Raw genomic sequence first — 1030302 nt, forward strand, 5'->3', positions numbered from 1 at the left:
GTCGAACATACTTTATAAAACATTTACAATTCATTTACTTTAAGAAAATTGTATTCAGTTTACACTTTACATCAAATGTACAGAAGTTGCTTAATTATTCTACATTTACGCCAAATTTCCGCAAAACGGTCTCGGGAATCTTATACTAAATTTAAAATCTTTGTGATAAATGCATAATTAAAAATTTCTTGCTATAAACAAAACTGAAATGCCCTTGCTTGATGCTGTGCCGGAAGAATAAGAATACAGAAGCAAGTATATTTAACACTAAGTAAATAGCTAGCTTCCCAAGCTGGCAACGGTTATAGCTCCTAATATTTGTCGCCATACTTTGCGACATTTTGGTCCGGTCCCTGTATCACTGTAATAGGTATTGTAATTGATTTCAAATGTAGTGGTAACCGTATCTGGCTCTTATATGCCTTAGTAATTTCTTAGTAATGCTCTCCGTAATTTCGAGAATTACTAGAAATTTCTTGGTGTCCGGGAGAAAAATATATAAAACAGGAGAGAGCATCTGTTCTCAGTTGCTATCACCTGCTGCAAGCCAGTATACCGACAAAGTATCATTCTCTCATTTGTTGTTAGTTCAGCATGATTTCGGAGTACTGAGCTATTACGGGTTAGCTTCGCTCTTTAGATGTGCTTTGTATTGCGTTCTGTTTAACTTTCTCGGTAGTCTGAAGTGTAACTACTGATTGTACTCTGTGATATTGTGAAGAGTTGTACGACCGTTTTTGTCGAAAGTTCCAAAGTGGTCGAAAGACCTGAGTGCATTCAATTTATTACAAACTCGTACTCACGCAACAATGTACAGGGTTATCCAAATTAAACTTCCCCAACTCAGAGGCCTGTGCAGAGTGTTGTATGGGTCATAATGTGATGAATTTTTAAAAACAGACACTTCAGATCATGCGCTCGAAATTTATTAAACAAAAAAAAATTAATACAAGAATTTGTCGATAGGTGGCGCTGCAGATCAACAAGACATTCTACAAATGTTCTATATGTGTGCCATGGTTCTCCACAACTCTTTCCATTCGCAAAGCAGGGTGTTCCACAGCGTAACGCAGTAAGTCTACATGAATTCCACGAACATGTCGAATAATTGCGTCTTTCAGATGTGCCAAGGTCGCTGGGTGTTCTCGGTAGACCCGATCCTTTAAGAATCCCCATAACCAAAAGTCGCATGGCGTGAAATCAGGCGAGTAGGGAGGCCAAGCTGTAGGGAAACAGCGGCTGATCACACGTGCATCGGTAAAAGTTGCCCGTAACACCTGTTGAACGCCACGAAGAATATGGGGAGGTGCATGCACCATCCTGCATAAATATCGTGTCCTGGAGGCGGCCACTTGTTGCAGTTCAGGGATCACAAACGTTGTCAACATGTCCTGATACAGTTTTCCTGTGACAAAGCAGGTTTTGAACCCTGTTGGAGTCACCTCTTCAAGAAAATAAGGCCCAATGACGAATGTTGCAGTGAAACCGCACCATACAGTAACCTTTGGAGGGTTCAAGGGCACTTCATGGATTGCGCGCGGGTTTTCACTTGCCCAAATGCGGCAGTTGTGCGTATTCACTTGACCATTCAGGTGAAAATGGGCCTCATCCGTCCAAAGGATGTTCTACGGCCAAGCAGCATCGACTTCCAATCTGGCAATTAAGTGCAACGCAAATGTTTCCCGAACTACAGGATCCCCGTCGGACAGCTGATGATGACTATGGATTTTGTAAGGAAAATAACCGAGGATTCTACGCATCACACGCCAGACGGTCGTATAGGGCATATCAATAGCACGAGGAACAGTTGGCACACTGACAACATCATGTGGCGATTGGCTAGTGGGGTCCATGACCGCCAAAGCAACGTCTTCTACGCGTGCAGATTCCACAACCTGTCGTCCTCTACCTGGTAAAATTCCCAGCTGTCCCGTTCTTTCGAACTTCATCATGTCTCGTAGAGCGCGTGGTGTCATTGGTCCTCGGCGTAAGATCTTCAACCGACGGAATGCCCTTATCGCAGCACAGGAGTTCTCTTCATTCTAGTAGAAGTTTCACTAACAGAGCTTTGTGTTTCAAAGTCGCTATTGTGCATCAGCGAGCTGGAAACATCTGCCTGTGCAAGGCCTGTCTTCCACTTTTGTAGGGCTCGTCTTTTGGATACGTTGCACAGAAGCTTTATTTCTGGAAATCACGCTGCTGCAATAGGCACATTACTAGTGTTACAGCACCACCTATCGGCAACTTCTTGTACTATTTTTTTTGTGTAATAAATCTCGAGCGCATGATCTGAAGTGTCTGTTTTTAAAATTTCATCACATTATGACCCATACAACACTCTGCACAGGCCTCTGAGTTGGGGAAGTTTAATTTGGATAACCCTGTATAATAACCAAAAGAAACATGATAGACTGAAAACTGAAACCATAGTATTCCTTTCCATTGTTTAAACTTGGAATTACGACATCAATACATTTTACTTCACATTATTTCATATAACATAAGAAAGCTTTCATGAAGACGAATTAAAATATAGCACTAAAAGTTAAATTAATTTCGCTTATAAGAAGTACGAAAAAATTAAAATTTCCTAGGACTCAGCAGTAATATCATATCTAACTAGATAGTTCTTCACAAGACCGAAGCTTCTCCCAATGCGGCGAAAACCGAGCACACTGGAATGGCGAAGGGTTTCAAAAGAGGTAATATGACGTTCCGGTTTAATGTTTTTGAATGTTTGTAAAAACGTACTTGAAAGTGATACGTACCACATAAAATCTTAGGGGACTAGTCTAGTTCCTGCAGTCCAGTGTCGGCACGCCACTGTGTCGTGCACTGTCTTGTTGATAGCTAGCTCCAGGCAACCCCTGAAAATAAAAGCAATAATGAGTTTCAGTTATTGCTCTTATTTCAGGAGTTGCCTGGAGATGAAAAATTATATTCATTAGAGAAATAAATGATCGATGAAATTTTAAAAAAATCTACATTTTTAAAGTATTGTGCGTACAATAATAATTTATTTATGAACAAAACAAAAAAAAAACAAGAAAGAAAAAATTCTCCTTACACACTGCAAATGTTCAATGTATGTTTCATTTGTCACATGACACATATCCAAGTAGTTGTCTAGTTCATATACTTTTCATAGCATGATCTCCCAGAATGCATGATATAACACCATTTGACCTCTTCCACGTGTATTTACATGTCCGTACACAGACGTATGTTTTATTTACTGGGTGACATCACTGAGTTCATTGCTGAAGCATTGATGAGGTTTAGACAAGTCAAGACGTTGCCCCTTCTGTCAATCAAATTCATAGATTACCGAACCCACACTAGGTCGCCCATTCGACTAGTAGTTTGTAATGCCTTTAATATCTCAATAAAATCAGCGAATTTCAGCAATTTGTAGTTGTATATGAAGCAGACATCGCTCTATTTAATTAAAAGCATGTCACGCCAGGAAAGTATCATTAAAATCACCAATTACGGGTCGTATAGATGCAGCCATTGAGTCATAAATATGGAGATGTCGCAGTTTCCAATCGAAACTCCATGCAATATTGTTTAATAAATGAAGAGCTAAGTTGCAGTTATGAGATGGTCACTTTTCCAGATCTCTCACCATTTTACGGTATTATTTATTTAGCTAAATGATAGTACTATCTTGAAAATTCTCCCAGAAGACTAGCCAATTATTGTGGCAGATAAATTGAATGTTGTGAATTTTGAGTGGGATACCGGGCATACAAACAGAAAGGGTAATACTCTACATGTAACTGCTTCTGCGGCCATACTTGGCTACAAGAGCTTCGATGGTGTGTATGTGATTATGGTAAAGCCTCGAGGGTTATCTGCCTAAGGGGGAGGATGTCTTCGTGGACGACTTTCTAAGGGAAACTGGCTCGTATGCACGTTACACAAAGAGAAACCATAAAAACGCCCATGCAGCCAGCCCGTTCGAGGGATTTGAACTTCAGACCGAACTATCGGTGTTAGCGACTTTACCGCTTGGCCGCTGGTGGGCGACAAGAGCTTTGAAGTAACTGATGAAAATGAGAATTTCCCTAAAATCGCCAACGTAGTGCTGAGGGACTTTTATGAGTTGGCGGATGCTAATAACGTTCAAGAGGGTTCTGAGCTAGTAGTTAACATAAGCCAAATGCTTAGAAAAGGTGGGTTTCAACTCCACAAATGGTCTGCTAACGAAAGGTTAGTGCTAGATAACGCAAACATAGAGTCTAACTAAGGATAAAACTCATATGATGGTGGAAAATAAGGTTACGAAAGTTCTTTGCCTGGCAGTGAGATCCTAATAAAGACGAATTTTCCTGTAATTTTGCGATAATGTGTTCCGAGAAATTCAAACAAACGAACTATATTATCCTCAATAGCAAAATTGTTTGATCCTTTTGGGTTGGATTTCACCTTTTACCACATCAACGAAAATTCTTCTACAATAACTTTGGAAATTTAAACTTGCCTGGGGATGATCCCGTTTCGGAAGATATTGAGAGGAAATGCAGGACTATGTGTAAAGATATTCAACACTTAATTCAGTTGGCATTTCAAGAAATGTTCTACTCCCTGAGTCTTTAAAATTTTAACGCACTGTTTCTGTGATGCTTCGGAGAAAGGTTATGGTGCAGTTATTTATGTCAGGTCATCTAATCATTCAACTATTCGTGTAGTATCCATTTATACTAGATAAATTCCGACTAAAAAATCTCTTCTGAAATGTTAAAGAAGACGAAAATTTTGTCTGTGGGTGTAGGTGCAGTACGAATTTCATTCAATCGATTCGTGATTATTTTTATTGCATCACAAATAGAAAATTTACTAATTTTGTTTACTGCACTAATTTTACTTTCACTAAATTCACTAATTTTATTAACTTAAAATAACGAGTTAAAAATTTAAATGAAACTTACAACATTTCTGCTAATAATATGCTAGTGTAATTTGTATCACTAAGCATGTTGTACTCTGGTGCATTAGGAATTCCGTCCAACAGCGCCAAAATGGGGAAGTAATGAAAAACGATATCCAGTTGTTGAACCTTTTAGCACAGATTCGTGTACCTATTCGAAAGGCTTGTTTGTTTTATATTATGAAAATCTCTGTACCTTTAAATTTAACAACCAAATCATCAACAAAAATTGCCTGATCTGACGTAAAATATTACGAAAAATTTGAATCTGTGTATTCCAAATCATCACTCACCTTTTGAATACGAATTCTAATCGTTCTTCAACGAAAGTAGCTTCAAATACAACATCTAAAAGATTACTTTTCGTTACACAGAATGTTTGGGGGAAGAAAGATGTATTAATTTTGGAAGCATTTAATCAATATTCTTGTATATTTAGTACTGGAATTAAACCCATGTTTAGAATGACAAGTATAAAAGCTAGAAATTACTGTTTGTCAACGCCAAGCTACCCGCGCTAGATTTATGTGTGTGATAGCTGCCTCTTTCTTTCTTTTTTATGTAGTAGCTTAATAATGCGTCTGTTTTAGTAAATTATCCAGCAATTTATTTGTGTGGCAGTGAGTTTTGCAAATGTGCCTTAAGCACAGTGCAATGATCAATGCAATGCATATTAATGTGTGGGATGTAACCAGGAGCATGCTTATTCCGCATTCAGAAAAATCTGATACTTTGCCCTTGTATGGCCATGTACTGTCTTGATTTCGGAGTGTAGCTTTAGATCAGGGGTTCCCAACCCTATGCCCACGGGCATCATGGTGCCCGCAGATCGTTTAACATGTACCCGCCGCTGTGCGATCACAGTACAAATGTTTTAGTTTTGAATAAAATTCGATGTGAAAGTTTTCTCATTTTTAGTGAAATAGAAATTGCGTCCAACATAGATACCAGACCAAAGTGAAATGCGACCGATCTCTTTTTTTATGTGCATGTATTATTAACTCTATTCAACTATAAATTCACTTTGAAAAAGTAAATGGTGCCCACCGTTCACCAGATATTCAAGAATGTGCTCTTAGGAACAAAACGCTGGAGACTCCTGCTTAGGTGCAGGATCCGGACGATGCTCGATTAGTCTATGCAAGCCGCCCGGGTGTCCGGACCTGCTCTTACTTGTCACCTGTAATTTATTTGTAAAATATAAAATGAAATATTTAATCGGTTCTTTTACTTTTTTGGTAATAGCGATCCAATTGTTTGAAAGGATGTATTGTAGTCTCGTTGGTCATCTGTATCTGTACTATGTTTCAATTTTTCATTTGATGAAACGCTTACTTCTGCAGTTTCAAAACCACTAACAATTTCATTGCTCTCACATTATGTATCATTTGCGCGTTTTTTTCACAAAGCTTCAAATTTGAATCACACTGTTTATTCTCTTAGACAGAGATTCGAGTAATTATGGAATAAAAATTAAATACTTAACATGATTCTCTTGGAGAATTTGCAGCTTGTGTACAAAACCCCTCTAAATAAAGACCTAGCTCCGCCTCTGATCAGAGGAATAAAACTCTAAAGCTTTTTCTGATACTCTAATGCGTACTTTCTGAAGTATATTTGATGCAATTAAGACACAATAACACGCCGAATAAATACTAATTCAGAAGTCAAACAACAAAAATCAGCGTTATATTTACCAAATTTTCACAGGACTAGTTTCGATGGTTTTACCGAACCACCATCTTCAGCTGCAAAACCGCAAATGAACCAGATAGGAAATAATGATTAGATAAGATAAGAAAGCCTGGACAAGAATAAGCAAGTGGCGCCATCTGTTGGTGAAACCAGAACTAAAACATAATTTCTTTAAAGGCCGAAGGCAAATTTGGATTGGAATTAGGATCGTTAACTAGAACAGAAAGATTTTTATGAATGTGAAATGCCTCTAGAAAATCCAGTTCTCCAATGGAAGATGTTTTTTGAATAATTTTGGCAGCAGAAAAACTGAAAGTGTGGTTTTCGGACCAACAATGTTGAGCAACAGAAGACTTCTGTGTTTCCTTTTTTCTAACATATGCCTCATGTTCCTTGACGCGAAATTTTAAGGCTCTCTTAGTTTGGCCAATGTAAATTAAACCACACTGGCAAGGAATCCTATAAATACCCCAGGAATTCATATCCGGAATGGGGTCCTTGAGTATGGAACTCGGAATTTTATTGATGGGAGAATAAACAACCCGAAAGTTAAATTTCTGCAAAATATGTGCAACTTTATAGCTAATTGATGGAAAGAAGGGAATGACAACAGAATTTTTATAATCTCCTAAAACAAGAGTGTGCCTTTTAGTGTGTTGAGATGAGAATTTTTTAACTGATTGATTAATAATGTTGGGTGGAAAAAAGTTAGCTTCATTTTATTCCTATGTTTTCCGTGCTCTTCAAGTTTGCTCCTCCAAACTAGCCCTTGATGAAGAACTAAATTACTTAAAAGCAATAGCTATTGACAGGGGCTTTCCACCCAACATTATTAATCAAGCAGTTAAAAAATTCTCATCTCAACACACTAAAAGGCACACTCTTGTTTTAGGAGATTATAAAAATTCTGTTGTCATTCCCTTCTTTCCATCAATTAGCTATAAAGTTGCACATATTTTGCAGAAATTTAACTTTCGGTTTGTTTATTCTCCCATCAATAAAATTCCGAGTTCCATACTCAAGGACCCCATTCCGGATATGAATTCCTGGTGTATTTATAGGATTCCTTGCCAGTGTGGTTTAATTTACATTGGTCGAACTAAGAGAGCCTTAAAATTTCGCGTCAAGGAACATGAGGCATATGTTAGAAAAAAGGAAACACAGAAGTCTTCTGTTGCTCAACATTGTTGGTCCGAAAACCACACTTTCAGTTTTTCTGCTGCCAAAATTATTCAAAAAACATCTTCCATTGGAGAACTGGATTTTCTAGAGGCATTTCACATTCATAAAAATCTTTCTGTTCTAGTTAACGATCCTAATTCCAATCCAAATTTGCCTTCGGCCTTTAAAGAAATTATGTTTTAGTTCTGGTTTCACCAACAGATGGCGCCACTTGCTTGTTCTTGTCCAGGCTTTCTTATCTTATCTAATCATTATTTCCTATCTGGTTCATTTGCGGTTTTGCAGCTGAAGATGGTGGTTCGGTAAAACCATCGAAACTAGTCCTGTGAAAATTTGGTAAATACAACGCTGATTTTTGTTGTTTGACTTTTGAATTATATTTGATGCAGTTAAGAAGTAAAAGATAAACGACGAAATGACAGATCAGTTTTCTTTTTATTTACAAAAAAATTTTAATCTTCAATCAAAAATGAGTAAGTATGCTATTATTTAAATTTAAAATGTGACTGTATTCGGCACAAAACAAGAAAAGATGTATTATCTAGTCAATATCTCCACTAAAGACATTTACAACATTAAAGCTAAAACGCGCTGTACGTAATGAATTAAGCCTAAGTTACAACATTAAGCTAAACGTGCTGTATGTAAGATCATGGCAAATTCCTTTAAGTTTATCAGCCTGGTTTCTGGGTTGCATTCGAAGACAACTTTTTGAAGAAATCTAACTCATATTTATACTGCACATAAGGAATTCTGTAATACAGTCAGCTAGTTTAACCACTAGGAGTAGAACCCCGGACACACTACCGGTGCTCTTCTTTTTTTTTTTTTTTTTTTTTCGGGGGGGGGCTTAACTACATACGCCACTTCTGTTTGACTGCTTTCCATAAAATACTAACTTAAGACAATGGGAATCGGTAATAAGAGACAAATATTTTTTTGTTTAACACGGAATATTATACATTAATATGAACATGATATATAATAAAAACATTAATACTGCAAGGAATAAACTTGAATAAACATTAAATGCAGTTATTCATGTGGATACCTGGTGTGCTATGAAACCGAGATGTTAGTTTTAATTGGAAAGAAAATAATCCTTTCCGTACTTATTAAGAAATAACTGAAGCATTTTAGGACAGATATTTCATATTTCAATCAATGCAATATGCTTGATTCCAGTGTATGAATTTCTTGGTTATCATTATACATAAAAATTTATTCTAAACTTTGTTTATTTTTCCTTGATCCACACGCAAGAGAAATAGTCCAAATTATGAAACATTTTTTACACATTTAAAGAATTTAATATTTGAAACTTATTTTATTTGTTTCTAAAATTGTAAATTATAAGAGTAGGCTATCTAATATTTGTAAGATAATCTTTGAAACACTGTATTTGCGACAATCTTGCCTCAAATAATTCGTAAATCATATTCCGAAATATGTTTAAATATAACCCAACTATTAATACGATCTCAACTGCATGCAGCTGATTTGCGTTGCTAATAAAGGCATATTTAAGCATCATATATTGAGAATGCATCATCACTGCTAGTGGGAATAATTGAAAACTCTTTAGAACGAGGGTTTAAAATTCTGTGTAGTTCGCTGGCAGTGTATACTTGCAGATTCTAGCAGCCAACAACAGTACATGTAATTAATTTATTACGCAGTCCAATGGAATTTTCTGTACTTTTCCCATCGGATAAATTTTCCGAAGATATTAATCTTATCTTTTTCTGTTTTCTGAATAATGTAGTTAAACAATTAAGCATTATCATTTGTCCCCCCTGAACCAAGATTAGATAAAACAAAGGTGAAAAAGAGGAGAAATCAAACATTTTTAGGCAACATTATGGGTAAGTAATACACGTTTTTAAGAAATAATTATTTATTATGTTTCATGTATACCATATGTTTGATAATTAATAACTAAAATTCTCATTAAAAGTATCAAATATCGAGTTTTTTCATTTAATTTCCTAAACTGCAAACCTGAATAAGATCAATAACAATAAAAACGTTAGTTTGAAATATGAGTAGTTTTAGGTTTTATGATTAACTACATAGCTAAAGAATATTAATTTTCACCGAAGAATAAAGCAAATGCTTTCTTATAAGATTTCATCTGAAAATGGGGAAAAATAAAGTGAAAGCGAACGAATGATCAAGTTGATGAATTCTGTTATGAAGTTAATAAAATCAACTTTTTAATAGCCTCAAATTTTAGAAACTCAAATTCGGCTAATTTTGGAAAGTGTAAGTTAGTATCTTATTTTACTGCACTGCTATTCAAAATCTGTATATATTTTCAATTAATCGATTAATCGATTTTATTATAATCATATATTTTCAATTAATTAAAATCGTACTTTTTTCATTTCAATTTCATTGTATATATTAATTTATTTTCATTTTATATATTTTCATTTTTATATCGTATTTATTTAATCGTATATTTTAAATTAATCTATCTAGGCTCATTGAATTAAAGTATAATTAAATGTTAGTGTTTTTAATATATAAGTTTAATTTCTGAGACAACGAGGAAAGAAGCGTCGAGTAGACTACATGCATTTAGTTTGCCCTGAACCCTTCAGTGTAAGTGATAAAACGTCGATATCGTCATTTCGTAATTTTAGGGAAAATTTCCCAGAACGATAAGCGACTTTTAAGAATGGATATAAACTGTTCGGATGAAATATCTTCAAAATTAACCTGTAGATTGAATAAATCTCAAAAACGCACAAGCATTTAAATTCATCTGCAGACTGAGCAATTTTCAGTAACACTTATTTTTAAAATGCAAAGATAGATCAATTCTTTCTACCTGGAGTATATTTTTTTATTATTAAAATAATGTATAATATACAATTTCTTTTTCGCCTGTTACTTTAAAATGAAACCCGGATAATGCAATATAGTGTTGCTTATTTGAATAACTTGTGCTTAAGTAAACTTAACCTTTCAATGCATTCAAGAATTAACTCGGGTAAGCGGAATTAAATTATTTCCGCGCACCCGAGTAAATAAGTTCAAGAACTTTTATTTATTTATTTATTTATTTTGTCAGATGTGAATACAACAAAATACATCTGTTACAGTTTTGAGTTGAATTAAAGAAAGGGAGTAAAAGAGGTTGAGTCAAAATAAAGAATAAAAAATTGGCGGAAAAAAAGACTACTTTCGGAATTTTTATTGGCGCATTAAGGAGTTAATGTAAATCTGTGTAAGCATTGTTGGAAATACTATAGTAACAAGAATCAGCTTAGACTACAAACTTTACAGTACTAGTTGCGAAAGTTCGATATCTAGGATGCGTTAACTTACAAGAGACACATTGGAATTTGGAAAAAAAAAAAAAAAAAAAAATTGAGAAAGCATTTTAATTGTAATCAGGAGAAACCAAACTTTAACTTAAATGTACTCATCTGCATTTTAATATGGAGAGAGAATTTATATCACAATTAAGTGATGTTGATATTCATCTGTAAAATGAAATTACTAGCTCTGAAATCTAAAGTTTTGATTACTGAAACTTTTTAAACTTGGTTTGAAATCTTTTATCACCATTAGTAGTCATTTAGTCTGAGGTTAGATTTTAGGATGTTAAATATCGACCAAGATTGTCTTTTTCAGAGCTGTTATATGAGGACAGTAATGGTACCATAGGTGTCATGTTAAATGCCGTTTCATTAATTCTTTGAAAATGAGACAGTAGATTTTGGCAACTGAAAATAAAGCAATTAAAAACATAAATGTCTCACTGAATTAAAATATGATTAAATGTTAGCGTTTTTAATATACAAGTTTAATTTATGAGACAACGAGGTAAAGAAGCGTTAAGTAAACCACATGCATTTAGTTTGCACTATTTCTTTTAGTTATTATTTTTTCCACCTGTGGTGGAAATCGGTCGATTCTTTCTACGTTTTTTTAGGGACAGAAACAAACAATTGTACATTTTGACACTTTAGCCTGATTAAAGAATACAGTGAAAGATATCCAACGAAGAAGTACACGAGCTATGTTTCATCCAAAAATTTAAGGAAATTTTAAAACCCAGCTTCGGGAGGGAAAAATTAGTAGCAGTAGTTATAGAAGCAAAGGAACCTGGAAAACTAGCGAAGCTGCTAGGAAGCTAGGTTGCCTGAATAAAAGGTTTCTTTCGCATTAGGAACCTTACTTCAGCTCAACAAAGTGCTAATTTGTCATCAAATTGAACAGCATAACTAAATGGTGATGGATTTCTGTTATGAAAAAAAGGAATCTGCTGATTTTACAGCCAATTTATTCACAAGAATAACATATACGTTATTTAATATGTAGCAACATATATGCTCATTGATTCAAGAGCTGTTGAACGTGTTATCGAATTAGTTTGAAGATAATATAGCTTAACTTCTGAAGACAGAGCAGAGGTATTCAGCCAAAGACAACGTTCTTAATTTAAGACAAGAATAGAGCCGCCCAACAGGGAGGGATAGAGGTTAGCGACGCTGACTTGCCGTACCGAAGGATCCAGTTTAAAACCCCGAAGAAGGCATGGATGGTTATAAATGTACAGTGTTTGTGCGGCATGGTGGGCAATCTAAATATGCGACGAGCCAAAAGTTAAAAAAAAAAGAGGTTGATGGTAGAGGAAGTGGGGGGGGAGACCCTCGGACCCGTGCCCTTCCCCGGGATGCCCGTTATCAAAATTGAGGGCGGAATGCTAAACAAAGTCGTACTGTCATCTATATACTGCTCAAGGCTCTTGCCCACGACAGGCGTAATCTTGCACTGCTTGCCCAGTACCTCCTACATACAAAGCCAAGTAGTGCCAGTACCTCCTACATACAAAGCCAAGTAGTGCCAATACCTTCTACATACAAAGCCAAGCAGTGCCAGTACCTCCTACATACATACCCATGCTTGAACGCTCTGACGTCACGAAAGTCGTCTCTCCACTATCCTCATCCTGATATTTTACATGCTGTTATATATAATTTTATTGTTGTGAAGAAACTAATTTCAGACGAATGTGAGCAAAAATTTTTATTTTCGACTAATCCACGAGATACAGTGTGTAAAATTACTTTAAATTTACTTCATGAAAAATTTTTTTTGGAACTGAATGACTGTGCAAAACTTCATAACCCTCAGATTATTTTGAAAAATATCATACAATCATCAACAAATATTTTCTAAATAATTACTGCAAAAAGTTAATTTGTTAAGCAATAATTTAACTAAGCAACGGAAATTGAAAACATTAAAAAAATAGTTTATGTATGTAGCAGAAATGAAATATGTTATGTGTTTATGGTACAAAATAAGAGAGTGAAACTAACCTATTTTTTCTTAATATTTTCAGACTTGTAATTCATTTTTAAATGAATATTTTCTGCAGAATGTGTATAATATTTTGAATAAAAAAGTACTTTTTCTATTTGTGTTGTGAAATCTTTGCCACCTATTCCAAAATGATTGCACGCATACACACACAAAAAAAGGGAAATATTTGCAATTATCATAGAAAAGTGCTAAAGCTCTAAGGTCTGTTATATAATATACTAAGCTTTTTCATCATAAACTAAAGAATATTCATTTTTGAAGATAAAATACTTTGTCAATTAATATTACTTTCGTTTATATTTTGAAATCAATATCTTGAAATTTTCTAATCTTATTTTAATTGAAACAGACGTATTTGTTACATTAATTTTAAACTGTAAGAAGGAAGTACGTACAATTTGTAGTCAAATACAATTCCAGATGACTAATTTTTATAGATACTAGCGGGCTGAAACCCGCTTTTCATTGTTCAATGTTCATGAGTTTCCATTGTAATTTCGCCGTTATTCGAAAGTTGAACCGAACTACCAGTGTTCAGCAATTTTGAGCAGTCTGCGTCCGCTTTGTTCACCTATGTATGGAGAAGATACTGCATAAACGATACACATGCGTAAAAGCAAGAAAACACCCATGGAGCCAGCCCGTTCGCCGGGATCGAAAGTTGGACCGAACTACCAGTGTTCATTGGTTTTGTGCTGGCTGCGCCCGCTTTATTCACATATGCATCCAGAAGACACTGCATACACGATACACATGCGGAAAATCACGAAAACACCCATGCAGCCAGCCCGCTCTCTCGGATTCGAAACATGGACCGAACTACCAGTGTTCAGCGGATTTGAGCGGGCTGCGCCCGCTTTATTTACGTATCCGTCTATTAGATACTGCATACAAAATACACATGCCTAAAATCACAAAACACCCATGCAGCCAGCCCTTTCGCGGGTATTCGAAAGTTAGACCGAACTACCAGAGTTCAGCGCTTTTGCTCGGGCTGCGCCCGCTTTATTCACGTAGGCTTCCAGAAGATTCTGCATACAGGATACACATGTGTAAAATCACGAAAACACCCATTATTCGCGTATACGTCCAGAAAATACTGCATACATGATAAATCACAAAAACACCCATGCAGCCAGCCCGATCGCCTTTATTCGAAAGCTGGACCGAACTACCAGTGTTTAGCAGTTTGCGCGGGCTGCGCCCGCTTTATTTACGTATGCATCCACAATATACTGCATGCACGTTACACATACGGAAGATTACGAAAGCACCTATGGAGCCAGCCCGTTCGCCGAGATTCGAAAATTGGACTGAACTACCAGTGTTCAGCGATTTTACAGCTCAGGCTTTTTGCCAAGTGTAATCGCAAAAAATTTCGGGTATTATATTCAAACAGTAGATTCGTTATTAAAATTCCTTTTGATAAACTTTAACATAATCGCACACAAAGGTGCATCAATATATATATTAATGCAAGTAATCAATCATAATTATTTATAATAAGAAAACTTTCCATATACCATGTCCGAGCAACAGAAATTCAATTTAAAACCCTGAACGAAAAAAAATTTAATCAGAATTTAAATAAATAGTTTAATTATTATTTTTTTGCAATTAAAATTTAATATTAGCTTTATGCGAACGGAGACATTATATTAATGCATTTATATATAATAACAAAAGCAGTGAATGATTACGTAGCTCAGTAACACAAATGAGCACGCTGATTTAAGCTATTAGACATATTAATTTGTATTACTCAAAGTTGCTTTTCTTATTCAGATCCAAAAATCACGAATTATTCGAAAAATGCACAAAAAATACGTATCTCGGCAACCGACAGTCCGATCGGCTCGCAATTTACAATCTTATAATTGCCAAATTTTGAAAAGAGGTTTGGTCTTTGTTCCAGACAGATTGGCAAATTAGAAGATTAATTAGCCATAATGAATAAAAATCCTCCACTACTTTAATTTCATCCCAGGCGAATGGCCTTGACGATTCCAAAAGTCGTGCGGAAACCATCTCCCCCTCTCCGACACCCGTCGCTTTCGAATCGAAGGCCGTCAACCAAGAGTTAGGAAGGGGAGATAAGGTAGTAGCGCTTTTTTAATGAATCTTCTAATTAGGCTCCTAATTAGCAAAACAGTTTACAACGAACACTAACCTTTATCTGAGCATCCGGGAAGTGCAAAATTCAAAATTTGAACGAATTCGGTTAATTCTTTCAAGAGTTACATATTTTTGTGCATTTTTCCGGCTGAATTTCTCTAATTAAGAAAAATGCACAAAAAACACGTATCTCAGCAACCGAAAGTCCGATCGGCTCACAATTTACAATCTTATAATTGCCAAATTTTGAAAAGAGGTTTGGTCTTTATTCCAGAGAGATTGGCAAATTAGAAGATTAATTAGCATAATGAATAAAAATTCTCCACTACGTTAATTTCGTCCCCCGCTAATGGCCTTGACGATTTCAACTGGAAAACGGATACAGCTGCAAACCCTCAAAACCCGTCGCCTTCGAATCTCAGCCTGTCCACAAAGATATCGGAAGGAAAGAAAAAGGAGTATTAGGGCGTTTTTAATTACCCCGTGAATTAGGCTCCTAATTCGCAAATCAGTGCAGAATCAATTCCATCCGTCGTTTCATCATCTCGCGGGTTTAAAATTTAAAATTTCAAAGAAATCGGCCGGTAAGTTTCGGAGATACCGATTTTTTGTGCATTTTTCGGGCTAATTACCATCTTTGCTAATTAAAGTCGCACGAAGATGCGAATGGCCAAAATGGCGAGCCACGGACGTCCTGAATCCAACGGTATGCTCCGCTAAGCTCTACACCCAGCCGTTTCGGAGAAGATGAGGTTACAAACAAACAAACAGACGCGCACAGATTTTAATAGTGTAGAGATTTACTAATATATTAGTTTCATTTTATTCTATGTTTAATTCTGACAAAGAAATAAAATTTCTAGAAATATAGTTGTACGTATACAGAGGAAAATGCATCTGATAACTCTATAAAAAATAAACTAGACTAAAAAAGTACTTTCATTTCTTCCCAGCTGTAAGGCCTCATACATTTGTACTAAGTTATTTTTTCTCAAAGGGATTTACTGTAATAAAAAGTAAGTAGCCATGAAGTTGCCTAAATAAACATTTATTCCCCTTTTTCTCACTACAATGTATGGTGTCATTTCCTATTATTTCTAGTTATAACTGTACCGGTAGAAAAATTTCAGGTAAAAAGTAAGTATTTTTTTAATGCGTTTTACACCCTAGTTGTGCTACTTTCTTAATAAAGATCTGAAATTATTCTGAAAATTTTAAATCTTGCCTTAACACTAAACTCCTTATTCCTTACAATTCTAAAAATTCAAGGCATTTGATCTATTTAGATGTTTTAAAAGTTTCTGCTGATTATCCTGATAAAAAATTCCAGTAAGTGCATATCAATTATACAACTTCATATTTATCATTTGCTAAAAAATTCTTAGATAAGTTACAATTAAATCATTTTTAGGAACAAAAATTTACTAGTTACAAGAAAATTATATATGTACATATTAAACAAAAGGGATGTTACAGACAATAAATGATAAGAATGAAACTTGAGAATTTTGAATTCCAAACAAGTGTAAAGTTTGTTGAATTTTTGCAATTTTCCTTTTTTGTTATTGAGAAAGATGCAATTACATATTCTTCAAAAATAGGAATCTAATTGAAAAAGCTTAAATGTATGGAATTTTTTGCGCCTATATTGAAAATCAACACTGAATGAATACAAATATATGCTCAAAAATAGTATTTTTCATATTGCTCAAAAATAGTATTCAAATCATACTCCAGGTTTATTATATGTTACAAAATTCAATCCAACAGTGAAGTGAACAAGATCAAAACCGGAAAATTACTAAACAAATATGTGTAAATAGCAAATGTTGTTAAAAACTGATTCTGCAAAAATAAAACATGATTAATAAATTTATGATTAGGGATTTTTAGTTTTAATCAACTGTTAACTTGTCATTATGCATTATTGTTGCCTTTTTATTAAGGAAGAGGATATTTAGTAAAATATATATTCAAAAAACAAACCAGCAACAGCCAGATCTTAAACATGTATTTGATTACCACCATCTGAAGTATGTTAAATCAATTTCTGTTTTATTATTTTAAGTATAAAATTATTTAAGAAAAGTTAAGATACGTATTTGAAATTAGGAAATGCAGTCGATGAAGGGCAAATCGGATATACATATTTATTTATTTAAAACCAAATGATATAAGCCTTCTGCAAGGGGGCGGGACTACGTTTCATTTTCTCTCGCCTTAAGGGCATAACAGCGATAAGTGGCTTCATGTGGCAACCATTCTGTCTGTAGATAGACGTAGTGTCAGCCGTGCCGTGGCTTTGTATGTAGGAGGTACTGGCTTGCCACGATGAATTTCGTGGGCTTGTTGTGATGTTACTGTCATACAACTGAGATAAGTAACAACAATAACAGAATTGAATAGAATGAAGTCAAGCATATGAAGGGATCTTTGAATCTTTGTGTGAAAAAAAGCTGAATTAAGATGAGGAGGTATATTAAATTTCGATGAGTTCTTGAACCAGTGATAACCATACATATTATTCTTCTAGGTAATTTGGCCTGAAAATCCACAACTTTTAGAATTCAATTTTTTTCAATTAATCCATCTAGGCTAAAACTGCAGCAAATGGACAAAGCTATTATGTTCACAACATTTTTTGTGATACCCGGAAACTTGGAAATTTTTTTTTTATAGAAGTCAATATCCAATAGACAGATTTGATTTAGGTAATTAAGTAAAATCAAAAGAACAAACAATTCACAAATCAAACAGAAGAAGCTAGACTTAATACCAGGAAGAGAATTTCATCGAATGAATATAAGTAAGAGAAGACTGCAATAGGACTGAAGAGACATAAAGCGGAGTCTAGAAACAAAAAAAGTCATTTAAGGTTAAAGAAGCCGTCCAGACGGTATAGTGGTTCTGAAGCCCACTGCGGCAAAGAAAGGCCGGTTCGAATCCCGGAGAAGGCATGGATGTTTGTAAATGTATAGTGGCTTTGCGGCTTGAGGACACTCTAAATATATGGCTAGCCGAAAGTTCTCTCGTGTGGTGACGGAGAGTCATCATCCACCGTCTTTAGTTCGGCGCCACTGTAGAGTCATTAGAATTTTTGAAGCAGGAAACATGAAAAATGAGCAATGTTCTCACCGGGACTCGAATCTGGACCTCTCGAGTACGCGCCAAGTGCCTTTACACCGCGAAGGCTTGCAGAAAGGAGGGAGAAAATACCAGTAACGCAATAAAAGAACTGTAAATTTTCTCATTTTTAGTTTATGTGACTGGTTTTTACTTCTGCATTTTATATTGCCTTATGTTATGCATTTTCAGAAGTGAATGTTATCATCAGATATTAATTATTTTATGTAGTCATCATATATTTTAATCATTGTTTTACATTTTTACTTTCGTCACGCCTTTTTTATATATATAACCGGTTTTATTCTACTATTATCACATGCTTTTTAAGAGATTGTTGTACTATTTACTATTCAAATTCTATTTGAAAATGCTGTTTTATACTTTTAAGTTTTTCTGATCATTTTCTGTAATCTTTTATTTAATTCATTGCATAAAAAAAGGGCTTTGTCCTAAACTTATATATATAGGGCAATTAATTTAGCTAGATTATGTGGTAAAATTCCAACCAACTTATTAACTACTTCTTGCAGTGAATGTTAATGAAGCATAACCGGACATAATTAACTTTTTGTGTATGTACCTTCTGAAAGGTTTTAACAGCGTGCTGCTTTTAATTCATTGTTTGACACCATTATGTTCAAGATATTACATTTAAAATTATAACATTTTTTTTTACTTACTTACTATTTATGCACTTCCTTTCCATTTAGGGTACAGAAGTGGGCTGCTGATTTGTGTGATATTTGTTTTACCAGCAGTTATTGCTGGTGATTGCGGTGATTGCTTCACGGCAGCTGTATTTGAGCATCGCCCCAGAGCTCAAAGCAATAGTACACTATCACCCAGAGAAATAGTATCTTCAAACCTTCGCTTTTATGAGAAAGCAGCATCATTAGCGGCCAAGAATGTGAGTTACTTTGAAGATTTTAGTTCTTTTTTAAAAGGTCAAAACCTTTTCTCTCTGATTATGGTCATCGTTCCGACTGAAAAACGTGCCTTTACTATCACGTTAAAAATTGTTAAAAAATATTTACTTTTCATAAACTGCCATCATGATCATCTAATTAAAATTTTCGCTAACGCAGTTTTTATACTTGTGATAAATCTCGATCGTTCTCTAATGCAAGACCTAGTAATACTTTGTCATTTACTATTTTTTTCTTCTTGGTGTTTCACTCTTGTTGGGACTAATCTTCCCGATCTAAGCATAGTTCAGATCAGATCTATGAATTCATCGTGGCCAAGAAGGAAATCGGTCCGCTTGTCGTTAACCTAAGTCTTGGAAATGTATAAGTGACGGCACGATTTTGTCAAGTTCTGTCCTAATTTTTAAGGAGACAGATTTAGGGGTCTCCAACGCCTACTGTCTTACCACCAGCCTCTCGAGAGGACTTTCGGCTCTAGAGGACCAACCCTCCATGCGGAGCTTAATATCTAGTGTGGTAGGACTACACCAATGAGGAATTTCTGGTTCACTTTTATTTGTCCCTGGTATACGTACATAGATATATGAAATAAATCTACCACTAAAGTATCAACTGCTAATAAATATTAGACATTTAATGACACAAAATTGTCCGGAATAACTACTTATAACTGTATCATTTATTAAAACAAAATAAAAAATATAAAGGAAATTTACGTAAATATATTGCTTAAAATATAAAGCAAATTTACTTATCAAGGAAATAGATGTGCTTGTTTATTCTTGCATAAAAAGTTAAGTATTAATTGAATACTTGACGTACAAGATACAGAATATTTTAAGTTTTTTTCAAGTTGATTGATATTTTGATTTTGTATTCGTCAGTGATGAAGACGTCTCACACTGCGGCAGAGTACCGAAAATCTCAGTCATTAATCGAAGACTGAAATTTGATAAATGCATTTGATTCTATAGAACTTTCAGAGTTCCTACTTCGCAACATGAGAAAACGAATGTTCTAGATCCTATAACACGATTGCTTTTCCATGCTCTAAAGTGAATAAACCTTTCTTGAGACTGTTAAGAAGAAACATCTAACAGAAGCTTCTTTAGAGTGACTTCTGTATTCGCTTATAATCTCTCTCAACTCCCGATTAATTAGAGGTGGAATAACCGGTTTCGGATTCATCGATCCTGCCTAAAAAAAAAGTGGGTTTGTTTATTGTTGAACGATGGGAATATTATTGTCACAAACCATCAGAATGAAGCAAAATTTCTGCGAGAACTGCTAGAAGTAAATGCTGAGATAACAGGAGTAGTAGCAGAAAGTCAAACAGGATATGTCACAGGATTTAGAAACAGTTTGGACTGTTTTTATCCGCAACGATACATAATATGACTGTAGGCAGGGTGGTTCAAAATTCATGGTAAAAACTTGGGAGGTGCAGAACAAAGATATGAAGAATATTCACATAAGAAACCCAGGTCGCAATCCATTTATTTAGTCATAAATACAACTTAAAGTACATTTACAAAAAGAAAACTATGATGTTTTCGGATAGACGATTGTCTGATCACGGATTGTTTCAGCGGTTACATCGTCAACTTTGTGAAACAAATTCTTTCCACGTCAGCAGAAAGAATGCTAATCAACGACGAACTGTGCGCAGGCCAAGATTTGAAGAAAGCATCTTGACTTGAACATTGCGGCTGATAAACCACAGTCAAGTACAACATCTGTTGCACAAACCGTGTGCGTCAGCATACGATTTGAAGAGTGTTAAACAAAAATCATTTACACCTCTTCCATTTTCAGCAAGTACAAGCTTTGAATCCGCAAGGCTATCATCAGCGCCTGATATTCTGCCCGTAGCTTTTGCAGCAATCTGCATTGCAGCCGGAATTCACAGCTCACGTGCTGTTTACAGATGAGGCGACGATTATCCGCGAGGGTGTATTTAATGCTCACAGTTCTCATGTGTAAGCAACTGAGAATCCAAGTGCAACACAACCACATGCGTCTCAACAACGAATCAGTATAAATGCGTGGGTGGGTATCGTCTAGACGTTTTAATTAACCTATACCTTCTGCCCCAGCGACACAATGGCCAACGTTATCTTACGTTTCTAGAACAGGTGTTACCAGAACAACTGCAAGATGTTCCGATCTCAATTCGTAATAGAATGTGGTTCCATCCAACTTCAGCACTGATGTTCGCAATTACCTGAATGTTACTTTTAGGGCGCGATGGATTGGCCGTGGTTGACCAGTCCCTTGGTCACCCCAATCTCCCGATTTATGGAGCCTCAATTGCTTTTTCTGCGGACATCTGAAAAGTCTTGTTTATGTGACTCAATTGACTCAGCTGAGGATCTCGTTGCTCGAATATCAGTAGCTGATGCATGTGTGCGTGAAGTACCTGGCATCTTTGCCAGTATACGCCAGTCGCTTCATTGACGCTGTCATGCATGTATCGCTGTTGGTGGACAGAATTTTTAATAGTTTTTGTAAACATCTTTTTTCAGTTGAAGTGAGATACCCTGTATTTATGACTACATAAATAGATTGCGACCTAAGGTTCCTATGTGAATAATATTCGTATCTTTGTTCTGTACCATGAATTTGGAATCACATTATATAATCTAGAATACATAAATAATGTTAATCATTCATTAAAAATAATGGCTAAATCTCAATTAATTAAGTATATAGCTAACAATCTTCTGTTTCCCATTGACTCCTATCGCAATACACAAGTAATATTGTAACCTATTTTTCCTCTCCTTATGCAGTGCATAATCGGTGTAATTTGAAGATCCAGAAGTCGAGTCCTGGCGAGGGCATTGCTCATTTTTCCCGTTTTCTTCTCCAAATAAAATGCCTTGATGATTCACCACCAACATTTGGCAACTGGGGACTTTCCTTCCCAGTCGCCCTTTAAGTGGGGAAGAATGTAAGGTATTTTCTCTCTCCCTAGGACGTGGGCCGATTTACAAAATTCAAATTGCTTTTTTCATATCTCGAAAGCGCAACTTAGAATATATATTAGACTTATATATAGCATTGTTCTAACATAGGTATTTTGACACAAAATCGGACTTTTTCTGAAATAACATACCATTTTTTCCCATATTTCGATTCTACGACTCAAATTAAGCCTAGATATTAAATTTTGTAAAATTTGGTGCGAACTTTACGAAGAAATTCATTTTTTTAGTTTGCGTCAAGAATTTCCTTTTTTAGTTTGCCTGTTTTTAGTTTGCCACTTGGCGAACTTCTTAATATACGTCAACCAATTTTCCTTTCCCTTCCATTATGCCGGAGCGGAAAAAAAGGCACCTTGTTCCTACCTTTTTACATTGTGGATGAGCGGAAGAAAAGTCACATCATTCCTACTTTCAAATAACTTTAGCAAAGTGTCTAAACCACATTTGATGTTTTATCGCTTTCAACAAATATACCAAATTTGAAAACGCGCCAATATATAAATTCACGTATATCCTTGGAAATTTTGAATAAAAACTGTAATTTTTTGCAGATATGCTTAGAAATACGTCTACTTTAAGATGTTGGTAAAAATTTTATAGATTATAATGAAAAAAATTTTTTTAATTTATAAAAGTTATTTAAAAATACAAATTTTAAAAATAAATCATAAAGAATGAGTGAATTTTATTTGGAATGAACCTGATTTTCGAAATGCGAAAGGAAGAATCAAATAAATTGAATAAAAAAAAAGAGAGATTAATAAATTTATACCAAACTCAATTAACACTTAGGAGCTAAAATTTTGAGAGCTAATTGTTTAAAAACTACTCGTGTGATTTTTTACAAAACATGGTAGTTTGGCGTAGTTGGAGTCGTAGAATGCAAATATGGAAAATAATGTGTATGTTATTTCAAAAAAAGTCCGATTTTGTATCAAAATACCTATATTAGAATAATGCTATATCTAATACATGTCCTAAGTCGCGCTTTCGAGACGTGAAAAACGCAAACTGAATTTCGTCAATCGGCCTTGTAGAACGGGAGATATAGAACTGTCCTCCCCCCACCTTTTTTTTTTTAGTCCAAAGGAGCTTTGTCCCTGAAGGACAATTGTTTTCGTTTTGAGATTTTGCGTTGGTTCACTATAAATGTCCGTTTCACTTTTCAAACTGTTGCCACCAAATGTTATATGTTGTTTTATGGCAGTTTTTAAATAAGGTATGTTCATTTTTACTTATTTAACATTTTGTGCGATGCTATAAAGCTTTTGAATAATAGCTCTTAACACTGCGAACTGTATAAAGTTTTTCATAAATAGTAAGAACAAACAAATGGGAAACCTATAATATAATTCTCTGTGTGATCCGGCACTTTTGTTTGCGCAATGGTAATCTCTATTTACGTCAAATTACGTGAAAAATCTGAATTTTTTGCGACTTCAGCTAATATAAATTTTTTGTCAAAAACTTCCACATACTCATTCCACACACGCATAATATAAATTTTTGTCCAAAAATTCCACACACTCATGAAGCACATTTAGCAGTATGTTTATTTTAATGTTCTCAATTCTAACAATATATATTCTAATAAGGAAAGGTTATTCTGAAATTCTAAAAACGTTTGGTTAGAATAAACTTAACAAAACAAGTATTTTTAAGGAAATATATTGCGGAACTATGTAGTCTCTGATATGCATTTAAAAGACAAAATCGGCAAATTATCCGGTTTTTAATCTGAATTCGGGACTAGGTGGCTGAATTTAAGAATATCAGAATATAGGCTTAGGATGAAAGATCGCAAATGGGCGAAAGGCTTCATTGTCTTTAAGGGCTTTACATCTTTGAATGTGTTATATAGCTGGGCAGCACGAATGCAGCTTTTCAAGAAAGACGAAAGAACAAGAGGGGAAAACAGACAATATAAGGATCCGAAGAAATATATTCCTCTTGAAAAATTAAATTAAGCTATTGAAATGCTTCTAGAAACATCTGAAAACACTTAGGCTTCAAAATTATTTCCAGAAATATCTACAACTTCTTCAAAAGAAAAAAAAAAAAATCTGAAAGGTTTCAGATTTTAAATTACATTCAAAGGGCCGTTTTTTTAATGTTTTGTGTGTTACCTTTAGTGATTAAATATCATGTTCTTTGCACTTAAACCATAAAATTCAGTTCAACAGCAATGTCCCAAAATAATTTTTATGATGAGTATATCTTTAGGATTTCCAATACACAGGTCCAAACGCTGGAGATAAAATTTTTTTTTTTTTTTTTTTTTTTTTTTTTTTCCGTAGAGTGTTGCTATTGCTCGATTTTAAATCGTCGAGTTTGTTACTTAAAAATTCGTTAAAGTTTTACAAAATATGAAATCGATTATCAAACAAATTCCAAATTTCAAATTTGATCTTCCACATGCCCATATTCGTAGGAGGATTACGCCATTCAAAATTCGATGGCTCTATGTACCGTTGTTTTATCACAATGCGAGAAATATACATACATTCATGCAAATTTTTCATCATTTAAATTCTTCAAACATAATAGACTCTAACATTTGGTGGCAACAGTTTGAAAAGTGAAACGGACATTTATAATGATTCAACGCAAAATCTCAAAACGAAAACAATAGTCCTTCAGAGACAAAGCCCCTTTGGACTAAAAAAAAAAAAAACAGCCTTGAAAAGAAACTTGGCTAATCTTTGGAATATGGAAACAGGTTGTTTGGCGACATTTTGGTAAGGCGATAAAAGTTACTAGCTAGGACTTTAACAGTGTACATGGATAAAGTCAAGAGTGTGCGCAATGCCATTTTTGTGCAATTCTGGGATATTTTTTAAGTGAAAATAGGTCGACGTGTACATGGATACCATATATGTGCAATTCTTAAAAACGCGGCAAGCAGTGGGCGATTCTGCACTTTCTCCCAATTTCGCACCTAATCTTCGTCATGATTAAGCACTTTTGTTCCATAAAAGTTCTAGCATAAGCGTAATTCGGCTAGCAGATTGTTGGAAAAAAATTTTGAGTTAAAAAAAAAGCCTTTACTTCGTGAAAACAAAATGGCGTCAAAAAAAAAAAAAAAAAAAAAAAAAAACTAGCAGGTTGCTGTAGCAGGGTTGGTCACCAAAAAATCGCCAAGTTACCATAATCCGAAGATTAACCAAAAACTTATCAAGCTCAATCATACCTTCGGTGATAAATGTTATCTAAACAGTTTTTTGAAAATATCTTTTTTTCAACATTTAAAGAACTAGTAAGTGTTTTCGAAATGAAATGTTAGGAAATCTCTTAAACAGTATTTACCTTTGCGAAAAGAATTTTATCAATAATACAATTTTTTCTTTTTCCAGGGAGCCGACATAATTGTTTTCAATGAATTTGGTTTATTTCCTTATGAACCCAGCAGAGAATTTCTACGGAAATACATGGAACACGTTCTTGACCCGAAGAAAGTCGAGTTTAATCCATGTGTCGAAAACGATAAAAATCGTTACATACTTCACACACTCAGCTGCATGGCTCGGCGAAACAAAATCTTCGTCGTCGCCAATGCGGGCGACATTCATCCTTGCAACTCCGTATGTGACATAAGTGAAACTAAAAGCTGTGCCGATAAGTGCCCAGAGGATGGTGTCCTTATGTACAATACGGATGTTGTTTTTAATCCAGAGGGCAAACTTGTTGCTCGCTATCACAAAATGCATCCTTATTTTGAAGTTTTAAATGTACCGGATGAACCAGAATATATTACATTTGACACGAACTTCGGTAAATTTGGACTTATCGTTTGTTTTGATTCTGTTTTTGAAGAAGCTTTTATTTTAGCAAAAGAACACGGAATTGACACACTTTTATTCCCTACTTATTGGTTTGACGATATTTTGCCTCTCAATGCTATAGAGTTTCAACAGTCATGGGCTCTCGCTAATGGTGTCAACTTTATTGCAGCTAATGCTCAAACGCCAGGATTAGGAACATTAGGCAGCGGAATTTTCTCGAAGGAAACCGGCGCTGTAGTTTACACTTATGAACCGGATGGGGAATCTAAGTTACTCATAGGCAATATTAAAATAAAAAAATCTTCTAAAAAACCCGTAAAGAGCTCGATTACAGTCATAACAGAAGACGGCAGTTATTTAACAACAGAAACCGGAAAACATTTTCCAGAACATTGTTACGAAAGCAAAGTAGGTCCGGCAAAAGATCTTTATCGCGATTACAGGTGTTTCAAATCTCAAACAGAAAATTACACTCTCATCAAATTAGAAACCTCCGCTGGTAAAGTTGAAGCTTGTAACAATGAATTTTGTTGCTCCGTTAAATATTCCGCAAATGATATGCAGGAAGACTTTTATTTAGCCGTTTTCAATGGAACCAACAACGTTAAAAATTATTATCACTGGTGTGAAGAAACTTGTATGTTAATTAGATGCGATCCATTTGATGGCAAAGCATGCGCAATTCAACCTTCTGTTTCCAAAACCGTTTTTAAAAGTGTCAAAATGACGGCACGATTTACTTCACCTGCAGTTTACCCTACAGTGTCTAGAAATAAATTTAGGTTAGCATGTAAAAAGGAATGGGATTACTATACGGAAAAATCAGGAGTTACATTAAAATTCGAATCAAAATCTGATGAGCCTTTGCTAAAAGTAGGGTTAATGGGCAGATGTTATCAACGGGATCCTCCTTTCGTACCATTTTACAAGTACTGATAAGCTTGCCTCGGTTGAAGCTTTATTAAATTGTGAACAATGCTGAATTTCTGATTGAAATGTGATTTGTTGATAACTTGCTTATGATGAAGCAGTTACAAATGAAAATTTTCGGCAGTCATCATGCAGCTAACAGTTATTGCACAATACTTTTTTAAAATTGTATTACTTAGCGGAAACATGTATTTGTTACATATCTGAATATATTTTTCTAGGTAAGAGCGAAAGCAATTAAGTTGTAATTATTCGACAATTATTAAAATATTATTTAAAACCACATGTTGTCTTTCTTGCGTTGATTCCCTTAAATGTATTGTCTCACCTTTTATTTAAGTTTGTTACCATTTCGCAAAATGTAAGATATTTATCTTTAGATGCAGTTGTTAAAAATATTATTTCTTACTTTTTAATCTGATTGCTTTAAATAAACATGCATTTAATTCATGATATATCTAATAAAAACATTAAATATTTCTTCACTTTTCCAATAGACAGAAGATATATAACGTTCCCATGTTCAATTCTTCTAGTATCCTATAAAAATGTTTCGTTGTCCCATCTGGAAGATCTGTATGGATACTTTCTACCGATAAAACTTAAATGTGACTTTAAAATAACCCTTTTGGGCGACGTTGAAAACCTGAACACTTTCAGATTTTTTTTTAAATATTTCGGGGACCATACATTTACTTATTCAGTGTGTAGAAATAATATAATCACTATGTAATTCTTTTCCGTATGTTTTGTATAAAGAAAAGCTAAACAGTTTTATATTGAGATATATGATATGTTTTGTTTGTTTTTTAATTATGGCAAAGCACTGGAGGGCTATCTGCATAAGGGAAGAGATGCCTTCGTGGAAGACTTTCTAAGGGAACTAGCTCGTATACATGCTACATGTGAGGAAAACCACGAAAACGCGCATGCAGCCATCCCGTTCGCCGGTATTCAAAACCAGGACCGAACTACCAGTGTTCAGCGACTTTAGCGCTTGGCCGCTGGTTGGCCCGGGTTAAAACCGCTGTATTTCAATAAATATTATCCGTGAGGAATAAAACATGAAAATAAATGCTAAGCATCGAAGTTTCGTTTCATACCATTACAAATTTTCAGCGTGGCTTCTTGTGGTTACATAACACACGTTTATGCGGTATTCGAGTTCGATCCACATCTGCATTAGCACCTTCCTTCTAACGGCCATAAGCATTAGTAATGTTATTCTTGAGCTCAGCCAAAGTTCCTGGCAGCTGAAGTACGTAAACGAAGTCTTTAATACTCCTCCAAGGAAAGAAATCACAAGCTGTGAGGTCAGGAAATAGCGGAAGCCATGCAAACAGCGTTAAACTATAACAGCATTCGCTGAATGGTTTGTTGGCAGGGCGGATGTGTATCCATATTGTCTCTGGAATGAATGCTGTACTGTAACAACGAATAACCACCTCTCATATTATAAAACACAGAATGCTTTTAACTGTATAGACGAAGTTTGGGAAGAAGCTACCGCCTGTGCCGATATCTGGCGGCAAACTCGAATTTTATAACTGAGATGTAAACATGGATATTTAACACTTATTTTTTTGTACCATTCATTATTTGTGTAATAATTCTTAATACTTTTTTAAAACCCAATGATTCATTTATAATTATTACCCTGCATGTGACGTTAAAAATATCTTTCATAAATTACTGTAATGCAGTCAAATGTTCTTAAAAATTATCAGTTGATTATACTGTAAATTAATTTTATTTTAAATTGTATCAATTAAATGTATTATTAAGAAATCAAATAAAGATTTAAATTGTTAGGCAGTTCGTTTATTGAAAGATAAATTAAAGTTCTAAGCTATTGCGATTGGGAGTTCTCTGGAAACTCATTATTTTCCAGGTTGTTGTGAAGATAAATTAAAGATCTTATTGTTACGAATTTTGTATTTAGATAGATAATTTTAGTAGAATTATTATTAAAATTGTTGTATTTCCTCGTGCAATGCAGCGCGAGACAAATTTCAAGAGAAAGCTATGCCGGAAAATTAAAAATAGAGGGGTACATGCATTTAACATTGAGTAAATGGATATCTCGGTAATTTGTGTTGAAATTGAATAAATGAAATTGACTGCTACGTTAACTGTAACCGCAATTCCATCCTCTTATTGCTTTCCAGTAATTTCGAGAAGCAGAAATTGCTAGAAATATCTCGCGCGGCCTCTTGAAGACTATTTAACCCTTTGCGGCACCTAAAAATTTCCTTCTGTACGCACAGAAAAATTGAATGAAAAAGGATTTATAGGTTACTCTGAACCTTCTTTATTTATAGTAGATAGCAGCTCAACGCAAACCAGTCTATATATTTTAGCCATGTTTAGTTTTTTAAGGCCCTCATTTTTCAAAGAAATCTTCCAGATTTTTTTTAGGGTATAAAAGGAATTGTTTGAAAGGAAATTTCTATATTATTTTTTGGCTGTATGCTAATCTCCTAATTCTATATTAGTTTTAAATTTTTACCTTGAAATCTTGCCTAAAATCAAACGGCGAACCCTAGGTGGGCCCAGACCGGGCTCACCGATAATCTAGGACAACTGAGAGTCTGTATTCTTTGTTTCTCCGCATCTCATCAGTCAGTTCATTGACAAAAATGCTCGTTTCAGCACTCTTTTCGAAGCTCTATTCAATCAGTGTGCCCAAAATAGTAAGTGGTTAAACGATAAGTGCTATCTTCACAAAATTTTACTTGTGTACTCCTCTAGGCCTAATTAGACTGCCTACCTTTTTTTTTTTTTTTTTTTTTTTTTTTTTTTTTTTCATCAAAACTCCGACTTTAAAACTCCGACGTGCCGGAAAGGGTTAAGGCGAAGAGTCAGAGTCATCTGCCGTCAGTTGCTTAGTTACTGTTATCACGAGTTGTTTAGTTTCGCGTGAACTGCGATATCAGGTTTAGCTTTCTGTTCAGATATGCTAATAGATACGCTAACATAATAGTATAACTACTGATTATACTCTGTGATATTGTGAACACTTGTACGAATATCTCTGAGGAAAATTCCAGAGTTCTGATAAGAATAAATGTTATTAACCTATTCGGACTTGTGCATTCAATCAATTACGAACCCGTAGGCACGCAACATTATGCTTCGCGCCACGGCAACATTTCACTGATCGCGTGCATAATAAATACATGGTAACATTATCCAAGGTGAGGTTCCAGACATCCTGTAGAGACACGAGTAAAGACATTTCTAACGTCAAAACTATACAGTGTTCAGTGAATGCTAAAAATATGCAGCAGGTGTTATTTTAATTAAAAGTATGTGTCAGAGAGTTTAGAATCTCGGAGAAAAATTTACTGGTTATATTAATGTAGTCAAATGTTTTTACTGTATCCCATTTTACCTCTGATGAGCTTTAATTAGTTATGAATGTTTAATTACCCTTAATAAAGTACGCGTTAGTTATCCTAAATCAGATGTATGTATGGCATATGTGTGTTTAAAGGTCCTTTCGATTTACTCTGCATGCGTGCATATGCAGAATTCATGAAAATAATAAAGACTAATAAAAAGAGAATTAAAAGGTGCTTGCTCAAAAATCTGAAAAGACAAAAAAGGTCATTAAATTTGGGAGATCTCGAATGATGAAAGAAGTTTTAGATCTAGAACAGACGTTCCCAGTGGAACCCTTTGTAGCACTACTTGAGAGTCGATGGTATTTTAAAGGGGGTCGATGACCACGGGCTGATAATCGAATATACAACAGCAATTGATCGACATAATGAAGATGCTATTGATTACAAAAAATAATAATAATAAAATTGGTAATAAATTGTTTATTGCTATAAAACATCATGTAGTAAGGAAGTAATCATATACTATTATATAACGAAAAATGTACACTAAAATTATGTCATATGTATTTTAAAATCAAAAATACTTTTTTCAAATACTATATAAATTTTATACGCTATAAATGCAACATAAAAGAGTAAAATGCAAGAGCAGAAGAAAACACAGTAAAAAAATACGAAGAATGCAAACCTAGAATGGAAAACAAGAAACAGTTTGAATATTTTTGAACGAGGTAATTTTAAAAATTCAATACCAAACTTATACCAAATATGATAAAAATTGCATCAATACGTCAAGCGCAGACGTAATATTAATTAAAATCGAACTTTCGTGCAATTAAAATTTATGATTTTCCCCCTGAAAACTTGCTTATATTTCTAAAATTAAAAATAATAATAAAAACACTTAAAATAAATATAATAAACCAATTTTTCAAAACTTTTGTCCATATTCTTATTCAAAGTAGTAATTCTTATCTTCAAGTAAAGTACAATTAATTGCATTATGATCATGTTGTATACTGTATATTTTTGAGAAAAATGTAAAGGGGCCGATGAAGAAAATCATTCCTTTAAAAGGGGTTCATGCAAGAAAAAATTTTGGAATCCATGGTATAAATTTACATTTTAAACAGCTAGACGTACTATCTGCATACGAGCAGTTAGTCAGAATATTCTTAAAATGCAACAAGATCCCATTGTTATTCGATGTAAGGGCTACAGTAAAAGACAGTATTTCGCTTGTATTAGCGACGAAAAAATAAGAGCTAACAGAGAACTAATTTGGCGTAAATCATATTTCCCCCTAATCATGATAAACGCCTTTAAAAAAAATCTGGGTTAATCTTTGGATTATGGTAATTTCGCGATTTTTTGGCGAAAATTTGGCGACCAACCCTGCTACAGCTACCTGCTAGTTTTTTTTTTTTTTTTTTTTTTTTTTTTACTCAACTTTTTTTCCAACAATCTGCTAGCCGAATTACGCTTATGCTAGAACTTTTATGGAACAAATGTGCTTAATCATGACGAAGATTAGGTGCGAAATTGGGAGAAAGTGCAGAATCGCAAACTGCTTGCCGCGTTTTTAAGAATTGCATATACACGGTATCCATGTACACGTCGACCTATTTTCACTTAAAAAAAAATCCCAGAATTGCACAAAAATGGCATTGCGCACACTCTTGACTTTATCCATGTACACTGCTAAAGTCCTAGCTAGTAACCTTTATCGCCTTACCAAAATGTAGCCAAACTACCTGTTACCATATTCCAAAGATTAGCCAAAATCTGACTTCCTTGTGCGGAATATTAAATTATACGCATTTTTTTCGCCTTTCATTTAAACTTATTTCTTCGAATTTCATTAGAGATATATTTCTCATTCAATTAACTCAGTTCTCACTTCGCGACAAGGCAAAAATACATAAAAACTCAAAATATCTGTATTAAAAATTGAAAGATGTAGAAAAACATAAAACACCAAACACAGTTAAAACAATTTATTAATTTTTTTATTTTTTACAATTAAAATTAGTTTCTAAGCAAAAACAAGCAATTCGGCCAGCGGGCTAGAAAGCAGAATTTTCGGTGCAGAAAACTGGAAGTTTACTTTTGGTCTCACTCGGCAAGTCACTGAAGGCCTAGAAACTGAGTTTATTGTGGACGCTATGCTGAGTCAATACATGAGATAATTTAATAACTTAAATGATAATTCCAGAATGGATTAAGCATAATTTAATTCGCAATAATAAAAGAAGACGTTACTTTGTTGTTGCGAAACTTAGTTTCTCTAGATTAGCAACAAATCCACTATTCTGAGAAGTTTCAAATGTAAACAAATACGACTGCTATGGTAAAAGAAAATTAGGTTTAGCCTCACTTAAACAACTTTTAAATTGTTGATAATTCTACAAATATAATATGCAGGTTAACTAAAGGCATAAAAACCTAAACCGGAACATAAGAACCACATAATTCAATAATTGTTTTTAAAAAAATACACAATTTACAAACATATAAGAATAAAGAAACTGAGCTTACTGAGCCGAGTAACAGAGTGGATATATATGTACATATATTTATATACTTTTGGTGCGGCCGATTGCAACCGAAATGCGAGATGCTCATCTATAGCAGTCCTATATACAAAATTTCAACGTTCTGAGGGTACTCCTTTTTGAGTTATGCGAGATACATACCTACGTACATACGTACTTTCATACGCTACGAAAAAATCTCGTCTGAATCCCTTTAAAATCAGTTTTATATATCGTTTCGGGAAACAGAGTCTTTTATTCTGTCCTTACGTACAGATGTCACGCAAAAACATCGTTAAATTGCATTCAATAGCGGTCAAAATGGATATTTTCGTTGAAATATGATACCGGAAATTTTTTGCAATTACAATACTTCCTTTTTACTTCGTACAAGGAAGTAAAAATGAATGTGTTTCCTTGCCATATTACCAAAACACTAACATATTAACTTAACAAGAAAATTCCATACACAATATAGAGGAAACTACATGGCCACATTTATCAAAATTTCGAAATTGAATTGTCATAATTTTTTAAGCTTTTGTTTTAGTTCACTCATAGCGGTTTTCAAGTATTGCCAAAAGACATTGACATTGACATTTAACACTTACTTTTATTTACGTAATTTTAAATCGATTCCTGATAACCCATTAAGTTCATATTTTGTACACATATTTTTTTCTCATGACAATATAAGGTGGTAAAGCGGGTTTTCCCCTTTTTCTTTCTTTCCTTTCTTCTTTATTTAAAAATTCTTGGTTTTCCCATGTGTAACGTGTATACGAGCCAATTTCCCTTAGAAAGTCCTCCACGAAGGCATCCCTCCCCTTAGGCAGATAGCCCCCGAGGGTTTACCATAATCACACACACACACACTATTTCCAAATTCTATTGAGGGTTTTTTTTTTTTTTTTTTTTTTTTCAAATTAAATTTTGAAGCAATTTTTTACGAATATTTTCGGTTAATGAATAAACTAAAAATTTCAGAATTTTACTCTTCTGCAGCATTGGATAAAGCATAAAAAATCTTTTGAAAGAAATTCGTATGAAATTTTTAACGTATTTTCTGATTTTTTGCAAAATTGTTTGGATTTTTTTGGCCATTTGATGTAACAGAACTCTTGGAAGTAAAACATTAATTACTCGCTGTTGAAAAATTAATTCGCCATTGAATAATTTGATTGATAAGCTGTCATTGAGACTAAAAAGATGAAAAAGAATAATTTAAAAAAAAAAAAAGAAGAAAGCTTTCAGATTTTATATTACGCCCAAAAGGGAGTTTTGTTAACGTTTTGTGTTTTACCTTTGTTTATTAAATATAATGTTCTTCGCATTTAAACGATAAAATTCAATTCAACTGCAATATCACAAAATATTTAAAAAGAGCGTATCTTTAGAATTTCTGATACGCAGTTTCGTGTGCTAGAGATGATATTTTTCTCGTACAGTGTTGCCATTGCTCTCTTTGAAATCGTTGAGTGTCTTAATTATAAACTCATAAATGCTTTACAAAAAAGAAAAAAAAAAGAAATAGATAATAAAACAAATTCCAAATTTGGGCTTCCATATGCCCATATTTGGGCGGAGACGTACGTTATTCAGAATTTGATGGCTCTAGGTAGCGTTGTTTTATCACAATGCGAGAAACATGCATACATTTAAGCAGAGGCTTCATTATTTAATTTCTTTAAATATAATACAGGGCTTTAATATTTGGTGGCAACAATTTAGAAAGTGATTCGCCATCTACACTTTTAATCAGGAATACTAAAAGGTGAAGTACCTAACTAACGAAATCCATTAATCGAATTGCATTGTCGAAATTATAAGAACCTAAGCATTTTCTTTATATAAGGATGTATATCAAAAATAAAATAAATCTTTATAAAAGGATGTATATAAAAGGTGCCTCGTGTTTTTAGTAATCATGATATAAAAATTCAGATTAATTTCGTAAAGAGAATTAATTAATCTCATGGTCCCATTAAACTATGTAGCAAATTATTTTTCTTCTTTTCATTCATTAATAATTTTATGAGTTTTAAATAAAATCTTATGTTATAAAAATTTTGTTTTATTTATTTTTTTTATTTAATCCCATACATTATATATTCATTGCAGAAGTAATAGACATTTCCTTTAAAGATGTTGATGTTTCCTCTAAGAAAGCATATGATTCAGCCTCGGATCAGAAGTGAAAAATACTAAATGCATTCCAGACTGTCTGGATATTTGTTTAGACTCAGACCATTAAAAGTAGCATATACTTTACTCCATCATCAAAGAAAAAATTACCATGATAGTACAGACATAATGAAATGCAAATAGCTTGGTTCCTGAAACGCAGCCATAACGTACAAGTTATGCGCTAAAATTTGCGTGCCAGAGACTAGAGGTCGGTTATTCCCGTGTACATAAGAGAAATTTATTTACTTATACGTTATGATCTATAAAGCAATAAGTCTAAGTACAAAACATTTTATATTAAAATGAAACTAAATTGCAGATTTTATTGATAAACAATGGGGTATGAATATGCAAAATACGAGCAATGTCAAAAACCGAAAACTGTCGAAACGCAAAACTTGAAGCATTTATCCTCGAAAAATATCAATAAATTATTATATTATTTGCAAACAAGGCTCTCCAATGGCAAAATGAGTAAGACCGTTAAGCACTCGTAGTTCGAATCTCAACAAATTATCTGACCGGATAGGTATTTCCGTAGTTTTCTTCATGAATAATGTGAAGACGAGCTAATTTTCCTGAGAAATTTTCCCACAAAGGTGTCCTTCCTCTTGGCAGATAGTCCTCGTGTGCTTTGCATGATCAATTAAGCTAATCTAACCTACTTGTGAATCCAATGTGAAAACTTATAAGGTATTTCTCCCGCCTTCTTAGCATGCCTTCGTAGTGTATTGGTCTGCAAGATGGGCGCGTACTTCTCAGGTCCGTAGTTCGATTATCGGCGAGGGCGTTGCTCATTTTTCATCACTCCTGCTTTAAAAATAACTTAATGTCCTTACAATGGCGCCCGAACTAAAAGGGTGGTGGATGATGATTCTCCACACCCAGGATTTGGCGATTGGGTCCCCTAAAAACCGCAGTCACCATTTAAAAGGGGAAGTATATAAGGTATTCCTCCCACCTTCTTAGCATGCCTTCGTAGTGCAGTGGTCTGCACGCTGGGCGCGTATTTCAGAGGTCTGTGGCTCGATTCCCGTCGAGGGCGTTGCTAATTTTTCATCACTCCTGCTGAACGTCAAGTGACCTACAAAAGAGACGGCTTAAATATCACGATGAATTACCACAAAGGAGCCCCACAGGGGTCTAATATCGGACCCATCTTGTGGAACATAATTGCAGACTCAGCGCTGAACATCAACTTTGGAGACAATGCCAAGATACAAGCTTACGCCGACGATATTATACTCATAATAGACGGAGACAATAGGACAACAATAGAGCGTAAAGCAGACGCAGCACTCAAATTGCTTGCAAAATGGAGTCAAGACAACAAACTGTGTTTCAGTATTGAAAAGACACAGATGATAGTCTTTCCAAAAAGTTCAAAAATAGACGCGAATCCACCACGCATAAAGTGGGAAGGGCATCCATTGCGACGCCAGAATACCATTAAATACCTCGGATTCACGCTTGATAAGAAGCTCACATGGGTATCACATCTTACGGAAGTCCGAGATAAGACGCATCGAATCATCAATAAACTAAAGAGGATAATCACAGACAAGTGGAGCCAAAAGGGGCGCCTGTTAAAACATCTATACCTTAATGCAATTGAACGCATGATCCTCTACGGCTGCCCAGTCTGGATGAATGGCACAGCAAGAATATGTCAAAAACTACATCAAATACAGCGAGTAATCCTGTTAAAAATCACCAGTGCGTATAGCACCACATCAACCGCAGCACTTCAGGTCTTAGCTGGCACGCTCCCACTTGACCTAAAAGCAGAATTAGAAAGATCAATCTATCGACTTCTACATTACAAAGACGACCTTCACACTAAAAAAAATTTACATCTATCATATGCCAGCATAGAAAGCTTCCAAGATTCCCCTAACTTACACCCAGGAGATCTACCCATCCTTTCCTGGTGCAAATCGCCACCCTCAGGACAACAAAGAGAGATTTTTTCTGACGGTTCAAAAATTTCAGGACGAGTGGGGGCAGCGTTCACGGTCTTTTCGAACAATGAAGAAATTTATCAAGCACAATTCCGTCTAAGCGATCATGCTTCAGTCTTCCAAGCCGAGTCCCTAGCACTCAAAGAAGCAGCACTATGGTTAGGTACACAACCAGCAGCTCACACTTCTTTCTTCACAGATAGCATGAGCGTTCTGAATGCGCTGAATTCCTTTCCTCCAAAACATCCACACACGGCAGCACTTAGAGAGATCTTCTTGACGTTAGGCTCTTCCATACCTTTAAATATCAACTGGATAAAAGGACATACCGGGCAGAAAGGCAACGAACGAGCGGATGAACTAGCTAAGACTGCAGCTCTCAAACCAGAAATTGACAAGGAAGTTCCGCTTTCCGCAGAAGTTGCAAAAAGGCTCCTCAAGACAGCATTTCAAGAGACATGGGCATCACGATGGCAGGAAGAAGAGACAGGAAGATTTACTTACAACATCTTCCCAATACCTTCTCTCAGGAGGCTGAAATGCAACCGACTCTTCCTCCAAGCCTGTACCAACCACGGGAAATTCCCAGCGTATTACAGACGTTTCCTCAGACGGGACGTCAACTGTTCTTGCGGTTTTCGCGGGGAAGACGCGGACGCACTTCATTACCTGCTCTCCTGCCCTCTGACGGAGCACCTTCGACAGCAGTTCTTTCCTTCCGACTACATCACATATCCTGTGAATAGACTGTTCACGGACTATTACTGCAACAAGGGCATCTTAGAGATAATGAAGCAAGTGAATGAAAATAATTATATCCAAGAAACTACAGATTAAAGTAAAATGTAGAAAGGCGGCCTAACCGTCAGATTGCTAGCAATGAATAGGATAACTTCCTAACCCTGTAGTGCCATTAACTCAGTTTGGCGGAACAGGTTAAGTAAAGTGACCATATATCACTCCTGCTTTAAAAATAATCTAATGACTCCATAAGCTCAATAATATAGTTTGCATTTAATAGACAATAAAATAATAAATAACAAACAATAATAATAACACTTACTTTTAAATTTACAAAATACAAAGAAATAGCTGAAGCAGCTAAAGCTTCGAACATATGAGTTGTAACTATACACGACCAGGGGTTCAAAAAACAGAGCAGTTTTCGCCAGATAAATCCCATTAGACTAAATTAGGTATAAAGAACACGAGTGCTTTACGTCTGAAGGGAGGAATTCCTTCTTGGAGAACTTTTAAAGAGAAACTGGCTCGTATTCACGTTACATAAGGAAAAAACCATGCAACTAGCCTGTCGCCTGACACTGCATTCGCGTCGGACTCCCAGTATTCAGAGGTCTTAGCCATTCCGTCACTGGTAAGCTAATTTCCAACTAAAATAATAAGAAAATAATATATCAAAATTTATAAAGTGTTCAAATACTATTTTATCTCATAAAATTGCAAATAAGGATAATTTCATCCATAAGGAACTCCTGTATTATAAAACTTCGGCTATTTAAAAAAAAGGAAAATTTTACCTGAAGCAGTGTCAAAATACAAGGGCCACTTTACATTTTTAAGAAAGTAAAAAACGTCAATATTCAGGTATATCAAGAAATCAAAATTTGTCGATAGCGTTACATTTATACGCGTACTTTATGTTTCAACTTCTGATAAATTTAAGCATCTGTTTAAAAAAAGTGACGAATAAATTAGTTTTCCTTTCACATCCAAAAATTCAGGAGAAAAATGTGTTTCATCTTCTACTATTTTCCCTAGACAAAAACGAATTTCACCTGGTGTCTTCTAGCCAGTGAGACGCTATAGTTACAGGAAAACTAGTTTATGGTGATTTCGAAGTGAATGCGAAGGGTGAGCATATACGTATGCCATTCCTTGATCAGTTCATAGCATAAGAAACTCACTTTTCTGGATTTTTTTTATAACAGAAATATTCAAATTCAGGAATTTCGGTTCAAGTATATCCTTTTGAAAGTAGAGAATGCAGCAGGGAAGAAGAAGTTACTCTCCTCCCCCGCCTCAGTTATCGACAAGTCTCTGTAATCATCTTGAGAGGATCTATCTCCAGTTGAAGCGGAATGGAAATTTTAAAGATTATTCCAAAGATGAAGTGCTTCGCGCCAAGCGTTAGGAAGCAAGGGAAAAAAATTTTTGGTCTCCAGAAATGTGAAAAGCTCTTGATATCAAATTTTGAAAAAACAAACATAAAACCTCCAAAGCTTTGGAGCTTCCTCGGGAGAAAAAGGAACTTCACTACATGATTCCTTCGAAGCCGTTAGAGTTTTCTTCGAAAGCATGGCAAACTAAATTGAATTTCTGCTGAATTTTATTTTTAAAGTATGCAACATATATCCAAGAGTGAGCCAATTTCTCTTCTGACAAAAATATTTCGGTACTTTTCTGATTATTGTAATCAGTTTCTCTCGATGTCTGCTATACTTTAATAGAGTAAGGTTATAGAAATACAACCAAGCCCGCATCAGCAAACTGACCTCTTTAGAACTTAGTCAATTGACTTGTTTTCCTTCATCAAATCACAATTGAAATTTGCAATTTTATAGAACCTTGAGCATGTACGTTAAATAATTATAGAAAAGTGTAATGGCTATTTTTATGGGTTACTGTATAATCTAGTTACTTCATAAGAAACAAAATTAACTTTTCAAACATAGAAATTACATTAATGTAGATAACCCGTGCGCTTTCACTCAACAGTCATTGCATTATGGAATATGGAAAAAGTTGCTCTATTTCTCTTATCTTGTAGGTCTTTATGTCTAGAACAATATCATTCAAAAATATTTATCTGAATATTTAGGTAATAAAACCAACGAATTTTGATTAAGTTACTGAATACGATTTAAAAATTTTGGATTTTTAGTCCAAAAGGGCTTTGTCCCCGAAGGACCGTTGTTTTCGTTTTGCAATTTTGCGTTGAAAACTTTAAAAGGCTGTATCACTTTTCAAGTCATTGCCACCAAATACTATCGCCCTATATTATATTTGAAGAAATCGAATAATGAAGAATCTGCATAATTGTATGTATGCTTCTTGCACAGTGATAAAACAACGGTACCTGGAGCCATCCAGGTTTGAATGACGTAATCCTACTGCGAATATGGGCATCTGGAACCCCATATTTGAAATTTGGAATTTGTTTTATTATCGATTCATATTTTGTAAAACTTTAACGAATTTTTGATTAACAAACTCAACGATTTAAAACCGAGCAATAGCAACACTCTACGGGAGGAAAAAAACCTTTTTATCTCCAGCCCGCGGAAATGTGTATTGGAAATTCTATAGATATGCTCATTTTAAAGTTATTTTGCGACATTACTGTTGAACTGAATTTTATGGTTTAAGTGCAAAGAACATGATATTTAATCAATAAAGGTAACACACAAAACGTTAAAAAAACGCCCCTTTGGACGTAATTTAGAATCTGAAACCTTTCAGATTTTTATATTTTTTTTTCTTCAGAAAGTCATTAACACTCATTGAATAACATCGATTCATCTCGATTTCATCTGCCTCGAAACTTTAACAGGGGGCGTGGAAATGATCAAACATGTGAACAATGTAAACATGTTTGATCAATGTGAACATTGATCAAATATGTCTAATTCACTACAAACAATTTGTAGGTAATTAGACTTACAAACTAAACTCTGTTCCCATAGAGACTGTCAAGTAACGCCCTTTCTTAGAAAAGCAATAATACTCAGAAGGATGCTTAAACTAACTTTTTTCTTACAATTTAAACTTAGAAAATTCTTACAAAAACAATCTCCGTTGCTGTGGTATTTAAGCTAACATACAATGTAAAGTAAAATTGAAAGTGATCAACCCTTGAATTTACAAGGGCAAAGCCTACCAAGCTTTAGCTCAGGAATATTTAGCTAGTAGTGTTGCTCGCCCAAACACGAACTAGCAAAAAAGCTAAAGCCGATATAAGTAACTTTAATAGCTGAGACAAGTATTAAGAATATCATTGTCGTCGCCAAAAGCTTTATCTAACTTCAAGATATCGATTCTTAAATACACGTTAACTAATTTGCCTCCTGGTGGGAACCTACGAAAATAGAACAGACAGTACAGATAAAATAATAAGCAATGGGTTAATTAACATAATACCTTTGAAACCAGTAGGTGCAATGTGAGCATTTCGCAACTGTCCGCAACCTCAGAACAGCCCGTAAGGAACATGCATCCGCACTATTTGTGGCCATAGTTTAGCAAGTGTAATATATCTGTGAGATTTTGAGGCATTCTATCATCAGCGGGTCCCATGTTACACGCGTTTGGGAATTTGATTTACACTGAATGTCCAAAATATTAGAAAATAGCTTTATAATAATGCATTGGTCTGATTTTAGCTTTTATCGCTGCCGATATTCTTCTGGAATGAGCTCAGCAAGGTCTGATGCCGTTCCTGAGGAACATTAGCCCATACTGACATCATGGCAGTTCTAATTTTCTTCATATTTTTAATGACGATGTTTCGAAGCTTTGAAATGATATTAACATTTCGTCCCGCAAATGCTGAACAGGACTGAGTTCAGAGAACTGAGCTGACTGTGGAAGCAATATGAACTCTGAATCGTGCCGTTCAATCAGTCTGAGATTAATTGTGCTTAGTGGCAAAACGCATTTTCCTGCTGAAATCAGAGTACATCGCATAAGCCAGCATTTTTTGAGTTAAAGTAGCAAAAGTTTAATCGAAAAGTCGCACTTGATATCAAAGATCATGGGATTTTTGTGATGTTATTGTTCGTAAGCTTACATGACCTCTGACGTCATCACAAAGTCAGTTCTGCAAGGTTCTGTAGATTACGGAATGTAACTGCTTTCTTGGTCCTTATAGCACACAGTTTCGACGAAAATTTCAAAACCCGATTACTTATTTTTCTTTATTTAAATCTCTATTTATTCTTCTAATTAATTCTCAATTTGGGTTTTTATTTTCATTTAATATTCATATCCACTGGTAAATGCTTTCTCGCATTTTATTTTAAAGATTGTTGTACACATTTTTTTTTTTTTTTTTTAGGTGGCTGCTTATTTATGTATTCACTGGTGTTGCCAGAAAACTTAATTATTCACGCTTAATTGCTTTGCTTTAATTATTCTTGCCTTTCAGTTAATATTTCGTTGTGATTGTTGAATTTATTTCACTTTATAAGATTCTGTTTGCTTATAAAAATTATCTTTTTTCTAGTAAATTTGTTTCCGCTGTTATTTAGTAATCTAAAATTGCTTTGATTTTTAAGGCATTTCAATTTTTTAAGTCTTAGCAGTATTATAACCAGGAGAATGAATTTCAAATATAAGGCAACAAACCGACACGTGATCACTTTAGAAGTGTGGTTTGGTTTATTTGATTATAGCAAAGCATTCGAGGGCCATCTGTCTAAAGGAGAGGCTGACTCCATGGAGGGCTTCTAAGGGAAACTGACTCGTATACACGTTACACGTTGGAAAAACCACGAAAACGCCCACGAAATCAGCCTGTTCACCGGGATTTGAGCCCCGGACCGGACTACCAGTGTTCAGCGACTTTATCGCTCGGCCGCTGGTGGGCCCTTTAGAACTGCGGAGAAAACTGTTTAAAGCAAAACTTACAGAGGATTTAAATTACCAGTATTATTACTGACACGCGTAACTTTTGTTTTACGCTGGTTTTACAATATTTTTCCTTTTATTAGTATTATTTTTATGTAGTTGGTCCATCTGTCAATAAAACAATACGATCTATGGTCTCAAAGAAAAAATCTTTAAATTGCTATTTATACAAAGCAGAGTCAGCTTGAGTACAAATTTTTCAATCGTTTTGTGATTTATTTTTGAAATTACGCAAGTCATTGCTTTTTATTCTTAGTTGTGTATGTCCTTTCAGCTGAAATTATTAGCATGGAAAAGAGTAAAATTATTGACATATACACTGAATACATAGGCGAAAGTAATCCCTAGAATATTATGCTGTATTTTTGTACGGAAGTTTTACAAAATTTTTTAGATGCAATGAGATAGTAATTTCATTTATTAACAGACATTCACGTCTTACCTTTTAAAATGTTAGCTGCCTTTCATCAAGAGTGTGTATATAAGTTTTTCTAAATATTTTTCATTTTAGAATACATATTACAGAATAAATACAGTAAAAGCTCTCTAAAACAACTATCCGTTTCCAAACATAGAATTTTATGCTTTAAAGAAGTACTGTACTTCATTAAATTAATTTAATGTGCCTTCAGTTCCTATTTACATAATTTGCAACAAGCTTTTGTCTTGTCGGCTTCTATTTAGCACATTCTGAAACATGGGTATTTTAAACAAGCATTTTAAAAGGCGGCGCTTAATTTTTTTTCATGTCACTTATAATTCACATTTTAGTTAACACAGCACATAATCTGACTTCAACTTCTGAATTCCACTCATAGTTCACCAAAATGTTAAACAAAATAATCAATGAAACACATGAAAATACCAGTTACTAGTGTTGATATTGAGTGCACATGCATTCATGGGCTACGATAGCCAGACTACCAATAAGTAACTTTTTTTCTAGGCTAAAAAATTATTACTTTTAATTACAAATTTAATTTCTATAGATATATTAGCATATACGAATTTTATGATATATTAAAAGAGTTTTAAGCAGCAAAATCTAGCACGATGAAATGATGGAGTAGAAGAACATTCTCAAAATTGTATAGACGTAAAATTTAGTAGCTCAGTCAGATTTGTCAAAAGTAGTAAATTTAAGAAAACCGCACTATCTGGTTATACTGGTGCTGAGAGCTGATTACGAACGTAACAAGGATCCATTACCGTCCACTAAGATAATATGCCCCAGACCTTACTTCTACAGCAACCAACTTGAAGAATTGTTATTAGGCAAGATGGGGTACGAATTCTGGCTGTTTGCGCCATATTCTTAATCTTCCATTTGCATGATGGAGCAGGAAACGAGATCCATCTGCTAAAGCATCTTTCCCCTTCCCAATTGTCAGGAGCTTAGTTTTAGCATTCCTGGGCACATATCAACCCTTACTTCCTGGCCTATGCATCGCTGATAGCACACATCATTATTTCATCTTTGATAGTATTCATCATTATTGGGCTGCCACTATTATTTCAGGTTATGTGTAGTATTAGCATTTATGTCAAGTTCAACAAATGTTGTAATTGGCTTAAAACCAAAATATTCTACAATTTTAATATTAAATTTTGTTAGATTTTGTTTGTAAATAATTTCAAGGGACTAGCTAAAAATTTAGCAACTAATGCTACTTTACACAAAGTGGAATCATTAATCACCAAAACGAGAAATTTTTATTTCTAAAAATTGCCTCCTAAATATGTTTAAGTCTTGTTTTACTTTTTAAAGAGCTAAACAAAAATGAATTCATTCCTGAACCTTTCCCCCGAATTTTGTATGTAAAAGTGTGGCATCTGTTGGTATTCACTCATTAAAACATAATGAATATTTTTATTTAAGTAGCCCAGTGCTAGTTTGTTTCTCCTGCATACTTTTCAATTTGTTAAGCTATGACAGGGAAAAAAGAAAAAGAAAAGAAACTTTTTTTTTTTTCAAATTTAAGAATAAAACCTGTTTATGTGTTTTAATTTATTACTACTGTTTATTGTTGCGACCCTAGGGATATAATTTATTAATATCGCTTGCTTGTTGGATAGTTTTCATAACATAATGTTTTTCTCTGAAATACGCTGTTGTGTTTGACAAGCCTTCCTACGAAACAATTACAAAGCACAAAGTATAAAGAACTAATTACTTACAGAGGGTGTTTACACATTTTTAGAACGATTTCGACAAAGAATTTAAAAAGGTAAATGCTCTGGAATAAGGTTTTCTGGCAACAGCTTATTATTTAAAATCGGAAATATCATCTATTACTTTTAGATTTATTCTTCTTTCGAAATGCCTTATGTAAACAAGCTGTATATTGAATGATATGTTTTTGCACTTTGGGAAGAGAAATATTCCTATTCCGTGATTCAAAAACTTTGAGAAATACATGGTACTAAAATTTGTAAAATAAGCAAAATTTATTGATAAGGAAAGGAAAAACGCCCAATCATTACTTCTACACGGAAAGAAGACTCCATATGAATATCTAAAAAAGATACGCAATGCTTCTAAAGTCAAATCATTCGTAACAACAGAAAATCTGCCGACGCAAAAATCAATTGCAAAGTTTTTAAATACATCTGTAGCAGCAATAAATAAAATAATAAAGCAAGATGTGCAGCTTAGCTAAAAAACCACCAGGTTTTGCCGAGGCATGTGGCTCAACAAAGAAAGGTTCGCAGAAGCGTGTATGAAACTACTTAGCATGAGATACATGGAAATCCATCAAGACTCTTGATGAAGCATGCGTGTACATAAAAGACTGCAACGAAAAAGCATACGTTTACCTTTAGACTGCAACGAAAAAAAGATCTCTTTATTATGGAAAGTGAAGAGAAAAAATGCTCAAACTTGGTTTCATCAGTGCAAAGGAAATGTCCATTACTTTTTTCTAATTTATCTTACAATTGGAAATTAAAAATAAGAAAAGTGAAAAAAATGTTAAAATCAACTCAACGTACTATCAAGAGGAAGTTTTACGTCTGGTACCAATAAAAGAACTCCCATTTCTTCATCTCGATCACTCTCAAAGAGTGAAACTTCATGAAGACAAGGCAAGAAGTCATACTTCGAAAAGTACCACTGCATTCCTTGAAAAATGAAGACTGATACAAGTATTGCATAAATACGATTTCAAAGTATTTCTGCGAAGTCCGCTGACGTTTCCCTTATGGACTGCTGGGCCTCTGGTCTCTTGAAAAAGAGCTCTTCCTAAGAGCAAACTCACCATGATTGATGGACTGTGGAAAGCAGTGGAAGAGGAATGAATTCAATACACTTGGGATATTTAGGAAAAGCCTTTCTGTCAAAGTAAAAAAAATCTTTTTGAAATCGTTCTAAAAATGTGTAATCACTCTCTGCATTGCTGTACTTGATGCAAATGGTATCTATAATATAGCCATGTAAAAGAGCAGATATTTAATCGTTTGCGCCAGGTAATAAATATATAGTGAGGAATTGTTAAGCAGTTAAAAAACAGATGCCATTAGTTGTAATATGAATGATCTAAACCATGATTTTCCTCTATACTATAATGTAAAACTACAATGTATTTCATACATTTTAATAACAAAGTTTGTATTTCAAGTTATGTAATAATGATAATATGTTTCGAATTTGTAATGATCAAATGAAATTATCAAATAATGTAAAGATGAATACATATTTCGAATCTAATTCTAATAAAGTTGTAGAGTCGTTAAGTTTATCGAAGTAGGACGCATAAAAGATGGACTATGGCCTCGCCGGGGACTCGAACTCCGGACGTTTCGACTGCCGGCAGAACGTGCTTTCGAATTGTACTGCGAAGCCACGCTGTAAGGAGGGAGAATACTTAATAAAGTATGTAGTTCGAATAATGCAATCATGGTTGTATATTTCTTAAGATGTAATTAAAATGGGAAATAAATTGTGGGATACCTACATTTAGATTTCTAAGGAAATTTTCTGTCGAATAATAGTGTGAGGGCCCACATAAGTTTCGTATTTCAATATAAATGCTATGAAGGAATTATGCCATTTTACTTACAGTGTAGTTCGTATCATCTTCGTATTTCTTGTGTTTTCGTGCTATTATATTTTCTTGCGTGTGCGATTTTATTGAAAGCAACAGGGACATGAAGTTTTGCCTGGTTAAGAATGTCATTAATATCATAGCAGTTTTGACGGGTTTATTAGCTAAGTAACATCTTGAATTTATTGAAACGCATAAATCAGACAGTTTTAACGATGATTACTCATTCTCCGGTAATTAATATAACTATATGGGAACGACAAGTTTTCATCAGAACGTTAAAAGGAAAGCAACTGCAGGTGAGACGAATCGATAAGTCACGTGACTCATGGGTTGCAACTGTTCGTCGCCAAGCATTCTCATCCGAATTTCATGGGCTTCTCTTGCGTTTTGTATTATTGGAAAATGAACATAATCCGCCTGAGCGCTTGAATCATGCTGATAAAATGCTCGTGTAATCTACCGCTGATTTAACTCTTATTAACTTAATTCTCTACCCGTCTGACATATAAAAAAGATGTTATCTCTTGAAATTAACTGCAAGCTGTGGGCGTGAAAATATTTATATCTATTAATCTGTATCTTTATATTAAACAAATCCACTTTTTTGGCTCACTTTCTAATTACGAAAAGAAAACTCAATCATCTACGAAGTCTTTCTCTAAACTTATGCTTTAAAAAACAAAGTTTTTTAATAAAAACAGTTTATAAAGATCAGAACCAAGAAGCTTTATAAAACAATTTTTGATTTTTTTAGCTTGTTTTTTGGCTTTTCCTACTATGTTAATACTAAAATTATTAATGTCAATACTAAAAATGTTTATAAAGTTTATTGTGCATAATAAAATACTAATGTTTATAAAGTTGTTATAATGGCTGTATATCATATTTGACGGATCTGTAATATTTTTGCTGAAATCGTGAATTCTTATTCCTAAAACATACTTACAGCTATTTATATAAGAGACCTAACTACTTTTCTAACGTAACTGTCCTAAGACATAACAATGGTTCTGTTACAGGTACCCCCCCCCTTCCAGATTCATTACCAAGATATTTTTCACCCAACCAGTGTTGAAAGGTTAAAACCGCTGGAAACTGGTACTTCGATGTGGTTCGAATCGAGCCGAACGGCTTGGCTGTTGGTTTACGGAGTTTTCCCATGTATAACGTGGATACCACCTAGTTTCCTTTAGACAGTTCTCCCCGAAGGCATCCCTCCTCTTAGGCAAATAGCCCTCATGTGCGAATAACATAACCTAACCTATGGCTTTAATGGAAACACCATTAGGTGGCCACCGTTGCCTCCTATGAAGGGATAGACAGTTACAATCATGCCTTCTCCGGGATTCGAACCCGAGCCTATCTCTACGGCAGTCAGGATTGCTAACCACTATTCCGGCTGGGCGGCGATGTTAAGATAATACATATCGGGCTATGAGGACGTAGCTTTCTGACGTTAAGATTTAAGGCGAAAATTATTTTATAAACCAACTTGGATTTTCTGAAACTAAAAATATATCGGAATAATCAAGGGTCTTGGGAAAGCTTCCTTATTTCTGTTTGTAGATTGGTCACTATTTTTCAAAAAAATTATGTGCTACGAGTAAGAATATCTCTTCATTTGGAATAGGAATAGATTAGATAAAATAATAAAATTTCAATTTCCTTCATAATATCCCGATCAAGAACTGTTAATCGAAAGGTTTATTTTGTATATTTTGGAAATTTAAATTATAAAAGCAAAAAAATAAATTCTAATTTACTGTTGCTGTTTTTTTTTTTTTTTTTTTTTTTTTTTTTTAAATCATTGGATAAATTGCAAATAGTAGAAGAAGCATGAGTTTAATTTTGATACGCAATTCAAATTTACCAAATTTATTACTTTGCCTTATTTTCTCTTTTTCAGAAATTTCTCTTATCTCCTTATTTTCTCTTTTATTAATATTAAGTATTTTCTTTTTAATAGAACTGTGCAAATCAGTGATACGGTGTAATAAAACTACCTTATTGGCTGCTTGGATTTCCTTCCTTTTTCTAAGAATTCTTTCTTTATAATAATTATGTAACCAAATTAAATTTTAATTATTATAATATTTCTAAATATGAAAGAAATGACCAAAATTTTATCGCTGTACTATTACCATAAAAGTAAGGTATAGATTTTTCCTGGGTACGCAGGCTCAGGCGCGCGTGTGTGTATATGTCCTAAAATACCATGGAGGTAGGAAAGGGAGGAGGGGCCATTCCGCGCTAGAAGTGAAGCACTGCTTTGAAGCTTGGGTCACCAGACAGGGTGTTCTTTGTTTACATTCAGAAGCTCGCTTGACAAGATTCTGATAGTATTTCGACACACGACAGTTCCATAGAAATAGAAAAAGGGACACTCTCGCATGAAAGAAACATTCATAGTGTGATGGATAATAGCAATTTGTATAGTTTACTGACATTTACGCAAAAATCACATCTTGGTTATTTTTCGGTAACTAACAACAGCGATTTTGATTATGAATTTGTTTTATAAAATTCTAAGCTGTTGCACTACAAAAATATAGATTTTAAGAAAATTGCTAAAAGAGATCTGCCAAAATTTATTTTCTAGAAGATTTGAAAAGTTTGAAACTTGATGGCTAAATGTAAATATAAAATTATGTATGTTAAAATATTTGTAATTAGGCACATAGGTCAGATTAAGTTTTTATTAAATAGAGTAACGCATGCAAGGGCTATCTGCCTAAAGAGAGAGATGCCATCGTGGAGGAATTTTGAAGAAAAACTGACCTTTGAGTGGGTATTAAAAATAATACTTATAATTTTCATTCAAATTATATTCATATATATTTTTTATGTAAAACTTTCGGGTGTATGCTAAATTAGTGTAAATTACTTTACACGAAAAATATAGTGAATGCACAGAAATTAAAGATTTGCACATGCCGGAAATGATAAATAGGAAATATGTATGGGTATTTATGCATGTATCTACCTTTGACAAAATACTTAAATATTCATTAAATTATTTATAAATGTATTTGAAATGAAGAATTTATTCACTTATAAACAAATGTGAAAGTACTGTGAAGAAATCTAATGATTAAATTTATCTAATTTATAATAATTATAAATGTTATCTAAATATATAATAACCTTAATATTGAATTGTAAACATAAATTGAAATCCTGTTGACAAATACGTTATAAAACTATTTAAGCAAGAATTGTTCGTATTTTAAAGCAATCTGTTAAAAGGTATTGTATGGTGGTGTTTTATGGTGTATTTAATTATGGCAAAGCACACGAGGGCTATCTGCCTAAGGGGAGGGATGCCTTTCGTGGAGGACTTTCTAAGGGAAACTGGCTCCTATACACGTTACACACGGGGAAAACCACGAAAACGCCCATGCAGCCAGCTCGTTCGCGGGATTCGAACCTCGGACCGAACTACCAGTGTTCAGCGAATTTACCGCTCGGCCGCTGGTGGGCCCTAAAAGGTATTGTAAAGCAAATGCTATGAGATGCGCACTTAAGAACGTAATAAAGAGTTTTGGAATATGTATTGTTGAAATGAAGGGTAAAAAAAAAAATCTGATAAGTATAATTAAAAGAATTATTCCCTTTACATTTTATAATAACTCAGTTACAAGTTTTAAATAATACTTAAAAAAAAACTTATTTTATTCCCTTTCAGAAATGTTCAGAGAAAGTCAAATACTATTTAATACCTATTTAATTATTAGGAATTAGCGAAATACTTATTTAAAGTATTTCGCTAATTCCTAATAATTCTCTAATTTAAAATGAACCGAATAGAGCATTAATTATAAATTGACTTACATTTTTCGATTTAAAAGAAGCCAAAAAATCATGTCATATTTAAGAAAGTATTTTAAGAAGAAGTTCTATAAATAGAAAAGAAATAATGCATAATTTTAATATTAATAATACAATAAACTTTGATCTTAATTTTTGTACCTTAACCGAATAAAATCGAATTACCTTAATTTTTTTTAATGTAATTAACGAAAACTTGTGAAAATATTTCATTCAAATTAAACCATTCTGAGAAAACTGTCTTGGGAAAAGTATAGCATTTAATTCCGTTCAGAATGAAATGTTGTTTAAAAATATGTTGTTTTCACATACATAGGACTCTGAAGTGTTGTAGAAAAAGAAAATATATACATTTATATGTATATTTGCGACGTAATTACAAAATATTTACACCCGAACGCGTCAAATCTCATAGAACTCAATGGTAAATGACCCAATGTTTTGGTCACCACGTAGGGATCGCCGGTGCTTCAGAGCAGGGTACGGAGAAACTTGTTTAGGGCGACTCCATCTTAATTCCTACCTCCTTGTAAAATACCATTCTAATTGTAACTCTGATCAGCGCCTACAAGCTGGAAGATTATTTTAAAAAAAATAATAATTTGTAAATAGCACTGTGGATGAACTGAGAGTATGTTGTTTGGGAAATTCAATAGAAGGTGTCTAAATATTTCTAAATAAAATTTTAAGACTGTTAAACTGTTTAAAACATAAAATAATTTTTTTTTCAAATATGTATATAAAATATAAAAGGAAATGTACTATTATCCAAGTTTCAATACTTCTTGTAGTTATAGATCTGCTATTCATTTTCAATTGGTACAGAAGGAAAGAAAACATAGCAGTACTGACTGCAAGCACTGAATCCAAAAATAATGCCTCAAAATGTGTAACATTTGATACTAAATGATAATAACTAGCATCTAACCAGAACTAAAAAAAATAAGCATAAATCATAAATAAGAATAAAAAATTATTCATTCCCATAGAAAATTTACAGATAACTCTGTGAAGTTTAACATAACAGTTACAATTAAAGGCCATTTGCACTAAAGTAATAGTTGGATTAGATAAATGCTAAGAATAATGTACCAAGACCATAATTTCCCACTGAAATACTCGTATGTTCAGAACAATCCGTAGCTAGTTGCTTAGAATGACACTTTTCTAAAAATGTCAAACAAGAATATGTCAAATAATATTTATACTTAAGATCCAGTCAATCTTCGAAACTACAAACAAATTGGATAAAAAAATATATTGTAGAGTCATTAGGATTTGTTGAAGCAGGAGACGTGAAAAATGAGCAATACCTTTGCCGGGACTCGAACCACGGATCTCTCCAATAGGCGCAGAGTGTGCTAACTGCTACACCATGAAGACATGCTGGAAGGAGGGAGAAAATAACCTTCTTTACTCCTCCTTTTAAAGAGCGACTGGGAATTACGGGAATGAAGAATAATCATACACCACATTTTAGCTCGGGCGCCACTTTAGATTTTTTTTCGATGTCAAGAAACTGAAGAAATAACCAATGCCCTCACTGGGATTCGAACCTTGAACCTCTCGAATACGCGCCGAGTGTGCTAACCTTTACACCCAGAAGGCATGCTGGAAGGAGGGAGAAAATACCTTATATGCTCCACATTTTTAAAGGGCGACTGGGGATTAGGGGACCAAATTCTGGCGAAATTATTCTTCATCGCCAGGATTTGGCGATGAAGAATCATTATCGGCCAACTTTTTAGTTCGGCGCCACTGTAGAGTCACTAGGTTATTTCGAAACAGGAGACATGAAAAATGAGCATAGCCCTCTTCGGGACTCGAACCCTGGACCTCTCGACTGCGCGGCGAGAGTGCTAACCGTTATATCCCGAAGGCATGCTGAAAGGAGGGATATCCAATTTGCCTTTCATAAGGTAATTTCATGCTTACATTTGAGAAGATATCGGTTAAAAGACTGCTGAAATCCAAATGAAGCCGTTAAGTCCATTACAACTCCTTTATGCAAGTTGTAACAGACTTAGTTCTAATAAAAGCGTTCCTTTGCACTCGTGCCCACAAAGAACTCCAGTTCAAACATTCATATAACGGAACTCTACTCTTTTTTTTTTTTTTTCAAAATGTTAAATATGAATCAGTTTTGAAAACTTTGTCTGAAACTCAAGCATTTTTTAATCATTAAGCTATTGCCAAACTCGTCGACAAGCACTCATGCTGCCATTGTGCATTCTTTCTGTCTATTAATTCTTCAAATTAATACTCCAAATTTTAATTGCAAGCTGAAGCTTCTCTGCCTAGGCATATTAAAAAGCCTTTTCAAAGTTATGTACCAAAGTTCAATATAGAGTTAGTAAGATTTTTCACATTTGAGCAAGCTAAAGGTATTTTTTAGATCATCTGATATCAAATCCGGCTTTTATGTAGTATTTAAAAGCCATAGCGTCGAATTCTAGGAAATCGTTAGTAAGATTCATTCTTCGAGAGCGTTAACGACCCTCTATAGAACAGAGGGAAAAGGACGATATGTCAAATAAGCTTTATATGGGCTCTCTCTGGAAAAAAAATTATTTTTGAATATCTTAATCCATTAAAATTTAAATATCCTATGAATTAATTGTTTTTTTTTTTAATTTACATGTTAAAAGATAATAATTATCAATTAATTGAAATTTTATTACTTAATTTCATTCTAAAAATGTGTTCATAATTTCATTATAGCTAATATACATAAGATTAAATTAAGTGCTTTTATAACATACACAAGTATAAATAATTTTTTTCTTATAAAATTTGACGCTTCGCCTGTTAGAAAATCACTTTCTTTTATAAAAGTGTGTCTACTAAAAATGATAAAAGGTACTCATTATCACTGGTTTCCTCTTAACAATGCTTTGCACTTATGGTTAATCGGCTTGAAGGAGGCTGGGAGCAATTACACTCAAATCTGAGCTCATATTGCCTTTAGAGTGCAAGGAATGCTTAAACAAATTTTATATTATCTTATCCGAGAAGATCACTTAAACGCGATATTGACCCATCAGGATATGTCGTTATACTGAAGGGAATTACATTAAGCTAATGGAAGATCATTATATCGGAAGGGGTAGTAACGCACAGCGGCGTACTACCGAAAGTTGATTGCACAAAGTTATTTAAAATGATTGATCCGTTTAAAAACAACTCTTCTGTCAAAACTCACAAAGACAGATTAAAAAAGGCATTTTGAAAATTTACAAATAATTCGTGAATGGAAAGGAAAACTGACCACGTTTTGCATTAAAACTTTCTATGCGACTTCCTTTGCTTATATGAATAAAGTTAAAATCATAAAAATTTTCTGTTCATATTATTCCCAGTGCCTTTTTTAATTGTCTCCACAACAGTTACAAAGAATCTTTTAAGACTATGCAGATTCGAGCGCAAAAATGAGAGGAATACAATATTCACAGATACTTCCACACGAAAAAAAAAAAAAAAATCACAGGGTATAAAATGCGATTAAAACAGATATAACAGATATCCGTGGCAGTTCAGTAGTAACTGTCAGGTACCGTTGTATGCTGTTTGCGTCAAGCGGCAAAAATTCCAATGATCGGCTAAAACCAAATACTACCAAAAAAAAAAAAAAAAAAAAAAATCTTAAATGTTTCAAATTTTAAATTACGTAAGGGGCGTTTCTTTAACAAACGCCAAAGGGGCGTTTGTGTGTTATCTTTATTTATTAAATATCATGTTCTTTGCACTTAAACAATAAAATTTAGTTCAATAGCAATGTCCCAAAATAATTTTAAAATGAGCATATCTTTAGAATTTCCGATATACAGTTCGACGCGCTGGAGATTAAAAAGGTTGCGTAGAGTGTTGCAATTGCTCGCTTTTAAATCGTTGAGTTCGTTACTCAAAAATTCGTTAAAGTTTTACAAAATATGAAATTAATAATAAAACAAATTTCAAATTTCAAATTTAGGATTTCAGATGCCCATATTCACAGTAGGATTACGTCGTTCAAAGTTGGATGGCTTCAGATGTCGTTGTTTTATCACAATGTGAGAAATATACATACATTTATGCAGATTTTTCATTATTTAATTTCTTCAAATATAATGCGGGACTCTAACATTTTGTGGCAACAATTTGAAAAGTGAACCGACATTTATAAATGAAAGTAATAGTCCTTCGGGACTGAAATCCCTTTGGACTTAAAAAAAAAAAAAAAAAAAAAAAAAAAGAAAGAAAAGAAAAGAAAAGAAACCAGCTATCCGGTCTTTACAGCTAACATTATCGGTCATCTTTGCCTTTACTTAGGCCAACTGCCGATACTAATAATACCTATCAACATCCGTTATCCAAGGCTCCAACTAAAGGAAGCACTTAAGCAACTAATTTCAGAATCATTACAACAATTAATTCAAAATGTCTTATAATAACGAGCTAAATAAATTCAAAATCTGTATTATTGCTCAAAGTGCTTTTCTAGTAGGTGTAGTTAAATACTAAATTAAAAATACTTCAGAATTTTGATTTCTGGAAACTTAAAAATCCTCAAGGAAACTGAAACATTCCTAAAAAATTATTTTAAAAAATACATATTTATCCAAAACGTATAAAATATAGGTCAAAAGCTAAAGCATACAAATTTTAAGATAAAATGAGTGGGAAAATGATAAAAAAAAGATACGATAATTAAAGAATGATACTGGATTAAACTTTTGATAATTTAGGAATAGCATTTCGGTTCATTTAAGTAAACCCGGTACAAATTTTTATAACAGAATATATTTATTTATGTTATTTTAAATCTTCTTTAGGATATATACATTTTCTCATTCTTAAAAGATTAAATTTAGCACCACTTTTAGTACTATTAATGATTATGCAAAGTCTTTGATTTACTGTTAATTAACAGTAATAGTTAATTAACAGTAAGTCAAGCTATAACCTGCAGTGAAAATAGAGTACTTGTTCATTAGAAATCAAGCTAAATATTCTTTATGTTTTTAAAAGTACAGTTGATCCTTACATTACTATTACAAATCCAAACTATTGCAAATCCGTGCATAATTTTTAATTATGTAAAATATAATTCTGATAGCCTGAGGCTGATCATAAAGAGTTATATATTATTATGGCAAAGCAATATTATGGCTATATGTGTAAGGGGACGGACATCTTCGTGAAGGACTTTCTAATGGAAACTGGTTCGTATGCACGTTACACATGAGGAAAAACACAAAAATGCCCAAGCAGCCAGCCCGTTCGCCTAGAATTGAATCCAAAGTGAAACTACCAGAGCTTATCGATTTTACCGTTCGGCCTCTCGTGCTCCTGATCAGGAAGGAAACGAAAATTCATTTATTGGGGACGCATAACGTATGTTGTGAATTAGATAATGGATAGCACTTTAAAATTATTAATTTTTTTGCCGTTCTTAACAACAGATGCAATTTATGGAGGGGCGTTCACATTATGCTTTTAAAATAATGTCTGGCAAAGAGCGGCTATTGTTAGTCTCGACTTGAAGTGCTTTATCCGAGAAATGCTCCATACTCTTGTTGAAATTTCGGATCCTAATTCCTGAAATGTTCATCGAATATTGATTTTAAGCTTTTGTATTGTGCATGGCTTATTTGCATAAACCTTTCTTTTTAAGTAGCGTCAGAGAAAAAAAAAAAAAAGTCTGACGGCGTTAAATCTGGCTATCGAGATGTTAAAATTCAAAAGTTTGAAAATTATATGGCGCGATTACCAAATATTTCTCCTAAAACAGTCATTGTTTGTCTCAGAACTAACCGTAAGTAAATGTAAAATTAGAGGCATTCCGAACAACCAAGACGAGATATGCTCGCTGTGTCAAAATAATATGATGTTGATCTTCAAAGTAAAATTGAACAGTTTTTCGTCCGTTGTCTGGTTGTGAGTATTTACATTATAAAAATTTCTAAGTATTGGCTATGCAGTCCTAAAAATAAAAATACTACACAAACATCTACAGACTGTGTGAAGCCTATAAGCATTTGTGTGTTACAAATTTTAATATTTATAAAAGACATTCATATACTACATTACTTTGAATTTAAGCTGCAGTAAGATTTTAAAATTGAAAATTGTAAAAAATTACAGCTACATCGAATTAAGCCCAGTAGGATTTTAAAATCGATAAATTGGAAAAATTATAAAAAAAGTAAAAAAGGTTTTTATAATAGATATTAAAAAGTACCCGTTATAAAATCATTTTGATTTTCACGATCATAATTATTTAAGACAGATCGTTGGGAAATGGAAACTCGGCAATTCTTGAGAAAATAAATGTATTTTCGAGTTACAATGCAATTTCCTTGTAATTAGCTATATAAGAGTTACAATGCAATTTCCTTGTAATTAGCTATATAAGAGTTACAATGCAAGTATTTATATACTACGTGCACTATCGAGATGTTAATAGAAACCAAAAAAAAAAATTCTTTGTAGCAAAATTGTTAACGATATTATTTCTCCAAGACATTTACGCAGGTGTGTATTCTTTTCATGAATGATGAAAAGTAAGTTAACAGTTTTCCGAGCAGATGCTCCAAATTATACAGCTTTGAAGATTAAGTAATGAAAACACAAACTCTTATTACTCTTATTACTCTTTACGGCAGGAGCATGTTAAAATATTTGCTTTGGACTTAAGCCTCATTGTAATTTTATACTTTAAAAATATGAATAAAAAGTGCGGTTTCAATTCGAAGTTATATGTGCGAAATAATAATTTATGCGCAAAAAATAATAAAATAGACTAATATATATACACATTTTAGGCATTCATGATGTACCTAAGTTTTTAATCTTTTTTTTTTTACTTGTAGGCTATGGGATTTTTCAAAGTAAGGATCTGTAAAATATTTTGCATTAAACTATTTACTGGAAAGGAAGAAAAAAGGCATACGACAAGTTCTAGGTGTATACTTGAAGATTCAACTGTACATCTAGGAAGAAAATTAAGCGTCACATTTCTAAATGAGACTTTCTTGGCCTCCTCCCTCTCTTTAGCTTTTTTTTAATTTAGAAAGAGATTGCTCCCTTTATTGAAAAAATCGTCATTTCTGCATTTTAGCTCCCTGTGTTTTATATAGTATACATCTTCGTACGACATAAAGTATTCAGTTATGATTCGAAGTATTCAGTTATGATTGAAAGTATTCAGTTATGATTCAAAGATGTAATGGAGTATATCAGGTAAAAGCCTCTTGCGCTATGGCAGAAATTAGAATTTCTGGACGAAGCAACTGAGCCATGCTCCAGCTAGAATTAAGTATTGTTAATTACAATTGGTTTTAAGTTCTGCGATTCAAAGAAGCAAGCCAAATGTAAAACATTCTCATTTTCCTTCGCATCCGTTTCCTGTTCTGATTACGAAGAGTTCAGAAATTCCTTGTATTGTATTTTTGCTATTAGGAGAAAATGATTTTAGAAGACAGAACTGTTTCGTATATATCGCTTTTCATACATTTTATATTACATATCGGTTTTTTTAATATTTTTCCACTATATCGGTGATTAAAGGAAATAAAATACTCTAAATAATTCTTGCTTTTAAAATTATCTAGTGAAAGGCTTAAATTAAACTAAAATCTTCCAGATGAAAAAGAAGGTTAGACGAGAAGAAACTTACCATGTGAAAGTCCTATAAGCCTGTCTGCGTTAAGAAGAACGCCTTCGTGAAGGACTTACGCAAATGTATTATATTATTTTTATGTAAAGAAAAGAACAAGAAAAGTCTGTGCAGGCAGTCCATTCAGTCGCATTAGTTTGAATCCAGAAGCAGCATCCACAATTCGATGATGTCATCCAAAGTGCCTCTTAAAAAGAAAGAAAATTTAATGACTTTTAGAGAACTATTTATGTACATGAAAGAAACTGTGAAGTACTTTCAGTTCAGATAGCTTTGCTTTTACGGTACTTTCAAAAGTTTTAATGTGAATAAAACTTGAAGTGATATTTCAAAAATGGGTTAGTTCACCCTACAGTAAAAAAAAAAAAAAAAAAAAAAAAAAAAAAAAAAAAAATAGCAGTCAACATGCTTGCCTGAGCATATCTTTTCAGATTCTAGAATCTAAAATCAAAGGCAGTGATATAAATATCAATTTTAATATATTATCAATTTTAGCATAATTTAGATAACATCTGATCACTGTATATAAGTCATTTAAACTTCGCACAAATCTAAAGTTTATACAGATTTATTGCCCATTAAAATCAATAAAATTGGGTATGGAAGATTGATATTTTAAAACAATTTTTTCCTAAAAACGCAAATGTATTATATTAGTTTTATGTAAATAAATGCATTTTACGCAAATTTACTGCTTTTATGTTTGGTTTGTTTATAGTGCCATTCAATTTTAACATAATATTTAGAATTAAATCTGTTGAAAATGACAAGTAAGCTTAAAACGTTTGACAAAAACTGGTCATTCTCACTTTACAAAATAAAATAAACTATTTTCTACTTGAAATTATCATGATTAACGTCCTAAATTTTAACTGTCAAAATAAGCATGTTTATAAAACTTCCGATGTCGTACAAAAATTATTTTACATTAAGATTTGAAAGCACAGTCTATTTTATAATATGAACTTACTTAATAAAGGGCCATTTTCGGTAAAATTTCTTACACTGTCTTTTACAGCACAAGATTTTTTAATAAATAGACTTTATTTTAACTATAAATTTACTCCATAAAGTCATATTTTAGTAAAACACATCTTATACCTTGTCGATTTTAACTATAAAGTCGTATTTTAGTAGAAAACATCTTATACTTTGTTAATTTTAAGCATAAATTTAGTGCATAAAGTCATATTTTAGTAAAAAAATATCTTATATTGTTTTTTAATATTTTCCTTTTATACTGTAGGCCATTTCCTAATTGATATTAATTAATACAGCATTTTTCATTGAATGGCATATCATTTCATTTTACTTGATATCTTTGTTTTAGCAATAAAGATATTTCCATATTTCATATCAAAATGAGGAAAAGCCTGGTTTCATTTTACTTTTGATAATGAAAAATCTCATCAATGATGACCCTTTTCTTTCATTATTCAAGTCTTTTGGATCGACTAAATTACTATATAGGGGTGGGGGATGATAATCAAAATTCAAAGAACTTTACTCTCTTAGAGCATAAGAATCTCAATTCATTTGATTTGTAAAATGTTTCACTCTTGAAATGCTGCTGATTATAAAAAAAAAAAAAAAAAAAAAAAAAAAAAAAAAATCACATTTTCTGAAACACTTAGAAACTTAATTATATCTGCCCCTGCTCTCAAGCAATGGATTATTGTTTTATTCTCATCAGTTGTGTCTAAAACATTCAGAGACAATTTATTTTCATCATTTTTGTCTAAAACATTTACAGATTCCACACTTTGCTTTGCACATTTGTACTTATGACAGGATAATGAACATGGCAGACATTGCGAAGAGTCCATTAACAAGTGACGTTATAGTAATATACACTGCTCGACATTGAAAATGCAACACCAAGAAGGAGTGGTCAGAAATGTATGCAAATTTTAGAGTAGACGCACGTCACTGAGTTCTGCGAATGATGTGAAATGCGCAGCTCTCCGACGCACGTGAAGTAAGATATAACGGAAGGAACGTGCAGAATGGGCAATATTTGTGGCGTTATTTCTGCCAGACGAATTATCGAAGATAGAAAGTTGGTTTTTGTCCCGGAGGATACGTGTAATAAGAGAGAATGCCAGGTCGCCGTCAACGAAGGCACTTCCAGCAGATAAATCATTTTACGAGGGGTATGGTGATCGGACTGAGAAGGGCGGGTTGGTCCTTACGTCAAATCACAGCTGATACCCACATGGATGCGAGCAGGCTAAGGCGAACATGGTTGGAACAAGGAAATGTGGGAAGAAGGAGGGGTGCAGCTGCAGCCAAAATGACGTCAGCACGCGTGGATCGACGCATCCGCCCACAAGCTGTGGCGGTCCCGCAAGTCACTTGTACCGCGATTCTGCAGCATGTGCAAGATACTCTGGATGTTCCCGTGTCGACCAGAACCATTTCTCGTCGATTGGTTGAATGTGTCCGTTAAGAAGACTGCCATTGACCCCACAGCATAGACGCCAACGTTTAGAATGGTGCCGGACTGGAGCGATGTGGATGACAGAATGGCGAAACGTCGTGTTCTCAGATGAGTCACGCTTCTGTTTTTCCAGTGACAGTCGCCGCATACGTGTGTGGCGTCGACGTGGAGACAGATCTAATCCGGCAGTAACTGTGAAACGCCCCACCGCGCGACAACGTGGCATAATGGTTTGGGGCGATATTGTCTACGATTCCAGGTCACCTCTAGTTCGTATTCAGGGCACTATGACGGTCCAACGATACTTGGATAATGGACTGCGGTCGGTGGCAATCCCCTACCTTCAGGGGCTGCATAATGCAATTTTTCAGCAGAATAACGCCCGACCACACAATGCTCGCCATCTGCCAACATGCTTCGCATGGTATACAGATGCTTCCCTGGCCACTGTACTCTCCTGACCTGTCACCAATTGAGCCTGTGTGGGATGTGATTGGACGCCTTTTGAAGACTCTGTCCCTGCCTCGTTCAGAAGACGAACTGTGGCAAATGGTTGAAAGGCAATGGAGAGCCATCCCTCAGGACATCTTATTGACTCTATGCCTAGACGTCTTTCTTCGTGCATCGCTATCCGCGGTGGTCCTACTTCCTACTGAGCCGACGCCATTCTCGCTCTGTATTCTGATTATCATTTTGAAATAAAGATCACTTACTGCTGCTTGCTGTCTCTGTCTTTTCTCCAAATTTCATCACTTTCTGACCACTCCTTCTTGGTGTTGCATTTTCAATGTCGAGCAGTGTATATGCGCGGCTTCAGAATTCTTCCCTTGGATCACAGAATGAAATATCTGCGTTTTTTATAAGGAATTCCATTTGCCACCGAGTCCTGACAATACGAGTATGTACGTCAGAAAGGCTTGAAATATATGCAGATCTGTTGCGCATTTTGTGTAGTTACTTGGAAGGTTGTGAAGTCTCGCCTGTCCTGTTAACGTACATTAAGTCAAGACTATATGTAGATCTAAGCGACTTATCGTTATGTCTAGATAAACAAGCAGAAAATATGTTAATGGTGTAAATAATCTTTTTATTAAGAACTGAAATTAGTTGAACAGATAGCACTCCTGGTGCTTACAAACCAGTCGGCATTTATGGCGTTAACTCAAAAACAGAATTTTAAATTAAAACTAAATCCAAGTCTTATTTAGCAAAAGACTACACAGAGATATTTAAACGCGCAAGTTGGCTCTAACCTATACCGGGATGACAGCACAATCTACAAGAATAAAGCAACGCAGTAGACAGGAATGCTATCGTAGAATATCAACTAGTAACGTTGTCTTCAGCAAGGCGGAACACGCTCTGGCTAAAACAATCTCAAACCCTCACTTAAATAAACGCGAGCTATAATTTGCATCCTTGGAGGAAAATGGAAGGGGAGGAGTGACAGTAAAGAATCGTAACATAAAACAACTGGTTAGTTACCATTATCAGGGCTTGTGTTCCTCTTTACTTGCTTTGGAAACATTAACTGTCCTGACTCGGAACAGGGAGCTTACTCAAGTTATGTTCGATAAATTGTGAAGTAGACAATACACACAGGAAGGGTATACGAAACCCTTTATTTTTCTATCTTTACAGAGCTTTCCGGAAATTCGGAATACAGAGACCAACCACTTGTGGTCTGAACGTAAGAATATTAAAAATACTAACTAAATCTCTAATTAAACTAACTTTGGATTTATATACAAGTGCCTGCCTTAAGACTGGCCGTGAATTAACAAAAAGCCGTATCTAGTACAGAGAGCTGCTAAAACTACGATACGTTTAAAATTATCAAGAGGATTAAACCTCTGGCCTTGAAGGCAACCAGCAACCGAGTAAAACTACTATGGCAAGCGGCCTGCTTCTAATAACTCCTTCCTCTCTCTCACTTGGCAAAAAGCCACAACTTAAGTACTTGTCGTTAGCAAGACAATTTGCATAAATAAGTTAAAAGCTTTTAATTCTGGCCGGAAGTAGAAAATAAGAAGTGATAGTAAAGATTTAAAATAAAATAAACGTTAGTAAAACTTAGGATCCTTACAACATAAATACCTTACAAGGCATTTGTAGATGAAACGTTTAGGAAACCACAAACCTTCCACGGTAACTTCTCATTGATTCGGACTGGCGTACAAAGTGCTTGATAAAGGAGGCTGCAGGTCTTTATCTCCTTAAATATTGATCCTGGCATGAACTTCCATTACAATGCTTCTCAAAAGAAGACAGAAATTTTGTAAAATTACTTTCGTAAATTTTATAGGTACAGTTTAATCGTTTTAGTTAAAAGATTTCGAAAATATAAAATCCAGCATTTTATATAGTTCCCCTAAGCCAAAATATTCGATCAGTAATGTTCATTTTGCTTTTAAAAAGAGCCAAATAAAAAGTTTCACACCCTTAATTGCAAAACTTGAAGATCTATACATAATAAATATTTTCATGGTACAAATTCAATAACGAGTACTGTTTTATTAAATGGAGAACCACTTAAACAAAAGGCTTTTGTTTTAGAATTTATTTTCAAATCTTGCTGTAATCTGTTACAATTTTACTAATAACAAGCCCTACAAAATGACGTTCATCAGTACGTTCAATCTCGGATATCTCCCGTAATTGTAAATTTATGGAACCTTATATATTTTGAAGCAGTTTACGAAACTTTATTTTGAGAACTTTTGTAACTGGAAGTACAACATCTAGGAATCAATAGTTAAAGAAATAAAGCCTCTAATTACTTTGTTCTCGTACCCTGTGTTATTAATGTCATTAATGACTGTAAAATTTTACATGTCTGTTAACAGTATCATATACATTCTGAAATAATTATTGGGTCTGTACTTAAGTGTGTCTGTACTTACTTCTTATTGGGTATTGTAATTACCAGCGTTACATCAAAACAATCTTGAGGTGCCCGAAACCACCAAGGAGAACGTTCACAGTAGCGGATTTACGAAATGAGGAGGGGAGTCTATCTCACCTGATTTTTTGAAGGTCTCTTAACTTAAGACATGGGATATACTTGTTATTTTTTGAACTAATTAATGATTTGGAGGCCCTTTGGATTGCTGGTCTCTTGCGATTGTGACTGGTTCGACTCCATTAAATCCTCCTTTGACAAGGACTGGTATATGGTTTGTTTGTTTTCACTTAGCCTAACCTGAACCTTACCGTACTCCTTTATATTATTTATTTATGTATTTAATACTTTTAATTTAACTATTTTTGATTTTTGCCTGTTCTTTATATATTTGTAATGATGCCAAGCATAATAATTTTTGCTAAGCGTCTCTCTTAATTAAGTGATCAATTTTCATAAAATTGCTGAGTTGAATTTATTTAATTCACTACCAGATTTTCTTTGCTTTTTCCCTTAAAAAAAGAAAGAAAATTTGAATTAAATACTTTTTGTGAGTGTGTGTATGAAAAGCCGTGTTTATGAACGTAGAGAGAAAATGTTAGGGGAAAAGCGAAGGAGTCCAGTAACATACGCTATGTTTCCTTGGAAGATTTCGCTTAAACGTGATGCGGAGCAAATTTTTCTTTTAAAAAGGGGCGCTGACCCAGTCCTCGGGAAAGGCGCTATAGAAGTCATTTTCTGATATTTTGGTTACTGTGGTTCTTCTGTGGTTATACTGGACTTAAGCTACACATTGCAGTTGCTTTGAATAAATTCTTAATTAATTCTTTAAAGGGAATTTTGGAAAGAAATATTCGTAGATATAACCCTCAGACAGAGAACTAGAAATGATATTTATAAGACTTCTGACGCTTTTACGCGATTGGAGATTGCCGGACCCTAGCGGAGATTTTCATCGAGTTCCAGGCAGAACTGAAATATATATGTGTTGAAGATGCACTGCATTCTAGTACTTTATTAATTTTCAATTCAATTGTATCTTGTAATTTTCAACGCCACATCTGCTGTGTTCCCAAGGACTGTCTCCTCACTCGGAGACTACTGTCACTTATTGGTGCCACTTTATCCTATTTTCAGTTCTGCCTGCCGCTACTTTTACACCTCGAACAGATTTTCTCATTGTATAACGGTGACGCTCTGCGGAATTATTCTGTAAATATCTACCATTGCTTCGTGCCATCTAACAACAAGTTAAAACTATCATGATTGTATGCCTATCCTACCCCTCAAATAACGTTAACGGTCGATTTTTAATTTTCATTAATGTGTATAAGCATCTGTGCAGCTGAGGTTTGAAAACCAGCTGTATGTTTGGATTAGAAAATGTGAGACTGGACATGGTAGACATGTGAATGTTGGCTGCTTCGGACATCCGTAAAAGAGCAGCCTATATCTTTTGGTTTAGCCTTACCAGTGGCCGAATAGTTAAAACAGTTAACTACTAGGAGTTCGAACTGGGTTTGATCCCCCATGCGAACGGATTGGCTATATGTTCGGTTTTCGTGGTCTTTTCTATATGTAACGTGAATTCAGGCCGGTTTCCATTAGAAAGTGCTTCACAACGCATTCCTTCTCTTAAGCAGATGCTAGCTCTCGTATGCTTTGCAGTATTCAAATAACTTAGCCTTGTAAAGTTTTTTCCCACCTTACCGCGTCTTCGAGGTGTAATCGAAAAGCACGTGCGGTTAGTAATTGTAAGGCTCGGAGTTCGAGTCCCGGCGAAGGTATAGCGGATTATCTCACATTTCCTTGGTGGACAATAAGTCCTCATGACCAGAACTGGGTACCCTCCTTTGCAGCCGCCCTTTAAGTGAGGGAGAATGTAATGAATTTCTTTCTTCTTGTCGCTTGATTTCGTTGTGTAACTTGAAAGCACATCCAGTTAGCAATCGGAGGTTCCGGAGTTTCATTTCCTGGCGAGCGTACTGATCATTTCCCCCGTTTTGTGCTCCCATAAGAAACTTATTAGGTTCTACAACCTAACTTACCTAGTATTTTAATCGGACTGCTACTCTGTCTCCAGCAGTAGTTAACACCGAAATAATTCGCCCGTGACAGGACGGTTTACCAAATTTGATCTAAAACTCATACATATGTTTACATATAATCTATAAACTCTGTTCCGACAGAAGAAGTTTTTTCTGTTGCTTCTGCCTCCCATGTATTAGTAATATTTTCAGGAAAAAAAGTTAGTTTTTCATTTGCAATTTTTTTTTTTAAATCCAGAAGCTAATTTCAGATCTTAATTATTTAATCACTCTTTGTAAAACATTGCCTTAAATGAAATTCTTGAAACACGAAACTAAATGTCTCTAAGAAACTAAGTGCCACTGTTTTTGACAAAAAAAAAAAAAAAAAAAAAAAAAAAAAAAAACTCTCAATATCGCCAATCATTGTTCGTATAATGTACATTCAACGGGGATAGCTTGCACAATAAGAAGTTACTTCTGAAATTGTACCACCATGTGGAAGCCTTCTGAATCGAATAAGATTACTAATTAGAGATGAAACTAGACATGTCATTGGTGACATTTCAAAAAAGTGATGTTGGTGTGATACGTTCTTTTTTTTTTCTTTTTTTTTTCCTCTTCTTTGTTTTAGCTAGGCTACTGAATTTCGAGAGCTTGAACTTCGGAAACGTTTTACTAACCTAGTATAAACTAGATTAAAACTTAATCCTGCATGTTTACTGTTTAGAGGAGTAAACGTCGTAAAATTACGACGTTAATCATTTTTAGGTAAAATTTTAGTAATCAAAGTCATGTTAGTGCTAAATTAGGGATATAAGGTATTTCTCCCACTTTCCTAGCGTGCCTTCGTGGTGTAGTGATCAGCACACTGAGCCGGTATGTCAGAGGTCCGTGGTTCGATTCCCGGTGAAGGCGGTTGCTATTTTTCATCTTTCCTGCTTCCAAAAATATACCTAATGTCTCTACAGGGATAACTTTTTACATATTACGGAAAATGAAACATATGGTGATTTCAGTGCAGAAGTCCATGCATTGCTCATAACAGCTACTTGAACAAGCTCAGGAATTAATAAAAAATGCCCAAAAGTAAGAAAATGGAGAAAAAGGATTAATTATGCTTCAAAAGCTAAGCCTTTTTAATTTACTTGAAAATTTTCTATGCTCTGAAGGATTTCAACGTTTAAATTCTAACTAAAGCCTTTTTCAAATGATTTTACGTAATTTAATAGCATATTTTCTGACAGCTTTTAAAAAAATCTAGGAACATTTTAAGACGGTGTTATAAATTTTCATCTAATTTGTATGTCCAGTACCTGTTTCATACTAGAGAACTAACTGTCTAGCCAACCGGTGGTCAGTGAAAAAATTTTTATGGTGCATAAACATATGGGCATTATTTATATTTTTATAAAGACTCAGTTTCAAAATGGACGAATATCAAAACGTATTATGGAATTTGGATTTTTTTTTTAAATTTTAGCTACTACTTTTAGCGAAATTACTTCTGAGTTTAGCGAATTTTGCAGGTGTGTCTAGTGACATTTGAAAGTGAGAGTTGAAAACCATGGACATACTGCCGTTAAGAAGAATAGCGCGAGCTGGAATTCTTTTTTCCCTCTGAATTACAAACATATACTATTGCATTCGCTTATAGCACGTTTTTTTTCTCCGTGTCAAAAGAAAACTCGATTGATTTTTATGAGAACCATCTGCATTCTTGTTTAGTATAATCTTATCACCCGGTTTTCCGTTTCTGTACGGCATTCGGAACATCTGAAATTAAAATTACATTTTGCGATAAAATGTTGCTTACTAAGACAGTTTAGATACAGTTTATATCTTTTAACCATTTCATATCTTTGATTTGGATTTAATTTTAGAAATGAGTCACATTTATATAGCGGATAATTAATACGTTTGCAAAAATTTTAAATTGGCCGCATAACACTTCAGTTTGTTGATAGTGCTTTGCGTTGCCGTTTTCTTTCTTGCTTTTCGTGAAGTTCCTTTCCGGTAATATAGAAATATAAATAGAGACGTAAAGAAGTGACAATATAGTTATAGTGTACTTTACGAGGATTAAAAATAGCCCTCTTGACTATTAGGTAATAAAAGCATATACAAGGTTTCTGTTCAAGAAGGTAAGATTTTTGTACTATTCATATAATGTTTCAATGTTAACGAAATGTATATATCAGTTAGATGTTAATGGTGTTTTAGTTGTTACTCATAATATTTAAAACTGTGTAAAATCAGCGTTATTTAGTAGCCATATTAAGGGGACAATAGACCATTTTTTTGTTTTTCTTCACTTATTAATATGGAATAAATAAATTTTGCAAACATATAGTTAATAGCATAGCCATATTATATATCACAAAATAAAAGTTAAATTTTTTTAAGTTTAGTTTTTTTAATTAAATTTTTAATAGGAATTTTAAAATGCTCCCTGCGTTCCATTTTTTTTTTTCTTTTTTCAATTGGTTTAACCTAATAATCACATAAAAGTTAATTTAAAATAATTCTATTCATTCATTAATAATTTTGTTAATAATTTTTTTAGAAATATTTTCTGGCACTTTAACTTTTGTATACTTGCATTTTAAGTTTTGTTTCCCACTGACCTTTAATTAATATGTATTCTATTATCTGCTTGTCTGAAACCACTATTTACTAAATATTTCTGAGTTATTTTATCGTTATTAACTTACTTTGTATATAAAATGAATATTTTATTGAAATTATCGTAATGATTTTTATTATGTCATGCGTAATTTACGTCTTTTTGCAGTCTTTATGTATAGATTTATTATATGTATATATTTATCTAGCCAAAAGAGACATTAAGTACATGATTGTACTATATCTAATATTCTTTTTTTTATCCTAGATGCCGAAAAGAGTGAAAAACTGTGAATTTCAATTTTTGCTATTAATATGTTTCAATATATTCCCTGTAGTCTGTGGTGGCTTCTAATCAGACTTTATTTACCAATTATGCTCAAAATAGTTTTAAACATTTCACTGAACTAATATTAAAGTAAATTAAACTGTATTAAAAAATAAAATGGCTGCCGGCCCATTCATAGAAACTCCCCGGCCAATTGAAGGCGACCGGTTTCCTTCATTGGTCCCATAGCACTTATTTCTCTTCTTCTAAGATTTACTTCACACTTCATATTTGTAACGTCTATTTCAAGATATGTGAAGCACGAAAAGTAATATTTACATTTATATGTACAAAACAGTAAAGTTGTCAAATTTGACGATTTTTAGGAACGTTTTGTTTAAGCGGACCATCGATGGCAACCTTACCCTAAAGCTAGACTAAACTGAAATAGGCCCATAGGTAATTTTTACACCACCACATATCTATGTTTATGGTAGCCATACTGTAATTTTATTTTTTCTTACCATCAAACATGTATAAATTTATTGTTCCAAAACCTTCTTTGTATCTTTTGTATATTCATTATACATCGTTTATATATCAATGATCTGTCTTGCGACGACAGTATAAAAACTAATTTCCAGTCATTTTTATCAACCTCATTTTTGGTTCTCTATAAAAAATGAATACCCAAAACTGAGTGAAAAAGTACTGAAAATTTTAATTCAGTTTTTAAGAACATAAATGTGCATTTTCATCTGTAACAACAATTAAAACTCGGTACTGGTCTCGGCTTGGAATAAACGCGCCGTCGTACAGTGACGTCATTGAAACAAAAAATTCACAAACTGATTTCAAAAAAACATACTAAAAATGTGTAATACTTACATAAACTCGGTACTGGTCTCGGCTTGGAATAAACGCGCGGTCGTGCAGTGACGTCATTGAAACAAAAAATTCACAAACTGATTTCCAAAAAAACATACTAAAAATGTGTAATACTTAAATAAATTTAAATTTTTCATTTTTTTAAGTAATTACTCTATAACTTTGTTACCTTTAATCGGTGCATTTCACATTAATAAAATAAAAGTTTTCTGATTATTGTTATATAAATGTATTTGCCTTCTTTTGAAAAATTCGTATCAATGGTCCGCCAAATATAAAATTATACATTTAGTGGTACATGAGCTTCTAAAGATTGGCGACCGCTAGTCTAGACCGCTAGAGTTGTGGATAGTTGAAACGGCGGGACAGTGATAATTTCGCTTAGCAAGACCTTCTTAAAGGAATTCTCACATAGACACGACAAAATGCTGTACAATAATTTATTAACTAAGCTTTACAGTGTTAAAATTGAGAGCGGTTTTGATCGGCATAAAACTATTCGGAGAAACACGGAAACGCTGTAGATTTCTATGATTTGCTGTAACAGCAGCATCTATGTAATAACGTATGAGGCATCATCTACTAACACATAGAAATTTGATTTTCTTTATGGATAATAAATAGCAATAAAAAATGGGATAAGATAAAGAATATGTTAACTATTTATTTATTACTATTGCTTATTTTTTAAATAAATTGTTTAATCTTGCTGTTCTATATACTATACCTTTATTTATATCAGGGTAATGCATGTAAAAAAATAACATAGCGCTTCATGCTTCTCCGGTAGGAAATTGGAGCATATATTGAGAGGATATATTTTTCCAATATCGATAAAAATCCTCTGTACTGAATTACAAAGAAAGTTAAGGAATATGCAGATGAATATAATGTTAAGCTTAATAATAGATATTTCAAACGATAGGCAATAGAAAAAGTTTTTAATTGTCGAATCAACTTTCTTCATTTTTTTAACTTTTATAAAAGAAACACTCATTACAATAAACATATTTCAATATTCATAACTAACAGCGCATGTCCACAACACAGGTCTGCGTAACAGTGACCAAAAGAATCGCCAAAACAGCGATAAAACTATTCCTCCTACTGCCGCCCTTCGAGGGAAAACGCCCTCTTCCATGCTCCCGACCAAAACAAACGTTAGCCGCTAGCGATCTCGGCCATCATCTTGGTGAGTGTTGTTTATGTCTCATAGCTCAACTTGCTTGTATTTCACAAATCGCTAGTTAGCCTTATTCTTATACATATATGTCTATTAATTCAGAACAACGTATAAATGTTTTAAAAAATGAAGCAGCCTAAACCCTTTTGCTTTTTCCGTTAGAAATCATTTTGGTGAATATTATCAAATCAAGACAGTTGAATGCTGCGAATATGCTTGATTTCAATGATGCTATCCAAAGCTGATTCAGCAGAATGAAACTGAATATGCATTTTTCTTTCCGTTGAGGTATAAATTTACAGAAAGCATAGCCTTTTAATTGCCCCGAAATTTATACAATTAAAAAGTCAATTACTTGATTTGATAGAGAAGAAAAGGAGAGCAGAGATTTTTTCCCTTGCTCTCAAATGCATCTTTTTTTTTTTTTTCCTTTTTAATTTAATTTAAAAGAACCACCAGCAGTCATTTAAATCATAGATTACTTCAAAAATCGTCTAAAATGTGTCATGTCATAATTTTGATATGATTTTCAAAGCAAAATAGATCTGCTGTTAATGTGAAACATTAAGCACTGAAAAAGAATTGATTTTAATTAAATTTGAAGAAAGTAAAATAAAATAAATCAGTGTACATACTACAATGCAGATGTAATTTTTATTATTAACTTAAGTCATTTTTACTGGTATGCCTAAAAATGTAACACAAAAACTCGCGCTTTTGGGAAGCCAAATTAATTTTCATTTTAAATATTTCTATCATTGCCAGCATCTGTTGGAAACCCGTCTTAAAAGATTTCTGTGCTTATTGCCGTTTAAGCAGTATCAAACACGAAACTTTTATAGATTTTTTAAATTTTAATATCTGCTCCAGATATTAAAAAAAGGAATTAATCAGATATTAAAAATGGATCTCAGGAATTAGGATAAGAAGCTCGTCAAGAAACAGAAGTGCTGTCCTAATCCTTTGAAATACTGTAAAATGGCATATTAATGAAAACCACGTCAGCATCAGTGTGTGTTAAAGCATCTTATGATGTATGCATATTTTTAACGTAACAAAATAAAGTATCGCATGTTTATGACGTCACTGAATTTAATATACTCTATCAAAAGACTATTTTAAAAAATTCTGTTTATAATACCAAAAGAGGAAAATTATCCGAATATTTAGTGGCGATAGTTTAATTTTATATAGAATGAGTAAAGTAGTTATTAGTAATTCATATTCAACTGATATTAATTGAACCCATTCACTGAAACTACAAATATAAATCGAATCCCAAGAATACCAAGAATTTCATGAGCTACATGAAAACCCTTATTCCATATATATTACTTATTTCCATAAATATTGTAACGACAAAATGTTGATGGCTAATCATACAGGATCAGAACTGTTGATGGCTAATCATACAGGTTCAGAACTGTTGATAGCCATTATATAGTTGAAATGCTTCAAAAGATTCTCTCGCTGTCTCTTTATAAATATTAATTTTCATCTTAAATATTTCTAAATATCTTTCATCTTAAATATTCTTAAATATTTCTTAAATCTTTCATCTTAAAAATTTCGTGTGTGTGTACGTATGTAAGTATGTGTTATATAAAAATGACACAATGAATAAATTCACAATCAGTTTGGAACAACAAAGTTAAATACTGCAGAGTAAAAAGAAATTTTAAAAAATTTCAAATTCAAATAAATTTCACTGTAAAACGAAGTATTACACCTCTCATAGCATCTCGTTCTTAGACTTAACAAAATGATTTCTTTTAGAAAATTAATATAAAATTTTTCACTGTTATCAATTAGATGCTAATCAAATGGCAATATTTTTCTCTGAATTAATTTTCTATTGCTAAAATCTTTTTCTAATAAAACTTTTATGTTTATTTACCACTGATCTAATCTGTTATGTTTTTCAGGTTTTATTTAAAATGTGAGCATATTTATGTTGGAAAGCTAAATTAATCTTGCGGTTTTATAATTGTAGCCTATGCTTAATTTTGCTATCGCTTATGGTTAACTAAAAAAATTCACAAATATTTTATATAAATCTGGTGAGTAATTACAATTGGCTCATGGCTTCTGTCGTGATAATAAATATTTTTCATAAATATTGGGAAATGAATTCTATTTACGTTACGTGCTAGCTAAAAATAAATCACAAGTACCAGTCACTTGTGCAAGTCGGTGCCATCGGAGAAAGAATGTTTGGTGAAACCAAAGGCATCAGCGGTTTTATTTTCTCTCATTTACTGGCAATTGCGAAACACATAACGCACGGAGCTCAGCTCGAAAGGGGAAATCATTTTTTGAAAATGCTTCGTTTAGGGGCTGCAGGCGAATCACTTAAATATTAAATTGTTATTAAATTTCAATGAATATGTTAATTACAATTTTAAAATTCGGGAATTCAAGTGCAGCTATTTAATGACAATAAATGTAATTATTGAGAGAATGAATATTACCTGATATAAACATGAAATTAGTTGTGGTTTTTGTTTCTTAATGTCAAAGCATTCCTGCTGTATTTTAACATTTTTGTTCCTTTTCAGGAATTTAACCCAATTTTTAAAAATTATCCGGAAATAATTGTATTAAATTGATTTAATTTTTATTAATTTCTGTTTAGAAATTTAATTTGGGGCCCTACAACCATCAAAATGGATTTTTTATTTAGGGTACGGAGAATTGGTATCGTTTTTGGACTTCGTAGTGGTATAGGGTTGTTTGTTTTAAGCAGAATCTTAGCACATATTTTTAGCACTTTAGAGCATGTGCCACCATAAATCAATCGCTTCAGCAATATTTTATACAGTAGATTCTTGTTTTTTTGCCATGGAGAAGAAACTATCTACTAACAATACGAGACTTTTAAAAGTTTTTCTGTTATAATTAATTATGTTTCAGTTTTTGAAAAGGAAATGATAAAAACTTCTTTTACATACTGTTTTAGTATAACGATTAAAATGTACCGGTGCAACACACTTAAGATCCATTTTCGACTTCAGGGAAAGGACACAGTTTGTTTTCAAAATTTCCTAACGTTCTCAGGTTCTTTATGACTTCATCATAGCAATGCTATTGTTTCCTTTCTTCACTCCTTAGTGTTTTTAACAGATTATTACACGAAATATTTTTACAGAATTTTGTGGCATCAAAGGGGGCTTTAAATAGTGTCTCTATTCATTTTCGCATCAATTTCTTGCAATTATCCTCCCTTAAATACGAAAATATAGGACTCATCAGTGACCTCATGGATAAGACTTACAGTGCTCTGGCACTTCGCTCGAGATTTGGTTTCGTACAAAAACAAATGGAAAGTCAGGGGAGATATGTAATAAAACTCCTGCTTAACCGAAACCGTCTAGAATTTACGAGGGCTATCCAGAAAGTAGATTACGTTTTGGAATAAAAAAATAAACAAAGTATAGGAAACAAATTTTATTATATACAGATGAAAGCCACACTCAAATACTACTTTTCTACATAGTCACCATACAAATTAAGGCATTTATCGTAGCGATGTACGAGCTTGGAAATTCCTTCGTCGAAAAATTCGGCCGCCTGCGCCTTCAACCACTTCGTTACCTCTTCTTGCAGCTGTGCGTCGTCATCAAAACGCTGCATAGCCAGCCACTTCTTCATTGCTGGGAATAGGTGGAAGTCGCTCGGTGCCAGGTCGGGACTGTACGGCGGATGAGGAAACAACTCCCACTTAAAAGATTCAAGAACTTTACGAGTGACATTTGCCGTGTGGGGCCGGGCGTTGTCGTGAATCAACAAGATCTTAGAGCTCAACATTCCTCTGCGCTTGTTTTGAATTGCTCTTCTGAGTTTTTGGAGAGTTTGGCAATACCTTTGAGAGTTTATTGTAGTGCCTCTTTCCAGGAAGTCCACCAAAATTACACCTTTTCTGTCCCAAAAAACAGTCGCCATCATCTTCCTTGCCGACATTGTTTGCATGCATTTCTTGGGTTTTTGGGGAGAACTTGTGTGCCCCCACTGCATTGATTGCAATTTCGTTTCACGGTTCACATGTTTCACCCATGTTTCGTCACCAGTAACGATGCGATCGAGTAAAGAGTCACCATCCTTATGGTAAGCTTCCAAAAAGTTCAACGCTGCAGCCATTCGCTGATTTTTGTGGTCCTCTGTCAAGATTTTTGGAATCCATCTTGCACAAAACTTGTGGTAACCAAGCTTTTCGCTGATGATTTCGTGCAACAAACTTCGCGAAATTTGTGGAAAACTCAAAGAAAGTTCCGTTATTGTGAAATTTCGATTTTCACGGACTTTAGCATCGACTTTTTCGAGAAGTTCGGCGGTCACTATGCTGGGTCTCCCACTTCGATCTTCGTCGTGAACATTGGTTCGGCCATTTTGAAATCTTATGACCCACTGACGCACTCCACCTTCAGTGATAATGTTGTCCCCATACACTTCACGAAGCTGCCGATAGATTTCTATCGGTTTACAGTTTTTTGCAGTCAGAAACCTTATTACTGAGCGCACCTCGCAGCTCGCGGGATTTTCAATTAACGCAGACATTTCAAACCGTCACAGTATCTGAACGGAGCACAGCACGAACCTCTCACTAGCACGGCTAGATGCAGACTGAGCTGCGCAACGCTCTGACCCCAAGATGGCCGCGCTAGCCCCGCCCCTAGCGGACACAGACGGAAACGTAATCTACTTCCTGGATGGCCCTCGTAAAAAAAAATGTATTGGACCAATAAGTGAAATACCCATTCATCTGTAAGTTCCCCTATCCGAAACAGCTCTCTATAAAGTTTCATTCTTTAGTGTCAAATACGTATTTTATAACATTAACAAGCTACCTCAGTAATATTATTTTCGAAACCAAAAGCCTATGGAAACGAATATGACTTTAAAGAATACTTATTATTAAATGATATCAATTATAATTTGCTTTCTGCTAAATGATTTTCCAGAAAGTAAATAAACCTCTAAAAACATAATTATCAAAGATTTCATCAAATTACAAAAACAAATTCTGGTTTCAAAACAAATTCAAAAAAATATTTGTCATTCGATGATTCTGTGTTCTTAATGTACAAGAAAAGGGTTTCTGAAAGTGTAAACTTATATTTATGAGCAGAGTATTATAATTCAAATTTTTTGAATAACTGTAATTGATTAACTGTAATTGTTTTTGAATAACTGTAATTGTTTTTTGAATAACTGTAACTGCAGGTAAGTTACATTGCTATTAATTTTTATCATGCTTTTTTTCCGATTTCGAGTATGGAACAGTATATTAAATGTGCTGATTTCAATAAAAAGAATTCTGTGAAATATGTCATTTTAGTGTAAATGTTTGGGTAATTATATTTATATAAATGCTTATTATTTCCTTTATTTTAATTTATGGAAATTAAGAGTTTAAAACAAAGTGCTTAGTTTTATTGAATGGAAAATGATTTCATAAGCAGCATTATTTTAGAAAATAATATATAAGGAAAAAAGTCTCTTTCATTTTTTTTAATGAACCTGAATATATATTCCCTGAAAGGACTGTACACCCGTTAGTTGCCGTTAATATATTTTTAGCCAGTTAATTTCTTTGTCATGTCGTTAGATTAGAGTACCTTTATGAATATTCTAACATTTGTTCACAAGTGAATTCTAAAGTTCGGTTTTGAACTCTCTTCTTTTCAAATACTTTTTATACTAAAGTTTTATGTTAATTAACCAGTTATTCTAATTCGAATCTTTACTTTAGCTTTTTCCTTTCGTAGTCTTCACTAGATTAGTTACTGTGTTATTATTCAAATTAGTTATTGTATATTAAAGCCAAGGGTGTGAATGTTTGGAGTCAGAGGTTCTGGCAGATTCCTCTTACAGTCAGTTATTAATTCTCAGCTCTTTTATAATATTTATTTCCGGCTTTAGCATCGCGCCGCTAATTATCTTGAGTCAGCTTACGTAATCTGTAGGATGTGTAGTCTTAGAATATGTTAATTACATTTTGAATCTGATTTTATCTTATGTTAATTTAAATACCCGCAAGTAGAGGAGGTTCGTCTATCACACAAGCAGTGCCTTTCTGTTCATTTAAGAGTTAAAATATAAAAGATTATTTTAACCTTCTTAAGACTTATCATTGCTTCAAACTGCAGCGGTAAGTCGATTCCAGTCTAGTACCGTGTGCAGGACATTAACAAAAGATTATCCACAGCTAAACAGATTTTCGACTACTGTTATATGTGCGTACTTTTCGAGATATTACAAGAGTTTTAAATTTAATTTCACAACAGCAGTTTTAAATTATTTCGATGCCAAAAGCATTCTGTTTGCAATTTTATACTCATTAAGTAAAAAATATTAATTTAATAATGATAAATTTAATTTAATAATTAAATTAATAAATAATAAGAATCATATCTAGTGCTTATCTTTACCTTGCACATTATGTCTTGAAGCAATATTGGATTACAAATTATAGTAATTTTTACAATATTTCTTTCCTTCAATAATGATTAAAGTATTAGTGTTAAGAAAATTGTTCTTAAACCAATCTAACATTGAGATCCAATCCAAAAAGATGTTAATCCAAAGAGAAGTTAGATTATAATAAAACAGATAAAGCTATTATTCTAACAAGCTATGATATAAATATAATGTTCTTATTATTGGTGATATCGTATGAAACTTATGAAAAATTTTATGAATAATCATCAGTGAGCATATCGCTACTATTAAGACTTGGGCAGCACACGACAGTATCCAACTTTGTCCAGTTGAGATTCAGAAAAAACTGGGGATAAAATTCGAGGATTCTCTGTTTCCCTGCCATTGAGCTCACGACAGGGTCATCAGACTGACGGATTTAAGTGTTCTCCGTCCCGTCAGAGCATCACATTCGCAGGATTGTTTGCCTTATCCAGGATTTGAAGCCTTCTTTATCCGCGTAATAGTCATACTTCTCTATTTTCTTAATTTATTTTTCTAATGTCTTCACTCTCCCCAGTGATATGATATTATAATTTAAATAAAATGCATTAAATGTGCTCTTGCCTTATATCTAGATAGAAAGAGCCATGGCTAAAGTGTGCTTTAATATAATCCGTCTTGAAGAGACAGACAAAAGCAAATTGCAGGAAATCTAAAGCAAGCTTAAGGGTGAGGCAGAGCTTAACCAGAGGCACAATCTGTATGCATTTTTAGTGACCAGGAGCAAGATTTTTTACTTCTGATAGTAAACATGTTATTTATGTGCCGTTTTACACTCTTGTATCATTTTAATCTATCTATAATATTCATATACTCAAATGTAACTTTAGCATGCATTTAAAATGTTAGCAATGCGAATACTTTAAAAAGATATTTCTGTATTTGTATATTTTAGTTTTTTTAACACAGTTGGTATCAAACAAACACAGTTTAACACAGTTGGTATCAAACAAAACAACGTATTTCAATGAAGAAATTACAAAACTTAATCATATGAAATTTCTAAACTAAAATCGATGTATCTGATTTTTTTTAATCGGTTTGTTGAATTATGGAGCAGAAGAGAGACAGAACTGAAAATTTAATTAAGAAACACGAGAAATTTGTAGGAATAATTGAAAATTTGTTATGGCCCACTAGCGGCCGAGCGGGAAGATCGGTTAACACTAGAGTCTCGACCCGCACTCAAATCTCGCGGACGAGCCGGCTGCATGGGAGCATTCTTCATTTCCTCCATATGCAACATGAGTCAGTTTTTTTTTTTTTTTTTTTAAGATCATTCAAGGAAGTATCGCTCTCCATAGGCATTATCTGGATATCTAGTGTGGCTGGACAAGACCCACATTGCCAATGGTGTCCACCACACTTCTCCATATCCATATCCCCATAGGCACATAATCCCTCGAATTGTTTTACCTCAGTCAGTTACAGGCACAAACATCGCGGGCGAAAGTGTTGCGGAGAAAACATTGCGAAGGAAAAATATCGTTGCACAAAACATCATGAGAGAAAAAATATAAGGAAAAACATCACAGTTCTGAAACATCATAGTATAAGACATCTTTGTAGAAAATAAAGTGTTTCCAAATTCCAGTTTTAACCTTGCCGTAGAAGAACCTACAAATCATCGCAAGATAGTAACATCGCAAACATGTGTTTGCAGACTTTAAAAGATTTAAATGCATGTTCGAATAATGATTTGTGAATAAGAAAGAAGGAAGCATAGTTTGCCTCTATGTTTCATATATCTGAATTAACTAATAAATTTTTACTGGAAATACAGGAAGGAAACTTAAGCATTCAAAAACTGAAAATGAGTAGTTAAGTAATGCTACATATAACAGTTAACAGAATTTTAAACTATTAAAAACCGTTATTTAATTAAACTCTTTTATAAAGTTGGATTACTGATGCGAGCGTGCATTTAAAACTTCTTCTGAAAGCACATCTGTGGTGTTATCATCATGCGATGATTGATAGTTCGATTGTTTTTTACCATGATATTTTCTATGACGATGTTTTAAAAGTCTGAGGTTTTTGAACCACTTTATTTTCTATGGCGATATTTTATACCACGGATGTAACAGAACTGCGGGTTGTGTGCTCCTTTCTTTCTTCTCTTCTGCGATGTGCTATACGACGATATTTTCCCCTCGCTTTGTTTTGTCCCCGACGTTTTCGTCCGCGATGTTTCTGGCGAAGACATTTTCAATCAATCAATTGAAAATACTATTTTCTGCAACAAATTTGTATCAGCCAAGTTTATCAATGGTTTAATTCTTCGATAGGTAACTTATAAATTATCATGAAATTACGTTATACAGTCTCAACAGTGAAAAAAACTTCTTGAGTGCTATTTATTCTTGAGCTATATGTTTTTCCACTGCATTGAAATTTCTAAGCTGGCAGCCTAATTGTTTTGTCTTTCGCGTATAACGAATTTTGAGGTTTAAGAAAAATGTGATAGTTTAAGAAATGAAAGAACGGTAGCTAAAACCTTTTACATAGACTGCCTTTTTCTATTCATTTAATCACTCTCATATAAGTCATAGCTATTTCTGAAGCTACTACACTGCAGAAAATTTTAAAATAATCTACGTTAGACAATAGGTATAAAATAATTGTTTATAGCGAGGAGAAAAGAGAATTCATTGATAGATAGGAGAAATGTAAAACTTTTTTATGCAACTACCTAAATGAACATCTGCCACACGCTGAATTACTTATACTATTGTTAGTGCTTTGATATTTTGCAACTGGATATCAAGATCACCTGTCATCACACCCCATGATTATTTTCTACAGAGACTTGTCAAGGACACTTTTGTATGCGCCACTCTTACCTCATGATCTGCAAAAACAACCACAGCATATTCGGATAAGTCATCGAAAATCTCGACATAGAATTACTGCACTGTATATAGCAAGAACTCGAGTAGAATCTGAATGCCTACAATGAAAATTTGCAAATCTTTATAATGTAAGTGAACTTTTGATATTTCTCCTGTCCATAATTATCTTAGGCTTATTTGTAAGACGAAGTTATATATGAGTTTTGTTTTATTTAATCAAATATGAATTATTTCAGATACGATTTCGGTAAAATATGTAAATTATCATATTTTGTATCTTACCAATATGAGTCATGGTATATTATCACCCATTTTACATGTCTTGCCACATGTCTACATTCATGTCTTTTCTTGATATGTAACGGGAAGATCGGCCAATTTCTCTGTCGCAGTCCTCTACGAAGACATCCGTCCTACTAATTAAGGCAAACCTAAGCCGTCATCGAAAGGGAAAAAAACTTGTATTACCCGATTTATTTTTTCCATATATTTCAAATGTAATTTTTTATAATTAATACAAAATTTTTATTGAATATCACTTGATTTTAATAATCGTTTTATACACTATTTATTAAGCCGCCCAACCAGGATAGTGGTTAGTGACTCTGACTACCGTACCGAAGAGCCTGGGCTCGAATCCCCGAGAAGGCACGGATGTTTGTAAATGTATAGTGTCTGTGCAACATGAGGGCACTTAAAATATGGGACGAGCCGAAAGTCCTCTCGAGAAGTTGGTGGTAACGGAATAGGGGTGGGAGACCCTCGGATCCGTTCCCCCTGTATGCTCTCCTTCAAAACTGGGGACAGAACTGAAAGAAGTCGTACTGTTCCCTGTATGGTGACCAAGTCCCTTGCCAACGACAGGCGCAGTCTTGACTCCTTCCCACGATGGATTTCGTAGGCTTGCTGTGATTTCAGGGAAGCTAAATTAGACATAACAACTATTAATTGTTAACATTTATCTGTGTAATATATTAAGAAATGAATACGTTACAGGATCAGTAGGTTTTTTCGAAGTAGAAAAGGCCAAAAATGTGCAGTGCCTTAGGACTCCGGACCTTCCGACAGCCAGCCAAAAGTGCTTCCAGATGCAACACGAAGGCTCACAGTAAGAGGTGAAAAAATACTTTACATTCTCACCCACTTAAATGGCGACTGGGGAGTGGAGAACCAGTCGTAAATGCTGGTGGTAACGAATTATCGTCCATCACATTTTAATTCGCACGCCGCTTGTAGAGACATCTAAGAATTTTTGTAGCTGGAAACCTAATAAAGCTGTGATTCCCTAATCGGAATTCGAGCTCTGGACCTCCCGATTGCTAGTCCAACACGCTTTCAATTACACTGCGAAGGCACACGACAAGGAGATAGAAAATACCTTATAACTTATGAAAAAGTATTTTTGATAATTTTACTACTTAAACATCAAAGAAATAAAGGAATATTTTTATTCAATATTATAACTGAAAATTATTATCAAATTGTTACAGTTAAGAAATATATTATAAAATACTAAGCTGTTTCATTTACACAAAATTCATTGTTTTCATTGCATTCTCTACAATAATTACATAAATTTTAATTTCTATATATTATATTTATAGTATTAATTTAATTTTCTTCCCAAAACCTAAATATATTTATTTAAACTAAATTGCTGCCTATTTTTGAGCATATTGCCTATAATGATACTAAAATATTTTGATATTTTTCACAGTTTAATGATGGATGATTATACTGATACAATGAAAAAATATGAGTAGAAGAAAGTTTTAATCTAAGTAGTAAGGAAAGACATAAAATTACAATCTGGTGCAACTCTCGCTGCCTTTGCATATCTGCAACTTCTGCCACTAGTCGCTGATTTACCGATAAACATCACGGTTACTTTCTGCTTATTAAAGTCGGTACTTTTACAACTTTGCTCCATCGGAAGGTTTCGAGAAATATTGATTTTGGACGTCAGTTAGCACTTTGGTGTTGAGGAGCCGATATAACTGAAACAAGAAATTACGGAATGTTCAGCCGCCTGATTCACTTGGCCACTGATGGTCCAAAATTATCTATTTTTAAATCGTAGATATTACAATAAAGTGTACTTAGTATTCTTTCCAGCGCTCTGCTTAACGGCTTTATGTGGGGAGGGCATGTAATAGATAATTTATTTGTTAAATTTGCGCACAATTTATTTGGGTTATAATAATGTGCTAATATTCCCTTCACAAAATCAAGTAACAGCAAGTAGACCTGGAGTGCTTTGCTATGATAGGCAACCGAATTTAAAATGTAATAAATTAAAATTTCGTATAATTTGTTTAGTATCTCACTTTCAATAAATCAGTCTCTTAGAACTGTCAAAAAATTGTACGAAAACTTATCATTTCTTTCAAAAAGAAGTTACAAGGAGCTTTAGTAAGTTTACTCCATCACAGTGTTAAATTTACTGCCAGATTTGGCCTTCATATTCTTATTTTGTGGCAAAATTTTAGAGTCTTATTAACGATTTTATGCTGTAATTAATGTTGTCATTGCTATGTAGGGTTGCTATTGATCTTAAAGCTTAAATTAAATCCTGCTGACCCTACTGGACAAGTTAGCGAGTTATCGCTAGGTCCGAAATATGACAAAATCTTGAACTCAAAACATAAAATGCCCATCTTGTGTTAAAGACATAACACCACTAGTGGCAATGTAAATTAAGCAATAACAGTCAATTAAATTCAAACGCTGACAGTCTAAGACTATGCAATCAATGAAATAAGTCTTAAACTGGCTCAATTGTTTTACCGGCGCGTAAGCTTATTATCGGCTATCCAGAGAATGCAAAAGCCGGAATGATCACTTTAGCAGAGCTGGCGAAATTCTAACCTCTCTCTGTCTACGATTCAAAACCCTCAGCTTAAATACCCTAAAAGCTAATTTGCATTCTGGTGAGAAGTACGAAAAGAAGAAGTTATAGTGCAGATCAAAATCATAATAACTGCTTAATTAAAATAAGAACCTTACAGCCATTATTCTATAATTTTATTATGCCTAACCGACATCATGTTGCAACTGTGTTTTCCATGTTCGCTTTCATAGACTTGGTGTTGCTTACATCATATTAAAAATAGGATGAGTGTTTTATATTAGGACTTTATTTGACCACTCCTCTCTCCCTCAAAGGATTGCCTGCAAAGAAGGTTCATTTACTGGGCGGTAGGTTTTAGAAAATTAAACCAAATTTTAGGAAAGGAAGCAATGTCAATAATAAAATAACTATCAATAATGAAGCTTGCTTTGAATCTCCATAAGACAGCTTAATCATTAACGCTAGTTTCTTTTCTAAAACTTGAAGTTTTCTTTGGCTTTCGATAAAACATGCACTTCATTTCAACTTCAATTTAAAATCCATCTGTTTTCCATAAATTGATTCCTTGTTCTCTACATGTAGCATTCACTCAAATATTTGCTTAAGTTAATAATTTACTTCATATAACAAACAGGTTTTTCAGAAAATCATTATAATTTCACCTTGACAAATTAACGAACAATGGGGATATAAACTAATTAGTCGTGGAGAAGAATCATTCTACAATCCAATTATTCGCCACGGTAAATTAATCTGAATAAAATTACACGAACTTAATTCGTTGTCTGAATTTTGGGCAGACCTTAATTTCACCGAAACGTCAAGAAAATGTGTGGTAAGCCAGTTAAGTTGCTTAAATTTAATAATTTTTCTGAATGCGAAGAGTGAAATTCCTCGGTTTCATACAAAAAATTTAATAATTGTTCACATTTTATATACATATAAAATGCCTAATTCTTCTGTGAATACAGATATGTATATATATATATATATATATAAAGATATTTTTTTTACATTGACTGTAATTATTTCTTTTCAAATTATATTTCAGAGCATCAGAGATTTTGTAAAGGAAAATTCGGAGCAGCTTAGGCTACAATTCGTTTTCATTACAACTGAGATTAAATTACTTTTTATTAATTAACTTATTTCTTATGCTTATATTTTGTTTTTGGATAGTGCGTAGAAAATTAAATTTCTGCTTATCGCTCTTCCTCCAGTTACACTGTAGAGTCATTAGGTTATTTTTGAAGAGACATGAAAAAATGTGCAATGCCCTAGCCGGGACCTCTCGAATACGCGTGAAGTATGCTTCAATTACACCACAAAGACATGCCGAAAGGCAGGAGAAAATACTTTATATATCATTGAGACGTTGGACTGTAGCTTCGCTCCTTTGTGTCTCTCACCGTATTCTAACGTTGTTAGATTTAGGAGCTCAAAATAATCCTGCAGTTGGGGTATTAGTCGCGGAACTACTACTTGAATAATTTCTTCATCCGGCCTCTTGCCGTACAACAAAGTAAAAATTTGGACTTGCTTTAGAATGAAGGTCCGTCAAATCCTCGACTTTATACTGGAACTTACTGAATAGCTTCGACTGGAGCTTGGCAATATCTTTGACAATGGGGAATGCATTTTCAAGTTTTTGAAGTTGTAGCTCTCGCTGTCAGGCTCACCCAACAAGAATTTGGCAGTGCACTTATTACCACGTAGAAACTTGGCGTCTAAGAGCGGACGTGGCAATGATAAATTTTTGTGCCTCTGGCATTGGATGCAACAGAAAATGCGAATTCATCTGATCAATAAAATTCAAGACTAAGGTCTGGCCTCCAAAATTTGCTGCTGGCTTCATAGCAGCCTTTAGGGGGTCAAAACAAATTCAAATCCCTCCATGGGATTAACTGTGGTCGACGAGACTTGCGGCGTTGAGGTAATCACACTAAATTGGGAAGTTTCCTGCGACATAATTCTTATTGTTCGGGCGCAACTTATACAATCATTAGGTTTTTTTTTTCTGCTGGAGACTCGTGAATAGTGTACAGTGCCTTCGCCGGGACTCGAACCTTGGAGCTCTCGAATACGCGTCAAGTATGCTTCCAATTACAACATGAAGGCATGCAGAAAGGCTGGGAGAAAATAACTTATAATACATATTTAAGCCTTTAACTCTAGTGGGCAAGAATATGAAGAACAATAAGGATTAATTACCGATTTTTGTAAGATATCCTTAAAGAAAAGAATCTGACATCACAATTAGATACGCATGAAGATAAAAAAAAATTTGTAAACATAAGCAGTCCAGTCAAGGAAGGGTTAGCCAAAGAAAAAAGTATAGTTTTTCCATCATCGGTTCTACAGAGTGTACCGTAAATGTTGCGACAAACTTCTAGAGAAGGTAGGGCACATCATAAGGATTAAGAATTGCATAGGAATACTGGAAATATCAGTGGTATACCCGGAAATGTCAGTGGTAAGTGGTAGTAGAGGTAGAAGATGGGAAAGGAAACAAGAGAATGATTAATTTTAAACATTTATTGGACATAAATACAATGGTGTTTCAACAGCTTGAATGTTACAACCGGGTGCTCGAAGTTTGCACCATGACACGCCAAACATGCTTGACACCAACGGACGATTGATTGCCGAACATACCGGGAGTTTCTTTGATGGTAGCAGCTGTGCAGGCGAAGTTTGCCACGAGATCCATTTCAGACACAACAGGATCGTGATACACGACACTAATGGCTTCTCACAAACAGAAATCAAGGCTCGATAAATCCGATGAGTGTAGGGGTCATAGAACTAGTCCACCACGCCCAATCCATTGATGCGGGAATGAGCTGTTCAAATGGCTACGAACATCCAATCCAAAATGAGTCCACTTCTTTAATGACCCTTAGTTGCACAAATTTTGATGCAGACATGCAAAAAAACTGTGGTGTTTGATGTCTGTCGGGGAAGCGTTCTCAATAAATGCGTGCAGCGGCTCATCCATTACCTTCAACTATTCCATACAATAAATGCATGTCTACAAGCTCTCCGTTCGTATAGCGTTCCATGCTCTTCGTATGGTGGCTACCGCTCGAATGATGCAATCCTCATTTTCCACTAGCATTCTCCTGTAGAGCACCCCTTGGCGGCGTTCATTGACGTTTCTGGGCGTGGATTCCTATGCGATTCTAAATCCTTATGATGTGCCCTACTTCCCCTAGAAGTTTGTCGCAACGTTTAAGGTACACCTCGTATATATTTTGGGGGGCTCTGAATCCAAATTTTAGGTTTGCCACCTCGCCAGAAGCCGGCTTCACAACGAAAATGCTCTTTAAAGAAATATTTTGTCACTTTTTCAGTTTTTCACTTATAACTCGAAAACTAAATATTTTTCGAACGTGACTATTTAGTACAAAATTAAAGTTAATCAAATTTCCCATAAAATGCTTACATTAATGTTCGGACAATCTGCGACGCCGCTGGAGCACGCTGAACAAAATGCCACATTTTAGCTGTCCGTGAAAACTGCAAAAAGCGCCTTTCTAACTGTGCGGTTGTGGCCTAATATATGCCTGAAACTAATAATTTTAAGACTGTCTGGTATGCCTAGTCACATTAATGGAATTAACGAACGTTAGGGAGGTACGTGACCGGCAGACTCACTAGCTAGGAAAATCTCCTTACTACGCATGCAAGCATAATTGAAACGTGAATGTTTTGAGTCAAACGATAGTATAGTAGACTAATTTTGCACTCTAAAATTGTCGAACGTCAGTGAGTTAATATGTCAGTGGGCATGTGTTAGCTTGTATGTTTCTACCACGCTACAGGCTACAGTTTGTTATGTAGAGTAAATAGGGAAGTACTGATGAAAGGAAATATGTTTGAAACGAAATTTTATTTAAAAAAAAGTTCCTGGACCAAAGTAATTAAAAGTTCTCAGTCAATATAATATATTTTTTCATGCATGTTTTGGATGTTTCCGAGCATTATCTTCCTCTGAAAAAGAAAGAATGGAATTTCAGATGACTATTACTCGCAAGAAAAAGTCAATTTGAGCTGTGAAGAAATGACCTATGAAAAGGAGAGGTAACAGGTCAGAATGAATTTTAGTGTATGAAATTTATACTTGCATAAGACTTGGGCTTGCTTCCTCGTTTTTCCGTCGGATGGACCGGGCTGGTCATTCATGGTGTTGGTATATTCACCTTTTGGTTGCCCTGTCTTACGGGTCTTGTGTTGATGAAGTTGGGAGTTTTCAAGTTGAGCATCACTTTCAATCGAACAGTTCCAATACGCCTAATACTTCATACGGAAGGTATATCGTTCAACCGAGTTATGTGTTGAGCCGGGACAACAGACTTTGGAGTCACACAAAGTATACCACCCATCAAGTGATATGTCTTATACCCACCAATAGTTCACATCTTTAGTCTGCATCAATAGTCTGCTTTATCATACACTATTTGGGAAAGTGTTTGTTGATTAAGCGATTGGATAATGAGGGACATTTCAAAACATGTGGCTTCGGTGTATGATGAGCAAAATCCTAATGAGCTCAGTACATTAAGTAACCTGTATGATCTGTACCTCTTATATGAAAATGCTGCAACCTCCACTTGCATAGTAGATGTATATAGTTTTGTTTTCACGTTTCAACTAAGCAATCGTCTGTTGAAAGTGATTTCTTCCTCCATTTGTCAATATTTCCTTTCTTCTTGCTCATAACCATAGCATCTGTGAAACCTTGAAGAGATTGGGTAATGTGATCCTCAACGCTATCTAAAAATCTATGTGCTGGAGGGTACCATGTCAAGTCGTACACTTGAGATCGTACATCTCGACGATAATAGCAGCAGCTGTTTTAACAGTTCTTAGTCTTTTTCATCCTGACACAATAAATCAGTAATAAACTTGTGATTCATAGCCTTGTAACAAAAAATAAAGGCATATTAGCTGTTACCAGTACATCATCTTCGTACTCTTCAAGAAGGCGTGCGTTTACTGCTTTGGGGGAGAATGAAATTCGACTTGTAATGTGAATGTTGTAAATTCGGCTCAGTTCGGCTCGTTAATTGTAAATTGGCATTCCTCTATACTGTTTTCAAGAAACGGGAAAATTTATTGCGTTGCTGCTTGTATATCATCTCTAGTTCTGCCAGTACTTGATTAATACAAAATTTAGAACACAAAATTTGTCTACTGTACCATCATTTCACTCAAAACACTCAAGTTTCATTTACCATTTATGTGGGATGAGGTTAGGATTAAAATAGAGGAAGGCAGTGGTATTTTAAAGGTACTTAATGATGAAAGAATAAACATGATTATGGTATGTACAGAGTGAAAGGGAATAAGATAAAAAGTTCTATTCATCATGAAACGGAATTACATCATCAAGCAATACTGTCGAGCGGCATAGTTCAGTTACATCCATCGCCACGTCATAACCTCATCGGAATGGAATTCTGTCCATTTCCTCACGCAACTTGAAGTATCTCGCTGCTGTAGCTGTTGCTAGATTTAGGAAAAGGCGGATGAGTTGTAGGAGCGAATATCCACTCGGCCATTCTGCCTTGCCAGCCATCATCGCCTGGGGTGGATCTGAAAAGAAAGAAAAAGAAACCAAAAAGCAGAAAAAGTGAAAAGAAAAAAATCAATATCCAGGTGGCGAATGTTAAGTTTGTGCACCACCGTTTCATCTTATCAGCAGAGGGTGACAGGATAATGGTGCCTTCATGGCGTATCTTTCGTACTTCGTAAAAATCAGTTGGATGAACTTTCGTTGTCTCATAACAACCGAAGAATTTGGAATGAAGTTTAAGTCCAAGTTTCAGCTCAAGTCGAAGATTTAATCTAAGTCGAAATTTCAGTTCAGGTTGTATTGGCATTTTGTATTCATGTTTATATTGCAGACAGGTTTGCGACGTTTCCTATACTGTCGTATATGTGCGTCTTGTAAACGGAGGGAGTTCCGTTGAGCTTCAATAAATAAGGCATCTTGTTCATCATCTTGATGTGTCAGCAATTTCATTTTCTTTGAACTTGTTTTAAATTTTCTTCGTTCATACTTCCAGCTCTCTTCTTGCGTTTCGTTGGGCGTGAAGCAGCTAATGAATATGAAACAGTAATTTTGATTCATGCGGATTAATTCATACGGATAAGTATTTCATACGGATAAGTATTTCAGCATTCTTTGTTGCCTCAAAAGCTTCAACTGCATCTTTTTCCTGTATATAACTTACGGTAACATTTGGATGTACAGGTGATAAATTCAGAGTTATTTGAGATGCTTTTGGAAAAGGTTTACCAATTTGAGAAATTGTACTATCCGCTGGAATGTCACAGACAAGTAGTTTCTTTGGGAGTTTCCTGCACTTTTAGCAGGTGTTATCTCGTTTGCTTGATCAGCACATGCTTGTTTAAACTGATTCAGTTGTTTTTTTCACAGTTTCTTCATTATTCTGCACGTTTGGATCATAATCGACATCATCATCATCATCATCATTAGCTTCATGACTGTCATCATCATCATCTTCGTTGTCATCAACATCATCTTTACTGACATGATCCTCATCAACAACAGCAACGTCATTTTCCTTAACTTTTCTCTTCAACTGATTTTCATTTCCTTTTATTCCCTGAAAATCTTTCATAATAGTGTCAACTTTGTGTGGTTTGTGAGGAGTAATGATATGCTGAACTTCTTCGAGAATTTCCGATTTTGAGATGTGTGAAAGATCAGGTGGAAATGTGTGATCATCAGTAACATTAGCAACATTAACAAAAATTTTATCATTATTATTTTTGCATAAATGAATACCGTCTTTATCAAATGTAAATCGAGTTTGTCGCAAAAAGTCTATTCCGATAATCGCATCAAGAGGAATCATATAGTCTTTTACTACATGGATTTTAGCAGGTAAAGTAGTGTTTTGAATTTGAATGTAGTCCTGAAAGAATCTAATACTTTGACTGTGTCTCGGCCAAGTCCTGAGAATGTAATTCTGGAAGGATATAATGGTGGAGAACCAATTTTGCGGTATGCTTGCTCATTAATTAGCGTTGCTTGTGATTCAGTGTCATAGAGAGCAGTTAACTGGTTTCCTTTAAGTTGAATATCAACATGCATCGGATGTTTAGAACAATTTTGAGCAGAAAGTGCATTTACAGTTCTATCAGATGTAGAGCAATTAGCAGATTTCGTGGTAGAAGTACCAGAACGTTTGGGACAATTGGAATGAACGTGACCATAATTTTGGCAGGCCATTAGATTTATTTGGACAAGTATCGCTTTTATGTCCGTTTAGACCACAAGAATAACATACTGGTTGAGTGTCTGATGTACGTTTAGCATCAATTTTAACATTGGGAAAGGAATTTGTAAACTTCTTTGGAGTATTTTGCTTCAAATGTTTTGAATTGTTAAAGAGTTTTTCATAAATGTTCAGATTTTCTTTAAATTCAGGAATGGATTTACAACCGTACAAAATTATTTTATTGTTTGATGAATCCGGAATTCCATTTACAACATAATCAATCAAAGAAGAATCTCCATAGAACATTTGTGTGCGAGGTCTCTAGTAGCTAAAAAATATTCTTGTAAGGTTTCAAATTGTTTCATGCGACGTGATTCCATTATTTGATGTAATTGAAGGCTATTCATTTTATCCAAAAATTCATCTAATAAATGGTGTTTTAATTGTTCCCAATTAGTAATTCCATGAATTGATCTTATTAAAGTTAAAGCTGGACCTGTAAGACATTTTTTTAACAAAAATTACTTGGTGTACAGGATTCGTGATTTGATAGAGATTAAAAATGTCATCAATGTCTGAAATAAAAGTTTCAACGCAGTAATTATCCCGAGAGGAAAGGGGTTTGATCAAATCAACAATGTCTTTTAAGTCAAAACATTGAAACGGAACAGTCTGTGTTTGCGGGTTAGACGATAGCAATAAAATTGCAGGTGCGCTTTCAAGAGAGATTTTTGCCTCCATTTGTAAGACAGAAAATAGTAAAGATTCATCAAGAGTGGGATTAATGGTTGTTTGCGCTACGCTATGCGTCGAGGGTGAACTTTGCAGCAAAGCTTCTTCTTCAAGGTCGATGTGTTCAGCGGAATCTGATTTTAATAATGACACGTCAGCAAGATTTGTGAGAACGGTGTCAGCACACTTTTCAATATCGGTGTAAAATTCTAAATACAGTAAGTTACATATGGCAATTAATTCCGCGAAAGAAAATTCTTTTATAATTTTTTGTTTCATATCTTCAAAGTTAAATGGTTTGAGAAAAACCAGAAAAATTGCGTAACCTAGCACGATTCTGCCGATCACCATCTGAGCCAAAAACTAAACGATGTAGAAACTTGATATACTTGGTGCTGGCAGTTTTTAATGACTGTGCAATGTTGGGATAATCGTTAAGTGTAGCCATTATTTATCAGTTTCGTTTTTACCAAAGATGAAATTCACAAAATATTATATTCTCCAATGAATGTTTCGATTTTGTCAAATATTTATCTGGTTTCAAAAATTATCACACCAAAATATATTCTTAATTTTTCTTAATCTTCACAATAATATTAATTCTTCTTAGTATATTACACAATAACCATGATGTTAAAACACTCAAAAATCATAAATGAAATTGTGAACATATGATTCAAACAAATGGTAAAATATATCTTCAAACATATAAGAATATGTTAAGAATAGAAAATAGAATAGAAGATATGATATCAAAATTAATAACTTCAAATAATATTGTACAATCCTTGTAAAAGATAGGCATTATAAGAAATAAGAAATTTACGCATCAAATTCAAAAACGAAAGTATTAACTCTTCAGAGCGATTTTTTAATACATCACAATTCTTTAAATAGTCGGCAATGGATTTCCATCAAAATCAAATACCTTTAGTTTATTCAATTAAACTTCGTCAAAACTGTTTAATTAATTGTCATCAACATCAAATTCGAAAACGGAAGTGTTAATGATTCAAAGTAATAATCATTCAAAAATAAAATGAATTTTCATCAAAATCAAATGCCTTTCGCTCCTTCAAATAAACTTCATAAGAAGGCGTCATCAAATTTTCATAATAACATGAAAAAATATTACTTCCTGACTATTATTACTTCATCAAATAAAATTAGCTCTACTTACGTGCTGACGAATCACAACAACTGGGATCTTGCGATATTATTCCACAGGTTTCCACAGTAGTCCGTCATTTATAGTTATGCTCAGTATGTTATAGTAGATGGTAGTCTAGGGGGTTTAAAAAGTTGAAGGGAAGAATAGATTTTAGTTCAAGGGGTCGAAAGAGTTCGCGGGGCCGATCCCCCCATGTGGGATGAGGTTAGGATTAAAATAGAGGAAGGCAGTGGCATTTTAAAGGTATTTAATGATGAAACAATAAACATTATTATGGTATGCAGCGCCGGCGTAAGGCTACCGAGCGCCCGCCAGCAAAGTAGCTAAAGTCATCCCCCTTTTCTTAATTTTTATATAGGAGAAGGAAGTTTTGAAGAAGTCATTTGTTGAAATTTTTTGTAACAATTTCTCAAGAATAATTTATTTTTCTGTATTTCATATTTACAAATTTTTTTATAATTCCTTTTGCGTCTATTTCTTGACAGATTTCATTTTCAATGGCAATCAAAGCTAGATTTATGAGTCTTTCCTGCGATACACTTGACCGTATATGTCTTGATCAATTTTAATTTGGAGAATAATTTTTCGTTACTAGAAACGCTAACAGGAACGCTAAATGATATTCTCAATATGATCTTCAAGTTCAGGGAAGCACCAATTATTTGACACAGCTAAGTTCAGAATATTGAATGGGTCATTCATACCGGCTGTAAAATTGTCTTTCGAAGCTAGTGTTTCGTCATAAAGTTCTTCTGCATTAATATATTTATTGTCACCACACTGTAACAATTTTTCTAATTTACTGCATTTCATTTTCAAATTTGCATTATCGATTTCTGATAAATTACCCAGGAAACTAAAATTATCGCAGTGATTTTTCATTGCATCAAATTTTTCCTTTAATAATGCCCATGCAGTATCCATAATTCTAAAAAAGACATTTATCCTAAACTTCTCTTCTGGAGATTGAGGAGATTCGTCAGCATGTTCGTAGGACGAACGTTCGTAGCATGCGACAAAGGAAAACGAAATGTCACTTCGTAATCGAAGTGAGATTCCGTTTTCCTTTGTCGAACTTCTTCAACAGTTTAAACTGCGGCTCACCATCCAGTGCTTCATTAAGTTGTTGGGCTTTCTCAAGAATACTTTTGTAATTGATGTCACTTCTTATATTCTCCAATGAATGTTTTTAAGTTTGCAACTGTTTGCTGACAGGATTAATTCTGTTAAGCAAATCGTGTCAAAGTATCAAGGATAAATAAATAAAATTAATAATAAAATGGATTAAATGAGGATAAATAGAAAGTATACTAAGTAAAATAAAATAAGTACGTACTTCATCAAATGGATTTTTCTTTTCCTGTAGTAATAAGGTTATTGTGCATCGAAACTTTTCTTGGCCAAACGCTTAATAAATACGAAGAAAGAATGTGCAGATGATACATAACACGCGGCTTTCTAGACTCATGGAAAATGACCATTATATGGTGCTGGGTGCGCAGAAGAGTTATTTTGTAAGGATCTTAAGTTTTACTAACGTTTATTTTATTTTAAATCTTTACTATCACTTCTTATTTTCTACTTCCGGCCAGAATTATAAGCGTTAAGGTTTTTATGCAAAGTTTGTCTGGCGAACGCCGAGTATTTAAGTTGTGGCTTTTTGCCAAGCGAGAGAGAGGAAGTAGTGAGTCGAAGCAGGCCGCTTACCTTAGAAGTTACGCAGTTGCTTGTTGCCTTCCAGGCCAGAGGTTTTAATCCTCTTGATAAATTTTAAACGTGTTGTAGTGTTCACAGTTCTCTGTACTACATACGCTTCCTATTAATATAAGGCCAATCTTCCACGTTTATTATTCTAAAGTTAAAATAGAGTTTAGTTTTATTTTTATACTTTTACGTTTTGACCCCAAGTAGAGGGTCGGTGTATTCCGAAGTACGGAAGTCATTGTAAATAGAGAAAAATAAAGGGTTTTGTATACCCTTCTTGTGTTTCCTGTTTACTTCCCACAGTTTTGAACATAGCTTTAGTAAGCTCTCTGTTCCGAGTCAGGTCCTTGCATGTTCCCGAAGAAGGTTAGAAGGAACATTGATCCTGATAATTTTAAGTAGTGCACAACGTCTACGTGTGTAGTCGGTTAAGTACGGTATTACCGAGATTAAACTTGCTTCAGAGCGTGAATTCCCACGGCTTTTGGAACTCGAACTTCTTTGTGTGGCACTGTACCTAACGATTGATGGATGGGTGGCAAGGCGTTAATTGATGGTCTGGGGAGGCAAGGGGGTCGCAAACGCCCACGGTCCCTGTTCTGTGCAGCATTCAATGTAAATTCGTTTTTCTTCTCAGTAAGTGCACATTCTTTTGCATTAAAAAAATAACTCTGGGTCGTTGGTTGGTCAGCGCCCTCTCTTGGTCGGCGCCCACCTACAAAGAAGGCCTTGCAGGCCCGCTTCTGCCGGGCCTGATGGTATGTACAGAGTGAAAGGAAGTAAGATAAAAAGTTCTATTCATGAAACGGAATTACATCATCAAGCAATATTGTCGAGCGGCATAGTTCAGTTACATCCATCACCGCGTCATAACCTCATCGGAATGGAATTCTGTCCATTTTCTCACGCAGCTTGAAGTATCTCGCTGCTGTAGCTTTTTTTGAGCTCGTTATAAAGGCGTCGAAGATTTTCCAAGCGTTAATGTATGCATTGTGTAGTACTTTTGTCAACTTTGTACAGAGTGGTCATATTCGAAAAGTGCTTAGTTTTCGAGTTATAAGCAAAAAACTGAAAAAGATGCCAAAATTTTTTTTTATTATTATTATTTTGTGAAACCGGCCTGTGGTGAGATAACAAACCTAAAATTCGGATTCTGCATCCCAAAAAACACATATAACCGTTGGAAAAAAACTTTTTGTACCTTATATGACTGGAGTGACTTGTATTTCAATTAACGTGCAATGCTTCATTTAGCACAAAACTGCTTAAAATCAAAGGAGGATTAAATTTCTTAAAATTAATTTCTGAATTGTAACTGTATATTAGCCTATTTTTGTTTGCAAGAGACGTTAAAATAAACTTAAATGTTAACTGATATGGTCATCGCCTATTCAGCAATCACTGAACATAAGCTAAAACGTTATGAGAAGCATGCATTATCGTTTCTATAGCGATCAGCTTCTGTTTGCCTTCGTATGCTGTCTTTTAACATTACAAGTAACGCTGCACACTTTTAGCATTATAAGTCTTTTCACATAAAGAATTTCTTGAGTTGCTCAATTAGATACTTGTCAACTGGGACAGCAAACAGAAAATCAGAGATGTTTTCATTGGAGAGATACGGATGGCTTCAAAATAATCCAAAAATTATGCTCATTCCTTTGTTATGTTAACTGTATCAGGTTCAATGTTTCTTCTAACCTTCTTCGGAAACATACAATGACCTGACTAGGAACAGAGAGCTTACTAAAGCTATGTTCACTAATTGTAGTAAGTAGACAGGATACAGACGAAGGGTATACAAGACCCTTTATTTTTCTTTATATACAATGACTTCCGTACTTCGGAATACAATGACCCTCCACTCGGGGTCTAACGTAAAAGGTATAAAAATAAAACTAAACTCTAATTTAACTTTAGAATAAGATTGGCCTTATAATAACAGGAAGCGTATGTAGCACAGAGACTGTGAACACTACAATACGTTTAATTTATCAAGAGGATTAAAACCTCTGGCCTGGAAGGCAAATAGCAACTGCGTAACTTCTAAGGTAAGCGGCCTGCTTCGAACTCACTGCTTCCTCTCTCCTGCTTGGCAAAAAGGCCACACTTAAATACTTGGCGTTCGCCAGACAACTTTGCATAAAATCCTTCACGCTTATAATTCTGGCCGGAAGTAGAAAATAAGAAGTGATAGTAAAGATTTAAAATAAAATAAACGTTAGTAAAACTTAAGATCCTTACAACTGTTTCGAAATTTTGCTGTGTTAATTCCTTATAAATTTATTAGACTTGATTTACGAAATCTAATTCGATTATAGCGAGCACTTGTACTGTAAGATAAACGCAAAAGCCGTAAGCATTTTTATTTTCATTTAATAGGATGCAGTTTTAACTCGCTAAGTTTTTTTCGTTTAATGGCTACAAGCAGAAACTTTTAACGGACCCATGGCTTTTGTATTAACAGAGTTCAAATGCATTTTATTAAATTCATAGGGTGGGATTCTCACCTGGGGGGACCACCAGCGTCCGAGCGGTAAAGACGCTGAACACTGGTAGTTCGGTCGGAGGTTTGAATCCTGCGAACAGGCTGGCTGCATGGACGCTTTCGTGGTTTTCCCCATGTGTAACGTGTATACGAGCCAGTTTCCCTAAGTCCTCCACGAAGGCATCCCTCCCTTTATGCAGATAGCTCTCGTGTGCTTTGCCATAATTAAATAATCCAATCCAATCCAATCTCACCTAGGGGGACTTTCATAGTTTCGTGGGTGGAATGCGGTCATCCTTTTATTTATCTGTTAAGTATTTTAGTTTATCAATATAAAAAATGCTTTTATTTAAGGTTTGGTATTTATCAACATTTTCTGTGCTTTTTCTTGTTTAATTTATAAAGCACATTATATGACTTTAAATAAACATACATGTATATTTTCAGTTTTGGAAAGGAGGGGGATTTTCTAGCAATGGTGAAAAATGTCCATGAGACGATTTAAAAGTTGAGATCCTGTGCTCTATACCTTATCATCGGATAGTCCTGTAATGAAAATTCGTTCAATTTTCAGAGTTTTGAGGATCTGTATGACCATTCATATTTGAATCTAGTGGCTTATTACTCCATTCTGTCTTAAAATTTGTGAGCAAAAGTGGTTTACGTGAGATGTGGCAGAAATTAATGTTAAATGCTTTGCCTACACGCCACAAAATTCAATGCTTGTCATTATTTCAGGTTAACAGTAATGCTCCTAACTCCATTCTGTCTTGAAATGTGATATTAGGAGTAGAATTAAAGCGGTAAAAGGTATCATTCCTGTGATAAACGCAGCAAACTCAAGGCTTACATTTCTTCTAGCCTAGGAATAATGCTGTTTCGTAACCGAGTAGCGTAATCCCAGTTGTGATAATGATATTTTTAGAAGCAAAGCCATATATACAGACCCGAAGTATCTAGAATACACTTTATTTAATATGAAATTATAATTAAAAGTTAGAGAGTAAATTCTTTTAAAAAATCCATAATTTTGTACATTGTCGAGCTAACTGCATTGCCATAGGCTATAAATTCACTGAAGTTCAAAGCTTTGTATCCTTACTGACTTTTAAAATACCGTGTATTTTACATTTGAATTATTTACAATTACCGCAATTTTAAATCCTTTAATTATTCATTTTGACTTTGTGTATTTAATTGACAATAATGCAACAATAATTATTCTTTATTTCATATGTGGAAAATATTCGTACATTCAAGATATAAGCCAGTTATGCAAAAGATGCAGTCGTCGTTTTATCAAGACAACTAGAAATGAGGAATTGAAGTCGAAATTTAAAATATTACAACAAATTTTAACTTTATATTACTAACTTATTAAGGTGTTTCAGACGAATCTTTCCTGCTAGTATGGTTATCAGTGAAGCATGATTACCACCTTGTTCAAGTTTGCATTGACTGTATTGTCTTTGTGGAATGGAAATTCTTAAAATCTGGGGATTAAAAATCTTTCCTTCCAGTAGTTTGTGACTCAGAACTATCAGATTTCATCAGCGGGGTGTTCTAGATGAAACTTGGAATAGAGCTGGCTAAGCTTATAATGTCAAGGCCCATGGCCAACGAAAGATGGATTTCCTTGACTCCCCACAGCTATGAATGGTACCGTCTATAATATTCAGACATAAGATTAGCAACAACAACAACATGAAGGATTATGAAATTTAATTTGGAAACGACAAATCATTATAACAGTTTTGACTTTTTAATACCTCTTCAACTGTATAAAAGGAATGACTTCCTTTCTTTAATACCTCTAATTTACTGAAAGATAAGTTTTTATCCTACCAGAAATTTTATTTAAAGCATCTTAGCAGGATTATTTTGATAAAATACGCTAAGTAAAATTTAAAATAGTTAAGCGTACCTATACGCAAATGACTGCACTGAAGATGCGTTTCTTAAACACCATTCCAGAAGTGTTTCTATCATTTTGTTTATGGTTTCATGGAGGCTGAAGGTAATATCGAGAGTGTGTCAATTACGTTTAGTTACACCGCTGGAATGAACCACTTCTCCAGTAACTGCACGTCTCAGTTGATGGTACTCACAAATTCAGTGAAAGGATCGTTATCACAGCTATCATGTTCTCTATCGCATCACGTTTAACGACCGCAACGATTTCTCCTATCGCTAATGTTTGAAATACAGTTCCGTTACCATTCACCGAGCGAGGTTATTTCAAGCGTCTCATCGCACTTTTTTTATTATACTGCATTCAGTAATTTACAAAACATTTTATGCTTTTCACGTATAATTTTCAAAAAACTTCTGCTTCAGTTTCAGTCTGTTGCTGCGTAACCATAAACATTAATTTCTAGGTCTCGCTTTAGACGTTCGGGAGTTTTATGTCAGAGAACAGAATGATAAAAACGCGTTGCGTGTAGAATCGGAAATATATCTCTCTGCGTGCTTAAATAGTGATTTATCGAAGATTGTCGTGTTGTGCTCGTACACCAATGAAACGTCTCTATTTATTTAACTATATGCGGAACCTAATTTCCTTTATATATTTCTTTGTAGGTGTACCGAAATGTTTGAGTTGGAGAAAAAGAACTCCTCTTGTTGAACATTAAAGTAAAATGTTTTGCATGTTGAAATGTCGAAACTTTAAAGGTAGAAATCGCACTGTAACGTAAAATCAATAGGAAAAAAAAAGGACGCCCTGCCATCTTCTTCCTTTTTTTTTTTTTTTTTTTTTTCCTAAATAGTTTCCATGATTAAAAGATGTTATGCTTTTTATAAATTAAAAAGGAGCATACTTTCTTTTTTTTTAATCTCCCTAATTCTTTTAATATATGTATTAAAACAAATCATGAATACATATGTAAGATTTAGAAGTTTATATGTCTCTAAAATCTATATTGCAGATTACTAAGCTTGTAAAAGTATACTTTTTCAAACACTTGATTGCGTTTTTCAATATATGTAGGTGATTAAAAGCTGGAATAAGATCATTGTTGTCTTAAAATGCGAAAGACAGTATAAACCTGTCAGACAGTATTAAACTGATAAATTAATTTTATGATTGTATGAAACTTATAATGTTATTTGTATCAATTTCTGATGTTTTTAATCCTTGCTCTACCATCTACCAATGGATCATGTACTATCTTCTAGAAAATTTACAGTCCGCTGACTACACTGACAAAAAAAACCTACGCTTAAATAATAAAAAAATAGATTTCATGAAATTTGTACAACATAAAACTGGAACACATTGTGCAATACAAATAAACTTCATCCACATGTAAAAAATAATTTGGTAATGAAGGTGTTAATATCCATCGCTGATATTCGTAAATGCACAAAAAAACAACTCTTTCAGGTGGTGTATTTAATTATGGCAAAGCACACGAGGGCTATCTGCCTAAAGGGAGGGATGCCTTTCGTGGAGGACTTTCTAAGAGAAACTAGCTCGTATACACGTTACACATGGGGAAAACCACGAAAACGCCCATGCAGCCAGCCCGTTCGCGGGATTCGAACCTCAGACCGAACTGCCAGTGTTCAGCGTCTTTACCGCTCGGCCGCTGGTGGGCCAACTCTTTCAGACCTGAGTTTTTCCCAGATATAAAAAATATTATTGATACTCATTTAAAGAGATGAATCACACGCCTTTAATAAAATTGAAGCATATAGAATATCTGAAACTATGTAGTTAGTATCAGAAGCATAAAAGGTTCTTTGTAACGAAGTATTTTTTTAAAAGCTTGTCCATTCCAACGAACATGTGGTCTTAAAGTGTTCAACCTATTCGGGAAAAACTTCAGATTTCCACCTCCGTAATTTCTAGGGAAAACCAACCACAAAAAAGGACGACTGGGTATAAAAATTTCAAGCTGACTGGGTAACAGAATTTTTGGTTTGATAATAATATGTTTCGCAGTTTTAAATACCCAGAGCAGCGTTTTTGAGTATTATGGAACCCTTATGACAATATTTAAGTTCTAGGAAGATCCAGCGTCCACGCGATAATATTTTCTCATATTATCGCATTGTTATTAATAATTTTTAATGAAGACAAAAAAGAGCTATCATGTTAGCCATTTATTTCAAAACAAAAAATGCAATTGATATAATCCTAAATATAATTAGATATAGATAAATAATACATTTATTTAGTATAACAAATATTAATGGGAAATCTGTGCCTGTTTTATGGAACATAAATGTTGAATTCGGGGTCTGATTTTGATATACATAAACGGATCTCATCTTCCACAAAAAAAGAAACGATTTCTGTTCTTACATTCTGGATCATCAGTCCATGTAAAATCAATTGATAAATAACTTTCATTGCAATAGTGAACCTTTTTTGCACCTCATTCTTTATCAGCTTTTTGAAATTTTGTATGATATTCTGGATATTTATTATTAGTCTCTTCAGAATTATCTGGATTGTTTGTCTTCATGTATCGCCACATTTTAACCATTAAATCTATAGATGAATTAAAAACTGAGAACCAAAACGGAGTAAAATACAGATTAAATAGTAGTAAAAATAATAGTAAAATAAAATAAAATAAATAATAGTAAAATAAAATACAATAAATAATAGTAAAATAAAATAAAATAAATAATAGTAAAATAAAATAAAATAAATAATAGTAAAATAAAATAAAATAAATAATAGTAAAATAAAAAAGTACGCATTAGTACTCTGTTTAACCAACCACATAATCGTACACTTATTGCATCACTCATGCATCCACAGTCACAGTAGATTCTAGTCCGTGTCATTTCATATTAACATTAAAAAAGCTGCCTTTGGTTGTTCGGCTATGTTCGGTTAGACTCGTGTTGCATGCATAACCTTGCAATGCCAATGAACAGTTTAACGAAAGTTGCTAAAGAATAAGTTAATACCCTTCCAATTTTATTATTTAATCATTTTTTCTACAATTTAATTGGTTATACAAGTAATAAAGAAATTCGTATAACACTTGGCGACGTCTGACGTGTCTAGCTGAGCTTTTTGGCCGAATAGCCAAAGGCAGCTTTTCAATTATCATCGGCTAGACTTGTACTACAGTCAAACCGGCTGGCCCCACCGAAGTTACCCGAGTACAGTACCGAATCAGGTAAAAAAAAAAAAAAAAAAAAAAAAAAAAATTGTTTTCCCTTTCATGATGTACGTGTTCCTTATTTCTTGCGGAGCCCTTAACAATGTTTCCAGAAACCCTGTTTGGGAAACTGATCTAGCATATAAATTTATGATATGGTAATATAAAACATTTAATGTTCAAAGAAGTTGAATTAGTGGTAAGAATTTAAATGACTTAAAATTTGCATTGAAAAGTAAATATGATCACGAATATCAGTGATACAAAATTCCTCAATAAAAGATACATAAGAAACTGAAATTTATTCGTAAAATTATCAAAACTAAGAAATCCTAAGGCATTTGTACAGATGTTTAGTTGGATCTCATTCGAAATATCCTGAACAGTTTCAGAAACCATTTGAATCTATTTGAACAGGTGCATTTTTCAATTTATTTCAGCCTTTTCTGTGACTGAAATGCAGAGAATGATAATATCCTCGAAAGGATTATGCCTCTAAAGAATATTGTATTGCGAAAATACTATAACATATTTTGACGTAAATGATAGCATAGTAACTTGATTCTATTAATTGAAACATAATTTACAATGACAGAATTTCATCATCGTAAGAATTTTAATAAAAATTTCTGCATTCGTAAAGATTTTATTCGATTTATGAAAATTCAAGGAAATTTAAGCTTAGAATTATCAGATTTAAGCAAACATACTATTGGTATAATAATGTTTTATAGCAACTGCAAAGGATAAAATATATGATTTGGTTATACTTAATAATTTTAAAAATTGACCTGAATCTGATATCAAAAAATCTAAATCCAGAATTCATAATTTCAATTCTAACGCTGGATAACACAAGAGCTATCTTACCAAAGTGAAATACTAGTTTATATTTGCACTATACGTACAGGAAACCGTCTCATTCGCCGGGATTTGAACCAACTATCAGAGTTTAACGGTTTTACCACTTTGCCTCTAAAGTATACGCCGTTTACCTGTTTCATGTCTAAATTGCTGCATTGCCTCCGCATGAGGCATAAGTTTTAGGGTCTCCAGTCACCGCATGCTTTTACTTTCATGACCTTTATTTCAAGCAAGTTTGGAAAATAGCAGCTTATAACAATTCCTATAAATTCCTCTAATGATCTTATAAAATTATTACAGTTCTTTTGCGAAGTGATGTTTAAAAATCAGCCATTTAGCCGTAAATGTTCCTAAATAGGAAAATTTATTTAAAAAATTAATTTCTTTTAGATTTTTACGTAATAGCATTTATCTTAGTTCCTACTTATATGGAAATAATTTTTAGCCCAAAGGGCCGTTAATTTCGTTTTGGTATTTTGGGGAGTTTCACTTTCAGATTGTTGCCCCCAAATATTATAGCCTTGTATTATATTTAAAGAAATTAAATAATGAAGAATCTACATTGTTTTCGCATATGTTTCTAGACCGTGGGCCCAGGGGTGCTTATGCATATTGCCTGGACAAGTGGTCAGCTCGTTGCAGGACCCCCGCTGTTTAGTTCCCAAGCGAACTTAGTACTCATTTTATCGACCTCTCAAGCGATGAAATGCTGAGCCAGCCTTGCCCAGCCCGGGGATTGAACCCCGGACCTGTGGTGCTGCTGCGCAACGCGCTAGCCATTGCGCCTCTTTTCGCATATAATATGCATATGCTTCTCGCATTGTGATAAAACAACGGTACTTAGAGCCATCTAGTTTTGAATAACGTACATCTCCACCTGAATATGCGCATCTGGAAGCCTGAATTTGGAATTTGTTTTATTATCTATTTCATATTTTGTAAAGTATTTATGTGTTTTTTTTATTAAGAACTCAACGATTTCAAAGCGAGCAGTGGCAACACTGTACGGAGGAAAGAAAAAAAAAAGGTTTTAATCTCTAAACGTTTGAGACCGTGTATCGGAAATTCTAAAAATATGCTCTTTTTTAATTATTTTGTGATATTGCTGTTGAATTGAATTTTATAGTTTAAGTGCAAAGAACATGATATTTAATAAATAAAGGTAACACACAAAACGCTAAAAAAAAAAAAAAAAAAAAGGCCCATTTTTGGCGTAATATAAAATCTGAAAACTTCCAGATTTTTTTCTTTTTCTTATAATAATATCTAAAGTAAAAACAGTATACTTTTATACATAGTTTGTCGAAAACAAAAAATTTTAAATCACTTATGATTCCTTTTAATTTTCTTGATTTTGGAAGCAAAAATACATAAGGAAGTAAGAATGTAGGAAGTAAAAGTACAAAATAATTATTTACCAGTTACTTAGTGATATTTTATATTTTAGGAATTTATGAACATGCAGCATTACAAATGACCTCATTAATAAAAAAGTATATATGACTTCGTTAATAAAGAGAATGCTCATTATTTTCATTAATGAAATTATTATGAGTGCTCCCAAGTGTTAATACGGCAAAGAAAACTGTACAAAATTTTTTCTCTCATAATTGTTGCATTTTTCGCCTAACTAAATGGAAATAGAATAGAAAATATGAAAAAAACTTAACAATTTTTTAATTGTCACTGCTATAATAGGATAAACACTCAAAACTTTTTAAAACTTAATGATTTTTTTAAAAAGCACTTAAAACAGGTTACTCTGACATATAAAGCTTATTTTCCTTTTAATTCACAAGTCAAAGCATGTGGACGTAGGATGTTTGAGTTTTTTACGTGTGATCTAGATCTAAAACAATTCCGTTGGTGGAAGTCGAAAGTGGAATGAACAGCTGCGAGTATTCGACGTTTTTAAATACTCTGAATGTTATTCTTCTAGACTTGCAACGAATCAGTCTTATCATCAAAACTCTGGAAATTTATCTTTAATACATAATACGGAATAACTGGTAAGCATGTCTGTTCTTTAATATATTTATTCGATTTCTTCATTCCACCCACTAAAATTAATTCTGAATTTCGAACAGCATTAATAAACCAACTGCTTATTATAAAATGTTTGCATACAGAATGTAACCGAATTGACTTTAATATCTTAAGGTGTGACAGAACATGACAAATGTAACCATTTCCATGCGAAAATTTATTATATATTTAAATTTATTATATATTATACATGAATATTGATATACCCACTTCAGTGTGCTGGAATACAAAAATGAACGCGGAAGCACAGTCAATGCCAAGAACATGGGGAACGAAAAGTAGTTTTAATTTTGTATAGTTATAAGAAATAATGTCTGCTATTTTACAAGAACTGTTTAAGTAAACGTCCACCAACTGTAATACATGTATTACAACGACAACGCAGTGATTAGTCTACTCCTTAGAAGATAGACTTCAAGTCACGTACTTCTGCAATAGCAACTCTGATTCTGACAACAATGTCTTCAGAACAGTCAATCTGCATTTCGGTGACCGAGATTCATCGCTGTTGATTGACTAGTTAAATGAATGACTAGTAACTGCACATATTGCAGTTACTAGTTCATTCCTTTTAACAATTCTTATAAATATCAAACAATGTTTCTTTTTAATGAAAGTAATTCAGATGGCTTTTCGTTTTCCATTTTTTGTACTTACTGTGCTTTTGCGTTTATATTTTGTATTGCGAAAATTGTTACTTTTGCCATGTTCTGTAACCTCTTAAAATTGTTACCGTCAATTCTATAGCAACTCGTATATATAATCAATATTTTTTTTTAATTCTAGAATGGAGAATATTTATGAGAAATGTACAATGTTACCTTAATTGCTTGAAATGCATTACATTTAAATAGAAGTAATAAATATCAGCACTAGAGTAGTGATGGTATAATAGTATAAATTCATAAATATGTAAATAACTCTTTTTGTCATAATCATTTGTAAGACGATATTTGTTATGGCGAAATAGTAAGTTGAAATATTTTTTTAATTAGTTAGAGTTTTAGTTCCTAGTTCACATACAAAGTAACTTATATTATAATATCTGCCAGCCATTAACTTAGGCTCCTATAATTTTTACATGTAGAGTTCCAGCAATTGGTATAGTTCCAGTAATAGTTTAATGTTCCATTAATTTTTAATGCATATTGAAACTACTGTTGTTTTAAAGTATTAACTCAGTTAATTATGACGTTATACTCACTTAGGGATAAGGTTTGGCATAGTGACTGCAGAAGCAGCTAAAAAAATCCCCATCCCAAAGAAAAACTGGAAGTTTTTTTATCCATAAATTTGGGGTTTACTAACTTAACATATAAGTACAATCACAAACCTGAAAAGTGACGAGTAGCTGAAAATAAAAGCTGTGGACATTCAAAAACAACTTGAATCTAGAAACACCAGAATTCAATTTTTCCTGGCTAGTATTATTTCTCTCAATATGTTTAAAATTATACTTATCTTGAATCATTTAGCTCACCCTGGTCCACATAACAGTGCAGGTGGGGCAATTGTCAACCTTTACTTAAAGTGGGAGGAAAAGAAATTCAGTTTCAACAAGTATAAGGTACAATTAAAGGCCTTATGCATGTATTCCCATTCTTACGTCTGTTTCGCATCAATTAAATTATACAGCTCGTTTCTAAAGTGGAGTCTACTATTGACCAGATCGCTGAACACTGACAGACCGGTTCGAATCACGGCTAGTGGGCTGGCTGCATGGGTCTTTCCGTGATTTTCCCCATGTGTAACTTGAATACTAGACAGCGTCCTCTTGGTTCTCCATGAAGCAATCTCTTCCTGTAAGTAAATAAGGTATTTCTCTCCGCCTTCTTAGCATGCCTTCGTAGTGTAGTGGTCAGCACGCTAGGCGCGTATTCCAGATTTTCATGGTTCGATTCTCGACGATGGCGTTTTTCATTCCATCTCTCTTGCTTCCAAATAACATAATGTCTCTACAAGTAGATATCCTTCTTTGCTTTTCCTTAGCTGAAATCAACTAATCAACTAATTTCTGGAGAGATTTAAATCTTACATATGGAAACAGAGGATTATTGAACAAAGGGAAATTAAATGTTGATGCTTAAAATCTCATAATAAACGTCACACATTAAGGTAGGAAATTTCTTTGAAATAATACATGGTACGTTCTTGTAGCTCTTTGTTTCAGTCTGTGAATTTTAAAAGAAAAAGTGTTTTTTCCTAGCCGAAATGTTTCCTGAAATTTAAAATTTGTTAGCGAAATAGTCAAATGTCATGATATCATTTTTATTCAGCTGTCTGAGCATGATAGTCCAGGGTAGTTTTTAAACAATATCTATATGGTACAGTTTAAAGACTATAGAACGATTAGAATTATGGAGGATTAAATCCTTTAAAGTTTTTTTTAACATCTAGACTCCTTTGCTGATTATTCAACCTCTGTAATGACTACGTTTTTGAGCTGTTTTAAATCCTATATTTTTGTAATTTTTAACGAAATTTTAAAATATTTAAAGAAAACTAATTTAAAAATATAATTAACTTTCTAATTCTTCAACGGTGTTATTGGTGTCTGATAAGCTAGCTTACAATTTGTATTCATTCAGAAAATTAAGAATTCAATCTCTTAAAATATTAGTCTTATATATTTATACAGACTACTCTTCGTTGCTACGAAACATGTTTAATCATTTCTTCAAACAATAAATAAATTAAGTGTAAATGTTTGAAAGTTTTTCTAAAATTTGTTATTTTTTTGCTACAGGCGAGGTGTGAACCTTAACCTGCTCGAGACTTGACGTGCTTTGGGGCCCACCAGCGGCCGAGCGGTAAAGTCGCTGAACACTGGTAGTTCGGTCCGAGGTTCGAATCCCGCGAACGGGCTGCCTGCATGGGTGTTTTCGTGGTTTTCCCCATGTGTAACGTGTATACGAGCCAGTTTCCCTTAGAAAGTCCTCCACGAAGGCATCCCTCCCGTTAGGCAGATAGCCCTCGTGTGCTTTGCCGTAATTAAATACACACATACTTAACGTGCTTTATATGCCTTATTTGAGCTCCTGGTTAACTCCTGGCATTCTTTTGAAAGGAACTGTCGGATCCCAGAATACACTTTTATGGTACAAATAGTTAACACATCTAGTTGAATACTGGATGATCTTCCAGTTGAACACTGGATGATCTGTGACTCGTATCCCGTCGAAGGCACATGTGAATTTATATTTTTAGTTTCCTGCTTCGAAAACCTTAGCAGGTTCTACAGTGACGTCTAGACTAAAAGGCCGATTATTCGCCCTCCCCCTCCCCCAGATTTGATAGACTTGGTCTCTTGTCTCTCTCCACTCGCCTTTTGAGTGGAGAGAATGTAAAGAATTATCTCATAGCCTGTACGTGCTTTTGTGGTGTAAGTTGTTAGCCCATTCAACTGGTAAATAGAATATTTAAGATTTAGATCCCGGCTAAAGTGTGGTTGATATTTCATATTTTCTTCTCCACAAATTCACTCAAAATTTTTCTGCTTAAATGTGGGCCTAAACGTGACTTCTCATAATGTATCAAATTCACAAAAACCGATAGATTGCTTTTTTGAACTTATAATGTTAAGCGCATTTTTATGAGTAAATTTTAAACTTTACAAAACTGTGCGAAGTCCCGTATCAGTAACTCAAAAAATCAATAAAATATTCAAGCCACAGTATATCATTCTCCTCGGTACTTGCAAACATTCGTTAGGAAACAGAGGACTGCTGAAATTTTTCTAGGATCATTTACCGGTGGCTTGGCAAATGCGGTCAAGAGCGGGAGACTGACGTTAATTACGGAAGGGGAAAGTAAACGGCTGTGTCAGCGATCATAAGGGAATATATATATATATATATTTTTTTAAGTGTTTTTAGGTCTCATTCAGTATCAGTATATCAGAAATAAATGATGCACATGGTATCAGAATGGAGACAAATTACATAAGATACGAAAGCTATATTTATTTGTTTATTAACATTTCATTATTACATTATTTTCGTTCAGGAATTTCCTTCCACCCCCCTCTGAGCAATACATACAGGTACATGTAAGTCGGCTGAAAAGCACTGCTATAAACAAATAATCCAACCCAATTCCAGTTGAACAGCGCTTATTAATACTAATTGTTTACGGAAAGCATCCTAGTTTTTGAAAAGCTTCGTATCATCTAACATAAAATTAATTAATTAATCATCGTAAGAATGATTTTGTGTTGAATATGGCAAAACATATGAGGGTTGTCTAGGCATGATTTCATGGAGAATTTTCTAAGGAAAATGGGCTCATATTTACGTACCTTAAGGAAATCCACGAAAATGCTTGCACAAAGTGGTACGTTGCAGTAGGGTTCCTTCAATCCATCTGTTAAATTTGCATCTAATTGTCAAGTGCTTAATTTTTTTGGCTAGTTTATACATTCAAAGGAAAATACAAGTTACTCACTGAACTTCGCACGTTAGTCTGAATAACCTTTAAACCCGATGAACAGTACATTTGTGCGACAAGGCGAGCTTTCTGACTGTACAATCTGTTTTACATTTAGCGAGCTTGTGCCGAATAAGTTTATTCGCTATTTTATGTAATTTCTGAAATATTTTGTAATTCTTTTATTTTTTTCATTTAAATTTTATTTTTTTAAAGATAATTGCTTTTTATTCACAAATATTTATATATTTTCTATTTTTCTAATAAGTGAAACATTTAATTAGATTCTGATATTTTGTTTTCATAAGATAAAGTACGAAACCTTTGTTAAAATTTTCATAGCTCACTGTAGTTCAGTGACCGTATTTTAATGTGCCATTTTATTCGCGAGTCCATTCATCCGATTTGGAACTTGGAAATGAATTAACAAATCGATCTTTCCATTCAATTGGTCCTATCGACTTGAATACAGTGAGCCTGAGTAAACGGGAAGTATCTTTCGTAAATATAAAAACCATTATAAGCGCATTTCTAAATAATAATTTTAAAATATAATTTTGACAACTGTTTGACGCTGCTTTCAAAAGATTTCTTAATTATAAATATAAATATATGTACTGAAAATTACGAAGAGAATAACACATACGTATCTGCTATTACGAGAATAAGTATTGCTAATGTATGCAGTAGGGCTTGAAATTTCATTTTGATTCACCTTTCTTTTCTTTATGAATGACGAATATCTGTTTGCCATACACGTGATCAAATAGGGAATAAGTGTTTAATCCGTAAGATTATAAGTATTGATTAACATTTCCTATAACTACTTCTAATTGAGGCTTTCTAAGAGCAACCCCCTTAATTTTGACTCGCAGCTTTTAATTTTAGACTAGGATATGAGCATAGAATCTACCTTTAAACAATGGGATTTTTTTTAAACACTGTGGCATGACAGTGCCTAGTAATAATAGTTTTAGCGTCGCTAAGAATCATTTTCTGGATTCTCATATTGATTTTTTTCCAAAAGATATTAAAAGCTGCAATTGACGAGTATGAGCAATGCATAATACATACATATATAACGTAAGCATACCATAAAGAAAAATGAACCCCAACAAAAGCTGATCGACTGCTATTAAACTCTAAAGAGGGGTTTATCAGAGGGAAAATGGCAACTAAAATCAATTAAAATTCCATTTAATTGATTTTAATTATTTATTTACTGTATCGATTTATTACTAATTGTAATGGATTGGAATATTTGAATATGAATTAGCTGAATATTTAAGAAAAAATATTATGACTGCGAGAATAGGAAAAAAAATTTTTTTTGAATATTTACTTTCTTATAGAATGCAGATGAATTCATTTTTACTCAATGAAAATCAAAATTTAGTAGCTAATTAATCTGTCTTGTATCGAGCACTTTAGTTCAGTGATCCGTATTAATGTGCGTTTTTTTAAAAAAAATTTAAATGCTTCTAGAATAATTAGAAAAGGGCATAATTCTCTTCTTACCCTTAAATTCTTCAATAAAAAAACTGCATTTTCAGCTATAACCAAGTGGAATAATTTTCTAAATATAATTCAAAGCATGAAAAATAAGGTACATAAACAGCTTGGAAATAGAACTAGCATTGAGATTCTTTTTAAGAAATATGGTGAAGCTTAACAAAAAGTCTACGAAGTGAAGTAATTCCGTAGAATATTTTCTAACTCTTTGTGATTAAATTGCACTCAATTATACTTTATAAACGACATGTAAATACTATTTAATGTATATGTGTGGATGTGTGTGTGTGTGTGTGTGTGTGTGGCTCACTAGCGGCTGAGCTGTAAAGTCGTTGAACTCTGGCAGGTCGATCCGAGGTTCGAATCCGGATCGACGGGGATGGCTGTATTGGCGTTTTCGAGGTTTTCCCCACGTGTAACGTGCACAAGAGTCAGTTTTGCTTAGAAAGTTCTCTACGAGGCACCCTTACCCTTAGGCAAATAACCGTCGAATACTTTGCTATAATCAAACAAACCAGACCAAACAATAGATATATAAATAAGTAGCTTAAAAAAACTGCTGTATTTTATGTATAATTATCAAGTAGTATTTAAATATATATGATGATTAAAAAAAAGGAAAAGTCGGATAAAAATAAATTATATATGTACGAAACCTAACTAACTATTTATATTGATATTACGTAAATATACGTATGGTAATGAACCAAATATAGAAAAAGATATTTTATACCTTGTTCTATATTTGGTTCCATTTATATATACCTATACATAGATATATATAATTTAAGGATTCCATTTAAGGATTATAGTAGTAGTTAATACTACTACATATAAAACCCAAAAGTGCATCAATAATGTATTTTTCAGTATTATTTAACTTCATTCTTAAGAATTTTCTGCAGTCTAGTTTGCGTTATTTTATTCATAAGTCTCAAATAAAAACAATTATTGGTTATATGTCATTAGAAAATTAACCAAAAAGCAGCGACCACGATGTAATTGAGAAACAGTCCTTAGCCGTGAAAAGGTTGAAAGCCATTCGGTTATGACTATTATCTCCCATACTCAGCATGGAATACATGGAACTCCTACATGGAACATAGCATTCGAAATGAAAAACTCAATATTTACTACAAATTCATTCGTGTAACAAATATCTGTCTTTCTACACCTATGGCTTTAAAAAAAGATGTTATTTATCTTACAGTTTATCGTTAAGTAATACATTTTCATTGTACAAAATTGCATTCATTCGAAGAATTCAATTTGTATTTTCCTCTGTATAAACCTGAATGTAGAGAAGTTAGATGTTTAAACAACCCCCACATTTTCTGAAGATCCGGAGCAAAATTGTCCCCTCCTTGTCACCTCTCCCCCTGAAAAAAGGGATTGTAAATTTACGACCTGACCGCATATGGGGATATTTCCATTTACCAACCAAAGCAGCAAATTTGCACTAATGGCTATTAATTCATTTATAAGCATACATTCGTAATAAATATACCTCAATTTACTGCAATCTTGATGTGAAAGCTTTCGCCTATTGGGATAAAAAGTTCATTGTTAATAAAATAAGTTAAATAAATAGTTATTTACGTAATTGCCTTTACTTAATGGAAATTCAAGATTGTATTAAATTCACGAAATCTATAATTGCACTTTTTTCAACTAAACAAGTTGTAAAATGCTGTATCCTTTCATACGTTGATAATTTTATTTCGTGGCTTATCACAAATGTAGGTATTACAATCATCATTTATCTAAGGTTATTGACGCCTTTATTATTTATTATATTGAATTATTAAAACTTAAATTCAGTTTTTAAGGAAAAAATTAAAATGGTGATTTTAAAATATGCTATTATGAGCTTTGATCTTCGTTAACATAAACATGTCTTAATTCAATTAATTAAAAACTTTTGCTTTTTTGAATAAAATAAATAAATATTCAAGGCTTTCAAATTTCAAAAAATAATTGTGTTAACTTTGGAATTATTAAATGTACTAAAGCGAAATGAGCTGCAAAAATCGAGCATAACGAGACTGAGACCTGGAAAAATATGCCGGACTTTCGAATAAAACCTGAAATTACTCGACTATTATTCACTGTATTAATCTAACTTAAGCTATTAACAGCAATAACCAAGTATTTAAACTGTACGAAGAATAGTAACTGAGATAACTATTTTAGTTTTTACGCTAAGTAAGGATTATTTGAGATTTCCAGCTAATATTTGTCAGTTAGCAATATACCAAAGTTAATATATTTATTTAGATTTAGCTTCTAAATTTAGTTCACTTATTTACATCCAGCTTCGAAATTTAGTTCAATCCACTTTAGCCTTTGCTAACTGTATTTGCTCACATGAATTGAGGGCCTGAGCCAAGACTTACAGGAGGATTTTGCTTTGCGAATAGCATATTTTAAAATGCCATATTTCCCCATTTATTTTCCCCTAGTTTTCCAGCCACAGGTTCTGAATTTTTTTTTAATATTTGCGTAATTTTTCCCTTCCTCAGCGCTAAATTTTCCCCTTCCTTTAGACAAAGAGCTCCCCTAAATTTTCAAATTAGTTCGTCCACATAGTAATTGTTTCGTCTTACTAACAAAGATATACCCTTACAAACTATCTGCTAAGTTCACGCCGAAACTTTCCCTTCTAACTGCTGAACTTTATGCCAGCCTAATACAACAACCGAGCAATCACAGCAAAGCAAACACGAACTGACATTCAGTCAGTGATTTCGCTAAGTCAGCTGCACATTCACCTTCCCTAATTATTTATGGATGACTCGAAGCTTAAGGACTAGCACAGATAATAGTAAGAACGGGCGAGATTCGAGTTAAAGAGAAGTAGAAATGCACATATTTTATTAGGTTTGTAGTTTTAATACTACTATATGTTCTTATTGCAGTGTAGGTTTCTTTTAAAGAAGTAATGCTGCGATAGTTACCTTCGGTTTATCCGTGATTATTTTTCATTTATTATCCTTTTACCGCAAAAGCATCTTTCGGAAATTAAATTAGTCATAGAATTCCCCCCCCTCTCTCGATTTTCGGACTATAAAATTAGTGAAAAAGGGAGGGGGAATATTCGAGGAAATAAGCTACTTTAACTTTTTTTTTAGGTTGATTTGGTTTATTTGATTACGATAAAGCACACGAGGGCTATCTGCCTAAGGTGGCGGATGGTTTCGTGGGGGAATTTATAATGGAAACTGGTTTGTATACACATTTACACATGGGGAAAACCATGAAAATGCCAATACAGCCAGCCCATTTGCTGAAATTTGAACCCCGGACCGAACTACCAGTGTTCAGCGACTTATCCGCTCGCCCACCTGATGGGCCTTTTAATTTTTTTTTTTATTCTTGTAATCCTGCATCTTCTATTTGTACCCAAGCTGTGCAAATTTGCTAGACTGAAGAACGAATGGTTTGCTTTAAATGCTGTTCTCTGCTTGGTGTTATTTCACCGGAAGACTAAGGTCCGGTGTTGTTTCGCTGGAAGACAAAGACGAGGTGATAAGTCTACTGACTGTCTCAGTCTACTGACTGTCTACGTGGAGCCAAATATTATCATTTAAAATAGATATGTTCCGCAGAAGCTATGTAAAGATTTATGTATTTCCAAGAATGCAAATTTGAATAACTATTTCAATTTTTCAAATGTTTATATCCTATATGTATATGCACGTACCTTAAAAGTTATATATTTTTAGCAACGTACATTTTTAAAACACTCGAAAATTGATTTTTAATCTTTATTTGTGTTCCTCACATCTGAAAATGATGTTGTACTTTCTTAATATTAGATGTCATGCATTAGTTTATGTGCATTTTATTGAAAACTGACTTCTTATTGAAACGAATCATTTTAGGTTATTCCTTTTTTAAACTAATCATCCCTGTACTATTTATTACATCTATAGCTGCCTTAAATGAATCACTTCTTTGGTCTATGTAATGCGTAAAACTGATTTCTGATACTAAGTATATATAGACCATAGCTCTTTATGACCAGCAACTGCTGCTTGAGAGGGGTACTTAGTACAAACAATTTTAAATATATTATTTATTATTAAAATGCACAACTATTTCGTGTTAAATAAAAAACGTAGCAAATATGCAGTTCACCAGGCAAACGTTCATTATTGCGGCACCCAACAAATGAGTAATTTTTAATTCCACGATTTGAACAAAAGGTTTCCGTATATATTCTCTTATTACTGTGATATTCGTTTATCTAGGATAATTTCATAAAATTGTCGTCTAAAGAATTCAAATTTAGTAGACCTTTGTTTCTTTCTTTTTTTACAGCACTTCTACAATGTACTATTGTCACTGATGGGCGGAATCCATGGACACGCTTTTTGGATTTTAATCAGCTGATGGCAGAGGAAGGTCGAAAACGACGTCACTCGTAAAGATGACTCTCCTGGTTTATTAGGACATGGGACCATTATGGCATTTCGAGCGTGTGCTCGAAATATATTATATGTTTCCTACCGTGAGATGTGTAAGTTATACTGCTTTTTAAAATTAACTGAGAAACATATTTATAAAGTTTATACTAAACTATTTTTGCCATGCTGCTTTGCACATCAGTTTCCTGTGAAATTTTGCGCATATTGCTCTTTAAAATTAAATTAAAAGTTAGGTTAGGAGTTTGAATAATTCAAGTATTCCAGACTATTTACATAAACAACGTAATATCCAGCCTAAGAAAAAAAAGAGCATTTTTTTCGCCAGTACATGTTAGGCTTAACGTACTAATATTTATTACATTCTTGCATTCATTTTATTACATTCTCGCTTCAAGAAAACAAAAACAAAAAAAAAATGCATCCTCGTGTTAATTTTACATTAATCTAAATTTTAATTGCTGTTCATGTCTCATTAAAATCATAATAAATTGTTGGTTCTTGAAAAATATTAACTGTTAAAATTAAGCTAAATATGAGCAAATTTTTCACAGCATTAAAGTTTACGCCAAACAAATTGCCTGTTCAATGATTCTCTGACTTTTGCATTAAAACTTGAATTCTCTGACTTTTGCATTTTATTCGTGTGTACCCCAAATTAAAAAAAATGACATTACATGTAAAACTGCTTTCATACTTGCCCATTTTTTCCCTTCTTTCTCATTATTATACGTCTTTATTTTTTAGCATTCGTTCCTGTTTCAAATTATTTAAATTGAATTACATTTCATGAGATGTGTATGTCAAGCTATCACTGCCACTCAAATTTCATTTACTTCCTTTTCAGTAAAAATCAAGTGCTCTTCCTGACATGACCATACGGCGCGTTGCAACTTTAATCCTGTTGCTGTTCCTGAACTTGGTTCTCGGCTTCATTTATATTCAGCCTTCTAAGATTATGACTTTTATATCAAACCCTAATAACGAAACAGAAGACAACGGAATAATCACGTTAGAAGTTGACAAAAATGACACAAGCGAAAAATTTACAAGTATTCCTACGACTTTGCCAGAGTTTCAATCAGTTATTTCTTATAAATTTTCCTTGAATCCTCGAGATTTATGTTCCAGAGGGCCAACAATTAATAGCAAGTTATCTTTAATAATACTAGTATGCACAGCTGTGCCTAATGCAAAGGAAAGGCAAGCAATTCGTGAGACCTGGGGTTCTGTAGCTGCAGCGAATAACAATACAGGATTCGTCAGGTTAGCATTTCTGTTAGGTTCAACGAATAATACAACATTGCAGCAACAAGTAGAACAGGAATCTTCTAAATACGCAGATATTATTCAACAAGACTTTATTGATTCGTATCAAAATCTTACATTAAAATCAGTAATGCTTCTGAAGTGGGTTTCTGACTTTTGTCCGAACGTGCAGTATGTTCTAAAAACTGACGACGATATGTATGTTAATGTACCAAATTTAATTAAAACTCTTCTAAGGCTTCCGGTTAAGTCTAATGTTATGTATGGCGTTTTATTTCGAAAAGCTAAACCAAACAGAAATTCACTTGCTAAGTGGTTCGTGCCAAAGAGCCAGTTCGAAGCAGATATGTTTCCGGATTACTTATCAGGCACCGGTTATGTTATGACTCGAGATATCGTACCGAAACTTGTGGAAGCAAGTGCCACGGTTCCCTTTTTAGTGATGGAAGATGTGTTTATTACAGGATTATGTGCCAGCGAATGCAATGTGAAACGCTATAATGTGAGAGGATTTGCTTACTGGAAACGGCCTGCAACGGCATGTGCTTTCAAAGATGTTATCACCGGACATCACGTAACTGTGAGCGATATGATGAAAATCTGGAAAGAATTTCAGAAAAAGCCATTAGTTTGTCACTTAACTAAGAAAAAAGTATCAAAGCAATAATAAGAATTGACCTGATTTTATAAAAAAGTCACTTTCAGCATTTAAGAATTAAACGAAATCTCCATATGGAGAAATATGCTAGATGTTATACTTCTCCTAGTACCTGTAATTCTTACAGAAGTATACAATGTGTTTCTATCGCATGAGAAGTAAATCATATTTTTTTACCGAAAGTAATTGATTTCACATAAAAACAACCTTTAATTTGTATTATTCGTTTAGCAACAAATGGTATTTAATCTTATTACATTTTGCCAAACGTGTCTTTATAAATTTTCTTAAGAAACAAGCTATCAGCTGTAGGGGAATTCTAAAATATTTCTATAAATCGAAAGATGAAAGTTTAATACAATTCTGTTGAAAACTTAATTTCAGTCAGTTTCATTCCTTAAATTTTAATTTTTAATTCAGTGCATTTTCAATTTCTAATTTCCCAGTTTTAAATTGGCCTCAGCTGGTATATGGTATTTCATATGGTACACATATGGTATTTCATGAATTAAATATTTGAATGTTGTTAAATATTTATATAATTTTTATTGTGCTCTTTTCCCTTCTATCGTTAATTCGAATAATACATGCAATTTTTAAATTGTATGAGCTGATTAAAAAAATAATATTTTTGCACTTTGGTAATATTTTATGTTTATACTGAAAGCAGGAAAAATATTTATAAATAATTATTTCTCGTAATCTATTAAAAGTATTTATAAAAGTGAACTTCTACACGGGTATCTAGTTTTGAGAACAACTTTGTACTATATTATAATATGCTCCTCTCATAACCTTCGAATTTATTGTCTTCCTGTTACAATATATCATCGATGGCCATTTACTGATATTTAATTTTTGATTTTGTTATCCACGAAAATATCAGCCGATGAGTTATGTTTTCTAGATTCACTAAACACTGCATCAAAGCCTCATACTTATATCTAATATTATTTATATGTATTTAAAGGAATACGTTATTTAAAAGATAGAATATAATTTCAAATAACATATTTAAAGAAATATGTTATTTCAAAAGATAGAATTACATTATTTAAAGAAATACGTTATTTGAAAAGATATAATTATATTTTTTAAGGAAATATTTTATTTGAAAAGATACAATTACATTACTTAAGAGAATTCTTCAATTACAAGTTAGAAATATTTTTTTTTTATCTGTTAAATACACTGCTTGAAATATTTTTTCAAAGGAAATAAAATAGTCTACCTTGCTTTCATTACATATTTGTATGCTTTAAAAATCTGGAATTTGAGAATGAAGCAATGTGACGCTAAATTATAAAAATTTACAAATCAAATATTTTATATATTTCTAAAATTTTGATAATATGTTATTTTGTATACTTTGATAAATTTAGTGATCTAAGATCATATACCTGCTGTTATAAAATAAAGTTGTTGCACATTTCACTGAGTAATAAATTCATTCAAATTGCACTAAAAAGGTTTTTGTTATTTTAAATTACAAATATCTGTCTTAGTGCGTCTTTCCTATTAATAATTTCCTAATTAAACAATTTTAAAATAAATATTCCGAATTTTCATTAATGCTTTAACTCCAAAAGATTAAGATCTGGAGATAGTGGATATTCTAATTTCGTAAAGTCTTAAAAAATTTAATTTCCTTACTGAATGAAACTAAATTAACTTCTCCTGTATTATAACGGAACTTTTTCTTCCGATTTCTACAGCAATTAAAAACATTTCTATGGCTCCGCAACTTTAAAAATGACTGAGCAAAAAACCAATTTTTAAAGCAGTGTTTCTTAAACTTTTTTCTATTCACGATCCCTTTTTATCACAGAGACGTTTTCGTGACCCCAGCTATTAAATATGAAAATAAATATTTTCACATGAATATTGTTTAATAAATATTGTTTAATAATAATGCATATAAGTAATATGCATATGAAAAGAAGTAATTTTAATATTTGTTTCAAGTATACAAAAAAAAATTAATGGAGGGAAATCACGTTCTAATCAGATGGATGTGTTTGCTTTTCGGTGCATATCACGTTTCTTCAATATTTGACAGTGCTGGACGCAACCATCTTCGGCTTTTTTCAGTGTTAAATTATATTTGGATTTAATAAGCGTTGAAGCTGAAAAGGGTGTTTCACATAAGTAGGCTATGCTACACAGCAGAAGAACATTTAATGCCATTTCAATAATTGTGGGAAATTCATTTTTAGCTCTGACCCAAAAATTCAGCCAGGTAATTTTGTGGAAAATCAAGTTTTGAGTCACTCGATAGCACATAGCCGAACGCGTGGGTTATGTTATTAATACATTTCCCGTACGGCAAAATCACGTTCTATAAAGTTAACTTCTTACGGAGAAAGTGTGTTATGTATAACACACTTTAGTATATATAAGTTTGTATGCATAATTTAATCAACCTAAATAAGCCTAAAAATTTTTCAAATTACTGCTAATAAGTATGCGATACAATTATTATTTTTTTAAAGTTGGTGATTTTAGCTTGGGACAACGACTGACACACTCTTTAAAGGTTTTGTGTTTGGAATGCAGAATTTTACCAATGTCTCTCAGAAACTCTCATCTTTCTTCATTTGGGGCAATCTCTGTTGCAAAATCAGACAGTTTCTGTGGCCCCTTTTTAAAAATCATTTAACTTCTTGGAAGGTAAAGGCACTTTTATCTTCTTCATTATCATTGCTTTTACTGTAGACTGGTTTTATAAGATCATCCGAGTCTTCAATCGTCATTTCTGGATTATTTCGTTGAATTTTTCGTTTTCCTGTATCTGAAATTCTTTCGCCACAAATTGCTTTTGCATTTTATGCGGTTCTTTGGCTTCACGTTTAGTCGATGGAAATCCTTTAATATTGCTGATAACTTCTGGTGAGAGCTGATGTAAGCCAGCATTCAATGTTGATGAATGAACTTTGAAATGCTTATGAATGAGATACTACCTTTGGAAAAAGTTAATGAAAACAATAACATTTACATGCAAAATTACGTTCCGCAAATCCGGGCTCGCAAGGGTTTACTGTACATGGCAAGAGATTAATCTCAATAATGTCAATCAAAAAATGGTTTTTGAATCTAAAATAGCTTTTTGAAATCAAAATTCGATATGAAATATTTGCAAAACTGTGTTTCTATAGTTTTAAAGGGATCTACAATAAGTTTTGCTATTAAAATTTTACAGTATTTTTTGTTTTCAATTATAAAACTATCAATAGGTGAAAACGTTTAAAATGAATTATTTTCCCCCCTATTCTTTCAAACTTTTTTTTTTAATTTTTTTTTTTTATTATTTTTATTGAAGCCTTTAATTTTACCATTCGAAGTAAATATATTGCTATTTTTTCCCTTTAAGGGACAAATTAAGATCTCAAAAATATTAGTTTTAGTTTCTCAAAAATATTTGTTAAACAGCATAGCTTTAATAACAATAAGTCATTTTGAAAAAGAGCGTCAAGATCAGATTTCTGTTCGGTTGAAAATATAATAATTGCTCTCTTGACAGCCAGCTTACTTCTGTGTGTTAATAATGAAATTTTGTATTTTAAATCCATGTCTTTACACAGATTTGAAAATAAACGAATGTTAAGAGTACGGCGTTTAAGGAAAAATATCATTTTCACAGCATTCCTGAAGCATACAGTTCAATACCATTGTTAGGTTTTCTGTGCAAGGGCCTCTCAATGGATCACACACTGCGTAAAAATTACATGATAGTTACCAGCAGCATCATTTAATAAATGATTTAAAACCGACATTTCCGTTCATCTTCGCTTCAGCACCATCTGCGCATACTTCAATGTAATTTTTCCATCTAAACCTTCAGTTAAAAAAAAAAAAAAAAAATTCTTCAACTTCACTAAATACACACACACTTATATATATGCTTAAAATTTTTATCGCTGTTTTCTTTATAAATGTATCTGACATATACTAACAACTAAGCTGTTTTTGAATCATCAGTTCTTTTGTTAAACTGAACTGTAAATTTCTTTAAGCTTAGTAATAAATTGCTCGAGTTTGTCCGGAAATTCTGTTGGCGACCATGTCATTCGACAAACGAATTTTTTGAATTTTGTCACCATATTTGAATCTTGATGGCTTCATACATTCCATAGCCAAAATTTTATTTCAAATTAAACAAATAAGTTGTTCATTACCATCACAGTAAATGTCTTAGCATGCTTTCTTTTCGCATCTTTAGATGCTTCTTTCTGATTGCTTGATCCTGCTTGAAGAGACTGTGTAGCATTGCTATCTGCGTCATTACTTTTGTTATTAAAGTTCAACCATCTATCCATTGGTTAAAAAGTATTTTTATCCTAAAATATAAATACAATAAAAACTTATGTTAGTAATTATTCAAATAAATACCCACCTTAGTCGATTACAACAGTAAACATATTTTAGTATTTTTGTAATGTACACAATTGTTGCTATGAATCAGAAGCAATTGACTGTATTGGAAAAGCATTATCACTGCTCTGTAGTCTGTTATTTGAAATAGGAAATTCAAGGTTATTTTCCGATACCGCCTTGCCTCGTAACCAAGGGAATGGCAGCTGCACCAGATGGATCGAGTCGCCTTTTTTTTTTTTTTTTTTTTTTTTTTTTTCCCTCCACTCTATTTCCATTTAACATGTTTCGCTTCATGAAAAACAGGTAAGTGAAGTCTATATTGAACTGCAGTCTCAAATAAAGTGAAGGATATAAGTGATATGCGGTCATGAAGATATTCGTTGCGATCGCAAATGACACGCAACTATTTTGGAGTGTCTATTTTAAAGAAACAGTAGGTTGGTCTATAGCTTACATTCGGTCGGTCTGAAGACTATAGTCTAAAATCAACTATAGTCTATAGACCGGCAGATGGAATCTATAGACCAACCGACTATAGTCTATAGACCAAGAGTAAACAATAGTCGACTTAGCACCGACCTTATTCTCGGTATGCCTGTGTAACTCAGGATATTATGTGCTGTTCGTTTGTAACATATAATTGCAATGCAACACAGCTATTATGATTCGTTTAGTAATAATTTTTATAAGTAAATATAACTTACAACTCAACTTGGGCAGCATTACGATTTCATACTCGAGCTGCACAGAAAATGTACTGCATTAGATAAAAGATAATGAAGAAATTGCGACTGATGTTTCTTTAAACTAATATAGCTAAATTAAATTTTCGTGACCCTCAACATTTCATATTGCGAATTCATTAGGGATCGCGACCCCACACTTTAAGAACGCTGTTTTAGAGTATGAGTTCGTGTAGCATTTGGGATTTGTCAGAGAATTGCTCATTGCTGCGCATTTCATGGAAATGCATTCTGAAGGTAAGCTCATATGATGGTTGAAATATTTTGAAAAATGTAAATATGCATACAGAGTTTTTATTTTTGTAATCGGCGGCATTTAACTATAATTATGAACTATACATCTTTCTCCCTTAGGTGAACTTATTCTGAAGTTCGCGCAACCAAGTCTGTTTCAAAGTTGTCGGGCTTTAGTTTGTGTTTTATTATTATTGTTGGGGGTGCTTTTACCATTATTATTATTATTTTACTTTTATTTTTATTTTCAGTATCGTGATTTTGCGGTACGTTTCCTCTACAAAATATGTATCCAGACAAAATTTTTCATTTTCCAGAACTTATTTTTTACATTATTCCCTAAAGCTATCAGTTATTGATAATTCCTAACTAAGCTAGGTTCTCTATGTTTTCCTCCTTTTAATTGATTACTAAATAAACAATGAATGAAATATATTCAAGCAATGTAAACCCAAAATAATTTATTTAATTCGCATTAGATATTGAAAATTATTTTTCAATGGAACATTTTAAGAGTGTGTTTATGAAGTGCACAAAAAACAATTTAAAGAAAATGTTATTTGAATTATAAGTCTGATACCTAGAAAAGAAAAATTCTAAACATGCAGCAAAATATAAATTATTCGTTCAGATACGTTATAGAAAAATAAATAAGTAAAACTGAGTATTGGTAATTGAGCAAACAGTTAAAAGAAAAATAACAAATGATAAATCTCTGCATTACAAGACTGTTGAGTAGATTTTCACTAATTATTACGTAAAACTTTAATAAATTTTATAAATATTATTTTAGTACTATATTAAGTATATTTTTCTGATACTGTGATTTTATCAACATTAAAAAACATAAGATATTAAGTACTTGATCTTTATTATTCAATCTAAATGCCACATGTTGTGAATTGTGTATGGCTGAATGACATAATAAAGCTGCCTTCTTTCCCCAACTGTTGTTCTCTTCTTTACTTACGTTACTGAGTTTTGTTCAATTTTGTTTTCTTATGGTATTAAATTTTACTGCTCTATGAAAATAAACTTCAGAGATAGTAAAAAATCAGTTACCAGAATATGCCTTGTTAGAATATTAAAAATCAGGTAAGTTTAGTAAAAGATTTGATGATTCACTTTTCTCTACTACTGAAGAGAAAAGTAAGTCATTAAGTCTTTTACTAGACTTTCTCTATTTGGCTATGTCTGTTCCCTATTTGGCTAATGTCCCTATTTTGACTCACTTAGTAATAACGAGACTACAGTAGACACTGCTTAATGTGATCGTGGTTAATATTGTCATTGGGATATTGTTATCGAATTGCTGAAGCCCCGCCCATTTGTATACGAAAACATGGGGAATACATCGCTTATTGTCTTCAACAGCTCGGTTTATATGATCAAAGTATTATAAAATAATTTTTTTCACTGAACTAAAGTCGCCAAATAAGTTCAATATAGATTATAAAAACTGCAAGGTGACAAAGAAATTTCGCCAAGTAAAGGATTAGCTTATCAAACAGCTTGGTTTCGAATTTAATCAGACATTTAAAATTAAGCAAAAAATGCAACCTTAGTTTGGCATAGATTTTCAAAACCTCTATCGATTTTCATGGCAATCAGACACAGGTCCTTCTTCTTCAGAAGGAAAAAAAAAATCTGCAGAATTTTTATATTCTCCTTTTCCTTGCTCCTGGAAAATAACAAAAGTCTGCAAAAATTCCGTTGAATGTAAAATTTAGGCAAACAAAGTAACTAGGTAACTTAATATTTACTAAGGTTGCTTTTTTTTGGCCTAAATTTTACATTGGCATGTTCTCTATTAGCGTCGGAAAGTATAGGTACATAGCATCGATCAAATAACTTCCAGAAACTTTATGAACTGTTTATAAACAAATTTATGCATTAAAACAAATTTATGCATTAACAGTTTGTAAAGACATTAGGTATTTTATTAATCAGGAGAAATGAACAATGTGCAATGCCCTCGCCGGGACTCAAACCTCTCGAATACGCGCAGAGCGTGCTGACCATTACACCACGAAGGCATGCTAAGAAGGCGGGGAAAATATCTTATAAGTTCATAAACGAATTTTTGGCTTTTTCTAAATAAAATGCTGTGAAATTACCTATTTATATGTTTCTGATTATATTTATACTAAATTAGTTAAATTCCATTGCTATTTTGAACGGCATTTCTTTCTCTTTAATATTATCATTTGGTTAATGTTATCAAAATAAGCATGGACAAACGGAATCTCATTAACGTAGTCGCCTTTTGTATTATGATATAAAAATCAATCATGTGGTGTACTGGATCTCTGGAAATTCATAAAAGGCAAAATCATAAAAGTGACATGTAATTTACTGAGTTTCTTGTGAAAATGTTTTTCATCTTATTAATATGTCATTTCAACAGTAGTGGAAATTGTAATTAGGTGAAGGTTAGTCTACTTTCATGCATGCATTGTTTATTATTCTTGCCATCTTTTGTCTCTAAATAATAGCGTGTCTCCAAGGAAACCATTCACATACTTCTTAAATGGCACTGAAATGCAAAACAGACGCATGCGACGCAAACCAGATGCTGGTGAATTTTAAACTACAGTTATTTCTTTTGCCCTTGTTTATTTATCATTACTATTTTTACTGAATATTTATTATTTCGTAGTCGTACTTTGAAAAAATTCTTGCGCTTCCGAGTTCTTATTTGGTTGGCCGGCTTTCTAGTTCTGAATAGCTTTTTTTGGGGTTCTTTACAAAATAATTTCTTTCTTCTTTCTTATTTCTATGTATTACTCAATTTTTACAATCGATTTAATTGAATTGTTTATAGCTTTATGACTCAGTTTTCAGTAAAAGAAAGCTTGTGAAGAAAGCTTTACTTTAAGCTTGTGATATTATTAATGTGGTTAATTTTTTAAGGTATGATAATACTATTATTTTCTTTGCATAAAAAATACGCATGCGGATAACAGCAAATAGCTTACCAAAGTTAAGTGCTGCATTTTGTACTCTCGACTTTGCTGATGTAATTATAACAAACCAAGTGAAGAGTATTTCGTCTTCCATTTCCAATAAAATAATTCAAAGTTTTAATAAACTGCGTGCGATGGCATAGTTGCCATCACACAAGGAAGATCATTTTCGCATGTAAAATTTGCTAAAAATATAATTCTAGCGCTGTTTTGATGCATTTTGAATAATCTACAATATTTCATCGAATAACATACATTCAATCCATATTATAACGAAATGTGAACAGCCAAGAAAGTATATTTGTTAGCTATAAATGTTTAGTACTAATTTAAATTATGTTGTTTTAAAAGGCAAATTTAGCACATTCTCAAGTTTTGAGAATAAATTCAACAAATCAGTTTAAAATCATGCTCTCGAGAGTGTTCAATTTAAAAGTTTTTTTCACGAAATTTCCTTAACGTACCATTCACAAAAGAACAAAACCAAACTTGAAGCCAATTAAAAGTTAAATAAATAAGTAAAAGGTACACAGGACGTTTCATCACAGCGCTTAAACACTTTCAGAAGAGATAATAGTGCACCTAGGCGAAGGAAAAGCACATAGCAATTGTATGGTCGGAAACGTTTTCCTGGAGCTGTAGTGACAATACAAGACACAAGGAAGGAGAGACAGCAACAGGATGGGAAAACATGTTTATTGTGCTTAGTACAGCTAAAATGTTGGGATGGTTTTGGCTGATGTACGAGGTAAATGGCACTATGTACACTGAAATGTCAGATGATGTAGCATGTGCGCAGTAGTTGCTTCAGCAAGTATTAACGTAGATAATGGACGACGCGCACATACCCGCTTCTGCCATATGGCTTCAGCATCATGAAGACCCCTCACATTACAGACTTGATGTGCGCCTCCATTTGAATGCAACGTATCTTCAAAATTGGATCTACAGGGATGGTTCGGTGCATTGGCCAGCAAGATCGCCAGACCTCACTTGCATTGACTACTTCCCTCTTGGATGAACGAAACCCCGGTTAACAGTGTTGAGGAACTTGTTGCACACAACGTGACAGCTGCTGCGGAAGTACGGGGAAGCCCAGTATTTTCCAGAACATCAGATCTTCCGTGCCCAGGAGATGTGAAGCCTACATCATGATAAGAGGTCATAATTTAGGACTCCTTTGATGACGATCGGTTTCTGTTTTTGTTCTTAATTCTTGGTTGCTGTACTAAGCGTAATAAACATGTTTTCTCACCCTGTTCGTGTCCTCCTTTTCTTACGTTTTGTGTTGTCACCACAGCACTAGAAAAGCGTTTCCGACCATACGTTGCTGCATGATTTTCCATCGTCTAGGTGTACTCTATCTCTCCTGAAAGTTTTAACCGCTGTGCTGAAACACTCAATATATACCAATCTATGGCATAGGACTCCAACTAAAGAACACTTTAAATATAAATTATGTTAAAACGAGCAGGGCAGCCTAATTATATGGATGGCTAAATGGTTTTCTCCCATACAAAGCGTCAACACTATATTCACCAAAACGACATTCGCGAAATTTTCGTTTGTAGAAGTACTCTAATTTCAGTAAATGAAAAATTTCTTTAGAAACAAACAAATTTAAAAAAAAACTGAAAGTTTACTGATTTTATATTACGCCCAAAGAGGCGTTTTTTTAACGTTCTGTGTGTTAACCTTTATTTATTAAATATCATGTTCTTTACACTTAAACCACAGAATTCTGTTCAATAACAGCAATATCACAAAATATTTAACAGAGCATATCTTTAGAATTTACGATACACAGTCTCGGGTACTGGAGATAAAAATGTTTCTTTTTTTCGTACAGTGTTGCCATTGCTCGCTTTGAAATCGTTGATTTTGTTAATTAAAAACTTATAAATGCTTTACAAAATATGAAACGGATAATAAAACAAATTACAAATTGGACTTCTAGATGCCCATATTCGGGTGGAAACGTACATTATTCAGAATTTGATGGCTCTAGGTACCGTTGCTTTATCACAATGCGAGAAACATACATACATTTATACAGATTCTTCATTATTTAATTTCTTTAAATATAATACAGGGCTCTAATATTTGGTGGCAACAATTTAAAAAGTGATTATAGTGAATCAACGCAAAATGTCAAAACGAAATTAATAGCCCTTCTGGGCAAATTGCGCCCTTTGGGCTAAAAATCAGTTTAACAAAAATAATGGATAGTCGCTTTGTGCTTTGCCAAACGTGTTTATTACCAATCTAGCTTTAAAAATGCTAAAGCCAAAATATTTAAATTTTTCATTGATCGAAAAACTTTAAAATGTAAATTTAAATATTATGTTACAAGAACATGATGTTAGCATATGTTACTTGGGCTACTAAATTTAAATTTTCTAAAAATAAGAGACATGAAACTGTAAATGGAAATCTTTGATCTATCTAAACTAGTGTGGTTTATACGGGAAGACTGTTATCAGTTAAGCCCATGTTTCATATTCAGTAATTACTTAGATAATACTAGCTACTAGAAACCGTTCAGACAGAGGCGTGGCCTGAATTTTCATATAGGACATGCTGCTCAATAGCAAATTTAAAAAAAAAAAAAAAAAAAAAAAATTAAATGTAAGTTAGAATTACATGTATTCGAAAGTTCCTTGTAATATTTGCGTATTAATATATATTTAAATATTTCACAGCCTGTAAAATAAATAATGAAATACATCCAATAAAAATTAAGAATTCATCAGATTTAAGGTCTGAAATGGTGATATGGCTCTGCTTGACTGATACATATCGCATAATAATTTATTTCCAAGTATAATCAGTAAATAAATTGCGTCAATCAATTATTAATGCCTCTTAGCAGAAGCATTCAATTCAAATAATTCGTAAGACTAGTGCTAGATATATTCAGTAAAATTTCTTATAAATTGAAACGTATAATGTAGTCAAATTAATTATAATCGTTAAAATCATTAATTACTTTTCATAACCTACCTCTGTGTATATGGAGGGGGATAACTGTTGATCTTTAGAGTTTTATATTAATTAACACAGCTGTCTTATTATTTAGCCTTAATTATCGTTTCTACATTCGCCAATTCTGAGATTGCAAATTTATTATTGTATTTAAATGCAGTGTTCTTCAGTTTGAGAGGAAGCCTTTATCGGCTATCGTTCTCTGTTTACTCCGTTGTAGCTCCTTGTTATTGAATAGCTTCGCTAGCCAGAGTTGTGTCGTGAAGTAACTGAGATTTGAGCTAAATCTTGCTTAGGCGTGTATTTACTTTATATTTAATACTCTAAGTTTGATGGCAACCCTTTTAGCGGCTTTTATGTTATTGCCGTGAGGCCATATAACCGTGAGGCGGACAAGCAAATAAAAAGGTTTATTTTAAACCTTCGTTTTAGCTTATGCTTTCTGTTCGTTAGAAGTAAGACTGTATTTATGATGTTAGAAATTGGCAGTTAAAATAGTGTAGAAACGTATAAATCTGCAAGCAACTTTCTATAGATATATTAAAAACCCAAATTTTCTCGAATCCCAAGCCAGAAAGATCCTCAAATCCTTTGAATCTCGAATCTCTCAAATCCTTCATGTATAAGAAGAAGAAAAAAAGAGAATAATAATTTACTTTAATATTAAGTTTTTAAATTATAAAAAAATTGTTTTGTATGTTTAATAAAAAACAAATTTAAGAATTAAGTTTTTGAAAATACGCCTGTATTTGTTAAGAAGACGTAAATGAAACTTAGTAAATGAAATATATATTTAAATGACTCTTGAGTTTCCTTCTCCCAACGTAATTTGCCAAAAACATTTGAGCCCAAATTTTTCGTATTTTTCCAAAATTGTTACAAATGAAAGCAAGGAGAAATGGGAAAATGATTATTTCAGGAGTTATCACACATTAATATTTGTCGCAAAAAGTCGAAATTTAATATTTAATACTAAAATATTTAACGCAAAAGGTTTAAAATAGAAGATCTTTAATATTTACATTCATATACATTTGTGGTTCAGTTGAAATTTAATCAAACAAGAATCAAGATTTCAAAGAATCGCATCAAATTTAAGGGGAACGTAATTCCTCCTATCAAATTCGCATCTTAAATCAAATCAAGAAGAGAGGGAAGGGTAGTCTGCGAAGAGCGAAAAAGGGCACGTCACATTTTCGCTGGACGCTAGCGCCATCTATTTATAATAAAAATAATTTCTACCTAGCTGAACTATGTGAAGAGTTCACATCAATCTAACAGTTATTAAATTTATATCGAATACTAAACCATTAACATCAACAAATGATTTCATCGAAGTAAAAACAAATATATGTTCAAATTTTTCAATTAACAATTGCAACAATCAAAGAATAGTTCAACATATTATTACAAAATAAACAATAAGTAAATTCAAGTAAATAAAAAATGTACTCAAAATTATAACCATCAGTTGACCATATCAGCCATATTTATCAATTAATATCAATTGTATTTTCCAACACAATTCGGAAAATCTAAGCTATTCTCAATCACATGAAATAGAAATAGTAAATATAAACAATTGCATAAAACAAACGTCTTTGGAATCAACTATTACTAATGAATAATAAAAAATAATTTTAAAGTTGCAAAGGATATAATAATCGAGCTGATTTTACATATTGTGATATTTTATGAAATTACAGTTATACTAAACAATAATACATCAATAACTAATTAATTATAAATAAAATTGCCTGAATTAAATGATTTACGTAACAAAAGAATGCGACATTTTTTATTATTCCTTAGTGACTTCTAATGAGTATAAAACTTGAATGGGTTTTCTATACAACGCTTTGGACGTTTTGATAATATATGCAAATATATATCTTTCTCTTCCAGGTAACAGTTCTTTAATGATTTCTAAATCCCACAGAAATTTGGATTTTTATGACGCTTCAATCAGTACAACTTCTTCAATCTTTAAATCTTTGGAAACTCTAGAAGTCTTGAAATGATGGACGGTCTTTAGATCCAGCAAAAAGAACTGTGCTTTCCACTTCTTCCAAAGTCGTTTAAGTAGTTCAACCTGGTACATTTGAATAATGTTAGTGGTTCGGATTCAATTTACGTCATTGTTTACAAACGTCAAAGGTCTCATATTGAAAACCATTTCTATTTCTGCAAAATTGTTTTTAGTTCTTCAAATATGAGGAGCGCTCCTCCAAGTATTTTCCTCAGCGGAACTTTTATAGATTGAACGAGACACTCATAGAAACTTCCTCACCATGGGGCTCGTTCAACCGTGAATTTCCAAGTAATACATTGAGTGGCGATGAAATTTTGAAATTTAGAATTCTTTAAAATTTTCGAAAAATTGTATCGCTCTAAACTGCGTTTCTTAAATGTCTTAGCATTATCCGAATAAATTACAGTCATTTCCTCTTTTGGCAACAAATCTTCTAAAGCCCAATAAAAAAACATTTCGCCGAGAGTGATGTCACCCGCTCTAAGTGAAATGTCCTTGTTACTGCAATGTGAATATCGCGATGTAAGATTCCTCAGTTTCTTTATCACTCTTCATATAAATAGGGCCTGCGAAATAAACTCCGCAGATGTCAAATGGAGGCATAAATTCGATCTTTGGGTAGTGAAGCTGTTACATGCTCAGCGGGTCTTCACAGCGTACCTTTTACATATCAAACATTTTTCAATGATTCTCTTTAAGAGTTGTCGACCTTTAGGAATCCAATATTTGTCCTCCTTTTTAACTAAAGTCATGGTAACGCACCATGAATAACTTTCTCGTGTTCTTGCTTTACTAAAAGTTCTATAAATTTTGAGCTCTTTGGAAGTGGGATAGGATATTTTTTCGCTAAGGGAGAATTCGGATTCCTCGAATCTTCCTTTGACTCTTAAAATTTTTGATGAGTCCAAAAAGGGTGCTAAAGTATAAATACTGGAATCACATTTAATTTCAAGATTACTTGTCAAATTCAATATTTTAGAATCTTAAAATTGTGCTTGTGCATCCCGAACCCAAAATTCTTCTGCCCTTCTAATCTCCTCAGCAATAAGTGCTTTCTTTCGTTTAACAGAATTTCTAGCGTTTAATACAAATCTTTTTTTTTTTTTTTTTTTTTTTTTTTCAATGGCAGATTGTGAACAGTTACAATTTTGTAACAGAGTCCATTAATCTACAATAACAGAATAATAATAAATATTAATCTACAATAACATTAGTTTAATACAAATCTCAGTATGAAAAATTGACTATCAAAAATTTAGTTAAACTGCTAAATCCATTTATGTCCAATAACTTCACTTTAGATTCTAGGAGACAAAGGTTCTACGGTGCATTTACTTCTCATTTTTAAATCTTGGTCATTCAGACAGAATCTGTCAGCTTGAGGCTAATAATATATAATAATATTGTCGTAGCCAAAACTTGGCCTTGCCGCCAAGCTTCATTCCTTTTTAGTTTCTCAGCCGGTGTTCTTCTCGAGATAATGACAACTGGGTTTTCTTTCCCTGAGCAATGAGCCGAGTTAGAAGGTTCGGTAAATTTATGAATCTCTTCAATTTGGTTTCAAAAAAAGGGTTTCATTTTCAATGGGTCATTTTTAATCCAATACTAAATAATTGATGAATCGGTCCAAAAGTAAGATGCTAAATCATATATCAAAGTTTGTATTATTTTATGAGACAATCTCGCTGACAACAACGCTCCCATCAGTTCTAGTCTAGGAAAAGAAGGAACTTTAAATGAAGCAACACTGCTTTTCGAAGTGACGAAACCGAGTGTACCGAGAAAATAGGTCTGCAGTAATTAGAAGATTATTTTTTCCATATCTAGATCGCAAAAGTTGAAAGCTGCGTCATAATTTTCTTCTGTTAATGCTAAATCCGCTATAGTTTTGGCAGCGGGCACTCCAAAGAAATTTAGTAAATAAATTAATTTTTCAACTTTACTCAAATTAGAATTTCTATCAATAAAACTTTCAAGTAGCCCAATGAATTCTAAACACTGCAAAGAATCGTCAAAAAATTTATTTGCCGTTAATTTGGGCAATTTGATCGAATGCATTTCAGTATTTTGAGAAAGAGAATGGCTAGGGCTTAAGATAGTACTGTCTGTAGTCTGAGTCACACAAGAAACACTGTTAACTTGGAAATTTAATTCTTCTGTTTTTTTCATTCAGTTTATATTTGTATTCTTTTAAATTATCTAAGTATTCTTCATTATTAATTACTTCACTTTCAACATCCTTTTCATAAGCTCAACATTTCAGCATCGATCACCTTTATGTTATTAATTTTTTCAGTTTATTGTACAAAAGAATTTTCAAAACTTTCTAATCATTTTTATTGCTATTATCATCAATACTTTTAATTAGCTACTACGTCTTTTTGGGCAGATCTCTTCTTTTTTAACTTATCACTATTCATCTTGAAAAATAAAAACAAAACTTACTTCTTTTTTTCACTTATCCAAAGTAAAGAGGCTCCAAGCAATTTTAATTAATCCAATACGAAGAGACAATAGTACCGGTTCTAAACTCACTCACTAAGTTCCGTTTTTGAAAGTTATTAATAGTTCAAAATATGAATACATTAGATCTAAAATCGAAAATGCTTGGCCTTACCCGCCCGTTGTCTATCATTGTCGCAAAACATCAAAACTTCAAAAGGTTTAAAATAGATAGATATTTATAATCATATACATTTGTGGTTTAGATTAAATTTAATCAAACAGAATCAGGATTTCAAAGAATCGAATCAAGTTTAAGAGGAACTTAATTCTCCAATCAAACTCGCGTCTCAATCAAAAAGAGAAGGGGTTTGAGAGAACTTCAATTTGAGAATGAAATGGAACAATTAAATGTTACCGATCTTCGTTTAATGGAATAACTTTCTTGAACTACTTGAAGTTTTTTTCTTAATTTAAAGTGTACTCTCCTCTACCGTCTGCTAGTTCTTAATAGTTACGATGGAATTTTGTTTCACCAGGATTTGCAGGACGACCTCGTCGAGCTCTACAAATCGTCCAGGAAGAGGCTTGTCTTCTAGGCTGTAGCTTCCAGCTCGGAATTTCTGAAACTACCTTTGACACTAGCTTACGATTATTGTTCGATCCCTATACAGTACATGTATAGCTACAGGTATCTGTAAAAGTATGGGGGACACCAGCGATGTTGCTTGGGCCAACTGGTAATGCCTTCCCATACTAACTCATAAAAGAATTGCAAGTTTTATAAGAATTTGCAAAGAAAGATTGAGAAAATAGCAACTGAAGCTTTCCAAAGTATCTACAGTTTACCTATTATGGTACATCATGGCAATCCCACAGTACTTCACTCAGTATTTATAAAAAATAAAGATTTAGGACAAAGAAAGATTATAATATAGTTTCAATGCAATTTGAAATTCACAAACTAAATTGAACATCTGCTTTAGTGCACGAAAAATAACAGATAAACATAATAAGTAATAGTTAAAGTTAAATATAATAAATACTGGGAACGGAATGTTATAATGAACTGTAATAATAAAATAATTATTTAATTGATGTTGTTTGTTTTCTGGTGATGCTGAGAGTATTTGCTTAGTGTAAAACATGGTTACCCACCAAAGAGGCGTACTTGATGCAAGTAAAACATAAATTTTAATTAATACATTTGACCATTACAAAACTGATTAACAGGTAATGTCAGCCCATGAAATATGAGAAAAAACATAATATGAATAGTAGGTGATAAACTTGGCTGGTATAAACAGCTGAATTATGTCATTAGAGTCTCCTTGGCAGTTTATTTAAGTCGAAAGGTACTTGGCCTTCGTAGTAAATACTTTCCGGAATACTTTGCTAAATTCTTATTCCTATTCTAATCTTCAGAAACTATATTCTATGCCAGATTCCGTGCATCACATCGTTGCACCACGCTGGAGCGAATTACGGCTACTGGCCACGTCGGTAACCAGAACGACACATACACATCGGATAGGCACATGGGGAGGACATACAATATATACATAATTCTTGATTTCTACGGTGGGATTATATTGCTCAATCCTCTTCACTGCGCAATCGCAAGGAGGAATGAAAATTTCCCAATAACTGAACTCAGAAAACCGAATATGCTCATCTGTCACTTTCATTTAACTTTGGAAAAAACAACTTGGCACATTATTAACATAAACAATTAAAACGTATCGTAGACATTTTCTGTATATACCGTATACATTTGCTTCAAGCACAAAATAGACTTAACAGAAATTTACTTCCGCTGCTGACAGGGAAACAAACAATACATAGGTTCTAATTATATACAAATCACACGTTAAATACCATCCTAGAATCTGGGTTAGTTCCTAGTACTCTGTACAAGTATCTGTATGTTTGATAAAATAGACTTTAAAATTCATTGAAACAGCTTTTTCTCTTAAGCTTAGAACTTTTATTTTCAGAAAAAGAAATTACTTTTCCCAGCAAAGTGTGACTGAAGATAATGCAAAACAATTAAGTAGTATTTGCTTCGAATAAAACTTATAAAAAGTTACTGTTAGCTTTTACTAATCATTTAGCATTTTCAGTTTTAAAAAGTGAACCTATGTGAATATCATTTCAGAATACATGTAGTTGTAATAAAAGTAAATGCCATCCGATATGAGACACGAAAGATGTAATGTAATATCTATTCATTTTTCCCTAGAAAAAAAAATGTATCTGCATTCTTTATTTCATCATTAGGGATATCTTTCACAAAGTTATTAATGTGTGGAGTCTGTTTATTTTTCTTATTTGAATATGGCAAAGCTCATGAGGGCTATACTCCTAATTGAAGACATGCGTTCCTGGAGGATTTTCGAAAGGTAACTGACTCAAATTACACAGGTAATAGGCAGAAGTGTACAGAATACCAGAATTTCACCATTGGTGGTGGTCACCAGAATTTCACCATTGTATAGTCCAACAGCATTAATTGTGCAGTTCCGCACCAGTTTTGAGAGATAACATCCCGGAGGACGGTCCGAGGGTCTCCCACCCCTCTTCCTCAAACACCAGCCTTTCGAGATGATTTCGACTTGAATTGTATCTTGAGTGTTACTTTGCCACACAGACAGGGACAGGGAAAAAGTGGACGGAGCACCAGAACTTCGTCAATGACTTTACAGGTGTTGCTCCGCCGCACTACTGTACCCCGCTGGGCTTTTAGTTGGCCCGCATCGGATGCTAGCCTACCAAGACATTTACATAGTAATTTTACATTAATACTAGACTTACGTATTGAATATACAATTACAAAGACACAGTATACAATTATTACAAAGAAATTGACCTATTAACAAAAGTTGGATTATGGCAGATTAATATAACATAATTATTTCGAACATACATACAAACTTTCATTGTACATTATACTTCATACAAACAATATATTTACATTAGTATATCTAGTTACATCGAATTACAATAAACAGCTTTTTAAGGAATTAATTGGGCAAGAATTTTTATTTTTATTTTTATTTTTTTTTATTTTTTATTTATTTTTTTTTTTTTTTTGTGCATCTTATTATACTTAGTTGAATAACTAAGGCGAATTACCTTATTAATACATTTCCTTTCATTTTTTAACTTGTTACACACAACTGCATCAGCACTGAAGTCTTGCATTATTATTTTTGTAAATTAATGTATCATAAACACAGAAAATATACATTAGAAAATCACATAATACTTACATTTACACTAATATATCTAATAGAGTCGTATATTATTTTTTAATTAATGATTTAATTATTACAAGATTTTTCCCCCTCATCTCCTAATACAGTCCAAATTCTTAATGTAATTATTTTGTACAAACTATTCATACCATATTTAGCCTGTTTCAGACATTTGCAATATTTCTGAAATCTTACATTATTTTTGCAAGTTATGGAATAAGAGGTATTTATACAGATGTGATAACATCTTAACATATGTCTTCTCTTTTATATGCGAAAAGTTTCTTCATAATCAAGGAAACCTTTTGTTGTAATTGAGGGATCGTTAGCATGCATTTAACATACTCAGGCGTAATTTGTGACCTTCCTTTGCGGTGTAGTTCTTTTGTGAGCTGGCACTTTAAAATATAGTGCTCTGGGTCTCCCTTTTCCCCACATACGCACTTGTCTGAATCGCTCAAATTTCGTGCAAAGTAGTACGTGGGGAAAGGACCATGTCCAGATAAGAATATGTTGATGAAGAAGTTATAAGAGATTGAATCATATGTGGGTTTCTTGTAGAAGTTAAAAAGCCTTCTACCTACTTCTGCATTTTCCCATTCAGCTTGCCATTTCTTTAATGTAATTTTTTTCGACATATGTTTCGCATATGATTTAAGGAATGGGGCATTGATTGGAGGTAGAGATGGGTCTTGAGTTGCATTCTTAGCAAGCGCATCTGCCCTTTCATTTTGGGCTTGTCCAGCATGCGCTTTTACCCACTTAATTTTTATAGATGTTCTGTTGGGCTGTGATATTAAATCGTAGATAGCTTGTACTATTGATGATTTGTTTCTTGCATCATCGACAGCTTTAATTGCCGCTTGGCTATCACTGTATATGGTAACATATGTTAGATGCTTTTGATGAGACCATAGAATAGCGTGTTTTATGGCTGAAAGCTCAGCTTGGAAAACGCTGTTGTTGTTCCTTAGGTGTCCTTTCCATTCTGTTGTTTCTTGTTCCAAGAGGAGTGCAAAGAACTCGCATCCTACTTCTTCGTTTAACTTTGACTTGCCTGTGTACACGACTGGAAATGAAGGTACACTGAGGGTGTCTTCTTTTGTAGATATTCTGAGTTTTGCATGTACTGGAGGGTGTCTTAGGTAAGGATTTCGTGGCTGTTCAAAATCAAGGGGGCACAGGTTTTGATCTTCTACCTCTACATTTTTGAGGTGGAATAACGTGGCTAATTCTGCATCTTCTTTCGCTTTCAGATGGAGGGGTGGGATTCCTGTTAATACATAGAGAGCTGCCGTTGAGGTAGTTCTGTATGCTTTTGCTATTTGTAAGAGGAAGGGGCGTTTGGATCGAAGCTAAGAGTCTTTTCTTTTTCACTGTCATAGGGTGAGCCCATGCTGATGCCCTGTACAGGATTATTTTTTCGATCACGGTATTATAAAGAATGTTTTGCATTCTCGACTTGAGGCCCCACGTTGTGCCTTGCATCCTTGCGAGGGCTGTAGAAATAGTTCGGGTCTTCTTCCGAATTTCTATGAGGTGTGGGATCCAAGAAAACTTTTGGTCAATTTTCAATACAAGAAATTTGATTTCTTTTGAGATCTTGATTCTTCTATTATTGATTTTAATGCAAGGTAGTCTTTGTAGCGATTTGCCCGGTTTTGGAAAATAAAATAATATGTGATTTGGGCTCTGAAATTATTAGTTTTTGATTGACGCAGAGGGAATGGAATATGGAGAGGGTCTCGTTATCAGGTTCAATGTTCCGTCTTACTTTCTTTGGGAACATGCAGGGACCTGACTCGGAACAGGGAGCTTACTAAAGCTATGTTCAATAACTGTGGGAAGTAGACAAGATACACAAGAAGGGTATACAAAACCCTTTATTTTTCACTCTTTACAATAATTTCCGTACTTCGGAATACAGAGACCAACTACTTGTGGTCTGAACGTAAGAATATAAAACTATAACTAAACTCTAACTTAAATTTGGAATAATAAGCGTGGAAGATTGGCCTTACATTAACAGGAAGCCGGATGTAGTACAGAGAACTGTTAACACTACAATACGTGTAAAATTATCACGAGGATTAAACCTCTGGCCTGGAAAGCAAACAGCAACCGAGTAAAACTTCTGAGGCAAGCGGCCTGCTTCGACTAACTCCTTCCTCTCTCTCGCTTGGCAAAAAGCCACAACTTAAGTACTTGGCGTTCGCCAGACAAATTTTGCATAAATAAGTTAACGCTCTTAATTCTGGCCGGAAGTAGAAAATAAGAAGTGATAGTAAAGATTTAAAATAAAATAAACGTTAGTAAAACTTAAGATCCTTACATACTTCCCGCCAGAGTTAATTAGTTTGAAACTGAGGTCTAAAACGACCTTGTTGAAAACTTTTAGCTCTAGAATCTAACGCGAGACCAATCTTTTACAAACATTTCTTACTAGAAACTAGAAATTAAAAAAAAAAAAATTTGTTTTTACAATAGCAGCTCCACGGACACCCAATTTTTTCATCTGTACTGCATCTAAACAGGAGCTTTTATTCAAATCTGGTTCCTTCCAGAGATCTGGAAGGAAAACTGGTTTAATGAAATGTTACACAATGAAATGGCAAGTAACATGCATATTTATATTTCTCTTAACATTCTTATTTCATTCATGACTATTTTAATTATCTCTCCCCATGCTCTCTGACATGTGTTGTAAAAGAACACCAAACACGAATGTGTTTATGTATACGTGTTCAACACTGCCTCCTACAATCAAAACACTAACGTGTTAAAATTCAACATGACAAGACCTCTTAACACACCCTATCTTCAACTCTAAACCCTGAGGTACTATTTTGAAAGTGGCTAACTCTGAAGTGTAGCGTCAGAGAGCCTAACTACATTCATTCAACCTTTAACACATATTCACCATAATTTGGTCTTTTTACAGTCACACGAATAAAAAAAATTTTTTTTGGCATTACTTTCACTTTTACCATATCACAGTATTTCTTAACGTTTAAAATAACAGTTCACATTGTATATAAGAACATATTAACATGCCGTTAATTTTACGCATTTTAAAATATACATTAGTAGTACATTGTTAACTTCTATTCTTTTCAAAGCAAGGGCCAATTCTTCTACACTGAAATACTACATTTCAAAAAGTCTTTCAGACTAAAACTTCTTTCTTGCCAGAATGTTTTTAAATAAAATTTATACAATAACTTTTACAATATTTAAGTATTTACACATTCCTATTCTACATCAACTTTAGTTTTACGCGCGAGTAATTGAAAAACATAATACCAAAATCGGTAACAACTCATTTCTCGCCTTTTTGGCGATAAAGGTAGACCTCACATGAGGTAAAACTTCTTCAAATCTGCCACTTGCAGTAAGAATGAAAGATTAACTTAAGTTTGCAAAGTAACATAAAATTTTACTTATCTTTGTGATATTCGGACATTCTTTTCTGAGCCCAGTCCTGGAAGGTAGCACAGATTCTGGTTTGATTTATCCTCCTTCTTGTGCGGGCTCGCCCTTCAGTGCCTTCCTCTAGAAACTTTCTTTTCCTCCAGTTCGGTCACCCTTGAATACCTTCTTTTTCGCCTCTGCCTGTGGTCTTGGCCGTTTGATGGCAGCTGGTCTTGGCGGAACCGGGACACTTCTTTCGCGTTCCTGCTTGGACCTCGTTGCTGGCCGTTCAAATTTTCCTTGTAACTTTTCCTCCGCCGCTGGTGGCCCTTCCGCAGTTCGGCGACATTTGCTGCGGAGAGTCCTGTCCGATGCGTCGATCTTCCGTTTGGGAGCCAGGTTATAGTTCCCGTTATTTCTCCTGGCTTTCTTTGGATTCGTCGTACTTCTCCCTTCTTCATTCTGGGGGTGTTCGTGTGTTCTCTTTTCTGGACGGTGGAACGGCTTCTTTTTCTTGTTACCTTCAATTTTCCAGCGGGGAAACTTTCTTTTCAATTGCTCCTGGCTCCTAATGGTTTATACTTGTGCTTGACGTTGTTCCACCTCTGGAGCTTGTGCCTGCCGTGTCTGCCGTGCCGGATCCTGCAAAAGATCTTTGAAAATTTGCATTTTATTACGATCATAGTAGGGTTTTATTTGATCAATGTTTGCGGAGCACGTTTCAACATTTCTGGCTTTTAACACCACTACAGCGTGAGTTATTTTTTCTATGACATATGGTCCTTCAAATCGTGGAAAAAGTTTGGCAGTTTTATCTTCTGGTGCTGAAGAAAGTGAATGCTTAATTTTTAACACTTCATCCCCTACTTTATAAGTTACTCCCCGTCGTTTCATGTCATAATAAAGCTTCTGTTTTCTCTGTGCTACTTCAGTATTCTTTTTTGCTTTTTTAATTAATTTTTCTATATCACCCATTTTAAATTCTGGAGCTCTTTGTTGCACATAAAATAATTTATCTAACGGCGTTATAATCTTTCTGCCTAAAAATAACTCAGCAGGAGTTTTGCCCGTTGTATCATGTTTTGCGGTCCTAAGGGCGAAAGCAAATTCATTGACATAGTTATCCCAGCTTTTATGAAAATTTTTAACATAACTACAGATAATTTTCACTATATTTCTATTGACCCGTTCCGCTATATTTGATTGCGGCCGATACGGGACCATTTTTAAATGACGTATGCCCAGTTTTTGGCACATGTCTTCAAATACATTACTTACAAATTGAGGACTATTATCCGATATAACTTTTAGGGGCGCCCCGTATTTTAAAATATATATATTTAAAATAGAATCAGTAACTAATTTCGCGGAGGCTCGTTTTAAGGGAACAATTTCGGTCCACTTACTAAAATGATCAACCATAACAAGGAGATACCGACTTTTATTTAACTGACTTTTTGGGAAAGGGCCCAATAAATCGATGCCAATTATTTCGTTTGGAAATTCGGATTTAATACTATTTAGAAACCCGGCCGGGCGGAAATTAATATAATTAACTGCTTGACATGTTGGGCAGGACTGGACATACGCCCTTGTTAACTTTTGCAGTTCAGGAAAATAGACTGCCTCGCGTACAAGTTGTATAGTTTTTCGAATACCAGCATGAGAAGCTAAAGGGCTGTCATGCAACTCCTGCAGGATATTTAATCTAAGACTAGCTGGGATAACAGGTCGAAATTCGTTGTTGGAATTCGTAGTTTTTGTATAAAATAATAGACCATCTATTAGTTCGTAATGGGCCGCCCTATTTCTTATCGCCACAATATCTTGGTGGCTAAAATTTTCAGGATCCTTTAAATACTCATAAATGCTTCCAAACTCAGGATCCTTACCCAGTTCGGTTATTACAGTTTCTCGGGAATTTATTGTACATGCTGTGAGCATTGCCACCTTTACAGTATTACCTTCTTCATCTATTTTAATTCTGGATAGGGCATCTGCTACATATTTTCCTTTCCGGGGGTATGCTTGATTACCAGATTATATTCTTGTAGCTTGAGTGCCCATCTTATTAACCTTGGGGATAAGTTTTTCCCTGAATACAATCTAGTTACCGCCGCATGATCAGAATACACTGTTACTGGCGCCCTTCCAAAATAGACTCGGAACTTTTGCACTGCTAACAGAACTGCAAGTGCCTCTCTCTCGGTCGCGGAATAATTTCTTTGTGTTTGATTTAAAGTTCGGCTAAAAAATGCCACGGGCTGCTGATTTTGTGAAAGTACCGCTCCTACCGCATAATCCGAAGCATCCGCTGAAATTTCTAAATTCTCATCCTTTTCAGGAAATTTCAACACAGGGGCTTGCGTTAATGCTTGCTTTAATTTTTCGAACGCACTATTGGTTTCGGCCGTCCACGAGAATCTTGCCTTTTTCCTTTTTAATTTTAACAATGGTTCAGCAATAGCTGCAAAATCTTTTATAAAGGACCTATAATATGAACAAAGTCCTAAAAAAGAAGAGAGCTTCTTCGCCGTGTTTGGAGTCGGATACTTTTGTACAGCAATTATTTTTGATTCGTCAGTCTCGATTCCTTTCTGAGATATTTTGTAACCTAAATATTTTAATTCAGGGGCTGCAAATTTGCACTTTTCGACATTAACTTTTAGACCGGCCTCATTTAATAAAGAAAACACCTGTCTTAAATCCTGTACATGTTGGTCGAGATTATCACTAGTAATAATGATATCGTCTAAATAGATAAATGTGGACTTTCCAAGAACAGGCCTTAACACAATGTCCATACATCGCTGAAATGTTGCCGGTGCCCCTGAAAGGCCAAACGGCATACGCAGAAATGCATAAGTGCCAGACTTGGTTATAAAAGCAGTCTTAGGCACGTCCTCAGGCCTAACCCGTATTTGAAAATAACCACTCGTTAAGTCTAAAGTCGTCATATATTTGGTCGATGTTATGTTCCTTAGAATTTCTTCAATAATAGGTAACGGATATACCGGATATTTAGTTATGGAGTTTAATTTACGGTAGTCAATCGCGAATCTCCACCTTTTTGGATGTGTCAATGGATAGTCATTATTTTTCTTACATAAAACCACCGGGCTAGCATAACTACTTGAGATGGGCGTTATGATCGTTTTACGTAGCATATCGGTGATATGCCATTCTATAATTTTTTCCTTATTCTTATCATACCGGTATGCTTTGTGGCGAACTGGCATTGAATCTCATACTATGGTTAGTAACCTGAGTAAATCCTGGAATATCACTAAATAACGAAGCAAATTCACTTACCACTTGTCGAATTCTTCGTTGCTCTTCATTAGGCAGGTGGTCAAGGTTTAACATCGGCGGTTCAGCCTTTTCTTCTCGAACTGGTTTCATAGTCAGCTTAAGGGACGCTTCATTAAAATCCAGCGTTGCTTATGCCTCTGAAAGAAAATCTATTCCTAAGATAATATGTGCTTGCAGATTCTTTACTATGAAAAACATAACATTTACTTGTTCGTCCTTGATACGGATGTATAGTGGTAATTTACCTATGCACTTACATCTTTCTCCTTGCGCCGCTAACACTGTCGTATTATCCGAATTATATATGCGGTATTTCCGAAAATACTTCCTAAAAAAATCTTCTGCCACACAGGAGCACTGCGCGCCTGTATCCAGGAGTGCGGTGGCTGGGATATTATTCACCAACACTTCAATCTTCGGAAGAGTCAAATTTTTCACCATTACTGTGTTTAATTTGAAGGAAGAGGGGTTTTCTTGGCCTTCTGATTTCCGCACCCTCCCGTCAGCAGAAATCCGTTTTAGTTTAAATCCTTTTTTGTTTCCATGCTTTCCTTCTTTTTCCACTGGCCTTGAGACTTTTTTCCTGGGTTGCTATTGAACTGTCGACGTTCGTCGGCTGTTTTTGAATGCTCGGGTTTCCTTGCCCACTGATTTGCTTTGCTTCCGTAGCCGTGTGCTTGACTTTGCTGTGGTCTTGGCGCACCAAATTGGTTTCGTTGTTGATATTGGCGTCTTCTTTCAATGTCCGCCGTTCTTCTACTTTCAAACTGGATTGCTAGCTCAAATAACTTTTCCAGTGTAGTCGGATTTCCTAATTCAATAAAGTCTTGCACTTGGGGAAGTAACCTCGGCAAAATCACTTAAATTATCTCAAGATCCGGACGGTTTCCATACAAGAGTTACAAGACGTGAATTTTTCTTAAAATAAAGTTTGAGAGATTTTCGATTCTTTGCTGATATATGCTGAAAAGTTCCGTTTCTAATTTCGCACGATCCCTTACGACAGGGAAGGCTTTTACTAGGGCAGTCTTGAAATTTTCGTAAGTATAGGTGGGACTTCCTGCTTGACCCAAGAGACTTCTGCCTATACATTTGAACCAGTTAAGCGCTTGGCCCCTCAAAGCGCTGGTAGCTAAGGTAACTTTTTGAAACTCGTGCACGGGGTAGAGCATGAAGTGGTCATCCAATTTTACGATTTCAACGATGTAACCAAATCCTTCCAGGGCGGCAGCTGGCATTTCTGGATTCTGAGCCGCTTCTGCAGGCAGCACAAGTTCTTCTTGAAACTCGGCCATGGTTATTCTTCTTCGTTGGGCGCCACTATCAGGTTCAATGTTCCGTCTTACTTTCTTTGGGAACATGCAGGGACCTGACTCGGAACAGGGAGCTTACTAAAGCTATGTTCAATAACTGTGGGAAGTAGACAAGATACACAAGAAGGGTATACAAAACCCTTTATTTTTCACTCTTTACAATAATTTCCGTACTTCGGAATACAGAGACCAACTACTTGTGGTCTGAACGTAAGAATATAAAACTATAACTAAACTCTAACTTAAATTTGGAATAATAAACGTGGAAGATTGGCCTTACATTAACAGGAAGCCGGATGTAGTACAGAGAACTGTTAACACTACAATACGTGTAAAATTATCACGAGGATTAAACCTCTGGCCTGGAAGGCAAACAGCAACCGAGTAAAACTTCTGAGGCAAGCGGCCTGCTTCGACTAACTCCTTCCTCTCTCTCGCTTGGCAAAAAGCCACAACTTAAGTACTTGGCGTTCGCCAGACAAATTTTGCATAAATAAGTTAACGCTTTTAATTCTGGCCGGAAGTAGAAAATAAGAAGTGATAGTAAAGATTTAAAATAAAATAAACGTTAGTAAAACTTAAGATCCTTACATCGTTACTATTCTTTTCTAGTATGTCTCTTGAATGCCCATTTGTTACAAAGGCCACATCGTCGGCAAAGGCGATGAGCTTTGTATGGTCCGGCCACTTATTAGGAGGTGATATAATTGAAGGTGATGTTCCACAGGTCTGCACTTAGACAAGAGTCCTGTGGACAGCCCCTTGTTATTCTTCTTTCTACTATACAGTTGTTGCTGATGATTATCGTTGCTCTGTCTGTTAGGAAACTATTCATTAGCTTGAATATGTTCTGAGGGCATTTAATGTTGCGCAAGGCTTCAAGGATACCAGGCCACCACATGGAGTCAAACGCATGTTTGAGATCCATACAGAGTACTGCTGTATGGAGAGCTGAAGATTTATTCCTACGATCTGCTCTTGAAGTTCTGCTATCGCATGTGATGTAGATTTGAGAGGTCTGAAGCTGTATTGGTTGGGGCTTATGGTACCGTTTTTTTCTAAGTGGTGGCGTAATCTGCCCGCGATTGCACGTTCCAGAAGTTTACCTATTGCAGGTAAGAGGTTGATTGGTCTGAAGGCTTCCGGATCCGTAGGATCTTTATTATTTTTCTTGAATAGTATTGTTTGTCCCTGCTTGAGACAATTCGGTAAGTCATAAAATTTGAGGCAGAAGTTTAGTAGTTTGTGGAACAGAAAAGGCATTGTGTGGTGAATTATCTTAATAATCCTGTTGTCTAATCCGTCAGGTCCCAGAGCTTTATTAATCGGAAGATACTTAATAATTTTTGAAATTTCTTGTGAGTGGAATTCCACATCGTCTGGAGTATTTGGAGTGGTATTATTGTATCTAATATCGGAATGTGAGTGGCCATCGTCTTCTGCATTATCTTTTAGGAAGAAAGTATAAAATATTGTTGAGAATCTTTTCAGTGACATTACCAAGCTGGCTGTTACGTGAGAGTTGATCTTTCGGAAGACCGATATGTGCGGGACTGAAAACTTTACTTGTAGCCATTTTATACAGCTGGCCGTATGTATCTTTATTATTACAGCAGTAATTCTTCCAGCTGCGTAATTTTGCTTCAGTTATTTTCTTTTTGTAATTTGCTAATTGTTGCTTGTATTTTATCCATATTTCCATTTTCAACCCTTCCGGAGCACTTTTCATTTTTCTACGAAGGGCCTTTGTATGTTGCTTTTCACGTCTTAATTCCTTTGTCCACCAGTTAGTCTTCGTAATCTTGTTGTTGGTACGGAGTTTAAATGTGTTGGTCGCTGTCTCCTGTATTGTTTTGATAATTGTTTCCATTAAATCATGGACTGCATCGGGTGATGTGCATTTATCTATAAGTTTCTCCGCATACTGAAGACATGTGGATATTTTTCTTCCAAATTGCCTTGCTTTTTGCTTTGAGATTGAAAATCTTCTTAATTTAAGGTCGGGGATTTCTTCTGATAATTCAAATGAGATGTAGTTATGATCTGAGTGGCTTGGGTCATCAAGAACTTCTTGATCCATTCTTGTATTTTATTGGAGATACTCAATGTTGACAGTGTCAAGTCCGGCCATCTTTTACCGTTTGTTGTTTCAAATGTAGGAGTGTCTGAAGAGAGGTTATGTATATACAGATTGTGTGTAGCAATAAAGTCAGCTAGTGTATGTCCTCTATTATCTCTATTATTGTAATGCCACATTTGATGGTGAGCATTGAAGTCACCTGTAATCACGTGCTGTGATCTTCTGAGATTACTAAAGATATTTTCTAATGTGTGGAGATTCGGCTCCATATCCTCTCGTGGTGAGCAGTAAATGGAAGTAATTAATAGCTGTTCAGATTTACAGTTAATACTTATCGTCATCACATCTCTATGGCTTAATATAATTGTAGGGGACCATTTGGTATTGGTGGCTATAATACTGGCACGTGGGTTAACTAGAGGATCTTTTTCGGTAGATTGAAATATTTGCCAGTGAAGGGGAAGGCATCTAACTTCACCTTTTACGCAATACGGCTCAGTAATGCAAATTACATCATGATTGTTATTTTCAATTACTTCACTAAAGCCCCGTTCACATGCAACGCTCCTTCGCACAGCTGCCGTTAGCAAGGGGAGAAAAAGGAGACATGAAAGAGTTTCGTCTTTAGGACCCGTTCAGAAGACCACCGTCTTCCTTCCCCTTTACACCTAAGCCTCTGTGAACAATCACGTCTCCGAATTGGCAGATTTCTAGTACTATTTACACATTTTTAACGCTGTTTACTGTTGTTAATTTTGTAATCTGTACTTTCGCAACTGGTACCTGAAATTTCGTAATGGTTCCTGAAAAATAGATGCTTTTTAATTATTATTATTATTATTATTTTATAAGCTGTTATTTAGTTCACTCTTGGTGCTTGTCGCTATGGTTAAAAGACGGTCATGGATTTTTAAACTGCTCCCCGATAAGATATAGAACTCAAACTTTGTACATACACTGCTTGTGGATGTGGTGTCACGCATTTGATTTTTAGAGGATTAGATTTTTTTCAAATTTAAAGTTGAAACGACTTTAATTGTAAAATTCTGCAAATATTAATAAATAAACTGAGAATCTCAGAATATTACAGTTTGCATCATAACACACTGTAAAAAAAATTAAATGAAATTTTTAGCGTAATTTTTTTTAAAAATATTTTGGGAGAATTTTTGAAAATCGTTCATATTTTTAGACTTTTTGACGCCCATTAGTTTTAAAATTTCATATCTAAAAATATATCGGTTACAAACTTCCGTCATTTTCACAGCTTATAAAACAAACTTTTCGCATTTAAAAAAATGATAAAGGAAATTATTTGGATGATTTTTTTACTTTTTTGAAAGATATGCAATGAAGCAGAATGGGAAATATTGGTTCTTCTTGGGCATCAATTCGAAACATCGGTTTCAAAGTAATAATCTCATTATACCACACTATTTTTATGGCATTATTTATGCTCTATAAGTTGTTATTGTTGCCAGTTGTTAGATTGGAGATATTTCTGAGTTAACTTTCTCTTAAGATGCGTTTTGCATTCCGTTGTGTTTAACGTTCTTATTAGATTGAAGCACAACTACTGATTATCCTTAGTGATATTCTAAACACTTGTACGAGTATTTCTGTGGAAAATTCCAGAACTTTGGAGTGTTTATATTGATAAAATAAATTTAATTATGCTATCATCGGATTTGAGTGCAATGACAATCATTTACGAAGTATTATCAATCTATTACAAACCCGTAGGCACGCAACCATATTATAATTAATTAATGTATTAAAATTGTTTTGAACGTGTTTTACAAAACAAAAACAGGTAAAGAAAAATTCTGCCTGCGTTTTATGAGTTTTTGCAATTTTTCTGGCCACATAAGGTTTTAAAAAAAGCTTTGTAATTTATGTTTATATTTATCAATTGAATAAATAGCACTAGGTTTAATTTATATACATATGTTTGTATTTAAATTCAGTAATAAAATTTTAAATATTTGAAATGATTAAATGTCTATTTAGACAGTTTGTGTTCTTTAAACTGCAAATGCAAACTGAGAAACTTTTTGCATTTTTTTTCAATAAATCCTTTTACTTAAAGTCCTAAAACATATACAGGTATGGACTAAATTTTTTATTATTTTTACTGCTTACTTAAAATTATGTACTTTATAGAAACAAGGATGGGTTTTGCAAAATACTGAAAGGAAAAATTATTTGAAATGAAAATGTGACTGAGATCATATTTGTTTTAAAGATTTTAGATAAAAGTGTATTTTTTTCCCTCAGAAACTAATTCATTAATTGCAAATCATTCCTTGAAGTTATTAAGAAAAATTAAATACAATAAAAACTGGGGGGAACATTGAAAATTGTAGGAGAAGAAAGACATTTTAATTGTAAAAGTTTTCTTCAAAAATTTAAATTAAAAAAAAAATACTAGCAAAAACTTTTTTTCAGCTTAAAATTATTTTATCTCACAAACCCATTTAATAATATTCATAAAAAGTAGATGAAAATGCTTAAATTTAAAAAAAAATCGTTCAAAAGGTACCGAGTCCCTTGTTGCGTTGAAGCCGAAATGCACTTGTCTGAACTTTAGTTTTAATTTGAACGATATTTCTGGAATACCTAGCATCAGATAACCTTGTCTGTATTTGTCTATAATTTCCGTATCTTGTACAGTTCTATCTAATTTTTGAGGGCATACTATCACATCCCCAGACATCTATCAGCGCGATTGTTTCGCTCAGTCCAGCGAGCAGGAAAATCTCCCCATTTGCCCTGCTCCCGAGAGGTAAGGAACATTCAACCAAGTTCTACCTCCACTTCGGCGAGGCAGTTAATGCTTTTCCCATGTGAACGGGACACATTGGAAGAACTGGTTTTCGCTACTGGTCGAATCTGCTCATGTGAACGGGGCTTAAGTTGTTCTGAAGCCATTTTTCCTCTGCCTAAGTTTATTTGAAGGATTCTAAGCTTGTCCTGTGGAGGCGAATTATTGTGTAAAATTGTCGTCAACAGTTGAAATTGAGGAATTGAAGAGGCGGGGGTAGTACTTGATGGATCCATGTACAGAAAGGGAAGTTTAAATTAACTTAAAAGAAACTAGGTAGTAAGCTAACTATTCTTCTTGCTTTGATGTGTAAACTGCAGCAGTTTTAATTTTTGAGATTTCCCTCTGATATAATGGGCATTTGGGGGAGAATGCGGCATGTGAAGTATTGATGTAGGTTCCATATGTGCAGTTGAACAGTTTACAGTTGATACAATCTGGTACGTCTTCTTTGCAATTCCTTGTGGAGTGAGGTCTGCCACAGAAAGCGCAATAAGTCCTATATTTGCATGTACTACCAGAATGTGAGAAATCTTGGCATCTGTAGCATCTCCTCACTCCGTAGAATTCTGCGATTGGGAGAGTGCTCCAATTAATTATAATTTTCCTACGTTCAATACATTTTGATAGAGTACGAGGGGAGCATTCGAGAACCCACTTAATGGTGTTGGGGTTTTTGCCTTTTGTGTAAAAGAGAGGTGAAATCTCCTCTTTATCAATCCTTAGTTGGTCAACTAGTTCTTCGAGAACTAATTTTGGTGGTAATGTATTCGGAATATTATTGATTGAGATTTTCGCTTTTTTAACCTTTGGTGTTTTTATTTCTATTAAGTTATTTGCTTCTTCGGAAACGTTTATGGCGTTAGTAATCTTGTTGAGTTCTTCCTTTGAAGTGCTGCTGATCGCGATGCCTCCGTTCTTAATATTTGCTATATAATCAATATTGGCATTTATTTCTTTGAGGGGAAGGATCTGATTTAGTTTCTCTGTAATATGGCATTTTAGCTCTTACTTTGGGTATAGCAAAATAGTTGGGTTACTTTTCCTTGGTACCTTTGCTACAGCTTCAGCATATGAAATTTTAGGAACATTATTATCCTCTAATAAGGACGGCATTTTTTCTGTATTAATTAAGTTTGTGGAGTAATCATCGCACTGACATGCGACGGCGTGGGAGGGATGTGAAATACCTATCGGAAACGGTACGTCGCTTACGTTACTGATCCCATTACTTGTAGCAATATCTCTGAGCTCATCGAGCATCTCTTTAAGCTTTGTTAACATTCCTGGTGGGATGACGCGTTTCCCGCCTCGTCTAGTACTGGCTAGATCTAGACATGCATGATAAAGATTTACGGCTCTTATATGCGGTTCTTGGCATACTGTTTCTGTTTTTTTCCGGTGGTAAAAGCATACTTTCCGAGTTGACGGACACTGGGCTCGAAGGACGTGTAGTCTGAGCCATGCTGGAAGCTGACTATGAGGGAATTTCTATTATAAATTGTGAACAGTTATACTGTAATAAGTTGCACACACTCCTGGAAAATGTCGTAGTACCGAAATCCTTGAATGGAAATGCTTTCTATACGTAGAGAGCCAATTTTTTTTACGATGAATAATATCAGTATTAATCACTAATCAGATTAGTTGAGTTAAATATAAAATATATAACAAAAAGCAAGTACAAACATAATAATAGAATGTTAAGAACAAATGTAACTTATTATAAACATTGGTAAAATGAAATGAAAGATGTTAGGCCAAATATATATTAAGTCACCTGCGTTATTCAGCACTTAAGAAAATAAGGAATATTAGGCACCTTAATTCATCTCTTTAAACAGTAAGCAATTAACACTGTTTGTTATTAAACTATGCAATGCGTGTGGTATAATTAATCAATTACAGAAGCAAGGAGAATGAGATGCTGGGGACGAAAGAGTAAAAAGTCCTACCTTGGTAGCAGTACTTCTTCCGTAAGTTAGACAATCTCCAAGAGAGAAAATTCTCAATTCTTGTTAAGAAAAGAGTGCGAAAACAATGAAACACTAAACTTATCACACAAAATAGAATCTGTACAAGCTGTTACTAAAATCAAAATTTCACCAAAAGCACTAAAATTGAAGTGGATGACCGATAGAGATGCAAAGTTCACTTTTTATAGTTCTCTGAAAGACTTGAGGTGGAAATTCTCTGTCCTGTTTCCGTTTTCTAATTGAATAAAGAGTAACTGCACAATTGAGGAATATCCACTGTAGTAAAAACCGCAAACGTAGTGGGAGAGACTCTTTGTTCGAAGGGTCCTGGCGTCACCACCGGTTTTCCGGTGGTGACGGTCCTGGGGGCAAGGGGAACGTTGTAGATTCCTTCCTTGTGGGGATTGCTGAGGTGGGATTTTCTCCAGGGTAGAAGGGAGAAAATAGCCAAATTTTATATTTTCTGAGCTATTTGACGGAGAATCTTTTAATTTAGAAATCCTTAATCGTCCTTTTCCGCTGATTGTTGCCATCTTTTTTCGTGAAAAATGGGCTGTGAAAACTGGAGAAACTGCCTGATGAAGAAACCACTAGTACCTTTTGTTATCACCAGCTTTTCTTATCTCTTTGGAGCTCTTTGTCGTAGTTAGCAATACGTTCAGGGATGAAACAGTACTTTTTCCTGCAAATTCACATATGACTCATCACACCACGTGCTAGCTAAATAATCTTACGTAATTAACGTAATAATAATCTGATCACTACGAAAATAGTTCCAAGGAATACCTGACACAATTGCGCGTCCGGTGATATAAATCTTGAGAGTAAATGATGGACTAAAAAGCCATGTTGTTCTTCCCTCGCATGAACAATGGCGAACACAATGGGATCCCACGAGTAAACTAGAAATTAATTAATAACTTTTTACGTATGGAGGATACAGGCTTAATCCATATATCAAAACGCATGTCTTGGCTTCCTCAATAGGATGGTATGATTTACTCAACCTAATTATGAGGACTTACGCAAAAAATGGCGAATATTGAGGAGCGTGAAAACAGCGACGCACGACAGTGTACGTACCATGGACATTAGACTGATACGCAGTCGCATGGACGTCCGACCTAAGGTTCTACACCAATCAGAGTTATTTGTCCATGCGATGGAAAAGAATCTACAATCCACCGCCAGCGGCATTCACTGAATCAATGATAGTAATATTACAATGCTAAATTGACAGTGTCATCTATACAATAATTGTTACATAATAATCCGTATGAAAATACATATACGATCAATTAATAATTACATTGTCATGGATAGGATCTATGTTGTGGAGAGTGGAACTTATATATCAACCAGTTTTTAAACCTATGTCTTCTTCAATACATCATAACTTCATATTCTTATCAGTTACACACCTAATGATGTGTGTCCGTATTATGTTTGCAGTTATCCACAGAGTAAGCAAGTCACATCAGTTCAGGCAATTGATAGTTCCATAGCCCAAAGTATATGATGTTGTGTAGGCTATTCTATGTTCACTTTTGTTAAATTCATCGTTCAAGTAAATACTACTTGTCCACTTTGATACATCATAACTTCGTGTTCTTAACAGTTAGCACACCTCATTATGTGCGTCCATAGCAATTTGCACACTGTGTCGCAATTATCCACAAGACAAACATGAAATTGCAATTGGGAATTTCATTGTAATATGTACCCTATTTTACTATTATCCACAGAAACAAATGTTTTGTAAATAATGACTTGGCTCCCAGATGATAAAAAAAAGGAAACTAATTCTTAAATTTTTCAATACAATTCTAAATTGTGCAAAACTACAGATTTGTCAAACAGTTCCAGTCAATACAAATCGACCGGTATTCCAACAATATAAAGCACATATTCTAAAATAAAACGTCTAATGGAAAACAGGAACTAATTCCCAATTAAAATAGACATAAAATACATAATTATTCAGCACATATTATATACCAATCATCATACCATAAAAAAAACGACATTAGACTGCCACACAGACAATATACGCATACAAATATCCATGCCTTCTCCGGGATTTTAACTCCGGCCCCAGTACTGCAATCAGCGTCGTTGACCACTATACCGGCCGGGTGATTAATCAAATTACACCTGAGGGAAACCATGAAATCAAAGTCATTTAGACGGCCCGTTCGAACCTGAGTTAAACTACCGGTATTCAGCAGTCTCTACCACTCGCTCACTGGTGGGGCTAATGTGTAGAGTCATCAGTTTTCATCAGAGCGGGAACCACTCTAAGTAAATTTCTTCCCTTATTCTTAGTCACAGTAATTCGTCGCCCTTTAGTCAGCATAGTCAGCATAATTCCTAGTCATCGTTCAGTCCTCCTTCTAGTCACAATAATTCGTATAAATTATCGTTCCCGATATTTTTGTTTCCACGGCATTAGGCCTTACGACTGCCAGCCGGATGAACTTTCAATTGCACCCCCGAAGATACTCAATTTTCCTTCATTTTTCGCCAAACATAATTATTTCCATGTACATACGTAAGTATATTTTAAAATATTAAAATAGTTTTTTAGGAACAGGATCATTTCGAATATGAATTGTTATGCAACTAATTTTTTGTTTTAAATATAAATTTGTATAGCTAATAGGTTATTCGAAGTAGGCGATGTGAAAAATCAGCTAGTTTTTCGCCGGTACTCAAACCACGGACCTTCCGTCTGCTAGCCGCATACTCAACGAAAGCACGAAAGGAAGATGATAATTACCTAATAACTTAGTACTACTCTGCATTAAATATCTGATTTATTAGTATCGGAAAAAAAAAAAAAGAAACGACAGTTTTGTTTCCCTCAGTATGAAGGAAATAATACTGTCCATGACTGTAAGCAATATTACACACAGGAATCAATAAAATGCGCAAAAATACGTCTGATAGTATGCGGTTTAAATATTCTGATAGTCAGTACTAATAGGGTTTTAGATAGTAATAGGGTTAATAGGGCTTCTAATCTTATTAGTACTAATAGTACTAATAGTACTAATAGTACTAATAAGATTAGAAAGTTAATTTAAGCACTCAAATTCTGAACAGCTTCTGAACAGAATATTACAGTCACGCCAGAAAATGAATTACGCTAAAAAATGTATGTCTGTAGTCATTAAAAAATATACACAATTGAAAATAACAAATTGTTTAACAGCGATATATATTACTTTGCTGAGGCTTTATATAAAAAGAAGAAACTTTGCATTCCTTTAAACGTTTTCCTTTGAAAACTTCCCAGATGGTTATTAAAAGCTATCTTGCTTTAAAACTTCAAAACGTGTATATGGAAGATAGTAATAACAATGCAGCTAAATTTTATGAGCATTTTTCTAAATTATGAAAAATATTAATCCACTTGCAGATGGCCTAATACAAACTTTAAACAAAAATCCATAACTGATTTGCATAATTGATTTGCTTCCTTCAAGGGTCTTCAAGTCTACAAACTTAACAACCGAATAGTGTTTAACTCGTCTACAGATTCTCCGTCTTCTTCCTATAGCAGAACTTCCGCTTCTTAGAAGTAGCAGTACAGACAATCACTTTAAGATCATGTGTAAAACAGAAATTGTAAAACCAGTGATTTTCCTTAAAGAGCGCCTTCACCTAGTCTTCTTTTTATACAAAATATATTTTATCAAAATATAAGATACTAAGCATTGGAGGTGGAAAATAATATCACAGAGATCTTCGAATACTACTGACGCCGTTAAAAGTGTTATCTACTGCAAAAATAATGCGTATTTGTGAATAGATAATTCCTACATATTTTATGACTGATATCTACGTGCCTTTGCAAGTCTTGTGTATTATGTTATGAAGCACATCGTTTAAACTAATGTTCAAAATAATATATATTTATATATATAAGGTCATGGCATTATTTTGCATAGAAGCACAACTGATAACTTTGTAAAATCGTCTCCTTGATTTCGCCAATAAAGTTTTCTCCTGTTATTTAAAAGTTTTGTTACCATCGTTGTTTCAAAAAATACACTCTTTTGCAAAAAAACCGAAGCACCAAGAAGGACTTTTGCGATCGTGACGAAATTTTGTATGCAAAAATATTTTGATCGAACATGCAATTGATCAAAGTTTCCAGCCAAATGAACAGGAATTGCTATGATAGCGCGCATTTCTAGTGCGCAGTTCGCAAAATATAAAGCCAGTAACAGAGGCGGAAAATTTATCTTTTTTTGTTGCTGCCATTGTGATTCCGTAAAGAAGCAACTAAAAATGCCATTACGACGATGCTGAAGACCTTACAGACAACTAAACGATTTCGAACGTGATCGCGTTGTAGGGTTGCGTGAAGCTGGGGGGTCATACCGAGCAATAGAGGCCGCTACCTGCAGTATACAGACACTGCAGTGCAAAGATGTTGGCAGCAGTAGATACATGCTACTACTAAGCACGCCTTCAGTATTTTCAGAAGTAATGGCGGCTAGAGAATCTAAAGCTGATAAAGAAATTTAATAGCAAAAAGATGTAACATAGTAGCTTGTCAACGGTAACTGCCATAGGCTCTCTCCCAAACTCATAAACTCTACATTGAATACATTAACTAATTTGTTACCTTTTGAGAATGAACTAAAGCAAAAATGATTGTACGTGCAGAATAATAAGACAACTGTATCAATTAATATAAAAATCTTAAAATTATATGAAGAATTTGTTAATTTTGATAATGTTAAAATAATAATCCGATCTGCTAGATATACCTGGTTGAAAAATATTCTATACTAGTAACAGAACAGAAACCTGCACTTTCTTTCATAAAAATCTATGAGAAATTTGAGTTCTTAATATTGGACTAAGGTAGCTTTAACTTTTAAAATAACCAGTGCTAAAAATCATATGAAAGCTAATTTAACAACTTCGATTAGGATGGATGTTCAGTTTATCACAAAGTTTATAAACTCATATATCACAAAGGGAAAAAAAAAAAAAAAGGATTCTGAATAATACGAAAAATATTCTTCGAAAGAACGTAAACAAATTAGAAGTTCCTAACAATAGTTCAGTGAAAGATGCGAATCCAGAATCTCTAGATTCTGACAATATGGAAACGGAAGAGAAAAAAATTCTCAATTATCTCTTTCCACATAAAATTAAAAAGCAGCACTGAAAGAAAATTCATAAATTATAATAAACACCCTCGTCTCCTATTAATTTCACCAAAATTTCGTTAACGCGTTGATAGTTAGAGCTAAATTGGGTGAAATATTCTGTCGAGCCATTTTTTAATTATGGAGTTTACTTGTCCCATTTATCCTAAAAAATCAGTGCAATACCTAGTTTTAGTTTGAGCTCGTTATTATTTTGTGTATTTTCCCATTTCATTTTGAATTGCATGATTCTAAACTTTGTACAGATATTAGGTATTTTGGAAGCAAGAGAGATTGAAAAATATGCAACGCCTTCGCCGGGAATCGAACCGTGGACCTCTCAATTATGAGTTGAGCGTGCAGACCACTACACCACGAAGGCTCGCTAGAAAGTCGGGAGAAATACCTCATATACTACCCCTTTTAAAGGGCGACTGGGGATTTTAGAGGATCCAATCGCCAAAGTCTGGGTGAGGAGAATCATCATCCAACACTCTTTTAGTTCGAGCGCCACTGTAGAGCCATGAGAGATTGAAAAATATGCAACGCCTGCGCCGGAAATCGAACCGCGGACCTCTCAATTAGGCGCTGAGCGTGCAGACCACTACACCACGAAGGCTCGCTAAGAAGGTGGGAGAAATACCTCATAACTTTTATATTTTTTGTATTTATAAACTAATTACAATTCAACTTATCATAAGGTAACATTAGAGTTCATTGTCTTGATAGCAAAAATTTCTAAAGTTAGACAAATAATAAAACAGAATATACAATCGAAAATGAATAACTTAGTGAATATGTAAGCATCTTAAAATGTACCACTAGTCTTGTACTTTTTCAATAAACAAGTCAATCCTCTTCAATTACAGCTCTGTTGTCTTCCTTTCACATAGATAACAATTACTTAAAAGTTATTGTAGAAAAAAAATTATTAAAAATCATACAACAATTTATCGGCAAAAGCTTCCAGAAGCTGGAACCAAGAATACGTAGCAAATTTCTGAGGCCATAGGAATAATTTTAACTGTATAAATCTGTGTGTTTTTGAAGCACGGGTGACTCCCACAGCTTCAAACAATATAAAGCCTGTGAATCACATTTGATGTACACGGCTTTGAAAAGTAATAAAGCTGTGAATCATCGGTGATGACCATGGCATTCAAGGTGTTAATATCAAAGATATGCTCTATATTCATCAATTTGAGCGCTTGGCAGTATAGAAAACTATGTTGAAACCTGAGCAACACGCTAAGCATCTTTCACAAGCTTCTTTCACTAAGCTTCTTTGGCAAGGAAATATAATCTTGTAGGTAGAAGTTGTCTCCTTACCTCATTCGACTATCCTTGCATGTCAATTTCTTTAACAGAAATCCTTAAAGTTGTTGCCATTCAGATAAATATACGGATTTTGTTTCCAATTGTTTCCAAATCACCACACTGACCAACGAGATTTAGATGATCTTATGAAACAGCTGCATGAATAGGGAACTGTACCGGCTATAGTACGCCCTGAGAAAATAAAAATACAAATTCTCGAGGTAGACAAACTGAACAAATGAACGAAGATCATTGCCTCTTTCTTCTCGATAATGGACAGGATACCTACTTTCACTAGCTAACAAAAAGTTTTCATGTTATTGATTTTGCTAGTTGTTCGTCATCACTTTCCCATTTTTGCGCATTTAACATTGGAAATGACTCTTGCAGTGACCAATTTTTCATTTTTTGATTTCTCACAACAGAGTGTCTGAGACTCATGTCAACATCTCTTTGCTTTATACTTGATAGGGCAGAGTGGGAATTCTTATCATCTCTTGCAGACTTCACTGAAAAATAGTCAACGATATGCCTATCGACGATATACTGAAAGCCGTTTTTAATGTTATTGCTCAGGCATCTACAGCTTTGCACTGTGACATCAACAAAGCTACCACGATATTCAAAATCGCAGTGGAACCGTGAATGACAAAAAACTCTGAAACAACAGAGCTTGAGAAGCTTTTCGTAAGTATCCCATTTTGCCAAACACTATAGCTTTCAAAGCAATCCGTAGAAAGAGCAAGAACTGTAAGGCGGCGGGACTAAATGGATTCATGGATATCCTATGTATCAGCAATAATTTCTTCTGCCTCAAGTAAACAGGTACAAGAAAGGGAAAAACACGAAGAATTTATAAAATCCACCCAGTTTCGTTTCTGGAAAAAGCTGCCAAATTATTAGCGCCCCAGAAGAAATTGAAAATAGTATTGGTTAGATTATACTTTGTTACCAGTTCTAGTGGCAGCAACCCCACCCCAACATATATTTCTGTCAAGCTGTACTCTGAGAAAATTCCCATAACGTTCAACTTAACTCGACCAACTCGGAGACTTATAATAGTTGTTTTACTCTTTGTAAACTAAGAAGATCCTTATTACCGACAAATTAGTCGGGTTCATATGGCGTCAGTTATGAAATACTGAAGAAACTATCCTGTAAGTCATTGAATCATCGTGCGCCTTTCTCACTCTTTACAATCGAATGCGGAAGGAGTGGCATTCTTTAATCAAGCAACTAAAGCATTTCATACAATAGTTATATCTGTTTGTTCTCCATCAGTGCGACTTTATTAATCATTCTTCTTAGAAAATTATCTTTTCAGTAATGGCTTTCAGTTTTTTTCCCTACTTTGTCAGTAATGAAAGTTATTCTATGTCTTAGACACCTCGCTTTATGATGAAGCAGACTGATCGCTATTCTCATTCTCTCAGCTGTTGTTCAGAGGTTGCATCTCTGTTGCACTTAATCCAAACACTAGACTTCCAGAAAAATTTGCGTCGTGTCTTTAACTTAAATGCAATAGCACAAAGTGATAAAAGCAGTTATAAAATCAATCAAAATGCTTATTTGTACTTCGGTTTAATTAAAATGTTAACATAAACTTAACATTCACTTCTTGTAGGTTGATAATGCAACGGTATTTCAATTAATACAAAAAAAAAATTCTATATTAGTGCCTAGAAACCCAATTCATATGTTAACGCACCTTCTATGCTGTAACTAAAAGCAAAATCGAAATACCCATACTCACTAACAATCAGCATAGAGCTATGACACGTAGAATCATATAGTTATTAACCTTCTAGTTGAAATTATAAGGTATCTATCCCTCCTTCTTCTTAGCATGCTTTCATGGTGTAGTGGTCAGCACACTCGGCGCGTATTCGAGAGATCCGTGGTTCGAGTCCCGGTGAGGGCATTGCTCATCTTTCACCTCTCCTGCTTTCAAAAAATGTCTCTACAAAGTTACATTTAATCTCTTCCTTCTCAGATGCTCTCACGTTATTTTAATTTAATTTGAATTTCTGGTGTGGTTTATGAAGCTTAGAAATGCATGGAAGATTTAAAGTAAGAAATAACTTGTTAATTAAAATAAACTTTACAGCTGTCCTCACCAGAATTTAGCTAATTCGAAAACGAAGGTCTTTAACGGTTTTAATATAGACTAACATCTATTTATGAGACAGATTTTTAAAAAATAAAGGTTTTTTAAGATTACACTGTTCAGCTGAATTACCTCGGTCATTTCCAGAATTTTTGAAGGAAAAATCTTTTAGTAGAAATCCAAACTAGCCAACATTCCGTGCATTTCCATGATAAATATTCAGACATCGAAATTTGCATTTTACATAGCATATTTATTTTTTATGTTGCCCAGCTTTGTGGGCGTGGTTGAACATGTACGTTATTTCTTGATTGAATCAAAACCTCTCCTAACTTATTCTGTTAACAAGAATTAGTTTGGATACATTGTACTTCAATTGCAGTAAAGCTTTGCCGAACGCTGACTTTCAAAACGCGATTTTGCCTACATACTTTATCTTAATTCATGTGTTATGCCGTAGAGCGACAGCCGCGTTGCTATAGTCTTCTTTAATGACTAGTTTGAAAATTCATTCATTTAAGAAGTCTTACTTAGAAAAGCAAACCTGAGCTTTAAATTTCTCCCTTTTCTTCATAAGGCTGCATGACAGAATGCTGTTTCCCTCACAACCTCCAAACGTAGAGGTTTTATTCCTTCCACCGAGCACCATTTCTTTAATTCAGTCAACGGATCTGGAAATCATTAAACATTCAAATCCTATTATATCGGATATGGTTATATCTTTGTAAATAAAGCACTAGATGACCAAAAACAAGACACTTTAATAGCATTCTGGAAACAATTCAACGTAAGACACTGCATGGAATTGATTAAACTCACATGATAACAAGGGAATTCGTCAACAACGAATACTTGCTGACATCAACGCTATCAAAAGCTGTCAACAATTTTAAAGGATTTCCATCGACTGAAAATGAAACCAAGGAAAATTAAAAAAAAACTGCGAAAGCAGTAGGCGGCAAAGTATTTTCAGATGTGGAAGAAGGAGAAATTAAAAAATTAATTGAGAATGACAATCCTGAAAGGGCAAATGAAGAACTGGAAGATCTTATAACACTAACTGACGGTGAAAGCAGCGAAAATGAAAAAGACAGTATTTATTCTATGAAAGGTGTTGGAAAAACTTTGCGCTTCTTACCGTAAAACGTTTAATGAGTTGCGTCAGACAATTAGACGTTTTCTGTACAACCAAAGTCAATAGTAAATCCTAGTGTCTTTCAGCCTCAATAAATGAGAACTAGAGAGCACACAATAAAAATTCTTTAACCAATACTGAATTAAAGTTTTACACAGCATACATGCATTTTTCATAAGTATAGATTCATTTTGGTATTCAAAATTGCTAAGAATTAACTTTGTCTAAATTCCACAGTTATTAATCGACTGTTTTTGGTCTTAAAAAAATGCAAATATATTTGTGACCATGAACCTTGTTGTATCCCACAGTATAATAAATAAGATAACTATGTTGAGCTTACAATTATTCTTTAACAACAAAACCCATGTAAAAAATAGGCACATTTCTTATATGTGATTGTGCAATGAATATGTTATTAATGTATAAAACTACTCACCGTATCACAATTTTACAGAAATTTAGCTGTCATATGTTAACCTAGATTTCTCCTTTGCCCGCATGCTATTTCTAACAACAAATATGCTTTCAGCATAAATACTTTCGTATATTTCAGAAAATTGTACTTGTCTATAAGATATCGGAATATTCTCGTCATTTCCCGCTTTCAGCTGCCTTACTGTTTGTATAATTCTCTGAATTTTGCAGATATTCGTACTTATCAAAAAAGGTAAAAAATCAAACTTTATAGTTACATTTGCAGTCAGATGTCAGAGCTAAAGCTGGCATTCTGCTCCCAGTGCCTCCCTAAATTTAAAAAAAAATTGCGTCCCTAAATTCTGTTGCCCATTGTCTCTCCTAAATTCTAATAATTTTGCCAGCTCTAAATTTGATGCTTGGGACACTGTGTATTATACTGATACGCTTTTAAGTTTATGAACAGTTCTTTACGATTGCCTAGTAAATTAGTTTTCATTAATAAGAAGACAAAGTTATTGAAAGGATGAGACAGCCATGAAATGTCGAGAAAACGTATAGTCAAGCAGCAACAGCAACTGCCAGCACTGAAAGTGAAAATAAATTTCTGTTGCCAACGGAGGTATATTTCCTGCGTCCGATTTGCGATTCCTGTTATCGAGCGTACATCACGTGCGCACTCAGTGATATTTTCATGACATCATTTTGGCATCTAACGATTGGTTGAAAATGACGTCATTTTGCAGATTTTTCTCATATATGTATTAAACACCTGAATCGGCCATTTTTAAATACCAATTGTTCATCAGCTGATTGGGGTCCCGAGCTATTGAAATTTTATTGGTGCCTTCGTTTTTTCTCCCCTTAAATTTTAGCGAATTTGGCTGGTCCTTAAAAGGATTTAACATTCTTACTTTGGCGATCGGTAATTTATTTTTGTATGTTGTCATGAATTAGAAGCAGTGTTTTTAACACAATTTGTTAATTGAATGTAATATTGAAAATCGTATCTTAAATTACAATATATTCTACATTAGTAATTATGGTGTGTTTTACACTTAAAGCTTTCTAAAATTATATCATCTAGCATGTAAGGAGCATGAGATTGTAATTAATTTCAGTTTGTGTCTTCGTTAAAGCAGTTGAATATAAAAGTATTTTAATGTAGCATGAAATTATTATTTTTACGAAGTATGTTTACCCTTAAAAAAATAGGAGGGATTAAACGCTCCTAGTATTCGCATCTTGTGCTTTTTTTTTTTTTTTTTTTTTTTTTTTTGTGGGTAAGTTGATTTGCTGTTCTCTATTTCTAAGCTGAGCAATCTTTCTTAAGATTAATAAGAAAAGTAAAAAAATTAATATTGTATGAAATTACGTCGTAGGCTATGCATGTTTCAGTCGGAAATGATATAAATTTATTACCTCGTCAAAATCATGTGGACGATCGCTTCATGAAGGAAAGTGCGTGTATGTAGTATAATACATATAACTGTCATATATATATACGAGATGGATGAAATATCTACATACCTGTAGGATATTGATTTTGAGTTTCAGTTTACTTTGAAAAATAAGGATCTGAAGTAGAATGTCATCCGATATATTAGGTACTTTTAAAAGTTACCTTTTTATATTCTTTGCATTGATGTACTAGAACTTTAAATATGAGGCAGTGTTAGCCATCTGAAGTCGCAAGGCAAGACTTTTGGACCACTCTGTGTATATTGCGGTTCAGCAAGTTCATAGAAGAATCTCTCCTGCCAACAAGAGATGGTATCATTGAAATATAAAATATCTCCCACTGAATTTCAGTTTGAAGTAAACTAAGGTAGGTACTTTGAAATTACAGAAGTGAATTCAGGTATATAATGCTAGTCTGAGAGTTTATTTAAAATATGAATTAACTTAAAGGTATAATTTTTTAAAGGTAAGTTTCATTTAACTACAAACTGTCATAATCTTCAGTGTGTTAGATGCATTGAATATGTATTAATAGATGGAAAGAATCTCTTTTTGTTAGTTATGAAGTCATATTTCATATGTATAACATGTTGCATAATAACTCTATGGTATATAGTTATGTGCATTGTAATTAATATAACTAAACTGAATAGAAATTCAGTATAAGAGGGATTCAAATTCACTTGATCTATATAAAAGCAATTTGCTAAATTTTATGAAAATATAGATATCAGTTATGTTTTGTAGGTTAGCGATGTTGGTTCCAGAGGCTAGAGAAACATAATGCCATGAGTGATGTAAATCCTAAAATCCTGTGAATATACAGCAAGTCAGAAATTATACTGTCACACTGAACTCTTCATCAGATAGATACTGGGAAAGGAAAAAGTATAAACAAATATTTTTCATGGAAAGTAATACTGAATTATGAAAAAGGTCCAACTTCTTCTGAAAGCCCATGCAGTAACAAAGCTTATAATTCATTCCAGTTTTGCCATTGGGGTTTAAAAAAATTAAAAATATAAAGATTTAAAGAAAACCAATGAACCAGAGATCAGAATTTATCACATTTCATAAAATATTAAAGCAAGAGCAGATATTTAAAGGGTGATAAAATAAATCTAAACAAGCATTTTTTTTTTTTTTTATTTACATTGGCTATATTTGACATAGCCTAAATGGTGAAGTGGCAGAGTGCGCTTTCCAGTTGAGATGTGCGATGTATATATGAAAGATTAAAAAAAAAAAAATTAAAGCAAACTTTTAATTTTAGTTGGCAGTAGTACTTTAACATTTTAATTTAATTCGGATATTCAATCTTTCCTTCATTTCATCATTATATATGAAAGTCAACTAACCAATGTTGAAACTAGCAATAGTTTTGAGAATGTTGTAAACCAAATCCTTTTTCCCTTTCTAATAGGCCTCGATCTTGGATTGCATCGCATTTTGCTTTCTCTTTCTTGTTATCAACTTCCATCTACCGCTGCTCTCTTTAAAAGTATAATAAATTCTATAACAGGCACACTTATTGTGGCCTATTTTATTGGTTTATGCAAATATTTGGCCAACTAAAATAAAAAGAAAAATTTAAATCTCTTATGATTGCAAGTTTTTTCAAGCTATGCCATTTTTATATATTTTATCATGTATTAATTAAAAAAATGCTATAAATAATCCAAAATTAAATGCAGTATTCTTTCTCACTGGAATTATTTTACTATTCCTAGGTTTATATATCAAGTAAGTCCAGTTCTTCAGGAAAATTTCTTTAGGGGGAAATCACTTCACCCAAGAAGTAAGATTTATTTACTCTTATTTTGTGTGTATTAGTGTATGTAATTACAGTATATGTAATAATATTTTCAGATATTTATAAAAATTATAACAAAATTGAATATATCATTAAATATTGTGTTTATCAAGTACCTTTAAATTTTGAATGATCAACTCTTTACATTTGAAGATAACTGCAAATTTACTTTTCTGCAAGTCTAGGCTTCTCAACCAGGGGAGAATTTTGAAATTTCAGGGAAGGGGGGATGTGGACAGCCCCTTATTTACCTGTTAACTGTTTAGCTTTACCGTACTATTATTACCACTAACTGAACTACTTATATTCAAGTTTCGGTACTTAACCAACATTTTCTGTACTTTTTATTATTTAATTTACAAAGCACAATAAAAAATATTCCAAATTTAAATATGTATTTTTTTAGTTTTGGAAAAAGACCAGAATGATCACCTAGCTGTGCTGAAAGGGGAGCTTTGGGCATAAAGGATTAAGAACCATTACTCTAGTGTAATGCATTTTTATTTAGTGGCACAATTTCAGGAATCCTTTTAAATTAATATAATGATTTTTATGGATGTTCATAAAGTTCCTTTTTAGCTTCATTCATAGCTATCTACTAATCTTTATCTAGTAGCATATATTGGCTTTCCTTCTCTTTAATAACACGTTACTTGATCATTTTGTGGAGGAAAATCAATGTGATGTCTTTGATTAAGAATCAGCTGCCTCCTCCCTCCTAAAAAAAAAAAAAAAAAAAAAAAAAAAAAGTCATCTGTATTGATATGTAGCTGACCAAGTGGCTAAAACCATGAAACTTTGATCGTTTGCTTAATGTTATGTTTCTAATGGTTGAACCAACAGGCTGTGTAAAGATTGTCTGAAGTAAATACAGGCTAGTTTCCTGTGGACAGGATTTATTTTATGTAATGTGTCTTTTTACGTAGGTGGTTGTAATATACTTTGTTGTCATCAAAATAATCAAGACCTTTTGTTCAATTGGCAAACATTTCTTCAAGGTTATAAATTTGTAAGCTGTATGAATGAGCTCTTAAAAAGTGTTTGTTTTTATGTACTTTTTCAAATAGTGTGATGGTTGATAAAAGTTGCATGTGCTGTTTGGCTAGTATTCAAATCCAAAATTGCACATGGATTTTTATCATGAGAATACCTTTAGGAAATGACATTACTAAAGATTTATCAATATTAATGTTCCATTTATCTCATGTCTGGTAGAGAAAGATTGTTTACAAAATCTTAAGAGTTCCACATCCTGGTATGTTTTTTCAAAACTGGGATGGGGTCTAGACAAGAAAGTCTTAAATAATCTAATCCTCAGCTTGGGATTGGTTACATAAAAGGTACTTTTGTCACAGAATTGCTTGTCCCTCCTCAGTTTGTGATAAAGCAAGAAAATGATCTGCTTAATAATTTAATATTCAATTTTTAAAATATTTTTAGAAATTTCAGTTGGACTGTACATATTATAAAGCAGCTTAAATGTGATTTTTATTTTCTGATTTTGTTTTCTTGACAGCCTTACTGTATTGTCCTGGACATGAATTATGTAGAGCTTACATTAATGAAGAGTTAAAACAAGATGTCTTTCCATTTGTTAATAAAGATAATTTGTTTTTTAATCTGACTAGTATATTATCATGCTGCATCTTTACAAGGCATTAATTTGAAACCTTTTGATAATAAATTATACAACTTATAAAAGGTAATGAAATAGCAAAATTAAACTATAAAATAATTAAACACGACTATGAATTTCAGAGCTTAATGTCATTCATGAGTGATATTATGAAAGGTTAAGTAAATTAGAAAAGGTGATTTAGCAGGGAGGTCACATTATGCAAGTTCGAGGTGTAAGTCTAATCCTGTATGTATAAAAGCTTCTTAAACAGAACAGTAAGCATTTCTGTAACTAACATGGACGATAACTGTAGCAAGGGAATTATAAAATTTGCAGTATTGAAAAAATGCTTTTCTAAGTAAGAAAGCTAATGTCATGCAAGCTAAGGGTGTGTTGCAGTGTACATTCCAGATTGGGAGCTCTTATCTGTTGTTCGAATAGATGATCATTCTTCTGATACTCTTCTGTTGTTGGGACTAGATTCAGAAATGTACATATGTATGCATGTGTATATGCTTATGTGTATACATATGCATTTATGAATCCATACATGCATATATACATACATTTCTGAATCTGGTCCAGATAACAGAAGAGTACTATCCTTCTTTTCCCACAAAATGTATGAGAATTTCAGTTGCATATAAACTTGTATTTGGGTTTTTTTGATTGGTGGCTTTTTAAAGGAGGCTGTAACCATAAAGATTTCATGAATAAACTTTCTGATGATGCTGTTAATCCAACATGCTAGATTTCTTTGTAGTTTTTCACCATACGGGCATAAGCTAGATTTTTCTGCTGTTTTTTCTTCAATGGTCTTTTCAGCGATTGTGGGGAAATCTTCCTTCTAAGGATTAAAGGGTTTGTCTTTGGCTTCTGGTTTCTTATTCTGGAAGATTCTGTTGTAGGCTACACATCTATGGGTGGAGTTGACATGCTTGCCTTGACATAGATACAGCAGGACTTCTCAGTTCTTCTTTTCACAGAAGGAGCTTTTTTGTAGAAGTCTGTACTTCATGCCCCCTTTTTCTCGAAGCAAAAAAGCTATGCCCAAAACTTATAGCACTGGGTCAGGCATTTTCTGGATGAAAATTTCTTAATTCTAACATTAATAGCATGAATGTTATTGACTTGAAAGGTCATAGCTACTTCAGTGTTCTCACAGAGCTCTGTGAAGTAGTTTAGTAATGATTTCTTGGTTCCATTTCTTGAGCAGGTGAATTGTTTCACGTGCAAGAGGGGAAAGTTCCTTCTGAGGAAGTCTGTATTCATTTCCATTTTCAGGGATAGGTGGGGAAAGTCTGTTAATGATAGCCTCTGTCCTACTCCTGCCAGACTGATAGGTATGCAATAATATACTGCCTTCAAGGTATTTCATAATCTGCTGATAATAATCACTACTTTTCAGAAAACTTAAAACTTTTTTCCACTAACTGTGGAATTACCAAACGTCCAGAATTGACCCAGACAGTCTTAGTTTTCAATTATGTCTTGAGCTATGTGCTAAATTGAAAACAATTGGGAATTTTTAAATGAGTGGTTATAGAAGTTGGAAGAAATTATGGTGTTTTCCAATTATCCCCATCATCACTTTCAGTATTTGATAAAACTGCCACGTTTTGACCATACTTAACAAATTACATATAACAATAGCTCACTTTTGACATATTTTGACTCTCATATGTGACATATGGATTACTACTTTGCATTTAACCATCATTTTACCGCCATTTTTACAGTTTCACATCATCTGCATCTTCACTGTAAACCTTATGCAGAATATACTATATTTACTTTTCAGCATTTTGTTAATGGAGCTTTTTACATTATCATTTTATATCTTTATGCCAGTGTTTGTAATGCATGAATAAGGTTTGTAAAACTTGCAAGTTTCTAAGTGTTTAACACTGAAATTAAGTTTCATAAAAAGGAATTCTTTTCTAAAATATTTGTTGGCCAGCAGCTGAAAGGTAAAAACGCTAAATACTGGTAGTTGAGTTCATATTCCAGTGAATGGCTTGACTGTGTAAGAGTTTTTGTGGTTTTCTCTTTGTATAATGTGAATTAGTCAGTTTTTCTTTCAAATGTTTGTACGAAAGCATTCCTGCCCTTATGCAGATATATCCATGTGTGCTTTGACATATACTAATCAAGTAACGTTTCCTAAAATACGGTAATTAATAAATCTCTTTCAAATGGTATCAAACGCATACTTAATTCCATTCTGTCTTACTCCGTAACTATAATTGGCTTAAAACATTGATATAAGTTATTAGATTTTGTTGAATAATTAGATTAATAATAATTAGATGTTGAATAATTTAGTTACACGAAAGGTAAATCTAATTTTCTTTGAGATTCCTGTATTTTTTCTGTAAAATTAAAGTTTATGAGCAGTTTTCATTAATCTGATTTTAACTGCAGAATATTCAAATAAAATTGTTTCTCTTGCATAACTTAATTATGTGTTACATGGTATGTGTATTGTGATATATTATTTACTAATGTATTCTTTTTCGCTAAGCTAACTTTTATAACTTAATTTTTTGTGTCTGTTTTAATTTATGTAATTTTTGAAAAATATTTAGAAACTTTATCCTAATACTTAATGTTGGTTTTTATAATTTCACATTTTAATTTGAGAGCTTCTCTCTGTTTTGAATGAAAAAAACAAAATGTTTATTTTTGCTTGGCTAAGCTTGGAGAAATTAGAACATAAAAATAGACTATAATTCTTTTGATAATTTTATGAGCATCGAAGTGATGTTTAGTCTTCAAATTGCTGGCAATGTAAATTTTAATTGATATAAAAAGTATATAAGGAATAATATCAGGTTTGCTAAAGATTTAAAAAGTTACATGACTGTATTATTGTTTTTAGAATAAAATCTACCATCAAATTAAGTTATATTGCTTAGGGTATGTGATTGTACTTCAGAGATGGTTTGATAAAATAGGAAAATATATAGGATATAAGATACTTTTTGTGCCTGGATTTAAAGTATAATTCAGAACAAAACATTACCTCATTGTATCTGTTGTCAGATTTATATCTAACAATTTGTATTGTACATAGAGTAATGCATATATTTACTTCTTTCTAGCAAATATGTCTGAGTTTTGGAGCAACTTCGCTGAATCAGCTGAGCGAAAACAAAATAGTATCTGGCAGTGTGCTTCAGGACACCTGCCTTGCATCTACACTCGACGAAGAACTGGACTTGTGTGCACTTCTTTCACAGAGTTCAGAGAATGCTGTACAGAGCATGCTGCAAGTAGAAGTTACATACCAGGCAAATAAAGGTATAATAGTAATTTATTTTATTTCTTTCATTTTGCAAAAGATAAAAATCTGATATTCAGCCAGAATTTTTATCTTTGTATAAAGTTGTTCAGTTGCTATAGCACTGCTAATAATTATTAAGTACCATATCTTGTTATAGCATCATCAAGTGAAGCCTTAATTTTGAATGCCTATAAAAAATAGTTGCTTTTCTGTTATTCATTACTGAGTTTATCTTTAACCTTGTGCATGCAAGAAATAGAATTTTGGACAGTGTAGTGCTGTTCAAAACTAAATTTATTTCACATATTACACATAGTATCAGTGTTAATTGATATGAAGTATAGCCTCCGCTACTTGCAAATTAACACAACGACTTTGGAGTAATTTGGCAATTTTTGAAGGTACGTATAGGGTCCAAGTTGGTAGTTTTTGCATCTTTTTTCTTAGCAAGGTTTCTAAATTATTAATATTTATCATAAGTTGGTAAACATGTCAGCATATGTAAAGAAAACATACTTTCACAATTTAAAATACAAATTTAAATTATTAAATAAGGATTATAAGATAAATTTTTAAAAATAAAACATTTTCTTCAAAACTTTCTTTTTTGTGTATGTGTGTTATTCTTCTCCCATCTGTTTTCGCTTTAAAAAAATTGGAGCATAGCAGAAACTTGGCTTCGTGCAGTCATTCAGCCCATTGGTTTCCTTGAGAAAACTCATTTCCTTGTTCTGTTTAGAAAATGTTGAACAAAGTTCTGTATTCTTGTAAAAATTTTGCTGCAGTTTCTTCCATTGCTGGCAAATTCCACCAACTCATATTTCAAGTATCCAACTCCCCATTCCTCCATGAACATAATATTTAATCCTAAATGACTTTAATTATAATTATCATAATATTAACATAATATTTAATCCTAAATGACTTTAATTATAAATTAATCATGAAATATTATTACATCACAAACTGTTACAATAATAAAGAAATTCTGTTATGTCACAGAGTAGAAAAGGAGAAGACTGGTGCTGCCATCTGTTGGCATGGTACCCTCAGTGTGGGCGCCAGTATATATTATATACCGGTTTTAAAATCGTATAAATAATCGTCTGTTAATTATCACTTCTGACTGAAATGAAGTAAATATATAAGATTCAGCATGTGTATGTCATATATTTGCAGATTTTGAATTTTTTCTTTCCCTCCAACAGAATTTATCAATCTTCCAACATGATACCTTGGAACGAGGTATATTAATGTCATAACTGTAAAATATTGAGCATTCATAGGGTGATGTTGCCGTATAGAATTGAAAGAAAACACTAGACACTTACAATTATAGCTTTTGGTGTAGAAAAATTAGCATTTTTTCGGAGGTTAAAAAATTGGCAAACAACCGGTATATATTTGCCCTTCAAAGGGTTAAGGTGATTAACATGAGAAAATCAATGAATATTGCTTCCACATTTGCCAATAACCACTTCTATACACCATGGCATTGAGTGAAAGATACTTTGGATATGTTGATGGGGAATGGCAACCCATGCTGCCTCCAAATGTAGCCAAAATTCATCTGGTCGGTCTATCCATGGTTGCAGCATGCAGGCCTAGTCATTCACTCATTGAACAGAGGTGTTCAGTGGGAAGTATATCTGGAGAATGGGTAGGCAGTATAAAAATGCAGGCCAGGTGGGCGATGAAAGCTTGAACATTGCTTGCAATGTCTGGTCGTATATTGTTCTCTTGAAATGTGGCTGCAGGCAAGCCCTGAAGGTTAGCAAAGTGAATAGTCTGCAAAACCTCAGAGATATAACATTGTCTGGTAAGTGTGCCAATAATGTGTACTATGGGTTGCAAGAGTGGAATCCAATACTACCTCATATCATAACACGGTGCTGAACCAGTATAAAAGTGCTTAACACAACAGTCGAGTAGCCTCTCTGCACAGTGTCTCCAAACTCCAATCTGACCATCGGGGTACTGGAGGCAGAAGCGTGATTCATATGAAAACACTTTGCCATTTTTGGATATCCATCTCATTCATTCAGTGCACCATTGAAGATGTCTGTGGTTTAAAGGTAAGTGAAGTAATGGATGCCTAGCAGACAGTCCCTTGTACTATAAACAAAGTGATATAGTTCATGCTGACACAGATTGTTACAGAGTGCATTCATTGTGAATTTGGTTGTATCAGTTCATCTCATGAGAGAACAATTCATGTTATTCAATTATGTTTATATGTGAATTGTAAGGAGTGTTGCAGTAACCCATGATGTGTGCATGCACTGAAATCGTAATCATTTGCATATTCCGTTGCGGTGTACGCATCATGCAAGCTTCATTCTGTTTGGATGCTTCTTTCATGGTGATGCATTTTGGATGGCCAACAATGTACATAAATCTGTGTTAGCAGTTAAGTAATCATTACAGAAATTAAGCTAAACAGTTAACTTTAAAACTGTTGAAATAATAATGTTTTCAAAAGAATAATGAAGCCATTAGAAGTAGGGCAATATTCAAAGCTTTATGTTGGTACAAAGTTTTTTATGTGGTGTTCAAAACTTTTCAGGACTAACTGAGCAATTAACTTTGATTGATGTAAGGACATTTTTTTCAAGCCAGTTAATGGTACCATATCAAACATCTGTTCTATAAGTGCTATAAGATGGATGTTAGCATTCTAGCAAAGAATGAGCACAGTATTTGTTATTCTTATGGAAGCAGCATGTTCAGTGTAATTTTGAATTTACTTTTTTTTTTGTCTTACTTTCAAAATTCATTCCTAATATCTTCATAATCTATAGAACATTAAAGTAATTTTAATAATTAAAAAAGGAGAGAGAAAAATACTTAAAAGCATGAAGTTTTGAAAATAAACTATCATTGAGAATTAAATCTAATCTTAGAATATGATTTATGTACCACACTGGCACTGTTAGCGATCAGGAAATGCATATCTTTCTTTTTGTATCAATAATTCTTTTAATTTTTTTAGTCAAACTCTCATTTCAAGATACTTTTTCGAACTGCTTTTGTTGACACTTCAGCTTGATTGTCCACAAAGATGGGCTATATGTAGATTGGCCTGGTTTGCATTTCAGATAAACCATGAGCATTTTATAAAGCATTTCAGATAAAGCATGAATGTTGATGTCCATTCGGTAGTAGATCTGTTTAAAAATCTGTCATTCCCAAAAATCTTTTTAAAAGATTGTGGTAGAAAAAAGGGTCCATGAGAAACATGCTGTTTTGGATGCAGTACTCTCTGGGGGTTGTTTCAGACTTCAGTGATATAGGAGTATTACTGAAGCTTACATTTAGTGGCTAAATTATGTACCATGATAAGTAGTTTATGATGAAATTTTAATTTTGAAAGATATGTAGTGATAAATGTGTATAAGTTAAAATCTAAAAATAATATATACCATTTATTATTTTAGATATTTCCCTGGAAGCTGACTCTTCAGCAATTTTTGATTTTGATTGTATGTCAACAGACAAAGGGATTCAAGACTTCGGTTATGCTGAAGTATCTTGTAATAATCATTGTGGGGTTACAGCTGCACCAGATCTGTTTTCAAAATCTATGGAGTCTTCAACTGATTTTACTGATGCACTTCTAGATCTAGAACTGTCTGCGGATTTAAACTTCTTATCCAGTATGGATTTCTGTCTGGATGAACAAGTTTGTGTTCTTAGTGGCACCTCGGAATCTACAGTTGATACATGCATATCAACTGAGAATAATGTAAGTCCCATTATTTTTAACTTCATACCATATATAACAATTAAATGTTAATTTACAAATTTTTGCAGTTTCCAGTTTTTTTACTTATTTTAGCTAAATGCTTAATACACATTAGCCACTGAACTGGTATATTGGTTAGTGACTCTGACAGATGTAACAATAGTCCCGGATTTGAAGGTATGGTTGTAACTGTCCATCCCCTTTATAGGAGGCAATGGTGGCCATCTGTTAGGTGTTTCCTTAATGAAATGACCACCACTTCTGTCCCTTATAGTAGCATTAAGCTAATGGCTATTAAATAAAGTGCATGGCCATTAAAAAAATTTAATATACTCAAGATTTATCTTAGATGTGTAGAAAATTATATCAGAACTGATGTTTCTATGAAAGGGATGGATGTCCCATGTTGCCCTTTGTGCCCTACTGCTCGTCTGCAATGAAAGAAAGTGAAGGGGGAAAATCACGAAACGCCGATGCAGCCAGCCCACTTGTTGGTATTGTATAATTGCTTAAAGTGTTTTAATGTGTCATTTCTTTCTTGAAAATTTTAGTTTTTATTAAATTAAACTAAATAAGGAAATTTTTCTAATGCTAGTTTGTTTTTGTCATATATAGTTGATTATAATAATTATATATAGTTGATTATTTTATATATATATTTGATTTTTAATTGTCGTGTGCAACATTCTGTAGACAACGGATAGTATCAATTCTGTATACACTTCTTGGATAGTAAGAGAAAATTGGACATTTCTTGGATAGTAAGAGAAAATTGGACAGCTTATTCTTTGCCCTAGTAACTATATTTTTTATGGTTATAAGTGCTGACTTCTTATAAAGAGAAAAAAATATTTGGCTTATTAGAGCATTTCTAATATTCACATTTGAAAACTTATAATAGTTCAACAACTTGAATTTTACTTATTATCATGTGTCTGTGTACTTCATTTTCTCGTGTTCCTTATTAATAAAAATTCGATTTTCATCTTAGACTTGCAAATCTCTGCAAAATAATTATTCATACTAACAGAACATTCTAAATCTCCTTTCTTTTAACCATCCAGTATATTGTACTTACAGCTAAGTTAACCTCAGGACAGTAAAAATGCTTTATTGACAGATTTACTCTTCTAAGCATTGTTTTGCAGATTGATGTACCAGATATGGGTGTTTATTGCTGTGTTATTCACTTAGCACAAAACATCCAGCTTCACTCATTTATTGCTTTACAATCACTTTTTCAAGTATGTGTAGAACAGATGGGACATATCCAGTTTAAAATTCAATAGTAGTTTTAAATTTTACGGTAAGTTTGTCAGTGAAAATTTCCTGAAATAAGGATTTGAATTAGTACTGAAAAATTCTATGGCGGTTGCTGAAATAAAATAACTGCAGATGAGTTAGTAGATGACTTGATGGGATTCTGAAATTAAAAATGAAAGTTAAAAAGTTCCAATCTTATGATTGAACTAATGTGTAGTGATCTGATTATATTTTGCCTTCATCTGTTAATAGTTTCTTATTTCTGGTGAATTGAATGTATAGAGTATATTTCTTGAAAGATGTACATCATTTCTATATTTCTGTACTGTAAGGTAACTTTGTCATGAGTCTGTAGTAATGCCTAAATAAATTTGCATTTAAATTTTTTTTCAACTCGATTGCAGTCTTTGCAGACCTATGACTTCATGTAGTTATATTAACATTAGAATTCTGAATGCAATTAAATTGCTTTAAATTTTAAAATGAAATAAAAATATTCATATAAATGACATACTGAAAACTGGATAAAAAGAATTCATCATTAATAAGACATCCTTGATTATGTGTTTGCAGTAGTTTATAATGGAGAATTTGTTTCTAAAAACTTCACTATTAGGGGTGGGTGCTGTAAAGTCTTAAGATTGAGTGCTCCATGTGTAAAAGTGTTTTAATTATGTGTCCTCAATGAGAGCATTGCTTCAATTATACATGTTTATCATAAATATTACCTTCATTTAAATTTATATGGGAAGAAACTAAAATGAAAAGAGCATTACAAGTTTAGGAGGTCTTTGAGCAATTTTTTGCAGCTTTAGTTTTATGCTGGAAATGAAGATATTTAAGAAAAAATGGAGAAAAGTTGGTAATCATAGTGACCAAGATATACATTTTTAATTCAGAGATAGTGGCTTTCTATCTTGCTTCTGTATTCAGCCTGAAGCTTTTATTTAGAAAAAAGCTAGGATGAAATAAAAAAAATTGCTGAAAACAGAATGTGTTGTAATGCCTCAAGTTTTTTAAAGCCTTTTTATTATGTGATCTAAACACAAACGTCATTAGTCCTTATGTAATTTTAACTCTATAATTTTAAAACTTACTGTACCTTTATAAGTTCCCATCATTCAGCAGTGGTCAGTTGGATAAGACAGGTAAATGCTATTACTCAGATTAAAATACGGGCATATAGGCTGACTACATAGGTGTTTTGATAGTTTTCCTTGTGTTTAATTTAAATGCAAGCCAGTGTTTGTTATAAAGGTAGCTGCAAAGACATAGGCAGATTACCATTCTGTATTCTGCTATGGTCAAATTGATAATTTTATTATACTCTATAAGAGAAATTTAAATCCTTATCAATATTTAATTTCTGGTGCAATTGCATTACCACTTAATGAAACAAGGCAAATATTTCTAATGAGCTCAGCCAATCAGAGGGAGAACACTTGATGTGGAGTTGAAAGAGAACTGCAATTTATTATCTAGAACTTTTATAGAAAACAGCCTGTAAAATATGTGGATTGCATATGTAAAAGAAAAAGATGACTGTTACATTATTGGTTCTATAATAATACAGTATTTGCAGGACTTCTATAGCATTTAACCCATGAATGGTGTTGTGGGCTCTTTCCCAATTCTGTAAATTTGATCATCATTCATTGTTGATTTTACATCAAATGAATTTTATGCAGAGTAAGTGACTCTGTGTCAAGTGTCAATACATCTTCTGTAGGAATAAAGGTCTGTAAATGTGCAGTGCATTGTCTGGTGAAAGATGTAAAAATATTTTTAAAAAATAAAATTTAGCCCTTAGCTGACTATTATTAAGGAAAAGGGCTTGATTAGCCAAATGTAACCATGGACTTAAAATGGCACAGTGTTGCTTGGAATGGTGAGAAGTTAAATTAATATGCTTCTGATTTGGTTTAGCTATGAAAGATGTTTTTACTATTTGGTCATGCAGGGTTAGTATTTCTTTTCTGATAAGATATTTGTAGAGGCTTTTTGCATAATGTATGTAGCTGAGTTACTTACGGAGAGTAAAATGTGTTTTTTATGATAAATATTTAACATTGTATCTGTTAATCATGTGTTTTATTCAGTTTTAAATAATGGCATAACTTGAATAATTTATAAGGCTCAAAATGAATTGAATTAGCATTTTTCCCCTACATGATTATTTTATATATTTTTCTTCCATCATTAAAATAGAAAATTTTAGGGTCTCTTTTTCTCTCTTTTTGAAAATTTGTTTCACGAAAAAAGGTCTCTTTTCGTGAATAATATTCAAGTCTAATCATAGGAAGGGAAACTGCAAAATTAGATTTTAACAGAAGGTTCACATTTCATTCAGTTATCTCCCAGTCAGAATTGTTTGATGAAAGATAAAAAAATTGCACAATGTAGATATTTTGCTCAAGTAGTTTAAATTTAAGAACAATATTCTGGGAAAGGGGAACTAGAGTAAGTCAATAAATATTACCTAAATCTTTGTCGAGCATGTGAAACCTTCATAGAATTTATTTTGTAATTGTGTTTTTAAACTATTTGCTTTATTATTCAATCAATTTTTATTTGTTGTTAAGCTATTCACTTTCTTATTCATTCAGTGTAAATTCAAATTTAAAAAAAGCTTCATTGTTTAGGTACTGCATATTAATTTACAAATAGAGCGATGTATTTAGAATGTGGTTTCTTAAGCAGCTTTATATTGATGGTTAAATTTAAATTTTTTTTTATACTGAATGGATCTGTCTGTTGCTGCTTCTCCTCTTGCATTATTACTTTATCTACTGCAGTAAAGCACACCAAGGTCTGAGTGGATTGAGATTGCTAAATACTGGTAGTTTAACCCAAATTAAAATCTAGATGAACTAGCTGGCTGCATGGGACTTTCTGTAGTTTTTCCCTGTGTGTAATGTCAGTGTTAGCCAGTTTCCTTTAAAGAGTCCTCTACAAATGATTCTCACCCTAGGCAGATAGCCTGCATATCCCTTGCTTTAATCAGTTACCCTAATATAATCACTGTAGAGAATGTTCGTGGTGATAAAACATGGACTAAGTTTGGTCATCCCTGCCAAGTTCATAATCATCAAATGCTTATTTAATTAGGGAATGCAGTTTACATGCAGGGGAATGAATAAATTAAGGTATCAAAACTAACAAAATTTTTCAAGATTGCATTGTATTTTAATGTAATATTTGTTAAAATTGCATTAAATTAAAATGCAAAAATTGTACTTACTTGATGTGACAGTGACATACATACATCATCTGCAAGTTTTGTTCATTTTACATAATTCTAACTAGAAAATTCCTTCACAAGTGGCATCGAAAACGCATTATATATTGGAATGGTATTCAAAACAACCTGTGGTTAAATCAAACAGCATAAATACAGAGGTAGCATGAATCATACTAAATGATGTATGCCCTCTAATGCTGCCATTGTGGGGGGGGGGGGTTAGTTCCATGGACAGACATTATGATGCCTAACATATCAACTCTTATTGTCTCACATATTGTGTCAATCCAAAGTGATGAATCAATGATATAATTATGCAATCTCTTTTTTGTATTCATTTGTGTATATATTTTATATCATAATTCTTGAGCATTCAGTTGCAAAGTATTGTACATAATGCAAAAGTATGTGTTTTTCCATACATCACAAGTAAAGAACCTTTAATTTTGCACATTATTGTATTAAAGGCCCTTTAACACATCTCTAGAAGGTTACAATACAATAGCTCTTCTGTTAGGTCCTGAATGGTGAGTTATCAGAATTACTCGAATAAATGAACAGTTAAACAACTGTTATGTATTATTATCTGTACATATCAATGCAATAAATGAACAATTAATCAACTGGTGTGTATTATTTTTATTTGTACATATTTACATAATAAAACATTACAAATGTTAAATTTAAATGGAGGAAATTTTACCTTAGAAACATTTCTCTCTGCAGTAATATGCGAGGTGTGAAGTAGTACAAATGAGGGACATGAAAAGATCAAAATCAGTAACATAGGTTTACACTGTCTGAATTTATCAATACGGGTACTGGTTTGATAATTACAAATAACATCATTTCTTGTACCAGCACTTGGTATTCATTAATTCAGCAATAAAATCAATTTTCTTTTGCATAAACATACTTAAAGGACTAATAAGCAGTTTCTAACATAAGTAAAAAATTTGATTGTAATTTGAAAGATATCATTCATTATGTAGTTTTAATGAAGCATCAAAGCTGCTAGTATGAAAGCATAATCCCTGGAATAAACTAATGGAGTTCAACAACTAATTTTGGCAAACATAAATCGTTTTCTATAATGAACCATATTTTTCTGTCCAAAGTTAAAATTCCAGGTTAAGTCATGTGATCCCTTGTAGCATAAAATGTAAGCTAATCTTTATTTTATCAAAATAGTTAAAATTATTGGGCATTTTATCCTGTTTCTAGTGCGAATAAAATGTTAATTTACTGTTTGTTACTAATCACCATTAGATAAATATGAATAATTTTTAAATACATTATGAAGAAATTAATTGGGAAAACTGAAATTTCTTTTTTCCCTCTGATTAATTTTGTATATAGAGAGTCAAATGTTTAACAAATTCAATTAAGAGTTCAGTTTTCAGTGTATAAATTTTACCTGTTCTGTTTATCAAAAATTGCAGATTTAGGCTGTTTTGTAATTTATGCTTCATTATCTAGTGAGAACTTATTAACACTTACAGTCAACAAAATAATGTTAAACTTGTTTTTATCCTAGGAGAATTTTGAATGTGTGTGTACCATTCTGTGTCCAGAAGGTGTACACATCCAAATGTTCTGAAGCATAAAACACTTTTATAAAATTTATGTATCAAATTGCAAAGAAGCAAAATTGAGATAAAAAAATGAAAAGAATTAAAATTGCTTTCAGTTTTTTAATTTTTTAATTTTTCTAGATTTCAGATTTTCAAGTTGCATCTCCAAATTTGAAGTCTCCAGACCAGAATCATATACCTACATTAATGCCAGATTTTAATTCTGTATCATTAAATGTGTGTGAAGAAGAAACTGCTAGTAAGTCAGAAACCTCAGATTTTCAGTGTGTGGCAAGCAAAAAATACGTGGAAATGCGTCGAAAAAATAATATAGCATCCCAACGTTCCCGAAAATTACGCAAGCTTAAAAATTTGGAAATGACTGAAAAAGTGAAAAAACTAGAAGCAGAAAATAAGGAACTTTCAATACTTGCCCAGAAGCTTGAGAAACAAAGAGATGTTCTTCAGAAATTATTATTAGAAACAATTGCTAAGAGATAAAACCATAAATATCTAGTAAATTTTCTCCTGTTGTATTCTCATTTGATAAATAATCATTTATTGCATGTATAGAGTATAGGACTTAGTATGTTCATGAATGTTATCTCGTGTCCTTTTTCCCAGTAGGCAGACTGTTATGATTCAATCTTTGTTCTTTCCTTTCTTGATAAGATGTTGTTACATATATTTGTACTGTGTTCACATTTTCTACTATGTTCACATTTTTGTGTAATAAAGCTGTATTTGTTTATCATTTAAATAGGAAGTAATTTGTCATTTTTTTATGTTAAAGCAAAATTTTATTTTTATTATTAATGTTAGTGACCTGACTTATGAATATTTCATGTTAACTGATCTTGCAATTTTTTCAACATTCTTTACTACTTCACAACAATGAAGTTAATAAATAAAGGGATATTGTAAATGGTGCTTAATAAAACAGTATTATAATTCAAAGATAACTAACTCTACCCATGTTAGGTTATTTGATTAAGTCATATTAATTAAGTCAATGTACATAAAGTAGTCATATATATTGATTAAGTCAATGTACATAAAGTAGTCATATGTGCTTTGCCTTATTCAAGTAACATAACTGAACATGGATCAAACTGATAGGTATATTAGACACTGAATATTATTTTAGGTTATTAATCAACATATTAGGCACATGCTTAATAAAGGTAGTTATTTTCTCTGCAGAATAATGGAGGTAACCTATATCACCACATGAAATGCTCAGAAAAATCTTCATATCTGCATGCACATGATCAAAATTAACAATTTATACATGTATTTTCTTTTGAGTGCATCTTTTCCAGTTAATTTGCTACTCAGAAACTAGATTAATGATAAAAATAATTTGTCAAATCCTTTTTGACTCCAAAGACGACTTTTCAGTCGAACTCCAACTCGTATGAACTCTTTGCTGAAGATTGGGCTCCTACTTATCTGCAATGTTCTCACAGTAGCCAGTTTATCCCTTTGGTGTTGCTCCAAGCCCCTCCCACTTACTTAAACCAAGAAGTCAACTTAATGCTCTTCTCTCCGAGCCTCATGTGCTGTCCAGAGCACTTTTCTAAATCAATCTTCTCTGAACTACTGATGCAGAGAGTTCTGAATGGTTAAAATGCCCCCTCTTTTATATATATATATATATATAATGTATGATCTTAAATCCATATAGTGCGAAAACAAATTATTACTACTTGTGCAATTGCTGCAAAGTTAGTTAATAATAATTTATTTACTAAACAGTATTATTTACAACATGCATTTGCGGAGGTGAGGTATACAAATGATTAGAATTTCAGCGCAGACGCACATCACGCACACTTGTGGTGCCACTTCAAAGCACTATTTAAGGCTTGGAGTTTTCGATGATTTCAAGTTCAGCAATTGTTTTTCTTGTGGTTTTCTTTCAAAGAAACGATCAATTATGCCTCGTAGTAAACAGCGATCATCGTTTGATCAAGTATCCGAGTTCGACAGAGGAAGGATAGTGGCCTACCGAGAGTGTGGATTATCTTTCAGGGATTTCTGTAGTTGTGTTGGACGAAACCAAACAACTGTAATGCGGATATGTGACTGTTGGATGCAGGAGGGTACGATGACCGACGTGTTCGATCGCATCCACCTCAGTGCACCACTTCACATGATGACAGGAACGCTGTGCGCATGGCAGTGATGGATCGCAAACTGTAGCGCAGCACATTAAATCTGTAACACATTATCCAGTGTTTGCACTTACCATTCAATACCATTTACAGCAAAGTGGTTTGTCCGCAAGACGTCCATTGCTTCGTCTACCCTTGACGCAGAACCACAGGCGTCTCCGCCGCCTATGGTGTAATGAAAGAAGGATGTGGACGGCAGAATGGAATGAAATTGTCTTTACTGACGAGTCACGCTTCTGTCTACAACACCACAATGGTTGGATTTGAGTCTGGAGACACCGTGGAGAGAGGATGCTGAACAGCTGCATTATTCTCTGCCATACTGGTCCTGCACCGGGTATTATGGTATGGAGCGGTATTGGATATCACTCTCGCACTCCTCTAATACGCATTGCCGGTACTTTAAACAGCCAGTGCTACATCTCCGAGGTGTTGGAGCCAGTTGTCCTTTCCTTACCTTCAGGTCTTGCCCACAACCATATTTCAACAGGATATTGCACGACCACACATGGCACGCATTGTCCAAGGGTTCTTCATCAATCGCCAGATTGAATTGCTTCCCTAGCCGGCTCGCTCTCTGGATCTTTCACTGATAGAAAACATGTGGTCCATGGTTGCCGAACGATTGAGCCAGATTACATCCCAAGCTGCCACACCAGATCAACTTTGGCAACGTGTGGAAGCTGCTTAGTCTGCTGTACCCCAAGAACACATCCAAAGTCTCTTTGAAGCAATGCCGAGGCGTGTGGCAGTGGTGATCTCCAACGAATGTAGAAATGGTGGCTACTCTGGCTACTGATTCTGGAAGGAACCATACTTCACAGAAGTCTATAAATTTAATCATTTGATACTTGGTCAACATGTTATCTACTAAATAAATTTTGTTGTGATATCTCTTGTCTTTCTTGGTGTTGCAATTTGGGTGGCCAGCAGTGTATATATATATATTATATATATATATATTTCTAATTTTAGACTCTCTCATGAAGTCAACCTTAGGATCCTTCAGCTTGCCAGGTCCCTACATGGGATAAATTGCTAATTAGTGGATGTCAAATAACATAAATGTCTGATTATTTTCCATTTCCTCAAATGCTGTTATCCATTTCCTTTGATTTGCACAGTTTTTATTTCCTTTTCCCATGTTTTGGTCTATCTATTCACATACTTTTAATGATTTCTTTAATGATTAAATATTTTGACAGTTTATCTTATTACTAGTAACTTGTATTATTAATAAAAGTATTAATGTTTGTTATTCAGTTCCTTCTTAATTTCTTGTTTTTAATTACTATAATACTAATAGAAGTAATCGCATTGTTTGAAGTAAGCATTGTTTTGAAAATATTTTTCTGAATTGTCATTTTTTGTACTGCAGTTTAGGCACTATTTTTCGAAAAAGGTAAATGTCTTTAGAAGTTGAAATACAAATTTTAAATTATCTAATACTTTATTTAAAGTATCTCTTATTCGATTTATTTTCTTTGTCATGGGAAAATATTAGCTCTACTTATTTAATTCATATCTTAGTATTCTAATATTTATTTTTTATCGTAGTGCACACTTTGCTTTCTTTTCGGTTTCTGAACTATATTTTTGATTTTCTCTTTCATTTCATGTTACATCTCAGTAAAAAGGTCTGTTGCATACAAAACCTGAATGCACATTTATACATGATAATCGAACAAATTTTCATTTGATATTCATTCACTTACCTGAAAAATTTAATGTATAAATGGCTGAATGTCAGTTCACTCTGTGGATCTTAAATGCGTAATCCACCGATATGCTTATAATGTTTCTAACTGCTTTGTCTATGCTTAGTAAAAACCTAGTTGAACTATTTATTAGCTGAATCCAAATGTGTAAATGAAAATGCCAGAGAAGGGTTAAACTCGCCCTATATTATCTCAAACTAAGAACACAGATGGCCCTTTTCTCGGACTTGCTTGCCTCTACTTGGGCTTAAACTCAAGATGAAAAAATAAGAAGCTAATGTAATGCTAAACTAAACTGAAGCTGTACAAAATTACGTAATGTAGTTGGCCTGTAATTAAATTAACCGGTGAATATCTGCAGGCATGTGCAATACGGCCGAATGTAGTTAATGAAGTAGCCGAACAGCAAACATGTGCCACTGAGGACTCCTAAGCTGTTCTACTGAAGTAAGTGAAACCTTTCTTTAAATACTCTACCTCATTTACATGTAACTTGATACTAAAAACTTATTCTGATAAGGAATAGTAGGTGGGAAACCAGAATAGACAGTAAAGCATGTATAAAAATGAAAATAACTGTTAGAAACTTAATATATTGGCATATAAAGGTTATTTTATCTTGAACTAACATTCTTTCTACCCAAATTTCTTTGGAACAAAGAAAAAATATTGCATTTACATTTTTATACTACTAACTGAATGTATTCGAAAATCTTATACAGAGGAAGTTACTTGTATTAGTAGCAAGATTAAAAATGGATTTCTACAATATAAATCTTAAAAGTATATTTGCCATACCTTACGACCTGTTTTGTTACATGAAAATAATCCATTCAGAATTCAACGTATATGTCGTCCATCATAAAAAATGAATTGTATCTGAACTCCTACTTTTGAACAAGGTACAACAAATTCGTGGTACCATTAATTCGTAGAAAAAATTCCGCAAGAAATGTTTTATTTAAATTCACATAGACTCCTTCGCTGATGTGAACTTCAAAAACCCAAGGTATGCTTATTTGCCCAGGTAAGCGCCATCGAAGGACCCCGTGCATCAACCTTCATGGGAAAAATTATTAAAATAGTCAGAAACTTAAGATACCTTGGAGTTATAATTGATGACACATTGACTTGGATGCCACATTTAAAGGAGGTCAAGGCACGACTTTACAGGATATTTCATTCCATGCTCAGAACAGCAGCACCAACATGGGGAGTTTCTTCGAGGATGCTTAAGACGTGGTACTCTGTAGTTGCTGAACGTATTGCACTGTATGGGGCCTCCATGTGGGGCATAACGATCACTACTAAAATGGAGAATCTGCTACGCTCAGCACAAAGACCATTCCTCCTGAGCATTACCCGAGGATATAAAACTTCGCCCATTAATGCTCTAAACGTGATTTCAGGATTACCGCCTCTGCATTTCTTAGCTCAGCGCGAGAGTGCAATAATGCGAGTGCTCCGACTCAAAGAGACAATAAGTTTATGGGACAGGACTTATGTTTATACTGACTATGAGCATATGAGCAAAGCATTCCCGAGCCACCTTGCCACCCGGCCGATTTCAATATCTCGATTAACTGCAGGTCACCAACGTGGTTCAACGCCACTGCAGTCTACACCGATGGTTCCAAAGGAGAGTGTGGCACCGGTAGCGGATACTGTGTTCTACTTGGGAACCAGATCTTAAAGACCTGGGAAAGAAGGCTTAAGCACCACAACTAAGTTTTTCAGGCTGAACTGATTGCATTAAAAGCTGCACTTGTCTACGCACTGGAAAATAACTATTCCGGTATATATTCAGACTCAGCCTCTAGCCTCCAGGCAATCCAAAGCACATGTAGTAAAAATACACTCGTCAGGGCCATACAAAAACTCTTACTAAGAACACCTAAATACTATAAGCCTGAACTCCAGTGGGAACCTGCCCACACTAGAATACTGGGTAATGAAAATGCAGATGCAATAGCCAAAAGAGCAGCAACTGACCCCCACGTTCGCACACTTGACGTGCCTCTCCCGGGTTCGTTCTTAAAAGCTGAGCTCGAGAGAGAATTACTCAAACGTTAGCAACATCTGTGGGAGACAGAAATCACTGGCAGAAGAGTTTACAGATTTTTTCCAAAAGTCTGCCGGCTTCTAAAATCTGGCTCGTCTCACTTCACTCAGTATTTAACAGGACATGGTCCCTTCATGACTTGCCTGCATCGCTTCAGACGACGCGAAAACGAGCATTGCTCATGCGGGATGGTAGGAGATCCGGACCACTATCTGTTTGCTTGCAGAGAGACCGCCAAATATCATCTTAGGCAACCAGTAGCAAACCACATCCATGCATGGGCCGAAGCTACTTCAAAAAATCGCAATGCATTGAAACGCATATGCGATTGCATAAACATTGCACGCAAAATCTCAGACAGGCTGGAGTAATTCTCAGCCACCATCCTCGTCACCAGCACAGCCCCTGTATACTCTGTACCTGTAGTGAACTCATTTTATCTTAAGTTAGCTTATTCGACTTTTCTTATTCCCTGTATATATTTATCTCCTTGAACTGTAAACCTTGAATTATGAACCTTGAACTATGTATTTTGCCTTATTTTATGTATTGTTTCCACTGTTTTACCTTTTTTTTTTATTTTATGTATTGTTTTACTTTCTAGTATTTTACTTCTTATTACTTTTAGTATTTTTAACCACCTATCCATAACTCTGTAAATATGTAACTGAAATTGTTCTTCACACCCGCAATGCACCCTTCTTCCATCATGCACTATCGTCTTCGTCCAGCATTTGTTTGCACTGCCCCCAGCAGTCGTCTTGAGCAACAATATGTATTTAAAAGTGTGTTTTTTGTTCAAGTTATTTCCGTCAGCGGGGATACCTGGCCGATATGCTAACTATCCAGTGGACCGGCTGCCTCGCTGTCGGTGGAAAGAAAAGAAAGCCTATGCAACAACAAACGGCATGTGATTGTATGGTTATTTTTTCAATGAAATGCATTGAAAAGTGAATTTGAATTGCAATCTTCTGTTGTAAGAAAATGAACAACTTTTGTTGTGAAAATGGATAAATCCGTAGAATCTAACTAGTAATATAGAGCTGTTCATCATTATCAAATATTTGATTCACATGGGTAATTTTCAGGCAATTTCACTTTTAAATCACTCAACGGAAAAATATTACATTACGAAGTTCAATTTCTAAAATATGTGAAGCTTGGTGTATTTATTATTTATTTAAACACTGAAAGGGCAAACTGTGTGTGCTGTCATATATGTAAAATAGCTGTGCCATATCTGTTTTTAAAAGAGAACTTTAAAATGAGAAGCACAAAAAGAAATATTTGAAATGCACTTTTATAATGTATTTTTATGAAGCAAATTTTAAGAAAAATTTTAGTTTTATAAAAGTTAAAAGTTTAATATAAAACATACTGAAACGAGACGCTTTCATCTAAAAAAGGTATTAAACTTTTTCGACCGAAATAAACCTAAAAGAAATTTTTTGATTTTATGAAGTGTATGTTTTCTCTTATTTCAAAATTGACATGGTTTTTCATAAACCATGTCAATTAAGAGTAATAAAAGTGGGAAATAAGATTAATTATTTCCTCCAATTAAGACAAATTCCAATTAAGACAAAATAAAAGTGGGAAATTTTTTACTCTAAAGTATCAAAATTTATCTAATATCTTAAAGAAAGTTAAAATGTTCATCTTATAAAAAGTGTAAATGAAACTTTTCCTTAATAGGAAAAAATTAAGTGAAACTTGTTCCATAAAGTGAAATTTTTTCACTTTTCAATTTTGAAAATAGCACAAGGTTTTTCATACAGTAAATAGAAACGTTTCTGCTAAAAATTTTGAAACAAACTTTCTGCACCTAAATTATTGAAAATTAAACACATTTATTTATATTTTACTTCTTCAGTCTGTATATGTTTCTATGTATAAGAATAGAATACACTTTCCATAATATATATTTTAATCGTAAAAGATTTTATTGAATTTTATTAGAACGTTATCTAGAAAACACGTTTGATATTTTATTAATATTAAATGTGTTTATTATGTTTTATTGAATACTTAAGCCATATAGTTAATTGAACACACATATTTAATTTATGAAGACCGCCTTGTGTAGTAGGTAAAATTCTTTTAATCAACTTAAGATACACCGAATACAAATTTTATTAACAGTGTTTCATATTTCTTAAACAAGATGATTTAGAATGTGAAGCTTTGCAGCCATTCCCTTCAGATAACTAAGCCTGGACTTTCATGTAGATCGAAATTTTTAAAATTATATCAATGTGTGGAAGTTAGCATTACATGTAGTTTAAATTTGGCTGTATTATTTGCTTATTAACTTTGTGTATGTTGAAATGTACATAGTAAAAAATTATAATTCACCAGTTTGAGGACCAATGGGGAAATTTAATAATTTTAAAACTATTTAAGGTTGTGAAGTAGTTTATATTGTAATATATGTTTTGACGCTTGACGAGCGATGGAGCACTGAGAGGAAGCAGAAGCTCTAGAGAAGCATCATTACTGATGACAGGGATCAGAAGATTCGAAACTTCGAAGAATGCAGCCGATCGATTCCCGAAACGGTTTTCTTTTCACGCACGAAGAACGGTGAAATGTTTGTTGCTGCGTGCACAGACTTTAAAGGGATCGTCGTCATGGAGGTAGGAAATATAAGGCCTTCTCCTTTCTTACCTCCATGATCGTTCACCGCCACCAGATGGCGACACATGCTGAAATTCACATCGCTTTTTTCTCTCCCTAGCATCCTCTCAAGACTTCCTGCTTCAGGATGGATCTCTTTCATGCTACTGGGAAGTACTGCCCCTGTGCAGTAGAAGCCCAGTATCAAACAAATTAAGTATCTAAGTATCTCCATGATCGTCGTATGAGGGTGGAGTGAGCGAAGGTTTTACCCAACGACTTTATATAACTGTATATATCTCGTTGGTACGCAAAACATGGGTGCGCAAAACATGCAACCCGCATTACACACGCAAAACATGGGTGCAAGTGCTCAGTGCAGGATGCACGAACGAAGTTGATTGTGTTGTGACATGATGTAGGAGTTGGAGGAAACGTTTTCATCGCTCCTCGGAAAGTCTGCATGAAGGACGATGGTTCGATTGGGGCAGAGGTTAGTTGAAAGAACTCAGATGGTCGAAGCATAGTAGTTGAAGCATCATGCTATTAGTAAGTTCGACGAAATGTACCTTGGATGTCTTTCTTGAAGGATAAACGTTTCGAATGCCATAAGCAACATCATTCATTAATACATCGCCTACTCAGTAACGGCGCCATCAATTAACAGTTAGCCGAAACAAAATGGAAATAACTAGTGATGAGATTATAAACAAGAATGCAAGTGGTTCTCTCAGAAGGAAAACGAATTCCATTTCGCGCCATTTTCAACAATGGCAGTATATCCTGCTTTCTGACAGAAAGAGTTGCTAATTTGTTAAATGTATGGAAAGAAAGAATTTATTCATTCGTATCTGAAAAAAAATGAGAATGTTATAAATATTAATTATTAACTAGACGTATAGATTTCGAATAAGGATTTATAGCATATTTATCAATTAACTGTTTTATTTTTTAAATTAGGAATTTAACTCCATCAAGGAATTTAGACGCATACATTAAATATCCCCACTGAATTCAATTAGCTGATCCCCAGTTTGGAACTCGTAGCAAAGTACACATATTTCTAGGGGCTCAGTTTTTTTTTTTTTTTTTTTTTTTTTTTTTTTTTAAGATTTTAAAATTAGGAAAATTTTAATTAGAAAATTAACAGTTTATATTCAAGGAAACAGCTGTAAGGTTTATCTTAATTTATCTGACAGTTAATTTTTAGTTAAAAATTACTTTCCTGTCCTCTCTGAATTTCAGCTTACAAATTCCGGCCAGAACGTATTTTCAGAATCGCGGTCAAATGCAAATGAGGAGAAGAAGTATTTAACTGTGAAGTTCTACTGACTTCTTTAGAGAGCCGGAGGTTCTATGCAGCGCGCGTTAGTCTTTTGGCTATACTCTCTCTAAAGCTATTTTTACACTCGGCCGTACTTTAGGCTCTTGATAGCTTCGCCGTTAGTTCGCCAACTCTGTTAGAATCTTGATAGCTTCGGCTATATCTATTTAGTTAAATTTTATTTCTTAGTTTCCTGAGTTCAAGCCTGAGTGGAGGCTTTATTGTAAACTCCAAGAAGGAGTCTTCTGTGAACTTTATTTGGAAAAATAAAGGGTATTTAACCCTTCGTACGTTTACGTTTCTATCTCTCTGAACTAAGCAATTATTCGCTTATCAGTTCTTAAGGTTCCTCAACTTTAGCTGAAACTGTTTTTGGATATATTGTGTCTAGTTCATGCAAGAGTAACAAGGAAGTAATTAGGTGTTCATGAAACGTAACGAAGAGTACGTAATGGTACTTAATTAGTAATTACTGTTTACTAATTAGTTGTTTGTGTTCTTTTTTATACAGTCCACTCATTTGAGAATTATAGAAACATAGTACACCCATTATCTTTTTATTTGAACTATACTGTGGTTGCTATTTTTATTAGCTTTCAACAGGATGTAAATGAGATTCGAATATTTAAGAACGTACGTCTTGCAAGTTAGACAGTCATTCCTATACTTGCAGTGTCTTTCATCAAGTCAAGACAGACGGTATATAGCTTGCTAACTGCAAGCTAAACTCTGCAATAGCAGGAAGAGAAGGGAAAGGGAATTATCGATTCGTCATTTAGACGTGGAGCTTGAAGCCCCCTTGCTCTGCTTCTACCCCTTGCTCTTCTCTGTTATTCTGAGTTGCTTTTAGATTGATCCGTATTGCGCTTACAGTAGGTTAGTTCTCGTTGAGCGCTTAGTGTTCTGAGAGCTGTGAAACGGCCTTACATAATGGAACGACTACTGAATTTCCTCGGTGCGGAAATCACCAATCTGATTAATGAGAGGATTAATGAGGAGAGAGGTTTCCTTACGGAAATTGAAACACGGGATTTGAACTTCTTCAGGAGATTCCAAGCTTTCACGAAGCAGGAATTTCTTAAGTCGAAGAAAGAACATGTTAGCATTGTGCTGGATGTTACTCCCCCTCAGCTGGATGATCCTAAAGAATTCCCACCTCTCTCGAACATCAGTCTAAAAATAAGGCGTGCTGAAAGTGCAGCAAAATCTGAAGATGAAATATCAAAATACAAAGCTCTCGATGATAGTTCTGCTTCCGACGGAGCTCCTAAAGGTGATGTCACAAGACGCCCACGCAAACAACCACTCAGAAAGTCTGCTTCCCAAATAACAAAGGAGACTCTTGATTCGCGGAAGGCTAATCAGAAAACGTCAAAGAACGCTGAACCGGAATCTATGTTAGAAAATCTCTAAACAAAAGAAGACTGTTATTGGATAATTACATCTACACCAGTGTTCCTATCCGTTTAGCAGTTTGGAATGCAAATGGCATCAACAACAGTCTTCAGGAGTTGTAGCACTTTTTCAATGAAAATGATACAGACATTTCAATGAAAATGATACAGCATTTTAACAGAAACACATGCAAAAGCATACCAGCTATACAACTCGACTTGACTGATGTGGCGGCGAGTTTGGTAAACTCTTCTTTATTGATTGATATTCTAGTAAATATTGACTCTGTTGTGTTAAAACCTGCTTTATTCGAAAGATTATATGTTCCGGTTTCAGAAAATGTATTGCTCGTTTGATTATTTTAAATAGTTTTAAACTTATGAACTTTAAAATTGTCGAATACTGAGCTGACGTGGCGGCGAGCTTGGTAGGCTCTTCGTATTGATTGATATACTGGTAAATATTGACTTTTTTTGTGCTGAAACAAGTTTTATTTGAAAGATTTCATGTTGCGGTTTCAGAATATGTACTGTTTGCTTGAATACCTTAAATAGTTTTGAAATTATGAACTTCTAAAAATTTGAATACTGAGCCAGGCCTAATGGATGCTGCTTGTTGACATTTGAAGAGCTGGTGCATCAACTGTTTAAGTCTTTCTACCCGATGTGAGCAAAATGTAGTGATAAAAATGTGGTTTTTTATGGAAGAATTATTTTAATTGTTTTATATCATGATTTTGATATGAAAATGGATTTTTAGACATTTTTGAATTTTATAGAATATTTTATTTGTGAATATGTTCTAAACTCGCATCTTGTCCCAGTCTTGCGTGCTTACATTTAAATAAATGATAATACAAGAGAATCCATTCCTATGGATAATAAGATCCTGGAAGACGACGAAGATGTATTTTTAGTGATCAATAGATTAAATGAAGTTGTTGAGGATATGAGAGAGAAAAGAATTGCAAAGGCACTTATTGAAACACTTAATCAAGGATTAGTTTACATAGCTAACTGGGTGACTCGTCGTAATTTAATGGATGTTGAAATGGTAAAAATGAAGAATACAGAGGATAAATTGGAAAACTTAATACAAGACATCGCTGAAATAAAAGTATATATCAAAGGAGATGTGAAAGTTAGTGAAAACAAGAAGAATGAGGAGAAAGTGAGTGGAAATACTAGTATAATAGATACCAAGGTTGAGAAGGAAGATAAAGTAGTGAAACCTAAGGGATCTGAGTATAATGAAATTGTAATAAAAGCACTTAAGAATGATATAGATGTATTTACGGAAATAAAACGAAATATCAGTCCACCAAATTTAGGCATAAGAGTTATTGATTCTTATAGTAGAAAAAATGGAGATGTGGTTGTGCAGTTAGCCAATCGAGAAGATTGTAAAATACTTGAAAGAGCAATTGCTGAAAATGAGAAACTAGCGAATATTGTGAGACCTCGTAGGAAAAAATTTATTAATCCGAAGGTTATAATTTATAATATTTCAGATACTGTGGAGGATGATCAAATCATTGAAAAAATGAAAATGGAATGTGAATGTGGTGGAGACTGTACTAGGCCATTGTTTAGGATTCCGACAAGTGAAAGAGAGGTATCTCATCGTGTATTTCAAATCTCTGGTGTCTGTCAGGGTTTTCTTTTGGAGGAACAGCGATTGGTAATTGGATGGAAATCCTATGCGGTAAAATTGTATCTACGTCCAAAGCGATGCTCAAATTGCTATGGATATGGTCACCTGAAGAAATTTTGTAAGAGCGAATTAGCATGCAGTAATTGTTCTTTAAATCATTTAAGAATGGAATGTAAATCGATTGCCAAGTGTTGTATCAATTGTAAAGAAATTAATAAGAAGTATGGTACTAAACATGCAGAAGATCATGATGTTTTTTCAAAAGATTGTCCTGTGCTTTTGGAAGAAATACGTTTTATTAGAGATCACTTGGATATATAAAAATTATAAAATGGTGCTGGATTAGCACGTTGGCTGGGACTGACAAATTTCCTTGTTTTTACGTGTTTTTTGTTTTAGATATTCCATTTTGTATTTCACAAATTTTGCAAACTTCTATTCCTGATTTTTACAAGAAGATTTTTGTACTATATTGGATTTTTGGATTTTGATTGTCTCACCCACCTCTCGCGTCAGGTAAGAGACTTTTGATATTACATTGAGAAATTTTAAGTGATTTGATTTTACATTCTATAGCTTTTAACAGTGAAGAGAAGACTGAGTGGTTTTAAAATTTTATGAAATATGTTTTTATTGTTGAGATTTTAACTGATATTTTACTGCTTTGTTTGATTTTAAATATGAAGATTTTAAGCTTTAATTTAAATCATTGTGCAGCTGCAGCAGTCCAGCTCTCAGCTATAGATAAAATTTTGAGTGATACCCCAGATATTATTGCGCTGCAGGAACCGTATTATATAGAAGGCAAAATGGCACACGTTAAAAATACACGGAGGACTATTAACGCAGATAACGGAAGAGCGGCCATTATTATTGTAAATGAAAATTTGGAGTTTTCCGTAGGGGCGGCCTCCGATTGTATTGTGACAATGACTGTAGAAAGGGAAGGCTTCAAAATGAGTATCACCTCTGTTTATTTCTCAACGCCGGAAGACCGGAATGAACACCTTGGTGAACTGGAAGAAGGTTTTAACGTATATGCAGAAGATTTTATTATAATTGGTGATTTTAATGCTAAAAGTTTTAACTGGGGGGCTAAGATTTTGGATCAAAGGGGGATTTTAGTCAACGATTTTATTTTACAACATGATTTACAACTTTTTAACGATAGTGATTCTAGACCTACCTTTTCCTCGCCAGTGGGTGTTGGATGGACTGATCTCGCGCTTGGGTCGTCGACACTAAAAATGAGGAGCGCTGAAATGGAAATTCTAGATGCTGAATCACTGAGTGATCATAAATACATTTTTGTGAGACTGAAAGATTTTCAAATTGAAGAAGTTACTTCTTTGCTTACAGTAGAAATTTAAGAAAAGTCAAACATATGCTGCATAATATTGGTAAAAGCATTGAATACTATGAAGATAGAATAATTAAGTGCGAGACTTCAATGGAAAGGAATGAGTGCGTTTCTCGACTGGAAGAATTATTAATCGATAATATGGATAAGTACCTAAAAGTAAAATGTAAGAAAAAACAAAGACAAATTACTAGTTGGTGGACTCAAGATTTGGACAAGCAAAGAAGGATTATTCGTGCATTAAGGAAGAGTTCCCAGGTTAGCGAGATCGACGATAATGTTAGACTTGAGAGAAAAATTGAATACAAAAGAAATTTAGCTCTTTACAAAAAGAAAATTAAAAAAAACTAAAAGAAATTATATAAATAGGATCTTTCTACTAAATGAAGAATATTATGATAATTATTATCGGACTGCAAAAGGAAGATTAAGAAGTCAAATGATTTTGAAACAGTCACAGGAAGTGGGGGTCCCCTCAGTGGAGGAGATTTATAGGAAAATTGTGGAAGAAGTCATATATGGAAAGCAGGATAGTGATTTAAGTATCGCGGGGGAGGTCAATATGGAAGATGATTATAAAATTGAAGATGCTTTTACCTATGAAGAAATTTCTTATACGATTAAGTGTTTAAGAGTTCATTCTGCCCTCGGATTAGATAGGATCGGGGTTTGGCTTATTAAGAAATTATTTGAGGAGTTTCCTTCATTTCATTTGATTTTATATAATAGATGTCTTTATTTGAGTGTTTTTCCAGATGCTTGGAAAATTGGTCAAATGATACTCATTCCAAAAGGTAATGGAGGATATAGACCTATTTGCCTCTTAAAGACTTGTGCAAAAATTTATGACAAACTAATTACAAATAGAATTCAACACAAATTAAGAGAAATAAACTATATTAGTGACAGGCAATATGGCTTTCAACGAGGGAAGTCTACGTATTTGGCCTTATATAACGTTTTATTTCATTTGAAGGATAAGAAGCAAAGACATCATCTTGCCCTGATCTCTTTCGATATCCGTAGAGCGTTTGACTCAATTATTTGGCCGTCCCTGCTATCTGAACTGAAGAAAATAGGGATCACAAAACAACTATTTGAAATTATTAAAGATTATCTAAGAAATAGGAAGATTGTTTTCAAAAATAAAAATGATTCTGTCCATCTTGTTTACGATATTGAAAGAGGATATCCTCAAGACTCCTGCAGCGCACCCCTGTTCTGGAGCCTCATTGTCAATAAACTTTTTATTAACATGACTGGTGTTGAACTATTCTGCTTTGCAGATGATATTTTGGCTATTGTCTATGATGACTCTTTAGAGAAACTTGAAAAAACTTTTAAGAGTTTAGAGGAAAATTTTATGAACTGGAGTAGAGAAGAAAATATAGAGTTCAACAATGAAAAAATAAACGCCATTTTCTTTCCTAGGGGTGGTAAGGCTACTAGAAAACCAAAGTTGAAATTTAATGGTATAAAGATTAATTTTAAAAGTCACTTTAAATATCTTGGAGTGATTATTGATGAAAAGCTAACTTTTATTGAACATTTTAAGGCGATTCACAGAGATATAGAGAAAATTTTAAAATATTATAGAAATGCCTTTGATTCACAAACTTTAAAGTTAAAAAGCACTACCCTTAGAGATATTTATTTAAATGTTATTAGGCCAAAAATTTTATATGGTATTGGCATGTGGGGCTGCCGGGCAGGGGAATTGATTAGACTGAGAACTAAACTGGATTCATTGCAAAGGAGCTGGCTGCTTGCAATCACAAGGCCACATTGCCTGTCACTTTCCGTACTGTTTCTACAGAAGTTATTTGCTTACTTGCTGGCATTCCGCCACTCTCAAATTTTTATAAATTTTATTATGAAAAATTTTTACTCAGCTATGGTTTTAAAAAGATTTTAACATGTGAAAATGGTGATGTTTTGAATGGTAACGCCTTGACAAGAAAAGATTTTATGATTATACATCCAAAAGATTTCAAGGGCATACCGTACGATAAAGATTACATGAATACTGGCATGATTGATATATACACTGATGGCTCCGGATATGAAGGTGGAACTGGTTGCGCTTTTGTTATTTTTTATTACGGAGTCGAAATCTATACTAGAAAAATACGATTAGAAGGAAATAAATCAGTGTATCAAGCTGAAGCGGTTGCAATTAGAGAGGCACTGCGGTGGAGTTATAAAAACTTAAAACAGTACTTTACAATACATATTTATTCTGATGCTCTCTCGGCCCTACAAGGCTTGGCAAATCCGGAACCAAGCAATAGACTTCTTTTGGATATAAAAAACATTTATAACAAAATAAGGGAGAAAAATGCTATATATTTTCATTGGGTTAAGGCACATATTGGTGTTATCGGGAATGAAAGGGCGGATATGCTACCTAAAGAGGCTGCCCTGGGAGAGGGTGATATTTATGAGGCTATTAATGATTCCAGAAGAATTACCTTGAGAAAAATGAAAGCAAGTATAATTGAGAAATGGGCTCGGGAATGGAATGGTTCAAATAAAAATAAGGGTTACTTGAGGATTTTGACCATAAAACGAAAAATGGATCTATTTAATAATATAGATACTATTCAAGTTATCACGGATCATGGTAGATTCCCGGCCTATTTAAAACGATTTAATCTCCAGAGCAATGATCAATGCTTGGCTTGTGGGAAGTACGGAAATGCAGCTCATTTTATGGAAGAATGTAAACTGACCGAGAGTGTGAGGACGAGATTTGGAAAAATAAATGAACAAAATGTAATTGAAAAAAGAAAATTCTTGAATAGCTATGCAACAGAAATTATGAGGATTGTGAATGAAAATAAGACTATCATAGGAATAGGACTTTAAATATTTTAATCTTTTATTTATTTATTTATTTTATTATTATTATTATTTTGTTGTTGTTTTTCTGCGTCGGGTGTGCTGCGTTAACCATGAGGCCGATTACTGTCGGCCAGGAGAGTTGCAGCATACTCGTAAACTAAACTAAACTAAACCAGAGCCTTAGTATCTCCAACTACAGACAGTATCGATGCGATCGCATCAGCCACTACGGATGTTGAGTAATGATATGTATTAAACGATGTTTTAATGCATGCCTCGTTAAGAGAAACCCTGATCTGAATTGGGAACTAGTGACTATGTGTATCTTCTTTCCTACGTATAGAGAAATCCATTTTATGGCGATCTACTATCCTCCGCAAAATAGAATTACCGAAGAACTTTTAAACGCTATTCTGCCTCAGGATATTCCTACAATAGCTGCGGCAGACTTAAAATCTAAACATGTTGGTTGGAATTGTCGTAGAAGCAATGCCACCAGTAAAATTCATTACGATTATATACTATACAACACTGCTGTCATTCATGCTTCTGAAGAATACACATACAGGCCTGAAAGACTGGAATATTCGGCTATACTGGATTTAATTTTGTCCACCACAACTATTCCTATAGCTTGGGAAGTGAAACATGTTATGTAATCAGATCACCTTCCTATTATTGCAATTCTGGGTGTACCAAAGTCTAAGGAGAATTCTACTAGAAAAATTACTGACTGATTACTATTTGCTAATTTAATGAAAAATCGCACTCTGAATTTTCCTAAGCTCTACACAGAGTTTGGAATGATTCAGCAATAAATTTTCTCACCTACACTATTCAGAAGCCATCACTATTGCAAATGATATTATTGTCAGTAAAGAAAAAAATTATAGACAGCCAGGAAACATCCGAAACGCAGAAACCGGTTGCGGAAGACGTATCATATCACCTGGGGACTCTTGCTCAAACGAGAAATTAATAGACTCAATAAGGAAATCCAGAAACTCATCAAACATCACAAGAAAGAATTATGGCAAAGTAAAATATTAAATCTTAATTTATACGATGGAACCTTTTGGACGTTAATTAAAAATCTCAAGACAGTATATTCAAGTAACCGACCTCTCCATTTTAGGAATAAAATTGCAGTTTATAATCAGGATAAGGCGAAGTTTTTCGCTGCGTACCTAGAAACATAATTCACTCCAAATGACTGGTCGACCGACACTGACTTTGAACTCTAGCCAAAGTACGAGATTGGCTGAACTTTCCGCGTGCAAAAAATCTACCGAAACTTACCTCTCCATTTGAAGTCTGGGATCTTATTAAGAAATTGAAATCTAAAAAAGGCTCCAGGTATTGATGGAATCTCTAATCACGCTAAAGAATGTCTCCTAAACTCAAAAGTATGCAGACTCTTTAGCATCGTAAATGCTTGCCTAACGAATGCGTATTTCCCAAGTCAGTGGAAGGATGGAAAAGTTATTATGATTCCGAACTCAGGCAAAGACCACTCATAACCAGAAGGGTACAGACCTATCAGCCTCCTGCCTGGTTTTGAAAAGATATTTGAAAGAATTATACTTAGCAGAATGAGACCCTATCTATCCAAACTTCCACTGGAACAATTTGGGTTCAGAGAGAACCTTTCTACGACTAAATAGCTCACTCGAATTACGGAATTTGTAGGTTCTGCTCTTCACTTAAAATTGAATGTTGCCACCCTTATGCTAGATGTGGCGAAGACATTCGATCGTGTCTAGCATGAGGGATTAATATCTAAACTCATTGATATGGATTTCGAAAGAGAACTTATCTTGCTGATACACTCATTCATCAGAAACGGAACTTTTAAGGTATCAGTCGGTGATTCCCTTTCCACAACAAGACATATTCAAAGTTCTGTGCCTCAGGTGTCGGTCATTGGTCCCATTCTCTACTTGTATTAAGTTTCAGATTTTCCGAAAATTCACTTAAACAATAGCTCTATACTGGCCTGTTATGCGGATGACACTGCCTTAGCAGTAACCTCCGCAAACGCAAACCATGTAATCAAGGAGCTGCAAACCAACATCCCTTACATCGAATATGTTGCAAGATTTAGAAAATCCGCATTATTGTTCAGAAATCTAAACTTCTTAGCATCAGACGGAAGAAAGAAAATCTTACTTTTAAGAATAACTTATACTTATTTGAAGAACCCGTGCCGACAGTTCTGCGATAGTTCTAGGAGTCATTTTTAATGACCGACTCACCTGGACTACACATATTGAACATGTAAAAAGTAAAGCTATCAAGGTTATGATATATCCTCTTTCCATCATTGGAAAGTACTCTAAGTTGGACTTAGCTGAGAAGCGACTGATCTACCTTTCAACCATCAGGCCAATAATGGCCTATGCTTCACCAGCCTGTGCTATTGCGACAGTCAGACATACAAAACTTCCAAGTGATACAAAATGGATTCTTACGAATATGCACGAATGACCAACACTTCGTTAGAAATAAACTCCTTCATTAGTACTTAAAAATTGATCCACTAGGCTAGGAGAAATACCAAGGGGTAATAGTGTTGTTAGAAGTTTTAACAAATGCGATTATCTGTAGTTTGAAATTTTCTATAAAAGAATTTCTCCTCCCACTCATCTTACCCCCCCCCAGAAAGGCACAGAAAATATAATGTTTGGTTTTGATTTGCTTTATTTAATTATGGCAAAGCACTCGAGGTGTAGGGTGTCTTGGTGCAGAACATTTTAAGGGAACTGGCTTGTAACACGGTCCGAATTACCAGTGTTTAGCGACGTCACCGCTCAACCGCTGTGGGCCACAGGAAAATAAAATCAGCGTAGATACCACAGATCGTATACAAGACAACAAATGAATGAAAGAAAGGCTAGCTTCAGGCAGTGTTGTCAGAGTTAAAACTATCGTTCTTGGCGTCTGGCATTTTACTTTATAGTGACTTAATTGGAAAATATATTCCCCGTTTTACCTGCTTAACAATATTTTCGTTCTCATGGCGACGTGCTTGAACGTTACAAGAATATTTTTTCATTTCGGCTTATATACGAATTTTGAATATTGGATAAATTTTTGAAGAAAATACTCTCTCTCAGCTTATGCACGGATCGGCTTATATTCAGAATTATACGTTATATTTTACAATTTTTTCTCTCTATTTCAGGACGTCTTTGTCCTAGATCTCATATTTATACAGACACAGAACCCAGAACGAATCTTTTCTTTAGAAGTATTTTGGATGGCCTAAGTTGCCAATATGTAAGAGAGATTTAATATAAAATTTAACACAAATGTTTCAGACAGTTTAAAAATTTTCTCAACAAAAAATCAATCCGTCAGAGGCCGATTTGATAAGAAAGAGCTGATTGGAGAAGCTTTAAATGCTGGTGATTCGGCTGATAACTACACGAATCACCCTTTCATGTTTTATCCTGTAGTCTGCTGCTACCCTTATCAGGAGCCCCTGATAATGGAATCTTTTCTGTTTTAATATCTTCTTTTCAAACAATCATTGTCGAGACAGGAAATATTATATGATGAATGTCTATTTGCTTGCTCTACTTAACAGTCTGATAAGAAAACTGTGAAGTAATTTTAGAGCAATGTGCAAGGTATATTTCTATTTTCAATCATACGTCATTCTTGTAAATTTGGCTCCTTATATTTTTTTGCATGGCCATTTGAATGAGTTTATCATTCCTGAATATATTGAAATATACCTGATATTCAGGACGTCTTTCAGGCTTCAACTCAAACTCATGACGGCTCATAACAAAACCGTCATGAGTTTATCGAAGCTTGAGTAGATTGAAACTAATGCGCTAATATTCGAAAGTAAATCATATACATTAAAAGAAATTATAAAATAAATAACATATATGAAATAAATTTACAAAATAAATTGTCAAGAGAAAAACTTAATAAATACTAGAAATCGAAAGGTCAGTCAAGAGAAAGCAGTTAGGACCGTTAGTTAAAACCTTTCAATTGATGAAAACGGGTGCTCGTTGTCTTGGGAAATTATTTTTCGAAAGAGTCTGATTCCGGAAAGAAAGAATCCATGGCCGACGGCTGAGGATGAATAAGAAGGATTTTGAGCAAAGGATGAATTGGTACTAATCCCATTCGATTTTCATGTTTGAATCCCGACAATCCTACTTACGGTGCAACTGTAAAATTGCGGAATACTGAACTCCGATAATTCGACCAGATTTGGAATTCCGGCAAACGGGCTGGCTGCCTGGGAATGTTTTCTCGTGTGTAACCTGAAAAAGGACATATTTCGCCTTAAAAAGTTCCCCACTAAGAGTCATTTGCCTTCGTATGCTTTTCCATTATCTGAATAGTCCAATTTGAATCCCAACAAACAAATTGGCTGCTCATATATTTTCGTGATTTCTCCTTTATGTAACTGAAGGTCCATTTTTCCCTAGAACGTCTTCGACAAAGACATCCAGTCTAGTAGATCGCCCCCCCCCAATATGTCTTACCTTATTGAGTTAGATTAAATAAATAGACTTGGCATATAGCCGCCACGTAAATAATCTCTTTTTGCTAAGTGGGAGTGCTATGAAAAAGAATACTAAATTAACTTTTGAATACTGGTACCTATAACCGGTATTCAAACGGATTAACGCATGGGCCCGCTAGCACTTTTTGGTGTCCCCACGGGCGTAGGGACTCCATGTTACATTTCATTTCTGTGAGTGGTTGTTGTAGAAGCCCCAGGACACTGATTTGCCAAGGGGCCCATCAAGCTGTTACCGTGATGAATGGATAAGAAGTAACGACTCGTAATTCTTTTGTCATCTTTATAACTAGACCAAAGAAAATTGTAGTAGACATGTAGAACAATCATTAGGCCGCTAGCAGGTGCTCTCTTGTGGAGAACAAAAATATATTATTTTAAAATAAAGATCTCAACATGCCGCTCACCTTAAAATAATATTTCAACATGTACGACATGAATGAATAATGAATCTTTTGAATATTTAGTTGTTACAAATCATGATACAATGCTATACATATAAATTAAATTTGAAATTGGTAATAGACACAATTTTGTAATATTTCTTTCAAATATATCATCTGCAGATCTTAAATTGCACCGAAGCCCGGCTCCGGTACTTCTCAGTTTTTGGGATAAATCATAATTCTAGTCGGAGCTCACCGGAGCCCTAAATAAGAAGGCTCCAACGCTTCTTTTATGTAACTAAACAACAAGTTGAGTAGAAACTTGATTTCGAAAATTTTATTTTTTGCAATAAAATTGTATTGCAAATCGCTTATTAAATTTTAATTTATATCTTTACATTTGATTTAATTAATTTAATTTTTAACTATTTTAACAATAATTAATTAATTTGGTAATAATTAACTATTTAATTTTTAAAATTATTAATGATTTTAAAAGTCATATTAATTATTTATTTATTTATGTTCCTCTTTGCTGGTCTTCCATAGGGCTCCGGTACTTCTAATTTTATAAAATAAGCACTGACCATCTGATAGTTGATAGTTACAACCCTAACAATATCTTTAAGAATTGAATAATTCTACCTTTTTTTTTCCCATTTACTCGAGGGAAAATTGCCATCTCTTATGAGACACAGATCGTTAACTAGAATTTAGTTAGCAACATCCAATTGGCCTGTTGTGAGCACAAATTTTTTTGCCAGCGTTTCCAAAACTGTTGAACCATTTTTTGGATATGTTGGTATATAGTAAGGTTGGAAATATTAGAATCAAAGTAATTTGGCTTATGAATACTTGTCAGTGGTCTACCAATAACGAAATGACCAGACGTAATAACCAGAGGGGCGTCCAGTTAACCTTATGCGCATGCGCGAAATAGCTGTCGAGCAGGTGACGAAGATCGAAGGTAACGTTTATCGAGTTCAAACTTCTGACACCATTTTTTCCCACCCGATTGACACAAATTAAATCACTGATCAAACTGCGACATGGATCAATCATGAGTAAGTGAAAGTAAAACTTCATCGAAATGCTTCCAAGTAAGCTTCAATCCGAACTCAAATTATCGCGAAAGCTGTATCAAAGAACGAATCCTATTAGTTCTTTTGTTTCATATTATATTTTCGTCAACTCCCTATCCACTTGGCGGTCTGGTAACGAGAATTTGTCCCTCATCGGTATAGCGGAACAGTATGAAAAATTTTTTCAATCGAATGGCGGGCATTTGTCTTATCACCATTGGCCACTCCTACGGCCAGAAGTGGTGGCCATTTTATTGTGGAGGCACCTAATACGCGGCCACCATTACCTCCTATGTGGGGACAGACCATGCATGCCTTCTCCGGGATTCGAACCAGGGCCAGTCGGTAACGCATTCGGCTCCCTAACCATCCGTCTGTGGGGGACACCGTAGTGAAACTGGTTTACATTACATCAATGGAACCTTTCTTTGTTTACATAAAGGTTCTTTGCCTAAGGTAGCCAAACTGAAAACAGAGTAGACAGTGAATATAGCCAATGGCCATTTCCAACAGTAATCGCCCAGCACCCCTCCCTCAGATCTATTGAGATGTGTAGGTATTCAGGAAGAAGAGGAAATGTTTGCTAGGGTAGTTGAAACATACTTAGTGAAGAAAATATTTTTTTCCAATGCAGATGTTGTAGAGTGGGAACAATAAAACTGTTTTCACTTTATACAAAGCATCGTTACTTTAGCCACATAAATAAAGTTTGCTACAGCTAAAATAGCTGGAAAGCATTCTTACAGCATTTTGCAATTACTGTTAAATTTATAAAACTCTTAACACATTTCCCATTAGAAATTAAGGAAACACTATTAGGTAAGAGGAAAGCATAGAATAGTTTCTTTCTCTATCACTGCAACACTACTCTCGTTCATGGAGCTGCCTCTCTGGTGGCAAGGACTTTCTTGCTTTTCACGTCACGAATAGTGCAAGGTAAAAAACTATCAAATGCGGTTAGACTTGAGTATTACTAAGGTTTCAGATGCAAAATACAGTCTTTTTTTTTTTCAGTTTTTAAAAATTAAGAATTAAACTAATCCCAAATCAGTTCCAAGGGATTGAGCGTATTATAAATAATAATAAAATTATTTCACTGCATTTTATGCATAAATAGTTTCAGATACCAAGCGAAATTCCTTTTACTCATGCATGTAATTAGAAGTAAAAATACAAAAGAAAAAAAAAGAGGGGGTTCGTATAGAATGTCTAAATTCTACATTTTTAATTTGGGATTCGAAAGCAAAAATGTGCGTGTTTTGGGTAGGTTGTCATTGTACTCAAAACTGCGAATTAAACCATCAGCGTGCGTCAGTGATAGTGACTGGATAAATGGATTTGGATTATTTAATTATGGCAAAGCACACGAGGGCTATCTGCCTAAAGGGAGGGATGCCTTCGTGGAGGACTTTCTAAGGGAAGCTGGCTCGTATACACGTTACACATGGGGAAAACCACGAAAACGCCCATGCAGCCAGCCCGTTCGCGGGATCCGAACCTCGGACCGAACTACCAGTTTTCAGCGTCTTTACCGCTCGGCCGCTGGTGGGCCTGACTGGATAAATGAAATTGCAATTGTTTTTGTAGATGGTTAGTTAACTTTACAAAACAAAGCACGCGAGGGCTCTTTTCTTAATGGAAGAATGACTTTGATGAGGGTCTTTTAAGAGAAAAAGAATCGCATATACAAGGGGAAAAACACCATAACTCGAACAGTCATCATTTATTTCACTGAGATTTGAACCCAAGTTGAACTACTTGCATTCGGTGCTTTTATTCGCTCGGCCAATGGCGAGATATTTTCTAGGATTAGAAATGCATTGCACGTAGATTCATGATAATTAAGATATATATGGGGGGGGGACGGTTGACTTAAAATAAGTACAGAAAATGAAAAGATAGACTAATAATTTTCAAATCTCTTAATTATATAAAAAATATACAGGAAGAATACATGGAAATATTTTTTATGGAAGTTAGAAACTTTTAAATTTCAGCAGGGCAAATTTATAAGCACAAAAGTTTCTATTAAAGAAATTAATTTTAAATACACATATACGTATAACTTGTACTGCAGTTCTTCCTTATTTTTTACAAATAGCAAGGTGTTAGTCGAGATTTCTAATCCCCCTAATCAGAACCTAATTAAATCCGGAGAAGTGCTATGACATAATAGGATACCGGAAGTCCCTTTTATTAACACTCCATCCCTCCTCCTGTAATGAAATTCAAAATTTTTTAAACAAACTTTCCTTTGCTGTCATTTTGCCAAATTGTTTAATAACATTCTCAAAATATGTTTACATTCAAGTTCTAGCTTTTTCATATAAATTACCATTAAATAATAAATTTTCAATAAAGTTTTGTGCTATAACTGGCATCTGTATTTTATACTGTTTCAATTAAATTTTTACGCAATGAACAAGAAAAAAGATTTTTCAAAAGAAATTTTAATTAATCTTTTTTCATCAATAAAAGTTTGAAATTTTCTTTTCCTCCCACCCTGTTTGAGCAATGAGTCGGCCACATGCGCAAGCAGTTTAAGAAGTCTGGTGGACGAGTGTTAATTTTCACATGCCTGAAATGACAAATATTTTTCATCGCTACATAATAGTTCTAGAGTAAGCTGGGTTTCAATAGCTCTATGATTTTTACATTTCAAAAAAATAGATTTATTTTCAAAAGATATTAGCTTGCATATAAAAATGCAGTTATAAATAATAATAGTGATAGTGATACTAGAGAAGTTCTCCCTCATTCTATTCTATTTTCAGCAAATTTTCTTAAGGACGGAGGTGTTTTATATGTATATGCGTGTGTGTTTTAAGATAAAAAAATAAGTAAATCAAAATACTAACTTTAATTTGCAATATTCTCTTACCGCTTCATTTAAATTTGGCTATTTCCCTTATCCGCCATAAAAGTAGAAACTTATTTCTCTTTTTATCTTTCTAATTTATTTTATCTTTCTAAATTCCATCATTTCAAAATTAATCCATGTCATGGTTCTTAAACAATTACGCTAATGACATATTTCAGAAAGATTTATAGTAATAAAATTGCTATTTTTAGGGCAGAAAGGGGGCGGGCAGACAAATTAAAACGGAGAGTTGAGGGACTGTTACAAACTGAATTTAATATTTTGGTGTACATATTTTTATCTTCCACACAAGGGACGTCTTTCTGCACTATATACATTTTCTTTAGATTTTTGTTAACCATATTTTATTTGTTCACAAACGATGATACTGGATTACGGGATTTTTTTTTTGCGATATGGGGAAAGGGGTCTTAAAATGCTATCTAGTCGAAAGTCTTCTGGAGTCGATGGTGTGGTATCCGTCCGATCCGTCGGCCCAGAGATTTTCCTTCAAAACTGGGACGGAGCTGTGCATATTCTTACTACTACTTATAATTTGCTGAAAACCTATGACAACGACAGTCGCACGCTTGGCAGAGCAGTCGATAATAAATTCATGTACTTATCTGATGTTACTATCAGACGAGTAAGATAAGTAATCTGAGCAAAATATATACGTGCGATGTCAGTCAAATGATTTCGTACGATTTTCCGTACTAAATGCGCAACGACTGAACGGAAACATGTTAAAAAATACTTAAATTTACAATATAATGATGATGATAATCCAATGAATGCCAATCAAAGCTCATTAAGCGAAATAAGCACGTGTTTAGGGCATCGAGGAAAGAGGGCACTGCAAAAAGGTACTTAGGGTCTCAGGAAAGGAAGTGCCACAAAAATTTCTCATTGCCAGTTTTTATCATGGAATGTATGGTGCGGCTAACCGATAGAAAAGGAACGAGGAAAAAATTCTGGAGTAAATGTATGTGGAGGCACCAAAATCTCTTAAGTGTTTAGAGCCTATAAAAGTCTTAATCCGGCCCTGATGACGATGATGTGATAGTAATCGGTAAAACATACATGGGAAGACCAAATTTCAGATAAGTTACTGTATCATATAAAGCGTTCTTGCTGTAAAATGAAATGTAGCTTAATTTTTAATCAAAAAGCATGTTTAATAAATCCAGCCTTTATATATATATATGTATATATATATATATATATATGCATGCTTTAAAGTGAATAATATTAATTTGCTATTTTTTTCCTTCTTCTCTTTATATTTTATTTAAAAATTTTATTTTAAATTCCTGAATTAATTTTTCTTCATCAATATCATTTGAATTAGATTATTTCATTTTTTTATTATATTCAATTTCTAACTGTTAGTATAAGATCTTCGGAGCTTTTGATATGAATAATTAAGAACTGAGAGTATATACTAAATAAATTGCCCTTAATTCTAATAGTTCACAGCAAAATGGCAAAAAGGTTAAAAAAGAAAATTGTTGACTGAAACTTTTTTTACCCTGAATTACGAATCTAATTACTAGCATTCAGATGGTTGGAAGGAATGATCCTAGTCCATTCCTATATAATGCAAATAGTCATATAACGATAATAAATATATAAAATAATTATACAACAATATTACAAATTTGATATTCATTCACCGGTAGATGGCAGCGCATGAAATGGGCGGCTTCAGAAGCTGCGCGGTAAGTGGGGATGGGACGTGTTCACTCAATCTTTCAATAGATCTCAGTGAATGTCGGTGTTATTCGTTTTTAAGAATGTTTTCACGTGTTGGATTATTAGTTTATTAAATAGCTGTGTGTCCAACAAAAAGAACATCTTTGCTTAGCCGAATCAAGGATAGCTGTTATTGTCTCCAAGGGCAACAGAAATTTTCCTGGCCCGAGCTTTCCGCATTCGTCTAGTCTTCCGCCATGTTTTACCACTTGAAATATTACCAGTTGGCGTAAATTACAAAAAATAAATAAAATTTAAAAGGTGCCGAGCATCTGGATCTTGCGATCTATTGATAGCAGTTATATACAGATCGAAATAAGAAATAAAGTGTTTTTGTACTGCCATTGTACATCGGACATAACATCATACTGATGTTCTGAAAAGTTACTAAACTTGTACAAGCAAGCAAAACATGGCGATGATAACTATTTTGCATTTGATTCAGATGGTGACTATGCATTGGATCTTTGATTGCGGCTGCTTTAGTGCTATTACAAAGAAAATAGATTAGCATTATCAGGTAAGTGTTTTTATTAAATTTAATTAGTTTTACAATCCCGTCATCCATTGAATATATTATATTAAGTGACTGTTTGCATGTGTGTTAAAATCACGAAATATTTTATTTTAATTTTTCTAAAATTGGTTGAATATTTTAATTGTTTTGCCTGAGAAAAGTTCTTATCACCGAATGGATTGTGTACAGATGCAACCAGCTGAAAAAATAATTTTTAAATTTGTTCTAGTCTGATACGCCAAAATATTTTGGTTACGGCATATTTCTTTTCTTTATCAATAATACTTTCAATTTAAATAAGTTCTTTCTTCTTGTGGGAATGCATACTTTCTTTTTATCGCGTTCAGCCTTATTTTATTTACAAATTTAAATATAATTTAGCATTTTTCTTACTTTTGCTAATGTATCACCGAAAGAAAACTTGGTTAATCTGTTAAACTAGAATATTTTATACATATCTTATATAAAGTTGATGCTGGTTTTAACGTGAGGACACTTGGACCCGTGTCGTCTTAAGGAAAAAGGACGTTATAACGAGTAGTCGCTATAACGGAACAGACGCTATCATGAGGGTTCGTGACAACAAATTTTAACTTTATTTCCTAAATTATGACGTAATTTAATTGGGTCATTTATCTTAAGTTATTTAAGTTACATTAATTGTTAATTTAAAGTTTCTTTAGATTGCTTAATAAACAGCAAAAACACTACTATTTTATTTTTTGTATATTAAAGAAAAGCATCAAAAAGTGTCAGACATGTGTAAGTTCTTTTAAAATTCATTCAATAATTTTTAACATTAATTGAAATATCATTTTACTGTGTTTAACTACGTAAAACTATATTTCACAGATAAATTCCAGTACAATTGTTTGTAGGAAGACTAAATGTAGAAACTAAAATGATTAATCTATACAAAAGTTTAGAATTTCTATTTTAAACAAAATAATTCATGATGATGCATTTCATAAATTAAAACGGAAGAGTTTAAAGGTAAGTTTCTGGAAATTATTATCGCTGAAATAGATTCTACGCCTATCTGGCTTTATCATTTGCCTGCCAGTTGTCCAAGTTTGACACATTGGTAAAAAAGTGCGTGAGTTGGGTATTTTATAAAGTGATTCGGTATTTATCGCTTACCATCGGCCGAGCGGTAAAAGTCGCTGAACATTGGTAATTTGACTTGGGTTCGATTCCAAGCGAACGGACTAGAATATTCCTAACTAGAATTATTCCTAACTAGGACTAGAATAATTTCCATGCATAATGGGCCCACCAGCGGCCGAGCGGTAACGTCGCTGAACACTGGTAGTTCGGTCCGAGGTTCGAATCCCGCGAACGGGCTGGCTGCATGGGTGTTTTCGTGGTTTTCCCATGTGTATACGAGCCAGTTTCACTTAAAAAGTCCTCCACGAAGGCATCCCTCCCTTAAGGCAGATAGCCCTCGAGTGCTTTGCCGTAATCTAATAAACCAAACCAAACCATGCATAATGTGGATACGAGCCAGTTTCCCTTAGGAAGTCCTCCACGAAGGCATCTCTTCGCTTACGCATATAGCCCTTGCGTCCGTTGCTGTAATCAAGTAAGCCAAACCATTATCACCGTCGTTAAAATGACTGGACATTAATAGTTCGATCGGGGTTCAAACACCGGTGAACAAACTGGCTGAATGGGAATTTTGATGGTTTTCCCCGTGTATTACTTGAATATGTCACCCTAGAAAGCTCTCCACGAAGACAGGCATCCTTTTAGGCAGATTGCTGTCATTTGCTTTGCCATACTGAAATAACGTAACGCAGATGATTCAGTATTTATATAACAAGGAAGGTCTTCCAAACTTGAATTCTCAATTTTTTTTTTCCCTCAAATAAGTATTTTATATTAATCTGCTCACTTAGAAATATATAATAATTAAAAAAATTAGCTGCTAATTTTCTATAGCTACTTTCCCTCAAATGTTAAATATAGAATTTTTGGTCGGCAGCGACGAGCTTTCTGAAAAATTCAGTCGCCAATAGCGAACTTTCTGACGAAATAATATTAAAATTTCGTAAAATTCTCGAAATAACGCTGCATCGTCAAATATAGTTAAATTTGTATGTTTTCAATAACCTTTTCGCATAATTTAGAATTAAAAAAAAATCTTTTTATATTTCTAAATGAACTAATACACTTGCAGTTTTTTTGCGCGCCTCATTTTATCCGATAAATTAAATTTTACGGAAAACGCTGCCTTAGTTTTGCAAGGAAACTGCAATCGGCGCTTACTAGAACTTATTGTTCGGAGAGGATATAATTGATTCTAGAAACTCAGAAAGCTGTGAAGCTAAAATTAACTGCTAAATTCCTATAGATGAAACAAAAAAGAAATAAAGTTTTTAAACCTTAGGACAAGAAAATACACAAAGTTTGTTGCCTTGCAGAAAGTGGCAGTTACTTTGAAATAAATTATATTCAAAATATTTACGCTGGTGACAAATTTATAGCATTTTTATGTTAAATATAGAATAGGGTTTGGTTTATTTCATTGCGATAAAGCACTCGACTATCTGCCTAAGGGAAAGGAGGATTTTTCTAAGTGGAACTAGCTCGCATACACAAGAGGAAAAGCACGAAGGCGCCCATGCAGCCAGTCCGTTCACCGGGATTCGAACCCTGAATCTAACTACTGATGATCACGACTTTACCGCTCAGCCACTGGTACGCTTTTATTATTATAAGAAAAAGTGTCAAAAGCGAGGTGATGGCAGAAAATGTTTAAGAGAATACGGGGAATGAAAAAGTACCAAAATTCCGATGCAGCCGGTCCGTTCGCCGTGATTTAAATTCCCGGCGAACTGCTTGTGTTCAGCAGTTTTAGCTCTCGGTAGCTGGGGAGGAGTGCTTGCATTTCTGGAACTTGTAATCTGGTTCATCTCGCTAACTGCAGCGTGTACTGTTTGTAGTGTGTCAAAACGACTGTGACCCCCCTCCACACACACAGTAAAAGGATTTTTGCAATTTCTTTCTCTTTGACCTAATTTTTCAAAAATGAAATTTGCATCACCTCTGTTGAAGCTTGCATTTTAAGTATCACGTATTAAGAATAAAAAATGTGTATTTTACGATTTTTATCTTTCTATTTATTGTTTTAAACTTCCGTTGCGTGAATCGATTATCTTGGCAACCATCGAAATTTTTTTTAAAAATTAAGTTTTATACATTTTATAAGTTGCCAAATAACGCTGTATTGCCAATTCTGGTAAAATCCTAGTATACGGTGCAACCTTGGCGCGATTTTTAAAATTATCGCCAACACCAAAATGACCCGTTTACTACTCACCGTATATGTCGCGTTTACTGCTCATTATAAAGTAGCCAAATCCCGTGTGCACCGTAAACTAGGATTAAACCCCAATTCTCATTATTTTTTACGCGATCGCTTTATAAGGTGCCCGCACCGTTATGCAGAGGCAACTATTTTAAACGACAGAAACCCTTATAATGCTGCGCACTCTTATGAAGATCAGTTAACTCTTTTTAACTTGGAGGGAAAGGTTAGGTTAGGTTATTTAATTACGGCAAAGCCTCCAGTGTTATCTGGCTAAAGGCCCATTTACACTAGCGGAACTTTGAGCCTAAGAAACGCAGGCGAATTTGAAGACTCGTTTGAGAGCTTTTAAACAGCAATTTTTTCGTATTATGAGGGAATATTTAACTCTTAAACTCTCGAATAATGTTATAAGTTAGGCTGTTTATTTAAATGTGTACATATTCAGTTTCAGTTAAAAAAAAAAAAAAAAAAAATAACATTTTCGCCATTTAGTGAAGCTAGCAACTTCCGCGTGCATTTCTTAGGCTCAAAGTTCCGCTAGTGTAAATGGGCCTTAAGGGGAGGGATGCCTTCGTGGAGGACTTTCTAAGGGAAACTGGTTCGTATACACGTTACACATGGGGAAAACCACGAAAACACCTATGCAGCCAACCCGTTCGCGGGATTCGAACCTCGGACCGAACTACCAGTGTTCAGCGACTTTACCGCTCGGCCGCTTGAAGGGAGAGAAAAACTTTCATATGGCTGTGGGCAATTTTATGTTACAGCGACCTTATGAAGTTTTCTAAATTATTTAAACTATTACTACCGCTTGGTTTTGGTGTCTTTTTAGTTGGTGGAAGATCAGCCGAAAGAGAAAATAGTGGTACTTTGACCAGAAAATTCTTTACCCCATACAGATGGGTAAAAGAAGCAGGTTGCAGGTAAATAAAGGCTCCCTATTTAGGCAAGACCTCGCAAATTTGCCCGTCTATTCGGAAGTCAACTTTTTCTCAAGGCCGATGTCTTTAATTGGCGTATATTTGCCGAGAGTTTGCCAAATTTAGCATATTAACAGCACTAACTTCTATGCAGCAAACTATTTACTTTTTCTCCGTTTGATCATATTTTAAACGAAATTCTAATACCCATGGTACTTACGGAAAATCCCGTCGACCATTTTTGCCTATTAAAGAAAAGACGCCAAACTATGCGATTTTTCGCCAAAAGTGGAAAAGTCCTCTTCAAACACGGTAGGTTTGGTGTAACCTTGATTGCACGTGCTAGTTACTATTCTTAAGTAAAGACTCGTTTTTTTTTTTTTTTTCCTCTCTGTGTCACTCATTTTTGGAGGGGGGAAAATGATTAAAATTTGGGACCTGCCTACTACAGAAGGGCATGCTGTTGAATAGGTCCAAAGTTATAGATTCTTCCTGGCGATTAAATTAAAACCTAGCGAAAATAATTGCTTTTACAGTATATCTGCTTAATAAAAAATAATGGAAATTTTTAATCAAAAATTAAATATAAATAAATAATAATATAATAATGATAGGGTAATAAATTTGAAAGAAAAATAAGAATAGAACGTTTTTTTTCTTGTTATTTAGTAAGCGTTTTTTTTTTTTTTGTTTTGTTTTGTTTTGTTTTGTTTGGCGCGGTTTCTTGTGGTCAATGGGATTTTCCGTAAGTACCTACAAGTTATACACATATGGCCGTGCCTAAAAACTAAATACTGAATAAAGTTGAATTTGAAAGACTGCAAATGTTATTCTTTGTCATTTTGATTAAAAAAAAAAAAAGCAGGCAGTAACTCAAAGAAAATTTAAAAGGTGGATTCATAAATAACTTTCTTCCGTAATAAGTATTAAAAGTAATTAGTCTATTCAGCTGGTTTGATATTTCGGTACTGTTCTGTTGTCAGGGGGGGACCGGGTTCAGAAACCTATGCGGTACTTACGTATTAACGCAACCACCTTAGTAGAAGTCCCCGAATTTTCAAGTTGCGCCAAACTCTGGCACCCATAAGCATAGAAAATCTTCACTTTTAACAAGCAACATCACTAATTTCATAAGCGTTCTTTTTGTTTTATTCCAAACTGTAATCGTTTCTATAAACAAATTGTGATCCCCCCTTTTAACTCAATTTTAAAATATGTGCTTGTGGGATTTGCCTGGAAGGGAAGGAACAGCAGTAAAATTTCTACAGAAATGTAATATTTTGCCTTAAAATGGATAAAGGTTACAACTACTTTAAAGCTCTTAAAGCAATCGTCACGAAATTTCTGCCAGAACAAAAGTCCGCTCATAAGTAGGCTTATAATTAATACAAAAATGATTAAACTAATTAAAATGTGAAATGTATATGATGTAATAAGTCATTTTTTGCAATTAGCAATCATCTCCCTTATTCGTCTTTAAAAAATTGCCAAACCTCGCCAAGGTTTGGCGATTTTTAAAATAATACGTAAATTGCGCTAATACGTAAGTACCATGTATGCATGTATGTGTTCATGTATGCATATCTACATATATATATGTAAGTAGGAATGCATGTGTATACATATACACATATATGCACATACACACGTTCATTACATTTCTAAATCCGGTCCCGATAACAGGAACAGCACCGATATTTTTATCTTCAACATACTACTTAAGACAACGGTAAAGCTTTCAAGTTTTATTCTTAGAAGATGGTACTTTCATTTTAATTCACGGTTATTTAATTAAATTAAATTTCTTAGCAGAATTTATAAAAATCATTTCACTGATATATGTTTTAACTTCTAATTATTATTTAAAAAGGAAATAAGCAACAAGTGTAGAAAATGGCTGCATTCTGACCTTTTAGTTCATTCTCGTATCTGGTATATCAGCTTTCAATACAAAATTAGTAGTCAGCATTGATGGATAGTTAAAGCTTTAGACATTGAAAACAATTTTGAAAATGATTTCTCAAACTGAACTGTAGCAAGTGAAATAATTTGGAAGAAAGACTATATGAAATGTTAAAGTACCAAAAAAAAAAAAGAATATTTAATGAATTACCAATAAAATGAGAATGCCACTCAAAAGAGTGAGTAGTAAATTTATTTAATATATGTTTACTGACTTATCTTTCTGCACATTTTGAAAGAACAAAGTTTCAAAAATTGCATTTCAGTTTATTAAAATTTTCAACTTCTAATTTACAACTTTTCAGAAAACACGAGACTTTGAAATTAGCTGACTGCATAGGTGTTTTTTTTTTTTTACTTTTCTCCATGTGTAAACTGAATGGGAGGCAGTTACCCTTAAAAGGTCCTCTACTATGGCATCGTGCCTTTAAACAGGTAGTGCTATGCAATAAGCTATTAAACAAACGAACTAAAAAATGCGAGGTACTTTTGATCATAATTTTTGTTGCGGTATGGTGGAAAATTTTGTAATTCATCGAAATTTGCTCCAGCAAGAGAGCCTCATGCAGTTCTGTGCCTTCTTAAATGCCGTATAGCCCAACTGCACGAATGAAGTTTCCCCCTTTTCCTGCCCAGGGAATTTAACGATCCCGTAAAGCAAAAGATGTTTTCCTCTCCCCTTAAACACTAGTATGGGTTTCACACTTTGCGAAGAAGACCTCTCCTTTTCAGAAAGTTCAGCGTTACTATTTAGTTTTACTTTTAGAAGCCTATAGCAGTCAACAGGAAAAGAGAAATAGAATTACATATCACAAGAGCAACTAAAGAATATCTAATAAGCAGGCTAATTACTTGACTAACAGTAATAAATGCAAGAGTTAGCTCAGAAAATAAAAGGCATTAGTAAACACACACATTAGCATTAGAAACATCTTTCATTAATTACAATACTAGGTAAAATATTGTTATAATAGTATTCTAAATTAGGTAATTAAAAAGCATACGAATTATATTTCTTATAAATTATATTTGTTAATGTTATTATTGATTTAACATCTTTCTTTGATAATAATAGTCAGGGTTTCTGAACTAGAGTGGAAATTTTAATATAGTGCATGGACGTTCAAATGAATATTCGGTACTAAAGTATAGTTCAGGAATAAACATACTAAAGGATAGTACTTAGTACTTTCAGGAAAATTCCTGAAGAAGCATTTTAAGCAAATTAGATGGAGAAGTGTACCATAATTTATTGATATCCGCATAAAGTCTATGTTTTTGGAAAAAACTTACATTAATTTCCACAAACGTATCAATCATAGAAACAGAGTTAATTTCTTTGCTTATTATTTTCTTATTAATGGGATTTGCAAAGAGATACGGTAAGGTAAAGGTGAAAATTACCATTGAATACAACTTTGCAGTATTTTTAAAGAATAAATTTAAAAACTAATTTTACTTCATAAACTTAATTTGTTTTACAGTGCATTTCTCCATATTAAATATGTACAGAGACTGAAAGCTAGGGTACTGGGATTTGAAACTCGAGCCGAACTACCAGTGTTTAATGACTCTACCGCTTGGTCGTAAGACCTTGAAATTAGGCTGATGAGATGCTCTGTGTTGAAAAATATATTGGGTCATATAAAAAGTCTCCACGGTTTTTTGCCACTAGATGGTGTTGATTCCGATATATCTGGCAACACTCACCCGTTTATCTCAAACGAGCATGTGCTTAAAAAGTAACATTCAGCTTCCATTGTTTGTGAAGATACTTTTCTAATTCTTTGTTCTTGTAAAAAACGTTATAGTGATTGGAAAATGAGTGAAATATCTAAAAAAAAAAAAAAAAAAAAAAAAAAAAAAAAAAAAATACGCCATTGCGATTGTGAAGTGTACGGTTAGAATGCTGTGAGTGAAGGAAGGACCCAGGAGTGGTTTGTTTGAGTCCGTTCCGGAAATTTTGATGTTAAAGATGCACCTCGCTCTTGTCGGCCAGTTACTGAAAAAGTCGATGATATTTTGCAACTGGTGGAGCAAGACCGGCACGCAAGCTGTCAAGAAATAGCGAAGGCACTAACCACATGACAGTTTGGAATCATTTGAAAAGAGCAGGCTACAAAAAGAAGCTCGATGTTTGGGTGCCACATGAGGAGTTTGTCCATTATGAGGTGCTGCAACCTAGCGAAACCATCAATTCGGCCATTTACTGTGCACAACTCGACCGTCTGAACGGAGCAATCCAGAAAGAGCGACCAGAATTGGCTAACAGAAAAGGAGTTGTGTTCCATCATGACAATGCGCGACCACACACATCTTTGATGACTCGGAACAAATTGACGGAACTTGGATAGGAAGTTTTGATGCATCCCACCACCGTATAGCCCGGACCTTGCACCGTCTGACTACCATTTGTTTCGGTTTCAACAAAACTCTCTTGATGGTAAAAAATTGACCGACCGAAGCGCCGCTGAAAATAACTTGGCTAAATTTTTCGACGATAAACCACAGTTCTACACCGATGGAAATATGAAGCTACCCAAAAAATGGCAAAAGGTCATAAATAATATATATTTGATTAAAATTAATTTTCAATAAAGAAAATTGTTTAAAATTATACCAAAAAAACGTGGAGACATTGTATATGGTCCATATCTATATGCCATTATGAAATACTAGGAACACAACCTAAAAGCATGAGTTATGAAGGAAATAGCAATCTAAAGTATAATGGTAAAAACAACTGAATGTAAAAGCAACGGAAGTTGAACTACCAGAGTTTTCACGTTTTTAATTACTCAGCTTAGTACGTGGATCAAAAAAGTAATTTCATCAGGAGGGAAGGGGAGACATAGCCGTTATATGCCTCTCCACAAAAAATTATTTCCAAATATATCTCAGGATATTTGTTTTGAATAATTTTACCGTTTCAGCTGCATGTACAGTGGGTAAAAAAAGTATTTGCACACCTACATTTTTGTTTGCAATTCATAAAAAGAAGCATTAAGAAATAAAAAAATTGGTATTGCCAAATCAGAATAAGTTTAATAATCCAAAACAAACAGAAAAATTACAATAATATAAATAACAATGCTTTTTTGTAACAAAATTAAAATATCTCGTATCAAAAAAGTATTTGCACACCTGCATGAATACAAAAGAAATAAAATATATAAGCAAATTTCAAATAACTAATATTTAGTATTCATGCCTTTAGCATCTATTACTGCTTGTAATCTTGCTGGCATTGATTTAATTAAATTTTCTGTAACAGTAGGCTCAGTATTCGGTCACCCTTCAATAAGGGCTTGTTTAAGGGTAGATTTGCTTGAAATCTTCCTTTTTCTTATTTTTAAATCCAAAGAATTCCACAGATTTTCCAAAGGATTTAAGTCTGGTGGAGCGGCAAGTTTTCTGGGTACATTATAAAGCAACCACATACGAGTTATACCGGCAGTGTGCTTGGGATCATTGTCTTGCTGAAAATAGTACGAATTACTGATACCCAATTTTATTGCACTTTGTGGCAAGTTATCTCGCAACACATCAATATAGGTTCGAGCTGACATATTCCCATCAATGAAACACAAATTACCAATTCCTTTGCTAGCCATGCACCCCCAAATCACAACAGAACCTCCTCCATGTTTAACTGTAGGTAACACATTTTTGGTATGAAAAGCAGCACAAGGTTTTCTCCAAACTAATTTTCTGCCATCTGATTTAAAGATACTGAACTCACTCTCGTCGGAGAATATGACATTTTTCCAGAAATCGATTGGCTTATTGATATATTCCTTAGCGAATTCAAGTCTCTTCAGTCTGTTTCGTTCAGTTAGGAGATGTTTTTTCCTTGGTGATCTCCCATAAATGTGTGCATCGTGCAGGACATTTCAAACACTTTGGGCACAGATTCGAACTCCAGATGTTGAAGCGACATCATTGGCTAAAGTAATTGCACTAACAAATGGATTTTTTGATGCTTCTCTTATGATTTTTCGCTTCATTCGCAGTGAAAGTTTCTTTGGGCGTCCAGAACGCAAGTTATTTGATGTAGATCCTCTTTCTTTATAACATACCAAATAGTAGAGAAGCAAACATTTACTTTTTTACCTATTTCTTGATAACTTAGGCCATTTTCACGTAGAGAAAAAAAAAAATTTCTCGCAATGAAATCGACAATTCAGATTTCTTAGGTGCCATTACAATTTGAATCGGCAACAACTGATAACGTTTCGACAACACCTCCTTTTATAGTCGTCTTACATATATTATTTACTGCGGGATGACTGTCAAATAATAGCATAAAATGCAAATTTGCTAGAGTTGAGTTGAGTGTGCAAATACTTTTTTTGACATAAGCTATTTTAATATTGTTGCAAAAAATGTTTTTTATTAATATTATTGTATTTTTTGTAATTAATTTAAATGAATAGGCTTATTCTATTTTTTAAATGCCAATTTTTGTATTTATTAATGCATTTTCTTATAAATTGTGAACAAAAATGTATGTGTGCAAATACTTTTTGTACCCACTGTATGTTCCATGCATATTAGTGCCTCGCATTTTCTAAAATGATGAAAAACTTAGTAACTTGGTGCATTGAAAACGTTGTTCCTGCAGTAAGTAAACAAAGAAAAAATCAGTCCTATTCTGTCTGGAACTACACAATCTACATGCATTAGAACGTACTTTTAATAAGGTTAGAACTTTTAATATCCTTTCGAATGCCCTTTCTCACTGTATTCGAATGTTTTGCATAATTAATTAAGCGCGTTTTTTATTGTACATTATTTTTATATAGCAGATATATATTTTATATATACCCCGTGCAAAAAGAATTTGGAATATTCTTCTAAATTATATCACATGTCATAATTCAATTTGCATAATCATTCTTTTTTATTACTTTCAGTATCTTCGTCACTGTAACTACTTACAAATATTGAATGTAGTTTATGTGTTTTTCGATATCTTTATCACTGTAACTAACAAATACTGAATATAGTTTATGTGTTTAAAGTAGGAACAGCAATTATGAGGAGTGAATTAAATGGTCAAATATAGCTGTCGATTTGTCATGCATGTACGGCTGGATATTCCGTTTATTTTTAACCCTTTCCACTCATTATTATTATTTTTTTATTTTTATTTATTTATTTATTTTTTATTAACCAACAACTCTTTAATTCATTTACCAAATAGATAAAAAAAGAGGAACTCAATAAAAGGTTGTATTGCAACAGCGCAAAGTGTGTAACAAATATTTTTTCGATTATATTTAGTAGTAGGATAGTAAATAATTATAAATTTATACATTTAACCAATTTATTTACCTTAATTATTTATAATTTTTCAAAGTATGATATTTTTTAAAACATTCTTCTGGATAAAAACCGGGTTTCCAAGTATCACAATAGAATGTTGTTTCTTTTCTCCCTCCTTTAACTTTCCGATTGGAACATACCGTATAGTCTAGCGGTCGGGGAACTTTTTTAATCATTACCCAAAAATATTTTTGTGTAAGTTGATATTACCCCATGGCGAAGAGCAAAAAAAAAAAAAAAAAAAAATCGCCTCTTTTTAGCATCTTTCATATTAAAGCCCCCCATGATAATTTTGAAAAGAAAACAATAACTAAAAATTTAATTTAAACATCATTTATTCAATTTATCAATGTAATTACCTAGTAATACGTACAATTGAGGATTGACAATTTGGGGTACTGTAACAAATAATAATAATAATAATAATAATGGTGGTACAAACAAAAATTAGAATTGAAAAAATTAGAAAAAAAAGAATAATTGAAAACATTCTTCCTTCACGTTTTGGAGAAATGATGTTTCATGTTCGATACAATTGCTTCAAAATTGGGACTTTTTGATGTAAGAGCGATTTGAATACAGTCTTCGGCGTTTAATCGATTTCTGTTCTTCGTTTTTATGTTCGTTAGAGTGGAAAAGCCTTGTTCGCACAAATATGTTGTTCCAAACGGCAGCAATTTTTTAACCGCCTCTTCATGTGCAATTTTGAAAGCCTTTGCAGCTTTTGACATCCAAAAAGACGACAGATTTGGTTTACTCTAAAATTGAATACGTGCTTCAGTATTAGATCGAAGTTCAAGAATTGCTTCTGCCAAACCTGAAGGTTCTTCTGGTATCATAGCAATTTCACATTTAAAAGGATCTACAATCCAACTGACAGTACGTGTATCAAGATCTGGAAAGTAATCTGAAAACCGCTTTCTGAGTTTGATAAGATGTCTTACAATTGTATCCTTGATGTCAGCAAAAGTAATATTTTCGCAATCTTCCAAAAACAAAGCTAACCTTGAAAAAGAAGCTATCTTGTTCTGTTCTACTTTCTGTCTCCAATATTGCAGCTTTAATCCAAACGCTGACACGATTTCTCTCGCTGAAATGATATTAATATTCCTTGCAATTCTTTGTTTAATATATTTATACTCTCAAAAATGTCCGCTAAATATGCGAGATATGCAACCCAGGAAGAGTTTTTAAACTTATCTGCGAGAATTTTTTTTGATCAACCATAAAAATTTCGACTTTAGTTTTGAGAGTCTATACTCGATTTAGTACATTTCCGCGAGAGAGCCACCTTACTTCTGTATAATAAAGTAGGTCCGTATATTCAGCTTCTCCGTCCTGACATAATTCACGAAATAGCCTCGTGTTTAGTGCATATCCCTTGATAAAATTTACAATCTTGATGACATCATGCATGACGGCTTCCAGTGTAGGTTCTAAATATTTGATCATAAGGGCCTGGCGATGGATCATACAGTGAGTAACTTCAATATTTGGTTTTTTTTTTTTTTTTTTTTTTTTTTTTTTTTTACGAAAGGCGAAAAACCATTAATATGACCCAGCATAGCTGGAGCTCCATCCAAAGATACAGAAATACAGTTTTCCCATTTTAAACTTTGCGCATTGAAGTATTCATTTACTTTATTGTAGATATCAATTCCACGAGATCTCAACTCGAGAGGAGAACAAAACAGCAATTCCTCTTCAAAATTATCTGCACCTTTGTAGCGAACATATACCATTAGCTGTGAATTGCTACTAAAATCAGTTGTCTCATCAAGCTGAATAGCAAAATATTTAGCCTGTTTTAATGCGAAAATAACCTGTTCCTTCACATTTTCTGCTAATATAGAAATTCGTTCTTTCACAATTCTCGCAGACAAGGACACTGAATTCAGTTTCTTCGCTTCTTTTTGACCACACATAATCTCTACCATTTTTACAGCAGCTGGTTTAACCAAATCTTCACCAATAGTGTATGGTTTCTTATTTCGAGCAATCAACCAGGCTACTTCAAAGCTAGCCCTTGATGCTGAACGCTGATCAAATGTACCAAACAAGTTGCTATTCAATCTTTGTCTTTTAACAGATATTTCTAAATTTACAAAGTATTCTCGGGGTTTGGAAGACAGGTGTGAATGCAAATTATCTAAATGTTTCTTCAATTGACTTTTTTTGAACGATTCTGAAGTCAGTACCTTCATACATACAACACACTGTGGTTTCATTGTACCATTGTCTTCTATTTGTGTAAAACCGTAATTAAGGAATTCGTCTTGGTATGTTCTTTTTCTATTTGCTGCCATCTGAAGGGAGACAGAAAATAATAGTTGTAATATACTTGAATTAAATTTTCAAATTGTTTAAGTTGAAAAAAATACTAACAGGTTTATAAAATAGCAAATTAAAAATATATACTTTGTACTCACAAAAATTTCATTTTTACCCCATTTGGGGTAATTTACCCCGGTTCCCCGACCGCTGGTATAGTCCTTGTGTTTTTTATGAGAAAAAAAAGTCTTCTCATCTAAACATTGGATAGTATCATCTGTGGAGAATTGGCTGGGTTTTTTTGTGTAGGAGTATGAAAGTCTTTGATTATACTCATCAATAATTTTCTCTAAATTTTGTGTGACATCTTTTTGACATTTTACTTCGTAGCATATTCATTGAATAAAATGTATAAGTTCGCAATGGAAGTTTTCAATCCCCAGAAAAATAACTTTTGCCATAATTTCAAAGTCTTCCTCATAAAACAATAGTATGTAGCATACTAGTCGGTGAAGTCTACTGCACCCATATTTTTATTATAATCTAATATGATAGTCGGTTTGTTTATTATTATTATTATTTTTTTTTTTTTTTTCACTAGCATTTTCAATCGTCTTTGATCTTTTTTCTCGCAGGTTGTGAAATAGAAGATTGTTTTGTACTAAACATTGTGACTACGCTTTTGTCGCCCCATGTTACGAACGTTTTTTCTTTTCTATAAGCGATTTTATGTCCAACAGCTAATTTTTTTTTTTTTTTTTTTTTTTTTTTTTTTTTTTTTTGATTTGTTCTGGCAGTCCTTTTCGATTGGTCATGATTGTTCCAGTAAGAACGCAATTGGGTTTTAGAAGTTCTACTTCTAAAGCAGGGGTTCGTATAAAATCTGTCAGTAAAAATATGATACCCTTTACCTTCAGGAATCGAATTTCGTAAATTTCGAGAGAGTTGCATCACAATTCTGCTAGTGAAATTAAGATCTGGTCTAATTAAGCTGTCTGTTGTAATTTTACCATAATATGGAACAAATATGTATAAATAACTTGTCTTAGAATCTGCTAAAACATAAACTCGAAGTCCCCATTTTGTTGGTTTTTAGGGTTAGACATGGGAAGGTTTATTTTCCCTTTGAACGAGATTGTAGATTCGTCATATCCAAATTTTCACGATGTATATAATTTTCCATAAATTTTTGGTTTAGGTAACCTAGAAAGTTGCTCACTCTTTCTATCATTGTCCCCGTCTTTTGAGTGTTTGGTGAAATTATTTCCAAATGTAGTGACCAAAATATTTGGAAAAAACGTTTGTGTGAAAAAATGTTTCTAAAAAAATTACATCTTCAAGTGAAATGCTTGAGACAAGTATGATTCCAAAGTTGGTGAAACAACAAGGCCCATATTTATGATAACACTAATAAAGGCTGTCATTTCACTCTCAGTTACATCTTTCCAATTTTGCTAAATGGAATATTTGCTCAGTGTTTTCTATGATATTATTTTTGCTGCGTCTGCATTAGTTTCACTATTTTTTTAGTAGAGTAGGAGCCAAAAACAACTCAACAAATTCTAGAGCTGATGTGCAGCTGGATGGAACTTGTGGCCCAACAACATTTTCACCAACTGAGAGTTTTATGTTATGACGATAATTGTCTTCTTCAGTGACATTTGCCCATAATGTTTCATCATTTCCAACAAACTGCCTATTATATGTAGAAATAGATAGTTGCTCATTGCTATCGTCGTTAATCGGCCCACCAGCGGCCGAGCGGTAAAGTCGCTGAACACTGGTAGTTCGGTCCGAGGTTCGAATCCCGCGAACGGGCTAGCTGCATGGGTGTTTTCGTGGTTTTCCCCATGTGTAACGTGTATACGAGCCAGTTTCCCTTAGAAAGTCCTCCACGAAGGCATCCCTCCCGTTAGGCAGATAGCCCTAGTGTGCTTTGCCATAATTAAATAAACCAACCTATCCTCGTTAATCGCTTATAAGTCTTCTAAATTTCTTCGTCAGAATTGGTCTCGGTTTGAAAAGGAACCGAAAACAATAGCTCAGACGCTTTTGTAAAATTTATTTCATCTTCCGTTTCATCATTTCTTCAATCATAGTTCATTATCTATTGTGTCATACATTCGTCATCACTACTTTCATATTCATTGGTGAAGGATTGTTTTCTCTTTATTCGAGGCATCTATATTTTTATATTTTATTAGCACATAAAATAAATAAATATAACAATTCAATTATTATTATTTTAATTAAAACATATATTTTTATGTAAACAAAATATCAAAGACGATAAAAATACAATTTTTCTCTTAAGCGTAGGGAACTTGCTTTCCTGAAGACAGCACAACTGTGACAAGGTCACGCAGATGTTCCTTATCTCGCCGTCCAAGGAAATAGTTCTCAGGCAAAGGGACTCTTGCAGGGGGCTTGGAATGCGGTTTCGAGATTGCAACTGTGTTTCTTACCCGAAGGGATATTCTCACTATGATTCAGCGTATGACAAGCGACCGTAGAGTCGAGCTTTGGACATCGTGAGGCAAGGTTGTTTCAAAAGAGCGTAGACGAAGTGTGTACAAGAGGTATATTTTACAAGTGCACATCTGTGTAGCCACCGAGGGAGTGACTTCTAGGATGGACCAACGGCCTTCCAGTAATATTTCTATCATGTCAACCTTTGGTTTAAGCAAGATGGTTGAAAACAATTTGCCACGCAATTTCCTGTACAAAATAATTAAAGCTTCGTCGATTTCTTCGGAAAATTTTCATTGCGAACTTAGATCAAATATAAGCAGTTTGCGAAGATTTCACTACCTGGTTGAAAGAAATACAAACACGTGTTGGCTACTCCGCAAAACTTGGACGGATCAATCTCGGTTTCTGGTTTCAATGAACTACATTTGTCAGCATGCTTCATATCGTAAAGTTAAGGTATGTACTTAAATTTACAATTTCTATAACAGTTATGTTACATAACAATCGACAACCTTGTATTCGGCGTAGATTTTGTAAAATCCCAATCGATTTCGAGAGCAAAACGGGTCCTTCATCCAGATTTTACAAAATCTACGCCGAATACAAGGTTTGTCGATTTGCCTGTTTTATTTTCCACGTCGGCGTGTTTCTCCTGGTCTTCTAATTATTATTTAAAATTTGTTTCAGGTACTACATTCAGTTCACATCAAAAACATATATTTCTATACATTTAGAATAAAATTGTCTTACAATTTTTAAATACAGTTGCATAAATTTATGGAGCGTAATTTAAAAATTCTCAATAAAATTATGCAATTGTATATTATTATTATATCTATATTTTTACATCTGCGTGAATAAATAGCATCCAGATTCATTTACTTATTCAGGCTTAAATATACTACTTAAAATATTATGAATGCTGTTATTTTGCAGAGAGAAAAAACTATTAAAAGAAATAAAATGCAACAAATAAAAAAAATGAATGCAAATTAAAAATGTTATTAATATTTAAGCAAAGTTATAGCTGTACTAAAAAAATGAACATTTTGTAAATAGAATTTTATTTTAATTAGAATTACTCATGGCTTATCAGAATTAGTTTGATGTTGCGAATACTATGTCAGACTGAAAAGAACTTGAAATACATATCCACGGATCAAAATGTGGTTTCTCATTGCCATTTATGAATTTCATTTGTGGTGCTACAGTTGCATACTGTTATTTAAAACTTTACTTCTGTATGTAAAGTTCTTCGTATTAATTTCGATTAAACTATTTTAATTTAACATTTAAACTAGCTTTTAAAACGGTACACATTATATATATATATATTATACACATACACACACATACATTTTAAAAATTGCGCTGCATAGACTGAAAACTACAGTCTAACTAATTTTCAGATTACTAAGGTAAAAATTGCGATACTATTGTCATATTAAATGTGCCATGAATATTTATTTGCATTCTATACATTTAGTGTGTTAAATTTCACATTTAATAACTGTTTACTCTTAAATGCATTATCTGAACAAGAAAAACTCTTCAAGCAGAATGAATTTTTCCTTATTCACAAAGAATGTGTTTAGTTTATTTATATATAGCTTTTAATTTTACAATAGATATAATCAGAACATCCGCAATATATATTTTGAATCTTACACTTTCGAAATCAAAAGAATGCAAGCAATGAAATAAGAAATTACTAGATTCATTGTAACACATCCAGTCCTTCTCAGCTCAATTAAAAAAAAATATATGCACTTGAATTCTCTTAATCCACAGGTGTTATTAAATGCATAACATTCGAGGCTAATTGTAGCTTGAGTCATTTTCTCGATGTAAAGAGCGATAATATGCCGCAAACATCAATCCGAATATCAATGTGTGATAAAAATCTCGAAAGTGAAATACATAAACTCATAAAGCCAAAGCCCTAGAGAATTTCTACTAAGATAAGCCGAGCGAGATAAGTCTACTAATGTAAGTTCAAAAAGAGAAGTCAATCTTATCCCTTAGAAACATATTTTTATTAACTTTACCACTCAGTCTTTTGAGTTTCTTTCTCATTTTATTAAAATGCTTTGCATAATTAATTAAACGACATTTTTTTCCTGTGTGTGTACATATATATCTATATATATGCTTATATTTCATATATAATTTCCTATTCCACAGATAAATTACTTTGAATCAATCTTCCAAAGTTTAGTTTTAGAAGTCTTTTTTTTTTTTTAACTATTTTCAGTGTCAAAGCTTTAATTATTCATTAATGCTTATTGGTACCGCTGAAATATCAAATGAGATTAAGCTAAAAGGTCAGAATGCAGTTGTTTGCCATACATGTAAGTTCGTTGATTCATTTCCTTTTTAAATAACTATTAGAAGTCGTAACACATGTTAGTGAAACGATTTTCATATTTTCTGCTATGAAATTTAATTTAATTTAATAACCGTAAATTAAAAGGAAAGTGCTGTCTTCCAAGGATAAAATATGAAAGTTTACTGTTGACAAGAGTTATTTATAAACACTCGTATTTTAGTTTTCCTTAACTTAATTTGTCTGGATTTTTTTAAAAAATCAGAATTACAAAGAAAAACATTTTTAATCTTTCCAGTTCAAGTTTATTTCAGTACTTAGTTCCTAAACACGATCAAATAAAAAAAAAATGTATTGTGTGCTGAGTAATTTCGTTTAAAATATGATCGAACTGGAAAAAAAAAAAAAAAAAAAAAGTTAAGTAGTCTGCTCAGTGGAAGTTAGTGCTATTAATTAGTATGCTAATTTGGCAAACGGTCGCCAAATTTGAGCCAGTTTAAGACATCAGATTTAAGAAAAAGTTAAAGCCGGAATAACCCTTTGACGCGCGCGATATTATTTTTATAATTTTTTAACTAAAACCTCTAGAAATTGAATATTATGATCCTAGAGACAAATAATATATGAATTTAAAAAAATCTACTCTTGCCCATTGTTCTGTGGATGGTGGTCGCACTGTGAAACCACCGCGCGTCTAGGACTTTGAAACTATTGATGTAGTAGGAAAAAAAAACTTAACATTTTCCGCGCGCGTTTCCAATAAATGACGAAATTTACGGATTTAAAAAAATGTATGTAAGAATTGCATTATATATAATTTTTTTTTACATAATTTTAGAAAGTGAATCGTCAGACAAAATTAAAAAATAAACATTTATGTAATTTTTCTATAGCAGTCAAAATATAAGTACCTACATAATAAGGACATTTGGATAAATGGATTAAGAAACTCAATAAAATAAGGATAAAAAAGAACTCAGTGTTTTTTTTTAATTTCAAAGAACAATTTTTTTTTTTTTTTGTGACATTGTTCAAAGCATGTTTTGTCTCTTTGGTACATGCATAGACCCACATTGCACGTTTTCTTGTTCTACGAGGTTTCTTCCTTGTGCTACAAAATGTACACTGCCTGGATTTAAAATTCACTGGTATATGTCCAGCGTTATGTAGTTTCTTTTCATCTGGCACATGAAATTTGTGGTTTTTTATGTTAATTGGGGGGGGGGGTGCTTGGTCTTTTTGGCTTTGTACGGATCGTTCGTTTTCCATTCATACTTATTTTATTCGTATTTCGTCTCAAAATATTTTTAATTTAAATAAAACTTTTACGCAATTTCAATTTACTACATTACTTACATGAATTTAAACCATAGGATTCAATTACTTACATTAATTTAAACCATAGGAAATAATTTATAAAATCACAATACTAGCTTGGGAAGCAAGTGTGTTGATGTCAGAGAAAAGTATTTGGAAAAGAAAGACCTTTTTACTGGGCAGGTGCATGTATTCTTTAGTAATAAAATAACTCTGTGGTTTCAAAGCCCTTTATCTATATCCGGGTAAAAATAAACATTCCAATTTGAAAAGCAAGCGAACGCCATTGAGAAGCAAACGCCAGTGGTTTCAATGCGCGACCACCGAGCCTCTAGAGGGTTGTAAGCATTGTGACACAATGCTCTAGTGGCGCAATGGTCGCACCCTGAAACCACATAGCAAATGCCATACATATAGAGGGGTTTTTTTATATATGCAGTTTAATTACTGCATTTTTTTTTTTTTTTTTTTTTTTTTTTTTTTTTTTGTTTATGATAAAAATCATGATGTGCGATGACTAACTTTTGAAATTTAAAGTTGTTTATATTAATAAAAGGAAGTTATTTTGTCTCATCGAAAACGCATTGTAAAAGGCATCCGATCTGAAGTATTAATACCTAAAACATATATGATTCTACAGTTATTTTGTGTTATTTAGATGTAAAAGACCAGCAATCAATTCATTTTCACTCAAAAATTTCGGAAAAAGAGGAGAAAAAAAATTCGGAAAATGGTGGTTTCAAGGCGCGACCACCGCGCGTCAAAGGGATAAGAGGGGCAAAGTTGCGAGGTCTTGGCTAAATGGGGAGCGTTTATTGCAACCTGCTTCGTTTCAAAGTCCACTATTTTCTCAATTTTCCCTCTTGGCTAAAAGGACACCAAACCGAAAAAGGTTGGGTACCTAAGACCAGAGGTCTTAGAAGAGATGGGCTACAAAAAGAATTCATAGAGCTTTTCTTCTTGAAACAGGAAGTGAGGAGAGATGACGTAGTGATGTTGACACTGGCTACAACATCACTACGCCAGCGTTAATTCGCAGCAAAGAAAGTAAAGTTTTAAATTTGAAAAAACAGCCTTAAAAAAATCTGTGAATGAAAAAATAGCTATAATTTAAAAGAAATGCTGTTATTACTGTAAGCATTTATAACTTTTAAAAAGTTAATAATGCTTATTTATTAATTTAAAAATTAATAAATAAAATACTCGATATTTTAGTCTTTCTAAAAAGTTGCAGTTTTGTTTTCCACCTGTGCGACCCATTAGTGGCCGAGCGGTAAAGTCCCTGAACACTGGTAGTTCGGTCCGAGGTTTGAATCTCGCAAAAGGCTGTTTGCATAGGCGTTTTTGTGTTTTCCCCCATGTATAACGTGTTAATACGAGCCCCTTTCCCTTAGAAAGTCCTCCACGAAGGCTTCCCTGCCTGCCTTGTAGTGCCTTAGGACAGAATATGTAAATAATAATTTTTTCTCTGTGCGTTTTAAATCATGAAGGAAAAAACTAGGGCATTCATTATCTCTTTTTCATCTGCATACTAAGTGGGAAAATTCTATTATTCTAAGATAATTAGATAACTCTTTAACCTTGACCTAAAGCGAGAGAATAAAATCCCGGGGGGAGAGGGTGGCAAAATTCAGGACGGAACCGCAGATATTTAAATTCAAGCATGTACAGGTGCCGCCATCTATGTGCGAAAGAAAGAGTTGGAACTGCAGTCATAATTAAAAAGTAAATTGCTTAAGTAATATATGAAATCACGCTTATTCATGTCCCGTACCCTTAAAAATGTTTAATATGTTCTCGCACCCCCTAAAGCAGTTTCTAAAAAGGAAATGAAAAGAAAAAATTAAGTTCTATAATGAAATTTTAATAATAAGCGAAAATGAAAATATTACAAAAATTAACATTTGCATATACCTATAAAAAATTAATGCCTTTTTCGTTCCTGTTCTTCGGATAAGAGTTTTCAAATAGTGGCAATTTGTTGCTAATAACAATTCGTTTACCAGCTTGTGCGTGTTAGCGATTTCATTTTGTTTGACGATAGGGTACTAAATTCACTCTGGTAAGTATATCGTCACAAATGAGATAAGCGCAGTTGGTGCTTTTTCACTAAGATTTAGGAACATATTCATTGCCGAATACCAATATTCTTTCAAAGTTTGCTTTCAAACTGCATTTCAAAAACACAATTGTGCACAGTTCTAACAGATCTCCCTTCAGTTCTTGATCATCGGATATATTATCCGAATTAAAACAGTATGGGTTTAATCCATGTTTCTGAAGATTATTATTTACATATGTACAATTCACCACCATGAAGCATAGCTGTGAATAGATCGTGGGCTTTTCACGATACTGTCGATAGTTGGATAGTAGCTAAGTAACTGTTGTATAGCGCTGTATGGAGAATTTCTAACACTTTCAAAGAAGTTGTGTGTAGTGATAAGTATATGATTATGTACGGGCTTGATTTTGAAGATCTGCATGTATTTGTGAATTCCGTACGCACCACGGCGCATTTATAATGGATCGAAGTATTTTGTTTCGAAGCGCATTAATTATGTATGTCTCTGTTTTATTAAGAGGTTATCCCACATGGCTACAGTCCCTGCTAGACGGGACTTTTCTGAGAAACGAGATTCTGGTAGCACTGGTTTAAACGGGAAGATTCCTAGAAAAAACAGCCCTGTCTGAAACGAAGTCCCGCCTAGCTACGGAAACAATGTTGTAGCTACGCGGGATTTTTTTCAAACGTCACTGAAAATGTCGGCTGGACCTCAGAACCAATCAGACGAAAGTTCTGCTTCTGAAACCTCACGTGATCCCAATCTGAGCGATAATCGATTAGTGTTTGTCGTTCAAGTCTTTGTAGTAAGTGAAAATGGTAACCTAGCTTTGTGGGTTTCCTGGATTCTGAGAATTGTCCATTTCGACGTCAAGTCCCGCTTACCGAAACATAATGTGATTGGGACTTTAGCTGTAGCCCAGACCGGAATGGCATACAGTAAGATCAGACGTGTTAAAGTGATGTAGAGTTTTCTTGACTTTTTTTGCATTTTCTTCTAATTAGACTGTAGAGTGCCATATAGGCTGTGTTACTTTTATTAGTAATATTTGTGATGTGTTCTTTGAAGGATAAGGTTTTGTCTACAGTGACTCTTAGATATTTATAAGAATCTGCTGTCTGGATGGTAACATTTTCTATTTGCACGTTGGTGCATCTTTTTGAGCTACCGAACAGCACTACGCAGCATTTATTCTAGTTTAAATTAATTTTCCAGGTCTTGCACCACTTGGTAACAATGTTAACATGTAATTGTAAATTATCAGTTGCAATCTGTGGATTTCTTGAATTTGTTAATATGACTGTATCGTGTGCATATATAAATAAGCATTCTTGAATGAAGCAGATTTGGCAGATCATTAATATAAATTGTAAAACGTTTTGGGCCTAAAACCAAGCCTTGTTGGACGCCACTAAATATTGTTTTCTTAGCCAAGAGAGAAAAACCGCATCTTACTTGAAATGGTCTTCTTTTTAAATAGGAAACCAAAAGCTGTATAAAACTGGTAAGAAGTAGAAAATTGTTAAGCTTGGGTGTACGAGTCCCGCGTGCTACATTCCATCGAAAGCCGTTTCGAAATCAAGGACGTACGCAGCAATTCCATTCTTTTTGTGAAACTTTTCTGCTAAAGTCTTTTTTTTTTTGAAAATAAGCTCTATCGTGATTTTCGGAACTTTTTTGTAAAATAAGACATCCCCCGAAAATAAGCCTTAGTTAAAATAATGTGACAAAAACAATTCGTTAAAAAATGCTGTTGATTTATTAAGTATAAGTAATAATATGTTTAGCTTTCCTAATACTTGTATTTCAGAGAAATGTTTGAAACAAAATATTCCGAGAAATTAATTGTTTACCTCTACAGTTCATTTCAAATTTATTCTTGGAATTTATCTTAACCAGTTCACCGTTTGCCCCGAGAGAGATACGTTCACAGGAAAGGCATCGTCATCCGTTAGCGTCGGCAGACTCTCGTCGGGGTGAAATTTGGGCTGAACCGTAACCCCCGAGACACATACGACGCAGCGATATCGCAAGACATGAGAGATTCGGACCAATGATTCAACAGGAAATGGAAGAAAATCAGAATATACGAGTAATTCAGAATTTTATTTATGACTATATTCCAGAAGATGACATGACTTTAATTGAATAAATTTAAATTTCTGTATTCTGTGTAAAATAAATATAAAATAAAAATATATAAATATACTTTTATTTTTGCCCTCTCCCGAGAATAAGCCCTAGCGCGTATTTTGGACCAAAAAAGAAAGTAAGACAGTGTCTTATTTTCGGAAAAAGACGGTATATATTCGACGAAATTCAAAATGGATGTGTCGTGCTGTGTCCTCTTTGGAAACCAAATTGTGCTTTTTCGATTCAATCCAGACGTTCAAGGTGATCTGTAAGTCTTTTACTCAGTACTCTTTCAAAAACCTTGCCTATGGCTGGCTGGAGACTAGTTGGCTTGTAGCTGGTAATATCTTTAGGGTTCTTTCCTAGTTTTAAGATTGCGATAATTATTGAATGTTTCCATTGCTATGCGAAATATTTTGCTCAGTTAGCGAACATATTAAATGCCTGTAAGAGAGAGTACAGGCATTTAATATGTTCGCTAACTGAGCGATATATCTTCTAGGTAATGCTTTTAGCCCGTCATTATTAATATCGTCAAAACCTTTCTTGGTTTTAAATTTTTTATTATCAGTGTGATTTCCCTTGGTGATGCGGATGAGACGAAATCTCTACAAATTCTACTTTTAATATGTATAATTGTGTTTTGAATTTTTTCTTCGTGTTTATTATTTTCAAGAGGGTGTGGCTTAAATACTTCTGCGAGTTCCTCTGCCATAATATTCGCAATTTCTTTTTCTGATTCGTAGATTCTACCCATGTGACTGATAGGAGTTAGATGATTGGTGTTTCCTTTTCGGAGCGAATGTGTAATTCTCCAAACAGTATCAGGTTGAATATCTAAATTTTCGAGAAGGGAATCCTATTTATCTGAACGATATTGTTTAATTTCCCGTGCAATTTTTCTATTAACACATTGACGCCGACATGACCCACCGGTGGCCCATGCTAGGTTGTTCCGCGGGGCCACGTTTGTATATAAAATAATACGTAGTACAAAGTGTAATTTTGTTAATTTAACATTATACATTAACATTTCTACCTTATACTCAAACATTTAATACAAAATACATAACTTATAGTTTAATCAATTATAACAAAACATAACTACTTATGTTACCGATGCAATTTTTTAAAACATTTTAAACAAAGTGTCGGCTTATCCGGACAACTGCTACAAAAGGTCATTACTTTTTTTGTTTTGTTTCTGGCGTACTGTGTATCTTTTAAGTTGGTTAGGCGTTTGTAACACTCTTTACATCTTTTCCTCATCTTCCTCGCGGATCATTGGTGTGAACTTAAAAAATGTTTTTTCAGTCTACTTACTATTAATTCTTCACTAGGGTTATTATCAACACTCTTTAATAGATAATAAATAATTTTTTCTCTAAATTTTAAAATTTGGTAACGCTTGGTTCCCTACTTTTTGGGGATGTACCACGCATTTACTGAACAGGTCCCGCATATTAGCTCCACGACAACTTTTCGATACCATTTTACCGTTTTCCGTAAACATTTGTAATAGGAACACATTTTGGTCAGATATATCAACTCTCTTTTTCGCGCTATTGTAAGAAAAAACGGTATTTGGTTTTAATTTATCATCTTTTCCACGAATAATGGCGCAGTTGTGAGATCTCGAAGTGGTTAACATGCACAGGGGTCTTTTGTCGGTCCACTTTAAAAATTTCACGCCGCTCCGATTTTCAAGAGATATAATGTCGCCCGTTTCTGTTTTTGCTTTGACTGCGGCGGTAGAAATTTTCTATTCATTTTGACTGTACCGCAAATATATGTTCTTTTAGTGAAGATCTTCGGCTAAAGGAATACTTGTATAAAAACTGTCGGTAAATAAAATCCGGCCCTTGAATAATAGATCTCCTATCAGTTTAATGACTACATCATGAGAATGTGTTTTTACAATTCTCGATTCATTTTTTTCGTAATAAATATGGATATTGTATGTATATCCGCCCGGAAGGCAGAGTTTGTACAGTTTTATTCCGTACTTGTGCTGCTTACCTGGTATATATTGCCGAAAACAAAGGCGTCCTTTCCACGGAACCATGCTTTCGTCAATTACAATATTTTACCGGGTTTTACTGCATCTTTGCATGTACGAATAATTTTATCAACTGCATTTCGGTTCTAGCCTTTTCATTATCGGAAAAGTGCAAGTATTTCAATATTGCTAAGAATTTATCGCGTTTGATTGCTTTCTGTATACGCGCATTCGCATGGATCCTCTTTTTGGACCAATATAATCGAATTTCGGGTACCTGCACTACACCCATAAGCAAGATACCAATAAAGGTATTCAGTTCACTTTTTGTAACGGAGTTCCATGCTTCCATGTCTCCTGCCATATGCCGCATTCACTCTGCACTGTTCAGCGTACCTACTCGTCTCTTCAACGATGATCTCCAATATCTCGTCCGTGAAGAATAATTTATATAATGCAAATGGATCGTCGCAGTCCGTCTCTTCGATCAATAGCTCTTCTTCCGAATACTCTTCCTCTGATGCAGATTTTTCTGCTTTTTTCCGCCATTCCGCGTCATCATCTTGGTCAAATGCATCAGACTGTCTAACTTCTTGCTCCGTGGTATTTCTATCAGTTGCCGTGTCCGATTGATGATGAAAGTATTCTATTTCTTCGTTTCTTTCGCATAATTCCAGGTACGGATTCATCAGACGAATCACTGAATTCCATATCCATTGTATCTAATATTTATATGGGCAAAAATTAAAAATGCTAACCACCTTTTTAGAAGGAAAGAAACTTTTTACTACCGTTACACTTACCGGAAGAAATGTGTGCTCAGATAATTCGTTATGTCAGAACTCGACTGACCTCTCACAAGCACTTCACACAGAATACTTGCACACTAACAGTACTCTTTCTCTCTTGCCGTCAACTCTAAACTTGGTAAAACTCACGTCGTCGTCTAAATATTTAATAACGGTCCCTCATTACTAGGTCACGCATTATATATTCAAAAAGTGTCGACTGGGGCGTATTTTTTCCACTATGCGTGGGCGGTCCTGTACTTCTGGTCAATGTTCGCCCAACTAAAGCCCACTCCGAGGTCCGCAATTTTCCAAAGGAAAAACAAACCGATTTCTGGAAAACCACGCGACAGTCCTCGGCCACTTACCCCGACAATATATATCTTTTGTCAGCGGCCCAGAAAACCAAATACTATTGGGGCTTCGAGTGCCTGGCCGCCTGGAAACCATCAGTCATAGGTTCGACGAAATCGCCGCTTGCACACAACATAATTTACGACGAACGCACGACTATTTCTTTTTCCTAGTACGACATTGACCATATGCATCGTTTGCCCGTCGACCGGGTTTATGGCCATAAAAACCGAATTAGGGTTTTCTCCAATTCATGCGACTGGCCACCGTGGGTCCTATCGGCAGGCCAGACCACGCGCGGCCCACGTGAGAATTTTGGAACTTCGGTCTATTCGAATCAGCCAGTGGGTATTAGGGCGCAAGCATTTAACAGTATAATTTGGTGCCACCCCATGGGGCGGACCGCTAGTTGAAGCGCTGCCGCACGGCACGGACCGCGAATATCCGAGCCGGCGTCAACGTGTTAAGGTAATTAACATTTCTTTTGTCAGCCGGATATCTGGTATTTTACCAGTGTTTTATTCGTCTATTTCTTTCTTGAATGAGTTCTTTTATATGAGTGGGTAGAGTGAGATAGTTAAGAATTAATCTTAAATTCGCTAGATGGCGCTGGGAGTCCAGACTCCATTTGTAACATCGTGCGTGTAATTTTTAAACAATTATTTAATTTATTTTTAACAAAAAAATAAATTATTATCTCGCATACCCCTAGAATGTTGCCTCGCACTCCTGGTTGGGAACCTCTACATAAAATGCACTGAAAGCGTTTTGCGGTAGTAACCTACGGAATGCAGAAAGGATCGAAATTACAGTTCAAATTAAGGCATGGGCAGGTACCGCCATCTATGTGTGAGAGGAAGAGTTCAAACTCCGATCATAATTAAAAAGTAAGTTGCTTGAACATATAAATTGTATTGAAATACGTTTTGCAGTTATAACATACGAAAATCATAGTAGTAAAAAATAAAGATTAAAAATACAAATACATAGGAAGATGACGATACTTCAGTGTTTGGGGCTCGAACTCGCAATCACAGTGCTCAGCAGTGGGGCCAATTTATGTTCGTACTATAATGTACGAGATCCGGAATAGTCGGGACTTCGGGAGTTCCAGATTTTAGATCATCGATTGAAATCTAGTAAACTAACATATAGGCATAGCAACTTCGGAGCTTCTCTTATTGTTTCAGTCAAATAGACAAATACTACCACTCAAGCCGAATGTGTTTTTGCGGCCAGCATCAGTACAACGTCAATTAATTTATTGTCATTGGGCCATGGTGCGATTCTTTAGCCGGCGGGTATTTGAAAGAGTAGCGTCTCGCTTTAACGTAGCTTATGCACTTTGGGAGAAGAGAAAGAAAATTAATACACTACAGATTTTGCAAAATACATTTCTTCATCTTATAAACGGTGCCTTTTGGTTTCTTAGAAGCAGGAATCTGTATAAAGACTTAAAGATTGATTACGTTAAGGACTACCTCAGTAAGCTAAACGAAAATTTCTACTGTAATGGCCAAAACAAATCGTGCTCCAAATTTTGCTGGATTCTTAAACTATGAAATTGTTCGGAAGATTACTTTTTCAGACCGCACGCAACACATCTATTCAACATGTGAGATTTATATACGTTATTGTTTCTTTAAATCATCATTTCTTGTGCACAGTTTTTAAATATAGTAGCATTTTCATCTTCATTTTAGAATCTTCAATTTTATCTCGCTTCTTTCCATGTAAAGGGTAGTGCAGTGGATAGCGTTTGGTTTAGTCTCTACAATATCTCTGTTGGGATTTTGGTTAGGATCAACAGTTCGAACCCATATAAAGATGCTTCTATATTTTTCTTTTCCTGCTTATAAAAAGGGTCGTTTTCGCATTATCCAACCGTATTTCTGTTTTGCATCATTCATCAGTAATTATACTTTTTCTGCATTCTTGTTTCTACAATTAATTTTTAAAAATTCGAAATCTGTGAAGTTCTGACTGAAAACATCACTGAGGAAACTGATTCAGGTCTCTGAACTTTTATCTCACGTCCTATGGATCTGAGATTTATTCCTTACCATGTTACGCAATTGTATTTAGAAGTACCTAATTTTATTAACTATTTTGCAACAGCGTTTAATTTGTTCCGCACCATGACATTTTATTAATAAGAAATTTTTTAAATAAGAAATAATTTACTGGAAATTAGTCGCAGAAAAAGTACAGATTAAGTTTTATTTTATCGTCATTAGTTGAAAGTCTGCGTCTGTATGTTTCCAACAAAGGCTTCATAATTCAGTGTGTGTCCAACAAAGACAATGAATATTCAGTTTCTGAATGGAACTATGAACTTAAAATATGTGAAATATGCGAATTCGTGAACTTAAAATATGAAAAAGCCGAAAGTATCTAGATTTAAAACAAGAGTGGATATATTCGCTACATTTTGGGGATAATGGGATTTCTCGATTGACGTATTTCCAAAATTCCTCGAGTTTTTAGTTTGTAAGAGTAGATCTGTTTGTAGAGTTATAACTTCATTTTCCAACGCGTTTTTTTAAAAATATTAAATATGTCTGAAATTTTTTCGTCAATATGCTTTGTTTAAATCCTTTTTTAAAGGAAAAGACAGATACTTCGCAATAACTTTTAGTTTTATCAAAATTATGAAATCTGACCTCGGAATCTACGATTATCATTTTAATTTCAGCAACGTATTTTTTAGTGCTGTAAATTAAAATTTTGACGGTATTGAATTCTGAATTGGTATTGTAGGTGTTTGACGGTATCGGACATATCTGGATACTGATTTAAATTAATTTTGGTAATGATCTATTATTAGTATAATAAGTTTTGTTCTGTATATATATTAGTGCTTATGATCATTTCAATATACTTAATGCTGTTATTGACAGATTTGTATTTTAATAATGATTTATAAAAATAACCATAAAAAATGGTACTTACGTATTAACGGCCGGTAAGCGGCCGAGTGGTAAAGTTGCTAAACACTGGTAGCTCGGACCGACGTTCAAATCCAACGTACGGGCTGTCTGCGTGGGAGTTCTCGTAATTTTACCCATGTGCTGCCCAAACGGTATAGTGGTTAGGGGATCCTGACTACGATACCGAAGAGCCCGGGTTCAAATCCCGGAGAAGGCAATTGGATGTAAAATTGTCTTTCCCTTCATAGGAGGTAACGGTGGCCGCCTATTAGGTGCCTCCACAGTGAAATGGCCACCACTTCTGGCCTTAGAAGTGGCCAATGTCGTTATAGGCAAGTGCCCGCCATTGGAAAAAGAAATTTTCGCCATGTGTAACGAGTATACCAGCCAGTTTCGCTTAAAACGGCCTCCAGGAAGGTACCCATCCCCTTAGCCCTTGAGTGCTTTGCCATAATCAAATACACCAAACCAGACCAAACTTATGTATTAACGCAACCACCTTGACGCAGTTTGGTTTTTCTTTTACAGATGAAAAGGTAAAAATTACTTATCGGATGCAAGTTGTCGTACTTCGCAAATTTTTTTTTAACTATCCAAACTAAGTCTGCAAACATTATCAGCATATCAAAAGAAAAAGCACTTTAAAATTTTTGAAATACGAATTTTAATTATTAAATAAGGATTTTTATGATACATTAAAAAATATAACAGATTTTTTGCGAAATCGTTTTCTAATGTTTTAATGCCGTTGTCTGTATGCACACAGCATTTTATTTTGGCTTTAAAAACGTCAAAGAATTGCAGAAACTTAACATTGCCTACCGGCTATCTACCAAATGCATGTCATTATTGTTCACTTTAGGGATTTTGCGACAAAATATTGTATTCCGCAATTCATTCCATTGATGGCAAATTCGAAAAGAGAATTTTAAAATTGAGTTCAAGGCAAAAACTATCTCGATTTGTGTATAAAAACCTGTGTAAGTTGAAATACAACAAAAAGAATGCATACTAGCATACGAAAATGACGATGTTTACTTTAAGAGCATGGCTGCCTAATGAATGTTTATGCTCGTGATTGCCAGAGTTTTTCACATTCTGGAAAATCTGCCTAATTCTACTAAGGTGGTTGGCATAATATGTAATTACCCAAAAATTTATATAAATTTCAGGCATAAATATTTTTAGATTCCAATATTGAGCAATTTGCTTTCTTCAAAGCGTAGAATATTAAAGCATATTTATTAATAATACTGATAATTATTATTACTGTTGATATAAATGAAATATATTATAGGTAAGAAATTTTGCCACATCTTTCTTTCGATACAATGCTTCCAATGTTATGCTTGCAAAAATATGATTATTATGCTCTTCATTTGAATAAAAAATAAACCAGTAATTTGGAGGCAATGATTTTGTGGTATTATCATTTTGTACTGTACAGTTTCAGAATTACGCATATTAAATATTTTATAAATTAAAGTACATGATAACATATATCTGGTTTTCTCCTCCCTGTACCCAGCGATCTGGTTTCCTTTAAAAGAAAATCAGAGAATTATGCAGCAATACAATAAGTAAGGTTAGCTGATTCAAATCACGACCTAACAAAGAAATAGCCAAGGCCTTTAGCCCAAAGTATTTGTGAAAGTAACTGTGTTTTTTAAAAGGATTTTCTGGTATTTTTGCGAATATTAGATATTCAGTTTAAATCTAGTAAACTGACATCTAGTAAACTGACATGAAGATATTGTGAAATTAATAATATGAAATACTGATTTATGAAATCATGAACCATTTATGATCATTAAGTCAATCAAAATTTATATACTAAAATGCTCAGTATGTATTTGTTTGCTTTATTAAACATTTCTTTTAAATTCGTTCTTTGAGCTGCTTCGTTTTTTGTGCTAATACTTTCTCTAATTTTATAAATAGATATATGGTCATAATTTCTAGTTTAATTACTGTGTTCAAGTCCTGTAATTACTATGTCGAGAATTCCTACTAAATTGTCAATCGAAATTTTTTCGTTCTCAAGAACTTTTTTTCACTACTCATAACGATGTTTTCTGGATTTAGAACCATATTACAGATTTCGACGTTCCTTAGTTTATTGGTGACTGGGGCAATATCATCGCAATAAAAAATTTATGTTATATCATCTTCATTTATTATCGCTTCTCCACATTTTTTCACAAATTCCATTAACTGGAAAATTTCGTATTTTGTTTGCCATATCTTCAAATTCAAGGCTTTCATCATAACGCTCAGATACGAGTAATTGCATTTTTTCCTGCATATGTGGCCCTACGATTAATTTTTAAAGATTCGAAATGTGTAGCATTCTGACTCAAAACATGAGCTTCACTCAGCATAGTGATTCAAGTCTTTCAATTGCTTCCCCTATTTTTAATAAATCTCTAGATCCTATGGATCTAAGATTTATTCCTGATCATGTACGTATTTAGAAGTAACTTATTTTATTTTCTTAACGTTTTTACTATTCTGAAACTGTGTTCCGAATTTGTTCCAAATATATAATGTGTTCAGAATACCCCCCCCAAATGAAATAAATTTAAAAAGAGGAACTTCTGTGATAACATTAAATTTGGGATGAAATGTCAAAGAAAAATACATTAGGGAATAAATGTGAAATAAGATTAAGCTAATTGAGTATTGTACGCTGCAGAAACCTACAGCATTAATTTAAAACAATTCAAAAACATAAAGATGAGCGTAAAAAAATAACGTGTATTTCCGTTTAGCTTTTTAAGTCCCGAATAAGTAAATTCCCGAATATTTGGGCTTATCTGAAAAACGAATCAGTAATTCTTATTCCAAACAGTATTAAATATTTATCTTTTGGCCTATGAATATTATTTAAAAATTTATTTTTTGCATAACGCATGAAATTTTCGTTAAATTTCTTGTCGCCAACCCAACGCACGCATTCCTCGGCAGTTGATGTTCATATATATAATGTGTTCAGATGGCTGATGTCCATATAAAGAGGTTATCCCTGCTAGACGGGACCTTTCTAAGAAACGAGATTCTGGTAGTACTGGTTTTGAACGGGAGGATTCCTGAAAAAAAAGAGCCCCACCTGAAGCGAAGTCCCGCCTAGCTACGAAAACGATGTTGCGACTACGCGGGAGTTTTTCAAACCTCACTGAAAATGTCTCGGCTGGACCTCTTTCCAGGGTAGAGACAACCAATCAGAAGAAAGTTCTGCTTCTGAAGCATTACGTGATCCCAATCTGAGCGATAATCGATTAGTGTTTGGCATTCAAGTCTTTGTAGTACGTGAAAATGGTAACCTGGCTACGTGGGTTTCCTGGAATTCTGCGGGTTCTGAGAATTGTCCCTTTCAACGTCAAGTCCCGCGTAGCCGAAACATAATGCCTAATCTCTTGCCAAGCGACTAAGCTTAACCAAAGAACGTGTATGTAAAGAAGGAAAGGTTCCACAGACGTAATGTAAACTTGTTTGCTATTATGCCGCTGGAAAGAGGAGGGAAAATTCGCCAAGGGATTTGGCGACGGAACCTCGCGGCGAAAATTTCCCCTTCCGCGACGTGTACAGGAAATTGAGGAGCACGTGTTAAGAAGAAACAGTCTTTGACAAAACGTTTCTTCTTTGACTTTTCGCGATAATTTAAACTCGTATTTTCGCTTTTTTTGGGGGGGGGCTGAAAACAACCAATCCATTAATTAATTTACTTAAAATATTTTCTTTTCCTTTAAAGAAAGTTAAAACGATATTCGTTTTATGAACTCTTCATAAACGCGACATTCGAACTTCGACGCCGCCTTCGAGCTTTGGCGACAGATATTTCGCGCATGCGCAGCTGTTTCCCTCTACGTTGGGACGGAGCCACCTGTTGCGGAGAAGTTTTCCATCTTAACAATACATATTATTTGGCTTAACATGTTAAAAAAAAGTCCATTGCGCATGCGGGAAGCACAAGCCGTGCTAAGGCAGCACCCCCTGGAGTTCTAGGGGGTGTTGGCTAAGGTGAAAAGCTACTCTGAAGCGAGAAGTTCTCTAATGTAGTAGCGTCTAGCCCTAGCATGGTTTATGCTTCACGCATGCGCAATAGGCATATTTTCAACATGGTAACCTTCGTCGCTTGGGTAAAGAACATCTATGTATGTTTCTATGCTTGGCGATAAATTCATAACTCAGATTTCAGCGATGCGTAAGTGAAGTGCTGCCGAACGTGTGAAATTTGTTCACTTTGTGCCCAATTATGCGAGCAATTATTTACTGAGAACTTAAAAAAACGTATGGGGTGAGATTAGTGCCCAAATATGCGAGTATTTATTTACTGAGGACTTGAAAAAGCGTACGGAGATATAGACTTTATTCTTTTTTCATTCGTGTAGGTATTTATGAACTGCTTAAATTAAATGCTGTAGGTTTTTGTTACGTGCAATAATTAATTAACTTACCCGTATTTTACATTTATTTCCAAATGTATTTTTGTTTGATATTTCGTCTTATATTAACTGTTATCATAAAATTTCTTTTCAAATTCATGCTTTCCACAAAGGCATGTCTCATCAAATAAATCATTCTTGAGAGCTTTACATAATTAATTATTTTAACCTCATTTTACAGACTTGTTTTATATTTCATATTTACAGTTATCATAAAAGTTCATCATTTAACAGGCATTTAGCAAAACATCTTTTTTTTTTTTTTTTTTTTTTTTGTATCCTTTCTTTTCATATTCTTGATTCTTGATTACATTATCTTACCTTAGTGGTAATCTAAAATAGGTCTTCGACCATTCGAAACATACAAAATTACCTCTCGTACTAATCACGCTGAATATAAGAAAGCAGTAACAGCTTGATTCTTTAACGCTTCAAGCTTCTTATTCAGCCTTAACTTCTGCAACGTGATAAAATTTAGTGGAATAACAACATGTCTTTCGTTGCCAATCTCATGATACATCGGCCGATTCTGTATAACTGACGCCAGCGAAGCTTGTCATTGCACATGCGTGAAGCATAAACCATGCTAGGGCTAGACAGTACTCTCTAATGTTACTCCAGTGACTGGTTTAAGTGAAAAAGTCCATTTATTCGATCTCTTTTTACTTCAGTCGGGTGCATTAGCTTAGTCCTTATAAAAACTAACAGTATCCCTAAAACTATATGCACTATATTTACAACTAGGTCATAATGGAAATGTATTTGAGGGACGAGTAAAATTGCACCGAGGGCCGTATGCGGGCCCCTAGGGCAATACAAAATCCTGTACTTCAAAAATCAAAATACTATTCACAGTTATGTGAGTAATATGGTTGCGCCAAGCTTCACTTCCTGAGCTGAGACCGCACTCTTTGTATTCTAACCTTTTTTTCTCTAAACCGTGCTGGGCCAATAACTTCCGGTAAATGCGCCGGAATAAATAAAGTCTGTATAGAGTAAATAAACTCTGTATTCAGTTTAGTTGTGCCAATCAAAGTGCCAAGCTGTGCTTCTAAATCGGTGCTCTTTAGTTTATACTTGTTGCTCATCTTAACATAGTAAATCGTCATCAGTTCTAGAGTTCTTTAAAAATTTTTTTTATTAATTTCTGCTCTAATTTTATTTCAACCTGATAATCTTAATAAACATTTAATGACTAATTGAATAGTAATAAAATTCAATAGCTTTTGTTATTGTAGGAAAAAAAATTTAAATTTGTTTAATTTTGTTCATCTGTTCCTTAAAGCTGGTATAATGATCCATTTTATTTGATTTAAACAATATTTTGAAAACGTAGGTCTCATTGCAGATATGCAAACATCTGGTAGTGAAGAAAAGGTACCTAAGGATGCAATGGTCACTTTACAAGGTCCTTCTAGTTTAAGTATGTAGTAAAATAAGTATTACATTATTAAGTTATGTTAAGTATTTAATGTTTAATTGAGCGTAGCGCTAGCTCAACACCTTTGTTTCTCTTAGTTACAAAATGTGAAATAAAAACTAAGATCAAATAAGTATAAATCCTATGCAGGCAGAAAAATTTGATTTTGGTTCTTAGCGAGGAGAAAAAAGGACATTTTTTTTTTAGTCTATGACACTTAGGGTGTTATAGAAAATATGCTTTATGATTCGTAGGTGTCCTAGAACTGTTTTCCTCCTTATTATCTTGAAAATTCTGCATTTAGCATTAAGAAATTTAGTTTGAATTCTCGCCAGTTTAATGTCATTTTAAAGAAATTTTCTATGTGTTTCTAAAGAATCTCAAAAAGCTCTTTTTTTTTTTTTTTTTTTTTTTTTTTTTTGTCATGATAACTTAACCTTTTTTGTAACCTGCATATTAAGCCTAAGTTCATTCATAAAACTTAGTAAATCACTACCACGGGCATTGTCTTGAAGAAATGATGTATGTAGACAGGATTCATCTATCTTCTTTAAGCAGACTAGTAGTTGAACGGCTAAAGGTGCAAAACTGTGATAGTTCATCTCCAGTTCCATTTTAACAATAGAAATGTCTCGCTGCATGAGTTTTCCAGCACTTGCTCCTTGTGCAATGTGTGTGCGTATGTGGTTGCTGTTTTGCCTAGTTGTAAACGTATGCACTGCATTTGAGTTATGCGTCAAGTTACTTATTAATTTTCTGTTACTAATTAGAGATATTGTTATCAATAGTAGTAGTTCAGAATCCTCCTCCATTAATTTATTCCAATTTCTCTTACGAAGGACACAATTGTTTTTACTTAATGCTTCATTCCCTGAATGCTGTAAAATTTGGAGATCATTATTTACTAGTGTCTGAAAGAATCTGTAAGTGTAGAAAAAAATGCATAAGCTTCTGATGTTCTGGGTTTATTCTAAGTGTAAACGTGTAAAGTCTAAGCCTCATAGAAGGCGTCAACTTTCCCGTATAATTTTAGAAGTAATTAGTTTGATTGTTTATTTCACATAACGACAGTGATTGCATTATAATTGTTTATTTTATGGAGGACTTTTTTCAAATCAAAAGAAAGAAACTGCTAACAGAGAGATTACAGTTGTTTTTAGCATTATAAAAATATGAAATAGCAATAAAGTAATAACATAGCACTTATGAAACAATAAATCTAAAGTTATTGGTTTGTGACAGCTGAAAGCAGACTTATTCGTTTTGCTTCCTTACAGAATTATATACCTGTATGAATCACCTACGCCTCTTCTAACATATTGTTGCGAAAAGCCCAGCTGCGGTAAGATAGCTTCCCCGACAAGCGGAGTTAGGATTGCCAGAAAGAGATAGAGAACGGCAGAGTTGCCAGATTTGACGCGAATTCGCTCATTTGGCGACGTGCCATGGAAGGAGAGAGACCATTCCAGAACGCATTCTTAGAAGGTTTCTTTGGGAATGTTCTCGAAGGTAGGTTAAAGCTATATATACCCTGACTGTACGCGGAGTGTAGTGTAGTTAAGTTCAGTAGCAGTGACAGTTCAGAGATTAGCTTGAGAGCGATCGACCGAGTCGGGAGCTATACTTTAGTGCTTTGCCGTGAAGCTGTCTTTACCGTGATAGCCTGACAGCCTCAAGGCTGAGTTGCTGATATTTTTTCAGCATGTTTCTCCTAGTTTTTCGACGACTGTAACGTGTCATGCAACTGTCCTGTGTGATAGTGCTTATTGGTGAATAAATTGTGTTTTGATCCCTCATCAAGTGTTTGCCATTAATCATTCCAAATCTACAAACCCGTAGAACGCAACAATAGTTTTATTAATTCTTCTAATATTTTCTGTTCTAAGAAATTGATCTGATATAGCTCTAAAGCTTTCATGAATATATGAAATATTTCCACTATAAAGCATCAAATTTATATTCGGCTCAGCACCATTGCAGAAAACCATCATACTGGGCTGATCATTATCTAGTTTACTGATCTAGTGTTATCTAGTCCAGAAACCAAAATTTACTTGATAGCTGTCCTGTTAAGGAATTTGATTAATTGAAGTGTGATAATGACTATAATGCCAGTAGATATCATTTTTTTTAATATCATTGGCATTAATTGGAGTAATTAATATTTTTAAACCTTGCAAAAATAAAACATGGAATTACTTTAATTAATGTACTTGAAGTTTTACTCTTATTTTAATCCTTCCTAGTTTTATTTTAATGCTTAAATAATATGTAATAAATATTAATATGTATTTGCATAACTTCATATAAGAATTAAAAAAAAGAGTTTAATTACTTAAAGCACAGTAAAATCTAGTCACTACCAACTACTTTTTCTCATATTACCAATTCTATTTTTCACGTTTGTAAAATATTTCACACTTTATAAAATTATTTAAGAGGGTAAAAAATATTTGAAACGTTGAAACCTCAGAGAATATCTACTAATTTGCGTTTACACAAGCGGAAAGCTCTTAGCAAACCATTGTGGTAATAAAAATTCAGTTTAAATTAGTAAAAGTAAAAAATAGAGTTAAAGTAATGTATATTTAATAATATAATTTTAATTCATTATTCCTTCATTGGAAAAAACAATAATTAAAATTCCACTTTGTTGCCCACATTAGCAACTTTGTGAGAGCTTTCTAAAGAGAAACAGAAGGTTATCTATGTGTTTGTTGAAAGAGCAGAAATTAACATGTTGAAAGGTAACCTAATAATTTTTCAAATTTCTGAGAAAAATAAATTTTCAAATATACTTGGAATTACTTTCGATGTTTTTAATTTCTATCTATTCTTAAAGTTATACTTAGCGCAAATAAAATTTACATAGTAACAAAATCATAAAATGTGTTTACATGTGTAATCATAAAATGTATAATCTGCCTCCAAGAATATGAAAATCAGGCTATTAGCTTAAAGAACATATATATAATGGAAACACTTAAATAAAAAGAGGTTAATTCTATAAATTAACAGTGCAATAAAATATAAAATTGAAACAACTTATAGTAACTGGATAATTTCATTTTAGTTTAAAAATTAAAAAGAAGTATTGATTTTTTTTTTTTCATAGATTTGAATTGGCTATTCTATTACATAGTAAGTTAGTCAGGTAGAAGTATTCCATTTTTTACAAATGGACATCCCCCAAATTCAGGGCTGGCTATGTCCCTTCCTGCCTTTTTCTTTTAAGTTCCTTTTATATATTAGTATAGATAATGTTTAAACATAAAGCCATTAAAAATGCCTGTATGCTTATATAATTTCTTATGCTTGTTTATACAAGTAATGATTTTGGAGCTTTATGTATTAAAATTTATACTCCTTTGTTCTCATAGATGTAAAGATATCTGAAAGACGAATTCGCTCCAAGAAACTCAGGATGCGGATGTACGCTGATGAAGAAGAAAAAATTAGATCTATTCGGTATGATATGAGATAAACGATTTCAGTGTTTTGGAATTAGCAAAAATTTACCATACTTAGCAATTACATTTATTGAAATTAAGATTTACTACAAAACCTTTTGTATATTTATAATAAGATGCGTAGCTCTACCGTGACCTTCGAGAGGGAGAAGGCCATGACACTTTAAAATCATGGCGGAGCTTTCCGTCCGATGTTATCAATGGAAAGCCATCTGGATTTTTAAATTTTCGTCCGAAATTATAACTTTATCATGTTGCTTAGTTAATTAAAATAGCTGAAAGAAAAGAGGCTTTACTTTTCTTTAGCTTTTTTAGGCTTTTTACAGATATTTTAATTAACTTTGTGCATAAATATAATTGAGAGAATCGAAGAACAAACGAACATTTTACAAAAATTTAAACGCTGATTGAAAATTGCCACTGTCATGATAAATTGGGAAGGGGTTCTTAAGATAATAATTAATATTTTACCTAGGCTGAAGTATTAATTTATTTGCGTTTCAGAGCAAAATATCTAACCATCAACTTCTATATCTCCAACGTATGTAAATGAAATACTATATAAATTAGCTAATAAATGTGATAAAAAATATTTCGTACAAGAAACGTACCTAAATCTTATAACAAAAAAGCCTTCCAACATTCATATTTGAAATGAGATAACCTAACAAACAACATACACAACTGGCAATAAAAAAATAATTTTTCACAATGGCCTCTTTAATCACTGTCTGTTCCTGAGGTTATTGAACTATTTTTGGTATTTTAATTCTCTCTGTGCAGTTTTGCACTAAGTGACTTGAGTTCCCATAAATATAATACCCTTGTTTGATTGCCTCCAAGTTCGTCAGTGAAAAATTTCCCTTTTGGATATGGTTCAGGCTACTTTAACTATTAATCTAAAACTCGTGATCAGAAAATTTAGTTCTTCAGTTTTCTGAATATGAAATGGACTTTTCTTTCAAAGTAAAATAATGGTCACTTACATTAGCTAATTCTATTGGACTGAATCAACTTTCTCCCCGTCATGCTTTTACATAGGCTGATGTTTCTTTATCTAAATTTTCTATTGACTTGTCCACTATAATTAACTTTTCAAATTCTATAAGTTTCAAAATCCCCATTTTCCCTCAGTTTACAATAGTAATCCCATGCAGCTCTTAACTTTGAAGCAAGCTGAAAGAAAATGTGTTTCATTTCCGAATCCTTTAGCTTCCCTAAAATTTTGTAAGCATACATATGTCATTGGTTCAGATTCTTTCAGAATAATTATACTTTCTCATTTCTTTGTTCTTAACGTATGTCAATAAATTTTGTGTTCGTTTCTCCTAATATATTAATTAATCTTATGATTATTAACTAATTCCTCTGATCTAAATCAGATGAGATCCACAAGTTCATCTGCCTTCATAACTTCCAACATGAAATTAGGTCTCTTCAGCAGATCTTTACGCACCAAGGGAACACAATTAAGTAGATATTGCGCAGTATCTTCAAGGTTTTTAAATTTGGTGTAAGTGGAAAAAGTTTTAGTACTACAGGAATATCTGAGGGTCCTTAAATGTCCTATTGTCAACTGAGCCAGAGCTGTTTGTGTGAGTATATCGAGAACTTAATCATAATCCGACTTAAAGCTGGCGCAGCGCCAAGCATCGCAAGCGCCCGAAGTAGTTGTAAACGAGAACTAAGATTGGAATGCGAGTAGTTGTAGTGATACGTGTGTAAGCGAGGATGATAGCTTTTGTATATAATAAAGTAGCAAGTAGTTAAATAGAGTGTCTTGTGAAATAATTACCTACAAAGATATACATCTGGCAACGAGGATGGATTCGGACCATACATTAAACAGCCATCTTGGAGACTATGCTCCATCTCGTATCCTTTCAATTCACCACCGCTCTCCACCTGACAATCCTTCGTCCGAACCCATTTTCAGTTTTTCTTAGTTAATTAGTCTAAGGGATTTGTGTTTGTCGCTAATTTAGGGCAAAATTTTCCATAAAATTTAACCAATCCCAAAAAAACTTTGAATTTCCTGGACATTTCTGGGTTTCTTGAGGCCTTTACAATCGCTGATATTTTTTCATCTATCTTATGTAAATATCAATTTTATTACCTAAAACTTGTATCTCATCCTGAAAAAATGTACTTTTTCTAAATTTAATGTCAGTCCATGAGTTTTACATTTCTCGAAATTTTTTAAGGTATTTAAATGTGTCTCATCATCAGACCCTGTTATTCGCGCATCATCCATGAAGACTTTACACCCCTCCATTCCTTGGAATAATCCGTCTATGTAACGCTGCGAGATTGCCGGTGCTGCATTTAGCCAGAACATTAATCTCTGATACTTATATAATCAATCCTTTTTGTGTGTTTATTGTTAGCAATTTTTGAGGCTCAGGGTGTGCTTTCATTTGTAAATAAGCATGTTTAGAGAATGTTTTAAAAGACTTGCACCACGGACATTTAGGGACTGTAAAGATGAAAGCAATTGCTAGGTCTTACGTGTTTTGGCATGATACAGATATAGATATCGAAAATATTGCTAAAAATTGTTTTGAATGTGCAAAACATAAAATAGATCCTCCTGAGGTAAAAGTTCATCATTGGGAGTACCCGAACGCTCCAATGGAACGTATTCACATCGATTATTCAGAACCTGTTTTTGAGCATATGTTTTTGATAATCGTCGATGCTCACTCAGAATGGCTAGAAACCTATCCTATGAAATCAAGGTCGACTTTCAAAACAATAGAGTGTTTACGGGAACTTTTTTGCACGATTACCAAAATTGTTAGTGAGTGATAACGGGCCACAATTCACTTCACATGAGTTTAAGATATTTCTACAGGGTAACGGAATCAAACACAAAACAAAACTTCAGCACTATTTAAACCATCTAGTAATGGGCAGGCTGAACGGTATGTGTTTACAGTAACACAATATTTAAGAACAATGCAAAATTATCCGGCAACTTTGAGACAAAAACTCAGTTCATTTTTTCAATTCAATATAGGAAAATTCATATTCAATATAGTAAAGCTCCGAATTTAACTACTCTACAGAGCTCTGCAATGCTAATGCTGAAGAAGGAAATTTGAACAAGATTAGATTTATTAAGATCAGATCCCAAAAGGAGGGTGGAAGATAGAGTTCGAAAAAAACCTACGAGTTTTCAGACCCAGGATTTAAAGTTGGCAAAAGTGGCAGTAAGAAATTATCGCCAAGGTGCCAGACTATGGAGATTTGGAACCATCCAATCCAAGGATGAGTATCTTCATTACACTATAAATGTAGATGGTCAGCTATGGCGACGACATGTCGTTGATGTCGTGATGGAAGAACCATAACTGATGATGGCTGCATATGTCCACCTCCAGCTCTCGTGATTTCCAAAGAGCCTGATAAGAGTGGAGTTCTAGAACCATCCAATGATAATAGCCGCCAGGTAGATGAGTCTGTGTCATCTTCCAAGCCCAAGGTTTTATCGGATGTTCCATCCACCTGACCTGTTGCTGATACAACCAGGTTACCTAAAGGGCCGTTAGCACTGGGGTTTATCTGAGCTAACGGACACAGCTGGCGTAGCTGGCCCATCCCCAAAACCAGTTTTTTCCCATAGGGCAGCAAGTTGAAAAATCTGAACTGCAGGCATAGCGGAGCTAGTTGACACATGGAACTGACTCCTTTAGCTCAGATAAATCCGAGTCTGAATGGCCCTTTTAAAACCAGCTGTGCCATAACCTTTGTCCAGTAGAATTCGACGTCCCGCAGATAGACTGCACTTGTGATAAAGGTGGAGGGATGTGGCGTATTGAGAACGTAATCATAATCGGACTTAAAGCTGGCGCACCGCCAAGCATCGCAAGCACGCTAACTAGTTGTAAACGAGTTTTTATTCTCGTGATGTGGCGAGCACACATGCATATTGCTCAGTAAAGATGAATGCTGCCATTTACTGCAAGAAGGATTTCCGCCATAGTACTCCCCCTCCACATGCCGGAGGCACAAGGGGTCAGAGATACCGCTGATTGAATTTGAACTGCCAGAACGAGCAGTATACAGTGGTGGTTGGCCGGCACAGCTATTTCAACCGTGTTGCCCTATGGATTTACTGTAAGAGTTTGCTCAGGAACGGAAACTGATGGTGGAATGTCTGAAGCAAAGCATGCTGATTTCAGGCGATCTATGCGAATCACAGATTCCTTTCCCTTAATGAGAGGTGTAAAATTTTACTAAACCTTTATATTACTTGAAACGGGCCATCATACGGTAGAGTCATTGGTAGTTTCAGTGCATCGTGCCTCACAAGCACGTGAATGCATGACTGTAAAGCTGGGTGCATGAGATACTTTTGTTAACATGAGCTGATGTGGATACTAGAGATATCTCTGTCATTACCTCACACAACTTAATCTTCACATGAATGAAATCGGGTCAACAGAATTAGAAACTTGGGTGGGCTGCAAAAACTGCGAGAAGGCGAATAGTAGTTCCGTATACCATCTGTGAGCAGATTCCACTCAAATCTTCATTGTATGTTGATCGAAAACCGAGAAGTGCAACTGGAAGACTTAACGTCCACTGAATATTATTACGGTAAATCAGCGCCTATTTTAATGAGCGATGAAATCTCAAGTAATCCATTCCCTGCAAAGTGGTATGGGGTAGTCCGATTTCGGTGAACACCAAGAATCTTATTAAGAGTAGTGAACATGCACGACTCAAACTCTCGGCCCTTATCGGTACTTACGGTGATTGGAGCTCCAGACCTAGAAATCCAATGGGTTAAAAACGTTCGAGTGACAGATTTTGCCGAAATATCTTTCAATGGTATTGCTTCCGGCCATCGGGAGAATCGGTCGATGAGGTTTAAAAGGTAGGAGTATCCTTCCGAAGGTGGCAGGGACCCGATTATAACTAAATGCACATGATCAAAACGTTGACTGGGTACAGCGAAGGACTGCAATGGATTATGAGTATGACGTATAACTTTGGACTTCTGACATTCGATGCAACCACTGAAGAGTCACTAGGATTATTTTGAAGCAGGAGACTTGAAAAATGAGCAGTGCCGTCGCTGGGATTTGCACCACGGACCTCTCGAATACGCGCCGAGTGTGCTGACCATTACACCACGAAGGAATGCTAAGAAGGCAGAAGAAATACCTGGGCGACTGAGGATTAGGGAACCCAATCGCCAAATCCTGGAAGTGGAGAATTAACATCCACCACCTTTTTTAGTTCGGGTGCCATTGTAGAGTCACTAGGATTATTTTGAAGCAGGAGACTTGAAAAATGAGCAGTGCCCTCACCGGGACTCGAACCACAGACCTCACCGAGTGTGCTGACCATTACACCAGAAAGGCATGCTAAGAAGGCGGGAGAAATACCTTATAGCACAAGTCCAGTCAACGCAATCCTTTGATACAGTCTTTTGACAAATAAAACGAGAAAGAATGTCTTTTGAAGCCACAAAGCAAATAATCTAAGTAAGGACCACAAAAGTCATCGTATATCTGGATGAAAAAGGTCTTTGGAGAGAATCAAATGCTGCTCTGTAGAGTTGGCTGGGAACAAAAGGACGTATCTTGTCACCACTTACATCACAATATATATTTAGCCTAGGGGACAGTTCCATCCTTTGTAGATTTAATGAGCTACTTTCAGTTTACAACAGATGATTCAGTTTGGGATCATTATGTTAAAATTCAACAATCTGTGAAAAACTTGTTACCTAGGATTAGGTTAGGTTAGGTTATTTAATTACGGCAAAGCCTCGAGGGCTATCTGCCTAAAGGAATTCGAACCTCGGACCCAACCACCAGTGTTCAGCGATTTTAACGCTCGGCCGCTGGTGGGCCCCCACATACGCTTAAGGCTTATTGAGGGCCGACCCAATTTCTATGTGTCTTAAATTCTGCTGCCAAGCGCTTCCCTAAATTCTAAAAATTTTACCGCCCACAAATTTCGCCTCTCAGTGCCTTTCCTAAAGGTTTTGCCATCTCTTAATTTTGTTGCTCCGTGCTTCTCTAAATTATAACAATTTTATCGCCCAGTGCGACCTCACCAGCTCAAGAGTTGGTCCTTATGAACAAATTACTTATCCTCGATTTAAACACCACGAAATGTACTCTTTTGGCTTAAAAGTAGCATTACAAAAATTTATTTTTTGCATATGGAAAGAAATTTCTCTTAAATGTTTCCTCTTTAATGCACTTAACTGTTAGCTGAAGTTCGTAATCATCGCCAAGCGTAATGTCAACATGAAAGGATGCCATGCTCTTTGGTATTCAGTTAATACTGATTTTTTTAATTGTTCCGACGTCACTACATGGGTCATTTCTCTAGCTACCTTGTGTTGATATTCATGCGGTGATGAAAGCAAAAAATATTAACTAATGATTCGCTATGTTGAGGTCAGGGATATAAATTATTCAATAGCTGCAAAATAAGTAATGTTTCGATGTAGACTATTTCGGATTTGAGATGTATGTCAAGGAAAAAATGCGAGAGCCAAGTTATTGATCATGCGAATTTATGCTAATGAATAATTATTTCTTCCATGTCGAGGTATATTATTTAATGCCCAAGTCAAGTTAAGGATCGGGACTGCTCACATTTTTTATTATAAAAAAATATGAAATGCGTATGCTTAAAGGCATTTTTTTTTAAAAAAAAGGTTGGTGGTCCGGGTATTAGATCATTCCGGAATTGGACGACTGGATTACGGACTTCGTGGTATAATAAATCTGAGCTTGTATTAATTACCAAACAGTTGATAACATTATCTTAAGCACCCCACAAAAGCTGCATTATTGTTTTGGATGGGAAAAATTATTGAAAAATATTAAAAAGAAAGAAAGCCATGAATACTTAAAAGAATGAGTTGAAATTTTGAAACAGATGGAAGAAGTTAATTCAGGATTAAGAAAAGAATTGAAATAAAAAATAAATGGGAAAGAAGAAAAGGTATAAAATTACTTATAAAGTGTTTGAAGAAGTTAACATTACATTGCAGAAGGTTTTAGAAAAGGGGGGGGGCGCCGCTGCGCGCAATGAATTGGAAGTTGCTCTGTCAGCACTATCCTTATCTTCAGGGCAGATGTTTTTATTTTATTTGGCTTATAATTCCTTACTAATTGTAGTATTTCATCTCGATGTACTCCGTCTTTGATATGATTTAAGTCAAATTCCTCGTCATTATAATTCGCTTCCGATGGCGAAGAAAGTGACACAGAGGTTATTGAAAACGAAAAAATTTCGATTGATAAATTGGTCGGTATTTTCGACACAGCAATTATAGGACTTGAACAGCGGAACTTTGTAACTAAACAAGAAATTATGTCTGTTTCTAGAATTAAAGAGAATGTATTATCACATAAAAAACGAAGCAACTTAAACAACTTACTTTGAAAGAAATGTTTAATAAAGTAAACAAATTAATATTAAGTTTTTTTTTTTTTTTTTTTTTTTTTTTTTTTTTTTTTTTGTAAATTTTGATACCCTTTAGATCATAATTGTTCTTTATTTCATAAATTACGGTTTCATATTTTTAATTTTATAATTTCTGCATGCCATCTTACCAGATTTAAACTGATGATCTATAATCCGGAAAAATCGATAATCCGGAATCGCCGAAGTCCCGACGAGTCCGGATTAACGACATTTGACTGTATAAAATAGCGTCGTTTATTCATATATTTATTATCTTCATTATATTTTTTCATTACAACTTGAAGTCATTTGCATGTTTTAGACCTGAAAACACATGCATTAAATATAGTTTCTTTTATGCAGGGTGAAAATAGGAGAAAGTGCTGTTTTTAGAGCAAATACAAAGAAATATCCGTGATGATGATACAGCATAAATGGTAATTATGTGTTTTTTTAATCTAATAATATCATTTTCAGCTGTTCAAAATATCCTATCTATTTTTTATGTCTATATATTTTTCATTTCCTTGCACAGCTGAAAATGGAACACCCTGCTACTGTAATTGTTACAAAAATTATCTAACTAAGAGAACTGAAAGCATTCTGAAAAATGTTTTGGAAATGTTGTTATAAGATTATGTTATAAGATTATGTTTATAAGATAAAGTATATTACAGTCAAAAGTCGTTAATTCGGACACCCATAATCCGGAATGATCTATAATCCGGACCTCAAAGCTAAAAACTTTCTGCGCATACGCCGCGTTGGCACATGCGCACAGGCGTTTTACGTGTGCGCGTAAGACCTTGACTACTGCGCATATGCGTGTGCGCAACTGCAGAATACGTTTTCGCCTGCGCGTTTAATGTATAACGGACGGTGTAAGTTAAAATTATCTAATTATCTATTTCAGTTAATGTTAATGATTGCATTGTTCCTTAATCTTCGAATTGGATCCCGCTTATTATTTTTTGCAGACTGTAAGAGCAATTTTATAAAAGTAAACTTGAACTTTCGATTATGTCAAATAGAATTTCCGATGCTATAACTTCCAAAGGATCTACAAAACGAAAGTATGTTTCGATGTCCAACAAACAAAAAGTGGAATTGCTGCAAAAAATGGATAAAGACATGAAGAATGTGACAGAGAGGTTAGTGAAAATGAAAAAATTTCGATTGACAAGTTAGTCGGTATTCTCGGCACAGCAATTAATGGGACTTGAACAGCGGAACTTTGTAACTGAACAAGAAATTATGTCTTTTTATAGAATTAAAGAGAAAGTATTTTCACATAAAATGAAGCAACTTAAACAACTTACATTGAGAGAAATGTTTAATAAAGTAAACAAATAAATATTAAGATTTTTTTTTTGTAAATTTTGATACCCTTTAGATCATAATTGTTCTTTATTTCATAAATTACGGTTTCATATTTTTAATTTTAGAATTTCTGCATGCCATCTTACGAGATTTAAACTGATGATCGATAATCCGGAATCGTCGAAGTCCCGACGAGTCCGGATTAACGACTTTTGACTGTATAATCATTCAGTAATATTCACTCATTACATACTGAATGTAACAGTTTTGTTACTGTATTATTTATTTTAATTAAATTACTTAATTAGTACAATTAATTAAGCTAGGTATTTTTCATGCATTATTTCAGTGTCTAAAATTGTAGTTTAAAATATAATAGAATCTTATCCTAACTAAGAACATAATTAATTATAATGGATTAAGCAGTAATTATATTTGGAGAGAACAAAACTGACTTGCATAGGCAGGGTCTGGTGGTGTCAATGTTTGTTCTCAAAGTAAAGATAGCACCTGTGCGGGCTTAACTTTACTTATATGTCAAACTCACAGTTATTAATTTCATAAATCAGGGCTTTCAATAAGCCCGTTCACAGAATTTGTCTTTCATCTACAACAGCAACTCTCACAGAATTTGTCTTTCATCTACAACAGCAACTCTCACTTACGTCACCAGTCACATGGCTACACTGCAGCAGTGCAAGCCCGAACATGCTGCCCAGCATTTCAAATGTGTTAGCCTTCAAACTGTCATATAAACAAATTAATGTAAAATCATCAAACCATAATCTGACATTTATCATATAAACCAAAAATAATACCACAAGAAAATCAGTTAGATAACAGTACTTTGACAATGCTTATGTGTAGCATATTCAGTACTAAAATGCTGATAAAAGCAATAGTCTTTTTTTTTTTTTGTAGTGGTAACATACATAATTTTGTAATTGGTCCCTTGAATGTACCATACTGAGTTTTTACATTTTACACATGATCTTTTCCTTCTCTACCATAAAATACTTATATTAATCTACCAACTGACCATTTAAAAAGGGGCAGATTATCCTAATTAAGACCATGTCTCCAACATTTATATTGTTCTTAATTTACTTCTTTTAGCAACTTACCAAATATACTGCTTGCAAAGAGCAGTTTTATAAATACAAAAATTTTATAAATGCAATTTAGTGAATGCAAGTTAAATTTTATTTATACAAGTAGTAGAAGGTTTTACCCAAAAGTAAACGTCATTTTAAGGTAAAAATTTTCGTTTCTTTTTTTCTGGAGTGTTTAATCTGTGGACATTTTCGCTTGATGCTCCAACAATAGTCAGCCATCATACATACATCCCATCTTCATTAGTGCCATGTCTCCATGGATTTCAAATCTTGGTCGAATCACTCACCCTGCTTATCACTGTCTGCACCAAGATTTTTGAAGAAGTTACAGAGATCGCTATGGGAAATGCAATTTGAAGCTCATGTTGCAACCAAGCATTTTGAAGCTCACCAAAATTTGCTGGCCAGTTTCGTTGTAATTCTGTGCTTGTTACTTCCAAGAAAGTTTTCGACAATGCTTTTGAATGACGTTAACCGTTTGAGTCCGGCGAAGTGCTTTCGCGCTTCACTTGTCATATGCCAAAAATAGGGCGCAGCAAGATAGCGCTTCTCTTGTTTTGTATCGAGAATGCGAAGACGCTGCTGTTGGTTAGTATACTTTACGCAATTATTGAGAGCAGTTGTATCAGTAGCAGTTGTTTTATAGGAATTGGAAATTGTTTTCATTTTTTTACCAAGTGTTATACTGATAATTACAAAATAACCCATGTCAAGTTCTGATTCAGTTGAAAGTGACTATGTTATGAGAAGTGATAATGAAAAGTATAGTAATAACCTTGAAAGTGATAGTGGAAGTGACATCATCATTCTTTCTAAGAGATTACGAGTTATTAGTGATAGCAGTGATGATGATGAAGTAACTGCAAGTACACTGCTCAAAAAAAAAAAAAAAAAAAAAAAAAAAAAATGGGACAGTGCTATATTATGGTGATTTCCTGTTATGTTTTACCACCAATCCTCGAATTCCATATCACAGATTATGTTCTTACTGCATTAATATAATATTAACAAGACATAGTGCACAATAAAAATTAAGCTTTATTTAGGAACTTCGCGCACACTGCCCGACAGCCTGCCTGTTTCGCTCTGCTCGCTACTCGTAAGAAATTTCTCCTCTAGGGTTGCCACACTTATCGGAGGGCGCAAGGCGCGCTCCTTATCGCCATCACCACAGAGTTTCCCCCCAGTTCCTTTAATGGCTATTCAAAGGAACGACATAGGTTATGAAATTATCTCAGAGTATCCGTGCTGTCGGGTATTTTTTTTTATGATTACAAAATTAGAATATAAAATTAGAAAAGATCAAAATGCAATTCAATATATAACAAGGTATTGACACATATAATAAAAATGAAATAACAAAAAATATGTTAAGATATGAATTTAAAAAAAATGTTTTAAATTGTTATGTAAGAAGCAAGTTTCTTAGGGAAGTGAACATGTCTTCCCGATCTGGTGACAGTTTGTGTCTTAGAGAGTTCGTTTGCAGATTTATTCTGCTGAACTGTCTTTAAGTCTTTATTTGTTTTCAGTTCAGGCAAATTAGAGTCCGAAAGCAAATAGGCTGGTTTCACACGGTCTATAGACACAGTAGATTTCAGACCGTTAACATCAATTGTGAAAGTTTTGTCCGTTCTAGAAAGGACTTTATGCGGACCTGTATATGGTTGGCACAGAGGTGGCTTTACTCGATCGACACGTAAGTATACATGCGTACACGACTTAAAGGTAGCACTTACGTAACATTTTTCTTGGCAATGTGCAGATGTTGCTATTGGATTCAATTGTTGCATTCTATGCCTAAGATTCGTGATAAATTGTGTGTCATACGGAGATATCTTAGATGACGTTATCATATCACTAGGCAGCTTGAGAGTTGTGCCGTATACCAGTTCAGCACAAGATGACTGTAGATCTTCCTTTACGGCTGTCCGAATACCAAGCATAACAACTGGTAGTGTTTCAGTCCAGTTATTGGTCTCGTGAGCCTTGAGAGAAGATTTTAAATGTCGATGAAATCGTTCAACAATGCCGTTGGACATTGGATGATAGGCTGTTGTTGTGATTCTGTTCGTACCTAAAATGCGCGTAAATTCTGCAAAAAGTGCGGATCTCATTTGAGAACCTTGGTCTGTTGTTATGATCGATGGGCAGCCAAAACGAGATATCCAACAGTTGAAGATGGCTCTGCAAATGGTTTCCGTTTTCATATCCGGGATGGGAATGGCATCAGGCCATCTGGAGAATCTATCTATTAGAGTCAAAAGGTACACATTGCCTTCTGATGGAGGTAACGGTCCGACGATATCCATATGGATTTCTGAAAAACGTGCATCAGGAAGAGAGAATGTGCCCAGTGGTGCTTTAGTATGCCTAGTAATTTTCGATTTTTGGCAAGATTCACAGGATTTCACCCAATTTTTGATATGACGTTTCATATCGGGCCATACATAACGAGAACAAATAAGCTTCGTAGTAGCTGCATTTCCTGGATGTGACAGATTATGCAGATGATTAAAGATGAGTCTGCGAAAGGAATTCGGAACAAATGGACGAGGAATGTCTGTTGATATGTCACAAAGAATATTACCATCAGAATATTGGCACGGTTTAAATTCCAGTTTCAAAGATGATGTGTTGTTTTTGAGCAGGTCTTGTACCTCCGGATCATGCCGTTGAGCTTCCGAAAATTTTTTAAAATCCAAAAATGGAGATTTTGTTATGGAATCAATTTCGATTCTTGAAAGAGCGTCAGCAACGACGTTTTTTGAACCTTGCACATGCCTAATATCAGTAGAGTACTGAGAAATAAAATCTAAATGGCGCAATTGTCGAGGTGAACATTTATGAGGGTTCTGTTTAAAAGCGTATATTAACGGTTTTTGATTCGTATAAATTATAAAATTTCTGCCCTCTAACATGTGTCGGAATTTCTTAATTGCAGAATAAATAGAAAATAATTCCCTATCGTACGCGGACCATTTCTGTTGACTTTTACTGAGTTTCATAGAGAAAAATGCTATAGGTTCCCATGTTTGTTGAGACAACTGCATAAGTGTGCCGCCGATTGCGACGTCTGAGGCATCTACCCAGATGCTTAGCTGGGCTCCGGGAATAGGGTGTCTCAAAAGGGTAGCCTGAGCAATGGCATTTTTGGCAGCAATAAAGGCTTGTTCAGCATTCTCGTTCCAATTTAATTGTGGGGATGAATCCTGAACACGAGAACGAGATTTCTTTTTATTAATATAGCCTTCTAACAATTTTATTAAAGGAGAAAGAATATGTGCTGCTTTAGGTATGAAACATCTATAAAAGTTAAACATGCCTAAAAATCGGCGAAGCTGAGTGAGAGTGGTAGGTTGAGGAAAATCTAAAATACATTTGACTTTGTCAGGAAGAGGTTCAATTCCGTTTTCACTAAGGTGAAAACCTAAGAAATCAAAAGATGTTTGACCAAAGGTGCATTTTGAAACATTTATGCAAAGTCCATATTCCTGAAGTTTGGAAAATAAAGCTTTCAAATGCCTGCAATGTTCCTCAGAATCTTTAGAGGCTATGAGCAAGTCATCGACAAAAGCGTAAACGCCTTCTAAATCCCGCGTGACTTCATCTATAAAACGTTGAAAAGTCGCGGATGCATTGCATAAGCCGAATTGCATACGGATACTTTCGAATAAACCGAATGGTGTGCATATGGCGGTTTTGTGGATGTCGGCTGGGTTAATTGGTATTTGATGGTATGCCTTAATCAGGTCGACATGACTAAAAATTTTAGTACCGTGCAATGCAGCAGTAAAATCGGCTAAACATGGAATAGGGTATTTGTCTTTTATTGTTTGAGCGTTCAATGCTCGATAATCTCCTACAGGTCTCCATTCCAGACTTCCCTTTTTTGGAACCATGTGAAGTGGGGATGCATAATTGCTGCTCGAAGGTCTCAAATGCCCCAATTGCATCATAGTTTGAAATTCTTGTTTTGCTATTTTTAAGGGATCTGGAGCTAACCGACGAGGTTTTGCAACCACAGGTGGACCTTTAGTTATGATATAATGAACGGTGTTGTGTTTAACAGGTTGGTTAGGATCTGGTGATCTAGTAACTGAAGGAAATTCTTTTAAAATTTTGTGATATGGTGTATCACTAAATACAGTTTTTACTGAATAAATGCTTGCATTTTTCACGCAACCGACGGTTTTAAAATGCGTTTTTAAATCTTTGAGACATTTGTTTCTGAGATCAGGCACCAATTCAAAGAAATGGAGAAAATCTGCTCCAAGAATGGGTGTACTAACATTTGCTATAAGAAAAGTCCATGTAAACTGTCGTCTTAATTTGAAATCCAAAGAAAGTGTTTTTTGACCATAAACATGAATAGTAGAAGAATTAGCAGCGAAAAGTGTTTGTTGGGACGAATTCCGTTTTTGAGAATTATTTGCTGGAAGTAAGGACACGTCAGAGCCGGTATCGACCATGAATGAAAGGTTTGTTCTACGGTCACGAACGAACAGGCGACGCGAAACTTGAGGCAAAGAATAAGTCGCCTCTATTCTTTGCTGGTTTCGTTTCCCTGCCATGAACAAGGTTTTGTACATTTGTCATCTCTACACTTTTTCCCAAAACGTCTATGATACCAGCAAACAGAATAATCTCTCCTTTTGGAATTGCTTCTTTCCTTATTGCGATCTCCGCGATTTGGCGAGCGACCACGAGAAAGAGAAATGCGATCAATACGTTTGTTTAATTTTTCTATTTGTTTAAATAATTTATCCTCAAGAGACTGATCGACTGTGCGAGAAACGGCACAAGTCCCTGGGGTTGGATTTACTTCTAAAATTCTGTCGGCAATTTCTGCAGCTTTATCTACAGTTAAATTGGAAACCGCTGCCAAAATAGAGTGAACAGTCGAAGGCAAACGTTGAAGGAATAATTCTAACATTAAGTTATCAGGAACATTTAAAGATTCTGCTCGACGTTTCATATTTCTAACCAAATCGGAAGGTTTTCGAGAGCCTAATTCTTCTCCAGATAATAATTGGCGAATTTCTTGCTGAGAAGATTCTCCTGCACGATTTATTAACTCAGTTTTAAGCTTTGCATATGGATCAATAGGGTCTGGTTTCATAAGTAAATCCCGTACTATTGATGCAATATCTGGTGGAAGATGAGCAACTACATAATTATATTTAGTAATGGATTCTGTGATAGGTTTGGGGGTGGCAAGAGCAAAGGTACTTTCACACATAATAAACCATAAAGATGGGTCTGATCGGTTATAAACCGGAATTTGGACGGCATGAACATCAGACATTGTGCAAGGTTTTTAAGCCAAAATAAAAGCAAAAATTTAACTAAAGAAAATGAAATTAAATGATAAGTAGAAAACAGAATTATAAAATGATCTATAATTACTACTCATCTGTGATCCGGAGGACGAAAACCGATGTAATCCATTACTTCTGGTTTGGAGATCTTGAGTGATGGCTTGTAGTCAAAACCGAAAGTGCTTGAGAACTGTTCATACGATTTAACACAGTCCGGGTTACCATTATGGTGATTTCCTGTTATGTTTTACCACCAATCCTCGAATTCCATATCACAGATTATGTTCTTACTGCATTTATATAAATATTAACAAGACATAGTGCACAATAAAAATTAAACTTTATTTAGGAACTTCGCGCACACTGCCCGACAGCCTGCCTGTTTCGCTCTGCTCGCTACTCGTAAGAAACTTCTCCTCTAGGGTTGCCACACTTATCGGAGGGCGCAAGGCGCGCTCCTTATCGCCATCACCACAATATCTCCCGTTCTACTGGGCCGATTGACAAAATTCAAACTGCGTTTTTCATGTCTCGAAAGCGCGACTTAGGATATATATTAGATTTATATATAGCACTATTCTAACATAGGTATTTTGACACAAAATCGGACTTTTTCTGAAATAACATACCAATTTTTTTACATATTTCGATTCTACGACTCAAATTATGCCAGAATACCAAGTTTTGTAAAAATCGTACGAATAGTTTTTAAAATATTAGCTCTCAAAATTTTAGCTCCTCAATGTTAATTGAATTTGGCAAATATTTATTAATATCTCTTTTTTTATTAAACTTTTTTGATTTTTTCTCTCACATTTCGAAATTTTGGTTCATTCCAAATAAAATTTACCCATTTTTTGCGTTTTATTTTTTAAATTTCTATTTTTAAATAATTTCTATAGATTTTTCGAAAAAAATTTTGAATTATAATCTATAAAATTTTTACCATCATCTTAAAGTATGTGTATTTTTAAGCATATCTGCAAAAAATTAGACTTTTTTATTCAAAATTTTCTAAGATATACACGAATTTACATAATTTCGCGTTTTGAAATTTGGCACCTTTTTTTTGAGCGATAATAACGCCAAATGTGGTCTATGGATTTTTGTTACACTGAATTGCCACAGCTATTTTTAACCTTAAACTTCAAGTAAAATTTTACGGAGAATTAATTATATGACATTTTTCCCTCAATGATGCGTAATAAATATTTATTAATACTATATGAAAGGCTATTTTTTAAATTATAGATGATATTATTCAAATTTTTAACTATATTTTTTTAAAATTTCTCTCGTATCTTTTTTTTTTTTTTTTTTTTTTTTTTAAATTAAGAGTAAGTTTTTGTAAGACTAAATTTTTACCTTCGGCGTTTTATCGTCTGCTACTTTACTTCGTTTAAATCGAATTGTCTGAAACTGAGAATTTTCGTTTGATATTTATTTGAATTTTATAACATTAACTGCATAATTTATTTCTAAACAAACTGTTGCTTTTGAAGTGGCTGAAAGAGCGGCTGATACTATTATCCATATTTTTAAAGCACAATATATTTTTATAGAAACATTATATTTAGAATAATCATTTTTTATAAAAGTCAAATTATGATATAAACATACAACCCTCTAGAGACTGAATTAATGGAAGTTCAATGGTTATGTAGAAATGATCTGCAGCTACTTAATGGCTGGATAAGTCAGCAGATTCTATGGACAAGTAAGAATAATTATATAAACGACACCAACATTCTGGATTCAATAAACAACAAGGATACGATGTTTACTAAATGAATTTAAGAAGTTTTAAAACATAAAAAATCAACTCATTTTTTCCCTAAAATGTATTTTTGTGCGTAGCGTATTTTCATTATATCTTTAAAATTCTAATTTGGAATGTAATTGACAAGAACTAAATCCTAATCATCAGTAATATAATAAGTAATTATTACGGTTATTAATAAATCCTTCTTATAAAGTAATTGCAAATATTTCAAAAAACTTTCTGTCTGAATGCAAACATTTTTCTATGCAAATATTTTAAATTTTATATTAATCAAGATTGCACACCATATTACTTATTTCCATTTCAATTCTTACCGTCAGTTCTAGTAGAATTTACAAATCAATTATATTTAATTAAGGATTGGATTGGATTATTTAATTATGGCAAAGCACACGAGGGCTATCTGCCTAAAGGGAGGGATGCCTTCGTGGAAGACTTTCTAAGGGAAACTGGCTCGTATACACGTTACACATGGGGAAAACCACGAAACCGCCCATGCGGCCAGCCCGTTCGCGGGATTCGAACCTCGGACTGAACTACCAGTGTTCAGCGTCTTTACCGCTCGGCCGTTGGTGGGCTATTTAATTAAGGAATGACCATCTAAGTTAAGAAACAGCGTACCGGAACAACATTTCAATTATTGGCGCCGTATCTTTCATGTTACTCCCGATTGGTAGCTACATGATTTTTAATGAATATTCGGATTTTACTAGTAACTTCACTTGGAAATCGCGCTTAAACTAGGTTAGTTGGTTATTTGAACATAGAAAGAACATGGGAGCTATTTGATTAAGATGCTTTCATAGAGAATCTTTGTAAAAAGAACCTAAAAAACTACGAAAACCAACCATGCAGCCTGGGTTAGACTGAGCAGCAAACAATTAGTATTTAACAATCTTTTTTTTTTTTTTTCAAATGCTTGGCAACTGATGAGGCTCCAATTAAATCTCCAATTTAATATTTTATTTGTAAATATTTAAAATATTGTTGTATTCTTAGACACAAAAAGCAGAATTTAAGTTTTGTTAACTCGTTAGTAAACTACCAAGCCGTAGTGCAAATGAATATTCAATTTCTTTGGCAATAATTGTATTCACTTAATATTCTTGGAATGAGCTAAAGAAGGAACGTTCTCGGAAGATTAAAGAAGTGTTTAAATCCAGTGATATTAGGTTTGTCTTACAACCTCAGGATCAAAACGATTCTGCAATTGCCCGAGTAGTTGACTTGTAAATAGATGTGAATTGATGACTTTAAATCTTACATTATTCAGCCAGAAAACGTATTCCAAATGTTTTGTATTGCATGACAATGCATCTTTTCATTATTCAATAACCAGTCGGAGAACCGCTTGTGTTCCGAAAATAAGTATGTGTACTCAATCGTCCTGCATGTTTTTCAAATTTGTCTTCTTGTGATTTTTTTTCTTTCCCAGAAACTAAAGTTGCCTCTCAAAGGAAAGTTTTTTGACATTGAAGAGACAAAATTAATATGACATCTACTTTTAGAGGCATGTCAAAAACAGATCTCTACAAACCTTCTCTTCCATTACATGTTGTGCAGTCAGACAAAAAGTTACATCAGCGTAAATTCTATAATCTATTTTTATTACACTCTGATTACTTTATTAACATACAGTGAATATATACTAAATCTTTTACTTTAGCTTAAGTAATTCGGAATTTTTGACGGAATTGTTGTCGGAACTAGGACTTAGAAGATAAGTCAAATTAAATATTTCGATAACCCAATAAATTCAAGTTCGAAATTTCAATATTTTATTTTCGGAGGGAGGGGAAATGTTTTCAGGTTTGGTCCATTATACTAAGTATATTTGCTTCGATTTTTTATTTTTCCATAAAAGCGAAAATAATTTGAAGCTATGCATTATGTGGTATACATATAATGCATAGCTTCAAATTAAAATTTAATAATATACAGAGTGGTTATAATTAAAGTTCCACATTGAAACGGTCATAAAAAGAAAACTACTGGATTAAATGTTATCAAACTTGGAAATCGTGTAAAGGAGGTCATGGGAATTTATTTTCCGCGAAAAAAAGGAATTTGGAAACCTCACCACCAGGGAGGAAATGGCGCTGTATGCAATATTGTTAAACGAAATATGGGTCGGAATCTAACTTAACCTTTTGTTAAACAAGTTTAATATGTTGTATAGCCTTAAGAATCTTTGAAGTATGCAAATTACCATTTAAAGACGTTAAATTCGATAAATGTCGAGTGCGCCATCCCTGTAAGTGAGAATTTCGTCCGTGAAAACCACGAATTAGCGATTAGAAAATGTGAGATCGCAAATCACTCTCACAAGTGCGTACAATCTGGAAATCGTTTTCTTACAGATCGCTAATTTGTAATTTTTTAAGCCTGAATTCGGAACTAAAACATGAAGATACTGATTCAAAGCGCTTTTAATTGATTTGGACCAAAGAAATCTCTCATGTTATCTATCTACTTCCATTGCATTCTCCTACTGCATTCGATTGCATAACAGTCATTTCACACCGTTTACTGTTGAATGACAGCTAGTTTTATAACTGAACCATTTTTTTCTGAAGAGCAGTGGACAGCTGGACTACTGCGATTGCAGCTCACTTAGAGCCAATATTGAAATGTTTCGTGATACATGAACTGCAGTAACGTGGCATTTTAGATACTACGATTTTTATGCAGGGCTGGGCACCACCTCAAGAGTGTCGCATAGTTACTTAGGCAACATTTCACGAATGAACGTCTTATAGGCCAACACTTCCCCTCTTCCCACCAGACCTCAACCTCTGCGACTTTTGTCTATGAGGTTATCTCAAAAGCACTGTTTATGGTGATAATCTAAACAATTTGGCAGAAATGAAAAATGTGATACACTGATAACATTCCTCCTCATATGCTATGTGTAACATGTATACGAGCCAGTTTTCCTTAAAAAGTCCTCCACGAAGGCATCCCTCACTTAAGGCAGATAGCCCTCGAGTGCTTTGCCGTAATCTAATAAAGCAAACCAAAACCAAACCTGATATGCTAAGAGCTGCTGTTCAGAATGCAGTAACATGATTTAACTTGCTTTCGGAAAATGCTGGACGCTACATTGAACATGCTTTGTAACACGTTTCGGAAAATATTAAACGCATTTTAAACAGATGTTTTCGTGTCTTATTTCATTTAACAATATTGTATACAGTGCCATTTTCCCCCTGGTGGTGAGTTTTTGAACTCTTTTTTTTTCCGCGGAAAATAAATTCTCATAACCTCCTTTACACGATTCCCAAGTTTGATAACATTTGGTCCGGTAGTTTTCCTTTTATGACCATTTCAAATTGAAACTTTAATTATAACCACTATGTAAATTAAACTTTAAAAGTTTGACAGTTTGGTTCAAGTCCCAGCTTTAAAAATATATATATAAATATAATCTTTTATATTAATTCTCTTAGAAAGAATGTTTTAAGAAGCTAATTTTTCTCTCTCGTTCTAGACTGTATAAAAAAAACATGATCTTTAGTATGATTTAGATTGTTTCAGCCGATATAAGAATCGGGTTACTCTGTGGTGCAGAATAAACCCTGCTGGACTGTTTTATTTCTTTGTTATTTAGCAAAAATCTTTTAATTAAAATATTTATCCCTTGGACTTCGCTTTAAACTTTATTTATAGCTAAAATGACTAGAAAATGAAAAGCTGTCTTTAGCTGAAACGCAATTCATATAATTGATATATTAAAAAATTGACAAGAATGCAAAATGTATGGAAGTCTAGCAGTCGAAAAATCTTAATTTTCTTGTGTGAGCACTGAAAATAACTGTAGAAGGAAAGATGAAAATTAGGGAGAAAAGTAAGCAAAAATTTGCAGGGAAATTTGGCTGTCAGACATACCAAGATGTTCAAAAGTTGGACGCTTTCGAATATACTTTCAGGATACTTCAAAGAATTTAGGTGTTCAAAGAGAAAACACTTGGACGTGTACACCAGCAAATACCATCAACTGAGCTTGTGTTAACAGAAAAAACAAAACGATATCATTGCAGATTAAAGTGAAGAGCGACTGGTTTTAAACTATATGGTTGTGTAAATTACGTTATAGAACATCATATCGTATCATAAATGGTGAATCCCATGATTTTCTCAGTCGAATTATTTGAAGATTCAGGAGTTTATCCAGTGATGTATGTGGATGTCACCTAAAGATGTTTTTTTCCCTTTCCTGATGAAACAGCGGCCGAGCGGTAAAGTCGCCAAACATTGGTAGTTCGGTCCGAGGTTCGAATCCCGCGAACGGGCTGGCTGCATGGGCGTTTTCGTGGTTTCCCCATGTGTAACGTGTATGCGAGCCAGTTTCCTTTAGAAAGTCCTCCAGGAAGGCATCCCTCCCCTTAGGCAGATAGCCGTAGTGTGCTTTGTTATAATAAAATAAACCAAAACCTTTTGATGAAACCAGTCTTTCCTTTCATCTCATACCTTTAAAATGTTTAGCCTCTAAAGACTGATAAAGGCTCTGACGAAATACTTCGTGAAGAACTTTCTAAGAGAAACCAGCTGTCATACGCGGTACACATGAGAAAATCCACGAAAACGCCCATGCAACCAGCCCGTTTACCGGGGTTCGGACCCCGGAGTGAACTACCAGTGTTCAGCAACTTTACCGCTCGGCCGTTTGTGGGCCTTTATGAAATGGAAGGCGATAACTTTATTTAAAATAATTGTCAGAAATACCAAAATGTTTCGAAAAGTTGGATACTTTTCAATATACTTTCAGAATGCTTAAAGAAAAAGAGAAGAAAAATAAATTTTTTCGTAAAATTTAGCATTCGTATTTTTTTTAATTTAAAACTTTTCAATCTTATGGTATTTGATTCTTGCGATTTCAAAAAAAAAAAAAAAAAAAAAAAAAAATTGACTAAAATATGAATAACATTTTAAGAAACCAAATGTAGGATAAAATTGTGTAAAGCAATGGGCACAATGATAAAACTGTTTAAAGCAGTGTATGCAAGTCATCCTAAGTTAAAATATCAATTATACATCTCTCTTATTTATATATATTTTTTCTGAACGGAACATTGAAAGGCGTGTAAAACTGTACTTTACTATATTTTCTCTTTTAATATAGTATGCAGTTTTCAAACGCATCGTAGTCTGGGTTACAAAGAATTTTTCCGAAAGAAACGCAGTTCAAAGAAATAAAATCAAATTCTGGGAAATTGATATTAATAAATATATTTAAAATGCTCAGTTCGAAGGAATAAATAGAAAATTTTAAAACAATTATCTGAAGAGACAATGCAACACAAACAATTAAAATAAAAGTATAAAAATTTAAAAATGACCTAAAATAAAAACTATGACGAAAAATATATATAAAGAAAACTATTTGAAAAAAAAAATAAATAAACGCTGCACCTTTATTTTCGCAGTTCGAATAGGTAAATGGAAATTTTTAAAACAGTTATTCGGAGAAGAAAAAAAAAAAAAAAAAAAAGTGCAACTTAAACAATTAAAATGAAATTCGAAAAAGAAAAAATTACTTAAAATAATAAGTTATAATTAAAAATATAATATAAAGAATATTATTTGGAAAAAAGGAACGATGGTGACTTTTTTTCCTCTCACGGGAAAGGAAACTAGGTTGCCATATATTAAGAAGTTCGTCAAGTAAAGTATTCTTGGCGCAAACTGACAAAAAGTGCCAACATAAATTTGTGAATTTCTCCGTAAATTTCGCTCCAAATTTTACAAAATTTCATATTTAGGCCTAATTTGAGCCGTAGAATCGAAATATGTAAAAAAATTGGTATGTTATTTCAGAAAAAGTCCGATTTTGTGTCATAATACCTATGTTAGAATAGTGCTATATATAAATCTTAATATATATCCTAAGTCGCGCTTTCGAGACATGAAGAACGCAATTTGAATTTTGTCAATCGGCCCAGTAGATCGGGAGATATAGGACTGTCTTTTTTTTTTTTTTTTTTTTTTTTTTTTTTTTTTTTTTTTTTTTGAGCAGTGTACCTCCGATGACGATATTATTGATGAGTTTTTACCCGTGGATACAATTTTTTCGACCGAATCGAATACTTTTTCTGAAGTACCTGGACCAAAGCATGACCCTCCTCCTGATGCGAAACCAACTGAATATTTCAATAATTTTTTTTCAAGTATACTAACCAATAGCAGCGTTTTTGCATTCTCGATACAAAACAAGAGTAGCGCTTCGCCGGACTCAAACAGTTAAAAACCTTAAAATAAATAGAAACAGTCATTGAAATTGCAGTCGAACTGCATTAAAATAAAACTGTTGTTGGCAGTTGAAACAGTCGTTGAACTGTATTAAATGCACAAACGACAAAAGATTTATTCCTGACGATGTGCATATTTAGAAGTAATTTATTTTATTTTCTCAACTTGAATATTTTTTTTATATTATTATTTGCTTTTTACTATTCTGCAACAGTGTTTAGTTTGTTTCGAATATGTAATGTGTTCAGAATATTTAAAAAAAAAAAAATTTTTTTTTAAAAAAGAACTTTTATGTTAACAGTAAATGTATTTATTTTATACTATTCTTCAACAGTGTTTAATTTGTTCTGAATATATATATATATATAAAGAATATCCAAAAAATGAAATAAATTTAAAAAGAACTTTTATATTAACAGTAAATATGGGATGAAATATCAAACAAACATATATTAGAAAATAAATGTAAAATAAGAGTAAGGAAACTGATTACTACACGTTGCAGAAACCTACAGCAGTAATTTAATGCAGTTCAAAAGTATAAAGACGAGTGAAAGAACAATAATGTCTATTTCCGTTTATGCTTTTTAAGTCCCGAGTAAATAAATTCTGGCATATCTGGGCTTATCTGAAAAAGGACTCAGTAATTCTTAATCTAAGCAGTAATAAATATTTTTCTTGTGGTCTATGAATATTGTTTACAAATTTAATTTTTGCATAATAGTGGAATTTCTATTAAATGTCTCGTTCTTAGCCCGGCGCCTATGCGTGGCTGAAATCCGTACTCGTTGCCAGGCGATTGCGCATGTGTGAAGCAGAAGCTGTGCTAAGGCAAAGATTACGCGTTGTTAAGAAGAAAAACTTCTCCGCAACAGGAGTGGCTTCGTTCCAGCGTAAAGGGAAACACCTGCGCATGCGCGAAATATCTATCGCCAAAGCTCGAAGCTGGCGTCGACGTTCGAAGGTTACGTTTATCAAGAGTTCATAAAATGAATATCGTTTTAAATTTCGCTAAACGTTAAAGGAAAAGAAAATATTTTTTCGCGCATGTAAATTAATTAATGGATTAGTTACTTTGAGCAAAAAAAGTACGAAAATCCGAGTTTCAATTATCGCGAAAAGTTCGTCAATTTCCTGTACACATCGCGGAGAGGGAAAATCTCCCCGCGAGGTTCCGTCGCCAAATCCCTTGGCGAATTTTCCTTCCGCTTTCCAGCGGCGTAATAGCAAACTGGTTTACATTACGTCTATGGAACCTTTCCTTCTTTACATATACGTTCTTTGGCTAAGCAGAGAAGCAACTCCAACACGAGAAGTTCTCCAGCGTTACTCTAGTCACGGGTTTACGTATGCAAGAACACTGTGACTATTCGATTTCTTTTTACTTTTTTTCTTTTAATTTTTGCACTAGCGACCTGCATACGCCCCCCCCCCAGTGCAATTTTACTTGTTTACCCGAATATAAAACCGTGCGTATAGTTTTACAAATAATGGTAGTTTATATGGACTAAGCTTTTGCGAGGGACTGCTAATGAAGTGCAATACAAAATCCCGTACTTTAAAAATTAAATACAAAATGCTATTCACAGTGATGGGAGTAATATGGTTGCGCGAAGCTTCACTGATCTGAGCTCAGACCTCCTTCTTTGTATTCTAATCTTCTTTTTCAAAGCATGCTGGGCCAATAGCTTGTAGCAGATGCTTTCTTAGAGTAGGTAAACTTGGTGTTCATTTTAATTGTACCAATCGAAATATCTGGTCGTAACAAAAGGTTTCCACCAAAAAACGTTCTTAATTAAGTTATGAAAAAAAAAACATGTAGTGTGGGTAGTAATCACCACCCAAATCTATAATTTTCTGCCAACGTTCTGGAGTTTTTCAAAGTATTCGGCTGAAACACTTGGTGACCGCAAGTCCAAATGCAAATCAAACTCATTTCGGACGTTCTGTGCAGAGTGAAATATATCATCGTCAAGATGTAGCTGCAGGTATGAAAAAAAGGTAGAAGTACGAAGGAGCGATATTGGGGCTATATGGTGGGTTTCGCGAAAGATTCCATTCGAGTACATACAGTGTCCAGCCGGTGAATGCAGACACATGTGGTCTTGTATTATCTTGATGGAACATTACCTTTTTGTGCCGTAACTCAGTTCGACGTTTTTCCTTCATAGCAGCTTCAACATGGACTAGTATCTCGCTGTACACCTTACTGTCGAGGGTTTTTACCTTTTTCTAGATACTCTTTGTGGATAATGCCACGGCAATCCCACCAGATACAAAGTATAATCTTTCTGTTAGTTAAATTGTGATTTGCGACATTGCCGATGCGCTCACCGGGAGCAGAACAAACCCTGTTTCGTCGTATGTTGTTGAAGTAAATCCACTTTTCATCACAAGTAACGAGCCAGTCCAGAATTTTGTCCTTGAGTTGATATTCGAGTAGGTTAATGCTGGCCCGAACACGTCTATCCTTATCTGCTTGAGTCAGCTCATGTGGCACCCAGCGATTCAACTTTTACGTTAAGTTTATGCGATGCATAGCGCAATTAATGGGCATGGCACTAACATCTGATTCGGTAGCAAGCTATCGAGTGGTTGCATACTGAGCTTCTTCCACAAGTTCTGGCAGGTGGACCTCATCAACACCTGTAGGCCGGCCAGAGCGCTCTGCTTCTTGAATGTCATATTCCTTGTTTTTGAATTTTCGGTACCAAACCTTCACAGTGTCATATGATACAACATTAGTACCTAAAGCTATACTAATGATTTGGTGATATTCTGTAGTTGACCCCCTAAGTCCTGCTATGCTGCCTCAACGTGGGGGGGCGTGTCATTAGGCGAAACGGGCGAAGTACGTCGGGAGCATAGCTCCTGGTAGGGCCACCCTAGGCGTGAAGGCCGTTCCAACATGCCCAGATAAAGCATAGCAGATGAAGATCCTTCAGGGGATTACCGTCTTGGTGATCGGGTGTCACAATCCTGGAGCCCCAGTGATCTCTTCTCCTTTCTGCCTCCTCTCCTCTTAACTGCAACTTTTCTCGTTTTCCTTCTCCCTTGTGGTTTCCTCTTCTGAGGTTTGGGCTCGTCATAAAAAACTAGAACAGCTTTGTCCCTAGTTCTTCAAGTGGGGAGAAAACTGCCCACGTGTTTGCCGTTCGTGGAGAACCGTGTCACTGGAAGGGAGGGCTCTGGTAGTTGAGGGGCGAGGTACTGTCCCCCAACACACTGCTTTGGCCTCTGCTTCAGTTAAACGGGAGGCACCTTGTCATCCTCACAGGTGTCAACCGGCTGGTCACTAGTCCTTGTGTCAGGGGCTTGGGGCAAGCTCTCGGGAGTACCTGCTTTTGGGAACGCCGACTGTGGGACTTCAGTTTGCGTATAGGTTCGGCTAGCCTAGGCGTAGGAATCTGCGTCCCCTTGTTGGGCTCCATGGTGGGTAGGGCGGTCGGACCCGAATCGTTTTCCATTTAAATATGAATGCCAATACCTTCCTGCTCCAACAATGTACCGATTGTGACCAAAAGACTAAGAAGCGACGTAGAAAGCACTGTATCAGATGTATTTTGTCCACGTTTCTTAATTATAACCAGCTCTGAAGATTTGAAAAAAAAATGTCACCCCTTTCTAATAAACAAACATCTTTTGTCTTCTGTAGGAGAACTGAAAAATATTAAGAGACTTCGGTCTAGAGACCTTTTGATAGAAACTGTGTGCAGAAAGTAGTGTAATAGTCTTTTGAAACTAACTAAATTAGGACAAGTAAATGTTGAAGTTAAGCCACATAACACTCTGAATTCGTCCCGAGGAGTAATCCCTGAAATAGACTTACTATCAGTAACTGAAGAGGAATTCGTTAAAGAGTTGGCAGATTAAAACGTGTAGGATCAACTCATTTCCACTAAACATGTCATACTTACTTTCAAGTTTCCTAACCTGCCTAAAAACATCAAAGCTGGATACCTAAACTGTTCAGTCAGGCCGTGTATACCGAATCCAATGCGTTGCTTTCAATGTCAACGCTTTGGACATGGAAAGACTTCTTGTCGCGGTAGCCTCACGTGTGCTCGATGTTCCATCGTAGGCCATGCCAGTGAAGGCTGCTCTACTGCCTCGTATGTATAAATTGTAAAGGCGAGCACTCAGCTTCTCCAAGATCATGTCCGAAATGGCAGACAGAAAAACAAATTCAAAACATTAAAGTTACACAAAACATATCATTTGCAGAAGCCAAAAGACTTGTTCTCTCTAATCAGCCAAGACCTAATAAATCTTATGCATCCGCAACAAAGTCATTCAGGTCAACATCAACACAAACCACAATAACCGCACAGAAAAAAGAACTAGCAATGACAGAAGAGCCTAGAAAACAAAAATCAAGGGAGAAAAACTGATGTTGAAATTAGTACGCCGTGTTCAAAGGAAAACAGGATGTCCAACAGAACAAACATAGAGATGTTTTCAAGGAGAAAAAAATCCAGGACCCCCAGTCAAAGTTCTATTGCAAGCATGAGTTCAGGACGCTCAGACGAAGTGGACGTTGAACATGGGTTATCACTTCCGAAACACCTTTTGCCTCGAACGTCAAAAAAACAACACCGCCAAAACAAGCATTCATAATGGGTACATTTATTTCGTGGAATTGCCAGGGTTTCCTTCAAAACCTGTATAATATAAAGGATTTAATCAACATCTATCAACCTGCTTGCTTTGCACTTCAGGAGACCTTGTTAAAACCGAGCAGACAAGCTACGATACAGAGATACACCACAGTAAGAAGAGACAACCCATCTGGGGATCGTGCCTGTGGTGGTGTGGGCCTTATCGCCTCCCACAATCACCCATACACTGCTCTCCCTTTGACGACTTTCCTAGCTGTGGCAATTCAAATTAATTTACGTTTTTTAATTTCAGTATGCACTATTTATTTACCCCCACATGAGCATGTAGATCAGCGAGAGTTGGACAGAATATTAGAGCAGCTACCAGAACCTTTTCTGCTTTTAGGTGACTTCAATGCACATAGTACCTTATGGGGATGTAGGAGCACTAATTCAAGGGGCCGGCAGATCGAACAATTAATGGAAGATCGTTCTGTTTGTCTCCTTAATAATGAAGAATACCCCTACTTTCATCAGCCGACTAGAACATTTCATGCAATTGATCTGGTCCTTTGTTCTCCATCTCTACTACCTTTTTGCTCTTTTAGTGCAGGTGAAAATCTCTACGATAGTGACCATTTCCCAGTGATTGTAAATATTACAGGAAAGTCGGTGATCTTAAGGCAACCATTCTTACTTTACGATAAAGCCGATTGGGATCTTTTTGCATCTTGCGCTGTGTTGACTGATGAAATGGTTAATGATGTGGACATTAATGCAGCAGTAAAATTATCTCTGGTACTATTGTACCAGCAGCTGAACTCTGTATTCCGAAGTCTTCGACAAAGTTCCGTAAACCCTGGTGGAACAGTGATTGTCATGAAACTTCGAGACAGCAAAAGAAAGCTTGGCGTATTTTTCGCCGATATCCAACACTGACTTCTGGCCATTAAAAAAGCTAAGGCGAACGCAAGAAAAGTGAGGCGGCAAAGTCAGAGACAATCATAGGCAGCCTACGTGTCCACTATTACCTCCTCAATGTCTAGCAAACAGATTTGGGAAAGAGTCCGCAAAGCCTCTGGACTATGTAATGATTATTCCTTTTCTGTTCTAGAAAAAGATGGAAAGTTTATAAACACTAGAGAAGAAATAGCCGATGCTTTAGGTGATACATTTGCTGCTGTATCTGGCAGTAGCAATTACTCAAGTGTTTCTATCCACAAAGATGCCTTTGAAAAGGACTCAAATCGACTTTTCCCATCCTAATACAGAATCTTATAATAAAGATCTCACCATGTTTGAATTAAGAAGTGTAATATCTCGCACTAATAGGACCTGGCCTGGTCCTGATGGCATAAGTTAGTTGATGATAAAGCATCTGCCCTATGAATCTCTAGTGATCCTTCTCCCTCTTTATAATAAGATATGGAAGGAAAAAATTTTTCCAACTGCCTGGTGCCTTTTTAATCCCTATAGCAAAACCCGGCAAGGACCAGAAAAATCCTTTAAATTACCGCCCCATCGCGCTCACTAGCTGCCTTTGCAAGATCATGGAAAAAATGGTAAATCAGCGTCGCACCTAATATCTGGAGACTAATCATTGCCTATCGCCTTACCAAAGTGGTTTCCGTAAGGGAAGATCTTCACTTGACAATGCCCTGTTTTTAGAAACCGCAGTACGCAATGCATTTTTGAAAAGAAATCATGTGGTTTCAATCTTCTTTGACATGGAAAAGGCGTACGATAGAACTTGGTGGCAATGAACTCTTCATGACCTTTACAGCACTGGGTTGCGAGGTAATTTACCCATCTTCATTCAAAACTTTCTGAACGGCCGCACTTTTGAAGTTAAGATTGGCTCGTTGCTTTCTCAAGTATTTGTACAATAAGAAGGTATACCCCAAGATTTAGTGCTCAGTGTTACTCTTTTCAGCCTGAAAATTAATTCCATTTTAAAAGAACTTCCTCCTACAGTGCATGGTTCCCTGTATGTTGATGATATATTGTCAATGTCAAGATATGAGATACATTGAGAGACAACTACAAATTCCTCTAAACATAATCATAAAGTGGTCCAACAACAATGGTTTTAAATTTTCTAGCCAGAAGACCGTCTGCGTGCATTTCTATCGCAAAAGAAATCTACATCCTGATCCAGAGGTGCATCTTTACGGCTCTTTCATCCGCGTTGAGCCAGAAGAAAAATTCTTAGGAGTTATATTTGAAAGAAAGCTCACTCACTTTCCTCCCGCATATCTTCTTAAATCTAAAGAAAAAAATGTGCTAAAGCTCTCAACATACTGAAAGTCCTGGTTAATACTTCATGGGGAGCAGAACGTTGTTCTATGCTCCGCATTTATAGAGCTTTAATCCGTTCCAAATTTGACTATGGCTGTGTTATCTATGGATCAGCAAGACCTTCTGTGCTATTGAAATTAGATCCAGTCCACCACCAAGCGCTACGGATTTGCTGTGGAGCTTTCAGAACATCTCCAGTCCAAGTTTATATGTCATCTGTTTTGAACCATCTCTGGAATTCAGACGCAAGCAGTTGTCCATTGATCTTCATTATAAAGTAATGTCACAAGACGAACATCCTGTCCGACTCATGACATCTGATCAGTACTGGCGTATCTACCAAGCACGTCCTTCATGTATCCTACCTTTTGATCTTCGCATTCACTCTGGGATTGAAGAATTCAACCTAAAAGATCTGCATCCCAAAAATCCTTTAACTTTTTCGGTATTGCTCCATGGCAAGAAGTGAATATTCACCTACTTAACATTTTTTGAGAACCTAGGAAGAGCAATACCAATGATGTCCAATATCAACAAATTTTTCTAGAGCATAGAAGCAGTCATTCTAATTATAAAGCAATTTTTACTGATGGCTCAAAGAATCATGATCATGTCGGGGCAGCTTTTGTTTGTGATAAAGAAATCAAGAGTAGTAAACTTCATAAGGCTGCATCTGTCTTTACTGCAGAAACGTTTGCCATTTTGAATTCCTTAATCTTTATCTCTAAGCAGAAAGTTCATCATCTACTCTGACTCTCTAAGTGCTCTTGAATCAATAAATACAAATACTAGCCAACCTTTTGGTCATAGAAATTTTAAAGGCACACCTCCGTTTGAGAAAAGCAGGTTATTCTATTGCGTACTGCTGGGTGTCTGGACATGCTGGCATCAAAGGCAATGAACTCGCCGATGTCGCAGCAAAATCTGCTGATATTACCTCTCAAAATGATGTCCCTTTTACAGACATACAGAATTACATCATAACAAAGATCTTGTCCAGGTGGCAAGAACTCTGGGAATGCCAGACACTTAACAAATTACGGCAGGTAAAACCCAATTTGGAGTATTGGGAGTCGAAAGGAGGATGTACTGCTGACTCGCCTACGAATTGGTCACTGCAGACTGGTACGTCAGTATCTCTTGAAAGGAGATAATGAGCCTATTTGTGGCACTTGCAACGTTTCCGTTTCAGTCAATCACATTTTAACCTGCTGTCCTGCTTTTAGTCAGAAACGTGAATATCATTTTAACTCTACGAATGTTAACAGATCACATTGGAAGAAACCCTCACATCAACCTCATAAGATTTTTAAGACATCTCTTTTTACCATATGATTTGAAGTGGTTTCCTTGTATCCTGCTCTACCTGTTGCTAGAGCATTTCTCCATGCCTTCATCATCATTACAGGTTCATTTCAACAATTCATCTGATACAGTGTGTTTGTGCCTTTTGGATTTTATTCACCATTCGTCTGGCGCATAATAACCTACAAGGTTTCGTGCCGTTAAAAGTCAACCAACCAACCAACAATCTGTGGTTAACTTTTTGCAACAGAACTGGAAGTAAATGGCGGTTCTAATCTGGTAGCAAGATAGTTTTAGACGTGATATTGGTTGATCTGACTACTGCATCTGAATAAAGCAGCATGGAGCAGCATTTAATATAAAAATATATTTTATTTCACATACAGAAACGAAATTCATACCGGAAGCACTGTACAGCGATCTTTCTCGTTCTAGCGCGCCCGCGAAAAGAGTTTGAGGCGAGAGAGACGTTGTGACGTAAAATATAACACATCATGTGCGCCTCTTGCTGATTGGCTTATGCAGCACATTTCTCGCGGGCATGAATGAAGTGCTACAGAATATGCCCCCAGTGACGAAGCCACGATTACAAATAATAAATATTTACAATATATAAAATGATGATATAATGCTAAAGTAGTGAAATATAGAAAATGAAGTACGAAGTAATAAAAATATACTGTACATGGTTATGAATACAGTAGGAACATATGCGTAACACAAACATTAAATATAGTTTAAATTTTTGAAGCTGTAGGGGGGAGTACGTTTTACATTTACATCAATAATAAGTCTTATCATTTCTGTCACAGTATAAGGCGATGTCAATGGAGGATTAACTTTATCAGATCTTAAAAATATATGAGAACAAGTTTTTAATGAGGGGTTGATCAAAATGTTGGGACTACAGTGTACGTCAGTAGAAATAGGATTTAAGGATCTCATTGTCTGAAGTAAACTGTTTACGTATATGGAATTTAAGGTCTGGTTTATGGCATCACCGGTTACTAGATCGGAAGTTAATCTTAATGTTGTGCCATAAACAAGTTGAGCAGACGTTGCTTTGACATCTTCCTTAATGGCCTAAGAGGCAAGTGGAAGATTTCTGTCCATTGTGTTCTTATGTGCTTTAAAGGCTGTTTTAAGATGCCGATGAAAGCGTTCGATAATTTCATTTGACTGGAGGTGATATGCAGAAGTTCGAATCCTGTTGCACCTAAGCGCGCGAGTAAGTTCTCTAAAAGGATTATATTCAACATTTTTACCCTGCTCAGATGAAAGTGTAACTGGCCATCCAAATCTGGATATCCCGCCATGTACTAAGTGGCTGTTTCCGCAGTCATGTCGGTTGTTAGAATAACTTCCGGTCATCTTGTGAACCGGTCGATGATAGTTATGCGAAACCGTTTTCCGTCAGATGGAGTTGAGGGCCTGTAAAATCTATATGTATTTGTGGAAAACGAGCATCCGGTTCAGCAAATGTGTCATTAGGAGATTTGGTATGTTTAGCGATTTTAGCTCATTAACATTGATCACAGCTGCGCACAAGAGACTTTATTACCTCTGGTAGCCGCCAGGTGCCCCCGTTCTCAGTCACCTGTGTGACCATATGAAACGTTTAGCGATTAAGTCGATTGAGGCTGAGCTATCGAGATAAGAGAAAAATTAGGTTTTGAAAACTGCTAATCTCATACACTGAGGAACAAAAGGACGGGGATGTTTTTATGACATGTCATAATACAGATGAATATCCTCGACAGGAAAATAATGGTTCTCTAATTTTAAGGAGGAGCTATTGGATGCTAAAAGTTGTTAAATTTCTGCCAGCGAATTTTTGAAAATCGAGCACAGCGGATGAACTTTAATTCGGGATAGCGCATCGGCGACAATGTGTTATCAGAGCCTTTAGTATATTCAATATGAGTGGTAAACTGGGGGTTAAAATCCAAATGGCTTAATTGGCGAGGGCTGCATTTGTCAAGATGTTACATGAATGTAATTTTAAGGGGTTTCTGATCGGTATAGATGACAAAATTCCCCACTTCAAGCATATGCCCAAATTTTTTGACTAAAGAGTACACAGCATAGAGTTCACTGTCATAACTGGACCATTTCGTATGAGATTTACTTAGTTTAGCTGTATATAAGGATATAGGTTCCCACTGTTGTTTAACAAGTTGCATGAGCGAGCCGCCCATTGCTAAATCAGACGTATCGACCCATAGACTTAACTGTGCACCGGGCATGGGATGCCGTAACAAGCTTGCTTTAGCGATAGTTTCCTTAGACTCTTTGAAGGAAAGTGTGGCTTCATCGTCCCATTGTAATCGCTCGGTAGAAGCTTTGGAACGAGGATGTCTCTTTTTAATAGTATGGCCTTCAAGGAATTTGACTAAACGTGTTAAAATTAAATAAAACTAAGAATCGCGGTCATTCTAAGAGGGCCTGCAGCTGAGGAAAATCTAGGATGCATTTTACACGATTAGGGATGGGTTCAGTTCCTTCACCTGATAACTTAAATCCTAGGAAATCTATAGTAGATTGACCTAGTTTTGCATTTCTCGTTATTTACACACTAACCATGTTCCTGAAGTTTAGAAAGTAGGAGGTTTAACTACTGTAAGTGTTCTTATTCATTACTAGAAGCGACAAGTAAATCATCAATAAAAGCGTAAAAAAAAAAAAGCAGGTCTCTAGTGACCTCGTCGATAAACCATTGAAAGGTTGAGGAAACATTACAAAGACTAAACTGCATTCTCAAAGTTTCAATCAGACCAAAGGGAATATATATAACTGTTTTATGTACATATTTAGTCTGTAAGGGAATTTGGTGGTACGCTTTTACGAGATCAATATGACTAAACATTTGTTTACTATGCAGTTCTCAAGTAAAATCAGCTATGCGCGGAATAGGATACTTTTCTTTGACAGTCTGTTCATTAAGAGAGTCGCCAACAAGTCTTCATTCAACAGACCCTTTCTTGGGCACCATGTGCAAAGGCGAAGAATATGGTCTTTTTGAAGGTCTCGTATGACCCAGTTGAATCATGCGCTGAAATTCAGCTTTAGCAATTTTGAGGCAGTCAGGAGCTAACCGTCTAGGTCTAGCAACAACTGGAGGACCTTTAGTGCTTATAATAATGCACAGTATCGTGTTTTACAGGTTGATCGAAATCCGGTAATTTAGTAATATCAGGATATTGTAACAATAATTTGCCAAATACATTATCAACACAAGATTTTACAGAAAAAATATTACAAGTATTTAATTTGGAAGGTACTTTAAAATTTGTTGTTAAATCAATTAGACATTTGTTACGTAAATCAGGAGATAAATCGAAGAAATGTAAAAAAATCTGCACCTGCTGCATAATCGAGCATCCATCTACAAATATAAAAAGAGAAAGCAAAATTGCGTCTTAAGCTAAAATTAACAGTTATTATTTACGACTATAGACATCAATGAATGATAGATTTATTTGCAACAATTAAACCCGCATCACTTCCTAAATCTATTAGAAAACACCTTTGGATCGGTTTGTAATGAAAAGGCGACGTGATGTATGAGAGTGGAAAGAGTCGGTCACCTGACATCCTTCGTCAAGTTTTCCTTGTCGGAACACGGCGAAACGCTTTTTATTTATTATTATTATTATTATTATTTCATTGTTCTTGAATTTTCGATGATACCAGCATAACTTGTTGTCACGCAGTTTGGAACGTTTGCGGCCAGAAAAACTGGTACGAGATGAACTCTTGGAACGATGAAGTTCAGAAACTTCCTTCCGAAGAGCTTTGATATCTTTACGAAGCCTGAGAGACAGCTGGCATTTTCCGAAGAAGATTCGTTGTTAGGGATGATGGCGGAAATGTTGGCGTTGATTATAGCCAAAATTCGATCAGCTACTTCCGCTTTATTCGAAGTAATAGGAGAGATGGAAGCTAATGTAGTTGGACAGGAACAGCCATCCCTTGATTAAAGAGTTCAAATTAGAGTGAGTCGTCTATATTGTGATTCCCTGCTCGACGCTTCATAATGCGGAGGAGTTCGCTGGACTTCCGACCACCGAGGCTTTCTCCAGCTAGTAGCCGACGAATTTCTTGAGTCTTTGATTCGAAACATCTTGGGGTAGTTTTTGATTTCAGACATTGTAGGGTTGAATGATGACATCATGAACAACAGTGGCGATATTAGGTGATAAGTGAGCCACGACGTAGTTGAATTTTGTCTTTTGCTCCTATATCGGTTTAGCAGTTGCTAATTTGAACGTCGATTCCAACATGTGAAACCAAAGAGATGGATCAACTTAAAAAGGTGCAATCACCACAGTGGAAATTTCGAAATCAGCCATTGTTCAGGTGGAACACGCGCCAGTGGGAAGAATCAAAACTGAAAGTGTCCGTTAGTGTAAAACATTATCCTAAAGCCACCATTAAAGGTGGCATTGGTTGGTCAGACTCTTGTATTTGAATGAAGCAGCATGAAACAGCATTTAACAAAAAAATATATTTAATTTCGCACACAGAAACGGCTCCCAACGGAACCCGCCAAAAGAAAGTCTGAGGCGAGAGAGAAGTTGTGACATAACATAACGTTATCTGCACCTCTTGCTGATTGACTGATACGGCGCAACTCTGCCTCACTTGAATGAAATACTACAGTTCCATTTCAGACACCTTGTATTTAATGATAACGATACTTTTTTAGAAATTTCAACACGGTGTTCTAAAGCAAGGCTCTTTTTTTTTTTCCCCGAATACCAAAATTCATTTAACAAAATAGGTTAAACATGCCAACGCGAACTATTTGCGGTGGCGAGAAACTTTTGTCAAAATGAGATACAAGCTGTGGGAATAATTTTTAAAACGGTATTCTATATTGTTTAATAAAATATAGTAAAGTGCCATCAATTCAGTGAGTTCTATATTAATTTTTATTGTTTTATTTAATTCTGCTCTAATTTTATTTCAACTTTAGAAGTAACATTGATAACTTAAAAAAATATTTAATGAATAATTACATAGTAATAAAATTCAATAGCTTTTGTAAATGCATAAAGAAATTTAAATTTGTTTATCTATTTAATTTTGTTTATCCATTTCTTAAAAACGCTGTAATGAACTATTTTATTTGATTTAAGAAATATTTTTTAAAACGTAGGTTCTCATTACAGATATGCAGCAAACTAGCTGTGAAAAAAAAAGAAAATCCCATGCAGATAGAAAACGTGATCTTGGTTAGTAAAATAAGTATTACATTATTAAATATTGTTAAGTATTTAATGTTTTGTTTGAGTATAGCTTTAGCTTAACAGCTTTGTTGTTCTTAGTTACAAAATCTGAAATAAGAACTAAAAGCAAATAAGTATAAATCCTGTGCAGCAAATCATCTTTCGATTTCAGTTATACCAATCAGCTTGAAAAACATTATGTAAAAATTTGCTTTTCAATTAAACAAACAATGAAAGCTTCGATTATTTTTGCACCTTGCATTTATTTTGTAATAAAATTTTTAAAGTATTTCGCTTCTTCATTTATCTGGTCAAATTTTGTAGAGAGTGTAATTTTTTGAAACTCACTTAAGCATTTCTCTTCCCATTACAGATTTTTAAAATATCACTAATTTCACATTCCTGCTATGTTTACATTGTTCGAGATGTTACCAGGAAAGGGTTAAAGTTAAAACTTTACTTAGCTTAGTGTGTGCATCGTTATACTTTTATGCTGAACCTTATTTTGCAATAAAGCAAATTTTAATTCATATTTCTAATGTACTAAAAACAAGAAAATATTTGTTTGTATATTCTAATTCACATTTAAGTTATTTATTTAAGTGTATGGTAGTTAAGTAATGATTAAGTAATTCTATTGTGTGAGGTTCTGTTGTCTTAAAAAACAAAGATATGAATATTGTCAGAAAATGGGCTTTCAATCAAGGAGAGCTGTGACCACCTTAATTCTTGTAATGTCCTCATGGCTCTTGTGCATAAATTAAATTTCATAATGTTAAGTATTATTATAGAATTCATGCCCTTTTTAACATAATCAATAAAATCTTCATAATTTATAGAAAAGCTAAAATTTCGTCACGCTTTTCAGTATACGAATGAAATTTTTAATGTTACTGGAAAGACGAAATTTGGGCTGAATTTCAGCATTATAACCTGTCAAAGTAATCTTTTTCAAGTCGAGTAAATTCTAAGCTGCATGTAAGCAAATAACATATGTAGTGAAATACATCAGCTTTAAAATTATCCAAAATTCTAATTATATAAACTTCTGAAGTACTAGGGCTATTCTAAGTTTAAACTTCTAAGATTTAATCCTCATGTAAGGCATCAACTTCCCCTTATCATTTTGAAAGTAATTAGTTTAATTTTTTATTTCACATGACAATAATGATTCCATTATAATTATTTACTTTATGGCATTGAAGGACCTTTTTTCAAACCAAAAGAAAGAAAATGCTAACAAAGAGATTGCAGTTGTTTTTAGCAATATAAAAACATTATACAGAAATGAAGTAATAACATAGTACTTATGAAACAATAAATCTAAAGTTGTGCAATAGTGATAATTCAGATGGAGCATTGCTGGCCAGCATTAATGATGTACAAATTAAAGACTTCTTTGCATTCATTCTTTCAGTTTGAAATAAATCATATTAATACTTTTCTAAATTGTGTTTCTGTTGGCAATGTTTTGCCTTAAATTTTTAGGATCTTTAAAAGACAGCTGAAAAGAGACTCATTGGTTTTGTTCCCTTACAGGATCAAATATCCATATGAATGAATCACTCATGCTTCTTCTAACATATTTTCATTAATTCTTCTAGTATTTTCTGTACAGCGATATTGATCTGGTACAGCTCTAAAGTTTCATGAGTATATGAAATGTTTCCACTGTAAAGCATGAAATTTATATTCGGCTCAGCAACCTTTCAGAAAACCGTCATGTAAAATCCTAGTAACTGGTACGGCCTTGGCACGATTTTGAAAATTGCCGCCAACACCAAAATGGCTCGTTCACTGCTCATCATAAATACAGCGTTTACTGCTCATCATAATGTTGCCAAAAATCGCCAGATCTAGTGTGTACAATATATTAGGATTAAACCAACTATCAAACTGTACTGATCATTATCTAGTTTACTGATTATATCCAGGAACCAAATTTTCTTGACAACTGTCCTTTTAGGGAATCTGATTAATTCAAATATGATAATGACTAAAATGACAGTTAATAAGTCTCTAGTGTCATTAGCATTAATTGGAGTAATTCATATTTTTCAACCTTACAAAAATAAAACATGGAATTACCTTAATAACTATAGTAGTGTACTTCAAATTTTACTTTGATTTTAATGCTTCCTACTAGATAGTTAAAGTAATGCATAATTAATAATACAATTTTAATTAATTATTCTTTCATTTGAAAAAACAATAATTAAAATTCCACTTTGTTGCCCACATTAGCAACTTTGTGGGAGCTTTCTAAAGAGAAACATATGGTTGTGTATGTGTTTGTTGAAAGAGCAGAAATTATTAGCACGTCGAAAGGTAACCTAATAATTTTTCAAATTTCTGAGAATAAATTTTCAAATTTACTTGGATTTCCTTTCAATGTTTTTAATTCCTATCTATTTCTTAAAGTTATACTTAGTGCAAATAACATTTACATAGCAACAAAATCATAAAATGTGTTTACATGTGTAATCATAAAATGTATAATCTGCCTCCAAGAATATGAAAATCAGGCTACTAGTTTGAAGAATATATATGTAATGGAAACACCTAACTAAAAAGAGATTAATTCTATACATTAACAGTGTGATAAAATATATAATTGAAAAAAAAAACTTTTAGTTAATTAAATAATTCCATTTTAGTGTAAAAATTAAAAAGAAATTTTGATTTTCTCCATAGGTTTGAATATCAATTTGCTATTCTATTATGTAATAAGTTAGCCAGTTGGAGAAATTCCATTTGTACAAATGGGAATCCCCTGAATTCAGGCCTGGTTATGTCTCTTCTAGCCTTTTTTAATACCTTTTATATATTAATAAAGCCTAAACATAAAGCCATTTAAATTGTATGCATGTTTACATATTTTCTTATGCTTTTTTATACAAATAATGGTTTTGTAGCTTTATGTATTGAGAATTATATTCCTTTGTTCTCATAGATGTAGAGATCTCTGAATCTGAAAGACGAATTCGCTCCAACAAACTCACGATGACAATGTATGCTGATGATGAAGAAGAAAAAATTAGAGCTATTCGGTATGATATGAAATAAACACTTTCAGTATTTTGGAATTGGTAAAAATTTATCATAGTTAGTAAAGAAACCTTTTTTATATTTATGTGATTTCTGATAAGACACTCGGTCATTATGTGTTTTTTTAAATGATCTTTTTGCAGGAAAAATAAGAATATAAGATTACTAACAACATCAAATTATACTTTAAGGCATAGTACTCTTCTTTTGTGATTTGCTGGTTAATTAGCAGAGCAATTTGAGGGCTCTATACCTATGGTGAGGGATGCCACCATGGATAATTCTTTAAGGAAATCTGGTTCATATTCGTGTTACTCGTGATTGAAACCACGAAACTTCCATTTGGTATAATGACCTCTTTAATGCTTCTCTCTGTTCCTGAAGTTAATGAATTCTTTTTTGTACATTAATTCTCTCTCTGCAGTTTAGCACTAAATGACCGAGTTCCCACAAATGTAATACTCTTGTTTGCCTCCATACTTTTCAATGAAAGCTTCCCTTTTAGGTAGAGTTTGCGATGCTTTAACCATTAATCCAAAACTCTTGATTAGGAATCTTAATTGTTCTATTTTATGAATATGAAATGGGCTTTCCTTTCAAAGTAAAATAATGATCACTTACTTTAGCTAATTCTATTGGACTGAATCAACTTTCTCCCTCTCGTGTTTTTACATAGCTGATGCTTCTTTATCTAAATTTTCCATTGACTTATCCACTATAATTAACTTTCCAAGTTAAGTTCTATTAAGTTTCAAAATCCTTATCTTTCATTAGTTTACAATAATAAACCCATGTATCTCTTAACCTTGAAGCAAACTGAAAGTGTGTTTCATTTCCGAATCCTTTACCTTCCCTTTAATTTTGTATGCATACATATGTCATTGGTTCAGGTTCTTTCAGAATAATTATACTTTCTCATTTCTTTGTTCTTAACGTATGTCAATAAATTTTGTGTTTTTTTTCTCCTAATATATTAAATAACCTTATTGTTATGTAAGGTTTATCTTATTTTATCTAACAGTTAATTTTTAGTTAAAAGTTACTTTCCTGTCTTTCCTTAATTTCAGTTTACAACTTCCGGCCAGAATGCATTTTCAGAATCGTGGTTGAATGCAAATGAGGAGAAGAAGTATTTAACTGTGAAGTTTACTTCGTTAGAGAGCCAGAGATTTTGATCAGCGCGCGTTAGCCTTTTGGCGATACTCTCTAACAAGCTATTATTACGCTCGGCTGTGCGTTAGGCCCTTGACAGCTTCACCGATAGTTAGCATTAAGAGTCCAACTCTGATAGAATCTTGATAGCTTCAGCTATATATTTTTAGTTAAGATTAGTTAAGTTTTATTTCTTAGTTTCCTGAGTTCAAGCCCAAGTGGAGGCTTTATTGTAAAACTCCAAGAAGGAGTCTTCTGTGAACTTTATTTGGAATAATAAAGGGTATTTAACCCTTCTCGAATTCTGTTCTCTGTCTACTGAACTAAAGTAATTATTCGCTTACCTGTTCTTAAGGTTCCTCAACTTTAGCTGTAAATTAAAAGACAAGAATCTTACAATTAGTAATTCTTCTGGTCTAAATCAGATCAACTGTATATATTCATTTGCTTTCATAACTTCAAGCGTGAAATTAGGCAGACCAAGCCAACAGAACTAAGTAGATGTTGCACAGTATCTTCATGATTTTTACATTTGGCACATGTGAAGAAAGTTTTAGTACCACGGGAATATCTGAGGGTCCTTAAATGCCATGAAGTCAACCGAGCCAGAACTGTTTGGTTCTTCCTGTCACCTTTGAAACCAGCAGCAGTACCAGGACCTGTACCTGTACTAGGATACCAATGAGTGTTTTGGTAGTTGTCCCCAAGAATCATCAACTAACCTTTCTTTTCGAGTTTAATTCAAGGTAGATCAAAGGTTTAGCTTAAACCTGAGGCATGGAAGTACCCTCCTTTGCTAATCCGTATGCTATATAATTTTCTTTTAGATATACATGAGATGGTATCCATTGTAGATGGAGGAAAGAGGAATGGGACAAGGTCTTGAGGTTTTCGATAACTTTAATTCCTCTCAGGTCTCTAATGGCTCACCTATATTAAGTAATACTTCTACTTTCACTTTATTAGGGATGTTCATAGAAGCCCAGTGGCGCAGTGGCTAGCGCATAGTGCAGCAGCACCACAGGTCAAGGGTTCGATTCCTGGGCTGGGCAAGGTCGACTCAGCCTTTCATCCCTTGATTTCCATCACTTGGGTCTATAAAATAAGTATCAAGTTCGCTTGGGGACTAAACACTGGGGGTCCTGCTACAAGCTGACCACTTGATCAGGGCATATGCTTACACACCCCAGGGCCCACGGTCAAGAAAGCAGATTTCGGGCACTGCAGGCCTTGGCCCATTAGGCTGCGTTCAGACGGCGGCATAGAGGCATAGTCATAAGGGCATAAAATACGGGAATTCCATTCACACTTGCGAGACTGGGATATAAGCCGTGGCCAATGAGAGAAGCTAAATTTGCACATGCGTGGATGTGTCTACAACTTTCCCGCGCTGTTTTCCTGCTCGATTGATTTCTCGCGTTCACTCTGCTTGTTTTGTAACAGTGAAATCTTCTGTAGAACGCCGCTTCGTTTTAGCTTCGCTCTATTGGTCGATGCTTATCCCAAACTCGGCGTAAAGTTGAAAACTTTGAACCCTATGCCACGAGCCCTAAACCAGATTTTTTGACGTATCACAGACTGGTTGCCTTGGCAATGGAGCTCGGTTTTAACCAGTTATGCCCTTTACGCCCCCGTCTGAACGAAGCTTTAGGGCTGTTACGCCACTGACTTTAGTTTAGTTTAGTTTTAGGGATGTTCAGAACTTTAAAAGTTTTCCTTAGCAAAGTAAATTCCAGGCATCTGGTGTTATGGTACAGAAATCAGCAATGTGGGAGCATTTTTAAACATATGCTCCAGTGGATTTACAATTTCTGTATCAGAATTCCTATTCAAATTAACTCCACTTTATATGAGCTAGCTCTAGTTGATTTTCATGTTTTAATTCAAAAAGTCTATCTTCAGATTTAAACTTGTCTGAAACTGTGCTTCTCAAAATTTCTACCATGAAATCTGGGTTATTTTCACTCTCTGAACTTTGTAAAACACATTCTCTTAGATCCACTGCTGTCAAATTAAAGAACAATCTGCCCTAATTCTTTCACAATAAACATGAAATTTTCCTTTCTAATTTCTTTTATCGCAAACATTTTGTCTCTTTTTTTTAATGCAAAATCAGAAAAAAATAAAGCTTATGACAATAGGAATTGGCCTACCTCCTTTCCTTTTTAATGATTCTACTCCTGTCACCAGTTTTGTTGTTCATATCTTGATTTCTTGTAATTTGCAGAAGATGGAAGCACATTTTGATGCAAATGCTAAGTTTATATAGGCATTAGTAATATAAAAGTTTTATATACAAAATTTGCATATAATTAACTTGGAATGACTATCCAAGAGATCAAGGTGCACACCTATTTCATAGTGCAGCTTTTGCATATATTCAGTTATTGGTAAGTGTGTGCATGCATTTATCATGCAGTTACTCAGTTCTTATTGAAACCCTGACTTCTTGTGGGTTATAAATCTTTAGGGAAAGTTACATGCATTTCCCCTTTGAAATGTGAGACAGGAAGGGAATATCATACAATACAGTATCATTCTGTACACCTGACTGTTGTCTGGTGATGCATTATAATGCATTCATATATGTAGATGCATTATAATGCATTCATATGTGTAAATGAGTATAAAACTTATGTGTGCATTTTTTATCTTATGTGGGCAAGTCAAGATTTTTTTTATCAAATGTTTTGCTTAAGTTTGGGAGTTGACTTGTATACAAGCTCAAAATGATTTAAAAACAATTTGATCATGAAAAAATTACATATTTTTTATATTTTCAAATATTATTTTATTTATAATCCTAATATACATTAATCAAATTTCACAATACTGGCATCCAATTTGGTATATTCTGTTTAGCAGAGGCAAGTTTTTAATGAACGTCATCATCCTAGATTTCATCTATTATTATCAGCCTCATAGATAATACTGTCTTCAGTTCCATCGTATTGCTGATGCAACATTTTTATCAGACAATCTGGCAAAGAATGAGAACTTGCATTCTCTTTCATCTTCTAGATCTAATTAAATTAGATGACAAAATAATCACTTTTGAATTAATAGGATAATTTTAAATTTGGCTTATGCACAGATTTTCAATTTTGGCTGAATGTTTACAGCAAAGCCTTACCTCCTGGCTTCTATTTGGAAATATATGGTATATCTCTAAATTTATGTGATAAGTAAATTTATGATACAAATGCAGTACTCTTTGAATCTGTGTTTACATTTGTATTTTAAATTAATTTAAATTCTTATTCATAAATAAGTGCAATTTATTTTCATGCTGCTAATTCTTCTAGTTTTTGTCACATTTTCTGGTAAATTACTAAATCTTACTCTTAGTGTTTATTCTTATTCTTTTTTTATTAAAGAAAGTGTTCTTCAGCAATAAATTAATTTTTTTTTTTAATTTATGAAACTTGCATTTCCTTTATATTCCCAACCTCTAGTGATTTTAAGGATAATTCTGTTATTAAATTTTATTTGATCTGAATTGTTTTATCTACTGTAGAAAATTATCGAACTTTTTATGAAGATTTAACCTGTCTTTCATAAGTAAATATTTGCATAAAATTTTGTTTGACCAATATATGATACATTACTAAGTTCCAAGTTTCAAATAATATGTACATTTATTATTTAATTTATTTTCATGATAGAAAAAATAACAAAATGAAATTAGCCTAAGGGCATCAGATTTAAAATATCTAATTAAGTATTAATATATTTTATGGCAAAATCAAATATTGTTCATTCATGCATTTTAAAACAGATTTAAGTTGGTTTGGAATTTGTTGGAAATGGTGTTATTACACACCAGGAAAACCTCCTGGAAACTTCTAACTATAAACAAATCCTATACATTATAGAGCCACCGTATCCTATTTAATCATTTGAATATTGCTTTACGGATACTAATTATCATTTAAAAATATTCCAAATTCCTGAAATTAAAAATTACTTAATGTCATCATTCAAAAATTGTATGATATATGGAAATTTTTATTTTATATGTACATTTAGCATAAAAAGTTATATCAGAAACATAACACGTCAGGATTTGTTTCATATGCCAAAAACTTCTTCACAGTGTAATTATATTTGTCAGTGCTTTAAAAAGACCATTGCAGAATAGCCAACTCTCCTGATTAAGGCAGGAGACTCCCGATTTCTGACCATACTCACGCCAAACTTATTTTCAACATATTTCTCCTGACTTTCTCTTATTCTTAAAATTTCTCACGATTTTTATGTATCGTGGCTTAATAGCACCCCCAAAAGTGATTTTTTTTTTGGCATCTGAAAGCACTTCTTTTTCTCTAGATGCATATTAAAAAAACCAAAGTTGTTTCATCGCTGAGATATGGCGCATTTCTACTTTGTGTATGAGAGTCCGAAAACATCATGTTCTAGTTCTCCAATGAAAATCAAGCACCGCTGCAGGCCATTTTGCATATATTAGTCAATGATCACAAGCGCAAGATCAGAGTTGTTTATTTCGTCACTCTCGCCAGTGGGCAGCGCAAGTTTCACGTGCCACCCAGAAACCGTATAAGAAGCTGCGATCTTTTCTCATAGTTATGTCTAGGAAAAATGGAAAATACTAATGTACTTTTCAAAATTCGTACACAGATGACTTTCCTTCTATTATTCCGTCAAAGAAATATAATATTGAAATGCGTATCATTTGTCATAGCAATTTTTTCCATTTCGAATTGTTGAAGGGCTGATGTTCTTAAACATGTGCATACAGAAGGATAATGTGAGTTGTACTGAAAAAAAAAAAAAAAAATTAATTTTTTTTTGTGTAAACAAAGGACCAAAAGTTATTAATGCAGAATGCCTGTTATCTGCCTTTTTACTGAAGTACAACTTGCCATGTGATGCATCGCATCATGCTGCATCTTTTTTAGAAGATGTTTCCGACAGTAAAATCGCTAAGAAATACTCAAGTACAAGGACAAAAACAGCTGTATTTGTAGAAGAAATGGGTTCAAGAAATTGGTATGAAAAATAAATCGTCAGTTACTGACTGCATTACCGGAGTCTTTTGAAATTTAGTGTAGTTTTCTTCCCATTTTGAAAGGAGATTCAACAGGCTTCAATGTATAGCACAGGTAATTATTAAAACCTTAAAAGAAAGTGCTATTCTTCAGGAATATTGTTTAGCATGCAGTGCCGACAATGCACCAGGAATTATAGGCTTGAAGAATGATGTTGCAGGCATCTTAAAAAAGGAAAATTCAAATGTGCGGATTATGAAATGAACTTGCCACCTCTTAAATTTAGCAGTGAAAAAGAGTCAGCTTCTTTGCAAGTAAGCATGGCTAAACACATTGTTGATATTTATTATTATCCTGGAAAGATTGCTAAAAGGAAGGAAAATCTGAAGCGATTCGAACAGCTGGCATAATACTGAAATATGTATGTACATGCTAGTTATCATTCGAGAAATGTTTATCTGGAACCCTCAAACAGTGGAATTCCATTTTTTGATTTTTTAAGGAAGAAGTAAATGTTTTTAGAGTGAAGATAAAAGACTTTGTTGAAAGTTATAAAATACCTTAAGTGAATGGAGATGCAGTTATTACTTTCACTGTTAAAATTAGGTGTGAGAAAAATTAAGTAATGTCTGCACCTGCGAGCAATTTACTTGGCAGTTCTCAAAATAATACTTCAAAATATAAGCGTAAAGCTCTCCCAAAATAAAAAAAAAAAAATTTAAAAAATTTAAAAAAAAAATTTGCTTGACAAGAGAGCACATTTTCCGATTATTGTAAGTTTATCTTATGAAGAAATGAATATTTATGTTTTAGTCTTCGGACCTATAAATCTTTTTGCTTTTTTGTAGGCTCCATTTTGTTATCATTTGATGTTCTTAACATAATTCTAGAGTGCAGAATTACACTCATTCATCTTTTGAAATTAACGATAAGTGATCTGGTTAAAGTATAATTTAATGATTAGGGAACTGATTAGAATATTTGTCTGTTATTAGAAGGCATAAGTAATAAAACTTTCTTTCACATATAAGTATTTTTGCATTTAAGGAATAATAACTGAACTTTCAGATATTAATTAGTTACTATTTAAAGTTAATTCATTATTAAATAATATATTTTCTTTCTACATATTATTTAAAAAGCCTTTTTTGTCATTGAGAAAATTCTCCTAATTTCTTTAAAAAAAACACTCTTGATTTTTAAGTGTCATAGGTTTTCAAGTATATCTATTGCAACCAAATTACATTAATTCACCAAGCATTCCTTTTATTTTAAGCTAAACACAAATTTAGTATTTTGTCTGCTAACTGTTAGTGGTAGAATCATTGAATGCCATTAGTCCGACTAGGTTCTTTTCTTACTTGACTAGGTTTCCTGGCAAATGAGATGGCTATTTGAGAGCTTTTGTAGTTTTCCCCATATGAAGTGGATATACATCAGTTTACCTTAGAAAATTTTCCACAGAGACAGCTCTTCTCATAATAGATAACTCTGAATAAGTTGTTTTGCCGTACACAGTTAACTTAATCTAATAAACTTATTTTCAAGCATTAAACTTTTAAGACATTAAATTAGTTTTTCAGAAAAATCCAAACAAGGAGGAAAACCTTTTTTTTTAAAATTTTATGAAGTATTATTAAATTTTATTAAAGTTTTAATTGTCACTTGTTCAGATAATGAAAGCTGTGCTGTATATCTGAAAAACAAAAACATTCTTTTAATATGCTGTTAGCTATATGATTGTTGCTATTAAGAGTATTTTCAGATTCGCTTTTAATAACATTATAGCTGTTACAAATATAGATATCATGTCAGCAGTTTTAACTATTAACATTAAAGATTATCTTCGTTGATAGATTTATTTTGAGAACCCTAAACTCAGAATTTTTTTCTTTCCACAACTCCTGCAGCCTCATTAAATGTGTAGTTTGAGCACTCGAAACCAGTTTAAAACATAGCACCAATTCTAATCCTAATAAATTGTATGTTACTTTGATTTGTATTATTATTATCTTTTGTGCAAATAAATTAGTATATCAGTTCAAAAGTTATGGAAAAAAGGAATAATTCTTAAAGAAATGAAACATAATGAGATTTTTGCATTAAGTTTAATATGTACATACAAAACATGTTTACTTATTTTAACACCAAACTGAAGGGTTCTTCCAATAAGAATGACATTATTTTAAAATGAAATGTCAACCACGTTAGAAATGTTATTACTATAACTAACTTTTATTTGTGTTTAGTATGTTCGGACAATCAATCATGACTAAATACCTACTTAAGAATGTTTGGTTATGATCCAAAAATTTTATAAAAGTAAACACTCTTTTGCAAGTCCTCAACATGCATTTCACAAAAAGTATGGTCCACACCTTTCTGTGCTTGCTATTAGCTGAATCATTAAAAATTTTCAAAGAAATTTTATTTTTCATGCTTTTTTCAGAGGGCTTGATCAGAATGAGGAAGGATATGCCGTTATAGTGATTGGTGAGCAATACTTACTGATGATCACAATTTTTTTATGGCCAGATTTAGAGTATTATGTGGCTCCAACAAGATGATGCCACGTCATACTGCTAATGCCATTATTTATGCACTGCAAAAATGTGTTTGGTGAAAAGACAATTTTATGAAAAGCAACTGTTACTTGGCCTCCCAGAAGCTATGATTTAACTTCTTTGGATTATTTTTCATGAGATTATATGAAATGAATGGTCCACAAAGAAACTGCAAACTCCTCAAGTATTAAGAATAAACATCAAATTCTGCCATCATAAATAAGGCCTGATTTAATGCATACAGTCATCACAAATTTGGTTCATTAAAATCGCTTGTGTGCATTAACTTAAGGTGGATACTTAAATGACATTTTATTCAAAACAATGTCATCAATTTTACTTCCAAATAATATGTAAAGTTTGGTTGTATTTGAAATAGTTTTTAGTTTATTTCATTTTTAAATTTTATGATTCTTTTTGGGAGACATTTTATAAGTGGTGCTACGAGAAATAATTAAGAATTTTTAGTATTTCTTTTATTTATTTTATCAGAAAAGAATACTAATAACTAATATTAAATTATTTTAGTTCTGGTGCGTATAGATCATCATCTTGGAATGTTCAAAATAGATTAGGAACAAAATATAACAAAGATGGCTTGCGTCATCAAAATGGGAAGTTGGCCTGCAAAAATGCTGGAGGCTCAGCCTCTGATGAATATAAAGATCTGGAATCAAAAAACAAAAGACAAACTAAGAAGAATCACAACAACCAATCACCACTGCCTCGAGGTGATGATAAACCTGTAGGCAGGAAGAGATATTCCCGTTTTAGTAGGTGGGAAGACTTATGTGATACTGATGATTTTTCTGAGGATGATGAAGAACATTAAATGAAGATTAACATCAATTGTGGACTATGGCCATATAAATTAAAATCTCGCTATTTGTAATTTTTGCTATATTAAGCTATGCATGTGAATTTTATATTGTTAATGGTTTTATGTACCAGCTCTTAAATTTAATAAATGTAATTTGTACCTTTACTGTATAGTCTTGAAATAGGTTTGCTGATATTTATAGTTTTTAATGTGAAAATTTTTATACAAAAAATGCATATTATAACAGTACAAAATTTTTGTATCTCAATTGAATTTGCTTTTCCACAACTATTAGCTAGTTCTTGAAAGACAAATTTTCTTTTTGATTCCATTTTTCACTTCAGTTTTTTCTTTTACAATATTTAAAAATTGTTTTCAAATTTTTCTTTTTACCTTTTTAAAAAATTTTTTTTTTCTTTTTTTTTAAATTTCTTTATTTAAAATATATTAAAGTAGTGAAAGTGCTGCGAGATGTTCAGAAATTACGCTGAGAGATTTCACATATTTATAGAACTGTAACTGATAATACAAAAGAGGTAGGAGACAATGTATTAGCTGCACAGATGCAAAAAGAGTTAAGGTTATGCTATTTACATTATCTTAAGAATTAATTTGAATGAATTAATTTGAAGTTAGTTCATTTTTCAACAAAGGGGACATGGTATATCTATATTGCTGTTGGTGTAATTAGACATTAAATTTAATTGTAAATTGATAAATGATTTTACTTTTGCCATTAAGTGTATGCATCATTACCTTTGTATGAAAAGCTGTGCATCCTTCTTAAAGCAAGTATCACATAAATTTTTGTCATATTTGGAATTTATTCATTACAGATTAAATAAAGTTTGGCAATTTCGATAAATATGTGTAGTGCCAGGGCAATACTGAATCCTATAACCGGGATTGACTTTCAAATGACATACTTTAGAAAGAATTGTTATAAGTTGATTGGTATTTTTATGATAGAAAATAATAAAATTTAAAGACAAACAAACACAAAATTTTGTCTTACATTTTCCCTCTTCAAAAAAGGAAGAACTTGGTGATAAAGACTTTCTGAGAAAAAAGTATTAAAGAAAAGATGAGAAATATTATCATATAAAAATATAAACTATAAAAGTGCAACTGAAATAAATTCTAAAATTTCAATCATCAGTCCAATTAATTTGAAAAGTGCATGGTTTTGTAAAGTGTTCATCCTAACTTTGAAGATTCCTCATGGTTTTAGATTTTTTTTTTTTTTTCATTTTAATCTGAGAATAACATAAATATTGAAAACATTTATATGTACCCTAAACTTATCATACAGAGTTATACATCATAAAATTTATAACATTCTGATCTTCATATTTATAGCCTACCATGTAACATCATAAATGCCTAGTATCGTATTAAAATTATACTTTCATTCTTGTTTACAATTCACTTTTAATTCCTAATTATATACTAATGGAATGCTTCACAGTTCTCAGAGTACTAAGATTTCGATATAAAATTAGGTATTAGTGTATTAATTGGCTAGTGGCTGAAGTTCCTGTAGTACAGTTGCTTGTAAAAACTTCCATTCCTCATGTAAGATAACTGGCTCTTGAAGACTGAGTCATTCCACAATAAAACAAAAATATCACTTTTATAAAAAAATTATTGTAATATTCATTCAGACTAATATGTGCTCTTATTTTTTTTATGGGAGGGTAAGTGAAACAGTTAATTCAGAGGTTATAGTTGTCCTGTATAATATTAAACCATCACTGCTTGTATCATACACACTGAATAACCTACTACATAATTTATTTATACTAGTCATTCATGGTTTCAAATTATCACTAAATTTTCCTTTTTAATTATATTATCCACGTTGAGTATGATTCTACTTCAATAATTAGTGTAATCATTAAATTTTCGCATGCATGTGTTCAGAATTATATGTGTCTTTTACATGAGCATTTTTAATACTAAATCATTTCATGTATAATTGAACATTGTATTTCAAAATACCTGTTTCTTAAAATTAATATAAATTTTTCACAATGTTGCAAAATTACGCTAAATTTTTGAAACCTTCCCTAAGTGAAACATTTTAAATTCATTATTTAATTTATTCGATATGAGTACTAGAAATTAATTTTGATGGCATAAAATTTTAATTTGATAACATTTTCACTTAAAAAGCATTTTGTATTTAAAATTCAATATAACAATAATAATTAAATAGCAGTTTTCAATTCTGTGATAATAAAGAATGTTTTTAGGTGCACCAATTAATTAACTAATCATTCCATTCCTCTAAAAATCGGAGCAGCTGAAAAGAAAATATAACACTGTTATAAATCCAAAGTAATCAAAACGATATGAAGCAGGTATTTTTAATTTGTATAGTGTCTTTATTTAATACTTTATATGCTTTCCCAAAACAACAATCTGAATCTATAGAAATTTGAAAAGAATGAAAAGAAGCACTTCATGTAAACTTTTAATAAGTGTTACATCCATGACCAGTTTCTTTGCAGAGAAATGTAATTCACATTGACTGGAAAAAAATAATTATTGTGGCCTATTGTTTAATAAATGAACTTCTGTTAACACTAGAACTGTGGCAGTAAAAGGGGAAGTGGAGGAATACCATAACATTTCAGATTTCCATAAACATTTCAATACGGACTGACCTTTGAAGCACTAGGAAGTTGCATCTCTAAAGCACTTTTAATTTAATTAAATTTATCATTAATTTTTAAGTCATAAACCATAATATGGCATTCCCCCCTCCCCCCGCCCACCAGCGGCCGAGCGGTAAAGTCGCTGAACACTGGTGGTTCGGTCCGAGGTTCGAATCCCGCGAACGGGCTGGCTGCATGGGCGTTTTCGTGGTTTTCCCCATGTGTAACGTGTATACGAGCCAGTTTCCCTTAGAAAGTCCTCCACGAAGGCATTACTCCCCACAGGCAGATAGCCCTAGTGTGCTTTGCCATAATTAAATACACCAACACCAACCCACCTCCCCCCACACGTGGATGCTGGCACTGAACTTGTTCATTAAGTGAAGATTTGAAGAGAAGACTGTAAAGTAAATAAAATTTGCAAGCAGAGTAAAACACACTGCGTTAATGTACATATGTTCATACCTTATTGGATGAAAAGCAAAGCATAGTGTCTGTCCATGAACTTAAATTCCCTGTTCATGAGCTAAAGTTCCAGAAATTTCAAATTACGGATAGTTGAGTGTATAAAAAACGGAATTAACGTTAAAAAAGCGAAATCAAAGGGGAAAATTTTCCGCTCTTAATTTATAAAAACAATAACCTTATTTGTTGCCAACTTGAATATTAAAAGTCCTACATCTGAAATTGTGTATATTTCAGGGAGGGTGAATGTGTGTGTGCGCCTCAACTGCCATAAAAGGTAAAGAAAATTTAAGATTATTTAAAATAAGATAAGATAATTTCCTTAGCTGGATTTCATAGCACACATACACAGGCACACATGTTCGTCATAGTTGCCCACTCTCACAGTTTTCCAACACAGCTCCCAATAGATCACTGAATCTCCGAGCTTTTCATTTTAGCTTTTAATAATGAAAATGTTTTTCAGCCTTAAATTTAATTTGTGCAAATAAAATTTGAGCAGTTAAAAAACTTCCAGATTTGAAATAATGAAACTTAAATTGAGCAAATTTCATTCCCCTGCCCGTAGTGAAAAAAAATCTTCAGCATAATGTTTCTTATTTGATCTAAATGCATAGCTGCTTACTCTCTCTGCAAAGCCGGGAGTCTATTTTTCGTCACATCTGATTTCCCGGTTGATAGTCGAATCTCCAGATTTCTTTAGTTTTAGTCTTTACTACGAAAAACTCCTAAACGAAATGTTTCCCAGCAACAAATGAATTTTATTAAATTAATAAAACAAAAAATTGGGCAAATTCCATCCCCCTATCCCTAATGATTTTGAGCGTAATTTTTCTTATTAAATTTTATTTGACCTGAATTGTCATGTATGAAAATTAATCACTGTTTAATTAGGTAATGCTAGTATTTAATTTTTGTTTTATTACTAAGTTTACCCACACTGTTGCATACACATTAATTATTTAATTTTATTTTCGTCGTGTTTGAAAGTGCTTTGATAAATTAAAGCTTTCCTTCCTTATTTGAGATTTTCTCGGTAAAAAAGTGTAAGAAAATGACAAAACGAAATTAGCCAAGGGACATAAAAGTACATCAGAATAATATTATAAATAGTTCAAAAATCGTAATCATGCATTATAAAAGGAATTAGGGCTTCTTTTAAAATGGCAGCGGTGCCTCCTCAAAACTCTCTGTTTTTTCCTTCTGATTTTCCATATTTCAAGGCTAAATTATGACATTGCCATAATTTACTGCAGACATTTATAGGATTTTATATGAAGATTCAACCAAATGTTTAATTAGTAAATATTCGTATTTTATTTTATTTTAATCGGTAAGTAGTACTGCACATTAGTAATGTTATCGATACAATAGAAACATTAATAACTAATATTATTTTTACTGTGTTTAAAAGTACTTTCATGAATTAAAGTTTTCCTTCTCTGCTCAGAATTTTTGTAGCATAAAAATGTAAGAAATTGACATGAGAATAGTTGAATAAACTGAATCATGCGTCATAAAGAGAAAATCAGTTTTGAGTTTATTTAAAATGTTTCCGCCACTCAGCGCGAAAACCTGCCGGAAACTGACGGTTTGGTATCAAAAACCTCTCGGTTTTCCATATTTCAAAACTCGCAGCTATAATTTGTGTCTGTGCGTTAGATAAAATTTAATTTTAGTCAATTTTAAACAATTTTAATCTGAATTTAATCTTTTTGATTTGAATTTGGAATCTCTCCCTTTTCAAGTTGCATATATTTTTATTATATATCAATTTCAGTTTTATTTCCACTAAAATTTAACGCGTAAAAATTAGTAGGCAACCTCTTTGAGAAAACGCTTATAGTCACTTAAAATTTTCTAATTGCAGCATACCGGTCACTAATCCACTTGGACAAGAAACGTGTAAAAAAATTCTAAGTAATTTTTTTAAGACTTCGTACCTTTTCCAGTCTCATCTAAGGTAACGTAATTAATAACCAGTTTAAATCCTTGCTAAAATTTAAATTTTTGTGTGGTATAGATATCCATTAATTAAATGTATGGGGCTGCTAACAAGGAAGGCTTTTGCCTCAAAAATTCATCACTCTTAATAACGCGATAAATAAAAAAAGAAAGAAATCGAATGATTTTTGAGAAACTATCAAAGTTACGTAAATTATTTTAGAATTTCTAAAAAATTTTCATTTGAATTATTTTTTATTTTATTTAATAGTGCAGAGGTGATCATATCTACGATGATCAAGTTAACCGTTATATACTGTATGTGTCAGAAAATTTCAACATTAAAACATACTAAACTTCGAAAAATTTCTGTGAAATATTGTATTGTCATAGTAAGGTACCTATGGTTAAAATATTTCAAGAAGATTTGGTTTGGAAAAGTGGACTGAAACTTAGTTTCAAGATCTTGACAAAGTAAAATGAAACTGTGAAAAAAAAAAAAAAAAAAAAAAAAAAAAAAAAAGCTATTTAATTTTTTTTTACATTGAAATTTAACGTTACCATTTGATTTTTTTTTTAACTCTGTACGAAATTTTCCTGTCTGGAATCAATCTTCAGCTTTTGTATCTCAGCGACTTTCAGATTTCTGTTTATGTTTGTATAGCAGTAACTCAGTCACTTAAGCTAGAATAAATTCCGGCTGTAACAAAGGTATAATAATAGAGATGATAATAATAGACAGAATAATATTTTGCCAGCGTTGATTTTTCCTTCATATGAAAGGTACTAATTGCCGAACCAAATTTCCCGTTACTTCATTCTTACTAAAAACTAGATTATCAAATCGTGAGAAATGTCCATTTCTCTATTTTAGATTAATTTAAATTCCCCTAAAATAGAAAAATTAAAATAGAAATTAAATTTTAGACAATCATGAGCAACGAATGAATTTCTACGCATTGCTTCAATCAACGTTAATCACTTGAACTGGAGTAGACTTTGAAAAATGTTTTAATCGTTGTATCATCGACTTTATACTTAGAATTCTTCAATTTTGGATGTGTATTTTAACTGTTTCATGTTTGCATTATCTGTGGCTGCTTATATATGGGCGTACAAAATTGAGAGAATTTTTACATTTGGTCGATTATATCCAGAACGAATGGACATAGTTTAATGAAATTTTGTATGGTTGATATAATATAAAAAATATATCCACACAACAGTCGCGGCACACATGCATTATCATGCATAACACTCATTGCCGAAGGAATGCCTATAACAGAGGTTACAAGATAGAACAAAAGAAGGAGGCTCATAGAGCGTGTGGTCCCATCTAATAATCATACAGCTCTCACAATATAACTTTACTCTGGGAATGAGGCAGTTTATGAGTCTGGTCTGACTCATAAACTGCCTCAGTCTAGTTTATGAGTCTGGAATGAGGCAGTTTATGAGTTCTAGGAGGGAAACCCGAATTGCAGTTGCCTACCCAAGACCGCCTCAGACAGGCTTGGTAGGACTTAGGTTCGGACATTCTTATAAGGTAATCCATCTGATTAATATCCTGACTTTAAAAAAAATATCCACCAAATTATGGAGGAGCATGTGTAACGTAAGTATGAGCCAATTTTCTCCAAAGCGGTAAAGTCGCTGAACTCTGGTAGTTCGACCAGGGTTCGATTCCGAGCGAACGGACTGGCCGCATGGACGCTTTTATGGTTTTCTCCCCTGCGGAAGGTGTACACGAGCAAGTTCCCCTTAGAAAGTCCTCCATGAAGCCATCTCTTTTCATAGTTATATAGCTAACGTACATTACCATAATTATATAAACAAAACCAAACCAAACTGAATAACCTAATCTGTGAAACTTTCCATCCTACGTCCTCTGCGGGCGATTGTCGAATGACTGTTCCCAGCAAGAACGTTTTAGCGTTTCGCTGCATTATTGGGCGTTATTAATCCAGATTCGACTTAGACTAACCCATCATTTCCAGAAGTTTGTGCACGCAGTAGCGAATCACCCTGAATTTTTCTAACATTTTGATACTTTTCTTTTCACACTATTCTACACTCTAAAGAAATGCAGAAACAAATGTGGGAACTTTTAAAATTGCCCGCCCAACCGGTATAGTGGTTAGCGTTGCTGATGTTTGCGCCGAAGGGCCCGGGTTCGAATCCTGGAGAAGGCATGGCTGTTTGTAAATGTATAGTGTCGGTGTGGCATGGCGGCACTCTAAACATGTGGCAAGCCGAAATCTCTCTCGTGTGGTTTGGTGGAAGGGAAGAGGGCTGGGAGACCCTTAGACCCGATCAAAATTGGAGGTAAAACTGAGCTCAATCGCACTCTCACCTTTAAGGTGCTGAAGGCTTTTGCTGACTACAGGCGTAAACTTGCGCTCCTAGCCATGAGGATTTTCGTGGGCTTGGGCTGACTACGTCTGACAAGTGAGCATAAGTAACAGCAACAACTTTTAAAATTGAAATTCTTTTCGAGTTAAGCTGTAATTTGGTTTAACAACAATGAAAATTTACATTTTATGAATTGACAACAAAAGCGATCATGTTTACTTAAAAATAAAATTGATATAGCTGTATGATTTAGTTATGCTTTTAAATTAAAAATGTTTTAATGGCGAATTTCGAACTGTGAGTTGATTGCCTCTTAGTTTTCTGAGCATTATTAGTCACTTTCAGAGGTGGGCGTCTGAGAAGGTATTCGGTGCGAGATATATGTATGAAGTGTCTGGAAAGTAAAGGAAATGCTAAACACTTCTCTGACTGCTATAAGATTAACATTTATTCGTATCGAATTTCACAAAACAGAAAATCACTCATTGGTCATTTGATTTCCGGTGGCTTAATGTTGCCACTCTGGTGAAAGAAAAGTCGCACGCGAAGAGTTTCACAGATAGCGCTACGGCATCGCAAATGATGTCGCCACACACACCCTTCTCAGGGATAACGTTATACCTCGTAGTCTGTCAGATTTTCAGGAAATCTCACTCTTAGTCCAGCTTTTGTGTTTCTAGGATGAATGTCTTTGGAAGGACCATTGTCCGTAGGAAGTGATGGTATTTAATTATAATAATAATTTTGCCACTCTGGTGGAAGAAAAATCGCACGCGAAGAGTTTCACAGATGGTGCTGAAGCTTCGACCCACCGAGGTAATTTATCGATAGTGGTAAGCAGATACCTAAAACCTTTACAAGTTAAAACACAATAACACGCCGAATAAATACTAATTCAGAAGTCAAACAACAAAAATCAGCGTTATACCTACAAAATTTTCACAGGACTAGTTTCGATGGTTTTACCGAACCATCATCTTCAGCTGCAAAACCGCAAATGAACAAGATAGGAAATAATGATTAGATAAGATAAGAAAGCCTGGACAAGAATAAGCAAGTGGCGCCATCTGTTGGCGAAACCAGAACTAAAACATAATTTCTCTAAAAGCCGAAGGCAAATTTGGATTGGAATTAGGATCGTTAACTAGAACAGAAAGATTTTTATGAATGTGAAATGCCTCTAGAAAATCCAGTTCTCCAATGGAAGATGTTTTTTGAATAATTTTGGCAGCAGAAAAATTGAAAGTGTGATTTTCGGACCAACAATGTTGAGCAACAGAAGACCTCTGTGTTTCCTTTTTTGTAACATATGCCTCATGTTCTTTGACGCGAAATTTTAAGGCTCTCTTAGTTTGGCCAATGTAAATTAAACCACACTGGCAAGGAATCCTATAAATACCCCAGGAATTCATATCCGGAATGGGGTCCTTGAGTATAGAAGTTGGAATTTTATTGATGGGAGAAAAAACAACCCGAAAGTTAAATTTCTGCAAAATATGTGCAACTTTATAGCTAATTGATGGAAAGAAGGGAATGACAACAGAATTTTTATAATCTCCTAAAATAAGAGTGTGGCTTTTAGTGTGTTGAGATGAGAATTTTTTAACTGCTTGATTAATAATGTTGGGTGAAAAGCCCCTGTCAATAGCTATTGCTTTTAAATAATTTAGTTCTTCATCAAGGGCTAGTTTGGAGGAGCAAACTTGAAGAGCACGGAAAACATAGGAATAAAATGAAGCTAACTTTTGTTTAGTCGGATGACATGATTTAAAGTGTGGTGGAAGGCAAACCGATGAAGGTTTACGGTAAACTGTAGTACTGAAGTTGGATGTGTTACGTGTGACCAGAATGTCGAGAAACGGAAGAGAATTGCAAGTCTCAAGTTCAAAAGTGAACTGAATAGCAGGATCAATAGAATTCATTGTTGAAAGAACTTCATTTAAATCATCTTTATTACCTTCAAACAGGGTAAAAGTATCGTCTACGTAGCGGAACCATGCCGGGAAGTTTAAAGTTTCAAACAATTTTGATTCATAATAATGCATGTAGATATCAGCCAGGATGGGACTGAGGGGACTTCTTTACAAGTTGGTAATGGGCCAACAATATCCAAGTAGCACAGCAACGTCGTAACGACGTTGCAAACTCGTCGCGGATGTCGTCGCAAAAACGTTGCAATATGTCGTCGTTGCAGATGGAGTTTTTGTCGGATAGACATCGTTATTGCGTCTTTCGCAAGTGATATTTTGGTTGTGAAAGCATCGTATCACGACGTCCTAACGACGCCTAAATGTTCGCAAAATTCCACCTTTTTGCAACAGTTATGAAAATGTCGTTATTATGTCCTCGTGTTACATATTGATTTATGCAGAATAATAAGCTTAATAATTAGTATATTTTTCTTTTTTTTTTTTAATTTTGTATTCCTTGTATTTATCTAAAGTTTAAATATTGTATCATTTCCTGAAAACCAGACAGTAATACAATTTTTTCTCTTTAGACTAAATATGCATAATTAATAATAGCCTTAATTATATTTAGTACTTTAAACTATATTTTTTAAATAACTTAATTTCTAAGTTACGATTATTTAAGATTTTATCATTATTTTCCTTAAGTGAGAGTAATTATGAAAGTAGTTATTATAAATATATAACATTAATAGTAGGTTTTAAGTAAATAAAACTCAATTAGACATAAATAAAAGTAAAGATATATATGTGGGTAAAAAAAAGAGTGTTTTTGATAGCAGCGTTATCACATTTATTTCTGTTAAATCTCAGAGACATTCAAAATTGCCCGTCATGATAAATTAGGAAGCGGTTCTTAAGGTAACATAATCAGTATTTTACTTGAACTCAAGTATAAATTTATTCGCGTTTCACAGTAAAAAATATAACCATTAACTTCTATATCTTCAAGATATGCAAATGAAAGACAGTATAAAGTAGTTAATAAATGTGATCAAAAATATTTCATACAAAAATATCGTAAATCTAATAACTTCCCATATTCATATCTAAAATGAAATAATAATCTAACAAACAACATACATGACAGCATTATTTAAGAAAAAACATGAACTAGTAGTGTTTGAAAGTATAAATAGCAGAAGGAAGGTAACAAAACTAAAATTTCCAATTAATAAAAAAATATTTGTATTTTTTAAATAGTAAACAATTAAAAGTGCAATAATTATGGATTGCAGTATTTACTAGTAATGCTGATGTTTCTTTACACCATTTCTTCCGACCATATGTTAATGTATTTACTTATTTTTAGTTTCTACATTTTAAAATAGTGGTAGATTACAATGATTATTTCATGCACTTTTTATAATCAATAACTTTCCTTTTGTTACTGTACAGAAATAATATAGTATACGATAGTAAGCTAAGTACATTAAAGTAAGCTCTTCTTTAAATTGCATACGATGAAACTTTTTGCTTCTATTTATTATGAATTTCTTTGTTATCACAAGCACATAAAAAGTAAGCGAAAAAAAGTAGAATATGCTTAAATTTAATAAAAATTAAAACCTAATTTCAAACATTCATTTATTGAGATAATCTAATAAACATACATAACGGCAGTATTTAAAAAAACGCGAATTACACAGTGTTTAGAAGAATAGATATCAAACGAAAAGTGATAAAACTGCAGTTTGCAATCAATAAAAAATATTCAGTGTTTTTTAATACTACACAATTAAATATCACATAATTATAGAATACAATATTTCATAGAAATGCTAATGTATCCTTAACACTATTTTTTCCATCATACATTTCATACACTGTTTAAATTCATTTTCTGCATACTATACAAAATACAACATATTTATAAAATGTGCATTATTATTAATTTTAATGTATTTCTTCTTACTATTGCATATATCTAATTCATCTTCAGCAGTCATATTAAGTACTGGTACCAGTCGAATAATTACATTGTATTTTGAAAATAATGAGCATACCATAACAGCTGGAATTGTTGTTGCTTCTGTATTGATAGCATTTTTAGCAAAACCAGAAACTGTCTTACCGTTGTATGTTATCTTTGGTTTTATATGAATTAATTCTGAGAATCAACCTTTCAATATGAACATAATAATCGATTAATATGAATGATATACGACATAGCACTTAGGACGTTATAACCGAAGCACAAAGCTAATAAGGGTATCCATATATTGCACTGCTGGAACCACAGCGATTGGAGACAAACACTATTTCCACAGAGAACACTATTTCACGAACCGCAGAGACACTATTTCACGAACACTAGATTCCACAGACCACTATAGACATTATTTCACGAACACTAGATTCACGATTATCATTGTAGCATTTCTTGTAGAGCAGATACTCACAAACAAAATAAGCCAAAATTCAGCATTCTCAAGAGGATAGCTCCTCGCTTCAGAGGCTTCCAAATAAATGATCACAGCAGTGAAATTTCACTCGCTGAAGGCAGTTGAAGTAAGTAGATACAGAACAATGAGAAGATTCACAATGCGTTCTTTGACTGACAGTGCATTACATTTACTTTTAGTATAAGCAATATTATTTATATCAGCTTGATTTAATTTCAAACATGAAGTCAGTCTTTTCAAACGCCTTACAGATGGCATCTTTACCAAATTACTTGAAAGAACTGCTAGAACTCCAATTAATTGGACAGTTGCTTGTTCGAATTTGGCAGCTAGATAAAGCTCGCAAATCTCGAGATGTTTGCTTATATAAACATCCAGTAAATAATGTACAGTTCTGCTTGTCCTGACTGTCGATGAGCCGTCAAATATGCATCGTCTTTTAACATTGGACGTTTTCTCGGAATTCCTAAAATCGCCCATTTTCATCTGCGAATTCAGCTTCATTCAGCGCACAATCATATCTTCGCGAAAATTGTACTTTTTTGCACTGTATGCGACAAAATGTTTAATATAATGTCACGATAGTAATTCAAATAAATTCGTTCGTTCTTCAAAAATAATAAATAGAGTCATATTTCAGTAGTGAAATAATTGGTAACATGTGATTTGCATTGATTTCGGAAATATGATTTTTTAAAGTATATAAAATGCATAACTTACTTAATAACTTACTTTATAGATTAGTTTCATTTTTAAATATTTTGGTATAATATTTATAAAAAATATTTAAGTATTAATTATTTTAAGAAATTTTTAAACAATTATTCAGCACGTATTTTTAGTATTAATTAAATTTAATAAATCAAAAGTATTTGTATTAAATTTACATTTCATTAGATGAATCTACCTTAGATTAATATATTTAGATGAAATAAAAAAATGAAACATTGCAAAGTAAATCTTATGCGGACTTCAGATTCTTGAAAGGGCCGATTTAGTCTGTTTTCATTCTAAAGGTAATTCTGATGAACTAAAAAAAAAGGCTAAAACGACCACGTCTAAAAGCGGTCATATCATGACGTTGCAGCGACGTCGACAAATTGCCAAGATGCAAGGGCAAATATTTTACATCTTCGCAACGGTGTAAAGACGTCGTAAAAGTTACCACGACCACTTTGCGACCTCTCCGACCAGTTTGTAACGTCGTCTGCTACTTGGATATCGACGTTAAGGTACTTGAAAAGTTGATTGGGAACTTTAAATTCAGTAGCAGGAGCATACTAGACCGTTAATCCCGGAACGGCTGCTTTTGTTAGTTGGGCGAGTTCAATTTACGCAGGTAAGAGGAAAGAAAGGAAATCAAGTAGCACACGACGTTGCAAACTGGTCGTGCTAACTTTGACGACGTCTTTACAATATTGCGAAGACACAAAATATCTGCCGTTGCGTCTTGGCAATTTGTCGACGTCGCTGAAACGTCATTGATATGACCGCTTTTAGACGTGGTCGTTTTAGCTTTTTTTTTTTTTAGTTTATCAGCATTACTTTTAGAATGAAAACAGACTAAATCGGCCTTTTCAAGTATCTGAAGTCCGCATAAGATTTACTTTGCAATGTTTCATTACTTTATTTCATCTAAATATATCAATCTAAGGTAGATTCATCTAATGAAATGCAAATTTAATACAAATACTTTTGATTTATTAAATTTAATTAATACTAAAAATATGTGCTGAATAATTGTTTAAAAATTTCTTAAAATAATTAATACTTAAAATATTTTTTATAAATATTATACCAAAATATTTAAAAATGAAACTAATCTATAAAGTAAGTTATTAAGTAAGTTATGCATTTTATATACTTTAAAAAATCATATTTCCGAAATCAATGCAAATCACATGTTACCAATTATTTCACTACTGAAATATGACTTTATTTATTATTTTTGAAGAACGAACGAATTTATTTGAATTAATATCGTGACATTATATTAAACATTTTATCGCATACAGTGCAAAAAAAGTACAATTTTCGCGAAGATATGATTGTGCGCTGAATGAAGCTGAATTCGCAGATGAAAATGGGCGATTTTAGGAATTCCGAGAAAACGTCCAATGTTAAAAGACGATGCATATTTGACGGCTCATCGACAGTCAGGACAAGCAGAACTGTACATTATTTACTGGATGTTTATATAAGCAAACATCTCGAGATTTGCGAGCTTTATCTAGCTGCCAAATTCGAACAAGCAATCAAATACTTTTGATTTATTAAATTTAATTAGTACTAAAAATACGTGCTAAATAATTATTTAAAATTTTGTTAAAATAATTAATACTTAAAATATTTTTATAAATATTATAGCAAAATAATTAAAAATGAAACTAATCTATAAAGTAAGTTATGCATTTTATATACTTAAAATCATATTTCCGAAATTAATGCAAATCACATGTTAACAATTATTTCACTACTGAAATATGACTTTACTTATTATTTTTGAAGTAAGGACGAATTTATTTGAGTTAATAGGGTGACATTGTATTAAACATTTTATCGCATACACTGGAAAAAGTACAATTTTCGCGAAGATATGATTGTGCGTGAAGCTGTATTCGCGCATGAAAAATAGCGATTTTAAGAATTCCGAGGAAATGTCCAATGTTAAAAGACGATGCATATTTAACGGCTGTCCAATATATGTGACGGAAAACTCATGGACGATCAGGAGAAGCAGACCTGCACATTATTTTCTGAATGCTTATATCAACGAACATCTCGAGATTTGCGCGTTTTGGCTAGCTGACAAATTCGAACAAGCAACTGCGCAGTTAATTGAGATTCTAATTCTTTCAAGTAATTTATTAAAGGTGCCATCTGTAAGGCGTTTGAAAAGACTGTCGTTTGAAATTAAATCAAGCGATGATTGAAATAATATTGCTTATATTAATGTAATGCACTGTCAATCAAAGAGCACATTGTGAATTTCTCATTGTTCTGTATCTACTTTCTTCAACTGCCTTCACCGAGTGAAATTCCATTGCTGTGAGCTCCTGTTCGGAATCCTCTAAATTGAGAAGAAATCATCGTAATGCTGAATTTGTGCTTATTTTGTTTGTGAGTATCTGCTCTACAAGAAATGTCACAATGCTAATCCTGAATCTAGTGTTCGTAAAATAGTGTCTCTGTGGTCTATAGTAGTGCTGTAGAAGTAACGAGAAATTGTGTACCCGTATGTATTCGTTATTCGGTGAACCAGTACTCGTTACTATCGTATCGATACTTTCGGTAAAATCGATCGGTATCCGTATCCTGAGCCTATTTTATCAGTCTACGGCCCTGAAAAGGGCCTTGAAAAGTCGCATCGCATTGAATCACGTGAGCTATTCTACCCCGCGGGAACTGAGTAGTGCTCTGATAGGGAGTTTTGCCTCGCATTTTTGGGTAGAAATAATTCACTTTATTTTGGCTATTATTTTTTGGTGCACTGGATATGATTCGTTATTAAATTTTCTATTGCTGTCAGGGCTTATTTTCTAAAGTCAGAAGAGCCTACGGAAGGCCGTCAGGAAAATAGGAAAAAATAAAATAAAAGATAAAGAAAAAAAGGAAATAAATATTACAATAATAACATTAATTAGTAATTAAAATAATAATAGTGATTAAAATAATGAATAATTAAAGTAACATAATAATTAGCAACTGAAATATAAAATACTTATAAGTAAAATTTAATAAAAATGTAAAAACAAATAAAAATTAAAATAATTTTAAAATTTATGATGACTAATTAAGTAATAAAGTAAAATACCAGATCTTGTCTTATTGGCTTAGTATCGTTTCGTCCTTTCTCATTTCATCCCCAGCTCGAAAAACTGTTATTTCGTTTGCAGCCTTCCCCCACCAATTCCCTCTTTCCCGTTTCATCCGCTGTTTGAAAAATAGGTGTTTACTTTACGATAAGGCGAACGTCTGTTTACTTCAATTAAAATGGTTTAGAAGAGATGACTGTTTCTACTTCGACTTTTAATTTTTTAATACTAGTTCATATTTTATGCAGACAAATTATGTTGAGCAGAATAATGAATTTCAGACGTGTTCAAAAGGTGTGTATCTGAATATAATAACATTTTTGTTATACAGTATCCTTTTTTTTAAATTTCACACATTTCTAAAGCAACAGAAGTACGGTATCACTATTTTGGCACACACATCAAAAACATGTATAAATAAGATTAATGTTACATTCCTTATTAAAAGTAATGGGTCCTCTTTAAATGCAACCATTCATGCTTTTAGAGGATTTTGCATGTGGTGGTCTTAAAAAGGTGATGTTCACTACCAATGTTTGTTTATATTCCCCAAAATAGAGATCTCTTAAGAAGTGACCTCTTAGAGATGTCGTAAATAGATGATTAGCTATAATTATTTTCCATTAGATAATGGAATTAATGTAATTTAATGTCAATAACTCGAGGAAGCAAGTTTAAATACAGTGCAACAAAAATACAGAAGTATTTTAAATGACGAAAATATTCATATTTTGTCAATGTCAAATTTTAAAAAGAATTAATTTTGGACAAATTATGAAATCTAACTTTTAATGTCGCCTTCTGGTTTCTATATTTATATCTGGCAAAGTTTTATACTCGTTATGAAAAATTAAAAATACAAGAAGTTTGAGTCCCGTAGGACAAAGACTGACCGGGAAATTTAGTTTCAAAATTTGCAATGTTTGATGCCATTTGTAACTTTCCTTCGGGTATCGCTTAATAAAGTTAGACTAATTCGAGGAAATAAGTTTAAATGAAGTGCAGCAAAAATAAGCATAATTTAAATAGTCATAGAAGGAAGTCATGTAGAATCCATATCAAATTTTTACTTTTTCATAATGACCATAAAACTTTCCCAAATACAAATACAGAAACTGGGAGACCGCATTAAAGATTAGCTTTCGTTATTTGTCCGTTATTCGTTATTTCGTTTGCTGCTTTCCCCATTCCCTTCATCAGAACCGCTAATGACGAAAGGGTGAATTTTCCCCGATTCATCCCCTTTCTAAAAACTCCTTGTTGAGACTGTTATTTGTTGAGACAAGGAATGCTATATTATAAATGTCAACTTACTTTTTACACTTAACAATATGATCGATAAAAACAATCGCACATGTACAGGTTAAGTACAAATTAAGAAAGAGCTTAAAAGAAATTTAGAAAATCTATAAAAGGTAAGGAAATTTTTATGTTACTTTATTAGAGATAATAGTAAAGCACTAAATATTTCAATCAGTGTTTTTTCATAATGCTAAGAGTATACCTTTATTCATTTAAGAAATGGCCCACCAGCGGTCGAGCGGTAAAATCGCTGAACACTGGTAGTTCCGACCTGAGTTCGATCTTAGGCGAACGGGCTGGCTTCATAGGCGTTTTCGTGGTTTTTTTCCCGTACGAGCTTACAAGCCAGCTTTCCTAAGAAAGTGCTCTACGAAGGCGTTCTTCCTCTTAGGCACATAGCCCCAATGGGTTTTGTCATAATCAACTAAACCAAATCATTTAGAAATATATCAGTTGATCACTGCTCAGTGTACATCTGCTGTTTGCTTACAAAAGCACTTTGTAAAGACATTTCCACTATTTTGCTAATAATTCTGGAAAGCTCATAAAATCCGAAATTATGTTACACTAGCTAACAGAGAACTTAAGTCTGCTTAATACAACAAAAATCTGCTTAACTTGCTTTCGTGTCTTTGGGAAACGTAAGTATATGCAGAAATAAATATTAAAATCTATCACGTATATTTGTAAGGATGTAAAACAAACTGTTTTGGTTCACGATAATGATAAATATGCATCATGTTATGACAGTTTTAAAAGATCACAAATAACTATACATATGCTAGACTTCTAGCAAAATTTCTTTTACAATATGAATATGCATTTACGTATTATTATATGAGTCGTAAAGTTCAGTATTCGTCATTTTTAGATTCTAGGTATATGACAAAAATTTTTTTAAAAATTTTCGTTTTGTTTTTAAAAATTAATTCACTTTATAGCTTTTCTTCAATTTATTATAAAGGAATAGGAGTTTAAATTTTGATTATATATAATATGATATAAATTCATCATTCATTAATAATATTTTATGTATAGCAGAAAAATTATTATTAATGTTTCAAATTTTAATTTTTTTAATGATTTGTCTTACATTTGTTGTATATTTGTCGAATGTATAGCTGAATATTTCAATTATACACAATAAAAATTATGCAGAAAACAATTCAGCTGGCATGACAGCTAATTGCGAAAGAAAAATTAGAGTCTGATTGCTAACTCTTAGTACAAGCAGCCAATTTTTAAATTGTCGTTAAAATAAATTTATTCTATGGTCTATTAGAAAATAACTATACTTAATCATTTATTGACGACTTCTAAGAGGTCACTTTCTGAAAGAGACCTGTATTTTTGAGAACACAAACATACGTTGATATTGAACATCACTTTTTTAAGATGCCAGAGCAAATGCACAGAGCTCCAAAAATCTTATAAAAGCATAGACGGTCACGTTTAAAAAAGGCTGACTACTTTTAATAAAGCCTGGATATTAATGTTCATTATACATTTGTCACATTTTTACTTTCTTTCAAAACAGCGTTACTGTGGTTCAATTGCTTTAGAACTATGTGAAACTAATAAAAGGGGCCCTATGTTATAAAAAAACTAATTATATTCAGATACACACCTTTTGAACATGTTTTAAATCCATTATTCTAATCATAATACTTTGTCTACAGAAAATATTGAATCAATATTAGAAATCAAAAGCTAAGTGAGATTAAAGTAGTAAGAGTCATATCGTCTAACCCATTTTAATTGAAGTGAACAGGTGCTTACTTTATCGTAAAGTGAACACCTGTTTTTCCAACAGCGTATGAAACGAAAAAAGAGCCCACCAGAAATAGTTCAGTCCGGGGTTCAATTCCCGGCTAACGGCTAGCTGCACGGGCTTTTCGTGATTTTCCCCGTGTGTAACTTGCATATGAATCCGTTCCCTTTAAAAAATACTCCACGAAGGCCTCCCTCCCCGTAGGACAATAGCCCTAGTGTGCTTTGCTGTAACCGAATAAACCGAAACCGAAAAAAAAAAGGGGGGAATTGGTGATGTAAGGCAGCGACGAAACGTCGTTTTAGAAGAATGGGCTACATAACCAAATTTCTATCTATATTCTGGTAAACAGTACATTATTTGCTCATCAAAAGCCTAAATTTAGTTAATGCTCGGCTTAGTTCTTAAATTGCAATTTCAGCTACAGCCCCCAAACAAGACGATGTCTGGTATTTTATTTCATTACTTAGTTATTCATCATTAATTTAAGAATTAATTAAATTTTCATTTGTCTTTAATTTTTTATTGAATTATAGTAATAATCATTTAATATGCTAGTTGCTAATTATTTTATTATTGTAATAGTTATTTTATTTATTTTTTATTTTTATTTATTTATTTAATCATCTTTCCTGATGGCCTTCCATAGAGCTCCAGCACCTCTAATTTTAAAAATTAACTCCTGACTACAACCGATGATTGCGAAAATAAAAGTCAAGTACCTTATTTAGTGATAATTAAATAAAATAAAAGCCAAAGCTTTTATTTTCGCCTTACTTGGCTTTTATTTTATATATATATGTGTGTGTGTGTGTGAACTTTACATTTAATTATAAGAACATATATATATGTACTTTACATTTAATTATAATTTATTTGATATTACGGTTACGTTTGGTAGTATTACCGGTTGCAATAAAAAGGGAGGTGCACATCTAGATGTTATAACGGACCCATATACAAAATTTCAACGTTCTACAACTAATAGTTTTTGAGTTATGCGAAATGCATACATACGTACTTACACATCACGAAAAAAATCCCTTTCAAGTATCAACTTAGAGTCATAATCATTAGTCATAAGTATCAGCTTAGAGTAAATGGGATTACATTTAACAATCAGTTTTTTTGAAAAAAAAAAAAAGAGAGAGTCCTTCATTGTGTTTGTACGTACAGACGTCACCCCAAAAAATAATTCACATGGATTCCGTAATCGCCAAAAATGGATATTTCCGTTAAAATATGATACCCACAAGTTTTCTCGATTACAATACTTACTACCATTTTATTTGGTGCAAAGAAGTAAAGAACCTATATTAACCTACATATTCTTATATAAAACTATATAAACAATACCTAAGTACAGTATGTAAATATTTCAAATCAATAAAATCTCACTATGGCACGCTCAAGGAAAAAAAAAAAAAATCAATAATCATCCAAATTTTCAAATTACAAACATAAATCTTAATGTAAAAAGCAAATACAAAATAACGCTTCACGCTATCAAAATTGCTCATCTTCTTAAATATCAACAACTAAATAGTATTTCAACTAAAACACATAATGTAAACAAGAGTTCGCCCGATGCTCAAAAAAATTCAAAATTATCTATTAAAAATATGAGCGCATTGTGACGCAACCGTATCATTCGTATTCGAACAGCAACCGCACATTCGTATTCGCATAGAAACCGCATCATTCGTATTCGTATAGATACCGCATCATTCGTACTCGAATAAACCGCATCGTACGACAGATGCGAGTAACCGAAATGAATTAAATTCAAAATACAATGTAATTATTCGACTGGTACCAGTACTTAATATGACTGCTGAAGATGAATTAGATATATGCAATAGTAAGAAGAAATACATTAAAATTAATAATAATGCACATTTTATAAGTATATTGTCTTTTGTATAGTATGCAGAAAATGTTAATGATTTTAAACAGTGTATGAAATGTATGATGGAAAAAATAGTGTTAAGGATACATTAGTATTTCTATGAAATATTGTAATCTATAATTATGTGATATATAATTGTGTATTATTAATAAACACTAAATATTTTTTATTGATTGCAAATTGCAGTTTCATTACTTTTAGTTTGGTATCTATTCTTCAAAACACTGTGTAATTCGCGTTTTTTTAAATATTGCCGTTATGTATGTTTATTAGATTATCTCAATAAATGCATGTTGGAAATTAGGTTTTATTATTTATTAAATTTAAGTATATTGTATTGCCGTTATGTATGTTTATTAGACTATCTCAATAAATGAATGTTGGAAATTAGTTTTTAGTTTTTTATTAAATTTAAATATATTCTATTGTTTTCGCTTACTTTTTATATGCTTGTGATAACAAAAAATTCATAATAAATAGATACAAAGAGTTTCATCATGTGCTATTTAACGAAGAGCTTACTTTTGTACGTAGTACATACTATATTATTTCAATTATTTCTGAACTTTGGCTCTTTGCCATTGCAAGCATGCTTTAGACCACAGTTGACAGTCTTTGTTTATGCCAGGCCAAATGAATCTTTAGGTCATCAGGTTCGTTGTTGCACGAATTCCAAGATGGGAGAAATTATGTATAGAGAAAAACACTTTTTTCGCGAAATTCTTTAGGAATGTATGGTCGGTTAAAATTAGTGGAGGTATGGCAATAAATTTATTATTGCTATCCGGGATAGGAATTTGTACTACTTTGAAACGAATTTGTTTTAAGAATCTTGAGGTCTTCATCCTCCTCGCAATCTGCAATTAACTGTATAACCAATTGTTTCCGGAGTAGCGATGGTGTCGCTTCTCGATAGCGTGTCTGCTGTGATTTTTAATTCTCCAGAAATGTAGTGTATGTCTTTAGTGAATTCGGCAATGTAGTTCAACTGCCGAACTTGTCTTGGAAAGGCTTTGTCTGAATTCTGCTGGAAGGCGAAGGTGATAGGTTTATGGTGTTGGTGTATTTAATTATGGCAAAGCACACGAGGGCTATCTGCCTAAGGGGAGGGATGCCTTTCGTGGAGGACTTTCTAAGGGAAACTGGCTCGTATACACGTTACACACGGGGAAAATCACGAAAACGCCCATGCAGCCAGCCCGTTCGCGGGATTCGAACCTCGGACCGAACTACCAGTGTTCAGCGACTTTACCGCTCGGCCGCTGGTGGGCGTGATAGGTTTATGATCAATGAAGATACTAAATGATCGTCCATCCAGAATGTGTTTACAATGCTTTACCGCTAGGTAGATTGCAAGTAATTCTCAATCGTATGCACTGTAATTTCTCTATATTGATGATAGGGATCAGTAAAAAAAGCTTAGCGGTTGTTTTTCATTACTGTATAGTTGATGTATCAAGGCACCCACGGCGGAATCAGATGCATTTGTAGTCAGGGTGATCTGCGCCATCTGGTTGGGTGAACATTGCAGAGATGGACAATGCGCTTTTGATATCGGCGAAAGCCTTGTGCACTTCTTAACTCGAAATTAAAGGTTTTTTGCTGTTTTCTTTTACTCCTTTAAGCAAGATTGTCAATGGTAGTCGTTGTTTGGCGCAGTTTGGTATGAAGCGATGGTAAATGTTCACCATTCCCAAAAATCTGGGCAAGCTTGTGAAGGATTCTGGTTTAGAATATTGTTTAATTGTATTGAAGTTAGGCCAAAACGGAGGGAATAAGCTTGATTCCTTCCGTTGATATTTTACAACCTAAAAATTCAACTTTGCTCAGACCAAATTTGCATTTTGCAATGCTTATGCACAGTCCATAGTTATTGAGTATCTGAAAGTTTAATTCAAGTTGCTTTTTATGTGTTTCAGTTTTTGGAGAGGCAATGAGAATATCGTCGAGACAGCAAAATACAAAGTCTAGGCCGCTAAACACTGTGTTCATAAACTTTTGGAAGGTTTGTGCAGCATTGCGCAAAATAAATGTCACATAAGAAAATTCAAACAGTCCGAAAGGGGCTATGATGGTGGTCTTCAAAATATCATCTTGATGAACAGGAATCCGATGGTAGGCTGTTATCAAATATATGGTTATTTCATTAAGGCCTCGGTTATCACCGCACAGTCTCCAGTCACCGGACTGTCTCTAAAGTGAGGTGTAATGGACTTGACCAGCTGCTTTTGGATGGTATGCAGAGACCCTCTTGCAGCATAAATCGAATTCCTATTTCACAACAATCAATTTTTCTTGAGAGAATCTTCTGACTTTAAAGGATACGGGGTTACCTTTGGTTTCGATGTAATCTGCACATCAAGTTCTTTAATTTTATCATTTTTATGTTGTGTTTAAGTAAGTTAAGAAATTTATTTAGAATGGCTCTGTATTGGTTTTGAAAAGTATTAACAAGGAGTTTTGGAGTAACGCTATTGTTACACAAAGTACTTTTAGTCGTCAAATGAGGTAGTGCCGATGATTAGTTTTCCATTTTTACTATCGGTTTACAAATTAAAATATGAAAGAAAGTCTATTCCAACGGTAGGTTTATTGATATCTGCTGTGGTAAAAGGCCAGTTGAAAGATATGCGTAGCCTTAAATCCAGTTCTAATAATTTTTTACCCTACATTATGACTGTTGTACGTTAGCTGCAAATAGCTCAAGCTTAGCAACAGTTCCTTTTTCCGATGGTGATGGTGGGGTAACCGATATTTCTGCTCCAATGTGATATAAAAAAGGAATTGCTGATGCGCTGTCACGAATATATAGACGACTCAGCTGAACCCCTTGACTTTCGGTCGTCATCGAAGGCGGGGGATTCAATTTTCCTGTTTCGAAACCTGGTATTTGCAGGGCGAGGTGCACTTGTAAGCTCTGTCACCAAAGCGTTAATGAAAATAACAGTTATTTGGGTCACTGTTATTTTTGTAACGATTTCCTGAATTCGATCTGTTTCTCCGTCTTTTTGGGCTGGAATTTAAACGCCTATTCATTTCTGCTCTCTGCAGTGTCAAGTTTGATATCTGTTTCTGTAGATCATGTTATCAGATGGTGGAGAAACAATGCGAGCTACCTGGGGTGAATTGGGATTTAATTCCCATATTTTTTCAGCCATTGTATATAGTTTGGACAAATCATCACTACTTATAGACAAAATACTACGTATATTAAGTGGTAGTCGTTGCATCCACAATGTTTTAGAAAATTCATCCGACGCTTGCTCAGCTGCTGAGTTATGCATTTTTCAGAGAAGTTGGGATGGTTTCTTAGCACCCAGTTCTAATTCGGTCAGAAATTTCTATATTTCAGAATCGGCAAAAATTTCAATAAGCCTCTTTTTAATGGCCGGACATTTGCCGTTGTCGGTGGTTTGGTGAGAATATCAGCGATTTGTGACAATGTCCTTGCTTCAGTATAACTGACTACATAATCGTTTTTTGTTTGATCAGCCGTTATTTCAGCTTTGCAGAATTTGGCTTCGATCTGGAGAAAACCATGTTTTGGGTTCTGATTCCCAAAAAAGGAAGGAATTTTGATGCTGATCCTGGCGACAGTCGCAGTTGTTGCAGTAGTTTCAATTTGTTTACTTTCATCTTCGTCAGCCATAGTATTATTACGCTTAACGGACGTAGAGTTATCTTTATTCAGTTTATTTTATTTTTTATCGCTTAACTTTTCCAGTTAAAGATTGCTTAGTAAAAACTAGTTTTTTTTTATTTCGTTTATTTTTAATGCATTTGATGCATTCTGAAAGTTTCCAATGAATTTTCAACCTAATTGTATACGTTACCGTTGAAGACATATTATAGTATAGAACAAAATTAAACATTTTAAAGTTCACTTACCGGAGACCATCAACTGAGCTACTGCACCATCATTACGACTTTCAGCTTTTGTGCGCTATTGATGGAAACTATCTACCATCCGCTATCAGCGGCATTTATTTGAAATAAAATTTTCTAAGTTACAATGGTTGTGCAAATATACATATTAAACATCTTGTGGTGTTTAAATAGATGGCAATGTTTACAATAAAGCTCATAACATAAATATTTAGAGAATTGTTACTTAAGTTGAAAATTTTTGTTTACTGATTTTTATAAATTAATTTTGAAGAATAACCAAATTATGTAATATAAAATGTCATTACACATTTTAAAGAATTTAGACATATATAATTTAGAAATAATTAAGCCAAATTAAAAAAGAATGAGAAAAACTCTCAATATAGAATAATCATTAAATAAATTTAGAAAAATGTAAAATATAGACTAGATATAAATATTAAAGATATGCTAAAAATAAATAATAAATGAAATAATAAAAATATTAACAATCTTATATTAAAAATCTTCTAACTAATAATCTTATAGTTATGAGAAAAGAAGTACTATAATTAATAATAAGAAAATAATAAGAAAAGGAGTATTATAAATTTATTGAAGAAAAGATATTTAAGGTAAGTGCTAAGAGAAGGAGGTGAATAGCTGGTAAGTTGAAAAGTGAAAAAATTGGGAAAGATGATTAATATTGAACCACTTTTTGTAAATGTTGAAATATTACAGCTATAAAAATCTTGATAACTTAAGTACAGAGTTAACTACAACACTAATAATACAAAACTATAATAAGGATAATTAAATGTAAATGATATAATGATTAACAGAATTTTTATTATCAATGTATGAAATGCTAAATGTAATAGTAAAAAATATTTCAACAATAATAGTACTAGTATTAAATAGGAATAAAACTACTATCTGGATAGTAAAGTTAGTGAAACTGCAATGCGTTAAAAAAAGTCGTATAATGCAGTAGAATCTGACAGTATGATGATAAACATAAAATAATATAATATAATTAAAGATGAAGCAGATTAATAACATTAAAGATTATTAGCGTTATAGATGTAAGGGATTAAAGAGATGAAGAGTTGAAAAGTGAATATTAGGAAAATATAGGATTAGTGTCAATATCTTATGTATTGCTAGGTATTAAGGACGTCTGACAGTTATGATTTTAATGTATTATAATCAAAATATTAAATGGATAAATGATATATGTATTGGTTAATAACTACTAAAGAATGATAAAATCGGAGATACGTAAACATATAATGAACGATAAAAATATAATACAGAGCACTGAAATAGCTATATAAATACCTTGATAAGATGTATAAATGTAAGCTACTTAAAAAAGTAAATCTTTAAATATATACACTTAATAATGATTAATAGGAGTCTACTATAAAAAAGAATAATAAATAAAAGTCAAGAATTCAGAGTCTATAAGTACTTTAAAGTAATCCAAATTCAGAGTTTCAAATTCCAAGTATAAAATGTCTAAACGTTGAAAGCTAATGAATATTTAGTCTTTTTTCTAGAGTTTTAATGTTGAAAAATGTTAGAATGGGGTTATAAAGTAAATTGGTAGAAGACCTAAATTGAAGTGTCTATAATTTTTTTAGTGTTCATAATAATCATAATTTTCTTGAAAGAAAATTTAAAGTTAAATGGTAATCCATATAAATGTTTCTAGAAGAGGGTCTAGAAATATATGAGTAGTTTGTAACTGTAGAAATAAGTGAAAGGTAAACAGTCCTCAAGAGTATAAGTAGGTCTTGAATAAAAGAAGAGAACAGTCCTTGAGTTGTAGTCTTTAAATTTAAAATAATTGAGTAGAAATTCATCGAAGTCAAGATAATTGACATATAAACATGTACAATGATGAAGACAATAAGATTAGAGAGGACGTAATATGGGTAATTAGATTTTCCATAATAAGAATTTCAGAAAAAGCATGATGACATCATATTACACGAAATTTTGAAGAAGGATGAATCCTTAGTATACCAAAGTTCCGAAGTAGGAGGGAGTATGCTATGTAAATATTTACGGTGCTTTGAGATAGTCACAATTTAAAGAATATAATTTTAAATGAATATAATTTTTTACGAAGTATATTGCTTTTCTTGATTTGCTTGAACCAAAGTGGAGCAGATGTTGAATTATATGGTTTCAGATGAAATTCTTTAGTAATTTCACAGTGAAACAAATAATGGTCTATTGTTCCATCGTGTCCACAAATGCATTGGCTTGAAGAATGTAATCCAAACCTATGCAGATAGAAAGGAGATGGACCATGATCTATGAGTGGAATTGTGATTGCACATTCAGTTGATATTAGATTTCTGGAAGGAGTTGGAATAAATAAAAAGGTGCGTCTGTCGTATCAGAGATCCATTTTTCTTTTTAAAGGGTTTTGAGATTATCTTCTAGTTGGTTATTCAAATATGATAGAGGATATGGTAGAAAATGTTAAGGAAGTGATGAATTATTTGCTGCATATTTTGCCAATTGGTCTGCCATTTCATTGCCAGTTGTACCTGAGTGAGCTTTTGTCCATTTAAATTTTGGTCTGAGATTAAGTGCAAACAGAGATAGTAAATGATGTATGCGACGTACTATTGGTGCGGTACAGGTCAGTTCGACGCCAACGTTTCGACGCCAATGGTTCGACGCATGGTCAATTCGACACGAGATCGTTTCGACGCGGGGTCAGTTCGACGCCATACTTTTTTTGCTTTTTTTAGAAGTCATACTTTTCGTATTTTTATCTATTTTTAGAATAAGTTTGCATCATCATTCAAATAAATTTGGTGTCATCATCATTTGGTGTTTCACACCCCACATTATGGGAATTTCTAGATGGTCTCAGGCGTGTTTAAAAATCAATTGATCAATGTTATGAACAATTTGTACGTGGAGATGAACCGCCGCACAAGCGGAATAGGTATCCGCGAGCTGATATGAGAATTAAAGTAATAGTTGAAGATTTTGAAAATCGAGAAATAATGGAATACCTGAAAGGTGTGGCGCATAATTTTGCAATGGATTAGTATAATAACAGTTCTGTGATGTAATCTTATTTATCTCTAATCTTATTTATGTGTAATCTTATTTATCTGCAATATAATATAACTACTTTGTAACCATATGTTTATTTACCATTTGTGTATTTTGCCATTTTGATGCTGTTTTGTTAAATAAATAAATAAAAAAAAACCTCCCACATCTCCGGGGGCCTTGACGTTGGCGAGGGGGCTTCTCACTAATCTGGGACACAAACAAAAATCTAGAACACTTTCACACATATACACACATATATTTATTTCAAATATGCATGCAAACAATCGCTAATTCAATAAATAAAAATCAGTCATTATTACTTATTTATATTACTTCATATTTATTCTAAAAATAAATAAAAATAAGAAAAAAAATTATGGCGTCGAACTGCCCCGGCGTCGAAACGTTGGCGTGGAACCGTTGGCGTCGAAACGACCTGCTTCGCTATTGGTGATCTGCTATGGCCAATTATTGCAAAGATGCTGGATGCACTATCAGTAATTATGATACTTGTTAATGAGGTATCTTTTGCATACTATTGCAAAACGTTCTGCTTGGTAGACGGTATTATTTTGATAAAGACGAAAATAACTTTGTTTTATTATATTATTATTTTGGAATACACAGTATGCACTGCCAACGCCTGAATCTGATTTGTATCTATCAGTATAAATCTGAAGCTTGAAATTATAAATTGATGAAGTTACAGCTAAAGAATTTGTAAAATATTGAGAAGGTTTTATATACAAATTGTGTTCTAGAAGTTCATAATTATTTGGAGAGTAGAGATTATTGTTAAATGAGCTTGTAATACGTAATCTTGAAACTTGGACTTTTGTGGCTTCTTTTTTGATTGAAAGATTGATGGGTGGTATGCCAGTGATGACTTGAAGTGCATTTGTAGGATTAGTTCTGTATACTTTCGATATTAATAATAGAAATGGTCTTTCAGCGCATTGTAAATGTCGTTGAGCGTGGGTGTTTAAGTTATTACCCCAGGCAGAGGCTCCATGAAGAAGTATTTTTTCAATTACTGTAGAGTACCATATTTTTTGGAATAGTGGATTGATGCCCCAAGTTCTTGAACAAAGGGTGCGTAGTGAATTGGAGAGTACAAGCGTTTTATTTTTTAAGTATTTGATATGTTGATGCCACGACAGATGATTGTCTATTACCATGCCAAGATACGTTAAGCTTTTTTCAAATTTTATTTTATTTTGAGATAATTTTATAATAGGATTTCTTATATTTCTTGCTGAAGATCCTGTTTTTGGTGTATATAGAGCTCTGCACTTTTCTACTGAAATTTTGAGTTGATATTGTTTAGCCCAATTGCTGAAGATAACTAACGAATTATTAGAATTTTCTTCTATTATTTTTCGATTATTGCCGCAGACTATATAAGAAGAAAGTCATCGGCATAGGCCTATGCATGAATATGAGGAATGTGATCAAAAGAGAATAATACGAAATTGGCGATTAAGTTCCAAAGGATTGGTCCCAGGCATGAGCCTTGTGGACAGCACTTAGTAATTTTATAGTTTATTATACCACTATTTGAAGTATATTGTAGATTTCTATTATGTAGGCAGTCTTCTATTAATCGTAGAATATCTTGAGGACAGTCAATCGACTTAAGGATGTTGATTATATCTTTCCATCTTATTGAGTCGAAAGCACATTGAATATCCAATGAAATTACTACTGAGTGCCGTTTTTGATTTTTATTGAATTGGATAACCTCTAAGAGTTTCTGAAAAGCGTGATCAATTGATTTATTTGGCATGAATCCAAATTGGTTTTCGTGGATAATTCTATTTTTATGTAAATGGTAAAATAGTCTTGATAATATGATTTTTTCTAGTAATTTTCCAAGGGAGGGAAGGAGGCAGATTGGTTTATAAGATAAAGGATGGTTCATGGGTTTATTCTTTTTGAGAAATAAAACTATTTCTGAATTTTTTAGAATTGTAGGAAAGGTATTGAATTTCCAACATGCTGTAATAAATGATGTGATGATAATTTTATTTGAGTAAAAAATTTGTTTGAAAATGATATTGTCTATTCCATCTGGACCTGGAGCCTTTTTAACATTTAATTTTTTCTTATAATAAAGTCTATTTCATCCAAGTTTGGAATATTTTCTCGATTATAAATTGCATTATCTTCACTATTTGAATGATATGGATCTTCTGCTTGTGGAAATAGTTCTGAAATGATTTTGAGAGCGATGTCTGCAGAGGAACTTGCGCCAGGAAAGCTGTACATTGATAATGTAAATTACATGTACATTATCAATGTACATTAACTTATTATATGCCATTTGTTGGTGCCTGATCGTCTGCTGATCGTCTGTGCTATGCGAAAACTTTCGCTTCTAACTTAATTGCCTGGCAACGAATCTCGTAACGCGCATGCGTCAATATCGTTTGTTTTTGTTATTCTTTTATTAGTTTGTTCGATGAGAAATTTGTTGCTTACATTTTTGAATGGCTGCTAATTGAGCGGTTAATTTTCGAATAGAATAAAAGATGGATTCAAAAGAAAATTAGTTTCGTTATTTCGTAGCTACAGTCCAAAACAGTGGTCCTTAATAGCCGGAGTGGAATTGGCTAAAAAATTGTTGTTTCGAAAGTTAAAAGCAATAAAAACTTTAGTTTGATCGTGTATTAAAAACGAAAATAGCTAACGCAGATGATGAACTGAACAGTAGAGCTAATTCTACAGTATTGTTATTAGATGAAAAACTAAAAGTGCTGAATCGACGTAGTGAAAGCTTTAAAACTAGGATTACGAAATTGGAAACTTTTTTGAAAGATTCAAATTTGAATGCTGACAAGATGCGCCTTCAAATTAAATTGGATATGGTTTCGGATCAAGCATTAGCACGTGTGTACTTAGCAATCAGGTGCCCGCGCGTGGTGCGCTACCCTAGAATATCATTGTACACGATTTTCGAACACATAAAGTTCCTAGGCTGGTGCTGGGTTGATTATATGCCGAAAGTTGATGTGAAATTCGTGGTGATAATCCATGAGATCTTAAGAGACTGAGCTACCGCAGTAGCTAACACGCCCCATTGGGTGAGGGTAAGTGCGGAGTAAAAAGAAATGCCAAAACGCCACAGAGTCCAAAAGTCCAGTGTGATACATAAAGATATTGATATACATATGTTTACAACACAAAAATAAAAGCAATAATAGGTAATTGAGTACGTAAGTGCAGAAATGAAAATTAATATAATATATTATACATGAGAGACGATTGGTGCGGTTGCATATAAAACAATTACATAACAGAAAAATTACAAATCAAAAGAATACATATCAACAGGTTATTTAAGATGTCTGAGCACAGCCCGAGGCCTTTTTTTGAAGGCCTGGGTATTGTAATCGTAATCTAGTACTGGAATAGTAGGGTTAGATACTTTGAGAATATTTTTGTAAAATCTAAGGGCCAGAGTGGCCATATATTCCTTCAGATACGGTATATTAAATTCGCGGTGGATTGCCGAGTTTCTTATAAACCACGGACAACCCGCCGCTTGCCTTAGCACTATATTCTGCAGGACTTGCAGTTTTTGTACATGAGTATCAAAAGTATACCCCCAGACAGAGCAGGCATAGGTGATGATGGAACGTAACATGGCTTTATAAATGAGTAATTTATTATCAGTAGAGAGAACACTGTTCCGGGCAATTAAGGGGGCAAGTGTAGCTTTACGAACCCGGAACTTTGCAATAAGCTTTGTAATGTGTGGGGTTCATGTGAGAGTTTGATCCCATGTAACACCGAAGTATTGGGCCTGCTTGGTCCAGGGGATGGGCGTGCCATACATTTTGATGTGGATATCATAGTCAATGTTCTTTTTCCTCGTGAAAAGGATGGCATCTGATTTATCCACATTAATGCTGATTTTCCATGCCCGTTAGCCAGGACTCCAGTGTGTGAATGTGGTTTTGTAGTTGTTGTATGACTGAGCCGTGAGATGCATTTTGAGATAGAATTGCCGTGTCATCAGCATACATTGCTAGGGTGGTTTCGGACATGTTATCTCAGATCGAATCTTTGCAACTGTTATAATATTCCAGTTATAATATTCCAGTATTATGATATCATTGATGATGAAAATTTATCGGGTGCGGATTTAGAATTTGAAGAAATGAAAGATCGTTTAGAAGAAATAAAGGTAAGCTTACAAACATTATTATTAAATTCATATTCAGTTGATAAATCTTTAACGAATAATATTAAGGATCCTAATTCTATGTCTATTAAGTTACCTGATTTACGCTTACCAGAATTCGACGGTTGTATTGAGAACTGGGATAATTTTAAAAAATAATTTGATAGTTTGATTACAAATAACTCTTCTTTAAATATTCAAAAATTGTTCTATTTGCGTTCTGCATTAAAAGGAGACGCGAAAGCTGTAGAAACTCCAGAAGACAGTTTTCAGTCTTTATTTGAGGTTTTAATTGATAGATGTGAAAATAAACAGTTGATTGTTGATTCTCACATTATGAATATTTTAAATTTTGAAAAAATACATGTTAAATCTTATGAGAGTCTTAGAAATCTAGTTGATGTTTTGAACAAAAACATAAGAGGTTTCAACTTAAATTAGAAGCTAATGAACTAACACATAAATTCCTTATAAATATTGTCATTCGAAAGTTAGATAAAGAAACAAGAAAACAATATGAAATGAGTTTAACATCGACTGAATTACCCAAATTTGGAAGGTTCATGGAATATTTAGAAAAACGATCCCAAATGTTAGAAAATTTACATGGAGTTCAATTACCATCATTAAAAACTAAAACTTCTTATACAAATAAAACCAGAAATTTTCTGTTAAAGTCGAACAGCAATTCCTGCATATTGTGTAAAATGTCACATATGGTATACAGTTGTTCTTTATTTTTAAAAATGACTCCATTGCAAAGATTTAATATTGCTAAAAAACATGCATTTTGTATAAACTGTTTAAGTGATAAACATAAGCTTGCATCATGCAAATCCAAATATTCTTGTCGTTTATGCCAAGGAAAGCACAATTATCTATTGTGTAGGTCTGAAACTAAAAATTTCTTCTGTGAAAAAACTTCGCCAGATCAAGATATTTCGCCAAGTTTGCAGTTGGAAAATCTTCCCATTTCAGACACTGCAGATGCTCGTAATACGCAAAGCAAAAAGAACCCTAGTTCGCAAGATGTAATAAAAAATCCAAACTTAACTGAAGTGGTAAAGACTTTTGCATCTTTAAATAAAATGTCAAACAAAACGTTTTGCTTTATACAGCCATGGTTAAGGTTTGGTCACCGATTCGATGTGATTATATTAGCGGCAAAGCGATACTGGACAGTGCATCTCAATCGCATTTTATAACCTCGCAGTTCGCTTCTTCGCTTGGTCTTAACAAACATAAGGTAAATATTACTGTTAATGGTTTAAGTGTAAATACGATGAATATTAAATGAAATTAAATGACGTTCTTATCATCTTTCAACTTAGTAATAGAGTTTTTCGTTGTACCTAAAATAACAGACTCTGTACCAGCTACCAGAATAAAAGTAAAAAATCTGAAAATACCCGAGCATATATACTTAGCAAAACCAGATTTTGACAAGCCAGGAAGGATCGACCTGATATTGGATGCTGAACGTTTTTTCGAATTAGTGAAGGATCGAAAGATTCGATTATCTAGTACATTACTTTTTCAAGATTCAATCTTCGGATTTATTGCTAGTGGATTTGTTGAAACTGAAAATTCACATTAATATTGTGGGCTAATCTCCCAGTCGGAAAGTCTAGAAGAATGTGTACATAAATTTTGGCAAATCGAAGAAATAGCCAACGAACCCCTTAAAAGCGAAGAAGAGGAGTTTTGCGAATTGCATTATCAGAAGACACATAGGAGAAATGAGAGTGGGCGTTTCATAGTACAGATGCCTATTCGAGAAGAAGCACTTCATCAATTAGGCCATTTAAGAAACATTGCTAATAAACGTCTTAATCAGACGATTAAGAGTTTAAATAAAAACCCAGACCTAAAAAGGCTTTATACCGATTTTATCAATGATTACGAAAGCTTAAATCACGTGGAAAGGGTTGAAGAAGAAAATCCTCCACCCGTTACCTTCTACCTTCCTCACTATGAAATTTACAAACCTGAAAAATCATCTATGAAATTGCGCATTGTGTTTAATGCATCAGCTCCTACTACTACAGGCTTGAGTCTGAACGACATTTTACTCTCAGGAGAGGTTAAAGAAGATATTTTTGATTTAATTGTTCGATTTCGTAAACATAAAATAGTACTGGTCGCAGACATTAAACAAAGACAGATATTAATCGATTCATCGCACAGGAATCTTCTACTTATCTTATGCAAAGAGCATGAAGACAACTCACCTATTATTTTTAGATTGAATACTGTAACGTATGGGACTAAATGTGCTCCATTTCCAGCTATAAGAACCCTAAAACAGTTAGTTTTGGATGAACAGCAGAAATACCCTTTAGCTTCTGAAGTGATTCTTTCTGACGTATATATGGACGACATAGTTACAGGACCCTCTGATTTTGAGTCTGCTGTGGAATTCGAAAGCTGTGGAATGTCTTTATACAAATGGCAATCTAACTCTAAGAATGAATTAGACACTTTAGTATCTAAGGAAGAGTTTCACTTTGATTCCACTGAATTTACGAAATCTCTTGGCATAATTTGGCAACCGGAATCCGACATCTTTACTTTTAAAGTCGCACGAAAAGAGATTCCTTTCAGTCATTGCGCGGTTGTATGATACCTATTGGCTTTATCGGGCCAGTCATCTGTAAAGCAAAAATATTCATTCAGAAACTATGGTCTTTAAAACTGAACTGGGATGATGAATTACCTGAACCATTTGCCAGTGAATGGAATCGTTTCATTTTAAAGTTAAAGGAATTGGAAAATCTTAAGATAGGAAGATATGCTCTGCATTCTACAACCGATAAAAGGGCTATCGTAAGTTTCTCCTATGCTTCAACATCTGCGTATGGAGCAGTGGTCTACCTAAATGCCACTCAAGAGAACCCTTGTTTAAAGTAACTGGCAAGCAGATCTCGAGTAGCCCCTTTAAGGATTCTATCTTTACCACGCTTAGAAATCTCGGTTTGTCTTCTACTTGCTAAGCTTGTTAAAAAGTTCTGACTTCGCTAAATATATACATTGAAAAGGTAACATTATATTCGGAAAAGGTAACATTATATTCGACAATTGCGTTAGCGTGGATAAACGCTTCGCCACATCAACTCAAAACCTTTGTTGGGAATCGTGTTGCGAAAATTCAGTCTTTATCAGAAAACTTCGAGTGGAAACATATCCGTTCTAAGGAGAATCCTGTTGATTTGGTTTCTCGTGGAGTCGAAGCTAGCGAACTTTTATCTTCAGAATTATGGTTCAATGGACCTTCTAATCTTGACATGAATGTTATAGAAAAGGCTATTTTGGATGTTAAGCACTATGAACTTTACGAATGCGAATTGAAAAAGTCTCCAGAAATTTCTCTCAGTATTACTTCTAGTGCTGATTTCCTTAACTATTTTCTTTAAGTACCGTATATACCCGCGTATAAGTCGACCCCCCATTTCGACATAAAAAATTCGTAGAAAATAAGAAACCCGCGTATAAGTCGACCCCCCACTTCCGAAATCGATCGAGAAACTTTGAAAAAAATTTTTTAAGTACTACATTTATTCAAAATCATCTGAGAAAAAAAAGTAAATATACGATAAAAAATACCTTGGTAAATAAACAAAATCAAAATCCTTCAACGTCCGATTCATGGTCAGATTCGACAAACATTTCATAGAACTCTTCTGTCGTCATTGGCTGGTCATCATACATATTTTCAGTCTCGAACTCTGTATTGTTACAATCACTACCAGAGCCTTCGTCGTCATTTTCACTTTCAAAAACAGTATCATCTTCCGTGCCGTCTAGTTCGTTGCTAATACAACATTTTTAAATGATTTTATAATCATTTCAGAGGGTATTTCGTTCCAAGTATCTTTAACCCACTGAGCAATTAATGCAATATCGGGCTTTTTATTGTTCGGGGGCCGAAAATTCTTTGTTTTAATCGAAACTTACTCTAGTTAAAGTATGAAACTCTGTGATTAGTTCGTCACATAATTTAAGTCATGAAATTACTTCAAGTAAGTGACTTATTTGATAAGTCATCCAATTTGAGTGCAGGAAGAAAACAACTGCATTATATAAAGAAATTTTTGAACTTCCGATTCTTTTAATTTTTTATAGCCCCGCGTATAAGTCGACCCCCCACTTCGAAGTCTTTTTTTTTTGTCCAAAATATCTCGACTTATACGCGGGTATATACGGTAATAGTTTTGTTAAACTAATTCGTATTCTTAGTTTTATTTATAGGTTTATTTCCAACTGTCGACAAGGTAAGAGGTCATCAAGTCCGATTACTAGAGATGAACTTACCTATGCCAGGCTAGCAATGGTAAGGCTAGTACAGCGAATAGTATTCAAGGACGAAATTCATGCCCTTAGATATGGTAAAATTATAAAGGATAGTCACTTAAGTAATTTAAATCCTTTCGTCGACGAGAATGGAATACTTAAAGTAGGTAGACGATTAAATAAATCATATTTATCCTATAACCAAAATCATCCTATTCTGCTGCCTAAGAATCATAATTTAACTACTATAATTATGTAATACTTCCATTTAAAAATTTTACATGTTGGTGCTCAGACTTTGCTGCATTGTGTTCGACAGGAATTTTGGCCACTATACGGCAGAAACACTGCTCGTAAAATAGTGCATAACTGCATTATCTATTTTAAAAATAAACCTAAAATAGCCCAACAGCTTATGGCACCATTGCCGAAGGAAAGAGTTTCTGTGAGTCCTCCTTTTTCCGTAACTGGAATTGATTTATGCGGACCCTTTTACATAAAATATAAAAATCAACGAAGAGGAACCTTAAATAAGATATATGTTGTTATTTTTGTATGTTTAGTTACTCGAGCGATACATCTCGATTTTGTTACAGATCTAACATTGCAGGCTGTAATTGCAACATTAAAAAGATTTTTCGCGCGACGCGGCCTTAGCTCAACTATATATTCGGATAACGCTACCAACTTTGTCGGAGCCAACGCCGATTTGAAATGGCTGATAAAATGTGGAATATCAAACTTACGTATTACACCTATTGATGTAGTGAATTTATCTTACAATTACTTGTATTAATACTGCATATCTATGTTATTGTAAAATGTAGTAATTTTTTTGTTATTTGTTTAATAGATATTTTATTTCATTTAATTGTTTCTGACTGATATATGTATTAAACTTTGAATTTCTTAAATAATTGATATTAGTTTTGAAGTTAGTATTTCAACGTCGGGCGGGATGTTGGCGCCTGATCGTCTACTGATCGTCTATGCTATGCGAAACCTTTCGCCTCTAACTTAGTTGCCTAGCAACGAATCTTGTAACGCGCATGCGTCAATATCGTTTATTTTTGCAATTCTTTTATTAGTTTCTTCGATGAGAAATTTGTTGCTTCGAGTTTTGAATGGCTGCTAATTGAGCGGTTATTTTCGAATAGTATAAAAGATGGATTTAAAAGAAAATTAGTTTCGTTATTCCGTGGCTACAGTCCAAAACACCATTTTAAAAGCAGATCCGTAAAGATTAGACGTATAACTGAAGAAAGTTTTCCAGATGGTAATTTTAGCTTGTCTGATATTTCTTTTGTAAAGAGCTCTAGCTTTTTTGAAATTGAATTTTGTAGTAAATTCTTTCTTCATCATCCAAACAAAATTTAAACCTCCTGCGAAGGCCTCTTACTTTACTGCGCTCTGCAGTTAAATTAGAATTCCACCAATTTAATTTAAGTTTACTAGAAATTGATCTTTTTTATAAGTGGAGTTACATATGTTTTGAAAAATATTAATGAATTATTCAACACAACTGTTGGCATCATCTTTGAAGAAGCAGAATTAAACGACGAGATGATACTTTTTGAGTGATTTCGTAATATTGTTCTGAATTAGCAATGGTCTCCATATTGTGTCTTGAATCTATGTTTAAGGGGACTCATACACCTTAAAACCCATAAGATGTTCGAATAGGTGACCGTTGCAAGAATTGAGATAACTTATTTATTTTAAAAGCAATTACTACCAAATTTTTACAGCTGACTACATAATATAGCTGCTTTCTGAAATAGTAATCAGAAAGTTTGTGTTGCCACAAATATTTTTATAATTTAATCCGCTTTGTGACAACATTTTTCGTCATGCTTCCAACTTGCGCACACAGTTTAAAACATTCTGTTTCATATAATTCCATAATTAATATATAGCTTTTATAACATTTGGAAACTATTGTGAACCTAAAATTCTAAAAATTTCATGTTAAATTTTTATTTTATTTTGAGTTAAGTTTATAAAATGTATTTTATTAACAAAATTTTTAATGTTTTCGTCCATAAAATTTTTCAATATTATAATATTCATCAGATTGTTGGTTCAGTTAGAAAGTAGTGCCCATATAAAGAATTCCATCAAATTTCAAGTATGTAGCATTAGCCATTTTTAAAATATCATGCGCGCAAGGTGGAAACATGGTGAAATATTTTGTCACAAAGATAATTAAATTACAAAAATATTTGTGGCAACACAAACTTTCTCAGATTGTTGGTTCAGTTAGAAAGTAGTGCCCATATAAAGAATTCCATCAAATTTCAAGTATGTAGCATTAGCCATTTTTAAAATATCATGCGCGCAAGGTGGAAACATGGTGAAATATTTTGTCACAAAGAGAATTAAATTACAAAAATATTTGTGGCAACACAAACTTTCTGGTTACTATTTTCCAAAGCAGCTATATTATGTAGTCAGCTGTAAAAAGTTGGAAGTAATTGCTTTTAAAATAAATAAAATATCCCAATTCTTGCAACAGTCACATATTCGAAGATCATAAGGGGTTTAAGGTGTATGAGTCCCCTTAATTGTATAAGTAATATTTGCATGTGGCAAAAGATAATGAAGCGGTGGTCACTTAATGATTCTTCCTCGGAAACGGTCCAGTTGTTAATCAGAGCTGCAATGTTAGTTGATGCTAGAGATCTATCCATCCTTGTCCGAATGGTGTAAAGAAGATTGGAGGACTATTGCAGTTATTTAAGACTGCGAGATTGTTTTCATGGATATATTCTAAAAAAAGTCGGCCTCTATTGTTTTCATTAGGTGCTCCCCAGACTTCACTTTGCGTTGAAGTCACCTGCTATTATGTGATGAAAATGAGCAGGCAGATGAATTGTTTCTAATTCCTGAAATATGTCTTGCAGAGCGATGGAAGGAGAAGCATAAACAGAGGTACAGTAAAGTGGGAATTTATTATTTTCTATTTTGATTGTTACTCTGTGGAGAGTAATATGCGCAGGAATTGGGTTTAATGGTCCATTATATATTATTGTGGACTTGTTGGAGTAAGAAAGAATAAAGAATAGGCCAGTAGGAATTTCTAATTTTTGGTTTGGAAGGATGTAAGGCTCTTGAGCAAAACTTATTTGTATATTCTCTTCTTTGATATATTGTAGAGCATACGGGAGTATGATTTTTGATCTTTGCAGATTTATTTGTAGCACTTTTATGTCCTTGAAGGATTCCATTAGTAAGGGGTTTTTGATTTAATTTTTTCAACTTCCAGTTGATAGGAAGGACATTTGACGTCGTTTGCGCTATGGAATGTATCAAAATTTGTATGGGGATGGTTATTATTTACCTGGCAATTAATACATCTAGGTTTTAAATCTTGGCACTGGGTAACATGGTGGCACTCACCACAAAACATGCAATGGGTCCAGATAGAGCAATATTTGTAGTTGTGATTAAAATCCTGACAATTAGTGCAGCGTCTAATCCCATAGTTTTCCGTGATACGGATGAATTTCCAACCGACTGCTATTGTTTTTAATTTTTGTAGACTATTGAAGGCTGGCGGTGTACATTTTAAGATCCATTTCGATGTGTTTCCTGAGCGTTCCGAAAGTTTGTGGATAAGAGTAAATGAATGACTTGGCAGGCTTGAAGTCGATGTCAATAAGTTGATAATATCTAGCTCCGAATATTGAGTGGGAACATGGTGTAGATTGCACCTGGGTAATCTGGGTATTCAGATCCTTATAATTAAGTCCTTTACGTTGCTGTTGAAAACCTTGTCGTTTAGAAGGTGTACATCAGAGTTATTATAACAAGAAACAGCAATTTCACCACGTCTGAGTTTGGTAATCTTTGCGAAATTTATGTTGAGAGTATTAAGTGGAAGGCGTTGGTCTAGATCCTCTAGAAGTTTGGTAGTTGTATTTTTACCTTTAGGGTACAGCAAAAGAGCTGGTAAATTTTTGTCTGCTAGTATGTCATCATACTTAGAATAGCTGTCATTTGACACGTGATGAGTAGATGGAGTCTGATAATTTCTAGCTGAATGATCCTGATGTTGACAAGTATGGAATTATTCATGATGATTCGAAAACTGATCATTTTCATCATAAGCGTGGAAATTAGTATCGGTTATATTGCTAAATCAGTAAATTTATGCCATTCTACTGCACTAAAAAAGAAATCGGATCGAAAATAAAGTAAGAAGAGGTCTTCTTGCAACGTTAATTCAACATGATCAGAGATTTATATTTAGAAAATTTGTAAAACAAAACTTTTGAGTGACGTAAAAACGTCTACAGAATTTACTGAAAAATTATTTACTTCACTTTCACCTGAAACTGTTCGACGAGTACTTATATCAGCTAGATTATGGGCGCTCTTCTCGAAGAAAAGTTATCGTAAGTGCAAAAAAATAGAAAGCTTACTCTTTCCTTCGTAAAATCGATGGAATTAAGCCCGGAGCTTATTGCAACCATGTCTTATTTGCAGATGAGGGCAAATTTGACATTTTTGGTTCCGATGGGTATATAATTTTATGGAGAAAGAAAAATGAGGAACTTAATTCCAAGACCTTGGTTGGAACACTAAAGCATGGCGGTGGAGGCATCCTTGTGTGAGAATGCATGTCAGCATCAGGTAATTTAGTATTAATTGTTGTATAATGAACTATGCTATTTATTTAAACATTTTAAAAGATAATTTTAAATTACTCTCCCAAAATTGGGGTATTGGAAACAAAGTTATTTTTTATCAAGATTAGGATCCTAAGCACATGACACTCATCTTTCACCTTTGGTGTGTCTACAATTATCTCCAAGTTCTAAACACACCACCGTAGTCAGTAGATTAAAACCCGATAGAAAGCTTTTGGAGAGAAGGAGAGATTTGAGAACGAAGACACAACATAAAAACGAAAACCGAACTGAAAACAAGAATGATGGAAGAATGAAGAAGTATTGGTGCAGATTAAAAAAAAAACTGATAAACTCTATATGGCCAGACGTTTGAAAGCTGTCATAAGTGCTGCAGAGTATCCCTCAATATACTAATTGAGAGCAATACGATAATATTTACTAATATGTGCAGATTTCTTTAAATTGTATGAAGACTTTTGTGGGGTAATTTCTCTGTTACTTCTTGATTATTATTTTTCTCCCAAAACGTTCTCATAAAATAGCTAATGTATTTTTTCCAGAGAAATTTATAGATATTATTAAAAAATTCTCAAATATTAATTTTCATTAATGAATAAAGCAATTTTTCACTTACACGAGTTTCAGTGAAAGTACCACGAGTTTCATTGTAAGTGTATCAACACTTTTCGAAGCCACTGTATGTAACTTGGCAGTCCAATCGTAAGTGTCAAATATAATTCTCGAAATGAATGAAATTTCCGTGGAACTTCTTCTCTAGCAAATTTTCTGCGTCTTGCATTTAATTAAATCCTCTAAATATTTTATCTATTAATTGATTGATTCATATTATATTATTATTTTTTAAAAATTATAAAAATATGTTTAAAATTCAGAACTAATTATCCGAATTTTTGAAGTTATGAAGGATTTTAGCACGTGGTCATCCACTGACGAAGTTAGAAGAAGAAAAAAAGATATGGTTAGTATAAACCAGACTTTCGCAAAGTAAACTTTCCGGCGACAGGTTGAAACGCAAGTATTTCCGAAATGGCTTTAATTATTTTCAGAAGATTTGGTATGTATGCATAATTAGTGCTGTTGAATCGAACTAAGGAAAAGTATTGGAATGTTATTTGAAATAAAATGTTTCATTTTGTGTCAAAATACATTAAGTTAAAGGTATGCTATACATAAATCTGATGTATATCTTCAGTAACTCTTTCGAGACATGAAATCCTACAATTTAAATTTTGTCGAATTGCCAACTAATTCAGAAGATACAGAAATATCGCTTTTATTTTTTAATCACTGTAAATTGTACAAATTTATATGACAAACAAAAATTGCTATGAAAGACCAAGGAAATAATACTGTAAGACAACAGAATATTCAAGATATTAAGAAAGTAGATGCATATTTTGTGCAGTATGTTTACTCTAAAGATGATTTGGATGACTGAGATTCTTTTCCTTGCTCCCGTTTTCATTAGATAATATTTGCCTTTGGAATACTTTTCGCATTTATCTTCAAGTTAAAAAAAAAAAAAAAAAGTTTCCTAACTAGAAAATCGAGCTTCTTCTTCTTTTTTTTGAAGATACGCAGTGAAAAACGTTCATTTGAAAAAAATTCTTTTTACTGGAAATACAGCGTTGAAACGGATAGACTAGACGTGTTTTTATTTTAAAAATCTCTGACATTTTCAGTTCGAACACGAAGTCTGGTAATTCTAAATATGGTGAATACTTGAATGGTTAAAAAATGGTTAAAATGACGTTAATGTATTAGCAATTTATATTTAGTGGGAGCAATGGGCTGAAAAAGTTGGAAAAAGTTGGAATCCAGTAGTCTAAACGGAAATGAATTATCTCCTGTGAATTAAAATCTCGTTTTGAATCGATACATTTTCGATTGTGGTGTACTGGAAAGTTCTATGATATGAAGAAGTCTTATATTCGAAGTTGAAGTGCATGATTTGCATTCCGTGTTGCTTTTGTTGCGGCACGTTCGAGTGTAGTCGCGTGTTCTAAGATAAAGATAGTACTTTGCTGCTGTTTATAATTATATTTTGAAAACTAACTAATTTGTAATCATTAAGTCATGGCTAAATGGGGAGAAGGTGATCCACGATGGTTAGTGGAAGAGCGTCCTGATGCGACAAATGTCAATAACTGGCACTGGTAAAGTAATTTGCTCGTTTTCTATCAGAGATATAAAGTTGTCTAATTCTAGGATTTTCATTATGCAATTTCGGTTTGTTACGTTGTATACTATCATGAAAACGAATATGCATTTATTGAGTTTTTTTTTTTTAAAAGCCTTAGCAAAATAAAGATTGGTTTTGTACTAATATTTAAATTTTAATAAAGCGTAACGAATGCCGTCAGTAAAGGACGAATCACTTACATCGTCTTATTTTTTTAGTATATATAAAATATAATGTTGATTAATTATTTTTAATTAATAGTTGATCAGTTGAACAACAATTATATTTGATCTGTTGATAAGCAGATGAACAACAATTATTTTATTGTTTTCCTTTTATAACTTGGTAATGAGTAATGAAATTTGTATACATAACAAAAACTTGTATAAAAGTGCTGTTAGTAAATGTCCTATTTTTTTTTTTTTTGTTAATAAAAGTCTATGCAATATATGTTAAGCCATCTATTCATTTATGCAAAACTTTTTTATACATCTTTTGCAGCAGTTTGTTGCTATTGAGTTGATAATGGGTGGAATGGGATCACCAGCCAAATTTAAATATTCACCAGTTTATTCTTTAATATTTTATTTCAGTACCTATATATTTCATTTCACAATATAATACTGGAAGATTTTAATATTAGTCACTAGTTTCAATAGTTTGATTTTAAAATTGTCTAGCATATTCGAGTATTTAATTCACCAATTTAATTCCATTCACTATGTAACATTAGTGTATTTTTATAATAATATTTTGCTCTTGTGTAATTATTTCAAAATATCGTGGTATGTATTAGTTTTCTTCATGCTCTTTTCTGAATATTTTAGAAGTATTTTTTTTATTTTTACTGTGAGTAAGGTTGGCAAATGTGACAGAAAATTATCTGTTGGGCAGTTTTCCTCTCAGATTTTAGGGTACGAGCAATATTTAAATAGCTACAATTAATGCAAAATGTATTCATGTTATAAACACCAAATGGACACGTTTTACAAGAAGATTGTGATGAATTTTTTTTTTTTTTTTGAGAAAGATAGTGAAAGCAAAGTTGTTTGATTTTTCTACTTTTGATTCCAGAAGTTTGTTAACATGTATTTTTTCTTATTTTCATTTCTTTCTTTTCTCTCTATTCAGTCATGGAAACTGCAAAAATGATTCTAATCTTATCATGTGGGCAGGAGTCTGTAGAAAGGAATTTCTGTGTTAATAAAGGTATTGAAAATTGACAGTTTTAAAGATTCTTTGTTACTTCCTGATTATTCCCACTTCATTTGAAAAATTGCCATTTTTTGTCAACTAAATATCTGCCCAGCTAATGCAAAAAACAACAGCCATTTTGAAAATGGGTGCATGCTAAGAATTCCATAAGAAATTGATAGTTTTAAAAATACCAGACTCATCCGTGCGATACGTGCCTTATGTTAAATTTTTTTCTTTCGTTCTTCCCATGCTACAGTGATCTCTTCTCACATATTAACTCCTTGACGCGCACGATATTATTTTTATAATTTTTTTTAACTAAAAACTCTAGAAATTGGATATTATGATCCTAGAGACAAATAATATATGAATTAAAAAAAGTCTACTCTTGCCCATTGTACTGTGGGTGGTGGTTGCACTGTGAAACCACCATACGTCTAGGTCTTTGAAACTTACCTAGGCAGTAGGGGGAAAAAACTTACCTTTCTCCGTGTGCGAATGACAAAATTTACGAAGTTAAAAAACTGTATGTAGGAATTGCATAATATATAATTTTTTGGCTAATCTTTGGAATATGGTAACAGGTAGTTTGGTGACATTTTGGTAAGGTGATAAAGGTAAGGTGATTAGCTAGGACGGTTGATCTTTACAATATGGTAACTGGTAGTTTGGAGGGGATAAAGGTTACTACCTGGCACTTTGGTAATAATGTGAGCAGTACTCAGTTTCGATTACGCATTATTTTGTGTGAGGGAAATGAGAGATCATGGGATATGTCATGTGATATTAATGAACGAATTATGGCTCTTTAATCGGAAAAGGGGGGAAATCGGGAAAAAATCTGGAAATTTTGTATTTGGCTTTATTCTGTGTTGTGTGAAACAGTGTTCGTGAATTTTTGGATCCCATGGCCGTAACTAAAGTGAATTCGAAATGGGTATTTATGTATGTATTAATTTAATGTATGTGCTCATTTATATTTTAAGTAGTGTTTTTGAATTTAATTATATTTTAATTAAATGATAGTTATTTTGTGAATTTTATGTTTGTAGGAATTTGGTATACGTTTTAGTTGAAGTAAACGTGCATGGAAATAATTTAAATATCTGACAATAAGTATTTGTAATGGTTGCGGTATGAATTCGTTGGTGACGTGTATAATGTAATATGTATAATGTAATGCGTAATCGGAACTGAGTACTTCTCACATTATTCCCAAAGTCCTAGGTAGTAACCTTTATTGCCTCCAAAATGTTGCCAAACTACCTGTTACCATATTCCAAAGATCAGCCCCAAAAAAGGTCTTTACATTGTGAAAACAAAATGGCGTCCAAACAAAAACTAGCAGGTTGCTGTAGCAGGGTTGGTCGCCAAATTTTCGCCAAAAAATTGCCACGTTGCCATAAATCCAAAGATTAACCAATTTTTTTACATTATTTTACAAAGTAAGTCGTCAGAAAAAATTAAAAAATGAAAATTTATGTAATTTTTCTATAGCAGTGAATATATAAGTACCTACATAATAAGGACGTTTGGCTAAATGGATTAAAAAACTCGTTAAAATAAGGATAAAAAAAAAAAGACTTCCATTTTTTTTTTTTTTTTAAATTTCAAAGGGCAAATATTTTTTGTGACACTATTCAAAGCATGTTTTGTCTTTTTGGTACATGCCCACATTGCACATTTCACACATGTATCTTTTTCTATGAGGTTTCTTCCTTGTGAACTGCCTGGATCTGAATTTCACTGTTATATGTCCAGCGTTATTTAGTTTCTTTTCATCTGGCACATGAAATTTGTGGATTTTTTATGTTAATGGGGGGGGGGCTTAGTCTTTTTGGCTTTGGTATGGCTCATTCGTTTCCCATTCATACTTATTTTATTCGTATTTTGTCCCAAAATATTCAGAAAATATTTTAAATTTAAATAAATCTTTACGCTATTTCTATTTTTAATTATAGCAAAGTATTCTTATATTAAATTTAAACCACAGGAAATAATTTATAAAATCACAATACTAGTTTGGGGAGCAAGTGTGTTGAGGCCAGAGAAAAGTCTCTGGAAAAGAAAGACCTTTTTACTGGGCAGGTGCATTAAATTGGTTAGTAATAAAATAACTCTGTGATTTCAATACCCCTTATCTATATCCAGGTAAAAATAAACGTTCCTGTTTGAGAAGCAAGCAAATGCCATTGTGAAGAGCAGTGGTTTGAAGGCGTGACCACCAAGCTTTTAGAGCATTGTGACACGATGCTCTAGTGGCGCAGTTGTCGTGCCGTGAAACCACAAAGCAAATGCCGTACATATAGAGGGGTTTTTTATATATGCAGTTTAATTATTGCTATTTTGTATTGTTTTTGATAGAAATCAGGATGTGCGATTAATAATTTTTGAAATTTAAAGTTGTTCATATTGATAAAAAGAAGTTATTTTGTCTCGTTGAAAACGAATTTTAAAAGGAATTCTAATTTTAAAGACCTAAAACATGTATGATTCTGCAGTCATTTTGTGTTATTTAGAGGTAAACAATCAGTAATCAATTGATTCTCACTCAAAAATTTCGGAAGGAAGAGGGGAAAAAAATTCGAAAATTGGTGGTTTCAGGGCGCGACCACCGTGTTTCAAAGGGTTAAAAAAAAAATCTAAGAATTGCACAAATTTGAGATTGTGCTTGCTATTGTTTTCCCCATGTAAACAGCGATTATTTTCACTTGAAAAGTAATTAAATAATTGGACAGGTTTTGATCCATCAAATTTGATTGTTTATGATGTACAACTTGGCAGAATACAAATTTTTACATTCTGTAATATTGATAAAATACTGTGTTTCTGAAGAAATAAAATGCTTTCTTTTTATCATGGGCAAATTATTTCAGGAGTCTCATTACGATTCCTTACAACGAAAACTAAATGTACTCCATGCAAAAAGAAACGCTAATTAGAAAAATCATTATTGAATTTAAATATGGAAATTTACACTTATCGGAATTGCCGCATAAATATATTTTGGTGATACAGTGTGTTTCCTGTGAATTCTCTACAGGAGGGGCAGATAATAGAAAGAATAACTTCATCTTATATATTCATCTCAATCATTATATATCCCTTTTATATAATTTATATCTTAATCACTATATCTAAGTTTTCTGGGGTTATTCTCAATAAAGTTGTTAGTTTCTTCTGAATACATACGATTTTTGAACAACAAATATTTTTAATTAAATTTGAAAGAGGACAGGAATTTATTATATTAAAAGGAAAAAAAATTCTACAAAGAGATACTAAAAATGTTAACAAATTAGTAGAAGAGGTCTAGACTAGTAGAAGTGTTAGTTTGTTTATTAAGCAGATGAACTTAGAAGAAATGTTTATACAGTCAAAAGTCATTAATTCGGACACCCATAATCCGGAACGATCTAAAATCCGGACCTCAAAGCTACAAACTTTCTGCGCCTGCGTCGCGTTCACACATGCGCACAGGCGTTTACGAGTGTACGCAAGACTTTTATGGCTGTGAATATGTTTTTGCGCATGCGCGTTTAATGTGTAACGGACGATATAATCTAAGCAAAAATTATTTAATTCAATTAATGTTGCAGATTGCGTTGTTCCTTAATCTTCGAATTTGATCCGGCTTATTATTTTTTACGGACTGTTAGAGCAATTTCATAAAAGTAAGCTTGAACTTTCGATTATGTCAAATAAAATTTCCGATATATATTTACTAATATGTAATTTGTATCTACAAAGCGAAAGTATGTTTTGAAATCCGAAATCTGTTTATCAATTTCACGCGGCGGATTGGAAGTTGATCTGTCAGCACTATTCCTTATCTTTAGGGCAGATGTTTTTATTTTATTAGGCTTATAATTCCTTACTAAGTGTAGTATTTCATCTCGATGTACTCCGTCTTTGATATGATTTAAATCAAGTTCGTCGTCATTATAATTCGCTTCTGATAGTGAGGAAAGTGACCCACAGGTTATTGAAAATGAAAACATTTTGATTGACAAATTAGTCGGTATTCTCAACACAGCAATTATAGGACTTGAACAGCGGAACTTTGTAACTAAACAAGAAATTATGTCTGTTTAATAGAATTAAAGAGAAAGTATTATCACATGAAACGAAGCAACTTACGTTGAAAGAAATGTTTAATAAAGTAAACAAATAAATATTAAGCTTTTTCTTTTTGTAAATTTTGATACCCTTTAGATCATAATTGTTCTTTATTTCATAAATTACGGTTTCATATTTTTAATTTTGTAATTTCTGCATGCCATCTTACCAGATTTAAACTGATGATCTATAATCCGGAATCGCCGAAGTCCCGACGAGTCCGGATTAACGACTTTTGACTATATATCCAAATGAATCAGAGTAAGTATGTGATATATGTTCTGATTATTTAGTTGCACAGGATACAACTGCTAGTAAAAGATACAAGAGTTGTGTGTTGTTGCTTATGTCAGATCAGCTCCAGAAGGTTATTCACCACCAAAAAATTAATAACAGTGAGTGGATCGGATGTTAAGTCTCCCTTAGAAAGTCTGATGCAATTCGATATGTGATCATTTTTTACAAGCGAGGTGGATTTTGCTGTAAGAATATTTTATGGTAGTATACCAGATTCTTCTTTCACATGGTTGGTATATTCATTTTTTACATGGTTGATTATTCTGCATAATACTGTATAAAAAAAAATTGCTAAAATGAAAGAATAATGGTGGATAAGTTTCCTTGTATAAAAATCATTTCAGGATATCAAAAAAACAAAATTCATTATTGTTTATCCTAATAATATTATAAAAATATTTGGTTAGAGTAGACTGAAGGGTACCCCTTGTATTATCGTGAAGTTGTTTCATTTATCGCGAAGTTGCTTCGTTTATTGCCAAGTTGTTGTTTAATTTTTTGTGCAATCTGAGTAGTTGAATGTTCCGTAAATATACTTTTACCTAGAATTGGGTGCTCCTTTGACTTTTCAAGGGAAAATATTTCGATGTGTACATGGACAAAATCAAGGGAATGCACAATGCCAAGTTTGTGCAATTCTCTGATGTTTTTTTAAGTGAAAATAGGTCGATGTGTACATGGATGAAGTCAAAGGAGTGCACAAACTAGAAATTATCCATGTACTGCCAAAAATCGCCAAATTTTGCCAAGGGGTACCTGTAAATATAGTTTTGCCAAATATTTGAAAGAAATATAACAAATTATTCACTATCAGGAAATAGGTGTACCGTTTTACACACATTTGGTGTGGCTCTGCTTTTATCACTTGAGATATCCAAAACTTCTTTCCACATTTTTGGGTTTACTGTATTTAAACAAAAACTCTGTTATTGGTTGCAGTGACTTTTTTTAGGGGGGGGGAAGGGCAAGTTTCATGCATAACTCTTAGTATTGAGCTATGCGAAGAGTCGAGTAATGCTGAAATTGTAGAGTTTGTTCTATATTGTGATCTTGTGTAATAATGATTTCCAAGTTTATTACCCAATTGCAGGCTTTCAAAAATTTAATCCGCTGTTATTAGACCTTCTCCATCATCATCATTACTCTTATTACGGCTGATGGTGATCCTCTAAAACAGTTTCAAGTATTTCTTCCCCATTGAAAACTTCACATTGATCAAATAATCTTAGAATTGCTATTATTATTACTCTTTGTAAATTCAAAACTGTGTAAAAAGAAAATTGGTACTTGCGTATTATCGCAACCAGGTTGGCGCGATTTGTAAGTTTGAGTAAAAAAGTATGAATAGAAAGAAAATGTACATTTATTAATTACAGATAATTTTTAATACAAAATATAAAATAGCAGTTAAACCCTTCCGGTTTCGAATTTGAATAAGTTGCAGAATTATTTTTTCGGCAGAACTCTTTTGGCTATTGCTTTTAGCACTGATTGAAAACCGTATTTGCCATAACCATGTACACGTCAACTTATTTTTACTTAAAAAAAATCCCAGAATTGCACAAAAATGGCATTGCGCACACTCTTGACTTTATCCATCCACACTGCTGTTTTCTCATAAATTACAAAAATTTGCACGAAACTGCAGGAAAATTTTGTGAATTTCCACATGCTCTTTTTACAAAACTACGTATAACACGTAGGGTTGCCGTAAGTAGGGGCGCCAAATTTGGCAGTTTATGCAAATTTTGGCCTGGTTGCGTTAATACGTAAGTACCAGAAAATTTAGTGTATTTGTATGGTCTATGTATGTATATACATGCATTTACGAACACGTACATCAATGCGTACATACATTTCTGAATCTGGTTCTGATAACAGAAGTGTACCATAATTTCACATTTATATACAGTCAAAAGTCGTTAATTCGGACACCCATAAACCGGAATGATCTATAATCCGTACCTCAAAGCTTCAAACTTTCTCCACATGCGTCGCGTTGACGCATGCGCGTAAGGCCTTTATGGCTGAGAATATGCTTGTGCGCGTGTGCAAGAAGCATGCGCGTAAGGCCTTTACGGCTGAGAATATGCTTGTGCGCATGTGCAAAATACGTTTACGAGTGCGCATTTAATGTATAACGGACGGTGTAGGCTAAGCTAAAATTATTTAATTATCTATTTCAGTTAATGTTGCAGATTGCGTTGTTCCTTAATCTTCGAATTGGATCCGGCTTATTATTTTTTGCAGACTGTTAAAGCAATTTATTAAAAGTAAGCTTGAACTTTCGATTATGTCAAATAGAATTTCTGATATATATTTATTAATATGTAAATGATCTACAAAGCGAAAGTATGTTTCGAAGTTCATTAAACAAAAAGTGGAATTGCTACAAAAAATGGATAAAGGCATATCCTTTGTTTATCTAAACTTTAATGTTTGTTTATATAAACTTTGTTGATCTTTAACGGCGCGGCGCCGCGCAATGAATTGGAAGTTGATCTGTCAGCTCTATCCTTATCTTCAGGGCAGAAGTTTTTATTTTATTTGGCTTATAATTCCTTATTAAATGTAGTATTTCATCTCGATGTACTCCATCTTTGATATGATTTAAATAAAATTCCTCGTCATTATAATTCGCTTCTGATAGCGAAGAAAGTGACAGGTTATTGAAAACGAAAAAATTTCAATTGACAAATTAGTCGGTATTCTCGACACAGCAATTATTGGACTTGAACAGCGGAACTTTGTAACTGAACAAGAAATTATGTCTGTTTAAAGAATTAAAGAGAATGTATTATCACATAAAAAACGAAGCAACCTAAACAACTTAAATTGAAAGAAATGTTTAATAAAGTAAACAAATAAATATTAAGCTTTTTTTTTTGTAAATTTTGATACCCTTTAGATCATAATTGTTCTTTATTTCATAAATTACGGTTTCATATTTTTAATTTTATAATTTCTGCATGCCATCTTACCAGATTTAAATTGATGATCTATAATCCGGAAAGATCGATAATCCGGAATCGCCGAAGTCCCGACGAGTCCGGATTAACGACTTTTGTCTGTATTAATGCAACCAGCTCAGCAATAGTTACGAAATTTTCAAAATTCTTCAAACTCTAGCTGCTAGGCACATAACAATTAAATTTCAACACACAACGCTGTCGTTTTCACATGCATTCTTTTGCTGCATTTCAAAGCTCCAACGATTGTTATAATTCATACTTAATTTTATAATATGCATTTATGGGATTTGCCTGCAATGGAAGAAACTTGAGTACATTTTCACCAGAAATGCATAATAAAATTGTTATTTTATTTATATGAGATTAAAAAAACAAACCCTTTATTAAAATTTTCATAGCTTATCAATGTTTCATTCCCATATACTGAATGCACATTACCATAAAATTTAAGTGCATTTATGTTCATTTTGTTGAGTACATAAAAATATATAGTCTAACCTCTGTCAACGAACATTTCTCCTTAACAGTTTCCGAGTTCTCTGCTCGAAGCAGGCAAATAGCACACTCTGTCTGATGACAGATAAAATCCTTTATCTCATGAATGTCTGCAAACAGGAGATTTAACTGTATGTGATTAAATGAAATTTATGTAGATCCAAGCGAATTGCTTTGCTCAAGCGAATTGCTTTGCTTTTGGCATGGCAGCACTCTAAATATGTAGCAAGCTGGAAGTCCTCTCGTGTGGTCTGCTGGAAGGGGATAGGAGGACTTTCAGACTCGTACCTCTGGGATGCTCTTCATCAAAATTGGAGATGGAACTGAGCTAAATCACACTGTCACCTTTAAGGTGCTGAAGGCCGTCAGTGGAGTAGTGAGCATAACTGGTGCCCGAGGCAAAATACTTTTTGGCCCCCCCCGGAAAAAAAACAGTAATATGTTAAATGTCTTGTTTGGAGACTATTTGGTGCCCCTCTGCGAGCGGGGCCTGGGGGCATCATACACCCCCTTCCCCCTGGCTACGCCACTGAAGGCTGTTGCCAACGCCAGGCGTAATCTTGTGCTCCTTGCCACGAGGAGTTTCGTGGGCTTGGTCTGATGTTACAGTCGGACAAGTGAGCATAAGTAATAACAAGTAACAGCTATATCTAGGAAAACATTACATTCAACTGTAAATGATTAAGTAAAATTTATTTAAGTAAACTGAATTGCTTTGTTCAATACGTATTTCGCACAATAAGATATATCTAGAACATTGCATTTAACTGTAAATGATTAAGTAAAATTTATTTAAGTAAACTGAATTGCTTACTCAATATATACTTGGCATAATTCTATATATATAACACAACTATTACATTTATATTAGACACTTGAAAATTCGGAGACAGGAAGCTAAATTATATCAATCTAAATAATGTCGCATGCAATGCGACCCCATTCCTCCAATCAAAATATGTAACACAACAAAATATGTAACATAACAAAAAAATTTTATCTTCAAGTGTCAAAAGTAAATTTTTGATACTGTTCTGTTATCAGGCCCGGATTTAGAAATGGATGTATGTGTTCATGTTTGCATGTATATATGTAAGTACGAAAGTATGTGTGTGTACACATATATGCACATACACACGTTATTACAAAATAATAATTTAAAAATTTGATAAACTCACAATTCGAAAATGTAGCAAATATTAGAATGCCTTTTCAGAATAACGGTAAATAAAACATTAATTCAAGAAAAGTATTCTTATTGCATAAAAGCAAAACATTAGTGGCATAGTTTAAATAATATACTAGATAAAACCATTTTCACTTTTAAATCATTTCTATTCTCAAAGACGAAAAGAAAATATCCATTAATATTATTCATAAAATAAAATGAAACAAAATGTACAACTCATTCATACATAGCAATACAGTTATAAAATCCTAAAAGAATTATGCACACCGGAAACATTTATCAATCAGAATAAAAATAACATTTTGTCACTTAAACACTTTTCGTTCAGAACCAAAACGAAATTTAACATGTGTTGACTTCTAATGAAAATTAATTAATCTTCAGTTAGAACATGGAATTAAAATACAGGAAATTCTAATAAAAATCAATTATTTAAACAATGTAATACTATATAAATTCCTTAAGTGCAGCAAAGCTAAAAGGAAACACATAGAGCTTATATATACTTTATATTTGATTTTGTTTCATTTTCAAAGACACATTTTATTCCATATTATTAAAGTATTAATTAACAACATTATAGTTAGAATTTTATATTGTTTCAAGCGAAACTGATCTCTTTATTAAGTTAAATGCTTAGTAAGTGAAAATCCCTTTCTTATTAAGTTAAATGCTTATCTGTTATCTTCGGGGGAAGATGAAACCATGCAATGTCCAAAATAACTTTTCGGTGAAGACAAAACCGCTACTTTATGCAATTTTCAAAATAATCTTAGGGTGAGGACTTTGCTGGTGGGAGTGATACTTAAAATCTGAAAAAAACCTTGGTATAAAGTTGGGACAGATTTACCTTGGTATAAAGTTGCGACAGATTTATTTGAGATTAACAAAGATGTATATTTATTAATTGTAGATTACTATTCCAACTTTTTTGAAATTTTAAACCTACCGGGTACTCAAAGTCAGACAGTGAACAGTTACATGAAATCGCATTTTGCAAGATACGGTATACCATTGATAGTGATATCTGATAATGGACCTCAGTTTGCAAGTAAAGAATTTGCAGAGAAATACCAATTTAAACATATAACAAGTAGTCCATACCATCCACAGTCAAACGGATTAGCAGAGCGTTCAGTACAAATGGCGAAGAAATTGTTACAGAAAGCTCAAGCAGATCATGCTGATCCTTATTTAGCATTGTTAGCTCATAGGAACACTCCAACTAATGAGATGCTAGGATCACCAGCTCAACGGCTTATGAGTAGAAGAACAAGAACGTTTCTTCCTACATCTGAAGAATTACTTAAACCTCAAGTTGTGAAAAATGTAAAAGAAAAAATCAACCAAGAAAGAACTAAACAGAAGTCATATTATGATCGTCATACAAAAACATTACCATCGCTAAATAAAGGAGATTGTGTTCGGGTATATCAAGATAATCGCTGGAAACCAACAGTTGTAGAAGAAGTGCATAAGACGCCTAGATCATATATACTTAGATCAGGTGGATCCGTATTGAGAAGAAAACAGTTCAGCTGTTGAAGAGAATATCAGAGGAACAGAACACGGAGTTAATACACAGAAAACATGTAAAAGGATATGATTCCAGATATTCTCAATGGCAAAGTTTAGAAGATCAACTACCAAACTCTGCTAACTCAGAAACAAGAAACGGTGAGCTAACTAGAAGTGGGAGAGTGATTAGAAAGCCGGCCAGGTATTTGGACTGATTTTAGACTGTTAAAACTTTTGAACTCTTTAAAAAAACGGAAGATGTAATATTTAATAATTTGTAAATGCATTTAATATTTAGTAACTTGTAGTTTCTAAAAGCTAAAAGTGTACCCTCATAATAATATAATCACTAACTCATGGTCATTTGGATCACAGTCTATTACATGTGCATCCAGTTTTTTCAGATGGGTTTACGTCACGCACATTTTTAATGAAACATGAGCCTCATCTTAGCTTATGATTTTGCCAATAATCTCGCACACCTTCGGCAGCATTTTTGCCGTTCAAGTAAAAGTGTCTTATCATTTCACCTCGTTGTTTCCCTATAAGTGTCAACTTAGCACATTTGAACACTTGATTGAAGAAACAATCTCCCCACACTCTTATTAAAGATTTTCTACAAGTTTGCTTTGTACATGTGTTCTGTGATTGATCCTTCTACTCTCTATTTGTGTGAATTATGTAAAGTGCATCAGAGCACATCCTCTCAGTTTTGTCGTTGGTCCTTTGTAATGCTCTTCTTTGCAAATGTTTTATGCCGCCAATTTTTATCATACGTGTATTGCTCTTAAGTCGTGGCTTTTCAGTGCACTGATCTGTATGCACAAGAAAAAAGTGGGTGTTGCCATTCAAAATTTTTTCACTGTAACCACTATTACAAGAACTTTGTTGTTTTAAATAATCAAAATCTCGAGCCCCTACCTTCGAATTACAGTATCTGCAATTTCATTTTGATTTATTGATATCAAGGAGCTTTTGATAGTTAAAAAAGATAGTAATACTGTAGAATGATAGTATTTTAAAGGCAATAAAAAGCTTATAAGGTATTTCTCCCTCCTTCTTAGCATGCTTTTGTGGTGTAGAGGTCAGCACGTGTATTCAAGAGGTCTGTGGTTCGAGTTTTGGTGAGGGCATTGTTCATTTTTCACATCTGCTTTCAAAAAATAGCTAATGCCTCTACAGTGGCACCTGAACTGGGGAGGGTGGTGGATGATGATTCTCCACCACCAGTATTTGGTGGTTGGGTCCCCTAATCTCCTGTCTCCCTTTAAAAGGGAGTGTATAAAGTATTTCTCCGCCGCCTTAGCATGCATTCATAGTGTAGTGGTCAGCTTGCTTGATGCAAATTTGAGAGGTTCCTCGGCGAGGGCATTGCTCATTTTTTATTTCTCCTGCTTCAAAATAACCTAATGTCTCTGCAAGCTGACAAAGTAAATAAATCTATTTTCATTAAAATAAAAATTCTGTCTTGGTACTTTTTGTTCACTTAATTACACACGATGACAGATATAGCACAGATATCACTTAATTACATAGGATGACACTTCATAGATATCGCAAACTGATCTTATTTCTAGGTTATATCTTTTCAGTTATATTGGATGTTGATTAAATGAACTTCGAGAGGCCACTAGGGGTTCATATATCGGAAAAGGTTTTTTTTACCACTCTATGTACATGAGTGAGTATGACAATGTCATGAGAGATGTGAATTTTTCTTGATTTGGTTTATTTAATTATGGCAAAGCATTCAAGGGCTATCTGCTTAGGGAAAGAATGCCTTCGTGGAGGGTTCTCTATGGGAAACTGGCTCATATATGTATTAAACATGGGGGGAAAACCACAAAAATATCCATTCGGGCAGTCTATTTGGCGGAATTCCAACTACCAGTGTTCAGTGACTTCAGTGCTTGGTCGCTGGTGAGCCGAGTTTTTCTTGGAATAAATAAACAAGTAAACAGAAAGGACAAGGTTCTCACAAATCAAAGGAAAGTTTAACAAAGGCCTTGTGCCAGCTCCCTTAGCTCACCACTAGAGTGGAGTAACTTGCTGTTTCTTTTGTTGTGTTTTAGAAAACTGATTGAACATTCCTTGTAAGATTCTTAATTTATCTATTTTTCCCCCCTGCGCAGGACAGAAAAAAATGCATGTCAATGGTCAAAAGAGAAATTTAATGAGATTTTGATAGGCACAAAGATGGAAACTGATTTTGGTAAGTTTTTTTTTTTAATTTAATTATTTTATCGTTTAGCATATAAAAGAAATTTAACATATACATATCTTATTCATTTCAAAAGAAATAATTAAAACAAACTATAGATATAGTTTTGAATATGGATTAATAAAAAGTTTTCCTTTGTTGTGTTGGATAATATTAATCTTTTTTGGATGGAAAAAGTTGATACGATTTAGTTAAGTGGAACTGTTTGTTAAACTGTTTTTTTTTTTTTGTTTGGATAACAGATTGTGAAAATTTATAATATTTATTTATGCAGCTTTCCCCAAAGCCTGCATTTACATAAAACTCAAAACGTTTTGGCTCTTTAGTGTAGACAATAGTTATGGAGCTTAAGAGAACAAAGTCTGATTCTTATATTGTGATTTATTCAGTGGTGGATTTTGCATTATGAATAAATAAAAGTATAGATTATAAAGCTCCAATGGTAACATTAATGTCAAAAGAATAATATTTATTCTTTTGACATTAATGTTTATGTGGCTTTTAGTTGTTTAAAATTTGCTCTTGTAATAAATAAATTTGTATATTTAAGTTGTTTGTATGTCAGTAACACTGTATCACACAAACATTCTGATGCTTTTAGAGGTTCAAACATTCTAAATGATTTTTCTTAAATGCTGGCTTAATTTAGGATCTTTAATACCGTGAAAACTTGAGAGAAGAGAAACATGCCAAAAGAAAAAAAACTAAAAATTAGGCACAACAGAAACTTAGGCATAATTTTTAATCAAAATTTGATAGATTTCGAGGGCTATTAGGTGTAGGCCTCTCTTTATTGGAAGCAAAACAAATTCTGCAAACTGTTGCAGACTTAAATTTTGTAAAGGTGTATGCATTCAGAATAATCTGCATTCAGAATAATATTAATTAAAAGTTACTGTCATCAACAGTATCTGAAAAGTGCATTAAAAAGACAAAGATAATCGTCATTAACTTTCTGTGCATAATGTACATTTAATATTCAAGTGTAATTTAACAGGGTGTTCGTACGGTTCTTAAGAGTCCTTAAAAGTCCTTAAGTTTTTTTAAATCTCCTTTTGGTCCTTAAAAGTCCTTAAATTCGGCCAAAATTGTCAGAAGGTCCTTAATTTTAATCAGCTGAAATTTCTGTCTTGTTTTCATAAGTGCTAATTTGAGTGTGAATTATCATTTTGGAAGAATTGGTGATTCACTGACACATATGATTATCTTTTGAATCTGTTCATGGGTTATAATTTGTTCCTGTTTCTGATATGAAAGGTGGGATACTGGAGTTTCTGAGCAAGGCGTGAAACATAAGTATTTCAAAATTATTTCATTTTTTTCTAATGAAGAGCTCTTAAACAACTTTCCACTTTTGTGGATGTGAATTCTTTTATTAAACAGCACAAATTTGGTGACTTATCAACATTTTGATGATTTTAATATCAGTTTCTTTAGAAAATTTTTAAATCGGAGATCTGGGAATTTTTCAACGATTTTTTTTTTAAAACATTATAACATTGATAAATTTAACTAAAATAATGGTAATATATTGAAATTATATTTACAAAATAATATTAAAATAAAACATTTATATTTTTTTGCTGTCATATTATGAAGAGACATTATTTTTCGTTTTGGCGACTTATTATACAGTATTTTGAATATGAAAGATAAACAAGGTAATAAAATGCTATAAAGCACAGTTTAGAGAACAATTCATAGCAAAAGCAAAATAGCTATGTAATTAATTAAAAAATTTTTTCTTTAAATTCTTTTCATGGTAAGAAGTTTTCCCATGTAATTGTTTCAGAATATTCAAAATTATGAAAATATGCATCAGTTTTCTCTATAAAATTAATTTTACACTTTTTTCAACTGACTTTTTTAAAAATAATTCTGGCCATTTTTCTGTTACAGAATTGGTAGAGCTAATTTTTCTTTAGGATTTTAGACATTGCAACTTGGAAAGTTTAGTAGAATTTGAAGGAAAGTTTTACAGACCCACAATTCTAGAAGGCTCCAGAAAAATGTGACAAAATGTCTTTATTTATTAATACATAATGGATGTATTTTACAGAAATTTTATGGTAAATTTCTTACATTGTGAAGAATTTTTGGAAGGACAATGAAAATATAATGTTTGAATGTTGTACTTCTGATGCTAGAAGTCTTTTTGTTAACATGTTTATCTTCTCGTTATTTTCTCAGCTTTTCATTAGACACAAGCATGGAAAATATAAAAAATGTTTCTAATCTTTTTGCATGGACAGGCATTTATAAAAAGGAATTTTTTCTATTAATAAAGAAATTGAAAACTGACAATTTAAAAGATTCACCTTATATGTCTCAATGGATCATACACAGGGCTGGCACTGGGCATTTCCCACCTGATGCAGTCTCTGAGGATCCTAAATTCTGCCACCTAGTGCCTTCCTAATTATGCTGCCTAATGATCTCCTAAATTCTGCTCCCAGTCCCTGCTCTAAATTCTAAAAGTTTTGCCATTTCTAGATTTTGTTGCTTGGTGTGTCACTAAAATCTAAAAATTCTGCCTCGTCGGCTCTGAAACCAGCCCTTACCACATATCATTTCATATTTATTCTGAATGTTCATATTACTCAAATAAAATTAGCAGCTTTTTCTTTATATTCTAAGTGCATTTGGTCTTTTAGAATAACATAAATCTTTAATTACTAAAATTCTAAAGTGAAGAAGAAACGTTTTCAAAGAAACTGAATACATAAAGAGGAAGGAAATTATTCTTCAAAGATATGTACAGTTATTATTATGCAAATTAATCAGTTGTTTAGAACTTTAGCCTTTACTATAACTCCCCCTTTCCATTTCCTCACCATAATGCAAATCAGATAGTTTTTAAACTTGAAATTTTTGGATTGTAAGATAGAATTTTTTTACCCTCCACTGGATGTTGCTTTAGTTCTTACCAGCTCTGGTAATTCGTAATTAATTATTCATCTTTGCATTATCGTTGCTAATATTTGAATTGCTCCTACGATAAAGTTACTGAGCCACCTTAGATTAAATTTAAATTGTGTAGTCCTTGACTACTAGTCCATATTTTTAGTTTGAATTCGGCTGTTCCTGTTTTAATTGCATCACCACAAGCTTTAGTTTATTTTGTCAACATAAGAACGTGCCCATATGTTCCAAGTTCTTTTTAAGTAAGTTTATTTAAATCTGTATGTGATGCTTTCTGACATAACGATAATTTGCTTCATGTCTGTCAGAGGTTTTGGATTATTTAACTTAAAATTCTGCCTCGTCGGTATCACGTAAAACCTCATTAGGTACACTGTTGAGAGATTGGCAAGTTAGGAGATAAAGCATGCAGAAACAAGTAAGAACATTGGTTTGTGTATTGAAACAGATTTCTTAGATTAGAACAGATGTTTTAGAGAAGAAAATTGATATAAATTAACCAAAATGTCTGGGAAGACCCAAGTTAAAAAGATGCATAAATATTTTGTTTGTAACTTTTAATGTGTAATTATCTTAATACTGTTTAAGAATCAGTGACATAAATTACATGTATTTAAACTGTGAAGTGTTATTAGATTGTGATTTTAATAGTGGTCATGTAAATCTATATAATAACTGTGGGTATTTAACTACCTAATTTAATTATTTATAACTAACTGCTGACCTTTAATGTTGTCTCTGCCTATTAAAGCAAGTTATTATTGCTTTTCATTAATCATTACTGTGGCCAACAAGGTACAGTAAAAAAATGTAAAAACTATTGCAAACTTATTTTTTGCATTTATTGAGACTTAAAATAATACAAAACAACTTATCACCTCTGCTGCATTAGTGGCTTATTGGAATTTAAAAATATATTAACCAGGTTACAATCCCAGAAACTCTATATGAAGGTACATCACTAACTACTTCAGACAGACGAAGCACAACTAACTTTTAGAACTTGCCAACAGTGCCTACATCAGGCTTTCAGGTTTTTCTTATCAACAGTTCTCTTTCTAGTAAGCAGCAGCACTAGCAACAGCTAATCTTTTGTTACGGATCATGCTGATTATGATTTTATTTCTCATTTTCACCTATGTCATTTGCGTAAAATCTATGCATAAAATCCTAACATAACCTATGCATAAAATCTACCTGCTATTTACTAAACCTCTAGACGTGGGAAAATGAGACATAAAAGAAAAAATCAACATAAATCTGTTAATAAAATGTCCCTAATCTTTTTTCAAATATGTTCAACTATTATACGTGTAAAATATTTAATGTTACTTGATGAATTTTATAAAGTGGATTTTTTTCTCAAATCTGTTTTATAGTTTATTAAATTATGTTTAATAAGAATGCATCCTACTTACGGATCTATTTTATTCTTGGAATGTTATTACAAAAGTGAAGTTCAGATGTAAGCTGATTGAATTTAATTTATTTAGCTATTTGCTGATAGGTCCTTAATTTTTTCATTAATGGTCCTTAAAAGTACTTAATTTCCATGTGCAAAAATGTGTACGAACCCTGTTTAACCGATATTTATAATACTATATTTGTAAATGTAAGTAAGACAGGTGTGCCCTGCTACCTAGAAAACTTAGAAAAATTGGAATTCGAAAATTGATTAGAAAAGCCGGGGAATTTTATATGAACCCAAGGACTAAGACGTATTGGTTTCAAAGTGCCTTTTTAAAAAATTATAGTAACCTCCACATTTCCGAGAAGAAAACTGAAATAAATGCTAGATGAGCATAAGCTGAAGGAGGAGAGAAACTTTGTTTAGAGGTTAATATATTGACTGCCGGTCACATGGCGATATATTGATAATTAATGTCCCACTATGAAAATGGTGTTTTCCCAAAAGACCACTTACATTTTATAACAAATATGATTAAAATTTAAAAATGAGAATAAAGCATAATTACACTCACGTTTGTGAAAATTGCAACACCATGAAGGACTTACGCGAGTGAGCTGAAATTTTCAGGAAATGCAAAGTAGCGCATGATATGCAAATGATTAGAATTGCAAATCCGTAGTGCATGCGTATGCTGAGCAGCACCCTCTGAACGGCTGATGGATCCGAATAAATAGACGGCTGTAGCGAGGCGTGTATGGTTATCGGTGGTTATCTGCTAGTGGTAAACGTTAACTCAATCTGTAGTTATGCCTCGTCGACGAAAGAGAGCGAGATTTGAACAACTTACAGAGTTTGAACGAGGGAGAATCATCGGCCTTCGTGAAGCTGGATTGTCGTATCGTGCAGTAGCCTCTCGTGTGCAGCGTAACAGCAGCACAGTGATGCGCGTTTGGAAGCAGTGGACGGACGAGTGTCGGACAACTCGGAAATCCGGGAGTGGACCCCGAAATGTGACGTCAGCTCGCGATGATAGACACCTGGTCCGCATGGCGCGGACGGACCGTACAGCTTCCTCTAGACAATTGGCAGCACTGTGGTCAATAGCTACAGGTGTTTCATTGTGTGCTTCACCAATTCGTAGACGTCTGCTGCAGTGTGGACTGCGCGCACGGACTCCTTTATACAGGATCCCCCTAACGCACGACCATCGCCGCCTGCGGCTACAATGGGCCAATCAGCATAGAGACTGGCGTGCTGATTGGCAGCATGTCGGGTTTTCTGACGAATCCCGCTTTAATTTGTGGTACCATGATGGCCGCATTCGTGTCAGACGCTATGCCGGTGAACGCCACCTTCCGGAGTGCATTATCGAACGCCACAGTGGACGAACACCTGGAGTTATGGTCTGGGGCGCCATAGCATATCATAGACGATCTCAATTGCTACGAATTGTGGGAAATTTGAACAGCAACCGGTATATCCGTGAAGTTCTACAGCCCGAAGCTGTTCCCTTCCTTCAAAGCTTGCCAGGCGCTATATTTCAACAGGACAATGCCCGCCCTCATACTGCTCGGATTGTTAAATCCTTCTTTGCAGCGCAGCAGGTACAGCTTCTTCCTTGGCCTGCGTGTTCCCCGGATATGTCGCCAATTGAACATGTGTGGGATGTCATTGGTCGGCGTCTTGCTCGTGATCCTCATCCTGTTGCGTCTGCAGACGAACTTTGGGTACGCGTACAAACGATATGGAATGCTCTTCCTCAGTCAGACATTCAAACTTTGTTTGACTCCATGCCACGTCGTGTAGCAGCACTTATTGCGGCGCGTGGTGGCCACACAAAATACTGATTCTGATCTCTTGTTCTTGTTTGTTTGCTTTGAACATTTAATCATTTATTTGTACCACTACCACTCAACTGTGTATTAAATTGCATTCAATTATGACGATTCCTTCTTGGTGTTGCAATTTTCACAAACGTGAGTGTATGTGTATCATACTGATTACCAAGTAATATTTAGGCCTTTCTTGATAGAATATTTTGACTCGCACTAGTATATGATAGTGACTAAGGATGAAATTATTTCATAAATGCTACATTACATGCTGGTACATGATATGTAAAAATGAAACGAAGTAATAAAAATAAGGGATCAGATGCATTATTTTTGTATGATACTTTATCATTGGCAAATATTTAATATAAATGAACTATTATAAGGTGGTTACAATGATATTATTATTACAAACAATATTTTTAAACATTTTATTTCTGGTTCACCTTTGCACAGTATAAGCAGTAATGGGGAGATCTGTCGCAAATTTTATATATGTAAATGGTGTCTACGTTTTCCCCGGGAATAGAAACATTTGCACTGCTTTCGTACTCTCTTTCATTTCTGATCTTAAGAATATCAAATTCGTAATATGCTTTGATGAAGCTTTAAATAGAATTGTAGAGAGAGGTCTAATGTTTTTTCTTTCTTTTTTGTTAGATTTTGGGACAATGTGAGAATGAAGTGAGCACAAGGTATTTAGCGTTAAATTTTTTTGCGTCATGTTACTGCTAATGACTTTCTGAGAAGTTTTTTTTTGAGGAAACCTCGGAACTAGATAAAAAGAAATTGCTCCAGGTACTGTTCGACAGACCAAATATCCATCTTTATTCCTGAGGGATTTGAAGGAAGTTTAGCAAATAGTAATGACTGTCAGATATTAGATAATGGGTCCTGTGGTTTGCATACCATTCATGGTGCTTTTAAAGCTAGGCGCAGATCTACTGACTGAAATCTTAAGTGCATTACTTAGACATGCATAGAGTATTTAAAGGTGGTTATGCTAAGCAGATTACATTGCCTTTTTTCTGCTAAACATGTGTGTAAGACTGAGAGAAACAGTTAATGATATGCTTCTTTTGACAACAATCTTTTTTCATTTCTGTTGTGGGAGTTTTACATCCATTTCTAAGTATGCTCTCATCTTCTCTCCAAATTTGTGAAAAGAGAAGTAAAAACTTCTGAAAAAGTAATAAAACTTATTCTGGATCAAACCATTTATTGTAATGTTGCAGATATAGACGTGGGTATCGCTGCTGGTACGAGTTTTGCTATAAGTAGAGCGTCTGATCTAAAGAAAAGATAATTCAGAACTCAATGCAGAACCGTTTTGGTTAAGCTTGCATCAAAAATAGTTGAAAGAAGTCCATTCAAATATAGGTTGGTCAGGTACATTTCTTCATTAGATACTACGCTCATTACATGTAATAAATTTTTATGTGAGAGGTTACTGCATATACTGTATAAAAATAATGGATAAATTCCATAGTTGCAGAGAAATCAAAAGTGCGGTTTAAAGAATTGTTATTCAGAAGTAAGGGTGTTTTGGAAAGACACTTTTGTTATCTATGATGCAATGTGAATTGATCAGTTTTATTAAGACCGGATTAATAATTCAGATTTTGAAACACGTTGGAGTGTTGTAAAACTAGTTAATTTTATCACATGGCAATGCCACAATGTTTTTAGAAAAACCTTCAGGAAATTCTTTTAATTGCAATGCAGACTGTTTTATGATGCCATAAAGGTAAATAGATATGGGGTGAATATTAATGAAACTCCTGATATGTTATGATATGCCAGGTCTGCTCAGGATGCATATCATCAAACACTCAAAGACAAAAAGCTATGTGAAGGTAAAAGTAAGTTATCTGACAGAAGAAAAACACAGGCACAGGTTAAAATTTTGGATTTAAAAAAAAAAGGAGTAGAGATATTCATTCATCTGACTCCTTAGATTCAGAATTCAAACAGCAGTTTTAGTTTTGTGATTTTTTATTGGCATTTTTTTCTATTTATGTTTTGTTTAAAAATCCTGAATGGCTTTGTTTTATCTTGTCTTCAATTCTAATCAAGAATTGCATTTTATTTATAATGTATATGCTTATTAAAACTTTTTCATCAAAAGTCTGTTGACATGTTAAAAAAGTGTTCTTTTGACTTTTTAGAATTTAGCAACTGTCTTAATATTACACAGATGATTATTCAGCAGTTATATATTATTTAATAGGATAGACGTAACTGCTACCCCATTTCCATGTTGTAAACAATAATTTCCATTACAAAAGTATTGCAAATATACTGCTTTTTAAAACAATAAAGGTGTTATTCATAGCATAATTTTATAACAGTTAATGGTGGGAAAAAAATCCAGTTCTTAAAAGTTTATACATAGCATTGCAAAATCAATGAATTTAAAATCTGATTTTATTTATTACATAGATGGAATGAATTGTAAGTATTTAATTTCTTTTGTAGATGTATGTAAAATTAATTTTTAAGTTATACTTGTAACTAATTATATTTGTGCTAACATCTTCTTATAAATGTATTTTAGTGTCAATGTCTGAAAATATTTCAGATGCACTAATAGTCTTTTCTCGTATTATACTATTTTCACGTAATTAAAAGGGGAATTTGGATTTATTTTGTGATACAATTGATTGTTGAAGAGACTATTGGTTTAATACAGGGTTCGTATGGTCCTTAAGAATCGTTAAAAGTCCTTAGATGTTTCGGAATCGATTTTTGGTCCTTAAAAGTCCTTAATTTCGACCAAATTCGGCAGGAGGTCCTTAATTTTAATCATCTGAAATTTCTGTCTGTTTTTACGACTGCTATTTTGGATGTAAATTAGCATTTTGTACAAATATTTTTGGCATTCATTAAAAAATATAATTATCTTTTGAATGGGTGAATAGGTTCATGGATTGTAATTTGTTTCTATTTCTAATACAAACGATGTGATATTCAAGTTTCTGAGCAAGAAGTGAAATATAAGCATTTTAAAATTATTTTATTTTACTGAACCTAGAAAAGTTTAGAAGGATTTGAAGGCAAGATTTATAGACCCACGAATAATTTGATTCACGTCTGTCAGAGGTTTTGGACTATTTAACTTTTATCAGATCAAGTAAAACCTCATAAGTACATAGTCGAGAGATTGACATGTCAGCAGATAAAGGGTATCTAACTAGCTAATTTAATTATTTGTAATTAACTGGTCACCTTTAAAAGTTATCTCTGCTTATTAAAGTGAGTTGTTGCCTTTGAGTAATCTTTACCGTGGTCACAAGATACAGCCAAAAAATAAAAAAAATAATGTAAAACTTGATTGTTTGCATCTAGTGAGACTTAAAATAATACAAACAACGTATCACCTGTAATGCTTTAGAGCAGTGTTTCCCAACATGGGGGCCACACCCGACAGGGAGGCAATTAGATTGTTAAGGGGGGCAGTTCGAAAATACTCTTCGAGAGTTTAAGGTGACAAGGGATGTTCAAATTTTCAAATTTTCTTCAAGATGTCGAAATTTTTCAAAATTTAATTTTTTATCCCTAAAGGTAAAGAATCATTTAAGTGATATATACGTAAAATGTTTTTAAAATAATGTGCATTTTAAGTATTGTATAAAGAATTTTCGCTGTAGAGATTTGAATCCTTAGAAATTTCTTCCTAAAACTTATCATTCAAGTTTCTTTCATGAACATTTCAATTTTTGTATATTAAAAATTATGTATTTGCTAAGGGGAGCAGAGGAATTTTACAGAGGAATAGGTGGGGCAATAGCACAAAAAAGGTTGGGAAACACTGCTTTAGAGGATTATTGGAATCTTAAAATATATTAACTGGGTTACAACTCCAGGAACTCTACATGAAGTTATGACACTAACTGCTTCAGACAGGCAGAGCAACATTAACTTTCAAAACTTGCCATCCATGCCTACATCAGGCTTTCAGGTTTGTTCTGATCAGCAGGCCCCTAGGCAGGCAAGCAGCAGCGGTGGCAATAGCCAGTCTTCTGTAACGAATCATGCTCATTATGATTTTACTTCTCATTTTAACCTATGCCGTTGACATAAAAATCTACCTGCTATTTACAAAACCTCTAAATTGAGCATACTATTATAAGTTTTGTAAGGTATTTCTCCTGCCTTCTTAGCATGCCTTTGTGTGTAGTGGTCAGCACATTCGATGTGTATTCAAGAGGACCATGGTTTGACTCCCGGCGAGGGCATTGCTCATTTTTCATCTCCTGCTTCTAAAAATCCTAATGTCTCTGCAGTGGCACCCGAACTAAAAAAAGGTGGTGGATGATGATTCTCCACCACCAGGATTTGGCGATTGGGTCCCCTAATCCCCAGTCGCCCTTTAAAAGGGGAGAGAAATACCTCATAGAGTGAATTATTTAATGCTACCTGATAAATTTTATAAAGTTGATTTTATTTTCAAATTTATTTTATAATTATGTTTAATAGTAATAATGCATTTTACTTGTGGATCTATTTTATTCCGTATGTCACAAAAGTGAAATTCTGGCATAGCTAATATCTTTAATTATGCAAGTATTGTGTAGCAAGTTTACTTACTTTGGCAAAAACTTAATTTGAATGTTATTGAGGAGAACAGCTCCTGGTACTTACTTATTAACGTAACAACCTTGGCAAAATTCAGCAACTTTTAACAGATGAAAAGGCAAAAGTTACTTATTGAATGCAAGTTGGTGGTTTTGTAGACCTTTTTTTGAAAGATCCCAAATTATTGATATTGCAAACCTGCAGCTGAGTGGTAAAAGCCACTGAAACTCTTAATTTGGTCAGGTTTGAGTCACAGTCAACAAGCTAGCTGCATGGGCATTTTCATGGTTTTTCCTGTGTGATGTGGGCCCGAGCTGGTTTCTCTTACAATTCCTCCACGGGGCATTCTTCCCTTTCCATTATGCAGTGCCTGTTGGCAGCACAAGTAATAAAGGAAAAAAGAACTATTGATATTTATTAAGTTGGTAAAAATATTATCGGCATATGAAAAGAAAACATACTTTTGCAATTTAAAATGCAAATTTGAATTATTGAATTAGGATTACATGATACATTAAAAAAATAAAACATTATTTTTCGTTTTGTAATTTTTTTGGGGCTATTCTACCGAAGAGCACTGATCTTTTTTTGGTTTATGATATATTGGAGGATTGTGGAAACTTAGTGCAAACCTTGGTAATAGTGGCTATCTAGGAAACACATTTCCTTGTTATTCCCTTTAGAAAATTTTCATCAAACTTTTTGTTCCTGCAGAAATTTTACTGCAGTTTCTTCCATTGTTGACAAATTCCACAAGACAAGCTCATACTTTAAAATGCCAGTTTAAGGCAAAAAATATCAAGATTTATTTATAAAAACTGTTGGAATTTGGAATACAACTGAAGAGAACGCATATGGAAATGGCAGCATTGTTTGACTGAAGGATTATTATGTGTATGGTTGCCAGAGTTTGTCACATTCTGAAAATTTAGCGACTTCTACTAAGGTGGTTGTGTTAATACTTAAGTATCCAGCATCTATGATAGTTATAGTAATGCTTAGGGGATTCAAATGTAAGTTTTTTTTAACCCCTTCGAGCCGGGTAGTGAAAACGCGCACTTATCGCTGAGGCCGGCAGCGTCTTACGCGAACGTCTCTCCAGGGCCGGGGGCTTTTTTGCTACTAAGCCTAAATCCATGACATTTCCGAAGTATCAACGCATTGTTTAATAATGCTCTATGGAGTATTTAAACGGCTTATGCTTTATAGATATTTATATATATATATACTTTAATTACCTTATTTCTTGTTTAAATGCATATTTTACACATTTTATTTTAACTACTCACCATTTTATGAATTTTTACATTATACATCTGAAAACTAAATATATTACTTAAAATTCTCTTTTCGTATGAAAAATTTGAAAACAGGGATCTACACACAGTTCCTATGTTACAGTCCTTGCACTCGTAATAACTCATTTGCCGTTTTGGAGGATTTTTCCGGGAATGTGAACAAACGAAGCATCGTCGTCTCATTTTCTTATCAGTCTCTTCTGAACAAAGTTTTGGAAAATGTCTTTCAGTTAATCTTTCAGAATCAATATCTGAAATATTTTGCATCATTTCTGCTATTTCATGCTCTGTTAAACATTTTCGACGCTTCGACATTGCAACGGTAAAAACAAAGAATTCATGTCTAACAAGATCTAATTATTTTCTAAAAACTGAACTGCAAACGGAAATACCCAACGCTTTAGACTTCTCTTCAAACTTCTCTACTTACAGTAAACAACTACCTCGTGCGAATAAAATGCGATTTAAAGAGACGTCACAAATCACGCCATTCAGAAACATTTATTTCCCCGTTTGTTTATATAATCAAAAACACGTGTATGTGAGTCATGCTTCTCTCATTTCGAGTAGAAGGTCTAATGTACATGTATCTGAAACCATATGGACATACAGTGCCATCTTGTGGCAGAAATTATAGTTTGAAAAACGTTCCAAAGTACTGGCGCAAATACATGACAGTCGGTAGAGAACGGAACAATCCTCTGGCACGCCTGCGGTATCCTCGGCCGGTAGGTAAGTGTGTTCGTTGTTGGCACGTATATGTGACAGTCGGCGCGAAGGGGTTAATCAAAATCGTATTTACTGAGAAAATTTTTGTGTATACAAGTAGTGCTATACATGAACTGTGTCTAGACTGGAATTTTTTTAAAACTCATGTAAGAAACCTGAAAAAGTCATCTGTGTGAGTGGCAAACCTGATCAGTGATGGCCAACTGATGACTTATGGGATCCTCTTTCATAGCATGTAATTTTAAGAATTTTTTTCCAGAGAAAGATGTTTTCTAAAATTTTAATTCAAATGGCCATTTTTGAAAGAAGTGCTGCTTAAACCATATTAGATTAAAAAAATAATGTCAATAGGGAACTGCATTTTATTTAAAAATTTACATTTCATTACTTTTTTCCTTAATAGATGGTGCTCTTTCGTACTCCCTTTCTGTGCCCATTGATTTCAGTATGAAAACAGTTGTTGCTTCTCCGATTTTGCAAAAATTGTTTTGCTCTTGAAGAGGTGGCCATGTATAATTGCTGCCCAAATTGATAGGTTTAGTCAAAATCTACATCTAGCTGAAGTTGCCTTTTTGCTTTATTTTTAGATTGACATATTACTCCTCCGTTTGATAGAAGGAAATAGCTAGATTTCTACTTTCCGGATCAAGTACTCTTTACTTTGAAGCTGTTATGATTGTCCAATTTGCCATATCTTCTTTTCTTTTCTTTTTTTTTTTCTTTTCTTTCTTTCTTTCTTTTTTTTTTTTTTTTTTGTTGGGATATCTCAAGAGCCATGTTTATGAGACTACCCTTAATTTTTGTGCGTCAGTTCCTCCACAGCCTTGGGTGTTGGTGATTGGTGTTTTGAGCAGTTATTAATTATTCATGATTAAAGTTGTTTCATTTTTTTTCATCTTCTAGGCCATTGTTTGTTTGCATCTTACTTGTTTTGCTTGACCTAGCACTTTTATGTTTCAGCTTTGGCTTTTATCACTGTATGTTTTGGTGTGTTCTGGTATATTTTAAAGTTGATACCTCTTACTTGGTATCTTAAAGCAACCTCCTTCCTCAAATAACCACTTCTGGAAATAGGTAGTACTTTTCAGACCTTATTTCGATACTACTAATTATGGTAGCATTGTCTAAAAGATCATCAAATGTGCAGTATGACGACTACCACACCCCAAAGCATTGTATGTGCTTTATAAATCAGAATTACATTGCTTTCTTTTACTGTAACTGAAAAATAATTTTTTTCATGGAACAAAGTAGTTAATCATTAATGCTATGTGGTTTGTTTAAAGTACAATGTTTGTTAAAGCTTTTTTTTCTACGTTTTTTTTGTTATATAGCCTTACTTATGAAGCAGATTTCTTTGAAAAAATTTTTGCATTTATATAATGTTTTTAGTGTTTTTTTTTTTTTTAAATTTCGTGACTGAGCAGCTGTGTTGTGTTAAAATGGCCCTAAAAGTAATTTTTTTTAATGCTATTACAGTCTGTGTTCATTTTGAAGTTGATAATCTGTCTCTTCACCTTCCCAACTTTGTAAATTTTTGGTAAATAACCTTTAATTTGTAAATAATAAAAATAATAATATTGTGTCTATACTTTGTTGATGATGGTCATAGTTGTTTGTTTCAAAGGGGATTAGTGAAAGGATGGAGGGCTGGTACTAAGCGTTTTGTTGCCTAGTGCGGTCTTTATATCTTCTAAGTTCCATCACTTGGTTGGTGCCCTTCTAAATTCTAGACATTTTGCCACCCTTCTAAATTACAGATGTTTTGCCACCCTGTGCAGATGGGCTACTGATAGGTACTCATAACCTGTTGGCCACGAGGAGTTCATGCACTTGATTGAGAGATTATCTCGGATCAAGGGGATTAGAAACAACAAAAGTATTTATTTGGGTACTTGCGTACTATTGCAACCCTCTTGCCACAATCTGGTGCTTTTTTACAGATGAAAATGTAAAAGTTACTTAGCATGTGCAAGTTGGTGGTTTTTGCACCTTTTTTTTTTTTTAGAGAATCCCAAATTATCAATATTTAAAGTAAGTTTGGGAAACAATATCAACATGGGGGGGGACGTACTTTAGCAATTTAAAATACGAATTTGAATTATTAAATAAGAATTATGTCATATATTAAAAAAATTCAACACATTCTGACAAATCTCTTCCCCCCCCAAAGTACACAACGATCTGTTTTCACTTAAAAAAAAATTGGTGAATTGCGAAGACTCTTCTTCATGCAAATTTTGACAACATCGACTATCTGGAAAGAACATTTCTTTTTTGCTTTCTTTAGAAAATTTTTTAGCAAAATTCTGTATTACTGCCAAAATTTTACTGCAGTTTCTTCCATTGTTGGCGAATTCCACAAATTCATATTTTAAAATCAAGTTTAAGGCAAAAAATATCATGATTTGTGTATAAAAACCATTTGAACTTGGAATACAACAAAATAGAATGCATATGAAAATGGCGTTGCTTGACTGAAACGATAGTTACGAGCGTGATTCCTGGAAGAATGGTTATGTGCGTGGTCTGAAAATTTTGCTACTTTTACTAAGATGGTTGCAATAGTGTGCAAGTACCTTTATTTGTTTTTAGAAAATGCTTTTTTAGATGGAGAATTGATGCAAAAATAAAATGTCTGTTGTGCATTGTGTTTGAACCTTTGGTATCAGAGTGATGCATGTATTCCCGTTCACCATTTTATGCATCCCCAAGTTTATTTTGTTTCATTTGTAATTATTTGCATATATTTTAAGTGCTATTGTTAAAGAAGTTTTAGCAGTGCCCGTATGGTTTCAGAAAAGAATCTTATGTACCTGTAATGTTAAATGTGTATCTCCTTATAATGCTATCCACATCTTGAAAAGTTTACTACTAGGTTAAGCAATAGTTTCATTATTAGACAGTACTAAAAGATAATTATTGTTTGGTAGTTACTACTGCCTTTTTCTTGTAATAAATAAAAAATTCATCTTTTATTTTTGTAAACTATGTATGTTAAACATATTGAAAAATATCATTGAAAAAAACCCCTCTAGCTCTTCATCACTTCTCTTATAATAGAAAAACAAGCTAGCATTTTATGTGGGCAATCAGTGCCACAATATTGTATTCAATAACACAGTTCAATTTTTCTTTTCTTTTTTCTGTTGTTTAGTTGTATTTACTTTTCCTTTTTGTAGAAATAATATATTCACCATGCTTGTCTTTCCATTCGACAGTCTCTAGCCATTTCTGTTTCTCAGTGGATGGTCACTTTTTTTGTAATATTTGTAAATAATATTCTTTGGCATATTTCATCCCGATATTGTTTTTACAGTTAAAAATTGATTGGGTAAGTTGCATTGTTTGTGTAAAATGTCTTATGTTTTTATAATTTTATGAAGACATTTTCAGATGTTCTTTTGGTTACTTTATCTTACCCTATGTATCCCCCCGGGGAGGGGTCAATGTAGAGAACTCTGCGAAGCTACTGGCTAGGATCTGTACCTTGGCAATCTTGGCCATGGGGGTATAAAATTTCTGAACTTGGTGATTCTGAAGGCCCCGGAAAGGTCACTTATTAGCCGGCCCTGTGGTCTGGCGAGTCTTAGAGCATTGAGGCTCTATTAGCCCAGGGGTAGCGCCCTTGGATTTGCTGGGTAATGTCCCACTGTGATAGCCAGCTCGAGTGACTGGCAGGTAGCATTTAGACGACCAGTGTCACCATATGGCGATTAGTGTCCATAAATTTAAGAAAGGCGTGACAGGTCTTCTGAATATCGGTGCTTTTATGAGAAATTTTTTGAATCAATAGTTTTGGGTTCCTTAATTTATGCTGTTAGTCTATATAATACATAGAAGGTCTTTATTTCATTGCAAGTTAGAGGGATGAAGTCTCACCCACTTCTGTTTTATTCTGTTAAGAGAGACTTACAATGCTTCTCGCTTTCAGAGGTTTAGCACTTATGTAGTTAATCTCAAATCACAGAAAGCACCTGTATCGGACTCTATTTCAAATGATGTGATTAAAAACATCTCTACCAAATTTGTATTTTCAGTAATAACGTCAATTAACTTTACGCTACTACGTTGCTATTTTCCGGAAAGCTGAAAACGTGCACTAATAGTGCCTATTCCAAAACCTTGCCAGTGTCATTCTAACCTTCAAAATTACTGACCAATCAATCTCCTATCCTCATTATCTAAGATATATGAATCTATAGTGCTTGATCGCCTGAATGTTTTTCTCCAGAACCAAAATATCCTTATTAATGAATAGCTTGGTTCGTTTAAAAAACACTACTACGCACCTGTTGCTCTAGACAGTGGAGCATTTTCACCAAGGCTTCTGCAATAAAATGCTTACAGGTGCTTTATTTTTAGACATAGCCAAAGCATTTAATAGGACTTGCCATGTAGGAATTATAATCAAGCTCACATGACTCATATTTTGGGCTCATTTAATCCACATCAATAACTTATATCTCAGTAATAGATCTTGTTGTATGAGTTAATTCTGTCAATTCAAAGCCCTGTCCAATCTTCAGTGGTCTTATACTGGTTTCATTATAAGGTCCTTCAGTATCTTAACTAATGACATACCAAATAGTGTCTCTCGCACTTCTTGCAGATGACGCGGCCATCCTCATTCAATACTCACAATTGGATTTTCTGGTTCAAAAATTCAGAGTCATCTGTCTAGTCTTGAGCTATATCTCATTACCTGGAAAAGCAAAATTAATGTTCATGAATATGCTGCTGTAATGTTTTTCAAGATCCCCCACTCCCATACTGTGCTTAATTTAAAATTCTTCGAAGAATACATTCCCATACATGCAAAACAAGTGAATGTATGGGAATTATTAGTATAATATATTATTACCTTGGGTATGGGAATTAGTATATTATTATCCTGATTGTAAATGTAAGATGTAAAATAGATACGCAAGCCATTGATAAAAAGATGTACATTAAACTAAAAGTGTAAATCTGCATTTATTTATAGGCTTGTTTTCTGGCAGAACTTTTGCTGAAGCTGCTAGAGATCTTTATGATCAAGTTTGTTTTGCTTAGTCAATTTGAATTGATGAAATTTCAAGGCTCACCTATACTTTATTTTCTTTATCTAGCAAGCTGTGAAATAACTGAAATTACTAAATGTAATGGTGATGCAGTAGTAAATAATCGAAAGGCAAAATTAATATTTTTCTATGAGTGGGGATTGGAAATGAAATGGACAGGTAAGATACCTTATGTATATATTGTAATTGTATATACTATGTACATGAAAGTTCTTATATGGCCTTAAGTTTTGCAGTTGTCGGTCACTTTCAATTACAAAAAAGTGTAAATGATGCGATTATTTGTCTTTTGGCATTTATATTTAATGACAACTGTAAATAAAGCAAAAATAATAAAAACTGTAATATGAAAGTATTCTATTTTTAAATTTTCACCTAATTTTTAAAAATTTTTTATTTATATGTAATTGGCCCACCAGAATAAAAATCATTCCCAAATTTGCCCACACTCTTTTGCGTTAGACGGGCCTGTTTTGAAAAACTATGATAGGTTTCAAGTATTGGTATATAGCTAGCTGATATCTTTGTTTGTATAAATTAAAAATAAAATATTTCCTGTTCATGATTTTGTTTTGATTAATGTCAGATTTTGATTGTAAAGTAATAGAAACTGCATGTGAATATTATTAGCATATTTAACATTTGAACTATTAAAATCATAAGGTTAGAAAATATAGATGAGTAGTTATTGTTGAATGGCATTAGGTTGGGGGGGTGAACCTAAATAACCCTAGCTTATTTTTAACTCGCTTCTTATGAAGTTAGATATCTTGGTTATTTTTTATATGGGAGTTAAAACTTTTTGTTATTTTTTAGAATGAATATAAACTTCTTGTATATGTAAATCCAAGGCCCAAGGGGCTATAAAGGTTAGATATCTTGATTTTTACAAAGCTTACTTTTTAAAATTTAAAAATACTAAGCATGAATAATTTTTGTAATTGGAAATTTCTCTCCCCAACAGTCGAAGAAAAGCCCACATAAGGACTTTCTAGTTTTATTGTATAATATATTTAATCAACACTTGTCAATATTAATATGTAATGAAAGATGTTTATGTGTTAAAAATTACATTTTTCTATCTCTAGGAATGTTCTGTAAATTTTGTGTAGTGTTTCATGTTTCAGATATTTTCTTGTCGTAGCTTATAAATGCTGCCAGAAGAACTGTAAGTGTAAACTTTTAAGATTACTTAAAAACATGCTGTCATGTTGTCTTAATCAGAAACATGTTGTGTTTATTCAGTTTACATTTTTGTAATTACCATGGGGCTGGAATTAATTAATTTGTATGATAAAGCATATGCAGTTAAATAACAAATGAAAATACGAATCATGTATGTTCTCTTTTTTTCCCTTCCTCCCTGTTTTTTTGGTGATTCAGGATTTGGGATTTTTCAGATATTATATCATCAGTTAAAATCTAGTAAGATGATCATAAGTCAATCAAAATTTAAATAATAAAAGGCTCAGTATGTATTTATTTGACATTTATTTCAGTGTAAGTTATAAAATTTGCTTCGTTTTTTATGCTAATACGTTCTCATTGAATACTATAGACAGACATCATTACTTGTTCAGTTGTTTACGTATTAGAATGGCGCCGACATGGATGACGCAGTTTTGTTTTCAAACATACTTAATAAATTCAAGACTCTTGGTGTCTTTAAATCAAACTGAAGACATTTAATGATATAACATTCACACGTAAACATTTAGTAATAATTCAGCAGTACAAATAAGCATAAAATAATAATTACAACAGTTACAGGTCAGCTATGCTTTTAGCGACCGAATTCTACGAATGACAAATCTCAAAAGCGTGTTGCCAATGCAGGGCAACGAAAAGGTAGAAATAATTTCGACAGGCGTGGAAGTGAACATACTCTCACCCTATCAGGTTTAGTCCTGATACACAGGCAAAGGTGAAAGTTTATTAATTGCTCTCTTGAAAACACCAGTTTTAGTTTTGACAGTGGCTATGCGAACTAAGCCGTTCTTGCCCGGATGGGCATCGATGATCCGTCCTATAGGCCAAGCTAGAGGTGGAGATCCATTTTCGATGATAAGAACCACTGTGTCGATTTTTAGATTGGGTCTGTTGTACTGCCACTTGGATCTCTGCTGAAGAGAAGTCAAATATTTCTTTTTCCATCGCTTTCAGAATCCCAGACGTAGATTCTGTACAAGTTCCCACCTAGAACTCCTTGTGCGAACAGTCTGATGTGTCTCTGGAAAGGAAGTTAAAGTATCACCTGTAATAAAATGAGAAGGGGTTAAAACATTAATAGAGTCAATATCAGTATCGTTCACGTAAGTAAGTGGACATGAATTCAAAATAGCCTCGATTTGGGTAAGTAGCGTTGACAACTCTTCGTAGGTTAAAAGAGTCTCTTTCAATAATCTTCTCAGATGAAATTTCGCTGAGCGAATGCCGGCTTCCCATATTCCTCCGAAGTGGGGCGAAGCAGGCAGTATAAAATGCCATTCAATAGATGACTTAGTTAGTTCTCGAGAAACCGATTCTGTTGCATACAAGGAAGACCAAATCTGGTTTAGTTCTTGTAGTTTTCGGCATGCTCTCACAAAATTGGTACCGTTGTCACTGTAAGTGTGCCGTGGTGCACCGCGACGTGAAATGAAACGTCTAAGTGCAGCGATAAACGAGTCTGCCATCAGGTCACTGACTGCTTCTATATGCACAGCTTTAGTCGACAAGCAAACAAACAGAGCTTCGATAAGCAAACAAACAGAGCTATATAGCCTTTCGTTGTTTTAGAACCACGACCCTTATTAAATTTCATGGTAATAGGACCAGCGTAATCCACACCAGATGCGTAAAAAGGTCGTTCCAAAGTCATACGATGTTCAGGTAATTCACCCATCAATTGCGGATTTGAAGCAGCTTTAAATCGATGACATATTAAGCAATGGTTGACACAACTGCGTATCAGTTTCTTTCCTTCAATTATCCAGTAAGATTGTCTGATGAGGTGTGATAATAAAGAAGGACCAGCATGAAGGTAAGTAATATGAAGTTCTTTCACTAGTAATTCGCTAAATTTATGTCGAGAAGGAAGTATGACAGGATGTTGGATGTTAAATGCTAAAGATTAATTTCGAAGACGTCCTCCCACCTGTAAAAGACCATCTTTATCTACGAAGGGATATAGAGAACGTAGTTGGCTCTTCTTGGGTAAAGGTTTCTCTTCTTTAATACATTGTAAATATTCTTTGAAATAATGATTCTGAATCCAACGAATAATGAAATTTTCTGCTACTCGAATCTCTAGAAATGTTAGCGGCATAAGGCAGCTGGAGTTAATGCCACTACATGAAATGTTCTGAGTAACATGATGCTTCTCGCAATTAGTATTAAATCTTTGCAGTAAGCCAGAATACGAACAATTTTACAACGCGAAGAATAATGCTCGAACAAATTAGCTAATAAATCATTCGATTCACGTATATGAGAAATAAAAATAGGATCAGATCTTTGTTCGGCATTTACTTCAGTATCATCTTCAGATTTTAATTCATATTTAGGCCAGTTTTCCTCTTCCTGACACAACCATGGTGGACCATTCCACCACAAAGTACAATTTGGTAGGAGTTGAGGTTCAATACCATGAGAAGCAATGTCTGCAGGATTCTGTTTAGAGGGAACATGATTCCAATGTTTAATAGGTATCACTTCTATGATTTGAGATGTTCTGTTTGCCACAAAAGTTTTCCACTTATGTGGATGAGCTGATGGCCAAGACAGAACTACCTTGGAATCCGTCCACGCAAAGATTTCAAAATCAAACTTCTTTAAAGTGTTCAATAGAGATCGCATTAATCTGGTCAACAAATACGCAGCACAAAGTTCTAATCGAGGAATGGATACTTGCTTTATAGGCGCGACTTTAGTCTTTGATACCAAAGGATTAACCTTAACCGTACCGTACCATTGCACTTTTGGCGACAGTAAATGGCTGCTGCATAAGCCTGCGAAGATGCATCAGAAAATCCATGTAGTTGGATAACACTGTCCGTTGTAAGTATGACACATCTCGGAATTTCACAATTATTGATTTGACTGAATGTCTCTTGAAATTTAAACCAATCATCTGAGATATGCTGGGGAACAACTGAATCCCAGTCGCCTTTAACTAACCATAGTTTTTGATAGAATATTTTAATCAATATAGTGCAAGGAGATAAGAGACCTAAAGGATCGAAAATGCGAGCAGATTCTGCTAATATGCGTCTTTTTGTTATAGGTGCGTCGATGTGCAGTGTAGCTTTAAAACTGAAGGTATCAATACTTGAATTCCAAAAAAGTCCTAAGACTTTCAAACTCGAATTAGGAGATATCTCAAAATCAGAATTCAATGAACAATGTTCCTTAAATTCAGTTAAGAATTCTACAGAATTTGAATTCCACTTCCTCAAATCAAAACCACGTGCATGTAAAATTGAAGATATTTTCTTGCAGACAGATACTGCATTATCAACTGTATTTGCACCCGACAATAAGTCGTCCATATACATATCCTCTTGCAGTATACGAGATACATCTGATTCCTCAAAGCTACCTGCTTCAGACATCGAGTTGCTAAAAATGAAGCAGAGGAAAGACCATAAGTAACTGTTTTCAACTTGTACGTGCGGATTTTATCACTGGAATTGTATCGCCAAAGTATCAATTGATAATTCTGATCTTCAGGGGCTACCATTACCTGACGATACATCTTCTCCACATCGGCTGTAAAAACAATTTTAGGAAATCGAAAATTAATCAAAATCTCAAAAATATCTCTTTGTAATTTCGGACCTACCCCTAAAAGAGAATTCAGTGATATACCATTTTCAGATTTACAGGATGCATCAAAAACTACTCTTAATTTTGTCGTTGTGCTGGAAGGTTTAATGACCGCATGATGAGGAAGATACAACTTTTCTATATCCGATCTGTTAGATAAATCATCATTAATCACAGTCATATGTCCTAACTGTTCATATTCATGTATGAAATCTTTATACTGTTTTTCAAATTCCGGATTATCTTTGAATTTTCGTTTCATGGAACGCAACCTAGAAATTGCTGCCGGTTTTGAATCACCCAACTTCAAATGTGATTTATAAAATGGAAGTTTTACAACAAATCACCCATCTGAATTAACAGCATGAGTGTTTTGAAAATGTGATTCACAAAATTGTTCCTCAGGTGTCAGAAATTCCTTTTTCCCAACATCGACAATATCCTCCATTTCCCAGAAACGTTTAAAGTTCGTAATCAATATTTATATTATCTTCTAACTTTATGAAGTGTGAATTTGCTGTTTTTGGGCCTTCCATATTATTTCCGACCTTCCCAGCAATCACCCAACCAAAAATTGTATTTTGAGCTACAGGCTCATTTTTCGAACCATGTATTTGGCCACATCTTAAAACAGAGAAAAAATAATCAGCTCCTAAAATCAAATCAATTTCTTTGGGTTGAGCAAAATTCGGATCCGCTAACGGAATAGATTTAATGTATTCTATATGCTTTACATTAATCACTTGTTCCTGCAATGGCAAAGTTAACCTATCCAAAATGTATGTGTTAATATCAATTACTTGATTATTTAACTTTGACTGAATTTTAAAATCAACAGAACCACGAGTTTTGGAAGCTGGCACTCCGCCAATTCCATGCAAAAGTAATCTTTGATTTGTTCTTTTTAATCCTAATCTTCGAACAGCTTGTTCAGAAATAAACGAACTTTCACTTCCGGAATCCAATAATAATTTAATTTCGATAGTTTACCACTGGATGAAAATGCGAGTGCGAGAACTGTAGGCAAAATCGCCGAGTTGCAATTTTGAATTGTATTACTGACAACTACCTGACTTTGACCCTTACATGATTCATTCGAAATTCTCTCTGAAGTGCTTTCGTTTTCATTTGGCGCTTTTAAAAGCTGTACATTGTTAGCTTTAATATCTTCATGCAACAAACTATTATGTGTTTTTGAATTACACAAATTACACTTTAACTGTGAATTACAGTTTTTAATTAGATGTGAATTTAAACATAAAAAACACAATCCTCATTTTCGTAGAAAGTTCTTTCTAGCAGTAACATCCAAATTCTTAAATTTAACGCATTTATATAACGCATGAAGTCCGTTGCATTTTGAACATTTAGTATTACTAAATTTAGAATTCTGTAATGTTTTAGAACTAACATTACTACTTTTATCAACAACTTTAGCTTCCGCTTCTTTATTTATGATAATTTCGAGAGAAGAACACCTTAAATTTAAAAATTCAAAAAATTATTCCAATGTTGGAAAATCATCTTCCGCTGTTTTCTGGGCCCATAACTTTCGAGTTTCTGAATCTACCTTTTGAAGCAACATAAATATTAACCATGGATCCCTAGAAGTTGCTTCATCACCAAGAGCTTTTAAACCTCTGATAACTTCATCGGAAGTATCAGCTAATTGCCGTAAATTAACATTATCAACCTGTGAAATACATTTTTGATTCATAAATGTTTTAATTAACGATTGTACGATTTGTTTCTTTTTATCGTACCTAGCGAGCAATTTTGCCCATGCTTCTTCATAAGAATTATTTGATAACGGAATATGTTTAATTATAGAAGCTGGTTCATCAGCAAGTGATCCGATTAAATTCTGAAATTTCTGTATATTCGATAAAGAAGTATTATGCACTGTTGCAACAAACGAAGCTTTAAAATTCATCCAGTCATTAAAGTTACCCCCAAAAATAGGAATATTTTCCTTAGGTAACTTAAAGTTACTAATATTAGAATTTCCTGTAACATTTAGCACCTTAGCCACATTTAATACATCTAATAAATTTTGATACTGAAGTTTCAAACCAAAATACTTCGATTCAAAATCTTCAATTTCTGACTGTTCTTCTGGTAATTGGGCATCAAATTTATCAAAATCTGAATAAATCCTTTCTAAGCGCTCCAGATGCAAAATTACTTCATTTTTAAATAAATCGGAAGAAATAGTATTCTGAAGCCTTATGAAGGCCGCTTTTGCCCTACCACGCAATCTAATGACAGTAGCTTGATCCATAATAAGTAATCAAAGTATTCAAGTTCAAAATCAAAATCAATACAAAATAGATATAAAACTTCAAGAATCAAATTTAGATGTAAATCGAAATAAAAAATCACTTATCTGTACTTGAACAGCTGACGAATTCCACCTGAATCTTGCCGCCGTGCCTCCAAAAACTTGTTTACATATTAGAATGGCGTCGACATGGATGACGCAGTTTCGTTTTCAAACATACTTAATAAATTCAAGACTCTTGGTGTATTTAAATCAAACTGAAGACATTTAATAATATAACATTCACACGTAAACATTTAGTAATAATTCAGCAGTACAAATAAGCATAAAATAATAATTACAACTGTTGCAGGTCAGCTACGCTTTTAGCGACCGAATTCTACGAACGACAAATCTCAAAAGTGTGTTGCCAACGCAGGGCAACGAAAAGGTAGAAATTAATTCGACAGGTGTGGAAGTGAACAGTTACAAAGTTCTATTCTTCAAATCATGTAATTGCCATGTCAAGCATTCCACTAAATTTTCAGCTAAAATTATTTTATTCACATCTACTTGTTATTTCCTTCACTGTTGGTGCCCACCAGCGGCCAAGCAGTAAAGTCGCTGAACACTGGTAGTTCGGTCCGAGGTTCTAATCCCGCGGGCGAGCTGGCTGCATGGGCGTTTTTGTGGTTTTCCCCATGTGTAACGTGTATATGAGCTAGTTTCCCATGGAAAGTCCTCCACGAAGGCATCCCTCCTCTTAGGCAGATAGCCCTAGTGTGCTTTGCCATAATTAAATACACCACACCACCTTCACTGTTGGTAGTTATATTTCTGGATTTAGAAACATACTATAAGTTTTTGCCAATCAGTTAGTTGATTGATCATTGGGGAACTATTGTAGCAATAGGAAATTTATGTTACATCATCTTATTTACGTTTCCTCATTATGCCATTTCAATCTCTCCATGTTTCTTCACAAATTCCATTAATTTGAAAATTTTGCTTTTTGTTTGTTATCAGAAAACCTTCAAATTCGAAGCTATCATCATACAGCTTGGCTAGTTACTTCTGAGCACTGGTCCCCAGCCCACCTAGCAGGTGAAGCTTGCCATAGGGCTATGAGGGGACCCAGCTTAGCTAGTGTCTGTGGCACAGTATTGGTGATGTATCATGAGATTGGCAACTGAAGACAAGTTCTGTTAAGTTTTGTCTCTGCTACCTTACGCTAATGAAGTTAAGCTTGAATTATATTTCTTTATTTCCTGCACATGCTTAAAGCTTATCTTAGTCCCAAATAAATTCTAACATATACTTAAAGGCCTACCCAGGGCATTTGCTGTGGGTTTTGAATTCTGCTGCAAAGTGCCTGCCTAAATTCTAAGTTTTCGTACTGTAAATTTTGCATTCTAATGCCTTCCCTAAGTTCTAAAGATATTCCCATCCCTTAATTTTGTTGCTCAGTGCTTCTTTAAATTTAAAAAATTTTACTTTGCCTAAATTTTGCCACTTGATGTGGTTCTCGTCTTACTAGAGTAAAAACATAAGTTATTCTGAATTCAAACAGCACAAAATGTAATCTTCTGTCCTATGAGTATCATTTGCAAAATGCAAAGAATTTGCTCCTCTGCAAAAGTTGCTGTTGGTATGGGCGTCTGGATTTTAGACTTCCTGCCATATATGGGATATCCTTAAAGAACTTAGAGAAAAAGTAACTAAAGTTCAGTAAGTTGGATATCACTTGCAACATATTTTAACCTGTATCATCTAGCAGACATACCAGCTCTCAATTTAAGCAGGAGCAATACCTCTTCTGATAACTGACTGTGCACCTGTCAACAAGATGTACAATTTATTTCTCCTGACCTTTTATTTTTAAAATTTAAAAGTTTTTATTGCTTGGCTTAATATTTCATTATTTAAATTCAGAACCATCAGTGCTTTTTAAAAGATTTTAACTATAGAAGAGAAGTAGCGGTAAGGCATTAAAATCCCTAAATCCATCAAATATACAAGAATGTTTTATAAGATTATAAAGTTATAGTCTCAGTGTTTTTTTCATTATTCAAATCTTTTGAATTCTAATTCAAAAACATCATTAGAAGGGTTCTTTTCAAAACTTAAGGACTATCAGTTTTTATTGAGGCCAGTAGATGAGTTTATTGAAATAAAACAAAAACTGATTATTTCAGCTTCACTGGTGCCTATATCGCCAATATCACTTTGTTGTTGCCCTGAGTCACACTGCTTGCACATATGAGCTCATACATAAGCTAAACAAGTTTCAAATTTTTCTGGAGAGAATTTTATATCTATTCATATTCACTTTTTAAATAATCTTTCCCCCTCAATATTTAATTTGATTAAAGAATCTGAAAATAGTAAAGAAAAGCTATTCAGCTGTTACTCAAATATTTTAGCCCAAAATGCTCTAGTATGCAAATTAGTATGGAAAAATTAATTTTTCAACATAAACCATGAAATTGATGAAAAGTCCTTTTTGTGACCAATACAGTAAAAAGCTAACTCAGTACAAAGATGATTCATCTCCAGATATCTGCACCATGATTTTAGAGGGTATATCAAGGCTTGCAAATTGCAAGGAGTCAGATGTATACAGCGCAAGGAAACTTGAAAGGGAGGTGCATTTCCAGGCACTTTTCTGCAAGTAGAAGTGAAGTTGTACATGCAGTATGTCTACAAGAAAATATCAAGATGCCTTTACACATAATAGAATGATGAGCAAATTTGAGGAGGGGTGTAGTTTAACTTCTATCGCCCAAGAGTTTGGAATTGATAAAAGTGTTGTTTCATGAGCTTGAAAAGTCTTCCAAATGACAATAACACCTCTAAGAAAGGTTGATGGTGATGAACCAAAGAAAAGAATGGTGACTGATCACCAATATATCACCCAAGAGGAGAAAAGAAATTGAAACTAGAGACTGGGCAACATTGCTTAGCAGTTGTGCATGGCAACCAGATGACAGGTATGCCGGTTTACTGCGGCCAGATGATTTCATCAAGATGTTCATTTGACTGCCATCCTGAACGGACCATACCATTGGTAGCAGCCCATCGGTGGAATGTTTACAGTGGTGTTAGAGAATATAAAGGCAGCACACCTTATCAGTGCAATCATGTCCTCTTTATCGATGAGACATTTCAGTTTGAGAAATAATTCTTTCTTGCACCAGTTGATATGGTGAGAAGGACACACTTTCATCCCACTAAGATCAGGTAGAGAGACTGTTAGTATGGTTTTGGTATGCATGCTTATATGGGGAAGCATTATGATGAATGGAAGAACAGAGCTTCATATTTTTGACAGAGGTTCACTTACTGGAGGTTGCTACTGTGATGAAGTTACTCTCTGCCATATGCATCTGTTCCGCGGTGCCGTTAGTGCCGAATTTATGAATAATAATGCATGGTGACACAGGGCTTATACTGTTGAGGAGCTCCTGGAAAGTGAAGGTATCCCCAGGATTGACCAGTATGCTTTCTTGATTTAAATCCCAGTGAACATGTGTGGGATACTTAGTGGAGAACCTTTGACAGCATGATCTTTCCATCCAACAGAACAAACACCATACAGCACCAGACAGCTGAAACAGATGCTCCTGTAAGAATGTGAACTCTTATCCCTAGAACTGTTAGGTAATCTGGTGTTGAGGATTGTCAGACAGTGCAATGCAGTTATTGTGGTTAGTGGAAGTCAAATTTCTCTTGTTGCGTGCGTACGTGTTCATTATGAAATGAATGCACAAGTCCAATGAAAAATGAATAAAATTTACTACTTTTGCAACAAATAAAACAAAATGCTTAAATTTCCTCAGATATTCATATGATATCCCAATATCTCACAGTAGTAATCTTTTAAATTACTAAAAATGTTCAACAGAACTAATTCAAAATAGAGAAACTTGGAGAAAGCTAATCCAATTTCGCTACAGCAGGTTTCTAAACAAAACTCATAAAACAACTACAAATTGAGAGGTTTTCCTCCTTTTATAAGCTTTTAAAGCATTAGCCGCTGGTGTTGCATTGACGCAATGGTCAAAATAAATGCGTATATAAATATAACTACCTAAGATATTTTATACCTGCAGATGATTTTGTGTAGGGAATATTGTGAAGATTATTTCTGTAAAATATATTTGCCTTCAACAATCATTTTGTTTATAATAATTAACCTCATACTTTAAGCAAAATTTTCGATCGGGTACTTCTGCTGAAAATATTTAACAAAAGAATCTCCGTCTTTATGAGTGATCTATTTTTAATCAAGGTCACCGTTTATCAGAACATTACATCAGTCAGATGTTTATATTTGTGTTGGGAAGAACAGGAAAGCAGGTGTTGCGTTGACGCAACGTCAGCAGGAAACGGGTAGTCAATCTCCTTTTTCACTCATTCCTTTCGATGTTCTGATTCATGTTCTGGTTGTTTAAAAATGCCTAGAACGAGGTATCGTACATTAGAAGAAGCCCTTCAAAGAGTTTTTAATGAAGAAACAGATGATGATAATGTTAATAATGACCAGAATGAAACTGATATTGTTGTTGTTCCCCCAGAAATTGCAGAGGCTAGTGACCAAGAAGATAGGAATGGCAATGTTTTAAATAATGATAATGATATTTTACCAAATGATACTGCTGGGGAAGTTGAAATTCACGTAAGAAGTAAGTTTCAGCCTTCTAAAAGCAGTTATAGTCATACTAAAAAGTTTAAAAAGCAGAAGACTGAAATCTTGAAGTGGATAAAAAAGAAACTGTTTGTTATGTCTCAGGAAGAACATGAAGAAAGATATAGAAGAGAAGTTATAAAAGACAAAACACAAGGTAAAACTAGTGCACAGATTTTCGATTTTCTTTTTGGTTTAGACATTTACTCTCTTCTCGTTGAAGAGACAAATATATACGCTCAGCATTTAAAAAAAAAAAAAAAAAAAAAAAAAAAAGAGCCCAGAATTTATTGCATCTGAAGCCTATATGAGAAGATTTATTGGAATATTATTGCTTACAGGATATCATTCTTTACCTCAAGAAAAAATGTATTGGTCTTTTGATAAGGACATTTCTATTCCTGTTGTACGAGAATTGATATCACGTTTGCAGTACAGAAATATGAAGCAGAATTTGCATTTGACAATAGTCAAATTGACAATACTGATAAATTGTATGAGGTGAGACAGTATCTAAACTTACTAAATATCACCACTTTTTATTACTGGAAATATAAAGTCTCTTTTAGATTTCAGACGCGAGAATGCATTATTCCTTTTTCAAACTCCTATTGAGAGTGTAGAATTAGCCAGAAATAGATCAGCAAGAGGAAGACCTGGTAAATTCAGCATTCAAAAACCATTGCATGGAGATGGTAGACATTTTATCGTAAAGTCCGTTGATAACAAAACACTTCGTTGTAAAGAGTACCATAGCCAGACTGTTTATAGATGCAAAGTATGTAATATAGCTTTACATCATGATTGTAATCAAGCTTTTCATGCTTGACTCCTTCAAACGAAATAATATGAATTTGTAAAAGAAATACAATGTATATTTTAATATTAAATTGATTACAAGTAAATTGATTTGTAGATTTATAAAACGTTATACAGTTAAAAAGTAATCCTGCGCTCGACTCAAAAGAAACATCACACGAGTACAATCCTACTCACTAAACATCAGTAGTCTTATTCCACTGACGTTGTGCGAACGCAACACTTGCTTTTTCCACAGGTAAGAGCATTTTTTTTATTCTCAATGTAAATTTATGTTATAAATGCTTAATTTAATATTTGTTATTATTTTCATGAGAAAAGAAACATTCCTTGTAGTTTTGGCGGTTAATGGGTTAAATCACGTATGAGATTGTTCTAGCAATTTCTCGAAATCAAAGAGAGATATTTAGTCTCTTGTATTTTTAATTTTCCAGCTTAGCTTTCTCTTAATATTGTCACGCGCTGCACTGCACGGGGAATAAAACAATTTAATTTATAAATCTGCTAATATTAGCTATTTAAATACTAAATCCTTAACACTTTTATTAAGACCGTTTGGTTCTTCTTTCTTTTGGATAGCTAGTTTTTGTAACAACGCCGTTCTGCCAATAAAGCTTTTTTCTGTCCGTTCCCTACTATGTGCATCCTATAAATTTTTTTTTTTTTGTTTCTATACTTTCCTCATCCTTTAATTACTACATTATGCATCATATAGTATGAATTTCATATGTCCTCATTTGATTTTTTTGTTGAATTACGGCCCAAATCACAAAAGTTGTTTATGTTTTGTACATATATAGGTTGAGAAAATGATTCTCAAGACTCAAAAGCTTTAATTACGTACTTCGTTTACTAAATTTCTTATATGGCGTATTATAGATTTATTTTTTAAAACTATTTAAAAATTAAATTTTTGAAATGCAGGTTTCAGATATTGCAGATATCAGGATTTTAATATTTGGTTTATATTTTAATTAAAATTGAGTAAATTGTTTGGTAAATTATCATTTTTCTTTTATAATTCGTATGTGACAGATTCAGAATTTGAAATATTTGAGAGATCTCTTGAGTGAACTGAAAAAAATTTTAAACTACAGTGCAAAGCTATTACTTTGTATTCCTTGTGTACAGAAAAATTGTTCTCATTAATGAGCCTGTTATAGATTGATGAGAGAAAGAGACTGAAGATAAAGATATAAAGCTATGCTGATTATGAAATTGTTGTATTTGAAAGTATTGAATTTCACAGCAGTGTCCAACAAAACAGTGTTACTTAGAATCAAATATATTCATAATAAGCTATTGCTTGTGTATTTCATGTTATATACAAATTGCCATCTGTTTCATTCTTAAGTAGGTGTTTGACGATCTAGTGTGAGTGAATGCAATGATGGATTCCCAAAGTTGTTAACTCTCCCGATTTTCAACCACTCTCCCGCCAACCCGATTTACAATATATTTCTCCCAACTTTTTCTTATTCTTAAAATTTCTTACGATTTTTATGGAACTTGGCTTAATACTTCGTTATATGAACAAAAAAGAAATTGATTTTGGAAGTCTGAAAGCAGTTGAATTTTATCTAGATTATATCTAATCAGTGAATCAGTGACTATGATCAGTGACTTTGTACTTTGTTGGGACGATTCTGTCGATCTCTTTCTAGATTTTGTTGATTCCTTTCTTTGATCACGATGAACCTATCCTCATCAATTGGTTGCTGTAAGGTCCGTGGTAAATGCTGCTGTCTACTGCACAATACTGGAAAATTCTAGGGTAATGTCTTGGAATACTTTGTAGGTACCATTCTTTTGCAAGATAATGCATTGCTGTGTACTGATAAAAGTATCAGAGTTCTGTTGAGATATACTACCCCATTCTCTGGCTCTGTCTTTTTCGGCTAGGGAAAGCAATTCATATTAAATATTAATGATACAAAGTGAATTTTCCCTGTGGCTTCGCAGCTAACCAAAAGAGTTGTATAAAAAAGGAAGTGACAGGCTGGTATATCTGTGGAATCATTGCTGTAAACAGTAATAGAGTAGGTCAAATAGAAATTACGTCGGAAATAACAGTGAACTAACTTCACTTATTTTTAAATGAACCCACATATGGAATGTGATAATTAATGTTGAAACAAGTGCAGTAATAAAGGTAATTCAAGTATATTATTATTTGGGTTGGTATAGTGATTAGGATATTAAGTATTTTGTCCATAAGTAGTCTCATAGAGTAAACATTGTGGGAATGCAATCTAATGTTTTTGTTCAGGAACACTGCCTTCTCAGGCAGTGTAATGTATGTTCAGTTAATGGGAAAGATCTTGCAGGAGGGCATGTGCTGTGAATGAGCTGTAAATTAATGTACTTCCTTAAGTCATTTCAGTTATATCAAGCAGAATTGATTCTTTGTCCGAGACCTTCATAGTTAATGATTTGTTCTGAAAATAGGTGCTGAGTTTTACCTTTTTTTCAAAAATAATTCAGTGAAATCCAACTGTAAATCTTGCTTGACATGTTCGTGTCTTCAGTCTGTATGGTAATGGTACAGAACTATTTAATTTCAGTTTTTTTAATTGCTAATTTTTAATATTTAATTTCAGTTTTTTAATTGTTAACGCTGGGCCAAAATCATCATTGATGACTTTTTAATCATGATTTTTACATTTTTTAATATTTATAAATTCAGATTTATAGGAAAACATTAAAGCTTTTTGGGAAGAAAGGGGGATATAGCACAAAAGGAGAATATAGCTCTAAAGAGAAATATAAAAAGGATATATACCAAGCTTGTGTAATCTAAACATGTGTATGAAAAATTAGTTGCATTAAAATACAAAAGTTCAAAAGTTAATTTAGATCAAATGGTTAAAAACTGACAGGGAGATGAATTGCAGAGGGATGAAATTTGAGGCAAGGTTATTTTATTTGTTGAATTGAAAAACTCATTCATATCATGAGCAAATAAATGGTATCTGAGAATTCAGTGATTTTATTGGTTAAAATTCCTGTCTCTATCATGTTATAAATTTTTAAAATTTTAATTTAGGTGCCTTAATTAATGGTGATACTAAAGGCGAAGGAAGAATAGAGGTTCCTAATTTGAGTGAAGAACATGAGATGAAAGATGTTGATGTAAGTAACTATTCTTGCAGACTTAGTAGACTATAGTTTTAGTCCAATTTTGAAATTTTATGTTGTCCTTTCATGTGTCACAATTTTTTGGAGTAGTCATACTAGAAACAAGGTGAAAAATAAGATAATAAACCGGAAAATTTTGGCAACTGTAGTTAAGTTTTATTACCTGTTTGGATTTATTGAAGAAAAGTTGTATTATAAAACATGTTGTGTATTTAACAAATTGATTCATTCCTCTCAATTGAAGTGTCATTAGTAAAGAGATATCATCAAGTAAATCATCATTAGTAAAGAGATTCATCATGAGTTATTTTTTTTAACTAATGTAGATATTCTGAGGCAACAGAGTTTTTAGAATAGGCTTCCTTATCTTAGACTGAAAAAATTGTTCTGTTTAATGATGTATATACAATTTGTTGTTAGGTCATTTATAATTAATATGCTGTATAACATAAAAAGCAACACACCAAAATGGAGTTAACCAAATGGCTCAATTATATATGTCCATACCTTATGATGTTGCATGCTTACAGGTTCGTAATAGATTGAATGTGCAGAACACATGATAGCTTGGCAAAATTTATTTTCCCAGAAGGAACTCTGCATTTCTGAAACTTGACACAAAAATTCTGGTACAATTTTTCGCAGCGCCAGAATACTGGTACAATTCTTCACATCACAAAGTAGATCGGTAGTTAAACTTCAGACTACAAAGAACAATAAACAGTGCGGTGCATAGCATATCGAAAATGGAAAGCCCTCACACTCAGTACTCTGAGGTCAACTCTGAACTATAACTGAGAGCTGGCGCTCTCTGAAGTTTTATATACTCTAGTTTTCAAAAATTAAGGAAATGTAACAGAATTAGTGAAAACTGATCCAAAAATAAACCATTCTGTACAAAATTTGAATATGTTGTCAAATAAGAGTTGCTGAGTAAAACTACAGTATTCAAATAAGTGGAGCTGTAGTTGGGATGCATCATCTGCAAGGAGCATAAACTTGCATGTTTGAGAGAAAGCCTGTAAATTTAGCTGTGATACTGAGATAAATCTTGGATAGCCACTTTGTAACAATGACCTCCAGGTATCATTTGCTTTAAGAACTGCAGTGGAGAGCTATTGGGAGACTAGAGGCAGAAGAGAGTCAGACAGAAGTGGCCAGATGGCGAAGTGGGAGTTCAGTAGTTCATAGGCTTTGGCAACAGTTTCCAACCACAGATTTTGGCATCCAAGAGGTTCAGCCAGGGATGGCCAACCGCTACAACAAGCACCGATGACCAATGTTTGTTGATTTGTATCCTTATTGAGCATGTTTTCGATGAAGAGGTATAGCTGCTTTCAACCCTCCTCTTCAGACCTTGCCACGTTGGCAACTGCTTTGCAAGAGCAATGGCTCTCACTTCCAACAGAACTGATAGACTGCATAATTTACAGCATTGTACATCTCTGTATGTGTTGTATTGCTTCTAGGAGAGATCATACTCCATATTGAAGGTAATTTGCCTGTACCAAAAGGACACATTTCACATTTGTTCATTTTATACATTTGCTAATTTTGATAACATCATAATTGTCTGGTAATTTCTTTTCTTATAATTTTATGCCTTACTATGTCTTGTATACAATTGTTTCATTAAATTCTACATGTAACTTTTTGACTAATCGTCATTTTATGTGATTTTTTCTTTAATTGATGATAATCAGTGTTGTTTTCACCTGCCACCAAGAAATCTCCAGGACTTTCCATTTCTCAAAATTCCTGGAAGGCATATATGATCAACATTACATTTAAGGGCCTTTTATGGTACAGTTATGTATAGGGATCAGCTAGTTATTTAATTACAGTATCTATTACAGTTATAAAAGGACCAGTTCCAAATGTCACCAAATGATTGCCAAGTGTGGCGACTTTTGGCAATTTGTTTACAAATTTGGTTAGAAAATTAATATCCAAAACCATCACTGATATCTCATCAATTTAAGAAGATAACTATTTATTTACCTTACTGTTAAATATTTGCTCATGTAATCTTACATGAGAGCGTCGTCTCCTGAGACATGTCATTTACATTATAGAAAAGGTACTACAGTTTCATATATAATTTCACTAAAATTATTTACATTTATTCTCTATTTGTAACAATAGAATATTAAAATGATTCACTTTTGGTGATCAATGACTGATGAGCTGGAGCCACCAGCGCACTGCAACGGAGCACCCGGATGGTGTGATGTGATGTGGGGCATGGTCCTCCAGGCAGATTGTACGTTGCTCGTTGCTCTGCAGTCATATTATGGTTTGTAGCAGAGAGATATAACAACGGCTAAAAAAAGGGAGTTAAAAAATGTAATAAAAAAGAAATAAAGTATAACCAGAAGGTACTACTGTATAGACCTCTGTTGCTTTCTGTTTCTCCCACTGATAAAGGAAAGTAGAAAATACACACAAAACAAACTGAAACAAATGAGTATTAGAACCAAAATTAAAATATAAAACATGCTTGAAACTCGCATAAGAACTTAGTAAAACTCTGTAACACTAAACCCTTTGTTGCATACAAATAATCTAGATAAATTAAACAAAAATGTTTTTATTTTTTCTACTTACAATAACCTTAGAAGTAATAAAAAATTAATTTTATTCAAATTTCGTTTTAAATAATTGCTACAGTTTGTTCACTACAGTGGAAAGCATGCATATACGTACTAGCATACAAATCTCTTCCCAGCGATTTACGGTCATTGCATTTGAAATCATTTCCTGCCTTGTTTGCATGATCATTATCATCTTCTAAATGTTAAATCTACAACTGACCATGTACATACAGATCCCTCGAAATACTTTCATTTTGTCGATTGTGATTGAATTCATTTTGCTACGATTTTGTAACCTGTATCTATTGGATTCAAATGTCAAATGTTCTAGAAATTCCTTGCCAAACATAAACATTTCCAGTGGCGTTTTGGCTTGATTAAGCAGTGCATTTGGGTTTCAATTCACTCTTATCGATAGATTTTTATTTACCCATTCCACAGTTTTCTCAAACTGGCATTTTAAAATGTCTAAAGTTACTAGTTATGAATAAAAAATGACAGTATAAGAAAATGTAAGCAATATTATTTAATGTTTACTATGAGAAATTGTACTAACTTGGAAAGAGAAGTAGCAGCCATTTTCCAAATAGCAATGCTTTACTCAGTGATGCTATACAGCCATCTGTGATTCACAGTTGAAAGTTCTAATAATTAAGAATGAATAAACACAGTAATGGGATCTGTTAAGGCATTTACAGAAGAATAAACAAATTTAAACTTTTGTCCACTAGAGTGGACATGATGCAACAAAGGGTTAATAATACATACTAAGCACTGTAATATTCACTGAACTGGCTGAAAGATCTGATGACTTGGTGAACCAACAATTTTTCAGAAGTAAATAGGGGTAAGTCAATGTCTGCCCTGTTAGGCTTAGCAGCGTGTAGTAGAAAAGTGTTCATAGAAATTTACACATGCATAAAATCGATGAATCAAAGTGCAAAAATGATAGATTACAGAATACGTCGTCGAACTGTAGATAGCATTTAAACAGGTCTAAACATAAAAACGTGAACTTTAAAGTTACCAAGTGGGCATAAACATACCACTATTTTTGAAATACACTTTTCCATCAAAGCATGTCCTAAAATGTATGAATATTTAAAATGGATGCAATGAACAATATAGAACTTTTGAAAATACCAGTTTATCTATTTACTGAAAAAGTTAAAAATCCCGAGTTCTCCTGAAGCCCAGTGACATCATTGTTGGCATGCACAGAACCTGCACATCTGGATGGTGTATAAAGCAGAGAACATTCTAATCCTAAGGCATAACTTCCATGCGAGTGCAATTCTGTCAACTAACGTCGGCCATTACAATGCCACACAGACGGGCTTGTGAAGAGTTATGAACAAATGTTCCCATTTGAGAGATATAAGAGGACGTTCAATTAAATTAATGGATGCAGGGTTGTCAAATCACGGGGTTGCTAGATGTCTGGGTTAGAGCGATGCTGACATTCGATGATGCTGGTAGGAATGGGGGAAACATGGTTATACAGAGCGTCTAGAAGGTAGTGGTCAACCAAGAGCAATGATAGAACATGATAACAAAGTGATTGTCCGATTGGCACTCACAGACCCTGATGAGTCCTTATCAATAATACGGCATACAGCTAGGATGCCTGTGATTGCAATGATGTTCAATAAGCAACTTGGTGAATGGAGTGTTGAGATCATGAAAGCCATTGTGCTAACTGCTCCCATCATTGGACACTGCCAGGTACGTTTTCAGTGGAGTCAGGTGCATTTGACTCGGAATCTCATGGACTGGAGTAGAATTGTTTTCAGTTTAAGAGTCCTGCTTCAAATTCAGCCCGATAACCTGTGAAGACCTGTCTGGAGATGTGTAGGACAGCAGTGGGTACTTGCCTTTCACACTTGATGACCAGGAGTGATGGTATGGAGATCCATTTCATTTGATACCTCGAGCCTTTTAGTTGTCATCCATGACACCTTAACAGCTTGCTGCTTCATCGATGAGATTCTATGCCCCACAAGTGCTGCCTATCCTTTGATGGACCTCTGTGACATTTTAACAGGATAATGCCTGGCTGCACACAACATGCCTTTCTGTTGTGTGATTCTCTAACGTGTCTGGCTAGCACGATCACCAGATTTCTCTCCATTAGAGCATGTTTGAGTTCTGATGAGTAGCCATTTCAGATTATCAGCACTGATCTAATTTGCTATTTGGAATGTGTATGGCAAGCAATATCCTAGAACATCCCCAACTCTGCATGTCAAATCAGCCAGTCAACTAACAGCTTGCCCCGGGGCAATTCTTAATCACAAAATTTTTACAGTTTTTGATATTTGTAATTTCATATGTATTGGTATAAACAAAAACATTCAAGCTTTATTGTAGAAACATTGAAGCTTTATTGTAGAAACATTAAAGATGAATGTAAGAAAGATCTAATATAAAAAGGAATAAAATTTCTAATCCAGGTTAGGTATTCTAAACATATGTATGAGAAGTAAATTACATTAAATGCAAAAGTGGTGGCAGTGGTTTTTTTTTCTTTTTCCTTTTGTAGCTGTATTTCTGGAATAAAACAGTTCCTATTCAATTGTGCCATTGTTAGCATTTCATTTTCAGTGCATGTACATAACATGTAATTTTCATTCCGTTCAGATAACTCCTTCTTGGGTGTTGCTTTTTATGTTATAGATTTATACATGAAGCTGTATAATCAGTAGAAACTTAATGTGTTCCAATTCTGTAGGTAAATGTTCATCTAGATACAACAGGACCTGAATCTGAAATTTTGAAAGATATGTTGAGAACAACTGGTGCTGAAGTCATTAGGCAAAAACTGAGTGAATATGTTACTTGCTTGAGAGAAGGTATGTATCACTTCCTGATTCTATAGTATTGTAGCTGACCAAAAAAGTATAATTTTCTATAATTTCCTCTATTCATTCTGATGTTTTGGCTGTACAGAGGGACACTTGACGCCTCTTAATTTTTTAACTTGAACAATGGAAAAAAAAAACATAGGTTCTCTCTTAGTTTAAAGAGCATCTGGCGTTTAATGTATAGGATTACTAATGGAAATCTGAAAATATTACAGAACAAGTAGAACAAACAAACAATTTTACACACTAATTTATTTTATGTCTTGCATTTATTTATTCAAAATAACCCTATGTAAAATTATTCCATGATATGAGAAATAAGGTACATAATTTGTCTTTATTGATAGATGTAAATACAGATATTTCTAATATTATGATGGGGGGATTTCAATGTAGACAAATTAAATGAAAAGGCATTTGATTTTATGAAATATTTTAATCACCATGGCCAGTTACTTGGCACCATGGTAATATGGTGCTAAGTAACTATCCACTTGGCAATTCATTTATAGATTTAACTTTTAGTAGGAATATAACCACAGACACCTTAAATCTTTTCTGAAATCATCTTAAATCTCGCTGATAAGTATCCACGAGCATCAACCCAAGATTTGTGTTACAGAAAGTTGATGCTGCTTTCTTCACAACAAAGTAAATAGTGTCAATGGTTTTGATTAAGTTTTCTCATAGTATCGTCAGTTACATTCTTTTTGAAAACATTTCTTTTGTTTGTTGCACATTGTCATATTGTTTATTTCGTTCCGATTCTTTGCCTCGATCACCTCAATTTTTCTCTTTCCAAACACATGAATGTTTTTGGTGAAATATACCAAAGACCACTCCAAAACACTGACTCTCTGTGTGCGACTGTCTGCCTGATGAGCTTGCCACTTAGTAAAATAAAATATAGAAAATGCTACCCAAATATACTGACTGTTTACCAAACAGCCTTGCCACTGACACATGGTTGTGCATGCACATAGAGCTTTGATGTCACTAAAATGTCGCTATTTTGATGCATTTCTTTGCATATACCCATTGTGGATTTTTTTTCCCTTTGTGTGTGTTTGCTGATATGCTTTTTCCTCTGTCTAACGACTAATTTAGATTGATTGTAACATTTGTAGTTTAGAAGATGATAAGCATTTGTGCACACCCCAAATAGGAATTTATTTTTTGCTTTCTCATTCATCTGATATGGAGGAATGTAATCCTACAATAAAAAATACTGAGGGACTGCAGAGTCCTACAGTGCGAGTACATACAATCCACCACCTCAAGCTCTTTTTAATTGTAGTATATTGCATATATCAAGTAAATATTTTAAAGTTGCTTGTCGAGTTATTATTATGGGAGGATATTCTCTTTTGTTGCTACAAAAAGTGGAATCCAGATTTGTGGCTTTTATGTTTATATTGATCCAAGGTTGGCTGCTGAGTTTTTCTTCAGATTTGAGTCTTATGTTGAAAAGTGTTGACTCCTGTGAAAAGTGAAATTTTCAGTTGTCAGTTGAAGAGCCCAACTCGAATTCTGGCTGGGATTTCTTGGTTAATACTAACCATTTTGTTACATAACACTTTGAAAATAAACAACCTGTTGAAAAAAGCTGGAGTTATTATAATGAAAGGAAACTTATTCTATAGGGGGAAAAATACAAATTTAAGTTAAAAAGAAACTTACTGCTGCAAACATAGGTTTATATTTCTTGCATGTAATTCATGACTAGTATTCAATAGTTTGTCAGCTAATCAATGTAGTTAGTGTAATTGATATTGATTGTGATTGAGCAAAACTTTTGTTTTATTTAACCCTTTATTTGGCATGGTTGCTTAGAAGCAACATGTTTTCATTGGCTTTTAATGAAGATTTGCCAGTTAAGGGTTAAACTGAACTACTGAACTCAATATATAAGGTGGGCTCATAAAGAAACCAGGCAATTCCTTGTAGATGATAAAGAGATTGCTAAGTAAACTTATCTCCTTCAAAATAATTGCCAGAAGAGTAAAGTTTTTCTAATGTTTCTTTAGGTAATTGTAACATTGTTTATAGGCATGGAAACCAAACATTATATAAATAAGCGTAGCATTTGATTCAATATCTGAGATATTTTCAAAACTCTTAGCTTTTGTGGCCATCGTATGCTTCAGGAAAAGGGGAAAAATCAGCTGGTGACATGTCGAGGGTATATGCTATTTGATTTATCAGTGCAGTTAAATGCTTAGCAATATATTATTGTACAGACAGTGCTATATGGGGCCTAGCATTGGGGTGTAAAAGAAACCGTAGCTCAGAATAAAAAAATTTCCTTTCTAACTTGCATTATCTTGTTTCTTAATTGAAGGAAAGCACTTTCTTGTAATAATTGATAGATTCTCAGGGACAAATTCATGGTGAATAAGTCCTTTGTAATCCAGAAATGCAATCAGCATCACCTAGTTTTGATATCCATGCTTTTTTTTATGTGCCTTTGTTTAAGGTTAAGGAATGCGAAGAAACTTCAGCATTCAAAGCGAGTGAACCTACAGCATGCTTATTTATCAGTAGAAACTAGTTTTATATTATTCTGATGTAAATAGATTATTAAATAAATTATAAATCTTAACATTTTTTATATATCATGCTTTAAGACTTTAGATATCTGAGCTTATTTTTCATGCTTAATAAAAATTTTCACCTGGGGTTCAATGATTATTTATTTTAATCTTATTTTATTTTCTATAGTTTTGATAAATTTTGCAACATTTCGTAACACAAAAATTTTAAACTTTCGAACTGCAAACAAAACATTGTGTATCATTTTTCATTTATATGTAAACATGAAAACTGAATAAAAAGAGCATTTTACAAGAACCAACTTTTTCTTATAGACTTTTTTAAATAGTATATAATAGTCTTCAGTTTAGCAATAAAATAAAAGAACTACCATTTTCAGTTATTACATTTATTTTTAAAACAAAATTTAGTGCAAAAGATCTTTTATAATAAACTAAATATTAAAAAGGAATAGTTCATCATTTATTTATCGATATAAATACATTAAAATTAAAATTTTTATTGATAATTTTTAATGTCAGTATTGTTTTAAATTAAACGTCAGTAATGTTATGTAAGTAATTCTGTTATTAAAATAACTATTAAACCTGCAGTGATCCATATTCTTATAGAATAAAGTCTTAATGCCAAAGATCTGTTTTTAAACTTTCATAGAGGGCTCACCAGCAGCCGAGCAGTAAAGTCACTGAACACTGGTAGTTCAGTCCGAGGTTCGAATCCTGCGAACGGGCTGGCTGTATGGGCATTTTCGTGGTTTTCCCCATATGTAATGTATATATGAGCCAGTTTCCCCGGAGGCATCCCTGCCCTTAGGCAGATAGCCCTCGAGGCTTTGCTATAATCACACACACACACACACACATAAACTTTCATAGAAAATCATTTTACTTTAGTTTTGCTGACGACTGCCTTTATTAAATAATTTTTTAATTAAGATATGAATTCTTACTATTCTGTATTACTGTTTAGCAAAGTCTGGATACGTTCACATTAGAATTTATGAACATAATAATTTCTGAGCTCCCCAGATTGAAAGTTTTGCCTGTAACTATGTGTGAGTTTTGATTCTTTTGGGCCACTTGTCTGTATCCCTAAGGAATTGTAAAGGGGAAAAAATAGTAATTCTCTGAAAATCTAATAGATATAACTTTTTCAAAGCACCACACTGCAGAATTCTGAATCAAATTTTGAATTTTGCAAGGTAGTTGGCCAACATCTCGTTACCGAAGTGCACATGGTAGAGCCTGTATCATATATGGGAAGTGTAATGATTACATCACGACACTGAACACAAGTAAGACATTGTACTGTTTCTGGAACAACCCATGAATTGCCCAAAAAAACTCTAATGTAACGCCTCCAAGTGCATAAAAATCATGCTATATACCAAGATTTTAGGTCAATAATTGCAGTACAACCACTTCTCTTGCAGCAGTGGTGACTAGCAATAACTTTTGACTCATCAACAAGTTGCCCTCATCCCAAAGCTGCCAAAGAAGGGATGCACTCCTTGTGCTCCCTTCTTTGGTCACTAAGATGTAAGGCCTTGTTCTCGAAGGCCACACACCAATACACAAGTAAGGAACAACTCTTAAACAATATGTTTCTTGTGTTGGACATAATGAGGCTGAAATACATACCACTTTACAAACATACGAAAGGTCACAGTAATGCGGATATATATCACAGATTACCTGGAAAGCTATGTTGAGTGTAATCACTACAGGCCTTTAAAATTAGAACCATCAGGGTTATCCCAGACACCAATACATGGCCTTTGCATTGAAACACACGCTCTTTGATTTATTTGGTCTACTACTTGAGGTACTGTGGGAAAGCATGGATTTTCTTTTTGAAGATTGCAATAGAAAATAGGAGAAGCTTTTTTTTGCTTTAACTACTGCTGTGTCAGAGAAATTGCAGTTATTCTAATTGAAGAAGTTTCCTTGAGACGTATTGCCTCAAAAGGTAATCAGCCATAATGAAAACTCAGTTTGTTAGCATTGTCATGCAGCTAGTATATTTTCCCCTGAACATTGGAAAATTCTTTATTGCAGTATATAACCTTCAAGCAAATCCTGTAGAATGAATGAACAGGGATCTAGAACCTAGATTGGCCATTGTTGGGAAATAATTGCTCTTTTGGGCAGAAAAATCTACCAACAATTCATTTTGCAATGAATAATTATATATGCAAAACCACAGGCTAAACATATGCATTCCTCCTATTGGAAATAGAGCTATGTACACTGGACAATATTTCATCTGCCATTAGGAATATGATTTCTGAATAGAATTTTATGGCAAAAATTACTTGATATTTGAAAAAATTTGTCATCAGTCAACCAGGTAAAGGAACTGGCTTCAAAGAAGTAAAACCATTGGAACTAGTATGCTGATAAAAGTCAGATTTAATATCATTGTTGGCAATAGATTGCTAGTATACTTTGTCCTTATAAATCCTTTTCACTGAGTAGCAATATTTATTGTAGGTACACAATTTTGTTATAAGTAATGACATATAGTCTACGAGAAGATAGAACAGTTGCCTAGTTACGGATAACATTTGCAGTACAGTTGCAGTATAATTTGCATCATAGTCCTTCCACGTTTTGATTAATCACAATTAGTAATCAGAATATGCAAAAAATTTGTCAGTTCAAAAAAATAATTCAGTCTAAATTCCAAAAATCTAAGAGATTAAAAGTCCTTCCACTAACTGTGATGACAGTTTTTGGTTCATTGGTGTTGTAGGGAAATATTGATCAAACAAGGAAATTTTCCTCTGTTCAAATCCTTTCCAACTGATTCAGATATCTACAAAGCGAAAATTTCCTGAGCATGACGTATCATCTCTCCATACTTCTGGCTTCATGTTTTTAACATTTCAAGCATCGGAATATAAATCTTCATATTGACTTCCTACTTTTAAGTATCCAGAATATTTGAATAACTACCAAAACTACCAGTTGAAACACTACCAAAACATTGGCAGAAAAACCTGAGATTTGGATTACGATTACAACCTGCACTAAAGGTACTGAACTGCTTTCATGTATTTTTCCTAACTTTATTAAGAGCATTTTTTTTTTTTGGCAGAAAACTTTCATTACATCCAGACACATCTTCTTTACACTTTCAGTTCTCCAATTTTGTTTACATTCTTACTGTTATGTGTGTTGTTAATGACTCTAAGCATTGATGTTTTCATTCTTAAAATTGTGTATGTCAAAGAAGCCTGTTATCCGTGAATTCATGTCGCTATCTCAGTTTAATATTGAACTTTTTCTTTTCAGCTGTTATTTCCTTTTCATTTCAACTGGATTTTAGGTATGCCACATACCTTCAGCCAGTGTCAACCTGCATGGGCCCTCCCACTATTTGGATTTTATTAATTTTCTGACAGAACATCCACTAGAGGGTAACTCTGCAAGATTTTTGTTTCCTTGAACATTGTGCCAGTCTTCAGTTTTTATCAGTTTTCATATTTCTTTAAGCATTTTGTTCACAAATGTCCTGCAAATCTCATTATTCTTGATCCAAAAAAGAGCTATTGTAGAATCAGTCCAACGGTATTCTTTTGAAATCTCAATTTCAAGTATTTTTTTACAAATGAAGTTAATGTAGTTCCTCGGTGGGATTGTGCATTCTTTCAACAGAGCTACTCTGGTCGCTTTTCAAATAAAATAAGAATTTTATATGTGGCTTGGTGTTGGTTCCTACAAGACATGGCTGAATGTTGCTAAAACAATCAACTTCATTAACACAACTCATTCATAAAAATGCTAAAGTTACCATACAATACTCAAAATTTGTGGTGTCAGCTGATGATGTGGGGAGCTATGATGAAACCTGTGATGTCTGTTGGCAGCATGCACAGCTGAACATAAGACAACCACAAAAACTATAGATGCATAATGAATTCTTCATGTCATGGGTGAAAGTGTGTAGGTTGTATGATGGGCTCTATCTAATGTCTGGGAATCTTCACGAAAGGCAATAAAGGTAGCTTGCTCACTCATTTCAAAACTTTCTGTTTAATATCGTCTGGGAGTTCAGCATCCCAACTGGATTTTTTTCTCCCGGGTCTTTTGTAAGCTTAATTCTGGAAGATGGGTGAAAGGGTAACTTTGGAAGCTGGGTCAGCTGCCTATTGACTTGAACACACAGATAGCATCTGGCCACTGGGAGCTCTCTTAATTCTGTATTTCTAATGTCGCAATATAGAGCTTGTTCATTTATCCCATAATATTCCTATTCTCTTTTTAAAAGGCACTTTTGCTAAACAGTCATTTAGAATAGAAAATTTTTTATTTGTACGTGATGCATCAATACGATCATTTGTTGGTTCAACAGTTGGAATTCTCGAAAGTAATTCTTTTTAAAATTATTCAGTGACATTTTGTACCTTTTTTGTTGCTTTTTGAGCTAATACCTCCAAACACAAATTTTCTTTTCATTGAGCAGTCACTCCCATTTGGTTGATGGAAGATTTAAGAATGTACAACCACTTTGATTCTGTGTCAAATAAAGCTCTCAGTTCTTCTCTTCCCATTTGCTTCAGTGGGCCCAATCAGATTGTAGAACTTCTGTTTTACTTTGATTAGAAAACATTACACTTTTATCAGTGTGAGGAGTCAATTAATTTTACCAACATTAGACAGTTCAGGACATAATATAGCACATATGTTCGTTGATTGAGGACAAATGTATTCACAGTGTACTTTAAAGAAAATAACTTCCTTAAATAAATTTCACGGGCACATTGTTTTCTTTAATTTCATAATTTTTTGTGTAAGTTAGGAAAATTATTTAAAAGGGATAAATATTGGTTTTGAAAAGTGCTAGCAATACATTAGGTGTGATGCCATTGTTACATAAAGTACTTTCATTCGCCAGTGAGATGGTATGATCAGTTAATTTCCTATTTGTACTGTTGACTAATAAGTTAAAATGAGAAAGTCTTACGCCAACAATACGTATATTGAAACTTGCAATTGCTAAAAGGGTAGTTGAAAGATCTGCTTAGCTGCAAATCAGTTCCAGCAAGTTTTGTCCATACATTTTGATAGTCCTACTGTTAGCTGCAAACAGCTCAAGCTTAGACACAATTCTTTTTTCCTGATGGTGATGGTAAAATAACTGATATTTCTGCTCCAGTGTCAATTTGAAAATGGGTTCTGATGCATTGTCATGAATATATAGAGGATTCAGCTCGACCCCTTGACTTTTGGTCATCAATTAAAGCTGGGGATTCAGTTTTCCTGTTTTGAACCCTGATATTTGCATGGTGGTGTGCACTTGTAAGCTCTTTTGCCAAAGCATTGGTTATTTAGTCAGTTATTTGGGTCACTGTTATTTTTGGACAATTTCTTGAATTTGATCTGTGTCTTTGTAGACTAGAATTTGTATGTCTACTCGTTCTGCTATCTGCAGTGCTGTTTGATATTTGGTTGCTTAAGTCATGTGGGCAATATTGTTATCAGATGGTGAAGCAATGCAAGCTACTTGGGGTGGATTGGGATTTAATTTCCATATTTTGTCAGTCATTGTATATAGTTAGAACAAATCGTCAGTGTTTATAGACGAAATGATGCACATATTAAGTGGTAGTTGTTGCATCCACAATGTTTTCAAAAATTAATCTGGCACTTGCTCAGCTGCCGCGTTATGCATTTTAAAGAGAAGTTGGGATGGTTTCTTATAACCCAATTCTGATTTGGTCAGAAGTGTCTGGGTTTTGTTTCAGAATTGGCAAAAATTTCAGTAAGCCCCTTTTTAATGGCTGGATAATTGCTGTTATCTGAAGGTTTGGTAAGAAAAATGAGCAGTTTATGACAGTGTCCCTGTTTCAGTAGAACTGACTACATAATATTTTGTTTGATCAACCATAATTCAAGCATTCTGGAGTTGTTCTTGAGTCTCAACAAACCATATTTTGGGTTTGGGTTTCTAAAAAGAAGGAATTTTTAGACTTACCCTGGGAATTGTAGACATTTATTTGCAATCAGTCAATCACAAACATGGCCAGTAGTATATAGGTTCGTTGATTAAGGACAAATGTACACAGTTTACTGTAAAGAACAAACGTCTTTAAATAAATTTATTAATGAGAATATAGGAATAAAATGAATGATAACAAACAGGCCCGCGCCGGCAATAGGTGCACAATGGCGCTGAGTCAAAAGGGCAACGGGCAGTCATTGAAAGAAGTAGTTTGTCTCACTGCCTGTCTGAAGTGGAAAATTCTTGTCTTATTTGAATGCCCTCTGTCGAGGTTTCTTTGGTAATTTCAATAGTAGCTGAGACGATGGACAATTGCTAGTAACGTCAGCTTGGATATTCCCTGTTTTTTTGAAAAAACTGAGTAATTTTTAATTTCTTGTTTATTAATCCTCACACTTTCTTTTCCTTCATTAAATTAAAGTAGAAAATAAATATTATATTAACTATTACGTAAAACACTTCTTAAAACACTAAGAAAGTCACTGTTTGAAATATTTTACCTTACTTTTCAAAAACTGAGTATATCTTAAACCATTGCTGTGAAAAGATATGAACTATTAGATCAATACTAAATAATTCAAGGAGGTGGGGTAATCGGAAAATGGCAATTTTTAATTTCAGAATATCTTGTATATTTTTACTTCACTTCAAATCTCAAATAGGTATTAGGTATATTTTAAATTTAGTGGTAGTCTGTAAATATGTCAAACCTTTCTTCTCGAAAGATAATAATTTTTAGTTTAATAAATAAATGTTTCATGTAAAAAAAAAATTCGAGTAATTATGTTCAAATCGTCGTTTTTCTGAAAAATTTCTGAAAAGCTAACCTAAGTTTAACATAATATGTACCTGCACTTAGCTTTTTTATGTAGAATAACAATAACAACAAGTAGTAAAAAAAAATCGCAAAAAAGAAGAAGTTGCACAAATTACTACGATTGTAAGAGTGGACACAAAATAAGGATTAAGCAATTAGTCGAATGCGACTACGGCACGGACATCTTACATATATGCATTGGCATCACATATTTTTGTTCACATATATTTACAGAATCAGCTAACTTATGTCCCAAACTGCAAAAAAAGCATTAACTGATAAAAATCAAAGCAATATAAATACTCTAGAGTGCGTTTAGTTTGTTATTTCGCTTCGCTTACAGTGCTTTTATAACATAAATACACTGGTGTGCAAAAATTAAGGACGAGACGGTTTTTTCAGTACAAAAGCTTTCGAAATCAACACATTTAATACCGTAAGATCCCCAATACGTAAGGACATGAGTAATGTAAGCAACACTTACTAAAAGAGAAATCAGAGGGATAAAAAGAAGCTTTATTGAAAAAGTAGCATGGAGCGCAATGCGACTGAAGGCCGAAACATCCCTGTGATGGGTGTCCAGCAAGAAACATCCGGTCTTTAATAGGGGATATGATATCCCCTGACTGCTAGGCAGGTTTCATAGCGTCTGCCGATGCTGAGAATGAGGGTGTCAATGAGTTGTTGAGGCATTGCTGCCCATTCGTCTTGCAGTGCCAATCAAAGCTCCGGAATCGTTACTGGTGGTAAGGTACGAGCTGCCAAGCATCTGCCTAGAAAATCCCATACGTGCTCGATGGAATTGAGATCCGGAGATTGTGCCGGATAATCCATACGTTCAATATCTTCACTCTCTAAGAGCTGTTCGGCAGCTACTGTGCGATGACATGGTTCATTGTAGTCCATGAAAAGGAACTGCGGACCCATAGCGCCTCTAAAAATACGCACAAATGGAAGAAGAATCTCGTTACAATAACGGGTCCCCTTGCCTGAACTTGCGTCGAAGATGTGAAGGTCTGTACGACTACCAAGCATGATGCCTCCCCAAACGAGAACACCGCCACCTCCATACCTGTCCCTTTCAATGATGTTCGAGGGATGATTGCGGCTTCCCTGCTCTCTCCAGATGAGTATGCGATGAGAATCGCTACTCAGACTGAATCTGCTCTCATCTGTAAAGAGTACTCGTCCCCATTCATTGTCTCTCCAATTCCGGTGTTCCCGGCACCACAGAAAACGCCTTCTCCGATGAACAGGCGTTAGAGGTACACACCGTACAGGGCATCGTGCAAACAGACCACCACCGTGCAGTCTTCTGGCCACGGTAAAACGCGATATCGGTCGTCCAGTCGCCTGTGTCTAGCGATTTCTCCCGCTGTCTGCCGCCTGTTACTTCTGGCCTGTAAGGCAATATACCGGTCATCTGCGGGTGTGGTTCCTCGTGGACCACCACTATTAAACCCCTAATAGCTGTTCCTGTAGTTTGAAATTGTCTCCAAAGTCATGAAACGATGCTGTGAGCAATTCCGAACCCTGCAGCCACACTTGTCGCACTGCAGCCTTCCTCCAACTTCCCAATGATTCGACCTCGGGTAAAAGCATCCAGATGTCGTTTAACAGATTGATTATTCACCATTTCTCGCTGAGGCAGCAACTCGGTGTGATTTTAACTGCTATACTGCGTGCAATCTCTTTGCCAGAAAAACTGATCTTACACCAACAACATGCTTTATACTACTCAGACACTCCCCCATTACGTCTACCTGCATATCTGCGCATGTGCTACTGTACATCACCTTACTTAATCTCCTGATTGGTCTTTCTGTCCGCTCTACCTCTTCGTTCAGCTGATATGCTAATTTTTCGACTTCATCCTTAATTTTTGCACACCAGTGTATATGTATAATTCTTCAATAAATATGTTTGAGTGTGGGCTTTAACAAAGCACTAAATGTTTGCACATTTTGACAAATTGAAAGATAAAACAATTTTTTTGGGTTTCTCATATTATTATGTTGATAATACTTCATAAGTAATAACCATAAGCAGTTTCCCTTTAATTTTATCACCGCATAAAAGCGCTTGCTAGACATTTACACGACGGCGCCGATTAGGCTTTGCGCAGGCCTGATAACAAATTTCATTTTTCATAACAAATTCTAATGTTAAGTTTTTAATTCCGAACTATTTTACTGTTGCTATTTGGGCAAAAAGAAAAACGCAGTGCAAAGGGTTTGATAGATGGTGTTTCAGAATTGCAAATGATGTTGCCCTGCCCAGTCTTTCTTTTTACAAATTATGGATCAGACATTAACCTTGCAATTTTTTGAACAATGCTCAGTCCTCAGTCATACAAAACAAGTTTAGTTTTTCCTTAAAATACTCTTCCCCCCTTTCAAAAGACATTTTATGGATTTTAAAATAGTCTTGTGAATAATGCATTTTGCACAAAATAATCAAGTAGTTTTCATAGCTATTTAGTACCCAATACTAAACATTAGCCATTGCTTTTTGTACTTTTGACTTTTATTTGAAATTTCATTCAATTGAAACCATCTTTTGGGTAAAGCAGTTCTTTGTTTGTTTGTTTCAGCACGAAGAAAGCATTAACTGGAATCGTTTATCACCATAAGTTTCTTTTCTTTATTAATCATTAGATTATGTAACTAAACCTGTAACTAATTTTCAGGAACGCATGATTCCACCAATGGGAATAACGTCATACTTGTAGTTAACCCCAGTTGATTTTAAGAGCTCAGATGTGACTCCAGTCTGTCGTACAGCTGCACAATGTTCATCTTTGTTTTCATGTTCATAGCATTTTACTACTAGTGAGAGCAGTTGTCCTGCATAATACTTAACAAGTAGCTCCTTGCAGCCAGATCTCATTTTTAAGCTCAGTTTTGCATAATTAACAGTGGTATGCAGATAGGTCGATACAATCTCTTGGGCTTTACTGCTGTCATGCATTGGATGAGATGTTGAAATTTATCTTTATCGCCAGTTGACTCATTGTCATGAATTCTGCTGAACTCACTCCTAAATGTGAGCCATTGCTTCAATTTCCCATTAAGTTTAACTTATTAACTTCTATTGTAATTTTAAGAAGCTTTTTGTTTTTACATCTGTATTCAACAGCAACAGTTCACAAAAATTTGAAAGTTTATCAACACATGCTTAATACGAATGCGAGATACATATAAAAAATTTTCAATATTCTTCAGTTTTTGTCGATTTCAACATGAAACATCTTCTGATTTGCCATAAGCAGTAACAATTTTATCATCCAGTTTTTCCAGATCTGTAACAGTTCACTGTATAGAATAAAATTTAATTTCAGTTTGACACGTTTAAATGTGTTTAATTTAAAGATGCTATTGAAGAATTTTAATACTTCATGAACATTGATCTAACAAGTGTTCTTTTAGTAAGATTTTTCATGTTAATCAAATCTTAAATCAATAAGGTCAGTATTAAGAAATTGACTTTTGTACATCACCACAATGTTAAGAATGTATAGATTGCTAATTTACTTTCTCCTTATAAATCCTTTTCACTAAATAACATTTAACACTAACATTAACACTAAATAACATAAATAACAAGTCATGACACATAGGCTACAAGAAGAAAATATCTTTAGAACAGTTGCCTAGCTACAGATACATTTGCAATTTACGTCAGAACCAGTTTAAACCTGGAGACTGAGTTGAGATTTCCATGCACCTTGTGAGTGGCTATGCTAAACAGGAAATCCTTAAGTTTATGCTTCATCAAGACAGCTTGTATGCTATTATGATTCATTAATCACCAACTGTCTATCAAGTTTCAAACCTGAGCTATCCAGTTATTCCATTAGGTGCATATCATTTCTTGTCCTTAAGAACTTCCTTTGAGTCAAAGCATGACCCCTTCAGCCTCTTTATAAAAGAGGACATCGCAAAAGATTTAACTGCCAGTTTCATGATGTGACAGCGTTGGTGCTAGAGGGAGAAACTGCAGCAAGTAAAAATCAAATTTTCTCTTCTCAGATTGAAGTTGGTCTGGTTGCAGGTTTGCTTTCCTTCTTCCGACTTTTGAGCTTGCACTCCACAGGCATTGGCAGTAAATAAAACTACTGAGTAATTCTGGAGAAGTATGGCACCTCCATCTGCATGTGTAATGATCCCACTACACCTGTGATGTTGTGGTCTTTGTAATTGTATCATGTTGTGTTTCACAAGTAAATATTGTGATGCTTCTTTGGCAAAATGAAGCAACTCCAATGATGGAACACAGCAATAACTTTTATTTAACACTAAAAAAAAATGGCGACATACAAACAAAACGAGAAAACATATTCTATAAACTTATTTAAAAAAAAAATAATTGCATGCTTCGTGCGAGAAAATGCATGCAGCTCTCGAGCCTGCATTTCAATATTGCCAGTAATCTGTACATTATTTATTATTCATCTATTTCAAATGCACGAGAGATTAATAACGATATTAAAGCTGTTACAACCTCTTCCCCAACTGGGAGACTTTTTTCCTAAGGGAAAAGTTCTGTAAAATTTGACAGTTTAATAAGCTCGGCTTGCTCATATGCTTAAAGAGAAAAGGTAACTTCCCTCATAAGTTTCCAAATTTCAGGCAGAAAATTTTAAGTTTTAAACAAAATTTTTTATACCACATTTAAATAGGAAGAAAATAGACAGTGTTCAAATTAGTCTTCTTTTTTTTTTTTTTCTTGACGGCGCCTAGATCTCTTCCATGGTGGACCAGTTCCTCGGCTATAATTCACAGCAAAGCCTTTCCTCAGTTCATCTGTGCCTTTTGGATAATATTCATTTGTCATTTGCTTTCGACAATTGTTTTTTTCGTCTATTAGTAGCGTCTTTGATTAAGACACAATAACACGCCGAATAAATACCATTTCAGAAGTCAAACAACAAAAATCAGCGTTATATTTACAAAATTTTCACAGGACTAGTTTCGATTTGCGGTTTTGCAGCTGAAGATGGTGGTTCGGTAAAACCATCGAAACTAGTCCTGTGAAAATTTTGTAAATATAACGCTGATTTTTGTTGTTTGACTTCTGAATTAGCGTCTTTGATATTAAATCAAAAGCCGAAAGATGATGATAACGCTGCATTGCAAAATGATTCTCAATATTAATTTCTTTATCATTTTTCAAATTTTCGTGAACATCTTCCTCGTTTAATTCTGGCGATTTAACTTCTTCAAATACATCTCTGGATGCTTTATTTTCTTCCTTCATCGGTTCCAAGATCTGCTCTTCAGCTATTTTTCTTTTCCTTTGAGCTCTAGTAGAAATGGCATTAAAATGGTATCACTAAGTTTACGTTCAAGTGATAAACTAATAAAATAAGGCAGTTCAGTGTTAACAGGAAGTAATAACCTGATATCACTAATATTACGTTCAGTGATGAACTAATAAAATAAGGCAATTCAATATCAACAGGAAGTAATAACCTGGTATCACTAATATTATGTTCAGTGATGAACTAATAAAATAAGACAATTCAATATAAACAGGAAGTAATAATCTGGTATCACTAATATTACGTTCAGTGATGAACTAATAAAATAAAGCAATTCAATATTAACAGGAAGTAATAATCTGGTATCACTAGTTCAGTTATAAACTAATAAAATACACACGATTATTCGATCTCGTCGGTGCCTCCAAAATAATTATGACTGTGATGCTTCTTTGGTGAAATGAAGCAACTCCAATGATGGAACACAGCAATAACTTTTATTTACCACTAAAAAAAAATGGCGACATACAAACAAAATGAGAAAACATATTCTATAAACTTCTTTTAAAAAAAATAATTACATGCTTCGTGCGAGATGCATGCAGCTCTCGAGCATGCATTTCAATATTGCCAGTAATCTGTACATTATTTATTATTAATCTATTTCAAATGCACGAGAGATTAATAATGATATTAAAGCTGTTGCAATATTTTCGTGTTACTTGTTGAGTCGACATTATTACGGAAGGAAATTTACTTCCCATGCTACATTATTTTACATGTGCATATTACTTTGTATTCTATTCAATTTTTATGCTTTTCTAGAGTTTGCAAAAGGTCTTATCCTGCCTACAAAAGATTCTACAGTGAATGAAGTAACCAAGACTGACAAAGTCAGTACAAAAAAGGTAAAGGTAGGACAAAATCATTATTTCTATTACACAATTTTTTGTTTTTAATTCCCAGAATTGTATTTTTAAAGATTACTAAAATTTTTTTCTTCCTAAAGCTTTCTCATTCTCCTGCTGCAAATACCCCTGTGAAAACGGCATTTGAAACTAGCGAGTTAAAAACTGTGGAGTCTTTCAAATGCACTGCAGATGAATTCTATCGTGCAATGACTGTGAAAGAAGTATGTTTTCGAATTATCTTACTTTGTCAGGAGTTATAATGTATCATGAATGTTTATGAAATTTCTTATATATATATTTTTTTTTTAGATGGTAGATGCATTTACTCGGGGTAGTTCTGTTTTGGAACCAAAAGAAGGTGGAAAGTTTGAGCTTTTTGATGGAAATGTTCAAGGAAATTTTGTTAAGCTGGTAGGTATTGAAAAATGTACATTTAAAATTTTAGATCCATATAAGTAGTAACTAAGGTGATATCTGATTGTATTCATAGATATTTATAATTTTCCAAAATTGTCTTCAGTGTTCATAAAAATATTTTGTGAAGTGACAAAATGAAGCAGATTTGAGAAAACTATAATAGCGTGATTTCATTTAACTCGCTGGGGATGGGTTGCTCAGTCATCAAACTGATCTCTTAGGATGGCACGCTAACCAGATGCCTTGCGTTGTGGCAGTGGGCATTTTTGCTGCTAAGCCTAACTTTGGAAAACATTTCACATAAATTTGCCATCAAATTGCTCCAATTTTTTATATGTTATGAGAGGAACACTGGTAGTTATCAGAATTAATTTTAAAATTTATTATTGTATTTTGTTTAAATTTTTTTAAAAATAATTCTAGAATAATAGTACAATTATTGAAATATATATGGCAAAAACATCCAATTACAGATTTTATTTAATACAACACATTCATAAAATTTAAAATTATTAAAAATCTGGTTTATAAAGATCCAGCATATGCAATTTTTGACAGATCTCAAATAAATAAATGTAAACAAATAAATATGTCCGTATTCAAATTGTCATAACTATCACTTTCCAATTCTGCAAAAAATATCATCACTGTCATAAGTGTGAAGAAAAGATTGATTTATCATTCGTGTATATGTTTTCTCTTTTTGTTTTGCCATTTAGGTATAAAATATTTGCAACTAAACAAAATACCCATCTTTATGCTAAAAAAATCTAAGAGCAATAATGAAAAACCTGTAAAATGACAGAACATCTTTAGAAAGTCGTTATATCAGACAGAACGTCGTTATATCCGCATATATATGTGTGTGTATATATATTCATTCTGAAGTAATGCTAACCTGTGCAATTATTTATATCAACTGACGCAAATAAAGAGCCATTACATTGCTCAGCACCCGCAAATCTCACTCTCATTTCAGAAACAAAATAGCAAAAATTAAAAAAAAAATTGCTTAGGAATGAAAGTCAACTTGCTTTACTTTCGATAAATTTTGCCATAACAGACACATCTAGTGGCAACAAAAATATTAATAACCATGTATTCCGGCATATAACGTGTACTTTCAATACTAAAAATAAGATTGTAATTTATGGATGTGCGTATATGCCGTATATAAAATGGTGCTATTTATTTCAAAGAAATGATATACCTGATTAACTTAAAAAAATTTAATTATTGGATATCATGAAAAGTTTGTCATCTTTGTCTTCCATTATGTCTTCAGGCATATAATCAAATTCTATTTCATCTTCATTGTTGTTACTCTGAGCCATAAATAATCATCATCTCCCATCTTTCACCAATACCAAATATCCTTGTTGCAGCACGATTTCCATTTATTTTGCAAAATGAAAGACTTTGCATTTGAAACTAGCACTGTGTTTGTTTTGTGAGTGCCATATTTAACTACTAAAAGGAACACTAATTGTATTTTAACTAAAACAAATGCAATTTAAGAAATCCTTTGATTTTTCACTTTAAAAATCACAGCTTCAAGTGACTACAGAAAGAAAAAACATGTAACTCCTCATTCCACTAAATCATTGAGGTTGGAAGTTCATTCTTACTCCAATTTATATCCCCCTTTTCTTGAAATCATACAACAGCATTCTTAAGGATAACGCCATTGAATTTAATCCACATTCTTTGCAGGAATATTTACTCCCTCAAGTATTTAGTGTATGCACATATTGTTCCCTTATCTGTTGCCAGTTCGCTAAACTATTGGTTGAAAGGCTAGGACAAATCTTTGAATAAGTGACCGCAAAAGATATGATTATTGCTCATGTATCTTTCAGGTTTCTTTGTGAAGAATTGGGTGTGTGTCATACGTCGAATATACCTAAAACTTACAAAATGTAGCCTGAAATTATAGATGCATGTTATACAGTGGAAAATATGGTAAATGCTGTATCTGAGAAGTCATGGTTTGCCTGGCCACAGAGTGAATCAAACGGCATTTTATACATGACACACCCAGCCAAGAGATAACGTTTGTGATGCACATGTGTGTTATGACATGCCCATCCCAAATGAGTTAAAGGTGTGGAAAGGGCATTACATTACATTTGTCTACCAATTTCAGGAATTCAGTTTGATTCCAGTGTTAGTTCATTTGAAACAGTTTTCGTGGCATCAGGAAAAGGCCTGGTAGAGTTGCAGTTGCATGACGCTGAATGATAGTGCAGATAGTTATGGGTGTAGCAGGATGGCTGAATATGTCAAGACAGTCTGGCATGCAGAAAATACGAGGGTTGGAACTTTAATAGTGGCAACTATTTATTTACAAGGAATACAAAAGTGATTCATGTCACCATGTTTTACAGTCCTTCAATATAGTCGCCAGCATTGTGTACAACCCGTTTCCAACGATGCGGAAGTCGCAGAATACCTGTAGCAGTGCCTGTTTTGTTGATAGTTTGAATGGACCGGTCTACTGCCGCAAGAATCTCAGGAACAGTTTGGAAGCGAGTGCCACGAAGTGGTTCCTTCATCTTAGGAATTGAGTCATATTCACAAGGGCTTAGATCTGGGGAGTATGGTGGATGGTAAAGCACTTCTCAGCCCCATCGCCTTGAACAAATCAGTCACAGCTTGAGCTGCATGCGGCCGAGCATTGTCATGCAAAATGAGAGTGTTGGAAAATATAGCTTATTTTTAAACCTTTTACTGCATCATCTCTCCTCCTTGAAATGTTTATTTAGTTTAGTCCTTATTTTAATGTAATATAGTAGTTACTTCTACTTCTTTTTCTTGCTCCCACTATTTGCATTGAGAATGGACTGTTTCAACCTAATTGAGATGCAAAAACGAAACATGATGTTACGTCATCTGAAAAGCCGATTCGTGCCGATAGCTGATTGGTTGCCGTGAGATGACGTCATGCCTACTTCTGCTATAAGTATCTCGCGTCGCTCTGGCTCAACCCTTCTAGTTCCTGCTTTCCCGGCACTTGAGTGAGCGGTTTCCAGCCCCTTCAGAAGGATGCATGCAGTCCGGTGATTAAAGTGCTTTGGTTCCGGTTTGCGGGATGATTGTTCCATATTAAAGTTCTTTGGTTCCAGAGGCTACCATATGAGTGACTGCCGTGGACGGCATCCATGTTCTTCAATAAAGGCGGCAATTAAAAATACGTGAGCGGCGACTCCTTGTGCAAACGGGGGTTAGGCCTGTTTTAAGTGCTTTCAAGAACTTCATTTAAATTTTCAGGTGTTTTTCTTGACCATTGATTATGGACTTATTAAATGTGTAGCCAGCTTCAATTTTAGGCCGCATAATTACTGTTTAGGACTTTTTGTTTGTATAGAATGCCAGTGTTTTGGAGACCAGGTAAAAATATTTGATGAATGATGGTTATATTATATTTTTCCTAAGACTCTAATATTGTTGACATTTATTTTCTGTGTTTTTATTCTTTATTATATTGTTAATAAATTAGTTAAGTTCAAAATCTTTTATTGTCTTCAATGTCTGCACAATATATTTCAGGGAGCTTTTATTGCTACTACAGCTAAATGTTTAATTTCTTCATTGCTTTAGCATCATTTTGGTTATGGGCCACCAGCTCCTGAGTTATTTTTAGTGCAGACTTTTGAAGTTTAAAGTTAATTTAGGACTTAAGAGATTGGGGGGCGGTTTTCGTTAAAATTCAAATATGGCTACTGTTAGTGTCATGCATAATATTGCTAAACTTGATGCATGTAATTATTTTACATGGTCCAAAGATATGAAGTTTGTCTTGAATGAAAAAAATGCATGGCTTTTGGTCAAAGGTATTGAAAAATGTCCTGATTTGGATGATCTTAAGGGTATTGCAAAAGAAATTATTGCCGACTATCAAAATAGAAGTCGATTGGCATTATCGTTAATTTATATGAATGTAAGTCCTGAATATAGAAATTTGATATGTGCAATTGATGACCCGGTATTGGCATGGAATACGCTTGCCAAATATTTCCAGCCAGATTATAGGTCAAGACATATATTCCTGTTTTCAGAGTTCTTAAATTGTAAAATTAAGCCAAATGAAAGTATTAGTTTCTTTTCTTCTAGATTAAAACGCGTAACTGAGCAGTTAGCTGATATTAATCAGGCTGTAAGAGACGTATATATATGTTTCCAGTTTCTTAGGTTCCTTCCAGATAAATTTGATCAAATAGTTCAGAATATTTTGAGGTGGCCAGATGAAAAGTTCATTTTTAAAAATGTTGAACTTGAAATTCTAGCAGAGGAAACGCGTCTTAATTTAAGAGAGATAGATAGGGAAAACTCCAATAAGACTATAGAAGTTCAAAGTACTCACTGTGAACCCAAATTTAAGCAGATTAAAGGGCTCAAGTGTTATAAATGTGGCCGTCCAGGTCATATTTAAAAATACTGTAGAATGAGAGGTAACTTTTCCAGATCACCCTCACCTGCTTCTTCTGTTTCCTCAGCTGTATCTAGTAGTAATAAAACATCTTCTAAGTGTAAGAATAAACCCAAGTTGAGTAAAAGTAAAAATAATTCCCATGCACAGTCCCATTTTATAGCTCAAGCCAATGTTAACAATTTGGAAGAAAATGATGATAGTTGGATTTTTGATACGGCTGCATCTCATCATTTTTGTAAAAATCGTGAATTGTTTGATATTTTTTCTCCTGTGATAAATGAGAATATGCTAGTAGCTATTGATGGGGTAACTTTTCCAATTCATGGGAAGGGTACTGTTAAAATGAAATTTGGGGATATGGTTATTTTGCTTAAAGATTTGTTATATTCACCTGAACTGAGACGAAATTTAATATCTGGACCTAGGGTGGATATCAATGGAGCAAGATTTGATGGTAAAAATGGGCAAATTAAAGTTACTGATGATGAGAATTCAACTTTGTACAAGGCTAAGTTGATAGGAAGTAACTATCATGTATTCCCGAAAATAATCAAAAAGGGGGACAAATCTGTAAAATTTGAGGCATCCACAGTTCAGCATAATAATAGTGAATTATGGCATGGTCGGTTTGGTCATATAAATTATGATACTATTGTCAGGACTAGTAAGAAACATTCAGTTCGAGGTCTTCCTGTGTTAAAGCACTCACCTAATTTGTTTTGTGAACATTGCCAAATCAATAAGCAAAGACGAATCTCTTATAGACCCTTAGAAGGTATTCAAGTAAAGAGATCGCTTGAAAGGGTTTTTTCTGATGTATGGGGACCTATTAATATTCCAGGTAGGAATGGTGAACGTTATTTCGTTTCCTTTATTGACGAATATTCTCGTAACGTGGTAGTGTACCCCATTGTGGAGAAAAGTCAGGTGTTTGAAGTATTTGAAAGGCATATAGCACGTGCGGAAAGATCTTTGAACCTTAAGTTGAAATACTTTAGGACTGACAATGGGCGAGAATATGATAATGATCAATTTAGGTCATATTGTAATAAAAATGGTGTAAAGCATGAATTTACAGATGTCTATACTCCAGAACAGAATGGAGTTTGTGAGAGATTTAATCAGACAGCTCTCAATAATGTACGTGCAATCTTGCACGATAGTGGAATGAGTTCCGAATTTTGGTCAGATGCAGTAATGTATTTTGCATATTCATTTAATAGAATCTGTCATAAGGGCCAAGATAGAACCCCATTCGAATTATACACTAAGCGGAAACCATCAGTACGTCATCTTAAGGCATTTGGAACGATTGCCTATGTGGGAATTCCAAAGGCTAAAAGAAATTCTAAACTTGATCCAAAGGCAACAAAGGGCCGATTGATTGGGTACAGTGTACGAACAAAAGGGTACAAGATTTGGTTGGAAGATGAGCAAAAGGTAGGAGAAACCCTAAATGCTACTTTTAAAGAGTCAATTGGAATGCAGAAAAGTGGCAGTGGAGCTGCACTGGGCACCCTTCCTGATTTGGAATCTGAAGAAAGGGTAGAGTTCCAATCTACTGACACTTCAGTTGGCTATTTTCCTGAAGTAGAGGAAAGAACCGATACCAATGTACCTTCTACAATTGGCACTGACACTCAATCTACATTGAGACAAGTAACTTGGCTTCGTAAACCTGTTCCAAGGCCAGACGGCACTCGTACGGATGTGTATTATTTTGAGAGGGGGTCTAATCAAAGACTACGATCACCAAATGATGTAGAAAGGTATTGCACTGAACATAATATTCAGTATGATCCTACCTTGTTTGATTTCAAGGGATGCAATACTTATAGTGGTGAAATCGACCCAACTGGTACTCCTTCAACGTTATATACCCGAGATAGCTGACTAGATGTTTCATTTCCAAACACTTATAACCAGGCAATGAAATCTGCAGAAAAGCTTAAATGGATAGAGGCAATGGAAGAGGAAATGGCCAACATGCGAAAGCATAAGGTATGGCATCTTGTTCCACTTCCTAAAGACAAGACTCTACTAGGCTGCAGGTGGATTTTCAACATTAAACGTGACGAATTTGGAAACATTGTTCGTTTTAAAGCTCGTTTAGTGGCTCAGGGTTATCGTCAAATTAAATACGATACCTATGATGAAACCTACTCTCCTGTAGACAACTTTTCAGTAATAAGGCTCTTTTTCTCCCTTTTAGTTGCACACCTTGGATGGGCAAATATACAATGTGACGTAAAAAGTGCCTATCTCTACGCTCCTTTATCAGAGGAAATTTATATGTCCCAACCTCAGGGTTTTGTAGAGCGAGATAAAGAAACTTTTGTGTGTCGCTTAGATAGAGCCTTGTATGGTTTGCATCAGAGTGGCCGATTATGGTACTACGAGTTGGATAGAACACTATGTAACCTAGGGTTCATCAAGTTTGAGTGGTGTAATTGTGTCTATCGTTTTAAAGATTTTGTCATTCTGTTGGTTTATGTTGATGATATAGTTGTTTTCGGGAAAAGTGAAATTCAGGCCAAAAGGATATTAAAAGTCCTGAGTTCACATTTTGATTTGAAAATTTTAGGTAAAACAAGAAAGCTTCTGGGTGTGGAATTTGAATATGAGAAAAATAGTGTTTTAATTCATCAGCAATTATATATAGAAGACATAGTTGATCGATTTAAGTCTTTTAAAATACAAATTACTTCCCTTCCAATAGTTAAAGGTGTGAAATACTCAAAGTCTCAAAGTCCCAGTACACAAGAAGAAACGACTGAAATGATGAATTATCCTTATAGAAATGTTTTGGGATGTCTCTCGTTTCTTTGCAATCGTACTCGTCCGGATATAGCATATGCTGTTAATATATTTTCTCAGTTCCAAAGCAATCCTGGTAAGTTTCACTGGAAAGGATTACTTAAACTGTTAGGGTACGTTTCCAATACCAGACAGCACAAACTCAAACTGCTATGCAAGGAACTGAAGCTCAATATATATTCAGATTCAGATTTTGCTTCAAGCAGGGATGATATGGTGTCTATTGGTGGACAAATAGCTTTGTTGGGAGAATCACCTGTATCTTGGCGTACATTTAAAGAAAGGGGAGTGAGTTTATCTACTATGGAGGCTGAATTTATCTCCATGACTGAATCAGCAAAAGAATTAGTTTGGTTTAAAAACATTTTGGATGAATGCATTCAGTTTAAGATTGCAAGTAACTATGTTTCGAGGCCAATATTGTTTGCTGATAATATGGCTGCTATATGTTTTACAAAATCACCCATTGAAAACTCGAGGACAAAACATATAGATGTGAAACTATTTTTCATTCGTGATCTATTGAACAGGGAAATTTTTGATTTAAAATATGTCCCAAGTAAAGATAATCTGGCTGATCCCATGACAAAACCGCTGACTACGCATAATCTGATAAGATTTTGTGGAACAATTTTCTTATGAAATTTGTTTTTGTGTGTATTTAAATTAAGAGTTTTGTTAATTTGAAAATATGTTATAAGTCATATATGATGGATATTAGGTAAATGTAAAATTGTATAGTGTAGAATGTTGTATGAGTGACCAGGGCCCTGGGTAAAAGTATTGAGTGTGTGATCATATATATGTCTTTGTATTGTTCTGTAACATGTTGGACTTTCTTGCTACGGTAAAATTTTTGAATAATGGGATAAGATTTTCCCAAAGAAAAATTTTCTTAAAAATTTCTGAATGAAATTGTGATATTTATTTATTCTGGTTTTGAATTTTGTAAAGATACTGGCATTCGGTTTTTATTTCAGGTCGGAGATGATGATGTGGGGGGCATTTGTTGGAAAATATAGCTTATTTTTAAACCTTTTACTGCATCATCTCTCCTCCTTGAAATGTTTATTTAGTTTAGTCCTTATTTTAATGTAATATAGTAGTTACTTCTACTTCTTTTTCTTGCTCCCACTATTTGCATTGAGAACGGACTGTTTCAACCTAATTGAGATGCAAAAACGAAACATGATGTTACGTCATCTGAAAAGCCGATTCGTGCCGATAGCTGATTGGTTGCCGTGAGATGACGTCATTCCTACTTCTGCTATAAGTATCTCGCGTCGCTCTGGCTCAACCCTTCTAGTTCCTGCTTTCCCGGCACTTGAGTGAGCGGTTTCCAGCCCCTTCAGAAGGATGCATGCAGTCCGGTGATTAAAGTGCTTTGGTTCCGGTTTGCGGGATGATTGTTCCATATTAAAGTTCTTTGGTTCCAGAGGCTACCATATGAGTGACTGCCGTGGACGGCATCCATGTTCTTCAATAAAGGCGGCAATTAAAAATACGTGAGCGGCGACTCCTTGTGCAAACGGGGGTTAGGCCTGTTTTAAGTGCTTTCAAGAACTTCATTTAAATTTTCAGGTGTTTTTCTTGACCATTGATTATGGACTTATTAAATGTGTAGCCAGCTTCAATTTTAGGCCGCATAATTACTGTTTAGGACTTTTTGTTTGTATAGAATGCCAGTGTTTTGGAGACCAGGTAAAAATATTTGATGAATGATGGTTATATTATATTTTTCCTAAGACTCTAATATTGTTGACATTTATTTTCTGTGTTTTTATTCTTTATTATATTGTTAATAAATTAGTTAAGTTCAAAATCTTTTATTGTCTTCAATGTCTGCACAACATATCTCAGGGAGCTTTTCTTTAAACTTAAATTTTGCTTTAGCATCAGAGAGTAGTGTTCTGCAGAAAGTGTCGCCATTTTTTTCTCAAAGCTGGTCAGAGATTGTGCTCCAAAAATGAGCAGTAATCTGCGCAGTGACTGTCTGCTGTGGTGGAACGGTATGTGTTAGGATGACACCATCACAGTCGTGCACGAGAATCACCATAACTTTCACATTGCTGGGGTTCTGACGAAATTTTGAGTGTTGTGGTGACCCGTAATGACGCAATTTGTTTGATTGGCGTTTCAGTTCTGGTTGGTACGATCAGGCCCAGGTCTCATCCAGCGTAATGTTACGGCGTAAAAAAGCATCTCCTTCGCGCTCATAACGCTCCAGGTGGGTTCAGGCAGCATCGCATCGCAGCCATTTCTGCATTTCCGTCAATTGATGTGGAACCCATCGGGAAGCAATTTTTCTCACGGACAGGCGATCCTTCAGAATGTGCAGCACAGTCGTATGCGTTAATCCTGTTTGTCCGGCCAGCTGACGAATCGTTTGGCGGCGATCACTGTCCATTAGTGCGGACACAGCTTGCACGTCTGCATCACTGACTCTCGGACGACCTGGCCGCAGCATGTCTGCCACGTTTTAGCGTCCTTCATTGAATGCTTTCACCCATCCTGCTACGGTTCTGTAAGGCAATGCAGATTCCCCGCAAGCCTCTTGAAGCCCTTGATGACACTGTCGTGCTGTATGACCTCTGGCACATTCAATTTTTATCCAATATCGTTGTTCTTGTTTAGAAAACATCCTGACAACACTTACTTTAGACCGCGAGCTAATACAAGGATTCGTTCTTCGCATCACTCCGCATGTGCGTGATGTAGGCAGGACGAGTCTTTTTGCTGAGAGGTAAGGTAGGTATGTAGTTCATGTGTGGTATACGCGATATTCTTTGGTTTCTCCAATAAAATTATGAGGGTACACTTTTAGCTTTTAGAAACTATTTATTTATCTTAGAATGTATAATCACAGAGAACTGCAATACCAGCATAGTTCTATTTTCCAATCTGTATCCAAAGTGTTGCCAATTACAAGTTACTAAATATTAAATGTTACCATTTACAAATTATTAAATATTACACCTTCCGTTTTTTTAAAGAGTTCAAAAGTTTTAACAGTCTAAAATCAGTCCAAATACCTGGCCGGCTTTCTAATCAGTCTCCCACTTCTAGTTCTTAGCTCACCGTTCCTTGTTTCTGAGTTAGCAGAGTTTGGTAGTTGATCTTCTAAACTTTGCCCTTGAGAATATCTGGAATCATATCCTTTTACATCTGTTTTCTGTGTATTAACTCCTTGTTCTGTTCCTCTGATATTCTCATCAACAGCTGAACTGTTTCCTCTAATATCTTTTCTATTTCTTCTCAATACTGATCCACCTGATCTAAGTATATATGATCTAGGCGTCTTATGCACCACTTCTACAACTGCTGGTTTCCAGCGATTATCTTGATATACCCGAACACAATCTCCTTTATTTAGCAATGGTAATGTTTTTGTATGACGATCATAATATGACTTCTGTTTAGTTCTTTCTTGGTTGATTTTTTCTTTTACATTTCTCACAACTTGAGGTTTAAGTAATTCTTCAGATGTAGGAAGAATCGTTCTTGTTCTTCTACTCATAAGTCGTTGAGATGGTGATCCTAGCATCTCATTAGTTGGAGTGTTCCTATGAGCTAACAATGCTAAATAAGGATCAGCATGATCTGCTTGAGCTTTCTGTAACAATTTCTTCGCCGTTTGTACTGAACGCTCTGCTAATCCGTTTGACTGTGGATGGTATGGACTACTTGTTATATGTTTAAATTGGTATTTCTCTGCAAATTCTTTACTTGCAAACTGAGGTCCATTATCAGATATCACTATCAATGGTATACCGTATCTTGCAAAATGAGATTTCATGTAACTGATCACTGTCTGACTTCAAGTATCCGATAGTTTGGAGATTTCAAAAAAGTTGGAATAGTAATCTACAATTAATAAATATACATCTTTGTTAATCTCAAATAAATCTGTCGCAACTTTATACCAAGGTAAATTGGGAATTTCATGTGGTATCATAGGCTCTCTTATGTTTTTGTTCTGGTATTCATTACATATAGAACATTTTGAAATTTTATCTTCTATCTGCTTGTTCATAAGTAGCAAAAACAAAACATCTCTAGCTCTTTTCTTACATTTTTCTATATCAAAATGACCCTCATGAATTAAACTTAACATTTCCTTTTGCATAGATAAAGGATAGATAAAGGAATAATTACCCTTCCTCCTTTGAAAAATAAGTCATTTTCCATTGTCAACTCATCTCTGTAGTCCCAAAATACTTTGACTTGAGGTTCTACCTGATGTTTACTTTCTGGCCAGCCTCTCAGAATATATTTCTTTAAACACTGTAGTGTAGCATCACATTTACTTTCTTTCTTCAATTCATAAATTTTGTCATCAGATGCTGGAATCAGTGTACAAATTTCTGTATCTTCATCATTATCTTCTTCTGTTGTATTCAAATATGCTCTACTCAAAGTGTCTGCTATTAATAAGTCTTTCCCCTTTTTGTATCGTACATCTAGATCATATTTTTGTAAATTTAACAGCATTCTTTGCAATCGCTGTGGTGCTTTAAAAAGAGGTTTCTTAGTTATGCTTTCTAATGGTCGATGATCAGTTTCAACTGTAATACGTTTGCCATATACTATATTGATGAAATTTAGAACATCCAAAAGTAATAGCTAAAAGCTTTTTTTCTATCTGAGCATAATTTTTCTGACTTTTTGTTAGAGCTCTGGAAGCATAAGCAATTGATTGGTTTTCTTGTAGTAAAACAGCACCTAATCCTTCAGAACTTGCATCTACTCAAAGAGTTACATCGTTATTAACATCATAGAATTTTAATACGGGTGCTTTTGCAATCAGTTCTTTAAGTGTTTCGAAAGCTTTTTGATGCTTTTCAGTCCAGTGCCAGAGGACATTTTTCTCAAGGAACTGTCTTAATGGTGCAGTAATAGTAGTTAAGTTAGGAATAAATTTGGCTAAATAATTAATCATTCCCAAAAATCTTTGTAGCGAAGGCACATCTGTAGGTTCTGGCATTTTAACAATTGCTTCCACTTTAGAAAAATCAGGTTTTAGTCCATTTTCACTTAACTCGTGCCCTATATAATTCACACGATTAACTTTTATTTTACATTTAGCCTTATTGAACTTCAAATTATTTTCTCGTGTTCTCTGGAGTACTTTTTTAAGTCGTAGCTCATGTTCCTTTTCATTAGATCCCCATATTAAGATATCATCTATAATACATTCAACGCCTTCTAGACCTTCTATTATTTGGCTTAATTTTCTTTGGCAAATTTCTGGAGCTGAACATATGCCAAAAGGTAATCTTTTAAATTTGTATCTGCCAAAAGGTGTATTGAATGTACACAAATTACTACTTTCTTCGTCAAGCTGGATTTGCCAAAAAGCACTATTAGCATCTAAAACAGAAAATATTTTTGCGTTAAGCATTCTAGTGACAACTTCGTCAGTGGTTAACATCGGATAATGTTCTCGTTTTATAGCTTTATTTAAATCTCTAGGATCTAAACATATTCTTATTTTGTTTGGTTTGACAACTGTGACCATTGAATTTACCCATTCAGTTGGTTCTCTTACTTTCTCAATAACATTTAAATTTTCCATTCTTTGTAATTCTTTCTTAACTTTATCACGTATAGCTATGGGTATTTTTCTTGGAGGATGAATGACTGGTGTTACATCTTGTTTTAACTGGATTTTATATTCTCCATTCAAACAACCTAAGCCTTCAAATACATCTTTGTATTCCTCCAGTAAGTCTTCAGTGTAAACAGACATTACTTTTTGAATCAAACCTAGTTGCAAACATGATTTTAATCCTAATATAGAAGGTACTTCTTTGTCAATAACTTGGAATTCCACAACATAATTATTTTTTCCATATTGGCAGTTAAGTACTACTTTTCCTAAAGTATCCATTTTATTCCCAGAGAATGTAACTAATCTTTTAATTTCAGACTTCTGTATCGGAACATTTAGCAATTTCAGTTTGCTTTTAGAAATAACATTGCACATTGCTCCAGTATCTAACTGCAAATTTAGTTTACTTTTATTTACATTAACGTCAACAGTCCATTGCTCTTCCTTGTTATCTGAATTAAGGTTTAATGTGCCAACATAAAATTCTAACTCTTTCTCAGAGTCATGATTTATTAATTTAATTTGTCTATCTTTTTTGTTTACCTTGACTGCTTCATTTTTTATTATATAGCTTTTACACTGACTCGCGAAATGATTTGCCTTTTTACATTTATGACAGATTTTTCCATATGCTGGACACATTCGATACTCATGAGATGTTCCACATTTAGAACAAACTTTTGTCTTTTGTTTATTGGTATTTACCTCTTTGAAGGTATTCTTATTATATTTACTTAGTTTCTTTTTCACTAAGTTTACCGCAGTTTCCTCATCCTTTATGATTTCCATTTGATGTGCACTTATTTCAGCAGATCTGCATATATCAAGAGCTTTTTCTAATGTTAATTCTGTTTCATGTAACAATCTTGCTCTCACTATATCATCTCTAATACCACAAACAATTTTATCCTTTATTAAACTATCCGTTAATTGTGCAAACTCGCATGTTCTAGCTTTATTTCGAAGGTCAGTTACGTATTCATCTATGGTTTCTGACGCAGTTTGATTTCTAGTAAAGAATAAATGTCTTTCATATGTAATATTTTTCTTAGGAATACAATATTCCGTAAATTTTGTTTTAATTTCACTTAATTTAATTTCTTTACCCTCTTCTATAGGAAATATATTATAGACCACGAATTCCTATTTCATGAAGAAAAGTATTAACTCTTACCCTCTCTTCTTTATTGTGTAATCCACTAGCTACTTCATATATTTCAAATGATTGCAGCCATCTCTGCCAATTCGAAGCTAGATTTCCATCAAATTTCATCGGCTCTGGTGGTTTTAAACTTTCCATTTTGAAAGCAAAACACTTCTGACACCATATAAAATTATGAGGGTACACTTTTAGCTTTTAGAAACTATTTATTTATCTTAGAATGTATAATCACAGGGAACTGCAATACCAGCATAGTTCTATTTTCTAATCTGTATCCAAAGTGTTGCCAATTACAAGTTACTAAATATTAAATGTTACCATTTACAAATTATTAAATATTACAGTAGGTATGTAGTTCACGTGTGGTATACGCAATATTCTTTGGTTTTGTTGCGTAGCATTTTTTCAGCTATGTTGCCACTATTAAAGTTCCAACCCTCGTAATTTAAAAGTAACAGTTTAAAAATCAGTTTTTAATTATTACTGCCTGTCGCAGTAGGAACTCTCCTGCTGGGCAATTAATGTTTTGAAGTTGCAGCCATTACTGCAAATTCAACTTGTTACAAACTATATACAAAACGCTTCCCTTTATGCTATGGAAAGATAGTGGTGGTGGTCTTACTGACCTAATAACAGAAAAGAGTCTACCTGAATTCTTGCACAGAGTATCAGATTTGGAGTCTACATCAGTCGGCATGTGGTTTCTTCTGTGACTGGGTTTTCAAAGTGCAGATTTAGTTAAATGGAATGTAGACATACAGTGGATGGACAAAAATATGGAAACACCTTGTGAAATGAATGTTTGAAAAGATTGATTTTAATGAAATATGTAGGTGGCGCTGGCGTTTTTGACTACTAATGCCACCTATACAACTTTGTAAATGTGCTAAACAGTTCAGTTGTTGGAGTACTGTCATGTGAGGTTGTCATTGCATTATGTCAGAGTTAACAGACTTCGAACGTGGGCAAATTGTTGGAACACATATGGTAGGTGCTTCCGTAAGCAAGGTAGCCAAGGTGTTTAGTGTTTCAAGAGGTACTGTATCGAAGATTTATTCCGCATATTTGAAAAGCGGAAAAACAACATCTGCTAAATCACAGCGCGGACGAAAGTGTGTCCTGAGTGACCGTGACAGACGATCACTAAGGGCAATTGTGACGAAAAATAAGAAGACCACAGCTGCAAAAGTTACTGCTGAAATGAATGTTGTGTTACCGAACCCTGTGAGTACCAAAACAATTAGAAGGGAGCTTCATAAACAGGGAATTGCTGGCCGTGTTGCAATTGAGAAGCCACTCATCAGTGATGCTAATGCCCGTAACAGGAAAAGGTGGTGTTTAAGTCATAAAGCCTGGACTATAGAGCAGTGGAAGCGAGTAATATGGTCTGACGAGTCTTCTTTCACATTGTTTCCCACTTCTGGCCGAGTTTACGTTTGGAGAACGCCATCTCAAGCCTATAATACAGACTGCTTGTTGCCAAGAGTGAAACATGGCGGGGGTTCTGTTATGGTTTGGGCAGCCATATCGTGGATCTCTGCTAGCCCCATGATAACTGTGTCAGGGCACATGACTACCAAGACTTATGTGAACATTTTGGTTGATCAAGTTCACCCCATGGTACAAACTTTGTTCCCCGATGGTGATAGTGTCTTCCAAGACGACAAAGCCCCTGTTCACACAGCTCACATTGTCCAGGACTGGTTTTCTGAGCACGAGGATGAGTTGTCCCATCTCCCCTGCCACCACAGACCTGAATATTATCGAACCTTTGAGGTCTACATTGGAACGGAAAGTGCGTTCTCGTTATCCACCGCCAACATCGTTATCTGAACTTGCCACCGTTTTGCAGGAAGAATGGTATAATATTCCCTTGGCAAACATACAGGAACTGTATTTATCCATTCCGAGAAGACTGCAAGTTGTTTTGGATGCCAACGGGTTTCCTACACCATATTAAGCAAAAGAAACATGTTTTTTTAAAGGTGTTTCCATATTTTTGTCCAACCCCTGTATGTGTATGCATCTGATGGAAATGAAGAACATAAAATATTCCTGCTCACTTTAGGGTAGATGATACTGATGTGATACATTGGGAATAATGATTATTTTAACATACTGGACAAACATTGATTATGTACTGAGACTAAATCTTATGAACTTGTGTAGGACATTTTAGAATTTCTTATGGATGATCATGTAATGAGATTTGCATACTCTTTGAGCAAACTTGTCTAGTGGAATTTCTTGAAAGTTTAACTTAATAAACTGTTTATCTGAATTTCGAGTTAAATCCTATGCTGCATAGCAAAGTTCTGATCCTGTATCTTCATACCTTTAAGGCAGTATTGATGATTTGGAACACTGTTCCAAACTAACCAGTCTGTTGAGAGCATGTAATCACATCTTGATTCTTCATCTAAATTTGCAGAGAAGGCATGGCTAATGTTAAAAGTCTGCATTTTGATTTAAAATGCATTCATGCTTTTTAAAACTTTCATTGTAAAATATTATTTCAGTTTCATTTATTTAATATTATTTTTGTACTAGGCATTTATATTTGATTTTGCAATATGTATGTGTGTGTTATATGAAACTATATATAAAGCAAGAGATAAATTTGGTTAGTCTTGTCTCTCAGTTTTTGAGAATTTGAGTCCTTTATGGTGTGCAGAGTTGTAAAATTTCTTTTGTATTTAGCTAGTTTTTGTTTATAGATGCTCATAAATACTTATGTGTGTGTAAATATATTTCTAAGCTTAAAAATCACATGAGAAATACCATCTTTCATTTGTAATAGCCCCCAACTTTTTATTTTCCTTTTGATTCTGAAAATAGAGACTGCTTGTAATAAATCACTTTAAATGTTTTCAGTTCAAAATACATGATTTTTACACAAGCTAATAAGCACTTCAGCCAGTATATGTTTCAATCTTGAAACCTAAATTTAGTCAATAAGTAATTTTTGCCAAAATTTCATTTGGATACTGCATGCATTCTTCTTTTGCATGTCGTTTTGTTAACATCTTGCAACTCGTTTTCATTGTAAAACTTTATCTTGTCTTGCCACTTGTTTTCCTTTTAAAATATTTGACTTGTCATGCCACTTGTTTTTGTTTTAAAATATTCGTCTTCTGTTGCAAGACATGTGAATAAAGATGGGTACGGCTTAGTCTTTTAAGAAAAATCTAGGCAGATAGCTAGTTTTCCAGCTATATCTTTTGCACTACAGCAATTTTCAAAAAATCTTAGCCATGTTTCAATAGGTTAACCCTTAAGTTCCCAATTTTTTAAATTTCTATGAAAAAATTATATCAGCTACTTCTTAAGTAATAATAAAAGGGAAAAATATTAAAAAAAAATTTTTATATGAGGATTTTATTATTCATTCTTATAAATTGCTTTAGCCTTACATACAATGAAAACCTTTAAAGCAGTTATTAACTTTGTTGTAAAAAGTCCCCTACTTTACACTTTTCGCACTCAGTTTGAGTGTAGCTCTTGCAGTTTGGAAACTTGCACCGCATTCTTTTCTGACCATATTGGCCAATGATTTATAACCATCTCTACGAATGTCCTTACATGGAACGGATTGGGCAGTCCCTTTGCATCTTTTAGTCTGAGACATTTGTTCTTATTGAAGTATTACTAGGTCTTCCTCTTTTAGCATTTCGATCGTACCCCATTTTGCATAAGCATGATGCAACTTCAGATTTGAATTTTTGTAAATTCATTAGATTTTTTTTTTATTTTCAGATTTCTTTGTTGTTTCTTTAATTCGATCAATTACAAGCTCTTCTGACCAGTATGCTCTATAGTTTGGCAGGTGAACTAGAGATGCATAAATGTAAATACTCAAATATTGATTTACTTCATTCTCTGATATAGTCAAAGATTACTTCGATTCTTTTGAATAGCATATCATTTGCTGTCTTCATAAATGTTACTTAAGATCTCTTCCGTCCATAAATATTTAAAAAATTGGTATGTAGTGTCCAAATCCGTAATTTCTCTTGGGAGCATGTCATCTCCATGGAATTTTATTACTTCTTCAATCAATGAAATGTTTTGATTTTTCCATAAAATATTCTTTGACAATGTATTATTATTCTTAACAGGTAAATTTAAAGAAGGTTCTCTGACTGAAATATACCAGGGGCTGAGAGGTAAAGTCGCTGAACACTGGTAGTCACGCTTAATGTGACTACGGTTACTATTATCATTCAAACTTTGTTATTGAATAACTGAAGTCCCAGCTATTTGTATACGAAAATATGGAAAATGTATCATTAAATGTGATGAACAGTTCATTTGGTGTAATCAAAGAATTTTAGAGTAATTTTTTTTTTAACTGAAGTAAAACCACAAAGAAGGGAAAAGTATATTATAAAAAATTTTTAAGTGACAGAAAAATAAATGTGCGAAGTAAGGGATTAAGTCACCAGAAAGCTTGGTTTAAATTTTAATCAACCAGTTAAAATTAAACAAAAACACAACCTTAAACATAAATTTTGAATAACTGTTGATTTTGAGGGTGGTGAGGCTCAGGTCTGTTTTCAAGAGTAAAACAATTGCTATAGAATTTCGCTTCTTTCCTTGCTCTTGGGGGGGGATCCACAAAAACATCTACTAAGGTTGCCTTCCCTCCAAATTAAATATTACATTGGTATGTTCTCTTTCAGTGAGGTATTGCCCTCCTAGTATTAAGTTTGGGGGTAGTACAGCATTAGTCAAATAATTCTCTTGAAACTAAATGAGCAATTTATAAATTAACTCTTAAACAGTTCATGAACATATTATCGTCTTTTTCTATTTAAAGTACTGTAAAAGTACCTATTTATATGTTTCTAGTTATTTATTTTTATATTAAATTTAATTAGACAATCGTGATCACATTAAGCAGTCCCTACTTTTACCAAAGTTTAGCTGTTGATGTATTTATGTTTTTCTGGTATATTTATGTTTCCCTTCCAAATTTTTATGAAATTTTAAAGAAATGTTTTTACAAACTTTATGTAATCATTTTTATTAGCTTTAATAATAATACTATGAAATTGTCTTTAGGTTCGCAATAAAAAAATTGAGCAGAAGTGGAGGTTCAAAACGTGGCCTGAAGGACATTTCTCGAATGTGTATATTGATATTGAACAAAAGGTTGATTGTACTGAAGTTTCAGTTGTACAGATAGGAATACCAAAGACTGAATTAGAAAATACGAGAGATGGCTGGAAGAGGTTTTATTGGGATAGCATGAAGAGAACTTTTGGTTTTGGAGTATTTGTATTTTAATCTATGTGCTAAGTTATTATTCATCAAAATGTTTTAACTTCATCTGTTTTCATAGTGAAATTCCAGTGTTGGCTTCTTTTATGTATAAGCATCAAGAAGAGTTTAAGTTATTGAAATGAAGAGTGCAATTTATTCTCTGCTTAGCAAATGTATAATTTAGTAAGCAAGCAAACAAGAAAGTATTTTTTTTTAAATTTGTGTATCGGTGCATGCAAGCTGTTATATTTTGATATATGCAGAGTGATATTACATGGAAACAATGTTGATAAATTGTTGTTTATTGTAACTAGTAATGTACATACACATTCACTGGTAACTGAATATTTCCAGCTTTTTTCTGCATAGGTTTATTTAAGTTATACATTCTAACAAGTTATACCTAAAAGACTTGTAACTTATTTTCCCTAGAAAATTATTAACGCATAAAAATTTTTCTTCTACAAAAATAAATGTGATATCTCATTAATTCTGGAAGATAGATGGTCTTATCTAAATGTACAATAGACAGTATAATTGAATTTGCCATAAAGTACAAAATAATAGTTTGTAATTCTTAAGTTCAATGCTGCACTTTTAAAAATATAAGGAATTATTCTGGCAATGTAACTCTTATGTGAATGAAACTTAATCTTATTGATATGGGAAGTCCTTGGGTTACAAACTGATGCATTCCTGTAGGTTAGATTGATTTAACTTTGTATTGCAGTTGTAATCCTATAATGCCATATAGGCAGTCCGAGTTGTGGGAAGTAGTACATTTCTTTTTTATCAGGTTGGGGGGGGGGAGAATCAAACTCATGATAAAAGATTAGATAATTATTTAATTTTTTCTGTATGGGGAGTCAATTTATATGTGTGAAATGTATTAGCCAGATACTTCGTAACCTGGGCACTTCCTGTAAAAATTATATAAATGAAAATAGGAGTTGAGTATCTCTAATCAAAAACACTTGGGACCAGAAGCATAAATGATTTAGAAACATTTGCTTATGTATGAGTGATGCCTTGTATCATAGTATATTATATTTTATGAGCATAGTCTGAAGGTTATTTTAATAATTTTATGCATGAAGCAAAATTTACATCTGTTGAACCAACAAAAAGAAAATTACCTGAGCCATCAATGTAGACAATCTCTGGATGTTCACTATCATCTTTATAACTTTTGAATTTTTATACTATATTTACTCGTATGTTTCTCCCTCTTGTTTTTCCAGCATATGATTTAGAAGTATGTGTGTAAGCATATATGTAAGTAAAGTAATAATGAAATTGATGAACCCTTTGAAATATATAATACAATAATATTAATGTGTTTTTATGAGTATATTTATAATGTGCTATGTTTATTAAGTAGTCTTTACCATTTAAGCTGTAATTTTGTTATTTAAGCTGTTAGTGTACACCACATGCTTTTTTCCTTTCTGGTTTTTGAGTAGTAAAAATTAGTAGAAAAAAGAAAAATATGTGATTAAATATGGTATTATTGGTTTGCAATCATTTTTACAAATAAGTGTTTAACAATAAGTGTGGCTTGTAATGGCTCAGTGTTCATCTGATATTATGCTGAGTGTTTCAGATTTTGGAGAGTTCTAAAATTTCAAGTTAGGGATGCTCATCTATATGTGAAATTATTTAGAATTGTGTCTTTCAGTTTTGTTATTAAAATATGTTAAGCAATGTTAACTTCAACCATTGTATCTGATACAGCATTTAATCTCATTTTTGTACTTTCTTACAGTTTCTCCTTAGTTATTGTTTTGTTGCCATTTTTGAATTTAATAACACTTGATGAAAAATTTAAATAAATTAAAATAAATTTTATTATACACATGTATTAATTTTTGGTACACTCATGCTGATTAGACAAATCTTTTTCCTTCAACTAAATTTTAAATTATACCAATCTTTGAAAAAGTGCTATATTTATCACGTGATAAATGCTATCTGCTACATTATATTAACAAATAATGAAATTGAGAGTAAATACACTTCATAACATAATTTGTTACAAAATTGATTCTAGAACAGCGTTTTTGCACAATTTTTAAAATAATACCAAGTTATGAAAAATAATGCAAAATTTTTTTGTTGTAACATTTTTTGGCAGTGTGCATAGGAAGTCATTCTACACAGACATTTAAACTACAAATCCATGATTCATCTTTTGAGCTCCAAAAATCTTTCATTTAAGCCATGAAATCAACTGCAGTCATACAATTTAAATTACTTGCAGCAACAGTGCTATTTTATTATTATCATGAGCACAGAACAAATGCATGTTTATATATTTTTTATATAGAATTGTAACATTAAAGTATAATTTGAAGTGTGTATAAGGAGTCCAAGGCAAAATATATGTAAATATTTGGTAAGTTTTTATGGGTTATGTGTCCAGTCAGGGGAATAGTTTACATTAAGAGGTTTTTGTAGTCTTGCCATGTTTAGTGTAAACTTCCTTTAAAAGTATTCCATAAAAGATAATGTCTCGCATATGAAGCATTTTAATTAAGATGTTTGCCTCAAGGAGCCATCACTCATGAACATTCAATCTTTCGAAATTAATTCTTCATTTACACTGGAAGAAAAAATAGCCATATTTTTCTGTTATAAATTGTTGTTGATACAGATATGTAATGTCTTGGATTATATATACATCTTTATGCATTAAAAATATTGGTAAAGTGTGAAAGTTGCAAAGAGTATTAAAAATTTAAAGCTTGATTTAAATTTGAAATGCATAATGTTATTTGAGTAAGTTTTACTGGCAAAGTATGAACTCTGGCATTCTGTGGAATCTTTTGAGATTGCTGAAACTGGCTGGCAATGTATGAAATGTTTAATCATTTCATGATTAAACTATGTATGGCCAGTATGAAATGTTTAACCATCTCATACATAGCCTAGCCATTGCATTGAATGATAAACCAACAAAGTATAAAATACATCATAGCCTAGTCATTGCATTGAATGATAAACCAACAAAGTATAAAATACATCTCCTGTTCTTTTCGAAGAACCGAAACTTCTTAGCCGAAGTTAATAAATGATGTAAAAAATGCTAAAATGACTACTAAGAAGGAACTCAATTGCTATGATGTGGATTTGTGAAAAACAAAATTAAACCCCTGTTAAAGAAGGGATCAGCATTATACAATATATGTCACGGACACTAAGTTATTTCTTGTACTTCATGAAATTCATTTGGTTATTGGACAAAGATGTGACAGAATGTTGAAAGAACTTCAACTGACTACAAAAATGTTATGCATAATGATGTAGAACTGTACAACCACATTGCCCCCCGAAAAAAAAAAGGCATTAGGGCATTATTGTGAAACCTTTGATTTTTCTGACTTTAATTCTCATTGTCGAATAGATCTTACTTATTTTCAAACTCAATCAGATAACAAATATAAATTTATTATAATGTACCAAGATCGTGTCGCTAATTTTTTTTACATATATTGAATAAAAGTTTGTTAATGGCAATATTTCATTATTATTATTTTTTTTTCAAAGTAACATTTGTGTCTTTGAGGAATGAGCATCTTTTAAATAATAATCTTACTGTGACCTTTTATCATTCTTTTTCCAAAGAGCATTTGTAATTCTACAGAATGCTTAGATATTATGTGCAATGCCTAGGTAAAGTATGCAATAATTCTCATATTTCATACTTTGCATAAAAACAGGCATTCTGTAAAATGCTTTCCTATTCTATAGAGTAATGGTGTTTCATACATTGCAGGTAACATAAACATTATTAAAAAGCAGGGGAAAAATTTAGTGCATCTCTGTTACTGCAGATGCATTCAAGAATAACTGCATGTTGTTCAGTGTCAGTTTTTGAGATGAGTGGTCTTGCAGTAATTGATCTTGCATTAATGAGTTATGACTTGTGCCAATGAGATGTTATGGAATTACCAAGATACTGAGATTTATGATGTTTTCTCCTAAAATAGTCAAATACGTGATTTTTATTATGTGAATCCTTATTTTTGTCAAATAGATGTTTGTGTCCTTGAAATTTTACTCTTCTCATATTTTCTGATCCAACATTACAGATCGTCTGAAGTTTATGAAAAGAGGCTATAAACAGCATAATTAAACTCTTGTAGTATGTGATTTAGTTAAATTTTGCTGAATAACCATATTATATCACTCAGTACAAGTCGGTTGGTGGGTCCTTTCAGAGGATTTAACTGAGGGCAGTAGGTGCCTGCATTAATCTTTTATTTTCTTGGAGTTTAAAATAAACCATAACCTCCATATTCCACCATGATACAAAGACTGTATCTAACAGGTTTTTCTAGGAGACTTAGCTTCTCATTTGGATTCAACCACTGTTTTCATCACAGTGCAAATTGGTACTATGTCTGATAAGTTTTTCAACTGACTTTGTGAAGAATCCAAATGATAGATGATGAAAACTTTCATACCTTAAGTAGTCGTTTTAGGAGTAACAATAGACAGAAAGATATTACATAACTTCTTTTGGTAGCGTTTAATTTCTTGATTTATCTCTGATCAAGGATCTAGTCTTAGTAAGTTTTGCATCTTAAAGTTTAGCTGTAGTATTGTCATTCGAATGAAGAAGAAAAGCGGTGTACTCTTTCCTCTGAATTTTAAATTGCTCATTTTCTTTTAATATACTGAATTACATATACTGTTTTACATTGTTGCTATTTATTACAAGGATTTTATAGACTCGGTTTTTTTTTTTTTTTTTTTGTTTTAAGTTATTGATGTTATTTGTAACTACGCTAAACTTAAAATGGGGGCACCTACACCATAAGATTGTCAAAAGGCCTTACAAGGTGACAAATTTATGAAGTTTTTCTATGTAATATGATGTATAATTTTTTTTCTGTCAGAATTAATTTTGTAGCAGGAGAACTTCACTAAAGCCACCTTGATTCTTCCTTGCACTACTCATTGAAGTAATGAGAAAAATATGTAAAAAATAAAACTGTTTTCTCCTACCACAATACCCATCTGTTGGCACACCCAGTCAGTATTGCTACAGTCTGTTTAACATTTACCGTGAAAAACCTCCCTCTATTTCTTAACTGATGGTGTATGGATTTGACTTTACCAGCATTATCAATTCAATATTGGTCACTTTCCTTGGTTGTCCACATTTAGGCTTGTCTTCAAGATTAAAATTTCCACTTTTAAACTTATTAAGACATCCTTGGCATTAACATTCATTGAGAGCAAGTGGGTATACTGAAAAATAAAATACACTGGCTGGCTTCTTCAGCATTTGTATGGTATGGAGATGCTTGTTAGGTAAGTATGGATATGGAGAATATGCAGTTTATTATATGACATTATTTTTTGAATTAAATGTTAATTCATCATTTAGAGATTATTAAGATTTTTGAGCAAGAGACATTAAAAATAAACTGTGACTTTGCCGAAATTTGAACTACAAGATTCATCCAACTATTAACAAGAAAGAGGTGCTAACCATATATACATGGGGAATTGTAGTAATCTCATACAAATTCAATGAGATTGGATAAGAAAGGGTATGGCATCAAGATTCTGTAAAAAGTTTGATTGCAAATAAATCACTTTAGTATATTTTCATGCATGTGAAGTCTGGCGAGCTCAACTCCTGCATTGAGGTATTTCCTGTTCTGAATAAGAATTTTTGCTGATCTGTTTGAAAGAAACATACTGACTTCATTAGTAAGTGATGAATTTGAAAATAATTTTTGTGAATGCTTGGAACATGGTGTTGTGAAACTCAGCCAAGTCAAGGGTGAGGAGAACCAAAGGTGCTCTAGATTAACTACGAAAAACTGAAAATTCATTTTGAAAAGAGAAACTGATTATTAATTTTTTGTTCTGGTACACGTAAGAATTATCAAAAGAATTTTGTATTATGAATAATCCAGCTAATTATGGGAAGAATTAAAAGCATTAATTTATTCACAAAAATACCGAGATTTCATAATATTGTATATACTGATTTCTAATATGCAAGTTATTATTGGAATTAATGTACTGAATAGACTAAGTTTGCATAGAAAACATTATACCCACATTAATAATTAAAAGCATTAATTTATTCACAAAAGTGTGGAGATTTCATAATACTGTATACTATATACTGGGTTAGAGTAGAAAGAAGGGTACTCCTTGTATTATAGCAAAGTTGTTTCATTTATGGTAGCCTGAGTAGTTGAATGTTATGGAAACCCTATTATGATGTAATCTGTTGCAAAATTGCTGTAAATTCGTAAGGGCTTGCAGTGTGTGTAGGTTAGGAAGTATATTGCTTGTATTGTGGTTTAGATGGTAAAATGGCTGAATGTGGTAAGATTAATTTGAAGTTTCTGTGCGATTTGAAAAGAAAAGGGAAAGGAGCATTACTTGACTGGTGTGTAAATGAAGGTTTACTGGCCTGTTTTTAGGAATGAAATGCATATGGTCTGACTATAACGGCGCTGCAGAGTATATATTTGACTCTTATTTTGTGAATTTATGTGGCGACGGCAGTATATAGATTCTAGTTCAGATAATTTTAGGAAGATTTTGGATGCTGTTAAAGGAATTTTGTTTTACTGAAGACATGTTAATTTGTAAATAAGGTAGGTGGATATTTCTTTTGTGTAGTGCAAAGATGAATTTCCTTTTTTATATTATTTCATTGTTTAATTTAAAATGTAGTTTATTGAGATTATATATTTTTTTGTTGGCTGCTTCTCTGACTTTTTAAGTGAATATAGTTCAATGTGTACATGGACAAAGTCAGGGGAGTACGCAATGCCTAGTTTGTGCAATTTTGTGATACTTTTTTTACTTGAAACTAGGTTGATGTATAGATGGATAAAGGGAGTGCACAATGCCAAGTTTATGTAATTCTTTGATACTTTTTTAAGTGAAAATAAGTCGATGTGTACATGGTTACTGAGTTTGTGCAATTCTGTGTCTTGTTATTTTGGCTCTGTGTAGCGGCGATTTTTGCTACACAAGAGGAAGAAGTAATTTTGTTGGACAGTATTAAATACATTTTTTGAGAAAATTTAAATCCAGAACGGTTACTTACTGGTGTGATAGTCTTTTAATCTTGGCGGAATGTTTTTACATTTCTCATTAAACATCAGTTTTGGAGAATTTGTATTTACGTTGATGGTTTATAACGAAATGCTAATTATTAATTGTTCTCAATTACTTCTTTTAATTTTGTTATCCTTGACAAAACATCATTGCATATGTTATATAAAAATCGAAAAAGTACAGAAAACTTTTCTTTTTTAACTTGCTGGTTTTCGTTGCATTGGTTCAAAATTTTTGTAACGCTGGGATATCAATATTTCATTATCCAAGATATATTCATTTTTAGGAAGGACCCAGAAAAATTGTTGCGATAATTAGAAATATCTTTTTTTATAAGCTAAAGAGGGGGAAGGGGAGAATTTTATGAGTCTTGCATTTAACTCCATATTAAATAGAATTGAATTTTATATTTAAGAAATTGGTGCAAATAATGCTATTATATAAAAAATGGTATATGTAATATCAGATTAGATACTGGGGGCATATATATCTGTAATAATGTATTAATTTAGTAACTGTAAGCAAAAACTATTCGTATGTGAAACATGAAAAGTGTTAAGCTGGTAGGAGAGAGTTTATTACACATGAATTTTATTTTTCCGAGTGGAGTTTTTAATACCGTCACTAAATTCATTTGAAAATAAAAAGTATCTGAAGTGTATTTTAATAACCGTCTCATTTGAATTACAATTTGTATTCATCTTGTAACTGTCAGAAATAAAATCTAAAGGAATATGGAGAAAAATTTTAAACAAATCTTTAAGAAAAATGGTCTTCCTAAAATTTTAATGTGACTAAAATGAGATTTATCTGCTTATATTCATTTCAATACTTAATATCGTGTTTAAAACTAGATGCCATTTGAATAAAAGAAATGCATCAAATACATTAATTCTGTTTGATGAATAATTCAAGGCAGCCATTACGGATGTATACAGATGAGAAGAATTAGTAAGATCAGTTTATTTTCTGAATAAAACGATGGAGACAGTCATAAAGTGTTATAATAAGTTGTGAGATTTCTTTGACTATAAGTGCAGGTTTTGCAACATGTATATAACCAGAACCTTCTTAATAAGAGTAACAAGTTTGTAAGCTTAACTAGCTTTATAAGCGTAATGTTCTCATGTTGTATTTATGAAGTATGTGTAATTATTTATCTTCTGTTAGGTGATGGAACATTGTTTAATAATATGAAATTGACTGTCCATTTACAACATTTTGCTCACCATTTATTTTTATATTTATCAATAAAAATTAATTTCTTTTTCATAAATATTAGGGTTACTCAGGTAAAACAGTAAACAGCATTATCATATTGTAGTTTCTGCGAGAAAAGAAAAAACTGTATACATGCTTTTATTTTAAATATTTTAATGCAAGACAAATAACAGAACAATAAACTTGAACAAATGCACTTTTTGGATAAATTAGCATTGAAAAGCTGACAAATGCTTTGGTATATAATTTGGTTTGATATATAATTTAGTTGCTGTTTTGAAGATGTAGAAAGGATAAACTAGAAGAGGTATGCAATTTGTCCATATTTCTTGTAGAGGTTTTCTGAAATCTGAACAGGGTCACCTAAAATAGTAAAATCATTTTCAAATTTTGTGATGAAAAGTATAAGAAATATGCAATTTTTTATTTATATTGTCAATTATGACAAAATAAATAAAAAGTTGTGGTAATGATAATCTTGATTCATTATTGCTTTATGTGCATTTGCATCATTATATATTAGGTATGTAGAGTCATTAGGTTATTTTGAAGCAGGAGACGTGGAAAATGTGCAGTGTCCTTCCCGGAGCTTGAACCTGGACTGCTCGAATACGCTCCGAATGTGCTACCATTATATCACGAATGGATCGATCGAGAAAATACCTTGTAGGTTCAGTCTGATAAAATAGGGAATTGTAAAATCTTAACAATAATTCTTCATGGTTTGATTTTCCTCTGTATATTTAAACCTTAGTAAGTGGATTGCATACTGCAAGTAACTCATTTGTTGACCCCTTATTTGCGGATTATTAATTTGCTTCCGTATTACAAAGGGGTGCTTTGAGGATTACCCTTGCATATCACATCATTTCGTTTTAATCTCTATGGGGATAGTCAGTGCGTTGGGAGCTAGAGAGTATTCTTCTCAGGTAACCATGTAACATAGTGTACATTCTGCCAGCAGCTTGCAAGACTCAGCTTCGTTTTTTGGAGACGATGCATTTCACTTTCAAAGTTTCCTCCTTCTTACAAATAATAACCGTATACTGGACTTTGAACTTAAATGTGTTAAATATCTGAAAAATTAGGTGTTTTATACCTTTTGAACTTTACACCTTTAACTTTCTAGGTGCTAGACAAAAACTAAAAAAATCAAATTCATCATAAGATCAATAGTATAGTGGTAATGAGTTAGTACAATAGGGCGCGTTGTGAAGCCTACTAGGGAAAAACAATAATCCAAATTCAATAAAAGCTCCATGTTTCTTAAAAAGCCTCCCGGCTCAAACAAATGGACTGACATGACAGCCCACCCCCGAAAAGTAATTACACAAGATAAATAAATGCAATAAAATTATAAGACAAACACATTTATTAAATTTCTTGAATAATTCTAACTGGGTAAACTGATCAGTTCCCTACCATAATGATACTAAGCAAAAATAACACATATCACACTAAATTACAGCTTACAATAATTAATAAACCTTGAGATGAAAAGTAACACTTATCTCATTCCAAAATTAACGTACGCATATTAATTTGTAGGTTTACTATTTTGACATTCAATAGCTCACAAATTAAGCTGATAAATAAATCTTTAAACCTTCATCTACAGACTTTAAATAATTGGTAATTAACTAAAACTTCTCGAATCCTCTCAGTTTACCATATTTTACAAGTTATTACCACTTAATTTCCGGTATATTTACATAATTTAACATTACTCAATTCAGAGATATTAGTAAAAGGAAAGATAAAAAAATCATCACTCACAGGGTGAAGTTCACACATAAAATTCCTGATTTCTCGGAGTGCCATCATCGACGAATAAAATCGTCCTGCTCATTTTGTTGATCCTTCGAAGAAATCGGGAATGCCATCATCGACTTGATTAATACGGAGTTTTAGATAGTTCAACAGGTAGTCCAGCTTATTTCGTTGACCTTCGAAGAAATTCACAAAACCCAAGTTGTGCTGCTTGCTGGATGCAGGTCAATGATACACACTGCTACTATCAGGCATGCTTCAATCAAGTCAAAACCACAGGAAAAATACTTGTATCAAGCAGCTTCTTTTAAATCAGGAACATTCTTAATCAGGTACTCAATCGCTTCAAGAAAATCAAGACCCAAGGAAAACACAGATATCGAGATTCTTCTAAATCAGGAACGCTTCAATAAACCAGGAAAAAAACGCCTTGAAAGGACCCAAAAAACACTGGTCAGTAAAAAGGAGGGATATCTAGGACGAACACCTGTATTAGGATCACCTCGAGAATGTCTAAATAAATTTCTCGGAAAAATGTAACGAAGAAGCAGCGAAGCTGTATGTTGCGTAGAGCACTTTGTCTCAACTCGAGCAAAATTCTCATCAGCTGAAAGCCCAGCGATATGAACCAGCGGGCTATGTCGTTCGCGAGAGCAAGACCCGCAAGGGGTCAAGCCCCTACTCTTTTCCCCTTTTCCTTTTTACTCGAAAAATCAGAGTCCGAAAGAAATCTAACAAGGTGCAACTTCCCAGGAAATCTCGGTCTCTCCGAGTAAATATATGTAAATATACCGGAAATTCATAAAATTAAATCACACCGATCCCAGAATTTTACTTTAACTGAGAAAATTCCACTCCCACGACGAATCAAAAATAAGAATGAATAAGACAATGAAGCCAAACATGTGTACTCAGAAACGTTGGAAAGAGGACCCCCTCCAACTAACAAGCGGAAAATAAGTTATACGAGAATCCAATTACCTAAGCTTACAGCAACCCCCACTGTCTTGAATTAAACATAATTGCAACTATAACAAAGCGAAAGCAAGGCGATTTTCGTTTCAATGCCATTAGTAAAAAGGCCACCAGCGGGAACATTTGAAAGTATCTCAGTATGAAGTTTTCTTAAGCAATGCAGATTATCTGCCTCACTTTAAGAAGCGATGGCTGCCCAAAAATTTTTAAAAACCGAACTTCATCAAATTCCTTAATTTTTAACATAATAATGATGCAAGCCACGAAATGGACAAGCCTAAAAACCCCCTCCTAATGAACAAAATAACATCTAGCAGAAGAGATTCCAAATTTACTTTTATCTTAAAACTAATTTATTAATTAGCAATTCCAAATTTACTTTTATCTTATCTTAATCTTACTCCGAAGTAGTTAAAAACACTAACCCCAATAAAAATTTTATCAAATTCTTTTGCTCTTTGAGGGAGCTTGAAAACATCTTTGGAAGCACTAAATTATTCTAATTAACATTTCTTATTAATAACAACTTGTAATTCTACCTATGGTTTAGTTTGCTTACATTTCCGTCGCTTCCCCGGTTGAGACGCAAGACTCGGTTCCTTCACCTAAAACAGAGCAGTCAAGGTCGCGGTCAGTATTTGGGAGGGTGACCACTGCGAAGGGTTGCTTCTCTTCTCGCTACTTCCGCGGTTTTCTATATTCTTAATAATTATTAATATTATATATATAAATTCATTTATGAAAATGTATTAACATTGACTTAAACGAAAGCATAGTTAAATATAGCATTACATTACAAATATTAATATAATAGTAACCATTTATTAAATATTTAAGTGCGAAGATGATTAATTGTAAACAAAGTATGCAAAGCTCACTACACAATAAAAATTTCGAATATAAATAAGACAAAAACCTAATTCTCAAACAGCAGCTTTATGCTTTATGCACTAACATTTCAAATAAAAGGAATTCCGCCAGCAGCCTGCACATTTGCTTCATCGCACATTGGCTTCGATTCGAAAGTCGCCTGAGGAGTCAAGCTGGTTTACATTATGTAAACATTTACTAGAGCTCACCTTGTTTTCCCATTAATATTCTTTAGTTTAAGATTTAATGCAAATTTTTTTCGAAACCACTTCGTAGTTTCGACATCCATGTATACAACTTGTCTCTTTTTTTTTTTCGCTTGGGAATGAAATCATTAAAATTTACAGTCGATTGCGTTTTCCCACTTTAATTTTAGAAAAGTTGCTGTCACGGCTTACTGCAGTCTGTATTTTCGGGAAACTTCTATTTACTTCATACCTGTACCTGTGTCTTTAAAAACATCGAGTTTACTTTAAAGAACATTTTCTTCCTCGGAGACATGTTTTCTTATGAGGTTCTTAGTACTAGATGCGACTATACGTTATCAAAAACGTGTGAGCAAAATGAAGCGTCCTCAGGGAGTAAGACCACTTACTAATGATTTTGTGCAAGATTCATTTACATAAAATAATTTTAGAGTTCCTGCAATTCAAAATTATGTAGTTGGATAATAATATGCGCATTGAAATTCTAACTTAAAAGTGTAATTTTTTAGTTATTACTGAGTATTTTTTAACATATAAGCATAAAAAATCGCAAAGGTCTATGGAAAAATTTTACTTAAGTATGAGATTCAGAAGGTTGAATGTCAGTCGCCTCCATCGCCAACATTTCCAGCTGTGTAATCTAGTTAGATGTCCTCTTCATGCAACTTACTCAAGAAATATTGACAACATATAGAACTATTACGGCATAGGTTTAAAAATTAGCTTACCTGTTGGATAGTGTGGATAAACTTCACGTCCCATATTGAATGGAAATTCAACATCATTAAATACGTTTTTGTTGAAATCACTTTGTTTGAAAGGTCGCCTGTTTAATATACAGCACTCCAAATATTTCAAGAAGTAATGCCACCGCTTTCGGTAATATCTGCATATAAACAAGCAATGTATGTAAGTGGTTTTCAAAGTAGTTTGTCAGAATTATCAAACTCATTTAGGCGGATTGTATGCAGTTTAACGGCATTACTCAAAGTTATAGTGTTACATAGACCTTGTAGATGCGCTTTATTATACGAACTCCAAAAGAAGCACGCAGTATTGCATATACACCGAAGAGCCATTACATTAACGTCACCCTCCACCTATAACAATGGGCTCGCCCAGGAACAAAACCACTGCGCTTAAATGGCGCGTATAGTGTACTGTTCTTGTGCAGTTGTGAGCACATATCGAAAGTTATGTATGAATGGTGAAACGACAAGTCGCAGGACAGCAGTGTGTCATCAACGGCGCATTAATTCCAGAGAAGAGCGGATATTGCTAGGCATTGTTCGCTGTGACCGAAGAGTTACAACAGTGGCGACCCAAACAGTGTTTACGTACATCGCTGCGTATGGGCCTACGCACCCAGAGGCCGATGCATGTCCCTTCACTGATGGCACGTCATCGCCAGTTGCGTCTGCAATGGGCTAAGAAAAATCGAAATTTGACTTTAGAAAAATGGAAGAAAGGTGAATGGTCCGACGAATCACGTTTTCTGGTCCATCACATAGACGGGCATGTGCTAATACGGCGATTTCCAAACGAAATCCTGGCTCCCAGGTGCACCATTGGGTGGAGAGAAGCCGGTGGCGGGGTCTTATGGTGTGCGCAATGCTTTCATGGAGCATATAAGGACCCATAATCCTCACAAAACAATTTCTGACGTCTGTGCACTACGTGAACATCGTTGCAGACCAGGTTCACCCATTCATGACAACCGTATTTGCGGTGGGGGATGATGTTTACCAACAAGATAATGTACCATGTCATAAGGATCGAATCATCAGGGAGTGGTTTGAGGAATATTCCAGTGACTTCCAAGTCATGGCTTGGTCTCCAAATTCATCTGACATTAATCGAGTAGAGCATTTGTGGTTCCAACTGGAAAGCCAAATTCGTACTTCCGCGCAACGTACGCGAGAGCACGCCTCCAACGTGCGGGAATCGTAGGACCAGTTGGTGAGCGCTTAGTACCAGATACCTCAGAGTACGTATCAGCACCTTGTGAAGTCTATGCCACGCCAGATGCTGGCAGTTTTGAGGGCTAAAGGTGGCCCTGTATGCCACAGGGTTGTCATAATGTAATGGCTCTTCGGTGTACGTACACGCATATAGTAGTTGTATCTGTCATAGTTACCTAATAATTCATAAAAATGAAATTTTGAAATGTTATACTGAAAAGGAAAAAACATTGAAATGCTGTGTTTGCTGTGAAGTAATTTTTTTTTTTTTTTTTTTTTTGATTACTTGTTATGACTCGACCTGCACTTTGAGAATCAATGCTACAGACACTAAAAATTGCGCATTGTTAAATAAAGGAAGCAGGTGGAACATTCAATTAACTTTTCATAGTTTAACAACAGTTTACCTTTGCCGGTGTATTATTAAAGTATTATAGCATCATACTAATAAGGCTGTAAGATATAAACACTTTAATACACACCTTTATTATTACGGCAAGTATTTCAAGGAAATCTTTGAAGCTTTTAGTGATTTTAGCAGCAGTAACTAATATTTAGGGATGTAATCAATAAAAAGGCTTTACCTTTTTACTGGTTACCACCCTAAACCCGTCTTTTTATGTCTGATTTTAAAAAAAAGCATAAATAACTTTGTAATAAGCTATTTTTCTGCTGAACCAGCAACAGGCATATAGTCAAATAACATTGATATCTATTTACATAACGATATTTGATTTGATAGCTTTTCTCATGAGAAAGTACGCAAGTTTTAGTCATTTGTTACGATCGCAGAAATAATTCAGAGACTATTTTTATATATAATTTCTAATAGTTATATCTTCAGCATTCCTTACCAAAAGGTTTTGGAAACAAGCTAAAATATTTGCTTCCATTTAAATCAACTTTAAAACCGTACATGTTCTTGAGATCGTTTTATAATTAGCTGTATAAATGAATGTTGACTCATCAGTTATATTCTTATAATATTCCAAGGAATGAAAAAGAAACTTAGAGTACATATGCTGTATTTTTGCGTACTTCGAAGATCTCAGAGAGATTAATAATCAGATAAGTACATTGTACTCTTAAATTTGCTCTGAAAACGTTAAGCCTGCCCGAAGTACAAATTAAAAAATAAAAGCAGTTGTAAGTTATGACATAATTTTCTTTAACTTATTGAAGTGGAGTATTAAACTCCGAAGACGTATATATAGAATAAGAGTCGACACTATAGAGAAATCTGAATTAGTGTATTAAATTTGTCAAAGATAGCAATAGCTCATTTACTAAAGACCAAACTTGGAACCTCTACATCTCCCCAGATGTACTGTTGGCTATTGAAGTTCGATTTTCCTTCCTCACTGTCTTTACTCACAGTGGTTTTAAAGTCAAGTTTTAAAGCAAATTATAATATTTATAGTACTCTTAAATTATATTTTAGAATAGGAATTAAATACTCTATTATTTTACAATTTAAGTGAGGAATAAAGAATAGTATCTGTGACTGTCACTCAGAGAGAATTAGCAATGAATTCCTTTTAACGAAGCTTTTTCCCAATAAAAAATTTCTGAGGCTCTTAAGTTTCATTTTTACATGTGACGTAATTGCGTAATATATTCATACCTCACCCCGAGAGCCTAAATTCTATCATGAACGAAATGCCAGTGTTTCCTTTTAATAGGTAAAGTCAGAAACCTATTGAAAGGAATTTGGTTTTAATTCATGTTGGCTTAGATGTGAAAACCTATTTACTTTTTTGATATTTTTCCTGGGTATCCCGTTGTCTTTGTTGATTTCCTGCGGTTTTTTCCCTCGTTATAACTGATAAGTCAAAACTATTTCTTACTTCTTAAAGTATTTTTATTACATGTATATCCCAAAATTTAATGGTCTGACTATCTAAAAGTAAATTTTAATGAATTCGTGTTTCCCTTGGATAGACGTGCTCTACTATCTAGCTATTTGTTTAATAATTAAAATCGTAGCTTCATTATAAGATTTTCTTTCCTCACTCTCGTATCCATAGTCATTTCTGCGCATCAAAAGTGAGTAGCAGTTTTCTGGAATGACTATGCTATGGTTTCTAAACATTAAGTAATTATTTTTAAGTTCATCGGCTTATCGGAAGTTTGCGATAACTTTCCTGAATAAGGTGCATTCTCGAATCGCAAGCGACAAAATGTTTCCATTAGTTTCATTCTGTGTATTTACTTCCACATTCTGTTTACTTCAAAAAATTAATATTCTCTTTATCTCAATAATATTTTGTGATTTTTTATGCAGTTGCTGTTGACAGCTTTTAACTACTTCCTCCTGCTTTTTGTTTTTAAATTGCGTTTTATAACTGGCTGTGCTAAAGTAACACCATAGAAATGCTATCATGAAATGCTGTGGTTTGTTTATAACATAGCCATATTTAAGATGTAGCTTAAAAGCAAAGGCAAGTACCCTTTGATGGGTCTATAAGAAAGATCGGAGGCCCTGGAAATTTGATGCGGCCAGCAGAAACGTAAATGGAAACCACCTTCAGAAAATCGTCTTCTTTAGGGTAAGAACGAAAGAGTTAATGATAGAAAAGTGTTGTTATTATATTTCTGAACAATCCTTTAACTTTGGAAGATAGCTATATTTTCACACAAAATTAAGGATACTTTACTCGCAGCGGTGAAGAAAAGGGCTATCTAGATGCCGTGCCTTCCTACTAGGGACTTTAAGCCTACGTGGTTGATGGCTAGACACCAAACAAAGGAAAAAATCCTGACCATCTAAGACTGAGAATTATGTATTACATTAATTTTTAAAAAATTTGAAGAGCAAGGCGAATTATGAAACAAAATCATAACAACAACAATGGCTGTCAGTTATAACAGTAAAGTTAATGTGGCCGAAGTCGTTGTCTATACAATTCTACAGCCGTCCAGTTCAAAACTGCCGCAGAATCACCAAGAAGTTCTCACAATGATGTAGGTGATGTCTTTCATAAATTCCATCGTATTAGGTAGAAGACAGTGATGGACATCGCATTAAACAGAAGACAGTACAGCTATCTTATTTTTAAAACATATGTCAGATACATTGCTGGACATTAAAATTGCTACACCACGAACGAAAACAAATAGCAGAATCTTATTTATTTTATGTATACACTATAGTGGGAAGAAGGCACGATTAAATTTGCAAGTGATTTGAGGGTACCAGCGTACAGGATTTAAGTACATTGAGCTGGCTGTAATCCGGCTGGGCATCGAGTTGAACTGAGCTCGAATGACAGAAACGAGTACTTAATTCTTTGCAGCTTCAGCTTTCCATTAGAGTTCATCAATCATAGTGGCTCGCAAGTGATGGCGTGCCTCTCTTTTAGCAACTCATGACCAGTTGTTCCCAGTGGAAAAAAGATCTGGAGAACGTGATGGTGAGCGGTAATAGTCGAACACCCTTTATATCGATAAAGGTCAGAACAGTACGGCTAACATGCGGTTGTACATTACCTCTTTGAGAAATAGTATTAGGCAGGCGTCGAACATAAGGCACAACCATTATCCTTAATACGTTAAAATGCATCACATTACTATACGAATAAGAGGTTACCAGGATAATATGTCCAATGCCATCCCATACCAGGGCGCCAGGTGCTGGGCCCCTATGAGGATGATGAATGCCAGCTAGGAACGTTCGTTCTCCTTAATGCTTCCACGCATGGATGCGTCATTCATGATTGACGTGGTGCCACCCTTGTGTCCGGTGTCTTTGTTCGTAGAATCTCTGTAGGCGTCTTTCTCTCTGCCAAAGCGTCAAAAGAAGCTGCAACAATGGGCGCCGTACTGACAGTATGTGGGGCTACAGAACATTATCTCACGGTCCGTGCGGATACTTGTTGTCCTGCACACGAGCGCGCTCCGAGTACGGGACATGGCTGCATGATCCCGCAAGGCCAATAAGATAACACGTCTACTCTCTCGAACGTTAGTAGCCCGGGTCCGCTGAGATTCCGCATGGCGTTTACTATGGCCCTCCTGGACGCGTCGATTCCGTGTTTACCCGGAAGTCACAGGATCTCAAACAGCACGAGCAGCAATGTTACTGAGCGATAAACCACAGTCCCGATAGGCTATGATCCTGCCGCGGTCGAATTTCGACACGTGTTGATAAGAGTTTCTCCTTCTTACACGAGGCATAACACGAACTTTACACAAACAATAAATGTTCAAATACGATTTCCAAATGAGAAATCCGCTGTGAAATCTTCCCATAATTTCATATCCCAACATATAGTATACTGCCCTCCAAAAGTTAAGGAACAGCATGATTTTTGTGTCTGATTTGAGAATGAAGCAACATAGGAACAAGAAATTTAGAGGACATGTTCACTAAACAGTTCTTTAATGAATGCGACATAAAATGTTTTTAAAGTTTAATACAAATATTAATTACAAAAAAAATTATTCCAGTCTGGAGAAGGCAGAGAAATCCAGTCTTGGAGAAGCCTCTTTGAAAATACAACTTCCACCGTCGGTGATTCTGGCACAACACGGACGAATTGCACACCTCCGTATTAGGCGGGAAGTCGGGAAATCATCAAAAGATGCGCAAGAGAGATTTCTGGTTGCGTACGCATAAACCGCTTGCAATGGGATCTCACTCCACTACGCCGGAGTTTTCAAAAATTATGAACTCTCTTGACATCCCTCTCCGAACCGGGAACCCAGGGTCACCAGTCCGTGGGGCACGAAGACCACGAAATGTGTGGAAGCTAATTTAAAAGCCGCAATTCTGGCCGTCATGCTAGCCCACTCGTATAGCCGAAGCTACGACCATCCGGAACAGCAATGCCTTTCTGACAATGTAACCGGTCCGTGTTTTTGTGCCCCCAGAGCCGCTACTGTCATAGTATTAAACTAAGCCACTGCAGGCAACCTCAGGAGGACAGTCTTGGAGAAATAGTGCATCACAATTTTTTGAGGAAAAATGTAGAGGTAACATTTTAAAAATGATTTCTAATGAAGAATGTGTCCACCCCTAGCTGCAATACATTGGCAGCAGTGACGTTCCATGCTACCAATTAAGTTGTCGGTCAGTGAAATGGGAAGCAATGATCAGACACGGAGTAATCCTTGTTGAAGCTCATCTAGCGACCTTAAAGGAGAACATAACGCCGCAACCTGTCTCCGAAGGTAGTCTCAAAGATACTGTATAGGATTCAGGTCTTAGTATTGAGCTGGCCATTCTGTCCACTCTATACTGTGACCCTCAAGATATTCTTCAACAACCCGAGCTCGGTGCTGTCCCGCATTTTCATACATCAGAAGAAATTCAGAACCAATAGCAGCGGCATATGGTCAGACATATTGATAAAGATCTCGTCTCGGCATCTCACACCGATCAAAGTTCCTGCATGGAACACAGGCAGGTCAATGTGACTACCAAGGGAGATCCCACTCAAACCAATATTCCACCACCTCTGTAAGCGTGCCTTTCCACAGTGTGGTATTGGTTGCATCTGGTGCGTTGTTCTTTCTAGATCGGTTGAAGACTAGAGACATCCATTGCTGACTGGTCCAAGAGACGTGTTCTCTTGCCCAAAATAAACGGGCACCTCTGTGTCCTTGGGTCAAGGGGACAAAAAGAACTTGTCATCTTCCATACAGACCTGTATTATGTAGGTGTTTGCACCACTGTAGTAGCTGAGATTCTTGTTCCTATTGCCATTAAATGATCTGCCATGATCTGAGGCACAGTAATGTTGCCCGACCTTAAGGCCGAAAGAGCTAAATAACGGTCTCCCGCAGGTGTTGTAACTCTTGGTCTGCCTGGAACATGTCTTCTAGACTCCTTGGATTCAAACTGATTCCATAGTCGATGGCCCACACTACTAGAGGCATTGAGACGTCTAACAGCATCAGCTTGTAACATCCCCATCTCCATCGATCCGATCGCCCGCCACCTCAGCGAATCCGACAAGCGATTTCTTTTGGACATTGATAGACGGTATTGTCAACGGAATTGCTTGTAACAATTGAGGATCAACACTCGTGAACAAAACTTACAACTTTTGCATTTTCTCTCCAATTCCTATACAAGTATTAATTTCTATAAAATAAAAGTAGCATCTGTTGTTTTCACACATATTTTCTTAAACTTCGTTACTATCATGCTTATAAACTGTGAATTTAAATGTTAGTGACATTTTTGTAATGGCGAGCTTTGAAAAACGTTCCTTAACTTTTGGAGGGCAGGTACCCTTCATGCAAATTTGACGTTTGTTACATACGCCTTCATGGTATAGTGATTTTAATGGTTAGCAGTGTAATTTATTATCACTTCATAATAGAGTTTCCAAAAGACACACTGTTAGCATAAATTTAGGTATTTTGCATAATGAAACTCGAAAGGCATACGAAACGAACGTGCGCCAAGGTATATATTGGCGAGAGAAAGTAAAGCTCGTGTGCAATGCAGTATATTTGATTTTTCACCCTAGCTACTTGTACCTGGCCAAAGGTCTAATTCAGTAGTACTTTCTTCTCTTTCAGGTACGATGGCAAAGTATATTCCTGTTTATTTTTCTTATTGCATAATATAGGTAAGCCAGATGATATTTAGGACTGATGATGATTCTCTGTAAGTTATTCTGTTCAATACTTCAGTGTTTTAATGTCCTTGAACATTATTACTTTTTGTTATGCTTAAGTTAAGCAAAATTATCCTATTTTATTAAAGATTTCGTAGTTAAGCTTTTGACTTATGATTCTTTAATTCTGTGCTTGAGGAAACGTACTCATTACGCCTTCAGTGCTAATGCACAACCAACAAAAGATTATGAGACTGAGAAATTGAAATTTTGTAATGTTGTAAGATTCCAGGGGCATAAAGTGTTAAAACTCTTTGTTGAAAAAAAAACTAGTTACAAAGTTTATAAGAATAATTGTAACAAGTAATAATGTCTATTCTAAAAGAATCAATTTGTATAGAAAAATTAACAGATGAAAATTATTCAGTGTGGAAATTTAAAATAAAACAACTTCTAATAAAAGAAGGTTTAGATGATGTTGTATTCGAAGAAAAACCGGAAACTGATACTGATATTTGGTTAAAGAATGATCGTAAAGCTAAAGCTTTAATATGTCTAAACATTTCGGATTCGCAAATTATCCATGTTTTACATAGTAAATCTGCAAAAGAAGTTTGGCAGAAGTTAAAATGTGTCCATGAACGTGTAAATTTAACAAATAAGTTATTTCTTCTTAGAAAACTATATTCCATTAGATATAATGAAAGTTCTAAAATGCAGGAACATATCAAAGGAGTACTAGAACTGGCCGAAAAGCTGCGTAGTATAGGTGAAGAAATTAAAGAAAATAACTTAACAGCAATACTACTATGTTCTTTACCAAATTCATACAACTCCTTAATAACTGCAATAGAAAGTAAATCGGAAGCTGAATTGTCGCTAGAATATGTTAAAAACATATTCTATTATGAGTATTGTAGACGTGTGGAAACTAAGAAAGTTCAAAAGTACGATTCAGTTGCTTTAAAAAAGTAAAAGCGAAAATAAACCAAAGTATGTTACACAATTTTGTACTTATTGTAAGAGAAATAACCATACGATAAATGACTGTTTTCATTTAAAACGCAACGCTAGAACTTCCCCGAAAACAGATGTAAATAATAGTAAAGTAAGAAATTATTCTCAAAATTATGAAAGTAATGCATGCCAAATAGCAAATACGCAAAGTGTAGAAAACATAACAAAACTTAAAGAAAATAAGTATTTTAAAAGTATTGAAACTGAAAATACACAGATTCAGTTTAATCAAGTTCTAAAAGTGGAAAATAAACATGAAAACACGCAAACGCAAGAATGGGTTATCGACTCGGGAGCCTCAACTCATATGTCGAGTGATAAGAATTTTTTCTCTCGGTTAAATGACTCTAATAAACAAATAGTAACTGTAGCCAATGGTGCTAAATTAAATTCTTATGGTATTGGTGAAGGTTATTTTAAAGTTCAAAACTTAAAGGGTCAGGTTACACAAATAAAATTGGAAAATGTATTGTATGTACCAGGTTTAGATAGTAATTTACTTTCTGTTCAATCTGTTACCAATAAAGGTTGCATTGTTACATTTGATAGTAATAAGTGTTACATAAAGCGTAACAATATACTCGTAGCCGACGGCAACGCTCAGCAAGGTTTATATAAATTGACCGTAAACTCAATTGATGAGAAAGCATACTTAGCTAATAATGTTTCATGTTCAAATACGAACTGTATACTAAAATGGCATCAAAGATTAGGCCACAGAAATATAGATGCCATAAAAACACTTGAGAAAAATGATTTGGCAGACGGCATTAAACTTGGCAAATGCACTCATAGTGTGGAATGTTCTACTTGTGTAAAAGCGAAACTAACTGAAACACCTTATCCCAAAACTAGTTTTAGATCTAAAAATCCACTGGATTTAGTGCACACAGATATGTGTGGGCCAATTGAAGTCAACAGCTTAGGAGGGAAAAGATATTTCGTAACTTTCATTGATGACTATTCGCGTTATACTCAAATTTATTTTATTACTTCAAAAGATGAAGTATTCGACAAACTTAAACAGTATGTTGCATCGACAGAAAATAAATTTAGAAAGAAAATAAAGGTTCTCAGATCCGACAATGGTACAGAATACTGTAACGAAAGTACTGAAAATTATTTAAAGAAACTCGGCATTTTTCACCAAACTTCGGTTCCTTATTGTCCGGCACAGAACGGCGTCGCAGAAAGGAAAAATCGCTCTTTAATAGAAATGACAAAAGCTATGCTAATAAACTCTAAATTACCGAAAGGATTCTGGGCTGAAGCAGCAGCTACTGCTGCATATTTTCAAAATAGGTTACCAACTAAAGCCACAGATAGAACACCATATGAATTGTGGAATGGTAGAAAACCAAACTTAAGTCACTTACGAGTATTTGGCTGTACAGCATTTTATTATGTGAACAAACAAAAACGGCGTAAATTCGGCAACAGAGCCGAAGAAGGAATATTCGTAGGATACGATTTAAGAAGTAAGGGATACAGGATTTATGTAGGTGGAAGAAAAATAATAGTAAGTAGAACTGTTAGATTTTCAGAAAACGCGTCTTTACCTGACAAACTTGCAGAAAATAATGCTGAAGATTTAGAATTAATTCACTTCAATAACTCGCAAGATGATGAAGAAAATAATGAAGAAACATCTTTTGGCGATGATTTTACAGAAGATTCAAAAAGTTCCGAAGAGTTAATTAAATGTGAAGAAAATGTAGAAAGAAGGGTTTCTAGCAGATCAACCAAAGGGGTCCCACCGGAAAGATTCTCTTATAAAGCAGAAGACGAAGAATCAATCTTACTTAAAATTAAAGATCCAGAAAGCTTTGAAGAAATTCTAAACTTACCAAAACATGAACAAGAAGCTTGGATCAAGGCTATGCAAGAAGAAATACATTCTCTAAAAGAAAATGAAACCTATAAACTTACAGAATTACCACCAGGAAAACATGCAGTAGGCAGCAAATGGGTGTTTAAGACAAAATATGATGAAACTGGTAAAAATATAAAATACAAAGCACGCTTAATAGCCAAAGGATTTACTCAAAAATACGGCAGTGATTATGATGAAACTTTTTCACCAGTAGTGAAACACACTACGATAAGAGTTTTCTTAGCATGGGCAGCGTATAATAATGCCAAGGTACATCAACTAGATGTTAAAACAGCTTTTTTTGTACGGCAACTTAAATGAAGAAATATATATGGAACAACCAGAAGGATTCGTGGTTCCGGAAGAAAGACATAAAGTTTGTAAATTACAGAAGTCGATTTATGGTCTCAAACAAGCAGCTAGGTGATGGAATGCAGAAATTGAAAATACGCTGAAGAATCTGGGGTTCAAAGCAAAGCAGATCCGTGTCTTTTCTTCACAAAAGTGGTTCGTGATAAAAGAATTAATTTAATAGTGCATGTTGATGACATCCTAATAAGTTCTACAGAAGGACTAATTCTTCAAACAATTAATGATTTAAAGAAACGTTACCAAATAACGCATCTTGGTGAAGCTAAATATTTCTTAGGCATGGAAATAAATCGCAAGGAAGATGGAAGTTATCTCTTATCACAGAAAAATAAAATAAATCAACTTGTCGAGCAATTTCAACTTGAAGAAGCGAAACACGCTAGCACACCAATGGAAACGAACTTTTATAACCTAAACAAGGTAGAAAATCTCCTAACTTCAAATGATAAATTTCGCCAAGATATTGGAAGTCTTTTGTATATATCGTCTATCACAAGACCAGATATCACAGCTTCAACTCGCATACTCAGCAGAAGGTGTAATAATCCACGTCAAAAGGACTGGAATGCTGTTAAAAGAATCATTAGATACTTAAACACGACAAAGAACCTATCCTTACAAATTTCGTCGAGTGAAGAACCTAATATTACAGTTTATTCAGATGCTGATTGGGGACAAGATATTGAAGATAGAAAATCTACATCAGGAAGTGTTATTTTATTAGGAAGGAACTGTATTTCATGGTTTTCAAGAAAACAAACTTGTGTTTCTTTATCCTCAGCAGAAGCTGAATATGTTGCACTATCGCAAGCTATGCAAGAACTATTATGGCTATTAAAATTAACAGAAGATTTCAATCTACCCCAAACTCTACCGATAAAGGTATTTGAAGATAATCAGTCTACTATAAGACTTGTAGAATCTGAAAAATTCAGTTCACGCACTAAACATATTGATACAGAAGTTCATCATATACGCGACTTGAATAACAAAGGAATAGTAAAACTTGCTTATCTTTCAACAGAGGAAATGGTTGCTGATATTATGACTAAACCAATTCCTAAAGCTAAATTTCAGTTTTGCAGGAATGAATTACAATTGGTATGAGTTTCATTAGCTAAACAGGGGCAATGTTAGCATAAATTTAGGTATTTTGCATAATGAAACTCGAAAGGCGTACGAAACGAACGTGCGCCAAGGTATATATTGGCGAGAGAAAGTAAAGCTCGTGTGCAATGCAGTATATTTGATTTTTCACCCTAGCTACTTGTACCTGGCCAAAGGTCTAATCCAGTAGTACTTTCTTCTCTTTCAGGTACGATGGCAAAGTATATTCCTGTTTATTTTTCTTATTGCATAATATAGGTAAGCCTGATGATATTTAGGACTGATGATGATTCTCTAAGTTATTCTGTTCAATACTTCAGTGTTTTAATGTCTTTGAACATTATTACTTTTTGTTATGCTTAAGTTAAGCAAAATTATCCTATTTTATTAGATTTCGTAGTTAATCTTTTGACTTATGATTCTTTAATGTGCTTGAGGAAACGTACTCATTACGCCTTCAGTGCTAATGCACAACCAACACACACATTTTCCATTGCATGGGATAATATTATTATCATGCCTATAACAAACGTGGGAATGATCCGAGGAGTCGTTCAAATTATCCATCAGTTGCTCTTACAAGTGTCTCCTGCAAAATTCTGAAACCTGTGCAAGGAATGATAAATGGTAAATGAGTAGTATATTACTTAGATAAAACTATAAACCACTTTGACACGGGGGGGGGAGGAGATCTTTTGCCAAGTGCTTTATGGAAGGGAAGTTCTACGGTTGATAATATTCTGCTGTTAGGAACAGCTATTGCGGATTTTTTTTGAAGTGATTTGTTTTAATATCCTTTCATATTAAAATATAGATGTATAAAACTTGGGGATATCGAATTTTAGATGACTTCAACTGCGAGTTGCTGGAAAAATTTCCTGTTTTTTCTTAGAATTTCTGAAAAGGATAAAAATTTTTAATTTTTCTGGATTCTTTGATATCTGAAGTTCAAAAAGAGAACATATCACAGAAGTCAGTGCTGAGTGTCATTCTGTTCAAGGTAAAAACTAGCTCTAGCTTGAAGGAATTTATTCTGAACAGGGGAGAAGAATACTATATGAGGTCAACTTGCAAATACGATTCAACGCACTGAAACACAACTGCAGTTTGCTGTTAGTAGACTAATTAAATGGTCTATTATAAATGGGTTCAAGTATTCTAATCGGAAGATAGTATGTGTGCTTTTTTGTCACAGGGAGGGTTTTGCATCCTTACTAGAAGCTGTATTGGGAAGTTTCATTAAATCAGTTTTTCAGGAATTGCGTTTTAAATGTAACATTAGGCAATAAACTTAACTCGTGTTTTGAACTTGAAGAGAAAGTTGCTCTCTGAGATTCAACTTACTACTTAAAACCTTTTCGAATACGCCGTGGCAAGAAGAATGAAGCATAGTTCCACATTTATAGAGCTTTCATTAGATAAAAACTTAATTGTGGATTTTACATTAGATCAAAACGTTATTGCGGTCTATGTATCTACACGAGATCTTGTCGAAACCTATCACGTTCCTCTTTGAGTGTCTGCGTGTGATTATGGCAAAGCCTCGAGGGCTATCTGCCTAAGGGGAGGGATGTCTTCGTGGAGGACTTTGTAAGGGAAATTGGCTCGTATACACGTTACACATGGGGAAAAACACGGAAACGCCCATGCAGCCAGCCAGTTCGTGGGATTCGAACCTCCGACCGAACTATCAGTGTTTAGTGACTTTACAGCTCGACCGATGATCATCACTGAGCAATGTGGATCAGTTCTGGAGCTCTCTCCATTGCAAAGCGTCCATGTGGAACGTTTCGAATCACAACCACAGCCGAGAAGCAAGCAGTTGTCGTTTCGATACTCCTTCCAAATAAAGTCTGAACCTTCACATCTTGCTCGAGATCTGATGCTTGTTGACCAGAGCGAAAATTGATATCCCAGCTGTCCTTAGAGATTCTTTGTTACAAGTTCGATCGCTTTTGAGGATATCTGATTTAGAGAATATAGCTCCCAATGCTAACAAATAATGGGAAATCCCACCGTAGAGATACTCACAGCTTCAGCTATAAAATATCTTCATGAACTTCAATAGAAACAGCACAAGCGATATAGGGTACGCATCTTTTCTGATAAGTGTAAATTTGAATGCAGTGATTAAACGTCTATCTGCACCGATATATCGAATGTGTCTGATTATGTCAGATCAAAGTACACTTCTGGTAATACCATCAAAACCTATAAATGCATGATATCTATTCTGGTTTAATGCAGAAATCACGGCCTAGCGAATTTGCCATCTATTCCAATTTACTGAGTGCTCTGAAATTTTTTACAATGATTACAACCAAAACCTTTCAAACTGAGAGTTTCTGCTTCTGTAGGGTGTCTTAAAAGGTCGTTGCCAAACTTAACATGCTGATCTGCCATACCTAAACAAACAAGATTTACACAGGAAATTGTGTCCGAAGATGCAGACGGTGACCGCTAGGGCAAAGTTCGCAGGCGTAGATGGGGAGAAAGTCAGTCCAAAGAGGTGTTGATATGATTTTCATTAAAGAACATGCTTAAATCACAGCAATATAAAAAATGTTCAAAATTCCTTCCATTCTCCGCAATGCATACTTCACAACGTCAACTCATGGATTCACAGACCCGTTCAAAATTGACAGGTGTGTCACGGACACCTGCTGCCGCTTCCACGATTCTGGCGACGAAATCCATGTCCGATGTCACGGTCATCTCGTGTCATCGATGTTACGGATTTCGTGTATCTCCACAGGCAGAAATCCAGGGGAGTCAGGTTGGGGGATTGCGGTGGCCATGAGACAGGACCGCGGCACCATTACAAGTAGTGCATATCGGCCAGTTCATCCTTCTCCTGCAACATCCTCACCTGAAATTATCCCACTTCCCATTCTCCCATAAGCCTGCAAACATTGCCCTTACGGCAGGTTGGTTCTGCATATTCACAAATAAGCTAACTTATTCAATTAATCACATTTATTTACAATTACATAGCGAAAGAGAAGAGCATGCTACCAAAACATATCACGCCGCGTTTCTGCACGTTAGCGATAACAGCATAGGCACGAGGAAGACTAACTCACAAGAATCAGTTCAGTTCACTTGGGGGAAAAGTCCAGAGTTTAGTTGTAGCACTGCTATACATGAAAAAGACAAACAGTTAACATTTAATTTGAAAGTTCGTTGCATGGTTGCTGCATACTCTAGCTGTCACCGTTCGCATTTTCGAACACAAGTTCCTATGTAGTTGTTGTTATTGTTATTATGGTATGACAGTCTTTGTTTGTTATGGTATGTCAGAATAATGTGTTAAGTTTGCAATGACCTTTTGTGACACCGTGTATACGTCTGGAAACAAAGACATGTCAGAATTAGAGGAAAAAAAAAAAACTGTTTAAATAACTGCCTAAAATGCGGTCAAATTTTTTTGGCAAACTGTCTCATGCACTGATATTCAAAATGTCATCAAGTAGAAAAAGCACTTTAAATGGCAGCAAGTGTGAGATAATGAGGTTAATCATATCATGATTGAATGTTCATTTTTTAATCGTTGCCGTCAACATTATATTAAGGTTCTTTTAATATTTCTTTCAAGAACATTTTTGGGACAATCTGCATTTTGAATTCTTTTTTTTCCCCTCCTTCAAGAAAGTGTTTGTTGTAATTTGATGTGACTTTTGTTTTACTTTAGAAAAATATTTGGATTTTAGCATATGCTGAAGTCTCTCATCTGGATGTTTCTACATTTCTGTAACATTTCGTTTGTCTTTTCCATATCCCATTGCTTTTCACATAGCTATAATATAGAACCCTACATTTATTTTAATAAGATTTATTTTCTTATTAGTTGCACGAAATTTTATATTACATTCATGTAGCATGTAATTTTAGCATATGCATTTATATTGCCTCATGCTAATTTTAATAGTTATTGTCATTTTGAATTTAATTCTTGATAGGAATATTATTTGAATCATTTTTATCTTTTTATACTTTGCTTTTGTTTCACCCATTGGGATCTGGAAGGCTTTTGCACCCAAAATCCGAACCAACCGACCAGTCACGCAATTTACCATTTCTAGTTTTTATCTAATTTGAGAGAGTAATGATTATAAAAAGAAGTCAAATAATTGAGCTCGCCCCAGTTTGAAACATTTCCTAAACAGCTTATGAATGCGCTGTTTGCTGATTAAAATATATCTGAAACTTCGTTACAGCTATTTAATTTTTTTGAAAGAAATTCTAGTCACATGTACTTGTCATCCATGAAGAGAAGAGAAACATGAATAATTTTTCAACGATTAGAAAGTCTTTTAAGCACTAAATTTTCTTTTAAAACATAAATAAATAAAAAAGAAAAAAAGAAAAGTCGTCAGCTGAAAGGTTTGGAAGGCAGAGACTGGAAGAAAATGATATTGAACTAAACACATCTAGCCAAAAGGATACGAAAAAAAATCATTAAATCTTATCGGTGACGAAAATAATGAAGATAAATTAATAAAGAGTAAAATAATTCATGATATAGCTATTCTTCAACATAAAATTAAAAAAAAAAAATTCTTACTGTGCAATAAGTCCAGCCCATTGTTTATTTGCATAATCGACTAACTAGAAAGGGGAAAAGAATATTATCATAACAAATGCACTTAATCATATGATAAAAATAAGTAGAAATTGTTTTACTACATAAAGGAAAGATAAGCTTAGAATGCAATAGATAAATCAAAGTAATTTTATTCAATAAATTGTTAAATAAGCCATCTAAGAAGAAGTTCGCCAATTTTTAAAGTTCGTATTGACCTTATTTTTCGACCATTAATTACCTTATGCATTTTTACATAGTCTGAGTTTCCTAATCTAGCGTAGTAAAGTTATATGCAAGTAAAGGAAACTAAATCATACCTCTCCTGAAGGCCCCCAGAGTGTAATCTGGTTCCTAGCATTATATTCATATTGCACTAGCTCCTGAAATAGGAAAGAACATTTCCGTTCATTTGCATAGACAAGTGTCAAATTTTTGCCAAAACGTGAGATTATGACATTTAAATGAAGGTATGTTTGATTAAAACGTGTAAACCAGAAGGTGATGAACCTAATTTATTCATTAAATTAATTATCAGGTATATTAATTTCGTTTTCAAATTTATATTTAGTTTAAAATAAACCAATAAAAATAATTAAAGCCTAACAAATAATCAATGACAGCGACTAAATACTCATATATTTTTTAATTAAAATGTGCATCATTGAATACAAAAAATAAATAAATAAATAAATAATAATAATAAAATAATAATAATAAAATTATATTACTACCTAAAGATTTTGTCTACATCTCGAATTTTAAGCCTAAAATGTCTCCAAAAACGTGGTTTTCGCACATGCAAAAACCACGTTTTGAAGACACAATTTAAGCTAAATATCCGAAACAAAAAATTTAGATAGCAAAAACCTAACGTTTCTAACCAAAAATATTTGACAAGAATCCATGTACACAGCGATACGTTTTAACTTCAAAAAACATCTACGAATTGCACATTCTAGGCAGCGAAGGAATCTACGAACTGCGCACACCTCGCTTCAATAAATTAACAAAACAACAATAAATTAAATTTCGCCTATATACTTGTGTCTATACATACATAGAAAATAAATGTCGAAAAAGTGAATTTCGAATACTTTTGGGTAAATAATATTGGTGGTTTATAAACGAGATTCTAAATGATGAAGACGATAAAAGCGAAAACAACCAGAAATGCAATGTTCAAGTAAATGAAAACGGCGCTGAGCTATATTATAGAGGGATATATTTCAATACTTATAATTAAATATATTCACCGAAATTTAAGAAAATTAATTGTAAGTGAATTTTGTGGAGGAGAAGAATTTGAGTGGGCAAAGGAAATGGGATTTTTATGAGATTTTAATTATTTAGAACAGTAATTTTAACTTTCAGTTGCCTGAGATGAACAGGAACAGATTAAAGGGCCTTGGACACTTACGGTTTTTACATAGACTGCTACCATAATCTACACTAATGTTAAAAATTAAGTTGAATTTGCATGTTTTAGCTATTTTCTAGAAAAGTACTGAACGAAAGCTACTAATTATGCTTCCAAACACAAGCCGCAGGTTTTTAGTTTCGAAAACCCAAACATACACGTATATATGAACGGATTATTTAAGGAAAGGATTGCTAAAAGCAAACGGAGCATTTTCTCCTCTTTGTTCACCTCCACTCCTCGATTACTGTGATTTTCATGTGCAATATTTAGTAAAATTCAAAAGCAGACAATTAAAATGAGCAACCATCAGTTTAGATAATGAAATAAGGTCATGAATCGTCGGGAGATTGGAAACAGGGCATTGCCAAGTGCAGGTTGCTAGAGATGTGAATATAACATCCAGCAACATTAGAAAACAGTTTAAGGACAGTGTATCTGTAGGCAGTAAGCCTGGGAAAAGGCCGGAACTCGAGACTTCTACTGGATATTATTCACCCCCAAGATGATGGCGACGATCAGTGAAAATTGATATTTGTCCATTTCATTGCTGCGCAACAACTATACAACAAATTTTTAGTTCTCTCAAAATCTTCATGCTGCCACAGTGAGCGAGTTTCATGGGTTATTGTTACCAGAAAGTTACATTAGAGAGGTTTGTGCGCAAGACAGCCCGTTTAGAATGGTGCAAAACTAGGAACAAAGCATCTGTGAGGGATCATTCGCTTCGCAGGGGAGTCCCAATTCAATCTAACCATCATCCTTGGCATACCTTCATCTAGAGAGAGAGAGCAAGAGTTCCTCTTTATGCCTTCTAACATCCAAAAAAAGGACCAGTATGGGAACGGAGATTTGATAGTCTGTTCAGGCATTTTGCTGCCCGGGTTACAGATCTTCATGTCTTTGACAGCGGTTCCGTGACTACTGTAAGTTTTAAGAAGAGATTTTAAGCCGTATGTTTGCCATTTCAGAGATGCAGTTAACCTCAGCTCATTTTATGGACGACAGCAAGGACATTAAATGGAGGATTGCACAGCAATATCTTCAAAGCCAAAGCCCATAGAACATATCTGGAACACTCTTGGGAGGGCAACTGCAGTTCACATTCCCTTTTCCAGAACCGTCGAGGACGTAAAAACAACGCTGATGCTGGAGGAGAATCGACTGACACAGGGGCTGCCTCATTTGCAAGTCACGTTGTGAGAGCTGTATGATTGGTAGAAGGAATTATACTCCCTACTAGCCTCCTTTTTGTTTGATCTTTCAACCTCTGTTTTAGATCTTGCGCCTATGAGCCTTACGTATGATCATGCGTGTATACCATGACTGCATTTCTTTTTCGTTATTTTATTGACCTATGTCCATGCCAAATTTCATTAAAATCTGGCCTTCAGTTTTGAAAATAACTCTTTTAAGTTTGAATTGTAAGAAATGAAACTTTACTGTTAGCCATGTTCCAACACTTGCTATAAAATACTTAAGACGGATGGTCAGACAAACAAACATAAAAAATTAGCATTTTCATGGACACACTAAATCCTTTTGAGCTCTTCTATTTTCACAAACCTTAGAATATTAGTAATTTGCCTTGATGCATTATTTTGGAGTATATGCTAATATGCTAATTGAGTATTTGTGACATGCAAGTTCTTTAAGACAGATGTAACTGAGTATGAAACGCAGAACAGCCTCATAAATGAGCAACTTGTTACTTATATACGAGTATAAAACAAAATTTTCTTTTCGCTTTAGCGACTCGAAGCTTTTAGGAAATGAATGTGCTACAAGTATCCTACTCTTTACGAGTGCTTGCTTTTACGAAAGAAATTCAAAAACTATTTTTGCTCTTCCGAAAAATGGTATAACCATTATTTTTATGTGGTGGTCGCAGAAAAGTATGAATTCTATTGGAATAGAGCAAGCAGATTTACGACGGTTTTATAAGATGTTTCCACTGCCTGCAAAGAACTACACAGAAGAAGATATGTGCCAGTTTAAGAAATCAAGCATATTGTCTAACTTGAAGCCATTTATATCAGTCAGAGCAAACTTCACTTTCGCCATATGAGGCAGGTCATAGAAGTTATTGATTCGATGACCTGATGGAAACAAACAGTGAATAAGATGTTTTTAAACAGATGCTTTTCATACTCTCCTGTCCTAATCCGCGTGCTATGCGTCTTCCACTATTGAACCTCTGATAACTCTGTTTGGCACACCGTGGTCTCTCCTGCTGCCTTTAAGTATATATGCTCAAACATTTTTGCCCCATGCACCCCTTTCACATTGCTAAAGGATTATTCTCTTCCTTCTTTGCAGAACTCAAAAAATACATATACATTTATTTTAATGTGTTTTACATATTAAAAAAAATACAGAAAATGTTGAAAAATACCAAATCTTAATTAAAAGTAGTTAAAGTATTCATAAACTAAAACTAAGTACTTGATAGGTAAATAAAAGGCTCACCGCATTCCTCTTCTGAAACTATGAAATTTCCCCTCTATTTGAAAAACCTTGGTTTATGCAGATGAACTAAGTGGTTATCATATTATTCTTAAAGTGTTAGTTTAGTTTTAAAGAGCCGTTTGACAGAAATTTTTTTTTCTTTCTCCCCTTTATAGTCGGAAATGTTCAAAACTCTTATTGTACGAATTGATAATTGTTTTACATCGTTTCCGATTAAGAAATATTACGCAGTAAATTTATGCTTTCGTTAAGTGTGGAAACTTATGTATTGGGCGAATGTGAGCTCAGTCAGAGGTTTGAAACCTCACCTAGATAACGATAGTGCCGACAGCAGGGGGTACTTTAGTCCATATAAGAAACGCTTGGGATGTCTGCCCATCCTCTTCTGGTAAATAATATAAGTGATTATTTTTAATATTAATCCCCATTTTTCATTATGACAATCAAGTCTCAAGCAAGTGTATATGATATCTATGAATACTTTAAGAACTAGGAAAGAACAAGCATTACGATAGGATCTCCGTGTCATTTAGTGTGTAACTAGCAAGTTATGGCTTTCACGTAAATATTGAATAATAAAAAGAAAAATAGTAAGCTCTGTGGTACGTTGGGCTAAAATATGTAACTTGGAGAACTGAGTATATCAGGTAGGAACTGTTTGCATTTGTTACATTTAGAGGAAATCTGAATTACAAAGAATGTGTCCGTCAATGACTTTTTTAAAAAATAAATTACCGTAACAATGATCGTAAAGCTAGAGTAGCTGATTTTGTTTTAGGTGAATCGTTACGACGAATCAAATGAAGGAATTTTGATGGAAGAACCGGATTAATAAAGCAACTATATTCGTTACCGAAAAAAATTGTATTTGTTTCCGGGTAAGAATTGAAGAGTCTTTATTTGATGGATGCAAATTTACGTAGGGAAAGAACAAAACATTTAAAATAGTTATGGTGAAATTTCAGTAAAGATAATGAGGAAAAAATACATGTGTGAAAATAAATTGTGTTCTTCCTTAATTAGGCAGTTTTAATATTTTTTCATTCTGAAATAAAATTTTTAAATTAAATCTAATTTAAATTAATTATACATTCAAAAGGATTCAATTATTATGATTTATTATTTAACCACTTATTTATTATTAAATTGTTTAATTACTTTAAATTAATAAAATAATAGATATTAATTAAATTGAATTAAATTAATTTAATCTTTTTAGTTAAAGAGAAATGTACCTTTAAATAATTTTTTGAATTCATAATTACTTTTTAAAATGGAGAAAAATCTTTTAAATAATAAAAGAAGCAATATGATATATTTAAACATTTTTAGGTCCCTGTACTTCATTTATGCAATCGTAAAATATCCTTGGCAGGGTAGAAAGTTTGCGATTCAGTTGAAATTTAAATTTTCCAACTACTGAACACATTTTAAAATAACGTTTTATTTATATTTCAAACCAGCTTTAGGAATTTACGGCGATTTCTGTAAAAATTTACTGAAGGGAAAAGGAAGAAAAGAAAAATGAAAAGGACAAAATAATTGTTGTTTTTAGATACTTTTGCAAAAATTTCAATGTTTTATTATAATTCACGCATGTATTTATTGAGAACAGCTGTTTGAGTAAGTGGAATGAAAAGGTGTTAATTTTATTTCTAGTATAGCTGAAGACTGTAATAACCGTATGCGTTACGAATTCAGATTATCACTTTATATAATTATGGATAACAACTGTATTAATTACTTACTAATGGGGTTTTTGCTAAGTGTACAGCATCCTGTATCCAACGTCCAAGAAGAAAATGCTTATCTGACGACAGTAAAATATCCATATCGTCATACAGATTTAATATAGATTCTGAAACTAACCTGAGAAAAAAAATATGCATTAATCCTACGTATTTTGATATATTATACTGAAAATAAATAAAACAATCAGCATTCAAATAACTCTTTATGCATTTCGTAATTTCAAAGCATAAAATTTTCATATTTCGTTTAAAAATTAAAAAAACTTTAAGGAGGTTTAAAATTATTCTTGATAAAGTCAATGTGTATTTTAAAAAATAAGTTACTAAGCTGAAGAATTATTAGTGAAATATATAATTTTTGTACATGATCTAGGTCTAGAACAATAATTTGTACTTGAATATAAGATTATTATAAGAATATTTTTGATGAAATATTGCTAAATAATATAGGCAATAATAGAGCTAATTAACGAGGATTTTCATGGTTGCGAAATATGAAGATGCACCAGATTTATTAAAAGAAGCTAATTATAATCGAAACCCATGCATCTCTTCAGTGTGCCAGAAGATGTAATTTCAAGATTGGTACATAATGTAAGATACAGACTTTTAAATAACTGCATATCATTATCGGTTCTTTTTTTTTATGAGGAAAAAAAAAAAAAAAGAGCCGTTAATGATAGCTACTAGTCGAAATAACATAAATGCTGTAGGTGATTTTAGGGGATGTTTGTTGAAATATTTATTGTTGCAGCTTCATGAAGCTTTGATTAGGAATTTTATGCAAAGAAACAATTATTTCCCAATATCTTAGAAGATTATTATAGGATGTATATATTAAATATCTGTAATATTAATATATATTAAAGATTTTATAGGATTAGAAGAATTTATTATAACGTTAATTTAGCTTTAGTATGAGGGTGTGATGCTTCGTTGTACTTATGAAATTGCTTTTATTTCTAAGAAAAAAAAATATGAGGGTTTAAAAGTGATTTCATCTTTTGAGGAAGGATGATCCATTTCATGGTTATGAACTGTTCTTTTACAACTACAGAACAGATATTTTTTAGTTGCAAGAGAACGAATTAAAAGTACATCGTATTTATTCTTAATTACTGAAAGTGAGAACTAAAAGGCCACCCTATTCGTTGTCGTAGAGTATCATGAATTAATGATTATAAATTATAAGATGAAAAATTAGAAATTTAGTTTAACTCTTGTCAAACTATAAGATGAAAAATAATTAGAAATTTTGTTTTTTTTTATAGATTGAAGATAATATATTGACGGCAAGTATCATTACTTACAATTTTATTTCTTCTTACTTATTTTGAATTATTTTTATCTTCAGTAAAACAACCTGGCAAGAGTTTTACATAAATATGCAAACCAGTTTAGATGATAAAACAAGGAGCTAGAATTGAAATTAAACTGAAATTTTGAAGTAAAATATATTTTTTAAACAATTTTGAGTTATTATTTTTCATACTTTTTATTTTAAATGTCTTGTTACACTTCCATACTTTTAAATAACATTTCCTTTTAGTTTATTCTAATGTTTTAGCATCACATGTGATAAAATTGAAATGCATCTGCAAAGAATTTTACATGTCTTAAGTGTTGTTCATTTCAAGAGATATTTTGATTTTTAAGAATAATAATAAATTTCATATGTTATGCTATTTTACTATATATAACAGAAATGTTAGTAGTAGTTACACTTTGTTGGGTTAAACGCATTTAATCTGTCAAATGAAAAACAGAAGAATATTTGATCAATTTATAAGCAGTTTAGGATTCCGATTTTACTTTATATAATCAGATATAATTCATGTAATTTAAATAAGCAATTTCTTATCAAATCGCATTATTTAACTTTTCATTTACTCTCCCCAAGATCTTGCAGCCTAATTTTTTTCTTTAAAATTTTCAGAACATTACATTTATAGACTAATATATAATAAAATTCTTCAGTTTACAGAGGTTTATTGTGACTCTACCGATATTACACAGAACGCAAAGGAGTATTATTTACTAAAGTCGTAAGATATTTTCTCCCTCCTTACCGCTTGCTTGCCTTCGGGATGTGACTGGAAACCCGCCTGGCTAGCAATCGGAAGATGCGGAATTTTGATTCAAAGGAAGGGCATTTCCCGACTCCAAAAAATTTTAGATGACTTTAGAAGTGGCGCCCGAACTAAAAGGTGGTAAACGATAATTCATCTCCACCAGGATCTGGCGAATGGATTCATTCCTCCCTAGTGGCCTTTTAAGTTAGGGAGAATGTAAAGCATTGTCTCTCTCCTTACCCTGCCCTGCAAGGTGCAACTGGAAATCTCCTCCGGCTAGCAAACATATTTCGATTTCCAGGGAAGATATAACTAATTTTCTCACCTCTCCTTACTCCAAAAATTACTCCAAAAATTTCTAAACCACTGTAAAAATTTCTGTTTTTATTTACTATTTTGTGATTACTTAAACTGAAAAACCAAATGAATGTCTTAGCAGTAAAACATGCTATTATGGGGAATAAATTTGTATTTAACTTTTATTTTTGAACATATTATTACTAGAATTATATTAGCACCAGAACCTAAGAAGTAAAAAAGAAATTTTTGCGATACGAGTAGTAAAAGTAAATAAAATATGCACTGCGATGTCATTCTTGTGTATATGTTTTTGTTTAATGCGTGCACCGAGAAGAGCATGTACGCGAAAGTACACAATATAGAATAGTAAAATACATAATATGCAGAACATGAATAAATATGCAATAAAATGTAACAATAATGATCCCGGATTCGCTAATAATGCATTCCAAGACTTACAGTGAATATGTGAAACAGATGTTAATAACGAACGCAATATTAAACATGATATTCGTGCGACAGCTGTACGGATGATCAGCTACGCAGTATTAATGTATACTGTCTATTACATTGCATATTACACTACCAATTAAAATAATGCAATATATACTGAACACACTAAAATATTTCTCTCTCCTGCGCAAGAAACATTATTATTATTTTTTTTTTACTGGGGTTGGCATTTTAATGAGTCCTTAAAAACGGCAGAGCAGTGAAGACATACTGCACTTGTACTATACAGTAAATGTACTATACTGCTTCAAGTGATGCTAAAAATGCAATAGGAGTATCACGCAAGAAGAGGGGTCGGAGGAGTGACCCATAGTCTGAGATACACGCAAAATACTGCAAAATGCATTCTTATACACTTCATCTGTATGGTTACACCGGTCAAAGCGCAGATGTGCTCATTTTTTGCAAAGACTCCAAGAAGAAATTGCTGGGCGAATTTGAAGTGCTGTATTTCATCATGTTACCGCCCATCCTCATTTGGGTTATTAAAATTGAATCCCATTGTCTTCTATAAACCGCGCGATACTCATTCTGCATCTAGAAAAGCACGATCGTATGTGCCATACATGGCTAAACTATGACTGTTTAGATCTCGTGCGGCTTGCATTATAACAAGTAGTATGTATGCTCGAAATATAATTTCAAAGAGATATCGCGCTACCAGGCATTTTTCAACAATGAATTTAACATTTTAAATCATATTATGCATGTAATAATTTCAAAAGATTTTGAAATTTGAGCCTTGCTTCAATCGAAAAATAATAGTCTGTAATAAAAATAAACAATTCAATAATTCGTTATAATAATTATTATAATACAATGATACGATGATTATAATAATAATATTCAAATGAAAAATTAAATAATTCTTAATAGTAAACAAATAAAAGACAAATAACTCGGTTTCCACTAAGCTACATGCTATTTTAAGAACAGTATTGACTAATGCGACAGGGAAGGTAGGGGAAAGAAAGAAAAAAGGGGAGTACACGTTAGATATTTCATTGCGTTGACTATTTAGTTTGAGTCTTGCCGAACGACACTGCAAATGCACTTGATCGCAATCTTGCTCTGAGGAATTTCTTATAGTAACTTACATCTAATGAATAAATTAAAATACGAGTTAAGGCTAGGTGGGATTTTCTTATGTTGTTCCTCCTATTAGTTGCAGGTGAAAACGAAATTATTTTATTTTTAATGAAACTACCAAGCTGGTAATTAGTTTATTTAAAAATAATTTTCGTATCTCAAATGGAAATTTGTCACAACGCGTATTGTCCAATCACACCTGTTTTCGTTCTTTCCAGAGTACGTGGATGAAGGGTAAAATAAAATCGTTTCATCTGTTATTAAAATTACTGCATTATTCTTTTTTTTTTTTTTTTAACTGAAAGCTTTTTATATGATTATAAAGACAACTATACGATTTCAGTTTACTTCTTTTTTAAATCATTTAACCACTGCAATCAGAAAAATAAGTTTAAAAGTCAGAAGAAAATACTTAATATTCTATTTGATAAAAAAATCTTTAGTGTATCCAAGAATATATTTTTATTAATACAGGACACAAGAATTATTAGTTTTAATAAACTTGAGCATTAGCTAAAAACACAACGAAAACATTTATTTTATAAATCTTTATTTCTGCTTTTAAAACGATATAAGTATTTACTTGAGATTCTCGAAAATCTCGTGCAGGGTTTTGAATATTTCTAACACGTCGCGTCTCTTAACATGAACGCTGGCTGCTCTGATATACACCTGCACGTAAAATAAGAATATATATCTTATTTGTGAGCGAATACACGATTTAAAAATTTGATTCAGTCGCTCTGGGTTATATGATGATTAACTAAAGCTTGCTGCTAATCCAAAATCCAGGTGCTCGCCCAAATCCTCCGTAAGGCTTGATTATATGTGCGTGTCTTTCTTCTCTTTCAGCGGGAGTACTATCGATATATCCCCAGTGATGTGGCAATGCTTTCGGATACCGATCAACTCGGCTATTCTCGACAAAAGCTAGATGATCAAGTTTTCGGACATTTTTTGGGGGGGGGGGAGGGGAGGCTATTCGTGAATTTCAGTTTGATAGATATGACTGCGGAAAACTGAAAGAAGTTCTTAATTTTTCATCGACATCTGAGAACATGATAATACGATTAAGAATCTGTTGGGGAAGAAATTCTTCAAGCTTACTTTTTACGAAACATTTCTGAAAAGTGCACGCTGATTAACAACGTTAAAATGTACCAACGGGATAGTTCATGAAACTTCGAAACTTGATGTAATTACGTGTTATCTAAATTTTCCATTTCAGAAAGGCGAAATATTAAACTTGTGAACTTACCTAAGAGCGGTTATATTTCGTTTCTTAAAAGCATGCACTATTTTTGGATAATAAACATCCATCACGATCTGCAAACTTTGTCGAGTTAAATCGACTAAGTCATGTCTGAAAAGGTAAAAATTTTATCTTTACTGAGCAAATAACTTGATATGATTAATTGAATATTACACTTACAAAACATTGAAACACGTTAAATTGCATATATTTCAAGGTTTTTCGTCTAATATATACTCACTTATAAAGACTGGAATTTTGAATTAGTGTTTCTTGAGATGCTTTCAAAAATAAGTTCCAGGCTATGAAAACATCCTTCGGATCATACCAGATCTAAAAGTAGTTCAGTATTTATTTCATGTTTCTTAAAGGGACCGGTCAGTTCCATTAACTATAGAAACACATTTTATAATTTTAATAAACAGATAAAGGAACGACTTACTGAGGTAAATATGTATAGTGCGTATATTGCATACATAATATGTTCTATAATTGTATGCAAAACATTATACTATGTAATTATTATATTTATATACAACGTATATATATATATATATACTATGTAATTATTATATTTATATACAACGTGTATATATATATACTATGTAATTATTATATTTATATACAACGTATATATATATATATATATACACTATGTAATTATTATATTTATATACAACGTATATATATATACTATCTAATTATTATATTTATATACAACGTGTCCATAAAAGATCTTAACCAGCGTTTATTTTTACAACCATTGGTCATAGATATATATTTCCAGTTACAAAAATGTTTCAATTTGACGCAAATATTCATGGTTTGGCATTTTCAAATTAAAAGTTATAAGGTATTCCTCCGCCTTCTTAGCCTGCCTTCGTAGTGTGCTGGTCTGCACGCTGGGCACGTATTCTAGAGGACTTTGGTTCGATTCCCGGCGAAGACGTTGCTCATTTTTCATAATTCCTGCTTTAAAAAAAAAAAAAAAAAAAAAAAAAAAAAAACGATGTCTAATGTCTCTACAGTGGCGCCCGAACTAAAAGGGTGGTGGATGATTCTCCACACCCAGGACTTGGCGATTGGGTCCCCTAAAAACCCCAGGCACCCTTTAAAAGGGGAAGTAGATAAGGATACTTATTCTCCCGCCTCCTTAGCATGCCTTCGTAGTGTGGTGGTCTGCACGTTGGGTGCGTATTCCAGAGGTCTGTGGTTCGATTCCAGGCGAGGGCGTTGCTCATTTTTCATCACGCCTGCTTAAAAAATAACCTAATGTCTCTACACAGTAAATAAACAGTTTTTAAAGAAAATATGAAATCTAACTTTGCACTCATTCCTCCAGTCTCTATGCGTACTACATATAAGGAAATTTTGTACCCGTTCTAAAAAATAAAGCTATAAAAATTTGACTCACGTACGACAAAAATCGACAAAGATATTTAATTTCAAAATTTGCCATATTTTACTTCAACTTGATTCTGAAGTTGCTTTAACGTAAGTCTGCATATTTTACTTCAACTTGAGTCTTATGAGATCTTAGGACTCGCGTTAAAAAGTGTTAAAAAGTTGGAGAATGATAAATCTTCTCTTACTACCTATACTCCAAGATACAATGCAATTGCGGCTTTCCGTCTGTCCTGCAGGACATGATTGCCTTGCCGTCCACCTGCACCGCATAGGCATTTCAAGCGATCCTGTTTGCCCACTTTGTGATTCAGGCGAAGAAATGGACAGGGACCACCTGCTTCGAGGTGGGGCTCTTCGTGGTCTTACAGAAGAGTCGAGATACTGGGAGGCAAAAGCCCTGCTTAGGCAATGACTTCGGTGTTTTTGTTCTTAGTTCTATTGTAATCTTTTGTTTGTAAAATTTTAGTTCTTTGTAACTTTTTGCCTAGCCATTGAAAATAATAATAATAATAAAAATCTTCAACTTGTATTCAGGGTTTGGTTAATAAATTTTAATGAAACTTTTTTTTTTTTTTTTTTTTTTGATTTACTAGTGTCTTTATCGTTGTTGTTGTTATCAATCACACTTGTCTGACTGAGGTCAGCACAAGCCCTCGACGTTCATCATGGCAAGGAGTCAAATGCGTCTGTCGTTGCCAAGAGCCTTGAGCATCATATAGGTGACATCTCGACTTTAGCTCTGTTCTCCCCCCCCACAATTCTGAGAGAGAGCACCCCGGCGGGATGGGTTCGAGGGTTCCCCCTGTTTCCCTACCTTCATCCTCTCGAGAGGACACCCTATACCACACAGACACAACTAGTGTCATTATTTATAACATTTTACACATCGCATGCCGAAAGAATTTTCACACAAGTAATTTATAAATATGTTATTACTATTCTCATGATGTTTCTTTACATTAGACTCATAATTTTTTAATCGCAGAAAAATTCAGCTAAGCAAAAATATTTTTTATTTTTGAAACAATATTACGAGTTGGATCCGCGCCAACATTGAAGCCTGCCAGCGTTTTCAAGAATACGAATTCTGTAAGATTCCATAAATAAGATCTCTTGTTTGAAAAACATTGTACAAATTAATACTTTTCCCAATGATATGGATATAATTTCTCGGCATTTAATCTATGAACATCAGAAAACTTTTTTCCTCAACGTTATTTTATTTTTTAGTTGTGTACAAATGCTAACATTTCGCTCTTCAGTATCTGTATGGCCCCTGAATATGTATGGCTTCCGTATCTGTATGGCTCTGAATATCTGTATGACCTCTGAATACTTCGATTTTAATATTAGTTACAATTTTTATACTACGGAACTCAAACTTTTTGTGTTTAATTTTTCATAACGAGTGCAAAACTTTCCTAAATGTAAATACAGGGATCGGAGAAAGTTGTAAAAAAGTTAGATTTTGTAATTTTACAAAATTGATTTCTTTATATTAAAAATGCCAAAACATGGATATTTGCATCATTTAAAACATTTGTGAAATGAAAATGCATGTCTATGATCAACGGTTGCGAAGAAAACGCACGCACCTTATTAAAAAATGACATCTCAATTACCAGATTTTTTAAATATTTTGACAACAAAAGGAATGATTTTGTTTACAGAGTGTGGTAGGATTAATTTGAAAGTCCACGAGAATTAATCAAAACAGTATTAAAGTAAAAAACTAATTTTCAGACTTAATTAAGATCGCGAAAACAATTATGCGGCTATTAATTTAAAAATCCTTTTAACTCTAATAAATGTTTTTGCCCGATAGACATTAAAAACGTATACTGTAGAGAGATTTACGTATTAAGTTGTATTTGATTTAATTGTGTCCGTGGTGGACAATGCTCTGAATCAAGATTACACTCTTCGAATATGTAGCACGAGCAAAAAATTTTATATTCATTATTTTCGTATTTCCGTTCAGACTATATTAGGTGCAAAATGTGCCAATCCAAGATCTTTCATAGTTGAAGAAAAAAAAAAGTTTTATAAAGGCCTAAAAAATCTTTCAACTCGTAAGTATGAAAAAATAATAGCTTTATGATGAATTCAATAAAAACCTGTTGAAACATGAAATGAAAACCATGCAGGTTTTCATTGCATAATTAATGAGGTTGAATTTTGCATTTGTGAATGTATTACATAATGAAACGTTATTATATTTTCTATATAGAAAATACAGGGTGTCCACAAAGCCCCTGAATAACTTGTTGATTGGGAATGGAACAATTTATAGCTTTGGTACTGGTCACACTTTCACAAGCAAGATTCAAAGTTGTTTGAGAATTGACGCAAGTTACGCAACCTCGACATGCGGACATTGGTTGCTCTGGTTGATGGTCCTCCAGCTATGGGCAAATGCAAGTAATAAATTTACCGAGGTGCACTCTAGCTCTCATTGTTAGCTTCGTGGAAGAACACTGGTCTTGAAATCTTATCATGCAGCATCCCATACCAAACATTCACTTTCGTGCTGTCTCGCTTCAACTCAGTTGTGATATGGATCCTCACTGTATGTGTATGTTAAACCAAAACAAATTAGTAAAAACTTTGATATACGTGTAATAACACCACAAAAATATGCAGAACTATCTCTTACAGCATGCCCACAGTAATAGGATAAAGTTGTTCAGAAACTTTGTGGATATTACCATTCACCTATCTAAACATCTAGTGGAAACAGACTGTATAAAAACTATACAAGAAATCAGCAAAAAATGAAGATATGATCGAAATACTTACGTATGGTTTCTGTTTTAAGGAAGGTCTTCTAATGAGTATATATTTTCCATGGTTTCTGTAAGGTACTGTTGCATTGTATACACTCCTCTGCATTTATAAAATATCAAAAGAATGCATCAGTAATGAGTATTTTGTGTTATAAAGATATCTGCATCAAACTTAAATCTTTATGCCGAATTTTATTACCGAAAACCCAAACGTGTCATGAAAGAATATAATTTTTAAATTTAGTATGAAATGTAATTTATGTATTTGTTGAACATTAAAACATGATGTTCCGAGGAAATTTTAAGCAAGTTATAACTTATCACGAAATACTCTATTCTGTGTAAAAATTACTACAGTACGAAAATTCACCGCATGTTATAGAGATATAGATTCTAATTAGAAAGATAAACTGCCTACAATTATACTTTTAATGCATAAGGCGTTTGACTGCCCCCCCCCAAAAAAAAGAAAAATGAAATTAGCTTTTTCAAAAATCTTTTCAAAGCTAAATCTGAACGGTATGTGATCTCTAAAGCTTTTTTCTCTAAAAATTGATGTGTTTGCATATTTAACCCAAATAGAAGAACATAGAGTTAGTAATAACACAACTATTCAGTTTCCGAGTATTCAACTTTTAACTGAAACATCTAATATATTTATTGTTTGACAGTACTTAAAGAACAGTCAGAAAATCTGAGATCCCTCGCCTAATATTCGAACGATTGTCTCATAATTTGGGTAAATCAATGCTGCACGAGTTAATTATATTAGATTTACTCTAGTTTGCATTAACTATACATTATGTTCGCAAAAGCCCTTACCAAGCTTTTATTTTCGCAATCGTTTTTAGTAGATATAGTATAAAGGATGGTCATAAAAAAACTTCCCCGATATATCAATCCCTAGCGGCCTGTCCGCTCAACCAATCGAAATGCAATTTTAGATATTGTTGTTTGAAGGTATGTGCTCGCGATTATGATGGTTTAAAACAATAGAGCTCTCCCGTTTAGGGTTACCGCGGAAACGTTTCAAAATTTTCGAATGACCATACCCACTTTTTAGCTATAGAAATTGATCAGCTCATTTAAAAACATAAATGGCTTTGGAACAATACACGTATGACGAAAATTGCCGGCCATTGCCAACATTACGAGACTGTTCCGTTATCTCATTTGAAACTTTGCAAATTCTGTGGTTGCTGCCAGGTCTAACGGGAGAATTCCCACTAGAATTTGCGCCCCATATGTGGGAACACTCTTGTACGTTTTTGTTATAAGGAGTGCGAACGGTCTGTAAGTGGAGTTGAACCTTTCTCTGAATTCACAATTTGAGAGGCGTGGTCCCCATGCACCGCCGCCAAAATCTGCATACCTCTTTATGGCTTCCAAATATATCGCTTTTAATAAGGTTGGACGGTTCGAGTACAATCGTCTGGCTGTTCATATGTATTTTTGACTCATCTCGAAAACCGTCTTCCTCACGCCAACCAGGTGTGCCGTAAAGGTCAGGCGTGAGTCCCTAATCACTTCAAGATAGCGGAAGGATTCCACACTATGTGTGGGATTCACTTCCCATTTAATGGTAGGTGTCCTACTACTTTTTATTTTATTAACCCTTTTAATAGTCATGGCACTCATTTTGCTTGGATTAAATGGGATCTTGTAAAGCTCACTCTATGAATTAATTTTGTTAATTGCCCATTTTGGCATTATTTTCGAGGATTGCTCTGTTACTACCCGAGACAATTAAAAGAAGATCATCAGTATACGTTTGCATAGTAACTCCATAAGTAACACAGGTATGCCTAAGCAAGCTTCTGCTATCAAATGCCAGAATAAATGGCTGCTGCACGAAATTTGAGGACAACCTCTGTTGATCTCATCTTCTTTATAGCAAGTATTGCGTTCATAAACGAAGACTCGTTTATGAACTGAACATTAACTCGACATCAGTAAAATAGCTCTTTATGAAATTATAAATATTACTGGGACAGCCAGGTCCAGTGAATAACTGAAGTATTGCTGGTCACTAGACACTGTCAAATGCCCCCGCGACGTCAAGTGAGATTATGCAGGTATAGAGGTTGTCAGCATTATTGCCAACAATCGTGCTGTGCAGCGCATGATTAGTGTCCACTTACAACTGTTGAAAATTGACTGCGCCATTTAGGTAAGCCTTGGTCTTCGTTAGGAAGTTTTGGTCTTTGTTTTGGTACCGTTAACTAATTATGACATTCGAGTAATGTCTTTAGAAAATTAGCACATATTTCTAGTTTATATTATAGTAACTATCATTAGTTTTCTGTACTACATAAACAGACATAAGTTGTTTTATTTCCATATTTGGGCATTTTTCATATATATAAGTTCTAATACATATTCAGGCAATCATAAACCAAATTTACCTTTAAGTAGTATAATGCTTGAACTAGGTTGGAAGAATGATTTCCATACCGACGTAATGAATAATTGTTTAACCTAGATAAATAGAAAAATACAACGTATAAAGAAAATTTCTTATAAGAAAATGTACAAAACGTTCATTGTATTATGTGTGTGTGTGTATGTGATTATGTCAAAGCCTCGAGGGCTATCTGCCTAAACGGAGGGATGCCTTCGGGGAGGACATTTCTAAGGGATACTGGCTCTTATACACGTTACACATGAGGAAAACCACGAAAACGCCAATGCAGCCCGCCCGTTCGCATGATTCGAACCTCGGACCAAACTACCAGCATTCAGTGACTTTACCGCTCGGCCGCTGGTTGGCTCATTGTATTATGACTGCCTTCTCAATATTTTGCAGCTTTATTCGGTTAAAGTGCGACTGTCATTTGATATGGTGTAGATGCTATTAAGTGTCTGTCTGTTAATGTATTAGAAATTTATGTTTAAGATATTTCATTGTGGACCATAAATATTCCATCTCTTTCACGCATGCTTTCTCATAATTTCTCACAAATATTCAATCCCGTTGAAAGCTGGCGAGTTTGACTATTCAGTTCATATTAGCATTGAATTTTACCGAGTCATTCTTGGAATAATTAAGTCTGATGGTATGGATTAGTGCATTTCTTGGAAACCCATCTTCCTGAGCTTATAATCTTGTTAAGTGCACATAATCAGCAAACAAATACTTAATCATGTTAAGAATAAGAAGCGTTTGTGTGTTTACTTAATTGACTATGGCAAAGCATATGAAGCCTAGCTGACAAAGTCATGCTTTCGTGGACAATTTTCTAGGCAAAATAGGCTCATATTGTAAGATCTAGTTGTCTTAGCTATCATAAAGATCTACCTAAGTGTGATCCTTGCGCATTTTGCACAGACTTGAAGATTAACACAAGAAAGGAAGGAAATAACAGACCCTTTTATTGAACACAAAATATTTAACAGATGGCACGAACTTACGTGCTTATAAAAACGCCGACCACTTGCGGTGAGAACTTAAAAGATAATGTAAAACTAAATTTAAAGGGAAAAAGTAATGCGACACTACACAATTCAATTTAAGCTTACATGTTAGTTCAGAATCCTATACCGATAGGATAATAACTTCGCGGCAAAAATGCGTAGCCAATATTAAGGTTAACAGCTCGTAGAAACTAACAACGTATGCTAACAAAAGCGAAACCACGCTTTGTCTAAACATTTTGCCCCAGCAGTTTGAATACTGTCGTTCACCCTAAATCATCTACATCCTGGCATGGAAATGCGAAAGGAATAAGAGAATTCAATTCTGTAATAAAATTCGTAAAATTATAAAGATGTGCTTAAATATGTAACTTATTAATACAATGCCCTCTGGTGGCAGCATTTGTAATTTAACTTCTTCTTCTTCTTTTTCTTTTTCTTTTTCTTTTTTTTTTTTTTAATATGAAAGCTTTTTCTCATCCCTTCATTAAGTCCGCCACGAGATTTCACAATTTTCTGAAGACAGGTTTCACCTGCAGGCAGGTTTGAAATAGGGTTCTTTAATTCAGTATATGTACAACGTAAACGTACTATAAAGGAATATGAAAGTGCTAATCGACTTTTACAGCACTTTAAAGAGGGACCAGAAGGAACCGACACTGACCACTTGCAGTGAGAACTTAAAAGATAATGTAACATTAAATTTAAAGGTAACTTAAAGGTAAATAACTCACCGTAAATGGTATTACCATAAAGAAATGACAATTAAAATCGATTAAAATTCCATTTTCAGGTAGTTATTACTTATTGCAATTGACTGGAATATTTGAATATGAATTATTTGATTATTTAAGGAAAAAGTTATGAATGAGAAAAAGTTTTTTTTTTGGAATGCTTGCTTTCTTGTAGAATGCACATGAACTCATTTTCAATCAATGAAAACTAAAATTTATTAGCTAATTAATCTGTCCTCTGTAAAGAACCTTAGTTCAGTGACCTGTATCAATGTGCTAAATTTTTAAAACATTTAAATACTTCAAAAATAAAGAATAAATAAAAAGTAACTAAGCATATTTTTTCCCTTAAATTCTTCATTTATAGTCATTTTCAGTTATAATCATGTCAAATAATTTGAAATATTTCTATCAGTGAAATAATTCAGCAGTGAAAAAATAAGATACAGAAACGGCTTAGAAATGGAATCGGCATTGAGATTCTCCTTAAGAAATCTTAAGAAATACGATAAGCTTATAAAAACTAGGAAACGAAGTAGTTCCGTAAAATTTTCTATAACTCTTTATTACTATAATGTATTAAATTACTCTTTAGCAACAGCATGTAAATACAATATAAATATATGTTTTGTAATACATAGAGAGCTAGAGAGAGAGAGAACGGGCTGGCACTGCATGGCCGTTTTCGTGGTTTTCCCCGTGTGTAACGTGTATAAAAGGCAGTTTTCCTTAGAAAGTCCTCCACAAAGGCATCCCTTTGCTTAGGTAGATAGCTCTCGAGTACTATGCCATAATTAAGTTAACCAAATCATGTCAATGAACATTGTATTTTTAAGATATTTTTCTTTGAAGTTTTATACCTTTTTCCATGTACATGTTCCGTATTTTGTTCCATATATATATACGCATATATATATACTTTAATGATCCATATGTAATTAGTACGCATATAATTAAAAATTGCATCAATAATATATTTTTGAATATTATTAATTTTCATTCTTAAGAATTTTCTGCAATATAGTTTGCATTATTTCATTCATAAGTCCTGAATAAAAACAATTAAATCTTTACATGGCATATTAGAAATTGAGCCAAAAAGCCGCGACCCGCAATGTATTTGTAATTTCAAAAACTGTACTTAGACAAAAATTTTAGTTAAGAGTATTTCTCAAACGCACATACTTCGTACTCAAATAACATAGCATTCGAAATACCAAATTCAATATTTGCAATAAAATTCATAGACATAACAAATATGTACCTTTCCTATGGCTTTAAATAGATGTATTTCACTTATAGTTTATTTTTCTACAATCCGTTTTCATAGTACAATAGCATTCGTTCAAAGAATTCAGTTTATAAGATATCTCTTCCGGTGTCCTAGCGTCCTTCGTGGTGTAGTGGTTCTGTACGCTGGGCCGGTATATTCCAGAGGTCCGTGGTTCGATTCCCGGTGAAGGCGGTTGCATATTTTTCATTTTTATGCTTCCAAAAATATACTTAATGACTCTACAAGTTTTTCTATTTCTTCTCTAAATGCAGAGAAATTAGATATTTAAACCGCCTTCACATATTTCCTCGAATCCAAATCTCACCTTTCTCTAGCGTCTCCATGTTTTTCTCCTTTCATAATTTTGACTGGACAGCAACTGATCAGTATTCCTATTGCTGGTGACAGAGAAAGAAAGTTTAGAGACCCTTCGTTTCTGTCCCCTTAGTTTTTTTCGGACTGAAACTTTAAATGTAAGTGTGTTTTAGCACCTCTGTCCTCAAGTTGAAAATGCACACATTTATAATTAGTCATAAAGTCTGAACATGTAATTACTGCTGGATTCGAGACAGAATGTGGTGTCATAAAAGTGAAGCAGATTTAATTGCATTTTAATTTGCAGCGAGTTATTTTATGCCTCCTGCAAATTAGAAAGAGTCTCTGCTGTTTGTCTCAGATACTTGATCCTTCATATGTGGGCTTGACATAAGCCTTCGAGTTTGCCTATAATAGAAAATGCGTTGGCTCTGTTCGTACGTCATCCACAAGCGTAGCCGCTTTGTAAACTGAGAACAATTAGCTACTCCTGTGCGTAGGCAAGATTTTGCCTAATGAGTTTTCAGAAAAACAGATTTCGAAAGAAGACCAAGTTCCAAGATTATATTATTTGCAATACCTCTCATGTGTCTAAACACCCATACATATTTTCTTGCTAACTTGCATTAAATTGCTCATTACTCTCAGGAAGATTACCACATATATTTCATGCGTTGAGTTCCTAGAAATTTCGGAATATATTGAGTTCATAGAAATTTCGGAATATATTGAGTTCATAGAAATTTCGGAAGGAATTTACTGGGAATTTCTCAATAAGATATGAAAAATTAGAAAAAGAGTATTTTAATTAACAAGACCTAGAACAATTTTAAAATCGAAAAGCGCAATATAGAAAAAAAAAAGAAGATTCATCAGTTTAGAAGTTTAACAATCAGAAATAATACTGAGTCTGGCTTGGATGCAGTTAACGATTTTATGAAATGCCACTTAAAATGCAATTCTATTTAGAATAACTACTATTCAGTTTGCATATATATATGTCTCTCCTTTTTTGCGTCCCCGCATGACAAGTTCTGAATTAAAAATCCAGACGAAAATAAGTATTATCAAAAATAATAAATATATTCTTAACTTACCAATTTTCCAAATCCACTGGTTGTTTACGCCAAGCCATTTCATTCATCAATTCATAAACTATATCATTAGTTTCAATACCTTCTGGTGTTATTCCAGTACCAATCATCGTACTGCCATTAAAAGTTCTTCCTTCAAATGGTCCCTACATGTAAAAAATTAAATTATAGTGGAAAGAAAAAGGAAATAGAAAGGTATTCAAAATGGAAAATAATCCTTCAATAGTTTAAATTCAACATTTAATAACTTTATTTTTTTAAATACCTAAAAGAATCCCTCTAGATTTTGATAAAAATGACTAGAGCAATGCCCAGTTTTGCGAAATCATTATCAATGTCTCTGAATTAATAACTATGAGAAGGAAAAAGAGTTACTTCTATAAATTTGTGACGCAAATTAAATTCCTAATAAATTAAATGAACAACTTTGGAGACACCGATTTCGCATGACTTTCCCTATTAACTTTTCATAATGATTAGACAACCAGAAAGTCATTATGTATTACTAGAACTTCAAGCCCGCATCTCTCAAATATAATTATCCCAAAAGTTAAAAAAGCGGATAAAAAGAAAAATATGCATTCAAATTCATTAAAACTTTCTGAAAGAATAAGGAAAATTCTTTGTTTGAGGTCTGTTAATACGGAACGTGATGATCTCTGTTGGCAATATATGCTCAGCAGTGTCAATTCATGCCAAGAGTAAGATAATCTGTGACGGTTTAAGGTATCTGTGTCATTTCACGAAGCAGAAATGTTCAGTTCTTAAAGATTCTGGGAAAAGTGCTGGAAGGGGCATTTAACGCCTTCCAAGCAGGGTCCATACACGCCCGATAGATTTCGAGGTGGATGATGTAGATAGCCATTCCGTACGAAGCAGTGTTTCTGATTCTATTACCGACTAAATAGTGAGAGCCCACTGAACTTTCACGTTATTGTTTTTAGAAATAGCTTTAAGACCCATGGTCTCAAGAAATGATCAAACATATTGAGAGAGGATGTGATAATTATGGCTCACTGCAGTAACAGCACAGCGAGAGAAGCTGTAGAGATCAGTATACCCGTTAACAACCCCTGCCCAAGCAATCAAATCATCGACTCTGTATATGCTGATTTTGTTGATGCTACTGGCGTGATAACGAGTTTCAGACGTTCTGCATAATCCTTAAAAGTTAGCCTGTAGACTAAACCACTGTAGAACTAATATGTATTTTAGAGCCGGAAACGTGAAAAATCTGCTATGTCCTCAGCGGGATACGAACTTCTGATCTTCCAGCTGAACATGCTACCAATTACACAGTTAGAAAATGTAGTGAGGAAGGAAAAATTTCTTTATGTTTTCTCCCATTTAAACGGCAAATAGGGAGAAGGGAACTAAATTCAGTTGTCCAAACTCAGATGACGATGAATTATCGGCCACCTGTGAAGATTCGTTTTGAAGGAAGAAATAGCTACACCTTCTCTAAGATTCAAACTTTTGATATTCCGAATGGTAGCCAGACGTGCTACCAGTTGCACCAAGACAGCACGCGAAGAAGAAGGGCAAAGTTCCTTACAACATAACGCATCCATAAAGAACATAGAACCCATTGTGTGAGGTCCAGTTAAGGGGATTTCAAGATCTCTGATCCCAGAGAGATACCAGTGAGCACAAACGATTGATAGTCCTGCATATACCTTTCCTGTAAATAGCCAACTGTAATTAATTTGCAAGTCGACGTTAAGCTGCCAGAAGCAAGCTAAGAGGAAGTGATTGACCTGCGGCATCGTACGAGGGCAATCCCCCCCCCAAAAAAAGGTCTCCTATATTTTTAGATATACAAAGAACCGTTTATTTTCTATAATTGCTACATCACTTTAAAGATTGAAGAATGCTATATTTTTCAACATAATCGCCATTTCGGTCGATGCATTTTTGTAGACACTGTGGCAGTTTTATAATGCCCATGTCATACCAGCTTGCCCCATGCCCTTCAGGAAGCGTTGAGGAGCTTCAGAAGCATCCAGAGTGATCCTCCGATCTTTACGCATGAGTTCCTCAACTTTCGCGATTGTCTCGTCGGCAATTGACGGTCTCCCGCTCCTTTCTTCGTCATGAATTTCAGTACGACCAGCTGTAAACTCTCTACACCACTTGCGAACGTTTTTGACATCCATGCACGACTGTCCATACACTTCCGTCAATAGGCGGTGAATTTGAACCGGTTTAACGCCTTTTGCGTTCAAAAATCGAATAACTGTATAACCACTCACAACAGTGTTGCCAACAACCGTATTAAAACTTTCTCTACGTCCCCCAAAAATAGGAGACCTTTTTTTGGGATTGCCCTCGTACTTGCAGACGGAGACAGCTGTCATACTGGTAAAATGCTGAAAGACAGCAGCTACTCCCACAGCTTACTGTTCCAAGATTACGAGTCAAATCGGGCGGCGAAAAATGCTCTCAAGCTCTTTATTAAAGTAATGGACTTTAGCAGATCCCTGTCTCTGTAACAACGGTCTTCTGCGGCGATTTTTGCCACATCATCCACAGGTTAATTTCTAGTAATATAGTGTCCGACCCGATACGGCACGACTCTCTAAATGCCTGTCAGTAATAATGATGCCAACTTGACACGCTTGATTAAAGGGTTTCACCGGAACTCTCTCTGATCAGATATGTTTAGACAACACAATACAACAGCATCAAGTATGTTAAAGCATGACAAGACATCATGAAGCCTTTCCTAGAATGGTCGGCAGAAATGGCCAGTCGCTTGGTGTTTCATATGGCATTCACAGCATTTGAGAACTCTATATGTCCATGACGCATGAGTACCTGTGTCAAAGCCGGAAGTAGCGCTTCAAGATACTGGATTTTTTTTTCATATTTTTCAGCTGCTTTATCTGACTAATATCGTAATGAGTTTTTTTTCTTTTTCATGTGAATTTATATATGTATGAATTTTCGTCATACCTAGGTGATTCTTTCGAGCGCATCCTTTATTTAAATGAATTTTACTTTATTCTCCATTATTTATGTTTTCAAATTCATTTTAGAAGTACATTGCCAAACACAACAGAAGGGGACAGAGCCCACGGTGTGGAAAGCATCAAATACAAATAATGTAAGCAACACCTGGCGGGGCCCCTTGTGGGCCCTGTAGTGTGTAGGTATTTAAATTGTTAGTGTGGTTGGACAATATCCATATTGCCAATGGTTAAAGAACGGGTGTCTCCTCACTTTATCATACGCATATCCATATGATTTGAATAACGTTTTGAATTTTTAAGTAATTAAAATTTTGCATCATTTAAAAGGGCTTCAAATAGTAGCTAAAATAACTGTAAGGAGAGGCGGGAAAATACTAACTTTTTTATATATTTGCTTGAATATGCTGTATGTATCAATCACTGTTAGAAGATATTTTTCAAAAGTTTTTCTTCCTTCAAACAGTGTGCCACGCGGCTACACCTTCACATTATATGGGAGTGAACATCTTAAATGAAGTATCGTCAACAAATGCTCCCTCGCTTCATAATCAGGCTGGTCAGCAAAATTTTAGATGTTTGTGGGCGCTTCTTGTGCATGTACGAAAGAAGGTTCCAGCCGTTGAAACCTGTCGCAATAATGAAGCCAATTCCGGGCTCTTCATAGCCTACATGCTTTCTCAATTTTTCGGTTGTTAAATGTCATCGGGCCCACTTTCTTGCCCGAAAAAGGAGCTGAGGGTGGGATGTGGGCGTTTTTGTGACTTTGGTCACCGCATAGTGTCTCATTAAACACAAGTGTGGGTGAATTTCAGCTCATTTCACCCCGTTAAGTTCTTATTTAAAATGTCAAGAGTTAGTTACTGGCGCAGCTCATTAATTTAATTGAAGAATATCAAATTTAATTCAAATTTGATAACTGATACGATCACAAAGTAGTAAAATCTGAAGTACAGTAAAATTTATACAAAAATAATTGTCTACGTTCTTTTGATAATTCAGAAAGCTTTTTGAATATGTAAATGAGGATATTTATTGAGATATTAACTCATAATATTCGAATATTTCGATTGTGTATTTGATATTTTTTGTGATTTCTTTTCGAGTAGTGTAAAGAAATGTTGCATTTTATTAAAAGCGCTTACGATTTTAAACTTACCTTATTCACATTCTCCAGGGAACCATAAAGACCTGTAACACCTCCATAGTTGTGCAACATGCACCAAATGAAGGGCTGGCCATAATATGATTCCAAATTTTGATACTGAGGATATAATTCTGATTGCAGATCCAAAACAATCATTTTGCCCTGAAAGAAAAGGAATAAAATGTTTAGGGCTTCTAGAGACCATACGAACTGAACAAAACATGCTCCATTTCAATCACTGTCCAGTTTAGGTCGTGAATGATATATACAATATATAATTTGTAGAAAACTTGAGATTATAAAAATTTATCGAATATTTGACATCGAATGGGACTACGAAACACTTCTTAATATTAATATTTAATTGACATAAAGTATAAACTAAGTGCTTGGCTATTTTAAAATATTACCGTTATTTTATTTAACAGTTTTGATTTTTAGATTATGTCCTGTCCTTCTGCTTTAAACAAAGCACTCACCATGAGATCACCAGACTTAACCGAAATGAATAGTATAATCTATTACTTTAAAATAGGCACTTCAAGGCCGTTACCAATTCCCATTTCCAAGCGTAGCTCATGTCGTCATCATCATAGAGCTTTTATTTTTTACACTGTACTTGAGGCTAGCCAATTTCAAGCCAGCCTTCACTCGTGCTCTTTTCACGGAGCGAAACACACTAAACGGAAATGAAATGAAGGGAAAAAATCAGGTGATTTGAATATTTTTCCGAAGCCGTTGTTCCCATGGTCCCGATTCAAATCAGGAGACGCAGAAAACCTTGAAGTTCCTGTTTTAGAGCAACAGACTATAACTGAAGAAAGTGAAATCTTATAGGCCACTAATAGAGAAATGATCTTGAGAAAGAATATTAATTAAGAGCTAAGTTTAATTAGTATCTAACAGTTTCTTTTTGCTATATCCATGTAAGTTTAGCTTTCAGGAAGTGTTTGGATTAGGATGGCTTCTAGAACTCTCTCAACGGTGACCGAAAGACCACTCTAATATCTAGCAGCTTCTAGATATTATATGCCTACTGGCCACACGGCAACAAACAGTATCTGCTTGCATCACGGACCGGCGCCCCTTTTGGCGGCATCTAATCTTAATTTAAATGTATGTAAGGGTTGTCTTAATTAGTTAAATGGTTGCTTCAGACATTTAAGTCTGTGTCTGACTTTTTTTTTTCTTTTCAGCTTTGTTTGCTATTTGTTCTACGTAAAATAAAGTTCTTTTAAGATACGCAATTAATACTTTCCAAAAATTTATGCTCTCTATCACCCTTTTCGAGGAGTGAGTTGTTACTGTTCGTATTAAAGACAGAATCAACTCCTTGAAGTTCCAGGTTTCAAACAAGAAATCAGTTTCTTTAGCTGAATATTTACTGAATTCTCATCAAACTGATTTCGACTTGTATGGCTTCATCGTTAGGCGCAGCATTTGCCAAATTGCCAAAAAAGGACGTGATCATTGCTCGTAAACGAGGACCTTTTCTTACCCCCCCCCCCCAAAAAAATGAAATTCTGTGTAAGTTTACTATAATTGAATTCTATTTTAAGAGGTATACTAAATATCTTTCATTTAAAACGACTAATAATAAGTTAACTTTTTACAGTATACAAGTCTATTTTTGGATTTGCCGTGTTTTTAATTTTTCCGTGAATGAATAATCAGGTTTAGGTTTAGGTTTATTTAATTGTGACTAAGCACTCGAGGGCTAAGGGAAAGGATGCCTTCGTGAAGGACTTTCTAAGAACGAGATTAAGCAATTCTAATATCGTAACAGCTTTGATACTTTGGGCGGTACACTGTTGTTCAGCAGAAGTGACTTTTCTGCTCTTACCACTTCACTGAAGGAGTCCCTTAAAGGGCCTAGCTTCTGAAGGAAATTCTCCATGTGAGAAGAAACTTAATCGGAGAAAGAAGAATAGAAAGCACTTTGCTTTCGGAGAGAGACGAAATGAAAGTTCTTGCGTTAGCGTAGGCAAGTCGAGAGATTCTGATCTGCGAAGAAAGGGGCGGGGGGTGGTGTCTATGAAGACGTCATTGCGTGGTTGGGCTGCATCACGTGCGGTGTACGCGTTGCTTCATCATTCGTGGAAAGCTAATTTTCCTCTGTATCGTGTGTATTTAATTTAATTTAATTATGGCAAAGCACACTAGGGCTATCTGCCTAAGGGGAGGGATGCCTTCATGTAGGACTTTCTACGGGAAACTGGCTCGTATACACGTTACACATGGGGAAAACCACGAAAACACCAATGCAGCCAGCCCGTTCGCGGGATTTGAACCTCGGACCGAACTACCAGTGTTCAGCGACTTTACCACTCGGCCGCTGGTGGGCTATTAGAATCCAATCTATATTCGAAAGGCTACCAGTGGCCTTAGTGGTAAAACCGTTGGACTTTGGTAGTTTAATTTAGTCTCGAATCTCTGCCATTCCGTGTTTTTTCCCATGTGTAACGTAAATAGAAGATAATTCCCCTTTAAAAGTCCTCCTTCCTCTTAGACAGCCTTCTATGCTTTTTTATAATGAAACAAGAGAACAATCTGCATTCGAAAATGAACCATTATTAGCCGAACATTAAACTGAAAGTTCGGAAAGGTAATTCACAGCGTTAAGTGAGTAGAAGAAAAAGTACGTTTTTAATCAATCGTTACATACAGTTTTAATATTCACGAATCAAGGAATCATTACTTCAAAGCTGATGAAAGTAACTTTTATTTGGCATTAATTTCAAATGAAAAAACTATCAAAGCTGGCATGCAGCACTTTACATTTAAATCAACGATAATTTTTTGCATTGAGAATCACTAACATTCTTTGACCGTTTTCCCTATTTGAATTTTTATTGTTTCAGATATGCTTTGCATCGCTGCTCATTATCAGTATGATTTTTAGCAGCGTGAATTGTCTTCGGAATCGCTCTAACTCAAGGAAACAGCCAGATTTTACTTTTGAGAGTGGATAAAATAGATTTTCGAGGACTTTGGCGTTCATATGCTATTCTTTGCATATGAGAGTGGTACAATACGTAAATATTTTGCAAATTTATAAAAGCTGAACGTATGGTTATAATGACATGAGGTTTTTCGTGTAAACGAACTGCTCAGAGGGAATTTATATTGACATATTCAATTCAAATTCCCACTGGTAGATGGCGCTGCAACGTAACAGCAATCTGAGTAAGCACTGAATATTCGGTACGGATTACTTTCCTTAGAGGTAAAATTAAGTTTTTGATACGTAACAAGTGCTAGTGAACAAATCAGCGGTGTGACACAAAAATTCTAAGAACCAATTCGCTGCCTAAATAAGCGATAAAATTACTTACTAAATAATCATACATTGTCTAAATAAATATTAAAATTCAATTCTAGCGTACAGTTCGCCGAATTAAAAATGTTTTAGAAACTGGTTCTACTGATCAGGCGCTGAATCTCATCACGCACTGCTAGGATCGTTGCTATCGATACGGTTCAGCATAATCGATTTGCCAAAAATAAGAACTAAGTAGTTACTCTCTTCTCTCAAATACTCCTTGTATGCTATTTATTTTTTTGACAAAGTGCATTCTCTTATATCTATTTGTTTGACTCGCATACATTTTGGAACCCTTAAAGGCATCTGGATGATCTTGTATGCACATCATAAAGTATGTATATATACGTTTATATCTCTTTCTATATACATTTTCGCTTATATCACACTAAATCTATTGTATCATATTACAATGAAAAAAGCACTTTGTTGTCGTAAACCGCCATTTCCCGGGTAAGGGGGGGGATTTCGAGCGCTTCGTTGTTACATGGACGCGGAGCTCGCCGATACGCATTCTATTTATGAGCCTGCGAACATAAACTAAGCAGCTTTTGAAAGGAAGTACAGTAACCTTTCTCTGTATCTCGTTTGATTAGCTGCTCCTCTTCAACCACAGTCTCATAAATAAAATACATGTAGGTGAGCTCTGCGTACGCATAATGATGCATACAGTTCAAAATTCACACGGGGAATGACGATTCACGCCAACAGAACGCTTTTACCTACCACTCATTAGCGTCATGTACCACCTCAACGCACCTTTTTCGCAGCCACATTCCACTAAAAAATCTGCTTATTTCTGTCCATTCTATCTACTTTTACATTTTTTAACCATCCCATATATCATATACAAGGTGTTTCAGCAAATCGGTTTCAAACTTTCAGGAGCGATAGTTTACTCCTAGACGATGGAAAACCACATAGCAATGCATTGTCGGAAACGCTTTCCTGATCCGGTAGTGACGACACAAAACATAAGAAAGGAAGGACACAAACAGTGTGAGAATAATGTTTATTATGCTTAGTGCAACGGAAACCAAGAAATAACAACAAAAACAGACGATTGCCATCAAAGAAGATGTTCGAAATTACGACCCGGACCGCATATCTTCCTTCTGCCGGAGATTTGAGGCCTGCATCACCATCCGGGGTCGTAATTTCGGACCCTGGACCGTCTTTAATGAGGATTGTTGACCGTTTTTATTCTTATTTGCTGGTTCTCTACTGTACTAAACATAATAAAACATGTTTTGTTCACTGTTCGCGTCTTTCTTTTTTTTTCTTTCTTTTTTTTTTTTTTTTTTTTTGTGTTTTGTTCGTCGCTATTGCGCTAAGAAAGCAAATAACATAGCAATGCATGGTCGGAAACGACCAAACGCTATGTGATTTTCCATCATCTAAGTGTACTCCATCTCTCCTGAAAATTTGTAACCGATTTGCTGAAACACCCTTTATATATAACATATACCAATTTAAAGTGGGTCGTTTCAAAATTAATTCGCATCATAAGATCTTATGTAGCGCTGCAATGCAGATACCTTTTTTTAATCACTAAATAAGATTTCGATTGAGAACCGAAACTTTCTAACTCCTCCCTAACTTCTTCTGAATGCGGCGTCACTTCTCGCTGTTTGTTTCATGCTTGCAACTTGCTGCTACCTGCTGCCTTCAAAAATATCTTTCACAAGTAATCGGTACCGATGTAAAATGTTCTTTGAGAATAAGGAGCCATTGCACCTTTTTTATTTATTTGGATTAATGAAAAATGCATGTCAACTATAAATAAAAACGAAATAATTGGATTCGTCCACGTTCGCAAGTTTGTTCGTCTTCGTGCATCTACTGTGCCACCAATATTTCCAAGTTATTACACATATGTGCGAGTGTGTGTATTGTCCATGCACGCCAATGTAAAGGCTGAATCCTTCCCCCTCGTATTGTAAATAGGAGGTAACGTCTTTTAGCAAGTCCTTAGGCAAATAGACCTCGTACATTTCGTCTTGATCGCTTACTAACCATCAAAACTAAACAGAACTGAAGGAAATTTTATCTTTGGTAAATAACGGCCAGAACACAGGGCATTATGAAAGCCGTCTTGTTAAAGAAATGTTCCACCTATTCCACCGATAATCATAAAATGTAAGAGATATGCATTTAATGTGGTATATAGTGACAATTAAAAACTAGAACTCGGATTTGCATGTTATGGCACGCGAGTTTGCTAGTAACGTAGCTCTGCTATGTAAAGTTCTTTTAGAAAGTTTTTGAAGATAGAAATTTTACTAAGAGTTCTCGGATATTTTCCCTTGATATAACTTAAATGTTTACATATGTATCAGATTTACAAAGAGCTACCGAATCGATGTACTATAACTAAATACTCCATTAATTAATCACACCTTTTTGGAAGTGTTCTAGCATTCCTAAATAACTGCTATTTCAAGTAACTTGCTGTCTTCAATAAACGTATTTTTTGTAGTAGTATTTAAGAAATGACTCTCAGTATTATCTTTATCAAACCCTTCAAAAATACCCATTTGTAGCTATTCTCAACTAAGTAGCTGTCCCCAACTAAATAACTGTCTTTTGCTTAGTTCAAACATTGCTGCCAGCTTTGGAAATTTATGAGCTTTAACTAACGTTTGTGCAGTGTAACATTAAAAAAGTATAAGTAAATTCCCGGAATTGAAATTTCGCAAGAACTAATGCTCATACAAAGGGTTTCGGAAATTAACTCGAGATGCTTTTGAAGATTTTCAGAACTTAAAATAAATTTTTTTAACTATAATTTACTTTAAAAGATATAAATGGAGTAAAGTGGAGCACAGTTATATTTGTAAAGGGTATGAGATATATTATCTCAAGGGAAAAAAATAACCAAAATATTTTTAAAATTATCAAAAAGATAACTTTCCTATAAAAGTTGTTTGTTTATCAGTTTTTGTTACGGAAGTTTGAAACTACGTCTTTGAAAAACGTGCTAAATAAAAGCAGTCTACTAACTAATGAATTTTTACTAAAACTTTAAAAAAAATTAGTTACATTTAGAGTTTTATGAATTAATTTCACAAAACATTATGAAATATGTAAAATGCTTCTTTATGATTATAACTATTAATGAAAAATCTTTTTATTTACCCAAGAGAAAAAAATCAACAATTTTTTTTTCAAAGATTTAAAGAAAAGAATATGTGCGATGGCGAACCTGGCAGTCTCCAGGAATCTCGATTTATAGGTTCGAGTTGAGCTTCGAAAAAGAAAAGGGTCAGTGCCCCTGGAGCTTTCATTTATACACGACAATAAGCTTTTCTTTTAATTTCTTTAATATTCCTTCATGCCTTTTGACTGTAAACTCATTAAATCTTTTAAATAATTAAAAAAACAGTAAAAGAGTATTGAAATATTTCTAGAAGATCTGCAATATTTAAAAAAAAAAAAAAAAAAAAAAAAAAAAAAAAAAACCTTTACGAGCAGACTAGGACGAAAGACACTAATGTCGTACTAATAGACTAGAAAAAGTGTGTAACCTGTAAGAAAATTAAAGGGTCGAAAGATTAATTGTTATTTCATATTACTTTGTTTATTAATTTTTAAAAAGTGCTTCGCAGAAATACAATTGGCAATTAATTTTACAAAGCAATATTAATTAGGTAAAGAAAAATAAAAGTATTTTATGACCAACCGGGAGGTCGTGTTAGAGAAAAAAGCTTTTCTGGATAGGATAGAAAAATATATTAGGGAAAAAAATAATTATTTCTTATGTTTCAAAAGCCTGCCCACAGCGTCGAAACTAGTGACTCCACGTATTTCGATTTATGTGGTCGAGATGCGTTTCGAGAAACAAAAGAATTAATGCCCCCCCCCGGGACTTCCCACGCTTGTACGTTTTTCTTTCACATTTCTTCGACAAAAAATATTTCAAATTTTTTCCTGCAGTTTTTTTTTAGCAGTAAAGTAATACCTATAATAAATTTCCCAATAAACACATTTTATGATCATCAGCACTAACAATATTGTTTACTTATAACATAGAAATAGAACAAAAATAATTATTTGAAAGATTTTAAAAAAACCTATCCAAACGTACAGACCTACGGGGATCTCAGTTTTGTTCGAGATGATGTTTGAAAACAAAAGGATTAATGTCCCTGAGGCTTTTAGCGTTGGAAGCTCTTATTTAAAATGTCTTCGAAAAATTAACTTTATTTCAGTTTTTTTTGTTTTTTTGTTTAAGAGTTTTTTTTTTAAGCAAATGTTTGAAAAATGTACTTTCAAATAATTTCCCAATAAATATACAAAAAGTGAAAGCGTTTTGGGAACATCAATATTAAAGAAAAAACATTTTCTTTAACATATAAAAAAAAATCTGATGTATACACCACATGACTTCCTTGTATTGGAATATTAAATTATACGCATTTTTTCTTGCATTTCATTTAAACTTATTGGATTGAATTAAATCTACTTCGCCGACAGCGCATAAACCACAATAGAATAAATGCATTCTTTAAAATACACTATTAAGTATTTGATTACATAGCGACACTCTGGCGCTAGATTCACTTAACAGTATTAATAATTATATAACAGTTAACTTATATAATAATTCTATAACGGAAACTAAGTTAACTGTTATATAATCCAATAATTATATAACAGTTAACTTATATATTTCGTTCATATTATAACTCATAATGCACAAAATTTATATCATTTAAAGAATAGGATTATCTAATCGTTGCCACATGTTCTATTCAAATACTATAATAAAGCTAGAATGATGTATAAAAGAAATTAAGCAAACAAAACAAAAACGAAACAGTTTTTCACAGACGATTGAGTATTTCTCATTTAATTAATTCAGTTCTCACTTCGCGAGAAGGCAAAAATACATAAAAACTCGAAATATCTATATTAAAAATTACGAAGTAAATCTTAAACGCTTATTTCCTCGAAAAAATTCCATAAAGGATTAAGCATGATTTAAATAATAAATGAAGGCGTTATCTTTGTTGTTGCGAAGTTAAGTTTCTCTAGATTGGCAACAAATCCACTAGTCTCCTGTTTCAAATGTAAACATCAGTGGCCGCCATTAAAAAAGGCTTAGCGGCAATTAAACAACTTTAAAATTGCTGATAATTCTAAAAATATTGCACACAGATTTACTAAAGGCATAAAATCCTTAACCGGAAGATAAAAAAAAAACATAATTCAATCATTTTTAAAGCAAAAAATGTACAATTTACCAACATATAAGAGTAAAGAAACTGAGATCACTGAGCCGGGTAACAGAGTGGATATATATATAAATATATTTATATACGTTTGGTGCGGCCGATTGCAACCAAAATACGAGGTGCACATCTGCATGTTATAGCAGTCCTAGCAAGAATACAGTGGGGAACGCCAGCCAATATTCTGAGAAGTTGGTATCGTACTATATCCGAGAGGATTATCTTGTATGGTGCAGCAATTTGGGAGAAAAATATCTCCTCACATATGAGTAAACTATTGCTCACAATTCAAAGAATGCAATTATTACTGATATGCAGAGGATACAGAACCACTTCTACAGCAGCACTTCAAGTGCTTGCTGGTATACCACCATTAGACTTACAAGCAGAACGGGAATCCCTATTGGCAAGAGTGCTGAGACTAGATGAGAATGCAACTTTATGGAATTAGAACTATTATCACACAGACTATGAAAAGCACAAACCAGTTCTTTTAGAGCACCCCGCAGACATAGACTTGTCCGATAGCATCTAACTTGTGTACGCATCTTCAAAAAAGAACAGCTTCAGCCTCTACACGGATGAATCCAAAACAGAGCGAGGCGCCGGTAGTGCATTTTGCGCTTTACAAGGGGAGACTTTTATTAAAACATGGAAAAGAAGACTAGATATTAGAAATACAGTCTTTCAGACAGAGGTTGCAGCGCTAAAAGCAGCAATTAAATTTGCAGTTTATTCACTTAGATTCAGAGCAACAATCTTCAGTGACTCGGCCTCTAGCCTGGCAGCGATTAGAGGAAATAAAAGCAGGAGCTCTTATGTTCAAGAGCTCAAAAAAATTCTTTTGCATTGCCCTCCCTCCTTACGTCCACACTTGGTCTGGGTCCCAGCTCATGTGGGCATCACAGGCAATGAAAAGGCAGATGAGCTTGCCAAATCGGCAGCAAATGATAAAAGCCTGAGAGAATATCCTGTGAAACTCCCAACCTCTTATCTCAAGAGAAGTACTCTTGAAAATTTATTATGCCAGTGGCAGGAAAGGTGGGACTCAGCACCCACGGGTAGAAGGACCTACTCTTTTTTTCCAAAAGTGGGAACTGTAGCAAAAGTCACGAACGGTGCACAGACCCACTTTTTTTCTGGACATGGACCATTCCCTACCTATTTAAAGAGGTTCCACTTAAGCGGAACAGAATTCTGTGAATGTGGAGAGGTAGGTGATCCAGATCACTATCTCTTCCATTGTGCATCCACCAAACCTTATCACCTGAGGAGACCAAGTGATTTATTTTGGCCACAATGGGCAGAAACAATCTGCAAGAATAGTATTGCTAAACGCAAATTGAATGAGGTATTAAAGTACTGTGCACAGAGACATGCAGGCATAAACAGAGCGAACACTTCAGAATAATTGACAATTACTGAACACATCTGTACCTTGTACGCTCACAATTAAAGGATCATCTTAGGGTAAAGACTTCCTTGTGAATGACATAACATTAGCTTTATTACCATTGCAGAACCTTGAACTGTTCAATGTTTGTGTGATTTAACCACATTGGTGTATAGATTCTTAATTTTTCATTGTACACATCTTTGTGACTTTTAGATTACCCTACAATTAATAAGTCTCATAACTGAAAGAATCATTAAAACGTACTGTAAAAATTACTAGTTATATAACTGTATCATTGTTGAATTGTTTCTATTCCATCATTGGCAGAATTATATTTATTTATTTACTCAGCATAGATGGAGGCATTACCTATTGTTACCAAAAAAAAAAAAAAAAAAGATTAAAAAAAAATTTTTTTTATTATTATTATTTTTTTTTTAAAGTTAGAGTACAGAATATAAATTGGATTATGCTTTATGCTTGAAATATCAATGTTTAAATCATGTTGTTGGTAGTTCCACTGTATTTGCTAACTAGGAATGGTTTTGAAAAGTGTATTGTAACCTAACCTTAGCATTTTTCATTTATAGTATTATCTTTGGGTACCTGCATCAATAATGAATAATAGTGTATGGTTTGATTAACATTGTATATTATTTCTTAATTTTGCAATAATATGGCTAACTAGTACAGTGTGAATTGTAATCAAGATATAGAGCTACTGTATTTACAGTAATTGTTCAGTATATCTGTATAAGTAGTAGTATGAGGTTATGCGACTTTAATGCTTTTATATTTTGTACATATATATAATAGAATCACAATGTAATGTACCCAATGTAAAATGCAATTCTAGCCGAGTTTGTACTTTTGTAGCTTATAGTACTAGAGTGTAAAGTTTCGTAGCCATTGTATTGTACTCGAAATTGTGCGATAGAAAAATGATCTAATATTATCGTATTATATTTATAACCAGGTTTACTATGTCTTGCATTTATATAGGATATTCTATGTCTTGCATTAATATAGTCTTCTATGTCTTGCATTTATATATGATATTGTTACAATGTATAGTACCCAGTGTAAAATGTAGTGTGGTCTAGTGTAAAACATTGAAGTAGTATTGTAGTGTAAAGGAATTATAGCAACATTGCCCATGTTAAAGTAGTGTAGTATAGTTAGCAGCGTAGTACTTGAGTTAACAACCAGGCAGTTATAGATACTAAAAACCTATGTAAAATAATGAGTGATTATGAAACCTAAGATTTTGAAATAATAAATGCTGTCGGATCAGCGAGTCATGATTAGACAGCATCTGCCAAGTGGAAACAAATACCGTAAGGCTTACTATAGTTAAGGGCGGCAGTCCACTTGAGCAGCGTTCAGCAGTAGTATATACAAAATTTCAACGTTCTGAGGCTACTCGTTTTTGAGTTATGCGAGATAACGTACGTATATACGTTCGTACAGACGCCACGAAAAATTCTCTTCAGAATTAATTTTAAAGCAGTTTTATAATTTTTTTGAAGGAAAAGAGTATTTTATTCTGTCCTTACGTACAGATATGACGCAAAAATATCGTTAAATTGCATTCGATAGCGGTAAAAATGGATATTTTCGTTGAAATATGCTGCCTGAAACTTTTCGCGATTACAATACTTCCTTTTTACTTCGTACAAGGAAGTAAAAAGAGTCAATAAAAAAATAGTTAAAAAAATTTTTAACTTCGCGGTCTCTGAAGATCTCTATTTACGTCCTCGAGATGAATTTCGAAATTAAAATGATTTATTTCATTGTAGCCTCCAAATTTTATTGAGCTTCTTTAGTTCTTCTTTGAAGCTTATTCAGAAAGATAATTTTAACTAAAAAATATATTTTGTTCAGTTCTTCTTTTAACAAATGTCTTAAACTGTACTTGTAATTAATTCCACAAAACGACAAAAAATAGAAAAACTAAAATCATTTCATGATCATTTTATAAGGTATTTCTCCCACTTCCCTAGCGTGCCTTCGTGGTGTAGTGGTTCAGCACGCTGGGCCGGTATTCCAGAGGTCCGTGGTTCGATTCCCGGCGAAGGCGATTGCATATTTTTCATCTTTTCTGTTTCCAATTAACCTAATGACTCTACAATTTATACTAATTGAAGATATTTTGCCTTTTTATTAAAAGGCAAAATATTTTTATTAAAAGGTTTTAAACTGCAAATACGCTTTTTAATAATTTTTATTAAAAAGCGTATTTGCAGTTTAAAACCTAGGAGGGGAACTCCTCGGGTCTCTATTCACATGTACGGGTGAGAATATGAAAACAGGTTAGCAACAGGGCTACAGATGATTGACGTTTTGCTGTATCTAGCTAACTGTTAAACAACCACCCCGATTAGGAAATTTCAGAGCTTAAACCTCGTGGCGGAGGTCAAGGGTCTCCCACTTCTGTTTACCTACTATCAGATAATTTCGTCTCGCCATATATTTTGAACATCTTTTTGCCGCACAGACACGTTTACAAACATACATTCTCTCTCTCTCTCTCTCTATATATATATATAGGGAAAGAGAGAACCAGATTCTTCTCAGTGCTATGTATAGCTCGTTCGGTTGACTATTTGAGGGAACATGTAGGGAAAAAGGAAACCACAATAAAGCATAATAATCTAAATTTTGATCACCAGATGAAAAGGTGACACATACAGAACAAAAAGCTCAAATGAAAACATAAAATATTAATTAATTATAACATTTGTTCAATGGATCATGCATTTGTACTAGTCACACGTTCAGAACTCATTTTATCATGTTCAACAGCAGAGCATAGGTTTTGAGGAATTGCAATAACATAGCGTGCTATGCTTGCTTTCAGGCCGAGTCCTCATGCTTCTGCATACGATCCTTCAGAAATCCATAAAACCAGAAGTCACAAAGATTGATGTCCGAAGAATAAGGAGGCCAAGCATTCGGAAGACTTCTCAAAATTTCCCAGTCACCTCCAAAGCGAGAACAAAGCAGTCAGCAGTCTCCCTTGACTTATCGAAAAATATAAAGGTGTTGCACCAACTTTTATGGAAACTGTTGTCTTCTAAATATATGTTCTAAATATTCTCGTCTGTAAGGTAGTACTGCCTTCCTGCTGCAACGGGTACTTGTGATGGGATTTTTAAAGTCTCCATGAGTGCTTTCCAAAGAAAAAGGAATGATTAAACTGTTCATGCACATGCAGAAGTTCTGAGTATTCTGAGTTCTGGGTTCATGCAGTCCAAATGCGGAAGTTTTTAGTACTAACTGCTCAGTCTAGGTCAAATTGCTTATTGTCACAATTACAAAATGTTCAAAAACCATATACCGTCAACGGCCATACTTCCCAAAAACCGATAAGCAAAATTATTGCTTTGATGAGGGTTTGAGAGTGCAGCTTTTACAGCATGTGGAGCTAGTATGGACACCACTCTAAAAATTACAGAACCTTTCGTACCGTAGACCGAAAGATCGGAAAATCATGTCATGCTGTTTGAGCACTTGTCGAAATATATTGGTAAAAAGGATGGTTTGTCAGGCTCAGCAACAGCTCTTTTCCACAGTTTCGTTTGAGATATGTTACCGTTCGTTTTTCTAATAGCACAACTAATTGCTCAGTCTTTTCAAATTTTAGTAATCATCATTTTTAAACCATTTTTCGATACAGGCTCTTTTCTCAAGTCTTTCAGGCAGCGATATTCTCCAATGCAGCTAAAGTAGGATAGCAATTTTGATAAAACAACTTGAAGAGTAAAGCTCGATATTTCTTCTCTAAAGATATGGTGAGGAGCGATTTTACGGCATTGGCAGCAGGCATTTTAAAGCGTTCCTGATTTACATAACATCCTTTCCACACTGCTCAAATAACGTCATCTAGTTGTTGAAATTTGAACTATTAAATTTTCTTGCAAGTTTCTCTTTCACATGAACTATATAACGTATATACCAAGTTTCATTGAAATACGGCAACTAGAATGAACGAGATAAGATATAGTAATTAGATAAGTATTAATTAAATAATTAATTAATTAGTAAATTTAATACTTGTTCGGCGTGTTATTTTATCTTAATTATGGGAATCATTATTCATATCGGTATGCATTTGTTATTGGTGTTCATTGATACCTATGGACACACGGACTTTATATCAGTACAAGCAATGAATTACCAAACTACATAATGCAGTATAACTTGTCTTTGTAAATTATGTCAACATATTTCGATGACTAATTTGTACGGAAATGGGTTATTGAAGTTAATAATAGATGTAACGAAATGATTGATTCCTTGTGAACATATGGTCATTTTTGTAACTCGGCTGGGCCCACCAGCGGCCGAGCGGTAAAATCGCTGAACACTGGTAGTTCGGTCCGAGGTTCGAATCCCGCGAACGGGCTGGCTGCATGGGCGTTTTCGTGGTTTTCCCGATGCGTAACGTGTATACGAGCCAGTTTCCCTTAGAAAGTCCTCCACGAAGGCATCCCTCCTCTTAGGCAGATAGCCCTCGAGGCTTTGCCATAATCACACACACAGGTAAATGTAACTCGGCTGCTATTCAGTGTGACACGCGTAAATATATCACACATATATTTCATTTCAGAACTTCTTTAACAGAAGATACTTTTTTCCTACCAATTGATTTTTAAATACTTTTCCCCTCCGAGACTCCTTGATCTTCTAGCAAAGAAATTAAATTTCTCTGTGCCGCTAAAATTCTCTTGCTGTCATACCAAAGCAGTTAGAAAAAAAAAAGTGTTGAGCAATTTTAAATGCCTTTTCAAAGCAAAAAACTTCATAAATATTCAAAGCAAGTAAATAAATTCTGATCATTAAGGACTCTTTAAACATAGAGCTTAACGTAAAAAAATGAAAAAATATAATATTTCTGCGCCCTTCTGTAAGATTCAAATAAAATAAAAAGCAAACTGGCAAAAACACAGAAAAAATGCTTTAAATACTTTAAAAAAAAATAATAAAAGGTTTATTTTACAATAACAAATGTCTCAAGAGTGCACCCTTAAAAATAAGAACTTCATATTTTATTTTGTTAAGTTTATTTTCTTATTTTATTTTGTTTGCTTTCATTTAATGAATTTGCTTCGCTTAGAGAGGCGCATTGTTTAATTTTACGGTAAAAGATCTTATTGCTTTTAAATGCTCTGTTATTTAAAGTGTGATTAATAATAAGCACATGCATTTTCGTGCGATAAGCTTTTTTCTAGTTGTATCTCTTATGTATGCAACGTGCTGATGTACGCACAAATTATTCTGTTTTTCAAATAGGTTTATTTTCGAGATGGTAGTACAGTCAAAGTTAGGCAAAAATGCCTTGGATTCCCTCCCTTGTTTTTAAATTTACTACAGTTCAATATAATATTTCCTTTGTAAATTTTGTAATCGCTTTTTCTAGAATATAATTTTAAGATTTTCATCTTGGGTTTCCTACTATTAGTTCTTTTATTTTATGTTAATTTTATTTATTTTGCCCTCTTCCCGTACCTGTTTTTTTATGATTGATGTCTTTATATTTTCAGTGTTTTATTTGGAGTTTACCAGAAATCGCTGTTTTAGGGCTGATTATCCTCCATGTGTTACGTGTATACGAGTCAGTTTCCCTTACAAATTTCTCCACGAAGGTATCCCTCCCCTTAGGCAGATATGCCTTCGAGGGCTTTGCCGTAATTAAAATAAACCAAAGCAATAATGCGGTTGTTAATTTTCCAAGATTATCTTTAGAAATGGCACATAAGAAAAATGTGAATAAATAAGTAAATTAAGTACTTGTTCCCGGCTAATGAAAGCTACGACGCGGGGTCTCAACTGAACAGCCCCGATATCAGGAACGGGGTGGGCAAGCCTGTCAAACGCCACCATGGTGACAGAATGAACGCATTTGCAGAGGTCCAATGTCACACACTCCCAGGATCAACGGACTTCATAAAAATCCTCCTAAATCCATCGCTGAATTGGTCAATCGGAGTCACCATTCCATCGACCAGAGACCACAGCTGGGTGAAGATTTTTGTACGAAGATCTGACTGATAGTTAAAAATGCTGCCTAGCAAAACGCGGATGGCCCGGCTTCCATGCTTTACGCAGAATACAGAGGACAACGGTACCAGCCACTAGGACTGGACGCTATTCCGCTACTCATATTCAAGTTTGGAGACTTAAAGCTACTAGACTTGTGAAAAGTTGGGATAGTGTCCTTCCTCCACAGGTCCTTGGGAAACGCAAGGCTCGTGTTTTTATCTCCCGGTGCCGAGACTGCCAAGGTATAGATTCGAGCCAGTCCAGTCACCACTGAATCTCCACCAAAATGACATTTTGATTTCATCTTTTGTTATGTCCTCATTACCATGTTACCGTGCTAGAAACTTTAGAACTTCTAATTTAAACTTCTCCTCGCTAAATAAAATTTACCACAACAACATTACCTAATTAATCCCAATTTTGCCTAATTCATAGGATAACAGGATAATTTTATGCGAGTATTCTATGTGGTTTAGTAAGAGATGGTTTAAAAATAGCTGACAGATTTGACATGTGTAACACATTTAGTGTCCAAAGGGATTGGCAGATAATTACTTTCGAGCAGAATAATCGTTGCTTAAAATTCTTATGCGTTACAAACTTTGGCTTCTCAACTAACAACGAAATTTATTTGATTCATTTTCTAGAAGTTTTTAAAGTTTGCTAGACAAAGAATTTTCCTCCTCCATTTTCTGTTGACATAAAAGGCCAACTTCAGGACACTGAGGGAGACATTTTTTTCTCAAGACACCTCAAAACATTTTCACGACATTGCGTTTAATTTGTTAGTGCGAATTTTGGATTCGTCCCGTCTCTAATTAAATTATATATTTTTAAATGTGGTATGTAATAAGATAATAAATTTGGATATTAGAATATGATAAATTTTCTCTGTTAATCATAGAAGAAAAATATTCAAATATTTCGTATGGAAAATAATATTAAAAGAGTTTAATAATATTAAAAATGTTGCAAGAATATTAAAACAGTAGATCTAAAACTCTAATTCAAAAGTTGAATTAAAATTCGATTGATTGAGATTGCCATATATATGGGTTTTCTAATTTATTTTGTGGCACAATGTATACCACTTGTACATTTCTCAGTTTATTAGGGTTTCATTTGCTTCGAAAATAATATACAGCCATCCGTGGCTGAATGGACAACACGGCTGAATATTGGTAGTTCATCCAGAACTCATTTCTGACAAATGAACTAGCTTCTTTGTTTTTTTGTGATTTCGTGGTATATCCTGTTGTACAACGTTGTTTGCAAATAGTTCGGGGGCAAAAACATCTTCTGATGGTTGGAAACTTTCAGTTGCTACACTAATATGCAAAATTTAAGAGGAGAAAAAAGAAAATTTAACATTACTTGCGTAATGCTAAAGGTAATTTACATTCGTCAGAATTGCATACTACATATTTGTATGCGAAATATACATATTATTCCAAAAAGGAGTAATGGCATTTAACTTATTCTGAGTAGAAAATAACCAGCACAAATGTTCGCGCAAGAAAATGCAGAGTATTTTTATGGAGCGAATTAGATTATAGGAGTAACAGTCGCTTCCTCCAGAAGAGCTAACTTTAGATCCGAGAGGCTTTGGAGAATTGGCTAGCGTGCTCCAAGTCGTCGTCCTAAGACCTTTACAAAAATCTTTAGTAGGACTGAGTTTCATAATATGAGCTGGAGAATATAACCCAACAATCATCATGTTCAAGTATTTCCATCCATCAGAGGGGCCAAGCTCGGATATTTAAAGAAAGTTTCTTCATTCAAAAAACCTATGTGTTTGCGTGTACCAGAAACTCTTTAATTGAGAAGGCTGTACTCGTTGTATACAACATCATACAACATCAGTATGTTGCATACAACATCAGTATGTTGCATACAACATCAGTATGTTGCATACAACATCAGTAACTTCAAATCAGCAAACATTATTACTTTAATAAAATGTTTAATTAAAAAGTTTTTGTTTAATACAACTTCCCAAGTTATCGTTTCACTTTTCTCACCAGTATATTTACATCGATAGTTAAAATCGTTCTACAGTGCAGACATAAATTAATCACAGTAAAATTAGTGTCTTAATCGGGCTCAAGTATAAGGTTAATCAATGAAGGGAAAACATTTCGAGGGCTGTCTGCTGAAAGCTCGATTTTGATTCCTGTAGCGAAGAAATTGCTCAAACCTAGACTTTATTAGAGTTTAGTTGAAGAAGAATCTCAGCGTTAAAAAGAATAGCTTTAATTGAGATGTTAATTTATTTATGAATATTTCCTAAACGCCGTACGAAAGTAAAAATGAAATAGAAATAAGAAAACAACTCACATAAACAGTTATCTAGTATTATACAGAGTGCTTTATTTAATTAACAGCTAATATGTGAAAACATTAATTGAAAATAGGTAACGTAACGCACTACCTGAACCTCTTCATTTGAAGTCAGAAAGCACATTTTTACCGCCTCCAGTCAAAAAGTATTAAAATCTCTGGTTCTAACGGCATTAATATGAAGATACGCATGTGTGTGTGTGTGAAAGGTGGGGGAAAATACGAATATAGGGCTTTACTTTCTTAAATATACTAAATGATGACTCTAAATTTATGTACTTCCATTTAGGATGTCTCCTCAAACAAGGTTGGTGAATTTATGAAAATAATTTTAAAGCTATGAGTCTGACGGTTCTCTAATTAAAATATTCTAAACTTTTGTTTAGTTATCGTGTAGAATTTTAAACAGGAATTCTTGTTTTCTAATTTGCTAATGGTTAAATAGTAAAAGTCGAAATTAAATAGGCAAATATATTACGCTGTGCTAAGTAATTGTTTGTTTCCTATTTAAACTTAATTTTAAATAGGAAGAAGTAGCTGTAACGGATAAAATTTTATACTTGCCAGAGGAACGGCTTGAAGGAAAGCCTTTGCTTGAGGGGGTTTCCAAATTTGTGGATCTGAGTAAAACATCCATCCTTGAATCATCCTGCAAAAGTATGAAAATGTCTTATGGGTAAAAAAATATTTATATGATAAAAATGTCTTTTATAGAGAGAAATTACCAAGAAGTGTTATAATAAACAGAAAAAGGTATTTTCTGCCTCCTTTCCGCATGCCTTCGTGGCGTAATTGGAAGCATACTCGACGCGAATTCGAGGGGTCCAAGGTTCGAGTCCTTGCGAGGGCACTGCACATTTTTCACGTCTCTTCCTTCAAGATAACCTAATGACTCTACAGTGTGATTAATGCCGAGCTTGTTTCTTAAAATCACAATATAAATGTCGCCAGTTGCAGCTAAGTAATTGATTATCCTCTTTCCTTCATAAGAAGTATGTAAAAATTACACGAAAAAGCAATAAACTTCGTGCTTTAGAAGAAAAGCACTGCATTTCATTTCAGTTCAGTAACCACTTTATTTCAGTTTAGCTTGTTTCGCTTCATGAAAATGCTAATAAAGTTTGGCGAACTATAATCTCAAACTAGAAGGAGAAAATTAGCGCTTTTTAGCGAAGACGGCAGGGATTACGATTGCAGGGAGGGGCTGGCACCTGCCTCGAAGTACCTATTTTAAAGTAATAGACTATAGTAAAGAAGAAATTAAACTACGAATTACTTTGTTGTAACTTGATAATTATAAATAACTCCTGTACGAAATGTAAGTTCGATTGTATTACGAAATGTATACAATCGAACCGTACGAAATGTATTACGAAATGTAAGTTCGATTAGTTCTGGGTTCAATTCTGCTTCATAAAAGTTTAATTTATTAAATTTTTTGAAAAATAAAAAGCTTGTTTAAATTACTTATCTTATTCTTCTTCTCGGTTAATGTTACTGTAGTAATGTATTTAACCCATTTTATGTTGATTTGTAAGGCTTAAGTTTCCTGAGCGAACAAAATATTATTTCCCCCGCTCTTTTAAAGCTGCAGACGCAAGAGTTGGTTAATAAATCAATGTTTCTTAATTTTCAAGTTGTATTGCAGTTATTTTGGTTTGGAGCAAACACTCAGTGAAAGGCACAAGTAAAAATGCAAGGATTTATTAATCCGTTATCCTGTCACAGTGGTAGTTCAGTATACGTCATACCAAATGAATTTTTCCAATAAGAAATAAGAAATATAGAAAATAATTAATCTTTTCTTACAAAAAAACCTATCATTGTCGTTATAACACAACAGTTCAATACTAAATTGCAGTGGGAGAAATATATATTGCAAGTAAATGAAACACTGCGCATAATACTGTACATAAATGTTTTTCTGCTATTCAGATCGAAAAGCAATTTTTCAACATATTCTAACGTCTCTGATTTTTGTTTGGTAATCGATTTCCCCCTCCCCCTTCGTAACGTTGGCTTATTTAATAGGGTCTTTTATTTTCAGAATCGTAGACAGCATTGAACTCGGCATACGGTATGCAATAGCTCGAATACGCATGCCAGTCGAATAGCATACAAGTCTCGAATACGCATGCCATCTTTATACTTTTCAGCAATCTCTTTTTTCCCCCTCCATGAGGATCCTAACATTCCTCTTCGTTGCCTGGATCTTCTTCCTATCTTTCGTAAAACTCATTGTTAATGAATGTACAAAAAATTCATTCAAAAAATACAACACCACTTAAAAATTCAGAGTTATAGTCCGGTCTATTTACTGAATTGTAGTAACAGGAGCACTGACTCTCACAGGCAGTCGAGCATTGTCTTGAAAGAGATAAAAAAGTGTAGTGCGCGCAGTCGTGTTTCATTAAACTCGAATTGTAGTATTCGAAACCAATATCGTACACCAAACAAATGTTTTCGAGTCCAGACAGAACGTATACGAAGTTGGACGTATTTCAAAGCGGGCGTATACTGAAGCACTACTATATTTTTATCTTTACCGTCACATCTACTTTCGCCATAATGCAAAAGAAATAAAGGAAAGAAGAACAGATCTCCTTCAAGTTAATGAGAACGTTCTGAAGCGACCTCTACATCTTCCTCCGTACTATCTATGCCCAGCTCTTAGATTACCTGCTTTTGTTAACCGTGTTTGCTAGCATGATTAGAGGGCTTGCAATGCTCTCCTTTGTGAGCTTCATACTTTAATCACTTAAGTTTTACGTTAAGTCTCGCAAGCAGCGGTGACTATGTTATAATACACGAGCTGTATATTGAATGAGCTGTGTATTGTAGGCATGAGTTTGAAGTTCTAATAAAAGTTTTATTTTAAACCTTTTTCTGAGTTCATAGGTATTATTTTTACAAGAAATTTAGGATGGGACGATAAGTCGCTTGTCTTTCTGTACGGAGCCAGAGTTTAGTTTTGAAGTAACTGATTCCGTGCAAAGATAGAAAGACATTTAAGATATTTTAGAAGCAGGTCACATGAAAAATAAGCTTTGCCCTCCAGGGAATTCAAACCACGGATCTTTCAGTTGTTAGATGGACGGGCTTCCACCTAGGCCACGAGTGCACGGAATGCAATGATTCCTTATAAAGTGATTTTTTAGAGATGAAGTTAATTGAAAGTATAAGTTATCCTTTGAAATCTGTAAATTAAAAGTTTGGAAATGAATCAATTATAGTATTAAATTCACCCTTTTTTAATTACATAAAAACAAACTTCTAAGAAAATAACATTTCTTTACATTAAATTCTATATAATTACGTTAAAATTGTATATTATCTAAAAGCATATATTTAACTAATTTTCCCATAGAAATGTTTCAGCAATTTTTCTTTAAAAATTTACTGTGAGGTTAATAAAGATCTCTTTTCTGAATACTTGTGAATTTGATTCTTTGTCTTAAAACATTAAAAGCTGTTCCTTTTTATTTCAGATTAAGTAATAATTTAATTTTTTAATTTACATAACTATTTAATTTTTAATTTACTAACTTTTGAGGACAACTATTTTAAAGAAATAACTTTTGTTATATTCATCTTAAAAGAAAGAACGGTTATTTATAGATGCACACATTATTGTTACCAATGAAAGAGCACTTTAACTTAATATTGTAACCTTTTCTCGCCACGGGGAACATTAAATTCATAAATGTAGTGCAGCCTTAACATGCACTATATTCTGAATATAGTGTACGTCAAAGTAGCATTACATGCTTGAATTTAAAAGTGCCGTACACTTTTACTACTTTCGTAAGTGTGCGGATATTATTGTGGTGGGACAGATATGATTATCTCTTTGCAACACTCCAGCTACAAAAAATACTTTTAGTTAACTACGTTCTTAACTTTGGAAGTTATAGTACAAAGGACAAGTTTCACCACTATCTTAGATGACCCATGACAGAACAAACAGACGTTACAATGTTTATCATTGTTTATTAGAATGATAACACATTAATGAATGGCGTAATCTGTATAGTCTTTAAGTGGCCCTTTGCCCCATTAAAGCTTAACCGGCGTCATCAATGTTTCGTGCGTCTTAAAAACCATCGAAATCATTAATCCTCAGGTCATCTTGTTCTACAGTTGAAAAACTAAAAAAAATGCCAGGTTTGTTTCGTTTTAAAGCTATAGTAATCATTAACGCTTTAACTGTTTATAAATCCCTCTGAATTACATTTATTTTTCAGTGATACTAAATTGCATTAATATTCATTATTTTCTTGCGTCTTTAAATTCATGAGAAGCCTTTAACAAAAAATACCGTTTAACAAAAATATTGCGAAATAGTATCAAAACTCAACATACATTTCCTTTAATACAATTTCGGCCTAAAATGCAATTATAATGATTTCAGTGTTCTTTTAAATTTGATTCTGGAGACCCTTACAAATTGCCAATATTACTTTTTAAACGAAACAGGATATAATTTTGAAATTTTATGTACAATAGGAAGTGTCTTCAATTATGGCAAAGCACACTAGGGCTATCTGCCTAAGGGGAGGGATGCCTTTCGTGGAGGACTTTCTAAGGGAAACTGGCTCGTATACACGTTACACATGGGGAAAACCACGAAAACGCCCATGCAATCAGCCCGTTCGCGGGATTCGAACCTCGGACCGAACTACCAGTGTTCAGCGATTTTAACGCTCGGCCGCTGGTGGGCCATTGAAATACAGCTGCAAAAAGACTAAGATGAGAAATTTCAAAGATATAAGTAAGAAACAAGATCATAAAGTTTCATACAATCAACTTGATCTGAGTTTGAAATCTGTTTTAAAGAAAGTATTGAGATTTTCATGACATAAAAAACTAAATTCTGAAAGAGAATATCTAAAAATAAAGATTTTTTAAATAAATAAAGAATAAAGAAGATTTCCAAAATTAAATTTTGTTCTTAGAAGAATTAAATAGTAAAACTATTTGAAACTAGACAAAAAAGCAACCTTAGATGGTGTGCATTTTAAATAAAACTCTAGAGCGTGATCAGATATAGATAGGTCTTTTTTTAGAAGGAGGAAAAAAATGATTTCAAGATGTAGGAAAGGCGAAAAGCATTTTATACGGAAATCAATGACCGGAACAAAGCGAAGAGGAGCGTAGTACCATCTGCCAAGGAAAATATTGATGAAACTTGATAAAGTTAAAAAATTAAACTTTGAAACGTTGGGAAAAAAACTGGATTGGAATTAATGTCACTGATTAAAGAAGGTAAATATTTGTAACCCAAAAAGATTAATACACGAGCTGTATATTGAAGAAATTAAAGAAATCTATCTATCATCAAATGAGAAAATATTAAAAGATTAAAGAAATCTATCTATCATCAAATGAAGAAATATTGTACGTAATTTTCACAAAGTCTAAACTGTGATTTAGTGCTCAACTATGATTACCGTTGCAGGAAAATTTTAACTATTTTAGTTTGGCTCATATGTGTCAAACCCCGCCGGCAAGAAAGGCTTATAAAAGTTCATTACAAGTAAAAAAAAACTTTTCAACATATAATATTTGTTATTTAATTGACATGATGAAAAGATAGGTATTAATACTATTATGACAGATTTGTTAAAAGAAATAATAGAAAAATACACGAATTTTCAAAATTTATAGTTCTTCCGAATAGATCCTTACAGCAATAATTTTGATAGATTTTTAGAACAAAGTAAACATCGATGTAAATAAATTTACCTTTAAAGTTTTATAAAACTGATAATAACTGACATAAATTCAGTTGGTGTTGGTGTATTTAATTATGGCAAAGCACACGAGGGCTATCTGCCTAAGGGGAGGGATGCCTTTCGTGGAGGACTTTCTAAGGGAAACTGGCTCGTATACACGTTACACATGAGGAAAACCACGAAAACGCCCATGCAGCCAGCCCGTTCGGGGGATTCGAACCTCGGACCGAACTACCAGTGTTCAGCGACTTTACCGCTCGGTCGCTGGTGGGCGACATAAATTCAGAAGCTCTGTCAACAGCAAGAACTTATGGGCCAATTTAGCTAGTCATTCATCAACAGAAATGTTATCGAAAATCCATTCTTTTTGCTTCCACCATTTTTATCCAGATATCTGTAAATGCGAAGTAAGGGGACAATAATCCTCAGTTACGTGATGGTTTATTTATCAGCTGCAGTTACTTAACTTCTACTAAAGCGTTGTAGCTGCTTCCAAAATTCTATAATGTAAATGTTATAGAGGCGTTTTATAATAGTTGACACTTTTGCACTGATGAGGGGGCGGCCAGTCAACTGGGGGTAAGCATATCGCTTGTTGAGTATTTTACCTTCGTTCGGTGGAGAATTCCCAGGAGGCGGATCCGACGATCTCCTATTCCTCTTCCTTTACTATCAACCTCTCAAGAGGATTTTCGGCTCAGCAGTATTTTAGGTTTCTCTATGCTGCAAACACTTACAAACATCCCCACCTCCTCCAGGATCAGCCCCCGGGTCCAAGGCTAAGGCAGCCGTCTTCCCTACTACCAGGCCAACAGGACAGTAAGCAGCAAAGATTTTTCACAGACGACGGCGCAGTTGGCCAACTGTTTTAACATGTCGTCAGCTGTTTAGGTCCGCCATTGGATTCATCTTCATTACTTGGTATTGTATCAAGTTCACTGAGTTGTCCTTTGCCAAATGTAATAAACAATATTTCAGTTTGAACATGAAGAACACATAACTGTTAGGAGGTAATTAGGAGTTCGATTTATGCTGGGGACTTGAATGAACAAAGAATGCATGCATATTCTGTACTTTTCAGAAGGTTAAATGTAAGATCCTCCAGTCTGTTCTGAGCATTAACGACTGATGCACTGGTAAGTGACACTTGTCACTACTTCTCATCGTCGACATGACATCCGACCTAAGGTTGGGGTGCCTAACAGATTAAAGTCATATCCGATCAGCAGACACGCATTTACTGAAGTAGCTTCAAGCATCACAGGTTACGCACTGTTATGTTACATAAAATATGACATGGTGCGCAAGTTCGTGCTTTATTAGGCCCTTACATTATTCGCAGCCATGTAACTTCAAGCATTGCGGATTACACAGTTATGTTACATAAGCTTTACATGGTGCACAAGTTCGTGCTTCGTTAGTCTCTGACATTATTCACAGTGATTTGTACATTGCTCTGTGCCCTTAGCATTTGGTAGAGGGGGGAATAATAAATAATTAATAAATAAAAAAATTAAAAAATTAAAAAATGTGGCAAGATAATAAATTAAAAATATTGAATAATAAAATAATAATAAAGAAATAAAAATAAGAATATGGAGAAAACATAACAAAACAAGAAAGACTGAAAAGAAAAAAAATATAGAGCAGGATTAATACTATTCTTGCACATGCAAATGTACAAGAAAATAAACAGTACAATGTACAAGAAAATAAACAGTACTTTTTATTATGCAGATGAATGGAAAAAGCTAACTGATACAGCATATACATTAACAGTTTCAAGAAAATCAATAAAATATATTATTATATAGATAAATGATAAAGACGAGATGATGCAATACATAAAATTAGGACTGCTGCATGGGAGTAAGCAGGACTTGTTTTAAATTAACAATAGGAACAAATCTGAAACCAGTTGAAATGCAAGTTGACGAAATAAATACTTGTAGAAGTACTGGACAATATTTATGATTATTAGCAATACCTAAATGCCTTGCTCGGTCCATGTATATCTGCACTATATTACTAAATAATATTTACACTTAACTGGGCATATACATCAAAACTCCTACTATCCCAATGAGAAATCGCAATTAAGCGTTTACTTACTACAGAAAAATAAACAACATGATATAAACACTTACCAAATGGCTTTAGGATCGGCCGCTACAAGAGTTTTGAACACTGATTCAGCACATGACCGTAAATAAACTGCATCGCTTTAAGAAAAAGGTATAGATGATTAAATCAATGCTTTCAAAGATAAAATAATAAATAAAAATAATATTATCATTGCAACATTTAAGATGATAAGCTTTTACAAATTATTCAGAATGTAAACATATTGACTAAGAACCTGAAAGCAGAATATTTAAATTCTTGCTGATAAATAACAGTAGTCTTGTAGGCTCACAAAATTGATAAAAGTTGGTCACGGAACTATCAAGGGAAATAAATGAGTATTTTTCACACTGCACCGTCAGTACTAACGAACTAAGGAATTTTTAAATGCATGTGCCACTCAACAGATTTTTGAAAACAATTTTATTCACTACTTTGAATTAATTTTTGAATACAAGTAAGTATTCGGGAATTTAGTTCATTATATTTAATCCAAACAGCTCGAAATGTCTAAAGTCTTATAGGAGTAAGAACTATGCTTAATATGGTAAGCTTGTAGCAAGCATAATTTAGCTCAGTTTCCAACGGGTCTGGATTGACCCCCTGGGGGTTGAGGAAATTTTAAAGGAGGTTAGGGATATTAATTTAGGTTAAGGATGATCAACGGGTCGATAGGCAAATATACTGGCTATCGACTCGTTGACTGGAAACTGATAGGCATAATCAAAATCCACGGAATACCAAAAAATTATTAATAAAATTGATAATTAATTGTTTATTGATATAAAGCTATATCACACAAACTCAAGTCCTGTTCAAAACACATGGCAACATTAAGTTTTGGAAAATAAATTCAACCCAGATAAATACACAAAAATAAAAGTTGTTACCGAACAACAATATTGACATTTTCCTCTTCTTACATAGTGTTCTGGCTTTAGTCAAGTGAATAATTTACTGCGGAAAACAAGAAACAGGTTGAATATTTTTGAAAGAAACGTTTTAAGAATTAATTTAAGCAATTTTATGTGAAATATTAAAAAAAATTGCATCAATACATAAAGCTCAGTCATCAGATTCATTAAAATGGGAGCATTTCATCAATGAGAATGTGTGATTTTGTTTTTGAAAACTTGTTTATATTTATAAAAATTTAAAATAATGAAACATAAATCTAATAAACCATTTTTTAATGTTTTGTTCGTATTCTTAGTTTAATTGTTATCTTTAAGTTATATGCAGTTATTTGTATTATAATTATGTTTCACGCTGTATATTATATACAGAAAAAAATGCAAAGAGATCGATGAAGAAAACCATTCTTTTAAATGCGATGTAAGGAAAGGGTTGGAAATCCCTGGTTTAGGTGCTTATAAACATTAATTTACTATCAACTGAGCGATCATTTCTTAAATAATTTAACATTAAAAAATTCCAATTTTACATTTTCTTTGCTAATTTATAGTTCTCTATTCTAAATTGTAATCATATTTTATAATTTCTGTACCATATAAATACCCTTATGACACATTAAATGAAAAACTATAAACTTAAATTTACATTGTAAGATTTTGATTTAAATCATTAGTTTAAGTTTTGCTACAAATAACTTCTCCTTTTCAACCCAAATCTGTGCAAAATGTCTGTATATTTAGTGAATAATAAGAAAAAATAATAAAACAAAGCAGTGGAAGTCAGTATAGAGAAAGATGTAGCAATTAGAAACAAGGATTATCTACTCAGCGAAACTTTTGTGATAAAATTTTAGTACTGAACTTTTCTGTTAGTAAATATGGTAGTTAGTGATTGTTAACGAAATATGGCAGTTAAGTTAGTTAACTTTCCTGGTAGTGAATATGGTAGAATATGGTCTGGTCATATTTTTATCTCACCTGCAGTAGGTAAGCCATCTTAAACCTTTATTTCTATTTACAGAACCCAAGGTGGTAATAAAGTTTTAATTTAATTAGAAATCTGGTGAAATTTTCACTCCGTTAAAGTTATACCTGTTTCTAATAATTATTTTGTGTTTAATTCAGGGAAATAACAACGAAGAAACAACTGACGGGAAGAATTTTGTTTTAAAGAAATGAAAAGGGTTTTAGCTACAGAAATTTTTTTAACAAAGTTAATTTAAAATTTTATTTTCTAAATATTTATCAAAACATATATAGTCAGTAATAATAGTGATGCAAAGGGAAAAATTCCAATTTACGTTCATTTACTATCTGACATCTTAATGTTGGTACCTACAAGAGGTTTCTAATTGTTATATAGTGTAATTTAAACGCATTAAGAGGTAAATATTAAATTTCATATCGATATTTATTTCAAACAATTTTAATAAGTTGAAAAAACTACTAAAGGACATCAAAATCTCTATATTTAAATCTATTAATTTTTTTTAATTGCGGAAAAAAAAAACTGCTGACATATAAATGTACTCCCAAACAAAGCAACTATTCTTATTGCAAAAATTCGTAACTGAGGGTATTTATATTTTTGTTTTGACAAGTGAAAAAAAATCAAATTCTAATCTTTAAATCTGTTAATAAGAACTCTAGAGCAGTGTAAATAAATAAGCTCTATTTGCAGATTTTCTGGGGCATTATCTACATTCGTTTTGAATGGCAATGAACTTAATGTTATACTGGACAACAAAGCTTTCTTCTTAACTATTCTTCAAAATTTTAAACACTTTTTCAAATTATTTTTATCATAATTAATGTCATAACAATGCTAAATAATTTACGGAAAATATATTCGCGGGCCGGGTAAAATACTTCGTGGACTGTATGTGACCCGCTCCGCTGATCTCGAATTTGAGACCATTCTCTTAATATTACTATATTTTTTTGAAGAGTCTGGGGAATAAGATAATTTTTGCAATTTAAAAAAGAAAATTGCAGTTTTATTAGAAGTTTAATTTTTTTTATTTAGAACCATTAATAAGCTTAGTTTTTTTTCAGTTGCTCACATGTTGTAGTTAAACCACCCAAACGGAACATACAATTTCTAATGACTTCGGTCTTCTGCGAAGATGGTTGTCTTAGAGAATATAAGTAACGATGAAGTTCGGTATCAGTGTTTATTTACGTTCTTTAAAAACTCTTTCCATATCTGGAGGTGATCGTCATGAGAGGTTTAATTGTAGTTGTCGTATTTCCTCCCCTGGCTTTCCAGCGCCAGGTTTTGAAAATTTAAAAGTGTAATTGGAATTTTTTCCTTCCTCACTGCGTTTTCAGGAAACGGGCTGCCTTACATTTTAAAAATGGATTCGTCTATGTAGTGATTGTTTTTGTCTTGCTAACAAAGATAAACCCACTCAAACTACCTGCGAAAGTGAACTTTATGCCATCCTAATGCAAGAACCCACCAATCACAGCGAAGCGAAAACGAATTGACATTAATCTACGATTTCCCTGATTTAGCTGCACATTTGCTTTCTCTAATTAATTATGAATGATTTAAGTTCTACGGAGTGGCAGAGGCAACAATAAGAACGGGCGAGATTTATGGTACAGGGAAGTAAAAATGAAGACGTCAGAAAATGAAGACATATTGTAACGTTAATATTACTATGTATTCTTACTAGAATGTAGGTTTCATTTAAAGCATTAAAATTATGATAATTAGCTGCAGTTTATACATGACTACTTTTCATTTGTAATGTTTTTACTGTAACCGCGTCCTTTGGAAATTAAATTTTTGGTATAATTTTTCCTTCTCCATATTCGGACTCTAAAATGAGTAAAATTAATGGGGAAAGTACATGAGAAAAAAACAGTATTATTTAAATATTCGTTGTGTCACTGCAATTGTTCTCAGTAAGTTAGATTATTAATATTACAGATTATTAATATTACAGATTATTAATATTACAGATTTGTTCTGATAATCGGATAAATCTTTCGTCGTTTCTCTGAAGTTCAGTTTCACACTTGGACAACTGTTTGAATTTTCAGGTACATCATATTTTTATAAATGTAACATTTCACTGAATAATTTATTATCAGATTATGATCCTGTTTCAAAATATTCTCTTTCAAAACTTAGCGCTGTCATCCATACGTTTACATTCTACAGTATTTTCAAAAAGCAATATAATTAAAATTCTTCTGGTAATTAAATTTCACTGCCAATTACGGAAAGCAGCTAGAATAGAAATCCAAAGAAATTCTTTCACAAGCCTAGTTTTTTCTTTTTTTTAAAGACTCTGGAGCTCTTTAAATCATTTATATAGAAAGCAAGAATGTTTGATTATTATTGTTGTGTTGTAACTTATCTGACTTGTCTAACAGTAACAAAAGAACAAGCCTATGAAATTCATCGTGGCAAGGCGTGCAAGATTGCGCCTGTCTTGCACACCTTGCCACGATGAATGTCACGATGATGTCTTGCACGCCTTGCCGCGATGATGTCTTGCACGTCTTGCTTGCCTTGAGCACCATACAGGGGACAGTACGACTTTGTTCAGTTCCGCTACCAATTTTGATGGAGCACTCTGGGGGAATGGGTCAGAGGGTCTCCCACCCCTCTTTCTCTGCCACCAACCGCTCGAGGGGACTTTCGGCTCGCCTCATATTTAGAGTGCCCCTACGCCGCACAGACGCTATGCATTTACAAACACCGGGAAGCACCTTCTCCGGGATTCGAACCCGGCCCTTCGTTACTGCAGTCAGAATCACTAACCACTATCTCTGTTGGACGGCATGTTTGATTATTGTGTAGAGACATCAGGATTTTTGGAAGCAAGAGAGATGAAAAATTAGCAATCGCCTTTCCCGGGAATCGAACCACGGACCTCTGAAATAACGGCTCAGTGTGCTGACCACTACACCACGAAGGCACGCTAGGAAGGCGGGAGAAATACCTTATATATTTCCCCTTTTATAGGGCGACTGGGCTTTTTAGGAGATCCAGTATTTTTCAAAGCAGGCAAGAGGAAAAATGAGCAAACGCCTTCGCGGGGAATCGAACCACGGACCTCTGGAATACCGGCCCAGTGTGCAGAATCACTACACCACGAAGGCACGCTAGGAAGGCGGGAGAAATACCTTATAATTGAATGCATTTATGATAACACAAAACTACCTTTATGACCATAGACAGCGGCACTAACAAAACTGATGTCAGTTTTATTTAAATAATTCAGCAACATTATCAAAATATGAGACATTTTCCAGGATATATTCTAAAGTGGGAGACACTGCACCGAAATGCGGTGCTGCCTTATATTATTCGGGACATCTGGTCACTTTAGTATATTTACAAATCGTAGCCTTCAGTAACTAGTTTAGTTTGATGTTTGGTATTATTTATGTAGTTAATACTTTCGTAGGGATAAATTTCAACAGAAGCAAAAGGGAACTTGTCAGTTTGATAAAGTAGTGAGTAAAGTATATTTTAGTAAAAGTTCTGGATTTTAAAATATAAATCTCATAAACTCACTGGATGTCCCATGTGTCTGGATTCTTAAAAATTTCATATAAAATAAAGAAATTAGGGTGTCAGAATGTGGTTGAACCCGAAAACTTTTACTATAGCCCGATTATTTTTAAGGGGCATAAGAATAAATTATCACTTATATTTTCATCGATAAACAGTGCTGTTAGCAATACACTATAAATTATAAAAAGAAAAATTAAGATTACGCAATATTTATTTTATATATTTGGGAGTATGTTACATTACTGCTAGGAATGTAGTAGTCCACTGTAAGTTCTTAGATGCACAATATCTTTAAAATAAAAGTGAATTATGCAAATTAAAATAATTTTTGCTATTTATTTAATATACTTAAATATAATTTTTCCGATATTAACGGTATACCACCATCTGTCGGGCAAAACTTTAAAGTAAAATATACCTTACCCCAAAAATGTCTGTCTCTGTGATAAGACATTAGATGGGAACAGCTTTCAGACACGCCCAGTTGTTGATTTTATATATCATTTTAAAATATGTCCGATTTTGTGCGACACTGTTCACTGTTATTGTATTATTGCATTTTCCACTATTTAACAGAGATGGTAAAGGATGTCCTAAAGTAAACGATTCATAATTATATAATTATTCAGATTAATAAACAAGGAAAAACTTCCAGTATAAAGAAAGATAAATTGTGTGCGGAACGTTTTTTTGATTAAAGCAATTTACAGTAACATACATTAATAACGTTAATATGCAAAAAATGCATATCAAGAAACCTAATTATAAACATGTACCCTTCCAAGGCTCATTAAAAATGAATCAGTCAATTTTCACAAGCTCGTATAGTTTTCAAACTCGCATAGTTTCCTACAAGAAGTACAATTATAATGTTCTGTGTGTTTTCCAAATTGGAAAAAAAAAAAAAAAAAATGCTTACTTCGATGGCGGCGGCATTTCATTGAATAGATCCACATTGTAGATGTGATTTGTTCCAAATTCCTTTATGTACTGAAACGAAAAATAACATAAAAATTTCCTATTTTTTAAAAATTATATGCTAATAACTAGTGTCCAGTATAATTTACATTACAGTTCATGTTTTAAATTAATTTAAAAATAGCATTCTTTTAAAAATTAACTGAGTTTCGCCAACATCGTAAATAAAGTGTTGTTATAATTATGCTTTAGATTTTTAGATTCTCAAAAGTTTACCATTTTAGCATAGCATTTGTAAACTAAAAAATTAAATATGAATTTATAGATGACAGAATGTAATTCGCGTTAAAAAAGTGTCAGGTGTTTTTAAAGTATGAAATGCTTAGATTCAAAAATTGAAAATCTGATATACTTTTATATTAAAATTTGATTCCTTACAGGCAATTTAAAACAAAATATGCGTAAAAATTTGCTCTATAAACAAAGTTATGGTAAACAATAGCTCTAAGCTTTTGTCATTCAAAAGAATCAGTTGGTTGATTTAGATTAGCATTTCAGCAAAATCCCTCTAACTTATACATAAAAATTTCCATGTACAGTTCTGTTCAAATAGTGTTAGAAAAGTTAACTTATCATAACTATCTGTACGTTCATGAATTTTTAAGAAAATGATTTACTTATAAAATGTCGAGGTAATTTCTTTTTTTCAGTTAATATTTCATAAAAACGGGATTTTCCTGCTTGTGCGTGTAATTTCTATGAACTAGCTGATTAGAATTTTAACTAACTAAATTTTAACACTATTATCTGTATAAAATGGGCAATTATCGTGCTTCTGGCATAAGAAGTTTTCTAATATTAAATTTGAAATTATATGAAAATTTCGACGTTTCAGTTTTCATTGTCTCAATTAAAATTATGATGATTATATATATATCACTATATGTAAATATATAATTATGCCATACTTACACACTTACGAATATCTTATATCTTTTTCCATTTCTTCAGTAATGTTAATAAAATTATATCTTAAATTTAAGATTTCTCAAAGGTATAATTATCTGAAACTGTTTGTTAGAATTTTTAAAATAGTATAAACCCTAAGTGAGTATAAAATATCCAACTATTTTGCTCCCTGCATTAAAAGTTTAGCAATTATGTTTAAATTTATGCTTAAAAATAGCCGATTTTAGGGTCTCAAAAGTAAAAAACGTTATGTTGAAGCAAATGTAATTAGATTCTTTTAATCATTTTAATTATACGTTAATGTTTTTTCTATATTGGATAAAAAAGGATAGTTTAAAAATAACAATTTGCTTATCCATAACGATTTTCACATTACGATTGCAGTTTTATGCCGATGATGAAGAAGGTAATGTATTTTTATTTTACTTAAAACATTTTAATATCTGGAATATAAAGTAAAAATAGCAAATATATTACCAATGATATTAAAAGGAGTATATAAAATTTCACCATCACAAGCAAGACAGTTAAAAAGACATCGAGTGACAAAATGTGTTACATTCTTGGCATATTTTGACATTTTAAAAGTACGTGTCCCTTAAATGCTGAATTTTAAATTACTTACATCATAAATTCAGGAGTTTTGAGAAATGAAGCTTATGTTCAACCACATTTACATTTTTCTAAAAATGCATTTATTTTTCCGAAATAGAAAAATGCATTATTCACTATGTACAGGCAGATTTGATTAGAGTGAGCATGCTTCAAATCAAAATTGAAAATTATTACAGTTGCTAGTATTGTTTTGAAGCTACATAAATAAAATACAAGCATAAGATGTGAGTCAAATATAAATGAACTTTTTAAGATTTAACTTACTGTATTTAAGAATTTTACTCCAATCTTCATGAACAAAGGATCAGTGGGTTCCAAAAAGGTAACACTGGAAGAATATTTACTGTTATTTATTGTTTATAATAATAACAATATGAGAATAAATGTAAACAATTTTTATAATTTATTAAAACATCATCCGGATGGTAGAGCACAAGCAATCCAACATCTGGGATCGGAATGGTTTGGCTCAGTTTATTATGGCAAAGAACACTAAGGCTATTTACCTAAGGGGAGGGATGCCTTCATGGAGAACTTTCTAAGGAAAGCTGGCTCGTATACACGTTACGCTTGGGAAAAACCAAGAAAACTCCCATGCAGGGAGCCTGTTCACTTAGATTCGAACCTTAACCTTTAACTTATTTACCTTTAACTTTTACATAAGATATGTATGGTTGCAAAAGAAAAATTCAATAACTTGTAGAGACATTAGGTATTTTTGAAAGTAAGGAAATTGAAGAAATGAGCAATGCCCTCGCCGGAACTCGAACCCCGGACTCTCGAATACGAGCCAAGTGTGCTGACCACTACACCACGAAGGCATGCTAAGGCGGCGGGAGAAGTACCTTATAAACTTTTGTAAAGAATATCCTATGACTTTCAGAAGACCTGAAGAGTGCAAGACCTCCATTTGGAGTAAAAATTCGGGTAAGGAGTACAAAATTTGGAGTACAAAATTCGGGTATTCATTTATACTAATACCAAAAAAAAAAAAAAAAAAAAAAAGAGGCATAAAATAATTTTCCTTCTTTCATTCTCCAAAACACAAATCAACTGTATAAACCAGAGTCATAAGATTCAGTACTACCTCTTTTACCAGATTAGTGAAAATTTCTAATTTTCTATCATAGTATTACTCTTAAATACAACTCAGTCAACTCAGACAAATCAGTCAAGGAATTTGATTGGAGTCAAAGCACTTACTCACTTTCACCATATGTGAAGAACGCCACATGCTGCCCTAAGATATGCTTATTGCGCCCTCCTTCTCCTAGATTGGATGTCATATCTATTTCACATAACCTTTGTTTAGAATACAGAAAAGTGGAGTTGAACATAAAAGAAAAGCAATGTAAAGCTGTTTTCCTTTACAGATGGTATGTGAAATGTGGATCTTAACATCCTAAACGGGGAGGATTTTAAAGGTTAGTAACTGTTTCGTTAAAATTTGCAAAAATTCTGAAAAAAGTACGAAAAGCTCAAAAAGTTTCAAGTTTTAATCGAAGATATAAATATAATTTCTCATATCTGATTTTCCCACGTTTGTAATCTCACTATAGCAGGACAAAATAACGTTAATTTTATAGGAAACTGGACGAATCCAAAAATTTCTTTCATTTTTATCCAGAGGTTCGGTATTATTAAGCCGGGTTCGTTATAGTGGGCTTCGACTGTTTAAATATGTCATGTTCATTTTTTAACACTATTATTATTTAATATTTAATTTTATTGTAGTTGCTATTGCAGGTAACATAAATATGGCATGCATACTTCTTTATTATTGTTTTTTGCTTGCATTTAATAAAATTAGTGAATGCAACACGTCAAAAGTAATTGCTCTCTGAAAAAATATGGCAAGTAATATTTGGCGACATTTAGCCTTCTTGTGAAGCCAAAATGAGACAGAAGTATTGGGCATTTAGCATTTTTGTGAAGCCAAAATGAGACAGAAGTACTGGGAAATTTGATTAATTAATTAAAACTGGCTTTCAAAACCTAATTTTTCAACTAACACAAGAAATAACCAAGACATCCATTTCATTGTCATTTTTATATTAAGCACCATCTATTTGATAAGGTAATGTATTTAACGTCAAAGGATTTAAGAAATTTGCTTGGCAAAATATAGGGACATTGGAACTTTAGAAGCAAAGAAACATGAAAGTCAACTAGCTTGCATTCGAACCATGGATCTACCAGTTGTTGGCGGGACGGGCTACTAAATTACCAAGAAAGCCCGCACAAGGGAATACGATAATTCTTTATAAAACCTTATTTCGTATCTACTTTTGAAAATAAAGAACAGTGATTTGTATTTGCATTCAAGAAATCGAGTAATATTGCATGAGGACATGTATTTTCTTTGCTCTTAAAAATTTTATTATTACATGTTCTTATCGAATAACTGGGAATGAAAACTATATTGCTTATTCTTTATAAACAACAAACTGACCAGTAAAAGCTACTATAAATGGAAGCGAATACATTATTTTAAATTGTCATACCAGAAAACAGCTGGAAGTGATAGAAAAAAGATCCTAATTAATCTAAAAATAAAAGAGAAATTTGTATCATTTAATAAAGAAATACCGGAAATATAATTTTATTAAAATTGACATAATTTTTTAAATTGACTTTTGTATGAGCTAACATCTCTCTACTTTTAATTGGATTATTTGATTTTCTAAGGGCACACAAAAACTATCTGTCTACAGAGAGGAACGACTTCATAGAAGACCTTTTCAAGGAAAATTAGATAAAATTTACTTTACACATAATGAAAAATACGTAAACGTCATTCAGACAGTCTGTTTCACCTCCTGCAGTTAAACCGGTGCAAACGCCCAGTGTTTAACACGATCACTGATCGGCTGCAGAAGAAAAAGTTCTGAGTAATCTAATTATTAAAAGCTTACATCTAACGTTGATGCCCTGCGCACCTGTCTCTGTTTAAGAAAGAATTCCACCCTTAATTAAGAAAATAAACACGCTTTTCTCCTCACCCCCTTTTAAATCTCTAGACTCCCGTCTCCCAGCGAAAATAAACACGCTTTTCTCCTCACCCCCTTTTAAATTTCTAGACTCCCGTCTCCCAGCGAAAATAAACACGCTTTTCTCCTCACCCCCTTTTAAATCTCTAGACTTCCGTCTCCCAGCGAAAATAAACACACTTTTCTCCTCACTCCCTTTTATATCCCTAGACTCCCGTCTCCCAGCGAAAATAAACACGCTTTTCTCCTCACCCCCTTTTAAATCTCTAGACTTCCGTCTCCCAGCGAAAATAAACACACTTTTCTCCTCACTCCCTTTTATATCCCTAGACTCCCGTCTCCCAGTGAAAATAAACACGCTTTTCTCCTCACCCCCTTTTAAATCTCTAGACTCCCGTCTCCCAGCGAAAATAAACACGCTTTTCTCCTCACCCCCTTTTAAATCCCTAGACTCCCGTCTTCCAGCGAAACGGGCTGGCTGCATGAGATTAGACTAGATTTTTTTAAAATTGTGGCAAAGCCCTCGAGAGCTGTCTGCCTAAGAGGAGAGGACTGATTCGTATCCGCCTTACACGTGAAGAAAACCACGAGAGCTCCCTTCAGCCAGCCCTTTCGCCGAGATTTGAGCCGGGGTCGAAATACCAGATTTCAGCGATTTTACTGCTCGGCCGTTGCCTGACACTAGCTACATGGGATTTTGTCTGTTTTAGCTTTGTATAGCGTTAATATAAACCTTATTTACTTAAAAAGTCTCCCTGCCCAAACGAAGACACTTTTCCAAACGTAGAGAGATCTTTAACATGCTTTGTTCTAATCACTCAACAGCCTGCTCCTCCTTTAAGTAGCATTTCTAGCAACCAATACCATTATAAATAATTTAAACTTTTGAACTCGTATTTTTGTGTTGCTTGTTTCAATATTTGGCCTTTTTATTTCCATTTTATGAAATGAAATATCATGTCAATTCTAAAATTTGAGTTAACCCTTGAGTGTTTTGTCATAAGTCACTAGTGTTACTGCAGTATGTTTCATGCCGAAAACATTCATTTTAAATTGAAAACGACGTTTACTAAAAAATAATCATATCTATCAACTGCAGAACGCGGTACTCTCAACAGGGTTTATGAGCATGCGCAAGTATCTCCCATGTGGCTGCTACCTTTGAAAATCGATTCTTTCTTTTATTTGTTTATTTATTTATTTTTTGTCTCATTCTGAAAACACCAAGATTTATTGTACTAACTAGAGGATACATACAACTCATTAATTAACTAATCAAGTTTAAGAAGACAGGAAATAAATTTTTGAAGTAATTATTGTAGAGTAATATAATTAACTTGCAGTAATATTTGGAGGTTAAGATTTTCCTTTTTTTTTCAAAATTTAATTAATTGCCTTTGCATCATTGTTTAAATGAAGTAAATATTCTGCATTCCCTTTCGGTAGAATATTTAACAGTTAGGCTTCCCGCGCTGAGGAAAACTAAGCATTCCATTCTCAAGCCAAAGAAGATAGTTATAAGTTCCCGCTTAGTGGAACAGCTCCGCTGGAACAATACTCAATTTTTGGTATTATAGTTTTTTCCTTTCGACTAATACAGAAGCATTGCATTGTATATAACCGAAACCCGAAAAGCGTTGAAGTATGGACTTGATCAAATCTAATGGATTAAATATTATTTGTGAATATATTCGAAAGCTAAATAATATATTTCATGAATGCATGTTCAGTAAAAATATCAAAAGCTTATCTTTACTTTCGCAAAACAGACGAAATAATTTTGGAGAGAGGATCCTATGTCTAGAGAGCTGTGCTTAGATAATTTTCCACCCGAGGCAAAGAGGTAAATGCGCCCCTCTATATGCCAATCAGATGATCTGTAATGAAACTTTTGTGACGACGAAGAGCCCCTGTGAAAGTGACCACTGTCTTCGTTAACGTACATAAATTCCGGTACTGAACTTCACCTTTCTAAACGTTTTTCTAAATCACCTCTAGAGATGACTGCAATCATCTGGAACCATGGGTTATCATCTTAGATAAGATCCCCAGAATATGAATATATTTTATATTAAACAAAGCTAAGTATTTTAAATCATAGCTCTGTTATAATAATTTTTATTCGAAGCTTTATATATTCAGAAAAATGATTTATGATTTTTAAAATAAAAAAAGGTAAAATATATCTTTTTTTTTTATAAACGATAACTCTATATGGTACCAATTGTTAACTTAATCTGATGTTTCATTCTCCCTTTTTTATTTTAGGTTACTTGTTTCTTTAATTCAGAGTAACAAGGAATACGACAGCTATTTTCCTAAAGGGCAAAAAAAGGCCTTTGTAGAGCAATTTCTAAAGGAAACAAGTTCGGATTTCTGCTACACATGGAGAAATATACGAAGATATCTAATTCCGATATCTAATACTCATTCGCCGAGATTCGAACCGAGGTTAAGTCTTCTATTAAGTGTACAGTTCCAATTTTTGAGTGAAAGATTTCATTTACTTCTTTCGTTTCTTACGGTGTTAAATTGCAGGCAGGTAATATAAGCAAAAACTTAAAAACCAAACCGATTTGCTTCAGATTTCTATTATTTTCAGCCCATTGCAAAGACTTTTCATTTGATACTTTATATAAATTTGATGCAATATATTAAATGTAAATATGTAATTCATGTTTATTAAATAATATGCAATGATAAAAGCGAAAATTATACAAAATATTGTGATACTGATTTTTTGACTCAGTTAATTTTTCATTTTATTTTCTTAATTGATTAAAGCAAAGCGAGTAAAGCCTATCTGCCTAAGAAAGCAAGCCTTACTGGAAGACTTTCTAAAAGGAACTAATTCATATTTACGTTACGTGGGAATTAATTTTTTATACGATTATTCTAAAGCACACTAGGCTATCTGCCTGGGGGAAGGGATGTTTCTGCAGAGGCATCTCTCAGGGGAAATTGTTTCGTATTCATATTGCAGATGAAGAAAATCACGAACATTTCTATGTAGCCAACTCGCTTGCAAGATTTGAACCCATGTCGAAATACTAGTATTCAGAAATCTTATCCACTAGGCCGCTCGCAAATAAATAAGCACATTTACATAATAAATAATAGTTAGCAAATAAGTTACAATTTTGTTTCCTAAGCACCTTAATTATTATGAGTACTATCAACTTACTTTAAAATTAAAATTTTATTTTAATAAAAATTGTTAATAAGGAAAAACATTTATTTTTATTACAGTTATGCTTTCAAAATAATGTTATTTGAATATACTGTCATTAGCGATAATCTTTGGTATTAGTAATACGTTTTCGATATCACTGGTATTGGCGAAAATCAGTTTTTTGCAGCCTTTTATATTTGTTTGCATGGAATTAGTAGGAAGGGTCTTTGTTAATTCTTCCTCAAAAAGATTCAGAATTTTAAACCTTCCTTTTTATTTCTATAATATTAGACAATTCACTTTAATGTCGCATTGTAAACAGTAGGAAACTTAGAAAAACAAAATCATGTCTTAAAAGCTCTCTTTACTGAAATCATCACAGAAAATAAAAATGAAGTGCCGATTCGCTTAACCCATCTAACAATAACTGCAGCTAGTTCAGGAATAACGGTAAATGGTCTGAACTGTGCAGCTCTCTGGCAAAATAAATATGAATACAACAGAATGAAAACTCGAAGAAGTTTGCTGTTGAGTCTGGCTCAACAGCAAACTTCTTAACGAAAAATAGATCAAGAAACTCTTAATGAGATATATTTCATTTTCAGAAAACCTTATTTAATCTCCTAATGTAATTCTAATGAGTTTTAATACATTAAGTTTTTTTGAAATGAGCTCTGTGTAGGCGTCACGCCATAATAATCATCTAAGTCCAGTTTGTGGACTTCAGAAAGCATGTTAGGGCAAAATTGTCCTAGTTTTAGCTTAATGGGATTTCTTATAGTGAAAACTGCAGTAAAAGGTAGAACTAAATAGAAGCACCGAAATAGGTGGCATTTTCACTGAAATGGGCGGCATTTCCGATGCTTCTGTCTGGGTTTCTAAGGCCATTCAGTCTGTGCATTTCATTAAAAAGAAATCAACGTAAATACTTAGTTCCCTTAATAAATTTTAATATTAGAAAATAGGATATCACTTCTATAAAAACCGAGAAGTTTTGAGAGCAAATTAAATTCTTTAAATTCTTCTCTGAAACTTCTACTGGATTGTTTACAATATAAAAATTTTCTTGATATCTTGTCCTGAATTTTCGGAAATCACGATAAGAAAAAAATGTGTACTATAGAAATCAACTTGTACTGAGGTGAAAAAAGTAAACAAGTTAAACTACGCTTAAAGAATTGGTTATTACGTTGACACTATACTGTGTCAAATAAAAGAAGAGAATCTATCCTTATCGAGGAGAGGACTATGAAAAAATACTAAAGTAAATAGGACATTCGGGCTACATAGCTATGGCAATGAACGTAGTATCGAGAACATAATACTTTTAAATTATCGTAAGAAGCGTTAATAAAGTATTTTGCTTGAAATATGATATGTTAAAACGGTGCTTCTAACGTTCTAATGTATTCAAGTCGAATGTTTTAATAACCTTCTAACGTTTTGTAGCTAATTTGGAGTCCTTTCTAGCAATTCACCTTAGGCAAGCGAGGCACTTGCCTCACCCTTACCCCGACTCTGCTTACATTATATACATAATTATGGTTGCAAATACGTAGAATCAGGTCGCGGATTATCTAAAAAGATAGTTTGGTCGGTTTATTCAATGGTGGCAAAGCAGGCGATGAGTATCTGCCTAAGGGGAGAGATGACTTCATGGAGGACTTTCTAAATGAGAAAAATAGAGATACGCCTGTTTTATGAATGGAAGTAATTAGATTTAAAACTACCTGCAGTTACATTAGCCTTATGATATAATTCTAAGCAAGTATTACAGTAGAATATCAGTTATCCGGACTGCAAATAACCAGAATTCTAACTATCCGGGACATTTAATTTTCTCTTTTGGTCTAAGTAAAATTAAAAGCGAATTTAATTTATTTACATTCTTTTAATTTTCTTTTTGTGATATAAATATCATAAAATCACATAATTAATTGATTATGGAAAAGCCCGTTAGGTTTGACTTTTGTAAGCAAGATGCTTTCTTGGAAGACTTTCTAAACGAAAATGCTCGGTATTCACATTACACATGAAAAAGCGTTTACTATACTGTCTACTAACTTTGGGAAAAAGTCATCAAAACCTGATGCAGTCAGGCGTTAGGAACCGATGGTTATGCTAGGTTTATTGATTAAGGCAAATTCGATTCCAGATCGAACTACCAGCTTTCTGCGATTTTACTGTTTCACGGATGGGGACGAAACCCTGCATAAACTCCATCTTGCTGGACTTGTATACAGTAGAGGGCGCCGTTTAATTGTGATCACATTTGTCCACAGCTGTCTTGATTATATTAAATCGAATGGCAGCATTAAACGATGAAAAAAAATGTCCTTCAAAACAGCGAAGAAATTTAATTAATTTAATATAAAAACATCACATTATTTTAATTTATTTGACCGATGCTTTACCACCTATCTTAATATTCGGATGGCATACTTCATCGGAAGAGAACATGCCAAAGTAAAATTTTAGATTAAGTAAGAAAGCAGTATTAATTTGTCGTAGAATGTTTTCAGAGGACCTGTGTTTTCAAGAACAAAGAGAAAACTTCTATAATTTTTTTAGTCCAAATGACGTTAGCCCAGAAGGGCTACTAATTTCGTTTTGGTATTTTCCATCGAAACTTTAAAAGTCTGAATCGCGTTTCAAATTGTTGCCACCAAATATTATCACCCTGTATTATATTTATAAAGAAATTAAATAATAAAGAATCTGCATGAATATATGTATGGTTCTCGCATTGTAATAAAACAACGGTACCTAGAGCCATCAAATTTTGAATAACGTACGTTTCAACTCAAATATGGACATTTGCAAGCCCAAATTTGGAATTTGTTTTATTATCTATTTCATATTTCATAAAGCATTTTATGAGTTTTTGATTAAGAAACTCAGAAATTTTAAAGCGAGCAATGGCAACACTGTACGGGAAAAAAAATTATTTCCAGCGCGCGAGACTGTATATCGGAAAATCTAAAGATAGGCTCTTTTTAAATTATTTTGCGATATTGCTGTTAAATTGAATTTTATGGTGCGAAGAACATGATATTTAATAAATAAAGGTAACACACAAAACGTTAAAAAAAAGGGGGAGCCCTTTGGGAGTAATATAATTTTTTTTTCTGCTGATGCTGAACAAGAGAGACTTGTATCAGATCGCTCTTAAAATCAACAGTGTTATTCGAAATCCCCATGAAACCGAGGTTGCGCTTTTGCCTACTTTTGAATAGTTGACTGAAATCGAAACCAAGACATTTGACGACTTAATACTTCACTTGGCGGTAGTTTTTTGTCACTTGTGTTAACCATGGAGGAAGTATGATTTTAATCTCATTTGGCGAAGTTATCTTTTACTTGACGACTTTATTCTAGTTGAAGAAATGTTTTCTACAATAATTTTTTCACATTAACAGGTTTATTGACAACACTAAGTGTATTTCTGTGTTTTTGTATACAAACTGGCGGGACTTCGACAAACTAATAACAATATCCGAATCATTACATTAACCGCGCTCACACTGAGCGGCATCTATCGTAGTAAAAAAAATAATGAATTACAGTACAGCTGTTATATAGTACTGTATGCTCAATATTCAAGTTACCCTGTAGTTAAAACACTCAGCTACAAATGATAAGGCGCCTTTTCTGAAATTTTCCATTAAAACGGTAAACTCCTTAATAGTATTTTTTGATATGTATCACAGTATTAATTTTATTATTTGACATCAACAGAAACGTAATGTCTTAGCTTAGATGTAGCTGAAGCTAATTAAGCTGTGCTTTTTATTTTACATGAATAAAAAATTACTTCATTATCTATTTTGAAACTGTAAAAGTAAAAACAGAAGATTATATGTTTATTTTTATTAGTGCAGGCAAATAAAAATTAATTTACTTATTTTATTTGTTGACATAGAAATAAAAGAATTTTGTATTTAGACAAAAAAAAAAATAACTTCCTTGTTTAATTTTGTGGAAAGAAATAAATTTTTTAACTTATTTTACGAAATCATAAATGTGTTTTTTAAAACTATATTACCATTTCTGAGATATATTACGATAAATTAAAAAAAAAATTCTCACACTTAGGTAAATTTAGCCTAACTTCGAATATCGAATATTCGACTAGCTATGGTCCTAATTAGTCTGCATATTTGCAGTTCTAGTATAATATTGCATATATCTTTCGTTTTAATTATTTCTGATTTCCCTTTATAGACGAATATGTCAGACTAGCATATAAAGCTAATACTGGTGTTAGAGATGAATGAAATTGTCAATGCAGTGCTTCTCAAACATTTTGATTTTACTGAGCAGTAAAAATCAGTGAATGGAATAAACATACCAGTACAATAGCAATGCACAACGGCGCAATGGTATATGCGCAGTGCAAATGTGCAAACTAGATCAATATAGGACAAATATTACAAACATATCATAATAAGCATGATACTGAGTATAACAATCCTATTGGTAGGCTCTTTTCCATCAGCGATGCACCGTTCGAGAAGCTCAGACATCCTCCACATTTTGCAATGAAGTAATAGGATAAAGAATTTTGCATGTTTCCAGAATCCACAGAAGATGATTCTCGTGAAGGTCGACCCTTGGAGACAATGACATCGGAAAATATTGCTCCTCTATAGGAGGAAAGTAGAGGAGTGATGGTACTACTCCAAGAGGAAAGTGGAGGAAAGAATGAGTAAAACAATATTGCATGGGCCAACAACTCACAGAATGATGATTCTCTTGAAGGTCGACCATTGGAGGCAATGACATCGGAAAATATTGCTCGTCTGTAGAAGAAAAGTGGGGAAGTAATAGAATTGTTTCAAGAGGAAAGTGAAGGAAAGAATGAGTAAAACAATATCGCATGGGATAAGAACCCATAGAAGATAATTCTGGAGAAGGTCGACCATTGGAGGCCGGAAAGTATTGCTCATCTCTATGAGGAAAACGAAGGAGGAGTTAAAGGAGGAAATAAACAGGGGATAACAGCAAGTTGATTTGAAACAACTATTTTGAGCATTTTGCTTGCACATCTTCACATGAACAAAGTCTCTGCAAGATGGGTAGTTGAAACAGCAACGTATCAGTGCAACTCGAAAAGAGCAGTGTTGGCTTTAGGAGGTTGACCACCCCCATTACAACCCGCATTTAGCTTCAAATAATTATCATCTATTCTCCGAACTAAAATTTGACCTTCGTGGAAAGATTGTAGTATTTTAGGTTAATTAATCAGTTATAATGATTTAAACTTATTCTTTCCTCAGTCCCCACCAGAATGTAAATTATTTGTGTACTTAAGCTGAGGGTTTTAATGTTTTAGAGTTTTGCCGCAGCCTCAGCTTGCAGTTACGTACTATTGCCAACTCTGCCAAAGTTATTCCGGCATTTTGCTAGCCGGCGGTTAAAATACGGGCCATTAATTATCTTGAGCCAGCTTAAGTAGTCTATTTTGTGTGTAGTCTCAGACTACGTTACCTACATTGAAATTACTTAATCTTATATCATGTTAAGTACCCGCAAGTAGCGGTCGTTCGCCTATAGCACAAGTAAAATACCCTCTGTTCATTTAAGTTAAATAAAAAGTCAATTTTAACTTACGACATGGTTATTTGTTTCCGACTAAAGCGATAACTCGCTCTGCTATCTAGTAGGCTCTGCAGAACTAGACAAGCTTTTAGACACAGTAAAGCTCTACAAGACGATGGAGTGAAAAGAGTACTTATAAAACTTTTGAGGACAAACTTTCAGATTACTTTTCCAGGGGGATAGAGTTAACATACATAACGATTACATTACCCAACATATTCAGCATGTAATCATTTCGTTTCGCTATGCTAATAATTTTTGACAACCTTACGAAAATGTTGGTCAGGAAAATAACTCTTTATTTCTTCTCTGCTATTAAAAAGTTTTAATAATGTATCCGTAGCAAAAACGAAGAGCCGATTTTTAACATTAAACTTTGACTAATTTAGTGAAGCATTTAGAAATTTTATTTTAGATATAATTTAAAGTTAATGGATTATTGCTTTCCTATTTAATTATTCGCAATTCGTTTCTTAGTTTATGTAAGTTTAATTTTTAATGCTTTTCTTAAAAGTTTGAACGGTGACTATATTTTACAGTTTCTATTTAATTGTAATATTTGATGTCCCGTGCGATAACTTTCTTGAGCCATCACTATATATCTAAAATAGTCTACATAATTATTATTAAAAGTAAATTTGTTTAACGTAAACGATACTCTTTCAAGTAGAATTTGAGTTATACACAAGAAGACTTAAAGCTAGATTTTAACTGTTGGAATCTCATCCGAAATTCTACGTAGGAGGATTCTTTTAAATGCCCGAATGAAAGTTGGATATTTCAAGTTTTTCAAATGGACCTAATCTAAAAATTAAGGTTACTTTTTATCAATGCTTGAAGCCCGGTGGCGCATCGCGCAGCAGCACCACAGATCCGGGGCTCGATTCCCGGGATGGGCAAGGTCGACTCAACCTTTCATCCCTTGCTTTCCATCACTTGGGTCGATAAAATGAGTACCAAGCTCGCTTGGGGACTAAACACTGGGGGGTCCTGCGACAAGCTGACCACTTGTTCAGGGCATATGCTTACGCACCCCGGGGCCCACGGTCAAGAAAGCAGATTTTCGGCCATTGCAGACCTTGGTCCATTAGGGCTGTTACGCCACTGAGTTTAGTTTTTTTAATCAATGTTTAATTAAAACTGAGTATTCTATAAACTTTAGAAAGTTGGCTACTTGTAGAATAAATGTAAAGTCCTAATAGTATGTATGAATTATGTCATATAATTAGAACTAGAATGAATTATCTGGTGTATATATTCCAAACTACTGAATTCATTATAATCGTCCCTACTCAATGATAAATGTTTTCACAATCTGGGTGGTGAAATCGGTGATTAATGTTGGATAAAGCTAAAACGAAAAGCTGTACCATTCAATGGAAATTAAGCTCTTCTCTAAGGTTCTTTCGGATGATTACGTATGAAATACTCGTAATAAAGTTTCTTTAGAAGCGAAGTTACCACAATTAATAAAATACGAGTAACTTTCTCTTCCCACACAATGTTTGCGATATCTTATATATGCGTTTAAATGTAGATTCGCAAAATAAAGTACTTGTGTAACTTAAGGAGATCAAGCTGGGAGGCAAAGGATTTTCTAAGCCATACATAAAAAAGAACAAAAAAAGAACGTAGAATGTTAGCATTTGAATCAAATGATGCGTTAAAAGGAATGAATCAAATGATGCGTTAAAAGGGATGAATTACATATTAAGTTATCCTTAAATGAAAAATGAGCGTTTTGTTGTGAATAATATCGAACAAAATTTGCAGATTTGCTTTTTTGGCTTCGATTTATTATTGAATCTAACAGTTAAGGAATGTCTAAAAGCAAGAAAGGACCTTAGTTTTTTCAAATAATCAGAGATAATGCTAGTGATGTTTTCGTTAGATTTCATTGTCTTTAAAATAAATAAAGATGACGATTATGTTAAATGAATAAATCGTTTTATTTTAACTTTTCTTTAGAAACAGCTTTCGAAGTATTTTCGAAGTTTAGATTTGGCTAAAGCTTTCGATTCAAGAAAAAAATGCTCAAAAATGAAAAAGTAAATTAAAAAAAGGAAGAAAAATACTATCATTTTTAACAGCTTGGGTCAAAATTTCTTAAGCGGTATGAACAAAAATAACACTGGTAATAATTCATTGTTAGAAAACACTAATAAATATTAATTTCATGAAAATTAATATAACTGAACAATTTTAAAAAATTGTTGTCAGTGTTAAAAGAACTAAAGAAAGGGGAGAGGGACACTTATACAATAAAATCTTGCCAAACACTGGGGTTTCGTCATTAATACATCGTGCGTTAGGTAAAATCTTTAATACATCGTGCGTTAGGTAAAATCTTTAATACATCGTGCGTTAGGTAAAATCGCATTCTGTAACGCTAACTTTTTATGAAAAAAAATGTCTCAAGCATAGTTCATATTGAGAAAGTAAGTATAGTTTAAACAAACCTAAATATTGTTACAATTAAAAGTGACGAATGGAAAAAACGTTAATTGAAAAGATTTTTATTACTGCTTAGTCAGTAGGTACATGAATGTTTTTTCGAGGTGGTGATTTTTGCTTTGAGACAGTGACTGACGTAACTTTTTAAAAGTATCCCGGTAAGAAGCGCAAAGCTTTCAAATGTCATATATATTGTGTCTTCCGTTTTCATTTGAATCTATCTCCAGTGAATAAATAGATAATTTCTGTGACTTTTTTTAACAATAATCAAAGTCTTGTAAGTTAAAGGCAGATATTGTCTTCTCTATCCCTTCTGTCACTATCGGCTGGTTTTAAGATCATGTAATTCTTCTTCGTTAATTCTCGATCTTCATTTTAGATTAATTCTTTGATTTCTCCTTGCTCCACATTTGAAAAATGTTCGTCGCCAATTGCTTTAATAACGTGTGCGATTTCTTTGGCTTCATTTTCAGTCGATGGAAATCCTTTAAAACTGTTGACAACTTCTGGCCAGTTCTGATGCCAGCAAACATTCAGTGTTGATGAATGAACGTTGAACAACATGCGAATGGAATTCCACCGTTGAGCAAATTTAATGGAAACAATTAAGATTACACGTATGTTCAAAATTACGTTTCACAAATCCGCACTCGGCAAGAAAACATCGAGAAGTATAAAGTCACTATTAAGCAGTAGAAACCAGCAATATGTTCAGAAAACATGGAACAGCGAGTAATACAATAGGTAATATATTTTATTTTTATTACCTATAAAAAAACATTCATCTTTATTTACTATGGAATGCAGATTAATACTGTAAAAAAGCACAGGATTCAAATTCCGAACTCTAACACCTACAGCAGTTTATTGTTACTGAGCAGATTTATATTACGGAAGCAATGATAACCTGAACGAATATTCGAGTTCCAACATATGCCGAATTCACTTGCACAATTGCCTTTCTTTTTACTTCCTTGTACGAAGTAAAAAGGAAGTATTGTAATCGCGAAAAGCTTCAGGCAGCATATTTCAACGAAAATATCCGCTTTGACCGCTTTCGAATGCAATTTAACGATGGTTTTGCGTGATATCTATACGTAAGGACAGAATAAAAGACTGTTTTCCTCCAAAAAAACTAAAAACTGCTTTAAAATGAATTCTGAAGAGAATTTTTCGTGGCGTCTGTACGAACGTATGTACGTACGTGCGTACGTACGTATCTCGCATAACTCAAAAACGAGTAGCCTCAGAACGTTGAAATTTTGTATATAGGACTGCTATAACATGTAGATGTGCACCTCGTATTTTGGTTGCAATCGGCAGCACCAAACGTATATAAATATATTTATATATATATCCACTCTATTACCCGGCTCAGTGATCTCAGTTTCTTTACTCTTATATGTTTGTAAATTGTACATTTTTGGCTTTAAAAATGATTGAATTATGTTGTTTTTATCTTCCAGTTAAGGATTTTATGCCTTTAGTAAATCTGTATGCAATATTTTTAGAATTATCAGCAATTTTAAAGTTGTTTAATTGCCGCTAAGCCTTTTTTAATGGCGGCCATTGATGTTTACATTTGAAACAGAAGACTAGTGGATTTGTTGCCAATCTAGAGAAACTTAGCTTCGCAACAACAAAGATAATGCATTCATTTATTACTGCCAATTAAATCATGCTTAATTCTTTCTGGAATTTTTTTGAGGAAATAAGCGTTTGAGATTTACTTCGTAATTTTTAATAGAGATATTTTGAGTTTTTATGTATTTTTGCCTTCTCGCGAAGTGAGAACTGAATTAATTAAATGAGAAATACTCAATCGTCTGTGAAAAACTGTTTCTGTTTTGTTTTGTTTGCTTAATTTCTTTTATATCTAGTTCTATATTTAATATAGTATTTGAATAGAACATGTGGCAACGATTAGATAATTATTTAAATGATATACATTTTGTGCATTCTGAGTTATAATATGAACGAAATATAATACTGTTAAATAAACCTAGCGCCAGAGTGTCGCTATGGTAAACAAAGTGGATTTTAAAGAATGCATTTATTCAATTGTAGTTTATGCGCTGTCGGCGAAGTAGGTTTAATTCAATCTAATAAGTTTAAATAATATGCAAGAAAAAATGCGTATAATTTAATATTCCGTACAAGGAAGTCATGTGGTGTACACATCAGATTTTTTATATTAATTTTACCATTTGTAAGCGTCGAGGGGTGAAAGTATGCGGCGTATACTATTGCTAAAGAGATGACTTTAATGACAAATATAGCACATTAAAAAGCACATATCGAGACACGCTAATGTTATTATATTATGTACTTTGAAAGACCAGCATTTCAATAAGCTTCCTTTCACTAACGCAAAATATTTTTCTATTTTTGCATACATTTTACACTGTTATTATAAATCAGAATTTTCTACACCACATGCTGAAAATCTAACGAAAAAAAGTACACGAGAGGGAGAAGTATGCGAGTAAATAAGGTATTTTGATTTAAGGGTCTATTTCGTTTCTAAATTGATAATAACGGAATTTCTGGATTTAACTTTAGATTAGTTTGTGGTCAGAAAGTGCTTCATATGTCAACAAGTAATATAATAATCAACTTGAAAATATAGCTATATATGAAAAGAGTGATTACTTGTCGAAAAATAAGATAAAAGAACTATATAAGTAGTAGTAGTGCAAAGAGTTTTGACAGAAGAAAATTTAGCTAACTAAAGACTTATTTGAAATGCATGGAAATGAATATTAATTAGTAAATGACAATGCAGCTTCAGGTTTGATATAGCCTTTCATATGAAGTAAGCCTTCCAGCTAAAAATTCAGTTTTATAAAAAGAACAAAAATATTTACACACTTGAAAACGAACGTAAAAGAAATGAAGCTACGCAACCGGCAAATAACACTCAGACCTTAAATTTCCAATTTAGTTAAAAACATATAAAACAATTTGTGATTTTTCTCTCAATATTTTTAATACGTAACATGTGTTTAAGGCACTTAAAAGGCTTTTAGGAAAAACAGTATATTCAGCAAGATTTCTTTTAATTTCTTGTTTTCAGAAGTATCTTTTTTTTTCCCAAAAAGCTTTAATCTGAGCTACATCTAATGTCTTTAACGCTTTTGTTTCGTAAAAAAAATGGGGTCTCCTTTTTCTCACGGATCTCTAATGTTTGCTGCCACCATAAGATAAATATTGTCGAAAGCGAATAAAGGTCTTTTGCAATGTCAAAGATTATCAAAAGGATCAATTGTGAAATTCACATCCATATCGAGGACAAGATACAGAAATATATAAAGATACAGAACTCTTATGAAAGGCCCCAGGTTATCAGCATCAGCTTAACCATTTTCATTTATAACGGAGGCCTGCAGCAAAGAGCAAATTTAGGGATTCGTGTTCAGTACACTGCATGGTCACTTTTATGAAAGGACTGATTACTTGCAAAAGATGAGATGGTATTCAGGTTTCAACGGTACCCAAAAAGAACAAGGGTAAGTAGGATTTCTTTTATGCAATATTTCTTGCTTAACCTTCACCTCTACTCCAGAAGCTAATTTATTTTACATATATGAGTATTTGCATTAAAAGCATGTCTCTTACATGCGTGCTAGCACGCTTCCTGGCATATTTTCATATTTTCTTTGAAATTTTGCCGTGAAATTAAAATGTCAAAGAAAGTGGTCTTGTCTGGAGGATTTTTGAGATAAAACGACAGAATCAAGAATTTCGTCTCACGTCCGAATTATTTGACTTCTTTGTTGACTTCCGTGGGAATTAATTTTCACATACTTATGTGCTTATCTTGAGATTTTATCCAGATCGAAAAATGCGTTCCTCCAGATTGGGAAGCTAACATGATGTTTAAAAGAATGATTTTTTTCTAAGTACGACAGCTGTTGCTTACGAGCATAGCATGTCCACTTCTTACGAGCACTGGCATTAGAAAATGAAGGAATTTTCTTTGAAATGAGCAAATATAGTACATTCGTGAAAGGTGTCTTAGTTTAATAAGTTTTAACTCAATTTATCAGTTTTGGATTCATGTCATCCATGAATGCGTGAAATAAGAAAATAATTGGTATAACATATTTTTTAATCGTTGGCGAAATTAACTGTAGATTTTTGGTGGGTTTAATTTTGTGTCCAATTCGACTCTACTTAATTGAGCTATGAGACCGTCTACCTTCTGTTGAAACCTGACAGTATAAATAAAAAGTAAAGGAACTTGAAAACAATAGGCGAATAATAATAAGGCGAAAATATAATAAATAATTAGGCGAAAATATAATAAATAATAAGGTGAAAAGATAATAAATAATAAGGCGAAAAGAATTGCAAGAAATCAATTTATTCTGTGAAAGCCAAAATGAACCGAAAATGAAATCTGACATGTGTGCCAAGTTTTTAAAAGGCAAGTTTCATGAAATGGGAGAACATTTATAGAAAAACAGGGAGACGGTTTTGGGGAAATGAAATACTATACAAAGAACATTATTAAAAGTGAAAAAATTTTAGAGCATTTTCTAGACTATATTTTATTCATTTATGGATTATGAACTCAAATATAAATATGCAACAAATTTAAGTCTTACAACGTACTTTGCAAATGAATTCCACCATGGTGTAACAATATGCTGAAATGTTATTGAATAACGTTTGCCATTTTGTTAGAGTTTCGCCAAAGGCGACAGTTTGTTCTTCTCAATTATATATGAAAGTTAGCTAGTCATATATTGTGCTTCTAAAGTTGGGATTTAGATTTCATAATTTAGATCATTTACGCTATCATTTGGGAGAATGTGTGTTGAAAAAAAAAAAAAAAAGAATTTCCTTGCGTAATGATCACATGTAAAGATGATATTTTACCAATGACTCTTTCACCAATGAATGTGTAGCACTTTTAAATGCCTTTGTAGCTTTCATCCATATTTCGTACTCCATTTCAGAATCTGCATGGGAATAGTCCTTATTTATATTTTTCTGCCTCACTTTTCTGGAATTCATATTCTTACACTATTCCAATGGTGTCTAATCGATGCACCATAGTTCATGTTCTGAACATTAAGATGGTAATCCGAGATGTCTCAGTTAATACTAGATTTTACTAATTTAATTATAGTTTAGTATTACTGTTCATTTCTTCTTTGAGGAGCTCCATGAAACGTTTTGTCATTTATAGCAACAGTGGTAGAAGTGGGCGGAACACCACAAGTTCCCTATTGGTGGTACAGGTATAGCCTTACTGCACTACAAAACTGCAGTTTCTTGAAACTTGTGGTCCTCGCATAACGAAAATAATGAGTTCAGCTATGGATTTCGTTATGTGAGTCATTCGTGATGGGGGGACGCTGTTTCTCTTCTTTTACTAAATTTAATTCATTCGCAAGCCCGGTGAAAATCACGAAACGTATTAAAAATACAGAGATTATCGAAAATATTACTAAGGTTGGAAATACTACATATTTACTAATTAATTAAAATTATAATGCTAATTTACTTGCTATAAAATGTTTCATACAATATGTGTGTACACAGTCTCACAGTTTTTGAGCTCTATTTAGTCAATCTTCCCAGTTAGCCGTTAGAGTTGGACAACGCATCTGTCTTTTACTTTCTAGGGCAATTTGCCTTTGATACTTTTTAAGAAGTTTATGTCTCAAGAAGTTGTCTACAGCTATCTTCCTCTTAAGAATGTGGTATTGTTTTGTTGGAGAGATTAGCCACTCTTTTCGTCTCAGTTTAGTGATATGCCACTGTTTGGCTGTAACCCCTTCCCATTTTTATCAAATAAAGTTTCGATTTAAGAAATTTCGAATTGGTCCAATTTCCAGTTTCTCAGAAGCGTTCTTAAAAATCGGAGTAATCAATAACCCTTGTCAGCAATCCTGCGCTCTCTCTTTTCTCATCAGATGAGGCTTCCCCCTCGGCTTCTTCATGTTACTAATCAAGGAGAGCCTGCAGTCCTACGTTGCGAATATAATAGCAAGGAGTTAATTAATTGTCCCATTCCACTGGCTTTCTATCGTTGCATCTTTGTTTATGCACAAAATAGCTCTCAGACATGAATTTTCTGTAATTTGGTTATGTTACGTTAAACATTTAAGACATGGATTTAGATGCTTTTTGAAGCATCTTGAGGTGCAGAAGAGAGCAAGATTTTGAGGATTAAAATCCTTTCTGAGGATCTTGCCCTAAGGTATTTTAACTTGCTATAATACCTTTTCCAAGCTCCTCTGGAAGGGTTTTTTAACATCATCAAAAATGGAGAGGAGATCTGTGAAATGGGGCAGTAGAATGACGTTTACTGCACGATGTTTCTAGCGCCTTCGAGCTGCAGTATAGCCTTCGAGCTTAGAAATTTTCATACAAGTAATATTACGTTATCTAAAAAAAAATTTAATCTGGGTAATGTGACTTTATATTCCTTTTTATTTGTTCCGAAGTATAAAAAGGATTCATATTTTATAACAGACGGATGAATCTGTTGTGAAATGTTAGATTTCAAACAAAAAGCAATACATTTTTATGAACCCAAAGCTGTGCTATATCAAATTAAATTATTATTTCAAAATAAATAGTTACCACTTAATTATAGAAAAAACCAAAATCTCAAGAGTAAATAACTACTTCAAATTTAGAAAAATAAATTGCCTTCACAGCTAAAGAACCACTGTCCAACTAGATGGGCCCAAATAATATTTTAAGGCGATTTCAGAAACTTCCACCACCTAACTGCCGGCATCTAGTAGGATAAATTTTAAATGATGAGGTATTAAATGCTCAACAGCCTCTTCTGCTTAACAGCCCAACAGTGGCAGAATGATAAAGTCGCTGGACTTTGGTAATTCTGACCAATGTTCAAATCCAGGCGAACGGGCTGGTGATAAGGGTGTTTTCAGGATTTTCACTATGTGTGACATATATATGTCCAGTTTCCATTGGAAAGTCCTCCACGGAGGCATCCCTGCCTTTAAGCAGCTAGACTTTGATACTTTTAAGAAGTTGCTTCTTAAGCTTTACCTTAATCTCAATAAACCAAATCAAACCAACTTCTACTTAAGAAATTCGTTAATGTTCATTACAGTAATAATATCATATAAATGCTTACAGTGGGCGAGAGACAAAACATTACTATTTGGCGCTGAATTATATTCCTAGAGGTTAAATAAGCTGGTTGCATGATTCCTCATATAACGCAAATATGGACTAGTTTCCACTGTAGAGAAATTAGGTTTTATTTTCGATGCCAGTAAACTGAAGGAAATCGCAAAGCTCTCGCCGAGAATCGAACTCCGATCCTCCCAAATACGCATCGAGTGTGGTTTTAATTACACCGCGTTTTTCATTCCTGGCTTAAAAATGGCCGAATGGAAGAAACGCTGCAAACTGATAGCTCATTTCAGGCTCATTTTCAGGTGAGTAGGCAGATTGCAGGTCGTTTTCGTAGTTTTCCGCATATGTAACTTAATACGAATTAATTTCCTTAGAAGACGTCTTTTCTGTTACTTTGATAGCCTTTGTGTGCTCTGCAATTAAACATCCATCCAATCATTCCCACAGGGAGATAACCCAGTGAAAAATGTAATATCTTAATCAAAATTTACTTTTAATTGAAATATAGAATCAGATGAGTGTCTGTATTCTCATTAATTATCGCATAGTTATTTCTCTCTCTCTGAAATGGGCATAATAAAATCTTGTTCAGTCCACATTGAGTAAAATTCGAAACTTTGGTCGTCAAAATATTGATAGATCGCTGCAACGTTTTTTATAATTCACAAGAGAATTTTTCTTTTTAAGCTGGTTCTGAAAAACAGTTTTATAAATATTTAGTTATATAAACAAATTCAAATCACAGCTCGCAAGTGGTGCATTAAGCCATAACAAAATTTTATATTTAATTTGAAACAATTCAGGTGTATCGGGAGATATCGAGAATTGGATTGGAAAACTATTCAGCCGTATCATGGAAAAGTTTGAAGAGAACGGCCTTTCATCAACAATAGAAGTTCAAAACATTTGTCTATAAGAATACCGCTTAGACTCCAAAGTCTGCTTGGATATTTGCCTCAATACAAAATTGAGATTTTTTCCGTTTAGGAGAAATTCATTTTTATATATAACATTTCGATTTATTATTTTACATACATACATTGCCGATGCATTCTTAGCTATTAATGATGCGCAAAAGTACCCTAAAGAAGTAAGTCGTTAACAAATAACTTAAAATGTTAAAACATCTCACCTGCTTATTGAATTTGATAATAATACTATAAACAAATACGATATAAAAATTCTACTATTTAACGTGCATTATTAGTACACAGAAATACGTTATGCAAATACGGTGTAGGAAAAATCCAAACTTGCATAACATTTAAATGTAGAGAAATTCTTGAATCTTCAAGTCTTGAGTTTCGTTTTTTCGTGGTGGTATCTTCTATTAAAATTCGCTACATAGAAGTACCTTACCTTAAGGCGAGGCAAGAGAAAAAAAAACAAAGTTTCCTAACAATTATGAATAGAGGGTTAAGTTATTTGAATATGACAAAACATACGAGGGATATCTATGAAGAAACAAAGGATGTAGGGGGATGTAGAGGAAAACACACGAGGAAGGATATCTTTGTGGAGGATTTTATAAGAAGATTGGCTAGTACTCACGTTACCCATCTAGAAAAGCACTGAAAACTAACCATGCAATATTCGTATTGGAACCCAGGTTGAACTACCAGTGTTCAAGGATCTTAACCACTCTGCATGGAGCTATGAGTAGAGGGATTCGATTTTCAAATACTGAAGTAATAATTAAGGGCATTTTCATTAAGATGGCATGATGGTCTGAAAGGAAGGGGGAGCATACGTAGGACAGAGTCGGGGGGTTAGAGGGATGCTTTCGTAATCCATTAATACTTAACATAATGCAGAAAACGCAGAGTAATCTGCAGCTCGGATGGGGAGATGGGGTATTATAGTGACGACCCCTTCGATAATAGAAAGTTCTGAGTGATTTGGTCGACAGAGTATCACTGGAAGGTCGAAAAGTTACTCGTCAGTGCTTTGGTTTAGTTTATTTATTCCAAAGCACTCAAGAGCTATCTGCCTAAGGGGGAGGGATTCCTTCGTGGAGGATTTTCTAACGGTCGTCAGTGGGAAAAAGGAATTTCTTCCGGACGAAAGTGATACGGGCCAGAGTTCAAAAACCGTACAAGATAGAATGTAAAGGTAAATTCCATTTGAAAACTGTTGAGATTAACACTTAAATTACTAGTTGGTTATTGTTTCGGAGGGAAAAAATATTAATTTCTCAGAAAAAGATTCACTTATTAAAAGAAGTCCTTGAAATGTGGTTTCGGCTGTCAGATGGGTAGTTGAACTAAAAGAAAAATTACACCAGCCCAGCAGTTCTTAAACTTTAAGAATTCATATCATATGACTTGCATCTTCCAGACCCTTAAATATTAACTGTATACTCTAGCCTTGCATAAGACATAAAATATTTTTAAGAACAAAAGTTTACTGTACAAATTATTAGAATTTCAAGTTTAGTTTGTAAACTTTGTAAAAAATAGTTTTGTTAACAAAAAAAGAAAGCTATAAATACAATACTTTTTACGAAATTCAAAATATATTTATTGGAATTTTCTGCACTAAGTATAATTATTTTCCTTTACCACGAAATGTACAATATCTGGTTCAGTGTTTGAAATGTGCCATTATTGTTGCTCAAGTTAAATCTGACTTTGAAGAAATGAAAGGTTTATGAATTTTATGAAAATAGTTTTATTAAGAATAAAAAGAGACCTATAAATACAATATTTTAAATTAAATTTGAAATATCTCTATCGCATGATTCCTTTGGGAAGTGTGATACTTTTCTCTTGCTATGAAATGTGCAATATCTGCTTCAGTTTCTGGAACATGCTAGTATTATTCCGTAATTTGATTCTGTTCTGAAGAAGTCAAAAGCAATTGATTTCATGCATTCCGTGAAATGAAATTTTCATAGCTTACTTTAAAAATTGTAGTATATCAAAATTATTCTGAAGGTACCATTCGGATGGATTTCTGTTTCTAGAGGTCCATAATTTAAGAATTGCTGCACTAAACCAATGAAAATGATAGGGCTTTCTTGTGGATCATTATATCGATATCGTATAAAAAGGAATCGACTACAGTGTGTCAGAAGTGTTTATGCAGTGGGAAATTGACTGTAAATCTAAAAAACTAAAATTCAGAGCAAAATATCTTAGTTTTTCCTATTTTTTTATATAACATATTTCATAAGAAAACCTAATAATTCAATTCATTTTTATTTAAAGTTATTTAAACAAGAAAAAAGTACTTTAAAAGTAACTATTGCATTCCTTCCGTCGTGCTTGCAGAGTGTAAGTTGTAGTACATCTAGCTAACAGCTGAAAAATCCGTAGCTCTCATCTTAGCGAGAGCATAAGTAATTTTTCATGAGTCTAGCTTTGAAAAACTTAATGTTTCTACAGCGACTCCTGAATAAATGTATGATAGATGATAATTCGCCCACTACGATGCCATATTGAATTTATTGGATTTGGAATATTAGTCTTCCTAATCGTCTGTCAAGTGGGGGAGAATATAAGGAATAATCGCATTCCATCATGCGGGATGTTGTGGGGAAAGAGATTGCTCATCAGACTTTTAGTTGGAAGATTTGAGATTCGAAGCCAAGTAGCTGATTTTTGGCGTTTTCTGCTCCGGGAACAACAACAACAAAAAAAAAAAAAAAAAAAAAAAAAAAAACTCTAATGTTTCTGCAAACATTTTGTGTGTTTTATTTTCCGGATTTCAGTTTATTTTATGTTTGAAAGATAATAAAAGCTTATACATTTTAAACCAGTACCTGGAAACTTAAAGAATTCTTAATAATGATGTTGAAAATCTTAATTAATCTTAAACAATTAGTGCATCCCCCTCATATGTGCGCCCGTGGTGTATGCGATTAGCACATCCAAGTGGAACATTGCTCGAAACCCGGCTTGGGCATAGTTCCTTTTTCCTGTTTCTATCTTTTATTAAACCGAATGATCTGTACAATATACACTCGAGTACACGACTCTTACTTGATGAGGAAAAAATAAGATTCAAATGTAAATTCACCTTTCCCCATTTCTCTATACAAATACAGTAACGCACTTCATTTACTACTTCATGTAATTATAGTTCTAATAGAAAAAATATGAGCGAACTCGCTTACGAAAGCATCATCTAGTTCAAACAATATGGAGGTCGCTTTGATATTAGAGTCCAGATTCCTGGTTGACTTTGCATATAAATCAGGCCCTTTACAGGAGTAAAATTCATTATGTGTTTCACTTTTATTAATGATAGTATCATCTAAACATTATGCATCTTACACAGATTTTGAAAGATGCAGAATTTTTTTTTACTAGTGAAATATGAATGATTACTGATTTATACTATTTCGAGATTTGCAGTTCTAGTAGAATAGCAAAGTTTCTCATTACTGGATTTGTCCCCCATTTTCTTCTGAATATCGTGTATTTTTATTATTGTAAATATTAAATTATGTTCAGTTGTAGCATTTAGACATTAATTAGTTACTGGGAAAAATCGATATATTTGTTTTCCGAAATCTTAACATTACAGAAAATCTTTAGCTGTGGTAAGTTCTTAGTACAGAAATAAATATGGTGATAAACCAAAACGGAATTCAGATTTTCAGTTTTAACTAAGTTACTTAAAATCAATGCGCTTCTCAAGTTCTTGAGCAGTAAAATCTAAAACTAATTAATTTTATGAACTAAATAAAATATTTTTTAAAATTATTACTTAAATAGAATCATTTTTTTCTGAGAGAAATTATTTTCATTTAAATATTTTTTGAAAAACGTAAAATCACTTTTGAAACAAAATAACTTCTAAGTCCAAATTTCTCTCTTTTTCAATAACAAATTAAGTCCCATTAGTTAGGATGAAAATGCTTTCAATTACCCATCGATAGTTTTGCAAAGTTCATTTTATTCCAATCTAAAGTTAAATCTATTTGCTATTATTTTCTTCGATCAGGTTAATTGGGTAACAAAATCTAGTGAATTAATTTATAATTCAAAGAAACAACTAAAAATGCACTCTGGGGAATAATGAAAAATATTTTTTAAATATATCCTTTCCAAATTTTGCACGTCTAAAAAGATGAATTTTCTGCCCTATAATTAACATCCCTGAACAGTAGTGGACACATCTATGGTTCAGTGCCAGAAACGATGAAACAACATCGTAGCCGAATTTAAAGACGGCAGAAGTTTTACGATTTAATAAGCAACTGGGCAGAAAAACTTCGGAGCCGCATTGATTTCAAAATTTAGGTCGGAAAAAGGGCCTAGTGTTGGACCTGGCCTTCTTATATTGTTTTCTTAGGACCTTCCAAAAATTTTGCCTTTTCTGCTGGAGTAGCAAAATAACCTTGGAAGGAAACATTGGCCTGTCCAAAGAATTTACTATAACTTCACATCAACAGGTCATCGATAAGGTCACGCAACACCCCCTTCCTATCTATGGCAGTCGTGTCAAGACGTTCCATCTCAAGTGATAACGAAGCGCTCAGCAGGACTTTGAACCTGGGGATAGAAAGTTCCGAAAACCTTTAAGTGCCTCATATTCGTAACAATTATTGCCATAAAACGCGGAGGGCTGGTAGCAAAGAAATAAACGCTCCCATGTGTAGGGAAAATTAGCTGTGTGCGTTGCAAAAAGAAATCACACTTAAAATTCCTGTATTAACAGATAAAATTCTCTCCCAAAGAAATGTTTTGAGGTATGTTTTAACAGTTTAATATAACATATTGCCTATACGTAGCTTTTAATTTTTTATTTCATCTCATCATTCTACTTATGTTTAATACTATTATGTGCTTTAAAATTAAATAATATAGTGCCTTCTTTTAATGACGTGCGTTATAGCTAATTTTATTGTTGCTAAATACCCAAAAATATTGTTCTGAAATTCGCCAAGCTGTCCTTTCCTAGCTTTCAGTCACTGAAGGTGTTCATGATATTTTCAAAAAAATGATAGTCGTTCTTAACGATTTCTATACTTTAATGAAAGAGATTGGCAGAGAGATAATTTGATATAAGCATGATCAAAGTAATAGACCTGTACCTCTGCTGTAGAGGAACGTGATGTGTGCAAATATACTGAAATTTTGATTAGCTGGAAATTAAAAGGAAGTTGAAAGTTTAGAAAATAGTACTTTTGTATTCCCGCAACAAGTAAAAAACTGCGACAATTTAGTATATTTGTGAACTGAACATTTTTGCTGAATTTAATCGATTTAAAGCAAGTTGGAGAAAAATATATATATAGGTTGCATTTCTTAAATTATAGTTCTTAAATATATTCTCGTAATTACAAAATTTCTCTAAATAAGTAGAGAATTTTATTAACACATTTTCGATATTAGTTTGGGTCATACAAAGTGTACTTTTTACATGATCTTAGTAGAGAGAAAATTCCATATTATTATGCTCTTGCTATAGAATACGAAAATTTCTATACCTTTACATACAAAATTCACAGAGATATGCACAATTAATATTATTAAGGACAAGCTACATATTTTACATTTGTGTTTTAAGTGTTGTTTTGTCTAACACAGAAACATTAATTTCCAAAAAAATTGTTTTATAATTAGTTATTATTTTAATGTGTTTGAGAAACTTTGGGTTTCGGATAATAATAAGCACTGAAAGATGGTTTAAGATGATAAATGCATTCTCATAAATCTTTGCCAATGTTGCATCTGAAGGTATGACACTTTTGACATTTAACTTATTCAAACATGAAAAATATTTTACTAGTTGGAAATTTTTGTTTGGGAAATACAAAAAGTTTGAGTTTATGTTTATAAAATTTTCCACCCATAGAGCTGAAATTGCTTAAAAAAAATCTGAACCAGAAAATACTGTTTCACATAACGCATATAAAACTTTAATGAAATGATGAGCCTTTTAGAAATATTTAATAAAGAGATTATCCTTTAGTTAAAAATATTTTCATTTACTGTAGTTCCTTTACTATTTTAAGTTATAGTTAATTTATTTTTTTGTAAACATTAAACAATATTAAGGTATGATAATTTATGAAAAGATATTAGCTTTTCTTTCTCCCCCCCCCTTTTTTCTCCAATGGCGGGCTCTAGCCGTTTATAGGCATTGGCCAATACTAAGGCCGGAAGCAATGGTGTCTGCTTATTATGAAGGCACCTAACAGGTGGACCACCGTTGTCTCCTATAATGGGACCGACAAATTACATTCAGACCTCCGGGATTCTAAACCAGGCCCTTCGGTTCGGCAGTCAGTGTCACTAACTACTTTCCCGTCTGATCGGCCCCGCCTTAAAAAAAAATAATAATTAAGGATTTTAAAAAAGAACAAAGATATACAATTTTGAAGAAAAATAGCTCGTAATTATTTTTTCTTTTACGGCCTTATGAGCTTCTTTATTTATAAGCTATTTAAGTGCAAGAATGTAAAAGAGTTAACACGAGCTGTATAATAAATCCAACAAAAACGGGGTAAAATGTTTTTTTTTTTTTTAAATTGTTTCTAGTTAAATGTTAACCATAAAAAAGTTTTATTCAGTTTGTATTTCTTAATACCATTTATTGTATTATTATTTTTAGTTATAAATTAGAAAGAAACTTATGTGAAGAACCCATCAGATTGCATTTTAAGAGCTGCCTATGTTATTTGTTATTTTACTTTGTTACTGAAGGAAATTTTATGTAATTTATATGATTTTATATAACAATTAAGCATTGTTTCAACCGACATTGTTGTTGGTCAGCTTATTAGTTTGTAAGGAAATTTCATTTTGCCAGCTATCATTACATTAGTTTCCTTTATGTTTAGTTTCCAAACTCGTTACTTTGAAGGGTGCACTTGTTGGCTCGCTTTTCAGGTATGTTTTAATGGTGTGGTGTATTTAATTATGGCAAAGCACACTAGGGCTATCTGCCTAAGGGGAGGGATGCCTTTCGTGGAGGACTTTCTAAGGGAAACTGGCTCGTATACACGTTACACATGGGGAAAACCACGAAAACGCCCATGCAGCCAGCCCGTTCGCGGGATTCGAACCTCGGACCGAACTACCAGTGTTCAGCGTCTTTACCGCTCGGCCGCTGGTGGGCCGTATGTTTTAATGAAAAATGAAGCAAAAAACTGTGACATGAAAATGATCGATTGAGGGATTTGACTTCTTAATTGGGTAGTAAAAAATCACACACAGACGCTCAAACAAAAAAAAAATGATTAAAAAAAACCCCACCACATCGCTTAACTAAAGCAATGTATTCGCGTTTGTATGAAATTTAAAATAAAAGCTTCCAAATATTAATTAGCTTTAAAATAAAAATCTAGCAGATGACACTACAAAATAGTGATCCATGCCAATTTTAAAACTCACCAATTTTAATTCTTTTTTAATTAAAAAATTAAACCTGATTTTTCAGAAAATTAAAAAGGTATATAAATTTTTCTTGTTCCTAAAGCAACAAAAAATGCGAATTGTGATGAAAATTTTAAAGACAGTGATTCAAACGTTATGGTCTCCTTAATGCATGAATGCAGCAATTTTAATCTGGGGAATATGAAATAAATACACGGGTGACTCTGTGGAATTCACCGTTTTGTAATTTTTATTAAACGATTCAAATGTCCTCTTGTTTATAAAGTGACTTTTATAAAATCAATGAAGGCTTTGCCACTTAATGATAAAGCTACAAAAAATTTATCGAAGCTAAAAATGGCAAAATGGCAAAAATGGCAAGCTTCTCAAAATGGCATAGAATTAATACGAAGAAAAAAAAATCTTCTAATCTTGGGACATGGGTAGAAATTAATTACAGAAGGGATGTAATGGTGTATTACGTAACAATGACTGGCAAAGGCAATCGCAATTGTCGGGCAATAAATAACTACACCGTTTCTTATTGCAGAAGTCGAGGATAAAATTGGAGAAATTTCTGTAGTTATAAACTCTGAAGCTGTCACACTGAGTTCCTTCTTATCGGAATGGAAGATGAAAAGCAGAAAACCACTCTCCGATACTATCTACCATCTAATGGATTTAGAAGGGGAAATCCACCTGCGTGTCGGCTAAGATTTCTGCCAGGATTTTAGGAAGATGCAGCTGTTTTGGCAGCTTCAATCATTAGGTTTATGACAATTTTTATTTTCCTTTTAATTTCTTCTTAATTATTATAATTTTTAACCATCACACACATATTAAGTAGTACTAGTAATAAAAGAAAAGCCTCAAAGAAAAAAAAATACATTAACAATTCAGTTCATATATGCCAAGAATTATGTGTGTTGGTTAATTAATCAGTGCTGATAAAGCATAGTTAGTAATCACGCTAGGCATGGGGGAAACCAAGAAAATCCAGTGCAGGCAGTCAGTTCGTCAAAGAACCAAACTGGAGGAGGATCAGTATTTAGCGGTGTTCTCCATTCCGCCTCTTGCGGGCTTAATAGCTATGAAACATATTTTGTAGTTCGTGTACTAGTATATAGCCCCATTAAAAATAAAATGCCACATCTTCGATTGGGATTCCAATCCAATACCACTTCGTTTCAAGATGGATTCTCTACCTTTGCTCTACTGAAGCTGAGAGCCTACATCTCAATTTTTACGTGCGCATCTTTTACATGATAGACATACAAGATATGAAATGTTATAATATTTTAATATTATTATATTATTAATATACACATGTATATTAGCTTATAATTTAATATATTTTGCTTTTTTTAATAATGCAAATATCATCTTAATGATTGTAAGTTTATGAAAATACAGACTAAAATAAGTAATTATACAAACTCAATTAATAAATGCTGTTTAAATACCGGTTTTCGTGTCAGATCTAAAATCCTGCGCGCTCAGAGGTTTAAAAGAATGGAATCTCCACCGACTTTGCCCAAACTTCACAAAAATATAATAGGGAAGTTTAAAAATATGTTTCGAAAACTATATCGCATACATCTCTTAAGTAAGAAAGAAGATAAAAGCTGAAGTTTTTATATTATTTAAATTCTTCCATCTGCTGTTAGTACTGCATAGTGCTATTGATAAGTTAAGATAATACAGATAAGAACTTTGTTGAAATCCAATTGCTGACAGAGGTGGTTTTTTGCTTATTAATTCTTTGAGTGCCATTTTATTTCGACAGAAAATTTTATCATAAGACGTCTCTAAAGAGTAACGCAAAAAATTACATTATATATATATATATATATATATATTTTTTTTTACGAAAAGAGAGCTCTCATTTATTTTTTACTCTTAAGTAATAGTATTTATTTCTTTAAAATTTCAAAAAAACAAACACTCTTCATTAGCTTCTTAAAAATATCAATAATGATAATAATGAAAAACCCTTATCAGACTTACAGGGAAGCAATTGGCGACGACGAGTTGTCAAGGGTAACACAGTTTTGTTTGGAGGAACATATGCTGGTTAGAACTTCAAATTTTAAAATTCAAGTCAAAATTTTACATGAACCTCAAAAAGACTTGAATCTTTATTTCGTTCGAAATATCTTATGACATTTGGACTATGATAAAATTGTGTTTATTTTTCTTTTCTTCCCACATTTTTGGGTTTTAATAATTTAAATTCAGACTACGTCAATAAGATTTCATAACAAATCTTAACATTCAAATGCACTGAATTTCTTAGCAATGCTTGTGAAATGTTACTTTCAGAAGACAAATCATGCATTAATTAATAGTTACAAATTCACGAGCTATTTTTTCAATATTCAATGTAGACAACTGAAATTTACAATAATGTTTATATAAAAAAATCTCAAAATAGTTTGTCTAAATTAGAAAACTATAAGTGATATTCGTAGTTTGTGTTCAGTTCTTCTTTAATCGTGCCTCTTTGCATTATCGATAATTTCTGACTATAATTTTATATAGGCATAAATAATTCCACGTTGTTCTTAAACTGAATTTAACAAAAACTACAGTAAAAATTTTTAATATATTGAGTTAGTTATCAATAGACAAAACAATACAAATCGGTTGGATGTTTGCCAAAGTAGGAAATCTTTCGTGGAGAACTTTTCAAGGGAAACTAGGTGATAGTGTTTACTCTATACATGAGGAAAATCTGCAAAAAAAATTCAGGCAAATCCGTTTGCAAAGTATAGAGCCCGGGTCGAACTATGACTGCTCAAGGAGATTTGGCTAACTTGTAGTCCCAGCACTAAACTGGATTTAATTCTAAATAGGTGAAAGTTCACAGTGAGAACTGTTAATTACATTTACAGATTAAACAAAGTGTTGCAAGGTTTATTCACACTATTACTCGTTTCTAAGTTTCATCCTATTTCGATTTAAGTTCATTTGGCACTCCTTTTGCACTAACTGAATTCCTTGATTCTATTTCTTATGCTAGCAATGTACATGTAATACTTTGGACCTTCCAAGAAACCATTTGTATCCGTCAGTAAGAAGGAAATGTGTTCAGCACCAATCTCTTAAAATAACGAAACAGATTTCAGAGAGCTAGACTAATATTTGAAACTGTTATAACATGAAATAAATATCGAATGGCCGAAAATTATATGTACTGCTTCTCTTCATCATTAAAAGACAGTTACGAAAGTGTGAAATTTCAAATGCTAATACATTTTACAACGAAACGTGCCTTTTGGGAGGAATACCAATTTTATATAAATTTATGCTTTTCCAGATAGTCATATCCACCATCAGCCAAAATGAATACGCTCAGTATGCTGAACGTTTTATTGAAAATAATGGCTCTAAGTTGGGCTCATTAAAGCATTAATAAAATATTAAGAATTTAGAAAATACTATATCGAGAAGATACTATTGAATTCCAATAAAACATTGATAATTCAATAAAACCCGCATTATGGGTAACGCTAAGACACCATTAAGCACTAACGCTGAGCATTTATTTATCACTTTTACCATCAAGAAAAGGCATACAGGCTTAATATAAGAATTCAAGGAAGTAGTAGGATAACAGTTCATTGGCCGGTTAGATCTTTTGATATCACACAGTGCGTTTTTAATATCGTTCGGGAATCGTCATAGATCTCGTTTACAAACTGCGAGTGACAGACATTCATGATTTATCAACAGTTGCAGCTGCTGTTGCTGAAAGAATCGATGTGAAAGTGTTGCAAAGTCTCTAGTAGCACCTGGAGTTTTGGTCGCATAATGGGGCGAAACAATGATGGTTGACATCAGTTCTTTCAAACACTGTTGCTTAACAAATATTGGAAAAAAGAGATTCTATGCATCTTACTTAATAACATCATCTTAAGTTTTATTGAAATGTTTTATATCATCCCAGCTCATTGGAAGGTGAACAGATGGCGCACTTTGTGTTAGCCAAAAGCTGTTGAATAATTCAATTCGATTCTGAGGCTTCATAAAGATCATAGAGTTCATTCATTTACGGTTCTGTGAAACATCTACCGTAAATTAGTTACTAAGTTTAACTTACTTATCTCGATGATTAATTTTTTAGTTAAGGATTAAAATCAAAATTAATTTAAGAGCTGAAAAAAATTTAAATTAAAAATATAAAATTATTTTAATAATCTTATCTATTAACTTGTTTGGATCATCATTCACATTTATTTGTTCAGTGCTTAATTAAACAAAAATATGCAAATGTAGATTTATATTTATAAAGAAACGGATAGCTCTTGCAAGAAAAGAAAACGGTAAGTTGTTCAGTATTGTTGAGCCGAATAACGAATTTCTTTTGTAAATAAATTATTTAATGGAACGGCTTTATTTTACCCTATACAGGATGTAAAAAGCACCTAAACTTGGGTAATATATTCTATTATTCTAGAGAAATCGCATTTATTACAGATTTAGTTAAATCTAATGTTATTTTTTAATGTTAATAATTTTTGATGTCTCATTTTTAATCATTTCTGATCCGTTAGCCATCCGTTGCTTCAGGGTAAATTTCGTAATTATCCTTTTTTACTTCTTTGTCCGAAGTAAAGGAAGTACTATAATCATAAAAATTTCCGGTGTCATATTTCAACGGAAATATCTACTTTGACCATTTCCGAATCGAGTTGGATGATTGTATGGGTGGCGTCTGTATGTACGAACAGAATAAAGGAGTATTTTTTCCAAAACGGGTTGTAAAATTGATTTTAAATGGATTCAAAAGGGTTTTTTTTTTCATGACGTCTGTATGTATTTGCATAACTCAAAATTGATTAGCCGAAGAACGTTAAAATTTTGCATATGGGTATACAATAAGCAAACATATATATATATACATCCCCTTACCTGGCTTTTATTTTCGCTAACGTTGGTCATAATTATAGCATTCTCCAAGTTGCAGAAGTATTCTAAATGACAAAAATATTCCTATTTTGGCAATGTCTAATTAAAAAAAAGAATTTCGACAATTAACGAAAGCAAACTTTTAATGCGATCTTCCGGTTCCTATACTTATATTTGCTTGCCTTGAGGAATCATTAAGTTAGAATAATTCGAAAAATTAAGTTTAAATGAAGTGGAGAAGAAAAAAAAAAAAAAGTGCATAATTTAGCAGTCATGGGGTGTCCAAATCAGATTTGGCCCACCAGCGGCCGAGCGGTAAAGTCGCTGAACACTGGTAGTTATGTCCGAGGTTCGAATCCCGCGAACGGGCTGGCTGCATGGGTGTTTCGTGGTTTTTCCCATGTATGTTTCCCATGTGTATACGAGCCAGTTTCCCTTAGAAAGTCCTCCACGAAGGCATCCCTCCCCTTAGGCAGATAGCCCTAGTGTGCTTTGCCATAATTAAATACACCACCACATCAGATTTTTTTTTCATTAATAAATCAATGCCTCAGGATAATTTATTCTTAAAGACTAAGAACGTTTTTTCCTAATACTTAATTAATTCAAATCTTATTTCTTATAGTACTTAACTAACTCAAATGTAAGTGCTTGATTCTCGGCTTTAATCACATCAGAGCACCGAACGGGTTATTTAAGTATTGCTTACAGTTCTAAATTGTCTAAGTGATCCCACATTATTTTTTGTTCATAGCTCGTTGAACTTTTTACCAGGGACAAAGTCAGGTGAAAGACAGGAATAAAATTCCACGGATTTTTTTTTTTTTTACTCCAAAACATATACCCTCTACAGCAACTCTATATTTCTAACTAAAATATTTTATGACCATATCGTCTATTTTACAATGTCTAATTCATTTTGAAGAGATTCTTACTTTTCTTTAATTGCTGCATGCTTTGCTTTACTGTAATCGCTGTTGAAATATTTGTTTTTTCATTTTCAAGCCTCCATCAGCCATCACCCAACAGTGGCCAAACGGTATAAACGTTAAATACTGGTAATTCGACTCGGGTTCAAATCTCGACATAGGAGCTGGCTGAATGGGGTTTTCATGATTTTAACAACATGTTATGTTATTAAAAGCCTGTTTTCTAAGTTTCCTGTGTGATTTACCTTAATCCAATCTAATTTATTAATCAATCACATAGCTAATCGACCTATCAATGTTTAAGACATTTCTGTTTTTCTGAAAGATATGTGATACTCTGTTATGTTCGAAATATTTTGTGAGTCTGTATTTTAAACTAACAAATGATTAGTAATATCATCAGAAATTTCTCATCTTTACGAAGTGAGAAAGAGTTTGTAAAATAAGGTGAAATTTTTTATTTTTAGTTTATTTTTCTTAGTTATTTTTTATTCTTAGTATTTTCTACAAATAAATTCGTAATTCTGAAATTTTGTAAAAGGGGAATACGTAACTTTAGGGATAGCTGTATATAGAATTCTACGCTGCATATAGCCTCTCTCTGTAACTGTTTCTATGTACTACGTATCCAAGCTCTTCCTTTCAATTTTTTAATTTATAAGTATAATTTTATTCAGTAATTAACACTGTGAAAACTTTATGAAGTTATTTCTATTAATTAAATTGCAGGCTTTTTTAGAAGTCTTTCTACCAGTAAAACTATATATTCAGATTAACCTCGAAATGTATGTGTTTCAACTCTGTGGCGTTATAAATGTACTGAAAATATTTTGAAGACATAACGGGAAATTTTTTTGGAGAAAAGGGGGGCACTATCATAAAACGTATGTAGTTCCAACACTGAAAATAAAAAAAACTTTAAAACCCTAGATATGAACGAATACGTAAATTTCTATAGATATTAGTCTGTTTTATTATCACTTACTAGCCTAACCCACAAATAGCCGAATGGATTAGACAAGTTAACGCTAATATTTCTGTTCCTTCTGATAGTAGATACTGATCTATTTTATCATCACTTAATTACCATAACACACAAAAGACGAGTGGATTAGACAATTGAAAACTAATATTCCTGTACCTCCTGGTAGCAGACAGTAATATATATTATCACCTTTGAGTACCATAGCCCGCAAATAACCGATTGGATTAGAGAATTGAACACTAAATTTTTTATTCTTCTTGAAAGCAGATACTAATCAAGTTTATCATTACTTATATCATAACCCAGAAATAGATGAGTGGACAAGATCAGGGATAAATAGGGACAAGATAACTGAACACTAATATTCCTTCTGCTCCTGCTAATTGCATGATGTTTTCAGAAGTTTCTACCGTATGTAACATAAATATGAGTTAATTTCCATTAGAAAGCTCTCCGAAAATGCATCCGTTGTCTTCTCTTACATATGCTTTGTTGTATACAGTTAAGCATGCAGATACATACATTGCCACAAAATGACAACATATCTCTGAAACTGTTTTCTTAAACTCTTAAACAATTCCCGTTATGTCTTCTTCAAGTCTGCCAAGTTATTAGCAAATAAACACTAGCAAACTGCACATGGCGTCACCTGGGAATGACAGGAAGCTAAGGAGATGGAAAGATGAATCATTTGTTCATAAAACTGACTGTAGTACATATTGTGTTGTAATTATTATGCAGCCACCTTCTGCTGTTGTTGGCATTGCAATGAACCTAGATGTTGTGCTTAAATTGATATTCTTAAATTTTTCTTGAAATCTGTGGTTTGCTGTAATGTAAGAATGCAGCTGACAAAGTATCTGGTAATTTGCTGTTTATGTTGTTAGTTAGGTTTCTTATCAGTAATAGATCAGACAAAAATTATATGTGTGTCTGTAACTGCAGGTGATGTTAAAGCGATCGCCACTCAACTACGTGTATAAAACTTATATGCAAAATGTTTGTATATAAAATTTCATTGTTACCAGGAAAATAAATTCCACATATATACGTCAACTGAAGTGAATTGCAGCCACTTAGAGAGCATATGATTTCCTTTTTCTCCCCCGCCATATTATGTTATCGATTACAGTAAAATAATTATACCGAACTAACTATAATTTAGACTTGGATCACTATTTTCGTAAAAATGAAGTTTCTTCAAAATCAGATGCTACACACGTGGTTTTCTCGATTGAGTGATTCTGGAAGAGAATTGGTTTCGATAGCTATACTGAAAATAAAGCAAGCTTCACTTGCACAACTTCTGTACTTTAAAGAAAAAAAGTTTGTTTGTTATAAATCTTTCACCATTTTTACTGAAAAACTCAATACATAGCATTGCCCCCGCCGGGACTCGAGCCCTAGACCTCTCAAATACGCGTCGAGTATGCTTCCAATTACGCCACAAAGGTATGCGGAAAGAAGGCAGAAAATATCTTACAGATGTAGGCGAATCCGCAATTTTTTTCATCCTTTTTAATGAACTTAAAATAAGTCAATAATCAAATCTTATCAAGTTTTACAGGATTCAGTAGTTTAAATCTAAAACAGGTGATTGAATTAAATACCCTAAATTTAAATAGTGAGAATCAGATAGATTTTTTCCCTTTCTGTTGCAGAAGAGAATCCTGTTTATTTTTTACTTATATCGGAATAAAATTTAGTAGCTCATCGTAAAAGAAAAAGTAGTGTTTTTATGAAATTAATTTATACGACTTTCACAGAAAACATATTTACAGAAATTCAGTTTGCTGCATAAATATATGTGATAAACAAAGTTAAGAAATAAAAACTAAACTAAAAAAAAAAAAAAAAAAAAAAAAAAAAAAAAAAACACCAAGTATTTTGCTCTTTAGAAGCTGTGTTTTTTCATAAATATACACGAATTAATTTTTTACGAATTTATGGATGAATTACAGTAAATATTTTTACTGATTATTACTGTTACAGGTATTACTTATCGTAATTGGATACAATATGTGATATTTTAGCTTGATTTTTATCTTTCAAAATTTTGTATTATAACAGGCCTAAAGGAAATTAAATAGAAAGGTTATATATTTAGTATCTACTTACAAAGTATAGGGTGCTTGGAAATGCCCCCAGGTCTTGTTCAAATAAGTTGTAGACGCATTCGGGAATACTCTGTAAGAAAATGTATTTGATTGAAAGGCATGTGATGAATTAGAAACATTCAAGAGTAACACACTGTACAAACTAAAAATGAACATTTCTCACATAATGCAATATTGCAACATATTTTAATACAAATCATTTAAGCAATGGATATTTAATATAGTTCCATTCATGACATATTAATTATTCGGAATATACTAAATAGGAATAGAACTAAAATACAATTAATTATAGGATTATATAATACTCATTAAGCTTCTTGGCTCCTTGTAAAGATTCGATAATGATGGCGGTTTGAGGCTAGAATTAGATGCATAAGTAATGGTTGTATTCTTTATGATAAGTAACTCAAAATTGTTTTACACATTGTCAGATTACATTTTCAATTCAAGGCGCAGTCTTCAGTTATCAAAACAAAATATTTCATATATGTTTAAACCATGCAGAGTTATAAATCTGAATGAATGCAAGTTGAGAATTTCAGCACTGTATTGTAAAGTGGCACAGCGCTAGAAGTACAGCATGTTAATCTTCAAAAATTAATTAAAAAAGTTATTCATTGTAAGGTTATAGGTTAGGTAACACAATTATGTGCAAAATACAAGGTGTTTAATTAATTTATTTAGTCATCTTTACATGAGCAACATTTAAATGCAATTTAAACCTTTTTTTCACTTTCTGATAACGACTGATATAACTGATCTATGATTTTTATACTTCCTGTAATGAATATAGGAAGCACCAGAATATTTCAACATCAGTTACACGTCATTTACAAATTGCATAGGGTTAATTAATATTATTTGAAATAATATAAATTGCACAAATATATATAAATTATCGTAAAATCTTGTGCAAATATATGTATATTTTTAAAGTGTTTAATTTCCTAACAAATGAAATTTACCTAATTCTAATTATCAAAGCAAAAATATCTCGTTTATATTAGGAGATATCTTATTTAAGAACCTTGAGGACATTAGCAAAATAATTTTTTATAATGGGCTTGCTTTGGAAGATTTGAATATATTTAAGGAATTTAATTTACTTTTTCTTTTTTCACGTACACTCCGATACTTCGTCGCATCCTTTAGTTAATCCTCTTATCTCACTAGTTAGTCATGCATAGCCTCCGAGCTCTTTTTTATTATCTAAACATTTAAAACATGTTTGATTTCAAAGCTAGTGTGCATTTTAAAGCCTATTAAAGTTAGTTTGTATTTTAGAGCATCTTAAAGCATTATTACACATATATTTACGTACTAATTAAGTTACTTCCATGCTCATGCAGAAAAGGAGCACCGCAACTATGTAGAAATTAAATTAAGAGAAAATTCAATATTTAACTCTATGCATTTCGAACAAGACAAGTACGAGTATCATCATCCTGAAAGAAAAAAAATTCTTAATCGAGATTTTCGTTGAAGTTAATGTCAAAATAAGATTGTATTTTACTTTTACTTAATTTCTTTTTTGCTCAGGCAGATTGTAAACTGATATCTGCTACGACAACAATCGAGCTATTCATCCTTGTTGTTTGTACGAGACTTATGTTTTTGTTTGCAGAATTTCTCAAGAGCTACCTGAATGAAATACAGAGTGCTATCTCTTTGAATGGTTCTGATAATGAGATCTGGGGCCACTGGGGATTCGATTGCTACAACGCTCATTGGATTGCCAGGTTTTCTGCTGCTGCTATCGTTAAAATAAAACAGGATATATCTATGAACGCTGATTTCAGTGTTATTGCAATTACTGAGATGAAACATTTCCTTGAGACGAAGCGGGAAATCATAATCACAAGAGATGAGGGCTGATTTGCGGCGGCTGAAAAGAAGGCTGGCAATAAAACCGCTGAAGCAAAAATCACTTTTGATAAGAAATTGGAAAGGGAAATAAGAAAACCAGATTTAATAAACAAATCATCTACACTCCCAGTAATTTTTGCCTCTCGGCTGTCAAATTTTCACCTCACCGCGAAAAGGTGTGAACACGTTCTAAACGTAATTTTAAAATAATACTTGCTAGTCTCAGTTAAATGCAATTGAAATAGTCTCTACGAGCCGAAACTGCCTGTATTCTTCAGAAAGTTTCAGGAGCAGATTCTGAGCCTTTGAGCTCGAGTTACATATTGGAAATTTAACCTTAAGGACTACTGTAGATTCCAAATGGAGAAGTTGCAGCTGAAGGCCAATGAAGTCTTGTCGAATCTTAACAAGAACTCGATGCAAAAATTGGACTGAAGAAAATGAAAGGTATGAAACAGTCATATCACAGATATTACACAAGCGTGCAGCAGCTAGTATTAAGAAGGATCTTAAATTTATATTGACGACTAATTGATAATTTTGGGAAGATTATACTGAACTGCTCAACAATTCATAAAACAGCGTGAAGGTAGAAATTTTGAGGTAAGATTGCGGAATATTCAACAGAAGAATTTAAATATGTCTTTTTCATTCTATTTAGTATTATTATAAGCTATGATGGTAATGTCTTATCTTAAGGAGTGATCGCATTCAACACTGCTATTATGCGCTCTTAGATATAGCAGTCAACACATACAATTAGCAGCTGGCAGAATCTTGCTCATTTCGAAGTGAAAGGGAAGCGAATAGTTTCCTGCTCCGGAAATTAATACAATGAATCCTACATATTGAAATGAATTAAACTGACTTAGCACCGGATCAACACAGGGTGTCTCTCTAAAAATTAAGGAATATTTCTGCCAATATGATTTCTTAAAATATGATCAGCTGGAAAATGCAGCTAATGGCATGCCAGAAATGTTCTGCTGTCTGGCCATGTGGTGCCCCTCGAAGCTGAAGGAATAAAGCCACTGTACACTCGTAATTTATCCCCAATTTTGCTCCCACTCATGCGACTAATTTTACTAAACAACGGACAACGAAAATATCCCTCCTTAAGCAGATACTCTCAACGCATTGCCATACCTGATTAAACCAATCAATAAACATTTGCTGTCTTAGAATTTGAACGAGGTGACATATGTGCCTGCTAAGGCTTTAGCAATAGCCAATGTTTCCAGATATTTGGTTTAGAAAAAATGAAGATAGGGCATTCTTAAGCTATCTATATATGATTTAGTTATTGTAAGATCACGAAACGCGGTGAATTGATTGCATCCATCACTGAAAGTATGATAACATACGCAGCGAGTGTTGTTTGATTTTTAAGAGACTATTAAATGTTGTCAATCAGTACTATCTGTTGTACTGAAAATATAAATTATCGTTTGGTATCTGAATTCTTGACAAAGGAAAGCATAACATGAAAGGCAACATTCATAAACGAACGTTTGCAGTCTCTGCTATTAAAATTTTGGGCATCATTTCTTGAGGAGATGAAAAAGGACATTTTTTGCGAAATCTATATCACATGATATCACAGTAATTAGATGATTATTGTCTAATCATTTGACTCAACCAAAACAAGGGAAAAGCGCTGAGGGAAAAACTCTGGGGCAAACCCCTGAGAAATTGTTGCTTTTGAATGACAATGTTTCAGCACATAAAGCTCAAAATTCCCAGATTGCTATTTACCATTGTTGATTTCACCTTTTTCTCTAATGGCTCAAATGATTTCTTTTTATTTCAGAAACTGAAGAAGCATTTGTAAGATTAATGTCACAGCGATGATGATGTGCCGTTCAGAGATTTGAAGGCTCTGCTAAAACGTTTTTCTGTCCTGGAATTTGAGGCTTAACGCTGTACTAGTTTCATCCAATTCAAGGGCCTCTACCTAGAAAACTGAAAAGTAAATTTAGACATTTATTTTGTACAATAGCGTTAAGTTTAAAACTTACTAAAAGCCAAATATTTCCTAATTTTTGATAGCTTTTATTTATTATAATGTATAAAAATGAACAGAAGATACGCTTTATTAGTGCCTGTTGATGATAACGTGCTCAACATCATTAAACAAAAGGAAATTTCTGCTACTGATTTGAGTTATGGTTTTTAGACAGACACGAAAAGAAAAGTACTTGATTTCATTTCTTTCACTTCTCCAGTTTTAGATTGTTGTTGAACAAAAAGCAGGATGTAGTCGAGCTGACCTATAATATACTGCTTCACTTATTTCATTTCATCTACACAAAACTGATAATTCTTTAAAGGTTACTTCTTTCCTTGACCCAAAAGCAATTTCTGAAGATTTGGTGTCCCAGAGAGCTGACTCCGAATCTTCAGTAATTGCTGCAATTAATTTTAACAATTACGACAAAAGGATATCAGCTTCCGTCAATTTTCTTCCAATTAGATGGTAACAGATAGATTTCATATCTGAGTTTCCTTTTGCTTAGGTCTGCAATAAAATCAGGTTTCTTACTTCAGAGCTTCCTATTAGATGGTAGCCTGAAAGTCTTCTGGTTTGAATCTCGTTTTGTTTCGTTCTGAAAAAAAAAGTAGTTCTTTTGTTTGGGGAGGGAGTTCTATGAGTCTAAAATGAGCTATTCATTGAGTAATATATTTCTGACATCACACAGAAAATTAGCTTGCAGTTCATTCCCTTTACTAAAAATTTTTACATAGGATCAGTTTAATAATTTTCTTGAGAAATGATACTGATTCTGGAAAACGTTTTCACAAAACCTATTCTATATTCCTTATAAATTAAAAGTTTGACTGAGTTATTTCATTTAGAAGACATAAAATGTAGTTTAGAAGTCTTATTGACTTATTGAGTTGTTGACTGTTATTGAATTAATGATGTATTCTTCGGGAATCAAATCTAGTGAATGTATTATCGATTCAGAGTTTCGGACAGGTAACGTAATAATCGCAAGAATAATATAGGAGGAATGTCTTAAATTGCTTACAGCATCACAGTTTACTTAGCTTCAAAACAGAGTACTGCTTCAAGAATGATGAGAGAAAATATTTAAATCCCGAATGATCGTTAAAGTAAGAAAGAAATGAAATAACTATTGAGCTTTCGAGATTCTATTCATGATGATAGCAAAGATTAACAGTTCAAAATCATTTCAGAAAATAAAATAAATAAGGGATATATATTTTTATTTGAGCTGCGTAAAGAAATTCATCTTAGGACCAACTATAAGACCAAAAATAATGTATTCAAATATAAAACCTAAAAAAATAATTAAGGTATCGGTCTTTCATTATACTCCTTCGACTAAATTTATATATTTAAAAAAAAAAACTTTTTCAAATAGTGAATTAGATTTTTTTCGAAGCCTTCTATGTTCAAAAAAAAATCTACCAGTTTTAGTTAAAAGGTTTAAAAGGTTTATTTTCAATCTTGACTATTCTAAAAATGTTTACTCACCTTATCTTATATATTTCTTTCCTCTGTCTCTCTCTTTTACCCATTTATTTATTTTTAAAATACTCTCCTATTTTGCTCAAACATCAGCGTAACGTATCCATTTTATTTAGATTGAATGTAAGAAAACTGGAGCTATACGCGTGGGCAGAATTACACCCAAGGGAAATAGACGCCATTTTTTACCCTTTTTTTTCGTTTTGAAATCTTTTGTGCTTTTTCATTTGAAATCGCTGCCAAACTAGGGTTTACTTTTATCCGTTATTAAGTAAGGATGTTTTGCATTAACGTTTTAGAAAAGGATTATTTTTAAGCGCAGAAGAGATGAATAAGTGGCTCACATCGGAACTCATGAAGCTTATGCTAATATTAAAGTTATGCTGCAAACATTATCTACATTCTTTTGCAAAAAAATTGAAGCACCAAGAAGAGCTTTTGCGATCGTGACGAAATTTGGTATGCAAAAAACATCTTGATCGAACGTGCAAATGATCAAAGTTTCAAGTCAAATGAACAGGAATTGTGATCATAGAGCGCATTTCTAGTGCGCCATTCGCAATATATAAAACTACTAACAGAGGCGGAAAATTTATCTTTTTTGTTGCTGCCATTGTAATTCCGTAAAGAAGCAACTAAAGATGCCATTACGACGATATCAAAGACCTTACAGACAACTGGACGACTTTGAACGTGGTCGCATTGTAAGGTTGCATGAAGCTGGGTGGTCATACCGAGCAACAGGCCGCCACCTGCAGTGTTCAGACACTGCTGTGCAAAGATGTTGGCAGCAATGATTGCTAGAAGGAAATTCCCGACAAAATGAAGGCTCTGGAAGGCCAAGAATCACAAACGCGAGGCAAGATAGGATGATTCTTCGCCAGGCCCGAACCGCCCCTACGGTATCATTGTCGACTATTCAACGCACTACAGCCACGTCTATACCTCCCATGGTACCGTCCACCATCTCAGAGTGGTGTCGCAGCTGTTCTTCATGGCTGTCATCAGATTGGCATCGTATAGTGTTCAGTGATCAATCCCGCTTCACTCTTGAAGCAGATGACCACCGTGTTCGTGTCTGGAGAGGACGGGCCAGCGGTCTCAATCAGCCTTTGTTTTACAAAGGCATACAGCCATAACCCTTGGTGTGGTGGTGTGGGGGTGCTATTTCTTATGACACCAGGTCATCGTTACTCATCATCTGTACATCTTTAACAGCTCAACGATATGTTGATGCCATCCTGCGGCATTACCCTTCATGGCACGTCATCTGAGGCCATTTTCCTACAAGATAATGCCAGGCTACAAACCGCTAGCATATCTCTGGACTGTCTCCGTGCGGTTGATACTCTTCCTTGGCCAACAAGGTCACCAGACCTTTCACCAATCGAGCATGTCTGGAACATGGTAGGCCGTTAGATTCTGGCACCACAAAATATCGTAGATCTGGAGCGGCAACTGATGAATGCCTGGCAGAATGTGTCGCAGGATGACATTAGGAACCTCTACCACTCCTTGCCTCGACGAATTCAAGCATGCATTGCCGCAGGGGCGGTTCGATCAACTACTAATTTGAACATTCAATGGGTGATTGTGAGCCGTAAACTGAACAGATACTATGACCTTGATTTTTTTATCATTTCATTATCTGTGTATGAACTATACACATATTTAATTTCATCAAAAACAACCACTTCCTTCATGGTGCTTCGAGTTTTTCGCAAAAAGAGTGTATTAATAATACACATTGGAACTGTACCTTTTGAAAGCAGGCACAACGCGTCCGCTAAATGCAGGAAGAACAGGTGTCATTCCAAAGTCTCTCATCCGTTCCAGAATTCGATGTTGCAGTTTGACTTGTATCTCATGCCAATTTTCTGTTAATGGTCCTACCCAGGCTTGCAGGTTTCCCATCCTGTTCCTGAAATATTGAAAGGCCATTGAAATACAGTAATAAATGTAAGAAATATTATATGCATGTAAGTATAAGATTGCAATTTGAAGTCCTAATTTGAAGATTAAATAAATATAGATGACAGTAGGAATTTTGTTTGCAGCATAACTATAATGTTGTTATTGTTACAATTTTTTTCACTTGTCTGATCGTAACATCAAATCAAGTCCACGAGTTCTGTCGTGGTCAAAAGACAAGCGTTGCTCTCATATTGCTTTAGACCATGGGCATTTTATAGGTTACGGCACGAATTTGTCCAGCTTCACCTGAACTTTGAAGGAAAATCTTCTGGGAGACATATCCCAAGGCTCCCACTCCTATTCCTTTTCTATTATCCTTTCGAGAGGACCTTCGGCTGGAAGGTATTTTAGTGCCTCCCCCCCTCAGCCGCAAAAAGGCTACATACCTAAAAATATCCATGCCATCTCTGGAGTTTGAACAAGGTTCCAAGGCTATGACAGCGATCACAATGCCAACAGGGCGACACCTCTACAGTATTTTGCACATAAGGATTTAAGAATTTTATTGGAATTAATTTGACTGGCATTTATGAAATAGGAAGTTATTTCCTATAATTAAAGTAGCGCAAGCCTCAGTTACTATTCCATCTATGAATATGATAAAAAAGAGATTTGCGTCAATTGTTTCAATTACCCTCTTAATTATTATAAAATTCTTAATGTCAAGTATTGCCAAGGATTCAGAGAAACAACAGAATTATAATTCCTATTTGTTTATTGAGACGCTTGCATAGATCTCACTTAGTCCATGAAGTCTGTAAGAAACCTAACTTTCCCATTCCAGAGTACGTAACAAGACGGGATTTATTAGCTGTATTTAATCATATTTTTGCAACAAATTTTAGCAGGCAAATTGAGAAAAATGAGACTTAGGGAGAGGGCAAAAAATTTACGAAACGCAGTTATTTTGCATGATGTATGTTGTCCTTTACAGTCTAGGATAAAAAGAAAATTAAAAAAATATAAATTGATAAATGAGAATGTAATGTAATTGCTGGACTGTCAAAGTTTCTTTTAAACTTATTTTAATAAATTTCAGTAGAATAGCTGAGCTTGGTGAAGGTGAATGTACTTGACTCACCCTTTAATGCCAACTCACCCTTAGATCACGAGATGATTCACGCTATATTCAAAAAAGATCTCAGCAATCATTGTCAGCACCGTTTTCAATTCACATGTGCTACCAGACCGAATGTCTGACTTTAAATTTCTTCAGTTTCTACAGGTATTAAGAAGCGGAGATGCAAATTTATGGAAACTCTGCAATTAGTAATACTGGAGACGTTGTATACTGTAATCAAAGTTTCATACCAAGAAATAATGAATTCCAAAATTGAGAAATGTTTAGATAGAGATGAAAATTTTACTTATTTATTTTTATATTTTTTTTCCTCCTTTCCCCCCATATTTAGAAGGGTAATTGGGAGAGAATAATAAAAGTCATTTGAAAAACAAATATAGATGATATTACGATAAAAAGAAGTGTTATCTTGAAATATTACTGCTTACTATAAGTAATATTATGATGTTTATTCACTATTGTAATTTAAAATAACATTGTTTAATACTATATAACTGCTATTTCTTTAGAACAGTAATAATAGAAACACTTATATTTGTATCCGAAACTCGTGTGATGGCTTAGGCTTTAATAAATTCTATCATTTTAGGTAGAAGACATACTGGCAAAGAAATAAGTTCAGTGTTGTGTTTCTAAAAATTTTTTAATGAAAGAAAAGAATCCTCATTTCCTGTGCTGAAACAAGATTCTATAAGCATAAGAAAATAGTATAATAAGTTCTATCCTCTGTGATCCTAAACAAAATTTCAACACTTGGAACACTAATTCAAAATTTAAGTATATAGGCTTAAATTAAAATTAATTTTTCAGGGGAAAAAACTTCATGCCCGAATAAATAAGAAGGAAAAATGTTTATTCAAGGATTAAAATACGTAGAAACTTCTCTGCATGTATTCTCTGAAATGCAGAGTGTATGCAGAGTATTAAAAGTATTTTTTCCCTTTTTTATTCAATCAAAATTTAATGCAGAAATGTTTAAAAATTCTTTCGCTATATCACAAGCCGAAGTAACAGTATGACGAAGCAATTAATTTAAATGAGAATTAATTTGAAAAAGATTATTAAGTATATTATTTTACGCAAGTACTCGATGATTAAAATAAAAAATTCCTCAGTTCGCTTCGCACGTTCGGGTGCGTAATTAATGAATGCAACAAGTATAACCTAAACTGGCTTACATATGATAGAAAAAATTTGAGTGTTTTGCATTCAACTGATGCCATTTAAATTATACCTAAGTAAACAAAAGTGCTTAGAAAAAAGTAAGAGCTTATAGAAGGCCTTATACCTTTTTTTTGCTGATGTCATATTTCTGCACAGATTACCATGTCTAATCCTAGCAAACATTCACGACGCTTCGTTAAGACATGTTTGCGCTGGTAAAAAATGAACCGATGCAAGAGAAAAACGCATAAATAAAGCAAAGGAGATTATTTTAATTAATATATATTCAAGGTGCTTTTCTGGGGAGTTTGTCTTTAATGCGCTTTCGGAGAAATTTTATTAAATACCAGGACATCTGACGCTGTACTAAAAACTTTTATTTCTTGAAAGCAGATCTATTTTCCCTCATTACCGTAACTTGATACCTAGCCCAGCACAACAATTTAGTTATTTACGAAAGTGTTAGCATATGGACGAGGTGGTAGGAAAATTGAGGTAGTTTATCGACATCCATAAATCTTGAGGAAATTTCATCAGAATATTAAGAAAAATACCTTATGTTTTCCAGAAAAATCTTAATAGAAACACTATTAATTAAGCTACACGAATAATTCTTTTTAAGTAGCTTTATATTATTTGCAGAAATTGATAAAATACTTAGCTGCATTTGCTTCAATTAAATCCTTTTTAAAATGATAAAATTTAGGGAAAAGGAAGTGGAGTTTTCCTTATCCAGAAATGACTTCATCCAGACCATTTTCTTTCAGATAAAATGTGCGTAGGTATGGAAATTAATAAATAGGTTATGTAGTTGCAATATGCACGCTATTTTCATCGTTCAAGTCTTATAAAAGTTACTATAATGAATTAATGTAAAGCTTGCTTCATTTAAATACTGTATTTAGGTGCATTTACTTATTTAAATTCCATTACACAACAGAATGTTGAAACGCATAGAAAAAGTTTCATATTCCACAGTAAACTGAATTCTGAATATTCTGAATTTTGGTTATTGGAATAAGTTAGATTTCTTTCTAGGATAGTTAAATTCGGTGTTAATTTATTTGTATGTTTTTATAGCATGTTTTAGATTCACTCTTTTGTCCGCAGCTGCCGAGTGGCAAAATAGCTGAACGTTGGATTCGAGCTGGGCTCAAAACCCTGTGAGTGGGCTGGTTGCATGGAAATTTTCGTGATTTTTCGTATGTGTAACGTGAATACGAGACCCTTTTCTTTAAATGTGTTTCATGAAAGCGCCCCTTTGATTTAGTAGATATCCGTTGCATGATCTGCCTAGATAAAAAAATCCAATCAATTCAACATTGCATTTAAATCAGAAATTAATTACAAACTGTAAGTGTGAAAATTTAATAATGTATATTGAGCCATCCGAAAGGGACTGCGGTTTTCCAAATCGTAGTGCGTTTTCTTCTAATTACTTTGCTACTGCTAATAAGGAGTGACCCTGATTGAAGCTAATACTTAAAATAGGTCTTTTCTGTTCACACTGTGTAATTGTAGTATCTATTGTAGCATTATTTTTGTTTCATAAAGAATGAAAACCCCAGATGTTCATTTTCGTCATGTTATAGTCTTTGAATTTAAGGAAGAAAAAATTTGCTCAGAATACTTGTAAAATTTGAGCAATATATAAACAAAGTGCTGTTTCTGATGACATAGTTCAAAGCTCGTTTCGGGTGTTTAAGTATAGAAATTTCAGCCTTGGAAATAATGCTCGCTTTGGACGATCATCCTGCGTAAATAAAGACTTATTAAAAGAAGCTATCCATGAAAATCCACCCTGAACTGTAGTTCAGGAACTATCAGATAGACTAAGTATCTATTTAAAAAATACAGTACATGACCATTTGAATAAGTTTTGGCATGTAAGCTGCTCCGATGTATAGGTACTTTATATTTTAAAAGCATAGAATATGCTTCCTCAAGTTTCGGCTTGTGATTATTTGCTGGCAAAAAATAAAGCTTAATTTTTTTATACGGGTCATTACTGGAGATGAGAAGTGGATGCTATGCAATAATGTTACCAAAAAAATTGATGGGGTAAGCCAAAAAAACTTCTTTAAGTAACATCGAGAGTGTCCTTTTCTATGATCAGACTACAAAAGAATTGTATACTATGAATTTTTGTCGATAAATTAGGAAAAATACTGTTCCCAAATGGCAGTTTTAAAAGAAAACTTTGAAACAAAGCACCCAGAACTCCCCAGATGTCGAGGTGCTGTCAAGCATTATCATGATGGAAGACAACACCTCGACACTTGGGCAGTTCCCAAAAGAATACTATTGCTTTATTGAATTATTTGATTGCTTAACTTTACTCAGCTGTTAAAATTGGTATATTTAATCCATTTATTAACATTTATAATGTCATTTAAAGTTATAAAAATGTTATGAAGTAAAAAGAAAGTATTTCAGTAATTTTTTTTTTTAAGTGGAGAAGAATTTCAGCGGTTTTCAACATCGCAAATGCCTGTTTCATATTTTGGATGTATTTTAATTTTATTCGAAAGATTTTATTCACAGCTATAACTGGACTTTTATTAATGTTTGAAAAGATAATCTGGAAATTTTTTTTATTAGCGTTTCGAAAGAAATATCTGTTGCTTTTTTACTATTGCAATAAATATGAGTTTAGCTGTACTTTTATAGATGTAAGAGCGCAAATAGAAGCAAACATAAATTAGACGCAAAAAAGCCGATTTCTGTTGAACAAGCATGATTTTCACAAAGCAGCACTATGTTAAGCCCACCACATTTATCGTGGCAAGAAGTCAATGCGCCTGTCAAATGCGCGTTAAATGTGCAAGAGCCTTGAACACTATATATAGGTTATAGTCCAACTTTAGCTCAGTTCTGCCTCCCTATTTTGAAAGAGAGCATCCCGGGGGGATGGGTCCTAGGGTCTCCTATTCCTCTTCCCCTACCATCAACCTCTCGAGAAGACTTTTGGCTCGCCGCATGTTTAGATTGCCTCCATGCTGCACAGATACTATACGTTTACAAACATCCATGCCTTCTCCAGGAGGTCTAATAAGGGCTTTATAACCACGTTATTCATGAGCTTTAAAAATTTGTTCTCTTTAATTCTTATTTTCCTTCAGCTTATTCGAATATTTTATCATCACCAAACGTTTAGGCGCCAGAAGTTTAAACTATAGAAAAATACATGCAGTGATAACTTTCCTTAAACAACCTCCACTGAAAAACATCAGTATTTTTCTTAGACGAGCATCTCCACAAAAGACCAAAATCATACAGAAGGGCTGAAAGGTAGTCTTAAAGATAATATCTAAAAAAAGGGGGGGGGAGAAAGAAAAGCTTGGAAATTTTCGTCCGCCGGATTTGTTGCGATTACTTCTTTCCACCTCTGTATTTATACGGTGACACTGAATTTTTTTTTTTTTTTTTTTCATATTATAGAAGCCTGATGCCAACTGATTTAGGAAATAAAATTAAGAGTAAAATAAATGCAAGATTTTCAATTTTAGTCTTTGGACTTACCAAGCGAGAAAAGCTGGACCAGTGAAGAAAACATTGATATCGTGGTCAGTAAAATTCAGCTCTTTAAAGACCTATAAAAAATTTTTGGATTTTTTTCAGCTGTACATTAATTATCAGAAATGACGGCCTTATAATAAAATGGTTTTGAAAACCATACATAAAAGCAGCAAAGCAATATACAGAGTATGAAACTGAAAGCAATAACTATTTAATTTTTTTGCTTACCCTCTCACCAAAAAAAACACAGAAACTTTTTAAATCCGAGGTACGAAATGTATGCGTTAAAAACATCTTTTACTAATTACAATAATGGTGCAAATGTTAGTAAAATTATCAACTGGATATTATTAATTATTAATTGTTATTAATTAATATTAATTAATTAATAATAATTATTAATTAAGTGCATTCGAAATTAAATTAATTCGTTTATTATCAAAAATTTAAAAGAAATGTAGGTTATTAAGAAGTGCATTTATTGCTTTAAATCAGTTACATCTACTCTTACAATTTTAAAGACAAACGGAAGACCATACGCCCATGTCGAATGGGAATATAAGAACTGGTGATTTGCCTGTAAGCGTGGAAATTGCATTAAAAATATTAATTTTCAAGATTCAAAACACTCAACTGTAAACGTTTTTAACCTCTAAACTATTTTCTTTTTGTGAAAACAATAACTGTGAAAAACTCCCTTTTCGTTCTTTTTTACTTTTTTAAAAATTGTAATACTGTTTAAGAAAAATTTTCACATTTAATCGATTTTCTCCATTTAATTTTTTTAATTTTTCGTAATTTATGGGTTGTATTGTCGGTTGTCTGTTTATGCCTTCACCAACAGAATTTGTTTAAATTGAATTGCAACCCCCTTTTTTATTTTTATTCTAGGGTTTTATGCTCCGTTTCATAACTCGCTTATTTTTATTTGCTGCGATTAAAATATTCTATTGTGCTGCTACTGTCTAATGATTTGAATTCTTTGTTAGGTAAAATTTTTTTCTTAATTATACATAATCTTTTGATCTGTGTTCATGTAAAACAAATGCTGCATAAAAAATGTTTATTGAATACTAAGTTGTCCATTCAGGCTAAGAACATAGCAACGTAAATAATTATGCAGGTACACCCTAGACCAGCGGTTCTCAACCTTTTGACTAACGCGTACCATCTAAACAAAAATTGACAACCTTTAGTACCACCACTACAAAGTACTACTACCACCACCACCACTCTTGAACAAAGCTCAGATCGCATAAATTTAGGAGTGTTGATAGAAAAAAAAACTCAATCAGGATGCTGGAGTTTATATTTTTGAATTTAATAGTTAAAAATTCTTTCTTTGCGTATCACCTATTTTCCTCTATTTTACCTATATTTTGCTATGTTTCTTTGCGTACCACCTATTTTTCTCTTGCGTACCACCGTTTGAAAACACCTGCCCTAGACACTTCATTAGCTCAGATGTTTCATTAATCAACGGCACTGCTCGAGTTAGAATTTTTAGTTCCAACCCTTAGGCTGATCTTGAAATATATCTGCGCACCAAAATATCCTTAGGCGAATAGAAAGAATTCCTTTTGATGTTAATATAACACCAAAGTTCAGTTTTAAGCATTCTGCTGTTGTTGCTGTTACCAATTTCACTTGTCTGACAAAGGTCAGCACAAGCCCACAATATTAATCGTGGCAAGGAGTCATGCGCCTGTCGTTGGAAAGAGCTTTGAGCACCATATAGGTGACAGCCCAACCTTATCTCAATTCTACTCCTCAAAATGTAGACAGAGAACAACCCAGGAGACGGGTTCCAAGGATCTCCCCCCCTCTTCCCCTACAACCAACTTCTCGAGAGGACTTTCGGTTCACTGCATATTTAGAGTACCTCCATGCCTCACCAGAAAGCTTTACATTTACAAACATCTATGCCATCTCCTGGATTCGAACCCAGGCCTTCGCTATGGCAATCAATCACTAACCACAATTCCGGTTGGGCGGCTTCAAGAACTCTTCTCTGCAGGTAATTCAAGTTCCATTCTCGTTGAAATTATATCAGGATTATACTATTTAGATTACAGCAAAGCACGTGAGAGCTATCTGCCTAAGGGAGTGATTGCTTTTTGTGGATGATTTATTCAAAACCATGAAAACTCTGATGCAGCCATTAATCCATTTGAGAAGACCCAACACGCGTGGAATTACCAGTGCCAGTAACTTTAATGTTCGGGCACTGATGCGCAGAAATAATCTCAGAGAAATGATTATGTGTATCTGGAATTTTCTGTTTGGTTGGATTTCTAAAACTCAGAAAACAGATAATTTCTGTTTTTGAATGTTCCATGAAATTTGTATTTCTGAAAAGGGAAATTCGGCCTTAAAATATTCAGTATTTTTCACCTATCAGGCTCGTATCTTTTTCCGCAGATTATTTTTATAATACTCCTAATGGTGGCATAATTAATTAGGAAAAAATATATACTTTCATGTTTATAAAAACTTCAATTACAAAAACTACTTTTATATTTATATATTTATTTGTTTATTTGTTTTTAGTTTGCCTTTATTAGTTTTCTTTTGTTGAAAGTAGAAGTAGAAAGGAAAGGAAGTTAACATTTCAATACACTTTTAGTTACAGAATGCTGCTGAATTTCTATTGAAATTTTAACTATCGTATCAACCGCATGCTAGCAAAATTTAAAGACGTCAGTTTTCGACCAATTAAAAAAAAGAACCTACCAGCGGCCGAGCGGTAAAGTTGCTGAACACTGGTAGTTAGGTGCGAGGTTCGAAACCCGTGAACGGGCTGGCTGCATGGGCATTTTCATGGATTTCCCCATGTGCATCATGTATACGAGCCAGTTTTCCTTAGAAAGTCCTCTAAGATGGTATCCCTCCCCTTAGGCAGATAGTCCTAGAGGCTTTGCCGTAACCACATAAACCAAACCAATTAAAAATTTTTTATTTGTTTTAATTGTTTGTGTTCATTATATGTAACAGTAACTAAACTCTCAGTTAGCTTATAACAGTAGTATTACAGAAATTAGCTAATTATACTAAAAATTATTAGTACAAATAATGCAAAATTTGTTCTGAAATTACACTCGGTGTTGAAAAAATTGAAACAAAAGTGTCAGTACTTTTTAAACATGGATTCTAAACTTTTAGCCAGTTTTACTGAAAAATCTTAGTAAATATACTACAAAATTCGTTCTGACTTTACAGTTAAATTATACTCGGTATTAAAACAAAAGTGTTCAATAAACATCGATCTTAGACGTTTAGCTAGTTTTACAGAAAAATGTTAGTAGAAATACAACAATATTTGTTCTGATTTTATAGTTAAACTATACTCGGCGTTGACAGAAAATTGTTCATTGCTTTCTAAACATCGGTTCTACATTTTAACTAGTTTTTCTGAAAAGTGTTATTTGAAATACTACACAATTCGTTCTGACTTCATAGTTAAATTATACTCAGCGTTGAAACCGAAATTGTTCAGTGCTTTTTAAATATCGCAGATGCTGAATAATGTTAGTATGAATACTAAAAATTTTTCTGATTTTAAATTATACTCGGTGTTGAAACAAAACTGTCAATGCTTTTAAACATCAATCCTAGGCTTTTCTGTTGCTGTTGGCTGGTAAATATGGTCTCAAAACAGTAAGTAAAGAAAAGTTTCGAAAAAATTTTAAAGAAAAGTTAAAATTTTTTATGTGGTCCCTCCGGACAGTAGCGCAAAATAGTACCTTTAAATGAATTAAAAACCAGAGACTTCCTGAAAAATTATAAGTTAATTGATTTAGGTAATTTTCTCATGCCTGCTATGGGTTAAAATTTAAAATTTCTAAGAGCAAGTGGGAGGCGCAGCTAAAAGTCAGTTTTGGCGATCAATATTTCTGCGTTATGTAAAACAACATCTATCATTAAATTTGTAAATGGTCGGTAAAATATTTATTGCGCATATCTTCTGGAATTTTCTGCATAAAGGTACAAAATATTTCGTTTTTACTAATTAAAGTAAACCGAGTAATTTATTATTTGGTATTCCTAATCTTCGGATTCGTACGAAAAGTTAGATTTTGTTTTTACGAAATTGTCCGGTGAATACTCTGAGCTGCCATACAAGATCTCTTCTGTGTTTGGTACTGAACCGATACGGTTTTCATAAAATTCTGCATCTTGTTTTAAAAACTTTCAAGCTGCAAGTATTTGACAAAGTTTATTCTGCAACTTGTGTTATATAGAAGTTTCGGCACCAAGGTTAAATAGCTTTACTTCAAGGTACCATTGTTAAATAAGAAACTACTATGAAGCTTACTTCACGGCACCAATGTTATATCTGAAATTCGTATATGTTAAATGTTAAATATGAACCTACTTGCCGTGAAGGGTTTCTACTTCCTCTTAGGGAGGAAACTAAACTCTTAAGAATTTTTGCTAATTACCCAAACTTTTAGTGATCGTATAGTGAAACGGTAAAGCATTTTTGCGTTGTGAAAAAAATGCATCCCGGGACCGCGCCGTGAGAGGATCGAAAACATAAGAAAAACATATACAAGATATATAGGAAAAACATATTAAATATATAAAGGAAACATACTGTAATAGGTTTCCAGATTAAATATCAGTTTATTCAATTACATCACAATAAAAAAAATCTTAACCTCATCTGAGAGTCTAAGGAGAAGTCGTCAATTTGTCATTTACCCTTTTTTTTTTCATTTAAATTCATATAAAAAAAACTTAAGGTTTGTCTGGTAATTTAAAAGGGGAAAGGGAAACAATTTAAGGCCTGAGAATTAATTCAAGAGTCGACGCTGTTTTTACATTCCAAGAAAAATTATTGAAAACCCACTCAAAGTTCAAACACAAAAAAAATAGCACTTAACTTGGTTGGACATCTTGAAGTGGAGGACTCGTATCTTAATAAGCGTTGACGTCGGCCGGGCTCATCTTTACACTGGTTCTCATAATGTCGACGTTATTTTACCACTGTAGAACAGAAACAGGAGCACTGCTGCCCAGGACGGCTATCCGCTTGGTCTTGAAAGTCTAAAGTCAACACGCAGGTAACTGGTTTTCATAGTGACGAAACTAATTTTACCTCTGTAAAACAGAAACAGGAGCACTGCTGCCCAGGACGGCTATCCGCTTGGTCCTGAAAGTCCTAAGTCAACACGCAGGTAACTCGTTCAAATTTCGCCTCTTTACCAGAACGCGGCAAGGGAGCGTGTTTGCAGCTTCCGGCCAGAAACGTTTTTTCTAGGCAATTACGGCTCGCCTGTTCTTACTCATCCCAAGAGCAAGCTTCACGAGTAACGTCCCAAGTAAGTTCCACACGCCAGTCAGTAAGTGAGTCAATCCAACTCGAATTTCCTTCGTCTCCTTCACAAACGCGGGCTCCCACTATGGCTTCACTTATCGCCCCCTTAATTTTGGCAAAATTTGCGTTTTCAACTCCAGAATGCGGAAATAAGGGTGATCGCGCATGCGCGCCCTTCTTCACTTAGCCAACAACCGGACCCTCAATCGCCAAAAACCTGAATGACTTACATTGAAAGACAAGTAGCAACCTTTGACCTTTTTGTCACGTACTTCCTCTCTTAAGGTCAACTACACAATGAAAAATCCTTCTAGAACATTCTAAAGGACAAAGCGCGCGAAATCATGACTTGGCAAAAATTGCCTCCCTTTGCCTGCTTCTTTCACAATGAATCAAAGTTTGTACAAGATTTGCAAATAGAGGAAAATAAATAATATTCTTTTAAACTAAATAATATTCCCAGAAGCATCTGTTTTTCCCCAAAATTAAAGCCTTAAAATAAATAATTCAGAATCAAATAAAATTAAAATTTCTATAAATCAGAAAATCATTCACCTAGTTTTTATACCGTTATCAGACAAATTCTCTACACAACACTTGTTTTAAGAAACTTCGTCACTGGAAATACATATCTGAGATCAATGTTTAACAAACAGAATTCAGAGCAATCTCCGAATACCCGATACCGTGTGAAGTAATACTTGACACTGCCTTAAATGATTGTCTTATTAAAGTTTCGCAGTTCTGTTATTAAAGTTTCGCAACTCAAAACTAACTATATTATTATTTTGAGGCTACCACATTTCAGCTCAAAATTGATAGTATAACTAGCTCTCAAATCTGTTGTCTTCTGTCATTCATCAAGATCTATAAAATGTTCCCCAAAATTTTGTAATAAACTATTTCTAAAGCTTACGAAGTCATTCTTTCAGCATGGTATTTATTTTAATTTACCTTTGCAAAAATTGCCTCCTGAGCGGTGAAAGCAAGCGCTAGATTTATTCCATTTAGGGCCATCCAATCGATTTCTTGCTCCCATCTCTCCCATGTCCACCACACGTAAGAATAACTTGAGGTACAAACATTCTGGTAGTACCTGTATCTGGGGAAGAAAACACAAGTTCATAAAAACCACTTTCTGAAATTGTACAGTAATCTTACTGGGAAAAATGTTAGGAGCAATTTTAGTAAAAGCGGATAAATGAAAGTAAGCTCAATCTTATGCGGTATCTGAAGAATATTCACTAAGGATATTTCTCTTTATTTTTCCCGCTCCCTTAATCTTTGCACTAGAATGGGTTTTTATCTTAAAAGAGTTGCGCAAGCAAAAGAATTTTGAAACACTGAATTTTGGATACTAAAACAGAAGGACAAATGCTAGTAAAATTTGAACATTTAGTTTTTTCTTACTCATGAAAGAAAAGTTTGTAATGCGATTAAACATTTATTTAGAGCAGCAAACAGGAAAAATCAGCGATGCACCAGTCAGATTTCAAACGTTGGACTTTCTGATTGCCAGCCAGCTGTGCTTCCAATTTCATCAAAGGGCACGTGGTGAGGAAGGAGAAAATTCCTGATATTTTCCCCTCGCTTAAAGGGCCACTCGGGAGGTGGAATAATAAATTCCAAATCCAGGTGAAAAATTGTCGTCTACCACATTTTAGTTGGGCGCCACTTGCAGAGGGTTTACGTATTTATCGGAGCAGCAAAGGTAAGACAATCAGCAATGCTTTCGCCCGGATTCGTGTTTCGGAGGTTCCGATGGAAGTAGGATGTGCTTCTAAGTAAACCACAAAGGTACGAGAGTGAGGGAGGAGAAAATTTCTTATCAGTAGCACTTGATATAATGGAATGCCTCGCTGATGAGAAAATGATTAGTGACTCTGATTGCCCAACCGAAAGGCCCGCGTTTAAATTCCGGAGAAGGCATGGATTTAATTTGTTCGTCCCTTCATAGGAGGCACGCGTGGCCCACCTAAAAGATGTCTCCATAAAAGGAGACGGCTGCTTCCGGCTTTAGTAATGGCCAACGCCTACAAACGCCTAAAGCCCGCCATTAGAGAAAATAATAATATAATAGATTAAACGTTATGTTTAGCGATTATATTTTTCGCACAGTATTTTATCAATGCTTTGAGGAATAAATACAGGTGCTTCATCTAGCCAATAAAAGATGGAATTTCGGGCTCGCATATTGAAATATGTTCTCATATAAGTTTTTCGTTGCGATTGTTTATTTTCAACCATTCTGTAGGAAACAATTGAATTGCAAGCATTGTGCCAATAACTTTCATGTACATTATTTAACGAAAAAAAAATCAACGCAGACCAAGAACACAGTTAGTTCTATATGAAACGAAGAGTGCAATTATCCCAGGACTGAGTTATGTAAAGGACTAAAAAATCGAAGTCGTGTCAAAATACTGACTCACCAGAGCACTACGAAAGAATATACCTCTGGGAGACTTGTGGCAGCTGAATGGGATTATGGGAACTCTTAAGGTCTGTAAGTATTCCATCTGGTAGGATGCGAGTCTGTGCAAGCAGTTAAGCAACTTAGTTGTATTATTGATCTGAAAAACTTGTCGCCCAATACATGAGTAAGGCGTAGGAAGCAACCAAATGAAGCTGATGATTTTTGCTTGTGGGAGGCACAATACGGTTAAACGTGCTCATTCTACTTCCGGGGGAGGGGGACCGAAGAATATTATGGTAGAGCACTTATGAAATAACGCTTTGGTTTTCAACATCCAGGATATTATGATGAGTCTATAGGTATAAAGGCATCCTTATGTACAATTTCAAGACACATTAGGAAAGGAAATTGCTTTCCGGGATGCCTATGGTCTGCTAACCATCGACAGAACTATATGCAGTGATTCTATATCCCATCCAACGTGAAATAGTGTTCAGCAGTCATGTGGTTTGCCGTGATAAGGCTTGGTTTGCTGTGGAAATGAATGTCTAGCGAATACTGCGGAGTCAGTTAGTTAGCGAATGGAATCTGCCTTTATTTTGGAACGCCGTGTGTGTTACTTACCTGGAGTGAATGTGTGGAAAGACATGTCTTGCGAATGACTGACTTTCAGACATTCTTGACAGCCCGCCGAAACACCTTCACTGCAGCAAAATATGCCGATGACATTCTGAAGTCTTCTTATAGCAGCAATCCCCAGCCATCTTTCAGTATCATTATGTCAGATTATGAAGGGCAGGGCATTCCCAAGACTGTTTCCATAAATCTCCCACATCCTTTTAACCTTAACTCTCCCTGATCGATTACGTATTTGACAGGATGAGGCATTCTGAAAGTGTACGCCTTTCCAGAAGTGTCAACGAATTGACCAGTTATTAGTCTGCATTTGACCCCTCATATCTTGAAAGATTATTCATGAGCATTATTCAGTAATTCATGCCAAGAACCACATCTTATTTGGCCATGCCAAAATACTGTTTTCTTCTACTTTTGAAGCTGCTTTATCAGAATAAATGTCCCCATTGCTCTTGGATCACAGCGAGATTTCATACAGATTTATTGCCTTCACCCGTGTATTTTGTTATGGTGTAACTAGTAGCATGTTCAGCTAGTATTCGGATGATTTGTAGTTTGAGCTCTGGAGAGAGCGCAGCTGATTGTCTTGCGCTTCTTGATCCAAAAAAATGTAATATTCTCTTGAACGATGATAATACATCACCACCTGGTTTTGGTCAACTGAGTCTCGTTTTTCTCTTATTATTAGTCGTTTAAGTATAGGAAAATATAAAGAATTATCGCCTTCCCCAGTAGGACTTTCGAGGTGTAACTGATAGCACGTTCACCTGGCAATTGGAAGATCCGAGATTATAATCCTGGATTCTTTGCGGCTGATTTTTCGTGTTTCCCACTTCTAAAAAACTTAATGTATGTAGAACTTTTCTTATTCCTGTGCGTTCATTACATATATTGATTTTCATCAACCTTGAAGAATTCTTTCTGGATACGTCTTTCCGTCTCCTTAAAGAACGTACTTCGAATCAATCTGAATTTAAAAGCGAAAAAACAAATTCATATCTTCTTGCGTACATTTTTTAAAAGAAATTAAATTAGTTTCGATACGATAACGACATACTTTACAATAAGATAAAGAAATTTAATTTTTGATCGATGACAAAATTGAATAACGTATAATGTACAGAACAAATGTAATGTGTAATAAAACACAGTCTCCTCCCTACAGGCGTGCATTTATTTTACATATGTTATTCGCTATGTAATTATATAGCATAAATTTAATAGTTTCAAGGAATTCATCTCACTGAATATTCATCTGAAAATTCATTTTGTTGTTTGCCAAATTTTGTTTGAGATTGTTTGATCAGTTAGCAAAATTCTTTAAATTATGAGGATTAGATAGAAAATTTTTCATCAGCGATATTGAATGCAACATTATTATTAAAAATACAGTCAGAAACCCGAAAGGTGTTTCCAACTGTAACCTAATATTTGAATTAAAAACTCTAGAATAAATGTTTAAAAATTATTAAAAAATTATATAAGAGCTTTTTTAACTAAGAAAAACAGAAGTTAATTTTTGATGAGAAAATAAGATTAAAGTTCGGGAAAGATTGTTTTATACTTACTTATATCTTTCGACTGACATCTCAAAGATATCTTTTAGGTGAGAAACTCAAAAGCTTAAACATGTATTTTAAATTGCTGTTTAACTTATTTTTATCTCTAGATTTCCATATTTCAATACATACTGCACATGAAATAGACCAGAATGAGTTTTTATATACTACAGCGGAATTAAAGGGAATTGCCAATAAAGATGAAAACGAAATTATAATTTATTCATTGGAAGCATTAATAGATCAAGTATGGAAACTATACTAAAGTGTAAAACTGGAGATCTAAAATTTAATGGTACTTACGTATTAGCGCAATCACCTTAGTAATAGTCGCCAAAATTTCAGAAATGCGTCAAACTCTGGTAACTATTCGCATGGTAAATCTTCAGGTGTAACCAGCAACGTAAATATTTACATATGTATTCCTTTCTGTTATATTGTAGCAGTCTTTACAGGCAAAATCATCATGTTTTTTCCATTGAACTCAATTTTAAGCTATATATATATACATGTGGCATTTACTTGCAATGGAACAGGCAGAAGTAATGCAGTATTTTACCAGAAAAGGTTTAAATGAAGCAATTGCTTAGAAGCATAAACGACTGCTATGTAATTTTCATCATATCAAAAGAAAATAAAAAACGCTTGTAAATAAGTTTATTGATCGATTTTTGAGAAAGATACTGAATTAAAATGTAACATCTCTATCTCTATCTATAATTATATGTAACTGTACGTAATACTTTTTTTTTTAAATTTTAAATTAGCATTCCTTTTCTCTGAAAAAATAAAATCGCCAAACTGCGCCAAGCTAGTTGTATCAAGTTAATATTACGGAAGGAAAAGGAAGTAGAACTTACTTGTCGTTGAATTTAATTTTCAGTGGTTTAGCGGGCTTTGGTAGATCTTTCGGCAAATTAAGTTGACTTCCAGACCAAGCTATATGGCATCCACAGAAATATTTTAAGTAGTGATGCACTCCGGCAGCTGCAGCATAACCTCGGGTGCCAGTAATTATTATTTTATCATCACCGCTTTCAATCTTTAGAATATAATGAAAGCCATTAATTGTAAACAAACGAAAAAATGGTAACTTACACAAGAAAGGTATGATATCGCACACAAGGAAAATAAAAATTTATACACTACACTTGGCATTTTCTAAAGCATCATACATTTTAGTAAATCAAATATATATATATATATATGATGTACCAGCTTTTGTCAGGAATAAATAGATTGTTGAAGAATCGTAAATGTAGTCGTAACTTAAATTATCAGACGATAAGTTTAAAAAAACAGGATCCATTTATTATTGGTCAGGAGAAATAGCAGTTACAAAATCAGATATCCGGAGTAAATAAAAAGAACTACTAATAATATTTTGTATGAAGTTTACTGCATCGTGACATTTAAGAAAAAGCTCCGATATTCTTTTGCGAGTCCTTTTATAGCCTCTGGAAAGGCGGAGCTTCCAAGAAATGACGTCAGCCAATCCAGTTCGCTTTAAATATTTCCAGAACATTCTATAACTATACGTGTAGAAAAGGCGGGAAAAACAACTTGACTACGGGGCTGTGGATTTAAATACACGTACTTTCAAATAAGAGAACGTCGCCATTAAAAATGAAAAGAACATACATTTAGTATTTTAAGTGTATTCTTGACTATGGAATTTTATTATTACATATATATAGTAGAATTGTAACTATCCAATAAATAGTGCACTATCGGATTTGTTTTGAAGAAATTTCCATTTTTTGTCCTCAATTTATATAACAATGATTTATTATTCAGCATTAAAATAACAGATATGACAATATCTCTTGTTCGCTGAAATCTGCTTTAATTTGTACTACAAGTTTAACCTGATAATAAGCATTTGGAAACTAAGAAATAATATTTATAACGTAGATGGATCAGTAGCACATTGTCGGATTCTTTCGCTTTCGACACAAAATTGTGCTTCCACTCATGAATATGAAAATCTATATAATACGTATAAAGAATGATGCACATAGGCAAAAAAATTGTCCCACTTCCCGAACATTGTTGTCTAGGATAACCAAATCTTAAATGATAACTCGTAATAAAAGAATCATACCATTTGTAAATATTATTGAATAACTCATAATAAAATAATTATACCATATGCAATGTATTTTCAATTTTTATGAACTTTTAAAGTAGTTTACTGTTGGTTACTTTTACTGAATATTCTTCTTAAAATTTGTTTTAAGCTAGCATTCTGAGTATTTCTTTAATTGAATTTTTGATGAATGAGAGTTGTAATCCCTTATGAAAATAAAAAAAAATTCTTATGTGGTAATTTTGAAGTCGCGTAACTTGATAAATCTGTGATACTAAGAAAAATAAAGTTTCAAGACTTATTTTCGTAATTTTCAAATATTTTATGTACTCTAAATTTAGAGACATAAGTATGGAGAAATTTTATTTACATTCATAAAAACCTATTCTATTTTCTCCTGAGAATTTATTACATATCTTCGAGAAGAATTTATTTTAGTAACACATGTACTTTGAGTAGAAAACAAGTTATAACTGCTTAACTAATGAAAGACAATCACTGTAAAATTTATAAGGATAACGAAATTATTTCATGAATTTAAAAAAAAATCTTGCAAATTCAGATTACAGTCAATAAACCAATAGTGTTGCCAATTGGTAAAATTAAATCATTTCTGTAAAATAAAATAAAAAAAATCTGAAAAAGAAGAAAATTTAAACATTTAAAACAATGGGCTTGTTTTATATTTCTTTCGAGGAAAATGACATCAATTGCAAAATATTAAGCTATTAAAAAGAAAATATCATTGAAAAATTACTTCTCGAATATAATTAAAAAGAAATATATGTAGAGGATTGCAGTTTTATGCAATAATATACTATTCGTTATTAACATTTCATTTTATTTTTAATACAAATGACAGTACACACAAGAAGCGGCTAATTATTATTTTTTAATTAATTTATTCGCTGCCCACCACGATTTATCTCGTGGACCGAAGTTTGTGTTCAAGCGCCAGCTACGAATTAATTCGCAGAACGTTTTTGTTTTACTTACGCCACATACGATCAAACTCGTAGTATTTTCATGTTCTTTGAAGGTATGTGTCTTTGGAGATTAGGAAAAAAAACACAACAATTTGGGCTCAATTCAAGCGATTTATTATAATTAATATAAGTAATTTTAAGGTAAATAACATAGGAAGTGTAAAAATAATCAAGCAATTTATAATAATCTTTGATATAATAACTGTTGTAAAAGAATTCAATCTTTGTTATAGGCAACCGCCAACTACGAATATGCCGGTAACTGGCGCTGTAATAAAACATTTTATCGCAAAAATCGACTACGATATAACTCGCTTAATTAATAAAGCAATTAAAGTTATCTAAATTCAATATATTTCCTATTAACATATGTTTTGTATTTTTATTTTACAATTAATTAATTAAAATTTGTTGAAGTGATGGAAAAGTTTTTGAAAATGTCGCTCAGCAGCGAAAGTGTTAAAACAATTAGTTTATTAATAAGCAAGTAACAAATGTTATTACCAATTACGAAAATTGTTTTTAAATCGTTCACATTGTTATATTTCATGAGAAATACACTTTGCAAGATAAACAAAAGATCTTAGACTTTGTCGACTGACATTAACTTCTGGTGTTTATTTATATAAGTCAAAACCGCTAAGTGAAAAAAAAAAAAAAAAAAAAAGAAAGAAAGAAAGAAAAAAGAAAAAGAAAAACAGCATCATTCTTAGGTGTTAACAAATTTGAAGTCGAATAACTTCTTTACCATTGCCATATCATCAGTATAAAAATGTGATGCATTTATTTATAAATCTAGGTTACAGTCCTATTCTGTAACTTTAAGACCTTTCTATTTTATATGCATTGCAGAATATACAGGTAAATATAAGTTATTTTTAGACAATTAAAGGGATTTTGATTAGCGCATTTTATCCAAAGTTCATTTCCTGCTATAAAAAGAATTTCAGAAATAGACACTTCTGCAATACGAGGCTATTCCCGGCATCTTAGCCACAATTCCAGAATTATTTAGAACTGTAATTAATTGGGAATACGAAGTGGGACTAGGATATGAACAATTTAGCCTCTAGTTTCATTATTTTAATTCCGCAAGCTGTCACGGCAGTAAAGTGACAGTTTGACAGGAATAGAGTTAGAACGCAATCATTTTGTTAATCAAGCCGTCAGTTTCGACCGTTGTCATTAGTGGTGTTAGTGGGCGTTCAGTAAGTTATTAGTAGGGATACTGCGCGCTGAGAAATATTTGCTTGCAGAATTTCATCTGTAATGTGAAGACCAATAAGGTAAAATAATGAAATCTGAAGGATAAACTAATTGCCATAAACTCGTGAATTAGTACATTTTAAACAAAAAGTAATCATTTTTTTCAAGCAGGATTTCTATCAAAATACTGTACGTGTTAAACAGCACGTACAGTATTTTGATAGAAATCCTGCTTAGAAGAAGGATCGAAAGAGAAATATAATGTTTCGCAGACATCAGTCATGTTTACTTCAAAATAATGCTCAGTGGATTTAATAAAAAAATGAAAATTAGTTAGTAAGGAGATAAAATTTGAAAAAACATGTTTGATGAAACATTTGAATCTGAAATAACTGATTAGCCTGAGTAAGGTTATCGTAAGGATAAATCCCACATGCAATAACTACGCGAGCCATTTTGATTAACAAACCAATTAATGATGAGCATATTTATAAATGTTTTGTTGATCAACCTATCGTTGCTGTTTGAAAAATAATAAACAATGGTTGAAAGAAAAAAATATTGTTTTTTACTCTTCGCAAAAATTACTATTGCTTTTGCAAATTTACAATTATTATAAGTATTCAAAAAATTCTTTTGAGAAGTAATATTAAAAAAAAACAAAACTTCAATACTTGAGGAAAATAACTTTGTGCAGTTTAAAATAAATAAAAATGTAGTTCAAGGCAAAAAATAGCACAAACAAAAAGATGAAAAGATCGCTGACAGCAGTTTTTTTTTTTTTTTTTTTGGAAATAGTCCAACATTGTCAAAGCTCTGTTGGTACTATAAACACAGCAGAAATTGTAGTGTTTCCATATGCAAGTTGGAACATGAGATCCAATGAAGAAAACTGTGGTTTTACGAAAATTCGAAGCAAATTTGTCAACAACACGTGAAATATTTACATTAGAAATCCACGAAAGATCAGTTATAGTAGAATGAAACCCATTACAGGTACAATAAGTTCTTAATAAACTGCTTATAATAGTTAAATAAGTAACTATTATAAGCAGTTTATGATTAAAAAAAAGTAGTTAAATGTAAAATTTGATAAATTCTACCTTTTATTTTTTACATACATTCTTAGACTTATGTTTACAACCCATTATCTTATTATTTAGTCTATACTGCCTTTTTTGTGTTTGGTCGGATCCAACGAAGATGTAGACCTGTCTATTATATAAAAACATTTTAGAAGTTTGGGGAGAGCTTTTTGAAGCGACCTCTGACCATTCAGGCACTATTTTTCGCCGTTACTAGATTTACTAGAACAGCTTTGATATTTGCTATATGTGTGTGCTTACGTGGGTTTCTGCCTAAGGAAAGGGATACCTTCGTGGAGGGCTTTCTAAGGGAAACTGGCTCGTATACACGTTACACATGAGGAAAACCACGAAAATGCTCATGCGGCTAGCCCGTTTGCGGGATTTTCGAGCTTCGGACCGAGCTACCAGTGTTCAGCGACTTTAGCGCTGGGCCGCTGGTGGACCCGATATGATGGCCTGAGTCCAAACATTTTCGTGGAATTTGTCTTGGGAATTTTCACATACTAAAAGGCAATATTTTCTTAGTCCCGCAAGCAGCAGAGATATTCTGTTATCGCACGAGCTATGTAAATTTGCAAAGCTAACGATCTAATAAAAAGGTTTGTTTAAACTTTCTACCTAATCGAAGTTATCTTATTGGAAGATCGATAAATCATCCGGTTGTCCTTCAACCAGATGACTTAGTTTAACACTTAATTAGTTACAAGCAGGAGCAGGAGTTTAACACTTAATTAGTTACAAGTTTGTTAATACTAATTTTTATATGTTAAACTACATTTTTTTGCGCTTATTTAAAAAGTATAAAGTCATTTTCCTGAGCTATTTATTGTTGTTTCAACTATCTTCATTCCTCGACCGTTGTTTTTCAGCGGATTTCTAATGTCAATACTGTATTGACTTGTGTTCCTCCCTCTTTTTTTGTTAAATTTATCTTAGGAAAATCGAGAAAGGAATTTAATTTCAGAAGTCAAAACAGTCAAAACATAAAAAATGAAAAATATTCAAGGATAAACTATCGATAATTTCCACACTGTTATTTATATTTGAGAAACCTACATTACGTTAAGACTACATAGTAATATTAACATTACAGTGTCAATAAAATATTTTTATTTCAACTTCCCTATATCCTGAATTTCGCCTGCTGTTATTGTTGTTCGCTGCTATTTCCTAGGCCTCAAATCATTTAATGCTGCTGGAACTGCTGTCAGTATTGTCTGTTACAGCTTGCACTTCGTCGCTATCGTCACCGTTGTCATTGTATTCGTCACGCTCAATCTGTCTTCCTACTTGCAATGATCTTTATAACCATTAAAAGCATTAGATATCTCCGTTTTCTTAAAGACCTTCACTGTTATTGCTCCAGCAGATAGACCCCCCTGCACCCAAAATCCACGAGCAAAGCAATTAGCAAGACGAAAACAACCACTACGTGAATGAATCTATTTTAAAATTTAGGAAAGCCGACTTACTTTCTGAAAGCCTTCGGAAAAGCGTAAATTACGTGAATACTTAAAAAATATTCAGAAACTTTTGCATTAAGGGTTGCGTGTATTGTGAATACGGCAAAGCACACTAGGGCTATCTGCCTAAGAGGAGGGATGCCTTCGTGGAGGACTTTCTAAGAGAAACTGGCTCGTATACACGTTACACATGGGGAAAACCACGAAAACGCCCACGAGGTCAGCCCGTTCGCGGGATTCGAACCTCGGACCGAACTACCAGTGTTCAGCGATTTTACCGCTCAACGTTAAAGGAAAAATACGCTAGTAAAAGTGATATCTCTCGGGCTGTTGTCAAATTTCTTACGAATTTTCGAAAATCATCACCTCTTTTCATTGGACATCATATTATAACTTTCATATGAAACAGTACAGATTTCTGCTGTATTTATAGTAACAACACTGTCTTGACAAGGTTGGACTTGTTTTAGTGAAAGTGCAGTAAGCGATATTTCCATCCTTTATGTTTATTTTTTAAAAAAGTCTTCTTTCTGTGCGTTTGCAGTTTATAGAATAAATGATTTAAAAGAAGCCATCAAAAAAAAAAAAAAAAAAAAAAAAAAAAAAAAAAAAACTATTTGAAAGAGAAGGCGCTGTTACTATTGCAGTTTACGTATATGGTTGATTATGCTGTGCACTGGTCGCAAGCGAACCAGTTTTGTAAGTTCTGTAAGCCCGAATTGCGTATACCTTAGTTCAAATGCAATGCAATTTTTGCTATTAATGTTAATTAACTGCATCAATACAGGTATTGATTTTCTGTTACAAAGATATATTTAATTTCTTTACCACTATAAAAAAGCCTGTTTTACCTGAAAGTAATCAATGTCATCGAGATGGTTGTTGACTTTTATAATAAACTGCTCAGCTCTGTCAGGGATGAGTCTAATTAAAAGTTGCTTCACTGCATTTTCTTCAGCTTCTGAAGAAATATGTACACTTTCAATTGCATCAGTTTTATCTAAAAATTTAATGTTTCGTTATTCAATAAAGCTTTGAAAAATTTTTATACATATAGTATTTAATCAAAAGAAATGCATGCATTTTATCTAAAAATCAGTCAAACTTTTAGGGCTATTTCATCTGACCATGCAATATGCATGCTTATAATTATGTCCTGTCCCCCCCCCCATAACTGCCAATTTAGTTTTCTCAATTTAAGGCGACACGAAAATATTTTTGAAAATCAAAATTATAAACGATGCGTTGTTAATATAACGCATACCAAAGGAAAATGGCCATAACTTTATGAAATGCAACAGCCCAAAACTTCCAATACTATTGTATCCATGACTATTCCGACCATGAAACACAAATACACATTTGGGCGATTTGGACTTTATTTCTAATGATTATGGCTGAACGTTGATGAAAAATATGAAACTATTTATGTCCCGTAATAATAGTAGAAAGTGAGTATTTAAAAGGGAATTATTGGCGAATGCAGCAATAAGTTATGTACATGTTAAATTTAAGCAAAATTGCGAGGTCCTCAACCAACATCAAAGATTTATGACATCTGTCATTTTTTTAACCATCTTTCAAGTTTTAGGTTAAACTAATTATTACTAATTACAGTTATTTTTCTAATTTCATTCTCTGATCGAAATTAATTGTTTTATTTCAGTTTAATATCACCCCATTGTAAAAGTAAGATAAAAAAGATAGTCTTTAAGAAAAAAGTGAGTTGCGATTGTCCAGTACTTGATGCAATAAAAGAAAAATGAAAAGTTGCACAAGGATGCAATTACGTTACTTGCAAAACAATTTAAGTGCACTAGAATGATCTTAGTGTAAAGTTGATTCTAAAGTTGACAGATATGTGGACATAAATGCAATGATTATGAAGAAAAACTTGAAAAACGTAGACATACTCCTTTAAGCAGAAGAGGCACTACAGAAGCAGTAAACATAGCCTTTGATAATATTTCTTTAGCAATACTAGATAATACTTTACTGTTACTTCAACAAGTTGTGCTAGAAACAACGAAGAACGATTATTCTAATAATTTTAAGCACAAGCATACTGAGAAAGCAAAGCTTCGCAGCAAAGCGATCTTATCTACAAGTTTAAAATGCAGTAACGAAATTATTGAAAACTCCAGAAACTATCTGAACATTCAGAATAAAAATTAGGAATAATATTTTTAATTTATTATTTAATTAGTTTAATATTATTTAATTAGTTTTTTAATATTAATTAGTTTTTTGATAATAAAAGTTGCGTTCTAGATTTATTTTCTTTTGCCACTATTATTATGGGACAAATTATATTCATCAACTGCTACTATTATTACGGGACAAAAGAAGTATTTACAATTCCCTCATCCAGTACATGATACTTTACAATACATTATTTGTGAATTGTCTCCAGAGAATTATATTTAACATCCATAAATCCGTTATGTTTGTATAAATATAAGCCAGGAGCAAAAATGGGCATTATAAATGAAGAATGTAGCGTTCAGTACATTTTATTATTTTTATTAAATGCCATTAACCCCTTAGCGTGAGCAGTTAATTGTTGACAATTAATAGTGTATAATTTATTAATGTATTGCATCGTTCTTAAATCAACTTTACCATATTTATGTATGTGAGCTTAATATTAAATTAGTTGGGTTGTTAAACTTGTAGAGTCATTAGATTTATCGGGGCAGGAAACATAAAAACGGGCAGTGATCTTGCCGGGACTCGAATTGTGATCCTTCCGATGCTAGCCGGACGGGCTTCCAACACTACGAAAGCAAGCAATAAGGAGTGAGAAAATACTAAGTATTCTTGTCTTATAGGGCAAAGGTGGAGGATTGGATCCAGTTGCCAAATTCGGTGGTGACGAATTATCATGCAGCACATTTTAGTTCGGGCGCCACTGTAGAGTCATTTAGAATTTTTTAAGTCAGAGAACGGGTATAAATGAACTATACCCTCACCCAGGACTCCGGACCTTCTGACTGCTAGCCGGACATGCTCCCAATTACACCACGAAGACGCGAGGTAAAGTGAGAGAAAATATCTTGCAAAGTAATAACATATTAGGTTACGCATTATCATCCACATTTCAGTATTATTCATACAGTTGCTTTGCTATTATCTCTATACCATTTTTGCTATTATCCTCTCAACCATGATAATTCTTGAAACATATTACGAACAATTATGAGGGTACTATAGCTGGCTTGAGCCAATAATTATACAGATATAGAACAAATTTGGGCTTTAATATACAAAGATTATATTTTTAAAATTGTATAGAAATATTTATATTATATACAATATACATCATATTTTGTTTCATACTTATCAGAAGTTTTCACTGCGCTTGTATCTACGCATTTAACTAAACGTGATATATTTTTATACAGCGACTAATCATCCTATTGAATAATGCGTAAACTAATGCGAAAATATTTTTCTCCGATTCTTAAGCTTTATTACGTTCGCTGCATTTTAATTTTCTGCCAATGCTTTTCACACCAAAACTGACACGAAAAGAGAAAAGTCTCCGAGAATTACTCATCGAAAAAGAAAATACTTGCAGTTTAATTTACTCTGACGTGAAAGTCTTCTCTGACAGGAAGAATCTAATAATGAAATTCCACTTACAGTTTCCGACCCAACAGCACTGAAGGATTTCTTCATTATTTAACAACCGCGAGGCATAATAACGTTTTTAATATGATGAGGCAAACATGGGAAGCAGACTGGAGAAGGTAATATTAAACGCTATTTAATGGAGTATTCATAAACACATAATATACGAAAAATGTATTCTTTGATAGGAAACTATAGATATCCAACTAAATTTCTAAAATGTGGAGGATATTTCAAAAAGAAAAATGAAATAATGGAATTGATTATAAATTCACAAGAATTGCTAGCAGATATGTAAACGATTATAACACAGAGCAATAAATCGTCTACCGTATATACCCGCGTATAAATCGAAATATTTTGGACAAAAAAAAAAAAAAGTCTTCAAAGTGGGGGGGTCGACTTATACGCGGCGCCATAAAAAATTAAAAGAATCGGAAGTTCAAAAATTTTTTTTTGTATAATGCAGTTGTTTTCTTCCCGCACTCAAATTGGACGACTTATCAGATAAGTCATTTACTTGAAATAATTTCATGACTTAAATTATGTAACGAACTAATCACAGAGTTCCTCTGAAATGATTATAAAATCATTTAAAAAATGTTGTATTAGCAACAAACTAGACGGCACGGAAGATATTGTTTTTGAAAGTGAAAATGACGACGAAGGCTCTAGTAGTGATTGTAACAATACAGAGTTCGAGACTGAAAATATGTATGATGACGAGCCAATGAAGACAGAAGAGTTCTACGAAATGTTTGGCGAATCTGACCATGAATCGGACGTTGAAGGATTTTGATTTTGTTTATTTACCAAGGTATTTTTTATCGTATATTTACTTTTTTTTCTCAGATGATTTTGAATAAATGTAGTACTTAAAAAATTTTTTTCAAAGTTTCTCGATCGATTTCGGAAGGGGGGGGGGTCAACTTACACGCGGGTTTCTTATTTTCTACGAATTTTTTATGTCGAAGTGGGGGGGTTGACTTATACGCGGGTATATACGGTAATTATAAAGATCACTGATCACTGATTAATGAATTTGTATTATAGGAATTGAGAAAGTTTGTGTTTTATTAAATTACATAAATTAGCCGAAATAATTTATTGAATTCTATAGAGTGACTGTTACTAATTGAATTGATATTGTTACCGAGTATTTTATAACATGCTGGATAAAATACACACTAATACCTCCTTTAAGGGATAGCCAGTCACTTCGTACGGGAAACAAAATGTATTTAACTCTGAATCAAAGGCATTTAATTTAAGAAACACTGAAGGACTTCTGTATAAAAATTCGAAAATGGCTATTTAATTAGCCATTTCTGATTTATTTATTGGACTTCAGGTGGGCAGTTTTAAAAGGGATTGTTTCGATTTTTAAATGGGGTTAAAGCTTTAGAAAGTAGCTTTGTTTGAAGGTCAAGTCTTTCAATAGCCTGCTAAAGACAATCACTGCTTTTTAACGCGTAGTTGAAGGCAGATGTGTAAGAGAATTCTTGGAATAATGTCAACGAGCCAGCTGTAAGTAAGTAGGTTGAGGACTGCAAACAAAAACTATAGACAAGGAACAATAATACTGTTTAGTGGGGGGGGGGAACAAATGTAGAAAAGGTTTCTGCTGAACCGATAATGCAGTACGAATTTAATGATCGAGTAACTTGGGTAAAAAGTAATACGTATAATGTATCTATGTAATAATTTGGAAACGTAATGGATAGCGCAGATGTTAAAGCCTAATTTTAAGTATTTTCTGTAGTATGCTTTTACATCTGCGCCATTAATCTGCGATATCTTCATGTGTGGGAGTTAAAGAGCACAACGATGGGGCATAGTGAAAGCTAAAAGCTACTTCTGTGAGGAGAATCGTTTTCTTTCTCATTTTAGAAATTCAGTTTTATATATTATACAATAACTATTATCTTCGACTATTAATGCTCTAATATCTTTTTCTAAAGGCTTTTCTCTCGCTAAGCCTTTTTCTCTTTAAAGGGAGGGCAAATATAACACAGATATATGTAAAGTAAAATACTAGTTTTAATTCGTAATAGTTCCTTAACTCTCCATTTCAATTCGGATATTTCCACTTTCTATCATAGAAATAGCAACTGCTCATAAGTTCAAGTCATAAAAATAGCAACTGCTCATAAGTTCAAGTCATAAAAATAGCAACTGCTCATAAGTTCAAATCGTAAAAATAGCAACTGCTCATAAGTTCAAGTCATAAAAATAGCAACTACTCATCTACTCATAAGTCTTTCTAAATTACATCATTTCTAAATTAATTCATGTCATATGATCTTACATGATCCTTCTAATGCAGGTACTTACATAAACGCTTTAGCCAATCATGATGATTCAAAATCGAATATAACTTTGGGAACCGTATTATTTTGACTTCTCTTCCAGGCTTGCAGCTCAGAAATTGTGACAATTCCTATAATCTAAGGATATATAGAGAGAGTTCTCAGTGAACAATTTTATTTTCCATATTTAATTAAATCAGCCTCAGATTATCGTGCAGGTGCGTAAGAAGATAATGTTAAGCGTCCTTGACGGATTAGATAGGGTTACATAAGGCGCAATACATATAATCAAAAACTTAGATTATTTATCCTTTAGAAAGCTATATCAGGATCACTTAACATTAAAGCAACTAATCAGTTCCAAATCACACCAATTAAAATTGACATTACTATAAAAATTATTACAAAAGCATGAGCAGTAACAATTATATTACATAAATGATCACAAGGACTAACTTTCTAAAAGAAGAGATGCATTGGTAGAGGACTCTGTAAAGGAAACTTGTCGTATCAACGTTACACATGAGGAAAACCACAAAAAAAAAAAAAAAAACTATACAGCAGATTGTTTTGCCAAGATTTGAATTCGTGCCGAATTACCAGCGTTCAATGATTTTACCACTTGGCTGCTGGTAGGCCTTTGCATGCTTGAACTGAGACGTTTTGTTATAGCTGTTAATCTCTTGCACAAATTACGGATTTCCCCCCCTTTCTAACGCTCTGCAAAGCGGATAAGTGAAGCAGATATTGAATCAGCGGCTACAGGAGTACTACTATGTAAATTCTTTTCCTATAGTATGGAATTAAAGAGGGAAATATTACAAGACAAAGTTATTAATGCGTGTATAGAGCAGAGACTAAAAAGCTAAGTTTGAGACAGGGAAGGAATTTGGAAAAAGCAAAAACAAGATGAATAACTTAACAAAAAGTGAAGATAAAATTAAAAAAGAGGAGAATACTAATTCTAATGAGAATTCTAAGAATAATTCTTCTGCAACAGAAATTGCGATTCTGTGTGGTATTACGTATTAGAAAAGAAAATGCCAAGACGCTGTTCAGATACATGCACCCGAAGTCATTAATCAGCGCAGCAGGAATCAATTAAAAAGTACTTGGATACCTGACTGTAATGGGCGACAGTTTAATTGCTTTAGAGCAAAGTAAGTGGGAATAAAATAAATAGATTTTACTTTCAATGAATATGATTACCATATATTAGAAGAGCTAATCCAAGAAACATAGTAAAAATTTTAGTTCGAAGAAAGCTTTGGGGTTTTGAAATTAATGCGACAAACGAAGAGTTGACGTGAAGGTATAAAAGCAAAATGAAAAAGCAAAGAAATTCGATTAGTAAACGTACTCAGAGTGTTAAAAATAAATTTCTTTCTTCAGCAAGCTTACTATGAAAATACAGATAATAATTACTCTCAAAATTAAAAAAAATTACCTGAATTTATCCAAAAACATTTGCATTTATAGTAAAAGAGAGGAAAAAGCACGAAACTTTAGCAAAAATCTGACTGAAGCTTAATCCTGTTTCGTCTCTTCTTCTAAAAATTAATAATTTCTTGATCTTTTATAATCTCTCATTTAAAAAATGACAGAAACTCTTTTATCCGGGACAGGACTCAGGACATAATTAGAAATCCAGGACTGTCTGGGCCAGTCCCGGATATCTGGCAATCTTAGCTATAGATAATGCAACAACCAACCCAAAGGTATAAAAGAAAACTTTGCTTAAAAGTGACGCTGAGCACTGGTTGTTCGATCCGGGTTCAAATCCCGTGGAAAGGGACTTCTTAAAAGTGAGGGACCCATGGAAACTTTTGTGCTTTCCTCCATGTGTAACATAGATTCGAATACGAACCAATTTCCACTAAACAGTGCTCTACGGAGGCATACCACTTCCTATGTTGATAGCACGTTTTGCCATGCTCAAATAAACCAAACAAAAAATCTAAAATTCGTAGAAATGATCTTTCTCGCCAACGTAGTATTAATACGGCAGTTTTTTTTAGGGTTAGGTTTTAATTAGAAGTTTCAAGATTGTGTGAGGATATTTTTTTAAATTTATTTTTTATTTGTTATTTCTTGAATTCTTTCACGTAACAAGTACCGAGCAGCTTGCTAAATCTGTGAGTATGCTTAATTCAGTACACCAGTTGCTGTTCTTGTTAATAACGTCGCAGAGTTGTATTAAATAGTGTTACTAAAATTACTATGTGAAAAAATAACTCGTGACCCAGAACGTGTTTTTAAGCTTGTACAATCTTTGTTTTTCAAAATTTAATCTGGTGAAGTTTTAACTATTACTTAGCATCAAAATTCAGACTAAATGTTGCTTAAATTGAATAACTCCTTTATTTTCTACGAGATGGTACTAGCAGAATTACATTTACACGAAGCAACAAAAGCGTTCTATCCCAGCCATCTTCTCATTGTTGAGCGTCTAAGCAATAATGTCAGGGAATGAAGTGCTTTTGCTTATCACGAGTATTTCACGAGAAGGAAATAGGGAAAAAAAAAAAAAAACATGTGGAAGACACCTGCTACTTTTACTGCGGCTGGCTGAGTACATTATTTGTTGAGTTTGTCATTCCATATGCTCCAAATAGTGTTTCATGTTAGACGTTGAGCACAAAGCATACTTTATTTCAGTAAGCTGGAAGTTACGAGGGAGGAACTGGTATATGTCATTCAAGTTCCTTATATGTTGAAAAAAAAATGTCAAAGAGATTTTCCCCCATGCGAAGATTGTGAAACAGCAAAATGAAATATTTACTACCAAAAAATGACTTTTGTTGTGAGAATTCTTCATAAGATGTTGATAGTTTTTGACTACAGTGATAACGAGGATAACAACTGCGGTAAAAATGGGCATAAAATTTCGTCAACTGATTTGAATTCATCGGAAAGCAAGCACGATTTCGATACTTTATCAGAAAGTGTCTTACATGAATAGCTGCCTCATAATGAAAGTAATCCAAATCTATCCAGAGAAAGATATCGAAGAGGACCAAACATCTGCGCAACACTTTGTAGAAAACATGAAGAAAACACAATAAGAAGTCATTTCTTGAAAAATTTCGAAAAGATGGCAGGAAATGGAACATCATGAAGATGGAGCTGGTGTCCTCAATTTTTTTTGATTGATAACATATTCAAAAGGTAATGCTATAAAATCTTAAGGCTCATATCTTATTTAAAAAGAAATATTTCAAATGGCAGACTATAACTTCATAGACACTTTTCTTAAAGTACATTATTTTGAATGCGATAAAAGTTTATTAGATTTCGAAGCAAGATAACGAAACACAAAAACAGCAAGCTAGATAACGAAAGCAAGATAACGAAACATAATTTCTTTTGACAATTTGAATGCTTTTATTGTAATGCTTTATATCCCATGGGCCTCAACCGCAAAAGGAATTCCTTCTTTAAGTCTTTTGTTAAATACTTAGGCCACAAGTGTTTCACCTGAAATCTTGAACCGAAGTAAATGCCTGGAAATAATGCGAAATATTTAATTGGACATAAAAAGTAATGACCAAAAAAGATTGAAAAATTATACATTTGTTTCCATATTAGATGTCTGGAATATATTGCTAGAAAACTGTTTTGTGTGTGATAAAATAGGAGGGATTATTACTGTTAACGAGCGAATCTTTTCTTCCAACACAGAATTAGAAATCTGCAATATATTTGGACATAAATTTTGGTATTCTTTGGTAGCATAAACTAATTCTAAACCCATAGCGACTTTGGAGAGAATTATCTCTGCAAGTGAAGATAACGACAAAGAATTGAGAACATTACAAAATAACCTTTTTATTACATCAGAACTTTGAACATAAAATGCACTTCTCGCGCTTGACAAGATCAGCTAACCATTTGTGGAGATTTATCTTAAAATAACAGCAAATTTCACATTTAAAACTTAGTAGCCCAAACTGCGTAAATTGGTTTAACACGAAGATGAATAATGTTATCTTATTTGAGCTAGCAGAAACCTAGTAATGTTACCTCGAGAGGCAGAAACACTTCTGTATTACAATTCGAAAGCCTCACCTTAAATACTCTTAAACCTAATTTGCATTTTGGTAGGAAAACGGAAAGGAGAAGTGACAATAAAGCTCTAAATCATAATAAATGGTTAGATTAACATAGTGGAACTTAACACGGCATAAAATTTGCTTGATTACTATACTTCTACTAAGTAAGCAAAAGGGGGCAACAGATAGCCTTTTACCTCTATAAACCCTGCGAATAGTCTTACAGAATAGACATTGAATTACACCAGAGCAGTTGAGCAGTTAACAAAGCAAGAGAGGAAGCTCCTACATCTTCATCCTACATCGGGGGGGGGGAAAGAAACATGAAGCATGTGTAATAGTTTTCTGTGAAGCAACAATATACTGGTATCTTATTAGCGTTAAAATATACCCATATTCTTAGCGCACTGCACTTTATAAGAAATACGTAAAAAAGTAAAATCATAACTTTTTTAATTCTAAAACGTTTGGGTTTGATATAGTGGATCATATAGGAAGGAAATACTTCACATTCTTCGTTACAATATTCACAATTTTTTTCCTTCAGTATTTTAAGCTTTGTAAGTAGGATTACTCGGATAATTTTTAAGGAAATCAGAAGAAAAAATATATTCTGAAATTTTCAGGAAAGCTTAGAGCAAGAAGCATATTTCAAGTAAACCTGAAGGTATCTCTTCATCAACAATCGCCCTAGAATTCTGAAGCAAATGCGAACGCTGTCAAGTCAATGAGTATAAAGAGAACAAAATTATAACCGTAAACGATAATTGAATGAAATTTCGGTAAAATTATCCGGGCAAATCAAAACCATTAAATTTTATATGGAGTGTTGAGAAGAATTGTTTACGTATGCAACATCATTCGGCCATATGGTAGGTAATTCACGATTATAATGATTTAATATTGTGTTAACTCTTTGTTTATAAATATGCATAATGTTACAGTTGAATTTAAAACTACAATTCTTGTATAAGTCCTGTTCAAAACTTCCATGCAAATCGTATTTAATTTTATGAGAATTATTTATAAATACTTTAATTTGAAACTAGGTTATTGTTATAATACGCAGTTATTTCATTTAATAGTACTTAATGTCTCAGGAAAAAAATGTTATTTGTCAGAATAACTTTCATCATGCGTCTGCCATCACGTAGTGTGCGAAAATAAAATAATTGAAGTCAGTGGGTCATCTATGACCCATCTCGGCAATTCTTGCGTTATTTCATCACTTGTCTCCATTACGTGCCAGAATGTGATAAGGAAGAAGTGGTGCAGAATTGTGAAATAAAAAAACTGCCATTAAATTAAATGGCTGAAACTTTCAAAACACGTAGTTACACATAATTGCACCAGGCAGTCAAATATTTTGTTGCAAATTTTAGCCAGCGGAGCCATAGAAAGAAAAAGGGAAGCCTCAAAATACACGAGACAAACATATCAGTTATTTTCAAGTGTCGGTAACAGTGAAGGATTAGGTTTAATTATCAAAATTCATATTCACATGCAAAAAAAAATGCTTGTAAACGGTGCTTCACAACAAATATTTTTGGTGTATTCTTCCAATCTGACTAGGTGGTTCTACATATTTCTGTCTATTGGTTCGCTGATTATTTGATTAAGGCACAGAGTGGGCATTTGATTGACGTAAAGTGTCGTAAAAATTGCCAGTGTGCAGCGGCCTAATCCATTCGGCCATTAGCTGGCATTTCTATTTATTGCTTATTTATTTTTAGATTTAAGTATTAACTGATGCTGGCTTTAGTAATATACACTGGAGATTGTCAGGAAATACAAATATATATCTTATTCTTACCGCCATGCATAGCTTTGGGAGTATAATAGTAGATAAATTGTACAGTAGTTGCAAAAGATGATCGTTCTTTTAGATCACTTTCTTTTTTTCATTCTTTAGGGTTTATCTGCACTTATCAATGTCACACTTCAGCTTTCGCGAGTGATTTTAATTAAACTGTACAGAATTTAACACTATTTCGATTTTTTGGCAATGCACAGTAATCTTTAAAAAAAAGCGTATAGTTCCTTTTCCATGACCTTTAAAATTTCGGAGACCTATAATTAAGAAACAGAAAAATATAGCCGAGGAATAACAGTTAGGAGAGTATTAAGCTCGCATTTATTCCTGGAGACATCAATCATAAAGAGTTTCTAGAGCTTGGGAGATATTTATTGCAAGCTGACTCTTGCGAAAACACAAAGGCGGCATAATCGGCAAATAAGCTACTGGTTTACGGAAATTACGAAAATCAGTTACTATATAAGTACTTCTTTTTTTTTCCTGCGCTACTTGGATTAAAAACTTGCGTGTCTTACTAAATTAAAATACTCGTCGTATTTCTTTAATATAAACTTAATTAGGAAACTACGATTAAAGAACACCCTCTGTATAAAGAACAGGATATCTAGCCCCAGTGAATGTCCGTTTGTGGGTGGGTGTCGTTTACAATTCCACGTATTGAATATGCATGGCGAACTTGCAGTAATCATAGAAATTCTCACTAACAGTATAATTTGCATGCATCGGTAGATTTGTTTTCCGTGAAGTACAGAATTACATAAATTAAATTGTCTGATACTTGAATAATGAATGTTTACATGGTTAAGGAGACTTTTTCAGGATTATACTAATTTGTAAGTAGGATTTTGTAATAAAAAGTTTGGAAATTGCTTGAGTATAAATGTACTGTAGTGTAAAATATGTTCGGACGGACATTTTACGTTGTAGAACAACACAAGCCAAATAATGCTTTTAGAAAGCATTTTTTAAAATTGTTTTATATCTCTTAAGTTAGTTATTTCAATCAAGAAGAACGAAAGGCAAAAAATATTTATAATACCCACTTTTAAAATAAGATCATTGTTGCATTAAATAAGAGATTACATTTAATTTAGCTTTAGCCAATAGGTAATATTAGCACATATATCATTGCATAGAAAATTGTTTGGCGCGAGTTGGCCTGTATAACGAAAAAGGTTCATATGCTCAATTTTTTTCATTAATGGAGTGGCGGCCAGATGCCCACATACAGCCCACAGCCCACATACAGCCTTTAATTTTGTTTTGTTTCTGAGATCTATAGTAAACTTTAAAATATTATTATTGTTGTTATTATTCTCAGCCGTTAGCTTCCTGTCTCATGCATATTTTCACGAAATTTTCTAAGAACTTAGAGCGCATTAAATACTCAAGCATACGTACATATAGTACATGTGGAGAATTTTTATAGCGTAAAGCTTTGATGAGGTTTCTAGCATCATATGAACACTCACAGTGCAGTGCTCTTTTTAATGTATATTATATTTTAGTAGATAAATATTTCGCTGAAAAGTGCATTTAAAAGCACATTTTGAAGATCCTTTCAGTGTATTGTTTGTATGTAACACGATCCTACTGTATCTGCAATACTTATTAAAAAGATTATTTGAAATAAATATAATTAGTACCTCAAAAATCATTTCTAAACATTTTTCTAGGCTGTATATTTTCTCTATAAAGCAGAATATATCGGAAGACCCATGGCATCAGTGTACATCTTAAACTGATCCTCATGTATACAAAGCTGGTCTTCATTAATTGCAGGTATGAAAAAATTTATTAGTGATTCCTATGCAATTCAGTTCTCTGCCGTTATTATATAGAAGTACATAGTAAATAGGATTTCTCGATGGATAATATACGTGATATAAGTAAATACTGAATTCGAAGTATTTAGTGGAAATTAAATTAGGGGAAAACTGCTTAAACTGCTATATATTGGAAAGCTCGTTGATAGTTAAATCGATAAATATTGTAATTAGTGCAATAATTAAAAAAATTATTAATGTTTTGTACTTTATTCGATAGCATTATTTGCACTGGATATAATAGCTTATCTTCATTCAAAGTGCTAACATAAATGCTAGTAATTTGTTTACTATATGAAAGTAGTATTAAAATTTTTTTTCGAAATATGTCTTTTAACGGACGGAAGAATCAAAAAGATCCTCTGAGCAGTTGGTAGTTTGTTCTGTGCTCAATTCCCTGTAAACAAACCGGCTGCATGCTGTTTCCTTATGTGTAACTTGAATAAGAGTGAGTTTTTCTTAGAAATTTTCCTCTATGAAGGTATTCCATCTTAGGCAAACAGGCCGACATCCCCCCGCGAACGTTGCCACAAGCAGTTAACAGCCAACAACTGTATAGATGTAATTTCTTTTTAAGAATAAAGGTCAAAGAAGGTCTGCAGTATTAGTATAAGGTCAAAAGACAACGAGTTATTTAGTTAAAGAAATTTAGCTAATTTTAGTCTTAGTTAATATAGGTTAATGTATATCTTGGTGTGCTATAATTAGCAGGTAAAACATTTCATGTTTATTTATTTGGTTACTCTGGTGAGTAATTTACGTAAAATAATTTGATTGCCAGAACAAAAAATTAAAGGCTTTTGTTGCTAAAAAATTTTAAATTTCAAATTTTACTGGATTGAGAATTCATTAACATAAAATGTCTTGCTTTTGTTCCTTTTTACCACTGTTTAACTTAGAATAACAGACCATTGCGAAGAAAGATATATAAATCTAAATACTAACAGAAAAATATGGCTTTTTGTATACTAGTATTTTACGTTTCAATGTTGCTTAGCACGTAGATTCTTACGTATTTTAGCAACATATACTAAGTCAAGACTCTGAAGCAGACATTACCGATTTATCGCTATGCCTAGATAAACAACCAGAAACGTACTAAGGGTGTAAAAGATTCTTTTATTAAAAACTCAAATAAGTTGAACAAAAGACACTCCCAATGCTTACAAATCAACCAGCATTTATGGCCTGAGCTAAAAAAAAAAAAAAAAAAAAAAAGGAGAATGTTAAATTAAAACTAAAACTAAGTCTTAATTAGCCAAAAGCTATGCAAAGATAATTAAAGGCACAAGTTGGCTCTAATCTACACCGGCGTGACAGCACAATCTGCAAGAATAAAGCAAATCAGTAGACAGGAATGCTATCGTAGATTATCAACTAGTAACATGGCTTTCCGCAGGCGGAACCCGCTTTGACTATAGCAATCTCAAACCCTCACTTAAATACACGGGAGCTAAAATTTGCATTCTGGCAGGAAAAAGGAAAGGGAGACCTTACAAATATTAATTGAAATTAACTATCATATGAGTAGAGGAGAACAAAATATAGAATTTAATGAAATTGCAGAATTTTGAACTTTAACCGAGAGAAAAATTCTTATACTATCAATAATACATTAGAAACTCGTTTCTTCGAACTAAAATGTGGGGAGTAAAGTCCATTAAATGGAATGAATTAATTTATTATGACAAAGCAGGGATCAGTTGTCTCACTAAAGAAAGTTGCTGTTGTGGAGAATTTCCTAAGGGAAACTGGCTCATTTTTACCTCACATATGTGAATAGTTGAAATTTCTGGCAGTCACCGGATTCGGCCATGGAAAATCAAATTTGTAGCAAACCGTGTTTCTTAATTCACATGCCCACAGTTTACGCAGCTGAAAAGATAGAAATGAACAGCTATAATGTGTAACTCTCTCATTATGATGTAGGGTAGTGTTTGATTTGGTTTGGTTTATTTAACTGTCGCAAAACACTCAAGGGATATCTGTCTAAGAGAAAGGAGGCCTTCGTGGAGGATTTTATAAGAGAAATTGGCTCGTATACACGTTACACATAGGAAAAAACCCGAAAGCGGCTATGCTGCTAGCCCGTTCGCCGGGACTCGAACTCCGGATCGAATTACTAGTGTTCAGCGACTTTACGGCTCGTCCGCTGGCGGAGAAGTATATATAATAGGATGTGGAACCAGAATTAAATCATCATTATATTGAAGATAAATCCAACGCATTTAGAAATGTTTTTAAAATTAACTCTTAATTAAAAATGGTTAAAAAAATTTAGATATATATTTTAAATTGTTTTTTGTTTAAAAAATTAACGAAGTATTAAAATGACTGCTTACGCGGGTAGCTGATAATTAACTTTAGAAATAATTTTTGACTATTTCAGCCACATTATGTAAATAAAAAGCAACATATAAAAGAGAAAAAGTATAGAATGAGACAATTACATAGTACATAAAAAGGTAAATGCGTACGTATGTATGTATACGAAAGCGAAAATCACAACATGCATATACCATACATTCTTTTTTCCTACAAAATATGAAAAACACGTGAGGACATATGCCTTTAAAGTTTTCTGAAAAAATAATATTTTGATAGCGGATGGTTTTCAAATTCCTTCAGACCGGTTCCTTTTTCAAGTTATAGCGTTACTTTATGACCTCAAAGACTTTCACGCTTGAAGAATTCCTCTTATTTTGCTGTTAGATTCTTTGCTCTAAGCTGCTTTATTCGCACGTTTTTTAGGCATCAGTCATAACAACCGAATATATCGAGCAGTATTATAACAGGGGATTTTAGTAAACAAATGTACCCATTGTAATACTTGAGTAGATCTGTTATTTAAAATAACAAAGGAATGTCTTTTTAATAAATTTTTCTTGCAATGCTTATGAGGGGTTTTGCCACCCCACCGTTTGATTAGCAGCATATCGCATCATATGTACGTAGGGTGTTTCCAAAGTCACTAGAAATTGAGGTTTAATTTTTTTATGCCGTTAATTTACATCAATATTACAGTGTAATTTTTCAGCATAATCTCCATTTATTTCAAAACACTTACCCCAAAGAGAATTAATTTTTTTTAAAATCGTCCTCAAAGAATATTTTCGGTGTCTCCTCAATCCATCATTTTATGGCAGGATTAAACTCTCGAACTAAACATTCCGTAAAGCTTTGTTCTAATGTAGGAACAGACTGCTCCTCGCATAAGTCTAACAATTTCTGAAATTTTCATACGCGAGACGAAAATGATTGATCTTCGCTTCTTCCATGGTTGAAAAAACAGTGATACAAAAATACGCCTGCATCAGGTCAAACAACTGAATAGAGCTAAACTACTAACTCACAAGCAATATTTATACCGGACATCTACATAAACAAGTCAAGACTTGTGTATGGCCAATAGCTATGCTTCTAAGTTCTAGGAATTGAGCTCTAGTTCAATTCCTAGAACTTTGGAAAAATTCCACGTAGTTTCACAGCTATGTTAGATAAACTTGAGGTAACAAAAAAAAAAAAAAAAAGCAAAAAAATCCTTCTGCTACTGTTGCTATAACACTGTAATAATTATATTTTCTCTTTAGATTCTTCTATTCTGCAATAAAAATTCATTAAACTGCACAGACGTCGTAAAGTTTTCTTGAGGGTTTTCACCATGCACTTACTATTTTCGGGGTGGTTTTGTTTAAGCTTAGCTTAAAAGGCTGAGCGCACGAGTACTTTTCTGATTACCTCCATATGCTGCTAAAATTATATCCAAACATTTTCTAAAATCATGTGCGAAAACTTCTCAATTAAGGAAGACATTCCATGCACATCTTTCCATCATTAATTACTTTCCTACCAATTATTTTGCTTTCGTCTGAATGCTTACTGTTCAAACGTATTCTAATAGAACTAAGCATCACGTTTTTGATTCAGTGGTTTTCTCTTTTCAACTTAGCGCATGTGAATGAGAAGCACAGTGTTCCTTAACCACTGGGTGAGGCATGATCCAAGGAGATTAGATTAGACTATATTCTAACCTCATTGTGTTAATCATCCAAATTCGGTCCCTATTCAGTTTCTGTAGTTAAAGAAAACCAAGAAATTTATCGTTTCTTTCAGCTGATTTTAACTGCTATACGGCGTGCAATCTCTTTGTCAGAAATACTGATCTTACACCGACAACATGCTTTATGTTACTCAGACACTCCCCCATTACGTCTACCTGCATATCTGCGCATGTGTTACCGTACATCACCTTACTTAATCTCCTGATTGGTCTTTCTGTCCGCTCTGCCTCTTCGTTCAGCTGATATGCTAATTTTTCGACTTCGTCCTTAATTTTTGCACACCAGTGTATGTTTCACTTAAGACGGGTTTAAGTTATGCGAAGTGCGTCTCACTCTTCTATTTTGCCATGTGAAACTAGCACTGGCAACAGGTAACAAGTCACTGAATACAAGAACTTAGATAATAGGTTTAATTTACTATAAATCTCTTCGAATTATCTTCTTTGAGAGAGATGAGGAAAAAAAGGACCTGTTTAGCAACGGGGAGAGAAACCGACTGCAAGAGATTAGAAATGTGGTCTTTTTGCGAGTGGTTAACAGTAGCTTAATAAGAAAATTATGCCCCCTTTTCAAACTTTCGATGGCGTGTTGCTTTTTTTTTTTTTTTTTTTTTTTTTTTTTTTTGTTAGTTTTGTTGCTCCATTAATACATTTACATCTTTTCAAGGAGGGGGGGATTAAATATTTATGTGCATTCTAAATTAAGCAAGAAATACAAGATTAATTTAAATACAAAATTATGGAATGAATATTCATTCGTAAAATCTTTCAAATGAAAAACATGCTTGTCGGTCTATTCAGTTTTATAAAAGCACAGGCTTAATAATTTTAATAATTATACATTTTATGGATTATTAGCGAACTTGATGGATTTGCCAAATGCTGTTTTATTTTATTTAGCAATTTTAAATAGCATGACATATTAAAGATGTAATTATTTCAAAAACATTTCTGTGATAATGCATAATAATAAAATATAGAGAAAGTTTTGCAAAAAATGTCATACTTTAAACAATGCTACAGTTTAAGATAGATATCTTAACGTTTTTAGGTATTACTTAAAGAATATTGATTATATTTAAAGATTCAATTAAGTTCTCCCGCAAAAATGTTAACATTTTTATGAACTTATGGTGAACGTTTTTTCCTCTCAATCGATTATATATGGGGAAGTTAATAAGGATATTTTCCGTTACAGAAAAACAGGCCATGAACTATTTTCTTTAGAAATATACGTGTGTCAACAGGATACTTCAGCCGGAAAACGTTCTTTTGTCAGTAGCTAATATTTAATTGCGGGGAAATGTTTTTAAATAGAAGAAATATCTTTTAGGTTATTTATTTCAATAAGCATGAAATAGAATGGTAGAATTTAAAGATATTTTATTGAAGATACTTGCTTTTGAAAGCATGAAAACACTCATATGCCTGGACATAAGAAAACCCATTTAATTTCACGGTAACCGTGGCTCATATCAGTGACCTCCAAACTTTGAGAATACATCCAACTTTAGTTGATATAAATGCGGTTTTCAAAGCAAATTAATAATAACTAATCAATACACTTCGAATATGCTTCCAATTACATCACGAATGCATGAGGAAAGGATGTAGAAAATATCTTATGTACTCCCCCTTTTAAAGAGACATTGAAGATTAAGGGACCCAATCGCCAAGTCCTGGTGGTGGCGAATTATTGTCCCCCACTCTTTTAGTTCGGGTATTACTTATAGAGTCATTATTTTTTTGGGCGGAAGTAGGAGACCTTAAAAATGTACAGTGCCATCACCGGGACTCCAACCTTGGACGTCTCGAATGCGCGTCGAGTATGCTTCCAAATTCACCGCAGAGGCATGCGGAAAGGAGAGAGAAAATACCTCATAATATGTAACATTTAAGCAGAATAATAGCAGTTGTTTGCTTTGAGAATACACTAAAAAAAGCTTCTGTTTTTATTCATGAAATAGCAACATTTTGTTGCATACTCGTTAGTCATTATTATTCTTTCTAAGCGTCGCGGCACAGACTTGAACTAAGTTTTTTGTTGTATCTGAAGATAATTTGTCCCATTCTTCTTGCAGAATATGTTTGAAATGATTTTTGCTTGTTATTTTATGTTGCACAATTATTGCGAGCATAGACATAGATTTCCGATGACATTAATATCTGAGAACAGAGGAGGAGTATGTAGTTGCTGTTTCAGTGGTAATGACATCACATTTTCACATTACAAGTCGTGTGTTCAGAGTCATTGCCTTGCTGAACTATGAAATTTCCATTCAAACCTAAATTATCAACACAAAAACACTTTCTTATAGATTCGTTTTGAGTGCATCTAAATACATCATGCAGTTCGTAATACCATCAATAAAAGCAAGCTTCCCAACACCCCCTGCAGCCATACAACCCCAAAGTATAATGGATCGACCCCCATGCGCCCCGTTAGACTAAGAAAGCAGTATTTGTTTTTTTGTAAATAATGTGATGACCATCACCCCCAAAATATTAAATTTGCTGTCATCCCTGAAAATGACCTTTCCCCAAAGTTTTGTGTCTTTAGTTGATGTAATTTAACAAAATAATAAAAGCTTTCTTTGATTTTGCAAACTTCCGAATGGTTTCTTTCTTCCTACTATACCGTTATAACCATTTTTCTGATATATTTCATATGGCTTGGTCATAAATACACCTACTAGTTTTTGCCGAGGTTTCTATAGGAAATTCGGTGCACTTGCATGGGAATGCAACTTGTTTTTAGTGCTCAGAATTTCTTTTCTTCCTCTTGCACTTTTTTCTCCGATTATTCCCTCTCTTTGTACTTTCCAATTAATATCTGAACACAAGTGTGATTTTATCTTATAATTATAACGATTTCACGATGAGGTATACTATTCTCTGATTATCTTAAATCAAACTTTCTCATATCAATACTGGTTTCTCATAAAGGTTTCGTATTACCTTCTAAAACCACTGATTAAAGTATAAGATACAGGCTGTTCTGAGAAATAATCAAGAGTTCTCCATAGTAACGATAAAAATTTATCGTCGAGAATAATCAATAGTTTGTCCATGATAATGATAGGAATTTATCATTGAGTCTGCAGATTAAATAAATAGTGGTAGTTAAACACATTTTTTCAGACTGTATTCTCATTTTTTTTGCCGTAAAGATTGTGCAGCAACATTCTCAAATTTCAAAAATTAACGCATTTTAACCTAATATTTTTACTTTTATGTATGTAGACAATCAAAACTCTCTTTTATGCATAATAGTGAAATTTGACATATTTTATGTCTTTTACTTGAAATTTTTGAAATTAAATTTTTTTTTTTGCTAAATTGGAAGTCTATTCTCGATTCTTGGAGTCATTGTATCTTTCTGTAGAAAATTAGTTGCCAAGTGGTTTAAACCCATGATTACTGGAAGTTCAATTTCAAGCAAACAGGTTGGCTGCATGGTTAGTTTCTGTGGTTTTCTAACTTTCTTTTGTTTTTCTAACTATTCTTTTGTTTTAATGTTCAACATGTAACGAGCCAGTTTCCTTTAAAATGTTCTCCACGAAGGCATCTCTTCCCTTAGACAGATAGCTCCTATGTGCTTTGCTATATTACAGAAACCTAACCTAACCCGAAGAAAATTGTTAGGCGGTCTTACTAAAATGGAAAAGATCCATTAGTGATAATTATTAAACTTTGTTTTAACTGACCTTGGTAAGAGAAGTCCATTTCTGCTAAACGTGATATGAACCATATGATTAGTGCCTACATTTAAAGGGAAGAAAGAAATAATTCATTATGTTTTAATAGCACATTAACAAAGCATAAAAAAGCTGTACATGCTAAAGTAAGGAAGTAAGAAAAAGAAGAAAACTGCTTCCAGCAAGACAATAAAATAAAAATTTTAAAATTCCTTATATTTTTGCCATAACCTTGATAATAATTAAATGCTTCATTTAATTTAAGAAACATTAAAATCCATAAATCATACTGTTTTCAAAACAACAGCGTTCTATATACGATGTTGGGTATAAAATAAATCCTTCATTTAAGCTGTGGTCTGCACATTTACATTAATCATTCCTTTTCTAAACTGTGTACCGTATATATACGTTATGTACGGTAAATAAATGTTTCACATATTGCTGTGTATTAGATAAAAAATATGTTTTATTAGATAAAAGTCTGGAGGTTAAAAAAGATAAAATCCTTCCAAGTATAATTTATTTTAGATATCTTTTCATTCTTCTCGCTGTGAAAAATAATTACTTCTGCCTTAAGTAGCAGGAAAAGAAGAAATTCTTGGAATATTCTTTTCTTAGCTTGTAAGTCCTCGTCTAATTTAAAATCCGCACTATCTTCAGTTCATGCAAAAGCGCCATCTTACCTATCAGAAGTTTGTTTTAAAATTATAATAAACAACAAATAGTTCAATTAATTTAAGTTATGCGTAGGAAAATGTATTTGTTTATAATTTGATTAAATATTTCAGACTAACAAACATCTGTTCAAATACATACAATTGGCACCGCGTAATATGGCCGCTAATTTTATATAAACATAACCAGAAACCAATTTTATATAAATATAATAAAAAGTAGAATTTTCACAGCATTTTAAATAGAAAAAAGCAAAAATTTGCTTATGACCTCACTATGTCTTTAATGCAAAAGTTCACTTACAAACTGTTCGTAACCTTTGTGGAAGTTATTTAATTTTTTCTTACGCTTGACGACTCCAAGAAAACCTGCAAGTTTTAGATCGGATTTAAAAAAAGATTCTTTAAATATATAATTAATTAGATTACGATTAACGCTGTGAGTATAGATCAGAAATTTTTAAAGTGTTTAAAGTGAAATCTTAAACAGATTTGATATTTTGAACGCATCAAATGGATGCACACAGGGAAGTTTATTAATGGGCTTTTGTAATTCTAAGTATTTACAAAGAGAAAGTTTTTCGAATTAAACGATATATAATTAACTGTGATATCTTAATAATACATTATTTCTCAGAGTCGTTTTTAATTGCCTGAATAAAATATGATTTTTCCTACTTTCAGAATAAAAAATAAAAATAATAACATGGCACTTGTTTTTTGACATTTATTTTAATCCTTTACAGTGATTGTGTAATGAAACGATTATAATAATTATAGAAGACTAGACTACCTACAATTATCCAAAGGTGTTTCAAATCGGAATTTAACAGAGTTCTTCCAAGTGTATAATTAAGTAATGGTTGAATATATGAACATAGAATCAAAAGAAATATTTAAAAAGAAATCGGAAGAGACATACGTTACAGATTCATTAACAAAAGATTTATGAGTGGAAGTTTACTAACAAGCTATTAATATCCCGAAGGTTTGTGAAAAAAAGTCTTTTTAAGTTGAACAGTGTATAATTAACTGCTTTCCGATACCTTTTTCCGTTTTTTTTTCCGCTACAGAATTTTTTAATCAGGTGAAAAAATTGTGGATACCCTGAACTTTAAGACATAAAAAAAAGAGATGAATGTTTTAGACGTTTTGTTTTAATCCACTGCAATGACTGCGATAAAATATAACATTATTATTATTAACTAAGTAATGAAATATCATTAATGTTACATTATTTTCAGCATTCTTAAAGAACTGCAAAATTTTTACTTACTATGACCCACGTCCCGACCATGGTTCCACAAGCAATGTATTGGAAACTCTAGAAAAATAATATTAATGCAAAAAATAATATTAATGCAAAAATTAATATTTTAGAGTTAATATGTAGTATTGAAGCAATTATTAATGGTATGCCATAAAACATAACCAACATAAAAAAACTTAATTTTAAATGGAACTGAACAATACAATTATATTGGTATATGTTAACTAGCTAGTTATTTTATCACTTTATTTTGATTTCGACTTCCGTCGGCTCTCACCAGGATGAAAACTAGGTACTGCATTTTAAGTACAGAGATATTGAGTTCGAAACTAGAATTTTGGCAGATATTGCTATAGTCTGTTACTTTAAACTATGCGCTTCAAGGTTTTTTTTCCGCTCTCCCTTATTTGCGATCGTAACGTATATCGTCATCACTTCGATGACTTACTTTTCTACCTCTTTTGAGACTAGTTCAAATCAGTTTCCATCTGCATGTTTTTAACAAAATGAAATGCTCTAATCTGAAATGAAGTAGAAAAAAAAAAAAAAAAAAAAACCGGTTTGGGACTTGACCATCTCCCGCAGCTGTCGTTACCATGGTTCCGAGATAAAATGGGCAGAAACAAACGAAAAGTATTCGAAAGTAACAAACTATAGCCAGTTACTTTGCGATAACGTTCTGCTACTGATTTGAATTGCTTAGTCGGCTTTAGCTTTTTTAGCCCTAATTGCTTCGCGAAAATATTGAGGCTTGAGTCAAAGCTTGCTCCGATGCGTCTAACTTTGAGTTTAGTATTTTAATTGGATTGGAATATTTGTTCAACGATTTTCCAGCAGTTAGCGGCTTGAACTTCTGTGTTATTGGACCGCTTCTGTAAACGTTTGGCTGATGAGTAAATGAAAAGGATTTATTTTAAATCATTTGAGTTTATTTTACTATATTTAAGATGAGAGCCCAACAATTGCTGAGCGGTAATGGCAGTGAACCCTGGAAGTTCGTCCCGGGTTCGATTGACCGAGCTAGTTGTATAAGCTTTATAGTGGTTTTCCTCATCTATAACATGCATAAGAGCTAATTTCCCCCAGAAAATCCTCCGCAAAGCCATCCCTTCCTTTAGGCAAATAACCCTTTCTTGCTTTGTTATAATGAGATAAATAACGTAAAATATAATCTTAAGGTTAGACGATAAGTTATGTGTCTGTACTGTTTTAGGAGGAGACGGTTAAAATAATGTCGAACCGTTCAGTAACTGTACTAGTATAAGTCTTCAAGGTAACGTTCTTCTGAAAGGAAATGTTTACAGTTTGGCTCATGAGAAAGTGTACTATAAGAAATTTTGGACTAGTAGGTAATTTTATGTTAGATCGTTAATCTACCTAATCTACCTTTAAGGCAATGAGTTCGGGGAGAACTTTCCATGGAAAACTGATTCGCATTCATGTATTACGCATAGAGACAGCACAAATATCCTAGGCAGCGAGCCCTTCAGTCGCTGGGAATCAAACCCATGAGAGATTCGGGAATGCTCATTTTCATTTTGGATAAATTTAGGAAGTACAGAGAGCTTGCATAATATTCATTTTACGGAATTATTGGTGATATTTAGCATGAGATGTGAATAAACTTCATACTAAATTATTGTTTCGTAGTCAAAGCTCCTGAAACAAAGTATTGAAACTAGAATTTAAAAATTATGTTCTCTAAATCTACAGTATTCAGAATATTGCTTTAATCAGATATTAAGAAATAAGATTGCGCTCAAAAATATTTATTTAAATCAAATAAGGAATTAAATAAATATCAACTGAATTAAAGACGTAACTAAAACCATGCAATATTCCACCAAATTAGGAAAAAAAAACTACTAGTGGAAAAACAAACTAGTTAAAATTTTAGCTAGATTATTGTTAATGTATTCTGCATCTATTTCAGAAGTTACTTGTTTAATGAATAAGAGTGTTAGAAAACTGCCAGTTTCACTTAACGCAAATCTTTAAGATATTATACTATTAAAATATTCTATTACGATTAAATAATAAAACAATATACGAGCCAAACATTAATTTATTTCCCTTCAGTGTCAGAAGCTCAATATTTAAAATAGTTTCTAACGAACTGCTTATTTACATATCACGCCGACTTTCAAACATGTTTTCCTAAAAATTAAAACAAAGGCATAAAATGAAACAGAAGTGAAAAGTTATTAAGAAGATACAACTTAAAGAATTACAATTTTACGAGTGGTAATGCAACAGATAAACAAGCGAACGGGCTGGCTGCATGGGCGTTTTCGTGGTTTTCCCCATGTGTAACGTGTATACGAGCCAGTTTCCCTTAGAAAGTCCTCCACGAAAGGCATCCCTCCCCTTAGGCAGATAGCCCTCGTGTGCTTTGCCATAATTAAATACACACACACCATATTTGGAAACAGTTATTCATGAACTACAAGCTTTCATTAAAAGCGGTTTTCTCTTACTGACATTATCGCTCTATTCATTATTAGGAATTCAACTTTCTTTCCTTAACTATTAGAATGTGAAAGGCTATACAATCATGAATATAGTGCTTAATGAGGCACTTGTTTCAGTTATAAAATAAGAGCAAGCATATTTAAGATGCGGAATATTGAATTTTGCCGTAAATGTTGAAACTTATCGAGATGGTTCTAACTACGCATTTCTAAATGTTGTCAGTTACGAAAGTTCCACGCCCCATGGTAGGGTCTAGCCATTTATAGGCGTTGGCTACTAATAAGGCGGGGAGCGGTGGTCTCTTTATTATGGAGGTACCCAGCAGGTAAACCATCGTTGCCTCCTATGACTGGAAGGACAAATTACATAAATGCCTTATCCGGGACTCGGACCCGGATCTTCGGTACGACAGGCAGTGTCACTAATCACTCTACCGTCTGGGAGGGGGCAGTTACGAAAATTGAAAGCATGCCATTATACTTTTATAATTAGTGATAAAATTATTTCTACTCTTTAAAGAGAAAAGGAATATTTTTTGCTCAAGAATTAAGCATTAGTTTTTTACAATGGAATAATTATTCGAGTATTTTAATTTAGTATTTTATATATAAAGATTTGGATTATTTAGGTTACAATAAAGCATGGGAGGGTCAAAGGATGGAATGCCATCGTGAATGAGAACCGGGTTTTCTTACAGAATTCTCCACAAGCATCCCTTCCTTTAGACGATAGCCGTCGTTTGTTTTTCCCTATTTAAATAACCGAACCTAACCTAACCAAGTGTTCCTAGGAAATAAATTCGCAGCTACGTCTTAAATAATTAAGTCTTTTCCTTAATAAATTAAGTGCGTAAATCTAAACGCGACTTGCATTTACCATGTCATAATACCACAGTAATTTTCTCCTCGTCATTTGAGCCCTAACAGTAGCCGTGTGGTCCGGGTTCGAATCGTTGATTAAACCAGGTTGATTAACCCAGGTGAAAGCAGGTTATATATGTGTGTGTGTGTTTTTTGTAGTTTCTCTCATGTGTAAATGAACACGAAATATTTTCCATTAGAAAGTACTCCACGAAGGCATCTCTTCGCTTAGGTAGATAGTAGATATCCAAATAAACTAACCATGGAACCTCAAAAGCTCATTTTAAATATAAAGTCTCATGTTTTATACTTTTAATTTCTGGAGATTAATTTTTAACTAAGTCTATTGTAACTGCTAACTAACTTTTTAAGTCTATTGTAACTGCTGAACGTAAAAATGTTTCTGGTGTTAAACTGAAATCTGCAAACGAAGGTAAGGTTGAAATCGATTTTTAATCTTATAATTTGTAATTTCTTAATTTTAAAAAAAAATTAAATTTTAATGATGAACTCCTCCAGATTTTAAACTGTAATCTGGATAGGTTGCAGTATTTTCATTTCAAACTGACTTGCATTCCGTTATAAAAAAATAAAAAAGTAAGAAATGTAGGTTTTGATGCTTTACCCCAGTCTACGCGGAGTGGAGTAATTTTAAAAGCTTCCGTTATTTTAAGAACAAGGAAATTTGAAAAAGCTGATATTTAGCAAAAATAAATAAATGAAAGTAAAAAGAAGTGGAATATTTCCGCATTCTATTCTAGGAATTAACTTACTACCCATGGGGCGAAAAAGCAGGCTTTTGGATCTTTCAGTTTCATAGTCATATTTATTTCTTAGCAAGAAACCCAGGCTTTCTTTAAAAGTGTTTTTTACTTTATTCTGGACAATGAAGAATTCTATTTTATGCTATTTGATCGGAGAGTAGGACGGGCTCGGATATTGACTGCTTACAAATATCATTTGATATTGCAGTTGTATCAAGAACTGCCATTTAATTTCTTTAAGTTCCACCTATGTTTTATGTCAAATATTTTTCGCAACTTCAAATAGCTGGGCTACTTTCATACCACAATTTACTCAGATATTTGCAAAATCGATACTTTTCTGTTGATGAGTCTCCTGTCGGCTAATGGGTGTCAAAGTGCCAAATATAGTAGCGTGTTTACATTGCGTTATGAATAGTTGTGTATTGAAGTCGTTGCAAATAAGTGAGAAGAATGAACATTGATCCAAGATTTTACTCTTATTATTATACAAGAATAAATCATGAAAATCCCATGCAGCCAACCCCTTCGCCGCGATTTGAACCCCGGACAAAACTACCAGTGTTCAGCGACTTTACCTCTCGGCCATCGGTGGGCAGGCTGTGGAAAAAGCAGCGAATATTGCTATTTGCTACCAAAGTTTTATTTCCATCCAAATGACTGTGTGAGATATTTTGTGGTTCCTATACCCATACAATGCATATGTGAGCCACTTCTTTGCAAAGACTTTTGAAAAATTAAAAAAATAGTTGAAATTCTAATTTGAAAACACCTACGTTGTTCATGCCCTGTTAAAACACTCTTCGTGTATTTTATTAAACATACCTTTTCCGAATTAAAATTTAACAGAAAGGTACCGCTGAACTTAGTAGAAAGATAGAAAATTCTCCGGATTATATTTCACACTTGAAATCTTTCTGAAATTGAAATGTATGAGACATTTGAAAGACTCGTAAATAGTATGCAGGATTTGGTTGATCTTTACATTATGGTAACTTGGCGATTTTTTGGCGAAAATTTGGCAACCAACTCTCCTACAGCAACCCTCTATTTTTTTTTCCCCGCCGCCATTTTGTCTTCACGAAGTAAAGACATGTTTCTTTTCCTTTTATCTACTGAACACTTCTTCCAACAATCTAGTAGCCGAATTACACTTATGCTAGAAATTTTATCAAACAAAACTGCTTAATCATGACAAATATTCACTGCAAAATTGGGAAAAAGTGCACAATACCGTACTCCTTACGCGTTTTTCAAAATAACACATACACATAAACCATGTACACGGCGACTTATTTTTACTTAAAAAAAACATCCCAGAATTGCACAAAAATGGCATTGCGCACACTCTTCACTATATCCATGTACACTGCTTTTTTCTCATAAATTAGAAAAATTTCACAAAAATACATGACAATTTTCTCAATCTTTAAACCCGGTAAAAAGAACATATATGAAATTACCTGATCGCTAAAAAGTATTTACCCTTTACAAATATGAACATTTCCACATATAAAATAAATAAAATATCCAAAAACTTTTACCTCTAAATCATCTATTACATTATACACGTCACCAACGAATTCATACCGCAAGCATTACAAATACTTAGTATCAAATATTTAAATTATTTCCATGCACGTTTATTTCAACTTAAACGTATACCAAATTCCTACAAACATAAAATTCACAAAATAACTATCATTTCATTAAAATATAATTAAATTCAAAAACACTACTTAAAATATAAATGAGCACATACATTAAATTAATAAAAATTACCTTACAATCCTAATTACTTTAAACTAAATCATTGCTAATAACAATTTTCCCAATAATACCAAATTCCTTTCCACCTTACATTTAGAACAATGCATAAAAATAATATCCTCAAATAATTAAAAATACTAACTTACCTAATCTTCTTCAGAATCTTGATTATGTGGCGGATACACTTTTCTAATTCATTCAATAAAATTATTGAAAGATTTTTTCTGCGAATTTTTCCTCCATACTTCCTCCGCTAAATAAAAAGCAAACTTCTCTTTATCACAATGCCTAAATACCCATTTCGAATTCACTTTAATTAGGGCCATGGGATCCAAAAATTACACAACACAGAATAAAGCTAAATACAAAATTTCCACATTTTTTCCTCGATTTCCCCCCTTTTCCGATTAAAGAACCGTAATTCGTCCATTAATATCACATGACATATCCCATGATCTCTCATTTCCCTCACGCAAAATAATGCGTAATCGGAACTGAGTACTGCTCACATTATTACCAAAGTCCCAGGTAGTAACCTTTATCGCCTCCAAAATGTCGCCAAACTACCAGTTACCATATTGTAAAGATCAACCCAGGATTTATTTAAAGCATCAAAAACTGTATAAAATAAACTAAAAATTGTGTTATTCTATAAAATCTCTGAATGTATTAGCAGATCGTTGAAAAGAAGGAACAATTCATCGAAATCGAAATAGTTTCTTGGGAATTCTTTCAAAATCTGATTTAATATTTGGAAGCTGAATTTTCATTTCATGCAATGAAATCAGAATTTATATATGCTGTCTTTAATTTTTTATTGCTGCGAATTATGGATTTTCGCTTTACAGTAAATTCGCAGTGCCATGCAGCATTAAAATACTTGTTGCCTTTAAAATGTTTCTAAACTGAAATTCAAAAGACCTAATTACCTGAAATAATAATTATCTGATAGTAATAGACTTCAATTCTCGGTATACTAGAAATCTACAAAAGAACACTTAAAAACTGAAGGAAACATTACAAATTAATACGAAACAATCTCGAAAAGCAATATGTATCTGATGTAATATTTTTGTAAAATTTTATAAACCTTGCATTGATGTGTTTATATTTATCATTTTAATTTAAAAATTAGAAAATTAGGATTCATAACAATGTTTCTATTCTTCATTCGTACAAAATTCTCAATTTTTCGGCTTTAAAAGGATTTGGATTACTTAATTATGGCAAAGCATTCGAGCACTATCTACCACAGGTGAGGGATGCCTTCGTGGAGGTCATTCTAAGGGAAACTATCTCGTACACACGTCACACAGGGTGAAAAGCCCGAAAACGCCCAAACAGCGAGCTCGCTTGTCGGGATTTGAACATCAGACTGAATTTAGAACATCATACTACTAATATTCTATGATTTTAGTATTCGGCCGCTGGATTTATAAATAAATAAAAATTATTAATTATAAATTAAATAAATTAATAAAAATGATTAATTATAAATAAATAAAATAATAAATTTCAGCATTCATTCGTAACGAAGAATTTTTTTTTTTTTCAGTATCATATCTGTTCGCATTGTAATTGTTATAAATATGCACGTATTTTAAACCTAGAAAAGGATGTTTTGCGTTACTGAATAACACACGCCATACAATTTTCACTACAAAAATATAAACGCCAACTTAATACTTCCAACGAGAAAATACTTTCGCCTTCAGTTCATTTCGACTGTGGTAATGCTTTTCTAAATATAAGAAATATAGTTCTTAAATTCTTTATTGAAATAAACAAAGAACAATTAGAATGACACATTTTAAGAGGGAAAAAACAACAAGGTTTATTTAACGGTGGCCAATAGGCACATATACTCTTCTGTGGAAAACTGGTTAGCTCTTGCTGTCGTATAAGTTTCTGAGAAAATTTATAGGCTAAATTTAAGCACCGTAATTATTTATTTGCAGCTAAGATAAAAATGTTGTACAAGATATAATAATTTATTTAAAGCTACTAGGACACTATTTGAATTTAATTGTTTACTATAGTATAAATCCATGAAAAGCATAGATACAAGTGTCAATACCACTATACCAATATGGAAAATAATTCATGTAAATAAGCAATTAGTTCTGATGAGTTCTTTGCTGTTCTTACTATTAGCGTATTGCTAAAAATTATAGTTAAAATTTAATAAACAAAGTTTTAAAAATTGGAAGTATACTTTTCTAAACAGTAAATATCATCAAGTAAATGTGTACTTTACCTTCTTTTTCTTGTACGAAGCTCAAGTGCAGTCAGAATAGGCAAATGTGGCGCCTTTATAAGTGATCAAAGATCGCTTTGTTATCGAGTGACGTAAGCAACTCGCAAACTGAACGAATCATTTTCTTACTTTCAGTTGAAAGGAAACACTAAAAACACTGTGAGATTTCTTCCATTACTGAAAACAACTCGCTGAAATTTACTCCAGCTTCCTAATGTGCAACAGCGCTTAAGAAATTTTCTAAAGGCAAAGAATTTTTATCTTTCGGCTTATAAAACTTTTCTTGCTATTTACTTAACTTTGTCACTCAATCATTTAATTTGTAAAACCAAAATGTAGTTCTTTTGGCTACTTATAAATGGTATAATATTCTATTTTAGTTGTGCAATATTCTGTTGTTATATTTCAGTTTTGCCATATTCACATACTTATCATGAAAGCTTGGAACTTCCGTCTGTGAGAGAAATCTTTCTTTTTTTCGTGAAAACTCTTCAGTTTACTCCAAGAGTTATGTTTTCTGCGTTCAAGATTTCATTGATTTCTTTCGATTTCTGCATTTTTCTGCCTTTCAGAGGTCATTCTCAGCCAATTTAAATCCAAGCGAAATAGCAATATAAAATATTACCGCCTCTGCGTGATGGCAATTTTTACTGAAACCATTGATTCAGGAATTTTTATTTCAAGCGCGTCGTGGTCTATATCTGAAACCCATACTTTAAAAGCTGCACTGAAGTGAAAAATTGTCTGATATTTGTAAAGCAATTCAGTACTTCACAAGTTTCGTTTAATGAATTGTTTGCTTCTTTTGGTATAAATTATATTGAAATTTGAAATCGAGTATTTTCTAATCACCGTTTAGAAAACGTTTCTGATGGTTTCGTCTTTGAAGAAGCTTCGTTTCAGGTCAGTAAATGTATTTTTCATTATTTATTATAGAAATAGCAGATGCTTTTTCATGAATTTAACTGATTCCATCAGAGCCACCAGTTCTAATAAAAATGTTTCTTATTCTTTTCTGTATTAAAAATTTGCTGCTAATTTTTTTTCCTTTACCAAATTCATTTACAGTAGAAGTCCATTAGTCCGGCATCCAACAGTCCGGAATGCCCGATAGTCCGGCATCGCTCCGGAAAATTGTAAAAATTTTGGTTTTCTCCAAAAGTGTGTCTTTAAAGCAAATAAAACCGCTCGAGAGCTATTCGGAAGTTTTCGGGGTAGTTCGAGATCATCCGGAAGCGCTCGGTATTGTTCGGAAACAATTAGCGGCCGGCTAGTCTCTGCTGTCACAACAAATTCAGGTGCAGTGCAGCTCCGTTAATCAATCACGAAGCGTCTTCGCCATTTTTTTGTGCGTTGTTGTTTTGTGTCCTTTCACATCGCAGTAAACGTAACTTTTGAAACTGTTTATAAAAAAAGTGATTTTCGTTCTAACTGTACAGTGACCATGTTTTCAAAACCTAAGCCTTCGAGTTCAAAAGGAGAGAAACGAAAACACGTAACACTGACTCTCAGTCAGAAACTAGAAATCCTCAAACGGCTAGAAAAAGGCGAGAATAGAAATGTTTTAATGAATGAGTTTAATATTGGCTCATCAACTATTAATGACATTAAAAAACAAAAAGATGAACTAATGAAGTTTGCTTCTCAATCGGTAACAACTGAAAAATTGGCTTCTAGACAAACATTAAAAAAACCAAAACTGGAACAGCTAGATAGTGTAAAATGTAAAATAAACTTTGTTGTATGTATTTGCATACTGTATTTTTAGTTTAATTATTAACCTAATTGTTCTTATAATTACCGCCCGATAGGCCGGAATTTTCGGTAGTCCGACACCGAGCCGGTCCCGAACGTGCCGGATTATCGGACTTCTACTGTATAACGAAACCGGAGGATTAATATAATCAAGTTGTTTTGAAACTGTTCAGAAAATTTTACAGATTTCCTCTCAAAGAGTTAGATGTTTAGGAATAAACGTATTCATTATCTTAGAAAGTCCTCCACGAAAGCGTCCCTTCCCTTAGACAGATAGCCCTAGTTGTGCTTTGCCATAATCATATAAACCCAATCAAACGTATTCAAGATCCCATTGAGGTACATTAAGCATTATGCAACTATCAAATGTATTCGTCGGAGAGGTTTTAGTTATGTATATTTCATGCGCATCATATCTTGTGCCAAGGGTTCAAAAATGAAAAGAAAGGGAATTCCTCTGACGGAAATTATATTTCAGTTATATTTCTGGCCTAATATTAGAAAAAAAATTTAGAGCATATTCCGTTATATGTCGTTTCCGTTTTAAGTTTTTGATAAAACCATCGGAAATTCGTATAATTTTATTGCGAAATTTTCATTATTGCTTTTCTTATGTAAACTAAGTCTGAAATAAATTAATTTTGTCTATAACTTTGAAAGATTTGTCGCTGTTAGCTTAAGAACTAATTTCTAATCAAGTTTATGAAAATCCTCAAAAGCAAAGATTTAATGTTGGCAAATATTGACTAAGGGAAAGCACACGAGGTATATTTGCCTAAGGAGAGAGTTGTTTCAATGGAAAACCATATAAGGAAAACTAATTCCATGAAAACCCCTATTCATCCAGTCCATTCGCTGGGATAAGAATCGGGGTCGAATTGCCAGTGTTCAGCAATTTTATGTGCTTGGCCAATGGTGGGTCCGCAAGAAAGGAAGGAAAGCATTGAATATTTCTATTTTCCCTTTTCATTAGATAATATAAAATGAATAGCCTTAAATGTAGGAAAGGCAACCAGCAACTGAGTAAAACTTCTAAGGTAAGCGGCCTGCTTCGACTAACTGCTTCCTCTCTCTCGCTTGGCAAAAAGCCACAACTTCAATACTTGGCGTTCGCCAGACAAACTTTGCATAAATACTTTAACGCTTATAATTCTGACCGGAAGTAGAAAATAAGAAGTGATAGTAAAGATTTAAAATAAAATAAACGTTAGTAAAACTTAAGATCCTTACATACTTCCCGCCAGAGTTAATTAGTTTGAAACTGAGGTCTAAAACGACCTTGTTGAAAACTTTTAGCTCTAGAATCTAACGCGAGGCCAATCTTTTACAAACATTTTTCGCTAGAAACTAGAAATTTAAAAGAAAGAAATTTGTTTTTACAATAGTAGCTCCCAGGACACGCAATTTGTTTCATCTGTACTGCATCTAAACAGGAGCTTTTATTCAAATCTGGTTCCTTCCAGAGATCTGGAAGGAAAACTAGTTTAATGAAATGTTACACAATGAAATGGCAAGTAACATGTATAATTATATTTCTCTTAACATTCTTATTTCATTCATGACTATTTTAATTATCTCTCCCCGTGCTCTCTGACATGTGTTGTAAAAGAACACCAAACATGAATGTGTTTATGTCTATGTGTTCAACACTTCCTCCTACAATCAAAGCACTAACGTGTTAAAAATTCAACATACCAAGACCTGGTAACACACCCTAACTTCAACTCTAAACCCTGAGGTACTATTCTGAAAGTGGCTAACTCTGAAGTGTAGCGTCAAAGAGCCTAACTACATTCATTCAACCTTTAACACATATTCACCATGATTTAGTCTTTTTTACAGTCACACGAATAAAAAAAAAAAATTAACATTACTTTCACTTTTACCATATCACGGTATTTCTTAACATTTGAAATAACAGTTCACATTGTATATAAGAACATATTAACATGCCGTTAATTTTACGCATTTGACAACATACATTAGTAGTACATTGTTAACTTCTATTCTTTTCAAAGCAAGTGCCAATTTTTCTACATTGAAATACTACATTTCAAAAAGTCTTTCAGACTAAAACTTCTTTCTTGCCAGAAAGTTTTAAATAAAATTTATACAATAATTTTTACAATCTTAAATCGATAAAGGTAGACCTCGCATGAGGTAAAACTTCTTGAAATCTGCCACTTGCAGTAAGAATGAAAGATTAACTTAAGTTTGCAAAGTAACATAAAATTTTACTTATCTTTGTGATATTCGGATATTCTTTTCTGAGCCCAGTCCTGGAAAGTAGCGTAGATTGTTGTTTGATTTATCCTCCTTCGTGTGCGGGCTCGCCCTTCAGTGCCTTCCTCTAGAAGCTTTCTTTTTTTTCCAGTTCGGTCACCCTTGAATACCTTCTTTTTCGCCTCTGCCTGTGGTCTTGGCCGTTTGATGGCAGCTGGTCTTGGCGGAACCGGGAAACTTCTTTCGTGTTCCTTCTTGGACTTCGTTGCTGGCCGTTCAAATTTTCCTTGTAACTTTTCCTCCGCCGCTGGTGGCCCTTCCGCAGTACGGCGACATTTGCTGCGGAGAGTCCTGTCGGATGAGTAGATCTTCCGTTTTAGAGCCGGGTTATAGTTGCCGTCATTTCTCCTGGCTCTCTTTGCATTCGTCGTCCTTCTCCCTTCTTCATTCTGGGGGTGTTCGTGAGCTCTCTTTTCTGGACGGTGGAACGGCTTCTTTTTCTTGTTACCTTCAATTTTCCCGCGGGAAAACTTTCTTTTCACTTGCTCCTGCCTCTTAATGGCTTGCCCTTGTACTTGTCGTTGTTCCACCTCTGGAGCTTGTGCCTGCGGTGTCTGCCGTGCCGGATCCTGCAAAAGATCTGTAAATATTTGCATTTTATTACGATCATAGTAGGGTTTGATTTGATCAATGTTTGCGGAGCAGGTTTCACCATTTCTAGCTTTTAACACCACTGCAGCGTGAGTTATTTTTTCTATGACATATGGTCCTTCAAATCGTGGAAAAAATTTGGCAGTTTTATCTTCTGGTGCTGAAGAAAGTGAATGCTTAATTTTTAATACTTCATCCCCTACTTTATAAGTTACTCCCCGTCGTTTCAAGTCATATTATAGCTTTTGTTTTCTCTGTGCTACTTCAGTATTCTTTTTTTTGCTTCTTTAATTAGTTTTTCTATATCACCCATTTTAAATTCTGGGGCTCTTTGTTGCACATAAAATAATTTATCTAACGGCGTTATAATCTTTCTGCCTAAAAATAACTCAGCAGGAGTTTTGCCCGTTGTATCATGTTTTGCGGTCCTAAGGGCGAAAGCAAATTCATTGACATAGTTATCCCAGCTTTTATGAAAATTTTTAACATAACTACGGATAATTTTCACTATATTTCTATTGACCCGTTCCGCTATATTTGATTGCGGCCGATACGGGACCAATTTTAAATGACGTATGCCCAGTTTTTGGCACATGTCTTCAAATATATTACTTACAAATTGAGGACCATTATCCGATATAACTTTTAGGGGCGCCCCGTATTTTAAAATATATTTATTTAAAATAGAATCAGTAACTAATTTCGCGGAGGCTCGTTTTAAGGGAACAATTTCGGTCCATTTACTAAAATGATCAACCATAACAAGGTGATAGCGACTTTTATTTAACTGACTTTTTGGGAAAGGGCCCAATAAATCGATGCCAATTATTTCATTTGGAAATTCGGATTTAATACTATTTAGAAACCCGGCCGGGCGGAAATTAATATAATTAACTGCTTGACATGTTGGACAGGACTGGACATGCGCCCTTGTTAACTTTTGCAGTTCAGGAAAATAGACTGCCTCGCGTACGCGTTAGATAGTTTTTCGAATACCAGCATGAGAAGCTAAAGGGCTGTCATGGAGCTCCTGCAGGATATTTAATCTAAGACTAGCTGGGATAACAGGTCGAAATTCGATGTTGGAATTCGTAGTTTTTGTATAAAATAATAGACCGTCTATTAGTTCGTAATGGGCCGCCCTATTTCTTATCGCCACAATATCTTGGTGGCTAAAATTTTCAGGATCCTTTAAATATTCATAAATGCTTCCAAACTCAGGATCCTTACCCAGTTCGGTTATTACAGTTTCTCGGGAATTTATTGTACATGCTGTGAGCATTGCCACCTTTACGGTATTACCTTCTTCATCTATTTTAATTCTGGATAGGGCATCTGCTACGATATTTTCCTTTCCGGGGGTATGCTTGATTACCAGATTATATTCTTGTAGCTTGAGTGCCCATCTTATTAACCTTGGGGATAAGTTTTTCCCTGAGTACAATCTAGTTACCGCCGCATGATCAGAGTACACTGTTATTGGCGCTTTTCCAAAATAGACTCGGAACTTTTGCACTGCTAACAGAACTGCAAATGCCTCTCTCTCGGTCGCGGAATAGTTTCTTTGTGTTTGATTTAAAGTTCGGCTAAAAAATGCCACGGGCTGCTGATTTTGCGAAACTACCGCTCCTACCGCATAATCCGAAGCATCCGCTGAAATTTCTAAATTCTCATCCTTTTCAGGAAATTTCAACACAGGGGCTTGCGTTAATGCTTGCTTTAATTTTTCGAACGCACTATTGGCTTCGGCCGTCCACGAGAATCTTGCCTTTTTCCTTTTTAATTTTAACAATGGCTCGGCAATAGCTGCAAAATCTTTTATAAAGTACCTATAATATGAACAAAGTCCTAGAAAAGAAGAGAGCTTCTTCGCCGTGTTTGGAGTCGGATACTTTTGTACAGCGATTATTTTTGATTCGTCTGTCTCGATTCCTTTCTGAGATATTTTGTAACCTAAATATTTTAATTCAGGGGCTGCAAATTTGCACTTTTCGACATTAACTTTTAGACCGGCCTCATTTAATAAAGAAAACACCTGTCTTAAATCTTGTACATGCTGGTCGAGATTATCACTAGTAATAATGATATCGTCTAAATAGATAAATGTGGACTTCCCAAGAACAGGTCTTAACACAATGTCCATACATCGCTGAAATGTTGCCGGTGCCCCTGAAAGGCCAAACGGCATACGCAAAAATGCATAAGTGCCAGACTTGGTTATAAAAGCAGTCTTAGGCACGTCCTCAGGCCTAACCCCTATTTGAAAATAACCAGTCGTTAAGTCTAAAGTCGTCATATATTTGGTGGATGTTATGTTCCTTAGAATTTCTTCAATAATAGGTAACGGATATACCGGATATTTAGTTATGGAGTTTAATTTACGGTAGTCAATTGCGAATCTCCACCTTTTTGGATGTGTCAAAGGATAGTCCTTATTTTTCTTACATAAAACCACCGGGCTAGCATAACTACTTGAGATGGGCGTTATGATCTTTTTACGTAGCATATCGGTGATATGCCATTCTATAATTTTTTCCTTATTCTTATCATACCGGTATGCTTTGTGGCGAACTGGCATTGAATCTCCGGTGTCAATACTATGGGTAGTAACCTGAGTAAATCCTGGAATATCACTAAATAACGAAGCAAATTCACTTACCACTTGTCGGATTCTTCGCTGTTCTTCATTAGGCAGGTGGTCAAGATTTAACATCGGCGGTTCAGCCTTTTCTCCACGAACTGGTTTCATTGTCAGCTTAAGGGACGCTTCATTAAAATCCAGCGTTGCTTGTGCCTCTGAAAGAAAATCTATTCCTAAAATAATATGTGCTTGCAGATTCTTTACTATGAAAAACATTACCTTTACTTGTTCGTCCTTGATACGGACATACAGCGGTAATTTACCTATACACTTACATTTTTCTCCTTGCGCCGCTAACACTATCGTATTATCCGAATTATATATGCGTTATTTCCGAAAATACTTCCTAAAAAAATCTTCTGCCACACAGGAACACTGCGCGCCTGTATCCAGGAGTGCGGTGGCTGGGATATTATTCACCAACACTTCAATCTTCGGAAGAGTCAAATTTTTCACCATTACTGTATTTAACTTGAAGGAAGAGGGGTTTTCTTGGCCTTCGGATTTCCGCACCCTCCCGTCAGCAGAAATCCGTTTTAGTTTAAATTATTTTTCATTTCCGTGCTTTCCTTCTTTTTCCACTGGCCTTGAGACTTTTTTCCTGGATTGCTATTGAACTGTCGACGTTCGCCGGCTGTTTTTGAATGCTCGGGTTTCCTTGCCCACTGATTCGCTTTGCTTCCGTAGCCGTGTGCTTGAGTTTGCTGTAGTCTTGGCGCACCAAATTGGTTTCGCTGTTGATATTGGCGTCTTCTTTCAATGTCCGCCGTTCTTCTACTTTCAAACTGGATTGCTAGCTCAAATAACTTTTCCAGTGTAGTCGGATTTCTTAATTCAATAAAGTCTTGCACTTGGGGCAGTAACCTCGGCAAAATCACTTGAATTATCTCAGGATCCGGACGGTTTCCATACAAGAGTTTGAAGACGTGAATTTTTCTTAAAATAAAGCTTGAGAGATTTTCGATTCTTTGCTGATATATACTAAAAAGTTCCGCTTCTAATTTCGCACGATCCCTTACAACAGGGAAGGCTTTTAGTAGGTCAGTCTTGAAATTTTCGTAAGTATAGGTGGGACTTCCTGCTTAACCCAAGAGACTTCTGCCTATACATTTGAACCAATTAAGCGCTTGGCCCCTCAAAGCGCTGGTGGCTAAGGTAACTTTTTGAAATTCGTGCACGGGATAGAGCATGAAGTGGTCATCCAATTTTTCCAAAAAAACTGGTTACCGGTGAGTTTCCATTAAATGTTGCTTCTGGTTTCATCGAAGCGCGCATGGTCTGGACGATGTAACCAAATCCTTCCAGGGCGGCAGCTGGCATTTCTGGATTCTGAGCCGCTTCTGCAGGCAGCACAGGTTCTTCTTGAAACTCGGCCATGGTTATTCTTCTTCGTTGGGCGCCACTAACAGGTTCAATGTTCCGTCTTACTTTCTTCGGGAACATGCAAGGACCTGACTCGGAACAGAGAGCTTACTAAAGCTATGTTCAATAACTGTGGGAAGTAGACAGGATACACAAGAACTTTGAAAGATTTGTCGCTGTTAGCTTAAGAACTAATTTCTAATCAAGTTTATGAAAATCCTCAAAAGCAAAGATTTAATGTTGGCAAATATTGACTGAGGGAAAGCACACGAGGTATATTTGCCTAAGGAGAGAGTTGTTTCAATGGAAAACCATATAAGGAAAACTAATTCCATGAAAACCCCTATTCATCCAGTCCATTCGCTGGGATAAGAATCGGGGTCGAATTGCCAGTGTTCAGCAATTTTATGTGCTTGGCCAATGGTGGGTCCGCAAGAAAGGAAGGAAAGCATTGAATATTTCTATTTTCCCTTTTCATTAGATAATATAAAATGAATAGTCTTAAATGTAGGAAATAGTTAGACTTACTTTCACAAAACATCTGTAGTTTCATTCTACCAAATTAGTTTATAGTTTTCTAGAAAAAACATGCAGTAAGCCTCATTTCAATTTTTACTGCTGTAATTATTTTTGTCGTTGTTATTGTCATTATTATCATAATTAAGCAAATTTTTCCATAAATAATTATTACTTTATCAGGTTCAATGTTCCGTCTTACTTTCTTCGGGAACATGCAAGGACCTGACTCGGAACAGAGAGCTTACTAAAGCTATGTTCAATAACTGTGGGAAGTAGACAGGATACACAAGAAGGGTATACAAAACCCTTTATTTTTCTCTATTTACAATAATTTCCGTACTTCGGAATACAAAGACTCACTACTCGTGGTCTAAACGTAAGAATATAAACATATAACTAAACTCTAATTTAACTTTGAAATAATAAACGTGGAAGAATTGCCTTATATTAACAGGAACCGTATGTAGTACAGAGAACTGTGAACACTACAATACGTTTAAAGTTATCAAGAGGATTAACCCTCTGGCCTGGAAGGCAACCAGCAACTGAGTAAAACTTCTAAGGTAAGCGGCCTGCTTCGACTAACTGCTTCCTCTCTCTCGCTTGGCAAAAAGCCACAACTTCAATACTTGGCGTTCGCCAGACAAACTTTGCATAAATACTTTAACGCTTATAATTCTGGCCGGAAGTAGAAAATAAGAAGTGATAGTAAAGATTTAAAATAAAATAAACGTTAGTAAAACTTAAGATCCTTACAACTTAATTATTTAAGACCATGATAATGAACTAAGAAATGCTCTAGAGCATAAATTTTCATACTCTAAGTAAATGAAATTTTTTAGCCATTTCCAGTTAGTTAAACAGTATATTATTTTAATTTTAAAGACAAATTCAAGATTTAATGCCACATTGAATGCTAACCCCTAAAGAAATTCCTAGTTTACTAAATTGTGAGGATGCTAAATGAATGGTCTCATGGAATGGCAGCACTTGTCAGGGCACATCGATAATAAATAACATAGCAATGTAATGTAGCGTAAAGCAAGTGGAAAAAAAAATGATTGTTTCAGCAATCATATCTTAGCCAGTTACGGACACCCCATTAAAGTACATATTTGTAGATTGTGCAAAGCCTTTAACCTTTCTGATAGTCTTTTTACTGATAATAAACTGCCCTTGGAGATTATCTCTTCCTAGAATTAAATATTTCGAAAGAACTTTTTTAAAGTAAGCCCCCACCTAAGTGGTGCAGGGGGTTAACGATGCTGGCTGCCATACCTTTGTTTGTAAGTATATACAGCCTGAGCGAAATGAGGCCGCTTAAAATACTGGCAAACCGAAATTTCATTTGAAAGGTTACATGGTAGGAAAAGAGGGGATCTGTTCTCTGAGGTGTTCTCCATCAAAATTAGGATGGAACTTCCCTTTCTAACAGATATAACTCGATCACCCCTGTGGTGCAGCCTGAGCACCACAAAGAGCCAATACATTCAGCTGCAAGTATCCGGCCATTTGGAACAGTATCATCTTTTTCTAAACTAACTTACCATATGAGTACTGCAAACATCCGTGTGTTTTACCACCAGCTGAATGCATGTACTAGCGAAGCCATGAAACACAAAATGATTTCATCATGCGATGAAACATAAAATGCAGCTTTCAAGTTCATTAATTAATTCAAAAATTTAAACATATGTAACACTGTGTTATTTCTAATCAATTTAACATGATGTAAATGGATTATTGTTTATTAATTTAATATTAATAAATAATGAATTTAATGTCATACACCTGTATTATTGCTCATGTATTCAATTTAATATAAGTTACGGCATTATATGAGAACTCAATGTGAGTGAAAGTCCCAAAAGCTCACTAGAAATGTCTGAGAGTAACTTTATTAATGTCACGTTTGACCTTCGAAATGCCTGGCCAGGTCTTTGAACTCCCTTACACTTTGCTTCAAAAACATTCCTGTCAACAAAGGTAATTACTGTGATGTTTCGACTCTACGTTGACTTCACTGAGAGGCACAAGCATATAATGCAAGAAGTGGTAGCTCCCAAGCTTGGCCATAAAGGTAGAAAAAAAAAAAAAAAGGAAATCCAGTATGAAGTGATTTTTTTTTTTTAAACCAGCTTTGTAATTTAATAGGTTTCAAGGAATTAGAAGAATTTTCGGTTTCTTGACATTCTCAAAATGTGTAAATTGCTGGAGGTAATATTAAATCGCAAATCCTGTTTTGTACTTTGATGCAGGTTAAGAGAGCCGAGAAAATATCTCCGCAATATGAAATTCACGAATGTAAATTTGCTCGTAATGTATAAGTTATTACCTTTGCTGTATAAACGTAACCTCTTTTTCAGAAGCTATCAAGGTTAGAAATGGGAAATTTTGTGATAGTTACAGCTGCCTTTTAATGCATTTTAATAGTTTCTATTTTTCCTAAGTTAAAAATACTAATCTAATTAATTTTTTAATTAGCGTTCTTTTTTAATCATGCACATTTTTTCGCATTTAATTTTCAAAATAAGCTTTCTCGATAAATGATAAAATCCCCGTTTTAAAATATCCAACGTTGCAAAGCAAGTATATCTTAAAACTTTCAAGTTATTACGTTTGATAGCAGGGGGGGGGACTCGAAAATTAAGAGAGCTTTCGGGAAGAATGATTTAAAGATTATATCAACACTGTGATTATATCAACAACATTTCAAACATAGGAAAAATAATTTTAAATATTCCTTTATAAGAAACACATTACCTTGTAAGATGGTTTCTATACTTCAAACTTAAGTGATTTTGCCTTTGAGTTTTGTTTTGGAAATTTTATTATTTTGTCTGGCCATTTGAATGATATAGTGGCAGTGTACACTCTGTGTCCATTATACGTTCTTTGTCCCGTTGTTTTATTATTTTCATTCAGTGGATGCTGCAATAATTCCAGCTTTAATTAAAATAAGTAGAAAACAGGTAGTTCAAAGCCTTAAGTGGTATAAAGGCAGTTTTGGGGGCATGATTGTGGATGACATTACTTCAAATTCCCTTGGCTTTTTCCCTTGAGTTCACTTATTAATTCTGGATCAGATAAATTACTGAAAATTGTTTAATTATTTCCACAATACTTAGGGGAAATTTGCATATGTTTCTTAAAGTCATTGAAATACTTTGCCCAAATAATTCGCTGCTTATTCCTAACCGAAACAGCATTTTTTTCTCACTGCTAAAGCCATTGTATTTTGAAATTTGAAATTTCATTTGAATATCGAGAATACAATTTTGTTGTGCGATACAATTTTGTTCCCCCACTACTATTTTTTTTAATTCGTCATACTGTACAAAGAAAATATAACTGTCAATGATGGTCTAAAAGTGTTATCGATTGCATTATGCCAACATTAAAGCGCTTTTTAAATATATTTTTACTTCGTTGCATTTTTATTAGTATTCAAAGCTTTAACACAGGACTGATACTCTAAATAACACTCCCTATAAAGTTTTAAGGCAGAGATTGCTATTTTTTCACAAATAATACATCTTCAAAAAATGGTGGTATTATGAAGTGAGGGTTCTACCTCACCTGAACTTTTGGATGCCGTTTTTACTAAGACAAAGAGTAAGTATATTATTTTTTAAAAATTTATCAGTGATCTGGGGTCCTCTTAGAATGAGGGTCTCTCCCGACTGCGACTTGCGCGACCCCATAAATTCATTTATCCCTAAAAGCGTTATAGTAGTCTTAAGTCAAAGCATATATTGGTTACCCTGATAAACCTACAAACAAGTTTATAGTAATCGAAACAGTTCAAAACAAAGAGTTGCAAATAAGGTTACTGTTGCCCCTTCTCTGGAGTAAATTTTAGTGAAAGCTTTGCAGAAGTAACATTCTCCAGATAAAGTGAACTGTAGATGAAACCAATTGTTTACACTGAAAAGTCCTTTAAAACTCTCCCAACTTTCAAATTTTTTTTAATTAACTTGTGTATTATAACATTATAGGGAGGACGTTTTGCATTATTTTAAAGAATGATAAAATTTAACATGGCTTTCGATTTGATTTTAATGTTCTTAGTTCCCCAAAATGTTAGACAGCCAGCATTAAACTTATGCGAAACTATTATTATGTATTTTTTTAAAGTGAAATTATTTCAGAATTATATTTTATTGGAATCATTTTGCATTATTGATCCCCGTTATAGAAGTATATAGATACTGAAGGAAAGAAACGTAGTTTCTGAAGTTTAAAATAAAGTGCTTCGAACGTAGGAATGATTACTCGCAGTGACAATTTTACGGCAGCTAGGGTATCAGCATTCTGGAAATAATCAGTACTATTGAAGGTGCACGTGCATATTCAAACATGAATTATTATTGTAATTAAAAGGCATATTGACAAGAGGAAATCTGAATATTAATTTTTGAGTTAAATTTAACCATGTGCAACGCCACGTGTATCATAACATTAACAAAGCTTAACACTAACTGCTTATTACTTTTGTTCTAGCTATAATAAAATTGCAGATTATTAAAATCAAAAACAATAGCTGAAATGTGTTCAGTGATAAGTAATATTAATTTTGCTATAGCTCATGTACGGAGAAATTCCTTTTGCTTACTTTCGTGGATGTGGAAATTTTGAAAATGAGAGATGCTCTAGCAAAGATAGCCATGAAAACGTCACATTGATTTAAATCTCCGTGTTTCTGTTTCTCACTGGAAACGCTTCTACAGAAAGGATATCTGTGTTTGGAACAGAGAATATCTGGCACAATGAACCAAACGTTTGTTTTCCTGCAATGTTTCACAGAATAAACATTATTCAGTTTTCAGAAGATTTAAGTAACTCAATTTTTACTGGGCAAGGCAATTTTAAGAGCTATTTAAAGCGATTTTGGCTTGCTTCGAATGCCTTGTGCAGCTATGGTAGCGGCGATGAGGATGTAAAGTATATTCTTTTTGGGTGCATTCATCATGTCCACCAGAACGAGATATTTCAGACAACTTTGTTTGTCTATCTGTTTCTTGACCAACAATTTTTTCTGAACGTTTTCTAACTAAAAAGACAGTTTCTGCTTTTCGGGATTTCATTCTCAGTTTAAATTATTGAGTTCTTTTTAGTTTATTACTTTTTTATTTTATTTATTCTTTTACTTATTTTTATTTATTTATTATTTTTATTTTGTTACTTTTTATTTCATTTTATTTTTCTTTTACATATTTTTCTTTTATTGCTTTTATACTTTATTTCCTCTTTTACTTATTTTTACTTAGTTATTTTTATATAATTTCATATATTGGCAGTGCTATTGTAAATTTATTTACTTATTTTGTTAGTGCTATAATTTACATGTGTAAGTCTCGTGGTATAATTTGGGGAACACGGAAAGCTAAAATTAGTGTTAACAACAACAACAACAAAAACAAAAACATTATAGGCGCAGTCAACTGGCTCCTTTTAAGTCATTGATTGTGCAATTGGTAACTTAGTGCAAAGGATTTGCCACAAACCTTTGTTTCCAGCAACATTTTAGTTTTCCTCGCAAATATCGTCGATGTGTGTAATTGGCATTCGTTCGTTCATACGATTGAAGAAATTTTAGAATTTTGCTGCCAGATGGAGAAAGATTCTAGATATTATTTCGAACAACTTGAGATTAGGAAAGCAACACAGAAATTAGGAAATCGCATTAGGAAAACAACACAGAAATTAGGAAATCACATTAGGAAAACAACACAGAAATGGCCGTATCTCAGGTTAGATAAAGAGAGGTGGTGTAATTTCTAATTGTAAAAAGAGCGTCCATAACAATTAATTGATCAACGGACTTGCTATTTCAAGCGCTTGCTCAATAAAGTTTAGTTTACCCATGGTCATATATATATAACATTAATAAATGAGCATGAAATTTACTTTTGGTATTCTGTGCTGTCACGGTGAAGTTTTTCTTCAGCTATCCTAATTCGGTTATTGTCTGTGTAACCCTTTTTAGGTGTGTGATATGATATTCTGCTTCAGAAAAGACAATCATTCTCCCTGAAACGTTACCATGAAGAATATTGTAAAACGCATCGTTAATAAGCACTTTGTCGTATTGAATAACTTAACCTAATATATTTCTACAGTTAAAAACCTTAGTTTAACCTTAATTAATACTATCAAGCTTGTTAAAGTACCTCTAGAGGATATCCATTCTAGCGGTTTTAATGGTAAAGAACTAGATAGCTAGTTGATAATTTAAGAAATAATTATAAAATATAGTTTTATGTCATTCACTTAGTTTTATGCTAACATTTTTAAAACCTCCAGCCTATATAGGTTTCTACGATTCTTTGCTTTGGCCAATTGGGCTTGTAGAAATTTGTGTGTGTTCTAAAGTTATTTGTACGCTATAACTATTTGTGAATACAGTGCATAAATTATTATTATGAAGTTTCTTTTCCAGCAAATTCATTTCTCTATATTTTCATGAAACCTCAATTTTCCTGTGACACAGTTTCTTAGAAAAAAAAATTTGGGGGAAGAACTGTAATGGAGAACTCGTTGTAGTACTGCATCTGTCTGAATTATTATGTTTGTCATCATAAAATTCACACCGATGTGGATTTCAAAATAGGAAAGTCTAATAGTTATGATACAATACATCATCCGAAAAAATAATCGTGTAGACCAGCGGTTCTCAACCTTTTGATTAACACGTACCATCTAAAAAAATTGAAAACCTTTAGTATCACCACTACAAAGTACTACTACCACCACCACTCTTGAACAAAGCTCAGATCGCATAAAGTTGTGAGTGTTAGAGAAAGAACTCAATCAGGATGTTGGGATTTTAATATTTAAATTTAATACCTGAAAATACTTTGCTTCTTTCATTACCACCTACTTTTCTCTTGCGTACCACCGGTTAAGAACCCCTGGTGTAGACAACTTTAAGTTAAATAATTAAAACTCTGTCGAGGTGCATTTACTTGCAACCCATCATGAAACATCCAGGAATCCCGGTTGAAAATGTAATTATAAGTTTTACCATACTTCCGGTTCCGTTCCTAACGGAAATACTTGCCTTCGTTTTTGATATCCAATTATGTGATTACTTTTATCCAATTCTGTTATCAGGAAATTCGCGATGGGCATAAAAATGTTCAATTTCAGTAACTTCCGCCGTATGTGTTGGTTAGAAGTAGGTAATAATATTTACACCGGATCAGCTTGTAAAGATTATGTGATTAGATTAAAAGTTAAGATTAAGCGAACAATATTTAGGTAACTCAAATTTAATTTTCAAGTTACCTAGCTTTAATAACACTGATCAATTTTCCATGCAACGCCTATGCGTGAACTTCAAGGTTGAATAGTATATTTATACTGATTTTTATGGCGTTTCTAAATGCGTTTTGAGGTTCAACGGGAAAAGTAGATTGCCTGAATGATTTAAGTTTAATGGTAATTCTTCTATATAGATCTTATGTTACATTATAAGATATCGTCTTATATTTTAACGTTAAAGTATTCACCGTTAGTTGTCAATTTATTTCTGAATGCAAAGCAGCTGGGTCTTAAAAACCATATATTAACGTTCGCAAGCATTTCGTTGCGGTATGAATTATTCGAGCCTTAAGTAAACAACACTAATGTTATTTAGGTAACTCAAATTTTATTTTCAAGTTACCTAGCTTTAATAACACTGATCAATTTTCCATGCAACGCGTATGCGTGAACTTCAAGGTTTAATAGTATATTTATACTGATTTTTATGGCGTTTCTAAATGCACCTTTCTCTATTTATGTTTCGGGAAATAAGTCTCTAGTTCGTTATTTAGAGCTTGCACTTCCCAAATAATCTTGGAATTTATTTTATAGTTGCATTTCTAGGCTAGAATATTCCAAAATAATACGGTAGCCCCGTCTTCTCTGACGTAGAGAAAGCCTTCGGTTATTAAATTCTGCTTGTAATTTCTCCAAATTCTCCGTACTACCGTTGCTTTTAATTATTTATACATGTCTGAATTTCTTTAAAGTTGATAACATTGTTTAGTCTAATGAGGTTACTTACGATAATTTTTTTTTTCTTAAAAAATACCATTTCGCCGCCCAGACGGTATAGTGGTTAGAGAAGCCAACTGCGATACTAAAGAGCCCGTGTTTGTATCCCGGAGAAGGCATGGTTGTAATTGTCCGCCTCTTCATAGGAGGCAAAGGTGGCCCGCTTATTAAGTGCATCCATAATAAAGTGACCGTAGTGGTCACTTTATTATGGATGCACTTAATAATGGTCTTAGTAGTCACTTTATTCAGGCCTTAGTAGTGGCCAAGCCGAAAACGGCTGAGGGCCCCGCCATTGGTTAAGAAAAAAAAAAAAAAAACATATCCATTACTCTTTTTAAAAATTAATGTGCTGGTCGTAGCTATTTCTCGTGAGCAGTTAATATACTCCTCAAAATGAGGGGGGTGAAGTCGCTCTGGACATTGATGATTCGACCTGAGTTCGATTCCAGGCGAACGGGCTGGCTGCATGGGCTTTTTTTGTGGTTTTCCCCATGTGTAACGTCTATACGAGCCAGATCCCCTTAGAAGATCCTTCACGAAGGCATTCCTTCTTTAGGTAGATAGACCTAGAGTTCTTTGCCGAAACCAAACCAAACCTGGAAGTGATTCTTACATTTCCAAAGTATGATATTAGTTATGAAAAAGTATAAGTTGGGCCTTACAAGAGAAAATTGCTCAAGATTTATTTACAGTTTTCCACTAAAGTTTCATTTCCTTCTCTACGGAAACAAATTCGTTATGCCATGTTCAGAGAAGGGAGTTCTTTGAAAATACATCGCTTTTAGTTGTCGTTTGATTACCATAAAAATAAGTTCAAATTGTATTTGTTACTATTCTTATTTAGGATCACGACAAAATTCCATTTTTCAACAAAGTAATGTACAAACACTTATTACCTGAATCTACTTATAATATTTCAGGTGTCCCTCAGACGCTGAGTGGTAAAACCGCTAAATACTGGAAGTTCGACTCGGTTTCAAATTCTGGCAAACGGGCTGACTACAAAGAAGTTTTCGTAGTTGCGCCTATATCGAACGTGAATACGATCTAATTTCTCTTAAAACGTCTGCCACGATTGCATCCTATCCCGTAGGTGAACATTCCTGGTATGCCTTGCTGTAATCCAAATAATCTAAGTTTATTCCGTCTCGGTCAAGTTGATCTTTCTGTTCAGAAGTTCTGGTACTATACAGTCGTGTAAAGAATATCAACAGGTGATATATCAGAGCTTTTGCTAGTCCATCGACAAAATCCGCAAAGAGGCAAAATTGTTGCAAATCGCTCAAAATGATATGCATGATGGAGGTAGAGAAATTCAAAAAAATCGCCATGTTTTCTCTTCGAATGAAAGTTCTTCCTAATGGATTTCTCTTACATTTTAGACTACTTAGATTACAGCAAAGCTCACACGGACTACCTAACTAAGGGGGAGGGAGGCTTTTGCGGGGAACTTTTTAAGGGAAATGGTTTGTATTCACGTTATATATGAGGAAAAGTATAAAAATTCCTATGCAGCCAGTCCGTTCGCAATGGTTTTAACCCGAGTCAAACTAATAGTGTGACTCATCAGCAGCCGAGCAGTAAATGCCGCTGAATATGGTAGTTCGGTCTGAGGTTCGAATCCCGGCGAAAGGGCTAGCTCCAAGGGCGTTTTCGTGGTTTTCCCTATGTGTAACGTGGATACGAGCCAGTTTTCCTTAAAATGTCCTTCACGGAGCATCCCCCTTTGCTGAATAGTGCCGAATGCTGGAGCACGTAATTAAAAAAGAAAATACCAGTGCTCAGCTGTTTTACCGTTGCTAGTGAGCTGGTGAGCTCATTTAATCTTTAAAAGATTTTTTTTAAATTTTTAAATTTTTTTTTTGGACGATATTTATAAACGAATTTAGTTTCCAGTTTTTAGCATTCTGCCCCCCTTCTTCAGAGTGATAATGCAGTAGGTCTAAAAATGCGTATATTGAAGTTATGTCAAATTTGAAAGATTTATGTAATCGTTAAATAAATTCAAATTTCTCTCCTTATGTTAACTTCCTCTTGCTGGTCACTTTAATTCTAATACTGCACAGAAATGATGCTCAGATCCAATCAAAAATGAATAAAAAATTTGATTTATTCAAATCCTCCCAGAACACTTTGTTTTATGATTTTAGATGTTATTGCTAATGACGAAAATCATAAAACAAAGTGTTCTGGGAGGATTTGAATAAATCAAATTTTTTATTCATTTTTGATTGGATCTGAGCATCATTTCTGTGCAGTATTAGAATTAAAGTGACCAGTAAGAGGAAGTTAACATAAGGAGAGAAATTTGAATTTATTTAACGATTATACAAAATCTTTCAAATTTGACATAACTTCACTATACACATTTTTAGAACTACTGCATTATCACCCAAAGAAACAGGAATTGTAGGTTTGAAAAAAATTCGTCAAACCAATGATGGTACTTACTTATTATCCCGTCGACTACTAACAGAAATTTCTGCAGCGGCCGACAGTTGCCAATCGTTACTGCGGAATTTTAAAGGAAGTTAGTCATCCATAATCGGCGCTACTTGGCCCTTCGACGGGATAATACGTAAGTACTCAGATGACTATTATAATACCAGAAACCTATTATAGTTTTAGCTCTTTTTCATTAAAAAAACAATACGCATCAAACAATTTTCTACTAAAAGAGTGAAATGCTAAAAGAGTGATATGCATCATTCTTTTAGGAAGAAAATATACGCTGGTTATCGGCTCATTTTAATTGTGTTAAAATATAGATAGTTAACTTAGTTTGGTTCATTTGATTACGGCAAAGCACACAAGAACTATCCGCCTTTTGAGGGAGGATGCATTCGTGGAAGTCTTTCTATAGGAAATAGCTCGCATCCCCGTATATTACCCATGAGAAAAACCACAAAAATGCCCATGCAGCCAGCCCGTTCGCATAGAATCCAACCCATATCGAACAACCAGCGTTCAGCGACTTTACCGCTCAACCCCTAGTGGGCTGACAGGTAATTACAAAGCAGTATTATTGATTATTGTATAATGTAAACTAAAACTTTCCATCGTCATTTACCATTCTTCCATGCTTTAAACCGTAATTTTTCACATTTTAAGCACATATATTTACTTAAAAATTATTTCCAATAAGTTTCTAATTACATAATACAAGGAATAAACGTTTCCGTTCTTTTACTGTATTTTAATCACTTCCCATACCTGCCTACAAATGCGCCTACTTAATTTCGTTTTATTTATTTTATTTATGCCGTAAAGATATATCGAATTAATGAAGTCCTTATTAATTTCATTTGTTGAGGCCTATATAATTGTAAATTAAGAAAATATATAATTTCCTTTGAATCTGACGCTTTTGTGCAATTAGAGCTACTTTCTTTCTCGAAATGTTTGCCGCCCCTGAGGTCTACTTTAGTCCTCAGCGTGTGTCATTATACGGCCCTAAATATAGATGTGCTTCTATGTCGCAGGCTGAAATTGACGTCATGTCTGACGTTTAAATTTTATTTCTGAAGTGCCAGTTATAATTCGTTGTTTATACATTATCATTTATATACATATATACATGTATATGTATATATATGTGACAAAAATTGCATTAATGCTATTGTTCATTACAGCAGTCTGTATCTTCTCCACTCTCCGAGCAGGATGATGACGGGGGTAGCTTTGAGGAGGCAGACTGTCCCTTTTCAGTGTCTGTCAGCGCAGTCAGCAGCTTAATGGTATTCTGAACGCTTAGCGTTCAGTGCTCTCCCAGATTTCTCCCGATATGCTAAGCTACTGTTTGCTCAGGTAAGGCCGCAGGTAACGAAATGAAAGTATGATTCTTCAAATTCTTCTTTTCAACTTTATTTGAAATGATCTTTTATCAAGCTGCCAGCTTATAGGTTTATTATGATTTTAAAGAGTGTTCGTTTTTAATAAAGAAATAATTTCAAAAAGTTGCAAGGATTTTTTAATTTGTTATGAATTGTAAAATTGTAATTGTTTAAATATTGTGGTTTCAGTTTCATTTTTCCCAAAACTTAATCTTACAAGCTTCAAATCATATATTTATCGATTCTCTTATAAAATAATATTTCACTTAAGAATCTTTTCAGCTAATATTTTTGTTATTTATATCAGCTTTAATTTAAAAAATATGTCTTCTAACACTTTGCATAACTACATAAAAGAATAAATGTGCAACTTTTATTTCATAGCTTTTTCTTTTTCTATATAAATCTCTTTTGCAATGTTTTTATTGTATTATATGTGTTTTATATATAAAACTAGAAGTACTTTTTTATACCGTGAGTAACTCATGCATTGTATTTATTATTTATGCACTGTATTTATTACGTCATTATTTTAATCTTTTCAGTTACAATAAGAATTTTAAATTAATAAAAATTGAATTATTAATAAGAAGTTCTTAAATTGATTTCACTAAAATCTGCGTAATGATTGCATATTATTATTCATTACACTTTTTTCTTTATTCAATTTTATTCGCAATTAATATGCGAATTATGAAGTCTAAAATTATCATTTTTGTCTAAGTTTTTCTGTTCCTTTATAATATTCTTTTCGGTAAAATTTATTATGCTAATGATATAGTTTAGTCATAACGAAGAGAAAATAATTAAAAAATTAAATCTGAACTTTGACATGTTAACAAACTTTAAAATTAGGCAAAAATTGACCTTATTATTGAATTAATTTTCGAAAAAGATTTTCATTTGGAAATTAGCTTGATCTAGACACCTTCGTACTAAGTTTATTACATTAAGTATAACACAGAAATAAATTAATAATAGCTTAAAAATTATTTTTTTTTAAATTTTTCTATAAAAATTATAATAATTTTACTCTGAATTTTTTATTATTCATTTATTGATATTTTAATATTTTATTTTGTAAGATTTGGCTTTAAAATTTAAAAAAATATATTTAACGTTTCGGTACCAGGTAAGTAAAATAATGCTTCCTAAACATCATTTATGGAACACGTTAATTCTACAAATTTCCACACACATTTTCAGTTAGGTGTTTTGTAGTTTATATATATATTTTAAATTATGTCTTAGTCAAATATATGTTATTAATAATTTGAAAGTTAACTTAAATAGCTTAAAATTATTTGTCGAGTATAAAAGAGCCTCATATCTTGATCAATGGCAAAACTTTAGTTACAAATGGCCAGTAACGTTATAAGGTATTTTTTCCTTCCTTTCCGCATGCCAACTGCAAGCACACTCGACGTGTACTCGAGAAGTCCGGAGTTCGAGTCCCGGCGAAGGTACTGTCCATTTTTTACGTCTCCTGCTTCAAAAGAGGCCTACTGAGTCTACAATGGCGTCCGAACTAAAGAGGTGGTGGACGATAATTTGTCACTAACAGGATTTGACGACAGGGTCCCTTCATCCCCAGCCACCCTTTGATAGGGGGAGTATATGAAGTATTTTCTCCTCCCTTTCCGCATCCTTTCGTGGTGTAACTGAAAGCATACTCGATGCGTATCCCAGGCAGGGCTAAAGGGCTGATTCTTCATCTTCTCGCACAGATTGGTGACGTAGATGGGTTCACTTGCTAATCCTTTGCATTCAGAGTGCCTTATTCGGCCTTCAGCTTCATTAAGTATTTCCTTGAAAATTAAAAGCTTTGAAGAATCGTGTAGTAGACAATATGAGTTAAGATTTAGGACATGAAATTATACGCATTTAAGTTAGTGATACAGTTGAATATAGTACACATACTGAATTATAGTATACATAAAACATAATCTTAAACTAATTTTTAAGATGGAATATGCATTAACTGTTATTCATTTTTTTTCAAAATAATTTTTTAAATATATGTAAATAATTAATAATAAGTATTCATAAATTTCTTCACTTATGGAAGAATTCCTTTTGCCTTTAAACTATAAATATTTACGCAAATAAAGCTTTTGATGTTAGTCACAAAATAATTTCTGCAATGGGAAAATTATATAAAAAATATGCAAGAACATTTTCAGAATATATGTTATAAAGGCCTTTTTCCTCTACTTGATTAAAAAATAATTAATGCTAATTAATAGGTTTCGTAATATATTAAATCGAAACAAATTTCGCTTCTTTTACTTTTATGATTCAATTAGCATTTGGAACGAGTAAATCATACTTTCTGTAAGCTTTTACAATGCTATAAAAGTGTTATTATGGATCATCACCATTATTATGCAGCGTCACTTGCTCATAAAATAATGAAAACATTTTAGACCAATATTTGTATACTTTCGTATACAAATACCAGTTTAAGTATATTCACGCATATATTCTTATACATTAAAAGTATATATTCTGATAATAATTTATTTTATGCAGAATTTCATTCATTCCGGTTTTCTTAGTTGTTTATTATTCTTAGTTGTTTATATTGTTTATTATTTATATTAGTTGTTTAGTTCTTAAAATATTTTTTAACCCAAAGGGTGTTAGTCCAGAAGGGCTATTAATCTGAAAACAGCATTTTGCGTCGAATCGCTGTAAAAAGCTGTATCACTTTTCAAATTGATGCCATCAAATATTATCGCTGTGTATTATATTTAAAGAAATTAAATAATCAAGACTCTGTATGAATGTATGCATATTTCTTGCATTGTAAAAAAACAACGATACCTAGAGTTATCAAATTTTGAATAATGTAGTCTTCCACCTGAACATGGGCAGCTGGAATCCCGAGTCTTAAATTTCAAATTTGTTTTATTATCTATTTCCTACTTTTAAACTCTGATGAATTTTCGATTAAGAAACTCAACGATTTCAAAGCGAGCAGTGGCAACACTGTGTGGAATAAAGTATTTTTATCTCTAGCGTGCGAGACTGTCTATCGGAAATTCTAAAGATATGCTGTTTTTAAATATTTTTAGCCCAAATTCTCTCGACATGTGTATGTATGTATAAATGAAACCCCCCCTTGGGCGTAATATAAAATAAAAAAATCGGAAAACTTTCAGATATTTTTAAATAATTAATTAATTATTCTGTAAAATAATTTTTAAATGCTGTTTCTCAGATCCTGTAATTACTAACATTGTGTTAGAGGTTCGAACAATTACAGTACTGCATATTGACTTTCCTCATGGCTATTGCTGTTATCATTTTGAAGTTCAAGACATGCCTTTATAGAACTTGAATTCTGAATTTCATAAAACGCACTTCATATATTTTTTTCTTTTTTGTTGCCTTTGCTGCCTTGATGTGTTCTGATAACTTACCAAGTCAGGTACATTAACAATTTGGATAGAATATTTTTTGTCTGTAATCCCAACAAATATTTTACATATCATTATTCTCATACTCAGATTCACTGAAATGGTTGTTGCTGATTTTAGCATTCTTTGTATCGACAGTACCCGCTCTTTGACATCTATGCAGCTACTCTTTTCTTAACTGAATGCTTCTATGAGAAAATCGATGAAATCTTATGCTTGCTTTATGATACACAGTACCGCAGGTAGCGACGACACACGACATCATTTCTCAATATTTTCACGTTACAAACATTTTCTAAGCACAAATTCAGTTAAAAAATATCTTCAGTTATAATTTTCTAGTACAATGAACTTCTTTCTATGAACCTAAGAAGTAGGAGATCTAAGCTTTCACACTGTGAGTTTTGGTCAGTAGGCGAGGTAGCCGTCACATAACATCTGGTGTGCTCCACGAGAGGGTTCGTATCGCTATCGAGGAATGAAATTCCCCTCGAAGGAATGACACAACCCTTGTCTTTCTTTAGCCCTGTATCCGAGAGGTCCGTAGTTCGAATCCCGGTGAGGGAGCGGCACGTTTTTCTCGTCTCCAGCAAGAAGAAAAAATGATAATAATAATAATGACTCTACAACTATCTAACTTACTATCACTTACAGAACAAAGATCCCTTTGAAGTAATTTCGCATTGTGTTTGTAACCTTAAATACGAGCCCGTTGCTATTTGGAAAGCTCTTACGAAGAGGGTCTTTTTTTTTTTTTTACTAAACAGACAGTCCACGAAAGTTTAGCTATTGTTACAACATCAATCAACCGGTCTGATTGACTGACTGTCATGTACCCTGAGGCATTTTTATTTCTACAAGTTGGTGTAACTACTCTCGCTTCTGAAATCAGGAAAATCCCCGAAATTCTTCGCGGTGAAAAGGCCAGATGGCGCCTGTCGTTGGCAGCAGCCTTGGGCATCATATCGGGAACAGTGTGACTTTGTACAGTTCCACCCCCCGTTTTGAAGAGGAGCACACTGGGAAACGGTCCGAGGGCCTTCGGCGCCTCTTTCCCTACCAACAGCCTCTCGAGAGGACTTTCAGTTCGCCGTATATTTTAAGTGCCCTCATGCTGCGTAGATACTATACAGTTACAAACATCCATGTCTTCTCCAGAATTCAAACATGGGCCCTTGGGTATGGCTGTCAGAGTCACTAACCACTATCCCGTTTGGGCGGCATTTCTACAAGTTTCATATCTTTGTTGCCTTTACCAGATAATATTTTAATTTTTTTTCTGCCTCCTTTCCACGCGAATCCGAAATAATAAAATCAACAGCTTATTTCCTAATTACAGATATTGAAGGATATCTGAACATCACTTTCCTGGTCACAGGACGTAACGTTTTTAGTTCTTTGGTTCGGTAAATACGAAACAGAAGCACAAAAATAGAGTAGAAATGTAGTAGTAGCCTTTTGGTGTAGTGTATATATGAATAGTGGCTTGGTAGACAGGAACAATGTCATCATAAATATTTATACTATACCATATAAAATATACATAATATTTAAATATGTGCTCAAAAGTTTTCCCTTTGGTAATTTTTTCTTCGAAATTTAAATGTAATTTTAAGAAGAAATGTGGTCCAAAATTATAAGCATTCTCCTAATGCAATATGATCCGCTAATTTCCTTTCTGAACATCTTTACGATGCCTTCCCGCCAAAGGCACATAACAAGCACCCCATAGATTGAATGCACAAGCTCTTTCTTTGCTCTTTCTTTTCCTCAATTAATATACAGCACAATGATAAGTGACCTTATTATTAGATACTTTAATCTGTACAAACATACATACTTTGGCACAGTTAGGAAGTGTCTTCCAAACCGATGGAAGTAAGAATTGAAAGTTATTTGTTCGTTTCTATTCTATCTATGCATTGCGATATTTATGCAATGAACGTGAAAGCAAAAGTGTGAAAAGTTAAAGAATAACAATTTAAGCAAAATGTAAAGTTTCTTATGAACAGGACTAATTTAGTGCTATTGAAAAGATAAAAATTAAACGTACCATAAAATTTTTTTAAGAGTGCAAAATATTATTCTTTGTCCATTCAATTGTTTCTTAGTTTTAATAGGAAAAAAGATGCATTTAAACAAAATTTAGCAAAATAATTATGGTAAAATGAGGGTAAAATATTTAACGAAACAAAATTATTTTATACTTTTTTTTTAAATTTTTTAATCATCGTAACAGGAAAGAGGAAAAAAAAGACAGTCTTTTGCTTCAGTTCTTTAAAATGTTTGTCTTCACAGCAGCAACACAAATTTAGGACATTGCTTCTAGAAGAGGGAATTATACTTGCTGTTCTTTTTGTGTAATTTAGGTCGATAAATTTATTTATAGTTCCTTTCGTAAGGATTCATAGATTTACATTCTTGTGCATTAGCATTCAAAATCACGATAAATGCTTTTGGATTGCTAAACTGGAGCAGCTGCATTTTCTCGCCCACAGGCGAGAGAAAGATGACCTGTAAAACTTAACGAAGAAGTACGGAATCGCTGCGTGTATTGCTTTATAAGTGAAACCACTGCATAATTTTAAATTGGGCAACTTCAATATGTTCTTATAATTAATTGCCTAATCATATTATCATTATTAATAATAAGTCTACCTTAAGCTGCTTTACACAATTTTATTTTAAATCTGGGCAGTTTATGCTTGTTAATGAAATTTTGGACTGCTTGTGCTACGGTGGAGTATTCAATTCCTTTAATGCATTAAAAGTTCAATAGCGGGAAAGACACATCGAAAATTTGCCAATCTGTATGTAGGTTATAGATAAGCATGTAAATGGTTAACAGCGCAACACATATGCAAGTAATATGTAACAGTAGCGCTCCTTCCTCCAAGTACTATAACAGGAGATAATTCAGGGCCAGTGTTGTCGCTGGTTTTGTTCATGAAAGAATCATGGGTGGTGTGATTCATAGATTGATCATGTTCATGGTTGGGTGCTTCGATAAAAAACACAGCAATGATACGACCAAGTTTCAAGGTTTGATTGAGGAAGAATTATGAGATTACGAAAAGGCGGATTTTCCTCCTGAGGTATCTGTAAGCGTGTTGGACGGAATAAGGCCACGGTAATGAGAATGTATCTGGCTTCAGTGGGTTGAAGAGGGAAGAACCCATTGATATGAGTGATTGCAACAACCCCGACACATAAACAAACGACAGGCCTGGCATCCGGTGCTAATGGCAGTTTGAATGACAGTACAGCCACATCAAACATCTTAGTTCAACAGCCACAGTACTCCCCCCCCTAAAATGCTTTAATTAATAGTTCTCCAGTAGATAAACACTAGCAGTATTTGGAGTTTTAGGTATTAGAATATATTACACTTCGTCAATGATTATAAAATTTACAAGATTTTCAATAATATTTCGATATTTTTTGAAACTCTGCCGAAATATGTTGCACAGCCGATATTCTACAATACCTACAGTGCAAACGAAGAGCGAAAATACTTTAAATGTGCGTAAAATGTTTTTTTAATTAATAGCAATCTCTAAAGGCTACTACATTTAAACTTGCTGCTCTGAAAGTTGAGAAAGGCGTATTAAAACTCTTCAACATTCTCAGGATTGCTTTGAAATTTAGCATGTTCAGGAGTTGCAAGATTCAGTTTCTTAAAACTGAATGAGGATTTAGCTTGCGATACCTGTTTAATTGGATAAAGCACTGTGAATGACGCAGATAAAAGAAGAGCCATATGAGATAAGTAAATTAAAAATCAAAGCTGCAAGATTACGAAGCTTGCGAGGCTCTCGACACAAAGCCTCGAACCACCGGAAATGATTACGCTAAGTGTGCCTATCTTCTGGTTTCAGGGACTGCTGTTAAATTGAGGTTGGTGACCGCTGATATTAAGACCTTTGGAAATTATTTTCGGAAACCTTTCAGCTAAACTAACGACAAACCCGCTTGATATTTTGACCTGGGTCAACTCCATTCAGCGCACCCCATTGGGGCCTCTTTTAGTTGTAGCTGTTGCGTTAAGAGTCCATTTTCCGTTTACGTCAGAAGTTCTCGAATTTATCTTTCTCCCCCCCCCTCTTTTTTTGAATGGAAGCAATTTTTTTTCAACCTTCTTTTTGTTCGTGGTAAATGTGTTGATTTCAAAGCAAAAGGAAGTAAAATAATAGCAATTAAATAAAATGATTATAACAAAGCGATAATGATACTTCAGGCCTGCTTTTTATACCAGTTACTTTTTATTTACAAAAACCGATGGAATATTTTGTTGTTGTTGTTGAATATTTTGTCGCTTCTTGCTTGAAAAGTTGTTACTTGTGATGTATGAGTTATGAAGATTGAAATATAATAATTTTTACTTTGTACCATCAAATTTTTTCACTTCGAAATTTGAAGAATTTTTTAGCTGAAATTCTTTCTTTACCAAAAGTTCGCATTTCGGAAGAAAAAAAAAAAAAAAAAAAAAAAAAACTGAAAGGTTTCAGATTTTAAATTACGTACAGAGGGGCGTTTTTTTAACGTTTTGTGCGTTACCTTTATTTATTAAATATCATGTTCTTTGCCCTTAAACCATAAAATTCAGTTCAATAGGAATGTTGTAAAATAATTTTAAAATGAGCAAATCTTTAGAATTTCCGATACACAGTTCAGCGCGCTGGAAATAAAAAGGTTTTTCTCCCCCGTAGAGTGTTGCCATTGCTCGCTTTTAAATCGTTGAGTTTGTTACTCAAAAATTCGTTACAGTTTTACAAAATATGAAATCGATAATAAAACAAATTCCAAATTTCAAATTTGGTCATCCACATGCCCATATTCGTAGGAGGATTACGCCATTCAAAGTTCGATGGCTCTATGTACCGTTTTTTTATCTCAATGCGAGAAATAGGCATATATTTATGCAGATTCTTCATTATTTAATTTCTTCAGATATATAATGCAGGACTCTAACATTTGGTGGCAACAGTTTGAAAAGTGATTCGCCGTTTATAGTGATTCAACGCAAAATCGCAAAACAAAAACAATAGTCCTTCAGGGGCAAAACCCCTTTGGACTACAAAAAAATTCTTTAAAATAGCTGATATGAATTTTTCCACATATTTATGCAATATATTTCAGAAAATATTTTATCGAACAAAAATAATTAAATCTTAAATGATAACTACAAATATATTTTGCACGTATTGATTTTTAACTACCTAATTAATTATGCCTTTTCAAATTTACCTGTTTAAAAGATGGAATTTTTAAAATCACCATTAACATTAATTTTTTTACCTATTTACTTTTTTATCTAATAACGACCAAGCAAATGGACCGAATGAAAAAGGGGAAGGCAGCCTTCTTCGAAGATTTTGGGAAAGCAAGTTTACTCTTCAATTCATTTTATCATAGTCTGTAACAATAATGGAACAATCAGACCTCATAGACTCAGTTAAATGCTAGAGCAGTTGTAGGCTTTGGTGCTACTATAGCGTGATGGTACGAAGAATAACATTTTCTTACTTTCATCTATATACTGACACCATCTAGGACGGTTCATATTTAATTTTTCAAACATTTGACGCAGAGTTGTCACATCACATTACGTTTATAGCGTTATACAGCGTAAAAATGATACAGCTGCATTTAGGCTGTAATAAAACATCTAGTTAACGCATATGGGTTTCGTCGAGGTCTCAAATACATTTTCACTTCTTAAACGTTATTCTGCGTCGTGCAAAGAATTTATTTTTGTTGCCACGGATAGCTCACAAAAAATAGCTTAACAGACGTTTTCTTTTTTTATTTCCACTCTCTTTTTTTCAATCGCTTCCCTGTCATGCGTGCTCGATTCAGAACGGCAGCAGTCTTCATAACTCCTCTGCCTGTGAATACACCTTACAAATTGCGTGGAGCTGCAAGAAATTCTTATTGGTAATGCATTTTCTTTGTCAAGTGGTGTTTGATGGTTTTTAAAATCCTACTTCTAAAGATTTTAATATTAAAAAACTTTGCTTTTTAAGTACTTTCTTATCAAATGTTCCCAAACATAATGTAAACATCTCATTTCTCCTCTTTTTTAAAAAATTGTGGTAGAAAACTCTTGCATAAATAAAATTGCAGTACCAAGAAAAAACATTAAACAGGTTTCTTTATGTTTCTTACCAATCAACTAGTTGGATTTTTCCCAAATTTCCAAATTTTTCTTTCAGAAATACTATGAAAAGCAGGTTTGAATCAAGCTTCTTAAAAATTATGTTAGTGCGTATATAATCATTTACACATTCGAGTGGCGAATTACTCAAAGGTAAGTTTTTTTTATTTCTGAAATTTTTCATTACATATAAATATATAAATTATCTAAAGTAATAAAATATACAAATTATAAATTATACTATATATAGACATATATATAGATATAGATATATAATATTTATGTGTTTGTGTGTGTGTATATGCATGTATGCTGTTTCTCACAGTATCCAACTTTATAATGTTATTATATTTAATTATTAAAATGATAAAGGAATTGAATTCGTTAGGAATTTTTTCGTATTTTTGTATTTAATGACTGGTAGGAATCATCGATTTCTTTTGAAATCAGGGAGCAGTGTCGAAAGGTTTCCTGAAATTACTGCCGAATTCTATATAACTAACATTCCAGTTATTTGCTGAGTAATAAGCGTCCCATCTACAAGCAGTGTCAAATGCTTAATGCAATAAGCATAATTTAGCAGATCTTAGAAGCCAAAGATCTAGATGGTTCTATTAAAGACAAAATCTTCATCTACTATTGCATTAAATGTATAGGATTCTCTACTGAATTCTTCTGCTGATTGAGATTCATTATGTGTCTGTAACAAAACTCAGCTGTCAACTACCATGTTAACTATTATTATATATATGTTTCATTCCTGGAATTTTTTTAATTTATAAAATGAAACATAACGTTATGAGCAAAAACATAATATATGTTATAAAAATGAGGAAATTTAGTTGAAAATTTAATTACGTTGTGGAATTAAACAAAGTTGGGTGATGTTGGAATATCTGTTATTTATTTTGAAAACCATTTACACGCTGAAATAGGTTAAGTATTTCGGGAAACATATAGAGGATGCCTATTATGTTTTTAGTGGTATTTCCAGTTACTACAAATAGAGTATCATATATAATTATTGATGCTAATTAAATAAGAATTACAGAAGAATACCCATTAACCAGAGTAATATCGTGTGTTTTACTCGTAATTGCAGTTACTACAAGTACAGTAGCCTGCATAGTTATTGATACTAAATAAATAAGAATTACAGAAGACTCCCCATTAATTGGGGTAATATCATGTGTTTTACTTATAATTCCAGTTACTACAAATAAAATATCTTATGTAATTATCGATACTAATTAAATAAGAATTGCAGAAGGCTATTAATTACCCTGGGTAATATCACGTATTCGCCCACCAGCGGCCGAGCGGTATAGTCGCTGAACACTGGTAGTTCGGTCCGAGGTTCGAATCCCGCGAACGGGCTGGCTGCATGGGTGTTTTCGTGGTTTTCCCCATGTGTAACGTGTATACGAGCCAGTTTCCCTTAGAAAGTCCTCCACGAAAGGCATCCCTCCTCTTAGGCAGATAGCCCTAGTGTGCTTTGCCATAATTAAATACACCACCAATATCACGTATTCTATCGTATTCTACTGGGTATATTCTACTGTAGTTCCAGTTATTACAGACAGAGTAGCTTATGTAATTATTGATACTAATTAGATACGAATTATAGAAATCTACCCATTAATGGGGTAATAGCGGGGGCGACGTCCTCGGTTAACCCAAAATCACGGTTAATCTGATAGCAGTTAAGAAAACTTAGGAAATAAAAATTCACAGAAAATTAATATTAATAACTGGCCTGTATTTTTAAGCAGTTTAATATGGAGAATAATTTCATTTGGTTACGTAAATTAAATCAGCCTTGAAAGCAAGAACACATTTCAAAACAGAAAGAAAAGCTTTTCTTTTGTGCATATGACTCTTGTATTTCAATAGGAGTATATAGGAAAAGGAAGATTAATGGTTATACACTTGTTTTTAAGATTTAGGGATTTATTTTTAATGAATGATTTCACACTATTTATATAATGCAGACTATATACAATTAAATTCGGTACTGCAGTGAACAAAAATACTTCCTAAATACGGCAGTATCATTTGCTGTCGCATCTGTTATCCTTTGCATTTTTTTCCTGTCCGTATTTTCAGTAGTTGTAATTGTAATTTTTCCGTCATTTCCCAATAAACAAACTTTAACCTTTTTTTTGACAAGGCCCGGTTATTTGGGAGGTAACTGAATTTATGAATCGGTTATAATTACCTAAAAACTGACCATATATTACTTTAAAATGGTTACTATGTTTTCTCAATAATTTTACCGAGCAAAATAATATGAGCTTTACCATTTATTATTTCTCATGTCATTAACTACAGCACTACAAGATATTTGAATTCTATAGAATTTTATTAATGGGAAATATCGTATTTTGTTACTTTCTTGTTAACATTCAAATCCAGAACATTCTAAGTACTATGAAATATTATTCACTGATTGACTAAAGGATATCTGCATTGCAGCGTTACGTAAGATCGTATGACGCAGTTTAGATTGATATATTATAAATAGTTACTACATTTAAAACAAAAAGGGGAAGTACCCAAATTAAAATGAACAATATAACTGACTATTGCTAGTTAAAATCTGAAGTCTTCTTTATATGTTTTTATGTCAAATATATATTTCCTTAACAAGAAATTTAAAATAAATTAAAAGTGACCGGACACGTGTATATATATCTATAAATACAGGTTTCTGCTCTAGTGTACTTATAAGAAAGAGATAAAATATATAGAAAATATCAACCAAATGTGGCAAATTTTCTAATAAGAAGTTAATAGTTTCTAATAGAAGTTAGAAACAACTGATATGAATTGACACTGAACAATTACTGAACTTGGAAAATAAAACTTTTTATTTTAATTTTGTTTTCCAGTTTTCAGTAGCTTATTTAACTGTTTTTAATTTGTGCCTTCCTGTTAGAAAGAAAATTTGCCACATTTGGTTGATCTTAATTCTATATAATGTCTTTCTTAATTAATTTTGCAGCATTTTGAGCGACATGAAACTTATTTATTAATTAAATATTGTTTAATTTATGATCTCTCTCTCACTCTCCACTTTCTTTCTCTCTCTCTCTATATATATATATATATGTATGTGTGTATGTAAGATGAAAAATATGTAAATCAAAATTACAAAATTTTAACTTCAAATAGCAGTGGCCTTTTAATTCCTCATTTTAATTTGGGTATTTCTCCTCTCTATTCTATAAATAGAAATAACTTTTTTTGGTCTGCGTCCTTCCTAGATTAATCCATACAATATGACTTTTACATAACGATGATGACTTTAGCTAATTCGGAATTTAAAATTTCCTAACCCGAAACCTTTCTCTTAATAAGCTGCCATATTTGATAATTGCGAACTTTGCTTCTGCTTCTGTTACCGCTAAGACGATTCTGTTCTTACCCTATAGCTATCAAAAATGTAAAATGTTTGAAATAGGCAAGGTCAGAGGGTCAAGTGAATTGTGGCCACAAATGTGTTAATTGAAATAAAAATGATTTTTATTCGGCAGCCAAGTTTGTTTTTCATTATGGATCAACATCTACGAAGTGCAGTATTTCTACATCTACGTAATCAATATTTTTACATCATTACATATTTATACATTTGCACACAAACACACACATTTTATATTACATATTATATACTTTATATGTTAAGGTCACAAATTTAAATGTGCTATAGGTGTAACTGAATATATTATGAGCTTTAAACTCTAACAATTAGTATGTAACCAAATAATTTCTCTATATTTCAAAATGAAACTTCTCTTAAATTTGTTTAATACATACATTGTCAAGATTTCGACATAGTTTCAATAACTTATTTGCACTAATGCTTTGCAATTTATGTAGGCATCAGTTTTTCCTTCATGTGGAGCACAGTATACCTTCATAAATTGCAAAGCATTAGTGCAAATAAGTTATTGAAACTATGTCGAAATCTTGACAATGTATGTATTAAACAAATTTAAGAGAAGTTTCATTTTGAAACATAGAGAAATGATTTGGTTACATACTAATTGTTAGAGTTTAAAGCTCATAATATATTCAGTTACAGTTATATATATATATATATATATATATATAATTTATTTACTAAAGAAATATATATATATATATGTAATAATAAAATTCCATAGTCAAGAATACACTTAAAATTCTAACTGTATGTTCTTTTCATTTTTAATGGCCACAGTCTCTTATTGGAAGTACGTGGAATTAAATCCACAGCCCCGTAGTCAAGTTGTTTTTCCCGCCTTTTCTACACGTACAGTTATAGAATGTTCTGGAAATATTTAAAGCGAACTGGATTGGCTGACGAGGCTGACGTCATTTCTTGGAAGCTCCTCCTTTCCAGAGGCTATAAAAGGACTCGCAAAAGAATATCGGGGGCTTTTTCTTAAATGTCAAGATGCAGTAAACTTCGTGCAAAAAGTTATTAGTAATTCTTTTTTATTTACTCCGAAAATATGTTTTTGTAACTGCTATTTCTCCTGACCAATAATAAATGGATCCTGCTTTTTAAACTTATCGTCTGATAATTTAAGTTACGACGACATCTATGATTCTTCAGCATTCTATTTATTCCGGACAAAAGCTGGTACATCACATATATATATATATATATATATATATATATATATATATTAGCGTAGAATGAAATTTTCTAGGGAAATGAAGTTTTTATTTTTTCTCACAAAACATTTCAGTTATCAATGGAACGTTTTTGTAAACATTGCGATTCTTATCCTTTGAAATATCATATAGTAATTTGAAATATCATCTAGAGAATTCTGACGAAAAATTTCAGTGCAAGTAGGAAAACTAATCATGATATCTAAATAAATTTTGGCAGCTGTCTTCCGAAAGTACTTTAATTTTGTATGAAACCAATCGGAATAAAACAGCTGATGTGAAAATCACTTTGTTCTGTTATGCTAACTATATAAAAAACAGCTGATATTTTTGATAAAACTTTATTACAATGAACATTTTCGCGCCACAGATAATGAATTTTTCTCGAAATTTATTACATGACATTAAAAATCATTACACAACACCCATTATGACATCAAATGTTAATATGATGGCGATGACATAATTGAAAACATTAAACACTGGTTTTTAAACTGAATGCCAGTTTTATAATAATATGCATAAAAACATATATTTGATTACAGATGGAGTGTCATAACATTAAGAATCATAAATGTATGTCATTTTAGGCTATAGGCTTTTCAGGAATACAACTTTCCTTCTTTCTAAAAACTTCACTCAATATCTGGCGAGATCTCGGATGCATGCTGAAGCACAGAACTGGTAATAAAACGCTTGTTAGGCTATCTAAAAAGTAGATGCTAAAGATGAATGGGGACAGAAGATGGTATGTTTCGCTGCACATAATAACAACGTCTGCAATGCACCGAGGAATGCTCATAATGACAAAAAGTACCATAAAAGCAACAAGCGAAGGTATTTCCTTTTCTGAACTCAAAATACGAGAGTTACCGCAAGACATGCTTCTCTTTGTTGTTTCCTGTGCCTTTGATTTTTTGCACATTTGATACGAGAGGAGAACTCCATTTACCATAATTACTGATAAAGGTGGCAGTGTAAGTGAAAGAAGAAGATACAGAGCGTAGGAGCACCCAAAGGTTGAAGTTGTAGCCGTTCCACATAAGCCTGTATCTGAAAAGAAACAGTTTTATAATCATCACTTATTTGTGAACGAGTTCCCCATTTACAGTGATCAAAGAATCATTACTACAGGCATTCCCCGCTTATTCGGAAGGTTAGAAATAGAACGCTATCTGAAAACTGGTAATCGTTGAAAAGAGATTCCACGTATTTTTAGCTTACAAATGTAGTATTTTGGTCGCCTAAAGAACCAAAATGACTTCCTGCATATTATTTTCTGAATGTACTGTACATTTGTGTGCATTAAGTGTGTTAAATCTAATCTAACACACTTAATGTACAGTAAATTAGGAAATTAATTTTGTTTTTGAAATTAAATTTCTTACACTGAAAGAATTAGATCGTAAAAAGAAAATATGTATCCAATTTGTAGATTTTCGTTTAAATGAAAGGATTTTTTAAGGGGTTCTCGAAAAGCGGGGGACGACTGCACAGTAAAAAATATGCGAAAGAAAAAAAAAATTGAGTGTAGTTTACAGTACAGGAATCCTTCACTTTAAAAACAAAATACTGCATACAAATGACCCTTTGGGTTATTAGTTATTTTCCTCAAGATATCAGATGACTTTGTTTCTTGCAATGAGCTGAGACACGTTTCCTGTAGAGTTTTCACTCTTTTAGTATGAGTAAATGAAGAAAGTATAGTTTATATTAAACATCAAATATGCGCTATACTCGTTTCAGTTCTTGTGTAGTACAACTTCAATAAATGGCAAGTGTATTTAGTAGAAAATATTTTCTGCTGTTTTAACTTTTCAATAAAGATATTGTTATCTCTAATTACGTTATCATACAAAGATTTTTGAAAATACAGTTTGATGTAGGAGTAAACTGCAAAAAAGTTACAGTTAATAAAAGAACTTCGGAGCTGTGATAACTAAATACCAGTAATTTTGTCTGGATTTGGTTTCCGACAAATGAACTGCATGGACTTTTCGTGGTTTTCACCATTTGTAAGCCACGTAGGAGTCACTTAACTTTAAAAGTGCTCTATGGACACATACCTTATAATCTATTATAAATATTCTTTGAAGTTTCGTTGAAATGAATTACCTAACTAAATTTAACAGGTGGAGCTGAAAGCTTTCTGTAGCAATTGACAAAAGATGAAATTTATGTGAAATATTTTAATACATGTGATTTGCCCATCAGAGGAGAAACGATGAAAGCTATTAAATATTGGTAATCTTATTCCTCATCCGGCCTCCGAAATGGCAGCTTTATTACGAACAGTTTTTATTTTTTTAACTTTAAGTTTTAAAATTGTAAAATTGCCTGAAGCCCAGAGGAAGGCCATTAGGAAAAGTGAACAAAAACAGAAAAATAAAATAAACAATTACTACTAATTAAAGTTAAATAAAATTCAAAGATATAAAGAAAAATTAATAAATTAGTGAAATTAATGGCAAATAAAAATACAATAAAATGCTCAAACTCATTTTATTCAAGGTTGCGATTTAAATTACAATTTCACTCAAAAGCTGAGGTCTTGGTGGATTCTGGCTGAATTTAAATTTTTATATAATATTAATATTAAGTAATTTTTCTTAGAAGAAAAAATTTCCTTTCCTACAACTACATTTCCTGCGACAGGTAGTCATTATTAGCTTCAGCATAACTAATTATCAACCTGCTTAATTTTTATTAGTTTATCCATCTTGTTTTATATATACGTTAACGACAACGTATGAGAGCAGGCATTGTATAGAATGCCTAGGCAATGTATAGTATGTCGAAATTTGGACGTCAAAATAAGAAACAATTAATATTTCACTCATCTCCTAGGCATTATACGCAATGCCAAAAGAGAAAGTGGCAAAGTGTGAAACAGTCTCGCTGCTGACGTTTCTAATCTCCACTATGCAATCCATGCAATGATGAAAGACATATCGGCAAATAATAAAATACTCTCGCTAATGACGTTTTTGATGTCAACTTCTGACTCTCGCCTCAAACGGAGAATTCCCATTTACGACGTCTTTGGGCGGAAGTGACGAAATACGCTACTTTTAAGTTTTTCAGTAAAGATTCTAGCCGATACTGTGCCGTATGAAAATGTAAGAGTAAGGTGTAATGTCCAAGAATGAACCATGACATGCTGACATGCAACGACGATTCTGTCTTTAAAATGAGAGCCAATGCCGCAATTTTTTTTACAGAAACTATATTTACTGCAAATGAGGAAAGGACTGCTAAAGAAGGAACAATTGTACTGTAGACTGCTGAATCGTTAATGATGTGACGTAAGTGAAAAGCAAACTGATTTATTCTGTAAAGGTGTTAGTGCTATCAAGTTCTACATCACGTCATTTCAATGAAAGCCTTTTCTTAAAACTCTTTTTTAATACTTTGCTAAATAGCGTTTGCCATTCTACAAAGGCTAGGTTTTACCTACAATGCCTAGGAAAAGTATATATGTGCATATATGTTTATTATATACATAATATTGAAAAATTCGGATAGTTCATACTTTGCCCCCAAACGCCACATATTCTATATATTTATGAGGTTTTCCTTGATTTCGTAAAAGTTAATTCGTCCCCAAACCCCTAAAAGACGCGAAGTGAATTATCTCTATGTATGAAAGTTACAAACAGAGTCAGAGAAATGTTTAAGTAAACCATTATATTTAAAAAACATTTTGAACATAAATATACGTTCTTGTGCTAATAAAATCAACCAAAACTAGTGGTGGTGTAACTAAACAAACTAGTCAAATTCAAGTTAAAACGTAGTAAAGTAGTCAAAGACTCCACAATTTAAATATACTCTACGCTGGCTCAGTAACTCAACTGACGTATCAGATTCAAATGCCGGCAGTGATAATGCAAAGCCGAACAATTACAACTTATCAGAGCTGGCAAGAACTAAGCGTAGCGTGCGCGGGCAGGCCATAAACATGCTCTGTCTTACAATCCCAAAGCCTCGGTTTAAATACTAGCTACACGCATTTACATTATGGTGAGGAAACGGAAAGGAAAAGCTAGAGTAAAGACTAAAATTATAAATAACTGGTTAATTTTAATAAAAACCTTGTATATTAACTATATATTCTCTAGAATGCCGGTTTTTCATACATTTGCCGGTAAAATATCTATAAATTTCATCTATGGCATGTAATCTAACAGAATCCGGATAATTTAACCTTCAGTCATTCGGTGCCTGACAGATAAATGTTTCTCCTTTTGACTTAATGAAATGCTTTTCTTAATATATATTTTAGACAAAGAAATTTTGACAAGAATTGAAATAATACTTCTGAATGTAAAAGTTATACGATCTCTTTTTTCCGTTTTGTAAATCTCCGCTCAGCTCTACATGAAACTGTTTTGAAGGGATATCATTTTGCAATTCATACCGAGAAAAAAATAGCACTTATGTCTAAGTTGTTGATTTGAAAATAAATTTCAGAGCTATGTGGCAATCAAAAATACAGAAAAAAAAAAAAAAATCTTCTTTAATCCTTTTCATATCCACCTCTCCTCCTTGGTTTGGTAACTGAATTCTAAAATCGTGTTTTCCCCTTCCAAAGCATCTTTTAAGGAATTAAACTGTAAAATTTATCTTCGAACTCATTCAAACGATTAATCACTCATTTTACAATGAAAGATGCTTGGTTGATTTCTTACCTTGCAATAAGGCAAAAACTGTCTCTAGTCCTAGTCTAATATGAGTTATTCTCTGTACTCTATTCGAATTTTAACTTGTACACTTTTCTCATATTAGTTTTCTTACACTTCATTAATATTTTATGCTTTACTTCTATATGTAGCTTTTTACGCCCCTAACCTTTAAAAAAAAACTACATAAAGGAAGTATCTCAATGGGCTAATGAGTACGAAAAAATAAGGACTGCAGATTTGAGTTTAGATTCCCGCTGAAGTTTGAAACTTGTTTTAGAAAGAATCTTTTGAAGCTAAATGTGTAATATCAGTCCTTAACAGTACTTACCGTGAATATACTCATATTTTCCCCATCCGTAAAGAGGAGCTGTTACTTGCACGATTACAATGAGCAGAATACCTAGTAAGATGATATTGACAGTGAGAGGACTGAAGGTCGCAAGGTATTCGTGAGGCATAATGTGCTTTGTATATCTAAAAGAAAATACAATTGGCATCAGTAATATTCTGGAATAAATATTTAGAGCTATAATGTGGCACTTTCATTAGAGGAGGTTAGGAGGTTAAATATTGCTATCATTGCCTCAGAAGAGTTACTGTTGAAATAAGCAATTACAAAACAGGTTATTTTATGATAATAAGTTAAATAATAAAAGTAACAAAAGGTTCTAAAGTATTTATCCCACCTTCTTAGCGTGCCTTCGTGGTGTAGTGGTTCTGCATGCTGGGTTGGTATTCCAAAGGTCCGTGGTTCGATTCCCGACGAAGGTGATTTCTCATTTTTCACCTCTTCTGCTTCCGAAGAGGTGAAAAATGAGAAATCACCTTCCTTTTTCACCTCTTCTGCTTCTAACCTAATGTCTCTACAAGATGGTAACGAAAGTCAAACAACCAGTAAATTTAAACAGTTGCTTGGCCTGTTATTTCTTCAAATAATGCGATGCTATTTATCGAAGCCTCTATATTAAGCATAGATTTCTCATTTTTTCACTAATGATTCGTTTACATGAACTAATTCCAAAGTGCATCTTAATCCCGATGAATGGCCTGGCTGCATGTGCTTTTTCGTGGATTTCTACAAATGGGTTGTGAATACGAGCCAGTTTCTATTAAAAATTTCTCCATGAAGACGTCCCTCCCTCAGATAGGTAGCTCTTGTATAATTTGCCTGAATAAATTATCCTAACTTAAAAATAATTCAAAGATGATAACGGAAACTGAAAATGGAATTTTGCTAAAGTAGTTAATATGCAACTTAAACCGTTTTCCAAAGTTTGACAAAGATTTTTTTGTGCACTTAATGTATAATTTCTGTAACGAACTGCACTTAATTTTTAATTTGATTTGTGCACTTAATTTTATAATTTTTAAACCAGTGTTTGACATTTGATTTTTGCACTTAATTTTATAATTTTAAACCAGTGTTAGACAACTAATTTTTGTACTCTTAATTTTATAATTTTTAAACCAGTGCTTGACAATTAATTTTTGTGCACTTAATTTTATAATTTGTAAACAATTGTTTGAAAAACAATTTTTTTTAACTTAATTTTATGATTTTTAATTTGATTTGTGCACTTAACTTTATAATTTTCCTAACAAACGAAGACAAAAAGATTAATTTTTGCTGATCTATAGAAAATGCAATGATTTAGTGCATTTTGCTTCGTTTCTTACAAAATAAATCTTTGACGAAATATTAATGTTTTTTGAATACTGCAGCAGTGATGGAAATGCTGAAGAAAATTAACAAAATTAATCAATACAAAATAAGCCATTTTCTATCATGTAAATACATGATTGGCATCGTCTTTCTGCCCCCAATTAAGCAGTAAGGATCTCAACAGATGGATCTTAGGACTGCTCAAAGATTTATATACGGTTTCCATTTCCTTTGAAGACCACATAGGAGGATATAGAATAGCTACCTTTTCCCCTACATATTCTATACTTCTTCGCAAGTAGAATGGACATTAAACACTATGATAAACTTATGGAAATAATTACATCAAAGTAGTTCTCCTTCGAAACTCTTGGAGATTTCTTGTTGAAGAGATAATCATCATTAGTCCTTCTGAACTTTTTTATGTCCTTTGATGACTATCATCGTAGATTTGCCTTGTTTTCTAGCTTTCTCTCTTATTTTTTACACCAATTCTCAAAGGCGATTATTTTGTCCTGTAAGATGGATAATCAAAAGTTTGGAGGAGTGATTTGTAGATAGATGATGGTAGCATCATTCATGTAACAAGTTACCTTGCATGTTGGATTATTTTCATGTTTAAGTAATTAAATATAATAGTTTCAAGGCTCGATTAATACAGGCTAAAGGAATAACAATTATTCTAAATGAAATCAAGTTTTCTGTCGTTGGAAAATAACGTCAGGAAGGTGTTTTTTTTTTTTAATTTTCAGTTTTATCAGCTTGTAGAGTCATTAAGATATTTTGAAGCAGGAGACATGAAAAAAGAGCAATGCCCTCGCCGGGACTTGAACCTGGACCACTCAAAACACGCGCCGAGTGTGCTACTATTACACCACGAAAGCATGCATAAAGGAGAGAGAAGATAGTTCATAAAAGTTGGTTGTTTTAGTTGCATCTAATACTAATACCAGTGTTACGTTTTAATTGTGTATTCCATTTCCAATGAATTCTGAATTCTGAAATGCGAACCGCCCTGTAGACGGAGTGGCAAGGAAGCCGGCTGCCACAGCCTTGGATCCGGGTTAAAATCCCTGAGTAGGGAAGGGGGTTTCTAAGTGTATACTGTCTATGCTGCATAGAGGCACTTAAAATTCTGTTCAAGGGGAAATTCCTCTCAAGGTAAGTGGAAGGTGAAGAGGGATGAGTAACCGTTGGATTTATACCGTGGGAGATTGTCCTTTAAACCTCGGACGGAATTGGATAGCAAATTCATACTGTCACCTATGAGATGCCCAAAGCCTAAGTCTACGATAGGTGCAATCCTTGCCTTTTTGGTGTGATTCGTTCACGTGATCTGATGTTACTGTCAGATAAATGTGATAAGTCACAACAATACAAAATGCGAATAACTTTCTTTGTGGAGAAGAAGGAAGGTCTGAATTCACTCTGCTAATAGGGGTACGTCTAACTAGCTCAGGAGGCCCACCAGCAGCTGAGCGGTAAAACCGCTTAACACTGGTAGTTTCGACCTGGATTCGATTCCAGGAGATCGGGTTAGACATATGGGCGTTTTCGTGGTTTTCTCTATACAGATCTTTTCCCATAGAAAGTCCTCCGTGAAGGCATGCCTTCCCTAGGGCAGATAGCCTTAGTGTACTTTGCCATAATGAACTAAACTAAACCAAACTAACTAGATCAATTGTTTTGCACAATCGTAAAAGTGCTACGTTTTGCGTGGAGCTTCAGGTTGTGAGTTCGATCTCAGCAGATTTTTTTTTCTCGCTGTAAGGAAATGTTTCATGTAGTTCTGTTTATGTGGCACAACGGCAGCGCGTCTGATTCTATATCAGAAAGCTGCGTGTTCGAATCGCCTCTGGGTCAAATCTTTTACTGCTATGAATTCTTCTTAACCCATGGACATTCTAAATTCATGGTTTGCATGCTATGAAAATTAGTAATCGGTAAAAATTTTCAGGCCTTGTGCCTAGGCACCCAGGTGTTTAAGGCCATTTCTACTAGTACGCAAAATCAGATCGGAGTCGGTTTAATACGGTTCATATTTAAACTTTGTTCTTAGCGGTTAATAAATTTATTGGCTTCTAGTTTAGAAATATGTTAACTTGTGCTGTAAGATCACAGAAGTCTGCTTAAAGAATCTCGGAATTAGCAATTTATCAAACATGTATTAAATATTTCGTGAGATTAATAATTGCTTTGATACGTAGATTAAGTATTGTAGTGTTCTCGATGCCGTTTCGAACAGCGAGCATATTATTTATTTTCATATAACGTTCGCAGTTTGCCAACGATACGTAAACCTCATACTAACAGCTCAATTACTCAGCTTTAGTTGCATGTCATGATCTCAAAGTTTTTTGTAGGCCATGTAACTCATATTTACCCGTTTTTTATAACGTGTTATTATTTTTCCTGTAAACAATTTTTTTAATCTGTATTTTTTAAAGAAAAACAGTTTTTTGCTCAAATTGTGGACGGCAGTGTTTTAAATAGTTCGCTCTCATTATGAGTCTGCACACGGAAATAAGTAAATAATCAAAATATATTTCATTTGCTATCAGCTCCTTAAAATATTTGAATAACAAGAGATATTTTTGAAGTTATTTTTATCTTAAAATATTTAATTTAATAAATAATTTAATTAAATAAATATTTTAAGACTGAAAGTATTTTTTCCCAAAGGACAGGCACTTTCCACTAAAGCATTTGACGCGAAATGACTTGCACATTTTTTTAACCTTCTCATCAACGAGACATTGCTTAGGGTACTTTACATAACTGATACTGCATCCACAATAGAGGAAGAACGTGGCACAAAAGCCAAGCCTTAACCGGGAATGGAGCCTTCTGCTACAGATCACGCTTAGCAATTAACCTCCGCTAATGACCATATAACTCGGAGCGGGAGCGAATAAAATTACGTATAACTTATTTAAAAAAAATATTCACTAATATTTTCTCTTAACTATTTATATTTTATTTATAAATCTGTTATAAAAAACACATGAGAATACTTTGAAAATTAAATAATGCAAACACCAAGAAAACTGTAGAAAGATAAAGCATTTTGTTTCGTTTCTGTTTTGGATCTATGGCTTTGATTGTAAACCAGTTGACTGAAGAATGATTTTAAGGATAGAGGAGCTGTACCGAGAGTCAGTCGCCATATTGAGGTTTCTACGCACCACCGCCTCACGACTACTGTTTCAAGAGTCCTGATTTTATGATCAGGGTATCTTCCGAATCAAAGATGGAGGGTAGAATAACCCCCACCCTGGAGAAAAATAGTGAGAGAAAAGGGTGGCAAATACTTAGTATGGCTTCCACGTTTGACCTTTGTGGGAAAGGACAGGTTTCTGCTGCCAGTGTTGATGAACTTTAAAGACTGGGAAAATGTGTATAGCTGAGGAAATTTCTAATTGCTCAACATTTAAGGACGTAGCCTGCATCCTTAAAGGACAAATCAATCAGTAAAGTCAAAGAAAACAATTTTATGGCAAAATTTAAATTCCATGTTTCTTCTGTTTTATTTACCGTGAAGTATAAAATGCAAACATATAAGAATCATAATAAAATAAGGAAAAAAAAAAAGGTAAATATTTCATGAAAATTTTTGCATTGGTACTTTATCCACGCAATGATAAATGAGTTTTAAAATACTGGAGTGAAATCTTTTACATTACTTTGAATGTCGTTTGCATGCATGAAGGGTACAATAACTGTAAAGAAGATTGATTTTGAAACGATTCGTGAACATGCAATAATAACATAAATAACGAGAGAATTACTCATAGAATCTGAGATTGAAATAAATGGAATGAGTGTTGAACACGCTGCGAAGGAAGCACGCTATTCTGTTAATCGGGCTGTAGAGAAAATTATTAAAGGAAATTAAATCCAAAGTATTGGAGAAAAATAACAATTTTTAAGGAAAAAAAAATATGCACATCCAAAATGAACTCTAATACTACTGAAATAGTTCTGAATTAGTATCGGTTCTGAGAATTAAATATGCGCAATTGAATATGAGCTAATCTGCTGTGAGTAATTTGATATTTTAAATTATTAAAGTTAATCGGAACTAAAATTTGTTATTTTATATAAAAATTAATACTATAATATATATTAAATTATATTGATTATATTATCTCCTGAGATTAATTTTAGGTTATTCTTATAAGTTTTCTATATTCTCAATTCAAAAGAGCTCAATTTTATATCATACCTTTCTATACTCAGGAGGCTGAGGTACCAAATAACTGCATTTCTGAGCATGGCTTCAATATATGCTTGCAGCTGGCACATAGATTCTCCAAATGGCCACTCACCTATAAAAGAGAGTATGTGTAAACTGTGTTCAGAAAAATAAATATTCTTTTAAAGAGAGAAACAAAGTTTAAAATATTGCATATCATATTATTGCATGTACCGTAATAAACTGACTACTCTATGCCAAGCTAAAAAAATGAAATCTCGGCACTTAATATTTTTATACATAATGGTAAATTGGAAATGAAAAAATGTGGTCGATTGATTATGAAGTTTAAAAAGTAATATATAATTGAATAATGATTTGTCATGCAAGTCATTTATCATTAATTAGAAACTGTATAATGATGTAATATAAAATTAATATTTAATACTATCAAGTTTAAAATTATCATAAACTTTAAATCTCATGTAAGTTAAATGTTTAAATGAAACTAAACCATTTGAAACTGAGATACGATAGTATATTGTATTGTAAAACCTTTTTTCTACTTTCTATCATTTTTATGAAAGAGGTGATGTGATTTTGAATTAAAAGCAAAAATTAAAAGCATGAAAAAGAAAATAACTACTTTTTTTAGCTAAATAAATAATTATTTTGTAAAGATTCCTACATACAAAAATATATGTTTTCTATATTTTTAAAATCTGATTTACGATCTATATATACTATTTTGTTAAGTCTTTTCTGATTAATCAGCCGTTTGTTTATTTGGCTTCATTGGGACATTTAAAAGAACTATAAGTAAGGAAATAAGTCTATTGTATAAGTGATGAATCACATATATGTACATAAATTATATATATATAAACTTTTACTTTAAAAAGTGTCAATAAAACGCAGAAAAAGTAAACAATAATTTTTCGTTGTCACACATTATGGGTTATACGTGATTAAAATTAAACTCAATAGGATACAAATAATAACAGATTTTTCAATAAAATTTTCGAAGAGAAATTTAAATGAATTAAATCAAATATTGACATTTTATTTTGTCATTTCTTCTGATGTCACTTCCTTAAAATTCTGTTAATTTCTCAGTTCTGTGCTCTTAGAAACCACTCAACAGTTTTAATTTTAATCCCGTAACACAAAAAACTGTGTGATTTCTGAAACATTTTAGTCTATATTTTATTAAAATCTCGTGTAAGTTAAAAAGTTGTTTTACATGTTTTTATTCCATACAACTAGGAGTAAAGCCTCTGAAGCCTCTGAGTGGAGGAAAAATTTCTGTTAAATTAAAATTAACGAGAAAGTACAAGACACCACCGAGATAATTTTTTTCAGTTTAGAATTCTAAGCTTAAACTCATATTTTACTCTTGAATAAAGCCATGAAATAAACCAATTCAATATTTCATTTTTCAGTTTCTGTGCATTGTCTTTACACTACAAATTATACCTAATTAAAATAAAATGTACAGAAAGAAATCCCTTTTGCTCTAAATGACAGTTTGAGATGGTTCTGAGAAAAATAAAGCTCAAAAGAATTTTAAAAAAAAGGAATCCCCAAAATAAGTGTTTTCTTTTTTTGCTGGAATGTGTTTCAAAGAAAGTACTTCTTTCCACATTTAAATACGTAGTTTTTAATCTGCTCTACTAAGTTTAAGTTAATTACATCTAGCAACATGTAGTGGACGTTTTTCTTTTTTGCATATAGTGTGCGTTTATTTATCTTATTGCTCAAAAGTTTGTATCTGATATCAGAGTTAACAGCATAACAATAATAAGCATAACTATTAAGAGCTTCTAATCTCAATACAGAATATTTCCTTACATAGGAATTTTTAACTAGTAAAAGGTATTTCAATATTCTGTCAAAATAAAGTAAAATGTTCAGCAGGCTTCTTTTATGAAACAAAGTTTAGTCAAACATTGTTTGAAAGTAAATTATGTAATAAATTTCAGTTCATAAATTAAGTTTTCATACTTTTTTGGCTTCTACGAGCAGAACTATAGGTAAGTTAATTCATTTTAAATTTATATGCAACTGTGTTTGTTAAAGTATTATTAGTTGTTCCCACTTGATTTATTGTACATAAATAAATTTAAATACATAATTTTCACAGACGTTAATAAATGAAACAATATGCTGATTTAGATTCGAAATGAAGTGTGGTAATCTTATATTCTATTTGAGGTAAATGAATTTGAATCTAAGTTTAAAATAAAAGGTTTTGCTTGAAAAATATTGATCTGCGACATATTTTATGTACTGGAAGAAGATTCAGTGTAATATATTTGCTTTTAACTTTAAAATTCCTTGTAGTATTGCCTTAAAAGTAACAAAAACAATGTTTTACATGAAAGCAATATTAATGTAAAATTTTGATGTGTAAAAGTGCTTCTCGGTGATAGGCGTTAAAATTTCTTCAGGCTTAAAATGAGATCATAATTTTCTCATTATACTTGCAGATGCAGAAAAGTTATCCATTCTTTAGTTCCATACGATATTTTTACTCCATATCAAAAACTATAATATTATAAAGAATATATATGGAAAATATAACTGCGAAACATTTTAAGTATATAACATTTTGTAAGGATATATGTGGAAAATATAACTGTGAAACATTTTAACGCGTGAGACATTATTTTGACAGAAATTCGAGAAAAGAGTCGATAATGTTGCTTGAATGTTCCAATGGGAATACTGAAGAATAAGTCCAAGAGATAAATTTATTCGATAAAGAGAATTTCAGAGTGACATAAAGATTTTTAAGCAATTTTGAATTTCACTGCAATTAAATAATACATTTTATTCTTATTTCCTTCATATTCGTAGTATGATTTTTCAGAATTTTTTATGAGCTAAGTATATTTGCTTTAGTCAAAACTTATCTATCTTAAATTGATTCAATTTACGTAGATTTATATATATATATCTTGACGACATTATGTCGAAGGTGATTGGACTCCTTTCTTGTTCTTTTATATTCTTCTTTGGTTTTTCTTGTGATGGTTTATTTTAATTTTTACATTTTAAAATATTCTTATTCTATACTTATAGGATTTTATGATGATCATTTTAATTTCAATTTTTAGTCTTTGTGAAAAATTGGTTCTAAATTTCTATCTATTTATCTATATATCTATATAATATTTTAATGTATTCGTGTGGCTGAGAGTGAAAACTTGATGAAGCAGCTAACAAAAATGAATTGAAATGATCATCACTTTGGCAGACAAATTACTTTTCAGTCATCTTTGAATACAATATTTTTTTATGTACACTAGTTTAAAAGCAAGGTCGTAATCATCTTAGACAGCACAAGTGGCGAATAGTTGTTTATATGGCAGAAGCCAGGAAAAAAGGAAGACGTCATTGCTCGCGACGCAATATTTATATTACATAGGTGCATATGTGAAGCTAACTGGTGATCGGTTAATTTTAGTGTTAGTTATCTTTTTCAAGCAGTGTCATGTAATTTGGAAAGATCTCAAATTTGGGAGAAGGGATGAACTTAGGCGGAGAACATCAAATTTAGAGTTGTCAATTTTGAGGTTGCCAATTATTACTTAACATAGTCATCGTATTTTAGTATATCTTACATACATATATATATATGTGTGTGTGTGTGTGTCTGTGTGCAGATCTTAAATCAAAGTTAGATTTTGAAAATAGTTCTTTCTTGTTTTACTTAATACTCATTAAAAATACATAAAATTCAATGAAGTTTATTATTTGTAATCATATCTGTTGTTTAAAATGCACGAAAGTAGCCCAAACGGGATAGTGATTAGATTAGCCTACTACGGTGCCGAAGGGCCCGGGTTCGAATCCCGAAAAAGACATGGATGTTTGTAAATGTATAGTATCAGTGCGGCATGGAGGCACTAAATATGCGGCGACCGAAAGTCCTCTCATGTGGATTGCTGGATGGGAAGAGGGATGGCAGAGAGACAACTCATAATATTTTTTGAGACTCCTTCCTCCCGGAGTTCTCTCCCTCAAAATTGGGGGATGGAAAATAGAAGTCCAACCTTTCTTTGGAGTAGGCTCTGGCAGCCATTGTTCCATATAATATGGACAAGACAACAACAACAAATGTACGAAAAAGAATGCTCCAGTCAATTTGATTAATGTAAAATTAGAAAAACAGCAACTTTTTGTTTGGCGTAGGTTTTAGTCAAGACTAAGTAGATTTCGAGGGCAAACAGGTACAGGTCCCCTTCATCAGGAACAAAGGAATTTCTTTGCCCTAGGGTGAGTTAATAAATACAAATCAGTACTCCTTGGAGAGTCTCTTATTAAAAAGCATCCGCCGCAAAACAAATAACTTTTGCGCACGTTAAGACGCTTAAATGAAAAATAATTTTTTCAGCTGTTTACTCAAAAATACATTTTTAACACATTCTGTTTGCCCAGAAAAAGAAAAATATTCGGAGTAAGATTTGAATCTCTGTTTATTTTTATGTAAAAGTAAATATATTCTTAGAGTTAAGCTTTTGTTTTTTCAATATTAATGCAAGTTACATTTTTATTAGAATAATTAAAGATTCGGGCGTTGATTAAAAAAAAAAGATAAAATAAAAAAAAAATAAATAAAGCACTGAAACTTCAAAGAATATTCAAGCTTATTTAAATAATTTAAAAAATAATAAATAAGCTACTTTTGCATTCAGCTTCTTATCAGGATAAGTAGAATTCCCAAATGCATAAAATGTATAGCAAAATACAGTACTTAAAATGGAAAACACATTATTTTTCATAAGTTTCTTTGTACTTTTCTTTTTTTAACCTTACTTTATTTTTTGAATATTCTTTACGGGAATTCTTTCCTTTTGTATTGAATTTCAACTATTCCAGGATGCATTTTTCTTACAAAAACAAAAAAACTGCGCGTTTATTATTATTTTTCTCATTTAAAAGATCTTTTTCGCTTCAGTTTTGTTTAAATAAAAAAAGGATCCTGTTATTCGTAGAAGCAAATTGCATCGATGAATTAAAAAAGTTTATTTACAATTTATTAACAAATTAGTGTCTAAAAAAATTTTGAAGATTGCTAATTCTTTCAGATTATTTGAAAGTAATTTAATTCGATTCAGGAGATCTGAATAAGGTGCGTTGAACATTTCCTTCCACCTTTTAAGAAGTTTTGGAATTTTAATGTTATTAAATATGTAGTGATTACTTATACTAACTGAAGCTTGTTTTGGTTTGGCTTAGTTTATTATGGCAAAGCACACTAGGGCTATTTGCCTAAGGGGAGAAATGCCTCGTATACACGTTACACATGGGAAAATCCATGAAAACGCCCGTGCAGCGAGCCCGTTCTCTTGGAATCGAACCCAGGTCGAAACTACCAGTCTTCAGTGATTTTACTGCTCGGCCGTTGGTGAAACCTATTAACAGAATCATTAAAAGACAAAATCTTTTTAAATTAATGTCTTTGGATTACTTAGAATATCACAAATGCTTCAGAATGTAGAACAAGAATTTTATCCATGGTAATATATCAGCCGAAAATTCACATTACTTCATGATCTCAAATGTAAGATATACTTTCAAATAAGAATAACTGCTGTTTTATATACGGGAAATATTTCTAATATTCTAAAGTTTGCTTTGCTTTCCTTTACGTTGTAGGCATTTATATTTATTTTAACTAATAATTTAAAGTTTTATTTTAAACTTTCCTATAAGCCCTCATTCTCCTAATTGTCAGTGCCAGAATAGGTAAATGTTGTAGCTCGCGCGAACGAATGCAAATTTTCTACTTTGAAGAAAGTAGTTAAAAGCCGAGTTTCGGTAGGAGAAATGGGGAGTTAGGCTCTAGCCGCCGTCTCTGCCGTAGGTACGTTTGCTTATTGCTGGTTCAAGTGGCTTAATTGCATTTATCTGCTGCCACTAGCTTCGAAGGGAGTTTAAGTTACGGAATCTTGCTGAGCCCTGTAGGCTAATTCTATCACTTGTTAATATTTCAACTTTTAGTTTCAATGATCTGACTTTCAGTTACCGCCCAAGCAGAGGCAAAGTTTGTTAGCGTCGAGTTGACGCATTGTAAATTTTCAAAGATTTAATAAAGGTTACTTTAACCTTTCTCTTGTGTAGTTTCCTGCTACTCCAGTTTTCAGATAGAAGTTCACCCACCTGTACTCTACAACGTATTAGGTATGAATGAAGAAAATATGCTGTTAGCGCATACCCATGGATAATTATCGACATATACTTTGTAAGTAATCATATGATAATTAACTGGTTATTTATAATTTCACTCTTTACTATAACTTCTACTTTCAATATTTCTTACTATAATGGAAATTAGTAGTAAGTATTTAAACTGAGGTTTTTGAACTTGAGATAGAGAGTGTTTTTGACATTGCATGTTTTTCCTACCAACTCTAATAGTGGTAATTATTTGACTTTGAAGTCTCTTGTTGCCGGCACTTTAATCTGACGCTTCGGTAGAGTTAGTGAGGCAGCTTTTTGTGTAGTATTTAATAGTGTAGTCTTTGACTACTGTTCAGCGTTTGATTTAAATAGGACTGTTGAATTTATTTTGCATTATTATGAATTGTGGTCATTATAGTAGAAAATCCAGTGCTTACGGTCGAAATTCTGTTTTAATAGAAAGGTTACTTTAACCTTCTCAAAAGTTTGTCGTTGTTCTTAGACACTCGTTTAATAATTCACTTCACATCTGTTAGAGTTACAGGACTAAAATAGCATTACTAGATGAAGTTACTAAAATAGCAATTACTAGATAAAGTGAAACCCTACAACTTTGTCTCTTTTTCGATGGTCAAATTACTTCGGTTGATAGCATTATAACATGAAACGAAAATCCTTGAATTTTAAAGCAAAATAATTACATCATTCAACCTAATAAATAATGAAATTAAAACAATGTAAAAAGTATCCAAAACAATATCCAATTATGTGCTGGAAGCTGCAATAACGAATGGTAATATTTATAAGATACAGCGAAAAATAAATTCAAAATACATTCACCTTGGAATAAAGAGTTGGCAAAAATTAAATAAATTATTTTGCGAAAGCAAAGTACTATTGGAAAAAATTTAGTGAACTAGTCCAAACAAACCTACAATAAGACGTTAAATTTTAAAAAGGGTGATATACATCCTCAAAGCACGCGTTAATTTCTTAATTGCCTAAGCCTCCAGCTAATTTTGTAACACTTTTTTTCTTCCATGTTAACACATCAAGCAAGTCTTAGCTCGATTCTCGAGAAAGGCAGAATTGATTTTTCAAGATTCCTACTTATACACAAATAAAAATATATAAATAGTGAGTAAAAAGCAATAAATGAAAAAGTAAGGGTCAACAGTGGCTGCAGAATATATGAGGAAGGTAATTCGTCGTTTGGCTGACTGAATTTCTTTTCCCTTTTTAGTCTTATTTTATGTAAGACGGTAGGAGAAATTAAAGGCGCCTTTCTCATATGTTCTTGTGATGTAGTGATCAGAACATAAGGTGACAAAGTGTAATACTCAGGTTTGATACCCGGTGAGGCGACGGCTGTTTTTTCAAAAAGCCCTGAAAGGCATATTGACTGTATAACCTAACTCTTTGACGATTTTCTGTTTAAGAGAATATAGTAACTGCCGTAATAATTGAATCGCCTTATATTTTGCCTTAAAATTTTCATAAAATGTGCCTTAAATTTTAAATTTCTTTCACTTGGCTTCCCTCTTTTTCATTTTTCACAAATCGAAGCTACTGTGTTCTGAAAGTGCTAAAGACATGGGAAAAATACGAATAATATTGACAATTATTAGAATGGTAAAACATAAGTAAATAATAAAAATCCTTAAAATTTCTTAAGCTCGTTAACATGATTCTTGGTAGGAAGACTTGGTTTAAAGGAGATGCCTATAATCTTCTTTGCGTGTGCTTCGAGTGGGAGGCAATTTCTTTTAGAGACAATGATCAACTACTCGCAACCTTGTAAGCTTTGCCACTTCGTAAGGTGTTTGGGAACCTCATATCTAGTCTCTGAGATTTATTTCAATAATTAATACCTAAATTTGGAAATAGTTTTTTCTATAACTAGGATTTGGAATTTTCAGTACAAATAAGTAACCCGAATAATTATATTTGAAAATAAATAAGATGAACAACTAAGACCGACTATAAATCGGCATTTTATTCACCAGTAGCTGAGTGGGCCTCACCAGTGGTTGAATAGTTAAAACATTTGAATATTGGTAATTCGATCCGAGTTCGAACCTGGGAAAATGAGCTGGCTGCATGGGTGTTTATCGTGGTTTTCCCTGTGCGTAACATGAATATAAGCCACTTTCCCTAGAAAGTCATTCATGAAGGCATTCCTTTCTTTAGGCAAATAGATCTCGTGTCTTTGTAGTGTTCAAATAACCTCTTCTAGAGTAATATTCTTCGAAATTTGGTAAAATTAGAGCAGACAGAAAATTTGCCCTTTTTTTATTGCCCGGGATATAGTTAGGCTAAAGCATTGAAAAAATATATACTGCGTAACGCAAATATGACTTTTTGTTGGTCTTGAAAAAAATTCCTGTGTTTTGATTCTTGCTAGAAAAGTGAAGTGGAAGCTTATAAGTAATTTGTTAAGCTGAAAACTGGGAGATTTCCTTGCGAGATAAGCTTCCTTTTTTTTTTTTCTTTTAAAGTGAAAAATATTTGCTCGCTATTGTGTTTGTGCCAAATACAGAATTAGATGCTTTTCGGGGAGTTTATTATAGTACTAGCATATTTGGCAGTAACACAGAAATGAGTGAATTTTTAGCGTACTAGTAAGGAATTAGATGACAGCAATGATGGTCTGCTGTGATAAATCGGGATAACATTCCTTGACTTACTAAAATCTCTAAATCAGTAGAAAAGTCAAGAATCTGCGCCGTTTTCATATAATTGTTAGTTTTTCGATATATAAATTTATGTGCAAAAGCCCTGCATGTTAGCTCTTTTGTACAATTCAGCATATTTCAGTTTAGATTTTCTTCTAAAATTACAAATTACGACAAATTTAGTTGAAAAACTGATAATTCTTCAATTTACTTAATACAAAATAAGTGTTTTTAATGCTTTTCGCGAATATTAAGCGATCCTTATTGGTTTAAGAATAAAAATATTAATTATGTTTCTTAATTTTCCGTTCCTATTTGATTTTTATTCAGCGCATTACGATATTTAAGCTTAAAACTTAAGAAGTATTATCAGTTCTTTGCGATAATGTTGATTCTAGAAAACATGTATCAAATTTAAAAACCATCAATATTTTTGTATTACTTCTTTTAAAGAAACAATGAAAACGAAAACTGAAGCTTAGTCTATTATTGATAGCAAAAGTTAAGAGATGCATATCAACCTGAAAATATATTCAAAAACTGAGAGAATTACACCATACTGTTATGCTGTTTCGAAATAAACACATTAATTACCTTTTGAAAGGGACACTGACGCGGCATGTTGAAAAGCATTAAGCCTTACCACTTGAACATGCGTCAAATTAAATTTGATTTGTTAATAGCAGAGAAATGAACAGATAATTTTAAGCGATTGACTGTTAAATCTGTGAAAATCATCTAAGAATTAACTTTCGTATCAAAATAAATCTGAGTGAGCTTTTAAGCAAAACTCAAACTCCCTGCTAAAAATAATTTTATAATAAGCTTTTAGCTGATTTGACTGAAAACATATTTTCTTATCAGAAGTAAAATTATCTATGTTAAATTGACTGTATACTTCACTGTATATACTACAGTGTATTCCATATTATCAATAGAATTTTTAATTATTACGGCAAGAATTCCCAAATGCATAAAATTAATTGATGATTTTTGGTTTATATTTTGACATACAACAGATTTAGAGATACGTACTTACGCTCTATAGAAATACTGTTCTATAGAACGTAATACTTACTATATTATTGCGTTCACTTACTTTTATTATAAAAACCTAGTCCTTAATTTTAAATATTTTGCAATTATTGACAGATTTTTGGTTTTGAAAAAAAAAATATTTTAGAACTTACCTGAGGGCAACAAGTGAATATTTTTTATTGAAATTTTTCGTAAGTTGTATGAATCTAATATAATTTGAGTGTTATATTCTTGGGTAATTGCTCAGACTCGCCAATGTATTTATCCGCTATTCATTTAGATACACGTGAGCTATTTCGTATTTATTTGAAACCATCATTAATAGTCTTCTCCGGAAACGTACAATACACAAGTTTTCAAATTATATTATTCATAATAATAGTAAATCTTACCTTGAGTAAAACAAGCTGTTTGAAGGGGTCCCAGTAAAAGACTTCTTCCAAGAGCTGCTATAGCTATTGATGCAATAATGATATCAATGACTCGGCAGCGGTTACTTCTTTTATTTTTAATCTCTCGCTTACTTGCGGAGAAAATAACAAGAATAATCACGTTACCCATAGTGGATGCGATACACGCACTCACCACCAAAACAACGCGAAAAGGCAAAAAAATATCATTTGTGGATTTAAGTGATACAAATGTTGTGGAATTCATCATCAAACGTTTTATGGAAGATTTCCGACTTCTCACCTAAGGAAGATTAAAGCCCCAAAAATTAGAAGTGAAGTAAAATTCGCGGTCTAGGTCAGCTCGATCAGATCATTCATGACATTATCCTGGAAACTGCGACACCCGGCTGTATTTGATGATTCCTGAAAATATCCCGAAAATGCGACATCTAGCGGTTACCTTTGGGATTAAAATTTTAAGGAGCGGAAAATTGAAACTTTTAACAGTTTTGCTTATTTTTTATAAATATAGCAGTTTTTAAGTGTTATGTTCGACATTTTTAATGTTTTTATCATACAGACTTCTTATGAGAGCTGCTTGTTTTTATTGACTGCTACCCCTTTTTATCTAAATATGTGCAAAAACATTAAGTTTCTTAAAAACAAGAAGCACATTTTTAATGCAGTGCATAACGTTGGCAGTCCGGCTATCTCACGCTTAGCGTTATACTTTAATAAAAGGAATAATACACGTAAAACAGGCATCCTCAAGGTGATCGATACACAAGATCGATAAACCCTCAGAGACTAAGCAATGTTGGTAAATCTTGCTAACATGGTCAGAGGGAAGAGCAAATCAATTAATGACAACATATTCAGTTTAGAAATATTTTTTTGGAAGTAAGCTTTACAACGAGCATGGATCAGGGGTGTAATGAAATTCTATTTATCTACTTTTCTGTTTTTCACACACTGCTGTATTTATGTTTTCACTAATATTTATGTTTCACTAATATATTTCTTATAAATGTCAACCATATCAGTTGTGAAAGAACTGCGTTTGTCTCAAGGTTAAAGAAGAAAGCAGATACTATTTTCGATTATATAAATAAAAATTCTCTTCATTTATCTGTTAAGCATTATTTTATTTGTGGTATCAATAACATTTATAGTATTTATAGTATCAATATTTGTTTAAATAAATGATTTTGGTCGAAACTCTTACGTTACGGTTAAAAAAACTAGGATTCTTTTACGAGCCTTTATTTAGAATTAATTTGGTTGCAGTTCATAGTTCAAATGAGCTTTGGATTAGAATACGGATTTAAGACAAAAACTGAGGGGGATACTGAATTGCAAAATTTGCTATTTTTGATGACATTTTCAACTTGCTTTGAGAGAACAGTTAATAAGGTTAGAATAATTCGATGAAATAAGTTTAAATGAAATGCAGCAAAAAAATGCTTGTAAATTAAATATGCTGTACAAGGAAGTCATGTAGTGTCCACATCAGATTTTTAGTTTAATTAAAATATAATTTGTACTTTCTTTGAGTTTTAATTAAATAAGTGAATAGCTCTTACGAAAATATTCTTCTGAGTAATTTGAGAGAATATGCTTTAAACAGTGTATATGAATTTGAACAGAAAAATATGCTAATGGTTCAGATTGAAAATAAATAAACAGTGGTTTTATGACGTAATTAATGACATCTATTCCCGATAAACCGATCCATTTTCAGAAATCATTGATAATGCCATAAATTCATTGCTAATTTTTCACTTTCAATTTTCAGAGCTTTTTACCGCATGCTGCACATTTATCTTCTCAGCTATGTAGTATACAAACTACGTATTTATTGAGAATAGCGATAGAGATTACAGTGTTTACTCACATATCTTTCCAACATCGCTTACTTACCCTCCTAGTTTATTCAGCATATGATTTAAAAACTTATGATTTTTAGCAAGAGTATAAATAATATGCACAAATAAAGAAGTATTTTGTGTAAGTATAAAGAATATTACTGAAACTGGTTAAAGTCCTTTGAAATACATAGTATAATATTAGAAGGTTTTTACGTGTGCTTTTTGATGTGCTGCTTTTATCATTATTGAACAAATGCCAGGACATTGGTCATCAGGTCGTTGGCGACAATCTTTTTAACAATACAATCCAAATCGTTTAGTGAAGAACACTCGTCTAGACTCTAGATGAACAGCATTCATGTCTTGCCCGTAGTCACACAGAACACATTCAGGTGCATTAGTCAGTTTAAAATGAAACAAACAGTTCACTTAAGACAATTGTGTTCGGTCAAAAATCAAAAGTCGTTCACAGTAGCAGTACAGGGTGTATCCAGGACACTGTGATTACCACAAAACGCACACTAGGAGCGTGGGAAGGCACTCGACGAAACAATTGCTTGAAAATTCTCTTCATATCTAATTTAGCAGAGTGTAGCGGAAGGTCTCTATGAAACTTTTGAAGAATATCATTTCCCTTTTTTGCCAAAAGGTCTGCTATCTCGTTTCCACAGAGACCACAGTGTGACGGTACGCATTAGAAAGCAACTCCTTTCCTTAAATCCCTTTCAAGAACTCCTGCAACTGTGTACACGGGAAACCCAATTCTCCTGGCTACTCATAAAAGGACGGTCAGCACTAGAACTTGAAAGCATTATAAAAGCAAGAGGACAACGGTAATCGCCGATTTACCCTACCCATGGTGTGAACCACGAGGAGGCCTGCTGCTTTACACCCCTGCTACGTTTATTATTTATGCCGCCTGTTAAAAAATAATACACATGGAGTATTTTTCACCTCCGGGTTTCAAGTGTTAAAATTTATAGGAAAAAGGCAAAAATACGCAAGTAAATACGGTATTTGCGAGATTTAAGTAACTTGAAGCTTATATTAAAGAGTTGTTCATTATCGCGTGTTTTTCGATTATGAAGCGTTCTCATTTAAAGGAAAATAAACACACGTTCATAAAAAAAATATGATACATATGGCACCTGTGAAGCATTTTAAACGCTTATATAACTAGCAAAATCCAACCGTCGTTGGGTACTGAATTCAAACGAAAAGGCTCAGTGCACTTAGAAATATTGCCTTTCTTTTTCAGAAGCCATTTTTTTTCTGGAGCAATTAATTACAGCTCGCTTCTGAAGAAAAAAAAAAACCATGACGTTGGTCCCACGAAGCGCATTGAACCTTTTCATTTGAAATGAAAGTTGAATTTTGACGATTACCAACGTTAAGTTGAAATGCAACTCTTGTATCTAATATCTTGTTTATTTAACCTTGACTGCGGCTTTCGTTCAAAGGCATAAGTTCAATTACATACACATGAAAGAAAGCTAAGGTACCGAGCTGATATAAAAAAAAAAAGGTTTGCCGAGTATTAAGAGCCTCCCACAATATATGTGTACTGTCGTCTGTATAACGACAATATATCCTGCAATCAGGCAATTAAAGCACACTTTTTGGACGTAAAGCATAGTAATTACTTCTTTTATCTCCCAGAGCTAAGGTGAATTAAGCCAAGCATTTCCAATGTCTATCCTTATCATCCTTATTTCGAAGAATATAGTCTTGGCCAGCAGGAGAAAGTGAACATCAGAAAATATAACTTCGGTTTTTCTTCTGATTTATGATGGATTTTAGCTGATTGCTGCACTTCCTTCAGCGATAACGAATTCCACCTCTTTAAGAATTTTTTTTTCTGGCATTGAGGGGAAAAAATCATTGCGTCTACCGTAGTAGTAGTAATTTTTATGATAAGCGCATTTTATTCAGCAAAACCATGTATTGATCCAAAAGACCAGCTGAGGTATTCGGTGCTGAAAAGAAACGAAATCGTGTTTGCCTCATTAGATGAGGATTAGTGCAAGAAGCTTTGCAAAATACTGTTCGGAAATTGAAGTTCCTCACACTGTATATACCTTTTCTCTGTTAGTGAAGAATGAAATTCTGTTTATATATATATATATGTATATAATATATATTATGATTTTAAAGGCGCAGTCGAGGTGGCATAGTGGGACGATGAACAAGACAAAAATGAAATAAACGAATTTCCAATCTTTATATCCACGCATATAAAATCATCTCAGTAGATATTTATTCAATCAGAATGATATCCGATACATTTCTATGATTCAATGATAAATAAATATGATAAATTTCTATGTACATTCGTTTTTTTAAAGGAAATGACGTAGTCAGTTTAGAAGCGAAGCGATGGGGATGTATTAACTGTGCCGAAGCTAGTAAATGAATGACTTAGTTTTTTGTGCCAAGAGTATTTATACCAAAGTAGAGCTAATCTGTGATTGGTTAATTTGTGGTTGTTAAACAGAAGATTCTCGAACTTGGGAGAACGGATGAATTTAGGTGAAGATCACCATATCAAGAATGTTAATTTTGAGGTTGCCAATTATTTTTAAAGCAGCTATCGTATTTTCTTATACCTTGTTGGCTTGTGAAATTATATAAACTAACAAAATTTATCCACCACTACTGGTGGAGAAGTAAATTAAACTAAATATAAACTTGAGTAAACAGGAAAATTAACAACCCTTAGCTATATCTTACCAACTTTCTTCTAAATAAATTTTATCCATTTCATTATCAAACAAAACTGTTGTTCGACAAATATGTAAACAACACAGTTTCTCAACAGGCTAGAAAAGCGACCGGCAGTGTTCTTTCATATGCGCTAATTCTATTCACAAGACACACACCTTAATCTCTAAATTGCGTATTCTGTAGCAATTGCCAATGCAAGATAAATAAATACCTACATGTCCATTTAAACTCCTCCAAATTTATATTCTAGGGAAATCTCACGAGAAAACAGAAAAAAATAACTGATTACTTTAAATGAGACTTTATAGGTTTAACGTTTTCAGCCGCCTCTAGAAATTTAGGCATAACAAATGAAGGCAGGCTTTAATTGCACAAAGGCACCACAGGTTAAATTTACGGCAATGGTAATGTATTCTTTTCAGTGACGAGTCAAATTTAATATCTGCTTCAAAACTCATTTATCTCAACCAGCGATAGAGAATATAACAGCTATGGCGGTGTAAATGTGATAAGGAGGATTAAAAATCAATAGACTCACTATCCTTCAAATTTTAATGGTGATTGAAAGAGAAGTTACCTAATAAATTTAGTTATAACATTTTCCAGCCAAGTTTTGCCTAACATTTAAATATATGTAACTAAACTTCATTTCTTTTCAGAACACGCGCCTTTCGATTTGTTATTAGATTTCATGAGAGGTAGATGAGTTTATTTTGCCTTAGCTCTACGCGAAGACGGCCAGCTAGCTTTTCACACTTTTCCACCGCCGCTATAAGCTTGTTATTAACTAATACTAATGGATGGCAAGAAATTTTAATTTTCTTATATTTCTTATAAATAATAATACTTTAATGTGACATTTTTATTCATGTTCATGAAAGTATTCTTGTGATATGTGAAAGTGTTTACATTGCAACATATTGACATAGTAAATCAGAGCTTTAACCATTCGCTTTTTGGTAAGACGAATATTTCCCTCATTTGACATCATCATGGAACACTTGCAAACCGAATTTGAAATTATTTTAGGTCAAAGTAGTTACTATAATCTTGTATCACAGGCTGTGTTCTCAACCGTCTGACCACCAGAACTATTTAAGACCTTTGGTTTCAAGAGAAGCGATAATAATCACAAAAAATAGGCCCACTCCAGATACTTACGTCCATATGAGAAAAAAGCATTATATCCATCATTCCAAAGTAGAATATTATTAAATGTAATTTCAAAACCGTTAATGGGGTATGTGTGCATGAATTAGGGAGGATCATATTGTTTATGAGGTATTCTCTTTTTTTTTCCCAAATAATGCTATCGTGAATTATTTCAAGTTTACTCATACTATAATAAACTAGTAATACTACAGTTTATTATACTTTAAAGCTGTAATCATTCATTAAGTTTGTATTTATGTGGTTACATTTGTATCTTTTTAAATAAGCTTACTCAATTTTCTTCATCATTTTATTAAGAAATCAGTGTATTTATTCATGTTAAATGATCACCAGCGCCCAGAATCATTTTTCTTAAATGCAAATTTCTATTTAGTTTAAATGCATTAAATCAGATTTCAATCCGTGAGATACATATTTTGCTTAAATGTTTTAATAGTATTTTATGCACTATTTACTCCGCATAAAATATTTTGCGAAAGTAACTTTACTTCATAAAGAGAATTTTATATTGAGCTTCATTACTGCATTACCATGTGAAAAACTGACATTTTTATTCTTGTCACTTTTATATATGCTACATTCGTCCTTCTTCATAGTTATCCTCCTCTTTATTTTTAAAAAAACATTAATTCGTGAGAACATTAAGAAAGTGAAAATAAGAGACTAGAGATGAATTGTTTTAGTGCCTCCGAACATAATGCAGTGATAAATCCAAAGCTACTTATTCTGAGCCAAAAGCAAAATCTTTCCAATGATGTCACATTAAAGGAAATCCTCTAACCTCTTTGATGTTGCAAATGGGTTGATATATACTTGGCCAAGAGTTAAGAGAAAGGAATATAAATGCATTTAGTTCTCCAGAAACAGTATTAAATTAAAAAGCAGAACGACACTTCTGAGGAACAAGGATGACAGTTTTATGGGAGGTCACATCATCTTTATGCTGGGTTTGAATTTAGTTGGACAACGCTCACTAGGGCACAATCGCCCTTGGGCTTGGATACCTCTTGTGTAACTTACATGTGTGTTCACCTTCCTGATTAATATAATGTAGGCGTCGAGCAGGAAATAGATCGTAGAACCTTAACGCAAAGTCATGTCACATGAGGAACGCTGCGGGCATGTTTGCTAGAATCCTTGACTTGCATAACAGTACCCTATTTTCATGCCACTGCAGATCTTTGCACAACGTGACACGCAAGTTGAGAAATATATGTAACAAAGGCTCCTAAAATCAAAGATAACTATTAAAGAAATTTTTTATAATGCTTATTATATTGTAATTTGATCATCGTCTTAACTAAGCCGCTGTACATAAGATTAATAAATTTGTCCTTAATGTGTAAACTTATTTGAGGAAATAAATTTAATTTCTATGAGCTTTTACACAATGCTATTTGAAAATAATAAATATTTTAAAGAAAATCATAGCATCGATAATAAAGAGATAATAATGATTTCTTAATACTAAATTATTACTATTATTCATGTTTTTTAAATTGTGTCCTGTATGTGATAGACTGAATTTATGTTGAAAAAAAGATGAAATTCTCTCAAAACTAAAATACAATATTTCTTTTGCGAATCTTTTAGAGAATTTTACATTTAACAACGTTAAAAGTATGCTTTCAAATGAATTTTATTTCATTTTAACACTCAGGTTTCTACATTTCAAAATGTTATTGTATCATCTTAAAATAAAATTGCGTCCGTATTTGATGTAATTTCTTCAACGGATGCTCTGAAAGCTTCAATATCGAGCAAGACGGAGGATAACTTTATTCCAATAGAAGAAACTCTAGAAAAACTCTAAGAGAATGCAGACGTGTTACAATACGAAGTTGAATTTCGATAAACTATTATTTCATTTTATCACACTGCTTTTACTTATTTGGAGAAATGGACAAAAAAGTATTTCTATTGATGGAAACGTGCAGCTAGATCATACCAATTAAATCTCTTCTTGGAGTCAATTTGAAACAGCTTTTTTGTTAATTAATAAAATGATACCAAATCATAAATTATTGGGAGTAGATATATATGAGAGATATGTTTACCTTAAACAACATACCAGGAAAGAAAAAATATTGAAACGGTCAAAAAATAAGATGTGCCCAGATCAGAGGTGGATAGAAATAACTGAATATTTTAATAAGAATGAAATTCCTTGTTCAAATGTCCAATGCTGCAACTGAGCGAGTTTTTATTATGAATAGTTTTTATTATGAATAGAGCGAGTACATTATGAATAGTTTTGGGGCTAGTTATAAGACACAGCTTAAAGTGGACACTCTGAAGGGTATGTTAATCTCTAAAATGAATGTTCATAAAAATTTCACGGACTTTTATAAGACGATCAAAAAAGAAAACGGTGTTCTAAGAGATATTCATGCTTCAGAGAAATATAAGGTTACTTCATCAAAATAATTTAGAAAACTTAAAAAATTATTACTTTGTTTAAAAATGAATGCTGCGTTTTGATTTATTCTTTATTTATTAAAACATATTATATATCACTATTAAAAATAAAACAAAAATTATTTATATTAATATATAGAAATAGATAGATAGATTCCTACATACTACCTCCACCATAACAATAATAATAAAACTATTTACTTGTTTAAAAATTCATTTAAAAATTATGTATACAGAGTCTCGAATTTCGAACTTTGAAATCTGCTCACCTTACTAATACTTGATACACACTTGATTTTGATTATAATTGTCTAATTCATCTTTACTCAAATCTGATTATTCAAAATATAAATTCATTGAGCTAACTCACCAATTAATAAACCTTCGTACAAATTATTTAAACTGTGTTATTCATCATAATGAAATTTTAATTAGCAGGGCACTGCCTGAAAGTTAATGTCAGAACAAACTATCGCAAAACGTAAGTTAAACATTAACGAAAGTAGTAGAATTAAAGCCCCAGTACTGTCATCTAAAAATAGTACAATGTCCTCGATCAGTTACAATTTTAACCTAACTTTAGGTGAAATCATTCTGCATAAAACTGCTGTGATTTAATTCATTTCGCAAAGATTTGATTCCCGCTGAGTCTTAAGCTGGTTTCGTTTTTCTTTGCAGTGGCAGCACTGGAATATTGATATGTAACATGTATGTCACTCAAATAGTAAGAGCTAAAATTAGTTTGTCTCAGATGATCGTTAAAACGTCGCTAAGAAAATGAAAGATAAGAAACTTAATTTAGAATAACTTCAAAATATCCTTGCAAGAAAACAGATAATTGTAAAGAATGAGATCCTTAAGAATAATAATTTCAGGCTTTCAGTAAAGGCAAAAAGTTTTAAGTATTTTCAGTGCTCTGAGTTTGTGAGACAAAATAAGATTACCAGTTTTCTTTCTTTTGTGTCCTATCCACTTTTTCATAGAATAGCTAGTTATTTCATGAAATAATAATGTGTATATAATAAGATCTAGTTCCACGCCTTAATTAGTTATTTCATGAAATAATAATGTGTATATAATTAGATCTAATAAATCTAATTGAACGCCTTAACTGGTTGTTTCATGAAATAACGATAGGCACCCCGTTAAAGTATATAAGATAACCGATATGACCACTCCCGCTTATTAGTATTTAGCTACTATACTGAGATATATAGAATGATTTTAATTAAAGTTCTGAATTTGGTCATAAGCAATATTTTTATGATTAAAGATAATTTTTTTAGCTTAATATATACATATTTCTGTAGCCGGATCATGTTTTCCATTAGACTCTCAGAAAATCAATATTCACCGTTCATTATCTTAATACATGATAATAAGATTCTGGCTGAAAAAATAAGGTTAAATAATGCCATTAGTAAAGTATGTACAGTTTGTTTAAAAGAAAGCAGTGATGTAATGAGCCTGTCGATATATCATGCTTAGGAGACTATGTTTTGGAAGGTACAGTTGTATAAAAGACCTGCAAATTATGTTTTAATGAAATGAATTTTCATAGGGAAAAAGAAAATTCTAAAGAATCTTTGGAAATTCAGGCTAATAAGATGAAACTAATGTCAGCTAAATCTCATTCTGAAGCTTCTGTTGGTCTTACAGTCCGTATCCTAGTACCTAAAGTTCACAGAGGAAGAGGTGACCCCAGACTTATTTCAGCTGTTATCATGAAAACAAGCGAAGAAGGATTTTTTTAATTGGGAACAAGAAATGGCCGCATAAAACCAGCTATATTCCTGATCTCAGTTCAACGTCTGTTAAAAAAACTAAACTGACGGGTACAGAGAAATCACTCCAGTCGGTTTCTACAGCTCAAAGTTTAGGTACCGGTCAGGGATTTAAAAATATTCGTGTAAAGCAAAGTGTGCCAACAAAAAATATATTTCTTTTAGAAATAATGTTCTATGCAGTTTAAAGTGACATTTTAGTAATGTCTGTTGTAACGAATGTTTTTATTGTGTCTTTGTATAAATAAGATTTTGTAAGCTGTATAATTCAGTTAAATTTTTCATTTGACACTTATCTTTGGTTAATTGAGACTTGGAAATCATACCTGAATTAGAAGCAAGTTAATAAAAAAAATAACGTAATGTTGATTTAAATTCTCTTAAGATTTTTTTCTTTGAATTTCTTTTAAATTTTTGTAAATATGTATTTTCATGTGGTTACTTTTGTTTTAAATTTAAAAGAGAATATTTTACTTGATTATTTTAATTTTTCAATTCATAAAGATATAATTTAGAAACGTGGCTCTCTTTCTAAATCTTTCAGTTGAACCTTGACGAAGACCAGGAATTGTTAGTTTTGTTTAACTTTTGTTTTTGTATTAATTTACTTCTGTTTCAGATTTGATAACGAAGTTTTTGATCCATATTATTTTTAATTTGTTCTTGTTAGATTAGATTGTCATTTTCGGTTGACATATATATTTTAGCTCATACTTTTATTAATTAATTTTGCAGCACTTAGCACGACATTGCTATTAAGCATTTATTTAATTAAATATTCTTAAAATTTTCGTCTCTCCTCTCTGTTATATTATACTTATATACGTACCTGCATATGCAAAACCTGTATTATGAATTAAAAAAGGAGAAGTTTTTATGCCACAATATTTGTATATTTTTGCTTAAATGTTTAGTGAGCAAATTTGATTTTATTTAATATTTACGAAGAAATCAGGAAGCATTTTTATGAAATACACTTATGTTAATGTGAAATCCTCCGCATTTTCACATCATATTTAAAAATATATCTTCCGTCCCCGTAATGTATGATATATTTCTTTGTGACTTCTCCCATGCGAGAAATTTGCAAAATATTCTTTCCATACATATAACTCTTGAATTATTTATGTTTAAATATTTTTCCAATAGGTGTTTTCGGTGCGTGTAATTTGAAACCTTTTACATTACTATAGGAGATTTTTTTTTGGCTCCGGTGTGGTGTATTTAATTATGGCAAAGCACACTAGGGCTATCTGCCTAAGAGGAGGGATGCCTTTCGTGGAGGACTTTCTAAGGGAAACTGGCTCGTATACACGTTACACATGGGGAAAACCACGAAACACCCATGCAGCCAGCCCGTTCGCGGGATTCGAACCTCGGACCGAACTACCAGTGTTCAGCGACTTTACCGCTCGGCCGCTAGTGGGCCTTTTTTTTTTTTTTTTTTTTTTTTTCCCTCCAACATACGTTTTTAGGCATGTGCTTAAATGTTCTGCACTTGCGTGCTTTAATTGTGTATTATTTTAGTGTATATCGAAATCAGTGCCTTGGAAAAGAAAGTGATTTGAACCATTGAAAACAGAACCAAAACTGAAGACATTCATAACATACTTTATTTCTATTTAAAAATGTCTTGGATTAAAAATTTAGCGCAATTAAAACAACATCGCTTTCAAAAACAATATTAAGTTTAATGAACATTTTATATTCTCTTGAAGGGCAAACTAATTATTTCGCATCATCCTTTTGAGCAAAAGCAAAATTCACTTTTCTGGACATAAGCATTATTTATTTACTTAATTATACTTATTTCTTCATATTTATTTTACTTCATTCTGTCCTTTAAATGCACTTAGGATTTTTAGTTTTCATTTGATTTCTTAAAAATAGCAAACTGATTAATTTCCCGCTGTTTATTTAAATAGTTGATTTGAATGCTCATTGCAGATTTACGCTATAGATGGCGCTAGTGTAGTTTCTAATCTGGTTTAGTTTGCTAAGTTTAAAATTACCATTCGTGTTTGAGTATCTGATTAAGCACCGTGAAAGATGCGCGGGATTTTGAATGTTACATTACTGTTTCTGATATATTTCAGTCTTGAAATACCCAAGGCGAATCCATCTGCATGCAAAGACAGGAGAAAAAATATGGATAAGAGTTATAATAAAACTATGTCACATCACGCCTTCATAAATATTTTATATTTAAAATTATACAATTTTACGCATGAATTAACTTTGCAGCTGAAGTATCCATATAAAGAAATTAAAATGCACAAGGTAAGATTTGCTTTCCCTTTTATTTTCATTTTTGAAGCCTTTCTAGTGATGTTAACCACTTTGTTGCATACAAATAATCCAGAGAAGTTAAATGAAAATGTTTGTATTTTTTCTACTTAAAATAACCTTAGTAATTAATAAAAAAATTAATTTTATTCAAATTTCGTTTTAAATAATTGCTATAGTCTACTACAGTGGACAGCATGCATATATGTACATGCATACAAATGTCTTCCCAACGATTTACGATCATTGCATTTGAAATCATTTCCTGCCTTGTTTGCAGTGATCATTACCATCTTCTAAATGGTAAATCTACAACTGAAATGTACATACAGATCCCCCAAAATACCTTCATTTCGTCGATTGTGATTGAATTCATTTTGCTACGAATTTGTAACCTGTACCTATTGGATTCAAATGTCAAATCTTCCAGAAATTCCTTTCCAAACATAAATATTTCCAGTGGAGTTTTGGCTTGATAAGCAGTGCATTTGGGTTTCAATTCACTCTTTTCGGTAGATCTTTATCTATCCACTTCACAATTTTCTCAAACTGACATTTAAAATAAAATGTCTAAAATTACTAATTATGAATAAAAAATGGCAATATAAGAAAATGTAAGCAATATATAATATTTACTATGAGAAATTGCACTAACTTGGAAACAGAAGTAGCAGCCATTTTCCAAATAGCAATGTTTTACTTAGTGATGCTATGCAGCCATGTATGATCGACAATTGAAAGTTCTAATAATATAGAATGAATAAACACAGGAATGGAATCTATTAAGGCATTTACAATAGAATAAACAAATTTACAGTTTTGTCTACTAGAGTGGACATGATGCAACAAAGGGTTAATAAATTCCAAAAAGATTGATAATATTAAAAAAAAATTCCCAATTTAAAGGAAACTCAAACGTAAATGATTAAGAAATTGTTTCAAACATTTATTATTTAACATTTTATAACTTTCTTTAATTATAATCTTTTTATAGTTTTGAGAAACTAGGAAACAAATTTTGAAATATATCTGGTTTACATTTTAAATTAATGTTCTGAAACATAAATGTAGTTTATTTAAAAAAAAAAAAAATACTGAGGATTTGAGTGGGATATAAATTTATCTGATTTATACCCAGATTTCGAAGAGAATAAAAGACTTAAATTTTCCATTTTGTTCTCGGTCTAATAGAAGTATGAATGTTATACATTTCTTTATATTTTATTTTTGAGGCTATATAAGCTTTATTGCTTTTAAGATTTACAGGTAGCTTTAAATCTGTATTTTCTATACAGAAATAAACATAGCTAACAATATATTAATAGTAATTTACTAAAAATGTATTTAATCTTTATGTCAAATTAAACATGTTGTTTTTCTATAGTTTATTTTTTAATATAGTATCTTCATTAGCTTTTTTGATTTTTTTTCTAATTAATTCACTTATAAAAATACATAATTTTGAAAAGATTTTATTTAGATTTCAAGCATAATCTGAAACCGGGGAGTAAAATCTTTTATTTTACGATTTTGTTGTTGATTTAATTCTTGGACGTATACCTTTTCTAATCTTCCCAGATTTACTTTATGTTAATTAAATCAAAAAGTTATTGTTTAGTAAATTAAAAAGTCAGTTAGTAAATCATAACCTTATCAACTTGTTAAACATTTCAGTAGTTTCTTGCATCATTAACTATTGAGCATATTACTAAGAATAATAGATATTAGGAATTTAAAAACTTGAGCCAAGAACATTTGAAATAAAGCTTCCTAAAGAACTTAAATTTTAAGAATTATTAAAATTATTCACTCTCAACTTTTTATGAAATCTATAATGAATGAGAAATGCAGCAGAGATTCATTTATTTCCCTGGAATCAGGAATAAGTGTTTTCAGATAACTCATAGTAGCTATTTATGGTAATTAAAAGTTGTAATACATATTTATAAAGTGTGAAGATAGCCCTAGAGTGTTTTAAGTAAACAACATAAAACACTGTAAATAAAAAATATGTGTTAATATATAATAGTAAATAATGCAAATAATATAGGTATTTATCATCGGTAAATTAATAAATGAGTTAATATTCAGTATTTCGATTTTCCAGTCTGAATTATGCGAAATTTAACCATTCTCGCATTTTTGATATTAGCTTCGGTTTCCATTTGTATGTTCTTTTATACTCGTATATCATTACATAGTTCTTTTAAAATAATTAATGATCTTTTCCTGAGTGTTTTACACTACGATCGTGGAAGATAGAAAATCCATTATATCGTTATGAATTAAATAAATCAGTTCGGGAATTGCTCGTTTATATAGTGTATCTTTTTTGGGTAAAAAGAAACATTAATTTTAAGCACATGTTTTAAGGTTAACATTGATATTTCCCTTTTAAACATCTTATTTAAAGGATGGTAGAATATAGATTGGTAATCAAGTGAAAAGACTTTTTATTTTTATTCTAATTATGATTTTAATTTACTGAACCAATGCCATATGCAAAAAATGCATGAAAAAACTGAAAATACTGTAACTTAAGTATACGAAATTTATAAAGCAAATTTTTAAACTTTTAACTTATAAAAACAGGAATGTGCGAAGAAGTCATAGCACCGCACTATTAAGCATAGTTTCCGCAATTTCAGAAATCCTTTAATCATCTTATCTAAAGGATGGTGGAGTATGGATTAGTAATTAAGAGAAAAGACTTTTTATTTTTATTCTAATTATGATTTTAATTTACTGAACCAATACCCCATGCAGAAAATGCATGAAAAAAAACTGAAAATACTGTAACTTAAATATACGAAATTTATAAAGCAAATTTTTAAACTTTTAACTTCTAAAAACAGGAATGTGCGAAGAAGTCATAGCATCGCACTATTAAGCATAGTTTCCGCAATTTCAGAAATTACAGAATTTCAGAAATTTTTTATTACAAAATAGTCACTTATTCACCAATATATTTTATGTTAATTAAAATTTGTACTTTAAAAGTACAGCGCATATTGTAATTAACCTGATCCATCAGTGAACTTGTATATTTAAACAGAAATTTATTTCCCAACTCTCTAGTTTTGCAAGCTGTGTATTGAAATTACACTCTTTTTTTTCATTTTAAAATGCGTATTTACGTACAAAGATAGAAATAACGAAACATTTCTTTAAAAACTTAAAAGACTTTCGAGCTCAATGGTGAAATGTAATTTTTCTTTACGACTTCGGTTCTGCTAAGTAAAGTTCCAATAGCTGTGGTTTTACCAATAGCTGTGGTTCAATAGCTGTGGTTTTACCACAAGAATAATAAACATTTTATGCAAAAACGTTATGAAGACATGTATAATATTTTAACCAGTAATAGAAGCAAATGTTTCGAGAATCTTACATTAATTCTTTCAGGTAAATTCATTAATTCTTTCCTCTTACGTTAACACAAACGATCTGAAGGTGCTTCAGTTATACTTAAATTTAGAAAGCAGTAATTTCGTTAAAATATTTTTTGAAGATAATATATAATTACAAGACTGTCCTGCATTTATGCAACACATAAGATAGAAATTTTGAATTAAAATCTGCCTTTAATTTTTTTAGACGCCAAGGCAGTACAAAAGGATTAGAAAGAAAGCATTTCTGTTTTCGTCCGTAAGTAGTACATTAAGACGCTTTAATCCTTTAAAGCTGATAATAGTACTTCAGGAATTACAGGTCATAAATTGATGATGTTCTCAGAGGAAATGTGCCGTGACGTGTGGTTGCTTATAAGAACTCATAGCCAAGTTTTTAGGGCTGGAATAAAAATTCAGCTCTTTTTATCACGTTTCTAAATCATAAACCGGTTGTCGTTTTTGGTAACATATACTAATTACTAAATGACTATTTAATACTTTATTTTGATGGAAAGCTAACCAATTCTATTAAGTGTTTGCTTGGTAAAGTTATTATCGAATAAATCGCCATTCTTAGAATGGAAAGTTTGCTTATAAAAACGTGAGGGTTTATTTGAGTGGAGGACTTTTCAGGCGAAATTGACTCTTAATAACAATACAAATAGGAAAAAAGCACGCAAGGGTCTTACAGTTAGCTCATTCGCTGGATTTCGAACTCGGGTTAAACTATCACTAATCAGAAGTCTTTGGTCGTGCTGGTTGACCACCACCACCACATGGATGCCTTTCGAAGTCTACCGTATTGAGAAAGCCAGCGGCGGTCCGTTATAAAACTCTCATGTCATTAGAAAAACATGTCATAGTTCCGTCACAAAAACTTAACGTCAATTTACTTTCTAAGGCAAATAGGAAAGGCAAAATTTGGATTTCCCTTATTATCGGTTTGTACATAAAGCAATTTAATGAAGGTGTTTACTTTTACTTTATATCAATCAAAGAAAAGCTGTTTGCTTTAAATCAAAACTAATTATATCAGTCAAAGAAAAGTAATTCGTTGAACGTAATCTTTATAAAAAACAGGCGTACTGCTAAAATACTAAATATCTTTGTAAAATATTGGGTTGGAGGGAAAGTTCTGTCGTATTTTAAAGAAAATATTTGAATTCATTTATAAAAATATGTGCTTAATATTAATCAATTATATATGCTCCGTTATTTGTTACAACCTGTTGCCATCTTCCAGGTAACTTGTAAATTCCTGTTTTGTAGAAGTTCTCATCCATGGAGTTAAAATAGTCAGCAACTGCCTTAGAAACACTTTCAAAAGACTTGAATTTTTTTCCCGTTAGATAATTTTGCAGAGATCTGAACAGGTAATAATCAGAGGGTGCAATGTCAGGTGAATACGGGGGGTGACTAAGGATTTCCCATCCTAACGCATTCAGTTTTTGTAGTGTCACCACTGCAGTATGCGGGCGAGCATTATCGTGATGGAACACTATTCCTTTTCTGGACGCTAATGCTGGCCTTTTTTCTTTGATAGCTGCATTCAATTTATCCAGCTGATTGCAGTACAGATCCGCGTTGATGTTTTTTCCCTGTTTCAGCAACTCGTAATACACTGGACCTTTCCTGTCCCACCACAAACAAAGCAGTACTTTTCGTTGATGGCTACTTGGTTTTGGAACTGTTGCTAATGATGTTCCTGGTTTGCAGTAAGATTTTTTCTTTTAATATTCTCGTAAAGAATCTACTTTTCATCTCCAGTAACCAGCCTGTCCAAAAACGGCTCCACATTGTGTCTAATCAGATGTGATGAACATATTCTTACACGATCAGACAAATTCTTTTCCGTTAATTCATGTGGAACCCAAACACTTTGCTTTAACACAAACCCAAGAGATTTAATGCGATCTCCAACAGTTGTATGATGAATGCCAAACTCTTCTGCAATTTCTCGACTTGTTAAATGTGGATTATTTTCCAACATGGATCGCAAAACATCATTATCGATCTTGGATGGTCGTCCAGATCGAACACTTTCTTTGAGGCTCAGGTCCCCGGAACGAAATTTGCTAAACCATCTTTGACAAGTACGAACATTTACAATATCTTTTCCAAATACCGCACATAAATTTTTTACATGCAACAGATGCGTTGCTTCCTTTTTGGAATTCATATAAAATGCAGTGTCGTAAATGCACTTTATCTGCCGACATGTTTTTCCCTTTAAATATTACAAGTAAATGATGAACAGTAATAAAGGGCACCTTTTATATTATACAGTAGCTAAAAAAACAAAAAAAATCCGATTGACTCACTAGCCAGATGTTTTTTTTATTTACAAGAAAAATCACCTGCCTATTTAAAATACGACAGAACTTTCCCTCCTTAAGTTATACTTCTCGAATTGTTAATTTAAGAAAAGCTTGAATTTATTTTTGAATGTTGTCGCAGTGCTTTTTATTTCTTAGTGGTTTTTTTTTTTCCAAATACACTAAACTATACTGTCAAATGCGTACTAAAGATCTACTGGAACTCTATTATTATTTTCTCCAACCGACAGCTTGGTTACAAATATCTAAATATCAGTTACATTAAGTCATCATTTTCGTACTATTGATAATATAATAGTTTCTCAATATGAATACTGTGTTTTATTAAAAGCTAATCAAGTGAAATCTGTTATCTAAATTTAAATTTCTTAATGAAGTAATTCTTTTGAAAGATTCAGTTTAATAAAATGTCAGAATGAAAAATCACAATGAAATATGCATTTTATTTCAAGTAAGATAGTATCACTTAATAGCACTAAATAAGAAACAGAACTTTATATTCCGATGAAGCAAAAATTCTATATAGCGTATAGAGCAGGAACATTTGCCAGACCTATCGCTTCTTATTTCAGCGAACTTAACTATTTTTCGTGCTTGCTATTTGTATAATTTTGCTATGTGAAAATGTTGAGCCAAGTAATATAAAAATACACGAGAGGCCATGACTTTTTATTGCTACAAACTGCTCATTCTGTAGTATATGCATTCATATTTTTCTTTGTCATACAGTTTGTATTCATCCTTTTTCGAAAGCTTTTTTATATCTTTAACTTCGTGCTTTTGCGGATTTCGTTTCAAGCAAAATGTTACTATGATCTGCATTTATTCTTTAAAGGCGCCGAATCAGGCCTTTATGAGTTTTACTTGAAAATGTTAAATGTTACTCAACTGAATCTTGCTTTATATGTACGAACTTTTAGTTCTAGTCATATACTTTTAACAATCGAATATTTTCGGTTTTATCTTTTTTAACTTTCGCGATATATCATTCCTTTCGCGTACATTATCCGCTTCCGAAAGGTACCGTCAAAAGCAATAAATAAGTATTTGTATTTGCTTTGTGGATAATTTTCGTGGGTTTTTCAACCCCTTGGGATAAGTTATCTATCTTGCGTGGTTTCAATGTACGTTCCTTATTTCTAAAATTAAAATTATTGCATTCCGATCAACAATTATTATATAACTGTTAAAATTGGTTTTTAACACATTGTTCGATTTTGCTAACAAATTTCTAACAAATTTCAAAAACAACAATTTTTAACTAACAAATTTCTTAATTTTTACAGAGCTGTCTCACTCTGACCGTATCTTTCAATTACTCAATCTCCTTTTTAACTTTTCCTGAAGTATTTGAAAAGAAAGTAAAATTTATTAATGTCTCGATGATGATAAAATAATGGTATGATTGTATGATGATGGCAATTATTTTAATATGCCATTATAAAATATAAATTTGTATTATCATGCCATTATCATTTAATAGTAAATTATATTTTATTATTAATAATGGGATGGTATGATAAAATTTATTCTATTATACCTGTGGGTTTCATATGAGAAACGAAATGTTATTTGGAGATTTTTATAGTTTGGATAATAATGTAACGTTCTAACGAAACAGATATGTGAGAATGGCCAATATATTGAAAATCCTATCATTAGTTTCCGGTTTTTCAACTTTTTTTAACAGTTTATGAAGAATTCGTTTCTTGATTACATGATTAAATGTAGAAATCTATAGTTAACCTTATTCATGCATTCAACTTATACATTCTTCTCAATCGGTTTCTGAACTTGAGAACTTCAATTCACAATATACATCGGCATTCAAAATTAAGAGAATATTTTCATTTGGTCGATTATTCTCAGAATTGATAGACAGATTTTAATAAAGTTTGACATGACAGGTTAAGATAATAAAAAAAAGTACTATACAATGTGCACTTGCGTGACCGATTTCAGAGCCAACTTCACTCCACAAAAGGAGAACATTTAAAGTAGCCTCTGTTTACAAGAAGGTCTGTTATTTGCATCCCGTTCACTTCTGCGCACGAGAAAGACTTCGACTTTGGAACAAGTATCAGTGGGAGACTTTCTCTTCACGGATGAGTCCCGATTCAGCCTAATCACTAATTCACAACATATTTTCATCTGGAGAGAACCAGCGATGCGCTACCTATTCTCCAAAATCTTAGAGAGGTATTAAGTTTTTCAGTAGATGTTTAATGGTCTGGGCATGTCTGGGTTAGATGGGTACACAAATCTTCATGTCTTTGACAGAAGCTCAATGATTACTGCGAGGTGTAAGAGAGAAATCTTAGAACCCTATGTTCGCCTTTTCAGAGTTGCATTTGGCCTTCAGTACATTTTTATGAACGACAACATTCGTCCACATAGAACGAATCTGGTAAATGATTTTCTGGGAAATGTGGATAATATGCTGACAAAATACAAAATGACATATCATACAACAGTCATTGTACTCACGCATGGTTATGCGCAAGGCTCATCGGTGCAGGAAGGTCTAAACAAAGTTCTGAGAGAGGGAAAAACGAGTTGCATTTGCCCTTCCAACAGCGCTCTGTAGGAGTTAGGTATGGAGATCTGATTGACAATCTATTCGGTTAAATCCATACCAAATTTCCTTAAAATCTGTAAATAAATCCTTTAGATAATCTACCATGTGTGAAAATTCTCTTAATTTTGAACACTAGTGTACAGTATTAGAAGTGTGCAAACTTCTCCAAAACTGATTTAGGATATATTATTTTGCTTGCATCATCGGAGCCATTTTATATTATTAGAATTCATTTGTAATCAGTATAGTTAGTTATTTTTACATTCCCATTAAGCTATCTGAATATTAATTTTAAGCTTTCGTCTTCCTTTTTTTCCCACTTTTCTGCCAGCAGTCCAAATATTTCGAAATTTTCATATTTCGATTTAGATCTCTGAAATAAAGAAGTGAAGGATATGAAAGTCCTTAAAAATTCTGTTCATATTTTCTTTCTCTGTAGTATTTAATTTTTAATTTAGCATGGATACTAAAGTGTCTTTTTTCACGTCATATACACATGTTTTCGTATACACATGATCTTATAAAAAAAGGCTGTTAGGAAATTGATCGTTGTTTGAACTGGGAGAAATTTTTTTGAGTCAGGTTAAGACTAACCAAATCATATACGATATTTTTCAGTTAGATTATTTTAAAAGGGGTTTCAGTACTTATTAAAGTATCTGAGGATTCTAAAACCGTAGTTGAAAGTTGTTTCACATTTTCCATACTTTTAAATCAAATTATGTTTATAAATTTCTTGAATGCAAATTTCATATATGCTTGAATCTTTCGTTCTTCTGTTTGAATAAATCTTTGCAGTAAGCTTGCTTCTAATACTTCCTAGATATTGTAGGCATTTGGTGCATATTATCAGTTTCTTTTATTTCGTTTCTGTGACTGATCCTCCTTAACCGAACATAATCTATATAACATCCACATGTTCATCGGGGCCCAAAAGAAAGGAATTGCTCCTATTGTTGGCCAAGGCATTGGGCATCTCTTAGGTAACAATACAAAATAGCTCTGTTCTTTCCCGTTTTTGATGGAACATTCTAGAGAATGGATCCGAGGGTCTTAACCTTCAAGAGGACTTTCAAACTTCCAATTAGCTAAATTTTGTAGCTTCTGTTACACATTGGGTTCTACCTTGATAAACAAAATAAACTTTAAAGTTTTGTTATTTCCTTCAGATATACCTGGTTACATTCTGCTTCTATCAAATAATGGCGGGGGCATTCAATGGATGAATAGATAAAGTCACGAATGTCGGGTAATTTTCCTAGGGTCTACTCCCGGAGGGGGGGGGGTGAACAAGCTAGCCTAGGAAGCTTTCATTGTTTTCCTCATGTATGTCGAGATTACAGACCAGTTGCCCTTAGAAATTCCTCTTCGAAATCATTCTTCCTTACAGACGCCCCACCAGCAGGGGAGAAGTAAAGTTAAGAGGAATATAGGTAGCTTGACCTGGGTTCGATTCCAGGCGAACGGGGCTGTCTGAATGGGCGTTTTCGTGGTTTCTCCCTTATGTAACCTGCATACGAGCTAGTTTCCCTCAGAAAGTCCTCTGCGAAGGCATCCCTGCCCTTAAGAAGGTACACATAGTCAAATTAGCCTACCCAGATCTTCTACCATGTGTTCCTTATAGGACACAGCCTTGGTGGACTTTGCTGTTATGAAATAAAGTGATTCAGTCATATTAATATAGTTATCTTTTATTTTTCATTAGTATAACTGACAATGTTTTCATGAAATGTGGTGAGAGAAAAGCAAAAATGATGTTAGGCTAATAATCCTTTAAGTTAAAAGCCCTTGTTAAGGCTTTTTCTACTAGTGAAGTTCACCTGTATTTGTTCCATTGATCATTTGTATATTCAGTATTTAAAAAAAAAATATTTTAAAACATTTTTTGACTTCGAAAGTATTGGAGTTTTATTATAAATCTATTTCAAACTGTTTCTATTACGTATACAGTTTCTTTTTAAGTCTTTACATAAATATTTTATAACATTTATACGTAATATTTTTATGTTAAATAAATGTACTTTTATCGCGATTAATTAATTTTCAAGTTTACAACTCCTGTACTCGCATTTACTTTTTAAAATTCTTTTATCCCTTTTCAAAATTTATATATTTTTATGTAAATAATACTATATGCCGCTAAGTGAAAAAATGAAATTATTAAATTAAGATGCATGAATATTCTACACTAACTGATGGTAACAAAATGTTTGCTTTTCTTTAAATATCCAAGTCTTTCCTTATTTTCTTGAGATTAAGTAAATTACGTATTTAAAAATAGAAAATGTTTTCAAAATAAACATAATAAAACTAAAATCTACAAGTATTAAATTTAAAAAATTCAATCAATGTTTATTCCAACTCAGGCTGTGATATTTGATTTCTTTTATTTTTGCAACTATTATTTATAAATAACTCTGTAGTAGTCTAGCAGAAAATTTATATAACATGTATACTGTGGCAAAGCACTGTTCTCTGGTTTGTGAAATTATGTGCATAATTCATTTTTCTTTATTATGAAAAGGTTTAACAGGTCTGTATTTGAACACAGGATCTTTATCGTGTACTTAATCCAGGAGTAATACATTCTTTTCTCCCATATTTCTTTCTCGTCATCAAGAATTAGAGTTATAAATTCTTTTTTCCCATATTTCGTTCTCATCTTCAAGAATTAAGTAGTTAATTTCTCGTCTATAAAATCTTGACTATCAGGACGGTCTTTAGCTAAATCCAGGAATTATAAATTCTTTTTTCCCATATTTCATCGTTTTCATCGTTAAGAATTACGTTCTCGTTTATAAAATCTTGACTATCACGACGATCTTTAACTAAACTAGCATTTCGAATAACAGATTTAATAATACATGTTAAGAAACGAATCTGTAAAAAGTAGGTAACATCGAAACTAAAATGGCTGAAACTGACACATGTAAACTTAGAAAAACTGAAAAAAGTGAAATATAGCAATAAATAAAAAGAACACAATTGACAGCTGTGATTTAATTAATTTACTAATGAATATGTTGTTATAATCTCTAATAAATATTAATATGAGTGCTTTTGTAGGCATAACGTTTAAGTTAAAAAATTAATATTTTCTAAATAATGCAATTTTTCTAAATTATTCAGCTTACAGTAATCAATTATACGTACTTAAGTACATTTTAAGGAGCTAATATTTAAGGTATATTTGTATTTTTCTCTAAACTAGGTATCCTCAAGCTCCATTACTCTATTTTCATCACTTTGAAATCTGTCAAAAATGTTTAAAAATACATATTTAAATACAATTCTAATTCAGATTGTGTTATAATTATTTGAGAGGAAGGTAAAACATAATTGCAAGTTTTGAAAAATTTATTTTTGAAATCATATTTCCGTTCTTATCTAAAGAAAGTACAAAACCAAAGAATACGAAAATAACAGCAGTGTGATCATTATAAAAATACTAATCAATTTTATTAAAATAAGATTATGATATGTTAGTTGAAACCTGCGCACAACTTTTACCTATTATTAAGTGAAGTAATTTTATTTACTTTTTTAATTAACTCTTTCATCTGAATAACTATTTAACGGTTCTACTTACTGAAATAGAATCAAGAACGGCTTCAAATGAATATCAATTTTGAAATAAAGCCTTTGATCTTTCGAGACAGTTTAATAATTTCTCTCGAAGAAAATACTTCTTGAAACATTTTTGGTTTTTGAGTTTTCCTTTTCAATTAACCGTCTAAAATCTATATTACAAATTAATTCATTGTTCATTTATAAATGTTCGCATCAACTCAGAAGTATGTTTTAATTCTGGAATAGCGTTTTGGTATGGCTACAGGTATTTCCCGAGATAAATTTAAAAAATAATTTAATATCTCATTTTTCATACTTACAAACACTCTTGTTTTGTAATCGACAATTTTCTTTGTGTGTTTTTTTAATAAATTAACTACACTTTCGGATATCAGTTTAATGTCATCTAAGCCGTATATGTTTTTTTCTAATTTACCGCATAGTCTTAATGCCTTGATACATTAAGAGTTTTGCCTGAGGACAATACAAGGCACTGTTTTTTCTCAGTTTTGTTGAAAGGATGCTTTATAATTGGACGTACATGAACGTCACCAAAAAACGCCTCTCTCTTTTTTTCTTTTTTTTTTTTTTTTTTTTCTTTTTTCCACTGTTCTAGAGACATCAATTGCAGCAATTTAAGAAGAAAAAAAAAAGGCTGCAATCGCAAGTCGTATTTTGGGGGGGTTATTGGCCGAGATGCTTATCCGAGGCTTGACTGTGGGGTCATTTTGATAGCTACAAATATTTCCTGTGTCAAATATGTGGAACACGAAATCCAATCAGAGAAGACAGGTCGCAAGCTCCTTTGGGGCCCCTCATCTCTGCTGGTCAAACTGGTTCCTACTCGAAAAATGTTTGGAAAGGCTCTTAAATTCAGCTGGATGTTATTGAAACAGGGTTAGAATCGAGGAAACAATTCGGCGTGCGAGTCGTTTTATTTCGCTCTCTCTCTTAGAGCGCTGACAACTCAACGATTCTCAACTTAGCTCAACGATGCTGACTGGAGCTTACAGTAGTGGTACTTATGAACCCTTTCATTCTTTTCACTACTTTCTTGTTACGAATGAGTGGTCGTTTTCTACTATTATATATTTTTTTCATTTATAAGATTTATTTGTAAAATTGCACTTTATAGCATCAACGTATTTTTTATTTACAGGAACGTTTGAGAAAACAGATTTAATTTTTTTCCCTTTAAATATATGTTTCGATAATGGTATTGTCGGAAATCGGCAGTTTTTCTGAGGAATTCTATATTTTAAGGTTATCACTTAACACTTTCTAATTACTTATGTTTTGTGCGTCTTTTAGAGTAGCATAATCGTATGGCATGTATTTTTTTATGTCTTATTATTTTTAAGTTATGAAAAATTGATCTGAAATTCGATGTACTGTGATTTTTTAATCTTAAATTATTCATTATGATTGTTTTTGCTTTATGAGGTAACTTGGTGAATTATAGATTTACTCATTATTATTAAAAAAGGAGGAGAAATGAATTAGGTCTTACATCGCTGATATCTGCGAAGGTAAACGACCACAGATAGTTGTAGAGATCACACAGTATTCGCACATGAGAAAATCCACAGAGTTTAATTATTTTTAAAGTTAAATTTTAAGTTGTCCTTTTAAATAACTGTGTTATTTTAACTTTTGTTCTCTACGGTATTTTTTAGGATTTGATTAATATGTAAAATAGATAAGAAATTTATGTGCAGTATTCTTAAAGAGCATAAACCACATTTTTTTTTTCACTGTTCAATATTTTAGTATTCGTAACTTATGTGAGAATTATGATACTGTAGTTGAACTCTTAATTTAAACATTTTTACTGCTTATTTGATCTAAATTGTAGTATTCAGTAAATTAAATGTAAAATGCAAACTGAAACAATTTTAACCTTTTGTTATTTTATTAAATATATGAACTAAAGAGGTGTTTATAAATAGCTAATATTCTCTCTCTCTCTCTCTATTATTTTTATCCTTGATTTTTTACTTTATTATTCAGACTTGGTTAATCTTGATTGTTTATTTTTCATACAAAAATAAGAGAAATTTGATAATCTTTTTGATAATTACACTTACTGAAATAAAAGCAGAAATAAGGGAAACAAAAATTAAAAGTTAATGCTGGAATAGCTTAATAAATATCGTGATCTTTTAAAATCTAAAATTTCTAAAAATTAGTTGTATGCTAACTGAATATGAACTGTGTAGGAGTTATATATTTTATTCTAGGAAATATCATACTTTATTATCATTTACGTTCAAACTTGCTTTAGTATTACTTTAAGGCTCGTAAAGATATGTCATAGAAATGTTAGGAAACTTTACTTTAGATTTTCATCAAACTGTGAGGCCTTTTTGGCCATTTTTAACAATCATATTAGCGTAACGGAGTGCTATTTATGATAAATGTATGAAATTTTGCTGAGCATTTTTTTAAAAGCTCTTTTCTGACTTTTATGACATGTATAATAAAGTACAAAGTTTATTCGAACTGCTGTTATAATTAATTCATGAAATCTAAGTTCACTTCCATATCATTTTTAGATTTTATCGTGAAAATTAAAAATTTTAAAATTTTTAAGTAGATAGCTTTTATTGAATTTTTTTATTATTTATAAAATACAAATAATTGAGTTGCATAAAAGTAACTATAAGAAGTGAGTTCATGCTTAAATTTAAGCAAAATCCAAACTTAGATTGATGTTGGTTTATTAGGTATAGAAACTACCATTCTGTAGCCGAGTCCATAATAAATGTCCCTGGAAGTGTCTTTTATGAAATACAGGACTGGAGTTAAGTGTTGCCAAATAATTGCTGTATTAAAAATAAAACGAATATACAAAATTTGAGATGTATATTTAAGTCTTTATTTGTGCAATGCATTTATAAATTTTAAAAGATAAATTAAAACATTCTGTACAAGATTGCGAAAATTCTTAGAGTTGATAGTTTACTAGGAAAAGATAGATTGAAAGCCTTCTCTTGCAATGGCAAAATCCGTGGAAACTAGAAATTTACCATGCCGCGTAAGTGATTATCGCGGTGGCAGATTAATGTAATCAAAAGGCTTATCCGTAGATCATCCTTATCCGTATCCTTATATTAAAGCTTATCCGTATTATTAATGTAATAAAAAGGCTTATCCGTAGATCTTCCAAACTCCAGAACTAAAAAAGTATTTCTCTATTTCGTAAAATGTTAAATTTTAAAGGCATTGAGTATGACCCTTCAATTAAAATGTCCACTTATTTTACTAATTTAATATATCATATAAATCTTAGTAAAACTTTCAGTTAAAAGCACTATTATTTTCATTACTAATGCTCCTCAAAATCTTGGGTATTCTGCTAATAATGTTATTATTACTCCCATTATATCTGATGGCAAAATAAAGAAAGATTATGTGTACTGTAAAAATGCTTTCTTATTAAATAGGATAACATCTAAAAGGAAGGAAAAGCTACCTTTCTGTAGTTGGCAATATAATGTAAGGCTTCTGTGTATTACATTGATGGTGTGTTTATAAAAATTACCAATTAGATACTTTATGAACTACATCTGAATGATATTTTAATAACTCTTTGACGCACATAAGAGAAAAGTACAGATCATGTGCCCTTTTTAATGAGGAAAAAACGAAAATTAATTTTTAATGAGGAAAACACTAGCATATTACATCCGTTTATTTCAATTTTAGCAGAACGATACTGAAATGTTCTTGAGGAATTTATATTTTGGATATTTATATTTCGGGCTTAGCAATTCGAGTACATATTTGTCCCATTTACATTAAAGGATTAAAAAATAAATAAAGATGAAAATTATTGAGAGAAACTTATTGTTTTTAGATTGCACAGTCTGTTATGTTACATGCAATGCATATAATTTAAAAATAAATTAAAACGTTTCTGTTTGGAGACTCAAGCAGTCTTATATTTGATAATTTGCGGGAGAAAGATTAATATCTTGCATTGCAACTGCTATGAGTATCAGCAGTTTTTCGCAACCTTTAATAATTAATGCTGTGGAAACGCAACGTAATATCACCGCTAAAAAGGGAAATATTCGGCTATAAGCATTTCTAACGCAAATGCATTAAAATGTTTTTTTAATTATTTAAATTAATCGACAGTGTGACAAAAAAATTGAATTAATAATAAAGTGGTAATTTTAAACATTGAAAAATGAAGTTCAAGTAATTCTAATGAAACTTTCATCCGTGTATTCATATATTAAAATCTTACACGTTTACATAAAAAATAACATATTTTTTTTATTTAAAGGAACTGCATATTTTAAAACTTTTGCATTTCAGAAACTGTTAAAACTTCCCAAACTAATAGCCAATCTCTTAGCTTACGAATAAATTATTGCAAGCTTTAATTAACTGTTTAATTGCTTTTTGTTAAGGATCTTAACTGTCATATAAGCTGATATATGTTTACTTAACCGCAGCGTTAGCAACCCTGATATCCGAAACCTAAGGACGGAATGCTATTTCTAAAAATTGCACTACAGTATAAGGTGAAACGACTCATAGTAAGTTTCATGACAACGAATGATCTTTTCACGCCAGATCAAATGATATTTAGAATCTGAATATAATCTGAAACCATTCTCATTTTTATATCCCAAATTATATTTGCCTATAACTGACTTATCAATTATCTATAGATATGATACAGTTGAGAAGGTGCTAATACTGAATTCATACTGAAAGAAAAATAAAAAAGTACATAAAGAATGATAAGAAAACGGTAAGAATTGCACGATAAGAAAAAACTGCACATGCGAATTTTCGAAACGGGAACACAAGAGTCACCTGTAACACTTTAACGTATGAAAATGCAGGATAGAGCTGCATGTGGTATGTATGTTTGAAAGTAATATCTTGACTTAAAGAATATAACTAAAGTGAAATTTTTATCATGCATTAAAGGCACCATTTAAAACATTTTAAGCAATGAAAAATTATTGGAGCTGAAAAAAAGGCCTCAGCGGTTGATGTTTGCATGCAAATTAGATTAGTTGGAAGTGCAATATCTAAGTTTAGTTGATCGCTTCAAACCACTGGAATGTGAGATCACACTGTTACCTGTCAAACTCTTTTGGGGAAAATGAACAAAAATTTCAGTTTGTGACAACAAAATGTACCTGGCGCGTTTCAGTGGGTCAATTTCTGAGTTACATTCATTCCACAAAGAAACATGGATAACCCTGTAACGATATTGCAAGATATTTATGCAGCTCATTTGTCCAATAATGTATAATCTGTTTTCCTCTATCTAGACTTTAGCCGGTGGCCTTTGTTCCATCCGTGGATAACCTTACAACTTGGGTACTTCAAAATGTTTGTAAGATGAAATGGTAGAGCTATTTGCCTAAAAATGTATAATCTATTTTCTTTTATCTAGAGCTCGACATAGTGCATCTTTTTAGTGGAGTCATGCATACACAAATTTGATAAGCCGGCTATGAGCCAGTGTAATCTTTGATGTAGCAGTGAGTCTGTCCTCAGATTGTAAACATCGGTTATCTGTCGTAAAACAGGAATAAACTAGAATCGCCAGAATGTTCAGGGAAATTAAAAAACAAATATGGCGATACTGGGACCTTAGTGTTAGGAAGCAGTAGAGCTGTAAACGGCGAACAACGTAGAAACGGAAAACTCAAGCATTGTTTGTTTGTTTGTGTCCGTGGTGTGGTAAGCGAAACATTTTCACAGTGCAGAAGCAGAGTAGATTTTGGAAGCCGAGAATAATAATCTCGTCAACTCCATTGATAACGTATGAGGCGCTCTAGGTATAATAGTGCTAAAATGGATTTTATTGAAAATCTTAGAACTTCGTCCGTCACCGAAGAATAAGTAGACCAATTTGGCTCGGAAAAGCTAGATCACTTAAGGTTAAGCATATCACGATGTTATGAAAGTTGAATCGCAGTTTCAGAAGAACATATTCCACGTTAACTTGACCCTCCCTCTGGCTATTTATAAGCAATATATACATCCATCTACGTCATTCGGAAATTTGCAATTTTTTCAAAATGTACTATCAAATTTAATTTGTGCATAATTTCTTAGCAGTTTTTTAAAAAAATGCATTAGTATGCTTGCAGTATATTTATTTTCATACTTGGCTGAAATTATTAATGCAGAGGTAGCCGAAGTTGTTAAGAAGGTAGTACATGCTTTGGTTTTGGATACCAGTGTAGTTAAAATATGTTCTGATTCCTCAATCACTATATACTATACGTACCGTAAATCTAATCGTTTTATATGTTAAATAAATTGAAATTATGGTAAATTATTAAAATTATGGGTAATTAATGAATAAATCTTTTCTCTCTCTCTCTCTGTCTTTCTCTCCTTATAGTACAATTTTTACAAAACTATTCTGCACCAGACTGAAGAGGAAAACGCATATTATATTTATTCGCCATGATCGCTGGTGCTAATTTCCATACCAATTCTACTCTACGCACTGGAGTTGTATTTAACATATCTAAAACGATTTCTAGTATTTGAAACATGTTGCACCAAGGGAAAAACACAAGCGAGCTTAGTCGAAAACTGCTAAAATTATAATCGAAGCTTGGCTAATTTGGAAGGTAATTTTTTTGAAGCGAAAAACAGGAAAAAAATTCTTCCGAACGACGTTGAAAAAATTTTGAAATCCATTAGAAGGATTTGCAAACCAGCTGAAAGCACAAAAGTGAGAATTATTTATTTATTATTACAATACATTTTACATCTTTAGTTTTTCTTCTTTTTTTCATTCCATTTTCTGCGGAAATCTCTCTTTATTTGTAATAATTGCATCTAACTTAAGTAGGTTTGAAAAAATATTTTTTTCACGTCTGTGTAGAAGACAGTGCAGGTTGCTAACGGTACTTTGTTTAAAGATAATAAATTTGTGTAACAAGTATTATAACTTAACGTAATCGCTCATTTATTTAGATTGCAAGCTATATATCTGTCAACTGTCACGCTGTGACACGTTATTAAGTTAAATGATATGAATACATGGATAGCATGCTTCTTGACTTGCAACGCATTATTTTGCACTGCAGGCCGATACGTATGTCATGTACATTCGATTGAATTAATTTTAGCTTCCAAAAAAGTTTTTGTTATACTTTTCTACATTTTGAATTAAAATGAATAAAAAATTGAAAGCATGTAAATCATTTAATAAAAAAATTTAATATTAAATGGCTTCCAAAGAACAGTAAGCGTTTCGATTAAATGGAGTACCAGATAACTGGCGTTCTACTTTAATTCATTTTTAAATGTGTAAATGTACGCATTAACGTGCATAAAATGAAAGCCAAATTGAGGAAGAGGGCGTTTGAATTCAAATCTGTTCTGATTAATCCCCAAATAAATAAAACTACGAGGTGGAAAACTATCTTGCTCTTTAATAAGAATGCAGTAATTCCTTTCAACCATCTTAAATAGTTGAATTTTATCGCAACCTAGTAAAGCTTCTCCTTTCAAAAAAATTGTATTTGGGTTGCAAGGTTCTTAGTAGGCCAAAAATGTTTCTATGATCACAGTTGTGAAATCGGACACAGAATTTCATTTTAAAAACAACTTGCGCAAATGAGTACTGGGGAATGTAGAATTATTTCATCACAATTCTTTGACACACAATTCTTTGACTCGAAAGCACCTTGACATTAAAAACTTGCTGTGCTTGTGTGTATCAAATATTACGGTACTATAAAATGCTTAATTATCTTTCTTCGATCAACATTTTTTCCTTCATGTTTTCATATTATATTGATTATCTGAGAATTTTTGTTATGCGATCAACTGGAAATTTGTAAATTTAAAATTTATAAAAAATTTTCTTCAGGAAAATGTGCATAATTTATATTAAAAGATTTGTTAGGGAATGCATGAGGCTTAGTAATTTGGTTTCGTTTTATCTGAGCGTTCCTTCGATGTGTTGTAATTAATATATTCTTTCAGCTTTTTAAAACAGCGGTATCTTGTTTTGAATATATTAGTAACAAACTGGAATATCAAATTGATTTTGTGTTTCGACTTACTGTTTTGTGTTTGTGAAAGGATTTTGTGCTTATGAAGCTGTAATAAATGGGAATGTTAAATGGTAATCAAATAAACAGGCTTTTACAGCCATTAAAATAAGTCCAATTAACTCCAGGTGAACCAAAATACAAAAGAACTGCAGATGTCTAGAATTCCGTTATCAACTGCTCTATTTGGATCAAGTGAAGCTAAAGTTGTAATTGATTAGTTAACATATTTTCAATTTTTATGCCCATTTAAATAATTTATAAGTGTTTTATTTTACTCAAATTAGCGTCATTCACGTATTATTTTATATCATTTAAAAGTTTTTTATCTTTTAAGTTTAGATGAATCGAGATAAGTTACTTGTTTTGCTCTATTCAAATAAAAAATAGTTTGGTCTTTTTGTTTAGTACTAAAGAAATAAAAGCGGGGTTATTGCACACATAAAATTTTATTTATTTTGTTTTTATTTTTGCAAATCTTAAGGTCTGCATAAATAAAAACAAATTTGCGCTAAACAATGTGTTATATAAATAAAAAAAACAATAATTTGTTTCTTTAATTTTGTTAAAAATAGATTCCATTGTACTTTTTGTGGAAATAAAAATATACTTTTACATACATAATCTTTGTTAAAATAGAATGCTGTAAGCTAAAATATTGAAGTATTTTCCTCTAATTACAGTTAATGGCTCATTTTATGCATATTGTTCAATTAATTGGATGAATTGGTTTGGTTTTGGATATTAGAACCATAAAAGTAACTTAAACTTTCCATGAAAGAGACTACTGTTTGATGACGATATGGGAGCAAAAATTTGTTAAATTTTAGCAGCTATAATTGCAGATAAATTTATTGTATACGTATATGTATGTGAATATTTGCGGACTGTAGTAAGCATTCGAAATCCCTTTCCAGTATTCCTTCATGAGAAAATACTATATTATAATATTAAAGCTACTTTATCAGTTTATCTGTATTCAACTTTTTTAAATGCTGTTCAATATTTGAAGCTGAATAAAACAAAATTTGATTTCTGTTTTGTTTTATTCAGCTTCAAATATTTAAGCTATTTCTTTAATACAGTCGGGACTGGTATTAACATTCTGAAAGATTAATTTTGTTCAAATTAGGTAGCAAGCTGCCGCCCAGACGGTATAGGGGTTAGGGAAGTCTGACTGCGATACCAAAGGGTCCGGCTTCGAATCACGGAGAAGGCATGGATATAAAATTGTCTGTCCCTTTATAGGAGGTAAATGGTGGCCGCCTATTAGGTGCTTCCACAATAAAATGGCCACCATTTCTGGTCAGATGTGGCCACTGACGTTATAGACAAGTGCCCGCCGTTAGAAAAAAAAAAAGATAGCAAGCTTAAGCAAAGGTTATCACATTTTTTTTGCAACAGATTGTTTCTGCTATAGTTGCTTATGTGAAACTAAATTGATAAACTTTATTTATAATTCAGAGATCTAGTGCGCGATTACCTTTCGAGAGTTCATCATTTGAAACTAATTATGTCACAAAGAAGGGGGGAACGTGGCTTGATTTGTTTCTGTTTATCTATTTCGAAAAATGCACTCAGGTTCTTATCTCGCTTCTAAGTTCGAATTGTAGAGACCTCATTTCATTTTCCTCCTATCCTGCGGGTAGGAAACACGGAGCATTCCAAAGAGGACATGACCTTCTCCCAGCAGAACGGTATCTTATTAGACGAAAGATCTTGCAACAAATTTTAGTATTCTGCTCATATGTTGGGGGGCTCTGACCCATGTGCTTCCTCCCTTTGAGCCGCGGGGTGTACGTGGTACTTATCTGCGCTAGGAGAGATTATACTTATTAGGTTGTTTAGGTAATAATGGCTGACTTTCAACTCCACTGGAGGAGAATTGGTAATGTATCTTACAAGTAATAATGGCTTACTTCTGCAGACTTTAATTCTATTCAAAATGTTTAAACCAAATTAAAAACCTATTTTATTTCAGTTCGTATAATAAAGTAAATTAGTGAAATTTATTTTGAATAGACATAGACATAGAATAGCCGCTGCTAGTATGAAAGTCCTCAATTTCCATCACCGTAAGTGTGCCTGAAGCCCTTGATGCAGCATCGCCCTGTTTTAGCCTTTTCATGTACTTCTTTAACATTTGAAACTGTTATGAGATATTTACATGATCTGTCAGACATATGAATTCTGTTAAAAAAAAAAAGCAAGATTTCCCAATTGTTATCTGAAGATCTTTCACAAAGAAAAATTATACATTAAAAAAAATTTTTTTTCATAATAAACTGAACAAAAAATATTGGCATGGCAAATAAAATTGGAGGAAATTATTACAGCAGAAATTTTATGAACATTCCAGTGAATAATTTTAGATAAATTTAATATATCTTCAATTTGTGATTGTTTTCAATTTCATTATTATTGAACGTTTGGTGCAACTATATCTGTTTCCCACTTCCCTTCACTCTGAGGAAGAGAGTGAGGGAATCTTTTATGCAGATAGCTGAAAACATTTCCCAGAGGCCAAATGTACCGAAAATATTAAAATAAGAAATTATGAACGTTATGAGTTTGAAAACCACTATGTTGTAATTTGTAATACTTATGCAAAATTGTTAAGGTAAGTATTTCTTTTGCAACTGCAAGTAACTGAGATGCCTTGAGGTGTTTAATCTGTATCGCTGTGAATGCTGTTTGATTCCTGTAATCAAAAAGTGCGTTTTGAATTAATAAGGTTAAAATTCTACTTCTTTAAAACTGAACTAAACTTTAGTATGCTTTTCTGCTGCTTGGAAAAATACTTTAAAGTTAATAGGATATTTTAAAAAGTTTTCAGTTGAAGTATTAAATTTTTATATTGTTAATTTCTACTTAATCGTAATTTTCAGTCAGAGCAAAAACTTAGCTGGGCTAAAACTAATTATCTTAATTAAAGATGCATTAAATTTGAATGCGCTTCTTCTGTTACGGCAAGAAATTTCATAATATGAATATTTTAACATGTTGTTTAGTGAAGTTTTAATTTTTTTCAATGTTAATTCTCAGTTTAAAATTTTCATTCGTGAATTATTATAGCTCATTAAGAAAACCTTGATTCTAATAATCTCTTATAAAAATTCTAATGCTCTTTAGAATAAAATTTATTTGTATGAATTTAAGGAATAATTATTCATCGTCGTTTCAGTGATTTCCTTTTCAATTTTAAACATATGTTTTATATTTATTGTTAGCTGAAATTATGCTTCTCATTAATTAATTTCGTTAATCAAGAGAATGTGTGAAAAGCTGTTTAAAAGTAATTTTTTTTAACTTACGCCTGTCATCAGCGTTTATTTCTAAAATTTGTTTAATTATAAGTACGTTAGGCAAAAACGAAAACCAACATTTTCAGGTGTATAAACAGTCATTCACATCAGAATTGTTAAAAATGAATTCCCTCGCTAATTTTAAGAACTGCTGTATCTTAATATAATTAAATGATGACTAAATATATTTTTATAATATGTATTTTAAGAAGGTACTCTGATACATTTTCGTAATTAAACAAAGAGGAAACCTAACATACATTTGTTTCGAAATGTTTCTAGTTTCTGTAATTTTAAATTAAAATATTTTTTCTAATGAAAGAATAAATGTATTGTACAATTCTGAATTTGATCCTTTATTCTTCATTTTTTGTTACAGTGTTTCGATGCAAAAAAGATTCCACTGGATGGAAAAAGCAATATTGTTTTCTCAGAGTATATGAATATCACCCATGATATAGCTTTCGCTGCAAGCCTTATGTCACATGTCATTAAAGGTATTTATCTAATGTTAGTTCATTATTTATCTAAGAAACCTTCTATTTTGAACTAGAAACGAACTTGCTTATGATAAGCTTAGAAGTAAAAAGAGCTTTTATGAGCAAAATGCCATAATGATTTCACTTGAAATTAATTATTTAATTACATATTAAAGACTTATTTAATGAAAGAAAAATATTATGCGTGAAATTATTTTAATCATTAATAAAATTGCATCCTTTGGTTACAATTGTTCAAATCGTATAGGATTATCATCGTGGAAAAATTATTCGGTCCTTCAGTGATCTTTATAACAAAGCTTGATTGTGACTGCTGCTGCAGAATGACTTTTGCCGTGAATTCATTTAAGCTTCTTTTATCAGCAAAGAATTTTATATTTTTAATAGAATATTTTATTGCTTAACTTGAATTAAAATCAAATTGTTCTACTATTTCTTTGTAGTATAAACGGTTTCACAATGAACTTATGATTTAATTTCATACTGGAAACAGCTTCCGGTAATTTCATATTACATTGCATCAGGCTTCCGATAATTTAACATTCCGGAACATAAACTGCGTAGAGTAATTTCATACTCTTCATAACTACACCAAAGAAGAGTTAGATGCAGATTTTGGGGCATATTTGGGCTTTATGGAGAAGAATCAAAGTAGTGGCTCTGAGCTATTTTTGCCCTACACACCCCTTTCACCACTGCTACAAAATCATCCACCCCTCTCTCCTTTCTCAAACTTAAAAAATACTCATACACGTTTGTTTTAGATTTAGGTTATTTTAAAACTTTTTTTATAAATTAAACAGCAAAAAGTATAGAAAATGTTAGTAAATATTAAAACATTAACAGGAATTGATTTTTATATTCATAAACTAAAATTAAAATCTTAACATAAAAGGCTGGTCATATCCCCCCTTGAAATTATGAAATTCCTCCCTGATTGAGAACCCCTGATTTTGAAAAATTAATGCAACATTCTAGATAAAATGATATAATTACACCTTTGTGTAAGTATATCATTACATTTGCTTAGCTTTATTTATTTTTTTTGTAACCTTGTATTTTACATTTGTTTAGCTTTATTTCATTCTAAATGGAAAAGTATGTGAGACATTTTTAATTAATCATAGGGAAATAAATACATTTCATATTTTACACGAAACAGAGAAAAGATGCATAATTTTTTTTCATTATTAGACCCACGAGTGGCAGAATAGTTTTTAAGAGCACTGAATACTCATAATTCCACAGGAATTCAAATCCCAGGATATGTGCTAGTTGTATAGGTTATTTTCTCCATATGTAGTATAAATACAGCAAGTTTTTGTAGAAAGTCCTCCATGAAGGCATTCCCCTTCTTAGATAAACTCCTTGTTCTCTGCTACATTCAAATAGATAGATTGGTAAAATTATGGAGGACATCTAATATGTATAAACAATAAGCAAATATAATTCCCATATATATATATATATTCTATAGGACAAAACCCTAATTGATGAATCACATTTCCATTGTGTTACTTAATACCGCATTACTGTGTTATTACTTTTGGATTCTATATCTAGAAATACGTTACTGCATATTTGTAACTAAATTTTCGTAGCGATTGTCCCATGCTCTTCATCTGTTATGCTTGTTTGCCTTATGCACATTTTCCATTCATAGCAACATTTTGTAGTTATTACACTTATTGTTTAGCTGTAATCAAATAACCAAACTTATCATATTTGTTGCAAAATACTGCTGAAATACATTATTAATCCATACGGAAAATTCTTGCTGTTTTGCTTTTCAATGCGAGAAATTTTGCAAATGCCTCAGTCGTGCAACTTTAAATGTCAAACTGACCTTTATAAAGCTGTACCAACTGATTTCTAAATGCTATGATATGTACGTCAAGTCCACATTCTTTGTTAATTATTCACTGTAAACTATTATTACAGCGTTAAAGCTCAACAGGATCAGTTTGTAAAACAGCTTCAAATAACTTTCTTTAAAACTGGACAAAATATAGTTTTAAATCTAATGTCGAAAAACTAGAAATGTTCGATAATCTCAGAATAATTTTAAATCCTTTCATTAGTTAATTGCACTTTACAAAAGTAGGAAATATGCACTAAATCAAGGTAGTAAAAATGCTGAATATTTTACTTCAGTTATGAAAAGGGCTTCGAAGTAATAACGTGAAAAATTTATTTAGAAAGAACTTCTTCGAGTCACTTTAGGCCTACAGTGCCAGCAAGTTTTAGCTATAACTGTACCCCGTTATTGCAAGTTTAAGTGCAATACTATGACCATTTACTCCTCTAAACCAGGAGCCAATGATAGTACTTCAAAAAATCCTGATCGAAATATGCTTTAACATTCTTGACGTTTTTCGAAAAATTTCACATTTCTTTTGAAATATAGATTCATAATATCCGCAGTATCCACAAGCTAACCCCAAAATAAAAGACCCTTTAATGTGTAATAAAAATTCAAGGAAAACTATGATAAATTTGGCTATTCACTTGAAAAGCAGGAAGAGAAGGAAAAACTGTGATGATCTAAATTACTTCTTATTAAAAATAATGTTACTAAAATAATTTCAATTAAGGTTATAAGGTATTTCTCCCGCTTTCCTAGCGTGCCTTCGTGGTGTAGTGGTCAGTACACTGAGCCGGTATTTCAGAGGTCCGTGGTTCGATTCCCGGCGAAGGCGGCTGCTAATTTTTCATCTCTCTGGCTTCCAAAAAATCCTAATGACTCTATAGCGGCGCCCGAACTAAAAAGGGTCGTGAATGATGATTCTTCACACCCCGGATTTGGCGATTGGGTCCCCTAAAAACCCCAGTCGCCCTTTAAAAGTAGGAACACTTTAAAAGCCCTTTAAAAGTAGGGAGTATATAAGATATTTCTCCCGCCTGTCTAGGTTGCCTTCGTGGTGTAGTGGTCAGTACACTGAGCCTGTATTTCAGAGATCCGTGGTTCCATTCCCGGCGGAGGCGGCTGCTAATTTTTTGTCTCTCTGCCTTCCAAAAAATCCTAATGACTCTACAAGGTATTAAAGCAAAATAATAACAAAAATTGTTCTATGCCTAATTATTATGATTTACTTTTGCAAATTAATCTCAGTTTTCTGCTCTTAAAATCTGAATGTTATGCTTTTAATAATAAAAAAATGTTTATTTCATTTTCAAGAAATGTTCTAACTTCAACCTCAATTTTTAGGATTTTCTGAACTATCAAGTGACTTGCAAGAAAATGACAAATATAATTTTACCGACCGTAAACAGATAAATCATCAGCATTCTTTTCTGATGCCAACTTTATTTATTGAGCATTTAAGTTTAGAATCTCGGGTAAGTTGTAGAAGAATTTCATAAAATTATAATATGGAGTAGGACTTTTAAAACGAAAAGTTGCATCATAATTATGTATGCTGAATACTTCAAAATATTTGAACTGCTGCAAATAATAATAGTTGGAACTGTTTTATAGATTCTAAACTGTGTTTAAAAATGTTTCAAGAATAGATCTTAATTTATTTCTAATACTGTGCAGGATATATTAATTAGGTATGAACTTAAAAGTTACAAAAAATTTAAGTTGTATCTCTCATGTAATGCAACAAGCCTATTTGAGATTTTTTCATTTAAGTAATTTTTTCATGGAATTATCTGAAGTTTTCATTTCAACTGGCACCCTAAATTCTCATCCTCTGTAGACTTATACTACTCTACCGTATATATTTGGTAACCTTTGCTTATAACTACTTTGATATTCATTGTCAGACAGAGCTCTTATAATTAATAGAACCAGAAGCTGGCAATGTAGGCTTAAAGTTCTGGAAGCGGCGTACTATAGATCCTTTATATTAAATTATATTTCCCCCCAACCCCGTACTGCATGATGTATAAAGAAGTCTTCTAAGTAGAAAAGTCTTTTAATTAGGAAACCTTTGAACGACTTAGAGCTGGCCCATGGTAGACTGTTGTTGTTAAAGGAGAACGGGGACACCCTCTATAAGCCATAGGTTCTACCGCAATGCCTATTTTGCCCCAAGTCCTCCACTGTCGAGTGGGAGAGAGCGCAGTAGGGAGGCAAGTGTCCGCAGTAGGCGAGCCCATGATGGACTAAAATTTAAGTAAGATTTAAGAAACTCTGATCACTGGAGGAATCATTGTGGCAGGATACTACTCCGCAAATGCCCAGGATGTTATTCTGCGTCCGGGACCTATTCAGTACCGAGATCATTAAAACTGAACCTGAATTAGTAGACCCTTCAGCCGGTAGGAGGGACCCACAGACAATGCAATAAGCAGACAAATTCCGCCTCTAAAATAGAAGAGAAAAATGCGAGAGTGCACCTAAGTTGAAACATTAATGCTTGCTTACATAAATATATCACTTTTGTAATAATGTTATTAGGAAACTCCGACCCACTTTTCAAACAGCGATGGAATTTCTACAGGAAATTAATTTCGACCTTTCAAAATTCAACATGAACCTTTATCGCACATTGTGTGAAACAATTCCTACTACTTATGACGTAATTCAAATGTGTGCCTCAACATTCGTAGCAAATTTATTTGTTAAAATGTTAAAGAAATTTCAAAATATAAATTTATAGTAAACAAAAAAAAAATTAAGCATGAAAAATGCTACCGATAAGAAGTAACGGGAATAAAAATGTATACGCAGTTTAAAGTTTCCGTTCCCGTATTTTAAACCGAAGCTTGCAAAACAATACCTGATACAAATAAAATTTTGTACTTGGAAACAAACATTTTACTTGCCCTGTATCGCATATTGAGATTTAATTTCGTTTGTAAGATTTGCAGGTTTTCAAATGCTAACGTGTTACGTATGTAATCAGTCACTGGTATTGACATAAAACTTTTCATTAAATTATAATTGTTGAGAAACTGTAGTTCTCTCGCGAGTGGGCTCGCTGCATGGGAGTTTTCGTGATTGTTCCCATGTGTAAGGTGTATACGAGCCAATTTCCCTTAGAAAGTCTTCCACGAAGGCATTCCTCCCTTTAATGAAATATCCCTCGAGTGCTTTGTCATAATTAAATCAACAAACAAGCAGTAGTCCATTTCAGATAAGAAAACATTAATTGTATTTTAATTTTGCAAGCGTTCGGTCTGTCTTATCACGTGAAAATTTCGATATACCACTCTTCTAGTGAGAAGTACGGAAGGTTAAGAAACTCTAAACAACAATTAAAAGCAACTTTTTCTTATCTGTGCGTAGATTACAGTTGACACTTAATTTTGCAGATTTTATCTGAAAAACAAAGAGCTATGCTCGACTAGCAAGGATATTAGGGCAGAGTTACTGAAATTAAGTACTGCGCACAGCTTACAAGTAGCATTTGTTAAAGTATTTTACGAAAACAAGTTGTTATTTGTCGGTTTATCTATAGCAAAAATTTTGAACAGTATGTGCCTAAAGGTAAAAACTACTTTGAACAGTCTCTTCGTTGCATTTGCATACTTGAAACGTCTACCGCGGTTTGATGAAACTCGGCCTGTTCAGAAGCCGAACCTGGGAATTTCCTATGTTTTGCAGTTTTAGCCACTCAGGCTCTAGACAAACCTACTATACCTAAACTTTATAAGCATTTATAAGTAATCAAAAACTGCAGGAATTTTCACAACCGGCATCTTATTCTGAATAAAGCTACTGAATTTCGTTTGCTGTAAAAAATAAAGTGCGGACTGTTTATTTTTTATCTTAAATTTATATTATTAAAATAAAATTTTATTAGTGAAATGAAACCTTTGTGTAATAATTTGGAGTAGAATACGAGACTCTTTTGTTTCTCCGACGATGCCATTTCAAAATCACTGAATAATTTTGCCCTCATCAAACTGCTATCAAAAGAGGCAAAAATAGATTTTTGAATTCATGAATGTGAAATCAATTGTACTATCGTACTTCGTTATCATGAACTGCAGGGGACGGGCATAAGTTCCTCGTTATGTCCTTGGTAAAGTAAATATGTACTCGAATACATTAAAATTGACTTTTTAATGCAGCTGTTTCTTGTATTCTTGCTCGTTATTTCTGATTTCATTTGAATCTCTAAATTAATGGGAATTTGAACGTTCCTTGATGAAAACTTGTGTGTGCTAGTTGAATTTTTAGAGATTAAGAATGGTATACATATCCAGTATAATCACAATTTAATAAAAACTACAAAGATTGTGCTAAATTTCAGCATGTTGTGGAAGTAGAAAAGTCTTAGTTCATTTGCTTTGCAAAAAGTTCATTTGCTTAAATATTTTTTAACGAAGCCAATGTTGGTTGTCATTGCAGTTAATTTTTAATGAATCCAGTCTGTTGTATAATGATTAAATTCTTTTTATCAAGTGTAAATATAAATGCTCCTTATGTCTAACTTTATTAAGTGTATTTATTTTCTTGTCGATATTCTTTCTTCATCTCAGAGAAGTACTCCATTCATTCAGATCTAGAAAAGTTAAACAATAAGTTTTTGTTGTACAAATAGTAAAAAAACTTTAATTAAATCTCATTTTTAAGATTTTAGTTGAAGTAAAAGATATTCGACCCTCCCAAAAAATAGAGTGCGAATATATAAATGGGATAGTTGACTACGTTTGCTAACTTACATTACGGCACGCAACAGGAGCTTCATATTTTAAGCAATAACCTACACGAAGATGATGTATCATTATAGGCTTTTCCTACTTCTCAGTCAAAGATAACTCCTCGTTCACTAAATGATGGGAATTAATATAATAATTGAGTGTTGATCACTTAAATCGTAATCCAGGCCCACATTTTTCAGTATTTCATATACGAGTAGCAAATTTCATAAAAATACATCAAAACAGAGAAAGATTCTTGAAGAATAGGAACTGATTAAAAAAGATTAATCTTTCACATTGCTATCAGAAAATATTTTTTGAAAGTAGACATAAAAATCAAAACCCTACTCTAAATATATAATTAAGTTTTCAGACTGAATAATTCAGTTTGAAGCAAGGTAGTTAAGGAAGTTGGAAGCTATTTTGTTTTGGATTTCTTTTTATGCTTCTTTCTAAAGTTGAGGGGTTTCAGTTATTAAACAAAAGTTGCCTAAGCGTTCAAGAAATAAAGGGTATAAATTTCTAAGAAATGGCTGATTTTGAGTTATACAACACCTTACATTGTATAAATTGAAAGTTAGAATGTATTGTTCATTTCTGGGAAAACTAAATAACACAGAATTCATTATAATATATCAATCTTGAAAATTTTGTGTTGCCAATGAAATTTCTCTGCTTCGAACTTTCCACAGTTAACCCCCCCTAAAGTTATTTTAAAGATATCTTGTATTTTCATACTATAAATAAACAAAAGATATGAAATGATATCTGTTAGATGGTTTTAATACTTATAACTCTTATTCATTATTAAAATATATACTTGTATGCATGCATTCAGAAGCCGTCAGTATTTTGCCCTTGTCTCAAGAGACTGAAGATTTGCCTTTTACACGAAAACGTGGATACGCTTTAATGCCTTATGAGAGACAATTTGGTGGAGAATATTTTAAAGGAAACTGGCTATTATTTACAAAAGGAATTCAAAAAAGATTATTCTTGCAAAATGACTTTAGTCCTGATACATAAAACAAAAGAGAAACTTTTTAATTAGTGTTCTGTGTAACTTCCCACAGTTAACGAGCTGCGTACGAACGATATTCGAATTTATCTCATAATCACTCAAGTATATCCTTTGTCACCGACTTCCAAGTAGTAACAAGGCAATTTTTTGGCTCATCCAGTGCTTTGCCTCAACATTCATCTGCGCACATGTCAGGATTTCCCACAACTCTGGTTTAAGCTCAAAAATCGTCTTGTTGTTGGTGGTGTGAAAGGACTCGCTTGAGTGGTTACGAATGATTTCAAATATCATCTCGAGGCTACTCGTGTAATTATGAGAAGTCACAAAGACCACTTAAAGTGAGAGACAAAATAGGACAGTTTCACTTTTATTTGAAGTCTCCTTATCAGTCTGTGTTCAGGAACTTCAAAACTGTGGTCATTTTTGAACTGAATGAATCATTTAGAATTACTTTGTAAAATAAGAGTGAAATAATGAATAAGTGACGCAAATATTTCTTTCGGCATGAAGTTAGGTAATAAGAAATATTTATTTATTTGCTTGCTTCTTTTGGATTATCGAATCCCCTTTAAGAATTGACATTTTCTAGAGTTAAATTTAAACGTCCTGCTTGAAGTCGTCAAATAATTTCAATGTAAGATTTTGAAAGTACGGCTCATTTGAGATTAGATTATATTAATAAAGTCAAGGAACACTGAAATTAATTATAATTGAATTACGTACTTGTAATATGTGGTTTTTGTTACCTTTTCTCAAAAATACATCTTTATTTTTATAGGAAATATATCACTGGAAGATAATAACTGAGCATTTTCAAGGTAAAAATTGCATTTCTCTTTTTTATTAAAATGTTACATAATTGTTTTTTTGTTTAATTCATTAGTATGGAATATGTTTTCATTTAAATTGCACCCTGCCTAGGTAATTATTATTTTTATATTAGCAACTTTATTACCCATGTGATGGATGAATATCAGACAATTTCTCGTACAATATTTTCCGTAAAAACATCTCTTCTAAAGCAGATAACCCTAGCTTGCTTTTTTTTGTATTCAATTAACCAACCATACAAAGACAGACTGCTTTGTATTTATGTCACACTTTCTAAAAACACGAGATATACAATACATTAGCATGAATGGAGAAATTAATTTTTCATTTCTCGTGCAACTTTTCATTTAAAGTGTTTTGAATTAATTTTTCTCTATATTTTTAGGTATAAATTCAGTTTGTAGCCCATTTACTAACTTTTAGATTACTGTAGAGAGAAAAATGCTTTAGTAATTTCCCCCACCAAGTATTACGTGCTGCCCTTCTGTCCTATTTACTTGTATTTTAATTTATTAAAATCTGTTGCCTAATATGTTCTATCTTAATCACATTCGGCATATTTAAGTCACCATCTTAATTACTTCTGGCACACAATAACTGGAATATATAATTTTATTAATACACCCAAACGACAAGGCAAAAATAGACAAAATATTGCCTAATTCAAATAAAAAATGTCTGAAGCAGATGAATCCGATTAGTTGGGTTGAAAGGCATTATGCATTCATTATGTTTTTGGATGTTCTTATACCAATGGCAGAAACTGGGGATAATATAGTTACCCAGTTTCAAGTTATAGTTCCCAAATTTCACAACTAACTGATAGCTTAGAAAATAGTATTACGTTTAGTATGATTTTTCTAGTAATTATTATACTGAAAAATAATCAAAAATATCTCAAAGTTTACCTTCATTTAGAACGAAGTTCATAGTTTCAGTATCAGTTCACTATTACTTAACTGAATGGGTCAAACAAAAATGTGAAGTACAGTTTTATTTGTAAATATATATTCCTTTTTAATTACACATTTAAAATGCACTCTGTGTAAAGAGTACTGCTGTGTTATATAGTATATTTAAGTGTATACTGCATGTTTAAGTGTATTATATGTAACCTATTGTGTATATTTAAGAGTACTGTACTTAACTGTACTATGTGCTCTTATTGTAAATACTAAATTTTTTTGGTGAAATTTTCTGAACAACTAGTAACTTTTTTGTGTTCCAATCTTTTAGGCATGTTTAAATTGCTGGTACTAATTAATTTATGTGATCGAAATCGTCGATTCTTGCTAGATGTAATAAATGTATACGATTTGTATCCAATGATAGCTTTCTTTAAATTTCGTCTATCAGAAGGAATATACATAATTCCTTTTCCAAGCAAATATTTCGGACATGATTATGTGAATGTTGACATTTACCAGAGAATGTCGACTTTCTTCAGATTTTGGTCTTTCACGCTAACATATGCATTTTATTTTCTTTCCGTTTTCGTTTAAAATTAAAGTTATCAGCAGTTTAAGGTTATATTCATAAATTTTTATTGTAATAGACATAGTTGGTTCCATTTATATTGGCTTTCAAATAAATCCCCTTCATCTTATTAAGTATCTATGTAAATAATTTGTTATTTTAGTAACATTTTGTTGACATGTAATTTCTTATTTCAGAACTTACCTCTGACGTCACCTGGAAACTCATATCGAATGTATTGCATAATTTTGCGAATTCCATCCTAATTGTCATTTGTTTTGCCTCATCTCTCAAGGCCGGTTTGATTGTCACCTTTGCAATTCTGTCTCAAGAGCTATCTCATGAAACAGGTAACGAGGTCTTTATTTAATTTAAAATTACTTCTGAATGAATAAGAAAGCGAAATGTGAAGACTCTTTTAAAATAAATATCTTCTACAACTTTAGATTAAACAAATACCTTTTAAAATTTTTCATTCCTATTTAATTTTATAAAATCCGAATTTAAATCTTAAAATATCTTAAAAATTCATATATGTGAGATAATTCCCTGACGCTTGGATAGCCAATTAATTACAATTACTTTCAAAAATAAATATAATAGCCATATAGAGAAATACTTAAAATTAATAATAATAAATAATTAAGATTAAAAAATAAAAATAAATAAAACTCATATAACATGAACATTTTTTACATAAAAATAGGCCAAACTTAAACTTTTTAAACTTTACTTACATTTTACCCTAAACAACGGAAATTTCAAAACGACGCTATCACAGCAACAAGCATGAGATGCAAAACATTTCGTGCTTGTTGCTCTGATAACGCCACAACGCTTTGTGATCCACCATAATGCCTTTCACATAACGCTAGTAACGTAAATGGAACTAAAAATCAAACAGCCAATAATAATTTTACAGCATTATTAACTATCCAGTCAAATCCACTGAAACCGAAATTAACTGATTCTGAATTAAGATTTCATCCTGAACGCAAGGCTTCTGCTTTCTACCTCTGGCAGGCAAAGACCGCTGCTTGCTGCTTTCTCTTCTTTTGCAAAACAATATTAAAATTTTAACTATTCTGCAACATGCATGATTAATATGCCAAGTATTTACGGCCTCAAAACATTTAGCTACAATAAAAGAAATATAATTTAAATCTGCTACAACTGCTTCTTACTGCATCTATACGACTTCTAAGTTTATTCTTCATTATGGGCCCTCTATGTGTGCTTCATAACCGATTTACGTAATTTTCTACATATTGTTATTAGATATAAGTCTACAACAATATTTCATATATATATATATATATATATATATATATACAAAATGTCTCAAAAACTTGTGTATATAAACTATCTCTTGATGGGTTGGTCTAAAACCCATGATTTCACTGTATGGAAGGAATTAGACAAAGGGTTTTCAGTCTACAGCAATTTTGGTCATGTCACGTTTTTGGTTAAAAATATAATAAAATTAAATAGGACCTTCGTAGAAAAAAGTATCATTAAAAATCTGTCTCACAACCGAATAAGGCAAAAGCATCTTCCTGTGATTAAAATTATCCGGCGTATTTTTAATCAAAATTATGATTGAAACATACGACTATGCGTTTAAGTTTTTGAATGAAAATTTCTGAAACGTAACATTTATATTAGGCCATGATAAATATGTAAGAAGCAAAAAGTTTTTGCTGCTGAATAAAAAACTCACTTCAACTCGTATCTCAAAATTAATTTCAAATTTCATTGTTTATTTTTCAAGGTGAATGTGAAGTCAATGTGGAATACAGGATTTCTAATATTAATTTTTTAAAGGAGATATAAAAGTTAAAAGTGTTTTTACAGAAATTAATGCAAAGCAAAATCCCATTTTAATACAAAAGATTTTAATACACTTACAAATTAATTGCCAAGTGTCTTTGCTTCTTACTAAGAAGGTTAAAATATCTTAGGCATCACCAGAAATATTACGACGTACGTATAACACAGCAAATGCATTTACCTCAAGCTTGTATCATTCTATTTCGCAAGGAAGAGAGAAAAATGTTCTTTCATTTGATGCCGGTAGATATAGAAAGTATTACTAAGATTTTTAGAAGTTTTTTTACTGTTGGAAATTGTTCAGGATTGCGCTTATGCAGAGTTTCCACAAGAGATTCTAGTGAGTCTTATAAACTGGCTACTTATCTGTACCACAGTTCAAACTCCCACAATGCTACAAGTTCACTGCAACGGACATGTTCCTAATGTTTTATACTAAATGTTGCATCTATTTGCGCTGTTTGGAATTCATTTGAGAGTGGGTACCATCTGGAAGCAGGTATGTGAATCTTTCTAAGAAGCGTTTTGTCTTTCAGCAGCCATTCATTAATTTCATTCATGAAAAAGTCAAGGAATGGCAAAAAGACAGCAATTCGAAAGTATTCTTCTGTACTGGTAGGCTTTACGTTGCATCGCTGACTTTGTCTTTTGGTCATTCTAGGCATAATGATTTCACCACAAAGCTTTTACCCTGCTATAAACACATGTCTGAATGTTTCCACATCATTACTTCTTATCTCACTCAGAACAGCCACAACCTATTAAGTAAATTGCAAAGCTGAGGCTAAGTCTGTATCTCCTTTCTGCAAAACTTTACTCAAAGGGAGACTTATTGATAATTGCCTGAACAGAACATATAAGGCTACAATAAACTCAGATCTTCTAATAGCGCATCCCAGATGCCTAGCCATAATAGCGATTTCTCTTTCTTTCCATTGAATTATAATATCTAAAGTTTCTACCACCGGTATAAGAAGATCCAAAACATAATGAATGCATCATACCTTTCAACCCAAAGAGTCGGATTCATTCTGCTTCAGATATTTTTTTTATTTGAATTAACCAATATTTTATCGATTTTTGCTGTCAGAGCGTCTTTTGGGTGTATTTGTCTTCTGAGTCTATTAAGAAAGTTATATATTCCAGTTATTGTGATAATATAGATCTGAATTACTTTCTCAGATAATGCGAGATTAAAACTGAGGACACTACGGTGTACATCTACAGTGTACTGCTTATAAATTCAGGTCTGTTCACCTTTATAGAAACTCCTCATATCGCTTGTCCTATCATAGCCTTGTCCTCTTAGGTAAACCGAGTTTACTCCCATACTGTTCAGGCTATCTAAGACAAGAGCAGCTATATTTTCTCTTGTGTAATCATGGGTGAAGAAAAATGTTTACTAACTAAATGGATAAGGACAGGAGAAAATATAAAAAGTTAGATTTCCTATTTTGTACAAACTTAATTTTTTAAAATTTAAAAATACGAAAACATGAATCTTTGAGTCATTTAAAAAGTTTTGTAATTGAAAATATATGTTTATGGCCAATGGTTGTGAAAATAAAGACTGGGTAAGGAATTTCGAGGAGACCTTGCACACTGGTAATTACAAACATAATAAGCAAGCATACATGTCAAAAATGCATCTATATTATATATTATATAATGCAACATATTATATACATAGATAAACATCAAGTGTATTTCTTTAAATTTATACGCAAATGATTTAACCTTCATTAAATTTTAATATATGAATATTTAATGTTGGGGTTTTATTGGTTTACTTAATTGAAATAACTAAGCAATGAGATCCCCAAAACATGATTTATCCTGTACCTGATTATTTACCATAAGTTTTTTTAAAAGTATGGAACTTGCTGTTGCGCTTATTTCTAGCTGATGCTACCTTTTTCTTAACTTATTGCTTCCAGACTTACATTGCCCTATTTTCATATCATCTGCTCTATATTGTATTCATTTTTTCTCTTCATTCAAATTTGTATAACAAGTTAACATAAGACATGTTTTGTTTAAACACTTTTTGCGTTCCTTCTTATAAATTTTCAACTGCGAGTTTTATAATTTTACACTATTTCTTTTCTTTTCTTTAAAATATTTCATGATTTGTCTGTTCAAAACTGTTCCCTTTTTCAAACTCTGATTACTCGATCTGGGAATTAGTAATTTTTCAAAATAAAGATTTAAAAGCAGTTTAATTATTAGGTAAAGGCATAAAATTTTTAATTGGTGTACTTCTATTTCAGTGGGCTTGATTATATTATGGAATCTTAAAGTGCCTTTCCTCGAACCAGCAGAGATAATCATCACTTCAGCTATAATAAATATTTTATGCATTAGCTGTGGAGTTGTATTTGGTTCTTTTGCTAGAAAAACTGCATTGTTTGTCACAAGTGGAATTTTTCTCTATAGTATGATGAGTGACATGGTAAGGCATTCCATAATTTAATTTTATTCAATTTTTTAATTCTTTAAAGTTTTTATTCTGGATTGTAAGATAAAAGCAGGTTTACTGCTTAAGTTTTTATTCCGCATTTCAGCTAAAATCCTAAATGACTACTGATAATTTTATATTAGTTTATTTTGATAATTTCTTTTTTAATTATGGTCATCAAACCATTTCAAATTTTATGTCCTCTTTTATGATTTTGATACTGTTGCCGTGTTGTAATAACGAGCAGTGGAATTCAATTATTTTATTAGCATTGGTTCGAAAATTCTTGAATGTCTGTTTCAAAGTTTGATTATTTTATTGCATCGGACAAAATACTTGATGTGTGCATCGATTTGTTTTGTAACTTACGTAACTTGATTTTAAAGTATTTCTTCCTAATTGATTAATATATCTGAAAGCCAATGTAATATAAATACTAAGAATATTATCATATTTAACGTAGCCCAAACTTCAAGAAAAAGGTTTCACATATCCCCAAACTGCAAAGTTATTTCTTACAAAATTAAATTTAACTTAGTACACCATTCTTTAAAACTGGATTTGTAAGATTACGTTCAATATTAATTTTAATTTAAAAGATTAGGAACTTATGAAAGGATTTTCTTTAATTTTGCGAAATGAATCAAAAATTCTCACGAGTGAACAGTGTTACTGCAGAATACCTCTTTTCTTCTTACTTGTACTTACTCTGTCAGGTGATTTATAAAGTGTTGATCAAGTCTTGCCGAATTGCACTCCACGCTTCTAAACGCGCATTTGTTCAGCTCCTGGAGGGTCCGGGGAGGAATTTAAAGCGCTGAAATTCGATTTCCTAAGGCATCCCACACAGCTCAATCGGGTTTATGTCGCGTGAGTAAGCTGGCCAATCTATTCAAGTGATATCTTCTGTTAGGAAGTATTCTGACACCACATATGCTGGATGAGGTCGAGCAATGCAATCCATTAGCAAAACCTCTGGGCCAACAGCGCCCCTAAACTTGGAGTTCCAATAACTCGTCCACATATCTTCCAGCAGTTACAGAACTTCCTTGAAAAATGTGTAGCTCGGTGAGGTCATTTGCTATGATTTCTCCCCAAACCGTTATTAAATCGCGGTCGGGGAAACGGGATATTTCACGACAAGGGAAAGAAAGTTTCCAAACCTCTTGTAGTCGCATTGCGGTTTCTTTGAGTTGACAACGTCAGAAAACAGTCTTATGATTGTAGTTGTTGCTCTTGGTCGCTCTTGATCAGGCTGTCTGTCAACTTATTCAGTGCTTAGAAAGCGACTGCGCATTCTTGATATGACACTTTGAGGGGTATTCAGATCTTGACTGACCACAATTTGTGTTTGACTTTCCTCGATTCGTTCTTTTTTATGTTTATTTAAATAATGCCTTTGAGTCATAACTACGGAATACTGATACCCCTCAGAAACCACATTCACTTTATACAACACTATAGATCGGAATTTTAACATGTGTACACTGCGCACCTCATTGTCAATCACCGAATTTGCATATTTACGGAGCTGGCGTATGCGCGAAAGTGCAAATTTGTGTTCAATAGTATTTAATTAACATAAATAATTACAGGACGGTACATTGGTTGCAACATTAGCTTAGTGGCCATATTTTTTTTAAAATTTTCCTTTAATTTTGAAGACCAGTATATATTATGTATAATCAATAAAATTTTTCAGAAGATTTTATGCAAATTATTGCGGCTTAGAAATTTTTCCGCAGTTTTCTAATATGTATTTCAATATGTACGTTTATATTTCAGTATGTACAGATATTTGCTTAAATAACTTATTACTTATATCAAACGTTTTTTAGAGGGTTAAATCTATTATTTGTACCTTTTACATTTGTGTTTTCAGCTTCTTGAAATGAAAATGAATCCGAGAAAAAAGTATCTTCTGTTCACTGCCAAGAATATTATTATTTTATGCGGAATCTTATTTATGGTATGCATTTTAGAGGTGGAAATCAATGCGTAACTATGCCTACATAAGAAGTGAGTTAGCATTCTTAGGCTAAATATTCCCAACATTTAGTAGATAATTGATATATGTGTTTATACTGTCATACCTCACTTTACGAACTTCAATTTACAAACCATGGAATTATGAATTAAACTTTTAAAAATAAAATCTATATTAAAAAGATTTAAATTATCTAAATTTTTGTACCCCAAGCAAAAGCGATGGCCTGGTAGCATTACTTTTGCTATAGCAGAGCCATCTGTGAGGCAAAATTCGAATTAATCCTAATACCTTACTTTAGGACCGCCTGTTTTACGACTTACTCCTGGAACGGAAATGTGAGGTAATGTTCGTACGGTTCGTAAATGTGAGGTATTTCTTGTTGAATGGAAAGTGTAATCTACTCAAATGAGCAAAAGCTTTAAATCTTAATATAGTCGCCGCATATAATATACTAATCAAATGTTATTTTGCATACGTGTGGAATATATTTCTTTCTTTGTTTACTATATGTATATTATATGTATTTTGTTATATACTTATGCATTTTATTATACTACATCCTTCCTTATTGAAACGTCAGAAGCATTGTTATTCGACGTATTATAAGATTTAACTCCGTTAATGCACATAAATATTTTGAGTAATAAAAAAAGTATTCTATTAAAAATAATCTCCTCGTAAATTTTTAATTTTTATTTATACTTATTTATTTATACTTATTTATTTTTGCACGTAAAATAGAAAAGGCAATTAAAAATCTGGCCTTCGTTTGGGACGCGAACCCTAGGCCTCCCATCTGTATGGGATAGGTATCATTCCGATCTCATTTACCGTCCGTCATTTTATTGAATATTGCTGATGATAATGAAGTAGCGCCTTCTCAAAGAAATTCCTGTTTGATACGTTTCTGCTTAAAATTTTTATTCCGCATTCATGATTTTTACAACTTGCCCTTTTTAAACTCAGTTTTAAACTCAGTTTTTTAGAAAAGCCCTGAAAAATCTCTTAAGAGGGTTTGATTCCTTATTATATAAAAGCTCAATAAATAATAAAACTATAATTGATTTCTTATAGATTAAATTTCGAATCTGCTAGTTGGCATAGAATTTGAAAGGGGTTAAAATTTTTCTCTCGTAACAAACATCTCAGCCACAGATGGTTCATTCAAACAATATTCCAGAGGGAAATTTTTCATCATTTGAGAAAATGTTTAAATATTCGATACTATACATTTTCTTCTTACTTAATTTATAGCATGTCCCCCCTTCTTGTATTTTAAGCATATACAGGGGGTTTCAAAAAGAAAGAGCAGAGTACAATTTTGTATCTTACAATATGTAGGATACAAAACATACGATGGAAATTTATTAAAAAATTAACTTAATTGGAACAAATTGAAACTAGACTTACTAATTTTTAATGAAAGTATAACCCCTTCAAGGCATCGACGTATTTTCTGCAATAACCGCAGTGCGGAATCTTTTCGCCCTATCACTGCTCAGGATTAAAACAAAAACTCTCCCCAAGTTTATAAATAGTAATCTCAACTACACGCGTTCTCTCTCACCGCTTCGCCTTTTTGCTGGCAACGTGTCGCTTAGCCTCTGTTAGCTATTGTCCCTTATGTTAAATGTAAACTGCGTATTTAAAAGTGTGGGGTGCGCTTACCCCTAGTGTTATACCAATTAAGAAGATATGTACTAAGAAATTCGTCATTCAAAAATAAATCATGTTTAACTACTAAGCTGGTCGTGCTTCTTCCAAAATTCCAACCAGTCATTCACACGCAGCAGCTTTCTCCGCCATCACTAAAAAATGAATTGGTTCATTCCCTAATCAAGCTATTCTAATATTAAGTATCTGCAGCGAAATAAATCATCATATCTTCAGAAAAGTGTACTTTTGCTCAATTGGTAAACATTAGCGCCCCACAATTTTGTACATTTCAAAACAATGGAAGAATGCAGTTAAGTGAAGAGACGTCGTTTACCAAGCAAATTTAGACAACAAAAGAGAGTGCACCGTTTGATTGCAGCGGTATTTGCAGTAAAATTTTCCGTTAATCTGGCTGGACAAGAAGTATATGCAATGCAGAACGTTAAGGTGACATAATGTAGAACTAGTTTTCAGATATGAGGCAGTTTCGAAAACGTTATTACTATTTTTAGAATAGAGGAGTGCCCAGATTAAAAAGAGGAATTAAAGGACTGTTGCTAATTTAAAGTATAATTCAATGTTAAATATATTTTATCTTGCATATTAAAGTATAATTCAGAGTTACACGCAACCTTAGTCTTCTAAATTCGTAAACAGTATAACGCTAAAAATTATATCATGATCTACTTTGCATAGTTAAATGCCTTATTTGTTAGTTAAATATACAGGTTTTAGAAAATATTCTAAAAAGTTTTATAAATTGTTAGAATATTTTATAATAATTATGTTACATTTTACAGACACTATTTAAGAAACTCATCTGTCTTCCCTATTTCTAGCAAACTATAGAGTTCGCATTTGTTCATTTTAAATTAATTTAGAATTATTTATGGTACTTTTTATAGCGAATTTTGCACGAAGGAAGGTTTCCGTTAAAAAAGCTTGTTTATTTAAAATATCGTGAAGTATTTAATTACCTTTACGTGAAACAAAGTAGATACTGATTATCAAAGATATATAAGCTCCAGCTGCACAACTGAAATCAAGCTTTTAGCGTTTGAACTTCGGTTTTCGTTTGAATGTATGCGAAATGTAAAATTTGCGAGAGACGAAATACTTCTTTAACAAATCTGTGTTAGTTGATTGATTTAGTTAAAGTAAAGTATGTAAGTGCTGTGTGTCAAGGAAGAGCTCCATTTGTGGAGGATTGTTTAGGAAAACAGTTTTGTATTTATGTTATTTATTTTTTAAAATGCTCATGCAGCTAGCCCTTTTGGCGGAAAATAAATCTAAAAAAAAAAAAAAAAAAAAAACATAGGTGATAAAGCAGCAGGTTATCTTGTAGCAAGAATTAAAACAGCAGCTTTTATTTCTAAAAAATTTAATTAAAGTTTCAATACTTTGTTTATCTTAAATTCTTGTCAATGGATACAGTTGTAGACATTGAAATGCAGTGATATGTGTATAGGCTGTTTTGATTTGGTTTAGTTGATTATGGTAAAGCACCCTAGAGCTATCTGCCTGAGGGGAGGGATGGTTTCGTGGAACGACTTCCTAAAGTAAGCTGACTTGTATACATTTGTACATGGAACTACCAGCGTTCAGCGATTTTACCGCTCGGCCGCTAGGGGGGATATATGCTTAGGTATTCAAGCATATATTTAGAAAAGCTTAATTATACTTTAAAATAAAGTGGAGAGTTGTTTGATCAAGATTTTTTTTTTTTTTTTTTTTTTTTTGTGTGTGTGTGTGTGTGTGTGCTATTTAGCATTTCATGTTTTCACGCATTGTGGATGAACAGGAACGAGTAAAGATCTTAGCTATACAGCAGAATCATCCAGACTTCTAATAATTCTGCTTTTATGTATCTCAACTTCAAAAAAATTTCATTTATTGTGAGAAGTGTAAAAGTTGGATAATTTCATCATTTGCTTTGTTGTAATTAATATTCTAATGGCACTGAAAAACTTAATCAAACAATTAAATGCATTACAGAGATAAGGAAAATATCGAGAATGGGGGCTCAAAAGGAAAAGAAATTACTGAGAAAAATAAACAGCCAATACATTCTGGAATTTTCTGCTTAACTTGAAAGTAAAACAGAGAATTACGAATTACAGCTGTATGCCTGCATATATAAATGTGCCTGATTTGAAACATTCCGACCATCATGAAATTCAAAGTGAAATCTTATCCTCCAGTACCAAACAGCCTGATTGGAAAGCAATTTTTCCTCAGACTTAGCTTTATATATGCAATGCGAATGAAAGTACATGACATGAAGTAAATTATCAAATAAGAATAATGAAAAATACATTTTTACAAAGCGGAAAAAACAGCAAGAAATCTCTGATAAAGGATGTCTTGCGGTTAAAATTGCTAAGCAAATATTATAATTTCGATTAATTATTCAAATTGTGCAAACTAGATTCGAAATACATATTTCTGAAAATTTAAAATAGAATGCATCAACTGAAGACAGACGATCCGTTGGTGTGAGAAAGCTGGGGACCAGAAAAAAATTGCTGTTTTCGTGTTCAAAGGTGATGCTTTAACACCTTGGTTCTCCAACCTTTTCAAATACACTTTTATTCAATTTAAAAATGCTTCTAAAAGGGAGCATATGTTACTCAACTGAGATTTCTTTCTTGCATTATATATCACATTTAATGCAAAATGTATCCTGCCGTTTTATTTCCGCGTTTGTCAGTCGCTTAAAATATTGTTGCAAATACTCCTTCGCATGTTGCCTCTCAGGGAACGTTATCGGAAAGGTACTATTCGTAAAATTCCACCAGGTGCCTGTATTTTGTCTTGTTCTATAGCAGGGATGGCCAAAGCAAGGCTCTCATGCAAATAAAATGTATGCTTGAAACAAATCTCTACTTAATGGCTAAAAGAAAGTAATTTTTTCTTCTATTTTCGCGAAGTAACCTTCAACTGATCAACGTCGAAACGTAATTATTTTATTTAATTTCTTGTTAGTTAAAAAATTTAATAATGTTACCCTAAAACATAAAAATATTGTGTTGTTTCTATCGAATAATTTTGTAAAAAAAACTTTAAAAGCTAGAATTGCTTGTAGATGCTTTACGAATGAGTGCTTCGATGCTTGTGGTTGCTTTATAGGAAGAGTCTACCGTATTTCTGAATTATCAGTAGCGGTAGAAATTAAATGGCAGTGGCTTTTGAGTAGAACAAAAAACGGATATAACGAAACAGAAACGTTTAATATCACACGGAATCTAATACAAGTTTAAAATAATTTAGAATTTGATTCGATGGGCGAATTGATGAGAAAGTTATGGCAAATGAAAGCTTTAGGATTTCTAATAAATCTGATGACAGTCACAACTTAGAAGACTAAACACTTAGAAAATTTCAAGAATCCGTAAACTTTGAGGACAATTTGGAATGAGCATGAAGGGGAATTAAGAGATAATTTTGCTGTAGCCGAAAAAGATTTGAGTCACTGTTGTGCATATTTAAGAAGAATGCAAAGTTTCATGAGTATTACGAAGCTGTGATAGATCAACATTTACAAGAAGTTATCGCCGAAGAATCGCAGTGTTTAAAAATTGAAAAAGAGTATTTTTCATCTCATCAAGCTTTAATTAGAGAAAACAAAGACGCCATAAAACTTTGCGCTGTCTTCCACACGTCATCATATGCTGAAGGCAAACTATCATTTGATGATTGTTTAGAAACAGACTTTTTTCCATTTGAAACCTGTTTACAGCATTTACAATGATAGAAATACGGATTTGTGGCTTTTGGAAAATCTAGCTGCAGCTTTCGAACTATCCTGATTTCCAACATGTGGCTGTTACTGACATGAAGTTTCATTCCCTCTGTTTTATAGTCTTATCGCCTTCTGTTTTCATAGAGTGAAGCACTGTTTTAATGTGAAAGTTTTTTCCTGCCGTTTTATTAACTGAAGGCTACATCAGAAATTTTACATTTTGGTTTTTACTTAATTTTCTACTTTTTAAACTAACAATTTAGAGTTTTTTTTATTAATTTATTTTATGTAGTGTTATAAAAATAAAGGCCTAGAGAGAATCCGTCGTTCTCTCTAGCTGCATAGAATTGCTAGGAATACACGGATTTCTCACTAGGCTGTAGAATTCTACGAGAAAGAAAATCGGATTCAGCAGAAGTCAAGATACATAACTGATAGACTTGGAACTGAATCTTATGAGTCCTCAAGGGCAATGGTATGAAGAAAATGGACAAGAGCGAATTAAATGTATGATACATAAGGAATGAATATCACCATTACCCATTTATGAGAAATTTAGTACTCGAAGGCTTTCATTTTTATAACTGCGTATTGTTATGTAGGTTTTCAGAGAGGCGCATTTCTTTCGTAAGTATCTAAATATTTGTGAATTTAGATACATTATGTACAGACATATATGTTGCGTCCTTTGCCGCAATAAGTTAATAAATTAACCTTTTCTTCGATGATCTGCATTACTTAAAATGCATAAAAAATGCATCAAGAAATAGATTTACTAAAATAACTATTAAGATCGCAGAGAAAATATTTTGATTATCCCAAATCTCCGCGATATGCAAATGTCTATCATGTGAACAAAGTCCTGCCCATCATCAATATTTCAGATAGCATTTTTAGTACGATATATATGCTTGAATCTGCTGTATTTGGACAGCTGCAGTTCACTACGATGAATGGATTTTATTTTGGAATCGCGGATCTGATCCTAATGATCTCAGTGAAATTATCAATTTGTGTTAATTCGATGAACTGTGGAATTTTCTATAGGTAAAATTGCATACAGCAGGGGAATTATGCCATATTCAGGGCAATAAATTTGACGTCAAAAGTATTTCCAGTCTTAAGTAACTCACTCTCGCTCTTTCTCTATACTTTTTAGAAAAACAAATAAAAAATCATTTTAAATGATTCAGTAATAATTTTTATCGTGTCTTTTAAGACTGATTTTTCGCACAAATGAGAAACTACTAATATATAATTCCTATGAATCCTTTTATTTTTATTACAACAGTTAACCCCCGTTATAAGCAGTATGAACTTCATAAGCATTTTCACATTCTGCAGTCGGCTCTGTTAGAATAAGGAAACACAAGTATGAAAGCCATTATTAGACTGGCAAGAGAAACGTAGCCTGGAAGATGTATATTATCTTAACAACTCTAATTAGATGAAGCAAATACTGTACTACTGCATAACTGATTGCCTACAGGGCAATGATTTCTTTTATATCCTTTTGAAAGTTTTTTGAATATCAAATCATTTCATTGTAGAGAACATGTGATTTATTTCCTAATATGTGACCCTAACAATCAATGTATATTTAATAAGTTATTTTTTCTAAGATAGTGAATTATCTGACCTGAAACTATTTTTAAAATGTGATGGGTATTAAAACCAAGCTTCCCATCCGGTGAAAATTTGCCTTTGTGCTTACTTCGTACTAGTTTTCATTTCAGAATGAATATTAAATTTCTGTTCCTTCTGTGTCTGTTCCGGGCTTGTGGAGGATTCCCAAATATTTCTATACAGTCACGATGTTCAGGAAAGATTCACCTCGGAGAAGAATCCAGAAAAGCATTTTACCAAAAATAAATATTTATGATATTGATATGCTAAATCAGAGTATTTTCAGATATGAGAAGCCTGTTGTTTATGATCTTTGTCTAGGCTCTTCCTGTTTCTCTACTGCGCTTGGTAGTTCTTAATTTTGTTTCTTTTTTAACTGATCTGATCATCTTGCTTCGGGTGAAATATGACCATCATATAGCTGCATTTGCTCTCCGCATACCATAAAAATTCACATAACTCTGAAGTGACTGAAGCGATTCAGAAAAGAAAAAAATGGAAAGATCTAGTAGCTGAGAATTTATCCTGATTAAATTTAAAAGCGAAAAAACTCCAAGATATCAAAGATCTAAATGTAATTACTTCGTGATTAATTTTAAAATAATCTTTCTCCTCAAACTCAGACCATGATTTTCGTCATCATTTCGACCATGTTTTCTAATAATTTTCAGTCTCGTCCTTTTTATCCTGAAACTCCGGAAAGAAATTCCTCTTGAATGTAAATATTTACTCATTTTCATAATTTCAAGGTAACGATAATACTGTTGTTTTATGAAAATATGTGTTTGTATTTTTTGCATATTTATTTGTTTTCCTTTTTTCTTTATTAAATAGCTTTACTTATTTTCGATTACTGTATATCTGTTTTATTTATTTCGAACGACTGCATATTTGCTTTGGTTGTTTTTCATATATAATTAATATGAATATATAATATTAAGCCTATTTGCTTTTATTATTATTATTTACTTACTAGTCTTAGGTTATTCATATTTTATTTATTTGTTTAAAATATTTGTTTGTGTTTTTTGCATATTTATTTGTTTTACTTTTTTCTTTATCAAATAGGTTTACTTATTTTCTATTCTTGCATATATGTTTCATTTATCTGGAACGACTGCATGTTTGTTTTAGTTGTTTTTCATGACTGTCTATTTGCTTTTATTGTTATTATTTACTTACTATTTATTCATATTTTTTATTTATTTAAAATATTTGTTTGTGTTTTTTGCATATTTATTTGTTTTACTTTTTTACTTTATTAAAGAGCTTTACTTGTTTTCTATTCTTGCATATCTGTTTAATTTATCTGGAACGACTGCATATTTGTTTTAGTTGTTTTTCATGACTGTCTATTTGATTTTATTGTTATTATTTACTTATTAGTCTTAGGTTATTCATATTTTATTTATTAATATTTTGATTTTTATTCTAATGCTGTATATATTACTTGTGATTTTACTGCGGTTTTATGTGTATTTATTGCGTATTTTTTAATGTTTTTTAAATTCTGCGTAATTTTCACATTTTCACGTTTTTGATTAATTTATTATCTTGCAAAATACGTAGTTATGAGTATACAATAGTTGAAATTTTGCAAATATCGCAAGCAAAAATCGTCACTAATCCAGTTCATGACCTTTTATGTCTACCCTTGCTTGTGTAAAGAACAGCGACACCTAATGGGAACGGTTGTATTGGTATATTTATGAACTATAAGTCAATACAGCTATTCTCAGAAAATGTCATGGTCTTAATTCTTCAGTTCATCTCCTCCAGATGCATCCATGTGTTTTGTTATTTTTTCACGGGCCTTTACTTGATGTATTCGGAAATAAGAATTCGTTATCCGGCCTAACACTTTCTGAACACGGAGACATTTTGTTTAGGGAATTATTTCCATTTATAACCTCCAAGTAAAGATGTGAATGAACGTTTTATGGCTCAGTAACACCAAGATGAGAGCGTGATGTAGCAGTCATAGACCAAAAAGGCATGGAAAGTTTCAAGAGATTTTGATATTTTTGTTCGAATAATAGCGCAGCTTCTTTTAACAGCTTGCACACTAGGCTGATTCGTTGCAGAAAATCTACAAAATAACAAGCCTTATTCGGTTGTTTTCTTCCTTGATATAGTATGTCTATAATATATTTCTCCCGCCTTTTTAGCATGCCTTCGGGATGTAGTGGTCAGCACACTCGCCGCATATACAAGAGGTCCGTGGTTCGAGTCTCGGCGAGGCATTGCACATTTTTCATGTCTCCTGCTTCGAAATAACCTAGTGTCTCTACATGTCTAAACTAAAAAATTATTGACTTCTAAACTATCAGTTACATTAAATGTACTTTCAAATCCCAGTATTACTTACCTATCAATATATTATAGAGTATGAAAATTTGAATTGAATAAGCAAATGAAATTCAGTACTGTAGTTATTTAAATTTTGATTTGAATAATTTCGAGTAATTTGAAATGTTTCAGGAGCTGTATGAAACTGTAAACAATTTAATTAATATTATAACTATAATTTATGTTAATATTAACTTGGATTGTTGAATTTTCTCTTTGTGCATTTAAAGTATTCTAATAAAAATATATAATTTTCTTCTTTTATTTAGTTTTGTTAAGTTCTATTAAATATCGACCGCTATTTTTAATATTATACCATGGTATTAAGATAATTAATATTAAATTTATTATTTAAAATAATTATGCTCTTAATATAAATTATGCTCCTATGAATGTCGCTTGTGTACATTATTTAGTTGCCTCTGAATTTATTTAAAATTTATGGAAATTTCTAATTATCTCTTGTTGCATCATATCTTTGTAATGACAAAATTATATAACATTCACTTTATTAATCTAGGTGAAAGTATAAAATTGGAGGCCTTCTGAGGTAGCGTATGCTTTCAAGATGAATAAAATTACTTGAAACAGACGTGACCTCGCCAGGCCCCAATTACAATCAATGCAAAGATGATTATCTCTTCACAGGCATTTCGGAAATATTTTAGAATCGTGCCCGATTTTCTATTGTAAGTAAACATACATAATTAAAGACCTCATAAACTAACTGTATTCTGTATACTTTAAAGTTTGAAAATGCCTCCGTAAATCATCTTGTCTAAGTACGAATGCTACCGGCACTTTTACCTCTGATAAATATTTGTCTAATGTCATTACAAAAATATAATAATTTTTTTAATATTTTTTTTAGTATGTACTGTTTTAACTGCAAGTGCATGTTTAAACTGTAGGCCTTATGAGGTAGCGTTGTGTTTTTAAGGATATTTAAAAATTAGAAACACCCGTTTACCTCGTCAGGCTGCAGTTACAAGCTATCAATGCCAGTGATATTTATGACGTCTCTTACAGGTATTTATATCGTTTTATTAATTATTTATAATATTTTCGTTAGGGAGTAAATGTAAATTGCATAAAATGAAAGTACATGCATAAAACTGAAACTTATTCATATATTATTGTATTAAATGTTTTTCATTTAGTCTACTATTAACAGCCCCTCCATTGGTCACGGTTTAAAGAATCAACACTCACAATGTTTACAACGCCATTTGCAATTCTGGAGCAATCTTCCGCAGCTATACGCAGTTTCAAAGTTTCTGTTGGAAGCTGTGCTAAGAAACTGTAGGCCACGTGAGGTAGTGTTGAGTATCCAATGATCTGTTAAAAGTTCTAGGAACGCACGCTACTTCCCATGGCTTCAGTTACAATCAACGGATACCAACAAAGCTTACAAATCCTTACAAAAGTTTCTTTGATTTCAAGAACTAATTGTTTTTTTCCTATTTTAGGTAACTACAGAAGATATTGCCAGGCTGAAATCCTTAGAAAGTTTATGTAAGTAGCAAGGCAAGACTCAACTTATGCACCATGGCCAGTAAAAATTCCAATTTTTTATGCTTTAATTCTTCAGACACAAACTAAATATCAGTACTAGCTTGTATGTGTGTTAAATTACGCATGCTTTTTAATGCGTTTAATTAGTGTTAAATTTCTTCAGTAAGAATAGGTGCTTTTGTCATAACTATTGTGAAATGTAAGTTGTTATGAAATAATTAAAATGCATTCTCGTTTTAGGCTATATATCAAGTTGATAAAAAAGGAATGGAGTATTTGGGCTTGCAGAAATTAAAGCGCGTATTAAAAGACTTAATGCATCGAAATTCTTACAGATTATTATGTCTTTATCTTTCTTATGATTATCTTATGATTATCTTATGATTTCTTATAAATATCTTATTATTATCTTATGATTTCTTATGATTATCTTATGATTATCTTTTTTTTCTAACTGCAGTGAATTCAGTTTTCATAACTTTTTTCGATACGGAAATGTTTATGATGCTATATGATAAGCTGTTTATTACTCATACCATATGTTTTAATTTTTCCTACACAGAAGTGCTAGTCAATCAGAAGTTTTGTTTCCCTTCCCAGTGCACCCAGTGAATTTCAATGTCAAGAGTGGTTTAATATACTCCGAAGTGAAAATTTTAATACTGAAGCTGAGCCTAGAAGCGGGCGACCTAGAGACGTGAAAAAAGGGATTATGTTGAAGATGTTAAAAGAGTTAAATCCATGAAGCAACAGTCTCTATTTTCTGTTGAGAGAGAAGATCAGTAGATCACTGAAAAGGAAAGTTTTCTCATACTCGCGTTTGGACTCCACATAATTTCGCAACTAAAAATTGTCAATAACAAGTACCGGTTTCTACTTTCCTGTTTACAAAGACATATTTTGATCGGAGATGAGAACTGAATTCTTTATGCTGAGAGTATTCGAAAACGATAGTAGATAGAACTTAATCAAAGTTGAAGAGTTGGAATGAAAGTTGAAGAGTAATGAGTTATAGAAAAGTAATGTACTGTACTGATTGACAATTACCTATATTGATTGACAGAGCTGATGTGATTCTTTAGTAAGATAACGCCTTCAAGGTGATGAATAGCATAAAAAACTAGTAGATACAGAAAATAATAAAATAGCTATCTTGCTCAAGAAAATCTTCTCAAAACGTTATTAGCTATCATATAAAACATGAACACGATGAATATCAGGATAAGGCTTTCTGAATGTCTCTGACGTAGTTATGAATTTATACTATTTAGTTCTGAAGTGCCGATACCAAGAAATTAGAAATGCTTTACAATTTGCTTCCCATGTTTAATATGACATGAACAAAATCTTCTTCAGTAGTATAAGTGTATCTTCGTGAATGGTATGAAGGTCAATCTAATGACAGAGTTAGGATAAACATTGCTTTCAGCTGTATTAATTAGCTCATGTGCGTTTAAAATACGTATTAGTCTATCATAAGTTGTTTTTATTTTTAGAAAAAGTGTCATAAAACTTATGTATCTAAGAATAAACTGTATTTCTAGGATCAAAATGTCTTTAAATTAAATGTTCCTATAAAGTGAGTATTATTTTTAATTTTCCATTTCTGTCAAACTTATATGCAATTTTTACAGTAATAAATTTAGTATGTTATATACTATTTTGCTGTGTTATTTACTATTTATGAATTTCATTTTATTTCATTATAAAAATGCTCTCGACTTACGATGGTTCAATTTATGAGTTTCAGTTGCTACACATTCAACTGAAAATTACTAGCACAGTCGCGGCAGGAAATATAAGATTGTTTTTGCTTGCTATCAAGAAACAGATAACGAAAAAAAAAAAAAACAATAAAGTTTGATATTAATAGCGTAAATAAAGCCTGATGTCTTTTTGAAGAGCTTAATGCCTGCTAAACTACCAGTAAATATAGATATCCCCAGCTATCTTAGATTTCATCAGGAAAGAATTCAGTTGATGACCTTATTTACTGTAGCGTCGACGTCATTCAATACAATTAAATACAATGCTTCAAATGTTCTTTAGATCAAAAATGTTACAAGCTGTATACATTAAGGCTGCATATTTGTGCAGTCATAATTCTTTTCACTTTAAGTAAAATGTTGAGTAAATTACATGACACATTCAAAATTATGTTTTATAAAATGAGCTTTGCCAATGTGAGGACTAATGCATTCCACACATTGCCTTATTTTCTAAATTCATTTTACGTATGATTGTAAGCTTTAATATTCGGCTGGTCAGATGAAAGCATCTGAGTATATTTTAGAGTTGCGATAATTTCCAACTTATGATGAGCTTATCAAGGCATAATCCCATCGCAAGCCGAGAAGCACATGTATGTGCCATGTTTAATGAGTATCTTTTTTTTTTTTTTTTTTTTGTATTTGTAGACAGCTGAAGAAAAGGTATAGGCCTAATGAGGTAGCGTAGATGTTGCTAGCTATGTGCAAAATTGCTAGGAACTCACGCTATCTGACTAGGATTATACTAATTACCTCGAAGAACTTATAATTCGCATGAATTCTGGAAGTCTGGAAACTCATTCTGCGTCATTACAAGAAAAGCAGTATGTCATATTTATTTGAAGAAATTTTTTTAAAAGAGGAAAGCATTCATTTCTTTGCCACTGAAAATTTTATTCCTTGTTTTGAATTGTTTGATACTTTTCGTTATACTTTTTAGTTTCTATTAATATATTTTTTATCTTTACTTGGAGTTGCCTCAAGAGCTATTGCAGTATGATCAGATGGCCGTCAGTGCTCTAATCTACGAAACTTCTACGAGGAAGCATAGATGTAAATAATTATACCTTTGGTAGCATTTGATGGACTTCTTTCAAAATTTCAAGAATGTTCGCATTCTGCCTAATCTGAAGGTAAATGACAACCTATATTTACATACTTCCACTTGCATTAATCCTGTTAATTATCAAAATCAGATGAATTATTTCATTTGAAAATTGCCCATTAAGAGTAATTTTAAATTAATAATTTTTTCTTCATGAAGTGGATTTAAAGAATAATCATGACTAAAAATTTCATCTAATTATTATCAGGTTGTGATTTAGATGATCATTTTGCCAGCTAAATCATGAAATTAAAGCATCGGTGTTTTTCACCGATGCTAAGTTCAGTCAGTGCCTATACATTTAAAACCACTCGCTGTTTAAAGAAACTATTAAAGGCTATATGAAAAAAGAAGCTTTTCATTTGTATCGTTTCTGTCAAATTTACTCTTTCTTTGCTCCTTGTTTATTTCGATTCCATTAAAGAATCATTAATTAAAACGGAAAAGCCAGTAAAAAATCAATAAAAGAGTAAATTACTTAACTATTCCTCTTCTAGTTTAGCTAGTATCTTGGCCGGCCGTTGAAGATAATTCTTTTTTCTATTGCTTATTTGCATATCAGCTTACTGAAAAGGGAATGGGAAATCTCTACGTCATGAAAGGTATTTTTCAACTGATTTAAGCTGAAATCCAAATTAATCAATAAAAAGTGTTTTCGCATGTTATGGACTTTACGGTAAGGAGAAAATAATTATTCCTCTGGAGGATTTAGAAATTCAGTATTCGTTTCTTAAACAAAACGCTTAAAAGGGTTTTCAGAAGACCTTTCTTGCTTTTCTTCCTAGAAAAACTATTAAAATAGTATATTAGTAAAGAAAAGAACATTATGCTGTATAAAATCCATATAGTAATATCATATCAGAAGTAGTACAATCATTTCATTTATTTTGTATTTATTGTTGCAAAATTGTTAAAAAAGACTATGTGACATTGATTTAGGGATACCTTGTTTATATGCAGAGTGTGTATTTTCTGCACTAAAACTTATATATTTCTCATCACCTTGGATTTAAAATTGTGATTTTGTTAACTATTTGATTTTGTGTAATATTAAGAATTTTCAAAACAGAAGAGAAACATGTCAAAGTGAAATAAAAAATTAGCAAAGTAACAATCTTTTGTTTGGCATATATTTAGTTAAGATCTCAATCAATTTCGACGGCAAGCAGGTACAGGTCCCTCTTCATTATTAGAAAAAATTGGCAACACTGGAAAGCAGCGGGCGTATATATACCCTACGACCCTTTCTGTTTGTTTACCGCCAAGTGTCATGTCACCCGGCTAAGCAAAAAATGGCTTCTATTTTCTGTTATGTATTTTTGCACTCTCAAAGTTTGTTCTTTAGAACCTTTGCTTGCGAATGAACTCAATTATTTGAGAACAGTTGCCACTGACCGAGGATTTTTCCCCGTGGTCATTGATAAAAACTTTAAATAATTTCCAGCTTACCATCAAAGAAGACATTCCTCTATTAGAAATAACATTAATAAACGTTGTAGTGCTTCCGATTCATCCTTCTATCAGTTATAAAATTGCACGGATTGTCCAGAACTTCGATTTTCAAATCATCTTCTCGCCATTCAATAAAATCCATGGTTAAACTCTTAAAGATTCCATTTCTGACTTTAGTTTTTTGGGGAATTTATAGCATATCGTGTGAGTGTGGTTTGAGATATATCGACTACACTAAAAGTGTAGTAAAGTTTAGTACCAAGGAACACGAGCCCGATGTCCGTAAAGCGAAATTAATAAGTCTTCGATAGCCTATCGTAATTGAAAATTTAGTTTCTTCAATTGGTGAATTGGATTTTCTTGAAGCTTTTCACTTTAGTTAATGACTATGCGTCTAATACATTTCTTCCTAACGCTTTTAAAATTGTATTAACATTTTTTTTTTTTTTAAATTTTCGTTACTATTTTCTTTGCTTCTGATGAAGATTAACTTGCACCTGTTTGTCTTCGAAATCAGTTGAGATCTAGACTAAATCTACGCCAAACACAAGGTTGTTGCTTTTTTAATTTTTAGATTAAGAATTTTATTTTCTCTTTTTTCCCATTTTAGGTTACTGTGTAAGTACAGCCTAGTGAGGAAACGTTTGCGTTACTGGCTGTGTAAAATTGCTAGGAACGCACGTTGCCTTAATAGGCTGTATCAGTGTCAGCAAAAGAATTTATAACTCCGAAGTCTGTATCTTAAAATCGGACATCGTTACGTGATGCTGTTAAAGTCAATCAGTGGATTACATAGAGGAGAAAGCATATAGGTACAAAACATTATCTATACAGAAACCATTATGCAAATTTTAATTGTCAATTACACTTTCATTTTAATAGGATAATTCACTTCACAATAAATGTTGTATTTGCTGGAGCATATCTCCCTTTTAGTTTTTATGAAGTGCTGTCTAAAATAGTACTGATTGCTTCTATGACCTTAATTTAACCTCCTTCTTCAATTATCTTTGCAGGCAAGTATCACTTTATGAAAGTTTATCTGAATATGATGCAATAATATTAATATTTACGTACGCCAGTTATATAAAGCTTCCATAATGGCGCCCGCCTTTTAAACTTCCATGTATGATTGTCGATAGCTGACAAAATATGTTTAATGGGGAAAAAATACCCTTTCCCTCTAATCTAAAATATTTAATTTAGTGGTTTTTCATAGATGCGATTTGGGAAGATCTGTGAGTCAGTATCAACAGTGAAAAGCTTGAATAAACTGATAAAGGATTTCTTCCTCCAATAATATTTTGAAATCCAGAGCCATCCGTGACCCAACGGACTAGTCCGTTGAACACTGGTAGTTCGACCCGAATTCGAATCTCGGACAGCAGACTGTTTGCATAGATGCTTTCATGGTGTTTTCTTAGAAGTGAATGTGAGCTAATTTATCTCAGAAAGTCCTCCATGAAAAAATCCTTTCCTTTAAGCAGATATTCCTTGAATACTTTGCGATAATTAGTGAATACAAGACACTTTCTGCTAGAAAATGTTTTGTATCCACTACCTTAAATTTGCATCTGTACCAAGGCATCCATTCCCTTAGATAGGTAGCTTTTATGTTCCTTGCTATAACTAACTTATTGTAAAACAACGACTTTAACTACTACACGAATGTTATTGCCAATTGATAAAGATGGCAGTGATACATTTTCCGATACTGCTTTTTCTGTACGTTATTATAAATAGAAACACCTCACATAGCTACGTCATTAGCAGCTTTGTGGATTTTATATTTTAGCTTCATTAAAACCTACAAAACCTATTATGACATGCATTTGAAAAACGTACATCTAGTTCACGTAGGATAGCATTCAAGATTTGAAAGTAATCTGTAATGTATGATTTTTTTTAAAATATTCTGCTAACTTAGAAATATATTACGATGATTAAAAAAATAGATGCTTAATTTTCAGTTTACACAAAGGAGCAGCGACTTTTGATTGCGAAAATTCATTGCAAGAATGGCGAGTGTTATGCACAGACTGTTAGAAGCGTCGCGGTCGCGTAGTTTTTGGACATAACCGTGCACCTAAAAGGCATTTGAGGACACAGGTTTGACAGCAGATATTAAATCACTACGTTGTGAAAACATCTGTATTTTGTGTGACAGTGCTATTGCAAACCTCAAAAAATCCGAACTTAAAGAGAACATTTAGCTTTTACCTGTTGTAAATGCGATAAAATATTTTCCATTTTCTGAAAATAAAGTATTTTATGGTACACACACACACACAAAAAGTGGGAAACTTTTATATCTCCCGTTGTAATAGACCGATTGACGAAAATTAATTTGCAGTTTTCAAATCTCGAAAGCGCGACTAAGATATATATTAGATTTACATATAGCGTCGTTGTTGTACACAGGAATTTCGATGCAAAATCAGACTTTTCTGAAATGACATACCAATGCTTCGATTCTATGAGTCAAATTATGCCAAAGTGTAAAGTTTCGCAAAAATCTCTGGAGTCGTTTTTAAAACGTTAGCTTTCAAAAATTGTTTCCTTAGTGTTCATTAAATTAAATATATATTTATTAATAATCTCATTTTTTATTGAACTTACTCGATCCCTTCTTTCACTATTCGAAATTTAAGTTCAATCTAAATAAGATTCGCACATATTTTATGATTTACTTTTTAAATTTTTATTTTTAGTAATTTTTAAAATTTATTTTTAGTAATTTTTTTTTTTATTATCCGTCATTTATCAAGATATACGTGAATATTTACTTTTTAAATTTTTACTTTTACTTTTTTACTTTTTAAACTTTTTACTTTTTTACTTTTTTTTTACTTTTTTACTTTTTAAATATTTACTTTTTAAATTTTTATTTTTAGTAATTTTTAAAATTTATTTTTAGTAATTTTTTTTATTTTTAGTAATTTTTAAAAATGTTTGGAAAACATTTTTGAATTATAATCTCTAAAATTTGTGCCATCACTTTAAAGTCGATATATTTCTAGGTGTACCTGCAAAACATTTAGAGTTTTTTATTCAACATTTATCAAGATATACGTGAATTTATATATTGATGCGTTTTGAAATTTGCCATATTTGTTATAAGAGATAATAACGGAAATGTGGTTTACGGAATTTCTTAAAATTATTTGAAAGAATGTCGGATGTACCTTTTTTTCCGCTCGTGTACAGCGAAAGGGAAAGGAAAATAGGTTACTGTAAATTAATTCTTCAAGCGAATTATTTATTTTTGATAAATTTTTAAATTACTCGCTAAGTTTCTCACCAAATTTTACAAAATTTAATATTTGGGCATAATTTGAGTCGTAGATTCGAAATATGGGGAAAAATAGGTAATATCGTTTCAGAAAAAAAAATCGGATTTTGTGTCAAAGAACTTGTTAGAACAATGCTATACGTAAATCTAATATATATCTTTAGTCGCGCTATCGAGCTATGAAAAATGCAAATTAAATTTCGTCAATCTCCTGAGTAGAACGGAAGATATAGAATTGTCTTCTCTCTCTTTTTTTTTTTTTTTTTTTTTTTTTTGGTCCCCCAGAGTGTATAAGGTATTTCTCCCGCCTTCTTAGCGTGCCTTCCTGGTGTAGTGATCTGCATGCTCGGCGCGTATTCCAGATGTCCGTGGTTCGATTCCCGGCGAAGGCGTTGCTCATTTTTCATCTCTCCTGCTTCCAATTAACCTAATGTCTTTACAAGTGTACATATTTAATCCGTCGCTTTTGTTGAGACATCCTACATAAGAACTAAAGAAAGTTCGTTAAATGTTCATTAAACTAGTTTGGGCCGCTAAAGTAACAATCAACTTTATAGCGACGACTGAATTTATACCAATAAATTAGCATAAAATTATAAAAATCAATGCAATTGAGTTAAAAACTGAGCAGCATTTAATCATCATAAATTTATTGAGAACTTTTGAATCCATGTATTTAATATACAGTCATTCTTCGTAGATTTCAATACATATGTGGTTCTTCTAATTACTTTTCTAAAATTTATCAAGTTTACTATAGTATATCTTTTTCTGGTTTATGAATGTGTTATTTATATAACAAAATATTTTAGAGCAATTTTCATTCTGTGTCTACCATAACTCTGCGTTAGTTTAAAATTCATTTTTAATTTTTAATTTTTTTTTTTTTACAGATAGACAACGAGAGCGCAGACTGGATAAAAAAATGATACTTTCCTAGTTACGAAATGACATTAGTCACAAAAGTGATTTTGAAAATACAGTGAGCCAAATGTGTTCAGTCTTGTCGCACTTGTACATTTACTATTTGATCACCTCATACTCAACAGACGCACTGCTGCTTGTCTCAAAAGTGGAAATTCTGATTTAGAATTTGAAAGATGGGTCCCGCTATAACCTGTTCAGAAGAAATTGCATTTTGATAACTAAGTACGTATCACTGAAAAATATTTTTATTTAAGTATATGTTCTTTTTGAGAAGATGTTGTTTTAAACTGAAGTGCATGTTTTTAGAACGATCTTCCTCTCTTTTTGCTACCTTATACGAAGTAAAAAAAAAGTATTGTAATCGGGTATCACATTTAAATGTTTGATGTCACATTTAAATGTAATGACATGTTTCGGGTATCACATTAAACGTAAATATCTATTCTGACCGTTTCCGAATCCATTTTGACTGTCTGTTTACTTACTTGACTTCTGTGCATACGGATAAAATAAAGGACTTTTTTTTTTCTCAAAACGGATGGTAAAATGAATTAAAAATAGATTTTTCATATGTATTTCTCATCACTCAAAAACGGTTACCATAGAACATTCAAATTTTCCATGTGGGGATGCTGTAACATCTAGTTATATATTTCCATGTTTTGCTGCAATTGGCAGAACCAAAAATGTATATATTTATATATACCTACTCACCTCATGGGGCGTACTTTTCTCCCATATAACATTTCTATTAGAAATGTGTATTTAATATATTATTTTAGTAGATGTCTTCGCATTCCGTCCCCAGTCTCTTAATGTTTCACTAATAATAATGTTTTGATAATTTTGCTATGAAAAAGAATTCTTTGGTGATAATTTTTTACTTGCCCCTTAAGTTTCCGTTTAAAAAATTTAAGATGTGTATATTTCTTGTGGAAAGTGTCGTGCAACTGTAGCAGTATGAAAAACTGCCTTATTTGATTCATTTGGAAACCAGTTGCTTTCTTATTGATCATTCAACAGCTATTTAATCATACCATCTTTTTGAAACAACTCGTATACTTGCAAAGGATGCTATAACAATGAATAGAATTTCAAAAACACGAAATGATTGGAATCATCCTTACTCTTGCTGGCTCAAAGATATATATTTTCATGCAAGGAAATTTCAGCAAGGCAGTAATATTGCAGTTAGTCAAACAAGGCGAAATGAGGTTGTAGCGGTTTGTTTACACACTGGAAAGCAATTTCCGTGTCACGTCAGATCTCAAACACGAAAAAATGCCCTGCAGTTGTCGAACTCCCATTCCTTGGAATAATTAGTGGGATATGCCGTTAGACATTGGACATTTTGCGCTGCTTTATTAAATGAGTTTTGAGCTTATCTTAGGTTATCCCGTTAAACAGGTCATAACACTAAAACAAATATGATATACAGGATATTTGGGACTGGATCGGAGAGTTAATAAAAAATTAAAGCTTTGGTGTAATTAATGCATTGCAGGCACTGATATGAATAAGGCTGGTAGTTTTTTTTATACTGCTGTTAAAGGTTAAATAGCATATTTTTAGAATACCATTCTAAATTTTGAATTTCCTTTATTATTAAATCCTCCGGATAGGGAAAGATTAAATATTAACTCTAACAAGATTAAAAGTTTTCTAGGAGTTTGCAAATCACATAATATTTCATGAAATTACGAATATTTTCCATATGCAATACTTCATGATACGTAAGTTAAGGTTGTCTTCATGGTGGAAAAATTTCCATTTCTTTTGAATAAAACAATTCTTCAAGTAAATGCAATTCAATTATTAGAATTGCAGAATTTTGTTGGTTAAATTACCGCATCCTTTGATTTGCAATTCTTCTACGTACATCTAAATAAAGGTATATTTATGGTTCCTCTCCGTCTCGTTTGTTGCTTGGTATCTTGGTTAGAAACCAGTGCGTTTAAGAGAAAATGTTTAGTACATTGATTAATGTGCATTTCAGTCCATTGTTTTCTGCAATATGTGATTCTAAAACCCGGATTAAGCCACAGTGATCCTCAGAATTACGTATCTAGTAGCATTTTATAACTCTTTTCCAAAATTTATAAATTTGTGCTGCTTAAACACAATGATAATCTTAGCTATTGAAATTCTACAAATGGCAAAAAATTCGGCTAGCTTCCGAAAACATTCACTACTTACTACTTTCTCCGGACAGGAGAAGTTATTTATCGAGGATTCCGTCGTAATGATTACCGGAGCCATATTTCTTGACATCGGCAAAGCATTTGACGTGGTATGCAAGTATTACAATCAAGTTCATTCAGCCTGATTTTTCGGAGCCCGTGCGAGTTTAACTTTATCATGTTGGCATCCCATTAAAATTTAGTCTGTGTGTACTACCTAAAGGTTTATACCTAAACCTTATACATATTAACTGATTTATTAACGCAATAGCGAAGTTACCCAGCGTCACTCTAGTATTTTATGCAGATGGCACTGCCATCCTAGCTCAATATTTACGTACATCACTAATTTATGCCCCGTCACTAATTTACAAATTTTTAGAGGTTATATTTCCTTGATGAAATTCGTATAAATACCAAGGTATGATCTTAGATTCAAATTAACATTGCTATCTCTTATAGTCAAAAATGTTCATATGTCCTCATATGTTTGTACATAGATGGCGCCACGTATCAAAAGCGTGATAAAACGGTTATTCTCTTTGCCGCTGGCGAAGGATTTTTTCATCTTCTACAATTTTTATATCACTATATCTACTGAGGATTTCGTAGGTTTTCGTGGTTTCGAGATTCCCATTTTTTCGTGGTTTCCCATTTCTAACGTATATAAGCTAGCTTAGTAAACAGAAATAACTATTCTTCTGTTTTATGTTATTACTTTATAAAGTAGTCGCCCTTGGAAAGTATTCCTTGAATCCTTCGTATAGCAATCTCTGGGTATTTTGCAGGAATTAAATCGTTCATCAGTTGTCTTACTGTTTAGCCTTTTAAGATTCGATCATATCAACGATGAAATTTATTACATTGTAAATTTTGGGGCCTGGTGCTTGTTAGGTTAAGAATAGGAAGATAAATTCTTATCTGTCATTCACCCCCACCCTCCCCGGTAGATAGACTTCTTGAATGTAGGCCCCCCCCCAGTGGGCGAACTGTAAAATCGCTGAACACTGGTACTTTGGACTTGGGTTCAATTCCAGGCGGAAGGGCGGGTTGCATAGACGTTTTCCTGGTTTTCTCCATATATAAGGTATATACGAGTCAATTTACTTTAGAAACCCCTCTACGAAGGCATCCCTTCCCCCTAAGGCTCGACGAAAGCATTCCTCCCCCAGTGTACTTTGCTGTAATCTCAATAAATCAAACCAAATCTAAACAAACCTTCTTCAATGCACTCTTCTATGACAGATAGCCTGCAATAAATTAAATAATTTAATGTGATTTAGCATCGTTCTATATACACCGAGTACGCAAAAGTGATTATGCCGTCTTTATTTTCGCTGCCATTGGTTGTAGATACATATTTCCGAATATAAAAGTGTTTTAAGTGATGCATAATGCAAATATGTTGCTTTGCTATTTTTAAATTAAACAAATCTTCTGTGAGAAATTACGAATTCTAACTTTTAATATTGTATTTCGATCCCAATAATTATATTTAGGAAAACTTTTTGCTTATTATAAAAAATAAAACACAAAAGATTCGACTACGATACAAATTAACCGAAATATTAAATTAAAAATTTTGATATCATAATCAGGGGCTGTACACAAATTGAAGAGCGAAATGTTAGCATTGTACGTAATTAAAAATAAAATATCAGTTTAGAAAAAGTTTCTGATGTTAATAGGTTAAGTGACGAGAATTACATTATAAATTGTTGTGAAAAATATTGATCAATGTAATTTTTTTCAGAAAGGAGATAGACACTGAATCTTACAGACCTTGTGTTATTAGAGAAACCAGTGACAAGCTTTGGTACCGGTACACAACCAAACAATAGCATTAATTGCATATATTAAAAATTTAAACTATTTCAACTCTAATGAATTTCAACTATTAATAGTAGCATTTAGGCATTTTAAAACATAAAACTTATTTTTATGAAAATTCTTTCAGCCTCATATCTCGATAAAAAGGGATAATTTCGAGAGGATCTCTTAAATATTGAGAGATACCCTTAATAAGTGTCGAAACGAGAAGTACTACCGTTTTTTAGCTATATGACTCATCTTTGTAAAGCAGATGTAAGCAAGATTAATTTCTATTTATAAATGATGTGTTAAAGATTTCAGCCATTGTAAACTTCTGGAACATGAAGCACCATCTTAATAATATGTCACTGATTTGGCTTGAGATGGTATTAGTCTTCTTAAAATAGCTCAGTTTATTGTAATTCTACCATACATTTAGTCTATAGGCTTGCACTAATGCAAAAGGAAACACAGATTAAGCATCAAATTTTTCAATCTTTTTTTTATTAATATTTTATAAAGCTCATGTTAATATATATGATTTTTATTTATTATTATTTTTTTAATTTGAGATTTTGTGTGTGTGTTTTCTGTTGTGAAATTTCGTCTAAATATTCCTGTATGTTATAGTGATTTTCTCGTAGCATAGTTTCCGAATATTTTGAATATAATCTAAGGCCGCTTGAGGTGCGGATGTTGTTCTTAGCTCTATTTAAGATATGAACACAACCGGTGCTTCACACGGCTTTAGACATGAACGACGAGGGAAAGGTTGACAACGTGGAATAAATGACAATTTTTTGCTTCCCTTTTGCCAGACCTATGCAAAGTATCCTTAAATTTCATCCCATTAGCTAAGAACACACTATTCGTACTAATGCAGGACAAAGAAATAAGTTACAAAAAGTATTTTTTAACTTTTCCTTGTAACATCAACATAATATAGCATATTTTTTTCTTTGTCCTTATAGAGACCGAGGAGTTAAAACAGCTGAATGCTGTGAGTTCGGCAAGGTTTCGATCCGATCCTAGGTGAACGAGCTGACTGCTTGGTTGGTTTTCCCATGCGCAACGTGAATACGAGCCAATTTCCCTTCGAAACTACTTCACGAAAGCATCACTACCTGCAGGCACATAGCCGTCATGAGCTTTCTCATTAGCTAAGCAACTTTACATAACACGTTTTTCTTTTCAGGTGTCCATATCTTTTCAGATGACAGAATTCCAGACCACTTCTGCACATACAGATCTCATCAGATATTATATCACCTCAAGTTGAAATACTCCGGAAAAGAGAATTTTAAATATTGAAGAGGGATGGATCAGAAAAATTTAAAAGTGAATAGAGCTAGGTTCCTGATTATTTAAATGACATGTTATTCTTATTCTAGAAGATAAAGTGACGCTTTTTTGCCGAAAAATGAATTTAAATTGGTCTTGAATTTACCTTGTATCTGTACGATTTTAGTTATGCTTCATTTGATGTATAATTGACAATGTTCTATTAAACAATGCATATAAAAATTTATTTGTTTAAAAAAACTCGAATTGAATTATTTCTTACGATGTTTGTCTTTACTTGTAAATAAACGAAGTGTAACATCATGAAATAAACAAAGGAACTGATTTTATTTTAGTAAAACAACTACAGATTTTGTCTCAATTTAATTACTCAGGCGGTAAAGTAAAGACGTTTCATTGCTTTATTATTATTAATATTTTTTTTATTGTGGTACATATTTCACAGGAAGTATAATGATATGAAAAAATAAATGAGAATCAAGAAAATTATTGACAACTACTTCAATTTCTTCAAATTCTGAAGAAATAAAATCTCAAGTACTTTTTTTACATAGTATTCCACGAGATTAAAATAATCACAAATATTAGTTCGAAAACTCAAGAACATGATACCAATATTTAACGTAATTATACCACATGGAGAGAAGTAAAATTACGCGTTTTGAGTAATTTTGAGTAAAATTACTGGGAGTTTTGAGTAAAATTACGCGAAGTTGTTTTTAGAATAAAAATTCAAAAACTTTGTAGTCCAGATTTTATATTTGTCAAGTAATGGCTGTTTAAAGATATATTACCTTTGTATTTAACATATCTGGGGAGGTTTTTCGTTGCTGTCAGTAGCAGAGAAATCTGGAATTAATTCCTTTTCCTCTATCATTGTTATGAATTTGTTAACAGGGAATTCTTTAATAAAAATTAAAGAACCAGACAATTAAAAAAAGAACCATATGTTTTATCATCAAATCATAGAAATCATGGAAAGTAATGTTTATTTACCATTTGTTTCGCGCAGCAACATTTCCGTTATTTACTACCTAATCAGCAATTATTAATTACGTAAGGCATAATGACGACACATTCAGCATTAAATTTTTGACTTTTAATAAAAAATTGAATAAGATTTAAAGTTTCAGTAATAAGAATTAATGGTAGCAAAATTTCATTTTATTTAATTTTTCTTCTTTATTTTACCTAGATTGTATTAAACAGCAAATTAAAAATTAGGCAATTTTAGTTTTGAATTTTCAAAATGCGCCCATACGAGTCCGTGTTTTGCAGCGAAGCGCTTCCCTTCAAAATTATTGAGCATCTGCCTGCAAGAAGATTTATTTTTAGCTATTTCCCCAGTTTACAAGGCATATGCTGTAGCTTCAGCTGTTAGCCGTTAGGCGGCACGACTGTCTTACAGGGCTTTCGCAGCTCACCCGGGTCATTATACGCGTGGGCGTTCGGACCTTCTGCACGCATTAGAAGAGAACTCCCGTTAGTTTTTTCTCCCGCTCTGTAGTTAATTCAGAAGCGAAAACGTAAGTTATATTTTAAGATACAGTTCAGTTTATGATTTTAATTGAAGTTCAGTTTATGAATTTAGTATTTAATATAATATTATGTCCTTCCAGAAATTTGAAATGGTAGAATTCAAACGCAGTGTAGAATCAAAGCTCTAACCGTAGTTTTTTATTTAAAATTTTATCTCGGTTCCCTAATATATATAAAATCAGAAAATTGTGGTATATACTGGCCTTTTGTAGAAAGGCATAAGCAGCTGTATTTTAAATTCTCAAAAAATGATCTAAAATCTTTTCACTTGCGAAGAGGCAATTTCTTCATTGTTCACGACGATTTTAGGGAAATATAATTTTAAAAAATTATTTTTACACGAGATATTCTTAAATCTTTTGCATAAATAGCATACTTAGTGTTAAAACAAAAAAGAGAATGAGTAGTTTTAAAGTTATTAATTCCGTTTTCGAATAAATGTAGATAAGCAAAAGGATTTACTTATTAGGCCAGTTTAAAAAATTTAAATCTGTTTATTTCTTCGCATTAAATCTTCGGAAATGAAAAGTGTTGGTAAATACTGGCATTGCATTTAGTTTATATTAGCACTGTGAAATTTTTTTAATTTGATTTTTTAATTTGATTTAGAAATTTTGCGAACTATGAAGAGTTTTGAGTTTATAATTAAATGCTGCGCTAGGAAAAATATTTAATACATTTTTAGTCTCATGTATTGCCTTTTCCTCTTATCAGCTTCGATTTTCATAAGATGCTACAGGTGTCAGAAGCGCTTAATCCCGAGACGAGAAGATGTCTTTCTGTTTCCGCCATTTCCCCCCCCTCCCCCGTTTTACTCCTTATAAAATAGCAGATTAAGAAACTGATGTTGCTCAAGACAGTTTTTTTAGTAATATATAATTTTGAAATTTTTAATATTTGATTTATGGCTTACCTCAAAGAGATAAGTTTTCGTGTTATGCATTATTCATCCGTTAACATGGCATCCAATGAAATATGCGCAATATCTCCATTGACAGTAATATTTCACGCCGAACGCCATTTTTAATCTAAATAAGTTGTTGTTTGAGATTTTGACACGTGGCAGTTATTTTTTCATGAAGGAACTGAAATGAAATTTTACGATTTGGCAGTTCTTAGATCATTAAGGGGTGTTGAAACCCCAAAATCTTCAAAAAATTGCGATTTCAGATTTTTGCATTTTCAAATTCTCTACACTTTTATATTTCTAAAAATACCATTCTTTAATCTCTATGAAAATTAGAACTTTAAAAAAATCTAGTTTTAATTTGTCATCTACTGCTTTGATCAATGAGGATTTTTATATAAAAACGCGTTTTTCTCCAAACGTGATTTTTTTATACTCGATGTACCTTTTCTCAGGAACACAGGTATCTAAACTGATCACAGGTATCTAAACTTTTTATGGCTTTTTTATTAGGTTCCCTAATATTTACTGAAATGAGCTTTTTGAAATAAACTTAGAAAAAAAAATTAATTTTTTTTTGTGTGAGAAAAGTGCTAAATTTTACTATGCCTAACAAAATATTCTGTAATTTACTCTAAAATTCAAAATGTTTCAAAAGCTCATTTCAGTATAATCAAATAGGTATACTTTAATTACAGAAAAATATTCAAGCTTGTTACAGCACATTTTGAGAAAAGGTACATCGAAAATGGCCAAATTAACATTGTATAGGGGTTTCTGATACTCCTGAAGTAAATGTCTGATATTAAATTCTTTCAGGAAAAAGGAATTATCTGCGGTGAAAGATTTTGTTTAAATAAGCACAAGATGTGTTTTAGTAAGAAAGCAGCACGGAATTGTCATTGCAGCCAAAGGTCATAATACTTCAAAAATAAAGCATCCTTTCTGAAAAAAGGCATTCAGTATGTGAAGTCGAAAATTTTTCAAAAGTATTCCTTAGAAAAATGCTCTAATATGCATTAATTTATAAAATTTCGAAAAGTTATTTATGAAAATTACATCTAATACCTATTAGATCACTTGGACAGGCAAAGGCAGTTTAAACGAGTTGTGCATGTTAAATCGCAAGGCGCCCTACGTTTCAAGTCCCCCCCCCAAATATTTAATTTGTTTTTAGAAAATAGTTAATATTCCTGGTGTTCTAAGTTAACAGACTACTGAAACTTTAGGTGATTGTAATCCATAAATTCACTACTGCGATCTGAGTGATAAGTGTTTATTCATTTACACTTTTAACCATGTATAACTATTAAGATTCTTTGAAGCATGAAACCTTAAATATCAGGTGTGTCTTCTCCGGGAATTGAACTTCGTATCTTCGACTACTAGCTAGATGGGTTGCTAGTTACACCACAAGAACATGCAGTGGGGAAAGCAAAAATTTCTTATATTCTCCTCCACTTAAAGGGCAAGTGGAGAGAGAGGGGAGAACGTGATCCAGTTGACTAAATCCACGTGGTAATGAATTATCATCCATAACCTTTTTAGCCGGATGCCACTGTAAAGCTATTGACACATTTTTCATACGAAAAACTTGAGACAGCAGCTGTTCTCTCACCGGGATTCAAACCAGGGATCTTCCGATGCTTGCCGGTTTGGTTTGTTTGGTTATGACAAAGCAAGCGAGGGCTATTTGTCTTCGTGGAGGACTTTCTGATAGAAACTATTGAAAACGACAAAAACGCCCGAGCAGCCAGTCCCTTCGCCGGGATTTGACACGGGTCAAACTATCACTGTCTAGTTGCTTTGCCGCTCAGCCGCTGATGAGCCCCAATGCTAGTCGGACATGCTACCAGGTAACGAGAGAGTGCAACAGGGAAAACAAAAATTCCATATATTCTTCTTCGTTTAAAGGGCGACTGGGAAGAAGATAAAGAAGAGAGAACATCTTTACAAACATTATGATTATTCTCTTCTTATTACCGCTCAAAAAGTCGAGGGAAACTACTATTTTGACACTAAAACTCAATCTTCTTTCAACGTTCTTAATTTTAAAGATGACAAGCTTGCCTGGCAACTTTTATGTAAACTTAATAGTACTCCTTTAAAGATGGTAAGGCCTTGAACTCAAAGTATGAGAAATACTTCCAAACTAAGGTTTATGCAGCAAGTGCTGTTAAGAGGATAAAGCTTTCGGCTTCAAACAGTACCCTTGTTCAAGTGAATGACCGCTAGATGATTTCTTTAGGCTGCGATAGATGGAGTTGTAAATAGTGTTTTTTTTTTTTTTTTTTTTTTTTTTTTTTCAGAATTCTTTCTCCCAAATTTTTTGATGATTTCTAAACCTCTCATCCACACTGAATCATGTTTTATCAGCAGGATGCTGTTGAACGCATTTTTACTCACCTGATTTTGATTTAACTTATGAGTTTTTGAGTTTTCAGAATTTTAGACTGAAGACTGCCCAGTATAGAATATCTCTTCAGATAGCACTGCGGCATCTTGTGACAAAGCTGTCACTTTCTTTACAGTCTTTCATTTCTGCCCTCGTAGAGACTTTCAGATAGTAATCGAATTTCTGTCGCCAGGAAAGCCCACCAGCAGCCGAGCGGTAAAGTCGCTGAACACTGGTAGTTCAGTTCGGGGTTCGAATCCTAACGAAAAGAACTGGCTGGATAAGAGTTTTCTTGGTTTCCTTCATGTGTACCGTGAATACGAGCCAGTTTCCCTTAAAATATTATCCACGAAGGCAACACTTCCCAGATTCCTAGAGCCAGTTAGCCCTTGAGTTGATTTGCATTAATCAGTTATTATAACCCACCTGTCAACAGGAATCTCTCTGAAGCATTATTTATTAAAGCCAGAATCATTCTTGGCACAAATGTCAAACGGAAAATTTGAGAACGAGACTCAATCGGATAAGGGCAGATAATGACGAATTATCGTTCATACATTTTAATAAGGTGCTACAACAGGGGACATTTAATCCCACCCTCTTATAGCAGGAAACGCAAAAATCAGCTGTGCCTATATTCAAACTCTGAATCTTCTAGTTGCTGATCGGACGTACTACCAATTACACCACGAGAGCACACAGTGGAGAAAGCAAAAATTTATTATAGCCACCTTAAATTAACCATTTCGGTTAATTCAAAGAATTTTCCATCGTGCTTTGTGCTCTCCATGCAGTGCCAATTGTTCTCGTAATTCCTTTACTTAAATTTATATAAATAAAGTTATATTCTTTCTGAAGAAAAACTAGTCACATAAATTTCCCTAAGACTGTACAATAATATCTTTGATATCTGAAGCCCCATATATTAACCCAAATCACCTCAAATACTGCAATGAAAGAGTTTTGGTTTTCAAAGAGATGTAAGCATTTCAAGATAGTTCTTTTTTTAATGTTTATTAGAATCCTTGCATTACAACAAAGTTGATTATAGGTATATTGTAAAGTAATACCATTTTCTTGATTTTCTCCTGATTACTAGGCAAACAAAAATTATTGTAATGGTATTTTTGGTAGATCTACTTAGCAATCAAATTCGTGTTATGCTAGAAATGCATAGCTTGTGTTTCAAAATTACTTATGGAGCAATGCTAACTTTCTTAATATGTACTTCATGTGAGTACGTTCTTCAATCAAATACAGTTTTTTAGAATACTTAAAAAGTGCTGTTCAGTCGGTCTTTGTTGTAAACTCTTTGAAATTATTAATTTTTATCTTTTCCTGTTAACGGTATTTTTTATGTTTGGTTCATGAAATATTAGAGTTTTCCCCAAATTTGGAATCTGTTTTATTACCTATTTTATAGATTGTAAAGCATTTATGAGTTTTTTTATTTAGAAACACAACGATTTCAAGGGAGCAATGGCAACACTGTATGGAAGAAAAAAGCATTTTTATCTCCAGCGTGTGAGACAGTGTATTCAAAATTCTAAAGATATGCTCTTTAAATATTTTTTTATATTGCTGTTGAACTGAATTTTATGGTTTAAGTGTGAAGAACATGATATTTAATAAATAAATGAACACACAAAACGGGAAAAAAAAAAAAAAACTTTGAGCGCAATATAAAATCTAATCTGATAGCTTCCAGATTTTTTTGTTTGTTTTTATTTAGATTATTACTAAATGTTTTATAAATGAAGCACAACAAGCATAGAAAATGTTGATAAATGCCAAAACTTTAATAAAAGTGGTTTTTTACGAGAACCGCTGCCTTAGGTGAACTGTAGATATCAGATGCAGTTTGTGCAAAGCAGTATCAATACCGTAAAAAACAAAAACACAGAAATACCATATCACGACTCATCTATTATTCTTAAAGGAAAATGTAGTATTATTGAAACTCAATTGGAGAGTCGATGTACTAAAAAATGGGAAGGCAAACCTTTAAAAACATTAAAAACAGAATACATTTACAAAGATCTTGAGATAAAAAAAAAAATATCTTTTTTAAAGAATCGATTTTTAAAAGAATCGATTAAATTTTTTTTTCGGGTTGGAGAGGGTTATTTAACAATTTTATTACATTTGGGGGTGATTAATCCTACACAAAAGGACAATAAATAAATAAAAAAGTAAAAATAAAGAAATAGAATAAAAATCCATATCGGCTTCGAATAGGAATTAACGAGCTCTTTCGTCGTCGGGCATTGAGAAACAATTCTTTTGAATATTTCGAAAAATCTGAAAATAGTGTTGAATCTAGACACCTCGAGAGACTTCAGTTTATATGTTCGGTAAGTAACTACCAGTATTCAGTACTCTGTAACCGATCGGTGATAGCTGAGGGCATTACACATTCGAAGAAAGCTCAGCTTCGAGATGCTAGCTCTGAAGAATGCGATTTTGAAATGTGCTACTAAAATACTGCAGCCGAAAAAGAATGTACCTACAGCCTTTTTACCGATTTTACACACCAATGCAAGTTTGATGACTTTGAGGCCGTGCTTTCACTTTCCTTTTCGAGTAGTAAAGTTGCTGAACACTCGTATTTCGACCTTTGTTCGATTCCAGGGGAAAGGACTGGGAGCATGGCCGTTTTCGTGGTTTTTCTCCATGTATAACGGCGATACGAGCCAGTTTCCCTTAGAATCCTCCACAAAAGCCTTAGCCTGCTTTGCCGTAATCAAATAAACCAAACCAAACCTTCCGCGTGTAAAGTAATCGAGGGGGTGAATTTGAAACATGATGAGAATTTCATGTAACTGGTGGCCATAATTAAACTGACAGTGCTCACAGTGTTCTGTAGCAAGATCTATTTGCGAGAATGACGCCACATTTCTAGGAAGATTAAACAAGACGGGGGACGAAGGATTCCGCGAAAAAAAATAGTTCCAAAAGTCACCGCTAGGGGAATATTTGGAGCTGTGTAATAGAAAATAGAGTGTTAACAAATGCAAATCAATACGGAAATTACCTTTTACACTCTTACATTTGTTAACACTCTATTTTCTATTACACAGCGCCAAATATTCCCCTAGCGGTGACTTTTGGAACTAATTTTTTTTTCGCGGAATCCTTCGTCCCCCGTCTTGTTTAATCTTCCTACAAAATGTGGCGTCATTCTCGAAAATAGATCTCGCAACAGGACACTGTGTGCACTGTCAGTTTAATTATGGCCACCCGGTATATAGATTTCTTATTTGAAATTTTGAATTCCTGGTAAACGCAGTTTGTGTATGGTATTAATTTCCTTTTAATTTTCTTTCGAATGATCATAGAACAAGAAACGGAAGTTTACATAACCGACTTTTTAATGCGCATATTTTAGGTATGGGAATGGTAGCAAATTGATTTGTCAGATTCTGCGGCGATAACTTTGCCTAATAATAATCATCCTTATGTTTGGACTCGTATGTTTTGTCCAATGACAACAGGATACCTCTTTTTTGCGGCATTTGCAGTTAAAATTCACTAGCTGTGCAAACAAGGGATGTATTTTTTACCTTGTCTAGGAAAACATCAAAATGAACAAAATATGCAACAAAATGAAGAAACAAACAAGTAACAAAAACAACATTAACAAAAATGAAGGAAATGTGTCTAAAACCTTTCCTCGATCCTCGTTAGCATCATCGAATCATATTATAGCTAAAATTCACTGTTTCCTTTTGCAAAAGTTTCTGTGCACGTTTGTAGAACAGTTGGCATTGTATTTCCCGTTCTCGGCATGCTTGGGAAAGAATTCCAGCTAAAGAAACTGAATTCTTTTCTCATTTCAAACAATACAATACAGTGTGACAGGGAATAAGTAATACCTTCCTTTAAAAGTAGTAAATAGTTTACTATTCAAATTAATAAATAACATAGATATTGATAGATTTTTTTTCTTGATCTTTCTTGTTTTAAATTTTTTGAAAGGCAAAGAAACTGAAGAAAATCTTTCGTTATGAAACGAAAGATTTTCTTCAGTATTTTCTGTTCACAAAAGAAAGGTCTTAGTTATAGTACTCTTAAACTGCATCATAACACAAACCACTTAGATAAATCAGACATTTATTTAATTAATATTAGATTGAATTAATTCATTTGTCTATTATAAAATAAGTATATGCCTACCATATCTCTGAGTCGATCATTTGTGAAAGTGACCAGTATTTTTGAGAACTTGTATAAACATTGGTACTGAATATCACCTTTCAAAGATGCTTTTGTAGACCTCTACAGAACTCCCAAATCCTTTAGGAACATGGATGGTTGTGTTTAGAGAAGATTCACTGAAAAAGAAAAAAATTCACTGTAAAAGAAGGCACATGCATTTGTCACATTCATATGTAACATTCACATGTAAGAAAAGTTAAGAATATATGAAATATAAATTATAATTTAAATTAACAGCATAAATTAATTTCCCTCTATAGTACTAAAATAGTAATACCTTTTGCGCTGCGTCATTTCGAGATTAATCCATGCCATTATGACTCTTACATAACTCTGATGATGTAAATGGAAGTAAATCCAAACAGCCAATAATAATTATACAGCAGTATTAATTATCCAATCAAAATGCACTGAGAACCAAAATTAACTCAGCCTGAATTAAGATTCCATCCTGAACATAACGCACTTGCTTTTTACTATTCAGCCTAAATGAACTGCTTCCTGCTGCACTTTTCTAATTGCAAATCTGTAGAGACATTCGGTTGTTTGAGGCAGGATATGTGAAAAATGAACAATGCCTTCGCCGGGACTCGAACCTGGACCTCACGAATACGCGCTGAGTGTGCTAACTATTACACCACGACACCACGAAGGCATGCTAGGAGGAGGAAGAAATACCTCGTATACTCCCCCTTTTAAAAGGCGGCTGGGATTAGGGGACACAATCGCCAAATCTTGGTGGTGAAACATCCACCACCTTTTAGTTCGCGCTAAACTGTAGAGACTTTAGTATTTATTCGATGACAGAAACTGAAGAAATGAGCAGTGCCCTCGCCGGGACTCGAACCCTGGACCTCTCGCATACGCTTTGAGTATGCTTCCAATTACACCACGAAGGTGTGCTAGAAACAGGGAGAAATACATTATATACTCCCCCTTTTAAAGGAAAACTGGATTAGGGGACCCATTCGCCAAATCTTGGTGGTGAAGAATCATTGTACACCACCTTTTAGTTTGGGCGCCACTGTAGAGACATTAGGGTTTTTCGAAAGAAAGAAATCGAAGAAATCAGCAATGCCCTTGCCGGGACTCGAACTTGGTCCTCTCGAATACGCGCAGACTGTGCGAACTATTACACCGCGAAAGAATGCTAGAAGGAGGGAGAAATACCTTATAAATCTATCAAAAAATGTAAACATTTTGTAAATAGACACAAATAATGTGATAAGTTGTTTGTGGCCGCATGTTTACTTAAATATAATGAAGATTTAATCTGCCTTGGCTGCCAGTTTCATATTGAGTGTGGGCCAGCATTTCAGGATCCAAGTGTCATCAAAATTCTTCTCTTCATTACGGATTCAGCCTTCTACGTTCCACACCGTCAATATTGCAATCATTATTATCCTCAGAGTAAAGTTTCGAAAAAAATTGTTTATGAACACTAGAAGTCAGGAACTAAGCTCAGTTAGGCGAACGCAGAAAGATCCACCTCATCTAAACCGTTTTAATTCGTAAAAGTTATTGCTGGATGTCTCAAGAAATGACTTTTCGAGGAGAGGATAAAACGGGAAAGAAGCATTCAATAGGACATTGCAGCAGTTAAACGGACATGTTCGGATGGATTGAGTAATAAATTTGCATTAAACCGCTGTTCTGGTATGCATAATCTTACAAAATTGTTAGGTCTTTTTTTTTTTTTTTTTTTTTTTTCCAGTCCTCAGATTCTTCTATAAATTACAATAGATTTATGATGGACTGGCTCAGTTAATTTTCAGCACACAAGAACTCGGCAATTAGTATTTTATAACCTCACTTGAAATTTGAAAGACCATATTTTAATCTGTCATCTCTGTGGTGCGAAACATCTCATCTGCATTTTTTGCTGTCACTTCTTTGTTTCACAAAAGCGCTAATCTGAACTGTGATAATAGATTATAAAACGGAGTAAAAATTAAAGTTTCAACTACAGAGCAAGGGAGCTGAATCTTTTCATGTGTGCAATATTAAAATCGTCAAAATTTTATGTGCCACCCAAAATTTCAGAGCATTTACAGTATTTAGAATTTCCTTTCAAAACATCAAAATCACAGTAGAGCTGTTAACTGAAAGAATATTGTAACATGTGTTTTGTAAATTATGTGAGACTGAATTAACGTAAAATATAATTCTATTCTGTTGGTAGATTAAATGATTTTGAAGGTATAAATTTAATTCTGGCTGCCATATCAGCCACACAGTTAAAAGATGCTTACATCCGCAAAAGAGTGTACAGTAATTCAGAATTTCATGTTTTTGATTTTTTATAAAAATCGATGAAATACAAGTTGTTGTTTTTTCCCAAATCGAGATCAAATTTAAGTTCTATAACCTTCGAAATTTACCCAATGATGCTTTAAAATAACTCTAAAGATATTGGTAGTTTGTTTTCCCAGTTTTTTTTGGGGGAAAAACTAGCATAGCTTACTTTTTTAAGGGGTTGGAAAACATCTAAATATCTTATTTCCTACAACTCTTTAACTAAGGGTTTCATTTCAGGTGCTTTTATACTATAAACTGGATTGGACTATTTAATTTATGCAAATCAGGAGCACTAGCTGCCTACTATCATGAAACGTAACATGAATGTTTCTACTATAGCCCTCTATTTTACAAGCTTTACGTTAATTCAGAAGTCAAACAACAAAAATCAGCGTTATATTTTCAAAATTTTCACAGGACTAGTTTCGATGGTTTTACCGAACCACCATCCTCAGCTGCAAAACCGCAAATGAACAAGATAGGAAATAATGATTAGATAAGTTAAGAAAGCCTGGACAAGAATAAGCAAGTGGCGCCATCTGTTGGTGAAACTAGAACTAAAACATAATTTCTTTAAAGGCTGAAAGCAAAGATGGATTGGAATTAGGATCGCTTTCTTATGTTATGTAATCATTATTTCCTATCTCGTTCATTTGCGGTTTTGCAGCTGAGGATGGTGGTTCGGTAAAACCATCGAAACTAGTCCTGTGAAAATTTTGAAAATATAACTCTGATTTTTGTTGTTCGACTTCTGAATTAGTATTAGTTCGGCGTGTTCTGGTGTCTTAATTAGGCTTTACGTTACTTAAATGTTTCAAAAATTAGGAGCTAAATCTTAAGTAACAAAAGATTCTGAAGTGAAGTTTGGGTGATTTTAATTGAACAGTAAATTAATGGGGCGAATTTTGTAGTTAAGATCTATTCTGTACAGTGTTTCAACTCCAAACGTTCGAACTTTAATTTTCCTAATTAAGAAAAAAAAAAAAAAAAAGAAAAGAAAATATTTAACCCAACTGGGTTTTTTCGTCATTTGAGATATACCACCAGTGATCTCCTGGTCAAAGCCGTACCTAAGATTGTAGATTCATTAGGATTTTTTAGAAGCAGAAAAGATGAAAAATAGCAAACGTCTTCGCCGGGAATCGAACCACGGACCTCTGGAATACCGGCCAAGCGTGCAGAACCAGTACCTCCTACATACAAAGCCAAGGCTCTAGGGTTGCTTGAAAGCTCTGACGTCACGCAAGTCGTCTTTCCACTTTGTCTTCATAACCCTCAGATTATTTTAAAAAATATCATACAATCATCAACAAATATTTTTCTAAATAATTACTGCAAAAAGTTAAATGATAATCTTTTAAGCAATAATTTAACTAAGCAACGGAAATTGAAAACATTAAAAAAAAACAGTTTATGTATGTAGCAGAAATGAAATATGTTATGTGTTTAAGGTACAAAATAAGAGAGTGAAACTAACCTATTTTATCTTAATATTTTCAGACTTGTAATTCATTTTTTAAATGAATATTTTCTGCAGAATGTGTATAATATGTTGAATAAAAAAGTGCTTTTTCTATTTGTGTTGTGAAGTCTTTGCCACCTATTCCAAAATGCATGCACGCATACACACAAAAAAAAGGGAAATATTTGCAATTATCATAGAAAAGTGCTAAAGCTCTAAGGTCTGTTATATAATATACTAAGCTTTTTCATCATAAACTAAAGAAATATTCATTTTTGAATATAAAATACTTTGTCAATTAATATTACTTTCGTTTATATTTTAAAATCAATATCTTGAAATTTTCTAATCTTATTTTAATTGAAACCGACGTGTTTGTTACATTAATTTTAAACTGTAAGAAGGACAATTTGTAGTCAAATACAATTCCAGATGACTAATTTTTATAGATATTTACTAATATATTATTTTCATCTTATTCTATGTTTAATTCTGTCAAAGAAATAAAATTTCTAGAAATATAGTTGTACGTATACAGGGAGAAATGCATCTGATAACTCTATAAAAAATAAATTAGAATAAAAATGTACTTTCATTTCTTCCCAGCTGTAAGGTCTCATACATTTGTACTAAGTTATTTTTTCTCAAAGGGATTTACTGTAATAAAAAGTAAGTAGCATGAAGTTGCCTAAATAAACATTTACTCCCCTTTTTCTCACTATAATACATGGTGTCATTTCCTATTATTTCTAGTTATAATTGTACTGGTAGAAAAATTTCAAGTAAAAAATAAGTCTTTTTTTTAATGCGTTTTGCACCCTAGTTGTGCTACTTTCTTAATAAAGATCTGGAATTATTCTGAAAATTTTAAATCTTACCTTAACACTAAACTCCTTATTCCTTACAATTCTAAAAATTCAGGGCATTTGATCTATTTAGATGTTTTAAAAGTTTCTTATGATTATCCTGATAAAAAAAATTCCAGTAACTGCATATCAATTATACAACTTCATATTTATCATTTGCTAAAAATTTCTTAGATAAGTTACAATTAAATGATTTTTAGGAACAAAAATTTACTAGTTACAAGAAAATTATATATGTACATATTAAACGAAAGGGATGTTACAGACATAAAATAATAAGAATGAAACTTGAGAATTTTGGATTTTGTTATTGAGAAAGATGCAATTACAAATTCTTCAAAAATAGGAATCTAATTGAAAAAGCTTAAATGTATGGAATTTTTGGCGCCTATATTGAAAATTAACACTGAATAATACAATATATGCTCAAAAATAGTATTTTTCATATTGCTCAAAAATAGTATTCAAATCATACTCCAGGTTTATTATATGTTACGAAATTCAATCCAACAGTGAAGTGAACAAGATCAAAACCGGAAAATTACTAAACAAATATGTGTAAATAGCAAATGTTGTTAAAAACTGATATTGCAAAAATAAAACATGATTAATAAATTTAGGATTAGGGAATTTTAGTTTTAATCAACTGTTAACTTGTTATTATGCATTATTGTTGCCTTTTTATTAAGGAAGAGGATATTTAATAAAATATATATTCAAAAAACAAACCAGCAACAGCCAGATCTTAAACATGTATTTTATTGCACCATCTGAAGTATGTTAAGTCAATTTATGTTCTATTAATTTAAGTGTAAAATTATTTAAGAAAAGTTAAGCTACGTATTTGAAATTAGGAAATGCAGTCGATGAATGGCAAATCGGATATACATATTTATTTATTTAAAACCGAATGATATAAGCTTTCTGCAAGGGGGTGACTATTTCATTTTCTCTCGTCTTAAGGGAATAACAGCGATAAGTGGCTTCATGTGGCAACCATTCTGTCTGTAGATAAGGGCGACTTTAGTGACGTAGTGTCAGCCGTGCCATGGCTTTGTATGTAGGAGGTACTGGCAGAACCACTACACCACGAGGGGCGCTAGGAAAGTGGGAGAAAATACCTTATATAAAGCATTTAATTCTGGCCGGAAGTAGAAAATAAGAAGCGATAGTACAGTTTTAAAATAAAATAAACGTTGGTAAAACTTAGGACCCTTACAAGATAAGTCAGGAAAGTTTGCTATAGTTTACTATTGCTCCGCTTCATATTTCCATCTTGTACAGATATTTTTCTTTGCTGAAATCTGAACCAGTGAATTGAAATGCAGCATTTGTCACTTAGCATTCAGTTCAACAAGACCTTAGAAGAATCTAATAGATTTTTATAGTTGTAAGCCTAGACTTGAATATTTAACTTCTCTTCCCGAGAATATTAAAAATTCTGCAATTTGCAAACAAGGTTTCCTGGCAAATTGGATAATATATTGTTATTATTATTATTTTAAAGAAACGTACATTGCATATTAACGCTGAAAATATCGCAACATCAAACAATTTTAAAAATAAAGATTTTTTTTTTTTTTTTTAAATTTCTTTTCCTTAAAAAATTCCATTAATGATGACGAACCTGAGGAAAACTATCTGATTGAATAATAAATGTATTTTAGTGTTGCATTCTGATCCTTAAATACTAATGCGTTTTTAGTACATGTATGTAATGAAAACAAATTTAGAAGTACTGACAAAGGAACACCGAGAAAACGTTGAAATGCTGATGGCGATACACGTAGATGGCATACTAAAGAGGAAATATTCTGATTGCGTAACATTCTAGAATCCGTAGTAATCCGTATTCATGCGTAATATACTTAAATCCGTAGTGATTAGGAAACTTAGCAACCGAATAACATTAAATATTCATTTATATTTCAATTGACACTTGTGGGCACAATTTACTTTTCACTCTAATTGTACCTATTTCCAGAACATTTACATTTTTGATATTATTGCGATAGGAAGAGAGCATAGCGAAATAGGATCCAAGCAGCACAGAAGTTGCGCAATTATACAATATGGCAGTCTGTTAAGAGAAATGTTTTGGTTTAGGTTAGAGAGGTTTCAGTTGTAAGAGCTTAGGTTCCGAATCAACTACGTCATCAGCGTTACGCAAGCTCTGTGGCACAAATTAATCTAGAAATGGCACAGAAATGTTGTTATTATTTTTAGAATAGAGAGACGAAATACTCAAATGAGGAATTAAGAGACTATTACTGAATTAAGTTATAAAGCTGATTTATATATTTTTTATCCTACATATATGTTTAGAGATTAGAATGAACCGAATGTTATTATTAATCATAAGAAAACGGAATTAAGGAATAGATTAACAAGTTTAATTTCACTTAAACGCTACTTAACTTTATTTCTCTTTTGCAAATATAAAGAATTTTAGAAACAAATTTATTGTCGTTTTAATGAAGTTATTAATTGTGTAACTGCGCCTTAATTTATGCTAGCAAATACTTTTGGTTGATTTTGCCTTAAAATGCAACCCTTGTATAATGCAACTTGATTAATAATTTTGTAATACTTTATTTGTTCATAAAATTAATGTTTTGAAGTTGAAGATTCCGTGTGTGTGTGTGTGTGTATTTAACTATGGCAAAGCGCACTAGGCATATCTGCCTAAGGGGAGGGATGCCTTTCGTGGAGGACTTTCTAAGGGAAACTGGCTCGTATACACGTTACACATGGGGAAAACCACGAAAACGCCCATGCAGCCAGCCCGTTCGCGGGATTCGAACCTCGGACCGAACTACCAGTGTTCAGCGTCTTTACCGCTCGGCCGCTGGTGGGCCCTTGAAGATTCCGCGTTAATGACATAAGTATCTGAAATGTATGATTTATTGGTGGTAAATTTATAAAAAATTAATTGCTTTTGTAAACTCTTATAAGGTTTACATAAATTTTTAAAACTGTATCAGAATTTATTCGCAAGGAAACAAAACTTATATATTCAAAAATAATTTGTAAAAATATACATGTATAAAAGTAAAAATAAATCTGTAAAAAAAATTCTCGGCTATATTTTCTACACAGAACGGTCGAAGTAACAGGAATTTAAATGAAATGGGGAATGCTATTTTAAATGCCTGGCAGAACTGAGAATTTTTCTCGGTGTTCACTTCAGAAGAAATTCTGATCCTCTGAAAGAAATTCCTTTTTACGAAAGCAAATTACAGGTAGCATAATTTGCTCCTAGATAAAAAGATTCATTTAGTTTCCACTCGAAATAACGAAAACTTTAGATTTGGAACCAATACGTTCGAAACTGATTTCATTGCTGAATTTTTTTCGATTTTAATATTGTTGTTTATATTAAAATTTTTAAGAGTAACAGGTTTCTACAGTTAGAAATTTTTTTAAATAAATATTGTTACTGCTTTACCAAAGTAAAACGTTTTACACAGAAATAAGAATTACTTGTGAACAAATGGAAAAAATGCAGTAGAAAGGCATTTTATGAGATACAAGTACATTAAATGTTATTTACAAAACTTGGGACTTTAATAATCTCATCTTTTATGAAACGTCTGAACGTCTCAAATCTCAAAGCATTTAATCTAGCAAACAAGAAGATGGCAAGTATTACCTCAAAGCAATTTAGTTTTAATTATTTTAGCCTATTTTTTGTATTCCGTCATTATAAAATTAGAACTTTTGTACCTGTGTTATAACACTGAAATATCTAACTATGATTTTTTTCCCTAGTCTGCACGCATGCTGTCCGACAGAAAGGTCTTACAGTAAGGAGCGTAGGAAAGAAGCGCTGTATTTTCTATGCAAAACAGCTGTTTGGTTCCCTTTCTTCGAAACGGATGAAGTCATTACTATGCTTAAACTACGAATATGAAAACAAAACCGAAAAATGGAAAGAACAACTGGTGACTAAGGGCGAGGAACCGTAACTATAAATTTTAATTTGAAATCATATTTCTGACTGGAGATTATTTGTTAAATTTAGAATCTTACTTCTTTTCTGATTATTTTACAATCCCAGAATGCTTTCATTTAATACTTGATTGCTGCTATTTCTTCGTTGTTCCATTTTATTTTGACTCGGTACTCACAGTTTTAATTATATAATAGTATTTATTAAATAAGTAATTTCAATATCACATGTATTAAATAGAATTAAACTGCGGCGAAAATGCTGAGTATATTCCAGACATTCTTATACTATATCCATATTAATATGTTATAAAAATAACGTTAAAAGCAATTACGTCCCATACAGGAACACAAAGCATTACGTGGCTCTTTATCTTTTGTTATCTCTTTTATATATACATATTTACAGATGTCCTATTATAAGGTAAACCAACCTTCTGGAAATCAATACTGCCCAATCAGCCGATACGATGTTCCCCTTTTCGTTTCCACACTACATGTACTCTACTGCCAAGCAGTGCCATCTACATTATTTCTTTTCAACATATATCCGAAATCTCATTATAGTCATTCACACTTAATTTTGGAAGAATCTCTAAGCGCGAGATATTTTTTAAAGCATTAAATATTTCACTGTTAAACCTTAAATAATCTTTAGCTGAAGTTGGTGGCATTCCAAAAATAATAGTTACATACTTTCTTATTTAATAAAAAAAAAAAAAAAAAAAGAAATACTCTCGGAAAGAACTTTGGTAACACATTTTTATTTGATGTCTTGGTTCTTGCGTTTTTTGATGTTACATTCTGAACTACTAAAACATTATTGCAACCTTGACACCATTTGGCGTTGCAAAATATATTACAAACATAAAAAAGGATTACATTTAAAAATATGTTTATGTATATAAGAAAATGAAAATAAATTGACCATTTCGATTTAATTACTATCGATATTACTATCGATTTAATTACTATCGATTTAATTACTATTCGATTTAATTACTAATTTATTTTCCTTTCTTCTTATTTATTTTCTTTCATTTTCTTCTTTTCTTTCTTTCACAATTTTTCCTTTTTCTGTTTTTATTATATATATGTATATAGTGTTCAATGTGTACATTTATTTTAAATATTGTTGAATTTGTAGGGCATAATCGGAATTAAGAAATTTTAACTCTATTATAATATAAAAAGAATCCTATTAACGAAAAGCTAATACTTTTAGATTTACTACTGACAGTAGTGAAACTGAAGATGGCTATTTCAATTGACTTCAACTCATTGGTTGAAGGATTTTACTAACCAGACTTGTTCTCTTCTTTCTATAGGTTCACGTATATGAACATATTAGTGTCTGAGCTAATATTTGAAAAATGACAGTATCTTGAGATGCATTTTGATAGGTATTTTAAAGAATATGATTTTTTAAAACATCTAATGCTTCAGTAGTTTTATAAAACATTTAATTCATATTAACCAAATAATGTCATAAGTGTTATGAATAATAAGCTTGTACGCATATATGTACTTCAGTTTTTAATTTAGTTATAAGTGCAAACTTGTAGGCTATGAGTTATTCCATTGTAATATTGATACCTGTTTTTTTAATATATATATTCAGCAATTTAGAACGTTTGTAAATATATTGAATATATCAGTTAATTTAACCCTTCTAAAATTTTTATGACATTTACTTTCTGTTATTAAAAAAATATTTTCAGTTTAAAGATCTGATTTCTCTATCACTGTTTTTAATATTTGAGATGTAACATTTGTTGGATAGTATGAATTATTTTGAGAACTGTAATTAAAGACACTGATTAATACTAAAATTTATAATTAATAAGTCAGATTTAGGCATTTTATGTCAGAATAATATATTGTTAAAAATATATTGTATCAAGAAGAAATCAGTGCTTTTTTTATATTTGTAATTTCGCTGAGAAATGTAGTAGGAATTATAATAGTTGATCAGTCCTAAAGAATGGGATTATTTTGAATTAGGATGAGTCATATGATAATGATTTGAGTGAATTTACCTTTAATACTTCTAGGATAATTCTTCTTAAAGTCTTATATAATCCATTATTGTGTACTACTTCAAAATAATTTTTAAAATATAAAATGCATAATCGAAAGAGAGAAGGAAATGAATCAGGTATTCATAAATCAAAATTTTTCTCTTTAAAAATTTAAAAACCTAAATTCAAAAACCTAATTCTTTTAAAGCAAAACTACTGTTGAAAATCAAAACAGCTCATTGTTGTAAAAGTTTGGCTAAGATATTATGTTAAAACTGCCTTCTATTGGTATTTTTGCAAGCTTTTTATTTCAAGCTGACGAAATGTAATGCTTATTGTTCACATGAGCCTTCTCTGCCCACAACCTCCCTGTCAAAAATATTTTATCTTCAACTATGAGAAGATATTTTATGCAATTTTTTGTGCCATCAAGATAAAAATACGCATTTAAAGCCATTAAACACCTTTTTAACTTTACCTCTTTATACTTCAGGATTAAAAGATTATACACTAAACATTTTACCAACAATGTTTATTCACTAATTATCACTATTATAGCTAATTGAAGGGTCTACAGGTTCCATTTAAAAAGGGCTGTTGTTCTTCAGGGTATCATCCGGGAAGGGCTGCCATTTGACATTTCATAGGTAGTCATCAATCTTATAAATTATTATTAATAATTATATATTTAGGAATAGATAATTTTAGAAGAAAATGAAATAACAAACATATAATGCATGATTAATAATAGTAAAAAAAATCTAAAATATTTTCAATAGCGAAATTGAATTTTAAACATACTTTCGTGTGTAGCGAGCAGTTGAAATTTAAAATATCGTACTTCCCATACTGCAGTATGCTGTACTGGCCTGTGATATATTGGTAAATTCTGATTGTTTGAGTTTTATTTTGAAAAGTCACGAGATGTTAAACTGTCTGAACTTTAAAATGCGCTCTCTAAGCATAAGTTCAAAATGGTAATCAGTGCATAAAAAATCCCTCAAAAACATTTAAAAAGCTTATAATAACGATAAACAAATACAACAAAAAACAAAACAAAATTGCGTTTTAAAACACTATTTTAAATTTATTTGCTCTTGTGATAATTTGGCGCGATATTTTGAAAGAGCAACTGCCAGTAAATAATTTAAGGATAAAAATGATACTTACATTGTTTCAATATCCTCCTAAAGCTTAAAGATAATTCTATAAAATTCTGTAAGTTCAAATTATAAAATATGCCTAATGGTTGGGAGGCAGAAATGTTAAAGAAGGAAGGCAGGGGGGAACTTTCAATGCAAAAAAACTGTACCTTATAATCTTAAACACCTTAAAGATGAGTTTCCATAAAAATTTCAAAGTTTAAAAACTGTATGAAAAATTTAAAACAAAATTTTAAAATACAAATATTTCACTTATCTTTAAAAAAATATATCGTTGAAAACTCATGAAACTTTATTTTTGAATAAAATTAAAATTCGTTTAAAATTTCAGTTTTAAAACGTTTAAAACTGAGTTTATTTCTACATTTGTTTCTTTAATGTAAGTATTGGTGTATTGTGAATACGGCAAAGCACACTAGGGCTATCTGCCTAAGGGGAGGGATGCATTAGTGGAGGACTTTCTAAGAGAAACTGGCTCGTATACACGTTACGCATGGGGAAGACCACGAAAATTCGAACGAGGATTCGAACCTCGGACCGAACTACCAGTGTTCAACGATTTAACCGCTTTACCGCTGGTGGACCTCTTTAATGTATGTAAAAGCGGCCGAGCGGTAAAGACGTTGAACACTGGTAGTTCGGTCCGAGGTTCGAATCCCGCGAACGGGCTGGCTGCATGGGCGTTTTCGTGTTTTTCCCCATGTGTAACGTGTATACGAGCCAAACGTCCTCCACGAAGGCATCCCTCCCTTTAGGCAGATAGCCCTCGTGTGCTTTGCCATAATTGAATAACCCTACCCCTTTAATGTAAGTGGTATATATAGAAAGTGTTCAAATATTAAAGCATATTACCATTTAAAAAACTGAAAAGAGGAATGTGTAGGACATCTTGCTGTCTCTATTAATATAAAATTTCAGCATACCCACCAAGTGGCTAAGATCTCGGAACGCTAGTAATTTGACTTAAGTTTGTATCCCAGTAAATAGGGTAGTTGCTTGAGTGAATTTGTGAATTTCTCTATGTGAAACGTGAATACAAGTGAACAAATTATATTTTGAAAAATAAATTATAGTAATCAAGATTGTAAACTAAATTAAGCTACATTAATTAATCCTATCTCTAAATAGCAATGATTATAATTTGATAGTACCTGAATTTTATGCATTTAAAAGTTATCTGCCTTAAAATACTAACTTTCTGAAGAAATGAGACATATATTTCTATTTTCTTTACAGATCACAGAAGCCATATATAAATCCCATACGGACAAACTATTCAGCTTTTTGGAATTACTGGCTTACCCTGCTGCACATCTTCTCAGCAATTGGTAGACTTTTATTATTTTATAGGAATATTCCTTACATACGAAATGCAAGTGTAAATAAGAGTAACATTTGTACTTTAACAGATATTGAAATTGCTATTTACCCCTTTACATAGACCATTTCCAAATTGAAATATAGTTGCATTTTGAAAGAGTAGGGCATAATTATATCTACAGGATTTATAAGCTTTTAAGTACATTATTAAATGACTGTTTTGAATAACTGAAAAGGAATAGCTGATTTTAGATTTCTTGTACAAAGAATTTGAAACAGATAGTTGGAGGCCGTTTTGTCTTAAATATTGAAACTAGACAGGCATTTATAACACAGAGTTTCTCAAAATGAAATAAATAATTTTTAACAAAAATTTTAGCGAAGGGATGAGAGGTTTTTGTAAACAGAAAATTGACTATTTATATGATTTCTATAGATCAAGAAGTTCTACTAATGGACTGCTTATTATGTTGCAATAAGTTATATAAAAAGATTTTCGGTAATTTTTAACTGAAGAGGTTGTGAAAATATTGAGTCCATCAGATATGATCTTTTTTCAGTGCTTATTACTAAGTGATTTTTAGCAGATATAAAAAGCTACTGTAAACTAAGTTACTCTTTGAGGTATTTACTAGCTCCGCAATGAGTAAAATATTGAAAACCATGTGAAATATATTCATTTAACTTGAAGTGTTTAGACAGGATTTCTGTTGCCTAAGCAGTACTTTCTTGTTATTTGAATTACGTCTACAGCGGACATGATGAGAATGAGATATGGGAGCTTAATAAAGGTATTTATAGAAAATATAAATTAAAAAACTCAAAACCATTTTGATATTCATCAGTTACTTTTATCCATTTATTTCTCATTCTTAAACTGAATGATTGCAATGCAAATAATGTTGAAGTACTGAAGAGGCAACAGAAATCCTGTCTAAACAAAGTGTTTAGACAGGATTTCTGTTGCCTAAGCAGTACTTTCTTGCTATTTTAATTAAGTCTACAGCGGACATCATGAGAATGAGATATGGGAGCTTAATAAAGGTATTTATAGAAAATATAAATTAAAAAACTCAAAACCATTTTGATATTCATCAGTTACTTTTATCCATTTATTTCTCATTCTTTAACTGAATGATTGCAATGCAAATGATATTGAAGTGCTGCTTAGGCAACAGAAATCCTGTCTAAACACAGTGTTTAGACAGGATTTCTGTTGCCTAAGCAGTACTTTCTTGTTATTTGAATTAAGTCTACAGCGGACATGATGAGAATGAGATATGGGAGCTTAATAAAGGTATTTATAGAAAATATAAATTAAAAAACTCAAAACCATTTTGATGTTCATCAGTTACTTTTATCCATTTATTTCTCATTCTTAAACTGAATGATTGCAATGCAAATAATATTGAAGTACTGCTTAGGCAACAGAAATCCGGTCTAAACAAAGTGTTTAGACAGGATTTCTCTTGCCTAAGCAATACTTTCTTGTTATTTGAATTAAGTCTACAGCGGACATGATGAGAATGAGATATGGGAGCTTAATAAAGGTATTTATAGAAAATATAAATTAAAAAACTCAAAACCTTTTTGATATTCATCAGTTACTGTTATCCATTTATTTCTCATTCTTAAACTGAATGATTGCAATGCAAATAATATTGAAGTACTGCTTAGGCAACAGAAATCCTGTCTAAACAAAGTGTTGTGCTGTCTAAACAAATTGTGATTTCTGTTGCCTAAGCAGTACTTTCTTGTTATTTGAATTAAGTCTACAGCGGACATGATGAGAATGAGATATGGGAGCTTAATAAAGGTATTTATAGAAAATATAAATTAAAAAACTCGAAACCATTTTGATATTCATCAGTTACTTTTATCCATTTATTTCTCATTCTTAAACTGAATGATTGCAATGCAAATAATATTGAAGTGCTGCTTAGGCAACAGAAATCCTGTCTAAGTGTTTATACAGGATTTCTGTTGCCTAAGCAGTACTTTCTTGTTATTTGAATTAAGTCTACAGCGGACATGATGAGAATGAGATATGGGAGCTTAATAAAGGTATTTATAGAAAATATAAATTAAAAAACTCAAAACCATTTTGATATTCATCAGTTACTTTTATCCATTTATTTCTCATTCTTAAACTGAATGATTGCAATGCAAATAATATTGAAGTACTGCTTAGGCAACAGAAATCCTGTCTAAACAAAGTGTTTAGACAGGATTTCTGTTGCCTAAGCAGTACTTTCTTGCTATTTGAATTAAGTCTACAGCGGACATCATGAGAATGAGATATGGGAGCTTAATAAAGGTATTTATAGAAAATATAAATTAAAAAACTCAGAACCATTTTGATATTCATCAGTTACTTTTATCCATTTATTTCTCATTTTTAAACTGAATGATTGCAATGCAAATAATATTGAAGTACTGCTTAGGCAACAGAAATCCTGTCTAAACAAAGTGTTTAGACAGGATTTCTGTTGCCTAAGCAGTACTTTCTTGCTATTTGAATTAAGTCTACAGCGGACATCATGAGAATGAGATATGGGAGCTTAATAAAGGTATTTATAGAAAATATAAATTAAAAAACTCAAAACCATTTTGATATTCATCAGTTACTTTTATCCATTTATTTCTCATTCTTTAACTGAATGATTGCAATGCAAATGATATTGAAGTGCTGCTTAGGCAACAGAAATCCTGTCTAAACACAGTGTTTAGACAGGATTTCTGTTGCCTAAGCAGTACTTTCTTGTTATTTGAATTAAGTCTACAGCGGACATGATGAGAATGAGATATGGGAGCTTAATAAATGTATTTATAGAAAATATAAATTAAAAAACTCAAAACCATTTTGATATTCATCAGTTACTTTTATCCATTTATTTCTCATTCTTTAACTGAATGATTGCAATGCAAATGATATTGAAGTGCTGCTTAGGCAACAGAAATCCTGTCTAAACACAGTGTTTAGACAGGATTTCTGTTGCCTAAGCAGTACTTTCTTGTTATTTGAATTAAGTCTACAGCGGACATGATGAGAATGAGATATGGGAGCTTAATAAAGGTATTTATAGAAAATATAAATTAAAAAACTCAAAACCATTTTGATATTCATCAGTTACTTTTATCCATTTATTCCTCATTCTTAAACTGAATGATTGCAATGCAAATAATATTGAATTAATAGTTGGTGAATGGTCATATTCAAAATTAAAATTGATTTAGCTTGATTTAAAAATGATTGATTGAAATGAAACTGATTCAATCAATCAATTAAAATTGATTAATTGAAATTAAATTGATTAGATTCAAAATTAAAAATGAGCATGAGCATATCATAGGGAAAGCTTGCTCATCTTATATTAAATAATAATATAATTAATTAATAAATAAAAATGATTCCAACGCTGTAATAGATGTGCAGTAACTCGAAAAATTGAGGACGGACATCTTTATGTATATATTTATTGTTTAATTGAATAAAATGGAAACCAGAGCTATAAAATAAAGATTTTTGATAATTATACGTAAATATTCAGAAATTTCATTGTTAGTAAACAAATATATATTTTTTATATATATATTTAAATTCCTCATATCTCCCGGACTCCTGGTAGATCATCAAATTACCCACCTTTTAATTTTATCATTTACCAAAAGTTACTTGGTAACATTTACTGGGTAAAGCTCCTTTTTTAATAGCCCAGTTTATATAGACCACAAACTTAATTAAATTTAAAAATTAATTTAAAATTTTAATTTTGATTAATTTTTTGTCACCAAATTAAAAATTTTAATGTTAGCCCAGTTTCTAAAAGTGCTAAAATAAACTTTTTTAACTAAAGCTACCAAGAAAACTTTTTCCCAGCAATAAAATAAAATTTATTGCATTAATGCAATTTAAATCATGCAGATTCCATTCGCTTACCTTTAGTGATTTTTAGCTTCAGCATGACCTTTTATTGTATTTTATATGATCTGATTTGTCTTAATCTTCTGTAGACATTTGTAGAACTTTTCATGATGTCGCACTGCTAGACGTTTCCATACAATTAATTGTTAATTTTTATTTTAATTGCATTTGAAAATACTTGATAAATAAAAGCTTTCCTTCTTTACTGAAGATTTCTCTGAATAAAAGTGTAAGAAAATTACAAAATGAGATGAAGCAAAGAGCACAAAATATTGAACATCTAATTAATAGTAATATATTTTACATCAGAATCACATTTTAAATAGTTCAGTAACCTTATAAAACGAATCAAAGTCAGTTTGGAGTTCATTTGAAATGGCATCACCACACAACAGGAAAATTTTCCGGCTTTTCATATTTCAAAATTGGCAGCTATGATAAAAGCATTTTACTTGTGGTTATTGAGAAGCTATGAATATTTAGGCAAATTTTAGTGCCATAAATTTTGATACATAGTTTATATATTCTTTCCTGAACTTGTAAACGTGATGACAAATTTTGACTGAAAACAAATAGTTTTGTTACCATAGCTAATAAGTATAACATAAATTAATAAAGCTTTGATATGAATAAATACTTGGAAGCTAAGCTTCTGCATATATTTATTAATTTACTATTTTATGTTTTCGTTTTGAAAATTCATCAACCCGGGGCTTCGGGAAACAGCATTTTGAAATTTTTAAGAACTGCAAAATAATACTTCGTCCCCAAATATCGTTAAATTTTACATACCTTTATCTGAATATCTACATTGATGATTTTCAGGAAAGCTAAGATTGAAGATTGAAAGTTTTTTCTTTTTAGTCCCCCACTTCCCTTCCCCTCCATTTCTCAAAATGTTTTCAGTGTGTATTAATTTTATTTTTTTTTCCCTGACAGATTGAGAAAAAATTCTGCATTATGAAAGTTTTCTTTGTGCTGCAAAATACTTTTCCTCAGAGTGTTTTGTGTAATGCAATATATATGCTGTGAATACAAATGAAAGATCAAAGAAGTGAAATTTTATAACGCATAATGTTTTTGATTTCAGAAACTCTTTTGAGAACATTTAGCTTTGTAGAATTAAAATTTGTAGATATTATGTTCTAAATGCTTCTCAGTAAATTGATTATTATGTATCATTTGTGTTAAACATATTTTAGAGAACTGCTTTTTAATTACGATTAGTTCCTCTTAGTTTGTAGTTTCATATATTTATTTCATTTATAGTTTAACTATAGATAATAGTTTAATTCTTCTCTTGTTATATATTGGGTATTTAATTTCTGTGTTTTTTGTAGGTAATATATTCTGCATGGCTTTTGAAGTTTTAACAATTCTCTCATTTTAGATTATCTGTACATTATGTACATTTTAATAAATTATGTTTATACTGTTTGTTGATTACTACAAAAGAATTCTGAATTTTCTTTCATTTTGTGACATTTATTCTCTTTAAACTTGATTTAAAATATATCGTATTAATTTATATTCTGTATTCAATACTTTTATAAAATATTGCAATATGTATATATGTATATATATTGCTTCTCTTTTCAGCGTTTTAATTTTTCATTATACATTGTGTTGTCTTATATTTTTATTCATTTTTTTCAATTATATTTTATTATAGTTTAAATCTGTATTACTTTTTTAGGCATTTTCAGTATTTTATTTTATTTATTTATTTTATTTTGCTTTTGTTCTGAATTTTATTACTCTTTTTCCATTTTAAGTTATTTGTATATTACGTTTTCATCAATACAGTTAATTTTAATAAATTATTCTTAAACTGTCTGTTGAATAATGTAAAAGAGTTTTTTATGGGCTGTTTTTAATGACTGATGTTCGGTCTCTTGTGCTTTTGTTTCAGCTATGAAAATTGTACCTTTATTATATTTTGTATTCCTGAAGGAATATTCCAGTTTTTATAAGATGGTGTAGCAATATATAGGTTTTCTTAGAGCTGCATTTTTGTATTCTAAAATGCTATGTTCAGTAAAATGTTTGTTTCTCGTTAACTTTCTTATGTATAAATTTCCGCATCTTTACCTCTTAATGCACATAAACAGATGACAATTATGCACTGGTAACTGATATATTTGCTCATGCCGAAATATTACTTGGGTAACTTTAATGGTTGTGCTGTTAAAATAACTTAATGTGAACTGATTGAGACGTGATAAATTTTTCATAAATTTTTCAAAATTTTCTAAAATACTGAATCTTTTCCTAGCAAAATTTAAACTTAAGCACTCATTTTCAAATCCTAACTGTATTCAATTAAAATAATCATTGAGCGTTTAAATTTTTATGCCAATCAATTTTCAGATTTTTTAAACTTTTTTTCCCAAAGTATTTACGTTTTGTCCTAATAGTTTATGCTGCAGAAAATTGTTACATTTTGTCAGATTGTTTCGATTTTGGACTAAATTCTGATACGTACCAGGTACAAGAGATAAAAAATATTGTTTAAAAGTAACAGTTATTAGATTATGTAAAAAGCTCATTTATTTAATTTCACTTATAATATTATCCCAAAATATTTCTTTTGTTTGAAACTTGTTTTGCAATTCAGGTAATCTAGAATGGGCTATTTGTACTTATATTGTTTACACGCACTATAAAAAGTCATGCAAACCTCTTCTGATGCAAGTGAGTTGATTTAAATTAAATTGCTGACACAGAAAGTTTAGTTAACAATATGCTTATGATCAAATTACAAGAATTTTAAGCAGTATTGTCGGTCAGTCCAGTATTGTCAAATACTGATACTTCTGGTGTGAGTATTTGACTATTAGGCTGGGCTTTCTTGTAAAAGATCTCATCGGATATTTATTGCAAACGTTATTGTATCGTGGTCGTTAACTTTGACCATTTCCAAATGCTGATTGAACACATGACCGCGGAAGTAAATGTAATATCAATACATTTTCATGGAAAATGAGTCCGTGACACTAAAAACGAGACGAAGATCCCTGTGAAAGCTCAGTTTCTCCAGAACTACCAAATGAAAAATAAAATTGCAAGATTGCAAGTGCAACAATTTATAACTTTTATACTGCTTCTTAGGAGATCTTGAGATATAACTAGAATTCTTTGCTTAGAACTGTGTCTAATGGCACTGTTCTTTATCACATCAACATAGCTAGACATGGTAATGTCCAAGTTGATGTGCATTGTTTATTCCACAATCATGCCCAAATAGTCTCCTCTGTTTCTGAACCAGCTGGCTGAACGGACATAAGCTTAATAAGCTGTAGAAAGTTGAATGGACATAATCTTCAGTGCTAAGTTCTGCTTCTGTCTTGGTGCAGATGATGCTCAAGTATGCATGCAGTGAACATGTGGGAGAAGAACGCAAAGACACAGATCTAGCTCAATATAACATAAAGCTTTCACCTGGTGTTATGTGGTGGCGTGTGTTATCAGATTGTCAGAACTTCTCCAGTATAGTATGCAGTCTAACATGTTGACAATGCTCAGATGGGGTGATTAGGCTTGTCATTATCATCCCTTTCAAGGTTTTCATCCAAAGAGTAACTGTCCGCCAAAAAATGCATGGTTACATGGCAGTTGAGTACTTCTACCTGCTCTACTGATCGTAAATGCCTTCCTCAGTAGCCTGGATAACCGGGTTTGTCTGTAACGAGCATGTATGTGAATATATTGGAAGACAGATCTTTTGCCATCCACAACCACCAAGAGTTGTTTTCATCCTATAAAAACAGGTTGAAGAATGGTTGGCTGTATCATGAGCATTTATTTGCACAGTCTTATTTGCAATGTGCCACTTCAGATGACAGGTCTCTCAACATGCATGGGGTCTGTATAATTTATTAATTAAAACATATTTGGTGCCATATTTAGGTACATATTATATTCCAAGCTGAGGTAAATAAAATGAATTCTGATGGCTAATGTATTCCGTTCTTATGTGTATCATACAATTTATGCGTATCTTTCTGAGGGTTGCATCACTTTAAATAGTGCGTGTATATTGAAAACTGTATTATGTAATCTGCATACTTGCAGGCGACAAAATTATAGAAGCTTTATAAGTTTAAATGAAAAGTTTCCATCACATTTGTAATTTCTTCACAATAAATGCTTCTTTCAAAATATAATTTTTAAAAAGTATTAATTTATTGTTTTAGGATTCTCATTCTTTGATTTACATAGTAAATGTTCTGATAGCGTTTTAAAATTTTTTTAAAAAATGTATATGAATTTAAAATGAGTATGTGTAGTTGTATGACTGCAACAGTAGTCCCATATGTTGTAGATTTCTATGTGCATCGTATAATTTATACGGCCCTTCCAAAGGGTCACTTTTAATAGTATGTGTATATTGAAAAATGTGTTATGTAACCTATGTGTGCTTGCATATAAATATGCGGCAAAACTGTAGACATTTTATAAGTTGAAATGAAAAGTGTCTGTCATGTGTGTAACTTCTTCACAATAAATGTTTCTTTCAAAATAAAATTTTGAAAAACATTATTCTCTGTTTTTGCATTATCAGTTTTCGATTTGTATTAGAAAATGCTTTTACTACATTTTAAAAAAAATTTCGTTGTTTCATTTCCTGAATTTAAAATACTGCTTGTAATTATATCACTGCAACAGTGGTCCCAAATATGCAGGGGTTTCTTTTTTTTTTTTTTTTCTTTTTCTTTTTCTTTTTTTTTTTTTTTTTTGTGTGTGTATGTGTGTGTGTGTGTGTGTGTGTGTGTGAAATGACAATGTATTTTATATACAGTTTGTTTAGTTAATGTTTCCCCGTGTTTTTGCAGGTTCTTCATTCCGCAAAAAATCCAAAAAGAAAAAAATAACTCAAGGTAATATTATGTTGCTTCTGTTAATTTACGTATGAATTGCTTTATATAATATTCTAACTTGTAATTATGTGCCTTCCACAATAAATATACAAAGTGACCTAAAATTCTTTAAAGATTCAAAGCAATATATAAGATAACAAATAGGTACATGAAATCCAGTTTGCACAAAAATAAATTTCAACGACTGAGTCTCCCCCCCTTCTGTTAAGGATAAAAAACTCATATTTCCTAGTTTAAAGGCTTTTTTTCAAAAGTAAACAAACATATGCAGGTTTTTCTGCGATTTAACGAAGTATTATTTTTAATTTTATTTAGTTTATTATTATTTTACTTATAATTATTTCTGTTTATCATTATTTTATTTTTTCCCTAATTTTTAGCACGACTTTTTATCCTGTGAAGGACCTGAAATAGAAATAAATACCCAAGGTAATAATATGTAGTTCCTAATACCCTTACGTTTGAATTGTTTCATATACTATTCTTCAGCCTTGTCAATACTTATATGTGCCTTGCACCTTAAATACAGAGTATCCTAAAATTCTGTAAAGATTTAAAACTTTATATGGAAACAAAGGTACATACTTATACCTGAAAAATCCTGGTTGGAAGTCTGTTTTATCTGTAAGATCTATCTGTCTGTAAGATCTATCTCTACTTGCCACATACACTAACTTAGATTATGCAATAAACCTGGCGAATTCTCGTTCAGGCATGAATCAAAATATCAGCACAGAAGAAGGGTGCAAATTAACCCTTTATTGAATCAAACTAATTTAACACAAAGCACGGACTTCGTGCGTTACAAAAACACCGTTCACTTGCTGCGGTAACTAAACGTAGACTATAATATAAATCAAATCTGAAAAATAAACGAGTGCAAGAACGCCCTTCAAAATTACGCCTAAGACAGGGACTCACAGAAATCTAACCGGCGTCATACTAAACTGATAAGGCCTAGAATCTTACCAGCGTGACCGCGAAATAACGACGAAATGTGCGCTAAGCTAGCGAAATACGCTCTGAATAAACTGAGAGTATCACACGTTTAAATAGCACTTCACTTATCTTTACATCCTTTCAAGAGAATGTGATGGGAAGTTGAGAAGTTTAGAACAGGAAAACTTGAAATAAATTTGTTATGCAAATTAAGAAACACCCTACAATGTAACCACAATAAAAACACTGTTCTTTTAATAGGGTTTTATTTTCAAAAGCCGTGCAAAACAGAACTCAAGACGAAAGCCAAGAAATGGAAAAAATAAGAATATAAGAATTTAATCAGTATAATTAACAAAGATGTACAGAATAAAGGTAGTAACTTTAACTAATGTGTTAATTAAAATTTTCCTAAAAAGAAGTTTAATTATTTTATTAGTCAGCTTTCATTGAATATGTTCGAAGTGAACTATATATATAGTCCTTTTTTGACATTCTACTTATTTGACATTTGACTATTCTCTATTAGTGTATCTGTATTGAAAGCCTACTGAATAATTCTACTAAGACACTAGTGAAAAGCCAGGAAAAATGGGTTGAATTAATGGCTATTTTTTTCAATTGCAAAGAAATACAAGATAGTTCGTTTTTTAAATCTCCACCTCAAATTCACCTTTCTTATTAGGCGGTTAATAAAATTAGTGTCCTTCAGCTTAACCAGCAAGCTTAATAGAACACTTTTCGTATTGCATATATCACAATGGTTTTATTTCCTTAAGGTTTAAGGTAATTTTCGACCAGTATTACTCAAACCGAATATATATTTCCTCTGTATATATACGTATGTGTGTCTCTGTACATACAAATCCTAATGTAGATCCAAAGGATGCATACGAATATGAATAAGTTAATTTAGTTGAGATTTTAATGCTGCTGAAAACATGCTGACGCAAACAGACAGCTAAATAACCATCAAAACATGAAAATCTGCAGACGTGAGATTACTGTTTTATCACTGCAAATGTAAAACTACGTATGCAGGCTTTTCTGCGATTTAACAATGCATTATTTTTTCATTTTATTTAGATTATTATTATTATTATATTTATCATTTTTACTTTATAACTATTTTAGCACGATTTTTTTTTATCTCAGGGAGGACCCGAAATAGAAAGAATTACTCAATGTAATATTATGTAGTTCCTATTACCTTGCTTTTGAATTGTTTCACATACTATTCTTCAGCCTTGTCATTACTTAAATGTGACTTGCTACTTAAATACAGAGTATCCTGAAATTCTGTAAAGATTTAAAACATTATATTAAAACAGAGGTACATACATTAAATCTAGTGTGCTTAACAAACTGTTTCATACAAAGAATTTTCACTCTTTTAATTAAGCATAAATAGCTCAAAAATTGTAGTTGGAGTGCTGTTCATCATATCACATTAAAGGTAATAATTAAAGTGGCTTTGAAATGTTATGAATATCTTTTCCTAGTGAATAAAATTAGTGTTAATACTATGTAATTGGCTTCTTGCATGTCCAGAAAATGTTTTAAGTGTTACTCTTTTTATAATCTTTGTGAATCTGCTACTGTATTCTCTATTAATGGAACGCTCAAGTACGCTCTATGTTCAATTGAAACAAATATCCTCCTTCACTCCTTGACGTTTATTCTTTTGCAGTATACCCAGTTAATAATTTTGTTGAAATTTTCATAGATTTATGGATCACCTTGGGCATTTTGATACGTACCTATGCATGTTATGCAAACTGCAACTAAATTAATTACTTCATTTCATACCAGGTAATGTAAACAGGATAAAATAAAAGTTTTATGACAGCGTTATATTTCTTAAAGCATTGTGGGAAATAAGTCCCCAAGGTAATAATATGCAGCATTTATTATCTTTTGAAGTAATTGTTTTCTAATTTTCTTTTGTCCTGTAGTTACAAGTATCCTATACTTTAAATACCAAGAGACCGAATACTCTGTAAAGATTATAAAAAATTATGAAAGAAAAAAAAGGAGGTACATGAAATCAAGTTTGAACAACAAAAAATTTCGAAAAGTGGATTTAGCCATATTTGTTAAGCATAAATAGCCCAGATTTTCTTTTTTGATGCATGTTTATAATACACATCTAAAGCTAAATATTAAAGCACATTTTGAAACTGGTAAGTAATTTCTGGTGGTGGATGTTATGCCAAGTAATGGATGTCTTGCATGTGAAGGAAATTTAAAATTAAATTAAATAATTTTATATAATTTTTGCTAATAATTCTTCTCCATGAATAATAATTCCACTGCGTGCATTGTTCCCTTGCAGAAAAATATTCTAACCGTTTCATCTTTTACATTTGCGGGCAACAAAAAACGCGTAATGTGTAACGTGCACATGTGAGATTAGTGTCGCACCATTATATGAGTATTTCCATATATTGAGGCTTGAGTGAATATTGAAAAATGTGTTATGTAACCTATGTGTGCTTGCATTCGGCAAAACTGTAGACATTTTATAAGTTGAAATGAAAAGTGTATGTCATATGTGTAACTTCTTCACAATAAATGTTTCTTTCAAAATAAAATTTTGAAAAATATTAATCTCTGTTTTTGCATTATCAGTTTTCGATTTGCATTAGAAAATATTTTTACTACATTTTTTTAAAATTTTGTTGTTTCATTATCTGAGTTTAAAATACTTCTTGTAATTATATCACTGCAACAGTGATCCCAAATATGCAGGGGTTTCTTTTTTTTTTTTTTTCTTTTTCTTTTCTTTTTTTTTTTTTTTTTTTTTTGTGTGTGTGTGTGTGTGAAATGACAATGTATTTTATATACAGTTTGTTTAGTTAATGTTTCCCCGTGTTTTTGCAGGTTCTTCATTCTGCAAAAAATCCAGAAAGGAAAAAATAACTCAAGGTAATATTATGCTGCTTCTGTTATTTTACGTATGAATTGCTTTATATATTCTTCTACACTGTAATTATGTGTCTTCCACAATAAATATACAGAGTGCCCTAAAATTCTTTAAAGATTCAAAACATTATATAACATGACAGATAGATACATGAAATCCAGTTTACACAAAAATAAATTTCAAAAAGAGAGTCTCCCCCCTTCTGTTAAGGATAAAAAACTCAAATTTCCTAGTTTAAAGGCTTTTTATAATACCACTGTTAAGATAATTAAAACAATTTTGGAAATTGATAAGTATCTTTTGCTGTTGGATACCATGAACAGTTACTGCTATGCCATGTAGTGGGCTTCTTGTATGTAAAGGAAATGTTTTAATGCTACTATGATTCTAATGCCTGTGTGTGTTATGTAATGCTCTTCTCTATCAATGAAAAAGTCATTCTCTCATTGTAAAAAATAATTTAATACCTTTAACAAGTATTCCTTTGCATTCCTCTTGTTAATATTTTTTTAAAATTTGTAATGGAGTTCTGAACCACCTGCGTAATTTGTTATGTAGCTATGTAATCTATGCACATTGCAAGTAAATTAAATACTTCACTTCTGAGAGGATAAAGTGTCCATAAAAAGTACTGTAATATAACATGTTTTTTCTGAAAGCAAAATAAACAGAATTAAAATGAAAGGCAAAAAAATGTTAAACATGACGATATCAGAATATATAAAGGTGTGGTTAACAAAGCTCTAAGGAATATATACAGTAATTTAAGTTATTTCTAAAAACCAGATTAAAATTCTTATTGCTCAGCTGTCATTAGAAATGTTTAAGGTAAAAAATATGTATCTTCGAATTACACTTTAAAAAAAAGTCCTATTTTGTGTCACAATACCTATATTAGAACAAGGCTATATATAAATCTAATATATATCCTGAGTCGCGCTTTCGAGACATGTAAGTCGCAATTTGAATTACGTCAACCCGCCGAGTAGAACGGGAGATATAGAATACTGTCCTCTTCTTTTTTTTTTTTTCCCGCAGTGTACAGATTCTAATTTAGATGAAAATGAAGTATAAGAAAGTGACTGAATTAAATTACTTGAGATTTTAGTGTTGTTGGAAACATACTAATGAAGATCGACAGCTAAATAAACATAAATATGTAAAAACCTGGGTATGTGGGATTATTGTTGACATTTTTCTGTCATGTGACAATGTAATACAGTATCATTTTATTTAGTTAACTTATTCCATCCTTTTCTTTAGGCTCTAAGTTCGGTGAACCCAGAAAGGAAATAGTCCCCCAAGGTAATAATGATGCAGCTTTTTATTTTCTTGCTTATGAATTGCTTCATATATTCCTCAGCACTGTTATTGCATACATGATGAGATTTTTGTTGACATTTTTCTGTCATGTGACAATGTAATACAGTATCATTTTATTTAGTTAACATATTCCATCCTTTCCTTTAGGCTCTAAGTTCGGTGAACCCAGAAAGGAAATAGTCCCGCAAGGTAATAATGATGCAACTTTTTATTTTCTTGCTTATGAATTGCTTCATATATTCCTCAGCGCTGTTATTGCATACATAACAGACTTATACGTTAAATACAGATTAACCTAAATCTGCCTAAATCTAACCTAAATCTTATCTGTAGAAAATTTAAAAAACACATTTAAAAAAAACGAAATATTAGTACGTGAAATCCTGTATGCAAAACAGTATATTTCAATATCATATCATCTCAATATCAATATATCTTAAATAATTATAATTATGCCATGTAATGGATTTATTTAATGTGAAGGAAATATTTCCTCTGTAGTCCTAAATATATATTGTCTGTGTCTCTGTCTCTGTATGTGTGTGTGGGCCTACAAATTCTAATGTAGATCAAAAACGATGAATAAGAATAAAAATAAGTTACTTCAGATTTTAGTGCTGCTGAAAACATACTGACGCAAGCTGACCGCTAAATAACCATCAGAGCATAAAAACATGCGGATGTGAGATTACTCTTTTATCATTGCAAAAGTAAACAAACATATGCAGGTGTTTCTGCGATTTAACGAAGCATTATTTTTCATTTTATTTAGTTTATCATTATTTTATTTTCTTTACTAATTTTTAGCACGACTTTGTATCCTGTGAAGGACCTGAAATAGAAATAATTACCCAAGGTAAAAATATGTAGTTCCGATTACCCTTACGTTTGAATTGTTTCATATACTATTCTTCAGCCTTGTCATTACTTAAATGTGCCTTGCACCTTAAATACAGAGTATCCTAAAATTCTGTAAAGATTTAAAACTTTATATGGAAACAAAGGTACATACATTAAATTCAAAGTGCTGAACAAAAAGTTTCAGAGAGAGGATTTCACCCTTGGAGTTAAGCATGAATACCTGAAAAATCCTGGTTGGAAGTCTGTTTTATCTGTAAGATCTATCTGTCTGTAAGATCTATCTCTACTTGTCCACATACACTAACTTAGATCCTACAATGAACCTGGCGAATTCTCGCACAGGCGTGAATCAAAATACCAGCACAGAAGAAGGGTGCAAAACAACCCTTTATTGAATCAAACTAATTTAAAAGAAAGCGCGGACTTCGTGCGTTACAAAAACACCGTTCACTTGCTGCGGTAACTAAACGTAGACTATAATATAAATCAAATCTGAAAAATAAACGAGTGCAAGAACGCACTTCAAAATTACGCCTAAGACCGGGACTCACAGAAATCTAACCGGCGTCATACTAAACAGATAAGGCCTAGAATCTTACCAGCGTGACCGCGAAATAACGACGAAATGTGCGCTAAGCTAGCGAAATACGCTCTGAATAAACTGAGAGTATCACACGTTTAAATAGCACATTTTAACGTTAATTTTAACGTTTAATAGCACATTTTAACGTAATGTATTTAAGCACATTTCTTTACATCCTTTCAAGAGAATGTGAGGGGAAGTTGAGAAGTTTAGAACAGGAAAACTTGAAATAAATTTGTTATGCAAATTAAGAAAAAACCCTACAATGTAAACACAATAAAAACTCCGTTTTTTTAATATGGTTTTATTTTCAAAAGCCGTGCAAAGCAGAACTCGAAACGAAAGGCAAGAAATGGAAAAAATAACACTATAAGTATTTAATCAGTATAATTAACAAAGATGTACTAAATAAAGGTAGTAATTTTAACTAATGTGTTAACTAAAATTTTCCTAAAAAGAAGTTTAATTATTTTATTAGTCAGATTTCATTGAATATGTTCGAAGTGAACTATATATAGTCCTTTTTTTGACATTTTACTTATTTGACATTTAACTACTCTGTATTAGTGGATGTGTATTTAAAGCCTACTGAATAATTCTACTAAGACACGAGTGAAAAGCCAGGAAAAATGGGTTGAATTAATGGCTATTTTCTTCAATTGCAAAGAAATGCAAGTTTTTAAAAACTCCACCTGAAAGGCACCCTTCTTATTAGGCGGTTAATAAACTGAGTGTCCTTCAGCTTAATCAGCGAGCTTAATAGAACACTTTTCGTATTGCATATATCACACTGGATTTATTTCCTTAAATGTTTAGGTAATTTTCGACCTGTATTACTCAAACTGAATATATATTGTCTCTGTATATATATGTATGCGTGTCTCTGTACATAGAAATTCTAATGTAGATCAAAAGGATGCATACGAATATGAATAAGTTAATTTACTTAAAATTTTAATGCTGCTGAAAACATAGTGACGCAAACTGACTGCAAAAAAAACCATCAAAACATAAAAATCTGCAGACGTGAGATTACTGTTTTATCACTGCAAAAGTAAAACCACGTATGCCGGCTTTTCTGCGATTTAACAATGCATTATTTTTTCATTTCATTTAGTTTATTATTATTATATTTATCATTTTTATTTTATAACTATTTTAGCACGATTATTTTATCCCACGGAGGACAAGAAATAAAAATAATTACTCAATGTAATATTATGCAGTTCCTATTACCTTGCTTTTGAATTGTTTCACATACTATTCTTCAGCCTTATCATTACTTAAATGTGCCTTGCACCTTAAATACGGAGTATCCTGAAATTCTGTAAAGATTTAAAACATTATATTAAAACAGAGGTACATGCATTAAATCTAGTAATACATTAAATCAGCTTAACAAACTGTTCATACAAAGAATTTTCACACCTGTAATTAAGCATAAATAGCTCAAAAATTGTAGTTGGAGGGCTGATCATCATATCACATTAAAGGTAATAATTAATGTGGCTTTGAAAAGTTATGAATATCTTTTCCTAGTGAATAAAATTAGTGTTAATACTGTGTAATTGACTTCTTGCATGTCCAGAAAATGTTTTAAGTGTTACTCTTTTTATAATCTTTGTGAATCTGCTACTGTATTCTCTATTAATGGAACGCTCAACTACGCTCTATGTTCAATTGAAACAAATATTCTCCTTCATTCCTTGACGTTTATTCTTTTGCAGTATACCCAGTTAATAATTTTGTTGAAATGTTCATTATTTTATGGATCACCTTGGGTATTTTGATACGTAGCTATGCATGTTATGCAAACTGCAACTAAATTAATTACTTCATTTCATACCAGGTAATGTAAACATGATAAAATAAAAGTTTTATGACAGCGTTGTATTTCTTAAAGCAGTCTGGGAAGTAAGTCCCCAAGGTAATAATATGCAGCATTTATTATCTTTTGAAGTAATTGATTTTTAATTTTCTTCTGTCCTCTAGTTACTTACAGGTATCTTACACTTTAAATACCAAGAGACCGAATATTCTGTAAAGATTTAAAAAAAATATGAAAGAAAAAAAAAAGGAGGTACATGAAATCTAATTTGAACAACAATAAATTTCGAAAAGAGGATTTAGCCCCTTTTGTTAAGCATAAATAGCCCAGATTTTCTTTTTTTTATGGATGTTTATAATACACTTCTAAAGCTAAATATTAAAGCAAATTTCGAAACTGATAAGTAATTTCTGGTGGTGGATGTTATGCCAAGTAATGGACGTCTTGCATGTGAAGGAAATTTAAAATTAAATTAAATAATTTTATATAATTTTTGCTAATAATTCTTCTCCATGAATAATAATTCCACTGCGTGCGTTGTTCCTTTGCAGAAAAATATTCTAACCGTTTATTCTTTTACATTTGCGGCAACCAAACACGCGTAATGTGTAACGTGCACATGTGAGATTAGTGTTGCACCATTGTATGAGTATTTCGATATATTCATGCTTTTCTGTGATATGAGAATGAATTATTTTTTCATTTTTTAGTTAATTTACCCCTCTTTTTTTCAGACTTGCCATTGCGTAAACAGCTCAGAAAAAAAAAATATTTCCTAAAGAAAGTAATCATTAATATGCAACATTTATTATCTTGCAAACTAATAATTTTTTAATCTTCTTCTCACCTGTGTTTACTTACATGTATCTTAGACTTTAGCTACGAAGTTACCTAAAACTCTGTAAAGATCTTAAAAAATTACGAAAAGAACAGAAAAAGGGGGCACATGGAATTCCAGTTTAAATAACAAAAAAACTTCAAAAAGAGGATATCGCCCTTTTTATTCAGTATAAATAATTCAGATTTCCTTTTTTTTAGCACTGTTTTTAATATCCCTGTAAAGATAAATATTAAATCAACTTGAGAAACTCAAAAGTAGTTTCTACTGGTGGATGTTCTGAGCAATGGCTTCTGTGCCATGTAATGGGCTTCCCGCAATTGAAGGAAATGTGTAATTAAATTAATTAATTATGCGTAAACTTTGCTAAGGTTATAGTGTTTTTCTCTATGAATAATAAATTCAACTGCATGCATTCCTGCCTTGCAGAAAAATATTTTAACCTCTTTTAAATTTATTTTTTGCATTATACCTTGCCAATAATTTTTAAAAAAAGTTTTTGAAGTTTGGTGTAGTTTGGTTTATTTAACTACAACAAAACATTCGATTGGTTAACAGAAGGGATGCCATCGTAGAGGACTTTCCAAGGGAAACTGTATCGTAGGGACGTTACACTTTAGCAAAAAACCACTAAAACGTCCATGCAGCCAGCGGGTTCATAGTGATTCGAACCCGGAATGAACTACCAATATTAAGCAATTTAATCGTCATTCTATTATTACGAAGGATTTAGCCCTAGTGTGATTCAGCTTAACCAATAAACGTTACATAAAGCTTTTCTTGTCTCATTTATGCACATTGGTTTAATTTCCGCATCTTTTTATAGGCAATTTTCTCCTGTAGTACTGAAACTTAATAAATAATGTGTATGTGTATATTTAGTGTCCTTAGCTTAACTAGTGAACTTAATAGAACACTTTTCGTTTTGCATAAGTAGTTTCAGCTGGTGAATGCACTGAGCAAAGGCTTCTATGCCATGGAATGTGCTTTTCGCAATTGAAGGAAATGTGTAATTGAATAAATTAATTATGTGTAAACGTTGCGGATGTTATGCAGTGTTGAAAGAAAATGAATGAAATGTTCAACTATGAATGAAAAATTCAACTAAATGCATTCTTCCCTTGTAGAAAACTATTTTAACCTCTTTGAAATTTATTTTTTACATTATATCTTTGTAGAGACATTAAGTATTTTTTGGAAGCGGGATAAATAACAAATTTGTATCGCCTTTCCCGGGAATCGAACCGCGGACTCTGGAATTCCCGTCGAGGGTGGTGACTACTACACAACAAAGGCGAGAGAAATACCTTATAGCTTTTCAATAATTCTTTTAAAATTTGTAATGGACTTTGATGTGGTTTGGATTATGTAACTGAAGGAAATCATTCAATGGGTTGAGGGAAAGAATGCCACTGTAGAGGACTTTCTAAGGGAAACTGTATCGTATGGACGTTACACTTGAGCAAAACCACTAAAACGTCCATGCAGCCAGCGCATTCACCGTGATTCGAACCCGGAACGAACTACCAATGTTAAGAGATTTAATCGGCATCCTCCTATAAGACAGGATTTAGCTTTAGTGTATTACACCTTAAGCAATAAACTTTACAAAAACTTTTCTTCTTTCATTTATGTACGCTGGTTTTATTTTCGAATCTTGGGTAATTTTTTCCCATGTAGTACTGAAACTTAATATAGACAGCATATGTATGTATATGTGTGTGTGTGTGTGTATGTATGTATATAAGAATTCTACTATAGACCAAAAGGATGCATAAGAATATGAATTAGATAAATTACTTGAGTGCTGCTGATAACATACTGAGGTAAATAACCGTCAGAATAAAAAAAACCTGAAGATAGGAGTTTAGTGTTTCCTAACTACTACAGTAACCTAATATATGTACGTTTTACTTATTTCGCATCTCTGTGAACCCCCAAAATGCTTACAAATTTAATCATTGCGTCTTTATACCATAGTGTTTACGTGCAATAAATATTGTTGCGTGCGTACGGGCTCGTTACGAAATGAATGCACAAGTCCGATGAAAAATTCCCAAAATTTATTATTATCACGACAAAAAATGCTTAAATTTTCTCAGATATTCATGCAATATTACAATATCTCACAGTAGTTATCTTTTTAACTACTCAAACGTTCAAGAGAACTTAATTCAAAACAGCTAAAGAAAGCTAATCCGCGAATTCGCTACAGTTAACAAGACCAGTTTTTTTAAAACAAACTCTTAAAACAACAACGAGCTAACTAAAATCACTTGAACTGATACGTTTTCCTCCTTTTATAAGATTTTAAATGAGGGAGAATTTTCTAGCATTTTCACGAAATCAAAAAGTTATATTTATTTATTAAATGTTAAACATGCTCTTGTATTTTTAGTTTTCCAGCTTAGCTTTCCTTTAATATTCGTCACGCGCTGCACTGCACGGGGAATAAAACAATTTAATTTATAAGTCTACTAACATTAGTTGTTGTAACAATATTTTTTTTGTATTTGCTTTCTTTCATGGTGTTGCAATCCTACAATGAACCTGGCGAATTCTCGCACAGGCTAGAATTAAATACCAGCGCAGCAAAATGGCGCAAAATAACCCTTTATTAAATTAAATTAATTTAAAAGATAGGCACGGACTTCGTGCGTTCACTTGCGGTGGTAACTAAACGTAGACTATAATACAAATCAAATCTGAAAAATATAGAGTGCAAGAACGCCCTTCAATTTACGCCTAAGAGGTGAACTCACAGAAATCTAACCGGCGTGATACTAAATTGATAAAGCCAAGAGGCTTACTAGCGTGACCGCGAAATAGCAACGTAACGTGCGCTTGGCTTGCGAAACACGCTCTGAATAAACTGAGATAATCACACATTTAAATAGCACTTCACTTAACTTAACTTCACTTAAATTTACACCCTGGCGAGGGAATGTGAGGGGAAGTTGATAAGTTTAGAACAGGAAAACTTAAAATGAATATGTTATGCAAAATATGGAAAACCCTACATGTCTACCAGAATGTAGAAACCTGCTTATGTAAATTACTGTTGCTTCATTCAGGATCAATCCTAAATATTCAGGTTCTTCTGTGATATAACAATGTATTCTTTTTCTTTTAGCTAATTTCTCCCCTCTTTTTTTCAGGCCTATCAATTCGTAAAAAGCCCAGAGAGGAAATAATATCCCCAGGTAATAAATAACATGCATCATTTACTATCTTGCGAATTTGTTCGTTATCGTCTTCTTCTGCCCTGTATTTACTCACATGTGTCTTACATTTTAAGTACCAGATGTCCTAAAACTCTGTAAAAATTTGAAAACATTTTAACGAAAAAAAAAAAAAAAAGATGGGTGTACATGAAATCGAGTTTAGACAGCAATAAATTTCAAACAGAGGTTCCCCCCTCCCTTTTTGTTAAGAATAAAAGCTACTATTTCCTTCTTTTAGGGCTGATTATAATAGCACTGATAGCATACAATACTGAGCATACAGTCTCTTTTCCAAATTCAGAGAAAGATGTTCACTTTTTAGTAGTGGAAAGAGCCTGAATATAATGCCATAAGCATTGCCACACACTCTGTACATATGGTCAGACCAGGTGAAATTTGTGTTGAAGGTGATACCCAGATAGTTAGCAGAATTCACCTTCGGAATGCATGTTTTGTTCCGGCTGCCTTTCTTTATATTGCTTCTAGGACCTCTTCAGGTATTTAGTGCTTTAGAGTCGATCCGCAGAACAGGTTAAGAGAGAGAAGAGGCGTGACCAGTAGTCACGTGGTCACTATGTTGGTTACGAGGTTCCAAGGCGACGGTCTGCAAAAATACATTATTTCTTGGCAAAAATGCTGTAAGAATTCAATAAAGTATCTTAATAGTAATAGTAGAACATGCCATCGAATCTATAAACTTGGTCTCATTACAGATATTTCCGTAGGGAACGTAAGATAAATCAGGAAATGTGCAGGTTTGTATTCACGTGATATTCACGCCCTTCAAAATGAAATGAGGAGCAATATTCGGCAGATATACAAAATGAAAATACATAAGCTGGATGCACTACAAAATGCAACACAATGCAGCAGAAGATAATCAATATGATACTGTAAAATTGGAGAAATTATAAACATATTTACAGATACTTAACGCACAGAGTTCAGCGAAGTTACACATTTCACAAATTTCGGAATCACATAGCGTTGACATCCACTGTCGGTGCAGTACGAAAGGTACAAATATGATAAAATACAAATAAATGAGCAATAATGCACTTAAAAAATATAAAGAACGCATATTAACAGAGGAAACTATGTACATATATTTGGAATAAGAATTCGTAACTCCTTTATATTCTGCAACATCAGCCGTGCACGAGCAGTGCTTTTGCTCCTGGGCGAGCCCATTGTTATAGATTGAGGGTCATCATAATGTAATGGCTCATTGGTGTATATCTGTGTGTATATATAAATTCTAATCAAAAGGATGAATAAGTTAAATTGCTTGGGATTTTAGTGCTGCTGAAAGCATACTAGAACAAAAACCTCTGCAGATATGAGCTTAATGTCATCACTGCAACAATTACCCCACATACGCAGGCTTTCCTGTAATGTAACAATATATTTTTTATTTTATTTAGTTAACATTTTTACTCATTTTTTGGAAGGATGTCAATCCCATGAAGAACCAGAAAAGGAAATAATTACCCAAAGTAATGGTATGTGATTTCCATTATCTTGTGAATAATTTGGTTCATATCTTCTTCTGCCTTGCGATTACTTAAATGTGTCTTGCACCTTACATGCAGAGCAATCTAAATGTGTCTATAGAGTAATCTAATACCTGTAAAGATTTAAAACTGATTATTAAAAAACGTTACCCTCATGAAATCCAGTATGCATAACAATCAATGTCAAAGATAAGGTTTTTCTCTCTTTTCTTAAGTATAAATAGCTCTAAAAAATTAGTTGGAAGGCTGTTAATAAACAAATGTTAATAAGTACAAAAAACATATTTCGAGTAATTATACTCTAATTGTCCCTTTTCTGAATTAAAAAGATTGTAATTAAAAAAATTTTTTTTGGTTATTCATATTACTATGCTAATAATGCTTCATTTTAAATGTTAACCATAAGCAATGTCCCTTTAATATCGTCACTGCATAAAGGCGCTCGCTAGACATTTGCACGGTGGCGCCGATTAGGTTTGGCGCGGGCTTCGCCGCACAGACTTTAGCAGCAGAGGAAGAAAAGAACTTCTGAAGCAAAGGATTTGGATCATATCTTTACTGCTGGCTTTAGCTACTAGGAGCTCTTACCAGTATATTATCATTTTACCATAGGCCATAACGTTAAAAATTTAAGAGGTGTATTTAAAATACACCGCGCCCAAAGGCGAGAACAATAAATGAGAGAACTCATAAAATAAGTTTTGCTAAATTGCATATCATGGCATAGCATGGGTGATTATATACGCAAATGGTGGCGAGAAGCGAAATGAAAGTCTAAGCTTCTGTGTGAGTCAAGAAGAGCAGGAACACGTGATCAGCGTCCGGCATTTAGATTGGTCGAGGAGTCAGAGTTCGAAAAATGAAGTTTTTGTAGTTTTTGGCAATAAATAAAGTTCGAACATAGTAAAAGCAACATCTATTTGTGAATTTAAGAGTCTTATGTCTTTTGAAACACTTGAAAATCTTCTAAACTTGCGATATAATCATTAAATGATTAGGAAACTGTAAAAGGCGAAAATGAGGTCATGTAGCTCACTAGGGCTAATGAGTGAGAGTAAGCACTTGGTGTTACCACGAACTTTGATTTTAAAACACACGATACGAAATAGTAAAATAAAAAGTAAAAATCTTGGTTAAATAAGTAGTAAAACGAAGAATTCATCGAAGAAAAATAAAGTCCTAATTTTGCAAAGTTCTTCTTTCTTGAATAGTAACTGCAAAGGAATAGTAATTTTTAAAAAAAAAAAAATTTTTATACATTATATACACTACCACCACTTAGAATTGTGGTGGATCGTTCGAGGTCTTTTCACTACGTTCTCAATAGTAGGGTCATAGTCTGTAAGCGATTTAATAGCTTCATAGGGAGAATTTCTCATATCTTCAAAGAAGTTGTGTGCAGAAATTAGGATTTGGTCGTGAATTGGATTGATATCCAGGTCTTTGTGAATTTGAGAATTTCGCACGAACCAGGGTGCGTTCACTATGCTACGTAAGATTTTGTTTTGAAGTACATTTAGTTTTTGTCTGTCTATTTTTCGGGCAGTAGCCCAGGCTGGAACTGCATAGAGGATTATTGGTCGAATAAGTGAGATGTAGATATTTTTCTTGGTACGGAGGTTTAACTTGGAGTTTCTTCCAATTAATGAGTAGAGAGCAATGAAAGCAGCGTTAGCCTTATCTGTAACATATTGAATATGATCTTTAAAATTTAGGGTTTTGTCAATATAGACACCTAAATATTTATAGGAGTTGGCAAAAGGAATATCTTGGTTATTGAGTCGGATATTTATATTCACTGGGATATTTTTTCTGTATCTGCGAAAGAGAACTACGCAGCATTTATCAGTATTTAGTTTGATTTTCCAGTCTTGACAAAATTTGTTAATAATGTTGACTTGGAGCTGAAGTTTCTCTAAAGCATTATTTGGACTTCGTGAACTGGTGACGATGACTGTGTCGTCGGCATATTTGAGTATATTAGAATGAAAAGGTAGAGGCATATCATTTATGAATATTGTAAAAAGCTTCGGTCCTAAAACACTGCCTTGAGCTACTCCACTGTAAATCACTTTTTTTGAAGAGATTGCTTCACCAATTTCTGAAGCAAAAGGGCGCGAGTTCTCTATTTATAGAAGCGGTTACGTAATAAGCTTAAATGTTCTGGAAAGTACTGGTCTAGAGGAAAGATCCTAAATTGCAGAAAGTTAATTAAAGTTACTGGCTCGCATAGAGCAAAGCCATCCTATTTCTTTTTTAATATTTTACACACACATATATATATATCTGTGTGCGGGAGAGCGTAAATACAAATTCTCATTTAGATTAATAAATATATTAATAATATATTAATAAATATATTAATAATTAATATATATATATGTTTGCATAAATATATTAATAAGTTCAACTACTTGAGATTTTTTAATAAGTTAAAATGCTTGAGATTTTATTTCTGTTGGAAACATACTGATGCAAATCGATAATAAAATAACTACGAGAATATTAAAAAAAAACCTGAATATGCGAGATTAATCCGAAATATTCTGTTTTTTCTGTGATGTGGCATTCTACTATTTTTTGTTTTATTTTTATTAATTCCCCTCCCCTTTTTTTAGGTTTCAAACCCGGTGAAGAAATGAAAAAGGAAGTAACAGGCGAAGGTAATTTTATGTAGTTTTTATTATCTGGAGAGTAAATTGTTTTATATCTTCTTTTGCGCTATATTTACTTAGATAGATCGTATACTTTAAATGCGAAGTGTACTAAAAATTTATTTATAAAAAGGATGGCGGTATATGAAATCCAGTTTTCAAAAAATAAATTTTAAAGACAGGATTTTCCACTCTTTTATTAAGTATGAATAGCTCCGATTTCCTTCTTTTAACGCTGTTTATAATAGCACTGATAGCATACAGTCTCTTTTCAAAATTCAGAGAAAGATGTTCACATTTTTGTTGTGGAAAAAGCCTGAATATAATGCCATAAGCTTTGCCCCACACTCTATACATATGGTCAGACCAGGTGAAATTTGTTTTGAAGGTGATACCCAGATGTTTAGCAGAATTCACCTTCGGGATGCGTGCTTTGTTCCCGCTGTCTTTCTTTGTATTGCTTCTAGGAGCGCTCCAGGTAATTAGTGCTTTAGAGTCGATCCGCAGAACAGGATAAGGGGCGTGACCAGTAGTCACGTGGTCACCGTGTTGGTTAAGAGGTTCCAAGGCGACGATCTGCAAAAATACATAATTTCTTGGCAAAAATGCTGTAAGAATTCAATAACGTATCTTAATAGTAATAGTAGAACATGCCATTGAATCTATAAACTTGGTCTCGTTACAGATATTTCCGTAGGGAACGTAAGATAAATCAGGAAATGTGCAGGTTTGTAGTCACGTGATATTCACGCCCTTCAAGATGAACACGAGTAGCAATATTTGGCAGATATACAAAATGAAAATACACAGTTTGAACCTTGTCGTAAACTAGGCTGCGAACAAAAATTTATTCAGTGAAAACTTATTAGATATCTGTAGCGTTGTGACCACGGCTAGCTGTAAAATTGTTATATAAAACTGGTAATATTTAAACCAGACAAACTTTAACATTTAACAAAAGGAATTTAATTAAACAGAAACACTACGTAAAGAAAGTTGCATGACAAAACTAACAAGAAGTCACACAAAGAAATGTTACTCAAAATGGAAATAAAAAGTTCATGTTTATAGTTCTCTGCCGAAACTCAAACTAACTAGTTGGGGCTTATGTTTTTTGAATAGCGTCCGATAAAGTGGCGCTGCAGTACATGAGGCTGTTTGCTAGCGTTCGTTACAGGCTCCCCTTCGGGCTCTGACGACGTCCCGCAAAGAGTCCGCGTTCGATAGATCAATTTTTGCGAGCTCTGCCTCTTTTCCTTATGGGAGTCACAGTCAAGTTATCCAAACTTTGTCACCAGGCTGATAGTAAGTTTGTCTACGTCTTTTATCAAAGTATTCCTTTCTTTTGTCTTGTTTTTGTTCGACACGCTCCCTGATTTGAGGTGTTAAACGGACGAATTCTTTCAGATACGGCGTAATTTCAGCAACAAAGTTGTCGTTTTCAGCAAGTGTTCTTAAATCGTGATTAACGTCATCCGTCGTCCTAAGTTCTCTTCCGAACTGCAAATAAGTAGCAGTATGACCTGTAGTGTCACATGTTGCTGTATTCATGACAAAACGAATCATGGGCAGTTTTTCTTCCCAAGTATCGTGAGCATCACCGACTAGTATAGCTAGTTTGGGTTTTAAATCTCTGTTCTTTCGTTCGGAGGGATTAGCTGGAGGGTAATAAACAGGAATAAGTTTTTGTTTAATACCAAGGAAGTTACGGGTTTGCTGCATTACCGCACTAACAAATTGTGTGCTATTATCACTAATCAACCTTCTGGGTAAACCATAACGTAAAAACACTTCTTCAATTTAGATTTTTGCACAATATTTCGCAGTGGCTTCTTCCAAGGCGAAGAGCTCTATCAATTTCGTACTGGTGTCTTCAATAAGAAAAATCCATTTTTTCCCAGTTGGGGTTTATGGAAGTGGGCCAAAAATGTCTATAGCGATTCACACCTTTGTGCATGCACAGGTGTTCGAAGTAATCCAGCAGGTTTCTGGTTATTTGGTTTATACCGATTGCACTCAGCATAATTTTTCACATATTCTGAGATATACTTTCTCATACTAGGAAAGTAATACCTGGAGACAATCTTATGGTACGTGCCTTCAGCTCCACAATGTCCTGCAGTGGGGGAATCGTGATACTGTTGTAGAACTCGTTCTCGCTCTTGACAAGGGACAACTAACTCAGCCTCTTCAGAGTCTGTGTCGGAAGAGTAACGATATAAAACTCCTTGATTCATGAGATATCCTCTACTATTCTAATTTACATAATTTTCATCTTTTTTGCCACTCTCAAAACACTCTATCATCTTCCTTACATCTTCATCTTTCATTTGTTCCTCACGAAAGTCTTTAGATTTCGGGGATGGTGGTAAATCTATAAAAACAGCATTTAAATCACAAACAAAGTCATTATTTGCATAAGATGGTCTAGAAAGTAAGTCTGCTATAACATTGGATTTGCCTGGAGTGTAGACAATTTTTGGATGATATGACTGGATTTGAAGGGCCCATCGAGCCAAACGACCAGATGGTGATTTAATACTCATTTGTCATTTAAGAGGTTGATGGTCAGATGCAATTATTATTTCTTGGTTTTCTATATAACCGCGGAAATTCTCAAGAGCCGAAACTACTGCAAGAGTTTCTCTTTCGGTAGTTGAATAATTTCTTTCTCCTGAGGTTAGCAATCGACTTGCATACTCGATCTCACGTTCCTCTGGGCCTTCTCCTTGGATAAGGACTGCTCCTAAAGCATAATTACTGGCATCTGTCCTAATGATGAACGGTTTATTTCCGTCAGGTTGAGATAACACAGGCGGTGAAATCAACCTTTTTTTCAACTCTTCAAATGCTTTTTGTTCGGTTTCACCCCATTTTGATGGGATAATTAGTACTGCTGAAAAATTATTATTCGGCTGTTTGGATTTTAATTCCATTTACATTATCAGAGTTATGCAAGAGTCATATGACATGGATTAGTCTCGAAATGACCCAGTGCAAATCGTGATTACTATTTTTAGAATACATTAGGAAATTAATTTACGCTGCTAATTTAAATTATAATTTACCTTTTACACATTCTTTGTTTTTCTTACACAATATATGTACGTGTAAGGTAAAAAAATATGTATCTTCGAATTATACTTTAAAAAATAGTCCTTTTTTGTGTCACAATACCTATATTAGAACAAGGCTATATATAAATCTAATATATATCTTGAGTCGCGCTTTCGAGACATGTAACACGCAATTTCAATTTCGTCAATCCGCCGAGTAGAACGGGAGATATCGAACTGTCCTCTTTCTCCCCCCGCAGTGTACAGATTCTAATTTAGATGAAAATGAAGTATAAGAAAGTGACTAAGTTAAATTACTTGAGATTTTAGTGTTGTTGGAAACATACTAATGAAGATCGACAGCTAAATAAACATAAATATGTAAAAACCTCGGTATGTTAGATTATTGTTGACATTTTTCTGTCATGTGACAATGTAATACAGTATCATTTTATTTAGTTAACTTATTTCATCCTTTTCTTTAGGCTCTATGTTCGGTGAACCCAGAAAGGAAATAGTCCCCCAAGGTAATAATAATGCAACTTTTTATTTTCTTGCTTATGAATTGCTTCATATATTCCTCAGCACTGTTATTGCATACATGGGACTTATACGTTAAATACAGATTAACCTAAATATCTGTAGAAAATTTAAAAAACACATTTAAAAGAAAACGAAATATTAGTACGCGAAATCCTGTATGCAAAACAGTATATTCCAATATCATATCATCTCAATATCAATATATCTGAAATAATTATAATTATGCCATGTAATGGACTTATTTAATGTGAAGGAAATATTTCCTCTGTAGTCCTAAATATATATTGTCTGTGTCTCTGTCTCTGTATGTGTGTGTGTGGGCTTACAAATTATAATGTAGATCAAAACGATGTATAAGAATAAAAATAAGTTACTTCAGATTGTAGTGCTGCTGAAAACATATTGACGTAAGCTGACCGCTAAATGAGCATCAGAGCATAAAAACATGCAGATGTGAGATTACTGTTTCATCATTGCAAAAGTAAACAAACATATGCAGGTTTTACTGCGATTTAACGAAGCATTATTTTTCATTTTATTTAGTTTATTATTATTTTCTTTATTATTATTTATGTTTATCATTATTTTATTTTTTTTGCCTAATTTTTAGCACGACTTTATACCCAGTGAAGGACCTGAAATAGAAATAATTACCCAAGGTAATAATATGTAGTTCCTAATACCCTTACGTTTAAATTGTTTCATATACTATTCGTCAGCCTTGTCATCACTTAAATGTGCCTTGCACCTTAAATACAGAATATCCTAAAATTCTGTAAAGATTTAAAACTTTATATGGAAACAAAGGTACATACAATATACCTGAAAAATCCTGGTTGGAAGTCTGTTTTATCTGCAAGATCTATCTGTCTGTAAGATCTATCTCTACTTGTCCACATACACTAACTTAGATCCTACAATGAACCTGGCGAATTCTCGCACAGGCGTGAATCAAAATAACAGCACAGAAGAAGGGTGCAAAATAACCCTTTATTGAATCAAACTAATTTAACACAAAGCACGGACTTCGTGCGTTACAAAAACACCGTTCACTTGCTGCGGTAACTAAACGTAGACTATAATATAAATCAAATCTGAAAAATAAACGAGTGCAAGAACGCACTTCAAAATTACGCCTAAGAGAGGGACTCACAGAAATCTAACCGGCGTATACTAAACTGATAAGGCCTAGAGGCTTACTAGCGTGACCGTGAAATAACAACGAAACGTGCGCTAAACTAGCGAAACACGCTCTGAATAAACTGAGAGTATCACACGTATAAATAGCACTTCACCTAACTTCTCTAACATCCTGGCGAGAGAATGTGAGGGGAAGTTGAGAAATTTAGAACAGGAACACTTGAAATAAATTTGTTATGCAAATTAAGAAAAACCTGCAATGTAACCACAATAAAAACACTGTTTTTTAAATAAAGTTTTATTTTCAAAAGCCGTGCAAAACAGAACTCAACACGAAAGGCAAGAAATGGAAAAAATAAGAATATAAGAATTTAATCAGTTTAATTAATAAAGAAGTACAGAATAGAGGTAGTAATTTTAACTAATGTGTTAGTTAAAATTTTCCTAAAAAGAAGTTTAATTATTTTATTAGTCAGATTTCATTGAATATGTTCGAAGTGAACTATATATAGTTATACTATATATAGTCTTTTTTGACATTCTACTTATTTGAAATTCGACTATTCCCTATTAGTGGATTCGTATTGAAAGCCTACCGAATAATTCTACAACGATACGAGTGAAAAGCCAGGAAAAAATGGCTTGAATAAACTGAGATTGGGGTTGAATAAACTGGCTATTTTCTTCAACTGCAAACAAATACAAGATAGTTTCAGTTTTTAAATCCCCACCTCAAAGACAACCTTCTTATTAGGCGGTTAATAAAATTAGTGTCCTTCAGCTTAACCAGCAAGCTTAATAGAACACTTTTCGTATTGCATATATCACAATGGTTTTATTTCCTTAAATTTTTAGGTAATTTTCGACCTGTATTACTCAAACTGAATATACTCGTATATTGTCTCTGTATATATATGTATGTGTGTCTCTGTACATACAAATTCTAATGTAGATCAAAAGAATGCATACGAATATGAATAAGTTAATTTCCTTGAGATTTTAATGCTGGTGAAAACATACTGACGCATAGTGACAGCTAAATAACCAACAAAACATAAAAATCTGCAGATGTGAGATTACTGTTTTATCACTGCAAAAGTAAAACCACGTATGCAGGCTTTTCTGCGATTTAACAATGCATTATTTTTTCATTTTATTTAGTTTATTATTATTATACTCGTATTTATCATTTTTATTTTATAACTATTTTAGCACGATTTTTTTATCACACGGAGGACCCGAAATAGAAATAATTACTCAATTTAATATTATGTAGTTCCTATTACCTTGCTTTTGAACTGTTTCACATACTATTCTTAGCCTTATCATTACTTAAATGTGCCTTGCACCTTAAATACAGAGTATCCTGAAATTCTGTAAAGATTTAAAACATTATATTAAAACAGAGGTACATGCATTAAATCTAGTAATACATTAAATCAGCTTAACAAACTGTTTCATACAAAGAATTTTCACACCTGTAATTAAGCATAAATAGTTCAAAAATTGTAGTTGGAGGGCTGATCATCATATCACATTAAAGGTAATAATTAAAGTGGCTTTGAAAAATTATGAATATCTTTTCCTAGTGAATAAAATTAGTGTTAATACTATGTAATTGGCTTCTTGCATGTCCAGAAAATGTTTTAAGTGTTACTCTTTTTATAATCTTTGTGAATCTGCTACTGTATTCTCTATTAATGGAACGCTCAACTACGCTCTATGTTCAATTGAAACAAATATTCTCCTTCATTCCTTGACGTTTATTCTTTTGCAGTATACCCAGTTAATAATTTTGTTGAAATGTTCATTATTTTATGGATCACCTTGGGTATTTTGATACGTAGCTATGCATGTTATGCAAACTGCAACTAAATTAATTACTTCATTTCATACCAGGTAATGTAAACATGATAAAATAAAAGTTTTATGACAGCGTTGTATTTCTTAAAGCTGTCTGGGAAGTAAGTCCCCAAGGTAATAAATAATATGCAGCATTTATTATCTTTTGAATTAATTGATTTTTAATTTTCTTCTGTCCTCTAGTTACTTGCAGGTATCTTACACTTTAAATACCAAGAGACCGAATATTCTGTAAAGATTTAAAAAAATTATGAAAGAAAAAAAAAAAAAAAAAAGAAAGAGGTACATGAAATCTAATTTGAACAACAATAAATTTCGAAAAGAGGATTTAGCCCCTTTTGTTAAGCATAAATAGCCCAGATTTTCTTTTTTTATGGATGTTTATAATACACTTCTAAAGCTAAATATTAAAGCAAATTTCGAAACTGATAAGTAATTTCTGGTGGTGGATGTTATGCCAAGTAATGGACGTCTTGCATGTGAAGGAAATTTAAAATTAAATTAAATAATTTTATATAATTTTTGCTAATAATTCTTCTCCATGAATAATAATTCCACTGCGTGCGTTGTTCCTTTGCAGAAAAATATTCTAACCGTTTATTCTTTTACATTTGCGGCAACCAAACACGCGTAATGTGTAACGTGCACATGTGAGATTAGTGTTGCACCATTGTATGAGTATTTCGATATATTCATGCTTTTCTGTGATATGAGAATGAATTATTTTTTCATTTTTTAGTTAATTTACCCCTCTTTTTTTCAGACTTGCCATTCCGTAAACAGCTCAGAAAAAAAAAATATTTCCTAAAGAAAGTAATCATTAATATGCAACATTTATTATCTTGCAAACTAATAATTTTTTAATCTTCTTCTCACCTGTGTTTACTTACATGTATCTTAGACTTTAGCTACGAAGTTACCTAAAACTCTGTAAAGATCTTAAAAAATTACGAAAAGAACAGAAAAAGGGGGCACATGGAATTCCAGTTTAAATAACAAAAAAACTTCAAAAAGAGGATATCGCCCTTTTTATTCAGTATAAATAATTCAGATTTCCTTTTTTTTAGCACTGTTTTTAATATCCCTGTAAAGATAAATATTAAATCAACTTGAGAAACTCAAAAGTAGTTTCTACTGGTGGATGTTCTGAGCAATGGCTTCTGTGCCATGTAATGGGCTTCCCGCAATTGAAGGAAATGTGTAATTAAATTAATTAATTATGCGTAAACTTTGCTAAGGTTATAGTGTTTTTCTCTATGAATAATAAATTCAACTGCATGCATTCCTCCCTTGCAGAAAAATATTTTAACCTCTTTTAAATTTATTTTTTGCATTATACCTTGCCAATAATTTTTAAAAAAAGTTTTTGAAGTTTGGTGTAGTTTGGTTTATTTAACTACAACAAAACACTCGATTGGTTAACAGAAGGGATGCCATCGTAGAGGACTTTCCAAGGGAAACTGTATCGTAGGGACGTTACACTTTAGCAAAAAACCACTAAAACGTCCATGCAGCCAGCGGGTTCATAGTGATTCGAACCCGGAATGAACTACCAATATTAAGCAATTTAATCGTCATCCTCTTATTACAAAGGATTTAGCCCTAGTGTGATTCAGCTTAACCAATAAACGTTACATAAAGCTTTTCTTGTCTCATTTATGCACATTGGTTTAATTTCCGCATCTTTTTATAGGCAATTTTCTCCTGTAGTACTGAAACTTAATAAATAATGTGTATGTGTATATTTAGTGTCCTTAGCTTAACTAGTGAACTTAATAGAACACTTTTCGTTTTGCATAAGTAGTTTCAGCTGGTGAATGCACTGAGCAAAGGCTTCTATGCCATGGAATGTGCTTTTCGCAATTGAAGGAAATGTGTAATTGAATAAATTAATTATGTGTAAACGTTGCGGATGTTATGCAGTGTTGAAAGAAAATGAATGAAATGTTCAACTATGAATGAAAAATTCAACTAAATGCATTCTTCCCTTGTAGAAAACTATTTTAACCTCTTTGAAATTTATTTTTTACATTATATCTTTGTAGAGACATTAAGTATTTTTTGGAAGCGGGATAAATAACAAATTTGTATCGCCTTTCCCGGGAATCGAACCGCGGACTCTGGAATTCCCGTCGAGGGTGGTGACTACTACACAACAAAGGCGAGAGAAATACCTTATAGCTTTTCAATAATTCTTTTAAAATTTGTAATGGACTTTGATGTGGTTTGGATTATGTAACTGAAGGAAATCATTCAATGGGTTGAGGGAAAGAATGCCACTGTAGAGGACTTTCTAAGGGAAACTGTATCGTATGGACGTTACACTTGAGCAAAACCACTAAAACGTCCATGCAGCCAGCGCATTCGCCGTGATTCGAACCCGGAACGAACTACCAATGTTAAGAGATTTAATCGGCATCCTCCTATAAGACAGGATTTAGCTTTAGTGTATTACACCTTAAGCAATAAACTTTACAAAAACTTTTCTTCTTTCATTTATGTACGCTGGTTTTATTTTCGAATCTTGGGTAATTTTTTCCCATGTAGTACTGAAACTTAATATAGACAGCATATGTATGTATATGTGTGTGTGTGTGTGTATGTATGTATATAAGAATTCTACTATAGATCAAAAGGATGCATAAGAATATGAATTAGATAAATTACTTGAGTGCTGCTGATAACATACTGAGGTAAATAACCGTCAGAATAAAAAAAACCTGAAGATAGGAGTTTAGTGTTTCCTAACTACTACAGTAACCTAATATATGTACGTTTTACTTATTTCGCATCTCTGTGAACCCCCAAAATGCTTACAAATTTAATCATTGCGTCTTTATACCATAGTGTTTACGTGCAATAAATATTGTTGCTTGCGTACGGGCTCGTTACGAAATGAATGCACAAGTCCGATGAAAAATTCCCAAAATTTATTATTATCACGACAAAAAATGCTTAAATTTTCTCAGATATTCATGCAATATTACAATATCTCACAGTAGTTATCTTTTTAACTACTCAAACGTTCAAGAGAACTTAATTCAAAACAGCTAAAGAAAGCTAATCCGCGAATTCGCTACAGTTAACAAGACCAGTTTTTTTAAAACAAACTCTTAAAACAACAACGAGCTAACTAAAATCACTTGAACTGATACGTTTTCCTCCTTTTATAAGATTTTAAATGAGGGAGAATTTTCTAGCATTTTCACGAAATCAAAAAGTTATATTTATTTATTAAATGTTAAACATGCTCTTGTATTTTTAGTTTTCCAGCTTAGCTTTCCTTTAATATTCGTCACGCGCTGCACTGCACGGGGAATAAAACAATTTAATTTATAAGTCTACTAACATTAGTTGTAACAATATTTTTTTTTGTATTTGCTTTCTTTCATGGTGTTGCAATCCTACAATGAACCTGGCGAATTCTCGCACAGGCTAGAATTAAATACCAGCGCAGCAAAATGGCGCAAAATAACCCTTTATTAAATTAAATTAATTTAAAAGATAGGCACGGACTTCGTGCGTTCACTTGCGGTGGTAACTAAACGTAGACTATAATACAAATCAAATCTGAAAAATATAGAGTGCAAGAACGCCCTTCAATTTACGCCTAAGAGGTGAACTCACAGAAATCTAACCGGCGTGATACTAAATTGATAAAGCCAAGAGGCTTACTAGCGTGACCGCGAAATAGCAACGTAACGTGCGCTTGGCTTGCGAAACACGCTCTGAATAAACTGAGATAATCACACATTTAAATAGCACTTCACTTAACTTAACTTCACTTAAATTTACACCCTGGCGAGGGAATGTGAGGGGAAGTTGATAAGTTTAGAACAGGAAAACTTAAAATGAATATGTTATGCAAAATATGGAAAACCCTACATGTCTACCAGAATGTAGAAACCTGCTTATGTAAATTACTGTTGCTTCATTCAGGATCAATCCTAAATATTCAGGTTCTTCTGTGATATAACAATGTATTCTTTTTCTTTTAGCTAATTTCTCCCCTCTTTTTTTCAGGCCTATCAATTCGTAAAAAGCCCAGAGAGGAAATAATATCCCCAGGTAATAAATAACATGCATCATTTACTATCTTGCGAATTTGTTCGTTATCGTCTTCTTCTGCCCTGTATTTACTCACATGTGTCTTACATTTTAAGTACCAGATGTCCTAAAACTCTGTAAAAATTTGAAAACATTTTAACGAAAAAAAAAAAAAAAAGATGGGTGTACATGAAATCGAGTTTAGACAGCAATAAATTTCAAACAGAGGTTCCCCCCTCCCTTTTTGTTAAGAATAAAAGCTACTATTTCCTTCTTTTAGGGCTGATTATAATAGCACTGATAGCATACAATACTGAGCATACAGTCTCTTTTCCAAATTCAGAGAAAGATGTTCACTTTTTAGTAGTGGAAAGAGCCTGAATATAATGCCATAAGCATTGCCACACACTCTGTACATATGGTCAGACCAGGTGAAATTTGTGTTGAAGGTGATACCCAGATAGTTAGCAGAATTCACCTTCGGAATGCATGTTTTGTTCCGGCTGCCTTTCTTTATATTGCTTCTAGGACCTCTTCAGGTATTTAGTGCTTTAGAGTCGATCCGCAGAACAGGTTAAGAGAGAGAAGAGGCGTGACCAGTAGTCACGTGGTCACTATGTTGGTTACGAGGTTCCAAGGCGACGGTCTGCAAAAATACATTATTTCTTGGCAAAAATGCTGTAAGAATTCAATAAAGTATCTTAATAGTAATAGTAGAACATGCCATCGAATCTATAAACTTGGTCTCATTACAGATATTTCCGTAGGGAACGTAAGATAAATCAGGAAATGTGCAGGTTTGTATTCACGTGATATTCACGCCCTTCAAAATGAAATGAGGAGCAATATTCGGCAGATATACAAAATGAAAATACATAAGCCGGATGCACTACAAAATGCAACACAATGCAGCAGAAGATAATCAATATGATACTGTAAAATTGGAGAAATTATAAACATATTTACAGATACTTAACGCACAGAGTTCAGCGAAGTTACACATTTCACAAATTTCGGAATCACATAGCGTTGACATCCACTGTCGGTGCAGTACGAAAGGTACAAATATGATAAAATACAAATAAATGAGCAATAATGCACTTAAAAAATATAAAGAACGCATATTAACAGAGGAAACTATGTACATATATTTGGAATAAGAATTCGTAACTCCTTTATATTCTGCAACATCAGCCGTGCACGAGCAGTGCTTTTGCTCCTGGGCGAGCCCATTGTTATAGATTGAGGGTCATCATAATGTAATGGCTCATCGGTGTATATCTGTGTGTATATATAAATTCTAATCAAAAGGATGAATAAGTTAAATTGCTTGGGATTTTAGTGCTGCTGAAAGCATACTAGAACAAAAACCTCTGCAGATATGAGCTTAATGTCATCACTGCAACAATTACCCCACATACGCAGGCTTTCCTGTAATGTAACAATATATTTTTTATTTTATTTAGTTAACATTTTTACTCATTTTTTGGAAGGATGTCAATCCCATGAAGAACCAGAAAAGGAAATAATTACCCAAAGTAATGGTATGTGATTTCCATTATCTTGTGAATAAGTTGATTCATATCTTCTTCTGCCTTGCGATTACTTAAATGTGTCTTGCACCTTACATGCAGAGTAATCTAAATGTGTCTATAGAGTAATCTAATACCTGTAAAGATTTAAAACTGATTATTAAAAAACGTTACCCTCATGAAATCCAGTATGCATAACAATCAATGTCAAAGATAAGGTTTTTCTCTCTTTTCTTAAGTATAAATAGCTCTAAAAAATTAGTTGGAAGGCTGTTAATAAACAAATGTTAATAAATAAAAAAAACATATTTCGAGTAATTATACTCTAATTGTCCCTTTTCTGAATTAAAAAGATTGTAATTAAAAAATTTTTTTTTGGTTATTCATATTAAATTCATTTTAAATGTTAACCATAAGCAATGTCCCTTTAATATCGTCACTGCATAAAGGCGCTCGCTAGACATTTGCACGGTGGCGCCGATTAGGTTTGGCGCGGGCTTCGCCGCACAGACTTTAGCAGCAGAGGAAGAAAAGAACTTCTGAAGCAAAGGATTTGGATCATATCTTTACTGCTGGCTTTAGCTACTAGGAGCTCTTACCAGTATATTATCATTTTACCATAGGCCATAACGTTAAAAATTTAAGAGGTGTATTTAAAATACACCGCGCCCAAAGGCGAGAACAATAAATGAGAGAACTCATAAAATAAGTTTTGCTAAATTGCATATCATGGCATAGCATGGGTGATTATATACGCAAATGGTGGCGAGAAGCGAAATGAAAGTCTAAGCTTCTGTGTGAGTCAAGAAGAGCAGGAACACGTGATCAGCGTCCGGCATTTAGATTGGTCGAGGAGTCAGAGTTCGAAAAATGAAGTTTTTGTAGTTTTTGGCAATAAATAAAGTTCGAACATAGTAAAAGCAACATCTATTTGTGAATTTAAGAGTCTTATGTCTTTTGAAACACTTGAAAATCTTCTAAACTTGCGATATAATCATTAAATGATTAGGAAACTGTAAAAGGCGAAAATGAGGTCATGCAGCTCACTAGGGCTAATGAGTGAGAGTAAGCACTTGGTGTTACCACGAACTTTGATTTTAAAACACACGATACGAAATAGTAAAATAAAAAGTAAAAATCTTGGTTAAATAAGTAGTAAAACGAAGAATTCATCGAAGAAAAATAAAGTCCTAATTTTGCAAAGTTCTTCTTTCTTGAATAGTAACTGCAAAGGAATAGTAATTTTTAAAAAAAAAATTTTTTTATACATTATATACACTACCACCACTTAGAATTGTGGTGGATCGTTCGAGGTCTTTTCACTACGTTCTCAATAGTAGGGTCATAGTCTGTAAGCGATTTAATAGCTTCATAGGGAGAATTTCTCATATCTTCAAAGAAGTTGTGTGCAGAAATTAGGATTTGGTCGTGAATTGGATTGATATCCAGGTCTTTGTGAATTTGAGAATTTCGCACGAACCAGGGTGCGTTCACTACGCTACGTAAGATTTTGTTTTGAAGTACATTTAATTTTTGTCTGTCTATTTTTCGGGCAGTAGCCCAGGCTGGAACTGCATAGAGGATTATTGGTCGAATAAGTGAGATGTAGATATTTTTCTTGGTACGGAGGTTTAACTTGGAGTTTCTTCCAATTAATGAGTAGAGAGCAATGAAAGCAGCGTTAGCCTTATCTGTAACATATTGAATATGATCTTTAAAATTTAGGGTTTTGTCAATATAGACACCTAAATATTTATAGGAGTTGGCAAAAGGAATATCTTGGTTATTGAGTCGGATATTTATATTCGCTGGGATATTTTTTCTGTATCTGCGAAAGAGAACTACGCAGCATTTATCAGTATTTAGTTTGATTTTCCAGTCTTGACAAAATTTGTTAATAATGTTGACTTGGAGCTGAAGTTTCTCTAAAGCATTATTTGGACTTCGTGAACTGGTGACGATGACTGTGTCGTCGGCATATTTGAGTATATTAGAATGAAAAGGTAGAGGCATATCATTTATGAATATTGTAAAAAGCTTCGGTTCTAAAACACTGCCTTGAGCTACTCCACTGTAAATCACTTTTTTTGAAGAGATTGCTTCACCAATTTCTGAAGCAAAAGGGCGCGAGTTCTCTATTTATAGAAGCGGTTACGTAATAAGCTTAAATGTTCTGGAAAGTACTGGTCTAGAGGAAAGATCCTAAATTGCAGAAAGTTAATTAAAGTTACTGGCTCGCATAGAGCAAAGCCATCCTATTTCTTTTTTAATATTTTACACACATATATATATATATCTGTGTGCGGGAGAGCGTAAATACAAATTCTCATTTAGATTAATAAATATATTAATAATATATTAATAAATATATTAATAATTAATATATATATATGTTTGCATAAATATATTAATAAGTTCAACTACTTGAGATTTTTTAATAAGTTAAAATGCTTGAGATTTTATTTCTGTTGGAAACATACTGATGCAAATCGATAATAAAATAACTACGAGAATATTAAAAAAAAACCTGAATATGCGAGATTAATCCGAAATATTCTGTTTTTTCTGTGATGTGGCATTCTACTATTTTTTGTTTTATTTTTATTAATTCCCCTCCCCTTTTTTTAGGTTTCAAACCCGGTGAAGAAATGAAAAAGGAAGTAACAGGCGAAGGTAATTTTATGTAGTTTTTATTATCTGGAGAGTAAATTGTTTTATATCTTCTTTTGCGCTATATTTACTTAGATAGATCGTATACTTTAAATGCGAAGTGTACTAAAAATTTATTTATAAAAAGGATGGCGGTATATGAAATCCAGTTTTCAAAAAATAAATTTTAAAGACAGGATTTTCCACTCTTTTATTAAGTATGAATAGCTCCGATTTCCTTCTTTTAACGCTGTTTATAATAGCACTGATAGCATACAGTCTCTTTTCAAAATTCAGAGAAAGATGTTCACATTTTAGTTGTGGAAAAAGCCTGAATATAATGCCATAAGCTTTGCCCCACACTCTATACATATGGTCAGACCAGGTGAAATTTGTTTTGAAGGTGATACCCAGATGTTTAGCAGAATTCACCTTCGGGATGCGTGCTTTGTTCCCGCTGTCTTTCTTTATATTGCTTCTAGGAGCGCTCCAGGTAATTAGTGCTTTAGAGTCGATCCGCAGAACAGGATAAGGGGCGTGACCAGTAGTCACGTGGTCACCGTGTTGGTTAAGAGGTTCCAAGGCGACGATCTGCAAAAATACATAATTTCTTGGCAAAAATGCTGTAAGAATTCAATAACGTATCTTAATAGTAATAGTAGAACATGCCATTGAATCTATAAACTTGGTCTCGTTACAGATATTTCCGTAGGGAACGTAAGATAAATCAGGAAATGTGCAGGTTTCTAGTCACGTGATATTCACGCCCTTCAAGATGAACACGAGTAGCAATATTTGGCAGATATACAAAATGAAAATACACAGTTTGAACCTTGTCGTAAACTAGGCTGCGAACAAAAATTTATTCAGTGAAAACTTATTAGATATCTGTAGCGTTGTGACCACGGCTAGCTGTAAAATTGTTATATAAAACTGGTAATATTTAAACCAGACAAACTTTAACATTTAACAAAAGGAATTTAATTAAACAGAAACACTACGTAAAGAAAGTTGCATGACAAAACTAACAAGAAGTCACACAAAGAAATGTTACTCAAAATGGAAATAAAAAGTTCATGTTTATAGTTCTCTGCCGAAACTCAAACTAACTAGTTGGGGCTTATGTTTTTTGAATAGCGTCCGATAAAGTGGCGCTGCAGTACATGAGGCTGTTTGCTAGCGTTCGTTACAGGCTCCCCTTCGGGCTCTGACGACGTCCCGCAAAGAGTCCGTGTTCGATAGATCAATTTTTGCGAGCTCTGCCTCTTTTCCTTATGGGAGTCACAGTCAAGTTATCCAAACTTTGTCACCAGGCTGATAGTAAGTTTGTCTACGTCTTTTATCAAAGTATTCCTTTCTTTTGTCTTGTTTTTGTTCGACACGCTCCCTGATTTGAGGTGTTAAACGGACGAATTCTTTCAGATACGGCGTAATTTCAGCAACAAAGTTGTCGTTTTCAGCAAGTGTTCTTAAATCGTGATTAACGTCATCCGTCGTCCTAAGTTCTCTTCCGAACTGCAAATAAGTAGCAGTATGACCTGTAGTGTCACATGTTGCTGTATTCATGACAAAACGAATCATGGGCAGTTTTTCTTCCCAAGTATCGTGAGCATCACCGACTAGTATAGCTAGTTTGGGTTTTAAATCTCTGTTCTTTCGTTCGGAGGGATTAGCTGGAGGGTAATAAACAGGAATAAGTTTTTGTTTAATACCAAGGAAGTTACGGGTTTGCTGCATTACCGCACTAACAAATTGTGTGCTATTATCACTAATCAACCTTCTGGGTAAACCATAACGTAAAAACACTTCTTCAATTTAGATTTTTGCACAATATTTCGCAGTGGCTTCTTCCAAGGCGAAGAGCTCTATCAATTTCGTACTGGTGTCTTCAATAAGAAAAATCCATTTTTTCCCAGTTGGGGTTTATGGAAGTGGGCCAAAAATGTCTATAGCGATTCACACCTTTGTGCATGCACAGGTGTTCGAAGTAATCCAGCAGGTTTCTGGTTATTTGGTTTATACCGATTGCACTCAGCATAATTTTTCACATATTCTGAGATATACTTTCTCATACTAGGAAAGTAATACCTGGAGACAATCTTATGGTACGTGCCTTCAGCTCCACAATGTCCTGCAGTGGGGGAATCGTGATACTGTTGTAGAACTCGTTCTCGCTCTTGACAAGGGACAACTAACTCAGCCTCTTCAGAGTCTGTGTCGGAAGAGTAACGATATAAAACTCCTTGATTCATGAGATATCCTCTACTATTCTAATTTACATAATTTTCATCTTTTTTGCCACTCTCAAAACACTCTATCATCTTCCTTACATCTTCATCTTTCATTTGTTCCTCACGAAAGTCTTTAGATTTCGGGGATGGTGGTAAATCTATAAAAACAGCATTTAAATCACAAACAAAGTCATTATTTGCATAAGATGGTCTAGAAAGTAAGTCTGCTATAACATTGGATTTGCCTGGAGTGTAGACAATTTTTGGATGATATGACTGGATTTGAAGGGCCCATCGAGCCAAACGACCAGATGGTGATTTAATACTCATTTGTCATTTAAGAGGTTGATGGTCAGATGCAATTATTATTTCTTGGTTTTCTATATAACCGCGGAAATTCTCAAGAGCCGAAACTACTGCAAGAGTTTCTCTTTCGGTAGTTGAATAATTTCTTTCTCCTGAGGTTAGCAATCGACTTGCATACTCGATCTCACGTTCCTCTGGGCCTTCTCCTTGGATAAGGACTGCTCCTAAAGCATAATTACTGGCATCTGTCCTAATGATGAACGGTTTATTTCCGTCAGGTTGAGATAACACAGGCGGTGAAATCAACCTTTTTTTCAACTCTTCAAATGCTTTTTGTTCGGTTTCACCCCATTTTGATGGGATAATTAGTACTGCTGAAAAATTATTATTCGGCTGTTTGGATTTTAATTCCATTTACATTATCAGAGTTATGCAAGAGTCATATGACATGGATTAGTCTCGAAATGACCCAGTGCAAATCGTGATTACTATTTTTAGAATACATTAGGAAATTAATTTACGCTGCTAATTTAAATTATAATTTACCTTTTACACATTCTTTGTTTTTCTTACACAATATATGTACGTGTAAGGTAAAAAAATATGTATCTTCGAATTATACTTTAAAAAATAGTCCTTTTTTGTGTCACAATACCTATATTAGAACAAGGCTATATATAAATCTAATATATATCTTGAGTCGCGCTTTCGAGACATGTAACACGCAATTTCAATTTCGTCAATCCGCCGAGTAGAACGGGAGATATCGAACTGTCCTCTTTCTCCCCCCGCAGTGTACAGATTCTAATTTAGATGAAAATGAAGTATAAGAAAGTGACTAAGTTAAATTACTTGAGATTTTAGTGTTGTTGGAAACATACTAATGAAGATCGACAGCTAAATAAACATAAATATGTAAAAACCTCGGTATGTTAGATTATTGTTGACATTTTTCTGTCATGTGACAATGTAATACAGTATCATTTTATTTAGTTAACTTATTTCATCCTTTTCTTTAGGCTCTATGTTCGGTGAACCCAGAAAGGAAATAGTCCCCCAAGGTAATAATAATGCAACTTTTTATTTTCTTGCTTATGAATTGCTTCATATATTCCTCAGCACTGTTATTGCATACATGGGACTTATACGTTAAATACAGATTAACCTAAATATCTGTAGAAAATTTAAAAAACACATTTAAAAGAAAACGAAATATTAGTACGCGAAATCCTGTATGCAAAACAGTATATTCCAATATCATATCATCTCAATATCAATATATCTGAAATAATTATAATTATGCCATGTAATGGACTTATTTAATGTGAAGGAAATATTTCCTCTGTAGTCCTAAATATATATTGTCTGTGTCTCTGTCTCTGTATGTGTGTGTGTGGGCTTACAAATTATAATGTAGATCAAAACGATGTATAAGAATAAAAATAAGTTACTTCAGATTGTAGTGCTGCTGAAAACATATTGACGTAAGCTGACCGCTAAATGAGCATCAGAGCATAAAAACATGCAGATGTGAGATTACTGTTTCATCATTGCAAAAGTAAACAAACATATGCAGGTTTTACTGCGATTTAACGAAGCATTATTTTTCATTTTATTTAGTTTATTATTATTTTCTTTATTATTATTTATGTTTATCATTATTTTATTTTTTTTGCCTAATTTTTAGCACGACTTTATACCCAGTGAAGGACCTGAAATAGAAATAATTACCCAAGGTAATAATATGTAGTTCCTAATACCCTTACGTTTAAATTGTTTCATATACTATTCGTCAGCCTTGTCATCACTTAAATGTGCCTTGCACCTTAAATACAGAATATCCTAAAATTCTGTAAAGATTTAAAACTTTATATGGAAACAAAGGTACATACAATATACCTGAAAAATCCTGGTTGGAAGTCTGTTTTATCTGCAAGATCTATCTGTCTGTAAGATCTATCTCTACTTGTCCACATACACTAACTTAGATCCTACAATGAACCTGGCGAATTCTCGCACAGGCGTGAATCAAAATAACAGCACAGAAGAAGGGTGCAAAATAACCCTTTATTGAATCAAACTAATTTAACACAAAGCACGGACTTCGTGCGTTACAAAAACACCGTTCACTTGCTGCGGTAACTAAACGTAGACTATAATATAAATCAAATCTGAAAAATAAACGAGTGCAAGAACGCACTTCAAAATTACGCCTAAGAGAGGGAGTCACAGAAATCTAACCGGCGTATACTAAACTGATAAGGCCTAGGGGCTTACTAGTGTGACCCCGAAATAACGACGAAACGTGCGCTAAGCTAGCGAAACACGCTCTGAATAAACTGAGAGTATCACACGTATAAATAGCACTTCACTTAACTTCACTAACATCCTGGCGAGAGAATGTGAGGGGAAGTTGAGAAATTTAGAACAGGAACACTTGAAATAAATTTGTTATGCAAATTAAGAAAAACCTGCAATGTAACCACAATAAAAACACTGTTTTTTAAATAAAGTTTTATTTTCAAAAGCCGTGCAAAACAGAACTCAACACGAAAGGCAAGAAACGGAAAAAATAAGAATATAAGAATTTAATCAGTTTAATTAATAAAGAAGTACAGAATAAAGGTAGTAATTTTAACTAATGTGTTAGTTAAAATTTTCCTAAAAAGAAGTTTAATTATTTTATTAGTCAGATTTCATTGAATATGTTCGAAGTGAACTATATATAGTTATACTATATATAGTCTTTTTTGACATTCTACTTATTTGAAATTCGACTATTCCCTATTAGTGGATTCGTATTGAAAGCCTACCGAATAATTCTACAACGATACGAGTGAAAAGCCAGGAAAAAATGGCTTGAATAAACTGAGATTGGGGTTGAATAAACTGGCTATTTTCTTCAACTGCAAACAAATACAAGATAGTTTCAGTTTTTAAATCCCCACCTCAAAGACAACCTTCTTATTAGGCGGTTAATAAAATTAGTGTCCTTCAGCTTAACCAGCAAGCTTAATAGAACACTTTTCGTATTGCATATATCACAATGGTTTTATTTCCTTAAATTTTTAGGTAATTTTCGACCTGTATTACTCAAACTGAATATACTCGTATATTGTCTCTGTATATATATGTATGTGTGTCTCTGTACATACAAATTCTAATGTAGATCAAAAGAATGCATACGAATATGAATAAGTTAATTTCCTTGAGATTTTAATGCTCCTGAAAACATACTGACGCATAGTGACAGCTAAATAACCAACAAAACATAAAAATCTGCAGATGTGAGATTACTGTTTTATCACTGCAAAAGTAAAACCACGTATGCAGGCTTTTCTGCGATTTAACAATGCATTATTTTTTCATTTTATTTAGTTTATTATTATTATATTTATCATTTTTATTTTATAACTATTTTAGCACGATTTTTTTTATCACACGGAGGACCCGAAATAGAAATAATTACTCAATTTAATATTATGTAGTTCCTATTACCTTGCTTTTGAACTGTTTCACATACTATTCTTAGCCTTATCATTACTTAAATGTGCCTTGCACCTTAAATACAGAGTATCCTGAAATTCTGTAAAGATTTAAAACATTATATTAAAACAGAGGTACATGCATTAAATCTAGTAATACATTAAATCAGCTTAACAAACTGTTTCATACAAAGAATTTTCACACCTGTAATTAAGCATAAATAGTTCAAAAATTGTAGTTGGAGGGCTGATCATCATATCACATTAAAGGTAATAATTAAAGTGGCTTTGAAAAATTATGAATATCTTTTCCTAGTGAATAAAATTAGTGTTAATACTATGTAATTGGCTTCTTGCATGTCCAGAAAATGTTTTAAGTGTTACTCTTTTTATAATCTTTGTGAATCTGCTACTGTATTCTCTATTAATGGAACGCTCAAGTACGCTCTATGTTCAATTGAAACAAATATTCTCCTTCATTCCTTGACGTTTATTCTTTTGCAGTATACCCAGTTAATAATTTTGTTGAAATGTTCATTATTTTATGGATCACCTTGGGTATTTTGATACGTAGCTATGCATGTTATGCAAACTGCAACTAAATTAATTACTTCATTTCATACCAGGTAATGTAAACATGATAAAATAAAAGTTTTATGACAGCGTTGTATTTCTTAAAGCAGTCTGGGAAGTAAGTCCCCAAGGTAATAAATAATATGCAGCATTTATTATCTTTTGAAGTAATTGATTTTTAATTTTCTTCTCTCCTCTAGTTACTTACAGGTATCTTACACTTTAAATACCATGAGACCGAATATTCTGTAAAGATTTTAAAAATTATGAAAGAAAAAAAAAGGAGGTGTACATGAAATCTAATTTTAACAACAATAAATTTCGAAAAGAGGATTTAACCCCTTTTGTTAAGCATAAATAGCCCAGATTTTCTTTTTTGATGAATGTTTATAATACACTTCTAAAGCTAAATATTAAAGCAAATTTCAAAACTGATAAGTAATTTCTGGTGGTGGATGTTATGCCAAGTAATGGACGTCTTGCATGTGAAGGAAATTTAAAATTAAATTAAATAATTTTATATAATTTTTGCTAATAATTCTTCTCCATGAATAATAATTCCACTGCGTGCGTTGTTCCTTTGCAGAAAAATATTCTAACCGTTTATTCTTTTACATTTGCGGCAACCAAACACGCGTAATGTGTAACGTGCACATGTGAGATTAGTGTTGCACCATTGTATGAGTATTTCGATATATTCATGCTTTTCTGTGATATGAGAATGAATTATTTTTTCATTTTTTAGTTAATTTACCCCTCTTTTTTTCAGACTTGCCATTCCGTAAACAGCTCAGAAAAAAAAATATTTCCTAAAGAAAGTAATCATTAATATGCAACATTTATTATCTTGCAAACTAATAATTTTTTAATCTTCTTCTCACCTGTGTTTACTTACATGTATCTTAGACTTTAGCTACGAAGTTACCTAAAACTCTGTAAAGATCTTAAAAAATTACGAAAAGAACAGAAAAAGGGGGCACATGGAATTCCAGTTTAAATAACAAAAAAACTTCAAAAAGAGGATATCGCCCTTTTTATTCAGTATAAATAATTCAGATTTCCTTTTTTTTAGCACTGTTTTTAATATCCCTGTAAAGATAAATATTAAACCAACTTGAGAAACTCAAAAGTAGTTTCTACTGGTGGATGTTCTGAGCAATGGCTTCTGTGCCATGTAATGGGCTTCCCGCAATTGAAGGAAATGTGTAATTAAATTAATTAATTATGCGTAAACTTTGCTAAGGTTATAGCGTTTTTCTCTATGAATAATAAATTCAACTGCATGCATTCCTTCCTTGCAGAAAAATATTTTAACCTCTTTTAAATTTATTTTTTGCATTATACCTTGCCAATAATTTTTAAAAAAAGTTTTTGAAGTTTGGTGTAGTTTGGTTTATTTAACTACAACAAAACACTCGATTGGTTAACAGAAGGGACGCCATCGTAGAGGACTTTCCAAGGGAAACTGTATCGTAGGGACGTTACACTTTAGCAAAAAACCACTAAAACGTCCATGCAGCCAGCGCGTTCATAGTGATTCGAACCCGGAATGAACTACCAATATTAAGCAATTTAATCGTCATCCTCTTATTACGAAGGATTTAGCCCTAGTGTGATTCAGCTTAACCAATAAACGTTACATAAAGCTTTTCTTGTCTCATTTATGCACATTGGTTTTATTTCCGCATCTTTTTATAGGCAATTTTCTCCTGTAGTACTGAAACTTAATAAATAATGTGTATATGTATATGTAGTGTCCTTAGCTTAACTAGTGAACTTAATAGAACACTTTTCGTTTTGCATAAGTAGTTTCAGCTGGTGAATGCACTGAGCAATGGCTTCTTTGCCATGGAATGTGCTTTTCGAAATTGAAGGAAATGTGTAATTGAATAAATTAATTATGTGTAAACGTTGCGGATGTTATGCAGTGTTGAAAGAAAATGAATGAAATGTTCAACTATGAATGAAAAATTCAACTAAATGCATTCTTCCCTTGTAGAAAACTATTTTAACCTCTTTGAAATTTATTTTTTACATTATATCTTTGTAGGGACATTAGGTAGTTTTTGGAAGCGGGATAAATAAAAAATTTGTAACGCCTTTGCCGGGAATCGAACCGCGGACTCTGGAATTCCCGTCGAGGGTGGTGACTACTACACAACAAAGGCGAGAGAAATACCTTATAGCTTTTCAATAATTCTTTTAAAATTTGTAATGGACTTTGATGTGGTTTGGATTATGTAACTGAAGGAAATCATTCAATGGGTTGAGGGAAAGAATGCCACTGTAGAGGACTTTCTAAGGGAAACTGTATCGTATGGACGTTACACATGAGCAAAACCACTAAAACGTCCATGGAGCCAGCGCACTCACCGTGATTCGAACCCGGAACGAACTACCAATGTTAAGAGATTTAATCGGCATCCTCCTATAAGACAGGATTTAGCTTTAGTGTATTACACCTTAAGCAATAAACTTTACAAAAACTTTTCTTCTTTCATTTATGTACGCTGGTTTTATAGTCGCATCTTGGGTAAATTTTTCCCATGTAGTACTGAAACTTAATATAGACAGCATATGTATGCATATGTGTGTGTGTGTGTGTATATATGTATATAAGAATTCTACTATAGATCAAAAGGATGCATAAGAATATGAATTAGATAAATTACTTGAGTGCTGCTGATAACATACTGAGGTAAATAACCGTCAGAATAAAAAAAACCTGAAGATAGGAGTTTAGTGTTTCCTAACTACTACAGTAACCTAATATATGTACGTTTTACTAATTTCGCATCTCTGTGAACCCCCAAAATGCTTACAAATTTAATCATTGCGTCTTTATACCATAGTGTTTACGTGCAATAAATATTGTTGCGTGCGTACGGGCTCGTTACGAAATGAATGCACAAGTCCGATGAAAAATTCTCAAAATTTATTATTATCACAACAAAAAATGCTTACGTTTTCTCAGATATTCATGCAATATTACAATATCTCACAGTAGTTATCTTTTTAACTACTCAAACGTTCAAGAGAACTTAATTCAAAACAGCTAAAGAAAGCTAATCCGCGAAATCACTACCGTCAACAAGACCAGTTTTTTTTAAAACAATCTCTTAAAACAACAACGAGCTAACTAAAATCACATGAACTGATAGGTTTTCCTCCTTTTATAAGATTTTAAATGCGGGAGAATTTTCTAGCACTTTCTCGAAACCAAAAAGGTATATTTATTTATTAAATGTTAAATGCACGTGCTTTTGTATTTTTAATTTTCCGGCTTAGCTTTCCTTTAATATTCGTCACGCGCTGCTCTGCACGGGGAATAAAACAATTTAATTTATAGGTCTACTAATATTAGTTGTTTAAATACCAAATTCGTAACAATATTTTTTTTTTTTTTTTTTTTTTTTGTATTTGCTTTCCTTCGTGGTGTTGCAATCCTACAATGAACCTGGCGAACTCTCGCACAGGCGTGAATTAAATACCAGCGCAGCAAAAGGGTGCAAAATAAACTTTTATTAAATTAAATTAATTTAAAAGAAAGGTACGGACTTCGTGCGTTCACTATTGGTGGTAACTAAACGTAGACTATAATACAAATCAAATCTGAAAAATATAGAGTGCAAGAACGCCCTTCAATTTGCGACTAAGAGGTGAACTCATAGAAATCTAACAGGCGTGATACTAAACTGATAAAGCCAAGAGGCTTACTAGCGTGACCGCGAAATAGCAACGTAACGTGCGCTTGGCTTGCGAAACACGTTCTGAATAAACTGAGATAATCACACATTTAAATAGCACTTCACTTCACTTAAATTTACACCCTGGCGAGGGAATGTGAGGGGAAGTTGATAAGTTTAGAACAGGAAAACTTAAAATGAATATGTTATGCAAAATATGGAAAACCCTACATGTCTACCAGAATGTAGAAACCTGCTTATGTAAATTACTGTTGCTTCATTCAGGATCAATCCTAAATATTCAGGTTCTTCTGTGATATAACAATGTATTCTTTTTCTTTTTTTAGCTAATTTCTCCCCTCTTTTCTTTCAGGCCTATCAATTCGTAAAAAGGCCAGAGAGGAAATAATATCGCCAGGTAATAAATAACATGCATTATTTACTATCTTGCGAATTTGTTTTTTATCGTCTTCTTCTGCCCTGTATTTACTCACAAGTGTCTTACATTTTAAGTACCAGATGTCCTAAAACTCTGTAAAAATTTGAAAACATTTTAACGAAAAAAAAAAAAAAAAAAAAAAGATGAGTGTACATGAAATCTAGTTTAGACAGCAATAAATTTCAAACAGAGGTTCCCCCCTCCCCTTTTGTTAAGAATAAAAGCTCCGATTTCCTTATTTTAGGGCTGATTATAATAGCACTGATAGCATACAATACTGAGCGTACAGCCTCTTTTCCAAATTCAGAGAAAGATGTTCACTTTTTACTAGTGGAAAGAGCCTGAATATAATGCCATAAGCTTTGCCACACACTCTGTACATATGTTCAGAACAGGTGAAATTTGTGTTGAAGGTGATACCCAGATGTTTAGCAGAATTCACCTTCGGGATGCGTGCTTTGTTCCCGCTGTCTTTCTTTATATTGCTTCTAGGAGCGCTCCAGGTAATTAGTGCTTTAGAGTCGATCCGCAGAACAGGATAAGGGGCGTGACCAGTAGTCACGTGGTCACCGTGTTGGTTAAGAGGTTCCAAGGCGACGATCTGCAAAAATAAATAATTTCTTGGCAAAATTGCTGTAAGAATTCAATAAAGTATCTTAATAGTAATAGTAGAACATGCCATCGAATCTATAAATTTGGTCTCATTACAGATATTTCCGTAGGGAACGTAAGATAAATCAGGAAATGTGTAGTTTTGTAGTCACGTGATATTCACGCCCTTCAAGATGAACACGAGTAGCAATATTTGGCAGATATACAAAATGAAAATACACAGTTTGAACCTTGTCGTAAACTAGGCTGCGAACAACAATTTATTCAGTAAAAACGTATTAGCTATCTGTAGCGTTGTGACCACGGCTAGCTGTAAAATTGTTAAACAAAACTGGTAATATTTAAAACAGACAAACTTTAACATTTAACAAAAGGAATTTAATTAAACAGAAACACTACGTAAAGAAAGTTGCATGACAAAAGTAACAAGAAGTAACACAAAGAAATATTACTCAAAATGAAAATAAAAAGTTCATGTTTATAGTTCTCTGCCGAAACTCAAACTAACTAGTTCGGGCGTAAGTTTTTTGAATAGCGTCCGATAAGGTGGCGCTGCAGTACATGAGGCTATTTGCTAGCGTTCGTTACAGACTCCCCCTCGGGCTCTGACGAAGTCCCGCAAAGAGTCCGTGTTCGATAGATCAATTTTTGCGAGCTCTGCCTCTTTTCCTTATGGGAGTCACAGGACCTAGGGCTTTCGATGGAGGCAGTTTATATGGTTTCATCATATTGGTATGATAAGTACCTAACACTTGATCAGGAGTAGCAGGATCTGCAATGTCATATGTTGTCTGAGATCTGTTAGTAATCACTAGATACGGACCTTCGCGTTTAGGCATCAATTTTTTACTTTTCTTGTGTATGGATTCACTGACTGGATTCATAATTATCCAAACTTTGTCACCAGGCTGATAGTAAGTTTGTCTACGTCATTTATCAAAGTATTCTTTTCTTTTGTCTTGTTTTTGTTCGACACGCTCCCTGATTTGAGGTGTTAAACGGACGAATTCTTTCAGATACGGCGTAATTTCAGCAACAAAGTTGTCGTTTGCAGCAAGTGCTCTTAAATCGTGATTAACGTCATCCGTCTTTCTAAGTTCTCTTCCGAACTGCAAATAAGTAGCAGTATGACCTGTAGTGTCACATATTGCTGTATTCATGACAAAACGAATCATGGGCAGTTTTTCTTCCCAAGTATCATGAGCATGACCGACTAGTATATCTAGTTTGGGTTTTAAATCTCTGTTATTTCGTTCGGAGGGATTTGCTTGAGTGTGATAAACAGGAATAACTTTTTGTTTAATACCAAGGAAGTTACGTCTTTGCTGCATTACCGCGCTAACAAATTGTGTGCCATTATCACTAATCAACCTTCTGGGTAAACCATAACGTAAAAAAACTTCTTCAATTTAAATTTTTACACAGTTTTCCGCAGTGGCTTCTTCCAATGCGAAGAGCTCTATCCATTTCGTACTGGTGTATTTCAATAAGAAAAATCCATTTTTTCCCAGTTGGGGTTTCTGGAAGTGGGCCAAAAAGGTCTATAGCAAGTGTTTCAAACCTTTATGCATGCACAGGTGTTCGAAGTAATTCAGCAGGTTTCTGGTTATTTGGTTTATGCCGATAAGCGATAAGCGATGAGCAACGGAGGACGTGGGCACTGTCCCTTTACCAAAAGGTTAATCGGTATAGCACCACGTCCACCTATATCTAGAGCCTAAAGAGGAATCACAAGACGCCACCACCGGGCGCTCAAACCCAGAGCCAAATTCAACCCGGGCGCAGTTCAACAGACCAAATGCCCACGAAAGACAGACCCAACAACCGCCCAGGCTCCACATTTTTTAAATAAAATAACAAAAGCATGCAGGGCCAAAAGGGCGAGTTTTGACAATAAGCAAAAATTTTACAAAGGTGTAATACACACAAATATAGAATATACATAAGTTAAAGTACAGTCTGATGTTGGGCAGCCCAATAATATACAATGAGTAAAATATAGACAGTAGAATTGGACTTAATGACAATATAACATAAAAATAGAGAACATAGTGACATAATGAATGTAAATGATTACAGCAATACACAGAGGATATACCAAAAGAAATAAAAATAAAAGAATACAATAGCCATCAGTGTGTGACTGGAAGTACTGATACATGGGAAATGCGTAAAGCATTCAGAATTCGATATAATTCAGAAGACTAAGAACTGGATCGGGATACATTGCATAGCCAAGTACATATATTTGACAAAGCAACATATTGAAAGTCAGTGTAATAAACTAGATATTCGCTATGACAAAGTCATTTTACAATACCGCAGGTAGTAATGTGATACAGAAGAAGTAGGTAGCGTATAATATAATTTGATCTCGGTACGCATTCAATCCCTATAGTACAACAATAGTTAGGAAAAAGGAATATGTTATACAAAATATGTTTAGCATGCAACTGTGTTTAAGATATACAAAGGTCGATACATTGGTTACTACCAATTATGGTACAGAATTCGTACCAAACTTAGTAACAGAATGCAATAGCGGCACTATACAACTGATCACGTGGTATTGTGGGGAAAACATGCAATAAGGCTAATTATACGATTATGAGGAATAAAAATAACATATTTAGCCTGCATAAAAGTTAACGAATATAGGATACCATACAATACTATACAATATTACAGTACAATACAATAAAAAAAATTAACATATTTAACCTGTACTAAAAGCCAACTGATATAAGATACTATACAATACCACAATACAATACGATCCGATTGCACTCAGCACAATTTTTCACATATTCTGAGATATACTTTCTCATACTAGGAAAGTAATACCTGGAGGCAATCTTATGGTACGTGCCTTCAGTTACACAATGTCCTGCAGTGGGAGAATCGTGATACTGTTGTAGAACTCGTTCTCGCTCTTGACAAGGGACAACTAACTCAGCCTCTTCAGAGTCTGTGTCCGAAGAGTAACGATATAAAACTCCTTGATTCATGAGATATCCTCTACTATTCCAATTTACATAATTTTCATCTTTTTTGCCACTCTCAAAACACTCTATAATCTTCCTTACATCTTCATCTTTCATTTGTTCCTCACGAATGTCTTTAGATTTCCGGGATGGTAAATCTATAGAAACAGCATTTAAATCACAAACAAAGTCATTGTTTGCATAAGATGGTCTAGAAAGAAAGTCTGCTATAACATTGGATTTGCCTGGAGTGTAGACAATTTTTGGATGATATGACTGGATTTGAAGGGCCCATCGAGCCAAACGATCAAATGGTGATTTAATACTCATTTGTCATTTAAGAGGTTGATGGTCAGATGCAATTATTATTTCTTGGTTTTCTATATAACCACGGAAATTCTCAAGAGCCGAAACTACTGCAAGAGTTTCTCTTTCGGTAGTTGAATAATTTCTTTCTCCTGAGGTTAGCAATCGACTTGCATACTCGATCTCACGTTCCTCTGGGCCTTCTCCTTGGATAAGGACTGCTCCTGAAGCATAATTACTGGCATCTGTCCTAATGATGAACGGTTTATTTCCGTCAGGTTGAGATAACACAGGCGGTGAAAACAACCTTTTTTTCAACTCTTCAAATGCTTTTTGTTCGGTTTCACCCCATTTTGATGGGATAATTAGTACTGCTGAAACATTATTTTTCGGCTGTTTGGATTTTAATTCCATTTACATTATCAGAGTTATGCAAGAATCATATGACATGGATTAGTCTCGAAGTGACCCAGTGCAAAGCGTGATTACTAATTTTAGAATACAATGAGAAATTAATTTACGCTGCTAATTTAAATTATAATTTATCTTTTACACATTCTTTGTTTTTCTTACACAATATATGTACGTGTAAGGTAAAAAATATGTATCTTCGAATTATACTTTAAAAAAAGTCCTTTTTTGTGTCACAATACCTATATTAGAACAAGGCTATATATAAATCTAATATATATCCTGAGTCGCGCTTTCGAGACATGTAAAACGCAATTTCAATTTCGTCAATCCGCCGAGTAGAACGCGAGATATCGAACTGTCCTCTTTCCCCCCCCGCAGTGTACAGATTCAATTTAGATGAAAATGAAGTATAAGAAAGTGACTAAGTTAAATTACTTGAGATTTTAGTGTTGTTGGAAACATACTAATGAAGATCGACAGCTAAATAAACATAAATATGTAAAAATCTGGGTATGTGAGATTATTGTTGACAGTTCACTTAAATTTACACCCTGGCGAGGAAATGTGAGGGGAAGTTGATAAGTTTAGAACAGGAAACTTAAAATGAATATGTTATGCAAAATATGGAAAACCCTACATATCTACCAGAATGTAGAAACCTGCTTATGTAAATTACTGTTGCTTCATTCAGGATCAATCCTAAATATTCAGGTTCTTCTGTGATATAACAATGTATTCTTTTTCTTTTTTTAGCTAATTTCTCCCCTCTTTTCTATCAGGCCTATCAATTCGTAAAAAGGCCAGAGAGGAAATAATATCCCCAGGTAATAAATAACATGCATTATTTACTATCTTGCGAATTTGTTTTTTATCGTCTTCTTCTGCCCTGTATTTACTCACAAGTGTCTTACATTTTAAGTACCAGATGTGCTAAAACTCTGTAAAGATTTGAAAACATTTTAACGAAAAAAAAAAAAAAAAAAAAAGATGAGTGTACATGAAATCTAGTTTAGACAGTAATAAATTTCAAACAGAGGTTCCCCCCTTCCCTTTTGTTAAGAATAAAAGCTCCGATTTCCTTATTTTATAGCTGATTATAATAGCACTGATAGCATACAATACTGAGCGTACAGCCTCTTTTCCAAATTCAGAGAAAGATGTTCACTTTTTACTAGTGGAAAGAGCCTGAATATAATGCCATAAGCTTTACACACACTCTGTACATATGTTCAGACCAGGTGAAATTTGTGTTGAAGGTGATACCCAGATAGTTAGCAGAATTCACCTTCGGGATGCATGTTTTGTTCCGGCTGCCTTTCTTTATATTGCTTCTAGGACCGCTTCAGGTATTTAATGCTTCAGAGTCGATTCGCAGAACAGGTTAAGAGAGAGAAGGGTTCGTGACCAGTAGTCACGTGGTCACCGTGTTGATTAAGGGTTTCCAAGGCGACGGTCTGCAAAAATACATAATTTCTTGGCAGAAATGCTGCAAGAATTCAATAAAGTATCTTAATAGTAAAAGTAGAACATGCCATCGAATCTATAAAAACTTGGTCTCATTACAGATATTTTCGTAGGGAACGTAAGATAAATCAGGAAATGAGCAGGTTTGTAGTCACGTGATATTCACGCCTTCAAGATGAACACGAGTAGCAATATTTGGCAGATATACAAAATGAAAATACATAAGCTGGATGCACTACAAAATACAACACAATGCAGCAGAAGATAATCAATATGTGACTGTAAAATTGGAGAAACTATAAACATATTTACAGATACTTGATGCACAGAGTTCAGCGAAGTTACACAGTTCACAAATTTCGGTATCACATAGCGGTGACATCCACTGTCGGTGCAGTACGAAAGGTACAAATATGATAAAATACAAATAAATGAGCAATAATGCACTTAAAAAATATAAAGAACGCATATTAACAGAGGAAACTATGTACATATATTTGGAATAAGAATTCGTAACTCCTTTATATTCTGCAACATCAGCCGTGCACGAGCAGTGCTTTTGCTCCTGGGCGAGCCCATTGTTATAGATTGAGGGTCATCATAATGTAATGGCTCATCGGTGTATATCTGTGTGTACATATAAATTCTAATCAAAAGGATGAATAAGTTAAACCTTCGACCGCGTCTGGCATGAGGGGCTCATTTTTAAGCTCATATCTGCTCATTTTGATAGAGACCTCATTCTTTTAATCTATTGCTTTATTAAGGACAGAAAATTCTATGTCAGTATTGGTTGTGACAAATCTTAATGTCAAACTCTAAATGCCGGCGTGGCTCAGGAGTCAATTATCGGACCTCCTTTATTTGTTTTACGTCGCAGATTTCCCAAAGTATAACATGGACAACAACACTTTCCTAGGATGCTACGCGGACGATACTTCGTTAGCTACGACTTCCCTCAGAGCCGAAATAGCGGTTTCTAAATTACAGAGCATCATCCCCGCAGTGGAACATTGGTGCCCAAAATGGCGTATTGCTATCAATGCGCAGAAATCTCAGTTGCTCATTATCCGCAAGAAGACTCCAAGAACCCCTTTAAATGGGACTTTAAAACTTTTTGACATAGATGTGCCTATTGTAAATAAGGCTGTTTATCTTGGTGTCGTCATGAATAATAAACTCAGTTGGAAAGACCATGTGACTAAAGCCAGAAGTAAGGCTATAGCTGCACTTACTAGTATTTCTTCTATTATGGGCAAAAACTCAAAGTTAAACCTCGCTAAAAAGAGACATTTATATACGGCGGTTATCCACCCATTTTCTCGTACGCGTCCCCGGCGTGGGCGGCGGCCACACTTAGAGATATAAATAAATTGCAAATTCTCCAAAACAAAGCCCTGCGTTTAATGACAAACGCACACTACTTTGTCTCTAATGACACGCTTCACAGAGACCTAAAAATTGAGCCTGTTGACAAATGTTTTCACCGCACCAACAGCAGTTTCTTCGATAGAGCTGTCAGTTGCTCGTACCTTGCTCAATTCAACACGTTTGATTATATACCTCTGCAAGAGGACTACAAAATAAGGCCACACGCTGCACATATCACGAGGAATGCAAATTTCCCTACTTAATTATGATAGCGCACGAACACTTTGTACATATGTAAATATTTATTTTAATTGGATTTGTATTTTATTTTGTACCATATTTGTGTATTTATGTACCCTGTAAATAGTTTTATTTTATTTTTACTTTCTGTGTATTGTTTTATACATGTATATGTCACGAACAGACACTTCTCAGATTGCGCGACACCAGGCTTTTCTTGGTATTTCTCCCCTTGTGACGCATGGTCACCTCCTCTCACCTACCTATGATGCCTCCTTGGCCCGTCCTGTTTTTACCGTCACGTGCCCATACGGCTAATTCCATCATTGAGCAGGACACGTCGCGCTCCGAGCGATATCTCTGCGATACTGACTGACTGAATGAATAAGTTAATTTGTTTGGGATTTTAGTGCTGCTAAAAGCATACTAGAACATGAACCTCTGCAGATATGAGCTTAAATTCATAACTGCAACAATTACCCCACATATGCAGGCTTTCCTGTAATATAAGAATATATTTTTTATTTTATTTAGTTATCATTTTTACTCATTTTTTGGCAGGGTGTCAATCCCGTGAAGAAACGGAAAAGGAAATAATTACTCAAAGTAATGGTATGTGATTTCCATTATCTTGTGAATAAGTTGATTCATATCTTCTTCTGCCTTGCGATTACTTAAATGTGTCTTGCACCTTACATGCAGAGTAATCTAAATGTGTCTATAGAGTAATCTAACACCTGTAAAGATTTAAAACTGATTATTAAAAAAAGGTACCCTCATGAAATCCAATATGCATAACAATCACTGTCAAAGATAAGGTTTTTCTCTCTTTTCTTAAGTGTAAATAGCTCTAAAAACTTAGTTGGAAGGGTGTTAATAAACAAATGTTAATAAATAAAAAAAACATATTTCGAGTAATTATACTCTAACTGTCCCTTTTCTGAATTAAAAAGATTGTAATTAAAAAAAAATTTTTTTTGGTTATTCATATTACTATGCTAATAATGCTTCATTTTAAATGTTAACCATAAGCAATGTCCCTTTAATATCGTCACTGCATAAAGGCGCTCGCTAGACATTTGCACGGTGGCGCCGATTAGGCTTGGCGCGAGCCTGCGCCGCACAGACCTTAGCAGCAGAGGGAAAGAACTTCTGACGCAAAATGGCGCGTGTTCTCTATTTATAGAAGCGGTTACGTAATAAGCTCGAATGTTCTGGAAAGTACTGGTCTAGGGGGAAGATCCTAAATTGCAGAAAGTTAACTAAAGTTGATGGTTCGCAGAGCAAAGCCATCCTATTTTTTTAAATATTTTACACACATATAAATACCTGTGAGTGGGAGACTGTAAATACAAATTCTCATTTAGATCAAAAGTTTGCATAAATATATTAATAAGTTCAACTACTTGAGATTTTTTAATAAGTTCAACTACTTGAGATTTTTTAATAAGTTAAACTTCTTGAGATTTTATTTCTGTTGGAAACATACTGATGCAAATCGATAATAAAATAACTACGAGAATATTAAAAAAAAACCTGAATTTGCGAGATTAATCCGAAATATTCTGTTTTTTCTGTGATGTGGCAATGTATTACTTTTTGTTTTATTTTTTTTAATTCCCCACCCTTTTCTTTTTTAGGTTTTAAACCCGGTGAAGAAATAACAATGGAAGTAACAGGCCAAGGTAAATTTATGTAGTTTTTATTATCTGGAGAGTGAATTGTTTTATATCTTCTTTGCCCTGTAATTACTTAGATAGGTCCTATATTTTAAATGCAAAAAGTACTAAAATTCTGTAAACATTTATTTAAAAAAATTATGGGGGTATATGAAATCCAATTTTCAAAAAATAAATTTTAAGGAGGGGATTTTCCACCCATTTATTAAGTATGAATAGCTCAGATTTCCTTCTTTTAGGGCTGTTTATAATACCACTGATAGCATATAATACTGAGCATACAGTCTCTTTTTCAAATTCAGAGAAAGATGTTCACTTTTTAGTAGTGGAAAGAACCTGAATATAATGCCATAAGCTTTGCCACACACTCTGTACATATGCTCAGACCAGATGAAATTTGTGTTGAAGGTGATACCCAGATAGTTAGCAGAATTCACCTTCGGGATGCATGTTTTGTTCCGGCTGTCTTTCCTTATATTGCTTCTAGGAGCGCTTCAGGTATTTAGTTCTTTAGAGTCGATCCGCAGAACAGGTTAAGAGAGAGAAGGGGCGTGACCAGTAGTCACGTGGTCACCGTGTTGGTTAAGAGGTTCCAAGGCGATGGTCTGCAAAAATACATAATTTCTTGGCAAAAATGCTGTAAGAATTCAATAAAGTATCTTAATACTAATAGTAGAACATGCCATCGAATCTATAAACTTGGTCTCATTAGAGATATTTCCGTAGGGAACGTAAGATAAATCAGGAAATGAGCAGGTTTTGTAGTCACGTGATAGTCACGTCCTTCAAGATGAACACGAGTAGCAATATTTGGCAGATATACAAAATGAAAATACACAGTTTGAACCTTGTCGTAAACTAGGCTGTTAACAACAATTTACTCAGTGAAAACTTATTAAATATCTGTAGCTTTGTGACCACGGCTAGCTGTAAAATTGTTAAACAAAACTGGTAAAATTTAAACCAGACAAACTTTAACATTTAACAAAAGGATTTTAATTAGCAGAAACACTACGTAAAGAAAGTTACATTACAAAACTAACAAGAAGTAACACAAAGAAATATTACTCAAAATGCACCTAGGGCTTTCGATGGAGGCAGTTTGTATAGTTTCATCATATTGGTATGATAAGTACCTAACACTTGATCACGAATAGCAGGATCTGCAATGTCATATGTTGTCTGAGATCTGTTAGTAATTACTAGATACGGACCTTCGCGTTTAGGCATCAATTTTTTACTTTTCTTGTGTATGGATTCATTGACTGGATGCATAGTTATCCATACTTTGTCACCAGGCTGATAGTAAGTTTGTCTACGTCTTTTATCAAAGTATTCCTTTCTTTTGTCTTGTTTTTGTTCGACACGCTCTCTGATTTGAGGTGTTAAACGGACGAATTCTTTCAGATACGACGTAATTTCAGGAACAAAGTTGTCGTTTTCAGTAAAGCTCTTAAATTGTGATTAACGTCATCCGTCGTCCTAAGTTCTTTTCGGAACTGCAAATAAGCAGCGGTATGACCTGTAGTGTCACATATTGCTGTATTCATGGCAAAACGAATCACGGGAAGTTTTGCTTCCCAAGTATCATGAGCATCACCGACTAGTATAGCTAGTTTGGGTTGTAAATCTCTGTTCTTTCGTTCGGAGGGATTTGCTTGAGGGTGATAAACAGGAATAAGTTCTTGTTTAATACCAAGGAAGTTACAGGTTTGCTGCATTACCGCACTAACGAATTGTGTGCCATTATCACTAATCAACCTTCTGGGTAAACCTTAACGTAAAAACACTTCTTCAATTTAGATTTTTGCACAATTTTTCGCAGTGGCTTCTTCCAAGGCGAAGAGCTCTATCCATTTCGTACTGGTGTCTTCAATAAGAAAAATCCATTTTTTCCCAGTTGGGGTTGCTGAAAGTGGGCCTATAAGGTCTATAGCAAGTGTTTCAAACCTTTGTGCATACACAGGTGTTCGAAGTAGTCCAGCAGGTTTTTGGTTATTTTGTTTATACCGATTGCACTCAGCACAGTTTTTCACATATTCTGAGATATACTTTCTCATACTAGGAAAGTAATACCTGGAGGCAATCTTATGGTACGTGCCTTCAGCTCCACAATGTCCTGCAGTGAGGGAATCGTGATACTGTTGTAGAACTCGTTCTCGCTCTTGACAAGGGACAACTAACTGAGCCTCTTCAGAGTCTGTGTCGGAAGAGTAACAATATAAAACTCCTTGATTCATGAGATATCCTCTACTATTCCAATTTACATAATTTTCATCTTTTTTGCCACTCTCAAAACACTCTATCATCTTCCTTACATCTTCATCTTTCATTTGTTCCTCACGAATGTCTTTAGATTTCCGGGATGGTAAATCTATAGAAACAGCATTTAAATCACAAACAAAGTCATTATTTGCATAAGATGGTCTAGAAAGAAAGTCTGCTATAACATTGGATTTGCCTGGAGTGTAGACAATTTTTGGATGATATGACTGGATTTGAAGGGCCCGTCGAGCCAAACGACCAGATTGTGATTTAATACTCATTTGTCATTTAAGAGGTTGATGGTCAGATGCAATTATTATTTCTTGGTTTTCTATATAACCGCGGCCCGTCTCAAGAGCCTAAACTACTGCAAGAGTATCTCTTTCGGTAGTTGAATAATTTCTTTCTCCTGAGCTTAGCAATCGACTTGCATACTCGATCTCACGTTCCTCTGGGCCTCCTCCTTGGATAAGGACTGCTCCTAAAGCATAATTACTGGCATCTGTCCTAATGATGAACGGTTTATTTCCGTCAGGTTGAGATAACACAGGCGGTGAAATCAACCTTTTTTTCAACTCTTCAAATGCTTTTTGTTCGGTTTCACCCCATTTTGATGGGATAATTAGTACTGCAGAAAAATTATTATTCGGCTGTTTGGATTTTAATTCCATTTACATTATCAGAGTTATGCAAGAGTCATATGACATGGATTAGTCTCGAAATGACCCAGTGCAAAGCGTGATTACTAATTTTAGAATACATTAGGAAATTAATTTACGCTGCTAATTTAAATTATAATTTATCTTTTACACATTCTTTGTTTTTCTTACACAATATATGTACGTGTAAGGTAAAAAATATGTATCTTCGAATTATACTTTAAAAAAAAGTCCTTTTTTGTGTCACAATACCTATATTAAAACAAGGCTATATATAAATCTAATATATATCCTGAGTCGCGCTTTCGAGACATGTAAAACGCAATTTCAATTTCGTCAATCCGCCGAGTAGAACGGGAGATATCGAACTGTCCTCTTTCCCCCCCCCCGCAGTGTACAGATTCTAATTTAGATCAAAATGAAGTATAAGAAAGTGACTAAGTTAAATTACTTGAGATTTTAGTGTTGTTGGAAACATACTAATGAAGATCGACAGCTAAATAAACATAAATATGTAAAAATCTGGGTATGTGAGATTATTGTTGACATTTTTCTGTCATGTGAAAATGTAATACAGTATCATTTTCTTTAGTTAACTTATTCCATCCTTTTCTTTAGGCTCTAAGTTCGGTGAACCCAGAAAGAAAATAGTCCCCCAAGGTAATAATAATGCAACTTTTTATTTTCTTGCTTATGAATTGCTTCATATATTCCTCAGTACTGTTATTGCATACATGGGACTTATACGTTAAATACAGATTAACCTAAATATCTGTAGAAAATTTAAAAAACACATTTAAAAGAAAACGAAATATTAGTGCGTGAAATCCTGTATGCAAAACAGTATATTCCAATATCATATCATCTCAATATCAATATATCTTAAATAATTATAATTATGCCATGTAATGGACTTATTTAATGTGAAGGAAATATTTTCTCTGTAGTCCTAAATATATATTGTCTGTGTCTCTGTCTCTGTATGTGTGTGTGTGGGCTTACAAATTATAATGTAGATCAAAACGATGTATAAGAATAAAAATAAGTTACTTCAGATTGTAGTGCTGCTGAAAACATACTGACGTAAGCTTACCGCTAAATGAGCATCAGAGCATAAAAACATGCAGATGTGAGATTACTGTTTGATCATTGCAAAAGTACACAAACATATGCAGGTTTTTCTGCGATTTAACGAAGCATTATTTTTCATTTTATTAAGTTTATTATTATTTATATTTATCATTATTTTATTTTTTTCCCTAATTTTTAGCACGACTTTATATCCAGTGAAGGACCTAAAATAGAAATAATTACCCAAGGTAATAATATGTAGTTCCTAATACCCTTACGTTTAAATTGTTTCATATACTATTCGTCAGCCTTGTCATCACTTAAATGTGCCTTGCACCTTAAATACAGAGTATCCTAAAATTCTGTAAAGATTTTAAACTTTATATGGAAACAAAGGTACATACAATATACCTGAAAAATCCTCGTTGGAAGTCTGTTTTATCTGTAAGATCTATCTGTCTGTAAGATCTATCTCTACTTGTCCACATACACTAACTTAGATCCTACAATGAACCTGGCGAATTCTCGCACAGGCGTGAATCAAAATAACAGCACAGAAGAAGGGTGCAAAATAACCCTTTATTGGATCAAACTAATTTAGCACAAAGCACGGACTTCGTGCGTTACAAAAACACCGTTCACTTGCTGCTGTAAGTAAACGTAGACTATAATATAAATCAAATCTGAAAAATAAACGAGTGCAAGAACGCACTTCAAAATTACGCCTAAGAGAGGGAGTCACAGAAATCTAACCGGCGTATACTAAACTGATAAGGCCTAGGGGCTTACTAGTGTGACCCCGAAATAACGACGAAACGTGCGCTAAGCTAGCGAAACACGCTCTGAATAAACTGAGAGTATCACACGTATAAATAGCACTTCACTTAACTTCACTAACATCCTGGCGAGAGAATGTGAGGGGAAGTTGAGAAATTTAGAACAGGAACACTTGAAATAAATTTGTTATGCAAATTAAGAAAAACCTGCAATGTAACCACAATAAAAACACTGTTTTTTAAATAAAGTTTTATTTTCAAAAGCCGTGCAAAACAGAACTCAACACGAAAGGCAAGAAATGGAAAAAATAAGAATATAAGAATTTAATCAGTTTAATTAATAAAGAAGTACAGAATAAAGGTAGTAATTTTAACTAATGTGTTAGTTAAAATTTTCCTAAAAAGAAGTTTAATTATTTTATTAGTCAGATTTCATTGAATATGTTCGAAGTGAACTATATATAGTTATACTATATATAGTCTTTTTTGACATTCTACTTATTTGAAATTCGACTATTCCCTATTAGTGGATTCGTATTGAAAGCCTACCGAATAATTCTACAACGATACGAGTGAAAAGCCAGGAAAAAATGGCTTGAATAAACTGAGATTGGGGTTGAATAAACTGGCTATTTTCTTCAACTGCAAACAAATACAAGATAGTTTCAGTTTTTAAATCCCCACCTCAAAGACAACCTTCTTATTAGGCGGTTAATAAAATTAGTGTCCTTCAGCTTAACCAGCAAGCTTAATAGAACACTTTTCGTATTGCATATATCACAATGGTTTTATTTCCTTAAATTTTTAGGTAATTTTCGACCTGTATTACTCAAACTGAATATACTCGTATATTGTCTCTGTATATATATGTATGTGTGTCTCTGTACATACAAATTCTAATGTAGATCAAAAGAATGCATACGAATATGAATAAGTTAATTTACTTGAGATTTTAATGCTGCTGAAAACATACTGACGCAAACTGACAGCTAAATAACCAACAAAACATAAAAATCTGCAGATGTGAGATTTCTGTTTTATCACTGCAAAAGTTAAACCATGTATGCAGGCTTTTCTGCGATTTAACAATGCATTATTTTTTCATTCTATTTAGTGTATTATTATTATATTTATCATTTTAATTTTATAACTATTTTAGTACGATTTTTTTTATCACACGGAGGACCCGAAATAGAAATATTTACTCAATTTAATATTATGTAGTTCCTATTACCTTGCTTTTGAATTGTTTCACATACTATTCTTAGCCTTATCATTACTTAAATGTGCCTTGCACCTTAAATACAGAGTATCCTGAAATTCTGTAAAGATTTAAAACATTATATTAAAACAGAGGTACATGCATTAAATCTAGTAATACATTAAATCAGCTTAACAAACTGTTTCATACAAAGAATTTTCACACCTGTAATTAAGCATAAATAGCTCAAAAATTGTAGTTGAAGGTCTGTTCATCATATCACATTAAAGGTAATAATTAATGTGGCTTTGAAAAGTTATGAATATCTTTTCCTAGTGAATAAAATTAGTGTTAATACTATGTAATTGGCTTCTTGCATGTCCAGAAAATGTTTTAAGTGTTACTCTTTTTATAATCTTTGTAAATCTGCTACTGTATTCTCTATGAATGGAACGCTCAACTACGCTCTATGTTCAATTGAAACAAATATTCTCCTTCAGTCCTTGACGTTTATTCTTTTGCAGTATACCCAGTTAATAATTTTGTTGAAATGTTCATTAATTTATGGATCACCTTGGATATATTGATACGTAGCTATGCATGTTATGCAAACTGCAACTAAATTAATTACTTCATTTCATACCAGGTAATATAAACATGATAAATTAAAAGTTTTATGACAGCGTTGTATTTCTTAAAGCAGTCTAGGAAGTAAGTCCGCAAGGTAATAATACGCAGCATTTATTATCTTTTGAAGTAATTGATTTTTAATTTTCTTCTGTCTTCTAGTTACATACAGGTATCTTACACTTTAAATACCAAGAGACCGAATATTCTGTAAAGATTTAAAAAAATTATGAAAGAAAAAAAAGGAGGTACATGAAATCTAATTTGAACAACAATAAATTTCGAAAAGAGGATTTAGCCCCTTTTGTTAAGCATAAATAGCCCAGATTTTCTTATTTGATGGATGTTTATAATACACTTCTAAAGCTAAATATTAAAGCAAATTTCGAAACTGATAAGTAATTTCTGGTGGTGGATGTTATGCCCAGTAATGGAAGTCTTGCATGTGAAGGAAATTTAAAATTAAATTAAATATTTTTATGTAATTTTTGCTAATAATTCTTCTCCATGAATAATAATTCTACTGCGTGCGTTGTTCCTTTGCAGAAAAATATTCTAACCGTTTATTCTTTTACATTTGCGGGCAACCAAAAACGCGTAATGTGTAACGGGCACATGTGAGATTAGTGTTGCACCATTGTATGAGTATTTCCATATATTCATGCTTTTCTGTGATATGAGAATGAATTATTTTTTCATTTTTTTAGTTAATTTACCCCTCTTTTTTTCAGACTTGCCATTGCGTTAACAGCTCAGAAAAAAAAATATTTCCTAAAGAAAGTAATCATTAATATACAACATTTATTATGTTGCAAACTAATAATTTTTTAATCTTCTTCTCACCTGTGTTTACTTACATGTATCTTAGACTTTAGCTACGAAGTTACTTTAAACTCTGTAAAGATCTTAAAAAATTACGAAAAGAACAGAAAAAGGGAGCACATGGAATTCCAGTTTGAATAACAAAAAAACTTCAAAAAGAGGATATCGCCCTTTTTATTCAGTATAAATAATTGAGATTTCCTTTTTTTGAGCACTGTTTTTAATATCTCTGTAAAGATAAATATTAAATCAACTTGAGAAACTCAAAAGTAGTTTCTACTGGTGGATGTTCTGAGCAATGGCTTCTGTGCCATGTAATGGGCTTCCCGCAATTGAAGGAAATGTGTAATTAAATTAATTAATTGTGCCTAAACTTTGCTAAGGTTATAGTGTTTTTCTCTATGAATAATAAATTCAACTGCATGCATTCCTCCTTTGCAGAAAAATATTTTAACCTCTTTTAAATTTATTTTTTGCATTATACCTTGCCAATAATTTTTAAAAAAAGTTTTTGAAGTTTGGTTTAGTTTGGTTTATTTAACTACAACAAAACACTCGATTGGTTAACAGAAGGGATGCCATCGTAGAGGACTTTCCAAGGGAAACTGTATCGTAGGGACGTTACACTTTAGCAAAAAACCACTAAAACGTCCATGCAGCCAGCGCGTTCATAGTGATTCGAACCTGGAATGAACTACCAATATTAAGCAATTTAATCGTCATCCTCTTATTACAAAGGATTTAGCCCTAGTGTGATTCAGCTTAACCAATAAACGTTACATAAAGCTTTTCTTGTCTCATTTATGCACATTGGTTTTATTTCCGCATCTTTTTATAGGCAATTTTCTCCTGTAGTACTGAAACTTAATAAATAATGTGTATATGTAGTGTCCTTAGCTTAACTAGTGAACTTAATAGAATACTTTTCGTTTTGCATAAGTAGTTTCAGCTGGTGAATGCACTGAGCAATGGCTTCTATGCCATGGAATGTGCTTTTCGCAATTGAAGGAAATGTGTAATTGAATAAATTAATTATGTGTAAACGTTGCGGATGTTATGCAGTGTTGAAAGAAAATGAATGAAATGTTCAACTATGAATGAAAAATTCAACTAAATGCATTCTTCCCTTGAAGAAAACTATTTTAACCTCTTTGAAATTTATTTTTTACATTATATCTTTGTAGAGACATTAGGTATTTTTTGGAAGGGGGATAAATAAAAAATTTGTAACGCCTTTGCCGAGAATCGAACCGCGGACTCTGGAATTCCCGTCGAGGGTGGTGACTACTACACCACAAAGGCGAGAGAAATACCTTATAGCTTGTCAATAATTCTTTTAAAATTTGTAATGGACTTTGGTGTGGTTTGGATTATGTAACTGAAGGAAATCATTCAATGGGTTGAGGGAAAGAATGCCACTGTAGAGGACTTTCTAAGGGAAACTGTATTGTATGGACGTTACACTTGAGCAAAACCACTAAAACGTCCATGCAGCCAGCGCATTCACCGTGATTCGAACACGGAACGAACTACCAATGTTAAGAGCTTTAATCGGCATCCTCCTATAAGGCAGGACTTAGCTTTAGTGTATTACACCTTAAGCAATAAACTTTACAAAAACTTTTCTTCTTTCATTTATGTACGCTGGTTTTATTTTCGCATCTTGGGTAATTTTTTCCCATGTAGTACCGAAACTTAATATAGACAGCATATGTATGTATATGTATGTGTGTGTGTGTGTGTATGTATGTATATAAGAATTCTACTATAGATCAAAAGGATGCATAAGAATATGAATTAGATAAAGTACTTGAGTGCTGCTGATAACATACTGAGGTAAATTCACAGGTAAATAACCGTCAGAATAAAAAAAACCTGAAGATAGGAGTTTAGTGTTTCCTAACTACTACAGTAACCTAATATATGTACGTTTTACTAATTTCGCATCTCTGTGAACCCCCAAAATGCTTACAAATTTAATCATTGCGTCTTTATACCATAGTGTTTACGTGCAATAAATATTGTTGCTTGCTTACGGGCTCGTTACGAAATGAATGCACAAGTCCGATGAAAAATTCCCAAAATTTATTATTATCACAACAAAAAATGCTTAAATTTTCTCAGATATTCATGCAATATTACAATATCTCACAGTAGTTATCTTTTAACTACTCCAACGTTCAAGAAAACTTAATTCAAAACAGCTAAAGAAAGCTAATCCGCTACAGTCAACAAGACCAATGTTTTTTAAAACAAACTCTTAAAACAACAACGAGCTAACTAAAATCACATGAACTGATAGGTTTTCCTCCTTTTATAAGATTTTAAATGCGGGAGAATTTTCTAGCACTTTCTCGAAACCAAAAAGGTATATTTATTTATTAAATGTTAAATGCACGTGCTTTTGTATTTTTAATTTTCTGGCTTAGCTTTCCTCTAATATTCGTCACGCGCTGCACTGCACGGGGAATAAAACAATTTAATTTATAAGTCTACTAATATTAGTTGTTTAAATACCAAATTCGTAACAATATTTTTTTTTTTTTTTTTGTATTTGCTTTCCTTCGTAGTGTTGGAATCCTACAATGAACCTGGCGAATTCTCGCATAGGCGTTAATTAAATACCAGCGCAGCAAAAGGGTGCAAAATAACCTTCTATTAAATTAAATTAATTTAAAAGAAAGGTACGGACTTCGTGCGTTCACTATTGGTGGTAACTAAACGTAGACTATAATACAAATCAAATCTGAAAAATATAGAGTGCAAGAACGCCCTTCAATTTACGCCTAAGAGGTGAACTCATAGAAATCTAACAGGCGTGATACTAAACTGATAAAGCCAAGAGGCTTACTAGCGTGGCCGCGAAATAGCAACGTAACGTGCGCTTTGCTTGCGAAACACGTTCTGAATAAACTGAGATAATCACACATTTAAATAGCACTTCACTTCACTTAAATTTACACCCTGGCGAGGGAATGTGAGGGGAAGTTGATAAGTTTAGAACAGGAAAACTTAAAATGAATATGTTATGCAAAATATGGAAAACCCTACATATGTACCAGAATGTAGAAACCTGCTTATGTAAACTACTGTTGCTTCATTCAGGATCAATCCTAAATATTCAGGTTCTTCTGTGATATAACAATGTATTCTCTTTCTTTTTTTAGCTAATTTCTCCCCTTTTTTTTTTCAGGCCTATCAATTCGTAAAAAGGCCAGAGAGGAAATAATATCCCCAGGTAATAAATAACATGCATTATTTACTATCTTGCGAATTTGTTTTTTATCGTCTTCTTCTGCCCTGTATATACTGACATATGTCTTACATTTTAAGTACCAGATGTCCTAAAACTCTGTATAGATTTGAAAACATTTTAACGAGAAAAAAAAAAAAAGATGAGTGTACATGAAATCTAGTTTAGACAGCAATAAATTTCAAACAGAGGTTCCCCCTCCCCTTTTGTTAAGAATAAAAGCTCCGATTTCCTTATTTTAGGGCTGATTATAATAGCACTGATAGCATACAATACTGAGCATACAGCCTCTTTTCCAAATTCAGAGAAAGATGTTCACTTTTTAGTAGTGGAAAGAGCCTGAATATAATGCCATAAGCTTTGCCACACACTCTGTACATATGTTTTGACCAGATGAAATTTGTGTTGAAGGTGATACCCAGATAGTTAGCAGAATTCACCTTCGGGATGCGTGCTTTGTTCCGGCTGTCTTTTTTTATATTGCTTCTAGGAGCGCTCCAGGTATTTAGTGCTTTAGAGTCGATCCGCCGAACAGGTTAAGGGCGTGACCAGTAGTCACGTGGTCACCGTGTTGGTTAAGAGGTTCCAAGGCGACGGTCTGCAAAAATACATAATTTCTTTGCAAAATTGCTGTAAGAATTCAATAAAGTATCTTAATAGTAATAGTAGAACATGCCATCGAATCTATAAACTTGGTCTCATTACAGATATTTCCGTAGGGAACGTAAGATAAATCAGGAAATGTGTAGGTTTGTAGTCACGTGATATTCACGCCCTTCAAGATGAACACGAGTAGCAATATTTGGCAGATATACAAAATGAAAATACACAATTTGAACCTTGTCGTAAACTAGGCTGCGAACAACAATTTATTCAGTAAAAACTTATTAGATACCTGTAGCGTTGTGACCACGGCTAGCTGTAAAATTGTTAAACAAAACTGGTAATATTTAAACCAGACAAACTTTAACATTTAGCAAAAGGAATTTAATTAAACAGACACACTACGTAAAGAAAGTTGCATGACAAAACTAACAAGAAGTAACACAAAGAAATATTACTCAAAATGAAAATAAATAGTTCATGTTTATAGTTCTCTGCCGAAACTCAAACTAACTAGTTCGGGCGTAAGTTTTTTGAATAGCGTCTGATAAGGTGGCGCTGCAGTACATGAGGCTGTTTGCTAGCGTTCGTTACAGACTCCCCCTCGGGCTCTGACGACGTCCCGCAAAGAGTCCGTGTTCGATAGATCAATTTTTGCGAGCTCTGCCTCTTTCCCTTATGGGAGTCACAGGACCTAGGGCTTTCGATGGAGGCAGTTTATATGGTTTCATCATATTGGTATGATAAGTACCTAACACTTGATCAGGAGTAGCAGGATCTGCAATGTCATATGTTGTCTGAGATCTGTTAGTAATCACTAGATACGGACCTTAGCGTTTAGGCATCAATTTTTTACTTTTCTTGTGTATGGATTCACTGACTGGATTCATAGTTATCCAAACTTTGTCACGAGGCTGATAGTAAGTTTGTCTACGTCTTTTATCAAAGTATTCCTTTCTTTTGTCTTGTTTTTGTTCGACACTCTCCCTGATTTGAGGTGTTAAACGGACGAATTCTTTCAGATACGGCGTAATTTCAGGAACAAAGTTGTCGTTTGCAGCAAGTGCTCTTAAATCGTGATTAACGTCATCCGTCTTCCTAAGTTCTCTTCTGAACTGCAAATAAGTAGCAGTATGACCTGTAGTGTCACATATTGCTGTATTCATGACAAAACGAATCATGGGCAGTTTTTCTTCCCATGTATCATGAGCATCACCGACTAGTATAGCTAGTTTGGGTTTTAAATCTCTGTTCTTTCGTTCGGAGGGATTTGCTTGAGGGTGATAAACAGGAATAAGTTTTTGTTAAATACCAAGGAATTTACGGGTTTGCTGGATTACCGCACTAACAAATTGTGTGTCATTATCACTAATCAACCTTCTGGGTAAACCATAACGTAAAAAAACTTCTTCAATTTAAATTTTTACACAGTTTTTCGCAGTGGCTTCTTCCAATGCGAAGAGCTCTATCCATTTCGTACTGGTGTCTTCAATAAGAAAAATCCATTTTTTCCCAGTTGGGGTTTCTGGAAGTGGGCCAAAAATGTCTATAGCAAGTGTTTCAAACCTTTGTGCATGCACAGGTGTTCGAAGTAATCCAGCAGGTTTCTGGTTATTTGGTTTATACCGATAAGCGATAAGCGATAAGCAACGGAGGACGTGGGCACTGTCCCTTTACCAAAATGTTAATCGGTATAGCACCACGTCCACCTATATCTAGAGCCTAAAGAGGAATCACAAGACGTCACCCCTGGGCGCCCAAACCCAGAGCCAAATTCAACCCGGGGGCAGTCCAACAGACCAAATGCCCACGAAAGACAGTCCCAACAACCGCCCAGGATCCATATTTATTAAATGAAATAACAAAAGCATGCGGGGCCAAAAAGGGCGAGTTTTGACAATAAGCAAAAATTTTAGAATGGTGTAATACACACAAATATAGAATATACATAAGCTAAAGTACAGTCTGATGTTGAGCAGCCCAATAATATACAATGAGTAAAATATAGACAGTTGAATTGGACTTAATGACAATATAACATAAAAATAGAGAACATGGTGACATAATGAATGTAAATGATTACAGCAATACACAGAGGATATACCAAAAGAAATAAAAATAAAAGAATACAATAGCCATCAGTGTGTGACTGGAAGTACTGATACATGGGAAATGCGTAAAGCATTCAGAATTCGACTTAATTCAGAAGACTAAGAACTGGATCGGGATACATTGCATAGCCAAGTACATATACTTGACAAAGCAACATATTGAAAGTCAGTGTAATAAACTAGATATTCGCTATGACAAAGTCATTTTACAATACCGGAGGTAGTAATGTGATACAGAAGAAGTAGGTAGCGTATAATATAATTTGATCTCGGTACGCATTCAATCCCTATAGTACAACAATAGTTAGGAAAAAGGAATATGTTATATATGAATATGTTATATATGAAAGGAATATGTTAAAATATGTTTAGCATGCAACTGTGTTTAAGATATGCAAAGGTCGATACATTTGTTACTAGCAATTATGGTACAGAATTCGTACCAAACTTAGTAACAGAATGCAATAGCAGCACTATACAATTGATCACGTGGTATTTGGGAAAAACATGCAATAAGGCTAATTATACGATTATGAGGAATAAAAATAACATATTTAGGCTGCATAAAAGTTAACGAATATAGGATACCATACAATACTATACAATATTACAATACAATACAATACAAAAAAAAAATTAACATATTTAACCTGTACTAAAAACCAACTGATATAAGATACTATACAATACCACAATACAATACGATACAGTAGATACAATACCACAATACAATACGATCCGATTGCACTCAGCACAATTTTTCACATATTCTGAGATATACTTTCTCATACTAGGAAAGTAATACCTGGAGGCAATCTTATGGTACGTGCCTTCAGCTCCACAATGTCCTGCAGTGGGGGAATCGTGATACTATTGTAGAACTCGTTCTCGCTCTTGACAAGGGACAACTAACTCAGCCTCTTCAGAGTCTGTGTCGGAAAAGTAACGATATAAAACTCCTTGATTCATGAGATATCCTCTACTATTCCAATTTACATAATTTTCATCTTTTTTGCCACTCTCAAAACACTGTATAATCTTCCTTACATCTTCATCTTTCATTTGCTCCTCATGAATGTCTTTAGATTTCCGGGATGGTAAATCTATAGAAACAGCATTTAAATCACAAACAAAGTCATTATTTGCATAAGATGGTCTAGAAAGAAAATCTGCTATAACATTGGATTTGCCTGGAGTGTAGATAATTTTTGGATGATATGACTGGATTTGAAGGGCCCATCGAGCCAAACGATCAGATGGTGATTTAATACTCATTTGCCATTTAAGAGGTTGATGGTCAGATGCAATTATTATTTCTTGGTTTTCTATATAACCGCGGAACTTCTCAAGAGCCCAAACTACTGCAAGAGATTCTCTTTCGGTAGTTGAATAATTTCTTTCTCCTAAGCTTAGCAATCGACTTGCATACTCGACCTCACGTTCCTCTGGGCCTCCTCCTTGGATAAGGACTGCTCCTAAAGCATAATTACTGGCATCTGTCCTAATGATGAACGGTTTATTTCCGTCAGGTTGAGATAACACAGGCGGTGAAATCAACCTTTTTTTCAACTCTTCAAATGCTTTTTGTTCGGTTTCACCCCATTTTGATGGGATAACTAGAACTGCTGAAAAATTCTTATTCGGCTGTTTGGATTTTAATTCCATTTACATTATCAGAGTTATGCAAGAGTCATATGACATGGATTAGTCTCGAAATGACCCAATGCAAAACGTGGTTACTATTTTTAGAATACAATGAGAAATTAATTTACGCTGCTAATTTAAATTATAATTTGTCTTTTACACATTCTTTGTTTTTCTTACACAATATATGTACGTGTAATGTAAAAAATATGTATCTTCGAATTATACTTTAAAAAAAAGCTCTTTTTTTGTGTCACAATATCTATATTAGACAAGGCTATATATAAATCTAATATATATCCTGAGTCGAGACATGTAAAACGCAATTTCAATTTCGTCAATCCGCCGAGTAGAACGGGAGATATCGAACTGTCTTCTTTCCCCCCCCGCAGTGTACAGATTCTAATTTAGATGAAAATGAAGTATAAGAAAGTGACTAAGTTAAATTACATGAGATTTAGTGTTGTTGGAAACATACTAATGAAGATCGACAGCTAAATAAACATAAATATGTAAAAATCTGGGTATGTGAGATTATTGTTGACATTTTTCTGTCATGTGACAATGTAATACAGTATCATTTTATTTAGTTAACTTATTCCATCCTTTTCTTTAGGCTCTAAGTTCGGTGAACCCAGAAAGGAAATAGTCCCGCAAGGTAATAATGATGCAACTTTTTATTTTCTTGCTTATGAATTGCTTCATATATTCCTCAGCACTGTTATTGCATACATGATGAGATTACTGTTGACATTTTTCTGTCATGTGACAATGTAATACAGTATCATTTTATTTAGTTAACCCTATCCATCCTTTTCTTTAGGCTCTAAGTTCGGTGTACCCAGAAAGGAAATAGCCCCGCAAGGTAATAATGACGCAACTTTTTATTTTCTTGCTTATGAATTGCTTCATATATTCCTCAGCACTGTTATTGCATACATGGGATTTATGCGTTAAATACAGATTAACCTAAATATATGTAGAAAATTTAAAAAAGACATTTAAAAAAAACGAAATATTAGTACGTGAAATCCTGTATGCAAAACAGTATATTTCAATATCATATCATCTCAATATCAATATATCTTAAATAATTATAATTATGCCATGTAATGGACTTATTTAATGTGAAGGAAATATTTCCTCTGTAGTCCTAAATATATATTGTCTGTGTCTCTGTCTCTGTATGTGTGTGTGTGGGCTTACAAATTATAATGTAGATCAAAACGATGTATAAGAATAAAAGTAAGTTACTTCAGATTGTAGTGCTACTGAAAACATACTGACGTAAGCTGACCGCTAAATGAACATCAGAGCATAAAAACATGCAGATGTGAGATTACTCTTCTATCATTGCAAAAGTAAACAAACATATGCAGGATTTTCTGCGATTTAACGAAGCATTATTTTTCATTTTATTTAGTTTATTATTATTTTATTTATTATTATTTATGTTTATCATTATTTTATTTTTTTCCCTAATTTTTAGCACGACTTTATATCCAGTGAAGGACCTAAAATAGAAATAGTTACCCAAGGTAATAATATGTAGTCCCTAATACCCTTACGTTTAAATTGTTTCATATACTATTCGTCAGCCTTGTCATCACTTAAATGTGCCTTGCACCTTAAATACAGAGTATCCTAAAATTCTGCAAAGATTTAAAACTTTATATGGAAACAAAGGTACATACAATATACCTGAAAAATCCTCGTTGGAAGTCTGTTTTATCTGTAAGATCTATCTGTCTGTAAGATCTATCTCTACTTGTCCACATACACTAACTTAGATCGTACAATGAACCTGGCGAATACTCGCACAGGCGTGAATCAAAATAACACCACAGAAGAAGGGTGCAAAATAACCCTTTATTGGATCAAACTAATTTAGCACAAAGCACGGACTTCGTGCGTTACAAAAACACCGGTCACTTGCTGCTGTAAGTAAACGTAGACTATAATATAAATCAAATCTGAAAAATAAACGAGTGCAAGAACGCACTTCAAAATTACGCCTAAGAGAGGGACTCACAGAAATCTAACCGGCGTGATACTAAACTGATAAAGCCAAGAGGCTTACTAGCGTGACCGCGAAATAGCAACGTAACGTGCGCTTGGCTTGCGAAACACGTTCTGAATATACTGAGATAATCACACATTTAAATAGCACTTCACTTCACTTAAATTTACACCCTGGCGAGGGAATGTGAGGTGAAGTTGATAAGTTTAGAACAGGAAAACTTGAAATGAATATGTTATGCAAAATATGGAAAACCCTACATATCTACAAGAATGTAGAAACCTGCTTATGTAAATTACTGTTGCTTCATTCAGGATCAATCCTAAATATTCAGGTTCTTCTGAGATATAACAATGTATTCTTTTTCTTTTTTTTAGCTAATTTCTCCCCTCTTTTTTTCAGGCCTATCAATTCGTAAAAAGGCCAGAGAGGAAATAATATCCCCAGGTAATAAATAACATGCATCATTTACTATCTTGCGAATTTGTTTTTTATCGTCTTCTTCTGCCCTGTAATTACTCACATGTGTCTTACATTTTAAGTACCAACTGTCCTAAAATTCTGTAAGGATTTGAAAACATTTTAACGAAAAAAAAAAAAAAAAAAAAGATGAGTGTATATGAAATCTAGTTTAGACAGCAATAAATTTCCAACAGAGGTTCCCCCCTCCCCTTTTATTAAGAATAAAAGCTCCGATTTCCTTCTTTTAGGGCTGATTATAATAGCACTGATAGCATACAATACTGAGCATACAGCCTCTTTTCCAAATTCAGAGAAAGATGTTCACTTTTTAGTAGTGGAAAGAGCCTGAATATGATACCATAAGCTTTGCCACACACTCTGTACATATGGTCAGACCAGGTGAAATTTGTGTTGAAGGTGATACCCAGATAGTTAGCAGAATTCACCTTCGGGATGCATGTTTTGTTCCGGCTGCCTTTCTTTTTATTGCTTCTAGGACCGCTTCAGGTATTTAGTGCTTTAGAGTCGATCCGCAGAACAGGTTAAGAGAGAGAAGGGTTCGTGACCAGTAGTCACGTGGTCACTGTGTTGGTTAAGGGGTTCCAAGGCGACGGTGTGCAAAAATACATAATTTCCTGGCAGAAATGCTGCAAGAATTCAATAAAGTATCTTAGTAAGTAGTAATAGTAGAACATGCCATCGAATCTATAAAAACTTGGTCTCATTACAGATATTTCCGTAGGGAACGTAAGATAAATCAGGAAATGAGCAGGTTTGTAGTCATGTGATATTCACGCCCTTCAAGATGAACACGAGTAGCAATATTTGGCAGATATACAAAATGAAAATACATAAGCTGGATGCACTACAAAATACAACACAATGCAGCAGAAGATAATTAATATGTGACTGTAAAATTGGAGAAACTCTAAATATATTTACAGATACTTGATGCACAGAGTTCAGCGAAGTTACACAGTTCACAAATTTCGGTATCACATAGCGGTGACATCCACTGTCGGTGCAGTAGGAAAGGTACAAATATGATAAAATACAAATAAATGAGCAATAATGCACTTAAAAAATATAAAGAACGCTTATTAACAGAGGAAACTATGTACATATGTTTGGAATAAGAATTCATAACTCCTTTATATTCTCCAACATCAGCCGTGCACGAGCAGTGCTTTTGCTCCTGGGCGAGCCCATTGTTATAGATGGAGGGTCATCATAATGTAATGGCTCATCGGTGTATATCTGTGTGTACATATAAATTCTAATCAAAAGGATGAATACTTCGACCGCGTCTGGCATGAGGGGCTCATTTTTAAGCTCATATCTGCTCATTTGGATAGAGACCTCATACTTTTAATCTATTGCTTTATTAAGGACAGAAAATTCTATGTCAGTATTGGTTGTGACAAATCTTAATGTCAATCTTTAAATGCCGGCGTGGCTCAGGAGTCAATTATCGGACCTCCTTTATTTGTTTTACGTCACAGATTTCCCAAAGTATAACATGGACAACAACACTTTCCTAGGATGCTACGCGGACGATACTTCGTTAGCTACGACTTCCCTCAGAGCTGAATTAGCGGTTTCTAAATTACAGAGCATCATCCCCGCAGTGGAACATTGGTGCACAAAATGGCGTATTGCTATCAATGCGCAGAAATCTCAGTTGCTCATTATCCGTAAGAAGAGTCCAAGAACCCCTTTAAATGGGACTTTAAAACATTTTGACATAGATGTGCCTATTGTAAATAAGGCTGTTTATCTTGGTGTCGTCATGAATAATAAACTCAGTTGGAAAGACCATGTGACTAAAGCCAGAAGTAAGGCCATAGCGGCACTTACTAGTATTTCTTCTATTATGGGCAAAAACTCAAAGTTAAACCTCGCTAAAAAGAGACATTTATATACGGCGGTTAGCCGCCCATTTTCTCGTACGCGTCCCCGGCGTGGGCGGCGGCAACACATAGAGATATAAATAAATTGCAAATTCTCAAAAACAAAGCCCTGCGTTTAATGACAAACGCACACTACTTTGTCTCTAATGACACGCTTCACAGAGACCTAAAAATTGAGCCTGTTGACAAATTTCTTCACCACACCAACAGCAGTTTCTTCGATAGAGCTGTCAGTTGCTCGTACCTTGCTCAATTCAACACCTTTGATTATATACCTCTGCAAGAGGACTACAAAATAAGGCCGTACGCTGCACATATCACGAGGAATGCAAATTTCCCTACTTAATTATGATAGCGCACGAACACTTTGTACATATGTAAATATTTATTTTAATTGGATTTGTATTTTATTTTGTACCATATTTGTGTATTTATGTACCCTGTAAATAGTTTTATTTTATTTTTACTTTCTGTGTATTGTTTTATACATCTATATGTCACGAACAGACACTTCTCAGATTGCGCGACACCAGGCTTTCCTTGGTATTTCTCCCCTTGTGACGCATGGTCACCTCCTCTCACCTACCTATGATGCCTCCTTGGCCCGTCCTGTTTTTACCGTCATGTGTCCATACGGCTAATTAAATCATTGAGCAGGACACGTCGCGCTCCGCGCCATATCTCTGCGATACTGGTAGAACTGACTGACTGACTGAATAAGTTAAATTGCTTGGGATTTTAGTGCTGCTAAAAGCATACTAGAACATAAACCTCTGCAGATATGAGCTTAATGTCATCACTGCAACAATTACCCCACATATGCAGGCTTTCCTGTAATATAAGAATATATTTTTTATTTTATATAGTTAACATTTTTACTCATTTTTTGGCAGGATGTCAATCCCATGAAGAAACGGAAAAGGAAATAATTACCCAAAGTAATGGTATGTGATTTCCATTATCTTGTGAATAATTTGAATCATATCTTCTTCTGCCTTGCGATTACTTAAATGTGTCTTGCACCTTACATGCAGAGTAATCTAAATGTGTCTACAGAGTAATCTAATACCTGTAAAGATTTAAAACTGATTATTAAAAAAAGGTACCCTCATGAAATCCAGTATGCATAACAATCAATGTCAAAGATAAGGTTTTTCTCTCTTTTCTTAAGTATAAATAGCTCTAAAATCTTAGTTGGAAGGGTGTTAATAAACAAATGTTAATAAATAAAAAAAACATATTTCGAGTAATTATGCTCTAATGGTCGCTTTTCTGAATTAAAAAGATTGTAATTTAAAAAACAATTTTTTTTTTGGTTTTTCATATTACTATGCTAATAATGCTTCATTTTAAATATTAACCATAAGAAATGTCCATTTAATATCGTCCCTGCGTAAAGGCGCTCGCTAGACATTTGCACGGTGGCGCCGATTAGGCTTGGCGCGAGCCTGCGCCGCACAGACCTTAGCAGCAGAGGGAAAGAACTTCTAACGCAAAATGGCGCGAGTTCTCTATTTATAGAAGTGGTTACGTAATAAGCTCGAATGTTCTGGAAAGTACTGGTCTAGGGGGGAAGATCCTAAATTGCAGAAAGTTAACTAAAGTTGATGGTTCGCATAGAGCAAAGCCATCCTATTTTTTAAATATTTTATATATATATATATATATATATCTGTGAGTGGGAGACTGTAAATACAAATTCTCATTTAGATCAAAAGTTTGCATAAATATATTAATAAGTTCAGTTGAGATTTTTTAATAAGTTGAACTACTTGAGATTTTTTAATAAGTTAAACTGCTTGAGATTATATTTCTGTTGGAAACATAGTGATGCAAATCGATAATAAAATAACTACGAGAATATTAAAAAAAACCTGAATATGCGAGATTAATTCGAAATATTATGTTTTTTCTGTGATGTGGCAATGTATTATTTTTTGTTTTATTTTTCTTAATTCCCCAACCCTATTTTTAGGTTTTAAAACCGGTGAAGAAATAAAAATGGAAGTAACAGGCCAAGGTAATTTTATGTAGTTTTTATTATCTGGAGAGTGAATTGTTTTATATCTTCTTTTGCCCTATAATTACTTAGATAGGTCCTATATTTTAAATGCAAAAAGTACTAAATTTCTGTAAACATTTATTTAAAAAAAGGATGGGGGTACATGAAATCCAATTGGTTGATCTTTAGATTATGGTAACTTGGCGATTTTTGGCGAAAATTTGGCGACCAACTCTCCTACAGCAAACCTCTATTTTTTTTCCCCGCCGCCATTTTGTCTTCACGAAGTAAAGACATGTTTCTTTTCTTTTTATCTACTGAACACTTCTTCTAACAATCTACTAGCCGAATTACACTTATGCTAGAAATTTTATCTAACAAAACTGCTTAATCATGACAAATATTCGCTGCAAAATTGCGAAAAAGTTCACTATACCATACTCCTTACGCGTTTTCCAAAATAACACATACACATAAACCATGTACACGTCGACATATTTTTACTTAAAAAAACATCCCAGAATTACACAAAAATGGCATTGCGCACACTCTTCACTATATCCATGTACACTGCTTTTTTCTCATAAATTAGAAAAATTTCACGAAAATACATGACAATTTTCTGAATCTTTAAACCCGGTAAAAAGAACATATATGAAATTGCCTGATCGCGAAAAAGTATATACCCTTTCCAAATATGAACATTTCCACATATAAAATAAATAAAATATCCAAAAACTTTTACCTCAAAATCATATATTATATTATAAACGTCACCAACGAATTCATACCGCAAACATTACAAATACTTAGTGTCAAATATTTAAATTATTTCCATGCACGTTTACTTCAACTAAAACGTATACCAAATTCCTACAAACATAAAATTCACAAAATAACTATCATTTAATTAAAGTATCACTAAACCATGTACACGTCGACTTATTTTTACTTAAAAAAAAAATCCCAGAATTGCACAAAAATGGCATTGCGCACACTCTTCACCATATTCCCATGTACACTCCTTTTTTCTCATAAATTAGAAAAATTTCACGAAAATGCATGACAATTTTCTGAATCTTTAAACCCGTTAAAAAGAACATATATGAAATTACCTAATAAGGAAAAAGTATATACCCTTTCCAAATATGAACATTTCCACGTATAAAATAAATAAAATATCCAAAAACTTTTACCTCTAAATTATCTATTATATTATAAACGTCACCAACGAATTCATACCGCAAGCATTACAAATACTTAGTGTCAAATATTTAAATTATTTCCATGCACTTTTACTTCAACTAAAACGTATACCAAATTCCTACAAACATAAAATTCACAAAATAACTATCATTTAATTAAAGTATCACTAAACCATGTACACGTCGACTTATTTTTACTTAAAAAAAAAATCCCAGAATTGCACAAAAATGGCATTGCGCACACTCTTCACCATATTCCCATGTACACTCCTTTTTTTTCATTAATTAGAAAAATTTCATGAAAATGCATGACAATTTTCTGAATCTTTAAACCCGTTAAAAAGAACATATATGAAATAGCCTAATAACGAAAAAGTATATACCCTTTCCAAATATGAACATTTCCACGTATAAAATAAATAAAATATCCAAAAACTTTTACCTCTAAATTATCTATTATATTATAAACGTCACCAACGAATTCATACCGCAAACATTACAAATACTTAGTGTCAAATATTTAAATTATTTCCATGCACTTTTACTTCAACTAAAACGTATACCAAATTCCTACAAACATAAAATTCACAAAATAACTATCATTTAATTAAAATATAATTAAATTCAAAAACACTACTTAAAATATAAATAAGAACATACATTAAATTAATAAAAATTAGCTTACAGTCCTAATTACTTTAAACTAAATCATTGCTAATAACAATTTTCCCAATAATACCAAATTACTTTATCCACCTTACATTTAGAACAATGCATAAAAATAATATCCTCAAATAATTAAAAATACTAACTTACCTAATCTTCTTCAGAATCTTGATTACGTGTCCGATAAACTTTTCTCATTTCCTCCGCTAAATAAAAAGCAAGCGTATGTGCGCCTGTTTCAGGACCTTTAATATCATACTTATAGTTCACAGCTAGGTATCAGGTAAAATAAATAACTTAATGAAACATCTTTACTTCTATCTCGCACAACCTTTCAATCCCACTAATACCCATTTCGAATTCACTTTAGTTAGGTCCATGGGATCCAAAAATTAACGAACACTGTTTCACACAACATAGAATAAAGCCAAATACAAAATTTCCGAATTTTTTCCCGATTTCCCCCCTTTTCCGATTAAAGAACCGTAATTCTTCCATTAATATCACATGACATATCCCATGATCTCTCATTTCCCTCACACAAAATAATGCGTAATCGGAACTGAGTACTGCTCACATTATTACCAAAGTCCCAGGTAGTAACCTTTATCGCCTCCAAAATGTCGCCAAACTAACAGTTACCATATTCTAAAGATCAGCCATCGAATTTTCAAAAAATAAATTTTAAGGAGAGGATTTTCCACCCATTTATTAAGTATGAATAGCTCCGATTTCTTTCTTTTAGGGCTGTTTATAATAGCACTGATAGCATACAATACTGAGCATACAGTCTCTTTTCCAAATTCAGAGAAAGATGTTCACTTTTTAGTAGTGGAAAGAGCCTGAATATAATGCCATAAGCTTTGCCACACACTCTGTACATATGGTCAGACCAGATGAAATTTGTGTTGAAGGTGATACCCAGATAGTTAGCAGAATTCACCTTCGGGATGCATGTTTTGTTCCGGCTGTCTTTCCTTATATTGCTTCTAGGAGCGCTCCAGGTATTTAGTGCTTTAGAGTCGATCCGCAGAACAGGTTAAGAGAGAGAAGAGGCATACCAGTAGTCACGTGGTCACCGTGTTGGTTAAGAGGTTACAAGGCGATGGTCTGCAAAAATACATAATTTCTTGGCAAAAATGCTGTAAGAATTCAATAAATTATCTTAATACTAATAGTAGAACATGCCATCGAATCTATAAACTTGGTCTCATTACAGATATTTCCGTAGGGAACGTAAGATAAATCAGGAAATGAGCAGGTTTTCTAGTCACGTGATATTCACGTTCTTCAAGATGAACACGAGTAGCAATATTTGGCAGATATACGAAATGAAAATACACAGTTTGAACCTTGTCGTAAACTAGGCTGCTAACAACAATTTACTCAGTGAAAATTTATTAAATATCTGTAGCTTTGTGACCACGGCTAGCTGTAAAATTCTTAAACAAAACTGGTAAAATTTAAACCAGACAAACTTTAACAATTAACAAAAGGATTTTAATTAGCAGAAACACTACGTAAAGAAAGTTACATGACAAAACTAACAAGAAGTAACACAAAGAAATATTACTCAAAATGAAAATAAAATGTTCATGTTTATAGTTCTCTGCCGAAACTCAAACTAACTAGTTCGGGCGTAAGTGTTTTGAATAGCGTCCGATAAGGTGGCGCTGCAGTACATGAGGCTGTTTGCTAGCGTTCGTTACAGACTCCCCCTCGGGCTCTGACGACGTCCCGCAAAGAGTCCGTGTTCGATAGTTCAATTTTTGCGAGGTCTGCCCCTTTTCCTTATGGAAGTCACAGGACCTAGGGCTTTCGATGGAGGCAGTTTGTATAGTTCCATCATATTGGTATGATAAGTACCTAACACTTGATCAGGAATAGGAGGATCTGCAATGTCATATGTTGTCTGAGATCTGTTAGTAATCACTAGATACGGACCTTCGCGTTTAGGCATCGGTTTTTTACTTTTCTTGTGTATGGATTCACTGACTGGATGCATAGTTATCCATACTTTGTCACCATGCTGATAGTAAGTTTGTCTACGTCTTTTATCAAAGTATTCCTTTCTTTTGTCTTGTTTTTGTTCGACACGCTCTCTGATTTGAGGTGTTAAACGGACGAATTATTTCAGATACGGCGTAATTTCAGCAACAAAGTTGTCGTTTTCAGTAAGTGCTCTTAAATCTTGATTAACGTCATCCGTCGTCCTAAGTTCTCTTCGGAACTGCAAATAAGCAGCGGTATGACCTGTAGTGTCACATATTTCTGTATTCATGGCAAAACGAATCATGGGCAGTTTTTCTTCCCAAGTATCGTGAGCATCACCGACTAGTATAGCTAGTTTGGGTTTTAAATCTCTGCTTTTTCGTTCGGAGGGATTTGCTTGAGGGTGATAAACTGGAATAAGTTCTTGTTTAATACCAAGGAAGTTACAGGTTTGCTGCATTACCGCACTAACGAATTGTGTGCCATTATCGCTAATCAACCTTCTCGGTAAACCATAACGTAAAAATACTTCTTCAATTTAGATTTTTGCACAATTTTTCGCAGTGGCTTCATCCAACGCTAAGAGCTCTATCCATTTCGTACTGGTGTCTTCAATAAGAAAAATCCATTTTTCCCAGTTGGGGTTTCTGAAAGTGGGCCAAAACGGTCTATAGCAAGTGTTTCAAACCTTTGTGCATACACAGGTGTTCGAAGTAGTCCAGCAGGTTTCTGGTTATTTGGTTTATACCGATTGCACTCAGCACAGTTTTTCACATACTCTGAGATATACTTTCTCATACTAGGAAAGTAATACCTGGAGGCAATCTTATGGTACGTGCCTTCAGCTCCACAATGTCCTGCAGTGGGGGAATCGTGATACCGTTGTAGAACTCGTTCTCGCTCTTGACAAGGGACAACTAACTCAGCCTCTTCAGAGTCTGTGTCGGAAGAGTAACGATGTAAAACTCCTTGATTCATGAGATATCCTCTACTATTCTAATTTACATAATTTTCATCTTTTTTGCCACTCTCAAAACAGTCTATAATCTTCCTTACATCTTCATCTTTCATTTGTTCCTCACGAATGTCTTTAGATTTCCGGGATGGTAAATCTATAGAAACAGCATTTAAATCACAAACAAAGTCATTATTTACATAAGATGGTCTAGAAAGAAAGTCTGCTATAACATTGGATTTGCCTGGAGTGTAGACAATTTTTGGATGATATGACTGGATTTGAAGGGCCCATCGAGCCAAACGACCAGATTGTGATTTAATACTCGTTTGCCATTTAAGAGGTTGATGGTCAGATGCAATTATTATTTCTTGGTTTTCTATATAACCGTGGAACGTCTCAAGAGCCCAAACTACTGCAAGAGCTTCTCTTTCGGTAGTTGAATAATTTCTTTCTCCTGAGCTTAGCAATCGACTTGCATACTCGATCTCACGTTCCTCTGGGCCTTCTCCTTGGATAAGGACTGCTCCTAAAGCATAATTACTGGCATCAGTCCTAATGATGAACGGTTTATTTCCGTCAGGTTGAGATAACACAGGCGGTGAAATCAACCTTTTTTTCAACTCTTCAAATGCTTTTTGTTCGGTTTCACCCCATTTTGATGGGATAATTAGTACTGCTGAAAAATTATTATTCGGCTGTTTGGATTTTAATTCCATTTACATTATCAGAGTTATGCAAGAGTCATATGACATGGATTAGTCTCGAAATGACCCAGTGCAAAGCGTGATTACTATTTTTAGAATACAATGAGAAATTAATTTACGCTGCTAATTTAAATTATAATTTATCTTTTACACATTCTTTGTTTTTCTTACACAATATATGTACGTGTAAGGTAAAAAATATATATCTTCGAATTATACTTAAAAAAAATCCTTTTTTGTGTCACAATACCTATAGAAGAACAAGACTATATATAAATCTAATATATATCCTGAGTCGCGCTTTCGAGACATGTAAAACGCAATTTCAATTTCGTCAATCCGCCGAGTAGAATGGGAGATATCGAACTGTCCTCTTCCCCCCGCGCAGTGTACAGATTCTAATTTAGATGAAAATGAAGTATAAGAAAGTGACTAAGTTAAATTACTTGATATTTTAGTGTTGTTGGAAACATACTAATGAAGATCGACAGCTAAATAAACATAAATATGTAAAAATCTGGGTATGTGAGATTATTGTTGACATTTTTCTGTCATGTGACAATGTAATACAGTATCATTTTATTTAGTTAACTTATTCCATCCTTTTCTTTAGGATCTAAGTTCGGTGAACCCAGAAAGGAAATAGTGCCGCAAGGTAATAATGATGCAACTTTTTATTTTCTTCCTTATGAATTGCTTCATATATTCCTCAGCACTGTTATTGCATACATGATGAGATTACTGTTGACATTTTTCTGTCATGTGACAATGTAATACAGTATCATTTTATTTAGTTAACCCTATCCATCCTTTTCTTTAGGCTCTAAGTTCGGTGTACCCAGAAAGGAAATAGCCCCGCAAGGTAATAATGATGCAACTTTTTATTTTCTTGCTTATGTATTGCTCCATATATTCCTCAGCACTGTTATTGCATACATGGGACTTATACGTTAAATACAGATTAACCTAAATATCTGTAGAAAATTTAAAAAACACATTTAAAAAAAAACGAAATATTAGTACGTGAAATCCTGTATGCGAAACAGTATATTTCAATATCATATCATCTCAATATCAATATATCTTAAATAATTATAATTATGCCATGTAATGGACTTATTTAATGTGAAGGAAATATTTCCTCTGTAGTCCTAAATATATATTGTCTGTGTCTCTGTCTCTGTATGTGTGTGTGTGCGCTTACAAATTATAATGTAGATCAAAACGATGTATAAGAATAAAAATAAGTTACGTCAGATTGTAGTGCTACTGAAAACACTGACGTTAGCTGACCGGTAAATGAACATCAGAGCATAAAAACATGCAGATGTGAGATTACTCTTTTATCATTGCAAAAGTAAACAAACATATGCAGGTTTTTCTGCGATTTAACGAAGCATTACTTTTCATTTTATTTAGTTTATTATTATTTTGTTTATTAATATTTATGTTTATCATTATTTTATTTTTTTCCCTAATTTTTAGCACGACTTTATATCCAGTGAAGGAACTAAAATAGAAATAATTACCCAAGGTAATAATATGTAGTCCCTAATACACTTACGTTTAAATTGTTTCATATACTATTCGTCAGCCTTGTCATCACTTAAATGTGCCTTGCACCTTAAATACAGAGTATCCTAAAATTCTGTAAAGATTTAAAACTTTATATGGAAACAAAGGTACATACAATATACCTGAAAAATCCTCGTTGGAAGTCTGTTTTATCTGTAAGATCTATCTGTCTGTAAGATCTATCTCTAATTGTCCGCATACACTAACTTAGATCCTACAATGAACCTGGCGAATTCTAGCACAGGCGTGAATCAAAATAACAGCACAGAAGAAGGGTGCAAAATAACCCTTTATTGGATCAAACTAATTTAGCACAAAGCACGGACTTCGTGCGTTACAAAAACACCGTTCACTTGCTGCTGTAAGTAAACGTAGACTATAATATAAATCAAATCTGAAAAATAAACGAGTGCAAGAACGCACTTCAAAATTACGCCTAAGAGAGGGACTCACAGAAATCTAACCGGCGTATACTAAACTGATAAGGCCTAGAGGCTTACTAGCGTGACCGCGAAATAACGACGAAACGTGCGCTAAGCTAGCGAAACACGCTCTGAATAAACTGAGAGTATCACACGTATAAATAGCACTTCACTTAACTTCACTAACATCCTGGCGAGAGAATGTGAGGGGAAGTTGAGAAATTTAGAACAGGAAAACTTGAAATAAATTTGTTATGCAAATTAAGAAAAACCCTGCAATGTAACCACAATAAAAACACTGTTTCTTAAATAGGGTTTTATTTTCAAAAGCCGTGCAAAACAGAAATCAACACGAAAGGCAAGAAATGGAAAAAATAAGAATATAAGAATTTAATCAGTATAATTATTAAAGAAGTACAGAATAAAGGTAGTAATTTTAACTAATGTGTTAGTTAAAATTTTCCTAAAAGAAGTTTAATTATTTTATTAGTCAGATTTCATTGAATATGTTCGAAGTGAACTATATATAGTTATACTATATATAGTCTTTTTTTGACATTTTACTTATTTGAAATTTGACTATTCCCTATTAGTGAATTCGTATTAGAAGCCTACTGAATAATTCTACTACGACACGAGTGAAAAGCCAGGAAAAAATGGGTTGAATTAATGGCTATTTTCTTCAAATGCAAAGAAATACAAGATAGTTTCAGTTTTTAAATCTCCACCTCAAAGACAATCTTCTTATTAGGAGGTTAATAAAATTAGTCTCCTTCAGCTTAACCAGCAAGCTTAATAGAACACTTTTCGTATTGTATATATCACAATGGTTTTATTTCCTTAAATTTTTAGGTAATTTTCGACCTGTATTACTCAAACTGAATATACTCGTATATTGTCTCTGTATATATATGTATGTGTGTCTCTGTACATACAGATTCTAATGTATATTAAAAGAATGCATACGAATATGAATAAGTTAATTTACTTGAGATTTTAATGCTGCTGAAAACATACTGACGCAAACTGACAGCTAAATAACCAACAAAACATAAAAATCTGCAGAAGTGAAATTACTGTTTTATCACTGCAAAAGTAAAACCACGTATGCAGGCTTTTCTGCGATTTAACAATGCATTATTTTTTCATTTTGTTTAGTTTATTATTATTATATTTATCATTTTTATTTTATAACTATTTTAGCACGATTTTTTTATCCCACGGAGGATCCGAAATAGAAATAATTACTCAATGTAATATTATGTAGTTCCTATTACCATGCTTTTGAATTGTTTCACATACTATTCTTCAGCCTTATCATTACTTAAATGTTCCTTGCACCTTAAATACAGAGTATCCTGAAATTCTGTAAAGATTTAAAACATTATATTAAAACAGAGGTACATGCATTAAATCTATTAATACATTAAATCAGCTTAACAAACTCTTTCATACAAAGAATTTTCACACCTGTAATTAAGCATAAATAGCTCAAAAATTGTAGTTGGAGGGCTGTTCATCATATCACATTAAAGGTAATAATTAATGTGGCTTTGAAAAGTTATGAATATCTTTTCCTAGTGAATAAAATTAGTGTTAATACTATGTAATTGGCTTCTTGCATGTCCAGAAAATGTTTTAAGTGTTATTCTTTTTATAATCTTTGTGAATCTGCTACTGTATTCTCTATGAATGGAACGCTCAACTACGCTCTATGTTCAATTGAAACAAATATTCTCCTTCAGTCCTTGACGTTTATTCTTTTGCAGTATACCCAGTTAATAATTTTGTTGAAATGTTCATTAATTTATGGATCACCTTGGATATATTGATACGTAGCTATGCATGTTATGCAAACTGCAACTAAATTAATTACTTCATTTCATACCAGGTAATGTAAACATGATAAAATAAAAGTTTTATGACAGCGTTGTATTTCTTAAAGCAGTCTGGGAAGTACGTCCCCAAGGTAATAATATGCAGCATTTATTATCTTTTGAAGTAATTGATTTTTAATTTTCTTCTCTCCTCTAGTTACTTACAGGTATCTTACACTTTAAATACCATGAGACCGAATATTCTGTAAAGATTTTAAAAATTATGAAAGAAAAAAAAAGGAGGTGTACATGAAATCTAATTTTAACAACAATAAATTTCGAAAAGAGGATTTAACCCCTTTTGTTAAGCATAAATAGCCCAGATTTTCTTTTTTGATGAATGTTTATAATACACTTCTAAAGCTAAATATTAAAGCAAATTTCAAAACTGATAAGTAATTTCTGGTGGTGGATGTTATGCCAAGTAATGGACGTCTTGCATGTAAAGGAAATTTAAAATTAAATTAAATAATTTTATATAATTTTTGCTAATAATTCTTCTCCATGAATAATAATTCCACTGCGTGCGTTGTTCCTTTGCAGAAAAATATTCTAACCGTTTATTCTTTTACATTTGCGGGCAACCAAAAACGCGTAATGTGTAACGTGCACATGTGAGATTAGTGTTTCACCATTGTATGAGTATTTTCATATATTCATGCTTTTCTGTGATATGAGAATGAATTATTTTTTCATTTTTTAGTTAATTTACCCCTCATTTTTTCAGACTTGCCATTGCGTAAACAGCTCAGAAAAAAATATTTCCTAAAGAAAGTAATCATTAATATGCAACATTTATTATCTTGCAAACTAATAATTTTTTAATCTTCTTCTCACCTGTGTTTACTTACATGTATCTTAGACTTTAGCTACGAAGTTACCTAAAACTCTGTAAAGATCTTAAAAAATTACGAAAAGAACAGAAAAAGGGGGCACATGGAATTCCAGTTTGAATAACCAAAAAACTTCAAAAAGAGGATATCGCCCTTTTTATTCAGTATATATAATCCAGATTTCCTTTTTTTGAGCACTGTTTTTAATATCCCTGTAAAGATAAATATTAAATCAACTTGAAAAACTCAAAAGTAGTTTCTACTGGTGGATGTTCTGAGCAATGGCTTCTGTGGCATGTAATGGGCTTCCCGCAATTGAAGGAAATGTGTAATTAAATTAATTAATTGTGCGTAAACTTTGCTAAGGTTATAGTGTTTTTCTCTATGAATAATAAATTCAACTGCATGCATTCCTTCCTTGCAGAAAAATATTTTAACCTCTTTTACATTTATTTTTTGCATTATACCTTGCTAAGAATTTTTAAAAAATTTTTTTGAAATTTGGTGTAGTTTGGTTTATTTAACTACAACAAAACACTCGATTGGTTAACAGAAGGGATGCCATCGTAGAGGACTTTCCAAGGGAAACTGTATCGTAGGGACGTTACACTTTAGCAAAAAACCACTAAAACGTCCATGCAGCCAGCGCGTTCATAGTGATTCGAACCCGGAACGAACTACCAATATTAAGCAATTTAATCGTCATCCTCTTATTACGAAGGATTTAGCCCTAGTGTGATTCAGCTTAACCAATAAACGTTACATAAAACTTTTCTTGTCTCATTTATGCACACTGGTTTTATTTCCGCATCTTTTTTATAGGCAATTTTCTCCTGTAGTACTGAAACTTAATAAATACTGTGTATGTGTATATGCAGTGTCCTTCAGATTAACTAGTGAACTTAATAGAACACTTTTCGTTTTGCATAAGTAGTTTCAGCTGGTGAATGCACTGAGCAATGGCTTCTAAGCCATGGAATGTGCTTTTCGCAATTGAAGGAAATGTGTAATTGAATAAATTAATTATGTGTAAACGTTGCGGATGTTATGCAGTGTTGAAAGAAAATGAATGAAATGTTCAACTATGAATGAAAAATTCAACTAAATGCATTCTTCCCTTGTAGAAAACTATTTTAACCTCTTTGAAATTTATTTTTTACATTATATCTTTGTAGAGACATTAGGTATTTTTTGGAAGCGGGATAAATAAAAAATTTGTAACGCCTTTGCAGGGAATCGAACCGCGGACTCTGGAATACACGTCGAGGGTGCTGACCACTACACCACAAAGGCGAGAGAAATACCTTATAGCTTGTCAATAATTCTTTTAAAATTTGTAATGGACTTTGGTGTGGTTTGGATTATGTAACGAAGGAAATCATTCAATGGGTTGAGGGAAAGAATGCAACTGTAGAGGACTTTCTAAGGGAAACTGTATCGTATGAAGGTTACACTTGAGCAAAACCACGAAAACGCCCGTGCAGCCAGCGCATTCACCGTTATTCGAACCCGGAACGAACTACCAATGTTAAGCGATTTAATCGGCATCCTCCTATAAGGCAGGATTTAGCTTTAGTGTGGTTCATCTTAAGCAATAAACTTTACATAAAACTTTTCTTGTTTCATTTATGTACGCTGGTTTTATTTCCGCATCTTGGGTAATTTTTTTCCACGTAGTACTGAAACGTAATATAGACAGCATATGTATGCATATATATATATATGTGTGTGTGTGTGTTTGTGTATGTATGTATATAAGAATTTTACTGTAGATCAAAAGGATGCATAAGAATATGAATTAGATAAATTACTTGAGAGCTGCTGAAAACATACTGAGGTAAATTCACAGATAAATAACCGTCAGAATAAAAAAAACCTGAAAACAGGAGTTTAGTGTTTCCTTACTACTACAGTAACCTGATATATGTAAGTTTTACTAATTTCGCATCTCTATGAACCTCCAAAATGCTTACAAATTTAATCATTTCGTCTTTATACCATAGTGTTTACATGCAATAAATATTGTTGCGTCCGTACGGGCTCGTTACGAAATGAATGCACAAGTCCAATAAAAATTACCAAGATTTATTATTATCACAACTATAATGCTTAAATTTTCTCAGATATTCGTGCAATATTACAATATCTCACAGTAGTTATTTTTTAACTACTCGAACGTTCAAAAGAACTTAATTCAAAACAGCTAAAGAAAGCTAATCCGCGAATTCGCTACAGTCAACAAGACCAATTTTTTTTAAAACAAACTCTTAAAACAACAACGAGCTAACTAAAATCACATGAACTGATAGGTTTTCCTCCATTTATAAGATTTTAATTGCGGGAGAATTTTCTAGCACTTTCTCGAAACCAAAAAGGTATATTTATTTATTAAATGTTAAATGCACGTGCTTTTGTATTTTTAATTTTCTGGCTTAGCTTTCCTCTAATATTCGTCACGCGCTGCACTGCACGGGGAATAAAACAATTTAATTTATAAGTCTACTAATATTAGTTGTTTAAATACCAAATTCGTAACAATATGTTTTTTGTATTTGCTTTCCTTCGTGGTGTTGCAATCCTACAATGGACCTGGCGAATTCTCGCACAGGCGTGAATTAAATACCAGCGCAGCAAAAGGGTGCAAAATAACCTTTTATTAAATTTAATTAATTTAAAAGAAAGGTACGCACTTCGTGCGTTCACTATTGGTGGTAACTAAACGTAGACTATAATACAAATCAAATCTGAAAATATAGAGTGCAAGAACGCCCTTCAATTTACGCCTAAGAGGTGAACTCATAGAAATCTAACAGGCGTGATATTAAACTGATAAAGCCAAGAGGCTTACTAGCGTGACCGCGAAATAGCAACGTAACGTGCGCTTGGCTTGCGAAACACGTTCTGAATAAACTGAGATAATCACACATTTAAATAGCACTTCACTTCACTTAAATTTACACCCTGGCGAGGGAATGTGAGGGGAAGTTGATAAGTTTAGAACAGGAAAACTTAAAATGAATATGTTATGCAAAATATGGAAAACCCTACATATCTACCAGAATGTAGAAACCTGCTTATGTAAATTACTGTTGCTTCATTCAGGATCAATCCTAAATATTCAGGTTCTTCTGTGATATAACAATGTATTCTTTTTCTTTTTTTTTAGCTAATTTCTCCCCTCTTTTTTTTTTCAGGCCTATCAATTCGTAAAAAGGCCAGAGAGGAAATAATATCCCCAGGTAATAAATAACTTGCATCATTTACTATCTTGCGAATTTGTTTTTTATCGTCTTCTTCTGCCCTGTAATTACTCACATGTGTCTTACTTTTTAAGTACCAACTGTCCTAAAATTCTGTAAGGACTTGAAAACATTTTAACGAAAAAAAAAAAAAAAAAAAAAAAAAGATGAGTGTACATGAAATCTAGTTTAAACAGCAATAAATTTCAAACAGAGGTTCCCCCCCTCCCCTTTTATTAAGAATAAAAGCTCCGATTTCCTTCTTTTAGGGCTGATTATAATAGCACTGATAGCATACAATACTGAGCATACAGCCTCTTTTCCAAATTCAGAGAAAGATGTTCACTTTTTAGTAGTGGAAAGAGCCTGAATATAATACCATAAGCTTTGCCACACACTCTGTACATATGGTCAGACCAGGTGAAATTTGTGTTGAAGGTGATACCCAGATAGTTAGCAGAATTCACCTTCGGGATGCATGTTTTGTTCCGGCTGCCTTTCTTTATATTGCTTCTAGGTTCTCTTCAAGTGTTTAGTGCTTTAGAGTCGATCCGCAGAACAGGTTAAGAGAGAGAAGGGTTCGTGACCAATAGTCACGTGGTCACCGTGTTGGTTAAGAGGTTCCAAGGCGACGGTCTGCAAAAATACATAATTTCTTGGCAGAAATGCTGCAAGAATTCAATAAAGTATCTTAATAGTAATAGTAGAACATGCCATCGAAACTATAAAAACTTGGTCTCGTTGCAGATATTTCCGTAGGGAACGTAAGATAAATCAGGAAACGAGCAGGTTTGTAGTCACGTGATATTCACGCCCTTCAAGATGAACACGAGTAGCAATATTTGGCAGATATACAAAATGAAAATACATAAGCTGGATGCACTACAAAATACAACACAATGCAGCAGAAGATAATCAATATGTGACTGTAAAATTGGAGAATCTATAAACATATTTACAGATACTTGATGCACAGAGTTCAGCGAAGTTACACAGTTCACAAATTTCGGAATCACATAGCGGTGACATCCACTGTCGGTGCTGGACGAAAGGTACAAATATGATAAAATACAAATAAATGAGCAATAATGCACTTAAAAAATATAAAGAACGCTTATTAACAGAGGAAACTATGTACATATGTTTGGAATAAGAATTCATAACTCCTTTATATTCTCCAACATCAGCCGTGCACGAGCAGTGCTTTTGATCCTGGGCGAGCCCATTGTTATAGATTGAGGGTCATCATAATGTAATGGCTCATCGGTGTATATCTGTGTGTACATATAAATTCTAATCAAAAGGATGAATACTTCGACCGCGTCTGGCATGAGGGGCTCATTTTTAAGCTCATATCTGCTCATTTGGATAGAGACCTCATACTTTTAATCTATTGCTTTATTAAGGACAGAAAATTCTATGTCAGTATTGGTTGTGACAAATCTTAATGTCAATCTTTAAATGCCGGCGTGGCTCAGGAGTCAATTATCGGACCTCCTTTATTTGTTTTAAGTCGCAGATTTCCCAAAGTATAACATGGACAACAACACTTTCCTAGGATGCTACGCGGACGATACTTCGTTAGCTACGACTTCCCTCAGAGCCGAAATAGCGGTTTCTAAATTACAGAGCATCATCCCCGCAGTGGAACATCGGTGCACAAAATGGCGTATTGCTATCAATGCGCAGAAATCTCAGTTGCTCATTATCCGTAAGAAGACTCCAAGAACCCCTTTAAATGGGACTTTAAAAGTTTTTGAGATAGATGTGCCTATTGTAAATAAGGCTGTTTATCTTGGTGTCGTCATGAATAATAAACTCAGTTGGAAAGACCATGTGACTAAATCCAGAAGTAAGGCCATAGCTGCACTTACTAGTATTTCTTCTATTATGGGCAAAAACTCAAAGTTAAACCTCGCTAAAAAGAGACATTTATATACGGCGGTTATCCGTCCCATTTTCTCGTACGCGTCCCCGGCGTGGGCGGCGGCCACACTTAGAGATATAAATAAATTGAAAATTCTCCAAAACAAAGCCCTGCGTTTAATGACAAACGCACACTACTTTGTCTCTAATGACACGCTTCACAGAGACCTAAAAATTGAGCCTGTTGACAAATTTTTTCACCGCACCAACAGCAGTTTCTTCGATAGAGCTGTCCGTTGCTCGTACCTTGCTCAATTCAACACGTTTGATTATATACCTCTGCGAGAGGACTACAAAATAAGGCCACACGCTGCACATATCACGAGGAATGCAAATTTCCCTACTTAATTATGATAGCGCACGAACACTTTGTACATATGTAAATATTTATTTTAATTGGATTTGTATTTTATTTTGTACCATATTTGTGTATTTATGTACCCTGTAAATAATTTTATTTTATTTTTACTTTCTGTGTATTGTTTTATACATGTATATGTCACGAACAGACACTTCTCAGATTGCGCGACACCAGGCTTTCCTTGGTATTTCTCCCCTTGTGACGCATGGTCACCTCCTCTCACCTACCTATGATGCCTCCTTGGCCCGTCCTGTTTTTACCGTCATGTGCCCATACGGCTAATTCCATCATTGAGCAGGACACGTCGCGCTCCGCGCCATATCTCTGCGATACTGGTAGGACTGACTGACTGACTGAATAAGTTAAATTGCTTGGGATTTTAGTGCTGCTAAAAGCATACTAGAACATAAACCTCTGCAGATATGAGCTTAATGTCATCACTGCAACAATTACCCCACATATGCAGGCTTTCCTGTAATATAAGAATATTTTTTTTTATTTTATTTAGTTATCATTTTTACTCATTTTTTGGCAGGATGTCAATCCCATGAAGAACCGGAAAAGGAAATAATTACCCAAAGTAATGGTATGTGATTTCCATTATCTTGTGAATAAGTTGATTCATATCTTCTTCTGCCTTGCGATTACTTAAATGTGTCTTGCACCTTACATGCAGAGTAATCTAAATGTGTCTACAGAGTAATCTAATACCTGTAAAGATTTAAAACTGATTATTAAAAAAAGGTACCCTCATGAAATCCAGTATGCATAACAATCAATGTCAAAGATAAGGTTTTTCTCTCTTTTCTTAAGTATAAATAGCTCTAAAAACTTAGTTGGAAGGGTGTTAATAAACAAATGTTAATAAATAAAAAAACCTATTTCGAGTAATTATACTCTAATGGTCGCTTTTCTGAATTAAAAAGATTGTAATTTAAAAAACATTTTTTTTTTTTGTTTTTTTTTTTTTTTTTTTTTTTTTTTTTTTTTTTTTTTGTTTTTCATATTACTATGCTATTAATGCTTCATTTTAAATATTAACCATAAGAAATGTCCCTTTAATATCGTCCCTGCATAAAGGCGCTCGCTAGACATTTGCACGGATGCGTCGATTAGGCTTGGCGCGAGCCTGCGCCGCACAGACCTTAGCAGCAGAGGGAAAGAACTTCTGACGCAAAATGGCGCGTGTTCTCTATTTATAGAAGCGGTTACGTAATAAGCTCGAATGTTCTGGAAAGTACTGATCTAGGGGGAAGATCCTAAATTGCAGAAAGTTAACTAAAGTTGATGGTTCGCATAGAGCAAAGCCATCCTATTTTTAAAATATTTTACACACATATATATATCTGTGTGTGGGAGACTGTAAATACAAATTCTCATTTAGATCAAAAGTTTGCATAAATATATTAATAAGTTCAACTACTTGAGATTTTTTAATAAGTTCAACTACTTGAGATTTTTTAATAAGTTTAACTGCTTGAGATTTTTTTTCTGTTGGAAACATACTGATGCAAATCGATAATAAAATAACTACGAGAATATTAAAAAAAAAACCTGAATATGCGAGATTAATCCGAAATATTATGTTTTTTCTGTGATGTGGCAATGTATTATTTTTTGTTTTATTTTTCTTAATTCCCCACCCTTTTTTTTTTAGGTTTTAAACCTGGTGAAGAAATAAAAATGGAAGTAACAGGCCAAGGTAATTTTATGTAGTTTTTATTATCTGGAGAGTGAATTGTTTTATATCTTCTTTGCCCTGTAATTACTTAGATAGGTCCTATATTTTAATTGCAAAAAGTACTAAAATTCTGTAAACATTTATTTAAAAAAAGGATGGGGGTACATAAAATCCAATTGGTTGATCTTTAGATTATGGTAACTTGGCGATTTTTTGGCGAAAGTTTGGCGACCAACTCTCCTACAGCAAACCTCTATTTTTTTTCCCCGCCGCCATTTTGTCTTCACGAAGTAAAGACGTTTCTTTTCTTTTTACCTACTGAACACTTCTTCCAACAATCTACTAGCCGAATTACACTTATGCTAGAAATTTTATCTAACAAAACTGCTTAATCATGACAAATATTCACTGCGAAATTGCGAGAAAGTTCAGTATACCATACTCCTTACGCGTTTTTCAAAATAACACATACACATAAACCATGTACACGTCGACTTATTTTTACTTAAAAAAAACATCCCAGAATTACACAAAAATGGCATTGTGCACACTCTTCACTATATCTATGTACACTGCTTTTTTCTTATAAATTAGAAAAATTTCACGAAAATGCATGACAATTTTCTGAATCTTTAAACCCGTTAAAAAGAACATATATGAAATTACCTAATAAGGAAAAAGTATATACCCTTTCCAAATTAGAACATTTCCACATATAAAATAAATAAAATATCCAAAAACTTTTACCTCTAAATCATCTATTATATTATAAACGTCACCAACGAATTCATACCGCAAGCATTACAAATACTTAGTGTCAAATATTTAAATTATTTCCATGCACTTTTACTTCAACTAAAACGTATACCAAATTCCTACAAACATAAAATTCAGAAAATAACTATCATTTAATTAAAATATCACTAAACCATGTACACGTCGACTTATTTTTACTTAAAAAAAAATCCCAGAATTGCACAAAAATGGCATTGCGCACACTCTTCACCATATCCATGTACATCCTTTTCTCTCATAAATTAGAAAAATTTCACGAAAATGCATGACAATTTTCTGAATCTTTAAACCCGTTAAAAAGAACATATATGAAATTACCTAATAACGAAAAAGTATATACCCTTTCCAAATATGAACATTTCCACGTTTAAAATAAATAAAATATCCAAAAACTTTTACCTTTAAATTATCTATTATATTATAAACGTCACCAACGAATTCATACCGCAAACATTACAAATATTTAGTGTCACATATTTAAATTATTTTCATGCTCGTTTACTTCAACTAAAACGTATACCAAATTCCTACAAACATAAAATTCACAAAATAACTACCATTTAATTAAAATATCACTAAACCATGTACACGTCGACTTATTTTTACTTAAAAAAAAAAAAAATCCCAGAATTGCACAAAAATGGCATTGCGCACACTCTTCACTATATCCATGTACACTGCTTTTTTCTTATAAATTAGAAAAATTTCACGAAAATACATGACAATTTTCTGAATCTTTAAACCCGGTAAAAAGAACATATATGAAATTACCTGATCGCGAAAAAGTATATACCCTTTCCAAATTAGAACATTTCCACATATAAAATAAATAAAATATCCAAAAACTTTTACCTCTAAATCACCTATTATATTATAAACGTCACCAACGAATTCATACCGCAAGCATTACAAATACTTAGTGTCAAATATTTAAATTATTTCCATGCACTTTTACTTCAACTAAAACGTATACCAAATTCCTACAAACATAAAATTCACAAAATAACTATCATTTAATTAAAATATCACTAAACCATGTACACGTCGACTTATTTTTACTTAAAAAAAAATCCCAGAATAGCACAAAAATGGCATTGCGCACACTCTTCACCATATCCATGTACACTCCTTTTTTTTCATTAATTAGAAAAATTTCATGAAAATGCATGACAATTTTCTGAATCTTTAAACCCGTTAAAAAGAACATATATGAAATTACCTAATAACGAAAATGTATATACCCTTTCCAAATATGAACATTTCCACGTTTAAAATAAATAAAATATCCAAAAACTTTTACCTCTAAATTATCTATTATATTATAAACGTCACCAACGAATTCATACCGCAAACATTACAAATACTTAGTGTCAAATATTTAAATTATTTCCATGCACGTTTACTTCAACTAAAACGTATACCAAATTCCTACAAACATAAAATTCACAAAATAACTATCATTTAATTAAAATATAATTAAATTCAAAAACACTACTTAAAATATAAATAAGAACATACATTAAATTAATAAAAATTAGCTTACAATCCTAATTACTTTAAACTAAATCATTGCTAATAACAATTTTCCCAATAATACCAAATTACTTTACTTCCACCTTACATTTAGAACAATGCATAAAAATAATATCCTCAAATAATTAAAAATACTAACTTACCTAATCTTCTTCAGAATCTTGATTACGTGTCCGATAAACTTTTCTTATTTCCTCCGCTAAATAAAAAGCAAGCGTATGTGCGCCTGTTGCAGGATCTTTAAAATCATACTTATAGTTCACAACTAGGTACCAGGTAAAATAAATAACTTAATAAAACATCTTTACTTCTATCTCGCACAACCTTAAAGAAACACTTATTACTACCCCTTTCAATCCCACTAAATACCCATTTCGAAATCACTTTAGTTAGGACCATGGGATTCAAAAATTAACGAACACTGTTTCACACAACACAGAATAAAGCCAAATACAAAATTTCCATATTTTTTCCCGATTTCCCCCCTTTTCCGATTAAAGAACCGTAATTCGTCCATTAATATCACATGACATATCCCATGATCTCTCATTTCCCTCACACAAAATAATGCGTAATCGGAACTGATTACTGCTCACATTATTACCAAAGTCCCAGGTAGTAACCTTTATCGCCTCCAAAATGTCGCCAAACTAACAGTTACAATATTCTAAAGATCAGCCATCCAATTTTCAAAAAATAAATTTCAAGGAGAGGATTTTCCACCCATTTATTAAGTATGAATAGCTCCGATTTCCTTCTTTTAGGGCTGTTTATAATAGCACTGATAGCATACAATACAGAGCATACAGTCTCTTTTCCAAATTCAGAGAAAGATGTTCATTTTTTAGTAGTGGAAAGAGCCTGAATATAATGCCATAAGCTTTGCCACACACTCTGTACATATGGTCAGACCAGATGAAATTTGTGTTGAAGGTGATACCCAGATAGTTAGCAGAATTCACCTTCGGGATGCATGTTTTGTTCCGGCTGTCTTTCTTTATATTGCTTCAAAGAGCGCTCCAGGTATTTAGTGCTTTAGAGTCGATCCGCAGAACAGGTTAAGAGAGAGAAGGGGTGTGACCAGTAGTCACGTGATCACCGTGTTAGTTAAGAGGTTCCAAGGCGATGGTCTGCAAAAATACATAATTTCTTGGCAAAAATGCTGTAAGAATTCAATAAGTATCTTAATACTGATAGTAAAACATGCCATCGAATCTAAAAACTTGTTCTCATTACAGATATTTCCGTAGAGAACGTAAGATAAATCAGGAAATGAGCAGGTTTTCTAGTCACGTGATATTCACGTCCTTCAAGATGAACACGAGTAGCAATATTTGGCAGATATACAAAATGAAAATACACAGTTTGAACCTTGTCGTAAACTAGGCTGCTAACAACAATTTACTCAGTGAAAACTTATTAGATATCTGTAGCTTTGTGACCACGGCTAGCTGTAAAATTGTTAAACAAAACTGGTAAAATTTAAACCAGACAAACTTTAACATTTAACAAAAGGATTTTAATTAGCAGATACACTACGTAAAGAACGTTCCATGACAAAACTAACAAGAAGTAACACAAAGAAATATTACTCAAAATGAAAATAAAAAGTTCATGTTTATAGTTCTCTGCCGAAACTCAAACTAACTAGTTCGGGCGTAAGTGTTTTGAATAGCGTCCGATAAGGTGGCGCTGCAGTACATGAGGCTGTTTGCTAGCGTTCGTTACAGACTCCCCCTCGGGCTCTCACGACGTCCCGCAAAGAGTCCGTGTTCGATAGTTCAATTTTTGCGAGGTCTGCCCCTTTTCCTTATGGGAGTCACAGGACCTAGGGCTTTCGATGGAGGCAGTTTGTATAGTTTCATCATATTGGTATGATAAGTACCTAACACTTGATCAGGAATAGCAGGATCTGCGATGTCATATATTGTCTGAGATCTGTTAGTAATCACTAGATACGGACCTTCGCGTTTAGGCATCAATTTTTTACTTTTCTTGTGTATGGATTCATTGACTGGATGCATAGTTATCCATACTTTGTCACCAGGCTGATAGTAAGTTTGTCTACGTCTTTTATCAAAGTATTCCTTTCTTTTGTCTTGTTTTTGTTCGACACGCTCTCTGATTTGAGGTGTTAAACGGACGAATTCTTTCAGATACGGCGTAATTTCAGCAACAAAGTTGTCGTTTTCAATAAGTGCTCTTAAATCTTGATTAACGTCATCCGTCGTCCTAAGTTCTCTTTGGAACTGCAAATAAGCAGCGGTATGACCTGTAGTGTCACATATTGCTGTATTCATGGCAAAACGAATCATGGGCAGTTTTTCTTCCCAAGTATCATGAGCATCACCGACTAGTATAGCTAGTTTGGGTTGTAAATCTCTGTTCTTTCGTTCGGAGGGATTTGCTTGAGGGTGATAAACAGGAATAAGTTCTTGTTTAATACCAAGGTAGTTACAGGTTTGCTGCATTACCGCACTAACGAATTGTGTGCCATTATCGCTAATCAACCTTCTCGGTAAACCATAACGTAAAAACACTTCTTCAATTTAGATTTTTGCACAATTTTTCGCAGTGGCTTCTTCCAAGGCGAAGAGCTCTATCCATTTCGTACTGGTGTCTTTAATAAGAAAAATCCATTTTTTCCCAGTTGGGGTTTCTGAAAGTGGGCCAAAAAGGTCTATAGCAAGTGTTTCAAACCTTTGTGCATACACAGGTGTTCGAAGTAGTCCAGCAGGTTATTTGGTTTATACCGATTGCACTCAGCACAGTTTTTCACATATTCTGAGATATACTTTCTCATACTAGGAAAGTAATACCTGGAGGCAATCTTATGGTACGTGCCTTCAGCTCCACAATGTCCTGCAGTGTGGGAATCGTGATACTGTTGTAGAACTAGTTCTCGCTCTTGACAAGGGACAACTAACTCAGCCTCTTCAGAGTCTGTGTCGGAAGAGTAACGATATAAAACTCCTTGATTCATGAGATATCTTCTACTATTCCAATTTACATAATTTTCATCTTTTTTGCCACTCTCAAAACACTCTATAATCTTCCTGACATCTTCATCTTTCATTTGTTCCTCACGAATGTCTTTAGATTTCCGGGATGGTAAATCTATACAAACAGCATTTAAATCACAAACAAAGTCATTATTTGCATAAGATGGTCTAGAAAGAAAGTCTGCTATAACATTGGATTTGCCTGGAGTGTAGACAATTTTTGGATGATATGACTGGATTTGAAGGGCCCATCGAGTCAAACGACCAGATGGTGATTTAATACTCGTTTTCCATTTAAGAGGTTGATGGTCAGATGCAATTATTATTTCTATATAACCGCGGAATTTTTGTTGGTTTTCTATATAACCGCGGAACGTCTCAAGAGCCCAAACTACTGCAAGAGCTTCTCTTTCGGTAGTTGAATAATTTCTTTCTCCTGAGCTTAGCAATCCACTTGCATACTCGATCTCACGTTCCTCTGGGCCTTCTCCTTGGATAAGGACTGCTCCTAAAGCATAATTACTGGCATCTGTCCTAATGATGAACGGTTTATTTCCGTCAGGTTGAGATAACACAGGCGATGAAATCAACATTTTTTTCAACTCTTCAAATGCTTTTTGTTCGGTTTCACCCCATGTCCACTGTTTTTTCCTTTTGGTTAATTCTTTAAGGGGTCTAACAACTTCTGAAAAATTAGGGACATATCTTCGGAACCAGGAACACGTCTGTAGGAAAGACTGAACTTCCTTTACGCATGTTGGTTTAGGAATTTTCTGAATGGAAGATACTTTCTCGGCATCTACCTCTACACCGTCTTCTGTAATCCATTGACCTAAATACTTTACTCTGTGACAAGCAAAATGGCATTTGCTCTTGTTAGCATTTAGTTTAAACACAAAGTCTTTCAAACACTTTCCTCAAATCTGATAAATGTTTATCAAAGGTTTCTGATAACACTATGATATCGTCGAGATATGACAATGCAAAAACATCTTTTAATCCTGATCTAAATTTATCAATAAGTCGTTGAAAAGTTGCAGGCGCGTTCCGCAACCCAAATGGCATTCGCTAAAACTTGAATGTACCAAATGGACAAACAAAGGTAGTTTTCTCTTGATCTGCTTCATGAACTTTAACTTGATGATAACCTGATCTTAGGTCAATGCTAGACATGTATTTCGTTGATTTTGCTTCAGTTAGCAAATCATCCATTCTTGGTAATGGATAGGTGTCTGGAACGGTTTGGGAGTTTAATTTTCGATAATCTATAGACAGTCTTATGGAACCATTAGGTTTAGGGACCAACACAACAAGACTCGCATAGTGTGATTCGCATTCCTCAATGATACCCTGAGCTATTAAGGAATCTAGCTCCTTTTTTAACAACTCTTTCTCCGCGGGTGTCTTCTATATGGTGGTTCGGCAACAGGTAAATTATTTCCGGTCTGGATTCCGTGCTCAATATAAGGAGTAGGCTCTCCGCCTGGCTGAAAGCTAGTTTTATATTCTTCAAACAATGAATTTAATTTCTTCCGTTGTTCTCTCGTCAAATGTCTTCCTTCATCATCTCTCAACTTCACGGATTCGGTTGCTTCTGGTATTGCAACAGGAGTGTCAGCAGATGTTTTGGTTTCTGGAGATGTTAGTACGTTTGGAGCCTCTTTAGTTTCACATGGTTCTTTATAAAAGGGATACTAGTTCTGTGGATTTTCACTAAAATACCAAGTACCATTCTGGATGTTGAGCAGTATTCCCGCAGCCTGTAGAAAATCAGTTCCAAGTAACGTCCTGTTACGTTTTGCTTTTGGCAAAGCAATAAATTTCATACGGACTATCTTTCCTTCAACGTTAAGATTTACCACTGTAGTCAAAGCTTGGACATTTCTTTCCTTGCCATCAGCTAGTACCATCGTAATATTTGTTGTTTTAAATCCAAATCCAATCTCGTAACAACTTATAAAATCTTTCTCCTGCAATAGAATTCGATGCTCTTGTATCAGCGCAAAAAGCTGCTTTTTCATCACAAACAGTTAAAAAAATGGAACTGGACAGTAGATCGGATGATTCAACTGCACACAATTTTACACAATTGACGACAGTTTTAACTTCTTCTTTTAACTTATTAAACTTAGGGCACTTTGATTGTATGAAACCGGGATATCCACAACCATAGCAATGAATAGAAGTTTTCCTTTCTTGTCTAGAACTAGTAAATTTTGAATTGTCAACGTTTGTATTTTTAATCTGGTTAACGCTTTTAGGATTACTAGTTTTAGATTTTCCTTCTGGGACAAATTTAACATTTTCTTTACAATATGGTTACTTTGCATTGGAAGATCCATTTTTCTTCATGCCAAGTCTTACATTTTCATAATAATCGAGCTTTTCTGCGAGCTCGAACGGATTGTTCATTTCTGATAAACTGTCCACAAAATGTTCTCTTCCCTCGAGAGGTGTTCTTTTCTTTATTTGATCTGCAATGATCAAGTTTTGTAGCTGCTCGAAACTAGAGATATTCAATTCTTTAATCCATCCTTCGAAATAAGATTTCAATTCAAAAGCAAAGTCCTTCCATGTAATTTCTGCAGATTTTCTATGCTGAGAAAACATTTGTCGAAACTTATCAGCTGTGAGTCAATATCGCTTCAAAAGTATAGATTTTATTTTTGCATAATCTTTAGAATCATCTTCGTTTCCTCTAATAACTAATTGATTTATTTCAGATGGTAATGATCCAATCAAGTATGGGATCCAGTCAGTTTCAGGTATATTTACGAACTTCAACTGACGCTCAAACATGGTCAGATAAAGTCTTATCTCATCTTCCTTTGGGTTAAACTTTGGAAGAATGCGACTTAAATCAAATTTAGGCTGATCTACTTGAGAAACAGATTCCTTTGGCATATTCTTATTAACATCAAGTTGGAGTTTAAACGTTTCTAATTCAAACTCGCGTTCCTTGGCTAATCTTGCTTCTACTGCTTCTTTTTCAGCCCTATCTTCAGCTTCTTTTTCGGCTTTTACGCGATCATCGATTATATTGCTTAACATATTTTTTGTAAATTCTTCATCATAGGTTTTAGAACTCGTTATCAGATCTCGCAATTGAACAACTTTTAAGTTATCTGCAACTTGTAATCCAAGCTGTAAAGCTAGTAATTTAAGGTCCTCTTTGCGGCCTTTGCCTAAACACGCCATCTCGAAGGGGATTTATGTAAAGATTTTTCCTTTAAATAGTTGAAAAAGTCTTATCTAATTTAATATTGTTCACTGGCAGAATAATATATAAGAATAGGGAAAGGGAAACTATTAAAACTTTCTATTATACCTTTTTGATTTCGAATATAATATCTTCATTAACAACTTAGAATAATAAAGAAATATTAATATTTCTTAAATATATTTTTGAACACAAAATGCACAATAACAACACCTTTGCAATCAGAAGTTTCTTAAACAGAATTGCTTTTGTATACATCGACATATATCTTGAAAAATTAGAAATAATTTCAACGCTAATTATTTAAAATGTAATACAATATGACCGAATATAAGAATAAAATTCAATCTTTAGCATTTATTATATGTAAGTTTAAGCAATGAGGGTTTAATTTAATAGCAATGGGATATGCTTTAAAAAATTACAGACGAGTTGCAGCCCGTCAACCTCCTCCTACATGTCTACCGAAACTTCGGAGAGCATTGCTTTTTGAGTGGTGTAATATCCCCCAAGATCAGATCGATAATTTGATACTCAGCATGCCTAGGCTTTGTACGGACTGTATTGCATCGTCTGGAAGACATGCAATGCATTAACAATCATACCAACCATGTAATATCGGTTTTTTGTAAATAGGTGTTTTTTGTAATTTGCTCCAGGGAGAAAAATCGCTATTTTTTTTAACAATATCAAACATATAGCATCTTTTTTTTTGCTCTTTACCTTTTGTTTAATAAATAAGCTTTAGAAATAAGTCAAATTTGTTTTGCTTCTAACTCTTCCTTTGCCTAATTTTGCATTATCCTTAATTTATGGACATGAGTGTAGAAATAGATTTGTGAATAAGATTTATGTAATATTAAATGTACTAGTCTTGGGAGTATAAAAAGGGAGTTATTTATTTGAAAAAAATTACATTAAGTTGAAACCTCATATAGTGGTTATTTTCTTAAATGACCACCTCTGATAATGACACATTTGTTAGTACAATAATTAAATAACAGGACTTTAAAAAAAATCGCTCATAGTTATGTCAGGCTACAGGAAACTGGCATTATCTTGAATTGTGGAGTTGATTGTTTTAGGAACGTTTTTTGCTGTATAATCAATTGACTTCGGTGTAGTAATTTTTACTTGGGTATGAATTTTGCAGAAAGTTTTTACGAGACAATTAAAACCAAAGCTTTTCGGATCATGAGTCTTATAAGGGCATTGTTATAGCATTGCTTTCAACTATAGTTAGAGTAGAATTTAAACATTATTTTCGGAAGCACTTCCACAGAGAATCCGGTTGTTCTTTGCGGATGAAAAACCCATATAAATAAATCTTCTGTACAGCCTTATACAAATGCAGTTAAAATTACTGTCATTACAATTAAGCGAATATAGCTACATTTGTTTACAAAAAGTTATTATTGCTAAATACTGCACTATATAAATTTCATTTGGTATTGTAATTTCAGAAAATGCTCAGCATGAGGTATTTTTATATTATATAATCTACTGTCAAAAACAATAGCTACCTTTTCAGTACTTCATATTTTACTATTTAGAATTTTTATGGTTCAAAATAATATTTCTATACATTTTCTAAAGTATTCTTTCTACAATAGAAATCTAAATAACTTACACATAAAACACTGGCTAAATTTATTCCAATAAATGCATCGCTTAAATTAAATTTATGTTCCTTTGAGATGATGTATGAAAAACCTTGTGTAATAATAAATTATTAATATATATAGGTAAATGGTATTTTTATATATTTTTGGATTAAAGTGCAGAATCGTCCACTTATTTATTTGGCACTTTTTACTAAAGTAAAAAGAATTAAATTTTTGTCAATTTTCTTTTGACTTTTAAAGTGAAAATAGGTCGATGTGTACATGGTGTACATGGATAAAGTCAAAGGAGTGCGCAATGACATTTTTGTGCAATTCTGGGATGTTTTTTTAAGTGAAAATACGTCGATGTGTACATGGATACCGAGTATGTGCAATTCTTAAAAACACGCCAAGTAGTGGGCGATTCTACACTTTCCCTATTTTTCTATTAGAATGTAGTTTCATTAAATTAGTTATTTAGTATAATCATGTGTATATGAGTATATTCATACTTATTCACATAGATGGACTCGTTTATTACTTATTCACATAGACACACTCGTTTTTACAGTACGAAAGTTGATCTTTTTTACATCAAGAACTACATATAGTATAAATACCCATTATGCTATAGATTTTATTTATATAAAATCTGTGGAAGATTATATAGCACTAAAAGTGAGATACGGAATAAAACATTATACGCTATGAGATATTTCCTTAATTCCCGAACTGTGCGTTGAGAATTGGTATTTGTTGAGACTTGTAAATTTTTTAAAATTCATTTTGTTACAATATAATTTATTGTATTTTGGGTATTATTAAGTTTATTATATGTTATCTTCATGTTTCATTTATCTTTTGAGAGATACAGGTAACTTTCAAAGTATTATAATAAGGGGTCGACACAGTGTTTGTATATTATTATTTCTTCACTACATTATATTCTAGGATTCATCCTTTCTTCCACGCAAAACATCTATGTGTATGCATGTCATAATAAACTGCAGGGTGTTACTATCAGTGGTAAGCGATCTTTAAGGGGATAGCAAGTATGCTAAATTTGAACTCTATGTTAAGTTTCTAATTTGCAAGTCCCAAAAATCTTTTTGCTTGCTTATAAAGTTTCTCTTCCTGAAAATTTGGGTTTCTTCTAGTTTTGTTTTCTAATTTGGTTTAGTGCATTTTAGGTAACTTAAAATTTAAGCAGATGCTAGAAAGTACCATCCTTTGGCAATATATTTCTCATTAGGTATCAAATTGTTAAGCAAGCTGATGTGATTAAATACAATTGTTTAATTTCACAATTAAGAACTGAAATACAAATATTATGCAGTGAGATACTATATGTATATATTTATAATGAAATCAATAATATATATACAGTCAAAGTAATGATTCACAACCATCAAATGAAATGATATGTATATATATATGTAATAGATTCTGTAGTCGAATACAAGCAGCTGAATCCGTAATGAACAGCAAGAATTTTGATGGCTTAGAGATGTTGAAACTCCAATCCACAATGAATAAGAAATTTGCCAGTCGAGGTAGATTTAATTCAACTTTTCTGTCAGCAAATATGTTGCAACCCCAAACACGTTGGCACATTATTTATGACTACTCCAAAAATTAACATTTTTGATAAATGTGTAGTAAGAAACAAGGAGCAGACAGACTGCAATCCAGCTAGGCCAAAGCGTAAAAAGCAAATGCGTTATGTTAAGGGTGAAATCTTAATTCAGACCGAGTTAATTTTGGTACTTGATGCATTTTTACTCGTATTTGATAATTAATACTGCTGCAAAATTACTATTGGCTGTTTGAGTTTTAGTTCCTTTTACAACATCAAATTATGTAAAAGTCATATGACATGAATTAATCTCGAAATGACGCAGTGCAGAAAGATTACTGTTTTTAGAATAGAGAAGGAAAATTAATTTTACGCTGCTAATTTAATCCTTTGCTTATTCCTTATTTTTCTTACATATATATATGTACATATATCATTCGATGGTTGTGAATCATGACTTTGGTTATTATCTTTCTATTCATTTTATTTTCAAAATTATATAAAGGTAGTTTAATATTTTGTAATATATTTATAGATATTGACGTGCATTAAGAAGGACAGGGGCTCGTAGGCTTCTAGATATTTTAAAATTTTTATTTATTCGCATTGAATTTTATTTAAAATTACTTTACATGCTTTCTCAGCCATTTAGTTCTGTACATTTCAGCAGTGCTAAATTATGTACTTCTGCTGGTTTATGTTTTTATGGAAATTTGATTTAGAGTTATATTTTTGTGTATTGTTTTTATAGGGATTCTGTATATGGATACCCGATCTATGTACGATTCTGTGTATGGATACTCCACTATGGTATAATGCTATTGGTTCTGTTTATGGGTTTTTGTTTACTGTTTTCTGAAGCGATTTTTCCAAGAGGTACCTTTATTGGTCTGTGGATTTTTGTGTAGTGGTTTTTACAGGATTTGGCGTATGGGTGCCTGTATAGGTGTACATGCTTTTGTCTACTGGTTTTTACAAGGCATAGACCTACGGAATATCCATTTTTTAATGGAAATTTGGCCAATGGATATGCATATAAAGTTCTGGTTTTTGGCTATGGATTTTTACTGGGATTTTGTTTATAGTGCCTACAGTTCTACAGGTTTCTACAGAGATTCGGCCTACTCGTATCCGTACAGTGTTACGGGTTTCTGTTTACAGATTTTTTTACGGGTATTTGGCCTAAGGGTACCCGTACAACCGTAAGGGTTTTTTTATGAGTTTTTACGGGTATTTGGCCTACGGGTCCCATACAAACGTACGGGTTTCTTTTTATGGGCTTTTACGGGTACCCGTACAACCGTACAGGTTTCTTTCTATGGGTTTTTACGGGGATTTGGCCTACGGGTACCCGTACAGTTGTACGGGTTTTTGTCTGTGGGTTTTTACGAGGATTTGGCTTACGGGTACCCGCAGAGCTGTACGAGTACCCGTAGACCAATTCCCCGTAAAAAAATTTTATGGGTTTCTACGGGGCATTTTTAGCAGGGTGTTCTTCAAAAAAGCCTCATGGCCCAATAAACATGGTCATTTGCATTCCTAGCTTTAAAGAAACGTTTTTCTGTGCACACCAAAAGCCACTGCTTATGTTGGGGGAGGGGGCGGTATGGCTTGAAATTCTTCATATTCGTGGTTATCGTCGTCGGTTTCATTATTTTTTTCATCTGCTTTAGCTTGAATTTCAGCTACAATATCCTCGGGAGTAGGTATCTCGGAAGTGATAACATTGGCGTCAACTGATACATAATTTGCAAATTCTTCTGTAGTCATTTCCAAATTTTCCAAGACATCTACTCTTCTTCTTCTTCGTCGGTGATTTGGCCCTCTTCAGAAATGTCCAGTTCAACCTTACGGATGTAGTTAATAGTGCACATTGATGTAACGCGTCTTTCATTAAATCATTACAAATATCGCTTCGAGTTCGTTTAATTAGCATTTGAGCTTGTTCCTATTTTTCTGCTATCGAGAAACATCAACATCAAGTGCTTGCTAAAGATTTATTTAAAACTTCTTTTCATCCCTTGGTCCGTAGGCTAGATAACACCCGTAGAATTCGGTGGTAAAAATTCAATCCTGATCACTCCCCACGATATAAAAGGCCGCCATCACGTGTTCGCGGGATTTATGAGTTATCACTACCTTTCGGTAAACTTCGGAATGTTAAAGAAAATTTTCCAAAATGGAATTAGCTGAGCTGGGAGATGGCCATCAATAGAAATTTTATGAATCACAGAAGTGTTGCTCGCTATAACCGGGGTTTGCTCTTCTAGAACGGGTCGTCATAACCGGGATTTGATCCCACAGACTTAACATTGTAACAATGCGCATAAAAAAAGGGACAGTTCTTTATCTCCCGTTCTATAGGTCCGATTGACAAGATTCAATTTGCGTTTTTCTTGTCTCGAAAGCGCGACTTGGGATATATATATTAGTTTTCTATTAGCAATTGTTTCAATATAAGTATTTTGACACAAAATCGGACGTTTTCTGAAATGACATGCCAACTTTTTTTTTTTTTTTCATATTTTGATTCTAAGACTGAAATTATGCCAAACTGCCAAGTTTTATAAAAATCGCACGAGTACCTTTTTAAAAATTAGTCCTCAATTTTAGCTCCCCAGTGTTAAATGAATTTGATATATTTTTGTTAATATCCCTTTTTTAATTAAACTTATTTGATTTCTTCTTCCAGAATTCAAAATTTTGGCTAATCCAAATATAATTTGCAATTTTTTTATCATTTATTTTATTAATTTGTATTTTTGAATAACTTTTATAAATTTTTCGAAAAACTTTTTGTATTATAACCTATAAAAATTTTTAACAACATCTTAAAGCAGATGTATTTTTAAGCATATCTGCAAAAGATTAGAACTTTAGAGCTTTTTATTCAAAATGTCCTAAGATATACGTGAATTTACACTTTGGCGCGCTTTGAAATTTGGCGTATTTAATATAAATGATAATAACAAAAATGTGGTTTCGGCACTTCGTTAAAATTATTTGAAAGAATGAACGATGGACTTTTTTTTCCTCCCGTGCATCAATGAAAAAAGAGGAAAGTAAGTAGGTTACTATAAATTAAATATTCCTCCAAGTGAGGTATTCATGGCGCAAACTGCAAAAAAATTCGCCAATATAAATTTTTTAATTTCTCCATAAATTTCTCACCAAAATCTACAAAATTTAATATCTAGGCTTATATAGAATCGTAAAATCGAAATATGGAAAAAAATTGATATGTTATTTCAGAAAATGTCCGATTTTGTGCCAAAATACCTATGTTAGAATAATGTTTACTATATATAGATATATTATATAACCTAAGTCGCGCTTTCGAGACATCAAAAACGCAATTTGAATTTCGTCAATCGGCACAGTAGAATGGGCGATACAGAACTGTTCCAATTTTTTTTTGAAGGGGGAGGGGCAACTAAATATTTTCGATTTCCTCGCTCAGTCCGGGACTATCTTTTTAAATTAGGGTTCATTTTACGCGAGTTGTACTCTGTATAGATACATATATATATATATATATATATATATATATATATATATAATAATTTATTTACTAAAGAAATATTGATTATATTATCTCCTAATATAAATTTAGTAGAAGTATCAAAATAGGGGAACCCATGTGTAGGTAGTTTAATTCCGAAAATTGTGTTTTAAAGTAACTTGAATGTAAATTATGAAAGAAAAGTTTTACGGGGACTTGAATTTAAATCATGAATAACAAAATTTCACACTTTGAAAAAGAAATTAAAAACAAGTAATTATCGCTATTGATCAGAAATTAATTGACTTTCCAAGGGGAACAATATGCGTGTGTGTTTGCACCTACAAATTCTATTTTAGATTAAAATTATGCATAAGATGGGAATAATTTAAACTACTAGGGATTTTAATAGTGTTACTGGAAACACACTACTGTAGATCGACAGAAAATTAACATTCAAAATATAGAAAGATGTCTATAATGCATTTTTGCAACAGTAAATGTTTTGCACATGCAAGTTTTTCTGTGATTTAACTATTTATTTTTTTAGTTTTAATTATTAATTTTCTCCTCCTTTTTTCCAGGCTTCCCTATTCCTCAACCACAAAGAGAGGAAATCGATTCTAACCGTAGTCAAGGTAATACTTTGTAGCTTCTATTATATCTTCTTCTGCCCTGCAATTATTTACGTGTATCTTACACTTTAAATACCAAGTGACCTAAAACTCTGTAAAATTTTTAAATACTGAAAGTACTTTAAAAGTACTTTCTGAGCTTTTCTGAAAGTACTGAAAGTTTTTAAATACTTTTTAAATAAGAAAGGCAAGAAATGTAAAATATAACCTTATCAGAACGTAACCAAAATTTTTACAAATATGCAACCAGTAAAGAATAAACTTAGTAATTTAAGCTAAAGCAATGATTATAAAAGCAATGATTATTTTGAAAAAAAAACTAATTTTCTTATTAATCATCTTGATATTACTTTCGAAGGATTTCAGTTAGAAAAGGTAGGACTTTTAAACTTGCAATTGAATTCCGTAGGCCAATGTTAGGTGAAGCGGGAGTCATTTATCACAAGGTAGATCCTGTCGACTAAATCTGTAATAATAGCAACAACTGTAATTAACTTGATGACTGGTCAATAGCTGAAAGAGATTTCGACTGTTGTTTCGCTGCGCAGTTTGATGATGAGTAAAGAAGGAGAGTCTTGTAGACAGACGTGGCCGAACTGACTATAACTTTTTTTGCTGGACACGAACTAATTATCTAAAATATATTTTTCATCACACATGATCATGGGCGAAATACGCAACCCCCACAATTTTGTGTAGAGTATCACATTTTAGATAACGGCGTAGTTAGCAGCAAGACAAAGCAAATGGAGAGATGAACCAAAGAACGGCCTGGAAGTAGAGTCGAACAAAAACAAAAGAATCGAAGCAAAAGAGACAAAGATTACATTCCAGAGCACATAACAGATTAATACCCAGATGTTGGGTTTAGATTTCATCGATAAGTGCGCTATTATCCAATATGGACGCTCACAAAGGGAAGGTTTTGGTATTGGCTGTTTATTAAGAGAACGGTTTCAGTTCTCGAAATTTTGAGTTTAGGTTCCGGATTAGATACTCATCAGCGTTACCGAAGGCCATACGATGTGGACTCATCTTGAAATGACACAGTCCAAAAACGTTATTATGATTCTTAGAATAAAGAGGGAGAATTTAAGGACTGTTGATAATTTAAGTTATAATTTTGATTTGCATGTTTTTATCTTAAAATTTTGATTTACATATTTTATCTTACGTATATATGTTTGTGAGTGTGTGTATGTTTATGTATACACAGTCTATTTAAATCAAAATTATGCGTAAGAATGGGACTAACTTAAAATACTAGAGATTTTATTAGTGTTCCTGGAAACATACTAATGCAGATAGACAGCAAAATAACATATAGATGCATGCGTATTTAGGTTTACTGTTGCATTTTGCAACAGTAACCCTAAACATGCAAGTTTTTATTGTAATATGAGAATATGTATTTATTTTTTCATTTTAATTATTTAGTTTTATCTTTTTTTTTTTTTTTTTTTTTGACTTTCCATTCTGTGAAGAACGTAGAGAACAAATAATTCCCCAAGGTAATATTCCGCAGCTTCTATTATCTTGCGTGTGAATGTTTTATATTTTCGTCTGCCCTGTAATTATTTACATGTAACTTACTCTTTAATTACCAAGTGACCTAAAACACTGTAAGAAATATAAAAATGGAAAAAAAGAAAGGGGTACATAAAATCCAGTTTGCATGACAATAAATTTCAAAGAGGTGATAGTTCCCTTTTTCTTATGTATAAATAGTTCAGTGAAGTAGCAAAGTAAACATACCATTCCCGAAATTGAAAATTCAACACCAAGAAGTGGCCAGAAAATTATGCAAATTTCAGGGTAGACGCACGTCACCGAATTATACGAATGATCTGAAATGCGCAGTTCTCCAGCGCACGTTGAAGAAGATATAAGGGAAAGGAGACTGCAGAATGTTTAATTTTCGTGGCGTTATTTCTGCTAGTAGAATCATCTGCTAGTATATCATCGTAGAAAATTTGTTGTTTTCTCAGAGGATGCGGTGCAATAGCAAAGAATGCCAGGCCGTTGTAAACAGAGGCAGTTCCAACAGACAGACGATTTTACGAGGGCGTGGTGATCGGACTGGGAAGGGCAGGTTCGTCCATACGGCAAATCTCAGCTGACGCACACCTAGACGCATCCACAGTGCACCACAGTGCAGCATATTCAATACACCTGAGTGTTTTTAAGTTGACCAGAACCATGTAGGGTTTATATTTATTTTAACTAACATTTATTTTAAGTTTAAACTATCTTTCCTGTCAAGCCTTACTTTCCCCTGGAACTGCCAATGCCAGAGTATGTAAATTTTAGTAGAACGCGCAAGGATTCAAATTATCAGCGGAAGTATTCTGAGTTAAATAGAAAGGAAACGAGTTCGAGATGTGCTGTTCTTACGTCACGAGCGCGGAGGTAGTTAGCCAGAAATTGAAGAACCCCGCGTTTCGGCCTGTGTGCTTGCCTCGGAGAATTGTTATTCGTTCAACGTGATATTCAAAGTTTGCTGAATTAGCAGCGGTATTGTAAAACGCGATGAGGTTAGTTACTTTTAGAGAGCCTCGTAGTTAGAGTCTTGTTATTATTTCTTTTCAGGTTCTTATTTTTATTTTACCGCCGGGTCGGCGTAGTTTGTGAGCGTCAAGAGCACGCAATTGTAATTTCTTAAGTTGAATAAAAAGGGACTTAAACCCTTAGCAAGACTCTGTCTATTTTCCAGTTTCAACAGTCACCTCTTGGTTGCGTGCAGGTTGGAGGCTCGCAACTCTACATTGGCGCCCGAACACTTATCGAACTGAAATGGCCGAAAATCTGATGGAAGCCGCGGGACAACACCAAGAATGGCAAGCCAATTGGAAGGATTTGAATACCTGGTCCAGACTTTGAGAGCGTCAATCAAGCCAAACGTCAGGCGATATATCTAGAAGGCCTAGAAAATCACTTTCAGCTCTACGCTGTGCCTGAAAGACAAAAAATTGCCATCGCCACATCCGCACTAAGAGGACAGGCCGCGCTATGGTGGAAGAATATAGGCAAATTTTTATTAGGGGAATTTGGAAGCCAGACATATACATTTGAAAATTTCAAAAAATCGTTAGTAAAGGCCTTCCCCATAGTGAAAGATCGAGCAAATCTGGAAGCCGAACTATGTAGTTTCTATCAACGGGATATAGAAGAGTTGACGGACTTTATTTTGCGAAAAATTAAGCTGACGGATATGCTGTATGGGAAGAAACCCGACGCGGAGATTATTGAAATAATCTTACCAAGATTGTTACCTGCTGTTCAAGACTACTTCGAAATTAGAAACCCAAGCACATTGCAGGAGCTCTTCGAATTTGCCGTGAAGTTTCAAAATCGCAGAATTGCGGGAAAAGCTAGAGAGGCATCGTATTCTCAAAGTACCCGAAGGAAATCTTCAAATGAGCAAACCAGAAATGCAAACCGCTCTTATGAGGGAAAGAGCTATCAAGCTAACTCATCGAACCTCGAAGTTCAAGGCCCAAAAAGAAAATTCGAAAACAAACATCTGCGTACCCAGAAGGCAGAACTTGAAAGGAAAGCCTTAAACGAGTAGAGGGGCCTGTGAAAGCGAGGGTCCAGACCCCGGAATTTTTAAAAAAACCCTCAAAAAGACATTTAAATACGGTCATCGTAAAAAACTCACATCTACCAATTATACAAGTCCTGGTTGGCGATGTACCAGTAGAAGCCCTCATCGATACAGGAGCAGAAGGAAATTTTATGAGCGAAACATTCTTCAAAAAGAATTTTTATAGGGTAGATTATTTAAAACCAAAAATACGGAAATTATATCGGCGCAAGGAAAAACCTGTCACTGCATCGGGAAATTATCATTAAACATACAGGTAAAAGAGGAAAGCCTCAAAGTATTAATTTTTGTAGTGAACTATCTGCAAAATCCTCTTATTTTAGGTATGGAGTTTTTGAGGGCCGCGGGGGCCAAATTGAATTTTCAAGACAGTTCTGTGGTGCTGGAGATGGACCAGAGGGTGGTGGAACCTGTGGAGCAACCGCAAGTTGACCTTAGCCATCTGAATGACCATGAAAGTCAAGCCATCCAGCAAGTGGTGAGTAATTTTTCTAACTTGTTTTCAGAAAAGCCTGGTAGTTGTCAAATAGTTACGCATCAGATACAATTAACTGCCGAAAAACCTTGTAGGACTAAACCATATCGTTATGTCAAACAAAAAGACGTAATCATCGAAGAACATATTCAGGAGATGTTAAAGAATAAAATAATAACGCCCATAAATAGTGAGTACGCGAGTCCAGTCGTACTATGTAGGAAAAAGAACGAGTTTCCTCCTTCGGATAAAAGGACTTGGAGGTTTGCTATCGATTACAGAAAACTAAATAGTATTACTAAATTCCCAGTTTACTCTTTGCCGGTTATAGAGGAAATTATTAGAAAGATCAAATCTACAAGATACATGTCTACTTTCGACTTAACGTCTGGCTACTATCAAATAGCTATGAGACCCGAAGACATACATAAAACCGCGTTTATCACAAAATCGGGCACTTATGCATTCTTACGCATGCCCTTTGGGTTGTGTGGGGCCCCATCAACATTCCAGAGAGCTATGGACATTGTTCTAAAGCCTGTCCTAGGAAAATCGACTTTAATCTATCTAGATGATATAATTATAACGAGTAGTACGTTGGGACAACACATTAAAGATCTAGAAGTTTTTAAATTATTAAAAGAGGCCGGTCTTACAATTAACGCCTCAAAATGCAAGTTCGCAACTAAAGAACTTAAATATCTCGGTTATAAAATTTCGCAAAAGGGTATAGAAACGCAAGATTCAAAAATAAAAGCAATCAAGAATTTCCCACCACCCAGCACCGCCAAGAAACTTTCTTCTTTCCTTGGGTTATGTTCTTACTATCGGTCTTTCATAAAAGATTTCGCTAATATTGTTGAACCACTCTTAGTAATTAAAAGAAAGAGAAGTAAATTTACGTGGACAGCGGAAGCAAATACAGCATTTGAAGGATTAAAAGAAGCGCTCATCAATGCCCCTGTTTTAAAATTCCCTGAGGGGGACGAAAACCTGGAAATTGCAGCAGATGCGTCGGACTATGCGGTGGGTGCGGTTCTTATGCAAAATAACCATCCGCTGGCATTTTTTAGTAAAACATTGAATCAGACACAAAGGAATTATACAGCTACAGAAAGAGAAACATTAGCCGTATTAATGGCTGTACACAAATTTCGAGTTTATTTCGGCAAAGCGCCAGTAACAGTCTTTTCGGATCATGCGGCTGTTGGTAGACTATACTCGGGGAAAAACCTAACGCCCAGGTTAATAAGATGGGCTTTAAAACTCCAAGAATATAATCTAATAATAAAATATAAACCGGGTAAGGAAAACAATGTAGCTGACGCACTTTCTCGTATAAAACTGAACGATGAAGGAAATGAACTTAAATGCGCTGTGTTGACTTCAAAAATTTTAGATTCTAGAGATACGATTATCACTGAACTGAAATCTGATCCTGAATTTGGAAATATCTATGCATATTTGAAAGACCCCGAAAGCTTTGAGCACACAGATATCGTTGCGATAAGAAATAGAGCAGAAAACTGTGAAATAATAGATAATTTATTATTTTATACGAAAACAACAAACGAAAATCTCGAGTACAAACCAGTAATCCCAGCCTCGCTTCGATTAAGCATTTTGAAGGAATTACACGACGCGAAAACAGCGGGTCATTTAGGGGTCAGAAAGACTTTAAAAAGGGTACGCGAGGCGGTATATTTCCCGCAATTATACAAAATAGTAACTGCGTATGTCAGGTCCTGCAATCAATGTCAGTTAATAAATGATATTAATTACAGCCCGGCCGGGTATTTAAATAGCATTCGCGCTACATTTCCGAATGAAATTTTAGGCATAGATCTTCTTGGTCCTTTCCCCCAGAGTGAGTTAAATAAAAATCGTTTTCTTTTAGTAATTGTAGATCATTTTTCAAAATGGACAGAAATTGTTCCACTTAAACGCGCGTCAGCCAAAACAGTCGCAGATGCATTCTTACACAGACACATTTTAAAATACGGTGATTAGTCATTAGCGATAACGGAAAACAATTCATTAGTCAAATATTTGAAAACATATGCACTGGACTTGGCATACGCCATATCAAAATGGTTCCGTATAGACCACAGGCTAACATAGCAGAAAGAGTGAATAAAAACATCGTAAAAATAATTCGCAGTTACGTTAGCACACATCACAACCGCTGGGATGGCTACATAAATGAATTAGCTTATGCTTTAAGAACGGCAAATCACGATACTACGGGAAAAACCCCAGCAGAATTATTTTTAGGCCGAAAGTTAATTACGCCTTTAGATAAATTATTCTTTGTGCAACAAAGAGAGCAAGAGTTTAAACAGAAAGATGTGCAACTTATTGATCAGGCGCTTAAAAGCTCGGATACGGCAAGAAATAAGCAAAAAGTGTATTACGATAGAAAACGCCGTGAAGCAGATTTTAAAGTTGGGGATAAAGTATTGAAGCGGAAATTTTCTTTATCAAGTGCCCCAGGCAATTTTACTGCAAAGTTAGCTCCAAAATTTGAAGGCCTCTATGTAATTCAGGAAATCAAAGGAGTCGTATTGTACCTTAAGAACGAGAGAGGGGAGATCTGTAAAGCAAGTCCCGACCAGGTGAAAAAATACTATAATCCAAATGATTTTGAAATCCTTAAAAGTTTCTTGCAGGACTCAAATCTAAAAGAAGTAGAAGGTCCAGAAATAACGACAACTGTTCCACCACCCAAGAAGCAGAGAACTGAAGCCAGACGACGGTACCAAAAAGAAAAAATGAAAACTTTCAGACTCCAGCATTTAAGAAAAGCAAGAATGCAAAGCCACCGCGTAAAAAAACCTTGGTAAAGAGGAAAACACCACCTACAACGTATCGCAGTAGAAATTATACATCAAGGAGAACGCTCCCAAGGCCAGAGAGTCAGGTGCAAACAAGGCTGCCGTTCCGGAAACTGAAAAGACAGCAGGAGGAACGAAAATACCAGGAACAACAGAAGAAATTCAAGAAGGACTCCAGACCGGAGGACGTCAAGACCAGCCGTCCAATGGAGAAACGAAAAAGACAACAACCCGACGATCGCTACGCCAAGAGGCCAGCTTGCAGAGGACGCAAGAGAAAAACTAATGTGGACGACACTCGGAGGTCAGTAAGGAGAAGATTGACGTCCATGAAACCTATAACGTGGGAACAATTTTGCTAGAAAAGAATGACGGAGTTTCAATCATCGAAAACTCAAAGATAAGTTAAAATCTTCTATAACATTTTTTTCTTTTGTTCCGAAATGTTATGCATAAGTACGAAGTTCTATGTTTTGACGAAAGTCAATATGTCTCGGTTGAGACTTAGTTTTGTTTTACTTTATTTAGCTAAGGCAAAAGTATTATTTTCTTTAAGTACAAATCTAAGAACAAGCATTTTCTGTTGGTCGAAAGACTGATTCTGTTATGTTAAAGCCAAAATTTGGCCGAAGATAAAAATAACTTCGTATTCTTGTATTAATAAGAATTTTAGTTTCAGTGCCGCCAGCTTGGCAAAGAATGAGTAAAGTAAAAATTTATTTTCTCTTATTCATTTTGTGGTAAATTGTAAAAATCATATATATTAAAATTTTGTAAATATACGTAAATACTTGAAAGTTATGTAAAAGTAGAATTTAGTCTAGAAGCATAAAATTTTAGATGCTAAAAGTAAATGCTTAAAAGCAATGAATTCGAATTTAAGTATTAAACTGTAGATAAAATCATGCTTTAGAGCGAAAGCCTGCATGTCTAAAGATGAATGAGGGGGAAGTTAGAATGAATGTGTTTTGTAGGGTTCTCCACCTACACTTGAATTTTTAAGAATGTTAAAGTAGCTCATCGAGTTGTAGAATGTCGAGTAAGGTGTGTCTATTTGGTCGTTGAATTCTAACAAATCATGTTGGTTAGGGGAAGTGTTGTAAGACTAAAACACGAATATTTCCGTTTGACACCACACATGGTGGAGAGCCAGGGTCAAGTTAAATTAATGCTTCAAAAATTGAATGAATGTGAATTAAGCAATAACTAAGGAAAACGAACCGTTTAAAAACAAAAATTTATTCAGTGTCAAGAAAGTGTAAATTATAATGTATTTAGAAAGATACTGATACTTATTCCTTCCAGATGCTGGAAGGAAAAGAACAAGATTGATTGATGAAGTCCAGGAAATGCTGCTGTAAGAAGAGAGATTTATATAAGTATCGACAGAAATTTAGTATACATTTTGTTACATAAGATTTTTTTGTGTGTGTAAACGAGGCTCTTGAGAGTTAGTTCAGAATTATAGAAACTTTACAACAGGTCGTTTGTAGGACCTGCTTCCAAGTTTTCCAAATTCTGGTAGCGGCAAATGTTGGGTTTATATTTATTTTAACTAACATTTATTTTAAGTTTAAACTATCTTTCCTGTCAAGCCTTACTTTCCCCTGGAACTGCCAATGCCAGAGTATGTAAATTTTAGTAGAACGCCCAAGGATTCAAATTATCAGCGGAAGTATTCTGAGTTAAATAGAAAGGAAACGGGTTCGGGATGTGCTGTTCTTACTTCACGAGCGCGGAGGTAGTTAGCCAGAAATTGAAGAACCCTGCGTTTCAGCCTGTGTGCTTGCCTCGGAGAATTGTTATTCGTTCAACGTGATATTCAAAGTTTGCTGAATTATCAGCGGTATTGTAAAACGCGGTGAGGTTAGTTACTTTTAGAGAGCCTCGTAGTTAGAGTCTTGTTATTATTTCTTTTCAGGTTCTTATTTTTATTTTACCGCCGGGTCGGCGTAGTTTGTGAGCGTCAAGAGCACGCAATTGTAATTTCTTAAGTTGAATAAAAAGGGACTTAAACCCTTAGCAAGACTCTGTCTATTTTCCAGTTTCAACAGTTACCTCTTGGTTGCGTGCAGGTTGGAGGCGCGCAACTCTACAACCATTTGCTGTCGATTGGTGGCTAGTGGCCTGCACTTCTGGCGTCCGTTTAAGAAGACTGCCATTGGCCTCACATCATAAACATCAACGTCTGCAATGGTACCAGGTTCGAGCGATGCGTATCACGGAATGGCAGAGGGTTGTGTTCTCGGATGAGTCACGCTTATGTAGCTCCAATCATAGTCGCCAAGCACGAGTGTGGAGTCGATGTGGATACAGCTCCAATCAAGCAGCAATTGTGCAACGCCCCACCGCGTGACATCATGACATCATGGTTTGAGGTGGCGTTGCGTACGATTCCAGGTCACCTCTAGTTCATATACAGGGTACTATGACAGTCCAACGATGCGCGAATATGTGGAGGATGTGCTGCGGCCGGTGACACTTCTCTACCTTCAGAGAATGGTCAGTGTCCTTTATCAGCAGGATAACGTGCGACCACATACTGCTTGCATCAGCCAACGTGCTCTGTAAGGTATATAGATGCTTCCCCGGGCACAGTTTTCTCCTGATCTCTCACCAATCGAACACATTTAGGATGTGATTGGACGCAAATTGCCTCGTTCAGAAAACGAGCTGTAGCAAATGGTAGACAGGGGATAAAGACCCTTTTCTCAGGACATCATGCATAGTCTCACTGGCTCTGTTTCTTGACATGTTGCTTCGTGTATCGCCGTCCAAGGTGGTCCTACAACCTATGGATCCCACGCTGTTCTCGCTCTGTATTACGCGTATCATTTCGAAATAAAGGTCACTAATTGTTCGTTACTGTTTCTTTCTGTTTGCTGAGTTTCATCATTTTCTGGCCACTCCTTCTTGGTATTGCATTTTCAGTGTCGCGTAATGTATGAGTGTGTATGTGTGTATATTTGTATATACAGATTCTGGTTTTTGGATCAAAATGATGCATGATAACGGGAATTATTTAAACTATTAGTGATTTTAATAGTCTTGCTGGATACACACAAAAGCTGATCGAAAGCAAAATATCATTCAGATGGAAACTTGCGTATGTGGCCTAAGTGTTGCATTTTGCAACAGAAACTCGACACATGCAAGTTTTTCTGTGACAAGCGAATGTACTTTGAAAATTTAATTTTTTCCTCTTTTTTTTCCAGAAATTGCATTTAATGAAGAAGCCGGAGAAGAAATATTTCCTCTAGCTAATGGTATGTAGCTTCTATTACCTTGCGTGTGAATTTTTTTTGTCTACGTTTGTCCTGCAATTACTTACATGTTTCTTATACTTTAAATACAAAGTGGCTTTAAGCCCTGTACAGATTTAAAACATTTGTAGAGACGTTAGGCATATATTTTTCGAAGCAGAAGAATTGAAATGGGGGTACATGAAATCCAGTTTGAACAACAATACTTTTCAAAGAGAGGGATCTCCTCCTTTCGTTATGCATAAATAGCTCAGATTTCCTATTTTTGAAGACTTTTTATATAACAGCAAGCTAAAAATTAAAAGATTCTTGAAAATTGATAAATAGCTTCTGCTGGTGGATAACTCGAGCAATAGCTGTTATGCCATGTAATGGGAATCTTGCATGTGAAGGAAAGGTTTGAATTCTACTATGATTATAATCTTTGCTAACGTTATACAATGTTGTTCTCTATAAATGAAAAATTCAACTACATACATTCTTTCCTTGCAGAAAATTTTTTTTTTAACCGCCTTGACTTTTTTTTTTTTTTTTTTTTTTTTTTTTGCATTATACCCTGTTAATAATTTTTCTTTAAATTTTTAATAGACTTTTAGAATATCCTGTGTAATTTCATACGTAGCTGTGTAATCCATGCAAATTGTAACTAAATTAAATATATTAGGATTAACCCTTAACTTCCCAATGTTCCATTTCTGCAACATATGGTTTATTGTAATTTAACAGACTCAATATTTTTTTTAATTACCTACAAATCACTTATATAAGAAAAAAAAGGTTACTGCAACGACATACATGCTAAATTTGTCACTAGATAGCAGCACATTTTCCCCAGAAATCGCAACAATTATAAAAACCTCTGGTTCCTCAAGAACTGTGTTTATGCTATAAAGAGAATCCATTATATTTGATACTTCCTCTTGTTTATTAACGAAAAAAAATTACCAGGTAAGAAGTTTAAACATTTTATGTTCATTTAAAAGAAATTTTGATTTTCTAATAGAAAAATTTTGAAAGAAATTTGATTTTAATTATATGTTGCAGGTCTGCAACATTGGCCTTTGGTTACCATTTTCACATGGCCAAAAAGCGTATACTAACCCAAGATGAAATTGCTAGATATATGAATAATTTGGGCGAATTGAGTGATTTAAGTGAGGATAGTCTTGAAAATTCTGCTGGTGATGTTCAATTTTTACCTGATTGTGTGTTATCTAATGATGATTCGGATAGCGACTGTGAAATAGTGTTGTTCCACAAAATACAATTCAGAATATAAAAACATCCAATGATGATGATAATAAATTTGATAAAAATATTTCAGTCAGTGTGTGTGTGTGTGTGATTATGGCAAAGCCTCGAGAGCTATCTGCCTAACGGGAGGGATGCCTTCGTGGAGGATTTCCTAAAGGAAGCTGGTTTGTATACAAGTTACACATGGGAAAAACCACGAAAACAAACTACCAGTGTTTCAGCGACTTTAACCGCTCGACCGCTGGTGTATTTCAGTCAGAGAACCTTTTTTAAATTTAACTGTTAAGAATAATAAAACATTTTCGAAGAATATTTTATGGAAAAGTCAAAACATTTCATTGATTGAAGAAGTAATAAAATTCCATGGAGATGACACGCTCCCAAGAGAAATTACGGATTCGGACACTACGTACCAATTTTTTAAATTTTTATGGACGGAAGAGATCATAAGTAACATTTATGAAGACATGAAACGATATGCTATTCAAAAGAATCCAAGTAAGCCTTTGACTATATCAGAGAATAAAATAAATCAATATTTGAGTATTTACATTTATGCATCTCTAGTGCACCTGCCAAACTATAGAGCAGAAGAGCTTGGATTTGATCAAATTAAAGAAACAATGAAGAAATCTGAAAAATAAAAATAATAATTAAAAAATCTAATGAATTTACAAAAATTTAAATCTGAAGTTGCATCATGCTTATGCAAAATGGGGTACGATCGAAATACTAAAAGAGGAAGACCTAGTAATACTTCAATAGAACAAATGTCTCAGACTAAAAGATGCAAAAGGACTGCCCAATCCGTTCCATGTAAGGACATTCGTAGAGATGGTATAAATCATTGGCCAATATGGTCAGAAAAGAATACGGTGCAAGTTTCCAAACTGCAAGAGCTACACTCAAACTGAGTGCGAAAAGTGTGAAGTAGGGGACGTTTTACAACAAAGTCAATAACTGCTTTAAAAGTTTTCATTGTATGTAAGGCTAAAGCAATTTATAACAATGAATAATAAAATCCTCATATAAAAAGAAGTTTTGTAATTTTACAGCAATACTGCGCAATGTTGCACTTCTGCAACAAACAAAAAAATGAATGAAATTCAATTTAAAACTGCTTAGTTTTTTGAAAAGATATTGTTTCCTTTTATTATTACTTAAGAAGTAGCTGATATAATTTTTTCATAGAAATTTAAAAAATTGGGAAGTTAAGAGTTAAGTAAACGTAATAGAAACCCATTTCTTTCTAGTATTTTATTTTTAAAAGCAGTGCAATATTGAATTAGGGAAAAAAGGCAAGAAATGTAAAAAATGACAATAAATAAAAAAGATAGGGGTACATTAAAAACCGGTTTGCACAACAATAGATTTGAAAGAGAGGATTTCCCCTCCTTTTGGTATGTATAGCTCTTTTATTGTCTGAGGGCTGTTTCTATTGCCAATGTAAAGACAGCAATTAAAAATACTTTGGAAGCTGAATAAGAGCTTCTCTTGGCGGATAAGGCGAGCATTCCTATAACAGGATTCTTGCATACGGAGGAAATGTTTTAATCTTACTATGATTGTAATCTTTGCTCATGTATCCTTCTCTAGCAATCGAAAATTCAACTACGATCATCCTTTCCTTGGAGAAAAATATTCTAACCTCTTTGATATTTATTTATTTATTTATTGCATTGTACTCTGTTAATATTTTTTTTAAATTTTAATGGACTTTTGGACCATCTTATTTAATTTGATATTTAATCCATGCACATTCTAACTAAATTAAGTTTTTCACTTCCCCAGGATTAAGTAAGCATTGTAAAGTCATTAGGTTATTAGGTGGCCCCCTCACTTTTACATAACATAACAAAACATACCCCTTTTAAAGGGCGATTGGGGATTATGGGACCCAATCGTCAAATCCTGGTGGTGAAATATCACCATCCACCACCTTTTATGTCGGGAGCCACTGTAGAGTCATAACGAATTTTTTTGAAGGAGAAAACACAAAAAATTAGCAATGCTCTTGCCAGAACACGAACCTAGACCTCTCGGGTACACGCCCAGTGTGCTACCGTTACACCAAGAAGGCATGCAGTAAGGAGGGAGAAAATATAGCATAAAAAACACACATTTTGTTTTAGTATTCTATTTTTAAAAACAGTGCAGAACTGTTTTATAAAAGGAAGGCGAGAAATGTAAAAAATAACAATTTCAAGTAATCCTACTTAATCCTAATTAACAAAGATATAAAGATTAAGCTTAGTAATTTAAGGTATAGCAATCATTATTAACATTCTGAAAAGAATTTTTTTATTATTATTCATTTTACATAGTATATATTTTTTGAATGTGTCTTTGTACATACATATTCTATTGTACGTCTTATACTAGATCAAATGACTTAATCCCTGTAAGGTTTTTCAAAAATTTATATATAAAAAAAGATGGAGGTATATGAAATCTAATTTGAACAACAATACCTTTTAAAGTGAGTATTCCCCCACTTTATTAAGTGTAAATATCTCAGATTTTATAGTTTGAGAGCTATTTATAATACCAGTGTAAAGATAACAATTAAAAGAACTTTGGAAACTGATAAATAGCTTTTGCTAGTGTATACCATGAACAATGGCTGTTATGTATTGAACTTCTTACATGTGAGGAAATATTTTACTAATACAATCAACTATGACTGCAATATTTGCTTATATTATATAGTGTTCTTCTCTATCAATGAAAAATTCAATTACATGCATTCTTTCCTTGCAGAAAAATATTTTAACCTCCGTGACTTTTATTGTGACTTTTATTTTTCCCCCTTATACTCTGTTAATAAATTTTAAAAAAATTTTAAGATTTTTCGCACCATTTCGTGTAATTTGGTATGTGGGTATGTAATCCATATAAATTGTGACTAAATTAAAAAATTAAAAACGTCACTTCTTTTAGGGTTAAGCAACCTTTTATTTTTTTTTTTTTTTTTTTTTTTTTAGTCTTTTATTTTTAAAGCACTGAGAAACAGAATTAAAACGAAAGGTAAGTAACTAAAAAATAACAGTATCAGGAATTAACCAGCATGCCAGGATGTAATTAACAAAGATGTTGAGAATAAATTTAGTAATTTCAGCTAAAGCGATGATTATACCTTCCGAAAAAAAATTGTTCATTTATATTTGAATAAAATAGTATATATAGTTATGTATCGCGCTTCTGTGACTTTAAACTTCCAAGCGTTTACTTATGACTCGTTAGTGGGCAAGTGTGTAAAACACTGAACACTTGTAGTAGGACACCAGTTCAAAGCCTTTGTTTTTGTCATATTCTTCAAGTGTAATCGAAATACAAGAAAGTTTCTTTTCAAACGTCCTCCTCAAATCATCAAAAGTCATCCATCCTATGAGCGGCAGATATCCATATTGTGCTTTGTCTTAACAAATTAACCTAATCCCTTTTCTGTTTCATATTGCTGAATGATTTTATTTCCATATTCTTTAGGCGGGCAATTTTCCGCAATATTAAACCTTAATGTATACTGAGGCCCTCTTTCTCTCTCTCTTTCTCTCTCTATGTATGAATGTCTATATGTAGACTTATAACGAGCTAATAATAACTCGCTTATAACGAACGTAAAGGGACCGCCGTATTTGCTCATTATAACTTAATAAAAAACGGTTTCGTGAACAAAATCAAAAAATTTCATATATACTTGCTATATTATATATACTGTAGTCTTTATTTCTGTACAATGAGAAAGAAATTGGTAAAAGTTTCTTTATATTGCCTTATTATCTCTTTCTTGTGTTGTTGTTCTTCAGAAAAGCCTCATGGCCCAATAAACATGGTCATTTGCATTCCTAGATTTAAAAAAACGTTTTTCTGCGCACACCAAAAGCCACTGCTTATGTTGGGGGGAGGGAGCGGTTTGGCATGAAATTCTTCATATTCGTGGTTATCGTCGTAGGTTTCATTATTTTTTTCATCTGCTTTAGCTTGAATTTCAGCTACAATATCCTCGGGAGTAGGTATCTCGGAAGTGATAACATTGGCGTCAACTGATACATAATTCGCAAATTCTTCTGTACTCATTTCCAAATTTTCCAAGACATCTACTCTTCTTCTTTTTCGGTGATTTGCCCCTCTTGAAGAAATGTCCAGTCCAACCTTACGGATGTATTTAATAATGCACATTGATGTAACGCATCTTTCATTAAATCATTAAAAATATCGTTTCGAGTTCGTTTAATTAGCATTTGAGCTTGTTCCTATTTTTTCTGCTATCGAGAAACATCAAAATCAAGTGCTTGCTAAAGATTTTTTTAAAACTAATTTTCATCCCTTCATCCGTAGGCTAGATAACACCCGTAGAATTCGGTGGTAAAAATTCAATCCTGATCACTCCCCACGATATAAGAGGCCGCCATCACGTGTTCGCGGGATTTATGAGTCATCACTACCTTTCCGTAAACTTCGAAATGTTAAAGAAAATTTTCCAAAATGGAATTAGCTGAGCTGGGAGATGGCCATCAATAGAAATTTTATGAATCACAAAAGTGTTGCTCGCTATAACCGGGGTTTGCTCTTCTAGAACGGGTCGTCGTAACCGGGATTTGATCCCACAGACTTAACATTGTAACAATGCGCATAAAGAAGGGGACAGTTCTATATCTCCTGTTCTATAGGTCCGATTGACAAGATTCAATTTGCGTTTTTCTTGTCTCGAAACAGCGACTTGAGATATATATATTAAATTTATATTAGCAATTTAATTAATATAAGTATTTTGACACAAAATCGGACGTTTTCTGAAATGACATGCCAATTTTTTTTCCATATTTTGATTCTACGACTGAAATTATGCCAAACCGCCAAGTTTTATAAAAATCGCACGAGTACCTTTTTAAAAATTAGACCTCAATTTTAGCTCCTCAGTGTTAAAAGAATTTGATATATATTTGTTAATATCCCTTTTTTAATTAAACTTATTTGATTTCTTCTTCTAGAATTCAAAATTTTGGCTAATCGAAATATAATTTGCAATTTTTTTATCATTTATTTTATTAATTTGTATTTTTGAATATCTTTTATAAATTTTTCGAAAAACTTTTTGTATTATAACCTATAAAAATTTTTAACAACATCTTAAAGCAGATGTATTTTTAAGCATATCTGCAAAAGATTAGAACTTTAGAGCTTTTTATTCAAAATGTCCTAAGATATACGTGAATTTACACTTTGGCGCGCTTTGAAATTTGGCGTATTTAATATAAATGATAATAACAAAAATGTGGTTTCGGCACTTCGTTAAAATTATTTGAATGAATAAACGATGGACCTTTTTTTCCTCCCGTGCATCAATGAAAAAAGAGGAAAGTAAGTAGGTTACTTTAAATTAAGTATTCCTCCAAGTGAGGTATTCATGGCGCAAACTGCAAAAAAATTCGCCAATATAAATTTTTTTAATTTCTCCATAAATTCCTCACCAAAATCTACAAAATTTAATATCTAGGCTTAGAATATAGAATCGTAGAATCGAAATATGGAAAAAAATTGATATGTTATTTCAGAAAATGTCCGATTTTGTGCCAAAATACCTATGTTAGAATAATGTTTACTATATATAGATATATTATATAACCTAAGTCGCGCTTTCGAGACATCAAAAACGCAATTAGAATTTCGTCAATCGGCCCAGTAGAATGGGCGATACAGAACTGTCCGAATTTTTTTTTTTTTTTTTTTTGGTTGGGGGGCGGCAACTAAATATTTTCGATTTCCAAGCTCAGTCCGGGGTTCTTTTTAAATCAGGGTTCGTTTTAAGCGAGTTGTACTGTATATACATATATATATATATATATAATAATTTATTTACTAAAGAAATATAGATTATATTATCTCCTAATATAAATTTAGTAGAAGTATGAAAAAAAGGGGAACCTATATGTAGTTTAATTCCGAAAATTGTGTTTTAAAGTAAATTGAATGTAAATTATGAATGTTTTGCGGGGACTTGAATTTAAATCATGAATAACAAAATTTCAAACTTTGAAAAAGAAATTAAAAACAAGTAATTATCGCTATTGATCGGAAATTAATTGACTTTCCAAGGGGAACAATATGCGTGTGTATTTGCACCTACAAATTCTATTTTAGATTAAAATAATGCATAAGATGGGAATAACTTAAACTACTAGCGATTTTAATAGTGTTACTGGAAAGACACTAATGTAGATCGACAGAAAAATAACATTCAAAATATAGAAAGATCTCTATGAGGGCTTACTAATGCATTTTTGCAACAGTAACCCCACGCATGCAAGTTTTCTGTGATTTAACTATTTATATATTTAGTTTTAATTATTAATTTTCTCTTCCTTTTTTCCAGGCTTTCCTCTTCCTCAACCACCCAGAGTGAAAATCAATTCTAACATTCGTCCAGGTAATACTTTGCAGCTTCTATTATATCTTCTTCTGTCCTACAATTATTTGCATGTATCTTACACTTTAAATACCAAGTGACCTAAAACTCTGTAAAATTTTCCTGTGTTAAATTAACGTTTCACAAAGTATTGCTTTTATTCACATTTACATCAAACACACAAGTAATACATTGCATCTCTCAGTTCCTAACAAAAAAAGAAAAAGACAAACTCTACTCTCGGAATACAGCCAAACTAATTTCAAATTTTTTCTCACGAGCATGCCGTTCTTCTCGCATCAAGCACGTTTCTTCTTCTCGTTGCCAGATTTTCCCCTCTCCTTTCAGATAAACTGTTTTTTTCACACGAGCATGCCGTCCTTCTCGCATCAAGCACGCTTCTTCTTTTCGTTGCCAGATTTTCTCCTCTCTCCTTTCAGCTATAAGTCTGTTCTTCCGGCAGGTTTGGTCGGTAGCATAGAGTATGTGCATGACACGCTCCTGCCAAGAATGAAATTTTTCCTTTCTTTTGGACGTATTTCATTAATCAATATCCAAGCAAATTTTCTGTACATTACTTTTACACAATACCAACCTCGTACAGTATTAAATAAAACAAAACAGAACAAGCAATAAATTATTACAATCATACAAATAAACAAAGAAAAAGAAAAAAACTATCAAATTATATTAATCATATCATATTTGATCCAGACGTGAGAGTGCATCTGCACTTTGGTGCTGGATCCGTGGCCTATGACTAATCCGTAAGTTCCATTTCTGCAATGCCAGAGCCCACCTCGTCAATTTGGGACTTCGAGGAGTAGTTTCATTCAAATATCTGAGAGGGTTGTGATCCGTTATAATTTCTACCTGAGCCCCATAGACCCATTTATCAAATTTATCCAGGCCAAATAAGACTGCCCAAGCTTCCTTCTCAATGCTTGCCCAATTTCTCTGAGTTTGAGAAAGCTTTTGACTTGCAAATGCAATAGGACAATAGTTACCACTCTCGTCTATCTGGGTTAAACAGCAACTTACCGCCAAATTGGATGCATCACAATGGATCTGAGATGGCTTTCCAATATTTGGTGTGGCCAGATATGTCACTTGGCACAAAGTATCCTTTAATTTGTTAAAAGCATTCTGTTCCAACTCCCCCCATAGAACAATATTGGCTTGTAACTTCTTCGTCAACTCTGTCAATGGTGTCGATATTTCTGCGTAACTGTGAATATAAGATCGATAAAATCCCATTAATCCTAAAACGTATCTCACATCTTTTTATGTGACTGGCCTGACGAGTTTTCTAATTGCTTTGACCCTTTTTTCATCAGGACCATGCTTGCCTCCTCCAATTATATGACCCAAATATTTGATTTTTTTTAGCTGCAAAAGTACATTTGTCCAAATGTACAGAAAATCCTAATTTTTCTAAAGTTTCCAGAACCAGAGAAATGTGTTTCAAGTGTTCCTCAAATGTTTTCGAGAAAATCACCACATCATCTATATATGCCTGAGCATAATCACTATGACACTGCAAAGCACAATTCATTTCCTTCTGGAATGTCCCCGAGGCTCCTGATAAGCCGAAAGGCATTGTTCTCCACTGGTACACTCCATTACACGTTGCAAATGCAGTCAAAGGTTTGCTCTTTTCATCCATTCGGATTTGCCAATACCCTTTTCGAAGGTCGATGCTTGTCAGCCAGTTTGCTGCACCCGCCACAAAAATCAATTCCTGCATGTCTTTCATGGGAAATATTGGAGTTTTCGTTACAGCATTCAATGATCTAAAATCTATACACATTCTAACTGTAGCATCTTTTTTCGCCACACAAACTATAGGATATGCAATTTCTGACTCAGAAGGTTCAATTAATCCTAATTCTAGCAACTCACGTATCTGCTCATCTACTGCTTTGGGGTAAGCCATGGGTATTCCATAGCAGTGAGGTTTCTTCCTAATAGCAGTAGGAATAAGTTCGATCTTGTGTGTACCTACTCGTGCTGGTTGCACTGGACGTGTAAATAATGTTTGATATTTCCTCAGTAGCCCTAAAAGTTTACTCCTTTGGACTGAATCTAAATTAGACATTTCTAATCCTTCCAGAGATTCAGAAAAACTCTTTTCTCCCTTGTTGACAGGCATAGATTCAATTTCCCCAAAATCTTCTTCCCCCTCCAAGATAACATTTACTGCTTGGGATCTAACTACATAAGGTCTAATCTTATTCTGATGGACATGTCGTTTGGTTCCATCGGGCATTTGTACTACAAATGAGTGAGAACTTCTCTGTTCCAATATATTTTCAGGACCCTGCCACCTAGCATAAAGCTTGTTATTAGAATCGGGAATCAAGACTATCACCTTATCTCCCACCTTAAATGTTTTTATGGTAGACCTTAAATTATGATAGTGTGCTGTCCTCTCTTGTTGAATTTTAGCTGTGAGCTTTGCCTGCTCCGCTGCCTTCTCAAACCTAGCCTTTAGATTTTGTAAATATGTATAAACAGGAGTTGCATCTAATTGTAAATTTTCATGTTTCCCTGTCCATGATGATTTTAATATCGACAGAGGTCCCTGAGGTGTCCTGCCGTACATGAGTTGAAATGGAGCCACCCCAGTTGTTGAGTTGGGTACTTCTCTATAGGCCCACAATACATAAGGAATTTGCAAATGCCACCCTCTACCTTCTTCTCTGATGACATGATGCAACATTCTTTTTAAAGTACCATTAAACCGTTCAACTAATCCATTAGCTTGAGGATATCCAGGGGTCGAAAACTTAGGACTGGCCCCTATTCGTCTCTCAAATTCTTGAGTCAAATCTGCTTTAAAATTTGTTCCATTGTCACATGCAATTACATTTGGAATACCCGTTCTTGAAAAAATATGTAATAACTCCTCACAAGTCGACTTGGCGGAGAGGCTAGTTAGAGGTATTGCTTCTGCCCATCTGGTATGCTGATCAACTAAGCATAATATATACTTATGACCCTTAGAACTGGGAGGATCAATAGGACCTATCACATCAATGTTTACAATTTGGAAGGGCAGATCTGGCCTCGTTACTGGGGTGATTGGTGTCCTATTAACAGTTTTAATTGGTCTAGTCAACTGGCACTCTTTACATGCCTCGCAAAATTTCTGAACGTCTAACCTCAGACCTTCCCAATAAAAAGAGTTCTAATTCTCTCCACAGTTTTCTTTACCCCCATGTGGCCACTAAACACCGAGCAATGTGCTAACTGCAAGACTTCCTCCCTTCGACTCTTAGGTACAACTAATTGCCCCACACTTTCTCCAAGAATTTTGTCCTTATGAAAGAGAAAGTTATCCACTGTATAATAATTCCCCTTTCCTTTCTGAGCATTCTCCCATGCTCCTACCAGAGATTCACAAGTCTCCTGCTCTCTTCTAAATACATCCGCTGTACATAGTCTTCCTGGCTGAGGTTCTGGGCTTTCACTTGATTCCACCTTCCTTTCCTCATTGAGATTCCTTCCCATACTAGCGTTTCCTTCTAGTTTCCCTGTGTTTACCTTCACAGACTTTTCCTTTCTTCTAACCTCTGGGATGTTTGTGGTTTCTTCAGGTAAGTTTTCCACCCCTTCACCTGTGTCATATAACCGATTTCCTAACATGGTGAATACTTCCGGAGGAAGCAACACATCCTCTACCAGCGATTCTGCAACTGCACACAAAATCTCTTGATGTGTAACATTGGCACTTTCTCCTACAGTAATACTCAGTGGAATGCTTACCAAAGGGCATTTAACAGCTGGACCAAATATACCTTTCAGATATATACTAGATCCTTCCTTCAGTTGGAGACTTTTGGTTAACTCTTTCTTAACCACCGTAATTTCTGTTCCTGAATCAACTAGGGCCTTCCCTATTGTTCCATTCACACTAATAGGAACCCTTTTCAACTCACACAGCTTATAGTCGTTTACATCCCCCTGACTTCCTCAAAGGATCCACACGAGCTACCACAACTTTATCCTCTAGGATATTATTATCCTGATCTTTCTTTACCCAGTTTACCCTGGCTTTATCCTTTTCCTCGTTTCTGTTATACTGCCTAGAACCTTCAATCTGAGGACAGTGCCTTTTAAAATGTGAAGCTGAACCACATACAAAGCATGTTAAAACTCTAACGTTCCGTGTGGTTTTCCGTATGGTTTCTGACGTTTGCCGACTGCCTCGTCTTTCTTCGACCTTAGGTTTCTCACCTACTGCCTGATTTAAAATCTTAGTTTCACAAGCTTCCCTACGTACGTTGTAGGACTTCCCTTTAGCCGCAAAGAATATGTCACACTCCTTTCCAAGCTCTCTTGGCTTGAACCACGAGTCTCCCTGCCTTATACCTATGTGTACTGCAGTTTCCGTATCAAGGGTCTGGTAGATTTTGTCCGCTACCACCAACTGATTAAGACCTTCAAAGTCTGTCACCCTTGATTTCACATAATTTTCCCACATGGCAGTAACTCTAGTAGAAAACTGGCCAAAGGTCTCTTCTGAACTTCGTCTTGCCTTTCTGAAATTCTCCAGGCATACCTGAGGTGAAGGTTTAAATTCTTTCAACACAGTTTCCTTTATTTCCTCATAATTCCCATACTTATCCTCTCTTATCAATGTTAATAAATTTGCCGCTTTATCTCCCAAAAGGTAAATCAAAATTTTTGCCTTATGCTCATCAGGGACACTTTCATTGACATAAGCTCTTTCTAAACTGGAGAAGAAATAGTCCCAGCCATCTGCTTTACATGGAACCTTTACTGTCAATAATCTGATTGTCCTCGTTAACTCTTCTACTGATCTTTCCTTCCCATTCTCCCCCCGTTCGGGTGTAGTACTCCTATTCGAGTAACGAGCCTGGCAATCTACCTTATACTTCTCAATGGCAATCCTCTCCTCTGCCTCTAACTTTAATTTATATTCCCTTTCTTGCCTTTCCTCCTTTGCCTCCCTATCTGTAATGATAACACTCAGAAGATCCTTTGCTACTTGCTCCTCATAGCTTTCACTAGCAAGAATCTTTTCCCTCAAGTCCAAAATCCTAAATGTAGGCAACACTTCAACACCAAACTCTTGTGCAAGGGCGACTAGATCAGCCTTTCTAGATTTGGCCAAAAATGACATTATGCGACTTTATGTTCAACTTAATTAAAATAACAGAAAATTAAAACTAAATCTCCTTACATAAAATTATACATCAAGTTATATCCTTAACTTATGTTGAATCATAAACACATGGTATCTGCATTAAATATGCACAATATCCAAATACCCAATGAATAAAAAAACATGTATGTTTATATATAAGCATTTGAAAACTAATGCAATCATATCTCATAAATAAAACACAAGCATTACTTAAATTATAGATAATTCACTCATATAATAAAAGATAAATGCACTTGCAAGGTAATTAAAGTCTTATATGATAATCACACTGATAATTTTTGTCTTATAAAATACTTGTTCAAGTGTACCTTTACATTAACAGCAAATTTTTCATAAATACAAAAACATAAATAAATCACTTAACGAGAGAACCTGGTAGAAGATAACGATTCCACTTAATAAGCTTCGCAGCATTCGTAAGGAATTCACTTGAGCTTTTTCCGAGTCGACAAATATACATCCGACCAGCTGCCACCACTGTCATAAATCGATTCTTTGATCAATTCATCTTTGTCGGTTCGTTTCTATCCACTTATGAATGTTAGTCAACTCTATTTGCAGGAAATAAACTGGGACACTTATGCAGGTTTAACAATAACATGAGCTATATTTTAATTTTGTAAATACACATTAACGTTTCACAAAGTATTGCTTTTATTCACATTTACATCAAACGCACAAGTAATACATTGCATCTCTCAGTTCCTAACAAAAGAAGAAAAAGACAAACTCTACTCTCGGAATACAGCCAAACTAATTTCAATTTTTTTCTCACGAGCATGCCGTTCTTCTCGCATCAAGCACGTTTCTTCTTCTCGTTACCAGATTTTCCTCTCTCCTTTCAGATAAACTGTTTTTTTCACACTAGCATGCCGTCCTTCTCGCATCAAGCACGCTTCTTCTTTTCGTTGCCAGATTTTCTCCTCTCTCCTTTCAGCTATAAGTCGTTGGCTTTCAGCTATAAGTCTGTTCTTCCGGCATAGTCGGTAGCATAGAGTATATGCATGACAATCTGTATTACGCATATCATTTCGAAATAGAGATCACTAATTGTTCGTTGCTGTTTCTTTCTGTTTGCTGAGTTTCATCATTTTCTCGCCACTCCTTCTTGGTATTGCATTTTCAGTGTCGGGTAATGTATGAGTATGTGTGTGTGTATATTTGTATATACAGATTCTGGTTTTTGGATCAAAAGGATGCATGATAACGGGAATTATTTAAACTAATAGGGATTTTAATAGTCTTGCTGGATACATACCAAAGCTGATCGAAAGCAAAATAACATTCAGATGGAAACTTGCGTATGTGGCCTTAGTGTTGCATCTTTGCAACAGAAACTCGACACATGCACGTTTTTCTGTGACAAGCGAATGTACTTTGAAAATTTAATTTTTTCCTCTTTTTTTTCCAGAAATTGAATTAAATGAAGAAGCCGGAGAAGAAATATTTCCTCTAGCTAATGGTATGTAGCTTTTATTACCTTGCGTAAGAATTTTTTTTGTCTACGTTTGTCTTGCAATTACTTACATGTTTCTTATACTTTAAATAGAAAGTGGCTTTAAACCCTGTACAGATTTAAAACATTTGTAGAGACGTTAGGTATATATTTTTCGAAGCAGAAGAATTGAAAAATTCGCAACGCCTTCGCCGGGAATCGAACCACGGACCTATGGAATACCGGCCCAGCGGGCAGAACCACTACACCACGAAGGCACGCTAGAAAGGCGGGAGAAATAACTTATACATTTATAGATTAAAAAAATGATGGGGTACATGAAATCCAGTTTGAACAACAATACTTTTCAAAGAGAGGGATCTCCTCCTTTCGTTATGCATAAATAGCTCAGATTTCCTATTTTTGAAGACTTTTTATATAACTGCAAGACTTTTATATAACTGAACTTTTTACCTAAAAATTAAAAGATTCTTGAAAATTGATAAATAGCTTCTGCTGGTGGATAACTCGAGCAATAGCTGTTATGCCATGTAATGGGAATCTTGCATGTAAAGGAAAGGTTTGAATTCTATTATGATTATAATCTTTGCTAACGTTATACAATGTTGTTCTCTATAAATGGAAAATTCAACTACATGCATTCTTTCCTTGGAGAAAATTTTTTTAAACCGCCTTGACTTTTTTTTTTTTTTTTTTTTTTTTTTTTTTGCATTATACCCTGTTAATAATTTTTCTTTAAATTTTTAATAGACTTTTATAATAACCTGTGTAATTTCATACGTAGCTGTGTAATCAATGCAAATTGTAACTAAATTAAATATATCAGGATTAACCCTTAACTTCACACTGTTGCATTTCTGCAACATATGATTTACTTTAATTTAACAGACTCAATATTTTTTTAATTACCTACAAACCACTTATCTAAGAAAAAAAAAAGGTTACTGCAACGACATACATGCTAAATTTGTCACTAGATAGCAGCACATTTTCCCCAGAAATCGCAACAATTATAAAAATCTCTGATTCCTCAAGAACTGTGTTTTTGCTAAAAAAGAATCCATTATATTTGATGCTTCCTCTTGTTTATTGACGAAAAAAAAAAAATTACCAGGCAAGAAGTTTAAACATTTTATGTTCATTTAAAAGAAATTTTGATTTTCTAATAGAAAAATTTTGAAAGAAATTTGATTTTAATTATATGTTGCAGGTCTGCAACATTTGTCTTTGGTTACCATTTTCACATGGCCAAAAAGCGTATACTAACCCAAGATGAAATTGCTAGATATATGAATAATTTGGGCGAATTGAGTGATTTAAGTGAGGATAGTCTTGAAAATTCTGCTGGTGATGTTCATTTTTTACCTGATTGTGTGTTATCTAATGATGATTCGGATAGCGACTGTGAAATAGTGTTGTTTCACAAAATACAATTCAGAATATAAAAACATCCAATGATGATGATAATAAATTTGATAGAAATATTTCAGTCAGTGTGTGTGTGTGTGTGTGATTATGGCAAAGCCTCGAGAGATATCTGCCTACGGAGAGGGATGCCTTCGTGGAGGATTTTCTAAGGGAAACTGGTTTGTATACAAGTTACACATGGGAAAAACCACGAAAACAAACTACCAGTGTTTCAGCGACTTTAACCGCTCGACCGCTGGTGTATTTCAGTCAGAGAACCTTTTTTTTAATTTAACTGTTAAGTATAATAAAACATTTTCAAAGAATATTTTATGGAAAAATCAAAACATTTCATTGATTGAAGAAGTAATAAAATTCCATGGAGATGACACGCTCTCAAGAGAAATTACGGATTTGGACACTACGTACCAATTTTTTAAATATTTATGGACGGAAGAGATCATAAGTAACATTTATGAAGACAGCAAACGATATGCTATCTCAATGAATCCAAGTAAGCCTTTGACTATATCAGAGAATGAAATAAATCAATATTTGGGTATTTACATTTATGCATCTCTAGTTCAACTGCCAAACTATAGAGCATACTGGTCAGAAGAGCTTGGATTTGATCAAATTAAAGAAACAATGAAGAAATCTGAAAAATAAAAATAATAATAAAAAAAAAATCTAATGAATTTACAAAAATTCAAATCTGAAGTTGCATCATGCTTATGCAAAATGGGGTACGATCGAAATGCTAAAAGAGGAAGACCTAGTAATACTTCAATAGAACAAATGTCTCAGACTAAAAGATGCAAAGGGACTGCCCAATCCGTTCCATGTAAGGACATTCGTAGAGATGGTATAAATCATTGGCCAATATGGTCAGAAAAGAATACGGTGCAAGTTTCCAAACTGCAAGAGCTACACTCAAACTGAGTGCGAAAAGTGTGAAGTAGGGGACGTTTTACAACAAAGTCAATAACTGCTTTAAAAGTTTTCATTGTATGTAAGGCTAAAGCAATTTATAACAATGACTAATAAAATCCTCATATAAAAAGAAGTTTTGTAATTTTACAGCAATACTGCGCAATGTTGCACTTCTGCAACAAACAAAAAAATGAATGAAATTCAATTTAAAACTGCTTAGTTTTTTGAAAAGATATTGTTTCCTTTTATTATTACTTAAGAAGTAGCTGATATAATTTTTTCATAGAAATTTAAAAAATTGGGAAGTTAAGAGTTAAGTAAACGTAATAGAAACCCATTTCTTTTTAGTATTTTATTTTTAAACGCAGTGCAATAATGAATTAGGGAAGAAAGGCAAGAAATGTAAAAAATGACAATAAATAAAAAAGATAGGGGTACATTAAAAACCGGTTTGCACAACAATAGATTTGAAAGAGAGGATTTCCCCTCCTTTTGGTATGTATAGCTCTTTTATTGTCTGAGGGCTGTTTCTATTGCCAATGTAAAGACAGCAATTAAAAATATTTTGGAAGCTGAATAAGAGCTTCTCTTGGCGGATAAGGCGAGCATTCCTATAACAGGATTCTTGCATACGGAGGAAATGTTTTAATCTTACTATGATTGTAATCTTTGCTCATGTATCCTTCTCTAGCAATCGAAAATTCAACTACGATCATCCTTTCCTTGGAGAAAAATATTCTAACCTCTTTGATATTTATTTATTTATTTATTGCATTGTACTCTGTTAATATTTTTTAAAAATTTTAATGGACTTTTGGACCATCTTATTTAATTTGATATTTAATCCATGCACATTCTAACTAAATTAAGTTTTTCACTTCCCCAGGATTAAGTAAGCATTGTAAAGTCATTAGGTTATTAGGTGGCCCCCTCACTTCTACATAACATAACAAAACATACCCCTTTTAAAGGGCGATTGGGGATTATGGGACCCAATCGTCAAATCCTGGTGGTGAAATATCACCATCCACCACCTTTTATGTCGGGAGCCACTGTAGAGTCATAACGAATTTTTTTGAAGGAGAAAACACAAAAAATTAGCAATGCTCTTGCCAGAACACGAACCTAGACCTCTCGGGTACACGCCCAGTGTGCTACCGTTACACCAAGAAGGCATGCAGTAAGGAGGGAGAAAATATAGCATAAAAAACACACATTTTGTTTTAGTATTCTATTTTTAAAAACAGTGCAGAACTGTTTTATAAAAGGAAGGCGAGAAATGTAAAAAATAACAATTTCAAGTAATCCTACTTAATCCTAATTAACAAAGATATAAAGATTAAGCTTAGTAATTTAAGGTATAGCAATCATTATTAACATTCTGAAAAGAATTTTTTTATTATTATTCATTTTACATAGTATATATTTTTTGAATGTGTCTTTGTACATACATATTCTATTGTACGTCTTATACTAGATCAAATGACTTAATCCCTGTAAGGTTTTTCAAAAATTTATATATAAAAAAAGATGGAGGTATATGAAATCTAATTTGAACAACAATACCTTTTAAAGTGAGTATTCCCCCACTTTATTAAGTGTAAATATCTCAGATTTTATAGTTTGAGAGCTATTTATAATACCAGTGTAAAGATAACAATTAAAAGAACTTTGGAAACTGATAAATAGCTTTTGCTAGTGTATACCATGAACAATGGCTGTTATGTATTGAACTTCTTACATGTGAGGAAATATTTTACTAATACAATCAACTATGACTGCAATATTTGCTTATATTATATAGTGTTCTTCTCTATCAATGAAAAATTCAATTACATGCATTCTTTCCTTGCAGAAAAATATTTTAACCTCCGTGACTTTTATTGTGACTTTTATTTTTTCCCCCTTATACTCTGTTAATAAATTTTAAAAAAATTTTAAGATTTTTCGGACTATTTCGTGTAATTTGGTATGTGGGTATGTAATCCATATAAATTGTGACTAAATTAAAAAATTAAAAACGTCACTTCTTTTAGGGTTAAGCAACCTTTTATTTCTTTTTTTTTTTTTTTTTTTTTTTTTTTTTTTTTAGTCTTTTATTTTTAAAGCACTGAGAAACAGAATTAAAACGAAAGGTAAGTAACTAAAAAATAACAGTATCAGGAATTAACCAGCATGCCAGGATGTAATTAACAAAGATGTTGAGAATAAATTTAGTAATTTCAGCTAAAGCGATGATTATACCTTCCGAAAAAAAATTGTCCATTTATATTTGAATAAAATAGTATATATAGTTATGTATCGCGCTTCTGTGACTTTAAACTTCCAAGCGTTTACTTATGACTCGTTAGTGGGCAAGTGTGTAAAACACTGAACACTTGTAGTAGGACACCAGTTCAAAGCCTTTGTTTTTGTCATATTCTTCAAGTGTAATCGAAATACAAGAAAGTTTCTTTTCAAACGTCCTCCTCAAATCATCAAAAGTCATCCATCCTATGAGCGGCAGATATCCATATTGTGCTTTGTCTTAACAAATTAACCTAATCCCTTTTCTGTTTCATATTGCTGAATGATTTTATTTCCATATTCTTTAGGCGGGCAATTTTCCGCAATATTAAACCTTAATGTATACTGAGGCCCTCTTTCTCTCTCTCTTTCTCTCTCTATGTATGAATGTCTATATGTAGACTTATAACGAGCTAATAATAACTCGCTTATAACGAACGTTAAGGGACCGCCGTATTTGCTCATTATAACCGAATAAAAAACGGTTTCGTGAACAAAATCAAAAAATTTCATATATACTTGCTATATTATATATACTGTAGTCTTTATTTCTGTACAATGAGAAAGAAATTGGTAAAAGTTTCTTTATATTGCCTTATTATCTCTTTCTTGTGTTGTTGTTCTTCAGAAAAGCCTCATGGCCCAATAAACATGGTCATTTGCATTCCTAGATTTAAAAAAACGTTTTTCTGCGCACACCAAAAGCCACTGCTCATGTTGGGGGGAGGGGGCGGTTTGGCATGAAATTCTTCATATTCGTGGTTATCGTCGTCGGTTTCATTATTTTTTTCATCTGCTTTAGCTTGAATTTCAGCTACAATATCCTCGGGAGTAGGTATCTCGGAAGTGATAACATTGGCGTTAACTGTCAATAATTTGCAAATTCTTCTGTACTCATTTCCAAATTTTCCAAGACATCTACTCTTCTTCTTCGTCAATTTGCGTTTTTCTTGTCTCGAAAGCGCGACTTGATATATATATATATTAGATTTATATTAGCAATTGTTTTAATATAAGTATTTTGACACAAAATCGGACGTTTTCTGAAATGACATGCCAATATTTTTTTCCATATTTTGATTCTACGACTGAAATTATGCCAAACTGCCAAGTTTTATAAAAATCGCACGAGTACCTTTTTAAAAATTAGCCCTCAATTTTAGCTCCTCAGTGTTAAATGAATTTGATATATATTTGTTAATATCCCTTTTTTAATTAAACTTACTTGATTTCTTCTTCCAGAATTCAAAATTTTTTCTAATCGAAATATAATTTGAACATTTTTTATCATTTATTTTATTAATTTGTATTTTTGAATATCTTTTATAAATTTTTCGAAAAACTTTTTGTATTATAACCTATAAAATTTTTTAACAACATCTTAAAGCAGATGTATTTTTAAGCATATCTGCAAAAGATTAGAACTTTAGAGCATTTTATTCAAAATGTCCTAAGATATCCGTGAATTTACATTTTGGCGCGCTTTGAAATTTGGCGTATTTAATATAAATGATAATAACAAAAATGTGGTTTCGGCACTTCGTTAAAATTATTTGAAAGAATGAACGATGGACCTTTTTTTCCTCCCGTGCATCAATGAAAAAAGAGGAAAGTAAGTAGGTTACTATAAATTAAGAATTCCTCCAAGAGAGATATTCATGGCGCAAACTGCAAAAAAATTCGCCAATATAAATTTTTTAATTTCGCCATAAATTCCTCACCAAAATCTACAAAATTTAATATCTAGGCTTAAAATATAGAATCGTAGAATCGAAATATGGAAAAAAATTGATATGTTATTTCAGAAAAAGTCTTATTTTGTGCCAAAATACCTATGTTAGAATAATGTTTACTATATATAAATATATTATATAACGTAAGTCGAGCTTTCGAGACATCAAAAAGGCAATTTGAATTTCGTCAATCGGCCCAGTAGAATGGGCGATACAGAACTGTCCGAATTTTTTTTTGGGGGGGGGGGGGCAACTAAATATTTTCGCTTTCCTTGCTCAGTCCGGGGGTTCTTTTTAAATCAGGGTTCGTTTTAAGCGAATTGTACTGTATATACACATATATATATATATAATTTATTTACTAAAGAAATATAGATTATATTATCTCCTAATATAAATTTAGTAGAAGTATGAAAAAAAGGGGAACCTGTAGGAAGTTTAATTCCGAAAATTGTGTTTTAAAGTAACTTGAATGTAAATTATGAAAGAAACGTTTTACGGGGACTTAAATTTAAATCATAAATAACAATATTTCAAACTTTGAAAAAGAAATTAAAATCAAGTAATTATCGCTATTGATCGTAAATTAATTGACTTTCCAAGGGGAACAATATGCGTGTGTGTTTGCACCTACAAATTCTATTTTAGATTAAAATTATGCATAAGATGGGAATAACTTAAACTACTAGGGATTTTAAGAGTGTTACTGGAAAGACACTAATGTAGATCGACAGAAAAATAACATTCAAAATATAGAAAGATCTCTATGAGGGCTTACTGATGCATTTTTGCAACAGTAACCCCACGCATGCAAGTTTTCTGTGATTTAACTATTTATTTTTTTAGTTTTAATTATTAATTTTCTCTTCCTTTTTTCCAGTCTGTCCTGTTCCTCAACCACCCAGAGTGGAAATCAATGGTAATCAGGGTGCAGGTAATACTTTGTAGCTTCTATTATATCTTCTTCTGTCCTACAATTATTTACATGTATCTTACACTTTAAATACCAAGTGTCCTAAAACACTGTAAAATTTTTAAATACTTATTAAAAGAAGGATGGCAGTACATGAAATCCTGTTTGCACGACAGTAAATTTCAAACACAGGATTTTCCCATTTCGTTAATTGTAATTAGCTCATATTTCCTTCTTTGATGGCTGTTTATAATACCACTGTAAAGATAACTATTAAAACAAGTCTGGAAACTGTTAAATAGCTTTTGCTGGTTGATACCCTGAGCAATAACTGTTATGCTATGTAATAGGGTTCTTGCTTGGGAAGGAAATTTTTTAATGCTACTATGTTTGTAATGTCTTCTAATGTTATACCGTGTTCTTCTCTATCAATGAAAAAGTCAACTACATGCATTCTTCTCTTGCAGAAAAAATATTCCTTTAACCTAGCTGACATTTTTAATGGGCTTTAGGACCATCCTGTGTATTTTGATATGTAGCTATGTAATCTATGAAAATCATAACTAAATTGAATACATCAGTTCCGTCAGGGTTATGTAACCGTAATAATACAGTTGTTTGTAGTAGTGTATTGCTAAAAGTAGTACAATACAAAATAAAAAATTCTTATTATTTCATTTATTTACCTGTATGACATTTTTCTACTACTACATAAATGAGAATTGTGCTTATTATATAGCTACAGAGTATGTATTTTTATTCTATTGCTATTTTCCTTTATAAGAAATCCGTTAAGCTTCCAAAATCTGTTCGTCTGGCAGTTATGATAAGACAGTAAATAACGCCAAAGCCTGAATTCAGTATCCTAGGCGGTAACTAAAGAACGCGCTAAAAGCTGCTGCAGCTTAAGTTTTTCAAAATTTTACGTACGTTTGAATATAGCTTTTTTTCATTTTCTGCAGTATTTGTTGTTTTGACGCTGTGCTTCTAAATAAATTTGTATGACTTTAAGAACTCCGTCCACGTGCAAGTGACTATTACTTATTATCCCCTTTTTTTTCTTTGTTTTGTTTTTTTATTTATATTTAACTGCCAATTTTGGATATTTATTGTTTTTTCTGTGTTTAAGGATAAATTTTGTCTAAATTATGATTTTTCACTCGTAGCCTGTCGGTGTTAGATAACTATTAAGCAATATAATCTATGTTTTTTTTAATTTATTAAAATTATTTGTTCTTGCTAAATAATTCATTGGTTAGTATAGAAATAGGCTGTTTTTTACGTTTTTCGGGAAACCAACCCTCTGATGAATATGCCATGAGAAATATAAAACCCAGGGTTGAATTTCTAATATTAGAAGAGCCGTGAGAAAAAATAAAGGGAATAATAAATAAATAAAGTAATAATAATATTACCTAATTATATAACCTAAATCGCGCTTTCGAGACATCAAAAACGCAATTTGAATTTCGTCAATCGGCCCAGTAGAATAGGCGATACAGAACTGTCCCAATTTTTTTTTGGGGGGGGGCAACTAAATATTTTCGATTTCCTTGCTCAGTCCGGGGGTTCTTTTTAAATCAGATGTTCGTTTAAAGCGAGTTGTACTGTATATACATATGTATATATATATATAATAATTTATTTACTAAAGAAATATTCATTATATTATCTCCTAATATAAATTTAGTAGAAGTATCAAAAAAGGGGGAACCCATCTGTAGGAAGTTTAATTCCGAGAATTGTGTTTTAAAGTAACTTGAATGTAAATTATGAAAAAAACGTTTTACGAGGACATGAATTTAAATCATGAATAACAAAATTTCAAACTTTGGAAAAGAAATTAAAAACAAGTAATTATCACTATTGATCGGAAATTAATTGACTTTCCAAGGGGAACAATATGCGTGTGTGTTGCACCTACAAATTCTATTTTAGATTAAAATTATGCATAAAATGGGAATAATTTAAACTATTAGGGATTTTAATAGTGTTACTGGAAACACACTAATGTAGATCGACAGAAAAATATTATTCAAAATATAGTAAGATGTCTATGAGGGCTTACTGTTTTAAATGAATGCAACAGTAAAACCACGCATGCAAGTTTTTCTGCGATTTAACTATTTAATTTTTTAGTTTTAATTATTAATTTTCTCTTCCTTTTCTGCAGGATACCCTAATCGTCAACCACCCAGAGAGGAATTCAATGCTAACCAGCCTCAAGGTAATACTTTGTAGCTTCTATTATATCTTCTTCTGCCCTGCAATTATTTGCATGTGTCTTACACTTTAAATACCAAGTGACCTAAAACTCTGTAATATTTTTAAATACTTATTAAAAGAAGGATGGCAGTACATGAAATCCTGTTTGCACGACAGTAAATTTCAAACACAGGATTTTCCCATTTCGTTAATTGTAATTAGCTCATATTTCCTTCTTTGATGGCTGTTTATAATACCACTGTAAAGATAACTATTAAAACAAATCTGGAAACTGTTAAATAGCTTTTGCTGGTTGATACCCTGAGCAATAACTGTTATGCTATGTAATAGGGTTCTTGCTTGGGAAGGAAACTTTTTAATGCTACTATGATTGTAATGTCTTCTAATGTTATACCGTGTTCTTCTCTGTCAATGAAAAAGTCAACTACATGCATTTTCTCTTGCAGAAAAAACATTCTTAACCTCGCTGAAATTTTTAATGGGCTTTGGGACCCTCCTGTGTATTTTGATATGTAGCTATGTAATCTATGAAAATCGTAACTAAATTAAATACTTCACTTCCGTCAGGGTTATGTAACCGTAATAATACAGTTGTTTGTAGTAGTGTATTGCTAAAAGTAGTACAATACAAAATTGAAAATTCTTATTATTTCATTTATTTACCTGTATGACATTTTTTCTACTATTATATAAATGAGGATTGTGCTTATTATATAGCTACAGAGTATGTATTTTTATTCTATTGCTATTTTCCTTTATAAGAAATCCGTTAAGCTTCCAAAAGCTGTTCACCTGGCAGTTATGATAAGACAGTAAATAATACCAAAGCCTGAATTCAGTATCCTATGCGGTAAATAAAGGACGCCCTGAAATCTGCTGCAGCTTAGGTTTTTCAAAATTTTACTTACGTTCGAATATAGCTTTTTTCGTTTTCTGCAGTATTTGTTGTTTCTGCAATATTTGTCTAAATACGTTTGTATATCATAAGAACTCCGTCCACGTGCAAGTGACTATTACTTATTATCCCTTTTTTTCTTTGTTTTGTTTTTATATTTATATTTAACTGCCAATTTTGGATATTTATTGTTTTTTTCTGTGTTTAAGGATAAATTTTGTCTAAATTATGATTTTTCACTCGTAGCCTGTCGGTGTTAGATAACTAATAAGCAATATAATCTAAGTTTTTTTTTAATTTATTAAAATTATTTGTTCTTGCTAAATAATTCATTGGTTAGTATAGAAATAGGCTGTTTTTTACGTTTTTCGAGAAACCAAACCTCTGATGAATATGCCATGAGAAATATAAAACCCAGGGTTTAATTTCTAATATTAGAAGGGTCATGAGGAAAAAAATAAAGGTAATAATAAATAAATAAAGCAATAATAATTAAAATTAATAAAGTGTAAACAGAATAATAAAAATTTATTTAATTAAATTAATGACAAAGATTTAAAATGTAAAACAAAATACCGGGCCCCGTGTTATTAGTGACTCCGTCTAGGATTGCAGTTAATTCAGATGCTAAGAAACAGCGGAATGGGCTTCGACTAGCTCTGAATATAAAATTTAATGTAGGCAAGATAGTAGCTCTGAATATAAAGTTTAATGTAGGCAAGATAGAAACAAAAATATTTTTTCCTAGACGTCCAATGAAAACGATATGACGTCAAAACATCACTACTACGACTGGAAAGATTGCTAGAAATAGTATGACAATGCGGAAGAGACTTTTAAAGGATAAATGTAGGTGCGAAAACAAAGAGAAAAGAACTAATACTTTCTGAACTCAATCCCCTTTCCATGCATTTATAATTCTCAATTAGAATGTTTGACAAGAGAAAGAGGCCTCCGAATCCGAAAGATAATATGCAAACTGAAGAAAAAAGTAAATTTCTGTATAAGTGACTATTTTCATTCGTCATATTTGATTGCATCATTGAACATATTGAAAAGTCCGCAAGTGCTATTTTCGTGGTCGTTTACTCGTGTTGGATTTCTTTGAATCATTGATTTTAGGATATCTCTTCCCTTTACTGTTGTAAATTGCAGGCAACTGAACCCGAAGATAGCCAGTCAGCGGATACAACGGCACAACCAGAGAGATAACAAGTAACCTACAGGGTTATTTTATGTCTAGAAGTTTAATTCAATGACCTTTAGATCCAGCGAGACTGACAAGCGAGATATTGCTTTAGTTTGAATTAAGATTGTAGAGACATTAGGTATTTTTTTAGAAAGAGGCAAGATGAAAAATTAACAACGCCTTCGCCGGGAATCGAACCGAGGACCACATGAATACCGGCCCAGCGTGCTACCGTTACACCACGAAGGCACGCTAGGGAAGTGGGATAAATACCTTATATACTCCCCTTTTTAAAGGGCGACTAGGGTTTTAGGGAACCTAGTCGCCAAATCCTGGGTGTGGAGAATCATCATCCACAACACTTTTAGTTCGGGCGCCACTTGTAGTGACATTAGGTTGATTGGAAAAGCCGATGAGATGAAAAATTAGCAACCGCTTTCGCCGGGAAACGAACCACGGACCTCTGGAATACCGGCCCAGCGTGCTACCGTTACACCACGAAGGCACGCTAGGGAAGTGGGAGAAATACCTTATATACTCCCCTTTTTAAAGGGCGACTAGGGTTTTCGTGGACCTAGTCGCCAAATCCTGGGTGCGGAGAATCATCATCCACAACGCTTTTAGTTCGGGCGCCACTTGTAGAGTCATTAGGTTAATTGGAAGCAGGCAAGATGAAAAATGTGCAACCGCCTTATCCGGGAATCGAACCACGGAACTCTGGAAGACCGGCTCAGCGTGCTACCGTTACACTACGAAGGCACGCTAGGGAAATGGGAGAAATACCTTATAAGATCACAAAGTCTTAACAAGGTTAAAATAACCTTTTTGTAGTGAACTCTTGAAATTAATAGAAGGGAATGCTCGTGCTGCAGATTAAACTCCGCCACTTACGGATACTTAAAGCACATAAAAGTTTAAATTCGAGTAACGTAATATGAGACTACATACAAATGACAAGTGACGGTGGACGTGGGCACTGTCCCTTTTCCATAGTGGTTAATCAGTACAGCGCCACGTCCGCCATGATCTAAGGCAGCGGTTTCCAATCGGTGGTCCGTGAAAACTTTTTTATCGTCCGCAGAAAAATTGGAACATTTTTTATATTTTTATGAAGATTCAGTTTAAAAAATGACAAGCAACAAAACTTATTATGGAATATGGATTATACTTTGTTTTAATTTTAGCCACTACGTTTAGCGAAATTTTTTCTAAATTTAGCGACCTTTTAGCTATTTTTGCAGGTGTATCTAGATACATTTGAAAGAGAGAGTTGGCATCCATGGATATGCTGCTGTTTTCAGTAATAGCGCGAACTGGAATTCACTTTCCTTTTGAATTACAAACATATGCTATTATAGTCGTTAATAACATAGTTTTTCTCCGCATCAATAGGCAACTTGATGGATTTTTATAAGAACCATCTGTATTCTTCTTTATAATTGTATCACTGGAAGTTTTCGTTCTTGTTTTGTCTAACTGTTAATCGATGGCGCCATGAGTAAGCGATGTTTATTATGTTTACAATAAATTAAAAATTAGCGGCATAACACTTTCTGTTTATTTATATTTCTTTGCATTTGCCGGTTTGTTCTTTCTTTTCGTTAAGTTCCTTTTGTACTTTTCATATAATTTTTCAATGTGAACGAAGTATGTGTATCAGTGAGATGTTAACAGTGTTTTAATTGTTACTCATAATCAGAAATTTTCATTAAGGCATGCTGCTGAACACCAGATGTTTCGAAAATTATATCAACAAATGAAAATTAGAATTACATGTATTGAAAAGTTGAATATTGTTTTTGCGTATTCATATGTTGTTTCTGAGGTATGATTTAAGGTTTTTTTTAATTCATATTAGTGGTCCGCCAAATATAAAATTATGTATGTAGTGGTCCATGAAGTTCTAAGGGTTCTAGAGCACTTTTGGATGGTAAATGGGAGGCCACACGGGCTCCTCGCGCCATTCGCCCAAATCAAGCGCCTAATGCATCCCAAAGGCAGTCCGCAGCACCAAAATGCCTCCTGGGAATTTAATAATAGTAAAATAAGATAAGGGCTGAGATATGTGACAAGATTATACAGTGCCACATAAAGGCTGAAATATGTGACTTGTGCATCAATGAGACATAAATGGTGAATATATGCAAGTGAAACCTTTGATAGTATACTACTCTGAAATTTCTAGCTAATATATATACCATATGCACAAGAGTCAACACTAGTCATTGCTAAATTACATTCTACAACATGATTGAGTTACATTCAAATAATACTACATATGGACGTATAAATGCTTAGTATTACATATATAATACTAAGTAATAATAATAATAATGTATGTAATACAGGCTGATCACTGAATAAGATACAGAAAGGACAGTTATCATGTAAGCATTTATAGATATAGTAATTACATAGATTATTAACTGATTGAAACAATTCTGGCAAATATAACATTCTAAGTTATGTTACTATAACATAACTAACATTAATATGTTTATATGTTTTTATATGTTTACTACATGTAAACATATAAATGCTACAAATTGACAAGAGGTGAATTAAGTTTGCGTGACTGTGGGTGTTATTAGAATTTTCAACGAAATTACTGATTGCATTACATCTAGCATACACTATATATGAGATTATGACACGATAAACAATATATGCAAATATATACAGAAGATGATAAGTGATCACTATGTATGAGGCAAACCTATACTAAGCGATATAATATCTGTACCATTGTTTAGTGGAACACATATTTTAAGGATGTAAATCTGATTACCGTCGTAACGTATCTCGTTTAAAGTTTGAAGGTATGCATGGTAATCGCACTAATTGACAACCGATTGATATAAATCAAAATAAATTGACGCATACAATAATAAAATAACAATGAACAAGTGAATTTATATAATACATAAAATATTACACATAAAATTTAAAAAATAATAATCATATTAATAATAAACAAATAAAAGTGGTATGGGACAGATGAGAAAGGAATTTTCATTATGCGATAATACAATGCGTAAGATAATACCGTTTATGTAATATAAGTACTACAATAATATAGGTGAGACTACATACAAAAAATAGTCTACTTAAGCTGGCTCAAATAATAACGGCGCGTATTTAAAGTCGGCTAGCAAAATGGCTGAAGCCAGAATAAACTTTGGCAGAGCTGGCTGTAATACGTAACTGCAAACGAGGCTGCCAGAAGCTCTCAGTCTAAAATATTCAAACCCTCGGCTTAAATATTCACAGCTAATTTGCATTCCGAAGTACTACAGAAAGGAGTTGCAGTAAAGATTCAAATCATAATAACTATTTGATTAACAGATGATCCTACGGAACGAGAAATTTACCCGTTTGCAAGCAAGCTCTTGTAAACTTATTGTATTCTTTCCTTTTCTTGCCTAAACATCTGAACTTTTATCCGGATTGTACTTTTCAGGGAAAGATAGGCATTCAGAATTTAGTATTAAAATTAAAACAATCATTAATGTGCTTTTATGAGAATATTATTAATGTATGAGTCATATTTTTCATTTTCTCAATTTTTATATTTGTGTATCTTGACTCGTTTATAGATTTTCCCATATTAATTTTGAAACAATCAGATTTGATTTGTAATACACTTTTTATTGATTTTATTATTTTTTCTTTCAGTACCAGACAAAATAAGATACAAAGTGAAGGTCAACAGAACTGTTGAAGGTAATGAAAAAGCTTAAAGTTATATTTTACAGCTTTTTATGAAAAATTATTGCTAATCTGATGCGGAGGAATACAAAGTACGCAGATTTTTATAACGTTTCATCCAAATGTACAGGATTTGGGAATCAAGATGAGGGTATTGAGGTATTTGTCTGAGGTGAACGAGGAAAGTTACCAAACTATAAAAATTTAGAATATAATTTAAAAACGAAAGATGTTATAAAAGCACGATATAATTAAATAACTAAATATAAATCAGTTTTTGCTGTTACCGTACCTTTATATCGATATATATCTTATGGTGCTGCTGTCAACATTTTTTAATTTATAATTCCTTAATGCAGAGTTTTACATGAATTTCAAAATAGGAATCAAAAGGAATTTTGTTTCATAAACAACTCTCGTTTACAAGAGCTAGATTAATAATAATTCATTAATAGCAATAATTAATGCAGTTTCATTATCAATGTATTGCATTAATGCAATTTCATTGTCAATGTACAATTATTCAATGTATCGCATTTTCTCAATACTTTAAAATATGGATTCCTTTTAAGTCTTTTATGTAGTACTTTTGATTGAAGTACTCTAGAGCTCTGAAGTAGGGTTTGCTAGTAAAAAAGCAACTATTTGCTATCCATTCAGCAAATGGAAGCTAGTCTCTAGCGGCAAATTGAAATTATCCAACGGCAAATCCTCTCCTTAGGTCGACTCAAGCGATAAAGTCTCTGAACACCGGTAGTTTGCTCAGGGGTTCGAATCTCGACGAACGGGCTGGCTTTATTTTTTTGTATAGGCATTTTAGTAGTTTTTCCCATGTCTAGCGTGTATACTAACCAGTTTCCCATAGAAAGACCTCTACGAAGTCATCCTTTCCCTTAGGCATATAGTCCTTCAGTGCTTTTTCATAATTAAATGAATCAAATCAAGTCTCTCCTTAGGTTTCCTCTCATGCTTTGGCAAGTTCACTTAAACAACAGTCTCACCATGAAGCAAAAGTGTCAGAAATTTTCAATTCCAAATTTTTAAGGCTTTTTCTATTAAGTTTCGCCAGATACGACAAAAATTATTTGAATCATAGATGATATTTATGCAAATGCCTGGTTTACTTTTGAGTACATTCCCTATTGTTCGTGCTAATACAGGGAACAATGTCACGGTTAACCTAAAATCACGGTTGAAGATGAAAAATGCATGACTCGAGTTATAATTAACAGGGAAAATACTGTGAAACTATTTACCTATATTCTGAAGCAGTTTAATTTGGAGAATAAATCCACTTGGTTTCGTAAATGAAATTAGCATTTAAACCAAGAACACATTTCGAAACAGAAATAACAATGTTATTGTTTATATTACTTTTGTATTTTGATGAGACTAAATGGGAAACAGAAAATTAATGGCCGTATACTTAATTTATTTTTATGCTTTAGCAACTTCTTTTTAACACTGGTATATATTTCAGATTATACACAATTAAGTTATGTTTTTTTTTTTTTTTTTTTTTTTTTTTGATATAACCAATTCTTAAATACTATGCCATCATCTGCTATCGGTGCTTGCTGTTATCCTACACATTTTCTTTTCGTTTTTGTATTTCTCATAGAAATTTTGCTGTGTTTTGAGAGTTTGTGATGATAATTTTTCCATCTTCCCGCTAGAAGCAAACAACTTATTTTAGACAAGGACCGTTTAATCTGCCTCCGGTGAAACGGGTTTGGTTTATGTAATTTCGGCGAAGCCTCGAGAGCTGTCTGCCTAATTAGAGGGACGCCTTCATGGACGACTTCCTAAATGAAATTGGCTCGTATACGCGCTACACATGGAACAAAACCACGAAAACGCCCATGCAGCCGGCCTGTTCGCGTGATTGGGCCGAACTACCAGTGTTCAACGACTTTACCCCCTGCCGCTGGTGGGCCCCCGCTGAAGAGGGAGTTGACCGTCTTTCTGAAAAAGGGAAAAACATGCACAGGAAAAAGTAGTAGCATGTCTCATAAACTAATGTCTCATAACTTCATTTAGAATTATCTCGTCCTCAGTAAGTGTAATATAAAAATTAAATGACAGATAAAAATTGCTTTCCTTACGGAGGACTGTTAAAGAACTTAAAGAGAGGTGTTTAAGGCAATGATATCCCAATATCACCTCTTTGTTACCTCCAGATAATTTTAGAAAATACATTTAAAAAGGAATATTAGGAGGTAGCTCTGCTATAGCGTGAATGCCATTGTAATGTTTGTGGAATAACAAAACAGTGTGTATTGAAAACTCCATTTCCAAGGGCATTCAGCAATTGAAACTACACTGATGTCCAAAATTTTCTTTAACTACAGATAAGTAATATTTCATGAAGTAATCAATCAGTATGGTTCATTTTATTACGAAATGAGAAAAATCAGATCTTAAGTATCATTATTCAACACTGTTGTATCAATATGTTCATTTGATTCGGAGACTGACTCAATGAATGAGTCGATCGTTTTTAGAGTGGCAAATTATTATACAGAAGAATCAATGACGCGAAGAGCTGTCTGCTATTTAGAATTAGTGAAGAAAATTATTTAAATGGCAAGATGTCATAATGCTTCAAAGCAAATGGTATCTGGAAACGATTTAAAGACTCTGAAACTGTTGCTAGAAAACCAACACAAGATCATAAAAGAAACATACAATACTTGTTGCAAGAGGGCGAATACTAGGCAGTTATGCTTAGAACTTGTAGTCATTAAGCAAGTGTAATATGTAAGGTGAATGAGTGAGTGGATGCGCCGCTGAGATAGCTTCCTACCACAAAGGTGCAGCAAACGGAATCATGTACCATCCCAACGGGGAGGTCTACTATATGTCGAAAAATAGCCAAACTAATAATTACTGTTTGAAAATTCTGTAGTACAAAAGTTACGTTGCAAGATAAATTATGTACGGACGCCTAATACCATTAGACATCCGTACTAATGATTGTACGAAGTCCATTGCAGTATATAAGAAAATTCAGCTAAGGTACTGAAGAATCAGTGTGGTACGAATACACTACAGAGGCATATTGCAAAATAATACAGTATGGTACATATGAAAATGCGAAAATAACATAATAACATATAAATGCATGAAACATACGAGTATGTAAGACGATAAATACAAAATATTACTGTGATATACATTCGGAACCAATTTTTTAAGAGTCAATACGTATAAAAAGGGGGATTTTCATAAAATATCTGCTATATACTGTTGCTGCTTACTACTCTAATAAAATGTCATCTTGTCCAGAAAGAAAATGAATGTTATTAATAATAAAATTAATGCTATAAATAATAATAATTTAATTAATTTTGTAAAAATTGATATTATAAATAATGTTAATTATTACAAAAGATGCATTCAAAGAGAACAAATCTTATCTTACTTACCACTAAAGAATGAAACGTAAATATTGAAAGTGCATTTTGATAATATTTACTGATAGTTAAAAATTTATACTAAAATTCTGCAATCCAATAAGAGAAAAAATTTGCACATGTTATATGACAATTATTATGCATAAAATATTACAGTAACATGCATATGAAATTACTACATTGAGAGCTATAATAAAGTGCACATGCATTTGATTCTAATACTGTTATAAGTGTTTGAAACCAGTATATTGAGAACTACAAAGGTTAATATATATACATTGGACACGTTACTAACGAGGTTATATATAGAAGGTAAAAGAAACTATTTCGCTGAGTGTGTAGAATAAAATACTACAAATAATACTCTGTACTGTGCTTAACTACACATCTATATGTTGCAATTGCTCGTTGCTGTTCTAATGCAATAACTTGCTTGTCGAGAAGGGATTGAGTAAGTACAAAATATTACTGATTAAAACCTATGCTAGCAGTTCGTATCAAACTATTACTAACTTATTAACCAGTATAAAGGAAAATACTTAAGCACTGTGAGAACATTTGCAATTGTTTCTTATAGTTAATACTTGTACGAAAATGTGATAAACATAAGAAGTACATAAGTCATTTTTAAAAAATTTAAATGAATAAATATTAAAAATAATAAAAGTGCAAAAATATTCATAGTAAAATTCTGATAAAACCAATCCCTTGAGATATATAGAAATTAAGAGATTATGTATTGATACTAAAGCTGACCATGTAATTACACTATGGCGTGTTATGTTATTATATACTAATAATTAAATCTTATACATATTTAACTAAATGCGGAATTACTTAAATTACAATGCTGAATATTATGTACAAATATCAACTTCTGTATTTACAAATCATACTATTCCAAAGTTAGCTCATATTAATACACATTCTGAGTACTTGAGACAAACGCTGCAGACTTACAGTTCTGGCTGTATGAAAACAAGCTTCACAATTAGTTCGGGGAGTATTTCACTTGATAAATGCAGACTCTAAGCGTTATCTTAGTTATCTGCATAAAATTCTGATCAATTCAAATGTAAATTTATTCACAATCGTTTCTGTTTACGCAATGTCTTATGATTTTCCCTACTTTTCTAAGGATTACTCTATTTTTGAGTAAGTTGGCCGTCCATGTTGGCCAGGCACAGTCCACTCTTTCCTTTAAGAACCAAATTCTTGTATTGGTTCATCTATATGAGAATCATTGGACCTTTGTCTCATTAAAATTTTATCCTGTGTGATTTGTGTCTGTCTGCGTTTTAAAATATTATTAAAGCATGACATGACATTGTTCATTGCAAATATTTATACTACGACTTACTACTGCTTTATCAAGCTGATAACGATCTAGAAAACTTTGCAGCTTACCACATTCTACACACATTTCGCGGATCAGATAACTAGGAATATCTTCCTTGTTGTCAATTCCTTCTAAGACATTTCCTCGACTGCATTAACTGCATTTTGGAGTATGAATAGTCTGCTGTCTTCTGTGCCAGATTAACCTAATGAAGTGCCAGATTAATACCTTAAGTACCAGATTAACCCAATAAAAGCAATAATGGTTCTTGTCGACCTTCACTCTGCGCTCGCAGAAGGGCGTCCGTCTCTATAAGCTGAATCTGTTAAGGTATGTAGGAAATGGCCCATGACCTGTCAAGAACTATGTAAGATTCGTACAGTGAGTCTTGATTTCCGTCTTAACTTTTAGCAGTAAGCAAAATATCCTTTCCCCAATAGTGTACTGTCTATGACCATATACATTAATGAAACTTATTCTTTTAACTTGAGACCAAGGAGGTTTAGTAGGCTGTTCTAATAATTCCGTGCCATTTCCTGCTTGCTAGGGCAGGTAATCCGCGGTTTGTTTTTGAATTCGATATATCAAAAGACTCTTACTGTTTTTTCCCTGCCATTGCTACTAGACATGACCCCTGAGTCACTGAGGATGGTAAATTTCTTTTGCTGAAATGTGTTAGTATAACTAAGAACAGTGCTGATAACCACCAGTTCTGCTTGTTGTACCCAATTGTTCAAACCTAGTTTTCTGTTCCACTCAAAGATTACAGCACCATTTTCTAGTTTACAAAAAGCGCTGCCTGTGCCTCTTTCCGTTTTGAAGCCATGTGTGAAAAGGCGATTATTGCTACTTTGAATTAGTTCACCGTTTATGTTGGTGTCATCGGAAATATTAAAAGATTAAAGTCAGAGATGTTAAAGCTTTTTCAGATGTGTTGCTTCTCTAGTCCAAGTGGTGATAGCTATGACCCCAGAGTGTTAGACTCAGCTTGGTCACCCTTGCGATAGTTGCCTTCCTTTCAACTATAAAATCTAGGAGAGTAATTCCTGCCAGCTGTTGTTGGACTAGCGTGGAGGTGCTGCTTTAGGCCCTGTATATTTAAAGTAGCTGCTGTCTCTGAATTGAGAGTTGAGAGAGGAGATCGTTTCGTGTGAGAGGTAACATCAGATTACCGACCATATATGATTACTCTTTCTGTAATGGTGCCATGCGAAATTTTAACAAACAGCTTAGACGAGAAACCCCATTTAAGTGAAGACATGTATCTCATGTTATTGCTTAGAATACTAATTCAAGTCTCTAAGTTCCTCACGTTACATCCAGGAAAGTCTGCTGTCGAGTGTTAGCCTAAGGTATTTCAACTGGGAGAGACATTGTACCAGTATCCGAGGTAGATTGACACTTGAGTTACGTCTAAGCTGTCTTCTGGGTCCTATGAGTAACGCTTCAGTTTTCTGTGCTGAGATCTAAAGCTTGTGTGCTGCAATTCAGTGGGAGAAGAGATCGAGACAGTACTGCGCTGTCATTTCGAGTTTGCTTTTTCCTACTACAACTAGCATAAAATCATCCGTATAGGCTATAATTCGAGCATAATCTACGCTGTGAGAATTGATGGCATGCCGAATTTTACAGGTTCAACAGGGTTGTCCTAGGCGGGATCCCTCGGACACTCTCTAGAGACATTTTTGGCATAGATGCCACTTTATGATGTTACTTGTATACTTCGATTCTTAAAGTACGAGCGGAGGATGGTAATAATGGCTGCTGAGTAGACGATATGGGTCTGCAGTTGTATTAAATATGGGCAAAAAAGAGAGTCAAAGGCTCTTTGAGGTCGGTAAATCTTTGAGGTCGGTCATCTCTTTGAGTGCAAGTTGTTTTCCTTGTTCGGTTGTATAGTGGTCATTAGGTCTTTTATGGCATGCTCGGTTGAGTTGTCTACTGAATCTATATTAGTTGAGGTAGAGGACCCCGGTCCTGTGCAAAAAGAAGAATTACACTTTCCAGCCTCTTATACTGACAGCAGGCAGACCGGCCTCTAAAAAGAAGGATCTGCCAGAGCTTTGCCAGATTTGAGAAATAACGCACTTCTTGCAACTTCATTTTTTATAGAAGTGCTGTTGTTTCCAGCAAGCTAAAATATATACGAAGAGTAACTCTGATAATTCCCGGTGGATCTCCCTAATTATAATGTTATCAATACCGTCCAAGCTTGAAACTTTTGGGGGTGCCAGGATATGGACAACGTTATCCATTGTGCTTCCGTAGGAGGTGGTTCCTCTCTTCTGGAAATTTAATGAAATTTCATGTTATAGGTCTTTCTCGCTTTCTGCTGCTCTGCTAAGTGATCCTGATCATCATCAGGGAAAACTGTATTTGTGATTTCATTGATCACTTCGATGTTGGATGAGGCAGTGGTACTGGCCACAGACGTACGAGTCGTTGGGCGAAAGATCTTATTACATGCTATCTTTTAGGCAGGTTCTTTTTTTTTCTTTAATACGTGCTTTCGTGGTGTAATTAGAAGCACGTCCGGCTGGCAATCGGGAGGACCGGAATTCGTATTCCGACGGGGATAGTACTGATTTTTTATGTTTACTGCTCCGACAAACTAATTTTTGATGTTCCTGCTCTGCTATATTCCGATAAGTACCTAATAACTCTTCTACTTCTGCATAGGTGTCATCTCTCCCGCTTTAGGTGTAGAATTCGTTTTTCAACCATACTGCCACCAAACCGATTCATAGCGTATTTCATCCGATTTTATCTAACTCGCGTCTTTATATATATATATATATATATATATATATATATATATATATATATAGTTTTATTTAATATTTCGCTATTTATGCCCGAAACCAGGATTTCTTACGTCTGAAAATTCTCGGTGTTTCTATAGACTGATTACCTTTAAAATGAAACATCAATTCTGTTTCATATTATGCGGATTATTTCAATACTAGAATGATAAGATGCAATACTAGAATGATTGCAATACTAGAAAATTATGAAGATTTGATAACAGTAATTACACTTAAGAAAGTAGTGCATTAAAAACAAAACTTTTAGATGAAACAAGAAATTTTATCAGAAGTTATTTCTGCCAAATATGTGATTACACATTTGATAACTTTCTATACAACAGTGAAATGATTTTACCCGCTAAAATCACATATGTTACTGTCCTAAAATGCATTTCATTTGATATTATTTTTAAATATGTATTTCCAGTTTTACTTTGCGTACGTACTTTTGTTAGGTACTGATGTTATAAATCGTAAACTTCAATCACAGTTTTGCAGTTCACGATTAAAAATGTTAAAAGTTTAAAAACCAGTGCAGATTGAAACCCATCAGAGTTAAACTATAAAACTGGAAGATGCTGTTGTAATTTTCTTAAGCAATACAGAGTGGTAAAAGAATTTTTGCTGTTTACACTGAAACAAGGACTAAACTTATGTCTGCTATCTATTATAGTTTCTAGAATTTTTGGATATAGTAAAATGCTAAAGATTTGGCTTATGCAGGAAAGTTTTAGCATTAATTAGGTTGTAAACTAAGTAATATATCTTAATGTTTATGTACGGTTATTACGTACATTTTTGTCCTGAAATAAAAGCTTAATTTGATTTTAATAACTATCTTTCATTATTTTTTCCTTTTTTGCGTACGTTTGCTACATATATTTTTTCCTGGAATAATAACTTAATTTGCCTTTAATAACTACCTTTTATTTTTCTCTCCTTCTGAGCACCAGTAAAGAATAGCTATTGAATATTGCAGACAATGATTTAAGTTGGAAGCATATTGCTGAACAACGATTTACAGTAGTGTGCAAAACTAACTATCATTCGGAAAATATTATTGAAAGACACAGTTATCATTAAGACACAATAACACGCCGAATAAATGCTAATTCAGAAGACAAACAACAAAAATCAGCGTTATATTTACAAAATTTCCACAGGACTAGTTTCGATGGTTTTACCGAACCACCATCCTCAGCTGCAAAACCGCAAATGAATCATTAATTTTCGGTTTTGCAGCTGAGGATGGTGGTTCGGTAAAACCATCGAAACTAGTCCTGTGGAAATTTTGTAAATATAACGCTGATTTTTGTTGTTTGTCTTCTGAACACAGTTATCAATTAAAATTTTCATGAAAGTAGACTTCAGAGATCTGGAAAATGGAAAAATGTAGCTGTGGCCTCTGTTAACAAAAAGGATATGCAAATAAGATATGAAAATTAATCAACATTCCTATATTTTCTGGCTTTAAGTAAATTTATGTGCTAGGAGATGTATAAATATTGTTAAGTATGTCTAGGTCGCTATGTAGGTAAATACTATTATGCATGGTGTATTGCTGGTAAACTGAAAGCTCAGTCTTAATAAGGCATTTTTATAGATTTACTTATTTCACAAAGCTTCACTTTAGAGAATGGAAGTATGTCCTTAGCATTAAGTCGTCAGAATCGTTTACTAGTCGTTCAGATTGGGCTATTACTACATACAGCGACTGCCCTAATGGTAGTCCTTATTATAGAGAATAGGTAACAAATAGATTAGTTACCTCTGCCAAACGACTGTATGAAATTGTACTGTGTGCAAGGCAACCCGTATGGCTTATCCATTGTGTTACTCACATTGCCTGAAAAGTCTAAATAAAGGCTATTTACTTTATTAAGTGTTGCTTCAAGGTTCAGTTTAAATACTGATTCACAATATGCTTTTAGCTGTATATACTTGGCATAAAACTTTGCACTGAAAGTCTTAGAAACCCAACTTTTAATGCTACAAATGGACAATCATGACCAATATGGATGCATATATAGACAATAATGATAAATAACTGCATTAATCTGCATATAAGTCTGCAGTTGTTAGTATGTCTAGGTTAGCAATTGACTAGTAACGCACTAATAGTCTTGCATCTTCCAGTAAGGCATTTTAGGGGGTTCTGAGTACATTTATTTTCATTTTAATATATGCAGGTATGAGAAATATGGAACACATTGCAGTTCATCCATTATAAGTAACAATGGATTTTCTGGAATTATTTTTTCTCCCTTATTTTCTTTATTTTGGGGGTTTGTTTTATATATATATATTTGCGTGATGTGTGTGTGTGTGTGTGTGTGTGTGCGTATGTATGAGTGACTTGAAGGGACTGAGGGAAGTAAAAATGCATCTGTGCTACTAGATCCTGAAACACAGCGATTTTGATGTTGCATTTTTTATAAATCTGTCACGTAGAAATATTTCATAGACTTTTGTCGAAATTTTTAGTTTGTGTTAAGCATTTAAATAAGGACGAGTGAGTAATTAATTTTATTTTACTAGCTATCTATATGTGGCCATATGTGTCGTTCGATCATTTGTCCATATAAGAATCTCTTTTATGTCAGTGATGTTGCTTACTTTAATAATTGTTTCAGGATTGCAGTTTGGTAGCATTATTTTGCTTTCATTCTGCCCTTGATGCTTTAACATATTGTTGCGTGCGCAGGGGTTCGTTAGGAATTGAATGCACAAGTCCGATGAAAAATGAACAAAATGTATTATTATCACAAATAAAACAAAAGGCTTAAATTTCCTCAGATATTCTTTCAGTATTACAATATCTCACAGTAGTTATCTTTTAACTACACAAACGTTGAACAGAACTTCATTCAAAACAGCTAGAGAAAGCTAATCCGCGAATTCGCTACAGTCAATAAGTTTTCCAAGCAAACTCTTAAAACAACAACAAACTAAGTAACTACGAACTGAGCGGTTTTCATGTCGCTTATATAAGCCTTTTAAATGCGCGAGAATTTTCCAGCACTTTCTCGAAATCAAAAAGACATATTTATTTATTTATTAAATGTTAAATATACGCGCTCTTGTATTTTAATTTTCTGTCTTAGCTTTCTTTCAATATTCGTCACGCGCTGCACTGCACGGAGAATAAAACAATTTTATTTATAAGTCTACTAACAATAGCTATTTAAATACCAAATCCGTAACAATATTCATAGTAGAATGTTAAATGCAATCAGAAATTAAATTCTTTTTCTTATGTGAAATTTCTATTTGTTTTTCAGTATATCCCAGACACAAAAAGTACAAGCTGAGTTATGTTCTCGAGCCAATAGGTAAGAAATTTCTATGTTTATTTCTATAAGTAGTTACTGTGTAATATAGTTTTTGACTTTTGATTTGTGTAGACATTTGATTCTGAATTTCCCATTTAATACTTCAGAGAAAGTTGGTATGTCCAGACTTACTGCACTCTGAATCATTTAGGAGTGGTTAGGCCCATTACGCAGCAAGTTTATATGTGACTTGATGCAATGTAATAATAATGTAATAATAATGACTCTGACATTAAACATAACTGGGAGCGAAAATTTTTTAATTCAGTACAGTGTAAGCCTTTATGCTACTGTATTTATGTATAAAAATACATTAATGTGCCTCACTAAATCTATGGTTGAATGATTTCTACACTGAATATGCAGTTACATATTAACTGATACCTGTCGTCTACATGGCACTGTTTATCACAAGTTGACATTAAGTATGTCTCCTTTTGCGACCATGTATAACCAACAAAGTAAGAAAATAAACACACCTGATGATGTAATTACAATGATTAATATGATGTGTTTCTTTCAAACCAATTCTCTTTTATTCCTAATAGTTTATTTGTACATATAAATATTACATTTTCATGGCATGGTTTTATTGAGGGGTGCATAATTTCATTGCTGCCACCTCTACCGGTTTTTCATCACGTCTCCCAGTCTCCTAGCAGATCATACAAATTCCCGTTTTTGATTTTTGCACTTTACTAAGGAAAATCTTTTCCCAAAAGTAAATAAAATGTTTTGAATTACCCAGATAGTCGTAAATGAGAAAATTTTAAAACATAAGTTCTTAAATTTTTTTTTTAATTTACTAACGGAGAATAATAGAACATCAAATATGGAATTAACAGAAGTCCTATGCAATAGTATATAGCTGCAACAGCTAATCAAGTACTTTCAGGCAAGTTATCACCGATAAAAACGCATGGGTGTCATAGTTCTGGCATAAGTTACAACTTGTATGGAAATTATAGGCATTAGCTAATATAGTATAATTATTTGTAAAAATTGTGAAATATTCGGAAATTCTTAAATTGGCAACTTATGGGCAGGATAACTCTGTGTTCATGATATTCATATAATGAAAATACTTTAGATTACATGTTTATAATAAAAAATTACTTGTTTAATAATAGTCAACAAAAAGTAAATGCTTTTGTTTCATTTTTGGCATTTTATATTTTTATAGGGGTAATAGGTAGTGACAATACATGACACAATTTAAATGTTTATTATTTCAGATTTTATTTTTCTTACTTTTAGTTTTAGGAGTAAGTAAGGAATGTAACATACATAAAATAGATCTAACCTGTTCTGATAACTTTGTATTGATGTCAGAATGATGAAATTATTTCAGATTTCATTTGTGTATTGAAACAATTTGCATATTAAGGAATAATCAACAAAAAATGAATTTTTGTTTTTTATGAGTCATTTGCTATTTATGTGCAGCAGTTTTTAATTATGATATTGGGTCTGGCAGAAAGACCTTCCCAATTTAAAAAAGCAATAAAAAGTAAATGGTAAGAAATATTTCAAATTTTATTTTACCGTCCTACAGAGCAATGCTTCCCATTTTTTCATCATTATATTTTAAAGGTTGCATCGTTGAAATTGTCGCTTTCATAAGTTGTACACTTAACAAGCCTCAGCCAGTAATTTTGTATTTTTCCTGCTTGATGTTGCAACCGTCTGAGAATGAATGATAGTTTTCAGTTCCTCAGATATCTATATCCTCTGCCCGCAAAAAGGCCACAGGGCGACGAAAAGTCTGCCAGGAGGGTCGGGCCAAGGCCATCTTGATGGAAGAAGGCCGAATCCAAAGGGGTTCTCTTTTGATGTGACGTCACGAGCGAAGGCAATAGTACTAAGGCCATCTTCAGACACTATGAGCGTAAACAGAGCGTACGATTAAGCTAGAAGTTATATAACATCAACTATAGTAAATTTAACTTTTAGTAAGATGTATCGAAAGTGAAGTTTATTTTCTATCTCACTTTATGTTTGTTTGATGTTTTCCTTTAATTAATTGTGTTTGACCCGTACTTCTTAAAAGTTAGTTCGTGTTACAAAACAAACACTTTTATGATAAAGAGATTCCCTCCCCCCATTTTTATTCATGTTCTAATTATATTTATTACATATGCCGTAACACTCATATTAAATATTATAACAATCCAATAAATTTCTCATGTACTTTTCATTTAAAAAAAGTTCAGACATTACAGGTGTTAAAATTTTTTCATGATTGTGGCTTCGAGATTGTTTCCATAATTTCCGACAACAACTAAGTTAACTATAAATGCTATGCAATGGTTATATGGTGTCTGTTATTGAAAATGAATTTTATTTGGGAAAAAATATTTTTTTTTACTATTTGATTTATTTTATTTACTGAAATGTATAAAGAATAATACGTTGAACCAAACTGAAACTAATCAAACCATCTTTTAATGATACAGATAATAAGCTGTATTATGCAAGTCTATTCCATTTGAAAAAAAATTATACATCATAGAGCAGCACCCTTCTATACAAATAGCTCAAGCACTTTCGAGAAAAAGTATTATATTCAATCTCTTTAGAAATGCAAAATGTTTCTACTGCAGTTAAATATTTTGATGTAAACACTGTTGTAGCACTGTAAGGTTTCCTTTTGTTCAATAAACCAATTATTCAAATTTTCGATGACAATGATCGTTTTAAAAAACAAAAAACAAAAAAAAAAAATCCCAGAAATTGAAAAATCAATCCTTATTAATACATTAATTTAATATTAATAATTTGGGGTATCTTGTTGAAGACATTTTGGTGGGTATTTAAATTTATGAAACACATGTTTGGTTATGAAAATGAGTATTTTTTAATTGCTACAAATTTTTACATTGAACATCTTTCTATATGTGTCTATGCATAACAAATGCAAAAAGAATCAATATGTCGAAATCTATGTGTAAATCAAATAATGAAGAAATGGAATGCATTTATATCGCCATGTTCCCAGATTAATTTAAAAGTAGTATATTTTTATCTTAAAATTATGCTATTAACAATTAAATCTAAATATTGATAAATCTTATATCTAAGAAATGCATAACTCTCTCTTGAATGTCAATCCTTTTGACTTAACGTGGAATATTAATATTTGCAGCTCTCGAATTTCTGGGTACGGTTTTTTATATGAGGCAGCAAAAACATAATTTCTTGTATTGCTTGGAAATAAGAGAAAATATTTAGTTTTGAATACTAGTCACACCGTGGTTAAAAATTTGATATAATATTCATTTTAATTTTAGTTTAAAACTATTTGAGTTTGCAGTGTTTAATGCTATTAAACTGCATATAATGGTATGTAACAAAAGATATAGTATTGTAAAGCATGCTATTGATTAGCAAGCAAAAATATTATTTGAGAAACTCCCCTAAGATACAGTCCCGTTGTCTAAGCGTAAAAGATTAGTAATCCATTCTTCAGGTATTTGTTTTTAAATACTGATTATAGGAAGAGAAGAATATATTTTTTTCTCATATACTACCGGGAAAAAGAAAGCGCCCTGACCTCAATATCAGTTTGGCTGATTGCCCTTAGCTGTGACGTCACCAAACGTTAGCTTCGGCCTTCTCCCATCAAGATGGCCTTAGTCAGGCTGCGTCCCTCATATCATATCATCCTCTGTATAAGAACTTACGTTTTCAAGTATCCTCAAAGAAAATAGTTATTGGAAGATGTGTAAAATAATGCCATTGATTTAGTTTTTTCCCCCCTACTTGTTATACCTGTGTCATGTTGGAACTTCAAAGGTGATTTCCAAGGTTGTTTATTCTCGGCTGTGGAAAACGACGTAACATATATATACTATATACCAATGCATGTTATAGTGAGCATGCGTCCTTCCACAAAGCATACCATGCTTTCGCCATAAGGGAAACGAAAATGGGCAAGTGGCTGAATAGATAAGTCATTGAATGTTGGAAATTCAACCTGAATTCAGATCACTGTGAATGAACTGTTTACATGGTTGATTCGATTGACTTCCCTATGTGCAATGTAAATATGAACCAGTTTCCTTTGCACATTCTGCACGAGGATATCCCTTCTCTTAGACAAATAGAATTTGTGTGCTTTGTCGTATTTAAATAAATTACCAACCAGCAATAGAAAAGTAATTATAAGTAAAGTTAAAATTTGTTTGAAAGAAAATTCATAAATGAACATTCAAGATGTTGAACAAAAATTGTAAAACTTCATGGTTTCTGTCCTGATAATGGCAAGCAATCAGGGCATACATTTTAATAATTGGAATTAAAAAATTTATTATTTAAATAAATTAATTTTTTCTAACCCTCAGATTATTGCAGCATTTCGGATCTGCACGTGAAAAGATCTGTTTAAGCAATGTTTATCAGCAAATTTGGTGTAATTACTTAATACAAATTTTTAGTTTTCATATTCTTCCATTTACTATGATTTAGAACATTGAAATACAAGTGAATAAATTATTTCAAAGAACAATGTAACATCAATCAATTAACAACAAATTTCTTAACTCTATAAACATAATCATGTTATTCAAAAGGTTAATTTGTTTCCATGGAATTATCGCTTCTTTACTTTGCTGTATTCAAGTAGACAAACTGTTAATGCAACCCTTGTGTTGCTCAAATAAGGGTAACATTTAAGAGTCTCTACAAAGGTAGCATATGAAAGCCAAATTAAAACCAGTGAGATTATTCTGCTAGATCCAGTATATGAAATGTTTTAAACTCTAACTATTTACGGGTTCTGTATTCTTATTTTTGTTTCTATTTTTAGGTGTAGCTGGTGAAATTAAAATACAGGATATAGATCTGCTATCCTACAGTAAGTATTTTATATCAATAATAGTAGTATACTTACAGGAAAATTTATCTTAAGAATTGAGATTGCTGGTATTAAAATCTACATATTATATGGTATTTTACACCGTGTTCCAGTTATAGTTTAGTTATAGGAGACATATAGTGAGTCTGTTAGTATTAAAATTTTCGTATTAACTGGTATTTTTTCACAATGTGTCATTTATAATTTGGAAAATGTATAGTGATTCAGGATAAAAAAGGGGGCAGTTCTATCTCCTGTTTTAGTGGGTCGATCGAAGAAATTAAACTTTTATTTTTTGTGTTTCAAATTGCAAATAAGGATGTACTTATGTATCTATTTAGCACTGTTCTAACAAAGTATTTTGGTAGAAATCGAACTTTCTGAAATGGCATCTCCATTTATTCAGTCTATGCCTCATATTATTGGTCCGAGTTTTGTAAAAATAGCATAAACAGCTTTTTTTAATTAGCATTTAAAAATTTAGCTCAGTAATGTTAATTGAATTTGATCTGTATTTGATGTATCTCATTTTTATTTGAACTCCCTTGTTTTCTTCCTTTATGTTCTGAAATTCAGGTTTATTTAAAATAAAATTCAGACATATTTACTGGTTTATTTAAACATGTTTTATTATTTTTCGAAAACCAATTTGCATTATAACGTATTTAAATTTTCTCTCCATCTTAAGTTTATTTCCTATCTGAATTGGAAAATACAGATTGTTCAACTCAAATAATTCGCGGGACTAGTACTAAGTTTATTAAACAAAATTTCAGGAAAATTAAAAGTTAATTTCTGTACATTCAGAAAGCTCTTAAATTCAAATTCATTTTAAGAATAAGGTGTTTCGAATATTTGCTTCTCATACATTTTACAGTTTCACATTTCACATATTTCAATACCCATTCCATTTCGGACACTTAAAAGTGACGAAATATTATATTCATATATTCATTATTTCAAACGTTACATACTAGTAAACTGAATAAACTACAAATTTGTACTGTATATACTTCAATGAACAATGAAACCTGATTTAAAAAGTTGTTAATTGGCTTTTGTTTTGTTAATTGGCTTCGTCGATGAAGTTTCTACTAGCTTCTTCTCGTATTTTAAAACTCAATCTCCAGGGATTTGTGTCCTTCAGTTTGAGAAATTCTATCCACATTTTTTGCTATCACTATTTCATCTTCATTATCTTCTGTATCTTTCTCTTTCAACATCATATTAGTCATCTTGAGAAAACCATTCATTCAAGTCCACCACTATTATTTCCCACATCCAGGCACCTTTTTTTAATGCAGACAATATGTTTTCTTGATCAACTGTCTCATGTTCAACACTTTCTGAAGGTTCTTCTTCCTGTTCGTACCCTTCACCTAGTACAACTTTTCAGATTTTAAATTGTTGTTGAGGTGGTACTTTTCCTCGACTGAACTGCGTAATAGGCAACGTCCTTAAAAGTCAAACTTCGCAAATTTTGAATCATATCTTCTCCTCGCTTAATAGAATCAATTAAGCTGACAAAAATTCTTGCAATAACTCTTTAAAGTCTCCAAAATCCCTTGATGCATAGGCTGACCCACAGCCGTAACATTTGCAAGCCGTAACATGGCCTTCATTTTCCCCTTAAAGTTCTTCATTTGAATGAGAAGGAACATTATCCAAAAGCTTTGCTTTGCAACCGAGTTTATTAGTGAAGTTACGGTCCCATTAGCATTTTTTAATTTTGACTTTAGGAACTTTTTTTCCATTAATACCCTGTCTAATTTAATTACCATGGCAACTAAACCTTTAATTTCTTCTCTTTCACCTGAAAAACGTTTTCCTGTAACATCTTATCCAATTATTTCAAATAGGATTTCAGTTCCTTTACATGTCACTTATAATAATAATAAGAATTTCAAGTTCTCGAATCCAGGGTCCATAGCTAATTCGAGAGATGTCACCACAAATCATTTCTTAATCTATTGCTTCGAGATTGCAAATATACTTATCATCAAAACTACCTAAATAAATTTTTAAAATTTATATTTCGATACATTTATTACTGTCCCTTCAAATAAAGAATGTTGTACAATTCCTTCTTTAATTGGCTCGTAATTCATATATAAAGTTTATGACTTTGATTGAAATTGATGACTTATGTGATTGAAAATATTTAATAAGAGTTTTGATATACGATTTAGTCATTATAATTCCTTTTTTCCAATTTTAAGTTTGTAGGAGTGTGCTGCATGCATCGCATGCTTTAAGACTTGGAATTATACCTCCAAAAACCAAGTTACATCTACGTGGGGTTAAATTTGCATTGAAATTATCCATTTGCAGATTTGTCAACAGTGCTATTGCTCAAGAAAATAAGTTGTTTAATTTTCGAAAATTTAATTGAGATTTTTACTACACTGGTAAACTGCATCTTATTTGAAATTTAAAAACTCATATCCTTTTATACAGTTGGTATAATTACAAAACAGCGCTTCATTCACTATTTTTTCATTCATTTGTATAGTACAGATAGGAAAAAAATTCATTTGGTTTTTAGCAGTTTTCATTTGGTTTTTAGCATTCATAGTATTTCCATGTTCCATGTTCATGTTTATTCTCATATTTTTGTCATGTTTTCCATCAAATATGCATAATTTTAACATGAATTGTATTTTATAAGTAGCATACTATAATGCAAATTCTTCGTTATGGAGAGTTCACTGAATATTGCTTGAATATGGTTATGTTTCCGAAAGCTGTTTTCTTAATAATAATTTTTTTGCTAAAATAATATTGGAAAGGGAAATTTCTAAATCCCTTGTCTGAAAGCATGTTATGTATGCGTTGTTTTAGTATGGAAAGGTAATCATGAATTATTTCTTTTTAATTAATTTCAAATTGAAGCTCTTTAAGACTGCTGTTTTCTGTTTACCATTTTTTCGAATCAGTAGGTGTAATTAACTATTTCCCTCTATCTGCTTTAAATAAAAAAACTTCTGAAATTCCCTTCCATTTACCAGTTTTTCAAGAGACTTTGAACCTTCAGTTAAATAGCTAGAAGTTTAGGCGGTGTATTACAGTTTTGCCTCTATTTCGCTCTAAATGAGAAATGAAAGTTTGGCTAGAATTATTTTGTGGTATATTGATATGTCAAACATATTTCACTTTTAGCGAAACAAACTTACTTTAAAATTTTTCGATGGCATGTTAACATATTATTATACTGTAAATACTTTGTGTACACCAACGCTAGCACTTTTAGATTTATATTGCTTAAATACAGTTTTAAATTTAGAAGCAGTAGTTATAATTCAAGGAAGTTATGAAGTAAAAATATAGTTATTTTCTGTGTTAAATATTTCAGTGAGTTGCTTTATTCCATGCAATTGTTAGGGTATTTAGCATCAATTACTGCAGATTTTAATTTTCTTTAGTGTATTTTAAATTAATAGTCTATAGAAAGCCGTCTTTAAACACTAGTTGGTAATCAGTAAACGTTCTGAAATACTCATTCATTTTTGTCTTTCATATGTTCTTTAATATAATTTTAAAATTGCTATTAATTGGTCTTAGCTGTTTTTCTTTCAAGTTTTAAAATATTTAGTGTCTTTAAAATCTAAAATTTACTTATACACTTGTACTTTTTTTAAGTGCTAGGCCTTACTAGCCGTAGGATAGCTCCTTTTACAAAGTGGTAAGAAATATTTCCTTTTCTTTTAATTATTAATTTTTATTTATGCTTTTTTTTTTGTAGTTGTTGCTTTATATGTGATATCATGTGGAGATTAACATTCATCATTAACATTCATCAGCAATGGCTTGCTTTATGTAAGTTGTAGATTTAAATCATTGATTTCCCTTATGAAAAACAGCAAGGTTTGTGACAGCAAGTTATTTTGAAAGGTATAAATTCAGATTACAAAATGAACCATGTAAGGGAACTTTCGTATGTTAAATTTTTTTAACAGTCTTTCAGAATTTTAATAATCTCATACTCATTTTGCTGTTGATGCAGATTTTATGTGGGTGTTAAATTATTTTCAAATTTTTATACTTTGTTCTGAAAGCGTACAGCAAATCCTTTCATAACTTCTTCAATCATTTTACATTCACAAAAGCCTAGTTATTATATATTTCATATTATAATTATGCATTTCATAAGTATTGAATTATATTTAAAGTACTACATTCTTACAGATACTATTTTCAAATTATTTGAAGTGAAACTAATCTATATCTGTCATATTTGTATCATAGTCAAAAACTATTATTTCTAATTATATCTAAACCATTAATTATTTACATGTTATCATCAACTTTTTAGTGGTATTTTGAAACTTCTTTAAAAACACATTTGAGGATAATTTAAAATATTAATGTGGTTAATAATGAAACTCATTTGAGGATAATTTAAAATATTAATGTGGTTAATAATGAAACTCATTTGAGGATAATTTAAAATATTAATGTTAAATAATGAAATAAAACCTTATTAAGAAGGATGAAAATGCACATGCATTTTGTTCTTCATTTTTCCTCAAAACTGTTTGCCCACCAACTGTTGAGCGGTAAAATCGCTAAACACTGGTAGTTCCAACCTGGGTTCGATTCATGGTTTTTTCCTTGTGTAATACGAGCCAGCTACCCTTGGAAAGTCCTCCACGAAGGCATCCCTTCCCTTAGGCAGATAGCCCTAATGTGCTTTGCCATAATTAACTAAGCCAAAGCGTCAAAGTTATTACTTTTCAGGATTTGTCGGTAGACAATGTCATGGTGATTTATGGTTTTAATACCACAGTGCACATTATATCACATTCGGATTAATTTACTAAAATTAGTGCAAAATTTTCACATTTTTTTAACATTAAAATTTTGAGAATAATTTTGAATTACTTTTAGAGAATTTTGCAATATATAATATATGCAAGGCTTATGAAGCAAGTATCCAGCCAAATGTGAATTATCTTTAAAATCAAACTGTTTCTCCTTAAAAGTCTACTTCTCAATCATCAAGAGCTCAGTCGTCAATCATCATGAGCTGTAATTTTTTTTAGTTTAAATACCAGTTATCATATAAATTATTAACAATATCACGAAATGTGCTGTCTCAATTAAGCTGCTAACAATATTTAATCTTGTAATGTATTATCTTTTAAACAGTATTACATTGTTTGTATGCTTTATGTAAAATATGTTTAGGATAATGTGAAGCATGTATATTAAGTGCAATAAAACTAGCTTAAAGCGGCTGCTCATGAGGCTGAAAAATATGCTTTTAATCAAAACGTTTTTTTAATTATTATGAGAAATATATGATCAAAGTAAAACTAATCTATATTTGTTATATTTGTCTCATAGTAAAAAAATCATTTTCTTTCTCATTATTTATTATTTCTTAAAGTAAAATAAGTATTTAATAAGAAATAAAATCAAGTTATTTTTCTCTCATAATCAAAACATTTTATTTCCTTACTTGTTATTTATTATTTCTTAAATAAAATCAAACGTATTTTTTTATTTAATAAGAAGTAAAATCAAAATTAGAAAGAATTCAAATTATCTTTCATAATCTACTGTGTCTGTTGACTTAATGGAAAATGACTAATAAAATGGTTTGCATGTAGCATTGATAGACATGAAAAAGATTCCACGAAATAATATATGTTTCCAAACTGTGTTTTTAGAACTTTAAATCTAATAATAAACGTGTAAATATTTACGTTAAGGTATAAGTAAATTAACAGTCGTTTTTATAATGTGGAATGGTTTTTTTTTTAATATGGCAAAGCACAGGAGAGTTCTCTGTTCTAAGGAAGGAATGTCTTTATGGGCTTTTTTCTTGTAAAGAAAGCTGGCTGGTATACACGCACGAAAAAAACTACGAAAATCTACCATGTAACCAGCCCGTTCACATAAGTTCGAATCCAGGACAAACTACCAGTTATTCAACAGTCTTTATCTGCTCGGCCGCTGGTGGGGCCAATTTTGCAATTATGAAATTAAATTATTAATAGCCAGTTTTGGTGCAATGTGTTTTGAGATTAACCGTTGGCCTTTTTTTATTTCCCATAACAAATGTCTCATTAATTAAGACACAATAACGCGCCGAACAAACACCAATTCAGAAGTCAAACAACAAAAATCAGCGTTACACTCACAAAATTTTCACAGGACTAGTTTCGATGGTTTTACCGAACCACCATCTTCAGCTGCAAAACCGCAAATGAACAAGATAGGAAATAATGATTAGATAAGATAAGAAAGCTTGGGCAAGAATAAGCAAGTGGCGCCATCTGTTGGTGAAACCAGAATTAAAACATAATTTCTTTAAAGGCCGAAGGCAAATTTGGATTGGAATTAGGATCGTTAACTAGAACAGAAAGATTTTTATGAATGTGAAATGCCTCTAGAAAATCCAGTTCTCCAATGGAAGATGTTTTTTGAATAATTTTGGCAGCAGAAAATCTGAAAGTGTGGTTTTCGGACCAACAATGTTGAGCAACAGAAGACTTCTGTGTTTCCTTTTTTCTAACATATGCCTCATGTTCCTTGACGCGAAATTTTAAGGCTCTCTTAGTTTGGCCAATGTAAATTAAACCACACTGGCAAGGAATCCTATAAATACCCCAGGAATTCATATCCGGAATGGGGTCCTTGAGTATGGAATTCGGAATTTTATTGATGGGAGAATAAACAACCCGAAAGTTAAATTTCTGCAAAATATGTGCAACTTTATAGCTAATTGATGGAAAGAAGGGAATGACAACAGAATTTTTATAATCTCCTAAAACAAGAGTGTGACATTTAGTGTGTTGAGATGAGAATTTTTTAACTGCTTGATTAATAATGTTGGGTGGAAAGCCCCTGTCAATAGCTATTCCTTTTAAATACTTTAGTTCTTCATCAAGGGCTAGTTTGGAGGAGCAAACTTGAAGAGCACGGAAAACATAGGAATAAAATGAAGCTAACTTTTGTTTAGTCGGATGACATGATTTAAAGTGTGGTGGAAGGCAAACCGATGAAGGTTTACGGTAAACCGTAGTACTGAAGTTGGATGTGTTACGTGTGACCAGAATGTCGAGAAACGGAAGAGAATTGCAAGTCTCAAGTTCAAAAGTGAACTGAATAGCAGGATCAATAGAATTCATTGTTGAAAGAACTTTATTTAAATCATCTTTATTACCTTCAAACAGAGTAAAAGTATCGTCTACGTAGCGGAACCATGCCGGGAAGTTTAAAGTTTCAAACAATTTTGATTCATAATAATGCATGTAGATATCAGCCAGGATGGGACTGAGGGGGCTTCCCATGGCTAATCCCTCAGTTTGCTTGTAATATTTATTTTGGAAAACAAAATGTGTTTGTTTCAAACAGAGTTGAGTGAGAGAAATTAGCTCATCAATTTCGATGCAAGAGAAATGAAATTCGCGAAGTCTGGTTTCTAGACATCTTAATGCACCCTCTACTGGGACATTGGTGAATAATGATTTTACATCAAAAGAAACCATAAGTAAATTACTAGGAGAATTGTTTTTAGCTTTTTTTACAAACTCTATTGAATTTTTTATGGTGTAAGTGTTATTGTCTAATAGAGTTAAAAATCTATTTAGTTTCTAGATTTTCAACTCTATTAGACAATAACATTTACACCATAAAAAATTCAATAGAGTTTGTAAAAAAAGTTAAAAACATTTCTCCTAGTAATTTACTCATGGTTTCTTTTGATGTAAAATCATTATTCACCAATGTCCCAGTGGAGGGGGCATTAAGATGTCTAGAAACCAGACTTCGCGAATTTCATTTCTCTTGCATCGAAATTGATGAGCTAATTTCTCTCACTCAACTCTGTTTGAAACAAACACATTTTGTTTTCCAAAATAAATATTACAAGCAATGCATTATTATGAATCAAAATTGTTTGAAACTTTAAACTTCCCGGCATGGTTCCGCTACGTAGACGATACTTTTACTCTGTTTGAAGGTAATAAAGATGATTTAAATAAAGTTCTTTCAACAATGAATTCTATTGATCCTGCTATTCAGTTCACTTTTGAACTTGAGACTTGCAATTCTCTTCCGTTTCTCGACATTCTGGTCACACGTAACACATCCAACTTCAGTACTGCGGTTTACCGTAAACCTTCATCGGTTTGCCTTCCACCATACTTTAAATCATGTCATCCGACTAAACAAAAGTTAGCTTCATTTTATTCCTATGTTTTCCGTGCTCTTCAAGTTTGCTCCTCCAAACTAGCCCTTGATGAAGAACTAAAGTATTTAAAAGCAATAGCTATTGACAGGGGCTTTCCACCCAACATTATTAATCAAGCAGTTAAAAAATTCTCATCTCAACACACTAAAAGTCACACTCTTGTTTTAGGAGATTATAAAAATTCTGTTGTCATTCCCTTCTTTCCATCAATTAGCTATAAAGTTGCACATATTTTGCAGAAATTTAACTTTCGGGTTGTTTATTCTCCCATCAATAAAATTCCGAATTCCATACTCAAGGACCCCATTCCGGATATGAATTCCTGGGGTATTTATAGGATTCCTTGCCAGTGTGGTTTAATTTACATTGGCCAAACTAAGAGAGCCTTAAAATTTCGCGTCAAGGAACATGAGGCATATGTTAGAAAAAAGGAAACACAGAAGTCTTCTGTTGCTCAACATTGTTGGTCCGAAAACCACACTTTCAGTTTTTCTGCTGCCAAAATTATTCAAAAAACATCTTCCATTGGAGAACTGGATTTTCTAGAGGCATTTCACATTCATAAAAATCTTTCTGTTCTAGTTAACGATCCTAATTCCAATCCAAATTTGCCTTCGGCCTTTAAAGAAATTATGTTTTAATTCTGGTTTCACCAACAGATGGCGCCACTTGCTTATTCTTGCCCAAGCTTTCTTATCTTATCTAATCATTATTTCCTATCTTGTTCATTTGCGGTTTTGCAGCTGAAGATGGTGGTTCGGTAAAACCATCGAAACTAGTCCTGTGAAAATTTTGTGAGTGTAACGCTGATTTTTGTTGTTTGACTTCTGAAATGTGTCATTAGATAACTATCTAAAACGCATGATTTAATTTTCTTGCTCTTTCATCATTTCAACATCCATAGGTGAACAGATAACTTAATTTTTCACTTTATGAATAAAAGACTGTTTCCTTCTCATTAATAAATGCACCTGGTGGTATATTATATATAATGACCTTTGATTGTTTCCTTCTCATTGTTCCTGGTGGTATATTACACATAATGACCTTTTTAAAGTTTCGAGGATTGATCAAGGGTAGATATCCCTCTTGTACTTTACCATAATCAACTGTACATACTGATACTGATCGAACTCCTGCATGATAGACTATCTTAATGAATAATTTTTCAATAAATCAGGCATATTTAATAGTTTCATAAACTGATTAAACTGCTGCTTTGTAGCACAGTTTTAATTTTTTAACTATTGACATATTTACAGTCTTTTCATGTACGCAGAACTTATCAGTAACAGTTTATACATTTGAAATGATGTGAACATCAGAGTTGCCATTGTGTGATAAGATTTGTTAACTTGCTTTAATCACCCTTATTCATCCTAAGCCATCTCTAAAGGTTAGCTAAGCATTCCTCATAAAAATATCCCACAACCATAAGAATTTCATGTTTTAGTCTTTATTTTTATTTATTACCTTTTCTTTAAAATTGTTTTACCAATACAATGTTCAGACTGTGGGAATTACTACGTAATAATCTGTGTGCTTCTTTTCTTGAAGGACTGAAGCTGTTCATTCAAATTGTGATTTTCTGTACTTTAAATTTTATATCTAGTTCTAAATCTTTGAACAATATTGAACGAATCTTTATATAATATTTGAAATGGCGGAAGATGGCAGGTATAGAAGAATGAAAGTTTGTTTGGTTAATGTTCGCAAGGGCTTATTGGCTTGAAACTTAAACGGTTGTAAGATTCCAAACCTAGAAGTTACTGCAATGTGTCTGGAACGTTGAGAACTGGTAAGCGTATAATCGCTTAGTTCAAAATGATAGAAGCGTAAACTTACGAAGGGTTGAATACCCTTTATTATTCAAAATAAATTTAACAGACGACTCCTTTCTTGGATTTTACAATAAAGCCTCCACTTGGGCTTGAACTCAGGAAAGCTAAAAAATAAGGCTTAACTAAAAAGATATAGCAGGAGCTATCAAGATTTTATGGGGCAACATTACATCACCATTGGTGTTTATAAGTCTGCCCTATTATAGCTGTGAATTTTTTATGGGTCTGTCTATTTAGTTTAACATCTAACTGAAACGTTCTAGAAACATGATTCATTTACCTCATTCTCCATTCAAAAGTAGTGAGCTTTTCAAAATTGTTTGTTTTACGAATATTACAGTAACGAGATTAGTTTCTTCATGCTTTTTCATGTAATATGATCTTCCGTTATTGATATTGCTAATGGAAATTTATTTATTTGAAATTTTTTGCAGTTTCCCTATGGCATAAAAACTTTGGATGAATCTAAATCTGTGAAGAAGTAGAGGCTGCTTGTTGCAGACCAATGTATACAATACCTGCTGGTATATTGACAACTTATATGCTGCGACTTTAGGATGAAGATTTTACATTGTAGTTTTTTGGTTGTTGTTTCAAGTGCATGTGTTTTTAATATGTTAGCTGTAGTTTTTAGTAAATGGGTAGAAAATTTATAATATATATAAGTTGAATTTTCATTAATTATCAAACTATTGCATATCATGTATACATCATGTGTATATCATCAAACTATATATGTATATCATGTGTTGCATTTGTTATAGTTAGACAGCTATTAAAAATTATGAATGTTTTAATAGCTGTCTGATAAATGAATAATGCTAAAATAGAAATTACTCTATAATCTCCATTTTAAAGGCAGAATAATTCTCCAAAAGATTTTAGTAAAGTCTGCTTTAATTTTTAATGTTATTTAAGCAACTGATGTACATTCGTTAGGTCATGACTCGTTTGGATGAACGGGCATTAACTAACAGATTGTTTCTTCAATAAATTTCCCCTAATCCTTGAGTCATGACTCGTTTTGATTAACAAGCATTCATCAAGATTCTGTTGTTTTCGTTGTTTACTTCAATAAATTTTGCATACTGGTTTTAGCTACATAAAAAGTTTGACAGTTTTAATTGATAGCTGCAATTACTAATGGAAAATGTAAAAAAGACCAATTTAAAAATATGTATTTAATGGTATTCTGGAATTCCTAAAACAAAATAATTCTTTAGTGAAGTCACACCCATAAAAAATAATGCACATCGCTGGTTTCAGCTTTTAAAATACTTGGAGAATTTATTATTAATATTGCTATAACTATGAGCTTGAAAAGTAAAATAATTACATAATGCTTTTGTAGTAGACATATTCGTTTCCTATAAGTTGGAAGCTAATAAATATTTCTTTATCTTCTTTTGCATTACATTGATGTCTCCTTATAATAAACCTTTAAAAGTTACGAATTTTAAATACAAATTTTATATAAAACCATGTAAAACATTGATGGCTGAAGGGCTAAATAAGTCCATAGTTCTATAGTAAAAAACGCATCTATAGTTACGTAGTAAAAAACAACGTCTACATATGTCTTTAAATTCCCTAATACTATTTGGAGATTTATTCAGCATATTAATATAAAATATCATCTGATCACATACGTAATATGCAGTAGTTAAAAAAGAGTCTGCAGTTTTGTAGTTAAAAAAAGACTGTGCATAAGTCTTTTAATAACAGTGTACTATATGGAGATTTTATTAAGTATAATAAAATGAAATGGGGCATAAAAATATTATGTAATGTGTGTGTTTGTATTAAATGTATCTTTAAACCTATTCTTAATCGCCTAGAAATATCTGATTATTCGTTGCTTTTTAGATTTCCATATTAAATTCTGTAGTTATGAAAAAGTGAAAAAAAGAAAAAAAAACTGTAGGTCTGTAGTTTAGAAAAGAGACTTGCTTAAGTCTTTGAGTGTTAGTGTACCATTTGGAATTTTTATTAAGTAAATTGAAATTAATTGTTGTGTAATAGATATTATAAAATTTCATATTTATATTAAGTGTATCTTTAAACATAATTTTGTCAAATTGAATATATATTATTATTCCTTTGATTTTTAGATTTCCATTTTATTCCAGATTAAAATCTAAAGTTATAAAAGCAAAAATAAAAAATAAATAAAAAAAAATTGTACTTTTAGAAAAAGACTCTGCATATGTCTTTGAATGTAGTTTTTATTAAATATATTAAAATGAAATGTCGCGTGATAAATATTATGTAACATATACGTTTCCATTAAATGTACCTTGAAAACTAAGACTCTGAATATATGATTATTCGTTTGCTTTTTATACTTCCATATTATTCCATATTAAACCCATTTTAAAATATGTATTTAATGGTATTCTGGAATCCCTAAAACAAAATAATTCTTCAGTGAAGTCACACTCATAAAAATGTTGCACATCGCTGGTTTCAGCTTTTAAAATACTTGGAGGATTTATTCTTAATATTGCTATAACTTGGAGAATGTATATTTAGAATTGTATTGTGGTGTTGCGTGGCCCCAACTTGCCCGCAACCGTAGTAGTGACTGCTATGAACTGAAAATTACACAAACTCTTAAGAAGGGTTTAACTCTCTTTTTATTCCACTTTAGAAGTTACAAATGAGATCACTTGACGCTCACAAACTACGCCGACCCGGCGGCTAACTAAAAATCGAAAAGTACAATTAAAAATAAATAATCAGGATGAATAAATAACAAGGTCACTACCTACGAGGCTCTATAAACGTGACTAACTTAACCGCGTTCTAAGATACAGCTGAGATTTCAGCAAACTTTCTGAATAAGAAGTTGAAAGATTCAACTAACTGCCGAAGTAGGCTCACAGGCCGAAACGCGCGGTTCTTAAATTTCTAACTAGCAACCTTCACGCTCGTGAATCAAGAAAGCACACCTACAAACTCGTTTCCCTTCTATTTAACTCAAATTACTTCTGCTAAATATTTGAATACTCTGCGCGTTCTACTAAAATTTACATACTCTGGCATTGGCAATTCCAGGGGAAAGTAAAGGCTTGACAGGAAAAATAGCTTAAACTTAAAATAAATGTTAGTTAAAATAAATATAAACCCTACATTTGCCGCTGACAGAATTTGGTAAACTTGGAAGCAGGTCCTAGAAACGACCTGTTGAAAACGTTTCCATATTCTGAACTAAAAACTGAAGAGCCTCGTTTACATAAAACAAACTGTTTTCTCAAAAATTAGAATAAATTTCTGTAGATACATCATTTTACCATCTCTTCTTACAGGAATTTTTCCTGGACTTCAGCAATCAATCTGTTCTCTTCCTTCCAGCATCTGGAAGGAATAAGTATCAGTATCTTCTAAATACATTATAATTTACACTTTCTTAACACTGGATAAAGTTTTGTTTTTGATCGTTTTATTTTCCTTAATTAACTGCTTAATTCACATTCATTCAAGTATTCAAACATGAATTTAACTTTACCCTGGTTCTCCACCATGTGTGGTGTCAAACGGGAATATTCGTGTTTTAGTATTACAACACTTCCCCTAACCACAATGATTTGTTAGAATTCCAACAACCAAATAGACACACCTAAATCGACATACTGACACTCGATCAGCTATGTTTAACATTCTTAAAATTCAAGTGTAGATGGAGAACCCTACAAAACACATTCATTTTAAATTCCCCCTCATTCATCTTTAGACATGCAGGCTTTCGCTCTAAAGCATGATTTTATCTACAGTTTAATACTTAAATTTGAATTCATTTCTTTCGAGTATTTACTTTTAGCATCTAAAATTTTATGCTTCTAGACTAAATTCTACTTTTACATAACTTTCAAGTATTTACGTATATTTACAAAATTCTAATACATATGATTTTTACACTTTACTATACAATGAATAAGATAAAAATAAAATTTTTACTTCACGCTTTCTTCGCAAAGCTGGAGGTACTGAAACTAAATTTCTCATTAATACAAGAATACGAAGTTATTTTACTTTCGGCCAGATTTTGGCTTTAACATAACAGAATTAGTCTTTCGACCAACAGGAACTTCTTGCTCTTAGATTTTATACTTAAAGAAAATAATACTTTTGCCTTAGCTAAATAAAGTAAAACAAAACTAAGTCTCAACCGAGACAAATTGACTTCCGTCAAAACATAGAACTTCGTATTTACGCATAACATTTCGGAACAAAAGAAAAATCTATAGAAGATTTTGATGTACGTGTGAGTAACACGTGCATACGAAAATATCCCTAACATTAACTAGGAAAGCCGAAATCTTAGTTAAGATAGACATGTTATAATTAATAATCAAATTTAATAAGGAAAAGTAACAGTTGCCGGGTACATTATAACGGCTTAAGAAATTCAGAGCACAGTACAGATGCGAGTACACAAGTTCACATATCTCGGCGAAGCAGAGACGCACACATTTGTTGAAGTAGTTCCACTTGACTGCCGGGGAAAATTCTTCTCTCCCCGTCAGCCTGTAGGTTTGCCAAACGGGTTTACTGTTTCGCCAATTGGCGCTTTTCTGTACAGTTTTTAAGTCCGTATCACCTGTTTGGCGCTGCCGCTGCATACTACCTCCGCAGTGTCAACAAAATGTGACATACCGATGCGGGGGTCGGATTAATCGTCCAGAACGGGTGATACAAATGTCCGAAGTTTTTTTCACACTCTTGGAAGCAACTTGAGAAGAGTCCATGGTTACAAAAGCGGGTTTCAGTCTATCTATGGAGATCGTTTGCTTAGTCCCTTTTATTTCGAGATCAAACGTTTTATCTCGTCTTTCTAGCACCTTAAATGGTCCATGATAAGGAGTTTGAAGTGGTTTTCTAACTCCGTCGTGTCGAGCAAAAACATATGTGGACTTGTGAAGGCGTGGATGAATGAAACATGTTCGCTGGCCGTGGCTAGAAGTCGTGGTCGGGCGGACACTGGCAAAGTGAGATTTTAAATCCTCCACAAACTGTTTGGGGGACGCATCCGGAGGTGTCGGATTGAAAAATTCTCCTGGGAGACGGATAGTCTTTCCATACACCAGTTTAGAAGTGGTTGCTCCTATGTCCTCTTTGAGAGCGGCGCGGAAACCCATCAGCAGCGTTGGAAGGGCAGCCACCCAGTCACTGGTGTCGTGCGCTTTTAAGGCAGCTTTCAAAGGACGGTGGAATTCCTCGATCAGTCCATTCGCCTGTGGGTGGTACGGAGACGTCCTGATCCTCTTGATTCCCAATAATTGGGAAAGGGCTCGAAATAAGCCGCTTTCAAACTGTCGCCCTTGGTCGGTAGTAATAACAGTCGGACAACCAAATCGAGTAATCCAGTGGTCATAGAAAGCCTGTGCTACTGTGCGTGCTGTTATGTCTGGTATGGGTACTGCTTCGGGCCATCTAGTAAATCTATCTATCATAGTTAGACAGTAATAATTATTTTGAGAAGGAGGTAGGGGACCAACAAGGTCAAGGTGGACGTGATCAAACCTCTGTGATTGGTCTGGAAACTTCATTAACGGGGTTCTAGTATGCCTGCTTACTTTTGCTTTCTGGCACGGAATGCACTGCCGTGCCCATTTCGCGCAATCTTTGCGGATGGAAGACCAAACAAACCGTGAACATACTAACTTTGTTGATGCGCGAATGCCAGGGTGAGACAAATTGTGCAAGGTGGCAAAAACTTTCTCACGGAATGCCGGAGGAATGTAAGGACGGGCGTTACCTGTTGACACATCGCAATATATCGGCAAGCTACAATTCGGTAAGGTAACTTTTTTGAGATGTAGAACTTTTGACTCTTTAAGCAATGTTTGTAATTCTGGGTCGATTTCTTGCATTTTAGCGATTTCCTCATAGTCGATAGGGTTAGGCATGCTTATTGCTTCTATACGCGAAAGTACGTCGGCAGCGATATTCTCCGAACCTTTTATATGGCGAATTTCAGTGGTGAATTGTGAGATAAAGTCTAACTGCCTAGCCTGACGAGGTGAACACTTATCCAAACGCTGTCGGAATGCATACGTGAGCGGTTTGTGATCGGTGATTAAAGAAAAGTTCCGTGCTTCCAACATATGCTTAAAATGCCTAATAGCAGCATAAGCTGCCAATAGCTCTCGATCATACGCACTATAGTTCCTTTCCGCCTGCGAAAGCTTTCGTGAGAAAAATGCGAGAGGCTGTAAATTTCTATCAACTATTTGTGATAGCGTTCCACCGATCGCGAAGTCTGACGCATCAACCTGTAAAACCAACTGGGCATCTTTCTTCGGGTGTGCCAAAAGAACAGCATTAGCGATTAGCTGTTTGCACTTTTGAAATTCACTCCGCGCTTCCTCAGACAAATTCAGGATTGTCTTATCATTTTTCTTAGCCCCTTTTAAATACGAAGTTAAATGTATTTGATTCTGGGCTACGTTGGGTAAAAATCGACGGTAAAAATTTAAAAATCCTAAAAATCTCTGCAAATCTTTTACCGTTTTAGGAAGTGGGTAGTTAAGTATCGGTTCCACTTTGTTCGTCAGAGGCTTGGTACCATCTTTATTGATTATATGGCCTAAAAAAGATATTTCCGAAACGCCGAAAACACATTTCGAAGCGTTAATTGTCAATCCATATGAAGTTAATCTTTCAAAAACAGTACGTAGGTGAGATTTATGCTCATCTTCCGTATCACTAAATATCAAAATATCATCTAAGTAGACGTAGGCGAATTTTAGATCTCCAAGAATTTCGTTCATAAACCTTTGAAAGGTTTGAGCTGCTCCGCACAGTCCGAAATTTAAAAACGGAAATTCGAAAAGACCAAATGGGGTGCAAACTGCAGTTTTCGGTATATGATCTGGATGGACTGGTATATGATGATATGCCCGAACGATATCAATTTTTGAAAAAATTGTCTTTCCACTAAGCGTATTATTAAAGTCTTGTAAATGCGGGATAGGGTATCGGGTTCGGTGCACGCGTTTAGTTTTCGGTAGTCTCCTACTGGCCGTATGTCGCCCGAACTTTTAGAAACTACATGAAGAGGTGATGACCATGCTGATTTTGATGGTCTACAAATACCTTGATCCATCATAAATTGAAATTCTTTTTTTACTGCTTCATATAACTTAGGGCTTAACCTACGCAGTTTACTGTGCACAGGAGGACCGTTTGTTTCGATGTAATGAACCGTACTATGCTTTACTCTACCCGAATCAGATTTTAACTTCAGTACTTCCGGAAAGTCTTTCAAGATTCTGTGATATGGTGAATCACCAGATATTAACTTTACCGAAAAATAATTTTTAGAATCGGAAAGAGAACCAATACGAGTTAATTTCGTAGTATTGTCGATAAGCCTACCTCGTTTTAAATCGATTAAAAGATCAAAATGCCTTAAAAAGTCGGCTCCTATTATAGGCACTGGTACATCGGCGATTAAAAACTTCCAAGAAAAGTTTCGTCTAAGTCCTAAATTCACAGTTAACAATTTTGTTCCATACGTAGAAATTCTGGAATTATTCGCGGCAAATAATTGAAGCGAATCAGGATGCATTTTCTTAAACTTAGAAGTCGGTGTCACACATGAAACATCCGAGCCCGAATCAATCAAAAAGTTTAAATTTAATCTGTTATCGTAAATATGTAAACGACATGCATGTGCGACTGCCGATGAATTTCGATCGACAGCCGCTACTACTAGTTTTCCTGGGCCGTAGTGTTCTGAGAAAAGGAACAAGGTGCTCGACATTTTCGTGCATTATTACCGAATCGCGAATGAAAATAACAACAATTGTTCACACGCTCTCGGGAATGCCCACGTGAAAAACTACGTGCTTTGTTATGTTGATCCCGGGGGAAATTATTCCTCGTTTTTCCGCGGGAGAGTCGCTCGACTTGTTTACTTAGGGCAGAGATTTCACTCCTTAAGGCCTTAAGCTCCTCGAGGGGGGCACCAGAATCGTTAGGGTTTCTGGGGGAACTCGCCGAAGCTGCCTAGACCGCGAACACGCTGTTGTTCGTTGGCGTGCGCACTTCAGCTATTTTATCAGCCATTTCTGCTAAATTGTCTAAGGATTCCGAACTTATTGATAAAATGGCATGCACCTCGGAAGGTAACCTTTGCAGCCATAATGATTTTAAAAATTCGTCAGTTATACAGTTTCCACCTAATTCTCTCATTTTTCTCAATAAGTGAGATGGTTTGTCGTCCCCTAAATGCAATTCAGAAATAAGTCTGCGTATTTGCTCGCTTTCCGAATCTGAGAATTCTACTATTAACCTAGCTTTAAGGGCATCATATTTAGCCGTCGCTGGGGGATTAAATAAAATATCTGATACTGCGGAAAGAGTTTCAGGGTCTATCGAAGAAACTACGTGGTTGTATTTTGTACTATCGCTACTAATCTTCGCTAAAGCAAAGTTACTTTCAACTTGAATAAACCAAAGTTTAACATTCTTTTTCCATAAAGGGGGAATTTTAACTGCCACGTGTGAGATTTGTGGCTCCTGAACCGCCATATTCGATTCCTCGTTGGTTTGGCCTTCCGATCCTGGCATGGTTGCCAATTATAAATATATCGTAAATCGTAAACTTAATGTTTTGCACTATACCTTATCAAAACAGTATCAATTTAGAATAAAATAATGAAGACATTCAATATCTCAATAAAAGTGTGAGCACAAATATTACCCAAAGATCAATTTTAAACAATCAATAATTAAATTAAAACTATAATTTTAGAGCAAAACATATCACAAAAACATAATTAAGACCAATCACAGATAATTAAAAAAATTTGACCACATACCTGTAAATCCTCCTTAAGTGTGATAAACCACGTGTAATCCGTACGATAAAATGAGGAGGAAATAAATAGGGTGGAGCCTTTATCAGTCATAAGGAAGAGCATTGGCATCAAAATAAGGCATATTTTTAGTTTTTTTAACAAAGATTGAGACAGATAGTCATTAGGGATCGAAACAGAAGGAGCGAGGGACAGGGTCACCAATGATGTACGTGTGAGTAACACGTGCATACGAAAATATCCCTAACATTAACTAGGAAAGCCGAAATCTTAGTTAAGATAGACATGTTACAATTAATAATCAAATTTAATAAGGAAAAGTAACAGTTGCCGGGTACATTATAACGGCTTAAGAAATTCAGAGCACAGTACAGATGCGAGTACACAAGTTAACATATCTCGGCGAAGCAGAGACGCACACATTTGTTGAAGTAGTTCCACTTGACTGCCGGGGAAAATTCTTCTCTCCCCGTCAGCCTGTAGGTTTGCCAAACGGGTTTACTGTTTCGCCAATTGGCGCTTTTCTGTACAGTTTTTAAGTCCGTATCGCCTGTTTGGCGCTGCCGCTGCAATTTTAACTTATCTTTGAGTTTTTGATGATTGGAACTCCGACATCCTCTTCTGGCAGAACTGCTCCCACGTTATGGAAGTCATAGAAGTCAATTGTCTTCTTTGGGTACTTCGAGTTTCATCCATGGTGATTTTTCTTTTTCGCCCTCTGTACGCCGGCCTCTTGAAGTGGTAGTCGTCGGATTCCTGTCTTTTCCGTTTTGCCCCTGGACGGCTGGTCTTGGCGGCTTCCGGTCTGGAATCGTGCTTGAATTTCTTCTGTTGGTGGTGGTCTTTTCGTTCCTGCTGCTGTCTTTTTGTTCTCGTGAACGGCGGCCTTCTTTGCTCCTGACTATCTGGCCCTGGAAGTGGTTTCTTCGACGCAGAATTTCTACTGCGGGGCGTTGTAACTGGTCTTTTCCTCTTTACCAAAGATTCTTTACACGGCGGTGATTTCTTGCACTTCTTGAATGCTGGAGATTGAAAATTTTCATTTCTTCTTTTCGGGACCGTAGCATGACTTGTAGAAGGGCTAGGTTCCTCTTATGTTCTCTGCTTCTTGGGTGGTGGAGCAGGTGACGTTACTTCTAGACCTTCCACTTCTTTTGCGCTTGAGTCCTGCAAGAAACTTTTAAGGATTTCAAAATCATTTTGATTATAATATTTTTTCACCTCGTCGGGACTTGCTTTACAAATTTCCCCTCTCTTGTTCTTAAGGTACAATACGACTCCCTTGATTTCTTGAATTACATAGCGGCCTTCAAATTTTGGAGCTAACTTTACAGAAAAATTGTCTGGGGCACTTGATAAAGAAAATTTCCGCTTTAACACTTTATCCCCAACTTTAAAATCTGCTTCACGGTCTTTTCTATCATAGTACAATTTCTGTCTATTTCTTGCCGTATCCGAACTTTTAACCGCCTGATCAATGAGTTTTTGTACATCTTTTTGTTTGAATTCTTGCTCTCTTTGTTGCACAAAGAATAATTTATCTAGTGGCGTAATTAACTTCCGTCCTAAAAATAATTCTGCTGGAGTTTTCCCCGTAGTATCGTGATTTGCTGTTCTTAAAGCATAAGCTAACTCATTTATGTAGCCATCCCAGCGCTTGTGATGTGTGCTCACGTAACTGCGAATTATTTTTACTATGTTTTTATTAACTCTTTCTGCTATGTTAGCCTGTGGTCTATACGGAACCATTTTGATATGGCGTATGCCAAGTCCAGTGCATATGTTTTCAAATATTTGGCTAACGAATTGCTTACCGTTATCGCTAATGACTTTTATCGGTGCACCGTATTTTAAAATGTATCTGTGTAAGAATGCATCTGCGACTGTTTTGGCTGACGAGCGTTTAAGTGGAACAATTTCTGTCCATTTTGAAAAATGATCTACAATTACTAAAAGAAAACGATTCTTATTTAACTCACTCTGGGGGAAAGGACCAAGAAGATCTATGCCTAAAATTTCATTCGGAAATGTAGCGCGAATGCTATTTAAGTACCCGGCCGGGCTGTAATTAATATCATGTATTAACTGACATTGATTGCAGGACCTGACATACGCAGTTACTATTTTGTATAATTGCGGGAAATATACCGCCTCGCGTACCCTTTTTAAAGTATTTCTGACCCCTAAATGACCCGCTGTTTTCGCGTCGTGTAATTCCTTCAAAATGCTTAATCGAAGCGAGGCTGGGATGACTGGTTTATATTCGAAATTTTCGTTTGTTGTTTTCGTATAAAATAATAAATTATCTATTATTTCATAGTTTACTGCTCTACTTCTTATTGAATGAATATCTGTGCGTTCAAAGCTTTCGGGGTCTTTCAAATACGCATATATACTTCCAAATTCAGGATCAGCTTTCAATTCAGCAATAATTGTTTCTCTAGAATCTAAAGTTTTTGAAGTCAACACAGCGCATTTGAGTTCATTGCCTTCATCGTCCAGTTTTATACGAGATAGTGCGTCAGCAACATTGTTTTCCTTACCCGGCTTATATTTAATTACTAGGTTACACTCTTGAAGTTTTAAAGCCCATCTTATTAACCTGGGCGTTAGTTTTTTCCCCGAGTAAAGTCTACCAACAGCCGCATGATCCGAAAAGACTGTTACTGGCGCTTTACCGAAATAAACTCGAAATTTGTGTGCAGCCATTAATACAGCTAATGTTTCTCTCTCTGTAGCTGTATAATTCTTTTGCGTAGGGTTTAAAGTTTTACTAAAAAATGCCAAAGGATGGCCATTTTGCATGAGAACCGCACCTACGGCATAGTCCGAAGCATCTGCTGCAATTTGCAGGGAATTTCAAAACAGGGGCATTGATGAGTGCTTCTTTTAACCTCTCAAATGCAGTATTTGCTTCTGCTGTCCACGTAAATTTACTTTTCTTTCTTTTAATTACTAACAAGGGTTCAACAATATTCGCAAAATCTTTTATGAACCACCGATAATAAGAACATAACCCAAGGAAAGAAGAAAGTTTCTTGGCGGTGTTGGGTGGTGGGAAAATCTTGATGGCTTTTATTTTTGAATCCTGAGTTTCTATACCCTTTTGCGAAATTTTATTACCCAGATATTTAAGTTCTTTAGTTGCGAACTTGCATTTTGATGCGTTAATTGTAAGACCGGCCTCTTTTAATAATTTAAAAACCTCTTCTAAGTCTTTAATATGTTGTTCCAATGTACTACTCGTTATAATTATATCATCTAGATAGATTAAAGTCAATTTTCGTAGGACAGGCTTTAGAACAATGTCCATAGCTCTCTGGAATGTTGACGGGGCCCCACACAACCCAAAGGGCATGCTTAAAAATGCATAAGTGCCCGATTTTCTGATAAACGCGGTTTTATGTATGTATTCGGGTCTCATAGCTATTTGATAGTAGCCAGACGTTAAGTCCAACGTAGTCATGTATCTCGTAGACTTAATCTTTCTAATAATTTCCGCTATAACCGGCAAAGGGTAAACTGGGAACTTAATAACACTATTAAGCTTTCTGTAATCGATAGCAAACCTCCAAGCCCTTTTATCCGAAGGAGGAAACTCATTCTTTTTCCTACATAGTACGACTGGACTCTCCTACTCACTATTTATGGGCGTTATTATTTTGTTCTTCAACATTTCCTGAATGTGTTCTTCGATGATTTGCTCTTTTTGTTTATCATACCGGTAAGGTTTAGTCCTACAGGGTTTGTCGGCAGTTAACTGTATCTCATGCGTAACAATTTGACAATTACTAGGCCGTTCTGAAAACAAGTTCGAAAAAGTACTCACCACTTGCTGGATGTCTTGGCTTTCATGGTCATTCAAATGGCTAAGGTCGACTTGCGGTTGTTCCACTGGCTCCACCACCCTCCGATCCATTTCCAGCATAATTGAATTTTCCTGAAAATTCAGTTTCACCTTCGCGGCTTTTTAAAACTCCATACCTAAAATAACTGGACTTTGCAAGTTTTTTACCACAAAAATTAATACTTTAAGGCTTTCATTTTTTACCTGTATTTGTAATGATAATTTGCCAATACATTGACAAGTTTGTCCTTGCGCTGCTATGATTTCTGTGTTTTTATTTTTAAATAATCGTAACCTATTAAAATTCTTCTTAAAAAAAGTATCACTCATAAAATTAACTTCTGCCCCTGTATCGATGAGGGCTTCTACTGGTACATCGCCAACCAGGACTTGTATAATCGGTAATTGTGAGTTCTTTACGACGACCGTATTTAGGTATCTTCTTGAATGTTTTTTCGAAACTTCCGGGGTCTGGACCCTCGCTTTTACAGGCCCCTCTACTCGTTTAAAGCTTTCCTTTCAACTTCTGCCTTCTGGGTACGCGGACGGTTGTTTTCAAATTTCCTTTTTGGGCCTTGACCTTCGAGCTTCGATGAGTTAGCTTGATAGCTCTTTTCCTCATAAGAGCGATTTGTGTTTCTGGCCTGTTCAGTTGAGGATTGCCTTCGGAGACCTTGAGAATACGATGCCCCTCTAGCTTTTTCCACTATTCTGCGATTTTGGAACTTGACCGCCAACTCGAAGAGTTCCTGCAAGGTGCTTGGGTTCCGAATTTCGAAGTAATCTTGAGCAGCAGATAGCAATCTTGGTAAGATTATTTCAATAATCTCCGCGTCGGGTTTCTTCCCATACAGCATATCCGTCAGCTTAATTTTTCGCAGCATAAAGTCCGTCAACTCTTCTATATTACGTTGATAAAAACTATACAGTTCGGCTTCTAGCTTTGCTCGGTCTTTCACTATGGGAAAGGCCTTTAATAATGATTTTTTGAAATTTTCAAAGGTATATGTTTGGCCTCCGAATTCCCCTAATAAAAATTTACCTATATTCTTCCACCATAGCGAGGCCTGTCCTCTTAGTGCAGACGTGGCAATGGCAACTTTTTGTCTTTCAGGCACAGGGTATAGCTGGAAATCATTTTCGAGACCTTCTAAGAATATCACCACCGAATTTTTTCCGTCGAAATTGACGTTTGGCTTGATTGATGCTCTCATCGTCTGGACCAGGTATCCAAATCCTTCCAATTGGCTTGCCATTTCTGGTTGTTGGAATTGTACAGGAGCTTCCATCCAGTTTTCGGCCATTTCAGTTCGAAAAGTGTTCGGGCGCCAATGTGATGTTGTGTGGCCCCAACTTGCCCGCAACCGTAGTAGTGACTGCTATGAACTGAAAATTACACAAACTCTTAAGAAGGGTTTAACTCCCTTTTTATTCCACTTTAGAAGTTACAGATGCATTCACTTGACGCTCACAAACTACGCCGACGCGACGGTTAACTAAAAATCGAAAAATACAACTAAAAATAAATAATCAGGATGAATAAATAACAAGGTCACTACCTACGAGGCTCTATAAACGTGACTAACTTAACCGCGTTCTAAGATACAGCTGAGGTTTCAGCAAACTTTCTGAATAAGAAGTTAAAAGATTCAACTAACTGCCGAAGTAGGCTCACAGGCCGAAACCCGCGGTTCTTAAATTTCTACCTAGCAACCTTCACGCTCGTGAATCAAGAAAGCACACCTACAAACTCGTTTCCCTTCTATTTAACTCAAATTACTTCTGCTAAATATTTGAATACTCTGCGCGTTCTACTAAAATTTACATACTCTGGCATTGGCAACAAGTAAAGGCTTGACAGGAAAGATATCTTAAAATAAATGTTAGTTAAAATAAATATAAACCATACAGTATAACCAAATGTTAGTTGAACTAATAAAGTGAGTGATATTATGAAATAGGATGTGATTAATTAAACCTTAAACCTTCAGCCATAGTGACGTTTAAACTCTATTCCAGTGATATTTTCAGCATCTTAACGATGGGGAATGTCATGTTGGTATTCTAAATAATAATCACATTGTCTACGAAGAGACCAAATATCGTATTTGTGTTGCATAAAACAATAACATTGTTATATGTAAACATTGAATGGGCGTTGTATCCTGGAAAAATGTGCATGCTCCATATTTCACTAAATTTTAAGCTGCATAATTAGAAACAATGATTAATCCCTTTTCAAATTTTAGAACTGCACCCGTCCACATAAAATAACAATTAGCATTCCAGATAGGTAATGCGAGTCTTATTTAGGACACCAGTAGACATACACTCTCGTTAAAGTGTTAATATCAGCAGGCTGTGTTATAATGTGTCCAACTGAAATTTTAGGATATTTTAATAATGGAAGTTACATTTCTCCTTGGATTAAATTTGTTAATTTTGAATGAAAGAAAAACATTATACTAAATGTATTTTTTAGGAAATTCATGCTTCATTGAATAAAACTGGTAATAAGAAATGGATGGCATTTCAGGTAACCATTCTATAAAAAATAAATTTAACCTTTCAAAAGCACTTGAGCAGATCAAAAGTATATTTCCAGTGGACAATTTCAGCCTGAATTTTGGGATCTTATGATAGCTGTGAATCAAGCGGAGAAAATATATAATTAATAAAGGTCTGTCAATATAATATATTGAGCTTGAAAAGTAAAATAATTACATAATGCTTTTGTAGTAGACATATTCGTTTCCTATAAGTTAAAAGCTAATAAATATTTCTTTATCTTCTTTTGCATTACATTGATGTCTCCTTATAATAAACCTTTAAAAGTTACGAATTTTAAATACAAATTTTATATAAAACCATGTAAAACATTGATGGCTGAAGGGCTAAATAAGTCCATAGTTCTATAGTAAAAAACGCATCTATAGTTACGTAGTAAAAAACAACGTCTACATATGTCTTTAAATTCCCTAATACTATTTGGAGATTTATTCAGCATATTAATATAAAATATCATCTGATCACATACGTAATATGCAGTAGTTAAAAAAGAGTCTGCAGTTTTGTAGTTAAAAAAAGACTGTGCATAAGTCTTTTAATAACAGTGTACTATATGGAGATTTTATTAAGTATAATAAAATGAAATGGGGCATAAAAATATTATGTAATGTGTGTGTTTGTATTAAATGTATCTTTAAACCTATTCTTAATCGCCTAGAAATATCTGATTATTCGTTGCTTTTTAGATTTCCATATTAAATTCTGTAGTTATGAAAAAGTGAAAAAAAGAAAAAAAAATTGTAGGTCTGTAATTTAGAAAAGAGACTTGCTTAAGTCTTTGAGTGTTAGTGTACCATTTGGAATTTTTATTAAGTAAATTGAAATTAATTGTTGTGTAATAGATATTATGAAATTTCATATTTATATTAAGTGTATCTTTAAACGTAATTTTCTTAGTCACCTTTGAATATATTATTATTCCTTTGATTTTTAGATTTCCATTTTATTCCATATTAAAATCTAAAGTTATGAAAGAAAAAAAAAGTACTTTTAAAAAAGACTCTGCATATGTCTTTGAATGTCAGTGTACTATTTGGAAGTTTTATTGAATATATTAAAATTAAATGTCGCGTAATAAATATTATGTAACATGTACGTGTCCATTAAATGTACCTTGAAAAATAAATTTCTTAGTCGCCTCTGAATATCTGATTATTCGTTTGCTTTTTATATTTCCATATTATTCCATATTAAATTCTGTTGTTGTAAAAGCTAAACCTAGCTGCTGTTTAGATTTCAATATTATTCGACATTCAATTCTGTAGTTATAAAAGCCAAAAAAAAAAAACATTTAGTTTTTAAAAAAGACTGTGCATAAGACTTTGAATGTAGTTTTTATTAAATATATTAAAATGAAATGTCGCGTAATAAATATTATGTAACATGTACGTTTCCATTAACCCTTTGACACGCGCGATATTATTTTTATAATTTTTTTAACTAAAAACTCTAGAAAACGAATATTATGATCCTAGAGACAAATAATATATGAATTTTAAAAAATCTACTCTTGCCCATTGTTCTGTGGGTGGTGGTCGCACTGTGAAACCACCGCGCGTTTAGGACTTTGAAACTTACCTAGGTATTTAGGGGAAAAAACTTACCTTTCTCCGTGCGCGTTTCCAATAAATGACGAAATTTACGAATTTTTAAAAAAAAATGTATGTAGGAATTGCATAATATATAATTTTTTTACATTATTTTGCAAAGTAAATCGTCAGGAAAAATTAAAAAATAAACATTTATGTAATTTTTCTATAGCAGTGAAAATATAAGTACCTACATAATAAGGACGTTTGGCTAAATGATTAAAAAACTCAGTAAAATAAGGATAAAAAAAAGACTCAGTGTTTCTTTTTATTTTTTTATTTTTTTAATTATTTTTTAAATTTCAAAGAACAAATATTTTTTGTGACACTGTTCAAAGCATGTTTTGTCTTTTTGGTACATGCATAGACCCACATTGCACGTTTTGCACATGTATCTTCTATGAGGTTTCTTCCTTGTGCAACAAAATGTACACTGCCTGGATCTAAATTTCATTGGTTTATGTCCAGCGTTATTAGTTTCTTTTCATCTGGCACATGAAATTTGTGTTTTTTTTTATGGTAATGGAGCGGTTTGGTCTTTTTAGCTTTGGTACGGATCATTAGTTTTCCATTCATACTTATTTTATTCGTATTTCGTCCCAAAATATTCAGAAAATATTTTTAATTTAAATAAAACTTTACGCAATTTCTATTTTTAATTATAGAAAAGTATATTTACATTAAATTTAAACCACATGAAATAATTTATAAAATCACAATACTATAACTTGGAAAGCAAGTGTGTTGATGTCAGAGAAATGTCTCTGGAAAAGAAAGACCTTTTTACTGGGCAGGAGCATGTATTGTTTAGTAATAAAATAACTCTGTGGTTTCAAAACCCCTTATCTATATCAGGGTAAAAATAAACATTCCAATTTGAGAAGCAAGCAAACGCCATTGTGAAGAGCAGTGGTTTCAGGTCGCCGCTTTTTCAGATGGCCCAGACTTTCCTTTCCCCCATCGATGACGAATAGCTGATAGCTTTGCACTTTGTAATCGATTACGAAGTCTCGATACTTTGTTTACGTTTTATGCGGAATTGTGGTAAGGTTGTATGTGGAAAATCTTGCGGAATTGATAAAGGCCGCTCTTCATATTTAATTTTTTTTGTCTTAATGTATACGAGAGTGGACACAATACGAATAAATCTCTATGCTACAGTCAATTATTTCCATTATTCGAATTAATTCATCGTGAGAACTTTAAAAGTCTTAATAAACAGAAACTTACTCATATTGCTGATACAAAAGTATTGATATGCTTTGTTCAGTTCTCTTGTTAATAAAAAAACAGCAATTGTGCGTGTAATAACAGTAAAAAATAGTGAAAGTTTACATATGTCTGTATTGTAGTAGTAATAATGCATGATAAGTAGTAATAATGCATGATTATAAAATAAATATTAGAATCTACTGAAGTAATAATTATATATGTTAGAACACAAGAAAATAATCTAAATTTTTATTTATTTTAGTGATCTGTATTTCATTTTTTAATTATGTTCATAGAGTTCTATTTTAAATTTCCTCCAAAAAGCAGAGATGCGTGTCCTAAATTTTACTAATTTGTACCTAATTTGTACTGAAAAACACAAAATTATGTTCAAAGAAAAGAAATTCATAAATTCTGCATTGCCTACGATTGCTAGTTAAAAAAATCATGTTTTCCATTTCTCCACATCGAAAAATTATACTAGGGGGGGAGACACCACTTCATTTGACATTTGATGTTTTATATCAATAAAAATCCCATGGTTTTTAACCATTGAGTCTAATTTTAATCCCTCTTCATTGTTAGCTCTTAAGGAAATTTGCTTCTTATTTGCGTTTTGGTCTCTCTCTGTCAGTAGCGGTATTAAGGATTTGGTTTTTATCATTTAACCAAACTCTCCAGTTTCTTCTGTTGCTTCTCTTTCCTTACACCCAGTGTGCATGCCGTGCTGAATGCCTTATTTCAGATTCAAAATGTATAGACAGAGAACAGTACCAGGACGACAAAAGTGGTAATTTAACAACATAAATAACATTGGCATCAATTATCCTCTCCCTAAGACAACCACTTCCGTAGAAAAAATTTTATAGCAGGTGTGCCTGGCTGTCACTGTATTTTATGATTTAAAATTAATTAGTACGTTCGTTTTAATACTGATGCAATTTAAAGTTTTTTCTTAGTTCAAACAACCCATGTTACTGATCAAAAAGTAGTATCTTACGATTATCAGTCATATTATTAAAAATTTCAAAATGGCTTTTGGAAATTTACCTTCTTACACAATGATTTGCAGTTTGGCAAAAAATCTTTCACAAGTTGGTCTTACTATGGGCAAGTATTGAATTTTGTTTCCGAAATGATAACCAGTAATTTTGCTTAGAGTTAAAAATCATTTCTATGGTATATGTACATCTTTTTAGCTCTTAATGTACTTCAGAAGTTCCTTTTCTTATGCCATAAGGCATGTGTAAAATAAGCTTATTTCCTTGTATTATTATTAAGCCATCTAGAAAAAGCCTTCCTGACAACTGATCACTGAAACTTATGCCGTACCTTATCAGGGTCAATGTTCCTTCTTACCTTCTTCGGGAACATGCAAGGACCTGACTCGGAACAGAGAGCTTACTAAAGCTATGTTCACTAATTGTGGGAAGTAGACAGGATACACAAGAAGGGTATACAAAACCCTTTATTTTTCTCTATTTACAAAAACTTCCGTACTTCGGAATACACCGACCCGCTACTTGGGGTCTAACGTAAAAATATAAAAATAGAACTAAACTCTAATTTAACTTTAAAATAATAAACGTGGAAGATTGGCCTTATATTAACAGGAAGCGTATGTAGTACAGAGAACTGTGAACACTACAATACGTTTCAATTTATCAAGAGGATTAAAACCTCCGGCCTGGAAGGCAACCAGCAACTGCGTAACTTCTAAGGTAAGCGGCCTGCTTCGACTCACTGCTTCCTCTCTCTCGCTTGGCAAAAAGCCACAACTTAAATACTTGGCGTTCGCCAGACAAACTTTGCATAAAAACCTTAACGCTTATAATTCTGGCCGGAAGTAGAAAATAAGAAGTGATAGTAAAGATTTAAAATAAAATAAACGTTAGTAAAACTTAAGATCCTTACATACTTCCCGCCAGAGTTAATTAGTTTGAAACTGAGGTCTAAAATGACCTTGTTGAAAACTTTTAGCTCTAGAATCTAACGTGAGGCCAATCTTTTACAACTATTTTTCGCTAGAAACTAGAAATTTAAAAGAAAGAAATTTGTTTTTACAATATCAGCTCCCAGGATACACAATTTTTTTTCATCTGTACTGCATCCAAACAGGAGCTCTTATTCAAATCTGGTTCCTTCCAGAGATCTGGAAGGAAAACTAGTTTAATGAAATGTTACACAATGAAATGGCAAGTAACATGTATAATTATATTTCTCTTAACATTCTTATTTCATTCATGACTATTTTAATTATCTCTCCCCGTGCTCTCTAACATGTGTTGTAAAAGAACACCAAACACGAATGTGTTTCTGTCTACGTGTTCCACACTTCCTCCTACAATCAAAACACTAACGTGTTAAAATTCAACATGCCAAGACCTCGTAACACACCCTAATTCCAACTCTAAACCCTGAGGTACTATTCTGAAAGTGGCTAACTCTGAAGTGTAGCGTCAGAGAGCCTAACTACGTCATTCAACCTTTAACACATATTCACCATGATTTAGTCTTTTTACAGTCACACGAATAAAAAAAAAATTTTAACATTCACTTTTACCATATCACGGTATTTCTTAACATTTAAAATAACAGTTCACATTGTATATAAGAACATATCAACATGCCGTTAATTTTATACATTTGAAAACATACATTAGTAGTACATTGTTAACTTCTATTCTTTTCAAAGCAAGTGCCAATTCTTTCTACATTGAAATAATACATTTCAAAAAGTCTTTCAGACTAAACTTCTTTCCTGCTAGAATGTTTTAAATAAAATTTATACAATAACTTTTTACAATATTTAAGTCTTTACACAACGCTATTATACATCAACTTTAGTTTTACGCGCGAGTAATTGAAAAACATAATACCAAAATTGGTAACAACTCATTTCTCGCCCTTTTGGCGATAAAGGTAGACCTCGCATGAGGTAAAACTTCTTGAAATCTGCCACTTGCAGTAAGAATGAAAGATTAACTTAATGTTTGCAAAGTAACATAAAATTTTGCTTATCTTTGTGATATTCGGACATCCTTTTCTGGGCCCATTCCTTAAAGGTATTGCAGATAGTTGTTTGATTTATCCTCCTTCTTGTACGGGCTCGCCCTTCAGTGCCTTCCTCTCGATGCTTTCTTTTTTCTCCAGTTCGGTCACCCTTGAATACCTTCTTTTTTGCTTCTGTCTGTGGTCTTGGTCGTTTGATGGCAGCTGGTCTTGGCGGAACCGGGAACCTTCTTTCGTGTTCCTGCTTGGACCTCGTTGCTGGCCGTTCAAATTTTCCTTGTAACTTTTCCTCCGCCGCTGATGGCCCTTCCGCAGTTCGGCGACATTTGCTGCGGAGAGTCCTGTCGGATGAGTAGATCTTCCGTTTTAGAGCCGGGTTATAGTTGCCGTCATTTCTCCTGGTTCTCTTCACATACGTCGTCCTTCTCCCTTCTTCATTCTGGGGGTGTTCGTGAACTCTCTTTTCTGGACGGTGGAATGGTTTCTTTTTCTTGCTACCTTCAATTTTTCCGCGGGGAAATTTTCTTTTCACTTGCTCCTGCCTCTTAATGGCTTGCCCTTGTACTTGTCGTTTTTCCACCTCTGGAGCTTGTGCCTGCGGTGTCTGCCGTGCCGGATCCTGCAAAAGATCTGAAAATATTTGCATTTTATTACGATCAAAGTAGGGTTTGATTTGATCAATGTTTGCGGAGCAGGTTTCACCATTTCTGGCTTTTAACACTACTACAGCGTGAGTTATTTTTTCTATAACATATGGTCCTTCAAATTGTGGAAAAAATTTGGCAGTCTTATCTTCTGGTGCTGAAGAAAGTGAATTCTTAATTTTTAAAACTTCATCCCCTACTTTATAAGTTACTCCCCGTCGTTTCAAGTCATAATATAATTTTTGTTTTCTCTGTGCTACTTCAGTATTCTTCTTTGCTTCCTTAATTAGTTTTTCTCTATCACCCATTTTAAATTCTGGGGCTCTTTGTTGCACATAAAATAATTTATCTAACGGCGTTATAATCTTTCTGCCTAGAAATAACTCAGCAGGAGTTTTGCCCGTTGTATCATGTTTTGCGGTCCTAAGGGCGAAAGCAAATTCATTGACATAGTTATCCCAGCTTTTATGAAAATTTTTAACATAACTACGGATAATTTTCACTATATTTCTATTGACCCGTTCCGCTATATTTGATTGCGGCCGATACGGGACCAATTTTAAATGACGTATGCCCAGTTTTTGGCACATGTCTTCAAATATATTACTTACAAATTGAGGACCATTATCCGATATAACTTTTAGGGGCGCCCCGTATTTTAAAATATATTTATTTAAAATAGAATCAGTAACTAATTTCGCGGAGGCTCGTTTTAAGGGAACAATTTCGGTCCATTTACTAAAATGATCAACCATAACAAGGTGATAGCGACTTTTATTTAACTGACTTTTTGGGAAAGGGCCCAATAAATCGATGCCAATTATTTCATTTGGAAATTCGGATTTAATACTATTTAGAAACCCGGCCGGGCGGAAATTAATATAATTAACTGCTTGACATGTTGGGCAGGACTGGACATACACCCTTGTTAACTTTTGCAGTTCAGGAAAGTAGACTGCCTCGCGTACGCGTTGGATAGTTTTTCGAATACCAGCATGAGAAGCTAAAGGGCTGTCATGGAGCTCCTGCAGGATATTTAATCTAAGACTAGCTGGGATAACAGGTCGAAATTCGTTGTTGGAATTCGTAGTTTTTGTATAGAATAATAGACCATCTATTAGTTCGTAATGGGCCGCCCTATTTCTTATCGCCACAATATCTTGGTGGCTAAAATTTTCAGGATCCTTTAAATACTCATAAATGCTTCCAAACTCAGGATCCTTACTCAGTTCGGTTATTACAGTTTCTCGGGAATTTATTGTACATGCTGTGAGCATTGCCACCTTTACGGTATTACCTTGTTCATCTATTTTAATTCTTGATAGGGCATCTGCTACGATATTTTCCTTTCCGGGGGTATGCTTGATTACCAGATTATATTCTTGCAGCTTGAGTGCCCATCTTATTAACCTTGGGGATAAATTTTTCCCTGAGTACAATCTAGTTACCGCCGCATGATCAGAGTACACTGTTATTGGCGCCTTTCCAAAATAGACTCGGAACTTTTGCACTGCTAAAAGAACTGCCTCTCTCTCGGTCGCGGAATAGTTTCTTTGTGTTTGATTTAAAGTTCGGCTAAAAAATGCCACGGGCTGCTGATTTTGCGAAAGTACCGCTCCTACCGCATAATCCGAAGCATCCGCTGAAATTTCTAAATTCTCATCCTTTTCATGAAATTTCAACACAGGGGCTTGCGTTAATGCTTGTTTTAATTTTTCGAAAGCACTATTGGCTTCGGCCGTCCACGAGAATCTTGCCTTTTTCCTTTTTAATTTTAACAATGGTTCAGCGATAGCTGCAAAATCTTTTATAAAGAACCTATAATATGAACAAAGTCCTAGAAAAGAAGAGAGCTTCTTTGCCGTGTTTGGAGTCGGATACTTTTGTACAGCGATTATTTTTTATTCGTCTGTCTCTATTCCTTTCTGAGATATCTTGTAACCTAAATATTTTAATTCAGGGGCTGCAAATTTGCACTTTTCGACATTAACTTTTAGACCGGCCTCATTTAATAAAGAAAACACCTGTCTTAAATCCTGTACATGTTGGTCGAGATTATCACTAGTAATAATGATATCGTCTAAATAGATAAATGCGGACTTTCCAAGAACAGGTCTTAACACAATGTCCATGCATCGCTGAAATGTTGCCGGGGCCCCTGAAAGGCCAAACGGCATACGCAAAAATGCATAAGTGCCAGACTTGGTTATAAAAGCAGTCTTAGGCACGTCCTCAGGCCTAACCCCTATTTGAAAATAACCATTCGTTAAGTCTAAAGTCGTCATAAATTTGGTTGATTTTATGTTCCTTAGAATTTCTTCAATGATCGGTAACGGATATACCGGATATTTAGTTATGGAGTTTAATTTACGGTAATCAATCGCGAATCTCCACCTTTTTGGATGCGTCAAAGGATAGTCATTATTTTTCTTACATAAAACTACCGGGCTAGCATAACTACTTGAGATGGGCGTTATGATCTTTTTACGTAGCATATCGGTGATATGCCATTCTATAATTTTTTCCTTATTCTTATCATACCGGTATGCTTTTTGGCGAACTGGCATTGAATCTCCGGTGTCAATACTATGGTTAGTAACCTGAGTAAATCCTGGAATATCACTAAATAACGAAGCAAATTCACTTACCACTTGTCGGATTCTTCCTTGCTCGTCATTAGGCAGGTGGTCAAGATTTTACATCGGCGGTTCAGCCTTTTCTGCACGAACTGGTTTCATCGTCAGCTTAAGGGACGCTTCATTAAAATCCAGCGTAGCTTGTGCCTCTGAAAGAAAATCTATTCCTAAAATTATATGTGCTTGCAGATTCTTTACTATAAAAAACATCACCTTTACTTGTTCGTCCTTGATACGGACATGTAGCGGTACTTTACCTATACACTTACATAGTTCTCCTTGCGCCGCTAACACTGTCGTATTATCCGAATTATATATGCGGTATTTCCGAAAATACTTCCTAAAAAAATCTTCTGCCACACAGGAACACTGCGCGCCTGTATCCAGGAGTGCGGTGGCTGGGATATTATTCACCAACACTTCAATCTTCGGAAGAGTCAAATTTTTCACCATTACTGTATTTAACTTGAAGGAAGAGGGGTTTTCGTGGCCTTCGGATTTCCGTACCCTCCCGTCAGCAGAAATCCGTTTTAGTTTAAATTATTTTTCCTTTCCATGCTTTCCTTCTTTTTCCACTGGCCTTGAGACTTTTTGCCTGGGTTGCTATTGAACTGTCGACGTTCGCCGGCTGTTTTTGAATGCTCGGGTTTCCTTGCCCACTGATTCGCTTTGCCTCCGTAGCCGTGTGCTTGAGTTTGCTGTAGTCTTGGCGCACCAAATTGGTTTCGCTGTTGATATTGGCGTCTTCTTTCGACGTCCGCCGTTCTTCTACTTTCAAACTGGATTGCTAGCTCAAATAACTTTTCCAGTGTAGTCGGATTTCTTAATTCAATAAAGTCTTGCACTTGGGGCAGTAACCTCGGCAAAATCACTTGAATTATTTCAGGATCCGGACGGTTTCCATACAAGAGTTTGAAGACGTGAATTTTTCTTAAAATAAAGCTTGAGAGATTTTCGATTCTTTGCTGATATATACTGAAAAGTTCCGTTTCTAATTTCGCACGATCCCTTACAACAGGGAAGGCTTTTAGTAGGGCAGTCTTGAAATTCTCGTAAGTATAGGTGGGACTTCCTGCTTGACCCAAGAGACTTCTGCCTATACATTTTAACCAGTTAAGCGCTTGGCCCCTCAAAGCGCTGGTAGCTAAGGTAACTTTTTGAAACTCGTGCACGGGGTAGAGCATGAAGTGGTCATCCAATTTTTCCAAAAAACTGGTTACCGGTGAGTTTCCATTAAATGTTGCTTCTGGTTTCATCGAAGCGCGCATGGTCTGGACGATGTAACCAAATCCTTCCAGGGCGGCAGCTGGCATTTCTGGATTCTGAGCCGTTTCTGCAGGCAGCACAGGTTCTTCTTGAAACTCGGCCATAGTTATTCTTCTTCGTTGGGCGCCACTATCAGGGTCAATGTTCCTTCTTACCTTCTTCGGGAACATGCAAGGACCTGACTCGGAACAGAGAGCTTACTAAAGCTATGTTCACTAATTGTGGGAAGTAGACAGGATACACAAGAAGGGTATACAAAACCCTTTATTTTTCTCTATTTACAAAAACTTCCGTACTTCGGAATACACCGACCCGCTACTTGGGGTCTAACGTAAAAATATAAAAATAGAACTAAACTCTAATTTAACTTTAAAATAATAAACGTGGAAGATTGGCCTTATATTAACAGGAAGCGTATGTAGTACAGAGAACTGTGAGCACTACAATACGTTTCAATTTATTAAGAGGATTAAAACCTCCGGCCTGGAAGGCAACGAGCAACTGCGTAACTTCTAAGGTAAGCGGCCTGCTTCGACTCACTGCTTCCTCTCTCTCGCTTGGCAAAAAGCCACAACTTAAATACTTGGCGTTCGCCAGACAAACTTTGCATAAAAACCTTAACGCTTATAATTCTGGCCGGAAGTAGAAAATAAGAAGTGATAGTAAAGATTTAAAATAAAATAAACGTTAGTAAAACTTAAGATCCTTACAACCTTTCTGTTAATTCGAAAATAATTTTGGATAATAAAATAAATATATTAGAAAAGTATTATATTATTAAAATATTTTTTTAAAATATATTAACTTAATATATTAGAAATATCTGTAATTTAAAGCAAGCTTTCATTCTTCAACTACATGTCTATTTTCGATACCCAAAGGCTAATTCCATCATAATAACTTATCTTTTACCCGGTCATTATTCAGCGAAACCTTTCTATTTGAAAATTCTATCCTTTGTAATAAAGGGCCAAGATACAACCTCCACCACCTGCGAAATGCATAGCTCTCTTTGTACAGGATCTCTGTGGCTGTTACTAGAAGGCACTAAATAGGTTTCCTTATTCTTTGTTTGTTATTAAGTGTGTGATATATTTTTGTGTATGTGTACTTGATAATGTTTACATATATACACTGGTGTGCAAAAATTAAGAATGAAGTCTAAAAATTAGCATATCAGCTGAACGAAGAGGCAAAGCGGACAGATAGAACAATCAGGAGATTAAGTAAGGTAATGTACGGTAGCACATGCGCAGATATGCAGTTAGACGTAATGGAGGAGTGTCTGAGTAGTATAAAGCATGTTGTCAGTGTAAGATCAGTATTTCTGGCAAAGAGATTGCACGCCGTATAGCAGTTAAAAATCACACCGATTTGCTGCCTCAGCGAGAAATGGCGAATAATCAATCTGTTAGACGACATCTGGATGCTTTTACCCGAGGTCGAATCATTGGGAAATTGGAGGAAGGCCGCAGTGCGACAAGCGTGGCTGCAGAGTTCGGAATTGCTCACTGCATCATTTCACGACTTTGGAGACAATTTCAAACTACAGGAACAGCTATCTGGGGGTTTAGTAGTGGTCGTCCACGAGGAACCACACCCGCAGATGACCGGTATATTGCCTTACAGGCCAGAAGAAACAGGCGGCAGACAGCGGGAGAAATCGCAAGAGACACGACACAGGCGACTGGACGACCGATATCGCGTTTTACCGTGGCCAGAAGACTGCACGGTGGTGGTCTGTTTGCACGACGTCCTGTACGGTGTGTACCTCTAACACCTGCCCATCGGAGAAGGCGTTCTCTGTGGTGCCGGGAACACCGGAATTGGAGAGACAATGAATGGGGACGAATACTCTTTACAGATGAGAGCAGATTCAGTCTGAGTAGCGATTCTCATCGCATACTCATCTGGAGAGAGCGGGGAAGCCGCAATCATCCCTCAAACATCATTGAAAGGGACAGGTATGGAGGAGACGGTGTTCTCATTTGGGGAGGCATCATGCTTGGTAGTCGTACAGACCTTCACATCTTCGACGCAGGTTCAGTCAACGGGACCCGTTATTGTAACGAGATTCTTCTTCCATATGTGCGTCTTTTTAGAGGCGCTATGGGTCCGCAGTTCCTTCTCATGGACGACAATACACCATGTCATTGCACAGTAGCTGCCGAACAGCTCTTAGAGAGTGAGGATATTGAACGTATGGATCCCCGGCACGATCTCCGGATCTCAATCCCATCGAGCATGTATGGGATTTTCTAGGCAGACGCTAGGCAGCTCGTACCTTACCACCAGTAACGATTCCGGAGCTTCGATTGGCGCTGCAAGACGAATGGGCAGCAATGCCTCAACAACTCATTGACACCCTCATTCTCAGCATGGGCAGACGCTGTGAAACTTGCTTAGCAGTCAGGGGAGATCATATCCCCTATTAAAGACCGGATGTTTCTTGCTGGACACCCATCACAGGGATGTTTCGGCCTTCAGTCGCATTGCTCTCCATGCTACTTTTTCAATAAAGGTTCTTTTTATCCCTCTGATTTCTCTTTCAGTAAGTGTTGCTTACATTACTCATGTCCTTACGTATTGGGGATATTACGGTATTAAATGTGTTGATTTGGAAAGCTTTTGTACAAAGTTATATTGAAAAAACTGTCTCGTCCTTAATTTTTGCACACCAGTGTATATATTTTTGTTTATTATTGGAAATAAAAATATATGCATTACAAATCTGAGTCATTAAGCATATTAAAGCTGTTTACATCTTTCGTTCCAAATCAGATATTCAAATTAAATACATTAGGCAATTTGTGTTTATTTACATTTGTTTCAATAATAATGTTTTTGTTGGCATTAATTTCTCTATTGGTTGTTTAAGGCCATTTTTTATCCATTCATTTATTGAAATATTTACATTTATTACTTTTTTTTTCCATTAGATAACCCAAGAATTTTATATATGGTACAATTTATGGTATAGGCTTGTATATATGCAATATAAATATTTTTTTTTAATTTTCCAGAAGAAAAAATTTCTTATCTTCTATTTGTGATCTTATTATCGGATTGTGTTATAATGTATTTCTCTTGCCTTCGTAGCATGTCTACATGATCAGCACACTCGGCACATATTCAAGAGGTCCATGGTTCGAGTCGCGGGGAGGGCATTGCTCGTTTTTCACGTCTCTCAGCATCCAAAAAAAAAAAAAAAAATCCTAATGTCTCTACAGTGTCTTCTTCAAAATAAACAATCTGATGGAATGAAAATATTTTGGTGATTAAAACTTTTTAATCACTGCTGTTTACATCTACATTTCTTTTTTTCACATAATTTGAAGTTTGCAAGTAGTTTGAAGGTTTTCAAACTATGTTTCAGAGAAATTTTAGATCTCATGCAGCTCCTCTGGAGCATCTGCAAGTCAAAATCAAAATTTAAAACTATTTTTAATATCACTGGACATACCTAAAGAAATATTTTTTATTCTATTGTTATTGTTACAAAAAATAATATTAAGCAGATCTGTTTTTATGATTAAAATTATAATGTGTAGGGTTTATATTTATTTTAACTAACATTTATTTTAAGTTTAAACTATCTTTCCTGTCAAGCCTTACTTTCCCCTGGAACTGCCAATGCCAGAATATGTAAATTTGAGTAGAACGCGCAAGGATTCAAATTATCAGCGGAAGTATTCTGATTTAAATAGAAGGAAATGAGTTCGATGTGATATTCTTCTTACTGCACGAGCGCGGAGGTAGTTAGCGAGAATTGAAGAACCCCGCGTTGCGGCCTATGTGCTTGGCGGGAAGTAGTGGTAATCGTTCCAGTGAGCTTGAAGTCTGCTGAATTAGCAGCGGTATTGTAAAACGCGGTGAGTTAGTTATTTTAGAGAGCCTCGTAGTTAGAATCTTGTCTTTACTTTCTTTTCAGGTTATTATTTTTATTTTGACTGCCAAGTTGGCACAGTCTGTGAGCGTCAAGAGCACGCAATTGTAATTTTATTACGTTGAATAACAAGGGACTTAAACCCTTCACAAGGCTCTATCTTTTATACAAGTTTTCACAGTCACCTCTTGGTTGCGTGCAAGTTGGAGGCGCGCAACGTTATAAATGAAATAATGATTTTCTTTTCACTTTCTGCATAAAATGCACAAATTTTGTATTTCAATTCTTTTTTAACATTTATTTTTTTGAGGATGGAAATGCTTCTCTCTAAAAAATTACAATTTTAGAGTTTTTTCTGAATTTACAGATTTGAAGACAGTTGGATAGAAAAGCCACAATTTTTTAAATGGAGGAATAAATACAGCCCTGGCTTTTGTTATGTTTTATGCATTTAATAAATTTCCGCTCGACTGTTTATTAATTCTACCTAACACAATTAATCGATACTTGTTTCTAATATAGAATTTTAGCATCAATTCTACATAATAACATGAGTAATCTTTTTTAATTGAATTTTATCAATATTAACAAAATACTTTGGCACTATGAACTGAGAATTTTTTCCTTGACTTTTATCTTTCAATACTTTAGGAACTGGTCATTGATTTACATCTATAATAAAAGAAATAAATGCTTGTATGAGTTTTAACATATTGTTAAAAATGCAATAAACTTCAGCTCCTTTGTTGCATGAATAATGTTAAACTCCCTGTTAAGTATTTTTTTAGCATCTTCTATGTAACAGTATAGACTCCATGATTATTCCTTAAAATTGGAAGTATCAGAAATAGATGTAAATATGTATTGTCTTCTGCATTAACTTACAAAAATAAAAGTGTGAATATCTGAATGGAATTATATAGAAAGAGCTACAGGACGCTATGTTGTCATGATGGTCATTCCACTATACAGGAATATATATCAAATCAAACAATAAGTGCAGGAAAAGATTCAGTAAGAGTATATACTCTCTTCTGAAACAATACATTTGACTGTAGTTGTTCCATATGATATTTCTATACAACATCCCAAAATCTTGGTAATAATGTAAACCAAGTTTACAGTGTAAAAAAGTAGTGTAAAAATGTTGTAGTCATGTAACTGGGCTACCATACATAAAAATTAAGCAGTGTTAGAAGTGTTTTTATCTTAATTGCCTGTTACAACCAAATAACTAGATATGAGAAAGAACATGCAGTGTCAGTACAGCTAGATGATCCCTTTTACAGAGTTGCTAATTTGAAAACACGTTAACCTGTCAAACTACCCTTCATACTGGTTTGCTTTAGATTCATTTGGTAACAAATATGCCATTAAAGTCTGTACCAATCAATCAATAAATCTTGTTACAAGCAAGTTTTTGTTGTCAGGATGCTGTTCATAATTGGTTTTCTTTTGGTGGTATAGCAACAGCGAAGGGAGAAAAATTCTGAGTAATTTAAATTCAATTAACATAGCAAATTCCATTCTTCTGTAACTTTATAATTTGATACAGCTTTATTTTTTCATAATTTTATTCATACTACTATTTCATCCATTGCAGACAAATTCCACAAGTGCATATTTTAAAATTAATTTCACATTTAAAAAGGTACGATTTGTTTATAAATGATTTGTTATTAAAATAAAAAAGAGTTATAAAAAATCATTGTAACTTGGACAAATACACACACAAAAAAAAAAACATACAAAAATGGTAATGCTGCTTATTAAAAACGGAAGAATTGTTATATGCACATACACATGGTTGACACAGTTTGGTGCATACTGCGAAATTTGTTATGGTAATATGGTAGCAAAAACATTTTTTTTTGTCACTTTGTATTAAAATTATTAAGGTGTTGATGGCTATGCTAAGTTACACAAAGCAAGGTAACATACAGTAAGAGCTATGTACCTTAGGTAAAGGGATGTCTTTGAGAAGGTATTTCTATGAGAAATTGACTTGTATTCACATAATACATGAGGAGAAACAGGAAAATTCCCATGCAGCTATCCCATTCACCAGTATTTGTACCTGGATCAAACATCCAGTGTTCAGCTATCTTATCTGCTAGTCTACTGGTGCCAGTCAAAATAGACAGTAATGTAATAATATACAAGCTAAGTAGCATTGACTTATACATCACTAAAGAAATAAAAACACTTCAGAAAACTTTCCTGTTTTCTGAAACTGTCAATATCTTCATTATTATAACTTCCTGATATTTCAACGCATGTAATTTTATGGTGAACTATTAACTTAAAATAGAATATTTTTTTGAATTGGTTGTGTTTAATTATAAGATTATTTTGAAAAACATTGTTCCTGATAAAACTAAAGAATGAATTTTCTTTACACACTGACTGTTACATTATTATATTTCAAATCAACAGATTGCAATTATACAATAAGACAAGATGAAAAATACAGTAGTCATTGAGGCAATTGTTGAGTTTCTGAAGAAACAATAAAAATTTTCAAATCTAACACAATATACCCTGTTTAATGATTGATATAGTATGGAAGGTTTCGTAAAGGATCAGCTATTTTAAAAAAAAAAAGCATGCAATAGCTGACAATGAAACCAAATAAAAATCAAACAGAACTCTATTACAGGTTATGCAACAAAACTAATGAATATGAACGTCTATGAACATTTTTTTAACTTGGAGCGGATCTCGAAACATCAACTAGATCTTAGGCAATAAAATTAATAAAAATTTATGTTGATAAGTACTTAAGAACAAATAGAACAAAATGGCCAAGCCTTCAACTAGATAACCAAATAAAGCATTTGCATTCTAGAGGATTTTATTTACTTTACATACATACATACATTATCTTTACATTTACTTTCATAATTTGCATCATACATAACATACTTCAGAACATACTCTTATCATCGAATGATATGATTTTCTATAGTAGTAAGCAAACTCTTTTAACAGTATTCCTTTAAATTGCAAGTATTTCTTTAAAGTATTCCTTTAAATTGCAAGGTTTCGCGATATTCATTTTCCTTCTGACAAAGTTCATAGACGAATCCAAAACAACAAAACCTTCGCAATCGATAAACAACGGCCATTTCATTATCGATGACAAAGGTCTGCCTATCGCTAGTAAAAGGAAAGTCTGGGCCATCTGAAAAAGCGGCGACCGTGGTTTCAAGGCGCGACCACCGTGCCTCTAGAGAATACTGAGCATTGTGACACAATGCTCTAGTGGTGCAGTGGTCGCGCCCTGAAACCACAAAGAATATGCCATACATATAGAGGGTTTTTTTATGTATTCAGTTTAATTCTTGCTATATTTTATTGTTTATGATAGAAATCATGATGCCCGATGAATAACTTTGGAAATTTAAAGTTGTTTATAGTAATAAAAGGAAGTTATATTGTCTCATTGAAAACGAACGTTAAAAGGCATTCGATTCGAAGAACTACGACCTAAAACATGTATGATTCTGCAGTCATTTTGTGTTATTTAGAGGTAAAAGATCAGTAATCCGTTGATTTTCACTCAAAAATTTTTGAAGAAAGAGAAGAAAAAAATTCGAAATTTGGAGGTTTCAGGGCGCGACCACCGCGCGTCAAAGGGTTAAATGTACATTAAAAACTAACTGTCTTAGTCGCCTCTGAATATCTGATTATTCGTTTGCTTTTTATACTTCCATATTATTCCATATTAAATTCTGTTCTTGTAAAAGCTAAACCTAACTGCTGTTTAGATTTCAATATTATTCGACATTCAATTCTGTAGTTATAAAAGCCAAAGAAAAGTGTAGTTTTTAAAAAAGACTGTGCATAAGACTTTGGATGTCAGTGTCTTTGAATGTAGTTTTTATTAAATATATTAAAATGAAATGTCGCGTAATAAATATTATGTAACATGTACGTTTCCATTAAATGTACCTTAAAAGCTAACTTTCTTAGTCGCCTCAGAATATCTGATTACTCGTTTGCTTTTTATACTTCCATATTATTCCATATTAAATTCTGTTGTTGTAAAAGCTAAACCTAGTTGCTGTTTAGATTTCAATATTATTCGACATTAAATTCTGTAGTTATAAAATCCAAAAAAAAATTTAGTTTTTAAAAAAGACTGTGCATAAGACTTTGAATGTCAGTGTCTTTGACTGTAGTTTTAATTAAATATATTAAAATGAAATGTCGCGTAATAAATATTCTGTAACATGTACGTTTCCATTAAATGTACCTTGAAATCTAACTTTCTTAGTCGCCTCTGAATATCTGAATATTTGTTTGCTTTTTATACTTCCATATTATTCGATATTAAATTCTGTAGTTGTAAAAGGTAAACCTAACTGCTGTTTAGATTTCCATTTTATTCCATATTAAATTCTGTAGTTATAAAAGCAAAAAAAAAAAAAAAAAATTGTGCAGTTTTTAAAAAACACTGTGCATAAAACTGTGAATGTCAGTGTCTTTGAATGTAGTTTTTATTAAATATATTAAAATGAAATGTCGCGTAATAAATATTATGTAATAAGTACGTTTCCATTAAATGTACCTTGAAATCTAACTTTCTTAGTCGCCTCTGAATATCTGATTATTCGTTTGCTTTTTATACTTCCATATTATTCCATATTAAATTCTGTTGTTGTAAAAGCTAAACCTAACAGCTGTTTAGATTTCAATAACATTCGACATTCAATTCTGTAGTTATAAAAGCCAAAAAAAAAAAAAAGCGTAGTTTTTAAAAATTTTTGAATCATCAGTCTCTATTCCCTTATTCGAGATTTTGTACCCGACGTAATTCCTTCGCCGCAAACTTGCATTTTCTTGCATTTATTTTGAAACCGGCCTCGTTAAGTAAAGAAAAAACTTCTTCCAGATGTTTCAACTGTTCCCCTAATGTTTCGCTGGTAACTATGATATCGTCAAGATAAATTACTGTACTTTTACCTAAAACTGGCTTTAAAACTAGGTCCATAGATTTTTGGATCGTAGCTGGCGCTCCGCTCAAACCAAAGGGCATTCTTAAAAAGGCATAAACGCCTGACTTTGTTATAAACGCGGTCTTCTGGACATCCTTCGGCTTCACGGCTATTTGAAAGTAACCCGACGTGAGGTCTAGGGTTGTCATAAATTTAGTCGAGCGAATGTTTCTGATGATTTCATGAATTATTGGTAGGGGATATGTGGGATATTTTGTTATGCTGTTTAACTTACGATAATCAACTGCAAACCTATACGCGTCCGGGTGTTCAGGCGGTAGCCCGTTCTTTTTTCTACAAAGGACCACCGGACTTGCGTAAGGGCTCGTGCTTGGTACAATTATTTTATTCTTTAACATATTTTTTATATGGGTTTCCAAAATTTCTTCTTTTACTTTATCGTAACGGTAAGGTTTTGACCCATGTCTATGCATTCCCAGTGTCTATGGAATGACTAACTACCTGACAAGACCCAGGTTTTTCGTTAAACAAAGAATTAAATTTTCTTACCAATTCTTCAATCTTCTTTTTCTCTTCTAACTTCAAATGATCCAGATTCAATTCCGGCATGTAACCTTCACCTTCTTGTACCGGGTCCATGTGCACCTAAAACGTAGAATTCTGAAAATTAAGATTTGCGTCGGATGCGCGCAAAAAGTCGATCCCCAATATCACCGATGTGAGTAAATTTTTCACGACTAAAAAATTAATTTTACCTCGTTTTTAATCTGAACATGCAGTGCGGTTTTCCCCAAACATACGCACTGTTTGCCTTGGGCGGCAATTACTTTCTGTCCCGTGGCTTTAAACAGTCTGTAACGACGAAAATGTTTTTTGAAAAAATTTTCCGATAGGAATGAACATTGTGCCCCTATGTCCAGAAGTGCAATGGTTGGTACATTATTTACCAAAATCTGTATCTCCGGCATAGCAAGATTTTGTACTACGACTGTATTTAGGCAAATTTCTGAGGGGCCTTCTGTCCTACTCGGTGAACGTTGCCCCTTCTCGATCACCGGTTTGCGTTTAAAGTCTGATTTCCTGCCGCCTCTTTTCGCTGATTTTTATATCCACCACCCTTAGATTTATCTGCGCTCTTGCTATTAAACTTTTCACTTTTTCCCGTCTGCCGATATGCCTCGTACTGAACTTGTGGTTTCTTTTGGGGAGTAAATCTTGAGTACTGGCCAAACGGACTTGCACGCGCTTTCTCTGCGTTTCTTCTACTTTGAAATTTCATTGCAAGCTGGAACAGAATCTCCAACGTTTGCGGATTACGCACTTCGAGAAAATCTTGCGCTGACTGTAGAAGAAGCGATAGAATTAGTTCGATAATTTCTTTATCGGGCTTTTTCCCGTATAATAAATTAAAAATATGTACTTTTCTTAAAATGAACTCTGTCAAATCCTCGAAACCGCCTTGGTATTTACTATACAGTTCTGATTCAAGCTTCGCATGATCTTTAACCACTGAAAATGCTTTTATTAATGCAGATTTGAAATTTTCCCAGTTATATGATTCAGATCCTGGGTCCCCCAACAAGAACTTTCCTATACTCTTCTGCCAGCTAAGGGCTTGACCTTTTAAGGCTGTCGTAGCGATGATCACTTTTTGTAGCTGATTCACAGGGTGTAAAGTAAAATGTAGGTCTAGTTGCTCCAAAAATCTCAGGACTGAGCCCTTGCCATCGAAAGTGGCTGTCGGTTTCATGGCTGTGTGCAGCGTTTCCACGAGGAATCCAAACCCTTCTACTGGATTCGTGGATGTTGTAGGGACCTGAAAGGTCGGAGGGGTCAACGTAAACTTCCCGGTTTCTAACGACATGGTCCGTTTAGAATTCTTTTCGGGCGCCAATTGTAAGGTCCCTCACTTGAAATTCTAAGTTAATGTTGGAAGTGAGGAACCTAGGAACTTATAAGCGAATAATCGTAGAGTTCGAAGACGGGAAATAACAAGAGAGAAGAGTAAATAACCCTTTATTATTTCTATAAGATTTCACAAAACTCCGCCTGGGAGTGAACAAATAAAGTCCGCACTTTGGACTTGAACTTAAAAGACTAAGAATTAAACTAAAACTAAGATTAACTAAGTATAGCCAAAGCTATCAAGGTACAATGAGATAGGCCCCTTAACCTATTTTACTACGAAGCTTAGCAAGGGCCTGAGTACGGCCGAGCGTATAACAGCTTTGAGAGAGAGAGCGGCCAAAAAGGCTGACGCGCGTAGTTCAGAAACTCTGTTCTCTCTCTCTCTCGGTAAGTAACTTCGTGGTTTAAATACCGCTCCTTCTCATTAAATATTCTGAAAATTCCAAAACTACGTTCTGGCCGGAAGTAGTAAGTTGAAGTTAAGAATTTGACAGGAAAGGAACTTTAACTTAAAATTTAACTGTTAATAAAATTAACATAATCCTTACATTACGTTTCCATTAAATATACCTTGAAAACTAACTTTCTTATTCGCCTCTGAATATCTGATTATTCGTTTGATTTTTATACTTCCATATTATTCCATATTAAATTCTGTTGTTGTAGAAGCTAAACCTAACAGCTGTTTAGATTTCAATATCATTAGACATTCAATTCTGTAGTTATAAAAGCCAAAAAATGTGAGGTTTTCAAAAAAGACTGTGCATAAGACTTGGAATGTAGTTTTTATTAAATATATTAAAATGAAATGTCGCGTAATAAATATTATGTAATATGTACGTTTCGATTAAATGTACCTTGAAAAAAACTTTCTTAGTCGCCTCTGAATATCTGATTATTAGTTTGCTTTTTGTACTTTCATATTTTTCCATATTAAATTCTGTAGTAGTAAAAGCTAATCCTAACTACTGTTTAGATTTCTATTTTATTCGACATTAAATTCTGTAGTTATACGAGCCAAAAAAATGTGCAGGTTTTAAAAATGTCTGTGAATAAGTCTTTGAATGTCAGTGCGCTATTTGGAGTTTTTATTAAATATATTAAAATGAAATGTCGCGTAATAAATATTATGTAACATGTACGTTTCCATTAAATGTACCTTGAAAACAGACTTTCTTAGTCGCCTCTGAATATCTGATTAATTGTTTGCTTTTTATGCTTCCATATTATTCCATATTACATTCTGTAGTTGTAAAAGCTAAACCTAACTGCTGTATAGATTTCAATATTATTCGACGTTGAATTCTGTAGTTATAAAAGGAAAAATATGAGTAGTTTTTAAAAACATCTGTGCATAAGTCTTTGAATGTCAGTGTGCTATTTGGAGTTTCTATTAAACATATTAAAATGAAATGTCGCGTATTAAATATTATGTAACATGTACGTTTCCATTAAATGTACCTTGAAAATTAAGTTTCTCAGTCTCCTCTGAATATCTGATTATTCGTTTACTTTTTATACTTCCATATTATTCTATATTAAATTCTGTAGTTGTAAAAGCTAAACCTAACTGCTGTTTAGATTTCAATATTATTCAACATTGAATTCTGTAGTTATAAAAGAAAAATATGTGTAGTTTTTAAAACCAAAACGTCTGTTCATAAGTCTTTGAATGTCAGTGTGCTATTTGGAGTTTGTATTAAATATATTGAAATGAAATGTCGCGTATTACATATTATGTAACATGTACGTTTCTGTTAAATGTACCTTGAAATTAAGTTTCTGAATCCCCTCTGAATATCTGATTATTCTTTTGCTTTTTATACTTCCATATTTTTCCATATTAAATTCTGTAGCTGTTAAAAGCTAAACCTAACTGCTGTATAGATTTCAATATTATTCGACATTGAATTCTGTAGTTATAAAAGCCAAGACAAATGTGTAGTTTTTAAAAAAGTCTGTGCATAAGTCTTTGTATGTCAGTGTGCTATTTGGAGTTTTTATTAAATATATTAAAATGAAATGTCGCGTATTAAATATTATGTAATATGTACGATTCCATTAAATGTGCCTTGAAAATTAAGTTTCTAAGTCGCCTCTGAATATCTGATTATTCCTTTGCTTTTTATACTTCCATATTATTCCATATTAAATTCTGTAGCTGTTAAAAGCTAAACCTAACTGCTTTAGAGATTTCAATATTATTCGACATTGAATTCTGTAGTTATAAAAGCCAAGACAAATGTGTAGTTTTTAAAAAATTCTGTGCATAAGTCTTTGAATGTCAGTGTGCTATTTGGAGTTTGTATTAAATATATTAAAATATATTAAAATGAAATGTCGCGTAATAAATATTATGTAACATGTACGTTTCCATTAAATGTACCTTGAAAACTAACTTTCTTAGTCGCCTCTGAATATCTGGTTATTCGTTTGCTTTTTATACTTCCATATTACATTCTGTAGTTGTAAAAGCTAAACCAAACTGCTGTTTAAATTTCAATATTATTCGACATTGAATTCTGTAGTTATAAAAGGAAAAATATGAGTAGGTTTTAAAAAAGTCTGTGCATAAGTCTTTGAATGTCAATGTGCTAATTGGAGTTTTTATTAAATATATTAAAATGAAATGTCGCGTATTACATATTATGTAACATGTACGTTTCTATTAAATGTACCTTGAAAATTAAGTTTTTCAGTCGCCTCTGAATATCTGATTATTCCTTTGCTTTTTATACTTCCATATTATTCCATATTAAATTCTGTAGCTGTTAAAAGCTAAACCTAACTGCTTTAGAGATTTCAATATTATTCGACATTGAATTCTGTAGTTATAAAAACCAAAGAAAAATGTGTTGTTTTTAAAAAATTCTGTGCATAAGTCTTTGAATGTCAGTGTGCTATTTGGAGTTTGTATTAAATATATTAAAATATATTAAAATGAAATGTCGCGTAATAAATATTATGTAACATGTACGTTTCCATTAAATGTACCTTGAAAACTAACTTTCTTAGTCGCCTCTGAATATCTGGTTATTCGTTTGCTTTTTATACTTCCATATTACATTCTGTAGTTGTAAAAGCTAAACCAAACTGCTGTTTAAATTTCAATATTATTCGACATTGAATTCTGTAGTTATAAAAGGAAAAATATGAGTAGGTTTTAAAAAAGTCTGTGCATAAGTCTTTGAATGTCAATGTGCTAATTGGAGTTTTTATTAAATATATTAAAATGAAATGTCGCGTATTACATATTATGTAACATGTACGTTTCTATTAAATGTACCTTGAAAATTAAGTTTCTCAGTCGCCTCTGAATATCTGATTATTCCTTTGCTTTTTATACTTCCATATTATTCCATATTAAATTCTGTAGCTGTTAAAAGCTAAACCTAACTGCTTTAGAGATTTCAATATTATTCGACATTGAATTCTGTAGTTATAAAAGCCAAGACAAATGTGTAGTTTTTAAAAAAAGTCTGTGCATAAGTCTTTGAATGTCAGTGTGCTATTTGGAGTTTTTATTAAATATATTAAAATGAAATGTCGCGTATTAAATATTATGTAACATGTACGTTTCCATTAAATGTACCTTGAAAATTAACTTTCTCAGTCGCCTCTGAATATCGGATTAGTCGTTTGCTTTTTATACTTCCATATTATTCCATATTAAATTCTGTAGTTGTAAAAGCTAAACCTAACTGCTTTATAGATTTCAATATTATTCGACATTGAATTCTGTAGTTATAAAAGCCAAGACAAATGTGTAGTTTTTAAAAAAAGTCTGTGCATAAGTCTTTGAATGTCAGTGTGCTATTTGGAGTTTTTATTAAATACATTAAAATGAAATGTCACATAATAAATATTATGTAACATGTACGTTTCCATTAAATTTACCTTGAAATCTCACTTTCTTAGTCGCCTCTGAGTATCTGATTATTCGTTTGCTTTTTATACTTCTATATTATTCCATATTAAATTCTGTATTTGTAAAAGCTAAACCAAACTGCTGTTTAAATTTCAATATTATTCGACATTGAATTCTGTAGTTATAAAAGGAAAAATATGAGTAGTTTTTAAAAAAGTCCGTGCATAAGTCTTTGAATGTCAATGTGCTAATTTGAGTTTTTTTTAAATACAGGGTTATCCAAATTAAACTTCCCCAACTCAGAGGCCTGTGCAGAGTGTTGTATGGGTCATAATGTGATGAAATTTTAAAAACAGACACTTCAGATCATGCGCTCGAGATTTATTGGACAAAAAAAAATTAGTACAAGAAGTTGTCAATAGATACGCGCTGTAACACTAGTAATGTGCATATTGCAGCAACGTGATTTGCAGAAATAAAGCAACGTATCCAAAAGACGAGTCCTACAAAAGTGGAAGACAGGCCTTTCACAGGCTCGTCTTCCACTTTTGTAGCTCCTGATACACAATGGTTCCTGATACACAATTTTCCAGCTCGCTGATGCACAATGGCGACAAAAAAGACAAAGCTCTGTTAGTGAAACTTTTCTACCAGAATGACGAGAACTCCTATGCTGCGATAAGAGCATTCCGTCGGCTGAAAATCTTACGCCGAGGACCAATGACACCACGCGCTCTACGAGACATGATTAAGAAGTTCGAAAGCTGGAAATTTCACCAGGTAGAGGACGACAGGTTGTGGAATCTGCACGTGTAGAGGACGTTGCTTTGGCGGTCAAGGACCCCACTAGCCAATCGCCACATGGTGTTGTCAGTGTGCCAACTGTTTCTCGTGCTGTTGATATGCCCTAAACGACCGTCTGGCGTGTGATGCGTCGAATCCTCGGTTATTTTCCTTACAAAATCCATAGTCGTCATCAGCTGTCCGACGGGGATCCTATAGTTCGGGAAATATTTGCGTTGCAGTTTCTTGCCAGAATGGAAGTCGATGCTGCTTGGCCGTGGAACATCCTTTGGACAGATGAGGCCCATTTTCACCTGAATGGTCAAGTGAATACGCACAACTGCCGCATTTGGGCAAGTGAAAACCCACGCGCAATCCATCAAGTGCCCTTGAACCCTCCAAAGGTTACTGTATGGTGCGGTTTCACTGCAACATTCGTCATTGGGCCTTATTTTTTTTTTTTTTTTTTTTTTTTTGAAGAGGTGACTCCAACAGGATTCAAAACCTGCTCTGTCACAGGAAAACGGTATCAGGACATGTTGACGACGTTTGTGATCCCTGAACTGCAACAACGTGGCCACCTCCAGGACACGATATTTATGCAGGATGGTGCACTTCCCCATATTCTTCGTGGCGTTCAACAGGTGTTACGGGCAACTTTTACCGATGCACGTGTGATAAGCTGCTGTTTCCCTACAGCTTGGCCTCCCCGCTCGCCTGATCTCACACCATGCGACTTTTGGTTATGGGGATTTTTAAAGGATCGGATCTACCGAGAACACCCAGCCAAAGAATCTGTAAGGAGAAGAAGTAAAGGTTTCCCGAGGCAAATGTGGCTCCGTCAGACTGAAGAGACACTGTGTATGTCCCTGAAGCTTATTTTAAAGGGGCAATCCATCCACCCTCCGTACCTTTCTGCGCATGTGCGAAATAGCAGGCAAGAAACCGGCATGTCGTCAGCCATATTAGCAATCTTTTACCACGTTGTTCGAAGAGGTTCATTGAAAGTTTTTTTAAGTTCTTTTCTCTGGTTATTTAAGCTGATCATAAGATGGATGTTTCGCAAGGACGATCACCGGAATTCACCCGATTCTCTTTCTGTGAGGTAAGCTTGCTTTTTTAATTCGAAAACCTATCATAGATTTTAAAAATTGATTTTGTATAGTACATTAATTTTGATTCCCAAGCTCCAAAAATATTTTGTCTCATTGTATCACACAGCAGCTAGATTTTCATTCTTAATATATTAACTTTGCATTTTAGCATATGAATCTCAATTTATATAATTAATCATATGGCAAACAAATACTATAGTTTTTGCAGGCATATTGCTATTTCTTTCCAATTTTTTTTACTGAGTTTTAAGCTTTAAAGTCAACTAATAATAATATTACGACAAAACGAGCGATCAGGAATAAATTTGCCATTTATAATAATGCGGCAACTAATGGCATGTATGATTGCATAAATTAATTTTATTAATAAATTGTATTGTGCTTCAGCTTTAAATTTATGCTATAGATTACCAAATAATTTATCTGAGAAAATTTATAAACTTATTTAATATTAGTGGCCACTGAAGACTATTTTTAATGTAGTATATTGATAGTTATATACAATTTTTCGTATTTTATGATTATTTTTGAAAATTTTATATTCATTATTATAAAAATATAATTTTGATTTCTCTCAATATTTGATGTGGTTTAGTGAATAACAGACTAACTCAATCTATCTTTTACTTAGCAAACAACCCAAATCCTGGTATCGCTGTAGTGTTTGTGGGACAATATCTCGAAAAACACCAGACAGGAAATTTTTCAGATTTCCCAAGGATCCTATTAGGTAAATCATTTCTAAGTTTAAAAGAAACTAAGCTTTGATAATTAATAATATATATATATCTCAATTTTTGATAGAGAAGCAAATATTTCATGTATTTGGAATAATTTAAATAAATAGCTTGTTTTTTTCCATTAAGTGTTCCTCATCATGGACAAATAGTTCAGTGTTCTTCTGTAAATATTCAAGATAACTGTGCTTGTGATACAGTTGCTCCCAAAAGTGTTCATACACTTTAAGAATTTGTAAAAAATGCGCTGTAGCCCGGAATTGAATTTGATTATAAAGCCCAATATTTTCTCATATCTCGAAGTGATTTTGAATAAAACCAAATTTTTTAAAAATTTTTTTCTTCTAATATTTTAGAAGATAATTTTTGTAATTTATGTATTACAAGCTTGAATGCTGCAGGATATCCTACAAAAACTTACAGAAATTTAACTGCAATATTTCGTAATAGTGTCTGCAGATTTCTTTAAAGTGCACGAAGATTTTTGTGAGGTAACTTTTTTGTTACTTTTTAATTATTAATTCCCCCCCCCAAAGTTTTACTGTATTCTTATAATACTTTTATAGAATTTTGCTAAGATAAATTTATAGATATTAAAAAATTCTCACAGCACTATTTCACTGAAACATAAGTGTACGAACACTTTAGGGAACCACTACATATTAGTGTGAATAAGGAAGGAAACATTTTAAAGATGCACTTTACGAACAATGTGTACTTTTTATTGGTGCCTTATCCTTTTTTAATCATATTGTTAACAAAACTGTACAAAGAAATGCTAAATTGTTTAACTAGATACTATGACCGGTAACTACAATTTAACACAATATCTGCAAAATTATTGGTTTTCGTACATCAAAATAAAATTAGATGAAATGCAATCGTTTCAGAATTTGTTACTGATGTAAAAGGAATTTTTTAACAAGGTTAAATTTCTAATAACACTGAAAAGAGGTTCTTTTAATTAAAGAAAATAAAATTGTTTTTTTGTTTTCATAGATCAAAATAATAGAGAATTAGTATAAATATGTCAGAAATGTAATAAATCATATTATGTACATGAATTTTTCCTTAAATTATAATTTAATGTTTGTTCTTAAAAAACATATAACCCTTCTCGAGATTGTGTAACTAATGTATAAGGAATGTTTTTAGTTTGCTATTTTTCTACTAACACTGAAAATGGATTTATTGAAATTTAAAATATAAAATTAATGTTTTCATTTTTATAGATCAAAACAATGGGCTCCCGCATGCAGTAATCAAGACTTGTTAAATATATCACCAACTAATTTGTATAAAACTGCACTAATATGTTCGTCACACTCCAAAGATCATGATTACTGTTCACCAAAGATGCGATATTTACATTCCTGTGCAGTGCCGACAAAATTTGAACAAACAGGTATCTACAGTGTTTACTGTTATTATTTCAATATGCTTAACAATAGTGCCATCTAAGAAATAACTCATCAATAATAGTGGATCACCTGTCATGTTATGCTCAAAGAATACTGTGCAACAAAATTGATGGTTTGGATCGCCTGTCAAGACTTGTTAAATAAATCACCAACTGATTTGTATAAAACTGCACTAATATGTTCGTCACATTTCAAAGATCACGATTACTGTTCACCAAAGATGCGATATTTACATTCCTGTGCAGTGCCGACAAAATTTTGAACAAACAGGTATCTACATTGTTTATTGTTATTATTTCAATATGCTTAACAATAGCGCTATCTAAGAAATAACTCGTCAATAATAGTGGATCACCTGTCATGTTATGCTCAAAGAATACTGTGCAACAAAATTGATGGTTTGGATCGCCTGTCATGTTATGCTCAAAGAATGCTGTACAACAAAATTGACGGTTATTAGTCGAAATATTGACTGTTGATTTTTGGCAAAATTAAAATTATGTAAAATCCAAGCATACAGCATTTTTAGAATTATTATATGTATAGTGAAGGTGGAAAATAGGCATTTCTTGCAATTGCTATTTAAAAGAATTAATTTCTAATTTCATAATTTGAAACAATCTTCATCAGGATGAGCTGCAGCAATATTTATTTGATTCAGTGGATTATTTACAAAACTTCTTAATACCTATAGGTTTGATTTTCAAGTTAAGTATTTAATCTTATATTAATAAATGTGAGAAGTATTGAATATTTTATGAACAAAAAGAATGAAATTAGTTATTTTAGTAATTTATGTGCAACTTATGTAAGACTTTTTAAATGTAATCTTGTATTTGTTAATTTAAGTGAAATGCTTTTGGCTTTTGGTTGCAAACTTTGCTCTTTTTTCATAATGGTCATTCCAAATAATTAAAATTTCTCTTTTTTTTTCTTCTTTAAAGTTGAGGTCAGATAATTGTAATGTATTTCAGTGTTTTCAATTTATTTAGGGGTACTTTTAATTGTTTTTAATTATTTTTTCTGTTTTGGTTAGTTATATGCAAATTTTGCTTGTAAAATTTTAAATATGGATTCATAAAAATTCATTATGTGTTGCATGGTATGTGTTTTCTTCTTTTTTAAGCTTACAGAATTAAATGTACTCATTGGTCAAATAATTCTTTATTAAATAGATTTTTGGCAAAATTAAAATTATGTAAAATCCAAGCCCAAGCATACAGCATTTTTAGAATTATTATATGTATAGTGAAGGTAGAAAGTAGGCATTTTTTGTAATTGCTACTTAAAAGAATTAAGTTCTAATTTCATAATTTGAAATAATCTTCATCAGGATGAGCTGCAAAAATATTTATTTGATTCAGTGGATTATTTATAAAATTTCTTCCCAGGTTTTAATAACACCTGGAAGGTTTGATTTTCAAGTTCAGTATTTAATCTTGTATTAATAAATGTAAGAAGTATTGAATATTTTATGAAAAAGTAATGAAATCACTTATTTTAATAATTTATGTGAAATTCTTTAAAAGGCCTTTTAAGTGTAATTTTGTATTTGTTAATTTAAGTGAAATGCTTTTGGTTCTTGGCTGCAAAATTTGCTCATTGTTTTCATAATGGTCATTCCAAATAATTGTCTAAAAAATTTCTTGGTATTTGTGAAGATGCTTAAAATTATTTTGCATATGTATATTCTAAAACTTGAGAAATGTCAATAAAAATAATTTTTTTTACCTCAAATGTGTTATTCTTTGTTTTAATATTTAATAATATGCTTGATATGAAAAGAAAAATAGCGTTATTTATGTAATTAATTGCAGATTTGTTAGAAATCTAACATCACGGCAGTAGTTAATTTTGTTTTCTATTAATTCTGATGTTAGTTATAAATTAATGCTAGATATTATATCAAAAGAATAACAATTCTGTGAGTTTACAGAAAGAAGAGTTAAGGGGTAAAATAAGGAATATGAAAATAATAAAATTTATTCATTTATTTTGCAATTGAATTTTAGGATGTTCTATGCGAAACATCTAGACGATTAAAGATTAGAAGATAAAAGATCAGCTACACAATTTATCTGAAATGTATGAAAATAAAACATTTTGAGGAATTTCAAAGTAAAAAAAATTACTATCTCCTCGGACTGCGCTATTTAAATTCCACCCTGCGCTGCTGTTTCACTGCATAGCCGTGGCTCCTCGATATAGCGGCGCAGAGGCGAAACAAGTTTACATTGCGTCTATGGAAGCTTTCATTCTTTTCCTTACAGATTCTTTGACCCAGCAGCCTTGGCACAGCTGAAAGACGCAATTATTCGACATGTTCGTGGAATTAATGTGGACTTACTGCGTTCCGCTGTGGAACACACTGCTTTGCGAATGGAAAGAATTGTGGAGAACCACGGCACACATATAGAACATGTGTAGAATGTCTTGTTGATCTGCAGCGCCACCTATCGGCAACTTCTTGTACTTTTTTTTTTTTTTTTTTTGTTTAATAAATCTCAAGCGCATGATCTGAAGTGTCTGTTTCTAAAATTTCATCACATTATGACCCATACAACACTCTGCACAGGCCTCTGAGTTGGGAAAGTTTAATTTGGATAACCCTGTATATTAAAATGAAATGTCGCGTATTACATATTATGTAACATGTACGTTTCTATTAAATGTACCTTGAAAATTAAGTTTCTCAGTCGCCTCTGAATATCGGATTATTCCTTTCCTTTTCATACTTCCATATTATTCCATATTAAATTCTGTAGCTGTTAAAAGCTAAACCTAACTGCTGTATAGATTTCAATATTATTCGACATTGAATTCTGTAGTTATAAAAGCCAAGACAAATGTGTAGTTTTTAAAAATGTCTTTGCATAAGTCTTTGAATGTCAGTGTGCTATTTGGAGTTTTTCTTAAATATATTAAAATGAAATGTCGCGTATTACATATTATGTAACATGTACGTTTCTATTAAATGTACCTTGAAAATTAAGTTTCTCAGTCGCCTCTGAATATCTGATTAGTCGTTTACTTTTTATACTTCCATATTATTCCATATTAAATTCTGTAGGTGTAAAAGCTAAACCTAACTGCTGTTTAGATTTCAATATTATTCGACATTGAATTCTGTAGTTATAAAAGCCAAAAAAATGTGTAGTTTTTAAAAAAGACTCTGCATAAGTCTTTGAATGTATACAAATGCCTAGCACTAAGATTGGCCTTTATTTAAAATGTTACGTATGTAGTACGCCTAGCTGCTAAAACTACAATACGTTCTAAAATATCAAGAGGGCTAATCCTCTGACCTTAAAGGCAACCAGCATCGAGTGAAAACTTGTAAAACTGCAGTGGCAAGTGGCTTGCTTCCTAAAACTCCTTCTCTCTCCCTAACTCTTGGCAAAAAGCCACAACTTAAATACTTTTGCGTTAGATAGACAATTTGCATAAACAAGTTAAAGCATTTAATTCTGGCCGAAAGTAGAAAATAAGTGATAGTACAGTTTTAAAATAAAATAAACATTAGTAAAACTTAGGATCCTTACAAGATCACATCAGGGAATGAAAGAGCAGACGTCCTTGTGAAGCTTGACATCAAGAATTCCAGCATACAGGTCCTAATCTCAGAGGAAGCAGCGAAATACCATCTGAATCAGGCCTTGTTTTGGGATGATTCAACAACCGACCATTTCACCTACAGCATCTTCCCAGAGGTCATAATAAGAAGATTATAGGTTTATTTCTATATCCAGCAAGCTTCATCAACCACGGATGTTTTACTTCCTTCTTCTCCTGCTTCTTATACCAAGACGTTAAGCGCGTATGTGGAACGTCAGCGTTTTCAGTCAAAACCATCCACTACATAACAGCTAGTCTTCTGACGAAAGTGCTTAGGGTAAGATACTTCCCAAACACTACCAAAGGATGACTCTAAAAGCCCTCCTGAATGAGTGCTACTATCAGAAAAGAGTGAAAGATATAATAACCCACGACAATACAAATGGTTTAATTAAAAACAAGTAAATGTATCCGGAAACATCCCAACAAATAGATATTGTAGATAATAAGACGCCAAACTGTAAATATGGTATATATTATAAAAATGTCTTTTAATGTAACCATTTGTGAATTGCATAAGTTTCTTGTGGTCGAATAAATGGGAGAAAAGCCCTTTACTTCCTCGATTACAAGACCTGTAAATTACAAAAAGAATTTAGACAAAAGAGAGGGAAAAACAGATTGAAAAAAAAATAAGCAATCGAGAGACTGGCAACGACTGGTTTGCTATTCCCTGTAGTACATGTTAATAGCCAATATGTAGTACCTTTTAATAGCGGATCAGCTAAATGATAAATAAATAAAATAAAATAAATACCCCCAATTCTTCTCTTTGTGTGCGTGATAATTCCCATGGCACGATACTGCATATTTACAAGAACAGATTTGCTATTAAGGTATCGGCTGCCATGGTACATGAATACTTAGTAGGATGTTACATTCTACCTCATCGCTTAAACGGCCGCATATGCAACATCTTTCTACAAAAAACTTCTTTCCTACGCATGTTCGCCCACTCTTGTGGTTCCACCACGATGGAGCTCTATCTATAACGTCAGAAATTAATTGCACCGACGCTAAGGTCCTCCTCGATCGGATGGAGAGGGGGATCTGCGATCAGTTTTTACACTTGTAGAGACATTAGGTATTTTTTGGAAGCAGGAGACTTGAAAAATGAGCAACGCCCTCGCCGGAAATCGAACCACGGACCTCTGGAATACGCGCCCAGTGCGCTGACCACTACACTACGAAGGCGAGAGAAATACCTTATAATCTATTAATCGCCATTAATTTACTAAGAAACAGTTAAACAAATTGTTTTTGAGCTGGTTATTATTTTTTTCTACTTAGGGCTGGTTTAGGGACCCTATAACTGCCGCAGTTGCAGGGGCGCCAAGCTTGAGAGAGGCCCCCGCCGAGCATAAATATTAATAAATCTAAGCTAAACTTCTCATTGAAACAATACCTTTGTATTTTAAATTTTTAGAACATTGCATACACTGAAATTCCAGTTCAGCCATAGTGGTTAGTGACTCTGACTGCCATACCGAAGGACCTGGGATCGAATCCCAGGGAAGGTAAAATGTTTGTAAATGGACATGTTTTTCGTCCGTGTCTGTGCTGGCAATCTAAAATTGCAGAGAGTCTACAGTCCTCTCGAGAGGCTGAGAACCTCAGATTCGTTCCCCAGGATGCTCTACTTCAAAATTGGGGAGGGGGGGACCGAGCAAAGTCGTACTATCACCTGTATGGTGCCCAAAGCTTTTGCCAACGACAGGCACAATCTTGCCTCCTTGCCACGATGAATTACGTGGAATTGCTTTGATATCAGACGAGCGAGATTAGTCACAACAATAACAAGACAAAAATTATGAATGCAATATTATGCGTTATTGAAGAGTTCAGAGAAAATAAATTTGGGAAAGCTAAAGCAAAGGAACTGATTATATCTCTAGGCGGTGTTATTCAATTTAGTGATACCATATGTAGAATTATAAAAAGCAGTTTTCTTACGAAATCACAAATGAGCCTATTTTAACAAACGATGCTCAATAATAGCTCAGACGAAGGTGACACTGCTGTTATGTATTTCATATAAAAATTTGAGCAGTTAAGTCATTGCTTTGATGTGTTTTGTGTTATTTGTGATATTAAGAACTTGCCAAAAAATAAGGAATATCTCAACAGCTGTTGTAATGAGCTTGCAGATGCTCTAAGCGACCCAAAATAAAACACAAAAGATATAAATATGTTAGATTTAGGAGGGCTATGTTATCACAAGCCGCCATCAGTAGTTTGACATTCTTTGCCAACAATACTTCGGACATTTATGAAAAGGCATTTTCCCGAATATGTTGCACTGAGAATTTGTTTGTGCATGCCTGTGTCAGCAGCCTCAGCGGAAAGCAGCTTTTGAGAACTCAAGTTGATAAAAGAATTATTTACTGTCTTCAAAAAATGAAGAACGATTAATATGTGTTTCTGCAATAATAACAGAGAGGCAAATATCGCGTTCATTGGATACTGATAAATTAATTAAAATGTTTGCTGCTAAAGAAACATGAAATGTGAATATTCAAGAAATGTAAGGAAAAGTTATGTAAAAATGAAAGAAGTCAGGAAAAGAAAAAATATATATTACATGATTTTACGTGACAAAATTATGAAGCTAAAAGACAAATTATATGAAAAATGATAAAAGTTATGTTTAAAACTTAATCAGACTAACTAGTTCAGTAAATGTGTATAACATAGTATTTATTATAAAAACAAAAATAGATTAAAAGAAGCATGCTATAACATATAACGTACTAAGATAAGCTTTATTTTTTAAACCCTTTAAAATTTTCCATGCTGAAATTGTTAAATGTTTTACAGTTTTGAATTTATTGAAAATATGCTAAACAAATTGTGCATATTATAAAAGTGCTACTTATATTTTTAGCACATTTGTATTGTAATTGAAAACTATTCAAGAGGAAGATATATTGCATAAATACTAATAAACTTTCGAAATAAACTGCTTAGTGATAATAATAAATGTAATACTCTGCTCATGCCAAAGAAAGTATAATATTAAAAGGCATCCCCTTAGGAAGCTCCCATTTCCCAACTTGCGGGGGGGTCCGAAATTTCTAAAACAGATCCGGTTTCTACGTACTTAGTTCTATTAGTTCGTTTTCAATCAGTTCGGCATGTTAGTGGAACCTGTGTGAAATATTGATATAATTACAGCAGGAAAAGTCTGAGAAAAAATTTTCAAAAGAGTTTTATTATTGTTTATTCATAAATATATGTATTACCTGATAGAAAAACAGAATATATGCATAAAAATCTTCCGAAACTCAAAATTATTTTTGGAAAATTTGGGTAATAATCTCCCCTCGGATAATCTAAGTACAGTTGCATGGTCACATTAAGATAGAGATCTGACGTCTACAAATTTATAACTGGCGCAAGATATATGATGTCGGGATAAATCGTTATTATTCACAAAGAGATTTGTGAGTCAGAAAAGAAAAGAAACAATTAAAAGAAAAACAGATCTGCTTCCTGCTTTAACAATAATGTTATTTACTGCTTGCAGGAGCGTAGCTACATGGAGGTAGGAAGTAAGATGGAGTCGCCCTAAACAAGTTTCTCCGTACCCTGCTCTGAAGCACCGGCGATCCCTACGTGGTGACCAAAACATTGGGTCATTTACCATTGAGTTCTATGGGATTTGACGCGTTCGGGTGTAAATATTTTGTAATTACGTCGCAAATATACATATAAATGTATATATTTTCTTTTTCTACAATACTTCAGAGTCCTAAGTATGTGAAAACAACATATTTTTAAACAACATTTCATTCTGAACGGAATTAAATGCTATACTTTTCACAGGACAGTTTTCTCAGAATGGTTTAATTTGAATGAAATATTTTCACAAGTTTTCGTTAATTACATTAGAAAAAAAAAATTAAGGTAATTCGATTTTATTCGGTTAAGGTACAAAAATTAAGATCAAAGTTTATTGTATTATTAATATTAAAATTATGCATTATTTCTTTTCTATTTATAGAGCTTCTTCCTAAAATACTTTCTTAAATATGACATGATTTTTTGGCTTCTTTTAAATCGAAAAATGTAAGTCAATTTATAATTAATGCTCTATTCGGTTCATTTTAAATTAGAGAATTATTAGGAATTAGCGAAATACTTTAAATAAGTATTTCGCTAATTCCTAATAATTAAATAGGTATTAAATAGTATTTGACTTTCTCTGAACATTTCTGAAAGGGAATAAAATAAGTTTTTTTTTTTTTTTAAAAGTATTATTTAAAACTTGTAACTGAGTTATTATAAAATGTAAAGGGAATAATTCTTTTAATTATACTTATCAGATTTTTTTTTTACCCTTCATTTTAACAATACATATTCCAAAACTCTTTATTACGTTCTTAAGTGCGCATCTCATAGCATTTGCTTTACAATACCTTTTAACAGATTGCTTTCCAATACGAACAATTCTTGCTTAAATAGTTTTATAACGTATTTGTCAACAGGATTTCAATTTATGTTTACAATTAAATATTAAGGTTATTATATATTTAGATAACATTTATAATTATTATAAATTAGATAAATTTAATCATTAGATTTCTTCACAGTACTTTCACAGTTGTTTATAAGTGAATAAATTCTTCATTTCAAATACATTTATAAATAATTTAATGAATATTTAAGTATTTTGTCAAAGGCAGATACATGCTTTTTGCAAGCACATGCATAAATACCCATACATATTTCCTATTTATCATTTCCGGCATGTGCAAATCTTTAATTTCTGTGCATTCACTATATTTTTCGTGTAAAGTAATTTACACTAATTTAGCATACACCCGAAAGTTTTACATAAAAAACATATATGAATATAATTTGAATGAAAATTATAAGTATTATTTTTAATACCCACTCAAAGGTCAGTTTTTCTTCAAAATTCCTCCACGATGGCATCTCTCTCTTTAGGCAGATAGCCCTTGTATGCGTTACTCTATTTAATAAAAACTTAATCTGACCTATGTGCCTAATTACAAATATTTTATCATACATAATTTTATATTTACATTTAGCCATCAAGTTTCAAACTTTTCAAATCTTCTAGAAAATAAATTTTGGCAGATCTCTTTTAGCAATTTTCTTAAAATCTATATTTTTGTAGTGCAACAGCTTAGAATTTTATAAAACAAATTCATAATCAAAATCGCTGTTGTTAGTTATCGAAAAATAACCAAGATGTGATTTTTGCGTAAATGTCACAAAACTATACAAATTGCTATTATCCATCACACTATGAATGTTTCTTTCATGCGAAAGTGTCCCTTTTTCGATTTCTATGGAACTGTCGTGTGTCAAAATACTATCAGAATCTTGTCAAGCGAGCTTCTGAATGTAAACAAAGAACACCCCGTCTGGTGACCCAAGCTTCAAAGCAGTGCTTCACTTCTAGGGCGGAATGGCCCCTCCTCCCTTTCCTACCTCCATGCGTAGCTAGAGGGGGGCAAGAGGGAGCATCTATCCCCGGGCGCAGAATCCAAGGGGCGCCAAACTAATGTTACGACATTTTAGAATTAAATGTTTTCCATCCTTGGCAAGCAGTAGGGGGTGCGAAATCTTCAGTTGTCCCTTGGGCGCTGAAAACCCTAGCGACTGCTTGAAACATCTCAAATGTAATATGGCCTGCATTTTGATTATACTCTGTTACGCTTAGAGTGGTTCCTAGGTCAGAGTAAGAAACAAGAAATTACCCTTGAGAGTTTATTATTAAACGGCATTTATTACTCAAATCGTACGTCGAATCCAGCAGAGTTCATATTAAGTTCAACAGAACAACATATTTCTTAAAATTCTGCTTAATGGTTTTTCTACTCTATGAATTGCTTGGTTAATTGCGTATTTAGACTGAGGACTTTAACTACAAGCCTTTAATCCTCTCCCTTCAATAGAGGATGATTTAATTTTATCAAAATGTTAAGGGTGCCGCTGTTCTTGGGAGTTTAAATAATGACTTGTGCTGCCATCTAGTGTCCCCAAGGGATATAATAAGTCGCCGATGGCAATATAAGTGGTTTAGACAAAATCTATAGAAGAACATCTATAGACCTGACCGTTGACCTTGATGGTTTCTCTGGCCTTCAAACTCGAAGGGTTTACCCATAATTTGGATTTTTGCTCAACGGCCAGTGGCGGTAATTATTTAATAAGCGCTATTGCAACAGAAATTAAATAATTCCGGTTAAAATGAATATGCGACGCAACTGCCACACTTAGAAGGTTCTCTTAAATTCCATCGATAAGTGAAAAATTGAAAATTTTGCTGTCGAACTGGAGAAAACTGAATTTTAAAACGCAGGCAGAATTGGGAATTAGCTTTGTTCCTGAGGCCATTTGGTGGTCTATTAAAAACCTTGTTGATTTAGCAGCATTTTAAGCTGCGATTTTCTTCCTTGTAAAGTGGCGCTATCTGTGCATAGAAAATGTAACTAAGTCAATAAAATTTAAGGCATTTTTGAACAATGTAAATGTGATGCAATAATACTGCATGCAGAAAGCATTTAGTGAGAAGCAAACTACACTATTTTTATTGAACTGTGCATTGGTTAAATTTAAATAATTTTTGTACATTAAATGCAGATTATTTTTAAAGGCTAAAATATATTTTACTTGAAAGGATGAAAAAAAGGGTTGGGGTAGAAATTTCGAGCTGTACAAATTCGGACCATCGCAGAATCGTAGTAATTGTTTGCATCAAATTCTATATTCTGTTTTCTTGTTTTCCCCAATCCCTTTTGATATTACAATGAGAAAGGACTTACTCGTAGAATAGCAAGTAGCCTAGCACAAGTCAGTTTTATTAAATCCAATTCTTAATAGTAGCTGATCAAATATAATTTTTCTTTATTTGATGGATGCCTTTAAAGATAAATAAATAAATTTTACCAATCTTAAACTATGCACAGGGCCAGCAACACAGGCTACTTCTAGTTTGCATATCGTTCATCATTTGAAATTGGTTTATTCCACATTGCAATGACGAGTATAATGTTTTACTTCTTACAAATGAGAACCTATAGGGTTAGATGCAACTTTTGTGATTATTTCTTAGCTACAAATATTTTAGAACTATCACATTCCAGAGGCGTATCCTGAATTTCCATGAAGGCGCTGTCCATGCCACTTATAACCAAATTTTTGAAAAATTAAATTAATGGGAAATATATATACATCTAAACTGACGTATTATTTATGTTGAATATTACATATCATATAAAATAATGAAATGCATAAAATAAAAATTTTAAATTCACCAGTTTTGAGGACTGAAGATAAAATCTTTATAAAATTTTGAAATAAGTTGAGATTGTTAAACAGTTTCTCTTAAGCAGAATTCATTTTTTTCCTGATTTATAGAGACCGCATTAAAGTGACCGTACAAATGTAATCAATTAGTCAATTTTATTAATCAGTTATTGATTCTTAGTGGTGAAAATGGTCAGTGCTGCTAGTAGAGTTCGTGCTGATAACTGACAGAATTCGGGAAGTAAACATTTTACTCATAATTTAAATATTGCTGGTGGTATAAATTTAAGTACACAGTATTAATTTATGTACATGTTCAGTCTCTACCTGAGGAGGGAAATAAAGAGAAGTCAATTCATATATTTCGTTTTACGTAAGCAGTGCTAAATTTATTTAATAATTGTTTAATGTATAATTTTCTCTAAATTTTATTAAAAACATTTCGGCAAAATTAGATTTAAAAAAGAATACTGTCCTTAAAGCTTTGATCTCTGATGTGAAGATTTCTTCTTCTTACCGCTTCCCTCTTCATTGTTTAAACTGGAAATTATAATGTCAATAAATAGTATTTTACTTCGAATTCTTTCGCGTATCATAAGAACACGTTTATAGACACGAACTAGTGTTAAGTGCGTACGAGTTCGTAATTGATTGAATGCACACAGAATCGATGAAATTTATTTTTCCAAAAATACTTTACAGTTCTTGGACTTTTCACGCAAAATTACTCTTACAGCTCTTGTCAAAATGACAGAGCACAATCAAACTAGTACGAACATTGAACTCAAAGTAATGTTAAAGGCCTCAAAAGCATAAACTCGCACAGTAATTCCTCAGTACTGCAATATGCAAAAACTGCAGTTCATGCATAAGATCTATACTATTTACTATATCCGTTTGATTTTTATCAATTAATGCTTTTTGTAGTTTTTGACATAAGTTGAGCTGATCTTGTAAATATATATGTGAACGAAAATACGCGATGCCGATGCGTGTGTAAGGGTAAACGCCGGTGCGGTGCCGTAGACGCGTTCGACAAATTACTTAATCCTTATTTTGTGTCTACTGTTGCAATCGTAGTAATTTGTGCACCATTTATCTTTTTTCTGATTTTTTTTTTTTTTTTGTTTTTTTTTTTTTGTTGTTGATTGCTTGTTGTTATTGTTCTTCTACATAAAAAAATTTAAGTGCAGTTACATATTATGTTAAATTTAGATTAGCTTTTTAATTCAGAAAAGCGACGATTTGAGCATAGTTACTCGAAATTACTTTATAATAGTTATTTTCTACTTTTATTTTAATTCCACTTTTTCTATTTTAATTTTTCCTCAGGTGTAGAAAAGAAAACAGAAAAAAAAACTGTCTAGGTATCAGAATTTAATGAAGAAAACGAAAGTGAGAGGAAGACTTAATAAACCAAAACTTTAAAATTACTCAGTTTTTGAAAAACCCAGAGAATACCCAAGCTGACGCTACTAGCACTAGTTGTCCATCAACGTGTCAGCTACCATTGAAATTACCAAACGAACCTAATAATCAGAAAGAAGTGTTTTCACCCGGGAATTACTTTTAACTTTGATACAGCCGTTCGAAAAAACAAAAGAAATACTAGTGAAATCTACAATTTCTGCAGTAGATATGCATTTGCCTGTGCCTGATAATTCCGGATTACGCCCAAGTGCATTATTGAAATTCCAAGTTCAAGCCTTAATAGAAAATGGTCTTGGATATTATCAAAACCTAGTTTCCAGTTTCAGTTTTCCAAAAGGCAAAAATAAACGTAATTTTTTTATATGTACTTTTGTCGAATCTTGACAAACAACGGAAGCCTTAAAAGCTTCTAAAAAAAAGCTGAAAAGAATTCTGTTTATTGTTTCTGTTGTAAAATTTTTAACAGTTTCAGCAACGTAAAATTATGCAGTTTTGAATTTAAGGACTGGAACCACTTAAATGAACACTTCATGAAAAAAATAAAACTCATTTCCAGAATCTGCATCTTTCGTCCACTTTCTTAAAACGATTAAGAAAGAATAAACCTGTTGATTCAGAATTTCAAAATTTATTTTAAAAAAAGAGAGACTAAGCATTGCCGCGATGTTATTGAAAGAATTATCTATGCCCTTCAGTTTCTACCCAAAGAAAACTTAGCCTTCCTGGGTTCCGTAACAAATTATTCGAAAGAAATTTTTAAAGTGTATAGAAATGATAACAAAATCTGACGCTATCATGTCTGTATATACTAATAAAATTCAAACTCAAAAAATTATTCCTCATTACCTTGGAAATAAAATTCAAAATGAAACAATTACCTTATGAGGGGATAATATAAAGCAAATTATTTTAAATAAGGTCAGACATGCAAAGTATTTTTCTATTTTACTTGATCGTGCCTCTGATGATCTCAAGAGCAGATATCAATTTGTATGAGGTATCTTAATTTAGAAAATACAGACATGAGTATTGAAGAAAGGTTTTAGTATTTTGGTGTTACAACAGTTACGACCGGTAAAGGACGAACAATATTCTCATTAAAGACTTTAGAAGAAAATGGTTTAGATATTAGTAATTTACGCGGCCAAGAATACGACAATGGTTCACACATGAGAGGTAAGCAGTTTTCGAGTAATTATGCTGAAATCATTGCTTTTCCGATTAAAAACGTTAACCTAAGTTTAACATAATATGTAACTGCACATACCTTTTTTTATGCATAATAACAGTAACAACAAGCAATCAGTAAGAAGATAAATGTTGCACAAATTACTACGATTGCAACAGTAGACACAAAATAGGGATAAAGCAATTTGTCGAATGCGTCTAGCCTTACATACGCATCGGCATCGCGTATTTTCACTTTCAAACAAGACAGAAGAGAACACCAGAGGCGAACTCCTGCGCTGGTTATAACTTTTGGTCAAATAAGACAGTGTGTTAGGAGGAAGGGGCACTCAGATCTGGCAGTTTCGAGGCTGCCTTAACACAGTTAAACGCCCCAACTCCTAGAGTCAATCCAAGAGGCCTCTAACTTATTGGTCGAGACGACGAGCTAAGACCAAGCTGAGTCAACAGGAATACTCAGCAACTCACATCCCCATCCTGAAGGGATAGTAAAAACATCAGCCATCAACAGGGGCCCTCAACCCCGGGCAGCAGAACGAAGTCACTTAAACACTGTCTGACAGACCGAACCACCAATCCGACCTGCTAATATTACATCATGGTATATAGACGTCGGCTTTAGGCGCGCCCAGGGAGAAACAAGGGAAGAATATGAATATGGAGTTTTGAGGCTCCAGGCGCCCACTGGAAACCTCAAGCAGTTTAAAGGTTCGCTGAATTCGCCTACTCTACCGATGGGGGTGTTTCGCCCCGGACAACCATCAATATCTGACTATATAGCTTCACCACAAACAACGGAACTGACAAAACAGTACCATGTGGTCCCTGCCGAGCCTGAAACAGCCATCGACAGCGATGACTCCAGTGCTATGGAGACTGATTTTAAACACTCGTGGCCGAGACTGCCTAGGTACTGATCCTAATTAGTAGCTTCTCAGGTTTTACCTGAGTCTACCCCCGGATGGGCGCTCAAATGAGACAGGAGGCAGGAGATCACTGGGTGAGCAGCTGTGCCGCCATGAAGACTTTCAGTTTTATTGCTCACTTAGTGGGACAATGTTTATTTAAATTTTATAATCTGTACAATATATGAAATTTGGATATATACATTAAATCACTATAGATAAATTAAATAAAGCTATGAAAAATGTTTTGATATACTATATACATAAAAATTAAGTAAATCTAATTTGAAAGTTCTGTAATAGTTGCGGAGATGAATTAGAGTTTTTATGAGTTCATAAGTGTTTATGAACAGTTCATAGGAATCTGAGTTCATAAAGATATTAAGTATATAAGTTCAATTAGTACAACGTAATTAGAGTTCTTAGAAGTTTATATAGTTATTTAAAAAGGTTAAAAGTTCATAGGTTCTTTTTTGATATCTTGAGTATCAATAAGACAAGACCAAAAACACTTTTAAATAAGAGCAGAATTTTCCTGTTCAGAGCAGCAGCGAGATGGACTGCTTGTTTTAATGACTGCCCAGCGCCTTTCTGACTCGGCGCCGTCGTGCGCCGTACGACCCTGCACCTATTGTCGGCGTGGGCCTGAACAGCAGGCTAAGGCGGCTATGGAGAAACGTGAACTCACGTACAACCAACTCTGGCACTTCCCTCTTGAGCGAAATCCCGATTCAAAAATTATGTTCCTTTTAATGTCTCTGAATGTTAGGTATACATTTACTAGAAAAAGTCATTACTTAAAATGTTGGACCTCCCACCCAGTGGCTGAATGATTAAGACCGCTGAATACTGATAATTCGAAATCTGGCAAACGAGCTGGATGCATAGGTGTTTTCTGTGTTTTTTCCCATGAATAACTTAGATACGAGTAAGTTTGTCTCAGAAAATCTTCTAAGAAGGCATCCCTCTCCTTGGGCTAGTGGTTCCGGAAACTGTGGTGCGTGTATCCCATTGGAAGTACGCGACGGCTTAATCAAGGGTATGGGAAAAGTTAACAGTAATGGCAGAAACAACTAAGTATTACAATAAATACGGATAAAAAAAACTCATATGGACATTACATGACTTCCTTGTACGGCCTGTTAAAATATACACATTTCTTCGAATTTCATTAGAAATATATCTCTCATTCAATTAATTTACTTCTCACTTTGAAGCGTAACAACTCAAAACATTTTCATTAAAAATTGTAAAATTCAGAAAAACCACCAAAGGCAGTTAAAAACAGGTAAAACAAATTCAATATTTATAAACAGGTAAAATCAATATTTCTTTAGTAAATATATATATATATATAATTTAAAGTAAAGTAGAAAGAACAAACGATAAAAGACCCATGTGGTAAAAAATTTTGCGCATTGTGCTGCAAAATTAAGGAAATTAGAAGATAAATTTTAGTACGCACGCTAAAAAGTTGCTAAAAAGCTATGGCTCCGCGAAAACTTCAATATAAGCAAATTTAGTTGCAATTAATTGTGTTAAAGGAGAAATATACAACATTTGAATATTTACAAGTAAAATTTAACAAAAATAGTAAGCTATATGTTAAACTAATTAAGTATATTTAAAACATAGTAAAAGTACTAATCAATTGATCGAGGTAAAAATAAAAATAAAAATTAAGAAGCGGTAAATGGTTAATTAGCCCAATTCGAAGTTCATTTTGGCACGTCAGGGGAAATTTTTTTAATGAATTTCGAACTAAGCTAATTCCATCACGCGTTTCGCCGAAACAGACAATTGAAACTGTACGCGACACATTTTTCAATGAATTAAATAATCTATGTCAAAAACTTTAGTCTCAATTCTCTGTTCCAATTTCCCGACGCGTCCGCTTACATTAACACATTAAGGTGTAAAAAAGATAATAAATAAATAATGGAAAGGAAATGCCGATGTACAGAAAAAAAATAGCGATGTGCTATTAGTCAAAATATACAAGATCTTACGGGTGGACCTGCGAGCTCAAAGAGTTAATACTTTGTAAAAGTACCGTAAATTATATTTAAATCAAAACGGAAAAGATAATATAATAGACGAATTGAAGCAAGGGTCTTGACAAGACCTAGAAAAAATCCTTTAGAGAAAAAAATTATTAAAAACAGACCTATATCATTGCCGTCTTTCTTGGTCAACGAGGAAACTCGAAAAGGCAAACCCCGAGCGTGCCCACTGCCCTCCAACTTGCCGGATGACGTTGAAAAGGGGAAACAACGTCACTGGGAAATAGCCAATGTAAAGTGACTGACCGTTGGCAAAAAACCTGACTCATTGCAAAGGGGGGTAAAATGTGTTGATAAATGCGGAAAAGGTTCAAAATGGCGTCTTGTCTTAGTAGTTTGAAAAAAATTGGACTGGATAAAAGAGAAAATGGCTAATTCAACACAATATTACCTAAAATGGCCTCTAAAGTCAGCAGAAATAATGAAAAAATAGTAATTTGTTAATTAAAGTCGTAATTCTTCAAGCTAGAGGGCGTTCAAGCTGTCAGAAACGAAATAGCCCATAGCAGAATAGAATTGGCCAGCAAATGTTTAGAATTTATTTAAAAATAGAATTAAAAGTATTGTGCCAAATTTTAAAAGGAAAAATAGACGTAGTGACAGGAATTATTTGTACATTTATACATTAGATCTTCAGAATCAGCCATCCACTTTATACCGTCCCATAGGGCTTTAAGCATAAAATTTCATTATCTAACTAAAAAAATCTAAAAGATGGTAAGGTTAATGCCAGCTTTTTTTAACGTATTTTTAATTACCTTTTGAGGGATAAGGTTATTTTTCAATATTGTGACGAAGTATAGTACTTCTTCTTGAAGGTGTTTTGTTGTATTGCAGATTCTTTTAATTCTAAGCAGCTGTGAGTAAATTGTGTTGAGGATGACTCTTTTAGAAATATTGGAATTCCAGTTTGTTAATTTAAGTGCTGAAAAGTTGAATTCTCTTCGTTTGTCATAGACTTTCAAAAAATTGTAATCTATAATATGCAAATCAAGGTAGACTATATCATGTTGCACGGTATTTGTAGTATTAAGTTTTAGGCATGAAGGATAGATATTAGCATTTTCAATCTTGTTGAAGTTGTTGAAGGCTATTACATCATCAATGTATCGAAAGATGTGTTGGTAAAATTTATGATCTTCCTTATTAGTGAACGTATAAAAGTCAATTCTTTTGTAAAAAGAAATAATTCACACGCAGCAGTTGAAAAATTACCTCCCATAGAAATTCCCTGTATTTGTTTAAATATGTTGTTGTTGAATTGAATATAATTATTGAAAAGTGCGCATGAAAGAAAAAGTTGCCATTTTTCAGCATTTAATATTGTAGAAATTTGGGGAAATAATTCAGGAAGAGCAAGTAAACTTTTATTAATTTCTTCAAGTGGCAAAGTAGTATAGAGGTTTTCAAAGTCGTAGCATTGGATATGCTCTATTTTAAGTGTATTTAAGGTTATTAGAACATGTTCGTTACTTGAAATCATCCAGTTGCAATGTAGATCTTTAAAATCATAATTATTAATGAGGATACGTATGAGATGAAGTTTTTGTGCAAAGAGATAATCTATTCCTTTAGATAACTTTTGGTACTATTGGCAATGAACCTAAATTTGACCGGAGTCTTATGAAATTTTGGTAGTGCATATAGATTTGCAAATTTATTATTATACTTGCGAGGACGGATTTTAAGTTTTTTTATGAAGTGCATTAAATTTATTGAGAAGAATTTTAGTGCTGGTAGTAATCTTTTGATAGGTGCAAGCGCTTTTCAATTCTTTATTCAGAAGGTCGAAATAAAACTTTTCTCAAATAACACTAAAATTGTTGCTAGCTTTGTCAATCTTTGTAATGATAAAGTTATCTTGCTGTTTCTGAATAAGAGTCTCTGGATGCCTTTTATTGTGTAAATAATTGAAATTGGGTAACTTGAGAATCATATATATAATAATTTATTTACTAAAGAAATACTGATTATATTATCTCCTAATATTAATTTTAGTAGAAGTATCTAAAAAGAGTGAACCCATAGGTAGGAAGTTTAATTCCGAAAATTGTTTTAAAGTAACTTGAATGTCAATTGTTAAAAATGTTTTACGGCGTCTTGAAGTAAATCACGAATAACAAAATTTCAAACTCTGAAAAAGAAATTAAATTAAAAGTAAGTAATTATTGCTATTGATCGAAAATTAGTTGACTTTTCAAGGTGAACAAACCAACTCCCGTTCAATGAACAATAATTAATAAATAAATACGGTGTTTCGTCTTTTACTCAAGTAATAATGGTGATGCCAAACTGGCAAATTAAGTTAGGCCAGATATTTCCGTAAAGTGTGTGATATCTGGCGACTGTTTGGCGATCAACAGAGCATGCTTGGCGCAGGTAGCTCTTCTTCGAGAAGGGTTAATGTATTTATTAGGAGTTGCATGTTAGCCTCGGAAGAGGAAGGTAGTAGATTGTACTATGCGGTAGGAGCGACGTACTGCTCTGAGTAACTATTATATTATGCTTTGAATTATATATTTAATAAATGTTTGTTTCGTCTTGCTAAATGGTGCCTTATTAAACCATGAAGTCATCACAACACGCTCTCTTACGAGAACCAGAGAGGTTAGAAGCTTAGAGCGTTGAAAACGGAAGAGGCGTAAAGTTAAGCCTAACTAACGAAAGAAGTGTTCATTTGCAAAAGAGAGTAAAAACGTGAGAATTATTTAATCGAGAGTTTGAAAGGCTTGATTCTAAAGGAAAATAGAAGAAAATGTTCAAAAACGCAAAGAAAGAGGATTTAGTAACAGTTCTATTGGAAATTGGCGAAGAAGCATCCCCAGATTTGAAGCTGGTAGAACTGAAACACAAACTCCAGAATAGCAAGGAATACATCGAAGATGCTGATTTCGTGAAAGAAATTCTGATTACTACAGTGGAGAATAGAAAAAGAAAAGAAGAAATGGAAAGAATGCAAATGGAAGAAGAAAGAATAAGAACAGAAAGAGAACACGAAATAGAACTAGCGAAGATTCGAGCAACTCAAAATGAAGGAAGTAGAAGTCCAACACCTTTAATCCAAAACACAGAACGAGAAACCGAAATTTCCCTGGACAAGCTGATCAAAGGAGTAGAAACACTGACTATACCAGTACCGAAGAGAGCAGAAGAATGGAATATATTTTTCGATTCTATCGAAAGAGCATTTAAGCACAAGAAGGTTCCTGAAGAATACAAATCAGAAATATTATTGAAATTAATTGGAGAAAAAGCTTCAAATGTTCTTGTTTATATAAAGGAGGAAGATCTGCAAAATTACGAAAAAGTGAAAACTCTTGTTCTGAAGGAATATCAACCTACTCCTCAAACCTGTTTAGAAAACTTCAGAAAAACTAAACGTTATTCCGGCGAAACGCATATCCAGTTCGCTTCAAGACTAACAGCTACATGGGACTATTACTGCAAGTCAAGAGAAGTAAAGGATTTCGAAACACTCAAGGAGTTAATTATTTCCGATAAATTATTCCAAGCATTAGATGAAGAAACAGCTGCACACGTCGCAATACGCCAAGGAAATAAATGGCTGAAGCCTCAAGAATTAGCTACAGAATGTGATATTTATTTCACGGCCAAAGGAAAATCTTTCGACGAAGTTCGAAATGGAATTAAGCGATCACCGAGATTCCTGGATACAACATGTGCACACGACAAATATATTCCACCACCCATGAGAAAAGAATATCCAAAACACGAAAGATTTCACGCGAGAAGAAAAGAATGTTATATTTGTGGAAATTATCAACACATCGCGAGAGATTGTCCAGACAAAAGAAGAAAGAACGAAACTGCAGTAAATAAGAAGGGAAAGGATGATTCCAAAACTCAAAAAAATTCAAACAGAACATCAAAAGAAGAAGCCATCGTAGCTAAAGTAGACTCATCCCATCTACGATCTGAATTCGCAGAACGCATCGTTCAACCACTGCAAAAAGTAGATATTTTTATTAACTCTGAGAAAATCGAAGCTATCGTAGACTCTGGAACGCAGATAACGATCGTACATTCATCGCTCATTCCAAATTTAGAGGAGAGAGAAGGAGGTAAAATATTGCTAACACCTGCTTTCGGACAACCAATTGAAGCAAAAGTTTGCCGTGTACCTATTTACCATAAAGATCATGGAAGCAATATATTTAATTTTGTGGATACATTAATTGCAGTGACTGATAAGCTAAATGTGCCTTGCCTAATAACTCCAGAAATATACGAACTGTTGATTAATCCTGCGGCAGAAGAACCAAACGCAGAAAGAAATAATTACGGAAGCGAAAACTTACAAACTTTTTTCGCCAATGCACAGTCAAACGACAGCGTCGATTCCCCCCCGCTAATGCTTATGGAGGAGAAAAACGAAGAGGAGGAAGGGAAGAAGGCGAGTGTTTATGTAAACACAGACTTATCGTCTGCTGAACGCCTACGCGAAGAGCAAGTTAACTGTCCCTCGCTGAGAGAAGCATGGAAGCTAGCAATAGAAAAAAAAGGAAATTATTTATTTATTGATCATCTTTTACATCACCAAGAAAAAATATTAGGACAGAATGTTTTTCAGTTAGTAGAAGAGCACAAGTGTTGGAATTAGCACATAGTTCCATTTTCGGTGCACATCTTGGGATAAGAAAAACAAAGGAGCGAATACGATATTCATTTTATTGGCCTGGATTAGCACAAGATGTTGAAACCTTTTGTAAAACGTGCAAAGATTGTCAGTTGAAAAGTCCAGAAAAGCGATCTGACAAGATTCCCATCACACCGGTCAGAAGGCCAGGATTACCTTTCGAAACAGTTAACATCGACATTATTGGACCTATTGAACCTTCCTCTGCTAGGAAACATAAATATGTGTTATGTCTGGTAGATCAACATTCCCGATGGCCAGAAGTCATTCCACTGAGAAGCTTGACAGCAAAAGCCACTTGCGACGCGCTTTTGGAGATTTTCATGAGAACAGGAATCCCTAATACAATAGCTAGTGACAACGGAAGTAACTTCGTTTCAAAATTAACTAAAGAATTCCAGAAAAGACTAGGTTCTCACCCTAGGTTCTCTACACCTGCTTACAGTGCTTCAAATGGATTAGTAGAAAGATGGAACAAGTCCTTCAAGCAAATGTTACATCATGTCATCAGGACTGATCCTTCGAATTGGGATAAGCACATCCCATACCTGCTCTTTGCATACAGAGAAGTACCAAACTGCACCACGGGTGTCTCACCATTTCAGCTGATGTATGGAAGACAACCAAGAGGTCCTTTAGCAGTACTGAAGTCTTCATGGTCAGGAGAAATACCTATACCACCTAATCTAAGTGAATCGGCAGTGGATTACTTACAACTTTTAAAAATAAGGTTAGAACAAGCAGCCGAACAAGCCAATTTAATTGCAAGTGATAAACAACAAAAATATGCTGAGTACTTTAATCGGAGATCAATACCAAAAAATTTCAAAATCGGAGAACAAGTTTATTTACTCATACCAGATTCAAATAACAAACTCTATGCACGATGGACTGGTCCAGGAGAAATCGTGAATCATTGCCCACCTCATTCCTATAAAGTAAAACTACCTGATGGAAAGATCAAACATGTTCATGCAAATAAAATTAGAAAATTCCAAGCTAGTGTCAATGCAGTTGGAGTGATATTTGAAAATGAAGAAGAATTTGGAGAAATTATAACTTTACCAGGAAAAGATCTCTCGACCCCCCTGGAAGATTTTAAAATAGATGCAAATCTGAATTTAGAAAATTTGAATCCGCAGCAGAGAAGAAAATTGATAGCTCTTATCAACAAACACCGAGCACTATTCACCGGAAAGCTGAAAATAGCTAAAGTTGAAGCTCATAAAATTAGATTAATACCCAATATGGAGAGGAAGAAACCTTACATTTATAGGATTCCTGAAGCATTGAAACCCAAGGTCGATGAAGAAGTAGAAGAATTATTGAAATCGGGACTAATAGAAGAAAGTAATGCAGAAATAGCTCATCCAGTAGTTTGTGTAAGCAAAAAAAAATGGAGATATCAGATTGTGCTTAGATTATCGAGCTTTGAATGCAGTGACGAAGCCAGATGACTTTCCTATGCAAAATGCCATTGATTTAATGTATAGTATAGGAAGAGCCAACGTCATAACAACTTTAGATTTGCTGAAAGGATATTGGGCAATTCCCATGGAGGAACAAAGTAAAGAGTACACATCGTTCAAAACTCATCGAGGTCAATATCAGTTTAAAGTGCTACCCTTTGGATTAAGGAACGCAGCAGCAACTTTTCAGAGAGTAATGAATAACGCGCTGAAAGAATTTCAACAATTTTCAAGAGCCTATATTGATGACATAGCTATATTTTCCACGGATTTCGACACTCATCTCCGACATCTGGATAAAGTTTTTACCAAACTAGAGTCACTGGGATTTACTATCAATTCGAAGAAATGTTCGTTTGCAAAACCTCAAATTAAATATTTAGGACACATCATTGGATCAGGAAAACATCAACCAGATCCCGAGAAAATAGAGGCAATCAAGAAGCTGGAAACGCCGAAAACGAAAAGAGATCTTAAAAGTCTGTTAGGACTATGTAATTATTATCGCGATTATATCCCAGGGTATGCAGAGATCGCCTACCCACTCACAGAACTCACGAAAAATAAACAACCGGAAATACTCGAATGGAAAGAAATTCATGAGTCAACATTTCAACAACTGAAGGAACGATTAGCGATGTCAACGGAGCTGATCACCCCAACACTGCAGGATGCGTTTGTCATTCATTCTGATGCATCCCAAATCGGAATAGGTGCATGTTTGTCACAGCAAAGGGGAGAGAAGCAATTTCCCATCTGCTACGCGAGCAAGAAATTATCGAAACCTCAACAGAGCTGGCCGACAATAGAGCGAGAAGCTTATGCTATAGTATGGGCATTGAAGAAGTTTGAACCTTGGATATTCGGTTCATCGGTGAAAATTGTGACTGATCATAATCCTCTAGCCTTTATAGTGAGAAATGCTCCGCAATCGTCCAAATTACAACGATGGGCCATAGCTTTGCAGAAATATAATCTCGAAATAGAACATTGCCCTGGAAAAAAACTGTCAAACGCGGATGCATTATCCAGACTTCCCACTTGTGAACTTTGAACATTAATTTACTGTTCATCTTCACGAACATTTTGTATAGTTAATAATTATATAGTTTTCTTTGCTTTTCATAATCATTTTACAATTCTGTGCAAATAAGATGTTTATGTAATTTGAAATAGAGAAATTATTGGATAACAAATATTCGAGGTAAGTGGTAAATTTAGATATTTGTCTCCCAAGGATTTAAATCATGCTGCAGCATCATTAATTAAAAGGAATGTTAAGAATATAATTTTATATATATATAAGAAACTTAATAATTTTACTGTCATCATTGGAATAATACTAGGGTATATTTTAACATGTTTATAAAAGAAAATATCAACTTGGTTTCTTTGAATTAAGAATTGATAAATTGTTACAATAATAATAAGGTTCGGAACAAGTGAAGTTAAAAATGATTTATCTATGTTTATATATAAAAATGTGTTATCTATGTTTATGTAGTAAATTGAGGTATGTCTATAGTAATTGAGATTTGAAAATTAGGATAGAATGTATAAAAGTATATGTAGTTTTTGTTTCTTTTTCACGTTGATCGCAAACAGATGCTAGATTTTAGTTTCCAGATTGCTGATTGATTTGTAAATAATATCAACAACAATCTTACGACGGGGGTGTGATATCTGGCGACTGTTTGGCAATCAACAGAGCATGCTTGGCGCAGGTAGCTCTTCTTCGAGAAGGGTTAATGTATTTATTAGGAGTTGCATGTTAGCCTCGGAAGAGGAAGGTAGTAGATTGTACTATGCGGTAGGAGCGACGTACTGCTCTGAGTAACTATTATATTATGCTTTGAATTATATATTTAATAAATGTTTGTTTCGTCTTGCTAAATGGTGCCTTATTAAACCATGAAGTCATCACAAAGTGAATGTATTTAGAACCAAAGTAGAGTAAAAAATAACTCGTTCTGCATTTTCGCTAATACAAATTTTGAGTGAAAAGCATTTTATGTAGTAAAATTGATAAAATACTTGAGTAACTGTCCCCCGACACCTTCGCTTTTATGCATGTTAATTCAAATCTATTTGTAGAAAAATTAAATATTGGTAATCTTAATTGGAATTATGAAATAGAATTCAAAGTAATTGAAATAAACATTAAAAAATTAAGATACATAATGCTATCTTTGCAAAATCAAATCAAATAATAAAAATTGAAAAATTAATATATATATAATAAGAAAAAAAGGGAATGTACATGAAGATATAAAAGGCCAGAAAAAGCATTAATTAACGTATGTTCTTTCTAGTGGGATGTGGGCAAAGTGCTTTCTTCGGTGTCTTACTCAGAAGGGTTGTGTGTCCGAAATTCCTTATCGGCAGCGGGGGCTTTGAATTATTTCAGGCGGCGAAACTTGTGAGATGTAATTTATGTGACATGGGAGGGACGTTTGTTGCGGAGTTCTTATGTGAGTGAAAACGTCTGTTGAAATTTTGAATATACTAGTGAATGGAAATTAATTAACTGCTGGAATTAATTTCCATTCACTAGTATATTGTCGTGTCGGAATGAGGAAGAAATTCAAAAAAGGAAAAACGTAATTTTCACTGTTAAAGAGCTATTTGACAGACTGAAGATTATGAAATAGGCCCTTTTTTTTTTTTTTTTTTTTTTTTTTTTTTTTTTTTTTTTAGTAACAGCATAAGAAATGTCTGGAAACAATTAGCTTTTTACATTACATACAACTTTGTAATTACACTATGTACAAATCCTCCAACTGATAGTCGTCCAACTTATACCGCCTTCTCAGGTTTAGGAACAAATTATCATATTTCTATCAGTTAAATGATTTAGAGTGAGTATTTAACGCCTGCTATCTTTTAAGACAATGGTTAATAAATTGATTAGGTATTAGATTATTTTTGAGAATTTTAATAGGGAGCAAAATTTCGCGTTGTAGATCTATATCTGTGCAGATATTTTTAATACGTTGTATTTGATTTATTATTGTATTACTAATTACTTTTTTGGAGATGCTGGAATTCCAATTTATTAATTTGTTAGTATTCAAACTGAAGTTTCTTGTTTTGTCAAACAGTAAAATTTTTTTGTAGTTAATGATTTGAAGATCAAGATAGTCTATGTTATTTTGCGAATTATTAGTTTTATTAAGTGTAAGGCAATTTGGATAAATCTCGGAGTATTCAATCTTATTAAAATTATTAAATGTAATAAGATTATCTATGTATCTAAGTGTGCTTGTAGTAATTTAATTCTTGCTGTTGTAAATTTTTTTGGAAGTTATATTCTTTGATAAATAAAAAGATATTACAGATCGAGGTACTGGAATGGGAGCCCATTGAAAGATCTCTGACTTGTTTAAAAAGTTCATTTTGAAATTTAATGTAGTTATGAAAAAGTGTGCATTTTAGGTAGGTTTTCCATTTACCAAGATTCATAATCGTGAATATATCAGGGAAGAGTTTAGGCAGATCTAGTAGACTAGTATAAATTTCTTCTAAAGGAAGTGAGGTATTAAGTTTTCAAAGTCATAGCAGTTAATGTTTTGTTTGTCAATTGTTTGAATTGCATTAATGACAGGAGTGTTATTATGGTTGATCCAGCAATAGTTATGATTAGTGTTACAATCGTTGAAAATAAATTTACAAATGATTTTAAGTTGAATTTAAAAAATAATAGTCTCCATTTTTCATGTAGTTATTAGTTCCATTTGCTATAAATCTGAATTTTAATGGTGTTTTATGGAATTTGTGAAGGTTAGTAAATCTGTTGTAGCTTGGATTTAAAGTGATATTTAGTTTTTTATGAAAAGTTTTAATTCTGTTTATTATAGATGTTTCTGTAAGGTTTGCTAATTGATAAGTAGTTGCGTTGAAAAGTTCTTTATGAATAATTTCTGCGTATAATTGTTTTCATATAATGCTAAAGTTATTATTTGCTTTATCTATTTTTGTAATAGTAAAAAGTTTTCTTAATTTTTAATCATCTGCTGTCAGCCTAATTTGTCTGTGTACTAAGGAGTCTTCACTTGGATCGTCATCTGGGAAGTGGTGCATTATAATTTCTAGGATCGTTTCTTCTGTTGTGGATGTCATTGCACCGTCCGGCTTCTGTACTGTACTTAGTTTTAGTGGACCTGTGGATCTCCCTTTTAAGAGATGAAAATATGTCCCGAAGGGGGAGTTGAATGTAATTTGTTCCCAGAAATTGTCCCACTGTGCACACTTTGCTTTATAAACTGATGTTTTGAAACTGGCCGCTTTACGTTTATATTGTGAGCGATAGTAGGCTCTGGTGTCTCATGTTGTTCTTTGTCACCTTCTACGTAGGGCTCTTACTTTATTTCTTAAACAACTAATCTTTCTTCTACCATGGTGAGTTCTTTGGTCTTTGATTTAGGAAGCGGGGTTTTCTTGTAGGGTCAAATGTCTGCTGTAGGAGAATGGTTGCCGTTCTTATATGCTGGTCAATATCTTCTGTTGTGCTGGGATAATTGACCTGATATCCTAGGAAGAAGAGCTCCTTAAATTTAACCCAGTTTGTCTGTTCTATTTTAACTCTTCGGGAGGGAGATCGTGTGGCATAACATGTATTTAACTCAAATAGGACATTATTGTGGTCGCTAGCGTTTTCATCATCCTGTATGCCCCAGTTTGTTAACTTGAGATTGCCCATCAATTTAGCTAGTGTGAGGTCAATTTACGATTTGCCTCTGGCTCCTGAGAAAGTGGGAGTGGTCTGATCATTGTTAATAATGGTTAAACCTTAAGTCCTCTTGGGTCTGCTGGTGTTGGGTTCCATATGGGATGTTTGTTATTGAAATCGCCTCACACGACCGTGGAAATGTTGGTGTCCTTAATCTGTTCATATATCAGTCTAAGGATCGGGTCTAAGTCTGATGATGGTGGACAATAGACCGAGATTATGATAAACGGCGTGACTGTCTCTATCCTGAGGGCCACTAGGTGTGGTGTACCTTTTAATTGCACAATTGGTAGTATCTGTTATTAATATTGCGGTTTTGGCGTCTGTCTCATGATAATATTTTCTTAAATTTAATGAGAAACCGTACATTATGTTTTTAACTACGTACGGCTCTTGAATGCATGCTATCTTTAAATTAGTATCTTGTATCAGCTTTAACATCTCTGTTGCACTCCGGGAGTGCTGAATGTTAATCTGTATGACGTTAATATTCATAATTGGTTCTTGCTTTTAATTGATTTATTTTTCTTTGACAGCATGGACATTTGTTACTTCTCGTATCATGGTGTGTGTTGTGCCCTGTATTATATTTTGCATTAGCCTTTGAACAATTAACACATTGTTTATGCTCTATCGTGCAGTTTTTTACCTCGTGAACTGCAGTGCCGCATCCTGCACATATTTTATTCTCAGTATAGTTCTTTGCGCTGTGGTTAAGACCTAGGCATTTTACACATTGTGAGATCTTGAGAAACTCTCTAACGTTGTGTCTGGACCATTGTAGGTTGATCTTTTTCTTAGTCATTAGCATTTTGAAGGTTGCGGATATACTGTCAGGACCCAATGGTGGCCGAATCTGGCGTTATTTCGGAAAAGGGTTTCGATTTAGGATTTTTCTAAGCTTTCATTTTGTTTCTTAATTAGTTTAATTAGTGACTCCTTTTCTAAATCCCTACTAACATTATATATGATTATTCTAGGATCTCTTCTAGTAGGTAACTTAATCTCCATGAGTTCTTTCGTTTTTCTGTTTTCCCTAATTGCTTCGTCTAGTATGGCTAGCTCCTCCTTTTTGGTCACTTCAATTAGAACTCCTCCCTTACTTATCTTCTTTACATTTTTAACCCCAATTATGAGTTTAGCGGAATTGATATTACTTGTGAGTTTCTGTTTAAGCTCTTCTAAGCTACATTCTTTTATAGGGTGGATTAATAGGACGTGTCCCTGTGCGACAACCTTCCCACGCGATTATGGCATCCTAGATCTGGAACGCTGGGTACTCCTCGAGCGACCTCTTGTGGCTGCGGCGTAGGACTTCTTCTCGGTAGCCTTTACTCCTTGGACATAATCTAAGTGTTGAGTTTGCACAACCTGACCCTGCCAATGTGCTATGACGTTATTTTGTTTGGTTACTAGAGTAAGTAAAACCTTAAATTTATCTCTAATCTTACATGCTGCCTTCTTAGTAATACTTTCTTTTCCTAATATACCTTATAACGTTGCGCGCCTCCAACTTGCACGCAACCAAGAGGTGACTGTGAAAACTGTATAAAACACAGAGTCTTGTAAAGGGTTTAAGTCCCTTTTTATTCAACGTAATAAATTACAATTGCGTGCTCTTGACGCTTACAGACGGTGCCAACTCGGCAGTCAAATAAAAATAATAACCTGAAAAGAAACTAAAGACAAGATTCTAACTACGAGGCTCTCTAAAATAACTAACTCACCGCGTTTTACAATACCGCTGCTAATTCAGCAGACTTGAAGCTCACTTGAACGATTAACACTACTTCCCGCCAAGCACATAGGCCGAAACGCGGGGTTCTTCAACTTCTCGTTAACTACCTCCGCGCTCGTGAAGTAAGAATATCACACACCGAACTCGTTTCCTTGCTATTTAAATCATAATACTTCCGCTGATAATTTGAATCCTTGCGCGTTCTACTCAAATTTACATATTCTGGCATTGGCAGTTCCAGGGGAAAGTAAGGCTTGACAGGAAAGATAGTTTAAACTTAAAATAAATGTTAGTTAAAATAAATATAAACCCTACATTTGCCGCTGCCAGAATTTGGAAAACTTGGAAGCAGGTCCTACAAACGACCTGTTGTAAGTTTCTCTAATTCTGAACTAACTGGCGAGAACCTCGTTTACACAAAAAAAATCTTATGTAAGAAATTGTATACTAAAATTCTGTTGATCGTTATAAAGCTCTCTTCTTACAGCAACTTTTCCTGAACTTCATCAATCAATCTTGGTGTTTCCTTCCAGCATCTGGAAGGAATAAGTATCAGTATCTTTCTACATACATTATAATTTACACTTTCTTGACACAATAAATTTTTGTTTTTAACGATTCGTTTTTCTTAGTTATTGCTTACTTCACATTCATTCAATTTTTCAAGCATTAATTTAACTTTACCCTGGCTCTCCACCGTGTGTGGTGTCAAACGGGAATATTCGTGTTTTAGTCTTACAACACTTCCCCTAACCACCATGATTTGTTAGAATTCAACGACCAAATAGACACACCTTACTCGACATTCTACAACTCCATGAGCTACTTTAATAGTCTTAAAAATTCAAATGTAGGTGGAGAACCCTACAAAACACATTCATTCTAACTTCCCCCTCATTCATCTTTAAACATGCAGGCTTTCGCTCTAAAGCATGACTTTATCTACAATTTAATACTTAAATTTTGACTTCATTGCTTTTAAGCATTCACTTTTAGCATCTACAATTTTATGCTTCTAGACTAAATTCTACTTTTACATAACATTCAAGTATTTACGTACATTTACAAGATTTTAATACATATGCTTTTTACAATTTACCATAAAATGAATAAGAGAAAATAAATTTTTACTTTACTCATTCTTCGCCAAGCTGGCGGCACTGAAACTAAAATTCTTATTAATACAAGAATACGAAGTTATTTTTATCTTCGGCCAAATTTTGGCTTTAACATAACAGAATTAGTCTTTCGACCAACAGAAAATGCTTGTTTTTAGCTTTTACACTTAAAGAAAATAATACTTTTGCCTTAGCTAAATAAAGTAAAACAAAACTAAGTCTCAAGCGAGACATATTGACTTTCGTCAAAACATAGAACTTCGTACTTATGCATAACATTTCGGAACAAAAGAGAAAAAAAAATTTATAGAAGGTTTTAACTTATCTTTGAGTTTTCGATGCTTGAAACTCCGTCATTCGTTTTTGGCAGAATTGGTCCCAAGTTAGAGGTTTCATGGATGTTAATCTTCTCCTTACTGCCCTCCGAGTGTCGTCCACCTGACTTTTTCTTTTGCGTCCTCTACATGCTGGCCTCTTGGCGGAGTAATCGCCTGGTTGTTGGCCTTTCCGTTTCTCTCTGGGACGGCTGGTCTTGACGTCCTCCGGTTTGGAGTCCTTCTTGAATTTCTTCTGTTCCTCGTATTTTTGTGCCTCCTGTTGGCGTTTCAGTTTCCGGAACGGCGGCCTTGCTGGCACCTGACTCTGTGGCCGTGTGCGCGTTCTCCTTGATGTATAATTTTTCCTGCAATCCTTTGTAGGTGGTGTTTTTCTCTTTACCACGGTTTCTTTACCCGGTGCATCTGTATTTTTGTTTTTCTTAAACGCTGGAGTTTGAAAATTATTTTTTCTTTTTGATACCGACGTCCGGGTTGTAGAAGGGCTAGGTCTCTCTTCAGTTCTCTGTTTCTTGGGTGGTGGAATAGTTGTTGTCTCTGGACCTTCTATTTCGTTTAGACTTGAGTCCTGCAAGAAACTTTTAAGAATTTCAAAATCATTTGGATTATTGTATTTTTTCACCTGGTCGGGACTTGCTTTACAGATTTCCCCTCTCTCATTCTTAAGATATAAGATTACTCCTTTGATTTCCTGAATTACATAGGGGCCTTCAAACTTTGGAGCTAGCTTTGCCATAAAATTGTCTGGGGCACTTGATAAAGAAAATTTCCGCTTCAATACTTTATCCCCAACTTTAAAATCTGCTTCCCGGCGTTTTCTATCGTAATATAGTTTCTGCCTATTTCTTGCCGTATCCGAGGTTTTAAGCGCCTGATCAAACAACTTTTGCACATCTTTTTGTTTAAACTCCTGCTCTCTTTGTTGCACAAAGAATAATTTATCTAAAGGCGTAATTAACTTTCTGCCTAAAAATAATTCTGCTGGAGTTTTTCCCGCAGTATCATGATGTGCCGTTCTTAAAGCATAAGCTAATTCATTTATGTAGCCATCCCAGCGCTTGTGATGTGTGCTCACGTAACTGCGAATTATTTTTACTATGTTTTTATTAACTCTTTCTGCTATGTTAGCCTGTGGTCTATACGGAACCATTTTGATATGGCGTATGCCAAGTACATTGCATATGTTTTCAAATATTTGACTAATGAATTCCCTGCTAAAAATGCCCCGTAGAAACCCATAAAATTTTTTACGGGGTTTTGGCCTACGGGTACCCGTACAGCTCTGTGGGTACCCGTAGGCCAAATCCCCGTAAAAACCCACAGACAGAAACCTGTACAACTGTACGGGTACCCGTAGGCCAAATCCCCGTAAAAACCCATAAAAAGAAACCCGCACGGTTGTACGGGTACCCGTAGGCCAAATCCCCGTAAAAACCCATAGAAAGAAACCCGTACGGTTGTACGGGTACCCGTAGGCCAAATCCCCGTAAACACCCATAGAAAGAAACCCGTACGGTTGTACAGGTACCCGTAGGCCAAATACCCGTAAAAACCCATAAAAAGAAACCGGTACGTTTGTACGGGTACCCATAGGCCGAATACCCATAAAAACCCATAGAAAGAAACCTGTATGGCTGTATAGGTACCTGTAGGCGAAATACCCGTAAAAAACCTGTAAACGGAAACCCGTACGACTGTATGGTTACGAGTAGGCCAAATCTCTGTAGAACTGTAGGCACTATAAACAAAATCCCAGTAAAAACCCATAGCCAAAAATCAAAACTTTATATGCATATCCATTGGCCAAATTTCCATTAAAAAAATGGATATTCCGTAGGTCTATGCCTTGTAAAAACCAGTAAACAAAAGCATGTACACCTATACAGGCACCCATACACCAAATCCTGTAAAAACCACTACACAAAAATCCACAGACCAATAAAGGTACCTCTTGGAAAAATCGCTGCAAAAAACCCATAAACAGAACCAATAGCATTATACCATAGTGGAGTATCCATACATAGAATCGTACATAGAACGGATATCCATATACAGAATCCCTATAAAAAACAATACACAAAAATATAACTCTAAATCAAATTTCCATAAAAACATAAACCAGCAGAAGTACATAATTAGCACTGATGAAATGTACAGAACTAAATTGCGGAGAAAGCATGTAAAGTAATTTTAAATAAAACTCAATGCAAATAAATAAAAATTTTAAAATATCTAGAAGCCTACGAGCCCGTCCTTCTTAATGCACGTCAATATCTATAAACATATTACAAAATATTTGTATAAATTCTCTTTACAAAATTTTAAACTACCTTTATATAATTCTGAAAATAAAATGAATAGAAAGATAATAACCAAAGTCATGATTCACAACCATCGAATGATATATGTACATATATATATGTAAGAAAAATAAGGAATATGCAAAAGATTAAATTAGCAGCGTAAAATTAATTTTCCTTCTCTATTCTAAAAACAGTAATCTTTCTGCACTGCATCATTTGGAGATTAATTCATGTCATATGACTCTTACATAATTTGATGTTGTAAAAGAAACTAAAACTCAAACAGCCAATAGTAATTTTACAGTATTAACTATCAAAGACGAGTAAAAATGCATCGAGAACCAAAATTAACTCGGTCTGAATTAAGATTTCAGCCTTAACGTAACGTATTTGCTTTTTACGCTTTGTATTAGCTGGATTGCAGTCTATCTGCTCCTTGTTTCTTACTACACATTTATCAAAAATGTTAATTTTTGGAATAGGCCATAAATAATGTGCCAACTTGTTTGTGGCTGCAACATATTTGCTGAAAGAAAAGTTGAATTAAATCTACCTCGACTACCAAATTTCTTATTCATTGTGGATTGGAGTTTCAACATCTCTAAGCCATCAAAATTCTTGCTGTTCATTACGGATTCAGCTGCTTGTATTCGACTACAGAATCTATTACATATATATATAATATCATTTCATTTGATGGTTGCGAATCATTACTTTGACTGTATATATATTATTGATTTCATTATAAATATATACATATAGTACTGTACCTCACTGCATATATTTGTATTTCAGTTCTTTAATTGGGAAATTAAACAATTGTATTTAATCACATCAGCTTGTTTAACAATTTGATACCTAATGAGAAATGTATTGCCAAAGGATGGTACTTTCTAGCATCTGCTGAAATTTTAAGTTACCTACAATGCACTAAACCAAATTAAAAAAACAAAACTAGAAGAAACCCAAACAAGTTGAAGAAGAGAAACATTATTAACAAGCAAGTAAAAAGAATACGGGACTTGCAAATTAGAAACTTAACATAGAGTTCAAATTTAGCATACTTGCTATCCCCTTAAAGCTCGCTTACCAATGATAGTAACACCCTGCAGCTTATTATGACATGCATACACATAGATGTTTTGCGTGGAAGAAAGGATGAATCCAAGAATATAATGTAGTGAAGAAAT

General features: G+C 33.3%; 9 protein-coding genes, 1 long non-coding RNA gene and 1 other non-coding gene across 71 annotated transcripts; 8 read left to right on the forward strand and 3 right to left on the reverse strand.

Moving 5' to 3' along the window:
• The first annotated feature begins 9541 nt into the window (after nt 1-9541).
• LOC118180521 (pantetheinase-like) lies at nt 9542-27302 on the forward strand. Its single transcript, XM_035349607.2, has 3 exons — nt 9542-9675; nt 19105-19301; nt 25661-27302. Exons 1-3 carry the CDS (start codon nt 9672-9674, stop codon nt 27023-27025), a joined length of 1566 nt encoding a protein of 521 aa, XP_035205498.2. The 5' UTR covers nt 9542-9671; the 3' UTR covers nt 27026-27302.
• Nucleotides 27303-70431: 43129 nt separating this feature from the next.
• Nucleotides 70432-122711, forward strand: LOC118180534 (beta-1,3-galactosyltransferase 5-like). 3 transcript variants are annotated; one of them, XM_035349613.2, is made up of 4 exons: nt 70465-70567; nt 79844-80018; nt 114383-114581; nt 115334-122711. In XM_035349613.2, the coding sequence occupies exon 4, from the start codon at nt 115358-115360 to the stop codon at nt 116420-116422; it is 1065 nt and encodes a 354-aa protein (XP_035205504.1). In that variant the 5' UTR covers nt 70465-70567; nt 79844-80018; nt 114383-114581; nt 115334-115357; the 3' UTR covers nt 116423-122711. The 3 variants fall into 3 exon arrangements, with proteins under 3 accessions (XP_035205509.1, XP_035205504.1, XP_035205516.1); XM_035349618.2 differs by lacking the exon at nt 79844-80018 and having other exon boundaries at nt 70432-70567; XM_035349625.2 differs by lacking the exons at nt 70465-70567; nt 79844-80018 and adding an exon at nt 103951-104085.
• Nucleotides 122712-155839: 33128 nt separating this feature from the next.
• TRNAM-CAU (transfer RNA methionine (anticodon CAU)) lies at nt 155840-155912 on the reverse strand. The gene has a single exon. It is a non-coding gene; the product is annotated as a tRNA-Met (tRNA).
• Nucleotides 155913-161274: 5362 nt separating this feature from the next.
• Nucleotides 161275-179267, forward strand: LOC118187843 (uncharacterized). Of its 2 annotated transcripts, none has more exons than XM_035358124.2 (5): nt 161275-161431; nt 163698-163765; nt 168503-168701; nt 172122-172429; nt 178649-179267. In XM_035358124.2, the coding sequence occupies exons 3-5, from the start codon at nt 168665-168667 to the stop codon at nt 179006-179008; spliced, it is 705 nt and encodes a 234-aa protein (XP_035214015.1). In that variant the 5' UTR covers nt 161275-161431; nt 163698-163765; nt 168503-168664; the 3' UTR covers nt 179009-179267. The 2 variants fall into 2 exon arrangements, with proteins under 2 accessions (XP_035214015.1, XP_035214025.1); XM_035358134.2 differs by lacking the exon at nt 161275-161431 and adding an exon at nt 161453-162334.
• A 26743-nt stretch (nt 179268-206010) lies between these two features.
• On the forward strand, nt 206011-295737 carry LOC118187857 (uncharacterized). Of its 7 annotated transcripts, none has more exons than XM_085809160.1 (8): nt 206012-206808; nt 222914-223527; nt 242778-242852; nt 246230-246317; nt 254123-254196; nt 282923-282985; nt 285933-286029; nt 295281-295737. In XM_085809160.1, exons 6-8 carry the CDS (start codon nt 282925-282927, stop codon nt 295582-295584), a joined length of 462 nt encoding a protein of 153 aa, XP_085665286.1. In that variant the 5' UTR covers nt 206012-206808; nt 222914-223527; nt 242778-242852; nt 246230-246317; nt 254123-254196; nt 282923-282924; the 3' UTR covers nt 295585-295737. The 7 variants fall into 7 exon arrangements, with proteins under 7 accessions (XP_035214065.1, XP_085665286.1, XP_085665287.1 ...); XM_085809161.1 differs by having other exon boundaries at nt 222919-223527; XM_035358152.2 differs by lacking the exon at nt 242778-242852.
• A 42461-nt stretch (nt 295738-338198) lies between these two features.
• LOC118204135 (activator of 90 kDa heat shock protein ATPase homolog 1-like) lies at nt 338199-428548 on the forward strand. 2 transcript variants are annotated; one of them, XM_085809970.1, is made up of 9 exons: nt 338199-338406; nt 352352-352431; nt 370322-370432; nt 385892-385977; nt 391309-391429; nt 406906-406994; nt 407090-407212; nt 407301-407402; nt 426495-428548. In XM_085809970.1, exons 1-9 carry the CDS (start codon nt 338327-338329, stop codon nt 426717-426719), a joined length of 1017 nt encoding a protein of 338 aa, XP_085666096.1. In that variant the 5' UTR covers nt 338199-338326; the 3' UTR covers nt 426720-428548. The 2 variants fall into 2 exon arrangements, with proteins under 2 accessions (XP_085666096.1, XP_085666097.1); XM_085809971.1 differs by having other exon boundaries at nt 406906-406988.
• Nucleotides 428549-435150: 6602 nt separating this feature from the next.
• Naglu (N-acetyl-alpha-glucosaminidase) lies at nt 435151-616439 on the reverse strand. Of its 4 annotated transcripts, none has more exons than XM_035365645.2 (24): nt 616421-616439; nt 608304-608351; nt 606360-606414; nt 585808-585956; nt 578985-579166; nt 574468-574615; nt 568197-568267; nt 562215-562376; nt 555092-555160; nt 516735-516798; nt 514888-514958; nt 508541-508615; nt 501223-501307; nt 482334-482483; nt 478209-478351; nt 473781-473853; nt 471389-471475; nt 467424-467515; nt 467189-467293; nt 461954-462074; nt 456637-456699; nt 456299-456342; nt 439564-439721; nt 435151-435377 (listed from the first exon to the last, which is right to left on the reverse strand). In XM_035365645.2, exons 2-24 carry the CDS (start codon nt 608322-608324, stop codon nt 435313-435315), a joined length of 2253 nt encoding a protein of 750 aa, XP_035221536.2. In that variant the 5' UTR covers nt 608325-608351; nt 616421-616439; the 3' UTR covers nt 435151-435312. The 4 variants fall into 4 exon arrangements, with proteins under 4 accessions (XP_035221536.2, XP_085665663.1, XP_085665664.1 ...); XM_085809537.1 differs by lacking the exon at nt 616421-616439 and adding an exon at nt 614310-614414; XM_085809538.1 differs by lacking the exons at nt 456637-456699; nt 616421-616439 and adding an exon at nt 614310-614419.
• LOC118199723 (zinc transporter ZIP12-like) lies at nt 534041-727688 on the forward strand. Of its 13 annotated transcripts, XM_085809542.1 has the most exons (11): nt 543380-543516; nt 558770-558928; nt 598443-598548; nt 637250-637424; nt 647088-647182; nt 708393-708510; nt 711722-711852; nt 716913-716952; nt 718639-718791; nt 722542-722723; nt 724612-727688. In XM_085809542.1, the coding sequence occupies exons 6-11, from the start codon at nt 708453-708455 to the stop codon at nt 724729-724731; spliced, it is 684 nt and encodes a 227-aa protein (XP_085665668.1). In that variant the 5' UTR covers nt 543380-543516; nt 558770-558928; nt 598443-598548; nt 637250-637424; nt 647088-647182; nt 708393-708452; the 3' UTR covers nt 724732-727688. The 13 variants fall into 13 exon arrangements, with proteins under 13 accessions (XP_085665669.1, XP_085665672.1, XP_085665668.1 ...); XM_085809543.1 differs by lacking the exons at nt 543380-543516; nt 598443-598548 and adding an exon at nt 534041-534196; XM_085809541.1 differs by lacking the exon at nt 598443-598548.
• Nucleotides 651961-673000, reverse strand: LOC118194498 (rhodopsin, GQ-coupled-like). The gene is made up of 4 exons (XM_035365644.2): nt 672529-673000; nt 662265-662367; nt 656705-656850; nt 651961-652744 (listed from the first exon to the last, which is right to left on the reverse strand). Exons 1-4 carry the CDS (start codon nt 672794-672796, stop codon nt 652278-652280), a joined length of 984 nt encoding a protein of 327 aa, XP_035221535.1. The 5' UTR covers nt 672797-673000; the 3' UTR covers nt 651961-652277.
• Nucleotides 727689-738064: 10376 nt separating the features above from the next.
• LOC118199722 (uncharacterized) lies at nt 738065-749672 on the forward strand. Of its 2 annotated transcripts, XR_004759987.2 has the most exons (4): nt 738065-738509; nt 740544-740745; nt 744119-744374; nt 749116-749672. It is a non-coding gene; the product is annotated as an uncharacterized LOC118199722 (long non-coding RNA). The 2 variants fall into 2 exon arrangements; XR_004759989.2 differs by lacking the exon at nt 740544-740745 and having other exon boundaries at nt 738118-738509.
• Nucleotides 749673-750834: 1162 nt separating this feature from the next.
• On the forward strand, nt 750835-954310 carry LOC118199724 (uncharacterized). 35 transcript variants are annotated; one of them, XM_085808940.1, is made up of 42 exons: nt 750835-750972; nt 766903-767095; nt 771503-771594; nt 780347-780391; nt 784214-784258; nt 785520-785561; nt 785727-785768; nt 792848-792892; nt 794338-794415; nt 797046-797090; nt 800623-800664; nt 807707-807751; nt 809197-809274; nt 811891-811935; nt 815468-815509; nt 822566-822610; nt 827727-827771; nt 830584-830634; nt 831663-831707; nt 835244-835285; nt 842316-842360; nt 847350-847391; nt 847557-847598; nt 849156-849200; nt 852019-852069; nt 853101-853145; nt 859266-859307; nt 859473-859514; nt 866554-866598; nt 869421-869471; nt 870543-870587; nt 886383-886436; nt 896565-896615; nt 904240-904293; nt 910878-910928; nt 918162-918215; nt 920368-920421; nt 926180-926227; nt 937056-937106; nt 941914-941961; nt 945601-945643; nt 952437-954310. In XM_085808940.1, the coding sequence occupies exons 2-42, from the start codon at nt 767010-767012 to the stop codon at nt 952450-952452; spliced, it is 2019 nt and encodes a 672-aa protein (XP_085665066.1). In that variant the 5' UTR covers nt 750835-750972; nt 766903-767009; the 3' UTR covers nt 952453-954310. The 35 variants fall into 35 exon arrangements, with proteins under 35 accessions (XP_085665066.1, XP_085665068.1, XP_085665067.1 ...); XM_085808942.1 differs by having other exon boundaries at nt 809224-809274; XM_085808941.1 differs by having other exon boundaries at nt 794365-794415.
• Nucleotides 954311-1030302: the final 75992 nt, after the last annotated feature.

The sequence above is a fragment of the Stegodyphus dumicola genome, chromosome X2, assembly GCF_044657685.1.
Source record: "Stegodyphus dumicola isolate Sdum_Otavi_A_Nest chromosome X2, ASM4465768v1".
In the NCBI taxonomy this organism is placed as follows: Eukaryota; Metazoa; Arthropoda; class Arachnida; order Araneae; family Eresidae; genus Stegodyphus; species Stegodyphus dumicola.

Bases quoted from the DNA above. Each gene is read 5' to 3' on its own strand.
- LOC118180534 (XM_035349618.2), top strand. From the start codon at position 115,358: ATGACCATACGGCGCGTTGCAACTTTAATCCTGTTGCTGTTCCTGAAC.
- LOC118187843 (XM_035358124.2), top strand. From the start codon at position 168,665: ATGCTGCAAGTAGAAGTTACATACCAGGCAAATAAAG. The intron at 168,702-172,121 runs GTATAATAGTAA...TTATTATTTTAG, and splicing joins TACATACCAGGCAAATAAAG to ATATTTCCCTGGAAGCTGAC. The intron at 172,430-178,648 runs GTAAGTCCCATT...TAATTTTTCTAG, and splicing joins GCATATCAACTGAGAATAAT to ATTTCAGATTTTCAAGTTGC.
- LOC118199724 (XM_085808940.1), top strand. From the start codon at position 767,010: ATGAAGTCATTACTATGCTTAAACTACGAATATGAAAACAAAACCGAA. The intron at 870,588-886,382 runs GTAATTTTATGT...CCTTTTTTCCAG, and splicing joins AATGGAAGTAACAGGCCAAG to GCTTCCCTATTCCTCAACCA. The intron at 886,437-896,564 runs GTAATACTTTGT...TTTTTTTTCCAG, and splicing joins CGATTCTAACCGTAGTCAAG to AAATTGCATTTAATGAAGAA.
- LOC118204135 (XM_085809970.1), top strand. From the start codon at position 338,327: ATGGCTAAATGGGGAGAAGGTGATCCACGATGGTTAGTGGAAGAGCGT. The intron at 385,978-391,308 runs GTAAGTAACTAT...CCAATTCTGTAG, and splicing joins ATGAGATGAAAGATGTTGAT to GTAAATGTTCATCTAGATAC. The intron at 407,403-426,494 runs GTAGGTATTGAA...AATTGTCTTTAG, and splicing joins AAGGAAATTTTGTTAAGCTG to GTTCGCAATAAAAAAATTGA.
- Naglu (XM_035365645.2), bottom strand. From the start codon at position 608,324: ATGGTCGGGACGTGGGTCATA. The intron at 516,799-555,091 runs GTAAGTAGATAC...ATATTCTTCCAG, and splicing joins TTCCAAGCACCCTATACTTT to TGTTACCTTTTTGGAACCCA. The intron at 435,378-439,563 runs GTAAGCTAATTT...TTACTATTTTAG, and splicing joins TTATCCACACTATCCAACAG to GTGACCCTGTTCAGATTTCA.
- LOC118194498 (XM_035365644.2), bottom strand. From the start codon at position 672,796: ATGATGAATTCCACAACATTTGTATCACTTAAATCCACAAATGATATT. The intron at 662,368-672,528 runs GTAAGATTTACT...TCTCTTTTATAG, and splicing joins AACAGCTTGTTTTACTCAAG to GTGAGTGGCCATTTGGAGAA. The intron at 652,745-656,704 runs GTAAGTACTGTT...GTTTCTTTTCAG, and splicing joins AAAATATGAGTATATTCACG to ATACAGGCTTATGTGGAACG.
- LOC118187857 (XM_035358174.2), top strand. From the start codon at position 282,925: ATGCAGCAAACTAGCTGTGAAAAAAAAAGAAAATCCCATGCAGATAGA. The intron at 282,986-285,932 runs GTTAGTAAAATA...TTGTTCTCATAG, and splicing joins AGATAGAAAACGTGATCTTG to ATGTAGAGATCTCTGAATCT. The intron at 286,030-295,280 runs GTATGATATGAA...AAATTATTTTAG, and splicing joins GAAAAAATTAGAGCTATTCG to TTCTGGTGCGTATAGATCAT.
- LOC118199723 (XM_085809540.1), top strand. From the start codon at position 684,644: ATGGATAAGAGTTATAATAAAACTATGTCACATCACGCCTTCATAAAT. The intron at 708,511-711,721 runs GTATTTATCTAA...CTCAATTTTTAG, and splicing joins TATGTCACATGTCATTAAAG to GATTTTCTGAACTATCAAGT. The intron at 718,792-722,541 runs GTAACGAGGTCT...CTTCTATTTCAG, and splicing joins AGAGCTATCTCATGAAACAG to TGGGCTTGATTATATTATGG.
- LOC118180521 (XM_035349607.2), top strand. The intron at 19,302-25,660 runs GTGAGTTACTTT...TTCTTTTTCCAG, and splicing joins CATCATTAGCGGCCAAGAAT to GGAGCCGACATAATTGTTTT.